Genomic DNA, 1,097,071 nt, shown 5'->3' with positions numbered 1-1,097,071 from the left:
TTCCCAGTCACTAAAGAATCCATATATAGGCTACTCACTGACTCTAATTCAACTTCCCTAGATGATCAGTTTCCTGAAATGAGTACAGTCATCTGAGTTACCATAGATACTCTTTCTTAGCAGAACAAAGGTGCATGGAAAATAACACCTAAATCACTGGCAGTTCTGCAGATCTCCAAAATCTGAGCTGCATAAATCACGATTTTAAATCACAATCCTCTTTCCTCGTCTCCAGGGAGGCAGAAGAGAAATCACAGACAACCAAATCAGGTTTTTTTCTGTGTTATTTGCACTGCAAACAGCTAGAACAAGTCAGCACACAGAATTAAGCTGAAGGAAGTAAAATTTTGGGCATGGATAGAAAGAGTAGGATAAAGGCTAGAAATGAGTCAGAGATGACCCTAAGATAGCAAGCACTGTTTATAATTCTTATAAATTCCTCCCAAATGACAAGATTTTTGTTGGTCTCATGGTGATCCTGTGAAGCTCCAGTGCACTCAGGAATTTCCATTTGTTCTGTAAAAGTCTCCTCTTCCAAACAGCTCCCATCTTGTGAAATGAGTGAGGGGGCAGGAGACAGAGCTGAGGAGGGAACCGTGCAGGGCAGGAGAAGCAGAAATGGGCCAGAATAGATGTGTGGAGTAAAAGAATATTTCTCATTTTGCAGTCAGAGGAGCAGGTATGACTACTGACAAGCAAGAGCTCTGGAAGCTTCAGAGGATGATAACCACAACGCATACTGGATACAGAAGAATATGTTCATTAATATGACACCTCATACATGCCAAGGATAGGGAAAGGTATGGTTCATTAGATGCACAAACCCATTTTTCTTAACAACCTCGTCACTGGATGTCATCATGATTCATGATGATCATGTCATCATGATCATGATTTGCATCAAGGCAAAAATTCTGAACTTGAGCGATGAGGAAAAAAGTGGTCGCTAATGGTTTGAGAGAAATTTATTAAAGGAGACCTAGTAAGCCACCTGGGTAGTAGCCTAGAGATAAAATGAGAAGAGACTAGTTAGAGCTGTACAATACACATGAAACTGATCTGCATGGAATTAAATAATTTTAATTGTCCACATGACATCAGCCACAGTCATCATGTGCAAGACCAAACATGTCGTTAAACCTGACAAGATATTAATTTAAAAAAGAATAATAAAACCAAGAAAAGCCTGACAAAAATACTTAAGCTGTAAAGAAGGCTTTAAGACTGCTGAATCATGGTTGTACAGGTTTTGTTTGTTTTATACTGAATATGAGGTCAGATCTCTACCGTACCCAAATTATCAAATAGAAAAGTAAATACTGAGACAACAGATTAGGCAAAGAGACAGTAAGAACATCAGGTGAGGACAGATTTGCAAAAGCTGCAGGTAGTGCAATACAGAAATTTTTAGGTAACTGTGTCTAAAAGGCCCCAGAGACATGTACTGACTGAGCATTCTGTGATTCTGTGTGCTGAACATCTGAAATCTCAGATTTGCTGTTAAATAGGTGGCTGACCCACAGAAGTAGATTTCCGATAGCAGGCAGTGGATTGCAAATGTAGAGAAGTGGTTTCTGCCTAGCAGTATGAATTTTCCTTGCTCTGTTTCCAAAAAGGGAGTTGAAGAGTAACCACAGCACCTCACTGGCACCATGCAAGCTCCCATGGCCCCAGAAACGAACTGGGAGATGAAGTCCATCATGGGAGGCTAAAGTATATTTCCTTCTTCATGTAGTCCCCAGTAGATTTGGAGCTGGCAGATGAGACAGCATAAGTATGGGGGTGTCTGACAGTATCTACATAGCACAAAAAGTCAAGAAACAATTGAGTTCTTGAGGTCAAGTGAAAAGTAAGAAGTTGCTAGAGACTGTTCAATCCCAGTGAGGAAGTAAGACAGACTGGAAGCAATTATATCAAAAATTAAAAGAGAAGCCCTAAACAATGACTGTAAGCTTTCAACACAAAGTTAATGTAACCAAAAAGAACAAAACCAGAGCAATTTATGTTGTATATGGAGTGCTCACAGCACGCTTGTGTTGACAGAGAAAGTAACCAGTGAGTAGGGAGCGAGTAGTGGTGAAAAGAGTACTGAAAGGGACTGGGAAGTTTGGGCTGGAAGAGTCTAAGCACTTAGATGGATGGGTTTGGAGTGAAGAAAATGCTTACATTTCTAGTTTCAGCCCTAAAATCAAAAAAAGAAAGGGGCTGAAGAAGTAAGATGTGCATGGTATGGCTCGCCCTTTTTTCCAGCATGCTGGTAAGATCTTGTGGAGAGAAAAGAGTGCGAAGAGGAAAGAGACAGAAGCTAGAGAATAGCTGATGTCTGCTGCAAAGGTGTTTGGCCAGGAATGCAGTAGGAATGTGACTGCAAGGCACTGACCTCCTAAGGCGTACAGTTCTTCTACTACATTTTTTCAAAAAACTTTGTTTGCTGAGGACACGTTTCAAAACACCATTTGATCAACTTCTGCTGTACTAGCAAGCACACTAGCATCATTAAGGTTTAGTCGAATTAATTTTATCTGCATATTGCAGCTTCAGCATGCTTTGCATCTGGGACAGCTTCCCACGGAACTAAACCCGAGCAATTAAGCCGGTGAACAAGCGCGCGCTGTGCTGCCTAATCCCAGCTGCGAGCGCCCGCGGAGCCGCCCCGGCCGGCGGGAAGCCCGGTGGGTCCCACGGGGCGCAGCGGCCGCGGCGCCGGGGCAGCCGCATTGCTGCGGGGCGGGCGCCGCTCCCAGCCCGCCGCTCGGCTGCGGGCGGCCTTCGCACGGACCCAGGATTTTACCGTGCGATAATACCTGGGCCACCGCTAATCCCTCCCGTCAGCAGAGCGGAGCAGAAGCGCTTGCACAACCACCCGGGGCTTCGGTAACCAGCGAGGGGGAGTGCGAGCCCCCAGCCGCCGGTGCGGCGCTGACAGCGCGGCCAGCCCGAGCCGGGCGGCCGGACACCAGCACCACGGACACTGCCTCGGCCTCCCGGCGGCCGCGCACGGGCGGCTGCGGGACCGAGCCGCGGGGCCGCGGCTGAGCGCGCAGCTGCCGTCGCTCTCCGGCGGCTGGGCTCGGCCGTCCCCCGCGGGCGGCCGGTGCGTTCGCGAGGGACAGAGTGGAGCACTTCCCTGCTCTCGTCTCAGCCGCGACCGCCTGCAACTGGTGTTCACGCAGGGCGACTCCCGGGCTCCCAAGTTTAGCGCTGAGACAACATTTATTGCCGCTATTCCGGGGGAAGGGCGCCGCTGCTGCCGCTGCTGCCGCGAAGGGAAGCAGAGGAAGAAAATGGGCGGGAGAAGCGGCAGCGGCTCGGAGGGGCACGGGGCTGCTCTCGGATGGTTTTATTCACCCCCAGTTTGGCAGCACCTCTTGCTGTTTGCGGTGCTGCGCTCCTTTCCTTTAACATAAGTATTTAGCTTAAAACCGCCAGTGTAATAACTCCGGGATTTATCCCCTAATGAGGTACGAGCCGCGTCCTCGCCCAGTAAGCCGGCGCTCGGTGCTTAGCGAGCGGCAGCCCTGCCCGCGGTGACCTCCTTCCTTCCCCCAGGTGCGCTGCTGTCCTTGTCCTCGGCGGCGCCCGGCGCCTGTCCCCTCCCCGCCCGCGGGCGCTCCCACCCAGGGCTCCCCCCACCCTTCGGGTGTTCGGGGCGGTCGCCTGTGATTTCTGGTTTCTCTGCCCGGCGATCTGCGGCCGTGACGGTTCCAGCCCGGGGGAGGTGTCAGGCCTGGGTGTGTGTGTGAGGTGACAGACACAGCCCTCACCGTGACACTGAGGCAGTACCATTTTTCTTTCAAAACTGAACGCTGTGAATTCCTCCACACACGTCCCGTCCCCCCGTCCCCCCCCGGTTATTTTTTGTTATTAGGGGCCACCTAGGCGCTGGGATCTGACTTTCCTTCCCGCTCGCCGCGGGAGCGCCCCCACCCCGGCCACCACAGGCCTGGGGTTCTCCCTCTCCCGCCCCATCCCCACGCCGGGGACTTTCCGTCGCGACGCCCTCGCCGCCGGGCGAGACCCCCGCGGCGCCCCCTCCGCTGCCGCGCCGGTCCTCCCCATCCTCGCCTGACCTTCCCAACATGGCGGCAGCGCCGCCCCCCCCTCCCTCCGCCCCGCCGCCGCCGTGAGGGGCCTCCTCGGCGAGGGGGCGGAGGCGGCTGCCAGGCGGGCGGGGCGGGAGGCGGCCGGGGCCGTGCGGCGGCGGCGGCGGGAGGAGCGGGCGCGGGGCTGGGCCGGGCGGGGCGAGGCGGGGAGGTGCGCCCCGGCCCGGCGCCGCGCACACTGACAGGCGCTCGGCCAGCAGACGGCGGCCGCGCCGGGGTGCAGAGGCCGCCGCACGCCCTCCCGCCGCTGCAGAGGGAGCCGGCCGGGAGACGGCGTCGCTTCGGCGGGGAGGCGCGGGGCGAGCGGCGCTGGAAAGCCCCGGCCGCCCCCACACCTGTGCCCTCCGGGAGCGGCGAGTGGGTGTAGCCGCCGCCGATCACCTGGGATCCCCGCCCCGTAGCGCCTCCGCCTCCCGTCCTCGCCCGGCCGGGGAAGGCGCCGCCGCTGCGAGCGCCGCGCTTCCCTGCGCTGCGGACGGCCGGCGGCAGCAGGGCTAGGGCCCGCGGGCGAAGCGAGGCGAGCGCTGCGGCGCCGGTGGTGCTCGCCCTCTCCCGAGAGCCGGGGCGAGGCGGACAGGAGGGCGGCGGCCCCCGGCCGGCGGAGCCTGCGGCGCGGGGCGCTGGAGCCGCGGCAGGATGAACCCCAATGTCACCTACGCCAGTCGCAAGCGGCGGAAACCTGTGCAGAAAATGTAAGCGGCCCCGCGGGGCGGGCGGGGAGAGCGGCAGGGAGGGGAGAGCGGCGCCCCGGCGGCTCGCCGTCCTGCCGCGCACCGCGCCGTGGAGGCCCGACGGGGGTGGCCGGTGGCGCGGTGCGGTGCAGGGGCGCCCGGGAGAGGTGTGCCTCGGGGTGCTGTTGGGGTTTTGTCGTTTTTAGCTCTTTGCTTTAAAAAAAAAAAGGAAGGGAGTGTCGGGGCGCGGAAGGTCGAGGCGGTGGAAGGAGGGAGCGGTGCCGGCAACGCAGCGCAGCCGGCTGACCTAGATTGGGAGGCATCTGAGGTGACGGCTCCCGAGCGGTGGCTGCGCTCGCCCCGCGGCAGCGGGTCCCGCCGGTGGGTGCCGCGCCGGGCGGGCCCCCCCGCCATGGCCGCCGCCCGCGCGCAGGGCGCCCCCGCCGCTGCGGGCCGCTCCGACCGCCGCGCACCGCTGCGCGCTCAGGTGTCTCCGCGGGAGGTGCGGGGCCGGAGCCGGGAAGGGCTCGCCCGATTCCCACCGTTTAGGGCTGTTTTTAGCCCGTCAGGGAGGGCTCAACCGGCTTTACCCCTCCGGTATTACATTAGACGTTTTTATTTGTTCAGCTCCAAACGAACCGAGTGCTGCAGACCGGTCGAAGGGGCGGGGGGCGAAGTCTGGCCGTATGGTGGCTTTTTCCTTATTAATTTATAATTTTGAAACTCTGACTAGTACTTGAGCAATTTTGTATTATGCACCTGCTTTAGGTTTGAGTCCCAGGCTTTGCATGCTCTGCTCAAAGGCTGATCTGACGAGAGTGCTTTTTCAGGCTAGAGGGGTTGCTTAACTTGCACTTTCAACTGAAAGTCAAGAATCTATAGGTCATGAAAACTATCACAGCTAAACTGCAGAATTGCAAGAAAAATAAAGCTCAAAAAATCCCCGTGTACTTCCATGGGGTACTTCTGTAGGTGGAAAATGACTGCCAAGACTACAAAGGCATTAAAGGAGAGAATGACAAATATTTAATGAAATTCTATTGTGAATGGTATGTTTTTAGATTTATAGCAGACAACTGGCTTAGAGGGAGGGGAATCAGCTTGAGCGCTTACTTCTTTACGGTTGGAGTTGTTTGAATGAATGTATGTACATAGCTGGGTTAGCTGGTGTTTCACCCTACAAATTAACACAGAAAGTGTACAAGTGCACATTTTCTTAAAAAATGCCTTGTTAGAAGATGCATTTCTTATGAAAATAGCAGTGTTTTGCTCTTTTGACTATTCATTTCCAAGCAACAATGTAGAGGTACCTCATTAAATTCATGCTGTGGATATGGATTTTAAGAATGAAATGAGTGTTTTTTCATGAAGAAATAAAAGCATGTTGGTGGCATTTGTAGACTATTAGTAGTACCTAAGTTCTGATTGTGCAAGCACAAGATGTTGTGCCTTGCTGGTAAGTTAGCCTAATGTGTGGCTTACTATTAAATTCTGGTTAGCTTTGGTCAGAGGATGTGGAACCTTCTCTGTTACGTTACTGCAGTATCTACATAAGTAATCCTTTTCAGTCTATCTCGTCTTTATGCAAGTTGGCTGATCTCTGATTAGTTGAAGCCTTTTTTTTTTTATTATTACTAATGGCAGCTATTTATCTATTGAGGGTAATGGCAACTATTTATCTATTGAGGGACTTTGCCCTTTAGGACCAAAGAGAGAAGTGCTTCTTCTTAGAATAAAAGCATTCGTATTAGTTTGCTCACCCATAAATTGAAGCGGAGGCGAAGTATTAACCCGCTTTGCTTGGGTTACTAGAAATTATTTTAATGCAAGATAAATGTAGCTCACTTGTAACGCTTATGTGTTCCTTTTCTCCTCAAAATGGCAATGCACTTTAGTTTCTTCTTCTAGAGCAGCCTTACAGAACATTGCTAGTGGGTCAGAGGGTTCCCATTTCTCACATAACTAGTTACAGACCGTACCTTTAGGCCAAAAAAAGTGAGAGGCAATAAGCTTTTGTAACTGATTGGGGGAGGGAGGGAAGATGTACTTGCTGATGGTTAACAAAGGTTTGACAGTACCGTGATTTTAATTTGTTTGGGGTTGCTGTTTCCTCACCCCAGCAGAATTCTCAGCTCTTCAGGGTAAGGGGGGGGGGGGGGGGAGATACATTGTAATACATTGTTGCAACTAGTATTGTTCATAGAAGAGATTGTTTATGTAAATAATTGTTCTGATGTTTTGTTTGCCATGTATGTAATTCCAAACAGAGCAGGATAATTGGTAATCTGTGACAACAGGCAACTAGTTTATAGAAATGGAAGAAGCTATTAATATAATGCTGTAGTTGCCATGGAAAAAAATTAAGTAGAAATACTTCTTGCTTCAGGTACAGATAACTCTTTAAAGCCATGGTGGTAACTCAAAGCCAGTTTAAGAAAAGCCCCCTCTGCAGCTCCTCATTTCTGTGTGCTATATAAAGAACTGAAAGAGCTGAACTTGAGAGGGGAATCTCAGGCTATTGCCTGAAAGTGCCGAGTGTTGAAATGTATTTTTTTTAATTTAGTTGGGAATTACAGTATCACAGCTGAAAAAGAATAGCAGTCATGTGGGCACTTAATAGGCAACTATTCATACAGTTCATCTTGTTATCTTGTCATCTGAAAAAAAAAAAACCCCGCCAAAAAACCCCCAGCAACCCCAAACCGCTAAACCATGTGCATTCTAATTGTGTGTAATATACTACAGAAATCACTTTCTCAAACCCTTGGAACCTTTATTTCCTCCCTACGTAATGTTTGAACGCTGCGAGTGCCCCTGGTGGCAGTGCGTCCCTGGGGTGTTTCACTCCCCGATGAAGCCTGGGGAGCAGTGGGTGGCCCCTGCTTTTTCTTGGGGTTTTTGTTTTTTCAGTCTTGAATTCCTTTTCTCTACTGATTATTAACTGAACTGCTGATTTAAGATACTAGTAGCAGGAAGGATAAAATGCAAATTTTATAGAAGTGGGGCTTACTGTTGATAGATTCTAGCATTAGGTGATGGATATTAGATAAATGTAGCTCCACCTTGTAGTTTTTATGGTTTTCTGCTTATTAGCTCTGATTTGCCTTGGTTTGTTTGTTGGGGTTTTCTTCAGTGTTTGGATAGCTATTGTTTTGCGTAACTGGATAAATGTAATAGATAAGGAAAGGGTTGGGGAGGTATAAATGTTTCATACTATGCAGGTGCAAAAAAGCATAAAGGCATGTTTCTGTAGCAGACTAAATAAGAAATTATTATATGGTTTTGTTCTGTGTTAGCTTAAATGTATTTATGATATTAAGTAATCCAGAGGAAAATGTTGGACCAGTCGATCCTTAATTATAACGAGAGACAGTAATTTCAGAAAGCAGTACAGAGATAATGTAATCTAAAATATGCAACTATTTATGCATTCTTTCAAGGTAAATGAACAAGAAGTTCCAGAACAAGATTTAAAATGGAAGTTCATCAGAAAAGAAAAATAATGGTTAAGATACTCCTTTGTGTAAAGCAGTGTCTGTTACAAGCAGCAGTTCGTACTTCTTATTTGAAAAGGAGGCGATAAAGCTGTTTTCTATATAGTAAGTTTATTCTATGTATAATGATAACTTTGCCAGTCTTGGGGTACCTGTGTGTTACATGTAGACTGCTGCTTAAAATTCACAGGGTTTAAGGTTTGTGGTTTTTTTAGTTGGTGGATTTTTGTTCAGTGCTTCTTGCAATACTATGGAAAGAGGACCTGTAGCAACTACAGATAGGCAAATGTAGATAACATGGTCAGTAAATAGGAAAATACCTTTTTTTTCCCTTTTCTTTTTACATATAGCCTTGGCTTGTCATCTTAAACGGTAATGAAATATGTTAAAACTGAGTGCGAAACTTTCATTCTTGGTTGGTGTTCTGGCTGCCTCTGTCACTTTGGTAGAGTTTTCCTTACACCAAAACAACTAAACTGTTTACTACTGGAGGACAAACAGTTTCGTAGCATCAGATGAGTAGCATGCTGATGATTGAGACTGTTCAGTAAAACCAACTTTATCCCTACAGTTGCATAAATCTTTGCTGATTTTGTCGTCTACTGAAGGAACTACTGGAAAGGGTCTCTTGCCCCTTCAATATAGATTGACAATACGTTTGATTGAAGAGGTTGGTAGTCTGTGTCATATCTTTTGCTTCCAAAGGAATCATCTGCTGGATTTTCAGTAATCATAAATCTGGTGTGGGCAATAAGATTAAATGCTTAGAAGTATTTTTCAGTTGCTAAAGTAAATAGAGAATTTTAGAGGATGTCACCTATTGTAATGGTAACTGCAGTGGTAACGTGCATTTTATATACCTGACCTACACTGAATTAAATCGTATATAGAAGAACATTTTATTGCATGTACTATTAAATATGAAATGAAAAATACATGTAGCTGAAAAGATTAAATCCATTAGCTAGGTGATGTGTATGCTCTTTCTTCAGTCTTTTTTTCCTAAGCAATAGAACAGTTCTAACTTGTACTTTTTTAACATGTTGCTGTAGCTTTAGCTCTCTTCTTGCACATTCTTTTATTTCCTGACTTCATTTCGTGCTTCAGGCCTTAAAAAGGTTTCATACCTTGTTAATAAGTTATCATGCTTTTCAGTGCTTTATTTGGTTTTTCAAAGTTTTTGTTGTCATATTATGAATAAACTAAATTTGTGCTTGCTTTTCATTTTCTCAAATAACTGCTTCAATGTCACTTAAAAAAAAATAAGCTAGCATGTAAAAATTGAAAATTATTTCGGCCTTGTGATAATAATTAAAACTTAGGTACTTGCACACTTTCCTAGTGTTAATTTCTGTGAAGGCATACATGGTAAGCATGTGTAATGAAAAATTCTGATTAAGTAGGGTGTAGCAGACCTGTGAAAATAGTAGTCAGCTAATGTTATGGTGGCAAATCCTTTAGAATTGTAAAAACAAAAATTAAAGAGTGCTGGCTTGTCTTGCAGCTGTTGGGACGATAGATTGTAGCTCAGTTTGGAGGCACTGAGTGTATCAAGACTGCTTGCCTTTGATTAGGGAATTCAAATTTCCTGTGAAAGGTAAAAGATTAAGAACGGAAAGATCAGCTTAAAATCCATTCCCTCCCATAGTATTTTTTTTTTTCTTCCCACTCTTTTAAAAAAAACACATGCATGGATTTAATCTTGACATAGCACGTAGTTTCCCCTGAAGATAATTTTCTGCAATGCAGCTATGGCTGTCTTTAGCATCAAGGATTTACATAAGTGGATGGAAAATGGTTTAACTTACTACTTACACCCCTGGCATTTCTGCCCTTACTCCCTTCACTATGGGGGGGATCCATTTTTATGTAATTAATTTTAGTTGAGTCACAAAGGGGAAAATTAGTGAAAATCACTTTGATTTGGAGGGAGAGAACATGGTAAGATTTATGCTGCAAATACTGATAACTTAGTATTCAGAAATGTTGTATACTACACTTAGAAAATCCTTATGCTTTGAACTAGTTAGGGAAAAAAGGAAGAAAAATTGTTACCATGTAAAGCAAAAGCAATTAAGTCTAACAACTTGACAAGATAACTGCACAGTTAGTTTCAACTAACTTGTCAAATTGCTTATAGAAGTTTTAAGCAAAGTGGAGGACAGTTGTGAAAACAGATAACTATAGTATTTGGAAAAGTTTGTGTGTTTTGAATGGTTTCCATGGGGAACTCCACTTTTTGGAAGCAGACCTGTTTGAGGTCTGAGTGAGCTGTTCACTGATTGTTACACAACTGTTACCTGCTTAAAGTTTGGAATTTATTATTCTGTCTCTACATTTATGGCAGTTTAATACATTAAAAGTTATCTTGTAAATTTCTTTTAATGTTACTGGTAATGTTTGGTGATTTAAAACTTTATTTTTTAGGGTTATATTTAAATTGTATTAATCATATAGCTTGTACAAGTGAATATTCTGCCAGAATATAAGAATGTGAAGAAAGCTTTACTATATTATTTTAAGTTTAATATTCACTTGGGGATGTGGTGAGCTGCAGGTCTCAAAGTCACGGCTTGTGACTGAAGCACTCATCTAACCAAATATTTAGTTTGTCATCCGTTGCAGTTGATGATGAACCTATACTTTTTTTCAAGAGAGAATTTTCGTATTTCATGATTCATTGTTTTTCCCCAGTTTTCCAGTGCTTTTTGGGTAAAGGTCTACTAGAACCATGTCCTAGACAATCTTTACCCTGCAGCAAACTTAACTTTATTCATCTGGGGAGTAAGTAGTTGCTGCTGATGTATCATATTAATGTGTATTAACAACATCTTGTATTATGGCATCCTCAAGTTTCCAGGCTCCACATAAGGAGCATGCCTCCTTCAGTATGCAAAAGAGTGGCTCTAGTGCTAGGGAACAGGCAGCAAGACTTATTTTTGACAAGTGACACTTACTCTAGTGTCTGTATTATTCAATGATGCCTGTAAAAAGAAGGGCTTAAATGTAAACTAACAAGAAATCTAATTGAAATATGAAGTAAAAGCAAGCTAAAAATAGGTATGTCCACTCTGTTGCTACTTATTTGACTGGAAGTATCAGTTGAAATTGTTTTTCAGCATGGTTTACTTTCAGCAGTAGCAAAAATAACTCTTGGAGCTTTTGCAATTTCTCATTGTAAGGTTGAGAGAAGGACGAAGCTTGGAAGCAGACTAAATGAAATACTGAAGAAATTAACTGCTGAAAGTATTTATGCGTAGTATTTTGGTGAGTGATATATCTTGCAGAACCAATGTTTCTATGAGAGCAGCACACATTGGTCACTGCTGTAGATCTTAAGTAGAACTGCCGTACTGGAAAAGTGATAATGAATCATTCTAGTTAGAAAACTGTTCAATAAATGTAATAAAATCTGCTATGGCTCTTGCAGACAAATGATTTTGTTTCAGTATTGGCTTGTAATGACTAATTTTAATTCAGATGAGTAGGGGTTTAACCTGGCTTTTAGACATCTGTGTCTGTGGTATGGGAAGGTATGAGTATCCAAGTATCTGGAATGGGAGCTCAGGCTAGACATGAATGGAAAATAGCAAGTTTACAAAAACTTTATGTAATTCATAACAAAGCTTTTTTAATTGTGCATTTTAATGTAGAAAGTTGTGCTTTTGTCATGCTGTGCTCGAAATGCTGTCAGCTGAGAGGTGGCTTAAAGGGTAAGCTTGATAGTGTTTGCTGTATCTCTTGTTTTCTTGTGCAGTTGTGGATGCCTTGTTGTCTAGCAAGTTACTGAAACTTTTGTTGTATTCAGTTGACAATATCATGCTCCAAACGCTGACAAAAATTAAGGACACCTGTGAAAAATTGTAACTGAAGTGAAAGAGTGTACTGTTAAATGCATTTGTACACATCTTACTAAAAATTATTGAATTATTTGTAAGACTAACATTTGGAAGAATTCAAGTGACATTTGAATGAAAGTATAGGAATCTTTTTATAAAAAATGCTGAATCTCAGAGGTTTCAAATGTTCATTACATGTTCAAATAGCCATTGTGGGTCTAGCTGCTTCATTTAACAGTATGTGTGTGTGTGTGGGGGGGATGATGTTAAACCATTGTAATTTTTTTTTCAAATGGAAAACAGAAGCCACTTGGGGAAGACACTTTGCTTGTTAAATTTTAAAAGGCAATCTGTAATATTAGGTTTGGCAAATATTTACCTTTATTTTGGGAAAGAAATTATGTTTATATTGTGGTTTTTTTTTTTTTTTTTTGCCACAGAGTAAAGCCATCTCCAGCTGAAGGAGTCAAGTCCAATCCATCCAAAAGACACAGGGACCGCTTGAATGCAGAGTTGGACCGCTTGGCTAGCCTTCTGCCTTTCCCTCAAGATGTTATCGCCAAGTTGGATAAGCTGTCTGTCCTTAGGCTCAGTGTCAGTTACCTGAGAGCCAAAAGTTTTTTTGACGGTAAGGATTAGGAATTTATTTGGTTTTGGACTGCTTGTAAAATTCTGTTGGTACTGTATCTTGATTTCAGCTGTTTAAGTACTTAAACTGTTAAATTTATCAGTATTTCAATAGAACATCCAGTTGCATGGGTATATACAACGTAACCATATAAAGTTTCTTGAAAACCAAATGTAACTACTTATATTTCACTTAAATCACAAGTCTTTCAAGCCTTTGCATTTGGAATTAATAATTGCTCTTAAGTCTCCCAGTCCTTTTCACTAGACTATCAAAGATATTTAAGCGGTTTTGTGTTTTCCCTTCCGAAAATCACCTTCATAAAACTATTACTGTTAAAATGTCATATGAATTCCCATTAGCTGTTTGATTTGCTTAATGGTGCATCACAAATTACTTTGTTTTAACGTAAAGTAATTGCTAGTGCCCCTTCCTTATCACAAAATTGACTTCCTTATCACAAAAAAGAAAGAGAGGCAAAGTCTTTCCTGTGTTCAAGCCCTGATTAAGGCAGGGCATGAGGCATTAAGATGACAGCTAAGGTTCTCCAATTGTGTGGGCAGGTTTTCAGTGACCCCAGCCCTGGCAAAGGTAATACAGCAGCACTTGGAATAGTAATCAGGCCAGAAGGATGTGTTCCCTTACACCATCTCAGAGCTGGGCAAGGAGTCCTCTACCCCTCTCCCTCGGTACCTGAACTATTTCGTAGGGTGAGATCTGATGGCTGGCTTCGTGCCTGTTTCTTCAAGGGCAGAAATAGTCTGGCCCTTTTCACTGCTGGAATAAGCCAGGGAGCTTGTATTAAAATAATTGTCCTTTTTTTACCAGTCAGTGAAGTTTATATTATTATTTATATTGTATATATTATACTGAAGATGGAATTATGTTGATCAGCTGTAGCTAAGAAATCTTGCTTACAATGGAATTGATAGTAAAACAAAACAACCCCCAAAAAACCAAAAAACCCCAAACAAACAAAAACCCAACCTTTACAATTTAATAAGTTTTTGGACATTAAAATAGCCTCTGTCCTCATCAGTTGAAGATTTAGTGTTTCAGCTTCTTGATAAGTGACTCTACCATGGATGAAAGGACTGAAGAAACCTAACTGCAGAAGACAGTTCTGCTTTTCCTGCAGGAATACAAAACACTTTATTTTCATTTATTGTGTCTACTGGCTTCAATTAAGTAATGTTCATAAATTTCTATCCTGTGTTTTATTGCTTGAAGAATATAGGCAAGTGTCTTAATTTCTATGCAAGTGTCTTCATTTCTGTACTTGTTCAGGACAATTCTGAGTATGGAATCTACTCAAGGCTAGAGTTGGTCAAATATTTCTAGCAGGTTTTTTTCAAATGAAAATATTTACTCCTGTGAAATAAAAAGAGTTCTCTTGGCACATCAGTTCATCAAAGTCTTTGTGAGATGTCATCTCAGGTGGACTGCAGTAAAACAAGTGATTTGGCTTGTCAGTGTTGTCTTGGTGAATTGAAGAGGAAATTCTAGTCTTGAACTTTTTTTTAAAAAAATAGTTTTCTGAAACAAGTAAAGATTGCAAGTTTTTGGGATGGAGCGATAATAGCAAATCTGTTTCTCATGCAACGGAAATGCTTGATTCTTGTTTCTCCTCCCCTGACAATTTGCACTTGAAGGTCCTAGAATAAAAGGGTTTAAGGCTATGATTTCTATATAGGAAAAAATCTGTGGCTTTAGCTGTAAAGAAACCAAAATTTACATTAGTTGCTTGTTTCTAATTTGAACACAAAGGTAGCTTTCAACTCCTTAGCATGGTGATGAATTAGATGTGCTTTAGTGGCAGAGAAGTTATTTCAGGTTCTAATTTAACTACTGTGGATCCAAAGTTGAAGCAAACTTAACCTGTGTTTTCAACTCAGTAGCATACTATTAGCATGTTACCCACATCACACAACCATATGCAAGCTAATGCCACCATACTGAACCACTGCTGTAGAATACAGGGTATTTGATTTTGTTGTAATGAATTAAGTAGCAGAATTTTGATTTGCCTCATAGGAAAGGACTTTTCAAACAAGTGCATATACTAGATGCATTACAGCACAATGTTTTACCTATCGTCTTTATAAAATAAAAAAGCCTCAAATGATAAAAAGATAAATTATTTGATGTTTATCTTGTGCGAGACACTGAATAGTGAAGGCAAAGCAAGTTTAGCCTGTACTTTCAGATAGAATAGCTTCAACAGAAGCTATCTAACCTTTTTTAGTAGTAAAAAGCCTTTTTCTACTACTTTTCAGGTCTTTGAACTGTAGGACTACCAACCAAGTTAGTAATCAGTATCTAGCTGAAGGAGTTTAAAGGCTACTAAAGTGAAGATAAACAAAAGTAATCAATCTATGACAGGTCCAGTATTGAAAAATAAGAATTTTTTATGCTATTTTAATGTACTTAAAAACATGGAATCTATTTCAGTTGAACTTACCCCCCAAAAAAGAAATTAATGCTCTGAAGGACAAAATTAACAAAAATACCCTGAAACCCCTAGGTTAGAGTTTCATGATCTGTCTATGCAGTGCTTCTTACCGAATTGCTCTTTTGAAGGATTGTTTTGTGTACTTAAATACATGCAGAAAGCCCTATAGAATAAATCTGGCAAATGCAGGAGTGAGCACTGATTGTCACCTTGAGTGCCTAGACTGAGCCAACAGGTCCACTTTATTAATGCAGCGTGCTGAAGTGAAGGGAAACGCTAAATGAATAACAGGATGCAAATGGGGGGTGTGTAAATTCCTGCGGAAAGTAAAATATAAACGTGCAATCATATGATCTTGCTTGAAAGGAAACCCAAGTTTTTGCTGCAACAATAGATATTTTTTCAAAGAAAACACTTGCATTTTTCCAAGTTTAAATAATCCAGAGTGAATGCCTGTTTTCTGAAGGCGGAAGTCTGGGGAGGAAAAAAAAAAGCCCTGTTCTGTGAAAGACATCTCAAGAAGTTATATCAATTTGAAAAAATGTACCTCACTTAGATGTCTATGAGGGTTTTTGTTGTTACTTTAAAAGCTAAGTGTATATATCTAAAAAAAGGAAAAGAAAAAAAACCCACCAATCAAACAGAAAAGCATCTTCCTCTGCCCCAGAGCTGAAGACAGATGAGTTTTTCCATAGTGTCAACTGAAACATGGTACTTAGGCATGCTTACCATATTTCAGGCTGTAGGAAATAGGTATACATTTATTTTTTTTTCCTCTTCCACAACTCAAGATACACCCCTTTAGATACACTAGTTCCGTGTGGTCAGGTTAGTTTCAAGTCCGCGTGGTGTCAGAAGGCTTTCTGTATCCCCATGTCAAGCACTCTGGCATGCTTTTATATGTATGAATTTGACCTTGTAGTCAAGAAGGATGTTTCAGTAGTGGCTTAAAATACTGTGTCTCAAGTCTGTTTCTTTATAAAGTCAAAGTTATTGCATGGTGAGACAAAGCGAAGGAGTGATTTAAGGTGGTGTCGCTTCTCAGCTGTGTGGTGCTACCTGTCTGTACTAAAGTGGATTAGCAGTCCTCAAAGTCAAGCAGGTTAGCTTAAGTCACCACTGGAGTATTTATTTTGTGCATGTAAGATACTTTCTGGAAGTGGCTTAAGGCAAGCTTTTTATTTTTAAGAGATTAGGATAAATCAGGCAGGTGTCTGCTGACAGTCGGTAAAGAAATAGTTTGTATGTTTTCCTGGTATTGGGTCACCCTGTTTTGACGCTAAGTGCCTGTGCATGTGTGCATTCAGCAGTGAAAAGTATGAAGTAGAATATGGGACAACAGCTCTATGTGTGGGTGCAGGTTAGTGCGAGTTCAGCATCTGGAGCACAACTGGACAGTCATTTAGGCATAGCCTTGTTCCCAATACATGCTAAAGGAAAAAGCCCTTTTGCCTCTAGCTTTGGTCTTTATATAATGAATTGATAATCATTTAAATACTTTAATGCAGTAAGGAAGAACATTTATAATTAGTCATCTTGGGGTTTTGGTGAAGCAGCTAGATTAAAGAGATAAAAGTAAACTTTGTGTGATCGATCACTTTTTTTTAATAGTATGGGCATGATTTTTCATCTTAAAGGTATACTGAGAATTAAGGAGAGCCTTGCAGGATCTAAAATGAAGTAGCTGTGCTCTGTGTGTATGTATCGATACATTAGAAACAAATTTTAACATGTTGCTTATTAATTATCCTTTCATCCATTTAGCTAAGAATTCCTGTGGCTTAAAATATGTGTTTTTTCCCCTCTTGCTTATTGGACAGTTTTCTGCAATTACAGAAGAAAGTTTCTGCTCAAAATTAGTTTAGAATTGGTTTCTTATGTTGTATGCAAGTGATTCTGGCAAGCACAGCAATAACAAAATAATTAAGAATTTTTTCCAGTAAGTTTGTGTTGCCTAATTTTACTTTGTAATATAATTAACACACATTCCTTGGCATAAGATAGCTGAAATTTTGCACCCATTGTCATCACATAAAATACATTCTTTGATGTAATGTATTTTTCTTGTGATGCCTGCTGTTCTATCATACTGTGTATTGCAGAGAACAGACTGAATGTGGTTTCTGCTCTGGGGAATATAGCTTAAGATAAGATGTACAGATGGGAAAGACGGGCAAAGTGGGAGACAATGTATACATTCTGTTGCGCTGAGAAAGGCTGCAACATGTAGATAGCCTTGCTGCCAAGTGTTCTGTGGTGCTCTGAAACAGAAACCTGAAAGGGTGGAACAACTGATTACAACTCAACCTGTTAAGGCCAGGATAATACAGCAGGTCTGGCCTGACTTGCTTTTATTTCAGACTGTTACTATATTTACTTGCCATGTTTGTCTAATGCAGTGTTCCTCATGTATTCTTTGAAAGTGTGACTACCCTTTCATGTTACCCTCTTTCCCTGCTCCTCATACTGCCTACATGGACACTCCTGACTCGCACATCAGGAAAAACTAAAGCCCTCCAGGGCAGAGCAGTGGAATCAGGCTGCACTTAATGCTTTAAAGTGTTTATGCTGATGCCATATAGGAATTCACTGTTGCCAGCAGCTTCTGGTGGGCTTGACTAGACTTACTTAGTTTATGACTCCGTCTTGAGCCATTTTTGTACTCTCAAGGTAGGAAAGAGCCCGTATTTGAGACAGATTTCTTGTGGGTTTTGTAGAACACTATCCGATTTCAATGTGAAGAAGTTAAATGGAGAATCCACCACATCTCCTGGTGATTATTCTAGCAGATATATCATCCTGTTAAAATATTATTCAGATTTAAATTTGCTTGTTTTCCGGCCTTGAAAGTTATGTCATTCTCTTTCTAATTTCTACCATGAATTAATTTTCCCGTTTTTGAATGAGCTGCTTTGAATCTTATCTGAGAGTTAGGAAAAAAAGAAAAGGCAAAATCCACCCAAACAAACCCACTATGTGTCCTTTTATACTGTCTGCCCCCGGCCCCAACCCAAAGTTATTACAAAATTTGAACTTTGGAACTGTAGTTATTTTGGTTTCAGTCAATCATACCATTCAAGTTATTTCCTAATCCATGCTTGTTCTTCCATGCTGCTGTACTTGTCTTCCCCCCGCCCCAATCCCCCGCGATTCATAGTGAGCATTTGTGACTGTCTGCTACAGGCTATTTTAGCCTGTATTTTACGTAACAGAACATAAGTAGGGATTTAGGCTTTGAAGTCCTAAATTCTGATCCTCAAAAATTATTATTAGAGCCATGTAACTGTGACATCACCTTAAATCTCAAAATGTGTATGTTTTTTCATTGTTACATGCTTATTCTTAGCTCTCTCGGAAGCATTTTATTTTTAGGACTGCTGTGTTCGCTAGGCAGCCCTATACCCCTATGGACTGATGTAATTGGCGTTAATATACCTTAAGACAAATGTCTAAAATTGAAAATTCTGTTTATATCACAAAGTAAGAGCCTAATATGTCAATATATTTGTAGGCTAAAAAGGAGGAACTGGGTACAAATACTGACAGTATACTCTTTGGATTTTCTTTTCCTGTTGCACTTTAGTATTTCAGCAATTAATGTTAATCATTGTTAGAACTCCCTTTGCAGGGAAGAGAAATAAAGGTTATCTCTTCTTCTCTGCCCTGTATGTATGTTTTAATCAAAGGCATACGGAAAGCCATTGTAGAAGCCTCATATGTTCCACAAAGCTGTTGTAAAATTTCTTCAAAACCCTGTTCCAGTATGCAGAGCATTTGTCTTTTCCCATAGCTGTTTTTAATAGGGAGACTAGTTTTACAGCATACTGTTCTGGGCTTTGCTCTGAATACCTGTTGCAGTGAATACTCTCTCATTTGCAAGATCAGAGCCTAAAATACAGTTTATCCTATGCTAACCATGTAAGTGTTCTGAAGATTGGCGTTGTTAGGGTTAGCATGACATTCAAGCCCAGAATGGGTACCAAGATAAAAAGCCTGGCTTTGGGAACTACTGCTGGTTCTCTGACACTGTGTATTCCGAATCTTGCAGTCTTTGTTAATGTTTTTATTACTACGCTGTAGCACCTAAAGATAATGAGATGTGGAGGTTGTTGTTGTTGTTGTTAGACAAATCATGGTAACTGATCCCTCCTCCAAAGACAGTTTGAGTGGAGAAGTATGATTAGAGCTAGCACCAGGCTCTCCAGATCTGTCTTCCATGGGCTTTGTGATTCACCCATTTGAATTTGTCCAAGTGTAGTTAGCTTGACTACGACTTTAAAAATATGTCCTGGTAATTTAAGACTTTGGTATGGATACACTTTAAAAATTTGTAGAAATCATCTATTATTACTGGAATAGCTTTTAATACTGTGTGCCTTTATAACTCTGCAGTTTTCCTCCTGTGTGTGCTTGTTGACAGGAGAAATGCCCTAGCTTTTCCTGTTAGACTTTATCTGTGTTCTGATAAGGAAGTAAGACTTGCTTGTGTGCTTGAGCTCTGTAGATGTTTACAGTTCGAACCAGTTATAACAGTGTTTATTTTGCCTCAGTAAACAAAAACTTTAACTCTGTTAAAACAGTTTCTGCTCCATACGTGCTTTGATAGAACACTAGTTAAAGAATGATTGCTTTTGTGGATAGTTTTGGAAATCTAGCTAGAAGACTGGAAGCTAATTCTAGTTACCAGAGCTCAGTGGTTGTAACAGGTTCATTTATAATTTCTTTTTAAGAGAATCTGAAAAAGTTAAAAAATAACCAATTTCAAATGAGCTCTTTAGAGTTTCAGATGGTGTATTGATTCATGTTTCCTGGGAGAAGCCTCCTGGGAGTTCCTGCACCTCAGTACAGTGATGGACTGTCCAAGCTGTATTTTAACAGGTATTCTGTTAATGATAAAACTTAGTTATTCTAGAAACTTAGATGAAGTAAACTGTAAGAACCACAATAGGATTATCTGAAATTGTCTTGAGAAAATGTAGGTTTGCTGTTTGCCAGCTGTGAACATTAAAGGGGACATACAAATACGAATTAGTTGCCCTCAGTGATGCATGCTAAACTCTGCTTTTAATTAAACAAGAAGATGCTCACTTTTCCACTGAATAATTGCCTCTTGAAATTCAACCCATCTGCCTTTTGAATTGCTCAGTAATGCACACTTTATGTGTGGAGTCATATAACATCTAATAAGCTGAAAGACAGACGTGCTTGGCCCCTGAAGAAAAATTCTGATTGTATAAAGTAGGAGTTTACTGGAGCAAGTCCATGGCCTAGATGGGCAAATACTCTGACTCCCCATCAGACTCTATTGTCATGTCTTCAGCAGTACAATTCCTGTGGGTTAGCACAAGACACTAGCTTTTTCTACTGAAGTATTCCATTTCAGTGAATTAATTTTTGCCCCTTGATGTCTACATGGAGGTTACAAGTTGTTGAAGGATGAAGTCTTTCCTTTACTGGTTATTATTTTTTTTATTTTTTTTTTTTTTTTTTAGGATGTGCCACATAAATATTTTCCATGCTTGGAAGAAAACGTAAGGGTAGCCCCTAGTGTCCCTCCTCGCTTGTACCATTTGTTGTTTGGTGTACTTGTTACCAGACAATGATAAGAGACATGCCAGAACAAATAATTCCAGTCTTTCCTTCTTGTTCTCACAACTGCTTTTAATTTTCCTTTGATACCATCGTGCTCAGTGTGGTGCTGTATGTAGTATCTTACCGGAGACCAGGCTGTTGATTTGATCACATTAAAGGATGTTGAAATGTATCTGTCATGATACAGCACTCTGATGCTGAAGGTTTTTGTTAATATACTTTCTTGACCTATTTAATGGGAAGCTTTGTAGACTGGTGGAGCCTCATAGATTTTGTGTTTTGTAGCTGATCCTTCAGAAGGATAAAAATGCAAATATGAATTCCTGGTTGGTATGCTAATTGTGTCATAAATGCTAATGAATTAAACCTAGTGATGTGGAAAGAAAAAAAACATTGCCCCTCTTCGTGCATCACATGAGCATTTGAATATATAATGCAAGGCTTATGCTCTCCTGCAGCTGTAAGAGTTTTTAGGAATATATCAGCCTGAGTATTTCTGAAGTGTCCCTCTGTCCTCTGCTTGTCTCAGGCTGTATCAGCGGACTGTGGGCCCTCTGACATCCTTGCAATTACTTACCTTCAGTGCAGGGAGTGTCAGCTACCCTGAACCCCTCACTGTTTCTTGTAACATGGATGTACTACTCTGAAATGGCTACTGCCTTAAGTGAAGACATTCTTCCTCAGCTTTTACATTCTGAGAATAGTAGTCTTCTGCATCTGTAGACTATGGGCAAATCATGCCTGACAAAACCTACCTGCCTTTTATGAAGGGTACCTGGTTTTGCGGACAATGGGAGAGCAGTGGTATTGTTTCCCTTGACTTCAACAAAGTTTTCAGTGTTGACTCTCATTGTTTTTGTATCACCAGGTTGGTGAATTAGGGTTTCTCCAGAGCATCCCTCTAATTCTGTCCCAAGTGATCTGTTCCTCTTCCCCTCTGTATAGTACAATTCAGGTCTAACTAGGTTGACCTCAAGGGCAACCTTTGAAATACAGGGGGTGACTAGAGGCTTCTGCAAGGGACGAGGAAGGACTCATCTTTCAGAATGAGGATATGCATGTGGCTTCAACAGAACACATCCATGGACCTTGACAGTGAAATAAACTGGGAATAAGTCTCATACCCCAAGTAGAGAAAAGAAAGTCTTGGACTGGAAAGGAAGCAACCTTCCAAAAGCCCACTTGATTCCCTTGCCATGCTTCAGTCGTTGCAGAAAGTCTTCTGTTAAATTGCTGAAAAGTTTTGAGCTGGCATAAAAACACAACTTCATTTCTTTTGGTGGAATGTATGTATGGGGTTTTGTTCATCCATTTAAGTGGGATATTTCTGTTAGGAAGTGCTTATTCACTAGTACCCTTATATAGCAAGGTTTGAACTTGAATTATCTTCTAAAGAAACCTTTCAAACCACTTCCATACCCTTTTAATGTAATAGTGGCAAAACTCATCATCACACTTTACTAGTAAAATAATGAAACTGTACTGTTTCATATGTGGAATGTAACAGTTTCCTTTTTTCAGTTAAAATCATACAGAAATTCCCCAGACAAAAATTCTATGAAGTTGCTGTTAAGCTATCAGCTGGATGAAGCCAAAATTAAGACATTGTTTCAGTAGGGAAAAAACCAACAAACAAACCAGATTTGAGTTAATCAGTGATTACCAGGTCCAGGTTGAGTGAGATGAGTTCCTTACTGAAACTGATATGTAAGAAACTGTGAACTCTAACAGGAGTTTAAAAATCACTTTAGATTCCTGGCTTTATAATAAAAAATGACTATTGATGTATAATACTGAGAGAACAGCTGTTTTCGTAAGATTTGGGGTTTTTTTGCAAGAGTTTAACCATTTGTTTTGGAATGAGCAATTTAATTTAAAAAAATACCTGTAGTGTTAACTGTCATTTTCTGCTTGGTATTAACCTGTCTTTTCTACAAATCAAAAGCATAACAAATGTTTTTTAAATATAATGTCTGATTATTTAATTATGTAATAATGTCTAATTAGCTTTATGTATATAAACTTCCTGTGTTGCTCTAACATATGGAAAAATTAAATTACAGGAAAAGAATACTCTGTTTTAGGAACAAATGGTTCAAAAACCCAAAAATGTGATAGATAGGTGCCTCTGTGCATCTAGGCACCTCGTTCCAGAAGGAAGTGAATCACTTCACCACCTTCTTTGACTTTCTATCCCTGTCCTCAAAAATTTTTGCAAGATTTTTTCCTCCCCTTTTTGTTGCTAAAGCAATATCATATCAACAGGTCTGATGGTAAATCACAATTTACAAGCATGCACCTCTTGATGACTTTTTTTTTTCTGTAGAAGCAAGGAAGATGTACCCAGACAAGCAACTGAATGGGAAATATCTCAGAAGAAATACAGGTGTGCCAGGACATGTTTTTGGTGATTCAGCAGGTGACTGTCACCTCTGTGATAGTTATGGAACAAGAGTTCATTGCCTCTAAATCTGGAAACCACAAGCACTGTACAGTTTGGGATGTGGTTGTTGAGCTTCAAAGCCCAAGTGAGAGTTCACAAATTTGAACAACTGCTTGTTTCCTGAGATTTATTTTTCTGTTTTAAAGTAAATGACAAAAGCAAAAGTAAAGTTATATTCCATATGTGTGCTTAAAAAAAAAAAAAGAACTAAAATTCTGGCATCAGGTGACTAGGTACAACTGGCTAGCTGTAGAAGCACTGCACAGTGATTGCTGTTCCGCTGCATTATAGCTATGTCATGTGCAGTAATTCTTCAGGGTTTGTCTTTTTTTCTCAGCTCCAGGCTCCAAGTTGAAGAGAACTACCATTGATGTATTAGAAGCTCAGAAATTCCCAGACAGCATATAGATACCGCTGACCCTCTTAGAGAAAGACATAATAGTTTATTCCTGATCTTACACTTCATCGTCCTGTAACCTTCTGCCTATTCTTGCTCTCAGAAATGGCTGATTGCCTTTCAACTCCCATATAAATCTCATCCTGTCTCCCGTTACATTCTCCAAGTCTGGGAGCCTGATGGGGGTATTCTGAGCAAGAAGCACTCACATGCTTGTAGGCTTTAAGAGAGAGCTTTTGTTGCATAGTGTTTGTGACTGCTTCTGATCCCCCCCCCCCCCCTCCTTTCTTTTTTTCCCCTCTTCTCCCCACCCTCAGCAGCTCAGTGGCTCTTAATGCCTACCACACACATAAAATAACTTTGAAGTGTCTTGCATAGCACAGTTTGGGAACATCTGCTTTAGGTAGTGCAAGTCTTTGCAAACAGTCTTGAGTCTTCAACATGCAATGACTGAACTCTCATTTTTGGAGGTACACGTGTGCTGACTTGGTGTGGTGTTTCTGGAGTGATTAATTAGCAGGCTGTGAACTAAGTTCAGCATCACTCAGTCACTTCAGGGGGAAAAATACACAATTTGCTTGTTGGTTTTGCTTCTACTTAAGAAAACATAGCGGTGAGTTAAGTACCACTTTGTGGCAAATGAAGATATGTCCCCCGTTTAAGGGAGACTACTGCATAGACACTTGACATTCCACATTTGATATTGCTGCTACTCTTTATTTAAAAAGCAACATTAAAAATGATAACCCGAGTTTGGCTGTCCTGTATAGCAGAGCTTGAGTTGGTTTTAATGCATGTTGTGAGCAATCCAGTGGTGTATAATGTTTTTTTTCAGATCTTTAATAGGAGATTTTCAAAATTTATTTATTTTAATCTCTTAACTGTCTTAAGAGAAGCACTAATCTGCTTCAATGAACTTCAGGGCTTGCTGAGCTGCATTTTGGGAATGGCTCAAAAGAAAGTATTTTATGAAATTGAGAAAAATCTCATACATGATCTGGTTAAACTTCAGGTTCTTGTGGTATGTGAATGTTGTAAAACAGCTTTTTAAGTCTTTATGGAACTTATATTAAGCAAATCTAGGAAAATCTAATATCTTGGTTCTGTAAAGTGCTTTTAAAACCAGTAAATGTGTTTCTTCAATGTCGTAACTTCAGCCGTGTTAAAGAATGCCATGGCTGCTGTTAATGCTTTTGAGACCCTGGCTCTATGTGGGTGTGATATTGTAGGGAAAAGAATTCAGTTACTCTGCAATACGTATTTTGCAAAACATTTTACTTTAAGCACCGAGCAGGCATTTTTGTATAAGCCAATAGGTTGATTAACATCATCTGCCATGTAACTAACTTGACAAACTATCCCTTTTCTGGTGTCTCACATGGAGGACTAGAATATTATGCAAGATATTGAAAATGAAATTAATTCTACAGATGTGGAAAAAAAACCCAATTCATTAATTTTGGTCATAATTTTTCTGTAGTCACTAATATGACTTTACTACTTGGTAGCAGTCAATTTTATAGATGGTAGCAGCTGTGTCTTCAGGAGTGTGATTTAGCCTACAGTTTGTAGGATTTGTCAGGGTGGGAGGAGCAGACAGACAGTGTAGAGCTCAGGCATTATACTGCTGATCTTATGCTAGTTTTCCATTTTAGTGGGTCTAGCAGTAGAATGTGAGTTGTTTTGGTGGATTTTGGTTGTTGGTTTGTTTTTTTTTTTTTTCCAGACTTGTGATGTTTCTGGTACCTCAAAGGTCAAGAGATCTGTCAAGAAACTTTAGAGGATATACTGCTGATGTTATGAGTTTTGTATATTTGAACTGAATTTGGAGCCAAGGGTGGATAAAAGCAGAGGATGCTTCTACAAAATAGGATGCTTGGTCAGAGAATGAAATAGGACAGGCACTTGGTGAAAGAGTCAGAATTAAATACAGCATACACCTGGTAAAACAGAGAAAGCTATAAAATTTGTGTATACAAATGAGAAGTTTAAAAGCATAGTTAGACTAAGAAAGATTTTAAATTTAAGCAATAAGGAAGGCTGGGAAAAGATGGAATGGTGGAATATCGTAATAACTATTATTAGCTATATAGGAAAAAAAATTCAAGCAAAGAGTTGGATTACTAATAATGTAAAAAATGTAGAAAGACTTACGCTACCTCTTCTAACTTAAAGTGTTGGAGATACTAATGACAGAAGAGGAAGTGCCTGAGCAGGCAAACTTTTAAAAATAATATGGCATCAAGCTCTACCTGTTATGTGTGCAAAAACACTGGAGGAATTTTACAAGCTTTTTTTCTTGCAGGATTTGAATTTGTCTGAATTAGAACAAAGCAGAAGAATGCGACAAAAAACTTGCACAAAATGGGGAAACATGGCTGTGTTTGAGAGGAACCTTAGCAAGTGTTTCTGTTCCACTCCTCTCAACTTTAGATTACTTTGCTGTCATTTTATGTCACTTGTAACATCCATTTCTGTCTTTTTGTCTTGTGCAAAGGATGTGTTAAGTAGATGGTAGCACCAGAAACATGTTTCCATTCATCAGGTCAAGTAGCAGTGCTGAGGAGCAGCTTGCATTGTGAAATGCATCTCATCTCTGGAACAGCAGGGCTCAAATGAGTTGCTACAAAGCCATGTTTTGGGGAAGGTTATTACATTTTATAGGTAGTTTCCATTCTGTCTTTTAATGGAGAGAGACGCTATCTGAAGTACAAGACTGGGGACAGATTATCTGATGTAGTCTTGAGCATTCCTCTATTTGAGGTCTCATACCTGACTTAGTGACTAGTCTGGTAATAAACAACTAAGACTCTCCCTCGTTTTTAGGCCTTCACCTTATTTTCCCAGTTTGAGCCCCATTTGTCCTAGGAAAGAATACAGCCACATTCATTTTTGCCTCTTCTTTCCCAGGAAACCCATATATAAATTACTTTATAATCTCTTGGAGGGGATTTGTCTTATTAAGGAACATAAATGGAAATTAACAGGGAGGGAAGGCGGTATCAGGTGGAAGCGAGCAGATTCAAATGATACACTATGAGATGGTTATAACCAGAAGCAGGAGAAACACTTCTGCTTTAAACCTGTCTCAGAAAATGCCCTTTGCAGAATCTTTCAGTGCTGTTCGAAGTCATGTGCTGCTTGAAACTTTATGGGATGTTATCTGTGTGAAATTTTATAGGAAAAGATCTGTCTCCCTTCTGATGTGGTAATGGCCCCCCAAGCCTACAGTTGCTCTCTTTTGTAAAGTGGGTCACATTCCTCTCAGGACGAAAATAAAATGTGGGAATTTACACTGTATATAAATATTTTCATACTTGAGGTATCTGTCAAGTATTCTGAAGATTCTTTGGCTGCATTAGCCAACCCTACACCCACAGCCATATTAAAGTAAATGTCAAATTAGAACCATGTCAAATTAAATGGAAGGTTCAAGAAACTTTTGGAGGAATTGCTTTAATTTCGCGCTTTTTTTTTTTTCCCTCTGTAGCAAGTTACAACAGCGAGAACACAGCTATATTTCAAACACTTTCAGATTTTCTGACGTGGGGGTTTCATGATGGCATTATCTGCACAGCTACATGATTCTTACAGGGATCTTTCTAGGGCTCCATGATCTTTCTCTGGAGTTCCTGCCTTCATATATGTGTTTACTGACCTCATATGCCATGGTCAGATTCTCTCATTTCTGTTCATCTTCTCTGGTAAAACAACCCAGTAGGTGCTATTAGGACCATTCTTAGCATGAAGAATTTGAATTCCACATTTGAGGGACTTATTCAATGGTATGATTTCCATTTTATACTTCAGATGTCTAGATATGTTGTGAAAGGTTCTCTGGGAAGACATGCATCAGTGTTACCACCCTGATACGGCACAGGAGGATTTAATCTTCCTTAATTAGAAACTTGATGCTTAAGAGAGGGTGCAGCTTATTTGGCAACATCTGTGGGATGTCTAGAGAATCAGTTCTGTGTTTTAATAGCTTTATATTTTTGTTTGTGATTTCATCATTACAATCAGTAGGAACCAAAGCACTAAACCACTAAATGATACTTTTTGTCAAAAATTAGCCTAGGAAGTAACAAATCCATATTATGGGATATTTACTGCATTTAGGTGTATATTAAGACCACAAATTGAACTCTTTTCCTCTCAAGGCATTGATAATAGCCTTAAGTGATTTACACTTAGAAGATACTTGTGTAATTTCTGGTAACTCAAAAATTAATCTCAACCAGGTAAATTGTTAGCTAATGCAATGTTTGAATATAACGTTGCTACAGCATCACATTTTTGATGTAGTTGTGTCTGTCTTCCTTCTGAATGTGATCATAGACTGCGTGTTTCTCAAATTGAATTTAAAGATGAATTGTCCTTGCACTTAAAAGGCTCTGTGTAAGGAAGTTACATCCATAAAATAAATGGAACTAAGAGATGCAAATAAAGAATGGTATAAAAGCTGATTATTTTTGTATTTTTGTGCCATGCTACAATGAAGGTTGTAATCAGCTGTGATACCCAAATTCGGTTTTTAGTTTTATGATCAAGATTAATTGTTTATAGCAGAAGCTTTTGCTGTTTTGCGTGCAGAATAAGTTGCTTCCAGGGAACAGAACCGTTATAAAGTATTTTGTCTCTTGAATTTATTCTGCAAAGCTGGCAGCTATATGTTTATATATGCACAGTTGGTGTAATACTGCTAAATACTTGGAATGAAATAGTAGACTTTTTTGGCACTAGGATCTAAGGGTGGAAATGCCATTTGGTACTTAACAGCAGAAAGTTGTAAATTACTACAGTACTAACTAGACTAAACACCCATAGTTCCTTTCTTAAGAAATACATTACTGAACTCCATCTAGTTTATTTATAATTTGCCCTTAAGTTATGCCAGTTATGTTTGGAAAATTCAAGAAATTGTCAATAGAGTATGACAAAGTATTTTTGCACAATTTTTTGCTCATATTTTAAACTGTTAGGCTAAATGCATATATTTCTGGAATTGCAAATTTTTTTTCTGGTGAAAATCAGAAAATACCAGAAATAATTAATATAAATTGCTTTATGTAACAATCAATTGTGCAAAGATAACTTGACACACATTTTGGGGAGGAACTGCTCAACTACTAGAAATGCTTTTGCTTTTCTTCCTGGCTAACCCCCAAATATTCTAAGCATATGGAACAATTTAGCAGAAAATACATAATTATCAAACAGATCTGTCTTTGCCACCTTGGACATTATTTCTTGTGGCAGGGTAAATGAAACCTCATGTTTAGATTTTATTCCATTTGATCTTCCACTGTATTGGCAGAAGATTAAAAAAAAACAACACAGATGGCGTCATTAAAATATGAGTTGATTTGTGCTTACTCTAATAAGAATCTGAATATACTTGATAAAGGCATGGCACAAACTTCTAACTGAAATTTTGAAGCAAAGAAACCAAAGTAAATTTATCTTGGTAAGAACCTGAACAATCTATGTAACTGTAAAAACAAGTTTAATATCATGCAGGTGTTCACAATCAAATGTATGCACATTATTACATTCATTATAAATAAAGCTGCTGTCAAGTTTTGGCTCTAAGCTTGTTTGTGTTTTACTTTCCTATTCAGATGCCAAAATTGGTGAATGCTAATTCTCCATTGCAGTGTCCACTCTGTGGCCAGATACCCGTACTGATGTCGTAATCTTATCTATAAAAAACCCAACTTTTTACATCATAAGAAATACGATGTCAAGAATAATTCAGTATGTGCCCTGTTAAATGACTTCTGATTTCTCTTAATTAACCTACTTGATACAAAGTCCTTTTAAAACTGAGTTTTCTGGACTAGGTTATGCATTTCCCATGAAGCCTGCATCCCATAAGAGTGGAATAGCCCTTTCAGCGAGGACTGGATTAGGGACTGATCTTGTCCTTTGTGGTCAGTGCCCTGCTTTCTGATTTTAACTTTCAGGCTTGAGAAACTTTTTATTCTTTTCTGTAAGATAGAAAATTTTAAACAGGAAGAGTAGATATTACCTGTACCCCCAGCTTTAAGACTGACTTCTACTGCAGTGGAAAAAGGAGTGGGAACCACCTGTAGCGGAGGGGTGAATGAAACCTGGGTTTAGCATAGCCTGATACTGTAAAAAAGGGCTATGTAGTTTTCTACAGACATGTATAAGAATCTGTGGCTACCAGCTGTCAGAAGAACCTGAATTTATGCCATATGGGGGAGAGTCAGGGGAACGTCTAGTTTCTGGACCATGCTTGGGGTCAGGATAAAGTGGGTGCCAAGCCATTCTTTCCCATCCAGAGGGTGGTATGGCGGCTATACATGGTGGAGCTTATGGTGAAACTTAGGAAACTGAGTATGTGTGGTATTTAGATTGTGAGATTTTAAATATTACATGGGGTGTAGAACCCCAAATTTCATTTATGAGGTCTTTTATAAAGATCTGGCCTTCTGGAGTTGAGATATACAGTATTCTAGTCTATATCAATATTGACCTCTAATACAATTGTCTACGTTAAAACAGGATTTCCTATTATGTAACTGTTTTCAGAAGTCTGGGAGCCAGATAATAACTGTTCAGACCATCTACTAAAATGTTAAGAATGTTTCTTGCTTCAGTAGCTACAGTTAATAAATACCAATGAAAAGTATTTTTATAAACTGGTTGTTCTTGTTCCAGCTTTTCTGGTGGGACTTAGATACAGGGATGGGGAGACTGTTCATTAAATTGCACTAGTTGTCTTTTTGTTTCTTTTCTTCTTCTGAAGCTTTTGGTGGAGTCTTTTGAAGCAATCTTGGAGACAGTGTTGGATGGTGTGTTCCCATAGCACGTGGTTACTCCCATTTATCAAATTCAGTTTAAAACAAGTGAGAATCTCTAGAAGATCTGAGAGAAAGAAATGTCATTCTGTTTGTAAAATCAAGTTAGGGTCTTATGAATATAATTGGAATGGGTGCAGAGAAGGCCTATAGAGTGTATATTACAGGAGGTGACTCTGAGTTTGTCATGCTTAGCACGGCGGAATTAAGGCTGTGGGTTATGATTGCTGTCAATGAATATACCAGGTAGGGTAATGCTGAGAAGGCAGGAGCGCTGTTAATGGGCAGTGTTGTCACAGGAGGACATAGGAATAAACCGCACATGATGAAATGTGCACTGGAGATTTGAAGGTTTCCAGTAGCGAAATAAGCCTTACTGGAATTTCAGAAAAAAAGAGGAGGGACTAAGTATTCTAAAGATTTAGCTTGATATTTACTGTGGTGATGTGGTACTTCTCAAGTCTTAAATTCTTAAAGCAGTTACTGACTGGAAAAGGTTTTTTTTTCACCTTTAAGACATTACAACTTCCAGCTTAGCTTTCTAATGGCATTTCAGCTGCAGTAAAGGTTGAATATTCTTCAAAAAGCATTTCAAGAGGAAATGGTAGTTACTTATGTACAGCCTTTCAAATGTCAAAGTTTCTTTAGGAATAAGAATATATGGAATTCCCAAATGAGAAAGGAATGTGTGTGAAACAGTCAATGAAGTGGGTTGTTCTTTCTGTGCATCTAGCAAAGTCTCATATATTCTGTAAAACTGGAACAAAGTAATGTGGAAACAGATGGAAATCCTTTTTGAATTGTGGTGTAGAATTGTCAGCTCCAGAGATACAAGTTAGTGCAACAACACATCACGGGTAGCTTACCAGTGGCATGGCCAGGTAGTGTCACAGCTCTGGAAAGGTCCAATGTACTGTCAGATTGTCACAGTAAGTTGCATTTCTAAATAGTTTGAAAACACACACATACACCCAATACAAACAAACCCCCCCCAACCCCTCCCTTCCCCCCCCAGAAAACCTCTGCAAGTTGTCATAAGACATTTAGTTCTTCTACAGTATGAAACTACAAGATGCTGAAATCCTGTACTAGAAGTTTCAGATATTCTCATTCATCTTTTGGTTTTGTGTGATTGCTCTCCAGGGCAGTCTTCTCAAGGCAGGAGCTTTGTTTATGTGTATCAGTGGATCGATTAAGCGATGATGCTTAATGAATACTGTTTCAGTATCTATCTTGATTTCTGAGGCAGTTTAACAATAGAATGGAAGTATTGCAAATACTGAGACAATTTTATGTAGTCTCTAGTTTACTGAAAAGGTTGTGCTATGAAAGGGGTGTATAATTTCTGTATTTAGAATTATCTGGAATAGAGCCTTAACTGGAATGATTATTTAAATCATAAGTAAAACTGTAGATTGAATTTTGAATCTTAAGAACATAAAATACGTTAAAATATTTTTAAGGCAAAATAAGGGGTTTGTCTATGAGAACTGATAGATGTGCCTGGTAACGCACTAATCAAACTAGGCTTTTGTTTTCTCTTTACTGTGGCTTCATCACTTCCCACTCAATTGAGCAGTTACTTTTCTGGAAGTCTAGTAAATGAGTTGTCCAGTTGAATGTGTGTGTTAATACTTAGTGTAATGTATCTAAGGTATATTTTAATATGTAGTATAAAGTCCTCTAATATTAGAATTAATGGAGTAAGCTTTGCAAAACTTACAGCCATGGTACGTCTGTGATTTTATCAGACCACTTCTGTCTGAAAATGGAAGTATTCACAGGTTCACTCATGGATGGACTAAAAAAGGCAGTCTGTGGAATGCATCCCAGTGGGGGACAGCAGGTGACAGGAGGCAGAGGTTCCTGTTTCCCTCAAATCCTCTTCTTCCAGAGTTTAACCTGTTTGTTCCAGTTCACCTTCTTCACAGCCTTCCTTGCCTTTCTCCTTCCCCTCTCCGTAGGGTTGTAATGAATAAAATATAGTTTTCCTTTGCATCACAGTGTGACCCTCAACAACATAAGTTACGTAATGGTAGCTGCTGCTAATTCTGCTTTCTGATGCTTGATCAAAATTACGGGCCACTGTCCTGTGTGACCTCCTAAGCACAGTCTTCAATAAAAGTGCCTGGGATGAAATCCAGTCTGACATTTTTTCCATTTCTTTGCTCTTTATGTAGAAAGCCATTGACATTTTTACTGTGTTATATTTATACTATAACCATTCCTAGGTCTTTAATTCATAAACCCTACAGTTGAGTATAACAAAACAAAGTTGTCAGGAAGATTTTATTGAAATACTATGCAATCATAAGCTTTAAACTACGTATTGTCTGGTATGATTTTCATATAAGGCACTCGCATCTCTCCCGATTAGAGAATCTGAACTTCAAAATCTTTACTGCGTTTATCCTTGCAGGGCTGCTGGAGTTAAGGTGCTCTTATTCTGGTTTCATAGTTATGGAAGTGTGAAGTGCCTGTATGGTTTCTACCACATAGCACAGGAAGACGGTGTCAGAACCACGAAACCATCCATCCTCTCATCTTTTAGGCATATTTTTGATAACTTCCTTCTTGTCTTCAGCCTCTCTTTTTCTCACCCATTCACCAGACACCCGTATACGCACATCTATATTCTGTAGTGTACTTTATGATCCTATATTTACTTAAAAAGGGCCTGTTACCATGTGAAATATATACCTAAGCCACAGATGCTGCACTGTTTATTGCCTTTCTCATTTTTGGGTATGTAGTTCTGCTGTCTTAAAATGCTGCCATGGCTGAAGCTGTGTAGAAAGACAGCTGTCACTTTTGGAGACTGTTGCAGTTAAAACATCATTCTTTTAGGATATTTAACAGTGAAGTTTGTGATCTTTCTCCAAAAGAACAGTGAAACCCATTGTCTTGTCCAAGTTCTGCCTTGGGAAGTTGCCAATCTCAAATAAACTCATTAGGTAAGATCTAATTCCTGTCCTGGTTACCTGCCGTTACCTATTCAGCTTTCCATAGGAGAGCAAGGTTAAGGTTCATTTCTTCTAAGAGGCTTTCTGCTGGTATAAAAATAATAGCAGGGAGAGCTGGAGCTTTTTTTGTAGAGGCTTTCCTGTATTTCAGGTGCTAGAAAGAAGGGGATTGTGTTTTTTTCTTCCACCTGTTTAGTATTTACCCACGTAGTTGTGCACTTAGCAGAACAATCGCTTGTCAGTACAACAGATTATTAAAATATATCTTCCAGTTTTATTAAATTAGTTTTATGATTGAAACTGTTTCAGTAAACACATAGCTTTACATGCTGTAAAACAGCAACAAAGCCACTCTGTTTACCTTGTGTAAAACTTCAAGATGGTTTAAAAAGTTGCCGATATGCATTTGCATGATTTTTTTTTTAATAATTTAATAATTAAATGACAAAAATGATGAATTTAAATGCAGCTCTTTTATTCAAGATATAAATTCAAATCCATGCAGTGTTCATGTATAATGTATCAAAACCAGACTAAAGAAAGGGGAATTAAAATATTATGTTACGCTATTCCAAGATAAGGTCGCTTATTAACAATAGGCATACAGAAAGATTTTGAAAAGTTTTTTTTATGCTTTTGTTTGTTGTTAATGTTGGTAAATTTTACCTGCTGTTACTAGGAGCAAAACTAGTTTTATGAAAAAATGATTTTACATCTTTTTTTTCCCCTAAATAGAACAGTAAACTCATTTACCGTCTCATAAATAATCTTGATCCAGAAATTTAATTTCTGGGAAATTTGTGGCTCCTTTTGAGTCTTGGCCAGTGAATTTTCATTGAAGTTTAGGTAGAAAAAAAAGGTGATACTCCTGCCAAGTTTTAGTCTGTCTTATGATTTATAACTATGAACATTAGAACAGTATCCTTGCTATAGACCTGGAAACCAAGTAGCACTGGTCTGAGCTCACAGACATGTCACTTCTGAAAGGGCAAGCAACAGACTTCCTTATGCCAAAAATAGCTTTTGTGCTAAATTATTAAAGCATAGTATTTGATCACAGATAAATGGAATATTATATTTTGCACTTTGGACCTTTTTTATGTAGTGGGGGAAACCCCAGGTCATTTTAAAATCAATGGGTTTTGTTAGGTGAAACTGAAATATCACACATTCAAAAACCTTGGCATTGAAAAAAATGTTGTGTACTCTTTTTATTCCTCATGTGCGTTTGTTATATATTGATTGCAATGAAGAGAATATTTTAGACTCCTGCAGCATTTCAAGTAATGTGTAACACTTCTGTGCTTTTCTGTGTTTGAGTGTAAAATATGTATGAAGACATGTCTGAAGTGTAAGTACAGTGGGCCCTTGGGAAGTTCTGGAGCTGTACCTTGAGTAATTTCAGTCTAATGCTGACAGAATATTTACTGGTTTATTTGTGGTTTATTAGTCTGTTTTCATCTGTGGTCTGTGAAATGTTCAAGGATGTTTCTTAATAGAACCTTAATAATGGAAATTCTTTATCCTGATTATCCCAAAGGTATAAATAGTTCTCTTTAGTCTAGCAAACACATACAGCTTTATTGTAGTAGTTGCTTTGGTGGCAACATCTAAAGGTTCCTAATAGGTTCTAATGAAACCTTTTGTATTAAGGCACTTTTAACCCTTGTGTTCTGTTTTCTCTTTAGCCTAAGCATTTTGGGCAAATCCAATATTTCTTCCTCCCTTAAACAGTTTCTTGTATACTTGAACATTCTCACAGCTGGGTAGACTTGTGTTCTCTCTGCCATGTCTGTATAGCTGATGAGTTTGCATTTTATTTGGTTTGAATTTGGGTTGAACTAGAAAGTACTGGATGACTGGAAATTGAGGCGTGCACATGCGCAGTATTTGTGTCATGTTCAGTGCAGGTCTGTGGGACTGAGTGGTCTGGTTTGAGTCACTGCAACAAAATCTGCATTGCAAATGTGACACGTGTCTGGAAATTCTTAATTTCTAGAGATTTGTACCCATCAGTAGGCGATCTGTATCTGTACAGCAGTTAAGTTACTGATGCTCAGAAAGCCCAGGAAATTCCCAGAACCTGACCACTTACTTTTCGTCGTTGTTCTCTTCTCTTCTTTTAATTGATGGAAACAATTTTTTTAGGCTTCCCTCCATCTCTCTTGTTAAAACTTGTTCTGATAAAAGTGTTATTCCCCCTCAGTCTCTTTTTTTTATTTCCTTCACCAGCTATAACCTACTAATATTTCTTTAAAAGTACTCATGGTGGTGTGATTTATCCTCTTGCGATAGCTGTTTCGTGGTGTTTTCTGTCTCTTGAACCATGAATAATTTGTCAGAGTCCACATCAAGAAATACCTGTCTCCCATGGCTCATAGGTTCTTTCAGCTCTTTTTCCTAAATATGTCCCTGCATTAGCTGCAAATGTGCTCATGAATCAAAACACCATGTCCTCTAATGTTGAAGGTTGGTTGTTACTAAATTTTTAACCTTTGTTTGGCTTTTGTTATGGAAATATCAAATACAGGCAGCTCTTGCATATGTTTTATTAGTATTTTTCTGCTTTAAAATTAAAATATATTCTTTGAAAGCAATTCCAGCATTGTCATAATTGGGCACATTCAGTCATTCACATGCTTCAGAGGAAAAAAGGTACCTTTTGTTGCCAGTCGCTCTCAAATGTACAATTTCACCCTCATTTTGCCTATGTTTACAAAATCCAGTTACTCAACTTCCATGACTAGTTTTGTAAAATGTTTTCTGCATGTATTGCTCTGGACTGTGTCAGAACAGTGATGTATTTTTTTATGTTTTTATTAATGTATTTGTGGTTTTGGTATTTTGATAGTAATGGAAAATAAATGTTGTTATCCATCCATCCACAATTTACTGTAATTTACAAGCTGTATTATAAATTGTAATACAACTTATAAGGAAGATTGCCCTTAAATGATTTCCTCATCATATATGTAAGAAATAAAAAGGCTGATGCATGTCACAGCTTTCAGATTTAATTGTTAATAGATAGCAGAATAATTGGAGGCTAAGATATTGGAATTAGAAAATGAAAATACGGAACTCTTCAATCATAAAAAAACTTGTCAGTGTTAGGAGCAAGGATGTGTCTACCATACATTGCCGTTTCTTTTTATTTTGTTTAGTACTTTAGTGTAAATAATTGCTCAGGTTTTAGTAGGATATAAATAAACAGTATAGAGCTGTCTTAAATTATTCAGGATTCATAAATGAAGAGCTAGGGAATACAAAACTTAAGTATACAAAATGTGGTGAAAATGCTTCTCCCCACCCCCCGTATGTAATACATTTTACTTGTACCTGCAGCCTATACAGAAGTCTATCTTACTTCTCGGTGTAACATAACTAAAACTTTAGAAATAGTGATGATAATTCTGAATGGCATTTATTGTCTATTTTTTAAGTACAGAGCAGTCATTAGCAAGTGTTATTAATGAAATGTACAGTTTATGCTATATAGTAGGTGTAGCTGTTTACAAAGTATGCAATCAATGCATGTTTTATCTTTCTTAGAAAAAATATTAGTAGCTTTTCCTCTTTGTTACTTAGTAACTTTCATAAACATTTTTCCCTCTACAGTCTCAGAGATAGCAGGTGCAAAATATTTCATATAATCTTAAGTGATGCAGACAGCTAACGTTGCATATAGATACATGGAGATATACATATATGTAATATTTTCTCCCACTTATAATGGATCTTTTGCCAGTATAAAGTTTAGCATATGTTAATGATTTAGACAATAGTTTAATATTAAACTTGGTTTTCTCAGTAGTGCCTTCATTGTCTTGTTTTGGCTGGTGAACTTCGAGTTGGAGGCTAGCATTTGTGGCTGAAGCGAGTAAGACCACCCCCTCATGAGAACTGCTGTTTTTTAAAGCAATTTAGACCAGACTAGTTGAATTTATAGTTCTACTGAAAAGGTTATGAAACATTCTAAATTGGCTCTGAGTGCAAACTTTGACCTGTTCGGCCAAATTGTGGGAACTGTGCCAAAAATTGATATAAAGCAGTTCTGGGAATCTCTTAAAGATTAAATTCCAGGACTGCATGACTGATGTGCAAATGATATACTTGTGATATTAGGCAAGTGTTACTTCAATAGTTTTAGGCTTGAACAGATTATTCACCTAAAAGTAAAAATTATCTCCAGCCTAATTTAAGTAATTTGTTGCATCTCAGTATGATTTTAAAAGGCCCAGTTAAAAACTGGCATCTTAAAATTCCTTTCTTTACACCGCTCTGTGGTGAGCTGCCCCAGGTCCTCAAAAAATTTTTGCTGTGCTTTTTCTTTGGGGAAGAAAAGGTAGGAAAGAGAAAAGGTCTAACTGCTGCAGAGTATCTTGGTATGGTTTCCATGAAACTTTTCAGCCAGCAATCACTGAATTGGTTTGTATTCATCACTTTTATAACATGGGGCTGGTTTAGATGAATTTTGAGATGGAATGTCTGTTTAATCATACATCTCTTCACTCCCTTAATAATAATGAGAGACATTTGACATGAGAATGCTCAGGTTTCAGAGGAGAATAATCTCTACGGACTCATGGCTGAGCAGCAGCAAACGTGGTATGTTTTCTTCATTTCTGTCAGAAAAATGCCTTTATTCACTCAACACAGAAAAAATTGCCATTATTTTTTTCTTGTTTATTTTGGTCTTTCTGATGCTTTGCAAAAATTCACTTCTGTTTGTTTCTTCCCCTGTCCCCGTCCCCCCCCCAGTAGTTTCTAGATTCGAGGAAAACAGTATAATAGAACTTGGTTTGGCTGAGTTGAGTATTACCAGTATCCTGATAAACACTGCTAGGGATGCTAATCTGTTGGTCTATGGCCAGACCACCAAATATTCCATAAGACAGTAACCACATGCAGATTAAAGACATTTTTATTATATTTCATTTTTACTGATATTCTTTTGGAATATTTGTACAAGTATTGTAGGTGTGTCACTTCTTTTATGGAAGGGGGAACTGGAACGGGTTTTGAATGCCTGTCTGTATTACTTCAGCAAGTTTCACTGTCAGTATTTTTTTCCTAAAGTAACAGTAAAGTAGACAATTCAAGCATTTTTGTGTTAAATCAGGCTTCTATATGAATGCTGTCAGAAAGTCAGCTAGATAGTTGCTGACGTATACCTTATGCTGCATTCTCTGTGTCTCCAGTATTAATAACAATACTTTGCAACAAATACAACAGGTAGTGTGCCCTGTCGAGTATGTCAATAGAGTGTATTTGCACTTGCTCTGTGACATTTTTACAATTCTCTGCTGTTTTAACTTCTGGTAAACAGACTATGGAATCACCATTTACAGGATTTCTGCTGAAGGTGCTCTGGTAGCTACAAATAGCTGCATGGTCATTGATTTTTACCAGCTGAACTGGGTGAAACAGTGGAGACGGAATTTCAAAGTGGCTGGCTGTCAAGTGAGGAAGTGATGGCAAAGGTTCTTGCTGAGAACAGGAGTGACAGCCCTGAAGGAAGAGGACAACAATTGCTGTGGGTTGCAGCTGGGGGGAGCATATCTACCAGGTGGAAACCCTAGAGATCAAGTGTTTGAAGGTGAAAAAGGCCTGTTTTCATCCTGGTCTAGAGCCTCTCTTGGGGGACAGCATGGAGGTTAAATGCGATGATGGATAGACTCGGTTTATTTTAAATAATTTTCCTCAAATTAAATTCTGAATATCTCAGTAGATAGTTCATTAATCTAATCTAGCATATATTATTATATTATAAGCATGCTGCTTATAACTCGTGCATATATCCCATGGGGATATTTCCCAAAGCTGTTTCTCATAGTGAATGATATTCCCTGGAAAGGAGTAAGACTGCATAATACCTCTTGTCCATAGGTATTGAAAATAATTTTTAATGAATATTTACATGATTTTAAAAAGAAAGATGGCTTTTGACAGTAGTTAGAACTCAACTGCTTGAATTCTGTTCCAGACCTTAAGAATTAGTCGTATGTCAGACTTCCTGTCGCCCCCCCGACATACTTAGTGTAATAAAGTACACTACATGTCTACAAATTTTTCATCACCTGAATGTAACAGAACCAGAGATAAGAAGCTGGTAAACACTGATGTTACCATTGTTATTTAATTTGCCTTTGTAGATATAATGTAAAACTATTACTTGAGCTGGTGCTAAGGCATTTCACAACCGTAAACCAAATGTACCGGAAACTAAATGTTGTTCTGTGTCTAGAAAAACCTATTAAAGGTCACTATGTAGCTTTGTTGTCTTTGGGATTTAGCTTTTACTTCAAATCAGGAAAGTCTGGGCAATGGAAATGATGCTTGTTGCTGGATGTGGGATTAAGTGACGTTCATTAACCTACTTGGAAAGTAAGTGCTTGCAATCTAGCCCTCTTGCTAAAATTCTGTAGCAAATATTTTTGTTTGTTTTTTTTACCGGTATAAACAACTTTGCTTTACTTTTGTTGCTTTAAAGTTATCAATGGAAATTCTGAGAAGTAATTTGATTGTGTCTTTCATGTATTTCGGAGTATGTATACAGATTTTTTTCTGTTTACTCTGTGAAAGTATTCATGTTTTAATTTCCTGCGGTTGAAAATTAAGAGGGGATGGGCTGAAATGAGTTGTACTTAATTCAGAGATTCAACGATGATAAAGCAATGAACTATTGGGATTATTTTGTGTGACTACATGAGTAAGACTATGAGAAGTAGCAGAATACATGGCTGATTTTAAACTAGGTGATGTTAACTGTAGTAATACCTTTGGATGAGGTATGCTTTTTAGCAGTGTAGTGTGCTGGGACTAAGCCTGTTCAGAATTGTTGCTTAGCCAGATGGCCTTCCCGTACTGTGAGGCCACTTGCTGCTGGGATCTGGTAGCCTTCAGTTTGACTGTATGGAACCACACATTGCCCGTTTGCATCTAGCTAGCCGGGGTTGCTCTGTGTCAGGGACCCATATTGTCTCTGTGTTACTGTCGTAGTATTTGTCAACCTAAAATCTTACTAGTAATTTTTTTTTAATGTTTTCTTGAAGAGTATTGATAAAGAAGTTTAATCACACAGGGCTCTTAATTACCATACCTTAGTTATATTAGCATTGTAAACTTTACAACTCTGATTTATAATTTCTTTTATTAATGCGTATACTTGGTTTGAATACTGATTATTTTTTTAGTACTGCTTTTTAAAAAGTATTTATTATTCAAATTTCTGTATCATCCATTCCACTATCTTATCTCCCCAGCAGGAAATTCAACAAGCTTTTTTAAAAAATCTTGACTAAAAGTTATCAAATCTTGTTGATCTAAAATATCCATACTGAGTCACTTCTGTTTACCTCTGTTGGACTAAAAGGACTTTCATCATGAAGTATGAATATCTCACTTGTTACTTTCAGAATTATTAAATAGAAACATTTGGTCATCTTTCCTGGGTTTTTTCTACATTATTACTTGTATTTTTATCACTTCCACCTAACAAGAAACCAATTTTGTTGTTGCAGTTATTTGCTTCTAGATTATTTGTCTTTTTATTTTTATGAAATTGGCTTTTTCTAGTACCAGCTAAGCAAAGTTTAGCTTTATTTAATAATGGGAATTTAGTTTTAATGAAATCACATGTACCTAAGCAACATCTGCACTTCAGTTTTGGTGGGCCTCTATTAATCAAGAAGAGGGATGATAAAAATTTTCCTTTCTGTAGATGGAACCATTAACCTTTTTCCAACTTAGTCTCTAAAAGCACGTGGGCGTTCTAGAGCTGTCAGTGATGCACCTCCAGGATCTCAGAATGTGAAGTCCTTTGCAGTGCTATCTCTTCACCCTGCCTATGGCTGTTGAGTGAGAAATTCCAGTGACTTGGGCGGTTTGCCACAGGCACTAGCAGGCCCGTGATTTATCAGTCAGAACAAGGTAAATCTGGAGTTTAGTGGTTTTGGGTTGTTTTTTTTATTCAGGAGTTGCGTACACCCAGTGCCGTATACAGCTATAACTTCCACTGTAACTTCCTTTTTTTTTAACCCAGATTCTCAGCAGTTCTCCATCTGTCTCAGTTTACAACAGCTTGATTTCGTACACCTTGTGATTTCTGCAAAAGGTATAGGTTCCAATTCAGCAAAATAGGTGATTTCATATGTACCTATTGCACTCTCTGAAAATAAGGAAGAATATAGCCATACCAGTGCATAAGCTGTGTTTGACCTCTAGAGTTCTGTTAATTGATAGGTGTAGAGCTAGTCATCATTCGCTAGTCAACCACCTGTAATTCCTCCTCCTCATTTATTATTTGCACCTTATAAAAGGAAAAAAGCCCACCTCTATGTAACTGTATTTTTCAGAATGGCAAGTGTGATTAGATATCTTTACTTGTAACTTCCAAAGCTGTATGTGGGATTTCTCAATAATCATATAATATGAGTTAAAAAAATAATAAGTTTTCTTCTACTGACTGGATTTCAGGGGGGTTTAGTGACTATTCTAGGTATCCTTCAAAAATAATACTTAGGAAAAAAATATGGCTAAATCTTCCACTCACTTGAATTTAAAATGAATTTGCAATTGCAGCTCTCTGTGGCCTATTACAGGGCTTTTTGACTGGTAGGAAGAAGAGCATTAAGGTTTTAATTTCAAAGCAAATCCTCAGATAAATTCCTGACTGATTAATCAGTTAATGTCTTTTTCAACCATGTTTTTCCTCTGAGGTGCCTTTGAGGGTTATTTTAATGACCACTGTCTGGCTTGAAAGCTGTTAGCTGCAGTGATAGCTTAAAAAAACCTGAAAGTCGTAATTCTTTTCAGTTAATAAACTTTGTATAAAATATCATTTAACCTAGTTGAAAACTGAGTGAGCAGTTCTTTGGGATTCCTGACTAAAGTTCTGAGCAGCTGAAAAATTAAGGTTTTCAGCAGGTTGAAAAATCATTTGGAATTTAGGGTGAATATCTCATTGCATTAAGACAAACTGTTGGTATTTTGGAGAAGTGCCGTTTTTTTTATAAATTTCCCTTGCTTTGCAACTTAAATATTTTGGGATTGGGGGTGGCAGTAGTGTTTAGCTTTACAGTAAATGTTTAAGGAACAATTACTCAAGTAATTTTAAGCTGTTTAGACACTACAGACCCACTCAGACTGATTTCAGATTCGGAGACTTTTTTTTTAGAACTATGTGGAAGGTAGATAAATTCTGAGTTACGGACAATCTTTGAGTATCTACTTTTACCTGACAGCATCCTGTTTATTAGAAGACATGGTGCAGAAATAGCAGGTAGTATCTTTTTCAGGTACTTAGTAGCAATTTGGTCTGATTTTTCATCCCTTATTCACTGAGCAATTTTTTTCTTTCAATTGGATATATTGGTGACCTGAATAATGATGATTCATAGTTCTAGTATTTTATCTGAAATTGGAAAGTTTGCTTAATTGCTTAAATGGTTAAAATTTAACTATGGCAGAAAAAAACCCCCACCTTTGAGTTTGAAATGGCTTTCTTTGTTTTCTTTAATGTGTAATATAATACACATTTAGAGTTCCTGTTTCTTTCCTTCCATTATCTGAAGGGACCTTTAGGTCTAGAGCAGGCTTATATCTGAGGTACCATAGTGTGATGTGTGAAATTGAATGGGATAAGAATAAGTGTAAGTGTTGTCAAACCTTAAAGCAGAGCTATTATCATGTTATAGAAGGTTGTTGTAAGAAAACAAAAATGTCCTTTATTAACAAGAGTGATAAACTAAAAGCCTTATAGTAGAGAGAAGGAGAAGGAAAAAAAAATGAATGTGATTTGAATTTATTTCAATAATGCTGATTCTGCTGTTGAAAGTATTATAGTTTAGAAAGGAGATGGATGACAAATTTGGGTATAATCTTTAAAGGTAAGGAAAAAGCCTGAACCCGAAACAAATATTTCTTTAGATTGACTTCATAAGCATTTTTAAAATATATTTTTTTCTTACACAAAACAGCACATCATCACATAAATGTCCAGTGAGACTTCCAAAGACGACTCAACTTTTTTCTTTCTTTGTTCTAGTTGCATTAAAATCTTCCAACTCTACAAGACCAGAAAGAAATGGCATTCAGGAAAACTGTAGAACAGCAAAATGTGGAGAAGGGATGCAGATCCTGGAAGGAGAACTCTTACTGCAGGTACGTTTTGCAGTGGATGTACATTTAAAAAATATTTGAAAGGATTATGTTGTATTTATCATACCAGTTATTCACTGATAAGGTTGAAAAAAGTTTTCTTATCATCAGATTCTTTCCTCATTTTCTCTAGGTTAATGTTATACAGCTCTTGCACTTTCTCTGGTGGTACTAGTGACTTTGAAGAGTGCATGTTGGTCCTCTTAACACGGAGCAATTTCTTAGACTTGTTTATTCCCATCTCATTGCATCTATTGTTAATAAAGATATTAATATAAGGAAACAATCTTCATGAAAGTCAGATAGGTTAGTCTTCAACTGTACATTTGGTAACCAACTGTCTAAAAAATAATTCTCTGTAAAAGACCTTGAGCTTGCTGGAATATCCTGCTTTCTTAGTGGTTTGAAATAACTGGGTTCATAGTATAGGTTCAGGGCAAATTTTAAAATACTGCCAGTAACTGTTAGCAATGTGAACTAATGGAAAGTATCAACGAAAACCAGAAGGTGTTTTTAAATTATATTGTCTGTTTTAATGTCGTAGAGTATCAAAGCATATGAAATAGAACAATGTAATAGTAGGTCCAGATTAAACTCAAGAAATGACTAATATAAGTAATCCAGTGTTCTAATCAGTTGCACAAAATACATTTTACTATGACCTGCAGCTCCATTTGAAATATGTTGTTGATCTTTCTTGTACACAGGTTTCACACTGATGTACCTGTCAGAAGTGGCAAATCACTAGGTCAGTCAGAACCAATGGTTTGCATAGAACAACATTTTCAAATGTTCAAAGGGTAAAAATGAAAACAGCTTCTAAGAATCCCACAAAACAATTACTGTAACTAATACTAGTTGAAAACTGTTTCCTAACCAATTAAAAAACTAGGACATGTATGCAATTTTCTAACCTGAATGAAGTCTGACAAAGAACTGTTATGAAGTTACTGCAAGTGAAGAGCTTTCTTTTAAACAGAAATTATCTAAAAAGGTAAAATATATTGTTTATATCAGAGAATCTATTTGATGTTAAATTTATTTATTTTTTATGACTTCTGAATGGAAGTTATATGAGGAAACTGCTATAGCAAACAACTTTCCATTATGAAAATTAAATGTGTGATGTGCTTTTTACTGTAAATTCTGCCCCCTTGGGAAGTAAGTAAATGAACTGAATTTCTTAAATGAATTTGGTTTTTAAATATTTTATATATATAGATACAAAAATATGAGAATGAATATGGAGATAGATTTTTCATAGGGAATGTAAGAAGTGATGAAAGTGGAATTATTTAGAAGATACTGAGCATCAGTAAGATATAAATATTGGTAAAATCTTTCCCTTCTGCCTAAGATTGGAAGTCTTTGTCACACAGATTTCCCTAGATTATAACTGGTGATGAACATTTCCTTTTTATTCTCATTCTATTTTTTGCAAAGATGGTATGAATGTATACGATATTGTTTATATTTTTTTATTCATTTATTAGATGTGTTTTTCTTGTTTTCTAACAGAAAATTCTCTCTTTAATTACCAAGGTAGAAACTGTCTTACTATTCAATATATTGGGGAAGTAGAGATCGAATACATACATGTGCCTTCCTTAAAATTTGGCTATATGTCCTTTAAAATTGTATAAATTCTTTCAAATTCTTATTTTGGATACATAATCTATTACAGTCTAAGCAACTTTATGTTATGAACTGCAAGTCAAATGATGACCTAAGAAATTTTTAAAACATCTTAATTCTCACCAGTAATGAACAGTTTTATAATTGCCTTTGTATTAGGAATAGTGAAAGTTTTTTTTGTGGAAGCACAAACATTATCTCCAACCTCCAGAATAATAAACTCACTGCGAAACTTCATTATGCCTTTAAAGATAATTATTTTAGGGTTGCATTTTGCCAAAATGTCTATCAGAACCAGTCTTCCATTTATTGGTGTATCTGGATCTCTGTATGCTTTAAGGAACTTCCAGTAATTTGTTGCATTAGATTTTTGAGCAATCAGCTTGCATTATACAGAAATTTTTGGCTGACAGAAGGCATCTGATTTCTGCAGTAACAACCCTGTTTCAGGATGAACTGTATACCAGAGCCACTGTAAAATCTGACTGAATTCCAGGTACAGGAGCTGTACGTAGCTTTGTATGAAACAGAGCAGAATAACCAATTTTAACGTGAGCCAGAATTAGATACTGTGCAGCTTGCAGACTTTTTATATCAACCACTTGAGGTGAAATGCCCTGCAGAAGAGGTCAGCAGAGGACACAAGCACCTGCCACTGCAGCATTCTGCTCCCTTGGAATTACTGTGAACTTCATCACAATCAAGGATTCTATGTAACTACTCAAGATTTCTTGGGTTGGCTATGCTATTTAATTTCAGATTATTATTATTTTTTTTTTTTAGCTCATACTGTATTCAGGGGACGTTCACTAAAATTATATAAGGAGTTTTATAGAGCTTACAGCTGGTTATGGGAATAGATTAAGGAATGTCTACACATTAAATAGGAGTGGTTCACAGCATTTAAAGACCAGTCATTTAATCAGATATTTAACTTGACTTATTAGACAGTATTAGTAAAGAACAAGAAATAGTAAGACGATAGCTCTGCAAAATATGGAAAAGCAACTGTGGTAGTAACCATAGTGTGGGGCTATGGGAGTTAATGTTTGTGGAAGAACGATGTTGGTTTATAATAAAAATAATTTGTGTGTTGCTACAGTAAGATAGAGGGTATCCTTCACTTACTTTCATTTTCTATGTTATAATAATTTTGCATAATAAAGAATTTTTAAAAATGCATTTTAAGTGTGCTGGCCAAATTTGACTTTGAATGCAGCCGAGGAAATGAAGTGGCACAATACACTTAATCCAGTCCCTCAAGACAGCCTTTTGTTAAATCTTGACTGAAATCCATAGAAGTAAATCAGCACCTTTCAGATGAGCTGCCAAGTCACAAATGTACTGTTTGCTATCACAACAATCGCCATGAACTGTATTGATTGGGAGTTCAGATAAATGCCCTTTGTGTGACTTTGAGTAAGGAGCCGCTTAGTCTGCTGCTTCGTGAAGGGGGAAATCTCTTCAAAAACATTGTTTACTTGCAACAGTCCGCTTGTGCAGAGGTTTTCTATTTTAAGTAAGCTATAAAATGTTTTCTTGGACTATATAGGGGATCTTGATCACTTGATTTCCTGTCCACTTAGGCCTGTCTGTGCTATGAATAAAACAGATTTAGGGAACAGGTTTGTGACATGGCTCCCACTCGTGCTGCGAGCAGCAGTGTACCGAGGGCTTGAGCCAGGCAAGCATCGTGAGCTACGGCTGATATTAGATAAACTGGTAGTTCACACTGCTGTCCCTCACCTCCTACAATCAAGAGTAATTAAAAGTCATCAGCAGGGTTTGGCTTCTGCCCTGGAATTTTCCAAAAGAACATTTTATTTTTACTTTTTTACTAGGTGCAGTTTTCTTCATTGTGCCATGTATACTGTAGAGAGATGCAATGAAGAATCCTTCTGTTTGTGCTGTTAGATAATGATATGGTTTTGCATGCTTCACATTTTATTGGGAAACTAGGGTATTGGTAGACTTTCAGCCACAATAATTACCTGGAATTTTGTCTCTGAAGCTGACAGATTGGTGTGTTTCCTCCCCAGGCATTAAATGGTTTTGTGTTAGTTGTTACGGCCGATGCTCTGGTCTTTTACGTCTCTTCTACTATCCAAGACTATTTGGGGTTCCAACAAGTAAGTTTATTTTTTCCTCTTCCCCGCCCCCCCCCCCCCCCCCCCCCCCCCCCCCCCCCGCCCCGGTTTTGCTTAATTTCAGAGAGCATCAGTATTCATATTTATGGTCTGATAGTTTGTGCAATAAAAATCTCAGTTAGGTACTTTGGGTTGGATTACTTTGAAACCTTATTACTTTTCTATCAGCTTACATAGCTGAAATGGGACCTCCGGCCAAGCACAACAGGGATATAATTTCCAAAGCTGAGTTAGGCAAGATAGAAAATTTTCACACTTAATTAGTCTTTACTGGAACAACTGTTTGAAATTTATACTGTGGTGTTACTCAGTTTCTGAAGCTGAATGAGACATAATTCAATGGGAAGGTAATTATTTTAATAGAAACCTTTCATACAAAATTAACTCCATATGCCCTGAGGTTTTAAATAGCAACTGAGTGATCTTCCTATTTTTAGAATTTTAGTGTTCTCTCACTCTTATTTATGTACGTATTTCAAAACAAGCATTTGTTATTTTCAATTTAAGGTGTAGATCACGTATGGCTAACTTCCTTGGGCTTGCAAACCTGGTACCAAAGTAGTAAAGACCAAGACCCAGTGAACCCATGTTGCCTTCCTTACAGAACTGTTGGGATTACTTTATGTTAAGATGATAGAAGCTTAGTTTATTGTTATCAGTTCATATATTTGAGTACTGGATGATGATAGATTCAGTTGCAGTCTAAAAATAAGGAAAAACTCTGCTTGGTATGCAGTTTTAGCTAACTGATAAGACATTCGGGAATGTTTGTGTAAAACAAAATATTCCAAACAAAACATTGTTATTACAAACAAAATATTATTCCTGGGGTTACAGATTCTTTTGGTGTGGGGGAATGGAGAAAAGAGCTTGGGAAACAAATTGGGCATAAAATTTGCATAGTAATGTCACTAAATCAAGTGCATTATATAGAAGTGAAGTCTTAAAGTTATTAAAATTACACTTCTGGCAATTTATTCTGAAAAATACTGATTCTTTTATGAAATTCATCAAAGCAAAATTTGAGATAGGCTTCTGCTTTTGCCAGCCCATCTTAATTTCTTTAGATCTATGTATTATTTTATGGTTGGGTTTTCAATCCAAACAGAAAACAGGTTATTTAACTCCTCTCAGTTGACTGAGGCTTTTCTGAAGTATTTTTGGTGGGGGTTTTTCCCTGTAATTTCTTTCAACCACTGATCCTGGCTGTTGTAGCTTTGCCACATTCCTAACCATGCAGTTGGTGGTGATATAAGAGCTTAACAATTACAGATTTTAATGGATCCTTAAGGAGTGACAAAGCTTTCAGGAAAACAAAACCGATGCTCATAATCTACTTGGCTTAGTTTTGGAAGTTGTTTGTTCAGGGCCTTTGGCTTCCTTTTATATTCCTGTAGCACCTAGAACTGGTCAGATGCAAGTACCAGCTGGCAAGTACTTTATTTACCAGTATACAATATTAAATGATTTAAACAAAACCTAAGCATAACGGTTCCAGGCTTGCTCAGATAAAAGCAGGTAAAGAAAAGTTTGACATAATGTTATTTTTTTCTAAGGTAATATTTTTTTTTTATTATTTCTCATGTTTGCAGTTACGGGTGTGACTGTATTCTTCTCTATGCTGCTAAAAATTGGTTTGCGAAGCTTTGTCACCTGCATGCAAATGTATGTTTTTATCACCAAGCAAAATGGAATTTGCTATATCCATAGCAGTGTTGTTAACCAGGCAACTTATATCATATTGTCATGTAAGTTTCTGATTCTCTTTCTTTCCCACCCTTTTCCTTTTTGCACGTAGTCTGATATTATACACCAGAGTGTATTTGAATTGATTCACACAGAAGACAGACCTGAGTTTCAACGACAGCTACACTGGGCATTAAATCCTGCCCAGTCTGCAGATTCTGGACCAAGCATACAAGGTGAGATTGCAGCCAATTTATGTGTTTGCCTGTCTGATTAGATGAGGGGCTTTTTAATTTATGTAAAAAAGTTTAGATTCTTTTATATGAAAAAAAAAAAGGAGTAACATCTTTAAAATTATTTGACTTTCATGGATGTGTGTAGCCAACAGTGGGAATTACTTTTTTTTTTTCAACTTTAAAAAAAGAACTGCTATTCACAGCACAAAACCATTCAAATACTAATTATGATTTAAATTAGAAGACTTCCATTTGGAGCATAAATGACTGAGTGTCTTGCATGTTTGATCAGTAGTCCTGTGGTAAATAGCAAAGCAGGTAATCCTGCATGTTTGTGTTGCAAATAAGGTAGTCAGGAGCGGGCAGTATCTTTTGGTGACATAAGAAACAAGGAAGTTTGATTTTTCTGTGTTCAGCCTCAATTATATGGTTTGTCTTTAATCACTGAATGAGAAAGTGATTTCTCTGAAGTAATGATCTCTCTTTTACATCTGCTACTCCTGGTTACAGATCATGACACCAAATTTATTAGCTTAGGAAGGCCAGCAGACAGTCGGGAATGACAGCTTCTTTAAGCTCTTCAGGCTAGTATGACTCCCTGACTAAGAAATGTGTTATTACGGTGTTAATATTTGGAATAGTGCTTTCCTAATGTGGAAGAGTTTTACACTTCCAGTTAGTTATGTGCAGGCTGCCACACAGAACAGTACTTTTCATGGGAATAAAAGGGGAAGAGGAATAAAAGATGAAATAGATGAGCCTTTAAGACCAAATACTATGTTTGTTATAGGATCAGATTGTTTCATGTTATTGAATGATGCTTAAGTGACCTGCTGTACTGAGAAACACATTGCTTATGTATTGGTAAAGAGATGTGTAGGTACAGGTAGTTACGTGTAATATGGGAAGCATGTGCCTGCCTCATAACAATGACAAAACTGCTGAGACAACTGCAGTGCTCCATTTTGCACAACAGTTGTTTAAATATGTAGGTGAAGCTCTCTGTTACTGTAATTTACTTGATAATAATTGGTTTTTAATCCAGAAAAAGTCCATGCTATTTTATAGTAAATCTACCATTCATAAAGCAACTTGATTTAAAACTCTAACAAATTCATATTTTACAGTATTGAAATGCCATGACTTGATAAAGACATAAAACCCAGAATATGTTACTTACTTGTTTGGCTCACAGCTCACTATATTTCAATTTTTTCATTTAGTGGTCAACATTGTTATATCATCTATGGATCAGCCTCCACAGTCCAATTGAAAACATGCTACACAACTAGTTAATATCACAATTTGATGTAGCAAACAGCTGCTGGTAGTCAGAAACCAGGTTTTTATGTTGTGGGTTACCGTTTCCTTTGAGTGAAATGGGGTTCTATAGCGTTTAAGCAAGTATATATGAATTTACAAAACGTTGTGTTTGAAAAGTATGACACCAAGTTGACTTGGCATCAGATTTGACTGAATGGTGGGAAGCGCTGAACAGGATTACAAATGATTGTTTTGTACCTGGTGTTCCTAGCTTACTAAAAGCTGCTAATTATTTTTGGGCCCCAAGCAGTATAAAATATTTGGACACTGGGGATCTGTAAACTGAATTCAGGTTGATAACAAAAGATAATGCTAATGACCATAAGGGTCCCCTCCATTTTTGCTCATTTAATCGATTGCCTTTTTAATACATTCAGCTGGCATTATGTAGATAATTAGACATATTCTAATTGTGCTCAGGCTTAGGCACAGATTCCAGCCTGAGTCTGGGAACTAATTCTGCTTCAGGTAGTCTGGACTGGTTTGTTTCTCACTCAGTACTCTGATGTTCCCCTAGACCACTGGTTTCCTCCTACTGCTATTGTGCTTACCAGTCCCGTTCCCAGAGAAGCTTGAAAAATTCTGATTTTTCAGTCCCAAATATCTGCTTTGGGCTGTAAGTCTGTATTATATTTTAAAGTTAACTTGCTATGCAACATGTATAGTCTTGAGCTTAAAGAAAAAGAAAAGGACTCAATGTACAGCATTGCTCCATGTTGTTGATGAGATCCAGTGTGAGCTTCATGAGGGATATGGGTTCTAACCCCTGTAGTGTTAACTGGGAGTTTTGCTCCAGGGATTGCAGACACTCTGTAAGACTTTGCCTTCTTACAGTGAGTCATTTCTCCAAGGTCTTGGCACTGAAACCTCTGTTTCTTGTCTGCCTGGGAAAGTGCAGTAATATTCATTTCACAAGTGTAGGAGGCTTGGGCTTGAAACCCATTCCCTCCTGGTTTGAGTTCTGTTCCCGTCCTCTTGTGAGCTACAGACTGTGTTGCTTCTTCCACCCAAACCTTGTTCGCTCTTGTGAACTGCCCTTTTCACTAGGGAAGTTGACAGACACTTGAGAGAACCCAGGTAAGATCCCTGCATTCAAATTCCAGCTCTGTATTTGCCAAAATAATAGCAGTTGTCCTGTGTCAGAAATGCTGAAGGGCGCGCCTGCCAGTGCCGAGGATGCCAGCAGAAAACCTTGCACTGCTCGTGGGATACTAGAGCTAGAATAAGCAGGCACTCCTCAGCCAGAAGATTTTTCTGAGTCAGAGGACTTAATCGGAGCCCTTTGAGGAGCCTGCTACTAAACAATTATAAAGTCTTTCCCTACATCCCCTCCAAGAAGTTGCCCATAGTCTTGTTAATCTCCATGAAAGAATCGGCACCCTGAACTACTCGGTGCTCTCGGTATGCTCCTGCCTGGCTGGCAGCAATTTCAGTCAGCTCTTCTTCTAACAGTAGCCAACTGCTGATAGCAATTTTCTTTTGACTTCACTAGCTGACATCATTCTCAGTAGTAGCTGGTCTTGCAGGAAATAAAGCTGTAGTAATAGGAAAGGAACACAAATATTGGGGTTGCTTGGGGAAAGAAGTATTTTAGTGGTTTCTGTGGTGCTGATGCTTGTGAAATGCTAATGTTGATACATGCAGTCTTAACTATTCTGAGGAGGTCTTGAGTAAGGTATATGTAGGGATTCTCAAGGATGTCAGTGTTGGCATTTTTGAAAGATGAGTTGAGATTTGCAGTCTGCTGCTTTGATGCCCTTTCTTCATAATCGCATTGTCAGAGACCATCTAACCCATTTCAGCACCTCCTAGAGAAGCACTGCTTCAGAAGTATTGACAATTCTCACCAGCAATTAGGCAATTAAAAAAAAAAATAATCTGCAGCAGTAGAAAGTCAGGAAATAAGTTTGCTTTTGTCTGTTGAGAACCATACATATAACAAGTGTGAAAATCTGTTATTTTCTGATATCAGAGTTAGGTGGTAACTATCTTGGACTACAATTATCTGAGTTTCTGTACGCATGGGATCAGCTCATCCTGGTGGCTTTGGCTAATACAGAGTTATGCAGATGGCTGTAATTACACATTTTTCCTTTCCATACGCACTGTTAGATAGGGCCCTTTTTTTCCATACCCTGAAGTCTGTTCAGCAAAAATTGACCTTCTATAGCAGGTTTTTGTAAGGAAAAAATAAAAAACATTATCTTCTAGCTTTTCAGACAAAATCAGATAACAGCACTCTTGTTGGATTTGTATGGCCTTAGGTTGCAAGGCCTCTTGGGGAGCCATCAGCAACCTCATTTGACTCCAGTTCAGTCCTTTGAATTAATAGATTAATTTGAACTGGCTTTTGGTCATGATGTGTTTTCCTTTGGGTTTTATTTGCCATTGTACAAACCACCTAGCCTATCTGTAAGTTTTTTCAGCTGTCCAAGAGACAAAACTATGTTCCAAAGAACATAATGTGGTGTGGGATTAAGTGACGTGCTGTCCATGACTTCATCTCCAAGTCTGGAAGGTCAATGTAGATTCTTTCTTAAAATCACTATCCTGCTTTTGCCCGTACATGGCAATCAGTTCTCTGAGTATATGGGCAATTTTTTTTTTTAAATTACAGAGTATTTAGCACTCTAAAACAGCATTTTACACTGTTTTCTCTTAATTTTCTGTGTGTATGAATTCCTAGGGAATGACCAGTTTGTGGTTTTTTATATGTATTACAAACAAGATCACTTTGCTGGATTTGCTGTTAGTAGATATGTTCTGGTATCTCTGTGTACGTAGTCTTGTGCAAAACGTATGTATTGAAGTTATTGATTTACCTTCTGATTTTACTTTGTATTGCTAATGTTTAAGTCTGTTTTCTAAATGCCACTTAGCAGAAAATTCTTTTCCTGAAGTGGCAGAAGAATATCATGTTGTTATCCTAGTTGTCAATCATGGTTTTGAGTCACTTTTTTTGGGGGGGGGTGTGTGTGTGTGTGGTTTTTTATTTGTTTGGTTTTTTTTAAAAGCAAACAGACAAAACCCACAAAACACAAGTGCTCCAGGTTTCTCTAGAGACGTAACTGGTGTTTTCTTTGTCAGCACAGTCCAGAAACATTCTTACTGTTTAATAGGAACTTTTTACATCCATTAGAGGTGGCTTGTTGTGGTGGTTCGCTAAAGATGCTTTTTTTTTTTATTTATTGCTACAGCTTTCACTTGGTTGCCTGGAAAGTAACAGTTTCACAGTTTGATGCCATCTACTGTGCTTTTGAATACCCAGTTCATATAGTTACTATGCCTTTCGCAGATTGTGCTGTTGCAGAAATGTGGCTGTGCTCTCTACTGAGAACTCTGCTCTCTGTGACTGATCCAGAATCTAGATTGTTGACAAACATAGTGAATACATTTTAAAACACCCCAAACAACCAAAAACCCCAAACAAACCACCACCCTCCCCAAACTTAAAAAAAATTATTGCATGCAGTTTTCAAATGCCATAGCCTGTAAAGTATAATCCCATCAGAAGGACTAATACTTAACCTAGTGTTATAATCAGTATAGGTTCTGAGAATGTTTCCAGTTTACATTGTTCTTGCTCAGTTCATGACCTAGCGCTTTGTTTATGAGACGGAAGATGATGTGTTATAGATAGCCTTCACTAGGTGTTCTTCTAAAAATAATCCTTATAAATAATCCTTTCCTGTAGGAGATAATGGCTTTTCACAGCCAGCAACCTATTATAACCCAGACCAACTTCCTCCGGAGAATTCTTCCTTTATGGAAAGGAATTTCATCTGCAGGTTACGATGCCTCCTGGATAATTCATCTGGGTTCTTGGTGAGTATGGAGTTAGGTAAAATCTTCCACATACACTTGCAAGTTGGAAAGCTGCGTTATTCTTATAATATGTAAAGCAACTTACTTTATTTGTTAAGTCTCCATAGATATCTGAGCTGCCTGAGCCAGTATGTTTGTTAGTGACACTAAATTTGTCCTCCTCAACATGATGATGTTGTTGTTACAACCAGGTGCAAGTTCTCTCATTTCTCATGGCTCACTGAAATACAAATTTCACATGGCTCCTCACTGAAATACAAATAAGCATCAGCTTTTGTAAAGTACTGTGTGATTTGCAGATAAAAAAGCATTACAAAGATTATTTTCTGTTGAGTATCATGAGATGCAGTAAGTCATAATAACTAACAAAACCATAGTATTCGCTTACTTGGGAAAGTTTGTGCTTGCTCTTTTTAAATACTTTTTTTTGTTTGCTGTAAATTTTACAAGAAATATGGGTTTATCACCTTCTAGGTGGCTTCTTACGAACAGAATTGTTTCTATAGATTTTGCAGTTATACACATTTGCATATTTTATACTGATGACTGACAGAAATGCAAGAGAAATAATGGTATGTTAATTATATGCATGTATAGTGCCATGTTCATTCGAATATTAGATGATCCAGTTGGCATTTGCTATTACATGTTTGGGTTGGTTTTTCATAAAACAACCTACCTGTTAATTCTTCCTCCAGTGAGTTTATTAGCAGATCTCAAAGTGACACACTCAGGGGTATACCAACAGCATTCTGTACTTGTTCGCTAACTTTTGTGTATGCCGTGCTACAAAGCTGGAATCTGATGGGTCTTAAAAAAAATTATTTTACATAACAGAAATATTTTACTCTTAAATATCTCTAACATATAACAATTACTTTTTTCCTCATCCAAAGGCTATGAATTTTCAAGGACGATTAAAGTTTCTTCATGGACAAAACAAGAAAGGGAAAGATGGAGCTACTTTGTCTCCTCAGCTTGCTCTGTTTGCAGTAGCCACTCCCCTGCAGCCACCATCTATCCTTGAGATACGAACCAAAAACTTCATCTTCAGAACGAAACACAAACTGGATTTCACACCTACTGGCTGTGATGCAAAGTAAGTGTAAATTATTCTGCATAATAATAATTTGCTGATAAGATAGGTTTAAAGTATGTATTTGAAATATAAAGCTGGCTACTGTTTCAGTAAATACTGATAACTGTTCAGGAACTGTTAGGATTTTTTCTTCAGCCCTGCTCGTAAGTATAGAGAAATGGGATTGTCTTAGCGTACTTCCTTGAAAAGGCATACTGCTTTCTGACTCTCAAACATTAAAAGAACAAAATAAACCCAAATTCCCAAAACAAAACGGAACCCCCAAAAAACCAGAATGCTAATGAATTAGGGAAGAAGAAAAGTTTAATGTATGAATCTGAAATTTAGTTTTAGAACTGATAGAACAAGTGTTCATTTTGTTTTGCATGCATATTTTCTCCATCAGTTTAAATAGATGTAAAATACAATGGAAATGTTATTTATTTCAAAATAACAAATGGAGTCCTTTTTCATATTATGACTTTTAGCGATTTTACAAACCATTCTTCTCCTATGTAAAACCTGTGAAAACACTATTGCATTACTAGATCAACATAATGTAACTATGAATCAACATGGTCAAGAAGCCCATTAAGATGCTTCTTTATAAAAAGAAAATCCTCTGGCCTCCACCCTTCCTTCTCCTCTTGCTCTTATTTTTGACTGATAATGCTTTCAACTTTCAGACTCGTTTTCAGTGGAGTGTCTCATATGGATTTCCATGCTTACTTAGAGGATAATCAAAAGTCAAATTACTTGGGGTTCTGTCTAGTGATAAACTGAAATGTGTTTCTTGGGTTTTATAAACTGATACAAGTTAAAGTTTACAAAATGTTAACACAGCCTTTTTCCTCTGATTTTTTTCATCATGCTTCACTTGAAACCTTTTAATTTTTGTTACGTTCCTTTTTATTATGCTTCACTTGAAACATTTTAATTTTTGTTACATTTTACACTTTTGCAAATATTGTTCCCCATCCCTACTTCCCCCCCTTTTTTCCCCCGCTATCTTTGGATCTCCATTTTTTTGTTCCAATTCCTATTTCAATCTCTTTTTGACTATTTTATTCTATGATGTATCTCATAACGCTTACACAGATGCTGTTAACTTCTTCATCCCTTGGTCCTCCTCATGGTCAAACATGACTATTGCCGGTACTCCTCTGAGGCAAATAGATTAAATGCAAACACAGGGGTCTCAAACTACTTAATAGCAAAAGGGATTTAGTTCTGAGATACACCTTGGTTTGAATTTTAACCTACTAAAAATAGTAATTTAGGCAGGAGGTTTTAGATAACTAAAGTTAAGCCACTACTTAATTGTACATGCAAGCACCTATAGGCAAATGCTATGGAACAGGTCTAAGCAAACAGTCTTCATTGCAATGGGAGCTGCCTGTTACAAGTAAATTCAAAAGTATGGCATTGAGTCCATCTGAACTTCAGGCATACTTTTGTTTTTTAATGGTCTAATGATTTTGTGAACCCATTTCTAGTCACTGAAGGCAACTTGAGGGACTAGTAAAAATTTTGGTTTACTTTATTTTTTTGTTAGAACTGTCATGCTTCTGCATACAATTCATATTAAAACAAAATATAGTTAGCACTTGTGTCTGAAATGTTCTAGCCATAATTAACTTGCTTGGCATTCATTCTGTAAGTTGGTTCATCAGCAGTGTTGCCATTTTTTGTTTTTACTTTTCAGAGGAAAGATTGTCCTGGGATATACTGAAGCAGAGCTGTGTATGAGAGGAACAGGATACCAGTTTGTTCATGCAGCTGATATGCTTTATTGTGCTGAAAATCATGTCCGAAGTAAGCTTCATTTCTTAAGAAAGGCTGAAAAATCGAAGTGTGGATTGTATTCATAGTAAAAAATACTACAAAATACCCTTCTAAACAAAAACAAAATAACAAAAAAAAGGTGGTCATTAACAGAAGAACACTATTCATTTCACATGATCTTTCTCTCCCTATAAAAACTTATACTGGATGGAGAAACATTTAGTATATCTATCTATCTAGACCCTTTTAGGGTTATATATTCCAGTTTCTGTCACATTGTGCTCTTCTCACTTCCTTCTCTGGTCAGTCCAACTTCTGCTTTTTCAACAACTTCCTTTGGGAAAAGGGACTATTTCTAAGATAGCTTTCCTGTTAGGAAGTTAAATAAAGCATTTTCTTTTGATATCACTCTAAGATTTTTAAGAGAAATTAATCTCTGATTTAGCATGCTAGTGTCCTGTGTTTCTGGTTTTGATTCTTGGCAGCTGGATTTGGCTTAAGTAACAACTTAAGGAGAGAAGTATAATGTTTTAAGCTAAGGAAGTAACTATCAGCTATCTGATATACAACTATTTAATGGACATCTTCCTTTGCTTTTTTGTTAGCTCTTTGTCTTTGAAAGTTACAGCAACATCTTCAGGGTATTTTGGTGCTTCTTTTCTACTGACTTCTCTTGAAAAACTGTTGTTTCTTTTGTCCCCTTATATACAATTAAATAACCCCTCTGTAGGTTAGGTCTCAACATGTATTAAGCAAGTTTTCTTTTTCAAGTATAGCTCAGTCATTGTTGCCTATCAGTGGTATTGTTAGTTTGGTAAGGAATAAGAAAGAGATACTTCCATAATAGAATGGGATGAAACTTTGGTTTGAAATTTTGATTTGAAACTTTTGTCTTAAAACTCATTTTTGCTCCATTTCTGATGCTAAGATAAAAAAAGAAGTCTTGTAGCAAAGATTATTTTTTGTTAGGATTCTTAAACTGTCCTTTTTTTAAATTTAATTTTTCTGTCTAGAAATGCAGTGTTTTCAGCAATGCATGATAGTGGGAGTGAAAAATAATGAATTTTGAAGTACCTCTGCATTAACCAGTCAAAATGTAAAAGAATTGAAATCAAAGCTAATGTGTTTTCTAATTTCTCTAGTAGTAGTCACTTCTCAGATTTAAAAGAGATTTAGGCTTTTGTCATTTACATGTCCTAGTATTTATTAATTTCTGTTATTGCAGAAATAATGGCTGAATCTCCATATAGGATGTTAATAATCTGTAGTGGATATCTTATAATTGTTTGCAGTTTTGGCTCTTGTTTTACCAGTAAATTAAAGTAGACTTCTTAAAGTGATCAATCATCCTGTTTCACTGGAAGCACATTAGTGTCACACAGAAATGAGTGATTGAGGACATGAGATTTGTAAAATTGCTCTACAAATGGGATTAATTTCATGCCATGCCAGATGTTCCTATTTTTGTTCACTGGACAGTAAACGGTATGCTTCCTCTCTAGTGATGAAGACAGGTGAGAGTGGAATGACTGTATTTAGGCTTCTAACCAAAGAAAATCGATGGGCCTGGGTACAGGCAAATGCACGTCTTGTCTACAAAAATGGAAGACCAGATTACATCATTGCCACGCAAAGACCTCTTACGTAAGTCATCATTGCATAAAGCAGTATGCTTCAAAAGCTGAAAAATGTTGAGCTTGTTTATATTCAGAAAGGAATTATTCAATTTTAAATAAACCCCCTTTAAGTCCTGAACTACACAAAGAAAACCTCTATCCGTCTGCTAACAAACATTGAAAAGAGCTCCAATATTTCAGTACTTGTGTTCCATAGTCCTGTACGTGTAAAACTTCAGACATCTTGATTTCATATAAAGAATAAGAGCAGGTAGTACAAGCACCAAGTTATTCCGTCCAACCTATATTTAATTCATTATGCTTGTTAGCAAAAATTAAGAAATGTAACTGCAGTTGTGTAGAAGACACAACAAATAACATAAATTATGTCCTTTATGGTGCTGAACTAGATTCTACATGATATAGAATTCAGCATTATTATACAGGTTAGATATTTTTTGCTAACGATTCTGTAAAATGGAGAAAGAGAGAGACTTCAGTATTGAAGTACTCATTTACTTGCTATGGCGAGAAAAATGTAATGCATGGAACAAAGCCCACTTACTTTCATTTCAGCTCGTAATGCACAGAAAATGGTGTATGCTATCTAGATTTAATTACAAATGTAATATCTAAAGGTGGTATTATGGTCATAAGCTCCTTATTTCATAATCTGTCTCTTGATTTAACTCAGCCAAGTTGAGCTGGAATAGCTAGGAATTTGAAAAATGCCTACAAATAGAATAGTTCATTATTATTTTTTTAATATTAATTCCAGGGGACAAAAAGATTACAGTAACTGTTTAGTACTGCAGTATTATGCTATATATCTGATTTATTTTCAGAGATGAAGAAGGGGCAGAACACCTACGGAAGCGTAACATGAAGTTACCCTTCATGTTTGCCACTGGTGAGGCTGTGTTATATGAGGTGTCTTTCCCTATGTCGAGCCTTATGGATCCCTCTCAGCCGAAGAACAAAAGCACAACAGGAAAAGGAGCCAAAGCAACGCTACACAATGATTCCGTGGACCCAAACTCCCTCTTAGGTGCCATGTTAAGACAAGATGAGTCTGTGTATCTCTGCCCTCCAGCATCACATAAACTTTCCTTTGAGCGGAACTTCTTTGCAGACAGCAGGGATGAACTGGGCAGTGTTGTTAACAGTGGCTGGATGGATAATCTCCTACCTGCTGGAAATCACAACATTCTCAAACGGGAGCTAATGGAGTGTTCCCAGGACAATACTGTTCCGCTTCCTGAAGACAGTGCAGCACTCTTTCAAGATAACAAAACCAGTGATTTGTACAGCATCATGAAAAATCTGGGTATTGACTTTGAAGATCTAAAGTGTATTCAGCAGGATGAGGAGTTTTTTAAAACTGAATTATCTGATGTAGATGATATTGGGGACATCAACATAACTGACGAAATCCTGACTTATGTTCAGGATTCCTTAAATAAGTCTGACTTCTTATATTCAGGCTGTAACCAGCAGCAACCCCTTGTCCAGAATGAAGGCTGCTTGCTACAGCAAGAGTTAGAGCCACATCAACTTCATCAGCACCAGAAACAGCTCATGGAGCAGCAGCAGCAGCAGCAGCAGCAGCTCTGTCAAAAGATGAAACATATGCAAGTCAATGGGATGTTCACAAATTGGAGCTCTGGCACCAGCATGCCTCTTAGCTGCTCACAGCAGCAGCCGCAGCCGCCCCAGCAATATGCATTCCCTGGCATGCATGCCACTACATCCGAGTTCGCTTACAAATCAGAAGTAAACACTTCCCCTTATGCCTGTAGGCAAGAGTTTATTCCTTACAAGCAACCCACAGCAATGATGCCGCAGCTTTCAAATTTTGCTCAGATGGATTTCCCTGTAGCAGGTTTTGACAGATCGACTTACTCTGCTTCTTCCAACCTGGAGGATTTTCTTAGCTGTTTGCAGCAAGTCCCTGAAAATCATGAGTGTGGTATAAACTCTGAGTCGGTTATGCTAACTCCTCAAACGTGCTATGCAGGTGCTGTTTCTATGTACCAGTGCACGCAAGAAGCACAGCCCAGCTGCATGGATCAAATGCAGTATGACCCTATGACGGCAAGTCAGCAAACGTTGTTGAACAAGGTAAGGTAAATGGCATTGCTACGTTGCTTGCATTTTGAATCGTGTTTTTTATTGTTTTGGGTGGCTACCATGACACAGAGTTTGTCATAATTGAATCACTAAGTTTGATGGGTTAGCAATGTGTGAATGTCCTTGCTTTATTTGTTCATTAAGTTGAAGAGAGTTGCATTTGGTTTTATGTACATTTATCCACAGCCTGGTAGCTCTCTTTGGCAGTGGTAAAGCAGGAGCGAACTAGTCTGTTGTACCTACCAGTGATTTTCCCAGCAGGAGCAAAGGAAAAGCAGATTGGTCAAAACCTTGGAATTTGCTTATACACCTTCTTTAGAGGAGTGGAATGTTGTCAGTAATATTGTCTGGTACATTAATTTTCATGGAATACACTGTAAGGATCCAGGAAAGTATCTTGGGTTTAAAAGTTACTTGGGTTCTGTAGTTACTCAGATTCTTCACTGATTTTAGGATCACTTCAAGTTCCAGATTATAATAGCACAGAAATAGCATGAAATACTATGAACTATTGCATTTCTACACATAATGATACTGCAAAAATATTTATATATATTGCCATAAGTGAAAGTCACCTTGTTCCTCAAGCTGCTAAGTTGTCTGCTGAAGACGGAAGAGCAGGAAAAAATTATATTCACAATAAATGAGTTGGACCCTTTCACGCCGTGCGAAGGAGGGTGCACAATAAAAGCTATAGAAGAGAGGAGCCTGGCTGTACACACAGACTACAGTTTAAAGCACAGTTCTTCATAGGTAAAATTAACTTAGAAATAAAAAAATTTCTATTACTAAGGCAGTTTCTAATTCTGAATAGCCTTTGCTGAAGTACTTTAACTTGTACCATTAATTTCTGTTAATGCTGCTCAAGTACAGAGCCACAAATCTTTTTCTTTTTTTACCTCAATGAGTTAATGTTCTAAAGTACTGATCCTACAAATGCTTGTGCACATGCATAAGCATTTACAGAATTAAAGTACTAATTGGTATTTAACCTACACAAGACAGAGGTGAGGAATGCAAGTAGAACATACCCAGTTTTTCAGTGTGCTCAATACAAGTACAAAACATGTCCTTTTTAAAACTACCTCACTAGTGGCAAAAATACAATTGCAGAATTGCAGAAATTTAGCTAAAATATAGGACAGCTCAACAAGATGAATAGCCTCTGTCTGAGTGCCCAAGGGCTGAAATATCACAAAGTGACTTTGGCAAACTGCAGTGTGCAAGCTTGCACAGTGCTTGGCTGTATGTCACCTGCCTGTGGTCACTGTTAGCAGTTCTTCATAGCGCTTGGTAATAGGGTTGCAAAGTAGTTCCAGCATCATGCAAGTTTGTCCCTATAGTACAGACTTTTTCTTTTCACAGAAGCTATGCTACTGTGATGTATGTTTTGAACAGCCAGTGCATAAGCAATTAGATTTCTTTGATTTTAATGGTTGGTTTCAATTACATTTATTTTGTTGTTATGTTGTCTTAATAATTTTTGTTATACCCCCTTTTTGTTATTTTCTTGCTTACTTTTTCTTTTCATCTGTAAAAAGTTTAATGACTAATGACTAAGCATCTGTGAATGCAATAAATAATCTATTACTTCATATTTACTTAGAATGCTGAGCTGCAGTAATAATATTGCGTTTAGCTTATTTGCCAGAAAAAAAAATAAATTAAAAAAGGCCACTTTGTGAAAAGTTATCCTTACTTAAGTAGTTCAGAGGCAAATCCAGCCCCTCTTGCTATTGTATACCTATGCTGTGTGGATCTGGATAGTGTTGCATGAGCAGAAGCCTAGTGCAGAGCTGATGCTACCTCTGTGCATGTTAGCTTCTGTCTACCTCTGAAGAGAACTGTTGAGCATCTGTCCAAATGATTTTGAGGAGCATGCTTCTTGATGAGATAAGGAAGGATTATTTCCCCAACTCCTTTTGTAAAAAGAATGATCATAGATAGTTGATAGCTCTCCAAGTCCTTGTGGGTCCAAACCTTAGGTATGCCAGCTGGGTGCCATGAGGGGTGGGAAGAGACATAAACGAAGTAGCATTGTCTTTTGCAGCCCATACTGCTAGGTATTGTTCACGTGAAAAAAATCCAACATCTCTTACACCAGACTGTGTTCGGTTTTGATGACTTCTAGTCACATCTGCCAATTAACATTTTTATAGGTAGAGGGGAAAGTAAGGCTCTATATAAACCAAAGTTGTTATGTTAAGTAATGTTTTAATATAGAAATATATTTTTTTGCCTAGAAATGTCATTGCTTCAGAGAAAGATAACCCTATATTTATATATGCTTATATTACAGAAATCGTATTTAGTGTTGTATCAGAAGAGTTAAGAACTTTAACATATGTTAATCTATGGGAACTAGTAAGTCAGAAGTATAGCTGCTGCACTTGAAGTGATCTTGTAAAATATCACATATGCCAAAGGCATGATTGCAAATAATGTACATTTCTTTATTGTAAATAGGGAGAATGTATCACTGCTTATGATAATAAATTTAAGGTTTGATTTTATTGCTAATTGATAACTTCAGTAAGGATGCCATTAAGCAGATAGGATACTACCATCAGAGCCTATGTTCACACAGCCAATCCAAAGTAGGGCAGTCTTTGTGGCTGGATTTAGCACACTGACAACCCTATCAGCAGTTGGAGTCTGGAGAGAGGACAGATGTTGCTATGCAAGCCATGATTGCTATCCTTTCCTCAGCCTTCTTAACTCCCATCGATTTCTATGTGAAAAGACCAGATGATTAGAAATCCAGAAGGGTCTGTTGTGGTCATCTGCCTTGACCTTCTGCCTAAAAGGTAATTGTGGTAGGATCATAGCCAATGTAGTCTAAAAACACTTTCAAGTGATGGAGAAGGGCAGGAGGGCCTTAGGTAATTTGATTGCTTGTTTAAGGTCAGTATTCCTTTATTAAGTAGGAGAAATCTTACCAAGTGCTAGATTGTGTGTTGAGAACTTTCTTAGAAATGTTAATGAGCGTGCTTATCTTGTTAATGAAGAATATTGAAATAATCTGCTTCTGTCAGAAGTAATCCTAGCTAATGTTATTGTAGCTGTCTGTAAAAGTATGGCAACTTTGATTAAAAACATACTTCACATGGCTGTAGTCTTGTTAAAAACTCAGACAAATTGTACAGTTAGCCAAATGTCAGTGTTTGCATACAAGGAAAACCAGAAGTTTCCAAACCCCAGCATATTTTGATAGATGTTTTTATGTTATATGTTTTATGATGTACGTTTTTAAGGACAAACCTTGAATGAATGGGTACTTACAATATGAGCTACTCCCGAAGAGATGGTGGAAGTGTTTAAAGTACTTGTATTTTTACGCCTGACTGAATGGAGTATTTTGTAGATAAAGTGACTTTTCCATAGCATGACAGGAAGCGTTACATCAGATGATTAAAATAACCTTATGAATAATTATGTCAAGACTGATGAAAGCAATTCATTGCTTTTGCTTGGCATTGTTAATATGGAGACCATTTGTCAAAAAAGCCCACCCTACAACAGCTCAGCCTTGGATTGAATGCAGTACACTTCAGCTTAGTAATAGGGCTGCATGTGCATTCCTGGAAGAGCTGTAAAGTCTGGATCCCATTGCAGACATGAAAATATGTAAATAGGTTGCTTTTAAAATGTAACAGCTGGATGTGGAAATCAGGAGTGTTCAGTCAAACTGTACTTTCGACAAATGGAAACTGTATTATGCTTTAGGTAATAGCAATGTTTCTTTACCTAGCCAGAAGTAGGACTCCCACTGACTTCAACGTGGGTAGGTTTCACTGATGATTCTGACCCTACTTTAATGCAAATTAACTTCTTATCATTTGTCATTTAAAAAAACTCCCCAAAAACAACAAACCAACCGAAAACATTTTAAAGCTATTCATTGTATTTTAAGATTATTTCATCCCATCTGTGTCTTTAGGAGGATTTTGTAAAATTTATAAATAAATTGGTTTCCCATACTAACCATTTATATTGTCTTTTTTCCTGCCAGTTCCAAAACGGTTTCAATGGAGGAAATGTAAATGAAGCATATCCCTCTCAGCTAGATGTGATCAGTAATGCACAGACTGCCACACATCTTCAGCCTCTTCATCATCCGACAGAACCCAGATCCTTCTCAGATTTGGCATCTAGTGGATTTATGTGATTCAGATCTAGAGTTCCATCTGTGATTTTGTCTGGGCATCAGGATGCCGTGAGGAAAAGCTCGATAAGTCTATCTTTGAGCATCGGACTTTAACTGCTAAATTACATTTTGAGAATATGAGTTTGGTTGCACTATATAGGGGTGGATATGTAATCCGAGACCTGGCTTGTTAGAGTGACCGGTGGCATTTAAAACTTCTGACTAGAAGTATGCATGTGCTGTTTTCCATCGGATTGACTGTGTCATTGCAGTATGGATTACATATGTACTACAGACTATGTCATGCTATACAACATAAGATAAGGCAAATGGTTTTGTTGTTTAGAAAATAATTGGGCACTTTACAAATAGCATCAATGGCACAAGGAAGATGATTTCACATGTGGATTATTTCCAGACTTTATTTTTAAAAACTATTAAAAAGCTCTGAATTCATGAGATTCAAAAGCACTTAATTTTAATGCATACTAAGCTCTTTAATCACTTATTTTATATTTAAATCCTTTTGTTTTAAGTCTCCATTCCTAGCACTTTAATAGAAGGCTTAATACAAGGATATGATATGCAACTTTAGGTTTTCTATGAAACAGATCCCTTTGCATTCCTCCTTTTCTTGTCAACCTTAAGTGCCTCACAATTTAGCTACCTTGTTTCTGATGGGAGCTTATTTTAGCAAAACTCACTATAAATGTCATCCATATTATGTGAACTTTTATCTAACATCTACAGTGCTACTGGCAGTATCTTTTTTTGTTTGTTTTTTTTCCCCCTAAAGATAACTTGTTTAGAGAATGACTTAATTCTTTATCTGTGGATTTGTTACAATATTATCAGGTGTTATTAGTGTTCTTAATTTAGTTCAACTAAAGAGTTTTGGTTTGTTCTATACTGCTTTTCTGCTTTCTTCAGGTAACACAGGGTATATTAAAAAGCAGATTTTGCTGAGGGGGAGGAGCAGATCCTCAGGATTAGTTTTAGATTATTAATGCTGAAAAACATGTGCCTTATCTTGTGTTAAAATGCTCATAATGTTCTTTAGAAATAATACAAGGCTGCTCTATGCAAATATTTTCATTAAAATGGATATTGAAAAGGATTGCATTTTAAATAAGGGGGAAAGGAGTCGCAATAGCGATTGGTTTTGACGTTTACTTTGACTGCAGTTTTCCATGTTCATAGTGGGGAAGGAGTCAGTTTTGGTTTAAACTTTATCCCTAGCAAATTGCACTGCAAAGTACAGAAAGGCTATTCTTTTTATGTGTGTTGGTCCATTTGAAAATCTTTGTGCAAAATATGAAATTGGGAAAAGGAAAAAGTCATTAGAGACGTTCTCCTTGTGATAAGTTTTATTTTCAGGAAAAAAATGCATCCACAAAAATTCTGGGGTTTTGTTTTGTTTTTATCCAAGAGGATTGTTAGAATTGCAGACACCAATTTCTCGTGCAAAATAATAATCTACGTGAAAAATACGTATGTATATGTTCGAAATATTTCATACTCTTGTGTGTTGTATAGTTCATATAGAATAAAATGTCTCTGTAAAATACTTTAAACCAGTTAATTTTAAAGTGTTACATCATTATATGTTAAGAACAATTTTATTACATTTCTTATATATAATATAAAATGCCAATTTAGCCAGTTTGTTTAAAACGGGCAAAAGTAAATTGGATCCCTCCAGATGGTTGTTAATATTGTTTAGTACAAGGACAATCACTTAAAATTGGAATCTTTTCATAGCTGAAACATGCTTTCTTTGAAGAAGAGCATATTTTCTTCCATTCTGTGTGTTATGATATGCTAGGCCAAACTTCTAATTCAATTAGAATTTTTCAGATTAATAACTTCAGCAGTTCTTTTAAGTGAAATTACCATATATGAAAGGGACATTAAGGAAGGAATTACTATTCAGGAAAGCCCATAAAGACACTGTGGGTTGTATTACAAGGTTGCTTTTGTTTCTTAACGTTTCAGATTTTGTTTTCAGCACAAGCCATCAGTAACTAAAATAATTTGAATTAATTTGTGATTGTCATTTTTTTATTGAAGGTCTTGTTTTAAGCCAATATCTGAAACGTCTTCCATATCTAGGTAGTGTATCATGTTTGTGTTTGAACTTGAAAATTGGAAAAATGCTGTAAAAAACCAGAAGGTTCAAAGGGATAATGTAAATTTTACATCTTACAAACCAGTATATATCTTGTTTATGAGTTCAGTTAAACCACATACATATTGTCCTATCACTAAGTGCCCGGGATGCAGTACTACAACTGTGCTGCCCTATTTACTGTAAACAAATTAGTTGTTTATATGCATATCAGCGTATTTTGTGCATTATCTTATGCGTACAACATTGACTGTATTAGTGCACTCTCGTTCTGCACCAAACTGTACCTACAGTGCACAGATATTTCTGAATTGCATCTCTATTAGCCCTTCAGGTCTGTTATAAGTAAGATTATAACCCAGTGTTAGTCAGTATTACTATCCATTTTTGTACAAGTTTTCTAGCTTGTTTTTCTTTCCAATTCTTATCTCTCCTTTGCTATGCCTGCACATACCATGCAATACACCTCTTGTGTTAAAGTATGGTTTTGTAGCGCTCTTGCTCATCTCCAGTAAAGTTTGTAAGACATAATATATGGTAATAAAATCATCACTTGAATGTAGCTGAAATGTATGTTCTTTTACGGCAAAAATGTTTTACTTCAGCAGTATACAAAAAATACATGATCATTCAGTTGCTAAGACCTTTTGAGAGCTTGTCATCTAATAGTTTACAAAACTATTGTTATTTACGTCACTGTGGACTTTGCACTTCTGAATATTAGATGCAAATACAATGTATATAATTTAGTGGTGAACAAATCTGTATTTGTCCATGGAATTAGTATTTTATACTTGCATGAAAATGAGTTTATAAATAAACTGTGTAAATAGTAAGCCACAATTAGCAGTTGGAAGGCTTCTATATTCATTGTTTAATGACAATAAATTCACAGTTGAACAGTACTGAGGCAGGAATAGATTTTTGTATAGATGCTGCTAAAAATAAGCATTTTCTCTTTTGAAATTTGTAGCTGGTCATTGGTGACCTATTCATGGTTTATTGCTATTTCATAAATAGTGATTTTTAAGTTAAGAAAACAATTAGTTTATTTCTAATTACTGATATTACTGTTTCCTATGTGCTATATTGGCATTGCATGATAATATTTTAAAATCAGTTGTTATGCTGAATCAAATGCTTCACTGTAATTTTCTATGCAGTTTACTAGACTTAAAATAGTTCTTTGGTTTAGTGATGTGATGGACAAGAATTTAATTGTTTTCAACTACATTACTATCTTGTAATATATTAAGAAACACGGTCATATCCAGACTCAGTAGTAGGCTCTGAACTCTGTACGTAGGTCCTCTTGTTTACTTTTGTATAGCACAAAAGGACAAGCTAAGATACAAGAGTAGTTCAACAAGGCTGCAAATCTATTAAGTAACATCTGGAAATACGCAATAATATAAGCAACACAGGCCATCGATTTTTGTAGTCTGTTGCATTTATTAAAAGGATACCTTCAAGCCCACATATCAACCTGTTACCAGAAGTGTAAGACCTTACTGTCCAGTTTTGTTTAAATGAGTAAGATATTTTCTTTTGGACTAAGCCATTTGCTTTATGTTTTATGGAAATCCACTTGTATTTCTATTGCAACATAAAAGTTAATCATAGTGGTCCCTAACTTGCAGTAGGTCACTGCATCGTGAGCTCAGGCAGTTTGCTGGTGGAAGTAATCATCTTACTCAAGGCTCTATCAGAGGGAGACTTTCCTAAGTAGCTCTTTTGGAGATGCGTTTTCCTAGTGAGGAGCCACATTTCCCACTCACTTAAACCGAGAGCTGTTTTGTTCTCAGGTGATTTTGTTCACATGAGAACTGACTTATTAAGTTAGGTTAAAGTTACTATCTAGAATAAGAGCCTGATTCCACTGTTAATATATTTATTCTGTTCATTGATTAAATTGACAGATTATCTTTCAGCCTTCTTCCCTCTCTGTATAGGCATCTTTCCCTGCAAGCTGACGGTTCTAGTGCTTAATAAGTAATACTAGACCAAAACAGCTTTAGACATCCAGAATACAAGTTGACATCAAAACCTAATAATGAAAATCCACCCGTCATACACTCTGCATAATCTGAACATTTAATGATTTCCAGCTTGGGCCACTGTTCACTTTTTACCCTTTCATTTGTTACCTCTAGTGAGCAATGCTCATTTTGATTGCTTACCAGGGAAACTGAGCCAGCTCTCCCAAAAAAACCACCGTTCCTCCTCTCAAGCAATTCTGGTGCATTGATTTTTGTGGTAGACCTATGTTTTGTAAATCCTCTGATCTCCTCAAGCTGATCTTCCTGACAAGTAAAGAAGGACCATAATATTGAGGCGCATCAGCATTGAAATGCAAATTTTTCAAAGATTCAACCACAGATAGGAAATCAAAGATGTGATCATTCTATGAGATAATGAGGTTTCTTCTTTATAACCTAACCTTTCTAGTCAGGGTCCAACAGGGAATGTTACTGGCATTAAACAAAGCTATTTACATTTTAGTTTCTGAAGTAGCCAGTCTCTGAGAAAGAGGTTCCTCAACATTAAAGTTATTGTGGTTTTTATAACTTATGCTGACGCCATCAGGCTCTTACTTTCTCTTTAATCCAGACCAGCTGCAAATAAAAGTATAAGCAATATTCAGAAATTAATAACTTCAACAGATTTTTTACACTGTTTTGCAGATAGTGTGTAATGATAACTGTCTGAATGTCTAAAACCCATACAAATAAATTTGCAAAGTTCCATTATATATAAGAAAATATTATGGAAACAGAAGAGGAAGCCTTGAGGAATGGTGGGACTAATTGGAATCCTTCATACTGAATAATAATAGTACTAAATATAACAATTCCTTCTGTATTTACAGAATAACAAGGGAAAAGAGAAACATTTTTGATCAGATTTTCCCCTTTTGCTGACCATTGACACAGAAACTTCCCTCAATGTGGAATAGTGGGCATCTGCTGGTAGGTGGTATGAGCCAGAGGAACTTGGCTCCTTGCTAATAAAAGTGAGAGCCAGATTAGGAACCAGTATAGAATTTGCTTTGTTACACTAGTCAGTGAAGTTTTGAGAGGGAAGTGGAGGAAGAGGCAGGATGGTCTCACCCTTCATGTACTTGAAAGATGTCTGAGGGTATTTGTATTCTTTTATAGATTTCAAATCATTAGGCATACTTTTTTTTTAAAGAGCAGAATTTAAATTTTCAGTCTCTACTTGGCTGCCAGCTACGTAGATTCTTCCATAACCACTCAGTTTCTGTCAACACTGAGCTACTTGTCTACCAAACCCTCAAGAAGTTGCACATCAGGTGTTTCCTGCATCTCGGTGGGGCCCAAACTAGTAAGTGGTTTCAGAACACACTGAAGAAATTTGTCCAACAGAAAGCAGGGCAGAAAGTCTTCTGTCAAAATGAACTAATGGACAAGCAAAACACACAGATTAGCTCCATCCTCTACATTGTTTGGAGTTGGGATGTGAATGAAATCAAGGTCTCTAAAGTGGTTCATAGGATACCCTGAAATGAAACAAACTGTCCTCTTAAATGTTTCCAGTTGGAGAGAGTGACAGATCAAGGGATTTGTATCCTTTAGTCTAGGAACTAGGACATGCATTTACGACAACTGAATTCTTCAGTAGGAGGTCCTGGGTGCCCAGGGCAGTCATTCTGCTTTTCACCAGCATTTTTTTTTGTTGTTCTCTTGAGAGAAGTATCTTCAATTCTGGATGGAGGTGGAAATGTAAAAGCCCCAGAACAAGCAAACAAAACAAAAATGGCCTGACCTTCATGCTTGGTTGTACATCTGCAGCAGATGAAGGATCTTTGTAGCTGAAATATGCTATATACTTGTCAGAGATTATTCCCTTTGATTTTAGCTGTCCATGCTGCTGTATATGGTTTTTGAAGCACATATTTTCCCAGTTCTCATCGTTATAATCATTGGTGTCTCTAAGATGTGTTTCTGCAGAAGCTGCAGATTGCTCTTACAAGTTATAAATGGAACTGCAGAGAAGAGGAGAATGACTTTCTACCAGCAGAGTTTCAAATACAATGCTAAGAGCTGGTAAGAGCTTCAGAGTAGTGCCAATCATTATAAAAAAATAGAGCAGTCCTTGGCTTACAGAGGTCCCCAAAATTACTGGACAAAGTAGTACAGCGTTTGTGAGTCCATGGTGGGTGGTGGTAGCATTGCTGTGTAACATGCACATGCAAGCTCACAGAGCAGCCTGTGATCGTGAAGGCACATGAACATGTGCCAAAGAATGTTTTAATTACACTGGCATCTAATCAAACCTTGAAAGGCTAATAAGAGCAGCCTGTGACACCTCATTCAATGTAAAGAAGGATCTGCATTAAAATTCAGACCTAGACTTATAATCAGCACATAAACTTTTATGTACTTAGCTTTATGGCTCTACTTTCAGTCCCTCAATAGTTCTTAATAAAATAAATAAAAGGAAATTCTCAGGCAAATAAAAGTTTTGCTAACTTAATGCTTTGATTTTAATATTGCTAGGTAAAACAACAGCAGGAACTTCAGAACAAGAATATTATTGTTAAGCAGAAATACAGAAATGATCAGTTAAAAGAATGTAGGTAAACCTCACTAACATGCTTCTAAACTCTTGCTTTTCCCCTCAAACACAGCTGTGTGAAGTCACATTCATCAGGTTTGGTCCATTCCCAACTTGTATTGCAGACATCTAAAGCTAGCATTTAAAATGTTTCTTGCTACAGATGAGAAATACAGATTTTCTGATTCAGCTGTGACTTTAAAACTTGTAGAACTTCAAAATACTTTGAAGTCAGCATGCCAGTTGCTTTCTTTTGGTAAAATTTGGGCAAGATTGGACCATGTGGCAAAATATCCAGATCTGAGTGGATGTACCACTGGAACTTTTTTCATAGCTTTTATTTCATTTTAGAAGTAGGGTATTTGTGTATTAATGGACCCACTTGTCCACCTACTCTCAGGAGTCATATAAACCTTGCATAGAACCTGCTCAAATAGATGCTAGCAGAATAAGACCAATCTAAGCTTTTCATTTAGATGCTATCAATGTTGTTTGTATCCTTTGCTGCTTCCTAATGAAGACAGCTGTGTAGCTTCCATAGAAAGGGCCATAGTATGAAAGTCTGTTCAAATCACTTTGGCAGGTTGCTCCCAGATCGAGTTGGTTAGATAGCCTATGGGAGTCTGCATAGCAAGAACAGTTGCTTCATGGCTGGAGCAGTTGCGCATTTCCTCGGGGAATAAGGTAGCCAGATTCCAGCAGCTACCTGCTGCACAGTCGCTGAAGTCACTAACAGGACACGCAAAGGACAAACACGGCTCAGATTTGCTGCCAAGGCTCTTTCTTCCTTTATAGGCACTGCAGGGAGATCCGGATTGCTAAGTACTGCTCACAGCACAGGCCCAGAGCCAACTGTAAGCTCCTAGACCAGACTTGTCTGAGAGAATTGTGGAGAAACTGGTGAGTGCCTTTTATGCAATAGCCTTGTGGTTCTAGTACAACCCTTCTGCCAGGGCTTGACTGGCAGCAGGAAGAACTGCATTCAAATGTAGAGCATCATAAGGCATTGCAACAAACACACCAGTTGAGCTCACACCCAGGAACTTGAATAACTGATCTGAATTACTTGATGCTCAAAATGAGCTGACTTCCCTGCTTGCAAACACAGATCACTTAACAGTTGTTATTTAAGGGGGAGGAATTCTAACAGCCAGGGTAAACAGGATGATTTATAACACCTCATGCCTAAAGCAAATACCAAACTATTTTAGAGTCTGTTTTCATCTGATGTGGCAACTGTTGGGTCAACTCTTGTCCACTTTGCAATATCACTTAAGTAGCAGCCCTCAATTGATAAAACCTGTTGGGTAACATGACTCAATTTGAACAGCTGCTAAGTTGCTTGTGTTACCTGCTTTTTCTAGCTTTGCCACACTTTGCTACTGTTCTTTGCAACCTCTCACTGCTTTCCTTGCCTTGCTCTGCCAGCCGCTTTCTTTACCTTGGCACATTGGTGGGTGGTTCCTGTTATGGCAACTCAGAGCAGGTAACGCTGAAAATAACACAGTTAACTAACATACATGTTTATGTGTGTTAGCTTAAACAGCTTTTCCTACTTTGCAGCATACAGGGAATTTTTGCATAATAGTCTTTTATTCACCTTTAGTGTTGAGACTGTTTTTTGGGGTTTTTTTAGGCCTTGGCCATGAGTCTTACAGCAGAGTTGGCAAGTAGAATGCCTGTACTAGGTGCGCCCCTTGTCATCACCATTCCTCCTGTGCCCCCTGCATGCTGGGAATAGGGACTTTGCCCCAGAGCCAGACTTGAGGCAATAGTTCAGTTCTCTTATTGCCAGTCACTTCTGAGTCATGTCTTCCCTCAAAGCAATCTTTCTCAACTTCTTGGCCTGTCAGTCTCCGTGCGGCCCTGAGTCAATTCTTCTGCCCGGGAGGAACCAAGCCGCTGCCAGATGTGAGAGGTAAGTAGCAATTCCCTGGCTAAGATAAACATACCCAGCCAGGTATTACAGCCCACTCATGTTCCCTCGTCACTCCCCACAGCAGAGGAATAGAACATATACATACTTCTTCCACCCATTACCTCTTTGAAGCCTTTTATAACTTCCGAGTTGTAACCCAAAATTTGAGAAACACTACTTCAAAAATAGCATGCAACAAATGATGAAGGACCTCCTTCCATCCCTCAAGAGCCAGTATTTGACCTTTCATTTACCATACTATATTTTTAGTAGTATAATTTCAGATGCAATTACCTACACTGAGCTTCTTAAATCATGCATGAAATGCTTTTTCAGAACCACATTAACAACTAGCTGCTCAGCTTGCTGGAATTAGAAACCAGATATGTTGTTTTATTTACAATATAAAATCAGACTGCGGTTTTGGTGTAGATTGCTATAATAAAGAGGAAAGGTCCCTTTGGTGTTCTTTAATTTATGACACACTGTAAAATGTCCAGGCACATTTTGCCTAGTAGCAGAAGGAGGAAAAAATAGTAACTCTTGGCTGGAGATTAAAAAAGTCTCACCCACCATGAATGTATTTTGAGATCCTGCACATTTGGGAGCAAATCAACTACTTATCTGCTTCTAGGATCATGCTCATTTGTAACCACAGTGCAGGCTCTGTGGCTTTTAAGGTTGGGGTTTTTTTGTTGGGTTTTTTTTTTTTTGTTAGTCTGCCTAAATAAAATTATTCATATCAGTACAGTACCATTAAGATCACATTAAACAGATCTCTAGGCTAACATTTTGGGCCTTGCAGAATAAATTGCATCCTGTTCTGATTTTTTCTGATTCTTAATGTCTCAAAGCCTGCTTTTTAGGCACACTAGAAACTAAAAATAGTCAAGTGCTGTGAATTGCAGCTATATTGTGCTCATTACTCAGCTTACGTAAAATGTTGTCATCATTCTGCTGGAGTGTTTCCTGAGGAGCTGCATAAACAAGATGTGACCTATGGCTTTCTGTAGCTTGTGATCAGACTGTTCTGCTTATCAGTCAGAAACCTTCAAAAGTGTTATTTCACAGCAAAGCCTTTAGTAGAAATACATCACCTGATTAATCAACTGCATCAGTAAACAGAAATACTACTAGTGAATCACAGAATGATGCAAAGACCTCTTACATCATCTCTCTTCTCTCACCAACAGAACAGGATGCCTTCTTGTTGTATAAAGGCTTCATCTGTCTGACTAGGGCAACTGTGGTAAGTCCTATTCACTCAAGAGTATGGTTAGCCTGTACAAGCTCTCCCTGGGAGAAAGATTTCCCTTCATTCACCCTCAAGATGAGTATCTCAAGATACTGCCTCCCAGCCACACAACAAAATATTTCTTGACTATTAGCCTTAGTCATTTTGTAGTTGAACAGTATGTGTTCAGGGACTGGTATTTCCATACAACACGCAAATATAGCTGGTATAAAGAGAGAAATGAAAAGAAATAGACCAATCCAACAAAGGTGGCAGGAGATCAGCCACTATTTTTTCTTGCAAAGCAAGCAAGTTTTTCAACAAAAATCCTCAGTCCTTTCCCTTGGTACACAAGGGCATTTTTATTATTGTTTTTCCAAAATCCTTTCACTTCAGCAAGCTGGGTCTTCGAGGGGTTTTTGGTTTTGGGTTTTTTTCTGAAACTGAATACAGTCCATTATGTCAGTGCTGGACAAAGAGACATTGGTTGAATCGATTGTTCATCGTATTAGAGACACACATACATGGGAAAAGCTCTTGTCTCCTTCCTTATATGAAGAAAATCCTTGTGCATGCCAGATTTATATTGGTCTGGTTCTACTGAACATTATGTTGCAAAGTCATGTCAAATGCCTATCCAGTGTGTCTTTCTCCATCACTAAGATTTCTTTGTTTCCTTCATACTTTGAAAGAGGTGACAGTCTGCATTTCCCAAACAATAAAGATAAAAAGGGAAGGGAGGACTGTTCTGACAGAAGAGGATGCAGGAGGGAGCTGTTAGATAAAATTGTGGAAGAAAGATAGGCCAAAATATTAAGGAAGGTTGGGGGAGTAATAGAAGACCCAGTGATGGTCCCTTGAGGGTTAGTTAGAGGTGCCATTGTGTAGGGCACTCAGACCTAGACTGAGCTAGCTTGTACTCTGGGAACAATCTATGTGACTTAATGGATTTCTCCCATCTTTTATTCATGACTCTGCTTAGTCCATGACTGGGGCCTTTCATTCTATGGGAAAAACATGTGTGCATAGCCCAATAGTGGATGCTTGCCTGTGTGTTTTTAAAGGGCTCATAGTTGCCTGCCAAATTGCTTTTTGTTTTTGGCTTCATGTATTTTTGAAAACCATACAAAACCTTGGGATGTGACTCACCCAAACATTTCAAAATCCATCCAGAAAAATTGGAAAGGGAAGGTGTTTACTCCCTAGCTGACAGCCTTTGTGTGTCATATCTCAGCCTGCAGCAGAGTTCCCAGCTATCACCAAGATGCTCTCATAGCAGCTGAACATACATCTTCCTTTGCTCATGATACTGTTTTATTTCATGGAACCTGACAAACTGCAGCATAAGTTATCTGAGACTCTACAAAAATTGCATGTAAATCCTGCATTTGCTACTTCTAAATAATTCTGGCAACATTTTGTGGAATCCTTCTGGCCTATGGGAAAAAACAAACAAAAAGATAAGTATAGACTTACCCACTCACTTTCTGTCTTCCCCTCCTTGTCTGCTGGTGTCTGCACCCTAACTGTTCTTCCTCACCTGGAGGCCCAGTCACAGCGGATTTAGTTCAGTCTGCAAAGTAAGAAAATTACCTTGTTTAAAGCTGACAGGTAGGTTTAGAAGTAGCCTTCCCTACTTAGAAACTGTATGCCTCAGGAAAGAGATCACTTCTGCCTATCCATGTAGAAAAATACAGACCATATTTTAAATAACTGTACTCTCCGCTTGCACCTAAAACAGTTCTGGCGGTCTCTGGCTCTGGATTTCACCTCTGGGTGTCCTAATTTTGCTCCCATCCCAGCAGTAATGGATACTGCCTCTGAAACTGAAGATTGTCATTCATGCAAAACAGAGAAAAGCTATTATGCCCATTTTAAAAATGAATATGGAACAACCTTGGAAAAAACTGACTGTTAGGGTTTTTTTAACCCTAGTTTTCTTATCTGTGCTACAACCCTTTTGGCACCAAAGCAGAAAAGATAGAAAATACGACATTAGAACAAAACTAGGCTATTTCCACATTTTAGTCCTGCCACTACTAGGCCCATTAGACAAATATATTTCATAAATTATGATATACTATTTGAAGAGGTTGGAAATAGAAAGAATTTTGTACTTGGTTTTCTAAACACCTTTGGAAGATGATCTTTTCTACAGATGGAGAAATCAGCTTTTGTGGTTTGCCCTCTCTATTTTTTTCCTCAGCTACTCAGCCTCTCCTCAGCATCTGTGTAGTTTCAAGGAATGCAATCCCTGTTCTTCACTGAGAAATTGAAATCTCTGTTGTATTAACAATCTACTGACACAGTCTTACTGGTATGTATCCTTTCCTTCTTGCTCAGCGATAATGTCATCATTCATTTTACTCTTAACTCTGAGGAATGAAGAGCGACTATTTGAAATACCTCACTATTGCAAAGCGAAAGGATCTGTTACCAGATGTAATGCTAGATATAGCTTTCTCCCGTATTTTATAGAATATCAAGATCATGACTAAGGTATAAGATCAAGATCAGCCATTTAATTACACAACATATACATAGCTAGTAGTTACACAAATCTTGAAATTCTGAACTTGTAAATTCTATCTCCTACCCACATCAATGAATTACACACAGGAAGATATTCAGGGACCTAAACACAGGCATCTAGTGCCATTTTAGCTATAGGCTATCCAAAGCATCTATATAAGCAATCTCAAAACCTTTTACAGCTGCAGCTGTTCGGCCAGAACAGATTGATGCCTATGCCAGGCATAGGAATCACTGCCACATTGGGGCATTCTGGATTATTGAGGTACACTTAGGAGGAAACAAATTAATCAGAATTACATCCATTTTACATCCTCACACACCTGGAAATTAGGAGGTAAAAACTGAATTCAGTATCATCTTATTTTTCTAATCCATCACCAGGTCATAGTCCTTTTGTGCTCTTAACTGGTTAACATTGTACTGATAAAACTTTTTAAAATCTGAAGAAGTTAATTGTATCACCAAAGTATCTGGAATGCCAAAGCAACTTACATATTTATGTTCAAAAAAAGGCCAATCACATCTCACTAAAGAAAATGGAGTGCTTTTGTCCAAATGTTGGCTACATGATAGTACATCAGTTCTGACCTCCGGTGCTTGGCCTTCAATATAAAACCATTCTGATCAATTATCCAACACATTCAGCTAGGTTGGATCCTGCTTGTAAGTGTTCTGTGAGCAAAAGACCTTGCTGCTGCCGATGTCATCTTGCCTGTTCCCTTCTCTGTGACAGGGGATAAAAAAGTCAGCCAGAAAGGTTTTACGGTGACATGGTGCAGACTGTTTGCCAGTACCAGTGGGTGTTACAGCAATTGGTCCAGGCTGCCTTAGGCAGGCATGAAAGCCAGATACAGTGAGCACTGCACTTCAGCTCTGCTGGAACTGCTGGCACTCAGCTCGGTTTTCTATGCTAATTCTTCTTCCTCCAGCACTCTGGCCTGGTCAGGGAAGAGGAACATTTCTGAAGAGACATTTTTGAAGCAAAGACTTTTAAAGCTGATTGTGATCCCTCAAGCATATGCTTTGCATGTATCTGGGTAGCGTCAGCTAGTTGGAACAGTGCTGGATATTTTTCATAGATGATGCATCCACTTCTCCAATAGAAGCTCTGCCATAACTGCTCCCCTCTTATCTCCTATTTCTCATTTTGAAGAGTCTTTCTATTTGCAAATGAGGTAATTGGCCAAAGACAAGCTTGCTGACCAGGCCAAAATTTCTGTGGTCAGTTCTGCACAGTTTTACAAACTGGCTGATCTGTGACTCAAACCTTCAGAGATGTGTGTAGAAAAGTTTGCCTGGGACAGATGTGTAATGTAAGTCCTCATATTAGCTCTTTCAAGTGATTAAATTGTTCAGGCTGCCTATACAAGAGAAGATTTTACTCTAAATAGACTCAAAATATGAGCAGAAGGGTTCCAGTAGTGTACTGAGAACCTGCATCCCCTCCATGAAGTGAACAATGCTGAGAACTCCTACCGCTCACCAAGGTCTGGGCTCATTGGGGAATCAGGTTTTTTTTTATATATATATATATATATATATATATATATATGTGTGTGTATATGAACACACACATACACACATGTACATACAGGAACCAAATTCCCACTGAAAGCTCGCTGGAATAAGATGCAGTAAGAGTCACCAAAAAAAAGTATTTTATAGACTCTTAATCTTTAGAAAACCTTTCTGTCACTTCTTCCAAAAATCTGCTCCTTTTATATATTTCCTCCTGGCCAAATATGTGTATCGTCAGTAAAAGAGGTATTTTATTTTTAAAACATGTGGAACTTACCTGATGCTTTAAATTGCTCTTGAAAAAGTTTTGCTTCAAAGAAGTGCGTAATAATTATCCCACACCCGTGAAGTGAATAACTCACTTTCTCTGAAAAGCAGTGGTGCAGCATTTTTCTTTGGCTTAGTGCCAAATGCAGAGGCATTCATTAAGGTTTTACTGCATTTTTTTTGCACACAGTCTGATTTACCTGAAATGCCAACATGATCCTTGCCAGAAAGGTCATTTACGTAGGAGGGGTTTTTTTGACACGTTTTTCTTGGGGTCCTACACATAAAATGACTGTCCTCTTAAGCCACTGATGTGTGCCAGACTCTCAGCATCACAGATATGTTCTAACATCTGGGCCCTGATGGATGCTAGGTAGGGTGAGGTCTTCAGGGTCCTTCTTTGTGTTTAGTGTCGTGATAGCATGATATTTTGCTTTCATCCCCTTGACTCATTTAGCAGTCTTTCCCTATCACTTTGGTTAGTTTTGTGAAAGCCCTCTCTTGTATTTGAATCTATGTTTATCATGATTTATTACATTTATTTGGATTCTGCTTTCTGCTGAAAGCCACTGACTTACATTGAGGAATAAAAGAATATGTACGATGTCACATCAGGCAAAGTGCTAGCAAAATTTCATTTAATTTCACAGTCTTTTTTTGGGTACCAAAAAGGGAACGAGAAATGTATCATTACTTCCTCTGCCTACTGCAGCTGAAGAAGTGTGCATTAGCCACAAAATGGAAAAATGAAGGTCTAGGGTATAACACGATCCTTATGGGTCCTTTCCAAACTGAGATATTCTATGATTCTATGATCTCCTGCATCAACCTCATTTTCAGTTCCATGCTGAAAATAAAATTTGAAGTAATAAATGTAAATGTGGACTAGTTTGGGGTCCTATTACCTATATTTCATTTTTTACTAGACATTTCCTGCTCTTTCTGTTTTCAAAAATAGCTTCAAATAAATTTTTTGACGTATTCACGGAAGTACTCTGGTCCTTTCTCTCCTGATAGAATCAGGCTCAGCCAGATAAGCTGCTGGGCAGCAGCAACAGACAGTCATGGGCCAGAACATGTAACGTCAGGGCACATGATGCAGCAGTGGGACTTCCAAAACCAGGTAGAAATTGAGTTGCTAAGCACCTGAGATGGTGGATATGAAGACATGCACAGCAGGACTGGGGCAGGGGTGCTGTGGTGCTTGAACAAGAGGAGATTTTGAGCAGACGTAAGTGGTGAGAGAGGACTGGAAAAAAATGGAAAAACAATCCCTGTGTTCAGGTGTGCTGATGCCAGGTACTTACTGCTGTCTATCCCCATCGCCTTTTTTCTCTTGCAAAGAAGTCAGCATTGACCATCTCTGGCATATCATTGCTGAAGTCAGAACTGCTTAAGTTTTTTTCTAAACTTTCTGTTTTTCAAGACTGTGTAGGCAGACATCAATGCCGCTTCATGAAATCAGGAAGGAGAAGGGGCAAGTGTGAAATGGCACAGGCATTGAGCAACCCCGCACAACAGCTAGAGACGGACCTTTCTGGTCTGAGCAGGGAGAATGAGTGGGCCCCATGGAAAAGGTTACTTGTTTTTCTTTTACTGCCTTTGAAGAAGCAGATTTCATTCCTAAGTGAGCTGTTCACCTCCCCCATAATTATGACTAAGTCTTGATGAAAATGAGGAACCTGCAGTCCTGGTTGCTCTCTTGTGAAGCACTGAGTCATGTAATGGGGCTGACCCAAAGCACTGGAGATTACCCCAGTGCCAGAATGTAACTACTTTCTAGTTCCCCACTTAAATATAGGGCCCTTTATTATTTATTAAGGTTGAGTCAAATATTTTTTTTCATGCTCCCTTCCCTGTATGCACACCTCAGTATCTGAGACCATTTTACTGAGCATTTGAAACTTCTTTTGATTTACAGATTCATGGATGAATCAGAATGATCTGTGCCAGCTGGTCTGCCTGGCCATAACTTGTTGCTGTCTTAACTCATATGATTGAAAAAGGGCAGCAGAAATGGCGGAGTGAATGAGTGGGGAGTCAGCACCAGGTGAAGACACCTAATTTTAGAATCTACATGGGACCTTGGTGTCAGTACTTCTATTATTATTGTCAGCAAAGGTCTCAATCTACAGTCAGTGAAGTCTGGAAAGTGATTCATACATTGGAATCTGGTCTAGTGTAAACAGAGTGGCTCCCCAATACCAGTTGAGGAGGACTTCTGGGTCACAAGAGCTAGCCCTCCAATGTTAAAGGAATCTGGTCATATCATCCCACACACAAATTTATCAAGCACCATTGAATTTTTTGATGTCTAGGACAAATTTTCTAATTACTGGCCTTATCTTGGTCGTCAATGATTATTTATCCTCTACAGCAGGGGAATCCAGATCATACAGTGATAGAACAACAGCACTTAAGGGCTTGCTCTTCATATCATGTAGTCACTTACATCCATCTCAGTACTGTTTTGACTACTACAGAAGTTTCAGGCTCTGATCTGACAATTTTTTCTGGATGAGTTCCTGATGTAATACTGTTGCTTTGCATTGCATGGAGCAACCCCACATTCTTCATCAAAGCAGTGGAAAACTGTTCTGTTGACTGTTCACCTCATCCTTTGAACTTTCTTTGCGCTGGCTAGTGACCATAATAACCATGTATGTTACTCTATGCTGTACAATGATACAGCTTGTGTAACATTATGCCCACCATCACATCTATTCTGCTTTCCTGAAAGTTCCAGATAGTTAGATTTGCTTCTGTATCAAAACATGTTACCAACTTCCTTTACAAAACACCTGCAGGCATCGCGCTCTTGAGTTTTTTATTTTGCTCTGAAAGTCGTCTTGTTCCAGGAAGCAACCTGACATCCGCTTTTTCTAAACCCAGCTATTTGTAAAGTCTAGCAAATGTTTTCTGCCTTAATCTATTCTTGAAAATCTTAAGTTATGGTAAATTTTTCCTTAATGTTGTAAGTAATAACTTTCTTGTTAGAAAAAAAAAAGGGGAGGGGGGCACAGGACATATCCTGCAGCCTTCATGTTGCAGAAGAATATCTCTTCCCAATATAATACAGCATCTCTAATATAGGAACAAAGTGAAAGTTCCGAATCAATTTCTTCAGTGACAGCTGAAGATAGCCAACTGTCAAAATGAAGAATCAAATAAATGGAACAGGACCAAGACAGTTCTGAAACATGCTCTCAAAGTGCACTTTTACAGTTATACCATTTCATTCTCTTTGTGTTTTCATACCTTGAATTATTATACTAGTTGTTGTAGTCCTAAAGAAGTTATTTGAAGAATGGTTCACAGTCCATTTATTGTTATTCTGTACAGAGATGTGATGAAATCAATGTACTCTGCACCATAGGCATAATATAAAGCAGATGGTTTTTCCTCAAGCAATGAGTACATTAAAATCCAAACTATAATACAATGTATATAGTGCTTCTAGATTAAAGCTCTTGCATGCCAGATTTGTAGCTTTGATTCTCTCTGATTTTAGCGCTTAGTAGGATTTATTCCAGTGATTCTGCCCTTGGGCCAAAATGAATCAGCTTTTATCTAGGATGATCATATATTGGCTAAGCCCTGTAGCTTTTCTTTTAATAAACATGTAACTTTAACCTACCATTGCATGTACATAAAACATTACAAATCAAGCTTGCACACAACGCTGTAGCCAAAACAGAATCCATTAGAGTTCAAAATGGGGTTCATTTGCAGAATGAACACTTCTAATATGTGTACTTTTAATTTCTCTGGTTGCCTTATAATCAGCTTCCTTATAATCAAATTCATTCTTGCCCAAGCTTAAGCATATTTGTGGGCACCATAGAAAAGTATCTTCAGGCTTCTGCCTTCAGAGTGAAAAGTCTTCACAGAGTTGCAATTTCTGACTAGAAAGTGATATTGTGCAAAGTGACCCTCTGATTTTCTCATCTTCCTTGGTAGCATAAGCAGCAACTGTCAAAAAAATGTTTGTGTATCTATCAGGCTTATTTTCTTTAAACTCTTTGTTTTAAAAGACTTCCAGTGCTTTGTTCATAATCTGAAAGATTAAATTTCCTTAATCTGGAATATTATTATTATTATTATTATTATTATTATTATTATTATTATCATCATCATCATCATCATCATTATTATCATTATTACTATTATTTTCCAACTCTCCAAAAATACACTTTGTACTTTGAAAATAGTTAAGCAGATGCTTTTGTCCAACACATTTTTTTACCACTGTTCAAAAGCAGAAGCAAAAGTCTGTCTCTAAGGCTCCTGCCTGTGTTACTTGCAAAAGACATATCAGCTGCAGAGTTAACTTCATATCCTCCCCTCTTTTTGGTCCTCATTGCACATGATGTGACAGGGACATATACCCAAGAGGGCAAGTTGTCTGTCTGCTCTGGAACATTTTGGTTTTCTCAGCACATGGGAAATTCCTGTAAGGTCATTTTCAGGCTGAGATTGGAGGAGGGAGGGTCGTAAGCAGTCCTTGCCACCTGTGGTGTTTTCAGTGATTCTTTGAAAGCATCCTGAGATCTCTGGAAATACAGGCTGGTTTTGATTGGGAAGATATTTAAAGAATCTGAAACTAGAAGAGAATAAGTATCAGGCATGCAGTCCAATCTGCTGTCCAAAAATTTAATTGATTAGTTGCAGGACAATTATAAAATAATTCTTTCTCACCCCAAATTGATTTTACATGTCTGTCTGGACTACTCAAAGAGGCAGGAGAAGTCTGACCTGAGATATCTCTGTGGTATTAGCTATATGCTCCAGTTTCACAAATCTAGCTCGTTAATTTAGCTATTGCCTGAGCAGTCCCATGGAGAAGCTCTCAGTGGGAGGAGTAACATCTAAATAGGGCTGAGTGATTCAAGACAAGACGAAAAAATTGTGTCAACCAGTTCATCATGTTGAAGGCTGTATTTTACTCAGGCAAGAGTCCTGCACCTATTTACACAGGGATGCGCACTGTCCCTGCCCTCCCACCAGCTGCTCTTCTCTTTGCCACCAGGTTTGTAGATCTACTTAGGTTCACTATAGCATGCCATTTCCATAACTAGAACATCAGCTCTGCAACAAGACTTCCTTAAGCACTGTGCAGCATGGTAAAAGAGAAATACTGTCATTCATACAAATATATTAGAGGAGGGTTCCCTCCTGCCTTTTTCTCCTACATGCAAAGCAGAGGTCTACTTATTTCCTGTAAGTCTTGAAGCTCTGAGGTTTGTGTTGACTCAGAGCAAAACCATTTACATTAATAAAGAAAGAAGGCAAAGCTTTCTCTCTAAATTTAATGCAGACCTTTTCCTGACTGGTTCACATTCAGGAACAAGCAGTATAAGGTTCTCACTGAGCTTTAATATAACTCACATATAAAAGACCAACCAACAGAAATAGTGCAGAAGGTGAAGGTCCTATGCTCTCCAGTTTCATGTTAAGATCATTCAGCATGTGACTTACAGTACATTTCCTGCAGCGTCTGAAGATGCTCAGCAGGTCTGTAGCATGTCTGTAGCAGGTCTCAACAGGTCAAATAAAAAAGAATAATTATTTGAAACAATTTGTGTATTTTACATGTTAGTTTAGCATGGGTGACTTTAACGCTGCCTGTCCTTCAGATGTTCCCACAGCAAGCTTTCCCAAACCTGTCCTGAAGTGAGTACTTCTAGGGGTGAGAAGTAAATGCACATCCCAAACACTAAACTCCTGCTAGTGTGCTAGCCCGTGATAACAGTGAGAGATTTACTGGCCCTTGGAACTGAAACTGCTGCTTCATTTCACTTAGACAACAGACTTCAGAAGATCTTTATCAAGGACAATAAAAACTTTTGGTTACTACTGACCTGGGCTGCTTCAAGCCAGCTATAGAAAGATGAAAAACACTGTCTTGCAATACTTATCTTCTGAAGCCTTCCAGTCTTTTTTAGCTCTGGATTGAAATATGATCGTTTTTAATCACCATATTGTTAGAACTTGTTCACCCTGCCACAATTAATGCAATGAGAATGCATCTGCACAGCAAATTGTTTGATCATTATTTCATTTTAAATGGGGGATATAAAATTACTGCAGTGCAGGAACTCCCATTTTTTTATTGAAGAACTCATTGTTCTCCATGAGATTAATTATGACTCTCCCATATTTTTGCCAACATTTTCTTCTCCTGTTGGAACAGTGGTTTTTGTGACTGGTAGGAATTCTATTAACCCACATCTAGCATTTGGCTTCAAAGAAGTAATAACAAATAGGATGAATGACTGAAATCTGCCTGCACTAATAAATCCCATGTCTAATGCTATTTTAGTTAGAAAAGTATTATCTTCCTAATGTAGGGAATTCACTCCTTCACAGAAAGAAGATTGCTGCCTTTTTTTTTTTTTTTTTTTTAAGAATCTCAGGTGGAATAAAATGTAGGATTATGTATTCTGTTCTTGCTCAGGGTTTTTTGTGCGATGTACAGTTTGTTTCCAGAATATTCAGAAATATGACTTTTAGACAAAATTATCTGTTTCATATAAACCTATACTAGAAATGATAGAAAATAAATGTTTTTTCTACTTTTGAAAATTTCAACAGCTGCTTAAATCAGTTCATTCCTCCTTCCCACAAAGGAATCGGTTTTTAAGAAGTAAAAAAACCCCAAAACCACAAGAGAGATAAATATGAAGTACAGTTCTCAATATGAGAAGAAAAAGAAGTAATGGAAAACATGCTTGTAACAGAGGTTACGTTTGAGAACATGATGGTAGGATTGCGTATAAGTGGTAGGGCATGGTCCTTCTCTCACTTGTATTGACATAAATCAGAGGTAACGGCTGTGTAATCAAGGATATTATAGAGAGGAATACAGTTCAAATTATATTATCCAATGTTATTTTTGTTATATATATGCATATATACATACATAAATATATTTATACGGTCTCCATTGTCATTTTGCTGAAAAATGTTCACGGAGGTAATTTTCATTTTATCCCACCACACAGGCAATGTAATGATTCTGTGGGGCAGTAATGGTTTCATTTGGAAATATGCTGTGGTTTAGTGCCGAGATCATTTACTTTTTGTTTAGATTTGCTTTTCATTATTTTATTATGTAGTTAAACATGTATTTAAATTACAGTACAGTTTAGTTATGGTGGCTTCTATATTCAGGGAAAACAAGGATAAATAAAACTCAAAATAAAATAAAAACCATATGCCAAGTATGAATGCTTTGAACCTTTGCAACAACAGAGGAAGTGAAATGTGAATTCTTTCCTGTGAAAACATTTGGGGAAAGTATGAAATCTGGGAACTGGCTGGGTTCTGCGCCCTGTTTGTTTACCAGAGAAAACACATAATTGCACCAGGTTACACAATATACTGTTGAGTGTTACCTGCGGTCCCCTCACAGAGAAGACTTTCAGGAAAAAAACACTTAATAAAGAAAAAAAATTAAATCTTCAGTTCCTTTGTGAAATCAGCCCTTTCTTCTGGAAATTCAGGTTTTCTCCACAGCTCTGGGGAAGAGCAGCGGTTGTTGCTGGGACTGGGAGATCATGGAGGGATCCTGACTGCAACGTTACAGAAAGTTGGGAGACATTTGTGGAATAATCTGAGGCAGATCAGTTGCAGGTGTGGTGCATGGCCGAGGCCAGGAAAGGCTCTGGGGAGGGAGACTGGGAGGAAAGGCCAGGTCTGGACGAGGTCCTTGCAGGGAGGGCTGGGGCCTGCCAGGGTGAGACCAGGCCTGCGAGTCAGGAGAGGAATTAACGTTTAGGGGCCAGAGGGAGGGATGAAGTTAACAAGAGGTGAAATAAAACAATATAAACAGACAGAGAAGCAAAGATCCATTTGGGAAAGGGAAGGGATGATTCTGTGCACCGGTGAAGGCACTCTGAGCGCATCAGAGGCAACCAGACCCTGGATTCAAGCTAGGGGTTTCAAACAGAATTTGGGTGGTGAATGTAAAATTAGGACACCAAATACCACTGCACAGCTGCTGCAGAAGCCTGCAGGCACCTAAACGCCAGAGGCACTTTCCTCTCTTGCTGCGGTTCCCCAGTGCCAGGGTTCACATCTCCCTGTGTTACCAGAAAAGGCCCATTTCTGACAGGACCGAGCAGCTGGGAGCTGGAAACCAGGCATTCCTGGCCTAAATCCCCAAAGGGGCACGACTGGAGAGGCATTTGCAAAGCATGCCGAACACACTCGTGACTGCCACTTCCCTTTAAACACTACCATGAGCTGAGGGGCCCATTTGCAATGCTCGCAGTGTTTAAGCACTTGCCTGGGCTGCAGAAGAGCACTTTCATTCCCCCAGCAGCTCTCTCCAGGATCTGGGAACCGAGCCTAGAACTACACTTATCTTTCGTAGTCGGGCCAGCAGGCAGGCTATGGTCCCTGGAAGAGGTGTTGGAAATAAGTTTGCATCCAGTTTGTAGGAGTATGTGGGCCCCACCTGGACTAGTATCTTGTACAGATCTGGGGGAATCGCGTGGCTGCACTGTGGCAGAGACAGGCCAGAGGATGCTTTTGTGAAAGAGGGGGTGAATCAGCCCAGCAGCATCGCCTGTGAGTGCTGCTGCAACATCAGTGTCTCTCCAGGTTGCCAGCCATGCTGGCTCCCATCGCCAGGTGTCTGCTGGCCCACATGCCTGTCAGGGACTCCTGTGCAGATGCGTGGGTGCTGATAGATTAGCGTAAAAAAGGAGACCCTTAGTAAATCAGTTGTGTCGGCAGGGGCTGACCTTGGCAGTGAACGTAAAGGTGGGGCTGTGAGCCCTACCTGCTATTGTGTCCCATGCAAGCCAATTCCTATTGCTATGTATTTTTGTAGTAAAATCACCAAATATACATGATTTACACTTTACACAATGTTGATTTATAGCTTCATGCTCTAAGACTCATCCTTTTCTATCACTATTGATTTTACTCCCCTCAGCAGCATGCCCATAGATGAGAGCACCCTTATATTTTTTAAACCCACATATCTTTATCATATGTCAATGCATGGCCACAGTAACAGAAAGCAACTACAAAGGAATAGTGTTATAACAACCACCGTGGGTATAGTCACTGCAGTAGCTGTTTGATTGTGTTATTAAGTACATGCTTTACTTAACCAGATATAAAATGCAGCCTGTATTCCCCACATGTTGTAGTCTTTGAAACCTATATTCTCACTCAAAAACGGTGATACCTCAAGCTCTGAATTTCTGGCCATGCCTCCACCACACTTGGACCAGGCTTTCTTCATGTCCGGACTCCTCTCCGTGTACTGTGTGCCTGCAGACATGACCCCAGGCATACCTGGAGCCCATAACCTGGGGTGCCTGCCCCAGAGTGCTGGGGGTTACCTTGCTGCCAGGCACAGCCAGCAGCCAAGCTGCCTGTGAGACATGGCTGCGGTGGGAGGAGGCTGGCACCTGCAATGCTCAGACTCTGCTCACTCTTATTACTATCTTGGAGATAGTATTTTTCCACTAGAAAAATATTTCCCCACTTCCTCTCAACTCTCGTGTCAGAATATGCAGAATGGGAGTCCATTCTCTTTGAGAAGTGGTAGTCATTTATTTCCCTGTACTTTCACCAGTCTTTCTGTCCTGAGACAAACGCAGACAAAGAACATTTTTATCCTTTTAAAAACCTATCAGTTATTTCTTGCTCAAGCTGCTGCTCCACTGACAGTTGATAAACAAGTGGGAGGGAAAAAGGATGAAGAAGGTGCTGAGATGGGCATAAATGCCAGCTTGCCTTTTCATTTGTAAAGACCAGGAAACACAGAAATCTGTGAAAGATTCCTCAGTCTATATTTATGTACCCCAAGCTAGGAAATACCACTAGGACCATGCTGGGAAATTTAGAGGTCTGGTCCATGGAGACCTGACAGAGTTTGCACCTCTGCTATAATCTTTGGACTGAAACATCTTGGTTTTCTCCTAGTAATACTCAGAATCTTACCACACTTGAATTCATTTTGAGCAAAATAGAGAAGGAGTCTCCCCAGCACCATCCAGCACACTAAGTGCAAGATAAAACCTGATTTAAAGACATGAGAGGTAATTAAAACACTCCTGTTAAGAGCTGAAAGTACTGGTGAGAACAATGTATATGATCCATTGACACCCCAGTGGTTACCCCAGGCCACCTTCCAGGTCTTCAGGCAAAGCAGGACCCTGATGGTCCCAGTGTCTATACATGTAAAGCTACTCAACAGCCTTTCCAACCTCAAATAAGTGTTGAGCTCCTGCTCCATCCTGACAGTATCCCTCATCATATCTTTCTGTAAATTCAGTGCCCTGAAAAAATAACCTAAAAGCCATGTGCCACAGACATAGTGATTCTTCCTCAGTATGAAATGTGGTTTTGTTGTTGCTGTTGCAATCCCATCAGAATCAGCTCCCACCACACACCCCTCATGTCATTTCCCCTTGAATTTCGTTGCTCTATTCACCTCTTCTGTATGTGTCTTGGCATCGGACACTACACACAATAAAAAAAATAGTGGAATTTCATTCCTTTTATTTATTCAATAAATCTCAGAAAGGAATATCTTTTTATAGATAGGAAACCTTCTTTAAGGAAAGATAAGAGGTGTACAGATTTAGTAAAGAAAATAACCAAATACTGTAATAATAATGCATAAAAACCCAATAGCTCCTGTGGTGGTATAATGCATTATTATTAATTTTATTGTGGTATAATACATAGCTGTCCTGATATCATAGGAGAGACTCAAACCAGCTGAGAGTCTACCTACGCCTTTTAAGGGGCTTTGAAAAGGTACATAAAAGTCTAACTATATGACATGTCTGTAATCCATTGAGAAAACGAAAACATAGTGAAAGTGTATGCCTGTGAGAAACACTGTACACGCTCTGCAGACAGCTTCCAAACCACAATATCTTAGCAGCTTTCATTTTCCAAAACAAAAAGCAATAAACTGTATAATGTACTGTTACACTGCCAAAATAGTTTTAACCATTATGGTTAGATAAGCACAAACACATCCAAAATGAATAAAGTTCGGGGCTTTTTTTGTGTGTATATGCTTTAGAACAACCATATTCATTTTTGTCTTATCCACAGGGTAGAAGAATTGCTAACATTATAGCACACCACAAATAGGGTTTACAGCCAAAATCTTAGTCTATTGTGTTGCAAGTAAACTAGTTCTGTTTTGGTTATTAGGTTTTGTTTTGCGGGTATTTTTCGTCTCAAGAAAAATAATAGGGATAGCCAGCTGCTCGTTTGGGGAATGTCAATGATTTATTATTTGTTTTTAAAGTAAATGGAAAGAGAGAGGTCAGTTCAATTTGAAACATAATTTGAAGTGAGAGTGTGTATGTTAACCATTTTGAGTTTTTCCAAGTGTGATCTAAAAATGGGTCTAAAATATTGGTGGTCCATATTCACCTTTTCAGTCAGTAACACAGACAAGACCAGTTCATAAGATGCTACTGCTAGCAATCCAAGTCAAGGGAAAATACAGTGATGGTGGTTGGCACAGCAGCCTGGCCTGAGATGATACATATAAAGTAACCAGAGTCACCTTGACTGTGTCATTTATTCCCAGTTCTACATTTGCACCTTGGACATAGCAACACTGAAGTGTCAGGATTTCTGACTATCACCTGTGGCCGAGTCGAGATGGGCATTCAGCTTGCCCTCATCTGGTGAATGTTGTATTAACAATTTATTTGGGAGCTGGACCAGAACTCCAAGTTAATGCTCTGTAATTATTAGTTACAGCTAAAAAAGTTCCCTTTTTATGGGAGAGAAAAATCCCATAAGTCTACAGATAATGTCCTATTATACCTCACCAATAAAATTAATGCAATAAGCTATGCATTACACAGCTTGTCCATCTCAAAAATCATTGTACTATACAGCAGTGGAAAGACTCATTTCACACTCCTGTCTCCCATCACCAAACTTATTGTCCCACCAAAGACATCTTCCCCCTTACTTTAGATCGGTGTGTTTGATTGAAATGTTGCCTGATCTTGAACTTCACTAAGCAGTTGCTGTTCTTGGGTACCCAGGGTTCGGGGGAGAAACTGAAAGAACTACTTAGTACTTTTAGCGTTGTTCATTCATGGGCACTGCTAACAGCCATCAGGTTCGAATACTGATGCCTAATTGACCTTACAGCTCCCACTGCCCCAGCCAGCACAGCTGAGGAGAATGTTTTAGAGCTGTGAATGGCATCACAAACTAGCGTGCAGAGCTCTGTTGCAGACAGTCACATGCTAAGTAGAAACACCACAGCTTGATTTGCAAAAACTGGCTGAAATTAGCATTAATAAACACCTTTTTTTTTTCTATACCCAAAATACAGGATTGTGCAGTGCCATGTTTTCAACTGAAAGGAACACTTTAAGGGAAAGCTTGAGGATTCAGCAAGGGCATGTCAAACGAAAAAATAAAGTTGAAGACATTTTTATTATATTCTCCCTCATGTTTAAACTACTATTATTCTTATTCCCATCTCTTCCTGAAGTTTTGTTAAGGCAATTCTTGGTGGATGAGAACAACATCAGTATGATGTTCTAATAGCTGAGACCATTAAACTATTACTGGAGTGGCAGAAGCTGACGTGTACTCATTGACCATTACCTTGAGTTTGCATCTCCTCAGCTGTCCCTGTTTTGCTCACATCCACGACCTATTAAGACAGTATGATGTGAAATAAGAAGCTTTCCCCTGGCACAGGTTAATGCCTGGCTTTTTCGTTAATGGGTTGTGGCTGGAGATCCTAGAAAGACAGTGCTGCATATGGCTCATGCACTTCTCATGTTGCTGCCTACAACAGAGGTCTCTAGTCAAGACTTAATTAATAGTTAGCGTGACATTTCTGGAAGAAGGTAACTGTAACAAAACATCTTTCAGTCATAACATAAATAAGCTTTAGGTGTCTACATTCCACCACAAGCTGGGACTTTAATTCCACAAAGTTCTTCAAAATTCCTAGGCTTTGTTCATATAGTAATCAACATGATCCTTGTCCTTGAAAAATCTGCAACCAGCTAAGCCCCCTAATTCTGGAATTAGCTCTCACTAACACAAAAGAAGACACTAGGGAACCTGATGAAATTTAAATCTAGGCCATGTGATAAATTCACAAGTGATCTTTAACTGTTTATCAGAAGATTCCTTCAGAAGTAATTTCTTAGAAATTGAATCCAGCTACTAGCAGTAGACATTAATTTACTATGAAAATGATCTGAGCTTATAAGGCAAAATGTTGCTTTTCAAGAACAAGCTAAACATGGTTCCAATAAATTTTATGTTCTTTTAAATTGCTATATCTCAGACTTGGTATTGGAAGTCCTAGAAATAACTACACATTTAAAGCTTTTTATTCAACTAGTAAAGTATGGGCAAATTTGAAGTACACTTGTTAGTTTTTATTTATTTAATCCTTCTTCTGATTTCTTAAAAACAAGAAACTGTATTTATGGGCCCAAAGAAATCAATACACATTAGGTACCTACATTAAAGTGCTCTAAATTAATGTGTTATGAATTTCTAATGTAGACAAGGAAGTGTAAATATTGACATTTGCCAGCTGGACAAGCTGAGATCTGGCCTTGCATTATCTTACAGTGGAACCCACAAGCACACACTTGCAATGTGGAGCCCAGCACAGAATATCAGAAAGCACTAACTGACACAGACACAGTCTGGCAATCCAGTTCACTTATTCCAGGCAATCCATATGTCCCTTGGAAAAACACCCTACAAAATGTCCAAAACCAGTTACCTATTGCATTCAGAATGGACTTGTGAAAGCTGTGGAACAGAAATATTCACAGCCCTGTGCTTGGTCACACAGTTTTGGTGTGTGACACCTTTCACATGGTCTACTTACTATGTGTCAAGTGCTTTATCAATGTGAAAAAGCTGCCTTTCTATTGATGTGGCAGAGTTTCACACATCTTTGACAGACAAGACAGGTTTTCTTATTCTGGAACTGCTGGTGTGAGAGAAATAATATGAGCAGAAAAGGTGGAGAATTGCTGACATAAAAAGATAGGGAAATTAAGAAAAAATCTATTGTTTGTACAGGCTTCCATACAGGCTTTCCACACTTCAAAGCAAAGGAAAAAAACAGTGATTGGCACAGGTTTAATATTGCTTTTTCTGTTCAGGAAGATGGTGAAGCTGATCTGCTGAAGGGGTTTGACTCCCTAAACATGGAAAAGAATTTAAAATTTCTGAAGCACAGACAAATTAATGATTTACCACAGACATCCATGACTCACAGAGACTCCCCCTTCTCTTTTTGGTAGTAGACAATATACTATATACAAATAAAACCACATACAGATAAAGATCTTGAAAACAATGCAAACAAATACAGACAGCACATTCTTGTTCCTATATTTATCCTAAGGCTCCAGGTGACAAAAGCAGGGAAACATTTGTTTCAGGAGGATTAAAATTATCATGAATTCTGCTCAAGCATCAACCTGCACCATGTTTCTATTGAAAGCAGAAAAAAGTCAGAGAGAGGTCACAGTCACTGCTTATTTATTTACCTGTATATTATTGGAGGTAAGGAGGAGGATGGGAAAGGGATTGTGAAAAAAAGGAGCAAAGGATGATACACACAAAAGAATCAAAGGGATAGCTAACTTGACGTTAAAAGCACTAGAGGCTGGGTTTAAGAAGGACTGTAAAGACGCCATGGGTTAGATGGTATTTTTTTCTGTTCCTGAAGTTTGTGGGATTTCCTGTTTGAGTTCTGCATCTTCCCGTGGATTGCTGGCAGTTTTTTGCAATTAGCTGTGATTTGTTTCTCTTCACAGCTGGTACATTTTCTAATTCCCAACTCAGGAGTGTCGATGTTTTTAGCCTTTCTGATGAGCCCACAGGCTCTTGTGAAGTGCAACAGGGGTGAGAAGATAAACAGATGTGCAGCAGAAAACAAGGAGGAGTCTGCTACACAGATCAAAGTACTTAGAAGTGGCATCACTAACTCCAAATTACGATGACGCTTTGGTATGAAATAGGTAGGCTTTAACAGGTATTTGAGGTACCATTTTGCAGAGTTTAAGTGTGTGTTTAACTTAAAATTCTGAAATTTCACTTGAATCAATAGGGTTTAAGTCTATGTCTTGGCACATGCATTACGTGATATGTTGTGAATATTTTGCAAATGTTGATGGTTCTGTGCATGTAGAAAGGCTAACATAGGAAAAAGTATACTCCAACTCTGCAGAGTATGAGTATCCTTGAAAGTTTCTCATTTGAGATTTGCTTTCAGGGACAGACATCAAACATGATATAATCAAGCATATATATAACAACACATGGTAAAACTGTGTGCAAACGGAAATAGAACATGATTTCTAATAGTGTGTTTTTGGAAAAGGTCTTTATACTGTGTGAGAAGTGCCACATGCCAGTTTTACATATTCCTACAAACCATCATTTCCTAGAGACAGTCATTGACTGAAGGTCTACAGAGAAGAGTTTTTTCCACGCCTTCAGAGAGAGGTTAAATAACCTTGTGGAAACTTCTGGGAAACATACGATCTCCAGAAAAATTTAAAAATTATTTTCCACTTGGGGGTAAATATATCATGAAGGCTCTGTGGCTAGCTAACAGTGATCCTGCTGTTGCTGAAGAGGAACAACTGGATGACACACAGATGATCTAACCCCAGTTCAAGGAAGCACGTTGCAGACAGGCATTCTTGTGCAGAAGGAGCATAGATCATCCACACCAGATAGGCTTGAGGTGATGGGGCCATGCCTTAAACAAAATTCAAGGAGGTGCTGCTTCAGGTTTTGAAAGTGTTTTTCTATGTTGTCTCGTGACTGATACATGCCCAACCTCCCCAACTTTTTCCCACTTTGCATCCCCACAAGTCCCTCTTTCAGTCATACACCAGCTCTAACCTTATCACTGTTTATACAGCTGTGGCATAGCCTTACTTATCTGTATCCTACCACAATCTTCAAGCACCTCTTGCAATGTCCTGGTGCAAGAAGGGGCTCAGGAGCTCTTTCCATGGGCAGGCTACAGCAGAGGAACTTACTAGGAAGAGGACTGGATGGGACAGACTACATAATCCTGGAGCACTCAAAGGCATGGAGCCTGTGCAGCCATTTAAACTGCTCGAGCTTTAGGCCAGCTTTGTGTCAGCATTTCATTTTTCTCATAGAACAGATGCTTGTTTTATGTTGTATCTTCCATATTCTCTCAGTATCAAGCATTTCGCAATTAACTCCATCCATGACAAATAAAACCTGACAGAATTCAGCACATGGGAGACAGATGTAAATGAGCAGCGTTGCTTTGACCAGCTGTATCTGGCTGAAACTCAGCAGCAAGCTGTCTGTCAAACTCTGCCATGAAAAAAAACCCCAACCCTCACATCTTGTGAGCCAGGGTGTGTGTGTGCTGCAGAGGCCTATGCTAGAATAGCAATCATGCTAAACAGGGAAGGAGAGAGCCTGTGATGGAGCAGCTGCTGCAACTCAGCACAGCTTCATTTAGCTTCTCCCTCTCCCACAGCAAATGCTAAATCTACCCCACTAAAGAGGAGTGCAAACCATGAAGATATTCCCCACAGAAGAGGATTTTAAAGCCCTGGGATGAGCCTGGAATAAAATTAAAAATAGCCTGTGAAATGAATGTGCTTTTCTTAGTCTGCTTTGTGAGGTTCTGTGAAGGAGGTTTTGCGTCTCAAAGCAGTACGTGTAATCCCTCATGGAGAGATCCCAAGTCATCCGCTGTGTAACAAATGTAGATGGATGTTCAAAAGGAATGTGGTCGCCTTGTCTGGGGTCTTTTTTTGTGGTGCTGGGGCAAGGCGAGTGTGTGTGCGCATGTGAGTATGTGTGTAGGAAAAGGAGGGCTCAGCCAGTCGATCAGATTTCATTAGGTTTCTAACTGCCAGCTTTAGGCTAGTGGTTTTGGAATATTACTTGGGATCATTTCAAGTATTTTCAGCTTTGAAAAGCAAGTTGTTGTAGTTTCTAATTAAAAGAGAGGAAAAAAGGCCCCTTTGTCAGTTAATAAATAATGGTCATTGACACTTCAGTTCAAAAAAACAGGAAACTCTGGAGCTTTCCTTTCTCCCATCTCAGCTAAGGGCTCCTGGCAAGAGGTGGTGTCCCCAGCAGAGGACCACCTGCGGCTCAGGAGCAGCCAAGTTCTCAAGCTGAGATAGAGGAATTTTATACATGACCATGATGTCCACTTCCACTCCAGGCCATCTTGAGACCAGATGCATCTCGACTTTCAAGACACAGAAGTGGAGGGTGCCAGATTTACAGTATAAAACACCTCCTTTTAACATTACTCAGTCTGTGGGATCCCTGGCTGCTTATTTTATCCCTCGTAATAGTAGAAAAGAATATGGATCCTGCCAAGTTTACTGGTTTCATGTAAAGCACTGACAAATAACCTTAGATGGTAAATTCCCTGGGAGCTCTCTTATGCCTGCAAAGTACCATGCACACTTCTGCTGATGTATATCTAACAGTCTTAAGGATAGGGAGAAGATATGCTTAACATTTCTTTCAGTTCTTGCCTCATTTGTGTCACTTATTCCATCATGTTGCAAATTATGCTATTTGCCCACTGATTCCAATAAGAAGGATGGATTTTCAAGTACATGTAAGCACAGACTCCCTAGCTTTGCGGCAACATAGTTGGTATAGGTACATTTTTAAGTGTGCCTAGTGCAGTTTTATACCCCAAAGTGTGGCAGTTATATAGATCCAAAGGCTGCTGATGGCTGTTAAATGAGATAAATTGCCCCACAGATGTTCTTATCTCTTTCTAGGACCTGCAGAAGAAGCCTAGGCTTATACACAGCGACTATTACTTACATGGGTAAAACCGTAAGAGATTAATCCACTCCCCTCCCTAAATTGCTATGGAAAATTCTTACCCTTGCCTAACAGCATCAAAATTATTTCATGTAGCTATTTTAGTATCTTCAGAAAGTTTGGAAAACAGTAACACCTTCATATCTTCTACAGATACGTGGAGTTTGAGATCCTATGTACTTGACACAACTAAGCTGAAACTACAGGCACAGTTCATCCTTGTTTTAATCAAGAGAACAGGAAGCAGATAGGACTTGTGTCATGCTATACACTGTCCTAGAACTCACTATATGTAAGTGTACAGAAGTTTTATGTGTAGAGTTCTGCAAAGACTATAGGTGAAATTAAAACCTAGCACTAAAATTAACCACGGCTAGAGAGAGCACCACACTCACTGGTTTTTCTGTGGCTCATGTGAGTGTAAGCATGGCCAGGAACAGCTAAGCTGAGCCTTGTACCTCAATATGAGAAAGGTAAGTTAGTAAGAATTCCTCTGGTCTTTCAGATACTTTTCTTCTCTAGTCCAAAAAATGTTGGAACGCCCCTTCATAGAAGTTTTACATGACATCAGCTTTTCCTGTGACCAGCTCAAAAAACAACTGTAAGAGGTATATATGGAAACAATAAAGACCTACTGTTTTTTTATGGAAGTATAATGCCATCCAAATAAAATCTACAATCTATGGAAACTTTCATTAAAAACATAACTCTGAAAGACTCAGTACTAGTAATACAACAAAAAGAACCCTTGTTTTCTACTGTAAGTGAGACTCCTGTAATGTCAGGCTTATCACAGAAAAAAAAGAGCTATTCACAAACACAAGAGAGAAGCCTGCATGTGAAGATAATGAAGGACAGATGTTATCTCAGGGAAGATGCTGATCTTAAGATTTTTTGTGATGGAGGCTCAAGAATAGGTGTTTTATGCATCATATGCCATTGCAAAGATACATATATTTTTATTTTTCATTATATTCAGTAATATGCATGTACTTTACAGGGAACACAGAACTTCTTGGGCAAGAACAAGCTCTCCATCAGCAGCCGACAATGTGATAAACTGTCCCCGCTTTCTTTGCTCTGCCTGAACATCTTTCAGCTCCCTGCACCCAATCCCCCACCAGTCCAAGAGCACATCTGTAGGAGTTAGGAGAGGGGAGAGTAAGTCTTCTTGCCTAGTTGACAGGGGGAAGAAAGTAGGTTACACAGTGCTCTGCTGGCAAAGGATGACCTGGTGGAACTCATTGGACAGCACTGCCAGGGGAATCACAGGCTCACCTATGTGAAGAAATTGACTACTACTGGTGGAATTTAATCCCAACTCTAAAGGGTTACAAATGTGAGTGGAAGAGGCTCTGACAACTCCTAGGAGAGCTGAAAAGTAATTTTACAAGAGCCTGAATCCTCATGTACACCTGGTGTCTGTCCACTGTGGTTGAAGTACTCTTCCACACGTGGAAAATTAAGCTAAATTTATCAGAATTATCTCAGTGTATGCACAAAAATGTTTCCTGAATAACTGGCTTATAGAAATCCTGGAATAGCCTATAAAAAAATCAAATGCCTATTAAGAAATATACTTCTTATTAAAGGTAATAAGGTAATATTAATTCAACAAAGTGGTGACAGCATAGATGGCACAGCTTTACCATGGGGTAAGGATTTGGCTATAAGGCCAGAAGAAATATCTTTCAACATGGGAAATGCTTATTAATGTCTATTTTTAATGAGCTGAAAACACACTGCAGTATAAAAAATTAGATGTCCCAGTGTAATTTAGATCAGAATGAAAAGTACTCCTGGAACTGTCGAACTGAGGATCAAAGATGGCTTGCATTCATTTTAGATGACTAACTTGTTTATTTTTTCTGATGTTTTCAATTATGTTATTGAAGCAAAAGTTTTCATCTTAGTTGCATTGAGTAATAGAATGCCCACTGTGCTTTTAAGTGAAGAATTAGTCTGGGTCTCATAAACCATTATCTTTTGTGCTTTTCAGTGCCCAGACCTGCTAAAAACACAGCTGCTACATATCATCTGCTGACATTATTTATTTTTTTTCTTTTTGATACTGGTGGGGAATGCTGTGAAAGGGTCTTTAAAACATTTAACAGGGTTTTAGATAACTAAGTTACAGAGCACGGCTATCATGTAAGCACTCACTGCTTACACGATAAGTACACTGGATTTGATAGGTAATACCTTGTACCTACTGTAATTGCTTGTTTTTGCAGATTGCAGAGTAATCCAGAAAGAATTCTATAGTCACTCTACATTAACAGAAAACAGGACAGGTTGCAATGTGTACATTCCTTCTCTGATAACACAGGCATAACAAAATAATTAAGTAGGTGTGCCACAGACCTGTTTATTTCTCACAATATAGGCTGGTTATTTCAAAGCAAAGACATTAGACATGCTAGTGTGGAGAAGCAGCCCTGGAGTAGTACAGCAAGTTCAGACAGGTACAGATAATAGTAGAACATATGCACTGCATTTCAGGTGTACTAGCTGAAAGCTTTATGTTGACATGAGCTAGTCTTTTCAATTTTTTTCAATTTGGATAGTTTTGGGGGTTTCTCTGTCTTTTTTTTTAAACATATGTTCTTTTATCAGTTCATTTGTTTAATTTGTGTGTGGTACTTCTTCAAACACTAATCATTTTTTGCATAAATAATTTCTCTTAGTTTTTCTGGTTATTTAAGCAAGATTCTTAAATTTGTCTGTGGAAGGGAAACATGGTTTATTTAAGGAAAATGATCATTGCTAGCTTTATTCACTTATGATGTACGCTTATCAGCTTTAAAAGTTCCAACATGGATTCTCAGAAGGATTAGGTGCAATCCACTATTGATTCTTGATTTATTAATTAGAAAATGTTAGTTTCATGTATCACTTAACAATAACCTTCCTGTGATATATTTACATACCATAAAACAAACGTAGAACAGTAAGCAAAATAAAAGAACCTGTGCAATATAAGTACAAATGAAATCTGCTAAGCAGCTCAACTGCAAAAAATAACTCAATGCTTACAGTTTACTGTGTCCCAAAACATTTTTATGCATTGAAGGGTGACTGACAATTGGATTTGAAGAAAGAAACTTCTTCACTCATCTTTGTAGTATGCACAAAACAAAATATTTGTGAACACTTGTGGCTGTGCTTACAGCTGTGCCATGAGCAGCACGCTACCTTTGCCAGCTTTTATTTCAGTTGTGATCACCATGAAAGATGCAAGGCATGCTGCCATAGCTGATGGCTTAGCAAAGTATTTTGAGAATAGCTTAGCTGCACTGGTTCGAGTTTCTGCTGTACCATGGTGAGGAGATTCACTGGGGCAAGACACATACCTCTCTCTTTTCAAATAAAGAGAATGAGCAATAGCAAACGGAGCAGGGAGGCAATATCCTGACAGAGTTTACCTGGGGTGAGCTGAAGCTTCTTCTTGGTACACAGTCTAGGACACCACACTTTCTTATGGGAACATGAAGGTATGGGAACTGGCGAGGAAAATGTGAATAGCAATTTTGAGGAACCAAAACTATTTTCTTTTGCATTTGTCAAGTGCAAGAAGTTCTGGAATTCTAGCTTCACTCTGTTTCTTAAAATCAGGCCTTCTAAAATGAAAATATTGCAAGTGTACCAATCTGATATTGGTTAGCCATGGTATTGCTAACAATTACCTCATTCCTCAAATCTTAGCCAAAGGTTTCTATTTGCACAGAAAAAGGCTGGCAGTACCCATAGCTTTTGGGTTCAGGCTAAGCCTCTCAGGTTGTTCTCCATGTTTTTCATCTTTCTAAATGCAGTCTTTTTACAAGGTTCCCTGATTTCATTCTTTCCATATGTTTTCTACTTGGCTTTTGCACAATTGCCTGATGTTGCAGGGCTGGGTTGTGCCCCAGATGCTGTCAGAGGGAGGGATGGTCTGTGCCCCACCTGGTGACACCCCCTGACCCTGGGGCTCCCAGCATTTTTCCTTTTTAGGTGCTGTACCCCACCAAGGAGGCAGTGTCAGGCTTGCTGTCCCTGCAACCTCCAAAGAGCCACTAGAGCTGTTGCCCTGCCTCCTGTCTGGCCCGAGCACATATGGGGGAATTGAGTCCCAGACGCACAAATGGGCAATCCTCAACAGCCGGATTAGTGCCAGGCAACTGACAGAGTGCATTTAAATATCTGAAGCCCATGAGGCTCAGAAAAGACAGCCAGATGCATGTGAGGCAACTTAAGCTGGCCAACAGGGAATTCCCAGGCAAAAGCAGGATTTAGCTCTTTTCTAAAAGGTGGTTCATCTGCAAATTTTGTAGTTGGGAGACAGAAGGTTCCTTTAATGTATATTTCACAGACACAAATAATTTTCAGAAGTAGGATAGATGCAAAAATGTTAAAGAAAGCCAAGAGAGGAAGCCTGTCATCGTAGCTGAAATAAAAGCATTGAATCCTTATGTTCAAGTCCTCCTTACATCTGATTTAAAGCAACATTTTGAAATAAAATTGATTTCCTCCCAAGATATCTCCCTTACACTTAGACCATAGAATAAGCTGAGCAAAGTCTCTATTTGTTGAAGGTAGTCCACTTCACACACACACACATTAGTAGCTGTATGAGCAGAGGCTGGGATCTAAATATAGTCATTTTAACACTCTGTCCAAACTCAATGAATATTTAAGTATTTTTTGTGCAGTAGGACAAGAGAGACTGAGAGGATATCAGAACTGAACATCTCTAGCTTTGCAGTGGTTAAAGGACCTAGGTTTAAATCCCACACGCAAATCAGGCAGAGGAAAGATCTGCGCTTGGATATCCCCATCCTGCCTAAGTCCTCTCAATATTTACTTCTCAGTGATGAAGAACAGGGGAAGACATGGGCTTTAATCAGTGTTGTGCTTAAAAAGCATCACATAGTCTTCCAAAAGGAGTTGAGAGGGAAGGCGTGCTAACATATTTCTGCAATGTGCTAGAGTTTAGTCATGAGTTACACATATGTTTTATAATGTCAGGATTTAGACAGAAACATGCAAGAATTAAGGCCCTGAAGACTTTAAGCATCATAGGTAAGTTAGGAAGTAGTATGAGCTGAACGAACAGAAAGGTAAGTTCAATCAATCTCTCCAAATATTCCTAGCTTGGATTTGTAACAGAAGATGTCTTGATTTGTAGTCACTTGCTCTAGTGAGAAATCTACACTAAAACAAAAATCCATTTAACCCCTGGCAAGAACTCTTGTGGTTTGCAAGGAAGAGAAAAGTTCTCAGCAGGTTTATAGAAAGGCCGGATCTCCTCATTTGAATTCTTTGGCTGCCGTATGTTAGAACTATACACACACAGCCTATCTTGAAAAAACACAATATTAAAAGCCACATAATTCAGAGGTTAGGAAATGTTAGACTTAAGGGCTGTCTTTGTGACAGTAATCCAGCTGTTTTGTGCATATGCATTAAGGTAGGATTCCAGATCACCCTTGCCTTGTCCAATGCTCAGTGTGGATGGGGTGTCTCTAATAAGCGGGTATTCAAAAATCTGATTTCTCTGTGTGTTTATAGTGTGTGGTCCCCAGCCTTATTTACTGCAAACTGTTTAAACATGTGTCCTGGTTTCAGCTGGGATAGAATTCATTTTCTTCTTAGTAGCTGGTACAGTGCTGTGTTTTGGATTTATTGTGAGAGTAATGTTCGTAACACTGATGTTTTAGTTGTTGCTACGTAGTGCTTACTTTAAGTTAAGGACTTTTCAGTTTCCCATGCTCTGCCAGCGAGCAGGTGCACAAGAAGCTGGGAGGGAGCAGAGCCAGGACAGCTGACCTGAACTAGATATTCCATACCGTGGAACATCATGTTCAGTATATAATCTGGGGGGAGTTGGCTAGGGGCCGCCAATCACTGCTTGGAGACTGGCTGGGTATCAGCCAGTGGGTGGTGAGCAATTGTATTGTGCATTATTTGTTTTTTTCCCCTCTCTCCCTCTCCACTTCATTACAATTATTATTGTTGTTGTTGTTATTAACTTTATTTCAATTATTAAGCTTTAACTCACAGTTTTTACCTTTTTATAATTCTCTTCCCCATCCCACCAGGAGTGGAGGGGGCTGGGGAGTGAGTGGCTGCATGGTACTTAGCTGCTGGCTGGGGTTAAACCATGATAGCTAGTCAAGAGAGATTTTTTTTTCCCCCTTGCTTTTTCCTGTGATCCTCAGGACCACAGTGCCTATGTGGGATAGGGTCTGTGTGCTTCCTAACTCAGTGGAATCTGGGAGCACACAGTGGGTCCTGGCATTATGCCTCCAAGTCTCAACAACAATACTGGAGGACCTGGACTTCTTCAGTAGTACTCTTTCATCACCATCCTGTACACTTAACAAGTCAGCAGGTCTTAGAAACAATTAAACTAGTTAGTTAAAATCCCTATTGCCATACATACATGGGGTGGTGCTGGTTGTTAAGATTACTCTTTTCCATGCTTCAGTTGGCAGCCTTAATAACTGCATCACAGATCAGTAATTTTCTAGCTTGCTTGTTTTTCAGGACAAAACTTTAAGATGTAGCTGGTCCAGGATGATGCCTTCTTTTAGCTATTTGTGGATCCCTTTGGGACAATTTTCAGCTCCAAGGTCCCTTGAAGAGAGTGGTCTCCACAACTTCACATGGATAATAATGCTTTCATAGTTGGTTCTTCTGTGGTGCTGTCAACAGCAATGGTGACAGACTCTGTACGTGATCATCTTGTAGCAGCCACTTGTAGCACCTTCCATAGCTTCAGCACTGAAACTGTCATCATCACACAAAATACTCACCAAGCAGCAGCTTAAGATCCCAGCACAGATGAATTTTCTTGTCTTTTCATGCTGCTTCAGATCAACCACACCCAATCCAGCTATTTGATTCTTGTGAAATATTTTTTCTGATCCTTGAGCACATGCTAAAAGTAAACTTTATGGTTTCTTTTGTTTCTGATAAATCTTTTCATGTTTGCTCAAACATACAGATACAGATACATCCTATAAATTTTCCTCAGTACTTTTCTTGACAAATGATGAGTGGACTTCAAAAGGCAAAGAGATTTTGCATCTTTAAGCACCAATTCAAAGCAGAGATGCTCTGAAAAGCCCACAGTTTCTTTCCGAAAAATCTTTCTGAAGGCATTTGTGTTTACAAAGCTTAAAAAAAGACTAGTTAAATTGTATGGTGCATCTCATTTAAAAGCAGAAGCCTGTTGCTTCTTTAGTGTTCTCAAAGAAGCATGCAAAGAGTTGTTTCCTCAGGGTAGCTGAGCTCAGAGTACAGCTGGAGTTCCCTCCTCTGGTTGTGTTTTTTGACATCTCTTCTGTTCCTGGTTTTAATGCATGGGCAAACTGAAGACAAGGCCACAGTGAATCTTGCCTCACAATTTACCTTAGCCTGTATTACGGTGTGGGCAGCAGGATGGCAGCATGGCTTAACCAGGGATGGTTTCTCATGATATTTCTGGCTGTCTTCTGGCCTGAATTCAGGAACCACAGAGTGGCGTAGGAGTTATGTAGCATGGGGTTGGAGGTGAAAGATTTCAACATTTTCTTCACATCAAGGGTTTCACCTATTAACGTCAACTTTTCCTGTGGAAAATCTCATGCTGGTGATTCACAGAACAGAGAGTAAGTGAAGGGACAGATTAAAAGAAATATCATGTGAACTGTTTATGTACCCGGCCTCTCCTCTGCTGCTGTAATAAATGCTCTTGTAATAAAATGCTAGTCAGACTCACATAGGACAACATCAGTCCCCTGCTTTTATTTGAGCGGGAAGTCAGGTACACTCAGAAGTTATAGTTATAAAAACTGTCTGTTGCCTGATTCAGATCTCAGCTCTGCACTGGTAATTTCTTAGTGCACATTTTGGTATATTTCTTATTAGTTCCCTCCTCTGTGTCCTACAGTGTATCAGACAGATCAGCTAAAGTACTGACAGTTGGACCAGCTGGTTCCTGCAACTGCCTGAAGTAGCTCTGAGGGCTGAATCCTTTCCCTCCATCCCCTCGCCAAAGCACTTGGGGGAGGTGTATCACCCTTAAAGAGACTCTTCCCTGAGAGCTGCCATGAAGTGAAAGAGCATGTAACGAGGGTCTGGTTAAGGGGGGTGATTGTATGTGTTCACCATAAATCACTCATAAGTGCCGCAAATTACTGGCAATTAAAGCTGCGGTCCTGTGTATTTTTGGCTAGACTTGATGATCTTAAAAGTTTTTTCCAACCTAAATGATTCTATGATTCTATTCTTACTTCTTGCTATTAAGATGTAATGAAAAATGAAGCCATGTTTCCTTGCAAATGGACAGGGAATGCAAAACTGAGCCAGAGCCTGGGACTGAAACAATTGTGTGTCTTACAACAATTTTGGGAAGCTGGGCTTAATCTGGAATTTTCCCCATAGTAATTCAAATTATTTTTCTAAATGACATGAGTGACCTTTTTGTGGTAACACTCACGTTGCTATGGCAAGGTTTGTATTAATATTAAAAGGTGCTGTCAGACTGCATGCCTCCACTGAGACATACAAATACTTAAAGGTGGGAAATCTGCCAAGATATTCTACACAGTTAGGAAAAGGAATGTATGGTTAATCATTGTTTTGCTCAGAAGGAAGCCACGAGAGATACGTTTGTACCTTAAGTATGCACCACTCTTCAAGCATCAGAACAGAGTAAGGGCCAAAACTGCACAGATTTGTTTGCAAATGTTACAAAAACATTTGAAAATACAAATGGTTTGACAGGAATTTTTCATAATTACAGGTGTCTACGTTTACTCTGAAAAGAGGAAGCAAGACAAAGCTCAGTAAGATATATCTTCCACCTCAGTTATACCTAAGAAACTTCACTGGGTTTGCAGAACATTTGGAAACCCTATAAAAGCAGAACTAGAAAAAACTCATTTTTATATTTATTCTAGAAGGTTCTTTGCAACATTTGAGGATCAAATACTGATTTCTTAACTCTCTATGATCCCACATTTAGGAAGAAATAATTTTTTGCATGAAAGCTCTTTATCTGAACTTTCTATACCCTACTTTCTTTAGGCTTACATGAATGCCAGCCAGTATATGCAGTTGATCTATGGATACATTTCATTTAAGTTCCATAAGCAATAAGGGGTTAAACAAATAGCAGAATCAGTTAATAGTTTTTGAGAGCCACAAAACCTGATTTTGAGTTTGGCCTGGAGGCATAACTCTGGGTATTGCCCAGACCAGTGATGTGATGGATGGCAAACACTTCTGTATTTACAGTGGCACAGTGCCCAGCCTTTATACTGTCTGCTTCCTCCTCTTCACAGCCCATGAGGTCTTCAGTTATTTTTCAAAATTGCAGTCCTCAAATGATACCACAATGTCAGACTATAGCTGAGACATACATGTCTCCAGCATACCCTCTCATTTTATGGGAAATGTCAGTCTCTAGATAATGAGCCTCAATAAGCTATAATTAGCAGAAAGCCTCATTAAATCCCTAATAACAGAATGGTCAATTGTAAATCAGTAGATGAGGTCATTATTTTCAATCAGACTCTTCCATCAAACACCAAAACTTCATTGCTAAGAAAGCAGAGACTTCTTATAAACCACTAATTCTCATTCACTTTATAAGTAGCTTAACAGAGTTCACATGAACATATGAATCATTCTATTTATCTTCTTTCATCAATTTATTTTATAACTGTTCCAAAGAAAACTCTTTTATAACAGTGATTTATAATGTAATAAACTTTCCAGTACATATTCATGCTATTATTGTTGCAAAATGAAGATTTTTTTCTTTTTCTTTATTGTTTTTAAAGAAGTGAATATTTGGATTGTGAATAACTATTTCAGTCCCAATAACAATAAAGTTCAGCAACTCTTTGGCTAATTTAATGAACAATTCAGCAACTTTATGAAGCCATACTTTTGGGTGGCAACAGAGATGCAGGTAAAGAGAACAAACCTATTTTATATTTAGGTAACAGAGTTTAGCCACTTTAACACTTACTGAGCAGTGCAGCTTTTTTCTTTACTTTTATGCTATTGGGTGAGAATGGATTTCCTCAATGGATTCATGTGCCCTTACAGTGTGTACCATCTAGAGCACACTGAGGATTAAAACTCCTTAAATGCACAGAACAGATGCAACAGAGCCACTGACTAGTGTGATTGAGCTGTGGATTGTGGAGAGTCGAAGAGGTCTGTGATAATACCACTGTTCCCATGCTTACCCTGTCCTTAAGATATCAAATAAAAGGCCTACTGGCATCATCTGCTGCACTGATTTCTGTTATGCCTCATTAGGAATTAAAGAGAAATCATGAAAACAGATTTTAAAGTTAGTGGGGAAAAATATCAATGAAAGAAAAAGGGTGAAGTCTACTCAAAGTTTTATGCCTAGGAATGCATTTCTGCATACAAAATAATCCTTGCTGTAACAGCCTTAGTATCAAAGTTTAAGCCACTTATGAAGTTTGTTGATAAACAATAACTTTTGTCTACCTGCAGTCTGTGAGGAATATATACACTTTTAATAACTTTCAGGGAAATTCTTGCCTCTAGTATGGGGTGGGGGGGCAGTTCTATATCTGGATTTATCAGGATTTTGCATTGGTGGTTAATAGCAATGCTATTCTATGAAACTTCATTACAGTTACTTCTGCTGGGCGGAAACCTGTTACTTAACTGGAGTTCATTGTGCTTTTCTATTGCTGTAATCGTGGAGGAAGCAAACTTACAAATTATTTGTTTTCAATAAGAACAAAAATAAAAGTAATATGCAGCAACTCTTTAAACTTTCACTTTAAAACTATTTTTAAATTATATACAGAACATCTGTTACAGATATTCAGATATGTGGGACTGTCTTCCAGATGTGAAATGATGTTTATCAAAGGATGGAGCAAAAAGCAGTTATCACTGAAGTAGGTCAGGAGAGAAGTCTCTGAATTACACTGAATATCACAATAGGCAAGGGGTTACTAAGTAAACATGTGATCACGGTCAATATAACTTTATTTGCCTTATGAATAAGGTACTTAACAGGACACAACACTAACTGAGACAAGCTGGGATTCAGTGGAGTACCCTGTAAATAGCAAACAGCCTTACCAATACAATTTGGTTTTAAGTACATTTAACTTGAAGCATATCTGTCATATTAACATGGAGATTAATTGTGGTGTTTACATACAGCTCCATCTTGAGTCTTACCTTCCCTGAAGGAGTCTGGAGAGGTGAAAATAATTCCCAGGAAGGACTCCTGAGCTTGTGATGTGAACCTGGCATATGCACCAGCTGTAAACCTGTGCTTTGTCCCTCTCAGTGGGCTGGTCCCTTCTCAGTGAGACCATCAACACCTGTGAGCAGAAACCAGTAGACCCCAAGACTGAGCACAGCCCCTACTTAGTTAGCCGTACTAATGTCACCCTTTCTACAATGGCTTTCTCTTAAAATTTGGGCTTCCAGCCATGACTTTAAACTGCTTATGTATCCTTTCCTCTGGAATTAACCATTGCCCTTTGTTTCCTGATTCACTGACTCATCTGTTTCTTCTGTGCTGCTTTTATGGACTTTTCAAGTCATCCAGTATATGCAGTTTTCTCATACTGTGTGTGCAGCCATGAATTTTAGAGTTTGTTTTTCCCAATAAATGGATGTCAGAATTTTGAGAGGGCCACAGCGTCAGAGGCATTTTAGGATTGTGAGATAATCCCGATCCAATCTTTTCAGGAGATAGTGCAGACCAGGGCTGTCAACTGACCCACTCACTAAAGCTCACAAACCTGTCATAATGTATTGGTGGTCCCAAAAGTCATGTGAAGCTGTAAATATTGCATGGCTTCACTGTAACCTTTTCTGATCTTGAAATCAAATGTGAAAGCTAAATTAACTCTCAGGAGTGATGAGGTGAAGGCTCCCTTTGCCAAAGCTAAAAAAAGGGTTTGTGTGGGATCGTGAAAGGAAAACTTCTGACCACACGCTGTTTAGCAGTGCACTGCAGTAACAAATGATGGTAGAAGCAGGTTGCATTGCAATCAAAGCCACTCTGGTCTTCACTTGTGAGCAGAGATTTTCTGTGTCCAGATACATAACGATGAGGTTGTAATAGAATTCCTGTCATGATCTTCCAGAAATTCTCACCCTGTTTATAAGCATCTAAATGAAAGGGTGACTTCTGGAACCACTTAACATTTGACAGCATCACGCCAATTCAATATTTAAATACTTCTTTTCAGTTAGGTATAATACTTTACAATGGAGAACCTAATTAATATGAGTCAAACAGAAATGAGAAAAACCATTAGACACTGTCCTTCTCATAGATTAATAGATAACATGCATTTTTACAGTTTGAGATTTCAAGCTTTACTGCTTCCACTTGCGTTTCCACCTGGTTCTTGATTTTGTGGCTCCATGTTTTTTTACATTCAACCCACTCCTAAAGCAACACAGTATCTTTAGGCTTACTGCCCATGGTACTTCAGTACATCCAGTCCATGCTCTGTCAGAGTAGGATGATCAGGCATTGTTAGTATATTGAAGCAGCAAGTAGAGCTGGTTTTAATGTCTGAACAAATCTGATTTGGCGGAAGGCCAGAAAAAAGTGAAGGAAACAAGCCCATGACCTCCAAGCAATTGCTGGCAGCTTTTGGGAAGGCCGCTTGGTCATGACAGTGAAAAAGTCATTACCGCAGGTTGTGATATTTTGTCTCTCAGAAAATACTGTATTTTCAATTTATTAAATTGTATTACATGTAACAAGAATTCTGTTACACTTCTAAATAGAATTATAAAACAAATTAAATTCTTGATATATAAAGCCGGTACCTATATGCCAGTGCTTCCCATACAGTGATTCTGATATCTAAATGCAAGTAGTCCAGGATATTGCTTCAGATCAAAATGTATGCTACTTTTTCTTACACCGCTGTTGACCTTTCATGGACTGTGAAAATACATTCTTGCAAAACAGAATCTGTACACCTTTGCACATGATTAGATAAGCCGAAGTTTTATTTACACAAAGAGAAACAACTCCCCAAGATGCCCTCCCTCCCCAGTTCAAATGAGTCATATGATTTCTAGCAACATCCTGGTTTTATTCAATGTTCCATCTGTGTTGACTAAGGCACCAAGAGGTCAAGTGACTTCAAGGGTGGCTTTCCCATAAAGGCAGAGCCAGCAGCTGTCTAATGGAGAAAACATAAAAGCAGAATAATATTGGTTGACACTGGAGCATTTAAATAACTTCAAGCTGGGAGGACATGACATTTTCCCGTTTCTTCAGAGCAGCTAAGTCTTTAGAGAAGCTGCTAGTGAGATGACTACAAGCAGGGGGCTTTTCACTGAGATGGTAGGAATAATTTTGCATTTCCTAGCATGGATCTCTGATGCCTAGGCAATGCAGTTATGTCCAGAAACATTTACCTGGTCTGCACCTATCCTGATGCCAAAAGAACTTTAAAATCAGTTTAAAAAGAAGAGGACAGGCTTATCACTCCCCATAAAATGTTAAAATTACACATCACATGTAAAAAATCCCAAGATGGCGCTAAAGCCTTTTATTTGTACTAAATTTTTCTTTGATCCTTAAAAGCAATGCTAAACATGAGAAGGTCAATATTTGCCAATATTTGTCCGTGGCAGTGGCTGAGGTAAAGAGTAATCTTTCAGCCTGAACAGAGGCATAATCTCTGTATAGGTAGAAATGTGCAGAAGGTGTTGGATCAGTCTGGTTCTTAAGTCCTTGTCGGAGGGCAAGGGCTTCTGATGAGTACAAGACAGACACTGGCAGCACTGTCACACAGCCAGTGTTCCGCTGCCTTCCTCCATGGCCTGCTACTGAAACAAACTCCAGTGTCTCACAGTGCTTTTATCAACACAAATGAGCTAGCCACTGCCTGAGAGCTAGGAGCACCAGCCTCACTTATGTATCTTGATCTAAGTACGCTTTTTTCTTATGTCCATCAGTTGTGGGTTGCATCCTGCTGTGCAGCCAAGATGTGGTCGGGAAGCCCAGCAGATCCTGACTGGGGACATGCACTTGGTGCAAAAGTAGCCTGAGTGGCCCTTGTAATAAACCTGGCCTTGTCAGCCACAAAGCTGATGCTATCATGAGTTATACAATCATTCTGAACCGAGTAGGAGAGGAGGAAATCCACTGTTAGTATCTCTTGCAGACCAGACTGGTACTGTCACATGAGCTGTCCCCTTCTTCTTGTCACAGATGGAGCATCACATAGGATTCAGCACAGCCCTCTCTGTCCCCTGGCCAAAAGCTGCACTCTGCAAAAAAAAAAAAAAACTTCACAACTTCACACACAGAATTTCACTTTCAATAGATTTTAGTGAGAATTTTTTTAAAAAAAATATTTTAGCCTTCAGTGCACTCCATGGCCAGGCCTGTGTCCAGCAACAATATCCGAGGCTGCAGCATGAGGTGAGGTGAGCAAAAATTCAGGTACCAGTGAAAGAAATTTCCTCCTGTAAAACAGATAGTGATGGCAATTTATTCAATGACAATAATAGTTAGGAATTTCCTATTAATTGGAGCAATTACTGACAATATTCATAGTCATCAGTCCAAGGACAATACTTTTGATCTGGACAGTTTCAGTTTAAAGGGCCAGGATGGAAAGAAAAATACTAGGCAGGACAAAGTGAATCTTAGAAGCAGTGCATGAGAAAGGAACTACACACTGCTTTCTGGCATTTCTAACACTTGCTCCCTGTCTGCTCTGTTCTGAGCCCATTTGTATAATTAAGACAAAGAACAACTTTCTGACAAAACAAATTAATGCAGCTGACTTGTCTGCTGGAAGTGTGTCTTTATACAGCTGTTGCCTTGTTACCAAAGGTTTCTTGAGTCATTGGACTCTACCGATATGGAGTGAACAAAGACAGGGAAAAGGGAGCCCAAAGCCATCTTAGGAAGCTTGTGCAGTTACAGAGGGATGTGTCTAAGAAAAGGACTTAAATTTTTGAGGGGCATGGATAGAGTTTCAGGACCTATACCCAAGATGGCAATCTAGAAACTTCCTGATAAATGCTTCTAAGTCCACAAATCCTTTCCTCTTTAATTTTAACGTGCTTCAGGCAATCAAAATCGAGCCTTGCTTTGTTTTGAAGAATGTTTTGCCTACTTTTCCCCATAATAATTATATGGAGAGATTTTTCCATATAAAAGACCCGAGAAGAAGAATTCCCCAGATCTTCTCTGGCAGGACCAGACTTCACAAAAATAGTGGTGATGGTGACTACTATTAGTTCAGAATGTTTCCCTAAGAAGTGGGAAGAAAGGTTAAAAATTTTCCTCTACTTGAGGAATGCCAAATCTGTACTTTCTACCTCTTATAAAAAGGCTGCTCAGCGACTTCAAAGTTTTTAGGCCAGTACATTAAGGTAAAGTGAAGTCATGGCTAGCTTACACTGAGGGTAGACTGAAAAGTGACATTCTTAGTGCATATGATCAAGCATTCTGGTGAAGGGCACTGAGAGGAAATATTCAGTTTTGAGTCCAGTGTTTAGAGTGTCTGGTTCAAAGATTCCCATTCCTGAAACATAATCCTGGATACAGACTATTCATGCACATTGGACATCTCACTTTAGAAAATGTATATGCATATATATATATATAAAAAAAAAAAAAATATATATATATAGCTATGTATATATGCTATATGCAGAGATAGATAGATAGATAGATAGATAGATAGATAGATAGATAGATAGATAGATAGATAGAAGGGAACAAAAGGTAAGATTCAGCACTTTAATGATTTTGCTGTTCTTCTCTCCCCATGAAACAGAAATCCTTTCCTGACATTATCGGAGCATAAAACAAAAGCACTTTTTGAGAGTTCCCTCACCCAGAATATCCCATATCTGGTTCCAAACTTGGTCTCCTGATATGTGGTTTTGAAATCTTTAATCCAGACAGAAGATCTGATTTACTTCAGCTCTTAGTTACTGTTTTCAAGCTTTAGCTACAGAGTCATTTAACAGGTCAAAGGCACCTTTCAAAAGAATACTTTCACTTCTGTGGTTTTTGGTGTCTGCATCCTTTATTAGACTGAGCACAGAAATTTTAACATGAAAGTCTGAGAAACAGTTGTCAGCTACTGATGAGGCAACTTTCCCTCTGCCATTTCTCTTACCATTTCTAACAGAGCTTTCTTGCTGTCTATTAATTAGACATTCTGCTTAAAATAGATCCACTAGCCTGAACCAGACAGATGCTTACAATGAGAAGTATTCTCAGCAAGAACTCTGTGAAAGCTGTGCATTTCATTAAATTGTTCCTGTTTCATTCATTTTATATCTGCTGAATTAATAAAACATCTAGTAAGCAGTATTGGAGTCTTTTAATTAGCATATAAAATAGTCTAAGTTAGACATGGGAGTTAAACACTCAAAAATGTTTATGAACACATTTTATAGTATCACACATATACAAACAGGCAGTTAGGACACTGAGAATAAGAAGCTTTACTAATTCCCTCCTCAATTCTATTGCTTTTTATATCTCCTCTTGCTTTTTATATCTCCTCTTGAACACTGCAGAGGAAGTTTCCCCTCATTTACAGTTTAATATATATGAGGTTGACCTACAGTAACCAGGTATTACATAAATGGAAAAAATCTGAGGAGCTGGGATGAGATAGTCTATTCAGACTCTACTGGAAGAATTTCTTCTGTTTTTATTCCCTCCCTGTCCGTCCATCATCCCCCCCCCCCCCCCCTTTTGTTTTTTAATTGAAAACAGTGATTAAGAGGCATTAATTTAGTAAAATAATGTAATTCCACTACCATTCTTCCCTATTCTGAATGTACCTGTTTCTTAGAAGGGCTGAAATGAAAATTTCTTTAATTTTTAGAGTTTTGGAAAACAGTTTTCTTCAAAGTATTCGTAAGCTTGAACACTGGTGAACAGATGTGATGTTAACAACTGTGGTTGTTACAAGACATGTAGTGTGGTCAGTCATCAGGGAAAGGGTTAAATGACATTCAAAATCAAAGTTTTATTGGTTTCTGGTCTGGTTAAATCACCGTAAATGCCTACATTTAACAGCACCACAAGACAATGAGATCTGAGTATCAGCTGGTGTCTGCACTTCACCTTCCATATGATGCAAATACACCCCAGAAAACAATTTAGACCATACTGCATATGGAGAGCCAGAAGTGACATGGTGTTCCAATTACAGTAAAATGAACCATATGTCTAATTAAATATATATGTTTTCTATTGATCTCCACACTAATTGCTGAAAACAGATGCACATGTTTCATCTAAACAGGAATTAGCTATGGGTAGCTATAATAGGCAATTCTTCCCCATACATCTTTTTCTCACCTGCTGCTCATCTTACCCGTTACGGAAATACTTCTTTTGATTTTTTCAGGCTGTAAGTTTCTTTTAGCTTGGAACATGCATGAGTTCTCATGCTTGTTCATATGTTGCATACAATTAGCTTTCCCTGGTAGAAAGAAATAAACAAGTATTTTGAAAGGTAGTGATAAGATATTTCTCCAGTTCTATGGGAGACATCTTGAAGATTTCCTGAGGGTGGTGCTAAGCACATTATGAAAATCACACCTGCAAGATCTGCCAAATTAGGAATACACAAAAAAAGCTGCAGGTGTTTGAATAGGATTCATTTTCTTGAGTATTTCTTGACAAGGAAGATTTCAATAAAACTATTTCCCTAAAACTTTACAGAAGTAGGAGCAAAAAAAGTTTGCAATGCATTTTCAGTTTTAGCAAAACTTACATAAAAAGATTGTGTAAATAAACTGCCTTTTTTTTTAAGCAAAAATAAACATACTGCAGCAATTCTTTTCATTATACCTAAGAGGATTTATCTCATTGGTAGACACAGTCAATGAAAAAAGACTTTTCAGAAAGAAATTCCTGAAGGAAGAATATGACTTACATATTTTTACAGAGTTGAATAAATGAACTCTGAAATCATCCTGCCCAGCTGCATTCTTAAATACATTCGGTTTTGTAAACAGAATTTTAATACCAATGTAAATTACATTCTGAATAGCATAGTATCTTTAGCTGAAATACTCCAGCTTAAGGCAAAGATAAAAAAAAAAACCCAACCTTGTCAGAGTTTTTCTGCTTTTAAACATAACTGTACATTAATGAATGTACATTTTAAATTATCCTTGTAGGCATTATGCTGTTGAGCATCTTCATTCACTGAAAACATTCGGAAAGATAAACAGCATAAATGAAGTAAATTCTTTAAAAAGTTTCCCATTAAATTTTCAGTGAGGTCTTTTTATAAGAAAAAAAAATATTGCTTTGAAACATTCATCCAGGGAAAGACTTCTCTTTCAGTAGCCCATGAGATGTGTGTGTAAATTCTTAGTAGTGCATTTTTCCAAAGGGTTTGCTCTGCATTGATTCTACAGCAATGGGTATTTTCACCATCTACGTTGTCTCATTTTAGTTGTAGTGTTTAGGCATGTTCCAATGAACTGAGAGGCTTATCTTTTCTCATAGTCAAAGTGAGAATGGCGGAAACCTTCAGAAGGTGGGGAGAGGAAAAGGGGGAGGAAAAGAAGTGGTACCTAAGTTAGATGTCTGAAATGATTTAACCAGTGCCAGTGTTCAACATGATGTCAACCACATTCCCTGTATTTGTAAATATTCCCAAATACCCAATTTAAATAACATGAAACACAGAATGAAAGCCAATTTAATTTTATTATGAGAACATTGTGATCAACCAAAAGCAGTTTGTGAAAGCCTGTAAAAAAGGTGAACCTGCTTTAACAGGGGGTTGGGCTAGATGATCTCCAGAGGTCCCTTCCAACCTCGACCATTCTGTGATTCTGCAGATTTGCAGGTGTCTTGCACATTTGCCGAGAAAGTTCCTGACCTTCCGGAAGAGACCAGAACATTGAGGAATGATTCACAGAGTAATGACTTCATTTGGTGAGTAAACTACGTAACCTGTGATTTGGTCAGCTATATGTTTTCCTTTCTCTTTAAAAGTCCACAGGTTATTTTATCCAGTGTAGGCAGAGGTGAGCCACACTGTTTGAATCCTGATTTAAATGCAATTTTTTATGCAGTTTAAATGCCATTCTGTTTCTGGTCTTTGCTCTGCTTTTTGGGAATTAACATATTCATAAAACCTCTAACAGTATTGCTGAAAAGAACAACCACCCCCCTCCCCAAGATTATCTTCCCAACCTCACGTGGTCATTCTTCATTGATAATCAGGATAATTTTTGAAGAAAGAATGAACTCTACCCACATCATTATGAGAAGAAGTAGTCACATACGTTTCATCAGGTGTATTCATATAGCAAGATATTTGTAACTTGGGTAAGGATGGCAAAAGTAGGCATTAGTCTGGTAAAATGAATTCTTTATCATTAGATTTTTAATGGAATAGACTCTTTTATTTGGTAATGCATATTCATTTCAATAGCAAAATTTTTTATTACAGTCCTGAGAGATGGAATCTGGAGAGGTTTTGTTAAATTTACACTTCAAGGACAGATCTGAGCTAAATGCTGCACTTGCAATTTGTATCTTTCCTAGAAAATCAGTTTCTTGCTTCACATTACATAATGCTATAAGGGATATATTTGAGAACCATTTTATTCTCTTTTGCATAACTTTCAGAGTGAGATTTCCAAAATGAAAATAGATCAGATTACTTTGTTATCGTACTCTGATGAAGACTTCCTTTTCTGAAACAATCAACTCCCTTTTGTTCTGTTTACACTCATGGGTCATATTGAGTAATGCCATCTGCTGACAGAAATACAGATGAGTGAGTCATGCAATACAAAAGCTAGGGCAGAAGATAAGAAATACTCATGTTAAAGACAGATCCTGACTCTGCCAAAGGTCTGAAGCTGATATTTAGGGAAAGAATGCATGAAAACTGTAAGAATGCGTCTCGTGTATCTGCAACAGTCTGCCTTTGAGGCACCAAATACTGCTTAATAGTCCGTGATGGATTTTTCTTTCCAAATTCTTCTATAGGATAAATATTTTTGATTTACATAAATCTTGTAACAATTTAAGATTCAGTACCAATGCATCTTGTGTTACTCAGTACCACACTATAATCATGTATGTGAAAAATAATGTCTTTAGCTGTTTCTACACCTATTACCTTTTGAGTTCCCCCACCCCATCCTTTCTTATGAGAAACTGTGAATTATTTATTGCTCAATCATTCATGAATTTCCAGAACATATGTAAAACTTTATCCATCTAGAAGTTATATCCATACTGAGGAAAACCTTCCAGGTCCTTCTATAGAATAATGACTGTTAAGACTATGAATTCAATAATGATCAAAACTACCCTTTTACCTTAAGCTAAATTAAAATCCTACTTACTTCTCTACTTATGGACAGGCAGTGCAAAAATGAGGCAGTGGCATGGTGAAAAGGATGAGGAGAAAAGCAAGTTCAGTAAAACTGAAAAGACTTTTTTCCAGCTTTTATGACAATTCATCATCACATATGCAAAGATTTTTCAGCAGTGGTTGCCTTATCTCTAACTAGATGAGCAGCACTAAATAAGTAAACCAGCAGAGTTTTAGTTGGTAACATCTGAACTTGTAAGAATGGTTGGGGGGTTTATTGATTTTTCTGCCTAGACTGCATTTACAGTTGGGATGATTAATTAATTTTTAGTTCCAGAAAGAGATTATTGCTACTTAAACTGATTAGCAAAGAAGTATTTTATGGCTTTCCAGCAATTAATCTTTATAGCTAAAATTACATAGGAGTATCTTTTTCACTCTAGAATTTCTTGTTTTTGCAGAAGCAGTAGTTGGCTACTACCGATGTCAACAAAACAAAAAAAATATAGAAAAAATGCAATGTATAGAATATCATGGGACATTCGCATCATCTATTTATAGGAAAATATATTGATGGCACTGTGAGTTACATATGGACCTCTGTCATATACTGTACAGATACAACTTGTTGCACATTGTTGTGTAGACAGTATGGGGGCTTGCTAACCACAATGTACTCTTTTAGACAGTGAAAGAGTACTTCACTAAGCTGCAATACACAATCTCCTCATCACTGAGAAAAGTTCCATGGATTGCTGGTAGCAATAAAGAACAAGAATATTTACAAGAAAAAGAAGCTCTTTGGATCCTAAAAACTAAGAGGAAAAAGGAAAATGAGAGAGACATTGAAATGTTGCCAGGTTTGGGTTGAATAATCATGACTTGCTGTGGTGCTGTGTTATATATACAGATTAAATGTGCATTACACAACATTGTTTGAAGAAACCGTGCTATATTGGGTAACATTTCTGCATTTAAGAAAAAACAAAAAATTTCAAAAGGCTCTGCCCTTGGGAAACTGCCTCACACTGACCTAATTACTTCATTAAGCTTGGATTGAATGGTTGATCCTAAAGTAGATAAAGCTGGAAGCAGGAAAACAGAAAATTCTCCCTCTCTCCCTCTGTCTCTCTCGCCTTCTGGGAAGAAATGTCATTAGGATGATGCTTTGTATCATAAAAAAAATTATCTTGCTGTGTGTTTCTGTTCAGGAAGTTGTCGTAGGTAACAAATGCATAAAGCTGTGCAGAGCTGCGATAAATCACACAAAAAAACCCGAAATAGCCGTAATCTTCACTTTGAAGAAGGTGGCTGCAAACAGGAAGAAGCTTTGTGTTTGTGGGGTTTTCTTCTTCAAGTACAAAGGAAAACACGGAGAAAAAGAGAGAGATGGAACAGGAGAAAAGGAAAGAGAAGGTGAGAGGAAGTGCTTGGGCTGTCAAAAAGTATGATGTGTGAGGGAAAGAGGGTAGAAACTGGGAGCTTTCAAGAAAAAAAAAGCCCTAAAATTTGAATCCCGTCATAAATGACATAGGAAGGCAGTAAACAAATCTGATGAGAAAAAGTATGTTTTCCTCCTTTAGGGACAAAAATGGAAGAGCAAAGCAGGGGAAGAGCATGATATTTCTGTTGTCACTAACTATAGTGCAAGGCAGTCCCCAGTGAAAACAAATTCTTTCTGTGACCACTCCAGTATCCCCTGAGTGATCTGAAATCCCTCGTCAATTTTGGGATTATCAGGATAGCAAAGGCTCTCATCTTTCTCTCAGTATGCCTGCAATGTACCCAGAGAGTGCAGAATCTCTTTCAAGATTTCCAAACCTTTTTTAAAGTCTATTGGGGCTGCACCAAAAAGGAAATTGTACCAGTGAAATAACTAGTCTTAGCTACAAAGTTCTTCACCTTATCTCTGAATTGTTCAAGCTTCCCTTTGAAGCCATGTGATTTTGATAAGCTTTCGTCAGCTGTACTGGAGATCCCCATACTGTAAAACCTGATTTTCACTGATATGTGTAACTAAATGAAATGTTAACCTTTGCTTTGAACTAAATCAATAGATTGTTAACCTTATGGTCCTCACAAGAAGCACTTATCCAAACTCTGTCTTGTAAGACACATACAAACAAAGGTTATAGCACTGCAGTCCTAATCCCCCTAACAACACAGCAACCTGATATTCCTTTGCCTATGTGTCCATGATTGCTCTTACCTGCAGTGTTGAAGTGGGAGATGGCATTTAACTGCCTATCTGTCATGTTTCCCAAGCAAATCTGGTCAAAATTTGGAATTTTTATTTCATGGGAGACTTTGAAGTTTCCATAATTTTTATTTTAAAATTAAAGCTTCATGAGAAGTAATAATACCCAAAACAAGTTTTCACAATGGTTGTTTCAGAATATTAATTTCAGAACCTCCAAACTTTGTCTCATAGGCTATTTTCATTTCTGCATTGAGAGCAATGTTTTAACTTCACCCCATACCATACTATGTATCTTCAGTCTCTGCTTACCATTCGTAATACTGAGATGTTAAAATATGATACTATATAATAGTTGACATAGTCTATTCTATCTTTAAAGCCATTAAAGACAGCTGCTATTCAGTGCTGATTGAAACATCTCCTTTTATAGATCAAAGTGTATGCTGTGACACTGACTTAGTGTGGCATTTGGATATTCTAAATAGATGGTCTTCAGATGATCGCTATTGATGTCAGATTTAAATTCCACTGGGAAGTAAATAACATGATCCTGCCATTTTCTGTTTTTTTTTTAATAATTGTAATACTCCTTTCAGGGGATAGGATCTTCCAGAAGAATGTGAAAGATATTAGTGTAAGGGCTTCCTAACACCTGAACTGACACTTCACTGGTAGTTGCAGAGCCCAGTGAAATAACAGTTTGTACATAGCCTTGTAGAAAGCTCTCAAATTTGGAGATAAAATGGATAGTAAAATAAAAAAAGGCTGGATCACTGGCTGAATTTTCATGTAGAGGCTTTGCAAACATAGTCCTCAAGCTGGATGACACTGCCTTGATTGAATTTCCCCTGTAAGAGCGGTACTTTTGAAAGATACAAGAAAACAAATTTAAGTTCTACAGGTGGAGAATAAGCTTCAGTTTTGCTTCCAAGTAAAATTAACATTTTGAACACAGGCTGTATCTAGAAAATTCCATGGGGTTAAAAATTGAAGAAATATCAACATACATTCAAGCCATTGCTGTGCTAGACATCTTTCTACTACATTTAGTATACCTAACAAGGACACAGATAACCCAAGGTTAAATAGACTTTAAATCATATTACTTACATCTCAGATGAAGGTAGAGGAATGATACTGTATTTTAATTTTTTTATTCAGGAGTTTGCTTAGGGCTCTGTGTAAGAATTACCATTCACCAGACTCCAGCCTGGCTGGGTGTAATATTATTGCAAAGGGCTGATGACTGGAAATGCTCCGGAAGAATGTGAGTAAACAACCATATTAATTCAACTTGTATAACTGTATATTCAGGATCCAGATGCTTGAGAGTGAACTATTAATGGCTGACTTAGCTTATATATTTAATTGTGTATTGGCTGTTTCATTTGCTGTACTCTGCTATCCATTTGGACTTGAGGCACAAACAAAAATGGGATAGTTATTTTAATGTAATAAATGGAGACAATGAATAACAAACATGCTACAGTCTCCTGCTTCCCCACTGTTTTCCAAGAACAGAATTCTCCTGAGAGTAGGACACTTTCCTCTAATTTTCTGATCAGTCACATTTGTTGTTAGTTGAGCTGTTTCCATTTCCTACCATTTATTTTTATTATCTTTGCTCGCCTAATAAGACAGATGGGGCGGGGGGGGGGGGGGGGGGGGGGGGGGGGGGGAGAGAGAGATGGGGATGGAGTTAAAGGGGAGAGAGACAAAAAATAGACAATAACATATTGCAGAAATCCGGGCTCCCTGATGCCACAGCTTTAGCTCTGAATGGGTACCATATCCCGAAAACAGACCTACTATTTTTTACTATATGAGTTGCACAGAGTAAGGAATTTAGCTCAGCTAAGAAATTAAAAGCTTTCCCTTGTGCAAGCATTAATGTTTCATTGAAGTATGCCCACTGTGTCCAGTGCTACCTCAGAAGGTAAAGGCAGTGTCATTGACACCAGTTTTTGTGTTTCAAAAATCAAAGAACCACCCTGAAATATGCTTTAAAAATATGCCTTGTAAGATCTAGCTACAATAAGAACATTTAATTGCATTACTGCATTACAAAAGGACATTAGCCAATGCACTTTCCAGTACTGTGTGCAGACATGGATATTTGCAACTGCATAACAGTTCAGATCTTGTAGAAGTAAACAAGTTCTGTATGATCCTTGTATAATTTTAATGTTCTGTAGGTAGCAAACATCATAAATAAACAGTTGTGGAAATTTGGTTGGATACAGGCTGCAATTGAGTCATTTGGACTGAAAGTTGCTTTTCATTCACTTCCTGTGAAACTTCACATTCGTTTTATCTGCAAAGTTATTTATGAGATGAGAAGCTGTCATGATTATGTGCTTACAGAAGTGCTCATGCCAGAGGTATGTAGTGGTCATTAGAAACACTTCTGTGGGTTTGGGAACCATCCAGCAGGGACCAATAGGTAACTCACAAAGAGAAAATAGAGATACGTTTGCTGAGTCAATCGCTTGCTAATAATAGATCTCCCTGCTCTAGCGGCTTATCCGTTGCTTTGCACGTATTGCTGGTTAGCCTTGCATCACACATAAACACAAATGTCATGACCCATGTGTGCCAAAAAACTGAGAAGGCACTATCATTGGAAATGTAGCTTTAAGCTCTATTTTCATAAATACTGAGAAGCAAAAATAGGAGCACGATGAATAAACAAACATGTGGAGATATGAAATCCTCACTGAGCACGATGGGGCCCTGAGGCTGTAGCATCAGCCAGACCCTGCCTCTGCATGTTTTGAAGGGTGGGATACTACCTGGGCCTGAAATCCTGTGGCTACCTGGACATTTGTATAGAGATTTTTCTCTAACGAAGGGCCTGATTGTAACCTGCTGCCACGTGATCTGGTTACTTTGTCAGCTCTCAGGATAAAGGAGATGTTATATTTGTGCTCTGAATTTCCAGTCAACAATCAGTGTCCAAATGAACTGGGAATGACTGACAAAAATATAGGTCAGTAGATACATAAATCGCTGATGGTTTGACTGATTTGCCACTGCTACATCAGAGCACCCAGAAGAAAATCCTGCAAACATCCACTGCATATGTATGTACAAATACCATACAAGTCTGATCGTGGGTTCTCTGAGGCAGCAAACTTGTTTTCAGTGGCACAAAATAGGATGCATAACCTGGAGGAGTGACAGGCTAAATAGGAGTCTGGGAGGACAAGAGTAATGATGAAATTAATAGATTGTCCTTGAAGAACGTCAGGCACAATTGATACAACTCAAATGCAATCTCATGTTTTAAGAAGCTCAACACTCACCGTTGTATAGAAATAGTGCAACCCTGCCATGTTACAAGAAAATCTAGGAGTACAGAGGCAGATCTAACGAACATTTAATACAGCTTTTATTTCTAAGGAGTATATGTCTAAGGCAGATGTTGATGGGGCATAGGACTGAAGTGTCTGAAAGACATGTTGAGCAGAAACTGTGGTCAGCTGGTATTGCATCTGCAGAGACATTACAGTTTTCCTTCCAACTACTACTATGTAGACAACTGCATAGAGTTTATTAAACAGTTTTCCAAGTCCATCCCTATTCATTAGTGTAAATGTGTTTATTTGCATTCTGTTAGCTTTCATATGGTTCAAACCAAAACTTTATGGTCTGGGAAAAAGCAACACTTCTCAGAACTTTGATCATAGACATCTTAAATGAGCAGTAGTACTCAATATTGATTTTTTTTATTCTTTTTTTTTTTTCCCAGAAGGCAGGGGTGGGCATTGTGGAAGCTCTACTCTTGAGTTGAAATTAAGAGAGATCCTATTTCATACCATCTTGCTTTCTTTAAAACATATTACTGTCAAAAGAAATGTCTCTCATAGTCCCACAGGCACTTCATGCATAGTAAAGATTGCAATATAGATCTATGTAATCCTGTGTACATCACTTCATCCCATTGTTTTCTTCTGCTGTGATTTTTTTCACCAGTAGTTTTAGACTGAAGATACAGATGCAGGAGCTGTTGAATCATGGGGTCCTGATTACTACTGGAACTCCAGGAATTACTACCACCCGATAGAAAAGTATCTACATAAAGCACAACTTACTTAGCTGGTAAAAAAGACCACTGGGAAGAAAAGCAAATTAGATTTTAATATATTTAACTTTTCCTAATGTACATTTGAGGAAATACATTACATCTAGTGTTTATGTCAGTTTTCTCTCTTCCATTTTCTAAACACAGGATAAGGAGGCTGGTATGTTTTGTAAGCATGGCTTTCTCTTGACTGATCTTAATCTTGTAATTTCAGACAGCATGAGATAGCATGAAGTTTTGAGCCCTCCACACTTGGTGGAAAACTAGAAAACATTTTCATGGGTACCAGCATTCCAAGGAACCATTTGGACCATCTAAAATCTCTCATAATACAAGTCTTCAACTTGTATTCAATAATTGTTCCCAACAGCGTATCACTGTACCTCTGTCTGTATCAAACTGTATCCAATAAAATATTAAGTATATCATCTGAACTATGTCAAATCCTTTAAAATACTTGCAGTTTTGTCTTAAAGAAAGAAAAGTATGGCTAGTATATCATATTCTAGGGTAAATTAATCCAGAAACGTTAAGATGGTCATAGGAAATGGAAGAGGCTTTATTTTTAATTCATATTTGTCTACTGTGTGCTTCCAATCCTACTTGAAGGTGCAACAGCTTTCCTAAAGTACATAAATGACATCGGAGGTATCTGAGCTATTATATATTCTCAGCTATAGACATAGTCCCTTCTACTGTGCTATAGCCTAGCTGTCTAATGTACAGTTTTTATCATGTAGTGGTACTCACTATTTTTTGTGACCCAGATCTGTGCTTCTTATATATGAAATGCTTCAACAAAACTCAGGCTTCTGCATCCTAAATGTACTCTGCTACACAACTAAAATGGAACTCACTTTTTCTGTAAAAGTTATGAATTTCTGAATTTTTTTTACATCATTTCAGGTAAACAATAGAGTCTTGTAAGGGACATTTTGACTATGCCAACATTAGGAAGTAGCACAGATCAATAGGAGTGGATCAGTTGAGTAATTGGCCCCCTCACCTAGTGCTAAAGACCTGATGACCACATTACATGTTTTGGGACTTTTTATTTCAGCCTGTCTCTAGCCTGGTTCAGTGGGCTGAATGTCCAGTGATGACTGGACAATATCAGCTCCACTCCTGGAACATGTCATAGTTTAGCTTCATCCAAAAGGAATCCAGTTTCAGAAGCCCTAGAAACATTGCTCAGTGAAGTACAGCAACAGGGGACAATCAGGAGACTGGCTTCAATATCCTAATCTGAACAAAATTTGCGATGTAAACACCATAGTTTTCCCATTATATTTCAGGTACTGCAAAAAACCCTCTAGCTTCTGAAAACATGTGCTGGAAAGACAAATGCTGTGGGAGTTGCCATAAATCAACTGTCCATGCTACAGAATCAAAATAACCTTTTCTACTATCAGAGAAAGCAGACTGCTTTCTGTGTTACTTACTTTTTAGCTTTGAAGAAGAAATAAACAAAGCATTAAGCCAGACTACCAGCTTCCCCAAAAGGTCATACCTGCCAGTAACATATCTCGGGGGGGTGAATTTCTCGGTAAATCTTGAATGTACCTGTGCTGTAAACATCAAGGTTCCTTCAGATGTTAAAACCAAAAATTGTTGAGGATTTTGTGGAATTATGAAGTCCCAACAATAAAGTGGATTTTATGCCTGGCAGGTTAATAACACAGCATGCTAGTGAGTCCCAGTAATGCTGCACTAATTGTGCTCTCTTTGGTCTATCCCTAAAATTCCAAAGACTTTAAGCTAAGCCCACTCCACCCTGGTCTGCAAGCTGCTTAAGTAGGTTGCTTGAGAAGAGCCATACCACCTCTGCCTGTGATTCTCCTATATCAAACAGCATCTGGCAGGGCCATAGCTTCAAGAAAAATGAGAAGATGAATGGATGGTTTGGTACTGGAGGCCCTAGACAATAGTTAGGAAATCTGGATTCATCCCCTTGCTCTGCCACAAAGTTTCACGTGGATGCTGGATCAAAAATGCTAAAGATTTAAGATCTCTTTCATCCTCACAATAGAGCTTTCTTCTCTTTTTGAAGAAAAATTTCCTACACTTAGACCTTACCTATGTTTTCAGTCTCTGTTAGAAATAGGAAAGAATAAAAACTACTCTGCAAAAAAACAGTGTTAAGGACTATTTAGTATCAACCCTTTCCAGGAGCCCCTTTGTATCTGTCCAGCTTGACTGGGGGATATTGTACTTTTTCAGAGGAGATTTTAAGCTGACACTCTAACAATGCTTTACTTCAGGAATTTCATGCATTTTTCCACAGGACAAGAGGTGTAATTTGGCCTATTTACAGCTCTGCAATGCTGCACCAACTGGTGGCTAAGTCATCAGAACACAACTCATGGCTCCTTGCAGACTTTGAGGAACTTCTCTTCACCAGGGCCATAATGGCAACAAGAAGGGAGACTAGAAAAGGTGTACTGAGCTGTCCAGAAGTTTAGTGACATGCAGAATACAAACCCATGAAAGGAAATAATGTATCGGTTGTCAAGGCTCCATTATCTGGACTGTTCCTTTCTAAGCTAAGGGTGATGGTTTCATCCTGACCAGCAGCTAAATCATTACTTTATACAAAGCCTGTCTTCTGGTTTGGCTCAGAATTTCATTTGTCCATCCCACATTCTCATAATAAAAAGAAAATGTGATTTACTTTCTACAACTGTAGTGTATTATTCAAAGACGCTTAGGCAACTGCCACTTTTCTTAGTGTTTCAAGGATGCATGTAGTTTTCTAGGCACATGGTGAAAGATGTTGTGCAAAAATGGTATTATAAAGCTAGAGCAGTAGCCCTTCTAGCCAGAGTGGCTAACCAATAGTTGTTTTTGCTGGGGTATTTCAATTAGGAGAAAAAATGGTATTAGACTTGGGCGTCTTTGAAGGAGCTCTAGTTAGAATTAAAACAATACTGCTAAATTCTAGCAGTGGAAAGCACAAATGCAGCAGAAATGTGGTTGGAACAGCAGAAAAAGTCCTTGCCTCCTACCAAGTTTTGAGGCTGAGGCATATGGCAAAAATGTACAAAATCCTTCTTTTTTGGACATACAACGAAACAAACACTTCCTTAGCCTTCAGCCAACACCTCCACCCCAAAACCTACTGTTTCCAAGACAGGCTTTTGCAAGATTTTCTGAAGCTCCCTCCATTCCCTGCTTCTCTGTTCTCCAACTGAGAACTTCTTTTCTGCATATACAGTTCAGTAAAACACCATTAAGCAACATCCTTCTGCACAGATCATCTGAATTGGAATTATACTTGGGGGTTTATTTGTGCAAGCATAGCCTTAGCTCTCTCTTTCAGCTACCTAAAAAGCAGGCTGAATTCATTAGTTCTAGTGAAAGATAAATCCAGTGTAGCTTAATTTTTTGTTCCAATAGGTCTAAAAGAGACACACTTAAATCTTCTGTTAAAAATAAAAAAAAAAAAAAAAAAAGAGAGAGAGAGAGAGAAATAACTTAATAGATTATCAATAATGAAAAATAAAGCGCTGATATACAAGCAGTCTCTTCTGGAAGTGTTTCAACTTACCATAATTCGAATCCTATCCAAATCACTTTTTTGAGTGTGTTCCAAGTCCCATGGTAGTTTTTCTTTCAGTTACCACAAAATGGTCATGCTCAGTGTAGCTCTGAGAAGAAACTACAGTTTCTGTAAAATTTGCTGGCTGCAGTGTATTCTGTCCTACTATTCACTATTTTATGACACTTTCTGTCTTTACTGGAAAATGATGCAGCAACACTTCCAATTTTCAGTGGAGAAAAAGGTAAAAAAAAAGATGCCTAGAAGCCCTATCTTACAAGTTGCTTAAATTTTAGATTTGTTTCTCTGGAGGTTTTCCAGAAAATAAAACAGGTATTTTTAGCATATGCTCAAAAGTAAGTATACTACAATACATATATCAAAGACCTCTTTTCTGTAATCTAGAAAAAAGTAGCACCATGCTTAACAGGTATTTAAAATTCTATTATTATGGTTAATGTTTCCACTATCTAAGCAGACCCTTGCAAATCCAGGATCCATGCAATCTCACAATCTTCAGATCTGTGTTTAAATTTAACTGACATGAGAATCTCTGCATTTTTCATTCACTAGTGCCAATGCCATTTCCACAGCCTTTTGGTATCTGAATGGGTAAGTAGCAGCCAATATTTGCATGTAGCTACAGACCGGCATGCCATTCATCAAAAATACCTTAGCACTTTGACAGCTACATGTTGCAATGAAACTTCTTAAAATACCACTGCATATGGGGCCCTTCTCCATTAACACAGACCGTCTTTGGCAAAGCAGCACTGCCTCTCCTGCACCCATAGCTCTAGCTGAACCTGTAGGCTTCATACACTATAGATATTTTTCCTTTGTTTCGGCAAGGTCTTTTATCTAGAAATACTCAAATGTTTTAGAGCCATCCTAGGAAGTGTATTCCTTTTCAGCATCTCGGATACAACTACCTGATCGTCTGTCTTACTGTTTGCCATTTTGCCTTATTTCTTATAATCTTTGTTTAATTTCTGTTTACCCCAGAAACCCTGAGATCCTGATGGGATGCTGAATTTGATAGCAGCTGCCTTAGCCAACAAATCTGCTAGTCTCACACTGTCCGATTAAATATATCACTTTCTTTAACATTATGTAGAAAAAAATCCCTTTCTTACGTAAATTCTCTGTTAGAGCATCTCAGATATAATCTGCTGAGATGAACAATCTGGCCTTATGCTAGGATCAGTGATAAGTTTTAGCCAAATACGACCATCACACCACATCTTCACAGTGCTTGTACTGAACACTGGATTTATCACTCTGTGAAAACAACATGGAATACAAGTCATATCAGGTGTATCTAGGAGTAGCCCTGGATCAGGCTTTGAACTTTCAAGGACATCTAAAGAAAACAGCTGCAAAAGCAAGGACATCTGTGAAGTAGATTAGCTGGCTTAGCATGGAGTGCCTAAACACAAACCTTTCTAACATCCGTACCAGCCATCTGTTACTCAGCCATTCTAGCCTGCTACTGATTGTCGCACACAAAACTGGATGATAGCCAGCTCTGTTTAATCGTGTATTATATCATAAACCTTCTGATCCAATCTTTTCCTATGTCTGCTAGTGCTTCATAACATACCACCACTGCACATGTGGTGTAAGCATATAACAGTCAGCTTTGCAGAAGTAGTCCTGGACTATCGTTTCATATGGATCCATCCAGCTCATCCCAGACTGCCTCAGGATGTATCTGTGGAATCTCACTGTTAACAGGAATGGTCTTCATTAGTGGTAACTAACTTGTAAGTTTTTTCAGTAGCAAATGTAAACCTTCTGATTTTAACCTGCCACATATGTGCCCTGGCAAGTAAGCCGTGCCAAGGTTGCTTTGGAGCCTACATTACTATGTGGTCCTCTCTCAAGACTGGTGACAATGACTACAACAAATTAAGTCTGTCTTAACAACATATATTAACCCAAAAGAGAAGACAATGGTTGCTTGAAATCACCCCAAACCAATTTCAACAACTCATGGAGAACACAAAATTTAATTTATACATTTGTGGCAACTAGTTTCTATTTTCTTTGTTAAAGACTGCTTTTGCTTCCATTGCACTGCTACAGGAGTCTGGTCTCTGAAGAATGGACTGAACTTTTTTTGCAAGCTGCTTGACTGATGTTGATCTTAGTTATCCCAGTGCAATGTACACTAAAGAAGACTGATAACACTGAAGTATTAGAGGAAACTGTTTATGGTAATATACTGGAGAAGAGCTGAGTTGCAGTGAATGTAACATGTAACCCACTAGTTAGTGTGTTTAACTTTTAGTGGACACAAACTTTACTTGTGGCATCTCTAAATGCTTTCTAGCTGGTAGGGTTCTCAAAAAAAAATGCCACCTGTAATAGAAGAGTGTGTGCCTGTGTATCATTTAATGAGAATTTAAGAGGAAAATAGCATGCAAAGCAATTAGCAATTAGCAAAGCATTAGCAAGACAGTGCAAGTCAAGCATATTTAGATCTTATATGTTAGAAAACAGAAAAAAAGATATTCTGTGTCCTACATGACCTTTTCCACCTGCAACCAGCAATGTCACATGCCTGTCTCTGATTTCAGGTGAGCTGGGGAACTACCTGTGTAGGGCTGACAAGCAGGTGCAATATGCTTCCCGGTTCCATGGGTTGTGCTGCCAGACTTGATGTAAGCATACATACCATCTGCACTTAGGGGAAAAGGGAAATAAGATGCAGAAAGATTTTACCATGTTATAAATTTCTGGTGGGAAATGGGCCTCTGTATCCCCAAGGTAAAAGCCACAACTGATCCTTACAATAATAAAAATTGGAGATATTACTTCATTTTATAGTCAGTCAGCCAAGTCTGTAATCAAAATTAGTGTGGAGTGCCATATGAAACTTCTCCAATTCTGAGATCTATAAAAAGCATCTCGGTACTATCATCTGTTATGACAATATTAAGTCTTTTGGAAAATTATCTGGGGAGCAGAAAGGAAGATGTTTCAGAAGGAGAGATGCTTCAGAAGATTGCAGAGACACAACGTTCTTTTTAAATCACATTCACAGATTTGTTCAGCTCTGCTGCATGCTTCTTTTGCAAGCTGCGTGACAGCATACAAAATTGCCTCCCTTATGACAATTCCCTCCCCTCACACACTTCTCTTCCCTGACCCACAGACATCAGTGATCCCAGACGCAGAGGAGAGCTAGTCCTCTCCAGCACTTTGGTGGGCAGGGAAAGGAGTCCCTTGCAGCAGGGGAGGCCATGGGGGTGTGAGGTCTGCCTCGTGGTGGTGGTGAGCAATGTGTAGAGAATCCTGTCATTGCTCTGGGCCAGGGGCAGTGGAGGCTGGGGTGCTGCAGGCTGTGGGGGTTAGGTCAGGGCTCTTCCAAAGCATCTGGGTAAGATGGAGAGGTGGTACCAGTGAGTACCCAGGTGAAACAATTATGCTAGATCTGGCTCACTAAATTTTTCCCTTTTCAATGCTCCCAACCTGACATACCGTCAAACATAACTTATTCTTACTTCATTTTGCCCCTTTTCCATTCATTATGGACACATGAATAAGATACATGTTTATTTATTTTATTGCAAAGCGCTGCAACTCCAGTTGAGCATTACAGGAGCTATTAGAGTCCATTTGTGTCCTCAAAAACAGAAAAAGACCTCTGATGGACTACACCATGCTCCTTTTTAAGAAGTGCCATTATAAATCTATCCTAAAGATTCAGAGATACAATGACTGCTGATTAGACCTTTGATAGACACTGAAAGAACTTTTGCTACATATGAAGATTAAATAGGATGTTCTTTGTCAAGTTTTTTTTCTGTTTAAATGCACTGGATGAAAGACAGGAAGTTTCTCTAGTCTTGTATTCTCATAGAGTAGATTAGAGAGGAGTTAGTTCTGAATTTCCACTTAAAATGTCCCTTGGAATGCATAGCTAATTTCCTGCAGACATGATTCTTAGGCTTTTATGTAGTGTTGCAATAAATCTCTCAAAAATCTGTGCAAATAACTTTCAGGCATAGGATTTTTTTCCTTCTTTTTCTTTTTTGATTTCTCTTTTTGCATATAGGCATCGAGGTAAAGTCACAAGAAACTTATTGTGGTTCTGCTAGATAATTGCTTATAAGTTTTCATACAGATTTTCTGAAGAATATTACATAAGATAAAATGCAGCCAATAGTGTAGAAGATCTCCATAACAGCACTCAGTAGTGCTGAATTTGTTAGAAAAGGTAGGAGGAGTCACATACTAGACAACTGTATTAGAAGTCTGGGATCACAGTGGTCCTAGACATCTCTATTTTCTCTCGGAAAACCATAATGTGATAGAGATACAATATGGAAATGAGCCATCTACAGAGCTTCACTGTGTGAATCCCATGGTAGCGTTACAAACGGATTCCCCAAACCGGATTCCTGTAAAACATTATGGTCACTCCTACTGGGGCTCAGGAATTGTAATGAGTGGAGAATCAGGCACCTTAGTGTGGACACTTTCTATGGCATACCATTTTCATTTCCCCCCAGCATTCAGAATTGTCATGTTAATGTGTATCTCTGCCTGTTTTTCTTTTGGTATCCACTTCCTTTTATTAGTTTCCTACTCTGTCTTGTCCTTTTACTGTGAGTTCCACATTTTCTTTATCCACTCTTTTCACAGTTGTGTAAACTTTGATCATATCCTGCCCCAGCCTTCTGCTCTGCAGGGTGGAATCCCAGCTGGCTTAGTCCCTCTACAGAAGGCAAGTTGCTTTATCCCTAAAGCGTTTTAGCTGAAGTCTGTGCCTTTGACTTCACTCTCCCAGTGTCTTGAAGACCAGAGCTGCACTTAATAATCAAGACCCGGGTATGCATGTTTTTGTACAATGGCAAAATTTTCCAGTCTTCATCTCACTACTCAACAACGCCTTCTTGGCTTTTTTGACTGCCATTTTAAATTGAGCAAAGGTTGCTAAGAATTTTAAGTTGTGACTCAAAAGCCTCTTTCCTCAGTTGTGACTTCCTCTTCCAAATTCAGCACTGTATATCTAACCTTAGAAGCATTTCCTTGCATTTATCTACATCTACTCTCTGTTCAGCAGCTCATTCAAGCAAGGCCCTTCTGGAGTTCATCACCATGAGCATTATGGCATCTGACTACACAGAAGAGCTTACTATTCCCCCCCAAGGTATTGATGAAGATGTTGAATGAAACTTGTCCCAATATCAATAGTATAGTAGATTCCATTAGTAACTCTTCTGAGAAGAGACCATTAAGACCCCCTTTGCTTTCTGTCCTTTAGCCTTTTTCAGTCCATAAAAGAATAATTCCTCTTCTGGCCACTTTGGCATTAACAGCTTTTCCCATGCACAAGGATATTTCGCAAAACTTGAAAGTATGTGCTAATTTTTTATTGGCTAATACACACAGCAAATAAATACTGCTAGGCTAAGCACTAGGCACCAAGACAGCCACTGAGCGTCTCCTGGCCTAGATGGTGCCACTCACGTCTCCACTCCCCCTTGGAATGCACTGATCCTTAGTCTTGCTAATTTTACCCTCTTACGAATCTCTGGGGTTTTTTTCTTTAAAAGTTATACCTTTTCATGTCAGTAATTTTCCTCTTGAATTCTTGAGTTCCTAATTGTTACTATCTCAGCAGTTACTATCTTGTCCATTTGTTTCTGTTTTTCTTATCTTGAATACCTTCAGTTCATGTGCCTTCACTTTTAACAACAACCTTAGCAAAACTGAGCTATGTAGTGATGCATGAAATCCGAATCATAGGCAGGTGAACCCCTGGGCTGAAAGTTATATTTGCTCCAACCTCGTGGCAACTTAAGCTCCTTTAGTAATTTTTGGTGTGGAACCTCTTTGAATATCCAAGTTTCAGATTTCCAGTGGCTGTTCTTTACCCACATGCTTATCAACATGTTCAGAGAGGGCCAACTGACCCCATCTAGTGAGGTTGCCTTTTATACAAGCCATGCTGACTTCTTTCCAACAACCTGCACCTATTCTTCATGTGCTCCATCATCATATTCTTTGTTCTAGATGGTACCATCTTATCATAGAAGGAAGACGGACTCACTGGTCTGCAGTTTCCAGGATCTCCCTGCAGCCTTGTTTCCAGACAGCAAACACACTGCAAATGTCCAGCCTTTCAGCAGAGCAACAGTTTGTGATGATACATAGCACAACCTGGCCAGCAGGTCTGAAATTTCACATTTGATTTCCTGCAGTATTCATTTAGTGCTTATGACTTCTAAAATGTCTATTTCACCTAAGAATTCCTGTACATCATACTCTTCTGACCCATCTGCTACTAAAGGAAATATTAAATATAGGCTTCTCCTCAGAGTGTTCAGCAGTTACGTCCGATTCAAAAATTCACTGAGTTTCTGTATTATGGTCTTAGCATCCCCAAGTACTTTGTTTTTAATCTTTCTCACTGTATGGTCCCACTGATTCCCTAGCTGGTTTTCTTTTCTGATGTAATTAGAGTTTGCTAAGACTTTCAACATCCTTTGAAAGAGCCTTTTCAAATTCTTTTTTTTTTTCTCTCTGAATTTTCTGTTTACATTTGACCTGTCACATTTTACAGGCATTCCTGTTTCCTTCATTTGACAAGATATCCAGTTCTTATACACTTATCTTTTTCCAGTGATAGCCACCATATCTTTTCCACTGAGGCACTTGGGGTTTTAATTGGCTTTCATTTTTGGATGAGTTTAATTTCCTCTTTAATTATGGCACATTTTACCTTGCTTGTTAGCACAGTGTTCATAAATCATGTAGAAGCATATCCCTACTATAAACAGAAGTCCAGTAGAAGGAAAGAAAGAGGAAGAGAACGGCAAGAAGGGAAAACTTTTTAATGGTAGCATATTTCTTGCAACACATGCTTTCTTTATTTATATATATATATATAAAACTACATGAGTTTATGTAGATGTCATAGTGAAATACCTAATGGAAAAATATTTATTTCTGAGTTCACAGGTCATTATCTAGAAGACAAGTGTGTCCTCATATAAAAAGGAGTTAAAAAAGTAACAGCTGATCTTTAAGATATATTGAATTTGTTTTATCTAAGCAAGTTGGTTACAGTAAATTTACATTGCTTTTCTGCAGGCTGAAGACCATTTGTTTTTCTTTTATTAGTGATAGCTATCATAATAAACGGGACTACAATATGCAAATACATTAACAAAAAAAGCAGCAAGTTATTAGAAAAAGAAAAGTTATCCAATTGTTTTTAATGATAAAATAGCCTTTCTTAAGCATTCCAAGGATCTCAGGTATGGTAACATAGAACAAAGCCCTCTTATGTTTCTCTATAAATGTATTGAATATTTTGATATCACCTGACTGGGTAATTTTTTTCTTTCCACACATGCATTCACTTTTTACCCTTTTATTTCAAATTTTTGATTAGTAGACATGTGGCAGACTCTTAAAAGCTCCTGTAAATGAAACTTGTTGCAGAAGCTGACTTCAGGTTACATGTTCACAGCTCACAGACTTGATGCTTGAGCTTAGTGAATGTGGTTAGTGATATACTCCATAAACCTTTAAAGACAGGTCCATGTCAGATAGTTATAAACAATATTATTCAGAATTTGGTGTTTAATGGCCTCTTGATCTGACACCCTAATTGCAAAGGCGATAATCTTTTAGGCATGTCCAAATTGCTGTAATATAAGGTGTTCAATATATCTGTTGGTGTTATATGGTGTGGTTGTAGTAAGTATCCAACAAGTAACCAGCTGTTGAATCTTTCTTGTATGCTTCACTACAGATTTGCTCATTAATGGAAAGCCATTATATATGTTGTATTTACATGTAGGCATTTATGGAACTGGGCCTTGCTGGGGTATGAGCTATCCCAAAAATAGAAAAGAACTGAATTACTGTTATCAGTTAGATTTATTTGGTGAAAGTGGATGGTCAAAAGAGTGTTTTCCGTAGATCAGATGAGGAACTGGCAGATATTTTAATGGTTGTTTTATGACTTGATTTATCATTTGTTATTTTTAAAACTCTGATAGTGTCATTTGCATGTAATGGTGGTGAGACGAGTATCAGTGACAAAATTTATCCCAGCTGTACTTGACTTCAGAGCAAAATTTGGAATTCTCCTCTTTATCATCTCAGCTCTCCCAGTGGCCAACTCATTGTCACTGAGGTAACAAAGTCCTTCCTCAACTCAGCAGTCTCTAAGTACTAAAAATGTAACTTAGAGCCACAAGCAGCTGCTTAAATTGTTCAGGAAGGAGCAATTACATGCAAATGAGACCTAGGCTAGAAGTGTACAGACATGGAAAGTTTCTACAGCTGCCCATCCTCCAGGGTTATCCCTGTTTGTTTCAAAGCCACAGCTTACTGCTTGGTCCAAAATTTTGTAATATTCATCAGAACCATCTTACATTCTACCTTTTTCCTGGAATACTCCCCAAATGGGCTGTTATCCTTGCACATCAGACACTGCTGCATGCTGCTACACAATGTTTTGTGATCTCTGCTTTCTCTCTCTGTCCAGACTGGATTACTATTAAAAATCAACAAATGTTAGAGATGAAGTAGTTACTTGAAAACTAAATGTGGTCCTCATGTGGACACAAATTAATTCTATATTTCCTACTATAAGCTTATGCCTGAAATGATAATTAATTCAGCCTAGCCATAGAGATGTATGATGCACAGATGGAACATACCAGTACTGAACAGAAAAAAATACCATTCAATACCATGTCCTTTATGGGCAACTGCTACAAAACGCATGGTGGGCTTGACAGCCACTTATCTTGCTGTACTTTTCTAAATTCCTGTCTTTGGATACAGAAACTTAAAACATCCTCCATTAAGTGAAAATAAGGGGGAAAATACTCTCAAAAGCAAAGAGCCAGGAACTTTACCCTTTACTGGTGACCTTTAAAGACAGAACTAATTGGTTCTGAAAGAGCAACACTCAGGTAACCTCAGTGATCCTTTCTCTTAAATGTCACTTGAAAAAAAAATCAGTGTATTTCCAGGTTCATAGAATAAAGGTATGACTGTAATATGTTCAGGTTAATATGCTGTTACGGAAATATGACACCATATTACAATTATTAAATACATGTCTGATTCCAGAAACCCTCTGTATTTTCTAACTTAGAGGCAAACTCCTCTGTATACACTCACATTGGAGCAAATCCCTCTGTCTTGGAGTGCTTAAACTTGATTTCTTCCCTGCATAAAAATGCTGATTTCATTCTCAGGTGGCCAGTTTTTAGCAACTGGTTTGTTGAGTTGACATTAGAGCTATATAATTTATACATTAATGGTCTACATATTCACCTGGATCTCCCAGGTGAGTGAAAGAAAGACATTTGGATTGTTATGCCAACTGCTAATGACAATGAATTGATTTCTCACATGCACAACACCCAACAAGTTAGTACTGCTTGTGTCCTTAAATTCTTTAGAAACAGACCTAGATTTGTATTGATTTGTTTTTCCATTTAGGACTTTCTCCATACAAATGCATTTCAGCCAAAGAATTGCCAGCAAGCTCTTTAATATTCATTATTTTCAGGTTGGCTATGTGGTTATAGCTACAACTAATGCTTACCAAATCCAGTTTAGATTAGGGGTGCACTTTTAAAATTACTCATACAGTTTTCCATTTATTTGTGCTTTGGCTCACAGAGCAAATTGGGTTCAGAGTATGTGAACTGGGCTGCTTGTTGATGAAGCTGAACTAGAAGATGATGCAGGGGCACAGGAGATGTAGGCTGGCTGTAAAGCGAGACCTGCACAGTGAAGCACATTTAAACTTCCATCTGCAAATTCCCCAGGAAGTACAGAGCTGTACCACATCCTGGGCACTTAGGCCTTCCCTGGGGTCATATGTAAAAGTCACCACAGGGAAATGCCAAACAGCAGCCTGGGATGGAGGTGTAGAGTGATTGAAGGGACTTTTTCCATGATTTGAGTAGCTGAGGAGGAAAACAGAACAGCACCTCTATCTGTATTAGGCCCTGCAAGTATGAAGACCATAAACCCTTTATCCTTGGAGCTTTAACCACTGAAGAAATTTCAGATACATTGGTGAGAGGTAGAGAGATGACTTTTGTTTGGCAGGGATACCAGCAAGGTCCCTGCTTTAGCTAAAAAGAAAATTTTTTATTATTGGGAAAAATTGTTGGCTTGGATCACTTTTGTTTTAAGGGACTAAATAGTCCCACAAGTAAAAGATGTGATAAGAGACTAAATATGGATCTCCAATTGCAGACAGCTGTTAAATAAGTCACAAGTGAAATGGCTTTGGCATTGTTAATTCTTGAAAACAGATACAAGCTGAACATTCAACATGCCTGACTTCAGCACCTAATTTTTCACTCCATCTCTGTTTTCTGTGAGTCCTTAAACAGAGCAATTTAAAATTTATAGTCCCCTGCCAAAAACTGATTGAAAAAATATGGTTTACAAATAACACTTTCTAGGTATATTTTTAACAGTAGAAACCAACTTAAAAGTAAAATAATTCTTGTACCATTAATTACATTTTAATAAAATTCCTTTGAATAATTTTGAAAACTAAAATCTTAATAATCTGCAGAAATTGCTTTATGCTAAATTATTTATTACCTGTCTCCCTGATTAGATATATTTTGGTGCATTTCTGAGCAGCAAAACCCAAGGTTTTAGAACCATACTACAAAATTAAACATAGGTGCTTACAAAGAAAATTATATTTTCATGTACATAGCTTTTTTCAACTTAGATTTCTTGAATTACTGCTGCAGTGTGGGCTAGGAGCACCACTACCACCACTACCTAACGACCTCTTGTTTGGATTTTTGTCTTTCTTTTCCTCTTTTCTGTTATTGACCATGAATACTTCAACCATCTGTGAGGCTGAGTAGCTCCTTTCCTTTTCAAGTCCATCTTGACCAAATCCTTCCAGGGTGCTTCTGACAGAAGGCAGTTCAGTGTGCAAGGAATTTACTTAGGATGTGGGAAATCTGTTCTGCTCATTACCCCAGGTGGCCACTGGGCAGATTACTTGGTCCTAATATGTGAAATGAGGACAGTAACCCTTCTCGCACACCAGTGGACATGCAGACAGTAAAGACATTCAAAGACAGCTGCCTTCCCAAACTCAGCTAATACTCCTTTACCCAACACAGTGCTCATGGTCAGCTACTAGTCACCAGTGGGAGCAAATAATTCACACTGCAGCAGCCAAGACCCGGTAAATCAATGTCTTTGGAAGGTCAAAATATTTTTCAAACCATAAAAAGTGTGAATTTTACTGTTGCACAAGAGGTGTTTTTTAGGACGGTGGCACAAACTAAACCAGTGGCCCAGCAGTGGTATCCTCTGAGGAAGCGCCTTTCACAACAAGTCTCCCTGTGACTAACACCTCTGACTCTGATGGTGGTTTTGCAAAAGGAGACAGATGTGGCCAGATGCCTTTTCCAAGCGAAACCCACTGAGGAGCGGGAAGTCTTATCTGCTTCAGTTGTGCCCACTTGACTCCTTCTTGTCAGTGAAACCCTTTCCCTTATCAAAGTTGTTTCGGCTTTCAGGGGATTTGACCTTTCTGAATTATACACAAAACTCTTGTGTAACAGCCCTTATATCAGTGTGTTTACCATCTGTTCTCCCTTTTCCAGTGCAGACATGTGTTACTGTTTATCCACTATGTGTCACCAGTTTACTACAACAAATTCAGTCAAGTGGAAACCAGGTCAAGGTGAAATTTATTTCAGGCACTTTTGTTCCACTTTGTTTTACAGTTTGCCACATACTAATCATGTGAATTCTGAACAAAGATCAAAAAAATAAATAAAATTATACTCTGGCTTCTGACTGACATTTTCAATGGATTATTTCATTCACCTTTTGGAAAACCTCATACTGTATGTACTTGGCTTCACTGAAAAATGTAGCTGCTGGAAATTTTTAGCAGATTGTTGGACAATATGGAGGGTGCAAGCTGAACCCTTAATGCAAAGCCAGAAAAAAAGGAGGGTTTTTTTTTCTATTTTAATACTATATAGTGGGGAGAGAAGTTGTGTACTTCCCCTCCTTTCCCCATGTGTACTGAATGTGAGGAACGCAATGTAAAATCCTGCAAAAAACATCTACTCTCACTGTGTAAAAACATGCCGCCACCCTAAAGACAATGCAAATTTTCCTTTGATTCCCTGGAAATAAGTCTGCATTTTGCCTTTGTGCTATTGAACAATAAAATACTATTAACTAGAATTGTTATTAATTAGAATTCCATGAGAATGGGGCATAAAGATGGGTTCGGGAGTGACATGACTTCAGAGAATGTGTAAGAGAGGACTCCTGTTATCCCAGGCCTCCATGACCACTGCCGGTGGGAGGAGGTATGGTGGGTGTATTCAGCCATTTAGCCCTCAGAGAATACCCTAGAACATTTACTTGGATTGTGCAAATTGGCCTTAGCTGTGGAAATTTCATGAACTGCTTTCCACAGAAAAAGCAATTTTGCAGACTTCGAAGTACATACCAGAACTATTACTACTCTATTTGTGCAAAGAATCCCTTCCTCCTTACATAAACATAAATTACTTGTTTCTGTAGACCCCTGAGAAAGTTTAAAACTACACAAGCTTTAAGACATTGAAATCTAGTCAGTGAACACTTTCCTTAAAACATGCAGTTCCTTTATGTGATAATACATCTCAATATTAGCTTTTCTGCAGCAGTCCATTTTTATCAAGGGGAAAAAAAAAAAAAAAAAAAAAAAAAGAGTTTCACAAAATGTTTTATTTGCCACCAAATGGGGGCATTTTCTGTTCACTTATTTTATTATTATTACTATATATGCATTTCATGGCATTTTATTAACAATCATGTTCTAGTCTGCAGGTCAAAAAGCTTGGTAACTATAAATGGCATCAACCCTAATAACAACAAATGGAGTTCTGAGCCACCAAGACAGCAGCACTTTCTTCTCTCCTCTCCTCCCTCCCTTCTCCATCCCAGATTGATCTATGGTAAGACTGGGCAAGGATTCATTTCTCTTAAGACTGGGCAAGGATTCATTTCTCTGAGTAAATGTATTGTCACAGGTTAGGTCACTGTAGAAAACCAGCTATCATTCTAGAATATATTGATAAACAAAATTTAAATTAATTGGAAATATTGGTTAATAATATTTATCCATATTGCATAAAGACTTGCAATTTTCCTGGTTTGCACCTGCACAAATGCTGAATATTTTGGCAGAGCTTATATTTTCTTGCTGCTTACAGATGTGACTCAAGTTATGGATCATGTTGCCTTTTTTTGAGAAACTGGTACAAATGCACATGTAATTAAAACATTATAACCATGCTAGAGTTATTTTACTTATAGCTAAATATTTATATTTCAGTAATCTGGAAAAGAATCAGCTGGCATGGAGCTCCACTGAGCTAGGTAATGTAAAAAAATACAAAGGAATTTCAAAGAACCAATAGAAGTCTTGAAGTCAGCTGCTAGTCCTACAGGACTCCCTGTGCTGTCGGTGGAGACAAGGTCTCCTACAGGATGATGCGAAACAAAGGCCTGCACATACTCTTTCAATTTCCTAATCCAGTTTTCCAGGCACACACATCTTCCGTGTGGTCACAGATCTACTGTCAAAGAGCCTCTAAAAGAAATATCGGTGCTGTTGGAGTGAACAGAGTTTTGCTACAATTTTCAAGGATGGGACTTTTCAAGCTTTTTCATCTTTGTCCTGCGTTCACACACTCCAGCCTGTGGGCTGGTCTTCAGAGAAATGGTGCCTGTCACAGTACTATTTTTAGTACCTGTGAGTTGAGGATTTAAATATTTATTTTCTTTCTGTGGGCCTGATAAAACTCTTACTAGGTGATTTTTCTCTTAGCTGGAGAGAAATGGGTAGGACCTTTTAAACATGTTAAACATGTTTTTAGGTACTTAATGTGGTGGGCTGACCTTGGCTGGACATCAGGTACCCACCAAGCCATTCTATCACTCTTCTCAGTAGGACAGGGCAGGGAGAAAATAAGATGAAAAAAACTCCCTCATAGGTCAAGATAAAGGCAGCTTAAAAAATCACAAGCAAAGGCCATCCAGAGAAGCAAAGGAAAACAAAAGATTTATTCTGTACTGCCTATCAGCAGGTGATGTCAGCCACTTCCCAGGAAGTAGGGCTTCACTACACAGAGTGGTTGCTCTGGAAGACAAATGCTATAATAATGAATGTAGCCCCTGCTCCTACCTTCTTTTAGCTTATCTTGCTGAGTAGATGTCATATGGTATGAAATATCCCTTTGGTCAGTTTGGGTCAGCTGTCCTGGCTGTGTCCCCTCCCAAGATCTTGTCCATCCCAGCCTAGTGGTGAGGGGGAGCAATGCTGGAGGGACAGCCTTGATGCTGTGCTAGCACTGCTCAGCAGTAGCCAAACCACTGGTGTGTCACCAACACCTTTCCAGCTGCCAATGCAGAGCACAGCACTATGAGGGCTGCTGTGGGGAAATTTAACTCAGTCTCAGCAAGACCCAATACACTTACTTATGATACAGTTTAAATAATGTTTGATAACAGCTGTATTTTTATAACCAGAAATTAACTGGGTGAATAGAAGAGTTTCTACAGAACTCTGAAATTCCTGTAGATTTCAGAAAATGCTTTAATCAGAATAGAGATATAGCTCTGAGCCCACCACCAGGGAGTTCAGAGTGACTGTGATAACTGAAATTGATTTCTCCTTTTTTTCCCCAACACAGAGCACTGCAGTATGGATATTTAAGCCATAGCTCTGTCAGGTTGTTGAGTTGGGAACACAGCACTCCCCAAGGCTCTATATTATAGTAAAGAAACATAAAACAGATCCAAAATCAAAGCACAGCAAGATATGTATTTCTGCCTTTTCCTTATCTAAGCTGGGTTCCTAGATTGCCTTCATACATGGAATAAAGCTGTAAAATGAAAGAGTGCTATTAAATATTTGACCTTTGTAACCTGGCACCAGTCTCACAGCTCAGTACAAAGGCTTACCTTCTCCTCCCGCACCCTCCTCTGCACAACTGAGATCAGCATCCCTCAGCTCTGATCATGACTGCTATAAACCTCAGCTCCGGCAAACCTCAGTTCTGTCAACTTCTAACCAGTATCCCAGTTTATCACCTACGAGGTACCTGACAGAAGAGCTACTTGCAGTGGTGCCTTCCCTTTTAATATTCAAGCTTTATATTTATAGTACTGTGAACAATAATCAGCTCCCTCATTAATTCCATTAAGGTTTTACAAATTAGTAAATATTTTCCTCAATAATATGTGTTAAAAACAAACAAACAGAAAACAAACTGTCTTAAAATGTAGACATATTTGCTAAAGTTTCTGCACCTCTACTTTATATCTACCTGATTTTTGCAAAATGGTTACAATTGCAACTTAATAAAGACTGTTTTGGCTCAGTTCCAGAAAGCTAGTATTATTCCCTTTTAAATGTCAAGAAAAAACAATAACTTTATAGTATGAGCATGAGAATAAATTTTTTTAAAAAAAGGAAAAAAATATTTCATAGTCCCAAAAGACTATAAAATTTCATGGCCTCCTACACGATAATAGTCTTTAGGTTGGGCTTATACAAAACAGTCCACTGTACAAAAAATATTTCATTATTCTAATGAATAGAAAAGTTAAGTTTATCTATCCCATAGAAATATTTGGAAAATGCCTGTGTTACATCCATGGACATGTGGGTAATGCTAAAAACTAATAAAGCTTAAGAAACACATGATAAGTGACTGCCAGAATGACTTATCTTGTGCATTGTTTTGTAATATGATATAGAATGACCTTATGCATACCTTGCCATTTATGATTCACAATAGTTCAGTTGTTTTCAGTGAGAGTTTCAGCATTGGTTATTTCACTGTCTATACTCCTGTTTATTAAAACTTTATTCCATTACTGGTTTTGCAGATGATATTTGTGTGTAGTATAAACCAAATCAGATTCTACGAAACTGTTTCCCATTTTTCACCTAACACTTCAGGAATTCTAAAGTGATCATTCCTCACCTTTTCCTTGTTTTATCTTCATTGCCACCTCATATCACATTTCTGCATGACAGAAATAAAATAATGGCAATTACCAGGGGAAAAAATGTTGCTCATTGAACAAATTCATTCTACATATGAATTCAGCCTATTGATCATCACTGGAGAGAGACATTAATTATAATAACTTTATTTAAGGAAGCACAGCTGTATGTGGAATGATTTGGTAAAATACATTGACACTGTGATTTAGACATTTCGCATTTAATATCCTTCATTACTCTTATCACCTACGCATGTTAGTTACCGTTCTCTCACCTTCATTCACAGATTTCTCCTTTTGCTAGATATTCCCATCATGTGAATCCTTTCCTCTTTTCTTTTTCAGATTATCTGTGTAACCAATCCAAAAATGGGTTTTCACTTTTCCCTCTACAAAGTGTGAAGGCTTTTATTGCAAACCCTGGGAACGTGAGCCTGGAACAACAGCAGAGCTCACCCAGCCGAGACCGTCCCATGAGCAGGTTACGGAGTCATGCCTCTGCACCAAGCCTGAACAAAAGCTGGTCAAAGCCAATGGGTTGGTTTCCACGTGCTTCACCTCCAGGTTGTGTCGCTTGTAGGTGAGAAGGCATGGAGCAGAGAGTGCTCCTCAGCTAGGGCGTGGAGTTTACCCATGTGGAGCTGGTGTCCCTGTCCCAACACAGAGACCCTGACTGCATCTGGGCCAGCACTTGGAGCACAAAATACACCTGCAGGACACCACACAACTCCCAGCAGAGATGTCACCTGGGACCCTGGAATTGGCACAGCTGCACTGGCATGCAGCCCTGGAGCTGGAGCAGTTCCCTCGGCAGCATCAGAGCTCTCCCGTTTGTAACTCCCCTGGGTACCCCCGTGTACCGTGCGCTCCCACACAGCTGTTCTCATCTCGCCTGCACTTAGAGGCAGCGATTCCTGATTGCAGCAGAAGAGAAGTACATTAGGACTGATGAACTCTCATGCTGTGGTGGGGGAAGCCCAAAGCAAAGGTAACATGTGCAGTGATACAGTACTATTTTTTGAAAAATAAGAAATAAAGGAGCTAAATAAAACTCAATATTAAAAAAAAAGTGAGCTTAAGTATAGCTGATTTGAGCAGCATCCTTGATTTTTTTATTTTTACCAGAACATTCTATTACATTTTTCAGAACAAGTTCATCCTACTTGTAAAAGGAAAGAGGAGAAATAAAAAAAAAAGAGAAAACTTGAAAAAGGCCATCAATCAGTCCCAGAAACAATACAAAAATAAAGAAGCAAGAAGTACATCCAAATGGAAAAAAGGTTAACATATGAAAATGTCTGTAACTATGGAGATAATATACTTTGAAGCAACCTGCCTATAACAAAGTTTCACTTACTGAATTACTTCAAGTATTTAATAACTTGTAGTACTGCCAAAGCTCAGACTAAACTATAGTTATTTTCCCTGTCAAAAACTATTCAGCTGTGCAATGTCAAGCCACCAGAAGTATTCTTTATTGCATCCGTATGAGAAAACCTAACCACATTTCATTTTTGTAGAGTAACAGTTTTCTTTTTGTTAGCATGCTATGAATGTATTCAGAGATCAAAAAGCTGTTATTTAAAACAAAATGTTTGAATGGTTCACATTAAAAATGAATTATATTCATTATACTGGGAAGACGATGAGCAATCTAGCTGTGTGATTGTAAATAACAGACTAATGACAGCAAATGATAGGTGTGTTTGTAAAGATTTATTGTAAATATATTCATTAATAATAATCTTCCAGCTTTCAGGATGCCCCAAATCCACTCAAATATTATGATAAACTGATCACAGAATAATACTCAAGTTTTGTTGCTTAAATGTAAAAGGATCATCTACTTACATGGCCAGGTCACCTTGTGAAAAGAAATACCTCATCTGACTTTCAGAATGCACATGAAAAGTTTGCATGTGCAGAACATGAAGTTCTCCTATTTGACGTTATACCTGATTTTCAGCCTTCTAGGTAGTAAATTATTAAGATGCCTTTGAAAGTGTCTCTTACCTTCTGTTGTACATGGTAGTTCAGGTCAAAATTAAAATATTAAGGTAACCAATAAAGTTTAAAAAAATATGTAATTTAAGATTTTTCTCAAGAGATCTTGACTGAAGGCAGATGAAACCTTCTGAAAATATGATCTGTTTTTTAACAAGCTGTTGAAGTTGTACAGTCCTCTCACCTGCTGTTTTGGTCCAATATTCCGCTTAAGACCAGAGTCTGTCTTTGCTCTGACACATTAGAAAGCATTAGCTTGCACTTGTGTATTCATACTGCCACACTGACAAAACTGTAGGCTGAATTGTGGAAAAAGATGGCTTCAGTTCTGATCCTGACTACTTATTTTGTTCTCATTTATTTTGTTTGCAATTGATAGACAAATACATGCACAGTCTTTGCAGATTCATTTTGATAATGCAATGGAGAACTCTGGATCTTTAACTACAGAATAAAAATTAGGAGAGGATTGTTGCTTTGTTTAAGTATGTAAGTCTAAAATACTTTCTAGGAAAACCATGCCTGCACAGACATGCAAGCAAATAATTTGTTTTAATGTCATTCATATAACTATTAAACACTTTTATGCTATAATGTCAGCCATTTCTTAGCCTGTTTTTTCTACAGAAATTCCACATGCAGTGAATTATATTTAGCCAACCATAATTACCACTTTTGTTGTACACAATGTCTTGCACAATAAAATTCATGGACAGTTAGGTTTACAGAGAAAAAAGGAACAGAAAAGATCTTTATGGACTGCAGGCAGAGGAGTGGAAGAACTGTAGAAATAAGGGCAGCTAGAGATAGTTGCTACTGAAAGGTAAAAAAAGAACAGGGAATAGTCTGTGTGCTGCCACATGGAAACCATAGGAAGAAGGCATCAAGAAAAAGTTAACAGAAGCTTTTACAAGAAACATATGTCTTGTAGGGAAGGCAACACACAGGAGGAATGCAAAAAATGATGAAGAAGCTATAACAGCTGATATCAGAGAAGTAGATGGAAACTGCCGAAAGAGAAGATGGTGCCACTGATATTTCTTGGGATAGACATGCAGCAAAATACCTATAAATACCAGGATTGTAGGTGGAAAATCTAGCAAACCTTTTGCTACAGTCATATGTAATGAAGTTGACAAATAGAATTATGCAGACATTCATTGTTCAGTAACTATTCAGTAAGTTCTGTCACCCTTGTGAAAACAGATACTCCGCAGCTATCCGGATTTGCCATAAACGTGCTTCTGCATTGGTGTTAAATATTCCCTGCACAGTTCTCAAGAACTGCTTCTTAAAAATCTAGTCCAACTGAATGCAGCAGAGAAACTCACATCAATTTCAATGTAGAGGCTTCCCCTCCCCACACCCACACACACCCCCGCCCCCCCCAAGTAGGACATAAAAAATGTCTCTTTCCAGTTCATCTTCTGGAATACATTTATTTTTAAAGTGTGTTTCTGAAAGACTATTTTAAACACATGGGCATCCTATTAGCTTTTTTATCTTGCTGGGTTATTACCACAGAATTAGCAAGAGCAGAAACATTAACTGCATATTCGGTATGCAGTACAGACTTCTGCTGAGCCCTAAGGTAATATAATCCAGCAAGGAAGAAAAAATATTACTCTTCGTTTTCCACACAGTTGTTTTCATTTCCTCCTTCCTTCCACTGGAGGACATCAGACCTTCCCAAGAGAGGCCAGCTTCAGAGTCTGAAAACCAAATGACCTAGAACAGAGACCTGTGGCATCCTTGGGTTTTATATCTATTGAACATCTCCTCCATGTAAAAGTTATATACAGGAATGAAGGAGAAATGTTTAATTATTCCATTTAATCACAGGCAGAAGCTACACTGTGAGATTGTATTTATTTTATTGTACATGAAGAGACTTGTGCAAATGAACCAATATTAATGCAGGTGGACAGGAACCAAAAGCAACCAGCAGGTCAAAAGTGCAGTAGACTTGCCATGCCTGTCTGCATAGCTTGTCCTCAACACAGAGATAGGAAACTGTGCATCACTGGCAAGAAATGATAGGAAGCAGCCAGCTCTCAAGTATGATTATAAAATAGCCCATTAAATGTTATAACTAAACTTTCAAGTGTTTTAAGTAAACATTTAGAGTAGTTCTGGTTTTCCGTCTTGATATTTTGAAAATTTAGGGCACTATGCAACCTTATTTTACTTCTATATCCCTATCTCATGAAAGGTCACATTAGCAGTATAGTATTACTTGAACAGTAAATTAAATGATCACATGTTATTTTTACATATGCTGTTGCTGTAATTTTAGAAAGCAGATGTTAAAATCCAAAACCTTTAACAAAGGCAACACCATGATCAGGAATAAAAATGCAAATACTCCATGAGAGCAAGGATTTAAGCTATGATGTTCTGGGATCACAATTCCCTTAACATTTGCTTCATAGAAAGTAATTCTTGCACAGCTTCTGCCTTCACAGCTTGCCATGGAGCATGGAATTTATCCCATGTAACTTTCACTATTTAAATTTAGCTTTCAGCTAAAATCACTGTTCTAATTAATGAAGAGCTCCTTACCCCTGAAGGCTTCATTCCATCTCAAGCTTGGAGCCTAAGGCACTAGTTCCAGTAGCAATGTTGTCTGTCTGTTTCCTTCAGTGAGTACCAAGGCAGGACACTTAGACCTGTAGCTTAGGCTACCTATCTAACTTCTAGATACCCAAAGTTAGATGAAACAAATCCCTTTATTTAAATAATAAATTCAGTTAAATGGCATGAAACACTTCTCCATCTTTTTTTATATTAAGCTTCATGTCAGCAGACATTAAAGTCTGTAACACAGCACACGACTTCACTGTGGCAGTGACCCACAGCAGACAATGGATTCGTACTATTTTTAAGGGCTGGGGCTTTGATAAAGTCTGGGAAAAATGACTATGGCTACAATTTTGAAAAGCAGCTGAACAATTCCGAAATCTGGGCAGAACAAGGCAATTTGATTTCTAATTTCTAGCAAACAAGCTTGCTTCTTGTTGCCCACAGAAGAAACTATCACCTTGAGTGAAAAGGTTTAGAGCTTGTCTATGTACAGCTACAAGGAAGAGTAATATAAATTAGGAACAGTCTGACACATGCAATCTTCTCCCCTGTGGTTGTGCTTTTTCAAACTGATAAGAGCAAACGTTATATAACAAAAGGCTAAAGGTATTTCCTCTCCAAATAGGACATGATATATTTCAATTCTAGAAGTCTTTGACCTTCCTTAAACTAAGTATGACTTCTGCTAATGATCAGAAGTCTTTTCCCGTAAAGTAATTTAAAGTTTATCTGTTTCTCAAGCCTTGTTTTTTTGGGGGAAGAAGATAGTTAGACTTTAAGAAGATAGATTAGAGGCATTTTTGACAAGCCAAGGCAGCTGATCATAGTTACATTACCACAAGCTAGCATTTTCCATTTTATATTCAAAGCCATGAATAATCTACCCAACACACTTTGATATTTCTTCAGACTATTAATTGTTAGCTGACCAATCTAGATTTCTCTGCATGTAGGGGTGGAGTTTTTTTCAGAATAATTTATTACAAAATTTAGCCTCAGAGTTATTTGGGAGCTCTTCTTTCTGGGCCTGTTCTGCAGAAGTGGTTTCAGCCGGGAAGAAGCATGCATTTGGAAATCCAGTGTTGTGTGTATCATGAAGAAAAAAGGTCTGGACGGAAGACTTAATGAAGAACAGCAATGACTCTTAGAGCAACAGAACTAGGAAATTATCAGTGCACTGTAAAATCTTAATGAATTGTTATTAACATTCACTAAACTTTGAGTCTTCATGGTGTTTTTAGTGAATAATTAACAGCCATCCAATTATTCATAAACTGCAATTATAAGATATCACAAAAATCCAAAGCTGAAATCCTAAAATTTGACAGGGAATCTCTGGAGAATCAACTGTTCAGGAATGATTTATCTCTTCTGCAGAAGAGAAAGAAGATGAGGACTTTTCTGGAAGTTGTCACAGGGGAGCTAAAGGAGGCTGCTAATTTCAATACCCCGTGCAGGGCACTGGAGCCCCAAGCTACATGTGCAGGCCTGTGCCACATTGCTGTTGTGTGGTTATGCTGGGTGGAAGGACAGAGTTGTCTCTGGAAATGCTGTTGCAGCTGGTGTTCATCCATCCTACCATTGGCTGATGACCTGGCTGGCTCTGCTTTCCCATGACACATGTTGGAACAACACTGCCTTGGCACCCATATCAACTAACATACTGGAGGTTGTAAAGCACAGCTTACATGCTAAAGAACAATACCCAATCCTAGCTCATCTATTTGCAAGGAAGACCTAGACAGATGAAAAAAATGTCTCTCCTACTAGTGGTAACATCACATAATCAAAGCCTGTTGTGTTTTCCAGCATGTTCATCAACTGCAGGTAGCAAGGGGTAATGCACCTCCCAAAAGGTAGATGTCATCTCTTCAAATACCTTTCTGGCTAACATTCTAACTCCAAAGTGATGATCAACAGATTAGTGTAAATTTGGGTTTTCAGCCTTAGACACCGTCTTCTCAGTGCACACTGTGTAGGTTGCTCGCTTTGCTGAGTTTTTGACAGATTTCCAGAAAATTCTTCTTTTTGGTCCTGAAAACTTTCTTTGGATGTCTTGCACCAGCCTCTTATTGGAACTTATGTGCTGGGCTGAAAGGAAGCCAGAATTTTCATGTATTCAGTAAGGAACCACCTGGCAGTGCATGCATGTAATTTCATCTGCTGTATGTGTTTGATAGTGAGGGATGTTCTTAGTTCCCATGCCCCAGTACACCTTAGATATAATATCCCACTGATATTATTTTGATAAGTAGATATCAAGTTATCCTTCCAATGATGGGATAACAGTTCCAGACTTATTTTGGACTCCATGCAGGGAAGCGGCTGAAGTTCAAATGGTAAGGGTAAGCCTTAGGTAAGCCAACCCAAAACAGCCTCATGGTACAACAGAGTGGGCATCCCACGGTTTGCCAGGAGGGCTAGTGGAGTCTGTAATTTGTCTGACATGTCTCTGTCAAATTTGTGTTACTAAGCAATGCAGAAAAGTAAAAGTTAATACTACCACAGAACCACGGCTTGGTAGAAACCAGAGATTGTTGCTAGATACCATGTTTATGAGCTGAAAACAAAGTTTAATATACACTGCTCTGCTTGAAACTTGAATCAGAGGTGCTTCTTCTAGACAGGAGGTCTCAGATTTTTCTACATTATGTTCATAACATTCCTTCACAAAGATTTTTATATGAGGTAAGCAACAAAATTGGCAAAGGAGCAACAGCTGAAAGCACAGAGGACGGTCACAATCTCTGTACATAAAGGGAGGTAGAGTGGCTCAGCTGGTCTAAATCAGCCTAACTGACTTTATAGAAGGATTTCAGTTTACACCAGCTGAGGACATAGCTCTAATATCAAGCAAATACTAAAAAAAAATAATGACAGGAAATACCACCTTCAGAAATTAAGATAAGGAATCAGCAAATTTTACTCCTACAAGGAATGTTTACAACCACATCTAGATTTTGGACTTTGATGGGATTACTCACTAAACTTTAAATGAGCAGATCAGGGCTAGTATGTTTTAGATTAATAATTTCCATGATGTTTCCTAGGGTCAGTTTGCAGAGCCATGCGGTTAAATTTGCCCAAAGCTACATAAATGAATGAACTCAGAAAATAAAATCTGTTCTCTGGCTAATGTAAATAAAAGAGGTAAAACCACAGATCACATATGGGGGCAGAAGTGTAAGGAAACAATTAAAGATTTAAGAAACTCTTTAAGTATGCAAAACACTAATTCTTCCAGGGACTGTCTTCCAAGGACAACTCAAGGAAGCAAGGTCTATTTTCAAAATAAATGTTAGTTCCTTGGCCTGAAGCACAGAAAAATATTAAAGAAAGAGACAGCCATTGGATTACCACAAATTTTCAGGATTACTGAACTTTTCTGCCAGATGTGTCATGGAAATTAATTGCTAGTCGCGACAAGGATGTAATTTTTAAACAGCAATGCCCTAGGATTCCACTTCTTTGACCTTTGATTGGCAATGCATTTTTCTGTTTTCTTCAAGAAAAGGAGTTTAAACAAGCGCCTTAGCTTTTAGCAGTTCATCTGGATTGTGAAGAGCAATGAATTTACATGAGCAAGACAAAAGGAATCTTACTTTGAAATGTCATTCAAAAAAAATCTATTTTTCATGTCATGAACCTGGGGCTTCATTAAGGTCCCAGTCACACTGATGAACATCCCAGGTTTCATTAAAAAACCCAACCTGTGTAAAGGTGTGAAAGCACCAGAGGGAAAAGTTACAGGAGAAATGTTATATGAATAACATGTGCTGGTGGCATCTGGCTAAGCAGGTCATCCAAAGCCTTGCACTCACAGCTTTTCACAACACTCAGTTCAGAAGACCAAGTAGAGTAAGCAAGTTCTGATGACAGGTGGGATGGGATGGGATGGGATGGGATGGGGTAGAAAGGCTCAGAAACAGTGTAGCCTAAAGCAAGAGGTAAAGCTTGCCAGTGCAAAGGGTACCCAACAGATGGAAGGAGGACTCAGCAGCTGACATCCTTTATCCCATGTCATCACAAAGAATTCTAAACAGACTGCCTGGATACAAGTGTCTTCTTGCCTGCACATTAAGAAGACTACGTGTATACACACCCCTTTATGTGGGAGTGACGGTGTGAGTATAAATGGGTAAAATTTCTTTTACTTTAGCTTTAATTTTAACTTAAATCATCTTCTCCTCCTATCAGGGCTTGCATTGAGCTTTGTTAAATTGTTGCTACCATATTTCAACAGTATTTCCTGTATCTAGGCCTGGGGCATGCCTCATGAGGCACCAGGAGTCCACACTTATCTATATTCCGGCTCATACAGCTCCCCAGATGTGCTTTTCCTGGGCCTGTCCAGGTCCGTGTGACACCTGCCCTGCCCATTGGGCTGATCCCGGAGAGATGTGTCCTGAACAGAGGAGGAGGCAGGGGTGGGGCAGCTTGAGCAAACCCTCTCACCACATGGCAGATTAGCATGTGTTTGCATAGCAGGTCTTCACCCTTCCAGGAAGTGTTAGATATATGAATTAAATCCTGATTTACCTTACACATATGTAGTAAAGCTGGCATTTCTGCTACAGATCTATGAAACCAGTGCAGAGCATCCAGCAAGCTCCTGAAGCACAAGACTCACCCCTACACTTCTGGTAGAAACCTATACAACCGCTGCCAGTGCTTCTGAAGTCCTGGGCTACCCAGCGTTCAGACACACAAACAGCATGTATCTAAAGCTGGACTTGATAATGACCATCTTTATCCAACAGCCAAAAGACTAAATCACTCACCCACACTGCTGCTCTCTCTGCTCTGCCAGAAAGGCATACCTTCTGAGCAAGCACTGTAGCATCCTGAATACAAATCTTCCTTACGTGGTTTTCTCAGTCCCTGTTCTTAAACTTGTGCCATCATGTAGAATTAACTAAATTATTTTTGACATAGAGAATAAAATCCAGATTTCCACTTTCTCTGATTTTGTGACAATGAGCACCATTTAGCAGTAACTTTCGTGAGAGAACAAATGTTTAATTAAAATAAAACAGCCTCAATGAGAAAGATATATTCCTTCCAGTTGTCTGTCCCTTCCTCTTCAGTTATACACACTGACAGAATTATCATTGAGATTATTGCATTTGCTTGGAAGATGACAAAGACTCAACATTCAGCAGACAGTAGAAGGGAATGAATTTGGTTATCTCACATTCACATGAGTGTCCACATCACTGAATTATTGAATTAAAGATGGGCATTGTAGTACCACCACAGCCACTACATAGGAAATAGGTAAACATGAAAGGCTATCCAAGGGTGATCCCCCAGGAAAGAAAGGCATTTCCTTCATCTGGTCTAACGTATTCAGTTTTCCACTCCAATTTCACTCCAGGTCCCACGGCTTCAGGTGCAAAATCTACCCTAGAAAGGTTTTTCAGATTATTTTGTTTTATACTGTCCTATAGACTATAGTGTAGATGTACCCGGAGAAGAGACCACACATCTCTTTGAAGATTTAGGTCCATGCTTTTACAGAACAGAAGATGGCCAAAAAGATACACCTTCAAAAAAAGCAAAGAGAGATCCACCACTGCCAGACAACCCAGTCTTGAGGCTAATTAGTTCAGGCATCACATCATGTTTATTCAGCTATGTTTTGACTGAAAGCCAAGCTGGTTACTATTGATAAAGCAAGATATGATATTGTGTCACATAAACGTACCAACTTTGTTTGGTGACAGTTTCAGCTTTCTAACATGGCATTGAATTACTTCAATCTAGCTATAACCTTACTGATGTAATTAAATACCAGAGACTGTGGTATTTAAGACTCATTTTATCAAGTTCATCATCTTTTGAGCAAGTTCCTAAAGCAAAATTTTGATCCCATCACTGGTAATACCCCACTACCTGGCTGAAAATTGCATTTGGCTCCCGCATAGTAAGAAATCACTTTCAATCAGCATAAGGAACAGCCCATCCTAGCATATATTCACTGCAAAAATCAAATATGAAATCACTCCTCAGGACATAACTGTTTCAGAGAAATGCTGAAGATCTAAACTCCCCACTTACAGAAATCACAGGGTTCCATCTTTAACCTGTACAACTCTACCTACTTAGAAATCAGCCTTAAGAACATAAAGATACTGCATCGATTTATAGAATGGCATGGACCAACTTTTAAGTTAAAGAGACCATGCTGATTATCAAGTCCAATCTCCTTCAGATTTTTTGGGAAGAATGCTGTGGTTGTTTTCTTTTAATAAAGGCATACTTAAGCAATCTCAAGCAAATTCAACTTTTTGTTTCACAGAGTAAATATTAAAATCTGAGGATAAAGCTAAGAAAATTCATAGTTACAGTTTACATAATTACAGCTTGTGGTTCACAGAAGACCAGAATGATGGCTTTCATGTAAGGTTTTTACATTTTTCCTAATTAAAACAGGTCTAGCTTTCTCATAACTCTCTGCCGGTGGTCTGGTTATGTGACCACAAACTCATTTTACTCTCTTACCTCATTGCTGTGAGTGCCAAGTAAAACTTGTTTGTAGGTCTTCTGGAATGCATATTACATTTACTGCTGGACTGCATAGTTTTTTAGTAACTAAATAGATCTCACAAAGTTCACAAAACCTGGCTTTGCAGCCAGAGGGAAAGTGAGTGGATGGTGTGTAGCAGAAAAATAGAATGGCATGCAGCAGCCCAAGGAAAAATACCTGAAGCGGGAATGGGGGTAGGGCACATTTTAGATATGGAGAGAATATCAGATCAGCTAGAAGAGGGAGTGATCCCAGAGGGTACAGAGCTGGCTGTAGATGATGGAGAAGCAAGAGAAGTTCCCCTTATTTTGACGGATGTGTAAGCAGGAAATCAGGCAGACCCAAACTGCGTCCTGAATTGTCTCAGTAGGTGTGTGAAAGGTACAATTCTAAAAAAAAGGAGTAGAGCTTTGTAAAGAGGACAGAGAAAAGCTGAAGTCTAAAAATGCTTAGTTGTGACAGAAAGGAACAAGTCTGTTTCAGCTTACTGTATGCAAGGTCCGAAATGCAACATAGTACATAGAAAAATGAAATTTGTTATTGTCAATGTAATAGAAGATAGTTCCCTCCCCATTTAGACAGGTTGTTTCCAGTTTTTTTTTTTTTTTCAAAGACACAGAAGGCTTGAAAACATGCAAAGTTTAAAGAAGGGAAGATACTAGTAAAAAGTTAAAAGATTATAATAATGACTTTTAAAAATATAAAGTGTAATGTTAAATAAATATTAGGAGCATAAAATGCAAACACTTTTAATAAAAAAACCCTAGTTACTTCAACCCATAAGCAATGTTTTTTCTACAGGTGCATTCCTGCTTTTTGACTTTTTGCCCTCTTTTTTTTTGAGTGACCTATGAAAATTCATAGAAGCAACTAGAAAAAATAACTTCATGAAGGTGAAAACATTACCTTTCTGTGCTTTAATAGCTATTTTTAAACAGAACTGTTGAATTTTTCTGGAGTTTATAGCACCAGGTTCAGATACTACAAAAAGCTTTTTTAAGAGATCAGCAAGAACTTTTAGATTCAGTGGGTGAGATTCTGACCAGCTTATTTCTAACATCTAAATCCAAGACACAGGGAAGCTGCTCTCCAAGGTTCTCTTTGCAGCTGAAAAATGTCTGTATTAAAAATATTAACATGATGGACATTCCTTCTCCTGCACTGCCACCAGTGACAGTTTTTGCAGTCAGGCTGCGCAATGTCACCTACCTAAGTAAATCCATAACCTCTTCATTTTTTTCAGTGACTTCTATTCAATGCATTTGCAAATTCCAAGTTATTTCAGAGTTCTCATTTAAAGCAGAGCACCCTGCTATAGAGAAATAATAGTTCACTTCAGTAAATTTGGGGCAGGGATATAAAGTAAATAACATAGGACAAGAGCTACATTTAAGTCACTGTGTTTTATACCATGGCTGTTGCAGAGTTGAGCAGAAGGTAATGCCACTTTTTTACATTAGAAAGCAAGACATGGAGATTTAATTAATTGTGTTTGCAGAAAGCTTCAATGGCAAAACCAGAAGAAAAATACAGACTTAGGTATTTTTAGGCTTCTCTGCTGTTGGAGCAGAACACAGCAGCACAGCTTGCAGTACTTTATGGGCCTGGTTTCCTCAAGCGTTGCTGGCTGTTCCCTGGAGCAGGAGCTCTGGGTGCTCAGCCTCTCCCATAACCAGATCTATTTTTATGCCTTGAATAGACAGTCCTCCAAATCAAAACCTTATCTCAGCTCTTTGTGTCTCAAGCTCTTTCACCACTTTACATTGTCACCACTCAAGAAACAGCTTCTTGCTTTTGTGCTTAAAACCATTTAAGCTTAATTGGACTTCCATGGCATGCCCTGTCTCCGTGCTGACACACCAGGCTCAGATACATCATGGACATATTAACCCCACAAAAAACCTACAAAATTTAAATTCTTTAATCGCTAAACAAAATCACTTCTGGAGGAATTTGAAGTCATTCACAGCCTTTGCAATTGGGGAAGGATGAAGTGTCCATCAGCTTTTTTCAAACCTGAATCTCTCTCTGGCTTGAACACATCGGGGACAGCTGGCCATCCTTCACAGTAGGAATTAGTTTTTCATCCACTTTCTAGAATATTGAGTTAGATATTTGTCTGAAGGATATCTTGGCATCTGCAAATAAACATCACATTCAGGAAAGCCTGTGCGTACACAGTCTCAGTCATTTATAGAAGAGCAGGATGATTCTGAATAAAATACTAAATTTAGACTGAAACTTCTCATTCACCAAAACAATCTATTATAATTAAACTTTTTTCTTTTTTTTCCCAATAATGTATAATTTTTTTCTTTTGAGTTTACAAAACCTGTATGATTTTCCCATTGAGAATAAGAGCACAAATTTTTCATCCAGAACCAAAGAAAAGGTAAGCAACAAATAGATATTTCTTCAAATAATAATTTTTTTTTCAGCCAAGGTGTGTCTTCTAAGTGCTTTCAACTTTTCTATTGAATACTAGGGTGTCCAAAGTTCTTTGAACTAACTTTGGTGTAACTTTGGGAACAATTAAATGCTTGCTGCTTGCTTACTAAACAGGTTATTTTAATGCCAGACTGTAAAAATTAAGACATAAGTTTTTAAATGTACAAGTAGATATGCATAGCAAGGAAAAAAAGGGTACTTTCTTTGAAGTGAGCCTGTGTTCTTCATTTTTGTACTGCACTGAAAATCTGTGTTTTCTCACAAAAAAAACTTCCTAGTTTATATAGTTGATGTAGGATATTATTATATTATGTGGTTATATCATTATAACTGGATATACTAGAGAATGTAAGCATAAATGAGGACAGATTTTGTGAGGACAAACAGATGTCAGAGTGACAGGGAGAGGGTGGGACCATGTAGGTGGAAAGAACCTCTATATTATTTATGGAGAAAGCACCCCTTGGAATCGGACTGTTCTGTCAGGAACTTTACATGTCAAATGCATTGATTTAAAATCATGCAAAAGGTGAATATATATGACATGCCATTGAAAATGCTGAAATCTTAGCCACTAATATTAGGATGTAGCCCTACAGAAAGAAATTTTAAATTCCTGTATGCCAGTATGTCTTGAAAAACAGCAGAAGAGCTATGTAGTGCATAGCACAGAAAACATCAAGCCTGAAGCTTTAATGGGAGAAGAACTGTGTGCATCCACTATGACCAGGTTGTGCTAACATTACTGTACAACCTTCCTCTCTTCATCTCCTTGGACAGAGCATGTCCTAATTCCCCACACAGAGTTCCTTCTTTGGGGTCCCTACACAAGCACACAAAGCAGAATAAAATAAAGGCATTTGTTGGACCTGGAAACAGAAGTTACTGGTGCCTCCCATTGCACGTATTTCTGGAAATTTATGTATGTATCATAAAGCAAGATTTTATCAAGTCTGACTCCAGGAAAAGAAACCAAATAATATTCCTCTGTTACATGACTTCTTTTTAAATGTAATTTGTTCTAAATATATATAATAAAATCTCTCAGCAGCTAATGTGGTATTTCACTTCTGAACAGTCAAACCACCTCTATATTAATGCCCCAGGCAGCAGCTGTAATTTCATGAGGCAAAAAAAATGTGGGTTTGCTGTCACTGATCACTGAGAATAATTCTAAAGAACATAAATGGACAAGCTGTCCTTTAATGAATGTATTTGTGTGGTAAAGAGGGCAGAACTTAGCTGACATGACATGAAAAGTACACTGATTCTTTTTCCTTGAAGCAAAACCTCTGCTACCCTGCCTATTCTCAGTTTAAAGATTATGAATATTGTAAATAGTGACACTGCATCTTCTGTAACAACATTCCTCAGAGTAAAACTTTGCGGGTTTGGTGAGTAGTGAGTAACTAGGTAGAATGGTGGCCACCTCTGCTTACAAGGTGCAGACTTGCAGGCATTGGCATTGCGTTGTGCCAGAGCGGTGGGGTGGGAAGGGCAGTAGTTTTTTCCCTGCAGCTACGCTGTGTTCTTGGCAGGTATGGCCATAGTTTGTTCAAATCCCCACGCCTTTGGTCTCAGAGGAGGGGAGCCAAGACTGCACAGGACCTGGTTTTGTAGAGTGGTATAGGACTACAAAGAACTCTTATGCCTTTGCCTTCCGATTTCCATTTATGGCACAGAGTCTGAAAAGTATCTGATTTCTTACAGGTTTTGTTCCCTTCCTCATCCTAATCAGCCACCATAATGGAGATGTGCTGTTGTGTTCTCTGAACTGATGAACGTAAATTTCATCTCACTCAAGAAAGCATTCACTTTCCCCAGAACACCTCTAGATAATAGAAAACTATTATAATTAGATAACTTCTAATTAAAAATAATTCATCTACTAAATCTAATGTATAAAAATATAAAGAAAAAAGTCTTGAACACAATTCTCTTAATGATAGTATCACCTAATGGTATTACTAATAATAATACAAAATTTCACAGAGTTTTCCTCTTCTGGTCTATGGGTATGATTCCAGTCCTTGAGGAAAGGCTTCACTGTTTGTAGTCAGGTATGCCAGACTTTTAGGAAAGCCATTGCATGCAGAGAAGTTTGCTTTCTGCTTTCATGTCTGTAAAAGGAATTTAACGCTTGAGGCAGAAAGTCTTGCTGTAAGGCAGGGATTGCAATGCAGGATGACATTCCTGAGGAAAAAAAAAAGGATTCCCTTTGTCTGGTTTCACCATCTCTAAGTTGTAGGCTGTATATGCATAAAATAGATGGGGCTGAAATAGTCGTGCTCTGTATCACTTGCAGCGGGAGAATGGACCTTTAGGCCCTTTATAATTTGATGCTACTCAGAAAAGAAGGCCTAATAGAAAGTTTAATTGCTAGTAAAGCCTATAGTAAATATTTGCAATGTTATTTAACTCCCTTCCCACAGTTCTGTACAACAGAGAAAACTGTAGCAACCTCGAGTTTCAAACCAGGAAACACTGTCACTGAGATAAGTTAAATGTGTACCTAACATAGTGTCACCAAGGTGAAGTTCTCTGTTTTAGAGAGAGATGGCAAACTTGCAGTTTACTCCTTTGCTACGTGAGTCACAATATGTTTTCCCAGTGACTTTGAAGGAAGAAAACTCCAGCTGTCATGACTTGATTCTGTATTATCTTGAGACCTGGCAACACTCTTATCCTCACTATTTCATAGAAATGCTTCAGACCTTGAAGTAACTGCTCAGCACCTCTTAGAGACAAACACAGACATGATTTTGGCAGCTAGATGGGGAAGCAACACATGTGTTAGCAACTTATGGCCTTGATGGGTACATACTTAGCCATTTTCATTTCCAAGATATATGTGATTGGCTCTGAGCTGCTAGGGTAATGACTTTTTCTCTTTCTTTTTTATTTTGACAGACCATGAGATGTCCATGTTCTTTACTGTCTGATGACGCTTGTAGGAACACCTGAAAGCCCCAGATAACACAGGAGTCTTACTCTAGTACAAGACATACAGATAGATGTTGAAAAACATATTCATAAAATAATCAAGGCCTACAATCCTGCATCCGCAGTGTGAAAACTTTTGTATGTGCCTTGACATACCAAACTTAATGAGACAACTTACCTAAGCAATGTTATGGACATGCATGTGAGCATGACTCACCCCTCTGACAGATATGTAGGTGGAAAAAAAATATCCTGAGTAAATAAGCCAAAAGGCTTAACAATCAAAGGCTGTAGACCAGCCTTTGTTCCAGGGCCTCCTTCTCTTTGAAAAACTGTCATCATTAATTACAGTGGAGCACATGGAGCTCTGTTTGAACGGGCACAGTCACTGGTGGGGAGGAGGAATGACTGGTACCTGGCAGAGCAAAGCAGGGATATCGTAACTGCAGCAGTCACCAGAAATGAATCAGTAAAAGGAAAAGAGAAGAGGCAGCATGAAGGCTTTTTATGCTGTGTTTTGGACATGCACATGACTCTTTCAGTACATCAGTTAAAGATATGCTTAGATTGCATTGTCATCTTTATGACCTCAAATTCCTTTTAGGCTGAAACTTCACTGAATGCATTTCATTTAATAAATTCATCAATAAATATTAATTTCTCACAGTATTTTCACAAGCCTTCCCAAATACAAGGAATTTGCTTGAACACGCCCACAAAAAAAGTTTTAAATTGCATTTGCACAAAAGCTTCCTTTGTTCATCAAATATGCCTAACAGAAAAGAAAAAAAGCATATTGTGTAAGATTTTTTTTTTTCAAGGGAAGATGTTAAATGATTGTGTAACTGTTTATGGACCCTTAATTTTCCTTGAAGTAAAGAAACCCTATTTAAAGAGGCCCCTGTGTTGATTTGTTGTACAGGAGCAGGAGATTCCTGTGGTGGTGTGTGCTGAGCAGATTCTCATTTCGTGGATGTTTGTGTGGACACAATATAGAAAACAAAGTTGTGGTGATTTATTAAATGTTGTCTGGGTATGCAGGTCTTTCTTCCCTCTCTTCCTCTCCTTCCTCTGGCCAGGCAAAGGTCATGAGGAAAACAGGCACACAAGAAGGAACTGTGGCAGTAGTGGCTGGATCCCCAAACAAAGGCAGAAACACCACAGATTGCCTCAAAAGCCCAAAACAAAGTCAACCCCCCCGCAGATATGCCTCCTCAGCACCCTCCATGCTAAGGAGGTGAGGAGGAGTGTTGCCCAGCCATGGTTCACTGGGCTGGAAGGGCTCTGTGTGAACAAGAAATTTATTTGCCTCCAGAAGAAAAGCTACTAAAAACAAAAGCACCATTTTTCCATGGAGACTGAGGAGGCTGCATCCTTCCCACACCCAGTTTGCCCACGTACTTACTCATGCACATGTACACTCACCTATGTCCTGGAATATTACTAAAAGAAGGACGAAAAAAACAGCCAGCCAAACAAATCCTGGTACAACAAAGCAGCCAGTGTTTAATGTTCAGATGATTAAGCCTTCAAAGTAAAATGGGCGAGATGAACTGCCTTCTGCAAGGCACAGGCAAAAGGTTTTGGTGAAAACTAATAGTTTCATTCAAAAAACATGCAATTACTGGCATAAAAACAATCGTCAGACAGTGATCCTACATTTGAGATATGGGAAAGTAAAAAACACACCAACCTGTGGGTAATGTTCCCTTTTGCATTGTGGCAGCTCACCAGGGAGCACAGTGTGGTGCTTTCCCACAGTCGCAAGCAGTCCCTTCACATTTGCTGTACTGGAAGGTCACACAGCACTGCGGGAGAGGAACTGAGCTGTTCTGAGATGTGGCAGACTTCCAGTGATGGACAGTTTCCCTACAGCCCCGTCAGTCAAGAGCTTACTTTACTACAGTCTCATTTTGATAGGATGCATGACACCATTCCTGCTTTAACTGTTAGGTTGCACGTAGCCATGCACTTGGAAGCTCTCCTGAGCTGTCAGTTTGAAGAAAAATGGAAAGTTCATCAATGGTCCAAAAATGCTTTTTGTGGACCATTGTTGTTTATGTTGGGCTGTTCGCTCCGGGGGTTATTCTGGAATGTGCTTGCATTGGGGTTTGAGATTTTTCAGAATAAACCCCCTGGTTTACATTTATGTTTAAAATACTCTTTTTTAGAAAAGAGGGCTTTGGAAAGAGGAAAAAGGCTTATCATTGGGTTTGTATATTTATCCAAGATGCATTTTATTGCTATATTTTCAGTTCTTTATCCTGCTGTGCTTTATCTTTTTATTTAAGTCTTTGTTCTAAAACAAATGGTATAGGCCACCAAAGGACTTTATTTGTCCTTTTCCCACCTCACTCCCATCCCTCTAAAAAAATGGAAGTTGGGTTGCCTTGAGTAAAGGTCCTAAGCTCAAGGAAATGACAGGATAATATGATATGGCCCCAGCTACCTAGAGAATTTGTTTGGATTAGAGGACTTCAGAAAACAATGAAATCAAGAATCAAAATATTTTTCTCAGGAAAAATAAATTATTTTAAATACCATGAAAACATTTCTAATATTTAAAATTAGAATGCCATTTACCCAAGAGAATACACATCCCACTTCTTCACCAGTAAGGGAACTGTTTAACCCATCAACTGGAGTGGTAATTTTAGTTCTCTTAGTAAGTAATAAGGGAGTCAGTGGGCTATGACTTGATAGAGACTTGTGGTCCTGTTTAGCAACCATAACTAGAAGTCATCTTAGCTACTCTACAGCTTCTGATTCCCTGTGAAACAATTTTATCCGTGAATAACTTTCATTTACCAATGGTTACAAGCATTTAAGTTTAATATTCATGAATTAATATATCTAACTACTGTAAGCAGAAAGACGAATATGGATTTCAGGCAATCAGAATGATGCAAATAGACTTAAGAGTCATTGCTGAGTAATTACAGAAAACTTATGGCTGAATAACATCCCTACTTGAAACCGAATGTTTCAGAATTGTACTTGAAAGATTAGAACTTAGAAAATGTGAGGGTTAAATCTATATACTACAGCTTCACTGGCATTTCTGATACTGCAAAGGAACAAAACCCCAGACAAATACAGAGCACAGTATCTCTGTATTGCCCACTTTGCCGGCCCAGTATAGAAGACATGCAGTGATCATATTCATGGCAGATACATAGTGTGGGAGGTATTTCCCTGCTTCAATGTCTTCTGGAGAAGACACATCTAAGTAAAATACAGCAAAAGTGAACAAGGTTGTTCTTATCTATATGACGGGCAAAAAAAGGGAAGACTGAGAAGTAGACTAAAATATTCTTTCTTTCTACGTTCTCCTCCACTTATAGACAGAAGATGGCTTGGCCAGAGCAGAGGGACAGGGTCAGTGTATGCTTTTATTTTGACACAAAACATCATGGCCCATTTAAGCTTAGGGGAAAGACATTGCATTCAGATGGATTTTTAGCACAGACCACAGAGAGGCTATTCTGTACTTTAAATTAACAAGGACATGCATTCCAAATTGTGCTCTGAACGGGATCTGGCTTTGGTGGGGAGGAGAGGTTTGTTGCTCCCACAACAAGGACTTATGAAACATTTTAATAAACAATCAGGCTTTGTCTAAAGCGAAAGCCTTGACAGCCAGTATGAAGAACTGAGATATATGCACAATACGTTCAAACTGAAACGCTGTTGTATTCTGAGAAGCCATGGCAGACTAGTGGATGAAATCCTTATTTGCACAATTGCGCACTTATTGAAGTGGCCTTTCCCATAGTACTTTCACAGGGGGTTTAACTCCATGCCAGTCATGTTTTCTCCTATCTTCTATCCTGATGTGAGCGTTTTTCACCCTTTAAGTAACAAGGGATCTTGTGTGGGAAAATGTTTCCTCATTATACCTTGCACAGAAAGGATCTCTCACTCTGAAAGATTATGTTGCCATTAATTGCTCTAATCCCATGTTCTGTGTGTATGCTTATTCCAAGGAATACTTTCAAGATTTTATGAACCATAGTTCTTATTTGTTCAGGCTGCTGAAAAACTTCTTAGGAAAAAATTTACAGTACATAAAACTGTAAAAGTTGTTCCTAGCTCTTTTAATACAAGAGAGATACAATTTAGACAACCATCAACTAGTTTTACTAGATCTCTACACAATTTTAGGCTTTGAATATCCACATCTCTCGCTATGCATGAGATACATCAGGCTCAAAAAGGTTGGAATGCAGAATCAGAGTTCTGGCTACAACACAATGGACATTTGCTTAATGGTTCACATATGAGGACATACCAACGTTGCTCTCTATCTCAGCATCCTCCTAAAAAGAAAGCAGTAAAAAATTTCTGCTTTGCACACGTACATGGAGACTGAAGGACATGGAGACTCCCTTGGATTTTGATTCCAGATTTCATGACTCACTAATGGCAAGTTTTTCATTTTGTTTTCCAAACTATCTCATTGTTTACTTCCACTGAAGTTGCAAGCAAAATTTCCACTGACTTCAGAGGAAGTCGGATGGCGCCAGTGAGGTTCTTACAGTTTAAGAAAGCTATCCAAATTTCTCACTAGCTTCAGGAATTTGGTTTGAAAAGTCCTTTTATATGTGGGTCAATTATTGTGGTGATAAATACAGCCACTTGTACGTACCAAGATATTTTAGCTTCTTTTTATACTGTAATTATATGTATTATCTTACATCACTAATTATTTTCAAATGCTCTCTTCTTAACTCTGTCATTAATAAACTGTAAAAAGCTGTCCAGTACAAAAATAATGAAAAAATCCACTGTAAAGACCACTTGTAAGAGCATAATCTGTTTTTTTCACTGCTGGCTTTCAGATACTGCCTCAGGGACTTCATTTGGGTGGTCAAGTAATTCTGCCTGATGAGTAATAAACAAATAATTGTACACCAAATTCTTTTTTATTCCCACTGAGTGGTAGCTACTTATGCAAGTAGTTCCACTTCAGTATTTAGGCATGCAGTTAATCCTAGCTATTTATATGGCTAAATGCCACTCCCTGAAACAAGGGATACAGTATTAGGCCGTGTGTAAAAAAAGTAGAAAATTGCCTCATAAAATGTGAAAAATCCTATTTTGAAAAGTTAGACATTATATTCAGGACTCAGACACCAATCTAATTACAATTTTCAGTTAAAAATAAAGCTTCTCAGAATCATGTCTTAATGCACTTTTTTTTTTTCTAAATGGGAGAGGGGCATTCATTCAAACATACCTGTTTTTTGAGTAACAGTGAATTTTTTAATAGATGGATTATCACTGCTGCCTGGCTTTTTCACATAGTCAGGTGCTAATGTTAAGAACATTTTTTTTGGTGCTAAGAATATTTCACTGAATATTGTGTTGTTTTATATTATCTTTGAGTAGTAGCTGTTTAGTAATATTAACTAGCTCTGCTTTGCTTTTTGGTTGTTTTTTTTTACTGGCAAAAATTACTCATCAAGAACTGTTCACGTTACTTCTGGTACCCATATCAACCATAGGAGCTCTAGGATACACAGTGCTTTGGGAGACAGCGGTGTTGCAGGAGCTGAATATCTTAAAGACCTGTTTGGCTTCACAATTTCAAGGAAAGAAGATTTTATTTTGGAACAAACAAACAAAAAAGAAACATTACTGTATCTTCTGGGCACCCACTCCAAAACACTTGAGTGGAAAATCTAAAAAGAATTCTGTTATTAGTGGTTTAACTAAAACCAGAGTTTGACAGCTAATCTTCTAAACATCTAAACATCATCAACTATTTTCCTCCTCCTTGGAGCAAAATGTATGCCATACTTCAGAGAGCAAAATTCAGGATGTGAAATACGTACACATATATCTTCTTCACATATGCATACTGTGGCTTTTTTAGAAAAATATCACTGCAGCTCAAGTTCAATAAAAAGTTGAATAGTTCAGTCTAGGAGTTTTATCTGCTAGTCTTTAGGGGTGAGATTTTGACCCCTTTATTCAAGTTAATCCATCAGAATTAGCAGTGAAGTTCAGTCAGCATCAGCGAAAGATGCATCAGGCAACAGAGGGCCTTGGGTCAAAACACCATGGAAAACATACTGCTTGTGTAGTTTTTTACCCTTGTAACCCAGCTGGGTTATAACTGCAGGTAGAAAACACAGTCAGCCTCACTTTACATTAATACTTAAGCATCATACATAGTGCTACATCTGAAGACTGTTTCCAAACACTTCCCCATGTCATAGCGCAAGCAAGCATACGCTCATACACAGCTACATGCCTGTATACGCTGATATACAGCACAGTCTCAAAGTGTCCTGATGCAAATTTCCTTTTCCTGGGACCACCTTTATTATTATTTTTTAATATTCCACTTCAGTCAAATCAAAGACAGTTTACTTAAGAAACAAAGATCCTTACTGCCACTTCCGGCAAATTAGAGAACTGCATCTTAACCTCTATTTCGCAATGAGCATAAGGAATATTAGTTCAGGCAAATGCCTGTCTTGCTGAACTTCAGAGAACTACATTCTCCTTTTCCTCGTCTCAAACACTTTAAAAATTAAATTTGGAAAAGCTCATGCAGCTGTGGTTGGCATAGTTTTGGCTCTGCATTGTAAGACTGAGTGCTACTGTCCTGTCTTGATTGCTTCTAATCAAAAATTTCCCAGAATGAATCTCAAGAACTGCCAGCAAGTACAATTAAAAAGCAAAATATGACAATATAAAAGAAATTAAGTATGTTTTATAATGCCTTAAGATAACATTTTGTAAGAGTAAATTTTTTAATACTGCTTTATGTTTCAGGGCAGCAGCAACTTTGAAAAATGTATTATTCATACTCTTAATAATTCATAATTGTAATAACACAAAGATTAGGGACGAAGATTAAGAATGACAACTTTATGTCAAACAGCATAAGGATAATTCCCAGGAATTATATGCATTTAATTACTGTAGTAGCTGGCAGCTCTGCATTAGTTCTAGAGATGCCATGCTCAGTTGCAGAAAATACACTTTAAAGGGGTAGTGGGTTTAATATTGAAATAATAAAGGAAGCTAAAGTAAACCAATGACTCTCCACTGCTTCTGGGAAGGCACTGTCTTTCATAGCACAATTCTCTAGAAAAGCCCCTTCTTGGCCGTCTGACAAATTATCTCAGTGAAATAGGGGAGATCACGGCTACCAACCTCTGACACCTACCAGGTATATTTCTTGGCTTGGGATCTACACAATGGCCTGTTAAGCTCTTGACCTGAAGCTTTGGTAGTTTAGCTTATCCAGTGTGTTTTATATCCAATATTTTTGAAGTTTAACAGACTGTGAGTTATCTATGGGTGATTTTTTTGCTCCCAAGTATGAACTGTGGATCAGTGTGGGGAAAATCATTCCTTCTCTGGTGCTCTTTTCTTGCTGAATTCACTGGGAACAGCAGAAGTTCAGAAACTCTGAAAACAAACCTCTGTTATTGAAGCCACTTAAACTGTTGCAACTCTGAATCTTGTTGTCAAAGTGCATTAATTCAAATTAGCATAATACATTGTACATTTTGGGGTTTGGCTCAAGAGAGCCTTTAAAGTCTATTTTGCCTATGGATTCCTCAGATGCTAACTATTACCATTTGTTTTCCTGTAAAATAGTCTATGAATAGAACAGGAATGAGGAAGGTTTGACAAGAAACAGAAGTATGTAATACAAAACACCAAAATGCTCGCATTCTCCCTCACCTCCACTAAAGTTTTTTTCTTTGTTCTCTTCCCCCACCCAAGAAAGTAGAATTCTGGAGCCAGCACCCACAGCCCTTTATAAGCCTGTCTATAAGGGTAGCTGTTGCTTCATTTCGGACAGAGAACAGAAAGACTTCATTTTTTCCCAGATATAACCATAAATCTCAGCAGAAGGCATCAGTTCCAGCTCACTGTGCCACAAGGCTGACTTTTGCATTTCATTGGTTTCTTTGAAGTCATCCTAGCGGATGATGGAAGTGATTTGGGACATAGCTGTGCCCTGTGATGAAACCCGTTTTATTTTTTTTCAAGCTCTGAGGACATCCTTGCAGAGCGTGTGAACCAGTCACACCACTCTTACATTCATTTTAGACGGTGCTGCTTCTTTTAAAGATGCTACTAATGTCTTGACTCTTTATGATTTTTCCCAAAGAAAAAAGTGCAAGGCATGAAATTATTTGAATTTTTATATCCACAGCAATTATACAGCGCCGCTGTTGGCTCCAACAGGAACGGAACTGTCATAATCACACAGTTCTATGGAAGAAAGGCAACTCTGCTTTAAGGTCTATATACAGGAACACAAAGTCATGGCTGTGCTAAAGAAATAATGACATAAAAACTAACCAAAACAACATAGTTAAAGGAGAGGTACCATGCAGTAGTTTTATCTCTTGGAAATTCACTTGTGTGCTATGGAAACTAAAACATCGCACGATGTGGGTGCTAATGGAACAGAACAAATGAGATGAGATTGGGAGAGATGCACAGACCCTGAACAACCAGGGGTAGAATCCATGAACAGGTACCCTGCAAGCCAGTTGCTGTGTCCTAATGTCCTTCTTTAATAACAGCAAAAGGACAAGATGCAGCACATTACTAAGGACCATTCTGCTACATTCTCTGTCCTGGGAAGTGTATGATGTTAAAAGATCCATTTAACTACAAACACACTTTTTAACACAAAACATTATCCTCACATAGAGATGTCCGAAAAGTAAGATGAAGGAAACATTTATTTGTTCAGCCACTCAGATTATCTGTGCGCTTGATAAGGAAGAAAGCTCTGCTATTCTTTAAATAAAAAAATAACCATCATAATCTGGTGCCTAAAATGCTGTCAAAATTATAAATATTTTATATAAAAATGTTTCAAGGTAGGTGATGCTTTATGTAAAAACATAAAATTAACCTGATTTTATTACAATAAGACACAAAACCATAATTGAAGACATTAAAATGAAATGTAGAAAATAATTCGGGGTAGTTGGTTCAGTTAAAATGACATCAAAAATCCCATTATCTTGAGGTAAGTAAGCATGCTATCACTAGCATGCTATCACTCTGACAGACTGGTTTTAATTTGTTCTAACCACTCTGTTGGGATGATTCATATTCCAATATTTCTGGTGAACACATTTAGGAGAGTTAATTATCTTGCCTGAAAGGCACAAAAGATTTTTGTTGACTGAACTGAGGTGCAGAGTATCTACATATATACATATATGTATTTATATATTCAATAACTTTGAACAGTATATTTAAATTGGATATTCTAATTAAGCACCTCCAACCCAAATTCGAATCTACCACTTTCAGTTTAAAAAAGACCTTTTAATTTACTTTTCTGATCATGCATGTTCCATTCACTGCTTAGTTCTGGAGGAAATATATGGGATGCAATTTATGGGATGGACTGGGAGCCACAGTGACCCCACAGGAACAAATACTCCATGGTGGTTTACTGATGCTCCAGATACACCAATGCAATCCTTTAGGAGAAGATGATTTTTTGCTTTGTTTGGGTGTTTGTTTTGGGTGGGTTTTTTAGTATAAATCATTTCAGTAAAACAGCTCACTGAGTAGCCCCACATGCTGCTGTTCTTGTGCAATGAGGATGAGGTTTCTCGACAGCTTAAAACAATCTAAACTGGCTTTGCCACCATCCTTCCTCTCTTTCTCTTGCGATCTCCACCCTTCTTATGCTGGCGCTGATCGTTCCCAGTGACTCGCAGCTGGTACAAAGGGCTTCACAGAAACCTATTGGGGCTTTCTGCAGGGTTTCCTGGCACTCTCAGTGCTAGGAGCTGTACAAGAGAGGCGGTAGGGGAGCCAGAGCAAAGCATTAAGATGAGACCATGGCTATGCTGACTCAGATTGGTTTAATTTGTCACAGAAGTGCAACCTGAGGGTATAGTAAACACTAGCACAGGGGATACAAGGCACCAGGGCAGAGGGGGGAACTGGAAACTTCTAAAGTCAGCTTTTCCAGCAATGTCAACATCCTGAGTAATTTCAGCCACAGGGCTAAGACTGGCATAGATGGAGCCTGTAGCTGCTCACAGTATGTCCTGTCACAGCTGGGTCCCCTGCATGTCTCTGTGCTGCTGAGTGCAGCAGGGTGGGAGTGGTAGGAGACAGAGGACCAGTGGATTTGCCATAACTAGGAGTCTGGCTTCTGAAGGAAAACTCTACAGGCCATGTTCAGACAGTTTTTAGATTCTTTCCCTCTCTTAAGTTAAAAATTTATTAAAGACACTGCCTGTTACATCACTTTACAAGTTAGGTTGCTGCTTGTCTTTCTACTCTTTCTACTCATTGTGTCTGCAGTGTATTGACAAGTTTTAATAGCTAATCCTATTACTTGGATTCTTTCTTCAGGTAATTTCTCACTGGGATTGGTTTTGTGCCTTTTGCAAGCAGAACTGCAGATCAGAATGAACATTCAGGACCTGCATTCACCCAGTGAAGGGTATTCATGTTCAAGCAGAAAAATACAATCCAGCCTGCAACGATTATGTCATACCTGGTCAGTGGAGGAGGACCATGGATTCCTTTCACAGACATAGGACTGTTTGAACTGGTTTGCAACGAGGTCTTGAAATCCTCTTTTCAAGCAGCAGATTTAAAACCAGGGATTGCCCCATATGCTGAATTTATGCCTTCAGAGAATAGTGATTGAAGAAGCATTTCAGGATTCGACGGGATTCTCAGAAATTTTCCAGACAGCTCATCAGGGACAAAAGCAGCAGTATCATGGAGGAATTAAATTGTGTTCTGTAAAATTAATCTAAAAACGTTGGGGGAAAAAAAAAAAAGATATAGAGAAAAAAGGATGGCATTTATATAAATTGTTTGTTTTGGCAAGCATCCTGCTCTATGCAATTCCATAGGAGCTGCCAGAGAGTGGAAGGTTCAACATTTTTATTTCAATCCTTTCATCTGATTTAAAAAGACAGTGACCTGTGGGAATTATTATTCATGCTTACTCAGAAAAATGCCTGAAATACCACTGTATGTGCCAGCTGTTCAAATGAGAAGGAAGAGTGATTTAACTGCTGGCCATGACCAAACATGGATGACAATAGTTAATGTGGGATTCCCATCTCAGTAGAAATTTACTTCAGTATCTGCAACATTCCACAATAGAAGGAAACAGTGGAAACCAATAGCAGGATTTCCTTTGACAATACACTTTTATTCTTCTTTCTTCCCTTAAATCCCTTTATTCTTGCCTAGTAAAAATTGTATACATCAGTAGCAGCCAGAGGGAATGCAACTTCAGGCCTGAAAACACTTCAATCCGTCAGCAAAGAGGTGCGGCAGCTGGTCAGTCTGCTGCCACGCAGGAAGGAAGCTGTAGCCTTTGCTTTGAGTCACGAGAAGCAGCCAAGGAGGGAAACATACATGTTTAGATGGTGGATACAGTACGATCAAGCTCTGGAGGAAAGTTGTGTGTAGGAGATACAACCATGCAAAGCCAGTCACCAGTTTCCAGCAAACACCGATGTATATCTATGTTCACAAGAAACTGAGATACTGTCTGTATCTGCATTAGCAAGTGGTGGATTGTAATAACAGCATAACTTTAGAGAGAAAATGTTGTTCCTGAGGACCCAGCTTCTCCACTTTGCTCATTAGAGAGGATTTTACTTCAGGCTAGTTCTTGTCTGGCCTGACAGGTCAGAAGTGGTGTGAACACATGAGCAGCCTGGCTGGATTTCATCTTCTGGTTTGAAAGCTCCCCAGGTTGCTCCACATTGTAATGTGGTCTTAGAGCGAACAAACTGCAAAAAGTGGGCATAACAGGAGACTCGTTTCAGAATTTAACTCTTGATATAAACTAAAATGATAATGCTGACAGTCTTACAGCAGCTGTTTTTCCTCTGCTTCAGTAGTGAACAGGTTGTGAGATCAACATCCTGGTAATAGGCAGAAAGGAGATATGTTGACTTTGGAAAGGAATTACTAGTGATGATCCTTGGAAGGACGGATCCTATCACTCCCCTTGGGGTCCCATCAGAGGGATAACTTCTCGTCAGGAGTTGCAAGATCACAGCAAATCTACTCCTGAGAATACCCAAGCAGCTACGGCATGACACAAGTTCTCCATTACAATCAAAAAAAACTATGTGAAAGGGCATCTAGTTTACATAATACATCTCCAATGAAAGTCTCTCCTATCCATCACATTTACAAGCTTTTTGAAGTTTCTTAAGAATGAAGACTAAAATAATTTTCACCAGAGATGTATATCATGTTCAGAGCTGTTGGAAATAAATACTATCTTTCTGTTTCTTTTCTTGTTCAGAGATTACTGTGGTGCACTGTAGTGTAGTATAAGCACAACCAGCAGACTTGGTTGCACAAGGAGGCCAAAGGGTACTGAATCAGCTCTTGGTTGCCTGCTTGGCTTCCTCTGAGTTAGCAGCAGGCTCCAAAGAAAACACTTTGAAGAGTTCAGAAAGACTACTGTGAAGAAAAAGATCATATGCAATAGTGTCTTCTCCCCACTGTTAAACAGCAATAAGCCTAAAGCTTTGGTGTCCTGGCTTCCCAGTTCCAGCTGGGATAGAGCTGATTTTCTTCTTAGTAGCTGGTGCAGTGCTGTGTTTTGGATTTGGTGTGAGAACAACGTTGACAGCATGTAGATAGTTTTGGTTGTTGCTGGGTGATGTTTATACTAAATCAAGAACTTTTCAGCTTCCCAGGCCCTGCCAGCGAGAGGGCTGGAGGGGCAGGAGAGTTTGTGAGGGGTCACAGCCAGGACAGCTCACCTGAACTAGCCAAAGGGATATTCCATACCGTATGACATCATGCTGAGTATATAAGCTGGGGGAAGAAGGAAGGTGTGACATATGGCATTTGACTTCACAAAGTAACTGTTAGGTGCAATGGAGCCCTGCTTTCCTTCTGATGGGAAAGTAGTGATTCCTTGTTTTGCTTTGTTTGCATGCGCGGCTTTTCTTTACCTATTCAACTGTTTTTATCTCAACCCATGAGTTTTCTCACTTTTTCTCTTCCAATCCTCTCCCCCACCCCACTGCAGGAGGGAGGGAGGGAGTGACTGTGTGGTGCTTAGTTGCCAGCCGGGGTTAAGCCATGATATTTGGAAATGCAAGTCATTTATCTTCAGAAGACTGGGAGAAGCAGTGCTTTTTGGAAGAAACACAAAAAAACCAACCTGGGAAACTCAGACTGCCCGTCTTGCTGACACATGCCATACAAGAAATAAAGAGAGGCTCATCTTCTAACATTCTGTCCTGGATGTTTGACTATATGCTGTACAAAACAGTCAGACACCCCAAAATGTTACAAAAACATTGTTAGCTTTCTGGATTGTATATACATAGGCAGAGGAAATCAAGAGTTATGGTTGAAGCTCCAGCCTTAACACATACAGTGATACTCAAAGACTGCTTTTCAAAGATTTGGGATGCTTATATATTTAGGAATATGTGGGTCTAGTTAATTATAATAAATCCATCAAAATCTGCATTTCCTGGTGTAGCAGGCTCCTAAAGTCACTGGTGTTTTTCATTTCATTTTTGTGTAAATTTTTTTCCACACAGATAACCTGCTATACTGATCAGCAACAGGGGATTACCTACTGTCATCATTTCCTCACTGAATGCATGTGAAGATGCAGATTTAAGTTCTTCATGCATAATACACTGGGGGGGGGGGGGGGGGAAACAACCCCAAACTAGAATCAGCTGAATTTGGTACAAAACCCCACTGATTTTACTGGACCTGAGATTCTCCTGTGGTCCAACAGCAGAACAGGGAATGATATCAGGCCTTTCTTTTAGTCTTTTCTTTCTATCTTGCTGTGCCAATATCTTGGCATTTCACTCTGTCACTAACATCTAATATGCTTCAATCAGCATGAGTTTCATTATGATAAAAGTTTCTTATTTTAAGAGGAGATACTTGTTACTACTACTATTATTTCAGTAAAAATCCAGTTTACAACATCTATGAAATTGCACCGTGGTTCCCTGGCCCTTCAGAGCTAAATGTTACTAAGGCAATTCTTGAATGACCCTTCTAATTCATCTTAAAGAAGAAATCATTCCCTGTAATGCTACAGCTCTTGCTTTTGATCATTTCCATAACTGATGACTTCTGAAAAATTCTGAAGTAGGATTAAGGAACAAAAACAGTGAACCTGTGGGTTCAATATCTATTGGAAAAGAGATCTTTGTGCCTTATCAACATCAATCTTTCAAACAGAACATGGTGTTCTTGGGTTGGGAGGAAAAATGCAGGGAAAATTAGCACACTGGGACAGAAGCATGTGTACGAACTTCACTGTTAAGTTATCCTTTGCATTTTAAATTCAATTAACGAAGGCTGGCTACTTTTAGCAATGATCAAACCTTCTATTAAAACTAAATGGCTTATGTAAAATCAGATGAAATCACAATCCATACCCTCAAAGAAAACTTCCAAAGGCGCACATGTGTGTGCACACACTCACACACACCATCTTTCAAAATGTTTCTAGCTGGCTAATCTCAGAGCAGATCTGTTGATATCTCAAACCTGATATGATTGTACTGAAATTAGAAACATCATGAAAGGGCTTAGAATGGGCAAATGCGAACATGTGGACCCAAACTCTCTCTCACACTCATATCAGTGCAACTAAGACTAATACTGGATCAATTTTTTTGACAAATTGCAGTTGTACGGAAAAAATTCAGTTTCTGGGAACCCCAAAGCTTTTGCAAATTTCTGTTTAGCTTGACAACATATTTCAAACAGAAAAGTACTTTTAAGTATTTTGTCAAAAAGCATTTTCATTTTGAAGCTTTTTTTTTTAACATAAAAAACTGTTAAATAAATCAAAAGTAAACCCAAAGCTTTGTGGATCATTTCTTTGTCCTTTGTGCAAATGGGAAAATCTTACATCAAGTTGTCAGTTCAATTTCTGTGGTAACAGAAAACAAAGGCAATCCAGTAATTTAATATAGTGCCCAAGTCATTAAACACAGTCCTGAGTGTATGACCATAATTATGCACTCTCTTTCCATGGGTCTATTTGCTTAAATCCTAAAATCAATTAATATTTTCAGATTGTTTGATTTCACAGATCAGAAATGGCCTCCAGCAAATTTTATAAATTCCTTAAACTTTTCTTGCATTTAAACAAAGGAAACTACAGACAGCTTTACAGAAAATTCATACTCCTAAATCAGGATTAAAGACAACAGGTCCCCACTTTCAGTGAGTACACTTTTCCTTTCCTGAACAGCACGGAGTAGTAATGTAAGGTATACTCGGTTCATTTGTATTTATCTTCACTTTAATTTTCCATTTCCCTCATAGGAAGGTTCATAATAAACTGTGAATCAAATCCTAATATCAAACCTGGACCTTAGTAAAGCCTTTGACACTGTTTCCCACAGCATTCTCCTGGAGAAACGGGCTGCTCAGGGCTTGGACAGGTGTACTCTACACTGAGTTAAAAGCTGGGTGGGTGGCCGAGCCCAGAGAGCGGTGGTGAATGGAGCTCAACCCAGCTGGCGGCCGGTCACAAGCGGTGTTCCCCAGGGCTCAGCACTGGGGCCAGTCCGGTTTAATGTCTTTATCAATGATCTGGACAAGGGGATCGAGCGCACCCTCAGTCAGTTTGCAGGTGACACCAAGCTGGGCGGTAGAGTTGATCTGCTGGAGGGCAGGAAGGCTCTGCAGAGGGGTCTGGGCAGGCTGGGCTGATGGCCGAGGCCACTGTGTGAGGTTCAACAAGGCTCAGTGCCGGGTCCTGCACCTGGGTCACACCAGCCCCACGCAGTGCTACAGGCTTGGGCAGGAGTGGCTGGAAAGTGCCTGGTGGGAAAGGACCTGGGGGTGCTGGTCAACAGCCAGCGGAACATGAGCCAGCAGTGTGCCCAGGTGGCCAAGAAGGTCACCAGCATCCTGGCTGGTATCTGAAACAGTGTGGCCAGCATGACTAGGGAAGTGATCGTCCCCCTGTACTCGGCACTGGTGAGGCTGCATCTCGAATACTGGGTTCAGTTTTGGGCTCCTCACTTCAAGAGGGACACTGAGGTGCCCAGAGATGGGCAACAAAGCTGGTGAAGGGTCCGGAGCACAAGTCTTATGAGGAGCAGCTGAGGGAACTGGACGGGTCGTTCAGCCTGGAGAAAAGGAGGCTCAGGGGAGACCTTATTGCTCTCTACAACTCCCCGATAGGAGGCTGTAGCAAGGTGGGGGTTGGTCTCTTCTCCCAAGTAACAAGCGATAGGACAAGCAGAAATGGCCTCAAGTTGTGCCAGGTGAGGTTTAGATTGGACATGAGGAAAAATTTCTTCCCAGAAAGGGTTGTCAAGCATTGGAACAGGCTGCCCAGGGACATGGTGGAATCACCATCCCTGGAGGTGTTTAAAAAATACATAGATGCAGAGCTCAGGAACATGGTTTAGTGATGGACTTGGCATTCCTGGGTTGATGGCTGGACTTGATGATCCCAAAGTTCTTTTCCAACCCAAATGATTCTAGGTTTTTGGGAATATTGCCATTTATGCTTACAACAACCTTTCAATAATATGGTAATTACTGTGTTGTTGCAAATAGAGTTCAGTGCACTCAGCCAGACCCTATGGGCCTGCAATTCCAGCTCTCACAGACCACCTAATGTTTCACATCTGGCCAAAAGAGAGTTAAAATGGTAATCCTTGAGTTAACTCCTTTTGAGTTGAAATGACAATTAATTTTCTTTACTTGAGAACAGAAGCAGATGCCTCTACTAAAAACCGTGCTAGCTATGAGTGCAGGTTTTGTGATGGTCCCATCTCTGCAACTACCTTACTACTGCAGGCCCAGTTTATTTACTCTGTGTAGACAACTTCCAGAATTTTTCAGTCTAAGCCTGGTTTGAACTGGTAACAAAAAAGCAAACTGTTGGTGTGCAATTTTTTTCCAACTGAGTTTTTTTAAATCTTCACAAGGCTATAAGTATTACTAAATTCTGGCCTTAAGATTTTTCCTCTTTAGCTTAAACTCCAGTTCTGGTAAGGTATAATTTTCATACACTGACAGTTTGTTTGCAGGATGCTCACTGTGATAGCCTGGCCCTCTTAGTAATAATAATAATAATAATAACAATAATAATAAAAACAACTTTAAAAAGGAGAAACATGCACCCAGCATCTTACTAGGGAATCACACAACATTCTTAATTGCTGAGGAGTCGTTAACATACAGGATTGATGTTGCATGTATGCATACACACCCACTTTGCCTTTTTCACTTGAGCAATCTTCAACATTATGCTTATTCAACAGTATCACTTGACAGCCAAGAGTGCTTGATGTGGCCAGAGAGCTTACCCAGTGTCCTCTAAAATCAGCAGAAATCTTCCACTCTTTGAAGGATTACTTCCTGATATCTTTTTGTCTTTGTAAATTATTTGGAACTTTATCTTGTATGCTTAGCCTTCCCTGAAAAACAGACTTTTTAAAAAGAGTTAAATAGCCCCATGAACTGTAGCACAGACTGCTCTTTGTGAAGTTTTAAAAGCTGGTAAAATAGCTCCTCCCACTGTCATCTCATTTTCTTAGTTATCTATCTCTCTAGGTTAGACAGATAGCTAGCTATCCAGATTAAGCAAGTAGGTACCTAGGATGGGGGGAAGTAGAGTAAAAATTCCAGTCCTAGATGGACAGCATGGATTAATGGCATTATTATTGGCTAAGTATTTGTTAAGTTTGGGCACAGGAAAAACACTTTAAAAATCCTCTCTGTCTTTGATGGAAAAGTTGAAGAATGACCATGGCTTCAAGATGCTAGTTAGCTTTTACCACACAAAATGCCTATTGAATATTGTTGTCACACAGAGAAGTCACTGGGAAAAAGCAGGAGTGTAGTCATAAGGACGAGTTATGTCTTGCCAGCTCTCGTAGCCAGGCCACTGCTGTTAACAAGTTCCCAGACCTTTCCCGTACACTCGGAAGGACTAGGTCATTGTGTTGGAGCTGCAGTGCATTTCCTTCCCAAACCTGGGGCAGGAAACAGGAGCACAAGGGAACAAAAGAAGAGAGAAGTCCAGAGAGAATTCCATTATGACCACATGTGACACTGCCAAATATTTCCTTTCTTTTCCTCCATAAAAACATCTAAATTAAACTAAGCTATAAACCTGGACAAGAAGAGGTCTTCAGTTCTCCTTGGAGTTCTACTCTTTTACTCCAACTTCAAACTTTTATCATATAATTAGTATTACTTATTCTTTCCTTTCCTACCCAGCAAAAAATCTAAAGTGCTTGACCAGCCAGCCAGGAAAAAGACACAGAGAGATTGATAAATTACCGGAAAACCTTCCTGATAAACTCCCTCTTATTTTAAAGGGGATCCAACAGATTTATTGCTTAAAAATATAATTTTTAAAAAATTGCTTTTCTTTTCCTCCTTTTCCCTGAGCAAAACATTAGTGCTCATTTTTTCCTGGAAAGATATCCACCCTAGTCTAGCAACTGAAGATTAAGTCACTGTTATTGCTAAACAAAAGGCACTGGAAGAATGCTTGCACTCCAAGCCTCCATTGACTCCAGTAGGCTTTATACTGGGACCTCTAGGGGAAACATAATAAGAAACTAAACAGGTTTTCCAGTAATCACATTTATTCATTCTTCTAGTGCAATAAGACACACCAAAGATCACTCATTATTAACCAAGTACCTTTTTAGACTTCCAAGTATATTTTTTGCCAGTTAAATGCATATATAAACAGCTTAAGGATACTGTTTAAAAGTTCCCTTCGGTATTAATCATCAAAACACAAAAAAATCACACTTCCACTGAAATAGTTAAATGCTAAAATTTAAAAAGGATCTTTCTATAACAGGATTGGGAGTATTACCTCTGGGCTAATGCATACAGTAAAGGAAATTAAAAGAGGCTGCAAAGCAAAAGTAAAAGTAGAGCTGGCTTTTACTGAAGTCAATGGCAAAATTCCTTTAAACTGCAGTAAGACAAGACCAAGACCCAGCAGCCTGGATTCACTACAAAGCCAACGCAGATTTTAAAACAAGTAATAAAAATAAGGAACAGCAAAACAATTATTAACACTACGAAGTCAGAATTCACAACTATTAATACTTACAATACTTCTCCAAATGCACATTTAAATTTGTTTTTAGGATTCGTACACATGTTATTAATACAAAACAAGGATCTATTTTCTTAGTCTAATTGGGCGGGGGGGGGTCTTCACAGTATACATGCAGTGTAAATGCATTCATATTTGTATATATCTTTACCATGTGTGCCTGCAGAGAGGGAAGGACCATAGTTACATGGGCAGGAAACAGAAAATGTTCCATTTTCCAGTCTTATCCTTGCCTTCAAATCATTACAATGCCAGATTTTATCAGGAACGCTGCTTTAAAAAAATTAAAGAGAATTTCAGTTCCAGATGGAGTCTACAGTGATGTTACAAAGATAATATAAGGAACAGAAAGTGGAAACAGATGTGTCATTTTTGCAGAGATGGATTATATTAGCGTAAAACTCTCCAAATGTTATGTGAATTCTGACATCTGCAGCAATATTTTCAGACCTGGGTAGATCTCTTCCCCTCCCCCTGTGGATTTCCTGGTTTGGATGGTCAATTGTTTCCTTACAGCTTCATAGATTGTAAGGGACCATCTAGCCTGACACAGACTGTAGGACTTCCCAGAATTAATTCCCAAAACAGGCTTGCCTTGAATTTCAGCAATAGACAACCCATGACTAAAATGGCTAGCCATAGCAATGAATTTTTTGTTGCTAGACCAAAAAGCTGAAACCAAGTTTCTCAGAAGAGCCATCCTCTAAGCCTGCTCACAGGATTGTCACCAGTTTTGCACAGTCACTAGCTCCACTGTTGCATGGCTGTAACTTTTTATTCTTGGATGAATTGACCTTCCTGTATGAAAATAAATTATTCACTTTTTCTCTCTCTTTGCACCGGTACTCTGACCCCTTCTTGCATGGTTTCCTTCATGCCCAGTCTCAGTGTCCTCTGGAAACCCTATTAGAAATACTTTTTTGTACTTTCTTTTGTATCAGTGATAAAAATGTTACCAATGTAAAGACCAAGAACCACCTGTTCTCTTAATGACAGCTCCCTGAGAACCCTACAATTCCAGACCTCATGCTGAGGTTTTAATCTATGCTGTTACTGACTGTCCCTTTCATGTCTTGACCAGGATACCAAATGCCAAAACACTTTGGTGCCATTGTCTTCATGAACCAAACTTACCTCAGTTTTTTAAAAATGTCAAAAACTGTTTTCTGTAAACCTATGTCAATTAATTCTGACATGAGGACCTTCCCTCCATTTTTCATGTAGAAATTCTTCAGCACCATCCCACAATTTTTCTGCCTATTGGCATCACCCTCTTTATCTTTTAAAATATTGGTATGAGATTAATTTTTCCCAGCTCTAGATGAGAATATTTAGAAAGAGTTTATCAAACTAGCTGGTTTTAAAATACATAGTTTGAATGGCACAAGTTTGATATCCCTCTTAAACGCTGGGTAACTGGTGTGAATATACCTCCTGGGTCTTTCTCTGTATTCAGGACATGGCTATTTACTGAGCAGTTCTGCCTTTTTTTGTCATTATAGACAATTCTACCACTTTCTTTTGGCAATGGAGCAATACAATTGTAAGATTTTGTAGTATGTTTTAAAACTTCCCTCTTACACTTTAGAATTTATCTGGAGTTCTGTCTGTATGCTTTTTTTTTTTTTTTCCTTAGTAACTGTTGAATGAGTCCTATGTTCTGACTCCTAACATTATCAAATTTGCCTTTCTTCCAGTTTTATACAGATTTTAATTTTTCCTGTTTGTTTTGGGTTTTTTTCATGTTTCATATCTGTTTCCACTTTCCCTTGAGCCAGGGTTTTATTTTGTTTTGTTTTGTTTGGGTGGTATTTTTTTTCTAAACCAATATGGCCTTCTCTCTCAATTGTGGCTTTTGGATCATTTGGTAAAATATTATTCCTAAACAGTTCCCAATTACCATTCACATTTTTCTGTTTAAATGCTTTCTCCCAAATGATTTAGTTCTTAATTGTTTTCAGCTTTATGAAACTGCTCTTTCAAGGCACTAAGAGAGGGGGGCAGTTAAATTTTTTTAACAGTCATTGCTAGTTTGAACACTGTTTTGCTTCCATATACCTAATGTAATATTGCTGAAGATATACAGCTGAGCATTACCTACAGCATTAACACTGGGTTTGAATTTCCCTTTTCCCTATCAAGCTAAAATGCAGTAGAAGGCTCAATATCCCAGAAACATTTCCATAATTAAGAAATGGGCAAAAGGAAAATCCTACAATTTTTCTAATGTTGAAAATAAGCATTTAAAGCACAAGTCATCATGTCTGTCCTGTCACTTGGTGCTGCAATATTCTTACAGAAAAGAAAAATTAAACCCAGGGTTTGATTCCTAATTTGTTACCAGAGAAGTACATAAATCTTCCTGCAAGACTGGTCAGATCTTTTCAAGAGACATACTCACCACTGCACTTCAGATTCCTAGCATTACTCTGAAGTTTTCCTCAAGTATCTTCACTTTTGCTGAATCAATTATCTTGATTTTTGCTGGATGTTTGGAGAGAAGGCAGACAGGCTTTTCAGTAGAACAACAAATCTCTTTAGGAAACTGGGAGGAATGGGGCTTGAGACAGCAACAGTACATCAGTTTCTATAACCAAAAGTCATAAAGTTTATATTTAAAAAAAAAAAAAAAGTTTGATTTTTCATATACACCAAGTGCTGGACTAAATGTGATCAACAGGTCAACAGTCAAGCTGTGTCATCAAGCTGAATTGACAGATGCTTCAGTTTGCTCAGAAGAATTACAACTGGATGACAATTTTCTTTTTTTTTTAGAATCCATCCAAACCCAAATTTTTAAATCAATTCATTGGTGACATGGGGAAAAAAAAGAAACACTGACAAAGAATAACATCCTTCTTTGTGCTTGTAGTCAGTCAAGTACATTTGAAACTGATACCCATTGCTGACCTGTTGGAAGAAGCACAGAAATTTCTCCTAAGTGTTATGTAATTCAATTATGGGCTTTGTTTAATGATTCAGAGCACACTTTAGATCATTTTTCCAATGATCTCCTTAACTAAATAATCACTGTTCTCTTCTTAACAGGATTAAAAGATATGTAGTAACTCATATGAAATTACAAGAGAATTAGTTGAAGTAGTCACTTGAAGAGATCCAGTGTGGAATAGGCAGAAGTAATTTGAATGCCAAGATCAGTTTCCTTATTATTGTAAGGGAGTTGCTGCTTTTGAAACTAATGACACTGAATTGAAAGACTGTCAAGATTATACTGCCAAATAGTTTTAATAAATTAGTTGGAAAGGACAAGGGATGGTCAACTTATAGGAGATGTGCCAAAACAAGTAGCCTTCATGTTTATTGACATTTCAAAAGTGTTTGCAGACAACTTTTAGGTATGTGGTTTGGATTCCTCTTTTGACATAATCAACTACATCTCTTGGTGCTGACGTGTTTTGTCTCTGCCTGGTCAGTCATTATGATCATGAGGGGACCTGGGTGGTTGGGGGAGGCAGAGTGTTTGTTTTACGGTGTAGGCATGGAGATGTTTACTCTTCAGTGGCAAACAGACTGACACATCAACCACTGTGCTGAATGTTCCCAGTCAGGAACTATTTCAAGAATAAGAGTGGACCTAGTCTGGTCAGCCAATTTCATTTTGTGTATCAGAAGAAAGGTACAAAGTTTTTCAAAGCAGTTATTCATTTCACTTATCAGGGCAAGAAGTGAATGATTTAAACAGGTGAGCAGAGAAGTTCAAATAATTGCTTTTCTCCGTTTGATGACTGATTTGAAGGAAACAAAACAGCATAGAGTTGTTAGATATAACAATACTGTTTTGGCTAAAAGAAAAAAAATGCTTTTTAAAAGAAGGCGTCACAGACTGAAAGGAAAGTCTGATTTAGAGAGAGAGTTCTTCCTTCAAAGTGTCTGTAGTAAGAGCCTCAGAAACAAAAACTAGGTTTAAAGAGAATGATTAAAGCATTCCCCCTGATAGCTCAACAAGTAAAGGGACTTCAGTTCAGTTTATTGAGGAGTTTTAAATCTACATCACCTAGTACCTTAATAAATGTCTGAACAACCAAGCTGTAGACTGCTATTGCATAGGGTACCCTCAATCTCTCATTGCTTTTCCTCACTTCATATTAAAACACAAGTTAATAATTGAAAATAATCACAGATCAGAAATCTACTTTCCCATCTCCCAAGGCAACAGACCTAATAATCGGGCCAGAAAGTAATTTTTTTCTGTGCTTCAAAAAATATTTAGATAACTTACATAAAGCAGAACACTAATAGAAGAGGGCAGCCTGTATCAAGATACTTTAGAGAAGATCACCAGAGAGTTCTTCGAAGTGCAGATTATCTATTTTATGTGTACAATGCTGTTAAAATCCTGCAGAGCTAAAAAGTGCTTAGGATCTAAATCTCCCACTTTCTGAAAAAGTCCTCTGACTTCTGGCTATTATTCAAAAGACTGCTCAACCCACTTTTCCAAAGAGACACCCACCAGCATGTTAAGGTGAATCCTACATGATTACTACATATTAGAAACCCTAGAAATCACACACCTAGAAACAAAACTTTCAAACAACTAAGGCAAGAATTCTAATTTCTTGACCCCAAACATCATTAAGCAGAAGGCAGGCTACTGACAGGAGTTTACTCAAACCAGTTGAGCTTCTGGTGCATACCCAGTCATCCTCCCAGGCAACGGAGAATGCCTTTTTGCCAGTCATTACTGGGAGCAGTTGCATCAGGTATGTTCCCAGGGGCTGGATCAGATTTCTAGCTCTTCATCCTCCACATGTTTACCAAAATTGCAACTTGGCTACTATTGAAAATCTTGCCCACCATGCATTTATTGAAAGCTTTGCAGTTATCAAAGCAAATGACTGGTTCTGCATGCACAGATGTGTTGAGAAAGACCAAGTAAAACTATTCAGTATTCTCCCAGGCTTCTGCTGGATTTCCACATGCCAGCTGTCCACTGGAGCTCCACTTTATATGGAGTCTCTCCACTACTGAGGCCAAATGGAATGGTTGATGGTCTTACCTTCCTCCAACACCAACATTATTCACACCAGCTCAGGAGTTCTGCTTTACACTGTCCATTTTCCTTTTATAGGTATTACTCTCTGTCCTTAGCTGCCTGGTGAATTACTTTCTTTCCTTAGCAGCTGCATGCTAGATGGTGGTACCAAGAAACTCAGGGTTTTTTCAGAGAAGAGAAGTAAAAGGATGTTCTTCATTATTTTGAGTTTCCAGCCACCTCCTCAGTAATAGAGCTGCAGTATGAATAAGGACAGAAAAGACGACAGGGGAGGGAAGAGAATGGAAGCTTTCAATGATGGAGAGATACAAAGAGTAAAAGGAAAATAACCCCACCACATACATACAAATATGCATAAGTAAATATAAATGGAAACCGTTAAGAAGACAAACAAACTGAAAATAGAAGCAAGATTCAAAGAAATAGTAAAGGGAGGAAAAAAAAAGAGCAAAGTGTAAGAAACCATTCAATCAACCACATTTCTAACAGTCAGGCTGAAATTAAAAGTGAAAAAAACCCCACCCTTTTTCAATTAAAAAGTTCTGTTTATAAAATGCTTTCTTTGGGAAAAAAATTACTTTATGAAACTATTTATTTTTATTGCCTTTAAAAGTTATGTCGGTTTTCTTCTTCTTTTTTTTTTTTTTTCTTTCCTAAATAAAAAGCACTATCAAAAGGTATTACAGTTTTTCTGTTGATGCAGAAAAAAAATCTTAGCTCTACTGAAGCGAATGGCAAAACTGTTCATGATCAATTCAGTACAGAAACATCACCCATCGTTTTACAAAAGATACAAGCAGAATGTTTCCAACCTGATCAGGCCGCTAAAATTTGAAGAGTTGTAACAAAAGGGGGAGAGGGCTGGAGCGGGAATAAAACAGATTGAAAGTGTTTAATTGAGAGATTCTGATGGATTGTGTCAGTTTTCCTTCCATTCAAAATTTAATCTGGTGTCGATCTGAAGCTGGCGTGGATTGAGTAATAATGATTAGGCGAAAATATATAAAAAATGCCCTCCTTATTTCATCCTCATTTATGTATTGTTATATGACTCAACTGGCTCTCAAACAAATTGGGCAGTGGGAAAGATTTAAGAGAAGCAGCAACTCATCTGAATAGCAGCAGTGTTCCAGAATAAAAAGGAGAATGCATTTTATTTACAAAAACTTGGCTGCTTCAAAGTGGCAGAATATGTCTGTGAGAAAAAAAACATCTATGGTGAATATAGTTAGGAGACTGAAGCTTTCCAATTGAAAAAAACTCCCCTCTAAATTAAGAAGACATACAGGAGATCTTTTTCCTCTGCTGGTAATGGGCACAGACAGCAATACAGTGTCACAGCTGCCCCTCTCCTCATGCCAGTGACAGAAGTGATACTGCTGATGAAAATGAGATTTCCCTGGGTGCACATAGTGTCCAAAAAACAAATAGGAAAGGACAGTGTCAATGAGTTTTTTAATAATCGTAGGAATGCTGAGGAGATTGTCAGGGAAATGAGGGTTGTGGTGAGGAAGACTGCACTGAAGGCTGAAGGTGATGTCTTGAAATTCTGGAATCAAGGGAAAAACTTCTGGCATCTGCAGGGCCAGGAGCTCTCCCTCAGCATGTAAAACAGTGGATCCAAAACTTACTACAGGGAGTAAATAATTTCCACATCAGAAAGAATTCTGTCAAGGAATCATTCCCCTGATAAACCTACCATGTTGATTTAGAAGCAAATCTTCTCATTGCCTACTAATGGTGATGTAAATGAAGCTTAAAATGACCATGAGAAAGAAGCTTCTGGAATTATGGAAAACTTGGTATGGCAGCATGTTAACTTATGGCAGGAGTCACAAGATTTGTCCCTAGGCTTAATAACTTGAAATAAACTTCAGAGTACAACAGGGGTATGTCAGTTCTAGTATGTCAAGGGAGTTGCACCCAGGAACCAATATGGGTGAGGGTCTTCCTAAGATCTAAAACAACTGAATAACATATTTGTAGCTAGGCTCCATCACAATACACATATTAATCACCTTATTTCACCTAGTAACAGGAGTAATGCTACCACTGAAATAAAATGTTAGGAACACCAGCATTCCAGAAGAGAATTAGCCTGGATGAAAAGCTTACATCCCAGTTTCCAAAAGCTAAAATCTCCCCCAGCTTCTTCCCTTTCTGCTCCTTTTCCTCTGCTGAAAAGTGACAGTGATTGATGTGTTCTCCCACCCAAAGTATGCTGTGGTTATTGCTCCTTATGGTTAGAATTAAGCTAACAGCCCAGCTCAAACACTCACCCATTTAGATGGAGTATTTATTAGCCACGAATCCCTCTGTTCTTACACCACCTCAAAGTTCTTGTGTACGTCACTGAGGAACACAAAAGGAAGGACTCTGGCACTCGGTCGGAGGCTCCAGCACCAAAGCCTCTAATAAGGCAAACAGGCATGGAATGGCTCCGAAAGCCCAGATGTTTAAACCAGATGAAGCTGCAGAAGAAAATAAAGAGCAGCTGAATTACAAAGGAGGGAAGGATACAATGTTTGTCTATGGTTAAACTACTGTAAACTTTGAAATCTGTATTATGGAATCCATTAGGAAACCCATAACTTTGATTTAAAAGTAATAGTCATAAGATTCTTACTTCGTCATTATTTATGATATAATGAGAAGGTACATTACTAGAATCCCACAAACTAAATAGATGGATTTCATTAAAACTCTCCTCATGAAGAATAAAATCAAAGGAAAAAGGAAATAATTTTTATTTTATGCCAATTTATTTTCATAGAGCACTTTGCTCAGCAGAAAGCTAGGAAGATGAAAAGACGGGGGAAACTTTTCCCTTTCTTCCATGGCAGAATGGAGCTTTTTAATGGTATTTGAAGAGCGGAAATGACCTACTTCCAGTTGCTTCTATATTAAGAATCTAGCTACATGTCCAAGACTTGCCTGAAGAATCAAAGCAATGTACAAATTCAGATGAGGATTGATTTGTCAACACACTTGTTAAATAGAAAATTCGTTGCTGAAGAACGTGCTGTAAAAATGAATACTTGAAAGTCTGCCTTGGTAGGGTCCTTCAGGGACATAACTCAGATGCTCGCCCTACCTCCCTCCCTGCTCCCTCCTGCTCTCCCTTCCTCTCTCCATTCTGATGGCTCTCCTGGGGGAGCAGAAGTCACAGGAGCATTACACCTTTGTTCCTCTTTTTCAGGTCAGCTTTTCACTCCAAAGAGCCCACAAACCAAGTCTGTACAAAGTGAAACCAGGACATAGTTGTGGTCATAGCACTTTTCACAGGGATCCCCTTCCCACTGAACTCAAAGGAGCCCCAGGAGCTCACCCATCCACACTGCCTCAAAACTGCTCCTGCCACCTGTGTTTTTCACTCTGCCAGGAAGACGACTATGACCAGAGTGAAGTCACTGTCCTATCCTATGGATTCAGTTTCAAAATAATCATCAGGTGAAGGAGACTGGTGGAATCCTGGAGGCCTCATCTCCTCACTGATAAACCACCACTGCACAAATGTCTGCACAGGGCATGCAGCGGGAAGGCTGCTCTCCTCCCCCTCCTCTCCAACACGATGTGGTGGTTTATGCTCATGATATCATGAGGCAGATGATGGGACATGTAGCATCACTTCTGGGGCTGCACCCACCCCATGCAGGGTACAGGTGGGAGAGGAATGAATGATCCAGCATTTGCATATGATTATCTCATGGAGACACAGGGATGACACAGGTCCTCCTGAACTGTAAACTCCTTAAGGACGGGATATAGTCGATAGTTAGTTTCACCGTAAATAGAGGGTGTTCTGTCCCTGAACTCCATCTCCCTACTTTCCAGCTCAGCTGGCTGCTTCCCCCTGACTAGTTCTGTGCTGCCATTTTTCTGCACTCTAGATTACGTTTCTGGCATGCTACAGTTGGCTTCCCCAAGCATGCTAGTGCTTTTCCACTTCCAGCCCACACTCACGATTTCCCAAGGCAAAGGACCAGAGCTGGCTGCAGCCTCCCCGGTGAGGGCTCAGCCAGCCTCAGGTCAGAGGTGCTAAAGCTATTCTGGCTTCACTAGAAAAATCTATTTTCTTTGTTTCTAGGCCATACTTGCAGTTTTCAATGATAGATCGTATCTGTAGCCCAATAGTCACTGCTTTCTTCTCTTTACTTGTTGCCTATCGATGCACTTCTGGCTTAATGTTCCTAGGTGTGAGCCTTTGCATTTCATTTTGATATGTATAACCCTTTTGGATGGCTGGACCCCTCATGCTTGTCCACCTTTGCAGCACTACATTCCAGTTCTTACCCACATCAGCAACATTTCCTGAATCTGTCACCCACTCATTTTGAAAGAATCTCCAGTGTGTTGTGCTGAGACCCACAGCCCAGTGTAAGCTGAAGTCTGCAAGTAAACCACGTCTCACCGAATACCTGGAAAGCAAGTATTTTTGTTTGCAGCTTTTCATTATAAAGTTGCATCCACTGGTGCACACACGTGCTTCTCAGATGTACCCCTGGGCACACATACAGAACATGAGCATTAAAAGAGTAGGCTTTAAAACTGCTCAGTCATTTTGATAATTTCACACTCTCGGCTATTAAAGTAATGGCCTGGACAACTGAATCTTCTTTGGGATGACATGTTCTCAGACAAACTGGAAATTCAAATTATGAAGAAACTTTGATGCTCCTATTTCTTAGGGATTTATTAGGAGTTACATAGTAACTGCAAGAAAATAGGAGTCCTGAAGTCCTTTTCACTCATTTATTTTTAAATCTATTTTTTGACTATCACTGCCTTACAGTGACACCTTCTGGAAAATCTAGGAGGAGAAGGCAAGCTGCTCCAAGAGGAACAAAGTGTGGGAGGGACAGGTGTGAATCAGCACAGGTCAGATTTGGAACGTTCATTACTGGCAGACTTCTGGTTTTAAAATACCCATGCAATGTTGTTATAGCCATCCTTCAACTCTCCTTTAAGAAAATGAATCTATCACTAAATCATTTATAAGGTCATATTTGTTTTCTTCCATAAAAGAGTAGTCAAGTGTAGGGTGGCAATATTATCACATTCTTCTCAGCATCTCAAAGAGGTAAAACCAAATAAAACCAGAAGTAATTATTTTTGCTGGCTAAAAGTTTATTCTGTTTCAAATCTTCTCTAAAAATATTGGTGTATGCTGAGAGGGACACTTGTGTTAATACCAGAATTATTTAAGGAAGGATAGTGATCAAAGTACACAGACTTCTAGCTTGGTTAGGCAGGCAAAACTGGGGAAAAAAATCCTTAAAATCCATTAGAGGAGAATGGCAGAAGATGTGAAAATACATTCTCCATTTCTAGACACAGTTCAGCTGCTGACAATCCACTGTCATGGCATAGCTCCCAGTTTCATCCGGTGCTCACTCAGTGTTTAACTGGGAAGGGAGTAACACCAGCATCAGCGGTAATTTCTGAGGCCACTCACAATACACTGGTGCAAGAGTGGCTCTGCTGTGTTTCAATAGACTTATAAACAAGAAGGACTTTGAGGTTGGCTGCCATTTAAGCAAATACAAGTTTTGTAAGTAAGGTCTGTGATCTGGGGATGGCTATGTGCAGTGCATTAGCAGCACTACTCTGAAGAATAGCTTGTGCAAGAGTGGTGTAGGAGTAGAGACAGTTTATTACAAAAAGCTGAAATCTAACTGAATGCAGAGCCTTCAGGCCCCCACAAAGAGTGCGGCAGGGTGATCTTCCAAGTTCTCAGCTATGAACGTCACAAGTACGAACTCCAAAATGTCTCAACATCCTTACTCACATCGTCACTGGTGACCCTGGTGCCATGAGCCTCCATCCATTTGTGTAACAGTGCTCACTGTAAATTTCCAGCTCATTAGTTAGTATATGTAAGCATGAAATCAGCATAACCATGATGATTTAAAACAGATGAGGGTCTGACCTTTAGTTTGGACACAGGATCATGTGGGAGAGGAAATTGTATTAAATGGGAAAGAGCTATTACAACAATCAAAAAAAAGCATTAGTCAGGTGAGCACAGCTGTACTCACAGAGGACTGAACCTTGTGCCCAAACCCACAGGCTGGCTCACACTGACTTATCCCAGAGCAGAACATGCTGAGCACACAGCTACCGCCAGCCCTCACCCCTGAGAGACGGGGCAGGCTGGCAGTACAGTGTGGCAGACCCTGGCCTGATCTGCCACCTGTGCAGACAGGCTGCGCCCTGATGTACCTGACGCAGGGACATCCTAGATTTCCAATCTCCAGAGCAGCTCGGGCTGCACAATTGGCCCATCTGGTCCTGACGTGAAACTGGCACACAGCCAAAACCTTCATTAAGTCTCAAGAAACTGAAAATCATTCTGGTGCTGCCAGCAAGAAAGGACTTCAGTCTTCAGGAGTCTGCTGAATTCACAACAGCCATCTTCCCAATGCTGATTGACCCAATTACTCACTTATTTTCAAAGGTTTCCATTATCCTTTGAGTTTTGGTAGTTCCTTTCTCTGATTCCATCTGAAAGAGGACTTTACCGGTCCCAAACATAAATTGCACTTACATCACAAAAAGGAGTTGGGGAGACTTTGCTATGCAGACACAGCTTCCAGAAAAAAAGAGGAGAAAAATCCATGGGGCAACAAAAAAAGGTCTCATATAATCAGGATTGATGACAGATATGGTCTAAAAACCATGACATTTCCAGACTTGTGATTTCCATCTCTTAGAACTGATTTAGTTGGGTCCTCCAGCCTCACCCAGAAGGTGAGGGCCTCAGGTGACAAACCCCCAGCAGCTGGGGGTTTCAGAAATACCAGGCACTGTAGGATTTGCAATAAAGCAAAGAGGAGAAAGCCTTGATTTTATTTCTCTATAAGTCTAATCTCATTGTGTCTGTGTTGTGATTACAAAGGCTGTGCCCTCTCGTACCATCCCACTACAAATGAGGTCGCAAGGTTTGGTATAATAGATGTGTTATGGAGAGCGTAAGATGGAAGGAAACATAACATATACTCACTGGAACTCACAGGAGCAAAAAGGGAAAGATGAAGAAATAGCAGGAATGATCTGAACCTAGTGAGGAGAGACTAGTATGGTGATTTAAATGAAAGGGTCTTAGAGCTGGAATGCAAGCAGATGGCTATCTGAGAATTTTATTTTCTTTAAAAATAAAACAAACAAATGGTAATCAGATTTATCACAATAAGCTCAGACTATTATTTGAAGACTTGCCATAGCTGCCCTTGCCTAGATTCCAGAAACACCACTGTAGTAGAAGCATTAGGGAAACTGAAAGAAGAAAAGGTTGGGATTTTTTTTTTTCCAAAGAACAACTTAAGACAGTGACTATGAGGTTTCCTTTTTTCCACAAAATCTGCTGAATGTTAAGCAAAAACTGTTCTACATACAAGGGGTGTATGTATTTTTCACTGATAACTATGAGAGTCACATGGCTATAACAAGAAGCCTATTTCAGCCTAGTTGTAAATCATTGGTCTTGAAGCCATGTATTCAAAGAGAAAGAGAGAGGGAGACTGAAATACAGAGAGAAAGCGAGAGAGTGTGTATTTGTAAAAGGACACAACATACTCGCTGGTATTGATTGCTGAAGGACAGGGAGCCTTCTGTATTGTATATATATAGTTACTATAAGCTACCCCTCGTAAAATATTTAAATGCAAGTTTCTTTTCAATTCAAGAAGCAATCTTTAAAAAGGGCCCTTGTGCTGTAATAGTAATCCATATTCATTTACTACAACAATAACAGAAGTCAGTTTGCCAGTTGGTGTTTTGCTTTTACTATAAAGCTTGAAATGGAAACTGTGGCCTTGATGAAAACTGTAAAATTCCAGTAAATGGGATTAGTCATCCTTTTGTGTGCCCCAGTTCTACATATCAAATAACAAGCAGTGACACCCTCAGCTACCAAGTGGAAGCAAACATACTTCAAAAAGGGGAAAAAAGCCACAGAGAGTGAACAACATTTGACATTTTCATGTCCGGAATTTCTGTAAATGTCTCTCTCCCAGAGGAGAAATATCTTCCAAAATATATAGTCCATTGTGGAATTTCTCTTTGATAGAGTACTGTGAAATCCAGAGGGGAGGAAACCCTTGATGAAAATATCTTAATATTTAATTAACTCTTTGCAATCTGGGACAGTTTAAGCCATTTCAAATCAAGATTAATATTGCAGATGGCAAATGGGAAAGGATTTCAATCTAAAAGATTCCTGGCAGTTGTGGAGAACTTCATTACCTGCTCCCCCCCACCCAACAGTGCCCTGAACCTTTTGACTTCAGCCTCAAGAGAAGAATTTCATCAAACAAGAAGCTATTGATCACACAAATATTGTATGTCTAGTTGCTTTGACTTTGAGGAAATATGAATTGCATTATTGTTTAGAAAGGATTAATATTTCCATCCCAGGGCTCACTGTCCCCAGCGGAAACCCTGTATATTCACTTTCTGCACATCTTGGTCACACAGTATATTGAATCAAAGCCTGATGCATTGTGCTGCTTGTGCAAGCAAGGCAACCACATTGAAAAGGTTGCATATATGTTTCTGAGTTAATTGTCTGTTGTTATGGAGTAAAGCATCCAACTTTCATAAGATTTCGGCATACTGAATGAATCTTAAACAGATTCCCAGTGCAAACATGCTGCCAAGCCCATTGTATAGCAGGATTTTATTATTCTGATCCATGGTCAAATTACAGGACAATAAAAATACATTTTAAAAATGTAGTTACCAATTTCAGCAATTGGCTTAAAATGAAATCAACTGTAGCAAACCCAAATCCTTGCAAATGCTTAGCGCTTTTGTTATTCTAACTTCATGCCATGGATTCGAAATAAAAATCTCAACATAATACCTCACTACCATAAGTTAAATCCTCTCAATTGCTGATAACTCCACAGCATTGGAAACGCCCTAAGTCATTTCTCTCCATCCTGCAAGCAAGCCATGCTCCACAGCAATGCCAGCCTTCAGCCTGATGAAGTCTTCCTCTTCAGTCTTCCTCCAGAAACTCATGCCCGAGTATCTTCCCTTGGTAACGTTGGTGTAAAAGTCAGAATGTGAGAACTCCAAGCTCCAGGATGCGCATGGCCTGTTTCTGAGTGGACATCTGGAGTTCAGAGAATAGTACGTCTTTTGCAATGGCAGGATACTGCCACAAAGGGCCACATCCCAGTCTTCCCACTCTGACCGACAGGCCCACCAGAGCAGTGTACAGGTGAAGAATGTACTGAAGCCCTCCTAAAAAACACCTGCTCTGCTTCTCTGGGGCACCCACGACCACAGCAGTAGGTTTACACCCCAAAAGGCTTTGTTTTAAAAAATAGTCCCAGAAGTGAAATGATCCTGTCTTTATTGCTGATACAGACATTAGTTGCACCACGTTCCTATTAGGAAGAATGAAAAGAAGGGGAGAATCCATACTACATAAGCAGGTTATTCTTTGCACAATGCATACAAGCATTTTGTGGACTTCAGGCTGAAATCCGCAGTATTTCAATGTTTGGTTTTCACAAGTTTGGGAAGAGCTTCTATCAAATGTAAGACACAAAGAAGTAGTATAAGCTGAGTGAAGAAAATCAAGGTATTCTTCACTGCATTCACTCACAGACCATGTCAGCAATGCCTGTGGGTGAAAGGACAGCTGACATAGGCTGGCCAAGGGAATTTATACAACAGTAGGAAAAGGCTGTGTTCTCCAGGCTCACAGTAATTACAGTAGCAAGGGCAGAGGGAGAACACACGTAGTGCACAAAGCCCAACAAACCCAAGTGGGGCTGCAGACAGAGCTGGCAGTGATGCCAGCAGAAAATCCCAAACGCCCTCAAAATTCTCCTTTTAAGCTACAGCTGGCTGCCAACTGTTCAACAGCTGCAGAGAAGAGAAACAGGGAAATTTTACAACTTAATAGTAAATAGCTTTGGTACATGTAATTTCAGGGAGAAATGCAGGAAATAAGAAAATATATTGAACATATTGCACTCCCCCTATTTTAAAAGGAAATAAGAGAACTGCAGGAAAATGGCATGGTCATTTACAAACACCAAGTTTCTGTACCAGCTGAAAGACCATCAATAACAGAACAGCACCAGTTAGTACTGTTTGATAGATGGGAAAAGGACTGGAGTTTTACTGCCCTACAAATATCCAAAGGAGACTCTTCGATATCTACAAAATACAAATCCACAAAATCCAGAACTTTTGACCTTTAAAGAAAGCAATGGAACATGAAGACGTGACTCAGGACACCTGAATCAGAGCATGACTACCAAATGAAACACAAGACCCATCATTACACTGCTCTAGGTTCACAGCATCCGCTGATGAGAAGATGTATCACACATTAAGTTAAATTAAGATGCACAAAGGAAGAGTGTCTTCTGGGAAAGAATTTCCAGTAAAGCCACACTGGCATGAGTAGCACAAACCGCATAGTCTGACACAGAGCAGACCCACCACAGAATAAAATGAGTATCAGAGGTTCATGGCCCCCCAGGCTGCCTGCTAAAGGAGGCCAATAGGTAAGCTCCAGAAGAGAAAAGCTGCAATGCCACTTTGCTGTTTTTCTAAACATATAGATACAGGACATTTAAACTCATGCTGATGACTTCCTCATTAGAACATTGCTATTGTACTATTTGCAGACTAAGTTCCTACTCAGCATGTGCACTATGTCCCTAATCTGGCCCTTAATAGGAACGTATTGATACACACTCCACCAGATGGAATGAATTAGACATTAAATATAAAAGTTATTTTTGTTTTTAGAAGTCTATGTAACTTCACACACACACAAAATAATATCCCACAGACTATATATTAATCATGTTTACTGATCTCTGCAGCGTATTAGTATACTTTGAAGTTAGCCTACTGTGCCAAGCCTCTGTCAGTTGAAGGCATAAATTTTCTTCTTTGCTCCTTGTGTAACTTTTTCATCATCTCCTCACCCCCAGCCCCCAATGAAGCAAGGTTAGATTGGAACTAGACACATTTTTATGTTAGCCTGCAAGAGCTTAGGAGATATGTGAATGGGTGACTTTGTTGCCTAAACTCCCGAATTACCAATCTCTGATTTAGTTAAACAAGAATGTGCACAAAGTTTAGGTCAAGCTGACCCACCCTCTCAAGTTGTTAAAAGTCTCACCCTCTTGGGTACTCACCATCTCAAGTCCTCAAAACTGATGGATGAGAGGACTTCTAATCAAGGGAGTCAATCTTGGGAAGCAAAGAACAGATAATGATAAGAACACCATTATGTAAATTATGCAGAAAGAAGTCTCCAAGTATAAAAGTTCTGGCCACAAGAGAAGACAAGCTGATAAGGTGTTGCAGCCCTCAGAAAATTAGTTGCAAGTAGGACAAAGGTAATGGAAGATCGCAACCTCCAACTCAAATAGTACCCCTGAAACAGGGCAAACCCCCACTTCGGGTGCATGCAGGGCTGGTAAAGTAGTGCTACCTGAGGATGCGCGCTAATATGTATTAGAAGCGAGAAATTTTTTAACCAAATTTGTACATTGGTGTTTTTTTGGTTTTGTTTTTTTAATTTTATTTTTAAATTACAAAAAATTGTAACCAATCCTGTGCATGAATGCAAATGAATGTAACGTACTATGAATATGCAAGTACTCTACTGTATATAATGTTTACCCTCGAGTAACTTGGGGTGTATGTTAAGAGGAAAGATTCCCCCTGCACCCAGCATGGCAATAAACCCACGCCGGCTTTGTAAACTATCATTTGGTTTGGAGAGTTTTCCTGGTTAAGATTTTTGGTAACAACTTTAATTTGAAGGTACATGTTCTAGTACCCAAGCCATCTTTTCCCCCCATTGAACTTCTCAAACAGGCATCTTTTTTGAATCATTCCACAACAGAATGAATACAAATGTACAACTCTCCCCATTAGCACATCACTAGGTAGCCAAGCCTCAAGCCTAAAGCTGCAAGTTACCTTTAGAAAGCAGTGATTATGAATAAAGCAGCCAAGATTTGGGTTCCCCCACATTGTGAGGCACAGTAATATCACACCTCCTTTAGCTGAAAAGGTATTTTGCATCAGAATACAAAAAAAAGAAGAAGAAAAAAAAAAAAGGTTCCAGTGAAAAAAAACCAAAACCAACAGCTGCTAGAATGTAATTAAAAGATGTGCTGATAAAACTGAGCACAGTCACGCAGCAGTTCCTACCTTAGGACACAACGGTATCTAACAGTGGAAAATGAGTTACCTTCCAGCCATCAGGTAGTGTAGGCATACAGTCATGGCATCAGCAGGGACATGGCATCAGCCAGTCAGCTAGTGGACGACATTCCTGACATATCTCTGCAAATCCTGATACAGCGGGAATTTCTTGGGAGTCTTTTAGCAAGAGTCACTGAGAATTATTATGAATGCCATGTATGAAAGCACTTACTGGATGCCAAAGCACAAGTGCTGCTTGATAAGAGGCAGCTCGGGAAAGTTGGTCTAAACTATACATGCTTCCATCATTAACACCATCTTCAGCGGAGCAAACAAGTAAATGCAGTACTGAAAAAACATAATCCTGTTCCTTCAGAAAAGAAACACATGCTGCATGTAAGCAAGAGAGGCACACAGACATCTCAGCTGTAGCTAGCATACAAGTCAAAGTTAAGGAAGCAAACAGATTTTGTTTGCAGTAGCATCAGCATAAGTGATTGTCTGTGGCTATGCATAGTCAGTATCTATAACCATCTGTACTGCATTTGAAAATTTAAGTTTCTGATTTTGACCCTTTGAACTGTACCGAGCAAGCTGCCTACAGTAGCCTGAAACTAGTGGTGAACATACATGACACTCAGTATATTTTCCACAGCCAAGAATGACTTCAGTCACTAGTTGCCATCCAACTACAGCCATTTAAGATCAAAGATAGCTATCTCAGTTGGAAAGGACAAAAATAAAATGGCCTTGAAAGCTTACTGGGAGTTATCTTCCTCTGTCTTCCAAAAAGACAGCCTGGCAAAGCTAATCAAACAGAAATTGAAGCACAGGGTGTACAAAAAACAAAAGTGCCTCTGAAGCTACCAGTATCACCAAAAGTAGCAAAATGTGGCAAAACACAATAGAGCATTTCAAACAGATTAATAGTTAACTTAATTTTTTTATTTACTTTGGCATGGAGTGAGGTTTTTTTGCAGAGCCAGTGTTAAAAAACAACCTGCAACAAATGCTGGTAAGTGAACCTGCTTCTTTAGGGTAGATCCAGAGCAGCAGAGGGAAAAAAACCCCACAGCTCTGGTTGAGGGAATGGTGAAGGGGGTTCTACTTGCAAAACGAGGTCTTCTCTATGCAGTCAAACTTTTATTTTTTTTTGACTGTTGAGATTGGAAATGTATTAAAGACAAGAATGGGAGCATAGGAGGGGCATTTAAGTCAGGGATGTGACACAGAAGGTTGCTTCCCCATCCCCAGGAAACTACCAGTAACTCATTAACACCTGGAAAATCATTGGTTTGACTCACCAATGGGTAAGTAAAAAGTCTTTTTTCTGACTACGCAGCCACACAAATATGGCCTTTCTGAGTGTCTGAGTCCTGTGACCCCATGCCAAGGCCTGTGCTGGCTCTCAGAAAGAATATGTTCGAAAAGTATCTGTCTCCATCCTTTTGGAGCTGCCTGGTCTATGCTGTGCCTGTAAACAGGGAGTGCCAAAATCTTACCCCAGCCTGGGATCCTCACCTTTTTCTACTTCGCTTTTTATGGCATTGTCTGGGGACAGGAACCTCATATTTTAGTAAAGCATTGTTAAAATATTAAAGAAAAATGCTACATTTGTTTTGAAAGTCTGAATAAATCTTAAGATTTTCTAACCCAGCCTTCCCATTACACCCTGAACACACACACACACTGAAGAGGAATAATTATATGATGAGCACCATGAAATATACAAGTAGGTCAGACTATTAGGTAGTGTTACATGATCATGTCATGAAAGATTCTGCCACCAAAACAAATGCACATTATTCACAAAGGGGTATTATTAAGTTGACAAGACACCTGAGTTTTGGTTTCTCAGTTTTTGGATGTATAGCTTAAATTTAGCCTAAGAGTATGATTTAGTTCATTAAACAGAACGGCTTCTTGGAAAAAAATGCCCACCAGCATCCTTATTGCATCCCTATTCTTAGCACACCCAGAGTACACAGACTTTTTTCAACCACAACTCACTATGAATAAAGATAAAAGATCAGAGCCTTCTGAAGGCTTTAGAATTTGTTCCTACTTGGAAGGGGTTAGTTATCAGGGCTGTGATACAATTCAGAGGCAGTTTTCTGATGAAGCTGAAATGGCCACTCTCCTGGGCTGGGAAAGGATGTTACTTAAAGGGCTCCATTAGTCACTAAAGCATTTTTCTCTTAAACGTGCAAGTTTTTGACCTCGGAGGTCAGCAATAGACTGTGCATCAGTTGTTGGTTGGTTTTCCTGAAGACTCCCATATCTTAGTGCTTGGGCTGACGTTTCCCTAACTGTGTTTCCTTTCTACAAGGATTTGCTGGGGCCCCATTCAAGTTGGGGTTCATCCAGCCTGGAAGTGCCTTTTGAGGCACTCGAGACAGAGTCTGCCCCATTATTTCTGGCTAAGAAAGACCTGCCCAGCAGAGCAATCACAGACCTTCACATCCCAGTAAAACTAACCAAAGGGATCCATTTAGAGCAGGGGAGGGGGGAAGAAAGAACAATAATAATATACAAATAAATCAGAGCCATCTCACAACAGGGATCAGGCAGCATGTGCTGGGCCACAAGGGAGCTTTTATTTGCACTCGACTCCAGGCAGGGAGCTTTTAGCCTATGAACATTGGTATAAGAAGGGGAATGACAGCAATTACCAACAAAAACTGCAAGAAAGAAAAAAAGATTATCCCCCCAAATAATTCAAATAAATGGAGTAAAACTACAAAGAACAATTTCTTCTTTAAGGATCTCTCTTCTTGCAAAAGATAAATACATCAAAGCAGGAAGCAAGCAGTGTGACGCATCAAGGTTATTGATGGTAAGTGTTCTTGTTTCCAGTAACTATTTTGATCTCAACTGCATGTTTTGGATGGCTTAAATAGAAGGAAAAAAAAAAACAACCCAAAAGCAACAACAAAAATACAAAACCCACTTCGGCCAAATACAGAGAGGTAAACTTTTTTTTCTTTTGCTTTTCCTTCCATGTTACTTCAATCACTCCTTTCTGTGCATATTTTAAAGCAAACACCTTCAAAAACCTGTTTGAGGTTGCCTAAGTTGTGATATGTAAGAAAGGCAAAACACTGAGTATCCTGTATATATCTTCTGTGTGCGTGTAAGACCTAATGCTTTACAGTGCATATCTCTCTGCAAAGTTACACTACTGAGATACAATGGAGAAACTTAGTTTCTGTTTGCCCTACCAGCTGAGCATGTCATCAGTAGTCAAGACAGTGCCTGAAAACACTCAGGATTTCATCATGTTAAAAACAGCCTCTTGAGGAACAGAAAGCAGTCCCCCAGATCACCATGGAGATGATAGATACAGCAGACAGCTTAATATTTTGCATCAAAATCGAGATTTCAAAGTTCCTGTTTCTTAAGAAAACAAACAAAAGCCAAAGAAAAAAAACCCCAACAACAACAACAAAACCCACCAACAAGCACACATAAAAAAAGTCCAGCTGCAGTTGGTTTCCTGTTGTCATATCCTTAAACTCTGCCAGTGAAAACGTCACTCAGGAACAGCGTTAAAAGCACATACTACCGCTGTGTGCATGCTCGACATAAAACAAGTTTATACAGATAGTGAATGGGAAACTTTTCAAAGAGTTTCACAAAAAATAACTCAGCTCTGGCTTTATGAGAAGTTACGTATCTGGAAAAGAAAAAAAAAAAAAAAAAAGGTCCATTATGTGACACATATCACCTTGTGGCAATACTTTACCAAACAGACAAGCCTTTTCACAGCAGCACAAAAATAGCCTGTTATTTAAAGTGTAAGCATTTCAGACTTGAAATTCAGGAAAATATATTTACTTCTTAACGTTGTTGTTTTACGCTTTATGATACAATTGTAGAGCTGTAAAATCATTTAGCAGAGGGTTGTGTAAATTTGCTAATGCTTGCTTCTTCACAAGGTGGCGGTAGGAGCCCGTCAGTCCTGCCCTGATGCATTTAAAGCTCGTGGGTATTTCCTCCTGCAGTTGTTGCAGGCGTCTGGCTGAAAAGCCACGTTATGGTTTTTAAGCCTTCTTAAAGAGTTCTTCTGGGTTTTAACTTGACGTGTTTTTCTTGAGCAGGAGAGCAATTCTGCAAAAAGACTGTAGAAATTAATGTCACAAAATGCAGTGCATGCATACATCACTTGATAGTGCTCTGAATGGTGATAGAACCACATAAAAAGAAAGATCCAGCATGGGGCAGGGGGAAGAAACAGCTAACGTGTGTCTGAAGCTTGACTTAAAGTGTTTATGCTTTACACAAGTTTCCTGTGAAGAAATTACTGAAGAAGGGTGGGGAAAAATATCTGAGGCAGCAGAAAATTTTATCTATTTCTAAATGTTCAGTTATGGAGCCTGAGCTGTAATAATAATACATGACACTTTTTTTTTTCTTTTTTTTAAATCCTTTTGGTGATTGATTATTAAATCTTCAAGTGATAACCCATGTAGTAGAGGTTTGCTGATCTTTATTGAGAAAACAATGTGAAAATGAAGGGAACTGAAATTAGATCCTGACTTTTCTTAACCTGAAGAGTGAATTACATGGGACGCAACGCCCAGTGCTTTCCACTAAGGACCATACACTAACAGGGACGATGGATGCACCAGCCCAGGGGTTTCTCACTAAAGCATGAAGCATGCAGCAAGACTGAAGCTGCAGGAAAATGCTCTGAGATCCTGTCTGGTCTCATAATGTTGGTTTGGTCAGCAAGTCAATGATTCACAAGGCTGATTAGAAAGAGAAAGGCAGAAAGAAAAAGCTGATTTTGCTTTGACAGCAAAGGAAAGCAGCCAGGGCTGTATGCCCGCACTGTTTCTCCAGAACGCTCTGTGGATTACTTTTCCTGGACACCCCTCCAGGTTGTCCACAGGCTGTGGACACAGCAGGTGCAGCCAGGAGCTGGTGTGGTCTGTCCCCAGCACCAGCCTATGGAGAAGGAACAGGCAAAGGAAAGCCAAAATAAGAAATAGCTGTGGCACTGCTCAGTCCAAGTGAAGACCCAATGAAAGGCCAGCGCCCACTCCCTGTCTTGATGTGACGGTCACAGACAGGTTCTGCTATAAAGCTCCTTTCCCCTTCCGCAGGAGAAAGGGCCTGTATGCATGAGGAACAGTTTTTAAGTGGTCTTTGGTCTAGCTACGCTGTAGAGCCAATGGCAGAGGCTGCTGCAGGTGAGACTTGAAGAGGAGAGGCCAGAGTGCAGGGCAGGTCTGACAGGTACCTGGTACCTGGGGAGGAGGTGCACACGTTCTTGCAAGGACTTATGAAGGCCATGATTCATGTCTGACTGGTGCGTCACAGAAAAGAAAGGTCCATTCACACGTGTGTCCCAGGCTTCCCACAGGACAAATTCCAGCCTTGCTCAGAGCGTAAATCGTACACTGGGTTTCCAACTGACCAAGAGGCCTTTAGGGTTATGTTTTCAAAGGCACTTACCAGTTTGGCTACTTCTGAAAATCTGGATCTCAGGTGATGAAATAGGAGATGGGATGAATCTGACTCTTAGAAGGTGTCTGGATCATAAATATTAGAGATGAAAATCCCTGTTAAATCATCCCATTTGTATTAAGTGTATTTCCAGCGTTCCCATGCAGGGTCTTTTTTTTTAAATCATATATTAATATTCACAGGAACAGGTGCTTCTGAGTAATTCATGAGGTCCTTTAAAAGTATTTATTTCAATGTTTTTCTTCTTCCAGTTTGTCACTTGCTCACATATCATAAGTTTAGAAAAAGGCACAGAAGACCACTGTGCTCACAACCAGCTCCCTGAATAGTCCCCCTGCAGCTGTAACCCAGCAGGAAAGCTAAGCTGCTTGGATGTGTTAATTAGTTGGCAGCTCTCCTCAAATTTTCAGCAGCAATGCTTGGTGCTATAGGTCTCTCTCCAGGCGTACACTTTCGTTTTGCTGTTTCACCAAGCAAATCCTGTAAAAGGAAGAACAAGCGCTGAGTTTAATAGGAGTTAATGCATTACTTTACAAGTGCTTCATGGTTGAGTCTAAAGTCTTCCTTTCAGTGATGTAACTGAGACAGCTGCAAAATGCTAGTAATGACCTCCGCTTAATGAATCAGTTCAGTCCACCTCCCAGCAGATAAATAATGGCAGATATATCTACCATTCAGCTATCTGACCCAGCCTTGGGAAGGAAACAGTGCATGTCAGCTTCCTCCTGCTGTAGCTGCACACAACCAAACTGGAGCAAGCGTGAGGTTAACCCTACAACTGTGACCTTGCAGTCACAGCGTGGCTGGATGTCCCTGTCGAACACACCAGCCGAGGGTATTAGCCTCCAAAATAGCATCAGTTCATTAAACATAGAACCTGGGCAACTTTTTGTTCTATTTCATGCTGTGTTGATGGCTCATGGCATGGCCTCAGCCAAATGCAAACCCAAAACTGTAAGATGGGGATTTTTCTTTTTTTCTTTTTTCTTTTTTTTTTTTTTAATTCAAAGTAGTATCTGCAATGAACAATTAACTCAACTGGATCTTTTTCAAAGCAAAATTTTAGAAGTACCTATTTTGTACATTTACTAAGTTAGTTTAAACTTATTTAGAGTATCACGCTCAATTCTCCTCAACACTGAGAGCACTTTCAGACAGAGCTCACGCAGCACCTTCCACATTGTGTGCACTACAGGAGGCTATCTCAGTTTTCAGAAACATTAGACAAAACCTGAGTCATCTCTGTGCACTGTTCAGTTTCCAAAAGCTTCAGAATTTTCTTTTCCTCTCTTTCATCAATAAGCAGTAAGTAAGTAGCACCCTCAGTATTATTTCTGCCTCTGTTTTCTGGACTCTATTGAAAGTACACACCGAAAAAGTTTCTTTCACAAGTAGGTTTTCTTCTGCAGCTTTTCCTTATTGCAGGGTAACACTGTAAGAGAATTTCAGTCAGCTGTATGTAGTAGATACAAGCTCAGTTCACTTGAGATGATGTATTGTAACCTACAGTCATATATAATTATTTGTACTGCTGCAAAATAAAGGCAGGAGGTAAAAATAAAATACAATGCACTAACATATTCAGAGGTCAGTTAAGGTAAATGGAGTTTTCGTTAGATGATACCGCATTTAGCCACTTCTCATATACTTTGGATAATGAGGTTTTATCATTAGTTTGCATGTATGTCTATACAACTTCCATGCAGTCTGTCTGCTCTTCCCTTACAGCTTAAAAAAAGGTCAGGAAGAAACTTCATTGTTCTTAAATCATTTTGCATTACCATGGTATAGCAAAAGTGCCATTTCAGGTGGCATTTGAAGAGCAGAAAACAGCTGACACTGAGCGTGGCCTTTCCAGACCATAGGTCGAGAAGACTAATTTATGTTTTTACGCAAACTGTGCAAAGAGCCAAATGTGTTGCTTATCTCTGTTATTAGCATCCCAGGGGAGAGATCAGTCACAGTGAAAATCAGAAGCCAAGAAACAGCACGAACATAATTCAGCAGCTAGGGAGAGGACTGGCCACGGTCACCCATGCACGTGGCCAAGGCAAAGGCACCTGCCAAGGCAGAGGACCCGTGTCAGGGCTCTACACCCACAGTGCTCCCAGCCAGGGAGCTTTAAAAAATACTCTGGTCTTTGACCAGCCATGCAGGTAGCTAGCACGTAGCCAGAATAGGAGACATTAGTACTTACTGTCATCTTAAATCTGTTAAAAAAATATATCCCAAACTGCAAGGCATCCCATTCAGCTCGGTTTCCAAGGCCTTTCCAGAAGGTGGCAATCTTGTTTCATATTTGTGCTGTTTCCAGCCAGACTCCTGCAGGACTGTGACTAAAGAATAAATAAACCCCCCCAACTCTGTTTTAAACTTGACTTGTTTAAACAGGTTTCTTTAGGCATAGAATCAAAAGAAAAGGAAAAAAACTCTCATCTTGAGAGATAAAGATATTATAAAGTTGAGCATTTTGACTGAAAACAATTTTAAAAAGTTGTTCTTGATAAATAGAATTATTTTGCAACTGTCCTTTTATTTATAACTACATTTAGGACTAAGAAATTGATCATAGGATTATTTTACTGGCAGAACTTTTGAAGTTGAAGTATGTATAATGGAAAGCATTGGTTTCTTTACTGGAAGTGTGATTTGCTTGCCTTACAAAATGAGCACATACGAGCTCTTCAACAGGAAAGATGCTGTGAATGTTGCTTTCTGGAACAACCTGGAGTAATACAGAAGTAAAAGGTGTCTGAACACACAAAACCAGTTATTTGAATAGATGGAAGAAATGAACACACTACAAAGCAATTCAGCCCTGGTCTGCAGAGAAAATGAGAATAATTTCCCATAAACAAAGGGGAAGCGGTTACTTCTTGCACAGAGCCTAACCCCACCTGCAACATCTTACTTAGCGAAGGAAATGGGAGATTCACCACAGCAAAGTCTGTGATCCCTATTAAACTGGAGGAAAAACAAGTCTGGGATGATTTTTCACTCCTCAGGTCTACTCCCACAGCTTCCCTCTGCTTTTTGAGACACATTGGGCATTCTGCATTTCCAAGGTCATGGATGCAGACAGAGACACACCAAGACACATCAAAAGAGTTTCACTGAGAAATTTTACAGGTGTCACAGCTGCAGACTTAGTTATAACTTTTGCTAGTGCTTGTGCTCACTGGAGGGATCACTGTAACGCATGCAATTCTTCATATAGTTTGGTATTTTGCACCCCAAAAATGTTCTCCAGACCTCTTGGAAAAAAATCCCTCTTGCGAGCTGCATGTCAAATGCAGAGATCAGTTTCTACAGAGGTCTAATCATTAATAAACCGTTTCTGCTGTTAAAGATTTCAAAATGTTCAATGTTTTATAAGAAGAGCTTGTCCACAAACAGCACCAGAAGCTGAGGTTTCTCAGGAGTATCCCATAATGTGTCCAGTGTCAGGATTTCCTGTCAGTGCACCTTGGATGCATGCAGAGTCAGGCTTGTTGGTGCATTAATGTACTTCTGCACCTACAGTGGTGGCAGCTGAAATGGGTTGTTTTCTCCTAGGCTCAGCTGTGTCTTGCAGCAGATGCTTTTTTATCATCATATAAATCCTTTCAAAGATCCTCCTTGATACTTTAAGCAGTCACCTTTTAAAGGCAGTAAGAGCAGACAAAAGCAAAATAAAAGTATTTCTGGTTCCTCAAGGCATCATCCATACAAGCCATGCTGTGGCTGCTGAAGCACAGAGGTCCTCATCCCCTGACTCTGAAAATACTGGATTAATTGTTGACATGCAGAGGATGTGTTTGTGCTAGTGTCTATAAGAGTATCAATCTCTCGATCCCCTGCAAGTGGCTGTTGATCTGGGCATCAGTACAGCACAGTAACCGTAAAGGACAGAAAGCAAGAATTAGGCCAATAAATTATATGTTCCAAAGCACAACAATCAGTATGTGTACAGACATCTGCAATTAGCTTAATCAAGCAAGAGTGAAGGCCTCAAGACCAAAGGGCGTGAAAAACTTTAATCTGCAGATATGCAATAGCAGCAACCACACAACTCAACATAAGGCCAAAATAAATCACTAAGATAAGAGAAGATTTCTCCGGGAAACTGAAAAACACTGGAACATCTGGAAAGGAAAAAAAAAAGAAAAAAAGAAAAAAAAAAGATTTAGTTGAATGTGGGTTTTGGATGCTTTGTAGGACAAATATCTGCAAGTTACCGTCTTGTCTTTAAAGACTGAACGTTGATACCAAAGACGTTTCCTAGGGATTAATAACTATCTAGGAGAGTTAATGACCCATAGAAAAGCTGAGGGTCATTAAAACCAGTCAGCCATCAGCTCATCAGGTAATGCCCTCTGCTGAAGTTCCTTGCAGTTGCTAGCATGCCTCCTTCTTGTTAAATAGAAGAAAAGAAAAAAGTAGCAGCATACTTATTTCTGCATAGCCAGAAAGTCCCGCAGCCATGCATCTGCAAGGGAAAATGTCAGGGGGCACCACCATCGTGCTAAGCTTTCCAAGAAAGGTGGCAAGGTCTCCCCTTGAATTTTGATTATGTCACATAGACGCTTAAATAAGACGCTTTTAAATAAGCACTTTTAAAAAACATTCAGCTAACAAGGTACTGGTGAGTTATCAAGAGGAGAATGTCACCAACAGCGCGGAACTTTAACATGTGACAGAATCTGTGTCTCCCCTTGCTGTTAGAAGATCATCATGTGCTACGGGGAAGGGATGGAGAAAAATTTCTGCCAGTTTCCTACGTGTCTCCAAAAGTGAACACAGCACAACTCAAACCACAGAGTTGGAAACAGACTGCAATAACATTTCTGGACCTGAGAACAGTTTCTCCCTCCCTTACTATTGCTCAGCGAGCCACTGCCCCACTCCTGCCTTAAAGCTCTGCCTGCGCTGAGCTGTGCCACCTGTCAGCCTGTGCGGGGGGATCAAAAGGGAAGCCCTAAATCCCAGCTCACCCCAAAGGCTCTGTCTCACCTCGGGATTACGGCATGTGTGTGAAACAGAGACCTGCTGGGGCACAGCGAGCGCAGCATGGGCTGGGGCACCGTCAACCCCCAGCAGAGCCTTACAAAAAAAACAGTGGGAAGGAAGAGTAAAAAGCATGACCTAGGATAGATGGTGACAGCGTAGATTTCTTGCAAAATGTTGTGTAACCATCACTTTCTTCTCAGTTCCCTTAACACTGGAGCGTGGAGATGCACAAGAGGAAAGGCAATGTTATGTTGTGAAAAAGACCAAATACACTAAATTAGGCAGCCAGGGAAATCTTTGCAAAAGCAAGTATTTCATCTAGAAAATGAAGTATGTATGATTACTAAGGCATTTTACTAGCTTGCAGATTGGGATACATTAAATATCCGCACATTTCAAACATGAAAAGTTATATCGTTGTATCATATTTCAGTGCCCTTACATTAGGTACAGTTGCACCTAGAAAGTCTCGGATGTGTTTCAGTGACTCAAAATAGTGGCAATCAGCACAAAACATAAGTAAATGCAGGCAAACAAACCAAAAAATAGTCAACCTCATAATTCTATTATTCCATACCTGCAAGACCAGGAGAGAAGAAAAAGAATATATAGAATTTCAAAACATATATTGATTTACATTTCAGCTTCCAATTTCACTGGCATAATGTTGCCAAATATCAGGGACTACATGGAGAGCAAATGTCAGCAAAATTAAGCTTTGTCACTTAGTAGATGGATCTCATGCATCACAGCAGGGAAACTAGGAAGGCAATGCGTGAGCAGATCCAGGCCTCCTACCAGCTGCACCTCTTTGTGGACTCTTTGCTCCACATTTGCTTGAAGAAACTTTCTGCTGTACACAGAAAGTAGGTCTAAAAGGAGTATAAAGTAGTACAGCTGGGACAGTTTATTGGGGGGGGGGGGGGGGGGGGGAAGTAGTACAGCTGGGACAGTTTATTGGGGGGGGGGGGGGGTGTCTACTGCAAATCAAACTGAGTATGCAGAATTTTAAAAAATATCATATGCCAAAACCTGACAAACAGGACTTTTCAGACTTTGTTATGGGACCTCCCTGCAGCTTAATTTTTCCTGTTACAATCACTGCTTCTACATGTTCCGGGGGGCTAAAAAGAACATGTACTCTGAAAACAGCTACAGCAGGAAAGCAGAAAATGATAACAGCCTAAGTTAAAAATATGGTCTTTGTGACAGCACTCTGGAGAAGAAAGATTGTGCTTGCCAAGGCCAGAGGAAAAAGCAAGCTACAATAACCTATATGATGATAGCCTTGACACGCATTAAGTTTCAAGCTTCAAGCAATAACCGGCTGTGACAAGAGTGACTTTTCTAAAAATTCCTCTTTAGTCATCATGTGCAAGTGGAGACTTACTAAAAATCAAAACCTTAAGACTGAAAGATTGTTTCTTCTCAAATATCCATCCTACATCCATGAAATACATGCAGAACAAGGTTAACGTTTTAGTAGATGTCTGTTCCTTTGCCCACCAGGAGCTTTTACAGATACATGGAGGCAAGAGACTGATAGAGGACAACAGAGAATGACCTGCTGAAACCGAGTACAATACCCGACTACTCTTCATACAAACAAGGCAATTGTTTTGGGGCTGGTAAAATATGAAAGAGTCTCTAGTGCTTCCTTATACAGTCCCTGCTAGCTGGCAGGGCTGACAGCTCAGCCACATCCAGGTTTTTACCCTTTCCACCTTTAAGATTGTGTGTCTGATGCCTGCTCTGCCAAAACCATCTGCAACCACAGATGTGCTGACCAAAACTGCTCTTAAACTAATTTTTTTTTCAAATTTTTTTCCCATAAAGCCACCAAATAAAGAAAAAGAAAATATCTGCATGCAGCTCCTCAGTTTAGGACCCATCTTCAGAAATGTGTTTTCAATCTAACTATTCAAAGACGACTGTTAACATATTCACTCTCTGGAACAACTTATGGAGAGGAAAAGGAGCTGTATCGTTTAACGCAGGGAACGTACTACTACTATACAGGGTTTTTCCCAAATCCCCAAAACTTGCTAACAGCAGTCATATTCTTGCAACAATAACAGCAAACTAGCAATTGTGACAATGAGTTCTGTAAAACAATGAGCTTACTGGGATGGAAGTATCCTGAGCTAACAGGTTACAGTGGTAGTCAGAGCTGGTAACTTAGATTAGCTTCTGTAGAGCAAATTAACATCCTACTTGGATGCACCATCATATACAAACACTGTAATTTTTAGAAATTCATAGAGCTGACAGAAGATAAGAAACATTTGCTCAGGGACAACAGGGCTGAGCAATCTTCTTTCCTGACCTGGAACACTGACTTCTACAACGGGAAGCTCTGGAGATAACTCTGGCTTCTGTATCTTGAAAATTCATCATCTTTCAGTCTGTTAATTTTGCCAGACAGCCATGCATCTTATTTTTGAAGATGGCTGTTCTAGAGAGGAAGGATTAAGCTATCATAGCCTGAAAACCAAGAAACTAAATTTTGCCACTTCTCTGAACGTCACTTTGGGACTGCCTTAAACTTTTCTGGGGCACGAGGGTGGGATGCTGGATTTCTCCAGCCCTGCTGCTTTTCGCGTGCTTGCACATGGGAGGAAAGGAGAATGCAGCCCTTACACGTGACACACTCACAGTACAACTGCCAGGCGGCCTACCCTTCTGCAAATACCATTAGGAACTTTCCTGTTCAAAAATCCAAACTTGAATCAACATTAGCATCATAATTATTGCAAAGCTGCTGAATGGGCCACTGTTCCTTAAGGTCCATTTTAATCCCAAAACAACATAGTGAGGATGGGAAAGACTTTTTAAAGCTATTTGAAATATGTATACTCCATTTCAGGTCCGGGGAATCAAATTACCAGCCTGTAAGGGAGATAAGGCAGCGAGGGAGCGCCAAGACCCTGGGCGGCTGCGGGACTTGGTAATTTGCTCAGCTCAGTCGTTGGACCGAGCAAAGACCCCGGTAGCACCAGCTGGAACGTGTGCACTGCAGCTCTGGACAGCTGGGAGGAGAAAAAGCCAGTCACAAATTAAATTAAGAGGTGTAATATGGTGTGAGAAGAAAAACAAATTGAGATTGTGAAAACAGGTGCCAACTGACATTTACTCAATACTCAGTCACACTTCCCTTTCTCTATGTAATTAGCAGCTAAGCTGAATTAGGATAGATTTCATGCTTCTGTGACCTTCTAGAACCCCCCTACGGGAAAAGAAAAACACCTGTAGCTAGAAGGTTTTTTTCCAAGAGGGTAAAAGTGCCTAGCTACCGTGGAGCTGGGTCATCCAGGCTGATACACTAAGGGAAACACATATGTCTGTGTTGCATGACCGCAATGAGATTAATTTTCTTTTTGATTTTTTTCTTTTTTTTTAATTAGTCTAACAAGTAGCACTAAATGCAGGGCTTTAAAGTAGCAGCAGGCTGGCAAACTAATGTATTTTGTTATCTGCATTATTCAAGGCTGTCTTAATAGTTGTTGTGCAGAGAATAAGCTGAAACCCGTGGGGCACTATCCTGGAGTCCCAGGGAAGCAACGAAGTAAAATGCAACAGCTCCAGTCGTTCCCCACAGAGCCTTGTACAGTCTCTGGGCAGGACTGTGATGGTGTATCGGCTCCATTCAGGGCTCCCTGAAGGAGAAGGTTCAGCTGGGAGGGTGCAGGCGATCACCCTGACACCACCACACCTGAACACCATGCCTCCACAGGAGCTATAAGCTGGTCACGCCACATGGTGGGAAGCAAAACCCTTCTTCCACTGCCTGGGCAGCCTCCCCTGTTCAAGTCTGGATGCTCCCATAGCACAGGCTTGGCACTGACCAGGCCCACTCCCAGCTGGAGGGCTCACTGGAGGCTCCTCAAGGCCTCCCCTGTTCGGTGCAGGCTCCACACAACCAGGTCTTCCTCCGAACCTCTCTCCTAGTAGGGAAGGTACTGCAGGTTTTCAGCAAATCAACCTGCAGACATCACTGGTCATTCATCTTGATCTGATTTGAGGTCCTTGACTCAAAAATCCCCTTCTAGTAGAATAACATTATGTAGAAGATCTGCCAGGTCTAACTGCTAAATCCTGGAAACCTCTGTAAACCCTCAGCCCCAGGAATTTTAGAAAAACCTCCTTGGAAACAAAAGGATCAACAGGTCCTTTAAGCAGGGTCTGCGGCCACAGAGCAACTTTCAAAGCAGGCAATTCCCTCTTTCCCAAAAGCACCAGAAATACCAAACAGACTATCTTGGTGGACCTTACCACCAGCTGTGTAAGGATACACCCATCCTGCACTATGCTTGTCTGCAGCAAATATTCAGCCCTGTCCTGTGGGGCTCAGAAATACACTCACTGCAGCCCCCCTCAAACCTAACGACGAAACACCAACCACCCCCAGACACGCTGCAATCCACAGACTCCAAGTGCTTTGGGAGAAAATACGTCAAGCTACACCTTCCACTCATTTTTAGGCTTTCATGTGATAACATGAGGGTTTGGGACTCTCTTAAAAGACAGCAGCATTGAATTAACATTTTTTGCCTCAGAACTCCCCACAGCTGAACAGATGATGGCAAGCGCGTACCGTAAGACCACTTGATGAAAATGTCAGGGGCCTTAGAAATAGTTCACATTCTCTGGCCTTCAGTTTCATGATCATTATCATAATAAAATGTTTTTGCTTATTCCTTGCACACCTGCTGTGTGTCAGTTTCCCCCACCACAGCTCCGTTAAGGCATGCACTGCTCATACTGACATATACAATCACTTTCTTTATACCAAGCAGATCTTGGGCCCTATTTGCTCATCACACGCTGATAAAAACCACAGCACATAAAACGCTTTGTAAAGAGAGAGGAATGTAGACCGGCAACGTGGTTCAGTTAGATTAAATGAGAACAGAGGTCTGGAACTTGCTGTCATGAAGTTTTGGATCAAAATTCATAAATATTTCCAAAGTATTTGCTTTCATCTCATATGACCAACTATTCTTATGAAATGTCAGCAGCAAATCAAGCCAAGAGAAAAGCTCCCTGCATTCTGAAGCCATAAACCATAACCAAAACACCCTGCACAGAGCGGGAAGGATGGATGGATGGAAGGAAGGGGTCTATATCCAAGAACTCCGCTACCTGACTTCTTTTTAACCTCTATGATTCAAGGGGAAACTACATCTGGAGTTTCAGCTCCTCTATCCCACTTCTTCCTAATTGTACTCAGTAACTTCATTGCTGGTCCATGAGTACCTCGTCACATGCGTCCTTCAACCCTCCACACGCGGACTACACTCTACAATCTCCTTCACAATAGATTTGCCTTTATAAGCATACTATCCCGGTTGTGCTTGTAACAAACCAATCTGAGGAATAAAGAACGGTTAAATAGTGACCATATAATTGAAACAGAGCAAGTTTTACATAGGGTTTTATATGGTTTAAATGTATTTGGAACTATTTAAATTTTTTGTAAGTTTAGTTAGTTTAACAAAAAACATCTCGTATAAATTCCTGCACTTAGTAAATAGCTGCTGCAGCAAAACCTACTAAGCAAAAACAAGACTAGAAAAGTCTGTTTTACTTCAAACAATTTTATCATAAAAAAGTCAATAGAAGAATTTTTTAAAACTTGATGTTACATCTCAGGCCATTATCCTTGCAAGATTTTCTTCTTAGGTCTTGTGTGAACTGAAAGGACCTAAAAGATGCAGCAGGCTGTTAGTGTTAAGCAATGGAATTTATCTTACTTGTGGAACTGTTAATAGTAAAGAGAAGATTAATTTAAATGAAATTATTCCACACCCATAAAAGACAGGCCCTGAAACAGAAGTCCTAAATGTGGTTTCTTTCTCAATTAATTTATGGAAATGCCACTACGCAAAAGGCAAAAAGCATACATGGTCAAATCAGGCACAAGGACAGCAACTCATGAATGCAGCGTTTGCACTACCACCTTGTAATCCGACTCTGTTAGCCAAGATTTTACTCTGTCTCCTTCCCTGCATTTACAATGAAAAAGCATTCTTTACCAGTGCAGCTATTCCCATGCTCTGAACATCTGTAATTCCCACAACGTGCAATAATTTGCCCACATCTCTACAGACACAGCCCCTCTACCCTTAAGCTAGTCCAGTGCTGCTTGAGCAATGCATGGATCTGTGACACCACTCACCATAAAGGTGTTTACATCGTCCGTATTTCAAGACCAACTTAATGGAAAATATTCAAAGTAGCTGAAAATATCCCATGTCACTGGAAAAGACACGCAAATGTATGTCAGTCTTTGGGGTTTGGTGGGGTTTTTTTCTTTTTTTTTTTGTTTTGTTTTTTGTTTTTTTTTTTGTTTTGGTTGTTGTTGTTGTTGTTGTTTTGTTTTTTCCCCACTTCTGATGTGAGGGATTATTAAAAATATAAAAATACTATAAATAAGATTTAAACACCTCAAGAAAACAATCAACCAAAAATTTTTTCAAAACAGACATTGCTGTATTTTATTTTAAAGGAAAAGAATTAAAAGTATTATTATTTCCCCATATTAAATTTCAGAATTGTAAAGTTCCTCAAAAGATGGACAGAAGAATGTTTGTGCTTAATATTAGCCTTCGAAACATACACACATATTACCTAGTATTATCAAAAGTTGTAATGAGTATATATTTCAGATTTCCTTGTTTTAGGTTTCCTTAGAAGGAGGAAAATGAGATTTGCTGAATAATAAAAAAACCCAATCAGATAAAAAGCTTACCTTACCTCTGGCAATTCCTAGTGGTGGTACTTCAACCTTTTTTAACAATAAGACAAATATTTTCTAGCTGATCTGAATGGTCAATGGATATTTAATTTTTGATGTGATCAACAAAAGCAATTTGCAGACTATGCAGTTTATTTGGATAGTAATTCTCTCAATCTATGATAAAACCTAGAAATAGTTTATGGGAAAGGAAACAAGTATTCCTTGTGAAATAGTATGTCTCTGATATAAAATGCTTAATACAACACAGATGTACACATTATTAGAGGTGCACAAAAAATTTAATAGAACAGTAAAGAAACTGCCCTTTATGCTGAGAAAGTTCAATTATTTACAGTCTGACTTGTGTGAGCAGTGTAAAAGCCTGAAGTGTTGGGGTGGGAAGGAAGGTTGGTGGATTTTTTTATATAAATTTCCAAAATAATTCTGAAGTTGATTATATAAATTTCCAAAATAATTCTGAAGTTGAGGGGTATTTCTGACCCATCTCCGTTTTTCTTCTGCATTGCTTTCTTTTCATTTTATTCAAGTTTCTAAGCTAATGGAAACAGAGAGAATATTGTGCTTGTACAAAGTTTTACTGTTCGTTTTCTGAAAAAACGGGTTAATGGACCCATTATGAAAGCACATCTCCGTTCAGTAAATGATCACTTGACTTGGCATAAAATAAATCATCTGTAGGATAGTTTTCAATTAAAATAATTTTAAAAATTAAAAAAGTAGCCCTTTATGGACTCTTATTAATTCTAGTCCATGATACTACAGGAAAAGTATTACCGTGGCCACAAAAGTGCACGATTTTACTAACTGCATTGATGAAAATCAGGTGAAGGATTTCTTCTCAACAGAGATAGCTGAAGCTGCGACTGTCATTTTATTGAGACATGAATTAACACTCCGGTTTCCTTAACTATGGACTTAGTAATCATCTTGCACACAGAATATAACCCAACCACATTTTCATACACCATGTAGAGTGAAGGGTGTAACTACTGCCTTATCTCTTTGCGGAGAAGACATCACCAGAACAGAGAATGCAGAACTTTCTCTATCCCATCTTAGCCAGAAAAGTATTGATCGATGTTTTCCTGTCCAGTATGCACCTGCGCTCTAGCCCATACAAGCTAGCGATGATAACCTGCTGCGATCTCTATGCAATTGATTCTTTGTCACAATAAATTGAGCCTTTGCCACAATAAAAACCCTTGTCATATCAAGTACCGTAACACCAAAAATGTAACTTAATAAATCAAATGACTGCTAAGTAATTCTGTTTATGTATTCTTACTTCAATAAACTTCCACTTTATTTGGAAAGAATATTACTTAATATCCTCTACAGCACCATCCATGATTTTACTCCTGTCCCCAATACTCCCAAGCTGACTACACCTACATGAACAGCTGTCTATGGAATATTACCACTCTTCTTATGGCTTAAGAAGACACATCTTATAAAGACTACAATATTCTTGGTAATACAAAAAGAAAAAAAAAAAAAAGTCAGATGGATCCGATAGCAAGTGAAATAGCACAAATGTTTATACATGGCATCACTTGGAATCGCTCAGGTACTTCAGCAAATTTTCACTGTTGACAGCCCATATCTTTGTTCTAAAGATTCCTTGTCAATAACACTTTTGCAGGCTGCATTTATCTTATTAGCAGAACAGTTAGGCTGTAACACATTCAGACATTTAGCACAACTGTTAACCGCTAGCCTCAGGAGCACTTAGAACCTACATGTAAGAAAAATGCCCTGGGTTTCTGATGTATGATACACAGGAGAACCTTGGGACCATGTTTCCTTTACACAGCACTGCAGAAAGTCAACAAAATTGGTGGATTTCCAACCGCATGATGTCCCAGTTTCACTTTTGCACTGATACGATTACCCAAGACAGCAGAATATTGAATGAAGCTCTTATCCTTTTCTCCACAAAATACCTCTTGTGGTTTTACATTAAGTATAAACAGGCCTTGCCTGTTTGCAAAAAATCATGTTAGGGATTACTGGGAAGCTAGTGATTTATATCAACACAGAGAACGTAAGTTAGAGCAAGTAAGATGTGAAACCGATTTTTTAAGCAGATTATAAAGGAATGTTTTATAAAGGAAAGGCCTTGAAAACGAAAGGAAAACATCATATTTGATAATCAAATTCTAACTGCAACTTCACACTGAAAAATAAGAAACCTGTACCTTGCTAACACGAGATGACTTCTGCGAAGAAAGTTTTGTACCTACCCTTGTACTCACTGGCTATCTTAAGAAATAATAATAAAAAAAAGTAAGAGTCTCTTTCAGGTTCTGGCTATGAAATTCTGACATGGAATAACCAACCAACTCTCAGAACCATCTTCCATATGTTTTAAATTAACGTGTTCCAAATTCTCACAATTTTATGAGAATCTCTTACCTAGAACTCCAGGTAAATTAGTAACAGAAGCTTCCACTTGTATCTCTCGAGTTAATTCAGAATTAGCATGATTCTAGACATCAAGCTAAGAAAATTCAGCACAAAGACTCAAAAGGCTACTCGGGACTTGATTTTAAAACTGTTACAGTAAAGAAAAGCAAGTCTGTTTCTGAAAGCTACATTCCTTCCTCATAATAAGTAGCTCTTGATTGTCAACAAACTCAACTTTAATCTCATTCTCCACTTAAACCCGATCTCAGAATTACTTATGTACTATTGCAATTCTAAAAGTCAAATGACAATTCCAATTTGCCCTTGCTAAACCAGATTTGAAATAATTTAACTGACCCATGCAGATTATCCCAACATGCCATAGTAATTCAAAGAGACACAGCATGAGAAAGTTATTTGAGATATTTGAATAAATAAGTATTCATATTTCTCTGTGCATGGGGGGGGGGGGGGGGGGGGAACTGCAGTGGCATACATGTTTCAAGTGTTTCATGAAAACAAAACTTAATTTATTTTGAAATATGTACAGTGAGCTCATTGTTTTCATGATATAATTTCCTTTCTTCCAGGAGTTAAGTAATGAAATTTGTAGTTAAATAAATCAATGCAGAGTGATGTTGATTACTGAACTTTACAAAAAAATTTGCAATCCTCACATGTTCACTAGACATCCAAACCAAAATAAACCAGATAATGTGATAGACTGAGTTAAATTAGCCACAGACACATATTACCCTCACATAGCAAATGGCAGATATTTTTAAGACTTTTAAAAGAATTTTATAACTGAGTGCATTTCTTGCCAAGAAATCTTCTTAGGATAACAACTTAACAAATAAGAACTTGCAGACAGCTAGTGAAATTCTGAGACGTTGTCTATATCCTGTAGGAAAGTAAGTTAGTGAAAGCAGTAAACACTTTATCCTGGGGTCAAAGAACTAACATCTCTGTAGCTCAGGACATCTTTTTGATGAATGTGAAACAGCTGGAATAAATATATCAAGGGTAACAATTGTGCTCCCATGGTAGATCCAGCTGCTGAAAAATAAACCCAGGGGAAAAGGCCAAAGAGGAAAAACCCACAACATAAAAGAACTCCTGCACCATACATTCCCACTGTTTCTGCATACTTTTAAAATGAAGAACTCTGCAAATGCTGGTTGAAAATTAATGTAGAGATTAATTTGTTAAAAGCAAAACCAGTTTATAAAATGTTAAAAAAAAATAATCGAGGAATGATTGTTTTATTTAACAGCAATATTTTCATCTTTAGGGAAATTTTTTTTTCCCCAGACTTGAGGAACATTCATACCTGCTAGCAAGAAAGTTATTTAAAAAATAAACAGAGACTCATAATAATCCTGTTAATACTTTATTAGTGTAATTTTTTAGCTTTCTATTGGACAGAACATAAATGCAAACTCCAAAAAAATAAAATAAAATTCAGAGTCCTCTGCCATTCAGCAGAAGTGACCATGGCAGCCTGTTTCATGTTCATTCTTTGTTATGGAAACGAAAGGAGAGGGGAAGGGAGGGAAAAAGCTCAATAGAACAATTAGGCACACAGCTGACACTTACTGTACAATGATATGCACAAGTAATTTATAACAGCTATATTCATGAGATGTGCTCTTCAGATTTCTCCCTTGTATTAGACGAGCTTTGCTCAGATGAGCAATTGTCATTGAGAACAAGGGAATTAAGAAAGGAGTAACAAATGAAGACTTTTAAAACAAGTCCTTAAATAAACTAACGCAACAACAGAATGCAAAATTGTTCAGCTGAGAAGACATTTTTAACCTAGACTTCAAAACATTAAAAAGTCATTTATTTTACAGTTATTCAAATACACATGCATTAAATGAAAATATTGCACAAAATTAAAATTTAGATTGTGGAATTCATATGTTTTTATTTTGGTACACATTCTGGTAGCACTTAAAATTTACTGTTTAGTTCTAGCAAACACCAGCAGCACAAGCTTGAGGATGAACCAAATGAAAAAGTCAAATGTTCATTTTTTCTTAAAAATAATTAAGGCTAAAACAAGTGCATTTGTTGACAATGGCACAATTTTCAGTGGCCAGTCACAGCACCCAAAGGCCAGAAGATACACCCAGACACTTAAGTGCTGTATATTAACATTCAGTTTTTGAAACTTTCCAGAATAGGCTGCATGGGTTGACAGGGCAAGTATTGTAAATCATCCAACAGGAAAACCATTTAAATAAAGATACATCCAAACTGTTTTTAACAAAAAGTATTCTTTTCTGATGATTCTTGCCAGCCAACAGGCACCACTGAATCAGGAAGCCACATTCTGTAACTAAATATATATACACATGCACACATATGTATATAAATGTGTGCATAGGTATATGTGTGTAATAAATTCATTAAGTAAAATGACTAATAAACACGGTGTATTACGTTCTGTTCACATTCCTAGAGATATTATTTCATTTTTGGACAGAAATGTACCAGATAATTAAAAAAACCCCAACACTCAAATTTGCGCATGATCACTATTCTCTTGAAAATTTTCATGGTACCTACAGAGACTTAATAGGTTCCACAGATTTTACAAAAGAGTATTTGAACTTCCCATTTGCATACTGCATAACAAATTCAGTGATTTCAAAGACATAAAGTAGATTTTGTAGGATCAATGATATATTTGCTATATCGCCAAGAACAAATTGCCGAACCATCTTTCATCAGTCAGATGTCAGGCACGCCTGAGCACCCTGACATCAGAGGAAGATATGGTCATGTAAACAATAGGAGCTGGCTATGTTGGTTACTTCACACAGAACTCAAGATTTTGTTAAATTCAACAGCACTTAATCATCACGCTTCTACAGGACCTGCAGAGAGGAAGAGGGAAGGGTTCTTACATTTTACCAACTCGTCTTCATAGGGATTATAAAAGAAAGGGATTTCATTTACAGTTTTTAGTTCTGCAACAAAGAAAAAAAAGTGCACTTGAGCCCATGCATACTGTATGAGAATGTTAACAGTACAATATGATCGTCATTAAGTAGTATGATAAAAGGCTACATTGCATTAATAGAGTCCATGAGAAAAAATGATCTATATAGAGGCTTCAGCCAATTTAACTAGGTCCTTTGAGAGCCTTCTATCTTTTCTTAGAACACTTTCATAAAAGGTCTGTGTTCCTCCCTCACTTAAAAGGATCATTTGTTCCCATTAAGACACAAATTGCTATGAGGATCCTTGATCAATAGCTGTACCTTACCCTGTGTTTAGCATTCAGGAAAAAAATAAAACTCACCACAAACCAAACCCAAATCGGACTCTATAGGATTGCTTTATTTTCACCTGGACAGTGGTGCTCAAACAGTAGGGGACTAACAAAAAGGAAAACACAAACTGAGATATGCTGTGGCCAACCAGGATTATTCAGTTGTTACTTTATTTTTAATTAGACAGAAATTCTTCACTGAAACGAAACAGATGGATGTGGGGCCTTGATGTCAAATTTTTATTAAAATCTTACACTATGCAAAAAATAAAAAACTTATTTAAAAAAATATTGTAGTTTATCTCCTTTTTATTTTCATATATACACTGAGATGCGTTCAGAAATTTCCAAGTGTTCGCATATGACTAATGATATCTTTTACCTGTGAGGAACCAACTAATTCTAACATTTTCCCCTATGAGGCTTACACACTAAAAGGTAAGGAATCTTCCAATTAAGTAGGACATAGTCTTTTATACCAAAAAAAAGTTTCAGATTTTACTGGGGAGTTGTATGTAAACTGTGTCTTAGTGCAATTTCCTCATCTTCTTCTCATGATGTCTATCCTCTTTGAAACATGTACCCCCTTCCTTCTACAACTATCAACTTGACATATGTTCAAATACGCCAATTGAACTTAAATATGATGCCCCTTCTCCACTGAAGTTACATGCAAAATGTATGCCACACGCCGTAAGAGCAGAATATGGCCCTTAAAGCTACAGAATAACCAGAATAGAGGGTTTGTTTCTACTGCACCTCTGTCTTTAGTAAAACCCCCATTAGATCTAACATTAGTAGATTTTTCAAAACATGAAAGGTGATATGAATGTGGCATAGAAGCCACATTACCTCAACTTTTCTTTAATAAATGTACTTTTATGATAGGGCTATAACTATTTCTCCCCTCTCCTCTGAACGTGGTATTCCAGAGACTGCTTTTCCTGTTAGCTCAGTCTTTACAGGAATGTTAGAAGAGCCCTACAGAGCCTCAACAGTCATAACATAGAATGACTCCACCTGATTCTCACTCATTGCACTATCTCCCAGTGCCAAAACATCCTTTTCTTCCATTTTATCACCACAGTTGTGCTTTACTTGAACAGTCTGGCACTTTTCATTGCTGGCAAAACCATCGACTCAGGAACGGAACGAATCAGCATTCTTACATATTGAGCCAGTATTCTTCTCAATGTTGCATGAAGACGCACCAAATCATTTAAGACACACAAACCCTTTTGGTAGTGGTTGAATTACAAGTGAAGATGAGAAGATCCACAGGTCTTACAGATGCATTAATAATCTAATATGTGACACTACAAGACTGGTGCAGAAATAACAGCATGTGAGTTTGAAGCCCCAGAGAATCTGCCCAAGTAATTAGTCCTGGACAAACATACACCAGCTCAATAGGTTTCAAGTGTCACCTTTTCTGTAAGGAAGGCGCTTGAGTACAATGTAGTCTCTGCTTATACCTCTGCATCTGCTTTGACCGTGAATGCAGTTTGTTGAAGAGCTCATGGAACTTATTTTCCGGAAATAATGTTTCTAGGAACCTCTCCAGAAACACATACACCATTCTCTTGTTCAGCTGAGTGTGCTGGAACATTTCAAAGACTCGAAGAATGCCTTTCCGAGTAGTCTCAGCACCTATGATGTGCTTCAGTTCATCTATAAAAATGAAAGTTACACAGAAGTTTAAGCTAAATTCTGCTTCTGTTAACAGCAAACTTAAACTGAATATTAAGTCTTTCAAATGACATAGCCTGGAATTTGAAGTAACAGAGACTCTATTATCCACAGCATGACTAAACTAAAAGTTCTCTTACAGCAGAAGGATTTCTGAAAATTACTTCACTTTTACACTATGTATGCGGAAACATGTTATTTTACATGAAATCATGATGTAATGGAATACAGGTACTTCATGCACTAAACTTAAAATCCTCTAGTGAAACTAAATACTGACTTAGTTCTAAGAATTACAGTTGCAAAGTCACAGTATATGTGAAAATGTTCAGTGCTTTAATAATTAAAAACCTTTTTACTTAAACACAGTTTATACGTCGACATTTTTCAACATTTCAAATATCAACAAGAATACCGACATTAATTCCGGTAACAATCTATGGTAAGGATTATTAGGCTTCAATCCCAGGCTCACTTACCTGGCATTACCTCCAGTAATTTAGTCTTCCCTGCCACTCTTGTTCTCATTCTAATAGCTTTGTCCCTCTGTGGAACAGTCTCTGCTAAAATGCCATTGGGCCAAAACGCATCTCTGTAACAAAAGCAAATCTGTCAAAATACATTCACATTTTATCAAGTGAAAGGCTCTTTTTAATCCCTCAAAGCTAGCTCATAAAATAAATACAAGAAAGTCATTTGCACACAGCCTAACACACTTCAAATATTAGAAAAGGGAAAAGGCACAAAAAGAAATCACAAGCAAGAAGAACAATACACTCAACCTATTAAGTAGCTACCATATTCTTTTTTAGTACAAGAATCAGATGAAACAAAATTTTAAGAAAATATTGCACAACAAAAGCATTAAAATGCCACATAGTTGTTACATAAAATATACCTAAGATTTTCTTCACCAGTCAGTCTATTGCCACTGAGAGACTACGCTTTCATCTATTAATTGCTTCATTAGATCTCTGACAGCAGTTAGCCTATCAACAAGCTAAAGCTGAGATGAAGTAGTTTCAGTGTCACATAAAGCCCAATGCAAAAGATATGCCTCTGCCTAAAAAGCTATTTTACATCTGTGAACGGCATTTTTTTCTGAATAAGCAGCGCACATACTTGGTTTTATTAAAAAATAACAGAATGCCTGTAAAGTGTGACCCTTTGGCTAATATGTTATCCTACTTTAACGCTTTCACACCATTTAAAAAAAAAAGGCAGCAAGGTGGGTGGGTCTCACTCAACAGCACTGCAGAAGCTGTAAGACTTTCAGGAAATGTAATGACAGAGCTTTGATACTTTCAAATTCGGACTTCAGTTCTGTTCTATCTGCCCACATGTGAAACATACTAGCTTAGAGCTACGCGGTTTTTAGTAATAATTGTTTGCCTTTTAAGGCAAGGCATGCACATGCCTTCATCAAGGCAAACGACATTTCACCCAGTAATATGATGAAATTTATAACTATACCCATACTCTAGCTCTTCTAGACTGGTTAACAAAGAACTTCTTAAGGAACATGAGAAAACTCAAAAATATTATTCTTCATGTGACAACTACTTTCTCTCACTTAACACATGTAAAAAGCAGTGTATGCTCCAACTGGAATTCTGTACAGTAATAAATTTCCTCACATAAAAAGAATAGGAAGGATACACAGATATCAGACATCAGATGGCAAGTACTTCATGTTTTACACTTATGGTAAAAGACATACCTGAAGCGTTTCACTGCATCTGCTACTTGCTCAGGAGATGTCATCCAATCAACATGATCAACGATTTTTCTAAAATCAAAGCAACCGGTCTCTCATTTAATTTTTAGAGCAGAGAACACATAAGTATAGCGTTTTAAAGAACACTCTAGTGCAAAAACAAGTATTATTTCAACTTTCTCTAACTCTGTAAGTAGGTTCTATAAACCTGCAAACTAGGAAAGCAAACACTGATTCTCAAGATAAAAATCTAAGTTCACGGCTGACTCCTAAAGCTAAAACCTTTTTCTTTTTGAGTATATCTGCGATGACTAAGCAGGCTGGAAAACTGATGTTGCATCTCCCATCAGCATTACATAAATTTTCTGCTTGTAGAGTGCTCCTTTTCATGGAGTACTACAAGTTCTGCTTCTGTAAGCAAAGAACCTATTTAAAATCTCAAATTACCATATTTATGTATACAGTTACCTCATAATCTTTACAGGAGATACAGACTGATCATCGACTTTGTCCTTCATTCATCAACACATACACACAGCTCAATATCCAAATCTAGGATGTTTACAGAAATGATATACATATCTATGTATCACCATAATCCCACGATTATTTCCCTAAACATAATTTGGTTTCTAAAAAATAGAAAAACACTATTTTGCTGCAGAATGCCACTAAGCCCCAAGAACCTGCTAAGACAAGATATGACTGCTGAACCAGAAGAAGCTGTGAGTATCTGGAATAGCTTCAAATGCAGAAGCAAAATAGTCCTATACACATCTCTGCAGTAAGAGAGCAGTAGCCTGTGCACAAACTCAGCTAGTTATATTACAATCTGAAAATAGAAAAAAGTATTCAGAGTTGTTCAACAGGGCAACATGTTTTTGGAAGCACAAGTCTCATGATAATTGTCACCTGGTCGTGAGGCATTATTTGAAAAATACCCAGTGCTATTATTACTACATGGTTGTATCAGTACTGGTACAATGACTGATAAACTAACAGTGACGATGAAAACATCACAGATACACTTCTGAAGATTAAAAAGTAATGATATAGTGAGGAATGTCCTGGAAAAGTAATAGGAAACTACTCACCTGCCAGAAATTAAATTTTAGATTCATGGCACTAATCCAAAGCAACAATTTAGTGCCAACCCTGTTTCTAGAAATTTTTTTGTTCTATATTTTTATTTACATTTCAGAGACAGATTATTAGAAAGCCTGGAAACTGTAGATTTCTAAGATGAGGGCAAGAATCGCTACTTATTTAGCACTACTAATTTGCCTTGCACTTGCATGAAAAATGGTACATGTGATTTACAGAGAAGGGGGGGGGGGGGGGGGGGGGGGGGCAGAACAGACCTGTAACAGTCCTTCTCCCTCCCCTGCCCCACCTTTTGACGTGAGAGAGCAAAAAATTAACACAGCAACTCAGTACAGTTCACATACTTTGATTGTGCCAGTGTATCATTCATTTGTGGCATCACAGATGTAAACAAATCGTACAAATAGTAATAAATAGTATTAATAACAAAGCATAGTGTAAAACACAGGGCAAAAAGCATACACAACATCAGTATTGTTACATTCACAGAAATGTGAACCCTTGTTGATATGCAAAAGTGGTTTTGAAAATTCTCTGGCACATAAGAGTTACTGGAATTCATCTTTCAGCAACGTTTTGTGTTTATATCCATTGTACACCACGTTTGTACTTGGTTTATTGATCCTCTTCAAAGTGGAACGCATGCAGATCTAAACCACAATAATTTAGGAAATACCAAAAAGGATTTATACACAGTTTCATAATCTCACTCACACGATCGCTCTATATAAGAAAAGCAGTACCTATTAATTGTGTCACCATATGTTGCTCTAATAAGTTGCTGAAGCAGATTTTTTATATTTCTTCTTAACCACTGATTTCTTTCCTTTAAATCAAAGACTTCATCCATAAGGAGGAGCATTACTCTCAGCGGAATATTGTCATCCACCTGACCACCAAGTAAAAGTATAATCAGTAAACTTTTATTTCACTTCAAGAAAGCTACAGTTTTAGTATCTGCTTCACAGGTCAAATGTTTCAGTATAAGAACAATGACAGAAACAATTTGCTCTGTATTTTACTGAAATACGAAAACTTCCCTAATTCTTCTATGACATCACTAACAGCAAAGAAAGACTGAAAACTAAACTAGGCTTAAATCCACTGGATTTTTAAAATAAGACAAAAAGAAACTGTTACTTCGCCAAAGTTGAAAAAAGTTAATACAATCAAGTATGTCCTAAAGAGAGAGCTTGTCCCTGAACAATTTGGTAACTGCTTCCAGTAGCCTAACATGAAAATTCTGGAAGCAGCTTTTCTTTGGCATCGTTTTCTTATGGACACACTGTGCCAAATTCAGAACCTTGTAAGAACAATGCCACTTCACTGCAATGAACTGCCTTTTATTATGATACTGTTCTAACCTGTATGGCTATCAAGTGCTTTTATGCTTGTAGATTAAGAAAAGCACAATTTTATTATTTAATAGCAGATGTTACACAGACTGACTTACAAAAGCCAACTTTTACAGAAAACCTAAAAGAAAGGATTCAGCAACTACATAAAAGTTTTTAAGGATGGATGGCGTATACTTGCAGTAACCATCTACATTATTTCAAATATCAAAATCTGAGGGAGAGTTTACTGAATTCTATAGTATGAAAGTATTAGATTGTCATCTTAGTTGCTATTGATGTTTCTCTTGTAGAAACAACAGCAGCTTCTCAAGGCCTGCTTATAGGCCCAAATACAAGCCTATGTATTGTTAAGCTATTGCATAAGAAGACAGCATGTGGACTTACAGTTGCATTGTACAAGAGACCACAACATTTATCTCAAGTACAACAAACTGATTTGATTTTTTGATTAATTAAAATCTTACTGTATCCTTAGCAAGATTTAAAGATTTAATGCACTTTTTTTTTTTTTTTTAAATTAGGAGTTTTACATGCTAAGCATTCAGAGTTTTGTTTTGTATGTGAAATCTTATACAGCTCTACCAGAGAGAGTGGTAGTTTGCACTATATTGTTAATCCTAAACTAGAAGAAGTAGCAAGATCTCACAGCTAGGTGGACTACATAAATACATCTTTACAGGCAACTGGAACCCAGTCAGTGAATTCATAATCCAGCCAGAAATTCTATAGATCCATGCCTCGCTTTTACTGTACTGCTTCTTCACGTAAAATTCCATTCAAACTGCCATACTTTTTGTTTGATTTAGTGGCTGTAAATTGTGAAAAATGCATCTTTAAAAAGCAGTTGAGAGATGAAAGCTTTTAAAACATTTGAAATCTGCCTTTCAGAAACACTTGGCATGTTAACTTAGAAGCTATGAAGAATTGTAGGTTCTATTCATTTTGCAGAAGATCAAGGAAACACCTGCAGAGAAGCTGCTCATATACTTGAATGATATTATTTTGTTTTTTGCCTGTACAAAACAGAAGACTCAGAAGTATCAAAGATTTTGTAATTACAAACTTAGGGATATAGTCTTATACAGCGAAAAATAATGGGGAAAAAGAAAACACAGAAGAACTCAAGGCTATGTTGTCTAAGCAAAAATACATCTACCAAGCCATCATAGCAGTTATGCACAGGAAGACAAACTGGAATGCTTTCATGTGACCAAAAAAACCCGAAACATGAAGGACAGAACAGGTGCAGATTTACAACCATAGCAAATTGCATATAATCACTAGTAATCTTATGGCCTTTCTGTCCTACTCTAGAGATAAAAGGTTTTTGCCAATTGTTTTCACATGTATCATCAAAACAACAGCAACATACCATAGCTTATGATAACCTCAAGAGCTTTAAACTTCATTTTCAAGTTTCTATCATTACTACTTCATACATTTTAGGTACCCACATGCTAAAATTTTATTATTTTGGAACATATTCTGAAGGTTTTTTTCTACAACAATACAGAAAACACTACTGATCCATATAACAAATGCTCCTGAAAAGGTCACATATCAGAAATCAGAATCCATAAAATGCAAACTAAAATGATGCTAACAATCTGGTACTATACTATCTTTGAACAGACAAAAATTGGAGGGAGGAGGGCAAAAAAAATCCAAATCCAACCCCAAACCCCCACCCCCAAACAAAGAAGCAGTAGCATGTACATTCTGAGTTATTCCGTTGTTGTGCAAACCATTTTAGTACTAACCAATATGTTACTTTTAGATGGACATATATTTTTCTTTTTAAAAGGTTAAGAACTGTAAGTGCCTGGTATAATATCAGAAAACAATAAATACACAGTTTAACAAAGAATAAGTAAGTCATTAATTTGGTTTTAGAGGAGTCAATTTTTAAAGTACAGGTGTCAGACTCACATTGTCATCAATTGGTGCTGCAACACGACAATGGTCAGGATCTGAATAGGTCTTCTGGATCAAAGGAGGCACCTACAATGAAAAAAGCTAGCGTTTATGAAGGAAAAAATACTTTTGAATACCAATAAATCAGATAGTTTTCATATATATTTGGTTATGAAAATAAAACCTGACATTTGGTCAAAAGTCAGTTGCATACTACCACAGATAAATACACAGTACTCCTTTCATCTTCCAATAAATCAGACCTGTAGGTGTTCTATAGCTATCAAAAAGTTATCAACAGCTTTAAGACAATCGACATATTTTCAAATGCCTAATGCTTCAACTGAAAAACACCTACAAGTTCATAGGAGACTGGTATTTTGTCTCATGTTTCCTCTTGATCTTAAGTCCTGCCTAGTCACAGACTTCCCAGTGAGTATAACTGCATATCATATAGTTAGTCACACACTAGGGAAGTTACCAGCAATGAGAAAATCCAGAGCTAGTCACTTTATCTCACAAGTAATGAAAAAACAACCACAGAAAAGAAACATACGCATACACACACACTCTCCCAGATTTATTATTCCCTTTCATGGTTTAAGAGTTAATTCATCTCGATTGCTATTCTACATCTGCCACGTGTAACTCTTTTGGTAAAACAAAACGGAACAATCCCTGATCACAGACCTTGCAGCTACACACAGAAAGAAGAGGGCAAGAGAAAGGAAGGTAAGATGGACATGTTAGGAAGATTATTACTTTCATTAAGATCTCTAGATAGTATGCAATGTTACCATTCCCCACATCTAACGTATTAAATATTAGGAATATAAGGGATGAGGAAAGATGGCAGGAAAGACAGAAAGAAAATTTAATTAAAAACAGATTTCAGCAAGGAATAAGCAGAAAAGAGGCTATCTTCTTATTTTAAGTTTCAGAAGAATTTTTTTTTTTTTCTGGTGAAAGCAGCAGATGCAGCAAACTAGCTTTATGAGAATGGTTGGTAAAAAAAATGAGAAAATCAGTGACTCATACTCTTCTCAAGTGGCTGAGTAGAATTAAGTGAAGAACGACCACTGTAACAATCTGTAGTTGCCATATGAAAATGTATTACTTAATAGCAAAAAGAACTCCACATTTGTAGCATAATGACTGCTGCACCTTATTAAAAGGGTGTAGGAATAAAACAGATTGCTTTCCTGTCTGATGACTTGACCCTTCATTATAGTATACAACGTAAGTTTACATGAGCCGATAGCTAATCTCCAATTATTAGTATGTATTAACTATCAAGTATTTTCTTACCTTGAAAAATGATTGCTTTAAGTCTTGTCCCAATCTCTCTGACATTTTACCCATGTTGTCTGACATTTTAGTCATTCCCTCTGCCAGGCTGTCAGGGAGAGACTTGACTGCATTTGATACATTTCTCATAGAGTTACGCAGTGGGTTTACAAATGTGTCCATCTGAAGGGGAAGACGTTTAACCAGAATTGTACAGTTTATGAGGACACCAGTAGTTAATATACTATGAGAAGTATCACACTGTACCAGAGAACAGTAACGTACTCAAATTGCTTAACTTCATTGCAGAATGCAGAATAATGTGCTAACTTCACTTTCATTTATATTTCTCATTCCTACAGCCCTACTGTAGCTATTTACATCTTTCAGCAGATCTTTTTCCTGAGTCCTTTCCATGTCCCATCCCTCAGCTATTCTTAGCTTGAATTTATTTTCCTTTTCTTATCCATTCAATGCCATTTTTCCCTTCCAAGCTTCCTACTTCCATATGTTTCACTACTTCTTTCAACTACTCATCTTTGAAACATGTGTCTTTTAAACAGCACTGGAGTAATATGCTTTAATATCACAGCAAGTATAATTAAAACCGAAGTAGTTCCATATAAACTGTTAATATTTTTCTTTCAGTATATACTCTAAATTCAGCGCAAACAGACACAAATACTAGAGTGATGTCCTTAAAAATTAAGTTTCCACTTGAAAAGCTGGGAAGCAAATCTCACTCAGTCATTACATAGACCTTCATAAATACTTAACAGTGAAACAGTTAAATATTTATCAAGGAACTGAGGTAGAACAACAACCTGAAGTGACAATACAGTCACAGATGCTTTTCGTATCAAAATCACTGAAAATTTAGAAATAGCTACATTTGCAAAGAGACGCCCACACAAACTGGTCAAGAATCATTTGTCTGAAGAGAGTCCTGGTGGCTTAACAAAAAGGATGCACAGCTCAGAGCTCTGAAAGGTTACAACAGCTAAATACGTAACAGCTGCTTTTGAAGGGAAATGCATTTAATCTTTTGGGCTGAAAAGTGGAAAGCATGGTAACAGCACTAATAAAGAGTATAGAACTGAAAAAAGAAATTAAAAGGAATGAGATTACAAAAAGAAATCACAGATGTCTGACAGAAAAGTAACTTGCAACAAACACACTTTCAAAGTAGCCTTGGTGCAATACACTGTGTCCGATTTGAAAATTTTATTTCCTTGTCATACAAATAAATTTACCTGTTATAAAAATGGTAAATGTTTGGTTCCATATGTTCTCAGACACTTTGCCACTCACAAAGTATTCAAAGCAACTCACTTGCAAGTTGTTTTGAAAGTGCTATATAGCTGTTTAATATCAGTTCAACATCTCTTTAATGTGATCACTGCACTACTGAATGCTCTAAAGTTCCCTTGACAGTACAAAACATTCTTACCTTCCGTGCAAAATCCCCCTTCCCTTTGCTGTAGGCTTTATTCTCCAGGAAGTCATACACATAATGGGCTAAAGCTGGAGAAGCTTTCATCATTTCAGGATTTAACAAGAGCTGTGTAAAATAATTTTCAAAAGCTGTTTTTTAATAAATAATGAAACAGGCCATAGTATTCTGTTTAGTAGAAGTTTACCATGCACAAAGACACTACATCTTGGAATATATTTTCTCATTCATTCTCTAAATTTTATTCCAACATTACACTATTCTCAAGATAAAACTGATGTGCTCCCTGGCAATTCCCATTATTTTAACTAGTAGGTTAATTCTAGCATCCTACAGAAAAATACGCACATTTATGACCACTAAAACTGCCTCTAAAACTCCAAGGGGAAAAAAAAAAGTGAAAAGCTGTGACTGGAAAAAATGTTGCTATTAAAAATGGGGCACATCTCTCACACAAAGGAGAAAAAAGTGTTAGCAATCTGAACAGAACAATCAGCCTTCACTACGTTTTGTTCATCTTCATTATTTATCATTAACACATCCACTGAATTGCTCCATATTTTTGTGCTGCTTAACCAGAAAGTTCCTATGAAGTGAAATAACTGAATTCCTTTAGTCAGGCTGATAGAAGCTGTATCTCAAAGGAGAAGCTGTGTGGTTTGCTGCACCGCCAGAGTGGGTGCCACACCAATCCTTATGCAACAGTGCAAGAGAAAGTAACCACAACAGGAGCGTAATGGAAAAAAGTTTAATGGCATAGAGCTCAAAACTAACAGAGATGGAACCTTACCAGTGACAGAACTGGCTGAGAATAAACCAAAACAGCAAAGAAAAGGCAAACTTATTAAATATTAAGTTCTAGCAGTATACTATTTAGGATTGCGTACCATCTACAACACAGCTTTTTTTTTGTTTGTTTTGGTTTTTTTCTTAAAAAGAAAAAGCACATGCTACCAAATTTTCTGCCTTGGAAGAATTTCAGCGGAGAACACAAGCAAAAAAACCGTAACAGCCTACCTGCAAATACGCATTTAGATCTTTTTTCCTCTTTTCCAAAAATTCTCTGTCCATATTGTTAAATGTCTTTTTGCCAGGAAGTTTCAGTATATTTGCAAGGTTTTCAAACTGAAAAAAAAAGGATAAAATTTTTTTGTTCTGTTTTCAAGAGTTTCAAGCCACCATATAAGCTCAGAAATGAGAGGGATCTTACATTCACCTATTCTTATCTACCACATAGCACCTGACAATTTCTGCATCAAGCCTGGATCAGACTCCATGGAGAAGCCAAAATGAAAGGTAGGCAGTCAAGACCAAATGTACGAAAATTCTCAGGAGACTGTCAAGGACAAAATTTCTGAACGCACACACACATGAAACTCACTTTTGAAATACAGACTAGTATAGCGTGCAAAAGGCTTAGGCTCAAGATTTATCATTATTTATCATTATTATTTGGGCAGAAGTTAGCACGGTTATGAGACTACATCAAGAAAAATTATCAATTTTTCTAAAACATCTTTTCTTTCCTCTCCTGATCAAACCTACTAAGGAAATGATTAAGCTTTTATCCCTGGAGTGGATGGCAGCACCCAGTTTACACACAGGTTATTATACCATGCTTGATATGCCATCACCTATGCCATTTCTCCAGGTAATGACAGCGATTGGCACCGGTTTACATGTATTCCACTGTTAGGGTTTTACAGAAAGAATGGGTGTTGGAAGCAGCAGGGAACGAAGAGGCCTTAACGCTGAAGAAGGTTGAACATATTTGCTATAATGCACAAAAATAAAAAAACTTGACAAGAATAAAACTTGAAGAATCAGGATTATCCAAACACAAAATCCAGACTTCCTATAAAAAACAGTATTTTAAGGCAGTAAAGAGATAAAGGTATAGTACCTAGGCTTTAAGAAATAACCTGGAGAAAGGTTGTACACTTTTCTCTCTAAAGAAGACCACAGAATTATAAATTTAATGAGATTGATTCCATTCAGTCCCTGCAAGGTGTCTTTTTGTGAAAACAACATTAAACTTTGGAAGGTCACAGAGCTCGTATAACATTTATGGCCTGTAGGAAGCACCAAAGAATAACTCTTTCCAACTTTTACAAATCCCATTCCCTTGCAAATAGGTCATGTGGGGAAAAAAAAATGAACAGAAGATGGTCTAGTTTTTATTTCAATACTTGTATCCAAACAGAAGCAATGTAAGCAAAGAACAGCCTCTATTTTAAATATTGATATCTACTTCAAATAGTATTTATTACATAACTGAATAAAGAAACTGGTGTGAATCTTTCATTACTTTAAGGAAAAGAGCACACACAGATACTATGCACAGCTAACTTCAATTCCATTTTGGATCAAGCACCTATTTTCTCTGAAAAACAATAATCCCTGCCCTTCCTATTAATTTTATTTAAAAGATGCTAACCTTTACCCTTAACATGGCAAAAACAATGTCTCGGACAAGGACACAGGAAGGGTGTTCAGTCTATCAGTGACATTCCTGTGCCCCATAAATTCAGTAGGAATGTCTGTTTTATTGTCAAAACAAAGCAAAAATGTTGGGAGTCTCAGGTGCAATGAAACACAGGAATTATTTTTTTTTTTTGCAACCTCAGTGTTCTAGGATAATGTTTTCATTTTCTGTAAATTCAAAGAAAGCAGATTTAGCAACAAGAAATTTCTGAGCTTCTCTCTTTTGAAAATTTTTGCTGTTGCTATTTTTTTTCTAGTCATTTACTGGTAAGTCAGTTTTAAATGATTGCCCCATACCAGCAGAACACTAACTCACTATAAGATCCAGGAACCCATACCTGTTTCAAAAGAACAGGGACTGTTCAAAACAGTGAATTAATTTAAACAAAATTAAAAAAAAAAAAGAAAAAAAAATAATTTGAAGAGTACAAAAATTTCACATTTATTGACAGCACACTAAGATAATCAGAAATTCAGAGCAATGTCAGACTTTGTTTATTACAAGTTATACAATATTTATTATTAATACAAGTATTCAACAAAATGTCTGCTTCTAATAAAAAAGCCTTTTCCATTTTCACTACTGTTGTGACTTTACAACTCTAACTTACCTGCACACAATTTGTTCTCTCTGCCTCTCTGTTAGTAGCAGGGTAAAGTGATATAATCCAACACTTCTGACTAGTTCAAAGGTTATACAGTCAAATCTGACTTCTCCAAGGGCTTGGTTTAAAAGCATTTCACCCTCCTCTTAAAAGCAATGCATTTTTGACACTTTTTCATGTCAGCAGGTTCTACTTTCTACCAGCTGGTGAATTACATACAAGTCTCTATTTTTTTTTAATTTCATGTTAGAAGGGTTAAGAGTCTGAGAATACAAGTACAACAATAAAAGGCAGATTGTTTAGCAGTACACTGAACTGCCAACAGCTGTCCCTTTGAAGACCCCACCGATCTGTAACATTTCATCTAAAACCTAAACACCTATTTCCCTAGCTCAGCTTTTATTTCTTAACCTCTGCGACAAATAACAAACGAAATACAACGCTGTTCAAGACCAATAACACTTCCACGGAAACATTTTAAAGTAAATTTAAGCAAAGGAGGTGGCAGGGGGAAAAGCTTTCTAAGTTCATTTCCTTGTGTTACAGCAATTATATAGCCATCAGGTATGAAACTATATAAACATGCACCTGTAAACTGCTCAGTACAAGTAAGGTATGATATAAATGGTAAAAAAAGTACACTTCAACAGAAAATAATGTAGTGCTTCAACCCCACATCTTAAGTCACTTTGAGAAAGCCAGCACTCATGCCATACCACCACACAGAAAAAGCACCTTTCAAAGAAACCTTAAAAGATTCATGAGATTAATTACCTGCTCAGTGATCCTCATGTGAAAGTCATGGAAATCGCTGTAGCGCCGGTATGTCTTCCATGTCTCTTCGCTGTTTGGATTTCGCCGATGGACTGTGATAGCATACAGTGCGTATGTCTTGCCGTGGTCATTACACACTCCTGCCACAGCATATGGGTCAGAGTCAGCATAGACTAGTAGTTTAAAAACAAACAAAAAAAAAGGAACAAACAGAAAGGAAGACGAAAGGACACAAACGTGAAGTGAAGAAATGTCTGGAATGACAGACTTGAAAGACAAAAATGGGCATGCAAGCAGAAGAGTAAGCCATCCCTTTATCCAAAACACTGTATAAGGGATACCCTCCAGAAACTTACTATGTAAACTTAGATTAAGTAGCCTTAGTTAGGCAAGTTTCACTGACATGCAAAACAGAAACAAAGAATAGAAAAGGTTTCAACTTTTAAGAATACTGAAAAGATATTTTAAAAATAATTTTAACCTAAAGAACTCAAGACAGAGGTGAAAGAAGAAATTCAAGTCTGCAAAGTATTCTAATCATACTACAAAAGTTTGTCCATCAAAAACATCTATAAATACAAAACAGTGCTAACAAGCTGTAAGCATTTGGTTTTGTTACTAACATCAGCAGTTTCTTACTAACTGTGAGGTAAAAAATACCCCCCCACACATTACTTGAGTCAACAGAAACTATATATACACAGACATACATATGTATTCTGTGTGTGAGTGCACACATATATATAATGTATTCTGTGTGTCCATACATGCGTGCACGGCTTCTATGGAGAAGTAAATTTATATCTGGAAAGAACACAGATCTATCTTAAACAGAACTAAACATCTTTCTGTTCTCCACTGAATATTTATATTCTCTTGGACATTCCCCCATCACAGAATTCTCCCAGTACAGAGCTTGTTTCAAGAAAACTTTCATTTAATCTACAGAATAACCTAGAACCAATATTGTTTACACTGCACAGTTTAAAGTGGTATGTTTTATCTGTTGCCTCTGTAAGTACTGAGCCAATAACCAGTAACCACAATTTTCCAGTGGCTAGATGAAAATACTTTTTAATCAAGTTCTATGAATTTTTCAATGCACCAGTGCTCCATAAAATACACTTTTCCTGACTGATCATCATCTCCAATCTCTGTTATGCTTCCAGCCTTGACTTCTCTCAAGTAATAACGCCAAGGTCTAAGCAGCCAGGGAGCAGCTCTAGGATAGAGGCAGCTGCTGACAATGTAAGGAATCACTCAATGAGCAAGGTGCATGGAGCACCTTTCCTTTGCCATGCACCCTCTAGAAGAAGAATGTTGAGCACTGAAACCCAAGTGCAAAGAGTGGGCCGTCAGGATGCTGCCAAAAGACTGCCCAGAGAACAGAACTGGGAAACCCCGGCCCCATGGATGCTGAGCAAGCCCTATCCTCTTAAGCTCATGTTGACCATTCTGCTGTGCAGCCGCCAGATCACATCTCAGGAACACTGCTAAGCTGCACCTTTAGGAGTACCACTTCAGGACAGGAGTGGCAGAGAAAGAAAGAAGTTGTCCCCACTGTCCCTTATGTCATAGCTTCTTAATCAGAGTTTATTTTGCAACACAAGACAAGGTGAATCCTTTAAGATTATGGAGAAGATCTTGTATACACCCTGCAAGCACAGTAGAGGGTAGTAATTGGCAGAGGAAAGGAGCCTGCACGCAGATGCAGGATGCATCTACTGCATGTAGCACCCAGAAAGCAGGGACTTCTATTTCTTGTTCAAACATGACATAAAGAAGAGGACACATCCAGTTTAACCCCATCTTACAATATGAACCTGTACATATCCCCTGGTTCAAGTGGAGCATTATGGATCCAGAGTCAAGCTGATAGATACCTATACACACCGGATTATGAATTTAACATAATTTGCGTGGTTCTAAGTTTAATTCAGAGAAAAGTTTCACATGCCATTTTAATAAAAAAGCAAAATTGTGATTCTTATCTTTTAAATTATTTTTCCCCTTCTCCAAGAACTGACTACATAAGACTTGGATTGAACCATGCTCTCATACTGTGTTGGAGTAACACCGTTTAATTAAAATGTCAAGTAGTTGGAATTCTTGCTCACAGCTCACGTCTGCTATTTAAAGCACAGATTTCAAAGTCTATTGCATAGTAAAATCTACCCAAAAAAAGTATCTGAAAATCAATTCACAATTTAATTACCCAGTGCAATCACATCTAACTAGAATATCTGCAAATAATATCTGATTTTTTGTTGTGAAAACATATAAAAATAATTTATTACTATACAAATTTTTATAATAGATAACCAAAAATGCCACCACTGTAAAGACTAGTCACTAACTTAAATTAAGCTACGTCAATAAGGAAACACAAAAACCAGGGGGAAATATTACAGTAAGAGTAGAGTCAAGAATTAGAATTGTTTGACTAGACAGAGATGGCTTTCAGAATATGTTCTTTAAATAGTTGTTAAAATAAATGCTACTCAATATTAAGTTTAATGAATGATTCTCCAGAGACAGGGAAAATAATAATACCATATAACCAAAAATTAAATCACATTTTAAGGACAGATATACAGTCTATGACCTACAGCTCCAATTCTGTAAGGATTTCCATTACAAGGATTTAATGGAAAATATGAATTCATATGTTTCATGAGGTTAAAAAAATGAAAGGATTAGGATTTTAAGGGCTTGTAACATTAAAATAATCAAAATAAATGGTGGAAAACAAGTAAGCAGCCATCATAACAAATTCACTTACCAGTATCTGAGATGTATGCATGGAGTTGAACTGTCTCATCAGAAGGGACATTTGAAAGGTCATCTAAGGACTGCAGGGTGGGGGAGAGATGGTAGAGGGAAGAAATGGGCAACAGAATAAGATCACAGATACATCTCGTTTGAGAGACGCTTTTTGATTCACATTATTTAATTTCCAAACTTTCAGTTCACTACACTAATAGAAAAGCTTAATGCACTGAACAATGCAAGTAAGCCTTTGCCCCACCTGGTTACTTAAGCCTTCCTTTTACGCAGTCTAGGGCCCTTCATTTCCCCTACCAGTTTCATAGGTTTGTGATCATTCTAATATATTTGCCGCTTTCACTTGTTATCTCAACTCTTAACAGAAGTACAGCTACAGTCTTCTACTGAGCATTAAAAAACTCCACACATACCCCCACCCGAACAATTGTGGACATACAGATGTTGTGGAACAGATCTTTTGGTTTTATCTTTATACCATTTTGTTTTCTTTTAACTGACTTCAAACACTACACAAAAGTTACAGAGCAGTAAAACTTGAGTAATGTATCTGCTGTATGTAAAGAGCAACATACGCTTTTCTCAGAATGTTTACCATTGTGAAAAATGAACAGGTACATCCTCAGCTGGCTGAAGCCCTGTTTCCCTATTCAGATCAAAGGACGACCAACGAGTCTTTTAGAAAAGCTTCACTATTATTAAAAAATTAATACATCTGACTACTAAGATTTGACATAAAGCTCTGCAAAATTGTTGGGTGAAAAACTTGGATATGTAATTGAAAGAAATAGAGGACGGGCCACTACACATGTGATCCCAACCTTAAATTACCAGGTGAAAAAACAAAGATGGAGCTACTTAAGTAGAATTCATAGGCACCGGGATCCCAACTACTTTATTTTACGCCAAAATTCTAAAATTCTTCTAAGATACACATTCAAAATGAATATACAGCTATCTTTTATAACTTAACCAAGCCAGTTTAATAGTGAGTTGCCACTAAAATCTACCTAGAATGGGATTTACGGGGTAACAGTGCCATACTGCTGTCAAACTAATACCTCAACCTACATCAATCAAGCTTCTAAACTCCTGTTTCCTTAAACATAAGCCAATCTCATGTGATTATAATCAAAAGACAGGTCAGACTTGAACACATAAATTATTTAAAGTCTGTGCTCTAGCCCCTTCTTCATCTGAATCTTTACTATCTCCAAAATATTCCAACATAATACTCCACTCCTTCCTTCACAAGCTCTCTAGAGGGAACAGCTCTTCCTGCCTCAACCACATCAATTGATCTCTGCCTAAATATCCACTATGGAAGGCAAGGGAAATAACATTTCTGTTACAAAGTTTAGATACTGAATAAATGGCATCATTAAAAAGGTCTGAACATATTAACGATGCTTTAACATGTACTGTAGTAAGGATATCTAAATATCTTGTGATACAGCTTGTAAACTTAAGAGTAGAAAAGTCCCAGATTGAAAAAAGTAGAAGAAAGAAAAGCCCATTTGGGAAATCCATTTTGCCACTGCACACTACAGCAGTGTGTTTATGTCTGTTCAGTGGAACAACAGATGAAGTCACACAAAAACACTTTGAGAACAGACATCATCTTTCCCTCAAGAACTCCCAAATCATGTTACTGTATGCTGGAGAGTATTCTGGTAAAGCATCACCATAAGTGACTCTTCCGATAATCATTAGATACTTGCTTTTGGTCATTGTTGGATACAGGGCTAGAACTTCTCTGACCTAGTCCATTCTTAAGGAAGACACCCTTGGACAGTAGCAACCCTATAAGGTGTGCTCTGTACTGCAGTGTCCAAATTTAGGAGCAGAATATCACCTGAGACTGATCAACAGCAGCTAACTGTGGAAGCTTAGATAATTTCTTGACATTCTTAGAGCTCAAATCTTAAAGGATTTGATTATTAGTCAGATGGGAGGGACGTTATCAAAGACAACAAGTACAGTCAACTCCTCCAATATTTTGCTTGGTATAAAATACTGACATTAAGGTACTATCAAACGTTTCCTTACCTCCCTTCATTCCATTCTGAGAGTGCAGTTTTCCACTTGATAACTGAATGGGGTTCAAGCTGACATACACTAATGATTGCCAGAAGTTCAACCCACCCATGTCTGCTGCCATTCAAGGTCTTAAGATATGTAACACTTGTGTAACTCCTATTTACTCAATGCAAAAGCAATATGTAAAGCTCACATTATTGATCCATTTAGATGAAATCTGAAAGAGTCTATAAACATTTACAGTAGTTTTATACCCCCCCAAAATGCCCTATTGGTTTAATACAGTAGATTAATATGTCAAACTAACAGGTCAAAATTAAGAATATACTTCTGTAAAATAACTTTTCTTCAGATTAATTTTGAGCCTCTCTTCCAAATGATCTTAAAATACATTCTTACAGTGGAAGTATAAACTGCAGGCAATGTATTTTATAATAAAAAATGTAGGAAACGCCCAGCTGCTGTGGCAAGGCACTATATGTAGCAACAATTGACACAAGTAAATGAAATCGCTGAAACTTGAACAGGTAACACAACAGTTTGTATTTAGTATGACCTAGTATCTTTGAACGAGGTATATTCACAAGAACACAAGGTAGTTAAAACAGGAAAATATACCACAATCCAATCTTATTTAATACACTGTCATTAACTAGAAGTACAGAAATTCCCTGACCTTTGAAGTAACCTTTCAAAGGTCTATTTTTCTTCATGTAACTGACTAACACAAGGGAGCTAAACTATGTGCACAGAAATTTACTTTTGACATGGAGTTCAGCCAGGAAAAACTAATCTACCAGTATTCAAACACCTGTAAAAGCACTGAAAACCCTGAACAATATGGACTACAGAAAGTAAAAGTTCTTCTGCATAAATAAAACTTTATTACACATTTCTGCTAGAATGTTCTTCACTCTCTATAAAAATATTAAATGTCATATTCTGCAAATACCCTTTGCACAACAAAAACAAAAAACAAGATCTTTAACTGTCCCATGCAAATACCTATTTGTATTGCAACAGTGCTTGATAAAGACTTTAAGACTTTCTAGCTTGGTTTAGAAAGGCCACACGAAACTAAGCAGCAGATAACCACTAGGCTAGATGAGCCACTTCAATCACAAATCCCCATCCATAAAATATGACTTTGATATGTCAGAACATTCTTAGAAAAAGTACTCAAGACATTTAAAAGATCTTTTATTATAGAGATTAGTCAACTAATATCTTGTGAAATGGTACCAGAATTGTATGTAAATTTATAAAAATATACAGCTAAATTAAGTTTTCCTAATGCATCTAACAGGAGTTTGCATAAATTATTACCAGGTGACCTCCTCCCCTTTTCTTTGTATTTCAAAATGTAAACAAGAATCAATCAACTCCTACACAGAAACACGTTTACATTTATGTTAAATGTATTCCTTTACAAAATAAACTCTATTCCTCTGCATGCACAAGCATGATCTCAGCAATGCACTGGAACTCCTAAGGAGCTACAGCATCTTCCAAGAATGTATTAGAAGGGCCTATGATTCACGTAAGTGAGGAAATTACATGCAGATTGCAAACATTTCTAAAACTGAAAGATTTGGAAAAATACTCTCATATGTCCAGTTGAGCCCTGCATACCCTGTGGCTCAGCTACACAGTCTGAAGAAACAAGAGGGAGGGGAGGAAATACATCAAAATGTTTATGACATTCTTCCTTTTTAAATAACTGTGAATTGATTTTTGGTTTAAAACATTTTAAACCTAGTAAGATTATGTGGGACAGGTTATTTGGAAAAAGCCTGGTAGAAGTATACAGTTCTCTTCATACTTATGCAACCACTAGTACATGCAGAAGCGTATTTCAAATATTTAGGTACATTCATGTAACAAAAGGTTCTGACAAACTGACCCTGTTAAGAATTGCTTAAAAAAATAACAAAAATTGAACCTGAAATTAGTCAGATTAGAAAACAAAGATCCATATTCTGAATAAACTCCAGATACTTCAACGTTTCCAAATCAAGTCCTACCTCAAAGAAACAACAGCAATCAACCTACACAAATCTAATTAAAAGCCTCATTTTACAGTGTATTTGAAATTAATCCTTCAGTTTCAAAAGATTTTTTTTCACCTATTATTACTTAACCCAAAAATTATGTCTATTTAAAAAAAAACAGGGACAAGAAAGTATGCTTTGCATAAACTACAGATTATTACTGCTTCTGTGAGAAACAATGCAAAATTTCATTAACCACAGGGGAAAATACAAAAAGGACAGGTTTATCTTACAGATAAATTGATACCTTATGTGTGGTTTCAATTTGATTCAAGAGCTTTCTCAGAAATTAAACTGCTGTGAAGTAAGACCTCTACGTGCATAATTTAAACTATTTATAACACATTCCCTACTGCTGGGGAGAAAAAAAAAATAATAAAAAAACCCCCAAGTACTTACCAGATTTATGCTGCCAGTAGGAGACCCATTAAAAGATTCTGGAAGCAGAGAGGAAAGGGAAAGGAAAAAACAGGTTAGAAGATTTTCTCCAGTGTTGGGCTACACACAAGTAGTAAAAATGCAAAGACAAAACATGATGGAAAATAACGGACAACTGTGGCATTGGGCAAAATGTTGCACCCAACATATAAGTACTTCAAGTTTCCAACAGAGATATCTAAAGGAAAATGCACCTAAGTCTATACAGCTATAGGTATGAAAAATAATTCAGAGAACATTCCTTTTTAAGTTTATATCACCACATGACATTGCTTCATTAAGGAGTCAGTTGAATAGTTGAACAATTTCCATCAGATTTGTACTTCAATTAATGAGAATTATTATTTTAAATGCTTTAAAAAGCCACATCTCCTATGTACTATTTCCAAATGATTAATATAGTTATGCATTAAAACTACCCAGTATCTTGCAGAATCTCAAATATTTCTGAATTAAAAAATGAGAATGCAAGAGTTACATACTTATTTTAGTGACATGCTTGTTACCAAGACTCGACAAAAAATTTACATGAAATTAATAAAGTTACTACAGAAAAAAAAGCTATGTGACTCCCAAAAGAAATTACAAAAAATGCACAAGGAGGAAACATTAACTTAAAAATCAGAGATACTACAGGAACTTTCTGATTTCTCAAAACCAATGTGGATCATTTTCTTATTTCCACTTTAAAGCAGAAAAAAATGATTCTAGGAAACCCCCCTTAAAGACACAGAGCTCACCTCCTTCACCATCATCTGATCCTCTGAAACTAGGATCCTTCAGCATATCCAGCTCAGCTAACATACGTACATACAAAACATTCTGTTTGAACGAAGGGTAGAATCTTTCATCTCGCAGCATCAATTCATACACCTTATTGAAATAAAAACGCCAACTTCAGAAATATTTTACATTTTTTAATTAATCAGACAAGCTTTCATAAATTGTACTTGACCAGCATGTATCTGTACCATTATGTGTCTCCAGGTTTCCTTTACAATCTTAATGCAAGTTTGTGAAATTTCAATTCAGGCTTGCTCTTAACGGAAAGGTTATGAGAACTAATTGTGCTAGAAGTGTAATACAGTCTGAGAAAACATCTAACGAGTGAGACACGTACATATAGGAAGTAGTACATTAACTCTAAATGTTTCCTTCCTCTCCTCTTAATCATTTCAATTGCACTATAAACATATTTGGTCTTCACTCATTTCACAACAGGTTATCTCTGAGAGTCCTTCTTCACTGATAAAACTACAACCAGAGCCTGGCAGACACTCACAGGGAGAGTGAGAAGAGGGAAAGGAAGGGAAGACACTGCATACTACTTTCCTGAAAAATTCCAGTTTGGCCAACACAGTATAATCCTACCTCACTAAAGATTTAACCACACCACCTCAAAAACTTATCTATATAGCCTATACAGTGACAGTATGTATACATATACACACACATATTTATATGTGGTGGGAATTCATTTACAATATTTGGATATTCATGTCAACTCTAGAATATTTTAATGATGGAGTTTTTTTTCATAGAATGCTTTCTACAAGTGCTATCACCTGGTAAGAATGGAAAAAAAAAATCATACAGGTCTGAGGAAGTCAATTTTTTTATTCTTTTGTAATTTCTTCAGCAGAAATCACATGCAAGGACCTTGTAAACTACTTTAAGCAATACAGATTTCACAAGGGTTTTCATTAGTCTTAAATGTGGGCCTCAGGTGCAACAGAGCAATTCTAAGTTCTACAGCTCACATCAGTAATTTTCAGCATGAATGAGAACATTAAATTAATGACCTAAAACTGTCTCAGACTGGGTATGTAATTTACTGCCAGAATATTTATTTACTTTTTTAGAAAATAATATATATATTAAACTTGATTGATAAAGTCTATGTGTGCAGACAGTAAAAAAGACTGTTTTATCTTCAGTATTTTGCTGCTTCCGAGCGCTACACTGTGCGGAAACAGAACAGTCAAATTAACTTCTGGAAAGAGATACAGAATTTAATATAGTAACATGCTTACATCCACCTTTGAAAAAAAGAGAGCTAAAACTGAACCAAAATTGTACACAACTTAGTTATCCTACACTTTTCTTAAATTAGTGCACAAACACAAATAATGATCCCATAATTCTAAATTGTGCTTCATAATTTTTTTCATACGGGATACCTACTCTGTCTACTGCTTTGAAAACCATGGGCTATGAATGGCTAAGCAGAAGTTGGCAATTTAGAATATGATTTTTATAGAATAGGAAAATGGTAAAGCAGGTTTTAAGTTTCAGATACTTGAGTTCCTTCCTCCTTTTTCAATGGCTGCAGTAACATTTAATACTCTATAGCATTAGCAGTTCTTATGAAATACAGGATGAATACAGTATACCTTTCTCTGAATGTCATCAAAGATTTCAGGCGTTGGATCCTCATGGTTCAGTGTTTCTGCCAGTTTTGCTACTAAGTTGTCATCAATATTAACTCTTGGAGATGCCTGTCATGGAGATCTAAATCAACTTTTGCAGCATAAAAATAAGAAAGCTTCTATTTTCACAAATAGAATCCAATACAATTCTTCAGGTTTCTAAGTAAACTAAGTTTCTGCTTGATGAGCATCTCTAGAACTGTCTAGAACACACAAAAGGAGTCAGACACCCTTCTTCCCCCAAAATTAAGTTCAGAGTTCATATTAAAACTCAGAAGTTTCAGGATTAAATACAAAGAATTTATGCACATTATTTGGAAGCAATACCTAAACTAGATTTATTCAGACCTAGAAGCAAGTTTTACTTATTTATGAATAAAAAGATCTAGATTCAGAAATTAAGAACAAGCCAGTAATGAAGTTGGATGAGTCCTGTAAGAGTTGAATCCAAGTAAGAAAATTGATGAAGTTCTGAAACATCTGTGGAAAGGCTAACAGTTTCTCAACTCCGCCAGTTTCTGGAGGTATTACTAGTAGCTGTAAATCACAGCAGCTTTATGTGCAGAATCTATTATAGCCACCAGCATGCTAACTACATCAGCGACCAGATTCCCAGTCATTCCTTGGTACAACATATTCCAAACCCCTGTCCATTAAGCACTTTTAAATGAGCCCAAGTTCACACACTTTCCCAGTTTTCTGTAATACAGACAGGGAGCCAGCACTGAACCAGAGCCAACATAGCTCAGCTGATAGTATGGCTGAGAGGCTGAGTTTATCAGCTTTGGAACAGGTCTAGTGTTAGGTGACTTCTGCCTTCAAACTACTGAGCATTCAGTCAGCTCAAAAGTCCATCAGAAAAAACTCCGCATAGTTCACCATGTTGATAGACTACTGGGGTGAAAAAGCCATCACAGCAAGCTCTGTACAGACCATGCTGATAGACTATTAAGGTGAAAAACCAAAGCGAAACAAATTATGTGGAAAGAGAAGCATTACGAGATATTTGAGGGATAATTTGTTGAGGAAAGTTTTTGAGTGAGTTGAGAGGTGACCGTTATGAATACACAAATTCAGAACAAAGACGCTTTGTTAACACAAGTTGACAAGTGTTTTCTTTCACAGAAGACTCCATTATTACACGACTACTGGAAGCATTCAAGCTTAGCCTATTGAAAGATACCCAACTGTGATATGTGAATAATTTACACAGACAATTACAGAGGCGCACAGGAAGTTACTTCATTTGAAAACCAAATCTTAACCCAAGTTTGTAAAAAAACCTGGATTGCATTTTTTAAAAACATTTCTTCTTAAGGGGCGTATGGGGGTGGAGGGCAGAGTAAAAGGAAGGGAAGGGGGAAAAGGACAGCACACACAAAGGAACAGAATTTCTTGTTCTGTCTTCACATTTTCTCTATTCCAGGAAGTCAGCTTCTGAGGAACACATTCAGGGCATTTGACAGGATAGTCAGTGCCAGTATGAGCCTTTTTAAAAGGGGAGGGGGGAAAGACATTTTCTTACTGCTTGACATGAAAGAGATGATACACAAGCAATAGCTTAAATGTCAACTTGTGTTACATCACATCCATTCCGTATTAACACAGCCCTAACAACCAAAGAAGCATCTGTGTGAAGAATAAATTCCAAACAATGAAGAAATAAGTTATTCCAACCTTTTCTGATAAATATTGCTCATAAACTCCAAAAGCAGCTGCTCTTAATAGACCCTTGGTTTGATTAGTCTGGTATTTTCCATCTTTCTGCCGGCTTTGAAGTACCTCCAGCTGTTGCTGTGCCGTAACCCTGTATCCTTCCACTGTCATCCAGAAAAACAGATGTGCTTGGCCACCAGTCTGCTGCATGTAATCTACAGAAAACAGCCACCACACAACCATAGTTACTGTTGTGAATCTTCAAATAAGATTTCTATATGATAATTACATATGGAACTCCAGGATCTGGTTATATATCTAGAATACTTGTCATCTAGAGTAAAAAAAATAAAAAGTACTACATAAATATTGGTGATAATCAGTAAACAAAATTAGCAGCAAAGTCTAGGATCCTCCTTCCAACGCTTCTTGCAGATGGCTGTCACATTTGCTAAGCTCCAGTCAGCTATCATGTCCTCGGTTAGCCAGGACTGCTGATAAATGGACAGTAGGTCAGTAAGCACTTCTGCCAGCTCCCTCAGTACCCTCAGGTGGCTCCCATCTGGCCCCATAGGCCTGTGTACGTCTAAGTAGTGTAGCAGGTCACTGACCATTTCCCCTTGGATTATGGGGGCTTCATTCTGCTGCCCATGTCTGTCTTCCTTTTCAGGGGGCTGGGTACCCCAAGAACAATTGGTCTGGCCATTAAAGGCTGAGACAAAGGAAGAAGTAAGTACCTCAGCCTTCTCCTCATCCTTTGTCACTATGTTTCCCCCTGCATCCAAAAAAGGATGGAGGTTCTCCTTAGCCCTTCTTTTGTTGCTAATGTATTTATAGAAACATTTTTTTATCATATTTTATGGCAGTAGCCAAATTAAGTTCTAATTGGCTTTTGGCCCTTCCAATTTTCTCTCTGCATAACGTCACAACATCCTTGTAGTCCTCCTGAGTTGCCTGCCCCATCTGCCAAAGATCATAAACTCTCCTTTTTTTTCCTGAGTTGCAATCAAAGCTCTCTGTTCAGCCAGACAACTCTTCTTCCCCACTGGCTTATCTTTCAGCACATGAGGACGGCCTGCTCCTGTGCCTTTAAGATTTCGTTCTTGAAGAACATCCAGCCTTCCTGGACTCCTTTGCCCTTCAGAACTGCCTCACAAGGGGCTCTGTCAACCAGGCTCCTCAACGGGCTAAAGCCTGCCCTCCAGAAAACCAAGGTTGTAGTTAAGCTAATCCCACGAAACAAAAACTATCATTTCACGATCACTAGGTCCAAGATGGCCTCCAACCATCATGTCACCCACCAGTCCTCCTATGTTCGCAAACAGCAAACAGATCCAGTGGGATGCCTTCCCTAGTTGGCTCACTCACCAGCTATGTCAGGAAGTTATCTTCCACACACTCCAGAAGCCTCCTAGACTGTTTCCTGTCTGATGTACTGTATTTCCATCTACTGCATAAACAGTACTATCACTGCCCACAAAACTGATGGATATTCTTAGTAATGACATCAGCCGCCCAATTAATTCACAGAAGAGAATCAAACATTAGAAAATATTAAAAATTGATTATACAGTTTTAATCTATCAATTTCTTGATTATAAACGTTGATGATAAACCTAAAGTAGTACATAAATTACCACTGTATTTTAGCTTCTCAAACAGACGACCTTCAGTAGCCTCGTAATCCTCTAAACTTCAATCTAACATCTATAGTCAATAGCTCCATTAGCTTCAGCAAGACCAGCAAAAGAAAGAGTAACGATTATGGTTAAGTTTCTGAGTCATTCTAATTACAGACCTTCTTCCAATGATTCTGTTCTAAACAGAACAAACATACAAAGTGACAGACCAATAAAACATTGCAAGAACAGTCTTACAAAGAGATCAGTATTGAAATAAGCTTGATACAAGCTTCTGAAAATACTGAGTATAGCGTTCTGATCAGTAAATTACAGGCTGATTTGCAAAAAAGGTTCTGGTTACTTCTGGCAAGGGGCACTCAGTAAATACCTATATTTAGCATTTTCAAGTGTACAGTCCTCTGAATTAGCATATTCCTTATAAATAAGACAGATCAGATAAATTAACACTTACCCATAAAAAACTGTAGTGCAACATTGTCTACCAGAATATGGTCCAGAGGGACTGTGCAAAGTTTTCCAAAGTTTGCTGCCAGTTTCACAGTATCTATTTCCTGTAAGACACAGTTCAGTGTGTTCATAGGCTTTTAAAACTTCTACTTACCACAAAGCAGACATAATAAAAATAATTTACATTATCGATAATAAAGGACCCTCTCAACTGTTAGTTATTTCCACAGTCATTCGTAAGTGATGATCTAGATCATAATGTCACATTCTCTAAACTATTTGCCTTCAACATGATGATTTCTGTTACATGGGAAGCTGGATTTTAACACTGCCATTCATATAATACTATACCAGCCAAATTAACCTGAAATCCCTCACCAAATGCGGCAGTAAGCATTTAAATCAATTAACAAGATGAATGTATTTCAGCATTTGATGGGATGCAGGTCACCACAACTTAAATTCATCTCTGCCCGACTTTCTTCTGTCAATATGACATTTCTCATTATTACAGCAATGCTTCTGGGTCCAGCTGTAGAAATTTTAACAGTCAACATACACAACACAAACCACGACAACGCAAGATCACATTATCTTTGGGCAACATCTAGGTCCAATTAAGAGAGTCCAGAAACTAAGCAAAGTCAAACATACTGACTCTGTCAGCTTTAAAATATAAAACAAGCAACACAACAACATGAGATTCTCAGATTTAACATGCAGTTTGCCTTAGGCTTTTTGTTGAACTGAAGAGGTAAATGTCTAATAAAAGGCAATGCACAGAGCCTACAAGGCATTGTAAAATAATCAGCAAGCAGTACCTTTATCAACAAGAAAAGAGATCTTTGCAAAAAACTAAGCCTGACGCACACAAGGTACGCACTGGAGCAGCAATAAAAGAACTGAATCTAAGTGTATAGATGCAAAGCATCTTTGTATTTATGTAACATTTTGGTTTAACTCTTGTATTGAGAAGGTAAGAATAGTTTCTAAGATATAGTGACATTCCTAAATCGCTAAAGCCAGAATCCAAAACCCTTTAAATATGTGAAGGTTAAGAAATTCTTTGTGTAACCGAACTGCAAATACAAAACTAACTTCAGCTGTATAATGTATTCCTATAACTGCATACTCTTAAGTTGTATTTCAAAATGCAAGAGTTAAAAAGCTAGAACGAACTAGTAAGTCATTTGCAACTGCACTCTTTAAGAACTAAAAAAATTCTATAACACTTACTTTTCCTGACTGCAATCTCTGAATTCTTGAATCACATACTTTAATAACATATAATAAACTGTTTATTTGATTTTTTATAGTGTTGATATCTGAAAGCAAAAACAAAGAGGATTAAACAATGCAGATGAGTATATAAACTCTTGTTCTGAAATGCTCTAAAAATATCATAGGAAAAGTGATATACCACTACAAAACACATCAGCTTTGAATAGGAGGGGGTTTTGTTCCAATTTAAACACCTTACTGATGGAAGTGAACAATAAAAAAAAATACTTTTCTCCTTCCTTTTTCAGATTAACTGTTAACTGACTACCTATTAAAACCTAAAGTATTACTCAAATTCTGAACCACCAAAGCAAGTTTCAATTTAGCGGAAGTATACCTAACCGATTAAAAAAAAAAAACAACAACAAAAAAACCCAAACACTTATGAAGATATATTTATATTACTTAAATCATATTTACTTTTTAAATAACAAAATATTTTATACTATCCTGCGTCAGAATTTTTATTTTTTAAACTTTCAGAATATACTTCAGAGATCTTGCTGTTAAATGCATTTCAGATTTTGTATAACAATACATTACTAACCGTCTCCCGCTGTATCTAGAGATCGAAGATATTGCAGTTCTTCACTTGCTTTATCTTTCACTGCTTCCAACTCTCCTATATTATCACTTAATTTAATAATATTCATAAAGGCCTCATAGTTACAGTTGGAATCACGGATCTGAAACAAAGTTTTACAGTGTGAATGATGCAAAACAACTAAAAGCACGACATGATTTTTCATTAAGTCAATTATTTTCATACAGCACTGCAAAGCGGCATTTTGAAAAAACTCTGTGCTTCTAAACCTTCCTTTGATAGTAAAATTTTACATGAACCAAGAAAGCAGCAGCATGCACAGTCAAAACCTATTTCACACCATCATTTTCTGTTCTCAAGAAGTACAATAAAGACACATGGAAAGTTTGTCAACCGTTTTAATGAAAATCTTGTAAAAAACCCTCTTCTGCTATTACCCATTTCCTTAGCTAAGTAGGCAGAAACTGGTGAGGCCACTGAAAAGGTTTCACCTTTGCCAAGGTCCCCTGCAAGTGTACAGGCTCCTAAAGTAATGGCTTCTTAAGATAGAGAATTACAAAAAGAATTAAACCATTCTACAATGCAATCATAACCTACTGGGGGGGGGGGGGGGGGGGGGGGGGGAAGGAAATTACTGAACTAATACTCTCTCTGGAACCCTAATTTAGATAACCTTGTAAATACTATTAAACTATTTCAACGCATACTGTTTTCCCCATATTGGTATAAGGTGAACCTGCTCTAGGGACTTAAAGGAATTTGTGCAAGTGAAGTAAACCTGCTGTGCTGCCAAGATCACTGGCAACTATGTTGTGAATGAAGCACAGAGATCAGCAGAAGGTTGGCAGCTTTACAGCATGTGCACACAGGTGCAGAGGGCTGAGTTCTAATGCTGTCTTTACCACCTGAAGCCAAAAAAGTCACTTCACCCACATCTTTCATAAATGCTCATTTTGATATGGAAATGTAATGCTTGGTCTGTACTGCAGAAGTGCATTGACATGAGTTGTACAGAGCAGAAAGAATGAAGACTGGATGGATACCTTTGACCAAAGTTAATGGAAAAACCTTCTAGAAATCTGCTTTTAAAAGTAATAGTACAAAAAATACTTGAACTTCAAACATTTTGTAAAAATGTGAGTTTCACAGTGAAGACAGACAAGTTTGGATTAACTTCTAATTTTATATTGAAGCTTTGTATTATACTGCAAGAGAACCAGTATTAAACTCTGGTGTACCTAGTGAAACATGTAATGAAACCTCTCATTTTCAGAAATTAGAATCAGATTTGAATGAAAAAAATTCTTGCCAAAGATTTTGAAAGGAGCCAGAATTTATTCCAGTCATCTCTACTTCTGACCTTAATTTCTGCAGCATTCTTCATTAAGACTTGTAATAAATTTTTGAAAGCATTTATTCTTCTTTATCTTTCCTCTAGCACGTTTACCTCCTCATCTCAGAAAATGATTATGAAAATTAATATTTGGGACATCACCATCATAATAGAAAGCTTTGTAAAATCTCAGAATTGTACCTTTGGCTGCAGCTGGGGGCAGTGCTCAGTAAATAAAGAATGAGGCCAAGTTACAAATAGAGAACATGCATAGGAGGAAAGGGAAAATAAAAATTGAAAATCTTGGACCATATGAGCAGCAGTGCTGTTTCTTTTTAAAGTTAGGTTCTTGTAGAAAAGCAGCGTGCAAACTTTTACATGAAATGGAGGTGACTGGAGTGACATTATACACACACACTTGAATTCATTCTATACATAAGAACTTTACTCTGAAATCCAAGGATATTTTCAGTGTAGTACTTGAATACATAAGACAATACTAAAATATATGAATAAAAGTAGAGAGAACTTGGGAAAAGGGAAAAAAAATTAAAATTGATTCATGACCTGTAAGGGAAAATAAACTGTAAGTTTTAACTTGCTTTGCAAAAAAAATCAGTAACATTAATTAAAGTGCGACTATTCTATTTATGTTGATTTTACTATATATTACTACTATTAAAAGTCTGGGGGGTTTTTTGCAGGTATATTAGGGAGACGTCAATGTAAAGACTTTGTTCCTTATCATTCAGTTAAATATGTAAGGGTTACCACAAACACCCCTAAAACAATCACTGTGAGATTCCTTAACAGAAGCAAAAAAAAAACAACCCAACACAATCTTACTACTTGTCATTCTGGAGACCCCTTAAGCTTTAAAGGACACATCAGAAAAACAGTCAAGGAAAAAAACAAACAACTTCCATGGTTACTGCTATACTTCCTGAGCAGCTAAGCAAAAGTCAGAGGGCTCAACTTTACACTTTATCATACATCTGTCCCCAGTCAGGCAACTTTTGCTGAACAACCACAACACAGTGTACAGGTAATATAGTGTGAATGTGTACGTTTCTGTACAAACACACACATATATGAAATTTAATATAGCAACTGTAAGTTCACTATCTCTGTCAATATATCTATTGGTAATTTTTCTACTAGAAAGGTATCTGCCATGATTACAGGGAACACAATTAAAACTTTATACGAAAATATTCTGGAAATATAATGTTTAAAGTGAATGATAATTCTTACCATCCATATGACATACTGATTAATATAATCAGGATCACTGAGCTGGTTTATTAATGGAAGAAGAATTCCTCGGGAGAGGATTTCCTGAAAAACAAAATATAATAATTTTATACATGTATTCATAAAGCTAATATAGTTGCAACAATTTAAAGATCACTGTGTAGAGCTTAAATAAAAAAAATTATTACAGAAAATCCTCAATAGGCACTAGCACATTCCCTTCCAATTAACATCAGACGACATAAATACTTCAAAAAAAACAACATCCATTTTTGTCACATTTTTCTAATGTTGCTAGAGGTAAAAGAAATTTCAAGAACATTTTGCAGAAACTGCTCTCTGCTATTAAATACTTATTAAGATTGTGCTGAATTTAAAATAACCTAATATTAAATCAAATCAATTTTGAGGAGCAGTTCAGATCTAAAATTGTTTATGGCATTAAGCCAAGGAACTGGGATGCTTTCAGAGTCTGTACTTACCCTGACAAAGTATCGCATGATCTTGTTCTGGAAGTCTCCAGGAGGTAGCAATATATACAGTAAAACCTCACACAGATCCCTTAGGAATCCTAGTCAGGGAGAATGAAAAACCCTTAGCATGGTTTTATGTTATGTTACTTCACATCTTACCTGATATCATAAAAAACAACAGATAAATCCTTAAAATTAAATTAAAACATACAGTCGTATATATTATTATAGTGCTAGCCCCACAGCAACACCTTTCAGATTGAATATAAGCAGCACTGATGTTAACCTGAAACAGATCTAGAGTCTCAAAACCAAGACAAAAGACAGCCAAATTCCAAGAATCAAAATTTAACTGCAGTGTTTTCCTTATTTAACATATACAGGCTTTTTTTCCCTGCCTCCTTCACACTTTGCCAAAATGAAAAACCGCTATTTTTAATTAAGAGCACAGAGTAGGGATAAGGAAGGCAGATCTAACAGAAAGGCCTAAGAATTTGCAAAGCCATCTCCTGCTGCCCAGAAAACATATTTCTATGTTAAAATTCTTCCAGTGAAAAGAGGAATAGCTACATATGTACATACTTCATTATAATTACAGCATTAATATGTACAAATTAGAAAAAATACACATGTATAGTAGATAATCATGCTTTGAAAGTCACATGCTAAGATTTCAGTATATTTCATATTGTGAACACAATTGTTAGTATAATTTAGTCTGCTACACTAAAATCACTTGAGAAGATAATACTGAGAGACCTTCTTCATCTTTGGGAGAAGTGCAGACTAGATCACGACAGACTTCTTTCTCCATTTCAACTTCGACCTCAAAGAATGTATCTACAAGTTCCTCAGCTTGATCTATGCAAAAGAACATAAGAAGAAATACACTTTTTTTATAAAGATCAGAAACTTAAGTGTAAACGTTAATTATAAAATAAAGCTACCTGTATTTCACACATGTAAGATACCTGTCTACTCAGACCCAAACAAAGAAAAAAATATAAACCATTACATTACCTTTCATCTGATCGCCTTTCTCTGCTATTCTTTGCTGAGCTTTTCTGAAAACTCGAAGATGAGTGCCAAAGTCATCAACAAGTCGTGTAGTGAAATAAGGCTGCCAGTCTGTTTCCTTTGACCTATGAGAAAAGAACATCCATGAAAATGAATTATTTTATCCTGAACACAAAGAACAGCATTAAGTTTCTGCTTCTCCTTCCCCCCTTCCAGAACCACACTGATAGTAAAAATGGAAAGGCAAAGAAATAAATCAGTCTCCTAATTGCCTGGCCACTTAAAATAAATGAAATATTGTAAAATACCACTCTCACACCACATTAGTATTTATGCTTGAATTACTTTAAGGTCAACATTTGTATCTGAAATAGTGTTCCGATTCATAACATTGTCAAATATCTGAAAAATCCTGATATAAACAGTCTACAACCAAAAACCTAAAATATTCCCCAGTTCTTTTTCAGCAATACTTTCTATCATTTTGGAAGGGACGTAAACAAAATCATTTCCTTCTGAATTTGCAGCATACGCATGAGTGAGAAAACACAATTTCACTTGAAACTACAAGTGACGTAATATTATCAACAATTAATTCCACAGCTTATATAAGAGGTAATTAGCATGCATCTCCAACAATGCACATAGGTAAAGTCAGAAAATAGTCACTGTTAGAATTGCACAGAACTACTTCCTTATTGGTATGAAAAAGATGCAGAGATATTCCTAGATGTCCATGCCTTACCAGACAAGCTGAAAAGGCACTTGTACATTATAGGTTGAATGAAGCTAGATGTTACTGATGGCTTTTATTCTGCAGTAAGTATTCCACTACCTGGATTCTCTCAGATACCTACTTTGTTACAGCATAATCCTTCTACAACGCATCCATTTTTGTGTTCATTCCCTCACCTGTTCTTTCTTCCCTCAAAGAGAGAGGAAACGATGAGGAACTCTGGAGGAGAGGGAACCCTACCGCAAAATCTAGATGCGGAAATAAGCAGCAGAGCTGCCTCAAAGAACAGTCAATCAAATCCATCAACAATCCAGATCCACCATCCGCACAATCAACAAATCATACAAAGACACTAGGTGGCAGCCTTACATCAGCATCCCAAACGTACAACGAAGAGAAACTACCCACTGTATTCATTCCCCCCAGAAGCTCACAGGGTGTACGAAACAAGAGATTATGGTACTAATCTAAGACTGCTACAGCTATATCCAACTACAGTCATTGTAAACACACTAGATTATTTTTTCTTAATAACTACTACTGCAGCCCTGTTAAAACGATTTGATTTGTACAGAACAACACAACCGCACAGGAGTGGTGGCTATTTTTGAAGAACTATAGAACTGTACCAAAAACCCACAGAAGTTTTAATTAGAGGCTTTCACACTGATTTATCTTGGGAATAGCCCTGCTGTTTACATGAAACAGACCTGCGTATAAAAAGGTGATGATTCGTGCAACTCAGTGCTTAAGTTGCAGAAAAAAAAAGCTATTCAGTAGTTTTAGACATTAACCTAAACTTAGAAAAGGACATTTTGCAAAAGACCATGACAACAATCATCATCTCCATTCATTCCTTAAGGGATTAGCAAAAGACTGTAGTTCTCAGATTATGATCTTAAAGTTTTACAAATTCTTTCTGTAAAATGCACTGAACTATGCCAATAGATAAACTTAAATAATCTACTACCATACAATCCAGAGAGGTATTTGTCCACTTGCTTAGACAGTGTATTGATGTAAATACAAATAATCTTACCGGGCAGAAAACTGAACAAGTGCATACTGAAGAGCCTGTCTGATTTCCAGAAGAAATGATTCATCATCGCTTAGTGTGTAATACCAATACTGCACGTAGTCTCTCAGGGAAAACTGGATTACCTGAAATTGGATAGGAAAACATAAAGATGAAGCAATGAACAAAAGACAACAAAATATGAAATAGCTTTCTGTGCCTGATAATGCAATAGCAGTCTTCTTAAAAGGTTAACATAGTGAACCATGCTCTCCTACCACTATGAAATTAGGAGTCAAACAATAAAACTCCCATACTGAAACCTCTTCTTCATACTGGTTCGCATGCATTCATTGCCTCTATGCTGAGAAACTATAATATACAGAAAAGACGCAAATACTGCCCAATATCCTGCCCCATCCTCAATGTTTTTTCACTTACCACTCTCAAATATTACATTTCTCAACTGCTATTTATCTCTCAACTACTTAGATATTACATAGTCAATACTTGCAAAAATAGAAATAGGTTAAACAGTCCTGGTTAGAACTTACCTGTTGCAAAGGCTCATCAATTATATTTGCACCTGTCAGTCTTCTGTCAATCTTAATAGGCCTGGCTTCACGTTTCATTTCTTCTATGCACTTGAAAGAAATTAGGAAATATAACTTGGCAGGTTTTAGCTATAATTAAAAATCACCTCCACTGCTTATGATATATGTCTACTTCCAGTAATGACCTCATGCAACATTTTCCCCACTATTATACTTTACAGTAGATAAAATACAACATCATAAAATTACTTGAATTGGAAGGGACCATTAAAGATCATCTAGTCCAACCCCCTTGTCACAAGCAAGAACATCTTCAACTAGTTCGGTTGTTCACAGCCCAATCCATCCAACCTGACTGTGAATGCTGCAAGGGACAAGGCATCTACAAGCCCTCTGGGCAACAGTGTCATCTGTATTTTTCACTGTATAAATAATAGTGAGGAACCAACCTGAAAACCTACTTCTTGCCTCCTGTGAAGAAGCAAGTTTGCTAAAATACTAGATCAGAAGGAAATAAAACTCAAACAGTTATAAAAGGAGGGAGAGGGGGACATGACATGGGTAAGACCCCAGTTCCGTACTTATGAACTTCCTGTGCAACCTCAGGCAGGTAATTGTTCAGTTGTTTGTTGTTTTTCTCTCTGTTTACTCTACATGCTGGAAGAGAAATCACTATTTCATACCATTGCTAATTCACAGACGAACCTTTAAAAAGTAACTGATGATGGGGTAAAAAATTATTTTATAGAAGGATTTGCAACTCAGAGCAGTTAACTCCAAGAATGACTTCATCAGAGCTGACTTTTGGCAAGTGACACGCTGAAAAAGAACACCCTTTACCAACGCTTCTGAGTGGACTAATACAGTGTACTTCTACACACTTCAGATGAAATCTGCAATAAACCCCTTTATTTTCACAGAAATAAGAACCCAACAACCTACACTACTGTTCAAAAAACCATCATTTTAATCTTTGATCTAGGGAGAAAGTTATGACAGAAACATAGAAGAACCTCCTGGCACTAAATCCTGTTCTGTAACTTAAGAACCTAGTACATTCTACGTAATTTCCATCCACAAATTTTGTGTTCTGAACTACAACTGATTTCTTTAATATCAAGCATTTAAACATTCATCTTGGCCTAAAAATTCCTCAAAGAACAAAACCCCCTCAAAACAATCAATAAAACTCTGATTTGCTTTAGCAAGAAGAGCTTCTTTTACAAAACCTATCATCAAATTACTTCTCACAATATCACATTAAAGTGCATTCAGTTTGTACTTGGTTCATGGACGAAGTATAATCTATACACTAGCCACTTGAATATTCATTGTTCAAGACCACTTAAGTCCACAGCAGTCTTAAACATGAAAATAATTTCAAGCTGAAAATATTACTTTCCAATAAAGATATACGTTAACAGAAATTTAATACAAAAATAGTAAAATGGAATCCCAAACAAACCACACATTTGGTTTGGGTTAGGACTCATCTCTTCTTGCACTGCTACTGCAAAGCTCAGGTAAACTAGCTAATGCTATTTTAATACAGTGGCAAAAAAGGAAATGCAAAACACTACTGTAGAAGACACACAGATTTTCGTTGGAAAACAACCTCAAACAGCGTTTTGTAAGCCAGCTTGAAATAAACAGCTTTGCACTACAAGACTTAAACCCAGAGAATAGTCAAGACAGGTCAGTTGAGAAAAGTGACGTGTCAATAATCCACACTCAAATCCAAAATCAAACTACTGAAATTGGATTACGCAAAAAAAACCAACCCTACAATGTTTTATTCTTTCATAAAGCAACCAGAGCATACGTATGTACTGAGCTCAAAAAAGTTACATTAACATAAAAGTTTCAGTGATGCAGAAGAAATTTAAAGCACAGAAAAACTTGCAAATATGCTCTCAAAACATGAGACATAAGCAACACTCCACAGTCCATAAAATATAAGCACTGAAGTCTATACAGCACCAAGAAGCCTAGTTCCCTAAAATGAGGTTACATTAATGGAACAGAATCATTAGTTCTCTGCGGGCTCTTTTTCTTAAACTTTTTTTCTTTTTCTTAAACTTTTTTTTTTTTTCATTTGGACCAGTGACATTACTTTATGGTTTAGAATATACTTAAGATTCAGATTTACCTCAACAGATTCAAAGATTTAAGTGAAACGGCCACTTACCAACTGAGCTATGAACCAGTCACAAAAAAAAAAAAATTCTGTGATTAGACAACATACTGCTGAATCACAAAATAACCTTCTATATGCTACTAGTAAGAAAGTTGAATATCTCCCCCCCTTTCACAGACAACATGAAGTATAGTAACCTGACAGCTAAGAAAGGGCAGGATGTTTCAGTCAAAACAGTTATGAAATTAAATATAGCAACCTTTGGGTTAGTGTTTTCTCTATCCTGGTAAGTGCAAACTGATCAGGCCAAGATGTACCTAAACATCTGAGCTGCCAAGATTTATTAGTTCATAAAGCAGGAATTCCTAGAAATTCTACCTCTTGGCTATTAAGAACTTATTCTGTACTAAACAGATGCAGATTTACCCAATTAGGAACCCTGAATTTAGGTCCATCAACCAAAATTATGGTCTTAAGAACTGAGAGAAAAAGAGTTGAAAAGGGGATCCTACTGCTGCTCCACATTTATCTGTGCATTTCCAGGATTTTCGCTTGGTCTTAAAAATAGCCAAAGATAACTTCTACATCCCTGAAGTACTGTAAATGTAGATTTTTATTAGTTTAACCTTCTTAGTTAGGCAAGTAACTTTCTGACCACAAACAATCAAAAAAAAAATCAAAACTGGAGAGACTACAGATCCAGTGATGGAAGAATCCTAAATAGTCATAACAATCTTGCAAGAAAAAGCACAAAAATAGAGGAGCTATCACTCCTGCCAAAAAACTGAATACACACAAGTAGTCTAGAAAGGAATGGTTTAGTAATTCCCTCACAGGTAACAATAACCACTTACATCTTACTAATTTCTCATAATGAACTCGGAAACAATGCTTAAAAGAAACTTTCCATAAATACCTAAAAAACTTGTACTTCAGAAAGGAAAGATCTTGAATTTCACTTGTACATTGCAAGTGACTCAAAACATAAAAGCAGGTTCTTCTACCTTCAGAAACAAGTATAATTCTTAGATTAAAATACATTATTAGTGTCAATTCTCATCTTCAAAGTTATAAAATCTGATCTAGAAGTTAAGACAAGTAAACTCTTCTTACCTTGGGGATTCCAACTGATGTACAAGGAAGAAACGAATGTTCACACTGCTCAAGGTATTTTTCCGAGTTGCTTTTTCCAAATAAAAGAGTAACCACAAAACCCCTGAAACAGAAAAAGGAAGACCAGCTAGAACAACAGTCATCTCTCCTGCCCCCACCACTGAAAATATTTCACAGTAAGTTATAGATGACAATATATGACAATTCTCACTGTTTACGTTCCTAATACAGTGCTCTTTCACAGTGTAGTGTGCCGCTCAAATTAAGTGACACAACACTCAGTATGAAGCTTTCCAGTCCTGTATTATATTATCAGTCTTGACATACTCTTATCAAACAGCAGATCTATATAGCAGTCTACACTACACAGTCTGCTGCATGAGAGGAACCTGTGATGGCATACTACCTATGCTCACAAATACTGGTACACAGAAAGATGGGTACACGTGTAAGCTGCTCTGGTTGTATTTATACAAAGACTCTTTCACTTCAACACTATGAACAAATAAACTCTTTTGAGATACATTTAAGCCACTGCATTGTGGCATAAGCCACAAAAACACAGACCAGGAAGAAACTATGTAGTAAGTATAGTAAGTAACAACTGGTTGTATATGTTTAAACAAGAAGTAAGAAAATTTTCAACTGGGAACATATTTTAAGCTGCAAAGAAAAAAAACCAAAAACCAAACAACACAAAAACAAAACCACAGTACTCCTGCCAGGATGCATAAGAACAGAGTAAAGGAAAAAGCCTAGAAGATAACTCAAGTTAAACACGAGGTGTTGGGTATTTCTGGGGCTGTACATTTCGTGGGGTGTTCATTATTTTTGGGTTTTTTTGTTGTTCTGTTTTTAATTAATTCAGCATATAAAATCTAAATAAATGCACTCCTGGATCATTTACTTTAAAAGAATGTTAGATCAGAATCATTATCTTCTTCCCTCACAATTTTACAGTGATATTTAAATTATGACTTATATTTAAGCAGGACAACAGTTAATTTCATTATTGTTTTCTTTATGATACAATGAAGGCATCAGGGAAAAAGCAATCATTACAAGAAGTTCAACCATGCTACAACAGCAATGACTTATTTACACCTTACGGACACTAGGGCACAAAAACGCAAAAAGCTGTTTTTACTAAGATAATAGATGAAAAGTCTGTGCCAATTACAGCATAATCAAAGTATGGAGCCTTTGAAAACTCAAGCATTAAAAAGAGTAAGTTACTGCTGCTCAGACTAGCCTTGGGATGGCTAACATGCATAGGATTTTTTACACAAATTTCACTGCATTCAATTTAAAGGCCAGCTGACCAACATTTGCGGCCACAGGAACTCACAAAGTTGCACCAGACTTGAAACGTGCCGAAGTAATACATTCTTTTAATACAGACTGCTGTTGATAAACAGTAGTCTTACTTAAACGATCCGAATAAAATTCCTAACCAAGGTAAAATATGCCATTTGAATGCTTTCATTCCCAGACTGGGAACTGTTCTTTTTCAGTACTCCAGAGGCTCAGTAATTCATAAGCAGGGAGGTGGTCATTTATACCTGAACAACTCCAGGGAAAAAAACCCCATTGCCACACACCAAAAAACCCACCAAAACCCAAACACCTCCCCCCCACAAACCCCACTACACAAAATTATTATTGGTAACTTGATAACGCAGAAGAAAATTACACTTGATACTCCGATTCACATCTAGCCCTCTTTATCTGCCAGGCCCATATACTTTTTACCTACGAGGACAAAAAAATAAAATCAGGTCTAATTGCTCTTCTGTTCCAGATACTTCCAGATAGCTTTAAATCATACCACCAATGGTGCTAGTAGCATCATAATTCAGTTCAAGGACAAAACCTGCTTAGAAAAATCTCAATATTAGTTTCACTATGCTTAGAAGTTAATTAATGTTTTCCTTGGTAATGTGCCTTATGAGGTTTTTTTAATTATTAAAAAGTTTGGGTTTTCTTTTTATCTACCACATTTCTATTAGAAACTTCGGTTGTCTTTTAAAGAAGACAGTATACCCAAAATGCCTTTTTTTTTTTTTTTTTTTTTTTGGTTTGCCTAAAATCAGTTTCAACTTCAAACATCAATTGGCAACTTGGGGTGGGTGGGTGGTGTGCATGGAAAAGGAGGGGAGAGGGGTTCTCTTATTCAAAAGGATTGAAGCCTTCAAAATAACTAGGTATGCATTATGCATCTGTTTCAAACATTATGACACTTCTAAAGCTAATGACTCATTCAAAAATACTAATATGCTACCAATATAGTTTAAATATATGCTCATCTTCCTAGATGCCTTTAAGTACTTTCATTTTTAAGCTAGAAATGCTAGGAGCTTCTACCTCTACAGCAGAAATTAATTCATTTCATTCTCTAATTTAAACTCTTGTGCGCATTAGAGAAGGATACGTAGCCTGACTAGTCAGCGTATCTGTTAGCTAACAGAAACTTCTAGTGTAAATGCTTAGCTAATTCATCAAAAGGATATTCAATACAGTAAATGAGAAATCATTTTAGTCTTTTCTCTAAATGAATAGAGCAGAAAAATGAAGAGATCATATTTTACTCAAATTTTTGTTAAGTTTTTCCAGAAATTATTGGAAGGCCAGCTTTTCACAAGGACAAATTAACAACAGAACAAAAGATGAAAGACAAATGGGGACTAGAGATTTATCATTCTCCCGCCAAAGCCTGAAAAGTAACAGCTGAACGTTTTGTGAGAAGTCAAAAAGCAGGTTCAGAACCAATCCCAATCTGGTCAGCAGTTAGAATCGTCAATGTAGGAGCCAGTCACATATATATGGATGTTATTAAGTATCAATACTTATTTTTTGACAACAGAACAAATTCCTTTAAATAGAAAAGCAACTGATGGTCCAGGAAATTTAAACTTTCACAACATCAGAAGCCTAAGGCTGTTGGCAGAGCCACAATTCATGTCACTTTTATTTTACTTCCTTAGGATTGAAAGAGCAAATGAGAGCGAGTAAGGTAAGAAACATTCATAGCACAAAGAAAAGGCACATGGTAAAAAACAGGCCCAGCATTCAAGATAAGGGGTTTACACCAATACTTGAAGCAGAGGCAGAAAACAGCTCATGAAGATTAATATCTTGTAATAGTCTTGGCTACACAGGTTAAAGAAACAGCATCTATTTCTTCCCTCCCGCTTTTGGTGGAAAAGAGTTCAGTTCCCTAAGCCATGAGTTACCAGATCCTGAATTGAAGAGGGATGTACTAAAAACAAAGAAAAGCTAACTTTATAAATCAGTCTTGAAACAGAACACAAGGAGAACTTTTGACTTAGAGCTTTTATTCATATACACAAATGGTTTCAGTATCCTTCCAAGCACACAAACAATAGTACAACTTAGTACAAGCTATCTGTGCAAACACACCAGTAATAGTAAATCAAAAAGAAATAATTAGATAGCACATAACAGAAGCGAAACAGTATAAACAGATTGATTATGTTGATACAGCTATGGCATCACGATTGTTTTCCTTCACAACTCACTGGCATATAATTTAAATGCTTGTGTCAATAGTAAGAATGCAACCAGCTAAGATTCAATGTTTTCTTTTTGAAACATCTTTCTTAGTTTGAACTACAAGATGGGACAGTAGTGGACTCCCGGCTTAGTGGAAGTCAGAACACTTTGATAGAAGCCAGTTTTTGAGCCAGTATAACAAGTTAGAAAACTGTATGACAAATTCGTAAGAACTCCAAATGTCAACATAAAGTTCTACCACAAATATCCGTGTCCAAAATTGTCATTTTGCTCCAGGTAAGGGTATGGTAATATTAAGAACACTACTATAATCATGAGCCAAAATTAGATTTTTATCTTCCAAATTTATATAAATGATGTTATGGTATATAAGTGCTAATCGTTAAGTGAAAACGTTACCTCATAACATTAATTTCTGTTTGATTCTAAGAGAAACATAACCTGTATTTTGTGTAATTTCAGGGGAATTAATTCAAAAAGAAAAAGCAGGCAAGAATAATTTAGATATAAAACTATCTGGCCTAGTTAGCACTCAGTTCTGTATGCTGAATATTATCACTTAAAGTAGGTGTGCGACTCTGAAAAAGATTAACAGTGGAGCCAGATCACAGCCTTAGCCAAGAAGATGTGTATGTTAAATTAATGAAGTAATAGCACTCTACTGGAAGGGCTGAGACTTCATATGTATCTACATAAGTAAACACATAATAGGGAGACGGACACAAATTTGACAGATACACTACCACAAGACTAATTTATCCTTTAAGAAGATCAGTCTTCACTAGCTACAAAAAAATAGCTACAAAGCTACAAAGCAGCAAAAGAATCACAGCAAAGAGATATCAGAGCTGACTTGAGAATGAGTGAGCTCAGGCACTAGAGGCAGTCTCACAGCAGCAAACTGCAGCTAACTTCAGACATACTTCGCAAGAGACTCCTTTGACTGTTAGCTTTGAAAAGCCAAGCCACTGAAATTGATCAAGAAGGAAGGATAAACTTTTAAGAAATTGTTATATTTCACATCATTTTCCATACTGCAAATACTCAGGAAGTGGTAATACAAAACAGTAAATGGATGAACTCTTGCCCTTTGGATGAACTCTGCCCTGGACAAACAGCAAAATATGCCAATCACACATTATCAACATATAACGAGACAAAAGCATTTATTTAAAACTTAGTTCTACTTTAACTAAATCCTTGCTCTAGCACACTGACTATTCTCATTTCTCAGAAATAGAATTCCAAGTTTAATTCAATGTGCTAAAACATCAGTTAACATCAGCTATTTGCTGCCTTCCTGTCTGTCTGTATAAAAGTATGAAATGCCTACAGCTGCTGATCTACTAGTTCAAGATGCAGCAGGATTTAGCATATTTTCCACACATTCAGGAAAATATTCACTCACTTTCCTCATGACTGAAGTATATGAAGTAGGAAAATGAGATTGTGATAAGGGGACATAATTACTTAGTAAGTACCTGGGATAAGAACTGACACGGTAATAGTAACTATGAACCGAAGTTAACATTGGTTTTATAGAAGTATGTGTCCTCTAACACCCATTATAAATAGCTACTTTTTGTTAACAAAAAAAAAAAAAAAAAGAAAAAGAAAAAAGATTTCTATTTTGCCTGGGCAAAGGTAGTATAAGCACTACTCAACAGCAAAAAAAAAAAAATTATAAAATTGAGGTTTTAAGGAAAAAAAAATTGCTCCTAAAGAGCTGCACAAATGTGGAAACATTAATTACACAAGTCATTTCAGATTTTCAGAGCAAGCTATTTGCTAATATACACATTAAAATTTTACTTCCATCGTAAATTATACAAAATACTAAGTAGTGTACTTACCCACCCACAAAGCAGAGGATATAAAATGCAAAGTAAAATATAGCAAAGGGTCCAAAAGTTACTAGAAAAAGCACAAGGCCAAGACTTCCCCATCCCCATATGGAAAGACTGGTCTGTAAACAAAAACACAAGGAAAAATAATAATTAGTATGATATTCATATAACTAAGTCTCCAAAGCAATATTTGCAGTTTCTACAAAGCTTTGTACATTTTAACTAAACATTAAATAAGTTTTGCTTGATGAAATAAAAATTACCTTTATTTTTTGAAAGCATACTGCTATCAAGTATACTGTGGGCTAGTAGGCCATTTTAGCCAACGTCAGAGGATTTTTTCTTTGAAATACTGCTACTCCTCTCTCATTTCAGAGCAACTATCACCCTTTAAAGTGTCATTTCTTTTACTTTTTTCCTCTTAGCTTTGTCATTTTTCTTTTACTCCTCTATTCTCATTTTGTGCACTTTTGTTTCTTGAGATGCCTTCCCCAAGGTGATGTTCTCCACTACTTCCAAGAAAAATGCAGGCTTTATAACAGAGCAGGAAGAAACGAATACAACCTTGTTTTACACAACTAAAGGTGTCATTTTCTGCAACAAAGCAACACTATCTCTTCCCTAGATCAAAACCGGTTTAAAGACCAAAAAACCATCCCTTTCTCCAGTCAAGTCACAAATGGGCCAACAGGTGGCACCAAATATTTGGTGCAAATTTACTTTTACTCTAAATAAAAGGGAGCGAAACTTAAGAAACTGATTAATGCAAAACCTTTTACCACAGAAATCAGGAGCATTCAAAGAATTCTTTGAAATATCTAAATACAATTCTGTTCTAAAATCCAGACATTTAATATACAAAGATCACATATTCCCAGATGAACATTTTCTCCATACAAGCTACGTGAGATCTAGCTTAGCAGGCAGGACTGATACTTTGACAGTGAGGGGGACGGGGGCTGGGAGGTCACAGACATACACGGGACAAAGGTGGTTTGAAAAGCCCATGGTGCAGCTGAAGTTGGCTGCAAGAGCATCTGTGAGGCTGATGGGATTTTGGGGCTGGTGCCTTGCAGAGCAAAGCAGGCAGCACTTCACCTGCACTGGCGGATTCACGAGAACTATGAAAGAAGCAGGTTATAGGCAAATAACCTGTAATGATATAGGTTACAGTATAAGTGTATTCATATGCACATACATATACATACACACTTTATCTATATAGATAGATAGAAGTATGTATGTACATATACATACACATATATGGAGGGTAATTAAAAAGCAAGGGAAAGCCTGACTGTAATGAGCTACAATAGTTTTGAACCTTCACAATGCTGCAATGCAGTCAACAAGGATTATATAAATTAAATTCAATCTAGTCTCTAGTTCAATATGGAAAACATGTTTCAGCCAAGTCCCAAGAGTGTGAAACCAATGATGTCAAGTATTTATAGACCACCAAAACTGTTCCAGCTCTAAAGTTCTCAAGTTTTCTTTTTTTGTTGTCTAATTTACGCCTTTCCTACTAGTAATCAAATGACACCCTGACGGGAACTCAGACAATTGCTACGTCAACAAGTAACACTAAGAAAGTATTTAAATAAACTCGTCTTGCAGTTTGACATTTAGAAAACAAGCAGGGATTGAACACCGTATTTGCAGAGAGACCTTTTTTAGCTTTTAATATGGAGGGCAGGGGAAGCTTACCTACAGGTCTTATGTCTCTAAAGGGACTATTATTTAGATTTCATCTGTCCATCTTAGGCATCGGATTCAGAAAAATGAGCTTCCTCACAAAAAGTTTTTAAAATCCTACAGAAAATGAAAAGTAACGTAAAATAAGGCTCCCACATAAAGCAGCATTGTTTCTTTTGCGAGAGCAAGATATCAGACTGCCCAAAAGCAAAATCAAAGCTCTAAGGAGAAACAGTTTCATAGATGTAAACTGTAATCAGAATAATGTAATTCTTCCTAGCTTATTACAAGTTTAATGGAACACTGAGATGAAACTATTTTCTTCCTAGTTAAAGTTTCTTAGTAAAAGATGGAGAAGCTTTTTTCCTTGGCATTTGAGGCTGGAAAAAATGACAGTTGTCTACATACTTATATGTTTTAATTAGACATGCTGCCAATTAAAAAACTGGATTGCAAGTTATTCAATTCTTTTTAAGCGGAAAAAGTGCTATATTAGGTGATATTAACTGTACAATCCACACAGCTAAAATGCTGAAGGATCAGAGCTACAATAAATAAAAAAAAAATCTTGGCCACAGCTGAGTAGACGATTTTGTTGACTCATAGTAAGTAAATGCAGTAGATAAACTGCTTGGAGGGTGCAGAGGAGAGAAAGAGAAGGAAAAACCACAAAATTTAAAAAAACTTGACAAGTAAAAAAGACATGAGCTCTCATTAAACATCTACATTTCACTAGACAAAGAAGATTTGTCATATTCATGCCCTCACAAATACATTTTAGAACTTCTGCAGAGCACTACAAGTAACAGGAAGATAGGCACACAGAAGATAGCATTTAACTGTGGTCTTTTTTTGTCAAAAAAAATCAGTGTGCTTAATGGCATTTTTTAAAAAAGTTTAAGTTCTAAATATAGGATAAGCATTCTAAATGACTGAACAAAACTGAATTGAACTAGAGAGCAGGATGCATATTCAGAGTTGGATGAATGCATAATTAACAAAGAAAGTTCTATAATTCCAATAAATAAAACCATGACCTTTTGTCCTATGCTCTGCTTTTACAGTTTAGCATATGGCTACAGAGATTCAAATCTCATTTGGTATTTTAATAGGATTTCTTAAAACTCGCACAACTTGGTACACTGCAGTAAGGACAACAGATACTGGCCCAATTCTTGTATACTTTAGATGAGTGGTTTATAGTCTCAGGGATTTAGAGACATTCAAAAGGGATCTAATCATCAGCATAGTTCCCTTCAGGCTGACTGTAAATAAAATTTCCCCTAACTTTACACTTCTTAAAGGGACTTTGGCAATGTATCTCCCAGACAAAAATTAAAACTTTGTTTAAAGTTCCTTTAACACATCAGAATCAACTATCAAAAAAAGAAAGTCCAAACGTTACAGAAATACGACTATGCAGCTGGTAGTATGGAACTAGCTCAGGTAATCAAATCAAACTCCGCTACTTCCAACTTCTTTCCAAAGTTTTAATTATAATGTAAATTTTTTAGAAGATTCCCGGTTTTACTGAAGCTCTGTCTAGCCTAACTAGAGGGTGAATGCTTGTCACTCTTGACAGAAAGAACAAGCCAGTCTTCAGAAGAGATCATATAATGCCAGCACTTTAGCAAACTAAACTGCAATTGAAGGGCTGCCTCCAAGTCCAAACAGCACACTGAAGAGCCTCATGAGGTGAAAGGAGACACACTAAGGTGAACAGTCACATGAGCTTGACTCAGCTGTTACAGATAACAAGACTACCACCTCTCAATGGCACCTGTTTTCTTTTTTTGGGGGGGGGTGTCTTACAGATATAGCATCCAACAGGCCCCCACCACTTCTGAAGATTGGCATTTGTGACTGTTTTCAATTTAATGGTCAACAGAACAACTTCAACATTGAAAGAACTGTCATCTAGAAATAAAAACATGCTGCTTTGCTTACAAGTCTTTCACTTTTTATATATCCAATTACATTTTCCCATTAATATTTTTAAAATGACAGTAGGTGACCTGTCCTAACCAGACATTGATAAACAAACTATTCTTTGCCATTTGGGTAGTTTAAACTCTTTCATTTTTTTTAACATGATGTTTTGCTGAATGTATTTAATGCCACCTCTGGGCTCACTTTAAAAAGTCAAGGATTGCATATACAGTACATGTCAAGTTTAATTTTGTTAATTCTACACATCTGCATTTTAACTTGACTTCCATTTGGAGTGTAAATGGAACGTGGTCATGTATAAACCTTTCTATAACTAAGGTGAGTGTCAGTTTTGTCAAGTGATTAAACACATTCTTTGAGGATTCAAATTACTGTCTTCATTAGCATGACAAGTAAAATTGCAAAGCTGTATCAACTGGATTGCCAATTTCATCTGTGATGAAACTGTTATGTTACAGTACTAGGAGAAATATTTAACAATTGTGAAATAAACCATTGGTATCTTTGTTGTTACATTCTCATATCTGCCAAAGTTAAAGCAATCAAGAGAAAGACAAGACAAGAGGGGTTCTGAATAGAGTTCTGCATACTCTCATTTCCTAGGATCTCTAAAGATCCCTTTTTAACTTCTTCCTTCTTATGCTTTTGCACTTTTCCTTCCTTAGCCCAAAAAGGGCAAGGCAAAGCAAAACTCTGAGCTCCATTCCCATTTCAGACTATGTAAAAATAATTGCAGTGTATCTACAGAACAATTCACTGCAGTCCTCACAAGAACACTCTTGGAATATTTGTAAAGGAATTTTATATACTCTATTTTGTTTTCACTGTTCCAAGTTTAATTTATTTTTTTCCCAAAAGTAAGCTTAAAATATTGAAGTATATAACTATACAATAATCTTTTAAACAAAAAAAAAAATTACACAATTAATGTTAAGAAGTTAGGCCAATGAAGTTTCTGCTGGATAAGTGCCATATTCCTGCTGATGTCTCCTGGTTACAGAGGCTAGAAACTCTCCTCTCCTCTGCTAAGCAAGAGTCCACCTGTCCGCTCTCTACCTCACCTCCACCTCTTCCGCTCAACGCACACTTTGTATGTCAAATGGCTTAACTGGTTAACAATTGGATTAATTCAAGTACAATCATGTCCAACTATTTAGTTTGGATCTTGCATGAGACAGAAAAGCTTTTAGGATCATTTTCCCCTACCCTCCCCCCTGTTACACAAAGTGGTCTAACAAAGCCCTCATGGACATTATTTTTTCATCTGTATTCTAAAACCACAATTACTGCACTGTTTCCACTATTCATGAAGCTCATTTTTAGATGTGCAAACCTTTAAATGAAAATATATGCTAACATTTTCTTAAAGCACATAACATTCAAGTACAGTATGTAACTAAAAAGTTTAAAAGCCACTGTGCATATGCTACTTCAATTTCAATTTTTATCCAGAAAGCAAGAATTTCCATTACTAAAAACCTGCCCATCTGCTATAGTCAGAATTTTACTATTAAAATAAAAATAGAAAAATTATGTTCCATATTTTGATACAATTTGTTTGTGTAACAAAGTTGGTGAAGAAAAATGAGTCTTCTGATTAATACTGATAGTTGTTCTACTAGAAATGGTAAATACTTTCAACACCAAACTTTCTTTGAGAGTGAGAAAACAGAGTAAAATTCAGCCTGGATTCAAGAGTCAAGATTTTTTTTTCTTCTTCTTTCACACGTCCTGTGCCAGCATTGCTGATCACTACAGAAAATTAGGAAGTGGATTTTTTAATTTGAAACCAACCTTCATTTTACTGACCTTTATTTTCAGCACTAACAGCTATTCTATTATACAGCAGAACTATCAGCAAGGGACAGAAAGCCTCATTTCATGTAACCTTATTTTGAAAGTCGAATAAGTATTTGTCTTGCTATGAAAAACAAGAGGCCACATTCACAGACATATGCACTCTTTCTGATAAGATGCTTGCATTAAAATCCACTCTGAATTGTATTCTAGTTTAAAAGGATATGGAGTTTTGGTCAAGTTTAAAAGAAGTACCTGAACATCTTGCATTACGATGGGAAACAGGAGATGCAAGCCCACTTTCAGCTACTTAAATATGTGACACACTCAAACCCATTTTTAATATAATTTCCAAAGAAGATTTCAAAGATCCTTTTCCTTTGTAACAATCCGTATTGACTTGTAGCTATAGATAGTTTAGCCATGTGGACAGAAGACATACAAAAAGGATCAAAGCATTTTGCATCACCTTAGTTGACTGAAACAAGGCCAGGCTTACTGCGTGACAGGATCACCTAAAGTGATCTGAAGTCAGAAAATAAAATAATCCCTCAAACTCTATCTTGAATTCAAGCCAATGAGATAATCTAGACTCTTCTATGTTCAGCCTCTGGATAAACAGATTACATCTATTTCAAGTTTTGCTAGTGTAAAACACTGGCAAAGGGGAGAGATGGGGAAGCCCCCAGAATCTTTATCAAATAAAAAAGAAAGCCTGTTCTAAATGGCTAAAAAATAAATAAATAAAAATTAAGTCACATGTTCTTAAATCAAGAAACTGTTACTGCATATTTCACTTGTGATTACTGCTCAAGCAGTATTTTAAGCTTTTTAATTACTTGCTTAAGATTGGAGCAAGGAATTATTTAGAAGTTCCTTTCACCAAAGTTTTCTTTCTTTCACTGCTAAAGAAACCAAATACCACTAAACAAATTTAAAAAATCATCAGTGCTTTTAGAACAATTTCTACCACTTCAGATTCCCAATATTTATCTTAACAGAAATACACTAAATCAGTCTTTCTCCATAAGAGTCAGTTCTAGTAGGCTGTCTCTTTATGTTCCATCTTTAGATGGAGGATAAAGTGGAAAAAGATGGGTTATAAGAGCTCTGATAATGATCATTCTTAAGATAAATCTGTTATTTTTCTATGGAGATACGACACAATTTCACAGCAGCTGCTGTGCACAAAATAGTTTGCGCAATCTTAAATTGATAGAATTAGCTTAAAAAAAGAAAAAGACACACAATACAGTATCTACTTTAAGAAATCTCAGAAATTTCAAACAATAACAGCCCCACAAAAATAGAAAGTGAAATGAACTGAAAGTGCTTAGTTTCTGCAAGTATGGAACTGCCAAAGACCTGAAGGTATAAAATAAATTCCATAAAATTATGAACATTTTGGAAGTGTACACTGCAGCAGCAGTTATTGTGCTTTTTTTCCCTAAACAACTCAAATGTGAAACAGCAGACAGTACCCTGAAATTTTATATTAAAGATTTTTGTTTCCACCACTGCATGACTTGCTTAAAAGCATCTATAAGCAAGTAATTATTCTCAAGCAAACTCGTTAAAACCAGTAGCTTCTTCTAAAGAAACTGAAATACCATGTTTCAACAACATATCAACAGGATGTGTGTTATATTTTTACTAAGAATTAAAACTTTTTATATGTGTTTATAGATAGTTTGCATATACATAATTATTTTATATATATACATATATATGTACACACACAAAATCCAGTACTTAAATTTACTGTAGAAAGCTTAGTCATTAATTTCTAAATAATGTTTTAGTACCCTGGCTTCCTCAGGTTATAAAATTAGTCACCTGAGAGTTTTGTGTAATTCTTTAATCCACTGGTAAAGTTATATCTGCTACCTGCAGCACAATTTTCAGAGTCCTATGAACTACAACATTATCCCACCAACATTAAGATGCAACTGCTCTGGATGCAGTAATTTTACTGAGGTTTTTTTATTCTTTTAGAAGTACATACCACAATCTAAAAGTTCCCAAATAAGCAACACTCCTCATCCAAATGAAAAAGTTGCTTTAAAAATATTGAGTTAGCAATACAACCTTAGAATATTTTTAACCGAGACTGGACTAAATATAAAGAGGGACTCTATTGCCTTATTAGGTCAGGTTAAAAATGTGAAAGAATACAAGTGGATGAAGCTAATGCACATTAGCTATCATAATACCCATAAGGAGTCCTCCAGTAACACTCAACAAGACTAAAAATTAGTTTCCACATTGCCTCTAGTGATCATGGCTGTTGTCTCCAACTACAGTCAGTCATGTCACATGTCTTTGTGGAATTATTTTGGTAAATGAAATAAAGCGGTTAAAAGATCCCTCTCCACTCCTGGGAAGGGGGGGGCCGGGGGGGGGGGGGGGGGGGGGGGGGGTATGTATCTTTTTTTTATTAAAAAGGCGAAAAGCTATAAACAATAATGTAGGGCTCAGAAAGGAAAACCACATTGAATTTCTCAGCCATTATGTCAAATGGCACCTTGACTACAGGCAGTACTGAAACCAGTATTATGGAATCCAGAAAGCCAAAGCTCAACAGAAAGCCACCACAAACGATTTCTCAAATTATACTGGCAGCAGAAGAGGATCTACAAGAAGGAAGGTCCAGGCCAGGAAGAAAGAAAAATACATGCCAGTCAGCCTTACCTCAGTCCCTAGGAGGGCTGTGAACAACCAATATGGATTTACCAAGTACAACACACCTGATCAATCCAACTGCTTTCTACACTGACGTGACTGATGTTGAGGACAAGGAGGGGGGCTTAGATATCGTGCACCTTACCTTGCCTTTAGCAAGACCTCTGACACAACATACCATAGCCTCCTTATCACAAAACTGGTGAGGTATGGGGTGGAAAAGTACATGATAAGATAAGCAAAAACTTGACTGGATTGCTGGCTGCAGAGACACATGATCAGCGGTACGAAGTTCAGTGGGCAGCCAGTGACTAGGTAGGAACCTTCAAGGAACAATGTGGGGACCAATGTTGTTAAATGTCTTCACCAACGACCTGGGTAATGGGAAACTACACTCCCGGTAAGCCTGCACAGAATAGCAAACTGGGGTGAATGCTCAGTACACTGAAAAGTTGAGCTACTGTTCACAGTGATGTCAACAGGGTAGAAAAATGGGGTGACAGGTGTTGTGGTTTAACCCCAGCTAGTAACAAAGCCACTTGCAGCTGCAAGCTCACTCCCCCCACCCCAGAGGGCTGGGAAGAGAATCAGAAAGGAATGTAAAATGTGAAGGTCAAGATGAGAACAATTTCATAATTGAAATAAAGTTAAAACAATATTATTATAACAGTTATAATGAAAAGAAGGGAGAAGGGGAGAGGAATGAAAAGGAAGGGGAAAAAAAGGAAAAAAAAAAAGTGATGCACAATACAATTGCTCACCACCTGCTGACTGATGCTCAGCCAGTTCCCAGCCAACCTCCCAGTTTATAATCAAAGCATGATGACCCATGGTACAGAATATCCCTTTGGCTAGTTTGGATCAGCTGTCCTGACTGTGTGTCTCCCAATTTCTTGTGCCCCTCCAGCCCTCTCGCCAGCAAGGCTAAGAAACTGAAAAATCCTTGACATAGTATAAACATTACCTAGCAACAACCAAAACCATTAGTGTGTTGTCAACATTGTTCTCACACCAAATCCAAAACACAGCACTGCACCAGCTACTAAGAAGAAAATCAACTCCATCCCAGCTGAAACCAGGACAAGAGGAACCTCCTGAAGTTCAACAAAAGCAAGCAGAGGCTTGCATCTGGGGTGGAATAACCCTGGGCTACAATACAGTCTGGGAGCCTACTCTCTGGGAAGCAGCTCTACAGAAAGGGGCCAAGAGGTCCTGGTGGGCAATAAAGTGAACACGAGCCAGCAGTGTGCCCTTGTAGCAAAGGTGGCCAATAGCATTCTACCCTGTAACAGTGTTACCAGCAGGTCCAGCAAAACTTCTTCTCCATCTGGACATCTAAGATCACTCCTGGAGCCCTGTGTCCAGTTTTGGTCTCCCCATTACAATACAAATCCATCTGGAAAGCAACGTACAGTATCCAATTCCACCACAAGGTATTTTGCGCCAAAACAAAATACATCTATATACTGAAGCCACATACTGGCTACATTAGCCACCAAGGGAATGGTGGATTTTAAAAGTTTACTGGTGCTCCCAATCAATATTCTCACACACACACACCCTTTCATGTGACTGGGAAGCAACACAACTTTTAAAAGTATTACCCTCCTCCTCCACCCTCTGGTGCTCACCTTTAACTTCAAAAATAAACAAGCAAGAGCAGTAGTCTCCTACACACCTATCCCCAACATAAAAGGTATCTACTGCCTGAACATTGGAATCTGAAGAAACAGCTACTAACATTATACTAATTGATTTTAATACTTTAGGGAGGTTGGGTTTTGTTTTAATTCCAAAACCTCTGCCAGTGCCAGCAGCACAAATCTAGTTCCAGTTTGGATTGCTGCTTGCAGTGATCACCCCTTCACTATATCAATTTATCTTCTGATAGTTCCCCAACATTTTTTAAAAGTATGTAGTGCTTTTTAACCAGCATCATAATTAACAAGCTACAAAATGAATGTGAAAACAGAGTAATCTCAAAGATAAGAGGTTCCAAAAGAACCACACACCTTAAAGAAGCAGTTTTCAGTAGCCAAAAAACAAATATAGCACAGGTTGCAAATTCAGTGCATTTTTAAGAAGAAACTTAAATCCAGTAACAGACTACTAGCACCTCCCTCTAAAGACAACTACTCCACTGTTTCCTTCTTAAGTTCAAACTTGCTGCAGTTCTTTAAGTGCCCTAAGTTTTCTCCAGTTACAAAACACGAAAAACTCTGATACAACCACTATTTCACTACAAATTCCCAGTAGTCTCCCACAGTACATCTAAACTAAAGGCCAAATTTCCTATGAAGCATGCTTAATGGATGAAGACAATATAATGGTGGAAACAGATGTTACACAAAATGACGAAAACCTTTACAAAGCTAAAGCAAGCCTCAAGTCTTCCAGTTCCTTGCAACTGTTTTTCTGGACAGAGTACCATCCCATTGCATAAAACAAACCAAAAGAAAAGAGATTAGTTCAGTGTCTCCAAAGTGGACTAAATAGTTCACAGTGTCCAAAGAAGACTGCAAATTCTTCAATGAGCAGCTAACTCTCAGCAGAATGGACAGTGCAGACAGAAAAAGCAGCACCTTGAGGGTATGCCAAAATATGCCCTTAAGAAGGGGAAAAAAAAGGGGGTTAAATATTTTTGTCTTTTTCCAGTGGGATAAATGTAATGGGAATATTAATACAAACAATCCAGAACTTTCCCCATGTGTTTTAATATCCTTTCCCAATCCCTCCTCCAGTCCTTATTGCTTGTCTGCTCTACTCACTCACTTCCAAGATACGTTTGGTCCACCATCTTTTTTGGGAAGCATGGTTACTCTGTGCATCTCATTCACAGTCCTCTGCACTTTTGCCTTTTCCTGAATACTGTTACTGCGAAAACCATTCTGCCTGCTGCTTCAGCAATTCCTAAGAAACTTCACAGGTTTTACTCAAGTGATTTGCTACACAATGCTTCTGACAGGCACTGCAGTGCATAGCCCAGAAGCAAACAGATATGCGTAAGTAGAGTGGAGCCTCCTACAATTTCTTCCAAAACTCTACTCCATAACCTCTGTCCATCTGGCCTCTCTATGGAAGCCAAAAGTCCGCTGAGTACCCTAGATGACTCCTTTAGCCTCAAGTAGTCTTCCTTTCCTTCCTCACAAAAAAATCTGATCCCAGAGTTTCTGTGCCAACTAGTCCCTAGGTATCACCAAGATGCATGTACTACCTCCTGCCCACTACGACACCGAGGAGGGAAAGCAAGCATCAAATCTGCAAACAAAAGTTTAAATAGAGGGGTAGTTCTATGAACTCAGTGCAACACTTCATTCTCGAACATCAGGGCATGGAATACTTGCAACAAATATCAATGAATTTGGAGGGGGAAATGGGGAAGGAAACCACAGAAATGGTGCATCAACTCTTGCCACTAGTATTTCAAGATTACAGACTGAAACTAATTATAGACTAAACTAATTAAGTCATTTGAGTATCAAGCTCTCAGGGCAAGTTTACAGAAGATATCTAAAAACCTCAATCATTGCCACTTGCTCAAGAACATCAAGAACAAAAAAGAAACCTAACCAAAGCAGAATTAGCTAACCTTACTCATTAATTTTTCTGGAGGCAGAGATGCATTCAGAAGTCACAGAAGGAATGATGACATTCCCTGTTTTCAAAAAGACAGGAATTATTATGGATATTGATTCACTTAGATCTAAGAAGCAGGACACGCAGGAACGTGCTATACACTTCCCTCACACTGAACCATGCAGCTGTTGATCTAGCAACTTCTCCCGTGTTCCCACTCTCATACCTCTCCAAAAGGCTGGTTCACCAAGATGCAACAATTCCTCGTGCGGTTGCTGCTTATCTGCTGATACGAGAAGCAGCATCACACCAGCCTGTGTCTGGTGTGAGGGAGAAAACCTCTTTAGTAACAGCCCAAACTATATCCAGTTAAGCTGAATATGAAACAGCACTCAGTGTCTTAAATTCCTTTATGTATGCAGGATATCTAAAGAAAAAGATAGCAAACCCAGTGACAGCAGCAGGAAAGCAAAGATAAATATATAAGGAAGAAAAAATAAAGAGGAAGGAAACACACAAGAGCAACAAGCAGTAAATAAAAGAACCATCATACAGACAGCAAAGCAGAAGCATTCATAGACTAACCCAGGTATACTACCCCGCACAAGAGCAATGCAGTTACTTTGACCATTGGAAAACAGAAGAATGCTTTGCATAACGCATCAAAATAGCAAGACTAAGAGAAGTAACAGTTATGGGCAAATCTATAGAAATAAGAGAAAAAATGAGAACTGTGCAAGCATAATTTATATTGTGATTATTAAAACAGAAAAATAATTTCAAATAGAAAACAAAATAGTATCAGTTAAATAAAGCATAATCAAAACAAACAGTAATACCCAACAGCAGACCATCATTAAGTGGAGAATTCAATAAAGGAAAATACTTATTAAAATAATGGAAAAGCTTAGGAGCATTCATAGAAACATTACATTTGCCTTTGGTCTCACTATTACTACTTCAATGTTCTCAAGAATTCTTGAAGAAACTAACAGGGCAACTGCCAATGGAAAGAAACAAGACCAATACTATCTAAAGTCTAGACCTTAAAACCAACAGAAATAAATAACTCATTTCACAGTTTTAGTCACACATACAAGTCAAATTAATGCAAGCATAAAGCACAAAAGAGAGAATGCCGTACATAGTTGTAAGACCATAAAGCAAGGTGCTGGTACTAAATACTTGTACATACAAAGCAAGAGTAAATTATGTTTAACATTACTGTGGAGTCCTTAATTTAGAAAAAAAAGGTGACTGTGAAAACAAAAACTGTGGTAAGAGTGAAAATTTAAATTAAAACCTCATTTTCCTATCCTAGCATTGTAAAGAAATTTCTTATCAAAACAGTGAAAGTTATAGTCACACAAACAATTTGTTTTCCCCAAGAATTTTAAAATCATATATAAGCAATAAATGAATCATAATTCCCATTTCATTACATGTACCATCAGATTAAATCAAATTAAAACATTAAATCACAATATTTAAGATTTCCATTGTAAATAATTTTACCTTAGTTAATGAAATTTCAATTTGTTAGCATCATGATCAGAAATAATAATTTGAGTATATAAACTATAAAAAGTTATTTTCTTCCAAGTATGCTAAAATAGGTTAGCTACATCAATCAAATATAGATTTCATTAAAAATTACAGTATCTATTAGTAACAAATATGCCAAGATATACCGGGGGGGGTGGGGGGGGTGGGGGGGGTGGGGGAGCGGGCACGGGCAGGGAAAGAGACACTCAGCATAGCATTTTAGGTGAAAGAAAATAAAAAAAAATTATACCAAAACACCACACACCAAAATACATATGCAGTTTCAAGTACAAATAGTTTCTTCAGTGGATAAGGAATATGTATCACTATCACTGATCCTATTATTTTCAAGAAAACACAAAAATCATTACATATGCTTCAGAAAAGTAAGACGATACAGTGTTATCAAATACTACAACATTTGGGAAAACTGAAAACAAAGTTTTGAGCCATGATGAAGGATATGGAATATAAAGGTTTAAGTGAAGAAGTGCCAGGCCTCACTCAGAAGAAAGGACCTGAGAATGAATCATCACACATACCTCTCCTCAGTCTGCAGCAGCAGTTGTTAGAATGGCAGCATGGCAACAAGCAAGGCTTCATCACATCTCTAAGTCAAACAGTTCCAAGATCACTTTGATGATCAGCAAAACTAAAGCAATCACAGGTTGGATACTTATTTCCTACAGCATGTATGCCACCAGATTTTTAACTCATCTACACAGTCTGGAATGCCAAATGCTGAATACAGGATGACTGGGAACATCAGGCATGTTCTTTCCCTTTGCTTTCAGTACTGATTAAGAGCTATGAGAGAAATTATCGCAAGTCTGAGGCTGTTTCGTAATCAGTTGGCTAGCTGTGGCAAGAATTTCCGATGAACTTATGGACTATTTTCTACTTAGCCTCATCCAACAGCACTGACAGGAAGAGTGGAAATGCAAAGCATCCTACATGATGTGTAGCAATTCAACTTCCTGCTCAAATTTATTCCCTTACATCACAGGAGACAGCTTATGCTACACCGCCTCAGAGTACAGTTTCTTAGAATTTCTTAGAATTGTAAAAATATAACTAAGAAGCAAAATACAAGATCATAGAATAGTGACATTTACGAAATAATATTCTGATAGAAACACATTTTTCCTTAAAAAAGAACTGGGATGACCCCTTTCCTCCAAGAGGTATAGGATTAAGGGAAGAAAGGCTGAGGAACAGACATACAAAATAAAAATAAAAATAAAATCACACTGTAACAAAAGCACAGCTGCATTTGAGCAGCTAATATTCTTCAAAGTAAGCCCCCAAATTCATAAACATTCTTGGAAAGAAAATGTGTGAAGCTTGTCTTCCTACCCAAAACCCCAACTACAATGGGATACTGAATTATGCATTTTAGACAACGTTACAGAAAACAGGTACCTGTGAACTTTTAATTAGGGCACATTAGCCCTCACCTGAATAAGGACAGTTCTATTTCCACCTGTGACATAATAATAATTAAAAGTTATTGATATTTATTGTTTCTGATCATCAAAAACTTTTCCAACCAAGTCAAGGCACAGAAAGGACATTGTACACATCATTTAATGCAGTAAGGGACATAATGGAAAGTAAACACACAGAGATGAGTTTATCTCCTTCTCCTGCTGGCAACTGGTAGACAGACTAACTGGTGAGGTTCAAATCAAATTGGTCTTGTGCTTACTGTCTGAGAAAATATGCAAAGCATCACAACTGAAGAAGTTTAAGGGCCACTGGTGAAACAACTTCAAAATAAACTACTGAACTAACCACTATGGTCAAACTGTATTCTGTCCTGGGAAATCCCTAAATTTTCAGAGAACCCCACCTGAACAAAACCAGTTATAAATTTGTGGGGCTTTTAAAATGTTTGTAAAATGCAAATATTAAAACACAAGATTAAATCTGACTCACAATGTTTTAACTGCAAAACACAGATCACATCCCCTTCTATATAGAAAAGCCAATCAACACCATAACTTCTTCAGAAAACCACCTCTCCTCTCTGAGGATTTTTACACCTAATTCTGCTTCAGAGTAAGAATAAAAATCTTTAACAGGTATTCCCAAACTCTTGACAGGGTAGAAGTTGACCTCTTTTCCTAAATAAATGGCAGCTATAAAAGGAGACAGGTATGTTCAGCTAGGGGACATCTATGGTTACATTAAAAATAAATGCCTGTTTCACATCATACCTAGAATCACAATTACACGGTCATCATTTTAAGGTGTAATGCTATAGAAATTATGTAAACAAGTTTAGAATGCTCTTGTTTAAACATTTCAATGTGTTTACATCATGAAATAATGCCCCGGTTTTTTCAACCCAAAATTCAAATTTTCATAACTTACTGGTGGAGGGGGGGAAGACAGATCAAGCAATTAAGCCCAAGATCATAATGCCTTGTACTTCTTGAAGTTTCTCTCTCACATAACTACAAGAGCCAATTGCAATTGATTTTACTATTATTTCAGCCTTGGTACTCTCAGACAAGCATGATGGTAAGTGCTAATGGGACTTCAAAATATTAATTCTGTAACTGTTGCCAATGTCTCACATACAACACCAGTGTTCTCTTGTTTCTAGTAACAGCAACTCTCCTAATGCTAGTTCAAAGGAAAACATGCTTTGTCATCTTTGTAAGGGTGGGGAGAAAGTGACAAACATATTTAAAACTGAGATAATTCCCTAGACTGCAACCAGACAGAGGAAATCATCACTTGGAGCTCCTTCAGCTATCTAACCAGACAAGCTATTACTATTTTTATTGAACTAAGAAACTATACACTTTTCTTCTTCCACAGTATTTTGGGGAATGGTCCAGACTGATATTTTAAGAGTTGCTGCAGAACACTGCATTCAGTCTCAGCAGTTTTGGCCCAAATGTACACTCTAGAAGTCCTGAAGCATTTAGACACTATCTTTTACTAATAGCCAGCAAAATATTTACAAACAAATACCAGGAATATATGACACCTATTCTTTGTAAAAGGTTAATCTTGCTAATTTTACCATTCCTCACATAAATTTAACTGATGCTCCACAGCCTATGGGAGTCATTAAAAGAGCTGTCACAGCAACAATTAAGGACAGAAAGCAGAGCAGCAATAGAGTAGACTTCATTTACAGAACATAGTGAAGGAGAAAGAGAGGCTTTTTCTTACCAAGGGGTTGCAGCTGATGTTCCAGCTAGATCTCATCTGACAGAACACTGTCACCAAGGCAAAGGTCCAGCATAGAAGTTTCACAAAAGGACAAAAAACTAATTTCTTTCCACACCCTGCTGTCTACACATTTGAAGCTGTCCCTACCAGCAAAACATGGTCAGCCACATGAAGCACCACAGTAACCCTCCATTGCCATTTATCAAGGAACAGAAAAAACCAACAATGCTATAGTATATCAAGCAGTAAACTGTGATCTGCATCTTTCAGAGCTGACTAACATATACGTTACAATGTGCTACTGTTTCAGTAAGGCTGATTCATTATTACTCTAAAGCAAGTTGAAACAAGCTGCCGAGTGAACTTCATTCTTAAAACATCAGGCTAATTTGTTTGGCTTTGCTCAAAAACAGTTCCCAATGGTTAGCAGCTATCAAAATTTAACAAAAAGTTTGTTAAACATCTCATAAATAAAAAGTAGATTGCTTAATGGAAAAGAAATACTACATGTAGTTAGTGAATTATCTTGACGTTGCAGTAACAAGAAATACCAACTTGTCAGAGCTTGTTTTGTACGGCTCATTTTTAGGTGTGAGGAAGAAAAAAAATTCCTACATTGTCAAATTTTTAAAATCTCAACTGTCACTAGCAACTGGAACAACATACTCTTGCTAAGCTGAGAATTAAGTTGTCAAAAATTTAGTTGCTGATATATTCAGAAGGAAGTCCTCACTAAGCATCTCAAAGCAGTTTAATGAGCAACTGGAGGAAAAAAATTGGAGAAAGAAATCTACTCCTTAGTTTTTCCTGAAGTGCCTTCTTTAGGGCAACACCGGCTGCAAATGCAGACAGCACAGGCCATCAATGTGAGAGACATTCTAAACCTTCTTGTAAACTAAGACCCATCAAAATCCCGTTTAGTATTTGTTCCCATCAGAATTAAGACACTACTGACAAGCAAGAGCCAGAGCTGTAAAACACCAGCTGCCTCACAGTAGTCAGGGCAGCACAGTTTCTACCACGCAAGATTTGATAACGTGGAGGACAGATGTCTGAAAACACAAGAGACAGACAACTGCAAGTTGTGTCCATCATGGCCTCATCAGACAAGAAAGTGCTGACTACGGAAACAGCATGGAAAGACAGTAAGTTGCATGGAAACAGGCAACACTGGGCCTTGAAAAGCAAAGGAGACATCTGATGAACAAAAAAAGGGGAACAAGTGAAAAAACAGAGAAAGGCCAACCAAACAGACTAGGGAAATGATCACTGCAGCAGGACTCTGAACGCATGCAGACAGAATGCTTTCAAAGTGACTGTAGAAATAAGCTCTGATGGCCAAGATGATGAAAAATTGTGGAATGGTGTTTGCTAGAGTAGGTAAACAAGTATATGTGCTTGGCATCCAACATGATTCTGATGCAACTAAGATAAGTTAGGCCAAATAAGGTAAGGGCCAAACAAAAAACATCCCCTGTATTTTTTCCGGACAGGAAGTACGAGTACGATCTTGCCCTGAAATTACTGATTACACGGTCCAAATCTTAACTACATCCACACAAAATTGGACTGAATCTGCTGGGGTACGCATATATGGATACAGTCAAAGGATGTAGGAAACTGATCTTGAGAAACTTTAAGTTATGCTTTAACTGTATGATAACAATACATGTAGAACCAGATTCTGCCTTTCCTTCATGCTTAAATATATTTAAGAATAATATTGTCTACATTGTTAAATTATAAAACTAACAGTTATAATGAGGGGAATGTTTCTAAATTTTTATATCTAAAAAAGAAATGATGGCGATCTTGGTCCTTCTAGACAGTAGCAAACTACACAAGTTTGCAAATATCCAGCAATTTTTTTGATGTCATTTCACTATATGTTCTTAAATAAAATAGTTATTTTGACAGGGCGGAAAAAAAACAACAGACTTACTAGCAGCCCAGTGCTCCACCTTTTTACAGTGTTTACAAAAAATTTAGGCAGCCTACAAACATGTAGTTTTCACTACGGCCCTACTCTAATTTCAGTCTGCCATACATTCTACCTCATTTCACATATACAGGAAAAAAAAAAAGGCATTTATAGAATAAGTATCTCAGTAGGCTTGAAGCAATCTGCATCTTCCTGCAAAGTGTGGAGAGGGTTCATGAGTGCAGCTGCATGCAGTCTTCACGAAGTGTTTTAGTTACCAAGTCACCATTGGAACACCTGAAAAAGCACACTGGAAAGGACTCATTCCAGTTCACATGTCAGGTGGGTTCTCTGACAGCCAAGAGCTGCCTGGTTGTTTGAAGAACTGCTCACAACCACTCTTCAGGCAGGCTTAGCAAAGCCTGCAACTTTGCTATATCCCCCCTGACCCAAAATTTAAAGTCATCTCCTTGGCAGAGACCAAATCTGCAATACTTTACCCTGAAGGATCTTGCCCACAAATATTTTATATACAGGAACTAGATGTAAAGGACAGCAGAACCCAGTCCTCCAGACACCAAGGCTAAGTATCGTAACTGGTCATCACACACCTAAGCACTACATTTTACTCAAAAAGCCAAGGAAGCAAGTGTCATCCACACTGTCACACCACTGCTATTAGAAAAAAAATAAAAATCCCAAGACAATAAAATGTCTTAGCACACACACCCATCATCAAACAGAACAAACAGTCCAGTATGAGGCACCAACCCAGAACGTTCTATGCCTCCCTGAAAATAATCTAAATTACTATGGTTAATGCTTATGCATCACACTCGCCAACGCTATGTAATGCAGATTATTAACCCTGACCACTCACCAAATACCCTTCACACAAAAATAGGTCATGTATTCTTACAGGTTTAACTCACTCAGCAAATTTTATCCTCCTGGGGAAATCTGAGAGCTCATGGCTGTACAGAACCGCTTTCCTAATGCCCTTAAACTTTGAATGATGCAAACTGAAAGCTTCGGGACACTTTTTTATCTATCATTCAGGAAAGCAAAGATAATTTTTTCAGGTGTCAGAAAGCAAGCCTTCACCCTTCAAGATTTAAGGCAGTTCAGTTTTGGACAAATAACCTTCACTGCAGGATAAAATGACAAATTATAAAACTGAGGTAATGCAATCATCATATTGGAGGATTATGTGTAAACCAGACACCTTGCCGATATATTAAAAAGGGAAAATCAATCACTATTTGTAGAGAAAACTCAGTACGTGGTTAAGTCTCATTTCCAGCAACCAGAAACCACCACCAGACTCCCCCTCCGAGGGCACCTTTGGGCACAGTAGCCATTTCTAGCCCACGCTGATCCTGTAATACCTGCTTGCCTCACAGCTTAGCTGCCCTGCTGTCTTGGGACAGAACCCCCCTACCCCCGCAACAGCAAAACTGTTCGGTTTGAGCCGTTTAAGAAGAAAGCAAACACGAAGCCTTTAGGAAGCTACCGCAGAGGAGGCCTGAGGGGCTGAAGTCGGAGCCAGCGCTCGGGGCCCGGCCGGGGACATCTCTCCGGCGAGGCCTAGGGCCGAAGCAGGCCCCCACCGCACCGGGCTGCCGCACCGCTCCAGAAACCGGGCCCGCCGCGGAGGCGCGGCCCGGAGACCCCTCGCTGGGCGGGAAAGCCCAGTCGCCGGCGGACCGCGGCGGAGGGCGGGGGCGGGCCCACCCCGGCCGGCTGCCGCACGGAGCGAGCACGGCGGGCCGGAGCGTCCCCCTCCCGTCCCGCCCCGCCAGCCCCTGAGGGGGGAACGCCGCCCGGCCGGGGAGGAGGGAGGGGTGATAAGGGAGGCCCGGCGCTGTCCTAGGCGAGCTGGCGGGCGCCTCTGCGGCCAAGGGGGAGGCTCCCTGCTGCTAGGCAGGTTGGAGGCCCCGGCGGAGGGCACAGCCTCCCCTCCACGGCGGGCCGCGGCGCGCAGCTGCCCGCTGGAGCGGACGGAGCGCTGCTCCCGCACCCCGCCGGCCGCGGCAGGGCTCTTACCTCTGCTAACATTATTACCCCGCTGCGCTGCGGCGCCTCGGCGGCTCTAGCCCCGCAGCATGGTGAAGCCTCGCGGCCGCGCGGAAAGCTCCCCCGCACCCTACGGGGAGGCGAGGCGAGCGCCGCCAGCCCCCGGCCGCCTCCCTCAGCGGCCGCCCGCCGCCCCCAGCCCAGCAGCCGCCCTCGCAGCTCGGTCCGGAGAGACCGCCATCTTGGGAAGGCTACGTGCGCCGCCGCCGCGCCCCGCCCGGCGCGCCCGCCCATTGGGGCTGCGGGACGCGGGGACGCCCCTGCCGGGGCCGGCTCGCTGCCCTCCCCGCCCCGCCAGAGCCAGGCCCGCCGCTCGCCTAGCCGGCGCTGCTGCCTACCTCGGCCCAGGGGACCATAAGCAGCGCAGGCGGTCCCCGGCAAGGGTCTGGCCACAGGGCTGCGAAGGTGCCGGGGCCCCGCGCTCTGGTAAATCCGGGGGCTGGGTGTGGCTTGGGGGGGTCGGAGCCGAAGCCCAAGCCCGTCCGCGGTGCAGCGGCCTTGAAACACTGCGCAGCCCAAAGGGAGAAGTTGAGGGCAGCAGAGTTTGAAACGTTGTTGTCCAAGATGCTGTACCGTGCTTTTTTGGTTTTTTGGCCCTGCCTCCCTTGAGACGCTGATGTGCCTTGTCTCTGAGCTCTTCGGTGCCAGGCAGCTGTTCTGATGACGCCAATTGAAATATTTTCTTAAATTTCTAACCAAGCAGCATGCCTCTCATCCAGCAGTAACATACGCAGCACTGCATGTCTTTCCCAGCTCTAGATGTTAAGAAAGAGACATGTATGTTAAGTCTTGTTACCTACTACACTGTTGTAAGTTGTGGTACCGAAACCCATCTCCTCAGGACCAAGCTGTGCCTGCACCAGGCTGGCGAGTCCCGCTCATGGGGCAACGTACTCCCATGGCTCAGTACTTGAAATTCTGGTCTGAAACTTGGTTTTCCTTTAAACACAGTTCTGTGGGGTTTTGCATGCTTGCTTTTCAACTAGACTTTAAAGTTAACCTTAGTTGCATTAGAGTATAAACAAGATGGGAGGTTTTTTTCTGCATGGCCAGTAACACAATGCATAGCAAAGAAGTAGTAATGGTTCGCAGGGAAGGTGGAGAAAAAGCAACACTACTATTACACTGTGAAGAATACCAACTGTCAATAGCAGTGTAGTAGAGTAAAGCAAAGGAAGGTCGGTGGGTTTTGTAGAAGGTCTGTGATTTTTCCCAGGGATTGTTAAATACTTAGCACTTCAAGGTTTCCCACTTCTTAGTTTCATCTGTATCACTTGAGTTTCGGTTTTACTCATACAGCTGTTTTTCCCCTGTTGGAGACCCAGCTGTTAGTCATGTGAATGAAAAAGAGCAGACCCTTGATATTCATAATTGTTCATTTGCTTTTTCTAAGTAATCCAAAATACTAACTTTTAAAAGTATCCAGTATGCTTTGTACTTCTGAGTCTGTATTTTTAAATGTTTCATGTTAGCATTACTCTTTCCTGCAAGCTGATCCCTCAGAGAAAATCCAAATCTCACAGCACACACAACTCTATTTTAAACAAGAGGTTTAACAATAACAACCATGCAGTGGTCCTGCACATGGTATATCATCATCTTGATAAATTAAAAATTGTTCAAAAATGTTGAGCAATGGGAATTGTGAAATACTAATTCCATTGTATTACTTTGGTCTCCTAACATTTATTTATGGCATTCTGTAGATGGTTGTTTGGAAGAGTCATAGATACACACAGCTGTGATTCTCTGTGGCTTTCATCACACTTCAGTCAAATAATGCCCTCTGCTCTGGTCTGTGGTAGAGAAATAGACCTATAATACAGCAGTGATCAGTAAATCATCAGTTGCGTAATTATGCAAAAACATCAACATATACTTAGCTAGGTAGAAAATAAAATCAAAATACTTAAAACACCGGCTGTTTGCCAGGTCACTTAGTCATAAATACATTCTTTAGGCAAGGCACAGTATGGTGAACTGATAAATCACCCAGCTTAAAAATGTAAGGGGTAAAGAGATGGTAAAAGTGTCATGATAAGTATGAATGAATATAAATTATAGTAGTTGAACGAAGATGATGGTCTGGCAAAAGAAAATGTCTCTTGGTATTATTTCTTTGCCTTCTATATTTAGACACATCAGGTAAGGTTTTCTAAAGAAGTAATCATCTTTGAAAACCTACTGCAAAACTCTATATATGCTAAGTGTGCTAGATGTAGAAGAAGAGCAAATCTTATGCAACTCGTACAGCAAGATAAAGTCACAATTAATACTTTGTACTTGAATTTGAATTTGCCCCTACCTTGCATGGGATTTGGCAGCCCAACAGCATACTAGTCTGGGAAGCACCTCCTATTCTTGTAGTGCTGGAATAAATCTACCCATACTTCTGTTGAAAACTGTTCTCTGATTTTACACCTGTCAGCATAGCCTTCATAGTGTTGCAAGATAGTTACTAATGTTGTAATCCATTGTTCTAATTTTTGGTCAATACCATTTCAACTTCGGAAGGGAAAGGGAGTGTAATTGCAACAGCAGGAATAAGGCAGTGAGGAAGGACTGAGCCACAAAAAGGTAGACTCAAAGCAGAAGAGGCAGCATCGTAAAGGAAAGTGAGAAGCAGCAGCAACTTGGAAAGGGGATAATATAAGGGACTTCTTGAAAAACTAGTCTGCTGGGAGTAGCACAAAGGAGGAAGAGAAAAGAAAGCTGCCTGCCACTGAGGAATTAAAGTTATGTTCCCTGATACCATTCTTGGAATAAACTGAAAAAATGTAAAGATTCTTTTTTTTCCCCTTTCTTGGGGGAAGGAGGGTGTTTCTAGGTCAGTATGAGAAGGTCTGGAAATAAGGCGTCAACAGTGATTGAAAGGTTTATCAATGGTAGGGTGGAAGCACTTGAACACTTGTTTCCCTAAGCCCACCTTCAAGTGACAGTAATGCTAGCAGACTTGATGAATCATCCATAAGGGAGTCATATTACTTACATTTTACCCTTGTGCATTTGTTACAGATACAGTTTGGGACTGCCGGTGCAACAAGAGCGGTGCAGGCACATTAGCACCGTGCTCATCCAGGCAGAGCAGCATGTGTGCTATTTTTCTTGTCACTTCCACAAACCTGCAAGCACTCTGCCAAGAACTGTGTTAGGGCAAATATATATATCTATGTGTAGTCAGATGCAAACCTGGCAGAAAGTTTTTGCACCCAGTCCTTAAAATACTCAGAGAATTTTCTTTCTCATAGGCCTAGACAAATGCTTAATTTAACTAGGAGGAGTACCTTAACACTGATGGCTGCAAATACCTTCATATTTATGAAACAATTCCTACTTGTTGCCAAATGTCTTAGTGTTCTTTGCATTTATTGAAGTTTTCACTGACTATAAGCAAAAAAAGCTGTCTGATGGTCTAGATCCACATTTTGAAATCCCACTGCAAACACTGGAAGCTGTGGGAGTATCTATTGAAATTATGGATGAATGCAGCATTAGAATTTGAAATATAGAGAGCAGGAGACAGAGATAGCACCGGCAGGCTCTCCACCCAGAATTTTGTAAAGATTTTAGTAAAGTGAAGCATAGCAAGTGCACCAAGTTAAGAGGCAGGTTCAGAGACAAAAATATAGTTGTGAGGGGGCAGACGCGACATACACAGAAGGGGCACAGGCAAGATTTAGCAATAAAAGAGCAACTGTGCCAACTCACAGTAAAACACAAAAGAGCACAAATTCTTTTTCAGCCCTGAAAGGAGGGCAGTCCTACAACCTAAATAACTGTTAGCTCACCAGCTTATGAAAAATGAAACTGGTGACCTAATTGCCATAAAGATAACCTCTAAAACAGCAGTAACCTGTGTTAGGAGAGCAAAAGGTTATGTTCTCTTGGCATATGCGAGAAGACAAGTGAAGACTAAGGAAAGGGGAAAATATAGGCAGGGATAGGGGAAGGATGGAGTAAAGGAAAAACAGACCGATCTTAGTTTACTAAGCAGTTTGATTAGAATGGTTACAAGACTGTTTCTAACTTTGTCCGCAAGCCTGAACTTCTCTATATCTCTCTCCAGTCTAGAAAAGATCTTTTACAGAATTATTTCTGTATACTACAAATTAGCTCTGATTGTCCGTAACCAACTGACGTAAACCAAACTTTGTCTTCTGTTCTCTTGTTAAGTTGTTCGTAGCTCAGACTGGCAGTATGGTTGGAGTTTGCTTAGGGTTGTCTAGTTTGGGATTCATTTTTCGGGGGGAATAAGGTGAGGTGGAGGAGGCCTGTATGTAGAATTTGTAGTCATTAAATCTTTCAGGTGTTAAGTCTTATGTTTAAAAGCAATTCTCTATCTTTATGGTTGCATTCCATTACATTTCAAGATCATATGACCCCAAAAGTCTACATAGCAACATGATCGAAAGGGGAACTCAGAGTGTATTTGATGTGTGAAATTTGAATATTCTGTTATTTCAGGACGTTGCTTATTCTAAGCTCTTTGGTCTGAGCCGCCTGATCAGAAGTTTTGCTTCTGATCAGGATCAGAACTATAATTTCCAAATAAAGATCTCATTCACTTTCAGCTTTCTCAGCATTCACCTGAGATGCCACACAGACAGAAAATGGAAGGGGGCCTTCTTGAGACAATATGATGTGAATGTTGGGCATTAGATAAATAATTACTGAAGAAGCAGTAAGTGCAATTCCTGCTTCATCCTTTGCAATAAGGATGCAGTATCTGCCCAGTGCTCATATTCTCAGAACTGTTTATTGGAGGGTGAAATTTCTTTTAAAACTTTTCCCAGCTTACATGTCTTCATGGCAGTGAACTTTCTGCTATTCAAACAGCTGTCTCTGGCTAGGACAGACAGTTTGCCTTAGCAGCTTAGTCCTAGTTGTCTAAGCAAGTATTAGAATAAAGATAAACTATATTTCTCAATACAAAGGAAACTCTTAAAAATAGTGGTGCCTTTTTCAGAAGTCTATAATGACATGACTAGAGTCATCTCAGAATTGTAACACAGATGTTAGTCATCAGCTGCTTAGCTTCTGGCTGTGGATTTTCTGTGGAAACAATGCACACAAACAGAAGGCTTCCTATGCTATTTGCACAGTGCTGCTACAAAAGGGAGAAAGATAGGATACAAAACTGTCTAGAAAAGTCACCTTAATTAATTAAAATTCTTTTGGAAGCAACCAATGTCATTTTATGTCTGAATTATACACTAATTTGAAACTAAAACTGTTAAATGGAATTTTTCTTCTATGCTATGGTGAATGATCCCATTCCCTGCTTTCAAGGGAGTCAGAAGTAATGAGAATGTATCTGCAGTTTGAAGATATTTCTGTTGCTCTTCAGATTATTTGCTGTTACCCATGCTTGACCTGATGATAGCAACTACCTGTTGCAAAAACGGTTTGGATGGTTTCTCTTCTGAGATTTGAACTCATGAATGTGTCTGGCAGGTAGATCAGCCTAAGTGATGGGCCCACAGATCTGCAAATTACCTAGTTTTGGTATCTTCTCCAGCATACATATGGCCATTTTTAGAACATATTGCAAACAATTTGTGTACATGGGGTTTAGTTTTGTTTGGTGATGGAGACCCACTGCTCTCAGTTTATCTGGTAAGAAGAATTTGTTTGTGTTATTATAGCATGGTTATCCTTCCAGGCATTAACTGTATGTCACAAGCAGATGAAGTTTGGACTTGAATTTTCAGGTTACATACTGCTTTAATAGTGATTACAGTGACAGTGATACCATGATCAAGTGTTACATTGACACTGAACTTTGCCAGTGACTTAAGACCAAAATGGAGATATTCAATGGCATGGAGAACACAAAATGGGTTATGTCTAAAACATTTTGATAGAAAATACCCGGTTAATAAGACTAACAGCTAGCAAAAGAAAGACAAGTCGGAAGCAAAGGTATTCACTATGCATTAAAAAATCTAGCTTCATTTACCATATCTGTATTCTGCAAAACTGGTATCAATGGTGTCCTCTTTACATAAACCCAGGTGAAGATATCTTCCTGAGAAGTCTGAGAAATCTGACTGTACTGCAGTTAACACATGATATGAGAGGTTCTTCAATTAGGAAATACATTTAAAAAAACAAAAGCTGAGCAGAGGGGAATTAGAATTGATTCTAAAACTTTTTTTCTTTTTTAAGTTATGTTTTCCACTGAGTCCTAAATGCCTAATCCATAACGAATACATTTTCTAAGACAGTTAGTATGCTTATGGGAGGAGGTGGGGGGTGCGGGGAGAAAACGAGAAGAATGGAATAGCCAAAAGCAAAATAAATGTTCTGTCGGTAGTATCAGCACCCCCAGGTGTTCAGATCCATTAGCCAAGCTCTAAGAATCATGACATTGGACATGAAAGTTGTTTACGCTTTCACTGTTTCCTGAACCTCTAAGAAGTAGTCAAGTCATATTTTCAGGCTTTCCTTTGCAGTCATAAAGGCTACAAACTCTTTTTAAAGTTTATTTCTTCTTACATTAAATGGCATGGCTCAACAAACTCTTAAGAAAGAAGATAAATATTGTAATTTATTGTAGAGGAATTATAGAGGAATGAAGGCAGGTTAATTAACATTGATAAAATACAGCTGTGGGCTGGCTTCAGGGGTGGTGGGTTGGCTGATGTGGATAAGGTGCAGCTGTGGCTCGTTCCTGCTAAGTAGTTAAATAGCTCTAAGGGGTGGGGAAGAGAAAGGCCAGATGAAAAGAGTACTGGATGAAGAAAGCCCCAGAAGATGTAGAGGGAGGAGAGAGAGAGGGCCCTGGATGTAGGTGAGACAAGGAGAAGCCCCCAGGGGAAGAAGAGGGCCTAGATGAGGAGAGGCTGGCTGGGAGAGGAGCCCAGTGCAGGAAGATTCCAGATGCAGCAGAGGCAAGAAGCAGGGTGGACTGGCCTGAAAAGGATGAGGAAACAGCACGAACAGTAGATAGACTGTTGAAACCTTGTGGGCGACTGGTGGCTGTGCCGCAGCAAGGCATGGGAGCTACTTATTGAAGTTAACTTGGTATGGGATGGTGAAAGCCTTGTTGCAGTTGGCTAGTTTTGATAGTGCTGCAACAAGCTATAATAAATTTGTAGGACCTGGCAAAAATTGTGAGGATAATGGAGGGCTTATTATATTCTTCTTCCGTTGTGCATCAGTGATGTTTGGGTTTTCTCTCCAGGTAAAGGAGTTTATTGGTATTGTATATGTTCTCACTGCTTAGACCTTTGAGGTCACTTCACAGATTGGCTTCATTCTTCTGGTTGTTTGTTTTGCTGCCACTTAGAGCAGTTTATTCATAACAAAGAATGATGCCAAAACCCTCTAAAAATGTAGAAATTTAATTGTCAAAAAGAGCCACAAGAAATCCAAACTCCTAAAATGAAATGCTGATTGTAATGCCTTAGGAAGAGGACAATATAGAGGAGTACACCAATCACTCCTTATTTGAATGATATTTCCCCAGGTTTTATTAAAAACAGACCCAGAATATTCAGCCCTATGTACTTTACAACACAAGTCAGTTGCTGCTCCCCTGAAGGATGGTTAAAAACTGATCTTATGTCAATTGTTTTTCATGTATTACAAGGACTACCAGGTCCCTCCACCAGAAAAACCTGTTCTTCAGGCACTCCTCTTCCTCATAGTTAGATGCGTAGTCAGAGAGGCCATTATGAAGAATCTTTAACTGGGTGGGTTTTATATATAAAATGTGTCCTTGACTAAGGATTTGATACCTCTGACTGTTTCTGTGGTTGGTTTTGTTTCTTTGACATTCTGTTTTTTCTCATCAAGTTTTTCACAAGATATTTTTCATGTTACTTTTTTTTTTTAAAAAAAAATGCTTTCTGATTTTAACACTCCCTCTACAAGGTAGAAGACCTTCTGCAAGACCACTGTAAGCAATTTGGGATTAAACTAAGCATTATTACACTCCTAACTTCAACTTCTATTCATGTGTTGTTAGTACTCCCTTTTAACACACAACAGCATCTCATGCATCAACCTGAGCCACCTAAACAGGGAGGTGTGAGGTGGATTCCAGCTTTCTTGTATGGGTTCTTCTTTCACTTTATCAGGAGGACTAATTGCCACTCATCCATCCTCATAATTTACATCTGGTTCCCAGGAAGACAGACAGGTTTCTCCACAGTTTATTGTAAAAGAATTGGAACAACATATGCCAGTATTGCTGACATGATGATATCAGCAATACATCTAAGGTCATGAAGGATCAGTAAAGATGTAATCTTAGGTAGGCTTTTGCAGAATGACTCACATGAGTATTAACTGTTGCAGCAAAGGCATATCCTAAAGAAGGACAGTGAAATTCTCCATATTAAATGCCATAATTTCCCGATAATTCCTGTTCTCCTTTGAAATAATTCCTCTGAAGATGCCAACTTGGTTGAAAAAGGATTTGTGAGCCTAGAATACGCTTCCTCTTTCCCTTCCTCTGTGATGTCAGTGGGTTTAACAAAGGGTATCACTTTTTCTTCAGGCTGAGCATACAGCACTTCAGGCTTATTTATGTCTCATATTGCAAGCAGTACAGAAGCTGCAGTCAAATTGTAACCTCACATTAAACCAACAATACAATCACAGAGGGTTTTTTGGAAACACTGAAGATAAACGTCACTTGACCCAGACTACTCTAGAGTCAAAGCTGAGATTGCAAAGTAACAGACCAAGTTAAATTCTCTTAAAAAGCTATGCACAGGAGTCTGCAATGCAGTTTTGAGTTGAAATTTAGATCTGCTTAGTCATCATATGATAAGATTTTGGATTTATGCAGTTTCATTAACAGCCTTTTATAAACCTGTTCTTGCTAGATTCCCACAAGGATCGCCATTTCATTTTTGAGATATGAAATAACTGCCAGAAAAAGCCTGATTTACTCCAAACTCACCAGTGGTTTGGAGGTGAAAAAGGGAAGGAGAAAAGAAAATGTGTTCTGTCCAACTTTGATACATGACTGCTTTTAACATTGTTACTTTGAATTTTTATTCATCTGTTTAAATAAAAACTTGCCAGTTAAGAAAAATCTTAGCTACATCAGGTTCTTGCTCAATACAAGATGCAATTAAAAACATTTAATATCTTCAAGTGTTTGCAGAGTTAAAACCCAAACAGCAGCTAGTTCTCTAATTATTCCCAATTACTCCAAATTATCTGACAAAAGTGACAAACTGCAAGGCTGGAACAGAGATTTTCCAGTTATAAAACATAAATAAACTGAACTAGGTCTTTTCTTGCACCTTTCTGGAGCAGTCCAATGGGAACACAGTTAGAATAATATACTTATTGTGCAATTTTAAAATAAAAAACCACCCCCAGTCCCATCTACACCCAGCTGTGGAAAATAAACACTTGCCCTGCAAAGTCTCCTAGTGTTCACCTTCATCCATCTGTACTCTTTCTGCTCACCTAGTGCCTTTTTTTGTTTCTTTGGGTTTTTTTTTTTTTTGTTCCTCACCCTGCAATATCTGGATTTAATACTTGGGATTTAATCTGGACTTAATACTATTCCTTCTTTTTCCTGCTGGGAATATGCTTCTCTCCTTTCTGCTCCTAGGCGCTTTGTGTGGCAACATCTCCATGTTCTTTACAGAAATACCTCTCTCTCTCTCACAGCTGAGCATGAACATGGGCTTATGTCTTCTGCTTTGCACCTGGGGAGGGCACCATCCTGGGGGAGCAAGCAAGCTGTGCCAGGCTTTGTACATCATCTGCTTCTCCCTCAAGGCAAAGAGCTTCTATCTCCAAGAGGAAAGGTGCACTAGGATAAGGTTGATGGTAGCTACCAAAAGCGCTTCTGGATCTAATATATGTCATTCCCACTAATGGGGAAAGGAAATCTCTGCTCTGTGACTTTAAACTGTGTAACTTTTTAATAAATATGTAATAGCTTTAAACAGACATGTCAAATACAGTTACAGTTTATCATTACAGCAGGTCCTGTGATTGGTTTTGTTTCACCTAAAGCTGCCATCTGTGGAGTCATGTGTCTGAGCCATGTGATGATGAAAGACCCTGCTCTAGGCAAGCAAGTTTTTGTCCTTCCTCTTGACACAGAATTGCTTACATATGTGAATCCTAAAGCCTTTGAAAACCAGAGAGACACAGAAGATGCATTTCTGTTTTGTGATACCAATACCCCTTGATTCAAAACCCTCCATCCTTGGTACTCCTAATGCTTTGAGCCTTCAGAAACTTTTGCATCTGTTAACACATTTAGACACCTTCTGACACCTGCCTACTGATTGGGATTGGGTAGTTCTATTCCAAACAGTGCTCCACAATCCCAGTTGAGTAGCAGATTAATGTTTCAAAGGACATCATCAGTATTCTCTGAAATCTGGAGATTTCCAGAACTCAGAAGACCTCTTTATCGCTTTAGCATTCCGTACCCAAAAAAATACTATAAAAAGAAAGAGCTTTGCTCCCCAAGGACATTTATTTCTGGGGTAACAAGGAAAAATACCTTTCTTCTCTTACCTTAGGTAAGAGCTGTGAGTAGAATTGCATTAATTTATTTGGATGCATATAGCTAGGACTGGGCTAGCTACACAGAAGCTGTCATGGTTTTGTAAACCCCTTAAATCATTACATTATGTCCAGGGAATGTTCAGTTGTGGAACAAATTGAAATAAATCTAGAATGAATTGGATTGCTGCACTGGAGCTAGAAAAAGCAAAATTACGTCTGTTTCCACAGAACATTTTCTTTTTTTCTTTTTTTTCTTTTTATCTTTTTTTTTTTTTTTTTAATTCTTTATAGTTAACATTCTCATCATTTATGTAAAGTACACAGCTGCTGATTAAAAGATTGCAGAAGGGATGTGGAAAAAAATCTTCTTAAACATACAGAATGAAATAGTTTGAGTGGCACTTTGTGGTTTGTTTTCCAATTAGGAATGACATTTAATTTTAAGAGTTAAGCTGTTTTTAAGATAACATTTTGTTGATTCAGGTGCATATGCCTACTACTGTGATTACTGACTGTAATTTGCAGGATTTTAGGCACAGAGTAAGCCACAAGCTTCCATGTATCTTCCAGTAGTCTCAGTTTTAATGTGTAAGGCTATAATTACTGTTGTGAGTGACACAACCCCACATTTATTTTTGGTTCCAGTTTTTATGTATTTCTAGATTATTAAGGAAGCTGTAGGTTTTAGATATTCTCTGACTTCACAAGTATTTGGGGTAGGCCTTTCTCTTCAAAAACAAGGGAAAACACAGCTTGTTATGCAGATCATAAATTGTCCTAAGGTCAGTTTTGAGGTGTGTATGTATTAGCATCAGTTTGACAGTTTCCACATTAAAATACAATGGTCGAACTAATAAAATGTACCTTCTTCATAATAAATACTCATAAGTTGTTTAGTTAAAAATAGCAACACTTACAAGGAAAATACATTTTTTAAAGTACCCCAAATGTATGAAGTGCTTCATAGAAATAAGTAAAACTAGATTTCTACTACTAACTTGCAAATGAGAGGTATGCAGTGATGGCTACATGCTCATGTTCACTTGACACTAATTGACTGTGTCTCCTCATGTGCCCAATTGCTCACTCCCATCATCTTCCTTATGCTGGTACAAGCACTGAACATTTTCAGTGGGCTCAGTCAGGTGAGTTAAGGAGCACATGTCACCCATTTGGCAGCAGCATTTAATCAGCAGGATTTAATCACATTAAACCGACTGTATAATCATGACCTGATTCTGCAAAACTGTAAGTTCGAGATTTGCATCTTAAAAGACTGCACATTTTAATAATATTATAGCTTATATGATACTAAGCACAAAGCAGGAGACCTATGGAAAAGAAATTTATTTCCACTTTGATATGATAGAGCTGACAGCAGTACTGAAGGAAAACTGTGATGAGGGAATTAGTAGGTTGGATATGTGCTGTTTATATAATATCAAAAATAGGTGTGACACAAAGTAAAGAGGAAGGACAGGGAACTGGATTATTTCCTGTTTTGCGTTCAGAAAATTGTTTACTTCAAAATGCTTGCATGTCTTTATGCTTTAAACAAACTGTCTGGATCAAATCAAAACAGTTGTTATGATTTCATGAGTTACTCTGTGTCTTTTAGGACTTAGGCTTTGATCTCTATCATGCCATATCACACTAGTGTTTACTACAGACCACCATGCTGTTACTTGACAAATATGGAATCTTTCATTATGCTAGGACTTACATATACTTCTAGTATCTTGCTAGGATTATAAAAATAAACTTTTTTCCTACATAAGCTTAATACCGTATTTCAGTTTTGTTTTTCATGAGCAACAGGGAAATTTTCCAAACCAAATAAATAGTCAACTGTTCTTTATGCATTTGCTGATGTATAACATGCAGATTACTGCTGAAGGCTTTGCTTTAAATTGTTTTTTTCAGATTGGTTTTTATTAGATAGCAAAGTTGCCTGTGTGGGTGCATATGTATGTGAGTGTGCATGCATGCACGCATGCATGTATCTATCTCTGTCTGTTTTCCATTAATACGTTTGAGCCCCTTGGCTATTTCCAACCAAATTAATTTAGGACCAGAGTTCTAAAAATAAATATGTTCCTACAAGGCTTGGAAAATGGCCAAGTGAAATAAGGAAATCTTATCAGTGCTCTGATTAAAGGAAAATTTGTATTGTAAGTGCATACATCGTTAGACGCTAGAGAATCTACCTGGAGGACACACTGTATAAATGTCTCAGATGTGGAAAAGAGGGACTTTCTTGGACTATGCCTAAACTGGATGGCGTATTTTATGATACATTCAACATGCATAGCTGTCTGGTTTTATGCCTTCTTTCTTTCCTAACCTTGGGAGTTCCTCCATTCATGTGTATCCTTTGATACTACAGATGTTAAGTCCCTAGAATACTTGGCTTCATGAAACTATTTGAAGAGTTTTAAAGGATACCTATTGCCTTCATCCAGCCTGTGTAGGTGTTTGTTGCCTGCAGACAGCAGTGCCAAGCTGGCAGAGCCTGCTACAGGAACATACATGCAGCCCTATCTTCCACCCTCTGGGATCCCCACTATGGTTTGCAGAAATACCCTGCAATCAGAGAGCTGACTGGAATGTCTATAGATTTGCAAAAGCTTCTCACCCCATTTTCATCTATGAAGTCATAGGACAACCTCCATGGACTAGCAGAGACTTAGTGCTGCCAGCCACCTTCAAAGGTCTCCAGAACACTAGATCACATAGCTTAAATGAATTGAAAGTACATGAAAGTTTGCAGTATGTGCCCCACTTGATACTTTACAACTGTTTGTTTGGGTTTTTTTTTTTACATTTGTCTGATAATTCAAAGAAAAGTACTATATAGCAGTATGAAAGTTTATCCTCTCTTATGAGTCTCACATGTGTCTCGGGCATTTTTGTCAAAGCTCTTCAACTTACTTATTCTTAAATGTTCTTGATTTTTCTTTAACACACACACACCCCAAACCATAAGTTTCTTAATTTTGTGGTTGAAGAGAAAACTTTAAGAAGTGATATAATGATGAAAAAGCAAATCAAAAGAAATTAAAACCCCCACAAATGACAATTATAAAAATAATTTGACTGTTTGTAGACCAGTCTCATGATTTTGGCTCATGATTTTAAATGTCCTTGTATATTAATAGTGTATCTAAACTGGACAAAGAAGTTAAAGAAGACATGCAGAACACCCATAGCAACAGCAGTAATACAGTTACATACTACTTTTAGATTTTTTTGTTTGCGGTAGCCTAGAAAGGGCACTCTCCATTTGGCATAGGATATAACTCAACTGTAAAAATGTGCTGTAAATTGTAATGTGGTCTTTTCTGGTTGTTCTGTATGCAAATATATTCAAAATGTTTGATGAAGAAAGAAGTTTTCTTCTCTGTGAAACTGCATTTAGCAGAGAAACTGGGATGAGAAGAGAGTGGTTTATTGATAGCCTTATTTTCATTGATGGGCATTTGGTTTGTCAATAGATTTTCCAGGTTCTAAGAGGCTAAGCAAATATAAGGACAACTATTTACCTCTTTAAAATTAATTATGGAGGACATTTTGGGAAATAATCATCATCCCTGCATGAAACTATTGCTTTAAAAGCAAACAGCAGTCAAAAATAAGCGGATTATGTAGCTTTTTCATGTAGTGGTATTCCTAGACAGTAAGAATTTTGAAGCTTTTATGGAGTTTATGATCTTTTATAGAGCTGTTTGGTAATGTTGGTATTTCTAAAATATTTTACTATAGAAACTTACATGGAAGACCACTCTAACTTTTAAGTATCTGTGAATGCATTCCATAGTTAAATCATAAAAACATACTTATTTCCAAACTATTTAATAACTAAATATATATTTACTTAAATCCAAAGGCTAAAATGCACAATGGAGAAAAGTTATCTTATTAAAGATACAGCTTCTTGCTATTTCAATTAAGGTATAAGATTTCAAAATAAAATGGTTGAGGCTGCTGTAATGTCTTTCCACAAGACCTAGTATTACAAAACTTAACTTTCTTGTTAATTTTAAGTCAAAAAACCTCACTTTCAAACCCTAATTGTATGTGATAAGGAGCAAAATAAGATGCCTTAAAAATGGGAAATTAGTATTAAAGTTTGGTTTCCTGTGGATTTATGACCTAGTCCTGAACATACTGTCACAATAATCCCATGTTGGCCCAGGTCCATATGGCACAACCACTGCAGAACTCTGGTACTCACCAATACCTTTGCTGACCTCCTCCCTAGAAATATGTCCAATATCAACCATGATTTTCAAATATAACCCAAATACCCCAGCTCCCAGCATATCCTAAATCTATTTTATTTTACCTGCTGGCTGTACAAGACAAAGTACAGGGTATGATTGGTTCAGTTACACATGTGCTGGATGGCTGGCCTATGTGTGTAGATCAGCCAAGCATTTCTGTTAAACAGAATGTAAAATGTCTGCATTCTTCATGTCTTTCTTTTAATGAACATTAGCAGCAGCTCTCTTCTCTCCCTGGGTGTCATTTTTTTACATTAAACATGAGGATGTACACCAGCTGTGAAACCTCAGTGCTTTTGTTGTTGCTGATGCTACTAGGTTCCAAGTTATCAGAAGGGGAACTTGCAGAAGCAGAACCATTTCATAATCCTCATTTTCTGAGGAAAGCACTCAGAAAAAGAGCCGAATTCAAGTTTTAAAAAGTCACATTAACTTCTGACTCTCTTCCGCATTTTTTCACAGTGGTTTTAATATAAAAAAACATAAGCAATTCTTATATACAGGTAATTCTGAGCATGTTCTTTTTGAAGGCCATGCATTTCAGTATAATGCATTGGCACCTAAAGCGATACTGGGTTAATTATATGACTGAATTACTACAAAAGTGGAAGACTAACAGATGCTGAAGAAGAATGAGTCTCTGAATCAATGTCTCATGTAAAGTCAGATCGTATTCCCTGGATATATATTCAGGGATGACCCTTTAGTGTATGGCACCACGTGTATAATACACTAGGCCTGCCATTTGCACAGTAGTTTTGCCATCCCTAGATTTTGAGTACAGGGTGGCACTGATGAGCACTTCAGTTGTGAGGTTTGTCTCTGTGAATTCAAGTGTAATTATGTTTATTCATGAAAATCTGTACTAGTTTCTGATGCGCTCCCAAGCTTCTAACGTTAGTGCAGGAATACCGTAAGATTCTTTATTTTACCAGCTTTATAACAGTCTGTCTGAATTTCATGTTAATCACATTATCTTCTTTCTTTTTCTCATATAAGCCCCAGGAGACCTAATTTAGTGCAGTATATCTTCCACAGTGATGGCTCTACCTTTGTGCTTGGCTGAGGAACTGACTAAAAATTAAAAATAAAAACATCTACAGTCACATGAGGAAGCTACTAATAGGTGCATAAATTCACAAAATCATTTAAAAATCAGAATGTATATCTAATGCCTTTCAGACAAGAATGCCAAAAACCACACTTACTATAAAATTTGTGAAAAAAAAATATTTTCAAGAATTACTGTCTTTTATTCATCACTACAAGTGCGTGGCACAAAGTCTCTTGAAGACTAAAAATTGCATTCTCTGCTGCAGTGCAGATCATAACTAATGGGAAATGAGTATTTTCTTCACAGTCTTTGTCCCATCTGGTGTTGCTAATGTTTATAAATGTATACCTACATTCAATTATCTTTTAAGGATAATTGTCTTTCTAAGAGGATGTCAGAGGCTGTATGGTTATTTAATTATATCAGTTGATCTGTTCAATGCAATATTTAAGTTATTTTTTTCCAGCAGGATAACTGTAATTCGGTAACCAGAGGAATTCTCCTGGCGGCCGAAGACAGGTGGAGCGTGTCAGGGCCTGAGTGCACAGGGAGGCTGCAATTGCTGTGAGAGGCCTCACCTGGGGCCTTGGCCCACACAGCTGCTGCCACTGGCCCAAGGCCGCCATTTAAGCTCTGGCCCAGACCATCAATATCTGAGCTCTGCTGTAGATGTACCTTCTTTCAGCCCTTTTTAATGGGGATGGGGGCATTGGTATTCAAGTTTTGGGGGTTAAACTTGAATTTGTTATTTCCCCTTTGCCTGATGATGGCTGGATAGCTGGTGGGACCTGTTTTGTCCCAGTCCCTGCTGTGGCCAGGTGGCACTGTGCCCTGCTGGTGAGGTCCTGCCTGTGCTGTGCCACTCTTAGCTCCCTTTCCCCCTGGGACCACCTGGCCTGCACCGCTGCCTGACAGCTTCTGACTGTCTGTGGGTTGCCTTAACTTCTGGCTTGGGCGCTCTTTCAGTTCTTCAAATAGAAACACCACCTACAAAAGGAGAACGTGGTGAGTCTTCATCTTAGATTTCCTTGTACCAATTAAAAATGGGAAGAGAAGCATGCTCCTAATTTTGGAATAGGACTAGGAGGTCTTTGCTGGTCTGCGAAGTTGCTTAATACATGCAGAAATCTCTACAAAATTAGCCCAGAAAGAAAAGTAATCGGCATTAACTATTAGTCACTTACTTACTTAGTCAGCTTAATACACTGAGTGTCGCTCTTTCAAGCCTGTTGCCTACCCTGTATTAAACAAACTGGAAAACATTCTGCAGTTGTGTATTGCATAATATACTATTTCTTTATGCCAGAAACCACAAATGTTCTGTTTGGCCTGCTGAGTTTTATTAAAAGAGTACAACACTGAAGGAAAAACTTGGTGTAACCCTGTCTTGTCTCTTACTTGAAATTGAAGGCCCTTACCATTGACTGTAGTGGATGCAGAACTATGCCAAAACTATCAGTTTTCCCTGTGTGCTACCAGCCTGTTCCTTCTGAAGCCCTCTTGCTTGGCTCCTCAGAATAGAGCTGATAAACGAGCTTCCCTGTCTAAAAGTCTGCAGCTAATTTATTGTTTGATCTAAATTTCCACAGTAGCACTTGAGAAGATAGAGGAAGGAGGGATAGGGAAAGCAGTATGAATAAAATAAGCAACAACACGCTTTGCTAAAAGAATCAAAGGTATTGGATACTTGCTTATATCTTAAAAGGTCTGTGGTGTTTTTTCACTCATCTGACAGCTGATGTTCATTTTATACTGGGGCTATGAATTGTCATGCTGACCTGTTTACTATGTGTAATTCTGCAAGGAGTGTTGGAAAATGTAGTGCAATGTTTTGTTTTGGAATGTGCTAGAATATAAGATGAATTTTCCAGTTCAGTAGAGCAAGTCAAATCAGGGAACCTAACTATTTTTGGGAGTAGGACTCTGCTTCCTGCAGAAGTGCTTTGTAGGTGCCAAAGGTATTTTGGGTTAGCAAAACTAATTTCTGTCGATGAGGCATCATTTCAGTATGAAACCTAAAGGTTACAAGACAAGCATGGAAGGAATGCTGTCACAGGGAGCAACTGAGAGCTGCAGTTGCACACCCAAGAAGTATAATGTATTTTATGCGTTACTTCTCCATTGGCAAGTGTAACTCCAAATCAGAGCTTTGGTTTTGTTTGCTCTGTGGCAGTTGTAGACAGCAACTCTTAACCTGTGAAATGCCAGACAAGGGCAGGAAAATGCGGATGCTGTTTCTAAGGCATCTGGTTGAAATTATTGCAAAGAACTCTCTTGAAAAACAGTTTCCCCTCCTGCTGCACATGCCAGTGCTGTGGTCTCTGCATCACCCTGTGGTGCTGCTTGGCAGGGCCAGCAGTGCCTGAGTGTGTCTGTGGGGTGGGAAATGGGGACATGACTCGGTCTGCTCCTTCCAGTCCTCTTTTCCCCCAATTTGGTGCCAGCTCAGGCACGCTTTATGGAGACTTATCTACTAGTTTTATTTTCTTTTTGTCAGAAAACATGATTTTTACCTAATGAAAACACCAGCTATTAACTGATGACGCTTAACTGATTGGTGCTTGGAGAAACAGGACTTGAACTAGCTTGTGGAATTTAGACGTAAGAACTTCCTTCCTCAGGCAAGGACTTTGTCCAAACTAATCCTGCATTTCTATCAGTACCTGGTATGTGTGTGTTAAAAGTACTAGAATTTCTGAAGGACTGTAAGGATAACTTGGTACGTGTTTGGGTACTGTGTGTTCTTCATTGTAAACTTGCCTTTATCTCTCAGCTTATTCAGTTACAACAGAAACAAAAGTAAGTTACTGGTGCTTTCAGCTAAGCTCTGCAACTTGACTTCAAAATTGCAATACAGAGGGTTTCTGCAGCCAGAAGTATATCCAGTGTGAAGCAGCATCTTTCTTCAGTGTCACACTCATGTGATTTCAATGGACCTTCATCTAAAGATGAAGTTGGCACAGTATGTAACTTGTGGATCAATTCAACTGCAGGAAAGCACATATGTTGAGAAAAGACATCGATGTTTCACCCCTTCTCTTGTCTTTCAACATGGGATTTGGGTTCAAAATTGCAGACTGTGGAGGTCATAGGTTGTGTTGTTCATGTTAGAATTTGGTCATTACAGTTTATTTTTATACCTTCTATTTTTTAACTTGCAAATATTCAGTCTGCTCATTGAACAAAGGCTGCTGGGCTACTAATAAGAGTTAGAACCCCACCTCTGCATACACTTAAAAAAAAAAAAAAGTGATCAGCTAGAACTCAGCTTTTGAAGGAATTCAGTTGCCTGAAGTATGCTTTTCCATAATGCTTTTCAGTAGTTTGATAGTTATCATTGAACTGAAGTACAGAAATGCATAAGTACTTGGAGAAACTTGTCTGTAAATACTATAGATGAAAGCAGTTCTGCAGATGAAAAAAAAAATATAATGACCTACTTCTAGGGAAAAATCATGCATTTATGGATAGTCCAGGTATTTACACTACATGTCCTAGGTATCTGAGGCCTTTAAGACTGACTGCTATGATAATTCTCACTTTTCTTACCAAGGTATTGTCTTGAGCCTCACAATGTGGATCATCTACAGAGATAAATGTACTCTTAAAACCAAGTATGTATTTATAACTTTTTTGGAAAATATTGCGTACCACGTCCCTTTCAAATACTACTAAATTATGCTATGGTTCGGAATACCCAAGGTACATTCAGAAGGAACAACAAGATCCTTTAACTACTGCAGACAAGAAATATCCCTCATAATATTGCCTCTTTCTCATCTATATTTAAAGGATGCTAGTGATAATGAAGCTAAACAAACATTTCCAAATGTGTGAAATGGATTACCTGCCATTACTATGTGTCCAAATTCTCTATTCAAAATCAGTGCACTTATACAAAATTAAAAGGATGGGAAGGAAGGGAGTTGCTTTGCATGAGGGAGGCAGGAAAAGCTTAAAAGCAGAGCAGACTTATGAAGCATAGTTACATTTATTACTGTAACTATAGCTTGATAAACAATTATTTGACACAAGCTGAACTGCATAGTTTCCCAGTATTGTGAGTGCTTCAGTTGCAAGCATCCAACTTTTTGAACATCTAATGGCTTGCCATGAAACTTTGTGCAAACTTCTTTATGACTTCAATATTTGTCATGTGACAAGTGTTCACAAACCATGATCATGATATAGCAACAAGAACAGCATGGCTTCTACAGAAGCTTCTAAAGTGCTAGTGACAGACTTCATACTGCACAACAGCTTTGTAATGGAAAGTAACATAGTTATAACGTGTCAGCTACTGTCTGAAACAATTTATGGGTGGATTTGAGGCTTGCTGTAAGCTATTACAGAGGAGAGAGAGACATTGCACTTCTAGCATATAGTGACGATACAGTGAATTTGCACAAAGAACCTACTTTGAAGTAGTTAATAGCTATTGTGCTACTGCTACCCAACTGTAGGAACAAACTCCCTGTGATTTAACTCCTGCTGTTGGGAGGGGAAGTACGTAATTCTGGTCAGGATGACAGTCAGGTGTTAAGGAGAGGGTACAGTCAAACACAATTTAGCACTCTTCAGAGGAAGCTGGAGGAAAAGTATCGATGTATTTGAGAAAGGGATCGTATTATCCTGTCTATCTTACACCTAGCGACAGTTTAGACTGAGGCTACTAGGTGCTTCTGCAGTGCAAACATGAAAGCTTCTAAATGGATATATGTTACTGATATGTTTTCAAAGGGAAAAATAAGTGTCTTCTATAGTGATACATTAGATTGACATACTCTTATACAAGGAAAATATTTTCGCTGATGTGAATGTTTCTCGCTTGTGAATGTTCACTTTAGATGGTGGACTAGAAAGCCAAATTTCAAACACAGTAAGTTTGAATATAAAATTAATTCCAGAAAGATCAGTTCTAGAAGAACTTAAGTATTCTTACTGAAACTAAGAACATTGGACCCTTTTGTTTGAGTCAGATGTGCAAGCTTGCTGGTACACAATTTTATTACAACTTGCTCAAATGTAATTTTTGAGATACAAACACTGAGAAAATGCAAGAAGGTAAAACTTACTAATTAGGAGAGAATAACAATTATTTTGGATCCTCTGTATCTGACTATAGTAAGTGTAGGAGATAAGTTTATTAATGGGATTATTATTAAAATTAATGTAGTAGCTTGTCTTTACCAATAAGATAGACCAAGCCCTCAGAACTAAGATTCCTTTACTGTGTTTCCCAACAGCTCTGCCCCTGCACATCACTAATCATTTAGATGTCAATTATCACATTTGGCTCTTGATAAAGGTGGAAGTCTAAGGTGTTTAGCTAGGAGGATTCATCCATTAACCAGGAGAAAGTACAATCTTGTCCAGGTTGAACAGTCACAACTCTCTCGTATGAGAGGTGCTCCAGTCCCTTCATTTTTGTGGCCTTTTACTGGACTTGCTCCAGTGCATCCATGTCTCTCCTTTCCTTGTGAGCTTTATCCACAGAACTGAACATCAGGTGTGTCTGACTCACCAGAGCAGAGGGTAAGAATCACATCCCTCAACATCGGCCAGCTCCTTCAGCACTCCTCAGTGCATCCCATCAGGTCCCATGGACTTTGGTATGTCCAGTTTGCTTACATGTTCCCTAAGCTGATTTCTATGGATGGTTAGTCTTCATTGCTCTAGACTTTCCCACTGGCCCTGGGAGGCCAAGGATTCCTGTGAACTAGTACCCTGGCCTTCTCAATGTCCTTTAGTATTAGGTCCCCATTCCATTCAGCAAAAGGCCCACAGTTTTTCAAATCCTTTAGTGGCTGATATCTCAGTAGAAGGTCTTCTGGTTGCCCTTCATGTGCCATATCAGATTCACCTCGGGATGGACTTTGGCTTTCTAAACCCCATCTGTGTGTGCTTGGGTGGTGTCTTTGTATTCCTCCAGGGCCTCCTGTCTCTGCTCCCACCTTTTTTTTTTTTTTTTTTTTTTTCTTCTAATGTTTTACTTTTGTCAGGAGCTCCCTGTTCATCCATGCAGGCCTCTGCTTGACCTCCTGCCTCTCCTTGATCCCTGAAAATCAACCATCTCTCTTGGATTCCTCTTTCTTCTGGGACTATCTCATGGGATTCTTCCAGGCAACCCCCTGAACAGGTCAGACTCTTCTCTTGAAGTCCAGGGTGGTGATTCTGCTTCTTTGCCTTGTTCCCTTCTCTGAGGATCATGAACTCCACAATGTCATGGTTGCTGCAGCCAAAACTATCCACAACCTTCACATTCCCAAACAGTCCTTCCTTGTTTGTCCAGCCGAGCACCTGCCTTTGCCTATTTCTCAGTTGCCTGTGTCGGGAAGGGACCACCAGTACCCTCCAGAAACCTCCTGGATTGCTTGTGCCTTGCTCTGTTGTCTGTTTAACAGATAATGGGTGGTTCAAGTCCTTCCTGATGAACATTAGGGACTGCAAATGTGAAGCTACTTCAGTTGTCTGAAGAAGCCTCATCTGCTGCTTCCTGATCAGACAGTCTGTAGTAGATACCTGCCACACCATTGCCCATGTTGGCCTCCCCTCCCATCCTGGCCCATAAGCTTTCATCTGACTCATAGTCCATCCCATGGCAGAGCTCAGGGCATCCCAGCTGCTCTCTCACATGAAAGGCACTTCCTTCTCCTTGCCCTGTCCTTTCCAAAAAGCCTGCATCTACCCATGACAGCCCTCCAGTCGTGTGAGCTGTCCTACCATATCTCTCTGGTCCTGATGAGACTTCAGTTCTGCAGTGGCACACAGATTTCTGTTTCCTCCTGTTCATTCTCCATGCTTTGTGTGTTAGTGTTCAGGCACATAAGAAGGTGCCCAGTTGGGCTAATCTCCAAAAATAAAAAGCTGTAAGAGCATTCCCTGTCATGCTTCCTCTCTTGTCAGTTCCTTACCTCCCCCTTCTGCCCTGTTTTGTTGTTTTGAAGGTCTGTCTTGTCCATGTCTTCCCACAGCCTTTGCTTACCAAACCTGGTCCACCACTTCACTTGATTTTTTGGTTGTCATCTCCCTGTTTTAAATCAGTTCTCACCAGTTTGGCTAGCCTGTTAATGAAGATGTTTTTTTCCCCACCTGGTCAGGTGAATTAAATCCAATCTCTACTCATCTTCAAAGAGGCTCCCTCCCATCATAAAAGCTGAATGCCTGGCATCAACATTGGTTGCATAATCAGTTCTTGACCCATACATGAATAATTGTGATTCAATGTGCGTGCCAAATCTGGGGGTGTACCCACCTTTATTTGTCAGGAATGAGATCTTTGGTATGCCAACACAATTTTTGCTGTCTTTTCAGCCTTTGATTGAAATGCTCTTGGCAGCAAGCATGTAGGTTCTGTTAGTTGAAACTTACTGCTTTCTGGTACAAAGTTTCAGAATTATTCTGTGCTGGAGTGATTTTTTTGCAGATAGCAATTTTTGTAATTTTATGTTTATTCATTGGAAAAAGCATTGTGCACACTATTTTTCAAAATGCATCTTTTCTATTAACTTAGAGCTGAGTATTTTTTGATTTCATTCCATTTTAATAGGTCATTTGAGTGGTCACAATCTCTGAATTGAAAAGGCAAGGATTAGAAAATAATCAGGATGCAAATTTCTGTTGAGGCCAGAAGTAATAATCTGTAGTATGTTATAGACTTGCCTTTTATTCCTAATACCTCCCTCCACTGCAATAGCCTCAATTATCTCTGACATGCCTTTGAACTTTACCCTCCTTATGGCAAATCAGACAAAAGTTAGTATGTGTTTTTTTCTAATGTGGGGTTATGCACAAGCTGATCATTTGGCTGCCAAAGCTGGGAGTGGGTGAGGGGATAATGGCTTAATTTTGTTGGCTTTTCCTTTATAGGTGGCTGCTAACTTAGGTTTATCCCCTCTACTCAGATTTCTTCAAAGCTTGTAGGAATTGAAATCTTCTTTCCAGTTTGGTTTGTAGGGGCCAATGCATTAAAATCTTATTGGAGACAGGCTTCCAGACTTGTGAACATACAGCATGATTTGCTCAACCTTCTCGTATCAGAAAAGTAGCTGAAAAAAGGGTATGTAATGAAAGGAGACTGGTGTTAGTGTAAGGGAAGGTATCAAAGTGGCTTAATTTCAGCTTCCCTTTATGCAATAGACCTGTGTGCCTCCGTAATATACTTGTTTCTCTAACAGGGAGATAATTTTTTAAAATATAAAATCTGTGTAAACTGCTATAGGAAGTCAGATAACAGAAGTCATCGATGTCATGAGAAGCTAGGTATTCACAGGATTCTGGGCAATGACCACTTGCAGGACTCACTGCTTTCCTGAGCTGTTGCAACTGCCTTAATGCAATTACTTTTCTACAGGACAACTCAGGATTTGTCAGCACTTCCAAGTTACTTGTTGTACTGGGTCTAGCAGGGATGGAATTAACTTTCCCTGTAGCAACCCTTATAGCACTGTGTGTTTGTAGCTAGGGCAGTGTTGACAACGCAGCGGTGGTTTGGCCGTTGCTGAGCAGTGCTTGCACAGCACCAAGGCTGTCTCTTCAACCCCACCCTGCCAAAAGGCCAGCAGACTGTGGGTGAGCAAGGGCTGTGGCTGGCACAGCTCTCCCAAACTGACCGAAGGGATATTCCATACTACATGATCATGATGTCATGTTCAGCAATAAAAGCTAAGGGGTGGGGTGGTGGAGGAGGTAGAGAAGGGGCGCTTGTTATTAAGGTATTTGTCTTGTGAAGCAACTTCTATGCATACTGAGACCCTGCCTCCCAGGAAGCAGCTGGGTGTCATCTGCTGCTGGGAAGTAGAGAATATATCTATTTTTTGTTTGGTTTTGGTTTTGCTTCCATGTGCAGCCTTTGCTTCTTTCATTAAAGTGCCTTTATCTTGACCTGTGAGCTTTTAATCATTTCTCCCCCTGTCCTGTTGAAGATGGGAGGTAAGAGAGCAGCTTGGTGGGCATCTGCCAGCCAGCCAAGGTCAACTCGCCATGCTTACTTAATTAATAATATTTTAGTTCAAATACAAATGTGCAAATAAAATTTAGAATTCTTACAGCAGATATAGAGGGCAGTAGATGTTTATTTGCTTCAAAACTTGTGTCTGATTAAATCAACCAGTTAATGAATTTGCATATGTATTAGCAAGTCTCCACAGTCCCAATGGACTGAAAGTGACTGTCAGGAAAAAAGGCACTTTTTTTTTCAATAGTACTTTCTCAGCCTATTGATCACTGTTAATAGGGTGAGAATAACATATGCAGTAATGCTCTCCAGTTACTTGCTAATTTTAAATATATTGGTATCTGTCAAGAAATTAAACATATTATCAGATTAAATTTGTAATCCATGAGAAATGTGTACTCACTTTGCCAGTGTCAAAGACTATGCTGACCAGTGGTAGCTGGGTCCTAAATATTGTAGTACTATAGCTATCTTAAGTATATGTGTGTGTGTATATATATATATATTTATATAACCAATATTAACATCAAGGATTTAACTCTAGGTGGCAGTTTATTCCATCTTTTTTTAAAATGCAAGCTTAACAGCAGCATATTGATCAACAAACTTTTGTAAATGCAACATTATAAATGCTGAAAGAGAAAGCAAATCAAGCTGTGATAACAGCTTTTCTGATTTTTTTATACTATATTTCTTTCTATAGCCATGTTACTAAGCAAATGGGCTTTAGAGGGTATGACTCAAATTTTACTGTCCTCAAGATTATTAGTCCTTTCTATAAATTTGAGATGGCTGTGAAAGGCCTGATTCTGACTCTAAAAAAACATCTGACAATTCTTCTTTTACCAAATTTGGGGTCAAACCAGTCAGTAACTACTGAGTAAATTGTCTCCAATATTCTTGTTACTGCTTCTTCAAGTACTTGATGTTGGTTGCTGCTCCTAAGTGGCCTGCACCTATTTTTGTAGCCCCTTGCTGGGTATCTACTGTTGCAATGTAACCTTCTGGTTCTCTGCAAGCCATTTGCACCAATGCTGTGGGTTTACAGCAAACTATTTTGTCTGGTTGCAGTTGCTGAATTCTTTGTAGAACTTCTTCCTTTTTTTTTTAAGGATAAGACTTCCTCATGTTTTTTAAAAAATAAATGAGACAACAATTATAAATAGTTTAGGAAAAATGAAGATATGCCAAATGTTGGTGTAATAACACTGCGGTGGTCCCAGACCCAGTTAAGGCAGTGCAGTTCTGGAGGGACTCTGATGAGGTCACTGACATCTGAAGCAAAAAAAAAAAAAAAAATTTGAACAGCTAGGAGTGGTCCAATATACAGGCACTATGATGAAAAGTTATCAGCAGATTTCTCTGTCACTAGAATTGCAAGAGATAATGAGCTTTCAGAACCATTTTGGCTCTCAGTTTTGCTCTTTGCTTTTTGTGCAGGACAGTGGTAAGCATTTGTCATGTCACAGAGTTCTTACAAGCCGTACACACCCACCCAGAGGGTGGTAGCATTAGGTAAGCAATAATTCTGCAGTGACACAGTGGATGAAAGCTATACTCCAGTTTCTTCTAGAGGTCAGGTTTACTTGCAGATACCACTAAATGCAGTTAGGGAGACAAACTGTCTGGGCTATGTAATTGAAATAAGTCAATGAAGGCTTGAACTAAGCCAGGTGTATTCCCTGCTGACCTCCACAACCTTTCACGCAGATAGCTATGCTCAGCTCATTCTCATAGCAGTTTGCCACCAATGTGGTTCCAGATGTGTCTGATTAGATGAAAACAAATGAAGCACCAGAGGATTGATGGTTGTAGAAAGGATGTTTTCATTCAAAGAAAAAAATGATAGGATTACAAAGTAATCTGGAAAGGAAGAGGCCTGGAGCATTCCAGTCCTACCTCCTGCTCAAAGCATGGTCAGCTGGGAGTGAGGCCAGGTTACTCTGCACTTTGCAGAGAGGTTCATTTTGTGGACTGATGACTTTGTTGTTGGGTTACACATGCAAAGAAAGGCAAGGGAAAGGAGTGGACATCCTTACATCCTTTATGTTAACAGCAAGTGGTTTCTGAGACTAACAGTATAACTCATAATTGAGAGATTCAGTGGATATGAAGTGTTACTTTTAAGTAACTTTCCCTTTTAACAGATTTTTTTTTTCCCCTTTCTTGCTACATACACCTAAACTATACAAAGAATTTTAATAGCAATATCAAATGATGTACAATGATACTTCAGGCATATATATTTGGAATGTAGCAATGAGTAGTAACTGTGACTTTTTTCCAGTAGGAAAACCTAAAATCTAAACCCAAATGACCTGGGAATTTTACTATAGAACTTCTTTGCAAAACCATCTACGCTGGAAAACATTAACAGAAGATATAATGGCAGGCAGGTACAGAGGAAGGGCATAACTTGTAGTAAACAGAACTCCAGCAGTTATGCTGGTGGACCAAACTCTGGTCTATCTTCTAAGCTAGGTATTTGATACATGAACTAAAACAATTTAGGTTAAGAGTCTACCTGGACACACAATGTGTTCTGTGAAACACAGCTAAAATCAGACTAGATGTTCTAGGGATAGCTTTTGGGCAGAAAAAAAAAAAAAAAATTGTTGTATTCCTTGGATATCATGGAATCATTTAGGTTGGAAAAAGCCATTAAGATCAAGTGTGACAGTAAACCTAACACTGCCAAGTCCACCACTAAACCATGTCCCTAAGTGCCACACCTACATGTCTTTTGAATACCTCCAGGGATGGTGACTCCAGCACTTCCCTGTGCAGCCTCTTCCAATGCTTGACAACCCTTTTGGAGCCAAATTTTTTCCTAATATCCAATCTAAACCTCCCCTGGCATAACTTGAGGCTGTTTCCTCTTGTCCTGTTGCTTGGGACAAGAGACTGACACCCACCTTGCTACAGCCTCCCTTCAGGTAGTTGGTCAGTAATAAAGTCCCCCCTCGGCCTCCTTTTGTCCAGGCTACACAACCCCAGTTCCCTCAGGTGCTCCTCCATAAGGCTTGTGCTCCAGACCCTTCACCAGCCTCACTTGCTTTTTGTGGGAGGAAAGTAAATATGGTGTAATATATTCTCAAGCACTAAGCATTTGATATAACTGGAAAAGTTATAGGTCAGCCTGGTCAATTCTATTCTATGTGTGAAGCCTTAGATAAGTAAACATTACTTTCACAGAAATTACTTTATAAATAGTAAAATTCTTAGTATGGTATAGTTCACCTAAGAAAGTAATCTAAATCAGTGGTACTTAAGGAAAAATAAGAAATGCATCGTATATAGTTTAGAAAGAAGATTGAATAGGAAGGCAAGAAGTAGAAATAAAACAACATGGTTGAAGTTAGGTTGAGGAGTATTAGCTTGGTATATTTTGAAAGCAGAAGCCAGAGAGGTAAAGAAGAGAAGGAAGTAATTACAAATTTCAAGAAGGAAACTGTATATGAACTTTTTATTTTGATTTTAATTGTTTTGATATTAAACAATCCCATGCTGCTGTAACTGATGCCAGTGACAAAACATTCAGTGACTTCAGCTGTGGCCAGATCAGACTAACTCCAGCACCTTTAACTGAGATGGAAACATGCGTGTATACTCTCTAATCCGTATGCAGGGTGTGCCATATGCTAGCTGTTTGGTTTAATGTTGATTGGAAAAAGTCCCTAGCTTAGACTGAAATGTTATTTTCTTTCTTGTCATAAACTCCTTCTGGGACAGTAATTCAGACCTAATATACTTTGGGAGGTGTTCAGTATTTGTAAAACTATCTAAATACTGAAAAGCTAAATATTGCTTTCAGAAGCAACTGACATCTAGGGGTTAGTGGAGAGTCTGAGGAACCATGTCCCTGTCTGATCTAATCCTCTTATGTAATAAGGGTTTTTCTGATAAGAATGACAGCTTCTAATTTTTCATTTAAATAGCTTTATGAAGATAATTTAAGTCTTGGGGAAGCTATATCTATTGTATCAAAATGCAGTGTTGCATATTAATAGATAGCCAACTGCAAATCCTTGTCTAATTGAGATGAGTGTGATGACTCATGAACGTAATAGATTGCTGCAAGGGAATATGGGAAGTAGTCCCAGCAATCCCTTTTTATTTTTTTAATTTACAAGTTAGAATGACCATTTAAATCCTTGCACACAATTTAAGTGCTTTAAATAAAATAAGAAAAATTTCCATTAAGCTTGTACAGTAATATGTGTGTGTTCAGTTTAAGCATTACTCTATTTGAAGGCATATTAGACTACACAATCTAGATGGACTATAGGGACATGGGCACCAAACTGACATGTTGGGTACCTAAAGTCTAACCCAGTTTCCAGTGTTTCTTAACTCTTGGTTAGATGCATGCAGTCACTAAAGTCCAGACAGTAGAGGTTTGATAACTGAATCCTGAGGGATATGCATAACATGCTTTGTTCTCCCAAACACAGCCCAAGAAATACAATTCAGATGTTTACAGAATATTGCCTTTTATTAGTTTCTTTCTGTGAAGGTTCCTGTCCCCGAAGATGGGGATGTACTTGGCTACCCGATGTAACACTGCTGACCCTGATGGTTTAAGCTGCATTGATGGGCTTTGTACAGAAGCAACCGAGACCCAGGTGCATATGCCGCACTCTGCTTCCCCTGTGGGGGTACAATGGCAAGTCATATGGCTGTAACAGACACCTGAAGGAGCAGTGATGTCTCTGTTTTCACAGCTGTTCGCTAAAGCAAAAATGTGTCACTGTTTAAATTATAGCTGTGAATGCTAAGTAGTCTTTCCCTATTCTTTATAAGCACATATTGGTTCTTAAGAAAGCATGCAACTGTCTTAAACAGGATTGTTAAGTAAAAAGATATCCTCCAAGAGGTGACAGTCTTCCACCAATTCTGCCTAAAGCAAGCTTTCCTATCTTTTTTTTCTTCTCACTTAAGACAATTTAAGTCAAGGCAAGATATACAATCTACTTCAATCATTAACTTTTTATATGCAATCATCAATTACCTCTCTTTTCAAAATCCCCATTCTCTTTCATTACAACCAACTGAAATATCAGATATCGAGAACTGTAAGTGTGGCCATGGAGGACTGCTTTTGTGCCTACTGAGCACTGAGAGCACCACTGGTTCTTGTAATGGTGTCATTAAAAAAGATTGGCAGTTTGATTCCAATACTTTTTAAAGCTTTCCATATGGTATAGTGCTCTCCTGAGGTTCAGTGTCTGCTCCTTTTTTTCTTATTTTTGTTGTGACAATATCAAAATCCTGAACTCTCAGGCTTCCGGTTCAGAAGGACTTTGTTACTAGGGTTTCTTCCATCTTTTTCCAGATTCAGAAATTCAGTTAGTTCCCTTAGATGAATGCCTTCTTACATGGGTATACATACTGTCACCTAATTGTTTCCTTAAAAAGGCATGTTCTGAAAAAGACTATAGCCCAGTTTAGGCTGTTGAGAGCAAGCTCTAGGTTGTACTTTTTCAATTTTGGGGTGTGTGTGCGTCTACATGGGAATGTGCCAGGAACTTCATCCCCATAGCAGAAAACATGATGGTAAAGCATGATTTACTATGGACTAGGTTTCCCTGCAATTATTCTTCATAGTGAAGTTCAAGTGCCCAGAGATGTTTGGTTTTTTTTAATGCACTCTCATTTTAAAGCACTTAGTTATGGGTCACAACCACTCTAAGCATTTATATTAATTACAGTTATCTTATTGTTTTGTCATTACTATGACTTGTCAAAATAATGTCATATTCTACTGATTCAACTGCTGAAATAGTAATGGAAATATTGCTATGTGAAGAACAGTGAAAACTTTTTTTAAAAGAGGTAGCTAAGAAAGGCACAAATCTCCATGGAAAAGCTAATCATTTTTAAAGCAACTTGGTAGTTATTTTTATACCCTTCTATGTTTTAAACTGTCTTACTTTTTCCCTACATCTCATATTCTGTTAACATGGGAACTCCCTGACTTCACACTACTATATAAGCACACGTTAGGAACTTGTCATTGATACTCAGAAATTGATAGTCAGAAAGGTAAACACTGCTTGGATCATCAGAACAAGTCCCCCTCTATCGTTTCTCCCCCTGTGCTTAACATATTTACCATAGCTGCCACTGTACCTTTTCCCATGCTGCAGAATTCCTCCAGAGGTGCACAACCTCAAATAGTTTTCCAGATGTGCTAATAAGAAGCCTCATTCTTTGAACACATTTGTTTTCCATGGCTCTGAATGAAGTTTAGGGGGGGGGGGGAAAAGTCTGTAGTCTAAAAGAACAAGTGATGTTTATAACCTGAGACCTCTTTCTCTTCTCTTCTTTAAATGTCAGAATAGAAACACTATGCTGTGTTATCTCTGTCCAGGTCACTGCTCTTAGCATTACGCTATCCACTGCATGTAATCCAGTGTTCTGTATTGTAAGAAACTGTAACAGACTTTATCTGCCTATTAGGTGAAGCTGACAGGCTTTATTTTGACAGGGCAGTCTTGCGAATCGATTATCCATGTTTTTGGCTACCATTTCTAATATCAGTTAATAACCCATATTTAATAATAGCCATGGAATGTGACTATTTTCCTTACAAATTTTAAGTTCTTACTGATCGCAGGGCTATTTTGAAGATACAAAATGTTCTGATACATAAAAACTCAAGGAGCTTTTAAAAAATAGGTTTAATTCCAAAATATTCTTTTTGAACAATAAATGATGACTTATTCTAAGAATGAAAGACATCAGCTGTTTCAATAAAGGTTGACTTGGGCCTCTCCAAACTGTTGGTTTAGATACAGAAGATAAAGGGAGAAGGAAATGTCTCTCTGAAGCAGTGGGAGTTGCCAGAAAAACACAGACTCCAAGCAGAGAAAAAATTGATCCAAAGGTGGTGGTAGTTATTCTTACAGAAAAGCAGAAGTAGATTCCCAAAAGAGAAAAGTCAAGATTGTGAATTAGGCTACAGGACTATATCACAAATAGAGGTAACTAAGAAAAAACAATCTAAGCTAATTAAAGTATCGGTTATTAAAATATGTTGAGTCACTTCTTAAAATGATCCCTTTTTAATTCTAGAATTATATATCCAGTATGTTCTGAAGCATCCCAGGAACTGCTCAGTAATCACTGGTACTCAAACTTTTCTGAATTCTGTGGCAGTTGGGCACTTAGGCCTTTCTGAAAACTTCAGCCTTTAGTCAACATCTCAGTGATTTAAAGGGAAGTTAAATATTGTAACAGTGCACCTGGCAGTATTATAAAAAGGAATAGAGGCAACTCTGGGAGGTGATTCAATCAACCTGTCTGAGAAGAGCAGGAATATTATGCCAGGTCTCCTGCAGTCTCTGTTGCTGTTAATTGATTCCAGTGTGATGCTTGGCTCTTTCATAGCAGTGTGAAACTGCTAACTCATATTCACCTTCTAACAGGATATACCTCTTTGCTGTTGTTTCAAAGTAACGTTACGTAAATATTGTATATCTTTGCACTCTTCTTGCCCAAGCATAGGATTTTCACTTCTGTAATTGCATTTCATCTTTTTTTTCCCACGTTTCCCTACTCATCTCTCAGTATAATTTTGAGTTCTGATCATCTCCTCCACTGTACTTATGGTTCCTTCTAGTCTGTCTCCTCCTCAGATATAACAACTGTACTCCCTGTTCCACCACCCAGGCTGGGAAAAACAGACTAGAACATGAGACAGGCCACATTTACAGCTCCTATGTCTCTTCATTTTGCCAGTGAACCTGGGACAAACAGGTATTTAGGTATCCTACCCAAACAGTTTGCACCAGCTTCTGGCAGTTTTATCTGGACTATGCTTCCCCTGGTTCCATAAAAGAGTATATTAAACAGTGTGATTACCTTATGACACCAAGATTTAGGAAACTAGTTTCCTTTCCTATAAAAGCAAAACCCATTTTAAAGGAAAACAGACTAGTTTGATGCAAAAAATGTAATTATTTGTAAAAAAAAAGTCATCTGCACTTATTTTTTTACATATAGTTCTGGGTCTTAAAGATTGCATCTTTGGTTTATTTCAAAATTCTTCTGAATATAGAATTTAAATTAACAGCTCTAGAGTTTATCAGCCTTACTTAACTATTTTTTTTTTAATTATAGGTGCTATGCATGCCTGGTTTTGGGTCTTCTAGAAAGTACTCTATCCTTTGTAAGTTTCTAAATACACTTGTTAATGGTCTTGCAGTTGTGTTGATTAGGTCTTCATGTATGTGAGTAAATTCATCAGATTAGCTCAATCTGAAATTTTAAGTACTTGTTCTTTTCATGTTCTAACACAGAACTTACTCCTGTTACTGGTATTAATTTTCTAGGCCTTTGCTATCAGTGGGTTGTCTTAGTAAAGACAATTAATTAAAAAAGACTTAAAGGCTGTTGACCTTTGTTCAGTAGCAGATCAATGCTCAGTCATCACCTCAATATTGCTTATAAAATTATTTCTTGTTACCTTGGTTTCACTTTTTATTTGTAGATCTGTGTTCTTTTATTCTGATAATTGCAAATTAACCTACTTTCCATTTTTTTCTTTTCTTATGTTTGTGTTTAGTATTTTTTTATCTGAGAAAAACACATATTCTGCTTAAGTTTAGGTTTGATTTTCTTCCTGAGGTTGGTCTTAGGTTAGTCTTTTTAAGACTGATATTTTTTCTTAGCTTTCCTTAGGTCATTATGATTTTACGAACCAATTCTCTGGGTTTGTGACACTATTGTAAAATAAACTCTAAAATTTCTAGTTCTTTCTTGTGAATGAGTAACAGGTTAGCCATATCACAGTAACAGTTACATTTCTGTGCAGCTACTTGTGTGTTAGATTCCGTTGTGATAAGTGATACTATCATAAAAAATGTTTTCTGACCAGTGATTTGAGTTTCACTCCAGCATGCAATTCGACTTAGTTCTGAGCAAAAGACTTGGAATAATATTTAAGATAGTTCTGTTGTTTCAAAAAAGCATTCCCACACAATCCTGATTTAAAAAGCCTTAGCCACAGGAACTGAACTGCTAGTTTATTTCTCACTGCATCACTTATTCTTGTGTGTGTGTGAAATAAAATCTTTCAACAGATCTAACGGCTTGTGGAAAATGAGCATTGAATTACTGGGCAGTGTTGCTACATTACTGTTATTTCAGTTCATTTCAAAACACATTTTACTTTAGGTAAACCTGCATATCCTGAGCTGTAATGTTCATGGAGCTGAACATTACAGAAGAAGCCTTATGAGAAAACAACAATGAACAGCACACCATTTAGGCAAATGGTTAATTTTATCTTTGTTTTGCAGAGTCACAATTCATTGTCCTCCTTGATGGTGCAAAACTAATTGGCTCTTATCACAGTTACATTACCTCCAAAGGCAGATAAAATTAATGCAAAGTAAACATCACCAGGATCAGAGACTGACTGATTTAAAGGGAAATAGACTTGCACAAAGTTGATGCTGAAACCCACAACAGGTGGTTTTTGGAATTACAAATAAAGTAGTTCTCCAGGTTATCAGCTACTGCTCCAGTTCATTATTTTGTATCCTTTGCTTTAACCTTGGGTCACCCTTAATACATCTGCTCTGCAGTGATTATTATGACTGATGAAAATAAACTATGGAAAAGCAGTGCTGTATTCCATGACTAATTACTCTGAGGTTACTTGTTTACAGCTTTTAAAAAGTTTTTGCTCATAAATAAATCAAAGCCTCTTAAGCTTTGTGCTGTATGTGAAACACCATTGTATCTGACTCTGGAACTTCCAGGGTGAGTCCTTCGCTTTTAAGGAATTATACTTAGAACTGCAAGACCTTTGGCCTTTTACTTTCTTCCATTCAATCCCTTTAATATTTGCCATGTTTGCAGGAAGGTCCTGTTTGAGCAAGGGAGTTACGTAGTTCATTCTTTCCTCAGAGTTCACACTTCACCAAATATATAACTAAATTTCTTCTAAAAAATCTCAAGTAACTTTGGCAGCAGGCAATCACTATTGATTCTGAATGTATAAAGGAGTATAGAGCAAAACCACTGAGGGGTTGGGATCATCATTTGCCTTTTTAGGTTTAAAAATGAAAATGCCAGTGAGTGCAGAAACATTTTTGGAAAAACAGACAGTTCAACCCAAATAAAGTGTTACATTTAATCAAAAGTTGCTGTTTTATGTAAAGAAAGTCAAAATCTAGAAAAGATGAAGGAAGATTTATATTTAGATGGGATTTGTATTTGAAGACCTGAGAGTTATTCTGTGCAGGATAATTGATTTTAAGGCATATGATTCTTAATGAAACTGAATGGCTTAGAGTATCTTATGGGCAGGGGGAACGTCTGAGTCATTAAAACCCACAGAGAAGCAGGAAAAGTTCAGAAACTATTGTGGTCTATAAGCTCGTACACTGACACTTGTACACAATAGTCCAATTGATGGGACTGTTGCAAAGAAGAAAAAAAATAATTATTCTCTATGTGCACTAGGGATAGTACAAGTCTGGAGCTTAAACTACAAGAGAGGGTGCTCACATGAACATGTATGTACCTGGAGGACAGAGGAAAGAGGAGCTTGTCTTCAATTTATTCCTGGACAAGACAAAGCCTATCTCTCTCTCATAACCTTCATCACAGAGGAGCCAAACAAGACATGCTTGTTCTCCAGCAAAGAATACACTGGAGATGACAGGCTTAATTAGATGTATCTATAATTATTTTCTATATTAAATATGTGGAGTATTAAATACCTCAAAGAATGTATTAGGGCATTGATGTGGGAGCCTGAGTGCATCCAAAATATTAGGCAATGTGGGAATTGGGACCCTCCATTCTATATGTAAATATATGAAGCCACTGAGAGAAAGACAGAATGTAGATGATGAAGTTACTTGAGGAAGCCAATGGAATATCTGTGTGCAGCTTTCCAAAGGAAAGAATTCATAATGATCGTAGGTAATATTGTTTATTTTACACACAATTTTTCATTTCCAGTCCTTCAAACCACAATCAGAGTATCTCAATTTCTGAAAAAAAAAAAGTTTGTAATTTTTTCCATTGTTTTACCAACAGCTTTATCTATTTTCATGTTACATGGTGGGTGGATTATGTTGCCACCAGTGAACTAATTGTGTTCTGTCTGGTGAAAGTCAGCAAATTGGTACATGAATGGGGTGCAGACAACCTGGAAGAAGCTAAACTGTAGGGGTTATGCTTTGTAAGCTGAGAGTCTGCACAGCATTCACTGATAGTTCCCAGAAACTCACCATGGAGGCTATGCTGTTGGTGCCTTTGAGGGTTTTTCTTGCTGGGCATAGGGAAGTGTTCCTCTTGTAGGTGATAATAAGTCACCAGACTGCCTCAGCACTTCCACAAAGCAGCAGCAGAGAAAGTTTAAATTAGGCAAGTCCACTCTTGGGGTAAGGATTACTAAGCACTAGAATAGATGTCATGGGAGGTTGTGTAATGTCTTTAGAGGTTTCTGGGAGCAACAGTAAAGCAAAACCTCTCAAGTATGACAAGGCACAGCTGATGTATTTTTCTGTGATATATATTTTACTTTCTAAAATCAAGCACCCACAGCATTTTACAGAAAAGAAATTGCATCACATTTAATATTGTTGACATGCGGTGTCAAAATATTCACTTTCAGTTTATTGCATTTCACATAAAAACTTGAGCATGTGATAAAGATGAACTGAACTCTTGTATCCATTTAACTATTTTTTAATGGAATAGTTTCACCTTGGGTAGAACAACTGCAGAACAGAATTAAAAATGAATGTGTTGCCAGTGTATTTGTGTAGTCATCATATTACAGTCACAGAATACCATCATCACTATTTAAGAACAATAGACAACCTCAGCTGCATTTCCTGCAGTTGAATGAATGGGTAAACAGAAGGTGAAACTTTTTTTCAAACAGCAGTTAAAGTCATCCTGTAATGACATAATTAATGTGGGGCAAACATATTTGAGAAACAAGACATTTTGGATAAACTTGTTCTAGTTTAAATGCAATTTCTTACTTGTTAATCCAATATTGGTCCATTCTGAATCAGAAAACCTTGTTGATGGCCTCCTTATATATTTCCCAATTCTTTTGCTGTCCTGCAGCACATTCGTGAAGATCAGAGAGCAAGTCTTTCTCTCTTTCTCCATCAAGATCAGCTTTTTATCTCACATGGAGAAGCTTTCTTGACCAAGCTGCTGTGCGGTACTTAGTTGTTGGCTGGGGTTAAACCATGACACAGGGACATTTAGCTGAGGCCTCTGACAAGTACCAAAACAGACCTTCCCATAGACAGCTAACTCCAGGCCCTCGGTGCTGCTCTGATGGCCATTAGCCTGCTGGCACCATTTCACTTAAAGTTAGCATCTTGGTATCATAGCAACACAAGAGAATGCTAAGCACAGATAATACAGCAGTGTTTTGTTACAAAGAACAATGGAAGATTTCCCGAACTGATTCTCATGTTTGAATGCTCTTTATGTGCAAATTCACAAAGCAGGTTTCCCAGATCAGGTATATAAATAAGGGTATAATCCTGTTTTCAGATGAGCAAAATGACCTCTTTCTGTCTTAATGTATATCATCTGCTCTTCAATCATGCAAGGAGAAACAAGTTGCACAATGTTATTGTGATGAGGGCAGGTCAGCTGGTTATTTTTACCTTGAGCTAGCACATTTAGAAAACTCCCACAAGAGGAAACATTCTTTACCTGCAGCTGATTAGCATTCAGAGCTGCACAACTCAATCCACTTAATCACCAAAACAACTATTTTAGTCTTATTTTTACAACCAAATGCATGCTGCTTAGTATTAGGAAAAAGATGCACTCGGAAGAAATGGCATAATATGTTCCTGATCTGAAAAGCTAAATGCAACTCCTGATTACTTAAGTCTCTGAATTGGAGTAATAAGTGCATAAACGTTAGCACAGCTATCCTCTGTCAGTAATGGCTGTAGCCATTAACTCTCCTGAAGTAGGGAAGGGGATTTTAACTTTTTTTTTTTTAAGGTTTCTTGTAAATTTTTCATATCTACATATTTAAAATTTTAAGGGAATCTCCCATTCAAGTTCAAACCCCTGTATTTAGCTCTAGCTAGGATGATACTTTAGGACATGATTTCTTCTAAATGTCCTCCCAGACCTGGCTATGTAGGTTCACGCAGCAGGGAGTTTATCTTTCTCCCTACGTAGCTAACCAGACACAGGTACCCCAGGGGGAACCCCACGTTAGCATCTGGAAAGGCTTGGAAGTGAGATCTACGGTTTAATATTAATTGCATTTCTTAAGAGAGTCATGTGGGGCAATGTTCTCGGAAGGAACCTTGCAAAAACTCCTTCCGCTTGCTGTCATCTCCTGGATTTATTCCCACTGCAGGGTGAGATTCTGTCTGAATTGGTAGACTTAAACAAGGAATCATAAAAAAAAAAAAAAGCAGTGGGAAAAACCAATGCTTTGTTTAATTACTATACTGCACAGATGTTACAGTTGATTAGAAAGGTAAACTTCAGTCAAATCTTTAAACTGTTCATTGTTTACCACTAAAGAGCAGAACTTTCCTTCCTTCCAAAAGAAAGGCAGCACCTACTTAGAATTTGTAGAGTATCTTTTTTAATATAAATTCTTCTTATAGACACTCATTGATAATAGTTATGTCCATAAATTCCAAGTTTTTGAAACCTGACATCAAATGAATTCTGTCATTCACTTTGCAGTTGCTGAAGGTGCTGAGCATTCCATTTATCACACTTCTTGAGGTCCCAGTGTGCCATTTTCTGTTCCCATCCATGTAAAGATTTCCTGAAATCTCCTGCTGCCTCCTTTCCTCTTTGTCAAGAACTCCCTGCCCTTTCTCCTAGAATGTTACCCCAGTATCCTTTGCCCGCACCCTACCCCACCCCTTATGCCAAGGCTTCTGCATGTGTTCTAGGCGGTTCATTCTTACCCTCGCTCCCACAGAAAGTACTTCTATTCCCTCCTTTTGTGCTAGCTTCTTGTGTGTTTTTCTTTTCCAACTTCCCCTCTACCATATTTTTTTTAGGTCATTCAGGATGTTAATGTTTAAAAACTGCATAGTGCAGATCAGCAGAGAGACAGTGAAACTATTGTTTCTCTGGAAGGTGTTACTAGCTGGTGAAACCTGAGACATCTATCTGTCTTCAGTTACAGAGGCACTAGAAGCTGCTGGATATCTGACCACAGTGTCAGCATCTAAATTTGTCCTATATTTCTAGTACTTTCTTCTCCAGCTTCCATTGACCCTGTCAGCCACTTAGGGGTAGAACTCCAAAGTTCTATTGCATTATATACAACAGAGGAATAACAGCATGTAGGTAGGAGACCAGCTTTGCTAGGCAACATGAGAATGTTGGAAAGTTCTTAACAGATAAGGGATATATAATCTGAGACAGATGCAAAAAAAACCCCAACCAACCAACCCTTTCATTATTAGGTGTTCCAACTAATTGAATCTGATTTATGGGCAGATACTATAAACAAATCTAAATGGACCAGCATTAGTAATTTTGTATGCCCAGATAACTAATTCAGGTCTATGATTCATTTATTTACTTGCGTCCTGAAGTAAGTTTTCTGTTGTTTAAGGATACTCCTAACAAAATGTACTGTTTGCCAGTATCTCAATGTAAACATGTAAAAGCTGGTACATGACTTGGTTCTGTTCCTTTAAGCATCTTCCTGATGTCTTGAGTGCTATGCAACACTCATAGATGTTTGGACTGTCCTTTTCAGCTATATTTATGGAAAAGTATTTGACTAATAGCAGTTATTAGTTTGTGAGATTCTCTTCCTGTTTCTAAACTGGATGTTTGGTGGGTGTCAGATTATTTTTTTGTCTTGTTTGAACTGAAACTGAGCTTGACTGTTAACACAGTGTGGCCATCCTATCTGACATCCAAGTTTGTAGTGTGCCATCACTGTGGCCACCACCCACTATAGATGATTATCTGTTTTAGAAAAAATCAATAATGATTGTGATTTGAGTGTAAGAGAGTCTTAACAGGCAGTTAAATAAAGAATATATTGTATAGGCGTCTTGCAATTAGGACTGAACAGATGGAGAAAGTTAATACAAACTTGTGCCCTCACTTGTATGGCAAATCTTTTTCTTTTGGCTTCCCAGTCCATTTGCAAGTCAAAGTCTAATCAGGAGGAAATGTTTAGTACACTTACTGACGACTTTAGCCAACAGAGGAAGAGTTTACCATGTTCTTCTTCAAAAGCCCCATGGCAGCACAGTACAGGTATGGCAGGTGGCAAACACTTCTCACCAATAGTGCATTTAGCAAGGGCAGGCCAAACAAGCATGCATCGATCTGGGGATACTTGTTCTTTCCACGTGGTCCTGCTTCTGTGTATCTTCTGTATCCATCAGCTATGAAAAAGTACCAGGTCTAGTACTGATGCTCTCCAAAGTGCAGGTTGTTGCTTAATTTGTGAAAATTCCTGTGAATAAAATTTCTCAGTAGATATACACAGAAGAGCTATGAATGCTGCCAGAGTGAATTAAAGCAATACTGCTTGGGAGTGTTTGCTCTAGTAGTAGGGACTTTGAGTGCTCAGTACTTCAAGAAAGCAATTAAGACAAACTCTTAGACCTGGTAGGAATTTGTGTACTTCTGAACCATCAGGAGAGTTATCTGGTTATGCATTAGTTGCAGTCCCAACTATATAGACTGTTAATGCCCAAGAGACAGGTGTCCTTTCCCTCATCCAAAATCTTCTTTCCACTTTCATGTGAACAGCTCGCACCATGGGGTGGGAGCATACCACCAGCAGCTCCCATCTCCATCCTATGGCCATGTTTATGGTTGCATTTGGACAGCTATATGCACAGGACTAAAACTACATAAGACTTATTCAGAGTAACAAAATGGCAAATACCAGGATAGTCTTCCCCCTTTTTCACCTTGTTTCCTGCTGTGATATACAACAGAACACCAATCAAAACCAGCTTGACACTCAGAAATTTTCAGTGGTGTCAGTATCTTGGTAGACATCCTTACAGTATTTCTGTTAAATTGCTATTGGTTTGCTCAAGCTAATCATTCTTCTTTTAATCTGAAAAGTAAGTTCCAACTTCTGTCACTGGAAAAATACTGACAAGAAAAAAGGAACAAAAAAAAAAAAAAGAAAAAAATCCTTAAATCTGACTTGCAAGCCCTAATGAGAAAAGAAAAAAAATAAAAATCTGTCATCTCATTCAGAAGAAAGAAAAAATGCTAGGTTTTTGTAAGTGAAATAAATGCTTTCCCTAAACATGATCACAGTTGACAAAATGCTGGATGTTTAGGTGGCAATTATAGCTCTTTCAGAGACTGTCAAATCTTGTCACAACACATGTTATAAATGAGGACAGATTTAGACATCCTTTCTGACAGTTATGTGTAGGATGTGGATGGTTGGCAGTTAAATTTCAAATGCAGGGAAATTTTCCTTCCAATAGATCTTTGCTTGTTTATTAAGAGGGAGTTACCGTGCACTGAATCTTCTATCTACCATGTGCAGCTTTTCATCCTTACAGCTTTTGACATTTCACTTTAACTTTCTTTGTGACAGCCATCTGAACATTGTTTTAGGTAAAATGTAACCTATGGTGCTCTGGAGATGTACGAAATTTTTAAGCTTTTGATGCTTTCTTACTGAGATTAGAGTAGGAAACATGTCATATTATACATGGATGGATAGATAGCGAGAAAGCAAATAACAGACTGTAACAATGCCGATTGAAGGGAGTAGCTTCATCATGCACACAAAAAATGGGATAATACACTAACCCACATTCATCATGAGGCACAAAAAAATGTTTATGAAGTATTAGTAATAATGACGTGCATCACAAAGCACAATTCGTGATGATTAACTACTTGGGTGTCATTAAAGGCCAAATCTGACATGGATTTCAAGCTGTTTCTGATGTAAAGAGGTCAAATGGCATGGGGAGAAGAGAGAAAGAAGAGGAATCATGCTACCATGGACATGAGTCCTGGCTGAGTGAGACGGAACTTTTATGGAAGCTCTGAGGGTAAGTGTGCTGGAGCAGCCTCAATATTGCATTTGATGAATGAAGCATAAGCCTTTCTGACTGCAATAGCCTCTATCTGCTAACCAGCACAAATAGCGACAAGTTTTGCATTCACTCTTTCTGCAAAGGTCAATAAAGAGGTGGGAAAGGAAAAGGTGGCATCCTCCAGTTAGGTGATGTCCAGCATACATTGCATTATATACAACTAGGGGAGAGAGGGGAGCTCCTTTGGGCCCTGCACCAAATTGTAATAATCCCTTCAAGCTCCTGGAAGAAACTAGCAAGAGGGGGAAAAAAAATTATCTGTTTACACATTTTGTAGTCCTCTCACACTTGAATATGGCATATTATAGACTAACTTTTATGAATGGTGATGTATAAAACCCCAGTGAATTAGGCAGGGTGTAATGCTAACATTTCACAGAGACAGTGAAAAGATGTCATCTATGATATCAGGACCTTGTGACTCTTCTATTTAGCTATAGTAGCAGTTTAGCATAACAGAGTTATTCACGTGCATACCGTTAAGCAGATATTTGAGGAGTTTGCTGGACTGGGACCAAAGTGCTCGTTGCGTTGGAGGACTGAACCCATAAACTGGAACACTGTGGGCAGCTATACCTTTTGCAGAGCTGAAGTTTTGTGCTTTCTATTTTTGCAAGAGTGTTAGTGTTATGTAACTAGCATATAGTTGAACTTGTGTTCATTCCTAAAAATCATGAAATACTCAGAAATATTTGTGAAATTCTACCTCGAGTAATACAGCTTAAGCTGTTGAATTCTGAATGGGTAGCTCTCCTGTTTCTGTCTGGTTACAGACCATTCAGTTAGCCCTAATGACATGCATCCAAATAAATGCTTGCTATTTCACAAATGTGCAAATAAATGTACTGTTTCTGTGCTCCAAGACATCAGCATTTACTGCCTCATTTGGGAAAACAACAGAATTATCTGGTTTGTTTATACTCTATTCAGGGACCAGCATCATGCATCTTGGAGCTCCTCATAAATAGGGCTATATATTCCCAGACTTCTTCCCTTCCATTCACTTGTATGAAGAAATCTGAAGGGGTAGAAGATTACAGGATGTCTCAATTTAATTTGTCCATAACTTACTGAAATGTAACATCTTGACATTTTTTAAAATCTATTTAATTCCTTACTGAGCTGAGTTTTTATGTTTCTTCTTGACTTCAGAGGTTGATTTACTGTGTGAAAAAATTCTACCTGACAGTGCCACTCCTTCTCAATCATTTAACCAATGAAACCTTGTTGGTAATAAAATATTACAAAATGTTTGTCTATTTATGAAGTGGTTTTGAGTATTTTTAACTTTAAGGAACAGTCATATTTGTGTGTATGCATTCAGAATAAAAAAAGACTTAGCTACTTCAGAAGTAACCATCATGTTATTCGTTTGTTATGCAAGTACATCATCTAAGTTTATAGCTTTAGACAATAATTTTGATTGATGGAGACTATCAGAAAATTAGAAGCACCAATTTAGCCCTTTTTAGTGTCAGAAAACTAAGATTATCATTGTTTGAGGTTTTGTCAGACTTGTTCTCCTATTTGCACTCACGTATTTCTAATTACAGGGGAAAAAAAGGAAAGATATTCCCCATAACAATAAAGTAAGCAACACATTCTCAGATAGTATTTGTAAGGGAGCCATTGACCAAAGTTGAGAAAAATTAAAATGCGATAGCAAGATGTCCATGTTTAGATGGAAACACTTTAAGCATTCTTTCAATAAATGGCCTTCCTTCAGGGCAAATAGGTCTTTCAATGCCCAGGAGCAGAGTATTTCTGAACTATACCCGTTCAAAATCCTGTTTCCAAATTCTGACATTAGAGACCACATATGCCTAAATAATGGCACTGCCTTTGATGCTGGGAAGGGGAAAGACTATCATGCCCTTCTGTCACTATTCCTGCTCTTAGCGTCATGGTGATGGTAGAGGCCATCTGGATTGAAACCCTACGTTTCAATGAGAAAGAGAAATTTAACCCATGTGGGTACAAGTTCCTTGAAGTTAGTGCTACAGTAAGTGAAGACACAGATAGATATCTGGAAGCCTGTTGTATTTTCAGGGCATGAGGGGCACTACCAAGCCTTGCTGGTCCTGCCTGCCCTCCCCTGGGGCTCACCCCAGCCTGACCAGAACCCCATTTCAGCCCCCACCCCCAGGGCTGTCAGTCCTTGCCCCAGAGAGGTAGTAGGATGCAATGCCACAGCCCTGCCCTGTCACCCCCCTGGGGAGTCCCAGTTGCAGCCCTGGGGAGACCCTGACCCATATATCTGGAAAATGCCCTCCATTATGTAAAGACATCTGAAAGGTGAAGAACCAGCACCATGAGGAATCATATCTGCTCTATGGCAAGCTTTACAGGAACTGGATTGTGAAACCAAAGCAAAAATAATCTGATCTGAAATCGCTGTATTTCACTGAAGTCAGTCAGAAAAACATGTAAATGTGTATTTGGATTCTTAGTTCTGTGTATCTGCATTTGAAAAGATTTGGTGTAAACCGTAAGACCAGCACTCCATGTTGAAGAAAAGACTGCATAACTCTTCACTCTCTAGCTGCCCACAGCTGGGATTTCAGCTTCTCAGTCTCCCGTTAAAAACTACCTGTGATTGCTGATAATCTGCTTCTGCATCAGTGGCCCAAAAATCCACAGGATGGTTGCAAGATGTTTGTGCCCAGTATGCAATTAAACCCCGACTGGTTGCTTGTTAGTTTTCTTTAGAATCTGGGTGAAAATATAACAGCCATTCTGTATCTGAGCAGTATATTGTGAAGGTTAACGATTTAATATGGTGCTAGGTGATCTCAGTGAGAAGGTAAAAAGCAATAGAGAAAACACCGAAAACATACATTTGGGAAGTTTAGGTTTAGACAGGACAACAGGAAAAAAGCAAATCCATTGGACCTAACAATTGCCAAAGATAGCCATGTTTGAAATATTTTGTTTGGTCCTTATCTGAGGAGTGTCATAGTTTAACCCCAGGCAACAGCTAAGCCCCACACAGCCACTGGCTCACTCCCCCGCCATGGGATGGGGGAGAGAATCAGAAGGGGAAAAACTAGAAAACTTGTGTGTAGAGATAAAGACAGTTTAACAGGTAAAGCAAAAGCCACGCATGCAAGCAAAGCAAACCAAGGAATTCATTCACTGCTTCCCATGGGCAGGCAGGTGCTCAGCCATCTCCAGGAAAGCCGGGCTCCGTCATGTGTAACGTTTACCTGGGAAGACATACGCCATCACTTAGAACATCCCCCTCTTCTTCCTTATTCCCCCAGCTTTATATACTGAGCTTGACATCGTATGGTATGGAATAACTCTTTGGTCTGTTGGTGTCAGCTGTCCTGGCTGTATCCCCTCCCCACTTTTTTGCATCCCCAGCCCACCCGCTGGTGGGCTGGTGTGAGGAGAAGGAAAGGCCTTGGCTCTGTGTAAGTGCTGCTCAGCAGTAACAAAAACATCCCTGAATTATCAACACTGCTTTCATTGCAAATCCAAAACATAGACCCATACTAGCTCTATCCCAGTCAAAACCAGCACAGGAGTCAGGAGTCACAAGCAAACATGACATATTCTGGGTATTTTTACAGGGTCTGTTATTGACCACTTTTTCAGAGGTAGACACCAGTCAATAATATGAAGAAGCACTGAAATGCTAAACTTGATACCAGTTCTCACTTTCTGCTGAAAAAAGTATTTTTCTGCTTTCAGAATCCCAGTGCACAGCCCAAAATAATCCTAATTCAGTCAATTTTACTGGTGCTCGGGTTCTGATAGGGTTCTACAGAAAATGATGTTTCCACGGTCTGATAATAAGGATCACTATCCCAACAAAGAGGAAGTCAGGCAAAAGTGTCGGGAGGCCTGCATGGATGAACAAGGAGCTCCTAAACAAACTCAGACACAAAAAGGAAGCCTACAGAGGGTGGAAGTAAGGACAAGTAGCTTGGAAGAAATACAGGAAAATTGCTGGAGCAGCCAGGGATCAGGAAAGCTGAAGCCTTCACAGAATTAAATCTGCCTAGGGACATCAAGGACAACAACAAAAAAAAAGCCTCTATAGGTATGTTGGTGGTAAAAGGAAGACTAGGGGAAAATGTGGGCCCTCTCTGGAAGAAAACAGAAGACCTGGTTACCTGGGACATACAGAAGGCTGAGGTACTCAATGAATTTTTTGACTCAGTCTTCACCAGCAAGTGCTCCAGCCACACTGCCCAAGTCACAGAAGACAAAGGCAGGGACTGGGAGAATGAAGAACTGCCTGCTGTAGAAGAATCAGGTTCAAGACCATCTAAGGAACTTGAAGGTGCACAAGTCCATGGGACCTGATGAGGTGTATCTGTGGGTCCTGAGGGAACTGGTGGATGAAGTGGCTAAGCCACTATCCATAATATTTGAGAAGTCATGGCAGGATGGTGAAGTTCCCACTGACTGGAAAAGGGAAAACATAACCCCTATTTTTTAAAAGGGAAAGAAGGAACACCCGGGAACTACAGACCAGTCAGTCTCACCTCTGTGCCCAGGAAGATCCTGGAGCAGATCCTCCTGGAAACTGTGCTAAGGCACATGGGAAATAAGGAGTTGATTGGTAACAGTCACCATGGCTTCACTAAGGATAAGTCACGTCTGACAGATTTGGTGGCCTTCTATGATGGGCTACAGTGTTGACAGATCAGGGTAGAGCGACAGATCTCATCTACCTGGACTTGTCCAGAGCTTTTGACACTGTCCTCCTGCACAACATACTTATCTCTAAACTGGAGAGACACAGATTTGACTGATGGACCACTCAGTGGATAAGGAATTGGCCAGATGGTCACACTCAAAGAGTTGTGGTCAATGGCCTGATGTCCCAGTGGAGACTAGTGACAAGTGCTGTTCCTCAGGGGTTGGTACTGAGACCGGCACTGTTTAACATCTTTGTTGGTGACATGGACAGTGGGATGGAGCACACCCTCAGCAAGTTTGCCAATGACACCAAGCTGTGTGGTGTGGTCAACATGCTGGAGGGAAGGGATGCCATCCAGAGGGACCTTGACAGGCTTGTAAGGTGGGCCCAAGAGAACCTCATGAAGATCAACAAGGCCAAGTGCAAGGTCAGGGAAACCCCCAGTATCAATACAGGCTGGGTGGCGAATGGATTGGGAGCAGCCCTGAGGAGAAGGACTTGGCGATGCTGGTGGACAAAAAGCTCAACATGAATTGGCAGTGTGTGTTTGCAGCCCAGAAAGCCAACCGAATCCTGGGCTGCATCAAAAAAAAGCACAACCAGCAGGCTGAGGGAGTTGATTCTCCACCTTCACTCGGCTCTCATGAGACAGCACCTGGAATACTGTGTTCAGTTCTGGAGCCCACAACATAAGAAGGGCATGGACTTGTTGGAGTGAGTTCAGAGGAGGGCCATGAAGATGATGGGTTGGAGCATCTCTCCTATGAAGACAGGTTGAGAGAGTTGGGATTGTTCAGCCTGGAGAAGGCTCCAGGGAGACCTTACAGAAGCCTTCCAGTACCTGAAGGGGGCCTACAAGAAAGCTGGAGGACTTTTTACAAGGGCATGTGGTGATAGGACAAGGAGTAATGGCTTTAAACGGAAAGAGGGCAATTTAGATTAGATATAAGGAAAAAAAAAACATTTACTGTGAGAGTGGTGAAACACTGGAACAGGTTGCCTGCAGAAGCTGTGGATGCTCCATCCCTGGAAGTGTCCAAGGCCAGGTTGGATGGGGCTTTGAGCAACCTGGTCTAGTGGGTGGTGTCCCTGCCCATGGCAGAGGCGTTGGAACTAGATGACTTTTCAGGTGCCTTTCAACCCAAACCATTCTATGATTCTATGATTTTCCATTCTTTATCATCTAACAAGGAACAATGCTTCATCGTCCTGTTTCAGCAGTGCTGACGATATTTACCTTTGTACAAGAGCCTGCCAGGCATCAGCCACGGGCAGAGGTATGGGCACAGAAGTATAAACGCATGACAATTTTTATAGGATAAAATACTGAAAAAAACTTTTAATTCAAGTTTACAAAATGTTCAGTCATCACTTAGGAGTACAGCAATCCACAACACCATCTTTGAAGACAAAATGGGTTTCAGGCACCATCATGAAGTAGTTTCTTCACAGATTCTTTTATTAAGTTGAGAACTGTTTGCTCTTCAAAATTTTAATGGTATCATACTATCAGAACATCAAAAGAAAACATCTATAAAATGAGTGTACAGATACCTTTGTAAGGCTTTGGCAATTAGCCAAAATATGGCTTGCTAGAGAATGGACAATTGTCCTTTCTAGTCAAGGAACTGTACAAATCCAGACTTACTTGGGAAGGTGTGGACAGAAAAACTGAGGACTGGAGTACTTTGATTTTCTCTTATATATATGCTTATATATAATATATATATATTTTCTCTTATATATATTTCTCTTATATATATATATATATGTCATATATATATATGACAAATAAGTAAGATAATAATTGTTATATTTAGCTATAGCTTTGACAGTTTATGTGATACATAGGCTGAACATTCACATAGAAAATGTATGTATTGGGTTTTTACAAATAGCAGCAAATAAATAGAAACTTCTCAATCAATAAATCCTTGCTTAATATGAAACTTTACTGCTAGGTTTGAGATTTTCTGGAGTTTTATTTAAGAGTGATTACTTCAGTTGCACGGTTGTATTCCTCAAGAAAAAAAATACATAACGCTTGTTTCATTTGAACAGGCTGACAGAAATAAATATGTGTTAAATGAATTCTGTAACAAGTAATGCTACTGCTATCTTATTAATCTTACTTTTAAGAAGACCTGCATATTCTCTAGTAGCTATATCGTATGCAGAAAAGGTTTAGGGCAGAGATCATAGTTCCTCTGTTTTACATACAAAGACATAAATATAGAAAGAACAGGCTTTGTTTGTTTTTCTTCTTACGTCATTCTCATACTGTGGGTAGAATAGGAGAAGTTTCAAAGGTCATGGACAGGTAACTTTTGTTACACACCTGAATTCCTTCTCTTCCAGGAAAAAAGACTGCAGGAAGTTGAGAGAAAGTGTCTCACTTCACGCAAGGGAGGGGGGTGAGAATTTCTCTCCAACTCTCAGCTATAACCTTGATTATATCTGTATGTGCATGCTGAAATATTATAAATACATTTATAGACACTTATGTATAAATATGTTATATATATGATATGCCTATAAGATAGAGATCACATATATATGATATATATGTGTGAATGTGTGATATATTAAAATCTCATATATGTAAGATTTTATGCTGTACTGCATAATTATTTAATAATCATTAGCACAAAAAATATTTATGTGCTAATAATAATTTAGCCCAGAATATTTTACTCCTACAGAATAGGTGGAATTCAGTGAGCAAGTACATTTTTTTTTCTTCAGGGTGCAACACATCGCATGAAAGCTTACAGAAACCCGGCATTCACGCAGTACAGAGAGTATGTGTGACCTCTATAAAGGTGTTGAGTTATATGCAAAAGAAACAATAGGCTGATAAAGGTTAAACATGAGCTTCTTGTCAGCAGCATTTCCTAAATTTCTTTAGATCAGAGATAATAATTGTGGCAAACAATCAAAAAGACAAGAATGAAACACAGTACAAGACACACAAAATTAGAGTGGAATATTTTAAATAGGCTAATTACTAATGGGATTTTTTTGTATGTAAAAGACACCCATTGTTAATTTCCGTTTCTGACTTACCCCTGAAATCACTTTGGTCACTCTCAGATATGTTAGGAGCCTATCAATGTCTCTAAATTGAATGCATTAGTGTTGCCAGTGTCCACTTCATCCTGTAGTGTTAAAATGGCAAAACACTGCAGTTTTAGGAGTATCCATCTGATAATCTTGAACACAGTATACATTGTCTTGATGGCATATGCATTTGTAAATGAGGTGGTCTGTATATGAGATGGACTTGGTTCTGTCAAGGTGAGTGATAAAAATTCCCCTGTAAGACTTTATGTAATAAAAGTAAACCTTGTAAAGAGTGAATAAAACACAGCAGACACCTCGAGTGGGATCCATCCCACCTAATTTTCAGCGCCTACATTTGAATGAAGAGTTGTTCTCTGGAGATATTTCTCTGTATTGTCTGACCAGGGAGCCGACGGTAATACAGTCACCCAAGTTAGGGCAAATGAGTTTCATTTCTTGTGTGAAAGCAGAATGCCAATACAGATTGCTGTTTGTAGGATGTGTCTGTTGGAGGATGCTGATACAGTGTGCTAGAGAAAGAAATGTTTTTTGACATTCATTGGAGAAGGAAAGGCTGATGCTGCAGGCACCAAGGCTCTGTGACTCCCATTGGCTTGGACAAGTACTGGTGGTGCTTTGTGCCTCACGTCATTAGAAGTTTAGCATGTCGCCTTCCTCCTGTGTGCTGAGTGCCTGCTGTGAGGTGCTGAGCAACCTCAAACCTCATTAAAGTCATTGGATAGAGCCCTGAGCTATCTCATGAGATGAAGTTGCACTATTTATACTCAGAGAACATATGCATACTGTACTATTAGTGCTAATATTTTTGTCAGAACACTTTCTTAAAGCAAAATGTGAGAACATTTGTGGGCAGTAATCACAAAACAGGGTTGACAGCTCCTTCCTTCTCTTACTTAGTCACAAACGTTTTTCCTTTCAACAGATTATGAAATGTAAATGGAACCGGTCATTTTCAGAAACTAGTGTTATTTGGTTGATAATACATGAATACCAAAAGGAAGCTGACAAGGTTATCACCAAGTAGTAACTGATAATAGCAGGGTGCCTGCAGCCCTGCCTTAAGTTGAAAGAGGAGCTGTGCAGCCTGACAGTATACTTGCGAGTGGAGAGCACATACTGCATTTAAGATATTTCATAAAAGGCAAGGGGGACTAAGGATATCTCTTCCATCGCCACCTGCCTGGGAGTTGTCTGTCAATTTCTATTCCACCAATAGCCTCCCACAGTCACAGAAGTCAATCAATAATAAGAAATATATATCTTAATGTTAATATCAAATGTTATTACAAAACTATCTTATGTCTGTGTAATTATCTGTTTGACAGCGTAGCAGCTATGACAATGGAATCTATCTTGAAGTCAATCAAGACAACAGAAACATCTGCAGTACAGCTCATCTACCCCAGCTGGAAAAGCCAGGACCAAGTCAATGATAACCTCTCAACCTCATGGCTGAGAACTGTGCAGGAAAAGCTCTCTTTCTATGTGCATCATTGTTCACATTGCCCTGGTACTAAGCCATGGGAGCAAGGAAACCCATCGGATATTAACGTTTCAGAAAAAGAAGTAAGAAATTACAGGAAGGAATTACAATGTCGCTGAGTTGTTTTGTCCCCCAGAAAATTATTGCTCAGATATTCACATGGAGCCGTTTGTTGCACTTGATCATCCATGAATCATCATCAGGCCAGCCCAAGCTGCCTGCACGAAGCTTATCGACAAGAGGCTCCCAGCAGCCACTTCTGCCTGTTCTCCATCACGACTGTCATCGCTACAGAACATGTGATAATGTTAATAATAATAATAATAATAAAAGATAAAGCAGAAAGCTGAAACAAATCCTACCTGATGAATCATTATAGTGAGAAAGATTTGTGTAATTTCAGGTTCATTCTTTCATTCACAATCACGTATTATCTGCTAATGCGGTTAATAAGCACATGACAAAACCAGATGCAATCATCCACCCAAACAGGCACGATTTGGTCAGGTTTAATGACCTGGCTAGGGTTCCTCAGAGAGTTCTTTTTCTCAAATGTACCTTGTTTTTAAAAGAGTAGTTCAGTTAGGAACTGAAGAAATTTACCTGTAACATTCTTTACCTTTTAACAATGATTATGAGGAACAAATAAGACACGCCAGATGCAAATGCCAGTCATTTTATTTTTGTAATTATTAAGCACTTTTTTTACAAAGACTAGTGCATCTGGAATTTTGTAAGCTAGATATATTTATGATCTGTGGGCAGTTCTTGATTTAGTAATGATCTATCCTTGTTTAGATAAAAAACATTTTCTATTCAGGGTAAGTGAAAGAATACTGTAATGCCAGCTAACTTAGTAATGGCAAAGAATAGAAACTACCTTCCAAATTGTGGATTGGCACGATAAAGCTGAAAAAGGGGCTCAGTCCTGTAAGCTGAGATTTGTACAGTAAGGTGTGAACAGAAACGCACTCCTTTCTTTGGTGGAACTGTGTGTCGTATGCCAGGGAGAAACAAGGACATCAGAAAATCAAGGGAATGGCAAGAATACAATGGGAACATGTAAACAGGGCACAGAGTGACAGAAGTGCTGCTTGGCCTGAACAAGATGCTGGATACGACAATTCCTGGAGTCTGTCATCAGATGTCTTTTGGAAGGATGCCTGGTTCAGAACGAGCAAAGGACAAGGTCAGATATCAGAGCAGGGTTAGGACACCTGAGGGGTCACTTGCATCAGTGCAACAGAAGACATAGCAATGTCTTCAACAGAAAGCGTAGAAAATTTGGCATCTCAGCAGGAGACAAAATGGGAAAAAAGCAGGCAGGACCACAATAATCAGAGGTGTTTAGGGTCAGGACAGAAGAGGACTTGGGATCAAGAGTAAAGGGCAGTATATGAAAGCAAGGACAGGGCTCAACTTCAGCTCGAGTTAGTCCAAAGCTAATGGGAAATCTTTCAAAAGACATCCAAGACGCATACTTAGATCCCCTTTTTACATGAATGATTGCAAGTTCTGCACAGTTCACCACAGCATTAGCACTTCAAAACCTTTGCTTTGTGTGAGTGAAAGAACGGCTTTGGGGGCACAGTGCTGCTGCAGGATGGTTGTGTGCAGGCTTGGCATTACAAGCAAGCAGCCCAGTCTGGTCATTCGTTTCATGACTTACTGTGTTCAAGGAAACAAGATATATTTATATTCTCTGCAGACAAATAGGTCAGGATCAGAAAACACTTTATCATGTTTCTGAGAAAGAGCCCACAGATTTCCAAATACTGGCTAACCACTAGCACTAAAAAAAGGGGGTAATAACATGTTTAATTTTAACCACCTGAATAGTCCCATCAAATGTAGGTATGTGTATACATTCCTTAAAGCCCAAGCACTGAAAGAGCTAATCACACATTTCATTATCTACAGTGTGTGAGAAATATATTTTCATAAGACATTTAAATATATATAAAACTATTATTTTTTAATGTTAATGCAGAAATCCCTATTATCTTTAAAATGTTGGCGTCTGTGTTGATTCATTTAGATTGCCTACTTCTGTAGCAGTCAAGTGGTTATTTACAAATTGCATAAAACTGATCAGCTAAACCGCTGATCTTTTGGAGGAAAAAAGCAAACACTTTCTGTAAACAAAACCAACAATTATACCCATTTGAAACATGCAAAATGTTAATGTTTATGAGCCACTGAGCAAGATACTTACTAAAAGGCTAGCAGTCTTACCCAAAAGACCTTTCAACTAATTCTCAGTCAAATTAACAGACATCACAAGTAAGTTACACCCTCTCCCCCCCCCCCAGACTCCAAGGTTTTTTCTTATGGAAGACAAATCTTAAAATTTTAGAGAAGGACTTAATGTAAACATTCTTATTAAAATAGAAATATTTGCAAAAGCAAATGCTTTTGTAAGTATTAATACTTATATAAAGCATACACAAAGAATTGCACAACACTGGTTAGAAGGGCCCCATTTTTTAGGTACATGGTGCATGGATGATCTGTGCAACATGCTAGGTAGGTCAGTCTACTAATTCTGTTAAATAATAAAAAAAAGAGTGGTCTGAAGTATTGGAAGGATCTAGCCCTATAGGTGACAGATGAGAGGCAGTTGGTATTGATTTCTACAGAGAAGTACAGCATGACTTGAACTTAGCTTTGCATATAAAGAGCAGAGCCATGAGCCCTTGAAAACTGGACAGGAACTTGAACAGACCCAGCTAAATTTTGGGGTGTTGATTTATCATACTCAGCAAGCAGGTGGCTGCCTCCTTGAACATCAAGCTGAATTTACGAATCATCTCTGTAGAGTACGTCATGTTAGTCTGCTCTGGATGTGACTAGAAGCCTAGGTGTGTTGCAAGATTACACCCAAGAAGAACTGAAGCCTCTTGACTGCCAGAGATAATAAAAGGATCTGCTGTCTGGCAGTTGAGGAACAGAAATACACCCAAAAGGACTGATCGTTTCAGCAAAGAGCTGGCATGTAACATCAACTAATGGGGCAGACAGCTTTTGTTCATTCCTCAATGGTTTTCATGGACAAGCAAAGCACTACGTCCATCTTATTCAGATTTGCAAGTTAACAAGCACGTGTAGGCTAGAAGTCCAGATCAGTCTTGTTAAATGTTAAGGGTTTCTTTCTGTTCATCTCAATGGGTTTCACTTTTTGTGAGACATTGGTTTACGAACTGGATTGGAAAAGGTCATAGCTGAGTATCATTTTGATTTTAATAGTCACACAGTACAGAACATCCTACACGTTTCCTTTTGGTATCATAGGAGGGGAATTGCTCACTGCTTGATGAGCTGTTATACCTCAATGTTTGTTTAATACCTAAGGTAGTTCTCAGTTAAGGCATGGAACTTCTGAAAGCTATTTTTCCACAGTCTTAATGATACTAAAATATGTGTCAATGTGAGAAATTCTTTACTGAGCTTTGTATGTATTAGTTTTTTCAATGTTTTCAATATTTTCAGTGTTTTTATTTGACTGGGGGGAGGGGGGAAAGTTTATGATTTTTCTCCTAGTGCCTTCACTAAGCACAACCTTAAGTGGGGAACCACGGGGAAGACAATTTCTCTGTTCCAGTGTGGTTTCCAAAACTTTTTGTGGCTCTCCCAGACGTGACCTTACTGATCTTCTGTGTGATAAATATGCAAGGTTTTTTCAATCAAAAACCCAGTTATTGTAAATCGGAGTGTATGTGAAGGGCATCATAGCCCTAATGGTCAGCAGACACCAGTTCACAATGTAGCAGAGAAGAAGCTGCAAGGATGATGCCAAGTCTCTTTTTAGGGATAGAAATGTTTTAAGGATCTCAACACCTCATCTCAGGTTTTATAAATTACACTTCTAAATTATAATGCAGGCATACCACATCCTTTTCTCACCCCCATGACTTTCAGCAAATGTTTGTAATAATAATTCCGAAAGACAGTGATAAAATAGGCAATGCTACATTTGAAATGAGGTACACATATTCAGCACTCCAGCAAACCAGTCAAGTCTATAAAACATTTTTTTGGTCAGTAGGATTAGGAGTAGATAATGTAGTAATGGAATAGCAATAGTAGACCTAGTAAAAGCAAGATAAAGGCTGCCTGAATATTACCACTATGCACCACTTCACTGTATTTATTAGCACTGAGTGGAAATGAGTAGGGCAAGAGCAGCAGTAACCAAAACATGGAGGTGTCTCAGAGATCCCTGTTATTTTCCAGTAAAAATGCTGGAGTTCCCACCATAGCATTAGAACAGTAACTAGTCTTTTAGAATATGATTATAATGATGACTCTTCCTTTGAGTAGACAGAGAATAAGAGTACATAATGAAACAAAAGTATGTATCAGCTTGAAGCCTATCAACCTGCCAGAGAAACAGTGCTCTGTGATTTCATTAGCCAGTTTGGACTTTGATCTGTCACATAGCACTCCATGACTGAACATCCAGCAATACCACTGAAACCAGTTCTCAAACTAAAACATAAACCACAACAAACTAATGAGATTCCTCTCCAACTTGAAATATACGCAGACACAGATTGATTTTAATTTTGAGAAGTGAGATTTATTTTGAGGGTCACAAAACCCACTGCTTATCACAGTTGAGGTTTACGTGTGTTTATCCCTTGAGCAATCAATGACATTCAGGCCAAATTCCAAACCTCTTCCTTTAGCCACTAGCTTTACCTTTTAGTCTTAACTAGTTCTTCACCACTCTTGGAAATAACAGTTTTAAACATTTGTTTCAGAAAAGCTAACATCTGACAACAAACGAAGTGAAAAGAATAAGTACAATCAATGTTATTTTTTTTTAAACTAATAAAACACACCATGAAACTTCTATGGTAAAAACGCGAATTCCAAAGCCACTAGCTGGAAGATAGCTAATGATTTTTTTTTTTTGATTGCTTAGATTTCCAAGAACTAAACTGCTTTGAGGCTAACCTTTACCCATAAGGGGAGAGATAAAAGGAGATACTCCCTTCTCTTCCAAGTAATGAAGACATTTATCTATGAATTTATATTACGAATAAATGTGGTTAGGACAGATTCCATAGACTAAAGTGCTTCATGTTCTGCATAAAACCGTACTAGGAAAAGAGAATTCTCGAGCCTGTTAGTCATTATGAAAGAGACCCAACGTGGGTGCAGAAAGATGGACATCCTCTAGCTGAAGATACTAAGACACGCCAAGACTGATCCAAAGACCCCAAGGGGAGAGCTGCACTAGAGAGACGTGCAGTCACCTCGGGACGTGACAGCCCGAGGGAGCAGCAACACCACCGAGGGCCGCACGGCAGCCGGTACACTCTCCCCGTGCCGAACGCCAGAGCCCTGGCGGAAGCCGCGGCCGCCGCGGTCCCAGATGCGTGCCCTAATGCCGCCCGCCGGATCGCCGCGGAGGGCCCACGGTCGGGTCCCAGAAGCCCTGTCCCTTCGCTGGCGGGGGGCGGGTGACAGGCCGGTGCAATTCCCTCCCGAGGGCTGAGAGGTTACCGGTGGCAAGGGTGGCAAGGGGCGCGAAACAACCGAGCGGCTCCGCCGCCAGCGGCCGCCAGCCAGCGCCGCGGGGAGGCGGTGAAGCCCCGCGGGGCCTAGGCCCGGCCCGGCGGGGGCGACATGCCGGCCCTGGCTTCCCGGGCCGGCGGCGGAGCCCTGCCGCCCGCCAGAGGCCGCCGTGCGCGGCCGCGGAGCCCTGAGGCGGGGGGGGGGGAGGCAAGGGCCGGGCGGGGGTCCGGGCACCGCCGCCCCCCCGCGGGCCGCTGCGGCCACAGACCTGCCAGACCCCGCGCGGCCCGGGCCGCCGGGCCTGGGAAGCCGCAACCCCGCGGGTTCCCTCGGGTTTCGCCCCCGGGGCGCCTCCCTGCCCCTCTGCCCGCGCACGGCGCCGTGCTCACCGCGGCCCGGCCCGGCCCGCTCGGCCCCCAGCGGCCGCCGCGGGGAGCGCGGAGCAACCCGGCGGCCTCCCCCCGCCACCCCCCCCGCCGAGCCGAGCCGAGCCGAGCCGGGCGGCTATTTTTAGTAAATCCTCCTCGCGTCGCCACGGGCAGCGATCGCAGCGCGCAGCCCCTCGCCGGCAGCTGCCGCCGCCCCGCCCCGCGGCCCGCCCGCCGCGCACGGTGCAGGCTCGCCCGTGCCGGCTCCGCCGCCCGCCGGCGCTATGGCCACCTAGTCCCCGCGGCAGCCGCCGCAACTTTTCCTTCCCGCTCCGCACCCTCCCCTGCCGCCCCGGTGGAAGATGGCAGCTGGGGGGAGGACTGGAAGTTGCAGCCCGCGAGCGAAGAGATAAGGCGGAGGCGCGGGAAGGTGAGTGGCACCGGCTGCCCCACTCCGCTCCGCTCTGCCCGGCCGCGGCGGCAGCCAGCGCGGGGCCGTGGGGCCGGCCCGTCCCGCCGCCCGGCCGCTGTCCTGGACTTGCCGGGGTGGATTTTTCGGGACCTTTGGGAAGGTTTCGGGAAGTTGGGCCGTGTCAGGGCGGGTGGGGGCGGCCGCCCCCCGGCAAGTTTCGTTTCGCGGGAGCGTGAGTGGCGGAGGGGTTCCCGGTGCGCCTGCCCTGCCCGGCGTGTGTGCGCGTTAACGGGCCCGGGAGGGGGTCCCTGTGCGACCCCCTCCTCTGCGGGGCCGCGGCCGTGTCGCGGGGGTGCCGGGGCCACCCAGGCAAGCCCGGGGGCTGGCGGGGCCGGTTGCGGAGCCCCAGCGGGCGGGGAGGACGCTGCGAGCCCCCCGCGGCCGGCTGGGGAGCGGGGAGAGCCCCCCGCTGGGGGCCGAACAGGTGGGAGCGGGGCCGAGCGGCGGGGCGCTCCCCTGGGGCTCCCCGCCGGGCCGGGGTGGCGGCTGCCTGGGGCGGCGGCGCCGCAGGGCCGGTGCGGGCGCATCCCGGGCCGGTGCGCGGCCGGAGCTCCGTGTGCCCGTGCTTTGGGTGGCCCAGCGGTGTGTGCATCCCGGGGGGCGGCTCAGCGGCGCGGGGCAGCGCACGGGCAGTTTCCGATACGGGTGCAGTTGTTCCGACTCACCTAAAATGTCTGAGTTGTAATCTGAAATGGAATGTAACAGCAGTCGGTAATCATTCGTGCTTATCACTGTTACAGAAAAAAAAGCAGGTATTACTTGTAATGCACGAAATGGGTATTCATCTGGGGAAGATTTACACAGAGCTCACGGCAGTTTGTATTTCAAAGTGCTCCGAAGGGGTCTAAAAATGCTGTTAAACTACGCGAGAATTTAAGAGGGGAGAAATACTTAAAACAAGCCGAACATTGAGAAAGAAGTAGCAAAGCGAATTGCGGAGACCTTTTGACATATGAAAATGCATGAGTGTTCTTTGCTGATGCAAATGGTGTTGAGAAGTCCTGTCACAAACAACACGGAACAAGTATCGACACAGAAGCCGAGGAATTTTAAACCTATCTGTCTTTCAGTATTGTCAGCTTTAGTTCCATGACATCTTGTTTTCTGGGACAGAAGAATAGTTTTGTGACAGTTATTCAGGATTTAATTTGCAAGCTCACAAAGGCCTGTAAACTCTGCTGAGAACTCATGAACAAAAAAGGACGGTATTTCACATTAAGGTTTTTCAAATGCCCTCTCCTACCCGCCCCCAGCCCCAGTTCCCCAACAGCATCCTAGATCTATTGAAGATATTTAAATTGATCTTTTTTTGACAGTTTCTAAATTTTCTTTCATGTCCAATGCATTCTTGTATCAGTGGTCCCAGCCCACGTATGTTTTGTACCCAGAGCACCTGCTTTGTTCAGAGGGAAGTGCAGGCTTGTTCTCTGTCATGGTACTGGAGCGGTATTGGAAGGCAATTCCATCCCTTCATACAGCTAAGTTGCATTGTTATTTGTATAAAATAGATAGGTCTCAACTATATATAACTTTCCACCATCAATGATACAAATGATACATTATTCTAACCCTTCTTTTTCATTACAGTGGCAGAGGTGTGACACAAAACGTTGGGAAAAAACATGTCATCGCCCCAGACAAAAGCTGCAGTCAGTCATATTTACCTACCAGTGGTGCCAACTTCATCATATAAATACTGAAATAGCTCTCTTTTGTATGAAAATGTCATTGTCAGTTGAGAATTCTGAAAAAGATAAAACCACGCCATTATACTTCATGGTGACCAAGCTGATGCAAGTACAGCACCATAGTTACTTAAGCCTGCCCAAAACAGTGTTCTCAGTGTCAGATTCCTGTGTATTCTGGTAGCAAAGTCAATGTCAATGTGTAATACACCCAAATATTTTCAACCTGACATTAAAATGCCAATTCTGAAAACAGCAGTGTTTGGTTTTCCATTAACCTGCTTTTCCACAAATGAAGCGCAGTCTCCAGGATGAAACGGGAATACTAGTTTATAAGCTGTTGTGTATCTTCTGTTTACCACCATGTTTCTGTGCCCAGAGCAGTTTAAAAATAAAAATGAAATAGTGTCTTCACTGCTGAAAGTCCTAGTACACGCTTCATCTAGTGCAGCTGCTCCTACTAGGATTTTTCTGGGGAAAAAAAGATAATACTGTGATTGAGTGGTATATATATTTTCTGATTTCTTAATAGACAATAACATTAAGAAGAGGTTCAGTTATAAAAACTATGTACTTTCTAAAAACCATTTAAAGTGGAAAATAATTTTCAGTTGTTTATCTCACTGCCTGAGATAATCTCATAGAAGTTGCTGTTGAAATTTTTATATACTGAAAATATGGATCAAATTCATGTTTATCCATCATGAAAATGAAATGAATCCCAGTATGAATTACCATGAATGCTGAGGGTGACTAAATGTAGTTTAAGTAGTTATTTCTGAGTATTCAACTAATGCTTAATAGGAGAAATGGAGTTTTGAAAATATTCAAATCCTGTTGTGTGTGACTGACTATAGCCAATTAAACATGACAAAAATGTTGGGATGTAGCCTAGTAATCTCCAAAATAGTAAATTAAAGCATGTATTTACTAGACTGGGTGTACTATTGCTATTTTGTATCCATCAGTATTCATACTAGCTACTTTAAAGCTACTTAGGGTATGTGTATACAAACAGCAATAGAAAGTTCTTCTGGTTTACAGTGTAGTCCTAGCTGAATCGTTAGCTGAGAGAGTTTGGTATATTTCAGGAGTGAGGGCTTTTTGCCTTTTACAGAAGAGGTTTGGGCCAGATTTGCTGAGGGTTGTATATTATGCCTTATATGCATACTGTTCACGTGAAATTAACTTTCCATAGAATTAAAGTTAAAAGAGAATGTATCAGTTTTCCAGTCTCTCCAAGAGTGTAAGAAAACGTTCTTTCAGTTGTTGCATTCAAGTAGGAAAGTACATAATACGTTTGATGAGTTTATTTTAAGATGTAAAGACATGCTTTGTAAAGGCTGAATGCTGGACCATTCCATGATAAAAGATTGTCATGCTTCAAGGTTTCAGTAATGATTGCCAGAGAAGAAAGCATGTTTTTTTCAGAGAAAGTTGCATCCTGAATCACTTAAGGTTAGATTGTTTACTGAAACTGGTATGTTAGTAAGGCAATGTAGAGCTAACAGTACTTGACAAAATCACCTTTCATTTGCTGCTTTTTGTTTTGGGTTTTTAGGTTAGGAAGATCATATATGACCAAAGAATTTATCCCATATTTGATGTAACTTACTTGGAATGAATGCATTACATTGTGAATGTCAGTGCATGCCAGGTAAGACTGCACTAGTGTTGACTTTATTATTGCAACTTTTATAGTATTATGAAGTTTATTCGTATGTGCTAATCTATAGCTTCATCTTCAGGCAGCTTAAAAATTACAGCAAAACAGTGTTTAACTACTTTTCAGAAATAATATTCATTAGTTTGGGGCCATCTTAAAATCTTTTCAGCTACAAGTTATGATCTAACTTTCCTGTGAGGACATACCCAAACTTCTTTATTTTTATGCAATATATAGTTATGTAACTTTTTTTCTAAAGAAGTTTGTTGTAGTGGTTTAACCCCAGGCAACAGCTAAGCCCCACACAGCCACTTGCTCGCTCCCCCGCCGTGGGATGGGGGAGAGAATCAGAAGAGTAAAAGCGAGAAAACTCGTGGGTTGAGATAAAGACAGTTGAATAGGTAAAGCAAAAGCCACGCACGCGAGCAAAGCAAACCAAGGAATTCATTCACTGCTTGCCATGGGCTCAGCCATCCCCAGGAAAGCCGGGCTCCATCACATGTAACAGTTACTTGGGAGGACAAATGCCATAGTGCCACATGTCACCACCTTCTTCCTTTTTCTCCCAGTTTATATACTGAGCTTGACATCATATGGTATGGAATATCCCTTTGGCTAGTTTGGATCAGCTGTCCTGGCTGTGTCCCCTCCCAGTTTCTCATGCCCCTCCAGCCCTCTCGACCAAAACCATCAGTGTGCATTGCTCTCACACCAAATCCAAAACACAGCACTGCACCAGCTACTAAGAAGAAAGTTAACTCTATCCCCGCTGAAACCAGGACAATGCCCCAATGTTTTGCAATGCCATGGGTCTTCCATTAGCAGCTCTGCACTCTGCCTTTCCCTTGCAGCTCTGTAACCTTTCTCCAAAACTGCTGGGGCAGTGTTTCCCTTGCTGTCCTCATGCTGTTGGTCTTGTACTGTTGTTCTCATGGCTTTTCATCTGCAAACCCCGATAGTACTGTTATGTCAGGTTTCCAGTGGTAAGTGATTGACACTGGTGTAATAGTCATTCTTTTTCACCATCCTTTTCTTGCACCGTTTTTTGCAGCTAGGACTGTGCTAGGAGAAAGACAATTATCTGATAAGGTTTACATATATTACTGAGTAACACTTAACAGCCAACTAGTTAGCTTGCGACACAGCCTCTGATCAAAGACTACTCCAGTCAGCGCTAGTAGCATCATGAGTGGGAACAGGCAATAGGGAGTTTGAACAGATCATGAGGAAATCTGTATAGTTTCTATGGGAGTAGTATGGTGGACCACCTATATGCACTGGAGAGGACACTGGGAAGAGGGTGCTTGCTGGGTAGACCATGTCAGTTCTTTTCTTGACTAGCCACTGAAGGGAGTTTTGCCTTTCGCCTTTCCATTTTCTCCTTTTGCTTTTCTGTTGCAGCACTCTCCAAACTATCAAGCTGCAACAAGGTCTTTTACCATCTCATACCAGCATACTCTTCATGTCAGTCCCTCAGTTACCTTCTCCTCATCCAGGGTGCATGTTCTTTCTCTTCTTGCTCTGTCTCTTCTTCCTTGGCTGCTCTCTCTTCATTGGCTGCCCAACATCTGAACTTAACCAGCCACACCTGCACTTTATCTACATCAGCCAACCCTCTGCCTCTGAAGCCAGCCCACAGTTGTATATTATCAATGCTAATTAACCCAGCTTCGTTCCTCTACACTTTTCCAGTTCTCTTTTCCTGTGTTCTTCTATTTTTATCCTTCCCTCCCTCCCTCCCTCCCCCCTCTGCCTTTTTTTTCCCCCCCAAAAGGAACTCTTGTTATGGGAGTTCATACATGTTATCAGTTATAAACTCTGCAAATAAATTGTAAATCAAGAAGGGATGTAAAGATGCTTACAGATTTGTGATGAGGAGTATAGGTGAGTGTGCTGATAGACCGGTACATGGGCAATTTATCCGTGTTTAAAGTCAGATTATCTGATAACCTTCCTAGTTTTACTGTTTGGTCAAATAGAAATCATACATCCTCTGAGCCTTCATTTAGTCAGCCTGAATTTACCTTTCTGTTTTTTTTTTTTTCATGTAAGAATATCTGTGTTCCTCCAGATATCTTTGAGTCGTTGTCTGTATCCTTTTCAATCTGAAGTTACCTTTCTTAAGCAAATGTGAAAAGAATGGTAGTCTGTGCCCATCAAAATCTCATTAGCGTCTTGTCCAAGGGTGGTGATACTCCATCTCTTTTTATAAAAAGCTTGACTGATGTGTCCTAGGATGTATTCAGGTCAAACTGGAAGTTTAATTTCCTGTTACTTTTTGTAACACTCATGATTACACTAAATCACAGAAGCATTCAAGTTGGAGGGGACCTTAGGAGATCCGTAGACCAACCTTTTGGCCAGATAAGAGTCAACATAGAATTCGGACCATGTTGCTTAGGGATTTGTCCAATTCAGTCTGGAAAATCTCCAAAGAAAAAGATTCCACAACCTCTCTGGAAAATCACATCCAATACCTAATTTTCTTCCTAGAAATTTTTCTTCTTTATGTTGACTCATAACTTGTCAGTTTCAATTCACAGCTGTTGTCTCTTCTTGTGCCATGCACATCTGTGAAAAGCCTGGCTCCATCTTGTTGGTAACCTCCTCATCGGCACTGGCAAGCTGACGTTAGGTCCTTGCTAAAGCCATCTCATCTTCAGGCTGAACAAGCCCTCAGCTTCTCATACAGCAAGTGCTCCAGTCCCTGACTGCCTTAGTAGACTCAGGAGGTGGCAACTTCCAGTTATGGGGAGAGCCAAAACTGGATGCAGTATTCCAGATGAGCTCTAGTGCTTGAGTAAAGGGGAAACCTAAACCTTCATATTGGTAAAGCTACCAAATAGTAAATAGCACAAGATTCTGAAAACCCATGAATAAGGCATTGAACAGAAGTGTACTGTCTTGAGACCATGAAATTAATATAAGCTATTGTATGCTTTTAAGAATTTGTTATTGCAGTTTACATAGAAACGCGGTTCATTTGATAGTTCTTATCAGAAAAGTTCTTGAATCATGTTTTTTGGAGTAGGGAAAGTAATTTGACATTGGAATTCTAAAGCACCATGTGCATTAAAATATCTCCGTTATAGAAGCATATGAAGAAAATGACATGACACAGACATTCTGTATGTCTAGGTTTTAATTATACAAAATTCTTTATTATTCAAGTTTTTGACAGTTATCATTAAGTCTCCAGGGTGCTAACTATTGAACTGAAACCTTGCTTTGACAAGAGGTGGGTGAACTGCAGGTGTGAATATAGGATTTCCAAGGAAAAAAAATGAAACATTAAATTCCAAATGGAAAATAAGCAGCATGCACATAGTGACTGTGTTTAGTGTGTAAAGTGTATAAATTATTGGCATTTTACCTGATTTATAGTTAGATAGCTATTCAGTTGTTCATATATAGCTTAAAATTAGAGGAATATGCTGACAATATACAATAGATACAGTTACCACTTTAATCTTTTATGTTTCCTCTTTTGGTAGACAATATAACCAACATTGATTAATAAGCCATACTATTGATTAAGTGAAATTTTGATATTTCATATTGGAGTTGAATCTGTTTTATTTGGGATATAAATAGTTACTGTGTATATTCTCTGAAAACATATTCTAAATGTTTTAGAATGAAAGATCAGTGGCTTGAAACAGCAAAAACCCCATTCAATAGCTAAAACAGATCATAAAGAGTCTTGTAATGTGGGTTAGGTCTACCCTGCTGACCTCTATCATCCACACCAGGGATCTAGCTGGAGGTTACCATAGGATCCGTTTTGGCTTCTGTGTACTCAGTTTTCCTTCCATAAAAATCAGGGTAAGTAGGGAGCAGCAGGGAACTGAAGTTCAATGTCATCAACAGCATCAGAGTGAAGACATGGTCAAGATGCACCCCTGTGGCAATCAGGGCCACAGAACTGACAAGAGTGAATAGTCTGGAGGGGAAGCCAAACCAAGAAGCGAGTCAGAGAAAGGTATTTTCATTTATAAATGACATAATCTAAGTTTAATCTTTGAGTACCATCTGTAACAGCATGGAAGCTGGGATTGCAGCTAGCAGCAGTTAAGTGCTCATTTAGTCATTAGGGCAACCCAGAGAGGCTGATATAATTTAGGTGGACTGTCAAAGCAATGGAGGAGCTACAAAAGTGTATCAAAAATAATTCTTGGTGATTCTTCTTTGCCATCTTTCGTCAATTACCTTCAAATAATTTTAACAGATCTTGGCATGCGCTCTAGGTACATTTTCTGTACCTAAGTATCTGTATGCTTCTGCCCCCTCCATCACTAGTTTTCCTGAGTGATGCCTAAATGTAAGTATGTAGCTTCTTCAGTGTATTCAGTTTACCTGCAAGCAGAGCATGAGGGTATGCCTAGGAGATTTTTTTTGCATGCCTGGCAAATGAAATCCTTTTTCTCTAGGCCACAAAGTAGCAACAGAGACAGTTCCAGAGTTTCACTGCGATTTTTCCGGGGTGTCTGTATACGTAGCATGTGAGAAATGTGTTTTGTAGTGACAAATCAAGTGTCATTTCTGACCCTGCTTCCCATTTACTCATCTGCAGGGTGGTCATCCATACTTTTGGAGAATGCTGCTTTAATGTTTGTCACCTGTGAAGTCTGTATGCATCATTACTTCTTCTTTCATTTCTGTGGAGTGTTTGTATTGTGAGAAGAGACTGGGCTGGGAGAGAGGACAGGAGACACAACTGAGAGGCTTTTTCAAGTGACATTTGGACCATAACTTAGTTTTTATGCATAGAAATGTCAGATCAAAATACAGTTCTGTATTAGATAACGAAGCCACATAATAAATCCATTATCATGTTAAAAAAAGAGTATTCTTTGCAATGATTTCAATCTAAGTACTTCAGGAGAGAGAATGAAAAGGCCTATTTTTCATATTTGAAAGCCACAGAAATATAATCAAAACAAAATAAAGGTAAGCTAGAGTAAAAAAAAATACGTTTAATTCTGCTTGCTTACTCTGATGGAAGGCTATTTTCTTGCATGAAATTGATGAACTATGTGATCTGTAAGCTCAAATATTTCTCTTAAAGCATTATGTGATTGCTTCTTCAATCATTGTTGCTTTCATATTGCTGTGATATGTGCGTGGTGATTTTATATTACTCTCCTTTGTGAAAAAGAACACTATACTTTCCTGCTCCAGATATGTTAAAATCAAGATGATGAAAAGACTGAAATCTGTCATTTATGGTATATAGTTATATTCTAAAGAGAATGGGAGCTGAATAGATTGCCAAGGCCAGAACTGGGGTCTAATTTATGTATCTTGGTTTGTTCATATATTTTTTTTTCTAAAGTCATACATCACAAAGGGGTGTGGAGTATGTGCTAAGCACACACAAATCAAAGCAAAAGTGATGACTTCATCCTTAAAGCAGTTGCTGAACATCAGTGCAATGATCCATCAGATTTTCATATGCAAGCTATTATTCTCTTATCTACAGGCTTTTTCCACTAATGTTGCTGCTTCAGTTAGGCAAAGGAATAATTAACTATACTGATATTAACAGAGCTGATATTACTGACACATATAAAGGTAAATAAAATGATAATCTGACTTGCACAAGGTTGAAATTGTTTTAGCTAGTGATTCAGTCCAATTATACTGAATTAAATCTAATTGCATATTGTAATTCAGTCACCAGAATTTGAACAGTAGTTGGACTCTTGTACTTCAGGTGATATTGAAAAATCTGAAGCATAATGTAAATTCTGTGGAACTTTTTCTGTAAAGTTAAAGTTTCTGGAAAAACTAAGTACTGTTTAATGAAAATTACCTGTTTTGGTCAGGAAGGTTTTGTCAGAAACTACTAATGAACACATAGGATTAAGGTGAATAATCCATGTATAACTCTAGTTCTTTCACCTGTTTTAAACTCTAGTTTTTTCACCTGTTTTATGATATATTACAATATTCTGTAATACAGAATTACAGAAGTTTCATATTTTGCTGTGAGAATTTACTACTAATAATATTTGTTCTGAAAGATGACTGCTACATCTGAGTTATCTAGGTGTACCCTGCTTTAGAATAGTGTTGGCTATGGTATCACTAGAATTACAGAAGTAGATATGGTTTTTGTGTAGAAGATAGCTGAAGAAATAATTGTCTCTGAATCAGGGATTCATATGGTTCTAACTGTTTTCCAGCTGGTTAATTGTTTAAAGTCAAAAGAATGCTGTGCATGTGGGCAGTAAGCATTGATGCTACATAGCAAATGGTACTTGAAACCAGTTATGTTTCATTCTGCATCCGTCTTTGAAAAATGTATTGATTAGACACTAAGAAAAGTGCTGCCAGAAGAAATAAAGGAAATTTTAAGGAAGTGAAAAGTATTTTTTAAAAAAATCTGGAATAGATGAGGGAACTTTTTCATTTAGTAACTGCAAGGTTACTCAATGCAGTGATCCCTAATAGTAACAAATTGGAATTCTGTCATTTCACTTTACATTGCTTTTCTTTTGCAATGCATCTGAAAATTAATAGAAGTTTTGCCTATTTTATTGCAGTTCTATAGTAAAAGGAGAAAAAATAACTTTCACCCTAAGAATTGCATGTGAGAATAAAGCCAGTAAAATCTTAATGATTTCAATGGGAGTGAGTATTTCTGGGAGGCACATCGAGGCTTTCGCTTGGATATAAGGGCTAACACAGGCACTGCTTTAATCAAGATCAAATTAGTTGATGACAGCTAGAAAATACTGAGAGCCGACCAGCATCGCTGACAGAGAAGCATCACCTGGGAGCAATAGGAAGTAATAGAATGTAATCAAAGAACTTTGCATCTCCACCCTGCCTCTAACCACAAACTGGAAGCTGCAGGAAGCGGTCACTACAGAACTGTTCTCCATGGCATGGTATGTTGAATCTATTCCACAGGGTCTCATTTCCTGCCCCCCACCCCCAACTTGAAAGAGTCAAAGTAAGGGTCATACCAACGCCTTATATACTGCAGAAGGAAAACATCCCTTTTGCATAGGTGTGAGTTATATCATGAGTGAGATAAATATTGAAATTGCTAATGAAGAGAGTCTCAAAGTGTAAAAAAAATATAAATCACATTTTTGTTTCTTGAATACCCATATTCCTATTGTGATGGAAATATATATGATGTACAGAGTTGAATAATTTATACCTGGATAGGCAATAGCATCAAATAATAGTGAAGCCTGATTGTTTCTTGATTTTTAGAAACCCCACTGCATTTTGGTACTGAGTTCCTGATTAGAAGGAGTCATCTTTCATGTCCCAATGGAAATAAACTAGATTTAATAACATAATAGATTTTATTCGCTATTCAGTGCATAATTCCTGGAATGCAAAAGGATCAACAGAAGAGCCCTCTATTCTGTGTAAGGTGGTAAAATCTGCCATTTTTTATGGAATGGGGTTTATGTTCCATTTTTCTTATTACTGACACACGGAAGGTAATTACAGGTTTGTGTGTAAGCACTGAAGACAATTTGGAGGCAATTGAATAACTTCAGGTAAAGAAGCTGAAGGAAGGAAGGCACTTTCAACCCCCCATGTTTTAGAATAACGGGCTATGAAGAGACTGGCCTCACATATAAGAGAAAGAGCTAGTGTCTGCATTCCTAAAATAAGGTTAAATGCAGTCAATTTCAATCTGCTGCTTCAGTAGCAAAGGAAGACATTTTCTGCATGATTCATGCAGAAAAGCATTTGTTTCTTTGTAATCTTATTCAAATTTCAGTAACCCTCTAATTATGTGTCCAGTGGGCAGAAACACTATTTAGATAAAGCAGAATGCTGTGACCATGTGTAAGCATGTAGAGTTTTATCCATGATTGCTCATGAAGGCTGGGATTCATCTTCCTGCACAGAGGAACATCAGATGCCACTCTAGAAATGTGAATCTGGATTTAGTTGTGAAAATTCCTTGGTTGTAGGACTAATTTCCCTATGTGTACAACTTTATATCCTCTAGATGCTCAGATGCATCTCTTTGTAGGCTCGTCTAGATGTCTAAGCATTCTTAAATATTGCTGGCAATATTGTCCAGCAACCCAATTAATTTTCTACCTTTTTCTTCCATCTTCTGACTGTTGCACTGCACCATATCCCTTACAGAAGGGTCTGGAGTCCAGGAATATTGCAAGGTGCCTGTGTGCATTATTTCTTCTCAAACCCATTGCAGATTAGTTGGTTAAAACAGTGAGTAAGTGTGTTACACAGGGAAACCAGCTGACCAGTATATTGGCCTAGTGGCTGTGTAGTTGTGGATATTCACAATGGTATTACTTATATAGGCTAAAAGGCACACACTGAACCAATAATGATACATTCTGTGTTGGTACAAGACCTCCTAAAACATGATGGTGCTTTGTCTTATGGGTAAAGGTGTATTTTCCCTGTATTTTTCCCCACAGCTTTTCCCAGTCTGTCTCACAGCTCTAAACAGAAAGCCCTCTACGAACCATGGACAAGTCTTTACCCTAGGGTTTTTTCCCTTTGCCTGGCCTGAACAATGCAGAACTTTGGATTGCAGGCCTCTTAGTGAGTCAGATTAAAAAGAGATAACTCATCATAGGAGGAGAAGAAAAAGCAAGAGCTCATCTTTTCCTGAGATAAGTCTTGCCGTGCTCAGCTTCCAAATTACAGAAACCCACTGGATAATGGCAGGATTATTCTAAGTCACAAGACATACAACAGCTCTGCCTGCAGCTTCTAATGATTCTTGTCCAGCTTTCATGAAACCCCAGCTACAGTCCAGGAGAACATCTGCATGTAGCCAACCTTTGATGGCAGGAAGGAGATGACAACCAAAGCAATGCAGGCTTGACAGACAAACAGTGAAGCTTGAGCAGCATCCCACCATTTTTAGCATACAAGTGATTACTGGCTCACAGCATGTGATTCTGAGCAAGCGGAGTACAAAACTTAGAGACGATAGACAGCTGTGAGTGCCTTCTCAAGGGTCTTCAGCACTTGCTGCTCCAAGCCTGATGGGTTATTAGTGCAGTATGCTTAAGCAGCATGAGAGTGTGCTCCTAGCACGGGCAGTCAGCAGTTTTGGCCAGGTCCAGCTCATGTCACACATTCAAAACCAGTCTAGGTTTACTATTTATTCTTCAAGTCTCTGGCTCTCCAGGTTGGTAACTTCCCATGTGATTCTGATCCTTTGCCTGCTCATGACCAGGAAAATAGATCTAAACAGTGTCTGGTGTTTTTAAGATAAAAGGGAGTGAGCAGGTGTCTGGAAACAGTGGCTGTCATCTTGTGAGTTTGCAGACTGCGAAATACATCTGGGGTAGGGGACTTAGAAAAAAAAAAATGGTTTAAAGCAACTTGGTAATGCTCCATCTTTACTTTATGTGTTCCTAGACTGAGCTGAATAAGTGGATCAGGACAGTCTTGATTCAAGTCCTTCTTCCTCAGACATGTGGACACCTGAAACTAGCAGTTGGTGTTCTCCTTATGACAGTGTTGCTTCAGTTGATGATCTGTCCCAGGAGAGAGCTGACATAGCAGTGCTAGAAGTGGAACAGCTGTGTTTGGTCTGAAATCAAGCCTGCAGGTTCTGCTGCGTAAGAAGTTTTCCTGTTTTGCATTTCTTAAGTAGTTATGTGTCTACTGAGCTGCAGGCAGGCAGTTCCAGTAGAGAACAAGAATGCTGGGAGAACTGAAGTCTCTAGGTAACTCAGGAGGTCATGGTGGTGCTTCAGTGCAGGGCTTTGCTGCCTGCCTTGCATGGTGGAGTTACAAGTCCTTGTCTCCCTCTTGTTCTGCAGCTGGAGGATGGTTGTATGTAAAGGCTCGCATCTTCTCTTCCTGTCAGATATGGGTGGTAAGATGCATCTGAATTCCCCCAGTTTTGGGGGCTGGCAGTTGGGTAGGATATATAGCCTACCACATCCAGCTTTCTTTTCTGCTGAATCGGGTTAAGTTACCTGTATGTGTATCTAGCCAAGAATTTTGGGTTATCTGAGGCCATTTTCATCTAAGAGCAAGTTTTGGGGTGGAGTGGGAAGGCACAATTCTGACTTCAGGTGTTAGCTTCCATGTTTTTACTGCTTGGACAAGTTTTTTGGCAAGTAACTAAAAGAGCATGTGTCCTCTAGGCAGAATCTATAGATCTTTATCCTTGAACTTCCTTTCTGTCCAGCTGGCAAAATAAATTTGTGTCTACAACTTCTAAATCTAATCTAGTTTTTCCTCAGTACCTTAGGGGAAATCAGTGAGATCCAGGATACTTGTCTGAGGGATCTGTGGATTTGTGTCCAGGCTGTGCCTTGGTATGGGTCTGGGAGAAGGTCCTGAGGCAGAAGTCTGGAGATTATTCTGGTACTTCACTGAAAGGGCCCCTAGGATTGACTACCAGGGTTGGTGGCAGGCTCTGAATGCTTTGTATAGAGCTTCATGGAGGGGCAGATGTTACATGAAGTCCAGGACAGTGCTCACAATTTCTGGATACTGAACTTTTTTCAACTTCAGCTTAGAATATTTTCTTCTCCTGACATTATTCATGGTCCTGAAATATGACCACAAAATTTTACTGGTAGTGCAGTTAGACATCCACATGTGGCTTTCCAAATGTGGTCACATATGGCTCCCAGATTTCCCTGTTGCTATATAATATGCACCACTCTGACTTGTGCCAAGGGATTTCCTCTAGAAATGAAATGGCTGTTTCTCTAATTTTCACACACGAGCTTTGGTAGAGGCTTGCTAAGGGAAGGGTGAGTTATGATGGCTTGGCAATGTGGCAACAAACTTCTTTTAGCTTGTTCCTTGAATGTTTTTCCTCAAAAGTTGCCTTTTAAATGATACCAACGTATTTCTTCCTGAATTGAACAGTTGAGGAAGTAGGTGAACACAAGAGTGTTTAGCAAGTGCTACAGAAAGTCTCACATCCATGAAGACACCAGTGAACAAGTTGTTAATAGCAGTGCTGTTTCTCTGCAGCTCTAAGGGGGAGCACACTGCTATCACCTGAAGAAGTCTCTTCTTTTCTCTGTTCAGAGTGATCATAACAATTCATCCTTCCTCCTGTGGCATTTATGGATCCCTTAAGTCAGATCTTGTTTAGATTAGATACACTATCAAATGTAGATATGAAGAGATGTAATAATGGGGAAAAGGATCTCGGTTCAACTTTTAAGATTGGCATAGATAAGTGACAGCCTAGAGCTTTCTGGGCTTGAGTCAGGCTTATGCATCTAAATCATTTAAGGCTCTTAAACAGTTATGAATGGTTCTTAACTGTTTTCACACATTCATAAGGGAAAATTCACCTACAGTTGCTATGAAATGAACAGTAAGCAGACAACCAAAAAAAAAAAAAAAGTCGTTCTTTATCAGCAAGCAAGCTTTTAATTTTCTGGATGAATGCTTTTTCAAAAATACAACTTTAGTCTTTCAAATTCCTCTTCCAAACTACCTGTCTTAGAAAGTCTTCTCTTTCTCCCAACTCATTTCTCCTTCCTACGGTGTAGTTTCTTGAATGGCTTGTAGAAGCACTTATGCCATGGTCATTTCTCTAGAGTAGTTTCCACAGCATTTTGTCTTTATATCACAGTTCTACCTCTGATGAGTTGTCATCACACTGAGTAGGATTACTTTTTCAGTGTTTGTGTCTTAAATTCTCGTAGAGATTTTACTTTTCTTTCCAGGTGCTTCTATAAGCCATGCATATTTTTCTTAGAATTCTTAAATCCAGTGTTTTCTGTAGAAATGTTTAAGATACCTGCAATTTTGAATATTGCACCTTTTTCACTTGATTTATTTCACAGAGCTTTAAGCAGAACTTTTTTTCTTTCTAAAATATGTATCATGCCCTTTTAAAATCGATGTTATTGAAAGTAGTGGGCTCAGTAGTAAAGTATACTTTAAAAAGTGTTCAGCAAAGCCACTTCTAATAAATAATTTTAAGCTGCTATTTATTAAAGCATGCGGTGGGACAATTTTGTGAAAAGAATGAAATATATTATTACAATACATACATGCAATGTTATTGAATACTATATATATGTACAGAACTTAATTTCTCATCTACACAATTTTTTTTTCATGTATTTTCACATTTATTTTAAATGCTAACACAGATGAAAGGTGTCACACACCTAGCACAAGCAAATGGAATGCAGTAAGCAAGTTGTAGTCAGTAACTAAATTTGATATATAAATCCAAACTGTGAGTTGATGTTATGAGAAGTCTGTTAAGTCTAGTCTTATACTTTGAAGTTTGTTCCTTTCAAATTTCAATTTCATAATTCAGAACTTGATTCTGCAAAGCATACACTGAAGTACTGCAGGTGGAACCAAGCACTGATAGTTTTCAAAGTATCTGTGACAGTGACTTCAGTGCTCTGTAGAAGTAGTACTGTACCTGCCTAAATTTAAAGATGCTTACCCTGTTGTTTTTGATCTTTTCCTGTCAGTTTGATTATAGTAGTATTCCGTGAACACTTACTCAGTGGTTATTTTTTTTTAATGTAGAGAGGTGATAACCACTTTCTCTAATAATCCTGCTAGAAAGGTAGACTTTTAGCTCAAAGCAAAGATTGCACAGATTGAGAATTTTATCTGTGCTTTCAATCCACAAAGACCTTTTGAAGAAAACAATGATGACACATTACCTAGATAGCAAAGCTCTTAAATTTATTTTGTGAGTTTTGGTTTTCTTTTATGCCTTTTCTTTGAGTTTTAGTGATGAATATGACTCATATGAGATGGAGGAACCCTTTGACTTTCTTGTGTTTCATCAACAGTGGAAGTGCTGTAGTCAAAGAAAAAAAACATAGATGGGGGAAGACAAATAATAGAATTTGGTGACATCAATGGGCTGTGTTGAAGAGAGAATTTTTAAAAATCAGAATAATTGCATTAAAGGCTGGGGAGCACATCTAAACAGGAACATCTTTGTTATATTATTAGCAAAGAAAAATAGTATATAGACAGATATCTGAAAAGAAATTACAAGAATATACAGATTTATTTCCGTGCCATAGATTGACATAGGCTGACATAAGTAACCAGGCAAAATATTATTTTCATCCAAGCTGATTAGAGAAGATGAGGTTGAAAGTGGTGCTGGATGAACATCTGGCACATTCAACCAGTTGAATGCATATCATCTGGGAGTAGGAATGTGCTAGTAAAGAAAGGAATTACAGAAAGTTGTTAAAGCTTGATCTGAGGAAGAAAAACATTAAAATTAATTGTGGGTAACACTAAAGTTGTGTAAATGAAGATGTACTTTGGCAAGGTAGTTGCTGAGGCTCTATAATGAGATCGGAGAAAATAGTTAACATATGAGGAAACCTGTAAATTTGGAGGGAAAGCTGACACACAAGATTGGTGGTAATATTGACACCTGGGGAGAAAGGCATGATGAGTAGATGGGCAAATTAAGGTGGTAAGAGGGAGTATCTGAGTAGTAGGGTGATGATTAAAAACAAGAGGAAAAAAGACCAAAACAAAACAATTTGAGCTGTCAACAAACTGAAATGCTCAAGATCAGGTCCTTCCTATGTTATAATACGTATTTCAAACATACACAACGCAAAAATGCAGTCTTTCCAGATAGGAGCTAACTTGAACTGGTAACATCTCCAAGTTCAATAGTTCTCTGTACACTCCATCTTACACCAAAGTAACTCTCCAACTAAGCACCTGTACTATGTCAAGACTTAAACCAGATTGTTTCAGCATGTCACAGCTTGACATGCCCCCAACAATACCTATCAGAACATTCTTCAGCCATAATTAATTAAAGAAAACATCAGCCTATCTCTCAAAACTTATATTTTCATGCTCATTTTAGACCCATCCTCTCAATACAGCCCCCAAGCTGGCTACCATCAACTCAGCCTTTCTCCTATACAAGTCAAGGTTAAATCTGAAGTTTCTGAGCTTGAAACAACCCGGATATACTGATTAAATCTTTAATGATATTGATAGTAACAGGCTCAGATTTATTCTATGCTTTGAATATATCCTTCAAGTATTCATTATTAACCTAATCAGATTATTTGTAATGGTCTGTTTACAAACTATGTTTTTAAGTGCCAGCAAGATACAGTTGCCTTTAAGCATGGTTTTGAGTTGTTTGGGTATTTTTTTGTTTCTTCTGAGACTAAATCAGTTTCTTTCCTGATGTTGCTAGCCAGTGCATTTCAGATACTAAACTTGTCCTTCCTTTTCTTATGTAGCATAGGTGTGTCAGCAATTACTTTTCTGTTTCTTTTTAGAAACACTTAGGGGCAAAATGGGGGTCAAATATTGCACTGTAATTGAACAAGAGTCTGGCTTTTTGTCTTTTCTGTGATTATGCTGCCCTTATTTTTTTGGGTGAGGATTAAGGTATGTGCCTAACTTCATCTTTATGATTAGTTCCATTGATTGCTTTTTGGATGACTTGGAACAAAGTTTGCCCTTGTTAAATCAGGTCTTTAAATCTTACGAAGAACATGCATTATAAAATGCAGTTAGTTGAGTCCCAAGAAGCAGATAAAGACCATGGGACTGTGAATAGAGTAACCTGTAATGAGCATGCTGGCCCCTTCCAAAAATAAGTCAAGTTTGAATTAATGCTAGGCACACTCCTTTGAAGGGCTAAAATAAGTCAATGCAGCAGACAGCGTGTACGGTGTGGAGAAAGATGCAGGAGATACAGAAATATGGAATACAAAAATAAAGAGATTTTTAACTTACTGTGCTGCAAATGATTGGATCTTGTAAGAGTAATGCAATTAATCAATAATGTATGAAAAATGGATTTAGCGTGTCTGAACAGGAGAACCAGAGTAAATTCTTTCATTCTGAGCTGCTGTACTGTTTATGCTTTTGGCACGATTTTAGTCTGACTATCTACTACTCTACCATAATCAAGGCAACCTGTATGAACAACATAGTGTTCAGCTGAGTGATGTGACAATCCTAGGCAGAGTGGGTTTGATCACTGCAAGAAGCAGTGTTGAAAAAAGCTTTGGAACTGTTGATAGCAGTCACTGAGTACCAGCTACATCTCAGAGCATTTGTCATAGCTCTCACTTCTGGAGTACCTATTGGGGCGAGTAAAAGGGCCTCAAAGATCTCTATAAGCTATTTCATCATATTTGTGCAGCTACTCCACTGAATATTCTTAATGGTATTTTCAGAAAAACTGGAGGTTGGAAGAGGGCTGTGACTGCAGCTGGTTATTATGTAAATGGCAAGAGTCTACGAGGTATGGGATAAATCAGGGGTCCTCAAACTACAGCCCACGGGCCAGATATGGCCCCCCAGGGTCCTCAATCCGGCCCTCGGTATTTACAGACCCCCTGCCGGGGGTTGGGGGGGGAAACCAAGCAGCCACAGATGACTGCCTGCCACTGCATCCATGTGCCCGCCCACTGTTTAAAAAGTTTGAGGACCCCTGGGATAAATGAAGAGGATTGAAGATCAAAAAGCCTCTATGATTTTATAGTGGATGAACCAGAAGGGAACTGCTGTAGAAGAAGAGATGGTTAAGAAAAACTCCCTAAAGTGGGCCTAAATATGGTCAGTCTCACAAGAACTTTTATGTAGGAAGCTTGAAATGGCATTAGAACTAATTTGGTTTCAGAACAAATGGATTGGTACTGAATACCTGAAAGTGATACAAAGGCAATTTGTTGCTGAAGACTAAAGGATGCTATTCCCTGTAACTTTTTATTTTTCTTTTTTCCTTTTCTTTTTTTAAAAGAAACCTGTGTATAACACTCATTTTGCCTTGAAGGCTTGAGTTCCTTTTCCACTCCTCAAGTTAGTTAGGTATTGACCTGATGTAATGATAGGCTAAGAAATTTAGGATTTCAGATAGTTGACCCAAACCACAAAACGCTTTCCAGAATACTGACAGTAAAATTTGACTCGCTCAGTGTACAGAAGAACAGTTTTAGTGGTGAAAGTGTCTGAAGAAGAGATAGTTCACTGATGTAAATGCTACTTGCTCAGTGCTGCCTGTGTATTTAAAGGATTGGAGGAAGGGTGCAGGCTGTAGCTCAGGTGGAGGAATGGTGTCTAGATTAATCTAGAAACCGAAAATCTAAATGCTGTTTTTTTCTGTAACAAATTGTCCAAGAATGATGTGCAAACCAGAAGGAGAATAACTTTTCTTTTTGGCAGCTCTTAACACAACTTTCTAGATGGAAGATAGAAGTCTATTAGACACATATGCTGAAGGTTGATTTCCTTTGCGTGTCCTGTTCTTGCATTCTTTTACTTCTCAGCTTAACTGTCCAAACCTGCTTCTTTCACCCTAGGCCACAGGTACTCAGAGTGGTTTGCAAGCAGGAGGCAATGCTGGTTCTGTTGGGTTCCACCTACTTCTTCACTATAGGATGTGGCTGATTTGGAGAGGGTGTGGAGCTGGACTACAAGCTCTCTGTCAGCAAGCTGCTGTTTTGCTTTCTTCTGTAGCTGGAGAATTCTGTTTGTGGGCACAAGGACTTCCAGAAAATATTAGAAGAGGGTTTTTTTTTATTATTTCTTTCCTCCCCACCCCCAACTTTTTCACTGGGAACCTAAGGTCTTGAGTAGTGTCAGTGAAACCTTGGTTCAATGTCAGTAGGGTGAGGTATTAATTAATTCTCGTTTCCCAACTTTATTTTTTTGTCTTAGTATTTCGTAGGTTTATTTCTCATAAGCTGTGTTTGCAGGTTGTATCTTTTATCAGCAGAAATCCTTAATTCTGTTCTCTTAAATGTTACTGTAGTACTTTTTTCCTTGAACAATCCATAAGAGAAATTGCAGATCAGTTATGGTATAGTGTGTGGATTAGATTTCCAATGTGGGGGCAGCTCTCTGCCTCCAACAACATGGTCTTTGGAATTGCATACTTTTAGTGTGCAATCTTAAAACAATTCTTATTTTGCTGTTTTGCTGAATGTACCTAAACACATGTGTAGATACAGTTTTTTGGTTTTAATGCTAATACCCGCCCACTCTATTATCCCTGAGAAAACCATGAGGGAAAAAAAAAATTAAAAAACCAAAGCAGGCATGTGAAAGAAGTAGACTGGTGCAAACACTCATCGGACAATGCTTAGCTGTCCACCAGAATTGCTATCACCGTCCCTTCTACAGGCACCAAAAGCAGTTTCTTGTCCTCGTAAGCAGTATGAAGAAAGATAACTTTTGCTCTCTGATCTTTCTTTTACCAGGAGGTGAAGATAAAGTACAGAGTTTTGTCCATCAGAGTTATTAATAGTAACAAGTCTTCTGTGGTGATTAGTTTATGTCAGTGTGTATTGATAGGGTTCAAGTCTCGCGCTCTGGAAATCTGAAGTAGGATGTGGATGGGTGTGCACCCACTAACACACGTTAAATGCAGCTATCGGAATGAGGTTGAGAAGGGCATACCTGCTTCTGCCAGCGTGCAGCTCTGGCTGAAGTTCAATATCCTCATTTGTAGAAAGAGAAAGGATTTACACACATCCAAAAAGGCCTTTTTTTGACTGTTTTCAGTGTTGCCATTCAGTAATGAATGTTATAACACAAGAAGATCTTCTAAGGTCTACTTAGTACAAGAGGCTTCTGGCTTGGGAAGTTCATAACCTAAATCACTGGAAGAGTAAACTTGGGAGGTGTCAGTGTGCACTTTTTGACTTGTATGTATATTTGTATACTTGATGTATATATGTATGCTTGATGTAAGCATGAGATGTGGGAGATGCAGTTCTGGCTGAGATAGACCTGCAGCATTTTCCCTTGTATACAAAATTATTTAGAATTAAGAACTTGATGAGAATCTATGAAATCGTAGATCTACCTGAAATAAAATTGTAGCGTCACTTTTACTTTTCTGTCCAGAGTACACTGAATGGCTGCACGTATTCAAGACCTACAATTTGGTATAAGGTAAGATGCAAATGCCCTCTGAACAACGTGGTTTTTAGCGTGAGGTAGTGATCCAGAGATCACAAAGACAACCAATGTCTTTCAGTAGTACATATTATGATAGAATCAGAGATTGGTTCTTACTCTAAAATCCTGAACATTAATAGTGGAATTAGCATTTCCAGTGGTGAAATAAGCTTTAGAATTCTATACTTTATTTAGTATGGGACTGACTGACAAAATTTTGAGAAAGCAGAGCTGTAGCTTTAAATGCCTGCCTCGCTTAACAGAGGTTTTGCTGGGGCAGGGAAACAGTAATAGTACATATTTTTCATCAGAGCAGCTGCTGTAGTCTGTAATGCATTTTCTCTGGCAGATGCCCACATTTAATTGTGACTTCCGTGCCTAAACATAGGTAACAAAAGCCTCTCCATCCCGAGGAAAAGGTGTCTTTCTCATGGACAGTATTAGCAGATATTCCTGACTTGAAAAAGGTATTGTATTATTATCGGTTTTCTTCCTGAACTTCTTACCTAATTCTCTTGCTATATGAAGTGCACCATGAAGAAAAACACATTTCTGGTGGGTTATCAGTATCTGTTACTTTCCCCTACCACAGTTAAGTCGTAAGACTAGAAAAAGAGCAAAGACAGAGATAACTTTTTCTTTGGTCTTGGCACACTGACTTTTTTCTCTGCATGTGAAGATATTTTATTTTAGTAAGGATAAAAAGTAGGAAATTTTGAAAGAGGTGAGAGATAACGCTTTTCCTTTGTTGTACAGAACTTGAACTGTATCAGTAAATATGTAAGTGTTATGAAACTGAAGTAGTAGAACGTTGGAACATTGCCGTAGATTTCAACAGGATTGAATTTTTATTATTGAGTTTATATATTTTTTTTCCACTTTCCCTGAAAATGCTTTCTGCCTGCTGAAATGGAGGTGTTTGCTGTCTTCCTCTATTTAAACATCAAAAAGGTACATGAAACTGTGGATTCCTTTGATGTGCCTACTGCTTGAGTTGCCTTGCACCTCTTTTTAATTTGTTTTTTCCTGTGTTCTCCCCCCACCCCCAGCTGATGCTGTCATACTTCCATTTATTTCTGAATGGAAATTCTGCATTTCTGAACACCATTATGACTTTTACGTACTGCTGCTTTTCCTTTTCTCTTTATCATAACAATTGACTGTTTTAGCTGAAGGCATATCTTGGGATAAAGTGCAATTTCTTAGATCATCTTCTGGCAGCCTAGCAAATTCTCTTAACCTTTTCCATGTCGTCTTCTCTCTCTTGTTCTGTTTCTCAGCTTCAGGGTTATTTTTTCTTGACTGGCTGCAACTGGGTCTTTTTCCCTGCTTCCAAGAAACTGGGTTTCTTCCTAGTTATGCTAAAACAAAAAAAGAGGTTGAAAATGTAGCTTACCAGCTTTATAAGGCTTTCCCAGTGATAACAGGAGATGCACCTTTTTGATCTTTCTAGGAATTAAAAAAAAAAAAAAAAGCAGCTTTGTAAGGTGATAAACTGAACAATATTAATGGACCAATGAAATATATGTGTAGTTGCAGCATGCAGGGCTGTTTCTTAGCCCTGAAAAGTCAAAAGGCTGCATGCTGTTAACTGTTGTCAGCACAGGTTCAGTTGTGTCCTTACTGTATTATTTATGGAGTTTTTCTGTAGTAGTGTTAAGAATACTATAAATTATTAAACCTCACACCTACATCTGTAACAATTTAAAATTTTTAGCAGACGCATCAAGTAATCTTTCTTTCAGCATACTCAAATTAATAAAAATATGTAAATATGAACTTAGACTCATTGAATGGTTTAGGCCAGCAAGGACCTTTAAAATTCACCTAGTCCAACTCGCCTACCGTGGGCAGGGACATATTTCACTAGATCAGGTTGCTCAAAGTCCCATCCAACCTGAATGTGAACACTTCCAAAGACAGGGTATCTACAGATTCTCTGGACAACCTGTTCCAGTGTCTTAGCACCCTCATCACAATTTTTTTTTCCTTATGTCCAGTCTAAACCTACTATCTTTCAGTTTAAAACCATTGCCCCTTGTCCTATCAGTATAGGTCTCAGTAAAAAGCCTCTCTCATCTTTTTGGTCAGCCTCCTTTATATGTATTGAAGGGCCACAATAAGGTCTCTTTTAACTTACTTGTACAAGATAATACCAATTCCATGAAACCAATTCTTCATTTTATTGGGAAGTCAGGTTGTGGACCAGTGCTGAATACTAGCTGAATACTCAGTAACTGTCTTTCTGGGGACAAGTAGAAGGTTACTTATTTTATTTTGTTTTCAATCAGTTACCCATGTTGCTTATTTTCTTAATTTTCATAATTGAGATATTAATCAGAAAAACCTTTAGTTACAAATCCTAGATATTGCTCCTTAGTCTTAATCAATCTTTAGCTAGACTAGAGATCCCTGAAAAGAAGGCTTATGCTACATTTGCCTGGTTGCTGTTTTTTGAGCCTGAAATGACCCGAAATTTGGCTCACTTGGAATTTGAGTGGGTTTTGAAAGATTACATCATGACTCTCATTTCTCAGGAGACCTCATCCGGTCCTACACAGGCTATTTTAGCCACAGGTTTATGGTTAGGGATGTTTATGTTCATGAGGAAAGTTGCTTCTTCCAGCTGTGGGACGATGTAGTTCTATAATTACTAGTTTTAAGCTCAAATTTTATGTTGCAATTAAAGCGTAGTTGAAGTTGAACAAAACTTTCTCATTGTGAATGTCTGTACCGTTATGGTGTCTGTGTCTTTGTTAAAATTACTCTTTATTTAGTAATTAGTTAGGTTAGGTGTTTTCCACGAGGTAGGGCATATTTTTTGGCTGTTCTTGCTTTCAAATTATGTTTTAGGTTTTACTTTGCTGTAATTCTGTTTAGACAAATCTAACCATGAAGTTGTCTGTGTGTCCTAAAGTCAAGAGGAATTTGATTACCATGCTATTAAAGATAAAATAAAAGATAGAGTAGTATCTTTATATTAAGTTGAAAAAACCTGGATATACTGAAAAATATTTCCATGTGATGTTTATTTACCAGTTTGTGATATGGCATTATAGCCTTGAACATAATGATGCTGTTTCTGTTGAAACCTCTTTCTAGTTGAATTTGCAATATGGTTGGTGTTGTAACAAAACAAAAGGAGTTAGGTATGTGTGATGAGGAGTCTGCAGAAGGAAATCTGCAGCTGTATGAGCTGTCATGGGCTGCGGACAGGTTGTTGGGACTCTGCCAGTAAAAATTACATAAAATCTATTCCTGTTTGTGCATCTGGATTTGCTTGCTACAAAAGTTTGACAGTAAATCCAAATGTTATACTATATTTCTAATTATTTTCTCTTATGCTTCTTGCCTGTTGTGGGGGGGAAAAAAATCTAGGACTGCTTTTGTTAACTTCTCTTTTTTCTATAGAAATACGGTTACCGAAGTGACTTATGCTTGAATGGCAGATGACAGTTAATTTGGATATATATGCAATTTTTCTACAGAAAATTGTATTTCTATCAGTTTAAAACTTGAGTTTTCCTGAAAGTGGACTGTTAAATTCTGTAATATCTTGTAAACTCTTAAACCCCCCTTCCTTTCTGGTGTACTCACAATCTCTGCATATGTGCTTTTGTCGTAATTCCAGTTTGTTCAATATGTACCAATATATGTGTTAGGAATTACAATTTGTATCATTGGTTCTGGATATTTTTTTTCTTTTTTTCTTGCTACTGGAAGATCCATCTTGCTGAAAATTACATAGGAAAGTTGCTTGACACATTGCTTCCCCCCCAAGTATGCTGAAAACCCAGTTCTGTTACACCTCAATTTATTGTGTCCCTTCCTGCCTCTGTGCCTTTGCTAATCTGTCAGCGTGCTTTTCTTTGAGTCCCAACGACTTAAGAAAGTAGTTTTGTTTGTTTGAAAGTTTTTTTTTAAAAAACTTTTTTCTTTAAAGACTTTTTAAGAAAGTCCTATTTTGTTTGACATTAGTTTTGTTTACATTAGTTTGACAGGTGATGGTTTGATTTAGAATTGCTTCTGCAATCTGAAAATTATTTTTACCAATGACATATTCCCCTTTCAGTTTCAAATTCTACTGGTCTCTTGAAGTTATGCAGCACTAATTAAAATAATTGCATTATCTAATGTTTGTGATTAACGTGACAGGCTGCGATTTATCCAAATCTTAAGTGTTGTGTTACTTACCAGCTAAGACAGGGATGAATACTCATTTTTATTGGTGTAAGAAAATAGCTTTTGCTCTTCTTTTGCCTGTTTTAGAGGCAACAGCAAGAGCAATACAGTCTTACTGAAACATAAAATGAACTCTCTGATTGTGTTTGACTGGTTGACGTCTGCATGCCTGTTCACTCCTACAGAATAAAAAAAACCCACACCAACAAACAAAACCTTCTTTCACATCTGAGCACTCTAAGTTCATAACCATGAGAAACTGAAGGGGCACCAACCGGATTCAACATCTCTGTTCACAGATGCAGTCTATTCCATAGGAAGGAATAGAAAGGGAGAAAAAATTCAAAATTTCAATGCATTTAAACAGCATTTTAATATGTTTTTTTTTATAATGGCAGGTGCAATGTTCTGCAGTGCTCCTTCTGAAGTGTTTGCCAAAACCATTGAATTTTAATTAAAATTGTTTTCATCCATTCAGGGTTGCTTGTTTAAGTGAGAACAAGTGTTGAGTCGTCTTTAGCCCTGGTTTTGCTTGTTGTGCTTTTGTTTTCCACTAAATCAAGATTTTCTTGCATGTAGGTAGGCATGGCATTGGGTTTTTGGGATGTGTGTGTGTTTGTGTGTCCGTGTCGTGTGTCGTCCCACACACCCTCCCCACCCCACCCCCCATCATCATGAAACTTGGTTTTAGCTGTGATTTTTCTTGAGGTCTTGAGTATATTAAATCTGCAATTCAAAACTGAATTCTAGTGTTGAAAGAACAAGCCCACACAGTTGAAACCGAAATGACTGTGCAAGTGAAATCTTTCAAATCAGAGTACTTGCCACAGTTGCAATCCTAACAAGAAGTTACATGGCAAGAAGCAGATTAATTATTTGTATGAATGTGACTAGATGCAAAAGTGCATGGGTACAGAACTCATTTTATTAAATGAGGAGATTTACCTGTAGCTTGTTGCTAGATAAAATTTTTAAACCTTTTTCTTGGAACTGATGTCTGAGCTGATACTTATATCTGAGATTTACAAATGTGTAAGCTTCCTTGTCACTAAGTTAATGTAAAAAAATATTTGCATTAAAAATAGTTGTAAGTATATGTATATCCACAGTATCTGATGGGGGCAAACCCAACCAGTTGATTTGATGTGTGTTGGGTCTTTTTATTTTTCTTTTTATTTTCTCAGCCCTCAGACAGAGTGAGAATGGACAAGAACTTGGCTAGAGCATGGGTTTTGCTGGGTTTTTTCCCCCCTCTCACGCAAAACTTACAACATTCATAAAGCTCATGGAAAGTTAGCTTTTCCTGTTATTTTACCCTAGTGCTATTGCTAAATCACAATACACATTTGCAGCACAGGTCAGGATTGTCCCCTAGGTTTTGCTTTATGAGTTCAGTTAATAAGCCAGGTGCATTAATACGTCTTTTGTATTGTGGCTGGCAAGTTCCTGTATGAAGGATGCGTTATAATACTAACTTATAAATTATCAAATATAATGTTTGTTTACTTTTTCCCCAGTGACATTAGTAAAATCACAGAAAAGTAATCATGCATGAAAATAATTCTCAGACTTCTACCTGTGATTCAGTTTAACTGCCTGATGCAGAAAGTCTGTTTTCTTGGTTTGTATTCCACTGCTGAAAAAGCCAAAGAATTAGTCAAACTTCCATGTACCATTTAGTCCCTGCTGACCCATACTCTTACCAAATGTCAGTTTTAATCCTAAACTTGTCATGTGAAAACAAGTAAAGCTCTACTGCAAAGAAATCCACCATCAAAGGACATTCAATCTAAAATTTTCTTCAAAGCATCAGCTTTAGTGAAAGGTTTCAGAGTTTTTTGGTAGTACTAGCTTTACAAAAATTCTTACTCATCAAACAAAGCAAATAACTGCTTAAACAATTAAAGATTACGTGGTAATGGCTCTTTAGACATTGAAAAACCAAAATTGAAGCCTAATGTGTGTAGGAGCTAGTGTAAAAAAAGTTTGTCCAAGCTCTGATAAAAGTCAATGACAGCAAATATAATTTTTTTAATGGTAAGTTGATATACGAGACCTTAGCTTATATGCTTTCTAGCCATCTATGTGCTTTTCTGGAGGAAAATTTGACAGAACTTGTTTTTAATGAACAGAAAAATACTTGGCCGTTAATTATGCAACAAAAGCTGAAGGATTCTTGCTGGTAAACACAACAACAATCCTTTTGTTGGTAAGCTGATAAACCCATTTTTCCATCATAGATTTCAATGGGAAAATTTGACTCAGCTGCTTTTAATGCATGAAATATTGCTGTACATCTATAGAAAAAAATCCATAGCTGCCTCTACTTCCTGCTAAGCTTGCTAACAAATTTTATGTACCTATAGCCCCTCTGCTATGTTGATTCTCTCCTTAGTCTGACTTTATCACTTTTTAAAAATCTTCCTTAGAGTAAAGGTGTCAGCCACCACTCGTCATTGTGCTCAGAGCCCATACAAAGCCCTGTTGTCCCCCTCTGCCTGGTTTACTGGCAGAGGTTCCAAGATCCTTGCAGGATGAACTCCCTTAGGTGCTAGATAAACATGGGATGGTCTTGTTCTCATGCGAGACCTCTGTGCGCTACATAATGGAAGGAGCCGACTGCTTTCTGTCGGTGATTACTGTGGTTCTTGACTTGTGTTGTACCTATTTGTAGATGCTTCTCTTTCTTTGTATTCTTGGACTTCTAACTTACAATGAAGTTGTCATGAGTTTGTATTTTGCATGCCTTCCTCCTGTGTCATATTTATTTTTCTGGAAAATTTTCTGTCTAGAGGAAGTCACAATTACCAGAGATCCAAATGTGCCTGTGGATTTTGCAGTTTTCTGCTTTATATTTTTTTTCACATACTCATGTCTTGGTTTAATATTTTAAAGCCGATAAGTAATAAAATTCAGAAACCATTTTAACATATTTTTTTCTAAAATGGTATCTTGTATCTTAAGTGGCTTAGACTTTGTCAAAATCAGAAATGTATGTAAGCATAGAAGAAGATGATAATTTAACTGTAAATAAAGTAACGATTTTACAGCTTTTTGAATATGCCTGAATCACTGAGGTGTATGTCCAAGACTGGATCCTGTTTCTTTAGCAGGGAAGGCAGTACACGAGGCATCAGAAGGTCATGTTTGAGACCTGTGTTCCACAGTCCACATGAATATACTAATTCAAGAGCATTGAGGTGTGGTGTAAAAGCTCTGTCCCATCTCTTGACATTTCAGAAAGGTTTTGATAACTTCTAAAGGTCCCTTAGAGTACTGAATGTCTTACTAAATGGTTTGAATCCTGGATAGAGCACCTAGGTACTAATTCAATTGAAGTAGCAGCAGTGGTTCTGGAGAAACCATGGATGGCTTTGTAACCTCTGTGGAAGGGCTGGAAAGCAGCAGAATATTATCATGATTCACCTTGAGGTTTGTCTGGATTCATCCAAACCAAGTGTCAATGCAAAGCTTACAAAGGCATATTGTGCTCTAAAAATATGATCTGTTTGCAAACCAGGTTCTGTTAAATATGATTATCTGTGCTAATATCTATACATAAACGTATCTAACACGAATTTGGATTTTTCAAGGGTATTTAGCTGTAACTTCACTCTAGTCCTTTTGAAGGCAGTGGTGATATTCCCCAGTGTTTATTTTTATCTTTATGATCCCATCAAAGTGTTTAATTGTTACATATTGAGGAAGGTTTCAATGAGGAAGAGTCCTTTTGTCTTAAAAACAGAATCAAACTTTACGGCAATATGTCTAAGTGAAATGAATCGAAAGTTATTAACAGTAAATTTTTGGTGGTTTCAAATAAAATTTTTATAATGTCTGAGGTAATTTGTACATGAAGCTGCTTGTTTTAATTTTTTTTTTCCTTTTAACTTAACCAGCATATACCCTCATGCTTCCTTTAAAAGCTGAGAAGGAATGCAAGACTGATTCCTTCAGAGGGCAATTCAGAATCCAAGATCAGCCATCTGAGATTCCCTTTAAGAAGCTTTCTCTTCTAGATAAGTAGTCTCTTCCTGTGGAGTCTTAAGACAGATGGAGTCGCATAGGGAGGCGAATAATTCTTGTTTCATGAGATGCATTCTGTTATTCCAAATAAGTATGATGTAAATGCAAAAGTGCATTTCTGTACGAAGCTCTGATATTCTGATACATTCTAATTACAAACTTTCCCCGCTGTGAATATTCAGGTGCTGTGCATTTCAGATGAAATTTAAAACATATTAAACTAGTTATTATGCTGCCCTTTACTTGGAAAGATAGAGTAAACAAGGAACAGGGAAAGATTGTGTGACTATCTAAAGTTCTTCATTGGTAGTTACGTTATTACCACACTGTGCAACCAGGTTCAATAGCAGCTGAAGTATGATGCAATTTAAGAAAAAAGGAAGGGTGAGTGGTTGAGAGAAATTTAGCTTTCAACTGGGAAAAAAGACAACTATAAACCAAAGCTGAAATACTGTGGACTACATGTTGTAGACTCAGGGGGTTTCAAAGTGCTCTGTTTACTGTCTATTTGTGGTTCTTTTGAAAGATTGTTTCTAGTTCTAGTGCTCTGAACTAGGTTGGGTTACCTGAACCCATGAGAGAGGTGGTATCTTGATGACATGAATGGTTAAAGTTTACATGTTTACTTTTTTCTTCTAGTGTAAGACCATTTATTAAGAAGTGTGTGTTGTAGTGGTGTGTTTTTTTTTTTTTTATTCTGTGTGTATGCATACATAGAATAAACAGTCCATCATCTTCCCTGCTTCCCCCTACTGTAACCAGTTGTTAATAATTTTTATGAGTTAAAATCACATTTAATCTCATGCATTTTTAGAGAAATGGATGTTCTTGGACACAGAGCAGGCAGTGGTGGGTAAGACTATGCTTTTTTTTTTGTTTCAGCAGAGTTGTTTCCTTTTGCATAACTAAAAAGGTGGGTTTATGTGTGGGGTTTATCAGTGAATAACTTATTGGTGATGATGATTGATAAGAAATTATTGATTAATAAAGTCGTCTCCCTCAAATGTCCCCTGACTTAAGCACAGTTTAGGTCGGTAGTGCAGAGCTATTGGGTTTTGAGTGTCTCCAAGGCTGGAGACTATACAGCTGCCCTGGGCAACTTCGTCAAGTGAAAAAGGGTTTTGTTTAATTCTTTAGGTTTAACTGGATTTGTTCAGGTCTCTGATGGTATGAGTTTTTTGTTGCTAGCCACCAAACTTCAGTTTAGAAGTAGTATCTTCCCTTGTGAGCTACCCTTAGGGCATAGAGAAACATTAACATCTGATACTTCCATCCCTCTTTTCATCAGGCTTTGTGAAGGGTCTGAGAAGTCTGTTATATTTCCCTGGCTCCATCAGAGTCCATTGGCAGGAATGGGAATGCAGGAGAGAACTCTTCCTTTCTAAAAGTGCCTGCATGCATTGATTAGTGATACAGCCTTGGCAGTAGTTATATTTTACAATGCTTCAAGTGTCAGAAGTGATAGAAGTCAAATTTGTGCTTCAATAATATCCTAATGTTATGATTTATTTTTCCTTAGCAGCAGTTCTTTTTGTTTCCAAAATGGTTTTAAGCAATACAGATTAAAATCTGGCATAATTTTAAAGAAAATAATATCAAAATGGGGACATAAAGAGGTTATCCTGCCTCATTTCTGCTATGACAGCATCGTACAGGACAGTCCCTCACCTGGTGAGGTCCCTGCCTACTGTCTGGTAGTACCTGGTGCAGGATGAATCTCGTAGCTGAGCTCTCCTTTGTGAGGGCACAGCCTGATGTGGACTCCTCTTGGCCCAGCCCAGGGGATGGCGTGGAGCAGGGAGACAGGAGCACTTCAGCTGCAGCAGAATTACTCTGCAGCTGTGTGGTGAACAAGTTCAAAAACCTGATGAGGCCGAAAAAAAAAAAAAAGGTTGCTTTTAGCTAGATAATATTTCGAACTGGCTTCAGTGGGAAAGGGAGCAGAAGCTTGTGCCAGTGTGTTGTAACTGGCATAGCAGGAGCCCAGCCAGCTGCTGCGCAGCACGTTGCTTAATCCTAATGCTTGAGGCCTAAGACTCATTTCTGATGGAAGGCATCATCTCATCTTGCTTTTCAGAAATCTTGTTTGCTTCATCTCTGTGGCAGATGGTAGGTGTAAAAGAGATTGACCAAATGGCTGTATGGCTCTTTTGCTGGCTTAAGAGAGCTTCAGAAAGGAGGTTTTGCCTAACTGGACAGAAGTCTGAGCCTTCCCACTTACAACAGCATAAATGGTATGCTCGCAGCATGCGAGAGCTATAAAGCTACTTAATATTTCATATGAATAAGTTGAAGAGTAAGTTACATCACTGTACTTTTCCAAAGAAATATGTGTATGTTAGTAGTACAGCTGAGGATTCCTCACCGACTCTGTAAGACATACTTTTCTGTTAGGCACTGTGTCAAAAATTACTTTGGTGGGGAAGTGTGGAGAGCATGACAGCACAGAACTTGCTGCTAGAGGAGCTCTTTAATACCAAACCTTCAAAGATATGTACTGCAAATTGTTACAAACTTCAGAAAGTTTTAAAGTAGATCCCTAGTTAAGAGTAAGATAACTGAATACTGTATTGTGAAATACTTAATCCTGCACTGAGCTCTGGATACTGAAGGCTTTGCTGTGGAACAACTGAATTCTCACTGAAAGCAGTTCTAGTCCGATAGGTATTGGGGTATATACTTTGTTAGTGCTGCTAGTAAATCTGCACTGTACTTGCATATAAAGGTCACTGCATAATAGCATTATGCTGCATAATGTCCTGGCTTTAGTTTATTTTTATTTTACATTTTTAAACCAAATACAATAATAATGGAATAAAAGAGCATATAGCCATTTATTCTTTGAGTTGATCTCTTTGGGTCTTTCATGTTGAGAATTCACACCAACATTTCTTTGCACATATGGTCTTATTTTTCCTCTTTTTGCATGTACCAGCTCACTTCCTAATCAAATTTTGAAGGTTCATATAAGGGTAGAAGGGTTGGATTTGGCGCTCTGAGTTTGGCTTATGAGAGTGAAATTTACTCTAGTAAAAGTTCACTGTAATTTGTATTCCAGTCTTTATGTTGTCATTCATCTATTATTTTTTTTAAATCTATAACTTGATCTTTTTTTTAATCTGATTTTCATTATATACAGTATGAATACATATTATTATTTTTTTTGTAAAATATCTTTTATTTGAAAGCTGTATTCTTTTTTAACAGTCACGTTTTTCATGTCCTGTAGAGAACAATTTTTGTTATTTTTTTATTTATTTTTATTTTTTAACCTTTCCGATTTCTTTTAATTGTGCTTTTTCCTACAGTACTCGTTGGACAACAGAATTTGTACCAATTCTGACAGCTGTTTTAGATGCTTAGTTTTTTAACACACAAGCTGTCGTGAGAAGTTATTATTGTTCCTTTCTTGTGACACTTGAGGTGAATAGTTTCCAGCATTTTGGTCTTGATTCCAAACAACAATTTTGTCGATAAGTAACTGAAAGCTATTTTAAAACAATATGTGCAGCAGAAAATCAACTAGATGTGTTATTAGGGGTGCCAACCTGTCATGTAGTGTATTGTTCTGTATTTTTATCCACAAAATGTTTGCATAATGATTTTTCTAAATCCCTTTACAAATAAAGATATTTTGGAATTGGGTAAGAAATCCTCCTGGAAGAGAAAGATCTGGAAGATACCTCCAGGATGTAGTCTTGAAATCTGTGTGCCTTTGGATTCATTTCAGAAGTTCTCATGAAAAATTCATCTTGGGGAAGGGGGAAATAGATGTAGAAATTTCCATTTCATCTGAATTCTGTTAATTTGTATTCATTACATCCTATTTCAGAAACTCAGTTCCCAAAAGAGTTTCAAAGTATAGGGACAAGATAGAGGAAAGGTAGTCAGTGAATATAGTTGTGGGACAGCGCAGTGAGAGATGACACAGTTTAAAGGACTGGCATTAACTTGACATGCTTACTTGTGTTTGAAAATTTTGTACCTGTTTATAGTAATGAGAAACAAACTTTATGTTGGCCAGTGGGCATGAAGACCTACAATCCATCTTGCACTGTTCTGTTGCAGTTTCAAAGATGCATCAATCCTTGGAGCATATGAACTATTGGATTCCCTTTGAACAGTCTCCTTTTTCTTCATTGTTCCTGGGTGAGCAAGTGCAAGTCACTGATGTGTAGCATCACCTCCAGTGATATATCTGAAGGTAGACATTAATTTGCTATTTCTTGTGCTGTAGCCTAGTATGCCAAGTTGATAATGAGTAAAGGATGAACTATCATCCAGTTAAAATGGAATGCCTGAGGAAGTGCAGGTAGTCTGTACTAAATCCTGGAGCCACTTGCTGTACCTTAGTATCTTCAGGATTTGACAGATGAGAACTGTGTGCTGTTTTTCATGAGTGGAGGTGAAGTACAAATGCATGTCCTAAGGACCGTAGTACCCTACATGAAATTATAATGTGCTATGGCCAGCACAATGCTTTTTTCCTTTTGTTCAGTGCTAACGTTAAAAAATATGCAGCACTGCAGTTTGTAGTGTCTGATTTACCCTATGACATTCCTTCAGTAAAAGGAAAGAAGTGAAGCATGCCAGCTTATCAGTAGAAGTGTATTTGAATGGGTGTCTGTGTGGTGAATATAATTCTGTTTATGGTGATGTGGAATTTTTTCATGGTTCTAAATTTGAGCTTTGACAATATGAGCCTTGTATCATATTTGCAAGGAGTTGTTAAAACTGAACCTGAACAACAACATTCAGCTTAGTGAAAGCTTTGCATTTACAAGAAATATATGGAAATAGAGTATCAGGCAGGATGCCAACCACCACTTCATAAAACATGACTACCAGTGCAGTTGAATTTACAAAATTCCTTAACAGGAATCTTTTTATGGGGATCCCAGCAGAATGCTTTCTTATGCAGGAGTTATTCTCAGTAGGTTTAACCACAATGAATATTCATTGCTGATGCTGTCTATGGTGGTCTTGAAAAGGAAAAATCCTTAAATTCTGCATCATGTAATCTCGGAATAGCTGAGGGTTGGAAAAGGCCTCTGGAGATACCTTGTCCATGCCCCTCTTCAAGGCTGGGTCAACTACAGCAGGTTGCCCAAGATAGTATACAATCTCCGAGGATGGAGACTCAATAAACTTGCTGGGCAGCCTGATCCTGAGATGTTTGGCCTCAATAACAGTGAAAAAGTGCTTTCTAATGTTTAAATGGAATTTCCCATATTTCAGCTTGTGCACATTGCCCCTTTTTCTGTCACTAGGCATCACTGAGAAGAGTCTGGCTCGGTTTTCTTCACTGCTTTTTACCTTGCTGCTCTGCGATGGAGTGCCTCCTTTTCCTCAGACTTTGGTGTTCTTTCTATTTCTCACTTTTCTTCACCTGCCGCCTTCTTTCTCTGTCTAGTGTCTTCTGCCCTTGAATATGTATTTACAGAGGTTCCACAAACTGGTGATGGGCTAATGAGCTTTGGCCTGTGGTGGGGCTGTTGCAGGCCTGGCTGGACCAGCTGTGACTGGCATGTGGCAGCCTTTTACCTTCTCCCACAGAGGCCACCTCTGCAATACCCCACTCCTCCCACACCCTGCCCTATACATTCAGAGGATCCATTTTCTCTAGAGTGTTGAAATCCCTCTGAATGGCAGCACAACCATCTGCTCTGTCAACCACTCCTCCCAATTTTTAATCACTAGGATAGCTGAGGGTATGCTCTGTATCATCAGCCAGGTCCTTAATGAAAAGCAGTACTGGCACCAGTATTGACCCTGGGGTGCTCCATTAAAGTGACTGTACTTCAGCTGAACTTTGGGCTGCAGATCATGACCCTTTGAGCCTGGCAGCTTAGCCAGTTTTCAGCCGCCCTGCTGTCCACTTATCTATCTGTATTTCACAATTTGTCTATGACAATGTTATGGGAGATAGTTGCTGAAAGCCTTGCTAAATTCAGGATAAACAACGTTCCCTGCTCTCCCCCCATCCATGTTGATAGTCATTTCCTTGTAGAAGGTTGTCAGGTTAGCCAAGCATTATTCTCCTTCATGAATATATGCTATTTCCTATCATCCTCCTGTCCTTCACATACTTGGAAATTGTTTCCAGGATTGTTATCTCCATCACATCCCTAGAAATTGAGGTGTGGATGACTGGCCTGTAGTTCACTGTATTCACCTTCTTGTCCTTCCTGAAGATGGGAGTAACATTTGCTTTCTTACAGTCTTTGTGAACCTCCCTTGATGGTCATGACCTTTCAAAGGTAATCGGAGAGTGGCCTTTCAGTGATACTGTCCAGATCCCTCAGCACTCATGGGAACATCCATCGCATCAGGGTCACATGGACTTGTATATGTCTACCTTGTTTAAGTCTTCCCTAATCTGATTCTTCTTCAAGGGTAATTGCTCCCTGCTCCAGAAAAGCATGGAAGAGCTATGAAGCATTTTCTTTCTACAGAGCTGAAGCAAGGCTGTTATCCATAACACAGTAGTTCAGGACTGGTGGGACCATTGTTTTGATGGACTGTGGAATGTCAGTATTTGCACTGACAGGAGCGTGCCAGTCATATCCACTGATGTGTCTCTTTGTCTCTCTCACACAACTATGCCAATTACTTGTAATTCTCTTTATTGGTGAAAAAAGCGAAGATTTGTTTGTGAGGTGAAAGCTTAGCCATTTGAGTGCACAATCTGAACTGACTGCATGTTGATGATCCTCATGGGCCCCTTCCAACTCCAGATCTTCTATGATGTTCTCTGGCTATATATATACATACACCGCTATATATACATAAAGACACACTATCTATCTATCTATCTAACTGTCTATCTATATGCTTCAAATACCGCTTAGATTGTAGGGTCTACACAAAGTGAACTTAGACAAAATTATAGTTTTAGCTGTGGTGATCGTGTTTTCCTTAGAATACTATCAAATCCTAATGCCCAGAATTTTCTGTTATGTTTTGTTTATGTCTACTGAAAATTCACTCTAGTAAAGTCTATAGTTAAGCAAATGTCCATTTCTTTACTTTCCCTGAGATACTGTGTAGTCATAGCTGAGGCTGGGTACTGAATGAATAGATGTTGGTTTCACTGGAAAATGTTCTTCATGATCTGTGTAGCTGCTAAGATGATAATGAGCTCTCTGAAATTAAGTAAAATCTTAAAACTCATCTAGCCTGAATTGTGCATTGGTTGTACTTATATTGACAAATCTTGAAGCTATATGGGGAAGTAACTGGCCTGCCTCAGTCAGGGTAAAAGTATGCCTAAATAGAGGTTTTGAATTAGAATAACAGTAGAGACTGTTCAGTTTAATAATGTTTCTGGCTGATATTTGCTGAAATTTGATGCATGAGTTAAGCAAGGGAAAGTAATTAGGATTTTCATGAGGTTATCATTAATTTTGGTTTTCCAGGCGCTGTCTGCTGGAGTACTGGATGTGTCCAAATATCATGCCTGTTTGAGCAGGCTACTTCAGTGGGCATAAAAGCAGAAGTTACTTATCTAAATGTCCGATTTCCCTTTCTTCAATGATAACGATGCTAAACTTAAATGGTTTACTTGGTTAAAATGTAATTTACTATCTGAAATTTGGCTGAGCTCAGCTTGAAACTAAATGTGCAGTTGGTGGTTTAAAAAAAGTGAAAAAACCTGCTAAAAAATTCAGCACTAAGAATATCTTTGACTACTCAGATACTTCAGGAGCAGTGCCTGAATAGGATAGTCACAGTCATTGTAATGCAGTACAGCCTTCTCCTCTCCCTCGTTATGCTGTTTATATCATGCTTGAATGAAAATATATTTTACTTCCCTGAAAGCCTCTTCTCTGCAGCTTTAAACTTTCAGCAGATGGGAGTATTAGAGGAACATTTTTGCCTCTGCTTCTGCATTGAGCTGAGAATGGCACAGGACTGTGAAAGGATTCAGCCAAATTGCAGAACCTTCCTTGCACAACTGTCAAGCAGCCCACACCATTAGCGACTGTCTTTGTGGTGTCGGAGATCTCATTAGCTAGTCGTGGGAGATTCATTCAACTGTGCTAATTATTTCAACAAGTTCTATTCGTGAACTGTGTAAACACTGGAGATTAAGAAAGTAGTAGCTATTCCAGAAAGGCTTTGGAATGCAGATCTGTTTCTGCACATTCATGTTTCAATACTGACTGCAAATGTGTACAGTGAGAGTAAAACTATGAATTGGCCGCTGCATAACCATAAGGATATAATCAGCTGTTTCTTCCTCAAGTCTTTGAAACTCTAGTTCATATAATTCCCTTATCTTAGCGGGAATAGAAAAGACCAGTTCATCTTTTACTTTCTGGTGTTGTTATGTGACTATAGATGGGCTGTAATACAAATCTGGTCTGAATCTGGACTGCCCTGAAGCTTGAGGTTTTTTTTTAATTTTAGTCTTGTTTTCAGTGGTCAGTACCTCCTGAATTTACAGTAAAAATGTACATAAAAGAAAGAACCTTTAGTGTGAGAGATTTTGAATGTTCTGTTTAAGTGTGTTTGACTGAATTACAATCTTTTCAAAATAGTATGTTGTTAATTTATAGTCAAAGGTGTGTTTTCCTTTATTTTATTCAGGTTCACCCCGCTTCTGGAAGAACCTCAAAATCTGAACAATTTCTGCCACAGTTTACTTTACACTGTCAAGTTAGCATTCCATCAAGAGCAATGAGCTCCACAACACCAGGTCAGTTGGTTTATATTTATACCTCACTCCGGCAGAACAGAGTCCTGTGTTAGGATGTACCTACTTTATGTTGATGAAATGGATCTGGCACGTGACTGATATGCCAGCTGCACTTCATAAGATATGACTGTCTTAGAAAACAAGATGGTGGCTATACAGGCAGAAAAGGCTATTTTGCAAATACCTTATCTCAGTTCAATTATGAAACCAGTATAATCCTACAGCGTTTTAAAAATGTTTTTGTAGAGTTTATTAAGAAACTGAATAATCATGATTGGACATGAACAGGCATCTTAAAATGTTTTAATTTTTAATATTTGTATGTAGTCATTAATTTATTTTCTGCCTTTGCACAATTGCTTCATTTAAAGAAAAACTGCAAATGGTATACTGTTATTTTTATTTTTAGCTCTAAAGTCATATTTGTCCATATTGGACATTCTGTGCAGAGCTGCCTCCTTTAAGGCAGTCTCTAATTAACAGGAGTCTCTGAACCTGCTTTATCTGATGCCTGCAAAATGAGTTGCTGCAGGTTCACCTGATAGAAATTGAACTGTTAGTAGCTGTACCCAATGTTCAAGCTTCCAAGAAAACAGAATGCTGCATATGGAACGTGGCTTGACTTCAATTCTTTTGAGGAGTGAGAGTCCCCAGTTCAAATCTGTGCAATGTCTCATAAGGTTCACATTTTGTTCACTCACACTTGAAGCATCTATTTCTAGTACTGTTGGTAAAAAAAAAAAAAAACCCTTTACAGGTAGCTTTTTTATGATTGCTTTTGTTTTCTGCAAACAGCCTATAAAAGCATCACAGAAAACACTGTAATAGCTAGCCAGCTTGTTTATCTGCTAGATGCCCTATCTCATAGAAATACAATTCAGTGAGGGTTTTTGGAAAATTGTTGGGTTTACTGTTGAAAACTGGTAATAACTGCTTTTACATTAAATGGAGTCAAGCATAGCTAGGTTTCATGCTTAGCCTTTTTTTCTTACAGTGCAGTTTGGTGCATGCAATGAATTATCCATACAAAGCATGACAGGACAGTCAGCAGAAATGCATGTCTTTATCTGTATTGCAGTGGTGACTAATGTGAAATAGTCTTGTACTTCCCTAAACATTCAGTTCAAATTCCAAGACAGTCCCGTTGATCAGATCTTTCTAACATTTCATATCTTGCATTAGATACAGTCTGTGAAAATAGCCACAAATGAAATTAGCTTTTACAAAAAGAAAGTAAATTTTCCAGTACTCTCATTACTATGAAGAAACAGATTGCGAATATGCATTCATGTTTGCTGTCTTTCAAAATCCAATAAAGGAGAAACATTCAATATAATCAGATCACTTGTAAAGGTATTTAGACGCTTCAGAAACATTGCTTTCAGTAGGAGTAAGTTGCATAAACATCTTTAAATCCAGTCCTTAATGTCCCCCATCATTAGAGTCTGCCTGTTCACCAACCACGTCAAAACACCTCTGTGGCGTGTACAGAGTGGCAGCTTTCAAGGGCAACATCACCCATGAGATCCTTGTTTTTCTTTCCTCAGGGAAAGGGAATTTACACAGGATTTGTTTGGACTTCAGTTTGGCATCTTGCTTAAAGTAAATGTTGTGGACTAAATGAGGATGGATGTTTCCTTGTGGTATCTCTTCTGTCCCCTGATCAAGGAAGTCTGAGATCCATTTTGTATAGTGTTTTGTCACCTTTTGGCAGTCACTCAAATTTCTGCTTTCAGCGCAGTCGCTGTAATAGGCTGGGAAGGAATAGAGTGGTAGGAAAGGCATCCCATTTCTGTGAGCAGTCCACACTTGATTATTAGAATTCTTTAGGAGATAAAAATTGCTGAATTTTCTTATTGCATCCATAGTAACTGAGTTCCCCCTTCACAGTTCTTTTCAAGCACACATATTTATTCTTATGTGGCCAATATGTCTTTGTCCCATTGCAATTTTTACTGCTTCATTTTCTTTCTCCATGAGTTTGTTTTTATGAAGGTGGACCTTGGGAGAGAAAGGGATAGAAGGGCAGTTCTGTCCAACTTTAAAGGTTGTTTCCAACTCAAACTATTTTATGATTCTGTGATTCAACTTCTAACTTGAGGTTAGAACTATATACCAAGATGTACTTGTTTCACTTGTAAGACACTGCAATAGCTGAAGAAGTATCCCTAGTATTCCAAAAGAAAAATTAGTTGGATTGTCACTGACTTGAGCAGCTTGCTGCTGTGATGGTGAACCTGTGGAAGGCAGTTCTTGTGTTTGTGGCATGTAGTTTAAATGGCAAAAGCCTGATGGAGATGTATCTAATAGTGTTAGCATAGGGGGGTTTGTGCTTTTGCTTTTTTACTCTTGAGAATCTTGTGCTTCTTCAGGGAACAGATTGCTATATTCAGTTACAGCCAGTGGTTAGGGCAGTTTTAAATAATTCCTAAGCAGGAAACCATAAGCATTCCCTTTTAATATAGACAGTATTTAAAACCATTTTTTTCTATTTTGTAATACCAGGATGTTACCTCATTTGAACACCAATCCATGTGTCTTATACATAAGACCTGTGAAAATTTCCATTATACATTGTAAATGTTAATATTTTAGGTCATGGTTGTAGGTTACAACATAATGGTAGATGTACTTTTTTGTTTTACTATTTATGTAGCCCATGTATATATAGATTGTGTATGCACATTTATACATGCTGTTTACACAGAAGATAAGTATACCTTAAAAAGAAAAGAAAAGAAAAAAGACAAGAAAAGCAAGAGGCAAACTGGTAAAGCAGTGTTACCTCGTAGATGAATAGTGTAGGCCAGCCCACTTCATGGATGGCTTGTTCTGTCAATCAAAAAATTTTGAAATGCTCTAGAAAGCTTCAAGTATTGTGTGCTGTGCTAAATTTCTCCTTATTTTTACAATGGATATGCTAAGTGGAGAAAATACTTATTTCTTTAAAATTATATTCCCTTCATACCTAAATTGTCAGAAAGTCCATTGAAAGACCTGATGTGGAACAAGCCAAATTTATGCATGTTTTATTCATATATTACCTGAAGAACCTCTTTGGCTAGAGTTTGTTTGCAGCACCAATGCACCTAAGTATTTCCTTACGTTGCATGATGCAATGAACAGGTCTCCAGTGTAGCAACATCTACTTGCAACAACACTGTAACCTATTAAAATTGATTGCAACTCTTTGAACCTTAAGGGACCAGGCTATTGCTAATCTGCAGAGCTATAAAAGTAACTGCTGAATCCCAACAGGGGAAGGTGCTGATGTTTGGTTGTTTGCCTTGCTTGTTATAAATTGTAAGCATCATTAAGGAAACATCTACATCCTGTTGCTATTGCATGTTCTCAATTGATCTGTTTGCATAAATATCATTGGACAGCAAAAGAAAATACTTTGTTATTATAGGGAATACTTAACAGTGTTTTGAGAAATACCTTTTTTCTTGTTTATTTTTTTTAATATTAAATAATACCCAGTGATGAATTAATACTCACATATATGTTTTGGAGTTACTTGTCTCTACCTATCTAATACTTTGAAATATATCTTCTATTAGCATGGTGGGGTGGTTGGAGGCTGTGTCTGTTGTGTGCCCACCAGCTCAGTTTTCAAGGATTCCAACTGTTTCAAAGGATGTTACTCTTCTGAACAGGAGGGCTCTTCCTTTAAAGCATGTGTTGATTTAATACCCAGATTTTTTCAAAGAAAAAAATGCACCTGTGGGGAAGGGTGGACTATAAATATTTCTGTAAAGATAAAGATCACAGAGGCATGAAGACACTAAGTTTTCTTTTTGTAACCAGAGACGGGGATTAAGTCCTGAGAGAACTCATCTCTTCTCCCCTTTGCCTCTCTTGTCACCCACATATTTCAGATTTTGTGCTTTGCTTTTCAAAATACTCTAAATTAAAAGTAATACTGGAATAGTTAAATTAAATCGATTCTATTAAAAAAACAAAACAAAGCACTAAACCCCCTAAAGTCATTCATGGAATTACTTGGGGTAAAATTTCTGTTAGAGAAGAGGGGCAAGTAATATTAATAGATGATGAAGGAAGGAAGATACCTGGAACTCCAATCTGTTCAGTAGGTTTCCAGATGTGGCAAACTATTGCTAAATAAGCAGTGTTTGGTATCACAGTTTCCCACTGGTAAACCACACATCCTGTTTATCCAGTTTCTTCCTTTTACTGTTGCGAACAGGCAAAATGCTGCTATGGAAGGCTGGTCGTAAAGGTGAGACATCTATTCACTGTTCTTGGTTTTCAGAAGCATATCAACATGTGCCTGCTGCTGAAGAGAACAAGTTCAGAATATGTACTCTTTACTTACTTGCACCTGAGTGAAATTGGCTCTTTTATCTATCTGTAATTACTGAATTAAAATCCCATTTTGATATATAATATTTTGGAAATACCTGTTCAAAGTTCTTTCTGCTCTTCAACAGCATTGCTTATTTTTCCAGGTCTTTAGTATCTTGTAGGAGCTGCCTGTTGCCGTAGTTAATGAGAAGGTGGTTTTTCTTTTCTTAATAAACTGAGTGGGAAGGGAGAGGAGCTGTGTGCTGAATTCTGCTAGTTCCTACTTTTGGATCACTTTTCTGTCATCTTAATTCTGAATTTCTTTAATAGGCATTTGTTTGTTCCTCTTCAGGAATAGCTTGTTCTTCCTTTCTGCAAAGCTGACTCCCCCTGTTTCCTTGTTCTGCTTGACTCTGCTTTTTTTATAAATAATTTTCCTCATATTAGTAAAGACTAAGTATAGAAGATGCTCCAAAATGGTATTTCCACTACCGTTTTAAAATGCAGTGGAAGGTTACGTTGCGGTCCAGTAACCACCTCTGCACAAGCAGTAGATGCTGTGAACAGATGAGTATTTTCATGAATGATCGTGTATGTAGTTACTGCAAAATATATTTTGTCAGTCTTTTTGTAAAAAGATTTGAGAACTTTGAGCCCAAACCGAAGTAGTAAATGAAATACCAGAAGGCTAAAACCTTTTCTTCATACAGAAATGGGTGTGTTTCAGCAGGTCTTTAAGTTCTGTTGAAGCTGAGTGCATGGATGTTTTTTGGACCTCTGACTGTATACTGAAGGAATTGAATGTATTTGTTCCTTGTGATGACCTTCCTTTGATTTAACAATAAATAAATCACTTACAGAAAGGCTGGATTAGATATACATTTGGTGAATTCACTGAATATGGCCCCATAACTTTCAGGATTAATAGATATGTTACCTATATCTATCTATGTGTGATGGAGTACTGCAGCTCTTTCAGACATAAATAATCAAATGAAAATATAAAATCTATGAGCTCAGGCTTAATGATGTGTAAAAGAAAGATTCTTCTCCCATTGCACCCACTGCTTTCTTTTAACTTCCAATGCAAAGCATGACTCAGATGTGCAGCTCAGATTCTAACCTCTTGAAGTCCAAAAATAGCCTCAGTTTGATACAAATCTTAGTTTTGTATCTTAGTCTTATGCAATGTAAAAAATTTGCTGTTTATAGACTCTTTTTCTGTCTTTCTGTATTTTTCTCATAATAGTTTAATCCTGACATCCTTATTAAGGTGTTTCTAGATAAAATCCCAATAATTAACAAGCATGCATGAAAAATATGGATCCGAAATGTGTTAATATACAAGACAGCCAAATAATGAATAAAATGCTCTGTCTATGCATTAGATAAGAAAGCATCATCGTGTTCACTTGCTAGTAATTAAATTAAGCTACCTCCTATGTTTGGTTTTTGGGGTTTTTTTGGTGTTTTTTTATTTTTCATTTAGAAGTAATTTACACCATTTACCATTAAAATTGATAATCAAAGCATAAAAGTGTCATGGTCCTGCTCTCATTTGTGCATTTATTTGTACATGTTCGTAGAGTTCTATCATTTTGTGTGTTAAATCTTCAAGTCTTAAGTAAGCAATTAATGACAACACAAGTCACCCAGCCATTGTGTTGTGGGATTAGTTACTACTTTCTGCAGGTTCAGGTTAACTGAAGAAAACAGGTCTGGAGAGTGGTTTTTTATATAACTTTGCTGTGCTTTAACGTGATATATGCATGCAAACTTTAACCTATATATATATATATATATAAATCCTATCTCTTCAAACAGATATGATGCTTAAAAATTACAATTGTATTGCTTTTTCCTTTCAGGAATCACTTGTTAATATTGGCCACCAGATGTTTTCATCTAGGTATTTGTCTTTCAAAATAACTGTTTTGTTGGTTTTGTGTAGCCAAAGCACAGGTTTCTGAGCTGTAGCACTTTTAACAGCTAAATTAGCTCTCTGGGAATAAATCTTGAAAGGTTGTGTGTTTTTTTTTTTTCTTTTGATATGGTTCATAAAACTTGTAAAGACTCTTCAGAATGTTTGTTTTGGGTTGTTGTTTTTTTTTTTTCATTAGAGGTGCAAACTTTCCTCACTTTAAGTATATAATCATAGAATGGTTTGGTTGGAAGGGACCTGAAAGATTACCTCATTCCCACGCCCCTGCCATGGGCAAGGACACCTTCCACTAGACCAGGTTGCTCAAAGCCCCATCCAACCTGGCCTGGAACACTTTCAGGGATGGGGTGTTCACAATTTCTGTGGGCATATAATCTGAGGCTATGATTTATCCTCCATGTTCACCTAAACGCTTTAAATGGACACCTCTAGAAAGAGCAGTCAAATTTATTGTCCATTGACAAAACACTGTGTTTCACTGTCCTTTCAGAGTTATCAGCATTTTTACTCTGATTAGTTCATTAAACCAAGGTAACATAGTTACACTTTCACTGGAATCTAGTGAACAAGCCCAGCTAAATTTAATTTAAGTCAATGTGTCATAAACTGAATAAATTACTAAATGGATTTTGGCTCCCCAGCTAGTATGCTTTGGTATGTCCTGAAAAAAATTGTTTGCTCACAAAACCCCCCTCTGAACAGCTTTTTACGTATGAGAGGTCTGTTTTTTTGATGCAGAAGTATTCTGTAAACCATTTTTCATGCCTTAATTTTTGCTGCTTGCCAAAGGCTGTGATTTCAGTATATGTAAACTGATGTAACTGGTTCTGGGTAAGCATTTGATTCTGCATGGGTGCGAGACAAATGGTACAAAAAGGCAATTCCAGATAGAAAGAATAATCCTCAAAGAAATATAATTTATTCCCATATGTTTGTGGTGGTGTTTAGTGTACATAAAGGTATTAACAGTGTGGAAGGGGCAATAAATGCTTCTCTGTTAACTGTTGTGGAAATTAGGTTTTTGGTTTTGCAACTCAGAGCAAGAGCAAAAAGAATTGTACTTCACTAATACTCAAATATTAAACATCAGGTGTTTACTAACACCTTATTTAATATTAAACATCCAGTGTAATGTTGAACATATAGACATGGATAACTTGATATAAGAATATTAATATAACTGGCTAAACACATTTTTAAATGTTCCAATGCTATAAAATAAAGCTAATGCCCTATTTTATATTTTAAGTAGGTATACATTATACTTTAAATAGGTAAATATATACATTTATATTTTGAGTGCCCTTAGGAAAGGTAAATTGCAAGATTGCATTCTCTGTGAAGTGAAAATATGGTGTTGCAGCTCATGCCAGACAACGTGGTTCTAAGAAAAAAGCTTTCAGACAAGTGGTTAATATTTCTGATGGTAGAAGGCTTGTTTTACAAAGATAATTGTTGAGGAATATAATTAGACTTCTGTGGTATGTGACAATCTGTTAAAAACAACACCATCCAAAATCATTACAGCCTAAAATGAAGTAAAACCTGGCTAACAGTTTCACAAAGCATTGTGCATAGGGAAAATTGTTATTCCCCTGAAGGTTTTCCTAGTAGATATCTGTACGAATTTATTATTAGTTTAACATGACTCAGGTTTTTTATCAGTTATCAAGAGGAAAAGAAATACTGTGGTAAAGCTGAGATCAGTTATACTGAAATAAATTTGGTTATATAAGGTTCTGTAATCCCACTTGATACAAATAAATTATTTTGAAAAAATATGCATTTTAATCATATAAAAGTAAAAAAGAATGTAGCGCTTCAGGAGTATCATAGAATATTGATTAGAAGAGATCTCTAGAGGTCCCATAGGGCTGTTGCCAACACCAGATCAGGTTAGGCATCTTGAAACCCTCCAGGGCTGGACATTTGCAGAGCTTCCCTGGCCATCTTGCCTGAGTATTGCGCTGTATTCCTGGCAAGAAGGCTGAGCCTCCAATTTAGAATTTGTAGCTATTGAGCCTTTCACCATCATCTAACACTGCTGAGAAAAACATGCTTGTGTGATGTTTGTAACTCCCCTCCAAGTAGTTGCAGGCTGCTCTTAAACCACCACCTTAGCCATCTTCTCACTGATTTAAAGAAGCTCTGCTTTGCCAGCTTCTCCTTGCAGGTCATGGGCTCTAAGGCCCTGACTTGATAGTCCTCTCTTGATAGCTCTCCACTATCAGTTTTTCACTGTCTGTACATAGAAGTGCTTGGTTATGACTTATAAATCATGATAAAACACCCTGAATCATGAAAAGGGAAGCTAGTGCCCTGCAGTAGCCAATGAAGTACGTGGGCTTCGTCATGGCATGGGGTCTGCACGCTGAGAATAAGTAATGCTTCTACTTTGGTGGCCAGATCCAGGGTTGGGGATGGAGTAGAGAGAAGCTTTGGATTAATCAGAAATAAATATGTCTTAGCTTCCTTTTCAACACAGAAAAGAGACACGGTTAGGGTCAAGCAAAACTTTTTCTTCAGTCTCCATTTAGACTAAGTGAACAAAACTGTTCTTGGAGTACTGGTTCTATTTCTGATAGCAACAGTTCAGAAAGGGCTTTGAAGAAGAGTTAACAGAAATAATACAAGGTCTGGAAGATATACCTTACTGAAAGAAGCTTCAGGAATTCAGTCCTTCAGTCTGTTTTCTTTTGTTGAAGGTTGAGACAATGTGATTGATGGTTCTTTTATATATATGTAAGGGCCAATGTGCAAAAGATTTCTGGTACAAAAGGTGCTTACTCCTAACAGGAGGACTTAATCATATCTTGTGTGGCTGGAAGCTGAAACTAGACAAACTCAGATTAGAAATGAGTCTCCTTTTTTCAACAGTCGTGGTAATTAACCATTGGAATGTGCTGGATAATGACAAGGAGACTAATTCCTCATGTGTTCCATCCTTGCAAGCTATAAATCCCAAAAGCCAACTAGAAGTTGCTTTGATTTGTTGCTAAATGTATGACAAAATACTCATGTGTTTTTACTGAATAGAACTCTGCTATGATTCCAGGTAAGTTTGGAAAGCATCCAGATTTAAAAGTTTGGATTCCAGTCTCCCAGGAAATATTTAACCATCTCTGTTTCTACTACTTTACTGCCTGTAATCCTAAAGTCATTGTGCTTGCTGGAAGCTTGTGCAATGGAGCATCTTCTGATGCCTTAGAAAAGCTTGGCTTTGCTTGATGCAAACTCTTCAGCATAACCTGTAGAGCCTTCCCTAAGTATATGAATTTGCTCTGCGAACAAAAATGTCATTTAATTCCAAACCAAGTCAGGATCAGAAGCAGCTCAACTAAAGCAACATCCCTGCCCCATATAATTTCTGCAGTTGCCATGTGCTTCGATGCTACATGGCCTAGGGCCTAGGTTTTTATATTACTGGAGTGGAGGGTTCCCTACCATCTTTGAACTTCCTACTGTGCAGATGGACAGCCACATATACAGAGTATTCCTTGGACTGTGCCAAGTATGGGAAATCCTAATGCCTTGGTGGGTGGGACCAATCTACTCTTGATGTTCCTATTCCTTTTTATATTTTTTTTCTTGTTGCCCTCCCCACAAACATCTGAATTTCATTCTTAGTCTTGGCATACCAAATAATCTATTTGATCTTCTACGAACATTGTTTTCTTCAATGTACTGTCTAGCATGTTGTTTGAGGGGGGAGTTGGGGTGTTGCTTTTTTAGAAAGACCTATTTATTTCTCAGAGGCTACAAAGTAAAGTTCGGTCTCTCTGGGTGCTTCGTTGCCATATTCTATTTGGCAGGTCAGTTGCTTTCCTAATTTCTTTCTCTGTCAATCCTCACATTTCGATTTGGAGAATTGCTTTTGTGGTATCCAGATAAACCACAACAAAGTCCTTTTCTGCTTCATTATTACTAGGGTTCTTTATATCTGAAAACACAAGTAGTGTGGGAGATGCTCGTGGTTCCCTGCATTGCTGCAGGTTTTTACCTCCTGAGTGATTTTACTAATCAGACAGCTGTTTTTCTTCATTCATTTATTAAATGATTTGGTGTCAAGACTCATTTCTGTGTGCCTGTCTTAGTGGGGGGAGAAGACAGGACAGAGTCACCTCTAGGGCTGGAGAGCAGGTGGGAGAATGAGCCAGGGAACTGCATGATTCAAAAAGCCACCAAAAGGGAGGCTACATTTTGAGAAATTACTTTTTCAATGGCAGTACCAGAATAAGCAGCTGTAATGACTGCCTGCCTGTTCTCACGCTTCTCATTGACTGCTCAGTCATGCCAGGTATATTTGTGTGGCCACAGGATGAAACAGATTTGGGAACTGATCCAGGCTCAGCTGTTCCCAAGAAAAAAAAGGGTTGGTTTTAGCCTGGATCGGTTCCTCATTGTGGTTTACTACATAGCCACACAATCAATGGTATTGGCAAGGTGGGGAAGGAAGAGGGAACTGAAAAGAGTGTTTAACTCGTGTACTACCTTTGAAAGAAATGATCATGAGTGATCCTTGAGGGGAATCCTAGTGAGATTACCTAGCCCTGGTTAAAGCTAGAGAGAAATACTTAGGAGGTCTTCACTTCACTAGTCATTTCTGGCTTCCAGATGTTAAGAGTTCCTAGTTCTGTCCATGCAGAATGTGGAGGCTGAATGAACATTTTTGGTTTTCTGCTCTTTAGCTGAAAGAAATTACTAATAAGGTCATATCATCCGTCATACAGCATACCACTTTTAAAGTGATATTTCAGTATCTGACTGCTAGGCATTTTTCGATATTCATTAAGATACATGCAACACAAAACAGAAGTATGTGAAATACACTTTATTGAAAGATCATGCAGTTAATATTCTCCTATGTGACTTTATAACATCTATATTTTTTGTAATAATTGTTTCTAAAATGTTACATTATACAGAAAGTTAAAGAAGACACCATGAATAAAAAATTTCTTGTAGTTTCTTCATTCATTAGATTAGCTGCATGAATGTTGGTTGTATTGAATACCCTAAAAAAGCTGTGTTTGCCAACTTTTAATTTTTTCCCACCCACACACCACCTCCTAATTTTGTCTCTGGCAGCCCAGATGTGTTTCTGAAGAATAAGTGTTTCTTCCGTGATAATTTTAACACTTATAACGGGTAATTTGCAGATCAGGTAACTCACAAAAAGCAGAACTGTTGTAGCAGCTTAATTTTGAAGCTGGTGGCAATTTCAAACCTTCATTACAAAGTCTGAAATGTTATAGTGTGTGGAATATCTTAATCTAGAACTTAAGTACTGCTTTATAGCATTTAGAAAATGAAGGTCTAAAGGGACCTCAAAGTATGATTTAAGTCAGGGAGGGGCATGCTATTCTTCAGGCAATGATACGCACATTGTGGTGTGGATTCAAGTTCTACTAAACCAGTAAAACTCCTGGTTTGAACCTGTCTCATGGCATATTAAAAAGAAGCTAGGCAAATGTCACTGTTAAAAACTAACAACACAATGAGTTCCACAGTTCCCCTTGATGACCTGTTTCTGTGTGTGGTTATACTTAGAAACATGAGGTTCCTATTCTTTATATTTCTTCTACTTACATCTGTTTCTGTTTAAAGTTGCAGTGTAGGCATGCAAGATTTGTAAACTGAGTATTTTTTCCAAAGTTTAATGTAGTGTGAAATGGATTAAGACAAAAGATCTTATTTTGGACTGTTAGTCACTGCAGGGGAGGATTTTGAAATCATGTCGTACCTAGATAATGCTTTTTTTTTTCCTTTCTTTTTTTCTTTTTTAATTTTCTTAGTTATAACAAGGCTGAGCAGGGGTCCTGGGGTAATAACTAATTTTGGTGATGACTGTAGTTCTTGGGGCAGTGATGTGTGGTGTTGGTGTTGTCAACCTCAATGTCTGTTCCAAAGTTGTCTCCTACAGGTGCTGCCCTCTGGCTGGGCATTCTGGCAGACAGGAAGGCAACCTGAGATGGTTTGACAAAACTCCCATTCATTAAACATAGAATATTTTGAGTTTAAAGTTTTTGGTTTATCACTTCAGCAGTTTCTTGCAAAACAAAGCACTGAGCTATTTTAGTATTTCTGAATTTCTACCCAAAGTCCCCTTTGTTACCAACTGATCTGAAGACATAAGAATAGCAACTGCTACCATGCTGTTTTTCCCTTCTCACTTGTTCAATGTTATTCTCCTAGGATGGTGTTTGCTAGTGTTTCTTTCCAGTCTTATCTTTACTAGGTTGTAAAAATCAATTTCTTTCACTTTTTCTCATAGATTACACTTTTAAATCTCTTCATATTTTCAGTTTTTTCTTAGATTCTTAAGGTGCCACCTGGAAGTGATAGGAAATTTTTTGTTGTATAAAATTAAACCAATGCAAGTAATTATTGCTTATAGTTCTCTCATTGCTAAATAAACCTCAATTTGCAGATGTAGTCGTTCTCAAGTGTCTGGATTATGGATTAACCAGGTCCTGTGCCCCTCAGTACTTGACTGTAGGACACTGCCAATGTACGAGTCATGTAGATGACATCTGCTTACATGTCGCTTCCTCTGTGTATGGCTGTTTAAGGCTGCATCTGTGCTATGCAGAAATGAGTTTACAGGTTTTTCAAAATTGAATGTCCTGTCATCCATTTATAGAAGTTTCATGTTGTCTGTATTCTGGATTCTTCCTACATTGGGTAATGGAGAATGATCTGACACAAGTGGGAAATTCGTGAAGGATTACTGATCTGGGATGTGGCAGAGGAAAGAGATGTTTCTAGGATGCAAGTATGGAGACCTGTGAGTTATTGTGTATGCTCTGTCTTGTGTGACTCGCATCACTTGCTAATCAGAGGGGGAAAAAGATATGGTAAGCATTTCAGGAAACGGTCAGCTCTGATTTGGGAATAGCATTTGCAGTCCTTTGTCTTTCTAGACCATGCACCCCATATGGAGGTCTCTTGTTAAGGGTAGGGGGAGTCAAGTCTTGATAGTGATAGCAGCACTGTACTTTTAGAGAAGATGATTAATAGGAAGAAGCATAACAGAACCCCAGAACTCCTGCTTAAATTTAAAAAAAAAAAAAAAGGGGGGGAGGGGGGGGGGAAGCAGCAAAAAAATCATAAAGTGGTATAAAAAAGTATGGCTGCTCTGTATTTTGAGACAATACTATTTTTAGGCAGTACCCTGCAATAAAGGCCAGTGCACAATACACAAATTTAAAGCTTCATGAAGAAGACATTGGATATCTTTCGCAGCTTCCCCTAACGTGCTTGCAGCTGTTCCTCTAGCCTTGAAGTAGATCTTTAATGACTTAAAGTGAATACAGCTCATTTAGATATCCCAACTCCGCTTTCAGTAGTTGGTGTGGGTGCAGAGAGCACTCTTACATTGCCTCAGATCCTGATGAATATCCCTTTTCTCTATTGAAACTTTCAGCAGTTTCCCTAAACAATTTTTTGGTGGACAAATTCACAAGTGTAAGCTAAGACAGGAAAATCCTCGAAATAGCCACTGAGTGCTTTGTCTTTTCTGTTCAGCTATTTTGTAAAGAGTAGAAGAAGAGAGAGGAACTCAAAACATAGTGGTGCTATATGAAATATTACATCACCTTTCCCCTGTGTAATTTATGTGGTTTCATCAATATTTTACCTTTTCAAACTGGTATATTGGAACATGCCTTTTATGCCATGTCCTTGGATGCACTTGAGGGGTCTACTTGCCCTCCCTCACCAAACGTGCAGGAAAGATGACTGCTTTGAGCACCTTTTGATTCATTATCATCCAAGGAATCTATGATAGATGACAACTAATGTTTTGATTTCGGTTAGGTGATTAGGAGTACCTGTAGACTTGTGGAGGCACCATTCATTTCTGTGGCAGGGAGACACTAATAAATGACTACTGTCTTTGGGGTGCAGATCTGTCTATATATGGGAATTTAATAGTATAGTTCTTTTAGTAATAGTAAGAAACTGCCCAGCTGATCAACTGAATAATGAAACAAAACTATCATTTGCATGTAGAGGAGGATTAGGAAGAAAGACACTGATACAGTGACTTGAAAGCAACATAGAGAATGGAAAATGAGTGGAGACCTGGAAAGCTGTGCAGTGCGGGAGAGTTAAATAGTAATTAAGCCTAAAAGAAGAAGGAAAAAGGACGTATGAAAAAAGGTATGGTGAGAAGACATATGCAGAAACAAAAATACATGAGAATAGGTGTGTCTAAAGCATGAGTAAGGAATTTTTTGAAAAGAACTTCCTGGGGAAATAGCCGCCCTTCCACTTGGCACTGGTCCTTAATATCACGTCGGAACTGGGACCAGCTTCTCTGGTGCTCTGCATGCCTGGCTGCTGAAATGGAGATTTGTTTCAAAGTTGACTAACACTTTACAGCTAGTCAGTACTTTATGGTGCTGAAAACATTCCCGCTGATGGAATTTTAGGGTGTTAGCTGCCGCTAGTTTCAGAATCTGTTAGATTACTGAAGTAGCTTAGTGGGTATGGATTGGAAGAGCAAATTCCTTTAATAGCTTGTTAAGGCGATATCTGGATTGCTTTTGTTATGTTTTGTATTGTCTTACCTCTGGGAAGTGTTTCTGAAAGCATTTTAAAACTTTTACTTTCAGGATTAATAGTCCTTTCAGTATAACTTCATCCAGAACCAAATTCTGGGAGCATACCCTCTTGAAGAGTTCTATTAGTTCTCTTTGCCAGAGTAAGGGATCAGAGGTGGAGGAGGTTGCATGTACTGCACACAGTAGTCTGTGCAATAGAATAAGTTCCAAGTCCATGCAAAATGGAATTAATGTTATAAAATTATAGGATGGTTTAACTTTAGCTATGTTTAACTTTATTATAGCAGGTTACTGGTCTTTTTTACCCCCACCAAAATATGATGTTGCAGTTCAGTTGTACCATGGAATGAAAGAATACAGATGTTACAAAAAACCCCAAACACCACCCCTATCCCCCCCCCCCAAAAAAAAACAACAACCCAAAACCAACAACCCAAACCAACCAACAACAACAAACCCAACCAAGAAAACAACAAAACCCAAAACATGTCCAACCTTTAACCTTGCTGGTGCATGTGTTTAATATCCTTGTGAAAGGGATGTTTTAATTGTACAGGAATGAGCAGGTATTTTACAAGCAAAAATCATGTGTGTATGTCTACCTAAAAAATAATTAAAAAAAAATGCAGATAGGTCTGCTAATGCTTCCTGGACTTGCAACATCCACTGTTCTGACAATTTCAGGGCTTTAGTAGGAGTTTTCAGTCATTCTAAATTGTACCATGTTTTGCTGTTCAACATTAATGTTCTTAGATGGCAGGTATAAGATGTACCTTATACATGTGGCTGTGTAACATACAGAGATAAATTGTCTGGGCAATCTATGGATTCCATGTGAAGAAAAAAAAAAAAAAAAAAGAGGGCTTTCTGGGGAGGGGTTAGGCCAGGAGATAAGTACTTTTCATAGGACATACCACACAATATTTCTTCTGAAAGCAATCATCCTGTTGTCTAGCACCTTCTTTTTCCTGCCATTCAAGCTCTCCAGAGATGCTTTCTGCAGTCCTGTAAAGAGCCAGGAGGTGGGCAAGGTCTCTTTAATTAGTACGCATAATGTTTTATTTAACTATCCATCTATGTTGTACAGCGACTGTGCCACAAGAATTGCACAAAGCTTTTCTTAACTGTAGGCGGTTGTTCATTTATTAATGTAAACACCATGTGCCTTGGATATGTGAGCCCTAAAAATAAACTTGCAGAGTTAAAAATAGATCTCTGGGAGTACTGAGATGCTGCTTAATCAGAACCAGCTGCAAGCTGTCTAGAAAATGTAAGTTATATGGAGCCAGATGGCTTTTGCCCTTTTTGCTTTAGACAGCATGTAATTTGGGTAACTGCAGCTACAGTAATGTATTTTCCCAGTCAAACTGTTTGATAAACATATTTGTTTCAAACAGACACTTCCAATTAGAGAACCAGTAAAATGTTAATTTATTTTAATATTTCTTCACGTGGATAAGCCAAAGGGACGTTATATAATACTACACTCAAAGGCACTCACAATAACTGCTCGCAGATGTATTCAGCAGGAACTGGATTATGACTATGCATCTCTGTACAACAATCCCACTGAAAGCAAGGAAGAATGATTCAAATGAATCTAATGGCATCATGATCAGCGGGACTTGTGTGGAGTAAGTTGCAGGGGTAAAGCATTACACATATAGGAAGTGTGACAGAATGACACCCTGGCAAAGGTACATCAAAACAACAGCCCATATGATTTCAGGAAGGGTTCCTTGCAGCACTTCTGCTTAATTGATGGTATTAAAACCAAAACCTGCTCTGAGGCTTGGCAGTTTCCACAATTCACCAGCCTGCTACTGGGGACCTGTGTTCAGATTGTATTTAGGAGTCTCAGTGACTAGTCTAGGAAGTGGGAAGCTGAAGTTCAAGTTTGCTTTATTTGATTTGGAACCACCTGGGACAGGGAATTATGCCTTGATTGAGAGGCTTGAAGGTGAGTATCTCAACCTGCAGTATCATCCTAATTCTATTTATGAGGTCTACCGATCATCATCTGGGGGAGTGCAGTGTGAAATTGCACAGCCTCCAGACCATTCTAGCTGCATGCGTATAAATCACTGTTCAGTCTAGTACTTACCTAACTAGACTTGTGTTATGATTATCGGAAAACCTGGGGGAAGGAGGTGGAATGTATTTGAGGTAGTAGCCTCTTTTAGGAATTGTCATAACAAAAGCCAAGCTGTCCAATCTGAAAAGCAGTGATCCATTTTTTTAAGTAATGAAGTCAGATGAAGACTGTTCTGCAGATCCAGAAATGGGTCTTGGTTTAACAAAGGCTTTTGAAAATCAGGGTTGCTTAAGGTGCCTACTTTACAGGCAGACAATACAAATTATATGCAGCTGGCATGAAGCAGTCATATCGAGTGATTAAATGTCTCCGTATCCTTCTCCCATCGGTGTTTTACATTTTCTGTAATAACTGGATTTAGTTAAGATCTTGGTGGTTTAGCTTTTGTTTTTTAGCCTTAGCACTATTTGCTTCAATTAAATGAATAATTACATTTTCTGAATGAAATGCCTTTTTTTCCATAATGTTTTCTTTACATTCAATAGGGCTTTTTGGTTTTTTTGCTTCATCCAATCTCCCAAAATTCCTCATCTTCAATGTCTACCATGCAAATTGTCATAATCTTATAAATTTAAGCCTCCTGTGAGAAACCACACAAAAATTCCAGTCAGTCTCTGAAGGTAGCACTAGCTATCTGAACTAGTCAGGGCAAAATCAGGTTTTTAAATTTTTTCCCCCTAAATGCTTACATTTAAATGTATCTACAATGCAGGGCTGTCTGAAATTGGAAGGTGGCATTCTCTCCTTGACTTTATATCTTTTGCACCTGTCATGCTCATGAGTCATGAGATTTTTTTTTTAAACTGCAAGAAGTAGATTGATCAGTCTTTTTGTGGCATGTAATTTTTTAAACTAACTGATACCGAGCATAGTTTTAGGTTAGAGGCTTTTTTGGATGCATTTCAGTATGAAAATAACGTTCAAAAGTGCTTTGAAAATGCATTAATTTACTTTTTTTTTTTTTTTTTAAATTGCATTTGTTTGGTGTGATTCTTGGCTGAAACAGCTAGTGATTTAAGAACCTGCAAATCTGTCCTTGCCTGAACATGATTGCATGTTCAATTTACAAGTGGATCTTAAAATAGTAACACTTGTAGTCAGGTGTTAAGATGTTTTAGGTTGAAATCAAATTAAAAGAATTTACTAGTTTTTGGCAGCAGAAGTGATAAAGCTGTGCAGATGAATTTTTAAGTAGCTGTATACATGACATGCACTGTTGATGAGTGTCTGGATTTAGATCAACCCAGCTGTAGGAAAAGCTCTGTGATGATTTGGTTGCTCCAGGCTTTTTTACTTAAATATTTTGTCAGTGACCCAAAAATGGTTCACAGTCTATTTAGCATAGGTTAATCCTGAATCACTCCTGAACAGAAGAGTGAGAAAGGAAGGGGAAATGAGATCCCTTGAGCTCTTTGGTTGAGATTTCAGCATTTCCTTCATTAAGAATCTGGTGGAGGAGAGAAATCATGCATTGTGTATCTACTACATACCTCCCTTCCCCACTTACCTGATGAGGAGATTAATATTACACATATAATTAACTTTACACTATTGTGCTCTTCAGCAGATCTCAATGGGTACAAGCAAAGAAGTATGTTGTACCAGTAAAGATATCTGCAGTAAGTCATTTGTGCCACAGGAGCTGGTTACTTTTAAGGGAAAGAAGAACAGGAAGGGATAATTTTGACCAGATTTAGATCAAATAAATTACTTCTGTATTTAGTGATTGTTCTCTTAACTTTTAAAAATTCAAGTAACTTCCTTCTCAAATGCCATGTGAAGTATTTAGATGTTTCACTTAAAAGGCATCACAAGAAATAATTTCTCATTCCAATGTTTTTAGCATGCATTTTTTCTGGAACAATCAATTTCATTAAAATTCAGAAATAATTCTTGGTTGAACTTGTTCTCAGTTTTTTGAAACCTATTTAGTTTTTGCTTAAATCTAGGTCTAACACTGATCATGTTAAGATGTACACGGAGGTGCATTCAGCAGGAAACTGTGCTAGAATAAGTTGCTTTGTCTTACCAGTCTTCAACTCAATGTTTCTTTCTGCCAGATATCTCTGAGTGTAGTGGTACCTAAAGTGCCTTCTCTGAATGCACTTGGTCTATTACAGCAATCAGATCGCTATCAATAGTATTAAGCATTAAGGCTTTGCTATTCTGGTATGTTTTGACTGAAATACCCTTGGAAGCATTTGCAGGAGCAGCTCAACGGGCAGCCTTTTCGGGGATGGAAGTTGTGAAAGACTGTGCTGATGCACAAGTGAAGACAGGCTGGTAGGAGGTAGTGTTGCCCTAGCTTGCAGGACTTCTTGTTAACCGAATTAAATGAACTCATTACCAAATCTAAGAAATTATTGACTTTCTTACTGAGAAATACTCAGTATCTCTGAGTATTTAGTTATCTATTCAGGATTTTTCCTTGTTCTGTTGTAGCAGAGCCCACCCTTTCGTAGCGTTTTTAAGTGAGGTTTTTTTTCACACATGGCTTCAACTGAGTGAAGGCAGAAGCAAGAGCTGGGCCTTAGCTTTCTGGCAGTCAGGTCGTGGCTGCAGACCTGTGTTCAGATCAGACTGCTGTTCCTCCTTTTCACCTTGCTGTGTGTGGCCTGTGAATTATTGTAAGCAAGGTAGTCTTGGTGCTTCCTGTAAGCAACAGATAATTCTAGAATATTTTACTACCTGCTTGAATTTGTATCTGAAAGTCAATTAGCATACTACTTTGCAATGTTAAAGATTTGTTTATGCCTATATATAGAAAAGAGTTAAACTCTGAAAACAGCAAAATGACCACAGATTTCACATAGTGTAGTACTACTTTTTAGATGTTAAGAATAAAAACCTGTGTTGTTCTGGAAGATGCTAAATTTCTTTCCTACATAAAAATAAAATTTGCTTATGCAGAAATGCTTGTTAATTATGGCTGTTTCTAGACCTAGCTGGAAATTCCCGCTGTGATTACTTTTGGTATTAAAGTACATCCTTGTCCCCATTTTAACACCACCACCTGAAGAGAGAAACTGATTTATTAAAGGAAAAAGAACCCCAAATTTAATAATTTAAAACAAATGTTCTCTTTTAAAACAAAATTAAGCAGGAAAAAAAGCGAAAACTCTAGTGAAGGCTAATACTTTTTATAGAGGGTCTTACATACATTATGGTGTGTGCTTTTAAAAATCTCCAGGATTTTCTGCATGATAGCATTTCCAAGATATTTGGGCTTGTTTACACAAGTATACTCAAACAATTAATCTGCACTAAGTAGACTTGAAGTGGATTAGTTAAATTGCATTAAATTCTTGTTCACAATGCTTTCAAAATTAATTTCCTTAATTTAATTTATATTAATTTATTTTGGAAGTGAACTAAGCTGCATGGAATTAAGTTAATCCTGAATGAGTATCCATAATAGAGTTGAAGTAGTTAAACCACTCCTTCTTTAAATCTGATTTTTTTTTCAAATATTTTGATTTTCCTCTGAATTTTTTCTCCGTTTAAGATGAAATTTTTAAAAATGCTGTTATACATGAGGGTTTTGGGTTTGGGTTGTTTGAGGTTTTTTGGCTGTTTTAAACTCACAATGTTACTGCAAGCAAAGCCATTTGCTTACCCAACTTTGGATCTTGCTTATGTCTCAGGAAATCCACACTAACTGAAACCAGTAAAATTACTCTGTTTTGGCATCCTAAGCCACTTGAGCTGATTATGATTACTTGTTGTTCATAATCTGAACAAATTGTAGAACAGTCTGCAAGTATAATTGAGAGCTGCCAAGTCTTTCCATCTTTCGGCAACAGGAAGTCAAGCCAAAATGCTGGAAAAACCCCAGTTCTTCACTGTCTTAACAGACATGGCAGAGCACTGGGAATATCAGGGCTTGCCTGATGTTTCCGTTTCACTGGGGCTATGTAAGGCCTGGCTCCTTTTCAGTTTCCTAAAAAGGGCCTCATTTGAATCGCAGTCTTTTCCTATGTGCTTTTATTGAACGTGATTCTCCAGTTCCCTTAAAGTGATTTGCATTTTCCTTTGAGATGCATCTTTGTGAGGTAGACTCCAGCCATGACATTTGTGAAACCCTGAAGAGGTGGATCCTCTTGTTTCTCCCTTGCCCTTGTAGCTAAACACAGAGCGGTTTCGTAACTTCTTGTCAGGTTGATTGTTCAAGTTGAATATCACTATCAGACCTTATATACCACCCTCTTGCTGAATGTCAGCGGTGCTTTATGGTTACTTGAGTAGTTTGTGCCAGTCACACCTTGAAAGGTGTAGGCATTGCAGGTCTTCCTCCTTTCAGTGGTAGAAGTGGTAGAGGAAGGGCCAAAAGAAGAGGATGTGGTAAGAGGATCTTCCCCCTATTGGAAGTTTTCCCCTTTTATCTTTTGGTTTTGGTAGCTGTGTTTTAAGCTGGATTTGTGAGCTATGTTTGGTTTGTTTCTGTTTGACAGAGGCCAACACTTCTGGCAGTTTCCAAAACCCTGATCATTTCAGCAACCCTGAGGAGGCAGGATGAGCCAGAAAAAGTGAGGAAGTGGAAGTGTCTAATGATGGTTGGGGGAGCAGCAAGTCACTGGGAATGGTGGGGAGAAGTGCATCTCTCTGATCAGATGTACCGTTGATGGAATAGTAAATCTGAACGTTAATCTTGTCCTACAAATTTAATCAGGTGTGACTGAGAGGATTTACATTCCATACAGCTTTCTCTCATCAAATAGGGGTTAGCCTGTTGTACAAGTAGAAGAGTATTGTGACACAATTTTAATGTATTTCCTTGGGTTCCTTTCATGATGAACTACATATATTAAGCCTTTCAAAAGTGTACTGTCATGTTGCACCCCATTGCACTGCATTTTAGAAAACATGACTCTTAAATTAAAGCTATGGTGTTCTCTTTGGCACGCTTTTCTGATTTAAAGTATGTTGGTATTTGTCAGTGAGAGGACCCATTATATCTATTCATAGTTAATGACCAGAAGTCAGATGAAATGAGTTACTCAGGCTAGTTCTTAGAAAAAAGCTGAAATTTTTACTCTATTTGGTAACATATTTCCTTTTGTGCAGCATATCTTTTGAAGTGTACTGTTATCTGGTTGCTTTTTTCTAGCTTTCCTTACAACCTTTAAAGTGATATGTCCCTTTTTGTTATTTAAGGGATGTTAATTGTATGGCAAAGTTTCCTTAGAAATTTCCGTATTTTTTGCCACAATAAATTAAAACTAAGGAAGAGAAGAAAACAGTCTGTGAGGTTGAGTAAATGAAACAATTTTAATTAGGGTGGATATGTAGCTATTAATTAGTATCCAAACTAATCAACATTGGAATAAATGTTTAATGTAATTTTTTTCTCCAAATATGTATTTGTAAGCAATAAAAAAAAAATATCTCCAAACTTTTAAAATAGTGTTAAATATTTTAAATAACAAAATGCCAAAAGAAATAAGTGCAGACTATTTCTTTGTTACCTCTCAGAATCAAGGGATTATGATAACAACAGAAACGGAAGAGGAAAAGGTCATCCCTTTTCTGGTCTTTTCTTATACATGCTAAATAATTAGTTTTTCAGTAATTTTCTTATGGTAGTTATCTAGATAATTTCATTAACTGTGATGGTCTATGTGAACATACTCATTCTGTGTGTACTCTGCAATAGTTTTTAGTGCTACATCTGGTTATAAATGCATTCTCTTCTACCGTCAGTATATGAATATAAAGCTTAATATGTTTGAATAAGTATTTGTTGTCATTTTGCTCCCAGACAGAAGTAAAATGCCTAGTGCATCTGATATTCCTCTTTCCTATATTTACATCAAGTATCTTTGTGAGGAAAGAGAAAGAGGCAAAATGAGGGTGCATAAGAGAGAGAGATCAGACAGTTGTACCCAAAACAAGGTTTTCTCAGCCTCAGGTAACAATAAAAAAATGGTAGCGGCTCTCATATTTCATACATATATTTTTTTTTTTTTTTGTAAACTAACCTATGTTATTTTATATTGGGCTTTTTAATGAAAGAGTTGTGTTATTTTGCTGGATTTTCTGATATTACTTTGAAACTTATTGTTGCTATTCATTGATTGAAAGGCACTGTGAACCCTGTTAGTGCTTTTCTGATGGCTGTATCTGGTTTCCAAACTGCCAAGCTAATACTTCTCTCCAATCTTCTCCATGTTATAATAATTATATTGAAGTCTCATGGCAATCTTCTGTGCTCACTATGAGTTCAAAAGATTTATTTGCATTTCTATCCTGGATAAATGAAAATAATTTTGTTGAAAATGTCTTCACAGGGCTTGACTTCCCATATCTTTCACTTCCTGCATATTTATATTATAATGTATTGAAAAAGCTAACAATTTAAAGGTAAAAGAAATGCAAATACTTCTTATACATGCATTCAGCATATCTCCTGCATGCTTGAAGAGATAAAACTACTTATTAAATTCAAAGAAATTACTAATATTCCTAATCAAAGCTCAAAAATCTGGATTCGTTTCACTACCATACTATTATTTTTATTGATAGAAGACTTTTTAACCTAAAAATGCAAGACTTGCAGGAGTTAACAATCCTGATCAGGGTTAGGTAACAGTGGGCTGACTGAATTTACAAAAAGTTAGTTATCTTGTAGCTGGAAAACTAACTCTGCTTTGTGTTATAGAGATATGCAATTAAAATGAAGTTATTCACATTTTGCTAATAAATATGTCATTCAAACTCCTAATATTTCTTTGCCTGTCAAATTATCTTTCTGGTATCTGCTGAATAGTTTGTGATTGACGAGTTCTTGGGTTATTTCAATGTGAATGTAGGACTGTGAGAAAGATGCTTTCCTTAAGAAGCAATATTAGTTTCCTGAAGCATTTCTTTTAAATTAAATGCTCTTTTAAAATATGTGCAAGTAATGTAAAGTGTGCTGGGGTTTGTGTGGTTTTGTAGGGTTTTTTCCAGTATAAGAGACACAATCACAATAATGTGTGACAAAGGAATTAAACAGCGCATATTTTTGACAGTTAACTATATAAAGCTCTCATCAAAAGAATGGCTCCTCTTCATAGTGGGTCAAAGTTTAAGTAAACGCAATGAGCCTGAAGTGGCATTTTATAAGAATCGAGAAGGTTTTCTGTATTTTCAGAATTTCTAAGATCCAGCAGAGCTGGACAACGAATTCACTGGGAATCAGCTCTAGGAAACCAGTGGAGTTCAGTCCCAGATATTTAAATTGAATAATGATTAAGGTGTTGGTTTTTGTTGGGTTTTTTGGCTTTTGGTTGGTGTTTTTTTTTGTGGTGGTTTGTTGTTTTTTTTAATAAATCAGTTGCATGAAGTTATTTAACTCTGGGAGGTATTTTGCAGCATGGTGTCGGCAAAAAAAAATGTTTTGGGTGGCAGATGTCAGTTTTTGACTGGCACACATAAGCGTAGCCCTGTTGCTTGCCTGTTGTGGTGGGCTGACTGCCCACCAAAGCCGCTCTGTCACCCGCCTCCTCAGCTGTATGGGGAGAGAAAATACAGTTAAAGGCTCATGGGTCAAGGTAATGACAGCGAGATCGCTCAGCAGTTACTGTTGTGGGCAAAACAGACTCGACTTGGGAAAATTAGTTTATTAACATTCAAATCAGAGTAGGATAATGAGAAATAAAGTCAAAAGTGAAAAACACCTTCCCTGCACCCCTCCTTTCTTCTCAGGCTCAACTTCACCTCCGATTTCTCTACCTCCTCCCCCCGAGCAGTGCAGGGGGACAGGGAGTGGGGGTCGCAGTTTGTTGCGCATTGACTCTGCTGCTCCTTCCTCCTCATGCTCTTCCCCTGCTCCACTGTTGGGTCCCTCCCATGGGAGACAGCTCTCCATGATCTTCTCCAGTGTGGGTCCTTCCCACGGGCTGCTTTTCTTCACAAACTGCTCCAGTGTGGGTCCCTTCCACGGGGTGCAGTCCTTCAGGAACAGGCAGTTCCAGCGTGGATCCCCCACGGGGTCACAAGCCCTGCCAGCAAACCTGCTCCAGCCTGGGTTCTTCTCTCCATGGGGCTATGGGTCCTGCCAGGACCCCGTTCCAGCACGGCTTCCCAGGGGGTCACAGTCTCCTTTGGGTGCATCCACCTGCTCTGGTGGGGGTCCTCCGTGGCCTGCAGGTGTAGATCTGCTCCATTGTTAACCTCCATGGGCTGCAGGTGTAGATCTGCCCCACTGTTAACCTCCATGGGCTGCAGGTGTAGATCTGCTCCATTGTTAACCTCCATGGACTGCAGGTGTAGATCTGTTCCACCGTTAACCTCCATGGGCTGAGGGGCACAGCCTGCCTCTCCGTGGGCTTCACCAGGGGCTGCAGGGGAATCTCTGCTCTGGTGCCTGGAGCACCTCTGCCCCCTCCTTCTGCACCGACCTTGGTGTCTGCAGGGTTCTCTCTCTCACATAGTCTCACTCCTGTCTTCTGCTGCAATTTGTTGTGCAGGTTTTTTCTCCCTTCTTAAATATGTTATCCCAGAGGTGCTGCCACCATCACTGCTGGGCCCAGCCTTGGCCAGTGGTGGGTCCATCTTGGAGCTGACTGGCATTGCTCCATCAGACATAGGGGAAGCTTCTAGTAGCTTCTCACAGTAGCCACCCAGTAGCCCCGCTGCTACCAAAACGTTGCCACACAAACCCAGTACACAAAGAAGTGGTGCAGCTTTAGCTCAGTGAAGAAATGGGCCCCATGGAAAACAGTAGAAAAGATCTTCCCTCTACTGGATGAGTCAGCAGAGCCTATAACGAAGAACGGAACAGAGGACACCTAGGTAAAAAAAGATAATACTGTCCGGAAAAATAGCATGACTTTAATAAAAGCTTAAGCCCTTTTGAAGGAGTCCATTGTCATGTGGAGGAGAGTAGTCTGCGCGCCATGGTTTCTTTGGATTTTCAAGAGGCCTTCATGAAAGGCAACAGTGATGGTTTTGATGGAAACTAGGCCTGAAGTGGTATAGGAGGGAAAATCCTTTGTGAGTGAGATGGGTAGGGAAAGAAACTGGATTAAGTTAGGAAATAAGCAGAAATAAGTGGTCAGCAGTTGCAGAAGTTGAAGGTCAGAAGGGGTGTTCTGCAGGGAGCTCTGCGGGGGCCTATGCTTTTCAGCATTTTTTTAATTAACCCTGGAAGGGGGTGAGCTGTAAGGTAGGAAAGTTTGCTGGTAATACTAAGCTGTTTAGGTTCATAAGGATGAAAGACAGCTGGAAAGAAATGGACAAACCTCTTTTGACTTTGAACAATAAGGTGATAAATAAAATACAGCACAGGTAGATTTGGAGTGATGTTTTACAGTGATTGTAACTGGATATGCTGGGCTTTAAAAATACTGCAGCTAGTCAGGAATGAAATCTTGAGGTTTTTATACTCCCATGAAAATACCTAATGAGTAGCACTCAGTAAAGTGAGTTAAGAGTTTGGAATTATTAGGAAAGAAATAAAAAACAAACTCAAAGACATTATTATGTAAGTATATAAATCTAAGGTTTTTCTACATCTTGATACAGTGTGTGGCTTTGTTTCTTTCAGAAATGATTCTGAAATCTCAGCAATTACTTAGTAAAAATTGGAAGAATTTAAATAGGGCAAGACCATGATCTGTGTTGTGGAAGAGCTTTGTATCAGGGAAGAGAGAATTTAGCAGGACTTGGTAGAAGTCTGCAAAATCATAAATAGCATGGAAGAAGGTTGATATGCATTAACTGCTCTCTGTCTCTTCTGGAGGAACTAAAGGATATCAAATGAAGCTAGCAGGAGACAGGTGCAAAACAAAGAAAGGTTTCCTCTTCCTAGCAATAGTGGTGGAAAGCCTTGCTGAGGTTATTGCTGATGCTACTGGGTTTTTTTCAATCTGGGTCTAAGGGGAGTCTTGGTAAGTACATGGGGAGAAATGCACGGAGGTTTTTTAGTATCCAGCAATCGCACTTGCCTCAGAAAGTTTGTTGAGTGAAAAGGGTTTGGAGTGCGGAAAAGTATTCAGAGGAGCATCATTATGTCCTGTTCTTACTTTTCCCTGAACTTCTGTTTGAGACTATTGATGAAGTCAGGATGTTGATCTTATCTCACACTTCACCTAACAGCCAATTGAAGGTGTCACATCTTATCTTAGTTGACTTCCTGATTCTTAAATTAAGAAATTTTGTATTTCATTCCTGCTTAAAAAGGAAAAAAAATATAATCTCAGCTCAGTTTATCATCATTTAATGGAGAGAAACTGAGAAATTAGTATAGTGAAATTTGAAGGGTCTCTTAAATGTACAGCTGTATTGTTTTTGAGCAATGAATAGTTTCAATAACTGAACGTTAGCTCTTTCAGACTGTGGACCACAACACTTTTGAACAACATGCAGTCTAAAATTTCAGACCAGAATTTCTGTTGATTACATTTTGATTTTTTTTTAATAAAATACACTAAATTCAAATGAGCTTTGATTCAAGCATGTCTGATGTATACAGATGTCAGATTGCATAATTGTTTTCCCTATTACTTTTTCTTCTGTTATTTATTAATTTACAGTTGGACCCATTTCAGGTTGCCAGATCATTCACTTAGACTAAGATCGTACTCTTGTCTTGCTGCTAATCGTCTTTTTTTTGGAGTTTCCTTTTGGTTTGTAAAGTATTTCTTCATCAGAATATGCCCAGCAAAGACACTACAGCATTAAAGAAGTTTTTCTTAACTATCGTTTCTTAATCGTGTTTGATATTGAAGAGAATGATTCTGCTAGCCAGCCATGTTATAGCAGCAAAAACATCTTGTGTAGACAACTGTGCTTCTGTGAGAATAGAACATGCTAGTTTTCCAACATGAGATAGAGTGATACAGAGGAGCAAAGAATACTTCAGATTAGCCATGTTCTTGTGGCTGCAGGTGGGTTAATGATAATGGTTTAAGTGATAGTGGCCCTGCTGTGTGCTGTGAGGCAGTTATCTGACTCCTGAGCAGATAAACTATGGTGATAACTTGGTAAGAGCCAGTGGATTTCTGATGACTAAACCAGCATGGCAATTACACTTTTTGCTTTTGTTCTGCTACCTTTAAATAAGCCTAGTAATTTACTTACCAGTAGCACATGGAATGCAGTAGAATATGGAAAAGTGAAAACAAAAGGTCAGTACATTAGTGATGTTCCCTCCCTGCCTCTCGGTGAACAGTCTCAACTTCCTCCTTAGAGCTTTTTGCATCATGCTGAGTTGTGTAACATGGAGCAGTACTTAGCAGCAGTTGTGTAACAAATACGGAAAACTCTATAAAAGTAGCTTACAGGATAGTTTACGTTGATAGGACAATACTACTATTAGACATATATTTATAAAAGAATAGTTTCATTTCTGTTAGCTAAATGGGGGGCTAACATGCTAAACGGGTCAAACCTTCTCTTTTGGTTCTGCCTGGAGCAGCTGAAGATGTGTTCCCCTTCTCAGTTCTTTCAGGACTGTGCAGCTGGAGGTTGCTTCCCTTACAACTCATTTGTGTTGTGGCAGTTTTACTTATGATCGCAAACAATTTGGGATACTTTTTCCTGGGGTAATAATTGTCAGCCCTGAGGACTGTAGGGAAAATACATTAAAACCCACTGAGTTTAAAAAGTGGTAGAATGCACCTGAGGGTTCACAAGTTTTGTAGATTATTCACGTTGGATGTCCAGAAACTACTCAATGAGCTAGGGCTGTACTGGACTGGAGCTATGCAAACAGCATATGATACAATGATTGTGTGATGAAGCAACTTCATTGACACTCAATTTTCAGATTTTTTTTTTTCCCCTGTAGGTTTAAGCAATTCTTGAAAGCAGCGTGTTTCCTCTCAGAACATCCCCAAACAAATGGAAACTTTCTGGTTATTTAAATGCTAGTTCTTCAAAACATGTTGAAGATCTATCAGGACAGATATATAATAGCTTCCTCAGGGAGGGGCTACACAGGAAGGTCAGTGGCCCAAAGTCACTAAGTTTAGCAAGGCGTTTTTAGGCTTAGCATTATAAAATCAGGATTTAATAAATTACTTGGGTCAACATTTTTCTGATTAGAAACTATTTACATGCCTGTATGATAGATTTCTGGTTCTGTAGGCTTTGGTGGTGTTGGGTAGAATACCTACAAATGATGTGATTGAACAAATGAGATTTTTTGCATGAGGACGTGTTACTTTGTATGATTAAACTCCACATAACGTGCTCTAAAATAAATACGTAAGGCAGAGAAGAAAGCATATAGTTGGTAAAATGTATGCATACTTAGAATAGAAAACAAATATGTTTTAACTAGTAGTATTGTGTTATGCTAAATTCCTATATTTTCCCATATCTTTACAAATCTGAATCTATCATGATGATCAAAATGGAGAGGAAAACTGTCAATTTGTTTCTCAAAACCTGTAGGAAGTAAGCTGCTACTTCCATTTGAAGAATACCAAAATACTTTATTTCTATATGAAGTGTGTGGAGTATCTATATTTTTTAAAAATACATATCAAAATCCACATTCTATGATTGCAGTATATTACTTCTAAAGATAAAAGAAGACTTTTTGTTACTGAAATATGTCTTGCACAGTAGTATTTGTGATTGGGGGGCAAAATGGAATTGGTGTGCTAATGATGACAGCTGATGCAAAAATGTCCTAGAAGAGGTAGTATGTAATATGGCTATTAAATTCAAAGATTGTGTAACATCTGAATAACAATTAGTAAAGCAATGGTAATTTATCTAGAACATTTGAAATTTAAGTTGCTTTAGCTGAATATATAAAATCAAAGATTTAGAAAAATTATTACCAGTTTTGTGAACAGTTTTATTAAATCTTGTGGATGTTTAATGTTCTCTTTTATCCACCCTTTAATGAGATAATCTTATAATTTGGACCACTTCTATTTTCCATTCAGAAACACCTAAAGTAGCAGAAAAAGTCACCAGAGTTACTAAGAGATAGGATATGATACCGTTCCTGTTTGAATGACTTCTACCAGTGGGGGAGTGTACAAGAGCTTGCACTTTTTCCTCCCCTTCATTCTCACCAGTCAACTGGGGACTGATAAACTGGTTTCGTTGCCCTCACTCAAAGCAAACTCAGGTTTGGTGAAGGGGGTACAGGAGCATGCTTCATTAGGTAGTCTTTTTTTCTGTCATTAAAGTAACGTGGAAACTAGCCAGAAAGCTGCTAAGTTTATCTGAAGTAACACTTGCAGCTTTGTGGAAGTATGTGGCTGAGTAATCGTACAAAAATAGCAAGTTATTTTGAGGAAGAGCATATGTTCTGTAACAATGAGAAATTGGTATACAGATAAAAGAAATTACGGATCTAAATATAAATTTCAGAAGAGAAAGATCTGTGGTTTAGTGCCGCAAAGTCTTCTGTAGATGCAGCCATTAAAAGTTGTTTAATGCTTATTCTTCTAATAGAGTTATTTAGAGAAGCATCATTGGTAAATTGCTGTACTGCCTTAAAGGTGCACATTTTGTAGTCTGTAACAGTACAGATAATAGGCACTTTTTATATTCAAGTGCACACTGATGTACAGGGTACCATACAGTGATAATCGCAGGCTTTTTTTCTTCTTACAAGAAAGGTACATTGCAGAGCTGTACTATTTGCTTACTATTTAAAAGACACTGACAGCCAAATGCATCTGTCTCCTGTTACAATTAAAAACGAAAACAACATTGGAACAGATTCTCAGGTTACTTGAGAAAGCTGTTAGGTATATGTGCTTAGACACTGGAAAACTATTCCAGTACAATCACCTGTAGGATATCATTCAATATTCCCCATACTTCAGCAGATAACAGGAATGTTTGTTTTGCTTTAAAAAAAAAAAAAGGGTGTGTGTGTGTGTAAGATATGAAGTACTACTTTGAGGATTAAAATTTTCCTTCATAGAAGTCACTCTATTTCATGGAAGAGATTAGTTTCTTTGCAAAAAGCGAAGAGTGCAAGTTGGTACCAAGGCCCTCAAAATCTCTACCTTTAAGTGTTTCTCATTCTGCTCTTTTTCTTTTTTTTTAAGCTTCTCCTTAAACAATTAGAGATTGGCATATAGAAAAGTCATACTGATGAGCAGAACAAGAGATTAGAAGATTAAGCTGCAGTTAGATGCAGAATAACTAGAACCTAAGGCATTGCCAGATAAAATCCCTGTAGAGCTGCTCTGTTCGTTAAGCTCTACATAGTGTAGTGCTGACTGAGTATACTGAGCTGACTGAGCTTTGAAAGCTTCAAGAGTAATTATGTAAGCTAAAATCTTTATTGTTAAAATTTTACTTTTCTCTAGGTATGTGTTTGAAAATATTAGACCTTAGGACAGTCTTGTCAAAACAAAGATTAGTTCTCATTTGATTTGCGAATAAATATTTTTCTTTTTTTCTGAACCACTTGCACTTCAAAAATCCATGTGCCACTTGCTGTCATTTGCTGTCTATAATAAAGATGTGATCATGCAGGACTTCTCTTTCAGAAGAGGAAGAAATGTTGGCAAAGGAGAGACATGCAGAATTCAGGGGGCAAAGCAGCGAGAGGTTAATGTGGAATTCAGCTGGCATTAGGCATATAATAATTCAATATTTATATCTATATGTTTAAACTACTACTCTTTCTCCTCCTCTCTCTCAGTCATTGAGTAGTCAGCCTGATCTCATTGGTGTCTGTATTATAAACTACCTGTGTTGCTACTGCTGGGGAGAAACAAGGAGAAAAGGCAGGTTCCGAAACAGAAAACTACTGAGAAATTAGGAGAAAAGAGGAGGAAAAGAATCCTTATGGGTTTTTTTCTCCTCTGTTTTTTCAGATATTTTCTCTGTAATGCTGAAAGTTTGAGACAAAGTAAATATAGTAACTTCAGCTCTTGCATTTATGATTCTGTGAAAAAGGGAGGTCACTTTTCTCTGAGCCAGCAGTCATCTCTGTATCTAAAGTAATGCCAGAAAAGGGAACTGTAAGAGGTAAGATAGTCTTTCTACTGTTAAAACTTCAATGCACAGTGTGAATTTGGTATTTGGAGTTGTCTTCTAGTAACAAAACCTGAAGTAACAAAAAAAAAAAAATATATCCTTGTGAATGTAATGATATTTCTGTGTAGCTGTGATCTGTTTCATGGGTACTTACTGGTACATGCTGCAGTTCCTGGCTGGGCCACATACCCAGTTTTATATTCTGTGGAAATAAGTATGCAGAGGAACAGCCAGTACATACCCAGGTCTCATCCTAGTGCAGATTTCATATGCAGCCTGGAAACCTAAATGATAGGTAAACTATTGGCAGAAAGGCAGAAGGATACAAAAAATATTGCTAGCCACTATAGCTGTGAAATCTGTGCAGTTTGGAAATAATCCTGCTGAGGTCTTCTGGCCAGTATCAGTAGTTGGAATATGCTTTCAGACCACTGGTTACTGGGTTTGGAAGAGAATGTGAAAGACACTTTTCATTGACAATGGGGAACAAAGTGTTTTATATGGTGTTCCCTCTGCAGAGATGCTCCTATACTCTATTTTTCTTGTTTATTCTTGTGATTTTTAAAAAAGCTCCATCCAAAATGCTCCTCGGTTAGAGCTTTGTTCATCCATGCCATATGTTAAAAACATGATGAAGAGAAGTTGTAGAATCTGTGCAGCAACACTTGTCCTTTATATCCCTCCCCACCCACACTCAAATAACAGACTTGGAGTCTGTTATCTTCTGCACCATTTTTTCTTCCTGCAAATGTAAATTTTCCAGGTATACCAGGTCAATGTTCTTCAACTTGACCAGGGCGCTTTTTAAAATTTATTTCCATTTGTTGGGCGTTTTTTGTGGTTTTGTTTTTGTTATGTTTTTTTTTTTAATCTGACTTAGAATTGGAGGGTCTATTATTAGGTTCCTTAAAACAGTGGACTGGTATATGTGGAATACATAAGCTACAAATTGAAACCTTAAAAGCAACTAGAGATTAATACAAAAAGCTACTATGAATTTTTTGAAGTATTGCTGCAAGCACCAAATCTATAATGCATTATATGCCACTATTCATATTTTCAGTATTCCATGTAGAAAACAAGAAAATTAAGTTAAAAATAATAGTAATAAAAAGATTAAATTAAATTTAAGATTGAAATTTAAAAAATATTTTGGAAGCGAACATTAGCATTTTTGAACTCATTTGAAATGTATACTCTTCAATGAGAAATTATGGCCAATTTTACTTGTACATCCAAGTATTTTGGCTTATTTCCATAGCTGCTGTGTACTCTGAAATGTGCAGAGTGAGAGGGCAAAAGATCTCATCCTGTCTGATCTAATCTTATTTTAAGTTTTTTTTCACTCTTAGCATCCTGTGAGTCATTTTTAGCAGTGGTATCATAAACAGTCTTTAATGCTTGATCTGTCTTCTTTGACAATGAGAGTAAAGGAAACATCTAGAATGTATTATGAAGTACAATGTATGTGTAAGCATGGAGAACACAGAGATGTTACAAGCAGTGTTACAAATGGTGATACCATTTCACATGCAAATGCCTGTGGACAAACATGAAACTTATTATTTTAATCATGTAGGCATTTTGTAAATGAAATAACTACAGTGTGTTAGGTAGAAGACCATTATGCTTTTGTCATTGGTGGTTTGGTCTTGGGCATAAGGTGCTGATCTCTCTGGTTTTTGAAAGCTGTATATAAGAAAATTTCAAAAAAAATTGTTTTGAAATGAATAGTAAACTTCACTTAAGAGGTTGACTTCAGATGTGCAATCCTTTGCAACAGCTTCACATAGATTGCTTTGGTCATCTGGGTTTTTTAAGTTGAACTGTGAACAGCGGCCCAGATCACATAATCAAAGGTGGTGGGATATTGGATCGTAAGAGGAAACATTATCTAGGAAAATGACCTAAAATAGCTTTGAAAGTTCCAGCACACTTGGAGTCTTTTCATAGAGTGAGGATCCATGATATAAGAACAAATATTGACAAAATACAGTTTCTTTTCTGGCTGTGGAACACGAGTAACGTAAAAACACAGAGACACGTTTGTTTGTGACTGGCTCATGGAGGAGGCAGTGCTGCGCCTTCTTGGAGTGACTCCATCCAGGAACAGCTTGAGGGACCCGTACCAACAGTGATCCAGACACAAGTCACATTTGCCTTCTAGATACTGGAAATGCTCTATCTTTGTAAAGTAAATCTGCCCCTTGTGTAACCTGAAATAGGATAAAGAGGGTTCTTATTTAATTCAGTGCTTCTTTAGTCTTAAGAGTTTTTGTGTGTTAGAGGAGCCTCAAGGTGGTTGGAAAAAGGACAGCTGTGGTTGATTCTGCTGCAATGTGAATAATTCTCAAGCTTTCTTCTGACAGAGTTCTTGGCATCATGAAGGGCTACTGCAGGCAGCGCTGCCTGGACTCTGGACAAGAAGACAGGAAGAGTTTTGCTATTCAAAAAAACTTCCAGAAAACCAAAGTCCTTTGACCAGCTGAGGGCTACACTGTAGCACATGCTACACACATTGGGATGTGCATCTCTGGCTTTGTAAAATTAATTAGTTTTTTCAGTCCATTGAACAGACCAAAACTTTTAGTAATAAAAGATCAATTTATAAAAGATGTCATTTCTTTTTGCCCATATGAACACCTTTTTTTAGATTTTGCTGGTTTCTTTTCCCCTGCCCTGTAGGCAAAGATATTATAAAGAAACAGCTTAGGGAAGTGAAACAAGCTGTCCAAATCTGTAAAAGTTGCACTTCCTCTCTCTCTCTCTCTTTTTTTTTTTTTTTTTTTTTTTTCAGGCATCTGGAAGAAATGAGGCTATCTAGGATTTCACAGTTTGTAGGAGAAGATACTTAGTAATTTCAGTAATGCATAACAACTGGTCTAAATGGGGATTGGAACAGTTTATATATTTATTTTATTTGTTTTAAATAAGGAGAACTGTAATGATTTCTGGAGAGCAAGGATGACTTTAGAAATTGGCTTGGTACTTGCACAGTTAACAGTTATGCTGAAAGAAAAATAGATATTTAATATATAATAGAAAAGTGTTCCTACTTTATCATGTTTTGCCTTTCAGAATGAAACAGGTTTGTGTTTTTTTTTCCTGCGGTGGTGGTGTTAGCCTAGTAGAAACATCTGAGCAGACACAGCGACAATTGCACATGTAGAAGTGGTAGACACCATAGTTAACCATTCCAAAATGTGTGGAGTGCCCTGATGTCTGGCATGTTACGTATATTGTGACTAATAAAGAAAGCTTTATGCTCTTGTACTATATCCAGTACAGTAATACATCTTCTTTTGATTTTTAAAGTTCACTATTTCTTGATAAGCCACTGTACAAATGAATGCTGAGATTACAGCAGATATTGAAAGGGATTTTTTGTTCTTTCTTGTATAGCAGAAGATAGCATCCTCTTTATATGATACAATCCCTAGCATTGGTAATTTAGTTTTGTTCTTGTTATTTAAGTAATTGCTCTATCTCATGCTGTCTCATAATCTGTAGAAAGGCACAAGCAGATACAGAGGAGAATCACATGCAGGGCATACTGACACGATCTCCAACTTCGTTTCTCTGATGAATTCCAGAAACCCCAGGTTTGCAGATCTTCAGAAAAAAATGTTAAAAGCTTTTCATGGAGGTTAGAATAATAGTTTCTTTATTTAGTGACTAGAGGTAATGAGAGCTACTTTTTGGGAGACAGAGTATAGTTTTTTATGTTTTGGGATATAGTTAGCATTCATAAAGCACCGCTCCCCTTTCGTGTTTATAGGAGTGTTTCAGTTGACTCTGATTTGTTTGCATAAATGTTATCTTGAAAATGTGCAGGTAGTGATGATGTTAACATAGGTAAGCACTTAGACTTCTCTGATGATTCCTCAGTTTTCTCCACCTAACACCTGTTTTGAATTAAATTGGGTGGGTCTGGTTCTAAAAGCTACAGAATATTATGCTGACTAGTGAGTAGGTGAAAGTACTGCAAGAGTTCATCTTCCCTTTCCTTTATGGATCAGGCTGAATCAGCATGGTTCTACTGAAGTAAGTAAAATAGTACACATCTGCACCAGATAAGGGTCTTATCCTTTGGTTAAACTGATTTCTGTCCAGGTTTTACTATAAACAACATTCTGTGATCCATTGCAGCTGAAATTTCTGGATAATCCACATCTGGAAATCCAGGGAAAGCTGTAAAGATACCTAGATGATCTTCTGAAGGAGAAACTTCTGATTTTCTTGACTGTAATTTTTTATATATAATATTTATAGTAGCACTGCACCATGATTTTGCCAGCAGTAGAAAATCCAAGTGTAGAATTCTTGTGGCTGTGCTATCACATCTAGCACTGTTAACTTTGGTTTTTTGAACTATATTTTAAACACCTGCTTGTTCAGCTGTCAGTCTGAACAGTGATTTTCCTGCTTTTTGAGCCTTTGGGGTAAATGAAGCACCATTATTGGAGTATTTGACTTGAAGACAAGTGTCTGCATGGTAAGCATGACCAACACTGGGAAAGTAGCAAGGCAATGCATCCTGGATGGAGGAGATACAAAAAGGAAACAATATAATTCCCTACTGGATCCCATAAATCATGTGCCATTCATTTCACAGCTAATAAGCAGAACATGATGTTGCACATAGCAAAGAATTAAAAAATGAGTATACCTTTAAATGATGATGTTTGAATGATTAAAATCTCCTACATCAGAATTTACTAATTCAAATATGTATTTATATACTTTAAAGAACTGGGTTGACAGAAGTTCTGTAAAGTGAGGAGATATAGAGGAAAATTCTTCTCTTCAGTGGACACACAAAAATTACAAATACCTTAGGGTATAAAGGAAAAAATAATTTGCATGGATAATGAGCATTTCACAGAGTGTGTATGGCACATAGATACTGCAGTACATTCTAAGAATATGAGAATACCTTTGACTTTGGATGAGTCAGTGTAGTATTCTTTCAGAAGTGAAAAGAAATAATTAAAAAGCTTTAAAAGAACACATTTTCTTGGCATATGCAACATGGCTGAAGACACGCCCACCTTCCCATCCCCAGTTTCCCTGAATATGTGTAGTGGAAAGCCATCAAAACTGCTCCAAAATGATCAGGCTCAGATTTTTTTGCACCTCTGCAACTATTACAAGGGAGGGAAAAGCTGTCCTTAAGCTAAAGGACAGCTCTGATGTTAAGAAGCAATGTTTATAGACCAGTTATGAGTACATATATGCTGGAAATGCCATAAATTTTCTATCAAGGACATGAAACTATGGGACAGTATTTTAATAGGAAGATAGGGGGAACACAGCAGTTTTAGTGTAGTATGTTTATGAACATGAAGTATTTGCTTACTGTACTGGGAAACTGCTTCAAAAACAGGTAGCATCACCTGATCCACATTTCTTGCCCTACTTAGTAAAGTCCTTTTTCATAACCCTACAAGTTACGTTTTCACAGGGTTCTGGAGGGTTTCTTTCATTCCAGATCGTGTTGTCTTTTCCTCTCAGGAGAAGGGAAATGATTCCACAGAGACTGTTTACTATTGTAAGGTCTTTTGCACAGGCAAGCTATGGCAAATGGGGCTTGGCAGCTGAATGTGAAGTCACTGGGACGATGCAACAAGAGTGCTATTAGAATTCTCCTGCCATGAAAGAGGATGGTGATGTGTGCATGACGTTGGGTACGCTGAAAGGTCTTACAAAATGTAGCTTCTGCATTGTGTTAGATGGGCAATTCCTATGGAAGAAAGAAAGAAAGAAATGTGAGAAAGTGAAGTATGACAGTGTCTCTGCTTGGTGGTGGCAAGGTCATTCTTTCCAGAAAGCAAGAGAGCTTCTGTAGGCTGCTGGTTTGGGCAGTGCATGTGTTGCAGAGGGAGGGACACAGACAGTGCAGCTGTGGCCTCAGTCAAGTGTTGTTTTTTTGGCATGAGGGTTTTTGTGGTAGGGAGAGAAGTTGAACATTAATCTAGTTTTTACTTTCTCTCAAGTACTAAAAACAGCCAAACCCCTGGATTGTTTAGGCACTAAATCTTTGATGTACATTACAAATGCCAAAGCAAAACACTGAACAAACCATGAGACCACAAATGTACAGATAAACTTGGGCTGTTTCTGTGGCCTAGCTTTAACCAACCTGTCTTTATCTGTTTTATCTTATTTTAATGTCCCAAACCAAAGGGAGGTGTCTTGGTTTTTTCCAAATGCTGCTGCTAAAAGTGGAAATTCTTTACATTTAAAAGAGCTTACTAAAAATCAGGACACTGAGATTGTGTTCATTGTTTTAGAGTTCCTTTAAGATGTGGTGTTAAATATTCTGTATCAGAAAAAAATCATCGCTCAGTAGTAAAATTGTAATTTGAAGTAAATTCCAGAGAACCAGACTGTGACCTGAAGAAGCATGCAGTGCATGCATGAAAATATGTTTACAAATGTGGCTTTAAGGCAAAAAATAAACATGATAATTAATAAATAATTCTGTCATTTTTAGTTCTTTTCTATCTCATTACCCTTGGTCACTTTGACCTGTATGAAGTGACTGTAAACTGCTAATATTTTGTTAGATAGCATCCCCTAGTCATGTACAGTTACATAAATGCCTGCATAAAATTTCCTGTCCATTGAGTCTAAAGTCAGCTAGATCAAGTCTATTAGGTAACTTGACTAATGATATGTACAGCTAATTTATTCTTCCATCCCCACTAATGCGGAATGGTTTGCATTTTATTAGCTTTGGTTCAATGCAGCAATGAGAAAATCTACTCTTAGGTAGATATTTTGTTCTTTTTGATATTTTTTCCCCTTTTAAAGTGAGCAGAGATTATTACTGCTTGAATGTTTTATCTAGTATCTTATTATGGCTATAGGTATTGAACATCTGGTTTGAAACACTAATAATCCTGCAAAACTGATGTGGTACTTCTTTTATTATTATTACTTTTAAACAAACAAAAGGAAGAACTGGGATGGTAAGATGAATTATGAGCCCTCACAGTTAGGTACTGCTGTAAGGAGTGGGAGGGAATAACAGAACCAGCTAGTTGACTAACCACTTCCCTTCATTGTTGCTTTTAATATCAGAATAGCCTTGATAGCTTTCTAAACCACCGTGACTTGCATAAACGAGACCACGTACACTCTTAACTGGTAAGTTCCTTTCATTTAAGATCTAAATTGAAAATTGAATTGGAAGTGATCCTAGTGATTAAAATTTGAATAAGATTTATTTTTTTATGTTATTTTTTCATAATAATAACAAAAATATGGTCCTAGTGGTTGTTCATAGTAAACAAATCCAGACACATTCCTGCCTTAGCAACAAACTTCCTGCAGGGTCAGAAGGGTATATTTCCTTGACAAATTACTACCAAAATAATAATAATGACAGTTGAAAAACCAGTGCAAGCCCATAAGGTCTGAAATGTGGTTTAATTGGTGTTTTTTGAAAGAGTTTAAAAGTGAACCTCTATTTCTCTCCCAAGTACTCTATCTTGTGCTGTGCTGTCCTTCACAAGCTGAAGTCATCTATGTTGGTTGCTGTTACTACTTGGAGGCTGGAAAATTCTTATTTCATCATTTCTATTGCAGGTCCTGTTAATAATTATTATAGTTTAAAATCGTAAATAATAAGCTAAATAAACAAGGAAATATTTTTAAGTAGTTTCATTTCTGAATAAAACCAAAGTGAAGTAGTCTTACAGTGGAGATGTACAGTTAAGGCTAAAATAGGCTGGTTTTATGCTTGCTGTGCTCAAAAAACCTTGTCAATCAACCATAAAGTCTGTTTGAAGTTGAAGCCTGTTTTCTCAGCAGCAGTAGAGTTGAAGGCTCTAGCCTTTTACTGGTCTGAATGGGAGTTGGACCGTGTTCTTAATATGCAGCCAAAAGTTGTAATAGGGGTTTTAGCTGTTACAGCTATTTCTTTTTGTCTTATCCATAATGTTTGTGATGCAGCTAAATATACCCAAAACCTAGGGAAGGGCACATCAATTCAGAATTTATTTTATAGCATTGTTTCTTTTATGGGATGCAATAACTTCTGCTGCTGTCAGTGCATTTTTTTTACTTAATAGCTTTACTTACACTGAACACAAAACAAACAAACAAAACCCACCAATAATGGGTGTTTTTCCTAGGGAAGGCATCATTTAAAAAGTTGACAATATATTTTAGGTTCTTAATACAAGACATGATGTCAATACCTTAGTTTTATTTTATTGCAAGCTGTCTATTCACATCGATACTTTATATTTCTACAACATGTATTTGCAAGGTGACTTCTGTGTTTTCTGCGCATATATGGATGTTTACTATTGAAAGACAAAAACATTAAGTGATATGTTTCAGGAGCTTCATGAGGTTGATAAAAATAAGGGTTTTTAAATTATTATAATTTATATTTTTGTACTGAAAACCAGTAGAAGTAATTCCATTTGAGTCTCACAGATGAAAACACGGTGGACCGTGGAAGTTCAGCTAAGAAAAACTTCGTGCTTGCCAGCCAATCTGTGTATACTGTAATGAAAAGGCTTTCAGATAACTTATCTTAAACACTTGTGTTTTTGAGAGCCATCAAGGAAAACATCCAGCTATTTCTGTAAAGAAAAAAAAATATAAATCTAAAAGTAGTAAGTTACAGAGTAGTAATAGCTGCAGAATATGTTGCTTTTTTAGGCCATCCATATCCCTTATCTGAGCAACATGAGGGTAATTAGCAAATACTCTGTTCTTAACTGAAGAGATAAAATGTGGTGGGTTGACCTTGGCTGCATGCCAGGTACCCACCGAAGCTGCTCTGTCACCCGCCTCCTCAGCTGGATGTGGAGAGAAAATACAATTAAAGGCTCATGGGTCAAGGTAATGACAGCGAGATCGCTCAGCAGTTACTGTTGTGGGCAAAACAGACTCGACTTGGGAAAATTAGTTTATTAACATTCAAATCAGAGTAGGATAATGAGAAATAAAGTCAAAAGTGAAAAACACCTTCCCTGCACCCCTCCTTTCTTCTCAGGCTCAACTTCACCTCCGATTTCTCTACCTCCTCCCCCCGAGCAGTGCAGGGGGACAGGGAGTGGGGGTCGCAGTTTGTTGCGCATTGACTCTGCTGCTCCTTCCTCCTCACGCTCTTCCCCTGCTCCACTGTTGGGTCCCTCCCATGGGAGACAGCTCTCCATGATCTTCTCCAGTGTGGGTCCTTCCCACGGGCTGCTTTTCTTCACAAACTGCTCCAGTGTGGGTCCCTTCCACGGGGTGCAGTCCTTCAGGAACAGGCAGTTCCAGCGTGGATCCCCCACGGGGTCACAAGCCCTGCCAGCAAACCTGCTCCAGCCTGGGTTCTTCTCTCCATGGGGCTATGGGTCCTGCCAGGACCCCGTTCCAGCACGGCTTCCCAGGGGGTCACAGTCTCCTTTGGGTGCATCCACCTGCTCTGGTGGGGGTCCTCCATGGGCTGCAGGTGTAGATCTGCTCCATTGTTAACCTCCATGGGCTGAGGGGCACAGCCTGCCTCTCCGTGGGCTTCACCAGGGGCTGCAGGGGAATCTCTGCTCTGGTGCCTGGAGCACCTCTGCCCCCTCCTTCTGCACCGACCTTGGTGTCTGCAGGGTTCTCTCTCTCACATAGTCTCACTCCTGTCTTCTGCTGCAATTTGTTGTGCAGGTTTTTTCTCCCTTCTTAAATATGTTATCCCAGAGGTGCTGCCACCATCACTGCTGGGCCCAGCCTTGGCCAGTGGTGGGTCCATCTTGGAGCTGACTGGCATTGCTCCATCAGACATAGGGGAAGCTTCTAGTAGCTTCTCACAGTAGCCACCCAGTAGCCCCGCTGCTACCAAAACGTTGCCACACAAACCCAGTACATAAAATAGGCTTGTTTTGCAGACATCTTAAACCTTAACAGTGCCTTCTGCTTCTTTACGCTGAATTTTATTATTGTTATTCTTTTACCAGTTCTCCAGCTACAGGAGATCCTCTTGGAATTCTTCATATTTTCTCCTCAGTCATGTCAGTAGCAAATTTCACCTTTTCAGTGCATTGCAGGTTCTGACACTGGATCCTTAGCAAATATACACTGTTCTTAAAAGTATTGGTGGTTCTGTGACAAGATACACGAGTGAGGGGTTTAGTCAATGCTACTTTCATTTGCAGTTTAACTGGAATTATGCCAATATATGATCATCATAGCTTTCATTAAAGCAAACAAATCAATGAAACCCAAACTGCCTTATCCTTTCCCCAGCCCACCTAGACCAGGGGTCCTCAAACTTTTTAACCAGGGGTCCGGCGCGTGGATGCAGTGGCAGGCAGTCATCTGCGGCTGCTTGGTTTCCCCCCCAACCCCGGTCGGGGGGGGGGGGGGGGGGGTTCTGTAAATACCGGGGGCTGGATTGAGGACCCTGGGGGGCCATATCTGGCCCATGGTCCATAGTTTGAGGACCCCTGACCCAGACTTTTGAGCAATACGACTACAATACCCTGTTCTCAGAGATGGCAGGGAGAAGCAACCCCACAATGGGAGTACTAAAATTCTCTTTCCTCTCCCAGCTGCCATTTTTGGGAACCTAATATGTTTTACACCCTGTCAGACCTGGCAGAAATCATTCCATGAATTGAAAAGTTACTATAATGAGTGCCTAATGGGTGTTACATTTCCTTAGGAAACCAGGCTAAAAATATTTTATTAGTTCTTCTGTGTGCAGAGGAATTTTTTTAAAATGTTAGTACAAACTTTGTTGCAAAATGGGAGGCAAAAATATGACTTTTAAGCTAAATCATGGGGGGGACCTGTTGTTTAATTTTTAAGGTATTGTGTTAATTCTATTTCCTCTTCTCCCTAGCACTCAGATATGCTTACTGTTATTCCTGAGACCATCTTTTTTTTGTCTTAGAAATAGTCATCATAGCTATTTGCATCATCCCCAGCCATTTGTGTCGGCAGAGCCTAACATCTGGAATCCCAAAGCAGTCCAGTGTTTCAGACCAGTGTTCCCAATCCAGTATTTAATCTCAAAGCAATTGTTATATTATGCATTCCAAAACTTGTGGTTTTAATAGTCATAAATGTAGGCTTACCGGTCATATTAACTGATCAATTCATGTCAATGAAATTAATGAATTTAATTGGTTTCTGAGTATTGAGGGTGTGGGGGTGTGGAATTCTTTCAAGCCGAGAAACCTATTTGTTTGAGGTCTGTCTCCAAGTACAGCTTGCTATTAGGCACTTTTCCTCCCCTAGATAATTTTTTTCTCTTGGAGCTAGTTGTAAGTGAAAGGGTGTGCAAACAAATGCAAAATAATTCCATCCCAAATTCAATCCCAAAATAAGGGTGACTTTTTCTGTGCCATTTCTGTGCTATGCGGTGTTAATGTTATAGAAAAGGTTGCTGCACACCCCTCAGCCCCTCCCAAACAGATTTTCCCAGTTTTAAACAGTACCTTTTCTGTATCCATAGTGTAATCAAAATAAATAATGTTTCAAAAGGCAGGTCAGGTCTTAAAATCAAACTTAATATGTAGCACTCAAAGTAGTCTTCAGTTACCAGGTTTTTTTTTTCTTTTATATATATTAAATGTAAGTCAGCCCACTATATATGACCACTGCTCTGAGTGGGAGGGTATGTAGGTATTTTAAATAATATGTCTAAAATTTGATTGTGTAGTACTTCTGTAGGTGGGAGGAGGTCAGAGGGAGGAATGGTGAGGGAGGGTCTTTAATATTGCACTATCTATGTAGTTGGTTTTGAAGGCATCTGGAAGAAATGAGGCTATCCAGGATTTCACAGTTTGTAGGAGGAGATACTTAGGAGCTCTATTGGAATGTCTCCGTGGCAATTGCACATTCCTTTGCTTCATCTGTCTGTAATCTTCGTCCCCATCATAGGTACTTGGAAGGTCCAGCCTGTGTTTGTCATTTTCAGTAGTTACTGTGGAGAGCAAATGACATGTGGGCCATGGTTAGAATTTTATATTATTTCTGTGGTGCACTCCCACCTTCAGTGTCTGAGCTCTTAGTGGAAATGTAACTTCAGTCATGTTTAGAATAAAGGTGAGGTTTGATATTTTCCAGAACTTTTTTTAATCTAAAAGGAAGATTGTGGTTATGAAGCCCAAATTAGATTTGGAGGGTCTGTAACTTGTAGGAAGCAGTAACATTTTAAAGCTTCTTTCAGCCTTTTAAGTTGCTTCCTCTGCATCTCAGATAATATCACATCATTCTGGCAGTGTAAGTTTCAAGAGTTAATAGAGAATTTTGAATAATACAATTCACTGAGTAGTATGATTGATTCTGTTGATCCAATTTTCTACCTGGTGTTGGTGAATGATGAAATGGAACAGAATTACTTTGAATAGTATACAGGAATTCTATAGGAACAGAGTTAAAGTTGTCAAATAACGACTTGAGAATATTTTAATCAAGGCTGGAAAACACTTGTCCTATTTGAGTTTCTTTCTAGAATGGTACCTTGTGTCATAAATATTGGTAAGTCATTTTATTTTCAATAATAACTTTTTCATCAAATATTCTTTTATGAGGCATGATCGTTACACATCTGTATTTGAAAGTAGAGGAAACAAGACAGTGTACAACTTGGTGAGAAAGATTAAAAAGTCCTATATTTACAGCTGGATTTGATGTACTATTGCAGTGAAATAGCTGACCGCTCTTTAGTGCTGTTACATTTTTCAAATTATGCTCAGCTCACTAATTTGATACTCTTAACCAAGGCTATTACTAGAGCTCTCTTATTTCATTATTTATAATTACTTTTGGCTTTGTAAATGAAAACAATCCTGGTGATGATTCTGTAATTTATAATCCTGGCAATTGTGGATTTTCATAAACAGCTTATTATTTGTCAAATCTTTGCTGTGCAAAAGACTGTTATTGCTGCTGTTCATTTAAGTAACAGTCGTATGTCTCAGAAGGTTTCTTTTTCTTTTTTTCACATGGGATCTATTTTCAAAGTTTATGCATTTTGTACAAATAAGACTCAAAGATTGCAGGACTTAATACGTTGGTTTTGTACAGCAGAAAATATTCACTGAATAAATAATTTGGAAGTAAATAGTACAATTTGTTGAATAATTGTGAAAGGCATTATTCATTTCATGTTTGGTAGTATGATTTTTAATTCCTTTCATATCTGTCTTCATAGAGAGACGGGTGAAGAAAAGAGGTCCATAAGCAAACTATTTTAGGCAGATGAACACAGAATTTAAGAATAAATAAAGCTGAATTTTAAGGTGCAAGGTTATTAGTATGTTTTGGAGACTGCAACCATTTTTTACTCTCTTACAGATTTCTGTTTGCAGATATTCTAGCAAGATTGCTAGCTTAGTCTAACATGATAATTTGAAAGGATGAACTTTTATATCAAAATGTACAGCAAAGTGGGAGTAAAGTTTTGAAGTAATGCCAGAAGAATCTTTGACTGACAGATGAAGATTGTTCTTATGAATTTTTTCTCCTGTTGTAGTGTTTTCCCAGACTGTGAAGAAGATTTTAGACTGTGTGAACCAGATTTATCCTTTTATGTACTCACTGTGTATCACTGCATTTAGAAATGTTACATACAGTTGAATGTTGTTTAATAATAATCTGGCAAAAGTTCTAAAGAATATAATCTTTTCTCAGACATGTATTTGTCTGAAAAGGCCATGCAATGTTCCTTAATGAATATTTATGGTTTATAGCCAAAACCTTCTCCCTCTAATGTGCATTTTTACTAAGAATACTCAGTGTGGAGATCAAATTAGGAGAGCTACTTTATTTTCTGTGAAGGCATGACAAAACTTGGAGTATGTCTGCTGAAGACTGTTCTTCCTTCAGTTAGTTATTTGCTAATTAACTTAGGTTATTATTCATGCTTGAACACATACTTGTAGCCAGAACAAATGTGTGGAAACCTACATTGTATTTTACAAAACCATGTTTTGTGCCTTGAATTAATTCACAATAGGGAATACAGAATCATTCCAGAATTTGACTCGGGCTCAAAAATGGCATTTTATGTTATTACTGTGTGACTCGTAGACACATAACCAATAGTCATGTATAGCCTACAGGTTATCTGTATGGAGAAAATAAACAAGCCAAACCTTCATTTGGACAGTAATGTTGTGTTGTAAATGTAGGTAGGATCCTCTTTGTTTTCGAAGAAGCCTCTTCCTTCAATTCCTCTTTGCTGTGATAGTCTGTTCCTTCTGTAAGATAGCATCCTAGACTCTGTCTTTGGTTTTTTGTGATTATATGAGGTTCTTGGTTCTCTACTGTCTTATTTGCAAGGAATTACATTAACAGGGATGCAGGCTATATTCATGCAAGTATAGTATTTTTATCACATTTTCCATAAGACACAGTAGCTTATTTCACAAGCTATTTTATTGTCCAGAATTTTTCTTTATTCCTGTGTAAAGCAAAAGAACCCTCCAAAATTATATATCAAGCCCTCCAAATTATAGACCAAAACCCCCTCTGAATCCATGAACAATTAAAAAGCCCCTTTCATTTATGTGAAGCTCTTGCTGAAGCACAGTTTGTAGCAGTTTGGATACAGTGCATTACTAAGCTGCTTTTTTGGGTGGTAAAGGTGCAAGTTCCCCTTGAGCCTTTCTAAATCTCATCTGGTTCAGGAAGCTACTTTGACTTTACTTTCAAGACCAAAGTATGGTATATGTACTCCCCAGCAAGTTACCCACTTCTTTCCATCCCATTTTAATGAAAATAAGTCATATTTCACATATTTTGTCTGTTTCCAGTTTGATTCAGCAGTTTTCAGTCATCATTCCCTGATCAGTTATACTTCAGCAAGATTCATAATCCTAATTCTGCACTTTTAGCTGTAACATCAGTAAGTCAATATGCTCTTTTTAGACAGATGCGAGTTTACTCTTTCCATGATGCAAACAGCTGGAAGATTATTCTGTCTGCATCCTGAGACTGTAGAAAGCTGTGTTGGTACTATGCCCAAGATAATTGAGCCAATTTCTTAGCAACAAGGGTTCTGTGCTGTCCTAATTGCAGTTAAACAGCATTCGGTTAGCCCAAGAGGCAGGCAGAGCTTCATTGCATATGCCTTTAGAGAGGTTAATGGCACTTCCATTTAAATCCATGGCAAATCCTCCCTTCTGTACCCACCCATGTACTTTGATTCTGAATTTTGAAAAAAAGCATGAAGATAATAATGGATTGCCTTCAGTTAGGCTTTAGAACAATGGCTAGAAAACATACTCTACTAAAGAGATTTTTAGTTTCCAAATTTGCAATATTATGTGCAATACAGGATATTACACGCAGGACAGCGTGTAACTGGTGTTTGCCTGGAATCTGAAGTCAGAATTGTCTCTTCTGAAGTTTGGCAGGAAAGCTATTTCTTTTTCAGTTTTCCTAGTACCTTCACTGTCTTTGCCCATGACGCCTCATTCTCATATAATATGCTTGTTGTAAATAAACCCAGACAATTACCCTATCTTGCCTTATTCATTTTGTTCTGAAGAAAGGTCATATTCCTGAAGTCTAAATATGCCTGACTGTTTGGAACTGGGGATGTCATGATTTCAGAAAAAAAAAGATGTTAAACAAGTCAATCTTTGTGAAGTTAAACAACTATGTATGCAATTAAAGTCATTAATTAAAATTCAGTTGGTTATTAAAAACTGAATTAAAATGACAGTGAAAGAACAGCCTCAGGTGTATGACTGTGCATTTTAAAGTGCTACATTTAATGTTTATGCAGAAGGTTTTTATATTTTAGAAAGTGAATAGCACCTTGGCTGTGTGGATTTCAGACTTTTTTTTTTTTAACAGTGCATAAGAATTTAAGATTTTTTTTCAACATTTGACCTAATTAGAAAAAATAGTTTTGATTAGCTCCATGTATTATACTCCCTCAGTTTTGGAAGTGCCTTTGGGCAATGTGTTGTAGAGAAAAGTAATCTCATCTAGGAGCGTAAATGGACCCTATCACATTTTAAGATATAGATTCCCCCCCCCCCCCCTTCTATTTCAAATGCCTAATTTCATCCTCAGATGCAGCCCTGGTTAATGAATCCACTTTCAACTATCGTGCTTTACCAATATCTTAATTCTGTTTGCATACAAATTCTTTCTTGGCTGATTAAAAAGAATCACTCCCTTTGAAGTCAGGTGGCACAAACAGAGCCTAACAAGTTGTTTGTTACAAAATTAAGCTTTGGGTTATTACTTGTTTTCTGAGTTCTGTAAAGCACTTCATTGTTAGCCGGACCTAAACAACTGTGTCCCCAAAAGGCAAAGGTGACTGCTGTGGGTTAAACTTATAGTTAGGGAAAATCCATGGGCAAACAGAACACAAATTAGCAGTAGCTTTCCATCCAAACTGCAATGGAAGAAGGATAGTTTGAAAATGGCTGCACACTTCCCAGTTCTTTCTTCACCTGCCTTCCCATGAAGTGGAACATTTGTTGATAAGATAATCAGATAATATGCATTAATCTGGGAATTGTTGGGGGAGTTCCTAAATATTTCTCATTCCATGTAGTCAATAGCTGCAGGAAAGACAGTGCTTTCCTGAAGATAAATTGTAGCAGCTAAAGTTGGCAGTTATTCCATTTTTTGCTTTGAATTTCTGGGCTGACAATAAGAATAACTAATGTCTTAAATATATATATATATATATATATATATATATATATATATATATATATATATCTCTTTTGGCATTGGTGGATGAGACCTGTCTATTAGCACCAGAATTTGCCTGAAATGAGGATGGATAATTCCCAGTTGGAGGGTAGATCATGTAAAGAATCGTAAAGATATATGTACTGAATTATTGATGGTGCCTTTTGTAATTAAAAGTCACCTTCTTGGCTTTGTGGCATTAGAGGCTTATGAAGCTATGAAAGTACAAACTAATTTTTAATGGTTTGGGATTCTGTCCAACCCCTTTCTGAATTCAGGTGCTGGACTTGTTTATAGCGACGTAATAGAAGTGTAGTAAAGATGAACATGTTTAATACCAAAGCTAGACTGAAGGCTTGGCAAAACTGAGTAAGGCAGTCAGTAAAGTGAAATAAAATGCTGTCCTCATAGAACAATACTATCACTTCAGTCTTTGGTCTGCTTAGAGTAATGGTTCCCAATTTTTCCTGAATCTTTAGTAACAATTCTGAATTAATAAAATATTGCGGGCAGCCCTGTGCTTTGTTCGTTGTGTTGAACTAGTGTGTAACATATTTGGTGTGGCACCTACATTTTCCATAAATATTTTAATGATAACAAATACTTTTTTAATAAGACATTAATCCTAATTTGTAAGAGTTACTGGAAAATACTTTTCTTTTTTGTTGCATACTATAGATTTTTTATTATTGAGTCAGAAAATTCGAAGTTGATTTGTTTGTACTTCTGGTATAGTTGTATGTTTGTGTGTGATGAAGAAATACTTTTAAAGGTTTCTGTGTTGTGCTCCCTATGTGATGTTTCTAAGAGTGCCATGTTTCAGGTTTTTAAAAGATGGTTGATAGCAATCATGCATAAATACATTTTGCTTTTTTCCTCAAAGTTATTTCTTGCACAACTGTGAATGGAGTCAGATGGCAAATGTTTGAGATGCATATTATCAGTCCTTATGAGAGCTGTCTTAATCACAACGGATTACTAGGAGCCTGCAGAAAAGGGTTTTTATTTTTTGTTTGCCCTCTTTCTCCTTCATTCCTCTTTATGTATTAATGTAGATAAGGAATGCAATACAAGGTTACAGTTATTCATACATCTTAATATGTGACGTCTGTGTTTGACAAATATTTTCTGCACTGCAATTATCTCCTCTGACATCCCAGAACAGTATTACAAATTCAGTAATATAATCATAGAATCATTTGGGTTGGAAAAGACCCTTGAGATTATCAAGTCCAACTGTTAACCCAGGACTGCCAAGTCCATCATTAAACCATGTTGCTAAGCAATGGATCTATGTGTTTTTTAAATACCTCCAGGGATGGTGATTCCACTATACACCTGGGCAGACTGTTCAAATGCTCGACCACCCTTTCTGTGAAGAAATTTTTCCTAATATCCAATCTAAACCTCCCTTGGTGCAACTTGGGGCCATTTCCTCTTGTTTTATTCCTTGTTACTTGGGAGATGAGACTGACGCTTGTCCGCCTACAACCTTCTTTCAGGTAGTTGTAGAGAGTGATAAGGTGCCCCCTGAGTCTTCTCTTCTCTGGACTAAATAACCCAAATTCCCTCAGCTGCTCCTCATAAGACTTGTGCTCCGGACCCTTCACCAGCTTTGTTGCCCATCTCTGGACACGTTCCAGCACCTCAGTGCCCCTCTTGTAGTGAGGGGCCCAAAACTGAACCCAGTATTCGAGATGCAGCCTCACCAGTGCCGAGTACAGGGGGACGATCACTTCCCTAGTCCTGCTGGCCACACTGTTTCAGATACCAGCCAGGATGCTGGTGACCTTCTTGGCCACCTGGGCACACTGCTGGCTCATGTTCCGCTGGCTGTTGACCAGCACCCCCAGGTCCTTTCCCACCAGGCACTTTCCAGCCACTCCTGCCCAAGCCTGTAGCGCAGCGTGGGGCTGGTGTGACCCAGGTGCAGGACCCACACTCAGCCTTGTTGAACCTCACACAGTGGCCTCGGCCATCAGCCCAGCCTGCCCAGACCCCTCTGCAGAGCCTTCCTGCCCTCCAGCAGATCAACTCTACCGCCCAGCTTGGTGTCACCTGCAAACTGACTGAGGGTGCGCTCGATCCCCTTGTCCAGATCATTGACAAAGACATTAAACCGGACTGGCCCCAGTGCTGAGCCCTGGGGAACACCGCTTGTGACCGGCCGCCAGCTGGGTTGAGCTCCATTCACCACCGCTCTCTGGGCTCGGCCACCCACCCAGCTTTTAACTCAGTGTAGAGTACACCTGTCCAAGCCCTGAGCAGCCCGTTTCTCCAGGAGAATGCTGTGGGAAACAGTGTCAAAGGCTTTACTAACATCCAGGTAGACAAGATCCACAGCCTTGCCCTTATCCACTAAGTGGGTCATCTTGTTGTAGAAGAAGATTGAGTTCATCAAGCAGGACCTGCCTTTCATAAACCCATGCTGACTGGGCCTGATCGCCCAGTTGTCCTTCATGAGCTACATGATGGTGCTCAGGGTGATCTGCTCCATAACCTTCCCTGGCACTGATGTCAGACTGACAGGCCTGTAGTTCCTCAGATCCTCCTTCCTGCCCTTCTTGTAGATGGGTATCACATTGGCTAACCTCCAGTGTTTTGGAACCTCTCCAGTTTGCCAGGACTGCTGAAAAATGATCGAGTGGTTTGGTGAGCTTCTCCACCAGCTCCCTCAGTACCCTTAGGTGGATCCCATCCAGCCCCATAGACTTGTGCATGTCTAAGTGGAGCAGCAAGTCACTAACCATTTCCTCCTGGACTGTGAGGACTTCATTCTGCTCCTCTTCATCCCTGTCTTCCAGCTCAGGGGGGCTGAGTACCCAGGGGAAAGCTGGTCTTGCTATTAAAGACTGAGGCAAAGGAGGCATTAAGTGCCTCAGCTTTTTCCTCATCCTTTGTGGCAATGTTCCCCACCACATCCAATAAAGGATGAAGATTATCTTTGGCCTACCTTTTGTTTCTAATGTATTTGTAAAAACATTCACACCATAGATCCATTCCTTGCTTGGTAATGACAAAGAATGGAATGCTCTTTCCTAAATAAGGCCATTCTGTCATTTCACTTTGTCTTAATCATTTTTACCATACTTAAAAATATCACTTTGGGCATAACTACTTATGTTTTCTTTCCCAATCCAATTACCTTTAATGGGAATTGATATAGTAAATGACTGTCATTTGTTCACAAACTTGACAGTGAGCAACAAAACATCTTATCTGATTTGGAGAAGTAAATGAGTACAGCGCTGAAGCATTTAAAATGATATTACTTGCTTCATATTTGTATTACAAAAATATTTTGAACAATGCAACTATTTCCTGGGTTTTCCAAGATGGTTAGTTTGACAAAATAATTTGCCCTTCAGTAAAATTGTGCATTTTCCTTAATAGATTATCTAAATCCAAGCCAACAGCAGTGAAATACATGAATTGGTGTCCAGGCCTTGAAGTACATCTGAAGGACTAGCTAATTGAATCTTGACTTTTGTAAAATCATCTTCAGTAATAAATGTGTTGAGTTTCAAGTTTTACCAGAGAACCTTTTTGTTTCCATGCTGTAGAGATTTTTCTAAATGTGTATTCATGTAGCTATTACAGTGATTAAAAAAAAAAAAGGAAAATAAATTAGTACACAAATTCCATAATTATTTAATGTAATGCAATTTCAACATTCAGAGTTGTAATTTCCTTTATTTGCAGAACTGAAGAAGAGTTGAAATATCATAAGAACCATCTCAGGGCTTCCACAACCACTTATATTTGATTTACTGGGGTTGTATAGTGCAAGATAAAGATTATTGTGGAAGCAGGTAAAGGAATTGGGATTTACATAAAAAAAATATTCACATTGACTTTATCAAATTTGTGCATCTTTGGGTTCAGTGTATGTGAACAGTCATCTTTATTCCCTACAGTATTTCACAATATAGCTAGTCTCATTTTTAAAAAAAAAAAACTTTTTTTTTTTTAGTTCTATAATTTCTTTTGAGCTCAGGTTTGTAAAAGAAATGTTAAATTGATACCAAATTATTTCAATGAATATACCGACATTATCAAAAGTAGATTACTGCATTAATACTCTCCTAAATTCTTTTGTAAAGTTACTACTCAGATATTTATTTGTCAGAAATGGAGACCTGAACTTTGTATGGAGGGCTTTTCAATAACTTAAAACTTACTAGAAGTAAAATGAACCAACTGGGAAAGTCTAAATGTCCACCTGAAACCTGTCATGTACTCTGCTGTCATTTTAAAAGGCGCATGGGATGGTTACAGAATTATTTGTTACACAACTTTTTTGGAGTGCTAGCATTGTCAGGTGTAGAGAAAAGAAAAGGCTGAAAAGATGCATTTATAAATGGGCACTGTTTGCATAACTGCATACATTTTATATATATATTTGTGTAATAATTCAGTATTCCTCTAGTTACCTATCATCTTTATGCAATCACATATCTATCAAGTTATTAATTTCATCTTAGCCAAGTCGGTGGCTCTCTGTGAGGCTTTTTATAAAGGCGAGGATCTGCTTATGTCTCTTCATTGCCAAATGAGATTTGAAGTATTTGATTGTAAGCGAATGCCTTTTGAGTATATGCTTGAAGTACTTTGTATGCATATCTTGTCATATTCATTTTTCAGATCATTATAATAGTGTAGTAGTATAAATGCATAATGTTGAAAGAAATGTTACTTTAGAATCAGGAACACATTATAGATGCAAATTTTGATCACATTAATTTTTTGGTCTCTGGCTTACTGACTGATCTCTGCACCTGTAGCATATGCCAGCAGTAGTAGTTCCTGTATCAAGTGGCTACGTTTTGTTTGCTGTGTTGACATTTCAGGCACATATGAAGTACTGATACTGGTAAAGAAACAGAAGTCATAAATTATGAAGGGTCTGTGATTGATGATGGCTTTTCAAGTCATGGACTTGCAAAGTAAAAATAAATAAATACACTGTTGTAGTGTCCCATAGTAGAAGTACCTTGCACCAACTCCCACAACAGTCAAATCTCTTGAACAAAGCAATCAGTTGCTGATCTGAATGATGGGTCCTTGCAACAGTGTCTTGATTTGGATTGCATGAGACTCCCCAAATCACAGTTCTGTTGAATTCTTCAATCCCAGCTGACTCATGGTCTTGCGTGACCTCTCTAACACAAGCATGATCCATTGGTATAGCATATCTTCAACTATGTACAAATCATCTCTTAAATAATCTTAACTACAATGATTGTTGTATGTGACCATTTCTGCATCTGAGGAACAGTTTACTAACCATTTGAGACTGTCTTATCTATGTAGAATGCGGTTAATTCTGCTGCAGAAACTGAGTGTCTCTCTGGAATGACCAGAGACTCCATTCAAGATGTTAATCAGCACATTGAAGCAGATGAGTTTTTTCAGGCACAGCAGGACCTGCCTGGGGGAATCATTAGTACCATCCAAACTCCCACGTGGCAAGCTCCTTTAGCAATTAGTCAAATATGTAAGTATTTGCAACTAGAGTTGCAAGTAAGTCCTTTTATCTCATCTCTGTAGAGAGCTACCTGGGGAGTTCCTGGGCCACGCAGGGAATTAATGACTTACGTGCACACAGGCACAGCCCTGGTACTAAGCTACACCACAATGAAATAGACGTGGTCCTGGAGAGAAGAGAGATCAAGAAGAGCTGATTGATTTCTCAAGGATCTCCTCATCCAAGCTCAGTAACAGCTCATCCTGATGTGTAGACAGTCAGGCAAAAGTGCTGGGAGGCCTACGTGGATAACAAGGACCTCCTAACAAAGATCTGGTGTAAAAAGGAAGCACACATGATACTGAGGCAGGGGCAGGTGACTCTGGAGGAATAGAGAGATACTGGGTTAGGAAAGCCAAAGCTCAGTTGTAGTTGAATCTGACAAGGGGCATTAAAAACAAGAGAAGGGCTTTTGCAGCTGTATCAGCTTCAAAAAGGGACTATAGAAAATGTGGCTCACTACTGAACAGCACAGGGGGACTGGTGATAGGGAACATGTAGAAGGTTGAGATACTCAACTTATTCACCTCTGCCTTTATTGATAAGACTGACCTCCAGGAATCCCAGGTCCATGGGACCTGTAGTAAGGTCTGGTGCAAGGAAGGCTGACTGACCCTTGGTAGAGGAAAATGAGGGAACACAAACTGGATGCTCCCCAGTCCATGGGAACTGATGGATGCACCCGTGAGTGTTAAGGGAGTTGGCCAATGTCATTGTGAAGGCTGCTCTTGATTATCCTTGAAAGACTCTGGTATTTGGGAGAACACAGACATCATTCTGGTCTTCAGAAAGGGCAAGGAGGAGAATGTATACAACTACAGGCTGGTCATCTTCAACTTGATCCCTGGGAGGGTGGTGGACAAAATAATTATGCGAATGACTTCCAAACATATGAAGGAAAAGAAGGTGATTCGGAGTAGTCAGCGTGGACTTATGAAGGAGAATTGTGCTTCACCAACCTGATAGCCTTCTGCAATGAAATGACTAGCAAAATGTATGAGGGAGAGTGGTGGGTGTTATCTGTACTGCAGTAAGGCTTTCAGAACAGTTTCCTATAACATTTCCACGGGTGAACTGATGAGGTATGGATAGATAAGTGAACATAGAGGTGGACTGAAAACAGGCTGAGCCACCAGGCTCAGAAGGTTGTAATCTGCAGTTTGAGATCCAGCTGGAGGTCAACTAACTAGTAGAGTACCCTAGTGCTTGATAACTGGTGCCAGTATATTAAGGACCTTGACAGGTTGGAGAAATGGACCAACAGGAATCTTATGCAGGACTTTGCATTTCTCTTTGTTGAACTTCAACCTGGGGAGGAATAACCACATGCTCCAATCCTGGCTGGGGGCCAACTGGCCGGAAAGCGGCTTTGCAGAAAAGGGCCTGGGGATCCTGATGGACAAGTTGGAAGAGGAGCCAGTGATGTGCTGTTGCAGCAAGGAAGGCCAACAGCCTCTTAGGCTGCATTAGGCAGTTCACTATTGAGATATGTGGCTCCCTTCAGAGAAGAATTCAATATATGATAATTTGAAAAACCTTTAAATACCTACATAAACAGATTTTTCTGAACATATAGCTGAGATACAAACATGCTGGTCTGTATGTTGGTTTAGTCTCTTAGCTGCTTTTTTTTTTTTTTTTTTTTTTTAAATGAAATACATAGCTATAAGCAGCTTTCCCAAGAGCTTAAAAATCTGTCTGGTTTCAGGGAAATTAGGTTTTTATTCAGTCAGTTATATTTCCTGTTTCTCTTCCTCCCTTGAATATGATTCTCAGAAATTAATGGGTAAGAATGAATAGCTTTAACAGCAAAACACTGTTTGTCGGAAGTTGCAGAAACCGATTAGCTTTATTAAGTGTGACTTTCAAAATGTGCTGCATTAGCAAGTTACATTTCAGTAGCAAAATCCATGTAATTTTTTGTACTGTCTATTATAGTGGTATATTGGGAAAAGGCTCATCTAGAATATAGCTTCAATAGCTCGAAGGTCAAATCCTGCTTCTGTGGACCTTACAGTGTGTAGTACAGATTCTGTCTTTCTACAGTTACTAAAAATGAAAGCACTGTTGGGCATGTACGGCTTTCACTCTGGGGTTCTCAGACTGCCTATTTCACATGAATAACCTAAGTCTCGTTTTGGCTGTCTTAACATCCTTCCCCTACACCCTAAATGAAAAAAAAACCCAAACAAACCAAAAAAAACCCCTACAAAACCAACCCACACCCCTGGCACAGAGGTTTTATGGAACAGTGCTTATGGAGTCTACGCACCATTAGATGTATTTCTGAGGAAGAGTAATGTGTAAGTTGTATCATCCTAGAAGCTTTTTTGGTAGTGCAATTAAAGAGAGCATTTCTTCTCACTAGTGTTTCTTAAAGCTAAACCTGAGAGTCCAGCCTTTTTTATTGGCAGATATTTCTTTACCCTTCAGATGCTTTCACAGGAGCTTGTTAGAGATGAGTATATAACTACAGCAGGAAAATACAGGGAAAGTTAAAACCTTCTGCTTTTAAAAAGAAAAATATTATATGGGAAATCTTGTATTGTATGAAATGGCTGGGAGCCCTCTGCGTGGAGGTTCAGGGAATGACATCTATGTACCCTGCCCTGCCCCTCTTGACATGATAGAAGCTTTTGCAGAGTCCAGACTGAAAGGAATGGCTGAGGATTTGTCTTTTACAAAGCAAAAAACCACAGTTCTTCAAGGACTCTTTCAAGGTCCCATTTAGTTCTGAGACAAAGTCAGATGAGGCATACAGATGGAAAAGTGTTTCAGGAGGATCTGATACACAACTTTTATACAATTCTAAATTATAAGAAACAAACTGGGGAGGTTTCTATAGCTTGAAAAGGCTCTTGGGACTCCTTTAAATTGCACGGAGTAACTCCCAACCCTGCAGTGTTGTGCAGAAGTGGAAAAGTTCCTGCAGGACCCCAAGGTTCACACAATGCCTGCCTTAGGCAAGCTGGGCAGACTCCAAAGTGGGGGCCAGGTCCAACCAAAAGTTCATAAGGCAATGTCATGGTAATGAGACATGTCCTAATTTTAGGACTTTTGTTTTTGGTTTTTTTTGGAATGAGTAATATTTCTCAGAAATGGCTTGCTGTCTGGAGAAGTAATAGTCTAGGCTGAGTAAAATTTTAGTTGAAAGACTAGCAGGTAAAGACATGATCTATGAACTAGACATGCTAATAGAGCATCCACAGGGAACTGAAGCAATACCAGATAGATTATTACAGGTGTTAGGTTTGGGAGCTGGACTGGCAGAGGTACTGGTTAGGCATAGATATCGGCGCAGGGGAACAATGCAGTGAAACTGGGGCTAGGGGAGCATACTTGCAGAAGGCCAGTCTGGGAGAAAAGTAGTCTGCAAAGGAAGCTGGTGAGTCCACTCAGCATCTGTAGTGTAAAGGATTCTCTTGTACTGGACAGATGTTGAAAAGGTAAAATGTGTTTCAAAGTTATTTTCTTGAACGTTTTATAGAGCTCATTGAAGTGCATAATTTTGTTTTCAAAGGAAACATAGGTCATGTTCTATAAACTGAGTTTGGAACCTTAATCACTGAAGAGGGCAAAAAAAAATCATAAAAGCTTTTTGTTAAATGAGTAACATTTCATCCCTGATATAAGGATCCTAAGTAGCATATGAATACTTACTTAAAATATTTGCCGTAATGCATATAAGAACAGGAGCCAAATTAAAATGTCAAAGACAATCCTAATTCAAAGTTTTGTAATTTCAGAGTGCTTACCTTTGTAGCCTTACTATTCTTTTAGAGTTTTATGTTTGTAAAATATGTGTATCAAAATCATGAAATTAGAGTCATGAAACAGCGTATTTCTGGTTTTTTCCTTTTTCCTGGTAGATACCTGTTGAAAATCTTAATGGTTAAGTGTTTTTGTTTGTTTTGGAGTTGACTTTTTTTTGGTGTGTGGCTTTTTTGTTGTTTCCTTTTTTTTTTTGTTATTATTGTTTGTATCTTTTTCCTAAGGTAAGTGAAACAGGAAGCTTACTAGCAGAATATATAGTTTTCCTGGAGCCCTATTGTAATTTTTATTATCTAAGTTATACATGGCAAACTGTAGCTTTAGGCAAAAAATGGAAACTCACTTTTCACTGTCTGTATATTTCACTATTTGCATTAGTCTTTTGCTTAATCTCTTTTATCACAAATACAGCAAAATCCTTCAAACTCTTCTGAAACCATTTCATTGTGAACAAATTAGAAGAATCTGAAAAGATGATCTTGGAGACTTCTCAGATTAACAAAGCTCCTGATTTATTTTTTTTTTTTGTGACTGATATTTAGACATATATACAATATAACCTCTGTGACAAGTTTAGGGAAAAATGTGCTGCAGGGTGCATAAACTTTTATTTGCTTTAGCATTGCTTAAAGCAAAGCCTATTGTGTTTTTGGCATTTTGCTAGTGGCTGTGAACATTAGATATCTTTTCTCAGGTGGCAGCTGTATTAAACCACATACTGAAAATAAGGTCAAAAGAGGCAAGAACCCTATGTCTATTTGTGGAACTGCTGTTGCTGACAGACTGGGCTTCCTGCTTGTTAAAGGTAGATGGTATGACTGCTAATAAATACCTCTATCCCAGGGCCACATTGTTATCTTGTTATCACCTCACAGCTTGCTTTGCAAGGCGGTAAAATAAGCCTTTTAAAATGGCCAGTTGCATCTGAGAGCTGGTGAGGAGAATAAATGTTTCCTAAGCAGTACTGGTAGAAAAAGTAATGAAATGCAATCTCATCTTTTTCAAGAATAAATATTTCTTATTTTATTTTTACTTTGATTGAAATCAGTGTATTTCCAATATGGATTATGGTTACTAGGAGGCTTTTCACTGGCTCTGATGAACAAGGTAGGAGCTGAAGTGGGATAACCTGCTTGGTAGTAGCAGTGAAAGACTTTTGTAACATCTGGCTTCTACACTGTATTCATATTTCCTGAACTAGAAGACTGTCTTACACCAAAAAAAAAAAAAAAAAATTAAAAGGGTAAGTCACCCAAATTAAGCAGACTGCTTTTCTCTTAAAACAACTTTTTCTTTTTTTCCTTTTCCTTTCCTGTTTGATCATGTTCTGTGTCTTTAGACAGAATTAAGTCTTTTTTCAATTTAACAAATGTTTGAGGCCTGCTTTAAAAGTCATAAGGAATTAGCCAAACCTAAAAATAGGTCTGTTATTGGTTCCTTAATCTGTAGCACCATTCTCCAGCATGGTTCTCTTCTTCCAGAGCTGTTTTGTGACATTTTGATTTGGAGTTATGAGTGGGTGTCTGAAGCAGGGCCATTCAGTACTGCCTGGTTTAGATGGCAGGTTTTGGCCATTCTGTGTCCAATTTCATAATGGGCAAATTCTGGTTCTTTCTGGAGCAAAATGGCATTCCTGTGATATATTGGAAATGGAGACAGTGCCTGTGCCTTTGTAATGTGGTTTCTTTTGAAGTTTTGCCTTTACTGAACCACTGTTAACTTTCGGCAGGGTGGCCAGAAGCTTTCTGGACACTGTTCTGTCACTGGTCTGTGACCATGCCACATAGCAGCAACCCATACTTGATACAGTATTCACAAACATGTTAAATCCAGGTACTGTGTGAAGAAAATGGTTAGCTAAATCCTGGTAAAAGGAGCCTGATTGGGGCAGTCCAGAACAAGAAGAATATTTGAATAGCAGATTTGAAAGCAAGGGAAGAAGATGGGGCTGAGCTGTGGCCTGCCTGAGGGTCAGCCTGTGTGTTTGTGGGTGTGTGTAGAGTCAGGATCAGGCCCACTGTGGGGCAGAGAGATGAGACACAGCCCCAGGACAGCCGGGCAGGGCTGGAGGGATGGGCCCAGGTTAGGGTTATGTGAATATCCCTTCAGAGAGATGATGCTCTGTAAATACTGTGTCTGCAGCAGCCTTTCTGTTATCAGGAGAGCTTGCAAAACCCACCAGCAGGCAGAGCTCAGCCTCCTCCAGTGGCTGCCTGCTGGACCCTTTGCACCCTTTGGTTTTGTCTCACCTTGGGATTGTTCTGGCCATCCAGTCCAAGGCTGGGCTGGGACATAGGGCTGCGGGGAGCTGGAGACCGTTCCTGCTGCAGTGTTGCTGGGGCAGGGACTGACAGCCCTGGGGAGCTGGCATGGGGGTCCGGGGCTGTGGGGGAGCCTGGAGGGAAGGCTGGTTGTGGACAGCAGCTGCTGCAGAGCATTGCTTCTCACAGGGTAAGATGTGTACCCAAATTCTTCTGAGCTTCCTGTTCCCAAACTTTAACATGAGTAAGTAGCCTGAATCTACCTCAGGCTTGTGTGTGCAAATTGTATTCATACTTTATTTATCATTAGGATGAATACTCTGGTAAAGCATGTTCCTGTTGCCAAGCCCCAAGTGTAAATATGCAAACTTAAATTTCATCTCAGAGCAGCAACAGCTCAGACAGCAGATACAGAATCAGGTTAAGGAGAGAAAGAAATTGTTCATGCACTTCTGACTGGAATAGGTGGCCTAACTGCTTTTTGTATGATTAGGTGCTGGTACTTTTAACTATAAACAACAAGAAGACGTGACCTACTATAACTTACTTTCATGGATAATCTAAAGAATGAGAAAATCAGACTTTTTTCCTGTCCATTTGGTTTTTATTTGTTCTGACTGAGTAGTGCCTTGCTCTTGTGCAGTCCTCTGGCTGCAGTGAAATTACTCATGTGCCAGGACACAGCTGAGCTTGACAAAGGGCGTTGGATCCCTCTCCTCTCAGGGCTCCCTTATCTGATTTGACAATAATTCTCTTCAGCTGGCTGTCCTTCTGCTCTGAAGTGTGCTGCCCTGACACCCTTCTCTGATACGGAGAAGAAGAGTCTCCAATCTAACTGTTCACTTAGCGCTGCTGTACGTTGAAGGCATTGGGGTCATACCAGCATGCTGCTCTGCATGGGATCAGAGTATGCTGAACTGGTAAAAAACCCTAAACCCCTTATCTTTTTTTTTTTTTTTTCCCCCATGTTTTATTTTTAAGGTGGAAGACTGGGGTAGGAAAAGCAGCGAAAGGAGACAGCTTATTGCTTTGTACATGTTGAGACTTCTTTCTCCCTACTCTGAGTTGGGCTTTGCTTACTTCATAAAAAAATCGACCACTGTTGCTGAAGTAGCAACACAGTAAGTGCCCTTATCTCTGTGTTCTAACTTGTGAATGTTATTTCCTGTTTGCAAAAAAAAAAAAAAAAAGGCTAAAATTAACATTTATTTATGAGAACATGCCAAACAAATACCAATAATAATAGAGTAAGAGAGAAATTCTGAGGAAATTGGCTCAAAATACTTATTTTTTAACTGTTTTATTCCCCATAGTTTATTGTACAGCTATTTCTGATGCATGTATTAGATTATCCAACACAGTAATTGGATTTGTGTTCATTATGTGCCCTTTTCCTCCCTGCTGCTGTGTGGAACTATATATTTTGTCATAATAGGAAACTTTAGAACCTTCAGCTGACTAGTTGCATGGATCCAAGGGAAGGCACAAGCTTGCAGTGAAATGTTCTCTGTCAGAAAGAGATACTGGCATATGGTAACTGCCCAGCAAAGTGGCCATGTTGCAGATGCTGGCGCAGACAGCAGTTGTTCTGCTCTGGAGATGTGTAAACCTCTTTGTGAAGTGCGAGCATCCTCTCTCTGCAGCTGTTAGATTTGCACAGCTGAGTTTGTTATCCGAAGCATGCAAATGTGTGGTTGTAGGACCAACCTATTCTGCTATTCCTATACTAAATCTTGGGACTGGAAATGATTCCATATTGTGCCTGTGGCTGGGGAAGGCATGTTTTAAGTGATGAATGAGAGTGTTTTTAGGACCAGTGTTTTAGATACATGCATTTGGGGAAATTGAGTAATTTAGGTTAGTTAAACTATGATTTTTAGAACAATGAACACAAGAAAAGGAATCTGCCTGCAAACCCCCTGACCTAAGTTTCTGTGTTTGTGTTTGTTGTGTTTTTTTTTTTTTAAAAAAACCCAAACAACATAGTTTCTTAAATTGGAAGTTTATTAGTATAAAGAAAAAATGCTGAATGCATTTTTACAGCTTTAAATCTCCTTTTATGTTGGATTCATCAAAAAGTAGGGTATATATGTAAACACTTCCATTTCCAAGGGGTATTAGCCTAGTTTCTAAAAATGAGTTTAACATTTCCAGCTGGCAAGATTAGTGTGTATGTCTTTACACCCTCTCAGAGGCTACAATTTCTTGTCAAGTTTTTGTTTGAAAACAGCATTTAACTTCTGGCTTTGTGCAGAGTCTTTAAGAATTGCAAAGCACCTACTTGGTTTTAACTACCAAAATTATCAACTTTCATTAAACAAAGTGATGCTTTCCTGGCACCAGGAAGATTAAAAAAACAAAACAAACAAACAAAAAAAAAACAAAACCCCCACAACAGACTAAGCATTTTAAGAGCTGGCATAGCAGTAATTCTCCAGCCACTTTTCTGCCTAATTCTAGTTTAGTATAGTTAAAAAAGTATGCAGGTGGTGGTAGTTAGCTGTATTTCAATTGAACCTAAAGGTTTCAGTTGTAAGCGAGAATGTTGTTATGCATGGTGTTAGGTGAACAGAGAAATGAATGGTTTCCAATGAGTGAGCTTTATAAGCACCTCTGGGCTACACAGGTCTGTAAGGAATGGCTGGAATTGCCATGTTGTCAATGTTCCTGTTTGCTAACATTTGCTATACTGTAGAGTAAGGAATTTGAAAGTGATGTAAATGTACTGCTACCTTTTGGTAAAAGTATTTGATGTATTTCTTGCAGATATATGCTATATAAGTAGTTGGTATATCTACTGCTTTCCCATTCATGCTAGATATACAGTCAAATGGTGAAGTGAAAAAAAATAATCATACTTTCCGTCATGTATATATACTACTTTCTTACGTTGTGAAAAATAGCCGGAAGGAACTGAAGTTTTCTATTATTACTCCACACTATGTCCCATTGAGAGGGCAGAATTTCTAGGGTACAAACTGGAACTATGCTCTATGCTAGAAGCAGTAGAGCTCAGCAGTGCTAGCATTTTCCTTCAACAGAGCATGTGAGAAGGTGGTCCTCCATATGGAATGCTTGCTCTGGACATCTCTGAGAAATCCCAAAATAGAAATCCCAGTGCTTTGTACCTCTCTCTATTACTACCTTCCAGAGGAAGGTTACTGTATTTGTTACTGTGTAATGACGTGACATGAATGTCTTGAGGCTACAGCACTCGCTTTTTCATGGCCTAAATGACCTCAGAATAGTGGCATAGATGTTCATGTGTGAGGTGCATATTAGCCCACACGAATATCTTCCAGCGAGTAATTCGGTATATATTAGTTGACATTCAAAGACAAATCTATACTCTTTCAGTCTTCCATTTAAAACTGAAGTCTCTAGTGATGATGACAGTATAACAAAAGATGTAACAAAACAATCTGCGCTTGAACTTGCAGAACAAAGACAGTAAAAGCATATTATTTGGAATGTAAGAGTAGACACACTGTGCAGTGCTCAAATGTCTGTCTGTTCAACTTCAGTGTTACTCAAAACATTTTTTTTCTAGAAGTGTCATATATATGTCAGACAATCAGGTTCTTATAATGACTTTTCAGATACACAGAGATTTTATTTTTGTACTGCTATGTCCAGCGCTACTTTTTCAGAGGAAGAACCATTTTGTTGTTACATGAATAAATTCTTCTGCACATCAGTTTGTAAAATATTTGGAGTTACAAGCATGGTATGAATTTTTACCGTTGCAGATTCTGGCCTTATATTGACTTGCTCTGTGTTACAGAGGGTGAGACAAACTTGGAATATTTGGGACTAGTGACTGTTTCCCCTTATAATTTCTCTGAATCTGTCAGCTGTTTTAGGTTCAACCTCCCCATCCCAAATATTTACAAAATAATAATGAAGAGACTATTATAAAATTTCAACTTTTTCTTTTTGTATTCTGTTTCTGCAAGGAATATTGAAACAAAAATGTGTCCCCCTCTGAAGAAATTTAGATTGTAGATGTTAAGAGATAATGTTGCAAGTTGTTGTGGACGTGTATAGACCAAATGCAGAAAATCATGCTTTCGCTGCTTTTCACACGGGTATCTCTACAGAATTTGTATTGGATTCTGCATGTGTTTGGTAAGCTGCTTCTATTATTAGAGCTGTCTTTTTATGTAGCCTGTGGATTTTAACAGTATTCTGTAAGCAATCAACTCATGTAACAAAAGACAGATTGGAATATCGTCTTTGAGTAAATTCTGCCCTGAAGGCAACTTCTAACCCTGAATTCAAGAGTCCTTTGAATCTCAGTTCTAATAGCTACTATGTTCTTGAACTTGCTCTGTATTTTCTGTTGAGATTCAGCTACTATGTTAAAACATAAGATAATAGTTCAGAAATCTTTTTTCTACGTTATATCTAACTAGACGGAGTTTTGTCAGCTTTTGTTGAAAATCGTGAAGTGCCATGAGACTCGTAAAGTGACAGACTTTATTTGTGTTGTACTATATTAAAGAAGTGTTTTAAAAAAAAATAAATCACATCTTCATTCTGGATCTGATTTAATGCTTTTTTAGCTGAAAGCAGACTAGAATTTTCTTAAACTTTTCTGGATTTAGAAGTCATAATGCATAAGCATTCAGTGCTGTCAAGACGTGCTTGTTCTAGGAAGAATGAGTACTACTAAATGTGTCTCTGTCTCTAATGGGTGCTGTAGAAATATGTTGTAATCATGGGAGTCTCCCTGGTAATAAGAAAAAAAAAAAAAGTAGATTATGAGTTTTGGAGGGAAATAGCAGATGATAGTGAGATCTGTTAACTGAGAGCGCAGCTTACTAGAATAGAATGCCAAACTCAGTTTAGGAAATAAAACCTGGGAAATCATTTTGGTGTCCTTTTTTTCTATTGTGTTACTGTCATTTAGTAAGCTGTTTAGTTGTAGGCTGGATTACATTTAATTTTCTTCAGTGGTATTTTCAGTATTTTATCAAAGGGTACAATTTAACATAAAGGTACTGTGCTGTATATGTATACTTCACTGTGTATATGATGAAGCTACATTGTTTCTATATTCATTTCTGCACTATGCAAACAAATTTCCAATAGCATATAATCATTCACTAATCTCAGAAAACTTACAGTCCTCCCCCCCCCCCCCCCCCCCGCCAAAACAGACTGACAGCTGTCAACTTTTACTCTCGGCTTTCTCAAAGTGATTAATTTTTTTCTGAAAGCCAAGCCTTTAACTGCTGTAAATTTCATCCATTTTAAAATAAGTCTGCAAGATGAATGGTCTTCAGGCTAGCCTAAAACCCCATACATTTTTGCATTATCATTTTATCAGAGCGCACATTGCTTGTAGAAAAAATATTCTATGCACTTACATGAAATCCAAAACAATAAGACAGTTTCTGTAATTTCCTAATTTTTTAACAATAGGACAATTTTACTTAACTTGAATTTTTCATTTGAAAATCTTTTTGAAATGAAGGTTAGGGACTAGGCAAAAAATACAATAAACATTATTCAAAAATAATAATATATTGTTTAATTTGAAGCACTAACTAAAAGAATTCTGGCATGCTTTAAAATACAGAAAAAAGCAAATTCATTGGTAAAAGGAAACACTTTAAGGCTTTGTTTTAAAGATAATTCTAATAATAAGAATATAAATAACAATGACTTTCATAACTTACCTGATCATTTGAAATAATAAAAGGAGAGAAAATGAAACCGTAACATATGTTATATAGTATTAGTTACACTTGGATTATATGCTCTGTCTTGATGCATTTTAAAATTCGAGTAAAGTTTACCAGAATGCTTCCGAAAGTCCTCCCAGAACTAGCTCTCTTCCTGAGGCTGTAGTGGGAAACTGGACCTAAATATTAATGTAGCGTGAGCACCTAATGTCTTACATATGCTTGCACCCTTGCTTCTTTTATCAGTGTAACCCTTACATAAAAGCAAACGCTGGAGAGTTGCAGTTGCTTGATTTTGTCATTTTATCTGGCTGGTGGTGGAGATATATCAAGCGGAATGAACACAAATGGGGCTTGTGCAGCTACATTAAGTTTGGTTGCTGAGAATGGCAAAAAAAAATGCCACGAGCTGAGATGAACCAGTGTGGTAGCAGGAGTAGAAGTAGATGTGTACAAGGTTACTTTTGTTTATTAAAATTGTGCCCAGATGTACTGCCACCCTTAGGGAGTTTGTCTTGCTTGCATTTTAGTTTTCACTTTTAAATGGTTTTCTGTTTCTATTAAATGCTAAAACTCTTGCAGAGTAGTCTGTATCGCAGCTCCCTGAAACTTATTTTAGTATTCAAACCTTCTAGACTTTGTCAGTTTAAGTCTGTTATCAGGAATTTGTTTTATAAATGCAATTTTTACATAAGTAGAAAAAGGCATTCACGTGTATGTGCAAAGATCTCAGTCTTGCATTTATTTTTTTTTTTTTAAAGACTCAGGAGAACATTTCTCTCCTAATTATTACAATACCAGTGGCTAGGCAGTATATTCAGAAACCTGTAAGTCTGCAATCTAACTTACCCTGCTCATACCTCTGATTACCTGAAAACTGGCAGTTCCTTTGTGCCATTAAATACTTGAGAATTTTCCCCTGGGTATTTGATTTTAATCTTTCTGGCCTGAGGCTTTCCCATGTTCTGTTAGCTTTCCAGAAAACAGATGGCAGAAATCAGTATGAGCTTTTCACTTACCTCCTTGGCCTAAGCACAACTGCAGAAATACCAATAGGTAAGTGGGTGGTGGTGGTGTGTGTGACACACAAACATTTATTTTGAGGATGTTTTGTAGTCCATGTGAGCTAGGAATATTTTCCTCTAATACCAAAGTATTATACAGTTCGTCCATGAATGCTCTTACTTTCTTATTCCTGGCGCCACCCCCTGCCACTGGCTTCATGTAGGAGTTTAAATAAAGTGTGTGAGGAAATGATCGTGCAAAATTTAGTCTTGCCTGGATATCTGTTGTAATATTAGATTAACTGAGGAGATATATGGTTGCTTTCTATGAAGGTGCTATACAGTCTTGTTCTCATAACACAGACATCTCCTGAAAGCCTGGTAGGGGTTTTAAAATAATGTTTTCTTTGCTGTTTGTTTGTCTCTTTCCAATAAAGGTTGTATTTGGTGTGAAGAATTAAATTTCTTTGAATAAAATGAATTATCTTCCTGTCCTCAAAATGCTGGGAATCTTATAAAGAGATTCCACGGTAAAAAGAAAAGGAAGAATGAATCCTTAGTGAGGAAAAATTTGTCAATAAAAGTGGAGTACATCAAAGCATGGAAACACACAAAACTATTCATGCACTAGGAAACAGAGAGTTGCACAATACTAATCTGAAAGCTTGGCTTCAGCCATCAACAGCCAGAAAATGTTTTTAGTATTGGAAGCTTTTTCTTAAAATATTGTGCTGCCAAATTACATAAAGTTACTGGCTCCTCAAAGAATCGGATATATTCCACTAACTGGTCTCAGTGGAATGAGGTGGTGGTGAGTCTTATTCTTTATAGCACTTGCTTTCTTATGTTTGATATGCTAAACTCTTGCTGTTAAATGACTTTATACTATGTTTTTCATACCTTCAACATTAGGTTACATTTAAAACACCTTTGCAAAGGTGGTGTTAGTGAGAAGGCTGTTCGCAAAGGTTGTGGGGATCGTACTTAAAATCTCAGAGCTGGCAAGCTTGCTTGCCGAATTTCAAGTAATATACTATCCTGAAAAGTCAGTTACTAACTCAGGCTTGAAATCATACCGACATTATTCAGAAGCAGGGCAAGAAGGAGGCTCATCCATATTATGCTGCTGAATGTAGCCAAAGATTGTAATGGAAACTGTTGTATCTTTGTAATATTGTAATTATATGTTCTAACTGTGCAAATTGCGATCATATCTGAATTATTTACTTCGCGCTTCTTTCAGCTTTCCCACTTTCTTCCTGTATGTGCAACAAAATTAGTAATTAAAGCACAGTTATTTTCTACTTTGCTTTAGATACAGAGCTAGATCAAAGCCTATGAAAACCATAAGCAAAATTTAACTGTGCATCCTCAAATTTGATTGAGAAAGATGAAGTATAATGCTTACTCTCTACGATGGAAAATGTCAGGGCCTGGAGCTTCATTGCCCTCTCCTGGGTTCTGCCTGCCTGGGCTTAGTGCTGGTTTTGATAATGCAGTTGTCCGGTGCTGAGAAGTGTTAGTGAATCTGGAAGCCTCACTAAGATGTGGGAGGAGGAGGAGGTTGGTGGGCTGGTTCTCAAGGAGTCTTTCGGGGCATCTTGCATCTTCATTAATACCCACTCCTTTCAGTGGCAGCACTGGCTTGTGATCAGTGTGGACCAGCTTCTCAGAGTGCAGATGACCTCTGGGGGCTGATCAAGAATTAAGGAGCCCAAATCACTGAAACCAGAAAAACAAAAGTGTGTTGGCATTTTAATCAGTGGAAATTAGTGGCCCTGTGTATTGAGTCTGTTTCCCTGGCACTGAAGAAAGTCTTTTAAAGACTGTGGGGCATGAAGGTAATTCAGACAGAGGGAGCACGTAATAACAGAAAAACACTGTAGGCCCTTGCTCGTATACAGTTGGGCAAAGGAGATCAGAAAGTTTCTTGTGACACTATTTTGGAATTTATAGTCTCATCAACAGGTGATGCTTGTGCTAGCAGCTCTGAAAACTAGCAATATTTTTGAATGGATAAACCCCTATAAAATAGGTCAATTATTTTAAAAAATTCCTGATGATATTTTCTCCAGTATGTTGAGTCTGACACTGAAAACAAATCCTTCTAAACACAAGATTATCAATTTCGGGTTGTAATTCTGAGGCATCCCAAACCCAAAGGCAGAATTCTACATGCATTATCATCCTAAAAATAAACAAAACTGTAGATTAAGCTCTAAGAAATGCTTTAAAAAGCTCTATCTTCTATTTGTGCATTGCATTCCTCTAGGTTAATATAGCCAAACTGATTTTCCTTTTGACATTCTGTGAACTGAATTTCCTCTGAGGTATTGTTTTGTGGTATATGTTATATTTTAGCTCAGGTTTTCATATGCAAACTATAACTCTCAGAAGCACGCTCCATTGACACCACTGTAAGTACAGTTGCACTGGCACTAATGTATCTGCATGGGAAGAATCTACTAAACAATAAAATTAGATAAATTAGACTATAGGAAGATTATTCATAAGCAAATGTCCAGATATAAGCTTAGCATATCCTATGTGGTTCATGGGTTTTGTTAAAGTATGACAAACAGTCCTGGCAGAAATCACAAGAGAAATTAAGATCAAAGCTGAAACATAACACTAAAAGAAATATTTTCTGCTGATCAATTAGTGATGTGCTTTGCTGCTAGCCTGCAGTCATAAACCAAATAGGGAATCACATTAGGCTGCTTTTATAATCAGGAACAGAAACGGCACTTTTTTGTTATAAGAGGAAAAACTCATTGCATTTATCTCTGTATTGTTTTTTAATTGTTTTTTCATCATTGTTATTTTTCATCATTCGTATTCAGATTAGTTACCTAATTTTAGATAAGCAATGAAGTGTATAATGCATGAATTCCATTTGGTTTAAATAACCCCATTTAATTATCCCGTGCTTTTGTTATCAATCTCAGATGTTAACAGCCTAATGGCAAAAAGTTTTTAGTAATTAAATTGTTAGTAGAATTATTGTAGAGCACACTGACACACCAAACATACTTAAATATAACTACAAATATTCTGTAAAGACTCTTAGTAGGAATGAGATTAAAAAGCAAAAGATTAACAATCTAATATTTCCTGTCCTTTCTCTGTATTTGGAACTGTCTTACTCTTGTCTCTAGCATTGTTTGCCATTTTACAAGGTATTGAGCTTGTCCTTTTCTGAATTTTGTCAGCTTTTCTTAGTTGCTGAAGAATAGTACAGTACTGCTGGAAATCACATAGCAAAGCAGAGAAGACACTTTCCTGTTTGCTCCTGTTAAACCAGCACTGCAATAGTGATAAATGCAAGTTTTTTAAATGATGGTTGCTTTCACAATATTGCTTTTTTTTCTTCCTCAGAAGATCTTTCATTGAAAGAAAGATGTGGGAAGATATGCCATTGAAGGACAGCCGTGGTGTCCTTTCATGTAGGGCAGTAAAGTCAGTATAGGGTTTTGAATTAGACGTGTGAAGTTGCACACAGTTAACCAACTGTTATGTTGATCTCCATAGCAGTAGGGAAGGATGAATGGTGGACAAGAACATTCCTTCTCATCTTCAGAATGAATATAGTGAGTTGTGTTGTGTCTTAGTTTTTCAAGTAGGAGGTGTAAGGAAGGAAAAAATTAGTGTCTTCAGGCCAATGTACTTGGAAAGATTGTTGTTGTTGCTGCCCCTTTTGCTGGGCTGCAGACAGGTTTTTCTGCACTCCCTGCAGTTAAAAACAAAGGAGAGAAAGGGTGTAAAAGAGTAAACTATGAGTGTCCATGGTTGAAAGAGCGATACAAAGCCACTTTCCCATCTGCTGCCGCTCCTTAGCCACGTAAAGGTGCTGTAGACAAAACTGGATGTCATCTTGAAGTGCAGTCTCTCTGCTGGTGTTTCCTTCTCTGTGCCTTCCCCTATTCTGCCTCTGCTCCCTGCTCCTCAGTGCCTCTTCTTTGCACACCTTTTTCTCCATGGGCTATTGCCTCCTTATGTCCCTCATCCCTGACTCCCCTTCCTTGCTCTGACCTCAGTCATTACAATGCCAGTAGTGCTGCAGCGTAGCCGAAGTCGGAAAGCTCAGCTTACAGACTGCGTGGCATCAGAACTGGTATGGGGAGGTTAATACCTAGGCTTTGTGCTGTGCGGTGTTTTGCTAGATGGGAACGGATGGTGTAAATCATGTGAGGTCCAGAAACATGGCAGTGATCTGAGGCCCAATGAAGCAGATACACTGAGGTGCTTTGCTGAAGCAGGGGAGGGAAGGAAACCCAGGATCTGAAGACACTTGGCCGAGTGGCACGTCGTGCCTTCACGTTCAGGTTAGACTAATGTTTTGATTTTTAGGATGGGAAAGAATTTTCCTCTGAGTCATATTGGCAGGAATGAATGTAGTTCTTTTTCCTTTCTTTGCAGCATAGAGCCTTGTTCATTTGCAAGGATTACTGGGCATGTTTCGCCTAATAAAATTCCTGCAAGGCTACTGCAATACCTTTGATTTTTCTCCCCCTTCGCGTGCTCCCTCTCCCTCTGTATCTTTCTCCCATTTCCTTCTTTGAGTGTACTGCTGCTTTTGAAGGCTTGTGGTCTGTCCTGTGAAATGTCTGATACTTGATCTAAATATTTTGAGGAATATTCTGGAAAAAATCAGAAGAAATTAGACTCTTTTAGCTTTTGCCATTCTGAAGGGCTTGTATTGCTGTGTGCCTGCCTGGAATTAAAATTCTGTTAAATTGCTCTTTTTAATGGTGAAGAACTGAGCCAAGTGACCCAGGCAGTGTCTGTCTATCTTGGATTCCTGTTAGCTACTTTTAGGTTGTTTCTTGCTCTCTGCACCAGTTTTATGGTTTCCATGACCTGGAATGCCCTATAATAGGAGCAGAGGTACTTAACACTGTATTTGGCATTTGAGTCTGTTTACCACACAGAATTTAGCTGTTACAGCATTAATTTCCTTTATTTAGTCAGTCCTTGAATTTATTTGTGTTTTCTGAAGTGCATGTGTAAAGTAAGATTGGAGAGAGGATGCTACATTACATATCAGAAATTGCAGGTTTTGATTTTGAAGATTGTTTGAAAAAGGAATGCAAGGGTTACACACACCCCTCTTTTTTTCTTTAATTTAAAAAATCTGGTGTATATTGTAGGAGTTGCTTATGAGTATGTAGGAAATGTACAAGAATGTACAGCAAGTCATAAATCTGTCATAAATCCTAAAATCCAACAGCTGTTGTAGTTGACCATAATGTTCACTCTGTGTTTATTAAAACCTTTTTTACTTTTACATTTCCTAATTGTTCATCACTAATGAGGTCCCCGCATCTTGTAGGGGTCACTTCCATGTCTGTATCAGGAGATACTCAAATGGATTTGATTGTGCTTGTCAGTGGGCTTTGAAATCTAATTAGGCAATTATAGCTTAAATTCCACAGCTCAAAATAAATGGAGCTCCATCTTTTCTGTGAGCTATTTTCTAACAATGAAACCTGCTGAGTTTCTGAGTAACTACAACGGACAACGCACACAGATTTTGTTCCATCAAGAATAAAAGCGATGCTGAAGTATGCTGTTACACTCCGAGAAATGTTACAGGCCATATTTCAGAAAATTAGCATTTAGCATTAAAATGTACTGTATATACACACTGTATATGGAAGCCACCTATTTTGTGCAGACTGCCATTTATACTTGCAGATGAATTATTGCTTGTCATGAAGAATGAACCTACAAGTTTAAAAAGTTGTTTTACTTGCTCCAAGCAGGTTTTCAGAGAGATTCACTTCAGAATTTAACTGCTTTAAATGAACCAACCTGTCTTTCAGAAATATGGGATAGTTACTCGTCATGCCTTGACCTATAAGTACCCAGAGACTTTTGCCTCTGATGATACCTCTTAGCATTTCTTTTAAAATTTACATAGGTGCCAGGATAAACACTGGTGTTATGGCAAATTAAAAGTCTTTTAGAGGGTTATACTAGCACTTGTGTGGATGTTCATTGTATGTATAAAAGTACTGTTGAACCTTTGCTGGTTGCTGACTATATGGTCATAGGCAAGCTTCACTTACAATGAGCCTAAAAAGTCTTGCTTACATTTTGTATACAGAAACATGTAGATGAAAAGACATGTGCTAAACACTGTGTTAAAGGAGTGAGTCTATCTATATCACAGTCTGCTATGAAATGACTGCTCAGCATTGAGGAAATACTAATAGAAAGTTGCAAACTATCCAAACTGTACCTGGGTGCCAGCTGCATTTCCATGTGGAAACGCAAAGCTGGGAATGCTCTCTCCTGTTGAGAAGCAATAGCCTTTGATACTTGAGAGCTGTTAATCAGTCTAGCCGTGGCAGGGAAGTGTTTCTTCAAGTGAAACTTTCCTTCATCCTTTTGAATCTAAAAGGATTTCAGGGTGCACAGCATTAACATCGAAGTGGAACTTTGGAAATACATCATTTAAGTCTAGACTAGAGTTGCATTGGCCCTGTAAAATCCTCAGATGTTTTGCCAGATGATGTTCTGCGAGTTTTGAAGAGAGACAATTAACACAACAGCTTTCGTAGAGTCATAGGATGGTTTGGGTTGGAAGGCAACTTCAAGATCAGTTCCAATGCCTCTGCCATGGGCAGGGACACCTTCCATTAGACCACTAGACACCTTCCACATTGCTCAAAGCCCCATCCAACCTGGCCTGGAACACTTCCAGGGATGGGGCATCCACAGCTTCTGTGGGTAACCTGTTCCAATGTCTCACCACTCTCACAGTAAAGAACATCTTCCTAATACCTGATCTAAATCTACACTCTTTCAGTTTAAAGCTGTTACCCCTTGTCCTATCACCCATGCCCTTGTAAATACAAGTCCCTCTCCAGCTTTCTTGTAGGCCCCCTTCAGGTACTGGAAGGCTTCTGTAAGGTCTCCCTGAAGCCTTCTCTTCTCCAGGCTGAACAATCCCAACTCTCTCAACCTGTCTTCATAGGAGAGATGCTCCAACCCATCATCTTCATGGCCCTCCTCTGAACTCACTCCAACAGGTCCATGCCCTTCTTATGTTGTGGGCTCCAGAGCTGAACACAGTACTCCAGGTGTTGTCTCATAAGAGCATAGTAAAGGTGGAGAATCACCTCCATCAAAAAAAAATTGTTCTTCACTTGTTCTTTTGGTGGTGGCTGCCACTGCAAATGACTAAAACCAACTTGGTGTAATATTTTGCTGCTTCTGACTGTGCTAGTCTCTTTTCTCTGACAGTTCCTTTTAGATTCAGCTGAACATATACAAAGCCATGTTTATTTCTAAAATATGTATGTAGAGGAAAACATTATCTAATTTAGTATTTCAGTATACTGTAAAGCTATGCCAGTCTGAATAACTGCATTTTCTGAGACAAAGTAAAGGTCTGGTTCGTTATGTTGCTTCTTACTCAAGGCGTTCTATGGGATTTAGTTAAATATATAAATGCCTTATCCTTTCTCGTTCTGGCTAAGTGCTCTGCTCACGCAAGCAAACTATTCCTTTTAAGTGTAATAGCTTTTAAGCAGAAACTCATCACATTTCTACACTTACCTGCATCTTTTGACTACTTTTTTCTTTCTTATCCTTATTTTCTTTGACTACTTTTTTCTTTCTTATCCTTATTTTCTTTGACTTTTGTTTCCTATGGAATGTCAAGCTCTCATTGAAATACTTGGGATGTCAAAGAAGCTGTGCCTCTTGAGTCATTTTTAAAGTATGTTGGTCTAGTCTGAGAAATTAATACATTCAGTGGTCAAAGATTTGGAATAAAATGTTAAAGTATTACAATATGTTGGACATAGACTTGTAGATGACTGGGAATTAATGCTTCTTCTGCCTTCAGTAAAATCATCAAATAACAGAGAAACCTACAGATGGTGCTTTAAATTAGTATTGATATGATATTGGAAAAAAAATCTGGAGCACAGATTTTTTTTAAGTTCCTCATCATCTCCTAAAATCTGCAAAATTAGAAAGATGTTTTGGTTTTGTTTTTTTTTTTTCTACATCTACACAGATGATCTAAAGGTGAGTCTTAGTATCCAGGTGGCCAAGAAGGGCAAGCATCCTGACTTGCATCAGGAACAGTGTGGCCAGCAGGACTAGGGAAGTGATTATTCCCCTGTACTTGGCACTAGTGAGGCTGCACCTCAACCTGGGTTCAGTTTCAGGTGCCTCACTACAAGAAAGACATTGAGGTGCTAGAGCATGTCCAAAAAAGAGCAACAAAGCTGGTGAAGGGTCTAGAGCACAAGTCTTACAAGGAGCAGCTGAGGGAAGTAGAGTTGTTCAGCCTGGAGAAAAGGAGGCTCAGGTGGGACCTTATTGCTCTCTGCAACTGCCTGACAGGAGGTTGTAACGAGGTGGGGGTCATCTCTTCTCCCAAGTAACAAGTGATAGGACAAGAGGAAATGGCCTCAGGTTGCACCAGGGAGGTTTAGATTAGATGTTAGGAAAAAATTCTTCACAGGAAGGATTGTCAAGCTTGGGACAGGCTGCCCAGGGAAGTGGTTGAGTCACCACCCCTGGAGGTATTTAAAAGTAATGTAGATTTGGAGCTTAGGAACATGGTTTAGTGCTGAACTTGGCAGTGCTGACTCAATGATCTTAAAGGTCTTTTCCAACCTAAACAATTCTATTATTCTATGAAATATACATCATACATCCCAGTAGGATGCTTTGATTTTAACCATTTAAAAACAGTTTTTGGATTAGTCCTTCTTACAGCATGAGCTATATGTGTTACCTCAGTTATTCTGATGGACTAAGTCAAGTATTTTGGTGATGGCATTTCTTAAGCTGTTTAAGAATGAGTGAGATGATGCTTACTAACTAGGGTGTGTCCTGCCTAGCTTTAAGCCCACAGTGTGCTGTAATCAAAGGTACATTTTCTTTTTCTTATATGGTAAACTAAACTACTGTCTTATTTTCCCCCCTTCTGAGCAAATTTCTGAGCACTTTTCTCTTTTTAAGTAGCTTTCTATATCCTATTGAAATTTTAATTCCCTCTGAAACGACCATGGAGAGAGAGAGATTCTTAGCATATCTCATCTTGCTTTGTTTAAAAAAAGCTTAATGTGTGGAAAAGAAAAGGAAAAAAGAAGTCCTGAGGTTTTGTGAAGATTTTCAGTAACTTTTAAATCCCTTTTCAGAATGAAGTCATATTACGGTAGTAATAAATTAAGAAAATGCCTGTTCTTTATAAGAATGTATGTTTCAGCATATTTACATTTGAAAAATATTTGCTGTGTTAATATGTTGTTGAGGATAAAATTAGTTGCCCGGCTTTTTTAAGTTCAGTTTACTGAAACCTACCGCTGCCAATACAGAAGTATTTGTTTATATAGTAGTTTCATCTTTCTGGCTTTTAGGACAGAGAGTTACTGTCAGGCCTTATGCTGTCTGGTTATTAGATTACACATTTAAGCCCCCCCTGCCCTGGAGAAACTGTGTTAGGTTTTGCCTGCAGGGCTCTGGCTGCTTGGGCCAGTGATAAGACAAAGGGTAGCGGCAAGCTGCCACAGTGGTAGGCACTATTTTGCAAAGCAAAGATATGATGGGCTCAGTGTTTGATGCCTTCCTGTTAATTCTGGAAAATACTTGCTGGAGAAGAACTTGCCAGGCCTTACAGCTGATTGTTTATTCCCCATTTTTATTTCTATTGTCAAGTCTTTGTCCTCTGCCAGGATCTTAATGTCCTTAAAAGACAGATGAGATCTAGTCTTCTGTTTTCATCTCTCTCATGTTTTTCTTTTGACATATCTTTTCTTGCCAGACACTTGGGAAGATCTTTCCTAAACTGACTTCCAGCCACTCCCCTGTGGTTGAAACATCTCTGGGCTCCTTCCTCCTTATAGCCCAACATAAACTGTCTCCCTCATTTTAGATTGCTTTCTTTTTTTTCCTGTGTTTAGGCATTTTTCAACATATGTATAAGTATTACTTAAGATTTCTGTATATTAAATAAAACAAAGCAAAACAAAATACTGCCCCACTTGAAAGACTTCTCTATTATCCCACTGGTCAAGTGTGATCCTGTTTTTCATTTTCCTTTGCTTGTAATTTGTTTCAGTGGACCTATGGCAAATACTGTAATGTGGGGTTTTTTTCTCCTAGTATCTCCAAAATCTCTTCTAATACAGACTTGATCCATGCCATAGCTTCATCTAAGGAGGTCTCTTAATAGTTCCAGAAGTCTTTAACTTGCTTACTTTTCTGCCAGTTTTTTTGATTCTGTCATTACTCTTTTGGAGTTCACTCTATTCTGTACATTCATTGCATGTTTGTATGCAATATTTTTTATCTTCCTTCATTTTTTAGGAAAGTCACTGAATATTCACATTGTATGTACTTTTAATAATTATACCTGGTTTTCCTCCTAAAGAAAATGTTAGATGCAGCCACAAGTCTGAGAAAATGCTGTAACTAGGATTGGATGGAAGTGTTTTATTGGTGAGAACCCTCTTCATATAATACATTTTCAACACAGACCGGTTCCCTCTGCCACGTCCCTGACAGCAGGCTCAAGCAAAGTGGGAGCAGCCATAGCTGTGGTGATGGCACTGCCAGACGAATGGTTCTTCCAAGAACAGATAACACAGCTCTACAAGGAGTCCCAGTTCTGTTTAGCCAGTCTGAAGAGCTTTATGATAGACTTCAGAGGGACCTATCAATAAAGAAGAAAAGGAGGGGTAAGAGGAAAGGACTGTGCTATTCTTTTAAGTAATAATAATAATAACAAAAAATCCTTGCTTGTGCACTAGATGGCATGAAAGCAACTGGTAAAACGGCAGCCACCCTTCCTACCTAGTAGTCATAGATTGCTATAGGAACCATAATTGTATTAGCTCTTCTGTAAATTTTAGTTGCCATTCGTAGTGTTAACAGTGAGTATCAGAAACCACAGACTGATTACTTCAGTATAATTGTAAATATTGTGACTTTGAAAAATGCTTCCCTCCCCACCCCAGTCTTTTATGTTTCTTTTAATGTTGACCTTGGGAGCATAAGACCATATACGCAAAATATATGAGGGAACCACTGCAATCAGCCTACTGCTGCCATCTCCCGGCTGGAACTGACCCCATGTATGGACAAGTTTCTTTTCCTTCTGTAGTGAGGGAAAGCTCAGACATTACAGACCCCCATGTCTTTGAGAAACGAAAGGCTGTACAGTATTTCCATACCATATGTATGTGGGCAGTTGATGATCATGATGAAAGTACAGCCACAGATAGTTAAATTACATTGCTTTACATACAGACAACACAATTCAGTATCTTATTGAATAACTCAATTAAAAGCAACAACACCACACAAACAAAAAGCAGCCAGGTCCTTCCAGTTTGTTTGCATTGCTGTAGTCTTTTCTTTGAACATATGCCCCGATCTAACAGAATGCTGTCTGCACCCTTTTTCATTTCCACAGCTCATATTTCCACCAACAAACTTTTCCAATTCATTCGGCAGAGAAGGTCATCTTTATCAAATATATGTTTCTAGAATAAATATATATAACTTTCTGTATATTTATAACTAGCACGTAGGAGTGTTTTTTGAACAAAATCCTGTTGAGGCAGATGTCTGGAACTTTCTTTAGTTTTATGTCAAAGACACATGGCTCTATCTTGTCTAAATTTGCTCTATCCAATTTACATTAAGCCAGGATCTGGTCAGAAGTAGTTAGCTGCTAGAACTCCTAGTGACACTAGTATGGGTAATTTCTGATAGATATTAGTCACAGGATCACTATGGTGGTTTAAGGCACCCAGCTAGAAAAACTACAAATTCATTGTCAAACTGTTAGTGTTGCTTTAAAAAGAAATTAAGATGTATATTAAGGATTGTACTAAGGAGTGTTTAGTACTCTTTATTTTTTTTTTCATTACTGCAGTAATGCTTGTGGCAGTAAAAATGGTAAGAGCAAATAACAAGTCATTTACAACAGGTAAAAATCACAAAGTAGCCTGTACATCATTGCTGCCCCATCTTTGTCATTTATCCCTCTTTTGCACAAAATTGCAGAGTTTTTTCTAGTGAGTTCCAAAAAAGCAAAATTACCTTGAACTCGCTGTCAGGTTCCCTAGTATTTGTAGCACTTTGTGCGTGGCTGTTTGGGTAAGTTCCAGTGCAAGGTGCTGTTGGTGGTTGGTATTGGTTACACCAAAGCTTCTAAGAAGTTATATTTTCCTGAGATTAAAAGGTTTTTTTGGTTGGGTTTTTTTGGGGGTTTTGTTTTTTGTTTTTTTTTTAATACGGTGAAAGATGTCATTGTTTCAAAAGAGGAGGAACATGTTCTGGGCTGTGTTTTCAAGCAGGTAGCTGAAAAGTCAATTTTGCCTTCATAAGATGTGGTGATTTCATAGTTTTATCAGCTAGCTTGTTATAAGTGTAATATTTTGTTCTTATTTGGTATAAGTATCTGTGAACATAATTTGGTTTTGATAGGATTATTGAACAGTTTTTTCTATTACTTTTCAACAGTGTTCTAAGTCAAGGTCGTTATGAACTAAGTATCGTGCAAAAGGAGGAGGACAGTACTTACGGGTACTCCATGTGAATTGTTATTTTCCCCTCTCTGTGGTTATGTGGATAACATTGAAATATCAAGAAAACACCATACTTACTGAGTGTCTCAGGATTCAAGTGTCTGATTTCGGTGGCAAGATGGTTTCTATACTTTCCCAATAATTCTATCAAATAGAGGCTTGCCAGATACTGAGGAACGCTTTTTCAGGCCTGTGAATTTGTGATTATGATTGCCAGATACTGAACTGCATATTTATGGTTTGGGGTTTTTTTGGTGGATTTTTTTTTTGTTATGGGAGATTTTTGTGTCTTTTTGGTGAATGGAGAAGGAAGTGTTGATCCTGATTTATCAAAGATAGTGGTACAGACTATAAAATTAAGTCTTATTAAAAGTCTTATTAGTTCTGCATTGTGTCTAAAGAACTAATAACATTTAGTGGTGCAAACTGAGAACTGAAGCAACAATTGTTACCTAGTGCCTTGCACTGACTTTGTCCCAGTGAGATGACAGGTCTAATAGCGTAGCTAGAACTGCAGATTAATTGCCCTGTGTTATCATGAAGTATGGGAATATTGAGGTAGATCTTCCGTATGCTTACCAGGATGTCCCAATAGCTTGATTTGATTAGCTGTTGCTTTGGTTAGACAGGCTTTTTGAATCTTTCTGCTGCGTTTTTTGCCTTCTTATTTCCTGTGATGCTACTGTGAATGCATCAGGAGAAGGCTGCTCTCTCATAAGACTGATGTGAGGCTGTGAGGAGCTGCTCTCCTGCACTGGTGCTTGTGGAACACCAGGGCTCATCAATGGAGATAAAACTAGTGTCATCTTTTCAAAAGCAGTTTGAACAGAGCCAGATCAGAGTAGGTGACAACTGCCTGACATCTCATCTCTTACAAGCCAGACTGTGGGGGCACAGGAGCTTTATCCTGTGGCCAAAACTCACCCTCCAGCCCTCCTCAATCACTCTGCTTCCCAGGCTGGCTGATTAAGCAGGAATGGCAGCAGCAAGAGAGAAGAATGGAAAAAACCCCAAACCACCTCAGAAAATAGAGCATAAGGAGATCTTTGTACTGGGCAGTGCACTTAAAGATATGCATGCAGGCTGTGGGAAGCCCTTGGGAAGGGGGCACACAGTGCAGAACTCTGCCACCATCCCAAAACTACCCTGTGAATAGAAAATTTCTTGTGATAACATAGCTGCGTGACTGCTTCTGCCTTACGGGTCCCTCTGCTGGCCTTATTGCTTGATGGAGTATTTTCAAAAAAAAGTTCCAGTTAGGCCTTCTGTGTATCTTCATCATCATTGGTGCTGCAGGCGTGATGAGAATAAGCCCCAACTTGCAGCTCCCCAGTCTTTTCACCAGGTTCAGGTTCCTGGTAGTGCTGCAGTCTTTCTGAACCAGGGAGGAACAGCAGGTCTGAGCTGGTCAGAGTGGTTGAGTGTGGAGGTAACTAACTGAAACACATGAGGCTTTATTTGGTACTTCATGTGTTAGGGCAGGAAGAAGATACAGTTTTCTTGAAGTAGTCCAGATGAGTTTCTCTACTATTTGGAAAAGCATGTGAAATACATTGGAGTTATTGTTTGTTACAGTTTAAGCTTACAATGTTTGCCAAATACGTATTTCTGTGAATGCACAGACAAATGTGTGTGGCAGAGAAGGATGGAAATACTCTTTTTGGGCTAATTAAATTCTGAAGATGGAAAAAATGCAGTACACAATCTGTAGTGTTTCTGGTAGGTTTTGGGTGGGGTTTTTTTGTTCTTTATCTTCCTTCTGTTTTTATATTGATGATTATGATTATTGCCTTATATGATTATTGATTATGATGATTATTGGCTTTGCATTTCAATTCAGGAGTTGTAATTCTTCCCTATTTATTTATTTGTGAGTTTATATCCAAAGCTGCTGTCATAAGTTCCAGAATCTTCAGTTTATAGAGTTTTGTTTACTCTTTTTTACCAACAACCTGGATTGCATTCCTGTTTTCTACAGCTGAACAAACAGAAGGCCATATCCATCAAAAACATAGTCTTGAACCAAGTGAGCTCATATAAACTATATCCCTAAGCAGTACTGAATTAAAATTGATTTGTACTTATGGGACAAGAAGTCGTCTCAGATTTTCTGTTCATCTTCCATGTTACTTAGTTACATAGTTACAAAGTTTAGCTTATTATGAGAATGAACTTATTAGCAAACTTGTAAACAAAAAACACCTGCCAGAAACGGTGGTGGTGTTTGGGTTTTTTTGTTTGTTTGGACATTTGGGTGTTTAGTTTGTTGGGTTTTGTTGTTGTTGTTGTGTCTTTTTTTTGTTTTTTTTTTTTTCTTTAAAATCTTTCTATGAAACTGGAGGAAGGGAATTCTGTTAGAATTGCCTTCAAATGAGAGTATCGGGAAAAATCTGATGCTCAGTCCCACTACTTTTGCCTTAGAAAATCTTTTGCGTGTCTGTTGCTCTTTTCATTTTTATCAGTAAAACCACCATCTGAGTTGATTCATATAGACTTATGCAAATACATTTTGGTTGCCAAATTCTGATTAAAACCCACTCATGCCTGAAGCTAGCTTGAGATTTTCAGGTTATCAGATATCCTTGTGCTTTTCTTTGTGCTAAACCAGATTTTTGTACCAAGACACTTTTTTTTTGTTGTTGTTGTTGGTTTTTTTTTCCCCGATCTAATTTAAAGGAAATTATGTAGAGGGAAAAGAAGAAAAGTAGAAAGAAAAAAAGCCTGTGACATATTAAGTTGATTCTGACTGAGCAAAGTGGGTTTGAGTGATGTAATGAAAGTTCATATTTTACATATACTGTTTAGAAATAAAATAGAAAAATCTTGGCCTTGTGTTTAAATCCTACTGGACTGTAGCATTTTTGGGAATGTAAATGCAACTTTTGGATCTCAGACAAATAATTTTACCTATTCATATTAAATCTCTCAGAATTCTGCATCGCTTTCAAGTTTGTGCTCCTTTGTGTTGCTGAGGATCTGGTCCCTTCCTATAAGCCGTATGCTATCTGCTGTTCCTCTAAACCAAGGTATTGTGCAAGGGAGCATTGTTAGTCCTGGAATACAGTGTGGATTACAAAACTTCAAAGTGGAATTAAATCCCATGCACAAAAGAAACTTGGATATATTTTATTCCAGTCTTGTTTCACAGCTGTATTTTCATAGGAAAGCTGAATTCTCGTTGGGTAGTATGGACATTCACATGCATTGGGTTTGAAATTAATTACAGTAATGTTACACTTACCTTGGTGGTACTTTGTACAGTTTATGCACTTTAATTTATGTAATTATATAGCATATTGATATTTAATTTTTACAGCACCATTTTGTAGAAATAATAATTATATTCCTTTCTTAATAAATGTTTGTCAGTTTGAAAAGAAGCTAGAATTAAAATTTTAAAGCAGCCTTTTAGTTTTCTTTCTAATTCTTAAATAACTTTATCCTGCTACTTAATATAAGAAATTAAGTGTATTCTATTATTTATTTTATATTGCCATAAATATTCTGGCTATGTGAGGAAAACATTGTCATCAAAACATATTGTGAGTTTTTTACACTTCAGTAGAATCGATTATTACAATTAATGGCTTTTTTTCCTGTTCCTTTCTGGCTAGATTGTCAGAACCTCTTAGTATCTGAAGTTGTTCAAAATCTCTTGGATATCATAAAAGGATTCTAGAATTAGCTAGGGCACTACACCATGTCCCTACCCTAAACTACAGTTCAATTAATAGAAAAATAACAAAGAGGGGTTTTTGTGTGCATACACCCAATTTTTGTTTAGATTCTTAAAAAAAGCAAAAAACCCCAACCCCTTCGCAGCCCTGTCCCCACACCCCTCCCAACACAATGAGCTATTTTCCTAGATGCATGGTTCACAAGATACTGACTTACAGGATCTAATGTAAAATTAGGGTTCAAAGAAAAGATTTCAATATGATGCGTTCTGTACTTTCCCCATCAAGATTAAGTATTTCTTAACTTCTTAACAATACCCTCGAAGGAGAGAAGCTCTTTAAGAAACTATTGCCTTTTTAAGATAAATAACAGTAGTTCTAGTAACAGTTCTATCTGATTAATATTATTCAACTTATTAGAAGTTTAATTATTATTCAAACTTATCTATGTATTTGGTATCTGCAAGTTTTTGGTAAAGAATATATAACTGCTTTTAATAGTGTTTTGCATATAAACTGAACGTGTAATTGGGATCTGAGCCAGAATTTAAATGAAATCTTAAGTAGACTACAGAAACTGTGGCAGGCAAAATTCATTCATCTCTGTCCTTGTATTATGAAATTAGATTAAAAAGCTCATATACTTCCTGAATTGGACTTACAGTTTGGACTTTTTCTTTTTTGATATTTTACTATAAACGTCTTATGAGGGGTTTCTTACTCTAGTTCTTATGGTATAGTCTATATATATGGTCTACTATATTTTTAAAAATGTCCTTATTTCACACTTCTTAAAGTCCTTTCCACTTCTTAAGGATTAAAAAAATAAAAATCTTTATGGGTATAGCCGCGTTGAATTTCATTTCTACTTAAAACAGCAGAGACACCCTGCCAGCAGTGGTTAGCTGAGTGTAGTCTATTGCCATAAAGATAAACTGCACAGGTTTCCCAGCAATGAAGGTCAAAGGACACATGCACAGCTATTTATTTGCTTTTAAACCAGAAGGAATATGATTTATGCAGGATATTAGCTAATGTCATAGTGTTGAGCTTTGCAGGTGCGGCCATGGGAGCCTGACCCCCCGCTAATCCCCCTAAGCGCAGCAGGCATGCGTGCAATAGCTTTGTTGTTGCCGTGCTGCTTCTTGACTTTGTGCAGTGGTTTCAGAGGCGAGGCTGTGTTTCCTGTACAGGCTTCCGAACTTTTGAGTACATTCAAAGTAAGCAAGTCACAGACATTTGGGCAATGCATTTGGACAGAATTACCAATACCTGGAGTTGCTTTTATTCTTATTGCAGGTGTTAGCTTGCTTGGGTTTGATGCTGGCTTTGCTTAGTTTTGTATTAAACTTTTGCTGGAAGTACTTCCTGGCTTCTTGCTCATCTGCCAAGTCAAAAAGCATGTGGAGCACCCAGAACTGAAGCAGTCGACTCCTCCACAAGGGATTTATACAAATGAGCTAGGCTTGATCCACACACACTCTTCAGGGAAATAAGCCCGAGATCTGACTAACTGTTAAAAAGGCCCTAGTAATGCATCTTTTAGTTTCTTTTAATGGTGCATCATTGCACTGTCTTACCTGCATTCTCTAAGAGGGAGAATATGGATGACCTGCCCAGTAAAGGCAATGGGACGAGGCATACTGACTTTTAGGCCTTGTTACTTTGTTTTGTGTACATGTAGAGAGCAGAAGTGTTATGCAATGGATTACAAACAGCTATCTTACTGCTTCTCTTTTCTGCTATTTTTTTCTTACCTTACTCTTTGGCTTAATTTGAAGTGATGTGCTTATTCCTTGCGTGTAAGTGTAAGCTCCAGCTGAGATGTAACTAGGTAACAATCTTTAGAGTAGGATTTACAACAGTCATTCATCCTCTTGCTTGTTGTTTGATAGGTTCTACACACAAGTATAGGCTGTAATTTTAAATTTAAAAAAATAATTTTAAAAATAGTGGTTTAATGCTATTCAGAATAATAGTAAGAATAAAACTTGGAAGTGATGAAGTGCATAAATATGACAGTTGATTGTACTTGAAAGAAAAAAATTAGCGATGGTTCACATCAGAGTTTGGCTGTGAGATTATTAAGTATAAAGATATGAACATAATTGTATTGGTTTGAAATATTTTCTCACAATTAGGAGACACTGGTGATTTAAGAACAAATGCACATGGAATTTTTGCTCTTAGGCTAAAGAAAACAAAGGTTTATTATACCTGTTACCTTTTCCACACAGGGACAAAAAAAGCTTCTTTTCCACCAGATTATAAAATATATTATTGGCATGTCTAGTTATATGAGAATCACATCGGGTTTGTCCCTTACCAAGATAGAAAAGACAGGAATATTTTAATGTGTTTTATATATTTAGGGTATGTTAAAAAAAATACGTTTTGTAAAGGGGCAGGTGGGAACCCCTAGAGGGAGCCAGAGTCTGTCTTACAGCTGCAATAGCGACCTTTTACATGGAGTTGAAACTGTTTCCTCGAGTAAACTATTATTTTTTTCCTTCTTAAAGGATTTATTCCTTTTTTTTTTTTTTTAGTTTGAGGTTTAAACGTACTGTCTTTTGTGCTACTTAAAAATGTATGGCACAATTTACATGTTGAAGTTCATAGCCGTTGCCCACGATGTTTCAAGGAGGGATGCGTGAGGTGGTGATGGGCGTCTGAGTGATGGAGGGGGCTGTATCCTGCTACGCTGGCACAGCACTTCTGTGTGTGTGTGTGTATGTGCACACACGATGCTTTGGGCGCGTTCAGGAGAATGAAGAGATATTCCCCTCCCTACCATAAATCGTATCTGTTTCAGTTGTGAAATACAGGTAATAATTTCCTTGATGCCTTACTACTTTTTGAAAATTAAAGATACTACAATTTGTGAATGTTTATATTTTCTGTTAAGTCCAGCAAATGAGGAAAAAAATCCTACTTTTCACCTTTTCCCTCTCTCTGTAAGTAGAAGCAGAGGGTGAGAAAGCAGTTTCACCCTTCTGCTCCTTTCCACCCTTCCTCTTCTAGTCTTAGCACCCAGTCCCTGCAACCCGGTCATACACCCTTCACTTCATAAGTGCCAACCTTTTATCCCATGGGCAAATTTTTTGACAACATCCCTATAAAATATATCTCCTTCTGGGAATGTCATGTTACGCACTCAGCAAAATGTCTTCCAATACCTTAGCGAATCAGCAACATATTTTAAGAAACGCTTTATTTCTATGAGCCAAATACCCTGATGTTTATTGGATTTGTCACAGCATATAGGGTTTCTCCTGTTGCCACACTGACCTTCATATGCTATTGTGTTGCAAACCAACTCTTTATGTAATCAAATTAGGAAAAGAATGCTTAATTAGCAATAAATGATCCCATTTAAAAAAACCAAATAACTAAATTTGTTCACCTTCATTAAAGCTTACTTTTAATTTTGGTGATTTAGGATTTTGATCCATGGTTTGAAAACACAGCAAAACAGAACTATTTCTAATTGAGAGGCTATCAAACCTCTTTCAGCAGGACACTACATTTACGAGTGGACTTGGATCTCATAACTCCTGAGCACCACAGAAATGAGCAGCTTATGAAAGTCTTTTCTCCCGAGAAAAAGATATGTGCTATTTAGCCATAAATCATTGTATATTCCCATTATATCACAAAGAATTAAAGAACACTAAGTAAATGATTTTTCCCCTCCTCCCATGGGCTCCTGAGTCATGTTGTAAATGCTGGATTCTGTTGTTGAGTGATGCAAAAGCTACTGTTGCAACCTTTTATTCCCTGGGTGCAAATTATTCCTTTGTAATATAATTGAAGGAAATCAGTTTTATTATTTGCTGTATCCTGGGTATCGAGAGCATGCAAGCAGGAGGGAGTATAGAACCAGTCACCACTCCAAACTACCATTGTGTGAAGGCTCAGGTCAGCAAAGTAATTGTTTAGTTTGTGAACTCCCTTGCACTTTTTTAGTATTCTTCTAATTATCTTCATATGTTTTTCTTAAGATTATACAGTGTGCTTCTGTCCTACACAAAGTAAAATATCCATGACATAGAAGAAGAAAAGATACCCTGGCAGTTACTGCTGGTGCTATGATACAGTTAACATGCAGAAGTGAGCCAGAGCAATATAAATTCAATGGTATTTCATTGAATTAAGTGTAAACTTTATCAGGGCTTTCAATGTGAGAGAACTATTTGTAGTAATCTGTGTAACTGATGTTCGCTCTTTTGCATAAATTTCTTTGAATGTTTAATACCAGCTTTGAATAAATACTGCCTTGTTTTAGTAGCCATATCCTGCTCTTCAGTAAACAAACTTAGAACATTTGATGTGGATGTTAGAGGGGAAATAGTTAAATTTGGAGTGTAGGAATATGTTAGTCTGCATTCCAAGTATACAAATTATACTTCTAGCTTCAAAGTACTGTATAAATACACGTCTTAGATGGCAGATTAAGAACCACCAGGGAAAAATAACCACAAAAAACCCACCACCAAATGAGAACAAAATATTGTTACTTATAAAGTATGCTTCTGATAGCAGCATTTCTGAGTTTTGTGTGCTAAACATCTATTCTTGACCTTGAATTGACCTTGAAGTTTATGAGCTAAAGGTAACAATTATGCAACAGCTAAAATATGCAGACGGGACTTTACTGCCTAAAAAGAACTGCTGTCCTGTGTTGTGTTTGAATTAACACACTTTGCTGTTTATGAAACTTAACTTTGTCCTACTGGAAAGCCAAGCAGAAAGGAGTGCTGGAAGCTTATGTGCAGAAGTCTCAGAACAAAGTGGGGGGCGAGCGTAGGAGGTTGGCAGATGCATCGTGTTAGGTCAGCTCCGCAGGAGAAGTTAATGGGCTCTTCCTTTGTGCCATTTCTGAATGCAGCAAGTGTGCCCAGTGAATATCTCCAGCCAGAGATTTAATGCTGAAAAAGCTCCGTTGCAATACAAACTTTCAAGGAGGGTGAAATGAACCTTTGTCATCTAAAGCACTTGCTCATAAAGCGGCCTTGTCATAGACTTAATTTTATTAATTTTTATCATGTGTTACAGCCTCTACAAGGTGTCATCAAACTTTAAGCTCTAGTTGTGGTGCATTCATGAGGCAGTAAAGTGACTGTATTGCATCTGGTGTACATTACAACTCCTCTTTTTCTCAAGGCAGAAATTATTTCTCACATTTAATGTGTTTAGACTGTAATTTGGACAGTGATCACTGGTATCCCTTATAGCTTAAACTGATATCTCCATTTCTCATCCTTCTGTAAACAAAAGGCTTATTTGTCTTTTTAAAAAGAAAATAAACACAACCAAAAACCAAACCAAAAAACCCCACAATCAAAAAACCCACCAAAATGTATTACGTTTTTCTTCTGTTCTACTGAATGATGCAATAGACAATAAATTCCAGTGCATGACGCTTTGAAAGTAGATGTACTCAGACATATATAGTTTTACAAAAATATATTTTTGTTGTTCATACTTTCTAGTGACGTGGAATTTCAAAGCAATGCAAGCAGTTTGTGACATACGTGCAGGTCACTAATTTTGGCAATAAATGAATCACCCCGTGGATCCTATCTTACTCTTTGCATTGGCCACAACCACCTGCTTCTTCATGAGAGGACAACCAAAGGTGTAGTTGCAATTTTCCTGCTGTTTTTCGTATTCTAAGACCTTGGAACTTGGAATCTTGGAAACACACAGTGTCTGCATCAGGTGGACAGTGATGTGTATCTACTTATCTGACAGATGTGTTTAGGGAAGATGCTGATATTTGAAGAGTATTTTTAAGATAAAAAGGGCTGGAACCTTAAGGTCTGTTCCTCAGGTAAAATCGGATGTTGTGCTGTCCTATATCTGCAGCAAGGACTGAGAAAACTAACAAAATTCCAGGACATTGCTTTAAGTAGCAGGTGTTAGGTTGCCGTGTCTTTCCTAAACAGATGCTTTAGCTGCAAAAGAAACAGACCAAATGCACACACTCCAACTCTGGAAGCATTTAAATCTAAGTGTTTAAATGCGTGGACATACTTCCTTTATATTAAAGCTGGAACATTGTCATCATTAAAATACTAGCTAATGACAAAATTGTTCTTTAGATGCTTTTTCATAACCTTGAGATAATGAAAATTAATATCATGTGCAAACAGGGCGTGTTTTCCCTTGACAACAATCATTACAGGTGCTACGAACTTTGTTGAGCATAATACGCATCTTCGGTGACAAACTTCCCTAAAAGCATTAGAAAATAATTTCCTTCATAGTTATGCTTTAATGGAGAAGTTTCTAATGGTTGCAAAATCCTCTAAGTAATAATGAAATCCTGTCATTTTATATTTTCTCCCAAATCAGGTATGAATGCTATTCTTTTGTAAGTTATAACAAAGTGAGTCCCTTTGCCCAGCTGGCTTTCCTGGGAACTACTGGGATATTTTAGGAAGAATAAAATGGATCTCTTCAGTTCTGCCAGTGTGAAATATAGTTTGTCCTTACTGCTACCTTAAGAATTTGTTACACTGCTGTTCTAGGATTCATGGAACTTAAGGTGAATTATGACAACTCGGATATGATTCTTTTTCACAATTTCTATAAAAATAGCTAGTTATCTATGCATGAAAGAATTTCCAATGGGGAAAAAAAAAGAGAAGCTTTTTTTCCCTGAGGCTCATGTTGCAGTGTATTCTAATGTGCTGGTGAGACCATCCCTGACCTTTGCAGGTTAAAGAGATTCCTCACAGTACGATGGGCACACTTTAAATCAAACCCTGTATGTCAATTTTGCTGTAGTTGAGTACCTAGGAAATAATTTCCGTATTATGTAATATGTATCTAAATGCTGTGATGATTCCCTGCATGGGTTTTGTGACTTTATTCCTGCTCCCTCATTTGGAAGATCCAATAGGAGACCTTTCTCCAGAGCTTCAGAAGATGCTCTCAGTGGATCCAATAAAGAAACTTTTTTTTATTGCAAAAAACCTAATTTAACCAGTCCAACCCAAAACTTCAATTGGAAAGCTTTATGTAGCCTAGAGGAGAACTGACACCACCTGGAGCATTTAGGAGCCCATCTTTCCCTGACTCAGCTTTGGCCCTGATTATATCTGGGCCTGAAGCTGGAGTGTCCAGCCATGCAGCTGCTCGACAGTTTGAGGCCGAGTCTCTTTTTTTTTTTCCTTCTAAATGCATGCATTTCATCCCTGGAACTAAGTGGGATTTTTTTGGAAATCTTAATTATTTGGTAGTATGACAAAAAAAGTCTTTTTACCTGGGACAAGATCTGCAAGGCTTTTGTTTGGAAAAGAACTGTCTTTCAGAGAGGACCCCGGAGCCCTTTGCACAGCAGCATATGGTAGGCTTCAGTAAGGTTCAGAAGCCATTCTGCTGAGTCCCGGTCTTGTAATGCATCACTCGTGTTTTAAGGAAGTCTCCAAAATTAATAGTACACTGCATGTATATGATATTTCTTGCCCCTAAATCTTTAGGTCACTTACTGTACTGGCTCTGCAGAGCACATTGTGTTTTTTCCGGTCAAGAGTGGGAGACTTAGACGTGATGTCAGTATGTTGTACTGAGTTTTATTAATATCGAAAAGCTGATGTATGGCTTGGACTTATATTGTAGATAGTACTAATTTAAAATATAATGCAGAATACTGGAATTACAGTTGTTCCATAATACTTCCCATGTGAATGCTGCAACCTTGGCTTCACAAGGTCAGAAAATCTTTGCTGGCCCTGAGGATAACTCTTGTCAGTTTGCTGAGCGTAATGATAATGAAATGCAACCTGTTATTCCTCATTCAGAGTACTGCCTTTTAGAGGAAGGTGCTAGGCTGTGGGATTTAAGATTATGAATGACACATGAGAAGGATAGTATGGACTAAATGAGACATCGTCTTGCAATGCATCAGCTACTCTAAGGTAAATTGTAGTGGTGTACACGTTTCTTTGGTGGGAAATGCAAGGAAGTGGATGTCATGACACCACTGGGTAAGACTGTGTGTAGGTGAATAACATACAGTAGCTGTTGGGTTTTGCTCCCACGCCCTCTGTTTTTCACAGTGGTGTTTTCATCTGCCAAGGAGCAATAATCTCAGTGCTGAAAATGGCATTTATGATGATGAATATAGTTGGGCATTTGGGTTTTTTTTGCTGTGTGTGTCAACTTGTTTTCTCAGCTTCACATATGATATGGCCTTAGTTTCTACTGCATATTAATATCACCATATGTGAGAAATAAAACTCCAGAGAGAGGACAAGTGCCTTTTCCAAGACCACACAACAAGTCAGTAGCAGAACTGCAATGAAACCACAAGAATTCCTGGCTTCTTATTAGGCTTTTGAGGCATTCTGGAGGGCCTCATTCAGACCTGTAGAGAATAGTTTCTATTAAAAAGTAAATTTTAAACATGTCCCAAGGGCAATTAACACTTAAGTTGTGTTCTATAGTATGGCATAAACAGGTGTTAGATGGTACTGTCTACCTGCTGGCATTCTTCTGATTTTTCTAGCCATTTGGTGGTACTGCGCTTCTGGTAATAAAGAAAAGCTAAGGTAAAGAGGTCAGCAGTAACTGCAGCAGATGGTTAAACCACATGTCTTGTCCTGAGTAGCATTCTCACAATTTGGTCCTTTGAGAGCAACTGTGAAAGATAGCACAAAAACCTCAACCATATGCAGTCCAGTAGTATTAGGTAGGTGGTATAGATAAAAGTTCTGTTAAGCTAAATTCAGCAAGTAATGGGCCTTGCCTTTCAGGAGCAGAAATAAACATAGATGTTGCTGTGGATACATTTGCTCATTGAGACAAAAGATGATAAAAACTATTTGTTGAAAAATTAGTATCAATTCCTATTTCCTTGAATGGGAATAGTAGATTTTTTATTTTTTTTTTGGGGGGGGAGGAGTAAAATTAAATCCTTAGCATCATATGCTTTTAAAAATATTTATATTTAAAAGCCTGTTTATCTTTAATCCGAAACTTTTGCATTCATTCACATCCGTACAAAATCATATATAAGTGGATGGCTTGCTTTGTCATTTACACCACTTGAGAGTGAATGTAAAAATACGGAGAATTAGCCCTATTATTGCTTCCTTTTCAGTAAGTTCTTATAGTAATGATATATGGTAGACTCCCCTAATTAAAAGCAAATAAGTACACAGAGAACTGAATTGATGGCATCATTTAGAGTACCCATGTGATTTGGAGAGCAGATTGTTCGTAACTTAATGGAAAGTTTAACAAGCTGGTTTCTTCCTCGGTCCGCTGCACAAACAGCCTGGGAACTGGCGGGCTGTCACGACAGAACCTGGCACTGTTGAATGCTTGGCCAGATTCATTGAATATTGAATTTATGCCTTACAGCAAATTTAAACTGTATCTTTAAGTTCAAGACGTTCAAACATGAGAGTCTTCCTGCTGCACCTTCTGCAGACTCTTAACTCATATTCATTTGAACTGGGAAAAGGAAATCACATGTTTTTTCTGGCCTGGCCTACCTGGCAGCAATCAAAATGAGGTCAGAGAACTCAACGTTTATAAAAATAGATAGATTTTAAGTAGTTGATACATACTTCTTGCTTTTTAGCTGAGTTTTGATTGTTAATAGAGCAAAAGAATTTGCTCAAGCTACTAAAAGCAATACTGCCCCCCCGGAGTTTTAGTTATCTGTATTTCACATGGGCGTTTTAATGTGCTCTTTCCTTTGCTATGCAGAGTGAGAGGATTTTTTCATCTGTGCCAGTCCTTTACTGGGAGAACTGCTAGCCAACTTTTCTTTATTCTTGAATGACTGATTCCCTTCCCCAGCTGCTTTGGTCTGAGCGCAAATGCTAACTCAGCGCTTGGCAGGCTCCCCTTAGTGGGAATGCATTCCTTCCTTTGCAGGATTTGACACCGGGAGAGCAACTGGTGCTCCGGGCAAGTCCCAAAGGATCGATAGCTCTTTCAGTGGGATGCACTTTGATGGTAAGCAAGTAGCCTGCTTTGTTAAGCTGTCCAGATGATCAGGTCGTAGTCTGGACTGCACAGCCCACTGTTCTCCAGGCCAGATACCTGTTTCTCAAGACTCTGACCAACGAAGTGGAAGGATTTTTCATATCAGAAAAAATAATAATTGAGAATTACAGAAAAGTTTGCTATGAGTAGTAACTTGGTATTGGTATGCATAAACCTGAGCTTTATCAATACGAATCTCTCTTCAGGAGTTGCTATTTTACTGTGAGAAGTGCGAATCTTTTACAATTTTGAGATTTCATGGGGTTTTTTCCTTTTTAAAATTCCAGCAGGAAATACTGTGAACTTAATGCTGGAGATAAGTAACTATGTGGTCATTGAAATGGCGAAGACTTTGCTTTCATGAATTTTGGAAGCTTTTATCTAGTTTAATCTGGAAATGAAGGGAAATTATAGGAAATATAAGGAAATGCTGCAGCTAAAATGTCGGTTGTTCCAATTACTTCATTTTAGAAAAAGAAAATTCTGCACAACCTTGACTTAATACCAAAGTATGGCTCTGAAATGTTTTTTCCTGTCAGTTCTTTTTTTAATTGGAATGTCAAGTCAAGAGTCCCGTATGACTGGAACAAACTGTTTCAGTATAATCACATTGCAAGCTATATTTATCAGCTTCTTTAACTGTTGAAGTTTTATAGCAACCAAAGTTTCTCTGCCCAGAATCCTAGCGCATGCTCAGAAGATGTATGATACAACTGATGAGTTTAAATTTGTGTTAGAATTATTTTTTTTTAAAGAAAACCAAAAACCTGTAATAGGGCTGTGACTCTGGTTTTGAACTTCCTATGAAACAGTAAAAATAAAAATAATCTTGAGGGTAGGCATCAGGACCTAGGTCACCCCTCGTTGCTAAGCCAGAATAAGGTACTTTTTGCTTGCTTTTTACCTTGTGCCACCCAGCCTGTCCAACTGTCTGAATTCAGGTACCTTCTTGGAAAGCAGAAGTTATACCCGCAACCTCCTCCAGCAGAGGAGTGAACTGGATCTAGGTCTCCCACTTTCTGCTGAACAGGGATTTCAGGGGAAAGTTGTCTGGGATTTTAAAGCAATACTACTATTCTGGGACAATCAGGCTTTAAAAAGAAAGCTGCTGTGACTGTATTTTGAGAAGAACCTGATTTTGTTGGTACATGGTAATTATGTATAGAGCACAGCTACTGTTAGGGTGTTTGGGGTGCTGCTCTGCCTAGTTTCTAGGCTAGTCAGGGGTCAGGCTCAACTGAAGCGCTGCATACCTTGGGCAAAAGTAGTTGTGATTTATGCAAAGACTGACTTTTGGGCACCTACAGCATCCTCAGAACCAAAGAAAAGCACTTGGTCAGTTTTGGTGCTGCTTAAACTATATGGGAGTTTAGGACAACTTTCCTTGAGGATTTGGAGTTTGAAAAAAATATTAGTTATTTTATATTTCAGTTTAGATTTGGTCTGTGATGTGACAGAGTATTGGATTCCCCGTGTTGTGCAGGAGAATTACTCATGGAAGTGTTTCCTGAAGTACTATGTACTCCCTTAACGCTTAAGTAACTGGTATATCAAGCTGGGCATGAGTGCCTGTGATTGCTGTTTCATCATGACCTAGCGTCCTTTACCATCTACAGGAATCGTGACTACTGAGTTCAGAAGTTGTGCTGTGCCACTGGAGTGGCTTTTTGAAGCAGACTTGAAAATGTGTTATATGATTACTGCAACTTAAATTAATGCTAATATTTGGGATATTTTTGTTCCATTCCTCAAATTCTGTGGATTCATGGAGTTTAAAACTAGAAGGGGCAAACTGATCATCACATTCATCTGCAGGAACAGGAGAGTCAATAAATGTTGCTATAAAGCATTTTCTCCAGCATTCCTATAATTTTCAGCACATATTGTGCACATACTAGCTTTCATCATGAGCTAATGCTGGTTTTGCTGTAAGGAAATTATGTGACTGTGAAATAGAAACAGAGGTAATCATTAGGTTGAGGACAGGTATTCTGTTTCACAGGATGATCTCTGTCCGTATGTTATTCACCTTTTCAGAAGATCGTGGAAAAAGCAGTGAGTAATTCCACCTTATTCTACACACAACAGTCATGCAGCAATCTCTGCTCAGCACACCGTGAACTAGATTATTCTTGACTTTAGAAAAAATCCTTCAGTCTTTCTGCGCAGCCTTCATTGGATTTCCTAGTGAGAAGTGCAGAACATCCATGCACAAATTCAAGCTATTCTTCTTTTCCTTGATCCTGCTATTCCAGGAGAGCCAGTTTTACCAAACTCATATAGATAATTTCCCTATGGCACGCTGACTTACTGAAACGTTACATCATGCCAGTTAGGACATGGTAAGTCACTACTGAAAGAAAAACATTGATCAGGTTTTAATTCATGGCACACCTCTGCACTGTGTGTTCTTTAATGTTGCTTGTAAACATGAACTGAGAGGCAGGCCTGGCCGTGGTGGGCTTTCTTGCATCTTTCTTTCATGCAAAGTTGCTTTGATCTTCCTTTCTAAAGTGAAGCACACACAGATTTGCACTCTTGTTTTTTGCATCTGGTAGGATGTATAGAACTTTTTAAAAGCAAGCAGAAGATGTTGTTTTGCAATCAGTTTGTAAGCGAGACGTGGGTTGAACAGCTGGCTGCGCTGGGTGGGAGTGCACATCTTGACTTTTATTTTGCCCGTACTGGCAATATACCTGAATGTTGCTTGACACATTTTGTATGAGGATTGTATTTAGCCCATAACAGTTTGCCTAATGAACCATTTGTCCTCAAGTAGGTGAAACTTTAAAACCTTTAAGGAGATGTCAGGTGAATTGCAGTGGTTGGCACTGGTGAACAGGGATACCAAAGCACTGCTGAAGTGGTGGTGCCAGAGGTACTAATGTAAAGATCTTGTTCAGAGCTTCCTGTCATTTAAGCAACAAAGCTGTAATTACATAAACAGAAACGCTTCAGCAAGCCCAATGTGTCATCATGGATTTTCCAGCTAATCTGTCCATTCATCTTAATGGTGCAGAACTTGTGCTTTGTGTCACTCTCTGCCTTTGTTCCACTCCTTCATCTCTTGAAATGTCTGTCATGAAGAAAGTGTTTATCTTGAATTATGTGTTGAAGAAGGTTAGAGTGCACACTTCTGAAGCTTGGCATGAAATTTCCTAAACAAACCTTGCCAGTTGCTTCATGAAAATAACTGAGGTATGGATTTCAGATTAACATTGTACATTAATGTTTTTGGAAGCACTTTAAAATAACGGTGGTAGTGTTGGTGACTAAAGGAATCCCGTTGAAGTGCTTTATTAACAAATCAGCTTATTCATTGTAATGAATATTATTATGATAAATGTTATCTTAATGCATAATGATTAACAGTTATTACAGAGACTTTTTATTAACTGAAACATTTACTTGTATTACATTTTAACTTAATACTGCACAAGATTTAAACACTTTTCTACTTGGATGTTTTTGTATTGGGCTAATGCTGGTATTGTGTTGCTGTACAAACACTTGCAGGACATACAAAGGTGGGGAAGTAGAGAGCAGAATGTGAAGGCTCAGGGCCCTGCTGGAGCTTGAGGCACAAAGAGATTACACTAGGAACTGCAGAGAGTCACAGAGTCACAAGCAGCTTACTGCTGTGGAATGAAATTATTTCACTTCAGCCTCTCTACTTCTCTTTTTCCAATGGCTATCTTTAAGCTGTGATCTTTTCCTTACCCTTCAGTAAAATATGATCTCTCGTGGATTTCTTCAAGTTAGAAATAATACTCCAGTTCTATTCCTGTGGCCAGTTGTGCCTATTCTTATGTGATACTCCATTTTTTCTGAATTTAATATATTTAAAAATTTCTTTTAATATCCGCATTAGTGATAGTTCTGTGTCTTTTAAAATTTATTTTGTATTAAGATGCCTGGAAAATTTGTTAGGGGAATGAACAAATAAGCTAAGTACATTTTTAAGAAACCGAATACATTCAGGAGGCTGTTGGGGTCCTCAGGGTTTGTTTTCCCTAAATCCATGTGTAGAAACAAATAAAAGAGAAGAGGTTTATTAAATGCATCTGGCTGCTTTGCTTTCTTGGGAGTGAGTGTTGCTTTTCCACTTAAGATCTTTGCTGTTCAGTTTTCAGCAATTTTTGGAGGTATATACTAAATTTTAAGAATATGAATACTTCTATAGCAATCAATGGGATTACTCATGCTCAAAACTGAAACTATGTCTATGTACCATTCTCACTGAAGCCTAAAATGTGTTCTGTAATCCAATTAGCAATCCTCTACTTTTTTCCCATGGGTTTTTTTTTGGTATTTCAGAAATAGAAATCCTTAATCCACAATAATAATGTGCTAAATGGCTGATTTCAATACTAAGGTGAATTTTTGAAATGCAAGTAGTACTTAATGCAGGTAGACACAGTGAAATCATTTTTTGTAATGAAAACAATAATTCAAATTTTTTAATTCAGCCAAAATCTAGTTAGTGATTTTGACTTTCAAATAAAATTCTTGCAAAGCTATTAAGCTCAGTGGAATTATCAGCTTCTATATGAACTCAGGATTGTTTTTCTTTAGGGTCCAATATTAAATTGAGCAGGATGTGTGTGGGTACTTCACCTACTTTAGAAGTAATGTCAAGGTCTTAGATCCTAATTAAGAATAAGTATAAACAAAATTAATTGAACAAGATTTCTGTGGGCTTTGAAATGTCCACATTCTTTTCAATCTTGAAAAGAGTAAATATAAGCTATAATAAATAAAATACAAAGTGGGGAGTAGAACTGACTGTTTTAAGTCAACTTCTTTATATATAAACTGCATAAACAGGGGCAAAAGACACAAATAATTACACTCATTTTCATCAAAGGAGCAGAATTAAGGCAGACAGAACCAGAATGGTTGTCTGTAATAGAGATTAATTAATATAATACCTAAAAGCAGCATTGCCAGTATCTAGATCTACTTAGGAAGGATAATGGTGTATCAGTTTGGGAGTTTCAGGTTTATGCAGATGCTAAGGTGACTTCTGCTTCAGGGACACAGAGGGGCGGGAACAGATGATTTATATGATGCTTAGGTGGCAATACTTGAGAGACTTTTTAACATGATTGAATTACTTACCAAAATCTGTAGATCTTTGTCTTGTGCTATGTGTTTATTTTTGTTTGCTTGTTGTTACTTTGAGGAAATCAGTGCAATGTATGATTGCTTAGGAAATAAACTGCTGCTATAGTATTTGAAATGTCAATTTTGTGTTGCACTAGATCTTGCATAAGTGAAAAGTGAGAGAGAACTAGGGTGCCATAAATGATATTTCAATAATCTAGGTCACTGACACAAAATTAGTTCTAAAAGGGATGCATTTGGTACTGCTCCCAAACTTTGAAGTGTTCAAGTATATCACTTTTATTGATCATTAAAATTCCTCAGCTGTTCCTTGGAATTCCAGTTATCTCTGGGTGATAATGTTAGGAAATACATTATTTCTATTTCAAACTTCTAAATTTGTTAACAGATTTATTCTTATTGTTTCTGTTTGCTGCTGAGATCCACTGCGCTACATTTCGGAATGGAATTCTTTTTTTTTTTTTTTCATATTAAAAAGTATGAAAAACTTCCTGGAATTTGACACTTATCAATTCCTCTCTTCTCAGTATGTAAATCATGCTAATTAGTTACAAATCTGATACAAAACAAAACCTTATAATTAAAAAAATGGAAGGCTTTGGCAGACTTCACACTGCAGAATTCGTCTCCGTTCTGTCTGTGTGTTGCAGCTCTTAGCACTGAAAACCTTCTCTCGGCTGCCGTTGCATACCAAATTAGATCCTCAACATAGCACTGAATTCAGTGTTTATTAGACTAGATTTTCCCCTGGGCAATTAAGCATTTGAGCTGAAATCCTGACTTCATTAGAATAAAGGCTTGTATCAAGTACACTTTAGGGTTACTAGTTTTTCTGCTTTCTATTCTATTCCATTTATTTATGATATCATCATAGTAAATATGCGGGTGACAAGTGCCAAGTCTCTGTCATGAGGAGCATATGATGGAAGTGCTAAGTCCATGATGCTTGCTTATTAAAATAGCTCTTGTATATGAAAACAATTCTGTTGAAAGCTAGATTATTAATAAAATCAACCCTGTTTATAACAGGTCTCTGGCACCCAGTGCTGGTGACTTCACTGACTCTCTTGGACGGGGCATTCCTGTGTGTTTTGAATATATTTACATTGAATAGACACCTATCTTTACTATTCATAATCCTGTCAATTAAAAAGCTGTCCCATTGTCAACATAGACTAATCACGCTCATATAATTACCTATTGTAATGAAATTTTCTAAAATATAATTATACTTCACCAACACATTAATGTTCAATTTAGTTTGTTTTATCACAGGACAAAAAACCATACCATCTGAAATGAATTTAGTTTCTTTTAATGATTTTGTTAAACAAAATGAAATTGCTTTTGGAAAGGAACACTATGCAGGAGCCTGTTGGGTGTGGTGAGCAGGGACTGAGCAGATGGAACGTGAAGGCACAGCAGATGTGGAGGACTGGCAGTAACACTGTACAGTAGTTGCAGCAGTAAACCAGGTGCTGCCAATGCCTGTGCCTAATGCTGCAAAGGTTCCTGGTATGAAAGCCACCAAAAGAAACCTCTCCTTAGGATGCTGTGAGATCTGTCATGGTTTAACCCCAGCTGACACTAAGCCCCACAAAGCTGCTTGGTCACTGCCCTGCAGTGGGATGCAGGAGAGAATGGGAAGGGTAAAAGTGAGAAAACCTGTGTAGGGGTAAAGACATTTTAAAAGGTAAAGCAAAAGCCGTGCATGCAAGCAAAGCAACCAAAGGAATTCACTCGCTACTTCCCATGGGCAGGCAGGTGTTCAGCCATCTCCAGGAAAGCCGGGCTCCATTATGTGTAATGGTTACTTGGGAAGACAAAGGCCATCACTCCGATTGTCCTCCCCTTCTTTCTTCTTCTGCAGCTTTATATGCTGAGCATGATGTCATATGGTATGGAATATTCCTTTGGTCTATTGGTGTCAGCTATCTTGGCAGTGTCCCCTCCCAACTTTTTGTGCACCCTCAGCCTACTCACTGGCAGGGTGGTATGAAAAAAAGACCTTGATTTTGTGTAAGGACTGCTGAGCAATAACGAAAACCTCCCTGTATTGTCAAGACCGTTTCCATCACAACTTCAAAATGTAGCCCCATGCTAGCTACTATGAAGAAAATTAACTTTAGCACAGCCCAAACCAGCACAAGATCTTAACGGGGTCGTAGGACTTCATGTGGGTTCCTGCAGCCAGAGTATTTTGGGATTGTCTAAAAGTTGTTATAGGGTATTTTAATGGGATTGTGAGAATGTGCAAAATTTGGTATGGGATATTTGGGGGAAGGATCAAAGGACCAAAGATGGGTCAAGGAGGAGAAAACATGGGAAGAGGGAGGGCAAAGGGTATAGAAGGATCTTGTCACTTGTAAGGAGGTTGCTGGTCTTTACGCTTATCTGAGCACTATTCTTGATTGCTGCAGTCTGTAGTCTAATACCTATTTCCAGCCATACCCTGCATAGTCCCTCTGCCCTGAGCCTGCCTGTGTGAACCCTAAGAGACCTGGAGGTGAGATAGCTGGCCTGAGTGCTAGCTACTGGTGTGTGAGGCTGTGGACCTGGGGACTCTGGGTGCAGGGGATGCTCTCCCAGGCTCCGAGCTGCTGGACCCACGGAGTATCTGGGTGTGTATGGCTATTGCTCTTCACAGGACTTTGGAAGTTTGTCCTGTGGCTGGGTCCTATTTAGTGTTTGGAAGTCAGAGACTACAAATAAAACTGCACAGTTAAAGACTGTTCATTTTCTGCATGTTTAATATATGAAAGTAAAGCAGGTGACTAGTAAGAGAGAATTTTGTTCTGCCCCTCCCATTAATTTGATTTACTATTATGAAACATAGATTTCCTCTCTTGCAGACTTGGTTCTTGAGACTGCACACAGGGTTTTGTACAGCATTCCTGAGATGCCTGGATAAACTTGTGGACTCTTATATAGTCACACACAGTAATTAACCTGCAAAAAAAATATTCTTATATACAGGTATATTTTACATGGTAAAAGGCAAATACAACATAATGCAAATGCAGGTGGAGAGCTTTGCTTTTTGGTGAAAGACTCTGAGAGCAAGAAGAGCAGAAGATAAAAGGGTGTTCAATCAGAACAGGAAAAAATTGTTGATGGTTCCTCCCTGCAATGGAGTTTGCTAAAAGATAAATTACATCTATCTACAGGTATATGATCAAATAACTATTTGTAAGTATGTATAATATTTTCCTTATATTGTTAACAACTAATGAATCTATAAAGATTCTTACAATAATTAGAAATTCTTTTTTCAGACACTGCATTTGGCTGATTTAGGAGCGTAAGTCAAAGCGCAGTAGGTTGTTGTCAAGTGTCTTGTGTCTGGAAAAGCTGAACTCTAACATTTAACATCTAACATTCACTTATGTCAGTGCAGAAAAGGTTGTTCATTAAGTGCCCTTAAAATTGGAGATTTTCAAATGGTATCATTTTAACCACGTGGTGTCAATCAAAAATGCCATGTGAGTTGAATGAGAAAAGTAAGTTACACTTACAGGAAGTTTCTAACATGCAACTCGATGGATATCCTGCAATATTTTGCTATTGAAAGAAAAGAAAAAAAGTAAAAATGGGATCTATTCAGCTGTTCATTCTCTCTGAGATTGCAGTGCTGAGAACTGTGCTTGTGCTTTTGCTTGTGAAGGTAGTGGTGCCTTGCATGTACATGGGAACCTAGGAGTTGGTTCCTTTAGGGTTATAATTATGCATCAATCTGTGTTGTGTAGAAATGGCATGTGCCAGTAAATGTGAGTCTAGAATCTATACACAATGTATACAAGAATTGTTTTGGAGCACTGGTTTCAGATATAGGTATGCTTTTTACAAGAGGAAAAGCAACAAACAAATTATACAGTTGTTTTCCTTCTAAAGAGCTATTAAAAGCTTTAAATCACTCCATTTCACAACTGAGTATTTTATATACTCACCAAGTATTAGGGAAACCAATAAACGTTTTAGAGGGCTTTAAATGGTATTAGAGGTATTATTTTTTTGTGTTTATATAAGGTATAAGTACCTTAGTTCAAAGGTAAGGCTTAGAGAGTGTCATAAACATAATCCTAAATGAACTAAAATAGATTTCTGACTCATAAGTATATCACAACTTTTATGATCAACATAGTGGATCGTAAGTATTGAAAATATGTATTTACATGTTTCACTGGGAATTTTGGGAATCTAACATTTTCAGATGTGAAATTCATGTTCTAGGCCTACTGCTGTTACACTATACTATTAATGTGTCCTTTAGAGTCAGGGGATATAACCATATGTGGGTGGATAAGGAAATGGTGGAAATCAGAGGAAAACATTTTGATTAAACATTTGAGTGGTTTTGGGGGCTTTTTGTTGTTTTGTAGTTGTTTGGGTGGTTTTTTGTTTGTTTTTTTTTTTTTTTTAAGGAAGAAAAGCAAATAGGTCTTTGAAGCTGCTCAGAATGTTGAAAACAATTTCAGAACTGGAAATCAGTACGCAATGCACAGATGAAATGCTTTCAAAATATGAGATGCCCTATCAGTATGCTGGCTAGATAAGTATGTACAAGACAGGTAGATTTAGCTATGCACTGTGTAAAATGCGTAAGCTAACTCGGACATCTGGAGATGTCTATGTGATGGATCATGTAGCCTTGTGATAAATGACTTTGTTTCGTGTGTGTAGCTGAATGCAAACAATGTATGTGTTGTGTGTCTAAAAAACCATTGTCAGTTGCCCTTGAGACTTAATGTTAGTTAAATGGTTTTCACATAGGTATGAATAAAAGTGGAAATAGCAGCCTTCTGATATATGTTAGAGGATGTTGCCATGAAGGTGGAGCTAGGCTTTTTATGGAGATGCTCAGCAAGGTAACAAAAAACAGTTGTCATAAATTGAGAATAAAAAGAAAAAAATCTATATGAGGATAATTAGCAAACAGATTACTTAGGGGGGTTGTGAAGCCTCCCTCCTTGGGGGATTTCAATGCCCAATGGGATAAAGCCCTAAACAATGTGATCCAAATTCAGTGTTGATTTGGCAGAGCAGGATGTTGGACCTGGAGATGTCCCAATGTCCCTTTGAACTTGAGTGCTTCTGTGAGTTTGCAGTGAACTCAGTCAAATTCTGCCTCCAAGTAAATCTACGGCATTTCCTACTGCAGAATTTGATGACTCCAATACAGCTGTAGTAAAACGTACCTCTCATTTTATAAAACAAAATAGAAACCCTTTACTTGTAGGTTTAAACATGGCATTACAGTTAAAGGTATGTTTTTTTAGTGACTTGTAAGAGGCACTCTGTTGAGGCATTGTGGTATAATGTTCCTTGTCATCACAAAATGCTGAGCATAAGCCTCTGCACTTGTAATACAATTTCCCTGCTATCACTGGAAAACTTATATTTTAGTTTATAGTGTCTTTGAATCCTAGAGCAACTTCACTTTTTGCACTTTTTACTTCTCTTGATCCTCTTTGAATTGGCTGGTAGGGGGAGCTGTTGGTTGGAGTTCAGTCCATCCGGTTAATATTGTTTTTCTTTTTCATTATTATTCACTAGAGGACTGACTGTTTAAATGCTTGAGCAAAAAGACCATTTTTTCCATTTACTGTGTTCAGAAAATATTCGTTTGGGTACAGAAAAGGAGAAAGCAGGAAGCATGAACAAGAACCTCTAATGTTCAGCTCCAAACTGCAACAACTTAATCCTTGGGAAGAAGCAATTAGTAGCACGTATTTACTTTGTATTGCTACAGCTCTTTAAAGGCTTGAGTGCTGTATTTGTAAATAGGATGTAGCCTTGAAGTGATACCTTGATAAACTTCATTGCACAGATCATAAAACCAGCAGGGTTCATTTGTATTTAGGGTTGTACTCTGTTCCAGCATTTGGAAAGTGTTTGATTTGGCTGCAGCATCGCTCGCAGCTCCCACCCTCGTTCAGATTGTGCTTTTTTTCTTTTCCTTTTCTGTGCTGGATGGTGTGGCTAAAGCAGTCGTTTACTTTCCATACTGGGCTAAGAGCAAAATGACAGAGTTGTTTCTTCCCTGGGGGCTGATGTGGGAAGGAGTCAGAAATGTGTCTCAAAGAGTCTTTCAAAGTTGGGAGTAATTGGTGCTTTTTGAATTCTTCAGACTCTGGTCTGTAGCTTACCGGTAAGACATGTTATGTGGTTTCGTCCCCATCTGCTTGTTCCTGGCAATTTCTAGGAGTTTGTATGATCTTCACCGCCAAGAAGAGTCTGATGTCTTTTATGAAGACCTGGAAACCAGGAGAAGGCGGCCAACTTATGTCAATATTCAGAACTTGTAATATAAAACTCTTGTTCTGCTCCTGTTCTGGTGCTGTTTCTAGTGTCTCTCATGATTTGAAGGCAGGTCTGGAAGAAGCCTGAGATGTGCCCCACCAGGCTTGTGCTGCAGAGTGCAAAGGGGGAACAATTTATTTTCAGGAGCATTGGCGAAGGTAACTTAGCTTATTTGTTCACAAACTCCTTGTGCCATAGTCAAACTACTAACCTTTGTGTCAGAATGCAGATACTTAAACTTTATTTCTCTTAGGGTTTCTTTCCAGCCATTAGACGTGATCTGCCCATTTGTGCATTTGTTTCCCACTCAGACACAGAAATTACGTGCAATTACAAACTCACAGGGTGAAATCAGCTTGCCAGAATCACATCCTGACCCCTGCAGAAGGAGCTGATGCAGAGGAGTTCCAGCACTCTCTTCCCCACTACCTTGGGCTGCTGGAGAGATTTGGTCTGTGTACAGATGAGCCTTTTCTGTTCCTGTTTTGAAACGTTGACTCCTTGCTTGCAGATAATCTTTTGATCCTTCTTTGTCTGGCCCACAAACTTGTAAATCATGTCATTCATGTCCTCATGGTTGCCAACTGTATTAATGTTTAAAAATAAAGCACGCCAGTATATTTTCTTATGGCAGACATCCTGGAGCCCTCTGTTTTGGATGTTATAGGCATCATGCTACACAAGGGCCAACAGAAAATTCCTGAGCATAAAGTGATGGAAACAAATTTATATACAAGATATCCAGTTTAAAAAAAAAAAAAAAAAAAAAAAAAGGTGGTGGTGGTGGTTTGTAAATTAGGAAGCATTTGGGGGCAGCAGATTTTCAAATAAATGGCCCTGATTCAACCAAAACTGTAGTGACTCATAACTGTGTCAGTATAACATTTCTCCCTCCCACTGGGCTGTTTTGGCTTTTCCAACAGACTAATAAGAGTATCTGACAGTTGTCTTTATTTCTGATATACTGGAAATGTACTCAAGGGTTTCCAACAACATTTTTAATACAGGCATAGTATTATCAAAGTGCTCATGGGATCCAGGTGGTATTTGCTAAATCGTTTCTTTTGCCCCACTGTTTAAAAAAAAAAAAAAAAAAAAACAAACACCAAAAAACCAAACAACCAAAACAAAACCAAACCACAACAAAGTATTTGAAATTAATTTGTGACTTAAAAGGATTTGACAGGCACTCTGCTCATGGGACTCAGCTAATTAGTGATGCTTTATTTTCCAGGGACTGTTTCTTTTCAATCTGGTAACAGGTAGATATAAATATCAAAAAAATTATGATAATGATAACACATTTCTCTGTGCATACCTGAATAGACACACATGGTTTTAGATGTGTAATTCTGGAGTGAACTGTTTGCAACCTCTGTTGTTGGGTTTCTAGACTCTTCCCATTGTATACACTTCCACAATTATCTTTTGCTCTGAGAAACTCGTTTACTTCCTGTGCTTGTAACCTACTTTAAGCTGTGCCAGACACAAAGATTCTTGTTTTTCTTTATTATTGGAACTATAAAGTATGAAAAATTACCACTTGCTTTATGCCAGCTGTAATGCTGGGGAAAACTGTGGGTGATTGATTAAATGATAATTGCTTGTGAGCATTCCAGAGCTGAAGCCCAGACTGCTCAAGCAGCAGCAGAAAGATCAAGAGGAAGGCTGAAAACAGGAAGGTTGGAAACATCTGGGAGCTCAGAGCAGCAGAAATGCTTGAGGAAAGGGAAATAAAACTGTATGGCCCACTTCTCTGACTACTGTCAATACCCAAGTATATCAGAAGTCTGCCTCTTCCTGGGACCACTTGGGACATGAACTCTCGTAATTTCTTGAATGTGAACCGAAATTCATAATAGGCTTCCTGCTGAACGTTCCTTCAAATTCAGCAAGTCACAGCTGCAGTGCATCCTCTCAGCCCTGTCAAGGAACAGCTTTCTTTGCAGGCCAGTTTTCTGTTCAGCAGTAGTGCTGCAGTGTGGCAGTGCAGTGAAGGGCTGAGTAATGGTTATTCATTCAGCTGTTGCGGGTATTTGATGGTGTGGGACTAGCATGGCTGCATAAAGCATGATTATTTTTTTTTCCCTTTTATTTCTTTAAACACATTCTTACACGCTTCGTTTTGCTGCTTTAAAATGGTGGTGTTTGCCTTGTGAGCTCATGCATGCAAATTCAGGAGCTTGCAGAACCTTATATATATTTATATATTAGATTGGTTTTTAAATACATAAATACACACTAAGATTTCAAAAAGAATTCTGCTCTGTTCAGAGCACAGAGGAATGTAAATACCTGTTATGCATCTTTGCATGTCCTCGTAATTTCACTTGCATAAATATCTAGCAAAGGACTCATAATTAAGAAGTTAAACTTTCCAGAGTGTGCAAGCTGTTCCTGCACAAGTAAATAATTGCAGAGGAAACTTACTAAATGTGCATTTAATTTAACCACTATATATGGTATGTGCACAATGGAGAATTACAGGAGGGAGGAATATCCCTGTGAAAGTTTGTTTCAGCGAGCTGGGATCTGAAGGATAACAAGTTATTTCGATCAGTCATGAGTTCATCAGATCAAAATCATACTTGTAGGATGTTTTGATTCAAAGAGCACATATGCGTGTGTAACAGAAGCTGGTAAAGAAAATGCTGAATTTACTGCTACATTTTTGTTTTCGTAGTAGCTTGCATTTAGATTCTGGACTTCTTTTCATGTACCCAGGACAATAAGAAAACTTTAGCCCAGGGAAGTTTTCACGCAGCATGTAAAGGTGTTTTTTCTGAAGCAGCATCTTTCCTGTCTGTAACACTATGATATGATGTTTGATTAAAGAGGACTGAAAATTGAAGTTTGAGTGTGACATTAAACCAGGTACAGACTGTATTAAAACAATCTGCTTCTGCTAGCAGGTTCTTTCCCTGGCTTCAACAGAAAACTTGGGCTGCCCTTGGTGTAAGTGACCCTTGGCCCACTGTAGATACCTAGTATCTATTATACTTTAGACAAGTTGCCTCATCTCAGTGTTTCAGTTCGTTATTTATATTACAGCGCTAATATGGTGCTTGTCCCTTTCTTTGATTTTCACATCTGTTTTATCTCCATCTAACAAGAGTCCTGAGTTGGTCTTTTTTTACCTCCTCTGTTTTAAAAAGAGCCTTGTTTGGTGGTATTCCCATCTCAGGTGGGGCTCCAAACCATTGCCTTCATAACTTGATCTAACAATAAATAATCATATTTTAAACCCACAATCCCCTATATTTCTAGAGGATTTTATGCTCTATATGTGCAGCCTATAGTGAAAAAAGATCCTGCCTGCAATATTTCAACTGACTCATAAACATTTAATCAAAATTTATGGCAATAACCATAACCCTGATGTAGCCTGAGACCTTTCTGCTGTGAATTCATTCAGTTCAGTAGTATTTCAGTGTATGTTTTGCAGAAATTTTATATACTTTAAAAATCAGGTTTTTAAAGTATGAAAATGGAATATGTTCAACATATTATATTGGTGTTTGTTTTCTTTTTTAACTGCCTGTGCAATTTCTGTTTCCAGTATGTCAGTCTTCTCTGTGACTGTGTATGAGTACTTAAAACGTGTTGTTGGGAGGCTAGACTCTTTGATGGTGTTGACAAAGCCTTCAGCAATGGACCAGCAGCTGATCAGGTACAGTGGCCGAGGCCTGAATGTGTCCAATGAAGTGACACTGTGTGGGCAGGGGCCCACTGGCTACTTACAGAGTGGGGCACCATGTCTGCCATAACAGGAACTAAAGGCACACGTTGACAGTGTTGTGGCAACAGTAGCTGCCCAGGGAAGCTCGCGTGCTTAAGAACATGCAGAATTTCCAGCAAGCTTTGAAGAGATGGAGCAAGTCAGCAAGTTAAAAATACTCAGGTTTTTGATTGAAGTCTGCATGGACTGATGTGTAAGTTAAAGAACCCTTCCCACCGGCAGGACTTTCCCTAGAGGAGACTGACGGACTGTGCAAGTGAAAGCAGGAGCTGAAGTATAGCAGATAGATGAGCTTTGTCCTCCCATGGAGAAGCAGACATGTCATTCCCCTAAGCTGGTTGTCTTTCATGTGACTTCTGGTCAATCCCAGGAATCTGCTGTTCCGTGCTGGGAGCCTTCTGTAGATTTAGGATTCTTTGCTGGTCTAAAAGAGCCACGATATGAGGACTCTGAAGGTGTCCTAGAGACTCCCTCTCCTCCTGCCATCAAAAGTGGTTTGGTTCCTCTTGAGCTAGAACCAGAGAGTAATGCTACACCTGCTTCCTGCAGCAGTTGTGGCATAATGAGGTAGAGAGGTCTATTGAAGCAATTCCGTGCATGCCAAGGTTTTTTTTTTTATAAATTTGTTTCAGTGGTATTAGTTTCTGGGTGCATATTCATTTCATAGTGCTCTGATGATGGCAGGTTGCATTTTTACCAGTGCAAATCATATTTAATAGTGCAGCCTTCTGCAAGGTGTGTGGTGGAAAGTAGTATGATGAAATCATCAAGGCTTGTTTGTTATTATCACTAAATACATGAAAGAACAGAAAAAAAAATAAATTAATAATCTCCCCCTGCCCCATCTTAATTAACTGATAAAATCTTTTCATCTGTTGTTTAACCCCAAACAATGACATGCAGATGCAATCTGTAGGGTAGAAAAATTCTGGTTTCCTCTGGCATCAGTGAAACTTCTACTAATGTAGTGAAGATACCATATGGTGTATAGCTTTTTGCTTTCCTTCTTGGGTAGAATAATGTCATTTCACAGGAACAATAGGGATTTTGAATGGATTGAAAACAGCTTAGAGAGCTGAAGGAGTGAAGCTTTTAATGAATTGTAAAGTAAAACTGAAGAAAAATAGTAGGTTGAGCATGCATTTCATATGAAACTTCTTTTAAAAATAGTGATTTTCCTAAATGGTGGCAAAAATGTGTCATGATGCTTAAAAACTTGTAATCTGTTATTGTAGAGCAGCCAAACTGCAGTTTTAAATTCAGAACTTTTGTCCATTCTTGAGGCAGCAAGGCTAAAATAACAACCCCTGCCTTTCTTCCCAAAGCTTTAAAGCGTGTTTGGAAGTTTCAGCCAGATTTAGCAGAAGAGCGCAAGTGTGGAACTCATGACAGAAAGTCTGCAGTGTAGGCAGTGACTTGGCTTGAGAATTGCTTACTGAAAGCATCAGTATTTGTAGAACTATTAAGTGACAATTTTCCTATATGTTTTCAATATGTGATCATTTTTCAAACAGAAATTAGTTTTCCCTGGGCTTTTTAAAGTGGTACAAATAAGCCAAAGTAATATTTAGTTTGGTACAATTAGAATAGAAACTAACCTTGAAAAAAATTTTTATGTATGTATTTTCTTGTGAGTGTGTACCTGCATTCCTGTTTGCTCACAGTATTGGAAATATGTATATTTAAAAAGCTGAAATACCCCATATTTTGAGGAGTCATATGTATGAAGAAAGTATTATTTCTGCCAACTTGATTTCTTGAATCTTTGGTAGAGAATCATCCAGCCCTCTGTTGACTCTGAAGTACACTGCACACTCAGAAATTCATACCAGTTAACAACCTGAATAAATCTTACTTGACAATTTAAGTTCCCTCCCACAACTTTCTACTGCTGAGAACAGTGTGCAGATGTTCTTTCTTGCTAATCATTAAAGAGAAAATAATATGCTTCATTTCTTCTGACCTAGGCATTAGTCAATTTGAACAGCAAATCACTATTGTATGCCTAGTTCCTAACTCAATTTTAAGTGCTCTTCATTCTTATCCATAGTATTTTTTCTTGAAAAGCATTGAGTATTTTTTTCTGATGTAGTGCAGTACCTCAGCCTGCAAGGAGTTAATTTTAAGTCATGAATCAAAACTATGAAACAAAGATTTTCAAGTCTTCTTCTCAGATTTTGAATTTGGGTTTTTTTATTTAAAAAAAAAAATATTTTTTTACACAATAGGCATTCCACACAACATTTATGTCATAAGTATATCCTAATACATCTCAACAGACAGTCCCAGCCACTAATTTGCATAGTTACAGCCAAAACATTTCCAAATTTGGTACTGATATTTATAAGTATAAGCAGTGTCACTCTCTCTTATAAAAATATTTTGTTACTATCAACTGATACTCCTTTTGCTGCACTGTTTCCTGGTGGAAGCTTCTGTCTTTCCTACCCTTGATGGGGTGGTGTTTTTTCTAAACCATTACTGATAAAACTGGACAGTATTGAAAGATTTAATGGCTGATATATATATTAAGATACAATATTACTTTATGTTAATATACTTTAACTAGAATATACACGTAAATTTTTTAATAGCAACGATGAACCACAATATAACTAGGCTGATGCAAAATAATATACAGTATAAAGAAGTACTTATGCTCTGTTTTTACTTCTTGCATGTGTTTCTCTAAAGCTCAAATTATGCCTTGACTAGTGGAAGACAATCTGTTAATTGAAACCTAGGCTACTTTTTTCTTTCTCAAGGCCCAATTTAGACTAGACTTCAAAAACTAAATAAACAGCAGTCTGCCTGCCCATTAAAAAGGAGTGTGTCAGGTTTCTGTGTAATTAAGCCTTTTAAATAATCTCTACTTAACTGTTCACGAGGGGCCATGTAATCTTTAAGGACTTACACTGCCATTGCCTTTTGGCCCAGAATGATGCGATATGCTTGGGCGTTGCAGGGTGGGGATGAGGGGGGAGAAGATTTTTCTCACTGAAGTACAACTGCAGGTAAACACCAGCACGTACTGTATGCCACCAGCACTGTGTGCCATACCTGCATTTAACAATGGTGAGGGAAAGGTTTTGTCTGTGCTAACACTTTAGTTTATACATAACCTGTAACAGATGTGCTGCCTAGTTAAATACAGGTTTTAAGTGGAATAAGCTGTCCCTCTACAACTTGCCTGTATTATAAGGCTTACTTTGGGAAAGGCATTGTAAATGTTGGTGTATAGAAGATGTGTGTGACCCCTGTGCATTAGAGCTTTGCACTGCATTGTTCCCTGAACCCTGGGGATGCTCAGGACTCTCGTGTTGTTGTGGTCCTGCTGCCTGTGGCAGCCATGCTAGGTTTGATCTGGGTTATCTGGATCAAAACTGGCACTGAAGGTTTACAGGTAGAAAAACCTGTAGAAGAACCTGGAGCAGAGAAGGTTAACAGACCTCACAGTGTACAAAGAGAAATTCAGAGTTGGAAGTAGCAAGGCTTTGAAGGAAGGGACCTATGTGGTGGAAGTGTCACAGTGATCTCCTGAGCAAGGACAGTGGGAAGCTGGAGGACTGGAGCTTGGGGCTGGCTATATGAGGAGAGTAGGATGAGAGAAATCCACTGCAACACTTCACTGCAGGTGAAGTGTAGAGTAGCTGTGCTTGGATTGCTGTAAATGGTGTGCAGTGCTAACCACTGCTTAAGGGTGAAGATAATCTCGTGGGTAATGTCCCAGGATGGCAGCCAAGTGGCTCCCTTTTACTTTCATCCTTCTAATGCTTTGCTTCTGCTTTGGTGGATCAGTAACCTGCTGCACATCTTACCAGACTTTGCAAAACTCAAAATCGAGCATGTTCCTGCAGTGTGAATCAGAGGAAAACCTGTAAGGAAATGTCAAGAGCCTGGAAAGAAATGTCTTTATATCTGCTTTGCTGTTCCATGTGAATAAGGTGTGAGCAAAGACTACATAATGATGAAAGAGGAGAGAATAAAAGATGAAATAGAGCAATGGCTGCTGTGAGCAAATGTGGCATAAGTTCTGTAGAAAAAAACCCAGCACATAGAGGTGTGGTTAAAGATTCAGTTACAGCAGCCGTGCACAAGGGTGTTAAAATGAAGGTTGTGTCATTGAGATTAATCTGGTATTTCCTGCCTTTTTAATCAGACTTTTTAAAGTTTGTTTGAGTTGCTGTGTATGTGTGGTCACATACTGGTGCACTGGCATGTATCGTTCTATCACTATATCTGTATTGAATCACCATAGATTGTTAGCATATGTGCTAAACCCAAAGAATATTCACAGAATCAAAATCTCCAGAGAAAATTACAGGATTTTACATTAAATGTTTACTCTTGTAATAGTTTAAATATATCGGAAGATACGTCTGACTCAAGATGATGTTGAGCTGAAAATAGTTGGAGGCTGGGAAAACAGTATGTTCTTACTTTTTCCTAGGTACCTGCACATGAGTCACTGCATCAGGCTGGGTACAGAGCAAAACGAACCTGTACTGTGACTCAGGACATCCACTCCTATGTCACCATAACTTAAGAATGCAAAACAAATAAAAGAAAATTCATTGAAATATTTTTTAAGTTTTAATGCCATCAATACAGATACCTTAAAAAAAGAAAAAATAATAATAAAAAAAAGCCCTGATAACTTTGACAAGCATAAACAATTGTTTTAAGTGGAGCACCTTGCATTTCTTTTTCAGGAATCAAATGAGAAAATGATGTCTTAATTATAGTTTTGAAAAATATACACCTAAAAAGAGAAAGATTTGAATAAGCATTCAAATATTCATGAAAGGGTCTGGAAAGAGCAGTCTTTGAAGGCAGTGCTGTGATGCTTAGGCTGCCATGTTGGTTGGTATTGCTGGCTCTGCTTTGCCATGGCAAAATATTGGGCTTGGTCAGGCAGATGGTCACTGAAGAGATTGTTTTGGGCTTTTGGGGTCAGTACTTCAGATCCAGACTCGTATCTCAGCATATGTGGAATTTCCTTGAATGTTTGGTAATTTACTATTTTAAAAATTGCTAAACTGAGGGTTTGTTTTGTTTTTTCCTTAAATATTCATTGAAAAAAAAATATGCTGCTGAACTGAGTCTTTACATGCTGTATTTCAGCCCCAAGCAGATTTTTATGGCTGAGTAATAAACCCCTGGAAATGGGGTTTTATAATGGAAAATGCAACTTAACCTTAAGTAGAATAGCACCTCACAATAACACATACTTGGAACCTACAAAATCCCTTGGTCCCGAGGGTGGTGTAATAGTGAAAAGGACTGTAATAACAGTTTAATTTATCATAAATACATAACATATTTTATGATGATTTGATTGTGTTGAAAAATTTCACCTTACAGATTTTAATAAAGCAACCTAGTGGTAAACTTATTGCAGTTGCCCTTACTTTCCTTTGACTAGGGGTCTCAGCAGAGTGAAGCATAAATGACTTGGGTTTAGAAACTGGTTAATAAAAAATAGATTTCCTTTCCCTTTGACTTGTTTATGAAGCTGAAAAATGACTAGGCACATCACTGGTGTGTGGCAGAGCTAATTTCTACAGTTCTTTAACTGGCAATGAGTAAAACATTATGCTTAAGCTGAATAATCCCATTTTCATTTGTGAACATGAAATGCGATAGTCTAAGATACTTATACCAAAACCAGGAAAATTCCCATCTTCTGCAAAACAGAAGAAACAGATAAATGTGGATGGTGCTACTTCTTGAGCAGAGTGGTCACCAGGAGTGCCCCACACCAGGGATAGATCTGTCCTGCTTTCCTAGGTTGCAGTGGTATGGTGAGAGCTGTGTGTGTTGGCTATATTTTGCTTCAGTCAAAGTGGCGTCAAGGACTGCCACAAATCAAAGCAGAATTCCTGTAGACAGTTTCCTTGCTCAGTAACCAAACTAACATTTGTGATATCCACCTAATTAAATAAGAGTGAATGAATTTTCAGCTTTGTTTATGTTTTCATCCTGTATAATTAGAAATTGAGAAGTTAGGTTTTTACTCTACTATACATTGTTGCATTTCATTATTATGTTGGACTTAACACTTTTTTTCCCCTTCTAAATTATTGTAGCTATTTGACTTAATTTTTGTTTAGGAACCATTAAGATTGTTTCAATTAAACTTGGGAGGACTTTTGAATTAAGCATGTGTTGTGCACCGACTATATACTGATAATAATACTAATAAAAAAGAATGCTTTGTATGTAAAGTTATGGTGCTTATAGATGAAACTTAATACTGTATGACAAGCCCTTAAAACTTGGAAAATGTTATCTCAAATGACTTGAACAAACACAGTAGTTCTGAATTAAAATGCCTGTTGAACATCTAGAGAACCAGAAATAAAAGGTATTGTTTGTTCCTTTTCAACCATTCTTCTGAGAACCCTTTCTTGAGAAGCCAGGAATCTCTCCAAGAGAATCTTAAATGCCATTCCTACAAAATGTGAATGCAAATTGATTTTTTTTGTTTTTATTGGAATATGAGTTGGATTGGTGACTAGTAATGGAGTATGTGCTTGATGTTATAGCATAGATCTAGAACTAAGTGAATGATAAATTAGATACTACCAAAATGTCACATCTTTGCAATTTGCTATTAATTTACAAGTGAAGACTAAAACAATATTTATTTTGATCCCTTTTCCTCTATAATAATGAAATGAAAATTATAGTAGATAAAAGTATCATGAAGTCCAAATGTTTCCAATTATGGTTTATAGCCTATGTCTGAAAACATTTGGCCTATGGGCTTTCATATTGGTTTTTTGGTTTCTTTTGGTTGGGTTGTTGTGTGTTTTTTTCAGTATGGTAATCACTTCCTTGACTCTTACAAATACTGATTTTATTGTGATTTTATTGTAATTCTCACAAACAGAGACACAAAGAATTTACTAAGGAAACTGAGTGACTAGGCAGAAGCTAGGCTTTTTGTTTGTTTGTTTTTATTTAGTATCCTGGAAGACACTTTGAGTGTGCCATAAAGCCCACAGCTTTTTCTTCAGTCAGTTTCTGATCAGGTAAGAGAGCGTAAGTGTATTGCTGGGCAATATTTCAGTTAATATTTTTCCTCAGTGATAGCAGATCACGGTCTCCTGAAAAGTGATCTGTTAGAAGACAGTGAACAGTAAATTTGCAGACCTAAATTGTAACTTGGCCTGACAAAAATCATAGCAGTTTGAAGAATGATAATGAAAATTCTGTGAAATGGGTGATAGTTCATTATTGCTGAATGCTTATCAAGTCTTAAAGCTTGTATTTATAGATTGCAAAAGCAGAAAGACGGGGAAAAGGGACAGAAAAAGGAATTAAAAACCCAATAACAAGTTCAGATTTATGTACCATAGAATCAGTTCAAAGCTAAGAGTTGAAGAGAACTGCTTACCCTCGTACTGATACTGGACTTTGTGGTACAAAAATTTGCTCTTTTATTATTAAAAAAATGATATTTTTTAATCAGTAGTGTTTACATAAAATAAAAACTCTTGCCTCTGAATTTAGTGCACTTTCTCTTCATCAAGTGGACTTGAGCATTAGAAATTGCCTGAACCTGCATCCAGGGTGTTTCTAGGATTTGTCTGGGGCTATTTATTAGCTCCTGTAATTTGTGTACACACATTTTTGTACAATAACGGCATTTTTTGACCCAAAGGCAAGGTGTAACTGTGGTAGTTGAACTGTGTTGTGCCTTGAAGGTCCCCTGTGAATGCAGCTGTGTGTTCAGTTGTAACCGTGTAGTGCCAGGGATAAGGTTATTCTGCAGCACCTGTATCCCTGTGGCAGAAAGATGTCCTGTAAACCCCAATATTTCCCATTTATCATGGAACTTATTATCAATTTATTCATCAGTGACTTGGATGAAGGGACCGAGTCTACCCTCAGCAAGCTTGCTGATGATACAAAACTGGGAGGAGTGGCTGATGCACCAGTGTATCTGTGTAGGCTCTGCTGCCATTCAGTGAGACCTGGGCAGGCTGGAGAGTTGGGTGTAGAAGAACATCATGGAGTCCAACAGAGGCAAGTGCAGGGTCCTGCACCCAGGGAGGAGCCACCCCACGCACCGGCACAGGCTGGGGCTGGCCTGCTGGGGGGCAGCTCTGCAGGGAAGGGCCCGGCAGTGCTGAGGGACAGCCAGTTGCCCACGGGCCAGCAGTGGCCCTGTGGCCAAGAAGGCCGATGGGACCCTGGGGTGCATTAGGGGGAGCGTGGCCAGCGGGTCGAGGGAGTTGATAATGCCCCTCTGCTCGGCCTGGTGAGGCCACATCGGAAGTGCTGTGTTCAGTGCTGGGCTCCCCAGTTCCAGAGAGACAGGGAACCACTGGGGAGGGCCCAGAGGAGGGTGACGGAGATAATGAGCGGGCTGAAACATCTCCCTTCAGGGGAAAGACTGGAGAGCTGGGCCTGTGTAGCCTGGAGAGGAGAAGGCTGAGAGGGGATCTTATCCGTGTCTACAACTATCTTAAGGCTGAATGTTAAGAGGATGGGGCTGGGTTCTTTCAGTAATGCCCGGTGACAGGACAAGGGGCAACGGGCACAAACTGCAACACAAGAGTTCCATCTGAATATGAGGAAGAATGTCTTTGCTTTGAGGGTGACAGAGTCCTGGCACAGGCAGCCTGGAGGGGTAGTGGAGCTCCTTCTCTGGAGACATTCAAAACCTGCCTGGACATGCCTGTGCATCCTGCTCTAGGAGAACCTGCATTAGTGGGGGCTTGAACTAGATGATCTCCAGAGGTCCCTTCCAACTCTGACTATTCTGTGATCATTTCGTTTCATCTCATTGCCTGTAGGCCCACTTTTTTTTTCAGGTCCTCCCACTTATGCCCTAAGCAATTTATGATTTTTCTCTCTCTTAGCTCCCTTTTCCTCATTTACTTTCATCCTCTTCAGACTGGATATCTCTCAAAATAATTTGTCTGCTTATATTCTACGAGGTTCCAGGCTTGTAGTTGCATCCACATCCCACTGACTTTGACTTTCTCCTATTTTCTGCTGCTTCTTTGTGGCATCTACTTTCCAGTAGCAGACATGTGTTCTCACTTTGTTTGCTCAACAGCTTGCTTTACCAACTGTTACACATTCAGATGGACATCTTTATGCTTTCTCATTATGTTTTTCATTTTTAGGAGATTTTAGGAGATCTTGTATTTACCCGCAAAACTGTGCGGTACTTACAAAAACTTAGCAGTGTTTGGTTTGATGGATAGGAGTCGGTGTCTGTTATAGCAGGTGATGGATATTGTCTGTGATTTCTTTCTTGCCAATATACAGTAGGCTTTCTTGCTTTATAATTAAATCTCAGCTCTCAGAGGTGGACATGTTTTTATTGTTCTTTTTTTGTTCAAATCTTAATGGGAGCATTGGTCAGTACTTAGGATCTGTGATTATCAATAGTAATGCAAAAAAAAGTATACTTTGTACCTCCCTGTCCAGATCTACATAAATGCAACTATTTTGCACCTCAATTTGTGTATTCCTGAAAATGGTTTGAAAGCTGATACATTCTTACCTAGTTACAGAAAAGAATTACTGAAAACCAAGATAATGTTATTTGACCTTGTTATTTCTTTAATGCAGTATCATGAAATAAATTGAAAATTATTGCACTGTAATTCGTACCTATATTGAATAGGTAAACTTACCCTGTATAGAGTAACAGAACTCTGCCCTTATTTTCTATGTCCCCTTTGAGAGGAAATATTAGAAATATTTTCTTGTTTTACCCCATTTATTTTTGCCACCAGCCACCCACCCCTCCCAAATAAGTGCTTTTTATCCAGTGTTGGCTTTGGGAGGTCTACTGTCATGTAGAAAAATTGATTAATTATTTTCATACATAATACAATTATATTTTTCTCCTATTACTCAACTTGTATCGATCAGATCAAAACTGTGGCTAGTAATTTTGTTGAAATATTTTCTGTATTTTGTGAAAAGCTCTTGGAAGCAATCAAAATACTGTACAAGGCTGGAACTTTACCTAGTTGTTAATTGGCAGGTTAAACTTTTATGGGTTTCTGGTACCCTGGCGATACATGACTATTAAAAATTGCAGGTGGTTCAGGGGAAAGGGGGAAGTGAGTTCCTGTGCTAGTAATATATCATAAAACTATATATTTCATGTGCCTGTTGTGAAAGTGTAGACTTTAATACTTTTTCACAATATAAGCTGATTAAAGAATCTTTATGATCTCATTAACTGAAGTTTTTCTCTGTGAACACTGAAAAATATAATGCTTATGGATAAGAACAGCAAAAATAATTAGCCTCTGTAGTGCCTCCTTTGGTTTTACAAAAGCAGTGTGGTATCAAATATGCTTACTTGTTCTGAGCTTACGTTTGTCCTTTTGCACAAAATCCTGTTGTTGATTTGGCCATTTTCCTTAATTCTGGTATGATTGAGCACAGAAAGTGAAAGGCTGGGATTGTTGCATGCTCCAACTACAATAAAATAGTACAATGTGTTTCACAGGGTCACAAAATCATGGAATTGTTGAGTTTGGAAAAGACCTCTGGAGATCACATACACTCACCTCCCTGCTCAAAGCAGGGTCAGCTACTGCAGGTTGGTCTGGGCCAAGTCCGATCAGGTTTTGAATATGCCCAGAGATGGGTGACTCTACAATCTCCGGTGGCACCATGTTCCAGTGTTTGACCACCCTCACAGTGAAAAAGATCTTTTCTTATGTTTAAATAGAACTTCCTGTACTTCAGCCTGTGCACAGGACTGTTTCTGAGCATGGAGGAGTTCATTGTTTAAAAACAAACAGCTCTCTTGGACCCTTTTTCTCTTCAGGGCCATGTCCCATGGGATTATTCCAGGAAACCCGAAGAACAGGCCAAAGTCTTTTCTCCTGATGTCCAAGGCTATGATTCTGCTTATCAGCCTTGTTCCTTGCTTTCAGGATCCTGAACTCAACAATGTCATGGTCACTGCAGCCAAGGTCGCCTATGACCTTCACTTTCCTGACCAGTTTGTCCTTATTCATAAGTATGAGGTCCAGCAGAGCACCTGCCTTTGCCCGTTCCTCAAGTCCTTGTGTTAGGAAGTAATGAGCAGTGCCCTCCAGAAACCCCCTGGATTGCCTGTGCTCTGTTGTCTTGTCCTTTCAGCAGATAACAGATTGTTGAAGTCCTCCACCTTGAGGGTCAGTGAATTTGAGGCTTCTTCAGTTGTTCAAAGAAGGCTTTATCTACTACTTCAACTGATGATTTTAGAACCTATTTTCTTCTGCTTGCTACGGACAGAGCCTTAACACTTCATTAAATTTTGTATTAGTTGGATTTTACATCACTTGCAGCATTATAATGAAGGATAAAAATATTAAATAGCATTTGGAATGACCTTACTGAACCTCTTCTAATTAAAATGTTGTTTCTTAATACTGTTTAATAATGAGTTTCCCGTTAAGAGACAGGCTTCTGCATGTTGCATGGTATTTAATTAATGTGTACTTTATTAGTGACAAAATAATGACATTCAGTCAGATGTATTGATTTTAATTAAGATAGAACAAAGACAAGCATTCAGGTACTTAAAAAACGTAAGAATTTTTCCACTCGCAGTTCCATCTTATCTAGTATGTGAGTGGTAGATTTCATACTCATCTAAGGTAAATATCCTTAAAGATATCTCCTCTATGTATCATGGATAATCAGTGAGAAATTTCCCACACATTTTTTTTTTGAGAGACTTGATTTTATTATTTTCTAATAATTTGATGCTGGTATCAAAAGCAGCAGAAGGAAACACAGAGGTGTATTTAGAATAGTCCTCAAAGACTTGAATCATCTTTCTAATATTAGACAGACCTTAGAGGAAAAGGTAGGTGGTTACTGGCAAAGGCTGAAGACATTTATGTTTGGATTTTTAGCACATTCTTGTTCTGTTGTGTTAGTCCTGGAGCTGCACAGCCTCTTTTGCAGAGCATAAGATGTTTCTGCTTGTAAAAAAAGGTGCACCAAGAAGTGAAACACAGCATTGAGCTTCAGCACTCTAGTCTGGTCAGAGCTATGCTGAGCGTTACTTATCTAACTCTACTGATTTCTGAAACCTAGGGCAGGACCTTGCTAAACTTTTTCCCTGAGTTGCTTTGGCCTTCTTGACATCCCTTCAGGGATTTTTGGGTGTGGAATTACCCCAGGTTGTCTGAGATGGCTGAAAGGAAAGCAGTCTAGAGAAGTATAAGTGGCTTTGTCTCCTTGTATAGGGAAGATGTCTTCAAAGTCAGGAAAAGTGTTTCATACAAATGTCTATAGATATGCATACATATTAATCAGGACAGCCTTTTTTCTATGTTTTCTGTATCTAAGATTTGTACATGTGTTACTTTCTTCCCTCCCTAATGACATTGAAATAAGCACCCAAAATCCTAACATGAAAACTTGAAATCCTGATTGTTGTTTGTACGTGTCACTCTGCCTGTCATAATTTCTATGAATGAATTCACTTTTCTGATCACTTTAGAGATAGCATTGTTGGAAGTTCCTTACTGGGAAGACTTTTCATATAACTAGGCAGCTATGAAATTCAATCATTCCTTCATGTCTGTACTGAAATTCTAATGACGAATATTGGAAACAACTAGATAGGAACCTGGAATGTGAAGCATAGAAATTCAAGAATGAAATACAAATATTTTGATAGAAAGATCCAGATATTTTGATTATTAGAAAGATATTGATTTTTCTTTCCTTTTCAAATATTTTATTATTAAAAATATGGCAAGGACTTCAACTGTATGTTTCCAAATACCCTTTGAAAACAAAAAAAGATTATAATTTCTATTTAATAAATAGCTTTATTTATAAAACATTGCTTTATCTCTCATACAATTCAAATGCAAGATTAATATCTTGCATTCATTATTTTAATGTTGCTTAGGAATTTAAAATTCAATGGCTACGAACCAAAAAGCAAAAGATTGCTTGAAATATCTGAGCTGTCCCTCTAGAAGAAAAGGTGAGATCTTGTGCGTTAGCGCAAAGAATTCATACAAAATATAGCTATGTGTTATTTCTTGCTCTGTGACCTTCACAGAGCTTCAGAAAAGCAAGTGCAAGGAGTACAATTAAAAAAATACAAAGATTTAAGGTAGAAACTTGACATCTCGTTAGAAAATAATATGCTCGTGAACAACTGTGAAGATACAAAAATATGCAGAATTAGCATCTTGAAACAGAAAGATTAGTTGCAAGGATAGCCCCCAAAGGTACATGTTTCTTCATGCAAATAGAAATCTGAGCATATTGTTTTACCTTCAGTAAGAAATTTTATACTTCTCATGGCATGAATTTAAGAACGACTCCAAGTATTACATGAATGGGTTCCAGAGATTTCAAAATGTGCCACCAATGAAGCATTGGCTTTCATACACAGAAAGAATAAAATAACTATTCAGAACCTTCATGCTCCTCAGCTATATTTAATACTAGAAAATAGAGTGTCACTGTTACATGTATTCCATAGGGCCTCACTCCAGAAAACACTTCCCTGAATAGAACTCAAAGGCGCTGCTTATATGCATAAAGGTGCTTATGGGTGAGAATGTTTCCAGGAATTGTATTTACTATCTTTGTATTTGCAAGAGTTACAAGAGTTCAATTTATTCAGTTTTATATTATTGTTCTAAAAGCCATGGAGATGCACCTAAAGCCTACTTAGCTTAATTAAATAATTATAATAACTTTAAAATTAGCATTACATTAATGTTTTATTTAAACAGTTTAAGGAATTATTAAACAAGTATTAAGTGAGAATGTGTAATCTTTGTTAGTTGCATGAGTTTCACCAGATTCAGTTTAGAAGACTTGGTGTTGTGTTTGTTTGGTTTTTTTCTCCTTTATAACTAGATATTTCTTATAAAATTCAGGATCTACTAAAAGGAACAGGTATTCCATGTGTGCTCGCTTTCACTTAATACATGTTGAAATTATAAGGTCTGTAAAGGAAATGCTGAGAATTTCAGGTATGGCTGGTTTTGGAATGGGAGTTAAAGATCTAGGATCCTTTTAAATGATATTATTTGAGCAGTAAAATTTGCTCCTTGAATGATAAATAGCTGCATAAAATATGAAGAATGAACACATTTGGATCTTGTTTTTTCATTAATAGCTTTCAGCTTGTTGTCTTTCAGGTTCCCTGCAGCAGCAGCATTATAATTTTAATAGTATGTAAAATCAGTCCTTCATTACAGGAAAGCTCTTGTACAGGTGTCGTTGCACTTGCCTATTACCAGCAAGGAACACCAAGTAAATATGCAATGAAGGAGAACTTTGTGTGCTACCACACATCAATGATCCTGGCTTGTTTCTCTGATCTGTTTTGCTATTTAAATTTTCAGCGTCGAATCCTTAACACTTTTGTTTCTCATACAGAAACAAGTGTTATTTCACATCTCAATGCGGTGAATTTAAATGGGCTGTGAAGTAAGTTCTCGGCTCCTCTGTCAGGTTATTCTATCCTGTTCATAATGAACAATGTCATATCTACATGGTGGACTGCGATACTGGAGGACCAGGCGAAAAATAATGGTATCGTCAGGGTTTTCTTTCTCCTTTGTTTTGTCCTGCAGTGCATGGGAGTTGTGTGCACAACAGGTTGTGTGTCTCCCTTGTACATCCACTGATTAATCCAAGGAATGTGCAAATTTTTTGCTGAGACCTTACTACCTCCGTGCTGCCTACTATTCCACCCTCTCCATAAGTGTTAAGTGCCTGCTGCTTAAGTGTTGAAAATAGAGGGTCGTGATTCTTCTCTTCTTTGAGAAAAGCTGGAATAAGCAGACATGTAAGACACAGCTGACATTCAGCTCATGTCACTGGGGTAGGCTCAGTGTAAGTGAATTGAACATGCATTCATCACATGTAATGTCTTTAGCACTGGTCAGTTTTGGTTTTAATGTGGTCAGAAAGCAGAATATGCCTGGCCAGTGATAACTTCATCTCTTGAATCAGAAGAGTGAGTGAAAAAAAAAAAAAAAGTGGCATTAAGATGCACAGCACAAATAATCTCATGTCACTTTATCCATCTAAAAATTAGGTGTCTGCTCCAGGATAGTCGGCTGTGTTTTCCTTCACTACTCAATTGAAACTGGTGATCTGGATCACACTCTGAGGGTGCCCACCTCAGCTGCTTTTCTGCTAAATTGTAGAGGTGTGCAGTTAGCTTTATGGTCACCCTTTTAAAATATAAAGCGTATGTATAATTCCCTGGTAATAGCACCATAATTGTCCTATGATATGCTTTCGTCCCCTTAGTTTTCTCACAGTACGTGGTTCTTTGCTGCACAAGAGACATTCAGATACTGATTTTAGAGATCAGTGTGTTAATTCTATGCGATTCATTAATAAACACTGGCACTTCTATGAAGAAAGTAAAGAAATTCCACACATTCACTGTAGCAGTGCTAGGTCCTTGACAAGATTTTTCATGTAGATTGAACTATGGTCTGCTGAGTTAAGGCAAAGGGTCTCTGTATCATTGGTATATTTGTTAGGGGCTACTTTGAACAGAAGAATGCTTTGCAGGCACATGGCTGTGACAGAGATCTCTGTCCTGAGTCTTGGGACTCTCAAGATTTTCATAATAAACTCATGTCTAGCATTCCTATTTGTACCTTTAGAAAGCCACCCTTCAATTGCTGCTTGTATTTTGGTACCTCTGGGCAGTTATGTACTATATTAAATGTTAGAACAAATGTTAGATAAAGCCACTGACATTCTGACAATCTTAGAAGAGGAGAACTCTTGTGAAATTTAATATCCTCACCACAGAACAGGAAAAATAATCTTAGAGCTTTCAGTAGATGGATGGATGGATACCCTATTTTATTTTTCTACATCAAGCTCAACAGTCCTAACTGTCATTAATCATTTCAGAATCTCTGCATTGCTATTTTTAGGAGCATAATGAATTTTAGTATTATAACATGATCTGTGCTAGAAAAAGGTCAAATATGGTCTACAGTGGAGATTTGCTGCTAGAAATACATTGGTATAAAGTCAGAAGTAACTTTATAGTGCAGGACTACTGGGTGGTTGTACAGTAATTTACTAAATTACAACAGATTTAAGCTGCCGGAACACTTTTATTAATACTCCTTTTTGCTTTTACAATCAAGTTACCTCAGTACACGGCAATTTATTCAAAACAATTATCTTGGATTTAATTTCTAAAAATATTTTGATATTTTTTATGAATGCTTAAAACCCAGACACTCTGTGTGCTAAAAACAAAAGACACATTTTTTTATACCTTTCTCACTTTTTGTCACCTAATACTGTGCATATTGTGCCAGATCACCGAATAGAGGCAGCTCTGATTAGGGACAAAATGCTGCTTCATCTGTGGGAACTGGGCTTTGCAGGACCAAATACAAGATGTGAGCAGCTCAACTGATATCAGATGTGTACATTTCTTAAGAAATGAACATCACCCAGAGACAAATTTAGAGTTCTTGCTTTCATGAACTTACCGAAGTGTCTTATATCTAAAATACATTATATATAATATGGTGTGAGTAAACAATTTCTGGTGTCTTTAGGCCACAATTAGTTTGTTAAAAATGTCACTGGAGCTTAAGTTTGAGGATAAAGTCATCTTTGCAATGCAGAAGTTTACTGCAGAAAACCTGTGTGGTTTAATAGCCAGCAAATAAAACCTCATCTCACAGAGATACAGAACATGCACCCTAAATTTCTGATTTGCTAACAGATATCTTTTGGGTTTTGGATCAGCCCAACTGCCCTGCTTTCTGTCTCTTCTTTTAATCTAACTTTTTTTTCTTCGGTACCAATCCTGCTACTTCTATCATGTTGCTGTAAGAGGCCGTAGAGTCTCCTAGACTTCAGTATTGGTGGGTTCAGCCTTATGCCTATATCAGTTGAATATAGATCAAGGTTAAGGAAAAAAAAAATAATCTATGCATACCATTATTACTTTTATCAACTTTACTATATGGATGGTAGTTAAGCATACAGATGCACCTATTTTCTTTATTAAGGAAAACAAGGGCTTTTTCTCCTCAGACGCAGTTCTTGGAGAATCTGTGTCTTTTTGCTAATGTAATGAAAAACAGAACAATACTGGAAAGGTCACAGGTACACCTGCACATGGATGTAGACAGAGCTTTAACATATCTTGTGTTGGAAAAGCATTTTTTTGACCAGTGTATGATCATGATGACTATGTAAAATGTAAGTAAACTAAAATTCAGCAATACATGCTTGGGCTGTGATGCTGTTACATCTCATAAGTGAATGTGGTTTGGGATTGTGCACAAATTCAGGGGCTGATTTAGGAATTGTTTTTCTGGAAGACGGTATTTTTCTGTTTTGAGTCCTCACTGAAGTAGTATTTGGTCAAAACACTATGGCTGCAGTTCTGGACATGTGTTTAGCTGTGCTGTAAAATGGAAACAAGGTGATAAATGTTTGGGACAATTAAATGATCTCAGGAGTTTAAATCCTGACATAATAAAGTTAATAGCAGAACTCCCATTAATTGTAATGGGGCCAGGGGTCTGAATCATCATCTTGAGACTTTGATCAAGAGTCATGACATTTAACCCTGTTTTCATAGTATGTAGAGGTACTGAGAAAGAAGGTGATTCCTTGTCATTAATGGTTGGGAGCACTGTTCAAACGCTCATAACTTGGAAAAGTAACATACATAGGTATTTCAAGGATCACACTGAAGTTTTTATATATGTCATGGTTTGAGATCTGCTGAAATGCCTTGCAAGGGAAGAGACACAAAGCTGTCCATTGCTCCCCATATTGTTAGCAGCTTGTAACTGCTGTGATATGTAGGCATTGACATACAGAAAGCGTATTTTAGACTTAAATGGATGTGTTGGTTTTTGTTTTCTCCTGCTGGAATCTCATGTATTAATGCTTTCAAGCTCAGATATTTTAAGTGGAAAAATGAAAGTGCGTCACCAAACGCTACCAAAATGGCAAATCATACGCTGCTAAAAGGTTTAAGATGCTGGGAATTTTAGTTCTAAAAACAATAGAAAAAGTCTTGCTATTCCCTTTGTTTACCACCCTTGTCTTTATTTCAAGCATATACTTCATGAATCTACAAATTATTGCCTTTATTGAAAAGTTTGTGTGATATTCAAGATGACTTGTAAATTCGACTCAATCTTCCCCAGCAAGGGAAACAGGAAATACCAGAGAACACTAGACTCAGTAAACCTATAAAATTTGAGAATGCAGCCCATTATTTCTAGAGACTTTTCACATAACACTTTGGGAAGCAATGACTAATTAGTTTTTGGCTTTAACAATAACAGTTTGAGGGTTTTTTTTGTTTTGTTTTTATAGCTTTCATATTAGGTGGAGGAGGGAAAGTGACTCTGAATGATGAAATATTGGCAGTGTATATACACTTGCTTCTCAGTAGGAGCTCAGCTCTTTGATCCCTAGTACAATTACATTCATTGCCCAAGGTTTATTGCCATGCTGGAGAGTTAACAAGCAGCCGCTACACTCACGACAGCATCCTAATAGATTTTTGTTCAATAAGTAATTGAATATTTAAAATTAATGCCTTGGATTCTCTGGATTCTTGCTAATAATTAAATGTTCACAGCATTTTTTCTTGACTACTTCACAGCAGTAAATAGAGTATTTACATTCATCTGATCTATCAAACACTCCAGCAATGCTTCTGAACATTAACTGTAGCTACAGCAACATCTTGGTTACAGTTCCTTTTTCCTGCCAGAATACTTTGTTGATTGTTATTCTCTGAATTTGTAAAATGGCAAAGCTTGACTGGGGAAATGCTCCACTGCTTCCTGATGAATATTTAAATTTGTACTCACTTTGGGTTCTTACCATAAGAATGGACTTCTTGTCAAGAACTAATGACATTTTAAAATTGCAAATATGATAGAGGCACATATAAAATAATATTTCTTATTTTCTTTTTTGTTATTTGCTTATTTTTTAGTGATCCTTCAAAATTCTAGCTGATATTTCAGCTAATTATGAGTAGGATATACTCTATGGGTAGCTTTCTGAAAGGGAGCTGGGGAAGATGATTAGAATGGGAGACTGGAAATCAGAATGACACGATTTCATTTGCATTTCTTCCTTTTTTGCTAAATGGCCTTGAAAAAGTGACTCTACCCATAAATGCTGTAAATCTTTCTCTTCACTCTGTCTTTTTTTTTTTTAAGTCAGGGTCTGACCCTACAGGCTACAGCAGTCAGACTACAGGCAACATGCAGTATTTTTTAAAAAATATAGCTTTGTGTCCTAGAATATGTTAAAAAGTTTTAATGATTTTCCTTGCTATTACCAGATTTTAATGGGATAGTGTAAAAATGTGGGTGTGAGCTAAAATATAAATAACTACCCATGAACCTGAAGGGTTCCTATCTGCCAAGTAAATATAAAATCATATGACATCATACAGAATAAGGTGCTAGAATTTATGCCACAAGTTATAACTTGTGTGAAATGTCTTTGAGACAGTGGTTTTCATATTGTCCTAAACCAATAACCCTTTCTTGTGTCCACGTTCAGCAGGCCTCACTGGAATAACCTTCTCTGCAGATGGTTTTAATTTTCAAGGTTAACTGGTAGTCTGATAGGTTGCACTTCTCTGTGTTCTCCAAATCATCCCAGCATGATATATTGGGGAAAAAACCCTGAAGAATAATATATATGTGTGTGTATTAAAAATATATGCTTTCTATTAAAAAGCTAAACCAAGCTAAACAGAGTGAGTAATATTCTCTATGTTCTATTTCATCAAAATTTGTTTGATCAGTCGAAAATAACAAATTCAAAATTCAAGGCAAGCATATTAGCATCAGTACAATTTCCCTTCTCCCAGATTAAAGAAACAGGTTGCATACTGGCAGGTTTCTTTGTGTTTTGATTATACAGAAAATAGTCACTTGATTATGACGATGGTACTATAAAGGAAGATGATAAAAGGCCTCTTAGAGTATTTTCTCTACCTGTACTAACAGCGGTTAGTTAACTAACACTAGTTGGAGGTGCACAGCACCTCTAGCCATACTGGTGACCTTCATTTTGGTAAGTGAGGAGGATCACTCCATGCTATTGGATACAATAGAGGTTTCAAAAGGCACAAGAAGGTGTGGACTCAGGGTAATTAGCTCAGTGGCTAATTGGCCATTTAAACCTGGGTAGGTTTAAAACTAGTTTTTGATGAGTACCTAAATCAGTAACTTTAGTGCTGTATTATACAGTGGTTACAGCAGAGCCTACCAGGTATGAATGCTCTAAACCAGTGGTGCCTAATCTCTGGTTGCCTGCAGAACCAAGCGCACAGGTAATGGGCTCAGGCTATCAGTTTCCTCTTCCTGTTGGCTTCCATTTTAATGTGTTGATTATCTGTGTCTGCAAACAAATTTAAAAATTCTCTCAGTCAAGGTGTTGTCCGTGCAATATAAATGAGTGGGATGGCTGAATTGTGTAAAAGTCCCTGACACAGCACTGTGACAGGTCATATCAACATTTATGTGTTCAGACTAGATGATCGACATCTACCTTGTGTTTATTCCATTCCTGTATTTTACCCATTTTAAAAATAAACACTTAGAGTTCAGCCCAAGTAATTTTTGTCCTGATTACTAATATGAGTAAGGCTGTTATGAATTCAAAATGGTTTTGAAATATTTTGTGACAATTGATAGTCATATAGTATAGAAACACAGAAATAAATTTTTTGGTGATGAAACATTTTCTGACTCAGGATATTGTCAAAATGAGGTTCTCTGGGTGAAGTAACTAAAGTGTAATAAAACTTAATAATGCCTGTTTAGAAGAACATTGAGGGAGAAAGATCATTAAATAGCATTAGCTTTTTAAAGGATTGCTCTGACTAGGTTTATCTTGTAATTTGCCTATAGAATTATAGGAGCAAGAGTACAGGATACTTGAAAAGTAAATTTATTTTTTTTAACTTCTTTATGTTTGCAAGGGTGAGGTATCCCCAGTCCTGAGACTAGGTCTGTCTTGTAATTCAAAACCTAAATGGTTGAGTTTGGTCTATGGATGTTGTCTAAAAAAACCCTTCCTGTTTGCTGTATAAACTTGTTGAAATACAGTTATTATGAAACCTGCTATACATCTAGAGCAGTTTACTTGGGAAACTAGCAGGGTGAGTTTGCAGTATTTATTTTTCTGGAAGGTGGGAGGTAAAGCTGATGTGATGGGAGTGACTGGCTCCCTCATTCTGAAACCTTAGACCAGTTTGTACTAATTCACTGATGTATCTGCCTAAACACGTTAATAAGGCTAAAATAGACAGGGGCACCCAATGACGCATGCTGGGCTGGGGATAATGGACTAGCAGAGGGGTTTACTGAGGATCTGTTCCACTGGGAACAGAGCCTTTATATCCTAATTAAAGCCCTGTAAACCTCCATTTAGTACTGGAAATCCAGTATCAGGTTTTCTGAGCTGATTTTAATTAAAGCTGATGTTAGCCTCAGCTTCAGGGGGGTTTCTTACCAAAATAAACTTTTCTAAGTAATTCATGTGTGCATATCTATGTATGTACATATACATGTATCTGTTGGAATGTACTTGTTCATGTGTTTGTATTCTGTTGTATTTAAATCTTCTGTAATTAAGAACAGATCATCTCTTGTGTTTAAACTAGTAATTGCCTGACTTTGAAGGGAATACTGACAAGTTATTTTTACTTCTGTGTTATCACCTGTCATGTTAAATCTAGTACCAGGTGAGGTCTCTGTGACCCTTATAGTGGGGCAAGTGGGAGGGATGTTTGTGCTTCCCTGGACTATAAATAACCATCTTTGTGTAACCATTGCAGAACCAGATGTCATGTTATAGAGAAATAAAGCACTACTTCTACACATACATAGGACTGTAGTATCCCAACAAATGAAACAGATTATTTTTGGTTTTGTTTTTTAGCTTGATTTTAGAAACCTTTTGTATCAACATAGATTTTAGAGAAGAGTGCGCTATAAAACGTGAGGGAAGCCAGCCACCTTCTATTTTCTGGTCAGGTGGAAAAGGGACACTCTTAATCAGAAAAGATATTACATATATTTATGTATTTAAAGTGTGTGTGTATGAGATAGCCACGTGAATTGGAAAAAAAAAGGGAGAGAGAAAGATAGGTAAAATAGCAGAATGCTAAAACAGAAGAGTTAAACTGCAATTAGATTGTCCATATACCCTTAAATTTCCTCCTTTCCTCTTATGCCTAGCTCTTTCATTTTCATTATTGTGATTTTTTACTTCATTATACGTTTTTACCCCTGCTGAAGAATCTGGCTTGTTTGGTAGTACTTTATAGATGGCCTAGCTGTATAGGTTGTTTTGTTAAGTGGTCTTATTCTTTCTCTTTTCAGTAAAGCTCTAACTTTACTTACTGCCTGACCTCCAACCCTGCACTGAATACAGAAGTTTTTGTGTCCTGTAGGATTTTTGGTAGTGGTTACTGACTATTTTATATAAGTATTTCACAGATTATTTTTTTTCTCATCATGTCTTTAAAGATTTATTTTTATTTTATAGCTAGACCACTCAAAAACAGGGCATTTCTGTGCTGAGTTACTTTAGCTAGTTCTGGTTGAGCTAGGTATACTACCAGAAGCTGCATAATAAGATGTTCTGCATTGTGCTTCCCAAATTAGCCTGAGTGAAGCACTGTGATTGTGCTATATTAAGACAGGATATCTCTGACTTGCAGAGCATTCTGCTGTTTAGACATATCCTCAGTGGTTATCTAAAATAGCAATATAGCTACCCAGCTTTAAAAACTCTGTTTCTCAAAGTACTTAGTGATATTACCACTGTGTATTGGGTAAGATCCATTCAACTTCAATTGCAAATATGATTCTTTCAGCAGAAAGTCAACACCAAACCCCAGGCCAATTATACCAGCTCATTCAGTTAGAAAACAGCAAAAACACACGTGCTGCTTGGGATAAATTTGGCTTAAACACTGTATCCCAGAAAAGTCCCATGCAGCTAAACCTGATTACTGTGCTGTCTAACTGTTGGGGTCCTGCAGCAGCATCGTGGGTATGCCGACTCTGCCATCCTGGGGAGAGGCAGGAATCCCAGCAGGGGTTCCTGGGAACCGGGGAGCTGTGTGATGGGCTGCTCCCAGCTACCCAGTAAGAAATACTGAGGACAGATGTGCAGAATCTTGTTCCTCTGTGCTGTGTTAGCACCTTGGGGATTTAAGAGCCTGCCTCCATCCACCGGGCACCCATGGCACTGAGGTAGATGTCCAGGCTCCATCCTTCATGCAACTGGGAAACTGTTATTCTTTCAAAGCATGGCCATGGGAAAAGGGTGTGATATTTCATATAACAGAGTGGCAGCTTTCCAAGGGAAATGTGAGCTCCCTTCCTGCAAGCAACATAGATAATAAACTCAATGCAAACCACAACAATTAACAGCTCAAAGGCAGGGCTGCTAGTTACTCCCTTCTTGCTGTGTGTTAATGGCCATGCAAATGGCTAGCTTCAACCACCTTTAATTTCTTCTAAGGGTAAGCATCCTCTCCATGTTGAGGTAGAGGTGAAGTGCTGGTGGTGCTACCACCTGAGAGACAGCTGGCAACAGGAAGGAACACTGGGCTGTTGATCATCACTTAGCTGGAGGCTATTGCACATCACATTAGATTTTCACTGTATTGGTGTCATGCCAGTGTAAAGGGAACAGACAGCTAATTTGGTTTCCTTTGCCCTCTAGAGAGGGAAATTCTCACAGCCTGCTCCAGTCAGCCAAATGACTGCATGAAAACAGCATGGAAAAGTCTCATCAAGCCCTGGGCATAGACTTGGGCTAAATAAGCAGTGTCAATGCGCTTTTAGCCTTTCACGTAAAGGGAAAATGTCTCACATGAAAGCTGTGGGATGCTGACCCATAGCTCTCATCTTCCTGGGGACTTCAGGAATTGCTGGTCAATCAGCTGCCCACGGGCATACAGGAATTGTATGCCAGGGCAAGGAGAAAATTCAGATCTCAGAAAGCGTTCAGCTTCTGTAATCAAGAGGAAGACTTCTGTCTGCTTGCAATTTCTTTCCTCATTCACACAAAACTTCCTAACTATTCCTGCTTGTGACAGTCTCCAAGCTGAGCATGTATAATGTTGAATTTGGAAAATAAAAATACTGTCTGGCACAATGCACTGGCTTTAGACTGCTTAGACACTGCCAGGGTCAAACCCCTTAACTATATTAACTTATTTGCGCTCAGCTCCACCAGTTGACAGCCAGTAGCCAGTAGATATTCTCATGGTCTGTTTCACATTTCTGGCAGAACCTTCTGGCGTTGCCAGACAGTAAGCTCAAGGATAGTCTCAGTCAGCTGTGGGCTAGATTGGCCTTTTTCAGATAACAGAAACAGTGGAAAAATAAGGTTAGAAGGGACTTCTAGAGGTCTTCTGGGTCGATACTCATCTTAAAGCAGGTCTGCCTTAGTATATGATGAACAAAGAATTTTCTTGTTAGTCCCCAGAAAACATTTATTCTTACACAATGTTTAAAAGCTGCTCTTCAGATCCATGTTTCCAGAGAAGATTTATTAGGTGGGAACAGTAAAAGGCACTTCTCTGGTCAAGTGATATCTTCTTTGGCAAATTTTGATACCTATTTCTAAGACTGTGGGAGTGTGTATTCTAAGACACAGGATGTGTTAGTGGTAGGAATTTTACATGGGCAAAAGAAGTTTTCCTTCTGCCCCTTCTTCCTCTCCAAAAGGGCTGGTTTAGCTGGCTCAGTTGTTTCACCTGCAATTTTTCTCCTCCGCACCTTGAAAATGGTGGGAGGTAAACAGCCGAGTTAAATGATGAAGTTATTTTGCAACTTGAACTTGCTTCTTCACTTGCTCTGTCTCTATCCTGAAACATGGAAAATCATGGTTTAATTAGAGATGTAGTCAGTCTCCAGTAAAGCCATTGAGAGCTGAAGGGGCTGAAGCCGCTCTGCTGATAGGGGATCATTTCTGAAATGTTTCAGGAAAGAATAAAATCTGGCACCCCTTTTCTCAGATGACACCTAACAGCATTAGGGAGCTTCTCCTGCACTGTCATGGGAATAGTCAGCTGTGAACAAAGAATCACGTCCCCATGTCTTGGCTTCCTCCATGTAACTGCTCTGGGAGGTCTGGTACGCTAAGGCTGAGGAGGGCAAGCTGCCCATGTAGAAATTTTGTCCATTTTTGCCTTTTCTACTTCTGCCAGTGTCAATTCATCAGTGAGCCTGCCTGGGCACCAGGAGTGATGCTTGGCATGTTTGGTAAAGGAGAGGTCTGTTTTGGTTTATCACAATCTGCACCGTTCCTGTAAAAATGATCCTGAAATGTATGGCTGAAAATGCATTTTCACATGACACCAGTGTGTACACTCTTTTTACAGGAGGCTGCAAGGCATGTGGTTAGTATGCAACTCTCATACTCTGAAACTTGGTTTTGACACTTGTTTTAAGAACACAGAGGAAAATTACATGACAGTCTGGACTTTGTTACATAGGTACATCTCAGGTAACTTTACGAACTACACTAGAATGACTGGCTATATATTGTGAGAAAGGCTAATATTTGGACCAATAACTTTAACATTCATTTATTGAAGGGCCTGGAAGAATTTTATTTATTTCATGCTGGCCTAACTGCGATATCCAATATCAAAGCTTGCTTGCTGTGCTAGATCAACCTGATCAGAGTACAATACTCTTCATGATTATCTGATTATACATCTAATTAATTTTACATAATAATGTTTTCCTTATTGTAGATTTCAAAACTTATAGTACGGTATGTCAGGGTTATATTGCAGGGGTCCAGCAGATGGCAGAGGAGACAGGCTTCGAATAGGTGAAGTTTTCAGGTACTCAGTTAAATTAGTACAAGAAAATAAGTTTTATTTGAGCTTCAGCAAACCCTCCAGTTTCACTTCACTCAGTTTCACTGAAGTGGAACCAGTGTGTAGGGTTTATGGGGGCTCATGGTGCCCTTCATGGATGTTGGGCCTTAGTTTGTGAAAATAAAGCATGCTCTAATAGAGGTTGCTCATTTGGGATCTGAAAAGATTACAAAGGTCTTTTTCTCCTGTAAATTCAGTCAATGATTTTAGAATCAACACCTGAGGGGAAAGCAACCTATGGGGACAGCCCTGCTCTCTAACTTAAAAATACTTCATAAAAGAGGCATAAGTATAAAAGACTCTGGTGTTTGTAGGTAGGAACCAAGGCCTGTCTCTGTTCTCATTTACATCACAGTAAACCCCAAATAATAAAACTGACATGGTCCATATGCATTATTAAGAGACTCTGTTTGGATCAAGTTCCCCTGTGTAATCCCCTAGAACACTCAATAAAGCAGCTATAGAAATCTCTAGGTAAGAAGAAAATGCCATGTAAACTAGTAAGCCTTACACAGTCCTAGGAAAATAGGACTTCACATAGTGAAGCTGTATTTTTCCTCTTCCAGAATGGTTTTGCAATATGCTCTGTGCTCACCTGAATGCGAACTACAAACCTCTCAGCTGTATGAGGAACAGTATAGGCATAAGTCTGAATGTATAGGGTGTGGACTGTGGTGTAAATTCACTAACACTTAACATGAGGAGACATGAAAAAGAGGAACACGCAGGTAAAAGGAACAATATTGCAACAATTATATTTTTTTGGAAGGGAGACAGACATTTTTTGGTGAGGTAAGAGGACCCATGTCAGGATGTGCTGATGTGGGAATTTGGAATTTAGAGACTCAATGCATCCCCTGATGTACCTTCCCTTTCTTGCTGAGTTTCCTCCAAGCTAAATATGAATGGTTCTGGATCTTCTGTGATCCCTTTTGCAAAGCATCATCTGTGGCTTCAGCAGTGTTTTTCTGGCAGGCAAACTCTGACCAGGGAGATTACTTTATGCATCAGCTTGACAGCAAAGTTAGCAAGTTTGTCCTTGAGAAATTCTCTGCTACTTTAAGAGGAGATACCAGAGCAACTCTGTCCATCAAATTCTTTCAGGGTCCATAAACAGCTATAGTGAAATAGGAAGCGCTGTTGAAGAGAATGGAATTACACCCACTTATGTCAAGAGCTGAAATGAATTTTATTTTATGCTGCTGCTAGGGTCTCTGTAAATAAGTTTTTAACTTTAAATGAACAATCAGGGGACTACATTTTTTCTGCTGCATGCTGCACAAACAAGCAGAAGTTGCTAATAGTATCCCTAACTTAATGGTAGAGAGCTCCTGGAAATGTTTATCTGCAGAAATGGATGTGCCACTGGTCACCATACAGTGAAAAATCATATGCATAAGTGAGAAATTTAGTCAGAATAACAGCTACCACCTCCTTCAAGAACATCTTAGTTTTTAAAATATTTCATCTTACTTTTCTCTGTTAACTCTGGCCAAACAAGCAAGTAAAAATGCAAGTTATTAGATTTTTGCTGAAGTTCTGAAATGTATATGAAAAGAAATAGTTTTTTGATCCAGATACGAAAAAGAGACTTCTCACTTTTTTATTGTTGGTTTAATTTCTTATTTCTCAGAGGGGCGAAATCTGCTGGTTTTCTCTTGAAATAATAATACCCATCACTAACATTTATCCATTTCAGAATGGCACTACTTTACAAACCACAGTATTCAAATAGATATTTCATGTTATGTTGTAGTTCTTTTGCCAGGTACTTCATAGTTCATTTTCAGTTAGTGAGACCATTTGTGAAGCAATTGCTTGCATGTTCTTCATGGGGAATTGTTATAGCTACTGTTGGATGCCAGGTGTTTGTCAAGATCCATTGGACAGTAGATGTTGTCAACCCCACCTGCACGGCTCTAAATATCCAACTGTCATCTTTGTCTTCCTGCTATGTCTAGTCTATTAATGTTTCAATCTGAGCAATCTAATTTGTCACATCAGTAAATGAAATTGAATGGGAATGGTGGCTAGGTAATTTCATCATTGCCATATTTACCTGTGTCTCTTGCAACGTCTTAGTATCAACAGAAGCCTGTGAAAATTTTAACTTGTATATATTTTTGTGGTATTTCTGACCAGGACTGTGAGAAATGTGAGTTCACTTTATAGTTACATCTCTCTTATCTCTGACAACACAGAACTTAAATCCACAGTTTCTCAGTCCCTCACAGAATTAAGTCCATACTGAACAATGACAAAAGCGCCTGAATTCTATGCAAGAGTTTTACATGTTATAGGAGAGGCTAATAACATATAAGTAATGGAATATTTGCAGTGTTGCTGAGCATAACTGTTAAAGGGGAATTTGTAGCTGCAGCAAAACTAATACGGAATTTTTTGTAAGACAATAATCATGTCAGAGCCAGCAGATAACATACTTAATTCTAATCAGCTTCCACTAATCATGGAAGGTAAAATTAGTTATTAGTGTTGAGTCACAACTTTCTTTATGTAGCAGTCTAAATCTAATTACCGTAAGTCACTTTACTTTCCACTTAATACTTTATTGTTGTCCACAAAGGTTTTGGTGAACTGGAGGCTATTTATACCTGAGCTGATGGTGTGTTGTCTTTTTCTTTTCTTGTACAATTGATGTGGAGTGATTGGATACTAATTCAGATACTGATTTTGATGTTGAAAAGTTCATGATTCTCATTAGAGCAAAGTCTGATATCTTGATTAATTATATGATGTATTTTGAAGCTGGTTTCAAATTTGTGTAAACTGGCATGACTTCATGACCATAGGAATTCAGTAAACTCATATCTACATTTGTATGAAAAGGGGGTTAAGAGAAAAAGGAAGAAAAATAATTTATTCTCAAAGTAGGTTTTATTAAAATAGAAATAAATTTAATTTTAACAATGTAATTATTTTTTTAAAAAATCAAATTGCATGTCATATTTTTTAACCCGGGCCGGCAACTAAGCCCCACACAGCTGCACACTCACTCCCCCACAGTGGGTTGTGGGAGAGGATCAGATTAGTAAAAGTGAGAAAACTCATGGGTTGAGATAAAGACAATTTAACAGGTAAGGCAAAAGCTGCACAAGCAAGCAAAGCAAACCAAGGAATTCATTCCCCACTTCCCATGGGCAGGCAGGTGCTCAGCCATCTCCAGGAAAGCTGGACTGCATCACATGTAATGGTTACTTGGGAAGACAAATGCCATAATGCCGAATATTCCCCATTCCACCCCCTCCCCTTCTTCTTCCCCCAGCTTACGTGTACACAGCATGACGTCCCATGGTATGGAATATCCCTTTGGCTAGTTTGGGTCAACTGCTCTGTCTGTGTCCCTTCCCAGTCTCCCGTGCCCCTCCAACCCTCTTGCTGGCAGGGCCCAAGGAACTGAAAAGTCCTTGACTTAATATAAACGTTACCCAGCAACAACCAAAACCATCAGTGTGCAATCAACATTGTTCTCACACCAAATCCAAAACAGCACTGCACCAGCTGCTAAGAAGAAAATTAACTCTATCCCAGCTGAAACCAGGACATTGCCACAGCATAAAAGAGTATGTCATCTTCCACCAGGTTCCTCTTGTCTTAATAGTGTGGTCGTAGAGTCTTTAAAATAGTACAAATGAAATCAGTGGGGATAGAATTAGACCAATGCTGAAGGCTTCCAAAAATCCTGTCCTAAAAATACACATGCTGTCTTATGAGCTCATTCATGTGGTGAGGTCATACATTTGAACTTGATCTCATCACTCAATGCCCTTAACTCTTTTTAACTGGGAGCATCTGAAGCCCCAAGAGATGGCTGGCTGATGAAGCTGCTGATCTCCACCACACAGCCTGCAGGATACATGGCTCAGTCTGGCCTGGGGAAGCCACCATAGCTGCAGTGTGGAGGTTGGAGCATGGAGTTTGCAAAGTGGTGTGAAAGGGCTTGGGCTTAGGGCTATGGGCTGTGCAGTCCCTGCCAATATCTGGCAGTTAGCTGTAGTGATGAAGCCAGCTTTGCTATCTTGGGTGCTGCAGCATGTGTGCTGGACTCCAAGTGGCATCCAAAGCCTGCAATCCCAAGGAGTGGAATCCAAATAGATGCATCTGCTGCCAGATCTATGTTGGGGATGGAGAGCAGCTCCAGGCCCTTAAGCTGTGGTGGCTCTGGAGCAAAATCAAGATCCCTGGTGTGTAACAAAGCCAGGCTTTGCATAACTCTGCTCCTGACACATTCAGACACAGTGAAAAGGTCCAGTTCCGACACTGAGGGGTAGGGCCAAGGGGCATGGCTGCAGTACTAAGGTTTTCAGTTTTATCCCAACTTTCGTCTCACCTATGACCCTTTAAAATAACTTTATATGAATTTGTAGTCTGGGCAGGAAGTGGATAATTTGTCTCTAAATGTTGCAGTGCTATAAAGTATATAAATCAAAACAATTTTCTGGCTCTTAGGATTACTATAGTAAATATTTGCTATGCAAAATTTAAAAAGAAATGTAATTTTTAAAAAAAAAAGTTTTCTCTCCCCAAAATAGAATTATGTATACAAGTTCCAAAACAATTTTTAAAATTTTCCCAGGTATGTAATTGAAATTTGTTGGGTTTTGTGGTTTCTTCTTCTTTTTTTTTTTTTTTCCAAAAAGCAATTTCTGCTTTACATTTGAAAACAATTGGTGCCAGCACTTCTACAAATGAAGTTAATATTGCTTGTAAGTAACCAGATCCCCTGCAATGGTTCAGAAAAACGCCAAGCTTTTTTTTCTCCAGTTTTTATGCATCTGTGTGTTGGTCAGGTAAGATAGCAAGCTCTGATCCCCACGCGTAGTTTACAATAGTGTGCTTCCACCCAGCTCAGGGAAACTGATTATCCGTGTGAGAATTTTTTCACTGAAGTGCTAAGTCTCTGTTTTTAAGCCAGTAGAGTGCAGCCTGTCTTTAAACCTGAACCCAGTCTGAATTTAAACCTCTGAGAGATTGTCCACTTTGAATTGAGATTGCTTTGGTTTAGCTGATGGCTGTGTCTGCTCAACGAGCAGCTGCGCTGGTTGAAGACCTTATCTGTGCTAGTGGCTTGTTACTTTCCATCTGGGGCTTACTATTTCCAAAACTTTGCCAGAATAATGGCTTGTGCAACTTCTGCACTGAAAGCAAAAGCATTTAAGACATCCCGATAGGTCATCTGACTGGTGGTCTCTTAGAGTGAAAATCTCTCCTGCTAGCAGCGTTTCACTGGCAGTGGACTCCAGCTGCTGGATTGAAATGGGAGCACTAATACATTGAACCAGCAGGGCTAGGTCTCAAGCAGGTAGTCTATTCATGGCTTGAATTTATTAGCTATGTGTTTAAATTAACCAAAATAGGCTGCTTAAATAAACCTGTCTATGTTTGACCCACCATCGTAAGTTATTTACTAAATAAATAAAGTATAAAACCCATGAACTTTTAAGTGTAGATCTAAGGCGTAAGTCTTGTACTGAAAGGTGTGCAGGTGGTCTCCTTACTCATGTGGGGCACCAAAAGAGATGGAGGCATCTCTCTGTGAGAACAAAGGTCCATTCATGCATGGCATATTGATGAGCTTGGTTTCAGTAAGTTCTGATGTCCAAAAAAATTTTGGTTTTTTCCATTTTTGGAAAAAATATTGTCAGCTAGAGCAGGTTGACCAGGTGTGTGTCTAGTCATGTTTTAAATATTTCCATAGATAGAGACTCCACAAGCTGTCTTGACAAACTGTCCTCAATGTTTGATAACCCTCACAGTAAACGAGGGATTTTTTTTTTCTTATTTCTAGACATCATTAGCTGTATTTCAATTTGTGCTCATTGCATCTTGTCTTTTCATGGGCATCACTGAGAAGACTGTCTCCTTCTTTGCTATCAGGTATTTATACACATTCATAAGATCACCCTAAGCCGCCTTTTTCTCCAGGCTAAACGTTCCCAGCTCTTTCAGACTCTCCTTGTACGACAGATGATTCACTGTGTGACCTGAACTCTACTTGCAGATAGCAGGTGGTCCCTTTTTATCAGTTACTAGGTAATTAAGCAGGCCAATACGGTTTTATTTAAACTCTACTTAGAGAACGAGGGCCTGTTATTTAAAAGTATTTAATTTGGTCAAAATAATTCACACTCTTTGAAGAGCAAAACCCGAGTCTCTGTGCTATTATTTCTGTCGAGGTTTTTCTGGTTTTGTTTTGTTTTTTAAAGTTTATTGCATCTAGCTTACCTGTTGGTAAAATCTGCACTACAGGGCAGGAAATTGTCTCTGTTTTTCTAGCCCTCAACCTTCATTCCTGGAAAAATATGAGTATCTTTCATTGCTCTGCTCTGACTTCACAGTCCAGTTAAGGAAATGCATGAGAGACAGTGAGGCTGTATTGCCAACCCAGAATAAAAGTCATGAGTCAGTCCTCAAAACCCACTAAGCTCAGAAGCTATTTACTGAATAATTATATATTGTTTAAGTATCTTTAGGAGAGTCCTGTTTGCCTTCTGTTTGGTTCTTTTTTTAGTCTGAATCTTTATGTCACGTTCTCAAGCTTTCATTTGAACCTTGTAAGATAAAAACACTTACAAATACAAAAAAACATGTTTTATAAGCATTTAATTTTTCATGTATATATATTTATGTATTCATGTGTATGTGCATATGAAAAGGTAAATTCTTAGCTTCTAACTGTTGAATTGAGATATTTAGAGAAAAAAACAGAGGTAATATACAAGGGACCTGTGATAAGCTTGTATGGCATGTTAAGTACTGCATGATTGGTACAATTCCATCAGCCAAAAGACAATAGCAAGGTGTAATTATTTTGCCTGGAGATTATTTGTGATGGGACAATATGTTGAAATTATCCATGTCTTCACTGTGGATTCAGTAATGCACTTAGTACAATTTTGTGGACTTCAGTCTTTGAGAATAGTTTTTTTTTACTTCCATGTTGCTTGGATTTGATTATTTACAGGTATATATGAAGGATAATTCATCCCTCCAAACTCACTAGTCCAACTCTGAGCAGAATAAAAAGAAATGGTTTCTCTGTCATAATCTGCACTCATACCTCGTTATCTCACCTCAGAACATTAGAAAGCACACTAATATTTTGCAACAAAGAAATGCAATGTAAAGATAACAAAGGGTGGGGGGTTTTGTTTGTTTTATTTTTCTCTGGTCTTTAATGTTTTCCCTGTAATTATTTTACAGCAGGTGTGAGCATCCTTGCTACCAGGCAACTCCCTGGCTAAAATGTAGATACCTGATTCATTGTCCCTGTGGAGCCCTAAGCATAGGCCTTTAATGGCACGATGATTAATTATTAGCATAATATTATGGGGACATATTTTTCCTTTAGCTGGCTGGGGATGCTATTAAATGAATGGGGATGGCTTGCTTAGCAAAACTTGTTAACTCTTAGCTCACTGTGTCTTAAGGCATAGCTTGTCAGAAAGATGACATTGCAGGCATTTCATTCAGATAATATTGGATTTATTATATTCATGAGTTTTGACTCTCTTGAAGATTTACAAATATTTACAAATAGGTTGACCAAACAATGTCAAATAAATTTGAATTTGAGAAAAAATGTATATTCTTTTCTTTTTTTCTTGGTATAGAATGTATTTAAGAGTTTGCATTGTTTATCACACCGTAAAGATTAGGTCATCAGTCCAGATGCATTTTTTTTCTCTTTTTTTTTTTTTTTTTTCAGCAGCATCTTCCTTCCTGCCCTATGGCCTGAGTGAGAGTGCCTGTGCAATCTTGCTCTGTGCATTAGGCTGGCACTTCCATGAAGTCTTTTTTTGTAGTGATTGGGCATTTCAGCTCTAATGCTCATGTGCTGTAGGGTTTTTTTCTTGGCTCTACCAGATTTTGATGCATGTAAACCTGTCCAGAGCCCACTGCCTACCTGGGAACAAGGACATACGGCAGGTGGGAGTGGGCAGTCTAATGGAGTAAGTTATCTGTTGAGAAGAGCTGCAAAACAACCCCTGGGATGGAGAGTGGCTGAGCACATCTGACTTGCTCTGTGTTGTATCTGTGTCTTTGCTTTCTTTGATTGTTCTGAGGCCCTTGAAGCAGACACCGGAAAATAAGGCTTGTGAGGAACATAAGATTTCTTTCTTATTTTTGACTAAATACAAACCCAGCAAACTCCACCTTTTTCAACAAGATTCTTTTAACAGATATAAGGTGTCATTGTCTGAAGGTCTTTAAATGCCTAATTCACTTGCTTGAGAGATGGCACCCATCTAACAGACAATACTTTCCAGAATAGTGTTGCAAAATGTCATGCTACAGTGTCATACACAGCTTCCCTACTATGCCATGGTGGCACCCACCATGAAGAACTGGGTAACCTGTCTCCAGGACTGGTGGTAAACAGATGTCTGGGATGAACTTGTATGATATTTGTCTTCAGTAGCCTCGCTATCTCCAGCTGTTTTCAGCTCAGGGAACTTGTTTTGGCATCCATAACATACTTTTTTTCAGGGAGTTCTGTTGGTCTGTTATCTAGTCTTGAAAAACGACATCATTTTGCTTCATTTCGAGTGACTTTGAGTTTCTTTGTGAAAACATTTAGCTATTGTACTTAAGGACACTGAACGATTGGTCCCTCCACCATCTCTGTACTACTCATGAATTTGCAGACCTTATCATATCCTTCCTAGGAAATAATATCCTTTTTATCCAGACTGAAGAGTTTTAACTTAGTAGTTCCTCATCCAGAAGTCATGTTATATCCTTGCTGCCCTTCTCTGAACTTTTCCTAATTCTACTATACCCTTTCTGAAATGAGGGAACCCAAACCATACCAGGTATCAAGGTAAGCTAAGAATTTATTCAGTGGTGGGATGATGCTTTTGATTTTTTTCCCTGTTCCTTTCCTAATATAATTTTCAATTACTTGATATCCTTTTCCCGACTTCTACTGATGATTCACCACAAATCTACGATTTCACTTTTGAGTGGTTGTGATTGTAAAATGTCATTTTATATGTGAAGCTGGGTTTGCTGTACTTATGCACATCACTTTACCTTTACTTTCCTTGAATTAATGTGCCATTTTATTGCCTGTTCAGTTTCAGAAATCTCTTTTGCCAGTCCTGCATGGTTAGCTCTAGTCTTTACTATCGCAGACATAACATTTCACCGCTGAGCCCTGGTTCTGAGCGAGCTGGTGTTCACTATGCACTCACAGTATTCATCTAGCTTCACTGAAATGACATTGGCTTCTGTGGATGCTGTTATCACATCCTGAACAGCAACTGGGCCTACAAAGTCTCTCTGACCGTCTTTTTGCACCTCATGTTTGTAGACATGATTTTTAGTCAATTTGCTAGCTGATCCTTACACTTTTTAGGGTGGATGGGGGGTTATTGTGTTCCTGTATTTAATTTACTCCTCTCTGTGATTTTCATCTGGGCACAACTTCAGATTTTTAAAGGATGTCTTCTTGTTCTCTCAAGCTCTCCTTACTAGGTGGGATTCATTAGTATTTTGTTTTTGGTTGGGTGTTTTTCCACGTAAACTCTCTACAGCCTCTGAGAATTTAGCACTTTTTTAGTCCCATTTCTGTTTCAGCTTTTCTCATCCTTTACCTTAAATACAGCTTTGAAAGCAAACAAAGGAAGAGTGAGGAAAAAGAGAAATCAACCTTGTTGCTTTTGGCAGTAATCTCATTGGATCAGGTCCAGCCAGGACCTGGCTGCTCAGGTCAGACAATTACTGTTTGTAGCTACATCCACTTCTGTGAAGTTACGGTGTATCAGACTTTTATGGTTCTGTGTTTGCAAAAGCCACAGCTTTTTATATTTAAGGGTTCGTAATATCCTTACATGTTGTTCTTCAACAAGGGATTTCCCTGTAATGAAACAGTTCATATGTGTAAGCTCCAGTGGGACACGTTTATAAGAGGTAAACTCTTAGAATACTTGAGTGAAAGATGAGGGGGTTTTGTAACACCAGTTAAAAAGGTGCAATGCCAGCTCCTACCTGACATTTGTAGCTATGCTGCTTGTTATGCAGGACTTGAAAATAAACAATTCATACAAGAAATGCTAGAAATAGACTATTTTATTCATATTAAGCACAGGGGAAGGCATGAAATTCAACAGATGGTTCAAATGGTGAGAAATCTGTGCTTGGCTTTAGAGGTCCTTTTCTTATACATGGCGGGACAATACTGAAAGCCTTCATGAAATTGGGAACTGCACTGTAAAAATATGAAGAGCTAGTTCTGCAGTCTGGCGGGTGCTATAGGTCTTTGTCTCCTTTCCCCAGCTTCAGAGAGCCGCGGGGTGCTGAACTTGTGATATTAGAGGTCTGGTCACTAGCTATAGGTGTCTGGCTTCCATCACACATTGTGCCTAGAAGTCTATCTTTCCAACGATGTAGCCAGCCTTGAACTCAAGGCTGCAGGGCTTTTTACCTGCCTGGGTATCACAGCTCCTAGCAGCATCACACTAGGTGTATGGTCACTTTAAGCCCCTTGATACGGAGCTCTGTGCACTCCTTACGACGGCCAGCCTGGCACTCCTGCGTGGTAGCGCTGTTACACAGATGGGCTGGGAGCACTTAAGGGATGCAACACCTTCATGTTTTCTCCATTAAAGCAAAATCAGACTGTTATTGCATTGCTATTATCGCTAAGAAGAAATACATAATGAAATAACTTACAGCTTGTAAGTCAGTATAGTTTCAATTACAAAAACAATGTAAAGACATGCTATGACAAATAGAAAAGGGAAAAAAATCTATTAGAAGACTAGCATGTAGTCATTAGGTTGATTTTTAGACTGTATGAGCAACTGATTGTTGCTGGGATTTAAAGATTAAAATCATAGGTTCAGTACTAATTCTCTGCCAAATAATAAAAACTATTTTCTGAGACACTGATGTAGATATCATTTCTCGATGGCTGGAGGCAATACTGCAGAAAATGATGAATACAATTTTAAGAAAAAAATGGAAATATATTTGTTCCATATAACAAAGGAGCTTTGTGCCTCATGTTTGTGTTATACTTTCTTATAGTAAGAAGGTGATTGTACCTGCCACAAAAGCTGTTTTTACCCAGATGCATACTTTCCCCCTAGAGTCCTTTGTGGGATTTTGACATGTCATAGCATGGTAAAACCAGGATCATATATGCTTTCTAGTTAGTTGTGATAATAAACTGTCAAGCCACCACACTTAATTTAGTATAACGAAATTGAGTTTTAGTGGGTTTGATAAGCTTCAGAAACAGTAATAGACAATGCATCTTTTTTTATTTATAACTGAACTGTTTGTGGTGGCAGATTTTTATTGAAGCAGTAATTCTGCTAACAGTTGCACTGCCAACTCTTATCTCCAGGTGGGAAAAGAAAAAAAAAAAACAAAACATTGGTATTGAATGCATATTTCATTGCTAAGTGATATGGGAATTTAATTTGGAATCTTTCAAAGAAAGTAAATAACTTTTTTCCCCCCTTTCCCTTTAATAATCCCCCTCCCCCAATGAATCCATTTCTCCCTTTGAGATCAATTTTACTCTGGTTTTGTAGCTTATCAATTGTAGGTGAAAGCAGGCAAATTCCTGTGGATTGGGCAGATACAAAGTAAAATCTTATCCTGCAAGTCAGATTGCAGGTAAGGGGAGGAGACTGAAGCATTTGCACCTTCACCTCGGAAAAGTTCCAATATTTGATGTTTGTTTCTTCACTCTATCTTGTCTGTGCTACTTCTAAGCTGGAAGAAAAACCTCTCCCTGAAGGTTTTCTCCTGCAGGTTCTTCTTCCATAGCAGTGAACACCATGAGTTCAGGTGTCTTCCCAACTGTAGTACCAGAAGCTTAATAGTTTGAATGAAAGCTCAGATCATGCCATAGCTGGGAGTCAGATCCTTTGGAGAATATATTTCATATATATATATTCTGATAAGTAAGCATTGATTTTTCAGGTTTTCATACTTTGTCTGTGTGGTCATTGCACCAACTTTCAGGCACTTGTCTCTATTCACTGTGGTAATGGTTATCCTAAACGGCTCACTAAAGTAAAATAAAATAAGGAAAAGGTCTGCTGATCTTTTCACTGTAACTTATGCTGCAAGACAGACATATATATTTCACTTGGCTGTATTTTCTACTTGCTCTTATGGATGGGGTGCAGGGGTGGACTCCAGAGCTGCTTGGGCCAGTGGCAGAAAATCCTATTGACTCCAGGAGGAAAAACAACCTAGCCCATGTACTTTATTGAGAAGTATGATATACATTTGCAGCTTTCACAGTCCCTCTTCAAAGTCAGACACCCTGAATTTTGGACTTCTAGTGTTCAGTGTCTTGTCAGGAAGACTATAATAATTATATTTGAAAGACTTCGATGCAATGTAATCTAAAGAAAATAAGCTTTTATAAAAAAGACATGGTAAAGCGTATGTTGCACATCTTATATAGTAGAAATGTCTTTCATAATTGCTCCATCGCTGTGATCTGTTTTCAAAAGAAATTTCATACTTCACGCAACCACATATCTCTGCCACATTTCCCAGCTTAAACAGAAATAAATCAAATTCTGTTCCAAAGAGCTGCAGACAAGCTAACTTGCATAAAAAAGGATACTGCTAATGATTGAAATTGAGTCACATACCAGTCTTACTTGATTCATGACACCTGATATAAATTATTATAATAGTTTTTATTCTGGTATATTGACCATACTAAGTAATTTACAAGGGACTTAATTACCAAGCTGTTTGGAAAATTTGCACTTTAAGTGGAAATACAACAGAGAATAATGTGAAATGTAATTCAATAGATTGCAAAGTAGCAGAAATTAGGAAGTGTCTTATTAGCTTCATAGTTTAGGCTTTGTTGTTTTTTCCAGTGTCTGGGGTAATTTAGAAATAGCTAGTGATCTCATTGATCCTGTCAAGTGGTATACTGAAGTAAATAAGGTCATTTAAGGCTTATCTTTAATATGCAAGGTCATTATTTTTCTCTGTGTCAAATGGCCCACAAACCTGCAGGGCTTAATATAATTTGAAGCAAGTTTAATACTGTCAACCACTGTCTTAGATTTTGAATTGAAGTTTAAAAATTAAGAGCACATTAGTCTTTAGAAAAACATTCCCCAAGTATTATTTATAAATGGATAGCACTAATCCTGCCACTTTCTACTCTTTTTCTGCAGTATCTATTTTAAATCTGTCTATATTTTTTTCTTGGGTTTTGTTTGTTGTTGTTTTGGTTGGGTTTTTTTTTTCATTTTACTGTTGTCTTCTGATTTGCTCTTCTGCAGTCGAAATCTGTATGTTGCTGAGAACCCCTGAATCCAGTTTCCTGTACTTCTTAGAAGGCACTTAACATTTCTCAAGGTTAGGCTCAGTGTTAAAATCATCACAGTTGAGATTTGTTTCTAAATTTAGATGTGATACCATGTTTTGTGACATGACGTGATCATGTTTGTAAGGGGTTAGGGCAGCAACAGTCATATCTTTAGCTGTGCATTTAATATAAAAGCCACAAAGATAAGGAAATCTCAAGGAGGGAATTTTGCCAGACTACTGTCTTCTGACTCTTAAGTAAATAAAATATAAAGCAATATAGGAACTTTTGCAACTAAACTGTTAGGATTTTCTTAAAATAAAGATGGAGTGGAAAAGTCACATAGTATATATTAATATTTATAAAATGTGGAAAACATGGAAACAGATGGCTTGGTGCAAGGTATACTGATGATGCTCTTCTCAACAGCTCTGCTAGTGTATTTGTAGAGCTCATAAAGAAGATCTCAGAGCTGAAGGCAATAGTAAGTTGTAGGTGTGACCTAACCTAGATTATTGCATACCTCTAACATTAGCTCACAATGGCTACTTTAAGATTTTCTTTTAATATAACCTAGTAATTTCTTTGCTATTTTTTGCTTAGTTGGTGTAAAGCACCTGTAAACACCAGGGTTGAATGTCTTGGTAGAATGATAGACCTCACTCCCTTTTGTTATTGTTACTTCTAGAAAGTTTGTTTTATCATGAAAACAGACTGTGTCACTCAGATGAGCTTTTTTAAAAATTTGCATGCTGCTGTTACACCTTTTAAAATAGCTTAGCTTTCTACTGTTTGGCATAATGCTTGTTGATATTTATCAATGTTCAGCTAATGAAGGAAGACTGGTGCTAGTCTTGCAGGTGCTTAGATGACGAATTTTGTGAGCTCTACTCAGTCCTATGTGAATGTGAGTGCAAAGTAGTAATGTGCTTCAAAATAAAGTCTTCTATTGTTTCTCTAGCATCATCCATCTGCCTTGTTCTTAAAATAAAAAATATAAAGTGTCTCCCCATGAGAACACACTTTTTAAATGAAAATATAAGGATCCAGTAGTTCCTTGTCAAATTCGGCACATAAGACTGTCAGGGCAGGACATACATGACTGAAATGTACATGCGTAGCATGATGCAGACTGAGGGGAAGGAGAGGACTAGGGAAAGGGTGGTAGTGAATTTGCAGACACTAACCTAGTGATAGCAGATACACTGAATTGGCCAAATGGACAGTTTTACTGTATGCCAGGTTTATTTCCTTGCCTTGAGCATGTTTTAAGCCAGGCAAGGGAAAGGATCCATAGAGAGCTGAAGAAATACTAGAAATTTGGACGTGTCTAACTTTTTTTTTTTTTTTTTTTTTTAATAGAACCTAGGCATAGTCACAAAGTCTTCCTGTATGCTTTGCAAGCTCATCCTGTTTGGTGACGTTAAACACATGCTTTTAAGTCACTGTATCTTGTTCAGTCTCAGACTGATAAATGGTGTGTTTTTTCCCAAGCTGCCATTTTTCTGTGTTTGTTTTTCTAGCAGGCTTCCAAGTTGCATAGTAACTATCCCTCTTCTGCAACCACCTCCCCACTCCTCCTCCTTTTCTATTCATGGTGCAACTCCCTTTCTGTGCACTGTGGGAAAACAATATTTTCTCTCATGGAATAAAACCCCTACCTTTGTTTCATGTTGGCCAAAAATAGGGCTTTATAGCTCTCCATTTTCCATACAACAAAGGATAAAACTGGCTCTGGAGAGGTGATTATGAATGATGAATATCAGGTACACAAGCCTCATGGTATGTTGCTCATATCCTTACATCAGTTTTTGACATGATGAGTCTTTATAATAAAAAGGAAATTATGTTTTTTGTATGCTTACACCCTCCCTTTCATTTGCCTATCTATTGGCATTGCACTAATTCATAACAAGAAAATGTTGAAATCAAGAATTGCCTCTGTTATTTGAATAGATGGCAAAATAGGAGAGATTTCTCCCCTTTTGTCAGCTTTTAAGGAACTAGCCATTTTCAGCAGGAAGGAGACGTGATGTTAGCAGCAACAAAACTTAAAACATCATGTGGGATGATTTCTGAATGCTATAACTATCATTGTCCTCTCCAAAAAAATTGAATGAGATGTGACAAAATTGGCTGTGTTTGAAATTTTCTTTGAATTTGAGGAGTCAAAAGAAGAATTTAAGTGATTGAGAAAACAATTTCTGCAGCATCTCTATAGACAGAGGAAAGATGGAAGTCTGCAAGTACAATAAGACGACAAGTGGTAAGGAACATATTCTGAATTATGCTTGATGAAGAATGTTAATAGGAATAAAGAAATTGCAGGGTACGATGTTTCAAGGATCAAAGAGTAAGAGATTAAGTTGTGAAATACAGTGATAAATATATACAGAAGAAGATTAAAACAGAATTAGCGATCAGAAGCTTCTGGGAGGAGAGATTGTGGAGCACTCTTTCTAGAAACTATAGAAAGCAAATATGAGAGAGAAAACTTTAAAAGAGAGGCATTTATTTATGCACAAGAAGAATGGGAGACCTGATATATATTTGACGTCAGCTGTTCTTTGAGAAGTGCTTTGTGTCTGCTTTTTGAGTTCATCATTCAGTAGAAATTATGGCAGTTAAAACCCTGTGAAATGAAGTCTGAATTAATGGGTTTGGAATAAATCTGACTTCTAAGGATTGCAGGGTGTTTCCCTAGCTGGTAGCACGTCAGTGGAAAAGCTTTTCTTGCAGAAGCAGGCTGTCAGTGAGTCTGTGGAGGGTCTCCAAGGTCCTGGAAGAACAGGAAGGTGGCAATGGGAGTGGTACTAGAATTACAGTAAGAACCCACAACCTCTTATTTTATCTGATAGAGGGGGCCACTTTATGTTCATCACCACAAGAAACAAGACCTCTTCCAAATAATTTTTTCAGCCTGGATGGAAATATCTTGGCTGTATGTATAATCTGCGTGCATATTCAAATATAGAAGAAAAGAATCATATTACCTAGTAATGTCAGGTAATATGGTTTTCTGAGCAAAGGAGCTCAATTCATTGTATTGACCTAGGGAGAAGAGTTTTAACTATTTGGAGGTATTTGGAGACTTCACAAACAAGAGACCAGCATGGGAGAAACCTCCGAATTGTGTTTTGTCTGGGATTTCAGTAAGTGAAGCATGGAGGGAGTCAACATTTCAGTAGTGAATGAAAGATGGAGTTAGAGGAGGAGAGTAGGACAGACAGTTGCGTGTCTGTAATAACTGAAGAGAGACTAACAGCAGGAAAGGAAAGAACTAGAAAAAGTGGTCATCAGTTACTAATTTTCTCTTGGAAAATACAGTCCTTTTTGGTGGAGGTAGTAAATGAAGAAGGAAAGGATGACATTTATAAACACAGGCCCCAGAACAATGCAAAGACTGTTCTTCTGGTTGGTTTAAGGAGGAAAATCTTACAGAAATATTTACCCCTATCTGCAAGTGAGGTTTCCAGGCTCATGGGAAGTGTATAAAGAGGACTGGCTAGTTTAATGTTGACCAAAGCAGAGGCAGTTTATCATGGTCAATCATTGTTCAAATATCCTTGTGCCAAGAATAGACTGAAAACTAACAGACCATGCCAGGTCTATGCTGGAGATGAAATAAAAAGAGCAGGTGTGTATGACCACTGCTTCAGCTGAATGGGGGGAAAAGTCCTTCAGCTGATCTCATTAATTCATCAATGTACAACAGATTCAAAGACAGAAATGTTTGCCCAGAGGCGTGTGTTTGATTTTTAGGTTGGGGTTTTTTAATGCGTTATGTTGAGCTGAAGAAGGCAATTTCTTTCTTTAACATCAAGCATTTAGTAACTACGTAGTGAGATTCATTGCTTGCCAGAACTGTCGCTAAGCTGCCTTGTTTCTCCTTGTGAATGGAAATATCTAAGTTGTAAGCCTGGGAACCTAGAGAGAGACATAAGAAACTTTTTTTTAGCTGTGGTTTTTTTTTTTGCAAGTAGCAATGTTCTGTTTACAGAACTACATAAAATGTTCTGAAGAAAAGGACAAGTTAAGGGAACACAGGTAAAAACAAAAAACTTTTGAAATATCAAAGAAGGCACAGGCTTTTTGTGCTTGTCTCTAACTTTTGAGGAAAAAAACCAGCTATACTTGTGGCTTGGGGAAATCACATGCATTTTGATTTTGGTAATAATCAGACTTTGAACAGCATTGACAGTCATGGATAGTAATCAGAGCATTGCCAGTTCCCTGTGGAAGGGCACAGATTACCAGTTGCTAACTGACTGTGTGCTGTAGAAGTACTTTGGCAAAAATATTCTGGCCTAAAGAAAGTGTATGTTCTCCAATTCCACAGTGTTTGAGCACCCTTAAAACACTTACCCTCTAAACAGTAATGTGAAATAGACTGCTGTTTATTCCCGTTTGACAGATGGGGACCTGGAATGCGGAGTATTATGGGATCTCTGATCACTGGAAACCTGTGATTGGCAACTTCAGCTCAAGACTGCTAAATCTTGAGTGTCCTAACAAATCATTAGGCCATTTTTTATTTTATTTTTATTTTTTAAATGTTCATTAACCATCCCTCATGGGCACTTTTAAGAAATACGTGATGAATACATAGATGTAAAAAACTTTACATGATCTTTTTCAGTGTTACCACAGGAGAAGTAGAAACCCATAAGAAAAAAAAGAAATCAATCAAACAAAAAAAACCCCAACAAAGTCAACTAGGGCTATATGTGTATCTAGTGGGTATTTTCTTTCTGTATGTGAATGAAATGCAAATTTCCTTCTTGGTACTCTCAGACCAAGACTGCTGGAGGTCTTACTTTCTGCCAGTGAAGAATTACTATGCTTCAGGTAGAGGGATCAATGTTACTGTGTCAAAGATGGGAACAGGCCATCCGTGAAAATCATAGATAGATTATTGGCTTCGTGTGACAGTGAATGGCATGAGACATGCTCAGGCTGGTTTGCTCTGTTGTATGCAATATCATGTAATGATGCTGAACTTTCCAAAAAGGCAAGGATTCAATCCTCTTTCAGATTGGGTAGGATATTATCATATCATGTCTCCAAAATGAAAATTTCAAAACTCTATTATTATTTGTAACGATGAGCAAAATTAGTTCTCTTCATGTCTGTGTGTCAAGCAGAATAACATAACAACTTTTACTATGTGTCATCTTTCTCTTGTGCAGATGATACAAATAAATTTAAAGTTGATCAAATGGGGTAGCCAAACGATATAGATTGTTTATCAGTCTGTCATGTGACGCCAGCAGAGTTGGGAACGTCCCTTTGCCCTCTCGGTGCACAAATGGCACACTCTGATTGCTGTCTTCTCTAGAACAGGATTACGCACTGGTGAGGGAGTTTTACAAATGAGCATTGAAAGATGTGGAGGAAATGGATTATATAGTCTAAGATTAAGGTAGCCTAATTTAGTCTGAATTTTTATGAAAAATAAAGATTCAACTGAAGTTTTTGTATAATTCACTTAACCCAATATTCTCTTTTCTGCATCATCAGAAAATGCAGTTTATACTGTATAGAAACTAAAGAATATTGTTTTCCTTTTCAAAGGAGACCTTAATTGTTTATTTAACTAACACAATTTAGATCTATAGCATCAAGACTACAAATCATTAGAAAATTGAATGTTTTAAAAAACCTTATGGAGTTCTAAGACTGTATTTTTCCCTTAGTGTTCAAAATACATCTTCTGTTGACTTTGTGCGTATCTTTAAATGATGTTGGCTCATTTGGGTAGTCAGTTATGTTGATTGTATGTATTGGCTTGGCCACATAGGCTGATAAATCATGAAAGATCTCTCAAGATACAAGTCCTCTTGAATACCTGTCATGCCACTAGTGAAGAGAGTTCTGGGGTAGTATAGCACTGTCAGGACTACTTTGAACTTCTTTCACTGTGCTTGTGGCTTGATAAGGCAGTGGACCTTGTGATGATAAAAAGTTCTTGCTTTTCTTGCTTGTGCTTTTGGGGTCTTGCTTTTGTTCCTTGCGCTTTTTGAACTGCATTGGAAAACTAATACGATTTCCTTTAAAATTAATGAATAAATACACACAAAACCTTGCCATGCTGCACAAAGACAGGAAAGGAGCAGGAACACATAGGGAACTCCTTAATGTGGTGTTGCCACTGAAGCCCCTGCATCCCACCCAGGCAAACATCATTCTACTGATTGGCAGTGTAGCGGTGCCAAGACTGCAGCGGTAGCTGATTTGATTTAGATGTTCCATAAATGGGTTGTTTAGTACACATGGTCTTATTTAGGACACAGTTTTATTTAGGACACATGTCCTAAATAAGAGCATTTGTGCTGGAGAAATGACTGTCCTTGGATTCATGCAGTGCCTAGAAATGCAGTGTTTCCAATACTCAAGTATTGCCCCTTGAGAAGAAATGGCTGAAGGAGTTACCATGGTTATTCAGTCCAGCCCTCCACAGCTGCAGGTCATTCTTTAGGGGATATGTAGCCACTAAAGGTCTACTGACCATCTCTGTATCTTCTCTCCCTCCTCGCATTGCAACAGTGCACACAAAACCCCCTTAGCATACTGTGACAAGCTTATGGTCTCTGGATCAGAAGACAAAGTATCACAAAACAGTTGAGTGCCAGAAAAAGTGAGAAATGAAAGCAGTTATCAAACTTGTTGGTTGCTGGTGTCTGCAGTGCTAAATAACTTGGCAAAAACCGAGATGGGAGCTACAGTACTGTAAAAGACTGACTGATGAAATATTTCTGTTGGCAACCATCCTAGTGCATTTGTAGCCTGAAATTCTTGTTGGTAGGTATGCCTTGGAGATTTCCACTTGCAAATATAGTTAGTTGCTCAACTTCTCAACTCATTCATTTTCTGATGGGTCCCAGAATAGCATACTGCCTCTCTGAATTGCTGGAGGGTTTCTGCTGCATCTGAGAGGACACTAAATGAACAAAAGTGAATGTAATGATTTAGCCCCCAAGTCAATAAAATACTTGATCATCACATGTTTTAAGCTAGACACTTATGTAGCTTTCAGCTTTAGGTTTTTGTTTACGTCAATGTATGTGCACTTTAGTATTTCAGCTGTGGTGTGTGACACCAGTAGCTGAGAGTGCGCTGTTTATCTATTTATATTCTTAGACACACACACAAACACATGTGAGACATATATATATAAGATCTCTAAGAGTAATACACTTTATATGCCTGTGAATAGTAATTGAAAGAGAATACTGTGATTAGATAGCTTACAATAGCATCTTCTTTGAAGTTGTCTAAATAAAACCAGCTCTGCTGTGTTAGTTCAAGTAAATTGCTCCTTAAATGTAAGGTTGGTGCATTTGTGTATAGTCTGAAAGTGGAGACAAGCATTTGTTTAGAATGGTAAGCAAATTAATATTGTAAAACATGAGGATGCTATTTTTAGAAGCATTCTTACTGGCAATGAAAAAGAAAAAATAAAGCTTGACCAAGGTTAAGCCTGTTTCATCATGCTGGTAATTTACTTATGTGGGGTTTTTTCAGCTTTGTTATTACAGTACATCTATTTTTAGTTAAGGTGGTGACGAATTTTGCTGCACCTCTTTATCAGATAAAAAAAAAAAGACACATAGCTTTAATTATCTTCCTTTGTCTTCTGAGACATAGGAAGCTTCTTTAGTTATGCTAAATAAACTATTTGTGATGTGAACTGTACGTGCATTTTTTAGTTGTCCAAGTTTTCTGTCTCCATCTTTTTAGCTTTTCTTTATTGCTGGAATTCTGGCAGAGGTACATAGAGGAGATGGAGCACACAATTAAGGTTTAAGATAGTCTAGGTTGTGATTTACTTATTCATTCCTGTGGACACAGTCTGCAGGTGATACCTGCTACCTTGAACGGTCTAGCTTTTGTTGCTGGTTACTTGTAGCCAAAACTGCCACTTGGCCTGTGTATGGCACTGTTTTGTGGGCTGCTGAATGTGCACTCAATTTTTCATGGACTAGGAGTAACACTTTAATTACATTAACTGCAGATTTAAAATGAAAAAATGCATTTGAGACCTCAGGGAAACGTTCTTAGCAGTTCATTTCATTGACTACTATTTAAACAAGTGGAGGAAGAGGCTGGAAATGAAGTGCAATCATAACATATGCAGGCCAGCCCACCCATGACTGATGACTTACGTGAGACCTGACTTGTGATGGTGTAGAACCTCTGATTTGTTCACTGAAAGGTTTTTTTTCCTGCCATTATCACCTGTCTTGCCACCCTGTTCTCTCGACCACCAATCGACAGAATATGAAGTGTGTAGATGACTGCCACAGAACTATGCTATTTTTAGAACAGGCCCTGAGCCCAAGTTTGATCCTACACTTTGCACTCGGAAGCGTAAGTTCATCTAAAATAGTCTGGCATCTTTACTTTGTGGCATTGGGATTCCAGCATTTGCGAGTTATTTTCATTTGTTAATTCATTTTGGGATGCTCTTTCCCAGCAGCTCTTTGGATTGAAGTGAATGTAAGAGCTTTCCCCTCCCAAACTTTTTGCAAGATATAAATATACCTGATTACAGTTGATTAGAATGAGATTATTGTCTGAACATGGATTCAATTTATGTTCTTCCTGGCTCCCCATGCTTTCAATGCGAATTACCAGTTCTGTCCTGTGCATTTTTTTAGCCATTGCATAGCAGTTTGAGGCTCAGAACAATTTAGCAGGTTTTTTTGTGAAGCTCTCCTTACAGAAAACTGTGGGGCTTGGGACCAGTCTTGCCCGTTTATCCTAGAGAGCTTGAACACTTGTCTTTTGCTACTAAAAGCTAGAGATGGGACAGATGAAGGATGCATGGAAACAGCAGCCGTAGCTGCCCACATCTGCCTGCTGAGGTGTGACTGCTGAGCACTTGCTGTAGCATCCCTCTCTATTTGTTTCATCCCTTCTATGGGACAGATTGCTTAGCAAACTGAAGGTTGTATGACTTGGCTAAATGAGCTTGAAGTATGGGTAAAATCCTTCTTGGGACTGATTCTGGCCTTTGGAATACCACCAGTTGGCTGCAAAATATTTGCAAAAGTCAGGTTTGTGACACATTTTGGCAGCATCATAGTATATTGTAAAATTATTTTCAGTTACAGTAAGTAGCTGCATTAAGATTTTCAAGGTGTTTCACTTAGCTAAAGGGAGAGGTTATGTTTACTTGAAAGGTGTTGTAATTTTCTTTCAGAATTATGAAACCTTGCTTTCAATTGTATTTTGACTTTTTTTCTTTTTTGCATTGCATGTTGCTTCCGCGAGGAGAATTAAAGTCATATTGTTCCTTAGGAAATATCCTGGTTCTGCTGAAGTCAGGCAAAGAATTACAGTTCACTCACTGAAGTCAGTTACATCCTTTTAGCATTGCACAAAATTCACCGACACTGTAAAAATGTTGAGCTCTGTATCAATAACATTTTGGTTTGCAGATCTGTTCCTTATTAGAGTTCAAGATGAGGAAGAAAGACGAAAACTGGATCTGGGTTCACTGAAACATTCTGAAAAAAAATAGGAGAGGACCAGGACTGAACTTTGCTGCCGTCCTGGTCCAGCTAACGCAGGAACGTTTCATGTAGTTTCATAACAATGTTATTGACCGGCGTGAGATGTGACCTTTTCATATCACAGTAGCAGTCAATTTGTTGCTGCTCCAGAGGCATGTGTATGCATGTAATGCTGTTTCTCCATGTGCCTGAATGCTCCCCAGTGAGGGGTGAAGTTGCTGGGAAAGGAGATCCCAGCTGGCAGGGCAGTGGGAGGGATGACGTGTGCCTGCAGCCCAGCACGTGGCCAGGCTTTTCAGGGCCGTTCCTTGGCCCATACTTTTAGTGCTTTATGTAAAATATTTTTTCTTGGCCAAGCTTCCAAAAGCTTATAGCAATGGTTGTCTAACTATATGTGGTTTATTTGATATTTCCTTGAAAATTTAACGGAACAATTGTCCCAACCTACATGAGTATCTATTTGCTCCAAATCTGATATGGTTTTGTACAATGGTTGTAGCATGTTATGCAAAGTCACTTCATCCTTTCATGAACCCAAGCCTGGAGCTAGAAAGACCCTACTGATCTAATTATGTGACTTAAAAGGGCAGCTTTGAATAGCAAAACAAAGCAAACACTTTGTGGCTTTGTTGTTTAGTGGTGGGGTTTTTTTCCACAAAGACTTTTTCCCCCGAAGTGATTAGAGTGTTGGTGCCTCTCTTGTAAAAATTATCCAGTCTTTTAGGAAAATAAACCTATTTGGGATTTAAAAACAAACAAACAAAAAAAAAAAAACAAAAAAGCAACAAACCCCCACACACCTCTGCTTTTCAGGAGAGGATGATTTAAAAGACAACAACTTTCTGATGTAGGAATAATTATTCTATTTAGTTCTTATTATTACTATCAGTTCAGCAATAATTCTTAGTAGTTCTTAGTAGCTTTGAAGGTACTCCCCATGATCACCAGATCTGACCTGTCTAACTTGAAGTCCTACAACAAAACCTCCCTTAAGTTTGCCCTACAGAACTGTTAGAGCTTTCTTTCCAGAGACACAGCCACTATTGATGTAAAGCTATAATTTGTTTCTGTATTGAATTTTTCTACTAGATTGATTTTTCTTAAAGACTTGTTTCTTAAAATAAAGACCATTTTACTACATCACTGGACATCTTGCCCTGTGTATGTATAGACAAGGGATGCCAAGCCATCCCTGAACTACTTCAGTAAACTTAGTATCTCAGGTCTTTGAGTTTCCAATGGTTTTCTAAACCTATTTTGTGCTTGTGGCATTATCTATCCATCCTCAGTTTTGCAGCGTTCTTTTTTCAGGTATCTATACTGGAACAAGTTACTGTATCACAAGAATATTCTCTTTGGTATATGCATATCACCTCACTACTGTTACTCAATATAACCTTGTTTATATATCCAAGGATTTTATTAGTCTTTTTGGTCCTAGTGTAATCCTAGGAGCTCATATTTAGTTGGCTGTCTTCTGCTGTGATCCTAAATCTTTTGCATAGCCATTGATTTTCACAATGCAGTTCTCCAGACAGCAAGCATGGCCTACATTTCTTGGCTTAAATCCAAAAAAACACTTAAACTCAGACATATACTACAAGCTAGAGATGATCCTCTTGGTTCTCCAGCTGTATGGACTTAGTAGTCTGTTGTCCAGGAACTCTCATTGTCTAGGTCAGTTCTAGATCTACCTGCCAGGCTACCTTGCATCAGGAAATCCTGTGCAAAATGCTTTATGGAGGTACAGATTATCTTCTCATTAGAAGTGCAACAAGCTTGAAATTCCTGAAGCTGAACAAATTGCAAGCTATCATCAGTTATGTGCTCTAGGGTTCCTTTATCTATATCCATCCAGGTGTGTCTGGTGGAGCTAGATGTGGCAGACACAGTATGCACTAACGTCGCTCTCAGAGAGCTGGGCGTAACTATGGACGACCCAGTAAATCTCATATTGCTCATACTTCTACTTGCCTCATTAATGGCATAAAAAGGGAAAGATGCTTATTTGCTGGTATGAGGCATTTATTTGTCAATATCTGATGTTGCTTTTGGCTGTATCGCTTGTTTGTTTGCAATTTACCTCAGCCTTGCCACAAAATATGGAGGTTTTAGTTCCAACCTGATGAGTAACAATGTCAGCAGAATAATTGAATTGTGTATGTATTTCCTAACCTAAATATTAATTTATTTGATAGCTCTCTGTTTTTTTAAATTATTTGAGCTTTGTGATTCAGGAAGTTACCTTTTGAATTTATAAAGCCCTTAAGCATATTCTTAACTTAAGCCTTGTGCTTCTAATCAAGTATGCAGTGTTGAGGTGTTGTTCTGAATCTAGGACTTAATTTCTAGTAGACTCATTTATGTGAACCGAAAGGCATATTTTAAGAGGAGAAAGAAGTGATAAGCCATCAGTTAGTTCCAAAACCCTGAGATAATTTGCATGAGAAAGATGCAAGGCTCTCTGTATTATTATATGAGAGATGGTAGAGACCTATACATTTATCTAGCATAATGCTCCTTATCCTCAAAACTTTTTCAAATTTTATTCTCCCATTGTTCGTCACAAAATCCTCTAAAGCTACAGAAATGCTGTTCTTTGTCCCAGAAAATTCCTTTGAAGCTTGAATTGAGCTTAAACAGGTTTAGAATCACAGTTTTCTCCTCACTTCAGAAGTGCCCAGCACATGGTTTCACAGCACAGCAAAGGAAAAGCAACCTGTATTCCTGCACAGGCAATGCCAAAGGCTTGCTACACAGAAAACTTATCAGAGACATCCCCACACTGCATCTTTCCAACCAGAGCACGTGGATTAAGTGATCCATTTTAACTGCCCCAGAGGGTTGGAATACGATCCCTTAGTTCCAGGAAAGAGCAGAACCAGACCACTTGAGCATCTCCCTTGATTTCTTTCTGCTCCCAAACCATCTGCTTCTCTGTGGTAATAGTCTTAGGCTGTTTGTTAACCTAGTTAATCCTCAAGCGTAAGCTGTAGTAATTTATGCTGGATGTTTGGGTTTCATGTGGTACTAATGGTATCTAATGAACTGTGGCTACAGAAACATCTGTTCTATACAATAGTTAATTTTTTTATTTCTTTAATCTTGATGATTAGATATACAAAAAATAGTTAGGAGTTCTTTAGGCTGCAAAGATTAGAACTCAGACCTTCAGTACTGCAATAGACCAGATTTAATGGTCTTTAATCCATGCAACCTCAATTTAGCTCCCACTTGTTTATGCATTGCTTGATATTGGTGCATGTTATTACTTCCTGTGTTTTCACTTGCCAAATGAAAAAGGGGCTGAAGGAAGGCTGAATGGACAACTCTCTTTATTTTAATTTTGTATGTAACATTTATATGATACAATTGAGCAAATTGTATGGTAGAAATGGTAGAAAAATTATGCAAGAATTCATTTACACTTAAGAAAACTGCAAAAGTTGAAACTAAGCTATTAATATTAATGAAGGCTATGCTTCAGAATAACATGAGTGAGAAATGGGATGTGCCAAAAACAACCAGTAATAAACTGTTTTGTACTTAAAAAGGAAAGTAAGAGAAAAATGCTACTTAATTGTAATGTTGCAGTTAATAATGCAGTAGAAATCTTAGCTCTTTCTAATTTGAGTGCTTAATTTCTCAGTCTTAATGTTGCAGTAATGTGGTTTCCAGATTTAATTTCCTTATATTTATTTGTTTTTAGCAACTGAGAAGAAAAATAAGAGAAACACATTGTGAAACCCCTGTAATGAGATTTTAGTGCTACTAACATGCCTTACGTTTTCTATAAAGTTGCTGATTGCATTTAGAATCACCTCAGCAGCACTAAATCATTTCAACAGTTTACTCTGACCTCCAGTATCATTAAAGTTCTCTAAGTTTAGGAAATGCATTTGAAAAAACAGAACAAAAAACCTCATGTTCCTGTATGAAAATGTCACCTTATAACATACATAGCTTTAAAAATAAAAAACAGATTTTCGTCAGGCATGAACCCTTTATCCTTCCCCTGTGGGACTCTAAAGGAGCTATTTAAACTCACGTGATCATGCAGTTAAAGGCTGGGCTGACTCAGCAAAGTGTTTAACTATGTGCTTAAATTCTGTTGCAATCAATAGAATTTGAGCATGTGCTTAAATATTATGTTGAAAAGGGATGAATTTACACACGTGTTTAAAACTAAGCATGTAGCAAAGTAGGCCCATAATACGTCGAAGCAAGTCGGAAGAATTCAAGTTGTAAAAGCCCTAACTTTGGGGTGACTGACTTCATAAGTAAAATATTTTGATAAAATTTTTATATAGCATCTAAAATATAAAGCACAATGCTGTAGTTATTATGGTCTGTGAATTAGCTAACATAGGAGAGTTTATGTGTCTGTCAACTTAAAATACGTATGCCAAAATTAAGAATGCTTGCAGCTATATATCTGAATGTACATTTTCTACTCTTGCATATAGTTTGCTTTTATATAGTTACTGAAGTATTTGAAATCAGTTAGAGCTGTGAATGCTATCTTTAAAAGTGCAGCTGCATATATAAGAAGTTATAAACACGTATGGGTACCTAATACCAGGATCCCACACGCCACAATTTTCCATGTTCTGACTTGTTTTTAACTGATTCATCCAGTGTTTCCCTGTAATACGAGATTTGAATATTTTGGGGCACTGAATCGCTAAACAGGGTCATGTTCTGGTTGGCTCAAGGCATAAGCAATTCCACTTTTTATTTACTTCTGTCTATAAAAAGCATTTTCTGCATTAGAGGAGATTTCTGGTTATATCGGTGATCCCCCTTGCACTTGTGTCTTCCGCCCTGTCCTGTGAAAGTGCTGCATATTACCCACAAAAAATTTGGGTATTTTTATTTTCAGGAGAAAATGATACCAAATCATCGGTTGTCAATGGTACAGTTGCACATATGATGCTGATCCCCTACCTTGTCCTGTAACACTCTACCTGTCGCTGTGCTGCCACTGCCCATGTCCATGCCCCTTTGCAGAGCTGGGTGTATGACATCTGCAGAGCTTCAGCACTTCCCTGGGAGGAGCGCTTCCTGAGGAATATTGTGGAGAGGGAAGAACGAAGGCAAGGACACAGGGGTGTTAAGCAGCAATAGGTGCTAACTTGATGATCCTGTGGGGAACACCCTGTTATCAGCTGTTGCAGTCTGCATCTGTCTGGGGACAGATCCGAACAGGATCAGGTCATTTGGCATGTGGAGGAAGGCAAAGGTTTGGGATGATGGAGGAGACTTGAGCCACAGACCTCACGGGTGCCACGGAGTATCCAAATGTCACAGGTGTTTCCCAGAATTTTGTTATTGTGAATCTTTTCTTGGGTAACACAATTGTGAGAGGTGTTTGTTTGGGTTTTTTTACCCTCGGGTACAATACATTCTGTTACTTAAAGAGCAGACAGATGATCCTTTGCTGAAAGGCAGAACCAAGCCTCAGGTGTTGGGCAGATTCTTGTCTCTTCAGGAGCAAAAAATGCTGAAGATAGTTGAGAATTTGGTGGATTTCTAGAAAGCTCCGAGACAACCTCTGTGTTGGCTTCTTGATTACAGTGAGGTATCATGTCTCTGTGGCCATTGTTGCTCCCCTAGAGCAGGGACGTGGAAGGGGACTCGTAATTTTGGTAGGTGAGTGGTCAGGCTGCTGTATCATATATGTCGGTAGTGACAGGCTTTGGTCACCAGTGTAACAAGTGCTATAAGGCAGAGTAAGACCTAGAGAAGTAAAGTACTATCTGTAACAGTGAAATGAAACTTGTCTACATATAGGTATATTAATCAGCAAACAAGATAACACAATTTTTGAAATATCATTATGAAAAATAACCTTCACATAGCATGCATGAAATCTGCCGAGATGCAGAGGAGCACGGTGCTCTTGTCTGATACGCTGTCAAATGTTGCTCTTCTGAAACCATATAATCTTGTAAAACTGAGAAAGACGCCACACAAATTGCCTAATGCTTCTAAAAATAAGTGTGAGCTGCTCAGCCCCTCTCCAAATTTTAGCAAGTCAACCGAATAGTGCAGTCGGTAAGCGTGTCTAACATGCTGTGCCACAACTGGTGACTTACTATAAGAATTATATCAAGCATGCTAAATACGGAAAGGATGCTTATAACTGCACACACAAAACCCGGTCCCTCATTAACATCTGCCCCCACCTTCTGCTCCCTCCCAACCCGATTAGCTTCAGAAATCGCCTCTCGCAGGGCGGCTGCAGGTCCTGCAGGGAGCAGGCAGCAGCCCAGCTCCCCCACCGAAGCCAACTGCAGCGTAGCCAGAGAAACGGGCAGCAAAAATAGAACAGCAGGATGGCTGCGCGTGGGCGAGGCAGAAACCACATTGCCAGCAAAACTCCCGGCGTTATTTTAGGACCGATACAGAGGCTGTGTCGTTTTGCTCGCTTTTTGCAAAATACTCCCTGGGGATGGCAAGGAGGGAGAGGGGCACGCGTCCCAGGCGAGCAGCGTTTCTGTCCCGCTCCCCTGCCTTCCCTTCCTCCCTCCCTGTCTTCTCCCCAACAAAACGGGCTGGGCAGGGGGAAGGGGTTAATCGCGCTCGAGGCCCAGCGGCAGCGGCCGCCGCCGGAGGTTTGAAAGACAGAGACTGGACAGCTGTGTTTGCTGTGGTATTTTTAAACGCATTAATGCAGGCTCCAATCACCAGGCCATGCTTGACCTATTTTTGGCTCAGGCCGGCCATTGTTCTATTTCTGCCGCCGCTGGGCCACGCGGGTGTCGATTCAAATGCAAATGAGTTATCGCTGCTGCTCCCGCCAACTTTGTCCAGCCGCCCGGCCGAGGGAGCGCAGAGGGGCGCAGGGACAGCAACACTGGTCCAGGCTGGGGTAATTCAGACTAAACCCTCCGGGGCTCCCGTCCCTTGAAAGGTGGCTTATTTGGTTTGATGGTTTGTAAGAGGCTGTGTTTCCCCCCCCCGCCCTGCCAGAAAGCCCGAAGCGCGGAGATATTTCTTCATTTCTTCTTCCACCTGCCGTTGGCTGCCCGAACACAACTGCTCAAACTCGGCGGTGCGCAGCCCCTTGCACGCTCTCAGCTCCCTTCCTGCAGGCGGGGGCTGCTGAGAGAGGATTTGGGGTTTTTTCCCCTCTCCCAATAGATATTTGTGCAAGTGCTTAAACATTGCTAATTGCCGAAGCGTATTATCTTACAGCCCTCGCTGGAGGAGGTAGGACCGCAGAGGGTCATGCCCGACGCCCCTGTGCAAGTGCAGTGATGAATCTCTTGTGTAGCTGAAGTGCAGACCAGTTGGAATATGCTGCAGACAATTTACGAGAGTGAATCGTGTTTTTCCTCAGATGGGGTTTCTGGACGTGAACAGCTCTTGGCTCAGCAAAGAATGCACAGTATGATCAGCTCAGGTAAGAGACAGCTCCGTACTTCAGACTTCAGTGGCTGACAGGGAAAATACAACCTAGCAAAACAAAAAACCCCACCCTTCCGTTAAAGAAATTATTTTTGTAGGCTTTATGTAAGTTGCTGTTAAATAATTATGGTAGCATGTTAGACAGCAGCTGCTGCTTTTGTGGGGAGTTTGTCTCCTTCAGTCTGCTGCTTTCCAGCCAGAGCAAAATGCTCACAACTGAAATCAAGTTTGGGATTCCTTGTTTGTTTTGTTGTGTGGTTGCAAAATGGGGCTCATGGTACAGGCTTATTCAGTGAGAGGCTTCCTCAAGACAGACCTTGTCAGAGGGCTGCAGTTAGAGCCCCTCATAGGCAATTCTGATCATATGTCTATTGTAAACAGGACTGGGTCCTCCTGTGAGTTTGCTTTTCTTCAGTTTGCATATAAAGGGAGTTTAATAATAATATATTTCTCTTTTCATTACAGTGTTACTTTAAAATGTCTTTAATATGCATACTTACCTATTTTGTTACTTTAAAAACATTTGTGAACCTGGCAATAGTGGTCTGATGTAATGTCAGATGTAAATTGGATGTGTTTTTCCATGAAGGTATTTCAAAGCTGCTCTGAAAGAACGTTGTATGTTTCCTCATGTCTTTGAAGCTACCCATGTATTTTCTAGTTTCTTTTCTAGCTGTGTTTGAGACTTGCAAATGATGTACTGAGGATGAATTAAGTTGGAAGAATTGTTGCTGTTCAGATGAAATGTCATTTTAGACAGGCTAAAAAAGTCAACATTTCATGTTACTTTTGCCCATTCTCTCTTAAACCCTATGAATTCCAGTTCCATCTTTCAAGGCACAATGCTGTCTGGTTTATATATTTTTAATTCTAGGTTTCTGACTTTGTTTTGCATAAAGTGGGATTTATAGAAGTCCTGTGTGTAGAATGCAGAGTGAATTGTTTACATGTACTTTAGTCTTAGTTTTCTCCCTTTTCCTTTTTTTTTTTTCTTTTTCTTATTCTTCTTTCACAAAACTTGGCAGTGCTTCTCAGTTTTTAAGATTCATTATATGTGTAGACCATGGCTGTCTTCATGTATTGCCTGTTTTGGTACACCTGTTGAGCCCATGTTTGTCTGTTTAAAAAAAAAAAAAACACTTTCTTTTCCTGCTTTAAAGAACAAGAACATATAGTTTTACTTGTGTTTCTTTCTTACATATAATTTTAGAGCAGACTTACGGTTTCAAATATGAAAATAATTTGTGGCTGTGTCAAATGGTAATATCTTTCCTATTAGAACAGACTTAGATATGTCTTAACCTCATGGTTAGCGTTTTTCAATACAGAAAGCCTAAGCTACCTCAGAATGATTATAGACTGAAGGAGGGAATGAGAGATTGAAAATCTATTAGGTGCAAGTTAAAATAATGAGAATACCTAAGGGGAAAGGAGACTTCCAACTGGTGATGTCAAAGATTGCCAGTTTTTCTATTCCTTCATAAAGCTGCTGGGTTGGTTGGTTGTTTCTGGATTTCTCGAAGAATTTACTGTTTCTCTAACTTCTTAGAAGAGACGCTGGTCACCAATTACAGTTCCTTTGTCAAGGACAGAAATCACGTGAAAGACTTGTTTACAAATATGAACAAAGAAACTGTAGCAAAGGCAGTGGGTAAAAGCAGAACTTTTCTGAAAGCACTAGAGTTCCGCAAAGGCATCTACAATGCTGACCTCTTGTTCAAGAATTGTTGCTTTTCTTTGGTTTTCCTGAACAGCTGAGAAGGTGTCTAGTGCTTTTTTTATTGGTCAAAGAGATAAGACAGGCACCTTCCCCTCCCATGTGTTGTTTTTTCTTAATGCTATGACAAGTTGAAGTTTGCTGTATACAACTGAAAATCAGGTTTTTTAGCTCACTATGCTACCTTTTAACTGCCAACTAATGTTGCTTGAGTAATGGCAATTTTCTCATTTGAAACACAAGAAAGGGAGTAATTTCCTGTAAGTTTATAGCTCTGCTTTTCTTCACTGGAGTCAAGAATATCATGTAACGGTTGATTTTTATCTGATATCACATTAGGCCCATGTAGCATATACAATTTCCCCTCTAGTACTAGGTAGAATAGAGGGGGCTTTTAGACTTTAAAACGAAACAAAACAAAAACCTAGTCAAGAGCATTATCCTCAGGTAAAAGATGTTTAAATACATATTCTGTAGAACACAAAATATTCCCCAGTGATTCTGTTGGCCTTTGAAATACACAACTAGACTGCAAGTAGTTGACAGCATACATAGTCTGCAGTTTAATTCATGTCCCATGAAACTACAATGCCTGGTGCTGCTGTCAATTACCTTCAGTTCCCTTGAGTTCAGGGTCTTGCAGGATCTGGTAACTTTTCAGGTATTGTCTCCCTCTATGCTGCATATAGGGGAGAAAGAAAGAGCCAGGGTATGACAATAGGCTGTAGTGTTTGGAGTAGCTAGAATCAGTCATTTGATCTTTGCTTATCAGTGTCCTTACTTTAGTTATCTTCACTTACATGTATGTAACTTTTGTTCAGGTTAAAAAATTGCACATATTGAAGAAAAATCAGATCTCTGAACATTTATACTCTGCACCCTTGATATTCTTGATGCCTTTGAAGAAAGCACAAACTAAACACTCAATAGAGTTTTAGGTTTGCTAGTTTCCAGATGACTTGAGAATCTATTATGCAACTCTCATTTTCAGCTGGGCTGGAGCCATCCCCAAAGAAGACAGATTCAATGGCCAACGGATATGTATTTGCAAACAAACTGTCTAAGGAATTTCTGACAATAGCAGGCATAGGAAATACCTGTGTCATGTGAAGCAGTTCTCCTGGTATTCCCTCAATTACTGCTTTGCCTGTCTGTCTCCATCCCTGCTTGTAAATCATACTATGAATGAGATGATCTGGATAGGTACCAATCAAAAGTCTAATTATGAATGGAGCAATCTAGATCGGCACTGACTCAAGAAGCTGTGTAATTTGCAGACACCTACACCTTACAGCAGAGAGCAGTTTCAGCTATCTTGAGAAGACTGCACTAGATTCTCCCATATGGTACTGTTGCTCTAAAATGCAGCAGTAAGTGCTGTGCATCTTTATTTAAGAGTATGATGGTGAGATATTCTTATTTGGTACCATAATTATTTTAGTTTCATGGTTTAAAAAATAGATCTGGAGTCTAAAGCCTCTTAGTTGGAGTTACAATTTAATTACATTGTTGCTGTATTTTACCCCAAAAGTCTCAACTTCCATGTGTGTGCAGTGACACAGTGGACCTCAGTGTTCATCTGGCCTCTTGCTACCTCAAGACAAGTAGTAAACTATTAGTCATTGAAAAAAAGCACGTGGTACAGCACAGTCTGCGGCAAGAATGCTCGTTAAAATGCAGTCAAGAAATAACTAATGCAGGGCTACAAAATAGATGTCAATTGTGTGAAGGAGAAGAACCAACCTGCCCAGCCATGGTATCTGTAGATGTGGGACTCTAAGATGTAAATGCTGATTTCATTAACTTCTGGTTATTTAAGATATTGTGCTGTTTTTCCAAAAGGTAAAGTTGCTACATTTGCTTCACTGGCCATATTTTGACATACAGCCTTGTACTAGCCTCCCTAAATTCCACCTTAGCTTTTATTGGATAAGGGATCCTCTCCTTCCTGCCCAAAGCTGTTGTGTTGAAAAATCAAGAGTTCAAGGAGATCTTGAACTTAAAGCCTTGGCTCATCACTGAGTTGACAGGTGACCTGAGCAAGTTATGCAATCCTGCTTACGCCAGCTAACCCTTCTGTGAAAATACAGAAAATGATACCTGTCAGGCTCAGGAATCTAGAGAGCAAAACTATTCTAAAGGGAATGTAATGATTCAGAATTATTGATTTGATTTACTTCATCTACCTACAGGCTTGTGAAACACCTGCAACTTCACAAGTGTAGTAGCTGCATGCAGTCCCAGCATTTTGTTCTCTGCACAAGTCAGGAAATTCAAGCTGTGTCACTTGAATATAAATGACAGAATGAATGCTACAGACATCATATTGCGCATGGGTTGACAGGTCCTCATGAGCTTTCTTCTCTCAGTAAGCCCCCATGTACAAAATTTCTCTCATATGTTGTACCTATTGCATGGCTTTATGACCACATATGCACATTTGTGTACGTGCGTTTATATTGCCTTCAGGTGAAATTCTTTGGTATTTGCTCTTCCGTTTTTTTCTGGCCAAACAAAACTTTTCACCACCTCAACGGTTCCCGTGGAGATATTGCAGAAAGCAAGTTCATTTAAAGGTTTGCTCTGATGCTCATTAAAAACTTGACATATTTGCATATCTGAATCAAGTAACGTAAACTTCTTACAGATACAGGATACAAAATGTTGCATATGTGATAACATAGGCAATAACTCTTCGGAGAGAGTGAGAATAGATATGCTGAGCTTATACTTTGTGATTCTCTTCAGAATAATGAAAGAAAATGAGTGTGAAAATTCAGTTCAGGGAAGTTCTGGATAACAGCTGTAGAAGCTTTTTCAATGCCTGTCATAAAGGGTAGGTAGAAAAAAAATCTAGGTGTTTCATATCAGTAGCTGAAGTATTTGAATTAATTTTTATTGAAGAGTAAGGCCTAAACAATTACTACAACAAGAAGAGACAAGCAACGCAGACCTGCAGGTCCTATGTGGTTGAAATCTCTGATTTTGAGTAGAAGCTCTGCCCAATAATGTATGCTGGACAAGACACTGTTTGTGAATTTAGTTGAACAAAAGTGTGGTAAAATGGAATGTAGCTGCTTTTTCTGTTTTGCATTATTGAGAAGACATTGAGTACAAACCAATGTTGCAAACTTCATATGTCGTCTGATGCTGTAACATTGCTTTTTCTTTCTTTTTATTTAAGCCCCAGCTTCTGGAGCCGTGTGATTACCTGACAGTCTTACTTTGTATTAGAAGGTATATTCATACGTTGTGGGAGAAGCCTGCTGTAAGAATTTCAAAGTACAAGATTGACAACAATAACAAGCTACAAAATCTGGGAAGTAAATAAAAAAAGAATGTGAGCATAATTTCAAAACCTCTTTGAGCATCTTTCCTGATGCCATTAAACACTGCATTTAATACTGAGGTTCACTAGTACTGGCACTTGGTCAGTAGCTCCCCTCTCTTTGGTGTGTTGAGCTAAAGCACTTTATTGGAAAAGAGCTTTTTACTTCAGATGTTTATTATTTTAGCTGTTTCCTAAACCTATTGGTTTGTGCTGCACTCAAAAGGCAGTTTCAGCCAGAGTCTTCCCTCCTGTAAAAAATATACATAGAATCCATTTAATTCATGAAGGTTTGTGTTGGATATGAGGAATTGCAATTCTTCCTACTACCAGAGTTTTGATCATATCTCTGTTTCTGTACTGACTGCCCAGCCCCTTTCTTCTGTATAGTCTTTGCAGAGAAAGCAAAAGCTGTGAGAAAGCAGAATAGATAGATAGCCTGCAAATATATGTGTATGTACACATTAATTTCAGGTTTGGGTGTGGATGATGGGGAAGGTTTCAGGTGGTGTTACTTTTCAACCTTTCCCAACTACAGTTATGGGTGGGTCTTTAATATGATGAGTACAATCCAAAATGTTGTACAGAAACTAATTGGAAGATATTGTTAAACACATGAACATCTAAAATGCCCTGTTCTGTGGATCCCTTTAACAGGCTGACTCCTCTGGGTCAGTTATTCTTAGCCTAGTTATTTTCATCTTATGGCATTACAGGTCTAAGATTAGCCTGTTAGGCGTTATCATGCCATCTGAGTTACCTCCTAATATAACTGTACACCGGAATGATTATTTATAGACAGAGCATTCTGTCATTTTTACTTTATTTCTGGTAGTTTAAATAAAGAAGAGCAACACTCAAGAAAAACCACAGATTCCTTCCTGCTGCCAAAACAACATGATAACTGCCTGCTGAGGGTCAGGGATATTGTTTAAAATGTGTGCTTGCATCAGATGCAAACATCCTCTTTATCTCCCCCTCTTCTACTGAAATATGAGGGGCTTGAAGGTACCACTGCTCCTGTCTCTTCTGGAGGAGGCAGAGGGGTGCCAGATTGATGCACCAAACGACGGAGAAGAGAGGGTTGTGGTTGCTGATGAGAACAAGGATATCCAGGTGCTATTTTTAGGGGCTGCCACTGTCGAGCTCCATGTTCAGTGTGAACATGTCACATATGCACACAGCTCCTCCAAAATGGACCCCTCTAGTTTTGTTACATAAAAGTGATGTTTGCTGTTCAATTAGCCTTCTAGAGGCTTTTCACAGACATAACGGGAAGCCTCGGCAAATTGACACATTTTTAGCAAACCATTTTTTTTGTGACTGCTTCACTAACATTTCTACTCAGTGAAAAAACTTGAATCCTAAAGCAGAGTTGTCATTCAAAAACTGAGTGAGGTACGTTCTCCCCCAAGGAAATTCACTGGGATCTTTGTGCTTGTATGTGTTTAACTAGGAGCAAGCTTTTAGTGACAGTTTAGTAAAGAACAGCAAAAATAGTAAAGTGGCAGATCTTCAGCTGGGTGTCAGTGCAACTTCAGGCTGTAGCTGTTTCTCAGGAAGCTGGCAATTTATAAAACAGTGATGTATTACTGGATTACAATTATCTAATGAACTCTATCTTTTCTTTTTTACCTTTCTTCTCTAAATAAATGATGTGTTTCTATATGTGCGCACATTTGGGGGGCACCTGGTTTGTTCTACTTCGTAATGTTACTTGTGTAAAAAGGCTTGCAAAATCAGTGGAAGCCTTTGCATGGTTGAATGATATAGTCCTGGTTTAACTCCCATTACATAATAAGGAGCTCATTTCTTTTTGTCAGGCTGGCAGTTCTGTGCATGACTGTAAAGGTACTTTTGCATTTAGTATAATCTGAGCACAGCCAACACATCTGTTTTCTTTGTTTTGTGTCTCCTGGTTGTAAACTTCTTCCAGCTTGTGGAGTATACAAACATGAAAAGAGCTCCAAGAATTCAAGCCCTTTGTGGATGAATGTGCTTGAAATGCAGGATGCTTTATTCTAATGATAACATGTTCCTTCTAGTAATGAAACCGAGTATCATCAAAGGGAGACAAGAGAAGGAGAACAGAATGGATTATTTGAAAATGCCAAATATATAAATCTTGTTTTTACAATCAAAGACTATTGTTCTCTTTCACAATCCTTGTGGTTGAAGGTATGCATGCCACAGGGAGGAACCACAGCTATTCAATTTCAGTGAAGTCTGGAAGGGTATAATGAGGAAGCTTAACGTTAACTTAATAATTTCCCCTAACTGTTCTGTTCTTAATCCAAGTTTCCTTTTTCTTTCTTGGTGCCCAAGGCCACCACCTTGTTGGTGTTGAGCAGTAACAGTATGAGAGGGGGTAGCGAAACCAGACTGTTAGTGCTTAGTCCTACATAGAGACTCTTTTTGATGTTTGCTACCCCTGTTTACATTTAGTAAAATGTTAGTGATTGCCTTTTATTTACCTGTTCACACCTCTTTTTCTCACAGACAGTAAGTTCTTAATTTTCTTCATCTACTTGTTTCATGTCTAGATCAAAATCCTTGTTGAAAAAACATGCATTTTTTCTTCAGCCTTGTGAGGTCTTGGAATCTGACCTTGAAGTTTTAAAATGCATAAAAAAATACACGTATTACAATATCACCAAGAAACATAAAATACCTAGTTTTTTTGAGATTTCATGCTGACATGAATAGTGATGTAATTAGTATATATGTAAATACATACTGTTAAAGGACTATATAGAAATTACTTAGATGTCTCAAAATGTTCATCATAAAAATCCTTGCACAGCAGCCGCTGAAATTTAGTGGGACCTAAATCTGGGAGAGCTCTTTACCTTGGGAGTCCAGTAGATGCTCACCAGCTTGTGTCATGCATATGCTCAAAACTGTTCCAGGCTCCAAAGACAGAGCCAGTCATTCCCACGCACACATCAGAAAGTTGGCATCATTTTATTTGCTGTCACTGTTTTTCCTACAGGATCTGTTTCATAAAAAGAAGAACATTTCACCTTATTGTTTCTTTTAAGAATTGGCAATAGTTATCATAGAAGGAATTCCACAGGATATAGTAAGTTTTACCTAGGTTTCTTCAAGAAGTATGAGGGACGGACTGGCAGGAGGGAAAGAGGTTTGAAAAAAATATGAGAGGATTTAATAAATGGAGTAGTAATGCAGACATGAGCTATAGAAGCACTTCCTCTGTTAAAGTGCTGTTGTGAGGGAGGGTGGCGAAGGCGCCGAAGATGTAAGAGAACTATGTGGGAGGTGGAAACCAGGGGAGTTTGAAGTACAGTTCTAGCTATCCATGAACAGAGGGGAAAATATAGGTGAAAACAGTTATGAAAACAATCAACTTCAACTGAGTTGAGAAAAGTTTCTGTCAAAAAAACCCTCCAAAGACATAATGAAGAATACATGGAGAAGTAGGGATATTTTAGAATTAACAAAATTTGGTAAAAACTCAGGACTGTGTTACTCTTGTAATCACATGGTAGGCTAGTATTCAAGGATTTCCCTTGCCATTATACAGACTGTTTTTCTGGGTTTTTTTATCTGAGAATGAGTAATTTGTTTAGGAGAAGGAGAGTTGTAGGACACTCAGTCAGTTTATGCACACACTACAAATTCTGCTGCATCTCACCATCCCAAAGTCCCCCTGCAAGAGGTAGCTCAGCTTTCCTGGAGAACCTGCAGAGCTGTCTCACCAGAGCTTTGCTGTAAACTCCTATCACTGTGCCATCTGCACTATCACTATCTTGCCTTTTCTTGCTTGGTCTAGTAGGCAGTTTTCTGAGCTCTGTGCTTATTTTCTGGATTGTGTTTGTGTTTTTTTTTCCTTTTGTGTCAGTGCATGCAAAGTGATTATGGGGCAGCTGGAAGACTTACTGGGGAAATAAGGGAAATTACAAATGTCAACATCAAAGGGCTATAGGCAAAGAAATATGGAATGCTAATGCAGCTAAATTAAGTAATGGTGATGCTATGGATGATTAAGGATATTAATACTGACACAGCTATTTTGTTTAGAAAATAAACTTTTAGAAATGGGAATATTTAAAGAAAAACTACTCTTGGGCTAAAATTCTCAAACTTGATCTAAGAGCCTCTCTCTGGTCACTGGTCAGGCATATACAATCATTGAGGATGTATATACATAGACTTATTACCAGTCTTACTCTGTCCCCCCTCACTGGGGACATATTGGTATAAACGTATAAAAACCTGCCAAAAATTTTAGTAACTCTGGGTTTCACAGGTTAGTTCAGGTAACCCGAATGAGTGCCTACAGCAAAGGGGGTTTCTTCCTCCTGCAGGTCTAACAACCCAGAGGAGGTGGGTGCGCATCCCGTAAACCTCCCTGTCTGCCTGCCTTTCTTCATCTGCAGCTATCCAGAGATCTGCAGCAGCACAGGTTTATTCCTGAAAACCTCAGGAACTTGTTCTTAAGGACCTGGTTTTGTTATTCCCTCTAGGTAATACTATTGCTAAGTCTGTTCTGGTAGTGACTAGGAGCTCCAGGTGCAGGGTAGGCTGTAAAACATTTAGCAGCCAAATAGGCTTTAGTGTTCTCCTGCAGATTCAGAAAGACATGAGTGAATGTAGAAATCTGAACTATTCCTTTCTCCATTTTGATCTTTCTCCTTCTGTTTATTTTTATTATTATTATTTTTGTTAGCCATGACTACTGTTTATGTGATTATACAGATATAAAACCTCAGTAAATATGAGTGTCTGTAGATGTCTGTAGAGATGGCAGCTGGCACTGGGAAGGAAGAGCAACAGTCCCATCCTCTCCCTGGTCCTGGGCTCTCATTCTTCTGCTGAACAGACACATCCCTTGTACTGACACAGGTATTCATGTGTCCATTGGGACTAACAGAGTGAACAGCTGACCCCAGTTAAAATGTGCCCCACCAGTTCCTGGTGCCACTGCAGGTGTGTGGTGTGGTTGGGGAAGGAGGGCATCATCCTTGTGGTCGGAGGGGCCATGAGTGTGGAAGGGAAGCACAACCATTTCTCTCGGCTTCAGCTACAGCATACGGTGGCCCCAAACACACGTCAAACTGCTGCCTGGGAAATCTTCTGTGTCCAGAGAATACACCCCTTGCTCCTCTCAACTATTAAAGTGCAGAGCCTAAAATTTGACACCCAATTAGCACCTTGTTAAACTCCAGTTAACTACATAGCACTTTACTGTTAAGTAGATTTTATGCTAATACTGTCCCTGTGAAGCTGTCAGTAATTATCTTTCATTATCCATAGGGCACATTTCATCTGTTAGTAAGATACGAAAACACCTTACAAATGTATGCTGTTTCATATTGAGTAGCAAATTATATCTATGTTGGCATCCAGCAACCTGGACCAACATTGAACATATTGGACCTCTGCACCGTATCAGTCCTGGTGGGGTGCCACGTGAAGGGTCTGCTCCAGGAGAGCCTTAATGGTTCTTGCATTCCATTTCTGCTTCATTCCTTTTTCAGTCTTTGTGGAGAAAATGTGTTGCCAGACATTCTCCCACTGTAATCCCTCATATCCTCCTTTATTTGTGTAACCCGAGAGTGCTCTGGTATGCCCTTATCCTTCCTAGACAACCTGGAAATCTGTAGAATTCAAGTTATGGAAGGGAAATTTTCCTTTGTGTGATGCTGTTCCCTGGTTGCTACTTAGCTACTGGTATCAAGTGCTTCCCTATGTAAACCAAAACCATAAAATATCTCTAACTGATGCTGACATGCTAGCAAATGCAGGTCAAAAGGACCATACAGTTGTTGCAGTTGTTGCTGTTCTTTTCTTACCAAGTGCAGTTTCAAGTTGAAGGCACAGTTTGACTCTGATGGCTGTCACTGGGCTTTGCTGAGTCTGGCAATATGAAGTGCAGACATTTTTTGGATCAGAACCCTTCAAAATGACCAGGCTCTCCACAGTGACACCCCAAGCAGAAGATGCCAGACCTGAAAGGAGAGAGATTTTCATTGCTCTTCCTTTGCTGTGAAAGTCTGTGCCTATGTCTGAACTGGGGACCACCACAGACTGTGTCACCAGTGGGGCAGAGTAGAAAATCAGAAGTATTAGTTGTTAGTAACTATATAGGATAATAATGTGTCGTGTCCAGCTGTCAGGACTTGGTATTTGACTAATTGTCCAAACCCTCAGTAGAGAGAAGAAAACTCAGCTTTCCCCTTAGATAAGATGTTCAGATGTTTGAACTTCATGGTTATGAATGCAATTGTAAAGTCTAGCCGGAAGACTCTTTCTGCAAAAGAGAAAGGCTGTATAGATTAATCTTACGTTTCTGCACTAAATCTACTTTGTTGTTATATAACCCATACTTGCACTCCCCAGAAGGCCCACAGTTATGCAAATAGTAGTCATTAATAATATGGTTTTCCTCTTCCAATATAGATGGATGGATGCTTAGGTGGATATAAATAGTATGTGTTCCATGCAAAAAAAATGTAGTAGTCCAAATGAAAATCAGACTCTTTCTACTTATGAAAGTCCTTCCAAGCTCTTAATCATCTTAAATCCAATTAGCCTTTTCCTGTTTCTGACATGGCTCCCTTTGAGATAGGATAACCTGACTGGAATATTCCTGATGACAAAGCCTTGTTGATGAATATGAAAACTTACTTTTATCCTGCTTTCTGTACTTCCTGTTTTGATTTTTGAATCTTGCTGTACATTGACCACATGTTGTCGCTGAGCTGTCTGCAATGACAGCCATCTGGTTTTAAGGTTACATTAAGGTTAATGAAGCACAGTAAGGTATATTCCACTCATTCCTCCTGATAGAAATTACCATGCACATACAAAAAGTGAGTGAACTCTCCTATTTTGTTTCCCAATCACAAAGCTTTATGAGGACCTCTGGCATTCCTCAGAGCCTTCCATGAAATATCCTGAGAAGATTTGTTTCATCTGTGGTTTTAACCCAATCAATCTTTTTTCCATTATTCTTCTTTCCAGACCTCTATTAAAATAGCAATTACTGTTGCCTCACTGTGCTATCAACCTTTCCTTAAATTCAAAAAGAATATTTATTTCCCTTCTGCTTTTTATCTTTAAAACTGTTTCTGATCAGCAATGGAGTTCTTGTAATTTCACGTAAAGGCCAGAGCAGGACTCAAAATCCAGTGAGACACCTTCTGAGGACATTTTGCAAGTCCAGATAAGTCAGTGAACCAGATCCTTAACCAGTACCAAGTGTCACATCCCCACTGAAATCCAGACCCCTTTTTAGTCACCATTTTGTTAACCTTTGAAAGAATTTGTTATGCTTTTGTGTCTCAAATATGCATGCAATTATAATTCAAAGCTCATAACTGCATCCTACAAAGTCAGTTTGCATCAAACTTGATTTGTTCCCTAAATGTCTGTGAGATTCAAACAAGTCAAATTTAAACAAAAATTGGCTCAGTCGTGGCTGTTAATAGAGGATATAGTTTCTGAGAGAACATATGGGGAAAGAATATCTCTTTCCCTTTCTTCTTTTAAAATTACATACATGGCTCTTGTTTGGCTAAAATATTTTTTTTGTTAAATCTTTTGTAAGATTGATCTGTAAGCTCAACAAAACATTAGAAATTTTAAATTCAAAACAACTTGTTTTAAAAAAATCAGGAGATTAAAGCAATTACAGTAGTTTATGCATTTCAACCTTGATTAGTGTGTTCACAATTACAGTGGTATAAACAGATCATATTTATAATGAACAAAGTATTTTTGCTTCACCACTCATTTGCAATACTGTCTGTAGTTGTGGTCCAAAGAATTTAAAATGAAAAGAAAATATAAAGATTACAAATCTGATATAAATACTAGAGGATAAAACATATGAAGAGGGATTAAGGGAGCTATATTTATAGTCTATAAGAGAGAAAGCTTGAGGGACACGGGCACAGGCTATAAATAACTTCAAGGTAACGGTATAAATGAAGGAAGGGAATTATTTGTTCTCAAAAGATGGTGAAGCATGGAATAATAACCTGAAGCAAAGAAAAGTTTAGGTTAGATGTTGGAACTTTTTTCTAGCAGTAAGAGCTGTGGAGAGCAGAAACATAAATAAGGTAGGAGGGTGAAACTACCTAAAACACCAACTACAGTTTTTTTGCTGCTGATTAAAATTACTCATAGATGGGGTCGTGCTACAAAATTCACAGGGCCAGACTCAGTGATGCAAACATGGTTTTTTTCTTACCTGTTGTATTTTGTAATGCCCACATTTCATAATAAGCATTAATTTCCCATGAAGACTACTTAGACACAGCATTCCTTCCAAGATTATTGTGCAGGTTTAACCAGATTAAGGGAAAAAATAACATTATTAGTCAATTATAACCTCACTTAGTAGTGGGATTATAAAGTGATGCAGTCTCCTGCTATTATTTGCTCTTGTGAGAAGGAGGAAACCCTCTATTCTCATCAGTCCCTAGGTGAGATGGTGGCTTTTGAGCGCTGCAGCCTTAGGTTGCAGGTAAGCAGAATAGCTTGTGTGAACTTACACAGTGATGTCAGAACACACTGTTTGCTGGGTACTGCTGACTTCACTAGAATGCAATGACTTATGTAACTTGGATGCTGGCTTGCTTCAAAGTGAATGCTGATACAGCCATGACAAAAGGAAAAAGGAGAAAGGGCATGAACCCCAAAACAGAGTGCCCCATGTCCAAGGAGGCTCGCATGGTACGATGCTGTTAGATAGACTGGGTACCTCTGGGCCCCCTGGGTTTGAGCTAAGCTGTTAAGAGAGTGCTGATCATAGCCTTGAAAATCAGCAGTAATTACCTGTCATCTCTCTTTGTAGAGCAGGCACTGGCTTCCTCTTGGAGTAATTTGCTTCATTTCACTCCACATTCTTCAGATCTTACATGTTGGAGCCAAATATTGACAATTTTCTGGGTACTGATAATTTTGTGTATGTGAAACAAATGCTCTTTGGGAAAGCTCCAGCCTTTAAGAGATTAGACTGTTAGGAAATAAGAGATATGGTTTAATTTATGAGAACTCTAGTATAGAGCTGTATTTTTGCAGCCTGTATAAAGCATAATATTTCTTAATTCTTCTTTCTTCACGGGGCTTGCTTTTTCTCTCTTTTCCTCTAAACTAGGAAGGCTGTTTATCATGTACTGTAAAAGGTCTTTCTCATGAGTCTCTTTTTGGGATGGCCTGTACGGTATAAGCAAAGCTTGCTGATGCCTCTTCCTGGAGTTCCTTGAATTGCATTGCTTTATACTGGCAGAAAAACTCAAGGGTGTTGGGACATCATGGCAGCTACACAGTGATCCTTGTCCACACAAATGTACTCATCCCATCACAGAGGAAGGTGAAAGTGTTGATAGTCTGACTGACTTGGGATTCTTTGGCTTGAAGGATGTCTTATGTGTGTAAGATTTGTTTATGTTAGTTATAAGGTTCCTGTGTATTGAAAGAATAAAGAACCTTGGGGCATGCTGAAAATTAGAATTTACTAAAAATAATTAGGAAAAAATAACTTTTAATTTCCCAAGATTATTAAGATAGCACTTACATGTTTACTATGACTTTTTAGATCAAACAATAAAAAAAAAATCTGTAGTCCATCAGATTTCCAATAATTGAAGATGACACTAAGATGAAAAATCTAGTTGTTCGGCATGCAGTGTCACATTTCAGTATTTAATGTGAGTTATATTCTGAATGAGCTGTCCATAAATAATTTAATCTATTTTTCTGCCAAGAAGCATCTGTCTTATATTGAGAAAGTCTTTATGACTGACTTTATTTCACCTTCCTGACTGACAGTATCCTTGTTTCATACCGACCTTCCCAAAGTTAGAGTGAGTCAGCTTTGTTCTTAATTTTTATTTATATTGGCATTTTCTCCTTGTTCTTTCTCAATTCATGCAAAACTATGAAAGCTATCAATTTAATCACAACACCTTTGGAATGCTTGGACTCTTCCTTCGTGGGCTGAAACCTGTCCTTATGAGGGGAGAAATCATTAAGTAAGAAAATCCAAAGACTTTAGACAACAATTGATAATTCATAATAAAAGAATTTTCATTTTGTCTATGCAGAATTTAGAATGTATTCAAATTAATTGTATAATTTATCACAAAATAGAAACAACTCTCAGTTATACGGGTAACAGTCACTTTTTTGCAGTGTTCCTTAGGGCATGTTTGCTTACTTGATAAAATGTATAGAAAAACTGTCTAGTAGGTGGGTGTCAGTTCCTGTCTACTTCATGTTGTGATTTTATCTCCTAAATAATAAAAAATGTTGATCAGTTATTCACAATGATGTGAATAGATATCAAACTTGTCCAAAATCTAAAAATTTAATGCTGTTCCAAAAGTAATGATCTTGATTTATGTCTGATGCCAGCTGGTAAAGTCTGCGATTAAATTGCCATTTTCTTTCAATTGCTTCTCTTTATATATGGAAAAACATTCATAAAAAGTTACCTTCTGATTTGAAATTTCATTTGCTTGTACTTAGGCCAAAAGCAAATGTTGTGCATGTGTGAAGGCTTATATACTTTCATGAACTTGAAAAGGGAAGCATGAAATTAAGTATTATTCTTTCTTTTTATAGAAAGAACAAAATCACATGCTGATGTTCTTCAGTCTTTCAGGAAATATTTTATCTTTAGAATGGAGGCCCCAGGGCTGCCATGCACAGCTGAGCCTGAAGCCTCTGCAAAACTATGTCGTCTTATGCATTTCTTCTGGCACCTGTGCCTACAGTGCCATTGTTGCTTGAGAAGTGAGAAAATTATATAGGCACTTAGGCTATACTGAGCTCCCTGCTGCTGAAGCTGCTTTGCTGTAAGTAAGCAGAGAAGTAAATGAAAGCTGTTGTCCCTGTTTCATTACTGCCCCGTGATCGCACCATTGGTAAGAACCTCAGAACAGGCACAGAGGTCATTGTGGGGAAAGGACCACAGTTTATTCAGTTTTCTCAATCTGAAAATAAATTCTTGATAAAGTCATGAATAAAATAATCTGTTATGCCTATTTAGCACTGTATGGACTTGCTCCTGCAAGCTGTTGAATATTCTGTTTCTGATCCAAGAAGGCAAGTACCCTACGTTTAAAGCTCTGATGTTCAGAGACCCATGAATTCTTCATCAATCTAGAATGGTATGTATTATGCCTGCACCTCACGCCATAAATCTATTATACTGAAAACCTTTTGTTGACAGACTCTGTGAAGGTCAGATCAAGAAAGTGTTCCTTGTGTTTAAAGAGTCAGGTGAAATTAAAAGGCCTTGTAATCATTTTTTAAATAATTACTTTCTAAGAATGATTACATTTGCTACGGCGAAATGATGAAGTCCTATACTTTCAGCCATAATAAATATCATACCAAATCTTTGACTCATCAGATTGAAAAGTTTGGGTGGTCATGAAGTGTTCAAGACTTCAAATTAATAAGAACTTTTTCCAGTGGCATGCTAACTTGGTTGGATGTTCATCATCATCTTAAATTTCACTGCAGCCTTTGAAAGTGCTTTTTAAAAATTATGTTCCTTAAAGAATAGGCAAATATTTTGAGGAAGTACATTTGGTAGGAAGGGAAACTATTTTTTTGTTCCATGCTTACAGTTAACTTGGTGAAATATAGTGTTTAAGAAACAACAAGACTCACAAGTTTACATGAGGCCTTATATTGGATACTAATTGTCAATTACCTGCAATTGTATAACCTGAGCTTTTCAACAGGAAAGGGAAAATGGATTTCAGGATAGCAAGGTGGAATGATTATCAAGTCCCATTATTTTTAATCATTTGTTAACAGGAAAGAACTATTAAGTCTTTTCTTTATTGCAAATAACTGTTTCATTCTTACCATTCAGCTTATCAGTATATTGGTTTTCCTTGTCTGTTAAAGCCACATTTTTGTACCAGATTAGAACAGAATCATCATTGTAGCAGTGGTCAAAAATGGTGAGTCTTACTTGTAAACAAGTTTATCTTTGTGATTTCAGACTAGCGTGATGTACTGCTAACATTTATGGTTTAGAAGGACATGATGCTAAGTATTTGTGAGGTTTGTGAAGGTGCCATTCAGCTGCCTGCTAAAATATGGCTTTTTTTTTTTTCTTTCTCCTGTTATTTTTGGCCAAAATATTTCAACCATTTTTGAGAAAGGAGCTAGACAAAAATAAACTATTCTCTCCTTGAAAAGTTCCATCAGAATGCTTTATTCTAGTGCATGAAACTCTGGTGCTTTCTGTGCTTTAGATCAGGAATGTGGCATGTGATGTTTGTGGCTGAAAGGCAACTTTTCACTTCCTCTGTGCAAATCCATTTTTTTTGGCCAACAAGTTTTACTATCGTGTTGCTGATGAAATGTCAAGGTATTCTGTCTTCAGTTGGCATGTTGTATTCTTGTCCTTTTTAGCAGTCTTGTTTTACGAGGCAGGGCAGCTCAAAGTAGCTCTGGTGCAATTCCAGGTGCCTGAATTGAAAGCAGGAGGCTGTTGTATCCTCAACTGTCTTGCAGACCTCTCCACCTCCATCACCAAGTGTGGTAAGGAGTAGACTTAGGTGAAAAGCCAACTGGAAACTGGAAGCATAAAGAGAAAAGGGTAAAAAAGACAACTGAGTGGGGAGGGAACCCACTGGTCAGCCAAGGAGACTGGATCTGGTTGAGGACTACTGAAGAAGCTGGGGCATGGTGGGAAGGATGGGACTGACTGAATGACAGGGGCCAGGAGCAGCTTGGATGGAAGTAGCAAAGAATGAATGAACCTGGAAAGGGACAAAAGTGCAAGAAGCCAGTAGGAATAGTAACTGCGTAATCAGATCATATTTTCTTCCTATAGGACTTCTGCCTTATCTATGTCCAGAGTGGATGAAACATGAAAATGTTTCTATAACTTCATTGTTCCATACCTGGCAGCAGGTACTATTAACTTCACCCCATTTATACCCTACTCAGTATGCAGAATTAATAAATTTATTAATGAGCTCACCTTTTGCAACTTTCCTAAGTATTAATGTGTTCACACAACTCATTTTTTTGAAATGTGGGATTTTGTTGTTGCTATGTTATGGATGGAATCTAAAGCACAGGGCATTTAAAATACCAACATACTAAATATCTATGTCAGGGGTCCTCAAACTTTTTAACCAGGGGGCCGGCACGCGGATGCAGTGGCAGGCAGTCATCTGCGGCTGCTTGGTTTGCCCCCCCAACCCCTGGCAGGGGGGTCTGTAAATACCAGGGGACGGATTGAGGACCCTGGGGGGCTGTATCCAGCCCACAGGCCGTAGTTTGAGGATGCCTGATCTATGGATTTATGGTGCCCTCATTAAACAGGTAAAGGTTTGAGGTTCCAGCATGCTTACTTTATGTAGTACTGTTATTTAAGGCAGAGTTTGAGGGCTTAATGTTGCAGTCTGAATAGAGTTCTGTCAACATAGCTAATTAAAAAATTCTTTAATCCATCTCACTCATCTTTAAAAAGCCAAAAATTTTTGTGAGGAAAAAGATGATTTATCTTTATCCAGGGTGAACTGAGCTTCACTACAGGCAAGGAATAAATAACTGAGTCTTCTGCTCCACTTCATGAAAATGTTATATATGATTTCTCAGAGTCATAACATTTTCTTCCAACATATCATTGGTTTGGATTTTTCTAAAGCCTATTTAGGTAAGAACTTCTGAGAGTGAGTAACTGATACAAACCAAGTACATAATATAATATTTCTAAGAAATACTGTCAGTTCTTGAGAAGTCTTTAGTGGTTCTTCTTCCTTTCCAGTGGCTTTTCTACAACATGCAAGCTGTTATGTTGCAGACTCAATGTTTTGATTTCAGAAAAATCCTGGAAACAAATAGTATCCCTCTGTATTCATTAGCATGTTCTCCATTGTTTTAGATTAACTTCGGATATGTTATCAAAATGTCTATGGATATTTTACCCTTGAATCCATAATTAGCTGGCAAGAGCAATAAAACCACCTAAAAAGTGTTCTTCAAGCTTACGAAGATTGCAAACTTGCAGACTTATGTCAAAATTAAACTGCTTGTGCAGGTGGTTTTAAATCATATGCTTGTTCTAGGGAACACCTAGAGCTTGTATAAAGGAGAGAAAGCATTTACTATGATATGCAGTTTGCACTTCAGTTACGATGGCCACAGGCTTATTCTAAACCTGCTACCTCAGGCTAACAAAAGCTGACCTTTCCAGTCTTTTAGGGGTGACCACTGTATCTCTGGATCTTTCTACAAGAACCCAGGAATTACACAGTTCAGTATGGCACTTCTTGGTGGCTTCTAAAGTTAGGACAAGAAGGAAAAGCAGCAGCTTAAGTAATAATATATTGCCAGCTGACTCCAGTAACTCCCTGGACAGAGATGTAATGAACAGGGTAATGCTGAAGGGGGATGGATGAGGAAGGGAGGAAAGGAGGAGGAGGAGGAGAAGGAATAATGTTTCTCCTGGGAGTCTTAGGCAAAAACTTCCAGTCATGAGGAAATGATTTACTGTCAGCCTCTCTCCAATTAATCAGCTTGGTTTTCATTGTAAGCCTGACTGTGTTCATAACTATACATGGTTCATGTTGCTCATCGTCAGGAGAACAGAGAAACAGAGGTTCACTATGTGTGCAGTCCTGACAGGTAGGAGATTTTTTTTTTTCCTTAGTAAATTAACTTGTAATTGTCTGCAATATAAAGCTGTAGATACTGTTTGTACATCTTAGAATTCCTAATTAATGGAAGTTGGACCCTGTTTGAGCAAGGCAGAGTGGAGGCACTGGGAGTGCTTCAGCACTCCTCTGAAATGCGCCAAGCTCACACCTCACTGTGCGTCTCTCCCTGAGTGCTGTGGCAGGATCAGGCTTTCTTACAGCCAAAACACTGGGCACATTTAGTCTTGCATTGTATAAATGTTAATGTGTTAAGGAGTGGTAATGATAGAGAGGTGCATCCTGATTGTGCTTAGCTGTTTCTTTTTTAAATACTTATGCTCTATCTCCTTAGTTTCTGTCTAGCAAGCAGAACTGACTAATTTCTCATTGCCTTCAGCAATTATCTTCTCATGAAGAACTTTGAAGCCTTGGGCTTATGCATGGCTTACCTAGAGCCCATTTGAATGGGCTTTAGTGAGTGGAAAGTCAGTGAAGTGTTTCTTACTGGTAATGCTTGGGGTCAGGGATGAAAAAAACATTTCTTTATAGCCACAGTTTTTCTGTTGTAGTCACTGTTCAGAGCTGCTTTGCTTTCTCAATTAAAATGAGACATGCAGTGAAGTTACCATTCTAAATTCACCCCTCTAAATTCTCTATTCACTTACTAGAAGCATTAACCAAATGTAGTGAAAATAAGGCCTCTGGTTAACAAAGTGTATAATTTGCTGATAATGTGAAAGAGCCTTGGCTCCTCACTCTTCATGCTTGCTTGTCCTTAAAACATTTGTATTTACACAGGGATTCCTATAATGGGAGTGACATAAGAATGACTATTCCAGAGAACAAGCCTGAAATCCATATAATATGTAAGTCTACATCTAACTTAAGCACGCAAATAAGCAGTTTCGCAGTCCATAAACTAAAGTGGCTTCTTGACACTTGGACTGCCTTTTGCAGGATATCTTGAAGCCTTACACAGGTCAGCTTTGTTTATGGAGCATGCTTCTCTTTTAAAGTAAAGCTATCACACTGATATAGATCCTTTCTGTAAGCTGGAGTTGGAATCATTCATGACTTGGGGAATACATACATACCTTTATACCCCATCTCATTAGATTTAATATTTTTCATTCTAATAAGCCCCTGATCTTTGGTGTTTTTTTTTTAAAGGAAGTATTTAAAATGTCAGCACCAATTTGAATTCATGATGTGAACTACAGTTATGATTCCTTATGACGCCTACAGCTTCTCAGGTCCAAAGGAAGGGCAAGTGATATGGAGAGAAGGAAACTCCATTTTGTTCTTTCCCTCTTGTGTTCAGGTAACTCCCACTAGGGACATAAACTAGTTATTAGTTTATGAATATTTAGCAATATGCAACTATTTATTAATAGTAGTAATAGCAACATTCATAACCACAATAATAATAGAAGTAATAATAAATTTCGGCTATATTGCTTCTCCCAGTAGTAACAAGCCACTTGAATGAAATGAATGAAGAAAACAATCTAGACAGGAAGACAGGAGAAAAGCATGGGTGGATTCTCACTGGGAAGAGCAGTATTTCATTCTTGGAGCAGTAAGCAGTTCTTTTGTTACCATCAGTTCCTTTTTGTTTACTTCTTGGTACACAGTGCAGAACGAAAAGGGAGCATGAAAGATGTTAAAAGCAAAAAGAAAAAACAAGAGTTGGGAGACAGGTTTAATTAGTGGAGAAAAATGTGAAAGGGGGAGCGGAGAGAAAGGAACAGTGTAGAAAGTAATGTGGTGTAGGGGGAGGTAACTGGTTAATACTGTGAGCAACCTCAAGCTCTTCTGAAGAGGATGAGAAGACATTAAAGAAAAGCAGGAATGATATACTATTGAGTTCCAAACAGCAAACTGGCAAAAAAAAGTTAATTACGTTCTATCTTGGCAATAGAAAATCAAATGTGAGATGACATTTTAGCTGTGAGGCCCACTTTAGGCTGTTGAAAAGTAGTGGAGTACTAACCATGTTCTATTTTTTCCAGAGCCTCAAGAAAACCTCATGGCTGCAGTGTCGCTGCTAATTTGCTCTTACATTTCATCACACGTTAGTTTTCTAAAGTTCATTGTATGTCTTCCCAAAGCTTTTGTTAGCTGTTTTTGACTTTTTAAAGGTAGATAGTTGTGAAGGATGATGGCACTTTCTTTATATTATTAGTATAACAGTTTACATCATGATTAAGTGTTTTAGTAGAATCAAGAGTAATTAGTCAGCCTCTGTAGAATTAATTCTTTAACTTACCGGAATTTTACTAAAACAAATGCCACTAACAAAGAGCTAAATGGAAACACATGCTCTGAGTTTGCTGTTAGGTAGTTTGAGGGCATATCTCTGCTGTTACATTCTCTCTTCTCTTTCATTTTGGTACAGGATTGTTTTCCTTATTCATTTAAAAATTAATGAGAGAGAAAAGGAAGTGGCCATACTGAGCCTGTATTATTTCTACGAGGCGAGCTTATAAACAGATTATCAAAACAAACATTTGTGCCACTCTTCATTCCATGAATAGAGAGCTGATAGTAGCCGGCATGGTGCATCTCGTAGAGAGCTTGAATTTAATGCCAGTGTTAGGCTTTATGTAAGAAGATAGCCTGTAAAACTGGAGCCCTGGTTTGCTGTGTCGACATGTCTGGAGCTCAGAATAAAATTGAGTTTCCTCCTTTAGCTGTAGCTTGCTCTTAAAATAACCTGAAGAAATTATAGTTCTGATTACAGGGAAAGTGAAGGACTTGGAACATTTTCCTAATAAAGCCATGGGATGACACAAGACTTAGTCATCTGTAGCCTGTCTGTAATGGGCATTTCAGAGAGGGAAACAGGCCTTTGAAATTGGATAATTTGATTTGGAATCAGGCTTAATTATTTTAAGAACACAGAAAACCTTTGTTTTTGGCAAAAATAATCATCTGGAATCCAATTAAAGGAAAGCAAGCCATTTTATATATAATGAATGCCACACAGTGTCCGCAGGAAAACTGATGTCTTGGGGGAGAGAGCTATGTTTGAAATGGAATCCACCTGTCGTTTTTCTTATTGCCATTTCTGAAATAAACAATTGTGCTCAAAGGACACATCACCCTAAAGGATAAATAAAATGCTTCTGACTGAAAGTACATTCAAAACCAATCCGTGATAGACAGTAATTTAAAAGTCTCAGGGAAGTCTTTCTGTCATCTTCTGAGCATTACGTAACTTTACAGCAGCAGAAAACACTTCAGGAAAGTAAATAACAGTAGAAGAAAACATGGCCATCCTCATAAAAAATGCAGATTTGAAAGCACCACTGGTGAACTGAAAAACAATGTATAATTTGGAATTATGACAGTTTAGATTAGCTAATGGTAGTAAAGGTCATTTAGCTCTTCTCTGGGGTTTCTCTCTGCATGCTATAATTTTACTAAATCATTATAAATGGCTAGTGATATTTAAAGGCTTTTTCATGTAACACATTGAGCTTATAAATGACTGTATATAATCCAAATAAGTGAGCCAATGAACTGGTCACTTGATACTTTTCTTATAGATTCACCATGGGAGAAAACCAGTGGTACTTTGTGCCTATATAAGAATCAGAGAGCGTCCAGTGAGAGCCTAAGTGTTCGTTGCCTATATAGTTTTGCTGGAGTGGGGCCAAAGGCATACTGTAGTATTTATACAGTGAATAAGCTTTCCTCATTTGCTCCACTAAATGTGGATAATTATCACTCATTTTAGTTTTTTTCTGTATAAATAACACAGATGTCCAGACAACGTATTTATAATTTCACCCCATCTGTGCTAATTTTTCTATAAATGTCCTTTTAGTGCAGCAATTATCCTGTTTTATCAACATGATCTGCAGTGTTGAACAACATGCAAAGATGTGACTAATATTCAGCCCTCATTAAAAGAAAACATACCCACCCCCACCCCATCCCAGTGTCACAGCACAGTTGGCAATTTTCTGGAGTGTCTTGTTTGGCTTTGCTTTGGTGGGTTTCTGGGGCCAGGATCCCTCAGCCCAAGACATCCAAGGCTGACACTGTGGTGCCAGAGGGCAACAGACAACAACCCCCCCAGCTTGTGTTCAAGGCATTATGCAGCTATGTGTATCTGGTTATCCATAAGGAAAGAACTCACAGAAATATATGTATTTTTCTTCTGAAATTAAGGGCTTTGATTAAATAGAGCCCCCTTCTCTGTACATTGCTGAGTGGAGTGAGATAGTTAACTACAGCCCTTTTTTTTTAAGTCGTTAAAATGGGACCCAACTTTGTATGGTACCAATAGGAAAAGGGTATAGTGTATGGGGACTGCTCTGCTGTCATGTGCTTCTGATATGCTGTAGGAGGTTGGTTTTCCCCTCTTCTCAAAAATTTCCACAATTCATCACTGCAGAGGCACACTTGCACTAGAAAAAGACCCCACAGTGTTTAGCGTAAAACCTTTTTGAGGTCTGTTTCAATACATTGCCTCACATTCATCAGCCTTGCTCGGACTCACCCATACAGATGTTGTGTATATACAATTATTAGGAAATGTATGTGGGAAGTAATTAATGGTCATTCAGAGAAAGTGTATTTCTAAATGAAACAACTTGGTAATTTGTAATTTGTCCCCCAATTCCTGAAAACCAGCACAGCAATTTACAGTTTACTGACCTGGAAAAAAAAATATTTCCAGAAGCACAGCTACATTAAACATAGAAGCAAAAGGAAATAATCCAGAATCATAAAACATCTAGGTATTTCCAGTCCCAACCTCAAAACCTTTTCAGTTAAATTTGCAAAAGCAATTGAGAAAATGGGGTCAAGACCTCCAAACTCAGTCTTATTTAAGAGCAAAACATTACAGCAATGGAAATTTTAAATAGGGTAAAGTTTAAAATGGAAACTGTTATCAGAATCACAGGCTTCTGTATGCCCTCCTACTTAAAGATGTATTGAAGTAGTTAAAAGTCATATTAAAGAACACTTTTCAATAAAAGTAGCATCAAGCTTCATAAGGTAAATTTCTTCTGCTTCTGCAGGCTAAGTTATTTGACCAATGATGTGTACTAGCAGGTTTGCCAACACTAGCTCCTGTTTCCTCAGGCAAGTTGAAACCTGTGATAGTATAGTTCAATCTCATAAATAATGACTATGCATAAATGAAGCAATAGAAGAGAAACCACTGACATTTTTCCAGTTTTGGAACTAGGGTTGTGCTTGCATGTTTCCAGTGTCATCTAAGCACTCACAGAAGAACTGTACCTGTACCACTTTTTAACAAAACCTTACGGAAATGGAAGGTTATAGGAATTCCTCCTATAGATGTATAGGCAAATGGACAGCTGATTTTATTAGGGTAAGATAGCACTTAAAGTCTGCGGTGTCTCCACTACTTAAGATCCATATTTTAGAATTATTTAGGTATGAAGTAACTTGTGCAGGAAGGTACCTAACATTCTCAAAAGCACTTGAAGGCCAATGGCTGCTAAGACCTGACACTGGGCATCTAAGGTCTTTCTTAAGGGCTAAATGTTTTTAAAACTTTCCCCAAATTCTAATTTATTTTCTCTGTTGCTGCAAGTGAGTTAAAAGTCTCACTTTGGAGAATCAAACTTGTCCTACTAGGTTTTTGTATCCTGATAGGATTCCTGTATGCTAGTGTTTGTAAACCAGTAAGATATGGAGCTTCTGGTCAATGTGAGCACTAGAAGTGTAGTGCTGGAAGGGCAAAACTGTTTCTTCCTATTGTATCAAAAAATTCTTTCTATCAAACAGTTTTGGCCTGTAATGGGGTGAGAGGAAATTAAAGTAGCCTTTCATTCTGTGTTGTAGGAACTTCCTCTGAAGTTTCAGGCTATCAGACTAGCAGGCTAAATTCAGCAGGAGGGATGCCTTCAATTAACTGTATCTGTTCTATTTGTAGTACAAAGGATATGAGCAGCCTACATAGCTTAAAAGAAAGGAGTCTAAATGGAATTTAAAGAGGTACCCTGCATATAGCACTCTCAAAGGAAAGCGATGGGACCTCTGCTAGTCAGCAGTTTAAGACCACAGCTAATGCAAAGACTTGGATTGAATTTATATGGGTGCGCTGTCTGGTCAATAAGACATCCAGGAAGAATTTCTGTAGAAGAGGTTGCTCATAAAATAAAGCACTCTGCTGAAAACTGTGAAAAAGCGAGCAATGCAAATGAGTTTTAGCAGAATTAGCAAGTTCATTTTAGAGGAATGCATGGTTAGCTCAGGGGATTGGTAATAATCTTGAGATCTTCATCTCTAGAGCACCAGTTTGAATTTAACCTGGTTGTTGATGCCAATCAAAATACATTGTCCTTGTTATTGATCCCTGTGAAATGACTTTCCAGTGTTCTTGGAAGGAAATCCAGTACCTGCAGTTGACAAATGAAAAAAATGAGATAAAAAAATTTGATGTCAAAATAATTGACATTAAAGAATTAAATGAGCATGGTGATTAACTTACCACTTACCTTTCTCAGACTGGCTCAGCTGGGCTTCTTTACGTGGAGGCTGGAAGATAATATTGTGTCCCTTGCGTCTCTCAACTAGCATAGGTCTTCAAGCTGTAATCTGACATTGGAGTGAAGTAATGAAAAAAAGAAAAAATAATTAGAGGAGTAGCTGGTATATTTTATCATTGTTAGAGTATCTAGAATCATCAAGAATTTTGAAATTTCACTACATTTCTGCTACAACTGATCATCTCAGGATGCACTATTTTGCAAGGCCACATTCTTGAAGAATGAAATGGCTGGGCTGTGTTTCCATGAGACTGAAAGGACGGCATCATCGTCCCAGCCACATTACTTACATGATCTCCATTTTAGCAATCAATCTGCCTGGCCATCTACATGCACAGTTACTTACTCCCTGTAGGCAGTATATGTGAGGTCCTGACACCTTAAGTGTCCTTTCCCACTTTGGCTGAATTTGACTTTCAGTAACTTTTCAAAATCCGCTTGAAAACATCTCCATATTTGAGACTCTGAGGGGACTCTGTCCCTTTTCATATCAAGAGTGATATTAAGAACATAGTTCCTTGGCTTCAACTGTCATTAATACTTAGTGTACTGAGTATATTGGTGTTGGACTGTTATCTAGCCTTCTTAAGAATGTAGTAGAAGTAATTTCTCATAATTTAATGGCATTTGCTGGTGGTAAATGTAGATATGGAAGATAAGGAAAGAGATTTGTTTTCCTTGGTTACTATACCCCAGAAGATCCAAAGAACAAGGAGACCTCTTGATTCAGAAAGCAGAGGAAAGGCTGGCATATAGTCAAAGTGAAAAAGAGGACTGTAGTACTCAGGCTTTGAATTTGTTTCATACTGTATGGAAATCATGCACCAGCACTAGTGGTTTCACAATCCATTTAATAGTGCTGGAAAGTGGATGGATTGTGGATTCCATTTCGTTTCCCTTTTTCTAGCAAAATGTTAAAGGTGCCACAGATTGGCAAAGTTTCCATTTCAGTCAGTGGAGCTACCCTGTCATCTGGCTCTAGACAACTAAATATTCACTGATGCTATTAGTTCAGACACATAATAAATATGCAGTAAATTTTCTGTGTATTCAGTAACTGAGTAAGGTAGGATTTTACTCAGGGGTGAATGAGCCAAGATCAAATCAACTCTCTATCAGGAAAGGTAAAACTTGTAGAATTTCTTTTAAAACAGGTTAATATGACTACATTTGAAATAATTTTGCTTAGGACAAATTCAGGGAGTGTATTCCAAGTGTATTCCAAGTATCATGAAGGGAAACTAACATTTTGTCTCTCCTGGGTAGGGAAACTTCACCACACAAATTTTGTCCATAGAAGGTGCTTACTCATTCTAACTAAAACAATAATCTCAGTGGATTTTACTGAAGAGTAAAGGACTACTTCTTGAATTTTTTTCACTAGATCTCTGTTTTTTAAAAGTTCAGGACTCTTTCTTTCTGTAGGAGAAAGAAGGGATTACCCATATCTGCTGAAAATGCAACCTATTACTGTCAACTGCTTGCAATGAAAAGCACTGATTCTGCAGACTTCGAAGTTTCATCTGACAGGGGCTAATTCCAAAGACACATGCCAGCAAAATTCTCACAAGAAAAAATAAGAACTTTGGCATCATACATTGCCAAACATTTCATTCTTAAAAACAGGATCGCATGTGAGAAGATTTTCTAAGTTAATGCTGTGCATCAACTGTTATATGCACAGAGATCCTATAAAAGTTTCTTAAGAGTAGCATTGCTTCAATTGCATTACCAATAGAATCCATCTCCTCTGTATTTTTTTATTGTTAATGTTTGCTATAGGAAAAAAGCCCTTTGTTTTTCAGCTAAGGATCTTTGAAGGATTTTACTACATTCTAAATTAGTTCAAAAATTAATAATATTGCGAGGAAATATACATTTGAGATTTTAAACATATTGGATTGTGTTTCTCTGTATCAGATGGGGACTTTTTTTATTTTTTTAGACAAATGTCAAAGATTTGCCCAAAGGAATAAATGAATGTGTATTTCAAGACACTTTTGGGAATCATGCAAATCAGATTTTCATCTAGATTAAGCACATCTACCTCCATATGACAATTACAAATTCTGAAAAAAATCCCTCAAATATACTTCTTGGGTGTTCTTATCTCACCCTACTGCACAACTCAATTCCCCAGTGAAGGGATTCTACTTAATTTGGTGAAGCATGAGTTTTGTAAACTGCATCCTTGCCAAACTGAAATCTCAGTGGCACCTGAGTTATATTCTCCATTCAGTTCTTCTGAGCCTTCCAAGTTCTTGTACTCTATTCCTTGATTTCAGATCATCTGCTTAGTCAAAGACTCATTTACGGTAGCTTAGTCCCACCACTGAAGAACAGTACAAACCACAAATGAGCATGGAGCTAAATACATTATGATAAGCAGCTAGTAAAGGCTGATGATATTACATCGGCAGGGGAAGATTAAACAAACCTGTAAAAGTTTTCCAGGCCTTTAACATTTCATGCTTTTTCTTTTAGTTCAGGAAACTAAAAAAAAGCAGAATACTTGAAAAAACTCCTGCATATTTAAAAAATAAGAAGATTTAAAAAAAGAGTCTTACTTGTATTCTGCTTCAATACATGTAAGTGCACTGGAAATTTTAAGACGTGTAATTGTATGAAGTAGTTACTCATAGCTCAGAGAGTTCTGTCTTGGTAACAAATCATCTTTTATCTTGAATTTTGAAATTATTTCTTCATTTGACTGTTAAAGTAGAGGCTAAGAAAATTTTGTAATTGACTTCAATCAGAGGAAGAAGGGGCCATAGATAGCGAGATAAATCTGAAAAATCATTGAATTTGTCAAAATGTGTGTAAAATTCATCCTCATGAAGTACATGTGAATTATTATATTCACTTCATTTAGTCAGAATTTCCCCCCCAAATTGCTAAATTCAGCGTTCCCCACTGTGTGACCTGTGCTGCTTTGCCTATAGTACACAAGACTGGTAGTGGTAGATCTTACTGCATTTTTCCTTCCCAGCTGAATTTTTTGAGGGTAAGTAGCTTTTCAAAGATGATGAGTTTTGTTTGCATTTCTGATAAATTTCAGACATGTGTAACAAAGCCAAAGAAAAGCAATACAAAGTCTAATGTCAGGCCTACTTGGTCATTGACAAGTATTTGCGTGTAGTCTTTGTGTATTGACTATTTGCATGTAGCCTCCTGGGTGCTGGGTTTCTGAAGCTGAATGACTGTTTTACAGCTACTCAATTACAGGTATGTTGAGCTTGCAACAAGGTGTGTCAAGCAAGTCTTGTGCCTGTCACAGGTCACCTTACCTGCTTTGCTGGTGTGGCTCATATAAGGTGCTTCCATTAAAATTTCTGCTGATCTTGGAGCATGTTGTGTGTATGTATTCAGGAGCAATAGTTTTGGAATTTGTCATGGTGGGGAAAAGTACTGTTATACTGGAAAAATGCATTACATTTATTTATTTATTTATTTAAACGTCTGGCCAGTATAAAACCTATGGTAAAACCTCAGTTTCTGTGTGATAAAAGTTGTAGAACTGTGTAGGTAACCTGAAGATTTCATCTGCAGTGAATGTGCTCCATTTCAGAGCTCAGCTGTTTCGATTCTTGGCTGCCGTAGGCTGAATCTGAACCTGGATCCAAGTACTGAAAGGACATCTGTCATTCCTGTGCTCAGTTACCCTTCCTGCTTTCCCTGGGTGGGAAAGAGAAAAACCTGATAGGATAAACGGGAATGCTGAGCTTGTGTTGACAGCTAGGTACTGAGAATTAGAAGTTGAGTGCAGGGAATATAGTGGGGAGCTGGAGGTCAGATGAGAGGAAAAAGCCCTTTGGAAAAAACAAGCATTGGTAATTCAGTGTTTGATGTAGACTAACAGCCATGAAACTACTTTTTCCTATTCTTGAGTAAGTGTCTACTTGAAGTTAGTGCCAATTTAAAATTTAATTTAATAACTGTATTCTATTTAAATGTACATCTATGCAGCTGATTAACATTTTCTGTTAGATTCTGTAGACCAGTTCACTTCTTACAAAATAAAATGTTAAGATGATTAGCAGTTGAGTACTTAATAGCAATAGCCCCCAAAGCCAATATATTGCATTAAATGGAATTATTACAGATGTCTAAGAATTCTGTCAAGGAAGAGGCTTTTAAAGCACGGCAGTTGGATTCTGTATGAATGAACAAATATTTTTTTAAGGAATAGATTGTCTGTGCAATAGTTTTCAACTTGCAATTGATCTCTTGTAATATTTATGGTTTCTGCATTCCCCTGCATATTTTCCTGCCAAAGAATGTGGCTGTGGCATCCTGGCCAGTGACTGAAAACCACGTGGGGAATCTTTTTCCTCTCTTAAGAGGCGTGTCTAATGGCCTTTCTGTGAATGTATGTGAATCTTTAGGTATAGCAATCAATCTTGAACTGTTTTCAGCTGTTTGTTAACAATTTGGGCTGTAAATTAGAAGTCTGTGTGAGATTTAGTTTTCCACAAAACTCTAATTTCTTGTTCTGCATATTCTTCCTGTATTTTTCTTCCTGACAAAATACCGAAGGGGAATTATGTTATGCTCTGAGTCCTAATTTCAGCTTTAGTTTCTCCTCTTTAAATTTGTCTATGGATGATCACAGTGGACATATTACAATGGTAGCAAGTGCTGTTTGGACAGGTCTTCCACTCTTCTCCCTTTTTTTCTGCCTTATGGGCAGGACAGAAAGCATAAAGCAGAAGGAATGAGGAATAAACTGCTAGCTGCAAAGGAAAAGCTGCTATTTTGAAACTATATGACTGAGAGAAGCAAGGGTTTGATATATGTCATATCATCCATGATAATAAATATATTGAACTTTATAGCACAATAAGATTTTATTAAAGTATTAAAGAAAGTGTCACTCATAAGAAGTGTGGCAAGTATATGACTGCTTTCTTGTTGTTGTTTTGGGGTCTTGCTCTCCTTCCTTATGTTTCCTTTAAAGCGAACTGGCAAGACAAGGACAGATGTGTCCAAAAGATGTGCCTCAGGAGGAGGCAGCCAGCCAGGATGGTTCTTTTGTGTGTGTGCCTTTTAGGAAAGCAGTTAGGGTTCTTTGGTGGATAGTGAGGTGGCCATAACCTACATGACGCCCATCCAACTCTAGATAGATGAGGAAAAGCTGTGCTGCTACTATTCTCAAGAGCATCCCACCATACTGTGCTTTTTGCCATTCACAGACAAGGCTTCCCTAGAGAAATTAGCCTTAGAGGCGTTGTACATGAATTGCCCTAGCTGTAACTGTTTTCTAGGAAAGGCAAGTCTCTTTTCTGTGTAATTCTCTGTAGTCTCTCACCCAGTACCAGCACTGATCAGGAATATGCCATCTTATTTTGTTATAGGCACATGTCACAGGGCTATTGATAGAACCCATATAAAAAATGTTTCTGTTTTCTGACTTTTTACTCCCTTGAGATACAGAAGGCAATAGAGCTGTGTCAAAGATTTATGCTGTGCTCTGAAATGCCATGAGCTCATGGAGACAGCTGATTTGTACTGATGGAGAATTCCCACATGTTGAACACAGACATAATCTGCACTTGTGCCACAAATCATTGTTTCCCACCTGTACAGTATAATCTGCTCCTAATGCCTATGACCTATTTTTAAATCTTTGTCTTTATAGCTGCTTATGTGCAATATTTATAGAAACACCACTGAAATGGTCAGTAACAGAAGTGCAGATAACAACCGTGTAGCTCTCACCATTTTGTGGTGTATTCTTAAAATAAACAGTGGTACAGCTATTGGTTGTGCATACTTACTACCCACTGGAAGAAGTCATATCTTTCATCATTTATCCACAGAGAACTGGTGTGCACTGAATTATACGTAGCTTCTACTGTCTTTTTCGTACCTGTCTCAGCAAACTATATCTGCTCTGTATCTTTACTCTCACAGTAGAACTGACTGCTCTGTTATCTGTAGTTTGCCATCAAAACTGCAAACAAAAATGTGGTAGGAAAATACTGTCTATAGATGAAAGTGCTTGTAAATTGAACATGCCATGCAACAGGCCGTTCAGCTTAGAGACCATTTTTTAAGCTTTAAAAGGGTTTCATAATGGAGATGATACTAAGTTGCACACAAACTACGCTGAAACTAGTGAACCCAGCTGTTTGTTAACAGCATAACAAGTAACAAGCCATAGCAGTTTAATCCAATGAGGTATTAATTAATATGACCTGAAAACCAAATCATATGGAGGCTTTCAGAAGGGAAACTGGCATTACAGAAAACTTGCATATGTAGAACACTGCATTGTAGCATTTCTGACTAAAGGATTATGCAATAGTCACAAAAACTCCTGAGATATCATAGTAATGGATTAGACTGGTAATTGAAAGTTGCAGTTTAAAACCCAGCCAGACATTTCATAAAATCATTTCCAGGGACCACAAATTCTTTTTTATTAATCCAAATATTAAGACGTAGTTGCAGGGAAATTTCCAGTGTAATCAGTCAGGTTTTAGTATGTATATGCACAAATATATATGCCCAGGTAAGAGAGGTTGCAAAATGTCTGTATGAGGGAGGTTGCACTCTCAGTGTGAATTAGCATGGCATCTGGCAGTAGGTTGGTCACTGCTGTTGCTCTGCTCTGTCCCTGCAGAGAGAGGCAGAGCAGGAAAGAGGCTCCAGCTCGGCGATGTGGCATAGCCAGTCCCCCTTTTCTGAACATGCCAAGTAGTGTTACTTTTAGGGGACTTCCATAGCCTGGAAAGTATTGGCAGAGTGACTCTAAGCAGGGCTCTGTGGAGAGCATGAGTCAAAGGGGGCAGTAGAAAGGTTAGGAATGAACATGAAAGGCACAGATTTTCTTTCAAATGCCTTTTATCTCCATTGATACTATAAAAACTTGCAGGTCTCTGTACATCTGTTTAACTTAAGGCCCACCCCATTTTTACATGAGATGGAGTTAAACACATGACTTCCCTCAGTGCCTTTTCACCTATTTAAGCTTTTATCTCTGAAGAAATGATCTGCTTTATGAAAATAGGTTTGTTTCTCACAGTAGAGTCTTAGATCAGCAAAATAGTGTGAAATGGCTGTTGGGCTAAGAGAAGTGTTGTATTAGTGAGTACTCTGGTAAGGAGTAACAGCCAGCTGAAGTTGGCCAAAAGATGTGAGCAAAATCTGCAGCACTTTCAAGTGAAAGCAATACATGTTTACTTGTGATCCTTGTTTACATCTTTTGGCTGAAGAGAGGCTTAAAACGCGTTGTCCTCTAAGATGTGTAACTATCATATCAGAAGGGTACTGGCAACTGGCACGCCGGTATAAACAGTTGGCAGACGTGGATTATTTCAGCTCAGTTTACCCAAACTTCAAGGTCTGCCATAGTGCAGTGGTTCATTACAACCATCAGCCTTACACCAGCATTTTATAGTGCTTTTCCATTACCCTGTCTTAGTAAATTCTGGGAAGTTCTCATGCTCTGCCCCTTCTTGTCCAGCTCACTTACAGGAGCTGCTTCTACTACGTGCCCCTTACGGATCACGAAGGAAGAAATTATTTCAGTTATTCCCTCATCTTATTGTGTGTGCTGGTGACATGAGGCCAGCTGTAATCAGGAAAGTACTGGGAGAGGACCCCAACCAGAGTCTCAGAAAGACCAAGAGCATGACTTCCACTGCTCTGTCCTTACCTGACTGTTCCTGCTCCATACTGGGCCAATTCATCCAGCTGGGAATGGAAGAAAAGGGGCTACAACAGGGAAATCGGTGTGTCAATGGGGGAGCAGAGGTTCATCTAGCATTGCAGACCCCCTCCTCACCCTATTGCTCCCAGTACACAACCCCAGTGGCAGCCAGCCTCAGCAAAGCAGTTGAACAGCCCTGTGGCTGGTTGGCTGAGATTTCTTGTCAGATGGTTTTCTTTACATAAATTGAATCTAGCTAAAGACTATTAGCTTCATATTGGTAGCTCTGTCTTTCAAAAGCTGCAAGAGCGGTCACTGAAATGGCTGGGAGTTTGCTACTGGGAGTTGTCAAGATCAGTTATCGTGGACTATTTTCTGATCTCAAGTGGTGCTCCTGTGCTGTAGAGTTCTGCTTAATGTAAGAGTGGTTTTATCGCTGCTGAATGAAGGCTGTTCCCAAGGCACTAGGCTACCCAACTTCACAAGTTTTAAAAAACTCTTCATGTGGTGTTAATTGGCTTAATTGTATTAAATACAGGATTATGTTTTACTAGCTAAGTGTGAGATGTAGGATTCATATTCATCCCTGAAGAAGCAATTCCTTGTGCTCACTGCTTACACAGCTTCTGCTTGTTTCATGGCACTCATGCTCGCTTCCTATGGGCTCAGATAATACATATCTGTTTATTAAGGCAATCGGGGCTATCACTGGGTGTATCTCATGTGACTGTCATTAAGACTTATGACACACATACTCAGAGTGACTTCAGCCAGTGTCTCAACTCCTTTTGTAAAACAAGACCAGGGAGCTCCTCCTCCTCCCTGGGGAGAGGATTATGACAGCGGATCTGTTATGGTCTGCACCCTGCTTGAGAGGGCTGGCAGAAACCGCTGGGAGAGGAGATGTGCAGCTTATGCACAGCATGCAGCAGCTTAGCTCCCTGAGGTGTAATTTTAAGCTCTTCTCAGATTTAGGAATAATGGTTATACTTGAGCCATTTTTCTCTGGCTTTCCATACTAACCATTAAGTGGAATGTTACGTAAGAGTAAGATGAAATGCTTCTTTGTCTTGGCATAGCATTACAGTCTCTGTTTCTTAACCCAGGTCTCTTTATTTTTATCTACATATATAAAGTTCAAATGTAAATTTCAAACAAAGTTGATGTTACTTTTTTCTTAGTTACTCTTCTTTTTTAGCTTGATTGTTGTATGATAGCAGACTTCAATGCTTCTGCAGCTTCCAACTGAATTGTTTGTTTGTAGCATGTTTTAATAATAAAATAAAATATTAAAATTAATATGAATATGAAATTATATGTAGATTAATATAAATATAAATGTAACAAAATTTCCAGAATTTCACTTTTAAGGATACTTTTGAAATAATATTACTTTCAGATAGATTACTCATTTCAAGGGCACACAGAGGCACGATGGTGTTTATGTTATGGCTTAAAAAGTGTTTTGAGAAGAAACTTTCATGGGTTTCTGTTTTTATTCTATTCTTTTGTGGTGGTGCAAGCTACAGATTCCCAAAAGCCTAAGAAAACAGTTAAGAACATACTATGCTAGCAAATACAGGTATTTCAATGCATTAATCATTTCACTCAGCAACTCCAGTAGCGTGTTGATACTTCTGTACTCAAGAGGCTGTGGTCAGTCCCTGGTGACCAAGGACTGTCTGAGGACTGGAACCACAGTCATTTAACAGGAAGTTTATACTGGTTCAGACTGTGCCTTGGAATATTGGGTAGCCTACTGGGGAAAAGGAAACCGCAGGGAAGGCATGAAAACAGCTCTGCATGCCCATTCCAACACATACCACTGCTTCAGTGACCCTACCAGTAGTTTCATAGTGGGCAGAGGTACCAGTGAATGTTACGTAGTGAAGAGTAGTACCTGGAGGTGATGGTACTACTCATCCAGGTTCATAAAGAGCATGGAAAGGGAGTAAAATACACAGTATTTGTTCAAAACACACAAAAAATTGGAATTTCACTACATAATCTCCTTAAATATGGTTGTGTTTGGACGTGGGGGTTTTTTTGCTGCAGTTCCTTTGCTCTTTTTGCTGTCTGTGCTGTGTTCTTTCAGAAGGTTTGTATGTATTTGAATTTTTTGCTGAAAGTGTTGCAGTATGAAACAGGATATTGGTGGTTTAGTTTGAGCAGAAAAATAAGGAGAAGAGAGTAGAAACTGTGTGGAATGAAACTGTGGGAAGCAGATTCCCTTCTTCACTCTACTGGTTTTGAATTTATTTTTTTTTTGAAAGTACAAGATATCATCTTGAAATTATTTTAACATGGAGTCCACTGTATTGCAGGGAGGAAGAAGTGCTTGTAATCCAATATGACAATAATAGGTGAACCGACAATCATTTACCATGAAATCGTTGCAGATCTGTTTCTTGTAAGGAGGTCAGTTTTGACAGTTATTTATGAACAGTAAATTGGAAACTGTTCATAGTGTAATACAATTATCTCCAATTGTTCATTTTATCTTAAACACCTTTCTTCTTTTCTTTTCGGCAAGTTCAGAGTAGGATCAGTAGTTCTTGAAAGGCTAGCTGCATTGATGCCTGCCTTTGAAGGTTTTGAGGGTTGGTTTTTTTCCCCCTTTGGAAACAACACTGTATATACATTACAGAAATTAGTCTTGGTTTCTTGAAACGTGTTTGTGTCTTTCTACCCTTTGTTAATATGATTCTCATTTAGAAACAGGAACTGTGAAATGTGCTGAGGAATAAATAGATCTCTTCTAAATAGACATTGTCAGGGAAGAGTAAAGGAAGTGAATTGTGCAAATTCTTAGAACCGAGTAACGTTTATTTCAGAAAAAGGCATACTTCTCAGATCAGAATGGCTTTTGCTTCACAAGTAAGTAAGTTTTTCTCTCTCCTTGTAATAATGGTAATGGGGAAATTTGTGATGGTGTTTTCTGCAGGTGGGAGGCTGCAGAAGGTAGCTGTCTGAGTGTATCCACCAGCTTGATGTCAAAATTGGGAAAGCCAGCAGAGTTTTAAGCCTGGGCGGGCACTGCATTGAAGCTTGTGTCATGTGAGTCTGCTTGGCATTATCAGATTAATCTCATTGCCATAGCAGTGTTTTGAACTTGGAAACATGTGGAACTCAACACACACATGGGGAAGATATGCCCTGTAAGGTCTCAGCAGAGGGCTTTATTTAAAGGACTGGAAAGTTCAGTGGGTAATTTTCCATCTAGTCTCCCTCTTTCATCTGAGGGAAGGATAATCAGCAGGTCCACACTGGAAGGGCCAAAGATATCTCTGAAGAGGGTTAATGTCACTCTGAGATCTTAGAAATGGAAGTGAGCACTAGTTTCTCTAGCTGCCATGCTCCGGAGTAATTCCATGTGGGCAACCATTTTACAGGAGCTAACCAAATTCTGAAGATCTTTTGTGTAGTTTGTACACAGGTGCTTTCTTAGGACATTTGAAATCTAGCAGATAACTGTGTATTGAGCTGCAGGATTTTCACTCAGTTCTGGAAGTCTGGGAGCTTTAGCCAGATTTCTGAGTGATTGGCAAGATTTTGTGTGTGTCTTCAGATGGTTGTGAAAGGCCATCTTTGGCCAAAAATTGTAAGCTGCTGTTTCAATGGGTTCGAATGGCAGAAGGAGCAAAGCTTATAAATTATTTTCCTCCCCCTGCCATTTACTGTAGTATTAAACTGTGTATCTGGATATGTGTGTTCTGCCCTTTGGCTAGCATACAGGAATCAAAAGCTGAATATCCTGTTGCCAGACATCATTTCCACTCAAAAGTTACACTTTTCAATAAGCTTAATTTCAGGTAGGTGGTGGCAAAAATTATGTCAGATGGTTCAAAAAAGGGGATTTCAAATGATCCCTAATGATTTTCTTGTTAACTGTTTGCTCTAATAGTTTGCCCCTGCCAACAGAAAGGGTGATCCCACTCAGTAGCATTGGTGAGATCTTCACCTTCTGCCACAATAACATGCTGTCAGTATAAATGTATTTGCACAAAATTGTATCATATATGGCTTACAGCCACATATATATGTATGTCATTGTTGACTAACAAAGAATCCTTGGTCTCCTTCTTCCAAGGAGTGCAGGATCTACAGTTGTTCAGCCTTGTGACCCTGAGTCATGCAGCTTTATGGCATTTGATTTCCATACCTTTTTAGAGGTGGGTGATAAATATAGTATGGCACTGTCTGAAGTCAGCCTCCTTGTAATTAGTGGTGAGATCTCAGCAACTTCATCCCAGTCTGCAACTAGTCTCCCCTCTATCAGAATGTCCTTTAAGATAAGGTGAAGCAAGCTGTATAAAATACGGTGCAAGCTGTGGAAATGGATGAATTAAGAAGATAGTGGAGAGTGACATTTGGTCGTTTCCCATTTTTTTAAGAAAGATCGTATACTAGTTTTCTATTGTCCCTGGCATGGAAGTTGAGCCATTCATTTTACCTGTATTCAAAAGGCATGTAAGAAGAAATCCTTGAGAAGCCCTATTGCATGTGTATTGACTATCAATTTTTCTTTTCTTTTTTTTTTTTTTGTGGCAGATGTAGGTGTGATCGGAAATGAAATGGAATTTTATGGGTGCATAAGTGAGCTCTTTCTGAAGGTAGAGCTAGTCAGTTTTTTACTTTGGGACTCTGAGTTGTGGAGAAAGTGAAAGGCAAAACACTGGGTATCACCTTTGCTCTGTGGTGTTTCATCAGGTGCATAGCTCTCAGTTGACAGTCTGGTACTCACATACTTGGAATGAGTGAAATCAATGACGTCTCCTTTGTTTGTATTTCCAGACCTCCTTTCCTTTGGGTAGACTGACTCCTGGTCATTCTCTCCATATTTATGCTATGTCCAGACCCTGTTATCCCTGTACTTTCTGCAGAGTGCTTCTGTCCACAACAATGAGTAACTAATGGTTGTGTAGATTTTGTGGTAGTTCTAGGAAATGGTGTTTTATGTTGGTGAATAAGGGGAAGTCAGCTTCATGTGGTAGATTGATCGCCTTCAGTTCCTAAGACATTGGATGAAACATGCTTTATGGGTATACTACCGTGGTCTCAGTGTTCATTTAATTAATTAAACTAAATTAACTAAAGAGAGTGCTGAGCCAAGGTTGGCTACAGGGAAATCTGTAACAGGGTAGACATTTCAGTTCAGTTATTCACTATCAGAACCCAACTAAGGGAAGAAAACCAAACACAAGCATATGTAAAATTAGTGTAAATAACCTCCTTAGCCAAATTAAATTCCTGGTTTTTAGCAGCATAACTCTAAGAAATACAAATGTGTATAGCAGAAGTGTAAAAAGCCATAGAAAGTGAAGCTGTACTTTCTGGTTGCAACAGAAATTATTTGCATATTGATCTTAATTCTTTTAATATGCTTCATTATAATATTTTCAGTAAACTAAAACTACTGAAAATCTCTTCCTGGTAGCTTTTGAAATACTTTGAGTGAAAAAGAGGAAAACCCAAAATTAGTCAGATTACTGCAGTCAAGAAGAATTTTTAAATTTCTGAGAAATAAAACAAATTATACTGAACAGAAGAATGTAGTAAGGGATAATGATGTTGCAACTAAAATGCTCTGCTGAAAATCTTAGGATCTGGCTTTCTGCAATGCATTGGTGAGAATGTGCCATGCTAGATTCCAGTTTGTCTCTTGTTAAAATGAGTGTCAATCACTGTTGTATGGTACCAAACTCTCTCAGTGCTTTGCCTTAAAATCAGCATTATATCCTTTCCATTGCAAACCTTAAATTAGTTGCACAACCTTCTTCTTCCAGTCCTTAATATGCAATGCCTGATTGCAATAATTCCGTTACATATTGAAAGCTATCTCAATGATCACAAAAAGTTCTGCTTGAAGTGCAGAAACTGAACACTTGCTTTCATGCTTCCTCCTGTATTGCAGAATTTTAATTTGTAATGACATTTTCAGCCAGCTTTAAAAGCTCAACAGGACTAAATGTGCTTCTTATTGCACTATGCTTTGTCCTCTTAGGTTTGATGAGAGGGAACTTCTACTCTGAATGATTAATGTGTTAAGTGGGGGGGTGGGGGTTTCAGTATGACTAGAGTTTATTTAAATGATTAGGCTGAGATTCTCAAAGGACCCAAAGAGTTTCTCCAAGAGCAATTTTGAGAACTTCATTCCATTCAAGCAGTCAGCCTAGTGTGCATGTTCCAGGCCTATTCTTCAGATTTCTAAAACTTGCGTTTGAAATTTGAGAAGAGTTCCCACTGATATTTTTAGATTTCATAATAGGAAATTTAATTTCTGGAAAAGTTAGCTTGAGAAAGAATCTCTTACTTGAGATTGAAGAAATGTCCGCTGGCTTGACTGGCTTTCTGCATGTCAGGTGAGATGAAGAGAGAAACAACCAACCCACTAGTAAGAAATGGACCTACTGAAATGCAGAAAACCAAAAATGGGTAATAACTTTTGGATTTCCAGTTTTCTGAACTGTGCTTGCTAAGTGGCATCAGAATTGCGTAGAATTTTTCTATGGCTGTTGTTCCTTTTGGCATAATGGATGAATTTCTTAGAAGTGTTTCATGTCGTTAGTTTCTGGAACATTACAGAATGCAGAAACATTTTTCAGTATTTATTTAGAATAATAATAATGGAAAATATCTCCAGCTAATGTACTGAGAAAGTTGCCATCATCTCAATAATTCCTATAGTTTGCTTTTCCAATGCTGAAATATTAAAAAGACCAATGTTTGGCAGAGGGAGTAAAAATGTTGGTTTCTTTCCTATACTCACCATCGTAAGTCCATAACTCTACTTACTGGTTAAGGTGACTAAAGCTGTATTTAGAGTTTCGAGTTGAGCCACCATATGTCTGAACCAGACATACAAGTATGGTAATGACTTAAACTCACATAAAGCATAAAGAAAGAGTAGTAAGTTGGATAGAAACATGAAGATCATTCTGATTATGTCAATTACTATTTTTTGATTCCTTAAGATCTTACTAACCTGAAGTCGTACAGGAAAATATACTAATAGGAATGTTATTAATAAATACTTAAAGCAAAAAAGGTACTTTTCTTATTTCAATTAACATAATCCCAATTTAGCTTTGTTTTCATTATGTTTGGTATCCATATATATGTTGGTTGTTGGTGATGTTTTCCCTTCTCAGTGCTTTTTCTGTTCATTCTAGTTTTTGAGTTGACATGACAAACCAGCCTGCCTCCCTCTGGTGGTTGAAATCGTGTCTCTGCAGTCCGGAGAGAGCATCTCAGAGATCCCCTTATGGGGAGTACAAATAACGAATAATTTTTTTAAAGTTTAGCGTTACATCATTATCAAAAAAATAACAATACCTTTTCTTTCTGTTATACAGAGTGCAATGTTAGTGGTAAGTTGCTTTTGCTGTCTGAAATCTTGAATTTATGGCAGATATTTACAGCAAGTGTTTTTAAGGAAGGAAAGTAGATGGTCAAAGTAAACAGATATGGACGCAGTAGGATTGAAATCATTTACTGTGGTGAAAAGAGAAAAAATAAGAAAGGAGGAATTTAGGTAAGCAGTATACTAGTGATCATACTAAGTGTGTCACAGAATCACATGTAGACTTAGCTTGGAATTTTTTTCAGCTCAAGAACATTATTTGTTTTTAGAAGTAAATATTTAAAAGTTTGCCTTTCCCAAGACACCATTTTGCTGTAAAATGGAAGAGTTCTGCAATATTTAGATTACAGCTGTGAACTTGAGATATCTGTCTCCTTTTTTCAAGTAATTGCACCAAATCCCAAATGGCAGAAAATGAGAGACTTTTTGTGATTACTTACTGCAAATAATTACAGTTTGGATCTATACGCTATAAAACCACAACTGCCTTCACATGAATGAGGCAAAAATATAAGAAAGCATCCTGGAAGATTGGCATTTCCTTGCTTGTGAGTTCATAATGCTTTTTGTGTATTTTATATAATCTCTTTTACTGGAGTGCCTGCCTTATGTAATGTCTTAGTAATGGAAATGAGGCCATCTGCATGGTAATCAAGGTTGTTCCCTGAAAGACATCCTCTGTCTGCAGCAGAAAATAGATTAAATCAAGACCTTTAAAAGTTTCACAACCTTTTCATCAAGCTGAGAGTGATCTTCCTCAGAAACTCCTCTTTACTTTCCTTAGAGCAGCCCATCTTCCCTGCCTATTGATGTTGTTACCCATCCAGCTTCAAGCATGGACTGTTGCATAGTATTCCTATCAGCTGTATTGCCATTGTTTGTCCCTTTTCATATTCTGCCACTCTTAATTCAGTTCTGCAGTCTAATAAACTCTCCTTTCCTTTGCTTTGCATCATCATTGGGACTGTTTCTTTCCCTTTTATTTTCCCTGCCTGGTACCCAGAGTGTTTATGCATGCTGTCATCTGTTCTGCTGCTAAGTATCAGTAAATCAAAAGGTAGACTTCTGAAAAATGGCAAACCTGTGTCCTAGTATTATTTATTCATTTTATTTCAGTCACTATGCAAATTTACTAGGTGTTTTATGTGAGCAGAGAAAGACAGACTCCTCTGAGTATGCTGTAGTCCAAGGCAACACGGTACAAAGGGGAGCAAAATAGGAAAAAATACATAATACAAACAAATACATCTTTGCTAATAAATATCTGCAATTTTAATTTTGCGTACGATACAGTAGAGTTTTTTATTTCTGAGTTAACATAGTAAGTTTTGTGTTGTGTTGCCAATCTCTGACTGGCATCTCATTTACTCTCGTTAGAAAGATTCTTCAGAAGGTATGACCCTTCTGTTGGATTTTTCACCTCCTCTGTGGGAGATTTCAGTTCAGTTCTCCCTTTTTCTGTGCTTCAAAAATGGGATCAAAACCGTTTCTAGCCCCATGCTTATCAAAGATCAGGGCATTCCATAAATATTTATTAAAAAACATTGGAATAATAGAAGGTCTTTTGTGTATAGTATAGTAGAAAGGTTGTGAGCTCAGTAAGTTACGTGTGCACGCTCGTTCTTGCTATGCAGTAAAAAAAGAAGAAAAAAGAGAACCCTAAGTATTGTAGCATCTTGGGGAACACATACAGCTACAAAAATAAAAAGCCTAGGAACTGGAAAATATTTTCAATGCATTTTTGGGGTCAGCCATCTTTTTCTCTAAAATATGAAGTTGCCAACAGTTCTTTGAAAGATTTGCACTGTATCTTGCCTTCCAAGGCTTTGCTTCATTTGGAGCTAACACTGTCACCCCCCTGAAATAGCAAAGCTATTTGGGGATACTTGTTCAGCAAATATTCACCCAATGTCTAATTTGCCTAGAGCATGCTGCCCTATGATACTACCCACTGACATGCCCAAATGCTAGCTGTTTATCTTTGATATCCTCACTTGGAGGAAGAGCTTTTTTCCCCTCTCCTCTTTTTCTGTCATCCACTTGGGATTAGAATAGTGGTATCGCCACTGTTGGGAATTATTCAGCAGGTGTAAACTTGACATTGTCATCAACATGCCTACAGCATCCACAGGTGGAGAAGAGATGAAAGAAAAGTAAGTGAAAATCATATGTTCTGGATGTATTTGGTAGCACTTGCAGCAGCCTCATATTGTCTCTGGATGGGGAATGAGGCAAAGGCTATAGTAGGTCTCTAGCTCCTTCAGTCATTCTTAGCAAGCTGGGGGACTTTGTACTCTGTCTTAATGTATAATAATTAAAAGCAGATTTCTTTTCTCATGTGTATATAGTATCTTCCATTGTACCTGTTTTAAAAAGGGAGGTGAGAGGAATCTTGTATCATGCCTGCTCTTTGATTTTTCTTAGCATTTCAGGATATATTGCAAGAGTTATGTATGTATGCAAGTGCATGGACACAGATTTATATCACACATGCTTTCATTTTAATTAATTAATTTTAAGGCTTTAATGAAGTAACCAGCAGATAGTGATAAGCTGGCACTTGCTTATTTGGAGGCATGGTACCTACTTATTTCTGCAACTGCTAAGTGGTGCTGCCACCAAATAAAACCGTACGTGGCATCTTCAGTATGATCTCTCTGACAGTGGTACTGATCCATGCACAGAAGATACACAGCCAGCAGAATGTTGTTTTGCATTCTTCCCTGTCATTTCTTGTGTATGCCTGACATGGGCTGGGCACTTTATGGTCAAATTGGCTTAACCTGATACCATGTGTTAAAAGCATTATTAACACTGATATATTAACATTATTTAATAACATTGCTGGTACGTCATGGACTTTGGAACTGAGAAGAAAGTTACATAGAAATTCTACATTTTTAACTATATGTGCATTTAACTTTGTCCTGTTTTTACCTTGCCTGCAACAGTAGTATCTAAAATTTAGGATATTTGGATTCCCTATATCAAAAGGATTTTTCTAGAAAGTGAAAATATGCCCGTGTGCTGATGAGCATAGAGAATGTGTATGCAAGTGTTCTCCTAGCTGAAATATAAATAAAGTAACTCAGAAACCCAAATATAGCTCAGCTTGGATTTCTTGATAACAGATCATCCTTGGTTTGAGTTTAAAAGTGTTTCACATTCTGATGTGATTTACTGGGTACATTTGCCTTTATTCCTGTGACAGAAGTGGTTGGCCTGATATTTGCATGAACTCCGGCAGGCTCATAAGTGGAACTTTTGCTCATGTATTCAGTAGAGAAGAAACAGTGAACACTGTAACGTTTAAAAACTTCTTGGCTATAACAAATTAGATGGCATTTATGTTTGTGTTTGTTATGACTGACTCAAAAGCCTATTTGCAGCAAAGGAATCTGATTTTAGTAAATCAATATATAAAGCCTTTGATATTTTAAAAAACCCAGCTAGCTGTAACTTCAGTGTTGGTATTTCAAGGCCTCTCACTGATATTTTAGAAGTTTGTGGTTGTTTGAGCTTCCTTTCCAGGCCCTGGGGAAATAAGAAAATGGTAAATCAAAGCCCGGATCACTGTTTGCATTTATTTTACTTCTCATTATGACATGTATGCAAACATTTAAAAGAAATAAGGAAAAGGTATAATCATGATAAAATCCCTTTTATAGAACAAAGGGGAATACATTTCTAGTCTAATTTATTACACTTCTCCTTCATACTATAAACTCAATTGAGTGCCTCATTAGGTTTGACAGTTCACTTATACTTCTAATTCAGTGATAGTACTGCTTAAAATAATTACTGGCTCTTGAAGGATAATCCAAGAAAATAAATGGAAAGTATTTTTTCTGATCTGAAATGTGTCTTAATTTCTTGTGCTTTTCCTTTCCAAAGGAGGAAATTTTAAAAGTACAAATTGCAGTCGAGTACTTAACTGCCATAAAAAGTCATCGTGTTGCCTTTGGAAAGAATCTTCCATTTGCAGTTTCTGTCTTCTTTCTGCTTTACTTGCCTGTGACAACCAAAATCCAGAGTATGATTGAGGATGTACAATTAAACAAAACTATTTAATAACATTCAGTGAAATCTAAGTGACGCTTTTTTCAGCTTGGATGCATCCTTTAGCGTAATTGTTAGAGCGAGAAAAAAAATCTCTTATTTTAGATATTGGAAAAAAGTTTTATAACTGTCACCCTAAATCTGGATGCTTTAGTCCCCATATTAAACTGAGATGCTCTCAAGGCTATCTTTTTTCACTGCTGTACTCATGAGAGAGATTCTTCATCAAGCTTCTCAGCTGGCATGAAGAAGCTTTGCCTATTATATTGAAGTTAACAGAGGAATGACGTTATGCCAGTTGAGGACTGAGGTACAAGATTTTAGCCACCAGAGCTGGGATGGTAAAAGCATCCCACAGAAGGTAACCTAAACTTTCACAGTCTATTGATCATCTGACTTGTACTTCTGATGTTACTAGTTATTCTTAAAATTTCCTCTCACTCCTGCAGTCTGCTGTGCAGGTCTTGCCAGAAAGCGGCAAGATGCCTCTCCTCTGGGGATCGGACTCCAGATTAGGCCATTTTTCTGCAAGTTTGAACATTGAACAATTGCTGTAGTAGTTTTCATGCCACACTCCATCCTCTTTAGTCATGGTTATTCAAAACCACATCGCTCGCTTAATTTCCCAGCTTCCTCACAACAGACACATTGCTTCTCTATTAGCTCTTTACTTACACTGTGGCCTCACTGCTGCCATATCAGTATGCCAGGGCTGCTCTTGGATTACAGAGTGAGCAACACTTCTGTAATGCTGCTTCTCAGCGTGGAAAGCTCGGAATTTTTAATTCCTTTTTCTGTGCTCCATCTCTGGTCAGCCATTCATGTCTTATTGCCTGACCAGTCCTTTTCTTCTCCATCTCCTGCCAGTTACTTTGTGTCTCACCTGCCTACCAAAGTTTCACTCCTACCCTCTGTTCCTTATTCCTGCAACTTTCAGCCTCCTACAGTATTTATTTTTTTCAGTTTTTTTCCAAAATCTTTTCCATCTGTGTTCAAAGACACTGCTAGGGCTTTTCAGGTATTGGTGCTTTTCAAGTCCTGAATGAGATGGCACATAAATCTGGAGAATTCTTTAATTCCAGGTTTAAACTGGAGAGTAAATTTAAAGTATTATCTTTATTGGGGTGGGAGAGTATTTTCCACTCTTTCAACCATTTAGAGTTCTTTTCTGTAAATTCCTTAGTGTTCTGATTATATCGTGATTGACTGATGGCTAATCATGCGAAAAGGAAGGTTTTGAAGAGGCCAAATGGAGACAGGTTTTTTTTTACAGTAAAATGTGCAGAACTGTTCTGGTTTGTTTTCATTTTATGAAAAGCATATGAAAACTATGAAAAGTACTGTACCAGTTGAGAATAACTTTAGGTGGGCTCTGTCTTGCAGAAAAGAGTTCAAAAGTGTACCACTAGTATAAACAGTTCTCCCATTCTGTATTTTCTTTCACTTTCAGCTCTTCACTGAGTTGATGTCTGGGGTAAGGTGTGGCCATTTCTTGGCAGAATTATTTTCTAGATTTTACTTTGTTTGGTGTGTTTTCGGGAATATGCATTTATTGCCAATTACTGAAATTGCCGGTTGAAGGAGCTTGTCATCTGTCTCTTGCCACATGTTATTTCAATTTAGCATTTCAACTTTTGTAGTCCTCCTTGCTCACTTTGTAAACCTGAATTGCTTCTCCAGTAAGATGCTGCCTTGGATGACCAAGGCAGGAGGAAGAGCCTCACCGGCTTCATGCCTTGTTCCTGTCTCCAGCCTTCCTTACTATCCCAGCCCAACAGCGTAACCGAGAAATTCCTTTGGGAAAAGGTTAGCTTGAATCCCTGCAGCCACAGCAAATTCAGACAGTTCCTCTAATGTAAGAACCACATATGTACTGGAAGAGATGTTCTGGTAAGTGGGTTTACTAGAATTCTTCTTCACTGCTTCTCAGTAAAGAATGGCAACTGTTCCGCTGAGGGGAGTGTACCTTGTTTAAGTTCCTGTTTTTAAAGATGGCATAAATGTCTGCCAAGAAGGGTAACTGCCAACAGAAAAGAAGATTACCCATCTTGAGACACGATGGCAAGAAAGTGGGCTGGTTTATCTTCTGGTATTTTCCTTTAGCACTCGTGAGTTGGAAAATTTGTGTGTTCTAATACACTGGAAATGAAAACTAGTCGCAAGAAACAAAGCTTGAAATGCCATCTCTTAGTGGAAGACTCAGTTTTTCAGTGATTCCCATTTTAAGGAATGGTTTCAAAAAGTGAAGCCTCAGGATTAAAACAAGCTCTTTTACCTCTTTTTTATATGCGCTCCAGGCATCTAAATCTACTCAGCAAGCATGCCATTTTGCAAGTATCTTATTTTCTCTCCACAGAATGTCAGAAGCACTGCAGAAAGTGCCATCTATGGAATATAATTGATATGGACGCTCTTCTGACAACTATTGTTGTTGTTATGTTTCAAGATAAAAGCAATTGAGTATTTATAGGAAAAGTAAATGTATATGCCATTTGCAGTGTGTTGTAGCTGATAATTAAATATTTTTCTACTCAATTTTTGGCATGCTTCCTGGAATCACCAAGCTTTCAGTAACGTTTTTAGTTAGTATTCTGCAGCCTACTGTTCTATTCACCACAGCTGACGTGAGCTCAGAGAGTTTGTCTTTATTTAACCTTAGAGAAAAATCCCAGGCTTGCTCTGTAGTCGGCAGAGCTGTTGGGAAGGATCTGCTCCAGACCGCAGTGGGGAGAGGGTGGGCAGGGTCCCGCTCTGAATCATGCCTGCTACAGCCTCACTCCATTGGTGATACTGGAAATCCTGCAAAACAAGGCTCCTTAAAGTGAAGTTACCCTTTTTCAAGCTCTGATTAATATTTTCTTTCATGCTTCATCCTTTTCCTTCTTTGGCTAACATCTTGATGATGACTACTGTTGTTGAAGTCCTATATCCCACTGCTTCTTGTCATATTTGGAAGCTGGGGGCACTGATTAGACTTAGAAAAGTTCCTTTTCTACCTGAAAAATACATATATCTGTGTAGAGGGGGTGAAAAAACATACAAAGCCCTGATGAGAATAAACATTCTGGATTGCCTTTGCTCTTTTGAGACTGAAAATTGTGTTGGGGTGGCAGGGGTTGGGGAAGATGCTCCAGCTAAAAGTCAAAGCTTTTAAAGACACTGATTCTGATTCTCTGCTCCATTACACACTTTTCACACTGATGTAGCCCCACAGGGCTGCTTTGTCTCTTTCTTGTCAGCTGGTAACAAGTAAGGAGAATGTAAATGGCCTGTGGCATTAGTACTGCCTAACAGACAGTACCAAGCCCTTCAGTTTGGTGATTTTATAGTTACTTGATTAGAATAATTTTGTTGATGAGGTTGACTATTATCCAGCTAACATTCAGCTATTACAGTTTTAAGACAATAATTACCCCCAAAATTTAGTATAACTATGTCAGCAGTTATTAGTAGTATTGGCAGTAACCTCAATGTTAGTAATATCTATTCCAGGAAATACATGCTTGTCTTTATTTGTCAGTAAACATTGGCATTTAAATGACATGAAAGATTATGTATTGATTTCTATGGATTCAAGTATCTAGAACTACCCTAATGTTTATTTTCCCCCACATTAAGGAATGAGGTAAAGTTGAGCTTGATGGAGTAGATATTCCAGCGCTAGATATATTGTTTGAATGTGTGAAAATCCTTGAAAATGTGTATCTTATCAAATTGAGCCTGATTTCAGTTGTACATTGTCATACTAATTACTATACAACTAAACAGCTGTATAGTTGTACTAATAGTGGAAGAAAATTTCCATTGCTAGAAAAATATGAAGGCCTCCTTTCTCACAAAAGTGCTCTGAAAATGAAGAAGTGGGATGCTCGTCAGAGCTAGGATGTATAATCAGACTGAATCACCCTGCAGACCTGTGGGGGTTGATTGGCAGCCAGTATCTGCAAAATAAACTGCAGGGTTCAGTTTGCAACTACTATTGTGAACCAAACCCTGCAGGGTTCAGTTTGCAAACACTATTGCGAACCAGACCCTGCAGGGTTTGCCGAGCTCCGGTTACTATTATTGCTCCTAGTAAGGCTTATTACCCTGTCACAGAAGATGTAAGAAAATCCATCTCTCCACTTCAAACATGATAAGCCTTTGTCACCTACAATGCAATTAATGTTAAAAATAGAAAAGCACTGATGATAAGATTGTGACTTGCAGGGAATGAGCCATTGTCCAAGTACCAGAGACCTATCTGGAGGGCCAGTCAGCCTACACGGTTTGCTGTCAGTTTGCTGATTGCCATTTCTGTCTGAGTTTGATGAAATATTCATGTCTTTGCTCTGCTCTCTGCAAGAACTATTGATTTCTTGTATAAACGTGGCTATATTTAGTCTAGACAAATGGAATGTGGATTGCTGCTGAATAAATGGGATGAAAGGCTGGGGGTTTGCCTGTCCGTTTGTCTTGGTCTGTGGCAATTATTTATAATCAAGAGTAGTTTTTGTAAGTTGAAGGTTATTTTTTATAATTTAGTGATTAGTCTCAGAACAAAAATAAGCACTTAGACACAGTTTTTCTGTTGGGATAGCAGGTTAAGAAGGCAAATTATGGTCTGAGGTTTACAATCACAGTTGCTAGGATTTTTTTAAAAAAAAGACTCAGAAAATTGTATTTTTCCAGAATTTTGAGAAGAAAAGAGTTTGATCAGTGGAATAGATTTAGTGCCTCATCTCTCCATTTTAGAAAACATATTACTAGTAGATTTGATTCTATGGTTAGAATTCAGTTCTCTCCATTTGCTGCAGTTTCAACTTTTGCTGCTTCAATTTTACTGTTCCTGCTTGCTACAATATTTCTGTTTCATTTTGGTTTTCTCCGTGAAAACAAATACAGCTGTAGCAAAGCAAAAGGAGAAAATATGCTTAAAGTCTTGTTCCTTGGCAATTTCTGACAGCATGTTTGTTTTCAGTTAATAATCTTATTTTCCAATGAAGATAGTGGAGCACTAGGAACAGGAGTGCATGTGTTTGTGTTCCACTGTCCTCTCGTGGATGGAATCAGAACTGCTGAGCCCAAGCAGAGACCCTCAGCTGCTGTTTGTTTTCCTTTTCTAGAAATGCTACTTCCTAGGGTTTTGTTCTTTTGAAATAGATAAAGGTACACTATGTCTCCACTTAATGTGAAAATCTGAGCTTTACAAGTACTGTAGTGAAAATCATCAAATCTCTCTCTTCTGCTTCTTTCTAGACCTTTCAATTTAAATAAGGAGATAGAAAACCTCAGGATTCTTCAATAAATACTTTAAGGTTGGATTAACAACATAAACCATTGCTGCAACAAAGTAGAACATATCAAGATTTTAATTTTTTTGTGAGCCATATATAGTGTATTATGTATAATCCAGTTAAAGCATGGCGGTCACTTTTGGAAAAGCTGTACTAAAACTTTTCGGTTTGTGTGTCAAATAATTTCCCTGTAATTTTGTATGCGTTATTCCTATGTGTTTGCCAGGTACGTTTACATGCAGTAGCTAAGTAGCATTGCATAGCTGTTCATGTGTAACACCATCCTCAGAAAATTTACACGCTAGCTTTGGAAAATCGCTTGCAGTGCAGTGGGAACTGGAAGTCCATCTTACACTGAAGAAGTGCCCAGAGTGTTTATTGTGGAGCATTAATAGTGCCTAGGATATTGTCTCTAAATATTGCTCCAGTAGGCTGTGACATGGTTTTAGAACTGGGTTGCTTGTTAGTCTATTTAGCAGAATGTTAATCTGGGAGTATTTTTGCAGAGAATGGAAAGAAAGTGATAAAATAATCTGTAAAATCTCCAGCTGCTAGTAGGAATGTCTGAAGTCTGCATACAGCATAGACTGCATTAGTATTTTGTTAGGTCTGCACATTGAAGCAGTCCTTGAGTGAAATTGGTCTTTTTCCCAGCAGAAATGGTCTCTGTTCTCCTTCTCCAGTTATATTTTATATATATACATTTTGTTGTTTTCTTCCCACAGTGGATGTAAAGTCAGAGGTTCCCGTGGGACTAGAGCCTATCTCACCATTAGACTTGCGAACTGATCTCAGGATGATGGTTCCCATGGTGGACCCAATTATGCGTGAAAAGCAGCTACAGCAGGAACTACTTCTGATCCAGCAGCAGCAGCAAATTCAGAAACAACTGCTGATTGCAGAGTTTCAGAAGCAGCATGAAAACCTGACCCGCCAGCATCAGGCCCAGCTCCAGGAACACATAAAGGTAGCAACATTTTTCATTTATTCCTCATTTTATCTGCAAGCTCAGTGTGCTTAGGTAGACATGAAAAGTGAGCGTGCCTGAACAGTTTGCTGTGACTGAAAGGTGGTGTCCGAGTGCTTATTTCTTTGTATCTGGGTGATACAAGCCTTTTTAAGCAAAACTGCTAGCACCTACCAGCAAGTTGCTCACAGCAAACCAAGGCAGTACTATGAGAATCCTCAAGCTGCTGAAGCCACCACATCCACAGAAAATCAAACTGCCTATTTTAAAAATGCTGGATTTTCAGCCAGACTTCAATATGGCTGTCTGTTCTGTATGTGCAGTTTTGAGTATATTAGAAGACTTCTTTTTCAGGCTGCTGTTTGAGTTTGTGCCCACAAATCAAATTGATAGGCAAGTGCATAATATTTGCATTTGTAAAATGGAGGCGGGCCCTGAAAGTGTGGTGTTTTCACTCCTCTCTAAGCTGCCTCGTCTAATGTAAAAATAAAATGATTTATCGGATTACATGCACTACAGTAGGATTGCTATAATGGATTTTGACTGGGAATTTATGATCTTGCCTTTCTTTTCATTTTTTCCTTCTGATCTACTTGCCATTATGCTACTGTGCTAAGCTTCCGCTTGATGGAGCTGACAAATGCAGCGGAGCACGGTAGCCAGAGTTGGTGATGCGCTGGCAAAGAACCCTGTGCAATTTCCAGGCGTTTTTGCCAAAAGAGAAGGAAGTGAAACCAGAGCAGCGAGCTGCTACCTGACATTAGAGTTCATTTTAGTGACAGCCAGTAACAACTTATCCCCCTTAAAAGGCTGGGGAGAGGTGCATAAGAGATGAAAAGTATATGCACAAAAGCAAGCACTGATAGTTATTCAAGGGGGTTGTTTTAGCCAGGACTGGCCTGTGCAAGCTGCACTTTCTCATGTCTTTTTGTTCTGTGCAAGTTACAACAGGAACTCCTAGCCATTAAACAACAGCAAGAACTCCTTGAAAAAGAGCAGAAACTGGAGCAGCAGAGACAAGAGCAGGAACTGGAGAGGCATCGCAGGGAACAGCAGCTTCCTCCCCTCCGAGGCAAAGAAAGAGGCCGAGAAAGTAAGAGCCAATGTACCATGAATCCTAATAAGAAATTAATCTATTCCCCTTTGCCTTCTCGCAGCCAAAATGGACAATGAACAGGAACCTGAAACAAGCCTATTACTGTATGAAATACTCAATTAGAGAAGTCAGGGCTGTGCCTGCAGAAAAGCAGGGCCACCTGATGCACCCACAGAAACGTATTGCTGATTTGTGTGCAGACTTGGAGGACTGTAGGAAAGCACATTCTGACAGACTTGTGTATACGTCTCTCAAGAATCCAGACCTTTTTATAAAAAAGGAGGGAAATCGAAAGCCTAAAGCTTCACATGAGAAATTCTTCCTGAAGAGCTTATTTCCCAATACAGAAAGCACTATAAAACAAGAAAAAAATCAAATTACTTGCTGATCGTAACAACTATGTTCAATGTTGTTTAAGATTGAAAAGATAAAAAAATATTTAATACCTTTGTCTGAGATTTCTGATTAATTTTGCTAGTACTTTTTCAAACCGCCTCATGTTCGTTCTTGATGCCATTTCATGAGACCCAACCGTGAGTTACTTCTAGCTCATATACAGCTCTAAGGCAAATGACAGACAAAGGATGCTGTTGGGATTTAGTGCTCACTAGAGGGAGACAGATACAAATAATTCTCCTTAGTGAGGTTAGTTTACAAATCAGGTTAAAGTATATTGTGAAGGTATTCAAAATGAAGCTGCCACGAGCAGACGTTGTTACTTGCCCTGCTAGATGACCACAAGAACTAACTGACAAAGGCTGAAGCAAAAAGAGCTGTACATTATGCACCTGCCTGATTTTTCCACCCAAGAAAAATGTATCAGTTCAACAGTTCTAGATGTACCATATTGTAGGCTTTAGAAATTAACATGTCCGTGGTGCTTCCAGTATTTTGGTGAACAATGAACCCATGAAAGCATCACCAGCCTGTTGAATTAGCACTGGGAGGAGGGCAGAAACTGCAGGAACAAAAGGTACTTGTAAGTGATATGAAAAATCAGCTCCATATAAACAGTTGGGCTTTATTAGCACTCGCACCAGAGGAAAAGCAGCGATATGAACTCTATGGTTCCCTTCTCAGTTTGGCTTGCTGAGTGCCTGTTCAGTGTGTAGCAGCCAGCTAAGGAGCAGTATTAACCCCTCAGACCCAGCCCCAGTGTTTGCTGCTGCTGACCTACTTATTGAGTAGAGGAGGGAAGGAAGGTGCAGAGAGGGGAGTTAGCGTCTGAAGCTGAGGGGCAGCAGAGGTATTTTATGGGAACCAGGTCACAGGGGGACATGCTCACCAGCTAGCTGTGCTGTGTCAGGGTTGGGTAACCAAATACTTAGAGTATCAGTCTGCCTTAGTGCTGCTACTTTCAAATAAATGTTTTTTCTTCCTTTTTTTGTCACTGTTGATTGAAAACTGAAGGAAGGTTTTTCCTTTTCATGCTTTTTTTTATTAAGAGTATTATGGCTGTGAGTAAAGAATCATGTCCCATGCTGCAAATAGTAATTTGCAGTTTAACCTGACACTGACACGCCTTACTTGTATTGAGCTAGCCACCAAGAGGGGTCAAAATGCACTGTGTCTTCCTGGCATTTTGGTCTTTCTATTGTTTTTGTGTCGTAAGAGTAGAGTTCTCAACTAAGACTCATGTTTCAGACTGTGGTCTGTCTTCCAGACATCACAGGTACAAGGTCTTAAGAGGCTGAACAAAAAGGCTTACTGCTAGCTCTTTCTGTGGCACTCTGCTCGTAACCAAGACAGCGTTCAGAGGGCTGTTTTGCTGTGCTATTGCTCTTATTTTACTAAATGAAAAAACATTCTTTACTGCAAACTCAAAGTGACCTTCTGTCACTATCTTTATAGTTCTTTCCTTGGTTTTGTATTTAGGAATTATTAGGAAATAATTTAAATTCTTTAGATACATCTGGCCCTGGATAAATGGCCTCATCAACTGTTGAAACATTCCGTATGACTTCACTGGATTTCTGGGTTATGGCCAACTTCAGTCTTCTACAGACAAACATTTAATCTGAATGTTATCTCATTTTGACTGATTTCCACCAGTATTTTTTATAGTTTACAAAACTTCCAGCAGCAAGACACAGGCTCTTTTTTTGCATTTTGGTTTTTGTTTCCTTTCAAAATGAATTTTAAGTAAAGATAAGATATGTTTAATTCTTTGTGTCTTAGGAGCAGTGGCCAGTACAGAAGTGAAGCAGAAACTTCAAGAGTTCCTGTTGAGTAAATCAGCAACAAAAGACTCTCCAGCAAATGGGAAGAATCATTCCATGAGCCGTCACCCCAAGCTCTGGTACACGTATGTTCAATATTAAGCTGTTTCCTTGCCTCATCGAGGTATCTGTTAAAACTTGCCAGAATGCTTCTCCAGCAGGGATGTTGAGAGTCTGCCTCTAGAACAAGACAATTCAACCAAGAAGTTAGCAGAAAGCCAGAAGTGTAATATTTCTGGTTGAACTGAAGAGTATGTGGTGTTCAGTAATGTGATGAGAGCTATTCAGAACAAGGTGCTGTCAGAAATGTGTATAAACTTTTTATTTTGACTGCTTCAGCTCTTGATGGTATCACAAATTTTATAACTAGACCTGTCATTTTTCCAAGTCTCTTTGGCTTTTGCAGTTAGAACAACTTTGTGTTTGATTTACTTGGATTTTTAATCAATCACAAAAATTGTTTCTTCTTGAAGAAGTGCTGCTTTCCAGTGAAGTTAGTTGAATGGTGTAACTCACAAGGATTTTAAGAAGGATTTGAAGTAGTCATTTAACTTTTCTTACTCTGATGCATTTTAGTATTCAGAACTGCATAATCTTATGATGCCTTGGCCTTGATAAGAATCTGCTTAGACCACTTAGAAACAAGTGATTTTGTCGAGTCCTGTAATAAGCCTATTAACATTGTAAAAGTTACAGATTTTACAGGTTTTACCCCTTTTTTAAAAAAAAGTAGTAATTATTTCCTTTTTAACTTCCTTATTACAACAGACACATAAGTCAATCCAACAAAATGAACTGGCTACATTTCTGAAAGACTTCAAATGTTATGCCCAAACTGACCTTCAATAGGACAAACAGAAATGCATATGGTACACTAGCTTTCCATCTTGTACTATTTATTTTTAAAAAGAATTCCTGAAGGCCTGCCCTTGGAGTTTCCATTCTGAGCTGATCAGAGCATTGTGGTAACATGATTTAATATATAGTCACGTTGTTTCTGGTGAAGGTGCAGTACTTTTTTAAATATTTATTTTATTTTATTTTATTTTAATTTATTTTAATTTAATTTAATTTTTATTTTATTTTATTCAAAATAATTTGTAAAATTCTCTTGAGTAGGTAAGATTTCTGGACTCATAATCTGAGCTTAGTTCTGAGTCTTCAGACAAATGAGAATGAGAAGCTCTGCAGAGGATATCTTCTGCTACACTAGGGAAGGTAGTACTTCCACTCGGTAGTGTCCCTTTTGATAGAGATGTATTGTCGATTAACCACACTACCTTGGAAAGATAGGGAGAGACTCCATAAAAGGCCAAGTAACATAACGTTCAGACAAACACAAAGTTTGAAAATTTGCCTCCTTTCCCTCTCTTCACCTTTAAATAGAAAAATCAACCAACCAACCAACCAAACCCCACCTGTCTCTGGGCCAAATGATGCAATTTCTTTGCAATTTGCTATTTCCAGATTTGAAAGATCTGCCCACACTATTTCTTTCATCCAGCAGTTGTCAGAAAGCACTCTTCAGCCTGGAGCTTCTCTGCTGACGTTAGTGCTATGTGCTGCAGAGCAGTGCACTCACAAAACTTAAAAAGTGAACTGAAATGCAGTTTTATCTTTGTCCACTAAATAGTTTGCCCCCCACCCCCCAGCAGGTAATAATAACTCAGTATTTCCAGTTAGTTTTATACAAGCACCCCTGCCCTGAAAATCCTCCACATTTTGATAGAAGAGGCTGGATCAATGTACATCTATTTGTATGTGATAAACAAGACTTAAATGGATTTTGCTGTGCCTCAGCTGGTTCATATTAAAATACAGCAATCTAAAATGGTCAATTCCCCAAACTGGTGACAGATCCTGTCTGTAGGTCAACATGACTCTTATCCTATGTGACTTCTGTAATGAGTGCAAAAAGTGCATTCTTGGCCATTCCAAACAGTTCCATAACTTACTGTAAAAGTGAAATTGGTTGCATGAACCTGTGGTTGTGCACACTTAGATGAACAAGAACATAAACACAGCTGAGACATGTGTACAACATGTGTAGATAGTTACTGCTGGTCACCTCAGTGACTGCTAATTTGTGACCTCTCTGTGTCTGCTGCAGGGCTGCCCACCATACCTCACTGGATCAAAGCTCTCCACCCCTGAGTGGGGCCTCGCCACCATACAAATACACTTTACCAGGAGCACAGGATGCCAAGGATGATTTTCCACTTCGTAAAACGGGTGAGTTAGCGTAGTTTATTCGAGCCCCCTACCCAGTGATTCTCCCACCCTTTGTTTTAACCCAGCTGTCCATCAACAAGGCATATATCATAATCCACAAAGCCTGTTCAGCACGATACTATGGGTAAGTTCAAAGATCCTGACTGCATCTTTAAGAAGTTGGACTGACCACATGGTATCGAGAGTCAGTGCTTCCCAATGCTAACAGCTAGTGCAAGCTTCAGTCCTGATAAATTTGATTTCTAAACAGGCCATCATTTCACGGATCTTTTATAGCATTATTTTCTTTGTCTCAATATTACTTTTGGGTTTAATAGCGCTCTCTCTTTGCATGGTATATAGAGAATCTGTCTTCAGATGGCGTGCTGCCTTTAGACAATGTTTTTCAGGACATTTTGAGGGGAATTCATGAAAAGAAGAGGAATTAGCTTAATACACTTAGTCTCATTGGCTGCGAAAATTTGTATCCATACGTGCATGCACATGTTTGTGTATGCTTTTTACACATAGGAATGTGTAATCTTGTACAAGAAAATGTTCATTTGAACTTTTCAGAATGTTTCAGAGGATTTAGCAACTGAACCTTTTGTCTTGACAGCAGGTGAACTGTAGACATGGCTTTTTCTACACCATAAAGAAAGCTAGAAGGATGGTGGTGGAGTCCCTGTGGCTTTTGCCTCAGGTCCTTGGTGCATTGACTGGTATCCAGGAATGCAGGGAGACACTAAGAGGAGGGGGGGGGGAAAGAAAACATTAGACCCCTTATTGCATGAGTCTGCTGTTGAGTGATATAGTTACATTCAGAGAGAAAGTCTGACCCCCTACTGCGCTAACAGCCTTTGAATGTGATTTAGCCACTGGGAGATTGAAAACTAACTGCAAAACTGGTACTGACTTGAAAAGAAGTGGCATTTGGAACCAGCATACATTCAGAATGAAAATCCAGTCTGCATCTAATACTTTGGAGCAGACTCTCTAAGCTCATATTATATCCCCAAATATTTTCAAAGGAATGAATGCATGAAAAGCAAAGTGCTAATTTATTCTAGCTGAATTACTCTTTGTATAATATGGTGGCAAAATAACAAGATTCTATAAAATCTTGTTCAGGCTGTTCAATCACAATAAGCCCTTATGTGGTTCTTTGCTTAATACCACTGTGCAATAGATACATTTTCTGTACCAATAGAATATACATTTTCATTTTTTAAACAAAAAGGACACACTCTACATCTTCTAAATGCAATGAATTAATTACATGTTTTTAAAATACAACTTACAATTTTTCTTTCATATTTATATATCTTAAATGTTATGATTGATATTTATGATGTGTCAGACTGTTGATCTGTAAAACAAAACATTTTCAAACATTGTAACAGTAAAGTTCTCGTGCAGCTGCTAATACTTTTATATCTCTGTGGGGGTTTCAAAATATTCCTTAATTCAATTCCCATTGTCTGCATAAGAGGACTATAATATAATTAAATCCAGATGTTTTCTATATGTTATTCCAAATATTTGGGCATGCAATGCATCAGTTCCAGAACTGAACAAAGGACATGATGACTCTCTCAAAAGATATCTACAGAATAAATAGACAAATACTAATATAATCATTAGCACAACTGTTTCTGTGATGTTTATAGAGTGATTCTGATAAGCAAATATAAGTGAAGTGTACAGCATATTGTATGTTAGCAAGGGAGTATATCTGATTGCTCTCCACACCCATGAATATAGCAACTATTAAATATCCTGTTTACACATCTGATCTCTCTGTGCACTAGAGCTGTTTAATTCCAGCCTTCAGCAACATCCCCACAAAGGTTGCAATAATCAGGTTGAGAGTAAAAGCAACAGGAACCAGATCAACAAAAGTCAAATGACCCTAAACTGATCTGGGTGGTTATAGGGCCATCCTCCAGGCAGAGGGGACATTGTGGAGCCTGTGTCATCCTCATGGGACCTTACTAGACAAAGATGTCCCATGAACACTCATGTGTATGGACAGGCTATAAGCCTGCAGAAATCTGACCTTTACCATGAGGGGTGAACCTCTTTTCCTTTCCTTTAGGCTATGAACACTTATTGCCACTGGCTCCTGGTAAACCCTCTGTGGTGCTGAACCTGCATGTCAGCAATTCATACGAAAGCAGACCTCACATTCCTTGCAGCCTTAAGAAAGGAATACCTGTTGTGGGTTTTAATCACATCTTTGTTTTGCTTCTCAGTTTCATTTTGCATATTCATAATATAAAATACAGAGGTATCATCTTTCTTTTCTTCAGCTGTAATATAATGCTCTTGGAAGATAATTCTGATAGAAGCAGTTACTCTAAGATCAGATTTAATGGGACAGCAAAGCTGAATGATTCTCTCCTGACATTCTAATGTGTTTTTCAGTGCTAAGGGAACACCGAGTGTAACACAGGCATTGTAAATCATAAATCATGCTTGCTTACATTCTTGTTCAGTAATCTAACCTTAGCTTAATTAGTCCTGAAGTGGCATGTCCTTATTAATCTTTTAAAAATTAATTCAGAGAGACTATGGTAAAGAGGAAGATAGTCTGTGCAGGTTTTACTCTTCTAGAATCTGGAATGATTGGGATGCACAAGTAACTAGGGAAAGATTAAGAGCCTTGCTCTTTCTATTTTAACAGTTAGGTACCAGAATTAACATTCTAGTGCAGTGACTATGGTTACTCAATAACTCTCTTAACCATGTGGATTATTCCTTTCTGTACAAGATGCAGCAGAACTTGTCAGCAGTGGGCTTCATGCAGCTTAGCTGTGTGGAGGATTGGGAGTGTCCTAGGGGCTAGAGGCCAGGATATGCAGCTCTTTGCACAGCTGCATTCAGATGCTCTGTGTTGACAGGCTTTCAAAAGAGCAGAGCAAGGGGAGCTATTGCTTCACTGGACAGATAAATATACCATAAGAAGCTACACATCTGTAGCTAGAATTTAGCCTAAACAGCCTAAGATCAAATTTTCAAAATGCCCACAACTTTCACCATGGATACCAGTTGTAATGTATGTTTTCTGCAAAGCACCCAAAAGCCTGAGAAGCACATGGCTCATTAACTTTCAATGAGACTAATGCATCTAAATTACCCAGAGAGGTTTGAAAACTCATCCCTATTACTGAACACTTTTGAAATTCATACTGACTGTTGTAAGAGCTCTGATGGGAGCTGTGCACTTTTCAAGACCTGATCATTTAGTATAGGGAACTTTTGATTGTTGATCTCTATAATTCTGTGTCTGTCTATCCAGGAAAATATTATCTGCTTGACAAGGTTACTGTAAAACTAACAAAAATGTAGCAAACAGCATGGATTTGATAGGATAGAAGTGATTGTCAAAGGAATTTTTGTTTTTTGTTTGTTTTGGGTTTTTTTACCTTGTTGAAATAAATGCAGAAATTCTGGCAAATGGCCATAACATTTGCATTTTCTTCAATCTGTAACATTTGATTTTCTGTATGCAAGTGTTGATGCAAACCAGCAAATGCCAGGAAATTCCAATACCAGCAAATGCCAGTAAATTCCAATCAAGGTTAGCCTTGCTAACCAAAGCTGGATGCTTTTTGAAAATGTTTCTATAGATGGAATTTCTGCATTTTGCCTCATGTTTTGGCTTTTGTTGGAAAAAAATGGGGGGGAAAGTTGGGGACGTCATCATGTCAAGTATAAACTGTTTTTTCTTTCCTGAGTTTAGCACATTTTGGCAGAATGGCAATGTCAATCAGTATTTCTATTTGTTTTGGTTTTATGCCAGTTGAATCTTTCCTTGCTGATGGAGTTGTAACATTACAACTTCCATATTGCTTACAGATCTTGAAGATCACTCACAATAGTACTGTTTGAGATCTTTGTCGCTTGCTTTCGAAAAATTGCAAGCACGCTCAATGCAAATATAGCATGGGGGTTTTAAATAATGAATACTACAAGGTTCTTGCTTGAAGGGGAGAAATTACATGATTTCATACAGGAAAAAAAGGAGATGAAGGTTTGTTTAATATTGTGATGAAAGAGAAGAAGTGTGATGCAGTCATGAAGAACCATATTAAGTTAACCTGATTAGGCAGTAGAATAACAGCATAGCTCCTGTGTAATGAGAGTGAAAGATTCCTGAATAAGAACTCAGCAGATGTAATTTTTTTTAAAAAAAAATAATAATTAGAATATTTCCTTACCATTCATTCTGCATTTAGTGACTCAGTAATTTACTGGGGCAGTTGAAACTGAGGAGAAAAACATTTTTGTGTGTGAAAGTTTTTCTTCCTTTCCCTTTTTTGCCACCAAAGTCCATTTCTGTTTGCATTTTCTAGGAAAACACTCTCCTATGAAGTAACAGTATATCAAAAATCTGAATTTCTTTTGGTCTTTGGTAAAAAAAAAAAGAAAAAAAAAAAAAGGCTTAGAGGATCACAAACCCTCCATTACCATGTCTGCCAAAATGAAGAAGTCAAGCTTAGTGGAGGGAAGCATTTTTTTTCTCTTGAGTTTATGAGTGGGCACAATAAATGGGAGAAGCACTTTGTTTATTGAAGCAGGGAAACAAGGCAAACGTGGTATGATTCTCCTCATTTTATTGATATTTTTTTTTCGGGGATGCTGAGCATTCCTGCCTCTCAAAGTCCTTGTTTTCCTGGGTTAATGAACAGTCTTTATGAATTTGGATCAGGTGAGGTGCCCAAAGGAAATCACTGGAGCTTATCACAGTGAGATGATCCCTGTAAAGACCATCATAGTCTTCCCATCAGTGCAAGATCGTTCCTCTAATATGTTTTATTTATCACTTACTACTAGTTGCAGGAAGCGAAGGTTGTTATGCATGGGTGATTCTTGTTCAATGTCAGGATGACCTGTATAAAGTTTTTTTACTATGTTTCTGTTTTAGCAAAAATCGCACTACTTGTATATATATCACTTTCTGTGTTGGCAGTAATTAATCTGTTGTGCTAGGTACTGAACCTTCTTGATGGCTAGGCTAATCATCCAGCGTTGGTCCAAATACCATCTTGGTTCTCCTATCACTGCCCAGTGCATAGCCAAAATTGAATTACAAGTTCTGCTTCATGTGGTTACATAAAAGCTTTTCTTACACAAACTGTATATGTTTTCAGAACTGTTTCATAAATTAGCATTAACAGGTAGCTTGTGTAACTTTTTGATAAGCAGGTAATCAGATACTAGACACCTTTTTGACTTTTGAACCTAAAGGAAACAGCTTAAATAAGGAGCAGGGTGCAGTTCTAAAATCTAAACCATTTTAAGAGCATAATGTCCATTGAAAATGAAGTGGAATGGTTTTAATGGGCATTTCAAAGTCTATTCCCTCTGGATAAATAAGTTAAAAAATACTGTGTATTAAATCTGAGACTCTTTGAAGTCAGTAGAAACTGTCCTGTTTGATTTCAGTGGGACTAGGATTTTTCTTCCACTGTATCTAGGGTAGGGAAAGTTGAAAACCTTTAGGAAAGTAAAGAACATCTAAAAGATGACAAAAAGAGAGAAACAGACAGAGAAGTGAAAAGTGGAAATCACATGGTATCAGATCATCCAAAATAGAAGACGTTGGTTAGTAAAGATTACACTTCTGCAAACTCCTGCAAAACATAGTTTCACTGAAAAATCTGTTCAAACCCACAACTCCTAATTAAGGGTTTAAGCTGCCAAATAACATGTTCTGGCTAAAGCCAAGTAAGTATTACAGAGCCATTCATGAACAACGGCATAAGCTTTGTACTTTCCTTTTTTATTTTCTCATGGGAAAGTAATATAAATGAGAGTGATACCTCCCTGTTGGCTTTAACTGTTAGAAATGCAAAGCATGCTGAAATTGTACATAATTCTCCTCCAAAAGAAAGGAAATAGCATTTCAATGGTTTTCCTCAGTGTCTCGTTGAGTTATGGTGGTGCACAATTATTCCTGTTAAATTACTCTACCAGATGGAAGGTTACATTGTATATTTAGCTAATTAAGTTGTAGGGGACTGGAATTATATCCCAGAGCGTAAAGAACCTATCTAAAAGTAAACTTGTTTTAATTCCGTTTCATTGTGAAGGTACAGTGTCAATGTCTAATTAAGACTTCAAACAGGTGGGAGTTTTCTCCTCACTTCACTTAACATGGAGAGATCCTTTCAGAAAGTTAGCCTTGCCTGCAGAAGTTAGCCAGCCATGTTCTGAAAGTCCAAACAACTTTGAAACCAATTTTATCTTCATTTCTCTTTAGTGGAGCTGAAGTGCCTTGCTACTCTTGAGCTAAATTTGGCCAATAATTCTCATCTGCTAGGAAAGAAGGATACATCGTGTTTTGGTTGCTTTTGTTTTCTTGGCACCCTGTGCTCTGTGTTGCCTTTGAACAACTCTGAAGAGTACACTTCAGCAATCTAGACCTGCCCAGCTCTTATCTGCTCATAACACTGATGCCCTGTTAAACTGGAGGTTTTTAAACTGATGGTATTTCTTAATAAATTTCTGAAGCCTGATGAAGTATTAAATTATACTTTTGCCTCCCATCAATGTGTTATCACTGCTGGATATTTTCCTAGATTAAAACCTGTGGGAATTAATCATCCTATTAACTTCTTGTATGGGACTTGGGGAATAACATAATCACGAACATGATTATTCTAGAAAAAATCATGTATCTAGCAATCAAATTGTAACCCCACAAAAGCCTTGATTCTTGAGGATAGGGTATTCTCTCTGGCACTTCTTCACTGAAAAAAACCATATTTTCTTGTGCAAATTAGTGATTCAATGGGTGTTAGAGGAGGATTTAGGCTGAAGAGTGAGATTTACTCTGTTTGCTGAAGGTATGGTATTATATTCCCATTACTTCTTCCCAGCTAGAACCAACTGGTGTATAATGGTATGAAGTGGGGGCAAGAATAACCAGTGGAGACCAAACCAGGACTGCCAGTCATGCATATCTAAATTTGGTTATTACCATGCAAATTAGGAATGTCCTTTACTAAATGGCCCGTATCACCTTCTTCTTTCTCCTTGACACCTCCTGAGAACTTTGAAGCAATTTGGCTCCCATAAGTGCTAAAAAATTGCAAAAATATTACATAATTCGAAGATGTGCAGGGAAGATAAGAATTAAGTTTAAAATATCCTTGTTCTTTTGTTGTGTTTCAAGACATTATATTATTATTTGCTTTTTAATTCCTTGTCTATTATTAGAAAATAATATTAGTTTGCATGGAAAAAGCTTAAGATGCCATGGTTTCAGCAGACTTAATTAGGACTCAAGAGGCCCAGTGAAATCATGACCTCATTGGAATCACCTTATAGCCCAGTGGTGCAAATGCAAGGGGATGCTGTTTCTGTGCTAAAGAATAGAAATTATTAAGAATTCTATTGAGAGACCTGCTCTTTTGCCTCACAGGTTACATGCAGAACAAATACCAGCACAAAATATATTGTACTGATCAGCTTTTCATGAAAAAATATAAAGATCTCTAATTCTGGCTAAATGCAAGCAGTATACTTAAGTAATTCCTACACCTAGCTCAGAAACTCATTTCTAGAAAGATGACACTTGTTTCCATGGAAAATAAAACAGAAATTTTTTGTTTCATGCAGACTGCAATTAATAACAAGGAAAAGTTAGATATTTAAGACAGCTTCAGGGAATCTTTCATTTTGGAACCTTCTTTAGGAAATCAATTAAAATTTTCTAATCTTGTTAAATTGGCTTCCTTAGCCTGAAGAGAGCTGAAAGGCTGCAAGATCCCCTCTAATCTAATTAGCTCTTTTACCATGTGTTTCACTAAACCTGTTTTTTTGATTTGGAGAATGGATATTTACCTTAGTCTGAAAAAATAAAGCATTCTACCTTTTACAAAAGTAAAATAAAGCAAGGGACTAAAGGGTTTCATACAGGACCAAGCACTCCCCTTAAAGTGAATGGTTGTACAGGAAACAGTTTCGTTATATGCTGAGAACACATTAGGTGATACAAGCCAGAAAAACACTGTTTCCATCCTGTACTGCTGTATCTGGTGCCTCCTTGGGACCACCCAGCGGTCAGTTCCATGTAGTTCTTGGAAGAGTTTTAGAGGGCATGTGTAAATAGCTTTCAGTCTCATGAATCTAACTTAAACTCTTTCAGAAATGGAATTTTAAATCACCAGAATTTAGAAATCATTGAATCTACAGAACTGTACTACATGCTGCTACCTCCTAGTCTGTCAGCCAGTGGGGAGGATGTCCAGATCTTCATTATCTGGTATTGTCTTGTACTGGGATGTGGCCTTCTACAGCAACTGTCAGTCAGTCATGTATGAAAACAAAAAGTCACTGCTCATCTTGCCTATGGCTGATATATTCAGCCATGTAGAGGCGGCTGAAACAGTCTGTGGCTGCCTACAGGAAGCCAGAGCAGAAGTCAGAAACTCTGCAGAGCAGAGAATATTTACATGTCTGCGAGACCTGTGTGCAGCAGAGGAAAGGCCATGAGACTGTCAGGTCTCTGAGAAAGACAAACTCATTTGCAGCTCTGCATAAAACGGCTGAGGAAGCTGGAAGCAGTTTCAACCCCTGACCCGTGTCTCTGCCTCTCTAGCTTTCTGCCTGGCTTTAGTTGCATTCATAGTTTTGGTGAGAAAGTTAATTATCTTCTCTGTTATCCTTTCTGATGGTCCATGGGAGTATCTTGTGCCTTTCATACTGCCTGCATCATTGAGGGGGAAACTTGGAAGTTTCTCCATAGCTCACTACCCTCAGACTAACTTCTTAGGAACCTTAGATATGCCTCTTCTGTCTACTTTCATTGGTGCAGTTGTAAAGTGGGATTTGACTTTTCCCTTAATCTGCAGGTCCTGGCATGGCATAGACAAGCAGGCTGCTTTGTTACTTATGTATATTACCACGGTGACTGGCAGCCCACAGCATGGACCAGGAACCTGTTGTGCTATGCAACAGACCCAACAAAATGAGGATCTCTTCACAGTGTTTTCTCCTATTCTGTTCCTTCTGCTTCAAGTGAAATCATAACAGAGATCTCTGTTATCTCATTAGCCACATTCAGTATCTTGAAAATTCTCCATTGCCACAGCGCTAGAAAAAAATTTGGCAAAGGATAAGCCACTGGTATGCTGGCAATACTGCCATCATGCTAACCAGTACCGTCTCATTTTCTCTTGTACCTCTGATGGTCTACACCCATACATAGCCCTTTTGTCCTATAACTTAGACTTCAAGTTATCTCAGGCATGAACTGTCATGACCGTGTGTTGTAAAGCACATAACGCTTACCTGTGCATGGGTGTCTAGTACAATAGTATAAAAAATAACAGCCTATATGGTGGGAAAAAAAAGCAAGATTTCTTGACTATGTATTCCTTTATTGATACTTGGTAGATATAAGGCAGGAAAAAAACAGTAACTCCTGCTTGGAGTACAGCATAGAATAGATTCATATTGGTATAATATCTGACCCTTCACAGCTAAAAGAAAAAAAGAAAAAAAAAAAAAAAAAAAGACAGTTAAATAGAGAACACCACAGAAGATTTACTTTAAGATCACGAACTCTTTGTTTCTAAATTCTTTCTGTTAACTTCATTACATTAGAGAAGTCCAAGTTATTGTTTCAAAATGGTCTTAGTGATAATAGCTGGTGACTCAGCAATAGGGAACAATTTATCTTTCTCAAGTAAGATGTGAATTTTGCTGCTGTTGTTCGTACTGTTGTTGGAATCTTTGTAGCTGAATTTAGCATCATTTACCTCAACTGCCCCACAGCTTTTCTAAGCCAGCCTGCCAGCAAGGAAAAGGAAATGCTTTCACTTTAGAGCCTTTCGAAGTCTGGACAAAAGCTCACTTTCTGTTCTTCAGGTTTCCTATATATGGCATTAGCCTCGAGATGAGGACCTGCTCGCTATGCACCCTCTCCCATCCCCCATTTCCTGCCTGGGTTCATTAAATACTGATTTGAAGTTGGCACACGCTCTTCTGATACAAAAGTAGTACTGTGTCCAGGAACCATCAGAAAGTAGTGCATTATTATCTTTTACATTCCCTTCATATATATGTCCTCTCCCCATGCATAGAAAGGATTTTATCCCTTCTTCTTAAATATCTCTGTGTGTTTAATAAAAAGAAACAGTGAAGCAAAGCCTTGTCAAAAAAAAAGTCTTCTCATTTAGGAGCAATCTGGCCCTAGGCTATATTCTTTAAAGTTAGTATCTGCAAATTGCTAATATTAAGCAAAGTGGAGTATAGGACATAATGACTTCACTGAATCATTTTCCTATCTCTCATGCTTGTGTTTCAGGATCATGTTTCACAGGAGAGAAGTTTTGTTTCCTGAGCAAGGATGGTTCTTGTGATAAAATTAATGTGTACCTATAGAGAAACCTGTGTATTTTCCATTTTTAACAGTACAGTTACTAGCTTCTTTCCTACTATATGAAGCTACCATAAAAGATGAGAAAAATCATTGAGGCATTGTCTTTCTTCTTCACCTTGAACCGAAGTTCTCCTTTACATAGAGATAATTATAAGTCATGCCAAGAAGTTAGGTACCCAATCCTTGGGTTGCCTGTGATACCTACTGTTGTTGTTCAAACTAATACTTTCTGTATCTTTCATATCTGTTTCCCACTTACAGTCATTTAAAGAGTAATACCAGTTCCTTATTACCAGTACAAAAAAGAGAATGTGCCAGGTAATAGCAAAGAGACTGAAAAAGATCTATTATTGCAGCATCTTATTATTCCAAACTATGCTGCAGTTACATAAAGAAGGTCATTTTCAGGCTAGTCTTGCATGAAAACCACTCTAGTGAAATCTTTCAAACGGTTATCAACTGATTCCCGTAGAGATCAATGGCATGGGCTTTGATGGCCTTCAGAGAAAATAGCTCTGTCTTTTTTGGTTTCTTTACCACAAAACACTCTCAAATATATTTTCCCTTTCTCCAGGTGGGAACGGATTATTATTTGTTCCAAAGTGCTAAATGTGGTAGGAGTGCAAAGATTTGTGGAGCAAAAAGACTAGGCTAACAGTCACCAGTTAGACCAACATCAGGTGTATACTTGTTCTTAGCAGGATTTTGGATGAAAAACTCAACCTACCAGCTTGCTGCCATGAATACACACAGTTCTGTTTTCCTCATCTGTCATATTCCTGGCCATGTGCCTTTGATTTTCTCTTGTCTCTGGCGTTCTGGCTCCTTGGTCAGATGATTCAGCCCACTGTCAATTGCAGGCATCTAAGCTAGCAACCCCCACCTCATCCAGCACCTCCAGCACTTTAGAGAGGCCCTGTTTCCTCAGGAGGGTGAGATGCAGGATGTGTCCTGTGTGGAATAGAATGAATCTAGTTTTGAGTCCTGAACCCCAGTGGGATACTTGGTGTACAGAAAGTTAGCCACATGCATTAATTACCTTGCTGAGTCAGTGTCTTGGTTTATGGTTGAATCACTGCAGAAAGTAATAGACTACATGAAGGTCTTTTCAATGAATTTGTGGTATTAATGGAGCAAAAAAAGGTTAATTCATAGGGGCTTGTTTCTGCATGAGGAAGCTAGTCTGCACCAAGCTGTTGAGTAAAGCTTGAGCCTCAGAAGTTATTTGGCACTGTCTCCCCATGTGACACTTCTTTTCCACACAGAGAATGCCTTTGGGTGATGAACATAGTCAACCTTGACAGTGAATTAATTAAACTGAGCAAATGTGCTAATAATGTGCAGCAGAAATGCTTACAGGGGTGGCTAATGCAAAACAGTTATTTTGAGCATTATCCCTCTGTAGACAACTTCTAAGAACCACTAGTTGAAGTATTGAACCAAATGCTCATTTGAAAAATAAGGCAGATTAGTTATAATATTTTTTTACCATTTGCCACTATGGCTTTCCAGGTGCTTGAAAATGGGGAACAATTTTACTAAAAAAAGTTTGAAAAATGTATTTTGAATTTTTGCTCACATGTTTGCATTTCAGAGTGTAAAGAATTAATTTCTAAATAATCTCATGTATGTGCTTTTGGGGCAGTCTGTATGTATATATAAGTATATGCATTTATAATTTTAATCCACAGCTCTGTCCTTGAAGCTTAAAATACTTAATTTTGCCTTTTTAACTATCAGAAGAGAGCTGACAATTATAGCTGTGTTATTACTGCCTTCATGTAGGAGTGCACTGAAGCACAGAGGGTTATTTTTGTGATCCATACCTGCTGCAGTCAACAATAAATCTGCTTCAGCTTTGGTAGGACAGGATGGTACAGTGATCTCTACAGTTACACAGCAAGTCAGTGCCTCAGCCACAGGCGAGTATCAGGAAACCACTTTCTGGTTCTTTATTTTGTCTGTTGAAGCAGACATCCTCAAATTTATTAGATTTATATATTTAGTGCACTGAAACCTGAATTCTTGTTGCCAGCCATCAAGTCCTAAGTGGAGCCATGTTAGAAGCTCACGGTATCACATGGGAAACATTCAAGAAGGCTAGTAGTTGAAGCAAACACTCTTCAAACCTTGGCTTCACTTTTTAGTGGGTTGTTTATTTTATAATTCTCCATGCCTTTTCATTTGAAAATTGATTATTTCCATTTAAAAATTATCGTTGTCTTTCATGCATCTTCTCAGATGGCTCATAAATTCAGATGTTGACATCAAACTCTGCTCTCTCTGCTTATATGATTGATTCAAATGCAGGGTATGATGGGAATGTGGTAAAAATAGAAAGGTAATCACTGTGACTGAGCATGAAACATTCATATGTAAGTAGAACATTTCTCCAGTGAGTGTTGCAGAGGATTTGTATCACAGCAGTCTGTCACAGGTATGGAATTTTAAGAGTACAGAATAGTATAAATTGAAATAAGTGCAAAAAGATTGAGCACCTTTTCTTCCAAATGTCATTGTACCTAGTAAGATCTGTGGTGAAAGTGTGTGGTGTAATCTTAGCCCATGGCTATATTTTTTATTTTCAGTTTCATAGCAAGTGGCACCTTAGACAGCAAATAACTCATCTGTGCTCCATCGCTAGAATCATTGGTCTTAACAGTAATAAGTGATTTTTAAAAAAAAATCTTGTTAATATTTTTATTGTTAAAGAATTCCAGTATTGTGCTAGCTTGTATCTCTTGCTCTGAAATGTACTCAAGGCACAGGCTACTCAGAAGGAAGTGCTTGCTGAGAGCGATGTAGTATGTGACAAAGGCTGGCACGCAGCTGCAGGTACTGGAGGTTACAGCAGCATGCTGGCAGAGATGCAGCTCCTTTGCTCTGGTGTAAGCATTTCTAATGTCCCCATCCCTGAGAGAACAAGTGGGACAGCAGGAAAAAGATGTGTGATATTACGTGCTGGGCAGGGACTGGAATTAGAAGTGTAGGATTGAGTTCCTGGCCCAAAGTGACAAATGGTATAATGCTGAATTGCATGAAGATTTCATTTATTTTGTTTTTCTACTAACTCTTGCTCCTTCTTTGGGGCTGGGCTTATGTATGTGCATAGTAGAGAGAACTGATCCCAGTTTTCAGCTCTCTCTATTTTAAGATATTGCTTAGCCAAGCCTTGGTTCCAGAAAGGGAAATATAAACAAATTCTGTTCCACAATTATCTTTCACTAGCTCTTAGCAGTCTCTTTGATAGAGGGTTTACTTAGAAGAACAGATAAAAGAAATATTTTATCATGCTAAAAATATCAAGAAATAAAAAACACAGCAAAGCTTCATCTCTGGCCTTCATATGAAAAGACTGTGTCCATTTAGGAAAACAAAGGTGGAACTTGCCCAAGGTGCATTAAATATAATCCTAGGTTTTCCCAGAATCAATCCTATTTCTCCATTTTCAGAGCATATATTTTTCTGTGTAAATGTTCTTAGGACACTGTCACAAATCTACTTGTTTGGTGTGTTACTCAGAAAACATTGAAGTTCAGGGCCTGAAATTGCTGACCAAGAAATGTTCTGCCAGCAAGGCTTGTCATAAGTTACATTTCTAAGAGAAATCAAAAGGCACCAGTGGAGGCTTCTCTCTATTTCTGTCATCAGACCATAATCCAATTATAAGGTTCCAAGTTCCAAGCTGTATTGCTATCCAAATTTTCACCTACAAGAGATATAAAAATTATATAGAAAAAAGTTGCATTCATCTCTAATTAATACTTGTGATATTAACAATAATTAATAGGTAAATTCAGAGTTAAAATGGGATGAAAAAAATAGTAGGATCCAAAGCTTTTCCACTTTTTGCCTCTCCTTCCTAGCCTCCAATCTAAAATGGAGTTGTATGAGGAACAGCAGGATGGATGATGAAGATGGGCAGTAAAACCTCTGCCCCCAGGCCCTCCTTGGATTAGATGAGGCACTGTGGGGAATATCAGTGGTGTCTGACAAAAAGCAGTAAATTGATTTGTAATAATTCATTTTCTTCTCTTCATTTCCAGCTTCAGAGCCCAATTTGAAGGTACGTTCAAGGTTAAAACAAAAAGTGACCGAAAGAAGAAGCAGTCCTTTACTCAGGAGGAAAGATGGAAATATCAGTTCATTCAAGAAGCGACTCTTCGAGGTGACAGGTAATTAAGAATGGAGGAATTCTGTATCAGCTGCAACTGCTCACAGAATAGCAGTGGTGTTTTGGATTTGTTTGCTAAACCAAAGTTTGTATCTTTTGTTTCTGCTGCTGAAAAGAAAACCATAGTAAATAAATGGTTGTGTATAAATAGCTTGTAATCTACAGCTTTCTGCAATTTGCTAAAGTCATTGTCAATGTGAAAGCCATACTTTCAAACTAGCTTGGAAACCAGCACTTTATAACAGCAAGTACAAGAAAAAATAAATGGTAAACTGTTGGTGGCAAGGGACATCAAAGCAGAAAACAAGAGCAGTCTCTTCCCTTAATTTGTGTCTTCTGTACATGAACAGCATTCCAGGTCTTGCATGACCCACTTCGCATCTCCATGTAAAATGCAGATGCTAATAGCAGGCACAAAACCACCTATCTCGTATTACTTAGGTTAATCAAGGATATTTTGGAATTTTATGTTAGGCCCTATCCCTATAGTTTCTCTTGTTTGAAAATGTCAGGATTAGTTGTTTTTGATGTAAAGTGACACTAAGCTGTTTTTTGAGAAGAGTTGAAACATTTAAATATCAGTGGCATGTTGTTGGTCGTAGCAGATAGTAAGTATTCCTAGTAATTGAAAGGGAACTTTTAGCATGTAAAAATGCAGAGTGATGCATATGGGGAGGATTAAAAGGGGAAAAGAAGCAAAGTAAAAAATTGTCATCAAGTAGTATTTGTTTTCAATATTTTTCCTGCCCTTGAACTTAAAATGTGGCAGGGTGGATGAACTACGGATACTAAGGCTTTCTTTCACTTGTCTGGTACTGCAGAGTGGTAAATATTTTCACGTGTATTGTTTTGAAGAATTGGACCTGAGTTCCAAAACAGTCTAATGTCCTCTCATTTTTAGTCCTTAGGATTAGTGCTGCCAAGGCCTTACCTGTTGGTTTGAAAGAAAAGATTATGTACTCTGAAGTTTCTCGCTTTAACTTTGCATCAATATTTGGTAGCTTCATGGCTTGTTCAAGTGATGTTACAATCAGGCCATATGTTTATGCAACCAACTGTTACTAGTCTGTCAGACATGTATCTTAGTTCACTTGGTAGATCAGAATTATGTTACACCAAGATGGAAATAAAACACAACATGAACAAATTCACATCAGTGTCCCCCTACATGCGACTCTCATGACAACTTTTCATAGTATGTCATGTCTAAACTGGGACGTGGGTGTGAATGTAAGTATGAAAGTAATTAAAAAGGTATTTTCTCTATATATTATTTCCAGGTTAGAAATTTTTACAGCTAATTTATTATTTTTATTTGCTGAAGCTCTTGAGATTCTTGATCTCCACTTCCTTAGTTTTAGCTAATTTCTTTATATTTTGTACACTCACAAGTAAGGTATAAAGTGAAATATTTATCCCAGGAGTGTTTTTCTGCAACCACTGAAAATAAATGTGTTCTTCCTAGCTCTGACAATAATTTGGAGCTTTACAGAGCTCCATTATAATTATTAATATCAGCTGTATGATGTTTTGTACCTTTCATAATCAAAACTTCCCTGATGAAACATTTCTGGCCAAAGCCTTTTTCTCCATTTTTTTTTCATTCTTTTAACTGAAAACAGCCCTTTATTTACATGCCTATTTATACAGAAAGTGTTACTGTAATTTAAAAAAAATGAATTTAAAAGAATAAGTTTGTGTTTCTGCTTTTCTGTGAAAACTAGTGAGAATACAACGGAAGAACTTTACCTGACTAGTCAGTATAGCTGGGTATGGATTCACTTTGCTAAACTGAAGTCAGCTCTAGTAGGAAAGTGTGACAGGTCCAAGAAACAGAAATCTCACTGTAATTTCAGTCAAAGTGAGGATATATTTTTGCATGTGAACTGAATCAGAAAGAATGAAGAAGGAAAGTGACTATAGTTTACCATCACATTTAGGTATTAATTATTTTGTCATCTTGAGTACTTTAATTTGAAAGCTGTCCCATGAAATAGGCTTACCTCTACTAGTGCTACACTCTTCCATCTTTAACCTTGTTAACTGGTTTCCATTACATAAATTTAATTTGTATCAGTGTAAGCTTAGAATAACTCATTACAACACCACACAAGATCATCCTCTTCCCCTTTATCTTAGGACTTGGGAAATTTTAAATCAAGATAATATACAGCTTTGCCAATCCTATTTTAAGATTGTTGTATGCTGTAAATATTCCTTCATATTTGTGCCAAAGATGTAGGGAAAGTGATGTACATTTTTCCATTATTACTTACATATGCATTTATTAGTCTACAATGGGCTCATCCACTTTCTAAAGAGAAAGGGGATGGCAGTAGGCCTCGTGAATTGACGACATGTTATCATGACCTTTGCAAGCCTGCTGTCTCTGTCATTTGATCTCTTACAGAACCAGGACTCTTTACAATTAAAAAAAAAGATTTATTTTCTTTTTATTCATTACAAGTTACATCTCTGCATCTCTGCCTGTTGCTGAGTATCATACCATCTTCATGGCAAAACTAAATAGCAAATTCTTCCTTTGTGAAGCAGACAGATCAGAAGGGGAAAGAGCAGGAGCATCTTTCCTTGTTAGCACTGTAAAAGGAAACCCAAAAGAAATGGAGGGTGAATTAAAAAACTTTAACGTAAGTAAATAATATAACCGATAGATACATTTCAACAGAAAAAAACCGCCAACTGTGCACTAAAGAGTATACAATTAATCAAGATCATATGTTCCTTTCCAGTGTGAAATTCATGTAAGCTTCATCTGTTTTTCAGAATCCTCAGTCAGCAGCAGCTCCCCTGGATCAGGTCCCAGTTCCCCAAGCAATGGTCCAACCAGCAGTATAACAGAAAATGAAACCTCAGTTCTGCCGTCTAACATTCAAGCTGAGGTAAGACTTTATTGAGTAGATAATTGTTCAGATTTCTAGATTGGAGGGATTTGAAACTTCAATTTGATAATACAAGCAGAATAATTGCAGAGGATACAATGATATCTTCTTATACCAGGACATTGCAGGCTGATACCAGGGTGTGTGATATACGAGATACATCTTCATACATGAGATGCATGTTCAGTAGACTCTTTAGTAACAAAAGTCCAAACAAAAGCAGACCTAATGCTACTGGAGGAGTGGGACAGAGCTATGGGAGAAACTTGGACGCATCTGTGTTACAGAAATTTACCTTCTGGGATAACCTGAAGAGGTGCACAGTGCTGAATGCTGATGAACTTTTACATGCAAAAGAGTGATATAGGTGTTGGTGACCCTAACACATATGAGTTAAGGTGGTCCCAGGTTCAGATGGCTGCTGAAGTAGGTTTGATTAATTAGAGTATCAAAGTTAGGTGACTAAATACTTTTTCATATCTGCCTTTTATTTTACTGTACCTCGGTTTCCTTATCAGGCCAGTACTTGCCAACATAACTGACATGCCAGAAGCCTTGGATACTTGTTTTGTAAAGCGAGATTGTACACAGAAGGAATCTTAACTACTCATTCTGTTTCATGCATATGTGCCTATAACAACAGGAATGCAGATGGTAAATCAGTTGTGATAAACCTCATTTAACATAGATGACATGCCTAAGTCATGATTTCCGTGGCAATATTGTAAACGGACAATAAAATAATGCAACTAAGAGAGAATCAAATTTCACAATTTTCTATCCAGTGCCTATACTTACATCAATTCCTGCTTTGTTGGCAAAGTTTTCTATTCTTTTTTGGTTTATGCTGTTTATGTTAGAAAAATTGCATAAGAAAATGTGATTTAACAGCATTTTAGTTAATGGAGCTATTTCTCCAGGTCAGTGGCAGGACATTCACCTCAAAAAAACCTGGAATGGGCAGTTCAACCTCCAGCAGTGACTTTTCCCCATAATGAATTAATTGTGTGTGTGAACTATGATCCAGGGGGCAGGTGCGTGACCTCTGCGGACTGATTAGTAGCCTCTCTCTGGCCCGTAACCAAAAAGAAAAAAAAAAGTTACATTGATGGCTAACATGTGGTCTTGCCTCATAGCCCCCTGTACGTGATTGCAAAGAAATCTAAATGATGCAGAGTAAAGTCCATCATTTGGATTAGATCAGATCCTAGTTCCGTGGAATTAAATGATATATTTTAATATTGGGTATGTTTCAGATCATAGTTTAGTGGAATTAAATGGTATATTTTAATATTGGGTGTGTTTTAGATAGAAATTTGTAATATGTGGGTGTTAGTGTTGTATTAAACAGGAAATCTTGTCCAATTGGATCTTTTGTTGACAAGGATACTACAAAATGCAAAGGGCATAAAGTTACAGACTGATACACAGTGCTTGTTACCTTGGATGTTACAGTTTCTGGACACTTGCCCACAGTATTGAACCATGATCAGAAATGCATACAATCTGGTCAGGTTGGCAGCCTGTCTCTGGGGAGATTTGGAAAGGTTGTAGCAACAACCAGCAGAGTTATATTATGTTTATTAATACAATACTGCATTGCATATCATTTGCCATTATGTTTGCCAGACATCAGAAGTTACAGCTCCACTATACAATCACAGATGCTTAACAGAGCCTAAAATGTTCCTTTAGAAGTTGAGCTCTGCATGTTGGAGTTGGTCACTTAGCTCGTTGGTAGTGTGCTAAGCAGCTGAAACTACGGACTCCCATTTCTGGATCCAGTCAGGGATTTCTTTACCTCTCTGGTTACTTGACTCTTAATACTGTGGTCCAGCGGGCTCAAAAATTTTTTCCATGAATCTCAGCTTCAGTGCATTTTGATTTCAGTGGGATTTTATTTAGTAGTTTAACAGCAGCCAAACTTGTGCATATCTCTTTTCTAGTTTAGCTTTAGCTGCCCACTCTCAAAGGCTGTATAGCTAATCAAATTTTCATCAGATACACAAAGTACAGAAGTTTCTAATAATAGGACAAGTGTTTCAAAATCACCCAAACTATCACTTGTTTTGCTGTAATCCTGCATGACTCACATTGCTGTTGTTTCATAATTGTTGTTGTGACATTTGCAGTAAGTATTGTGCTCCTATTTGAGTGGGTGGATAGCCATGGTTTTCATGGCAGCAAATAAAACACTTTTTGCTGGGGGAAAACAGGTTGCTATGACAGAGAGCCATTTACCAGTAAAACATGAGTCAATACCATAAATGATTACACTCTAGTGCATAGACAGAATTAGAGTATTATCAGTAATGAAACAGATTTTTGCAGTATTTTTGCCGTATCCATTTGAATAGTGAGATCTTTAAGTGGTTTACCCTCCTGAGCAGTCTGGTGGGTAGACATTTAAATCTTTTGAATGAACAAAAGTGCTCTGCAAATGCTACGTTTTTACAGATAATCTTTTACTATCACAGTTCCCTTAATGGTACTTTCAGTACCATTTGTTAAGACACCGGTCTCATTATACGAAACTTGAAAGTTAAACTCAAGATTTTAATTGCACCTTATAAATAAAATGCTGTTTTTATTAGGCCCGGTTGTGTCCAGTATCATCAAGGTTCACTGCAGTAGCTATTTGTCTCTTGTAGCACGCTGTACACTTTCAGGTGACCTGCTGTGCTGGGGCTAAATCTAACTTGCATGAGAAATGCAAGCAGGATTGAGCCCCTGCACAGCATGTCCCTTGAGTTCAGAGGGACAAACTGCCTTAGTCATGTGAAATGATTAATTTCAGGCGTTCAGGCCTGGTCAAAAGCCACCGAAGGCAATGGAAAGTTTTTAGTTGGTGTAAGTGAGCTTCAGATCATTTTCTTTCTTTCATTTGCACTTTGGAGAGCAGCATTTCCTAGAATATCACCTGATTATACAGGATTATAAATGACATGCACGGCGGATAAATGCATACGTGATTTGTGCAGCCCCACAGTGCTGTGTTTCTGACACTCAGCTCCTTGACGTGCTCTTTGCAAGTGGCTAGAGGAAAAATGTGTAAGTTTCTGACCAGCCGGTAAGGTTTGTTTCAAGTGTACGTCAAGAGAGTTTAATTAATTACAAAAAAACCTCCCCAAAAGCCCTAAGAAATAAGAATGTTGAGTCATTGTGAATATTCAAAGCTATAACCTTACTGTAGCTCCACAACTGAGAAGTATTAAAGCCGCACCATTTCCTCTTCCACTCTTGAAGTATAAATGTGCATATAAACATGCACACATGAAAGAGAAGTTCCTGCTTCCCAGCAGGTCCTGGTAGCACAACAGAAGTACAATAACTAATCATGGTTACTTGCTGATCACCGTGCACTGTTACATTTAGTTATTCTACTCTATTTTATGAAAGAGAGTAACTCTGTGGACGGGCTATTTTAAGCATCAGGATGCAGGATCCATGGACCCAGTGAGTATGTACAGAGAGCAGCAAGTAGGGCAAGTTGCTCTTTGGGGTAATTTAGGTGCCAATCCAAACCGTGAAGTCTGCTTAGCCATTGTACTGCCAAATGACACTGCTGGCAACTCCAGCCTTTGCCACCATTTCAAGGTATTTTCAGCGGTGTAAAAAGAGAAGCTGCAGAGGGGTCATGCAGCTCTGCCTCAGCATACACAGGACCGTAATCTATGCAGGTGGGCTACTAAACTTATTTTGGGACATGAGGTTTAACTGACGCTTGGGCTAATATTTACCTGAAAATATTTAAAATATTTAAAATATTTTAAAAATTCGGTTACTTGGCAAAGTGAAAATGACTGATGATTAGCAGTATTAGAAATTGGATGGCAATGGTCTTACGAATAAACTCTTGTTTTCAACATTAAACTCCCATGGTACATAACATGATTGATGCTGCCTGATAAAACAATTGTGCCTGACCTTAATGCAGGAATGTGTTTTACTGCTATGCATCCTGTCACTGTTATGTTTGAAATTCAAATCTTAGAAGGTAATAGTGGCATACCAAAAAGGAAATGTGCATTTTTGAAGTGGCTTTGTATAGACACTGCATCTGCTGCAAATTCGGTGATATTCTAGGAGGCACATTAGAGCTGCTGCAGTGTCCTTTTTCAGTTAAATCTCTGTAGTCTCCCTCAATTATATCTCCATAGTCTTGACATACTTCATTTTATTCATGGTCAAAGATGGTTGTTATCAAGGCAAGACACTGTTAGCCAGGAATTAATGTAATATACAAGTGAAGCTTCTTTGTTTCATATGCTATCTGTTGGTATTCCCTAGGTACCAAAAAAAAATTACAGAGATAGACTTCTACTGTTATTGTCTCAGTGATAGGTCGTATCTCCAAACAAACTGTACGAGGAAGGTTATGTTTTGGAATAACATCCTGTGGTTTTGTGCTTAGCCATTTTCATTGATGGTCTGAAGTTGCATTGTATTAGCACAAAGTATTTTACAGAGTTAATTGATATTCCAGGTTTGTCCAGGGGAAAATCTACAGCTCCCCACAACATGCTTGACAAGTTATTATATTTACTTTAGTCAAAGCCCGAGTGTGCAGTATCCCTCTTGGAGGTGGTCTATTATTGGAGTCCCATATGCTTTTTGTTTGGGAAGAAAGCAGTCACTGTGTCATACTGTTACACAGGGTATTCTTTTTCAAGGATGTTGTTCCCTTGGGGACCATATCATGCCAGAGTTCCTAAGTCTAATAAGACCTTTGTAGCTCTTATTGTGTTAAAGTTCTGGGAGGGAAGCAAGAGTTAAACAGAAAATGTAATTCAAGCAACTATACTAGACCACATGTTGAAAAACATGACTGTTCAAGCAGAAAGGCAAAGGCTTCAAAAAGATTCCTGTTGTGGTAATGTAACTTTTTATGTTTCTTCCCAATGAATCTAGAATGGAAAGACAGAGGGTGATCTTTGTAGAATGTCTGGTTTTACTTGACAGTAATTAAAAATATGTCAGCAATTCCATGTCCTTGAAAATTGTATCACAAGACTTCAAAAGAAGTGTTAAAAATTTTAACTTGAAGGGAGTTAGAAAGGCTGTGAGGGGTATCCCACCATCAGAGAATGACAGAATGCTGGGTTTGTGTATATGCATACACAGAGAGAGACAGTACAATTTTTCAAATGGCAGACGTGCCATTCTGCCTCACTTGCTATCCAAAATTCCCATGTCACTGGAAGTAAGTAATGTGCCTGAAATAACCCCATCACAAGCTGTGTAATAGAAACCACACTTCATACCTTACAACAAAAATTGTAACCACCGTGGTAAACTAAAGATCTAATACTTCCATATTTGTGACACCTTTGATTCGGCTAATATACTCCTTAATTCATTGGCTAAATTCCCACTGAGTTTCTAGTAGTGAAAGTGCAGCTGATGAGAAGAACTGATGTTGAGCTGATGAGAAGAGATGGTCTGAGAATCCTCAAGATTTCAGTTTTGCACGGAAATTTGATTCACTAACCAAGGAATAATCCCAGACGTATAAAAAGTAACCAAGATAAAAAGCTTGGAAATTATACTTCTGTTGTTTTTCCCCTTTATTCCAGCATCTGGTTTCACAGCAACACCTTTTGATACAAGATGAATCAGTGAACTTGTTGAGTCTGTACACATCCCCTTCTCTGCCCAACATTACCTTGGGACTTCCAGCAGTGCAACCTCAAATCAGTGTAAGTGACCAGTCTCAAGCTTCCTGTCTACTTTTGCTTCCAGAATGCCTTCCTTCAGACTATTCTCTTTTTTCAGCATTTTGGAACATAAGCAATTCAGAGTAAGAACCAGAGTTTGGTTTGCATTGGGCAATACCTGAAACTTGAAAGCAACAATCATTCTTAATTGCAAATAAACAAGTGCCAGTGTGGGGCTTAGTAAGTATGGGACACATGCATTGCATTTATGTCTGCAAATCAGATAACAGATCTTAGACATTGTGAGAAGTATATGAGGAGATCATTTAGTATAAAAGTTCAAATTATACGATCACACATACCTGGTAAAGTACAGCACCTGTTACTTTTTATTGGATTCCAGTGGCAACCTAAGCTGGACTGGAGCATAGTAGGGGAAGAATCTAGTATTCCTGCAGCTAGGTTTGTTATTTGAGGGGTGTGCTACCATCACGAAAATAAAATCAATGCTATGTGAACACTTAATATTATAATGACAAGTTATATTCATATGCCCTGTGTTTAGTCTGCAGCAATCACCTTTATTTAGAGGTAAATGTTAAATTAATATGTGAAATGTATGGAAACACAGACATGCTATGTATAGAAATCCAAAGTGATGGATAAGGATCCTTAGATCTAGACCAAGATACAGTAACCTAGAGGTGACATCTGAGGCTCAGTGAAATATCTGCAAATTTTGTCACTGGTCAAAACTTACCTTTTCTGATTTCCAAAAAAAAAGAAGTAAAAATACTGACAGAAGTTATATGGTGGTTCTGTAAAACAGTGTATAAATGCTGAATAAATTTTAGCAATTTAAATTTCTTAGAATGTGAATTGGTAACTTCTATAAAAATACTAGATGTGTAAGTACAGCTTTCAGTGATGTAAAAAAAATAATAATCTATACAATCCACATGGTTTGCAATAAGTGCTACTTAATTCCAGTGCTAAATGTAGTTTCAAGTTAGTTTCATATTATTTTACAGCTTTTTCAGTACATTTACTGTTCTCACCAATAATATATTGCTGCAATCCAACATTTTAACATCAGATATAGAACTTTGCAAAGAAAACTGTAAGCTTTAAATCAGTTCTCTAGAAGCCTTTCATGAGACATTTATAGCAAATTATTGTTTTTAAATGATGGAAAAAATTAAGCTACTTCACAAAAATATAACTGGCTTCAAAGTAATTTTACAACATCAGAATAATAAATATAAATATGTTTAATTTTCTCACTCAAATCATATGAGCTTTTGATGTGGCCATCTAGCACCAAATATTACTTTTTTTGCATTAGAAAAAGCAAAGGGGTTGATTTATGTAAGTGATTATTTCTGTCACTAGAATAAACAGCTGCAAATGGAATGTAAAGTTTACTTTGCTGTTTGTTTTTCAGGGAAGGGTGATAGCAGAGTGTGAAGTAAGCATACGCCCCAAAAATATTAGTTAAACCCTTGGTTTGCCTCATTAGAATTTACAGAATTTAGATAGTCAGAGATACTGTTTTGACCATGACATACCACAAGTGGTTACCTGCAAGCCTCAGCATGCTTATTTCTGTTAGGTTATTATTCTTGCTGTAAGAATTATTATTCTGCTTTAACTGCTCCTTTAAGAATTAATTTTTTTAACCAGACAAAAAACAAAGAGGTATAAAGTACATTTGCAATGTTGAAAGCCAAAACTTCTTAAAGTTTTAAATCAATAACTACAATTTTAAGGGCATTTTAAAATGCTATACATGTACAACAGCTCTTGATGATTTTGTAGATGAGAATTTAACTATATAAATATACTTTGCAAAGGGTGAAACTTATATTTGTGCTGTCCTTCAGGGAGTCAGGGAGTGCTCCAGGAAAAGTAATAGCTTCCCACTACTACAGGTAATTATTTTGTTTTTCTGATTGGCTTGCTGTCTGGTGGAAAGTTATGTGAAAAACCAAGCCTTGCCTATTCCCAACTCAATGGGAACTGTTTCCTCTGATCCCCCATCTTCCTGTGCAGGAGGCTGTGGGAAGGTCTTTAGGAATTTTAAGGGTAGGTCCTGAGTTTTCATTAATAATGTTCTAACTAGTAGTTCCTTTCGCTTTGGCTTTTATTACTGATTTTTTTTCAAGTGGTTCCATTACTCAGTTTCTCACAGTGTTACATTTAACTGGCATGTTCTTCCTCCCTTTTCATCTCACAGTCAAAGTGTAAGACAGGGTTGTTAACCTTTTCTTCTGTATGTATTCATAAAGTATGACATAAGACCATCTAATCAAGTGGAGATATAAATGGCCAGGTCTGTGAAAAGCAGTTACTAGTGCCGTTGTTCTTTGACAGGCTTCATCATCATTCAAAGAAAAGCAGAAGGGGGAGACCCAGTCGCTCAGACAAGGAGTGGCCTTGGCTGGACAGTATGGGGGGAACATTCCTCCGTCCTCGACTCATCCTCATGTTACTTTGGAGGGAAAGCCAAATAGCAGCCACCAAGCTCTCTTGCAGCATCTGTTACTGAAAGAACAAATGAGACAGCAAAAGCTTCTTGTGACTGGTAATGATCAGGCGTCAACACAATAATAATTTATTTTCAATGACATTTGTATTCACATGAAAATAAATGCAGTAATACAGATTTTATACATCCTAACCATTGGGAAAAGTGGAAGGGTGGGAGAAAAAGACCGCACCTTTTTTTTTCCCCCTTTAGTGATTCTGCTCAAGTCTGTTAGCCTGAAAGAATTCAATGATTACAGAAAAGAGAAAATTATTACTTCATCGCATTCTTTTGCAGCTGCTGAACTTCCCAGCATGGCAAGGCACGTGGTACACATCCCACTGCATCAGCACTGATGTAAAGTTCTGCAAAATACACCCCTCTTGTTGCTGAAAACTTTCTCTTTTATTAGAACTATTAGTTTGTTGTTTTGCACACGGGAGTGAAATGTCCTTGTTTTGCAGGAGCGGTTCCTCTTCATCCACAGTCTCCTTTAGCAGCAAAGGAGAGAGTCTCACCTGGCATAAGAGCTGCCCACAAACTGCCTCGTCACAGGCCACTGAATCGAACCCAGTCAGCTCCTCTTCCTCAGAGTACTTTGGCCCAGCTGGTTATCCAGCAGCAACATCAACAATTTTTGGAGAAGCAGAAACAGTACCAGCAGCAAATCCACATGAATAAGGTGAGTTCCTAAAATAAGGAATTTCCAGTAAACATAAAGGTTGAAAACTAATAAGGAATTTTAAGTGTTGGTCCCATGTGGTTGTAGACAGTAGAGCATGAGCATCTTGTTTATGGATAGTTGGTGTATACAATTATATAGATCTTCATTTTCAGCTTCTGAAACACACTACAAAGGTAATTTGTTGTTCTTGTCATGCGTAAGAATACAATTCGACAAAATAGGGTTCAAAGCATCTTAACAGGTTTAAATTACAGGTGGTTTCCTGTTGAATGGTAAATGGTGCCTTAAAGTTTACTGCATTTTGGTCCAATTTTTTAGAGCTTTTGCATTTCTGTGCTTCAGCAATAAGTCTATTTAGCTGCCTTTGAATTGTTCTTTAAGCTTTCTTGTGGACTAGTATGTAAAGTAAATATGTAACTCTGAACTCAAATCAGCTGATTAAATTTATCTTTTTTATGTCAGAAACTTCATAAACATCTGGAGATGTTTTAAACTGGCTTTTATCAAACCAACTTTTTCTCTGTGAGTCAATTAGTAACATGACATTTTGTTATCTATATGGCAATATAAAATTACCATATAAAAGGAAAAAGAAAAATGTGCTATTGTTAACATCAGATACAGAGTTGAATTGTGCTCCTCTTTCCCTGTAGAGTAACACCTTGTTCTGGGTAAGGGAGGGAGATGGAGGGAGAATGGAGCAGGGGAGAAAACAGGGTACCATCCATTAGTAAACAAAGAACAGCTGAATATAAATAGATTTATCAGGAGCTAATGCCTTTATGACAAATGTGATGCTGTTCCCTGCTCTGAAATGAAGATATGCGAGTAATTAAATGCTTTTATCTGGAGAATGTTTTTGTGCACTTACTACATAGCTTTCCAAAAGTTGTTTTCTGGAGCTCACCTAGTAATTCAAAGGTATTAATTGTGCATCTTTAGTTATTTTCTTTTCTTTGAGGGTTACCTAATAACTGTATATAAGAGGCAATGGCAAAGAAGAAAAGATGAAAAGCTGGCATTCAGCCCTTCTACCTAAGTGAAAAAAAAGAGAAAAAAAACAAACAAAACAATCCACCTTACTGGGTGAACTTCCCAGGGGTACTGATTCTTTGGAATCTCTAAGAATTCCCAACAAAATTAGAAACAAACCTAGAGTTTAAGTACATAGTTTGTACAGTGGTTTGGTTATTAAATCTTGTCTTAATTAGGAAAAATGAAGACCAGAAAACTTCAAAGTTCAGAGCTGATCCTCGCATGTTAACCCCTCTCAGCTTGGGTGTTTTGATTACTCAACTAGGACTCCACTTGGCTTTTCTTTGAGTATGCATTCCATATGTTTAATCAAGATGGCATATGTATATCTCGTAGCCTCAGGTTTTGAAAATATTTCACCTGCCCTCAATTGTCTGAAGAGAAAAGGATTTTTACCGGTGAAGTACTGAGTCTTTGTGCTGTTTGTGGGTATTCACTACAAACTGGTCAGTTCATGCATTCCTCACAAAGCAGAGATTCCCACTGTCATGTTTTTGTTAGATCATATGATTATTGACACAAATTTTACCGTAGCATTTGGGGATATGTGCAGTGGCATATAGATACATTTTTCCTGAATGTGAAAATTAAACTTGAGTCACGTAAATATATTCCTAGTCATGTGGGACTAGGAATGCATTGCACCTCACAAGAGCTAGGTTGGATAAGGAAATAAAAAGACTGCAGTTGGTTTGGGATAATGCTTATTTCAGTAATATTTTTTTTTTTCCTGAGTTAAACTGCAATGAAAATACAAGTTAAGGAGAATAATTCCCTCTCACAGTTGAAATATGCTTTTATTCTCACATGGTTTTTTGTGTTAAAGAGACAAACCCATTCCTTCTTTTAAAACCTAGTGAACCTAGCTTTTAGTCTGTACAGTATAGGCTATACACAAATACTATAAATTTAAGTTTATCCTAGGGTCTTCCACTGCCTTGAATCTTCATAAGCTACTTCCTTTGCCCCAGTAGCTTCTCAGTCTCCTTTATTCCTACTCTCAGAGCAGCTAGCCTTTGTCAGGAGCACAGTAAATCATCAGAGCAGTGAACACCTAAGGAGGAATAAGATCGTGCTGCAGCCACAGAAGCAGTGGGTTATCTGAGGATGTGGGTGGTTTATCAGACTTTAAAGTTTGCAGCATCTATGTTCTTCTACAGCACTGTTCTCAGACCTGTTTTGATCAATAGTACTGAAAAATATCAGTGCTCTAATCATCTAACTGTCTTCTGCAAGTGTGCAGAAAGCCAGGGGCCTTTCTTATCTACGTCAAAGAAGAAACCTGACTTAACTGGAATTTAAGGGTAGTCCATAGACAAAAGAGTGAGAAAAGATCAAACAATGGAGTGGTTTTTAAGTACTGAATTTAAAACCTTATTCTTTAACCCTTTAACTTAAAGGTTCAGATTGAACACCTGTGCCTACATAAGGTTTTTGAACACTGCTAGCATGCTGGAATATACTTTGTTCACTCTTAAAACTTGCCTCTATTTGCAGTTGAAGTTATTTGTTCATTGTATAATTTCTATGGCTTTACAATCAAACTTAAACTCTGCAAAGCAGTTATTTAAACCTTAAAAGAGTAGGTATTCTAGATGATGTAGTAAAGCAACCCAATATCTTCTTTTTTCTTAGGACAAGTTTGACCATATATCAAGTGAATACATACACTTGTTATTTTCCATTCATTTTTGTTTATAGGCTGTATAATGAAATTTGCAGAGGTATCCCTCCTTTTGAGTAGTGAAAAATGTAGGGTTTGTTGGTTGTTTGTTTTTTTTAATAGGGAATACTCCCTTTCTCTTAAAAGTTTTGGTGAGAAAGACCAGAACCATTTTAAGCTGACAAGACTTTGAAATGGTAGTTGATCAAGAGCTTAGAACATGTTAACATCTTCTTTTTCTTTTCCATTTCTCTTTCCTTTTTTCCATATGTTTTGGACTTCAGGTATTTAAGGCTTTAATATATTTCAACTGAACCCAGTATTGGAATGTTTGCCCTGACCTAAGATGATATGGCATGTGTCAGCACACCCTGAAAACTGTTTTTGGTCAGATATTTTTGGTGGACGTGTAGGTGAATCTTGCCATAATAAAAAGAAGAAGAGAGCAAGTTTCTCCCCACCTCATTGATCCTTGTATTTATCATGTATTAAAAAGCCATTTCTTTTCTTTGAGAAAAGAATATACTTCAGCAGCAAGCCAGTGCTGCTGTGAGGGTGATAACAAGCAAAGTCTAACATAGGTCAGAGGTAAAGAATTCCCCTAGATAATTTCCATTCTGAAGAGAAACAAATCATTGCCAAGAGATGTGCCTCTGTCGTTAATAACAAAGAGAAGACCCCTATGGATTATTTCTGGTAAGCTGTCAGATGCCAGGGTTTTGATGTGGGAAACGGTATACGTCTCCACTGAAGACTGACATTTATACCTGCGGGATCTAGTATGCTGACCTTCTGAAAACATTCTGCAAATGTTGATATCCCATCCAAAAGTAGGTAGAAAACTTCATCCAAGCTTTCTGGGGAAAAAATAATAATGAATGTGAAGTAACCTGAACTCTGCTTGTCTTAGGGAAGATCGGCTTTGCTGTTGTCAGCTTTAATATACTTCTGTCCAAATGACAGCTTATTTCCTCATAAGGCCCTTTGATCACCATTGCAGATCTTCATTTAGCTCAGTAAAGGGAGTCCAAAGTCTGAAACCCCCACTTAAAATTATTGCAATTGGGTACCAAAAGACCACTACTACAATAAAAACTTTAAAATCTTGATGTTATTTGTATATCTGTGTATCTAGAAGGCTTTGACCTTGCCACTTGCAGAAAAAAAAGGTGATTTTGATTAAACTAATCTAAGTGTAAAGCCCTTAGCAGAAGTCTGCGTTCAAGAAAATCTTCAGACATCTTAATGTGAAGAGTACGTGAACAAAGCTCACTGCCTTTAAAGGTGTTTTTTTTGTCACATATGATGAGCAAAGGCCTGCCTCCACTGAAGCTAAACTAGTACTGCCTTCACGGGACCCAGATTTTATTTGATCAGTGTGGGAACCCTACATGTGTTCTTAAAATAATGTATTCATAGCATTCTGGCAATTTGTTTTTAATGGTAGAATCCTCCTCTGTACTGTAGTAGTAAAGGTTAAAATAATGGGGCAGTTGGTAGTGTGCACTGTAGTATAGGAGCAGTATGAATAATGTTAATGCTTAGATAAGGAGTGGTTGAATTTCAGTTTTCATTCAAGGATGTTAATTGGTTTGAAACATCTTTGTATAGGGAACCAGTGACTGGGCAAGACTGAGACGTGAAAAATCCATGACAAAAAATACATGGGAAGTGAAAATTTGTTAGTGCTTTGGTGATCATAACTGACCAATATGGAAGTTTCTGTTGATTTATTGTTGGAAAAAATAGGAAGATTATTTGTTGTCAAAAGGAATATTGAAAAGATACAGTTAACCTCAGATTAATCATTCACCTCTCTGAATGGTATTTAATGAAACATGAAAGACTGGATCAGGTTCAGAAGGAGTAAATGAATCTGGTTTCATTAGACATATTACAACTGAGGTTTTGGCTTTCCAGCTTACACATCTGACCAGCATCTTCTGAAGGTGAGAGGTAGCACATTTCTTCTTTCAAATATTGCTTATATCTGGGGATTATTTGGACAAAAGTGTAGCAACATTTGACTTTGTTTGGAACTAAAAAATGCCCAGGGCATTCTCCTCTTTGTTGAGAACTAATGTTTAAGCCACAATGCAGAAGAATGATTTTGAAAGATAAATGCATCCCTTAGAAACGCTGTACTACATGAGTAACAGAGACAACAACAAGCAGGTGCCAAGTTGTTTTTGTACAGCTAATAACATACATAGCTGGTCAAAGTAATCTGATAGCTATAGCAGATAAGGAGAAAAATGTGTTCTGTGAGTATATAAGCGTATATAGAAATAACTGCCATGTATTTAAAATGAACAATTAATTAAGGAAAGAAATATATAGGGTGGCTGATGCAGGATTTTGTGCTTTGTCTCTTTGTAAAGACATTTTATTTAAAGTATTGTATTTTACAAGAGTTTATCGATACAAAGGAGAAACAAAGGCAGCAGTTGCAAATGAAGGACCTTTAAAATGGTCTGTTGCAATGTTCAGATTATTTACACTTAGTCTTCCATTTTTCTGTACAAGCAAGCAGGTTAGATTGTGTTTGATGTCTTTTTTTGGTTGGACTCTTGAAATTATACAATGGAGTTGATGTCTGTAAATGCTTCCTCTCCTGCTGCCACTATTTACTTTGGCTCATGCATATCCCTTACAGTTTAATTTCCTGAAAATAAAAGGGGAAAAAATATAGGTTACATTATCATGTAAACATTTTTTTGAGTGACTTCTTTAGTTGGAATAGCGATAGCAGTAAAATGTACTGGTAAAAGAAGACCAATTTGTACAACTGCAATATCTTATTGAAATAAGCCATGGTTTTATTATTATTTATAAATGTAGTCTTATTAAAAATCAGATTAAGAAATCACTTTTTAAAAATCAAAAATATGTATTAAAATGAGGAGAAAGTCCTGCATGTACCTACAGATAAATTCAGAAAAAAGTGGTAAGTGGAGATTTAAAGTGAAAGATTTAAACATTAAGTGTAAACAAAAGAGTCCAGCTGCACAGTGAAAGGACCTGAGTAGTGTTGCCTTCAGGACCCATTTTCTGCTGTGTAATCCAGCCTTAGATTGAGAGATAAAATAGAAATATTGACTCTAAATTGATATCGTTACATGTCTCCAGATACATAATTTTCCATGGTACTACCAGGAGATATAAAATAAGATGGTTCTGACTTAGGAGAACTGAACAGTCCCCTGGTCATGCTACTAATGTAATTACTGGGATAAGATGGGGCCAAGCTGCCTTTAGAAAACACTTTAACCAAGTATGAAAGCACGGTGCTGATACAGAGAAAGCAGTCAGCAGTGGCTTAGCTATCCAAGCAGCAGGAGTGGTTTTCAGGGACATGACTGTGGTGCCCCGTGGCCCCTCGCCTGAGGCTTAGTCAAAGTCACAGAATAAAGGATGTTTTTAATAAGATCTGGCAGTAAAGATGATAATATGAACGCACTTTGTAAAATCTACTGTGTAAATACATAAAGACTTTCATTTCACAGTCTTAGAAAATGTAATTGGTTTAGCTCTTCCTGTCACTTAAGTCTGGACCAAATTGCCCGGTGACTTCCACAGCATTGGAGCAGGCCCCCAGACAGGAATGCTGCAAGCTGAATTGCACACAAATGCCACTCCAGTCTCCACAGCCCCCTTACGTGTGCTTGGATCACTCCACTGATTACATGCAAAAAGTGTTTGAAGGTGTTCCATGTATAGATTATATACTACAGTCCAGCATGTGTTGCCTCAGAAAGCTCATCAGTAGTTCTATGCCATACAGCAATGTGAAGAAGAAAGAGCCTGACATAAAAGTGAAAAACCATAAAAGAAAGGAGAGCAGTAATGAGCTAAATATGTGTCTTAACTTCGCCGTGGACATACACTCATTTTCTCTTGGCTTCCCCTCCAGAAAAACCCACCTGGTATCAAGTAACTGGCACATGGAATGGTTTACAGATGGATCAGCATCAGTGACTCTCGTAGCTGTATGTGATTATCTGTCACACAGATGTTTCAGCTTGTATTTACTTGCTAGCAGCCAGTCCTGCCTTTCTTTTCTTGCTTGAGGAGTGGAGAGGGCTCGCCCACAGATGTGTAACTGAGCGACAGGGAGGAGCGTACCTGAGCCGAATACACGTAGTTAGCTTCATTGCCTTCTTGGTCAGCGTCATCCACTGAGAAACAACTGGAAAAGATTTATGGGTTTGATCTGAGAAATTTTCCAGATGCTGCTTAATAAAAGGAGACACTCTGCATTAGTTGCAGTAGTAAGTATTCCCCAGCTTAGAGCATGCCACCTGCAGCATGCAGGATGCACGTGTTGCGATTTGCTAGTTAATATGGTAATGAAAAGGAATTTTTTGTTTGTTTCTTTCTAGTAAGCTATTAAACTCCCATTACATCCCAAAAATGAAGATTTGCTGTGACTGAAGCCTGTGGACTTCCAGCATGGAATTTATTTCTGCACTGATGTGAGGCGTATGCATCAGAGCATCAACTGGAACTGCATAAACAGATCTTTCAACTCTTCTTGTTGACTTTGTAGGAGTTTCTGAATCCAGCTGTAGCTTCTTGATCAGAGTTTACATGACAGCCCTGCCCTTCACTGGGGTGGCGTTTTTCCATATGCATTAGCAAGCAGAATGAAACTAAATGGTCCACAGTTTGTAACAAAATAGCTGTACTGAAGCCATCCAGTAACTCAGCATATAGCAGTAGCTAAGACACAGTTTGAGGCGCTTGATAGTTGCGGGGGAATGCAGATGGGAAGAGGAAACTATGTAAGAGAAATGGTAAAAGGTGGGGGTTTTTCTCCTCTCAGTATATTTGACCTTGGTGATACAAATCGGTATCGGCTTGAAATCAATCAGTTGAGTAAATGGTAATTACTCACTTGACCCTGCAGATTCTTACGCACCTCTTTCAACAAAGCAGGGATTTATTTTTTTAAGTTTTGCCTTTTTGCGTTACATTTGGACTATTTTGGAATTCGTTTGCTGTATCTTAGTAAAACATAAATTGTACTTGATTGCAGCACTTGGGCATCTGGCACCTCAGCAGAGCTTTACAATAGCATTTGATGGTGTAAGACCAGGATTATCTGGGTAGCTGTGTTATGTCATTATTGCTGAAACTGGGGTACCTGTACCGTGCACAACAAAAGCTGTAGTCTTTCCAGTCATGGACAAATGACATGCTTGTAGCATCTTTGTGTGACAGGAAAGGGGAATGACAGCAGCTCTTTGTCACCACCCCTGTGTTGGCTTTTGGTGCCTTCATGCTTTAGTTGACGGAGAAGCTTGTGTGAACATTCCCTAATTTACTTATAACAAAAAATTAATGAGATTACTAATTTTCTTATATCTTAGAGTTCCTTTATATGACTATGAACTGTAATATAGTTAAATAAATTTCTGCATTTATGTTGGAAGAGTATGAAAGGAGACTAATTTCTCATGATTGCCAGCTGTAACAGTGTAACATTTTCATTATTCTGTCTTATATTTAGTTTAGTTTTACTGTATAGCACTCTCTACACACATGGTATTTTCTACTGCAGAATAACAAGTGACCTTTTGCTTGGGACCTGTGGTTCTTTTTTCCCTGTACATTAATGTTTTAGCCATGCACAGCTACATGGTTTTGCTACAGAAGCTTTAATTTTGTCAGTGTAAATGTAGTACTTTTCAGTGTTTGGCATCAGGGAAAGGAATCAATAATCATTCCCACTTTCTCTTTCCAGATGCTCTCTAAGTCCATCGAGCAGCTCAAGCAGCCTGGCAGTCACCTGGAGGAAGCCGAAGAAGAGCTTCACGGAGATCACTCGATGCAGGAAGAGCAAGCCCCTGCCAGCAGTGCCAGCGTTAGGGCTGAGAGCAGCAGTGCTGGTGTGGATGACAGAATAGGACAGCAGGTGGGGGCTGTGAAAATCAAAGAGGAACCACCGGACAGTGATGAGGATGTTCAAACCCAGCAAATGGAATCTGGGGAGCAAGCTGCTTTTATGCAACAGGTAATAGGCAAAGATTTAGCTCCAGGATTTGTAATTAAGGTTATTATCTGAACATCACGTGCATTTTCTAGGCTTTGATAAGCAATTGTGTTTTGATTCACTGATCTAGCAAATCTTGATTTACTGTTCAAAGAATCTAACAAAGGCAGAAGTGTTGTATGCACACTTGAAAACATAGTGAAGCTCATCCTTATGGCCACTAATTGAGAAAATACCTGTTGCAGTCAATTATTCTACATAAACCTTTGCATAATAGCTGATAGACTTTGTATTAACCCAGGATTACATTACATCGCTTAGTTCTAGTATCACCTAGCTTGTTGAGATCAGCAACTGCTGGAATTAGTTTCCAGATCTGATTGATGAAACATTCTTCTGTGATTCTGAATCCTCTGACTTTTGCTTTCAGCTGTCTGTATATACTGTATCATAGTGTAGTCTTGAACACTGTTAACATTAGGGTATATTTTCCTCGGTAGACAGGTACTGACTGCTATATCAGTGGTCCCAGGCTGGTGTATAAAGTTGAGTTTAGAGAATACCAGGTGGATGTGAAGAGGCAAGGCAAGGCACTGTTTAAAATTTGCATTATTTTCTTTTTTGCACTGCTTAGTTAATTTTTCATTCTGTCTTATTTGATGATACTGTCCACAGAGACATCCGAAAATGCAGCAGCTGTGAGTACTGGTGAGAAGCAAAATGCAGCATTAGGTTCCAATCAGTTACTAGGATATTGCAGGAAAAGCACATAACTGTTATCATTATCGTCTGATATCCAATCACTTGTTTATTAAAAAAAAAGAAAGACTAATCATACAATACCACATAACCTTTACCGCTAGGTCTCATGGACAAATACTAAAATAACAACTGTGCATAAAATGCCAGCTTGGCAAAAGGAAAATTCAGATTGTTGGTAAGCATTTCAGCAAGGCTGAAAAGCGCAGTGCACGTACGCAGCCAGCGTCCCTTTCCGTTGCTTCGAGATCAGGCACAGCAAGGCTGGGTGCAGTGGAAGGCCCTGTTTATTTAAGTCTATACTTTGTCAGGTCCCTGCTGTTCTCCTGCAGAAAAGTGATTTTGGGAAGGGGGGCAGGAAATGCCTTATGGAAACAGGAAGCCCAAGTGATTCATGTGCTGAGGAATGTGGGGCGGGGGGGGGGGGGGGGGGGGGAGGGGAATGGGGCAGCGCTCCCTCTGTTTTTAAAGGCACTCTATGAATTGATTTATTGTCAAAGAAAATAACAAAGCGAGTAGGGAAATTGTTAAGGAAGCTTTCCAGTGAAACATTTCCTTCATATTCCCTTTTGATATGTTTACCTTGTTTTATAGGTTTACTTTTGTTAAGCTAGTTAAAGATTCATTGTATTAAGATCCCCTTTAATATGGATAATCCCAAACTGACCTGGAATCCTTGTCAGGTTTTTTTTTCTATTAAAAATATTTATATTTCTAAAGCTGAGGTATTTTAAGGTGCAGTATCCTGTTTCAAAAGAGATAGCTGTTTTGCCAAATGTAGAAATTGTTCTAAAATGTTATTAGCATGTGTTGTTTACATTATGCTATTTACTATTAAATCTCTTATAAAATGTTGTAACTACTAAAGATACATTATCCTTTTTCCTAGAAGGTCGCCAAACAAATGACTAAATAGTTGCTGTTAATATGAAAGGCCTCCTTAGATAGAAAAGATTTATTAATTGAGAAAAACAGGTAATTGTTGTGTGCGCTTTGTATTTGAACAGAAACCTTTCCCATCTTGGATGAAAAAAATCACATTCCCATTCAAAAAATGAAGCATATAAAAATGAAATTATATGTTTTTCCCATTGCGTATAATTTTAATTTTCTTCGAAATCTAACCTCAGCCTCATCAAAAAGGGATAGTGCATCTTTTAAAATACATTTTATCTGGGGAGAAACTTGCAAATGAGAAAACTTTTGTACAATATAATTTCAAAGACATGTATTCACAAAAGACAAAAGATATTTTTATAATGTCATTCAGGTAAGAAACCCCAATACATTATTGGACTTTAATTTCAGAACCTTTCAAATTTGGATAAAATTAAAACAGAAAAACTACCTGGAACCAGTGAAAAGGAAAACTGGGTTTAAACCACATTTCTAATTGATTATTGTCTCTTTACATTTTAAATCTACTGTATTTATTATAATTTACACCCTTAGAGGTGATCTCTTGTTTTGTGTTGTAAATATATTCTGTTTGTATGTTCCCTTTTTTTGCCTTCTGATATAAGTCTCCTCCTTTCTCAAATAAAGTTTTTTTTTTAAAAGATCCCCTTTCAGATATCTGACTTTGTGTAAATTTGATAATTTAGTTGTGCTTTTGCTTTGTATAACCAAATATGTTCACTACACATTGTTGAAACAATTCAAGCTTTCAGGAGCAAGGTTTTTGTTACACTATTCTTACAATAATTACACAAAGTCTTTTTTTTTTTTTTCATCTATTATTTTATCCTACATCAGCCATTATAAGTTTTAGTGAATGTGGAATAGTATTGATGCATGCTTATTTTCCCATCATGGCATCTGTCTTGAACATGTGATCATATATTGCACCATATATAGGAAAGGTAAAGGTGAATCCCAGTTTCTTGGCTCCTACCTATCCAAAATTCAGATGAACTGAAATAATTTCCATGACATTTCTAAAACCTGACTAGAACCCAAAAGATGCTGCTGAAACAGCTTATACTGACCTCTTTGATATACGTCAAGGCCTTTGCAAAACTAGAGTCCACCTATAAAGATGTTGGAGAGGAGGGAATCCACAAGCTTTGCAGACACTACAGAATTGTGTGAGACAGCGAAGTCGTGCTTTAAAGAAACACCATAACACTTCCGTGAAGATATTTAATGCTTTGTGACATTTACTGAACTTCACTTCAGATCTACAGAGAGAAATAGCCTGTACTGCTCAACGATCCCTGTGGCCACAGTATATGCATTACTACTACCGAAGGAGTTCAGAAACTAGCTCTTCTAACTATTCATTTAAATTGCAAAGGATCCTAACAGCTTCGATTCTGGTATAACTTCAATGAAAATAAAATGCTTTCAACATCATAAATATGTAAGAATAAATATTCCCATAAACCAAATTCAATATACTCACTGATACAACAGCAAAGTAATGTTTTGTCAGTAATCCACCCAAAAAAACCAAGATGAAAAGTCAAGTTTTAGCTTAAGAAAGATTAAAACTATCATTAACAGTATAACATTATACTGCTTGCCCTATTGTTTATTATGTATTTAGAATCTTAGGTCTATAAGTCATTCACTCATTCAACAGGGATTTTATTGAGATACCTTCTGTTTAAATACTCGTGTCAGAATTTAAAGAGCAGCCACAAATGTTTTCAATTTACAACATTCCTCATTTGAAGGCTACACCTAGGGTTTTTTTTCTAAATTGTTTGTTTACCATGCATCAAAGCACCCATAATAAAGAAAATAATCATAGTTTAATACAATTCCCAAGCCTTATCTTATTCCAGAAATGATGTGCATATATCTTTTTTTTTTTCCTTGAAAAATAGATGTTTATTCTGTCCTGTTGTCCAAAAGATAATGCCATGATAGCTACTAATTTAGAAATATTTACTACTAAATGAGGGAAAGAAAATGCTTCCAAATATTTACGAATAATACTCAAGACAGACACACATTACTGTAACATTAGCCTTTTTTTCATCTTCTGGCATTAACAAAATAGGATTAAATTTGAATGTCTCAGCAAAGCATGAGCACTACAGACATTACCACCACTCATCCTTACTATTCAGCAATTCATTCATGCACTATCTTCATTCCATCTTCATTATCATCAGGATCACTAAGATTTACTCCATGTTACTTAAGCCAACTATACCCTGTTTTTATCTTCACTGGCATTCTGAGGTAAAAATCTATAAACGTTAGTCCCAACCACCAATCTAAAAATGTTTACTTATTTCTCCCCTTTATGAACACTTCACAATTTTCAGCCAAAATTCGCTAAGCCAAGTTAATTTCCTTATTGTATTCTGTCCCACTAGCAGCATGTCCTACTTATCCACTTAAGAAATGTTTGTTTGCTTTTCATTTATTTGTTTAGTTTCTGATTTCCTTATGTAGTTCCCATCATCTGGGTGGTAGTGGGGCTTCTGTACCTCATTTCTTAGTGGAGGAATATAGCTTAGAACATCATATGCTGAATTGCTGTTCAGGCAAACAGAAGAGCATCCTGGATAAAATTATTTTCTCTGCGCTAGAGCAATAATCCCAGTGATCCCTGTGGAATTTTACCACTCTGTTTGGTAGATGCTGTGCTTTGCATTTGATTTTTTCCTCTTCTAGTTCAGCCTAATTTGGAATTAGATTTAAAGGCAAAAAACACAATTAGCCATTAGAAAAGCAGGATTCCTCGGCCATGCTCACTCACTCACCCACACAAACAGGACTGGGAAGGGGCATCCTTTAGGTGTGTCCTGGTTTCTGGTCCCCATTTGCTGAGCTCAAGTGTCACACTCCTTTTGCTTATTTTGATTCTGTCCCCGTGACTCATGTAGCCCATACAGAAGAACTTCCCCAGCTGCCTGGGGGCACGCACAACTATTGGAGACCCCCCAGGGTTATTTCATCAGCACCTGAGAGTTAAAAGGGTGCTAGCTTAGTAACTTGAAGTCATTCAGCAATGTCTGACTCTCTGTGATGACTACACCGGGGCCTCAGTCATTAGAGTTGTTTTGGTAGAGCAGATACTTGTAAGTGATTCGGTGCCTTAATTAGCCGATTAAATGAGATGTTTTGAATCTGGCTGTGGAGCCTTTGTTGTGTTTGTTTTACTTTACTTTCCATAGTTGCCTTGAAGTAGCCTAGACTCTTAACAGTACATACCTCTGAAATATAAGGGAAGTTGGTTGGATGAAATGGTGTTAAAAGTTCCCCTCTTCATACCTGGTTCTTCTGAGGTGGTAGAATATTACAACATTTTGGCCTCGAGAAGTCCTGTGAAGGGAGGGATAAATGGAAATGCAAGTTTTGAACAATGTCAGACTTCCAAATAAACCTTCTATCTTGTATATACTAGCTCAATTCATATTTTACTTTTCTTGGCGGGGGGGTGGGGGTGGAGGGGGGTGGGGAGTGTAGGCTACTTTGTGTCCTTTAACAGTGCAGCCAGTAAGAGAGGCACTAACCTTGCACCTTTCTGCCTTTCCTCAAGTCTGTGAGTGCACAGTCCCAGTACAACCCCTACATAACACAAGCTGGCACTATGATTTCTGAGCTCAAACTTGAGCCATAGACTGTCTGGATGGAGCAAGGGAGCGGAGGGCTCTGTAGTCGGATTTGTTTTCTGAAAATTTCGTATTCATCTACATAAGGGGAAGAGCCATCTGAATATTTAGCCAGCTTTCCCTCACCTTTGCTCTTAAGGGTCTGTCCATCTCTATAAAGTTTCTAACTGCAGTCTTTGAAAATTATGCTACAGGAAGAACAATTATTTTTAGATATATATATTTTATGCCAATTATATGTGAAAGTGAATAATGATGAGAGTAATTACTAGTAGTTATTCTTTCCCTGTCAGACTTGAAAATAACCCATTTTCTCAGAAAGTATCAAACCTACTTTCTTAATGAGTGCCAAGGAGATTCTTATTTTTGTTTGTATCTCCTATTGTAAACTTTCAGTTACAGAAGGCAGTAATACTTACTTTATCACACGATTAAATCAAGAACTGAATTGTCTGACCAAACACATGGCATTACGACATAATAACATTATTTCATTTCACTGGTACCTGCACAGAATAATGTTGATACTGCATTTATTTTTCAATCCAAGACTTTTTATGCTTCTTTTCCTCTGTCAGATACTTATAATATAGTACCTTGAAACTTTTGCTACTGCTCCCCTTTGTAAGAGAAAGTGGCATGTAAGGAGACAACTGGGGCAACATTAGGCAAAATTACTTAATCAGGGGTACATAACTAGCATGAATCGAAGGTCTCTAAGTCCAGATCCCAGTAATTATCACTTCACATTTTGACAGTCAGATGATACTGCTTTCATACAATTGGGCAATTTGTCACTTCCTGTATCAGACAGCACGGGGTTTTATTATTATTGTCATTGAGGAGGATTATGTGTTCTTGGAAAGCTGCTTCTTTAAACGCTTCATTTTTAGAAGAATTCTGTTTTGACCGCTGAATGTCTCTCCGTCTCTGTCAGACACATGTATGAGCTTGCACACAAGTTTTCATTTTCTTCCTTCCCTTAAAACATGAAAGTGAATACATGCACGCCTCAGTATACTGCTGGCTAAATCTTCATAAAGCTCTGTTGTCTAATATCCTGGAAGAGCAGCTCAGCCTGAATGCTTTTGAGACATAGGTGCTGTAATGCAGAAAGCAGTGCATAATCTGTGTCCTCTCACGTTCTGGACTGTGACCTTTGGATCCCCAGGAGACTGTGGAGGTTTCTGTTCATACTGCCTGTATTTCCTCAGCAAACGGTCTTGTGAAAATTACAGCTATGAAATTGCAGCAACACAGCGATGGCAAGGGCTTAAGAAGGCTTTGCTCAGTTTCTCTGTAAGGCAGTTGAAGCATGCAGGATTCAGCCTCCAGCCCTCCCTCTCCTTAGTCTTTTCCTTTTGCTCCCATCAAGAAGGGTACTGTGATAGTTTTTAGGTGGCAGCTTGCAGATTTTTATTGTTGTTATTCCTATTGAACAGATCCAGAAGGAGCACAGGGCAGAAGTGCTGTTGGGAAGTGTTCTCCCCCTGTGTGCAGAGGGATAGCTACAGAGACCAGCTGCCTCTAAGCCTTACTTTCCTAGATCTTCCTCTTCTGAAAACAGAAGCTGAAGAGTTACTACACATCAGAGAGCATGGCTGCATCACTCAGCTACCTGACTGCACACAGGGACTGGTGGTGATCAGGTTTCCCTCATTTCTAACCCATTTTGATCTATTTTGACACCTTGTCTTAGGACATCAAAGGCTCCAAAGCCCAACAGCACATCCCTCGACATCTTCCTTTCTTTCTAGAGCTTTTTTGGTTCTTAACATTTACCTAAATCTGTACAGGTCTGTTGTCATAGTTTCCCATTAGTTTCTGCATAGATTTCAGTTTTCTGAAGCTACTGAATTTATACAGAGAGCTTCAAAGCTTCTCCATTAGTATTTCTGACAGAAAGATAAAAATGGCAGTGCTGAATACAGGTGTTATCACCACAGGCTTATCCCAGGGACACCCAACTTCAATAGCTCTGATTTGGCCACTTCTGCTGGTAGTAAGGCCTCGCTAAGGATGCTAGTGATTTCAGTTAAAATACGTGCAGCATTACCCTTTTTGCTATGTGACCAAGTTTTTTCATAAGAATATCCATCCCTTCTTGGGAAGGCTTTGAGAACACAAACACAGACAGCACAGAACCAGCAAGGAAAATGGAACAGGAGCAAGATTCATTCCTGCAGCAAGAGGCTGAGAATGAGCATGGGGACTGTTACTTATCCATGTTGATGGATAATGCACTAAGCAGGCAGCTCATTTTCCCAAGTCAATCAATTGCTTTCAAGTTAGGCACTATTATATGTCACTATTACAGTAGCTTGGATCCTCCTGTAAAAGTAATCCTTTCTTTCACCTCTCTGGCCCTTTCCCTCCAGCTTTTAATGAAAGCAAAAGACTCAAAGCACATTAACTCAGTTTCATTTTCAATTTCTACTTTCGTGGAAGAATCTGTAATTTAGTAAGAAGCTACATCAGGGATGAGGTGACGGGGGGGGGGGAGTTCTGCAGCTGGCATGCTGAAGCCAATGCTCATTCCCAGCTCCATCTGGGCCCAGCTCCCCGAGTCATCCACTAACCTCACTCTTTTTTTTCATGGGCAAGCGGTTCCCACAGCCGTTGACCAGCAGGATCCTTTCAGGCTGCAAAATGGGTCGGCATAAAGTGCATTTGGCCCGAGAAAATGCAGTGGGATGCCATACCCACAGGATCACAGCATTTGTGAAGCTGCAGTTGTGAAGGGGAGCTGCAGGTGGTCACCACAGAGAAAGAGTTTCAGAGCACAGTTTCCCTCATAGAATTGGTTTTCGGTACCCAATCCTAGATGCCATGACCAAGTGGATCATTTAAGCCTGAAAGGATACTGTGAGTTTACCTGGTCAATGATAGAAGGAAAGCAGTGTTTGGTTCTCTTCCTTACTGTCATGGCCACCTGCACATTCAGAGTCATTGCAAAAGGTTGATTATGAACCCACTTTGAGTATCTGCCTATAAGTTATGTACATTAGAGAAGAAAAAATTTTGGAAACTCTTTACGTCTTTTTACCAGGATCAGCTCTACTGTATGTACCTGCTTTTCTGCACGATTACTTCAGACAGTAATTAAGTAAATCAGAAGATAGGACACTTAATATTTGATGCATAGCAAGTTCTTATTTATGTAGTGCTGGTATTTCCTATTTTTACTTTCTTCTGCTTTAATATGTATGCTAAGTATTGAAAAGGAAAAAGACTTTTCAGGTGAGGAGTTAGAAATGGAGGAGGATCTGGCAAGTCAGAAAAGGAGGACACAGTCCTCCTCCTAGTTTAGATTCATTCAACCTGCAGAATCCTGTAAATGCAACAGTAACATATGTCAAGAAGAACCAATACATCCATATTTTGCTCTTCCACACTACAAAGTTCATCCATTGAAGAGCCTGAGCCTAACAAAACAAGGAGATTCAAGCCGTGCAGCTGACTACACAGCTGAGGTACTCTGCAAAATAAGAAGCTGGAAAATACTGTCTCACAACTTGACCCCTACCAAAAAAGCAGACCCACTCCTTGGCTATTGCCTTCTCCACAGATCACTCTACAGTACTGTTGCATCAGCAGCGAACAGCCACGGGTCACTACTGCTGCTATACTCAATCCCTGTGTTGCGTATCTTCTGAGAAGTGCTGTGCTGGAGGTGGTCAGCAGAGCTTATAGCAGGTCTTTGGAATGAGGAATAGGAAACAGGACAGGAGAAACAAAATTGTCCCAGTCCTTCGGTCTCAGTAATTCATCAACATCACTGATGGCAAAACTGAATCACTTTTTTTAACATAGGCAGAAGCCACCAGACTGAATTTCAGATGTTTTCATAGGTCTAAGTACTAAGCATTGTATGAGTCAAGGAATACTACCAAGTTCTCTCTATAGGCTAAATCTCCTCTGTGCCACTGAAGCACTGTGGTGGTTCACAGGGATTGAGGCTTCTCACAGCGTATAGCTCCTATCGCTAAAATGAGTAATGCTGGAAAAACACCAAAAGGTCAAAGGCAGAGCTGCTTTCCAAGAACATATTTCGCAAAATCAGAACAGTTACGCCCAAAGCTACTGCAGTGTTTCTCCCCTTCAGCAAATAACTCCTCACCAGAAGCTTCCCCAGCCCCTTCTCCCTCCTGTGACCATCCTGCAGATGTCCTCTGGTGTACCAGCCCCTCTGCCAAGCTTTCCAGGTTTGCCCCATTTCTAACAATCCCAAGGCATAAAAGAGCCACAAGCCTTTAGTTACCACTGCTTCACCCATATGCACGGCCACTCCATGGTGGGGTTGCCTCCTGGCAGGGAAGGGACAGCGGCTGGAGGCCAAGACCTGCCAGAGAGCAGGGGGAATGGACTGAGGGGCATCCTCCTCACTCCAGGACTGCTGTGGGACATAACGGCGAGGGCAAGCAGAGGAGGTGAAGCAGCATCCGTAAAACATCTTCCAGAGCACCAAGCAGTTAGGCTTGAGAGCCTTCCTTGGCTTGGAGAGCTGCTCAGCTCCATCCCCTCCAAAGGATGACAACATTGCTTCAGCCAGAGGCTCCAAATTTCTCCCTACTGTAAAAAACATTCTTTTTTATCTTTGTTCTCAGAAGTCAAGATGGTAATAAGGGATTAACTGCTTTGCCTTTTAACTGATTGTTTTAACCCATTTTATAGAAAGTTTGGGCTAATTAATTTAAGTTGAACTGCAGTGATCCTTTCAGGGAATAGAAGAGTTCAGACAGTTAAAGAAATGTTTAAAACAGAAAAAACAAAAGCTCTGCCAGCTACTACCAGCCTGAGTCATCTCCTTTAACTATTTTAGATTCACTCTTAAACAGAGTTTTCCTGCCTAAATAATGGAGATTACAGTGACTACACAGTGACATCTTGCATCTCACTTCAATAACTTGAGAAATACTAGAACTGCTAAAGACTGAGCCCAGAGTATCAATGTTCTATCACTTTTGTTACACCACTTTTTAAAGATAAATTGACATTTATGTTTCCAGCTGGAAGCTTATACTTTGATTTCATTGAATTGAATCAATTATTGAACTTAATACTGCAGTTAAGTACTGGACCTGAAATAGGAAGCACTGAATTTTCTGTTGTTTCTTATCTGAGCATTCTGGGTCAGGGACATAGTGATAGATAAAGTGAAGACAGAATATCTAAAATGCTTATGAAATCATGTATATATTTCACCAGAAAACAGTGATACAGTGATACACATTTTTAATTTACTTCTGTGAGATGTTTTTTTGCAAATTCTTATTTCTCTTCATGTTAAGAGAAATTTGCCATCTTCAGAATTTATCATTTATCAGAGAAGTTCCTATGTGTCATCTCCTAAAAACCTCAAGGACTGGACATTTAAATCTGTGACCTCACTGATTAATAACTCCTACAAGCTGATTTGCAGCCTTTTCCTATTATACAGAACCATAACAAAACAGAAATAAGTGATTTAATTTGGCATCATCAACTGCTGAAAGATGAGTCAGAAATAGATTAGCAAGTGTTCTAGTTGATCTTAATAGTGCAGTGACAAGTAAAATCAAGAATGACAGATGATCCCATGGACTAACAGTTCTTCTGACTGTATTACAGCATGGATAAACACGGTCTTTTCTAAAACTGGCCACGAAAACAAAGAAATTTGAGTTCATATGGCTGTGGGAAACGGAATTGAAACTGAAATTCCTTTTTGATGCATGTTTAGAGGGCCTAGCTGTTGCAAAAGAGTGACAGAAATATGCTAGGTTCTCAGCTTGTAAGATACCCAAAATGTTTCTCTTAACTTTACTGGGAGGACTTTCTTTTTTTCCTCTGAATCAGCGCATCAACAGTACCCTCCAGTATAAACCTGGTAATGCTTCTTGAATATTCACATCCTCAGGACATTTTGAGTTGCACCTTTAATAATAAATAAATAAGGACTGAACTTGTTTGGCGTTTTAGGCCAATGACCAAAGCCAGGGATGCTGGTGAGTATGCTACTATATTCCCTTAACTTTATTTTTGTGGGCATCATGCATTTTTAAAATGGTTATACATTTCCCTGAACCAATGTAATATAAAAGATTTACTGTTACAGTTTGTGTGTGGCCAGGCAATGGCATATGGAAAACATGTTTCCTGCTATTTAATTTAATTACTCTAATCACGTGCCAGCCCCGGGCATGTCATTCTGGACCTCTGAGGCTCTTTGTCTGTCAAAGAGATGGACAATATCTTGGCTTTGTTTAGTTGCTCTGCAGGCTGCAGATAAAACCACTGAAATACTGACTGTTTGTTTAACCAAAACTTTGCATTTTAACCATTTGGCTTTGATTTTTTGTTTTACAAGAAAAGATGACATTTTGGCCTTGGTGAGCTGAAAAGGAAATATTAGGAATATGAAGAAGAACTGTCACTTTCAGAGCTTAATAGATGAAAAAGAATACTTTAGCCTTCTGGTCAGAAATCAGCTTTGTTAGCAGAAACTTAAGACGTGCATTACTGTTATTTTAGAGTTGCCTGTTAGTAAGGGCAGCTGGAAAAGTCCTGCTTATAACTGGTCCTTTCTAATACGGTTAGCCCATCATCCAGTGGTTTCAGTAGAATTTTTGTTGCTTTCATTTTAAAAGATGAAACTGTAGTGGGTGAAACTAATTAAGATTCCATAGCAAATAAACGTACTAATACTGTTGCGTCCAGGTATAAGTACACTAAGTCATTTTTCTGTAAGAAATATCTGCAAATTACAGCTCAAATTTTGGAAAAAGTTTAAGAGGAGATAGACAGATTACAGTACACTATTCATATTATAAACCCCAAATCTATAGAGAAATTAATCACACAGTTTTAACTATGTGCTTAACACCACCACGTCCTTCACTTGTAAGCAAGTGCTCAATTGAGTCCATGCTTTCCTGCATCAAGCAGTGATACTTAAAAGTACTTTAGACTATATGAGGATATTTTTTCTAATAATTATGCCGTCAAAAAAGGAAAGAATAAGAACTATCTTTTAATCAGTTAGTTCCAACTTATAAGGAAATTACTACATGTAGAAAAACTTGGCTATTCTTACATTTTTGGAAACTGAATTAACTTCGATCACTCTAAGTTTCAACACTAATCTGCCTGGAAGAGGATGGACAGAAGGTCTACAAGTATGCTCTCAAGAAGTCTGCATCATCAGAGGGAAACACTGGATAGGATAGGCTGCAAAAAAGGGAAGTGTCCATCTAAGCAGAGTTTATGTATTTCTGATATTTCAGTGTATGGTTTTTCAACTGGCTTTTTCTGCGTACACACACACCCACACACACCAGTTTTCTAGCTGTATCAATGAGATACAATGAATAAAAGTTGTCCCTCTAAGTTGCACAATACAGTAATGCAAGAATGAAAAAAAAATGTTACTATTTACTGAATTACAACTCCTGTCCCGTTCAGCTTTGAGCTAACCACTAGATGACACTAGTTCCCACTTACTTAATAGGTGTGGGCATATGGTCCCATCTCCCTATATACTAGTTCATATATTTACATGCCTCTCAACCAAAGAACTTCAAAAAGAACATTATACAGGAATCATCTCAACCACTATACATTTTTTATTAATTTTATATGTCTATATACACATAGGTATTTAGGTGTGTGCGTGAAGGCGTACACAAGCATTGCAAGCAAGGTGCACGTACCTTTGCATGATTTATAGAAAACACGCATTACAATTCACTATTTGAGTCTTTAGGGTATTGTAACTTAGCAAGTGTTGATGACAGCTCTACTTAAAAGAAAGCAGAGGAATTCCAAGAAAAACTTAATAGGCTGGAGTTTGTGGAGAATATTCCCTTCATCTCCTAGCTCCCCAGGTCCCCCTAAAAAAGGGATGCTATATTGGTTTCTGCAGTGTGATTCTGGAAAGACTGGGCAGAAGGGAAAATATCATGCTGAGGAGACAGGCAAGAGCAGGCTGCACTACTCAAGTCCAAAAGCGACAAACTGTAAGAAGAAGAAAGTCACAGAAGGGCTATCATGCATATCCATAAGGTGGCTGCTACTGCTGCGGTTTTTAAATCGGGAAGAATGAACTTTCCAGAAGGATGTGTGGAAAGAATCCCACATTTCTAAAAGCCTGATTTTCAGAAATCCGGAAGCTCCAGATTACTTAGAAACTAGCCCCTCCAAAGTTACATTTATGCTACTAAATTGCATGCACAGGGGCAGGAGAACAGTGTCTTCAGATACACTTTCATTTTTGCCTACATCAGCAAGCGTCTTGCTTTCTTAAGATTTGTCTCAATTATTTATAACACATTTGCTCTATATGTGCTGTAACTGTAATACACGTTGTGCGATGTACTTCATTTAAAGAGTATTTTAGTTGGCTATACTAAAACACGTCTTTATAATCTTCCTGGTGTCTAATAGTATGACAGTGTACTACCTGTAGTCAAAGCCATAGTAAGAATTACTTTTTGGTTTAGTAATCTAAATTTAAAATATTAAAAATAATTTTCATTTTGCACCTAATTTAATCCTGATCCCACATGACTGTGGCAATAAGCGTTGGTACATCCTTATGCTCTATTATATTAGCCAAGTACTTCTGTATTCCTGTCAAAGGGAACATGCAAACAGGGAGGGTGAGCTTCCTTGCCTTGAAAGCATACTCTGCTCCCGTTACATTTCACATTCTATCACAACCCGTTATTTTACCATTATTTCTTCTGTTTTAATGCAAAGAGCTGCTACTAAAGTGTAGTAAAGCTTTACAGTCCTGTAATATGAACTCCATATAGTGTCTACCTAGCACTACATTACTGAGCAAGGTATTTCTGCAAATAAGCTATTTTTTTATACAAGCATGTCATAAGAGATAGAAGTTTAACTGCTGATTTGTAAGACTTCAAGAAATTACGTTTCCTTAATAGCGTCAGTTTTGCTGTATCTATGCAACTGTTCAGTTAATGTGTCCTGTAATTCTGTTGAATATTTGGGAATAGTGTTTACAGATGAAACTTATCCCATTCACAACTAAATTCTTCCAGCTTACAACAGTGTAAATCCATAGTCCCTATAAAAAAGCAATAATACTCCATAGACCCAGTACCATATTTGCCAAATTATGTTTTTACAGTCCCTATAAAAGAGCAATAATACGCCATAGACTCAGCACCATATTTTCCCAATCATGTTTTTAAGTCATTTGTCAACAAAAAGAGAGATGCTTATCTGTGTGCAACCACAGCTTTACTAGATCCATGTAAGAATTGAGATTTTCTCAGCAGTTTAAGGGTGCTCAAGTCCCCTGGAACAACAATGGCAAGAATCAAGGCTACCTAAATTGCAGCCATAAGAGATGTAATCAAAATCAAAGATATGGTTTTATCCTGTGCATGTGTTATTTGCACAGGTTAATTTATGGGGGATTATGGATCTGAGGAGAGCATACATCTAATTTTAAACATAAAATAAGAGAAAGGCAGAGAAATAACGTTAGCCAGAGGCTTTGTTTGTTTATTAAAATGCTGTCTTTTATTTAATCTAAACAAGTGTAATTACTTTTTCAGACTTTGATTTCCCCTGCAAATCTTGTACTCTTATATTTCATTTAGACAGAACATTTATGTGAATTGCTTCTTTTTCACCCATTTCCTACTGTTTTTTAAATTTGCCAGTGAACATGCTTGAGCCTTCCCCTCCAAAGGCTGCTTAGGAACCAAAAAAGCTCTCCGCTCTGTCTGTGGTTAAGCATAAGCTCCAGGAAGGGTAGCTAGAGTATACGAAAGCAGGCAAGACAAGAAAGCAGCTTACCTTCAGGCCTGCATCTGGGGCTTGCTGAAGTAGAGATACCCTGTTGATGCATACACTACCTATGCAGGGACAGGTTCCCTGCTCAGTCTGATTGTAAAAGCATACAGTGTGAGTTTTCATGTTGCTTTTGAAGGGAGAAAGATAAAAAAGAAGTGTTAAGTCACTTTTTTTCTCTCCTTCTGGCAAAAGGACTTTGAGCTAAATTATAGCACCCCAAGAAATGCAGTCCTTTGGGGCTAGCCTCTTCTTTTTCTCAGAGCTGGGAGCCTTAGGAGGAAAGCAGCTTGCTTATACCTCCTATGCTTGTGGAAAATAATTTATGACTTAATAATGTTTCACTCTTGCCCTGTAGCAGAGGAATTCCTCTTAGTTGGATCTGAGATGGCAGCAGGAAAAAAAATAAAAAATCTTTCCCCAAGTACCTCAAAGTACAAAGTGTGTGAGTAACCAAATGGATGCGAACCAAACTCAGGAAGAAGAAAGTAACTTGTGCAGCTTTGCACAACCTTGGAAGTTATTTATAAGCAAATACTCAAAGTCCTCCCTCCTCGCTTGCTCCCATGTATTACTGTGGCAGTAGGAGCAAGCATTTTGTAGCAGTGCAAACAGTGGCTGAGGTAAAAAACAGCCAAATACAGCCCTTGGTGTGAAGCTGCCTTCACGTCTGCTGGGGACACAAGTGTGTCTTTTGACAACTGCTGTGAAAACACTGTCCATATAATCCAAAGTCACTGCACTTGGATTATCATTTTAACTGCCTTGCTGAAACTTTTGCTTTTGTACTAAACTTGGATTTGAATAATCTACCATGTTACAGACTATATCAAACTCTCAATTCCAACGCACAGTATGAAGCAGTGCAGTTTAAAACATATTTTACACTAAGCATATACCTGTGGGGTAGAAGAAAGTCTGATTTTCAATAAGGAGGGGAAAAAAAAGTGTCCTATGACAATCCAGTGAAATTTTGAATTTGGTCTGGCATTTTCAAATCTACCTTTCACCTAAGGCAGCAATAGTGAGGTTCATCCTTATGTAGAATCACGTGAGGTAATGTTTCCTACAATGTTTCTTAGCTCACAAGGGATGCAAGAGACGACACAGGAAAAAACAAACACGCAAAAAACCCAAACAAAAACAAAAAAAACCCAACCCAAACACCAAAAAACACAAACACAACAAACAAAACAAAAACAAAAGAGAAAAAACGTGGAAAAAAACATCAGTAGATACAAAAAAGTAATGGCTTCAAGTTTGCTACAAGGAAGCTCTTAAATTTTGAAAAACAAAAGATGGAGCTATATGAAACTATCTCTGTGAAATGTGTTATACTTACAGCACAAACCCTTTCTAGCAGTTGATCATTTTACAAAAGTTGTTGTAATAGCCAGTTTTACACGCCTGAGATAGTGAGTAGTGTCCAAGGCAAAAGATTTATAGTTTGCTCCCGGTATAATGGTATGAGAGGAACTGGCTGCCAAAAGCGACAGCGATTTGAAGAGGGCGCCTTTGGTTTGGTAGGTGGTGTATTTGTTCTGTGGCTGGAGTTCACTAGAATAAATTGTTTGATGCACTGGCCAAAGATAACTATCTTGGGAGAGGGAGAAACCCAAATCCTCCAAGTTTCAAGAAGAGAGCAGAATGAAATACTTGGGTATGTGGAAAAAAAGATGACAAACTCCATGGCGACACAAAGTGGATCAATGCATGGGGCACTTTGTGGTTTATCACTTAAAAAAAAAAAGATTTATTGATCCCCCAAACATGGTAATTTTTAATATTAAACGGACCTCGTTTGTAGACTAAGCTGCTTGAGGAGACAGTAGTTTTGGAACAGAGCCCTCAGCCTTAGAAATAACACTGCTGGTTTGGCTCTGCTTCCAATATTGTTGCCTAGTTCTAAAGCTTTTCAGCAGGACCTCACTCCAGTCTGGTGACCAGTGTGAATCACTGTGGAGTAGATTAACACAGTGTTTTCCCAAGTGTCTAATCTCGTTTTAGGATCAGAACACAAACAGCAGCAAAGCATCCGTAAGACCCAAGGAGTCCTAGGAGCAAGCCTGCAATTCGGCCCCAGTCGGCGTTCACATTATCTCAGGCTCCACAGCATCGCTTGGAGTATCCAGAGTTCTTTGAAAATTCTAACATTTCTGCTCTGACCTAAACCTTTACCATCACATGCTAAGTGCAGCTCTTGGCTTGCCTATGAGAATGGTGTTAAAGTATAGTGTTTTAGCCTCTAAATCCCGCCTGCTGAGTGGATGCTTCCTTTCAAGCTCACTTTTTATTGCTAGATGGAGAGGTTTTGGAGGGGCTGTCTGTATTCCTTCTCTTTTTTACTTGATGTTTTTCCTGCTATTTTAACACTTCTGAAATCAGGGAAGAGGTTTGCACTTTTGAACCAGCTTCAGTTCTTCCAAGAGGCAATGGCTGAGAGACACTGATTGAAAGTTTGCTAAACTGTTTGCATACCTTTACAAGGAGACCAGCCTAGTCAAATGCAGATTACCGTCTTTTCAAATTGTTAACCAGAAAATTCCTTTATTGTTGCTGGATTTGGCATTTTGACATCAAGAGATTGATCAGCATAATTAAAAAAAAAAAAAAAAAAAAGTCTGCGACCCATGTATGAGGATTAGGAAACATAAAAAGAATTAGGAAACATAGGAATAAGCAATTCCGAGTCACTGATGCCAAAGGGAATCTGCACAAGACAGGACAACAGCAAAAGATGTGGCAAGGAAAAATACAGCATGTGTAGAAACGAAGGGCAAGTTAGGCATTAAACAAGTTTCAACCCAGTTCTTGTCATTGACCATTACAACATATAGGAACTTCTGTGAAGTCATTTTAAGAAAAATCACTAAAGTGTTTAGGCACCTATTATGAACATGCCTACTTGCCTGTAAGTATGTGGGCGACTTCCTCAAAGGTCCATGCAAATAATGCAAGTGCATTCTCTGCTATCTAATGAAAATGTTTGTTGATTTACTTATGTTTGCAAAATCAACAACAAAAAAATGCTGGTGTGAAAGGAGCCTATGTAAGTAATATTGGAGATAGCAGGCTCATAGACAAACCCCTCAGGAGACAGGAGATGTGTCACAATCCCAAAGTTACTTTATAGGCTCTGAAGATTATTGTGTGTATTAAAGGATGATAGGTTTGTTTAAATAATAATAATAAACGTTAGAATTTGTATGTAAATCTCCTAGCTTTCTGTAATAAAAGACTGAAGTGAGGGTTTCTTAAAAACATACCATATATGAAAAATTACCATCAATATTTTGAATATATTACAAATTAAAACGAGCACACATTTTTGCATATCACTGCTGCCTTTTCTCATGTTAGTTAGGTCAGAACTAAGAAAAAACCAAAAAGATACGAGGACTGTAGTAAGTACCATAATATAAAATTATATGTTGATTTTTCCATGGGCTATTAATATCTTGTTACTGTGAGACTGTACTGGTTGGTGGTTTCTGGCTTAGTGGTGTTTGGCTTGTAGGTAAAGGAAAAAAGAAAAAAGAAATAGAACAAGACCACCTCTGACATGAATACTGACCTCCAACTGCTATTTTATGTAACTTATTTTTGGTTATTTCCACATTTTTACCATTAATAGAAGTTAAATGACATTATATCTTCTTAGCCTGTACACCACATTTTTATGCATGCTCAAAAAATATGTGCGGAAATACTTTTATCTTGCTTACAAGTTTCACTAGTATCAAGATCAAGACTGTTAACTTCTGTATCCTGGGTGGAATTCCAAGGGACATTCCAGTGGGTAATAGAGTAGAAGATGTAAAATTGCCAGTAAGGGGGAAGAGAAGAATTTGCTCTCACAATCAGTCACAGGAGAGGGTGGGAAAAGCAGTGTAGGAGTGGTGCCTAATGTGTTCTCCTAGGGCAATGCCTTTTAGACACTCCTAAACACACCGAGACATAATCCAACTTGCTTTCCTTCTCCCCCTCTTTAAAAAATAGTTGTATTCCTAAATATTTAACAACAAAACATGGGAGAAGTTCTTTTTTTAATCTCTAAGACAAACTTGAATTTCCCTTGGCTTGTGGAAAGACTTAGAATTAGGAGAATGAAAATATTACTACATAGCTTGTAAAGGTTCATGGTATTTAGTTATCAATATAAAAACCTCAGTGAGAGACTGCATTTGTAGGGGTTTGCTAATGGAATACAGAACCTTTCGCCTTTGGGTCACTGGATCAAATTGGTCTCTTGTGGATAGTGACCAAAGTTTGCTACAATTTAAGTTTTCAGTGCCCTATATATAAATTAAATATGTAGAAATTAGAGATGGAAAAGACCTGTTACAGCTTGCAGCCTTTGCCCCTACTGGTACAGAATTGTTCTTTCTAGCTTATTTCCTGGTTACAGATTTCCAGTTCCTAGTAGGTCCTGTCCACCCTGCAGAGCAAAGCAGCTGGTATTAATTGGTATCCGAGTTTAACTGGGTCCTGGTGAACTCCTTGCACTGGCACCGGAGCTGTAGGAGGGATTCAGCAGAAACCTCTCTGCTGCCTGCCTCCATGGGGGGCACAGAGTGGGCAGAAGCCCAGGGAGCACTCATACCCCCCACTGCTGCCTGGGATGGAGGAGCAAGCAAAAGTTCCAGCTCCTTCCCACCCTGTACAAAATACCTTATAATACAGGGGGATTACTGAATCTCATTTTCACTGTCTCACTTATCCCCCTTTAAAGTCCTACCAATGTCCCTTCCATAACCAAACAGCTGCAGGTCATAGTTCTAAATTGTAGGCCTGATGGATTAGTTCGGGTAGCTAAAAGGAAGGCCAGATATTAGTTCACACATCGATATGAACTAAAATTTTCCCAAAGTTTGGAAGAGATTTGGAAGCTTGCTTAGGGCTTCTTTTTGATTTAAATGAAGAGGTTTGAACCCTATTATCTTTTACAGCTTCCATTTGCAAGTAATTAACTATGCTGCAGAATAAGCGCTAGGAACAGTGTACTGACAATATTAAGGTTAGCCTTGTAAGGTATTTAATGACTACTGCTGCCTATAGCGCGATAGATACACACGGGCTTTGTAGGCTTAAAAAAAATAAACCAAACCAACACACTACCAAAAACCAAACAAGTAACAGTGGCCCGCTCAATGGTAATATAAACATGTAATAAAACAGTTCTTATTCTCTAGAAAGGAGTCCAAGTGGGGCTACTTTAACTTACCCACCTTTGAGTACCTCAAGGTGCATGATACAACACTGGGACAGCGTTGGGTATAAGTGGGATTTCCTCAGCACTTCTTAATTTTGGCCATATGTGCCTGTCCCACAGACTTTATAAGCCAATGCTTCCTGCTAAAAATGCTAGAAATACAAATGCAGCCTTCAAAATATCAGAGTATTTTTAGAATGCAAGCTGAACTTCATTGCTGTTGCTCCCTCGGTGCACCGAAACCCAAAATGCCGGTGAGGGTGGTGTGTCAGAGCTGCCCCACGCACCCTGGCTCACCGCTGCCTGGTGCTGCCAGAGGAGCCGGGCTTGCTGCTGCATGGCCGCAGCCCAGCACTCCCAAGCATCCTATAAAATGGAAGTTTCTCCATTCACAGTGCAGCTAACGACTGCTGTGTTACCAGAGTTAACTTATTTCTGATATTCACAGTGCCAAAGTTTCAGCTGTTGAAAAATTCAAGCGATCATAAAGGAAGATCCTCTGGGCCTCAGAAATATTATAGTCGGGTGGTTTAAAAAACAAGGAAAGAATTTAAAACAAAAGAACTTTGAACAGGAATACAAGCTGTAAAAAACAATTACAGTGAATCTGCAAAGGGGACACTCCACAATTTTTTTCCAAGGTAAAAAACCACCACAACCCTGTGTTGTGAAATGTCTTTTTAAACAGAGATTTAAAGAATGAAATTGAAGGTTATAAACTAGTAGCCAACAAAAGCAAGAAAGGCTGGAATGTTGGTAACCAATTGCAAGCACAGGATCCAAGCAAAACATCTTGAATTGCTAGTACTGTAATAAATTACAGTTTTCACTTTTGTATTCTGCAAGTGAAAACAGCACTAAGTCAAGCTTGAGAGGGAGTGTAAAGGATGACCTTTTTAATTCATCCACACCCATTACAAGCAGAAGAACTGCAGCACAGAGCAGTGAAAAATGAAAATACAACACCCATCATTGTGTGAAGGGACAGATCCTGCTCCCATAAAACGGGGTTCCTGTGTTTGCTGAAGAGTTAATCGTCAAGTAGCGATAGATGAAAGCCAAACCAGACTCTCGGATGGTCTGCTATAGTGGCTGTTACCTCATTTTCTTCCATGGATTAATTTTCCCCTCTTTAACTTTAATTAGATAAAAGTCTAGGGGCGGGAGGTGGCCCTGGAGTGCTCAAAGGGCAAGAAGTGGTCAAGAGCTGGTTTCTCTCAAGCTTTGATTGTCCTATTTGATAAGTGATACTAAGCACCCCAATTGGTTAATGAATGAGGGGTTCCTGCAAGGTAAGTGGCTGGGAAATTTAGCCTCCCCCACATGGACAGCGAATATGTAAACTTCTGTCCTTCAGTTAGGTGTCTACTGTGGTTAGGAGTAAGGGTGATTTATATCCTATCTGGGTCCTGGAGTGTATCTACTTTGATTGACTCCCTTGATCTTGACATCAGTCACTTGGGCTTTCAGAGAAAGGGGGAACATAGGAGATAATGAAAGCGACATTAAAGAAGACCTTAACATTTATGTAAACGTTATTCTATCTTCAAAGGCAGAACCTATCTTTCAACAGAAGGGAGATTTATTTCCTACTTGAAAATATTAGAAAGAGTTGCAATATTTTTAATATCAACCCTCTAGATTTGGTGCTGGTCTCAGCCTTTGGGGTTTGTCTCTTATTTCTTGACTAAATTGCATTATAGTTAACAGTTTTACTGCATACTGCCTGCAGACACACTAATGTCTAGTGCTTCCCAGTGGGAAGAGAAGGGAAGAAGAGAGAGAGAGAGAGAGAGAGAGAAAGGCAAAACGAAGAGTCTGGAGAGTAGAAGCAGAAGTGTAGAGAAAACATTTGGAAAGCTCATATATTACTATGTATTAAACGTGGGGGTTTTATACATGTAAATCCATAGCAGTAGAAACCAGAACATTTAAATAAAGCTAAAATGCACCTCTCAAATGCTCCCCTAGTGAATATCACCTACATAATAAGATTTCCCTGCCTGGCTGCCAGGCTCTTCTTGGCCTGGAGAACAGGGGGCAGTTTTGGGACATGCTAGGGCCAGGAGGGAGCTTGGCAGGAGCTGGCAGCATCCTCACCCCACTTAGTGAGTGACCCACCAGGACAGCTGCAGCACGAACATCAATTAAAGCAGCGTTTTCAACAATGCTGAACAGAAAGATAACTTGTATAACTGAGAAGCAGGGCCATGTTATCACCCGTGGAAGGCTGGAAAAGTGCATAGACTCTCCTGGGTATATGTCTCTAATTCTGCTACAGAATACCTTCCCTCAGAGAGACATTACCAAAATCATGAGGGCAGCAGGCAAAGTGGATGAAGAACTGTTACGCACCGAATCCTGCAATACTAGATTTGGGAGCTTTTGCTGAAATTATGAGGAGATCAGGTTAAAACAGGGAAGACTTTTTTTTTTTTTTTTTCTTTTCTCCTTTGTACCACAAATAGTGAAATTCTGGAATTTGTTGCCATCAATGATTGTGGAACCAGGTGTTCAAAACAAGATTAGACAAATTCATGGTCAATAGGGTCATAAGCAGATATTAAAGAGGCAGGTATGTAATGCAAAAAATCTGGATGCTGGGAGATTATGAGGGGAATGAACTGCAGAGAGTAGACATGCTCATGTGTTCTCACTAAATAACATCTATTGTCTGAGACAGTATTGGGCACGACAGACTGGTCTGGTGCAGTCAGGCGTTATCATAGCCAAACAGATTCTTCTATTAAATTTACAGTGTGGGGTTTTTTTCTGTTTAGCTTCAGGGTAAAGCACATTTCTGCTTCCTTTTTCTTGAGCCATGAATTATTCTCCCCAAGACAAGCAGTCAACAACACAAGCATGTTTCCTTTTTAGCTATGGGCCCCAAAAAGCTTCAAATCCATCTTCACAACATGCAAAATGCAATAGTTGTATTCTTAAGTAAAAGACTAACTTTTGTTAAAGACAGCCTAAAAGTGCAATAAACTTACAAATAGTAACTTACAAATTTCAAGGTAGAGAATTTATAGCCCAGAATCATCTTATTAACTATGTCAAGAATTAGGCCAAGTATGTAGGACTGAGTAATTAAGGTTAAAAAAAATAATCTGTGGGAAGTCTTTGTATTAACTAGTATGTTTTTAAGCAGAGGACATGCAAATAAAGTCTTAGTTGTCAAGTTCTATATGGCATGTTTGGTAACTACCAGGCATAACATTTGCACTTTAAATGAAATATGATCCTCTGTGTGGAAGAACTGGTCATTAATATGTAACCTGCAGAGCTGGGATATTCCTGTGGTAATGCATAATTTCTTTGCAGTGAAAATGTTAACACAAAAAATATATAGCAAGGATAGAAAGGAGAGGAGGTTTTCTTCCTCTTCATCTCATGCTAAAAATCTTTCCTACTCAGAACAAGAATGTAGAATTTCACAATTTGAGTGAAAAACTTTGTCAGCGATATGAGGTCACTGAACTCTTAATGATGCTAATCAAGAGAAGCACCAAAGTATGGTCTTCACAATCTTATATACCTTGTCTTCTGAGATAAAAGGGTATGGAAGGGCTGGCATCTTGCCTTGGTCCAAAATGAAGTGACATTAATAAACCTGGTCAGAGCAAGGTAGCAGAAAGCACAAACTTTTCTTGGACAATATCTCTGGCAGATAACATTTCCAAAGCGTTATCTGTAACCTGCTAGTTCTGCTATATTCCTTGAGCCTTTTTCCTGCAGTACTTAAACCCCTAAGTATTAACCTCCAAAAAACCCCAGCTATTTTAAATAAAAAATAAAAATCTAAAAATGAAAGCACAGTCAAGATGGCATGGAAAAACCCTCTGCAAGGAGCTGTAGTTGAGGTGACCCCACTGTGTTAAGGGGGTTGAGCTGTACTTGACTTTGAGGTTTCAGCTCTCCCACTTCCTCACTTTTAAACAAACAGTAATTTCTGGCACATGGAATAAAACCCCACCTGACCTTACATTTATACCTGTGATTTCCTCAGATCCACAGTGTTATTCTGAGAGAATAGAGAACCCATGAGCAGAATTCCCCAATGGATTTATTGGCTGCTTCTTATAGAAGTAAACAAGCGAGACTCCTGCACTGGAGCTGCTGAGCAGTGAGATAGTATCTGTGCATATATTATCAACCTAAAGATCAGAACTTTTTGATTAAAATCCTCACTTAGTGACCCAAAATCCAGACCCATAGAGCTATTCCTAAATTACAGTCCCAAAGACGTAATTGCTCACTGCAGGGCAGGCAAAACCCTGTCACCAGCCATCAGAACACCCACTGGGCAAACAGCCCAGCTAAGCAAATAGTTTGGCCCAACATACACACAACCCCACAGCATTAGATGAGAATCACACATGTGCATAAAATCTGCTCTAGACAAAAACGTTGTCTACAGAAAACTACATTCATGCTTTGTCAGGGTGTAGCATATACTCAAGATTATAAATCATCTCTGTTTCTCCACCCTCCCTCCCCCCAGCTGCACGGTGACTAAATACCTCTATCAACCAAGTCTTTTAAGTCAAATCAACCTTTTAAAAATTCCTCTTTCTTAGTACTCTAACATGCATGGGTTCACAAAATTAAATTACAATATTTTTATCTGTTTGAGATCAGTGCTGTTTCCTCCTCCTCATGTTTACTTTCCTTCAGTAGCTGACATCAAAATGTTTTCTGGAATGCTGGGACTAAATAAGTTATGCCTAACTCAATATCTAATACAAATAGCCCTGGGGAAGCTCCAGCAACACAATCATAAAAGCTACAGTTTCTTTTAATAGCTTGCCACACTTTGCTGATATAGTATTTCTCTAATCACCAATCTTTATGTGCCTTCCTGACCTTGGAGCTCTCTGTCCAAATGACTTTGTGGTATCAAAGGCTTGTGTCATTGGAAGAGGGAATGGCTTTCATTTTTCTCCCTGAAACTTCCGGTTCCTGGCATCTGCAAAGAATTATTCCAAGCAGTGTTTTGCTGCCTTGCGGCCACTGCCCTGTAGTGGCCCGACTGATGGAAGTGACTTCTCCCAAAAAGGTTACTGTGGTCAGCAGTGGGCGGGTGCCACAGTTGGTGCACAACCAGCCCTGCTTTCTCAGCTGATTTCGTCCGATGACTGGGCTACCGCAACCATACGCTACAGCAATTATTTACTGTGGGGTTTTGGAAGGCATCAGAGAAATAGGGTTTATACCGTTTTATAGTAGAATAGAGCAGTAAATGAAAACCCTCCAAAGTAACTACACATTTCAAAAGCCTTCATATTACAACAACGTGATGTCCTAAGCTTAAAAGCTTTTAAAGAAATAACTGCTGTAGGGGGACCTAGGGGACCAGAGTTCACTCAACAGAACCTCATACTGTATAAGTGTCCAAAAATCACAGTTGTGATGCTCTGACCATTTCCAGGTGATGAGAGAGGCGGTACTTGGATCCAGAGTCCCAGTTATTTATGATTTGCCTCTATTAAAGCTGGATTATTGTTCTCTCCACCCTGCTCCCATCCAATTTATCTTCCCTCCCTTTTTGTCCTTTTGCTCTGGTTCCTTATATTTGCTTCTTTTCTTTCTTTCTTTCTTTTTTTTTTATTATGAAATTTAATTGGACCTGTATGGGTAATTGCTATGCTGAAAAGATTAAATTAAACTCATAGGTTTTTCCTTTTTATTTTTTGGAACACAGGTGGGAGGTAAGGAAGAGGATTTTAAAGATAGTTTTTCATTATTTTTAGTGTACTACTGCCGCCTTAGCTCCACAATTGCAGTCAAGTACCCTTAGTGTTGAGCACTGAATTGTCACATTGCAAAGGACAAACTGCTTGAAATCTCCATAGTTAAGATAGATAAAGCCAGGATGAGATAAGGTGACACAAAGGCTCAGAGAGGTCAGAAGACTGATGTAAGCTCATGCAACTGATCAGTAACAGATAAAATTTGAAAATCCTGCTTTTTCTTCTAAGAGACAAGATTAAGACAGCATTCCTCGGAGATGGATTATGTATTTCAATTACTTAAATTAAATTTTAATTCAAAGAATGAAAACAAAACATCTTCAGAGATCTAAATCCTCCTAAAGCAACCTAACTTGACCCAAACCTCTATCAGGGCTTTCAGCCACTGGTGCAGCTCTTTTGGCAGCGTGGCCCTGTAACCCTTTCTTAAATGAAAAGGAGTTCTCTTCCACCCACCTCTACCCCTGGGGAGAGGACAGCCACCAGGGACACAAACATTTCACAGCTGGAGGGAGCCACCCACAAACCCCTGCTCAGGGCTTCTCACTCCTTACTTTCTCATTAAAATACAAAGATTAGGTGATACAACTCACACCACTGGTTTAGCCACCAACCACACTGTTCACCCCAGGCTTCCTCCATGGGAACGCATTGCCTACAACTGCACCCACAGCCCTTATTCTCTCTCCGGCAGGGTTATGCAGGCACAAATAGATGCCTGTGATGCGAATGCCTATAAACAGCAGAGATTAATTTACCAGCTAGGCTTTGCCTCAGATGTTCCCCAGGTCCTTTAGGTTAAGATTCAATGGGCCTACCATCTCAATGCCTTCAGATGGCAGCTACTCATAAATTAGCGCAATGTTTTTCTTCCTGCCACGTGAAGTTGGAGTGTGTTATTTCCACTGTAACAAGAAGAATTTTGCTCTTTGCAGTCATTGCATGATTGCATGTAGCAAAACTGTTTTCAAGAGGGGTTGGCCTTGCTAGCTTGGCTAACTTCATGTAACACTTTTTCTACTGAAATAATATGCTGAATCTCCAAGTGTTACAGATATTACTCCAGAAATACGGCCAGCTCTGAAAGGGAGCTCAGTAAATGTTGGCTGGTACACACAAAAATGTGCTACAGATTACATGAAGTAGCAGATGCTTCCATCTGAATTTCTACTGAATCTAAATTTCCAAAGCATTATCTGGGGTTTTGTATCAGAACCAGTTCCTGGATGTACCTAAAATCAGGAGAAATCTCCAGCTAATTAATAAGTTTATATAAAACATATTAGAAGTCTGGCAACTTCATGATCCCTCCCCCAACAAGAGCAAAATCCTAGAACTTCTTTAGAATGTAACATATAGAATGTATTATACCAGCATTGGACAATATTGCTGTATGACAGCAACAATCATCATTAAACCCAAGTTTAAAAGAAAAATAAATAAGAGCCTGGTCATAGCTTAGATTGATGCTTCACAACACACATGAGGAAAACTGAAAAACAATCCTGTCTCTTATTTCGAACTGTATAGTAAAAAGGCTTCCAAATTCTCCACAGACTGACTGAAAATAAGTAAACAGTGCCAGGTAGCAGCAGTCATATTCTTCTGAATTATGTCCATGTGTATAGCACATTTCAATGTCCAAAGCACCACTTCGACGTGGATGAACTTTTATGGAAAAAACAGGGATATTTCCAAAATTGTCAGAAACTCTGCCACAACCTCACATATTTTTCCCCTTTTAAATGTCACTATTAAGTGTTTAATTGCTTTAATTAGGTTTGTCTAGTGAGAGTAGCAAAGTAAAAACAGAATACCCATAGTCTGAGGAGGATCTGGAAAAGAGAAGGAAGCAGCTGAGAAGCTCATTGCCTGCGATGGGGGCTCTGGATAGTGTTAGCTCTCTGTTTGGGCTAAATATGCCATGTTTTAGCATATCTGTTGATATTGCAATCAGACCGTACAATTAACCCCCTGTGCATCCTGTCTCAGAGTTCCGACAGGAACGTGCTTTACTGGGCTGGCAGAACCTAGTGCTTTGAACCCAGCCCTAAACCTTTCAGCCCACGTTTGCAGCTCTGCCGAGGGTCTGAGATAGGTTTTACAACATCTTTTTCGAAGCTCCCCTGTGGCCAGCAGAGTTTGCAGGCCACCCCAACAATGGTGGCACAGAGGCAGGGTGCCAGCTATTGGGAGTGCTTCTACACTCCCTGGCTTGGAGTGCTTTTGGTACAGCTTTTGGGGCTCATGGTGGCCCTGAGGGTTGGCTGTGGCACCATGTTACACTATGTACCATGTTATGGGATCACATTTCCTCCTGGTTTCTCTGAGTAGGTTTAAACACTGGATATTTTCAACAAGACTGAGGACACCAATGACCCCAAAGACACAACAGCTGAGACACAAAGGCCCCTTCACCACAATGGCTCTGTGTGGGACATAGGGATGATCAGGCTTCCTTTACTCACTCTGTCTGTCCAGAGCTCTTTTGCATCCAGCTTAAAGCTGTGTAGTGGGGATACTTTCATTTGCCTGGGCAGTGCCTAAAAGCTGTGATATTTTATGGTGTTCGTTGGTCTAACTTCTTTCTCCTTCCCTTTTCAAAATGCAATACAAACCAAAACAACTTCTGACTGTACCTCTGCTACTATGTGTTGCAATAAGAAACACTGAAAGCCACAGTGCATCATGACTTCATAATTAAAAGTCAGAAGTGGAGAATGTTATTGATGCAACACAATTGCTATTTATCCAATGGTTAAAGGAAGGATTTGAAATCAGGATTTCTAATCCCTGTTCACTTTGAATTCATAATTTCTCCACACAAAAATACTCTCTATGTAGCAGATGAATTACAGAATATTTTCATTATACCCTTTGATAGGATGGCATAATACAAGGGATGTATATGCATCATATACATAGAAATTATTACATAGGAAGAAAGAAGACATTCCTAGCAAAAATAAAACAAAAAAATCAGTAAGTGCAATAGTATATGTAAATACACATATATTCAAAAACAAACAAACAAAAAACCAAACACCAAATACAAAAACCAAACCAAAATCCAAACCATCCCTGGTAACATTACATTATATATTTATCAGAAGACAAAAAGGAAATGTAAGAAAGTATGCCCATGAAATATTTTAAAAGTTAATAATCCATTGTCAGACAATAAGCAAGAACAGCCTTGTTTTCAGCACGCTAGGAGCTATACTTCTGCAACGTAGTGCTTGGAAATTTTTTCTCCTATAAGATTTCATTTGTCACAGGCCCCAAATCCAGAGCATTTGGGGACAGCTATAATGTTATCTTGAGGGAACACAGGGCTAACATAATTAGGAATAAAGAGGTAAGAAGCAAGGGGAATTGCCTGCATAACTTCACTTTGTAAAATCCTCCCATGGAAGGTGGCAGGTAGGAAATCTGCATAGTAACAAACTTGCCACAAGACAAGGCCAACTAAATACAACCATTAAAATTAGCATTTTGCTTTGACTGTTCTCAGGATTCCCTCTCTCCCTGCTCCCAGGTTTCACTAGAAGTAAAGTTGTGCCTATTGATGGTGCAATATTTTCCAGTATGTATGTTTTCCAAGTGTTGTATGGCTGCAAGAAGTCTCACTCTCTTTTCTTTGTGGGCATTGCTTTAAGAAGCAGCTACTGAGGTGCCAAACTTTCCTCTCAGATACCCCAGTGAAAACCAAGAAAAAATTTCTTGGTTCCCCTCGTCTACCTAGACTTAGATCTATGTAAATAATCCAGTCTGGCCCCAGAACAGAGCTACTTATAAATTATAACTTGTTATTGGAGGAGGTTACCTTTTCCACTGACTGTCAGGTCCTTTCTTTTGAGAATTACTGAAGCCCTCTGCTCCTTGACTGTACCCACACAACTCTCGGGATGTAAGATTTGTGCTTTGCAGCTGGCTTATCTGCCCCTTCCTGACTGCTTGCGGTCTTTCTGCCCAGCCACCAACTCCAAGACAATCTCCACCATGTGAGCTTCCTCTCAAGGTGTCATCAGGCTACACTGAAGGAGGTGTTATAGGGACTGCGCTGCCAATGAAGCTGATGTCCAGGGCTGCCTTCCCCAATATACAAATTGAGACATCACTATCTCAGACGGCCTTTAAAACAAAGAGATAGTGATTCCAAATGTTAAGCAGCAATCCTCCAAGAATAATTTCTAAAGCAGAAAGTTGGGTTTGTTTTATGTTTAGGCAGATCTGAAAAATGCAATTAATATACCCAAGACTGTTGTGTTTTCATTTGTTTCAGGAAGGACATGGATCGTAGTAGGGAGTACCAGAGCCCATAAGAGGAATATAGACTAGGGTTTGGTCTCTATTTTTGTGTCCTTTGATCTCTTAAATATTCAGGTTTCTTTTCCTGTAAGTCACTCCTATATACTTCAGAAAGATTTCTTCTAGACAGAGAAACATATCAGGTTAGCTAACACAGTGATAAGATCCTTATGTAGCATGATCAAATCAATGAACCACCTTCCAGAAATGCTACACTTGGACAAGTTATCTTATTGCCCCCACTTCTCCATAGGTAGTATTCCTTTTCCTTTTCTTTCTGTTTCCTTGTTTTTCTTTTCCTTTCTGTTTCCATTTCTTGTAATTGTAATATCTTGTAATATTTGATATTTCTGAAGATGCGAATACATAGAAAACTTCACTTTTGTTGGAAAAAGAATAAAGGCAAGAAAGGACTGAAAGACAGTTAAACATAGAAGAAAAATACCTTTCAACTTTTAAAAACAGGCAAAATATTGAGAGCATTATACTAAAGAAGAGAGAGAGTGATAAGGGAAGGGATTGGAGCTTATGATATTCAGTTGTTTGGATTTTGCAATACTGCTTCCTCTTCTCCCTTTTAGTCCCACCCAGTCTTCCAGAACTCTCCTTGTGACAGAACTCTAGCCCAATTTTTTTTTTTACTTTTTTTTTTTTTTTTTGGGGGGGGGGGGGGGGCAGTTTTGAAGAACACTTCCTTTCTGTGAAACACTTCCTTACCATGAAATATAGCAAGTATTATGGCCTCTTATGAACTATACTTTGCATTTGGAGGGCCAAGATTTGCTCAAGGAATGAGAAACTGGAGAATTTATTTTGCAGTCTGTGTTATATAATTAGTGCTATGCTAGAACATGCTATTCTCCACATTTCTTTTTAACCCTCTAGCTGTTCCTAAATCAGCAGACATAAGCTTCCCTCCCTCACCTGCTTTTCAATCTGCCCATTCTGGTAGTTCTACTTGTTAAAAGCAGCAAAACCTATGCTGAGAGGCATATAGTAGGAAAGTCCCTAGTTTCAAGAAATATTTAAAAGTAATCTTTACATGTTCAGTTAAATTTTGTTCAAATTACAAGTAATCTCATTTTATACAAAATAAAATGAAAAAAAGTACAATAAGCTGTACTTGTTTGTTGCAGAAATATATTTATCCTAGAAATATACAGAGCATTCTGCAAATACACAGAATATTTCATAGGTATATAGAACAGACCTGAAAAGATTTATTTTGTGATAATTTCTTTTTTTCCATCCACAGCATCCTTCCTATATCCAAAGCCTACATTTTTTATTCTCAAATTATATCACCATTTAACTATATATTACTATTTCTCTCTGTATTAAGGTCAATGAAGAGCTGAGCACCACAGAAAGAAAAATATTTTTAAATACTTTGTGATATTTGCAAATGTGTGTGTACACATACATATTTTTTTAAGAAACTGTATAACTCTTACTAAAAATATGTTGGAGAAAGGATGTCTGCTGGCATTTTAAGTACACTAAAGTAAGGTGTGAGATTTGGTAACACATCTCTGAAATCTTCAGAGAGGCAGAAGTCCTCCAGCAAAGGTCTGGTATCAATCAGGTTACAACTCTGCTGTCACACAGGCAGCAACATAAATGAATGGTTTGTGTGGAAGAGCTCTGGTGTGGGCAATGGCAGTACACCACACTTGCTGGAGTTTATGCGTTATATACAGTCATCTACAGGGGTGATCTACAGAGAGATAACAGAGTTGGTGAAACACCTTGGTTATGGCTCTTATATTTGCTGACCATTGGTTCATTGATGCTCCCTGTTCTGGCCTCACGTACCTCCATACAAAAGAGAAGGTGTCCATAGAGGGCTTCCATACACCCTCCTGATTTTATGCTTAGACACCAATGTGTTACTGTGCACGGACCTATATATATTGAAGAGCAGGGTTCCCCAAGGTCTCCTCTTTATATATCACACCCAAGTAGTTTCCATCAGTTCTATAATAAATCCTGAACCCAGTAGAGCTGACTATAAACCCAAAGCAGGATCTATTGAAGCATGCAGAAAACACAAATCTTCAGCTGGGATGCTGCTGAATTTAGCCTGGAGAATATTATTTTTATGCATGAAGGCCAAACTAATGACTCTTCACTTAAAAAGAAACCGTACAAGTCTGCTAAAAAAATACAGTTCCAATGAACAGCAGAAAAATAGAAGTGGTTGAAATGATCTGCATAAAGTAATACCAAACTGATTTGCCAATACTGTTGAAGAGAGTTGGGTGATATTTCCCAGAACAATGAAACAGGTGGGACGTGATTTTTCATTAATTAGTTTTGGCCAGCTATCAGTTTAATTGCATGACTGCTGGAAAGCTGCTAGGATTAGGTGATTGTAACCATTAAATGCCATTATAAAGCCTATATATTCTTCACATCAAAGTGAAAGAAGCAAATACCTGTTAATACTGAAAATTGGGGCAAGACTTGTGAACAACTGTATTTTCACATTAGTATTTTATTTCTGCACTTCTTTGTATTCTTTTTTTGGAAGCACCAAATGACTTCAGGAAAGCCTTGTGGTATTTCTAGTAAAAGTAATGAAGTAACAGGAATCCTCTGAAGAGGTGGGTTTAAAAAAAAAAAGAAACAACACAATAGATGTTCAGATGGTCCCTTTCTCCACTTCGTTGAACCCCAAATTATTCATATATTTGTATTAAATCTCCAAGAGAGTCAGAAAGTAAGGAAAAGATTCAGCTGGGAGTGCAAGCTTTTGAGGAGGTGCTGCATTTTCTTTGGGTGTGTGCTGTGCACACCGTAGAGTCAGCACTTTAGCAGAAGTGACAGAAGTCAAGTACCTGCCAACATCAGGAGTAGAGAAGGCAGGTCTCACAGGAGCAGGAACTAGGAGTGAAACCAGCAGCTCAGCTGGACTCCTGGAATTTCCTTCCACTAGTAGTGCTCTCTCCTTAAGACCCTCCTTGCTGTCACTCCCAGACACCATTTTCCATCACTCTTTTCTTCTTAATTATGCCAGGCTTCAACTTAATGACTGCCTGGGTCATATTCCTTCACAAAGATAGCTGAAAACTTTTCAGCCCACGTGGCCATCTTGATTCCTCACCTACATTGGGCCAGGATGATTCATGTTTAGATGCTCAGATTTTTGGAAACTCTCCATCCAAGGAAGGTAATTTTTTATTATCTCTCCCTTTGAAAGTGCAGGTCAGCAACCCACCCACCTCCCTCTGCAACAGTAGGGGTAAAAGGTAGGGTCCTGACCCTCCTGTTATCTCCTACAACCAGAGGCAAGGGGTGTGACCCCAGCCCTGACTTGCACATTTGGTCTTGCAAGCCAAGGCAGGGAACGCATCCTCTCCTACAGGGCTTGATGAAGGAGCACACTCATGGCACCCCATTAATAGTCTTTGCCCTTCCCCTATTCCTTGGCCAACTAGACAAAAACGTTGTCATTTTAATAACATGTTTTGCCATCCAAAGGTGCTCCTGCCCTAGAAGGGAAGGGTGACGGGAGAGGGGCAGAAACCTCTGTAGCAACAGTTTTGCTGCTGCAGAAACAGAGGGGGAAAAGCTGGATGAGGGTGATGACCATGACCTGGGCAGCCACCGTAGTAATGCCACCCCAAGTACTAAGCTCTGCCTTGACAGCAGCTGGAATAAACCTTTCCAAAGTGCTCCAGAAGGCAAGCGGAGGGCAGAGGGCATGGGGTCATTTTGCTGTGAACAGCAGTTTGCTGCCCAAGGCAAGTCTTCTCTGCCTAGGACTCTATGTAGTTCATCCCATTGCTCTGTTGGCTGTACCCAACATTCAGCTGATAAGGCTTCATTTCTGTTTACTCATGTTCTAGTCAACACTGTGTTCCTTGTATTACAGCAGGAAAATAAAACCAAAGTCTATAAACATCTTTATAATATGTGACCTAATACATCCAGGTGACTCAAGGCTAGCTGCTTCGTTTCTTCCTATGCTTTTACTTGCTTTAAATACTTTTTTACCTAGTCAATGTATGTGTCTGTATCCATACTTGCTATTTATTTACTTTTCATAAAAACATTGATTCTGAATTTGTAACTGACTATTTCAGATGGTGATGCTGATTTTTCCTGAAAGTGATGGCCATGGAAGTTTGTGGCTTTACATGTGGTTTTGTCAAAAACAGTACCACTAGGGTTTCTTGGTCACATGTTTTCTCCAAGTGACAGAGCAGTTTAAAAGATCTCTCAACATATTTGCTTTCAGGGATCTCTCAGACTAATTTCTATTTGAGGTTGTACAGATTGACAGAGATAAGCCATTCCTGCACTTTCACATTTGTTCACACAAGTACTTTCAGAAAAACTCATGACTGTTTTTTACTGAGTTCCTGAGGGCAACTAGTTATAGTTTTGTTTGAGGCCAGTAGGCAGAACAGTAGTTCACAAAACTCCTGGGTCAGAAGTGCTACAACTTCTGCTTACCTACAGCTCTTTTTTCCCCAATACTCCTTGTTTAGGAAGTCATTGTTATCCAGGTTTTTCTGCCCCTGTCACTTCTAGGGATAACTAAGATCAATCCTATTAATATTTTCCATGAGGTCCATGATTTCCAAAGCACTGTTAACTAGCTACATCTGAACTGTATGAGAGGTTTCTGGGTGCCTAGAATTTCTGACCGACTCATACTTTGGATGATGTTGCCTTGGTTTGGGCCAAGGCTGCCATCATGGGGACCTTAAAGTAGGACTTAGTATGTTTGCTGCAAGCAAAATCCTTTTTGCTGGATGCAGCTGCTGGCCTGGACATCCCTTGGATGCATTCAGCTACAACTGCACTGGGAAGGTAGGAAGTCAAGGAATGTGGTAGGGAAGACAAGTCGTAAGACCTGAAGTTACCCTTCTCCCATGTTGCTACAGGGGTCTGGAAAAGGCAAAGGAGTAGGGCCTACAGCAGGAACCATGGGGTAGAAACAAGGCAGCAGAGCAAGCATCAGAAATACCCTTCAGATGGAGGGGCTGGAGAAAGTACTTGTTAAGCAGCAGGTCTTCCGCTGGGCAGCTTTTGTTTTCATCCTTACTTAGGGCAAAACTTCCTCCAGCACACATGTATTTTTCCTCCTCAGTAATAACTGGGCAGTTCAGTAATTTTCAGAAAACAATGTGGAAATTATAGGAAAAAATTAACTAGAAAATAGACCACCAAAAAATGCTTTGAGAGGAAAAAAACCTTGTAAGGTTAGTAGTATTGAAAGTCTTTGGGGGAGGGAAAAGGAGGGGAAGAAGGGGAATACGTGAATGATTTTAATAGTTAATAACATTAGTACACATTTCATACTTCAGGAGAATGCAGTAGAGGCACAACAGCAGAGGGCTGTAAACCTGATCACAAATATATGACAGACTACAAGCAGTAATCTTGCTATTAGGAGTAGCAAAGTTTTAATTTCTTAAGAGAAAAAGAATTTGTACCACAATGAATAAAAAGCCAAAGCATAAACCCTAGAGAGGTGTGTGTATGCCCATGCGCACTTAGGATTACAGTACAGACCTATGAATCTTGGGATTTATTTAGCCATAACTAAACTAAATATAAACATATCACAACTAAATTAAAAAGCAGACTGCTGAGAGGCAAAAAAAGGTTTTGAGTGAACCCCTCATATTTTCTCTACACAAAACATAACAGCTTGAAGGACCATTCATTCATAGACAACTCACCTGTGCTTTTTCATCCAGCACAGACCATCTAACTGTCCAACTGAATAATACACTTGTGAGTCACCAGTTCTCACAGTCAGAGAAATAAGAAAGTAGCTCTCATTAAAATCCTCAAATATACAAAACATCGAGCACCAGAATGTACAAATCATACATCTACATGAAAGTAGTATTCACACCAACCCAAATCAATTCCAGCTCCTCCTAAACAAATCTTACAGCAATACTAAAAAGAGAACAAATATTTACCTTTTGTGCCTCCAAAAGGGTCATCTTTTCTTTAGATACTGATTCTAAAAACCTTCTTCAAAATAATTACTGAGGGCCTGAGCTGGTTCCTGGGGAAGACAATGAATGGTCTTCCACTCACTCAGGCAGAGGCCCTAATTGCCTGCCTCTACTAATGAACTAATCTCAGGCACCTGGAACTAGCAGGCTCCACGCTGGGCAGGCAGGGCTCGGGTTACCTAAGAAATGCTCCAAATATATTCACACAAATCACTAACCCCGCAGATGTGCAAATACTGCTTTTGCCGTATTGCTGGAAAGATAGACATGTGTTTGCAGTGCTGTAGCACATAAAACTTGAAGATGAATTCATTGCATTGCTTTAATCCCTTCCAGAGACCAGGTGGGTATTTGGGGAACCAGATAAGCGTGTTGATTATCCACATTACTCATTGCATTAATCCACTTGTCTGTGTGACACAGAGTATCTCAAATGCTCACAGCATAAATATGTAGGTGCAGGGAAAAAATCTATGTATTTCATGAGTGCCTGTTGACTGTAAAACGAAACCTAATCAGGAAGTTAGCCTAAAACTTTGTCTAAAACCTTACCAAGTCCAAACTTTGCTGATACCTTTTTAAAATTACATTTAAAGAATCTGGAAGTCACCAGAACAAGCCTCAGTGTAACCTTGTGAGACAAACTACTGCACTTTTAACAAATTTTAAAAGTTTTTCCCAGGCAAACCGTTCTCTCTGATCTCAGAAATTAAAACAGGTGTTGAGCAGTTTTCTATTCAACCATCCACAAATTTCTTCTCCTTCCCTGGACTGATTATGCTGATACCCAGAATGTCACATGTTTATGTGTCTGGTTTCATTTGAGGAGGGAAGAAAGTAATAAACAAAACACAGTTGAGCAGGAAAATACAGGAGAGCAAGAACAGCCTCTCTTCTTGGGCCTTTGACAAATTGCTGAAATATATAGCTGTCTGGCTCTTGGGTGATGTTCACACAGGTTGATTAGCATTAAAAAAAATTACCTTGTTTTGTTCATATGCCTGAAAAGTAGTGTTATTTCTATTGCTTACACAGACACAAACATGTAATGTTTTTATAAGCAAAGGTAGGAACATCTTCCTGAATTATCTGTTTTGTAGTGCTCCAGACTTTGCTTTTTGTCTTCTTCAAGACATCGTAAAAAAAACAAAAACAAAAACAACAAAACCCACTTGACTTTTTCAGATCAGAGATCTGGACAGATTAGATTTTAGATATTGATTGAATGGCAAACTGAAAAAGACTGTGCAGGTATTGCACAAGTGAAATTCAGGTCTGAAAGTAAAAAAGCAATTCTGAAGGCTCAGACCTCAGTCTACCAGCACTGAGAAAAGTCCAAATAGAAACATGTGTGCACAGTATGAATGCCCTTTCACTGATATATGTATTTCCAAGATTCCCTTAAGAGGTATATTTAAATAATATTGTTTAATGCAGACTACGAGAATACACTGCTGCACTCTGACTAGTTTGAAAAACGTTCTTGTCTTTTGTACTCAAAACTATCAGAAAAGTGAACTCAACTAATGAATTATCATCAGTATGGACACTAAAAGATAGTATCAAAAATCCCCTTGATCGAAGAATTACACAAATACCAGCTATTTAATTAATGCAATGAATACAGCCTGCAAGGTTGAGGAGAGCAGCAAAAATATCAACTATTTTCTGATTTCATGTATGGCAGTAAAGCTCTGTGTGAAGAAGAGCTCCTACAGGCACAAGTTTGGCTTCTTCCAAGCTGCTCAGCTCTCATACTGTGGAAGAGTAGGCAGGAGATGGTGAATACCCTAGTGTAAGACAGACAGTGCTGCTGTCATCACTTGACCCTATAATGCAAGGCGTAATTATGCTACAGACAGCAAAATATTTCCTGTGCCTCATTTATTGAGCGCTAGGCCAGCATTGAGGAAAGTGAATGTTGAATCCTCACAAAGGAATTTATCTGCTTCTGTTCTCCATAAGGAAAATACTTGACACAGTAGCACCCATGCATTCTTCACTTCTCTTCAATCACACACACTCCCAGCAAAGGTTACAAAAGATGTGTATGCCTAGGAGCATAAAAAATACCTCCTCTCAAAATCTACCACAATTACAATAATTAAACTAAATAAAAACAAGGCACTTAGGCATTTCAGGGAAGAATGCCTGAATGTTATGTTCATAACGAAAGGGGATACACACATCTCTTCAGATACCTCAAGGTATTTCCAAGAACATCCTGTAATCATACATTAAAAAAGCAATAGGAGAAGTCAGAGACTGTATTTAAAGAAAGGGGAATGCTTCAATCACACTAAACCAAGACACTTCTTGTAAAACTTATTTTTGCTTACTCGTATTTTCTCGATTTATTTAGTCACTTATGACAAGGTCCCAGGTGATTTAGCCTTCCCATGACCTTATGTCTTTTCACTGAAGTGGTGACCTTATATATTAATGTGGGTTTTGAGGCTGTCTTTTAAAGTATTTGTTCTCATTTCAGCTGTTATTGATGAGAACTCAATTTCACAAAGGCCTCTTTTTTTTTTTTTACATGCAGGGTAAACATTCTCACTTCCCTTGAGCTGTGGATTCATTTTGCAATGTGCAAGGGGCTGGGGTACTCCTAGGTACTCCCACCTGCCTTCTCGCACAGCCTGAACTTGGCTTCACCTCTCTGTGCACACAACAATCCTTCCTTAGCCAGGCCAGACCTCTGAGCTTCTGTCCCAAGCTACAGCATACAGCACTGCTAATTGTTTCTGGGTTATTTAAAAAAATACCAAAACAACCAAAATAAGCCATATATATACCATATATATTCCTGCATATATGTGTTCAAGTCCACGTAAGGATAAAGAGAGTCTGCAGTTTCAAGACAGAAGTATGAATTTCAGCTGAACTTATATTGCAAAGTGGTTTGGAAATCTCTCTCTTACAATCACTTCCTGTTGAGGTTCTAGGACTGTATGCACAAAAAAGAAAAACAGAAAGAAAAAGGCTTGCAAAGTAATCCTACCCTGTGGAGTGAGTGAATGCCAAGGTTTCTACTGACTTCAGAAAGTTTCAGTCTTTGTCACATCAGCAAAAGTCACCATCTGTTGACAAAGAAAACAGAGGAGGAAATCTCCCTTTCTTCTCTGTCCCAGTCTTTTCACACCTGCCTACCTTTCCTGAAGTGTTTGGCACTGCCTATAGTCAGCAGCAGTTATGACAAAAAAAAAAAAGATGGCCCCTAAGTGGGATCTCATGTAAAATTCCTGAATTTCTAAATGATTTGTGAAAACCTATGTGCAAATTGTTCCTGTTTTCCAGGGATTTCTGGGAACTGAGTACTCGAGAAATTTGACACACAGCTGGTCTGTGAATTTGCTACTGAGTAGTAACGACACTGCTTTTAACGTTCAGTGCTGTAGGAATATTTTGTTTATATTTGCGTAGGGTCATAAAATGTATATTCTATCATATTATGCATTCAATATATTAGAAAAACTGTTGTCTTTTATAAGTCTTTGCATGTGAATCCATCTTTTCCTTTGTCAGGGAGAACTGACAGGTTGCCTGCCATCACCTACTCTCCAGCAAAGTCAGCAGCTCACACTGTCAGTGTGAAAACATCTGTTGAATGGATTTATTGACTAGGTCTTAGGTGTGAGTTGTTGGGGTTGTTTTTTTCCACACTGTTTATTACAGCCCTGACCTAATGAACTTAATTTGTTGACATGTTTCCCTCAGTGTCTTACTTGATCCCGTCTCACATTTCTTTCTACTGTGCTGTTTTCTTGGAAACAGGAGTTCCTGGCCCATCAGCATGTCCACCAGTTGCAAATCTACCAGGCTCAGATGGCTACAGTTGGCATGGCGGGATTAGATAAACATCGACCAGTGTCTAGGACCCCGTCTTCCCCCGATGATTCCACATTACCTCACCCAGACATGGACCAGCCTGGTCAGCACATCTACACGACTGGTAGGATTCTCTAAAGACTGCTTTTAATAGGCAGGGCAAATGCGTTTGTTCATGTAGGATCAACAGACTTAAATACCTCAAATACCTCCTGCAGCAATGCATTCAGTTTTAGCCTTACTGTTCCTTGGTTTTATGACACTGTACTGGCATCAAGTCAAGCAGTGCAGCTGATAAATCACAAGGTTAATATTCACACAGTCATAAATTATTATCATTGACTGGCTCTGGCAATATAGCAACAGGTGCATTTTTTGGTGCCTTTAAGTTATTATAGCTCTTTCTTTCATTTCCCTATCCTCTGGTTCTTTTCTCCATGTTCTTGTTGCCTGTTTTGTAAAGAGACCGCCAATAAGTTGAAGAAAGACCACCACCAAGCAGGAAAGCTGTAATATATTTCTCAACGTCTTCATTTGACAAGTCAGTTTATGCTATAGCATTGCTTCTCCTACAGAAAGAGCAAAGCCGTAGCCATGACTAGAAGGTGATGCTGGCTTCAACCTTGGTGTCTTCAAGCAGTTGTGTGGAGTCTACAGAGGAAGGTTTTATGGTCAGGCCATGGACAGTCAAGTCACTCAGGGACCACCTCCTACTGGTATGGCCTGGGCTGTCCAAAGCAGAATGATTGGAACCCTCAAAATCCTCAGTGAAAGGAAGAAAAAGGACTACAGAAACCCCATTTCTTATTATGGGTAATCCAACCTTGCCAGAGGGTCCATGTTTTTAAAAGCCTGAGTCTCAATATAACATTACATCATTGTTAGAAGTGAAGATTCACTTACTCTATGCACCAGAAGGGAGAAATGTATACCTGGAGATACTGTTTATTCAGGTTTCTGCCAGAAGTATTAATTCGTTCACATCAGTTGGCAGACCTTGCCATGCCCTGAAAGCTTATAGCTCTTCAGGCCATGACCATGGATTGATATAGGATGCAGTCCTTAATTGACACCGTATTCGACTGTGCAAGACAGCGTGCTCTCCCATCTTTCCAATTAGAATGTGAATTTGAAAGCAAAAATTTAGTATTTTAAAGAAAAAAAAAACTGCAAGAGATCATCTTTTAAAGCACTTGAAGTGGGTAAATGGATGCAAGATTATGTTTGAAAATGAAAGACATGATTACTTCTTCTGTAAAAACACTGTCAATTTAGGAATTCCACTTGTTGGGTAACAAACGTTCAGACTGTACAGAAAGAAACATGCTAATTCACTTTCCACGAATTTCTGCAAAAAACCAAGCTGTGTATACACAGGATTATTAAACCACGCCACTATTTTTCTAGTTGTGGTTCATAGAGTCCCCAAAACATTATAAACTCATCCTAAAAGATTCACAGAGCACATCAAAAGTTAGCTCACTGTGTGTAGGCTTCAATGTCATGTTCAAAAATCTGCAGTTCCACCAGGAAAGTTGACTAGAGTTACAAATGTAAAGGCTGCTGTTTCAGTCTGATTGCTAAGGCTTATAGTGTCCTAGCATTTACTCATAGGTTAGTGGAAAGAAAGAATCCTGGACCTAGTTTTTGTTTATTCTTATACAGCCTTTCAAAAATCTTTTGGGATGAAAGCCCTGAGCACCCTGGTTTGATCATAATACTGACATGTTCTGAGCAGAGGGTTGGACTACAGACCTCTGGTGGTCCCTGCCAGCCTGAGTTATCTGGTGATTCTATGATTTGCTCCTTTAAAAAAACACAAGATGCAACCAGCCATTGCCCACAGCAGTTAAAACACTACCATTTTTAACAGCATGGAAGGAAGGAATGGGTGGGTGGAAAGGGAGAAAATTCTAGTACAGCATGAAGTGAGATAAAATTCAGACTTTAGAAATTAATGTAAAAACACCTCTCTGCCTTGAATTATTTCTTACTGGGTTCCCCCCCCCCCCCCCCCCCCCCCCTTTTAAAGACATTATATTATTGGAAGAGAAAAAAAGTGGAAGGAAAATTGTGACAGAATATTACATGGGGATCAAAATGAGCCTATATTTTTGTGGGTCAAAAGAGAAAATATTCTTAACTAAATATCTGAAGAGAATCACAATGCTGATGGCTGTGAGAGTGCTATGCAATATATACACAGTATATGACAAGATAATGAGTTAAGGATGGAAAAAATATAAAGGCTACTTGATGTTCATTTAGGTGGCTTACAAAACATTTGACACTACTGAGTTCAGGTTTTTCTTCTGAATAATTTATTAGATATTCTTCCCTTGGGTTTTCCTACTGGTACTATTGTTCAGGGCATTTCCACTTCTTCAAAGCATGCTGTTAGCAAACAATTTTTAGGTCTTTTGCTCTCCCCTCTGTTTAAAATATTATTAAAAGAAGCTGGCCCAAATAATGTATTTTGGAAAAGAATGAGTGTTAGGGAGTCCCCACCAGGAAGACCCTGTTTTTTCTGACTTAATGCAAATTCAGGTTCTTTTGTCCTGTGTCCTCTGTCATTATATGGTTCAATGGTGCCACCATTCCAGACTGTCATCAGGGCCACATTCTGACCTCAGTAATATTGGTGTAAATCCAGAATAAATCCACCAGTCTCAGTGGAGCTGCTCAGATTTACGCAAGGAATCTGAGAGCAGAATCTGGCTGTAGGCATTTGTTCTGGAGAGACAGAATAACCATCTTTTATTAATATTTCACAGCAGTCTGCAATTGAAAACAGTTGTCTCCCTCTCTCTCTCTTTTTGTGGGGGTGGGGAGATTATTGGCTGAATCCTCTTAGGGAAATCCTACAGGCTATTTTTAGCAGTAAGCTCTACTGCTGCATTGTGGTATTGTACCAAGCACATGTGCTGTATGAGCAGCAGCCACACATCTGAACTTGCACATCCTAAATCAATTTAGATGCTTGCAATAAATGAAAACATATATTTCAGTCTTCTCTTAAGTCAATTAATCCTGTTAGAAATAAATTTTACAATGAGTGGTGTGAATATCAGTATTTAAAAGTTTGGAGCAGATGCTTCTGTCATGCCATACTGACCTGACCCAATTAAACTGATTTTTTTTATTCAGACAAAATAATTCACGTACAATAAAATTAAATTTTTAGTTATATTCTATTTTGGGAAAAATGCTAACATACTAAGAAAGGGATGTTTGTATCTATGTCAACCACAGGAGGCATTTTGATTACTCAGTTTCAGCATTTCACTTCAAAACCACTGTTTAGTTGCAATCCTGTTAAAGGTCTTCAGAAAGTGTCATTATTACATAACACCTTGATTATGCATAATAATAGCATAGTTGTACACAAACATTTTATATATATATATATATATTTATATTAACTTCAGCTCGGAACAGCAAACTAAGCCTCTAGGAAGCACTGGTAATTAGATTGAAAGATTCATTGGAAGAGTGGCAGGCAGGAGACACTTTCAGCTAATTTTTTTAACATTTAACAAGTGTTTCCATTTCAATCCATTGGATATAACTGCCTACTTTGCCTAAATACTTCTGGAAAGCTCTGATGCATGTATATTTAGCATCTAAACACTTTCTCTTTTGAGCAGGTGGTGGGAGGAAAAGTTTTCTTATCTAATAGTATAATGAACACTGGCAAACTGTACAATCTGGGTATGCAACAGACTATAGAATTTAAAACTTTGTATGCCAAGAAAAGTAAAGCAAGCTATGTGTGCATGAAGTTATTTGTGTGCATACTTGCTATTTCAAATAACTTCTAAGATGTGATGATACAGCAACAAAGCTTATAAACAGTACAATGAAAATAACTGCAGAAAAAGGAAATTATTAACTGCTTTGACAATGCCAGCAGAGATTTTAAGCTGCATTAGTTTATTAGCTCCAGATTTTCACCGATCCTTTTATTTTTCTTTAAAAGAAAACAAACCAAGAAACTAAATACAAGAAATGTATTGCTAATGAACTATTTCGTTTGTTAGATAATCATTTAGCATAAACTTAGTCATGCTGCACATAGGCATTATGTTTGTGTTCTCCTTAAGCTAAACGTAATAGTATTATCATTTTGGCTTAAATAGCAAGAACCCAAAGGATCAGTACTAAAGTGAATGAGCTAAGAAATATGGCAGCATAAACATCTCTAGAGCAGTGTAATTTCTGGCTGCCTTCTAACTAAATTATCTCAGAACCTTCTCAGCATCGTCCACAATGTATATAGACTTTCATTCATTAGAGTTTTTAAACACTTTATATCCATTCAAGAACCTTGCTAAATAAGGGTGTATTGAGCATGTTGTTGAATCTGGACTTTAATTTTGTATCTTCTTCAGTGACTGACTATTCAGTAGCAGCCTAACACAATCTTCCCAGAACTCTGTTGGCATCCCCAGTAGTGGTGGCATATAAGAAAGAGGTTTTGAATGCCAAGTTTTGCAGCTTGGAGAAATTGGTAATTTGAGTCCCTTTCAACTGTAAGAGGAAGAAAAATGCAAATGTTTCCTAAATGAAAATGGTTCACAGGGGTAAGGAAAATATTTTTTGTTCCAGATGCTTCTGAGGGAAATGCAAACAGCAAGCAAATAAACAAAATAATTTTTCAGTGTTTCAGACTTGGTTTGAAAGCCTTAAAAATTGAGTTTAGCTTAAGCCTGCTCTCTAACATCTCTCTTTTACTCACCATACACAGATAGAACAATGTGATATTGATAGCTCTTCTGTATAAAGCTATTCTGTCCTTAAATAAATGAGTGTAGAAAATTCAAAAGTAACCTTGCATTGCAGTCTAACAACAGAATTTGGTCTTGAGTAGTGAGTGGAACTTTTCTTTTTAATGAAAAAAGACTCTAGATGACACTGCAGCAACTCTCTGAAACTTTAATCTGATATGCTTTGAGATCTGGAATTAATATAGTATTATTTAAGCAGTGCAAGTACTATTTCAAAATGTATTTTTAAAAAGGTTTTTCTGAATGATTTTCCATACACTGCTACAAATATATTTTTTATTATATTTAAATATATAAATATATAGATATATTTATATATAAATTTATTTATAATAATATATTTATATATTATTATTATAAATATATACATTTTTCTTGTTATATACAGGTTAACAGCTTTAATTGGCCTTATCCACCAGAGAAAGAGAAAACAAGTGATTCACTAAGAGGTCTGATTTTTTTCTAGCCATAAAAGCTTTAACAAGATACCACCAATTTCCTTTCTTCTTTACAGTTAATTGTATTTTTTAGTATAATTTCTTCAGAATTCATTTTTGCCTTATCAACATCACAAGATGTACATTGTAGGTCAAAATTCAAAGTCTTCCAGAGGAAAGGGAAATTAAGATCCAGAATTTTCATCTTGCTCTAACTCTCAAATAAAATCCAGTTTTGTTATAGCATGCATGACACAAAACAGTATAACTTGCATTTGTTTCACTTACTGTTTCTTATTGTGCTGTCTTTGTGCTGAAGGTGTTGTGTATGACAGTCTGATGCTGAAGCACCAGTGTATGTGTGGCAACTATGCTAATCACCCAGAACATGCTGGAAGGATCCAAAGCATCTGGTCAAGGCTACAAGAAACTGGGCTGCTAAACAAGTGCGAGGTAATAAAAACTGAAGACGAGATACTTGACTTGTTAAAGTAAATGGCAAATTTATTAAATCCTAAATCTGTCTTACTTCTGTAATGAGAGTAATTTGTCTTAGGAATTATTTGTACTTAACTGACAATATTAACATGCGTTTTAGGAAAGCACACGTCCTAATCAGAGAAAAAGAATTTAAACAATGAAAGTCATTTATCTGCATGCACCATAATAACAAATCCAGACATGACTGTGTTCCTCACCTTGATATAGGAAGGTAGACAAGCAGTAGTCAAATGGCTAGTACAGTCCTTTCAATAGCACAGTTCTTAACTTTTTCACGCAGCTCAGGATTTTACTTTTGTAGTAACATAGGATGCTGCTTTTTTTTTTTTAGATGCAGTTTGTATAACTCCATAAGCACATTGCATCTTGTCTTATTTCAGATTCTAAAGTCTATTTTCATAGTGTTTTCATTTGCCTCGTGTACAATGGGTACCATGTCAAAACCTGAGACATTCAAGTCAATCTTCTAGATAATATCAGAGCAAATGTGGAACTTTCTTCTGCTTTGATTTCCCTCACAAAATTGCATATTAAAACATCATGCTTAAATCAGATACGAGCTCTGAGGTTCATGCTTGGGTTACTGGAAAACAGCTTTTTCTTCCCATTCACTACTTCCCATAAGTTGTGCAGCACTGTCAACTTCTGCAGAAGCCTGTGGCAATTGAAGGTGTTTACTGCATTTCAGCACAAGTTAACAAAGTTCAACACAAAATTGCTTATGTTTTGCAGGATCTCAAAACTGCCAGGGCTCTTATGCTCAGTTTTCTTATTTTTCTTTATTTTACTTAGGTTTTTACAAAGCCAAAGGAATTGGTACAATAGGTCCCTTTGCTAAGCTATTAGTCACTGTCCACAAAGATTTTCTGCAGGTAGCCCAGCATACTGGGCAGTGAGGTATTGCAAGCACTATAAAGGGATTTGTTGTATACACTCGTCTAACTAGATGGCAGCACTCTAACAGGCTAATTTTTTTTTAGCTTGGATAATTCATTCAATCTTCAAGAAGACTTTCTTTCAGCAAGGCTCTTAAGCCCACATATCACAAGTGGTTTCACTGGTGGGATCACATAGTTAATGAGTAAGTCACACAGCCTAGTGCTTCACTCAAATAAGGCCTAGTTACCTTCTTGACTCAGGACTTGTGTTATAAAGAAAAGACAAAAAGAGAGAAAATAAGTAAAATGCAATGTGCTGCTGTGTATTGCTTTCTTCAGTAATAAACAGGTATTGCTGAACAGTAAATCATGTGGATCTGCAAAAGATGTAAATAGGAAAAGTGATATAGGTTAGTCTGAGGTGCATGCAGTCCAATAGTTTCCTGGAAGATTTAAAGTTCCCTCTTACAATTCTACAATTTCAAAAACAGAAATATAGTCTACTAACTCTTTACAAAAGCCAGTGAGTGGGCAGAGAGGGCAGAAGTCACTTCGTGTCGAACTGCATTCCGTTAAATTTGAGTCCCATTGTGTGCTTTGAAATGAGGCTGGAATGTGAAACAAGCTGTCAAAATGTGAACTCTAATGACAGAACTTTAAGGAACCTCAGTGTGAAGTTGGTGCATAGATCTGGTGTTTATCTTGATCCTTTTATGTAGCTAAAGACAGGATTATATTTTATATGCAGTCTGTCCTTTGCTTCACTGAATTCTCTAGCACTTGCTTGACATCAAATGCATCCTTAAATCTGCTCACTTTTCAAAATAAGGAAAGCTGTGGTGATTCACTTAATTAGTGCTCTGATTCTTTAGAAAAGTTATTCAGCTGAATTTATGACTTGTGTCACTAAAGGAGCAGTTATTGCATTATTCAAGAAAAATAGGCCACGATTCAGCTGCATTCTGGAATATATCACACTGAGGATGTGGAGTCAAACCACCACAGGCAATCGCACTGTCTCTTTTACTAGCTTCTGAATGCCCTCGCATGGACATTAGTATTTCTTAATATAATTTCTCAATATAATTTCCCGAGGTTTCTGTCAGGAAGAGTGGGGAGATCACTGGTCACGTTTTGCCACATGCACTGCCTCATGCACCATATCTGAAAGGCTGCTTAGGGAACAGCAACCTGCAATAGCTGCTTAGGAAATCTTCCGCCGTAACTGTGAACCTTCTTTTTTTCTCTGTTACTGAAACAGTCCCACAAGAGGGCTGCAGTCCCACTCTTTGTCTGATGAGGAGTTTCAGGATCAAAGCTAGTTCAGTCAGAGGTAGCTCAGATCTTGTTACCTTGCAATGTGTATATCCTTAGCCACAGGCTTGTGCCAGGGGGCCCTCCCTGTTTTCTTAATCTAACAAGAAACCCTTATGAAAATGAACAATTTATATCTATACAATCTTTGTTATCTATAGCAGGGAGCAAAATGTGGTTCCTAAATCATGTGGTATGGATTAACCCCTCACACAGCTCAGATCTCTGGCCCTGGAAAGGGGGCTGGCCAAGTGCACAGAGAACCGTCGTCTCTAACAGGGCATGGGATGATGGAAGTCATACGTGTCAGGCTGACACCATGCTTGCTGCAGTTAATAGATTAATCTATGCAGGTTAATCTAAACTTAATGTATTACCTATATATATTGCTAATATTGTCCCCATACATAACGTTTTTAAAATACAACTTGGTAAAATCATAACAAGGTTTGACTGGGGTACTCAAAGCTGTATCTTCAAAATAAAATGTGCCTGAGACTGTTCTCCACCACTGCGGCCAACTGGCATGGAAAGGCCCATGTTCATACTACCAGGAATGCTCCCTGGCCCATGCCAGTGACCAAACCATGTCTGGGAGTTGTTTAGGAGAGTGCTAGTTGCTGCTCAGCCAAAACAGTGTGAAGGACCACTTTAGCAATTTAACAGTACAGAGGATTGCGTTCCTCTGCCTGGGAATGTTTCCTGGCACAGCTTAATTTACTGCTGCAGACACAGCCAAAAGAACTTGCTTCTCTGGACTGTATTTTGTCTTTCTAGCCATAGATATTTGAGCTCTAGAGTTATTCAAACAGCTTAGAGGATTTTTGCTAAATTGAGAAACTAGTTATAGCTTTCAGAATTTTTTTTAATCACACCACTCTCCCAAATAGATAGATTACTTCCCCCATCAGCTTTCCCAAGACAAAGAAGAAACACATTCAGGCCATGGTGAGCCGTGTAGAGCTGGATTTGAGAGACCAGTTCCTGGCTGAGTCCAAGTCAAGAGAGTGGAGTAATTTCCCCTAGCAATGGACTTGTTTATAGTCCTGGTATATATGTATTGGAAAAATAAAATTCAGACACAATATTTTTGCATTAGTTTAAAAGTTATGTGTATGTTTACTGAAATACCTACTCTGTGTTCATTAAAGGCTAACAGATGTGGAACAGACCATTATCAAATGCAGCACCAGAACAGGGCAACTAAAAGATGCAAAGATTGGCATAAAAACATCCCTTATCTATTTTTGCAATTTTCTCTTGGTAAAGAGCAATGCATAGCTGCCCCACCTTTGGGACAAAAAAGGGACTGAGTTATGTTTTGGTAGTGGCGTCTGCTTTCTACTTGTTCTAGGGAGAGGAATTATTTCCATAACTCCACTGGGGCCATAATTTATGCACACATGACTGACATCAGGCTACATTGATCAGCACAGTTTTAGAAAAGAAAAGAATGTCAACACAGTTCCACTTTGTGCCCCCAACTCTACTTCCTGCAGGGACTGCAGTCCAGCAACATTTTTCTTTTTAGCCTGGAATTTGATCTGAATTTTGGTAGTTTTCTGGATTAGGGAGACATCTTATACCTCCTACTATCCACATCTCATAGACCAAAGGGAAGAAAAGGAAAGAATTTAGAAATATATAAACCTTTGGGTCTGCCAAATCGCATAGACTAGAATATATGAAAAGATTCCATCCTCAGTTCACAACTAAAGAAGAAATAATACAGGAGAAGTTAGTCGTTAAGAGCAAAAATCTTTGTAGTGTTGAACATATCCAAGTTAGGCACTGGAGGACCAAAACACATGGAAAGAGTAAACACATCTCTGAGTGGGTGCATGCACGTCAGAGATATACTTGCATTTCCCACAGAATGGAGAGAGAGCAAGCGGTGTGGGTGTACTGACTGGCAAAAGATCCATGTTATCTCTGTGTGTTTAAAAAAACAAGCGAGAATTTAACAACTATGAGAAATCCCCAAAAGTGGGAAAAACTCTGAAGACCTTATTTACAAACTAGGTAGCCAAAGGGAATTTCAGAGACACATCTCCATACCAATAGCTGCAGTAAAGGCAGTGCACACTTTACACTAAGGACCCCAGTGAGAAATATTCCTTAAGCTATGTCATCAATTCCTATTGTATAGCAGAGAGAAACAGGGAGTTTCACCTTTGTCTTTTTGAATCTCTGACTGTGTAAGAGTTTAGTCTGCTGAAAGTCTAAGCAAAATCTTCAGGTTATTAGAGGTTATCTGTGTGAAACTTTAATGGCCTATTTTAAACAGAAGACCAGACTAGACAGTCCTCTTCGACCTTAAATTCTGTGAAAGGTGAAAGCCTTTTCCCATTGTGGGGAGAGGAGCTTACCAGTTCTAGACCGATTTTTTGAAGCACTCAGGTGTAGCATTTTGCTCTCCTGAGATGTAGAAATGTCTCTGTTGATAAGGGAACTGCATATGTCAGACCAGAAAACCAACACACAGATTGTCATGCACATCAGAGAAGGATGACTTGCCTTCTAATAAGGATGTAATAGATGGATGAACATAGTATTCAAATCTCCCTGAATGAAATAAATACTGTTCATAAGTTCTCCTATGCTATTTCTCCTTTTTCATTGTCTTTATGCCAATTTTACGCTTTCTACTATATTTTAGGCCTTTGATACTACTATGCTCGATGAAAATTAAGAAAGACACTTTAAAATAAAAAAAGATGTGGATAAAAGTGTAAAGTTATACAAATGCATATGTTATGTCGTCTGATAACTAATGCCAGTGAGAGCCAGAAACTGTCGCTTTGCATAACTGAAGTTGCATGATTCCAGATTCTGGCAACAAGTTTATGACATATGCTTTTTGTAAATCTGCTAAATCCTGGCATCATTGTGTAATTTTTTCCTCTGCGTAGAGCCTTAGATAATTTGAATTTTAATGTTATTGAAAATGGCTTGACAGGCAGAGATACTGCAAGGGTGGGATGAAAGGAACAGTAAATGAGGAGATAGGAAGGCAGAAACAGCACAGACGTGTGCACTGTTTACCTTCCTTTTCCGCCTGCCACTTACCGTGTAAATCTGCTTGCCAATGCTCAAGGTTAGAACTGGAGAAGCCATGGAGAATGAGCAGCTCTGGGCTGTGCCTGCCCTGGCAGCTCAGCTGTTGGATGCACTCCAAGGACCTCACTGCTGGGAACAGCCTGGCTTGGGGTGCCCTGTTCAGTGCTACTTGATTTCTGCACCAAACCTGTTTCTGCACAACCTGTTTCTTCTCTAGAGAATCTGGCTGGCAATATTGGGTAGTAGGCAAAATCTTTTGCAGAGGCCACTTCGTGACCAGATATCTCAGAGATCGCTGTGGTAAGAATAATGGCTAGCTGTTGGTCTTTCAATAGTTAAAGGGATATGGCATTTAATAGCACTTTAAAAAAAGCCAGACAATTAACTCTCTTAAACAGCCATTAAAGAGTTTTTGTATAACTCGTAGAAAATATATGACCAGAGAGTGAGCATTTTACTCAAGGTTCTTTGATCTGACCTTCATAAAATACCTCTTTATTTTTCTTATACATTTGTTTTAGCTGTCCTAAGAGCCAGCCTCCCTTTCCAGTTTTGCTGTGGAGAATTGGGCATATAGATTTTAAAGCAGCTTATTAGAAGCATAGACCTTAATGAGAATGGATGAACGAATAAATGTTACCAGTCACCTCACTGGGAAAGAAAAACATTTTATCTGACCCAGAAGAACCATTACAGAGTTTACTGACTCCATGAAGTAACACAATGTGCTGATTTTGATTGTGCAACTGTGTGTTAAAAGGATGTGAATGCACTGCTACAAATTCTCATGTGGGACTGGGAGAGGCTTGAAAAAATTAGAGATGAAACAGAGTTTATTAAGTCATTTAGTTTTTGGATCATTCCCTAAAATGCTTTTTCCACTGCTGTGTCCAGTCAAGTTTTAAACACTGCAAGAAATAGGGCTTCCACCATTTCCCTGAGGGGAAGCCTGTTCCACAGTCATCTACATCTAACTCTTAGGACATTTTTCCTGATTAGTCAGAAAAAATTGCCACTGCTTAACTCAATATAAATTGTGCATGGTTCTCCTGAATGCCTCTAGGCAGCTCCTTTCTTCTGCAGTGCACATTCCCCTTAATATTTATAATATTGCTTTCTTCTCCTAGTGAAGAGGTTGGTGCTTTCTGAATGTGCATAAGTAGGTGACAGATATGATAAGAATTACAACTTAACCTCTAAGAAAAATAGAATTAAGTGGCATTTCTGTAACAGATTAATTAGTCTATTAAAAATAGGATCATCTGTTCAGTTAACTTCTGTACCGGTTTATCCGTAGACCCTGACAGTCAGACAGATCCACAGTCTAAGTCACGAGAGGTTTTGCCCAAGGTATTCATAAGGACCAGATCTGCAAATAAGAGTCCAAGACCTTAGAAACCAGTTGTTTTCTCTCCATGTTATACAATATCAACAGGAAAAATGATCCTGGGATTAGAACTTTGTTGGCAGTGCTGCTTGTTATGCCCAAACCTGAACAAAATCTGCTTCATGTTGTTGTGTCTGCAAAGGATGTGCAGCACAAGCACAAGCAGAGAAGTAAATATTTCTATAGCAAGCTGTAACTCCAAATACATGTAAGGAACAGATCCACTGAATAAGAAAGCGTTGCTTTTATCTTCTCTTCCTTCTTTCCTATATTACTTCCTTGTAAACTGATTAAATTTTAATGGATTTATAGAAAGACATCCCAAATTTTTTAACGCTAATTTAAGCGGGGTGAGTACAGGCTGGAGAAACGGTTAAAGAGACTAACTCTGCCTAACAAACATGTGAAGCAGCAAATGAGTCAGCATGTGTAACAGCAAAACCGATCCTGCGATACTGTACATACATTAAAAAAGTAAAAAGATATAGAAATATTTTATTAAAGCATTTAAACTTTAATTTTCTTCTCCTTCCTGGCTCTCCTCACTGTGATCATGTTCTTACTAACAGCACAAATCACAAGTACAATTAGTGATGCAAAAAAACATTAATCCTCATTCAGAACACATCTGCAGCTTACAGGTGTGAAGAAGTTATTATCCTTTAAACAAGAATTTTCCTAGCCAGATTTCTTAAGAAATATTTCACCTTTTGGTTTGTATCTCTTAATATGGTGTAGAAAAGAGACAGAATCTTTTCTTTTTCTTGTGTGTGAAACCCTGTATTAAGTTAACTCTGCTAAGACTTAAGTGAAGCATTTGTGATAAACCACACATGCATTTGTTTTTCATATAGTATTACTTCGATAAACAAATCAGTGTCACATTCCTGCATGACGCAATTTCAACCCATTATTAATCATACTAAATGTTATTTCGGACCTTTTTTTTTTTTTTTCTCTCCCTAAATATTGTCAGTGGAATATTGTAGGCCTCTGCTGTTTTCTTTCAGCGAATTCGAGGTCGAAAAGCCAGTCTGGAGGAAATACAGCTGGTTCACTCTGAACATCATTCACTGCTGTATGGCACCAGCCCCCTGAACAGACAGAAGCTGGACCCCAGGAAACTCCTAGGTCTGTACAGGCCTCTATTCTACTGAGAACAGCACATTCCAGCACTGTCATTAGTCATAGCTGGTGTCAGTTTAAAATACTTGGCAAGCAGTGTGACAAAAATTCATTTTTTCCAAATGCATTGCTATGTGGAAGGAGAATGTTACAATGGAAGCCAAATATAGATTAGCAAAATGCACTGGCTGGAAAGCAGCAATAGAAGTTTCTCCTTATTCTTTTAAAAGAATCATCAAAGTGTTAACCCTTTGCTGTGATTTGTTCTCCATCTGAGGTCAATGACAATTTTGAACACAGTTGGTCTTCTATCTTCTTGTGTTCTTTGATTTGAAAATGGGAGTTTAAGATACACTTGCTTGTCAGAATTGCTTGTTTGCTGTTCTCATTTGCTTTATTTCAAATATTTCAGCCACCCTGAGTACAGATAACATGCCTAAGTCTTGCTAATAAGTGAACTTTATTTTAATGCCTTCCCATTATGCAGGATATGATATCTTTCTCAGTAATAGGGAGTGAAAACACTTTAAAATATGGAACGGACCTATGGATGTACAGAATAGCAGAAAACTGACAGAATTTTCACATCAAATATCTTCATGCACAGCCAATGCTCAGTATATGCTTTTTATAATAGAAAAGTAGGGTTAAATTGAACTCTGTCATGAGTGTAGCATGAAGCAGATCTACTTGTCAGACCTGCTACAGAGAACGTGAAAGGAAAAAACATAAAAAAGTAGTGCCTTTTGGAAATAATCTGTGAGTGAAATCCTGCCCTTTATTGTCCCAGCACACTGGATGCAACACACTCATTCTCAGCTATTTTTATAACTTCTTCTAAGATGTGGAGCTTTTCCTAAGTGTAATGAAACCCAACCCAAACAAAAACAATACTAGCCATCAAAAGGAATCGCTGACACAGTTCTAATAATATATAGCAATTATTTTGCTTTGGAAACTAATGCTAAGACTTTCTTCTGTAAGGCAGACTGTTGCTTCAGTGAGCCATAAGCAGATAAGAAAAATTACTTGATCACAATGTTACCTAAGTTTACACATCTTCTTGGCCAAAGCACCACCAAAACTTAAAAATACTACAATACAATACATTCTCAGGAGCTTTAATTTCCAAAGTAGGCAATCCTCCTTTAAAACCAAAAAAAACCCCAACCAAACAAAATGTCATCCCAAGAAAATACTCTAAATTCCTGCAAAATGAAAATCTGGAAACATTCTGATTTGAGCTCATCAACATTGTCAAAATGTTCCATTTTGATAGAGTCAAGCATTACATTTAAATTTTGTTGGGTTTGATTCATTTTATTTTAATTTTCACATTATTTAATATAACATATATTCATATAGAATACTGTTCCCATTTTGGATCTCAGTGGTTGACCAGTATATGGGATTCAGTGTGTAGTTGCAGCTAGAAGGTGAAGGACTAGGTATCCTCATTGTGTTTCTGCCTTTGTACAGAGAATGCAGAAAGCTTTGTGTACCCAATCTCAGAAAAACATTTCTTTGTCCACAGTTCTTTACTCAGCAGTCTTTGCCTTCTTTATTTGACACTTAGTCCAAAAGATTTACTTTTAAATTTGTATCAAGATTACACTCCTAGCATATATTCTGAGCATATCCTTGGCTTAATTCCCTTTTCTGTCTCTGTTTCCAGGATTCTTTCTTGCTGTATCTCACATGGCCTTTTACCAAGACAACAGTCAATGAAACACCCTTCCCACATGCTTTTGCATGTGCCTGTTTTTTGGCTGGAAGCTCTAATAGTTTGGGCTTCCAGAGTCTTGTGTAAAGGAATGAACTTGTCTCATATTTTTCTAAAATTCAGTGTGGCTGTTCTACCTTTCATTGTCCCCAGTTCAGTGAGGCTGAACCTAACCAATCCTGACATTAAAATTAACATCTTGGTATAGTACAATTCAAAATTATTTTTAGCAAAGGATAAAAATCTAAAACAAATATTTCTCATTAAAAATGTTATCAATAACAACACCATCTCATAAAACATTTCTGTCTCAATGAAAGTGCACTGATTTTCTACAGAAACTGTTCCATCAAGTTGTGGCTTTGCATCCTAAGGAAAAGGAAGACCTAACCATTCTTCTCTACACATGCAAAAAGACAGAGGCACAGTTTGTTCTCCACTTGTGCTCCAAAAAACTGTCCCTGTTCAGAGGAGTACATCTGTTTTGTCTGAAGCTCTTTCTTTTTGCTAACAAGCAACTTCTGTACCTTTCAAACAGAAAATGAACACTTTAAGGAGTGAAATTTAAGTATGACTAAGGCTAGAAATGTGCTACCTGTCAAAAAATGCTTATTTCAGTGTCCCTGTTCAGGAAAAAAAAAAAAAAAAAAAGCAACTATTCTGGAAGACTGCAAAGTAAAATGGCTGTGAACTACTGAAATTGGTAAGAATCATGAACACAGTTATCATTCACATATTCTTAATGGTTTCAGAGTATAAACTGTCTTGAACTCTTGGCTTTATTTCCCCTGCATCAGGGCCTACAAATGCAGCTATTGCAAATGATCACTTCCACTTCTACACTGTTGCATAATTAAGCTTTTGACTGATTGTATTTCATTGTGTGTGTTAAGCAATGTTTTATGTTGCACTATATATGCGCTATATATATCTTTTGTCTCGACATGAAGGAAACTAATATACAGGCTACGTGTCACATCACATTATGGTTTCATGTGACAGAATACAGCCTTTCAAATCTCTTTGAATAAGCTCAAGAGCAGAACAGTTATCAAAGAGGTCTAACAAATTAGTTTCCCTTTTCCTTCTCCAAACATAATGAAGAAAGTATTTCTAAAAAGCAAGTTTCCAATAATTACAAGTTTGTAAAAGAGAATTATACCATCAACACATCCCTGACAGTAAGGCAGTATTTAGACTACAACTAAAAGATGCATCCACAGAACCTCCGTGCAATTGCAATTTCAAGTTAGTGAAAAAATGACCGCTTGGCAAAAATGGCTTCATTCTTGAGGGATGACACTGAAAACAATCAGGTTCCTCAAACTGTTAATTTTCACAAGTGAACACACTTTTTAATTTTTTTTTATTTTTTTTTTAATGAGAGCTTTTGCCCATCGTTTTTCCTGCTCATTATACTCTCAGTCCCCAATTGCCAACTTTCTAAGCAGCTTCCTTAACTTCTGCAGGGGCCCTGACCTCAGTCAGTGCTGGGTGCCTTAGCACCTAATTTGACTAACCAGCTCCTACTGCCTTTGTGGGTAGAAATTTTAGAATACAAATCTTGGATAATATTTCTAGTTCTATCAGTAGATTGTTGTACTGAATCTTATCTGAAAGATCTTTTTTCTCAAGCCATTTGCTGGTGACCGCAAAGTCTGGCCTGATGCAAAGTCAAAAAAAACTACGATTATTTTAGATTTGGCTTCTATCTTACTTAAGTATTCTAATATCTTTTTTGCTATTATTATGAAGGTATGCAAGGGTGTAGAAGGGTGTTACTGTAAAGTGACTGCTATTTACCAAGTTCTACTGGGATATTAGCTCCAAACATCATGGAAAATTCTCAGTTCAACTCATTTTCAGGGTTTGCTTTTTGCTACTCATTTTCATTTATAGCGAAGAGTTTTGTGATCGCTTTTCTTTTTGTGAGACTAGCAAAGTGATGGTCTCACTTTCTCTTAGTAGAACCTTTCCCCACTGTTCTTTTCATGAAATTGCAATGTTTTTCTTGTTCTGCAACATCTGTTATATGCTTTTTTGACTACTGTGTAATAAGAAGTGACTGTTCAGGCAAGTTTCTTGATACATTGAAAAGGCTTTGTGCTTGTTTCTCCCCATTTTAATACTATCTGCTGATTGATTTTAGTGTCCTTCCTCACCATCTGCTTTTCTTTTTTCACTTTCTGTTTGTTGTTTTTAATAGTGTTTACCATGCACAATGTGCCCAGCTGCAGGGAGATAAATGAGAATTCATCTGTTCTCTCTTATGTCCCAACACAGCAACAGAATTTAAGAAAAAAGGTCTGGTCATCCAATATTCTGAAAATGCCTTCTTTCATCTCAACTTACAGCTTATGTTTCCATTAATGTCTCCTGGCACTTTAAGAGCACTCATTTTTTAGTTATCTTCTCAAGACTTTTTGATCTTCCCCACAGTAAAAAATCAAAAATTGCTGTTCGCATTGGTCCCTGGATCTGCTTAGCAAGAGATCTGGAAACTCCTCCTGTACCTCTACTCTGACAATCTCCTGCCGCCAACATTTCCTTGCATGTCTGGGGCCATTAGGACTCACAGTATGAGAATACTCTGCATAGCTGCTGCACCTGCATTTCCCCTGGTAGCTCCACAGGAGGTTTTGTTTGGCTTCTCTCGCACACTGTGCAAACTGATCAAAGGCTTCTAGTCGGTTAAAAATGCATCTTGGATTTTACTCGAAGTGTAAAGCACTTTCTTCATCTCAGCCCTTGCAGTCTGGTCTCTCATACTTCAAAGATGATGGCTTATAATTGTCCTTATGCATTTCACTGGCACCTGCTAAACATGAGTAACTGCAGCGTTCGCCCCTTCCATAACAATGGGTGGCTCCTCTAGGTAACTTGAGTGATTCACTATCTAACATTTCCTCCAGATGGCAAAGTTACAAAGCCAGTTCTGTGATACAGCAGGGGAAAAGCTTATGTTCTCTTCCACAGCTGCCTTAGTATCAGATTACACACTGGGATAGGAAATGCATCAAATCCTGAGATCCTTACCCGGTTTTCATATTGCCCTTATCAAGACAAACAGTGAGTTCAGTGGTACAAAAAAAGAAAACATGAATGAATAAAAAGTGAGTATAAATATTAAGATAAACCCTATCACATTATCTAATGTATAGAGCTGAGTAAGCTAGAAATTATATTCTAAAGCCTCTTAAGTTTTTGTTCCCTTTAGTAGAATGTCTTTACTAAGTAATACTGAAACAAGTACTATTTCATTTTGTGTTTTTAACATATTAGTGTATTCAGTGATGGTATGTAAATGAAGAGAACAGTATTTTTGCATAGATAGGAAGACGAAGGTTGTAATTTTCAAACGAGAAACTCTTTAGGAGAGATGAAGTTAAGAACTTAGCAGTTTCATGTAAGCTTAATGAGGTTCCCTCTGTCGTCAGTGAAAAGAAACAGGCACTTCTCAAGTATAATTCACCCCATCAGTCACCTAGGCTGGGTAGAGGTGACTACCTCACTTCACTGGCTGTAGGAGCTGCTGAGATGACTAGCTTAAGCAAGCTGCTTATCAGCTACAGATATCAGGATGATTAGTTCAGAGTGACTTTCTATGGAGATTCGATCATTATACTCCTTTGAAATTACTGCTTACCAGTCTTAAGATTTGTCACTGTTGCAAAAGACATTGTTAAATGTCCCATGGCTGATTTGCTTTCTAAGTACTATTAACATTTTTTATTCTAATATATGGCATTTTCACTGTGTGATACCAAAATCTGAATTACCGTAAAGAGTTATGACTGTTCCAGTATTTAAATGTCTTTTTGATAAATGATGTTTATTGTTTCTTTTTTTTCTTTAATATATAGGAAGCGTGTCTCAAAAACTCTTTTCCTTGTTGCCTTGTGGGGGACTTGGGGTAAGTAGATGCTTGTTTTTTCGCAAAAGGGAAAGCATACAACATATGTATTCATTCATGAATTTTGCAGTACTGCATTATCAGTACAAAGTCTTCAGAAGCTGATAAAAAATGTAGAGATGAAACCTGAGCCATTATCATACTGTGTTTTCAAAGACACAGAAGACAGTACATTACAGCAAACATATGGAATAGTTGGACAAGAACATATTTTGTGATAATGTGCACACTTAGTTGTCCTACTTTGGGTGTTTTACATGAGCTCTATTTTTCAGGAAAGTAACAGGGGTGTAATTGTTTTAGCAAAATGAGCTTTGGATAAGCTGTTTTGCGTATTGTTGAAAAGTAAATATAGCTTCACATTTCTCAGAAAGGACAAACAATTTACCAAAGCTAACATTTAGCATGAGAAGTGCTCACTAGTTGCTAGCTAATAACTTGGGTGTTGTTAAACTAATAAATTATTTGAGCATTGTTTTGTCCTGTTTTGAAATGGATTCATTCTGGAATACAAGCTTGCAAGTATTAGGACACAGCAGACAAAAATCTGCAGACAAAAATCTGTTGCAACACTAGGTAAAAGAATTATTCTAAATTATTGAAAAACATGACATGTAGAATTGAGATAATACCAGGGATAAATAAATTTTCACATACAGGGGTTTTTCCCCACAAAAGCATTCTACACTTTTGGTCCAGCTGGGTCCATTATTTACTGATATCAGCAATATCAAAGTGAAAAGTTGATATTATTGGATATTGATGGGCTGGCTAGATGATGCATATATATTTTAGTTCCCTTTCAGTGTTTCGGAGTATGCAGGAATAAAGCCACAATCTCTAGAGGTCAACTTCCAATGCAACCTTCTAACATTTTATTTACTTTTATCCTTCACAAAGGATAAATTCCATACCATACTAGTCTTGTTTATAGTGGGGTTTTTAATATTTATTATGAGATACCTGACAGAAGAAATAGTCATTTTGTAAGGTTTTAACACATAAAAAAGAAAAATTCCATTTTAACTTTCAGTATTTAGTAATTTTGGAGCATTCATGAGCTATGAGTTAAGGAACAAAGAATCAGGAAGTGGTAATCATTCCAGCTCCTCTACTGTGAACTTAGCTTGGTGAGGACTCTACCTGCAGTTTGGAACCTGGTGGCCAGCAACTTGGTAATTTTGAAACTTGAGGTCATTTCTGTATATGGATCAACTAACATTACATATTGACACGTAGGCATACATGTCCACATGCACCTCTATGCAATACTGTGTGCGCACATGCACACACACACATAAACATGCATATATTTCTGCATCAAAAAAGAAATTTTCACATAGTTGTTGCACTTATTAAGAAGTTTAGAGAAAACTGAATGAGACAAAGTTGAGAAAGGATGTTTGGGCTTCTGAGTGAGAAGCTGGTGTAAAAATTTCTTGACAAATCTCTTTGAGGGCTTTGGAAAGTAAATAGGGCTATGGTATGCTTTGAAAATTAAAGTATAAGATTTTTCTATGAAACAAGTTATTGTGGTATTAAAAATCATGAATAGAGATGTGCTTTTAAATCCTACTAATGAAAGTATGTTGTCCATTCTAAAGCTAATGCAAGTCAGAAATGCTCACTATAACTTTGGTTTTTAAAGCATTTAAAATTATCTACAGTTTTTTTGAATCTGTTTATTTCTTATTTAAAATCATGGAAATTGGATTAAAGAACATGTTGTAGAAATGGATCTTTTATTTATTTTTTTTGCTAGTTGCTTTGCCTTTCTACATATTATTATTGTCAGGCTTGCTGTGGGGCTCTTTTAAAGGAATAGGTTATGACCTTTTTCAAGGTAAATAATCAGATTAGGAGCTCTCTTTCAGTGATATTTAGATGTCTATTGGTTAAGATGAGCTCTGGGAAAGGGGGCTGCTTCACACTGTGTGGAAAGCAGTTCTTAAGTTTACTTTCAAAACGATGGTGGAAAGAAAGAAGCAGCATTGCTACTTAGTAGCTTTCAACTTAATAGGTTATAAAGTAGTGATTGGTCAATGTAAGGCCAAAAGTAGCTCATGCAAAGATTTTAAGGAAGGATGGAAGAAGTGACTCTTAAAAATTTTTGTTCTCATTTATTTTCTTGTTTGCTTGCTTCATTACTTGTTTGCTAAAGAATACAGTGAGAAAGTATTAAGACAAAAAAGGATTCCCTTCTTGCAGGAGACTTTATGACTGCCTCTTGGAGAACGGTTTTCAGAGCTCTTTGATCCTATTGTATTCTAACTATATGGGGACCTTGCTGGCTGTTATTTGCAGCTCTTCTATTATTAAATAGATTAGTGGTTAGGCTACTTACACAGGGGATGGGAAACCTAGACTAATTTCTCTCCACTGCCAGACTGGATTTAATATCAGAGCCCCCATCTCTTACCAGATGTTGTTATCACTGAGGAGATCATAGGTCCCATTGTTTCTGGCTGGGGACCCTCACACTCTGTGCTGAAGCTGTGCCACTGTTGAAAAGAGCACTGGACCAGCAAGACAGAGCATTAGTAGGATAAAGCCCATGTATCTAAGGCTATGATCTACCTGTCATACATTTATAAATAATGTACATTCCTAGCTCTGAGCCCCTGCTTCACAAACAGCTTATATGTTTCACATGAAAGAATCACTGGACAATATGGAAACTGCTTTTTGAGCAAGCGCTGGTATCTAGGACTTCACAGGCATTGAAGACATGATCAGCTGATGTGCTATAGGCTGTGTTGGCATGAATTTGGGATGGTTTGCATTGTTCACAGACAAAGGTCCAACTAACCCCTGTAACTCTGAGTTCTATTATATTATTGATCTCATTGTTATCTCTGTTCTAACAGTACCAATAAACTGCAGTCAGGATCAGGGATCCTCTTCTTTGGACGTTACTTACAGTTACAGTAAAGAAAAGTTCTTTTCAAGAATTGTGAAAAGCAAACAAGAGGCATTGTCTATAACTAATATTTTCTGATCCTGTTCCATCATGGCTCTAAATCTTTTGTACCCATGCAAAAGGCATGTAAAGCTATATTTACTGATTTTGTAAACATTTTTCATCCATATGAATTTTCTTTCAGGTAGTGATAGGGACAGATTATGTCAGGGTCATTGGCGAATTTGGTTTGGTATATGTTAGGCTTTCAGAAGAAATCAAACAATAAACTTTATAGTTCTATAAGAAACTATATAGGTAATAATTATCTATCTAAAAGCACAAAGCTGTTTCATACTGACAGTCAAACTGAACAGATGTCCCACAGAGAGAAAAAAAAACCTTTTCCAAATCTAACCTAAATTTGCTCGGAACAGGTTTTCTTTCAATGGTGGTTAATTTTTTATCAGAGGACTATCTAGGGTCAGCAGTATAACATCCACTGAAGTATGGGACCTCCCTCTTACAATAATGTTTTTTATTCTTTTTGCAAGCTTAAGGTTGTTCCAGAACCAACTGTTGTTAAAAAATTCTAATACCAGGGGGATGAAATTCTTTGTCTTGGAAGAGAGACTAGCAGCTCTAGGGCCAGCAGTTTTAATAACAAGAGATGGTTTCTTGCAGCTGGTCAGAAGTTTGGAATGTGAAAAGTTTTCCAGGAGAGGTGGGTAGATTGCAGGTGAAGTGGCCAAATGGGGAAAATAATCACAAATTACTTTTTGGTTCTGTGGATTATCAGACCATCCACAATTTTTCATCTGTAAACAGCCAATAGAGCCATAACTGATCATTTGATCAATGAATCAATCTATTGCAATTCTTTCCCTTCTGTTATGCTGTGAAAAAGACAATGAAAGCAGCAGAAATCTACTTTCAGTGGGAGTAAGTTTCATCTCCTTGCCTCAGACTGTCACTAAAAATAGTGATTGTTTTCCTGCCTGTTTGACCTGCTGCTGTGTGAAGAAATCTTGAAGTCATTTCTCAGCCATATTTTTTTGTCTAGTTGATAGGCAAAAAAACCCACAAAAGCAAAGAAGAGCAGGCTTTTATGATAATGTCATCATCGGCTCCCAGCTTCAAACACTTCTGCGGCTTTTGAATTGTCATTTATAACTTGGAACTGAACCGACCCATAATTCCCTTGATGCATTTAAAGAAATTGATAACAGACTGCTTCTTTTATGGCTCAGAGGAGGCAACTCCAATCACATCACTATTGGCAGTCAATATTATTTTCTGACATGGTTGTAAAAGTATAAAGGGGCTTATGGCATTTGTTTAGATGAGGAATGGGCTCTCAAGCTGTGCTAGGGTTTATGGGTGCAGATTACTGAGAAGCAAAGGGAATATGATGTTTGCAAACAGGATATGATTTTATTTAAGTTTGGGTTTCATACGTTGTTCCCTGGGGATTGTCCTGCAGACAGAAGAGAATTTCACTTTTATCATATGAAATTGGGCAGTTATCCAATCCCCCCTGCTCTCCCCCCACCCTCAAAAGACACTGCTCCAAACCTGTGATGTGTAAAGTCAGATCTTTAAATTGCAAGAGGAGTAGCTGGGGGAGAACACCACCTCACAAGAAATCAGACTTTAGCAGAATAAATGTTTAGTGAGCTGATCAGAGTGGTTCATGGGCTAAATATCAAGCCATTTGAATGGCTAGAGATTGGCTTGTACATATTACGGAAAGTCCATTACATTTCCTCTAATTTTGCTGTTATTGCAGTATAACAGAGGTGAGATTTTTTGCTGAGATAGGATGGTCTTGTTTCATTAACTGCTGGCCAGTTTCATTAACTGAAGTGTAGCTTAGATCTTTCATATCAGAAAATAATTGTTACAATAAAGTAACTGTCAAGAAAAGAAATGTAACACCATAAAATCTCTCTACATTTTTCCAAAACTTAAAAATATTCATATTTTCTGAATGTTGAATTTCTTCCTGGCATTCCTTGCTGTGGTACCTCATGACTGCACAGGAGGAAAAGCAACAAGAAGGGCAAGACTTCAGTAGTATACAACTTTAGGAAGTTATCCAGGCAACAAATTTTCTGTGGCTTCTCATTCTTCCCTTGATCTTCTCACCCTGAGCCCAGGAAGAATTTTCAGCCTTTACATATTATGACTTTTCATTCCTCTTTGTATAAGAGCTATTGGTACCAACCTGGTTCCATTATCATGGTATAACTGTAAAAATTAAGAAAATATTCATGATGGCATTGTTTCCTTGTAGCAGATTTTAGGCTCCAGGCTGCTTAGCAGTCTCTCCATATGTCTGCATGCAAATCTGGTTGTAGAGAAATTGGACTGGCTATGGTTTGGGCACTCAAATTAAACATCACCTCCACACAGATTTCAGAATTAACTTGTGTCTTCCCCCTATATCCCAGGCTGTACCAAAATAGGTATAGTCCTTTTAAAACGTCAACCAAAAATATGTCTGTTTCCTGGTCTGAGGAAAGCAATCTGTTATTCCTAGAAGCTCACCTACTCAATATGATGGAAATCATTAATATAACATACCATCAATATAATCACCTATTAATTTAAACTACTTACTCGAGTTGCCTTATTAACCTACTGAAATTTGCCATTATAACATTTTGGAGCAGATTGCGGGAGACTTCTGGGAATAAAGGACTTGTTTACTTCCTAAGCCTCTCTGGCAGCTATACCATCCCTAAAAAAATTCCAATATTTAATGAAAACAACTTCAGAAGCACATTATACTTTAATTGACATATTTTGCATGACTACTTAGGACTCATAGTTACATAGTGTTGACCGTGTGATGTTTCCTGCAGAAGTCATCAAAATATGTGATCAAAAAGGCCATCCTGGTACCACCCGAAGACATAACTTGAGGCCAGTTGGGATGGGACTTGGAACAAGGGCTGGAGGTTTGTCATCCCAGAGCATTTAAGGGTCTGCATGCTCAGTCATTTAGCGCAGTTCCCTATAAACCTATTTAGGCTATCCACAGGGTGAGTGAATGAGGGTGTAACGTACTCCCAGCTGCACTGGTGAATGCACTTTTTAGGTGATATACCCCACCAGTTCTCGCAGTTCATGAGAGCCAGCTGTTTTGTAGGAACAGATCAATTAACATTACACTTTAGTCAAGCATTCTTATGTACAGAGAATTGCAGACTTTCTAGCAGACAAAGTCACAGCTTCCTGGAGTGGGCATACTAAAGACAACATAGGGAAATGAGATAAAAACTGCACATTGCTTACTTTCAGTTCAGAATAACAACAGTTCTCTGAAGATTCTCTTATCGAGCTTCACATACCTAATTTTAAACAAAATACTGGAGCAGCCAAAGCAGGACCCTGACCACCCTTGTTTGCCTCAACAACCATTAGAGAGCCATGTGCATCACTACAGCAGGAGTCAGTTGACCTAAGATCAGAAAAACTGACTGGAGATGCTTGATTTCCTTCATTGACAGGGACCTGAAGCAATGAAGTTCTTAATTTTAGGCACATTCATTTTAGGAAAATGTGGTGGGTTGACCCTGGCTGGATGCCAGGTGCTCACCAAGCTGCTCTATCACTCCCCTCCTCAGCAGAACAGGGGAAAGAGAAAACAAGATTAAAAAAACAAAACTGGTGGATCAAGATAAAGGCAGTTTAATGAAGCAATAGCAAAGGTTGCACATGTAGAAGCAAAGGAAAACAAAAGATATTATTCTCTACTTCACATCAGCAGGTGATGTTCGGCCACTTCCCAGGAAGCAGGACTTTAGTATGCCTAATGGTTGCTCCAGAAAACAGACGTCCTAAATCAAAAATATCCCTCCCTTCCTCCTCCTTTCTCTTAGCTTTTATACCAGAGCAGATGTCATATTGTATGGAGTATCCAACTGGTCACTTCAGGTCAGCTGTCCTGGCTATGTCCCCTCCCAAGATCTTGCCCACCTTCAGCCTACTAGTGTGGAGGGGATAATTTTGGAGGGACAGCCTTCATGCTGTGCGAGCACTACTCAGCAGTAGCCAAAACACTGGTGTGTTATCAACACCTTCCTCTAGTTACCAACACAGAGCACTGGCGCTATGAGGGTCACTGTGGGGCTCAGCCAGACCCAATTCAGAAAAAAAAGTTAACAAGTGTGATAACATGAATCTGGGTGATCACAGCAGGAAACCAATATTCTTCCTTTACTGAGGCACAGAGACTTCATCTCTGGATGTGGAAAGTGCAATGTTTTCTCATCTCTGGGCAGGGAGGGGATGCTGCATTTAGCATATGAATACCATGGCCACAAAAAAGGGAAAAAATCTCTTCACGCTGAAGTGCAGATATTTTGTCCCATTCTTGTCCTTTCATGGCACTGAGGTGGCCCTGTACCATCCACCATGGAGCCTGATGTTTAGACCAGTGAGAGGCGGAGCTGTTTAACTGAGAGATGTAGTTCCTTGGCATTGCAGCAGGCACAACAGAATATTTTAGAATAGCCCCAGACTGCTTTTACTTGCATCAGGCTTTCCATAGAAAGCTCAGGAGTGGTAATCTGCCTACTCATCAAATACAGAATTTGGTCCCTCAGACAATTTTGGGGCTTTTTTTAAGAGAGGACCTTTTTCCTTTGGTACTAGACTAGATGAAAAAAACTGTAAACAAAGATAAGGCACATGGAATACAGAAAATTATTGTGAAGTTAATGAAATACCATAAAGTCAAATCTTTAAAGGTTTTATCTCATCTTGTGCATTTCCTAAAAACTGTTGTGTGGCCAAAGGCTAGCATTATGCAAAGAAGCCTTCCTATTTGCCAGAATATGAAACATTATATACACACACACACACACATTGTATGTAAATAGTGGAACAGTACCATATACAATTTACTAATACTATTCACTTTCCCCAGACTTAATCACCCACACACATATGGATTTGATGGGAACTCTGTAACTAAACCAGAATTCACATTTGCACTTTAAAAACATATCGTGTTTATTGATAGAATTTAACCCCCAAGATGGACAGAAAAGCCCTCTGAAGAGGAAATGTTCATGTGTTCCTTATCTGAATAAAGACCAGGTTCTAGCATAGCTCCAGTGGTGGCCTCTAACCTAAATATCATCTACATTGAAGAAGAAAGATTAAATGCTATATATTGCTAAGACGTGTTCAGCAGCAAATGATGAATCTTTTAAAAAATAAGGCTTGAATCCTGCACATAAAAGTTGTATTTTCTGTAACTGTATGCATTACAACCAGCTACACATTGTTCTATTTGCCCATGAGGTCCTAGAAACTGCATGATCAAACATAAGAAGGCAGTTGCACAAGCATTTTCACACACTAATACATTAAATACTAAAACAAATTTCAAGTTAAAATAGAGTACTCAGAGTTAGATCTGAAAGTGCAGTAACAGTTTTTTACAAGCATCTGGTATATATGCCACATATCTGAGCCTTGAATCTGGTCTTAAGTGTTTTATTTATGTATTTTTTTAAAAAAAACAAGTTCTTATCCACATGTAAACCATGCTATCCTCCCTCTATTCCCCCTACCAATGATCCACACATCACTTTTTCACTAAGGTTTTGAGATCCTTTAGGGTGTCGAATCTATGCTTTATGATTCTGAATGCCTGTCACTAAAGTTAGTTTAAAAGAACAACTGAATCAAACTATGTCTTCTGAAGACGATATTCTATTCAGGCTTCAGCTTGACTTAGCCTGATTCTTTTATGATTCTCATTTTGAATACAAAGCTATTTATTTTTTTAATACAGACCTCACATATTTACTTACTTTTTTACAAACCTTAAAGTGAATTCTGTTTGTACAGAAGTAGAGGTGCTGCATTTTTATCAGTGGTTGACTACCACCATCAGTAACTCTACTAGGCATTCAATTATTAATTTTTACTTAGAATTTTTTTACTGAGTATTTTCTGGATATTGGCTTTGATTTATAAGAGCTTTACAACTTAGATCAGTATTGGCAGGTAAAAATATTCTACATACAGTGGGTACATATACTGTCCACATTCCTTGTTCTTGCCCAGAAAGAAGATTTTGGGGTCAGAATTAATAGCCTCTAAAATTCTTTTTAGAAGTCCATTCCCATGAATATTGCTGATCAGTTCTCTTATTGGAACTATTCAAACACAACAGAGAAGTCCATGCAAGCCCAAGTGAATTCCATGTTTTTTGCTTAAGCAATGATTTGTGATGAACCTTTGAACTATTCATCCCACTGGAGCCTAAAGACTGCATCCCCTTCACAATTTTTTTGTAAACTGCAGTGGTAGGCAATAAAGTATGAAAAGCTGGTATTCTGGGCATTCTCTAAGGCAGGAATTTTAGATTAAAGCAGCTGGAAATGCCTTTGACAGAACAAATCTCTGACACAGCTGCAAAATAGTAGTAAAAATAAAGGAAGCTCACTGTACGTATTTCTCCTAAAGTAGCCCACTTTTACACACTTCCTGTATGTGGGATTTATGGAAGAGGCATCAGCCATGCAAACTTTTTCTCCTTTGTTCCTTAATGAGAGACATGGCTGACAGGCCATTCATTAGAGGTTGTTCCTTGGAGATGATGTGCACACCTTTGCTTCTTTAGTCATGGTGAGATGAAACAGCAGCTGAGAAGCATGTTGAGGGCCTTTTGCTTCTTAGTGGAAATCATGGAGGTGATGAATGATCACCAGGACATCTGTAAGAGTGGGAGGTGAGAGCTATGAGAGTGGCACCTGGGAAGCTGCACTGCTCATGGTCAGGAGCAAAGTATTACAAACTTATGTGCTAGCATTTGCTGGCACCAACTGTCTCCAACAATGACAGATGCCTTGCTGAAATGATAGCAAAATGCCACACACAATTTTTAGAAGTTGCAACACTTCAGAAAAAATATTTAATTTCTATTTTCATGCCAGGCAACTAAAAACACCAGTGATGTAAATGTGTTTGTTCTGGCATAGGTGGAAGAGTGTGAGAGTCTGAATGCTTTTAAAGCTAAAGCACAGAAATCTGCTCTGCAATATGCAACTTTTATTAAATTGCAGTATCACTGAGGAGGTCTCTACTCTTCTATATTATTTCTCACAGATTTCTTAATCAGTTTGTTTACTGCATATAATTACACTCTAGTTAGCTGACTAGTTTTTATTTACTTCTTAATTTCATAACCACTTATATCAAAGGACAGTATTTTTTTTTATGTAGTACTTTCCCAGATTTGTGTTGAAATGTATCCATCTGAAATGCATACTCGATTAACTTCCATCTCAGGAAAGTTGAGCCCAACCTCTGTTCTTTAAAGAAAGGGCAAAGAATCCTTTTAAACTATTGTAAAGAACTGCTACTTTTTAGCTTGTTGTCCAGAATATTGGACACATAGAATACAATCACTGCTATCAAAGAATCATCAGAGGTCAAAAGTTCCATGAACAGGTAGATGACAGATTTAATTTTTGGAACTATTCTCAGAGAATGAGTATCTCTAGTAGGAATGTGCGGTAACTCTAGGAGGACTGGTTTTTATTTTTATGCTGACAACAGTTGTGCAGAGCATCCAGAGCAGAATGAGTGGTTCAGTCTATTTTTCATTCCTTTTAGGAGTGAAAACAGAATTCCACTGTGGAAGCTGGATTTATGTTTAATCAGAGAGAGAGAGAGAGAGAGATATGCTTTGTCAGAATCCATCCCAAACCAGTATCTTGGGTGTTCTTTTATATTGCCATACCGTTATCAGTGAATGTGTATTTAAGGTAACTTCAGAGTATATCATAAGTATTTAAGAAAGAGAAATAACTCACACAGATGAATACACCATGCAGGGTTTGAAAAATAGAAGGGTGTGTCCAACTGGGAGCAGCATCTCTGGTCAGCAGAACTGTGATCCAGTGACCACTGGGCAGATCCCAGGAGGTTTCCAGAGGAGGGAGGACTGAAACAGAGGGTGAAAAATGAAGAGGTTCTTTAGCAGAAGAAAGGACAGATGAAACAAAAGACAGTTATAAATATCTATTTAAGATGCTTTAGAATTATTATTCATGCTACTTTTTTGCTTCTCTGAGGTAGGTTTCAGATAAATGTAAATAGCAGTAACATTTCCAGTTTCAGCAGCTGCAGTGATTTCAGAAAGGCCTTTAGGTAAACAAACTCTCTCAGATGTATTGCCATATCCTTCCTCTCTACCTTCATATACACGTGCCACAACCTGAGCACAGTATAAGGAGTTGGTAACTTTCAAACTTTATAGTCAGTCTTCCTCAGTATGAAATATTCCAGCCATGAGGGGTTATGGGACAAACTTTCTATCTGGTGAAAAGTCTCTGCTGCAAGGTTTCTTTTTTCTTAGCTTGTTTTAAGTATGCTTAAAGTTTGTGAAAGTTAAGTTATCACATAGATATTTCTTGCAGCAAGCATTCATATCAAGTTCTTTTTGTAGTGCAAAGCAGGGAATTTCTGAAACATAAGTCATATTCAGTCAGGAAAAGTTACCTACATTTCACTTAAGTCATTCCCTTCCTCTTTAATGCCTCCACATCCACTTCAGGGACAGGTAGCTTAATTTCTATCATCTGTAGCTTTACAGAGTATTAGCTTTGCTACAGATGCCAATGATTGAGCTATACTAGATGTGCTTGAAAAAGCCTACAACCTACAGTGTTCATTCAGGAAACTTGGAGTGAAGTAAATCCATATGTGTGTTAGAAAGTCAGCATTCACAGGGCTCGTGTTTGTTGGCTCTTGGCACTATCATGCACAATCCTTCTTTGAAGAGCTGCAGAAGTGATAGGATTTTTGATAACAAAATGTGTAGCATGCTTATAGTTTAACACTGACATTTTGATACTTTAAAAAAAATAGGGGTTTTTCATTTGGTTAGGTGTTCAGAACATTTTCCTACCCTGGCAATTTTTTAAAGGACTTTTAAATGAAAATAATATATATATATAATTAGGCAGGAAAAAGGGGGTTAAGATTCTCTGTCAGAATTAAGCTACAAATGCTGTATTTTTTGCAAATGTTCTTTAAAATTTTCTGAAAAAATTCCTAATCAAGGTAAATTTTTTACTGAATTCTTCTGTGGCTCCAAAGCACTTGCAGAACAAAAATAACCTCTTATAGAATTCCATCTGACTTTTTCATAGTCTGTGATTCAGAAAGCATCACGTTTGTCACAAATTCATGCATACTCAGCATCTAGACTGTCAGATATATGTGATATATACATGAACTAGAACCAGAAACCACAGTGTCTAATCCTATTCCCTTTACTTGTGTATAATCCAACCATTTCACCTCACAGGAATAAAGAAAAGCATATCTAGTAAGAATTTACATAGCTGCATTTCATATACAGCTTGGCAACTGGGCCAGCTAGTAGCTGTAATTTTAATGGGCTTGCCATTTATACCACTGTATTTCAACAGTAATTTACAAAGCAAACATTGAGTAACACTAAAAAAAAAATCTGTGATTGCACACCTGAAACATTTAACGCTATACATAGAACTAATAGATATATAAAACGGAGTGAGATGGCATTTTCCAGTCATTACAGCTAAAGCATTGATTGTATGATGGAAGTTTTTCTAGGTTTTTCTTCATGATATGTTCCTCAGAAATTCAGTCTTAATTTTGTATAAATATGAAATAGAATTTGACATCTAAGTTTGTAATACTGCACCTTTTCAGGGTAATTATTCATATGTTTATGTTAGTTTTCTTGTATTATAATAACTGTGCACTAAGGTATGCAGCTTCAGTTGGCTACCCCTGGCTTTGAGTTTATTATTTGTTACATGTACCATGCCCAAAAGATCAGCTAAAATATCCTGAATTTCCTGTGTATATTTAGGTGGTAATTTTTGAAAATTCCTCAGGAAATGCTGTTTTCTTTCCTGATTGTCCATTTTTACTTCCTGTCCAGGTAAAATGAGGTAGCAGTCATTCACGTGGTCTGAGGCAAATTTTTCAGTGGAAGATATTTGGTCTTATTGTCCCAGTTCAGTCTTCTCACACTCAGTTGAAAGCAGAAGATGATAAATGCCGTGTCCTGGCCAATACTAAGCATTTAGTGGTTGGAGAGACTGCCGTCTCATGTGTCAGAGCTGACAACTGTCTTGAAGGGTGGGCACTCTCAAGCTGTGGTTACAATTTTAACTTAATCGGTCTTCCTGGAAATGAATCATAGTCCCTTTGAGGCTGCAGGCTCCTGCTTGTGCCCTGGTGTACTGAGCAGCTGCCATTGAACCTTTTTCATCAGCCACTCCTTCACGTTAACCTTAATTTGCTAGCCATAAAAATTGTAAGAAAGTACTCCCTCCCAGCCCTCTTGTTGATACTTCTTTATTTAAAGTACTGCACAGTATTTCTCAAACTTTATTATGGTTTCATTAAATTGATTTAACCAATGACCTCTACTTATTTATCTCTTTATTTGTTTTAAAAATGAAAATTGATTCACAGTTGCTTTAAAGCAATAGAGAGACAATCTGAAGGTCTGCCTAATGTTAAATGCATCATTATTTTTTTTCCTACTTGGTTTCTTTCTTATTTCTTCTTGTAATTTTCTTAGTTACTTATTGATTTGTGTGTGTGTTTGGGAAAGCTACTTAATTTCTTTCAATCTCAAGCTACCAATCTGCAAAACAAATATAATAAATCATCCCATATCAAACTAATGATGTTTAATTGTGTTTGTACAATATTTTTAGTTTCTTGGATGTAAATACAGTATGCTGTTATAACTTATTCTAAACTTTGTGAGCAAAATCCAGTCTCCTTATTCAGGTCTACTATGAATACAAACTATTTTTGTTAGTTCTGCTCCATGCACACAAAACTGATAGGAACGATAGAGAACTCGGGTCCAGCACACTGAAAAGTAAGATCACTTTAGTAGTTTGAAATACAATATTATTGTAACAGTAATGGTGAAGATATTTGACAGGTGTAGAGAAGATCAAGCTTCTTTCTGTTTCAAATGACTAATCAGAGAAATTCCTTAGAACCTCAAAAGTTGAGCAGCAGTTGCATCCATTTTCAATTACTTGATTTCTTTCTTTCATTCCTTTTTTTTTTAAAAAAAAAAAAAAAAAAAAAGAAATTAGGAACAGAAGCTTCTGCTTCAAACTGAAAACATGTCTCAGTGTGCTTGGAAGTTATCCAAATAGCATCTGCCACAGTATTTTGTCTATCCCTAAACGTTTTTCTTTTCATGATAAATTTGTACAGTATGATACAATTAAATGCACTTCCCATGGAGCATCGAGGAAGTCTGGCTGTCTCTTTGAATGACTTTTTCAGACCATCATGTGTGCTAGCCCTAATATCATAAAAAGGATATACAACATTTCACCTATAGTTATTGGTATAAAATAAATAAAGAGTTACTAAAAATAGATTTCAGAAGTAAAATTTTAGCATACTGATTGAAGCTGTAGAGCTGTTCTGCTTAGCCACCTTTATAATATTTCCTTTGTAATATTTTATTTTTATAATATTTTATCCTTGTATTTTAGATAATATTCATGTCATGTTTAACATGTAACGCTTACTCATTTAGCAAGCACAAAAAATGTTCTTTGCTTTAAATAACCACAGTCATCTGTCACAAAGTGGGACCTAAAACCTTTCAGCCAAAAATTATCAGTTCGTCAAAAGTGGAGACACAGAAAGGGTTGCACTTTATTTGATTTAATTTTATTTAATTTTATTTTCTGTCTATGGCAATAGTGACTACTGAAATTAATTCAAACAATTAATCGTTCTGATTTCAGTCACTCAAATATGACTCCTGCCTGGGTAGGAAAGACGAGCGCTTACTGCTCTTTTCTTTTTTTAAAAAAAGGGGTAATGACCCCTCACTCACTCACTCACCGGTGAGTTTTGGTGGCACGGGCTGCCTGTGACGGCTTCCGGAGCCCGCGGTGGCCATCTCCACCAGATGCTTTGCCCCAGCACTGGCAGGTCCCCATCACCCCGCCGGCGTGAGGGCCCGGCACACCGCGTCTGGCGTCTGGCAAGCAGGCCCGGCCCGGCCGATGTAACACTGTTTGTAATGAGAAATCTAAACAGGGAATGGCAGCGAGGCATGACAGGAATGTGTTTCCATTGGAAAAGCCTGTGCAGAGAAAAAGCATAAGCAAAGCCATGTCCAGAAGGCCTTTCAGCTGGCCAGGACGGAAGACTGATGTTATTGTACATGGGCTGTCACGCTGCCAGCCCTCCCTCACGGGTTTGTTTTCTCTCATGCTCTCCCTCTCCCTCTCCCTCTCCCTCTCTTCCCTGCCTTCCTCCCGGGGCCGGCTGTTTGCTCAGGTGGACAGTGACACCGTTTGGAACGAGCTGCACTCCGCCGGGGCGGCACGCATGGCGGTGGGCTGTGTCATCGAGCTGGCAGCCCGCGTGGCCTCCCGGGAGCTGAAGGTGAGGTCCGGACCGCGCCGTGGGTGGGAGCGCTGGGGCGGTGGAGCGAGGGGGGCTGAAGGGAGGCGTTGTTCAGTCCGCTGCTCTGGGGAGGATGGCGGGAGGAGGGCCGGGAGGATGGCCACGAAGGTGTGGCAGCCCCGGCGGCTCTTCCAGGCCTCGCTGGCCTTTGATATCCTGGAAGAGTGGTGGGTTCTTACAGCGCAGGGCTGCTACAGCCCGAGGTGAAGTTACTCATAGCGTGCACATCTCTGGCAAGTGGCTGTAGTGCTGCCTTTTGAAATGGACTTTTTACTTTTTTTTTTTTTTTTAATATGGTCGTTCAGTCACGTGCGTAACCTCAGGATACCACCCAGAGAGAGGGGAGGCAAACAGGGGTGTGCAGTGAGGGGGAAGACGAGGTGGCTGGCGGGGAGAGCGATGGCCCAGGAGGTGCCTTTCTGCCAGGCTGACTGCCCCGCGCCCTCCTCCCTGCCCCCTTTCCTTTCCTATCTCTGTGCTGCACGTCTGCAAGGCATGATGTACAAAACCCAAATTATCCCCAGTCTAAACAATTTATAAAAGGTCCAGACCTGACGGACTGACATTTTATTTGGTATTTTAACAGCCCTATTTAAAGGTGCACCATATGCAGCCAGAGTGCGGGCTTGCCCCAATAAACATTGTTGGAGCTAACATGTCTCCTTAATGAAACTGTTTATTCACTTTCCAGCCCAAATACTAATGGATTGATTCCTGTTTCCAAAACCAAGATAGAAATAAGTATTTTAGAATTAGCATTGTACGATGATTTTTAAAAGTCCAAACTGTATCTAAATTTGAGAATTTTCTTCCTGTATGTCTGTCTTGTTTCAGTCAAAGTATGTTAGCTATATGTTTAGGGAGGGTTACATATGTTTATGTGTACATATACATAGATATAGAATATATAGGTACGTAAATGACAGCATGCTTAGGTGAAATGCAGTACTATAGCTCTGACCCAATCAAATGCACCTACTAATCTTTCATATTCAGATGCCAGAATCATTTAGCGAGGTACTACACAAAATGTACATATTTTGAAATCTAAGATCAAGGACAGGGCATATCATATGGTACCCTGTCATGCATCCTTTCTGATGGGTATTTCATCCCCACTAAGCTTCCTGGGCAGAGCAGGATGCAGTACACTTACACAACTTAATGTTCATTATTCCCACCCAACTGGATTAGTGAAAGTAAAGAAGGACTTTTTTAGCTTGTTTTTACCTTTGCTGACTGTAGGACATATGTCAGTCTCTAAGGCAACATCAAGTTTTGATAAGAATAATAAGATATGTCCTGTGTGCAGTTGACATGAGCAGGGTTTGCTGCAGAATCTCTGCCACTTATGTCTGTACATTTGTGGTGTCTTTCCACACCTGTGAATGTTCTTGGTTTTTTATGTGTGTGTGATGGACAGCTGAAAAGAATCAGTCAGCCACTGTGAGACCTGGGTTGCTACTGGTGTTGCAACAGTCTGTAAACAAATATTTTAAATTTAGCACTAGTTTGTAGTTTACTGTAAAATTGTTGTTGATCCTAAATTGAATCTTTGTCATAGGACTGAAGCAGTCTCATGCAACCTGCAGCTGAGACACAGGAAAGGTAATTGTTCAATAGACATGCCAAGTAGTTGGTTTACCACCAAATCATCAAGAAAATAGGAATGGAAAGGATTTGCTATGAAAGAGAATCAGGAATACTCATGTCATTCCTGATAAGTGTTTATCTAACCAGCTCCTATACTTTCAGCATGAAGCCCAATTACTTACATGCCTCCATGCCAACCGTATGAACTAACAATCTGCTTGTGGTATTTATGGATAAGGTTATGGAAAGGTGACTAAGGCCTGAACTGACAGAAGAAAAGCATGGTAGCAGAAGTTCTGGAAATGCATTGAGACTGACATTACCTATTCTAGCAGAGTCCTCCTATGTTTGCTTTGTCACTGCACCCATACAAATCTGGCTTTTGCTGGCAAGTTGTTCCCAATACCCTCATATGGTAAGCGACATTAGGGAGATATTTTGCATTCTACACTGGGGTTTTCTCCATGGTTTTATGGATGAGATTGTAGGTACCTGCAAGATTTTAGCCCCACAGATCTGTATGTTCCAATCTACTTCTATGACTGTACACGTTGTTTGTCCATCTTGCTGCCATTTTTCCTCTGGAAACATACATGTTGCATTGATCAGCTGTTTCTAGCGCAGGGAAAATGGCAGTTCTGTAGTGTACTTGTGAAGATCTGAGGAGAAGCAAAGCTGACCCCTTCCATGTGCATTCACTGAGCCCATATGCATGTGAAGCACTGAGTGGGAGGATTAAGCTCTGATGGGAATCTGGAATGATCTGCCACAGCTTCAAAACCTTTGGACAACAAAAAGCACCTCCCAAGAACCATGTGTAAGCTATAGCAGCTCTGCAACATGTAAAACAGCAAGATGAGAGCAATAGAGAAACAGGCTGTAGGTTTTCCATGGAAGTTGACCACTGCGGGCTGCTATCAGATGGTGCACTGTCAGTTCTGTGTCATCTTAAGAAAAAAAAGTAAATTATGAGACAGGACATACTGATTTTTTCTGAAATCCCACAGTTCTCTGAGATGAGCTGCATGTCCTGAAGTTCACCGTGGCAGACTTACAATACACAGCAAGGACTTCCTACAAGGCAGTGCTCCAGACTGCAGCAGAGGCAGCAGTGGATTATTTACCCACTGCACTGGAGAATCACAAATGCCTTTTTCTGAAACAACCATAGTGACATTAGGATAACCTCAGAGTAAAACTATCTAGCATAGGCAAAGTGTGAGACAAGAAGCCTCAAGAATGAGAAACAGGAGTCATTCACTGGACAAGTAGTTTTCTGACACAGGAATTATCAAATTTGTCGGTGTAGTTGGATATGAATAGCCCAAATATTTCTTAAAGCTTGACGAACCAATATATACATTTTTAAAAATGCAAATATGCTTTTTCTAAAATTAAAATTAATATAATAGTTTATTTTATGGACATGTATTCAATTAATTTAAAAAAATATCTACAATACTGAAGATAAACATCTTCACTGCCTAGCAAAAAAAAAAAAAAAAGTCTTTACTGCCTTATTCCATTATCTCTACTGATACCGCTTGCTATTGCATAGAGTCATAATAACAGGTTGAAACTATAGGTACATGCTACTAAATAAAGGGTTGAGACTACAGAATAAATTATAAAAGTCTGTAGAACAATTGAGAGATTCACTACAGAGCTGGGCATGAGTCAAACTCATACACAAAGCAAAAGGTTCTTTACTTCATTCTGAATTTCCTGAGACTATCAGTCCCATTTCACACAGGTCTCATCTGAGAACAGCAACATTTTGTTCATCTGATTTGGACAGTGTTCAAAAACTGACCAGGAGTTGAGTTCTCTTCACCATAGTTCAAACCCCTTGTGAGACATCAGATTTCTTTGATCTCCTTGACTAATGGGGAAAGCATCAATATGACAGTGCTAAGGGCATAAAACAATAGGGTTTACTGAAATTCTACTGCTGCTGTAATACTAAATTACTGTGATTTTTTTTTTTTTTTAAATTAGGACAAAGTGCCCATTCTCTGGGGAGTCTTAATCTGAATGTTTTTTATTTCATTATATCAAACAATCAAAATTAAGGATTTTGAGGGTTTGTTTAATAATATACTGAACACTCATTGAAATCCATTTGATACAATTTTGAGAAAAGATTTAATAGGTAATAAAGAATCACACCACTGAAATATATAGTATGATAAATTTGATGTTATACTAAGTTGAATGCAATGCTTTTCCTTTTTTTGTGAATTTATTAACATGTATGATGAATGTCATCTTGGCAATATTACAGTAGGAGATGAGCCTAAATACTGCATGAAGGTCACTCTTTTTTAGAGCCTTTTATAATTTAGGAAACCTGCTGATGCATGATGGGGTATTCATATTATATGAAACTGGTACCACAGCTCTCCTGTCTAGCTGTATTTCTGTATCTGCCTTTGCTTCTTTCTCATTTCCCCAACAGATTTGTGTACATGGCTTTTAATAATCTGCTGGCTGACCACAGATCTTTAGAAAAGTCGAGTATGCAGAACTGAGTAAATGTAATTCCACTGCAGTCATTAGCTATATCCAATAAATATTTTTTACAAATAAGAGAAGTCTTATGATATATTCCTTGGTGCTTGGGGAAGAAATACAGGTAGTGCCCTCCCTATGATTTCTTGCATGCAGTATAGCTTGTGAACTTGGAAATCATTGTCTCTAGCTTCTACCTAATGACCGCACCTTCAAAAAGAGGGCCCTAAAAGATCTAGCATCCACAGAGAGAACATTTCTTTCCTGGAAATGTCTCCTAAGGATCTTCTTCCTCTTTTGCATTGCCACAGGAAAATAGAGCTATGCTAGAAGTATGTTACAAAAGGGAACACTCATGGTGTCCCAGTCATTGCTCTGCAATAATGAGGCAGATTTCAGAGGCATGTGGTCTAATGGTTTGATGGCACTGTGAGGTGCTATCCAGCCTTGCCTTCCCATTTCCCATCCTGGCTCAGTTGCTTTCTTTACATGCACTCTGATGCTCAGCTCAGTTCACCTCCCCTTCCCCCCTGTGCAATACTTCACTCTCGGGCAGCTAAGCACAAAAAGACTCTGCTTGCCTGCACCCAGCTATCTTATGCAGCAGGCACTTCCCTCTTGCAGCTGAACTGAACGAGTATCGAAGTTGTCCAAACTCCACATCAGACAAACCTCAGGGGGAAATAAGAAGGATTTCTGCATCTGTGGTCTCTCTTGAGTTTCAGATTTCATTTGTAACTCTTAGAGCTTGCAGAAAATCTCATCTTTAGGACTTAGATTGCCAAATCATCGTTTTTTCCGAAAGATTTTAGGTCACTGATATTTCCATTGTGTTAATCAAGCTATTTATGATGCTGCTGCCACTCTTATTGTTGCCATGTCTATGAAATGACTAATACTACTTTTAAAAAGTCTAAATTCAGATAGTTGATGTTAGTGTGATAATTTTGGAATAATTACACTTTGTTGATTAATGTCCTTCAAAACGCTATTTGTTCTTGTAATGGTTGATTTATTATGTGCTGTTTTGTAAAGATTAAATATGTTTCAACTTCTTTTCTGGTAACAAATAGTATGTTTCTCTAGCTGTCCCTTAATATCTTACAATTGACTGGCAGGAAAAAAAATTGTGCCAGTGAAATGTATAATTTAAAAAGAGTATACTAAATAAGAAACTTTTTGCAATGGTAGATGACTTTCCATCATCATGGGCAACTCAGTGCCAGAACAGACCATGAAACTACTGAAAATCCAAAGGAACATTTCTGAAATGGTTTTCTTCAGCCCCAGATGACCCCATTCAGTACTATTATAAGCTGGAATTAATTATTTTAAGTACAGTACCCATAATAAGGATTACTGTCTAGTTTACTTTGCCTGTCCTTTAAATATGTCAGCATTGGCAATGGCAGCACTCTTTTATGTGAAACACGTAAGCACCATATATTTTCAATCTGACAAATTTGAAACAGGAGAGAGCTGCACAATAAACTGTCAAGGGCTGGTAAGATTTGTATTGTTATTCCCCATTTCTAAAAAAGTTTGAATGAATTAAGAAGCAATTTTGCTTTGCAAAAGAACACTCAAGAAAGAAGGCACATAAGCTAAAAACGTGGTCTGAGACTGTCTTGAACATCCACTTCAGCTGAAGCAAGTGAAGCACAAGCCCTTTCCCTGTCTTATCATGTGTATATGTGTGTGCACACACATGTGTGAAATTGCCCTGCTGGTAGTTAGGGGTGATTTGACAGAATGAAAGCAACTGAAATGAGTTTCCTCCTAACCAGAATCTGATACGTTCCTGGGATGGTTCTTTCTGATATGTCAGGTTGAATCAATACCAAAATAAACCTCCTGCATTTGGTCTTTGCTACTCTGGTGTCTTTGTATAATCCATGGATAACTTAAATTCAACTTGAAACTCTCATTCCAAATGAGCTTGGTTATTACTGTTCTCAAGGCCTTTGTCACACAGGACTATGGAGGAATCATCATATAGTAAATTGTACTAACCTTGGGAATAAGCAGAATTAGCTTAATGAACCCCCTCCCACCTCCAAAATCTTAGTTTTCTAGTCTTAGAAGTATTCTGTATAAAAATCACTCAGCCATCTGTCACAGCTCTACTGCTATCTTTTCGAATAAAAATTAAAATGAAGTATCCTTCTAAAGACATAATAAACAAAAAGAGCTGAAAATAAAATGTCTCCCTAGCCTCACAGTGTCCTCCCTCCAGTAAAGCTTCAGGCTAGCACATTTCCGTGCCTGCCTAAACAACACAAAACCCCACACAGCTTCTCTGGTTTCCTACAGAGATCTCCTTTCCTGAGAAGTGCTCTGTGCTGTAGTGCCTCCTGGACAGTACTCCTCCTGCAGCTTCTTCCCTACCCTTGTCTCTACCACTCTGTCTCACCCTCTGCCCCATAACACTCTCCCTCTGCCTTAAAAAAAAAAAAAAAGCCCATGTGTGGCAGCCACAAAAAGGCATTTTTTCCACAGCTCTTCCAGGCACAGCACTTTTAACAATGCATAGTGTGTAAGAAACAGTAAAAATGTTTATTTTACTAGTGTTAAATATATGATTGATAAAAGCCATCAATCAAAGTTACCAATAAAGTCTTTTAGACAGTAGTTTGTATTCTTTACTTTTACAGAGTTACAAAATTACAAAATTTCATATGGAACCATCTCTTAGATACATTATCCCGGCAATTATGTTTATATGTATACCTGAATTACTATTATTATTTCATACAGTAGTACAACTGTAATTATATGTGTGGTACATAGATTATCTCTGTGACCACTCTGTTCTTAAAAATCTTTGCTTTCTTTCCCAATACAGTTAACACCAGGTGTGGCTGAACAGGCCATCATGGTTGTATACAAGTTAGCCTGCAAGCACCAACTTTTCATGTGATTTTCTGGTGCTATTCTCTTAGACTGTCCAGAAAGCAGACAGGGAACTCTTTGTTTCCATTACAGAGTTAAATGTTTAATGTCCATTTCTATGTTCTTGGCCTCTACTAGCTTCCTCTGCAAGACAAAATGGTATTCCCTCATGTCCATTACTGTTTTCTTGGCAAATCTATGTCCTGTTAACACTACTCTGTTAAAACAGGGGTTCTTGTTGACTGCATTCATAGACCTCCAAGGCCAGACACTGGCTCCCACTCTAGCAGGATGAATAGCTTGTAAAATTGTCCTAAACAGGTACCTGAGGATTGCCTCAGCCTTACACCACTCTTACTTTCACCTTCCCTGCTGAATGGCATAGCTCAGGATCATGTTACAGCATAAGTGACACTGGTAAAAATATGGTTATCTTCTTCAGGGTACCAGTTACAAGAGGATTGTTGTAGGCAACCAAGACTTAAAGTAGCAGTGATGTTTGTTATTGTAGGAGTTAACTAAGCCAGAGATAGCAGGGTTAAAGATGGCACTAAGGCTACTTCAGGGGTTACACCCTGTCAGATATACTATATGGAGCACATTTTAAAGAAATAGGCTTTTATACAACTTTGTAAAGATACAAAGTTTTATATATATAAAACATGTCGATTCTGACAGGATGAATGGATACAATTCTGTAAAATAAATAAAGAAGTTTCTACAAAGATATGAAGTATTAGCTTCAATGATTTGCTTCTCATTCTGAAGCCCGGGCACGCTGAAGCAAGAATAAAATCTTTCCATTAAAAACAAGTGAATGTCTAAAAACGCCACGTTTAAGCACTGATAATTTTAAGAGCTAAGGAGCAGATAAGTTAAAGGATTTAGATATGTAGAAAATAGGGACTTTAAACATCTGACTTTAGGAGGATGTTGAGCTTCAAGTGTGGAATCCAGACTTGGGTACCTGGTCTCCATATGAAATACACAGATTCCTGAGAAAGCTGTCCTAACAATGCATGTAGCTGCAATTAGTTAGAGCATGGGACAAAGTTTTGCTGAGAAATTTGCTCATCATTTGGGATCACATCCATTTTCCTGAAAGCCTTTTTTCAAAGATTATGAATTTCTGAATAGAATCACAGAACAGTTGAGATTGGAAGTGACCTCAGAAGGTCACTGGGTGTTGTCCCCCCCTGCTCAAGCAGGCAGAGCTAGAGTTAGTTACCCAGGACTATGTCCAGATGGCTTTTGTATATGTCCAGCGATGAAGACTCCACAACCTCTCTGGGAAACCTGTGCTATTGCTTCGACACCCTCACAGTAAAAGGGCATTTTTATATGTTCAGACGGACCCTCCTATGTTTCAGTTTATGCCTATTGCTTCTTGAATAGTTGGGACACACGGCATTGCTCTTTTGCACAGGGGTTTACAGCTTAAAATACAAGAAAAGTTTCAATTTATCTTTTCAGCAGGAAGGAATCCATTTTTAAATTCCATATAAAACTGTCTTGTCTTAAATTTGAGATTCAGTTTGGGTTTTTGTCCTCTATTGAAGGACTTCTAATTCACAGGAAATAATTAAAGATTCATAAGTTGGAATAAGAGAGCTGAGGAAGAATATGACTCTATACCTGTTATTAGAAAACTCACTTAGACTGAGAAGTTGTGTCTCAATATCTAGTTTAAGGACAACATAATCTAAATACACAAACAGGTATGGGAGGAATATTTACAAATTCACGCCCATGTTCAAGAAAGAGTTTAAACCGAGTCTTCTACTGCTTCAATAAGTGTTCTTGGAGTGCCTGCTGGAGTTCATTTCTATTTCTTGCATGGCACTGGCTTTTCTTGGAGTCAACAACAAGCCAGATGATTTTACCAGAGTAGTACCAAGCTGAAGCTAGTATGCACTGCTTCTTGGCCAGTCTTCTCAGCATATCTGGAGTAACAGACTGGCTGGGTCACATTTGATCCATTTGGAATCTAGGAAAAGCAAGCTCTTCACTGTCAAGCAAACGAAAGAATGATTCGCACCTTGCCATAGTCACCACATATTGCCCTAGGGAAAAATTGCCTACATCTAGTTTTCCCTCCTTGTATAACAGAAACACCAATGGATCTCTGCTGTAGATGATCAGTCCCAAGCCCTGGAGTAACCACCCATGTTATGGTATTGTCTTGAGTGCCTATCTTGGAAAGGTCCAGGGAGAGGTATAGTAGATGCCCAAGCATGATGTAGCCCAACACTCTAACCTAACCCAGCACACTACAGAAAGGAAACAACTGTACCACCAAAGACAAGAAGGAGATAGTAGGATGTACACCTCTGTTCTTTGGAAATCAAGCATCCGACTGCCTATTTGGAGTCATAAAAGAAGATAATACTTGGATTACTGTGGAAAAAGACTGACATTTTTTCTTAGTTTTCATTAAAGATCCAGCTAAGTGGGTCTATCTGCAATGAATCTTCTTTGTAAACGGTTTGGGCAGACTTCTGTTGGTTGTTCAAATACGCACAGATTTTAGAATATCTTTATTCAGGCTTTACTCTTTACCCTCACATTTAACTAAAGGTAATCACATAATGGCATTGACAAGAATCCTTTTTCTAATGTTCATGTCTGTCAGTCAGTTTAATGTTCTGTCTACATTTAAAGGTGTCTGTATCCTAGTATAAATAAGGCTCTGTACAAAATGCTTTGAATTTATGTGAGTTGGCTTCATTTTCAACATATTGCTCTGTGTTAGTCTTTCTATCTTTAAAGCAGATTTTTGCCTTTCTGTCTACTGTTCTGAACTCACTGTCTGGTATTTAAATATTACCTAAATAAATGAATTCATGTTCCGTTGTGCTAATGTACACTGTGTTCATATAAAGTTTGAAAGTAGGAGAAATGAAGTTTATTATCAATTGCACAAAAGTTGCTGTTAATACTGTGTGGTAACTAGTTTTCAGTGTTTGGTAAAATTTGATTATATTTTGTGCTTTATCATCAATATAAGATAGGCACTGTATTTTAAGAGAAGAAAATTCCCTATGTGAATACTCAACTTCTTGTAATGTAAAAACACATAAAAAATGGTCACAACACTGATGAGAATGTCTTGCATGCTCGTGGAGAACAATAATAGTTAACTTAAGCTCTGATAGTGTCTTCAGTGCTCAAGAACTGTAATAGTTAACTTAAGCACCGATAGCAGAAATTAGCTAGCTATAACAAAACGGGGCTTCCAAACAGTCTTGTCCAAGTATGGAAACAGAAAAGAGAAGCTTATACTGTAACTGTCATTTTGTCAAAAACAGCAGTGTTGATTTTTTCTGCCTCTATATTGCTCCATGAAATCCTTCCAGAGATAATCATCTTAATTATATTGATCTTTTGGGAATGCTGATAAAGTTAGATGATAATGAGCTGTGAGCTGAGCCAGGGCAGCTGTAAGCGTTGCATGGATTTTTTCCAAATTCTTTAAAATATCAAGAGAACAAAATACAGGTAGCATGATGCTATCTCTCTAGTAATACCCTCTTCTGAGAGTCTTTTTTCATTTCATTAGCTGTACATTCCTCAGCATACACATACTTTGTTTTTTCATAAATGTTACAACAGATTTCTTCATAGAATTCTTCTGTAAGTCATATTTTGTTTGAAAAGGAAATGTTAAAAAACCCTCGGAAGGATAAGAAACAGGGGTTTAGCTAAGAGTGTAAAGCTGGTTTGGTTCTGAAGATTAGTGCAGTCCAGAAGACCTTTTTTTTTGATGATGTGTTTGATCTATAGGCAATTTATATTCTGCCTCCAGGAATCCCTGCCTAAATATGAACACATATATTTGTTCTGTCTTCAGGGGTGTGTGTGGTTGGGGTTTTTTGTTTCTTTTTTTGGGGAGTGTCATTTTTTTAAATGTGGACATTTAATGCAAAATAAGGCATGATGTCAAATCTCTCAGATTCTTTAACTGGTGGCCAAAAGAACCACTTACAGATGTACTCCGTTTGCATTATGGTTTAAATTCATTGTAGTCTGATAGAACTTTGGCAATGTTCCACAAAACTTTGCAGCTGGCTCCTTGGATTACGTTTAGCAGCAATACACTAGTAGTATTTTTTTATAAATTAATGTCAGTGAAACAACATAGGTAGACAATTGCACAGGTACACACACACATTAACAGGATTGTAAATAAGCAGATTTCACAGGCACCTATGTAACCAGTTAACTGCTGTGTTGTTCCTCCTTATTCACACCAGTGTGAGTGAAAGTGTAGTGATTATCATGTTTGTTTCAAATGAGCAAAGGCTGAAACATTGACATTTCACTAGTTTAAGTACATCAAACTGATTTGCTTTAATACTGATTATTAAAGTATAAAACTATTCTATCTTTTTTCTTCCTGTCCCCTCCCCTCTGAAAATATATTGCCGGTCGGTCCTGAGCTATACATACACACATGGTATTTGTGCGAGGCTGCTTGAAAATGCAAGTTTGGTTGATATACTCATGCACAGATTATAATTTCTCATTTTTATGTATGTGTTAATTGTCATTAATCTGTCATATATATAGCTGAATAGAAGAGACTGTAAGTGGTTGAAATAAAAAGTATATTTTATGAAGTAATGGTGTTACTCCTGTGTGACTGCTGTAAAAGAAATTTGATATGATACACACCCTTAGAGATTCTGCTTCCTGAATACATAATCTGACTTTCTGAACAGACCTACCTTGCCAGTACTTCTACATTTTCCCTTTACCTTACCCACACTGGAAGGAGGGAAATTTAATTTTTCTTTTATCTTTAGTGACTCTAGAGGCAAAGAGTTCTTCAGTCATCACTGATCTTAGTGCTGTACTTTATGACATTTATATACAATTCCAGAAAGTGTGTTAGAAAATTACTTTAGGGAATTCATTAAAATTGTGAGTGTAGCAGGTTCTCCAGTTTAATTTATGGTTTGCAGAAATATGTTGTTGTCCTTTTTCTACTGTTAGAAATTACATGTGAGCATGTGTGTGTGAATCTATTATTTAGTGCATACAGAAGGTAGGGTCAACACTGACTAATCATGTAAAATGCATACCTCAAGCTACTTTTATTTTGAAGCATCTCAAGCTGGAGCAATGTAAAATTACAGGAACCTAGATCAAGAGTGTATCTGTGGTCTCTGCTTCCTTTTAAATGTGAATTCTAGACAGCAGAATTGATAACAACAGCTTTCTCATCCTGCCTTTTTCCTCCTCTTTAGATCTTGTGTGTTTGTATGTATATGCATGTGTGTATTTATATGTTTATATGCCACTATTCTCAAATTATTATCTCTGGCAATACTTTGAAAGGATGATTGGACAGGAAAAGTGCTCAAGTGCCTGCAATGGATTGCAATCCAGTCTGCCTGCTGCTCTGTTTTGCACTGAGTCAAGGGGTTTTTTTTAAGCTGATAATTGAAAACCTATCTTGTTCTTACAGAATGGCTTTGCTGTTGTAAGGCCCCCAGGCCATCATGCTGAAGAATCAACAGCCATGTAAGTACCAGGGAATATTGCCCATCTTGGAGCACTAAGGTTACTGGCAATCACCTGTGTTGTGCATGTCTCTGAAGAACTGTAATTGTTAGCAGATGACTGAAAAGGCTTTCTAGGTACTCCCAGAAGCAGATTTATGGCCTCAGAGATCATATAGCATTTTTAAAAATGCTCTGAACATTATTTATAGCTGTTTTCCTGACTGATTTGCTTTCTTATTTCTGTTCTTCTCTATTCCACAGGGGGTTCTGCTTTTTTAATTCGATTGCAATTACTGCCAAATACTTGAGAGACAAGCTAAATATAGGCAAGATATTGATTGTAGATCTGGTATGTATTCTTGGCAAACATCTCACTTTCAACGCATCTAGATAAAAGATAATGAATTTGTTTTTATATGTCAGACTTTCCTGCTTTTAATACCTACAAGTAATAAAGGTGAGCATTTCCTCTGATTTTGGGAACTCATTAAAGCCAGGATGGCAGTACTGAAGCCATAAACATCTATGTTTCACTTTAATGGTGTTAACTGCAATTTAATGAGAAGAAGGCACAGATCAGGGCAACTTTTATGGTCCTTAAATGAATTGATACTTCCACCATTAAAATAACCCTACAGAACCCAAGTTTACTTTTCCCTACAGAATACAAACTTTAAATAGTCAGATGTGCTTTAAAGAATGTTGTTGCTTTGGTAACCAAATTGGCCACTTCCCCCAGCTAGCAATGATTCAACTTGTTGTGTAACTTCGATATTATTAAACAAATCAACAGGTCATTCCCTCTAAGAAGTTTTCAAGTCATGTATGCCAGCTTTTGATGGCTCCCTGAAGGAAAGCTACATGATTAAAAATCTACTTCATTGGATTAGGCTTGTGTTTTAATAGAAGGCATTCTTACACAATACTTAATATGTTTAACAAATGGATTATTTAAATGCAAATGACGTTTGGCATGTTGTCTATATTATTTTCATGAATAATGAATTGGAGCTCTGCCTTGCAGTTAAAGGATCAGCCCAATGCACAGCCCAAGGAAAGTTGAATGCTGATTTATGAGCACCATTTTTGTTTTCCTACAGTTCATGAGGAGGTGTAATAGGGTGTCTGACAAAGCATAGACAGGAAATGAACCCTGGCATCAAAACCTAACCTGTTACATCTGCACTTAATTAATTTTTGCAGGTGATAAAAGATTTAAAGACAAAATATGTTAAAGGGTTTTTGAAGTGCAGAGCTTAATAGTCTAAATCTTGTTCATATCTGCACTCATAATTAAATCTTATTGTGAAGTCATGGCCTTACCATCTAGCACTTTTGTTCAGTTAAACATGCGTACTGGCTGTTGAAGAGAAGCAGAGAAAGGGGGAGTGTGGGAGAAGGAATGGCAAGTGAAAAATGAGTGGTAGAATAAGTATAGAGGTAGGTTAAATATTCTTAGAATGTTTTTCAAATATTTCTCAGAGTGTTCTACTATCACTTAGAAACATAAACTGCAAAAAAACCAGTATCTTTGAAAAGTTCACTTCCACTGTATGTTATATCTGTTTCCTGCCTTGAATCTTACAGTTCATTGAGTTTTACTGTGGTAAATGCTGGCCAGAACTGAACTCTATGTTTATTCTTGGGTTTGGTTTTTTTTCATAAGAAAAGCCTATTCAAAGGTTGCAGTTTGTGAATGTTTTTAAGTCTTTTTGACTGTAAGTGTTACATTTGCCTTGTCGGGAAAAGAAATCATTTCCATTTGACCTACTTAGCCAGTAAGCACTTAGGAATTCAGCTTTGAATTTTCAAGGCAAGGTTAAACGTTCAAATCATTACCTGTGCAAATGATTACCTGTAAAGCTGCCTATCCTCACCCAGGAAAGCAGACAGGGAATGCTCAGCCTCTCTCTGACTCTATCCTATTGGCCAGAATAACACAGCTGGTGAAAAGGGAGAAATATATGGCTGACACAGATTACTTCATTCCTGGAGCAATTACAGTCCAGTCCCTAGTCTGCACCATGGTCACTGCAATGATGTACAAAAATTAATATGGAAAATTTCTTATGTGTGCAAACTATGAAAAAATCACAATCCAAACAATGAATGAACAGTTCATAGTGCTGTCTTTATGCCCACCAACAGAGTTTTGGGCATCTGAAGGAAAGAATGCTATTACATGTTAGCCTTGAAATTAACCTTTAAGACTACATTTTGATAGTGACTAGCACAGCAGGACTCCATGCAGGTTGGCAGCTCTACAGGTTACTGCAATAAAAATATTAAAAATTAGTATTCAATTTCACCCATTAAACTGTACTGTAGTTACAAATTAAGTGTAGTCTTCATAGCTGCTACGTGTGTTCATATTTTAAATTTTTAATCTTTCCTTCATTTATTTTGACACTAAAAGACCTCTCTGTCAGCTTCTCTTTCCTCATTTCACCATTTGAATAAATCTTCATTTCTGAACTGACTTATATGCCCTGAATACACTTGATCTACTAAGGGCAGAACATGAACACATTTCCCACATGGTAACACTCGTAGTCTTAAACAGCCCATTCTTTTGTCTAACCAAAGGAGTTACTGCTCTTCAAACAGAGTAACTCTTGGTGGAATTAAAGTTTAGAAAAAAAAGCTAGCTTTGAGGTTTAAATAATAAAATAATTTTTAAAAAGAGCTCTCCATGCCCATTTAATATTTTTTCTTCTCATTTGAAAACTGTTACAGCAAGAATATATGTAAAGCCCCAAATATACATGGAAAATAAAATTAATTAACATCACAAAATTAAGTCCTATTTCTGCAGATCTATCTATATGGCCAACATATATCTATATGGCCAACAACTCAGGTTGTTATTGCAATCCTCATTCCAAGATCAGACCATCCATACTTGTATGTATGTTAGCATGATCTGGGTCTGTTTTGAAGTATACCAATTAATTCTGTCATGGTTGAAGACTGAATGGGATTCTGGGGTTAGTCTGCATGCCAGATTTTACTTCATTTGCCAGTCAGAGTCCTCTAACACTATGCTGGCTGCCTTCAGATCTCCAACACCCTCACACCAGTGTGTGCTCCCTTGCACCTCCAACATGTGTTACATTTAATCTTGGCATTAAGTCACAGTTGGGCTGCAACTTCATCCTCATGTTGTTTCAAGTACTTTCAACTGAGAAAAGTAACCATTATAATATTATCCCACAGAGGTCCCAGAGGAGGTCCAAGTCAAACACAATGCAGTACAAGTAAGACTCAATCAATGTAAAGAGTCCTGAATAATGTGGGTGAAAGTCATGGGCTACATCAGCTGACAAATACCACAAGCAATGGGCACTGCTTGCTGTGCCATTGGCAATGTACACCTAACTTGAACCTTCCTGGAGCCTGGCATCCTGAGGAAAATGTGACCATTGTGACAAAATTTGGTTCAGACCTCATAGCATTTGTGAAACAAATACAGTCTGGGTGATAGTGTTGCCATTCAGAATAGTTTGTTTGTCCTCCTGAATTCTCTCCTTAAATCAAAAATTTCAAAGGTATGGGTTAAAGAAGAAGAATCAATAATACCTACAATTTTTCAACTTCTTAGAAATGCCAGTGAGGAAACTTACAATAAAGACACAGTTTTCTTTTACTGAAAGGCAAGTGGATATTTCATTTTCACTTGAAAAATTTCTTGTGTGTCTAACCACATAGTGCAATAGTAGAACCATAAAAACCAAAGTGAAAAAGAGGGAAAGTCCACATCATCAGCCTTTGTTATGTAGATATACTGTCAGCATTTCTTTTTCTTTTTCAGTATTTTATTTAATGACAGAATTTCTTCTCACTGGTATTATATAATGTTTGAAATATGGAGACTGGCCAAGGTGACTCCTTGATTTTGGAAGGCACCGTTCTATCTGCTAGATGATTTAATAGCTAATGAGATCATATTGCTATGTCTTCAACTGTTGCCGTCATGATTTTGCAAAAATGAAGTATGAAGTCCTTTCCGCATCTGGCATCTCTTTTGATGTGGATCTAACTGCTGAGGGACTGCTAACTGAACTGAATGTTTCAAAAAAGCCAATTTACTCAGCTGGTCACAGAGCCTTTGACCTCAATAGTGGAACTTGGCAAATCAGTGGATACACTTATGTTTAGTGTTCTGTCAAGAATTGTGAAAAAGCTCTGTAAACCATAGATCCTTCTGCAAAATACTAGTTTGTAGTTTAAACATTAGTCTTTCTTCAGAGGCCAATGAGACTAGTTAATTAAGCCTGAGGGGTTATGAACTGTTGGCAGTTAATAAGTCATAAAATTCCTCCATAAAACAGGATGCTAGATTCCATCACTGAGGCAAGGAGTACAAAGAGCCGGTGTATAAATATCTAATTGTACAAAAGGACTGGGATTTCTCAATGACTGCTCATCTGGAGTCTCCAGGGCATGCTCGCTATGGTTTCCTGATTTTTAGAAGCCAGTTTAAAAAATGAGTGCATTAAAGAGTAATTTGCCTGAAAGTTCAGGAAGTATGGGGTGGTGAAGGGAGGGGGAAAGGGAAAGACAAAAGGAGGGCAATGGAGAGGGAGAGACATGGGGGGAAGGGGGTAAAAGAAAGCAGAAATGAACTCTCTACACTGAGTTGGACATTATTACATTTGTCATCTGTTTTCTTTCTCCTTTAGGATGTTCACCATGGCAACGGTACACAGCAGGCTTTTTATGCTGACCCCAGCATCCTGTATGTTTCCCTCCATCGCTATGATGAAGGCAACTTCTTCCCCGGCAGTGGAGCCCCAAATGAGGTTAGGTTTATTTCTTTAGAGCCCCATTTTTATTTGTATCTTTCAGGTAATTGCGTTGCATGATTACCCCTAATTTTCTTGTCCTTCTCTGGTTCTTTAAATTACACCAGATTACCAAATTGTCCACTGGGAGCAGGGGACCAGTGGAGAACAAGTGCATAACCCAGAGCAGTCCCTGTCAAACAAGGCTGGGCTGATCTGACATGTTGTTTGATGTTTGTTTCTAAAGCACACTTGAGAGTTTTTTTTCTTTTTTTTTCCTTTCCTTCTCTCTTTTCCTTCTTCTTTTTCCTCCTCTTTACTCCTTTTGTCATTTTATTCCTGTTTTTCAGGTTGGAAGTGGTCCTGGTGAAGGATATAACATAAACATTGCTTGGACAGGTGGCTTGGATCCTCCTATGGGCGATGTTGAGTACCTCACAGCATTCAGGTTGGTACCTTTTTCTTTTAAAGTTATGACAACTGGTTGTGGAACATAAGCACATGAATAAGAGCTAATGTAGTCTTGAAAGACAGGAGAATGATCCATGGTGAAACAAACTTAATCCTAGTAGACCAGTGTATGAAAGCTTAGTAAATTACAAAAATTGATAATTTAATTGTTGTAATCATCCACTCAGAATCAACAATAACAAAAAAAGATTTAATCAGTCACTCATTCTATCATTATTATGTCATGCCAGTGAAATGACTTTGAGCTTGCTCACTTCTCTACCTACAAAATTTAAATGTAAACATTTATACCAGGCAGAAGAAAATTACTGTTCACACTGATTATAGTTGCATACAAATAGAGCAGATAGAAAGCAATGTAAAATACAGTCTGAATCCAGCATTCCTCATTCACTTAAAAGTCTCATCATGATGCTCACAGATTTGACCAATTGGCTTTTTCTGTGAACTGCAGTAAAGTGTTACTTAAAAGTAAATAACTGTGAAATGTCTCATTAAAAACGATGGGAACTTTTGCATGCTGTATTTCTCTTTACTTTCAATAGCTCACTCTAGATGAAATTTTATTCTTTCATAGGTGATGTGTCATAACCTTTAGTCTTATTTTCATGGGACCAGAGAAGACAAAAACATTTTAAAACTCACTCCTTTAGACTTTCAGTAGTCCTGTCTTACATACACCATTTCCTTTCATTGTAAAATAGTCCAGTGGAAGAGTTTAGTGGGCACTTACCTCTCAAGATTAGGCAAATGCTACATGTTTGAAAGGTTTCGTTTAGTGGAAACTGATACACAAGAAAGACAATGAGACAGCTAATGTGTATCTCCAATCACTTGCAAGACTTTTAGTTTGAAGTAGTGCATATACCTTATATAGTTTCTGACTATATTCTATTGAAAATACATCACAAAAAGTATAAACCTAATTTTTTATTTTTGTTGTTGGGGTTTTTTTTTCTGAAACACTCCTGTGCAGTTCATGAAATAATATGCAGAAGATCTGATAAACAACACATCTGAATTCAAAGTCTAAGCCCTAGACACAGAAATAGCTTTACACATTCACACTTTGAAGGGCAAATACAAAAATCTTTAAATTACATAAGGTAGACCAGGTAACTATTTTCTATGGATCTGGTCTGAATGGTAAGTAAATTTACAGCTCCTTGTAAAGAGATACTTAATCTGTGGACTGGAATCCATATCTGCTGCTGTCCAAAATGTCACACATGATGTAGCTTGCATCCTCAGTTTGGCCAGGACAGATTTGTGAGACAGTAGTCAGGAAAGACAGATCCACGGTTCAGTCCTTTAGCCATAGATAGAAAGGAAGGTGCAAACTTGGAGAAAATCAGTAGAAGGGTTGCTAAAAAAACCCAGAGCAAGTCAGCTCTTGTCTGGATTTTAGACCTGCAACAGGTCAGTTTTTAAGAAAATAAAGTGAGTTTTGTAGACAGGAAAAAGTGTTTGATATCCCGCCACCCCCCCCACCCCACCCCCCCCCACCCCCCCCCCAAATACATTGGTTTTAGAGACAGGTACAGAGAAGATCCTAAGGGGTGAGGACATCCTTAATTTTAAGAGAAAAATAAGGCACAAAATGTAGATATTTTCTCTTCATACCTAGTCCCCAGTAGACAGACAGGTTGTGCAGTATTCAGTCCCTAGCAAAGGCAGGAACTGGGTTTTGGTGAAGGCCCTCTCTAATATAACCAAGGTGTGAATAAGTTTGCAGAGGGGTGTAGCCTGTTTGGAGAGAAGCTGAGGCTTCATTCTTTCTGGCTGCCTTGAGAGCCTAATCCTTTGAGTTCTTAGGAATCTTGCATTAAAATCATGTAAAGCTCCCCAGGGGGTACATTTAACCTTCACTTTCTCACCAGCAGAGCCCTAGTTTATTCCTAGAATTGCACAAAGCACATATTTGAAGTGTCAGCAGCCATGACACTAGGTAGCTCGTTACTGGTTGACTGACTGTCAAATTTCACAGCAGAGATCCTTCTAAATGATAATGTCCACAGAAACAGAGACCAAGGTTTCTTCTGCCTTTAGAGTTTTGCCCATGATGGAGTATTATATATGATGATGTATTTGATATCAGGTATATTTTTCTTAGGCCAGAATCTATTTGTAGAACAGTATAAATATTTACACAAACACAGATATATATGTATACGCATGCGGGTAGCTGAATATTAGTTAATGTCCACTGCATAAATCGCTAGATAAATCTATTTTAAGTAAAGCTTGTTGGGACTGAATGACGTTCCCCTCACTCTTAGTCCAACCTGTTCAAGAAAATATTTGTATTTCTTAAGGAAAAAGCAACTTTCATGTGTAAAAATGCAGAAAATCTGATGATACAGAGGCATAACACAGAATAATCACTTCAAAGGCACACTGAGTGAGTGGCTCCAGTGGTACTCTAGTGGGAAACAGGAAAAATTATGGTGCTGGTTTGTGTCTGCCATTTTGATTTCAGTGTTACACGAAGAGTCTTTATTGTACTTTTAAATTAACCCTTTCTAGTGCAAAATGAAATTTAAATGGCTGTAGCCAGTTTGAAGATGAAGACTTCCCTTTCATGTATAAAAGAACATGTTTTCCTTTCCATTTCTTTCCCATTTCTACTAAGAAAATATGTTTGTTCATGTTAACTACAAGGAGGCATAAAATGTAGGGGAGAGACGTTTCTGTAGAATGGCAAAGAAGTGCAGTAATCAAATCACTATACCTTTTAATTATGCCAGGAAAGTTTTTTTAATGTTTATCATAGTTAAGCAACTGGTCTAGCTAAAAAAAATCCTTGAAATAATGTCCTTTTTCTAAAGGGCAGGCATCTTTTTTTTCCTCTATGATAACAAAAAAGCACAGCTCTTTTCCATTATTTTAAGGCCTGATGTATCTTTCCCTCTAGAGAATTTTGTTTCTTCATTTACTTCCACCTATTCAGGTTAAATTTGCTTTAACCTTTTTGAAAGCAATAGAAGATGGTGGTTATTTTCTAAAAGAATGATTCTATACTCGAGTTTATGAGGATGTAATCCACTCTGTTCTGCCAACAGCTATAGAAAAAATAAGACCAATGGTCAACTACTAATGTTCAAATAATTATTTTCATAAGCTCCACATTATACCAGATGTGCTCAGTAAAGGAGGCAGCAGATGCAGGCTGAGGTCTGTGTTGTACATACACATATGTATGTATATGTATGTACTTGGAGTTTACAAAGGACAGGAGAGATGTGTTTCCATAGAACAGAATATAGAAGTTGCAGGAGGCAATGGAAACAAATGTGAGGGAGAAGCAAGAGACAAAAGGAAACTGTGGTGTGCTTTCCAACTGCTTTGTACCACTTTTATTCAACAAAGGAGCTCTAAATTTAGTTTAACCAGCCAGTATGCTCTGGCTGCTTTGCTCTACTCCAGAATAGCATAAAACAGCCACAGCATATCAATGAACCTAGCCGTAAAAGCTTACATAAAATGAAACGTGTGTGTGTATGTGTGTGTTTCTTGGAATGATTAGAAATAGCTCATAATAATATTATCTTTGAGTTCAATTTTTAGCAGTCACATGTATGATTTTAATTTAAGAAAGTGAGCAAATTCAAAAGAAATAGGTGACATTAAGGCCGAGTTAAGGATTACCTATATCCACAATTTAATTTAAAATACAGCACAAAAATTAAAATTACCCCAAAATACTAATTTTAAACAAAGACAATTAAAAATTAAAATCATACTTGAAACCACATGTTAAAGTATAAAAATTAAAGAAAATGAAGGTATGCAAAAAAATCTTCATTCTGTCTTTACACAAACACAAATATACATATATATATATGTATACACATGCAGGTAGCTGAATATTAGTTATTTTCCACTGCATAAATCACTAGATAAATCTATTTTAAGTAAATCTTTTTGGGACTGAATGAGATTCCACCTCACTCTTCATCCAACCTATCCAAGAAAATATTTTTTTTCTTGAGTTCTTTCACAAGTTCTCACTGGTTGTTTTTGGGAAAAAAATAAATATGTTTAAAATTCTCTGTATTATAATCTCAGATCGAAAATATGAAGAGATAGTCATTGTACTCTTGTGGCCTTACAGTGCATAGACAAGGTTATTTGAGGGATTGCATTAATGTACACCAACCCTTTTTTTTTTTTGGTCTTATTTTTGTATTTCCTGATCTGATGACATTTATGTTTGACATTTCAAATTTAAAACTTTGTAAATGTATTTTTCTTGGTTTTTAAATATATTTTGCTTGTCAACTCTGTTTCAGCATAGGTACCGACTATGAATTTATTTTTTGCTTTTAAAGTTACAATTTCATACATAAACCCTAAAAAAACCACTCAGAAAAAATATTGCTATATTTTCCTTATGCTTTTTCATATAAGTATACATAGATAATATGTATTTGTATATATTAATTTAAATTTCCTGTAAATTTTACTTCTATAACTTTTTGTTCACTAAGGAATTGGAGATAACTTTAATAAGTTTTGTGTATCCTGTTGGTATTGAGTTTCCTTGTCTTAAGTGTGTGTGTTTGAAAAACAAAAATTGTTTGGTTTAGCTCACATCACTAACCTATTACTTTTATTAAACATCCATTTGTTTGTGCCATGCACGTAGGTGAAGTACACATTATTGACTGTCCGTATTTATTATTTTAAATACATTTGCATTATCTGTGTCATGTCCTCTCCTATTTTCCTTCTCTCAAAATACAATATTGCTGGTCTTTTCAATCTCTCTTCATTTAGAAATGTATCCAGTTGCCAAATCATTTTAATTGCTCATCTCTGAAGCTCTGATATTTTCCAGAAATGAGCTAAATACACCACATGAGGGCGAACCATCAGTTTATATTATTTTGAATATTATTATGGCTTTCTTTGACATCAGTCTTCTGCAATATTGTATACTCTCTGGCTGAGTAGAAACCCTGGTCTGTGGTAAACATAGCAAAACGATGTAGGAGACAAAAATCAACATTTTTCCTAGCTGTACCTAACTATTTACAATGAGTCATAGAACAATGATATATTGTGATAATGTTTAATGAATTCCACCAAGAACAGCTCTTGAAAGAAAAGTTCTTTTAAAAAATAATTCTAAATATCCATAGCCTAATGCTATTATTTCTTATGGCTGTAATGTCCAGAGGCTGCTGCTGAGGCTGTAGTATGCTAGGCTGTGTCTAAAAAATATGGTAAAACTTGGTTTCTGATTCAAGTGTGAAGAAATAAAAAAAACAAAAGTGTAAGAGAGGAAATTAAAAAGCCAAGTTAGCTGCTCAGCCTCATGAGTCAATAAAAGAACTAGAAGCAGACAGAACTAACATCTTCAGAACTTGTGTTATCAGTGAACTCTAATGGCAAAATGCTATGTTTGTCTTTACTAATGGAAATAAATTATTTCTATCTCAATATTTTGCTTTACAATAACTGTAAAGATTATCCCAGCTATTGCTATCTGTCTTGTCTATTTGCTGACATAAATGTGTTCAGCGTTTCACTGTGTAAAGAGGAAAACAGAATCTCTGAGTCATGTGTGACAGGCAGATAATGATTTACCCAAATGTAGATGAACATTATTGAGAGTGCTAATTGTCCACAATCCTTCTGCATTGTCATGGGCATAGTACTTCTTTTATGAAGAAAAATATAGCTGAACAGAACACAATGATGGAAGCTCTAGGAAATCTATACAATGGTTTCTGTATGGATGTATATAGTTTGCTTTCAGTCACCCACAGCATTCTGCAGAGTCATGTTATAGTGCCAATCAGTTTTTCCTTTCTGATTATGCCCACTTCTTCCAAGTGTCTTTAAAAGATTAAAATTTCAACCAGAGATGTCTTTCTTTTCCCTTCTGTTGTTAGAAAATGTTTTAGGAGAATTCAAAGAAAGGTACACCAAACAGCTATAAAAAGATGGATTAAAAGTGCCTGAGCAGTTCCCTTTGAAGAAGTTTGAAGAAGGTAGAAGTTTGCTTGGAATAATATTTTTTAAATCTGCTTAGAGTATAAGTTTCATATGTAAATATGCAATAGTCCTGAGGATTTGTGGCTTTTGAGTATTTTGTTGAGCGTGGTAGGGGAGGTTTTGTAATAATGGTAAATTTTCATGCTTTTTTCTTGTCTCTTGACAAATGTTCTGAACATTTAATTGATTAATATTGTGGGGATAGGACAGAATCCTTAGGAAATGGAGAAGCAGAAGTAAAAGCATTTGAAACACTGGTATAAACAGCTTTTTAACATTTTGTTATACTTCAAAGTTCACCATAAAACAAAAACTGGCAACAGTGTTTATAACCTGCGACCTCTTGCTCTTCCTACTTGTTTATTTTTATTTGGAAAATCTAACTTCTTCTCACCAAACTACCCTAAATTTCCGCCTTTACTGTACCAGGATTTTTAAAACTGTATAGGACGATCCTTTCATTCACTGAAATTACAGAAATGAAACCTTTCATTACAGAAATTAATTAGTGTTGGCTTACTTTTCTACAGATGCACAGTTTCTTTTATTGACATGGCGGACTAGGGGGTGGAGGAGAAAGGATAATAAAATATGGCATGTGTCAGGTTTATGTGTTTCAGGTTAAAAACTATTTGATTAAAACCCCAAGCAATACATGGTCTGTAGTTTCAGAGTACTGAAAAGTACCTGAGCTCTTTTCCAATATAACTGTTTTCCAATTTTTTTCAAGCCAGAAATATGAAAGAATAGAGGTATATAGATAAGGAATTGCCATATTGTCAAATACTTTGATGGAAAGGTGAGAAATATCACCAGAAACATCCTGGAATAAATTAAACAGCAGCAAGAATACAGAAGATATTTTTATCCTAAAAGCCAGAATATCTGCGGCACTTACATAGAGATAAATTTTAGGTCTGAATTAAAAGTCCTACAGCAACACTGAGCAATTGTATAGATGTCCAGCCCCAATGTAAATTTTGTTGCTTTATAATAAATTTTGAGAACTACACTGTAGCCTGTAAAAAATATCCACATGTTCGCTGCTGGAACAGCTCCAGACTGTAACAGAACCACTAGATTGCACCCTGGTGCTTTATGTATTGTTTAATTGTTTTCCTTTGGTGGATATTTTTATTAAAAGCCCATTATCCAGAATCAGACAGAAGTGTTGTTTCAAGAACAGCAGAAACAGAGGCCTTTCAGCTACACAGTTCTTATTCATGCTTGCTTTAAGCCAGCTTAGCTAATGAGACCTCCACTATTCTTCTTTAAATACTTAAAGAAGAAAAAGAACTAGGAGATTTTATTTTGTTCCTTTCAAACATCAGCAGGATTGCAAAGAAGTATTGTGAGGTTCTGTGTGTGCTCACGCACCTGTATCTCAATATAAGTTCGTGTGAGTACCTCCAGGGCATACCTGTGCTTATAGATGTTCTCATGCTTTCGCATCAATAACTCCTTGGAGATATTTTTTAATCCTAATGATTTTTGTGTACATGTGCTACATTTTCCCCATAAAGTAATTGAATGAAAGGAATAAGCATTCTTTGCAGAAAATATATTCTAGCAAATAAGTTCCAGTAGTTCTGAAGAAAAATAGAAAAATCTGGCAAGAATCAGATTTTGAAATCCTGACTTATGCTGAATAGCACTGTGCTCAGTGCTGCAAGATCTTACGAGGTTTCTTGTTACTGGATATTGTTGGAGCCCCAAGTATTTAGAAAGTATTCTATTACTTTCTAAAGTCAGCTTTTAGTCTTGTGGAGAGATGTTTGAGACTATGAAAACAGAAATGTCTCAAAAATAGATACCTAATGAAAAAGTTCAGGGAGGTCTATGACTCATGATTATGTGGTATTATCAGTACTGCTTAGGACACCAGTAATCTCATTAAATCAATGCAGCTTCTTGAAGAATAAGTTGTTACCCAGTGTGAGGGAATCCATCAGACTTCAAACTCCTAGGCATTAATTGTTTTTTACAGGCAGTATTAGAAAAATGCTCAGTCCTAGAGTGACATCATGTTTGGTATATTTGTATATTTTTTCATACAAAGTGGAGTCTTTGTTGTGTAATCACATATACTAGAGTCAGGATTTAGAAGTAAGTTAATCATTTGTGTCATTAGCTAATGCAGGTCTCAGTTCTGCACACCAGCATAATTCATGGCTAAGATACAGTGTTGTTACTTACACAAAACAGTAACTTCTTCCAAAAATTGTTAAAAGCAGTTGTGAAAGCAGAGGCTCTTCACCAAGTAAATGTAGCAGGATCTTACCTTAAATATTGTGACTACATTTAACCTAATTAAGCAAGCAAATCTTTAAGATTATATACAAGCACTTTCATGAGTTGTTATGACTTGAAACAACATAAGCTTTCAAAGTATTTCATTAGCTGATTCATATGTTTACCTACCACAAGTGTTCTAGTGATATTTATACTGTGTTAAAATAAAGTTACCTAAAGTATTAATCTATTAAAAAAAAAATAATGAAAAATTAAACCAAACAAATTACAGCACAGTATAAAACCAGGTTGAAAATAGCTATGTCTGGGTTGTATTTCTCCTATGTCATGCACAGCAGCATACATGCCTATCAGATGGCATGAGGTGGAGGGCTGAAGGGAAGATGTCTATTTGGTTCTTTTCTCCCTGTCAGTAAATTGACTGGTCTCCCTCCTGTGCAGGGTGTGCATTGCTAAGTAGACACTAAAGACAGCAGTTCCAGTAAGTAGCAACTGTCCGTGGTTTTGACATGTGATTTTCTTCTATACTGGAACAAAACCAAAACTATTTGAAAATTTCCAAGAAAACAACTAAGTATGTGTTTCAAACCCTTTCGTGACAATGCTCATCTCTAGACTCATGGTGAGGACATCACTCTAGGAAGCAAAAAAAAACCCCTTAAGTGACAAATCCCATCCCTGAATTATTGAAAACAATTTTTTGTGCCCCATTCCTATAAATCAGGGACTTGAACCTGACCTCATCACATCTGAAGTTAATGGCTTTGCTGTCACACTGTTTGGAGATTCCCACCACCCCACCCCCCTCACTCTTAAAAGAAGTCTCCCTCTGGAAAATGTCAGTGATGTACATCTACAGAAAGATAATGTTTTAGTAAAAGAGTGAATTTCTAGAAGTTACAATTCTAATCCTGCATCACTAGGCTGATGAGAGAGTGGAGGCTAATTACCTCCCTATCCAACTCAGCCCTCCTACCTCTCCAATGAAGATGTTTACAGATTAAGAAAGTATTGTTGTTCAGTCTCTGCAAATGCTTCAATTCCTGTGCCACAGGAACTTCTCACTCCTCATGCTCTATGAACATTTGTTTCACTGCCTATGTGCCTCTATGGAAACTGATGTCCCTTGGATCTGAAAATTAAAATTTATTATCTGCTCATTTACCTCATTTTGTTCTACAACATATTTCAAAAGGTTGCCCCATCCTTTACAATATAATTCTTGTTAGAAACTGCAAGCAAAGCCGGCACAAGAAATATGGAATTTGTAACAGCTTAAAGATCCTGTGATTTCCAACTGATCAAGTTAGCAGTACTTTCATTCTCACTCTGTACCATCAGATGGGCCACTGCTAAGAAGTATTAGTGGCCCCTGAAAGCAGCAACATGCAGTAGATGAACATTCTTGGGATAATTTTTACTTTCTCTGTGTCAAGTTCAGTCATTGGCACCTATGTAAAAAAATCACTGAAAAAATCTAGAAATTTTTGTGTTGTCTTTTGTGGTCTTGCAAAGCAAATTTAAGAACTTCAAATTATTGAAAATACTTTTCCAATAGTCCTAAACAATAGAAATAAATTTCCAAAATAATTTTCCAGTATTGAAAATATTCCTTCCTCCCCTTTTCCTTTCATATTTTTCTCCTGGAGTCATAATTTGACCACTCACCAAATTCTTCACAGCAGCCCTAACTCCCCTTTTCCTCCCATAGCCTCTGTCCTATGCCTCTAATCACAAAGTTGTTCCTCATCTGTCCTTCTCAAACTTTTGTTTAGCACCAGGTCCTCACTCTTTTTCATCTTCTGATCTACCTGGATCACAAGCTTTTATCTTCCCTTATCTACTTAACCTCTCACTCCCCTCACAAGAGGTTCTTGTCCCTTGTGATACATTCATGTTTCATTGTGAAGAAAAAGCATTTTTAAGCTCCCTATCACCCTCTGTCCTTTCATCCTCTCTGTCCCCAAGACCATTGAGTGTACAGATCTGTTCTTTGCTTCAGTTCTAGATCTTTCCCCAAACAGCATCTCAGCCTTCCTTTCCTTCAAAACCATTCTTAGTATAATCCCCTCCTAGCCCATAGCTCAGAGTCTGTATTTCACCCTCATTTTCCTTAGCTTGTGTGTCATCCACTTTTATTGACCCTGATGATCTTTGTCTTGAAATTCATCCTTCTCTGGCTTCCATGCTTGGTAGTCCCCGGCCTCCACTCAACATTTCAAGTAGCCCCTTTAACTTGCGTTTCAGAAGAATCAACATTTTCCTCCTTGAGCTTTCTTCAATGATTCCATTGCATTCGGCTCTTGGTCTTGGTCCCTTCTCCTTATTTCTTTGTGTCTGTCTAGAGGACAGTTCATCCACATTGCAATTTCAATTTTTGTTTGTCAGCCAATCACTAGTCTGTTCTAGGTATGTCTCCTCTGTGCATCATGAAAATTTGTAGTAATTTTTTGATATACTAACTGAGCAAATCTGCCTTTAGTTCAAGCTGAACCCTACCAAACTTTTACCCACACGCTATTCCCACTGCCGCTCTGTACAGGCAAAACCACCTTTCTTTCTGTCAGTCAGACAAGTTCTTGTGTTACCTTTGACCTTCTCTGTTGAAAGTCACAGCCCAGCAATGTCTAAATTTTGCATATTCTTTCTGTAGCATGTCTGTGAAATGCAGAGTATACTACCATTCCAACCAGCTAAAGTGATTTCTGAGCTTCTGCCATTTTGTTTATTGTTGCAATATCATTCTCAGAATACCCCTATGAATTTCATTTTCCAGATCATGATACTACATATTTTCCTCTTTTTCAAGTGATAATGTTCATACTTGTAGGGTATTCCCATAAACAGTTACAGAACTACTTCATTAACCTCCTTGAAATATTTTATTGCTTTTATATTTTGCGATATTGCCTCCCACAAAACTGGACAGTACTTAAATTCCTATACTGCTAAAATTGCTTCTAATTTTCTAGCTTATACAGCTTCTGCCTGTAATTCCCCAAATCCTCATAGAGTGTATATACAGAAGCCATCTTTTTATTACAGTTTTTTTCAGTGTCTTATTGAATGGGTTTAGGTTCATGACAGTACCTCCAATGCATTGTACTAATATAACCATGTTGGTTATTGTTAAGGATAATAGTAAGATGTAAGGAGTTAAAAGGCTAATTTGGGAGATTTTGTTTTTCCTGTCCCCATCATGTTGTGTGAGAGGTACTCACCCCCAATATCTGTGATAGTGGCTGCATGTGAGACGTGGGGTCAAATGAGCTGGTGCAGTGGCTGGGACCAAGGCTAGAACTAGGCTAGAATCAGGTCTTCTGATCTGATGTGAAAGGGGTGTTTTCCCAGGGCTTGAAAGAGAGGGATGAAGGGATAAAGTCCTCTAGCCCAGATGAAAGGCATGGAGTTCCTTGTCTTTTATGCACATTTTAATGACTAGAATTCATTTGGGACATGGTGACATGGGCTTGTATTCTGAAACTTTTCTTTGTCAACCAAGACGTATGTATGTAACTGGTAGGATTCAGTCCTTCCCCAAACAGGCTTTGGAAGTGATTCACCCTCTGTCTGTCCATCTCAGGAGCGCAGATACTGCTCAGTATCACTTCTGCAGTGCCTATGAGCTCATTAAGCCCATGAGCATATGTATCCTGTTGACATCTGAGGAAACCTGATTATCAACAAAATGTAGGGCCTGTTATACACTGTATCACTTCAAACACAATGAGGTTATTAAAGCTTAATTACATAAGAAACAGTATACGTGTTTTGTAAGCTTGTAGAATGCCACTTGCAGAAGTTAAGCAAGATATGAGTTTCCTAAGTTTCTATTATAGTTTTATTTCCAGCACTATTCTTTGACAAACTAAATAAATTACTGCATGTATTGGACCTCTGAGGCTTGGGGCAAAGAATGGAAAAATTATTTACAAAAGCTCGAAAATATTTAATCACTAGAGGCAGGGGGCAACTGTGTTTTAATTAGCAGTTCCTCAGGCCATTGGCTGGCTGGAGGCTTTCTCAAACAACCACACAAACACACTGAATAGCTGTTTGCCAGCCTTAGGGTCAGGCCTGAGATGAAACAGATAAGATAATTGGGTCTAATGAAATCCAGAAGGCCTTGGCTTTCTTGTTTGAGCTTGGATTTGAAAAGTGCGTGTGGAAGTGAGGCTTAATTCAAACCAGTCCTGAGCTAGGCCCGTTTTTCAGTGACTTTGATATTGTTTGAAGTTCTGAAAGTGTTCGCCACACCACTAGCCTGCTGGGCTGGGCCTCCCCGGTCACCTTAATTACTGAGCTTTATTGCTGACTTTACTACACAGGAAAGGAGCCATTATATGTTCCATCAACATCAGCTCTCCTCAGATTGGAGGAAAGGGCAGGGTGAAAGGCCACTGTAGGAAGGCAAAAACTTCACTTTGAGGTAGTCAGATCATTTACCCGTGTTAAATTTCACTGTGCTATGTGTGTACATTCCTCACAACACAGAAGCCCAATTTCCATATTTTTTTTTAACAAGTGATTACTTTTCAAAACATTTTGTTTGTGTCTGATTAGCAGAAGGGGACATTTATTCTTAGAGGTGGAAAGAAGGCAAATTGTAACAAACGCCTAATTAATCATCACAGGGGAAAGAAATCTAGTTAAAATCTGTAATAAAGAAAAATTGTTCTTAACGCTGCTTTGAAGTGGGAATAAGTGAGGAAACCCCTATGGTGTGTTTGCAGACCTGACACCCTATAGAACCAACTCCTTATAGCCAGCCTGATTTCTTGAGGGTAACTTGTAATGTGCTCTCCAAAAACAGAAAGCCTCCTGTGAAATACTGTAAGGGCAAGCAACAATTGAGGTATTTTAGCAATGTTAGTTGTGAATTATTCTCTTCAGGATAACCACTTTCAGAATTTGGTTCTAATCTCTTTAGCTGCTCCAGCTGGTGGTGCTACTGGAAAAAAAGGAAGCTGAACTTGTGTGCATTAATCGGTTTTCAGATCTAGACACTCTATAGCAAACAAGACGTCTGTCAGGCTTCAGGATCCAGTGTCTAGGGCCACCAAGGTCCCTGGGGAGACTGCTGTTAGGAAACCTGGGACAGATCCTGCAAATGCTTAGATGTGTGGCTGAATATATTTACATGTTAACTCATTATCAAGTAAATCAGGTTACTCAGCAAAGTTACACATGTGCATTTATGTTTGCAGGACTGGGCCTCTCGAGACTAATGAAAGTGTATAATTTTGGCAAATTTGGGTCAGATCCCATATTACCAATGCTAGCACATAAAAGAAATATTGATGAATATTACTTTCTAGTAAGACTGAAATTGTGAAGTTCATATCAAGACACACAAACATTTTTTCCATGAGCATGGGAGGCAAATTAGAAAGGACTGAAAAATCAGTTCTGTTGTTGTCCGCTCTGTGAGCATTTTATTTTGGTTTTTATGTGTTTTGTTTCGTGTTTTTGTTTGGGTGTGGGTTTTGTTTTGTTGTTGTTTTTTTTATGGAGCTAATATTTCTTTTTCTTAAAAGCTTGAAAACCTCTTGGATTCCTTCATAAAAACTAGAAATGTCACAAAAGCACATCCTACAGGGTATTCAGCTCTTTCCTTAAGGTAACACTGTATCACAAAGAAGGCTTGTGTAATTCATGATAGTTCTACCTTGCGTTATTTTACAGATAATAGATATGCTACAATGCAAATTTTATGTATGCATAACTGAAGATTTTTTAATACAAAAGACTCCTATTTAAGAAGCCTAAAGCCTTCTTTTTTTCTTCCCTTTCTCTTTATGGCCTGTCATTTAAACATGTTTTATGTTATTAGAATTGTGAATTGGTTTCATGCTTTAAAGAGAAGCAGCAGGTTTTAATATTTTTATCAACATTTTGTGAAATTTTAAACTCACAGCCAGCATCACAGGGAGCTGGTTATATCTTGATGCATATTCTATTAGCACTAATGAATCTCTCTGTGAGCTAAGAAAATATCTTTTGAAATCATCATAATTCACTACAATTATCAGAAAACAATAATTTCCCTTCTAATACAAAAGGTTGTTTTGTGAGAAAATAGCAGTGTAGGTGTCATAGTGTGAGAGTGTGAGAGTTCCTATAAGCAGTATTTCCAGTTGGGCAGATGTTCTGCTCTTTATTAAACAGAAGATTTTGTTGGCTTTCATTTTTTACAATTAAATAACAAGACACAAACTTCCTTTTTGATACCATGTTTCCTAAGAAGTAGTTTGGGCAATTAATGTCAATCATAATTCTTGTGTGGCTGTACTTCCAGCTACTTTCACATTTTGTAGGGGCTAATGGGATTTAGAGGAGTATATATGATGATATAATAATATTATAGTATATTGGAAAAGATTTATTGACTAGGAAAAGTGAGATTATATAACCTATTAGTGACTTAATTCATACCTTGCGCATATGTCTAATGATCTCTTCAGTAGAAGGAGCAGGATTATAAAATCTACCAATGATTTAATTTGACCTTTGTACATCTGTCTACAAACTTTATAGAGTAAAGTTAAGCTTAGGTGGGTGGTGTAAGGCAAGCAGGGGATAGTGACTGAGGAAGCACTTTACTGCAGGAAAAAATTCCCGGGAAGCTTAAACCACTCACTTCCAAGGTTTCCAACAATGTTTTTAAGGTAATACAATGATTATTACTAAAAAGGGTCGTTTTTCATGTGGGAAGCTGAGAGCTACACAGTCATAATTTCCACCTTACTTACAATTGCTTGTAAATCTGCAATTTAATAAAAGTCTAACAAAAAAATTCATAAAGTAGCCATTATATGATGTAACACTGTTGTGTTGTGTATTTTCAAAACACTAAAGAGACTACATGGCAAATCACTGGCTGAGCCAAGAATAAATTTTCGGCCTCATTACTTTCAATAATTCTGTGAAATTCCTGCATCTTTAAAATGACAGATCTATAAAACTGGGATTAGATGTCATCTTTCTATGTATTCATCTGCTCTCGTGTTAAAATTTGGACATAGTTTTTGATTATGCTTTTCATTACTCTTTCTTTGCATCATTTTAGAATGTGTAAAGAAGAGGTAAATTGAACCACTTGGGTTCAGTAAGTCACTTTTAGATGCAATGACCACGACATATGTTTTGGCAGCACTGCATTCTGTTGTTCATTACATGTTCTTTTACACTTCTTGATAACAAGAGGGTAACTGGAAGATAAATGCCATAAAGAACATTTAATTGGATGCTAGATGTTTTACCTGTTTATATAATTATAGATTGCTTTCAGGCATCCTTTACCCTGGTAACGAATACAGAAAGAGTTAATAAGGACATTACCTACCTAAGGTATATACATGTGGTTTTTGACTGTGACTTTTCATTGCTGTACTCAGTAACAACAGTGGGAATAATTCACTGCAGAGAACTTTCACAGAGGATGTCATAGGTACGTAATTCTTTTGACTGAGGAATTCAACTGGGATACATTTCTCATATTATGGCATATGCTATACTCTCATAGATTACTTTTGTGTGGTGTGGGAGATCAAAGGATTGTACTCTTATTTCCATGACTACATAAACTTGAAAAGGAGGGAATAATAGTGAATATCACATAAAACAAATGAGAGCTAATACAATTTGGAGAAAAGAACAATTAGAGGAAAAATGGGGACAGCATGCTTCTTTATTGTTCTTGGTTGTAGTGTGAAGTCTTGCACCTGTGTGTTAACAAGGTCAGATTTAGGATTAAGAAAAAACAGGGAGTGCTTTTAGTTGCATATTTTCTCCTAATAGCTCTGTTTTGTTAATTTAATTCATATGTACAGTATTCCAAAATAACTACAGTGATTGATAGTGCTGTAATAAAAAACAGGAAAATGCACACAAATTCAATGTTTCTTTAAAAATTTAAAAGACTTCCCATTGCATTCTATTTATTTTTGTTCTTAAAATACTGAAAATCTATTCTATAGTAACATGAAGCATTACTTTGAATTTGCAGTCAATCCCATCTTGGATGTCTTAAAACATGGGCTAATAATTCACACATTTTAAGTTAAAAAACAAGTAATATTTTCTTTAATGGAAGCTATTGTGTAACTGCAGTTCTATGCTATTTGTCATGTTAGGTTATGTAAGGATTGGGGAATTAACAAAGTGTTAAGTCCTATATTGCCCACACTGCTTATGAATACTATTATTCTTATTAAAATCTATATAATTATTGTTATAAATTATTATAACAGTATTAGCTGTCCAGATCAGACTATGATTTTTGCACTGAAAAAGCAGCAATGTACAAGCTGTGGAGAGGAAACAGAAGGTTGAGCCTGCCGTACAGAAACAATTTGTATTAGTACCCTAAAGGAAAATGTGGAAAGCAGCCATACATTTTCAGATCTTAGTTGAAAAAGTTGATTATACAGATGTGATTCACTTCCTTATGTCCTTTCTGCTTTGAACATAAAGAAAGATGACTTTATATCTGGAAGAAGAAGCTTGAGTTCCTCTGCTCTCTACTCAGGAGACCTTCCTTGCCCCAGTACCTTATCACTGGATAGAGAATAGCGCTAGTGGAAGGCTTCCTAGAATGGTTTCTCTGCTGCAGCTTTTGGCTTGATTGACCTAATAATATTGAAGTTGTGATTTTTGGATTCTTATTTCACACTAGGTTTTGGCTAAAAACTAGAATACAAATGCAGAAGATGAACTCAGGGTCAAATGCAGAATTCCAGCCATGTCCCTGCAATGCAGGCATCTGCATGTGAGCAAGGTGTCTATTTTCCTATTGTGGAGCTCTGGGTGATAGCTAAATCGAGAGAGCTGTGTGACTCACCCTTAAGCAGGGATATGCATTGTTTGAATAACTTTCCAGACTTCACTGCCTATATGGACTAGGACCTTGATAGGATTCTCCAAAACATAGAAGTTCAGTGCCACGTGAGGTGTGCTAGAGGAGCTGCATTTACTGCTGTGGCTGACAGCTATAGCACAGGATCTCTGGGAGACTGGTCCCTTTTGGAGGGTCAGCAGGTGGCTAGGACGGGTTCCCCTGCATGCCAAAATCCACTGGATATCTTCACATAGGTAACAGAATGGATTCTGTCTCCATGAAATACAATGATAGTTTAGACCCTCAGCTCACATATAGACTCCTACGGTATATGGTTAAGTGTCTGCATCTGAATTTGGATGCCATTTCTGGCTAATTTCATCTCTATTCTAGGTAATGGTTATTTACATACATTTGGGAAAATTGAGTTAACCATTATTTCATCCATATATGGTTAGGGATATTGTTCTAAGCCAGGGGTCCTCAAACTACGGCCCGCAGGCCGGATACGGCCCCCCAGGGTCCTCAATCCGGCCCCCGGTATTTACAGACCCCCCCGCCGGGGGTTGGGGGGAAACCAAGGGGCCGCAGATGACTGCCTGCCACTGCATCCGCGCGCCGGCCCCCTGGTTAAAAAGTTTGAGGACCCCTGTTCTAAGCCAATGTCACAGAGTATGCCTATACTTCTATACCTGCAAAGAAAGTGTAGACATGTTCAATCCAGCTTTAAGCTACCTGTGATATGTCTGCAGAATTCTCATGAACCACCCATGCTAATTGATTTTGTCTTTACTACACAGTGTCAAAACATAAGCACACACACTCTTAAGTAGTTTATATCTGTCTCCAAACTAATCTCTCAGACTGGAAGAAGCTTTAAAGGGGCTAATATACTGCACTAAGATAAATTACCTTTTCTTAGCAGTATGAAATAGCCTGTACAAAATGAAGTCATGGCAAAAGTTTTTTGGTATCTACGCTGACTCATTTTAAAGCTACACATCTTTGTGTCCTGCTGCACTGTGCATTGTCCCTAGGCAAGGTATCCACTTCATTTATTGATGAAGTAAGTGGGAGGTTTGCCACTTCGGTTGTACACTTTTTGTTATATCCTTGTACTGCACCTTCTGTAGCCAATATTATCGGCTGCACTTAGACAACAATACGTGAGAACAAGAACCTGGGATGAGGCTGTATTTTAGTCAGGTTGTACTGTATACTCCTGAAGGGATTACCTCTCAACAGTGACCCTTTCCAGAAATTTAGAGTTGATGATATTTATGAGAGTTCAGAACAGTTGAAACATTGGCTAGAGGTCTTTTAAATGGCTAAATTTCAACACACTCCCTAAGGAGCTGAGATGGAGATCATTTTAGACCTGTCAGAGGAAGATCATGCCTTAATTGTACTTCATTGTACTATAAAAAATGAGACTTCTCCACTAGATTTAAGAGCTTGTGGTATTGCGATCTGTGTGAAATCTTAGGGGAACTCATCTGGGATCTTACAGTTTGTATGAAATAAGCTTGTGTCACTAATAAAGGTAGAAATAGTCACATAAATGTGATAGTTTCTGTAACTGATCTTTTCTAAAAGTATCTCCAACTTGACAAGGAGCATCTTTTCAGTGTGATTTATTCTGTAATACAGTACACTCCAGTGGCTGCCTTCCAAAAATGCTGTCTTGAATATCTGCTTATAAATAGAGCAGCTCCAAATCACTCAGGTTCATGACTCTCAGCATTTCTTTGAAAGATAAATACTGCTTTAGCTGTGGCACAGATGCCAGCTTTCAGAATAGAGCCTCCCTTTAAAGCATGAAGGACTGGCTACTTTTTTCAGTAGCACCCTTAATCTGACAGGGCTCCAAATTAGCACCTCAGCTTTAAAACTTTTCAGTCTTTAAAAAAAAAAAGAGCACAGTATGTCATGGAATAACACTACTACTTTTATTTGACAAAATCCAAGTCAGCCCACTTCTGTCACTTGCCTTTTTACCATTCAGAGGACAGCAGTGCTGTCAACAGAGGGACGATTCTTTCTCCAGTCTCCGTTTCAGACCTTTCACAGTTTTCACAATCACAGAAAAGAGATTGGGACTCTTGGGATTAAGGCAACGTGCAAGTTACCTCTCTAAATGTCATTTGTGTCCTCTGGAAAACTGCAGAAGTCTCTGGAGTTTCCAGAAGTTTTCTCCATAGCAGGGCACTAATTTGCAGTGATTTTCCTCCTCTGCTGACACAGGGAAGAGGAAGAACCTTACTATTTGTACCTTCTTTGGGGAGTGCTTGAAAAGATTTCCTTGGACAGCATGAGGAGGACAAGTTTGTGGAATGAAAGCTTTGACCAATACAGATCTCTGCTGGCATGAGGGCAGAAGTAGTAAGTCCCAGAAGATAAATAAGGCTTTCCTACTTCAGGAGTGCTTACTTGGAGGAGGTGCGTTTTACTGTATATGGGAGCTGTCCCAAGGAAAAGGGGCACATAGCACAGCTGAACTTCACTGACACTGTTAGTTCAGTTAAGTGTCCAGCCAGTGTTCCCAAGCCTGAGACATAGAAATGTGTTCATAATTCTGTGAATTATGCACCAACACACCCTTTAAATGATGGGCCTGGTGCTGAGGTGATGACCTTATCTAAGTTGCTTTGGCATTGCATCTCCAGACTTCTCTCACAGGGGACTGCACTGGGGAGTTCACAAGGTAAAGAGCACAAACGCAAGAAACTGAAAGCTCCAGGAATGAGACCATATGCACACTTTTGGAAGGTCAGTACTTTACTGTACAGTTTTAAACATTTGTGAAGAGTTGTTCTTTATTAAGAAAGTTAAAAAATAGTTTCAAGTGGGAAGTTTCTGACTGAATTCACTTTAAGGATTAATGATTACCCCTGATCATCAATGGCTAAGTTATGGCTTTAGAATGGGGAGTTGTGACATCCATGGTGTCACAAAGAGCTGTAGAGCATTAAGCTGTAGAGCATTAAGCCTGCCATGTTAAGCCATTTCCAGTGATAAAATAATTTATATATTTGGGTCCTGATCCTAAAAGGAGATTTTTTTTTTGTTACATTGGAGATACCCAAATTTTTGCTTGTATCACAGCATCATTATTAAATTAATTGTATTAACATTAAAATGAACACACTCCTGAATACAGATACAACAGACACAATAGCATGCAACAACAAAATATTGACAGCTTCCCTTCAGAGATTAGTGAAATATGTACCATGACATTGTGCTAACCTGTGTGCAGGTAGGACACTAGGGAGTTGCACTTTTCTGTGAAAAGTGCAAATGGATCCTGTGGAGTTTTAATGCTTCCAGGAATAAGAACACAATGTACCCTAGACAACATTCAGAAAAGTAACATGCTTACGTCAGTGAAGACATCCAGGGCTGTCTTAAAAAATAAATTTTTAAAAAATAAATAAATAAAGTTTACAGGCCAAAAACAGACATTAAAGTGGTCAGCATCTCTCAGAGTGGAGCCCTCAGGTCTCGTGCATTTTCCACCTCTGTGAGATAACTGGGAAATAAGGGGGGAAACAGAGGGCTGGACTAATAGTAACGAGCAAGCAGATGAGAGAAAGCAGAGTAGAAAGAGAATGCAGATGAGACAGAGTAGAGGAAAAGATGAGAGAAAACAGATGGAAGCCAAAAAGCCAATGAAGTGAGAGAGACAAGACTATAATGATTTACACAAGACGTGGTGGAACAAGTCTGGATAAAATAAAATAAAGAAACTTTTACCCTTAGTCCAACTTCAGAATCAGACAAATCTTTAACAGGATTTTAAAAAGGTTAAGGCGAAACTTTGTGCATCTTTTCATCCTGGAATTAGAAACAGAGATTCTAGAACAGGATATTCTGATAGTATTGGTGACCTTGCATAGATAGGAATGAAATAAACATCAAAACATTTATATGTTTATATAAACCAAGCTTCAAACCCCTTGAGGTCTATTCTTTGCTAATATATGCTTCCTTTTAAAGCTGTACAGAGCCTAAAATTGAATGCATTGATAGCAAGATAAACAAAACCCATGGGTTTCTACATATGTCCAAGAACACCATTTTTTCTCACAATAGCCTGTTCTAATAATAACCTTAATGCCCTTAATAATAAATCACTATTTACATCTATATGGGATTGTGAATTAAAAAAATTCTTATTGAATTTTTTCAACTTATGGAAGGAGAATGTAGGAAGTGTTGAAGAGAGCACAAGTCTGGAAAGACTGTGCCTCAGGATTTGGCTTCACTTGCATTTAGGTATTGAGCCAAATCAGAAGATGCATGTGTACCCTGTAGCTGTTGAAACAAAATATGCCTTTTTCCATTTTAAACACTTTTTATGTGTATGTTATATGCATGAATTACAGAAATACTTAGTATTCTAGAGCTGCAGCAGCTTCTTTAAGCCATTCTTGAGCTGTATTCACCAATAGTTAGCAATCCTGCTAAAAGAAGTTCTTAGATTACAAGCTAGAGCACTTCTCATTTGTTGGTTTAGTCACTGATTTTTTTGTTGGGTTTGTTGGGGGTTTTATTCCATGATCAGGCCGGAGTTCTTCTTTGGTGATTCAATGGAATTTAAAGGGAATGGAATAGAGCCAGAGGGAAGATGAAAATATCAGCCTTGGCAGGATCAGCTTATTTTTAAGTACTTTTTGCTCTTTGATACTCCTCATCTCTATCATTGCTTTTTCGTTGAAGAAAGCAGTGCAACAAGGTGGTGGGAAAGCTGACTTGCTTTGTGTTATAGCAAGCAAGACTTTACCAGTTCTCATTCCACAGTCAAGTCTTTTCAAAAATAACTATTTCCTTCCTGACTGTGGGTTTCCACTTGGACTGACAGTTTGCCAGGATTCCCAGTGTCAGGGCAACAATTGTTGTTTGAGATTGAAAATAAATTTCAAGACTTACAACTAAAAGCTCAGATTTTTCCTAGAATTCAAGATATAAAATAAAGAAATTTTTAACCATTTAAAGGCTACGACATGAAATTTATAATTATACTTGTGTTATTTCAATGTCTTTTTATAGCTATATGAGCTAAATAATATTAAAAATACAAAAATTTTTTTAGCACTACATAAGAAAATTCATTGCAAACTACTTGATTAGCAATGTCTGTCAAGTATGCAGAGCTCAATAAAAAAAAGACATGAATTTTCCAATAAGTGAGAAGAAAAAAATCAAATTTTAGATATTATTTGATTGATATTATGAATTCACAAAAGTCAGAAATTGTTGAAATTAGGACTGCAAAATAAAAATCAACTTAAATCATTATATATTGAATCCTTCTTTACTTATCCTAAACATTCTACTAACTTAGAGTTCTGGGTTTTTTTCCAAAGACTGAACTAACTACAGAAAAACAATATGAAGATTACAGATTTTAATAAGTAATTTTTTCCTTAGCTGTTCATGCTGAAGAGCTCAAAAATTCTTTTTGCTTATGTGCCAAGAGTCTTCTAACCTTTCTTGAAGGGGCCACAACTTTAAAATCTATTGGATCACCTCCCATGTATTAGCAATGATAAAAACTTCTTCCTATTCACTGTAATTGCACAACTCCCTGTGACAGGTTTGGCAATTTTATGTTGGAAGAGTAATTTTAACAAAGAGTAGATGTGAAGAGTGTGCCAAATTTCTCAGCTGGTGTAGAATTCCTTGTTTTTAAATATAGGTTTGCAAGTGGAATTGAACTCACAGCAAAAAGATCTTTGCAGAGTTTTTTGGAACAGTTGGTAACTAAAGAGAGCAACGTGAAAAGTGCTGCTTTTGAAGTAGATCTTTGCACAGTCCACAAGCTCTATTGGCAGTTTTAAGTAAGGGATTTAAAATGACAAAAACATTTAATGAATAAATGATAATTTATTTGCAGTAAGCACACTAAAGTTTATTTAAGTCAGATCCTTAAGATAGAAATGGTTATGAACTCCTGAAGGGGTCTGTGAAACACTTGGAAAATGAACGTTTTATCAAATATATTTTGGCTTCAGTAAAAGTTCAAGTTTTTGGACAGAGTGAAGAATTTGAATTATATGATACCTAGATACTGTATCATCCAGATATCAAATCTGGAAGAACAACTCTTTTTTTTTTTTTCTTTTTTTTCTTTTTTTTTTTTAACTATGTTGCTTTGAATATACATTTGACTTACATTTATTGCAATGTTTTCTGAAACTTCATAACTATTTTACTGATGTATCCGATCTAAGATATATTATTTTGATTGTCACTCTGAGAGATAAGTGCAACAAAAATAAAGTTGGAAGTGGAAATTATGTGTAGGCATGCTTTTGTTACTTGTTTCAACACTGTAAATTGAGACAAACATTGAAAAAGGAACTATGTGTTTCAGTTCATTCTTACATTTTCTTGAAATTATAATCAATCTCAGTTTCCAAGGCAACTGACTACATGAGGATGGACCAGCCAATAATGGGAAACAGCTTTCTCTTTTATTACTGTAACATATGGTAGAAAAAGTCTTTTTTGTTTCATTCTGTTGAAGAGACTATCCAATTTATCACTCCGAATAGGATCCAAAAATGATTGAAAGAGGTGTGAACAGTTCAGTTTTGTAACAGAAGTGCAGAGATGTAAGTTCATGGGGGAAAGGCAAATTCAGCAACATCAAAATGTACGTTCTAGATACTCTTCACTTAAATCCCAGACTTCACCTTCATTTTTCCTCTGACCTTCTTCAGGGGTCCTGGCAACATGAAGAGTTGGTGCAAATGATTGTATTGGCAAACAGATTAGCATTGTATCAGTATGACTCTCTTGGGGTGAGTGGAATTGCCTTTCTGCTGTAAAATGCCTGGCACAAAAGGCTTCTTCCATGTACACCACTGAAAGAGTTATAATTGATGTAGGACCACAAGACTTTCTATAATTCTTTTGCAGACATCAAATAAAATCTATTAGGAGAAATGTTGGCTCCATGAAGTCACTGGAAGCTTAAGCAAAATATTAAATCACATTGCAGTATATCTAGATTTTCATGTTTTGTTTCTTGGGGTGACATTTCAAGTACTTTACTGTTCACTATTCCTTCCTTGTTTAAAAACAAAAGCTGTGAAACATTTATGCAGGAGTCATGTTATTCCTGAATTCTGTGGTAGTGTCTTCAATCCTTATTTTTCAGAGCTCTTTGGTTTTCCTTTTGTTCTTCTCCTTCCAGATGTGCTTAAGAAAATCTTTTTGTTTCCCTCATTGTGTCTGTGAATGGGAACATGTATCCTTTTTGTTATTATTTAAGTTTCTCTGAAGATGATACAGTATTTTCTAACCATCTTGGGGTTTTTTAGATATTGTGTTAATGCAGATTCCTTTGCTACTTTCGTATTTTATCGAACTTCCTATTTGTGACATTGATTCCTTAATATTTAAAGTTCCTTCCTATATGAAACTGCTTCCCTTTTAATTGCAGGTATAAATCCCTATTTTTTTCATACTTCTCAAATTAGAAACAAAATTCCCATGATCCTTAATATTTGGCTTCATATTTCCCTAAGCGTTAGCTCTCTCCAGTCCTTTCTTTGACTTCATTCTTTAAGTTATAGGTGTAACTCTCTTGCAAGAGAATGCTTCATATTTTAAAACATTAGCCTACCTGATGTTACTCCCTGCACAAGTCTGGTACTTTCCTTTGTCAGTTGAGTTGCCCTAGTCACATTTAATTCAGTTAATTTGTAAGCACTGATATCCAGTTTTCTCTGTCTTTGAGTCTATCATATTTCCTCTATTTCGTTGAGCAAAATGAGTGTAGGGGAAGAGAAAGGATAGGATAATATAAGAGACAGGATTCCTCCAAACTACCCAGAGCCAGCACCAGGTCACATTTCTAACCAAACAGTAGCTGAAACTGCGTCAGAAAACGTTGTCGCTTCTAACACTATATGGTACCTAGAGATTAGTGCTTTAGTGTGAGCATTTTCCTTGCTCCCACAAATACCTTCTCTCTTTCTTTCTGAGATTTTTGCAGTGGGGACAGGGATTGTAAAGTGCTTTTCTGGGTTACCTTAAATTATCTGTAAATATTTCCCCTAAACCTCCAGTAAAATTGCATCAGTATGGGTTCCATTAAGTGACATTCAATTTAGGTAAAGTGAGAAGACTTGGTGTTTCTGTACTTTTTAACCATGTTGTATGAGGGGTGCTGTATCTTTGGCTATCAGAATGAAGCCCAGCTGGTCTGTTTAGGTACACGCTAGAGTAACGGGATGGTCTAAAGTAGACCCAGTTCCAATGACAAACTTCTGCCATGCATGAGACAAACAAATAGGCCCATATTTACTAATACAGAAGTGCTGAGTACTATTGCTGCCTGTAACATCAATATCTTCCTGTCTGAAATCAGAGACACTTCCCGTTAGTTAATTTGGTTTGGCTGTAAGAAAATGTCCATGTGTTCCTTTTCTACCAGGGTATGTTGTTCCTTAAGAAAAAACAAGCGGAAGTGACATACATTTGTCTCTTCCTACTGAAAGAATGCCTCATAAGCACTGAAAAATGAGATTAGCCATATGAGCAATTTTCTGAATAACATTACTTCAAAGGAATAGTGACAACATAATGTACAATAAAATAACAGTGGCTATCCAGAAACTTGTGACATTTCTGTTTAATGATAAGCCAGAAAACCACATACACAGAAAATACCTTTAAAAGTAATTATGAGTATATGAAAGGAAATAGAAGACAAAGCAAGAAAGAATATGTAGAGACCTCTGAGAAAAAAATTAAGACAACTTCACATACTTTGTATTCACAACCATTTTGATGAATACAGCATGTGAAAAATTATGCTTTTGCAAATGGCCGTGACCTTGATGAATAATTTAATTTCTAGAAAATGTTTGTTTTCTTTTCATTTAAAAGGAAAGAAAAAAAAAATCCCCTTCTGGGCAAAATGCACTTTTCAGAAATTTAGCAAATTTTGTGGTAAAAGTATTTTTTCCAAGGGATTTCTGTATTTTTACCCACTCAATCTACTGGTCCCATGAAAAATGCAACCCCTCTAATTCTTCTCACCAGGCATTTTTAAAGAAGACTTGCCTTCCCTTCTTGCCCACATCTCACTTTTGAAAGAAACGAAATCGACTTTAAACTTCTCTGGTAATCACTCCAGTGGTGACATAAGCAGATTGTTGACATCGCAAACTGAGCTGTTGTACAATCGATAACAATAAATTTTAGGTAGCATGTTTTCCTCATTCCTGCTGTTTGTCAAACTATATGATATACGCCCAAACTGGAAAGCTTTTCTAAGTCTTTTTCATAAAGGAGGAGGTTAGATTTTGGACTTGAGACAAACTTCATGCACCAGAGCCCTCTTCTCTTTTTAATTTATTCAGAACACCACCATTTCTTTCTTTTCCCTAATTCCATCATTCCTGTGGAGTGTAAGTAAAAGCGGTACTATGCTCTCCTTTCTCTTGTACTGTTCTTAGATTGCTAAGTAATTTGAAAAGTGTCAAGTACTCAAAAAAAACACCAAATGGTAGAATATGCTCAAAATAATATGCTTTGTTATAGACATATGAAATTCCTCAGAGAGGATACCATGCTGTCATTCATTTTGTGAACTCTATAAATGCACACATTGTGGCAAATTTTTACCTTTGTATTTAACTATTTCTGATATTAAAACACTTTTGTCTTCTAACGAGCAATGCAAGAAGATTTACTGGGAGCAATGACCTTTTTTAGTAGTATTATTAGTTTATTATGTTGATATTTTAGGCCAAGTCCACTGACTTTTATAATGGAATACCATTGAAAGAAACTACTTAGTAGAAAGGCAAAACTGATAGTTATTGTGTTACGGAAAATACTGTAGTGTATACTCAGGCTTGATAGAAATGTAGTATGTTCTAAGCAGCCATGCAAATTTTGAAAGAGAATACTTAGAATACCCCCAAATGTGATTATTGTATTTATGGCAGAAAAGCTGCTAAAGATTTACTTCTCCCCCCGGTCCCTGCAAAGTAAAGTAAAAACAAGAAATAGACACTGAACTGATTTTTCTGGTAGGAACATGTTACAGCTTGAATCTAAATGCTATCTTAAACAATACTTCAGGGTAAAATTTGACAGTGTCAATACCACTTCCTATACATGTTAGAATGGCTTTGATAGAAAAACAATTAACTTAAAATGGCATTTTACTTTCTCAGTGTTGGTGATGCTATTTTAAGTCATGTTGTGTTCTATTTTAAGACCCATCTTTGCAAATTAAACCTTTATTTCCTCCTTCTCATATGTCATCTTCAGTTGTATAGCTCTTGGAAGCCACATCAGTGCTTTAGCTACCAGCTGGAACTTAATAAATAAGTTTTATTTCTGTTGCACAAGATGGCATGGCACCAGCCAGCTTTGTTTGAGATCTGAGAAACAAATAAAAGGTACAAAGACAGTAAATTTTTCTTTCATCATGCCAGTACTTCTGCAAATAAGACCAAAAAACCAGAGGAACATTTAATAGAAAATGCAGATTCTTTACCCAATCACTTGTCAGGGTAAAAGTTTTCTGTAAGGAGATATCCTGCTATTGCATGAGCTATCTTGGCCTATATTTTCATAGAAGGTTTTATATTTGCATACTGGGCAGCTGGAAGTCTTTGATCCTTTGAAGGCAACCTCTTCTTTCAACCTATAATCATTTGAGAGATACATAGTCCCATAGCCTTTGAGCAAGCTTACTTACCATAATTTTTGGCCAATCCCTTTACCCAATACCACTGAACTTTGAATTTTACTTTGTTCTGAATATGGATGTGAATGTGCGTTTTACATGCTTATATACATTTGCCCACGTCTAGAAATCGGATAATTTTACTGGACTATACTATTAATTTTTAAGTGAATTCTGAAAACCACAAAGTAATATCTCTATCATATTTCCTGTTTGTTAACTTTTTTAATTTTGGTTCTTTTTTTATTAGTTCAGAGTCTGACTAAGGCACACTGTAGATTAAATGTAGGAGAGTCCTTATAATCACATTGAGACCACTTTTCTAAATAACAAAAATGGAAGGATCAGCAAATATTTTAGTCAATATTTCTTATGCTTTTTGAGTGCTTCAAACGTTACAATTCCATCTGTAATAGAAATCAGGAAACTTGTTTGCAGGATGCCAAAATAATTATTAATTTAAAAGGGAACCCACAAATAATAGCCTTAGGCTTTACAAATATCTTCAAAAGACAAAAAAAAAAAAAAAAGCAACAAGGTTGTTGGTGTTTCTGAAACTTTTCATTCAGTGGCACTTATATACTCCTACAATTATAACATTTGAAATTACTAACTTGGGTGCATCCATGGAAGACCTTAACCCTTTAAACACTTTGGTATGTTCTTAAATTTAATAGCATGTGTAAACCCCAGTGAAACGACCATGATTTACAGCAGTAAGGATTTTGTATTGATGTGGTACCTTTTGCCCCTTGAAGAATAAAAGAAAAATATATTTTTTATCTCCAGAAAACAAATAAGGTAACTATAAAATAAAAATGAAAATATTGACTGTGGTTATAAAAAATAGAGAAGAATAAAATTATTTAAAAGTTATAAAAAGAAAACCTATAAGGATAAAAGAAAAGTTATAAAAATAAAGGCCATAAAGATAGAACTTATATAAAAGATACAATTTAGAAACTAATACCATTAAAATGTGCAGAATTTAGGCATACCTCGGAGGATAAGTCCAGGACAAAGCTGATGGTCGGATGACAGTCAGCAAGTAGTTTTGGGGGAAAGTTCTCAGGTGTGGCCTTGGTGAACTCAAGCTGACAGTAGAAGTGGCATAAAGAAATGTCATGAGGGTAAACCAAAATTGTAGTGAGAGACATTAGTAAAAACTCAATTAATATGGAGAAAAAACATTTATCCAATAGTTGTACAGAAATGTTATGTAGCTTTCTTTGAGGATAGACCTTACCTGATATTGTGTTACGTTAAAACATATGTGCAAACAACACATAAAAATAATAGATACCATAAGTTCCACATACCTACTGGGGCAACCTTTTAAATACTTTCTGATCTATTCATGTCGTGGTGCATTCAACAACATACTTAAATGTGTAATTTTAAGGTAGGACAACATAGTGATTGTTTGGAATAGTATTTTATTTGCAGGATGTGAAACTGAGAATCCATAGGCAGACCTACATTCTTTCAAACAACAGACTGGGTCTCCGTTTGGTGGCAACCCCCCCACTCTAATAGCAGTAATGCATTGTACATATTTTTCTTGCAAAATACAGGTCTGGCATAACTGAATATATGACAGTGCTTTTATAGCATTTTCTACTAGTTGAAGTAGTGAACTTAGTCTCCTGCATTTTCTTTCGAGGTTTTTTCCAGGGAAAACCAAGCAATTTATTCAAGTCTTTTACCAGCTTTTAGTTTTAGCTGATTCATCTGTGAAGTGGGTACACAAAATGCTTGCTTTAAAGGACTATGCAATCAGAAACAGCTATACTGATTTATACCAGCTGAAGATATGAGCCTTTCCATTTATTAATGTTCTGAAAGTACTTTGAGATCACTGGATAAAAACACTGGAGGTTTTCAGGGAAAGAGCAAATAATTTTTTACTGAGACATTCCAATCTGCTGTTTTAGAACAGTGTGGGGGTTTCTCTTTCATTTACATAAATTACTGTCCTGGACTGCTCATTTCCCTCTTAAATTACCCACACAGCAAAGGAATTCTAGCTGTATACATCAGCTTAACTTTCTTTGGAGATTTCCAGCTCTGTATGATGGTACTTGCAGAGTCATTTCAGTCATTTCTGAGTTGGGTACTTCTCTGCAATCTCTTCTGGGAGAACAAATGTTTGGGAGCATCCTAACCATGTGCTTTAAATGTTCAAAAATAGAATGGAAGAATAAAAGGAACAGAGTCCCTTGGTAGAATCTCTTTAATGTCTTGCATCTGATGTTCAGATTGGTGGGGAGGGGAGGATCACATGCCTGATGTTTTCTCTAGGACTACACCCAACTGGAAGGCATCCCTTGCCTTCTCTGCAGACAGCAGCATACCCAAATGGAACATATTAATTCTTTGGGGAAATCTTAGTGGGACAAAAAGGAATCTTTTCAGCTTCCCAGACATATGCTCTGTTCCCAGTACCATGAGACTTAAAGGAGGATCTGCACTGTGTTGGGCTGGAGGACACAGTTCCGTTGTAACTGCAAGGTTCAGCACAGATAAATAACTCCTGTGATCCAGCTGCTCAAGCTTTCAGGCTTTGACATGTTTATTAATGAAAATGTGAGAGAAAAGAAAGAAACAGTCAGCCAGGAAAGATGCCCCTGTAAGTCTGCTGTCATCATTAGGTGAATACAGTATACCAAATATTTATGCTTCTATATGATTCAGGATCACAGAAAATAAATATCTCTTTTATGTGTTTTATTTTCTTTGGAGAAGGGAGTAGAGGAGAGTGTGAGTCATAGTGGAAGAATAAAATTAATTTCTCTTCTGAGAAAAACCACTCATTTCGTCAGAGTGGGATCCTAGCATTAACTTCTGTTTGCTGATAACCCCTGCAGCCCAGCTGGCTTCAAGAAGGAAGCTGATGGCCTGCCTGCCAGTCCCCAGTCCGTACCTATCTGGTGACCTATGGCCAGAAGCTAAATCATATTTCTTACTCCTGCTGCGGGTAAGGTAATAACTGTTCCTGCCTAGGTCCGAGTGCAGGCTGCCTATGCATCCTTGCAAAGGATTTCTGATCCCTAAAGAAAAATCTAAGGAGTTGCTAAAATATTAATGAACTTCTTTCCCCCACAGAAAACCTTAATCTTTCAACAAAAACATGATCTCTTTGCATGAATTGATTAAATAATAAGAAGGTAAATATTCAACTTACACTTTGCACCATAACAAAACCTGCCAGCTGCAGCCCAACTTCTGAGCATAGGGTTGGTCTGAGGAATCTGGGAAGGCTGACATGAATATCTGTTAGTGTATGACCAATGCTAGTTGTATGCTTTAAAAAAACCCTTAAAATATTTTCTGTTAGGATCTGATTCAAAGGATTCTGTTCTTAGGCAATTGAGAAGAAAGTGCTGTGATTCTAGAGCTCCAGAGGAGGCAGGCAATGGATGGTTTCTCTTTCTTAAACCTTGCTGTGCCCTCCAGGGTTTAAATGAGATGGGAAAGGAACAAGAGACAGGGTCTGATGATTCTTTACTCCCAAGAGACAGTGAAAGGTCAGTAGCTGTCCCTGCCTGCCCAACCATTCTGTGTCCTGAGGTAGGAGAAGCATGTTTACAAGGGAAAAGTGAGCTTCACACTGCTTTTGTGTGAAAAAAAAAAAAGGTGGAATATTGTGCTTTGTGTAGGCTTTCTTTAAAGCTGCCAACCTCAAAACATTATTCTGAAGACAGTTATTCAGGGATAATAGAGGCACGGAAGCCTGAGAGGTGGCAAATGCCAAAAGGTTTTATTTATGTCGTGGTGAGATTTAGTCCGTATTTTTAAATGTATGTGTATGAGTGCTTACAGCACTTCATAAGATAGGTTAGTATCTGTCGTTTTTGTGATGGAATTTACACGTTTTGTGCCACAAAGGAGTTCCTGCCAAGTCAAGACAAAGGTTAGAGAGGTCCTACATACACAAAGTCCAAAACAAAATGCTATGATATTTTCTAGACCTTAAGCTGCTCTTCTCTAAGCACAGATCTTATAGCAGTTATTCAAAAGAGGAGCAACTTCAAATGTGTGTTGATGTAGAGGAAGACTGGATTAGGGATTTAGGAACTAGATGTCTGATGTCTATATGATCCTCTCTGCAACTGACTTGTAGCTGTCATCTTTTTGAAAGACCAAATAGTAGTCTTGGTAACCAAATAGTTAGCCAGTTAGTCCTGGCTAACAAGGACCACAGACACCCTGAGATGTTTTAGAGAAGAGTCAGGCTTGCTATCCTACTAAATAGATTACATTTTCCATAATGTCTTTTTTTAAAGAAAAGTCCTTAAGGGCTTCTATTCAGTATTAAATCAAGAACAGTATAAGATGGATAAGCCCTGACATTCCAAGTCCCTCAGTATTACAGAGGGTGAAAGAGAAATGAACAAGGACACAGGTCTTGTGGGCACATAGGTTAGCTCTTTTGGTACGTAGTATGCAGAGTAGAAGCAACAAAGTTTTGTCATAATTTGTGAGACAGTATTATAGCAAAAGTAAGATGATATTCCTCTGGTGAAATCTGACAGACACTGTGTGCATTTTTAAAAGAAAAAATTCTTTCAGAAAAACCCTCATGTCTTATTTTAGTCATGTGAATTCAGGTAATACTGAAAGCAGTAACAAAACAGTGAATTCTAAATGTCACCTCTGGTTAATATCCTTATAGCCTCATCCTTCCTTTAGCTGAGATTCCTATATATAATTTCTGTAGAGATTTATGAATATGCTACTATTTCCTGTTCAGTTCTATTAAAGATGGAGTTAATAGCTATTCCTGGTACTTTGTGCTGAAAGACCTTGTTTTCAGTATTTAATAATTTTACTAATGTTACCCAGTGTGGCTGGCAGTTTTCATGTCAGACAAATTTATTTGAAAAAATTTTGAAGAAACTGTGGCTAAACAATTTTTACTGCTTCTAAGAATGAGATTAAGGGTCAAATGCATTGTTTTGCCCAAGTTATAAAAAAATGTGCTGACATCTTTATGCTTTTGAGCAAGGCCTTGAAATGTGGTGGAAGTGTGGCAGATTTTTCCAATGTTCCAAATTACAAGACTCAAAAATCTCATTCTGTGTTAGCCTGGTTACGTTTGTTAGTGCTCGGCAACTTCAGTTACCAGAGTTTCTGTCTGCACTGAACATATTCCATCCTCTGACTCCTGAGCATTGTCCATGCTGTACTCTGTGGTGCTGCCACTTTATTGGACATGAAGGAATAAAAACCAGAGCCTGACTTGAATTTGAGGAAATTTGAATGGAGGAGGAGGGCAAAAGCTCAAGTGGCTGCGGATAGGGCGGGTTCTCTATAGGACCCCTCCTTCTTTAAGCATTAAAGATATGTTGTGCTATGGGGACAGATCAAGATTGCATGTCAGCCACAGTCTTCATCACTAATCAGGATCCATGCCGCATGAGTTGCAGACGTGAGGAAGTTTGGGAAGTATATGTTGCTTCAGACAATGAACATATAGCTAGAGTATCAGAACGCATATACAAAACAAAGATAAGGTGTGGTTTCATAGGAGATATTTCTTCTTGATACTGTTCCCTAACTTTGTGGAGATTAGCCTGCAAAAATGTTCAGTCGCTGTAGTGTCTAATGTAATTATTAATATGTGTACTTTGTGTGTTATATAGTTACACATCATGGAACTACAGGAAAAAAGACCTAGAAAGGAAGTAATCTGACCTTCTGCCTCAAGGCCGTGTCAGCTTGAACCTGTAGCAAGTTTGATGGATATCTGTTTTAACTATTATAAAAACCTTAAAGAGGTGGAGACTCTTTAATTTTCTTAAATATTTTATTTAAATTATTATCTGTCTTTACTATTAAAAAGCTTTTTCTGGTGTCTGAACTACAGCTTTCCTGCTGCAACTACTTCATGTCCTATCCACAGTGGAAATGCGGAATATTTCTTTCCTCCTGCAACAACCACCTATATATTTTTGGACTTTTATAATGTTTATTCTCATGTTATGTGAATCAAACAATTATAATTCTATCATTTTATACACTTGGGTCATGCTTTTTAGAATTTTTTTCTTTCCTTTTGTTCTCTCAAGTTGGTCTGCGTCCATACTGGAATCCATGCTTCAGCAGAGGCCTACTAATGACATGTAAAAAAAGGAATATTTCACAAATTGCATCACTTTGCCTGCAGACATTCATAGTGCAATTTCAGCAAATTCACTAGAAAAATGGAGTTGCTTCTATCTTTTTTTTCTAATGTAAAACAATATTCATTGAAATGCTGTATGCCCTGACAAAGTCTTTTTCCTTATTCTGAATTCACTTTTTCTCTGACTATATATATAAGGAACACTTTCCTAATATGAAAATTACCTTTGTGGAAAACAGAACAAAATCAGGTTTATAAAACAGATCAAAAACTGAACTAAAGGAAAATCTAAGAAGTTGTTAAAATATTAATGAACTTTTTTCCCCCCACAGAAAACCTTAATCTTTCCACAAAAACATGATCTCTTTGGCATAAATTAATTAAATGATAAAAAAGTAAATATTGAACTAAAGCAAATGATATTACACATGCGCAGAATTGATCTTCAGGTTTTGACCAGTGCAGATCAACTGAGATTTCCTTGAGTTACTATATTTGGAATAGAACATTCATTTGTGTATTTGGCTTTTAATATTAGTGATGTTCTCCTCACTAGCCCAGTCATTACAGGCTCAGTATTTGTTGCACTAGTAAAAACCACCTGGATGCTTTCCCTTCAGAAATTCAGCCTGGAAGAAAGCAGCTTCGAGTGCAGAACGCAGGCTTTTGTCTTCTCCTTCAACACATCTTCAATGTTTTGAGTTTGGATAAGAGCAAAACCAAAGAAACAAAATATCCCCATGGAAGTTTGTCAAGGAATGGGTTAAAAAAGTGGAATCTTTGTGACTGTGAAGGGCTGAATTATCTTCCGACACCAGCAGGGGTTGCTGTCACTAGTTTGTGGTTGTCACATTCCTGTTATGCTTGACCTTGGAAAGGCTTGACAACATAGTCTGGATTTGATTAAGGGAATTTCATGTTTTTCCTTTGCTAGAGTCACCCCCCACCTCGACAAACATTTAAAAATGTTAAGAAGAAAAAAAAGAAGTTTGGAAAGCAAACATTTTCCCAAAAGAAATTTATAGTTCAAATTTACACCAAGTTCGCACTAACTGGAGCAGTCCGGGTTTCCACTCAGGCTTTGAGTGCTCTCTGTAAACCATTAGTCACTTCCCTGGAAGAGGCAGCTTTTTATAGGCAGCAGAATAAAACAGGCACAGATGTGTGTGTAATATTAGAGGCTTTCACATGTACCTGCATTTATTTTTTTTCCTCAATTGTAGAAAAGAAAAAAGAGTGAATATAGAAAGAAATTAATTGAAGCCTTGGACTGTGTTTGGTTTTGGACAGCTACCATGAAGATCGGTTTAATTAAAAGAAAATATCTTCTGTTGTGGATTTTTGAGATTGTGGCAATTTATATCATGAGGATACAAGTTCTTTTAATTTTTAACAGGTTGGTTTTTTTCACTCTACAGGACTGTGATTATGCCAGCTGCCAATGAGTTTGATCCAGAGATTGTCCTGGTGTCAGCGGGATTTGATGCCGTGGAAGGCCACGACCCTCCACTGGGCGGGTACAAAGTCACGGCTAAATGTAGGTATCATCATAAGGCTCATGTTTTGGAGTTTGCATTTTTTCTAGTTAGGAACCTTACTTTAATTCCAGCTTACATCCATATTTCAATTCCGTGAGGTGACACCCGTGCCACTGAGGGCAGACACTCTATGTCAGTTAATGCCTAGAGATGCCCATGGAGCTGCGGGTCTCACTCAGCTCACAGACAGGGTAGAAATAAACACATTAGTGTTTCTGGATCACTCCTTTCTGTTCCTCTTGGCATTTTTGTCTTGACTTTTTAAAGCATTACTTTTCTGGCATTCAACTAACATTTTAGAGGTTTCATGCTTTTTGATAGGCTTCATTTTCCAAATGCTGGAGTAAGTTATTTCTCTTTAAATATATATTGGAGATTTTAGACTTTGGAGGCCTAAATCCAATCTCATATTGCTCTTTGTTATTGTAATCTTTTCAGCTTGATGGCATTAATCCTGAATTACATCAGTGTTCATGAAGGCCAAAGTTTTCTAAAAGACTACTCTGTTGGGTCTCAATGTTTGGATGTCCATTTCAGTCCTCCAAAATGTGTGCTCATGGCAGACAATTAATAGTTTCTGAAAGGCAGGTCTGTCTGAAGTGTCTCATATGTAGCACTCCAAAGTCACTAGTTCTTACAGAGTATCATGGCCAAACTGGTTCTGAGCCTGGGATGTTAAGCAGGGCTGGGTAACAGAGTAACTCTCTGCAGAGTAATGTGTGCTGTGACATCACTATATATAAATCCCTTTCCATAAGACAACACAAAATGATTTCCTAATGCAATGCTGTGAATAATTTTCTTCAGTATATATACTTTTCTTCAGTATATCTCAAGAAATTCATAATAACACTTAAAAAACTATTAAATATGGATCTCTGCTGCTAATGACAAATGCCTTGGGAAAAGTCTGGAGAAGTCGATGAGACCTAATGGCATTTAACAGACTGCACAAATGGACTCCAGCTCAGAGAATTTTGTCCTTCTGACCTCTGCCTTTTGTTACAGGTCAGTAGAACGAAGTTGGGGTTTACCTCAGGAGGAGCAGGGAAAAGACACATATTTTATTTTCATTTTAACTGCATGCTGCACAGGTTCCCCTGAATACCAGGCACAAAAGGATAGATGGAGAGCTAGAGTAACTGTCCACAGTGACATGCTATGGAAAGCAGGAATGCAGAGAGCAGTGCGAGGGCCCACCCAAAGACACTCACACAGGCACAAGTGGAAAGGGAACGACTCTGTGGCTGCAATAAGGCATATTGAGTTTTAGCACAGATTTTCAGGTTAATGCAGTGGTTGCACTAGAGAGGAAAGGAACGTAGCAGCCTATATGCATGTTTGAGTTTCACTTCTCTGTGTATTATGATTTTTAGTAAAACACTATGCATGAAAAAGCCCTTTGTAAGAGGTTTACTCACTGATTTTTTTCCGTAAATATGGTTCCTCGTCAGAGGCACCATTCCATGAGCTTATGTGGTAGGACGATGAGCCTTCAACCAGTACACAATAGATACTTTGTTGAGAAACATTGTATAATTTTCTGTATTTTGCATCTGAGAATGCATGCAACATGTCCCTGAAGGATGCATGATGCTCTAATGAGATGCTTTGGCATACATGATATTCTGGCATAGCAGCATCAACAACTTCACTAGAAATTGCAATATGATTCATATTTTCCTCTCAGGTTAGACTGGATTTCAACCTGAAAGCAAGAAAAACTGTTTGTTATTGGAATCAGTGTTAATTTTCATTCATTTATTAATTAGTTAAGTCTTCATAACTTTTTTAGAAACGGAAATCAGTACATTTTTTAATATAAGAGGCTGCACATCTGCAAGTTACACGTGTCTGTAAGCAAAAAAGATGATTTTACAGTAGGTGGCTCTTGTTTAAATTAAGGGAAAAGCCAAGATAGATCCAGATAATGATCATGCACCTGAGGGATGAATAAAGCCTTTTGTACAGAGCCAAAGGAATTTATTATTTCCCCAAAACAAAATTCTCCACATTCCACCATACCATTTTAGAACATGGCATACTATACGTGGTATGTAGAAATATGAGCAGTCTATTAAAAAAAATAAAGTCCAAAGAGAAACTTTCATAATAAAGACTAAAAACAGATATTCATGCAACTTTTTAATATAATTTGTTTGTAATAATTAGAATTATGCCCAAAACGAGTAAATGCAAAATAAAGTTCAACCTGTAAATATTCTTTCTTTATAAATCTTTAGCACTTTGTGTATACTTAGTACATTGAATTTTCTGATTTCTATGCCAAATACAAATTTTACATATATAAATTAGGAAGAGATTGACATCAAACGAGAGAAGATGGGTCTTTAGCTACTAACCTTGCTGTTAAAGATAGTTAGGGAGACATTAGATTCTTGATAAGGAATTATTTATGTCTTTCCTTCAGAGTACAGTCAAAGAGAAAAAATGAAAATGTATTAACAAATCAGCACTCCCAAGTCATTAAGTAAAAACCATCCAATGAAGATAACAAATTGGACTAGTGGCAGCCTTTGGAGTAACCACAGAGCAGGCAACTACATACAGAAAAAAATGGTTTACTAAATCTATGCAGTTTGATAGGTGTAAATTATAACCTGCTTTAACCCAGTATTTTAATTTTTTGCTTTATCGACATGCAACCTGATTTACTGAAGAGCTGCCATGTCTGACTAGGAAACAAACACAACAGAAACAAAGTAGTCCTATATATTTTTGCAGCTGATTTTAAATGCATGGGTTTGATGTGCATGTCAAGATTTCTCACAGTTGAGGTGAATCTCAGCCCCTCTAGAAGGGTGTAGAATAGAAGACGGCCAACTGAGATCAGTGATGATAGCAGTGCTAGGCAATATCTCACTTGCCTAATTTATCTCCAGTCCCATTAAGTAACAAAATCACTAATAGTCTTTTTCCATTGAAAGAAAGAGGTAGTGTTTGAAAAGGATTGGCAGGGAAGCTCTTTCCTTTCATATGACACTTTTCAAATCACTTCCCATAAGTAAATCTTTTTCTTCAACTACCTTTGCGATGCATCCTCATCTGTTAATGTTTTGAGGAGAAAATTTTTCACTAAACTAATGAATATTTAACTAACTTTTACCTGGCCTCAAAAAAGAATTTGTTAGGTGCAATACAGAATTGAGGCTGAATATTAACTAAAACATTTGTTTCAATCCTGACTTTGAGGATTTCACAGCCACATTTTATTTTGTGTTGGCTCTTTGTTCCAGTCCTTTCTCTTAATGAAGTGTTACCATTTCAAAAGGTGCTTGTATATACCCAGGTACACATACACATCTTGAATCATATACTCAATCCATGTGCATAAACTTTGTGATGGCTTTTATATTCTGTTAAGAAAAAAAATGAGCTGCAAAGACTTGAGATGACTCGTGGCATATGGCAAACTTTCTGTTGCAGGGAAGCTCTCAGGCCTTTGGAACCAGCTATATTCCTGATATCTTAGTAAGAAAAGGCAAGCTTTATAGACAACACTGTTTATAAGAACGCCTAGCATAATTAGAAACAGTAGGTATACTGTTGAGTGCACAACCACTTTGTCCTGAAGGTCTTCTGAAAAACAGAGATTACATCTGAAAAGAAGTTTGTTTTTCTACATATACCCTTTCTTTCTGATAAAGATATTATCTCCACTCACAAACTCTGCCTTGCCTGTGTCCTTATGCTATGATAACTGCACCAAGTTTAACATCAAAAAGCAAAGCAAAGAAAACGAAGCACTTGGCATGTTAAACCTTTGTGGTAGCCCTCTTGGCCTGAGGTCTTGCATCAATTAAAGGTGCCAAATCCTCCTCAAGAGCTTCTCTAAATTCTGGTAGGATCTGTCTCAGATTGTCAGGGATATCCAAGCAATTTATCTCAGATTCTACTTCCTATGGCTACTCTCTTATGACTCAAGCTTAACTTCATTAGCCAGAATAGTGGAGTATCTTTTGTATTGTCAAGTCCATATTTAGCATTGGCATAATTGTCCAAGTTTCTTTGTTAAAATGGTTCCCTAGGCTGTATGGTGAAGGTGGATGCAGCAGCAAGAGCTCTCTCATGTACTGTCTTATGCAGAGTAACTATTGATGTCATTGAGATCTCTTTGTTTAGATCAGAGACTATAAAGGTGCTTTAATTTTACTGTAAACTATGATCAGATGAGAGGAAAACATGTGTCAGTTCCTGACTAGCCTAATATTTCCTTTTTATTACTAAAAAGGTATTATTTTTTCAATAAAGTAACAGATAAAATATCAACACAATATATTACGTATTAAAACCATAATTTTATCAAATCCACTTTTTTGTACTGGAGCAGTAAAAATAGTATTGACAATAAAGTAGAAGAAAACAAATGGGGGAAGAAATAAAGGGGATAAAGGAGTTTTATATTTAGAATGGTAAGGAGATGCCTAAAGAGTATGAATGAACTCTTCTATCTTATCCTGATGATGCTTAGGTGGAACTACTGAAAATGGAGCTGAAACAGTCAGTGCTTTATTTAATAGTTAATTTTTATAACTTCTGCTAAAATGTATTGTATTATCACACCGTTTGAATTCTGTGCAGAGAACAGGTCTGAAGAATAGCTACCAGATCTGATCATAAATTTGCAAGTTGTTAGATCTTTCAATAGCACTGCTTTTAAATTTAGCTCTGCTGACTGAAGTTTTCCCTGTAACACTATCCTGAGGTGAAGTACTTTGTTTTATAGAGCAGCCCTTAGAATCATGCTTGCGTCAAAGTCACTGAGATCACTTTACTGTTCAAGTAAATATTGTATGTAATTGCTCATTAAATGGTGACCATTCCATAAAAGAATAAAGTAAATAGAGAAGTGTCAAGCAAGAATAAAGATTTCTTTCAGATTACTTATCTACCTGAAGCACTGCATTTGTTAAGGGCTATGGTGATTTCCTGGAGTCTTCCTGTTGCTTTACTCTCTTATTCCAAAGATGCTATTTGACACCAAAGTGCAAAATAAGATCAGCAATTAACAGTAGGGAAATATACCACTGCAGGCATTTAAAGAGTGAATTATATTTTGTCAGTTTGGAAACCTGTCTACTGTTATGCCAAATTTGTGATGCAAGGTTGACCCAGTGTCTAGAATATAACTCACTCTTAACAAAGCTGATTTGCAACTTTTAAAGTTTTTATTTGTTATTTGAGAAAATTGCAATAACTCCCTTAACTTATCAAAAGTTGCATTGCCCTGTGATACATTCCATTCAAGTGGGACCAATGAAAAATGTGCTAAAGCTATGAACAATTTCCCTCCTCATGAGCCCTCGGCAGGTAAACTTAGAGGACTCTGTTTAACAGTGCACAGTATGTCTGATGAATCACAGCAGAGGAAACAATTAATGATCTAAACAGGTTATTTCCAAAGGATATGTCAGCATAAGTGGCAGAAATTAATGTGTAAAAAGGGCTGCTGACTTACATGTAGCCTACAGGTCTTCCACTGAGACATCTTTTCTCATGGCTGAAAGTGGTACTTCTCAGAATACAAGTAAGAGCAACCAGGTTGAAATTGGGGACCTATCCTGTTTTTTTCTGCTTTGCCCTTCACATTTCAGTTCCAGCTTCTCACAGGGAGTAATGATTTTTGATAACAAGGTCTCTGGATGTAGCATACAATGCTATAAAAAGCTAAACCACCTTGCATATGGGGACAAGCAAATTCAGAAGTAACATGTACAGGTTTAATAATGAGATGACTGATCACTGAAACAAGTGATCTAGTATGATGTATTTGCCATCACTGGGAGTTTTAAATGAGACCTATAAATAGATGGCTTGCAAGATCCTTACAAATAAGTATGTCATGGCACACTCAGACATTAAAGGCTTCAAGCAAAAATCACTTAATGAAATTTCTCTTCAATGACCAATGTTTTCTTGAGTCTTCACAACTGTCCTACTGTATCTTGGAATGCATGTTAGAAACAGACCAAAGGAAGATGCTAGAACTGCGTATCACCAAATTCAAATGTAGAACTGATCTAAGACTGGTACTTCAGCTATGTTTCAGAGAAAAGGTTTCCTATGTGCCAGCCTCACTATCTCTAAAATATTCTATGTGACTATTCTGAGTATTTCAAGTACTGCAAATAATATCTATGATTGGTGGGGTTTTTTTCCTGGAAGTGCTTAATTTCTAAAGAAATCCCCAAGAAATATTGTAACCGTTTACTGACTGTGAATTATTTAGGGTAGAGTGATTGCAATGTCTTTTGGGAGGTACTACACTTTCTTCTGATTGTCCGATAGGCCCTTCAAGAAAGGGTCTTGACTGGGACTACTGGGGCTAAGGTAATATATAAATGATAAAGGAAGGCAGGCAAAAAGAGTTCATGCAAATTGACAGCTGGCTAACAGAATAATTGTTTTGACTTGGTAGCTGTTTAAACACAATTCAAGTCTCTAAAAATAGCACTGCAGGTTTTTATGATGTCATGTCTAATTTTTTCTTTTCACAAGCAAGAAAGTCTTTTTGACCCAGATATCAGCAGAAGAAGCTATGATTTTGGAAAGTCTGGCAATAAGTGCTTCAGAGTGCACTTCCAGTAGATGGTGTGAGCTGCTCCAATAACTCATTGATGTAGTAAAGGGTGCTCGCATGCCCCTTGCTTTTCTGAATTGTCCATTACTTACCTTGCACTGGCCCTAGTTCTTCTTAAATCTCTGTAAACACATGCAGCGTTGACTCATCAACCCATAAGAAAATTTAATCAACCAAAAAAGTGAAGAGGTTTCTGTTAGGCTGTGAAGCTGAATCAGGTTATGGAGGGACCAATGTGTGCCACAGCTAGTGGAAGTGGGGTAGGGGCAGTAGAGAAAGGGAGACATGGAGTAGGATACCTCTTGGTAGCAGAAAGCTGTTAAATGAACTCAGTTGCCCCAACTGCTTTCTTTTCTGAATTCTTCTGAGTACAGAGATTTGATTTTGGTTGACATAATTTAGTTATCTTTGTGGTACTGGAGGTGATAAGATTGTTATCCAGCAGGACAGATCTTGAGCATTTGACACAGAGCTAAAAGCATTGGAGGTGGGGTGGAACAATGATCATTCATAAAGTTTTTCACGGGAGAGTCTCGTGATTCACATCAGAAATTTTCATTTTGTTCCTTTTGTTTCTTGGAAACTACAGGGTACCCAGTGACTGGCAGCAAAAAAATGTATCATCAAGACTTTGCTTCCAGTTGTTCACATTGGAAAGCAAAGTTTGGGTTTTCTCGAGGGTGATTTCTTGAATACTAATTGAATGATTGCTGGGTACAATACAAAAGGCATCAAAATAGATGAAAAGTTCATTGGTGACTTACCCTCAGAGATGAGTATTTTCATAGGATTTACCAGGAGAAGGAAAGTATTTTCTTTTTCCTCCTAGCCCACAACAGTGGTTGCCGTAACATAACTGTTGGATTGCCCAGTCTCCAAAGCCAGATTATGCTGCATTTACTCCTGCATTTGTACTCAGATTTTCTCTTGCACTGCAGATATCAGTGAATTATTTGCCAGTGACTCCAGCGGCCAATACATTATTGACATTTACACTACATTTACATTTATGAATAAAAAATATAGAAAATTCCAGAAATCATGTTCATGGAAATTGAGCGAAGATTGGAATTCACTGTATAAAATTAATGTCCTCTCTAGGACATAGCATAGCAAAAGGCAAAGGTGAAGGTGAAGATATAAGAGTATATGTCCCCCCCTTTTCTTTTCTTTTTTTTTTTTTTTTTTACTATATAAATGGACAACTCTAATGTTGAGTTGAGGAATCTGCCTTCACATGCTGTCAAGTAAGCATGTGTCAATGGCTTGCATCATGGATTTGAACCAAGAGAAACAGACTGGTGAACAATTCACCTCATTTACTGAGGCCAGAGAAATCCTTGTCTTCAGACTTCAGGGCACTCATGTCTAACTGAACACGTATTTAAAACACATCTGAAGGATTCGGAATCTTAGCACTGGTTTCGTTGTTGTCCAGAGTTTTCACTGGGTGAAAACTGGTGTGCCTTCCAGAAAGGGTCTACCTAAGCAGGAAGTGAGAGCAGTTAGAAATATTAATAAATTAGCACTGGTTTGACCTGCTCTTTCACTTTCACTTAGCCTTTCTTTCCGTAAATCAGCCAGGAGAGATTTCCATTTTCCACTCCCACTCCTGTCGCACAAACAGATCTGTCTGCAGGCTAGTTAACTGACTCGTACAAGTGAAAAACCACCTGTATACTATGCTCCAGTATACAGTGCTGATCCATCTGCAGAATGCATCAGGTGCCACTTCCTTGATTTAGGGCAGTTGCTGGGGACAGGGCAGAGGATAGATTGCAATGGGGGGAAAAAGGATCTACAGAACCATTAAGAATTATTTTCCCTTTTCAGTCATCTTCCCTTATCTCTTCACCTACCTCTTGTTATTTTTTCTTTCATGCTACAGTATTGCCATTGGCTAATGACAATAACTGATGTGAGGGGTGCGAAAAAGGTAAAAATTGGTGGCAACTTCTCTCAGTTCTGAAATTTAAACTTATGAAATCTTTTTCCTTAATGAAACCAAAAGACTGTCACATTTAGTAGAAGAAAGAAAAGGAAAAATAATTTCTTTGCTTAGGCAGTATTAAACTTGTCAGATTACAATTTAAATACAGCAAATTAAATATAAGTTTTTAGAGCCATTTTGAAACTAATGGGGCTTGACACAGTGTTCAGCAACTTGCATGTGCCTTTCACAGGACTGGATCCTGATAGAAAATTGTTGAAAGACATCTCCAAATGTGGATTTCTCCATAACAAAGTGTCTGATCTTTTATAGCATCATTGCATTGGGAATTAGGCTTGTCTTTGGGAATTTGTAAAGCCTTTAGTAGAAGAGCATGATTTATGTCTTAGAATTTAACTATTCTCTGTAATAAATAGAAATGTGCCACAAGTATTTACTTGGTTGTGCCATGGGAAAATTTTTAACATATTGTTCACAGCTTCAGAATGCTATAAAAGAAGACATGTAATTTGCAGACTGGACTATCCTTTGTGATTTCTAACCAATAGATTTGATTAATATCTTTCAAAAGAGACACCAGCCAAAATGTTTACATGTCATTAGGCAGAGAAGAAGGGAGCACACACAGTTCTGATTATGAGCTTGGATGGTTCATTTCTTTGGGCTTCACATCCCTACTACTTAAGGCAGACTGTAACTTTAAGATGTTATCTCTTGCCTGCGCAAATAAACAGCCAGTTATGCTTTTTATGGTGGGTAGTTCTCAAACCAACAGGGGATTAGAAGATATTAGCTGGAGTTTGTGGTTCCCTGCTGAACTATCACAGGGTCCATGGATTCCTGTCCTGAATATTTCACAGAGCAAACACCTCTTATCTGGGGTGATATTCTCACACTGGCCTCTTGGCCATGGACTTCAAAAGCTGATCACAGGGAGGGCTAGAGAGGCAATAACCCTCAATATAACAGTCCATCCTGATAGGGACAGACAAGGTAAGGGTAAGGCGTCTCTGAAGTTTGCTCTTGTGTGTTTAGCCCCATGGGGTGATAAGGGGCCATCTGTTTTTTCAGTCTGCAAACCCATCTTTTTCACACTATCTCAGTATCAAGTACATTTTAGGTCTGACCAGTATCAGCACCAGCAATTCTTCACTGACCTGAAGAGATTTTCTTGGTATTTTTAGCTTTGATCCCAGGCAATTGTCTTAGTTGCCGTTGCCGTTTTCTTTACCCAAGCAAACATATAAAATAAAATTTAAAAAATTAAGTTCAAGGTACTATTGGTTCAAAAGAAAAAAAGACATTTTTAAATCTCTTTGTAGGTAGAGGGAAATGAGTGCTTACCCATGTGATTAAACTAAAAACATCAATTCATGGCAGCAGTTTCAAAAAGTCACATATTATGCAGCACAACACAGGATGCTTGCATCTTAATTAATTGTTTAAATAGAATATCAATACTACCAATTCTAGAAATTAAAACACACTGCTTTGGACCTCAAAAAAGCTGTAAGAGTTACTAAAATACTAACCAGATTTTTATTTTTTTTTGAGCTCCCAGAACAGAATTCCTTCATGTATTAATCTTTTCCCTGCAGCCATTTCTTTATCAATTGGACTGTGAGACTCCATTGCAATCTCCTGATTACGATAGGTTTAATGCAAACACTTAATATCATGAAACCTGCAATAAAACGGTGCAGGTTTCCAACACTGGCATGTTTAAAAAAAAAAAAATCCCTGCTTTTTCCCCAGCATTTTATTTTACTTTGTTTGTTGTTTTGGGAGTGTGGTGGTGGTGTTTTTTTTAAGGAAATTCTTGCTTGTACCAACTAATTGCCAAACAGTTGCTGGAAATGCAAGAATGTAGGTCCTAATCCCACAAGCTTTTACTCACTTCGAGCAGTCCTGTTGATTGAGACCACTCCACCAATCTGATTAAGATTGACTAAAATAAGTAATGTTTACAGGGACAGACCTTGCACTGTAGGTATTAATATGTAAAAAAACAAATGTTAAAAACTCTTCAAAAGCATATTCACATATTAAAGCTGCTGTTTAAATACTTTCTGAAGTTTTATAGAATTAACTTGGAAAGAAAAAGGAGTCATCCTGCTGTAACAGAAATCCATTTGAAATGCATTAAGTAGTAATTTATTTACTTTAAACTCCTTCTTTTCTTCCCACCACTGATTATGATTCATATACACTAAAATGGACCAAGGGAAAGATCTTGGAAGGTCTTCTTTAGAAGAAACTAAAAATAATATGTAGACAGAACAGCAAAATATTATTAGTTAATCAAAATTCAGTTACTCTCTGGTTTCTGTTTATGGTAGTAAAAATTAGCACGAGTCAAATAATCTGTATCCTTTGATCCATGGGCTTAGCCCTTTTCTTTAGGTTCCTCCCTGTAAAAGACTGGTTCTCTGGCTATATGGTGACCAAAAACTTTTTAGTATCTGGCATTGCATCCATTTAGATGCAGTTTGGTTGTGAGGGTTGGTTTCTAAATCTGTTTTTTACTTACTTAAAATGGATTAGCAATCTCTAAAAGCAAAATAAAACAAAGCTGTTCATTTAATAGTGGAATGCATCCTTCAGTAAAATGTCTGTTTTAAATGTACCAGCTTCAAAATTATTTTCCTAATGTGGTTATGTAATGTTAAATATTAATTCTATGATTGTGTTGTTATAAAAGATGATCACTCACATGTATTGCCACATAATTTATATTTTCATTTATGATTGCAGTTTAGGCATATTTTGTATGTTCTTCTGTATCTTTTCATATTATTAAGCACTGTTTAAGGTTTGCAAAGAAAAGATCAATTTAAAAATTCCTATATATATAAAGTCAATTTTAAATATATATATTTTCACAAATACATTTTCTTTTGAAAATGTTCATATTAATTTCTTTTTGAAAATTGAAGACAAAAGACATTGTTATTTCCTTCAATTAAAAATATGTAATTTCTAAAAAAAAAAAAAAAGATAAAAATGAAAAGAATAATTCTTGTTTTTTTGTGGAAAAAAGGTATTGACTAGTAACAAATCAAATCCAGTTGTTCATCTTTGTGTCTATTTTATTTCTATTAAAAAAGACAGTTTCTATAGTCTCAGATATGACTATTGCAAAGAAATCCTGTATTTTTGGCTGAAAGTTATAGTTCCTTCCACATGCAGGAAGCATCTTTTATGGTTCCTACACTGGAGGATCAGCTTTGCAGTAAGGTCATGTTTGAATATGACTGCTCTGTGTACTAACAAATTTACCAGGAATTTAAAGAAATTTTGTGTAATCAGCTTTAAAATAGTTGCATATTCATGTCCAATGATCCAAAGCATATTAGCACGCAAGTAAAAGTGGTAAAGAGGAACCTAGTATTCCTGAAACTTCAGAAGCTAACATTAACAGCTTAAGTTAATTTTTCATTCACCCAAGCATCCAAGTAAGCAACCTTCTCAAACCTTCCTCAAGCCCTGGGAAAAACAGTAAGGAAAATCTATTGATCAAATGATAAGATGTTATTTCAAAACTTGTAATTTAATTAACATATATGCTACATCAAAGCACTTATCCAAAAAATTGTGATGTTTATATGACCTTGTGATCAAAGCTTTTTTTCTACTGGTGTTAACTGCATCAACTGTAGCTTTATAGAATATACATGAAGACAGTGCATATGTTCTGAACCATGTAATTTTTTTTCTTTTGACCCTTTTTGGGTATATACATTCCCACACACAGTGCACACCTCTGGGAATTTCCCAGCATGCCTTTTGAGGAAAAACATTGAGGTCACAAAAGTTGAACAGAATGACTAAGCCAAGATCTTTAAGGGATATGGAAAAAGTAGTAAGTCTGAATTGTTTGTATCCACCAGGAGTTTCAGTCCTTCCACTTCATTAAGAATCACTGAGGGTTTTTTTCCAAACTGCATTACATATCTGAAAATTATCTAAACTGGGACTGGGTTTTATAATGTTTTAGGTTACTGATAGGGAATAAAGAAGATTACTTTAAAAAACACTTAAGGGGGTCTGTGCAGTTTTAATAGCTTGTGTGAAACAAAACAGCAAACAGGATGTCTTTTTCCCCTTTGAACTTGTGGACATGAAGCTACTGAATTCTCTGATTAGTTATGTGGTGTTGGACTCCCAGTGGCACTTAATGAAGACAAGTTTTTACATAGCGCTTTCAAAAAACAATAGGAAATTGAATCTACCTTATCAAATTTAGTACTTTATCACAGACATCATAAAGTTGGGAAACAGAGAAAATGAGGAGAAGGAGGAGAAGGAGGAGAAGGAGAAGGAGGAGGAGAAGGGGAAGGAGAAGGAGAAGGAGAAGGAGAAGGAGAAGGAGAAGGAGAAGGAGAAGGAGAAGGAGAAGGAGGAGGAGGAGGAGGAGGAGGAGAAGGAGAAGGAGAAGGAGAAGGAGAAGGAGAGGAGGGGAGGGGAGGGGAGGGGAGGGGAGGGGAGGGGAGGGAAGAGGAATTTTGGAACATAAAATACATGTCTTCCATTCAGATCAAATGAGAGTCTTTATTGCAATCTGCATTTCATGGTTAAAAAAGAAAAAAATTAGAAAGATACCACTAATTTTCATTTTTTGCATAAAATTTTCAAAAATACTGATAGGTGATTGATCTAGTTTTTTATTATGTTTCATTACATTCAAAGAAAATTGTATAATTGATTGTAATGGAACTGGCCATCTTATAACAAGGGTAACTAGACATAATCACCTCTAGTATGACATACACTGACCATCAGAACTTGCCACACCTAAACCCAGTATTCTTAAGAGACAAAGTGAAAAATATCTTTTATTCCAAGGTAGGATATGTACTTCAAGCAGAAACTGAGAGGATATATTTAATTGAGTAAATCAGGGGTCCTCAAACTACAGCCCACGGGCCAGATATGGCCCCCCAGGGTCCTCAATCCGGCCCTCGGTATTTACAGACCCCCCCGCCGGGGGTTGGGGGGGAAACCAAGCAGCCGCAGATGACTGCCTGCCACTGCATCCGCGCCGGCCCCCTGGTTAAAAAGTTTGAGGACCCCTGGAGTAAATAGTCAACACTGTTCTAGATATATTTCATCTGCAAGACAACAGCAGCCTTTTGACTTTGGCTGACTACTGACAGACTATCATAAACCAGATGTCAAACATTATGTCTTGAGTAACCTGCTTTTTCCTTCAAAATTTTTCCATCCTTCTTGTCATCGTGACTCTACCTAATTTAGTCCATTGGATAACAACATCCTTGCTCGGTACTTGTTTTTATTTTTCATCTTATTAAAACTGAAAAACTGTGCATCTGGGAAATATATTGGTTTGCCCAAAATGTTTCCTTAACTTTTAAGAAAACTGATGAACCGTTAGTAGACTCTGGTTCAGAAAAGCATCAAAAATGAGCATACAATCAAAAAAGTTCAGAGAAAAGGCCTCTCTCACTATTACAGGAATATTCCCTAGTCTATTTTATTATAATTATGTTACTGAACTGTACCTTCTGTGTTAGGTTCAGATCAATGACTTGTACCACTTACTACCTATGGGAGACTGATCTGTGCAGATTTCACTCTTGGAGCATATCCCTGGAGATTCAAAATTTTCACTTGCTTCAATTTATCTCTCTAAAGTAAACAATCATTCCCCTTTTTCAAATGTCTCCTTTTTGAAGTGATATAGATATTTATGCTTAGGATATGTCAACCTCTAATCTGAAAGAAAGGGATTGAGAGCAGCAAATTAATTCATGATGGAATCAGACATTTTCCTGTGCTTCAGCCTGAGAAATCCCAGGTATGAGGACGGCAAGGCTGGATGTCAGAGGTTCAGATGTTCAGAGGTTCCAAGCTGGAACCATTCTTTTGACTGGATGGTTTAACTCCTAAAACACCAGGAAAAATGGCCAAATTCCTTTTTTTTTCTTTTCTGGGATATCTAAAAGCCACCATGGTAAACGTGTACCACTTACCAGGTTTTTGTGGTGTTATTAGCAAAGAAGTGCCAGTATATTCAAGGGAAAAGAACAGTAGGATAAAAATGTGATAGGGGAGATTGAACTAAGTTACTGAACACAGCTTAAAAGAGCAGATGATGTATTTCTTAGCCAAAGAAAGCAAGGTGCAAAGTGGGTTGATAGGATAACAAACCTTTTGAGTTAAAAGAAGTGTAGTCTGAGGAATTATGACTGGGAGTAATAGCACAAATTTGGCATAGAAATCTTCTGTCTGCGTATAATTATTTTCAAAGTTTATAAATCTGGAAATATTCTACAAGATATTCATAGATGAATAAGCTTTAAAGCTAAAAAGATTATTATTACGACATGCTAATAAGACTTCTGTGTTACAAGTAGAACCATAATTTCTACATCATTTTCGTGATTTCTTTATAGAAATACTCTTGCTCACTTGAGACTTGAATGATTATTATAGATACATTATATATGGAGATTATATATAAACTATTTTATAAATAGCTAGTAACTATAGAGTTAAAATATTAATATTTTATTATGATATTAGTATTATAAGTTGCCTAAATAAAAAAAAGAATTTGAAATCTATTCCTTATAAAATCTTTAGCAAGAATAATTTTTATTGAAGTAATAACAGTGGCATAGTCTACTTAATCTAAACTTGTTTATCTCTAATTTTATATTTACCTGAGAAGCTTCTTGCTGACCATACTGTGTTCACAATGCCAAAGCATGACCTTGGTAGCTGAAAGCAAATTTTACCTGCCTGGTTGTAGAGTCATAGTTTAGAGCCATAAATTAGCTTCTCCTCTCTAAATTTGGGTTTCTGAACATTATACATCTTAATATATCCAGATTTGTCCATGGCGGTCAACATAAAGAGGTGTTTAATTCCAAAGAGACCTTCATCCTTTCTGAAAATTGGTACAACAGATCTGCCTGGAGGGATTCTTCTCTCCCTGCTGAGCAGTAACTAGCCTGGATAAGCAGCAGAGGCAAGACAGTTAACTTTTCCTTTGTTAAAGGTAGGGGAGAAGAATCCTGATAATGTTAAAATCAAAGGGGTTTTTTCCCATCCATCAGTATTTGCTTCAAAATACAGAAAGGTCACGGATTACATTTGAAATTAAATTAAATCATAAGCAAGTTCTCTGTTAATACAGGCTAAGTTGCTAAAATTAATAGTTGAAATCCATAAAAATAAAATAAACTGCAGAACCTTCTATGTTCATTCAAAATTTTACACAAGTTCTTCATATAGATTTTAAGAGAGGTATCGTGGAATCAGAGGTGTCTTTACGATAAGCTTACCACTGCACTTCACTGGGGTTAACTATTTTGGCACAAATCCAGGTGTCAGTGTTGGTCATAGGAGATGCTATTGATTCTGTTATTTTGCACTAACCCATGAATAAGCTGGAGTACAAAAAGAACTTTCTCCTCAGGTGCAGCTGGTATTATTTCACAGTTAAGAGTAAGCAGTATTTTAAAAGGGATGCAGAGATGAAGCATATGGATATGAGATGGTGAAGATGAAGGAAGAGATACATCGAGTGAGGAGGTCCCTGGTAAACTGCTGATATGCAGCTGTTAACCTTCCTGCAATGCCTCAAAGTCCAGCTCCCTTGTCAGTCCCTGCTTCTCCAGGTCCCTCAGCTATCATAAATGCCCTGCACATATCCTTCTACACATACACAGTGGTACTGTACATGTATATATTTGGGCTAACAATTAAGAATTTTGAGGGGTTTTAATGTTCTGTTTCAAACATCTGGACACTTTAAGGACTTGTTCTGTCTAGAAATTACTTTCAATACGTTTTGAAGGTAGACTGCAATTAAAACCTGTCTTAGCAGCACATGGTGTTGGTACCTTTAGATGCCTCTAGTACAGACTAAAATTTTCCAGTGAATGGAAGACACTAAGGAGGAGAAAAACTATAAAGCCAGTTGTGCTGTCTTTGTTGTTTTAGCAATTTAGTCCTTGAGCTGAAAGGGAGAGAGAATAACAGGAAGAAGCTGGCCACAGGACAAGTAAAGACGGCATTGGCTTGTATTCATTGCAACACATTGGATAAAAATGAACAATGGCAACTATCAGCTTTTATGCAATTCCTTGGAAAATGCCAGTGTTGTGTAACTTGACCGAAAGCACCACGTATACCACTGCACATGCACAACCCAGAAGGGGAGTCCAGCAAGCACTAGCAGAAAAAAGCCGTTTCATGTGGAGGTCCTGTTTACTTGGAATATTTATTGCCTTCATCCAAAAAAATCAGTTTAGCATATCTCTGTTCATTTTCTAAACTTCAAATTTTCAGAAGAATTCCAATAAACTCATTTTGCTACTGGATGGGAATGATATTAGAAAGCACTATTCAGAGACTTGGGGGGATAGGAATGAGAAAAGAAAGGTCAACGCAGAAGAAAAGGCTTAGATGACTAAAGGTATGTCAGAGCAAAGCTTCCCATGAAAGATTATTGAGAATAAAGCTTTTTTAAAAACAAACATAAAAAACAATATATGAATCATGAGCACAAAAGCCCTGTTTTATGATTTTTTTGGTGCTGTTTAATTTCGTTATATCTTTTTTTGCCATTGTTAAAAAACAGCCAAAACTTCAAAGGCAAGCTGCATGTGTTCTAAATCAGGACTTCACTGCTGATGTATGACAGCACAAAAATTAAAACTAAATAAATGTGCTGTCTAAACTCCCATATTTCTCAAAAAATTGCTTTAAAGGCTTTAAAAAATTAGAATTATTGCTTGATCTTACTTTACCAACCATAAAGTTTTCACCATAGTAAATGACAAAATATTATATTAAAAAGAGAAAAAGAAAAAAGAGTGCTGTCTGAATATATCTGAACACCTGTATTTGGCTGCCTTGCAGTTTTGTCAGACAGGCAAGGGGGAAAATGAAACTTTGCAGTGATTTGTCTGATAGTGGATATGGACCGCATAAATTCTCAGCTTATCCACTGTTTTCTGGAAAGCTCCTTGACAGTCAGGGTAAATCGGTGAAAATAAGGCAGCATGTCTATGAAGGAAAGAGTAACATTATCACATAAAAATCGTTGAAAAATAGACAAATTCTCAGGAAAAAATGTTTGTGCAAGTTTTCTAGTATTTTCTTTTCAAAATATGAACTTTGTAACAGATCAAGTTATTATTCTGTTCTACTTTACTGTCTTTGGACATGACCTTGCTGTTTTCTTTGGCATGTCTGACTAAAGGTGTCTCAGCACTGTACACCCAGTTAAATCTGCTTGCAAAAAAATAATGTGGGACTGAGGCCTTTGTGGCGTGCCTTTTCCTCTGGCCTTTGCTTTTGCAATGGCCATTTGCTGTCCTACTAGGTCGTCTTGATTTGTATTCACTCATTTGTTTCACCAGGTTTCAGAAGGGGCAAGTGGCCCAGCCAAATAGGAATGCAAATGATGTTCTTTTTAGTAAACATTTCTCTGACTTTTAAAAATCATTCATCCCATCCCTAATTGTGTTCCTTTTTCATTTCCAATTAAGAAATAATCACAGGTTCTAATTTATGTTCTCATTAAGTCTGAGGACTGGTATTTCTTTGCAAAGTTTCCTGAATATTTGTGTGATCAAGAGGAATGGTTATTTACTAGTTATCACTTTATTTTAGTCGGTCCTTATTCACTTGTATACAACGTTTCAATTACACATTAAGAGAGCAGATACTATAGGCTGCCATTGTATGAGCACTAATAAGAAATGGATAATTAAGGTTGGCAAGTCAAAGCAAGCAGTGTGCAGGCAGCCTATAAACTGAACATAACATTTCTCAAATGCTAACAGGTATCTCCACAAACAACTTCATGAACATAATATTTGGTAAATGCTATCATATGTTTACAAACAATATTATGAACATGAAGCAGGGGTACACTATCTGAAGTATTTATTTGTAATTAATACTTCAATAAGTCCTAATAATATATAAAAGATCGGTGATACTTAGATATAATATAAGGGCAGAGATAACCTTTTAGTGAGTTTGAGATATTCTGGGCTGCCCAAACTTTAACCACCCGAACCTGGTGTCTGAATTGAAAGCCCAGACCCCTTAGATGGCCAGTGCAGTCTCCAAAGGCTGACTCAAGAGTATCAGAGCTCTCCAGAAGTGGATAACCAAAAAAAGCCTGCCAGCCTAAGAGAGATTCGAAGAGTCTCTCAAGGTTAATTGCAGATTTTTGGGTATTTATTAAGTGCTAAAGCTGCCTCTCCCACATATGGGCTTTAAAGTTTACCAAGATTAATCTTGGAGCTAGTTGCTTTGAGAATTTTAGTGCACACTTTTGATATAGACAGCAATTTTTTATTTTTGGTAAATTTTCTAATAAAGGCTTCACAATGTTTAATCAAGGAAAGAGTTTGTCACTGTTTCCATATAGATGTCACCTATTGTCACATGTATTGAAGTGACATGTGTGCTTTGCATATTGAAGTTTTTAAAATGTGGCCTGAAATTTTGTTTATAGAAAAAAAGAAATATCAAGACTTTAAGATGCTGCATAGTTAGAGTGAGAGCAAGTAGAAGTTACATTTGTGTTGCCTGTGCTTTCTCTTCTGCCGTTTTATTGGAGAAGTCTTCAGAGTTTTTTATTTATAGCTGTCCATTGATGACTGACAAGGGAATACTCTGGCTGGCAAAGTATCATTACCTTTTGCTATTCCAATGAACTGCTAAACCTTGTCATTTCTCTTCCTCTCATTTCTTTCCTAATTAAGATACCAGCAGCATGTGAAAATAAATAAATGAAAAAATTGAATCTGGATCCAATGAAAGTAGCATCAATAGAGACTGTTTCCAGTTTGGTGCAAACTTTCACCCAGATGTAGGATGAATGAGTTTCTCACTTTAGGCTCAGTTGAAATTGTTTACACACTTCCTTTGAAACAGTAAATCTAGAAAATGCATATAAAAACTGTGCACAAAGGAACATTATTTGGGTTGTAAGGTCAATTGCTCTGAAGTTAGGCCAAGTGAGATTTATGATTGCTTGCACAATGGACCCCTTTTGCATATGCTTTAAGATAGAGCTGTTAATTAACTGAACATCTACTATTCTGGATCTTTGCTTTCCCCAGTATAGAGAGGGCCAAGTTCAGACTGTAACTATAAACCAGCAATAAGTGTTAACTTCAAAGTTTCTGCCTAAATCTGAACAATAGAGGAAATAGATGTTCCTCTACCTTTCTTCTATATTTCAGGGGGTTTTCTGTTAACCTCTTTTGTATAATGAAAAGCAACCTTAAGCACTGCAAGGTCTGTTGTTAAAAGTAGCTTATATAAAAATGGCAGTGTGGAGCCTCAGATTTCTACTTTTATGAATCTTAATTTCAGATTCAATAAAAATGTTTTCATTTTTCTAATTGTCCAATTTGTAACATCAGCCAGCAGGTCACTTATGCGTTGCAAATGCCTATGAAGAGCCACAGCCAGAAATTTGGACAGAGCTCTGATCCAAATATTAAATTGTGTACACTGTATGGTAGTCCCATAAAACAGATAATAGTCATGTTGAAACAAATTTCTTTTGGACATTTCCAGATACAGTGAGGATGTAGAAAGACTCAGTACAGAATGTACAAGAGGTAAAAACACTCCTAGTCTGAAGCAGTCACAAGGACTATGCCTGCCTGGGTTTTGGGCAACAGAAACAGGACAGGATACAAAACTCTCATTTTTTTTACAACCCCCTCTGCCTGCAGCTACACACCTCACTCACACCTGCATCAGCCCTGCTGGCTACACATGTTGGATTTCACACCTCTTGAATAGACAACACCCATGTCTTACTCTGGCGTGTATAGATTTTAGCACTAAATAAATGCATTTTATTAACAGCTACCATCACCAAAAAACATCTTCAGTTTGGAAATTACTTTTTTCTTTATCTGCCTTTAATCCCTTGTCCTCAGATATGCTTTCTACTCAGATGTACGCACTCACTCCTTGCAAGCAGTATAATAAATACATAGATTTACTGTTTGAGTTCACAACAGGTATGAAAAAAAAGAAAATGAAAGGGGTTTTGCTTGTGATCTTTGTTTAAAAGACTTCCAGGCCATCTTTGAGCTGTTCCAGGTTGGGCTAGGTGCATGCCAGGGCTCATCAGCTTAAGATGGAATCACACATCGCCTGGAAGGGAGATTGATGTAACCTTTCCCACTGCCACTAAGGATTCATATATATGGAAAGATAGCTTGAGTCTATTTGTGATGAACCATTAGAATAAGGCATGGTCTGGAAAGATAATATAAGTAGTTAAAAGGTCAGAATGAGCAACTGCTATTGGCTCCTTGAGTCCAGATAAGTTCAAGAAACTTGTGCATTCACTGTACAGACTTTGTTCTGGTTGATAAAATGTGGATCTCCAAATATACATTTGAACCTTAATGTGGATTTCATTCACAATTTCTAAACTTATTTTACTATAGTTAAAATAAGATAAATGGTTGCATTTACTTGGCCAAACTTTACTTACAGTTCCAGAGGTATAAATCCACTGTAGCCATGGGATTACTTCAGATTTTGTCTTTGTGACAGTATGGTAGCATGTCTAAATAAATGGCAAGTGATGTGGTTGCTCCCAGGGAAACCAGCTAATTGTCAAGTACCTGCTTATTTAAATACCTTACTTGCTTTGAGTGTTATCACTGACATTTTTGCCTACACATGCAAACCTGACACCTGAAGCACATTGTATTTTCAATTCAGTGCCAGTTGCCTATGTTTAGACTTTGTTTGAGTTAGTAACTGGTCACTGAGGAATCCAGAGTTCACTGCAGACAAAATCTGAATAATTTTCATGCAAATATAGCTGTGGGACAGCCTCACCTTCCTCTGTATATAAAGGATACAAAAGTATATTCCTGGGGTGAAGAATTCAGAAATAGTCTGCATCCCTTTGCAGCAGAAATAATATCATAAGCCTTCCCTGCCGTCTTTACTTTCTCACCATTCCTGATGGTTATAACAAAATCTAATCCCTTTACAAAGTTTAGTTTCATATTCACATTCATTTTTGTTCCTGCTCATCCACTCAGTCATCCAGTAATTTCATTTACATGTCTTTATTGTCTTTTAGTCACAAATGTATTTGTCATCTTATTTAATAACAATCTCTTTTATCATCCAAACATACACTTTTATCCTTTCTATCATGTCTCATTTTTTGTTGTTTTTCCTCTTTCTCTCTCATGTGCAATTAATGTTAATTAATTAATTAATTCCCTGTAACATAATGTTCAGCTGTAACATTTAGGTAAAAACAGTGGGAAGATGCTAGAATTTTGGTTTGTGAACATTTATTTTATGAAACAAAATCAGCACTTTGGCCAAAATTGAGAATGACTAAAAAGTGCATCCTTTTTCTGCTGCAGTGACCATCGCATGCTCTGATGCATGGAGGTGTTCTGAATTTGATATTTTTCCTTGTTGCTCTTCTCTATTTATCTGTAGTGAGACAGTCAAACACTTTTGTTGACAAAGGTTTCTAAGTGGCTTTGCTACGAAGTTTGGGTGATTTTTGCCCAAGCTTTTAGCTGCCGTGGCTCTTCAGCTTTGTCAGAAGGAAGAATAAATGCAATCCTGATGTTGCAGTTTGGTATATGCTGTTTGCTACGTTTTTGGAGCCACTAGGGAGCATTGAGCTCTGGCAGCAGGTTATTTTACTTCTAGCTGCTAAAACTCTAGAGGGAGAAACAGTAGCTATTCTGGTAGTAGATTTTCAGCATCTCCATTTAGAAAAACCAATGTATTGTTTTCCCTTGAAGAAGAAATCACCAATGTTGTGCAAGAAACAGTATCTTAACACGGGATGAATGATTTTTGCCCTCTTATGAACTTCCCACTTCTAAGGAGAATGACTAAGATGACTGTGGTCATGCAGCTGCAACAACATCTGGAGTCCTCAAATTACCTTGACAATAGCTAGATGGATTTAGGTCTGTGTGTAGCACAGAAATGTCATTGTCTTGATGTTTCTATTATTCAATGAAGATTACCAATTATTTAGGTCTGTCAGCTTTCCTTAATATTGCTGTCATGCTGTAGTAACAGCAGAAATAATGGTCATTTGCTTACTTACAGATCCTGAAGAATTAGATCATTCCTGAGTGACTCTATCCCTCATTCTGAGAAAATCAAAAAAGTTGTACTCCATAACTGCTTAGCCACGTGAAGGCATTTTTCACCCAGGCCTTGTTATGATCATTTTTTTAAGTTTCTCTATGAGAAGGTAGAAAACCAGGCAAAGAATTTCATGAAGGTTTCTTGAACACTAGTTCTCAAGTGGTAACTAGTGGGTTGCCACTTGGCTACAGGAGCTCACAGAAGGGCTCTTTCTGAGAACTGTATGTCAGAAGACTGGAAAGACTAAGAAAAGGTTTTACTCTCAGATGTGTTTCTGAGGGGAAGATTTTCTGGGGAAACAAAAAGGCCACTCCTCTTCCAATTAACTTGTTCAAATCACAAGTTGTATTGTACATGAAGCCCTCTCGTTCACCCAGCAGCCAAAGCTGGCTCTAATGTATTTAAAAAAAAAAAGAAAAGAAAAGAAAAAAAGAAAAGAAAAGGCATCTTTACTCTCATTCTTTAAAAGAAATTTTATCTGTGATGAGTATGAGTCGTATAATTCATTCTGGGGAACAGCAAATAAAATTGTCTTCTACATATTTCCATCTCCTGTGCCTCCGAACAAAATGGCGTCAGCCCTGCCTCCACCTGAGGCCCATGCAATTCCCTGACACCTTCTCTTGCACTCCCAGGAAGCTGAGGCTCCTGCAAGCTCTGCTGTGTAATAACATGAATGACAAGGTTCTGACATGACTTCTCTGTTTGGGAAGAAGGCTGGATAGAGCCACCTATGTCATTCAAATGGTAGCCACAGTTTCTATTACTCGGGGGGGGGGGGGGGGGGGGGTGTTAGCCACCATTTCAAGGCATCTGTGTGTCCTTTTAATAGTATGAAAAGGGACAAAGAGGCTGTTGTATGGGTTGAAATCACATCCTTAATTCTTACACATTTTTGCAATAGAACAGCATAATAGAAAGTTGCTCGATGTATTTTACTTGGAAATTGCAATTAATCAGAAGACTGTAAGGAGTCAGACCCCAAACCTAGTTTCAATACCATTTCCTTTAGTGAGTTTTACACATTACCTTTTCAATAAGTGGTGACAGGCCGTGCATTTCTGGGTGATTATAGCATATGTCAGGTGGGGTTAACGGGCACAAGGCCAGAGGGAAAGTGAGTAACTACTTGAGATGTACAGTAATCCCTTAGAAATGCACTGCCTTATTCCCTCCTGATATTATAAAATGATGTTTATTAAACAACATGTTCCAAATCCTAAGGGGCACTAGACCTCTGATACTAATACTGAGTTCACCAGGAGACTTGATGCCAAATTTGTCAGGAAATGGAGTATCTACCTCAAATATATCCACCTACAAGAACCAATCCCTAATATGCTTATTGTATCTATATCCCTAGTCTTGGAATGATGAATGATCCACATCTGGAGGCCAGGTCTTTAGATACTGGTATATGCTGATTAACACTGGCTAAGGAACTAGCCCTTAATTTAATGTTATATGTTGATGTGGCAGGGTCAAGAAATGACTGCAAATAAAGTGAGGGCCTTAATTTGTAGACTCTGAGAAACTGTGTATGTTGGAAAGATCGTTCAGTCCATGCTGCTTTTCTTGGCAGAATTTTGTAGACCATCTTCAGAAAATGGCAGTCGGTTCTCAGCTTCTGAGTGATGGGCTTTAAATCAGATCCTTTATGTTAGTCTCTTGGGTCAATTCAAAATTAACTGACTTGGCTTTTCATCAGTTAAAAAAAGAAATAAGGCTAGATCTTCCCATCAGATTGTTTTCAGTCATAACTCAGTGCCCACATTTCAGCTATACTCATTTATAACAGCAGAAACTTTGCCCCACATATTTTAAAAATGTGTCAAGTTGATTTTATAGGCAGTAGCATTATAATAAACTTCTCCAAACTTAATCAAGCTTACTGATTTATTTGGATAGTCAATAGTAGTATCTGATTTTCATTCCAGTGTGGATTAGAAACAAATTCCTCATACTTTGAATTATTTTTTTTATCAGATGTCTTGTTTTCTAGCCAACTCCTTACTGAGTCTAGACTCAGATTTGGAGATATAATCATCTGTAATTTGTAATGTCAGATGTATATATTGTGTATCAGTTTAAACCAGGCAGCTTCATCAGATTTGGAAGAAGTTACCGTGATAACAGTACTACCACTTGCACTATCATCCTGGCACATTTCACAATACATGGGACGCATTTTCAGTAGGTAATTATCAGTCTGTATAGAGTATCCCCATAGAATACCTTCAGAGGGATCTTTAATCTCCAGAAGAAAGAAAAAGAGAAAAAGAAAAACCCACAAACCCTATGGATAATCCCCTCCCTGCCCAGGTGAAGCAACAACCTCTTTCAGAGAGATCTGAATCCGAAATTCTGAAATGCCACCTTGCTGTTTGCAGTTGTTCTGTATTTCCTCTCTTGGCTTCTGCTTCCTGATGTAGAACAGCTACATGTTCCTGAAAAAAAACATTGAAGAACTCTGAGGGACAGATAATCTTGCTTCCTGGCCAGCTTTACTTAGTAGAGGATTTGCTAACCAGGAAGCAAAATAAAAAAGAAGGGGAGGATAGCAAAACAGTGGAGAAATTATTACTTGGACCAGGTGTGAGCTGAGGTAGAGATGAAGAGAGTGTGAGAAAACCAAGAAGAAAGGCAAGAATGGAGCAAATAGCTAGTAAGAACAGGGCTAAAAACATCCAGCTAGTTTTGGGAATATCCAAAGTCAGCTTTGACTCTGGCAGCTGAAATCTGTGGTTGAATATTTTCCTTCCAAATCCACATGACAGCACTGTAACAGCTCTAAAAAACATCATCATTATTTTGTACATCACTATGACCTTTCCTGAAGGATGCAGAATCCCTACTGCTTGGTAATACAGGGTACAAAAGGAACACCTTTTTTTTTTTTTTTTTTTTTTAGTATGAATTAGTTGGGAGAAGAGTTTGGGGGAGTCTTTGTCCTCCACGTGTTATCTCTGAGGAGCATTTTGTCAGGTGGTCAGTGCTGCCATTGTGTGGTGGAGGTGTGTAAGTTGCTCCTTCCTGGAGGACTAAGCAAATGCAACGGACTATGTGACCAGCTTGGATACACACATACCTCAAGAGAGTTGAGTATACCTGGACCATCCAACTGAGCATTGTCAAGGTGGCCTTTTCCTGTAGTGACACAGGTTTGGTCTATTTGGCTTTCAAGGAGGTATCCTATGTATCCTTGAATATGTACTTAACAGAGATTGAGTAAGTTAGGTTCAGTGTAACAGCTAATGATCAGCTAATTATGAAAAGCATATTACTGTAGAACTAATAATCATGCAATAAAAACATCTATTACATAAATTGTTAATCCATAAAAATGTGTTCCTGAGACCATTGGTATTTATTTAACATACAATTACTGTCTAACTTAATCTAAATTAAATGCCTGCTTGAGACATGTAATTTGAAGTGTTACTGAGCTTCCTTCTCTGGTATTAAAAGCAAGAAATCAGCAGCTAATGCCTGGAGGGCAGATCTTTACCATTTAAATTCAGGTACCTCAACACTAACGTTCATAATTTCAGCCATTTGGAAAATGTTTTTCATAAGAATGCATTTGGCCTTAAAATCTCACTTTCTCCCTCACTCAGGGCCACATCCTGCCAACTGAGTCAAACCTCTGACTTAATCCAAATGAAGTTTTGATTGAATAAAAGGTCCTGAAGTAAGGCCTGAGAAAAAAATGTGTTCTCTTATCATAGAACACAAGCTTTGCAAAATGTTCTAGCTCCTGCCAGTGCTGGAAGGGTAAATTATCATTTGACTCCTGTATGGACATATTTATTTAGGACACATAGCCTGATGACTCAGGAAGTTATGTAAAAACTGACCCAGTTAATTTTAGATGCTGTTATTGGAAGACTATAAATGAAAATTAATCAAATAGTCACAAAGGAACCACAGGGAAGGAGTGTAGAACACTGGTGGGTAGACTTTTGGCAGAGATCGTTGCAACATTTTTAATAAGAGGAAAACACATTCTCAAGTAAATTAGAGAGTAATGACATGATTAAATGGTAAATAATAGTTAAATACATGCTCGGAGGTCCAGGACAGAGACTGAGGAGTTTTTGTGTTTCGTGTGTATTCCTCTCCAGGCTGCTCTGAGTAGCCAGAGGAGCTCACCAGAGCTCTGCCTGTAATTTAGGGTCGGATTGTAGCTTTTAAGACACTGAAGCCGAAAGAGCTGTTGGGGCCCCTGCTGCTAAGGCTGAGAAAGCTGAGGTTTTCTCCATAACTCCAAAGCTTCGCCAGCCTTTCAGCTGTTGATGTGTCTTTGTTCCTCCACCAGCCGCCTACCCTGAGCAAGGGCCAGGACCAGGGCTCTGCTCAGTCTGCCATCACATCATCTGCTCTCCTTATGCACAGTGGGGGAGAGGGAAGGAGCCTGTCTTGTGCTGAGGCAGGTTTAGTCCGTACTAACCGGGTGTTTGCACATTTGCTGGTGAGCACATTGAGCTGCATACATAACTGTTTATGCAAACAAGGAGTGCTGCAGTGCTGGCTGGGAGTGTACCCTGTCCATATGGTTCCTTTCCCTGTCTGCTGAGGAAAGGATGTGAAAAGAATAATGTTCACGAGTTGACTTCATTCTCAAATGTTTCTTTGTCAAAATGGGAGGCTGTACGTACAAAGCCTGACTTTGTTAGCTTTACTTCATGTAGTCGTAATACACAACACAGTTATGTGACGAGGCCATTGGAGGGGAACTGGCCTATTAAGAGGTGCTTTACCTGCTCTCTGCTTGCCGCTTTCCATTTCAAGTTGTCAGAGTAAGGATATCTCAAAAACAAAAGCAGAAAACTGAAATAACTCTGCATTCTCTTTCTATAGAGTTTAGCATTGTTTCTTAATTTTCAGTAAGTCCAGGTAGAGTACAGTTGATCCAGTGACTTTGGTCAAATAAGGCAGAAGCCTCATCTGTGTCATTCCTTGCTGCTTGGCAGAACTAGGAGGAGAGCACAGGGAGTTTGTCTGTTACAAAAGACAAAAACCAGAGTTTTTGAGTTACTGGCACATCAGTCTACTAAAAGCTGGCTTGCTTAGATGATAATTCAAATGATCAGCACAGTGTTTTCAGTATGAGACTGGCAGCTTGCTCATGAGCATAATACAGAATTAATTTTCTCTCCTTCTGCCTTCCCACAATGTAATATTTTCTTACATAAGGCCAAATATTGTATCTCCCTGATTGATAGCCCTGGAAGAGGAGGGGAAAAGGTATAATTAAAAAGTACATCTTATGTTTTTGTTTTAACAGTTTCTATTTTTACTTCAAAGGTCAGCAAATAACAGCTCATACACTGCCTATTTCTCCAATATATAACATGGATTTTAATGGTTTACATTTTAGTCTAGCATTTTTTGCTTAGATGTACAATTGTGCAGCCACAGGTTTTTCTGTCAAAAAAATGTAAACCACTAGATGGGTAGGATTTTCAGAATGACTTAGTAGTGTTTTAGTGTTGTTTCTGGTGTACATCAAAGGTTTATCATTGTCTTTAATAGGATCATAGCTAATGAATATTAAGTGCTTTTACACATTCTGCCCTGGATGCCTAAATACTGGATCTGTGAAGGAAACAGGTACTTTTGACATTTAAATTACAGAAATTATGAAAGTAATAGTTGGCGCAAAACCCTGCTCACAATTTCCTGGCACACTTGTTGAACCTAACTTTAGAAAATGCTGCTACTTCTCTAAAGTACAAATTCACTGAACACATTTACAAGAAGATTTGAGAAATACCCCTGTATGAATAATCTTTTCTCACTTATTGACTGAAATGATTGGGGGTTTAAATATTTATTTTTATTTATTATTTTTACTCATGTTTGCAGACACAAATAATTGTGGATACTGCCAGGGCCATTTCAAGCCCTTATTAATAGATGCCTGTCATTAAGTCAGGAACTCAATCTCCAAATGACCCGAAGGCACCTGCAGCCTCAGCGAAGCAATGCCCATTCAAGGCTGGGCTGAAAATCATGCACTGATGTTTTAACATCACTTTCTATTTTACAACTGAACTTTTTCCGTTTCTGTAAAATGCAACTAATTTATGACCGTGAAAGCATAGCTTTAGAATAAGAAACCATCTTTTAAAGCCAGCATCACAGATGGCACATTTTTCAGCAGGCACAGCAGAATTGCCAAGAACTGCTGCTGATTTCTAGAAATCCTTGTGAGTTGCAAGGTCCAGGATTCAAAGTGTTTGTCTGACTCCTTTCTCACCTTAGAATTGGTCAGTGGTGTGTCAAGTACGTGCTTGATCTTCCTATGTCAGCGGAGATGACATTCTTTTCACAGTGCTTGTTACTCTTTTCTTCTTGTTTTTCTTAATTATTTGGCATGAACTACAGCCCATCTTAAAACCATTACTTGACTGGGATTCCTTTCTTTCCATTTTGTTACTTCTGCACTCCAGAGGATTTCCTTGAGGAAGCTAATATCTTTCCTAGGTTGCTGCAGTGACACAGAATCCAAGTTTCTTTGTTAAGAATTTCCATAACTCAGTCGGTCACCAGCAATGTTGGTACTGTCGGCTAAAGTTATTTCCTCCCTTTCTAGCAAGTCACCTTTATTTTCTCAGGGTAATTACACTGAAGAAAAAAACCCATCATTTTGATTTGGTTTGGCAACACTTTATCTTGTTACTGTGATCTCTGTTGGGAAAGATGCTTTCTGTATGGCTCATTGCATCCTGACTCAGCCAGGGATGATGATTATAACATTGATGCTCGGAAAATCATTAGGAAACTAAGTAGACAAACTAACTTTGTAACGATGTCTATGAGTTATATTATTTATGGTTGCCTAAAAGAAGAAAAAGGCATTGCCAGAGTCTTTACATTTATTGCCACACATACCTCAGAAAATTATGATGTGGCAGTAGCAGTATTTGTGGTCATACAAAATTTTCAAAATGTGCAGGGGAAACATGGTAGAGCTTTCCCTTATTCACAGAAGCTGTATAACATGAAGGATAATGCTGTCTTAAAAGTGCTGTTGGATTTCTCACAGACCCAAAGGGTGAGTTGTAGATGTGGGGAGTCTGCGCCTGTTCATTCTTCTTCATTTCCTTTAAATGTTATATGTATGACTCACTTTATGCTGTTGGCACTCTCTTATGAATCTGAAGATTGCATGTGTAACATGCAGACAGAAATAAATCCTGTAGGTAAAAGAGAGCAGAAATTGGCTAAAGATCAAAGGTTATCCTTATTCCACTCCTTCTTTCACTTTTATTATCCTGTCCAAATTTGGTCTTTTGTAGAGAGAATTGGGGGGTGGGGGGGGTGGGGGGTGTTCATGAGGAAAGGTTGAGCTCAAATGAGATTTTAAGGTTTTATTTGTTTTTCAACCTTGTGTGCAATTTGAACCACAGTGTAGTTACTTTGCTAGAATCAAAACTGCAGTTCTTAGAGGGTACAGAAGATTGTGGAGTGAATTAAGGAAAGAATACTTCACTTAAGTGTTCTGTGATCACTATAGATTAAGTGGCAAGCAGAGGGTTTTTTTATTTATATTTTTCTGTCTGCATAGCTAAACCAAATCTGGTATCACTAAAGTCCCTATTCTAAAAAAATTTGGGGGTGTGCTTAACAAAGTCCAAAGATGTAAATGGCTAATTATTGTGAGATTGCTTGTTTGCCAGATCAGGACTTAAGTCTGCATTGTGGCAAATTTCTATCAGAAATATGCATATAATTTTTGTAGTTTTTAATTTTTCATTACCTTCTTCACTGGAACATTGGAAGGTGATGTTGATTTTCCTGTCTTTGTAGAGCCCCAAGCTTTAATAAGTACCTTCTAAATGCTTTATTTAAGGCTATGAAAGGCACTGGAATGAGCCGTGATGACCGTCAGTAGAGTAACTAGAACAGACCAAGTAGAAAAGTTAAGAACAAGATGTGATGGGTATTTAACTTCAATAGTTTCAAAGCCTTACTTACCTTAAGGAGATTAATCAAAAACAAGAGCTTTCCTAGGACTTCTCTCAAAAACCTTCTCTCCAAATTAATGGGTTTTTATGCAAATTTTTTTACATTAAAAATCAAATTTTATTTGAATCATAGATGAAAAATTTGTGTTAATGTTTCTATAGTTATAGATCACCACATAAAATGAAGTACCATAATTTTTGGGTGTGGTGCAGAATTGCTTAGAATTTTTTTGGTAATGAGCAAGTGATACTGCTAGAGATATCTGTGAAGTTCTGGACAGTTTCAACTTATACCAAAACCTTGAATCAAAATAAGTGATCTAGTTGCTAGCGCTGCTTAAAAACCACTTAAAAAAGGAGCTAAGAGGTAACATGTTTCCCCTATTTTTTGGTCCATGGTCATATATTATAGTCAAACCCCAAATACAAATGAAGAAGCAATATTTGTAAATGAAAATGTCATAATCTCATTTTTGAAGCACAAGTATTTTTAATTATAGTGCCATAGCTTAACTACAAATAATATTGTCATATTGGTGCCTAAGTGACCAGGGTTATGTCAGATCTCTTTAAATAACAGGGGTATATGTTACATTGATGTGCAAATAGGAAGAGAATCCAAGGTGATAATGGTTAATGACAGTAAAAAGAAAGACAACCTCATGCTTCAACTAATCTCCAGCTACTAGGGATCAGCATGAGGGACATTATCTCACCTTTACCTCATACAAAATTCCATATACCTAACTCCAAAGCATCTGGTGTGGGCCATAGTCAGAAACAGGGTACTGGACTAAGTATATCCCAGGGTCTCTGTACATTTTCCATGAGCTTTCTACATTCTCATGCAGGTGATGTGAAATATACCAGTAATATCTATTCAGCTTTAATTTTTTGCACTACTGTATTTAAATACTAGGTTTTGGTCACCTAACCAAGCAATTGCTGAAGCTAGCGGATGGCCGTGTTGTGCTGGCACTGGAGGGAGGACATGACCTTACTGCCATCTGTGATGCATCTGAAGCCTGTATAAACGCCCTTTTAGGAAATAAGGTAAAACATAAATCATAGTTGGTGGAGCGAATGATTGAAGTTTGCTGAAACTCCTATCTTTGATTTTCTTTTAGTAATAATGGCATCAGTTCTTTTTTCATTTGGTATAAAAAACATGTGATTTGAACATGTTTTAGAAATGAGCAGACCTCAGATGAGCTCGTTTGGATAAATACCTCTGAATTAGAGGATTATATTAATTCTTTAGTGTTTGCCTAAATTATTCCCAGTTCAGAGTAATATTTAATACCTCAAAATTGCTTTTGGTGATGTACTGAATACTAGATTTGGCATCCTTGGTAGTGATTGGTGTGCATATCATTTATCAGGATTGGATCTTCCAGCCAACTGTCATGGAAACAAAAATGGCTTTTGCAAGGTATCTGGTAATCTTAGGAACTGGATATTATAAAAGGCACATTTTTTGCACTATTTTGATATTTCAACTGGCATGTGAAAGAACATATTTCAGAGGCTTTTAAAATTGAACAACATTAATAAAAATGTTTCCAAGACAACAAAACAAAAAGTTTTTTAAGTTATAAATGAAGATTCAGGTTGATCTGTATGTAATTTAAATGGAGTGTGCAAGATTTGTCAAACACTATGTATAATATGTAAAAACTTTTGAGAGTTGACTATCAGACTAAGTAAGTATGAGTATGTGCTCTTTATGTACACAAACACAAAATAAGCATTCGCAATAGTGAAAATTGTTCTGTTGTCCACTAGAAAATATCTTTTCTCCTATAAATGTGATGAGAAGGAAAATAAGCTTGCAGCCAAAATAATTTATGAAAGGACAAAAGCCTTTACCATAAATTTTGAATTTTGCAAGATCTTGTTATAAAGTGCAGTGTGTTACATTTTTTCCCCAGGGGAAGTGGTAATAGCTATATAATCTCCCCAATCAAATGTATTAGTGCCAAGCTCCAAGCTAGTCTGCCAGTTCGTTTCCAGTTCAAGGCTTCATACCTATGTGAATAATGTGAAGTAATGTGTCTCCTGATGGATACTGGATAGAAGGGTTTTCTAAATATTCTTTTAAACCTTTTCTTTTCATTTTTATGACCCATCAAGAAAATATTTTTATGCTTCTTGTTTTACATTATACATGCAATGAATAAAAGATAGCTTTTTAAAAAATATTCTCAGAAGTTTAAAGTAGACATGTCAAAAAAAAAAAAAAAAAAAACAGAAAAAAAGCTTTCATTGGGTTTTATCTACTATTACATTTGCAAGTCCCATAAAGAGTTTTCCAGTGTGGTGACAGGCACTACTGGAAAAGATGTTCAGCAAAATGTTGGTCCTTTTATTTAGGTGCAGAATTATGGATTACAAGACCTAGCTTAAGGCATTTGACAGTCTTACTGAATGCAGCATTGCCTTCCTAATCAGCTGCCATTCCAGGGCACTCTGATATTCTCTGTCATCATCTTCCCTGTGGTAGTATCTTATGGCATCAGTGGCTTTTCATAACCCTTCTAAACCCATTCACTGAAATTTGCACTTCTGTGGAACTAATGCAAATGGTACAATGCTGCTGGTATCATGTGCCTTCCTCTGTGTAGCTGCCTGGGTCCTTTTATCCAGTTATGACCATTTGGTGGTGCTACCCATTTATGAAAACTGCCTTGTTTTGTTTTAACACTATGTCATACCCAACCTCTATTTCTGCTGTCACTGACTAACCATTATCAGAGAAAAAATATTGATTGTGAGAAAAAGGAATGGGATAAATGTACTGGAATACAGACTTTCTTCCATTTTATTTTAGAGTAATTTGAGACCGGGAAATTAGATAAACTGTGAGTCTATCTGTTTGCAAAATATAGCAAAGCAAATTTCAGGAGACAAAAATAAAATAACTAAGAATGAAGACAAACATAACCATGCAGCCATTTTTAATTCACTTGTAAAAGAACATGATCATTAATAACTTGAAACATCTCATGCAATAAGCATTATTCTCATGTGCTCTTAATCACAGCATTGTCTTCAGGGACATGCATTAAATGGTCTGGTGCAACAGAATTTCAAAGAGATAATATGCTGTGGCTGCTGAGAAAAATGCTCTAGAGAGGATGTTGTTACCAACACTACCATAAGAAACTGATGTTTGCTTAAAATAAGTTAAGGTGTTGTAGAGGAGCAGACAATAATGAGGAAGTCTGATACCTAGTTAGCAGTTAAAGATCAGCACATCTGTTGACATCTATAGATTTATGGCAATCTAATCCACATGGCCCAAAGCATACACATTGCTTGATTTCAGCATAATATTCATGAACTTGCACAGCAAATTCCAAGCAGGTTCCTGCCAAGGACAGGAAAAAAAAAAAGTTTTTCTTCAAACAACGACTCATTGTAATTTGAGGATGCATTCTTCCTTGAATGCAATTCTTTACAGGTGATTAGTAGGATAATTATAACTTATTTGCCCTTCACTTTTACAAATAATGGTATATAGTGCACCCTAGTTTAAAAACATTGGCAAGATGAACTTCATATCTAAACACTACACATGTAATTGAACTCAAATTAGAAAGGTTGGGAAAGGCCTTTGTAAGGTACTCTGCAGTTTGTCAGATGTATTTATTCATGTGCTGAGGATTAGAATTCACAAACACTTTGCAGAGGTTTCTGAAAACTTTTTCTTTTCTTTTGTTGTTTTTGGCCAAGACTTGTCAATACAGAAATTCACTACTTCATATGTTCTATTACCAGCAGAATAACATTTTTTAAAAAAAGTGATTGTAAAACAACTTCCAACTTTCATGGAGAGCTGGTCTGATATGAAGAAGTAACATCAAACTTACAAGTGCAAAATGCTTTCTTTTCTTAGTTTGTCTTTGAACACCAAGAAGGAAAACAAGTTGACATCCAAAATAGATATATTTTGCTCTTATTTTTATGTGGCTTGTAGCACAGTGATCTGTTTAGCAAGATAACTTACTCTTCTCTTACGCAAATGCAAGTGAAGCCACTAGGAAAAGAATACACTATCAAGTTAATCTTCTTTAAATAATTTGAGCATGGCAAAGGAAATTCCTGCATACAGTTGTTGATTTTGAAGACTAACCAAAAAAACTACTCAAAAGGTCTCTTCTTCTTGGAAGAGATAAGGATTTGAATGAGCTATCGGCCCCATCCATTTGGTGCCAATACTTCCGAACTTCTCTGCAGAAGTACTTTTGAACAATAATTTCAAATTTTGACAGAATCACAATTGGGATTGTAATTGTTGGTTTTCTCTGATTGGAAGTACTTACATTGTTAATTGCCTCTAAGACCCAATTCCCTAAATAGAGGTGCCTGGTGCCTTTTTTAAATACCTTAGGGTATCCAGGACATCAGCACAAGACTGGTAGATCTAACACAGAACTTAAAGATCCACACCCTTTCAGAGAGGCAACAGGAAAGACACCCTATAGTATCTGAAATGGCTCATCTGGTTTTGTGGTGTGAATGCCTCCTTAAATGAGGAAAAGACTAAAAAGAAAATTGTAGAATTAAAGGTAATAATAAATTTTATAGAAACAAAATTATTCGTTAGAAAGTTTACACATGAAATTACTTTTTAAAAAAAGTTTTCAAGATCTTAGGTTTTCTTGTCCATGCTTCTGTGTACAACAAGAAAATTTCCATGTCACTTTGAGAAAAATCCATTTGACCATTTGTAGAGCTAATTAGAAGCACTGTAGGTTATCTCCTTGGAAGGAAATCTTTCCAGGAGGTGAGAAGAGATTAAGCAGCTGGATTCCCTTGAAATCCAAAATGAAAACATAGAAATCCTTCTGGAAGGCGAAAAGGCAAGATGAGCATCAGTTGCTTTAAAATATCCCTGAATTTTCTCGGCATGATTTGAGAACTGGTTCATTGAAAGAGCATCTGTCCAAACAAAGGAAATGGTGGATTCAGATAATTAGAAAAGATACATTGCTGAGTATTTCTGAGATGATGATGCACTCTTGTGCTTAAAATTCAATTCTTTCATTTATTGTGATACTCTTTAAATGATTCTACAGTTTTTCACAGATTGTTCATATAGTTTCAAATATTTATTTTTAAGGCACCTAAAGACATACGTATTACTCCAATTAAGAAAACCATTAAATGTTAAGATTTGTATGTTATTGCAAGAAGTGTGTGTAAATTGGGTTGAATATTGAGATTTTTCCCCAAAATCTTTTTCATGGAGAATGGAAATTCCACACTATTTTGTCTGTCCTAGCTTCAGTGCTATAAAGACCTCTGCTATGCCTTTCGATGCCAGGTGGTGGTGAGTAAGGCTTCTCTGTGCATGCAAGCATGGGTTCTGGTTTCTTTCCTCCACATTACTTTTGAAGAGGCACTACTTGGATTTAAGAAGCCCTCAGGGATAAGCTTTCTTTTAGTTCAGTATCCTAAACCCTGCAACTTATTTTCAACATAACTGCATTCAGTTGGGGGTTCTTCTGCAGCCAGAGTAAGGAAGGATTCCTTCAAGCACAAAACTCTTTGAGTCAAAACTCAAGAATTTAGTTCTTCTTTCATGCCATCCTTTTTCAGGCAGCTAGATGGGATATTTCTATGGCGCATGGAAGTCAGTCTAACATAATAGTCCCTCTGATCTGTCTACAGGTTTGGGCAGCATCTCTTAGCTCTACGTGGTACAGCAGTTTGCCGTGATCTATAATAAGTGATAATTAGTTGCAGACGGGGTCATGCTCTTCTTTGCATAGAGGAAACAGAGAAGTGCAGTCCACAGTGTGCTCTGCCCAGCAGGACCCTGCAACAAAGGCACAGAGAGGATACATGTCTGCTCTCATTGACTGTGGCGGCCAAGGCTGAATTTGGCCCTAAGTGCAAAAACATTTTTAAGTGACTAAATTTAACATCTTCTAGTAAATATTCTTCTGGCTTGAATTTCAGTCTGAAGCAGAATTTGACAAAACATTGTGATTGGTTGGCTCCCAAGCATGCTTGAAAACTTATACCGGACAATTTTCTTGCAGAGTGTGAAGTATGTGCTTCTTTCTTGCAATCTGTTGAGCTGGCATTTAGGAGGGGATGGTAATTTAAGTGGAAAGCTTGTACTCTGCAGCTTTCCTGCTGATGATGAAAAGTTGGCATTTTCTCCTTTGTGGAATTCAGTGTGAATCTGGGGCTGCTTGCCAGCTAGGCAGTGAGCTCTGCCAAGAGGGCCTGGACTGCGTTAAAAGGGGTTATTTACCAGAACAGGTAAGCATTTCTCTCTCCAAAATGGAAATATTCATGGAAGTGAATATGGCCTGAAATCAATTTTAAATTACATGGTAAACTTAGTCACAATCTCACATCCTCATTGTTAATCTGAGTCTAAGCCCAGAAAATAATTAACACTGAGTCTAAGACACCTGTCAACTGCTGCTTGCATAAACCCAGAGTCCAGAGATTGGCCCAGAAACAGAGAATTAGATGGGGTAGGAAACTAGAGCAACGTATGTGCCAGAGGTCGGCATGGTGACATCAAAGTCCCCAAGGTGGGCATTGCTAGTCAGGAAGTGGTTTGGCTAAGGAAACAGAGAATATTCTGATTCCAAAGTTACATAATTCCAAGGCATCCCTTGGTTTTCTGGGATTGATAGGTGCTAATGGTCCTTTGTGCCTTTGAACGTATTCCCTACTGAAGGATGACTTATGTACCACATTGAAATTGTGGATCACAATACCTGACTAAAGTGCTTATATATAAACAGAAAGTGCAGAACCTTTGAGAAGATTACTGAGGAAGTACTGAAGAAGAACACAGAGGACCTGTGAGATCTTTGAACTTAGTCCTCTGTAATCACAGGCAACCCTAAGAGCACCATTCTTCCTGCACAGTGTATCTGGGGAAAGGAGTTTGTAATGCTTCCCCTTCCTCTGAGGAGCCTGCCTGCCTTCTCCCCTTCCTCTGCTTCTTTCAGGACTCTCCATGCTCCTTACCTTCTATTGGCAATCGTCTCACTGCATTCTGCAACGATCTTCACTGAAGGTAATCTTGGTGCTTTAGAACATGACAGTGCTAAGAACAATGCAGATATTGATTGATTTTCCAGCTCAGTACAAACTACTGTAGTGTCAGATTCTCTCCACATTCCCAAGGATCAATTCAGATCACTATCTGGGCACATGAAATTTCCATCATTAATTCCTTCTTCAAGCATTTGTTGATATGCCCCTGGAAGACTTTGGCAGCCCAGTAGTTTTTGCCCTTGCCCATTTACATTGTTTCTTCTACATTGAAAGTAATTAGTGGACACAGTTTCTACTTTCATCTGCTACTTTGGGCACAAAAGCCCAATTCAGACACATAAAAGCTTTGAAAATGTGACCCTTTGTGTCTGGTCCAAACTGTCTCTCCCGTGGTTTGGTTATTTTTGCAGACTTGAGCTATTCTTCTCTGTAAGATTTCTTTCCTGACAGTGTATTTCCAGTGCTCTTTTCAGCTTCCTTTCTGTTAGCCTCCAGAATTAATGGACTTTACAATCTGAATGCCAGTAAGTGTAGGCGGGAAAGTGATGGTGCCATATATGCCAGGTGTAGAGTAATTTCTTTTGTTCACTGTTGGATCTAACTGCTGATATTTTCCAGGGACACCCCTATGACTGTACAGTTGTATCCAATCAGTGGATAGCTGCCAACAGAAATCATTCTTTCAAATGTAGACACTCTCATTTCAAAGTGTATAGAAATAGCTGCCATAACCCACTGGCTTTATTTCCAGTGTTTTTGTAATGGTACTGTATTTTGGGCTGAGCAGGGTATATGATGTAATGAATTTACTTGTGGAGCCTGATAAGGTTTCCCTGATATGGAAGACAATCCAAGGTCTGTCTGGCTGTCCCTAAGGGTAAGGAGGCAGAATAGCTCCGGAGCAGAGGCCAAGCTTGGGATACAAAATTAAAGTTTTGTGGAAAAAAAGAGTTAAGGAAATGATCAGTTATGACTACTATACTCACATCACCTACAGATCTGTCAGTAGAGCTAACAGATGGAGTAATGATTGGGATAACTGTTGGACATTTGACCTTTTTTCTTCTTTTCTTTAATGACTCATCAGCTTATCCTTATTTCTAAAACCACATCTGCCATTTCTAAATATTCATCTGATGTGTCTAGATATTCAAATACAGCCTACTCGTTAAAAAAATATTACTGGACTGATAAATAAAGAGGTGTCATTGATATATTAGGAAAAATCATGACTTCTTTTTGCTCCTGCAAAAATCCAGCTCTGAAGAAGCCAACAAAAAATTGACCTTTTAACAGGAAATCTCCTCTAGCTATCTATACATCATTTGCTCCCAGCTTAATAATTGCTACAAGAGGTCTGCAGAAAGAATCTCAAGGTACTCAAAGGGCAAAACATGACACAGCTCTCATATCTTGCAGTCTGGCAATTCCATACCTTGTACTATATTATTCCTACTGTTATAGCCTAGAGCTATTTTGTCCTGCTTCAGGGGGGAGAACTGGTCATCAAAGCCTTAGGAAATCGTCAAAACAGAACCTTAAGCTACTGTTTGCTTCCCCTCCTGTCTTCCTGCACCCAGTACAACCAAACAGAACTTCAGGATTTTTTCTTTTCCTGGCCAAATGATAGTTTAAACAGAACATAACAAGTGATAAAAGAATGTGTTATTTATCTACATAGCCCAATATATGAATTATTAAGATTATTATATAGATTATTATTCTAAAATGTGTAAAGTTCGACCTGTTGGTGGGCATTTTTGTAAATTTGCGATTTTCCCCCAGGTGCCTGCAAGTGTTACCAAATAGAGTAAGCCATGAAGATCATGAAGTAAACGTCGTTTAAGAATTGCAAACGTGTCTGCAAATATTATTTCTACTATAATTCTTCTCTTTATCGTAACCCATGGTACACATTAGATAGCAACAATCTCCCTATGCAGTTTGGCCTCCTTGGTGACCAAGCAGATTTGGGACCCAGTCAGGTCCTACCAGCACTAGTCTCTGCACACTTGTTCACTGTGCAGAATGGAGTGATTTATGCTGTTTGAAAACAAAACATAGTGCTATTGTTTCTAGCCACAAGAAAATCTTCCAGCTGCAATCCCATATGGGATTCTACGGAAATAATGACATGAACAGCCCTATTCATTTTAGTTACCAAGGCTCCAAAAGACTGGTGATATTTTCAATGTCTTTATCACTGACAGGCATTCACTGCTGATTGTGATGGTAGGGTCCCAGAAGTTCTGGGATTTGTAGCTGAGCTTGCTTAAAATAGCACCACTAAAGGAGTATCTACACTGCAGTTACTTCCCAGTTTGTGTACTTGGATCAAGGCTGATTTTATCTAGTTGCTGGGAAGCAATGCAGCAGTAGCAACCTGGAGGACAATAAATGATGGCTACTGAACTATTAACTTCACAGAGGAAGCTCCTTGGGTGGGCTTCGCTTGACCTAGTTTGAAGTAGACCCAGGCATGCTTAAAAGAGTTTTGTCTGCAATACAGATGTTTCATGTCAATGGTGGTTGAACTTCCTTAGTTTTAGAGAGGAGAGATTGGTATTGATATCACTCTCCCTTGTCCACCTTGACACAGTTGCTACTCCTGGCTCCGCAGGAAGCATGCCTCCATACCCAGCCTCAGCAACCTATGCAGGGAAGTGGAAAAACTGGCTGGACTCTGAGTATAGGTCAAGGAGAATATAGTTATTACAGTAGACAAAAAGGCATTTAGTCCAAATAATCTTTTACCCTTTTTCTAGGAGAAAATGTATGGGAAGTGGACAAAAAAGCACATGTGGATGAATTTCAAAACACGCTTTTCTTGGTTTATCTATCCATTGCAGGGCAAAAATAACTGTGCAGTAACAGCACACTTCCTTGTGCTAATTTACTGTGATGCAGTCCTACTCAAAGAACATGCAACTAAATCTGTCTAATTAAAATATAGCTGATGATAAAAAAACTTTCTTAGAGAACCCTTACTGCTGATATGCATAACTATTTTTTATCTACTACTGTATTTGAAATGAATGCAAAGCTAGTAAAAGCAGCTGTGTTTTACTGTTTTCCCCTATAAATCTTAAAATGTGTAAAATGGGTAGATACAATAATACCAGAAAAATAAAGATAACAGAGTGCACACTTCAGTTCCAGTGTGGCTTCAGCAACGTTTTGTTTGGAGTGCCCAGCTGCATATACAGACGCAGTGGAATTTGGTTTGTGAGGAACCTACAAAAATTACACAAATAACTAGCATTTTTTTAATGAATAATACACAGACATGCACCTGCTTCAGAGACTCCATAGATTAGTCTTGCAGCCAATAGAAAAGCCCCTTGGAATTCAATTACATGGCTGGAAAACAGAAAACAATCATGGCTATACTTTTAGAACTGATACCAGCAACATGTTAACCAGTTCTTGGGCTGAGCTTTTCCTGAGGATTAGATTGTTTCAGTTTGTTTTACTTCCCTGTGGCTTATTGAAAATTTATATTATTCTATTCTATTCTTGCAGCTGGAGCCTCTCCCAGAAGATGTTGTGCACCAAATCCCCAATATGAATGCAATAGCTTCTTTAAAAAAGACCACTGAAATTCAAAGTATGTTTCTCAGTTTGGGTTGGTGGGTTGGATGGTTTGGGGTATTTTTAGTATTAATTGATGTCATAGATCTCATTTTTTCAGAGAAAAGAGTAGGAAAATGTTTTATGTATAAACCAACATGCTGTGCCTACCTAGTATGTATGTATATATAGAGAGAGAGGTATGCTTTTATTTTTGTTTCTTTGATATCTCTTTGTTTCTGCTATGTATTTAGCCCTGAAAAACTAACCCATTTAAATTATTTAGAGCTTTCTGATTCCTGAATATTCCCAAATCTTTACATTCCAGAGACACTTGGATGAAATAGGTGTTTGTCAGTGAGGGACAGGAACAGACAGGTAAATTAGAGCTCTAACAGTGTATTCAGATTCTGTTTGTGCAGCCGTTTACAAGTTACTCACTCTGAGACATATAGGAGCTTGAGATTAAGTTAAAATGCTCAAAATGGGCACTGATCCATGGAACAATGCTAAAAAATACATTATTTTATTATGTTTCTGGTGCAGAGGGTAGTTTGCTTTACTTGTACCTGACCCCAAACCTTTACTGCCCAGATACTTTAGGGCATTTGCTCTGGTCTCACTGAAGAAAGTTCTCTTTGCCATCAGTTACCTTAATCCAACTGAGCAGACTTCCCTTAAACTCTCTATTCTTCTGCTCCCTGCCATTTTACTGAGGCAGTGGGAGCTTCCTGACTTCTACTGTTTGCTGGCTCCTTAACAATAACAAATGGATAACAAATGTTTTTCTTCATGTTAGATGAATCACAAATAATTGAGATTCATCTGTATAAAATAAATGCAGTTTTTTAAAGGGACATCATGTATTACCCACTGATCATGCAGTACTTATCAATCTGATTTTGGTTTTAAAGTGACAAAGAAAATTCACTGTAGGTATATAATTCATCCTTCGTATCTAGTAGGCACCTAGATACGCAAATGCTCTGAGTAAATCAGCTCTATATGGTAAATTCCAGGAGGTCATTTTTGCTGAGTCATATGTTCATGTTCATGTGTTAGTATCTTGCTTAAAATTCCCTGTTAAGAAAGTGTTAATGATTTGGAAGGAATCAGCAAGGTAAGGAAATTCATGTACTATGCAAGACAGAGCAGATTTGCAAATTATAAGGACAAAAAGCTGTACAAAGGCCACAGCCATGAGGGAAGAATATGCAATTCTGTTTGAAATAAGACATGTATTTAATGAAAAATGGATCTGGGAAAAAAAAAAAGAAAAAAAAAAAAAGGTGAACTGAGAAACATAAAAGATAATACTGACTCTAGAAAGGCATAGTGTCTTACTAGAAATACACACAAATGATGGCAGTTCAGACAGAATTGATAGATTTAGGAACAAATGTATCTAAAAACATAACCCAGAGTTCTGCAGAGTGTCTTAATTTTGCCACACTTAGGTTTGAGCTGGACCGCTACAGTCATGGCGGTGCAAGGGGGCAGTTCTGAAACCTAACAGGCTGCTCAGGGTTTGGAGTTATTTATACACTATATTCTGGCTTTTCTTTCAGCTATTGCCCCTAAAGTTATGCATACCTCATTTTGTCTGGAGAGAAACCGAGTATTAGAAAGGAATATGCTTGGATAGCAGAAAGGAGCATTGAGGAAGTTCAGTGCAGCTTTATGGAGGATATATATTTAGATGGAATTAAGAAAAGCAAGCATGCGTTGATTATTATAGGGAGTTATGCAGGCTGAAAAGCTTTATGCTATGGAGTAGCAACTCAAGATATACTGAGAAAGCCTGATTAGTTTGGATGATTGCTTGCATGTATAATGGGTCTGTATTTCTGTGATCCAGCTTTCATCATGAATATTAGCAATATTTTACACAAAAAAAGTCTCTCCTCTGTGTTTGTTGCAAAAAAATTGAAAGTACAATACTTAGACAATGAGAGGAAACAACTTTTTTCTAACTAGAATGGAATTTTTATAAATGTTTTGTATGTGACAGGGATCCAAAGCTCCTTTGGAAATGTAATACATTTGGAAGTAGTAGTTCCCACACCCATGTAATATGCTATTTCTAAACAATCCTGTTCACTAGCTTGAATACCACCCCCAAATGTGTTTTTTTTTTCCAAGCAAGCCATGGCACGACATGTCCAAATCTATTTGTGAAAGGCAATTCCAAAAGCCTGTAACAGTGACAGAAACATTCACTTTTATTATTTCCTGGTAATAATCAGTGCTCCCACAAATCTTTGAGGAAGACTTAAGCACATTTTCATGCTGAAAGCCAAAGCATACCTAGAAGACTGATTTGGTTTCATTGTTTGTTCTTGCAAGCCGTGATTGCTCAAGTTTTGTATGAATGAAACCAGCAGTATGCTTCATTCTTTCCCTTGAGCCCCACCAAGTTCTTCTCAATGAATGTAACAGGACCGGTAGAATTTCACATTCCAGTATAGCACAGTAGAAATGGCATTTTCAGAGATGTGAGCAGTTTGAGGCAGATGCTTTTTGAGCTCATTTAATTGTCAATCCATAGCATACCTAGGGTTTCTAACAGAGCTCCTTTGCAGCTGGCATGCTGTGATTGCCTCTTCATTCCACAAGACCTTGCCAGCCCTGCATGGTTTGTGTTCAACACATGAATGTTGTCCGGTATCAAAAGAAGCTTGCAAAGCTGTTCTGCTTACCACAGGTGTTTGTAAAGTACAGCTTTCTGATTTCAAAGAAAAATCTACCATTGCTTTTTCACAAGCATCAGAAAGTCCTCTTTGCATGAGGTACCCACTGCTACCTGAGCACTGTTCCTAACGGGGACTGCTTTAAAATGCCCTCCCACAAACCACACACACCCTGCCATGTATTCCCCTTCTCCAAGACCTTCCACTGCAGCATAGGTGCTGCCACCTGCTTCCTGGCCTGACTCTGCTCTCCCTCTTTATTGCTGAAGCCCCTCTCATAACAATTCTCAATGCAGGGAAACAAGGAAAATCAATGATCACTTGGGAGTGAAGGGCAGTTAAATGGGCACAGAGAGCCCACTAATATGCTTGAATTGGCCCTGAGTTTTAGTGTTACAAGAAAGTCAGGATTCAGGGGGCAGCTGGTGTGCAAGCCTGTGTGTGAATGAACGAATGCAATGTAGCAATCCTCACTGATGCTGTTTTATTGTTGCTGCAGGAGAGCAACACAGTGGTAGCTGGGTACTAATATTTTATTTTATGAATAAGAGCCCTTGAAAACTCCAGCAGTGAACATGGGTTCATTTCTTTTATAGGCAAGAGGGGGTATTATTCCCATGCCAACAGATTTGATTTTCTTGCACATCTGTTTCTGCAACAAAAACCCCACCCACTCTGCAAACATTTAGCTCATAAATTATAGGGTTGAATTGGGTGTATATTGCAAAGACTGACTTTTGCACATATGATCTGTGAGAACATTGTGGAATGCTCATATAACTTTTTTGTTTGTTTTTGGTGTACTTTTTAATGAACAGAGAATATGGTCTCTGAGCACAGTAATAATAGAGAATATTTTTGTCTTGTTTTTATAAAATTTGCCAGGCTCCAATCATTGAGCCTACTGTTATGTACATAACTTTTTAGCTGTGTCTTTCATGCTTTTGGAGCAAAGCCAACCTCCTAACACTTAATCTCAACTTTGTAGGATACTTAATACACTTTACATTTTATCCCCAGAAGGTCCCCGTTATTTAAAGATTCTGCTAACTACTCAAACGTGCACACTATTAGAGTTCAAAGAAACATGCTAGCCATGCTCACGGGTTGTTCTTGCAGATTGACTTGGGCTTTCATCTTGCAATGATGTTTTTGAATAAAGACGTTTTCAGGCTTTATTGACAGCTGCTTTCTCACTGGAAGGAAAAGTTCATCTTTCGAAAAGCCTGAAACTGTGTCAAGAGCTGCATTACCAAAGAGGGAGTTTTTAGCAGCCTTTGTGCAGCACAGACAGCACCACCGCTGGCCTGGCCTCCCAGCTGTCAAAGCCTCCAGCTACCCTCTGGATAAGCACCTCGACTCAGCCCACTGCCCAGCTGCCAAAATCCTCCTTTTAGCCCTCAGAAAAGTCCCCTACTTGATCCCCTCTCTTTCACAGCTGTTGAAGCCCTCTGTCTAATTCCCAGATAAGTACCCTGATCCAACCTCTGCAGCAGCTGCTGGAAGCTTCTTGCTAAACACTGAATAAGCTCTGGTCCAGAACTCCCAGCCTTCCCAAAGCTCCTAATTTCCAGGTGTCATCCACCTGGCAATTAGCAAGTGCTCAGTGGATTACTGAACTGTAAGAAATATATATTTAAATTCTTACTTATTCACCTGGTTACGGCTAATCAACCTCTGTTTCTTAATAGCACTGCAATAGCAGACTATTTTATATGTTGACGATGAGACACCTGCCATCATTGTTTGCATTGCCTGAGAAACTTCTCACTGTCTCTTCTGTTGCAGGCAGAAAGCTGAGAATACTCATGCTTTTAATCCACTGCTGTGTTTTTACACAGCAAACCAGAAAGCTCTATTCCTTATGCTATCTGGTGGCTTTCCAGCAACAGCCAGTTCATATATGAAAGTTTTAAATAAATTATTGTTCTAGTATACGCCCTGAGGTTGGAGGAGAAAGAACATCCAGGACTAACAAACCTGATTGTTCTGGCAACATCACTTCAGTCCGAGTTGGCATTTCTGACTTTTTTCCTTTTCCAGACAGTGCTGTGTGAGTACTTTGTACAACAATGTTCAATTTTTAGTCCTGTTTGCTGTATATGAATCAACTGTCTGCCACGTCAGAGCTTCCAGGTATTCAATCTGCCCTGAACTCCCTTCACCTTGCAGAGATAAAGCCAATAGCCTGTCTGACAGAATGCATTCACTAGTCTATGTGTTACTCCTCCAGTTTATTACCTTCTGGGGAAGGGTGTGACACAGCCCTTGGAATGAAAGCACTTTCCAACTTGGCATTCTTAGGTTCAGAAATATACCTCTTCACTGCAGTCTGAAATTTCAACTGTACTCCTTACACCACAGTGATTTTAAATTATAATCACTCGGTGTTGAACTAAGTGATTACTATGCTTGTACCACCATGCTAGCTAAAATTCCCATAAATTATTATGTGTGTTTTCCTTAGGCAAGTACTGGAAGTCTGTGGAGCCATACTCTGTGCCAGTGGATTGTGCTCTGGCTGAGTCTCAGAAACGAGAGAGGGAGGAGACAGAAACAGTATCTGCTATGGCCTCTCTTTCAGTGGATGTTGAGCAGTGTATCCCTCAGGAAAGCAGCAGGTAAGCGTATGCGGTTATTGTAGAGAGGAAGGCTTTTGCTCCAGCCAAGTGAGATGAAGAAGACAGTTAGACTAAGGGTTGTTTCAAAATTATCTGCTAATTGAGGTACCTGGAAATTTTCATCTTTGGATTTGAGCTCTCTTACTTGGCCACTAGAAGCACAGGTATTCTATGCTAGCAGATATTTTTTTGGCATGTGTAATTCTTTACTAAGGTTCATGATTAGTACAAGAACCTTGTTTTCTTCCCATGTCTAGTCCTCTCTACTACATAAAAAGTCCAATATCCATATGAGGAAAATAGAGATGATCAAGTATAATCAACCATATTCTTCTCATTGGAAGCTGTTCAAACCTGGTTTAGCTTTAATTTTCTAGGATGGCATTTAACACATGATCAGATATATTTAATAAGGATGGACTTAAATCATTATTAAATGGTATTAGACGGGCATTAAATGTTACTTCCATGGAAGCAATGGAACGGTGCCAATATAAAACTTAAAGCCAACCTGACCAGGATTATGGCCAACATTCTCAGTGTACCAAGATGAAGGTACACCAACAAAGAATGAGAATGCTGGGGTTTTCGAGCTTGCCAGCTGCTTTTTACATCAATGAAGATTGCTTTCAATTTCACGATTTGAGAAAATGATACAGTAACTGCTGTTGGGTTTTTTTGCCAATTAGAGATGAAAAAAATTCATAGCCACTGAATACTGTGTCATCTACAAAACTATTTCTTCGAAGAGCTGTTAGGAATCAGAAAAGCAACTCCAGAAGTTCTTGGAGTTTTCTATTTACTTGTTATAGGGACAAACTTTCCTGGCCTTCATCAGCAGAGGAAGACCCAAAATGCAGTGGAACCATTCAGTTTCCATGACACAGAGAAAACAGGGAAGGGAGGAGGAAAGGAGTAAAAAGCCTTATAAGGAGACTCACCAGCTCCCTGCAGGCTGTGGAGCAGAGCTGTGTAACAACAGGAGAGAAAGGAGGGAGCTGTGGGTAGGCAGAGCGGTGGTGGGAGGGGAGCCAGAAGGATCCATGGCTCCTACATCGTGACAGCTACTTGTCTGATTTGGTTCTTGCCTCCCACGTTGACTCTTTTAATCAGAACTGATCTGATAGGCATCTGGGGGGCTAGTGCGGTGCTAAAAGCTATGGATGCGTTTGGGAGCGAATGTTTCTCACAACAGTGGGAGCGCTCATCTGCCAACGAGTTAATAGACGTGGCTCAAAGGGACACACAGGGAGCAGAGCTAGCTAGTAAAGTTCGCAGTATTTGCATAATTACCTTTCTGATTGTAATTATACTTTAATATACTATGGCTATCATTGTGCTAGCATTATTGCAAACAATTCCATAAAAGCTTAGGGAAGAATCTATGGTGAACGAGAGACATATTTTAGATTTGTGAGAGTCTAATCAGGGCTCAGCTAAGGAATAATGTAAGGCTCGTCATACAAATTTGTGACAGTTAATAGACACTTCTGCTAACCAGGGACAGAAAGGTGCCTTCTCATGTACGCATATCTCTGAAATTTAAAGAATTTTAGTTAGTGTTGGAACCAACGCAGTCAAACAAAGCAAAGCTTTAAATTGTCTGGAAAAGGGTGTGGTTAATTTTGTGTATTTTTACATTGCTCAGAATAACCAAGAATTGTATTTGTTATAGCCTCCACTCACTTAAAAGTACAACCATTGAGAGCAACTGCTGATCCTACATGATTTGAACAAAATAACCCTTTGACTAACACTGCACTTAATTATTGTATTTATTACCTACCTACTGATAACCTGTGACAGTTTCCACCCATTCTGAAAACAGAATTTCAGGGCAGAGCTGAAAGAAATGGAAAAAAACGGATGTGCTGAAATGTACACAAGTGGGATTCATGTGGCTGCCAGATTCATTACACTTTGTCAGTTCTGGACTCTTATAGGGACAAATCCGTTGTGATGAATTGTTCTGTGGAAAAATGGCTTCGTTTGAAATATCTTCTGTGGTGCTGCAGAGATTTTTCTGCAGCACAAAAAAAACCCTATGCACGCATGCGTTCCTAAGTCTGTTTCCACATTCGTAACCCACAAAGAAGTCACTCGAAGCCAGATTACCATCAGAGAGCAACAAGACAACATAAGTGCTGTCCCACTGGGCCAAAATTGATAGTTTGGTTTTCTGAGGCTTTGGGACATCGTTCTCTTTGTTTTCTTCCTGCTGAATGTAAGGAGGAATATGGAATCCAAAATGGTCACCCAAAAGGTCTGGTTTTGAGGGTCCTCTGAGCTGCAGGGAGACCTGAGAGGACCTGGCTGCACTTTGAGCATGAATGAAAGTCTGGCACGGGATCATAAATCCAGGGACTGATTTGACATTGCATGCTCTTCTTTCATGCCAGTATAATTTCATTCATTTCACAAAAGCATGCCCTTCATTTCATAAGCATATACCAACACAAACTGCAGTCATGTAGTGGTAAGTCCAACTTTGCTTTTTCACATTTGTTGTGTTTGTTGTAGTTAAGGACCAAGGAAGTAACACTCCTTCTCCAGACCCTTTCTATGACAAACGGCAGGGCTGCAGGGGCATGAGGAGTCATCTGGGCTCTCAAGCCCTCTTGGTAAGGGCACTGTAGATGTGCTCCTCCTCCCCTCATTGCAGATGGAAGCCACCTTCTGAAGACCTGTTGCAAGCCTTTGCATTAAATGTTTGTGACAGTGTTTGCATTAAGTTGTGACAAGCAGGGCAGGATCAGAGCAGAAAGCACTGTGGCTGACAGGGCAGTCTGAAGGGTTTCTTCGTTATGCCAAGGAGCCAATTTACTTTCTCTTAATCTCACCATAGTCAGCCATGTCGATAATTCTGACCTACATCTCTAACCCTGTTTCAGTGAATTGACAGTAGAGATCCTGTTGACTTCAGCTTTGGATGGTCAGGACTCCAGACGAAGAAAGCAGCAGCAAGAGCCTCTTTGCAGGAAGCTCTTGCCAGTTACGTTGGAGGATATATTGGTGTTTGGAGTGAGATGACTCACTTTAAACTCAGATTTTGGGTAAAGCAGCTCTTTTCCTGGCCAAGTCATATCTGACTCATTTACCACTGATGAATAAAGGATAAAATGCTCCTGGCTAAGGTCCATCTTAAGTATTTCTCTTTCTTTCTTCTCTCTTTCTTTCTTTTCTTCAAGTGACAGTGCTGATTATTTTTTTATTTTATTTTCTCTGGCAGATTAAATGAAGAAAACCGTGAAAAGCTGCTACGCTTTTGGTGTTTTGTTTTACCAAAGCACAACTCTGCATTTTAAAGTCCAATTGAAACTTGATTATAGACTTCAGAAGAGAACAGATATAGAAAAAAGAGTTTGTGGATAGGAAAGAAAACATGCATGTTGCTAACAGATTTAAATACAGATGCAATTAAAGGAACAGGCATGCCTTATAAAACACTTCTAACTACCGTAACGTTTGTGTGTTGATAACTGCTTATTACCTATGTGACATACAAATTTAGCTGTTTAGAATTTTGTTTTGGCCAGGCATCCATTTCAGAAATCGTGCTATGAAAATATTCAGTACAATGTGTTCCTGATACATTGGAGCTTCTGTATGTTTCTTCTTAAAATGGAAAAATAAAAGGGTGTGGAAGGAGATCTCTTGCACTTACTATTTTTACAGAAAACAGTAAATCTTGAGAATTACATTTATCAGAATTTAACTTTATGGCCCTCATTCAGCTGAGCATAGATTTTACTCAAATGGAAATGAAAACAAAGTGTAATTTTCAGATATTACTCTTAGTGCTACAGAGCTGCCCGTTGCAGTTTCAGTCACATTGCATTATATTGCATACAGTATATTAAATACTACACAACTGGTTGGATCACAGGGTACAACTAGCTACCATCTAAAGTCATTTGCTGTGTTTGTGTACTGACTCATACAGCTTCATGTAGCGTTTCACTATTTGGGTACCCTTCTCAGCTATGCTGAGTAACCTGTACCTACCTGGCCATATCCTACAGCATCTGCAATCACAGGCAGGCTCAGGAGCTGAAGAACAGCTTCCCCAGCTCAGGCTGCAGCTTTTTCTTGCCCATCTTCCTCTCATCCCCTGATGGTGGGTGCGTAAGGAAGAGAAGCAGGAGCTGGAGCGTTTGAGAGCCAGCCTTGACCTGGTGAGTCGGTAGATCTCAACAGCTGTATCTGACCCCTCCTGTGTGAAAGCCTCCAGGATACCTACTTGTGCATAAACTTTTCAAAGCTTTTTTTGAAGTAATTTATACCCTTGGCACTCAGGCAGTGAATCCCACAGCTTCTTCAGGGGCTGCACTTCTTTTTCTTTGTTCTTAACTTATTGATAAATTCAGTGGAGAGCCCCTAGTTCTTGCATCACAAGAAATAAAAGCAACTCTTTTCTTACTCATAGTCTCTGCCCCATTTCTGGTTTTAAAGGCTTCAGCTGTCTGTGTTCCTCCTGGTATGAAAATAATTTCTTTTTTCTGTTGATTCTTGCTGCTGTCTGTGCCTTCTTTATTTTTCTTTGAAATGGAGTAAGAACTGTATGCAGGGCTCCAGGTGTTGGGCACACTGTGGATTTACACAGTAGCATAATGTTGGGGAATTTTTTTCTTGTTTCTGTTGCTCTCTGCTCTTCTACCATAAACTCCAAGCTCTCAGTCATAGCCAACATTGTGTAGAAACAGTTATAGCTGTCTCCCCCGCTGTTTTGTGGATTGTGTATTAGTTTATGTTTGTTTACCTTTTTTTCCACTCAGAAATGGTGTTGCGGGCTTTTGAACTGAGTAGTATCTGTAATTTGGCATCACCAACAAATGTTATTGCCTAAATCAACTGTTAGTCTGCCAAGTCTTTTTGAGATAATCTAAAGAATCCCTCCACGGTGAAAATTCACCAATATTATTATCCATTTCCTACTTTTGATGGATTGTTAATCTATGAGAGGACCTTCTCTCATAACCCACATTTCTCACACCCTTTGGATAAAATTGTTCGAAGACCTTCTTTGCACAGGGATATCACTTGATCCCTCTTCCTTCATTTCCTTCAGAAACTTCTAATGAATTTTTAAGGCTTGCTTTCTCTTTGTTAAGACATAGCTCTTACCCAAGTTACTATTACCTAAATGCCTACTAATTCTATCACTGATTATAACTGCTTTCAGTCTCCCCATACAGACTTACTGTATCTCCTGTAGCTTCCAGAAGGGGACTTATATTTCTTACCTTCTATACCTCTTGTTTGGGTGCTGAGTTAAGCCGTAGAATATGCTCAATAATTATTTCTTTAGGAACATCATAATTGCATTCCCCTAGAACTCAGTGCACAAATATCATCTGCTCTTAGCAATTTGGCAACGTTTAATACATCAGTTTGTTCTAGTGCTGATTCAGTTTGCGATAGCTCATCTGCAAATAATAAAATCTCCCTGACACTTCTCCAGTGAACACAGATATAAATAGTTCATTTTCCTTTTGTGGTCTACCTTCCCTGATGCTCCTTTTATGCTTTGATCATTTCTTCTGATGTATTTTGAAAGACCTTTTTATTATTAGTTTTTATGCCTTTAACATGTTGCTTTTCAGACTCTCCTTTTGATTGCCTCACTGAAGGTTTACATTTAACTTGTGAGAGTTTATAGTTCATTTAATTTGCCTTGTTTGGACATTACTTCCTCTTTTGAAAGGATATATATAGTTACCTTATCCTGCTCTTAAATATGATGGGGTTTACTTTTAGTTCCTTTTTCTTTAATCAATACAAAGTCCATTTTTACTAGGATATGCAGTTACTCAGGATCTCTTATATGATGTCTTTAGCCACTCACTGAATCATTTGCATAGTATAGAAAGGTATCTCTTTTTTACCCAAACTCTCTGCCACCAGAGGATCACTTTTCAATTACAATGATCTTCCCCAGGACAGCTGAGTGCAGTTAGGAACCGATTATGGCATAAAAGAGACGTACCATGCCAGAAAATCTATCTTTTGTTCAGCAGTTTCTGTGACTTGGAAACATACCTTGAACTTTTATTCTTGCGTGTGTGATAATGTAGCTATGAGGAATTTCTGTAATTCTAATTTAACAAATACAGTAAGAAAAACTTTTTTTTTATTATGTACAGGTTTTATCTAAATTTTTAAATATTAACTTTTTTTTAAGGTGTAGATGTCAACTATTTTAAATAATATTGTCAAAAATAATGCAGTTGTCATTTATTCACAATTGCCACAGAACAATACTTAAGACTTCATGCATTTTGCCAGATTTTTCCATATGGTAGGATTTCTGCCTCATCTATTTCTTTTGGTTTAAGGTTTAAACAGAATAATTTTGTTTAGTGTTAACTTCAAAAAGACTACTTCATTCTGCCATAGTGTGAATCACACAGAGAGCGAGCTATAGGTGAGCACTCTTCCCAGCTCACCAAAATAAGCAGAGCAAGTGCAAGAGGGCTCTGGTCCTAGGAACTTGCAGTTTAAATAAGCCACAGTAAAGCCTTAATGAAAAATCATGGCTGTGGCTCTACAGCCATTACAGTCCCAATCAGTGTCTGAATCTGCTGACAGCACAGAATCAGTCTGGATCAGACCCGAGCTCCTAGCTGCATCTCTGAGGAACCAGTCAGAGCGTACAGTACGGGATGGATTTTCTGCCTGCTTTATGTTTTTATGCCAGCTTTTTGTCAGCTACAGGAAGACTAACTGAACTGATGTAACTAACAGTGACATAACTGAAGTAACATAAATTTGACCTGTCAGACTCTGCCCCCTCCATTTTTTTTTTGTTTTTGAGAACTTTTGATTCCAGTGGAATGATTATGTATTGATTCACTGCTTAGTGTTATGGGACTACAGAGTTTTTGTACTCTACTAGCAGCTCTAAAACTTTACTGGCCCTCACACAAAACTCTGGCCTAAGCCATTATCCCATAAAAAATGTATGTTTTTAATGATAAGCCATTGGCTCAGTCCGGTGACTTCTTTGACTCTAATAAAGTGAAGTTAAAGCAAACACGTAAGTCTTCAAAAGGAGACTGCAGAAGGCTGTGAGAGTACCCACACTGAGTGACAACATCTGGATTTGCCAGGGTACCCTATAACCTTCTCTCCTGTTCCAGAAAGGACCTTGTGTCTGTCGCTTGCACTTAAAAATTACTGTTGGTGCTTAGGCTGTGGCTGATGCAGAATATTGGCATATTGTTGGAATATACTGTAATATATTAGAATATAGCACTTGAGTTCAGTCATAGCACTCAGGAGCACCCTCATCATTGAAAAATTTCCCAGGACTAAAACCCTGAGTAAGATCATCTGTCGATCCCACTATGGTCATAAGAACATCAGTCCCAGAAGCCAAATATATGTGAACAGACTGTTGCACGTACTGCTTCCCTAGATTATTATAAATAAATAACCCAGACCCCCACTTTCACTTCCAGAGGTTTTCCAGAGTTCCACTCCTTCTTCCTCTGCCAGTCTCCAGTTGAAGCCTATTGACAACTATTCCTTCTCATTCACTTACAGCGGAATGGAAAAACCGAACTGTTATCTGCTTCCAAATTATCCTCTTTCCAGACAGCCCCGTAAGGCCCTGGATGTTTAACAAGGTCTTGTTGCACTTTTGGGTTATGACAGAGGACATACAGGTCTTCCAAAAGTGGCTGGAGAAAATGGAAGTGTGTGGTCAACACAACAGCAACATGCACCATCACTATGAGTCCCCCACATGGTGCATGACCCTGTAACATACCTGAGGACCTCAGCAGCAGGCTGGGCTCCATCCGCTGCCAGCCAGAGCAATGCAAGAGAAGAGAAAGAGGCAGTACAAGAGGGTTTCACCTTGCCTTTTGGGAGTAAGGGAGCTGCAGTGGTTATTGTATGTAGGAAACATTCTCCACTGTGTGGTAAGGAACAAAAGATTTGAGATTTATAGATTGATAATCTCTTAGGGTCAATAACCCTTTGGAAAGCGATTAGTCTGAAAAAGTCTTCTTTTTCATATATCATTCATCTGACATATTTTTCAGCGTACTAGCTCTGATCATTCCAATTTGGAAAGGAGCAACCTGTATAAAATCATTTAAAGACACACTGCTGAATTTTTCATTGGGTAAGACTTTAATAAACTCCAGATTCATTTAAAATTCTCTGGCTTCATTGCTGAATAAACTACCAAAACCCATGCAAGCCCCCATTAATTACTTTTTTTTCCATGGGATCTCATGAGTTTGTGCTTTCTAAGGGATGTTTTACTGAAGCCAGTTATTATACTGGCTTACAATATTTAAGTGGTAGATGTCTCATTTATTAATTTTCATGTACTTTTTACTCTCCCCCTGATTTCAAAATTGCTCGAAGTGACTATTTTTAAGGTGGTCTTAAGCTCATTTGCTGCATGGTATTCTGCCAGATGGAGGTGAAAGATGGTTTATGTCCAAATTCTTATACCCTTCTATAGTGAGGTCTCACTATGATCTCAGAAGCTTCACATTTTATAATTGCCACCATGATCCTCAGGTGTGGTAGCTTGCCAGATACAAGGAATAATGACACTTTACACCACCTCAGCGTATGTCCCCATTATTTTCTTATTGTTTGTTTCCAAGAGCTCATTTTGCCTAAGCTGAATATTTCGCAGAGGCTTTCAAATGAAAGATGTATGTATAATCTGACTTGATATTATTAATAGTTACCTTCTCCATGACAGTAATCTGCTGATCAAGTTCAGAATTTGGTCTCAGAAATTGCAGGCAGGCAGGCAATGCATTTATGAAAGCACATAGTCAGAAATCAGAGGACTGAAGAAAAACCCCAGAAGAAACACTACTAACTACTGGGCTGCTAGTGAACTATTTTGCTTTAATGGTATTGGCCCACTTGAAAAAAATAAATGCATGCATTTTCAGTTGCAAAAGCTTGTAAAATAAAAGTATCACAGCTACTTTTTTCATGAAATTATTTGACTCTGTTGACACAAAGCATGTACATTTCTGGACAAAAAGTTATAAAATATTCTGACATATTTTAATATAAACAGGAACATTTTCAGTGATTGCTTGGATCTAAAATGTTTTTCCACTTGACATTTGTTTATACTTCCTAGGAAAGAAACTCTATTTATGGATAACTGAATAACACAAATAAACATCAGAGAGAGCTGAAAAATCAGCTTTGATTATGCATGAAAATCTACAATGTCATTGTGTACTCTTGTGCCGTATTCTGATTGCCTGTTTATTTTTACAGAGCTGCTGGCGAGCCCATGGAAGAAGAGCCAGCCTTGTGAAGTGCCAAGTCCTCCCTGATATTTCCTGTGGGTGACATCATTGTGTATCCCCCCAAAGCACCCTCAGACATGTCTTGTCTGCTGCTTGGGTGGCACAGATCAGATGGAACATAAACACTGGGCACAAAACTCTGAATAGCAGCTTCACTTGTTCTTTGGATGGACTTGAAAGGGCCCTAAAGTTTCCTTATATGTAACTGCTACAATTCTAGAGTTACAGTAAAATGGGCTTGGGAGAAAAAGCCTAGAGCATGCTTTTTATATGCTGTTTGACCCACTCACCAACATAAATTGTGAAACAGAGTGTTACAAAATTCTACATGATAGATTATAGATACGAGAATTGCAACAGCCAGCAAAATACTCAGTAAACTCTATGAATCACTTTCTGACACTTTTTACTGGGTAATTTTTTTTCGTACTGCGTTAAATTGTTAATAGAATTTGTTTTCTTTGCTCTGTGTAATGAAAAAAAAACCCACCACCTTTATTTTACGTGCCATTTTTTAACCCCCTGAAATGAGTTCTTAGCTGAATAAGTGAAAAAAGCATGTAAATTATGATAAGGAATTTTAGCTAAAGGGAAAGCACTTCTTATTGTACTATAAATCCCCTGAAGTACTGTGCTTGGTGGTGCTTTATTTTCTTTTCCCTTTTCCCAGCCATCCCTCCCCATTTTGTGTAATCTTTTCTATCATAAAAGTGCATTCACGATTCTCTAAAAGGAGTGCTATTCTGCCTTTTAAAAGAAGTGCTGTACCCTCCGTAGTTGACAGTAGCTCTCACCATATGTGCAGCAGAGATCAAGTATGGATGGCTTTTCAAATGTGTTTTTAGTTTGTTCTGAAATGTTTCTGCGTCCTGACTCTAAGAGCAGCGATCTTCACTAACTGTGTGCAGCTCATTTGAAGCTCAGGTGTTTCTGTGGAGGTTGTGTTGGAGGTGTTTTTTACAGGTCGTCATGTGGATACAAGCTAATTCTTTTATGTAGTCCTGCACCAAGAGAACTGATGTTGCTTAAGAAGCTTCAAAGGGTTTAGGCTTTATTTTAGATCCCCAAAGTGCAGCAAGATCTCCCTGTAGTGTGACTTAAGCTGTTTAGTTCCATGTTTGAGAACGTAACATAGAGTTGTGCCTTTAGCTGATAATGAACGCTTAAACTGTTACACATGTTGCCTTACCGTCAGAGAAAGAGATAGGGCATGTATGTAAGACTACTTCAAATGAACAAAACTCTGCTACAGCAACTTTTATTTTGCTTACAACTTTCTCACCTAATGAACCCTGGGAGATACCTTGAAGTATTCAACTTCCAGTATTTGATAGCTCGCTCAGCTTTTAAAAGCAAGTGATGTTCGTTTTTATATATTTTCCAAACTCAAAAGATTATTAAAGCCATAAGTGAAGACTGTCATGCTTTTTATTCTGAAATCTGAAAGGAACCTTAATTAAAACAAGATTTTGGGGAAGGCCGTGATATGAAAGATATGGAACAATATGGTTTCAGTTATAGGCAGACTCAAACCTGTAAATCAAAGATGAAAGATTTCACTCAAATAGAATTATATAATTCTCTTTTGTTATGCAGTCAGACTATATCTTTCATGCATTTGGGTTTGTTTACGATTAGCATTTTAATTTTAAAGACTTTTATTACTTATACAAAAGCTCTCTGCTACGAGTTAGAAATCTGAAGCATGCTTTGAAAAGGGAAATCTAAAAGAGGAATGTCATTTCCTATAATGTGAAGTAAACTTTTATTCTGAAAGTCTTACTCTAAAATGGATATATGCCCCTCAGAAAGTGAAATAAAATTCTACCCCCCATTTACAAGCCAAAATCATGCTCATTTTAGTAATGCAAAGAGTCCCAGCAAGCTAAATTAACTCCTGGTGTAAGCCATCTTGCCCAACTTTGGGCTGTTCTGAAGGGGTTGTTCACATGACTAAAGCAATCAGGAGTTCATCCTGCATTTTCAGCAGACTTGTGATGGCAATCTTACTTACCATTTACTGCAATTTTCTTGTGGTTATTCAAGAAATTTCCCTTCAAGGAAACCAAGGACCATAGCTGATGAGTTGGGTAATTTGTAGAGCTTTTCACATTTTGAAATAATGGCTGCAAAATTTTAATTGGGTGCATAGTAAAAGCATCTTAAAATTAACCCCACAAATGCAAACTCTGCTCGTGCTGTTAGCTTGCATAAAATTGAATATGAATTGCAGCCTGAAATGTGAGTTACAAGCTCTACCAATTAAAGTCTATATTCTGGGGTGGAAATCAGCTAAAGCTGTCCTTTGTAGCTGGAAATGCTTTTAAAATGCCAGAATAATTTGAATTAAACCACATTATAAACTCACACTTGGGCATTTGTACAGGCGTACTCCCAGACAGACATCTAGACATGCTATTGGTTAAAGTTAGGATGATTTGGATAAGCAAATGTGCAAATAAACTACACACAGATTGTGTCCAGAACTCTTTTCTCAGTGAAGTCAATAGCAAAAACCTCTTTGATTTCAATGAGAGACGGATCAGGCCCTGCTCTTTTTTTTCCTTTAAGTCCAGAACACCATTACTTTTTGATTATGTCATTACAAGGCACCGTTCAGCCCTCTGGGAAATGATTGAGGCTTACAGTGAATATCAACACTTCCTTCAAAGCAGACCTGGGCTTTCCGAGAGGGCAGTTTCACTTGCTGCTGTTTTCTTCTCACAGTATTTTTTATTACCATCAATAGCTCCCCATGGATTACAGTTAAAATATCTCCCAGCAATTTTAGACATACTTCCAGGGAAATATTCATGCAGACACTCTTTACAATGCACAGTTTTAACTGGATTCAACAACAAATTCCAAGAATTTCAGAAAGACGAAGGAATTGCGTGTTTCTCCACTTCTAATATCCAAATTCAGGGGCTCAGGACCTGTTTTTGAGGAGACATCACAGTCTCATGTCTCTCATGGACCTCAGCTTCAGCTAGGGAGATTGACACCTCTGAAAATTCAGAACCCAGACATTTCAAACTGGCTGCCAAAGCATGTACATCTGAGCTTAGATTACTTCTAAAAATGAGCTGAAATTTGTCAATGAGATGAGTAAAGTAAACGGTGGCTTCTGTGTGTGATCCCATGCAGAAGGTGAAGCTGAGGAAGTGGCAGAGTGCCTTCTGAGCCAGGGGGATGCTCTGCCTGGTGCTGGTGGCAGGGGGGCTGGAGGCAGGCAGGAGGATGTCCCACAGCTCCACCACCCAAGGCTGCCATTGCCATTAGCAGCAAATCTTGGCCTTGCAGGGGAAGCGTGCAGGAATTTGCCCTCTGCCTCTGGATCAAGGTGTCCCTAAGCCACCAACTTCCAGAATGACAGATGCCTCAGTAGCAAATACCACTAACATGCTTGCTCCAGGTCATACTCTTCCCTAGTGTCAGGGACTAACTATTAAGCTCAGTGGGACACTTCTTGTGTTCTTCTATTTCTCTTGTATTCTTAGGTCATTAAATACTTTTCTGGTATTCTTAGGTCATTAGATTCATAGTAGAAACTGAAAACTAAAGGAGATATGACTCAGGATATCAAGAAAAGAATTATTTTTATCCAGCTTAATGCTTTTACCTGGACTGGAGCGGGAACAGTGATGAGCAGTAAATCTCAGAACTGCTAAAACCTTGGAGTGTCTTGCACTTCATTTTTGGCCTCTGTGCACAGGATTTCTGTATGTGCCTATTTGGCTTTAATATAATCTGCAGCAATGAAGTGCTTGATTAAATGATCTCTTTTTCAGGCAACATTCCTAGTGAGTAATCAAAGTTCATGGGAACTTTGCCAGTGTAAAGATAACAGAATTAGTCCCTTCTTTAATTATGTACCTTCCTAATTTTACTTTTGATGAAAACGAAGTAACTAATTCCATGCGAGTGAGTCTGAGGAAAATAAAATCATTAAGCTATCTTAGATAAACATCATAAAAGAAAAAGAAAATATAAACAGCTGTTGGGCAAAGAAAGGTGGCTATTTCTTTACTTTGCAGAAAAGTCAACAACATGCTGAATGGAAGTGGCAAAATAAATCCCTCTCTGGAGTATGTGGTATTTGAGTCGGTGTCTTATCTAAGTGCAGCCTCCCTAAAAAGCTGAGAGTCATAGCCAGAGATGAAATATTAGAAAGGTTTTGTTGCAGTCAACACCAGAGGTCCTGTAGAGAACAAGAATGTCGAGTCTGACTAATTTGTGTAGACAGACAGCAGGACACTTTCGGGGCAATGTGTCTGGGACGAAGAATTAGAAGGATCTTTTCCAAAGGCACTGATGGCTGTGAGGCAACTAACTTCTGTTAGCTTGCAGGGGCAAGGAGGTGCTCAGCGAGCATTTATTCTTTGGGAAATTCCCCCTCCATCCCACAAACATGCCCACACGCATGCAGACATGAACAGTATTGTACAATTTTTTGTCCTAAGCAGCAGCAGCCAGGTGTGTTGCCATGACGGGTGTGCTATGCGTTTGCCCAAGAAGTTAGCCCCCAGCAGATGCTTCCTAACATGACTGATAGGGGAAATTTTTGTAATTTTTTTTCTCAATAGTGGCCTTTCCAGAAGCATAGCAGTGCACGGTTGTTTTATTTTAAAAGGTCACAATAGAGCTTTGTGAACCATTGTATTTTTTTTTATTTATTTTTTTTTTACAGACTCCATATGGAAGTAAAACAGAATATGTACATGGTGGGGGGAACCTGCTGGGAAAGAATTTCTCTTAAATCAAGTTTCTGCTACCTGCTTTTCATCCTGGATTTGGAGGAGTTTGGTTTCTTAATTATAAGTTAAGCTTTTGCTTTGCGTTATCACTTTTTTTTTTTTTTTAACCTATAACTGAATTCACCCTTTTAGCACATAGAAAACCATCAAAGAAAGCCTTTCTTTTCCACAGATGCCCCTGTCCTTGGTGTGGGAATGAGAATAGCTTATCTTTGTCACTTCTAGCAGCAATTAAATACTTCATTTTTGTGACAGATCCAAACTGGAGTGGTATTTTACGAGTACAATTTAGCTGGCTGTCTGCTGATAGTTAAAAAAAGAAATTGTGAAACTCACATTCCACTCTAACCTCAAAAGGGACCCATTTTGATTTTAACAATGTAATATTTTCACTTGATCCAAAAGGTTTTTGTCCCATGACATCTTGTTACTAGCTCAGTTTTAGTCTCTAGCAAATAACACACCACAGAGAGCAAAGACCAAAAAGGAGATTCCAGCAATTATTAATTATATCTCTTCTGCACAGTCCTTCATCCTGCTCTGGTGCCATGCTCTGTGGTTCAGCATATTAGAATAGTTTATAGCAAAATATAAATCGTGCTGCACCATCAAAGATACTACTATTCAGATGTTAATTAGCACACTGTGAGTTGGGCTGTTATTTATAAGGAAGACATGCTTCTGCATAGATGGTCTAAAGGCAAGTGATGCATGAAACCAGTGGCACTGGTCCTGTGCAGTGAGAGTGATTCTGCACTAAGATCTCCACACATTATCCCCTTCCCAACAGTACGCCTGCATGGCCAGAGGCACATTTGCAATAGCAGAGTTGTAGGATGCCCTGATTCAAAGACCACTGAAATCCATTCTCTAACAGGCTTTGGGTAAGATCCGGAGGCAGCTAGAGAAGAAATATTAACTTTGTGCTCAGCCACACACACACTGTAAAAAAAAGCACGGATACAGATCTGAACTTGGCCACACATGCCTGCTTCTGATATGAAGTGCCAGTTCTGCTTCTAGAAGAGTCTGTCTGAAAGAGCATTGACAGTAGTGGATATATTCTTTTGGCTTCAGGAGGGTGTATATGTCATGTATTATGGGAACAGGTTCATATTCATGTCTCTTGCTGCTTAGTTTACTGCTATTTGAAATTTCTTGATTGGCTTAATATTCCAAGTTAGGATGCAGTAGGAAAACATAAAGCAATACCTGGTGGAGTCATAACTAAAGCTTTCAAAGCAAACTTATTGTCGTGGGTTTTTACAACACTGACTTTTTGGTCTAGAGATGCATAGCTGAAATGTCTATTTTTTTCTTGAGAAATTGATGTTGCTATCTGTTTCTATGATAAAAAACAGTCCTTTTGCTCAGAGCACTAAAAGTTTATCTGTAATTTGTCTTTCCAGGCAGATCAGATTCTAAAGGATAAAGCATCAGTGGGACTGACCCAAAGGGCAACATTTTTAAAGGTCAATAGTAATATTTCCATAAGAGTAAAAGGAACCATTGTTATTATTCCTGATACATTTTTGTATCTGAAAGCATCCAATGAGTAATGTTAAGTAACATTGTGCTCAAAAACTTTGTTGATTATAGATATGTGAGCATTGGATTGGCGTGAAATAGACTTCAACTGAGTTGTTAAAATCCCTTTTGTTTTGTGTTTTGTATAATTCTTTGGCTATAGTCTTGTCCTAGTGATAATAAAAGCTATTTGAAGTAAGCTTGTTCGATACTCTGAGCTTTTTTTTTTGCCTGAGTTTTTTGGTGGTTTTTTTTTTAATCAGCGCTAAAAAAGAAGGGCAGCTTTGAACATGCCACCCTGGTTGGATCATAGGAATCTGACTGTTAAAATATAAAGGGCAGAGCATGGTGAAGCTGGAGTGCATAAAAAAGGAACCACAAACGTTAATGTAAAAGTAATGTTCCATAGCAGGCTAAAAACGCACACAAAGCAGAGCATTGCAGAGCTCTGGCTTTAAAACCAAGCTCATATTCTGAAGTTCCTTTGGCTCATTGTCCTGAGGCGTTGCAGAACACATAATTCTCCTCCCAGTGAAACAATTTAAATGGTACATACGCTGTTTTGAAAGCTGTAAGGCCCCTGTTTTGTGTGAGGTGGGTAATATCCAGCACGCTGCAGCAATACTCTGGACAACGGTATCGTGCTGGCCCTGCTGCTGTAAAACTCAGAGTTGTTATGCTGATTCTGTTTTGAGAAAGGCATCTTGCAAAAGCAGCGGTGTGGGGAAGGCATGTGTTTGCTGTGAGCACGCTTTGATCACTTGCACATCATCAAAAGTAGCTCACAAATTGAAATTGCTCCTGTGTGTGGAGCTTCGTGCACCTAAACTTGAAAACTGAGTGGGCAGAAGGGTGGCTGGGAAGTACTGGGACTTGATTTCCACGTGCAGCTCCCTACCTCTTGGCATGTATACAGAGCTGCTCCAGAGGTGAATTAAAATGAAAATGAAGCAAAGCAGCATCCTATAATTTTAACTTTGTTTCATTCTTCATAATAACACTTCTTTTTCCTTTCTGGGGAAAAGGACCCCAGCCCCAGAAATGCATAGCTCCATTCCAATCAATAAAATACTGTTTGAAAGTTTGGACGTGTAACACATAATTTCCTTGGCATATTTCAAAGAAGTTCCGTGCCCAGAGGAGCTTAATCTATCCAGTCCATCTATCTGCTTCTCTGCTTTGCTTGTTTCCTGTGATTCTATTGTGATAAATTGCAGAGCCCTGTGAAAAATTGCATTCATCATGTCTTTCTGGCTGCCTCACCTGCATTTTGTACATTAAACCCTCTCTCCTGGGACTAGTTCTAACATTCCAACCTTGTGAGAGGTTCCAGCTAGACACCACTGCTGCTTTAAAATCAACCTGCCACAGAAATGACCCTGCCTTTGAGAAGCGGAGTGGGTTTTTGGAAACCTTCAAGCTAACAATGCTTCTAGGAATCTCCTTTAGGTGGGTGGGAGTGAATTCTTCCAGATTCCTACTCTTGTGCTTTTTCACTGCTTCCCCTGGAGATCCTCCTCCCCAGGAAAAATTTTTCTTTCCACTGGCAGCTTTGAAAGGACTAGCAAGAGTTGGATGGCTTTTTGTCAGAAAGGGTAAATTGTGAGATAAAAGCTGAATAAATGTGTTAAGCCATTGCTCTTCTTCCTTATTCCTGACTCTTTTCCCTGCCAAATGAAAGTGATGCTAAAATTATGGTTTCAGCATGCCATTGAGATACTTTTTTACTTTTTTTTTTAACAGAAAAGGGTCTTATTTTTCTTTTTGCTATCACAGTGCCCCAGGTACAGTACTTCGTCCATACAGGTCTCACAGAGTCCTAGAAAATAGAGTTTCAGGATTCTTGTTATATCCTTTGCTGGACTTGCTTGTAAAAGCCAGGACGTTCAGTGAAAACCCAAAGTGAAGCTCTATACATTACTAGAGTAAGGGCATTGGTCCAGGATTTTGCGCAAACTTCAGCTTATTTACCACTCCTAGCATGGATGCTGCTTCAGGCTGAACGTCTCTGTCCACATGTCACTGAAAAATACCCAGCTTGCTGTGACTGCCACATTAAAGTCTTCATAGATTATTAATAACTAAATAGAGCATTGCTGGTAAGATTCCAGGTTACCTCTTTTGTGGTTTATTTTAGTAACAAGCAACATCACTTTACAACATTCAGATCATTGTGGCATTTAAATCCATTTTTCTTTATCTAATTAAATTTTAGTCTGTGCTAAAGTTGTTAAGTGTTATCAAAACAAAATATCCATCAATCAATTAATCACAGTAAAAGCATGCATTACAAATATTTATGTTCCCCCAAACCAATACAAGTTCACTTTCCACGTTCATAGTACCTGATCTTAGCTGTGACAGAAGCCCAGCCTAACTACATGCAATTCTATAAGATTTTACACAGTAACAAAGGATAAGAACATAACTGGGGTTATTTGTAATATTTTTTTTCTTAGCTTCTCTTGTCTTTTATTGTCTAAATTCTGCTTTCCTACTTTGGTTACATCGGGCAACATAATCAGTAAAGGTCTAACATTTTTCTCAGTATTTTAGACAATCTAGTCTTGAGAATTTTATTGGAACATTTATAGTTAATCTAGTATAGAGTTTTTAACTACTCTAGTCTTTTTACAAATAATTTGGCCTCTGAGTGGGGATAAATTAAATGGTTCCCTGTTCTAGCTACCAAATGCAGCAGGAAAAATAATAACTGATTCTTAGGATACAAAACCAAAATTAACTTTGTAATTTATTTCTCTCATTCTCAGCCACATATCTTTCTCCCTTCAAAATCACCTTATATAAATATGTATGATGTTAGCTAAAATGTAAATAAATGTGTGTTGTCTGTCACTACATCTGATATGTAGCATTTCTTCTGCCACCTTAGCCAGAAGAGCCAGTCCCCATTCCTTCTGAGCTACTGCCTGCCGTGGGCGTTTGGGTTCGTACTGAAAGTTGAGTATGTAGTTTAAGAACAGCTGCAACAACACATGTAAAAGAACAGTGAAAAGAACAGAAAAAACTTGAAAAATTAATATGTAGACCCCAATTATCTTTTAAAACGTCCAGCAAATTATTTCATGAGAAGCATCATCACAGTGTAGTATTGTCTTGCAATGAAATCTTTGGAATTTTTAGGAATATAAGATGGTGAAAAACCTCTCCATCTTCATTGACATACACTAGCTCTTCCTGCCTCCTTTAGGCCTGTATCTGCACTGGGGACATAAATCTAGAGTGATATGGATAGCTCCTCCTGAATCCTTTTTGTAATGTCAAAATTGGAGTGTAGTCATGATTGCTGTCCTTTCCTCCTCTGTAGATGTAACTCTTTCATTACTGGTTGAAGGTATGATACGGAAGGAGCGGTCCTGGTTACAAGGCATGACTCCCCAGACTTTTATGTAGATCGCTGCTTCTTGCTGTTGCTGAACATGCCTCCCATGGGGATGTAAGTAGTCTACTGATTGACCCGATAAGGTCTAGTGAGAAATTATATGCCTAGCAAGTATCTGGCCACACGGAAATTTTTTTTATTTTTTTTTTTTAGGTTACAAGAAAAACATACCAGAAAAAGATTTATTGGCATTAAACCCAAAATGCTGACAAACGGTCACTACTAGTGCACACCATGTCTCTCTTTCTCTTCCATTTCACTAGGAAGTAGACTCACCCTGAATAGCAAAATGGCTCAAACTAAATTGCTTTTTTAGCATATTTTAAACCCGATTGGATTGAGGAAAATTTTATTTCACTGGAACTCAACACAAAAATCCAAGATCCTTGTAAACACCCAGGATTTCATCCTCACAACAGCCGCAAAGCAGGCCAGTTGTGGCCTCTTTTCACAGATAGGATTAAAAGGGTTGTTCAAGGATCCACAAAGAGCTTGTAGCTGACAGAAGAATCTCCTGAGCTACAGTCCTAATGCCAAGCACCCAGACAGTCCATGTGACTATATTTCTTCCAGATGCCTTCACACTATAAAGTGTGTGTGTATTTGTGACTTTAGATGCTGAATCTGCCTCTTCTAATTTTAGCTCATTGTTTTGAGCTTGCTTGTTCTCTGGCATGTGTATTACTTACTGGAACATTGCTAAAGAACAAAAACTTGTATTTATTTTTTCAAAGACAACTGTATGAGCATATAGAGGAGACATGGGATTTTTATGAATCATATCCTGTAGTTTCCTTGTCTTTTTTTTTTTCCTTACTTGCTCCCTGTTTTTCAATGACCTTCACAAAACAGAATTGTTTGGGCTGTTTAAAAACCTATGCACAGTAACTAGACCTTTCCTTTACCCTACTCTATGTGTTGGCTGCTGTGATTTGAATGTAGATCGCAAGGAACACAAAAATATCAACAAATACTGCACTTGTGTAAAGAATAACAACTGAACCATTTCAGATGAGGCTTCAGGTGATTTGGAAGGAAGTTATCTCAGGACTCTCACTTACAAACATAAGGTTGTGGTTCTTATTACCAAGCAAAGAAACATCAGCCCAGTCCTTATGCTCCATATTAACCTTAGGGATTCAGTGAATAGAGAGGTTAGAGCAGGCATAGGTTGCACACACCAAGTCCTCAAAAAGGAACGTAAAGCAAAGCCTTGTACACTGCAAGTTGAGTCTGGAATTTTGGAAAAAAATGGCTTCTTCCTAATCTGCTTCTATTTTCTGCCTACTTGGACTTCCTTTGAGTGCTAATGCCTTTTTAAGACACATTTTGTTAGATCCTCCTATATACAGTTGTCTAAGCATCTTCTTGAATGCATGAAGGAAGCAGGGTGGTACATGTCATGAGATAACCCTTGTTAAGCTGTAACATTGGAATGCACCTTTCTGTAAGGCTCTCTTAGGAAGTTTGAGGTGTTACACTCAAACTACATGCTCTCAACTATAGGCAACCAAGAAGCTGGAGACATGTATGTGCATATTTCAAGCATAACGAGTGAGACATGCATGGGTACTGTGCACCACATACTCCATGGTGAAGAGACATTCAGTGTAGAGCACTAGGACAGGATTCAAAAGGTCTGGGACATCCTTCACCCCCTTGCAGAATCAGAATAAGCTGCTGGAGAGAACCCTGTGAAAGCCCACAGAAGGTCTAAGCCCAGCCTCACGTGCTGTCAGTCTCAGAGGTGACTGGGAAGGGCTGTGAAAACTCCACAGTTGCACCTGAAAATGAGTCATTAACTGTGATATGGACACCAACTGATACCTGAGCAGCCCGAGGAAAGTTTAAACTGAGATCACAGCAAAAGGTGTCTGCTGAGCTCCAATTTCATGTACCCATCTTTGGTTCAAAAAGAATGAAGAAGCAAATCATGATACAAGAGGAATTACCCCAACTACGTAATATCTATCACCTCCTCATATTATGCACATGTCTTTATGAAAGGAATTTTAAGGACAGTGTGAACTATGTCTAGAAATTGAAAGGAAAATATACTTCAAGGAGAGACTATAATGTACACTGTGTGATTCCATGATTCACACGTGGCACAAATTTTGCTGAAGGGGGTGTGCTAGGCCACACAGGCATATCAGAGGGGAAGAGACGTGCTGATCACACTGGATCTCCCACTTCTTCTCCATGCTGTAATAACCGTATAAATTCTCCATAGCGGTGTGCTAATGACAAGCTTCTTGGCAGCAGCCTGTGAGAGGTACTGTACATGGAGTTGGGCAAACCTGACACGGCTGAGACCTTGGCAGGAGTGCTGGCAGCAGCACCCCTGTTGCTTTGCAGGCTTTTAGACCAAACGTAATATGTACATGAGGGATACTAGACCGACTGCCCAAGAAAGATGAGATTTGAGATACATGCAGTATGTTTTCTGATGCTATGATATACATCCTCAGGCTTCTGCCTTTAGTTGTGCCTGTGCCTACAGGATTTGTATCTAGTGTCTGGCTTATAGCAGGAACAAACCAACACGAGGGCTGGTGTGAGCCTGCATAATCACACAAGTCCAAGATACTTTTTTTACGACAAATATAAAGGTATTAGGCTGACTGAAGTCACAATCTTAAAAATGTAACTAATGATGATTATTGAGGAACGCTGCCTGTAGGAACAGAGTCAGACTATTGTTAAAATAAATAAAATAAAAGGTATCGGTATGTCCTGTTGCTGGTGCTGAGCTGCAGCACCAATTTTGTGATGAACATTTCTCTGCTCCTTAGCTCACCAGTCTCAAAACATAGTAATAATTACCCTGTATCTGTATATGTTGTGAAGTCCACTGAGAAAAAAGATGCTGAATTCTACTGAAAAATATAGATTTTTATAACCACAATACTGCCTTCTTTAAAATCCTAAATTAACTGTATTATAGGCATTTACATTTTCTTTAAGATCATGCTTTTAGATGATGTTTTAGTAAGTCACGAAACATCTGTGCTAGGCTTTCAAAGGCCTGGCTTCTTCAATCTGGTGGGCAGTACCTGCTGGTATTCCCCGGGCTGCGGCCGGGCTGCCTCCCAGTGCTGTGAGCATCGACATTGCCCGAGCCCTGCTGGCTGCCACCTCCTGGGCTCCTTTCCTGCCCAAGCCCCGTTATGATCCTTGGGGTAGGTATTTTCAGAGGATGTCACCCTGCCCATGCCTTGCCAAGGAGGGGGGTTTGTGATGAGGCACCTTCCCTCCCCTCTGGACCCATGGTTTGAGAATTCCACCATTTTCCTGGGATGAGGTGCCGCTGGCAATTTCAGACATGTTCATCCCCAGTCTGCCTGGTTTGGTAGACGTGTCTATTCTTTTCCTGCCCAGTGACCCCCATTTCTGCAGAGAACCCTGATCTCCAGGACACTGAGCAGAGCTGGGCAGACTTTAGAAGACAGGAGAAGCCAGCTTTCCAAATTCTGGTTTCATTCTTCAGAGCAAAACTCTTTATCTTTTCTTTTTCAATCCCATGAGATTAAAACCTTGGGGAAGGGGGACAAAGGGAAATATTCAGCCTTTTTTTGTTGTTATTGTTTTTTCACTTGGTTTTGGAAACATGGCCATGTGGTTATTCCCAGGATGAAATATAGTCCCGAGTACCCTGTCAGCTGCTGATTGCTTCTGATAGTCCTGTCAGCTTCACAGCTGCTGTTAATAGTCATACCCTGCTTGCTGCGGGACTGCACCCCAGCCTCCCAGGGCAGTGTCTAACCACCCAGCTACACTGTCATGCCTGCTCTCTCTCTCGCTTTCCCAGTGGATACTTAGCTAGCATGCGTTTGAGTAGCACAAAAGTTGAAGCTGCCTTCAGTGCCCCCAGTTCAGTTCCCTTGTGGCTCTGAGCTGTCATCCCTCTCTAAGCAAGGACCAAAGCTGTGTCTTTCTCAAAGCCTTGCTGATCTAGACATGGGAGAAAAAGCAGAAGCACATCACTCCAGCTGGGTTTGTGCATGGCTTAATCCTGGAGGTGTACTTGGAAAAAACCTAGCAGATTAGGCACTGTGGATGGTGTAGTTTGGGGTCGCTTGCTTAAGCTGTGGGTCCTAAAACAGGGTGTCACCCCAGACAGCAATGGCAAAAGCCAAAGGCAGTTTCGAGGAAATGGATTCAAGTTTTCATCCTAAATTTCAGCAGCAAGGTCTATCTCTAAAATGAGCCAAGCACTAATATTTATGTGAACTAGATTTTGGCCTGATTGGAATTCAGATCCAAATTCAGAGCTGCATGGAGACTGCGATGTACCTCTAACATTGCTGTCCACAAGGGGAGTGAACTGTCCCCAAGGACCAAACGATTACCACTATTCCAGTGTTCTCTTTCTTTTCTTTTCCAATATATCTTAAAATGTGTTTTGCAAAACAGCCAGGCATGGAGCAACCAGAAAGGAGGAGGAGAGTAATTTGTGAAAATGTGCATACCACCTTCTGGGCAGACTGCAACTTACAAGGCATGAGCAACGGCAAGCTGGGGAGAAGAGCCCTGGCTGCTGAGGCAGAGGCGACTACAGCTGGTATCTTCAATGAACTGGACACCCAGGAGGCCCAGGGGCAAATATAATCTGTGCTGTGGGTTAAAATAGCAACAGGTGAGATTCCTGATGGTGTTTTGGATAGCTCTGAAAAGACCAAAGACCTTCTTTCCTTTCTCTGGGCCACATAACTGCCTGTAGTAGAACTCAGGCATTTTATCTGCAGAATTATTCTCTTTCTTACCCCCTGCTACAGCACCTGCTTCCCCCTTATCTCACACATTTTCAGTGTATGCTATACCCCACTCAAATAAAGACACTAAAAATAAATTTCAATTAGCTGTCTATGCTCTGAGAGGGCAAGTATGCAAAAAGAAGTTCATAAAGCCAAGAGAAGATATAATTTAACAATCATGTTCCTCTTAACAATTAATCAAGGTTAAGAATGAGAATAAAATACACTGATTGAAACTTGTTCATCTAGCTATAGCTTTTATTCCCATTTGATTTCATTTATTTTTCTGCTATAACCTTTGCCTCATTTGAATTATTGTTTCCCACAACCAAATACGTTAGTGTAATAGTAAAGATTTCCAGAAGGACCATTTTCCCTTTGCTACTTTGGGAAGGGCTTTGCATGTAAACTGCTAGACGACTGCATGCAAAGTACACACACTAAACATGATACGTTTATTTTACCATTTGTCGCTAAAGAGAAGTAATTATTTAAGTGGGTGTAATTTAATGTTATGGCATCCCTCAAATTGCAGTACTGAAATTACTTTAATCTATAGTTTGGCTGGGGAAACATATGAGAAATTTAAAAGCTCACCAAAAAAAAGAAAAAAAAAAGAAAAAAGGAAAAAAACAAATCCCAGAAAGGAGTTGTTTCTATGGGTTGTGTAGAAGTCCTTGTGACATCTTTTCAGGAAGCAGTCCCACTTTTTCAAGAACTTTACTATCTATACAACTTTTTATGGACTCTTTATCATGTCATCACTGAGGATGGTTTGCCACTAGACTGCTTGTGTGTCAAACTAGAAATGGGCGCTTTAGGCAAGCTGCATCCCATACTGTGCCTTCTACTGCCTGCGCAAAGAGAGAGGGACTAGTCTGTCCATCCTTTCAGGGACACTAAATGCTGAACTTCTGCTGCCTTTAATCTTAATGAAAGTCACTTAGTTAGAAATTGTGACTCTTTTCTCTTTGTTTACATGCATCTTTTAAAGCCAGCAGTAACAACAAAGCAGCAACAGAGTTGTGTGAAAATAGCAACAAACTACTGTGTTCGGGTTCTCAAATATTACATATTTTGCAACAAAAACATCTCTAGAATCATGGCTGTGCTTTCTAGCAACTAGTACTCTGTGAAAAATCAGAGTTCCTCCAAGAGTGGCTTCATTAAGAATCTGTACTTTATAAACTGGGTGTGGTTTCCTGGTTTTTTTTAATGACTTAAGCATATTTTGAGCTAAGTAGGCTAACTGTCTAATACTTTTGCTAGAATGGAAATACCAAAGTCAGCTCTTATTATTACCAGAATCTCTTCTATGAGAAGCCATCACAAACAGAAGTTTGCAGTATCTGGATTTAAATAAATTTATCTTCTTAGTAATTCTGTAATGACCATGGGCTATGTTCTGCTCCCATTGAAGTCAGTGGAAAAGTTGACATAGACTTCAATGAGGCTGGGATTTGGTTTTCTTTCATCAAAGATTGTTCTAAATGTAAAGCCCTGCAGCTTCTGTTCGGTATATGCCTTCATCCCAGTTCAGAGCAAAGTTAAAAGGACTTCTTGCAATAAACTGAAGCATTTGACTGCCTCTTAGAGCCACCTCCTGCTACCACCTGTTGAGACTAGGAGAGCTGCCCTGGTTTTTTGGGTTTATGAGTATGCTTCTTTTTCCACTGTGGATGACTATGTTAGATGCTCCAAAGTTATTCCTCCAAAAACCCATAACCTCTGTCGGAACAGATGTAGAGTGGCTTGTTCCTAGTTTGTCATCCTGTCTCTACAAGAATCAAGAGGGGAAAGTTGCATTTTCTCTCAAGACACCTGGTACCAATAGTAGCTAAGGCTAATTGAGGCTTAAAGCAATAAGTAGACCCTGTGAAAATAAATTGAAGAGCTCATTGGTGTCCATTTTACCTACATAAACAACCTGCTTGTAGAAAAATCTTCTATCAGCTTAAACAGTCCTGGAACAGAAGATGCTTTTTCTTAATTTTATTCTGTTTCTACATACACTAGAAAAGAAGAGACGATCAAACATTTGCTTAGACAGTGAAACAGCAGTTAAAAGAGCCCGACTCCAAAATCTCTGTTTCTAGCAGGGCAGCTTTGTCCATTGCTACTATTTCTGTAGTTGCAGAAATTATTAATTACTCTATCTCCCAACTCATAGTTTGTTCCAAGTCTGGATGGATAGATCCCTAAAGAACTCTGTTTATTTGATTAATGCCAAGGAGGAAAGAGAGTTGTCTCAAAGCTGGTGAAAAATAGTGTGAGCAGTAATAGGGAACAGGAAGAAAGCAGCTATGCAAACTGATCTTCAAAATGGTGTGTGGCAACTCACAGACAAGGTAAGATAATCAAGCAGATCAGAATGAAAGCATCTGAAAAAGGAGCTTATTTGAACTGCTGCCTTCTGCAGCGCTGGTAGAGCACAGAATCGCATCCTCTCTGCATACATGCAGTTCTCAAGTGTTTTTACCACAATCAACAGAAATGCCTTAGCTCTTGTATGAAGCTTGGGGGGTTCCTACCCAACAGTTACATTACATGTCATGGGGTAGCTTGCCTGAAAATAGGTTTTAAAGAAGCAAGGTTTTAGTTAGAATTCATGTTCGTGGGTTTCAGTTAGAATTATTGTTCATGTAACCAGTATGTCAGAAGTCTGACCAAACCCTACTGAAACAGAAATAATTCTTGAGTTATTACAGTCAGCTGTGAATAAGACCTCCAGAGGACTCAGACTTTAAATGTCCAAACTCAGAAGATGCCTGTCTGTCCCACAGGGATTTATTACTGGAACAAAAATGCACTACTGAAGACAGCTATCACTGACATATTAATATGCTTGACTTATTTCCAAAGGTGTTTGCTTTGCTGTTCATATGTGTTTCTGTAATAAGTGAGTGGGTTTGATGTGTGTCGCAGAGGAGCGAGTAGTGGCTCGTAGCATGTGAAACACAAGTACCCATGGGAATGTTACAAACCTGACTGAACAACAGTGCTGCTTGCATTTCTATATATGCGTCTGTCTCTTGGTTGATTTCCGTCATGCTATCGCTTGGATTATACACTCAGTTGCACTATTAGCACCATTATTGGCCCACTTTTCTACCTAATTTCTTCTTCTGATCTAATTAGAGTGTGCCTCCATGATAAAATATTCCCATATAAGCAAGATTTGTCCTGTTGCTGGTTTATATTTCTGTACATCATTTTACCCCAAAATGTATTTAGGATGGCTTCAGCATTTTGTTGCAGTAAATGTGAAGAGCAGACTTCAACCACTTTACATTTGATCAAATGTTGTTTCTCAATTGAAATTGCTTTGAAATTGTTTTGAAAATGTAAAGTAAAGACAGGAATGCAAAGTATACTGTGAGGTCAGGGGAGAGTTCAGGGATAATAGAATGGTAACACAGGGATGTTCTGGAAAATGTTCTGTGTTTTAAAAGACGACAGATTATTGCCTTTCTCCTTTCTGATTATTGAAACAATTTATACTGTTCTGCCACCATGGGGTGACTGCTCATTGGGTTTTAAGTACATTTCTGCTCAGAAGTTACCTACCACTGTCAGTTGTGGCAAGCACACCTGCGAGTTACAGAGCAGCATTCTCCATTCCTTTGAGCATTGCTTAAAATGTTGATCACAATGCTCAGAGCAGAGCAGAATGCAGCCCTATAGGTGCTTTAGCCAAAGGCTAGACTGCGATCATTTCATTCCTGCCAGGGAGTAGTTTCTCAAATTAAAAATGTCATTGAAGATAGTAAGAGTGTGAGTAATTTACTTGTGTGAGTAATATATTACATTTTTTGTTCTGAACTGGCTTTTCTCCTACATATGATCCACATGCAAGAAATAACAGCTTTACTTTTCACATAAAAAAGCTGAACATGCCAAGGTAATGAGGTGTGTGGAGGGGTTTCCAATCACTTGTGAATTAACTTGGGAATTACTGAGCTGCAGAGATCTTCCCAGAATGCTGCTTCTACAAAACCATTTTTTCCTCAGAGTGCAGGACTGTCAAAAGCATGACTGACAAAAATTAACTCCAGTCATTAAAGCAAGCAGCTAAGTCACCAAGTACCCACGAAAGACAAGCTTGTTGAGTCAGAAGATGCTACTTCAATGAAGTCATTTTAAAAAACAGAATTGTATTTTAAGATAAATTAGATTAGATGCATATCTGCCAAACTGCCATAGCTGTATTTAGGTTAGATACCCATCCAAATGCCAAATTACATGAGCATAGAGTACTATAATGCACCATATATGTCTATCTCTAGCTCTGTACATACCACAGCTATGAATATATGTACCATCATGGAATTGAAACAATAGGGGAGCTGATTCTTAGCTGTATATTATATTTTAGCTCCACTGAATGTGAAATCTGATGATGATTTTCCTCCAGGGGAAATCCTGGCCTCCCTGAAGTTAGACTTCAGTAATTGCATGCACCAGCCCTAGGAGGGTCCAGCCACAGTCTTGGTGTGGGCAGCTAGGTGCAGCAGGCTTCAGCTGAAGGGGAACTGTGATGTGTCTAGACCATGAAGAGGTAGATCTCTTTGCTCAACTGCTCCCAGGGGTTTAGCATGTCACCAAGTACATATGAGGCCACTCAGAGGCTGGCAGGTGTGAAGAATGGCAGTCTTATGGTCCCTATGGACTTTTCAGCAAATAGGCATCAGCACAGAGGCCGTGACTTTACACTTCAGCATTCCATTTTTTAATCCAGTCTTTAATCCATTTATTTTATGAAGTGAAACATTCCAAAATTACAAAGGGATTTATGTTTCTTGAACATGTGTGAGCTGGCTGGAAAGACGTGCGAATTCTTCATACCTTTTCCTATAGCTAACTTTTGGTCCATCTTCACGGCACAGTTGACTAACCTGCATTTCACACACCTCTTTAAAACTTTCCATTTCAGGCTACTTTCTGATATAAGTGATACCCACTAAGAGTGGGTTTTCTTAGAAGAAAATTGCAATAGAAATGTCAAAACATGAGGATAACTGCAGGAGGAAAACACTCCTAAATGTGTGCCAAACACTAACTCACAGAAGCTGACCAAGTTCTCATAAATGACTGTTGACCCTGGCAACAGGGTGGTGATTTTTCTCACTGCTAGCATTAATGAAAAGTCCGTAAAGTAGCAATAATAATTAAATAAATGCAGAGGCACTGGTGCTAACCAGGTTAGGCGGTGGTAGTCTTTGTGATCATGCTTATCATGTTACGTTGGTTTAGCCAAGAAAAACCTTATCTGATGAAAACAATAGTTCCCAAAATGCACTCCTTTTTGAGAAATTAATTCTCTTCAACACGGATTTCCAAAATAAATATAACGCAATATTTTAAATTTACTTATGCAAATCCATCAGGACACGCTAGCCAAGCAATAACCCAAATCAAGATAACTTTAGTAAGTTACCCTTTAGCTATGAAGCTGCTGTTAGTTCCACTTCTGGTATGGCTTCATCTACATGTTAGTACAACACGGCTTAGCTCTCTCTCTTTGTGTTTTCTTTTTTTCAATAGAGCTGGAAAGAATGTTTTTCACCAAATGGAGTGCATTCCATGAGTGATGGTTTTCTGCTATGAAGTTATGAATTTGAAAAGGCTCGCTACCTCCCATTGAACAGGCCCCAGAATTTATGTACTTTCTTTGGCCAACATTTGAATCTGTCTTTGAAGCCAGATATGCGAAACAAAGCATGTTGGAAGATTTTCTTTCTTTTCTTGGTTTCTTAGCCTATGCACATATGGCATAGAGGAAAATACACGCAATTTGTTCATTTGACAGCTTCCATCCCTTTAGATGCCTTCCCTGACCTCTCTCTGTTGTCTGTACTCCCTTCATGCACCTTCTAAGCAGCTTGGGATGTGTGCCACACGGTAAAAGGAAGTAATACATTTTACAATCTAGAAATGGTCCAGGTCCTTTTTCATTTGAATCACATGAAAGCCTAAAAGCCAAACCCACTTCTTTCCCCATCTGCTTCCAGCCTCTCCCAGCCTCTCTGAAAATATTAAAATGTTGTTATTGTAGGTTAAACATTGACACAGACATCTCTAATTTTTGTACTACCTTTGGTACAGGAAAGATATGTTAATTATTTAATTTCTTGTCCGATCAAAGTTTAGTTCCAAATGTAAGTTAAAGAACTTTAGAGAAACTCTATCCTATATCTCACCAAAAAGACCTTTACTTATTGCAGAAGCTGGAACAATCTTTCTTCCTGATACTTTCACTTCACTGCAGCAGAAAGTGCCTTGATTTAGTCATTCTGATGTTCTCTGTACTTTTAGAAGAATCCCTGGAGGTCCCTCAACCCCTTTGAAAGAAAGAAAAAACTGAAAGTAGCTTTTAATCTTAAAAAATATTAAAGTTAAATTAAAAAATCAAAGTTTCAAAGTCAGCCGCAAAGTCTTGAGTCCATTTCATGAGTCATATTCATTATATAAGACACCTTATAAGCACAATGAATAGCTCATGAAGTTTTTAGTTTCCATACTGTATCTATCCCACTTACACAAATATGGTTTATGTATTTCTTCTCTGTTTTCTTATATGAAAAGTCTTTTTTTTTTTTTTTTTTTGCTAGGACACTGTAGCTGAAAAAGGGTCAGAACTGGTATGAATATTTGTAGCAGTAGTTAAGGTAACTGTGAGATGGTCTCAGCACCCTACAAAGCCAGCGGAAGAGCTTCAAAACTGATATGCAAAGTTTTTCCAGATTAGAAATACCCCAGGGGGCAATAGTATGATCTGGTCTTCCTCAAAGATACCTCATCTATTGAAGCTGCTCCATGGGTTAGTGAACAGGAGTACAATGGCAGCTTTGGGACTTAAAAAGGTGATTGTGTTAAAAGTCAAAGTGTAGAAGGAAGTAAAATACACTAGGGTTTTAGAGCTAGAGCTGGGATGGTTCTGGTTCACATCAGAGAAAACCCCTTGGGAAGGAGCTATGCCCAGCAAATCTTTAGGCTGGTCCAAGAAAACTTCATTTCTACAAAGAGTTCAATGCCTTCAAATTCTTTCCCATGCTAGCAATGGATCAAAGCCTTTGCTGCACAACATAGAGTCACCAGGCTCCTGACACAGGCCAAATGAAAGCAATTTTGGGTGGGATCTCATGGAAGGTCACACCCCTTGGCTAGTTAGAAAAGCATTGGCTTCTTCAGCAGGACTGTGGAAAGAAATCCTGTAAGAAGTTTGCAACCCCCTGGAACACACATGCCTAGCTCACATTTAGGCGTTAGATCCTGGTGGCTGCTTCATCACACTGTTTCCTATGACTGCACACAGCTTGTTTGTTTGTGCCATCTTTTTGTGCTTCCTTGTACAAAGTACTCCTCACATCAGTTATGTGACGCAGAGGTGGAGAGGGATCAGCAGTAGTAATGATGCTCCTATCCAGCTTCTCCATCAGGACTCATCTTGACTTTCCCTGTATTCCCAGCTCAGTGCCTGGACTCCCCATGTGCTGGGGTGACATGTTCCATTGTTCAGAAGCACGCTTGTCCTTCATTACTGGATACTCTACTGGATATCCTACTGGATACCCTCACAGGGAGAAACCATGATCCTTCTTTAAAGACACTAAGCTTCTTTTGGTAAATAGCTGGCGTGTGACTTTAAGGGAAAAGGAAGTTGCAACCTTCAACTCTGAATATGTATTTGCAGTAGTGAGAGGAGATTAAAGCTTTGGCAACAGCTCCGAGCAAACCAAGGAGATGGGCACTTGAGAACAGTCAGAGATGGAGTGAAGAGATGAGAACTTAAGAGTTAATCAGGATTTCCAATGTCTAAAAATAAACAGAAAAGGTTTTCTTGTTTGATAGAGAAACATTAAGATTTACTATTAATCCTAAAAGACATTGATAAATAAAATATTATGATAAAAAGAATGTAAAATTTGATTATTCTTCAGTTGGATATAGCTTTTCCAGTCAGGGGTATAGGGCTATAAGCTGTCAAGTAAGATGATTCATCTTCAACACCTGTTTCATTTGAGGGATTCCTTTGCTTAAAGTGAGTCTCCAGAATGTTTCTAGCATCTCTAATATCAAGGGGGAAAAGAAGGTTATTGCAACCTCCAAACCTAGCCGGATGTACAAGCAGGGTTGCTGCAGCAACCTCCAATAAAACTGGACCCCAGAGTCAGAGATGTATTTGTTAGCTGGCAAAGAGCTGGGGAAAATGTAAATCTGCCTTGCTGTATAATCTTGCATTTCCCTCTCTTTCTGTTTATTGCATTCATAATGTTTTCTGTCACCACTTCAGCTGAAAATAATATTGAAAAGGCTTTTCTCGGTTTCATCTGCAGTAGATTTATACATAATATCACTGCTGACCACCAGTGATACCCTAGATTTGGAAGATAAATGTTTCAAGTGAACTCTTCAGTGCATGCTTGGCATTTTCCTTTCCAAGAAATTTTCCATACCACAAGGAAAACAACACAGAACATCGATGAGGGATATTACAGCAGCGCTGTAGAGTTAGGAAATTATTTCTGTTTCTCTTAGAGTTTTAACATTCATCTCTGACCACTGTGAAATCTAGAGTGAACCCAAAGCGTTGTGAGATGAGGTCTACAGACTTTTAAAGAAAGGAAGCTCATACACCAAATCACCTCTTGATTTCTTCTCAGGCTAGGGTGAATGAAAGAAGACTCACACTGACTACCCTGAAAACATTTGAGGTCACCCACTGCTTATGTCATTTGGTGCCATGGTCCTGCAGCTTCCTTGGGGAAAGAAACAGAAAATGGTATTCCAGAAAAACTGGGTCTTGCTATGGAGTGAGTTGGGAGGCTTACCTTGTGCCTATATAAACTGAGCAGGCACAAGCTGTTGTCTGTTTGTACCCATGGGTCCTGTGCACCTCAGAGGGAGAGTTAATACACAGTGCCTACAGTTGCTACCTATTCAGGGTCTGATTGAATGTTTGGGTATTGGGAGAAATCTGAACAAAAGAAGGCATTAATGAAATAATCTAAACTCAGAAAAAACTCAGCAGATGAAGGGAAAATAAATGAGGCACATGACTGCTCTTCAGCAAGTTAAAAGTTGAGAGGAGGAGGACTTTCAGCACAGAGTGAGCAGGATATACAGGACATGACAAGGACTTCTGGCAACTCAAGACACAGCAGGGAGAAGTAAGGCTGAAAGGCGTGTGAGAGAAAACTTGAAGGATGCCAAAGCTGATAGCTGTCAGCCCTACATTCTTCCCTTCCTAAGTGTACTGCCTTGCTCAGAGGAGGTTTTAATCTCTCACTTTCTGCTCCATCTGGTTATGCAAAGTGTGAAAGGTCCATGCTCCACTTCTTACTGGGACACACATCCGTATTCCTGTCGGGAAGGGAAGGGAAGGGAAGGGAAGGGAAGGGAAGGGAAGGGAAGGGAAGGGAAGGGAAGGGAAGGGAAGGGAAGGGAAGGGAAGGGAAGGGAAGGGAAGGGAGACCACCTGTTCTACTGGCTATTCAGGATGCTCAGTGTACTCCATCTCATATCAGTTTTGGGGCCCTTCTCAGCAAAGTGCTATTTGTTTCTGCCATCTCATGTAGTCTTTGAAACCTGAAGAGGGTTTTAGTCATTCTTTCTATGCCTCCATCTGCCTCTGAAGCTAGGACTAAGACTGCAGAGAGAAAGGGACTGCAGGGAGAAATTATTAATGGTCCTTAACCACTCACCAGAGCTACATTATAACACATTCCTTCTATGTAAGGAATTGAGGAAAAGCATCCTCAGTGCATAGCAGACACTCTAAAGTATTGGTGCTAGTGCCAAGGAATTCAAACACCCACTAGGATGAATAGTCTCTTTCATGTCTGTGTAAGCTGTCTTTTTTATTGAAAGGGTGATTCTTCTATATATTCTAAATTAAGTATATTTGGGCAGGTTTCTTTGATATCCAAGATGCTAACAGAGGTTCAAAATAAGGTTAATGATCAAAATGTGGCAGCATTTAAGCCACAGTAATGCAAATACAACTCTTCAGGAAAACATTCCCAAAACCAAGTGAAAGCAAACCGAGCAAAAGCAAGGAAAATCAAGAAATCTCATCCATTTCTTGAAGTTTTGGGTTTTTTTTATAGATCCAGGCAACTAAATTCTGGCTCTGCAGAGAATCCAAAGTTTCACACTAGCTAGTGGTACCCTTTGGGGAAACACTGCTGAGGCTGGGATTCATGAAAAAGTAAGTTCTAAAAAAGACAGAAGTCTAATATTTTACGTTGGGGATGTTGAACCCTTTCCCAGGCAGGCTGAAGAAAGAGACGTAGCAGATCTTTCTAATATTTTCAGCAGCTTATTCTACCACTTTAAAATGCACCCAGTCCTCTGCCCTGGCCCTAGCATACCCAGAATTTTTTCCTCTTCTATAGTGAAAAGCCAATGCTGGTATCACAGATCAGCCACGAATACAAAGGATGCCTGTTGCATACCTAAAAAGCATCTGCATGCAAGAAGTTGCGTCCAAACCACCCTTTGCAAAGTGGGGTCAAAGTTGCACCATCCTTTGTCTCCAGATAGGGGATGTCTCAAGCACTCTATTGAACTATGTTTGGCTTCTTCGTATGCCACAGGTTTTCTACTGTCTTTAGACAGGTATCTTATGGTTTAATCTTTAAAGCCAGGTTCACTGCTCTTACCTGCACATAACAGACTGAATGTGCTAGACAGGTACTCAGTTCAGGTGTTTTATAGATCTTCCTTGGTATCTCTTTTGATGCCTAATAGCTTTTTAAATTAAGTTTCCTCATAAGGAAAAACAAGCAGCAAAGGCACAAAGTATTTGGGATGCTCACCAATAACAGGAGCAGGATATATAGACTATTCATAATTGATTTGCTTTAGGTGACATTCGGTTCAGAAGAAATAAACTTTTTCATCACAACAGGAAGATAGGTAGAGAGGTCAAGTTTAAAAAATTAAGTAGCAGTTAAAAAGTAAATGGTGTTGCTTTTGGAAAGAAGAAATAAAATGTTTAACTAAAAATTGGTCAAAACTTCTAAGCACCTTCAATGAAAAGTGGATACAATTTCAAATGACCTAGTCTGAAGATCAAATGTAAGTGTGAAGGGTGGGAGCTGAGCACACATCAGCTGGCAACATTTAAAATTGCCAGTAAATAAGATAACAGATCTTTTTCTCTGTCTGCACCACCCAACAGGAAGAAAAATTAAGTCCCCTTTTCCTTAAGCTGTCACATACATATATAGATATATATATAGCCACACACACATAGATACACTTCAGTTCTGATGTGAAACATGCCGTTTTGTTGGTTCATAAGTTCTTATCACTGGTCAGCCTTGAAATCTCAGATAAATTCACATCTGCATTTATTTCCAAGAAAACAGTTGGTTTGCCACAGCTTTCAAGAACAGGGTTTAATAGGAAGCCAGCATCATTCATAGACCAGCCCCTCCTCCCCCTGATGTCAGCGGGCATATATCCAGTGTCAGTGTGTAGATGTGGTGTGCCTTCTATAACCCCCTGAACCAGACGCTGGCAATGAAGCTGCACTCAGGTGTGCTACTACCGCTGTTCCTGAGCCTATGCCCAGCTCCTCCTCCTCCCCTTCCCCAGAGGTTATTGCTCCCTAAATCTACCCACACAACTATGTATATAGTCTCTCTGATGTAGCTGTAAAAAAAAATTATTGATTCACTTGGACACTTTTGATCCATTATTTTTTTTAACCCCAGCCATTTTTTTCTTCCTCCAAGCACAGTGAGAGAGTAAAGAAGGATAATAGCATACGGACTGAGGGAAGTGGACAAGGATGAACAGAAAGAGGTAGTCTGTTAATGAACTCAGCTGCAGTCAGAACTGCCTACCTGACTGCAGCCTGAATGCAGTCCCATTCATTCCTCGCCTGCCCAAAAATGCCCATATCAAACATAATAAAGTAAAGCCAGGAAGAACCCCAAGCTGAGCTAGAAGTTTAAACTACTGGAAAATATTTCCACACATTGCTTCCCATTCCTAAATAGTAAAGGGATGTATAGCCATCCTAAAAATTATTATAAACATATTCTGCAAAATCTGAGCCACTGATAACCCCACAGCTAGAGCTAATTATGCATTACTAGGAAGGAGTTCTGGAACCACTTTTAAGAAGTTGTCCCCTTTACACCCAGACTCAGTGTGGCCAGTCTCATTTAGGATGGAAAACGAGCCAGGCTAGCAGAGGAGGTTCACTCCACCTCAATTTCTTTTCTCAGCAAGAGGGGGAAGTGGCAGATGAGGTTTGTGGTGTTTTCAAGCAACAATTACTTGTCCTTCTAGATGTGTTCCACTGTAAGGAGTTTTAAACAGAACAAGTACACCAATAAGCAAAGAACTAGTGAGGAAAGCAATGGTGGATATGTATCTCTTTCAGGTAACTCAATAAATCATAGCAACTGGCTGTTCCAGAAGATTTCAGGGGATGATGGGCAGTTTCTTTTACAAACTTTACTTCACTGCCCAGTACAAGGAAGAGTACTTTATGAAAGATAACCCTCATTTCTGTTAATTTTCAGGTAGGATTCAGGATGACAGAAGCTGCCTACTTATTCCCCAAATGATGGAACTTAAAGCACATACTCCCAAAGCAGCACAAATAATATCCAAGAATAAGGGAGAACAGAGTCCAGCAATATTTCCTTGCACTACGACATTCATGAGTGCTTCATGCTGCCCAAACTCTACCAGGTGTAGGAGCTGATGGGAGTGCTACTAGAGACTCTCATTAGTCCAGGATTTCATCCATAGACTGCACAACTGGAGATGTCAAGTACAAGGTAGGGAAGATAGAACCATCTAGTCACAAAGGATTTACTCTGAGCATTAGACACAACCGTTATTTCCACATGCACTTTAACAAGGACAGCATTAGGTGGCTGGTTTCCAGCAATAAAACTTTAAAAAAGCCAAGTTGATTATTGGATTTGGAAGAAAGGAGGTAATTACCTTCTAGGAGAGTTCAGAGAAAGCACTTGAAGAAGGAGCTTTATGAAGTGTACAAAGCTATTTGCAAATGCACTAACAGTGGTCAAGGTTATAACTGCAGGCTGTTCCTGTGTCTGTGTGAATTCAGGATTAATATTCTCTCTGAGAAATATCTATTTTCCAGTATGCACCTTTTTTAGCTTCAGATATCTTTTTGATATTCAGATATCCCCAGATATCAGGGATATCTTCAGACAACATCAGTTCTCACCTCCTTGTCATATTGCTGTGCTACTTGCAATTTAAATAGGGGCAGAGATAGTGTTCTGCTAGTGCCATGAATTCCTTCAGAGGTTCCACCTCCACATTTGTTGCCCTGCTTAAGTCTATCAGCTAAATTATTGGCAGAGGTTCAACAGATTCTGTAAATTTCCCCAATTAACCCATCAGTTAACAGTTCCCATTTGGTGACCTTAATGCACCTTGAAGATAAAAAGCTCCAAACCTTTTTCTGATATGAGAAAAATGGGGGAGGGGGTGTACCCACATGAAACAATGTTAATAATCTTTCAGCTGTGAGTAACCACATATTTTCAGAGCACTGTGAAATTATACACCATTATTACATATAACTAGTGCAAGTTTCTGTATGCCAATGCATCAGCCAATTAGTTGACATCCACAATTAATCCTCCTTTCTCTCTCACCTAGTTAGCATTGGATGAGGTTGGTGCGTACTTAAATTCTCATGTGATTCTTGATTGCATTGTAGAATATGATCAAAAGGCTCTGTTTGAATGTGAATGATTTTGTTCCTCACTGTACTTGATGGCAATTTACTTAAACATGATACTCTGCAGGAGAACTTGTTCAAAGTAAAGTCACAACAAGCAGTTTATCGTTTCCATGCACAGTATTTAGGATTATTGCCTCTTGAAAGCCTTAAAAAAAAAAAAAAAAAAAAAAAAAAACAGCAGAAAATAATGCCAAGAGGAAAAGTTAAAGCACTGGTATGACCATACGTCCATTATCAGTATGTGGCAAAATGTGTAAGCATCAAATTAACAATGTGAATACCTTTACCCTACTGATAAGCAGACTCCTAGTGTGAGAAAGCACAGAGATAAATCCATTCATAATTAAGGTATTACAAATACTTCCAGCCTGGCTACATTCCATGTACCAATCTCATCTGGTCTCAGCAACTCAGGCCTCTCAACTCTGGTGACTTCCATGAAGACCTGCAGTCTGCAGGCACAAGCCTAGGAATTACTGTCAACCATCTGGCAAACTTACATCATTATGGTGAAAAAGCTTCATGCAACTCCATTGTCACAGACAAGCTGCTGAAGCATAATGACAAATATACTATAGAAGATAAATGCTGTAATATATTGGAATTTTGGTTAGTAATTGTCAGCTCTCTACTAACGCTCCCACACTTCTCACTTCATTAATAAAACCATCCTTCACTGCAAACAAGGCCATGGGTAGAATATCAGTAATAATATTCCACCAGTCTAGACTGTGTTCACAGCATAACTTTTGCCACTGACTTAACTGATTATAGGCCTAAACAGTACATGTGTCCTTTAACAGCTTTTGTTGATACTAAAGAAAGAAGTCAGTGAGTCTCAGTTGGTTTCAGTGACGTATCCTTTCCTATATCTGCATTTCTTAGGAGAAGCTTGCTATCTAGCTGGGACTTTGCTCTCAGTTAACAACAGAAAAAGGGAAGGGTGGCTACAGTTCAGTACCTGTTCAAGACTCCTCAAACCATTTCATTACCTTTAGATGAACACACCCAATTCTTCTGAACCATCCAGTGAACTAGTGGCTTTAGTCTTGAAAAAAGGAATATGAGCAGCATTTTCCTATTATTAGGTCTAGACAAGCCATTTTTTCTGAAACATCTGTCTCAAGCACTCCATGGTGGTTCCCAAATCGGTTCAGTTTTGCTCTGGCTGACTGGCAAAGAAAGAGAAGAAACAAAGCTCCACTTTCTCACTGCCTATTCCCTCTCCTTATCTGCTTGCTGGTAGAGAAGAAAAGCTGGTGTATGTAGTAGGTCAGGGCTGTGCTGTACCTAGATCTAAATACAAAGTAGATTGAGCAAGGTAGCATTTCTTCGCAGAATAAGAGATGCACAGGTTGTTTGCTCTTTCCCTTGTAGCACAGCTCCTGAAGCAGAGCAATGCTATGACAGCTCTTACTCAATAGTTTTGCCTAAGGTTTTATCTATCAAAAGAAAAAAGTCTTTCACAAGGGAAATATAAGAGTTAAGGATGTAACTGCCATTGCTACCATTTTGGACAGTGAAATACTAAGAACACAATTAAAGCCCTTTTCAGTCAGAGCAGTGGTCCATCCAGCCCACTTTTGATGTCAGCAGAGCTGTGAGTCTGGCATACATATGCCTTTTATATCTTCAGTATCCACACCTGTTATTAGAGATCTTATAAGTACACCTCTCTCTAGGTTTCTGTTTACCAACATATTGTTCATTAATTTTTCTAATCCTTTTGAAACTACTGACAGTGTCTGCTTCCACAGCCTCCAATGCCAGCAAACTCCAGAAGGCAAGTTAGGCTGTAGTGATAAAAAATCCTTTGTGAAGCTGAAAATTTCTCAAGTGAGAAGTGACCTTGAGCTTTTGCCCTCCTTTTTAACAATAATCACCTGTTCTGTTAGAAAGTTAAGAATGTGCCTAAAGGTAGCACCTGGTCAGGTACCTCCTGTTGACTGACAGTGGTGTTCAGCTGGTGAGAAAAGAGGAAGGCAATACCCATGAGCACCCAGACAACCAAGACTTTTCCCTCACTGCCCTGCATTAACTTCAGTGGTTTCATCACATGTTACTCCAATAGCTCCCTAGACTATATTCTTATGCATAGGTGTTCTGGGTGTTTTCAACATCCTTTTCTTCCTTCTGTTAGTCCGGAAGATTCTGTTGCATTTTTCAGTGGGACTGTGTTTCAGGCAGGTGGGGCACACAAAGTACAGTGGAACCAGTATAGGAAAGAAGGGTAAGGGTAAACCCAACCAAGTGATTGCTGAGATCTCCTTGCAAGGAACAAAGCAAACCTTAGGAGTAGCTCATCATTTGCCTAGCAGAACATGACTAAAGTTAGGGGAATGCCTTGACCAAAAGCTGTTTTGGGTAGGCTAAAGGATGAAATTTAGAGAACAAGTTATGGAGGTAAATTTAGTAGTGGCTGTGAAGAGGCTCCACGTGGCCATTCATCCTACTAAATTAACCTGAGTATAAAAAGGAGTCACCTTTAGCACATTTGTATTTCACTTAGGCTGTTGCATCATACTGCACCCAGCAACATTCACTCCCTCGCTGGGACACCAGCTGTACCTAGACCCTATGAGGTAAATTAAGGCTGGAGTATCAGATCAGAGTTACAGCTTTAACTCTCAATTTCCTGGCTTTTTGTGGGTTTTAGGCAGACCCTTAATGTTACTTTAATGTAAGGGGTTTCTTGTGGTTTAATATTTCTAAGAGCAGTAAATTATTTCCAGCATATGTAAAAAAGACAAATTTCTCCTGTGGTTAGTGACCACAAAGCAAAACAAGAAACAGAAATACTCAAGAGTAGGGTTCTTGAAAAAAGGTTATAGAGCTTTAAACCTTCCTTTTGATGTTACATGCAGAAAAAGAAAGTTCAGTATGAGGCTGATGATTAATACCTTTAGAAAGCATAGTAGCAAATAAACATAACCTGTGCCCATCATCTCTGCATATCAGAACAGAAAGTTTTTTGTCTGCTGTGTGAGAAAACACTTTGAAACAATACCCCCACTCCCTTATATATATCCCGTAAAAAATGAATTGCTGATTAATAAATGCATCCCAGCTTGTGAGGAGAGGTCCCAAACTGGCAAGCAATGAAGAGAATGATGCATCAAAAAATTATTTGTTTCCACTCTTGAATGATTGTTCTTACTTAGCCTTTCCCATGGAGGGGAAAGAGTAGTGAGCTGATGCCTGAAATTGCAGTAAATTTTTACTACAGTTGAGTGGAGAGAAGTTGTGAAGAGCTGACCGATACCGTCAGATAAAATCCATAAAGCTTAGGAAGTCATAATCTGTGTGGCTGGATAACAACTAGCTTCATTATCCTAGACCAGTCTCCTCCAGTAACTGTTTTGACTGCAAGGCTTGAAAGCACCACAGGGCCCTTGTGAGACAGATGACCACACAGGCATTAGGAGTACTGGACCTGTGGAGTCCCTCCTACAGCAGCGGTGTTCCTGCTGATGCCCACTGTGTGCCCCACACAAAGCCAGTGAATCATTTCTCTGCAGGTCCCCTCCCCGAGGCTTGGCTAGCTGACTTGGGGCAGGTGGCCTTGGCAAACCTCCTGCCCGTGTCTCTAAGCCAGGCTTGTAAAATGAAAAGAAACTATCACTGGTTCATCATGGCCCCAGGGAAGAGCTTATTTTGCTGGGAATAGCAACTGTTTCCTTACTTGGGAACATTTGGGTAAAAGGAGTAAGTGTTGAGAAAGCAAGACTTTTTTCAGGAGGCAAGATCTTTTGGCAGTACTGACAGTCAGATATATTGAGGATTGTTCATATCAGCTTTGTTCTCAGCACCATGTAAAAACTCTGGTTGCATCACTCACAGAACACCATTTCCAGAAGCAATTGTTTGCTTCTAGCTTGGGAAAAGAGGCTTTCTGCTGGCATGATTTACCTTGTCTGATGCCCAAAGGAACCAAAGGCACTGCAGGACAGACGATTAATTTGCTTTTTTTTTTTCATAACATTTTCAAGGTATCTGCTGGGATAGTACAGGAGAGAATGGTGTTAATGACATCTTCAGGAGCTCCTCACTCCAGAAATGTTACCATAAATTAAAGGAGACACAAGGATGGAGAATAGATTGTTTCCACTGTTCTCCCATGCATTCTGTTGGAGCTGAATGAAACAAAGATGCGCTGGTATAAGTTAATAAAACTGCACATTACCTTGAGATTATGAACCTTCTCTTCACAATACAGCTGTTCTTGGCCCTAACAGGGGTGATAGGAAGAAGAGGTTTAAAACAGAAAAAACATGGATGGAGTCTCAAATAAAGACCAGCCCACCTCTCTCAGCTACAGCTTTTGAGAGGGACGTTCTTCTGTTAATACAGCTCTGAGATCTGCAGTCTGCATTGGAACAGGCAAACTCACTATATTTGATGAAGCTGCAAGGTGTCCAGTCTAGAAAGCAACATAAATGTTACTTCATTGAATTATTGAAAACTTGCCAAGAGTAATTACTAAATTAATTTAAAATTAACAGTAAATTAAAAATTCATTTCATAGAGGATTAGCTCCAACTTTGCTAACCAACTGGCCATTTTCTTCTTTTGCTGGAAAGAAATTAAAAAGGTCAAAACCTCCCTTGCTACATTATGGTTTGCAAGAATTCTTCACTACATGCTATGCCTGGAAGACTTTATTATTATTGGCATTGTGTGGTACAAAATTCACTCAACAAATAACATTCTACTTTGTGAATCCTTTTTACTCAGTGACATTGGAATTCCATTCTTCTTTGTCAAAAGTCTACAATTGCTTGCAGATATTAATACCTTTCTTTAAAACGAGAATTACTACAGGCAACTCTGGGATCCCAGTTCACAGTGAGTAATTCCTTACTTCATTAATGGCTCTGTTGCCTTTGGTAGGACTATTTATAGATTGAAATGCTACTCAATGTGACCAAAAGAGTCAGTGCTTGACCCATTGAAGTATAGCATGCAGCTTGACTATTCCCACAAAAAATCTAGGCATAATAGTCCATACATTCCTGGGAGCATTAGGTTCTATTTAGTTTACAAGCAATACAGATACAGGTAACCATAAGGAGTTCATTCGTTTCAGACAGAACTAGCTCTTATTTTGTTTTGAGAGAAAAGAAAGAATTATAATGCAGTTAAACTATATGGTGTATATACAATGGTATATATTGAAATAAATTATTAAATACAATGTACTTAGGTAGTATCTTCCATTAGATATACTCAGAATATTTAGAGGCTAATGAAGTAAGCCTCCCATGATCCTGTAAAGTGGACAGGTATTATAAATCTGTAAGAACTTGCTTGTATTTTGCAGGAAGTATAGCACACAACTTTGAAAAAAAGCTTGGACTGCCTCATTTTCCTCACTGATGTTTACTGTTTTCTCTGCCATTATAGGGCATAAAACACACACAGCCTTATGGTACAGTGATGGTACCGGCATTCATCTGGGGTGCCTGCATCACTCAGCACTGGCGAAGCTGTGTGTGAATGAGGTAAAGGGTCAGAAATTAATACCGATAAATCCTTTAAACATTCTACCACCAAGCAAATCTGGGGTGGAGGAAAGGAAGGGATTAACAGGGGGCAGGTGGGAAACACACCTTATTTTTTAAAGCTAAGAGACTAACAAAGCCCCTATAAAGCCAGAACGTTCTAGTTGCCCTGCCTCCAACTGCACAAGTATCCATGGAATAAAAAGTTGATAACCAGTAGCAACCAGGCAGTAGCCAATATCCTTTCCAGATAGACATCACTGTTCAAACACCTGCTATTCAGGACCTGTGAATACTAGAAGCAGGCAGTGTATATGTACCAAAATATGGAAACTGTACTTTTTACTCTCGTCTGACCTAAATCTAGCTGTGCTCCAGAATTTATTTTTTTAGAACTTTGTTTCATGTGCTGTTCTGTAATGAGATAGAAAAAAAAAAAAAAAAGCAGAAGAACAACAGATTTATTTTATGTATAAAGGAAGGAAGAAGTCATCCTAGAGAAAACAGATTGGTGACCAAAGAGTTGATGAGACCAACAAAGGAAATGAACAGAGGGTGGGTGCTTGAATATATGAATGTGTTCGGGTCAGATAGACAAATAGGGTATCTTTTAAGTGTGTATTGGTTTAGGTACCTTATACAGTTACAGGTACCTTACATAGTTATTACTCTTAATTAAAATAATGAAAGTAATGGCATGGATGTGTGATTTTATTTCAGCAGATTCTGTTATGTGTCACCTGAAAGAGTGGTTCTGATGTTTAAAACTGTCACTGCCTAGATCTGTTAAAGGAGTCATATGTGACAATAACAGAAAGGCCTTCTCAAGCTGTTCTGTGTGTGTTCCCTACCTCTGTCAGATTGAATTTCCCTTTATCTAACACCTAGTTTAGGATATGCTAAAATAACGCAGTAGTAGCCTGCTCCATTGCCCCAAGAAATGAATTGAAGGACTCCCACAGAGCTGATCCCATTAGATCAGGCCCTACAAGGAGAATTCCTCTGCTTGACATTGCTAATGATTGATATAGTGAAGCTATTTTTAAATTTAGAATTGGGGATTTCTCTCCTGTTTCTTTAGAAAAACATTTGGGATTTTTTTCCTGTCTTCCCATACCCACATATACAATGGGAGATAACTCATCACAGACAGCAAGAATCTTATCAATACAAATATTGTTTTTCCTGTTGACCACACAAAGAAATGATAAACACGTTTTTCCCTGAATATAGATGTTCAGCACCACTTTATCATTAAGTGGAGTGCAAGTAATTGCTTCCTAGATCACTGACCTGTTATATGTCAGTTCTAGAAACTGTCAGTTTTAATTGCAGTTTCAGGGGCTTATGTTGCCTTTTGGTGGGAGCACTGTCTTGACCAGCAAATATGAAAGTACATTGTTGAGTTTCTTCGCAATACCAACAAACAGTATCACATTTTTGGCCTTGTAAGTGCTCCCATATGCTACAGAAATAATTAAATTTTATTGTCTTTTTGGCCTGGCTCCTAAAGATGAATATCCTTCAGATGCTAAACATTTGATAGGTTTGAAGTTTGGGGAAGTTTCTTTTCATTCCATGGAAAACATGCATGCAGCAGGACAAAGGCAATCCTCCGATATGGTTGACCAACAGAGGATAGCAGGGAGGAGCTAGTCTACATATATTAACTTTTCTGTTGGGATTCTGATTAGGGTTCAAAGTACCATGATCAGTTCTGCCCAAAACAACAAAAAAATGGATTTGACCCATTTATCATCCATGGGAAACAGATACACTTGTAAATTGAAATAATGTGGAAGCAAGCAGAGGGGTCTATTTTCCCCTTCCCATTAATCTTACACAGAGGCAACAAGTTATTATCTGCAAATTTTTAGATAAATGCTGACAACCATGCACCAGGCACTGCTAATTCTGTATTTGGGAAAATCTCTTCAAAGCTTTTCCTTCTTTCTTCCCTCCTTTCTTTTTCTTTCTTCCTCTCTTTCTTCTTTCTTCTTTTCTTTCTTTCTTTTTCTTTCTCTCTCTTCCACTTTTGTTGGTTTTATTCCATATTGCATAATTTGATCACACCAGTGAAGAACCTTAGAAAATCAGCCTTACTGGATCATATTGACATTCTATAGAGGAAGTGCTCAGATGACAGCTAGCTGCTGTTGCAATGCTAACTCTAACGTGGTGATAGTCCTTTCCCCACCTAGTACTAGCCAAGCTCAATGTTAATTATTTTTGCTGATGTATTCAGTTTGGGAAGAGGGGTTGTTTCAATTTGAGATGGAAAACTCTTCCTCAGTGAGATCAAACGTCTGAGTCCACCTGCCAAGAAATGCAAGGAAGAAGTCACCACATACTGAATTTTGATCTATTTTTGTTTTTATTTCCTGCTGTTCATGAGAACTAGGAATTCAGATCAGGCTCCACTGTCCATCAAGAGGCATGTGTTAGCAAGGCTTCCGCTACTTGGAGAACACCCATCCCCTTGCAGTTTTTGGCCAAACCTTTTGTTCTCTGTGGGCTATTGGTAATTTATCTGTGACTCACCTCTGGCAAGGGAATCCCAAGTCTGTTGGAGTAGCCTCAGAGAGTTCATGGTGATTGATGTGCTCTGAAGATGAATGTCCCCTGTTTTCCTGTCTCAAATTCTCGCTCCATAGTTGTCCTCTGTCCAGAGAAATCTCTGAAAAGCCTTGTATTAAAAGGATCTCCAGAGACTCCTGATGACTCATCTGGTCAAATGACAGGGCAGAGAGAGGTTGCAAGCTGACTGAAGTGCAACTAAGAAGTCAGTCTGAAGAAAGGATTTGGAGGGAGAATCAGTGTCCTGCATTCTTCTGCATGGATAGGACAAGTCCAGTGCTGTGTGTCGGTGAACAGTCTGAATGTCAGAAGGAGGCAGAAACCATTGCTGAAACCATTTGAACCGTTTGCAAATCTCATAAAAAGGTTCCTTACTGAGCTTGCATGCCACCTTATTACCCTAGAGCAGCTGTTTTAAAAAGCAGGCATGAACTCACCCTGGCTATTGCAAGCACGTTTTCTGCAAGGTGAAAGGTTTGGCATCTGGAAGTGTCAGAAAGGAGCCTTTTGCCATAAATCACACCAAAAGTACTCAAATTTGACAAGTGCCTTGAGACCACTTAAAAGTTCACCCCTAAATTCCAATATCAAAGAGCAGCCCCTCAAGCTGTAAACTTCTATAACACACCAAGTCTGACATGAGAAGATGCATTAGTGGGGTGTTGAATGGTTGGGACTGTCCCTGACACCCCAGGACTCACAGACAGGGGCTGTCACACAGAGCTGCCTGAACTCCCTGGCAGCTGTGCCCTGCTCCAAGGACAAAGGTATTTCACCTTCAATCAGCTGCAAAACCCTTTCCCTTCTCTCCTTTCCCTTCCACTTTTCCCTTTCACTGCCCAGCTCCTCCCAGTGCAGCCAGCTGTGGGCAGAGCCAGGAGCTACTGCACATGGGTCCCCAGTTTTGCACTCAGGGCTATCCTGGGGCTGAACCCAGCACAGAGAATCACACATCTCACACTTCATTCCTAAGGATAAAGGATTATTATTTTTTATCGGTCACTTTTTCCTCAGCATCCAGCATTTTTTTCTGATCAGAAAAGAAAAGACTGTGGAACCTCTGCCCTTGGGATAGTCTTCAGTTGTTGTGAACTCCCTCCTTGTATTTTTTTCCTGCTGAAATGCCTCCATAAATAAAACAAGCTTCCATAAAACAGCAGGAAAAATCTACTCCTAGTGAGACTTTTGGAGGCAGTGGGAGTGGATGGCAGTGTCCGAAAGGTGGGGATAGGCAGCTGCCCCCCTCTTTGCTCACACAGACAGCTGTCTCTGACCAGTTCGCTTCTCCTGGTGATTTATGAAGCCCTTTGATCAGAAGCTAATTTTAATTGCCTGAACTGCAGAATCTGACACATGCTTCATCAAGTCAAAAGCTGAGCCTCTTCCCCATGCCTTGCTCTTCTATTCTCTTCCTCGGATTTTAGGAATCCACCCGATCCCTAACCCTATCGTGCAGTCTAAGTGGCCATGGGCTCAATAGTTGACAGAGGAAAGAAAAAAGAAAGAAAGAAAACGCCGAAAACACTTCCCTGCCTGAAGCACCCTTGGGTTCCCCGGCCCATCCACCCCCAAGGTCTCAAGAAAAGGCCCCGGGAAGGGGAAAGGCGGGGGAACCTGGGGGGTGGGGGGTGGGGTCCCGACGGGGACAGGCCCCGGGCAGCCCTCCCGGCGCGGACAGCCCCCGGCCGAGCCCTCCCGGCGGCGGAGCGCCCCGTCCGCCGGAGCCGGGTGCCCCGCGGGGGGCAAGCTGCCCGCCCCGGCCCGGCCATCGCGGGGGGCAGCGGGTGTCACGTTACCCTGGGCAGGCAGAAGAAAGCGAGTGTCAGGCACTGTCAGGTATTAATAGGACCATTTCTTCCCATTAAAGCCATGCCTTTGAGCAAAAGGGCTTCTTTCATGTCCTACCCCACCAGTACTCTGACAGAACTCCTAAAACTCAGGAATTTTCCAAATCAAAGACATAATCGTTGTCCTTCTGTCCGTTTCCCCCCCCCCTCTGCCACACACACTATGCCCCAAACTGCTTGAACTGTCATTATCCCCAGCACAGATGCCTGTTTAAATTCTTGATTCAAGCCGGAGGACATTTAATAGCTGACTGGATTAAATATTGCAGACTCCAGCCCAGAATCTCTTTGAAAATACAGGTCGAGGACTATGCCTAAATTCGCTGGATGAAAACTGATCTATGATATATGTTTTAAGTTCAGATCTGAGGACCGAAGGGAAGGGGGAAGGGAGTCTGTTCTGGATCTGTTTTATATTGGTGTAAAAAACCTTGGAGTTGAAAGGTGTTCCAGGGTGCTTGGAGAGGGAGAAAGTGAGAGGAAAGCAAGCAGGAAAGCAAGAAGGAAAACAAAGGAAAAGGAAGGAAGGAAGAAGGAAGGAAGGAAGGAAGGAAGGAAGGAAGGAAGGAAGGAAGAAAGGAAGGCAGGAAGAAAGGAAGAAAGGAAGAAAGGAAGAAAGAGAAAGAAAGGAAGAAAGGAAGAAAGAGAAAGAAAGAAAGAAAGAAAGAAAGAAAGAAAGAAAGAAAGAAAGAGAGAAAGAGAGAAAGAGAGAAAGAAAGAAAAAGAAAGAAAGAGAGAAAGAGAGAAAGAAAGAAAGAAAGAAAGAAAGAAAGAAAGAAAGAAAGAAAGGAAGGAAGAAAGAAAGAAAGAAAGAAAAAGAAAGAAAAAAAGAAAGAAAGAAAAGAAAGAAAAGGAAATAAAGGAAGGAAGAAAGACCCAATTAATTGCCTAATCTAGCTACGTGGGAAATGGATATAATTTTCCATCGCAAGTAATTAAATATGAAGCACAGCAAAGCACTTTGAAAGTGCTGAGGTTCCGTGGAGGAATTAGCCGCCTGTTTGAAATTAACGCTAATTTGGCTCCTACATCAACAACCCCTCCGTAGACAGCATCTCATTCAGTCGCTAAGCATGTTTGATAGCTCCGGGCTTCAGAAGCGAGTGTGTGCGTGTGTTTGTGCCTGTGCGTCTGGAACATGTACACTTTCACACGCGAAAAAAAAAACCTTACTTTTTCAAATTCTGAGACAAATGTAAAAAACATTCTCTCATTGTTTTCTAAATTGCGTTAAAGAATACAAGACAAATCGGCTTTTGCCAAAAATTGTGGTATCAGCTGAATATCCCAAGTCCGTCGTTTATAGCACCGATAGATAAGAAAGGAAAAAAGGACTCCACAGTTAGTCTTTTATTGAAAAAAAGGGAGAAAAGAAAACAATCTTCCCTTTGCATTCACTTTAAACGTTTTTACAAGATCATGTGATTGGGACTCAAAGGCAATAAATCTAGATTAAGAATCCTTAGGGATTTTTAGACTGATGCTACAGATTATGGGTAGCACCTCAGTCTATTTATCTGCATTATATACGCCTGCATTGTCATTGGCAAAACTAATGTGCTTTTTTACCTTTGAAAACATTTGCATAGGAAGAAAAATAAAGACTGGATTCAGTTCTGCCTGGGTACGTTCAATGAGAACCCTTCCGTTATTCGGTACAGGTACCTATTGTAAAAGCCTCCGCCACAGTTCAAAGTCCGCGTTCAAACCCACTCGCACAAGAAGGTTTGCAGCAATCAGCACGGCTTGTTTGCGGCTCCTCGAAGCGGTTTGTGGATGGAGCGGAAGGTCCAGCGCACAGGCAGGTGCTCGCAGCGGCCCCGGAGCCCCAGCCCGCCCCCGGCCCCGCGCGGGGCTGTCCCCTGGCAGGGGCCGCGCTCACCCACCTGCCCTGCGCCCCCGGGCTGGTGGGCTCCAGGGGCTGCCTGTCCCCCGGCCCGAGCGGAGGTGACGGGCACCGCGCTGTAACACGAGCCGTCGTTTTCAACCTAAAGTACCAGAGGACCTTCTGGAAACAGCGACAATGGCACCGCGGGACCCAAGCCCGCCCCGGCGCGCAGGGCTGACAGCTAGCGCGGGGCTGGCTGCGCCCTCTGAGCGCGGCCGGCTGCGGACAGCCTTTAATTTCCTGGGGAGCTGCGGCGCTGCCGCCCCCCCCGCCGCCGGGGCAGGGCAGGCAGGGCAGGCAGGGCAGGCAGGGCAGGGCAGGGCAGGGCAGGGGTCCCCCGCCCGCGGGCCCCGCTCCCCGGCGGCGGGCGCGGGGCCGGGAGCGCCGGGCAGAGCCGGGCGGCGCCGCCCGCCTTCGCCGCGCCCGGAGGGCTCGGGGCTGCCAGCCCAGGCGCTCCTTGGCTCCTCTGAGCAGTCGCTACCCACCTTCAAACAGAAGGCAATTGATTAGTCTCAGTTTCTCCTCCCAGCAGAGATCCGATACTTTCCTTGGGATCAAACGGACCCGAGACTAAAGGAGGGGGTCGATGGACAGGAAAGAAAGAAAGAAGGAAAGAAAGAGAGAGAGGGACAGAGAGAAGGGGGCTGGAGGGAAAGAAAGAAAGAAAGAAAGAAAGAAAGAAAGAAAGAAAGAAAGAAAGAAAGAAAGAAAGAAAGAAAGAAAGAAAGAAAGAAAGAGAAAGAAAGAAAGAAAGAAAGAAAGAAAGAAAGAAAGAAAGAAAGAGAGAAAGAAAGAGAGAGAGAGAGAAAGAAAGATGGAAGAAAAAAAGAGGGGCAGAGAAGGGAGAGGGGCAGAGTGAAAGGAAGAGAGCAAGAGAAAGCGAGAAAAGAGCAAGAACACAAGCAAGAGGGAGAGACGGGGAGAGAGTGATAAAGAGAGAGCAAAAAAGAAGGTAAGGAAAAAAGAAAGAACAGAAATGAAAAGGGGAAGGAAGAAAGAAAGAAAAGGAAGGAAAGAAGGAAGGAAGGAAGAAAAGGAAGGAAGGAAGAAAAGGGAGGAAGGAAGGAAGAGAAGGGAGGAAGGAAGGAAGAGAAGGGAGGAAGGGAGAAAGTGACTTTGGCTCGGCACACTGGAAGAGGATAGCAAGTTTGGACCGAACAGCTACATTTTCTTTTTCGCAAGCAAACAAACAAATGAAAACCATTTTTTAAGTAGGACCTACATGCTATATATCTATGTACAAATACACACATATAGAAAATGGCAGGAATGATTTACGCTTGATTTTCTGTGAGCCTTTCTCTTCCCAGTGTTTACAAGGCGGGGCTCCATTTGCAAGTTGTACATCTGTTCGCTTCACGTGACGTTTTCATAAAAGCTCTAACATCTGGTCAAAATAAACCTCCTTCAGGTACCTGCTTAACTTTTCACATGTCAAAATCCCTTCCCCTCTGAAGCTCCCCTTTCCCCCACGGCTGCAGCAGTGTGTATTGCTTCTTTCTTGACTGCTTGTTTAACGACTCTGCCTCGTCCCAAGCAGAACAAAGCAACACTAAACATGAGGGGGTGACCCCGACCCTTCCCAAGATCATCCTACCAGCCCTCGGCCCCCTCCCACCTCCAGATTTCCCCGCATTAGGAGAGTAGAGCAGGTCCCCGTCCCTCCGCAAAAATGCGCGGCGGGATTTCTGCATCGCCGCAAATAAGGTTTGCTGCACCGCCCAAGCAAACCCGCAGTCCTGCTTGGGCTGACATTTTGCACGAATACTGTTAAAGCTCCCAAGGCCAAATGATGAGCACTAAATTGTTCCAAACCGATTACGTTATTATTTCTGCTATTGCTGCTGTTATCATTGTAACCGTCTTGACTTCGGTGTGGCTCGTCGGGATTATTTTGGAGCGAAACGCGTCCTCTTTTGCCGGTGTCCATGCAGTGAACAAGGGAATTTTCGTAAAGTGCCTGCAAATTTAATGCCACCTCTGTATGAAAAGAGGGGGAAAGCGTCCGGCTACCCAAGGCAAGAAGACTACCTAAATAAGAGGGGTGCAAGCCCTCCTGAGAGGGCGAAGGAGACAGGGAGTTACTGGGAGAACAGGCAGCTTTTCCCCCGGTCTGAATATTTGGTTTTGTTCTGCATTTTATTCCGGATCTTTAGGTGGGTGTTATCATCATCATTATGTTTCCGGAGCTTTATTGTTCCTGCTCTGTAAGACCGCTCTAAGCCTCCCGCAGTCTCGGTCACTTGGTCCTTATAAATGGCCGGCTGTTTGCTTTTAAAAAAGAAAAGCGGGACTTTTGTACAAGTGATTTTAACCTGCTCCACCTTCAAGTGACCTGCCAAATGCTCCTTCTTACTTTATAGACATCTGGGAATTCCATACATGCCTTAAACTCCAATTACACACCTTCTTCAAAGGACACGTGCTTTGATTTGCCAAGAACATTAAGTGGACTGAAGTCGAAAGAAGCTGGTGCAGAAGTTAATGTAAAATACATCCTGTGCCATGTTTACTGCGGGCAGGCTGTGTGTGCAGCAAATAAAACAAGTTCTGGTGGGTTGTGGATGTGCGCGCCCCTGTTTTTTCGGCTCAACCTCCCGGATCCCTCTGCGGGGAGGACTGGACTTGCCGTCACCACCACCGCCACTTTCTTCCCAAAGATGCTAATTTACGGCGGAGCACTCCCGCTCTCCCCAGCAGGGCAGGTGAAGGGAGCGCCGTGTGAGCCGGGAGGGCGCAGCCACCGAGGGCTGCTGGCAGCAGAGCCGGGCCGGGGGGGCACCGGCGCCGGGAGCTGAGCCCCTTCCCGGGAGCTGCTCCCGGAGGCGCCGAGCCCACCGGCGGGCTCGCCCCGGGCGGCAGGTGGCCGCGCTGCTGGCGCCGCAGGTGAGCCCCGCTCCCTCTGCGCTTTTTCGTGATTTTTGTGTCCCTCCCCCCGTTCCCCCCCCCCCCCCCCCCCCCCCCCGCGCGCGTTTGTTTGTTTTGCTTAAAATTACAGATGCAGGGAAAACCGCCTGACATCATGGGAGCGGGACGAGCACGCACTTTGAAGGGTTCCTGGGCAGGACTTCAAGTGAAATCATACGCCTGGGAGGAATCCGATACCGGCCTGGAGAAAGCAGCGGGGCGGCCCCTGCCAAACCCAGGAATGTGCGAGGGCCCGCGGCCGGCGCCCCCCGCCCGCCGCCCCGCAGGAGGCGCAGCGCCGGCACCCGCGGCGGCCCCGGCACCCGCCGCCCCCGCGCTCCGCCGCCTCCGCGCTGCGCGGGGCCGTGGCGGGGAGACGGGGCCCTGCTCCGACCCGGGCCGCTTCTCCGCTCGGACTGGCTGGACTGAGAGCAAACGGGACGTACTGATGCCTCTGAGGAAGAAGCAAAATCAATCAGGACTTCCAAAGGCAGAGTTCATTTTCTGATTGCAAGAGTGTTTAAAATTCCCAGAAGACAAATTAGTACACATATATTATTTTTTCCTTCAGTAAGCCTGACTCTGACTTAATCGCTTTTGGCTCTAGCCCTAGGAGCACCAGGCCTCTGCAGTCCCCAGTTCCAACCCCGGGAAGGGCACGCTTGTGTTTTTGAACCAGGGTTATCTCCTTTTTACATTTTTTTTTTTTTTAATGAAGCGAAGGTAGGGGTTCGCAGCGGGGAAGGCGTGCCGGCTGAGCGCCCGGGTGCTCGGGGAGGGCTGTGCGTCTGCAGGGACCCGGCTGGAGGGACCCAGGGGGGAGGCAGGGAGACCTGGCGGAGCCCCACGGACAGCAATTCGGGATTTTTCTCACCCGGGTGCTTCAGCTTGCTGGAAAGGGCTGACGCGGGCCGGGCCAGAGGCCTCTGGCCGGTTGCGACGGAGTCAGTCAGGTTTAAGACCATCAAGCGGAGTTGCTCCGGATTTCTAAGGGCGAGGACAGCCTGGCCCGTGGATTTTAAAATGCACTTGATTCCTTATTCGTATTTCGCAGGTACCCGTCCACGAAACGTGCCCTCCCGTCAGCACCGAGCAGCTCACCTCCGCTTTTCCCGAGCCTGCGGTCTTCCTAAAGGGGGGGGCGGTTTTCCCCCTTTCCCCGGTGTGATCTCTCCCCCCAAAAGAACAACCGAAACCACCCCCAACCCCTCAGATCCCCCCGCCCCACAAGCAAAGCCCCGCGTGGGCTGCCCCTGCCTCGCGGCTGTGCGGCCGGGGTACGCGGACGGACATTACCTCCTCCGCGGCAGCCGGGTCGCAGCGGAGCCGGGTGTTTCGGGAGGTGCGGGCCGCCGAGCGGGCAACTGCGGTGCCGGAGCGCCGGGGGGAGGCAGCGGCCCCCCAGGAGCTCGCAGCGGCTCCCCCTCCTTTCCATCACGGAGGGCCGCGACCACCAAAGCCCCCATCCAATTTCCAAGTCCCCGCTAATCCGGCAGTGCAAACAAGCGCTGCGGGCTCTCTACTGTAAACATTGCGCACTGGCCTGAAATATGCACGATATTAAATTCATAATACTGTTATGTCAGCAATAGACGGTAATATGTGGATATGGAAAGAAAAGCATTCAGGTAATAAAGTCAACTCAACCTGGGCTATGCAAACAGGCTCTGTTTTGCAAAAACACCCCATCCCATTTATCCTAGACACTGTCTGATTCCCGGCGGCAGGGTCCCCGTCTCCGCCGAGGACGCTGCTCGGCTCCCAGGGCCGAGACGGGCGCTTCGCGGCGGGCGCCCCTGCGCACCCGCGCACCCTTCGCAGCCGCGGAGGGGCAGGAGGCGCCGCGCCCCAGGCACGGGCCGGTGCGAAGCGCCGGGAGGTGAGCAAGTGACAGCAGAGACGGAATCAGCTGTCCGGTTATAAGGGCTGGGGTTTGGGGTTGTTTCGGGTTGGGGTTCTTGTTGTTGTTGTTGTTGTTTGAACAAGTTCCCTTTTCACCTTCCTTCCGAGCCCTCAGATCTGGAGATTTCCTCTCTCTTACAACTGGGGTCTCGCCGCACACCGGGACCCCACGGAGGGTACGGTGAGAAGAAACAGAGGCAACACGCGCCCTACATGTAGAAAAGAAGAGGGCGGGTTAGCGTATCCCTCGGTGCTTTGTACAACGAAAATGTGATCGCTAGACTATATATTATATAAAACCCTAGAGAGCAGGGCAGTCAAACATCACTTCCACCGGAAAACCCCACTCGCTAGACACTTCCCTATTTCAGTCTCACTTTCTCCCGCTTTGCCTGTGGATGGGTGAAGCCCTGTTTAAAACTGGTGCCTCTTCCTCGGGGGTATCAGCAAAAATACCTGCGCCGGGGCTGGGGAATGGGCCCTCTTCCTGCCTTGCAGCTGGGGGGCACAGCACAGCGGCAGCGCCCGAGCACTGCGGTGAGAGCTCCGCTCCCCGCGGAACTCCGCAGCGCCTGGCGTTAGGGTTAAAGGGGGAGAGGGAGAGAAAGAGAGAGAAGATAATATCTTGCCCCCCAAATGCAGGGAGCTTCAGCACAGAATAATAAAGCTGTCTCAATAAATAACGTGCCTGTGTCTGTCAGTAGCTAGTTTGTTTGCGTTTTTCGCCTGGTTTGTTTATACTAGTGCCCCCTCTCTCTTGGGTGTCTTTACAGCTCAACAAACAGGTATTTATCTCCAGTTCCAACCCTGAGTTCTCAGAGAGACCAAACTTTAAGGTTATTAAAATTTCAATCATATTTATTTATTGCAGAAAAATAATATACAATGATATTTACAAAACAATCATAAAAATAGGAATGCATTTAGACACCGGATCTATTTGCATTTTAACATGGGTCATCAATAAATAAATAAAATGTTTATTTTTTTCTCAGAGGAAAAATAATAATAATAAAAAAGTTAGGAACCGGGTATATAACAGCTTGAGCCCAGCTTATTCCCCCCTAATAAAAAAAAAAAAAAAGTTTTCATCTCTACAGGGATATTTTTTGGTTGGTTGGTTGGTTTCATTCAAGAATGAATAAAGTCCACAATAACGTATTTCCTTTCATCAGTGGCTCATAGGCACGACCTCTTGGGAATGCATGCAAAAAAGGCAAATAAAAAAAAAAGTTAAATTCCAACATTCTTCGTCAAAATTAAAAAAAAAAAATCGATTCAGACTTCTATCAGAATGCAGAGATGTGTGGATTGTACCGACGCCCAAAGGGTAGTCACTGTCCAAAGCCCTTGTCTCTTTCTCTTTCCTTAAGTGCTCCCCACGCCCTGCTTTGAATTTGGATATTGCTCTTCTAATTTCCAAGAAATCCTTGGTACATTTTTTGTTTAAGACAAGTAAAAAAAAAAAATCGTATCCAACTTCAGAGTCTCTAGATTGTCCATTTTCTCCTTCTGTGGGAACAATGTCATCTGCAAAAACCCAGAGAGGGCGGAAAACTCGTTACTGGAATGAAAGTTACACACCCATCTACCTACACCTCCCTGCCTCTGGAAATGCACACGTCGGGCACCAAGAGGGGAGGGAGAAGCCCGTGCCCCCGCCGCGCGGGCGGCGCGGTGGCCGTGTGACACCCCAGCCCGGCAGCCAGCGGTGGCAGGGCCGCGGGAAGGGGGCTGCTGGGGCCGTAGGAAACTCTCGCCGGGAAGCACGCAGGCGGACATGGATTCACTTCAAAATACGAGCAACAGCGGCAGCAGGAACCATCCCGGCGGCCCCGCTGGCTCCGCGGCGTTTGGCGAAGGAGTGACCTCAGGCCGGCCCCATCTGGCCGCGGCACACCCGCACCGCCGCCTCCCCGCCCGCAGCCCACCCCGCCGGCCGCCGGCATCGCCCCGCCACGCGTGGGCCCCGCGGGGCCGGGGACGCACCGCGGGCCGCGCAGGAGGAGGGACACGCCGGGGTGGGGGGTGGGGGGGCACCTCCAGCCTCCCCGTGCTCCGGCCGGCCCTGGAAGCCAGGCCCCGCCGGACGGGGAGGGCCCCTCTCGCCCCACGGCCACGCGTGCCCGGCCCACGGCGCAGCCAGCGGCCCCTCGTTTCCCCCCACCCCCCACCCCCCTTCTCCCCGCCGGTCTCGGTGTCCCTGCCTTACCTAGGGCTCCTGCCGGGGGGATGCGGGTGGGGGACGCCGCCTGCTAGTGGGATGCGGACATGGACCAGGCGCCCTCCATTCTCCACACCGAGAAGGCGTAGCTGAGCCGCTCGTGGGCCACATAGCTGCAGCTTGCCATCTTGGAGTCCAGCTCGTCGCTCTGTAAGACCTGGTAGAGGAAGTCGATGTACCTGGCCGCCAGCTTGAGGGTCTGGATCTTGCTCAGCTTGTCCGAGGGCAGCGTGGGGATGATCTTCCGCAGGGCGGCGAAGGCTTCGTTCAGCGACTGCGTGCGCTGCCGCTCCCGCACGTTGGCCATGACCCGCTGGGTCTGCAGCTCCTCGTAGGACTGGGGGCTGCCGCCGCCGCTGCTGCTGCCGCCGCCCCCGCCGCCCCCGCCCGCCCCGCACTTCTTGCCCCGCTTGCCTTGGGCCGGGCTGCAGGGCTCGTCCGCGGCCCCGACGGCACCGCCGGCGCTGCGGCGGCTGGAGCGCCGCTTGCGCCCCCCTCTCTTGTTGTTGGGCAGCTGCTGCCGGTCCGGCTCCTCTTCGCTGTTGCTCAAGCTGTCGTCGGCGGGGGAGACTGGCGAGTTTGACTCGTCCTGCTGCATCATCTCTGGGGGGAGACGCGAGAAGCGGGCCGGGAGGGGGGGGAGGGCAGGGAGAAGAGGGGGGCACCTAACCCGCCAGCTCCCCCTTGATCGGCTGCTTCGCTGGCCTGCGAGGAGAAGGAGGAGGAGGAGGGAGGGAGGGAGGGAGGACCTCACTTTGGGGGGAGGGGGGATGGCATCAGGATCCAAGAGGGGAAAAAAAAGCCAACCAAAAAAAAAAATCCCTCCCGATCCCTCCTTGGAGCCCCTTCGAGGTGTCTGGGATTGGGAGAAAGTTGAAGACTTGGAGGTTCTTATAGCTCCTGCTGGCGGAAAGTTTGGGGGCAGCAGTGTCATTGGCCTGACGTGGAGAGGAGGGACTTTTGCTGAGTTTTATAGGAAAGTTTCCGCTTCCCCCCCTCCACGCCCTCCCCCAATTATTTTTTTCAAGCCATTCACAAGTGATCTGGACTCCCTTCGCTCCCCACACACATACATCCTTACCCCAACCCCTTTCTCTGCTTCCCTCTCCGCGGTTTCTGCCCCAGGCTCCTTCATTTCGGATTTGGCTTTGGGGTGGTGCTGAGGGGCCGGGGCGGGAGCTTCTGGGGGTGCCGGTGCCCCCCCGGCGCTGCTGCGGGGGGCAGAGCGGCCCGCTGGGTGCCTGCGCTGGGGGCGGCTGCCCCAGGGCGGCGGGGGCATCCCGCACCTCTCGGGCTTCCCCCGCCGCAGCGCGCACGGCTTGCACTGAAAAGGAGGAAAGGGAAACCCGCGGGGCAGCATCCAGGCACATCCTAATTTTGTCCCGCTCTCCTGCACCCCGCGCTGCTGTCGCCGGGCGCCCCCGGGGTCCGGCGTTTCGAGGCAGCTGCACGTTTCTGGGCTGCAGAGGGGGGACGGCACAGCCTTGTCCCGTCCGGCCGGAGGACTGCTCTCGGAGAAAGCCATCTTCAGAGGTGGAAGCGGCGGCGAAACTACGCACTGGCTGCGTGCACACGCACCAGTCCTTGAGTTCGTCTTAAGAGAAACCCGGGAGGATCTGCGTCCCCAGCCTGGCATACCGGGAGACGGGAGGGCGCGCAGACCCTCCCTGTGGCTCCTGGCAGCGAGGCACACGCCGTGGCCACTCGCTTCAGTTCGCCCTCCCTGAAGGCGCCCGACTCCGGCACTTCCTGGGAACCGAGCTTATTTAGTTTAAATTCTCTTTTATGTCTGCAGCCAAAGCTAATTCTCCCCATCCCCCGCCTTTATGCCTTCTTCCCCGGTCGCTGGCAGCACAGAGCAGGTGGTGTGTCGTTTTAACAACAGCTCAGATTCAAACGGGGAACGCCTGGGAAGGAAGGCTAGAAATTGCCACCCATTAATAAATGGGGCGATGCACTTCTCCTGCTCCCTGTGAGGGGACCGCACGCCCGCGCTGCCGGCCTGGCAGTGACCGCTCAGACGGGGCATCTCCGGGTGCGGGGCAGAGCGGGCAGCGCCACCGCTCCCCGGCTGTCTTTGGGGTGGGAGGGCAGAGAGGGCAAACGAAATAGCAGAGCCGCGGTAAACCCCAGGGACGAAAAAAGCAAGGCTTCTGGAAGTAAGCTGTCATCTGCTCCGGGGAAAAGAGCCATCTCTTCCTTCTGCCTGCAGGCTCCCTGTCCTCCGGGCAGAGACCTCCAGTCCTGGGCACTGCGAGGGGCCAGGACCCCGGTGCAGCCGCCGCTGAGGGGCAGTGGGCCAGTCCCGGTGCGGCCGATGGCCCCGCTCCCTGCCACAGAGCCCGTTGGGCGCTCATTGCTGGCAGAGTTGCCCCACCACTCCTCCGTTAGCCCCCTGGGTGAGCTTTCCTCCTTGGGTCTGCCATCCCACAGCGTGAGCGAACAGCAGCCTGCCCTAAACTTTCTCTTTTGGGAAACAGCTGGAACCAGTACCGGGGGCGGGGGGAAACAGGGGCTGACTGACCAGGCAAGAGAAGGCATGCCGGCACACGGACAGTGAGTGAGCACAGCTCCCCCGGCTTTCAGCTTGTCCCTGCGGTGTGTGCTGCGACCTGTAGGCCTCTCCACTCACCTCCACACCACGGCTTGTCCCAGGGAGCTTCAGGGGTTCCCTTGTGTTGCCAGCAGCTGCTGCCCCCAAGGTAAGAAGAACTGGCTCTCCTTCCCCCTCCCTCTCACCAATTTTGGCTGTGCCCAGAGCCTCAGTGCTCCTCTGGGGTGTTGAGCAGTGCCATTACAGAGCAAAGGTGGGAAACAGTAGTGGTGAGCATCGGTAGGCAGCTCTGGAGGCTTGCCCGCCTGCCTGCCTTCCTTCCTTCCTTTCTTCCTTCCTTCCCCCCATCTTTCCTTTCTCTCCCATTCTTCTTATGCAAAAAATACCGAAGTGCAAAACCAAACCTGGGTAACTGTTATTACCTTGCTGGGAATAGGACACTGGGGCAATGCCTGGATGGTGGAGACCCACATCAGCAAAATCAATGGAAATGATCCACTGCTTGAAAGGAGAAAGGGGCAGTGTCTCCAGAGGTGCTTTGGCAGGAGCCACAGCTTGTCTGGGTCACCTGAACTTTGAATGCGATGCAGGACATGACCTGCTTGCCATGGGGCAGGAGGAGGGTGTGTGGAGGAGGGTGTGCAGAGGAGGGTGTGTGGGAGAGGCAAGGACAGGTGAAGAGGCAGTATTACATGGTTTGGAAAATCAGAAAACACAGAGAAATGTAGGGGGAGGGTGACCTTGAAGAGAAAGGAGGGGCTGACTATGATAGATGGTTGGCTTTAGGGTCAGTTACTCCTCAGGGAAACTGCAGCAAAAGCAACCAGCAGTAGTTAGCAGAACATGTACGGTGCTACCTGGGACCTGCGCACTTGCTGTATGAGCCATGACTACACAGAAACCCCTGTCATTTTCATTTTGGCTTTTGCTTCATCTTTGACTCACAAATCGTGCTCAGGAGCAAAGGCAATGAAGCCCATGCTCCTCCTGCCAAGACCCACCACAGGAGCGCAGGGGCCAGGTAAGCTGTGGTGGCAGCGGTCTGGCCCAGGGGGCATGCCCTTGGGCTGGCTGTGGGAGCCTGCCTGGATCCCCCAGGCCTACTGGTGGGCAGCAACCCTGCCCAGTGCTGGAGTGTGTGCAGCTGTGTCTGGAGGAGTGTGGATATGTCAGAGGGTCAAGTCCAGGGGTCTGTGTGAGAGAAAAACATACTGGTGTGCTAACATGTGAGGTGTGTCTGTGTGTGGGTGTGTGTGCATGTGTAGCTGATCTTTTGCAGTGTGCATACACATGTGTGTTGGGAAGGAAGGGAAGCAGGGATTGTGTGGAGTTTTAAAATCAGCTCTGGTTTAGCTTGAAATACACAGTTCTGGTGGGGATGGGGGTGGAGGCTTTGTATTCCACACTAAATCAGTAATCATTGTGTAGTTCATACAGTGTTAAATTATCTGTTTTGAACCTCCAAAAGGTTAGATAGACCTGCAGACCACTTTGGACCATGTCCTGTTCTCTGCTATGCATAGGCATGGCTTGGGTGAGGATTCCCCTGGCTCCTTGGGAAGGCTGTCAACCCTGCTTTGCTCTTTGGAGGTGGCAAGCAAAGCTGCACGCAGCTCCAGGGCCTTTCTAGGGATATTTCCAGGTCCATTCCTGCAAGGCTTCCCTAGGCCTTAGCTCAGGGAAGTGTGCGCTTTGGGATCAGCCCTTACATGGGGCACTGTTAGGACGCAGAGAACTCCAGCATTTTGTCAACTGTTCAGTAATGTGTAACACTTGTAAAGTAATCATCCCAATTACAGGTGTGGGTGTGAACATGGAGCTAAATAAATCACAAGCTCCTAGGAAGTAGCACCCATTAGCTGCTGAGACTCAGGTGGGGGCAAACAGGGTCTACCTTAGCCAGGCAGAAGCACCACAGCTTTGAGGGGAGTGGGCTGACAGCTTGATTCTTTCTTTTATTTTTGTTGAAGAAAGAGTGAAAGGTCTGATTTTGTCTGCCTGTTTATAAATCAGTGCAGAAGTGTGAGAACTAGCGTGCTCAAGATCTGGTGGTTACACCTTACAACGTTGCCCACCAATGTGTTTTGTGCATACATGCAAATTACAACCGGGTTGCAATAGGCTGTTCAGTATTCCCTATATGGCATGCATATACACACATTGTAATTTAGCTCTCAAAGGCTATTCACTGTGGTGAAACACCAAAATCTCACACTGGTGGGGATTCCTTGGGATATTCAGCGACGTAACTGTCACACACGTGCACACACAGGGACAGGCTCCCTGGGTATTTCATGCGGAAGCCTTCAGTCCGGTGTTTCCACAGAAGCTGTACCTTTAAGACCTGTTTCAAAGACCACTGAAATCAGCCGGTTTCCCCACCGGTGTCCATGGCCAGGTATTCTAATTCCTGCAGATGTCAAGTGAAAGCCTGGTCGAGGCCCAATGGCTTCCAAAGGGACAAGAGACCCACCAGCAACTTTCCGCGCTGACACTTATGCTGTGATTTGCTCGGTGTTGAAAGCACGCCAGCTCCACGTGCTGAGAACCCCCGCTGTGCCCTGCTGCACACCCGCGCGGAGCAGCGGCAGGCGGCCGGAGCGGGTGTGTGAAGGGGCTGAGAGCGGGGCCCATTTTTCTGCTTCTTTTTCTCTCTCCCCGCTCACTGCGGCAGCCCCACAGCCAGGGACGCGGGCGGGCTGCCGGGCCGCCCGGCTCTCCCTGCCCCGCCACCGGGGCCCGCGGGCCGGGCAGCTGCTGCGCGGCGCCGCCGGCGGGGCTGGGGCCGCCGGGCTGTGCGGCCGGCGACCACCGGAGGGCACGATTCCCCGCCGGTCCCCGCTCCGGCCGCGGCGGGCACGGCTCCCAGGTGAGTCGCTCCCCCCTCGGGCAGGGCTAGGCGGGCGTCCTCCGTGCTCCCGCGGCAGCCCACGTCCTTTCGGGCTGGGTCACGCCCGTTTCACCGCGCCCGGGTCTGTCGCACGGAGTCCTTTCGGCCACCCCCGAGGGTTTCCTCTCGCTCCGGGGGACCCGGCCGCCGCGGGGCCGTGGCTGGCCGGGGGAGTGCACCGGCACACGGATCCTCCGTGGACACACGGACGGTTCCCACTGGTGTGCTGCTAGCGCGGGGCGCTCTGCCTCTCGCTTCGTTCGGCAGCTGTGGAAAACAGAAGGGTAACACGGGAACCCTTCAAGGAATCAGTTTCCTTGCCAGAAGGACTGCAGCGACTTTTATTTTTCAAGCTCATTGTGATGTGGCCGTTTATCTGAAAGCCTAACGGCTTGCTTGCACAGGAGGACGTGACCGTGGCTTTCCTGAACTTCCCCGAAGCTCATCCTCGGCCTCCCAGCGCTCCCAGCCCCTGCGGTGCAAGGCCGGCCCAGCGCCCCCGGCGCCCCCGGCGCCCGACCGCCCGCGGGGCTGCGGCAGCGGCAGGGAGCGCTGCGCCGCCCTGAGCCCGGGCTGCGGCTCCCGTTCCCGCTGCGGCGTCCCTCCCTCTCTCTCTCCCTCTCTCTCTCCCTCCCTCTCTCCCTTCCTCCCTCCCTCTCCCTCCCTCCCCGTCTTCGCGCAGCGCAAGGCCAAGGAGTGCCTGTGTCCCGTTATCAAACCAGTGATCCCACAGGGGAGACAGGTGTCCAAACAAATTAGGACCTGAAAATTATTTGCAACCCGTGTTTTAATAGAATATCTTTTATTTATATGTGCTTTATTCGGATCCAGAATTAATTCGTGGCGGTGGGTAGGGGTTTTTAAGCAAACCACGAATACCTTGCTGGAAGCCTGAGTGGTATCCCCTCCTCTACCCCAGAGAAGACCAGTCCCTCTCTTCACAAGACATCAAGATATCTAATGCTGTGGTGGAGCTTTGCCCCTAATTGTGGCTCTGGGTCTTGTTTATGTGGTTTCATGTCTAAATCTGAAAAGACTGCTTAGTAAAACAAGCTTATCTGCACTCCAGGGGATGGTAGTTATTTATATTAATAATGGAACCAACTTACTATTTCAGCTCCTTTGATTTTTGGGTGGTTTTTTTGGCTTTTCCATCTCTTCCATCTTTCCTGAACTATGTAAATATATCTTCGTTGTATTTTTTGTATCCTCCTGCTCCCACACATTACTCACATCAATATATTCAATCTTTCAGTACACTTGGCCCATGGAAACTCCATAAAACTTCAGGCCTTTTTAACCACAAATTTTGCTTTTTCTTCCAAGGCAGGGGAGGGCACACCTTGGGCAAAGATGATGGATAAAGCATTCCACAAAGCTTTCTTCTTACGGGTGGACTCAAACTCTCCTTGCAGCACATGCAATTCGACTCAGAGTCCTATAGCCAGAATTTCAGCATGGAAGCAGGCTTTTCACCCACCGGCGATGTCTGCACCCTGGGGAAGAATCCCCTGTGTCTCCTACTCAGTATGGTCTCCTTTAGACTTACAGTCACTCTCGGGATTTCACAGATGAAGATGAAAAAAAGGGTCATGTGAGAAACAACCATGACTCTCAAGAATCCCATAGGAGTTTGTTAGACAGGGTAATAGGCTCGCCTTTACCTCTGGTAAAGCCTGGTGTGAGGGAAAAGACCTGGAAGGTCATTCTAACATACACATATGCTCTCCTAGGTAAATGGATTTTTTTTTTGATTGGTAGCCTGACTGAATGCCAGGTCTGCAAGTTGGAACCCATCCACCTCCTCCTCCTCCCAGCCTGAGACCACACAGGGCTGCTGACTGTAGCCACACAGAGGAGGGGAACCTGGAGGGGAAAGGTTCACAGAAATGAACACCCATCTCATTCTTTCCACAGTTACCTTACTTCTGAGGACAAGTACTTAGAGCTAGAAGACCTTTTGAGAGAGCAGAGGTTTATTTCCATCTCTGCTAGTTTGTATCCCCTTTCAGAACAGGCAGTCAGAGTGGAATAAAAGTTTATGTATTTCTTTCTAAGTGGGGAGTTGTAATTATTTTATGCTATGGGCTATCAGCTATGATGCCTAAAGATCTACTGTACAGCATTATCCCTCATTTTACAGCCCCAGTCTCATTTGCCTGCCTCTAGAGTACAAGGTGATGATTATTCAGGGTACCTTGCTCACTAAGATTGGTCTGTGCATAGGTCCACACCCTGGTTTTAATTTCTGACCAAAGGTCATATAGTAGGTCAGAAAATGAAGCTGATCTAGAGCACAAATCTTGGTTACCAAATTCCAAAGGCAATTTTCCACAAGAGGCAATAGTTTATCAATACGCTGAAGTAAATTAACACAAATTCACTCTTCATGCATGCATACATGTATGTATGTGTCTATCTATGTACTCTGACCTCCAGACAAGAGTCTGTATTTTTATCTATGCTGTATTGTAAAATACCATGTTGCTTCAGCTTCTGTCTTGGAATGTATCTATATCAAATATATTTTTATGCCAAAATCTTCTATGTGACCTTGCAGTACTAAAACTAGTTCCTGTCAGAAGCAGAGAAATACTCGCTTTACCTTTCAGAACATTTGTGCTTGCATGCATTAAGGACTTGGTCCAAAATCCTTTGATGTCAAGGGGAGTGTTTCAGTGGGCTTTGGATCAAGCCCTAAAATTGGTCAAATAAATCTGAAATAAAATAAAAATGAAAACATGTCCAGGCTAAGAGTATTGTTGAATAAAAAAAATTTCAGAGAGGCTGCCTTTGGATTAAAGGGTCAGTCATTATTCCTTAATATTTAGCTGAATTTGTAGAATTTTCCATGATTTAAAAATAATCCTTTACATGAAGGTTGTAATTTGTTTTCAGTTTTCAAAACATCCATATTTTGCTGCACAGTAGAAATGTGGTTGTTGACCTAGTAAGCACAAGGATGATTTGAGCTCAGTGGTATAGATATGGGCTGGACCTTAAACAGTAAGATATGGCCCAAATTTTCAAAGTCAGAGCAGACACTTCAGTCCAAAATACCCTCCTGACTCGAGGGTATGTTCAGCTTTATGTCTCAGTTCATATTCGAGCCATTGATGAAATTTTCTAATGTCTGATCTAATGTTATTCTTTGCTGTTACACACTTCGCAAAAGGGATAATGTAGCTCTTGGTCACAGCAGATGTAATTAATTCAAAGGCAGAGAATGTTCAGTAGAATATAGCAAGGGCTTTATTACAAAACAGTGAAGTTTACACCTCAGTTGGTAATCCTTTTCTCTACAACAATACATAGTATTTAAAAGCATACTTTTTAATAAAAAAGAAGGCAATATAAAAACAAATTACAGCCTTACAGAGGCCGCACTGCTTCCTTGTAGTCATTGTATCAGAGGTTTGGGTAATTTGAATGATGTATGTCTGCAGGAATTTTTGCTGAACGAGGTTTATTTGACAGTAAAATGGTCATCGTTCCTTTCAAAGAGATAGAAGTTTGATCAATTATGTTGCAATGGCTTACAGCCATATGCTATCTACAGTGACATTTATGATCTATTTTGGTTATCCCCAGATGGCCTTCAACCTAGCTATTATCTGCCAGCATGTTAAACTTTTGGTCAGTGGAAATCCTTTAGTGTCTTGGAAAGACTCATGATGTCGTCTTCTGGCCAGATTCCGTTATGGCTAACTACAACTTTATCTACATTCAACGTATGTAATTGAGTGGCTGTGGTATGGCACACTGTCAGTTGGCTTAATTTCAATCAAGAAAGATAATTTTCTGTATTTTCTTTCCTATAACACTGTGTCATGTTGCTGTACAAAGTGAAACAGCTGCCACATTCTCCTTCTCAAAGACGCATCCCAGAATGGGCTGTCTCTTCCGAGCGGACAACGTAGCCTCCAATTTGGCAGGTAAAATATTGCAACACCAAATCCTTCCATCTGTGGTTTCATGTTGTCAGTTCATTGCAGGAACTAATAGTCTGGTCTAGATGTCAAACTATCTGATTTGTTAGTGTAGCTGGCAGGTTAACTGTCTACGTCTTACCATTTCCGCACAGAATTCTCTGTGGGTAGTTAATTTCATCCAAAAAAGAGAAAAAAAATAACCATGTTTGAAGATTAGATGTGCTGTTGGGAAATTAAGTTCTTAATGCTAAATCACATGTATAATAGGAGGTACTTCATAATTGCTCACATCAAGGGTAAGGGCCAACCCAAAGGCGTAGAGACAGGAGGGAAAAAGGCCATACAGTCACTCAGCTGCCACTACAAGAAACAGGCTTTGTGTAGGTCAGAAGCAAGCTATACTGCTATAAAGAAACAGAAGATGCTCTTTCATTCCTTGTGGTTATGGGAGTCATTGTATTTCTTTGCGCATACCCCTCCCAAACTGTTCATTGAGGCAAAAAAAGGATTTCCACTGCTCCTTAAGTCATAGAGGTTAGGAAAATATTACATGACAAGAAGTTCCTGTTAAGCTCTGCTCAAGAGCATTTGCAAATGTTATCTGAAATCTATGCGGGAATATGTGCTGCTGCAAGGACACTGAAACTGAAGGGAATGGACTAGCAGCTCCCCAATAACAGCTGTGGCACTGCAAACGATGCAGATAACATCACCCCATTTGCAATACAGATGCAGGACAGCAGTGTCATACAGGTTGTAGTAGCATTATACATAGAGTAGAAAGAAACCACGGCAAATGCAGCTCGTGTTTTTCCTAGGTTTTCACTGACTAGGAAACCTCCCTGATGCCGCCAGCATTTCCACAAAGCTGTTGTAAGGCAAACATTACCAATCTCCTTGTCTACCTCCTGTCATTTAAAAATGTGTCATTGGATGTTTTCAGTAAAAGAAAAGATTTTCGGCATAAAGCCTCCTCTTTTCATCTCTGAGGTCACACTGCCTCTTTGGGGTGATATTGGGTGTTTCTGTGGTATGGAAGTGATTCAGAAACCTTCCCAATAAACAATGCTAATGACCCATAGCTTCACAAAAACTGTTTTGGGAGAGGAAGCAGGGTTGAAGGAGGTGTCATAAGAACTTTTCACTTTCTGTGCCATTCTCAGCTACCTAGTATGTCTTTTCAGATTGGAGGCAAAACCCACTGACCTTATACTCCAAAATCCTCTCCAGTAGAAGACTTGGCTTATGGGCTGGATCCTTCAAAGGATTTGGCCAATGGCACGTTGCAGATTCATGCTTTTACTGCTCTCAAAGAGAGTATGATGAATCTTTGTTTTTTTTTCAGGAAATATGCTTGTGTATTTTAAATATGACAAGTACCATATGTTCTCATCATAGCTTTGGTAGAACTCCTTTCCAAGGGAAAACCCTATGCTATACCCAGTCTATGGGTATGACAGTTGTGATCTGAGAGGGTATACTGTAATCATTCCGTTCTGGGATGTGTGGAAGATATAACCGTGAGAATGGATTTATGCTAATGTCAAACCATGTATGGTTGACAGAATAAAGTAATGGACATGTGAATGTCTCCAGATTTAATACCTTGGAGCTGGTAAAGGTGTTTTTGGCAACAGGACTTGAACTCCATCTTACCAAGGCTTGGTTTAGTAGTTCAAGCACAGTTATCAGTACTTCAGTGAAAGCTCCATTTGCTCATGATTAAAATTTAGGTTCTATATGTCAAGAAGGTGGCACCTGATGAGGACCTAAACTATCAGTTTAACCATACTTGGCAACATTCAAGATATCTGCAAAGAAAATTTGAACTGGCTCAGATGTAATATGAAATGAATTCCACGCGCCTTCAAGTAAGGCAGGGAAAGATCTGAGATAGCCCTTCACTTCACAGTCTCTCAATCATCTTTTTCCTTTTTTCTTTTTTCCTTTTTTTTTTCTCTTCTTCATGACTTATTCATCATCCTACAACTTCTCTTGCATCTGCTAGTTTGCAGAGTTATGATAGTTAAGGATGCTGTGGAATTACTGCAGTGTTCTGGCATATCATTAAAATATGATTAAAAATAGATTAAAACATCTTTCTGTATATTCACTTAATGGTTTCTACTTTTTGTTTTATGTGTGATAATACTAACAACAAAAATGTGAACTACTTAAAAGTGTAAGCACTCCCAAATGGCCCAGATGATATTGCTGAGTCCTGGATCTCTGATTCAGCTCAAAGTTATTTAAGAATAATTTTTAAACTATTCCTGTACTACAAAAATTTCCTGCCAACTCAATGGCTTAGTTACGTACATTATTCTAAAAGACTTCATAGGAGCTTAGATGGCCAAGATCAGGTCCAAGAGCACCTTGAAACATCTGAAACACTTCAGCATTTGGATAATTACATACTTTTGGGGCCAACCCACATTTCTCTTTGGAAAATGTTTCCCCTGCATGGCTGCAGACAACAGATGGATCATATGATCTCTGCATTTGGAAAGATGGCATAATTCTGGCAGACTGTCAGTTAAGTGAAGGGGGCTGATTTCAGATCCTCATTAAGAAAATATACAACCACGCGGAGTGGACTGAATGGCAGAATGTGATCACTGGCGCCAGCTTTAATAGAAATTGTAGCACACTGTTGCAACATGAAATCTGATGTGCTGTGGCTGGATCTAGCTCTACTGGGTTTTGCGTTCATTTTTCAAACAAATGCATTTTAAAGGAGACATTTTTTGTATTGCAAGGGTCCTCAGTTTGCCAGGAGAGAGAGGAGCAGAGCAATGGAGGAGTAAAAGGGGAATTCAAAGGGCCACACCAGCTCTAGGGCCGAAGCAGGGCGTCAAGGCTTTTTTAGGTCTTCCCTTACATTTGCAAAAGTTTATATGTATTGTCTGTCTATTGAAACTTCTCTTTATATTTCTAATCTCTCATTGTATTTATTAGGGGGGTTGCTTTTTGCAACTGGCATTTTACCCAGAAACACCCACAGAGACAGCATGACCCCTTCCCACCACATGGCTTTGGGAGCAGCACCCAGTATCTCCTTTGCACCTGCATTTCCACAGAAAACCAACCCTGCCAAGCACCTAAGAGCCTGAGTGGGGATCCCAGGGCACTGTAAAATGCAATACAATTTTCCAGCATACTGGATATGAGCAGTAAGTGCACTGTAGTCACTAATCATAGCTGAAGAGAAAAGGGCTGATGGAGCTGCACACCTTCATTTCACCATCAAAGACAAAAATAATTGCTATGGCTTCAGGTCACCGCTTTTACATGCCCTTTGTTTCAGCAGCGACCTCCAAAAAATCAGGATCTTTATATGATATCTTATCTTTGTAATGCAAAAAGTGAATGATCCTAAATCATTGGTTGTTGTTTTCAAAGTCTTTGTTAAGCTACCTTCTACCCAGATCAGAGACATTATCTACCCCACATGAACCCGAACTGTTCAAGCAGTGATAGTGTTTGCTGTGGTATAATTATTCCTGTATCCTTTGTGCTATAGTCACCACTCTTTCCTCTAACAATTATAAATTTCAAAGGTCAGAGTTCATTAGCAAAGTTAAAGACTGTATAGTAAGTAAACAATGCTAGAAAAAAAAGAAGTATCAACATCTGTTTTAACTTCTCCTTCTCTCAGTTCATGTATTTATGGTGAAGATCCTCCTCTTTGCTGTGCAGAAAATCATAAAATGTACTACCTTCCCTTGAACTTGGCTTGGAGCAAGACAAGATGGAACTGGAAGTAACCTGGGCAATTAGTATCTTTCTTCTGCTTTCAGAGCTAAAGAGAGACAGTTAAACCAACAGAAGGCTCTTTATCTTCCTTTTTGAAATTATGGCAGTGCTATAATAGACCAGGCCTAGCACCTCAGGGTGCCTGATTACTTTGGTTTGAAATAAAGCTTGGTGTGACAATAGTGAAGTCTGTCTTTCTGCACTGCAATCACTGTATGTGGGAACCATCCTAAACCCCTCAGTGCAGGAGGAGATGGCCTGAGTCCCAGTTAAGGCACTGAATCCTTGGAGAGCAGTATAAACCACACTAAGATAATACAATGCACACAACAATTTGAATATGTTACAGTCCTTACAAGTATATATATCCATGTGAGAACTGATGATACAGAAGCAAAGCCTGCAGGATTGCTCCCCTACTTTGACTTCTCTGAAGGAACAGGAATTTCAGGTGTGTAAGGACCACTGGACTGGACTGTGGCTGGTGATCAGTGGAGTGGTGGCTGTAAGAAATTTCAGGGCCTTAAAATTTATTGCCAGCCAGACCAGAGATTACACCTGAAACTAGGACAGAGAAGGGAAAAAATAAAATCTGGTTGTAATACAGGCAAATTTTAAAATAATATATGAACTGTAGTTCTTAAAAAGCCATATTTTTAAGGCAGTTGCAGTTGAATATTTTTATTAGGTCAATTCTTTTATTCTGGGTGTACTGCTGTGATGAATGTTCATTTCAATATCTGAAACAAGCATGCTTTTTGGAGTAAAGTTTAATAGAAAATAATCTGAACTGATTATATTTAGCAACTTTTTAGAAAAGACAACAATTTTTACTGTACTACAAAAAGACTATAACCAGCATACCTATCCATCCTTCTAACTGTTCTGTTATACAAGTAGAAGGAAAAGCTTGGCTGTTATTGTTGCAGATTGGTAGTATTCAAGCCTAGTAAACCCAGCAAATTCTTAGGCAAATGGGGACTCAGCATGCACAGTAATCACATTTTAAACCTCAGTATTTTGGCTATTTTTAATATAAAAAAAAAACACAACAAAAAACAAAAGGACCAAGTTCATTGAAAGGACCAAAAGGGCTACATAAAAATTCTCTTTGAGAAGCACCACTGATCTGAAGGAGAACAAAAATAAATCAAAGACTCTTTTCTGTCACTTTTGCTTAGTACCCCTATGACTTCAAAAACCAATTTATTTTAAAGTTTGTAAAAGAAAAAAAAGAGTGTTGCTAGACTAAGACTTCACTTATCAAGTTTCATCCTGGAGGGAATTTTTATAGCTGAGTTATAAACCCTCCACACTAGAGTGTTTATAATGGAAACGCTGACAAATGCGATAATAAACACCAATCATGGGGCCATAGTAGCTGGTCAGAATGTGGATGCAGGAGTTTGCAGTGCTATCATAATATTTTGTTCTGTTTCCAGCACTAATTTGCTTAAACTTTCTTTCAGGTTGAGCAGCTGTAAAACAAGATCAGCCTGACTATAGATTGCAAAATGATTTGATTATTTATACTTCTCTTAGAAAGCTTGGAAATGTCTCTCAAATGTGATTTCATTTAGGCTTATTTTTTGGTTTACATGTCTGAATACTAATTGTAACACGATAGCTTCAAGGGAACTCAGCTTTCTACCAAAAGGCAGCCTTCAGTGGGCAAAGAGAATATAAACAAACCCGCCACAGACCAGGATCTGAAAATGGGTTATGATCAAACAGCTCTAAGGCTTAAAAACCCCCTTATTATCTTTTCCCAGAAGTAATTGACACTGTCAGATTTTGTTCTTAATGTGGTGATAATGGCATGGTGCTTTGGGGAGACCAAGGATGGGTTGGCCTCAGCCTTGGTGGCAGCAGGGTTTCTGAGCAAGGGAAAGGCCTTTCACTGCAGTGGGTGAAACCCTCACCTCGCTGAAGTTAGCAGCACTTTTGCATTCACTTCATTAGGCCCAGGGTTTCACTGGCTTCCCAAGCCTGACATGCTTTTGTATTGCACCATGACTCCCAGACTAGGATGCAGCTGTCTTGGATTGAGATGGGGATAAGGGGAGAAGAGACTCCACAGCCTTGTTATTTCAGAGAGATGGGATTGTGCTCCAGCAAGAAGCTTCTCTGCAATGTTTCCATAATTTGTTTATATTCTCAGCAGACTGAGCTTCCAGGACTTTGACGCATCCGCATGGGCCAAGTGATGGGTCAGTATGGTACCTTGCTGTTTTGCTGAGCTCTTCATGGGCATAAAGGCATGCTTTAGTTTTCATACAGGTGTCTAAGAAAAAACCAAACATCTAGACTACTGTCCTGCTTTATCTTTGCCAGTTCTGGAAAAACATGAAATATAAAAAAATCAAAGCCCCCTTCATCAAGTTCTTAGCTCCTATAAATCAATGTCTTACTGAGAGGCTTATCCAAAATCTTTGACGTAACACGAAATGCATCTCTATATTCTGTCTGTGCTGTTTGCATATTGCGTTCATTGGTTTATAGTGCAACTGCATTTTTTAATTTTTAATGTTATTTTTAGAATCAGTGGCTCATATAAGAATATTACTACTGTTCTGTATTGCTGCTGCAAATTTTCCAGTGATCCGTTAAAGATCAGGATTCATAATGCAGATTTTGATTTGTAATTGAAAATAAAATGTGAGGTTTTTTCTGCTTTAACATAAATATGAACAAATTCCAATGTTTTGTTATTAAACCAAGAAGAGAAAACCAATAATTTTTGAATTATCTGTTACAGACATGTTTACATTATGAATCTCTTAACTAAGACTCTGTGTGCTATAGAGTTGTAATTTCATCCAGTGACATGAGCAAGAAAAAATACGAAAAGGTATGTAAACATGCTGTAGAAATCAAGTTGTATAGAGATCACAGAGAAATGGTGCTAAGAAGTGAATATTAAATTGTGTACTTCATTGTCCTTGAAGAATTTGTCTTCATCATTTTGCTTGAGACAGTGGTAACAGTAAAATACATCTGGGTCATGTGGACAGTTGTTGATTTTGGAATATTGTTCATTCTTAGTTCTTTTTTTCACTTTATTTTTAGAAAAAAAACCCCACAAAACAAAACCCAACAAAACCAAACCAAACACAAAACCATGTGAAGAGGTGAAACATCCCAGTTTCTAGAGAGGATCCAGCTGTGTTAACTGTCCAACTGCCTCTTGGAAGAAAAGCATCCTGACAACTGGAAAGCAGATGCAATGTGTGGAGTCAGGGAGGTCAACAGAAACTAGTGGAAAAAAGAAACCAAGGAAACAAGTGAAAAGAGTAAGAATATTGGAGTATTAATACAGGATATTGGATCACTCATGATAACATTAAAGTGAAAGGAATGAGAAAAAGAAGGGGAATCACCACAGGAGCTGACAAAACATGAGAGAAGAAATCAGAGACACAAGGGTGCAATTTAGACCTTAGCCATACTAGCCTGAATCCAGGGTAAATCTTGATTTCACTGATGTCACGACAATTGTATGCAGCGGAGACAAAAGCTGTCCTGCGAAGTCACGCAGAAGCAGTGCGTGGGTGGGACACCGGCTCCCCGGGCTGGGGCAGGCTGGGCCGGGCCGCGTGCTGCCCGCCTGCTTGCGGGCACGAGGGGAGCCCCGGCCCCGGCGGTGCGGGCAGGTCCCGGCGCCGGGGGAGCGGCGTGCGGCGGCAGGCACTGCAGGAAGGGCCGGAGGGAGGCCGGGGAGGCTTCCAGGGAGACCCCCGGGCCCCTTGCCCCTCTCGCAGCCCGGCCACGGCCACCCCCTCCGCTGCCGGTCGCCCTGACTCTCGCCCCGGTAATAAGCGGCTGGGGGGCGTTAGTAGGTAACGCTAAAAAAACGGTCCCCGCCGGGAGCCCTGTCCCCATCCCCAGGGTACGGCCGGCCCGGGCTTCCACCTGCCCTCCCGCTCCGGCTTTCCGGGTTGTTTTTATTTATTTCCTCTCCTCGAAGCAGTGACACGGGGGGGTGGGAGGGGGGGGGGTGGGGGCTGTGGTGGCCGGAATCCGGTGAGAGAGTAAAGGTCTCCGCCTGACCTCCCCAGAATCAAAGCCCACAAGCTCACACGTTTTCTCTCTCAGGAAACGCAAACGGCTTCCCAGGCCGGCCCCGCCGGTGCCGCGGAGCCTGCGGGGCGTCCCGGCCAGCCGCCGTGCCGTGCCGAGCCCCGCCGTGCCGTGCTGAGCCGTGCCGTGCCGAGCCCTCCTCCGCCAGCTCCCGCCCGCTGCGAGCCACGGCGCCGGCCGCCCACACGCAAGGACGGAACTGGTCCCGGGAAGAAAGCCGTGACAACAAACGGTTGTGTCCAGATGTTCCGCTTTACTGCCCTGTGACACACGGCATGGACTTGGCAGGCTGGGTTTCAAAGGGAAGGGAGTTACTATTTATTTTTTTAAAAAAGCAGAAAGCGCGAGGTTAAAATGCGCACGCCGGGGTTGTGCCGGTCGCCGGCGGGCAGCGGGGCGGGCAGCTGGAGCCCCTGGAGCCCCTGGAGCCCCGCTCTGCCACGGCAACGGCTCCGCGGCCGCGGCCGAGCCTTCCTCGGAAGCAACAAATGGCGAAAGCTGTAGAGCAAGCGGGCGCCGCAAGAGAAACCCAAGGGCCTCAGACCTGCATTTTCTTCCCTTCCCTTTACGCAAATTATATATATTAGCAAATCTACACATGCGGAGCCTCTCCACCCCTCCCCACTCCTGCCCCCGCCCCCAGCGCACGCTACCCCAAAGGCTCCTCGTTCTGCATCCCGCACCTCCGCCGTCCTGGCTGCGGTGAGAAGCCAAGGCAGGAGCCACAGCTCCTGCGCCCCGAGGAGACAGGCGCCGGCGCCACCTGCTCGGTGCCGTGCGGGGTGCCCGGCCCCCAGCCCCGTCCCGCTGGGCCCCGGCGCTCCCTAGCTCGCCTCCTGCCCGCCGCAGCCGCCCAGGAGCTCAGTCATGAAGGAGATGTACACTATGGCCAGGCGCAACGTCTCTATCCGGGAGAGCCTCTTCTCGTAGGCGAAGGTGGGCACCTTCTTCCTCAGCTGATCAAACGCTTCGTTGAGGTTGAACATCCTTTTCCTCTCCCGTATGTTGGCAGCCTGGCGCTGAGCGTAGGTGATAACCCGCTTTCTCCTGGGCCTGTCCAGGAGGGAAGCGCAGCGCATCCTCTCCTCCTCCTCTTCGTCTTCGGGATCTCCATCTCCGAAGGCAGCCAGGGGCAGCCCCCGGGCCATCCCCTCCCGGAGCGACAGGGCTCTGTCCCCGAAGGCAGGCCCGGAGGTGACTTCGCAGAGCCCCAGGCCCGGCCTGGCCCTGGGGGGAGCCTGGGGGGTGCCCAGGGAGAGGTCGGCTACAAAATCCAGCACCGAGGCGCCCAGCAGCCCCTCCGGGCAGGGCACTTGCGGGGCTCTGCCGTGCAGCTCATCCAGCAGCCCCGGGCGCTGGTGGGCTGGAAAGAGGCTGGCTGACATCTTACTTCAGAGAGGGCTTAATCTGGTCCCCCATCCCCAGCCCCGGCGGCGTTAATATTTATAACCCCCCGGATAACAGGATTAGCAGGGCTAGAAAGAGCGGCTGTAAAATTTCTCGCCGTGATGCTGATGAGAGGAGACAGGCAGCCCCCTCGGGGACGCGTGGATGCTCCCGAGAGAGAAGTCCCCAGCGAGTCAATCCTGTCACAGCGATCAAGGACAGTTCCTTCTTGGCAAAACCCTCCGCTCTTACCTGCTGAGCACTTTTGTCTCTTCTTACACACCCGCAACCAAACGATTTTCAGCCTCTTTAAAGCCCGCAGCCGCAAAGCCGGGTCCTCACTGGGCTTGTTTTCCTGCTTTCTGTCGGGATCTCTGAACCTTGAGAACCAGCCTGACAATTGATGTCGGGCAAGTGCATGTATGCTTTTAATGATGTCCTGAAGAGGGGACCTGCACGCAGAGGGTCACCGGGGAATGTTTACCCTGTATCCCAGCGCAATGGGAACTGAATGACAGGACCTCCATTAGCCTAAGTAAGCATTGTAGGGGACCCGATATTGCATTCCCAGTAGTAACTGTTGGAATCGTCTCTCCATTCCCCCTAAATCCCCTTCAGCTAGAGTTCAAACATCTTTCCGGTAAAAGGCAGCTTCGTAAAGCTCATTTCGGTTCAGGCAATCTCAAAGCACTTGCTTTGAAACACCTTCCTCCTGCCCATGAGTCGAGGATAAGCTGATCCTGTTCAGGGCAAGCGGTTGCTCTTACACCTTTGGCCGGTCGCAGACGGCGCACAGAGGAATCAGCCTGACTGCACGCACTGATAACGCGGGACACGTAGCGCAAAAGCAAAATATCGCGAAATGCCTATAAACACACCCGCACACCCGACACCGCCGAATACCTTTCTTTGATCAAGGTTTCCTTGGGGACGGACGTGGGGGATTGTTTTGCTTTTCTCTTGGGAGGCTGGAAGAGGTTAGGGCTCGTGTCTTCACCCTCCCACACCACGGACTGTCCCTAAATAAACAGCCCGGCCCCGGCAGTGCCTGGCAGTGTGGGACACGCCCGGGTTGAATCGGGTGGGTTTCCTTTGGCACCCCACTTGTGCACACCGGAGTGCCTGGCCGTCACCCCCGCGCTGCCTTCCTAAAGCCTCATCTTCGCCTTTGTCATGCATTGTCGCCACTCTCGCTTTGGGGCTAATTAGTCTCTAATTTCTAAAGGGATTTCAAAGCCTGACAGATCAAAGGAGGTGGGTGGGGGCGGCCGAAGGCTCCCGCTCCGCGAAAATCCTGCCCCTTAGCCGACGGGACCGCAAAAGTTTCTCACCGCGGGCCGGGATCTGCAGTCAGTTACAGCACAGCGAGCGAGCCACGCATCCCCTTTTCCTGGGAAAGACGCGGCGGGAAAGACCCTTCCCCTCCCACTGCCCCCCGCCCCCCGCGCCCCCCGGCTCCGCGGGCCGTCGGTGGCGGTGGCGGGCCGGGCGCTGGCTGCGCGGCGCGGCGCGGCGCGGTGCGGAAGGTGAGCGGCCGCGCAGCTACCTTGGACAGCTCCGGGGCGGGCCGGCGGCGTGCGGGGGCCGGCGGCGCGGCGGCAGCGGGGCCCTGCTCCCGGCGGCCGCCCCGGCCCGGCAGCCCACCGCTCCCGCCCGGCCGCACCACCTCCGCTGCCGCTGCTCGGCGAGGGATCGGCGGCGCCGTGTCTGCTGTAACGATCTACCGGCGTGCCTCAGGCTAAATAAAGAGCGAGTAGCGGGGAGACCGCTTTTGTTCTTCCTAGAGGTTTCTTGGCGAGAGTCGCTCAGAGACGTGCTTACTGGTGACAAATACCGTTCATTAAAACACCTGGTGAATGAACTAATGAGGCAAAGAGGAGCTCTAAAACGTCTGTTAAGAGAAGCGTTGACTAGAGAGCACCCAAAAGTAACAGTGATTTGAAGAGCTCTACGTGTTGAGTGCTATATAAAAACCTCGGTGGAAGAAAGATCAGATAGACATTTATTATCGATCCGCAAAGGAATGTAACTTTCTTGAGCTCGTTTTAGGAGTGGTTGCAAGTATTTCGTTTAAAGACACGGAAGTATAAATTAAGGACAGATGCCAGCAAAGATGTGTCACCCCAGGGTGCAAAATTATCGGGGAAATACAAATACTTCAGATAATGAAAGAAATGAATGGAGAAACGAGATTTCATCATCTCTGTGTCAACCTTCACACGAATTTACCGTCGTGTGGGAAACCAGTGTTCAGAAGATGGTAGAGCAGCCCCTCACCAACGTGTCTTCAAAAAAAAAGTCCTGCTCACATGTCTAACTTCAGATTTTTGCAGGACACCAACTACAGAGGCGACTGGAACCAGAAGCACTTTATATTGCAAGAACATTTAGGGAGGAGGTTGTTGAGTCAGTACTGCACTGCAAAGCGATCTAACGTATAACATAGAAGATTAATGCAGGGTGTGCTTGTCACTGAATCCTTAAAGGAAGCACTAAAGCCAGGACTAAGCCAGGACTGGGAGGTCCTAGCAGCACAAGACTTGCAGTCGAGGTGAATCGTCCTGTCAAACTGATCCTTTTTATTGCTGCTTTGTTTTCTTCCCGCCCTCCCCCCCTATTTTCACTGAAATATTGGTTTTTTTCCTTATATTAAGTATTTTAAATTATGTACAATAAGCTCAGTGAACTGTGACTGGAGGTATGTTTTTGAACATTTTTTGATATTTGGTGATTTTTATCACATTGGGGAAACTGTGGAGCTGAGGCAATGCATAATGAATATCCAATGCTGCAGGGGACAGGTTTGCAGTGCACAGACAATGCAACAATGCAGGGCAAGCAGGAGCAACTCTCATGAGAGGCTGCTTTATACTCTGAAATCTCAGACCAGATTAGGTGCTCAAATGTGCATTCTAGATTTGTTTTGACTAAAAATAAAGTTTGATCTATGATTGTTTACCTTCCCTCACCCACCTCTTATCCTACCTTTTCATTTCACTTGTTTGTCATAAAAGAATTTGCTCACAAGATGCTTACAGGTGCTAAGCACTGACAACTACATCTTCAAGCCACTCTGCAGCTATTTCCAGAATTATTTTTCTTCAAAAATATCTATGATATGATTCTTGATGCTCATGTGGGGTTTGGGTTTAAAACTCAAACCATAACAGCTTTTCTGATCTATTAGTCCTATCAGAAAAGCATATATATCCTCTTCTGCCCACCCCTGATTATATCCCAGTTGTTAACAATTACAATTTTGAAAATCAATGTCTCTTAACTAGTCTCCCTATATAACAAATCCAATATTGTTTGTACTAGCAGGAATGAGGGCAACATGCATTTTAATTCAGCTTACTTCTATGGAAATAGTTTTACTGTTTTATAACCTTCTGCTGATCATTTTCCACATTCTCACACAGCAAAAAACAGCCATTCTAATGACTTAGCATTGCTGATGGAAATGTTACAGATTTTAACAGTGACCTATACTTCACTGGAAAATTCACTGGAAGTCAGTGGTGATCTTGGGATGCTGAAATAAGGGGGCACTGTCCATCAGATATGAAGGAAGGGGCTGAAAGTTACTGTCTGCTCTAGAAACCCCAGAAAGTTAGATATGCAACTGAAAAAAATAACTATACAATTTATTTTTAGTAAAATGGGAGAAATAATCTGTCCATTAATTGATCTATTAATAGAGAGTTGCTATCGTTCTCAAACTCTGGCCTGAATAACAGAAACAGATAGTGTGTAGCAGACTAGTGCTGTCTCTCTCAACTTGCTGACACTGCAGCTGTCTGATCTTCTTGTTAAACCCTAAAATTACAGTAATGTCTGTGGATCAGGACGTCATTACCTCAAAACACAGGGCAGTTCCTGTCCTCTTGAGATCACAGTTTGCACTCCTGACAGACCAGACCAGACCAGACCAGACCAGATCGGTGCAGTATACATGTGTGGAGATGGGGCCAACTTGCAAGGGAATGGATAGATTTTTGACAGTATCTTATGTTGATACTTGCTCAGTCAGTGGTAGAGAGGAAGGCACTATGGGTACCACTGATGATTTAATACTAAAAGGAAGTATTTAAGCAAAGCTGGCTGAAGATTGGTTATTATGATTCTAGAAGAATACAGTGATACTCAGATGAAAGCAGAGCAAAATGTGATTGAATGTGGTAGTACTGGAAAGGTAAAGGAGACTTCTGATGTCTCAATGCATTATGAGATTATATACAGGCAGGGAACATTGGACTGTGATAGAGTTTATGTTTAAAGAGTTTATGTCTGAGTCAGTTGTGAAGCTGAAGGAAGCCAAGCAAGAAGTATCAGATGAATTGGTCAGTACTGTTTTGCGTGGCTTGCAATGAAACCAGAAAGGAGGAGACAGCTGAAGTCAGAGTCAAAGCTAATGTATACCAGAGAAAGCAATGCCTTGATAGTTGAAACAGCTGGGGAACCCTTTGGTATGTTGGAGATAGGTGAAGTGTATGGAGATGAGGAAAAGGTTACCTCACTTCAACTGCTGGCTTTCAAGGGTGGAAAGAACTGATTGTCTCAATCAGTTAGGAAAAATCAAATGGATACTAGAAATGTACTTATCTAACTGCTGGCTCTTATCCAAGTATCAACTTATCATGGAGGCACTCTGAGTCCTGCAGAGGTGTAAGCACCTGTAGTAGACTCTGCAGTCTACTCAAAGTCCATCTCCCTTGGCAGACTCTCTAAGGAGGTTGGGGATACTGGCTTCTAATTCAGATAAATTCAGTCCTGTGGGATGAACCTTGGCTCTAGAATTAGCAGTTTATGAATAAACACTAAAAAAAGATCCAGTAAGATATATATCCAGAGTATGTGGACAAACACAACTGGATATATTTGGGTGCAGTAACTAGAATATGAGTCTATAAGAACTCTTTGCAACATTTCCCCCCCTCCACAAATACTTCACCTGTATAGGAAGTATCAGAATTAACTTTATTCTTTATGCTGATGATATATGTGAGTACTCTCTGCTCACAAAACAGGTGAAGTCCAGTATACCAGTCCAGCATAGAGACCAGTTCTGATCTTAAAACCAGAATAAACCTGAAGCCAAAGGATCACAGTCTGGTCCCAGAAGTAATTTCAGACACTGATCCTACGTGCATCTGACTGTATGAATGCATTCCTGTGTCACAGCCTGTCTTTAATAGGGCTCCAATTTGAGTACAGGCACCTACTTAGAAAGATCAGGTTTCACAACTTGGGTCTCCGTGACAAAAATGTGATGCCCAGTAACATCATTGTTCCCCGACACAGGAAATCATTAACAAAACTCAATATTTTGGACAAAACCTAGTAAAACTAGATACATTCTGCCAGTAAAGTACAATTCATTTCTATTTACAGCTGTTATTACACACCATTAAAAAAGTTTAGAGGAGTAACTGTTGATATTTCCCCATATGGGACTAAATGACGAAGATAAAGTATTGGGAGTATAATCTTGGGTAAATCATAGACAAATGAAATGAACATCTGTGGTTAGGGTGTGATGTGATTCATCATGCCTGCAAAGTTTTATGAACAATACTTTTTTCTTTATTATAACCTTAAGGATAGGAGGGATTGAGAACAAGACATGTATTAAAATTGGAACATCAACCTTAACTTTGAATTTCCTGACTTTTTATCAGAGTGCATGAAAAAATGCAATGTTATTTAAACATAGCCTCTTTCATCTTGATTTTGATATATAAATACTGTTTGTGGAAAATGACATGCAATAAAAATATGTATTGTTTATCTATTGTTTATCTAGGAGTCTAGATTTTTTTCCTAAATCTTTATTACAATTAATTCATTTTATTCTTATGTAATTATGTACTAGAGCCATTAATTAATACTTTTTTCACTTCCGCTTCTCACAATTTTTAAAATGCAAGGAAATGTCAAGCTGGAGGTTATAGTTACTTAAAGATTTTTCTTATATATCATCAGAATAAATCTATATATGATGGTGAACTGAGATTTATTATCATAATCCTATATGTAGGCTCCATTTTTTATTTGGTGGGATCACCTTGGGTCAAATGAGCCATTTTGTCTTTGACCTACTCAGCTTTGGATCTTCTGATACTAACAGTACACATGCTACATTGGATCTTCTACATTTTCTTTTGTTTTCATTTTTTAGCATCCAGACATTACCTGCTCCCTTTTATAAAATCTGGAATTAGCAGATGATTTTTCATCGTTCACAGGTGCATCTCCTGCGACTAGCAAAGAGGCCCACACTGAAAGTCATCTCTAAAGAACAGGTCTGCTTTGCCAACTTTCTCAGCCCCCCACTGCCTTGCTAGCTTCTGGCTTTGATACTTTCCTAAGCATATGGAATTTCTTTCCCTGCTACTCCTGAATACCCTCTTAACAGTTTGTGGCTTTGTGTGTATTTATGACAGTAGTCTCCAATTACAGTATCACATAGTAACTTTCCCACTGAATTTCTATTTCATTCCTATTCAACATATTAGAAGCTGCTAATATAATGAGTAGTTTTTTCTTTCCTTCTTGTTGCTCAGTGATTCCCATTTTTTTTCCTGTGCTATATAAGCCATGATTTAAAGATAGGATTAATAATTTCATATGAGCTTTTCAAAAACATTTTGCATGTTTTATCAGATGCCATATCAATGTACTTGATAGATGTGAGCTGAATAAGTACTGAATAAGTTTCTGTTCGCAGATGGAAAGCAAAAATAGAACAGTATGGTAAATAGAAGTAGAACAATTATGGCAAATAGAACAATATGGCAAATTGGAATTGAGGCCTCCAATTTGAGTTATCTAGAATTTATTTTGATGGAACTTTGGTGTTATACAGCCTTTTAAACTTAAGAAGATCTCATTAAACTACTCAGCTGTGAGCCCTTGGCACCTGCTTCACTTCCCTAGTCCTGCTGGCCACATTCTTTCTGATCCAAACCAGGATGCTGTTGGCCTTGTTGGCCACCTGGGCACACTCCTGGCTCATATTCAGCTGGATGAATCACTTCTTGTAGGTGGGCAGCACATTGGCTAAACTCTGGTCAACTGTGATCTCCCTGGTTAGCCAGGAGTGCTATAAATGATGGACAGTAGGTCAGTGAGCACTTCTGCCGGCTCCATCAGTACCCTCACGTGGACCCCATCTGGCCCCATAAGCTTGTGTGTCTACGTGGTGTAGCAGGTCGCTGAACACTTCCCCTTGGATTATGGGGGCTTCATTCTGCAACTTGTCCCAGACTTCCAGCCCAGGGGGCCAAGTACTGTGACGGTAGCTGGTCTTGCTATTAAAGACAGAGGCAAAGAGGCTTGTTACCTCAGTTTCCATGTGGAACATGGTTTGTTCTTACCCCCCCTGGGGTTCAGTGTTCTACTTGCCTCCTTTGGTTGAGCTGTCTTTTCCCAAAATTCCCACTTCTCAGTGTTTGATTTTTTTTTCTCTCTCTTTAACTGTACAGCCCATTTTCATTTGCAGTTATTGCTTTTCATCCATAGGCCTTGCTCTGGCACAGCTCAGAGGTGCACTAACTTTAACTTGCAGTGAACTCGAGCATGGGTAGAATCCCTAAGAAATTTGGCATCTCTAATCCAAATGTATAAGCAATCTAGAATATTTAGTCTTGTAATTTGTAGTCTGCTCCAGCAGGGCAGGTCTTTAATGAAGTATTTAACAGTAGACTCCTCTCAAAACTGTTTAATTTTCAGAATTTTGAAGGATGAGGAAAATAATACGTTTCCCAGTAGCTTTGTTTTGCACACAATCATTTTGACTGGTTACAGTGTAAAAGGATATCATTAATGTCAATGTAACTGATTTTAACAATTCATGATGTTATGAGTAATAATCATATTACCATCAACATTAAAGTTACTTAAACTGGTGTTCATTATATAGATCTCTTCTATAGGCTCAACAGCTAGAAGGTGAAGAAGCCCAAACAAATTTTCTTAAATCATGTTTTTAAACCCATTTATTTGATTCATATGTGTATTTGTGCAGGGAAGGAGACTAACCTGAGAATTTTTATAATACCTGTCATGCTAAAGTCACAGTAGAAACATTGCCAGTCTAATAGATCTCTAATTATCTGTGCTATGCCAGATAATCACCTGTCTGATTTTCCCTTTTCATATTTTTGGTAAGTATGAGATTAAATATTTTGAATTCCCATGTCTACATTTTCTTTAGAAAATATTTCAACGGGGGTGGAAGATGTTGCTCTCTGCCAACTGACATTACAACACTGCCAACTGATGTCTATCTTTTTGATAGAAAGCCTTGGGAAAGGTAAGCATTTGGCTATTTCAAAATCTTGTGTAAGCTTGCCTTTTCTAATTACATGATTCACTACATATTGGAAAATTTACATACATGTTTTTAACTATTATTTGAGCTCCCTTGAAACTCAAGAAAATCCCTCCTAACCTGGTCATGTTCAACAAACACATACAATTGCATCATAGATACTAACACTGCAAATTTATTTGTTTTAGGTAAAATTAAAACAACATATTAGTCTTTTGGGATTATTAGAAATTAAGACTGAGTCGGGCTGCTGGATTCTTTTTAGAACAGCCACATTAAAGCAGTCTCTCCACCTCACTGTAGGTGGGTCATTGCATCACTTGTTATCCTTCTTCCTATTTTCTATGTATTTTAGGTTGCAACAAAACTGAAAGCTTGGTATAATGCAGAGTTTGGTGCTTACCAGTAGTTATAATGTAGGAATTATCATGAATGAGTAAAAGGTTTTTAGAACTAGATAAGAAGCAGCTGAATATGTTAATACCTAGGAAAGTACTGGCCTGGCCCTGACTATCAAGGAAGAAGACCAGACATTACTTTCATGGAGGTGAAATGTTTCTCCCATTCCCTCCCCAACATCAAGAGGAAGGGGAGACTTTCTTCTGTTACGCCTTCTGATTTATCACAAATGTGTTGCTTCCCATCACATATTAGATTAGAAAATCTTCCAGGCAAGAACTGAATCTTTCTTTATATTTCTGCTGCGACTACTAAGAGAGGAAGCCCAGACATTATTTGGCTCTTTAAGCGTTACCAGAAAATGAGGCAAATATTATCTTTCATGCATATCTTGACAAAAAAGTATATTTTAAGGGGAGGAAGAGTTAAACAGAGTCGTAGCCTATCTGGAGAAGGGGAAGCAGGAGTTATGAGTACACACTGCCTTGACAGCACTGATGTGGAGTGAAGGTGAACCCTTTCCTACTGCACCAGTAGGGCTGGAGAGTTGGAAGGAAGCTAGAGCTAGTTCTGGGAAGGTTATCACACACGGATGAGGCCCAGAGGTCTTGGAACTGAAACTGATTTTAATTTTTTGAATTCCAAATTCTGTCCAGTGAAAGGAAAATATGACATAGGAAAGGCTGAACCTAAAAGTTGTAGCAACTATTGTATTGCTACTCATGGACACAGTGGTTTGAAGAAACAATAATAAATAAAACCATACATAAGTAGTAAATTTTAAAAGCAAATAGTAAATAAAAAATGAACCCAAGTGAATGAATGTTCAAGGCTGGAGAGTGAGGAATGAGAATTCATACTCCACCTGTACTGTACTGTACTGTAAACTCACAGTGTCTTCATGTTCTCTCCCCTAGGTCATCTTGCTCCAGATTTACCCAAATTCAGAGAATTCCTGAATAATGCAGTCTCATCCTCCTTTACGGATTTCCCCAGGCTAGCAATGAGGAACAACAGTGTCAATTCCTTCGCACAAAGGACATGGTGAATCACCTGAACTTCATCCTTGCATTTAAAATAGCCCCAGACTGCAAGTGCAATTATGTAAGCACTTAAAAAAGGGCCTGCAATAATTTACTGCTATCTATATAAATGAAGGGTGCTGGCTATGGCATGTTTTGCTAACACTAGAGTGAGTGAGTTGTAGAGAGTAACAATATTCTGTTGGTTTTTTTTTTTCATATTGGCTTCCATTCAAACATCATGTAGAATGGTCTAAACTGCAAATATAGGCATGTACATGATGCACCTGCAAAATTTGTAAGTATATCACTTTGTGAAAAGGTAAACTGAAGAGTAGTAGGTTCAATTATTTGCATTGGATTACCAAAATACATTAGTTGCAAAGCTAAGAAAAACCTCACTGTCTCTGGTCTACTAGCTTAATTCTTTAATTGCTAGGTAATCCTGGCTCACAAACTCAGGGAAAGTCAAATCACTCTTGCTTTCAAAGCTAAACCTCTCTGGAATTATCTCATTTGTGAGACCAGATCCAGAGAAAATAAGTTAGGAATGGAACAATCCCTTTTAACTTTAGCTCCAGAAGGATTGAATAATTGAGTGAATCTATTTTGTTTCCTACATTTCAGAAATAAAAAAGGACACATATAAATCTCATTTTACTTAGCTCAGGTAGAAAAGAAACATTATGAATTAAAAACTTGACATACAACAGCACACAGTAGTCATTCAGAAGCAGTGTCCTAGGATGTTAAAGATTAGCCATGGTGGTTTTGGTTTAGTCTTTATTGCTGTGAGAGATTTTTTCCAGGATTTCTTGACTCATTCCTTTAAGCCTGTGTTGAAAGGGAGTTTCTTAATGCATTCTGGAGCAATCACATAATTTGCAATTTTTTTTCACTTACTGTTTAGTACTGGAGTTAATTTCTTCAGAATATTTTAAACCACATCTGTTTCAGTTAAAATGTGTATTTTGAAAGAACTAATATTGTTTGATTTATTATTCAAAGTCAAACATAACAACGATGTTTTAAAGAGTTGGGAGAACAGGGAGTTTTAGTTTATAGTCCTTTAAGATTCAAGCCCACTATCTTATCAGTAATTAAACTAAAATTAATCATTGAATAAAGGCAGCTGTAGACCTAGGTAGTTGCATGAAGTTACTAAGAGGCATGTTAAGTCCAGTGCTCTTTTCAGTGACAATGGACTCAGGAAAATTTCCCATTGGCCATATGTGGTGCATGTGAGGCCTTTTACAAAATAGTTCTGCCAAGAGAGATGAAAAAAGAAAAAAACTTGCAATACCATTCTGCAACTAAACCCACAGGTGCTGTTTACAGTCAGTGATAGGACTTATTGCTCTATGGCCCATCTTAAACTTCACAGCAAAATCTAGGAAAAATAAAGTAACATAAGAGGGTAAAAAGGCAAAGGTTTAAAAATAAATATTTTTTTTTGTCCAGCAGAGAGTTCTCTAACACTGATTCAGGAAGAATACAAAAAGATCCAGTGGGTCCCTTACAGAACTTGGACTTTTCAGATTTTATCTGCTACTGTTTCCCATTTTACTTTTCATGTTTCCTAAGCAGACAGATTACAGAAAAGCACCAGGAAGGCACAGGAACCCTTTTTGTCCATCAGCCTATGGAAATCCTTCCTTGTTTCTGCTTCACAAGTCAGAAAGTGATGACTGGAACATCAAGAACCAGTGCAGCCTTATGCATCCACTTGAGCAGTCTAAGACCTCTCACTAGCTCTCCTTTTGGCTAAATAAGAACCTTTCTGATGAATTAAAATGCAAAGGGAACATGCAAGAAGTATTTTCAGCAGTTTGCTGAAAAAGCAAGTTTATAGTACTTTTCTTTGGTATTAAGGGACAAGAATGTGAAGACCAATATCTAGTCAGAGCTAAAAGTAGTCAGGGACATAAAAAGTGGTGAGAGAAGACTTTGCAGATATCTTAGTTGCAAAATAAAGTTCAGGAAAAATGTGAGTTTGATGAGGTAGACAAACTAGCGAGACATGCTATAGAAAAGGTTGAAGTAAGCTTCATCTTTTTTTGTTTCAGTTTTCACAGGCAAAGCCTGATCTCACACCTTTATGTGGACCAATGCAGTTTGATAAACAGAGGAAAATGCAGTAATGCAGTAGAAATATGGTAAGTATTACTGAGAGAACTTTAAACATAATAGTGCTGGATGGGATTCATCCAAGGCCACTGAAAGAGTTGGCTGCAGTGACTGCAAGGTTGCTGTCTCTGGAGAAAAACTCTGATTATCAGGGAAGATGCCTCACAACCAAAAATGGCTAACACTGTGACCATCTTTAAGAAAAGTGATAGGAGGACTTTGGGAAATTAGAGACCATATTAATCCCTGTGAAGACTGTAAAGCACATCCCCTTAGAATCCATTTCCAAACACATGAAAACAATCAGGAATAACTAGGTCAGACTTCACAATGACAAATCATGCTTGACCAGCTTGATTGCCTGTTATCATGAGATGGCATGTTGAGTGGGCAGGAGGAAAGCCATGAATATCTGGTCTTCAGGATGGCTTTTGGCGTTGTCTCCAAAAGGATTCCCTGTGGAAGCTGAGGAAGTCAGGGCTAGAAAAACAGCTTCTTAGATGCATTGAAAATTGGCTTTATCACCAAAGTAAAAGGGTAGTAAAATCAATTATTTGGGTTCTAGCTGGTCATGAGCAAAGTGCCCTATGATTTGATACTGGTAGTTCTGTTGTTCAGTATTTCCATCAACAACTTAGATGGTGACACAGGTTATGTTTTCAAGTAAATCTGTGCATAGTACTAGTTAGGAGGAATGATTGACACAAAGAATGGGAAAACTTTAATTGAAATGGTTCTTGAGAACTGGACCGGCATAAATGTCATAAGGAACCTGAGCCTGGGGCAGAATAACCTCAGGTACCAGTACAGGTTGGGAAACGAGTAAAGTGTCCTGCAAAGGACAAGGTTGCGATGGACTACAGGGAGAATATAAACCAGCAGTGCAAACTGCAAAAAAGGTAAATCATGTATTGGACTATGTTAAGGGGAGCATGGGAATAGACAAAATGAAGTTATTGTTGTCCTCTGCTTGGCACTGTTTAAGCTGCATAAAGAAAACAAAGCCTAGTCTGGGGTCCCCTATACCTGAGGGATGTCGAGAATCAAGAGGTTGCAGTGGTGCACTTTTAAGATGATTATGAAGAGAAATTGAATAAGCTGGGCTTGTTTAGCCTGACAGAGTAAGCTGAGGAATGTTCTATTAGTGACCTAGCAATCTGCAGCTACTAGAAGGGGACAGGCAAAGATGAAAAAAACATCTTAATTGTGGCAGACAGGTAGTACAACACTGGAACAGGCTGCCCAGAGAGGATAGGGAATCTTCATACTTGAAAGTTTTTCTAGACAGGACAGCGTTAAGATATGTCCAACTTGATCTAGTGCTAGCAAGAGTAAACTTTGTGTGGGAGGGACCTCAATGTCCCATACAAACAGCATGTCTATAATCCTGTGATTCCTGGCTCTGAACCCTGACATCTTTTTCCTTTGAAAGAGCATACTTCCTCCCAACAGGAGGAGATGACATGTCCCTTTGTCCTCAGGTCCTGAAAAAGTTTCCACAGAGAATTTATTTTGGATAGATAACCAATAAAAGCTCTTGGTTGCATTTGTGATCATGGCACCTGAGAAAATATCCATCAAATACAGCAGAATATTTTGATACAATAGGTCTGAGCTTTTTGGTCAATGATTAGATCCCCCAAAGGTAAGCTACTTATTTGTGTTCATAGATATCCATGCAGAGATAGTGCCATTCACTTCAAATGTGATGAGAACTTGAAGTTATCAAGTGCTTAAGTGATTTGCTGGCTTGTGGTTTTCATTCTTTAAAATGAAGTAATGAATGTAAAAGGCAGGGGGCTGTGTAGAATGCTCACTACTCACAAGCAAGCAACCAAAAAAAAAAAAAAAAGAATTAATCAGCCAGACTATTAACTATCTAAAAACTAACCTGGAAGGTAGTATCTCTTTTAATGACTGACCTACAAAACTGATTAACCAAGCAGAATTTGGTAATTTGAAATTCTCACCTTGGAATTCATTCCTATCAGAAAACATCAGCATAAAATTGTGTTAATGATTAGGTGATATATTGCCTAAAAAGAGTGGAAACTCACTGATTTGTACTATACATGTGAAGATATTGCATGTCATATATTTTCCTCTCTGCTTCTATTGTGCAGAATTCCAGACTGATCTGCAGTTTTTACAACAGACAGAGTACTCCACATGCATGCAGTTTGGATTTCACAGGACTGTAAATAATTTTAAGTGTTTGCATTGGTTGTTGGTTTTAATCTTTTAGATGCATGAACTCTTGAATTTTTTTCAGGTTTTCACAAAACTTTGATACAAGATTACGCACCTTAAAAAATTGCATGCCTTTACTGTAAGTCTGAGAAGAATTTATATCCCTAAGGCTTTCCTCTAGGATATCTTTTGACATCAAAAAGGTAAAATTATAAATAGATTCTATTCCTTTCAGATGTTTATTTAATTTTTTTCTTCCAAACACTGTAATTTAATTTTAAAGTTCACTTTGAAAATGAACAATAAATGAATGTGTTTTCAGAGATAATGCTTTCTCTTTGCTCAAAATAAAAGCAGACATCTGGTTTCTAAATTATTATTTTTTAATTGTCTACCTAATCACTAGTTTTGTGGAATTTCAAAATGGCATTTATTTACCAATCAGAAAAATATGTTGCTGACAGAAATGTCTTTTTTTGAACATGTTCAATCATAAAATTTGTTCTCTTCGATGTTTCATATGTACCATTTGCATCCACTTACAAACAATGCTATACAGTCGAAATGTTGTAAATACAACAAACATTCTTATTGTATGGTGCTTGGTATTTTATTTAATAGGAAAACCAGTTTATACCATCGACAGGCCTATGTTCAAGTGAATACTACTTGTATTATGTTCATAGTTGTGAATATATATATATATCTAATATTCATTTGAGCTCTACTGTTTCTGCTCCTTTCTATCATTCACAGTCTATTGATATAAACTAAGTTCTATCTATCCTTCCACCCAGATGGTTGACGTTACATGTGATTGCATGAAAGCTCTGATATGAAATGCCTATGGCTTACTGGATTACCCTCTCCCCACATGTTTCAAATTAATAATAAAAAAAGAAAGAAAGAAAAAAACCCCCAGTGCAATCTTGCTACAAAAGAACAAGAGTTTATTGTATAACAGGATTGCAGATGTGGAAAGGTGCTCATAATAAGGCTACAATATTTTTTTTTCATTGTGCATCTGGAATGCCAAAGGATCTTTAACATACTAGGAGCTCATTCTAGACAGTCTTGGCTTTTTGATTAACTTAATATTCAGAGAAATGATTCATTTTTTTGTAAACTCTGTGCCATTCATCATCATATTGTCATTTATGTAATCACAAAATGATTTACAAAGTCATGATTTTTTTCTAATTTCTGAAACAATTTTAAGACATCAAAGACTTTCAGATATAAACATCAAAGAGCAGCCCAAATCAGAGATTTCTGGCTAAGACAGTTTAGTTCATTTAATATCCTCTGGTTTTCTAAGGATTAAATTACAGCATATAAAATTCTTGGAATCTGTCTAAGGAAGCTGTAGTGTGTATTTATTATTTATTACAGTATGGCTTTTTTTGTGGGGCAAAGGACTTTGCGGCAGGAAGATGCCATCTTTTCAATTTATCATACCAGCAGCAAATTCTTGTGAAATATAAGAGGTACAATGATCTAATCCTACTGGGAATGGAGAGATGTGTTAACTGAGGAAATATTTGCACATGAGCTCAGGATGAAATGAAGTTCTTCCCTTGTAATCAGCCCGTTACAGAGGGATGCTTATACAAATTTAGTAAGAATATCCTGGGGAAAAGTAAGACAAATCAAGAATGAAATTACTTCTTCATAGGAGGAATAATTACAGTTGCTATTGTTTAATGGAAACCAGTAGGCCAGGTTTCTAGTACTGGCTAAGGATGTAATTCAGAAATGCTTCCTATTATTTCCATGATTTACAGCAGGATGGCACCACAGAAGCTAGTCTTACAGATGCCAGGCATGGCACGCCACAGGCACACATGCCAAGTCCTAGCCAGAGAATTCAGAAGCACAAACAATGTAAACTGGTCTAGTCAAGAAATTAATCCGTAGAGACACATGAGGTTTTTCTGTGCACAAGCAAGAATATAAGCAAATATACTTTCATCCACTATCCACCTAAGAAAGGCAGGATATTAAGGATTGCCTTCAAGTAAGCAAGGTAGCTAGAAATGTGTGTCTGGCTTACCAAATAGCGAGGAGGATCCTGCCAGGGAAAACAACTATATGAAGTATAAGCTCTCTACAGAGCCTGTTCCCATAGACTGAGTAATCACACTTCTAAATGTTTATCCTTGAAAGACAGGCTACCCTCCTTTCAGGAGCAGCCTGCTGACTAAAGGAATTGATTTTCTGGGAATTGGATCTCAACCTACTATATAACAAGGTCTTGCCCAGATGGATTTCTATTCTAATGTACACAACAGGCTGGGTTAGCTACAAGACAGTTCAGAAGCTCAAGCAGCAAAATGCATGGTTTCTAAGTCAAAAACCACAGTGCTTTTACATTTACATTCCTATTCTCTCTGTTAGGAAGATGACGAGATGACATGTAGAACAGTCACATCAGATATTGAACACAGAATTATTGTTCACAATAAATCTCCAGGAAAAAGAAAATCTTCTATAAACAGGAACAAAGGCTTGACTTTTAACAAATATTTTTGTCTGTCAGATATTTCAGTGCAAAATTCTAAATCACATGGCTGTGTATAACCAGTGGAGCTCAACTAGAATCAGTAAATTCTCTTTGCTGATATCCATGGAACTTTATTTTATATAAATACTTTGTAAAAAAAATTCTGCTGGCCCTGTGCGATAATGTGAGAAGACGACTAGGGGGAACATGTACTATGCTGATATAGCTCAATTACCAGCACGAAGGGCACTATGCACATCAGTTCTTATTTCTATCCAACATTTTAGAGTCACACACCACTGATGAAGCTTTATGCCTAACCACTTGGAGAAGAGAGAAAACAAACTGGTATGTGAGAGGGAGAGACAGCTACACCCTCCTCTGTACAGTTAATCCAGCAAAGCCAAATATAGTTAACATTTTTAGAGTAGGAATTGCTCTGGCTTTGGTCCCTTAACATATTTGCAAGGTGCCCATCATGATGCACTATGCAGAGTAGGTAATTTACAGTCAGGTATAAAAGAAATTTTGTCAGTGCCTTGAATTTGGTGTAGTTTAGCTTGAGTCTGGGTTAGAAAAGTTCCTTGAGAAAGGAGGGAAGGAGAAGAAGGGGACAAAGGCCTCACTCAGCCTCCATCAGGATTGGATTAAACCCAGGAAAGACAACCAGGGCTCTAGAAACTTTCAGGCTGAATACAAGGAGCAGCCAAAAGGAAGCCTTGGAACAAAAGCGTAATTTTAGCAGGCTTTTGAAGATGAATTTTAACTTAAGTAGGGGCTGGGATTTTGCTTTCATTGCTACCACATAACAGTTAGAAAGAAGCTAGAGACTTTCATATCTAATTTAGTTAAGAAAATTGTAGAGGTAGGGTTACAATCTCCCAGCATTTGAATAAATTTTTGTCTCAGTGTTAATACAGGCAGCTTTACTGTGGGATTTATTATGTTCCAGTACACATCTCTGCATGCATTTGGATGAGTAGTGTATTTGCTGAAAGGGTTGTGGTTCTGTGAGGATTCTTTGAAAAAGGGGTTATAATTGTGGTGGACTGGAATTTTGTAAAAAGTTTGGCTAGATTCAGAAAGGACATACAGACTTCTAAATAAACAACATTTTGATCACATTGCTATTTGTCGTTCCTCAGAATATTATCCAAGGAGAACAGGAAGCTTTAACAGGCTTTATGTTTCCTGAGACAAGGGCCATTTTTTATGTGTTTTGTTCAGTGCCTCTATGCAGTCAGGCTCAAGTTCTGCCTTCAGGCATTGTTAAAATAAAAATGTTACATTGAAAATCATATAATATTTGCCTCACTCCAGTGAATAAGAGAAGTATTATTTTAGGATTAATAACCAAATGTTTCCACCACCCAGTAACATCCCCAGAAGAGCCATAGCACTTAAGCACCTGCAGCTTGCTCTCTCTACCCCACCACCTCTCTTCCTCTTCTTAACTTGCAGGTATCCCTCCTTTCTTTATGTTCTCTACAGCTGATACCTGCACCCATATAGTCTCTATATGCCCTAAGTAGCAGCAGCCTACCTCATTCAGGCATACTTGGCATCTCTATCCTTTCCCTTAGCTCTGGTTCTCTTCATCAGTGTGTTTGTAAACTTGTCCTTGCCCAGGGGGTGCTTATATTATAAGTGATTTCATTCACTCCTCATGGGCAGATGGACACGGATCTCTGTATGCATCTAAGTGACCATTTATGAACGCTCGCCTATGGCAAGCAGCTGGGTTAGCCTAATAATATTAATGTAACTAATAAAATGGAGAATATAGAATTTTAAAACTTCAATTTGACGTTACTTGCCTTAAAAGTGGGTAAAGTATGTTCATACTCACACTATTTATAATTTGAGATATCAGCAGCTCCAGTCCTTTTTCACCAACTTGAAGAACTCAAAACCAGCAGATGTTCTCATCTGTGTTATATCCCTTCCTATTAATTGCACAGGTGGTGAGTCTTCCAAGAGTCTGGTATCACGGTATTGCTGTTTCACTGAGTAAGCAGAGCAGCAATGACTTCCTTAGTGCTAAAGATATATCCAATCAGGCATTTTTATTTAAAGAGGCTTGGATTCAATGAGAAATTAGGGTTCAGCAGAACTTGGCCATATGTAGTTCTGGTTGCTTTTTTTTCAACCCCAAATTAAATATTTTCGTTTGTCTGATCAGTCAGAAAATACTGCAAAGTTTTGGAGTTAACTTCCCAATACCAACTTTCTGTGAGTCCCTAGTCAGCAAGCTAAAGAGGAAAAACTCTTATTCATAAAGACTACACACAAAATTTTGTCATCACAAATAAGCAACTTATAATAAGATAAGAATATTTATATATAAAATAAGATAAGAATAATATAACTTCATTAATAAGAGCAGTATGCATAACCCATGGATGATGATCTCAGGAGAGTTATTCCAAAAGACTATGAGAAGAGTTTTGACGTGAATTGCTGGTATGGTTGTTTGGACCTTTCATGGTATCTTTGTTGAGGAGGAGACCAAAAAATCTCCAGAAGTGGCAACTGTGGCAAGACATGATCTCTCATGTTCCTACTCAAAGGCTGACCTGAAGGGGAAAGACACAGATTGAGCAGAGGTGTGCAACATGACATCCCCTTAATAGAATGGCAGGTCTGAAACCTTGAGAGCTGAAGGGGTAAGACTGTTCCATGTCAAAGTTTCCCCATGCATGTTCCTTTTGCCTATGTAGTTATTCAGTCCAATTTAAAAATGTGGACTTTGAGAAGACCATGCAGACAGTTGGACTGTGTGGGATTTATTTAATTGGGGCTTAACTCATCTGTAAGATGATCCTTTACAGTATAAAGTGATTTCCATCCTGTTGATTAACTGACCCTATTGAATAAATGGCTTATGCAGACGATCAAACAATATTGTCACACATATGCACAGTACCCACGGGTTGCTGGGTTACTGAGTGGTAGTGAGTCCTGCATGGTATGTGTGTTCTCTGTACCTAATGACTTCAGAGAGCATTAACTGTCATTTGAGAGATGAAGATCAACTCAGGGACCTAAACCTAAAGGTACTGGAAAAACTTTAGCTGGTAAAAATTTGCATGTGCCAACTCCCAGCTGTTGAATGGTTGGTCTGATATATTGAGTCCTCATGGCTCAGAACTATGTGTAAATCTTGGAATAATAAAATCAGTGCTTCTTAAGGGCATAAACAGACTCCACATGTTTTGTTAAATTAGTCACTTAATGATTCAATTACATTTTAAAGGAGTCCATTCTAGTTCGTCTTTGTTGGCACAAACTGTTTAAAATATGGTTCTTTTGAAGGTGCTTCGGCTACTCTAGTACATACCAGATGCTCATCATGGCTCTCCCTCTAATTTCTCTCATTCCGCCTAGGTTAACAAACAAAAGTGATGGATATGCACGATGATAATGCTAAGTTTCATGTTTCAGTAGTCAGGCTGTTCACTCTTCATGTCTTGAAAGTCCTGGGAATTCAAACCTGACCCCCAAAAGATGTATGCTCTTAACTTTTGGACTTCCTTTTAGATCATGTATCATGTAAGTACAGAATTCATTATATCATTGCTTGTAGTCTGTGCCAAATTGCAAAACTTTTAACTTACAGAAAGGATTAACCAATCCTTTCTGCTTCTATTATTTTCTTGTCTCAATGGCTCTGCAGGGATTGCTGTGGTCTCATTATTTTTGAGACATGATACAGTATGGGACATGATAAAAAAAGGTAAGGAGGCCCTTGATAATTGCCCTAGGCAACGCTCTCTACATCTCAGACAGTTCATATGGTAATTGTGTTTATGTGAGCTCACCCTGGAACTATAAATCTCATCTCTTGTAACGGAGGGAGTTCTGAGGTGTTTTGGGCTAGCTTTTTTCTGTTGCTTGAGTTGTGACAGTATATCCGTACAAATAAAAATGGTTTGCTAGCAAAAGTGATGCCTGCAAATGGATGAAGAAAGACCACAACTAAGATGTAACCTTCTAGCTATCTATAACATAAAATGTATGTTTATAATTCTAAGACAAGTAAGTAGTCTTTAATACCATACCACATAAAATAAATTTATTGTTGTACCTCAGCAGTTACAGGATTTCATAAGATGAGCATGATATTTCTTCCCAAGTGACATCTATATACTTTTTCACAGACTGATAAATATAAACATAGAAATGTGTTCTTGACATAGAAACAGTATTGGTTTAGAAGCCTATCCATCTCTCCTAATATAACATATCTGGGGAAATTAGCATAGGACTTAAATCATTTGGAAACCTGACTGGGTTTTGAATAAGTGCTTCCCTCTTTTCTGTAAACAGTGGAAAAGATACTTCTCAGCACATCAGCTGCACTCTAATTACAGACTATGATACTAAGAAATAAGATAATGATGGAGACTGTCAGCCATAACACTTTCTGGTGAGCCACTGCTGTCATTTTTTCCCCAAAATATGACTGACATCCTTTCTTTAACCCTCCCACCCCTTACTCTTTATGTATGTTGGCACAGTGGCCCTGCAACTATGTGGAGCACCATATTTTCGTTGCTAAGCACTAGGAGAGAGCAAGCCATGGGAACCTTTAGCTATAATTTCTACTGAATTCTTTGAGGCTTTCCTTCAGCATGAAAAAGCAGTGGAACTTTTAACTCATCTGTTGGCCTTATTGATGAAGCCATGCTTGGCTTTTAGCACATTTGAAGGCCAGTGTCAGCTGAGTGATGGATAAATAACAGAATCACTAGACTGTCATTTATAAAGGTTTAAACATGGTGAATCATATTCACTATTATTAGGACCAGGCATACTTCTAGTGTCTTCAGGGAATGGCACTTACTTTATCTCAAGTTAATTTAGTCCTGAATCTTCAAAGTGCTCTTGTAAACTAAAACTATTCTAATTAGAGCTGATTGAAAAATTAGTGTGGAGCTTATATTTACGAACAGTTGATTTGACCAGAAATCCATGGGAATGCTGGAGGGGCCAAGTTCTTCTAGACAGCATATTAATTGGAGATGGGAATTCTGCCATCCCACACAAAATTCCGATGCCTTAAATTTTACTTTAATCTGAAAATGAAGACATCTAGTGTATTATCTGTTCTTCCCTGTGTGTTCTTCCTACCTCACATTCTTTTCTTTCTCTCCGGTTAGCACTTACACAACATGTTATTGTTTTTACCAAAATTAAGAACACTGGAATAATTACTAAAAACATTACCAAATTGGAAGTGGAATTCAAGAACTGATGATCCAGCTTCTTATTTTTCCATTTCTGTTAGGTCTGTCTCCAGGCCCAGGTGGATGCCAATTCACCATCTATGATCAGCTCTTACATGGAAGTTTTTCTTTACAATGCTGAGGCACAGATACTGTTTCCTTGCCTCCTGTCTATTTTCCCTCCATTCTTTACCACGAGTTAAAAAAATGCATCAGTGACTAATATAGTTTCAGGTAGACTACATACCAGAACATGTATCTGGGGTAATAATGGACTGATTGATAATGGGACATCTTTACATACAGTGTACTACATATTTGAAAAGCTGGATGGGTTAATAGCTACTCTCTGAATAGATGATAGAAATATTTTAAACAGTACACTTTCTGAAAGGAAAGAATAAGTTATCTTTGTAGGGACATCTTTTTTTTCCACAGTCATTCACGTCAACATTTTTGTCAAAATTAGGGATATAGGAACAATCTCCCAAATATTCAGCCATTGCTTGACTATAACACATAATGGAAAAATGTCGATCCATTCACCTTTAATCATTATTATTATTAATGGATTATCATTATTACTTTCATATCTACACTGAAAGGTTTCATTGAATTCTTTAGAAGATTCTAATTGTGAACTTACTGGTTAGGAGCCTGAGGGGAATGACAGGAAAGTATTAATGATGAAATTGCCACTTTGCCTGTTTCACAGCTTAAGAGTGTTTTCCTCTTCCTCATAAATATGACACATAAAGACCCCAAAACTGGGCTGTTCTAAGGGACAGATAGTAATGTCAATAGGTTAGTTGGAAAGGGGCACATAAACCCCCAAATACTTGCATGAATAACCACAGTTTCATGTTAATGGAGTTACAAAATCTTTTCTCTAAAACATAAGCCGAAGTATTTTGAAACTTATTTTTCCCAACATAAATTATAGGTGGTCAGTAAAATCCACAAACTTTTAATTCTGTTTTGCCTCAGTACAGTTTTGTTTACTTTTCTGGAGATGACAAGCTTGTTACTGGTTTCCAAGTCAGCCTCTCACAATTTTGAGAGAAACATCATGTAATGCAATTTGGGTTTTCTTTTCTTTGCCTCTGTATACCAGACTCTTCACAACTTATTTGTGTCTGATATTCAAGGGTTTTTTTTTCTAGAACCACAAATAAGCAGAGTGAAATTCTCACTTTCTCATGTATTGCCAGGCACAGGCTCTTTAAGAAAACTAGTACAAATTTTGAGACTCAAGAGGCAATCTCAGTGGTTAGCTGATTTAACCAGGAAATCCATGTTATACCTTCTTAGTGAAGACAGTTTTAAAGAATTTGTATGCAAGTACATCGGCAGAAAGCATTAGTAGTGAATGTGCCCCTTGTTGATTAGTACTGTGCAGGATGCAAAATAAATAGATGTGCACTGACATATGTACTAGTTCATCTCCTTTTGACTGAAATGTACAGCGCTGAAGTGCACAATATGGAAATCAGATACTCTCTGCTCTATGGAAAGTAGCTATTCTTTCAACATCTCTGTAGCAGCTGTGTGCTGTCTAACTGCTGTGTCTGCCTGTAAGCTGTCATGTACTTGTACTTCACAGACAGCAAAAAGCATACGTGAAGACCCCGTTTGCTTTGATAGGTGAAGGATACATAAGATGTTTGTGCTCATTAAGCAATAGCATTCCCATCACTTCCAGAACTGATGTTTACAGGCTACTACTTTTTCACTATTTCAAGACTGGTCCTTTGTAATACAAATTTTTGGCCTGCAACAGACTCCGTAGTGTCTTTCACCACACTAATGTTGTCCCTCTCCTCTTGGCTCTTCTCCTTTTGTGTGTTTATGTTAGGGCTTGCCCCCATAATGTCTTTTAGAAAAGCTAGCTTAAATTCATATTTCATTAAACTGGATTGTTTAATTTTAATTAAACACCAGTGTAGACATAGTGCAGCTTATGTCATTTCTCACTGAGATGAACTTTCCCGAGTGGCCCTGTTCTGTTCTCTCTTTATAGAAGGTTTGTAAAGGCCTGCCACACCTGTATCATTCTTCAGATCTGCTATATACTCACCCATTCAAAATGCTCTACAATTTATTTGTTTGGGGATTTAATTCTTTTTTTCCTTCTTTTTCTTTCTCCCTTTTATTACTTTTTCTAGTAGTTTTGGCAGTCTGACAATATGCCTTCCAAGAAGGGGTACATTTTCCCCCTTCCTGGCAATTCACATGGAGAGCTCTTGTTCTGGACTTTCCCCAGGACTTTCTGTGTGATTGAATGCCTGAGGAAAGGTCTTCCAATTGACATGCACTTAATCAACTTTCTGCTACCCAGTGTTTTCTGCTCATTGCATCAGCTGGAATTTTAATGCCTTCTCTGTAACAACTTTCTTTTGGACATTCTGCTGTATGTAAGCATAGTGTTTTTCTTCACATCATGTTCTATCTAGTTGACTTTAACAGGACCATATTCTCCACTGATATAAAATAATTGGTTACACTTGAATTCCTTTGCATCAAGAAAGATTTTAACCCTTTTCTACTTCTCTTGAGAAAGGAAGTTTTGCTGTGTTAAATGAGCCTTACTGCTTTCTTTGTTATCTTAAGCTGTGTTCAGTACTTTTTTAGCTTTCTATTTTTAAGGCATGAGGCTAAAACCTTTGGCCTGCAGGTCATGATTTTTAAAAAACTACAAGCTTATCCTTTAGCTCAATAGGCAGACATAATAAAATGAGCACTGAATCACGAAGTAACTCAGTAACTTACAAAAATACACAGGAACTCTACAATGATTTGTCATTCACTTGTTTCATGGGATCGAGATGTTCCTACAAACCTCAGTAAGGCCAAAAGACCTATGTGCTTACTGCTTCCCTGTAAAATATGAAACTTTATAAAGTCTGATGCTTGACTGTTGGCAACCAGCTTTTGATTGTACTCACATTGAAGGAGTTTTCCTTGTCCTGAATCAAAGCATTTCAGATTATAACATTCATCTTCCCAAAGCTGCTGAGCACACTAGGTTATGGATCTATTACCCACACTGCTAACAGTAGAAATGTGGTAGATTTGTGGAAACTTATAGAAAAAAAGTCCACAAGGGGAAATTACATTGGTGTGCTGTGATCCTGCTTATTGGTTGTTACTTGGTGTTCCTTGGCCTCAAGAGACCAGATGCCACATAAGGAGTGAGAAGAATCTCCTGTTCAGTGGTTGCAGACGTAACGGTAGTCGTCTGACTATTAAGAATAAGCCTGGGTTTAACATTTCCTTACTGTGTCAGCTTTTGGAAGCAACTTGTCTGAAATTGTAGCAAAGGAGTGTGGGCAGAGGTCTAGACACTCACAGGAAACCTGCAAGCCACTCCCAGGGAAAGGACCAACCAGCATGGTCCTGTCTTCTCTATGGACTATTATAACTCACCTCAGTGGTTTTATAAGGTGTGAAACTTGCAGTTTTGAAGGATTGCTTGTTTAGTGTCATGTTAGCTAAGTTCAGTACTGCACTCATGGAAATCAGTTACAGCTTGGACATCCTGTCCAGTAGGACTTGCATTTATTCATTTATCCTGGTTATGCATCTACTTACATATGTACTGAATAATTTTTGAAGAGAAGAAAAGAAAAAAAGAGACTGCAAGTTAAATAGGAAGCTCACAGTTCTATTAGAGATGGATCTGGATAACGTTACCACCTTTCTACTTCCCTTCCTTGCTTAACTTCTCTCTTTTCCTTTCCCTCTAATATTTTTGAAAATTTTATTTTATTTTATTTTTACATTTTATTTTATGTTTGATTTTATTGTAAAGAAAGCACAAAGGAGGAAGTTGAGCCCCAAATGCTACAAATATGAAATATTCAGAATGGAATCTAAGCCAGAAGAGGTCAAGAAATTCAGAGATAAGATTTTTTCAATCTTAGGTTCTTTCCTTGATCTTTTCTCAACAGTATTCTTGCATCTTTCTTCCCATACCACCCTTATCTTGGGTCCCTTGTGGAAATGAATTAAGATAGGACTTTCTGATAGGGAAATTCCTGGATGTCAATTTACCTGTGCAATCTGATAACTTACTGAAATCAGTGTAGGAAATGTGTCTGTGTTCCTGGCCTAATTAACTCATATCTGTAAGAAAAATATTGGCCGTTGCACAGTGCTAAGTGGTCATATAATCAAAGTCTCTATCGCAATTCTGAGACACAAGGGACAAAGATAAGGGTCCAGTGTAAAGTGGACCATAAACAGGGTTTGTCTTTTTGCATCACAGGCCTATCCAGCAGTGTGTTTTCATGAGCTAAGCAGGTCAGCAAAAAGAAGGTTTTGCATGAGAAAGAAGTTGTCTATCCATCAATTAGTCAGAAAAATCAAAAACATTTAAGAACCCATTTTGGGACTGAGGATGTAGTCTAGGAGCTTGACTAAGAGTAATTAGTGCTGAGCTTTCCAAACAGCAAGACAGGAACTAAGAAACAGGTGATGCTTTTCTTTTGAGTATGGTGGTGAGAAGAGTACACAGTCAAGTGCAAGTCTCAAGCAGCGTGGTGGCTTTACCCAGCTCCACTTTATTCCAGTGTTTGGCTCTTCCATTTCCTCTGAATTAATTGGATAATTTTTTCAATTATCTGCCTTGTGTTCTATCTAAAGTAATTAGACAAAAGCACCACAGAAAGGTGTGATGGAGATGAATGATTGTATGGAATTTTTAGCTGGTGAATAAATAATACATGGCAAAGCTTCAGTCAGCTGATATCTACCTATAGACATATCCACCAAGTATGAATTAGGTTCTGCTTGAATTGAAATTGAACTGGCTTTGTTTTGTTTTTTCTTTCAGCTCCAGTAGAAATAAGAACATATGCTTTATCATATACTTTTAACTGGGTTTGCTAGAGATAAGTCTGGGGGCAGCACACCAGTGTTTGAGGGACAGTGTGCTAGTGAGGTCCTTCAGTCTGCTGTCTCAGTGGAGGGAGGGGATGGAGGTCCATGAAGCAGCAAAGTTGCAAAGGTTATGGATGTGTTAGAAACCATGCAAGTGCCTGAGAATGGTCATGTAGGAATTAGGGTTTCTTCCCCTAAAAAGCTGGTGGAATCAATAGCCCAACTGAAGTGCATCTACACCAATGCATGCAGCATGGGCAACAAACAGGAGGAGCTGGAAGCCATTGTGCAGCAGGAAAAGTATGACACAGTTGCCATCGTGGAAATGTGATGGGATGACTCACACAACTGGAGTGCTGCGATGGATGGCTAGAAACTGTTCAGAAGGGATGGGCAAGGAAGGAGAGGTGGTGAGATAGCCATGTATGTTAGGGAGTGTTTTAATTGTCTAGAGCGTAATGATAGTGATGATAGCGTTGAGTGTTTATGGGTAAGAATCAGGGGGAAGGCTAACAAGGCAGATATCAAGGCAGGAGTTTGTTTCAGATCACCCAATCAGGTTGAAAAGGCAGATGAAGCATTTTATAAGCAGCTGGGAGAAGTCTCACAATCACTAGCTCTTGTTCTCCTAGGGGACTTCAACTTACCAGCTAGAAAGCTGCCTGTTGGAAATATATACAGCAGAAAGAGTCTAGGACATTCCTGGAGTGTGTGGAAGATAACTTCCTGACACAGCTGGTGAATGAGACAACTAGGGAATGCACCCTGCTGGATTTGTTGTTTGTGAACAGAGAAGGCCTTGTGGGTGATGTGATACTTGGAGACTGTCTTGGGCATAGCAATGATGACATGATAGTTTTTGATTTTCAGAGAAGTAAGGAGAGGGGTCAGCAAAACTGCTACCTTGGTCTTCTGGAGGGCAGACTTGGCCTGTTTAGGAAACCTTTGATACAGTCCCTTGGTAGGCAGTCCTGAAGGGCAAAGGAGTCCAGGAAAGCTAGATGTTCTTCAAGAAGGAAATCTTAAGGGCACAGGAGCAGGCTGTCCTCATGTGCCAAAAGATGAGCTGACAGAGAAGAGTGGCCTGGCAGAACAGAGAACTTGGCTGGAACTCAGGAAAAAAGGAGAGTTTATGACCTTTGGAAGAAGGGACAGGCAACCCAGGAGGACTACAAGCATGTCACAAGTTATGCAGGGAGAAAATCAGAAGGGCCAAAGCCCAGCTAGAACTTAATCTGGCTACTGCCATAAAAGACAATAAAATATATTTCTATAAATGCATCAACAACCAAATGAGGGCTAAGAAGAAACTTCATCCTTTATTGGATGTGAGGGGAAACATAGTGACAAAAAACGAGGAAAAGGCTGAGGTACTTAATATCTCCTTTGCCTTAGTCTTTAAAAGCAAGACCAGTTACCTTCATGGTACTTGACCCCCTGAGCTGGAAGTCTGGGATGAGGAGCAGAATGAAGCCCCCATAATCCAAGGGGAAATGGTCAGCGACCTGCTACAGCACTTAGGCACACAAAAGCCTATGGGGCCAAATGGGATCCACCTGAGTGTACTGATGGAGCCGGCAGAAGTGCTCACTGACTTACTGTCCATCATTTATCAGCAGTCCTGGCTAACCGAGGACATCACAGCTGACTGGAGGTTAGCAGTTGTGACACCCATTTACAAGAAGGGCTGGAAGGAGGATCTGGGGAACTACAGGTCTGTCAGTCTGAACTCTGTGCCAGGGAAGGTTGTACAGGACAACCAGATGATCAGGCCCAGTCAGCAGGGGTTTATGAAAGACAGGTCCTGCTTGACTAATTTCTGATTAGTCTAATTAGACTAATTCTGATTGATTTCTTTCTATGACAAGGTGACCCACTTAGTGGATGAGGGAAAGGCTGTGGATGTTTTCTTCCTAGACTGTAGTAAAGCTTTTGACACCATTTCCTACAGGATTCTCCTGGAGAAACGGGCTGCTCAGGGCTTGGACAGGTGTACTCTACACTGAGTTAAAAGCTGGGTGGCCGAGCCCAGAGAGCGGTGGTGAATGGAGCTCAACCCAGCTGGCGGCCGGTCACAAGCGGTGTTCCCCAGGGCTCAGCACTGGGGCCAGTCCGGTTTAATGTCTTTATCAATGATCTGGACAAGGGGATCGAGCGCACCCTCAGTCAGTTTGCAGGTGACACCAAGCTGGGCGGTAGAGTTGATCTGCTGGAGGGCAGGAAGGCTCTGCAGAGGGGTCTGGGCAGGCTGGGCTGATGGCCGAGGACACTGTGTGAGGTTCAACAAGGCTCAGTGCCGGGTCCTGCACCTGGGTCACACCAGCCCCACGCAGCGCTACAGGCTTGGGCAGGAGTGGCTGGAAAGTGCCTGGTGGGAAAGGACCTGCGGGTGCTGGTCAACAGCCAGCGGAACATGAGCCAGCAGTGTGCCCAGGTGGCCAACAAAGCCAACAGCACCCTGGCTTGTATCCGAAACAGTGTGGCCAGCAGGACTAGGACAGTGATTTTCCCCCTGTACTCGGCACTGGTGAGGCTGCATCTCGAATACTGGGTTCAGTTTTGGGCCCCTCACTAAAAGAAAGACACTGAGGTGCTGGAGCGTGTCCAGAGAAGGGCAATGAAGCTGGTGAAGGGTCCAGAGCACAAGTCTTATGAGGAGCAGCTGAGGGAACTGGGAGTGTTTAACCTGGAGAAAAGGAGGCTCAGGGAGACCTTATCGCTCTCTGTAACTGAAAAGAGGCTGTAGAGAGGTGGGTGTCAGTCTCTTCTTCTCAGAAATAAGTGACAGGAGAAGAGAGAGTAGCCTCAAGTTATGCCAAGGGAGGTTTTTATTGGGTATTAGGAAAAAAATCTTCACTGAAAAGGTGGTCAAGCATTGGAACAGGCTGCCCAGGGAAGTGTTGGAGTCACCATCCCTGGATATGACACTCAGGGACATGGTTTAGCAGTAGTAGGTTAGTGGTTGGACATGATGATCTTAAAGGTCTTTTCCAACCTAAACAAATCTGTGATTGTATGATTCTATGTCCAAAATAAGAATGTTCTAGTCCAGGACTGTGTGAAAATAAGATACATTTTTTCATGTAATGTGATTTCTTTACCCCCTCACCCAGGCTAAAATATGGTACATTACAAAAAATATGCTTTAACAGTTTTGGCAAGCCAGCTATGGAGTGACTTGAGTTAAAAGGGTATCTGGCAGTACTGTAGGCATCATAGGTAATTAAATTCAATATGAGATGTTTATTACAGAGTGAAAACAGTGATCTGATCTACTTGACTTAGAATTTGATACCAGTGCTTGCTTCACCACTTTGATGGCATGTGTATGTAAGTATTCAATCCTTTGAACAGCAGAGACAGTAAATTCTCTTCCACTTTGTTGATTCTACAATTTTTATATTGTCTTTATGCAATGAGACATTTCTTACCATTAAATTATTAATTTAAGAATACCCCTCTGTCCTGATTTCAGCTGGAATAGAGTTAATTTTCTTCTTAGTAGCTGGTGCAGTGCTGTGTTTTGGCTTTGGTGTAAGAACAATGTTGATAGCACACTGACATTTTTAGTTGTTGCTGGGTAACGTTTCTACTAATTCAATGACTTTTTAGTTTTTGGGCCTTGCCAGCGAGAGGGCTGGAGGGGCACAAGAAACTGGGAGGGGACACAGCCCGGTCAGCTGACCCGAACTAGGCAAAGAAGTATTCCATACCATGGGATGTCATGCTTGGTATATAAACTGGGGCGGGTGGTTGGGCGGGTGGTGGTGTTGGCCAGGGCCTGCTGATCATTGCTTGGGGACTGGCTGGGCATCAGTCAGCAGGTGGTGAGCAGTTGTATTGTGTATCACTTCTTTTCTTTTCTCCCTTCCCTTTGGATTTCATTTCTCTTCCCCCTCTCCCTCCTTTTGATTATAACTGTTATTGTTATTGCTCTCTTTCATTTTTATTCTATTTCAGTTATTAAATTTTTCTTATCTCAACCCTTGAGTTTTACATTCCTTTCCAGCTCTCCTCCCCATCCCTCTGGGTGAGGGGGTGTGTGAGTGAGCGGCTGCGTGGCCAGGGTTAAACGATGATACCTCCCCACACACACCTTGACCATATTCTGATCTGTTTTGCAAACCTAAATCTTCTCTCCTGATGTTATACGTGACATCCTGGTTTGGTACAGTAAGTATATTAGCCTTGGGTCTTCCTTCCTCTCGTACCTACCCCAGCCATGTGAATAAAGATAGTTATGTTAACTAGATAGATGTGCTAAAGGAACTCCTTTTTATTCTTTCTGTCCTGTGAAACCACTGTCCCATGCTAGCTTTTATGGTGGATAAACACAAAGAAGACCCATAGTATGGTCCCATTGACATTTGTGGCTCAGGGATTCATATTCATTGAAAAGAGCTTTTCAATCATTCATAGAATCATAGAATATTTTGGGTTGGAAGGGATCTTTAGAGGCCATCTAGTCCACCCCCCTTCCCCTGCAATGAGCAGGGAGATCTTCAACTAGATCAGGTTGCTCAGAACCCTGTCCAACCTGACCTTGAATGTTTCCAGGGCTCAGAGTTTTCATAACAAGCCGTTTTGCATTTCTCCACTACTCCACAGTTACTGTCACTATAATAAAGAGGAATTTGTGTTGTTGGAGTTGCATTTGATTAAGACAAACCAAAGGCAAAGCTCAAGACAGGTTCTGCCCAGGGAAAAAAAAAAAAAAAGGTAGAAAAATATTCTAACAGGTGTGAGGTAGTAGATTAAATTTAGAATCTCTTGCTGCCTGCAGCTGTTTGCCTTGCTCCTTTGACAGATGTTGCTGCTTTTGAGACAAGAATGTGAATCAGCTCTTGAACCCCTGCAATTTCCAGCTGAGCCTAACTTCATTTTTTAGTTTATCTTTATCTACTGGTTTGGAAATTTACAATGGGTCAAAAGCAGAATTACAAGAAGAGCAGATGTTCTTTGTTCATTGACAGCAATATCTATCCAACAGGTAAGGAGAACAGCAGGAGAGATTTAGCTGCATGACTTTATTCTGTTGCATTGCACACCAAGGATGTTGACCCTGCTATGATTAAAGTTGTGCAGCTGTAAATGTAGGTCTTGTTTGCAGCGCTTCTTCAGTCTAACACTGACCCTTTCTAGCTTTGAGGGCTGTGGGTTGTACATTCAGGAGAGAAGCATAGGCCCAGTTCTAACTAGGGTGAAATAATGTCACAGATAATATTTTCTCTATTTCTTCTTCAAGCAACTCTCATAAAAATAATCTAACAGTTACAGATCATCTAATATTGTAATATATGTCATTGCCCTATATTAAACTCTGAGACTAGCTAAATATTGAGAAGTGTTTTAGGTTCCTAGGAACCTCATTTTCTATGGTACTACGCTCTGATATCAGCACTCACTCTGTGTCCAAGTCTTGTCAAGCTTAAGTTATAGCAATGTTGCCAAAAGACAAATAGCAGTTAGCAACAACTCTGCATTCAAATGCAAAGTATAGAAATAATCTCTATCCCAGAAATACAGAATATGACATTGTGGTTACTGTGATTTTTGGTATAGTAACAGAAGCAACAAAAAGATGTCATTGTGCACTATTGAAAGATATCAGTATTTATAGTTCCTTCCAGTCATACAGCACTGTAATGGGAAGGATCACAGAAGCAATTTCAAAGCCAAGTCCTATCAACTCTGGGACTGCTAGGTTTTTCATCTTTTTCTACCTCATTTCTTGGCGTGGCTTAGAAGATATAATTCTTGGCTCAGAGAGATGCAGCTTTCACTCTGCTTCAGAAATCTTTAAATGAAAAAGGGCCAAGATTCTAAAAGAACTCAAGATTTTCAGTGCCTTAGTGTCTGGAGGCTCAACTTGACTAGTTGAAATTCAAATCTGCTGTAAGTTTTATGTTGAACTTTCAAATAAAGAAAACCTTATAATCACTGGCTGCTTTGGAAAGCCAAGCAGTTCTTCTCCAGGCTAAGCAGGAAAAAAAAATGTTATTGATCTGATAAACGCAGATAGACATGTATTTTGAGGACACAGTAAGTTGCACCAGGTACTGTACTGTAACTGACTTACTGCCTGCAGGAGTATCAAAGTACCTAAAAGTCACCTACATTCCATCCAGTAACGTAGCTTTAAATTATTAATTAGTCACTTATAAAGGCATTTATCTGTCTCCTGGTGGTAGTTGCTACTTCAGCTTCCCTTATTTTCCTACCAGAAAAGGAAACACAACGCTGCATTCCAGGCGTTTCTATGGTGAGGCAAGAAACTGCAGCTGTAGACCTGAAGCAAAAGGGTGAGGTAATTTTAGGCCCCAGAGACTTGGTAAATATTAACCGTAAAAAAGAAAGTTAAAATAGAGTAACCAAAAAAATACTCCATTATATTGATGAGTCAGTTTTACAATGGCCAAAAAAATGTTATCTTGAGATTAGCTGTGTCTGTAAATATTTTTATGGGGTATCATGTATTTATATGACAGCAGTCATTTCAAGTCCCTGCCCCCCCATCCCTCAGGATTTAAATACTTGGTTTCAAGTTCAAATTGGCTTAGTGCTGACCTCTCTGCATTGAAGTTTTTGTCCAGAGCCAAAAAGTTAAGGCTAGGGCTAGCAGTGAATGTGCAGCCTGCACAAGGGAGAGCTGAACTAACCCAGCCTTGGGAGCCCCAGCACCCCAAGAGCCCCTAGGCATGCTGAGGAGGAGAGGAACTGATGCCTCTTTAGTGGGGGCAACCTCCCGCTGCCAGTTCACCCCACCTCTGAATGAGGCTGGTCAAAAAGGAAGAGAGAAGGCCGCCTTGCCCATTCTCTGCATCCAACCTTGCACTGCTGTGGGATGTGCAGACAGTCCCTGTGGATATGGCACTATGTGTTGTCTCTCACAGCAGTGTGAGATCCAGCCCACCCTCCATGTCAAAACACCTTTTAAACATTTATGGAATTAATCATTTGCCATCAGTCCGAGATGAGTTCAGTGGAGCAGCTAATGCCTGACCCAGGGTACAATCCAGTTGAAAGCCTTTGGCATTGCAGAGCGGAGGCTGTTGCTGTAACTGTAGGCAATTTTCACAGTGGTATTAAGAAGAAGCCAGAGCTGAGCATTACACTTCTAATGCATTGCCTGGGAAAAGACAGTTGTCTCTGAGGGACAGTGAAGCAATCACTGCACAAAATACATGATTTTGAGAGAAAGCACCAAAGCCTAAGAGTCTGCCTACCAGAAAAGAACCTGAAAAGCTGAACTACTCAGCCACACTCCTTCTAGGTGGTCCTGTGAATCCTGAATTGACTTCTGTAAGGGAACACTTCCTGTAGGAAGGGTGGCTGATCAACCCTGCTGTAAGAGCCTGGTGGCTAGGTGTGAAATATGTGTTTGAATATCTTTGGGCTTAAGCTCACATAAACAGGAATATGAAGACATATCAGTCTTAAATATAAATTCTTTGAAAGAATAAACTTCACTGGAGGAGGATGGTTTCCTCTAACATTTTTCTTTCCACCTGTCTTGAAAGACTTTTGATGGCCAGGCATAATGATATTCCTCTTGCTTGTGTTTTTGCTCTGCTACTCAGCCCATTGTATTAGGTTGACTTTACAACTCAATAGGTGTGCAGCCTTGGAGCAGGGTGCAGAAAGACTGCCCTGAGATGACATTGTCTTTTGTGGGTAATTTCTTCAAATTTTCATCATGCTTCAGAAAAAGCTGAACAGTAGCAAAATTCTCCACAATAGGACATACATTTTCTGACCAAAATCTACCATTTGACTTTGGAACATTAATTTATTTTAGGAAATTAATTATTTATATATATGTGCAATATTCAAACCTTTGTAAGGAGTCTCTGAGGACTGCTGAGAATCTTAAGTCCAAAGAATGAAAAGTTCTAAGTTTATCTATAGAAAATAACTGAAGGAAAGATTCTTGGAGATTCAGTGTTGGAGGGCAATACTCAGGGTGGAAAAACTGGGCATCACTAAAAAGTCTTGACCTAAAATATATGATGACAGAAATTATTGAAGAGTATATAAAGAGGAAGGAAATTATTTATGGAAATTAGACATTAATACTTGAAGTGTCCAAGGTGAAGAAAAGAACAGTAAATGATGTAAAGATGGTATATTGGATGACTGTTGCAAGGTACACATTTTTCATGAACTGACTGGTTAGCTAAAAATTGACCTCCATTAATCTGCAAATTGAATTTAAACATGAAAGGATTTTTTTTGCATTTCTTTCAGGAATGTGTAGAGGAACCTGACAAAAGGCATTTGAAAGAAACCAAAAACTATTGTATGTGCATTAGCCATACCTGCTTTTATCCCACTACTGAAGTGAGACCTAAAGAAAAAATAGATTCATCTTACTTCATTTAATTCCTTAAGAAACTACAAGAGAATCTACAAGCGAGTTTTGTACAATTTTTAAGGTAAGAAATTAACTCCCAATACAGTATAAATGTCTTACAAGAATAAATGTATTTAAACAGAGCTAATTGAAGTTAGGATTCCTATAGAAATACAGGATTTCACAGTAGGAAATAAGGACTTCATGCAAAGCACTATTCAGGATATATTTCGGAATGTTCTTGCTTGTCTCTTTAGGCAAATATATTGCTCTAGTCAAACACAGCTGAAGGGGCATTAGGTGGGTAATATAAATCACTTGAAAAACAGGAAATGGGTAAGCTCAACTCTGAATTATGTCATCTCATATATGCTAAGGTTTAGTTTCATGTCCTCTAATTTCAGCTGTCTGGAAGTTAACTGTCTGATTGAAGGTAGTCATCAAATTCACCTCAGTCATTAGCAGAGAAAGATAGCTGTTTCCAGAAGAAGATTTTCCTCTCTGATATTAAATATCTATTTTATGCTGATGGATTTCCTGACTTTCTTCATTTACTGCTGTTCGAGATTAGATAATTAATTTTGGTTTAGACTGAAAAACCAAAACAAAGCATGGTAAGGTGGGACTGACAGCAATTAAGAGAGTAGAAATTACAGAAAAATACTCCAAGTAATTCAAATAATGGAGGTATCTGTACTTAATTTTTCATAGTTAGGTTCTTAGTTGTCTAAATATCATTATATAGATGGGATATGGGTTTCTAAAACATAACTACTTCAGAGAATGTTGGTGTTACAAGTCAAATGGTGTGAATGAAGTATCATCATATATGCTTTCATTGTATCTTCTGATTCAGAAGCAGTAAAATCTGTTATAGCTCTAATTAATTAATTAATTAGTAGGACAGACATTATCACTGAGGAACATGATGAACCTATGCCCAGTAAGGCCCATGTGAAAACTCCTCTCACTGATTTCAGTGGGAGCTGAACCAGACTCTAGATGCACAGCTGTAAAAGTTTGTAGCCTAGAGTCCTATAGCAAACTTCAGTTCTCCCTCTCTCCCCAATGCAATCATGACAAAAAGCAAACTTTCATTTTAGGACGAATTCTTGGTTATCCTTTCTTGGCTCATCTACTTGTCTAGGACTTTCAGTTTTAGATATCACGGCATTTCTTCCTCCTCCAGTGCCATAGTTACATAGACGCCAAATTGATAAAATGCACAGATCCCCCATTTCCTGTGCTCAGCTCTGAGAAAAGAATGATGAAAACCCTTCTACCCCTCTGTCTTTGAAGTCAGGAAAGCAAAGTGATGGCAAAAAAATACAGCAAAGAAATGCTATCAATAACGATATCAATAAAAGTTCCACTGGTAGGGTTTGGGAACGGGGAATTAACGTGCTATTTGATGATTAATTGTGCATTTAGATGTTTTATATGCCTTGTAGCTTGAAAACTGAAACCTAGCAGAAAGATAAAAAACATCATAAATTCAGGAAGACTATCTAGAATGGCAAAGAAGCTTTGTGGTATCAATTGCTTAAAATGTTCTTGATAAACTGCTCACCACAGAAAGCTCAGTTCAACACTTCTAGCATAACAGAAGATTTCTTATTGACTTCACTGGTATCATTATTTCATCCACTGTCTTCAAATCAACAAGGCACTTCAAATTCATAACCTCAAGCTTTTTGCTAATTACAGCCTTTTTTTTTTTATTATTATTATGTGAAAATAATACTGTCTGTGTAATACAGACCTCAATGGCTGAAAAGTAACTACCTGTCCCCCTAAGTTGAGTTACAAAGATCTCATCTTGAATAGAGAGGTTTGACACCCCTGCCTAGAGTTCATTCCACCATTTGTGATGGTCACAGTATTACTTCTCTTAGCACACAAAAATTGTTTGCTTTATTTGTAATGGTAGCCAGCAGGTCTATTTATAGTTCAAATATTCTTCTTTTGACAGAAGAGTCCTTATTTCACTGTCTTTGGGTAAGCAGTCAGATGGGATGGAGTTCTTATAACAAAAGAGCTTTACAAGTAAATAGTCTCTTGACTTTGATGGGAGAAGACACAAACCTGAACTTTCTTTAAGGTACCACAATGGACCCTGAAAAAAAATCTTCAGGCTTCCACACTCTGCAAATTCAAAATCATGTCTCTGTACTTGTGCAAATTGAACTATTCTATTTTGCAGTCACTCAGCCTTTTCACTGTCCTTGCCACCAATAAATATAAAATACCTTTATCCTTTCCTCAGGAAGATAACAAAACAGAAGCACACCCAATGAGGAGATAGAATCACTTTCACTAATAAAGGGCTATAGATAAGGAACTTGAAATATGTCCTACACGCAGGCAATATTACTGCAGGGCTTTAATTAATGACTGGCCTGAAACTCTCCTGTGTAACAAAGATTTCAACATGTGGAGATATCTCAATGAAACATTAAATATGTTTTTGGTGGAAAGTAGAGCGTTATGGGGTACATGGATGAATGAGAGGTAAAATCTAAAGAAAACCTATCTGCTAAAATAGTACAGTCATTGGTACATGAAAATGTGCACCCTGAATATCATATTTATGCTGTACAAGAAGCTTATCATAAATCAACTAACAAAGGCCAGACTGCAGATTTGCAAACATGAACTCAAAAGCAACTCTGAACCTACAGAAAACTGCATTACCATTCAAGTCTCTCAAAGAAATAGTTCTATGAATAATGAAGCACACATATACCTGGGAATCTTCTGGGACTTTATGAAACAGTAAATCAGTTCATTGCCAAATTTGCTTTCCAGAAATGCCAGAGTTGCATTAAAACTATGTGGTTTGCTGCTTAGGGTAATTATTTGCTTTCAGGTTCTGGGTTATATTGGAAAGCAGAAGAATGCCAAACAATTGTTGCTATATGTACTACTCACTTCGAAATCAAAAGGATAAAGCTAAGCAAGCATGTACTGAAAAACATAATTAAGAGCCTCTTCCACTTCCTTATAACCATTGATCATCACAAGTTCCACCGTCACTTTTCTATCCAAATGATTTGAATGCAACAACCCCTTATTAATTAAAAAAAAAATGAACAAGCTGTTTCAGGGCTCAGATCGCTAGTGGAATGATGCAGCTGCTGAACTTAGGAAATTGATACAGAAATGGTAAAAATGGGTTGTCATGAGCAATCAGGAATCTATGGATGTTTTAAACAATGCTGCAAAAGAAACATTGTAAGGAACAGCAGGGAACAGTATGGAGCTTGCTGTGATTGAAGTCTATAACCTGATGCTCCTGAGCGAATTTTGTCAACATGGAAATAAAATGAACTAGAGAGGAAAAAGGACTCATTTATTCGGTGTCAGGAGTGGATGCCTGTGTAGTCAAAACTGCTGTGCCTGAAGCCAGTAAGAACGTGTATACTAAAATCAGTAGCACCAGGATGTAACCCCTTATATCCTTTATATTCTATATAGCACCTGCTTTGAAATATTTATACTCTCCAATGCAATGGCTCTTTTATGCTGTTAAATAATCCCAAGGAGCTGCTTTCAAATTAAAAAAAAATTAAATAAATCAAGCTTTTAATAAAATAGAACCATTATTTGAGAATTTGTCAACTTTTCCACAGATGTTGAGTGGCCCTTGCTAATAAGTTTTTTATATAGTATATTTCCCATGTGTTAACCTCTTTCCCCCATTTCTGTATATGTAACGGATGTGTGTGCTTATGGACACAGATGTGGCACACTGAATGCAGTTACATTTTCCATTTAGATTCTTCTTGCCCTTTTGGTAGAGAAGCTGGGAAATATTATATTACACAGAAAATTTTACTCCTAGTAAAAGTAACTCCTTCTGTGACTGCCTTCTGTGCACATTTTGGACCACCATGTGTTTTAATGAATTTCCACTCTTTCTCGTAATGGAACACTGTGAGGCAGCGTGTAATGGTACCAAGGCTGAGCAAGCCCTTGTTCCTCCCTAGGACTACACAGGACTGCATTATGTTACGTCATGCTTCTGATAATGTCCTAGTCAGAAGAATACCACATGTTATAGAAACACTTCAGAAATTTCTGCTCTGCCATCTGCTTCAGCCAGGTGTGTTCACTGAATCTCAGCTACACCACTTTACAACTGCCTCACCATTTCCTTTTCTTATTTATATTCCTTCCCATTCACCGCTTAAAATACTCACACGTTTTCTCTGGATTAATAGGGGGAGTTCATAGTATATATTTTCTCAGTGTCCTCATTGTAACTTTCAATGGGATGTCTCCTATTCTGCATCTTTCCTTCAATGATCCAACAGTCTTCCAAACTTGTGCATTGAATTCTTCTCACCTTGGCTGACCTTCAAGTGGTACAGTGAATAAAAAATAATATGAAAGGGAAGAAAAAACAGGCAAGAGCAGAGTAGCTAGGTGGGTTCCAGTTCTGAGTAGACTCTTTTATGTGCCTTTGGATCCAGGACTTGTCCTCATTTTTTCACTTCACACCAATCTGTCCCACACTAGTCCTGACAGCTTCACAAAGGAGCGTTCAAAAAACTCTTCAGTAGCGTGATCCAGTTTAAGGATTCTGGATCATACAAAAAGAAGACAACAGCCCTGAAGAAAAGTGTTGAAAAGTCTGCTAGGTGTCTTCAGATTACTGGGTTACTGTTATATGGAAATAAGATGGAAAAAGAAAAATATGTATTTTATAAGCTGACAAATGTAAACATTGTTTTATACTCTGAAACAAATACCTGAAAAGCCAAATTTGAGCCACACCTGTTCATAAACTCCGAGGAAACACTCAGTTTCATTCACTTAAAAAACTGTTAGGCTGTCAGGTGTGACCTGGGATCCAAACTTTATGAGGCACTCCTGTCTTGATGTTTTTCTCTCTCCTGCGTAGTCTGAGGGCAAGCTTGCCTTTTATTCATGTTGTCTTGCAAGGTTCCTTTCTGAGTTTGATCCGAAGTCCTATCCTGCAGATGACTTCTGCAAATTACGAATCTAGTACCTCAGAAATCAGTCCTTAATGAATTCCCCACCCTGGTTCAGGGCTGTTATCTAGTGTCATCTATCATTTTCTTGACTTTTTAAGATACTTTTGAAATGCTGATGTTCTTCAGATATTTTATGAAGAACATCATGTATTTAAAACATGTATTTAAAGGTGAGTGCAAAGCATACAGTTACTATTTTCTAACCAAGCTAAGTACAACAGTTATTCAGTTACAACATTCCCCCTTCAGGTTGACAACGCAAGTTTTAAATCCTGTGATTTAGCTCTGCGAACATTTACTTCTGCAGGTAAGCCAGTTTAAGAGGTTTCCTCCCTGATTCTTTCTTGTGAGCTCCTCCCAACTGCTCAGTTTACTGCCTGTTTGTTAATTCATTGGCTTGTGGGACTGCACTGTAAGGTAGATCAGGGAAATGACCCAGGCTTAAAAAAGCAGGAACTAATAAATAAATACTAATAAACTAATCCAATATACCATTTACACCTAACAAAAAATTGCATAGGTGTGCAGGAGTAGCAAACTGTCAAAAGGAGAAGGAATAAATGGCCAAGAGAAAGTGAAAAACAGGAAGTTCTTGATATGGTCTTGCCATAGAGAAGACCTATGTCTATACTTAGTGTATAACCCCTTATAACATTTCAATGAGCCCAGAAAGCTGTGCTAGATCATTCAGAGCACACAGAAGCAAGAGTGTCATCAAAACAGTAGATGAAGGCCCAACTCTGTAATAGCAACAGTCACGAAGAATCAGCCACTTAGGTGAAATCACAATGGGGTTGTATGTTCTTAAAACTCAACAGGCAGTAATTGAATCTTCACAAAGCTCTCCTGAGACAAGTACAGTCTAAAAACTATATAGTTTCCAGCTTTGATAACTGAAGCAGTAAGCTCAGGTGACATGGCTGAAGCCATATAAAGACTGAAACCTTTGTATGACTGTATTCTTGTGTGTCAAACGATAAAATAGCAAATGGCTTCAGCAAAGACATGGAAGGGATGTGTCTAGCTCAGGAGATGCTGCATGAAAACAATATTATTTTCTACTTCAAAAGTATCTGTAATGTCATAACGCCTTGAGTTTTAGCTTAAGTTATTTTAAAATTAAATACCCTTAAAACTTACTATATTTTTCTATTAGAAGGGCCCATGCATTCCCCAATGGCATGATGTGAATGACACATTTTAATGCACTAGTCATTCATGATAGATACATTCTATTGGGTTATTTTTGAAATAATGGATTTTGCAAGGGAGTATGCAATAAGTTAATAAGTAAATTTTGGCTTGTGTGGAGGTGCAGATCCATTCCAAGACCTTGACATATCCCAGATCACTGCTTCTAATGGAGTGACTAGTTGAAATACCTAAAGGAAAGAAATTTCTGGTGGCCAGTATTCAATATTGCCTGATATGAACAAAATCATGTTCAAACCATATGATATTTAAAATTGTGGTGTTTCCTCAACAATAACATTCCTAAGAGCACTGTTTATATCAGTTTAATAGTAGTGTAAGTAGAGGCCAAAAAGTAAGTATATTTTACTAGCAGAAACTTCAGTCATCAGATGGATAACCCTCTCTTTCATAAAGGCTGCCTGCAAAGCCATCTATAATTAAAGAAGCATAGCTTGTTAACGATAAAAGCTGGAATTTGCCTTGGGAAAGGACAGAAAGACAAGTGATGGCTGGGCAAGTTGATATAACCACATCACTAGCTGTGAGCTACAATCAGATCTAAGCAGAGCTGGCAGCTTTAGTTCCTGCTGAAAAAAAATGATCCTCCATTATGAAAAATGCCATTACAATTCGCAAATCTTTCCTGGCTCCACCCAGGAAGTGCTTAAATTTGGAATTTCACACTCCCTGGATTGTTGTCCAAAACTTTGATGACTGCTAAGGCTACTTAATTAAAAAATAATAAGAATGCACTAAGAGTTTTATGTCAGGAAATAAGTTTGGAGGCCCACTGTACAATAAGGAAATGACTTAAAGTGTTACAATCCAGAAATTTATGAATGGAAGCTGTAAGATTACAACAGAAACAACTAAAAATAAAACAGATATATTTCTGATTACTATAAAAAAGCCAATACTTACTAATGGCTACTAGCTTGACTTTTAAATTACCTAGCCTGTATTCATTTTTAAATTACCTAGCCTGTATTCATGTATATTATATTCAAGCATTGGCCTCCTAGACTGTATTAAATATTCAATGCTTTGGTACTAGGGTTTTTGACATTAAAAGGTAACTTTTTTTTTTTTTAAAAGGTTGTCAAATACATATTCAGGTAGAAGAAAAGGAGTACAGAGACATGTACATATTTATATGAAGTACGCATATCACCGAGGAACATCTTTTTTGTACATAGATGTGCATGCATGTAATAAAAAAAGCAAGAAAATACCAATGAGAAAATAGTATAGTAAATACATATCCTAATACGTGGAAGAAAGATGTTATTAATGTAAGGGACAGAGTTCAGAATGGCTGCAGGAGTCTAGAATAGCTTCATGGGTAATAAAATTAGGACCAACAAGATCTTTAAACCATAACACATTGCTAAATACCCTCTACATGTCACATGTACTAGAGAAAAAAACCTTTGCAAATATATAAACATCTCTAAAAATGTACTTGGGACTATTTTTCTACTGAAATGTGTCTTAATTATTGTAAGTCATTATAAAGAATTCATATGATGTCATCCAAATTTATAAAGGTCTTCATATGTTTTGAAAATATTTTTTTCATTTCAGAACTGAACTATGTACTGCATTCTAGGGGGAATGAGAATTTTCCCCTCAAACCAATTTGAAGGTCTTATTTCTGTTCCTAAGGCAATAAAACATTGAGCTTCAAAAGGGTATCCTTCAACATATATTGAAATTAATTATGCATGATCTATTTCTAGGGCAAGCAGTGAATTGAGTACCCTGAATAATTCTGAGTGAGATCATTACCGTATTAATGTCTTTCATAATTTGTCTGTGCTTACAAAATGACTTAGACTCAAAACCTGTACACTAGAAAGTCAGCCACTAACATTGCTGCTAGTGTACAACAAAATCAGTTTTAAATCAATTTCTAGTGACTCTGGTAAATGACACTGGCCCACCCTTATTTTTGAGATAAGGTAGCCACTGAATGTGTTTAGAAAATGTCCTTTGTGAAATGCCTGAGATCAGCTGATATAAAGGAATTCTGGAGCAGGTTGCAGTAATGTTGGAAATATTGTCAAAACAAGTCTGTAACCGTAATTATGTGTTTGCTCTATAATGATGGACTGCTCATCTTAAGGAATGTCATTGCAAGTGGGAACATTATACAGATGGCCAGGTTCAACAGCCATGATCGTGTAAGCATGAGCCCTTCTTGTTTTATTTATGAGCTGAAAATTCATCCTAAGGTTTTCCATTGTCAAGTGGCTACCACAAATGTTACAACATGTTTGCCAACATGGTCTTGAAGATATACCTCTGATGTGCTATTGTTGCCAGAAGGATACCGCAAAACTCTTCAGCTCTTCTTAAATAAAGATTCCAGTGCTTCTGGCTTAAATTCATAAACAACAATGACTCAAGCTGAGCTCTGGCTCTGATTGCAGCCTGCTATTACAAAACTGTGTGTTAGCAGTCATATTCTTGGATATTCCCACAATCATCTGTCAATCAAAAGCCTACTACGGAAGAAGTGATGATGCAAACACACAAAAAAAGAAAAAGCCAGCTTCTGGCTAGCCTGGGAATGAAAGGCTACATTTGGCTTCCTTTGGTTTCTGAAGAGCTTCTGAATTTGGGCTTCCTTTTCTTGCACTTCTTTTAAATGAATGTTCCCATTGTTGCTTCCACTGCAGACAACTGAGATGTATTTGCCACAAGGAGCAGTATGAGGTGTTCCAGTTTTATGTCTTAAGCTTTGATGAATTAAAGTTGGCATCACATCTGCCTGGAGAGATAAGATTAAGAGCCTGTCTTGGAAGAAGTTAGAAAGAGAAGTAACAGAGGTTCCTCCTCTCTCTCCAGCTATATCTCCAAGAAATCTGCTTGTCTTTGCTAAATATTTCCCCAGTGTGCCAATGAATATTCTTGCAAAGTCAAATGCCACATGCCCTAGCGTGGTCTGTAGCTTAATCCTTAACCAGCTCTACCCCAAGGCGATTCTGGACTTCTCAGACCTGTGCCTATGCACATGGGTTAGAAGTGCCAGTTCAGATGTTAAGTGGACAGAAATTTAACTGATCAGACTGTACAGCTAAAACCATAACATCAGCCCAAACTGCAGATTTTAGTCTCTCCTCAGTCCTGGCAAATCAAAACTTAGTTCCTTGTTTCTTTCCAGCGTTAGTCTCAAAACCGATCTGGCAGCTCCCTGTGCAGCAAGATACCTTGCTGATCCATGCGTAAGCCCAAACCAAGCCTTCACATTAGCTCAGTACCTTTCTGCCAACTTCAGCTGTGAACTCAATATATGTAAGGTCAAGAGTAGTCAGCACAGCTATAATTTAATTCCAAGCCTTAGTCCTAAATTACCCAGCAAAATCTGAGTTTAGTGGCTGTATGGGCAGACATTAGTCTGAGTTAGGTTTGAAGCTGTCCGTATATATTAGGTTAACACCAAAACTAGGACTGAGTAGGAAGGGTTATGGACTCAGCAGTCATACTGCCAGGTTTACCAGCTGTTGGAAGAGAAACAGGTTTTAAACTGCCACTGGAGGTGTCAGGGGACACGGGGCTAGGGTGGGAGATTATTAACATTTGGTCTAGTCTTGTCAAAAGTCACTTGATTAGACTTGCCTACAGCCCTTGAGCTAAGGAATGTGGCCACAGTCAAGACCAAGACTGAAGTTCCATATCAAGTAAAGAGATACCAATGGCAAAGTGTTGATGATGGTGCTGGCAGGGAGAAGCTGCTTTGGTTTGGTACTGGAGCTGGGAAGCACTTTAAGCTGGACTAAGGTGAAGGCCTGGGACCTATGATAGACTGTTTTTACAGGTTCTTGACCTTGAAAGGATTAATTAGTTTTGCATTTCATTCAGATTTGGTTCTTAAACTAGATTTGTGGGATCCACCTTTCCAGTTTAATGCACAGAGGTGTGTAAAATGGCCAAGATGAATTCTGGAGTAAGGATCATGTGTTGATTGGCAACGTCCAGTGGCTAAAGCCGGGTCTGGGACATAAGGACAGACTGGATTTCTGCCTGATGACCTTAGGACCCTCTGCTTAGGTTTAGATCTGGTGTTGGCCAAGGTTACTTTGCTGAGGATAAGTCTAAGGTTAGGGTTAAGCTTCAGGCAAATGGGAAGAGGTTGCAGTGATATAGTATGAGCGTTAGATTTAGGATTTAGCCAAGTATCAGCTTAACTCTGCTTCACTACCTTCAGTAAGAGCAAAGCTCATTACTGAGCACTTTTTAAAATCCCCCACTCAACATATTCTAACAAGACATTTCACATACAGTCAGTAGTTTTCTTGCGTCATTATAGATACTGCCATTTCTTAGATTAGATTCTCCAGATTGAATAACATGAGAATTACACCACGATTTGGAGATTTCAATAGGAAGTGAGCTGTATAAGAACTTTGTATATTTCCATTCAATTTTATCTTTTTCTACTTTGTCACTGAATCCTTTATTCTTATCTTTCTCTCTCCATAAAAGCATCTAGCTGTCTTGAATTCGTCTATGCTTTTCCAACATATTCCATAAGTTTACCATTCTTTGGATGAAATATTTCTGCTCCAAGTCCTTCCTTGACTCCTGACATATTAAGCTTCTGCCTCTAGTTTTTGAACTGTTCTTTAAAAATGGTAGCATTCTGCTTCTCCATGCCAGTTTCAGTCAATTATTCTCTGTGTGTATGCATGGTGAGCTTGTGATCCATATTAAAATATTCTTATTGTTTCTCCAGTATGCACTGAAATACTAATTTTAACAGTTCTGGAACATATCTGTACAATATGGTTGCTTTTACTTTTTTCTTACATACACAAATCCCATCGAACTTTAAGTGAAAACCAAAGTTAACTATTAAATTTTCTTGTATATAAATTTTGAGATCCTAAGCATATCTAGTATGCTTTAGAGCGATGGAAGTAGCAAAGTTTCTTGCACATATTTTACTTAGTGTTAAGTATGTCTTACACGCTATACTTAATGAATCAGCCTTCCAGAAAGAATAAAACAATTAATCAGTTAAAAAATCACATTAAATTCCATAGAAGTAAAGGTGTTGTAGGTTTAAAAGATACTGGCAAGTTTGGTTTTGTACTATAAACAACAGCAATCTATAAAGTTACATGAGGAATTCTCTGTTTCTCCTTTCTGGTCTAAGCACACAAGTTCATTCTTTGGACCACTCTGTCTTTAACTGATGAAACAGTGTTGAGTTATTAATCAATAAACCTTCTCAAGTTCTTGTGTACATTCCCCGCATTTCACTAGCTTCAATCCAGAACTTGGTCTGTATAATCATTAGTCTTATCAGCATTATAGTGTTTACCTTACCTCCTCTCTTACCCAAGTTTGCTATAATTAAGCTTGCTAAAAACATGCATAGTAGGGAGGAATTGCATTAAGCAAAATGGAAGACAGCAGGGTTGGTTCTAAAGCTGTAAGTATTTTGGGAAGAAATATTAAGTCTTGTGGGTGTTTCTAAATTATGTGTAAAACACCACTGCCGTGTTTCACTGAAAATGTACACTGAAATTTCTTATGCCATATGGCATGCTGCTGTTTCATACAATGTATGAGAAGTTTTAGAGAAATGAAGGTATTTATAAATCTTATAAATACAGAAATGTCTAGTATCAGCCTCCTCTCCATTGAATTCAATGGGAGTTTTGTCTTTGTGGGGGATCTGAGAGCTTTGGGGGAATACTTTACTCCTCAAACTCTAAGAATGATTTAGCTCAGTTTTGACTAGAAATATATTCAGAGTTAATTAACTCAGATGCACTTCTTAAACTTTAGGGACCTTTTTTTTCAGTTGTTTGTTTGTTAAAACCAAGATGAGTTCTGACAAACTGCCATTTCCGTTCTGGGAGCAAACCACTGTAGGCCGAGGTGGGAACACAGACAAAATGTTAGTGCTTCTGATGCTCGCTTTGAAGTTTTTATTACTGATATTTGGAAGAGTATTTGTAGGTTCTCTATATCAGTAACTCTGAAACTAGAATCTAACAGCTTCATTAGAGCTCACTTCTTACTTAAAAATTAAAGCAAAGGAGCCATAAATGTGCACTACCTGTGGTCAATTAGAAGGCACTTTGAACTATGTAAGACTGAGTCCCTTGATAGACAAATCCCAGTTGTGAGGAGGATGCCTGTTTCTAAAGTTGTTTCCTGAGATACCAAACTTCTTGTTTGTGTTCCCTGCTCCTGTACTTCAGAGCAATCTTTGCAAAGTGCTCTTTACCTGGTTCTCTGCTTAAAACAATCCTTCGGATATTGATCTATAAATAAATGTGAGACAGAATTAATACATCAAAATAGTTTGGTTTTAGGGCAAAAAAGTTTGGGGAACTGGGATCACATAGGCAGTTGGCATTCCTTTTCACTTTATAAGGCAATGTGTTTTGTTTAATGATACTGCTTATTTGGTTCCTCAGGAATCGTGGTGCGACACAAGGGTGATACTTGTGATATTTGGTGTTGTGGAACTGAACCTAAAATATTTCCAAATTTTAGTTAGATCCTGTCAGTAGTCATCCCTAAACATCCTTTTCTGAGACTGTAGCTGGAGAACTGGCACCAAGTCAAGAGCACAGACTGCAAGATTGTACTATATAGCTAAAACTGAGCCTCCAAACTGAGCATTGAGACTCTGGTTCTTGTGAATACTTGGTTCTTATAACATTTGGCCATAAAATCTTATTTCTTAGCAAGAAAAAAACACAAAACAAAACACCCTACAGTTTGGAACTTTCCTGGCTTTTTATGAAACAGCAATAGGCTTATTTGCTTCTCATTATATACCTGATATGTTTTTACTAATAACATGTATTTTGCACCAATAGTTAAGAAAAATAATTTAGTGGCTTAGTGGGAATAAAATGGCAATAAAGGAAAAGAAAATGGAGAAACTGCTTGCTGGTGGAACACCCCGCTATTATTAATTGTGAACCATGTGATCTGGCAACCTTTTGATTTACCAGCACCGTCCACTCCCTTGTAAATTCTAGCTGGCTTTCCCATACATTATTATGTGGATTCCTTGCAACCACTTCCCTTTCTGATTTTCCAGAGACAGAGTATAAAGTTTCCCCAAATGCCAATAAAACGTGAAATCCTATCCCACTCTTTAGGTTTGCTTTGTGTAGTCATCTTCTAAAATAAGAACCAGCAAAAGTTTTAAACATTGCTCTCTTCTATTTTTACCTTCATTCAATAGTTACTATTCTTCATAAACATCACAGTTTTTGTTTCAACATCTGTATGTTTTGGGTTTTTTAAACAGTTGGCTTTAATACTGAGAAAAATTGTAAGTATTTCCTTGCTGCTTCTAAAAAAAAAAACAAACCAAAAAACACTTACATGAATATGTTCCACTTCCTCGTCTTGATTTTGCTTACAGTTATACTGTGCCATATAACACAGATGTCTATACGTGAATAAAGTTTGAGTAAAACACATTAAGTAAACCACATTTAGCATGTCATTTTATAGGTAAAAATAACCCTAAAGCAATGTACAAATATTTGGCCTTAGAAGTTCTATGTTCTTCTGTTTGCAATGTCCTCTACTTTTCAAATGCATAGTAGTAACACACACACTGTTGTTGACTGAAGCAATGAAAACATGGGCTATTTTCTGATCCATTTTGTTGACAAGTAGATATGGGGGAGGAGAGAAAGGCTGAATGTGGGTGGGTGGTTTGCAGCAGACTTCATAATCTATAATTTATTCTTTGGTAGGAAAGGCTTTTGCAGGACACTGGCATATAAGAGCCTGAACACACTTACATAACATTACATCACTCCCATTAAATTATTTCATTTTCTTGGAAGGCTACTCAGGTTAGTACTTGGACTCATGGAGCTAGAAGAATAAAAACATTCATGAATCTCTAGAAGCTGCAGCAGCAGCAAAGGTCATGTCTCATGAGGGCTGGTGGAGTGAAAGCAGTGAGACTGCAACAGACGTAAGTTTAGCTCTAACTAACAGGTGTTAAGGTAAGAAATGAAAGACTCCTCCTCATCCTTTACAGGCCAGCAGTTCCATATCTGGCTAGAGCAAGATTCCTCCTGCCTCCCTGGGAGGTGACTGGGACTGGCTACCTGAGTTTGGGATTGTCCTGAACAGTTCTCTGTTCTAAAAGGGGCACACCTATGTCCTCAGAGGTGGTGCAACCAAGCTATCGTAGTCTTTTAGGACAGGTAGATAGGTAGGTAGTGAGTAAACTTAATTTAAAAAGAGAGGGATATGCTTCAGATATTTATGTATCTTTATACATTGCAATAGATGTATACATATATGTATTTTGCAAAACACGAAATTATTTCTTACCAATATCCTTATCTGAAAAATGTCAGAGGCTACATTTCAGCCACATCTGAAGATCTGCACAACACAGAAGTAGTCTGCTAATACTCCCAATAGTTCCTGAACCCCTAAACTCAGTCGAGTAGTAACTCTTGCAATTGCTACATCCTCATGGCAAGTAATGTGAATTCCCACTTCCTTCCATTAGTCTTGCTGTCTATTACTCTTGTTTTTCTCAGGCACTTTGCCATTGTACATGATCTCTCTTTCTCTAAAACTGCAACAACAACCAGTTGGCAGCTTTTGGGGCCAGAAGTTGTCAGCTGGTCAGTCTGTCTGTTTACATGACAAAGCACACAGTTTCAGCTGCTTTGCTGTTTGCTCCTCAACCCTTGACCTGAGCTGGATTCTTATCTTCTAACTGTGTCTCTTAAAAATTTGGCAGCTAGTCTAAACTAGTCATCAAAACTTCTTTGATAGCTGGGAGAGGATACTAAGCACCTCCTGAGAAAAAACTGTCCCATTTTAAGAAAAGTGTTTGAAGACAGGTGGGATAAATCCCCATTGTATGCATCTACTTGTTCTCATGGATTACAGGGGGGACCTCATAGAACATCTGATTTGACAGCTAAATTTTAGGTGGCTAAAATGAGGTGTGATCAGTTCCAAGATGGTCCAACAACAAGGACATGACAGGAGGTAAAAAATAAAGCATCGGCACATCCCATGGAGGAAGAGTTTTTGAGAATGTGCCAGCATGACAGAATTTAACATAACCCAGTATACGTGAAGCAACAGTCAAACTGAGGGGAGTCAGCTGGTGTGCAGCCAGCTCTGCTCCTGCATTACACAGGGGAGATCATAAATATCTATGATCATCCCCCAAGCCTCTGGAAACTCTAGAAAATTAGGAGTAAGATAGTCAAAGAAGTTAGTCTAGTGATTTCAGAGGGTTTTGGACAGCTTGGAAAGTTATTTTTCAGCTAGTGCAGCCACTTTTTGGCTGGCCTGCAAAGCACCTATGTTCACTGCTTTCCAGATGGGAGGGCCAGGGAAGAGGGACTTACTGCTGGCTGGGCTGGCATTCTCAGTGTGATCTGGGCATGGGGAAGTCTGGAAGGCAGGCTTTTGTGTTGGCTGGCTGGCTGGTAGCTCCACACTTGCTCTGGGCCTGGAAATAGAGAAGTCAGTGACAAGTTCAGTGTGGCCCTTGGGGACATTACAAAACCTCTGTTCATTGGGAGTTGCAGTTAAGAAGTGCCCAGTGAGTCACAGCTGCACTGTGTTAATGGGCAGAACCCTACTCCAGGCAAGTGTCTTCTGCTTTTTTATTCCTTTCAGTTTAGTTTAGTTTCCTCTGGCTTTTTTCATCACTATATATGCAGAACTAGATAAGTGCCTGCCTGTGCAATGATTTTACTTGATTCTGCAGTATGGGCCTTGGAGTTTAAATAGTCTCAAAATCAGAAAAGAAAACTTGGAACAGGCTGTTTCTCCATAGCAGGTGCAACAAGCACAGCTCTTCACACTTCAATTCAACATATCTTTTCCCAGCCTTACACTAATGATGACCCTTTTTTTGAACAGTTGTCCACAAAGTAATGGAATCAGACACAAGCAATTTTTGACATAAGTGGTACTACATTTGCTGCATACATTAGCAAAGAACTGTGTAGCTGCATAACTTGCAAGCAATAATGTAGCTGTTCACAAATTTAATTTTGGCCATGGCTTGCTATGCTAAAAATGAAACTCATTTAAGACTGATAAAACCCCTTTATTTTTATTGTAGTCACAGAGAGCTTTAATCATCTTTAATCACCTAGAGGAATATTTGTAGTTAGAAATGAAATAGACTTTAGTGAAATAATAAATACTAAGTGAATATCAGAGGTTGAGCAATCTGATACCAGGAAAGACCCTTACATGCATGCAAACAATTGTAAGACACTCAGATAACATGACAATTAAACCTATAGTAAGCCCTTTTTTGGGGTTGGTCATAAGCAAATAAACCCTGTATAGGATGAACATCGGCTTGGCTGGCTTCAGTCAAAAAAATGGCCTCTCTTCCTAAAAAGGAACCCATACTGCACAAAGATGAAATGAAGAATGTTGAATTATTATGGTAGCACTCCAGTCAAGATTTCCTAAACAAGTGGCAATAAAAAGAAATTGCATTTAACTTCCTCACTATTTATATTTATCTCATTTTTTTAACTCTTAAATTGTTTAAATCTGCCTTCTTTTGACATACTCCTAAGCACCCACCGTGTATTCCTGTCAGAAACAGGGTACCAGGCTAGACGCTCCTTGGGGACAAGCTAATACAGAAGTCTTATACCCTAACAGTAAGAGAATAAAATGCATCAGAGGTTTTCAACCAGAGTGACATAGTACATCAGCCCATCCTATCCCAATGAAGAATTGTTCTGTGGAATTTATTTCCTATGCAGTTTTAAATTCCCAGATAGATGATTCCTTGAGCTGATTATTCTTTGAAAACATCTCATTGGCAGGAACTTGTTCCTGATACTTAGCATAAATTTATATCTTAGTCCTACCTAATTAATGCTTATTGTGTCAATGTGCATTGCAGATGGGAAATTTTCATTCCTCATTCTTTTACTCTTCAGTAACTTTCAAGCTCTTCTTGTAAGTGCAGTTCTGTTAACTACATATATTTAGTTGTTAATAGTTTCTTAGATTATAACTCCACATATTGAAAACTTGTGTCACTATTGTCTGATCAGTTCAAAGTTTTTTTCACTGAAACCTAGAGAAATTAGCAGGAATGATATAAAAGTTGTGTTGAATGAGCTTGGTTGATTCCCTCCCCACCCCAATGTTACCAGCTGCAGAGAAATGATGTAAAAAATGCAGACATTTAAATTTCAAAGGCAAGGAGCCAAACTTTCAGACAGAGAGGAGATGAAGGTAAATGAGGCTAAACAAAGCAATAGTCTGAATCCTGTTTCTTTCTCTTCCCTTCATTGCAACAGAATTGCAATTTATGCATCTTTTCTCCTAATAAATGCATGACATATACAATCTAAAATTTTCCCTAAGCACAAGTAAACACACAGAGGAACTGGGGCATTAAAAAAGCTTCATGTAATTTAGTTTTTCTTAGATGTTTTCAGCACTGATTTAAATGAAGCTTTTCCTGAGTAACCCTACTGAAAATTCTTGCCTACACTGGATGTGAGGAGACTTAATGAGTGCTTTTGGAAAAAAAACCTCATGACAACCACCAAAAAATCCCAGGGTAAGTTCAATCTAAAAAAGCATCTACTGCAAACTGATGTTGCTTATCTAAGTATTAGTAAACTGTTAAAAAAGAACAAAGAACCTTGTGAAGCCAGCTTTAAATTAGGGCCACACAACTTTGTAGAGCAAGATCACTGCTAATTGAAAATTAGGCAGTGTTGTGGTTAGTTTAATGACAACACTAGAAACATTGGGCCTATGGCAAAGAGACCCAAACCCAAAGACAGACAAGCTTTGCTTGATTATGGTGATTACATCATGGTCGTTAGAATTTAAACCAACTAACCCAAACACAGACATCATATCTTCATTTGATAGCTGCAGTCTAGTAAGTAGTGGGAAAGGATGTTATGTATGTATTAGCCCAGCTGAAATGAAAACAGACATTCTATTTGAACCTGTCTGGCAATGAAAATGAAAACTTCAAAATCAGGCTGTAAAGTGGGCTTATAAAGCCAGAGGCCTTTGATTTTTAAGGATCTGCATAGTGTTTTAACCAGCCTTTGTTTTGCAGGAAAACCACCTCAGCAGCTGGGTATGAGGCATCCCCTTGTATGCAGTCTATCGCTGTGCAAGATGTTGAATTTATCTGTGGGAACCCATGAAGATTAGCAATATCCTTCTTTGTGCTCCACTGCTAGAGTTCCCCTGAGTTCGTGAGTCATTGTCAGCTGCTTGCTAAAAATAACCGCTTCACACTGCTTGGACTCCTAGTCATGATGGTGACGTGATGAGGTGAATAGAGACAGCATAAACACTGCATATTTAAAATGTATTTCATGTAAATTAATCTTTAATGCTACCATTTTTCTCTGTGTGTGTGTGAGCATTCCACTGTCTAATATAAGGCATTCCCATCATCCCCCAACTGAGTCGTGTTCTTGGTCTCCCCATTAACACAAAGAAGTGATAAAGTGCTCCGAGTCATGCTTGGTCTTTCAAACAAAGAGGGAACCTTAACACTGAAATCTCCCCTCCTTTTTTGATTTTTGAAATTAAAAGTTATCATACTCATAGGAATCACCATTGGAAATCTTTCTTGCAGTTCTGTCTAATAAATCTATATGTAATAACTTGCAAGGATCAAGGTCATTCCCATCCACACTCAAAATATTCTAATTTGGAGACAGTGCATATAAATCAAAATAGCTGCATTGATTTTCTGGACACTGAGACGAAGAAGTACAGACTATAGGGCAGGAAAGTCTTCAGAGCATTGCCTATGCCTGCTCTCAAGGGCATAGGCATTTATTACAGTACCATTATTATTAACACTTCGAGAAATTCACTCTTGGAATTGCACACATCCAGGCTGTTGCAAAATGGTTGTGTTGCAAAGAATTGTGTTATGAAATGTCTTACACTGCAAACAACAGAGCCAAATTTAACACATATACATGTAACATTTAATAGGACACTGTGTTTCCCAGAGACTCCTAATGATGCCTCACAGACAGACTCATCTCATAGTCCTAAACCAAAATCCTTGTGTCAGCTACCATGGGCCTTACTCATTTCACCAGTGTTATTTCAACTTTGCCTGACTTCTGCCATCTAGCAACTGGAGATAGCTGTTCGGCATAGGAAAAGTACGGAAAAAAGAGCTCTGAAATAGACATCAGAACTAGAGACGAAACTTCCATTTCACTAGTTGCACTTGATCATCTGTCTCAGGTCTAAAGAATTTGTTACTAGAGAAGCATTCAAAGAACAGAATTTTTTTCATGCTAAGCATCAGAGGCTTTAAAGGCATTATGCACTGAACTTTTAAAATATTAAATCAGTAATATTAAATTAGTATTTATATTTTTACATATAATATAATGTATAATATATATAAAATATAATATAAATTAAATACCAAATTAGTAAATATTAAAAGGATATGAAGACATGTAGTTAATCTTACCTCTCCTTCCTTCCTTCCGTCCATCCTTCCTTCCTTCCTTCCTTCCTTCCTTCCTTCCTTCCTTCCTTTCTTCCTTTCTTCCTTCCTTCCTTCCTTTCTTCCTTCCTTCCTTTCCTTTCCTTCCTTTTTTTGAACATGTTACTTTATTGTTAAAACTTTGTGTACCATTGCATCAGGGAACATGAGGAGGTGAGCCAGCAGCAGACACACAGCTTGAGCCTAATGGTGACAGTACCAGAGAGAAGACAGTATTTTAGAGACAGGTTAGTCCAGAGTCTACAAGCCCTTGTCTTTCAAGTATTAATGTATTTTACATTAGAGTGTCCTGGGATGAAAGCAAAGCAAAACTGCCGTGGCAGTAAGTCAGGAGTAGTTCATCCTCTGTTCACTGGGCTACTGGGTTTTTCCTTTTGGCATGTTCTTCCGCCAGCCCTATGGCTTTGGGGCACAGCTTTGCTAGGAGGGATGGAGAGTGTTATCCTTCCATCTTGGGTGGATGCAGAAGTTGTGTTTTCAAGCCTGAGCAACTGGATGAGATCTACCACCTAGATCTCAGACCTTGTAGGTAAATAATCGCTAAAATGTGTTGTAAAAGGTAGGCGTTATATTCTCCTATTACCCTTCAGGATGAGATATTTAGTGCCTAACTTAAAGTCCTTGGAGAACTCTCAGACTACTGATAAGGTAGTGCTGGTGAGCAGGCGGTCTGGATCAGTCAGCCTTAGTTGCATGGATTTAGGCAGTCAGATCCTGGTTCTGGTTAATCTAGTGTTCCCAAACAACTGCCAATGCATTTATTGAAGTCAAAATCTGAGAGAATAATTGTCTGATTTCCATGTTGCTTCATGTTCTCAGGTCATGAAGCACTGCAGCCCAAATAATTACCACATGGCTTTCCGATATAACTAGACCTGCATCTTGTATGTCACTCCTACTTGGGTAGTTTAAAATAAAAGAAAATAAAATTAGATGAAAACATACCTTTTTAAGGAAATGTTTTTAAAATAAAAAATTTAAAAGATGTGGAAATATGGAGGAAAAATTACTAGTATTTGCAGGGAGCACAGCTGGTCACTAGCAAGCTAGCCAAGATGAGAGAGGGCCAATCCACAAATTACATTCATGAATCAGTCAGTGCTTCCACTTGGGAGCTTCATGGAAGAAGTAAACATAATCATTTCTTCAGAGGCATAATCTATTCTGAGGTGAGTTTTGCTAATCCATCTTAGATGGCATGCAAAAAATCAGGCTACTGACAACCGCAGGGATAGAATCAGAGAAGGATAATAAAGAACATTTAAAAACTCAAGTAGTCATTCTAGTTAAATAATCTCAGGACTGTTATGAAGAGTGAAATCCTAACTCCACTGATTTTGTGCTTTCCTAACCTTCTAACCTCTACAGTGGCAAAGGACCCTTAAAAACTGTCTATGGACATAATATATGCCAAGTCTGAAACCTAGCTATAACCTAAGACATCTGTGTGAGACAGATCACCTTCTAGATGTGGCTATCCCTCCCCACCGGTTACAGATGGAGCCTTGGCAATTACCTTAGAGAAGACATCTTGCTACTGGGGGACAAAATTACTTCAATTGCATCCAAAGTCCTTGACATGAATCTGAAGAGCTTTTGTATGTGACTGTCTAAAAAACCTACTGCTTTTGCATAGCTAACATAGTCTATTTAAGGCTATCACAAGCATACTTATAAATCTGCATAATCAGCAACTTTAGTTCACACAAGATGAGACACAATCAAGACAGACTGAAATATCTATTTATACAGGGAAAGCAGCACATGCAGGTATGAGTCACAGTACAGTGGCAAAACTCAGTAATAGGAGCAGTTCCATCCCTTCCCACAAATGTTAAACCTACGCTGTCATGCAAAAAGAAAAGAAAGAAAAAAACAAGGAAAACCAGAATAAAATGTGCTACTCTGGCAAAAATGGCAAACCACTTTCATCTACAGAAAAACTCCATTTATTAAGCTTTCTATGTTACTTGTTATCTTCTTTTGTGGATGACATATCAGTTGCAACCCTATTGATCATTCAGTGTTACCTCACATGCAATCAAAATTTCAAATCACAAACCAGTTAGCTAATATGGGGGCACTGGAATCAGGAAACCCCATGAGTCAACTGTGAGCAAGATTGCCTTGCATGGTCTTGTAGGAGAATAAGGGAATGGAGAGTAGTACAAATTATAAACTGTGTATCTCTATAACCTATATCCAGTGCTGTATTGGATAACATGCAATACAGCAGAATGTGCAGAAATATCTGCATAATTTTGCAGTACTGGTACAGTTTATATTCATGTTATATCCATGCATCTAGCTAATACAGCATAAAAATTTGTTCGAACAAGCTCATTTCCATGTCATGCCATTTTTGGTGGCCAGATATGCCTACCAGTCTGCTTGGTGAGTTGCTCTGTTTTGCTTGATGCTGCATTAAACAGTTTTCCCCATTTTTTGGTATTTCAGATATCTGTTCTGTCTTTTAAAATCAACAAGTTATATGTCCTATTGTTAAGGTCTTGTAACAACTTTGTAGCTTTCATCTTTCCTAATGCTAAAATAAATGTTCTTCAGAGTCAGACTTTTCTCCAGGGAATCCTAAATTACAAAAAATTCAAGCCTGAGTATTTTTAGAAGGTGCCAATGAAAGCTAATGACATTGAGGGGCAATTTAGATAGTAACAGCAGGTTAAAAAAAAATCATGTTCAGAGTGCCCATTTTGGTTCATTAACTGAAATCTGCATTTTTCAATGTGCAAACAGACAAAGAAAGAAAAAATAGACAAAAAAAGTAAATGGAATAATGTGAAAAAGTGTTAATTGCTTCACAATGCCATGCTACAAAGAGCAGCATAGTAAACATTTCAGCAATTTACTACATATATTAACAACACAGCCCAGAAATTGCTAGGTGTTTGAAAACTTTGTACCCATGTAGTTTTCACGCTTATTTAGGCAAGATACATTCCCTTTTATCTGGTGCTATTATACAGAGTATCACTCCATTAATAGGAAAGGCAGGCAAAATAGCTGGCTTTGGGGGTATCAGTTCTGTCAGCTGTTTTTCTTCTGTGAAAAGCCTTTTCTACATGTTTTTGGTTACACGGCAGAACCTTCTGGCAATGGGAATGATATTTAGAAACATATTTTAAAGTTTAAAAATAAGTTGAGATTTCTAGGATTCAGTGGTAAAGAAAGCTTCAACACATGAATTCTTGCAGTGAGTGTGACACAGAGGCACTGATTAGAGCACAGGTATAAGCTGTAGATTTGTGGGACAAAATACCCATGACAAAATCTTTTACACCAACACTGCAAGGTGTGCTTTTTTCCCCTGTATTCATCACGGCTTTAAAATGCCAGTACCAGCCCTGTGTGAAACTCAACATTCTCGTGTCACACAGGGTTCATTTTGCTGTGTGTGGGTTTGCACCGTCTCACTTCCCTGCTCAGGTTTCAGACCTAAAATGTCTCAAGCTCTCCAGTCGCAGCATGGAATGGGTCATGCTTCCTACTCCTCCATCAGAAGAATTGCTCCCTTAATGAGAGAAAAAGAACAAAGAATGAATAACAGCGTGTTTCTGGCACATGTTGGTGGGGTGGTCAGTGGGCATTTTCATGAATACCAGCATGAAATGGAGTATCTGCTGATAAGCAGGATAATGAATCCATGAATAATGCCAAACTGATTTTGAGTCATTTATTTGTGCATGTATTTGCAAACCTGCTTTTATGTTACTTGTTGAGATGTAGCAAATAAGCATTTCTTTATTTGTTAATGGAAACACATTCTATAACGTTATTAATGAAACCCAGATGGCAACCAAACATGGTGCATTACAATTTTGTCATTTGCTTAAGAGGTTTATGATGTACTATAATTCCCCCTTTCCTCAAAAGTCTGATGGCTGTATTTCTCCTCAACATGAGGACACTTAGTGGCTCTTCTGTAATATTGGCTATAACTCCTGTGAAGGCAACCATCCTCTCTGGTGTATGGCTTCATCCCAGTGGCAGTGTGTTGAGGAACAAAGAGAAACAGAGTGATGGGAAAGAGGTGTGATTATGCACAGTCCCCAGAAGAAGCATAAGAGCAGTTCCCAATGATTATTGCAGCCTTAGGTTTTAATATTCTTCATCACTGCTTCTGTATATCCATGGCAGAAACCTGGGGGGCCTCTTCCAAGAGGACCTTTCTTCTTCCTATTAAACACTTTGTGTACAAGGCAAAGGAAACAGAGAGGGCCTAAGCATAGTGTAGCCATTGTCCCATAGAGTATGAACATAATAATTATGTCCTTACAGTCATGTCTCTGGTTTTCTACATTGGTGGTGAGAGGATTTGCTTTTGAATTTTGCAGAGAAGGTGCGTCAGAGCAATTGCCAATAATTGCATCAATGAAAGAATAGCTGAGATCATACCTTATTCCTCTCTCATCTGATTCCAACTTCCATACACCCTTAAGAATGCATAATAAATCTGACTAATACTTTAAATGAGTGCTGGTACACACATCTTGGGTGATACTTGAATGGTAGTATACAACCTTGCCAAGCTTGCTGGTCTAGGTGATCACCAGCTGACGGAGCCCAAGAACAGGGGTTTGGAGTAGGCAGTACTTAAAAACGATCTTCCTTGTCTGTGAAACTGCCATTTGTTTGGCTGATTTAGCAGGGTTTTCTATTAAAACCTTGCTTTATCTTTTTTTCTTTTAAATATCAGTTGGAATAGCGAGTAGACAGAAAAACAATTTTGTGTCTAATATCTATGCAGTGTTTCCCTAGATTCACTTTCCCAGAAGCAGAGGGTTAAAGCCAGAGTTGAAGGCTGACATTTTTCTGTTAAACTCAAACTATCAAATAGTCACGAAGACCCCAGAGTCTGTTTGTTAAAGTAACGTGGCTATACTCTGGCATGGATAATTCGGAATAAATGACTTGAAGCAAGCCCAAGCCAGGAAAAAAAGAAAGTCATGTTGAAATCAAAATGATAACTTTATTGTCAGCATGCCTTAAAAGAGAAAGTTTGTGGCAATAACTTCTGTGAGTGACCGTTCAGGAAATTTGTACTGGTAAAGAGTGAAGTCTTTAATTTTTGCATTCTTTAATGTGTCCTTGAGTGTAGAAGTAAGAAATATCATACAAGCAAAGGAAAATATTTCAAGACGTAGAATGTAGTCGGGAAAGTTATTTTAAATTTAACTGTTATATGGCTTTTGTAGCACCTACAGCTGAGAAAAAATGCTTTCAGCAAACTTATCTTTCATTGTACCTGTATCAGTTAATACATGACATAGTAATTGTAGAGGCTACTTTTAAAGAATGGTAATGTTTTATGAAAGGGGCTAAGTAAACACTTGTGTTACATTCTAACTTTGTGCTTCCAGTTTCACTGACTTGTTTTGTTTGAGACTCACTGCGTCATTTGCATATGTGTTTTAAAAAATTTTTTAAAAATCCCCAAACTCTAAGCTTTTGAAAAGAGGACCTTTTCCACCTTTTGAAAAATATCTCATGGCCATTTTGAGCAGTGGTGATCTGGAAAGAAAACAGATTAGAACGTTTGATAATAGAGGAAGGAAATATTATTATCACAGCTTGAAATCTGTTAACAGGGCCTTCCAAATGGGGCAAACATTAAAGTCAAATAGAAACTCAATTACAGGAAGATTTTCAACTTGTCAAAAATAATTGCATTAATGTCAGCAATGCTGAAGGTCTAAAACAAGGAAACTATTGTACAGTGTCTCTAGAAAGAAAGATTAAAGGAATGCATAGCGTAGTTTTAGAAAAAGGTCCAAAAATGCTCACATTTATTTTGGTTTTAGTTCTGAGGCCAAAGACCACAGTACTGCATAAAACTGAAACATCAATCTATAACTTTCTGGCAGATGTTACATCACACAAAGACTGTGGAATACTCAATAAGAGGGACCATTTATCTGCTTTGCTCTGAACCAAAGCTTGTAGTAAATACCATGTAGAGGGCAAAAATTCAAGCAGTTTGTAGGAGCTGGAGCTCTGAGATATGAAGTGGTCTGTGCTTGACTGTTTAGCTCTTGTTAGGGGGTGTGTGTGCGTGTGTGTGTGGTGTTCCGCATTTGCAACTGAAGCTCCAGCAGGGTAAACTTTCTTTAAAAAAAAATCTATTTCACTATTACGGAAAACATATAAACCTTACTGATTCAAATGGGACATTTTACCATTTTTTACAAGAAAGGCTCTTTTTCTTCATCCCCTGACTGCCCAGCCAAGGCTGAGATACTATTTATAGTAAAGCTGTCTTCGTAAGCAGTTCCTGCACTCATCCTGAGCAAGAGCTGCAAAGATACATCAGGGTAAACTAGAAAAACAAAGTATCAGCATCAGGGTTTTTATTTTCTTTTCTGTTGCTCTGTGTTGTATTGTAAACATTCATATATAAAGCCCTGCAACACACAAAATTATTTCTCTGTTTCATTTTTTTTTTCTTTTTCTTTTTCTCCTTCCAGGTCTAATTCAAATAATCTATTGTGGCTTAGACCTCTAACTGGTCAGTGCTTAAATTCTGCTGAAATGAATAGGAATTAGACCTATATAAACAAGGACCTAGTGAACTTCTCAGAAGTCCTTAGGCAGGTTTGCCATTTAAAAAAATCTCATTACAGTCCTGTTTGCAGCTTTAAGCCTTCTGATATCTTTTCCTAAATGTGTACGTCATTTTTCACAGGGCATTAGATGTTCTGAAGTTAATTACTTTGAGAGACTGGTATTTTCTTCACTTGATTAATCTGTTGAAATCTCTCTCCTTCTTTACTTTTCTGGTGTACAAAACCAGGAGCTTATGCCATGTGACTGGAATGGCTTCTCATGAAAGCCTGGCACATGGAAGTGACACAAATGTTAATTGTCCTTTGATCTTCACAAGCTATTGAGGTTGCACAGCATTAACACTCAATAGCTCATACCAATATTTTAATAGCCAAAGTGACATCCACACTGTAAAAGCCAGTATTCTGCTAACGGCCAGGGTCAGTAACACTTTTACAGGGCCAGACCAAATACTTTCCCAATCAGTACATATCCTAAAAATATTTCATGGACCAGTGATGAGAAAGAAATGTTCGACCTCCGGTATTGTTTGTTTAAGACTTATAACAGATCCTCTCCTAGCATCCCGTCACCTTTGAAAATCTGTTCTCATTTCCTTACACCAGATCTGCTTCCAAATGCTGTGCTTTGTTACAAAAGCACAGGATTTTTTAAAAAACAAAATGAACGTACACACTAGTAACACTCTGAGTTTGTGCTAGCTATTTATTTTATTCACATCACAAAGAGATTTGCAGACCACCTTTTCAATACGGCATGCAGCTGGGTTTGTACACCAGGGATGTGGAAACCAGGCTGAGTGACTGCTGAGCTAGGATTCAAGAAATCGTGGCTTAGCTTGTACTGTAATTCCCTTGGGCTCTCCTATTTCAGGACAGGGTGCTATGGCAGTTCTGTATCAGAAACAACACGTGACCCTGATAAGGCAATCAACTTTGTGTTTAAAGTGCATGGATTGCCTTTCAGTGGCAGACCTGGAGAACACAATGCATGCAGACAGGAGACCAGGGCAGAGTGCGTCATAGCTCCCTCCACCTTGTGTGCCTGGATTTTTTTTTTTCTTTAGAAGCTAGGGTATGGCAGAATAGATTGTGCCTCATTTTTCTCTGGCATGAAAACACAGTGCAGTGAGGAGATGCACCATGATGCAGGAGGTAAGCAACAATCACACCTCCAGGAACTTGGTGCCTCTGGGACAAATAAACTGATTATTTTCTGCACTTCCCACTCAAGCACTATTTAAATAATGTGAATCCACTGAGTACTTGGCTTCAAATATTTGGGTAGGACTTACTTGCAATTGTGTCTAGCCAGTAGGGAGTAAGAGGTGTCCCTCAGGACAGACCCATTCCACAGCATTTGATGATATGCTTAAAGGCGATAAATCCTGTTCCCTCCTTCCCACCCTGACTAGTTATACTGTTTCAGAAACTTGCAGTTTAGGGGAACAGTGTGGAGATTCATTCTACTCCACAGAAGATAGTTACCTTTAGACAGCTTCAGCAGGGAAATTCTTTGCACTAAGAGATACCTCCAGATAGTAATTGAGCAAACTAAGACCTGAATCACTCTCTGATAGCACCTGTTTCTCATCAATAACCACAGAGGCTGAGTAGAGCAACCGAGGGAAGTGTCTAACATTGGGTGGGAGCAGTCCATCCCACATTTTCTCCTTCTGCTGGGAAGTCTCACACAGCTTGCTCATACTCTGGTCTCAGTGAGAGAAAAACCTCACTTGCCTGTAATGTTTGCATACATCTGTTGAAAACGTGCATGAGCAAATGAGCATGTGTGGAAGTGCAGGATGGTGGGTAATGACATACATGAAGGTTTGGCCTCACACATGTCAGATGGGACTGGGACTATGGCCCAAAGAAGCATACCTCAGAGATGGGCAGTGTAAACTTTTGTTGTATGAATATTTAGTTTTTTGGTTTATGTCATCAAACTGTCAGAAATCTCAGATGTGCAAGGGAAGCACAAGCAAGCATGAAGTTCACAAAGAGGTTCAGACTGAATTTGAAACCTCAAACTTTTTTAGGGAAGTCTCTGGCCACTTATTTGCTGTTTCAGTCTTGTTACAGCTACTTAGCTCTTCTACTCACTGGGGTATGCATGGCAGACTATTTGTTATTATTATTTGGACAGATCATACACAATATAATCAGTGAGGTTTTAATCTGTTATCAGTACATGACTGCAGCATATTAACAGGATTGTAAGTTACAATTTTTTCCTATTTTAAGATGTTCAAGTAAGTAAGTTACATAGCAAACTGAGTGGAAGACAGCCTTCTATCTTCCCTTAACATAAAAGAGACATTCCAGCACATTACTAGACTGCAATTTAGCCAGAACTCATTCAAAATGTTGATAATGGATTAAATAGTTTTGAGCAGAAAAGCACAAAGATTCTCCTCCTACTGACTAAAATTTATAGCTGTGGCTCACATAGTAGCTTAGCACTTCACATATGGCTTATGTCAATGGCAGAAACCATGTTATTTTCTAAATCACATTGATTTGTTATGTGGTACTGAAAGATCTTAAACAGAATCATTGGCTATAAATTACAGAATCTAGTCTTCTACATTCTTATCTGTGTTTCAGATCTGTCAAAATGAGCCCAAGAGTCAAGTCTTCTATGTACACAATGCTACTAGTCAAAGAATAAGAACTAAGACCATTCAATTTCCTCCTTTTTTGGAGCCAAGCCAGGCTGACATTTTCTTTTCTGTTAGTTTTGGCAAAGAGGAAAGAGAGAGAAAACTTTACTGCTCTGTTACTGATGGTTTTTTTATTTTGTTTTTATTAAAAATGTTGAAACATGGGCCCTCTGTCAAAATTATTTTATTATTGAAAGCTGGGTGGGGTGAATGAACTGGCAACAGTTCAGAAAGCCATTACTGGTACTGATAACGGAGAATCCTATTCAGCCTCCACAGCACTGCAATACTTAATTGCAATAAATTTTACTGAAATTGGGTGACTGATGTGCACAGTTAATGAATCGGTAAAGATTCAAAGGTTAATCTGCTGGGAGGTAACAAGCTCTGCCCATCTGATATTGTAACCAAAATATGATATTTGTTAGTTACATGATGATATTTTTTGGGCATACAACAGAAAAAATGAGCTTTTATTGGCTGCAGCTTTGTTAGGTCTCCAAGACCAAAACACAGAAAAAGCAACAACTCTAATGGTGATTCTTGAACCACAGACAAAACTGAAATATATTAGAGGTGAAATGTGACTCCCTGAATAAAATATATTGTCAGACATCAAAGGAATTGCCCGAGAAGCAGAGTGTTCCTCTGAAGCAGAGTTGCATGTGTGCCCAGGAGCAGCCCCACCTCCGCCCTCTGCCCTTCTCCAGCCAGAGCACCCCATCTCCTGAAAGACCTGAGACAAAACGGCCACGCAGAATTTGGGAGGGGTGGGGGAAAGCAGTGAAGCCTCATAAGAACTTCTCAAACAATAAAGTAGCTTTCTAGAAACAAAAGAGCAAGGTCCAAGCAGACTCAAAATTTAAGTGAAAACAGGAACGAAAAGGAAACGAAAGATAATTCAACAAACAAGAGGGGTGGGTGAGGTTAGGAAAGCTGATGATTAATGCCCTTGCTTTGCCCTCAGGAGACTTGCATTCAGATCTTGTTCTGCCACACCTATTTTGTGGCTTTGGACGTGTTTACACTGTCTGGGCCTAGAGCCTCCCTCTGGTCCCCCACCCCTTTATACGAGGATAGCTGTAGCTGCTGCAGAGTGAAGACAAAATTATTGAAGCCTGAGAAAGGTGCAGATCTCACAGATATTCACGACAAATCACTTTGCATAGCTTTTGCTATGCAAAACCACTCCCGGTGTCTTTGACAACACATGGCTTGAAAGATAACTTGCATACTAGAGCCTCCACTACCAGTTCTCAGCAGAGGGACATAGTCTAAGTAAGGCTGCCAGGGAGTGAAATACAATGATTCCTCCAGTATATTCATTCCTCTGTACAGTTGCCCATGGGCCAAGAAAGCCTGGAAAGCCGCTGCTGCCAAGAACCTGTGGAGCACAAGCCTTGCCCTTGGCCCCTCATCTCTTCACAGCTCTCGACACAGGGTGACAGCCCATGAAGTGAGATCTTGCTATGTAGCTATGTCAACTAATTTTCAGGACTTCTGCTGCTTTTTCCTCCTGTCTTTCTGTGGATGGACCAAAGGTTCATGTGTTGTATTAAAAATACATTAGTATTTTACTCCCTGCTTTGATAGATCTTTCTAGCAGTGGGGAGATAATAAAATAATATAACCCTAAAATTAATGTAGTCCAATTTATTTAACAATGAAACAGGGATGATCAATAACACATTCCTTTTCTGCAGCACTTTGACAAATAAATCTTAAAGCACTTTCTAAGCAGGGTGCTGTAGACATGATTACAACACTCAGTTGAAAGACAAGAAACTGATGCACATAACAGCAAAGCGACTTGCCCATGGTCACTCAGCAGATCAGAGGCAAGGCTGCTTTCTGTTTCTCCAAGGTCTCCCCAGGGCCAGAAGACCTCCTCTTAAGACTTATGCTATTGTTTGCTATGGATTTGTCAACAGGTTATGACACAGCCAAGCTGTACGCGTTCTGGCTCAAGCTAGCAGGATAAAGCAGTATCTCTGTGCCAGGTTGAAGTCTTCTACTTTGGGACAGATCAACACTGGCTTTCTCTTGCAGGATTTGCCAGGAAAACAGAGCTAGCACTTCAGTCCAACTCAGATGCATGTTACCTGAGACCCAACTTGAACATGTCCTAGGCTCCAGTCTGGAAGTTAATATGGGCCAGGGACCATATCCAATAGATAGTGCTAATGACCTTCAGGCACTTTGTGCTGAAGAACAAGTAGTTGCCAAAGGATGAGCGAGGGGCAATTGAAGCATTTGGAATTTTCCCCTGGTTTATTTTGAGTTCTGAATTTCCTGTGCCCGGAAAAATCCTTCCCTCTGTGAGCATCTTGGTGGAAGCTGGCAGCTACAGTGCTGATGGAGGGTTGAAGAAGGAAGGAAGGAATCTACTACTGTGTCAGAAACCTGAGTGAAGGACCCTCCGTGATCCTTCTTTTCTTTGCTAGGCTTCAATGTGATTTGTTATAATGTAATTATTGTTTATAGTGTGATATTATTTAGTAATAGCCTACCTACAGGTAAATCTGTAGGAAAAATGTAGATATAGCAGGAAAATTCTGGCTCCAGTACAGCTTAATACTAATGTAATCAGCTGCCTATTTCAGAGTCTGCAGAAGTCAGTGAAAGATGTCCAGGATCCAACTAGATCTAACTACAGTTTCAGACTGTGGGTCACTGCAATGCTTTCACTAAAGGGCATGGTGAAATCTCATGGAAGCTAGCTGGTTCATGACCAGTTACCAATCTAAAAAAATAAATTATCTTTAGATAATGTACTGATAGCATTTAGAGTAATTACAATTTGTTTCCGTTCCTAATGACATAGTGACTAAGGTGGCAGTCAGAGTCAACAAGACAAAGGTCCATTCATGGGTTATGTAACTGAATTTGCTGCCTTTTTTTGAAACTCCCAACTAATAAAAATATCACTGAGCACTTCCATAGTACTCTTCAGGCAGTTTGTTCCTTACCAACTTTGATGACATTATCCGCTTTGGCTGTTCAACACTGAACTAATGATTTTCAAATAAAAGTCTCAGAAGAATAAATTTCAGAGTAGGAAACCCACTCATTGGTATAGGATGATATGAAGACTATGATAATATTACACTAAATCATTTTGCTTATTCGCAGATAGCTGCTTGCATCAATATTTCAGGACAGGCTTTTTTAATTAGTAACGATAAAGGTTTGATTACATTTTCAGATCTTTGCAAGATGATATGAGGAGACATTAATGGCATTAATAATGTTAAAGATACCATATGCTATCTTCCAAGTTCAAGACAAACACATATTAAAAATTAGGACAATACTAAGTAGTGGGCTGATAAGGTACTGTTAGTCAGGATATAGAACTGGGTTGAAAAGCGGTAAGACAGTAAAGTATCATTTTCACTGAAAGACGAGCAGGAAGGTGGGCAGCTGAATTTTAAAGGTACTTTGTTTCTTTTTTCTCCTCCCTTAATATACATTAAATATGTAGGGCCAGGAGGTAGTCAGCAGGAGTTCAGCATAGGGGCTTGAGATACTTTTTTAGTGCTAAAGGAGGATTTATAATCTGAGAAAGAGAATTTGAGACTTTAGCATGGTAATTCAGGACATTTTGGGGACAGGCAGGGTAGTTTTTGGTTTATATTTTATTACAGATTCTGTGCTTATATTGAGAATAAATTAGTATAAAATTAAGCAATATCAACAGAATAATGAAATGTGACTGCCATGACCATATGTTTTAGAAGAAAATATTAATTTATTGGAAATAAAATATGTTTATATATTTGTATAAAAGCATATGTATATCAAGCAGGTCAGTTATGAAAGGTAAGGAAGGGTTACTGCAGAAGGCTAGGCTGAGGGTTATAACAACACTAAAATTGTAAAATAGTAAGTGTCATGGTAACCAGAGCAAGCTCCAAAGCATATTGAGGTAGCATGAGAAGGACTTAGTATACTGCAGGGTAAGAGGTCAGAATCCAGAACTGGAATTCAGCACAACAATCTTTGAATAAAAAGAAATATTCCTGAAATACCCCCTAAATATATTTTTATTATAACTACCCAGTGATCAACCATCTGTTGACTGACTCCATGAAATAATCTCTTATGGACTGTCCCTGAGCTATCTTTGAGTAATTTAATGTCTGTGGTCTAACCAGGGAATATCATGTTCAACAGTGGGAACACATGATGGATGATGCATGGTCAGAGTCCATATCCGAAACATGGTCACACACAGATCAGCTGTGTTCATCTACAGCAATGTAGCTGAGAAATGTAATAAACTGATCCCAAACAGACTTTGGCTTGTGTGATCTTTGAGGGGGTGTGAAGAAAAATAAGTCACTGTATCTTGAAGAAAAACACCAAGTTAGCAAGGCGATGAAAGGAGCAAAGGTGCACTGAGGCTCAGGAACTGTCAAGATGGTGATGGAATGACAAAAGGACAATCATGGGATACCCTTGTCAAGAAGTCAAGAAAAGTGTTTAAAGAAACTCTTGATGTATTTCTTTTCTGCTCCATCCAAAAGTTGCACACAAAATTAAAAAAAGAGCCTATTCTAAAAATGTTAATACACAGATTTTTGCAATCAGATGGTTTAGACTGTGAATAAACTTGTCACTGATACGTCATACTGACACACGACTCAAGTATGCATTTTATCACTAGTGAGGTATTTTCTGAACACCATTTTGCTTGTTCAAGCCATTTGGTTCTGACAGTCAGAAGTAATTGGTGCTTCTGCGTATCCAATATGAGGGGCCAGATTTTCAGAAAATCATCACTTTGTAACATGTCTTAAAAAAAATAAAATATTTAAATTAATTGATTGCTTTTTAACAGTTTAACAGCTTTGTTTTTAAACAAATTCTCCTGCACATTTCTGTATAGTACCAATGACATAATTGGGCTGTGATATCCCAGTTAAGTGCAGTCCTTCCCTGTGACACTTTCTGGTGCCATATGCAGAAAATTCAAACATCAGGAGCAGAAGGAAGAGATCAGGTCATAAAAGCAACATGTCTTTTAAATAAAAAAATATGGAAGTTATTGTGTAGTTTTAGATACTACCTGGAAGTCTGTCACTGATCTACCTTCTGCTAGAAGACTTCTCTTCTAGGTTTTTCTCAATTGGCAGGGATGTTTCCTAAAGAAAAAATCTTACTGTCTAGCCCCTTTAATACTTATCTACCATCAAGATACAAAACAAAAACAAAATTGAAGCTGCTTCTTTGGCACATGAAACAGGTGGAACTTTCTTCTTTGTCTAACATGAAAGATTGTTGCATATCTGAACTTTAAGGCATGTGTCCTTTGGAGTAATGCCCCTTCCGCTGGTTCTCCTCAAATATTGGCAGCTGGTCAACTTCTTTCCTTGGCTTTGCCAATGACAATATTCTGTACTTCAGTGTTTCCTTTGTGTATCTGTGTCTGACATGATTTTCCTTGCATACAGAGAGAAGTATACGGTATTTGGTTTGAATAGTGTAAGTAAAACAAGTTGCCTGCAGACTTTACACAAATGAATTTTGCAATGTGTAATAGTGAGAAGAAGAGTACAAATGAGTTTAAGTGTAAAATTAGCTCTGAAACTGGCTGATAAAAATATGGGCCTTTCCTTATCCTGGCAGCCGGACTTTTGGTTTTGCAGAAAGAAGGGGGAAAGAAGGATGAGATGCTCCCGTTCTGTTTAGACACTTAAGTCAAAACCACATGTGCTACACTAACCACAATGCAAATAATTTCAAATGCTGATGCTGCCCTGTTTGTCCTACTTCATCTTTCCATGTCTCCCCTCCCCCCGTTACCAAGCACCAGTTCATCCCTAAACAAGGCAATGTATATGAACATTGAAACCGGATGGACTTTTTCCATTCTTACGGTGGTGTCTCATGAGCAGCTTGTTCATGACTAGTAGTAGAATCCCTCTGGAAAGAAAAAGCAAGTGTATCTTTAGGTCTTTAAAAGGCAATGTCCAAAATGGCATATTTTTAGCACAAGCAATCCACTGATAGTGGAGCTAAGATTTACAAAAAGTTATGGGGGTTTTGGTCCTCTGATATTTTGTCACTATGAAACACTCCAGTTTTCTTCCTGCTTGGATGACCTATTAGGTAATATTTAAAATAAGAGGTCCAGGATAGTTTCAAGGACTATCCCATGTTTGCAGAACTTTTTGGTTTTTTCTTTGGTTGGTTTTTTTTATAAACCTGGTGTTAAAGTATACTTCTGCCTTTCATTTTCTTTTTTTTTTTTAAATATGTAATACTGATCTACATTGAAGCAGATGGCAAAAGGCAATGTTTGCAGTCTTTTACTTAGTCTTTACACTTAGGAACATCCTTTCATTTTCACCTGCAGAAGGAGTGGTGACAAGGAGTAGCTCTGTATGTGATGGCAGATTTGTTTTTCATAACATTTGAAATGTTTATAGTGTTGGCTCCAAGATTAGAGAAAGTCTCACAGGAAATCAAAGTGTTAAATACACACATCTTGATTTGACATCAAATGTAGATTGAAAGTTTTCTGATCTCAGTTTACCAGAAATTCAGATGATGATATCAAAACAGGACAAGAAAGGGGAAATAAAGAAAAAAGTTTAGTATTATCAAATTGCAGCTCTGGACCAGGATTCGCCTGTCCAGCACAATAAAGTTCCTACTGTCTATGGGACTTCAGAGGAATCAGTCTTCTTACTTGGCCTTTGAAGTCACCAAGACACCATTGCCAGTGATAAAAGAGTTTATTTATAACTTGGTCAGCTTATGTCTTTTCCCACTGAACCAGCAGGCTTTCCAAGGTTTGGGGATATAATTTCAAGGGCTGTTAAACCTCTGTCAAAGTTTTTCTGGCCCCCTAAGGAGCCTGACTATCCAGCATTCTGTTTGCTATGACAGGGCTTCATGTGAAAGCATTCAGAAAACTGACAGCTTCAACTGCTGCAGTTTTTGTAACAGAAAGTGGCATTTAATCTGAAAAATAACATTAGCAAATCAGCATATAATTGGGTTTTTATTTCCTGCCTTTTCCCCCCTTTCTTTTTGCTATCCTAAGAGATAAGACAAAGCACAATGCTGTAAGTTCCTGATCTCTATGGGAAGATGCTATTTATATATAACCCAGCAAACTGCAAGAGGCAGAAATCAGGGATTTTGCTATGATGAAAGATGTTAGAGCAAACCCTTAAAAGAGATTATAGCATAGAATGTAGCACTGTTTTAGGATAATATGTTAATCTTTCTGCCAGTTGTTGTCAACAGCAAACATAAAGACTGGCTTAAAATATCTAAAGTGCTAGTTCTCAAAGCGCCTGGTTTGTCTTGTCACACCATGCACAGCTACTGTCAAGAATTTCATTGAAAACTGCCTAAAGTTTGCTGAGAGTTAACACTAGATCATTTCCTGCAGCCCCACCAGCCTCTAAAGTTTGGGAACCCTTGATCCAGAGGTCCTCCCAAAATGAGCAACAAGCAACTGGGTCAATGAAAATTTGCCAGCTGGAGCTCCAGACAGTGTTTTTGGTCTTTCTGTATTTAAAATCAGTCCAATAAATGAGATTGCCAAAATCATAAGACTGACTAAAAAAACAGAGAAGAGTTTGAAAGATGCTAAGAAATGTGGGCTGTTCTTGTGACTTGACTTCCCTTTCTGAACCTTGGAGATTCCTACTTTCAAACTTTCTTTCATAGTCTTTTGTGCAGTAAGTTTTCTCCTCTTAAATTCAAGCCAAAACTTACATAAACTGGGTCAAGATATTGGGATTAGTGTAAGCACCACATTTTAAGAGACTAAAGAAAAAGTCACGGAAGTTGTCCACACTTCTCTGAAAATAATTGTACATATATATATACCTTCCGATACTAAATAGCACAGAGCTAGGCACAGTGAATTAATAACACTGCCAGCTTAGTAGCAGAGCAATTCTTAAAAAGAACCACTTGGGGACACAGAACAGGTCCATCCCAACCAGTATCCTGCTTCTGACAGTGGCCAAGGGCAGGTACATGGGGAAGGGTTGTAAGGGCAGGACAGTTGTGTCGTGCTTCTCCCTTGGCATGTTCTTCCAGCTGCTGGCTTTTGGGGACTTCCTCGGCCTGAGCTAGTTAATTCAATGGATATCTCAGAGAAGTAAAAGTAAAAATATAATGAGGACAAGGAAAGAGAAAGGCTAACAATAAGACAATACGGACTGTCACATTTATTATACTGAGTAAAGAAAGCTGATGAAATAGGACAAGTGCTTGCTTTAGCCAAAGCACCATAAGCTTGGTAGAACGGGTGTGCATACTGTTACTGCAGCCACAAAAATATTTTACAAGTAAGTTTATTAAAATGCATTTTCCCAGACAATCAGCCTTAACACATTCTTCTTAATGACTTCTGTTAACATTAAAAAAGGTCTTTGTGAATGTCATAGTGCGGGAGTGTTTTCATCTTCGTCCCCTGTTGATATTTTGTACTACTCAGCAGGAAGCATCACACTTTTGCAGGAGGAGATAGTGTTGTAGAGCTGTTCTTGCATGTCTGGTTTTTCCTCCCTTAAAATGGAGAAGACTGTAAGCCTTAAGACAAAAGCATTGTCCTTCAGTGTGTGTAAGACATTCTCTGTTTGTATATATTGTGTGTGTAAAATGCCTTGTGTTCATTAAGCAAAAGGTATTATAAAATGGCAAAATATTATTAATATTATTATTGCTAAGTAAAAATTTCTACATGTTGCTTCAAATGATTAAGCTGATGTAAAGAAATTTGCAGTGTGTCAAGGCAACTCAATCAAAAATGCAGTAACATTTTCTTGCTTTGATGTCAAAGATCTCGAAAAATATTATGATGGAAAATAAATACTTTGTCCTTATAGCTGTATCTGTTTCCACTGTGAATCTATTAAGATAAGGAGTTTCTCTTGCAGATTAGTGGCACACAGAGCTGATTTAGGCAATGACAACTTTGGAAGTCAATTTATATTTGAATCAGGAAATGACTCAATATTTTCTGAAGTCTTGCTTCAAAGCTCACTCAGTTACAGTTAGGTAAAAATGATATCATATCTTCAGAATGTTAAATTAAACAATTGCACTAAGGCCAGGATTTATTTCTGATGGTGCTTTAAGCTGGTTTTTCATGCTGTATATACATCTCCCGGGACGATTTTTGTCATATCTGGACAATTAGTAAATCATGTGATATACATGTTCCCCAGTTCTGTGACACCTTTTGTAATACTGCATGTCACTCTGTTTTATGTTGCCATACATATAGCTTGCCACAGTGTGTTAGAATTAGTGGTCTTACAGTTTATGAATCTCCTGACACTATATCCTACTATTATGTTAGCTGGAATGGGACCTTCAAGTGAAGGTGATAATAAAAAAAGATGTTAACCAATAAGAAGCATTTCTACAAATGGTCAAATGACAGTGGAAAAGGAAATATTTTAACAAAGGAACATTAATACAGCCAAGAACCAATGCAAATAAAATCCCTGAGGAAGACTATCTGAAGAAATGTACCATACTTTTGGCATGGCATACTTTACTGCATGCCTGACACATTTTCCACAAAGCTCTTGTATATTTTCTGTATGAAAATCTAAAGCATAAAATCTTACATTTAGCAGTTGAAAAAATACAGGAGACTTAAAAAAGCAACAGTTCTGCTGTATGCCTACAGATATTTTTTTGGCAATTGGATCTGAAGGAAATGATCTATCTCAAAAAAAGAGAGAAAAAAAAAAAAAAGGCTGGTGAATATGGTCAATAATATGATTGAGATCTTACTTTAAGAAGTAGAAGATTTGTGTGGGCTATGGAAACACACATAATTATTATCGTTATGATTGCTAAGCATATTTTCAATATGATCAGTTTCACTCTTGGCACTGATTGAATTAAGAAAGTTCTGGGCACTGTGACTGAGCCCTGCTTGGTCATGCCATGATCCTCTCACATGAGGGACACTGAGATGCTTTACAAGCTGGCACTGCAGTCTGCTCTGTCAGCAAGGCTGCTTTTCTTAGCTGCATAGATATGCTATGATGACAAATGCAATATGCAGTTATATCAGATAAAAAGTATCATTGCTTTTTCTCTGTGGTAGCAGCCATTTTACAACCATATTTATCCACCTCAACCCTATTTTATCCTGCTTTTCTTTACATTGTGAAGTGCCATAGTGATTTTGCATGTGGATTGTTGGCTATTTTTAATCTTTTGGCAATGCAGCCAACATAACTTTGCAGGAATTCAAAGGGAGGCACAGGTCACCCACATTCATAAGCCTGTCATGCTGTGTATGGGTGCATCCACAAGTACATAAAGGAAGCCCATTCCATTAAATCCGAATTTCTCTCTTATTGTTTCTTCCCTTGAGATAAACGGACATGAAGAATCACAAATGTACCCATTTCAAAGAGTTTAAGAGGTGTTTCAATAGCCTACAGACAGTTTGTTACTACACTTGGCGTATTTTGAAACTGTAACTATGGAAGACTTCCAGAAAATCTCAACATGACTGAAAGTCAGAGGTAAAATGTACATGGAAAAGCAGAGATCCCTCTGCCTAGTGTAAGCTTCAGGCAGAATAGCACAACGACAGAACAAATGAATCTTCATTCAGAAATGTAACTTCTTTAAAGCGATCAAACAGAATGCCACAAGCTAGAAGAATGAAAGAGTACTGCAGGAAAACCCTTCATAAAACGTAAAACATAAACAAGTTAGGTATTTGTGTAGCCAGAATCAAACTGTTAGTAATATTCTTCTTAAAATATTTATCAGCATCATGATGAAGCATGGAAGGTGAGTTGAAAGGATGTCTACTTAAAAAACACAAACCATGCTGATGTTTCTTAGAATAAATATGAATGACTTGGAATTTAATGTAATAGGAAAGAAAGTCTGATGAAAGGACATATACATAAGTACACTGTATGCAATCAAACTGCCAGTGGTGGAAAGAAGAAATACACTGAGCCAAGGTTGATAAAGGTTAAACTGACATTTTTATAACACTTTAATATATTCTGATCTTGTAGGCCTACATTCATTGGTCTCCATAACTTCCAAGACTCTTTATGGTAGAAGGGAAACTGTATTTTTTCCTGTTTTAATTGTCAGCAGCAAAATGCTACAAAACATGTCTCCATTGTAGTTTAAGCTGTGCAAAAACAATTATTAAAATAATCTGTAAATCCTTAACTCCATTCATCTCAGTTAACTATCTGAAATAAATAGACAGAGGATTCAAGGAGACCCAGGGTGAAAGTTGACATCACAGTGCTCTATTTCTTGAAAGAAAAAATATAAGCTATGTACTTTCCTTTTAATGTCTTGATCATCTAACACCAATGTTGGAAAGGTGACAACATCACTGAGCAATTATAAATTGCAATTATTCTTGAAAAGATGCATCCACCACATTTCATTACAAACCCCTCGCATGATGGACAGTTTATGTCAGCCAAGACAATGAGCTCCTTGCCTTCTCTTCAGCCCATTTCAGCTGATTAAAATAAAGCCTGTTTTAGATTGGTCCACACTCTCACCACCCCAGGAAATAAAACTTTTTTTATGTTTAAGATGTTTCTCAAGGAGGCCTCCTATAAACCATTGTGGAGGCCATATGTTTTGCCATGAAAAGCATCACAGTGCCTCAGAAACATTATTGTAATGGAGATAGGCTGGTAGATCAAGTTTAGGTTGGAGTCTTAAGCATCATAAGCAGCCCAGCGAGAAGGGCACAAAAGATGCCTGTTGGAGCCATAATGTAGAGTGTCACTTCAAATATTAGCTCAACCACTGCTATTAAGAAGCCAAATGTAGTTTACTGAAAGAAATTTGATCCACTATAATTAAAATGAAAAAAACCAGGACAAATCTCAAAAAGTTTGGAAGATGAATACCTAGACATGTTGAAGGCAAGTATCCACATAGCTGACCTAAGTGCTGGCCTAGAAAGCCAGATGTCGTAAGGGAATGCGAGTAACCAGCTTAGTTATTCCTTCCCACAGTAAATCCCTGTTCAGGTACCACCATTATGATTATTTTTTGTTTATGGTGTTATGTGATCAGATTCTTTCACGAGAATCCCAACGATGGCCAGCATCCCCAGGTGTCATATTTTAGATAATGTTCCAGTGCTACTGGTCTCAGATATGGAAAATGAAGAACTGGTTCCAGTTTTTCAAACATTCTTTTTTTCACATCACAATTACTCCTGAGTTTTAGTACAGACTTAGATTTATTATTTTACCTAATATGATTCAGAAACCATGCTCATCTGCTGTTTCAGTAGATCTATGGGTACAGACTGCCGTCAGGATGAGCACTGAATTCCAGACAGTTGCTGTAAGACAGGAGAATGTAGCACACGACCTTCAAAGATACCTTTAAATTATTTCTCTACAGTTGTCTTCACTTGATTTTACCCCAGCAGAATTTCTAAAGGAGAATTGTCTTAACATTGGAATTAAAATTGTATTTTACTGTTGTATCCAGAAGCAACAAGGAGCTCAGATGTCTTTGTAAGGTTTCACTTGTATGCATGTCCTCAGAAAATCCCCTGGGCTGAAAATAGTTGTGGTCTGGAAAAGTTTTTCTTCCCCCTTTGACTGCTTATGGTCCCTGGTGGATAACCACTCCTGGGTCAGCAAGATCTTTGGTACCCGTCCTGCCATTTGCACTCTAGTGGATGCAACAGCACTCCGGGGCAGCAGCAGAGCTCAGCACGTACGCACAGTGTAGGTGAGTATCTTCAGGAGCCGGTGTATGGCAAGACTGACTCCACCAAGGGAAAACCAATTAGTTAAAAGCCTCATTCTTCCTCTTTAAGGCAGCACATGGCTATTTCATCCATGAACACTTTGAGCCTTTGCCTTGCTATTCTACAAGTCTGGCATACTGATGATGACTTAGGCTTCTCTTGCTGTCCTATAGCACAGTGCAGGTATTGAACCTTTTGATTTTTTGCAACAAAATATATTTTTTAGAGATTGCTGGGGATGAAAGAGGGGCATTAGGCAGACAGAGGTGCAGAAATACACAAACAAAAAGCAAAATAAAAGTTTGTCCTGGACTAAATGTCTCCTACAGGTTTTGCTGAAAATGCAAGAACATGCAATCCTGCTCTTGTTCAGGAGCTTGTACTTTGCAGAGGCAAAGCAAAAGAAAACTCACAGTTTCACTTGTAAAATCTTCGGGCTACATATAGGGAAATGACAGTGAATGGAATGGCCCGTAACGTTTTGTTTCCTATGATCCTTAGGGTCATAGGTACAGTTCTGACTGTGTTTAAACAGGCATGTGAGAAGGAGCAAGAACAAAATGAATGAACGCAACTGGATTGTTAAGCAAATGATGAAAGAGTAACTGGGCACTGTGGCAGGAGTGCTGCAATTCAGAATGCTGCAGAATAAATCAAACCACTATGTACTATAAATCAAAACACTATATTTGAAAAAAAAAATCTTGCTGCAGTTTAGAAAGAACATACAATTATCCCATCCTTTCTGGAACGAGCATTGGAAACAAAGATTTGCTCTGTTGCTTGTGTCTTCTCAGTGGAGTTTTGGCTCAGAGATACCTACACTTGGGCGAGAATGGCCAGTTTTTTACTGTACTGAATCAGTTTTGGATAAGAGCCCTAAAATCCATCTCATTCCACCAAGAGGGACCCTCCCCGCCTCCCTCCCCCCAAAAAACCCCAAACCCACCCACCCACCCGAAAGCTGTACGCCAAAACCAGATGGGAATTTGGGCAAAGAAGCGTTAAACTTAGGAGCTGATGCAGGCATCTGCAGCTGGAGCCATCCTTGCTCTCAGGTGAACTCTAATGGTGAGAGCAAGCCACTGCAGCTCCAGCCAGGGCAGGCCAGAGCAGGACCGGGTGGTGTGGTGTATGCTGCATAACCGCACTGATGCTGAGCTCCAGGAGGACCCCACCGCCCCAGCCACCGTTTCGCAAGTCCCTTATTTGATGCGCAATGAGTGCTCCTGCTTAGATGCGCTGGATCTGGGTCTTCACACTTAATGTTAGGCAATTGATCAGTGTGTGTTTTTTAATAATGATTGACTGTACTAAAAAATTAAACACAGGGGAACTGCCTCTTGGCACTCGTGCTATCAGCAGTTCCAGGAAAGATTACTCTATCCACTGCTGCATCAGAAAGCATTATTCCAAATGAAGAGTCCAGATGTTAAATTTATACATTATCTTTCTGGTTTCTTCCCCTATGCTTAGTTCAACTTTTCAAATATTTTATCTCTTATCCAGATATTCAAAACCTTCTGCTTCATGGGGAAGACCATGAGATTAACATGTCTACAGTCTAAAGAACTGAAGACTTCTTGCTGTTTCAGTCAGTTTTTAAGTCCTTAACTCATGACATAGGAATACAAACTATTATCCCTAAACCATTTTGAGCAAAGTACTTCATAAATAGTCTGGCTGACATAAAGATTGTACCATTTAAACAGCAAAGTAAATACATAAGAAATATTAATTTGTGCTGTAAGCTTTGCCTATGTACGTGGAGTACTTTTAAAAGCTGCCAATAAATCGTAACAGATAGCTTAACACTTTGAAACACAGTGGAAAAGCCAATTAAAAATATCTTGGAGCAGCACTTGGAAATACTGTGAGCCAGTTGGTCAAAGGTTGCTTTCAGAAATAACTCTGAGCTTACTAATTTTACTGTTAACAGTCAATCAGAAGTAAAGCAATCAACTGGAGTATCCTTATTTTACTTTGGACTAACACTAGTGTCATAACTAAGGATACTCAAACTAATGCCATCCCTTTGACATGATTGTCAGCCCGGAACATCTGTCATCAGAGAGTAAGTGGGACCTAATAATGAAATGTTTTCATAAATGTATTCTGTTTCTTTTCCTCATAGCTTTTCTTTCAAACTATAGATTACAAGCTAGCCTGAGCCTGGAACAAGGGATATCTCTTGTCAATGCACACGTGTGGAGCTGTGAGGTCCCAACTGATGACTGGAATTATTCAGTGCTAAAATAATATAAGTGATAATTCATAACATCTGCCTTGTTTTTCAGGAAGTATTTGTTGTATTCCAAAATATAAACTTAGCATATTTAGAGTCCTCAAGCGACACATTTTGGCTGTCTCATGTTGATGGGTGAGTGGTAACCAACTGCCATTTCTGCATTCTGCTAAGTCAATGCACCATCTTCTAACACATTTCCCTGGAAGCTAAACCTGAAGGAAGGCTCCCTGTTCTCTGTCATGATTTCTCACGGTACAGAAAAGGAACTTTCTTGAAGGTGCTTTCCTCAGAACTGCAGGTGACCAAACGACTAAGTACCAAGCAGGCGGCAGTGCTGGCAGCGGGGTTTGGTGCTAAGCTTGCACAAGTGTCACCTTGCTGACCAGTGGGATCTGCAAAGAGGCTGTCAGCCACAAAGCCCCTTTACATGGAAGGAGGAGGGCTTACCTCTCCCTCACCTGTTCACAACATTAAATCAGTGGAACTTCTTTGACTCCACATACCCCAGTGAGGGGGATTGAGGCCTCTAACGTTTCACCTGCTGTTTTTCTCTGCTTTTTGCTTATAGAGGTACAGATGTGATAAACTGGTAAAGAGACTCTGCAATAGAGCTTTCTCTGTGTTTTGCCTCAGTAGACAGCAGTGTGCTCCCAAAACAGATCCTGGTTAATCTCTGAGCAGGAGCATTAAATAATCATATTACATCCCTTCCATTTCTCTACTACTCCGAGGCAGGATTTGACATGCATTTTGACATTCATTACAGAGTTTGTAAGTTTTAACATTTAAACTGAAACATTTTTAATATTTTTTTTAATGTCTTGGAAAAATATAAAATAATATTGACAAACAATGTGGGGATACACAGGAGAGTCACAGAGGCTACTCATGCCGCTGACTTGGAAAGAGACAGTCTTAGGTAAGACTTGTGTAAATATACTAATAATGTATATGGTGTTCATTTACACTGTTGCACATTTTCTGAACAAGTTACCAGTTGAAAGCATCATTTTACATTCTCATCTTTTATTAGCATTCAGACTCATCTAAAAAATGCTTGAGGTTCTCATATAGGTTAGTCATGGTGGAACATCAAAGTAGACAGGAGACTAACAATGTAGACAAGCACATGGATCTCAGAGAGAGCTTCAAACAATTCAAGTGATTTTGTCCAGTTAAAGTTCCCCAAGGAAAACACCACTTCTTATATGAAACTTGACGCTTGAAAAATGTTAAAATGTTTTTAACATGATCACTTCACTATCTATTGTTTTATAGCACTTCTAGAGATCTAATTCATCATTTCAACAAAGTGACTTTCTATATTTAGTCAATTGCTTAAGAAGAATGAAGCATGCTGATAGATTCGATTGTAGCAGAGTAACAAAGGATGAGCATTAAGAAACATTAAGAAAAAAAAGAGAAAATCCCCACTCATGGACCTGCTACAAAACAATGATTTTTTTTTGTTGTCATTCATTTGTAAGAAATACTTCCAGCATTTAGAAAAAAGAAGAAAATTCCTTAACAGTAGGATTTATAATTCTATAAATTGCTTAAGGCTGAAAAGAAAAGAATAAAAGAAAAAGCTGTCTTCTCAGGACAACTGGATAAATGCTCTCAAAACCTATTTCATTTGGGATAAACCAGTAAACCTTTCCTTTGATAGGTTCTACAATCTGTTTCTGTTAGGTTTGCTATGAATATTTGTGAGTGCTTTTTCCTCCACAAGGAAGCTCCCAAATGAGAAGAAATGATCATGGCACAAGATTATTCATGGCTACAAAACAAAAATTTTTTACATAAGCTCTCCGAGTCCATATTTGGAATCAACATGTATATTTTTTTCTGGAGGAAGGCTCTGATTCCTTAACCTACAGCAGTTTCAACGAGGCATAAACTATGCTCCACAAATTGCAAGCAAAGTTTTCTGTACCAAGACTATGAAATATGTAACTAATTATTTCCCATGTTGTGAAGATATTCCGTGGCTACAAATAAGACCATTGCATCTCTGTTGATCATAGATTAAAACATAAATACAGCTATATATTTGTTAAAATCCTAGCTACAGAGAAGTCAATGTGACTTTTGCATTAGCTTTTGATGGACTGGTTTCAGCCCTTGTTTTCTCTGACCAAGAAAACAGATTTATCTACTGGAAGTTCATTGCCCTGGGTATGAAGTGCAAGTTCAGATCCACCAGCTGTAAATTATTTTGTATTACAAATAGATTTTTTGAACCTCTAGTGAAACAGAGGAAGGTAAATGGGAAAAGAATATAATCCACTTTCATTTGGCCTTTGTTTTTTCAGATTAGCGATAAGTACTGATTTCCATCAGCAAGTAACATGTCTTTGTTGGGCAGCATTTGGTAACACTTTTCAGAGGTGACTGGAAGTGATGGTAGTATAAGCATCATTACAGACCTGAAACTGAAATTTCGGCTGACAATTTCATACTGGCCCTATATTCTAATGTTATCATGAGGTTACACCTCCTCATGTGTTTTCATTTTGTTAGTACAGCAGAAAGCTAAGACCTCAGTAAAACATTACACATAGTATAAAAAGATTATGCTGGAAATTTGCAATATGTCATTGATTTCTTGCCTCCTGTGCTCTGGCACATTTTGAAAGGAATTAGCAGTACAATATTTGCTAGTTTTTTGGAGAGTTTCAGCTGTAATTGCCCAGGTGCCATCTGCTGAAGTGCTCACAGGTCAGAGCCCAGAGTCAGGAAGGTATTTCAATAAAACAAAATTCTTTGTATGATCAGGGTCTGAGGGCAGTTGGCACCTCATGATTTGCTCTCTGTGCTACACAAATTTCCATTGTTTGTTCTCCAGGAAAGGACATTTTCTGTGTGACCAAAAAGAAAAATAGTAAAGAAGCCTATGAACATTTAAGTGTTGCTATCACTATATTTTGCTGCGCTTCAAGACCATATCACAACAATTCTACAGGAAAACAAACAAAAGGCCATGCCATTGCTAGTGATTTCTCAGGCTTCCTGACTCCTGCCTGTTTGGACTGACCCCACAGCTCAAGGCCACTGGTGTGGGGATCTCCAGGCAAACAGCAATGCTGGGCAGGGCATTGCTGCGGGGTGGACAGCTGCCTGATCATGCAGAAAAGTAGTACACAAAGAAACCTTACCATTGTAGTGAGAAAGAGTGACCCTGTTTTTGTACCCTTTATTTCTTTTGAAGCTCAGTTGCTCATGGTACAGCATGTCAAGGCCAAGCAAACACAATTTGCTGCTCACAGAGTGACAGACTCACAGCAGGGCTGAGGCTGGCTGGCACCTCTGGAGATGGCCTCATCCAGCCCCCTGCACAGAGCAAGGCCAGCTACAGCAGCTTGCTTGGGGCTGCATCCAGTGGTGTTTTGAATATTTCCAAGCATGGAACTCGACAGCCTCCCTGAGCAGTCTGTTGTTAATTTGTACATTGAACCTGCAAAACCCAAGAGTCCCTTTGCTTTGCACAAATTCCAGGAAGCGCCTTTCAGTAGCTTCTGCAGAGACAATGCTGCCTTTCACCTTCTGTGTAAGTGTAGATGGTTCTAGAGGACACCAGTCTCTGCAGGGCTAACCCAGGGCACAGGCACTAGCCTTTAGCTGGAGACAGGGTGCAGTGGCAAAATAACCTCAGCCTCATTGCCTACTTTGCCTAAGCAAGAGCTGGGGCAACTGTTACAAGCGCTTCTGTCAGCCCTGGCAGTGTCCACCCCCTCATCTACCATCCCTTGCGCCTGTTGTTTCTCAGTACCATAGCAGAAAATGGTCCGCTTCAAGGGAAGAAAAACTGTCTTTTGAGAAGCTTTAGGCTTTGGGTCTGTTGCTTTAAAACCCAGAGAGAGAAAAACAATCTCTGACTGACCAAAGTGCCCACTCAATGCATAATCTGTATTTATGAACCACTGTGTAATTAGCTTAACTAGTTTCACTCCAAGGAGAAATATCAGGTTAAGCTCAGTCATTTTACCAATATTTAACAGCACAGATTATATTTCTAGAGGTAGAAAAAAGAAGGCAAAACAAAACAACTCTCAAACACCTCTGTTGTTGACTTGCTACTGACTTCTGTCTTCTAGGAGTTGATCCTGCAAGCTTCTGCACTTGTGATCCTTCCTGGCAACATCAGCTTAGAAGATGTGGATGTCTACTCATCTAGTAATGCAATTCAGTTATAAGCTAAAGCAAGTGCAGATTCAACAGTATTTTACCTCTGATTTTCTTGGATATAAACCATAAAAATATACAGCATAAAAGGCAGACAGTTTCAATTACTGAGTTATCAGATCACTGAGGAGGTCTAGAGATATGGAAAGGCATGGCAGAAAAGCTTTAGCAGCAGAACTCATGCAGGAAATTTTTGGCCTATCATCCAGCATTTGATAGATTGTTTTTTATTCCCACCCAACAAACAAACTAATATAGGATGCTTGAACCCCTCCTCACTCCTAGCCTATTCTTTCTTTCCTAAACTTCAAACTTCTTTTAGAGAAGGCTGGGTGGAAATACCTACTCCTCCAAATGCTGTGAGAATAGTTGGTCCCTTAACACTTCCAGAGCAGCTTTACTTCAAATGCCGCCACAGCAGCAAACAGGTCTGATGAGGATTAACACCTCCCTATAATTGGTGGATTTTGATCATTTACAGGAGTGACGTTACTCCCATTGCTCTCATTGATTTTGTTTCATAAATCCCAAGTGTGATATTATCCCCCTGTAGTTTAACTGCTTTTTAGGTGGTGGGAAGGATGGCGAAGGGGAAGAAAATGGGGGCAGGTTGCATAGTTCACACTAAATTTAATACTCCAATCCATATGTTTTATTTCAACTTTCTCTGGTTTAGGCTCCTTAATTTTCATCTTCAGCTTTGTTTGTTTCACTTCTCATTGCTTCCTTTAGCTTCCTTCAGTTTGCGATGTGTTACTCTGCTTTCTACCGTCCAAATTTGCTATGTATTTAGAGGTGCTTAGATTCAGTCGTAAAGGAGGTCACACAGAGTTCAGAAATGTTTGGAAAGGGAAAAAAAGTCTGAGAAAGATCCTCCTATTTTTCTTTTCTTCGTGAAGGGTGCTGATGGTTTTGTGATTTGCGTGGTAAGTGTTCTTGGGGACTAGCTCTGGTATGGCTTGTCCATGTGCACTCAGGGCAGTGCAGGGTTGCAATGCTGTGTCCTCACATGAGATCGTGTCTGCAAATGAGCAGTGGCACATCTACTGGGGGAGGCTGGGGGGAGGAAGGGAAGACAGAGACTGCAGTCCAATTCAAAATAATTAATCTAATCTTCCTGTTACTAATCTGACCAATTCATATCATCCTTCCCCTCAAAACAAACTGATGGATGTAGCATTCTCTTTTTTTATAGACTTCCTGTAGCCATTAGCCCTACGTCAGCTTATGTGATATATCACGTATCCTTTAAAACTCTACATTCATTTGAATGAGTTCCTGAGTTATTAGTTCCTCCATCCACCCACTGATCCCTCCCCTTCCCTCCTCTCGCCCCAGGTAATCAGCAATTCAGCAGGACACTCAAAGCACCTAGTTACAAAATTACCTAGCTAGGAGGATGTTGGACATTTTATGTATATACGGAAGAGGACCAAAACCAATTGGCTGAGTAAAACATTTACACATAACTTCTGGCTTTCTCTCAGGCAGAGCTTTTGCAAGGGATTTATAGGTCAGATCGGCTCAGCAGTTTCAGCCTATTGCCCACCCTACCTTAACAAAGCTTGCGTGTGTTTGTACAGCTGTGCTTGTAGCTGTGGGAGTCCCAGGGATCCCACAAGCTTTCAGTTCCTCTACCTCCCCTTCATCATTTACCAGCACACAAATGTGCACAGAATGAAACTGTAGAAAACTGTCTGACTAGCAGGTTAAAGGCCCAGGATTCAAACCCTGTTTATTTTCTTTGCTTGATTTCCTGCTGCTACAGTGAGTAAATGGCATTTTTCTCCTTGCCTTTTTACCTGTTTGTCTATCACTGTTTGGCCAAGAATGAAAGAAACCATCCTTTTCAGGCTCCTTAGAGGACTTCAAGGGACGTACAGTGTTTGTGTGCTGCTCTGGGTCTTCAGTGTTTTGTTCTGTTTTGGGGCGGGTGTGCTGGTATAAAATGGAGGTAGGCACACAGCCGTAAAACCATCTGCATGTCCTGAAACTTCATGCTGAGGAAGGGACTTATTTTAATTAGTATTAAGCCAATTCACGATGAAGTCCAGTAAATGCTTGATGCTGAGCAGTTTAGAGGCAGTTAATATACCTTTTTGAACTGGTGCCATGAATTACAAAGTCTGCCATCTGGGGAGGTATTACATTTGAAATTAAATAAAAAAAGTCAAGATGTTTCTGAAAATTAGCTAGCAAATTCCAGCCAATCTTACATTCATTAAGATTTTTTTTTTAAACAGCAAAAGAAAACAAGGAGGAGAAAAAAGGTTCTTAAATTATATCTATTAACCTAATAAAGTCCAGAAACTCAGAATTTCAATAAAATATTAGCTTAGCTAGTGATTTCAAAAGAAACTCTATTTGTATTTCAAGTATTATTGTCATTCCTAAAGTCTGATGCCAATTTGATAAAAGCTCTAATTCAGAAAAGTATAAACTCCACTAACAAAAGAAATTAAAAACTGTCACATTTTCAAAGGATCCTATTACTCAGTTCTTGCAGACATTTCTAATTAGAGAGCTGTATTCATTAACACTTGATATGTTAGCAATCTGCCAAGATTTTTCCTTTTCTCTCTCAGGCATTCAGGCCTCTGTTCTGCAATGAGCTAAGTGAAGGCTCACGTCCACATCTAGACTGACTCTGAGGGCAGAAATTCAAAGAGAGGGAGTGGGGGCAGGAGGCAGAGAGGCTCTGACACAGACAGCGTGCAGGGGCAAAGTGATGTTTAAGTTCTTTACTGCTCTGACCCCCTTTTTTTTTAATTTTTATTTTACAATTATGTAAATATAAAAAAGAAAAAGGAGAACCTCAGGCATTATGTCCATTGACACCTGTTTACAAAAGCGATCTACTGAACATTTTAAAGAGGATTCAGTCACTGAGTGTTAAAGATCATGCCCCTTTTGGAAAAAACTCATTGAACTTTCTGATGAGGGGAGAAAAAAAAAAAAGTCAGGCTGCAGGTTCTGCTGCAGCACTCAGAATTGTAGGGGAAAATCTGACACATTTGAAAATGTGAAATAAAAAAAATTCCCATTGTTTTATCTTTTCTGAGGTGCTCTAATCTCATTCTGGTTTAATTCAGTTTTCTCAGATTAATCTATGCTTTACATATAAGGTAGGATGCTTGTCAGGTGAAGCAAAAAGAGAAAGAAGCAGTGACTGGCTGTGCAAGTAACAGTCACTTATAAAATGACCATGTCAAAGCTTTGCATGGCCAGTTCCAGTGAGATGCCCCAGGGAAGTATTATAAAGAAGTACTGCACTAAGAAATGTAATTAAGGGTAAGAAATCTCCAAACACAATATTCTTCCAGACAATTACCCGCACTGCTCTTATACCAGTTATTAAAAATCTTGAGATTGACTTAAAACCCTGAAGTCAGAAAAGACACATTGAAGGGTTTTTTTGGGGGAGAGAAAAAGGAGTTGCCTTTTCGGTTTTGACACCTTTTCAGGTTCATATTTTCATGACTTCTGTCCGATTTTGATGATTGAAACTTTTTTTTTTTTTTTTTTTTTTTTTTTTTAAAGGGGATTAAATGATTTTGTCATCACACAATGTCCTTGCTTTGGGACATGGGGGAACTGGAAGGAAGAGTTTCATGCCACACTGAATTAAACATCCTAATTAGCAGGTGACTACACACTGTTTCTTTCCACTGACATATGCACAAGAGACCTTCAAGAGATCCCCGTTTTCCGCAATCCTGCCTCTTGACTCGGTAATAACTGCAGAGGCATTGCAGAGATAAGGCAATAGGACTTCCTTTGTCAAAGCTCAGGATAAAGTGAGGGGGGAATAATATTCAAATAACAGTACAGATTGTCAAATTCTGTACATTTTCACTAAGGAAGTAAGATAAATGGTATTCACTGCTGAAAGTATGAACAGCTGAAGAAGAAGCTAATCTTCTTTCCCAGTTAATGAAGAAAGTTAGATTGTAAGCAGACAGTACAGGAAGAGGGTGAGGGACTGGAAAACTCAAACCCTTCCCCTGAGATACATTTGGAAAAGATCTGTGGGAGAGATGAAGGAGTTTTTGTTTGATTTTCCATTTGTTTAGTTTGTTATACTGCAAAACAGAAAAAGGACGTGGGTATAATAGAAATCTCTCCAGTGTTACAGAAGATCCACCTCCCATATTAATCAAAACACGTGAAGATAGGCGTTTAACTGCAAGAATTTAGCAGTTAAATGGCAAGGAGGAGAGTTTATTGCAAAAATATGGAATGGAACTGCTCCATGAACAGGGATAAAACAAACATATCTGGGAATAGATTAACATGTTTGAAGCCTCCTCTTGCCATGCATGCAAAATTCATGATGTGCTGTGCATCCAAGTAAGAAAAGGTATCCTCAAGGCTATTCACCAAAAATGTACATGTATTTCTGAAGAACTCTAGAAGCTTAGTCCATAACTTGCTCAGGCCAGCAGACTTTCTTTTGCTTTTACTAATTTTCCAGGTTCAAATGAATTTTAGACTTGCCTCACATTTAACTAACAAAGATAAAACCATTATAAACAAATGAATTTGAATGAAATAAATACTCTGTCTGCCACTTCCTTACCTCTTTTGTCCTCACTGAGCCTCTAAATTTGTTAGAGGAAAATCCAAGTATGTGATGTTCTTTCAGCACCTCAGGCCAAATGTTTATACTGATTATTATAGGGACCACATCTTGTCAAGAAGCTTCAATCTGCTTGCAACACATAATAAATACACCAACACACAACAAGTCACTAGCTTTCAGAGTACAATGGAAAGTCTTAATTACAGTCTGCATGTTTTCCTCACACTTCTAAGGTGCTATACATACAGTTCTGACCACTTAGGTTATCTCCAATTATAGGCTTCTAGTATGATTAGACATATAAAACTTCCAAAAAGAAAATCTGATGTGGCTGAATGATAATCCTTTTGTCATGCTGCTATCCCAGGGATAAAATTTCTGAACAGTGGATTATACATCAAGGTAGCTTTTGCCTTCAGGTGTTCCAAGCAGAGGAATTTATCATTAGGTAGATCTGTACAATGCAACCAGATCATATCAACTCACATTTTTGTGAGTAGAAGGGCACATTACAAAGAACACAAAACATGGCTGTTATCAATCCTAGCAGAGAAACTAAGGACCAATAAGCTGTAAGGCTTATGCCTGGCATTTGTGAGGTCTGGATATTTGTTATGCACTCTGGAGAAATTTCATAATTAGTACATGATACCATTCTCATGTTGGCAGCATTTAGATACAATTTTCTTGAATCTTTCTTTTTTCTGTTCAAGGATAGTGCTTCACTTTAGGCTCATTCACCCTGTACCCTTCTGTGGTTCTCACTTGACATTGTGGCATTTAAGCCTATTCCCATTAATCCATTGCCATTTAAACCTGGAAAATTGACCTGGAAATGCTGCAGAAAATGCTGGGGAGTGTGACTGGGTGGTTGGCAGGAAGGATTTAGAAATACTGGAAAAGTTAATCAAAGAGAAGCAAGAGAAGCACATAAAGAAGCAGCCAGTATCGAAAAACACAGAGGCAAATTCTTACAGGAGACTGTGCAATGTAATAGAGATTTCCTCTGGGAGACCACTGGTGTCTCCCTATAGGTACCGAAAACACATTTTCCAGAAACAGCTATTGGTATTCAGATGAACAGATGACAGAAGGAAAGTGGGCAGGAGGAGAAGAGGGGAAGAATTCAGTGGAAAGCTGGAGAGAGAAAAAGGACAGGAAAGAAATTCAATGTACCACCAAGAGTTCTGATTGTGATTTTAATGGCTCCAGGGCTTACCAAACTTTACTTTGCTCTGCACAGCTGCCACTGCTGGAGCAGGCAACTCCGTAGCTCACAGCAAGGAGGTCTGTGGAAGAGGAAGCTTGTCTACTGCATGTGGGAGATAAACTGGATATCATTCCCCATGTTTGGGTCTTATGAATGACAGTCTTTCATCTCTGCTCTGTGCCTGTGAATATACCTGTAAAACCCTGCAAACTTAAAGGTAGCAAAGGTGAGTGTCAGTTTGGGCACAATAAAATAAAGTTGAAAATAAGGCATAGATGCTTATGCACAACAATGCAGTGATCAAAATCCCTTGATGCAAGATTGGTTTGTGGGTTTTTTTACCATTTTCTGTAGAATATAAAACTGCATCTCATACTGGGCAATGTTGTGCAGCAGCTTCCATTTCTACTGCTGAAGAATTAGTCATGAGGCAATTTTTGTCCCTGCTGGACTCCTGTAAACTTCAATCAGGTTTGGATTTCATCCTCAGCTTTCATTTTAAAAACTGCAAAGTTAGCATTTGTAAGTATGTAATAAAAATGATGTAAATCAATGAGAAAGTTCTACGGAATTGCACAGGGTAAAGCATAGCTATTTTCTATGAAAATATTTATCATATTTAAGCTATTTTCACTTGTGAACATGAAACAGAATACAAGACACTAAGTTATAATTCAACATTATTTATTATATATATTTATATTTAAGGGTAGTATATAGATATATATGCATTTATATAAGGTAATGTAGAATAATACATTCAAATATTCTTAAAAAGCAACATGAGTTAGCTTTCATTTTCATTTTCATTAGAATTGCAGTATATGAAATAGTTCAAGAAGCATTTGTCATTCAGCTGGGTTAGTAAGTGCACAGCTGGCTCCCTTCCTCCTCATCCTCCTCATTTTTGAAAGTAGCACCACTGTCAGCCTAAGTAATCTACTTCCAGTCTAGCCTTCTTTAACGATGATGAAAAGCCTAAAAGCCAGCAGAAGGTCCAATGTAATGACATTTTTAAGGAGACATGGTTGGCAAGTGTTTACTGTGATTGGCCTAATTAAAGCAGCAGGAGAGACAAACCAATATGTCCATTATGGTTTTCTTACTCACTGCAACATCTTATCAGAGAAACTGAACTTTCAGCTCTAATAATGGTGGTGAACCTGGTAGGTTTTTTACAGCATATAATATCCAAGGCCTCTGTTTACTTATTTGGGTCCATTCCAGATTGGTTCTAAGGACTGAAATGACTCCTGGATTATTTTTTTTTTATTTTTGGGGGTGGGGAAGAGCTTGAACAGTTATGAATGATGTAATGAACCTCTTCCCATTGGACTCTTTGCTGTTACAATTCACACAAAAAGGCATCAAATATTCTGCTTGGGGGTCATGCAATAGGATGTTAGAAATCATTATTTCTGTGTCACTTTTTTCTATACGGAGAGATTAAATCCTAGAAGAGTTGTTAAAAGGTAAGTGTTCAGGCATTGTGACAACTGGCTTTGGTCTGAGCTGTATAAAAAGTGAGAGCTGACCCAGGGCATTCTCAGGCAAATTTCACAATGAGTAAGAGTGTGCTGGAGGGAAAACTGATGTAGCCTTGCTTATCAGAAGGAATTAGGAGGAACACAGCAACTAACAACTTGAACTGAGAACTCATGGTCTAATTGGCTCTCCACATAAAGATTCTTCCTTTCTACTACAAGGCTGCTTTTTAGAGTAGTAACTGCATTTATCTCATTGCATTTCATGCAGACTGCTATAAAATGAAGAGCAGGGCTCACCAAAACTGAGGAATGGTCTTGCATCCTCCAAGAGGGCTGAGAGGCCTGATGTAATAAGAAAGTCTGCATGATAAGCAGAATATGATGTCATTCTCCACGTCCAACAAGATAGCTGTCTTCCTGAAAGTCAATTAAAGCCAAGAGTTTTTAAACTAGGAGCTCAAAGTTAGGACCAAGCATCTGGTTTCAAACTAAGCTCCTTTCACTTTCTTTTATCTATTCTTATTCTGTTATGTCTAGTCGATTTGCAACAAAAGTGTCTTTATTGTGCTCACTTGTTAGTACATTTAAGTAATGCAATAGCGAACACAAGCTTAGCAGTGAAAACCTGCTCCATGTTTCCTGTTTTCCAGAAGCAAAAGGGAGATTTCACTCTAAAATCAAACCTTATATCCTTGCTATGCCTTCTGGACATAGGATTCTTCCTCATCATCCCAGCAAAACCTTTACAATTATGCAAAACACAGGGCTGACCTTTTGGGCATTGGAAACTTCCAGGGAACTCTCATATGCCTTTTAAAAAGGCACAATTCATTGCTGTCACTTTATTTTTTAAGTAAGTGCTGCTGTGACAGATATTTCTATTAAATAACATTTTCTAACTAAGGTTCCCAAAGTTTTAGTTTCCTGTACTGTATGATTTAAAACACAAGAAACCTATTAGTATATTTTCTGTATCTTTCTTCATAATTTCATTTTTTTTTTAATTTTAGAAGTGCATATATGACATAAAGGCAATTATTGTTTGAGTTTCTAAGTTACCACTAACTGTTTTTCACCTGAAATCACAGAACTTAATTGATTCAGGATATGATAAGTTTGGTCCATATTATGTGATTTTCAACCACTTCATAATTTTTATAGGAAATAACTGTGAGGATATAAGCAGTCACCACATTCTTTTCTCACCAGGAATATACATGTACTAATTTATATGCACAATAAGCAGCAGGAAAAGATTAACTCCAAAGGGAGAATCCTGTGTCACTCAAATATGTAACTGCACATTCACTATATGTGAACAATTACATACCCAGATGAGCTGTATAATCACTGTGATTGTGGGTGCAAATTATGTAATTGTACATGCTGGTAATTGCCATAGCTATTTGCCCATGAAGTCACCGCATTTGCATGTGTGACAGTGGCCTCTGCATTTTCAAACTAAGAAATTCATTGTGGGGCAAAACATACAAGACAATAGAGCCCTAAAGAGTAAGTCTCATTTTCATACAAATGTCTCTAGCCCTGAAACAAGCTGGGAGACGTATATGGAAAAGGAACAAAATTATGTCTCCCAAGAATGTTATTGGAAGATTTTCACATGGTGTCACAACATTTTTGAACAGCAGTTGCCAAATGGCACTGCTGCAGGAATCAGTATGAAAGAGCCCTTGCGGGGAAGCTTGTTAAAAAACCATGGATATTAAAGAGAAGTCATGTGAATGTCAGTTCCATTTTGCAACTATTAATCTACTGCTTCAATCTAACAAACATTTCCAGCCATTGTATTTCTTCACTTGCATCACTTGGTTTTGGCTTTCTCCAAGGGTAAACCAACTGCTCCACAGAAAGAGTTGAGAATGGGCCTGTTTGACTGACTGTGCTTTCACCATCTCTGGCAGAAGTTCTTTTTCCCTCTTACACTCCCACAAAGCAATCTTAAACTCTCAAGCTAAAAGGCAAGGTCACTTGCTTCTTTTATGGTTAGCAACCTACTACTGACCGCTGAAGTTTTAGAGAGAACAAATCCTCCATAAAACACATGGAGGGCACATGTCCAAAATTATGATCTAATTCACAGCCTGTTGCTTGAAAATGATGCAGGACGCTAACCTAGCCTTAGAAGATTATTCAGAGCATGTCTACACCATCTGGTGCAGTATGAGAGAGCTTCTCAAGGTAGTGCCACACAAGTGGGTAAAGCATGTGGGCTGCAGCACAGACCCAAACAAGTAACACAGCATTGCTGCTCCCAAGTTAATCGAGGGATTAATCCTGCTGAGATGTTTTTCTAACACATGACTCCTCAGCAGGGTGGATTTCCCGAGTCAGAGTACAGAACTTGTGTTGTGGGACTGTTTCTGGCTCCAAGGGCTTCACAGACGTCTCAGCCCTTATTAGTAAACTTTAAGCAACCACAGTGCAGGAGGGGTGCATATTAATGCTACATCTGATAGTTACTAGCATCTAGCACATTCCATATGAAGGCTCATTTTGCAAATGCTAATGGTGGATTACAGCATCTTAATATAATTAACGTACAGGTAGGTTAATTAGGGCACTCAGTGTATTTCTTCATGATGTCAAGGTAAGCGCCATGCTGCACATAAATGTAGCCATGTTGTCTTAGGATCTTCCTTCTGTAATCCTGTCTATTTAATAAGCACTTTGGTGATAAACATTACTTTAATAGTTCAGTGAAATAGTTCTTCTTGTAACTATGCAACGTTAGTCTTGCACGTTTCAATATGCAGCCTAAAACCACTGCCAGTCACGTCCACTTGTCAGTTTGCAAGATGGGTCTTCTCTCTGCATAAAACTTGGCCAGGAAGACAGTACAATCCAATCTGCATTTTCTTGTTTTCTCTTTGAAGTCTGTGGTGGGAAGGATGACAGCTATGTTTGCATCCACCAGCTATGTGTATGGCCCTTGCTTGTCCATCGCTTTCCAGACCAAGCTATTTTCTGTCCTCAGGCCCTACCTCATATATCACCTTTCTGGGAATCCAAAGGCCGCAGAAAATTGTAAAAAGAATTTGGCACTTGTATCCTAAAAGCACTTCCAGCAGTCTCCATTTGTCAGCTTCCAAGTCAATCTCATGTACAAAATCAGACCTATAGGTCGTGTCACCCACTCTGAGTGCTGAAACCAATGGGAAGGTCTCGGAGAAGGAAATGTATGGAAATTCTTTCACAAAAGACAAATCCTGCCAGAGGCAGGCCACAAAAGCCCATCTGCTCTGGTGAGCAGATATGTGGGCATGATCCCCTCTTTGTCATTTATGTGGGGCTTAACTTCGTAACGTGGAGTGAGAACAAAGCCCCTGTTCAACACCAGCTGTATAATTTTAGATAGCACTCAATAGCCAATTGAGCAAGACCGATTCCAATCTGTCAGCGTAGTGTGGTCTGCCCTGTCACAGGAAGTGTTGTTTTTGGAACAATGTTGAGCAGCCATTGCCATTTTACTGTCTACTGACAGAAATTAATAGTGAAGGCCTCGTAGAGCAATTTATCAACAGCCGTTCGAATTCACACTTATTTCAGCCCTCCTATCTCCCGACCAGCGAAGGGCTGCCTGCCTATTTGTGTCAAAACGTCAGTGGAAGGTAGAAATTGAGCAGGATCGACTCGTGGGAGCAACCGCTTTCAGTGATGCAGGGTTTGCTTAAACTCTGTCAGGACGGGTTTTGAAAGCTCAGGCCTCTGGCTGGTCTTGGGAGAGATGTAAACACAGATGCAGCAAGGCCACCAAGAGCCCAGCCCTGCAAGCGCAGCACCCCAGATAGCACAATTAGCACTGTGCAAGGCAAAGTGCTGGGAGAAAACCCCTGAAAGAATCATTTTTTTCTTTAATCCAGCCATGTAACATAAAGTAAAAAGTACAGACATGTTAACTGACATGAGAAGGAAGTTTATTTTCAGTCTTTCTAGCCTTTTTTTTTTTTTTAAATAAAAAAGCACATTCCCACACAAAGAAAATACAGACTACAACTGTTTGAAAATCTTTTGTCAATTCAGTTGCCTCTGCTGAAAATACCAGGCTGAGATTAGTGTTCCTTCATATCCACAGGCTGTGCTTGTGACACAAATTGTGCTACCATCCACCTTAAATGACAGTGTAATTCTGCTAGAATACAACAGTACTCCCAGATGTACCTTATTAGCAGTGACAGGGTGTATACAAAGAGTGCTAGGGTGGCGGCGCAATTTCAGTATTCATAAAGAAATGAATTAACATCAGAATGAATTTCAAAGATACTGTAACATACAAAAGACAAAAAAGAAAGAAGTTCATGGGGTATTGGTATTCCTGTGGAACAAATATCCTTTTTATTAAGGAAATAAACAAAATTAGGACTATTTGCTAATGAGAAAGTTATTTGAAGTAATATTTGTGTGTAGGTATGTGTAAACATAAATTGAAATTAAATTTTAATTTAGAAAATACCACTCTCACCTACATAGCGATTCTAAAAGGATTACCTTTTTAAGCATGAATGACATTTGTGAAAAAATACTTTTGTATGCGATAGCTTTGAAAAAGATTAATCTCTAGACAGGTTTGTTCATACCGTTTTTCTCACAATCTAGCATCACTGGGGAAAAATTGACTTTACAGTCTTGCAGAAACTTTGAAAGCACATTTTCCAGCAGCAAGCTTTATTTTCAGCAATTTATCTCTTGCTGCTTCCTTTCTTTGAATGCTACTTTTGATGCTGTTTTGTGTGAAGGATAACAGCAAACTGGTTGGAAGAACCTCAAAGGGGGTGGGGGGAGAGGAAAGAAGAAAAAAGGCTGCCCTGCTTGACAAAGAAAAATGTTCTTTCCCATTCTCTCATGCAAAAAGCTGATTTTTCCAGTATATATATATATAAAAAAATATTTATGGCGTTCTTAAATTCTGGCAGCATCTAACATAACCTTCACTATTTGATACCTTAACCACAGCATCAAAACCCCGAAAATTCAATAAGGAAAAATTATTTTTTTTTCTTCAAAGGAACTCATTGTATACTCTACTAGGAGGCTTTTTTTTTCCCTCTAAAAAGTGTGATTTTTATTGCAAATCAGAAAGACTCTGGAGGTCCAGGCTATGATTCACACCAAAAGCCTGGCACACAAGGAGCCTTCATGACATACTGCAAGGTCAGAAGCTGTAAAAATTAATGCAGAGTACACCCCTGTTAACAAACAGTTTTGCAGAATCTGATCAGCCCAGGAATGACTGCAATATACTTTTTTCTTAATATAGTATTTGTTTGTGGTTTATAACTCCTTGGGCACACTGGCTTGGTTAGGTACATATTCTTTATTCAGACATGAGAGGAAGCGTAGGGGTAGGTGCAGGAGAAAAAACATGGATAGGAACCATCAAAGTAGGGTGAAGGGTGAAGAAACCTTGTTCTCACTGAAGGACAAACAGGACTTTCAAATAGCTTCATACATCAACACATCTTAGTAGAAATCAATTGTATTGTGAAAAGTAATTAGATCCTACCTTCATGTCACCAATCCAAACGCTTCTCCTGAATGTTGTAGGAGTCAAATGTGAGTGTCAGAATACGATTCTGCAAGAGATGCAGAGGAATCCTTTTGCCAGGACACCTTTGCACAGCTAGTGAGTTCCAGCTGTGGGTATGTACAGCCATATAACCTGTTGGATATTCTGAGATAATTTGTCATCTATCCATGGCATTTATATAGCAGAGTCTGGGTCATACTGCTCACACACAGGAAATTTTTTAATCCTTCTGTCAAGCTATAGGTGCTTTTATAAAGCCTACAATTGGCACCTACTAAATTCAGAGAAGAAATATCAGTAAAACCTGGATAGAAAGGTATGTACCTAGTTAGAAATGTGAAACTGAAAATGCAGCTGTGAATTGACTGTGGCTGTGCGACCATGCTACAGATCTGAAGATGGCCAGAATATAATCAGCAGCATCATTAGAAGAAAATATCTGGGGCAACCCTGTGAGATCTCTGTAAAATCCGAGTGCTCAGTCTATCCTGAAAACAGTCAGATTATACCTGTGTACTTCCTAATTACTGGTTTACTAATGGTTTTTTTTTTTTCCTCTGTATACTTTGTAGAAGTGCTTTTCTTTAAGAGACCTTAACTTTCAGTACTTCTTGAGTATTATTACATAGGATTTTTCCCAGTGATACTGACCCCAAGACAGAGCAACCACTTCTTCCAGCTTCATAAAATATACCAGCCTCACCTGGTGAATGCTACTGTTCCATTCAAGGTGTTACCTCTCTCATCCATCTATCCACCTCATGCTTCTATCAGAGGTCGCATCTCTGTGGTGGTACAGGGCAGCTCCTGGGTGGACACAGCTGGATGACTATTGCTTCAGTTTAGTGTTTTAATATAACTCCACCTTCAATGAAAGTTAAGATTAGGGAGCTAGAAGCTGAGGCACAGTTATATGTCTGTCCTTTTAGATATGTTGATTGTTATTGGGGTGGACAGTGGGAAAAAGTGGCATCTTAACCTGGCATAATTAAACTATAATTTGTTTAAACTGGCATAATTAAACCGGAGCCCTAAACAAGAGAAAGCTCTAACGTAATACTTTATTTTTTTCCACTGATAGGAATAGTATAGGCATAGATCATGTAAGCATGAATGTGTTTGTGGACACTGTCATTGATAAAAATGGAGCAAATAAGGGTGTTGATATATTATTCATCCTCAGGGTCACAACAAAATGAGATATCAAAAGTAAGCCATGAAAAATTTAAGTAACCAAAATGTATTTGTGGGTAAAATTAGAGCTCTTTTCATGACCTGAGCCTGTAATGAGGATGCTGAGTCAGCATTGCTAGTAAAGGAAGGCCAGATCAGAGACGAATATAAAATGAGCAAGATTTCAGGCAGAGATAAACAGAAAAACAGGTAAAAAATATGGTTGTTCACATTTTGAAGGACTGAATTATTTTCCACAAAGTTTTCTCAATCCATGAAGAATCATCATAATTTCACACTGAGTGTACAAATGGGTTTTGAAGGTTTCATTTTTCTATCTAATGTTCAACAAGCATTCTGCCATTGTGAGACCTGGTGACATCATTGTGAAAGAGCTTGTGCTTACACCTGTTTTACTTTTAAGAAAGTGTACTCAACAGAAATGGAAATAAAAGGGTCAAGTATATCTTGATCAGAGCTTTGCCCACAGCAGATCCCAGCAGTTTAGCCAGAAGGCGGCAAGAGATAATGTTTCAAAGGTAAGACTGTGCACAAATTGCTTTTGCCTTGCCAATAGACTAATCTGATTATTTCTAATATTCTAATACTAATCTATTCTTTTGTTTGAGGTGAAGCATCTTAGGAATGAGACTTTTTGTTTCCTTTTCACTGAATTTCTACCAGTAGGAAGAGATGAACAAATTGGTTTGTGCTCTTTCCGCTGAGATACATAAGCATGAGTAGAGCTGGTTTGCAGGTTATTTCAGCTGGTATAGCCCCACTGTGCTTTCTGTGTCAAAAAAAGGTGTTTATTACTTGGAAACCCAGTAGAGAGCTGTCCTTTAATCATTTAACTGCGGGATCTGACATGTTATAAAATGCACCTGTTAGAGACTGTGCTGGAATTCAATTAGCTCTCATGTGACTTTTGCAGCTGAACTAATGGGCTGAAAGGTTATACTGGGTAAATACAAGATCCCAAATTGATTCACAGAGAAGTCTGGGGAAATGTCATGATTTCACTTTGTAAAGTTTGGTCATACCACAATAATCACATTGTTATTTTGCTTTAAATAGACCATGACTAGAGTGATACTACTTACGTGTTTGGAATTTTCAAAACAGAAGTTTTTTGGTTAATACTTCTCGTTTTAAATGTCAGACATATCTGAGTAAGAAACAAAGATTGCTGTACTAAAATAGCTATAGTGTTATAAATGGTGACCATTTCTTTCTGCTCATTGTTTGTGCTGTCATGTTTGCCTAGAATAGCTCGACAGAACAAATTCATTAAGAAGCTTACTATGACGTTATAAGAATGGTTTTAATTAACATGCCTAATATTAATCTGTAATTGCATTATAAGAGTTTAATAATAAGATATAATTTTCTTTTATGTTATATCTACTATATAAAAGATTTTTGGCGTGTGTGTGGGGGGGGTGGGGGGGTGGGTGTGTGTGTGTGGGGGTGTGTGTGGGTGTGTGTGGATGGGTGGGTGTGGGTGGGTGGGGGTGTGGGTGGGGGTGTGTGTGCGCGCGTGTGTGTGTGTGTGCGTGTGCGCGTGTGTGTGTGTGTGTGTGTGTCCACCAAGGATTTTGCAGATTTCTTTCACTTTATGTTTTCGTTTGACATTCTATAGCATGGTCTGGTATTGGCTGCATGATTCATTTCCTACTCTTGCACTGAACAAACAGAACTTCTACTGGTTTACTAATATGAATGATCATACAACTTAGATCAGTTTAATGTAATCTTTTAGAATCTTTTACATTCTCTAAAATTTAAAATTAACATCTTGTAAACACCAAATTACAAATACTTTAACTTGCAAAATATGCTTACATAGATCTACTCAGTAAAGCTACAAAATGAGAGTGTGAACAAGATATTACAAAAGCTGTTAGAAATATATGTTAATATCTACACAATTTTTTTGTCATCCTGTCAGATTTTGTCCAGTTCTCCATCTGTTGAGACTGGCCTCTTGCTCCAACCCTTCTGCCTCCACAGCTCCTATAACTGCCCATTTTTCATGAGCACTGCTTTCCGAATCCAGAAAACTGAGATACATTTTGCTTTTTATAAAGCCTATGAACAGACCTTGCCCTAGAATGAACATTACAGTTGACCTTGTTTCCAGGTGAGATTCTAAGTGTATTTTCTTATAAATAAATAAATGTAAGGATGTATAGATGTGTACTTTACGATGTATTAACTTGATGGCAACTTTGATTTTCCCCTTTTTGGAGGACCAGTGGAGCAATGCACCATCCTGGGGAAGTTGGAGTGCTATTAAACTGTGGCCAAAGCCCTTCTACTAACTCTTGCTCACCCTTTGTCAGCCTCTGTGATCAGGGAGAGAAGAGAGCTGGATCATTCATTACTCTGCCTCCTGACCGAGTTATGTTTTCAATAAGTTTGTTCAAACAAACCACCAACCCATTTCAGCTGAAACTTTCTAAATAAATTCAGCTTGAGGAGAGTCCTGGCATAGAGAATTTCAGCCTAATGGGCTGAAGCCTGGCAAAGTTGCAAGTGGCTTCTGAGAAATGTTAGGTGTGCTTCTGAATGGGACAAAAAAAGCCTTAAGTCTAGTCTTCATGTAGGCTTTTTTTGTTCCCGTGTCCAATATTGGATGAATTGATAGGCTGTCTTGTTCTCCTCCTGCTCTCCTCCTCCATACTCTCCTGTTTTTAGGCTTGGATTTGACTTTTTTTTTTTTTTTAAGCACAGTACAAAGCTAAGCTGAAGGAGTAACGTTAGTAATTCTTGGAATGGATATTGATGACCGTTTCTTTCTCTGATTTTTTGTCATGTTTTCTTTCTTTATTCAGGTGAAAGATACAACTAATTTTGACACATAAATGACAGTGAAATGTAGTTTAGTAGAATGAATGCATCCTTTATGAAGTTTTCCAGTTCTTGAGCATGAGAAACCTAATGTTGCTGCTGTGTACTTAAGTTTGTCTGGTCAGTGCTTGGAGACCTGCCACTCCCCGCTGGTTGCTGCTGTGGTTAGGAGCCTAAGTGAAAGTAAAGTTATCAGGCAGCTGGGTATAACATTAATTAATATATCTTAGCCCACAGCCTTGGAAGAACTAAGCCTACTTTTCTATTTGCGAGTTTCATAGCACAATGTACATATATAAATTTTAAAACATTCTTTTTGAAAAAGATAATTTACTTCAATTTTAAAATTAATCTATGCTCTTTTTCTAATAGATAATTATTTTATTATTTGATCCTTGGAGCACCCTGATATTTTCTGTCTGGAGCACCAGCTGTTTACAATACAGATGTTTTGTCCACCTTGAGGCTGGTAACACACTGTCACAGGCCATGGAGTTCCCTTAAACAATTCAGAGTATGAGCAGTAAGAGTGTCTGATCTCATAATGACTAATCAGAGAACTTTTGCTGAACTTGAATCAAAGGTTTTCCTAGGTTCTGTGTTAATTCTTACTTAAATGTAGAACTTTAAAGAAGGCATGAAATTAAAAAAGATCAGATGAACAGCCATGGAGTCACTTTGACACTTGTACTACAATGGGAAAAATTGTAGTGCAAGGATTCATAACAGAAGAAAGTTCAGGATGTTCATGTTCACAATAAAATGTATGTCATTTAACCACTGTGAACTAGATGTCACCTTGAAAATATGAAACATAATAAATCCTCTTTTTTATAACAGAATTTATTGAAGGATGACTGATGGATTACAAAATTAAGATAGGCATCTTTCAGTACCTAGGAAGTATATTGATTAGAACTGAAAAATGTAAGTCTTGTATTTCTGTTGTGAAAATGCTGTCAAATCATTTCAACGTTCAACTGTTCTCCCCTCTGGTTAGTGAAGATCTGGGAGGTTTCCTTCTCCTCACCGATTCTTTTTCTTTCTTGATGGTTGTGTTTAATTTGCTCTAAGCTATTAAGAAGCAAGAGCCGCCTCTTCTAGTTTACTCGAGTTTTAGCCAAAAGCAATAAGAAGTTGCCACGCAAAGTGCTGTGCCCAAAGGCAAGGCTAATCAGAAGCTAAGGCACACTGCAGCCCTATGCCTGGCTGCGGGGACACGTGCCTGCCTGCAAGGTGTGGAAGGACTGATGCAGGCAAGGGAAGCAGCAGTGAGCACTTGTCCTGGTTTTGGCTGAGACAGACTTAATTCTCTAAGTAGCTGGTGCAGTGCTGCATTTTGGATTTGGTGTGAGAACGATGTTGGTAGCACATGGATGTTTTTAGTTGTTGCTGGGTGATGTTTCTACTGATTCAAGGACATTTCAGCTTCTCAGGCCCTGCCAGCGAGAGGGCTGGAGGGGCATGAGAACATGGGAAGGGACACAGCCAGGACAGCTGGCCCGAACTAGCCAAAGGGATATTCTATACCACAGAATGTCAGGTTGAGTATATAAACCTGGGGAAGAAGAAGGAAGGGCGGGACATTTGGAGTGATGGCCTTTGTCTTCCCAAGTAACCATTACACGTGATGGAGCCCTGTGCTCCTGGGGATGGGTGAGCTCCTGCCTGCCCATGGGAAGTGGGGAATGAATTCCTTGGTTTGCTTTGCTTGCATGCGTGGCTTTTAACTTTACCTGTTAAACTGTCTTTATCTCAACCCACAAGTTTTCTCACTTTTACTCTTCAATTCTGTACCCCATCCCACCAGGGGGGAGCAAATGAGTGGCTGCATGGAGCCTAGCTGCTGGCCAGGGTTAAACCATGACAGCATTTCACTGAAACAAAGGCAAGAGCAATAACTTTGGGCACTGCATCTGTTGTCAAGTCAGAGGTAGTTTTCTGGACAAGAAAGGTGGTTGCTCCTATTAGTTTCTGTGGAGTGCAGAGAAATAGAGCATTGCCCATTTCCCGTGGCAGAAGAGAAAGGCACAAAAATACTTGGCTCACCTCATCAGTTTGAACAAGCACAGCCCAGCAAGGACTTGAATGGTCTCTGGTCACCTGCGTCAAAAAGGCAACAGCTCCTCTCCGGGTCGCAGGAGGGCTGGAAAGCTAGGGTAATGGCACTGTGTCTCGTACCACACTCTACAAAGTGTCACGTGCCCAGTGTGAGCCAAACTGATGGGCTGGCAGCAGAAGAGGGTTCCTGGTCTCTCGGAAGTGCAGCCCCCCAGCTAGGTGCTGCGGCAGCGTGCACTGACCCTTCCTACCGGCTCCCGGGCACAGGGGTCTTCCCTGCAGCCCCCCTGTCTGCTTGTGGGGCTTTACTGCCTTGGGGCTCGCAGGCTGACTAAGCTGCTTCCAGCCAGCAGCGTGGCCAGGCGGTTCCCTCGTCAGCCAGCAAGGGCAGAGCTCTCACAGCAACCGAGGTTTTCCAGGATACACTCTTGGGCTGTGTCTTCAGAGGCTCTAGGGCAGGCCCTCATCTGGTGTAAATTGTCAGCCTTGCTGCAGTCCAGTCAGCAGAGATCTGTCAAATTTGCACTGCCTGAGAAGCTGTTTCTTCAGTGACAACCCACGCAGGCGGGCCTGCTTTGTGTTAGGAGGTGACTGGCTCAGCCTCTGGTGAGACCTCTGAGCACAGCTCTCGTTTTAGTTTCAGGCAAGTTTCTTTGAGGTTTATATTAATGCTGCCACCAGAAGAACTTGTGTCTGACTTCAGGGTAGGAACACATGTTCACCTTTTAAGTCCTCATCAGGGTTACTAAGACAGCAGAAAAGTGGCAGGATCTTTCAATATCCAGCAGAGAGGATGGCTTAGCAGCTGCCAAGTAGGAGCAGTTGACATCGCTTAGGAACAGGAGCAAGCATTGCTTTTGCTCGCTCCTACCTCCCTCAGCAGACTGAATATAATAAATATAGTGGTAAGAAACAAATGGTCTCCCCCGCTGCTTTACTAGAAACTGAAGTGTCAAGTCTTCCTCTGCTGGATAAAAAATAGAGTGGGCAGGATGTGACAGGATTTCTAAAATAAGCTTTGCAGAAGGTAGAGTGCCTCACAACCAGGATATGAGCAAGAGGGTGGATATGATCTGAGAGGGGCACGACGGCGTGATGGAAAGCCCTGAGGAGGAGTGGGAAGAGAAAAACCATGAGTGCTTGGTAAGGAGCACAGCATTTACAGTACCACTTTGAGGGGCGTTTGTGGTTTATGAGGTCTACTGAGGCAGCTGCTGGATGTGTATTTGTGTATTATCACCGTAATGGATTATGTTTTAATTCCCTGTAATGTGCCCAATCCCAAGTAACACAAAGAAAATTTGGCTCCTGCGCTGAACAGCAAGTTGTGTCACAGTTTCAAGACATGCTCAGAAGGGTGGCATAACTCCTTACCCCCCACCGTGGGGGACACGAGTCCTGCATGCTGGTCTGTGCCTCCCCTGTCCCAGGTCTCACCCTGGTTTTGTTCTTTAGTTTAGAACCAGACAGGGAAACGGGACTGGGGCAGCCTCACAAGCTAAGGCAGATCCTCAGCTGCTGCAGCTCCCACTGATTGCAGCTAAACTGTAGTAATTTACCCAACAGAGGTAAAAATAGAGTGGTAACACCTGTCCCTTTCAGAAGAATCGCACTCTTCTTCCATAACTACACCTCAAAGATAGCCACTGATTTGGGCTGAAATGATTGTACAGAACTATTCTTCCCTCAGTTTTGGCAAGCAGCAGCCAAAAGGAGTGATGGCAGAGGTGATGCTGGTCATCACAGAGCATGCTTAAAGAGAAACAAGCAGGGAAAAAGTGCATTTGCCGTGACAACAGCACTGTGTCAGTGTTTGGGTTGGGATCGTGATGAGCAATCTCAGGGTGGATAGCCTGTGCCTAACACTACAGCCCTGCTCGAAACTTTATTAGCTATAAATGCATTAAAAGTCAGAAAAAAAGAGAGACTGAAAAAGAATGCTTAATCAGTGATGTTGTGTACACCCCTACCAAGTGCTTTCAGCAAACTCCGAGCTACCAAATGATAGTACAGTTTTGACTGAGTAGCTGGACTTCTGTGTTACCAATGGCACCAAAATCAATAGAAAGAGTTCCTATGGTTAAAGTGTAACTGCAATATCAAAGGGATTTAGGAAAATACTGTCCCACAGAGGAAACAGGCAGCTGGTGACCCGATGCCAGCATTTGAACGAATTCAAATACCTGAAACTAATTTAGAGAAGCAGTGATAAACAGCAATCCTAATTCAAGCATTGCTGTAGCAAAAAAAAAAAAAAAAAAAAAAAGGGTTTTCCCTCTGGGTGTGGTCCTAGAAACTGCAGAGTGATCCCTGGAGCTGTCAGACATACCCCACACATGAGTCAGAAAGCAGTTACACAAGCAGCTTCTGCACGCTCTGTGTTACCCAGCCAAAAGAGGAGATACTTCGCTCAGGTGGCAAAGGGCACCTGTCTAGCTGGGGGAAGTAGTTATGTTCTCTCTTCAGCATAGCAAAGTACCTGAATAGTTACTCTGTGGTGGAAATATTCCCAAGAAATGTTATATTGTTGTCCAACATGGATTTGTAGTTATCAAAAAGAAACACTCTCTGTGTATTTTCAAGGCTTTCTCTACAGCATTGGTAAAAAGGAAAGGTGTCAGATGTGATAGCATACAGCTAAAATCTTTTAACAGCCTCATTGGTTGTAGCTGGGGTGAGTGACTGGTAAGATGATCCTCTGGGCACATATTTTGGAAACTTTTTGGTCAACTACCATGCAGCTAGCAGATTTAGGGCCAGTGATTAAATTACTGAAGTCTTTTGTTTTGAAGTATGTGCTTCTCAATATATCTTTCAGGGCTAGCCATGTGCCAAGGGGTTTGTAACCAAACTGTGATTCTCTTTCTTGCTTTCAGAGGTCTCATTACAAGCTGCTGGCACCAGCAGCCAGCTCTCTGCTTATTTCGGATGACCACATCGCTCAGCAGAGGCTGATCAAAGCAGACAAGTCAGTCAATGTGTAACTCACAAGGAGTCAAAATGTACATTTTCTCCTCAAAGGCAGAGTGGTTTAGTCATTACAAAACGACTAAAGTAATTTGAGTTTAGTCATTACAAAATGGTGGCATGCAAGTGTTATTTTGAGCCTGGAGAGTCAGTGGAGCTCAAGCAATTCTTTGTATTGATACTTTTTCACAGGAGGCAAAGTCAGGATTTGGAAAGCAGCAGGACATAACGTGGAGATTTTGTAGGTTTTTCTGAGATGCAGGCTGCAAAGACTCTTGGTCAGGATAACTTGTGTCACTCTTGGCTTCCATACTGTTAAGCCAGTAGATTTTAGGGGTAGTGATTTAGCTGTGGAGGACTTCTGTTTTGCATCTGTATTGTGGTTTATTCCTGTAATTTGGTTGCCATCCTGCTAGGACTATGCTAAGAAAACCATTGTGGGTTTTGGTTTTTTGGTGTTTTTTGGTTGTGGGGTTTTTTTTCCTTCTAAACTGCTTCAATAATTTTTCCTCCTGAAAACGTTAATATGTACTTACTAAATATGATGTTCAGCTTCTCAAGTCAAAGGACAAGCTGAGGTCAATGGAGTTTGCACCATCTGAGGATCTGGCCCCTGACTTAAAAACAGACAAAAGGAAATACTGTCCAAAGGCAACTTCTCTATTACAGTGTTTCAACCTATGTGAAACGCTTTGAGGACATGATATCGGGATTTTTTTTTTCAAGAGGATCAAATGCAAGAAATAAATAGGCATGCAAAGTCTGCTTCCCAGGTTATTCGGGTTTCGGAGCTCTGTTGTGACCTGCTGCAGAGTCTTTCCTTTTGCTTTGGTAAAACATCAGAGTGTAGAGGGTGACCCTGTGCACTTGTTTCAGATGAGTGTAAACAGAAGATGATATTACTTGTCTGAATGAAGTGGACTATCCCATGGAGGGGAATAATAGCTGTCTCCTAGAGCTGTTTTTCTCAAAAAGACTAGTGAGAACTTAAAAGTCAAAAGACCCAAGAAGAGGGTGAAAGTTGATTACTTTAAGGATTAAACTGTTACCCTGGTGAAGTCAGCAAATACTGTTTCTAAGCAATGATTTCAGTGTCTCTTGAGCACTGTGAATCTGAACTGTGCAATCGGGAATGTATTTCTTAAAGATATAAATATAATTTTATTAGTTTTTTAAAATGTTATTTGGTGTTTTGGCTTCAATAAAATACATTCTGCAGTGGTGTATAAAAATCAATTTATGCAGAGAATTTAATCTGCACGTGTGTTTTTAAAATATGTAAAAAGTTAGAAGTATGTCATTAAAAAAATTATGTGGCTCTTAAATTTGCATCAAATTGCAAAGAATTGTGTTCTGTTAAAAATGTACTTGCACTTGGTGTAGACTTTTCCCCACTTATCCCTCCTTGGAATTCCTTAGAAGAGGCGGAGGAAAGCCCTGTTGCTCTGGTAGCGTATAGTTAGGTAGGGAGCGACTTTTCACAAAGTCTTGCTTATTATTTCATCAAGAAAGTAGGTAGATATTAAAGGTTACCCAGATGGTTTATATATTACTATAATAATCTTGTTCATAGAAACTCTCACAAAGAAAATAATTAATCACAAACATACTGTGATCCCCTTAAAGCAGTGACTGTTTTAAGTTGAAATCCCATAATGGCTATGACCTCTAACCCTGATGTAACTGTTTCTATCCTAGCTACTAAAGTGGCTGCTCATGAAAGGCCATCAAATACAGAAGTAAATGCAAAGGTTAACAAAGTTAGTGGACCAAACAAACTTGATACTGAGAATGAACTTTCACATGTAGCAAGAAAATAAACACCACTCTCCCAGACTGATCTACACAGGAGGTTTGAGATGCCAAAATATTAAACGTTATTAAGCGCATAATCTCTATTTTACAGATAAGTGTTTACTCTGGGAGTAACCATCCTTTCATATTGATAAAAAGTCTTTGCTCAAATAAAAAAAAAAAAAAAGAAAAAGTTCATGTACTAGTGTGTTTTCAGCGAGATGTTTTTTTGCTCTAGACTCCAAGAGAGCATTGGTAACTGGTTTGAGGAAGAGAAGGGATTGCACTGAGAGGTGTAAATCATAAGCAGTTTTTGTATGTAGCGCAGTTATCAACATGTCATTTAATTTTTAAACCCCTCTCCAGGGTGTGATCTTTGCTTGATATTGTGTTTCAGGAGTCTGATATTTTTAAGGGATGATTATTCTTTTCAAATTTGTAGTGCTCCATTCCTCACCAGGCCCCCTGCCCACCCCCCACCCCCCACCCCCCCCACCCCCCCATAGCCGAGGAAAGTGTAATTTTTAATTTTTTTTTGCTTCAGAAGTACAGATTGCTATGTGACACTTTGCTGGTAGTGTTCAGCAGGACAGGACTTTGTAAGCACCAAGCAAGGTTGCAAAGGAATAGAGTGTGGGCAGGTTTGTATGCGGGGTGTACCCTATATGCACTGGTTAGCTAGAAAAAGCATCCTTCATATATACAATCAGTGATTTCAGTGGTCTTTGAGGAACAGCGTGGAATTCAGTAACCCCAGATTTACAGCCCTTCCCCACGCTGGCAGAGGAGACACCTATCAGCACGAGGGTGTCAATGGCTGCTGCCCCAACCTCCAGCTGCCTACGGTGCCCTTCAATGGGATTCAGGTGTCTCTGCTGACTACAGCACAGCTGCACCTCCTGCCCTGAAAAACAGAATTCTGCCTCCTTACTCAGAAGTGGTCCTTAGCATTAGGACGGGCGTTTCCTTTTTACCATTGTGATCCTGTGAACACGCATAACACTGCCAGGAAGCTAGTCCCAAATGGGAGAACAAAAAAGGCAAACTCTTTTTACGAGTTTTGAAAAGAAAAACAAAGGCTTTCCCATTAATTTAATCAACTTGGTATTCTAAGCCCCAGTCAGAAAAGGACATTTTTGGGGTCGCTGCGGAATAAATAATTCAATGATGAAAAGAGAAAGAAATGTTGATTATATATAAAACTTGACAGTTGGGGAAACTATTTCCCTGGCCTACAAAGTCGTTTTTCAGGTAGATCAAAAAGAGTTATTTAGTTCTACACAATTTCTAGTTTTAACAACATTAAATACCTTTTCTCCAGTTAGATATCAGTCTTTGAAGATTTTGAAATTGTTATTCCTGTGGGGAGGAGGATATTGAATAATTCCTACCAGTTATGAAACTCAATATTCTCCAGATGGTTATTGAGACAAGCTTTTATACACCATTGTAAAATGGGTTTAAAATATCCTATGCTGTGATTGACTAAACAAGTCACATGGCTACTACATACAATTTGAAACTTCTTTTTCAACTAAATGACCTTATTAAAACCATAAACAAAAATGGTATTTAAAGGCTGGCTTTAAAGCAGCAGCTATAAATCCTAAATTTATTGTAGTACTGTTCTGTTACTTGCGCTAAAAAGACAAAAAACTAGCAAGGCTATTCTGGGAATGAAATTATGCCTTTAGTAACCAATTCGTTTAAAAAGATATAGTTCCATGCGTTTTCACAGTCCTCTAACTTTTTCTTCAAATGACTTAACAAAATCATGTGTAGTCACAACCCAAGCAATGTCAGGTCATGTCAGAACTTGAGCTGGCAAATGTGAAGGAGCAAAAGCCTACGGCAAGGAGGAGTATTCCTTGAGCAACACTCTGTCCTCTCTTTCAGGAGAATATTTGTGTCTGAAGAGGTCCTAAGCATTGATCTCCATAAAACCCTCATGCTCACCTGTGCTCTAGTCCCCATTTGTGCTGCAGTGATAAACAGCTATAGCAAAGACTCAGCAGCACACGTAATACGAACACACAATCCCAGGAAGGGGGATCTTGCCATCTAAATGGACTAGGGAGCAGGAGCCTGGCTGTTATGTGTGGCAGTGGTTGTTTGGCAGGGCTGGCCTGGTGCAAGATGGGAAGCAGGATTTCTCATCCATCTGGCTGCTAATGCTCTCCTCTGCTTCTGCTGCCCACCATGTGTTGGCTGCGCCTGACTCAGCCAGCTGCAATCCCCCTGGCCTGTCACCACTTCTTCTTCCATTGCACAGAGCAGAGACTGCCGCACAAGCCAGAGCAAACAGTCCAGAAACAAGGGAATTCCATGGGAGAAGAAAAACTATACTTAAGACCTCAACTCCCTGACCAGTGCTTGCACTGCAGAGTCTGCTGCACCTCAGGGGAATAACATCAGGCACATTTCACTCTTTATCTCCTGTACCATAAAAACTTGCCTACCAAAATGCATTTTTTTCTGTATTCATTAGGATGCTGCTCCTGTAAGTTTCCTACCAGAAATGGCTGCGTTTCAAAATGACTAAACTATCCCCTTAGGATTTATATGTTATTTAGGAGTCTCAGTTTACAAAATTAATTGTCCATATTCAAATAAGCCCATGATTAAGTTTAGGGATTCTTTGTTGCTGTTTAACAGATCTCCTGTTTTTTTAGGGTGAGGCTACAAGGTAAATTATAAGGGGAAAGGTTGGGTAAGTGCAGAATGTTTTTAACATTGAGAGTGACTCTGTGGCATACTCCTAAAGCAAATGAAACCCTGGCATTTTTCTTGATAGGGACCAGCGTTTTCCCCTGTCACTTTTGCTTTACATATGGCTTACGGCAATGAAAATATTAGAGATGAGCATTACAAAAAGAACGTCAATAAAAAACATAGTGGTGAGAAACACATTCAGGGATTTCTTGAAGAAATATGTTTACATGAAAGGGAAACCGGAAGACCCATAAAGTGGTTGAATCTGGTACTACACTTAAAACTAGGCTGCTGAGATTTTTTTAAAGCAATTTTATTTTTTCCTCTTCAGCAAATATTTCAGTTGTAGCATAACAACTCACTTATCAACACTTATTTTTTTTACCTTATTTAGTGTGCCTGGGTTTCAGAGTTTCAGTTTAATATTGCTAACAGTCTTAGCAAAAACCCCAGGATTAGCAGTGTATTTGAACACCTGCAAAGTTCATTTAACGACTGGAATAGCGAATGTTGCAAAATTCAAAATATATTTAACGTATTTGTAGTTTGAATGTTAACCACAGCTGGTTAATGCTGTTCAAGAGGCTTGGAATGTACATATTTTATACATCCCAAGAAACAGCTATGATTGATGTCCTTTCATGTCAACTGTTTGATTTGCTGAAAGACGGAACCAAAAATACAGCAGAAAGGGGCAGGTCTGGGAAGAGCTGCCAGGCCAGCAAACTTGTTTATTAAAAAAAAACCCTATCCACATTTGGCACACTTCTGAATCTTAATTGAACTCAGTAGGAAACGGGGGGGGGGGGGGGGGCACAAAAAATAAGATAAAAAGAAAATAAAAAATTATCGCTGACAAATAAAGAGAGAAAATGGATTATTGTTTTACTGATTACATTCATACTGATGAGTTGTCCTATCATTCAGCTGCATGAAAGTCTAACAGATGCCTCATACAGAGCTATGAATATTTGACATACAGGTATTTTACTATCCTTCCAGAGCCAGATTTTTCAATGGATCATTCACAAACGTTTGAGACAGACACACTTTTCTATGATCATTGGCACTGACAATATAATTTTCCATACCAGACTCAATGATTAAGCCAGATACACTACATTCACTTTTCTTTTTCATTCTGAGGAACTGTTTCTCCTTATATTTATACTAGCTGTGACTACTACAGCTCAAAAGTTTTTACTTGATTCACTCGTGATTTATTTGGGGAAAAAAATAAAGCCTATTAAACATTTCTTTTCAATATTTGTAGATGTAAAGTATTTTTGTCCAGTTTTCAGCTAGTTCCAGTTCTAATCAAAACAATCATTATGCACAAATTCTTTAACATTTAGTTTTCTAGGAACTTGTGGTCTTCATCTATTAACAGACATTGAAGTAATTAGGCAGAAATGGAAAGCCTGCAAAGTGAACACACGCTGTACCATCTTCCCTTTAATTTTACAGGAGCTATTTCCTCAATTCTTTGCTAATTAACAAATGTCACAGACATTCAGCTGAATTTTCTGGCAGACAGGGTATATATCTTGCATTCCTAGATTGCAAGTGTCTATCAAGAGTCAAAAAAGTATTGTAGAGCTTTTAAAAAAAATCTACAATAGCTATTTACACACACCTTTTAGGCCATACCTATCTTGTGCTAACTATTGAACAAGCTTAAGATGAAGAGGCAGTGGCATTCACATACCTTAGTCTAGATTTGCTTTGCGTCCACTGTGAATCATCAACTCATCACTTAGAAGAAGTGCACTTTGCATGAACAAAGACAAATGTGGACAGCAGAAAGATTGAAATACTTCATTGTGTGGTCTTCATCACCTAACTTATCTCTACTGTGGGAACATTTTAAGAGGAACTGTAACTTTGGTGTGTCTTCAGCCTACGTAACACTTGGGATAAAAATATTAATCTCTTTTTGTGATGACTCAGAATACTGTGTCTCATTTTAATGAACACGGGTCTGATCTGAGCATCTTCATTCATTTGTAAGTACTTGTTTTTTTAACTACAGCTTCTCAATATATTCAAAAGTCAGTCACACTGAAAAAGCTCTAGACATTTCAAAATTTAGCATGCCAAGAGCTTAGTAACACAGGTGGCTTACCCCTATGCTGCATTCACTGGTTTCCCTGTGGAACACAATGTCCAGATCGGCATTATTATTCTGATACTCAAAGCACAGTATGAATTTGGCTACAGTTAGATGACGAATCAACACTTCCCTTGAGAACAGGACTTCCCACCAACAGCTATGTTTTTCTGGAAGAATTAAATTGTGCACATTCCAGAGAGGTGTTTAAATGCAAATGCTAGGGGAAAAAAAAATACATTTCAGAACAAAATCCAAAAAATAACTGTGTGATGTAGTTTTGCTCAGTAAAATCTGGATCGCATGAAGTGTTGAATAATCTGGCTTGAGGTATTGAAAAAAATATAGCCAAACATTTTTAAAAGTAAGTCTACAGCTTTACTTCAAGCGTGCCACTCAAGTATGTGTTTAATTACTTTTTCCAGGATCTTTTTTTACCAGCATCTTGAATAAACAAGCTTTATATTCTTATTTTATGTACCTAAATATACAGATGCCAAACACACCCATCTAATGCATAAAACAGTGAAGCCTTTCGGACAGGAAAAAGAGGGCTATACACTATAATGTTTTATGTTTTTCTATTTTAATATACTTCGGAGGTGGTTGCGTAGTGATAGATATATTTTATTTACTTTTTTCTTTATAAAGTTTATAGAATTTCTCTTCTGTGTCATAAAGTAATTTAATAACATGTTCTCAATACTCTTCTAATTTTTCACAACAGGAATATATTGAAAACTGATACTTGCCATATGCTGATGCAAGGTCATGTACAAGTGTGAGAGTTTCAACTATATTAATTAGTAAAGTATATTCTTAGTAAAAAACATAGTAATAAAGCATAAGTGGTACATTAATAATTATTTTTTAAAACCCATCTAATTCAAATTCCCATCTAAACCAACATATTTTCACTATTCCTGCTTCCTCTGAGCTACAGCATGCTGCCCAAGTAGAGCTTTTGTTTCCTTTACTCGTATCAGTGACACTTATGGAATCTTTTTTTGGCCCTAAATATGATACACGTGTCTAAAGGACCAAGGGAATCATTTATGGTCACAAGTTACTCTTCGCAGTTTAGCTCAAAATCAGGTATATGACTATTAAATTATATGTTAACTGTAATCAGGTTATTCCCTCACTTTTGAGGGCTTGAGTGCATTAGTGAACATTTTTGCATGTAATTGTCTTATTTTATTTTGAAGCTCAGTCTTTGAAGCTCTTTTGGACTGAAACACCCCACCAGCCCTCTTCCAGATAAAAACGTGCAAGTTCCACAGTCTGGAACTAATTGTCCAGACACCATCTGGAGGTCCTGTTCCTTGGTAGAAGCTGCTGTAATCCTGTGGCTTTCAGAGCAGAAGTGGCATTTTAACGTATCCTTAAGCTCTCAAAATATTTCAAAAATGTTTCAAAATATTTCCAAATATATCTGCCAGCTGGGGGCACTGGGAAGGTCGCCATGCCTATAAACACTTACATGCTCATATGCAATACAACCTTTTTCAGGTAAATACTGTCCAAAGGGAGAAGCTGGGCAGGGCATTGAACTGACACACTGAGATGGGAACCATGTAGGTGAGATCTCCTGAGTCCGGTTGCATAGTTGTTCCAGGGAGTTGCTTCTTTCAACCTATTTTTGGCATATCTTTTTCTCAGGCAAAATGTGGAGGTTCTGTGGGTGGTTGATCCTCCCACAAGAACGTAGCTCTAATTACATCCCGCCTTCTGGTATGTAAGGAACCCCCACAAAATGGTGCTCTTCTCTAAATCCCGGACTTCCCTTTCATTCAACACGCCATTAATTTTTCTGCAAGAAAACGCTTTATGGGAATGGGTTTGGCCATTTTAAATACCTTACATTACAGGTTTCCAGCTTCAACTCTTTCAGCTGCTTAAGCATTATGATGAGAAAGCAGTGAAGGACAATCAATGGAAAGCTTATGTAGAAAAATGAGGACGTCAGGTTTTCTTGCATTATGTTTTGGGTTCAGGAATTCATTGCTTTGGAGAGAGAAGTATTGGAGCCAGGAAAGGATGGTCTTTTCTCCCCAGCACCTCAGTTGCATATAACAATTTGGAGTTTTTCTAAGGATTACCTCGGTCCTTGTTACACTCACAGACTGCTTATTATTTCTGAGTGGAACATTTAAACCTCAAGCCAGTGCCCACCAGAACCAGCTAAAGGCTTTGCATTTTCTCTAATGGGTTTTTGAGTACCCGCTTAATGGTCAGAGGAAAAGACTTTTTTTCTGTACCATTGACTCAAATTTCAAGTTTCTGAATGCTTAAAACTTGCTTAACCCAAAGTCTTCTTTATCCAGGACAAAGCTATACAGTGCCACTCAGTGAGTAGTAATTCCAGTTCAAAACACAATCTATAGCTGTTCAGTGGTCGGTCAGTCTAGAGGAAGAAAAAATTGCACAAGTGCTTTTCTAATAAAGATTTCTCATATACAAAAATGTCCAAATCATTTGCATCCAGACTTTCAGAAAGTCAGAGTAGAACACTGCAGTCCAAAAAGTGAATTTCTAGCAAATTTTGTCCATGGGAAAATTTGAGTTTGTAATGGAAATAATTTTGTGAGTAACAATAGCAGCAGCTGTTACTTACGTTGCTCCCTTAATAGTAAAATCCTTTAGGAGTAATTAACCATGTTCAAACATGAAAATGTTTCAGCCAAGAAAAAAAATCTTGTTTTACTGAGATTCCTTTTACCCCCAACTGGTTTTGTATAATTAAATCTATCCACAAGGAAATGTCTTAGAAGTGTTTTTGGTTGTTTATTTAAACTTTTTACTTTTTCATGTGTTCCCTTTACATGCTGTCAGGCCAAATGCTGCTCTCAGTCACGAAGGTTTAAATCCAGAATGACCCTATTATTATCAGCCACATGAAAGCCAGCTCCAGAGGCTAGAGATATGTCTTCAAGAGGACTAGGTGCAGGCTGTTTTGACATTTAACACCATCCTTCAAGAGTTGTCTTTCTTGTTACTGCTTAGTTATTTATGAGCAGATTTTCTACTATTATTAATTTGACAGTAGTCACTGTTCCTTTAACCAAACTGCAATGTTTTCATACTTACAAAATTCCTCCTCTTTACCCAAAGCCCTTTAATATTTTTATGGCAGCCAATTTTCTTATCCTACTTTCCTACAGCAATTCATCTCATTCAACAGAAGCCACAGCCCCACCTGTATGTTCATTTGAACTGAAGATAGACCTAAAATTTCACATAGAAAAAAAGTGAATTTAAATTCTCCAAGGATTTTTAAATGATTCTTGAGACAAATTACATTCAAATGAAGCACTGAAAGTTTAACAAATAAATAAATTATCCTAAAGGAAGCTTTGAAGAAGTTTGAAACTGGTGCTAGACTGGCATAATTTAATCCATTTCTATAGTGCTCAGTAGCTCTCCAGCTCTTCTGTACTGTCAGCTTCTCCAACCAATTAGTATCATAACACTATAATCATGAAATTAATATTATTATTTTTATCAGAAATACTTTGGAAAATTCACTTTTGGTCCTATGACTGAAATTATTAAGATTTACTCTTTTTTATGATCCTAGCGAGTGCAACACATGCAAAAGAAAAAGTAATGTCACTCATCAGACTTTCCAGATGTAAAAATCAGTAGCCAACTTTCATTTGTAGCTTGTTAGAATGTAGCAAGAATCTTAATTAACATAGGGCTATGTGGTGCAATACAGGCAAATCTTTTTCTCTTTCTTTCTTTCTTTCTTCTTTCTTTCTTTCTTTCTTTCTTTCTTTCTTTCTTTCTTTCTCTCTCTTTCTTTCTTTCTTTCTTTCTTTTCCTTCCTTCCTTCCTTCCTTCCTTCCTTCCTTCCTTCCTCCCTTTCTGTCCTTCCTGTCCTTCCTGTCCTTCACCTTCCCTTTTTTCTTTCCAAAGCAGAAAAAAGGCCAAGGTCTTTTTTTTCTAGTTATATATTCAAATGGAAAGGCAGGTTAAGATTTTACCACTTCTGCTGTGAGCAATAAAAAGTTTACTCATTTATATAGCCTGAAGGTCTGGAACAGTTTGTATTTACTCATTATTTCATTTCTACCAGCACCCCATTTTTTGATTAAACATTTTCAGCTTGCTTTTTCATCTTTGCTGTCTCATGACTCCTATGCTCTCCTTTCCTTGAGAATGTTAAAGGACTTGTCTAATGGCTGACAACTGCAAGCTTTCCCATTTTTCTATTGTGGACTTCCATGTGTCAAAACATTCAGAAATAAAGACTTTATCTCTGACTATTTGGATTTAGATTAAGTGTTTGCTTAAGAAAGAAATCCTTGTTTCCATCATGTTCTTGAGATGCACTAATCCCACTGGTTCCCCAGTCCTGCAGAGATAACCACCAAAAAAATGGGACTTCAAAAGCAATTATTCCTATATAAAAACCAGAGGCAATACTGACACCTTTAAGGGATTGTTTCATAGCAGGAGGAGCATTTCAGTGGGACCATGAATTTAGCTGGACGGTGTTTGGCAAAGCATTGACTGCTTCCTTTTATTCAAGCTTTTTTCAAAGTGAGCTAGACCATAAGACTAAGAGCAAGGACTTACTCAAAATGCACATTCTGCTTTATGATTTTCATTTTAACTATACCTCCTAAGCACACAATATGTTCTCTCACCTTACTGAGCATGGCACAAAGCCACATGGACCACACAGGCAATACTCTTGGGGGAATTCACTGCTGTGTGCTCAGGTCCCAGAGCTCAGCTATGTTGTCTGTGGGTACTCTGCAGCACAGGCAATCGTTTTATGACTTACATTCATGGTGAGTGCCCTTTATTGAGACTGTCTCATGGCGATCTGAGATAGTGGACGCTGAGTTTGCTTTACCAGCACATTTTTTCAAAGAGCAGATATGGTTCAAGTCAAGGTATTGCAGAGGCTCAACAGCCTCTAGCAGGATTCATTTCTAAGAATTGTTAGTCAAGCTAAGCCTAAGTATTTGATAAACCAGACAAATCAAGTACAACTTCCAGAAGCATTCATCGAAAGTTGCTGAAATCCTGAAGAAGTCAAATTAAAAATTACCTGTTCTGTTGTGCTTCATCACAGACAAAACCTTCAATGGGCTTTGTTCATTATACCACAAGTATTCATTATTTTTGCAGTGCAGTGGGCATGCATTTTCTTACCAAAGAACTTATTTTTCAGTCTCAGCATTTCCATTTTGACATTAGAAAAATATACAACCAAAATCTATAAGACTTTGATTAAATGTTGATACAGCTGATTCCAACACAGCCAAAGCCAGTGACCATACATGGAATCTAAACAACAGCTAGTAATTACAGTGTCAAAGGCATGTATACACTGTGTGTTATGTTTCATTGTCTGGCATGCAAATATAGACTTGGTTTCCTTTGCACTATTTCCAAAGTATAAAGAAAGCTAACCAGAGAGTTCTGTTTCGTTTACACAAAAGAACAAGGTTCAATCATGTTTGATAAGTTGCAAATTACTGGTAATACCACAAGTGTTGTTACAGCTGCTAAGAGTGGTCAGGAGGATGTACAAAATACAGCAACGGCATGAATCAAAAGAAAAAGTCTAAACAATTTTGAATGATAGTGTATAATACTTCTAACTTTAACTTGGTGCAAGGGCTTCTCAGCAGCATCTCGGGCAGTGGTGAGGTACGTGGACTAAGTTGCCACGTATATATTTGAAATTCTGTGCTTTGGCAGACTCCCCACTGACTTGGCTCCTAAGAGAAGCAGTGGGTGCAAAAGGGAAAGAAAGAATAAAACTCCAGTGACATAGGAGACCCCTGCACTTCTTCAATAAAGGCATTTTTAAAGTATCAGCTTAGTCATGTGCCTGTGGAGATTTCCACATCTGAGCACATCCTTTTCATTGCATCTCTAAATATGATACATTTGTCAAGGTCTTCAGGTAGAACCTGTCTGTTTTCTGCAGAATGAGGATGCTGAAAGCCTCACCTGGGGTGGAACAGGTCTCAGAAAGGGGGCAGGATTTGGGAGGCTGTGTAAAAAAGTGCATGCAATACAAGTCCGAGATTTTCCCTTTCTAAATCTGCAGACATTCTGACACAGCAGATGAAGTTCCCTTGCACAGGGAAAACCTGAACTAGTATCTTGCTCTATTCTGTGCATGACTTTCCTGGAAAAGTGCGCTGGGAATCTGGAAGTCCCTTTGGGAATACCTCCGACCATGAGACAGAAGAGTTGCTGCTCTGTGGAACACTGCTGTCTCCTTTCAGGGTGAATCAGCCTCCTTGTCTGTGATTACATGGGCTCCTCTTTTGAAATACTGGAAGGCTATTGGAAGGATGTACTCACCAGGGCCATACTTAACTGTAAAAAATGGAACCAGGAGCTGGATTGTATACATTGATTTCCCTAGATGCAGTACTTTGATGGTGGTGGTTCTCTTTTCACTTTATGTTTGCATAATGTCTCATTAGGTTTAGGTGTTATTTTCTATTTGCTACATTTTAAAATAATGTGAAATTATCAACAGTGAAAAACACAGACTTATCTGGCTCCATCCAATACAACAGAAAAAGAAAGTATTCCAGGAAAACTAAGTATCAGTAAAACCAATGCAAATACTGTAATGTGCTTTAACTACTGTGAAAATATTCCAAAACTTCTGCCTAGGGTTCAGCTTTCAATACCCAAGTGGGACAGTACTGGACCTATGTTTTGTTCATAGCTGGGAGTATATATGAGGAAGGAAGGAAGGAAGGAAGGAAGGAAGGAAGGAAGGAAGGAAGGAGGGAGGGAAGGAAGGAAGGAAGGAAGGAAGGAAGGAAGGAAGGAAGGAAGGAAGGAAGGAAGGAATTCTGAAAAGTAGGACTAGGAAAAGTCTGTGTTTGCACAGAAATGAGTATAGTTTCTTTATGCCATGCCAATTAGAATCAAGAAAATGCAAGGAAATAATTGGGTTTTTTATGAGGAAAATAGTGAAAAACTTTCCTTATTAAAGAAAAAAAATTAGAAGACTGAAAAGCATAACAACTAGAGAATGAATAGCTGCAAAGCAAGCTGACACCACATTTATCTGCAATATCTCATGATTTTTAAAGCTATCACAATACTGGGGGACAGGGAGAGGATAATGCTTGTTTCCAAATATGAGAGGTTGGCAAACCTGTGAATGCATCCCAGGAGTGCTGGGTATTATTCATACATAATTCATACATCAGATGACTTTGATACTCCTAAACCTTCACGTAATTACAATACACAGGACTCTGCATTTTTAAGCAAACCCTTTCTTCTGTAGTGCTGCCTCTTCAGTCACGATGTGTTCCACAACTGGAACAGCTTGCGCTGGGTTAGCCCCCTGGGAAAGTTCTAATTTACAAAACCCTGTTTAGAAAAATCAAATCTATTTAAAGGCATTACATTATAAACATAAACTCCCTAATGAGCTGTAGTGAAATGGCTCTAGGCTATAACTTGCAAAGTTCAAATGATTTAGCTGTTTTCTGCCATGTATTATTTTCATTTAATCTGCATCACAAGGACTGTAAAGAGTCCAGCTGTTCAAAGTGAGTCTTAAAGATTCCTGCCAAATGCAAAGGCTTGTCCAATTGTTTCCTTCTTTACTGTGTTTGGTTGAAGACTTATTAATTGATAGATCAAATGTTTCCGAAGTTAAAAAAAAAAAAAGAAAGTAAACTTTCTAACAGAAATGCAGATGCTAAGAAAGATTGCACTTAAAAAATAGGAAATTAGAGGTCACAGGCTCACTAGAAAAGAAGAAATGAAGTAAAGAAGGAAAGAAGCAATGAGGAAGAGAAGGAAGGAAGGAAGGAAAAAGAAATCCACCAAACATTCACATGCTTGTGCCCTGGTGTAGTAGAACAATCTGTACTTTCATGTTCAGCTCTTCTTCCTTTTGGGACCAAGGGTGTACCCTGAAGATGTGAATAGCCTCTCTCTTACCATCTTCTGGCTGCAATGTAGTTTCTTACCTATACCTGCATGAGAAGCAGTATGGTGTCTACATGGCAATTAACTTCTACTGTGTTGAGCTTTTTCTAGGAGACATTTGAGGAATCCCACCTATCATCTTTGGTTAGAAGCAGGGCTGGAGGAAGTGATGAAGGACACACAGGTACTTCCAGAAGAAATGCAGTGTTAGATGGAGAATGGACCCATGACTAATAGGCGTTTCCTACCATTCTTTCAGAGACCCTTCTCCTGTTAAATGCAGGCCTTGGCTTGCCTCAGGTTAGCTTTAAGTAATGGAAATATCCAGTTTTGAGAGATTTATTACATAATTCTGTAATAAAAAGCTAGAATATACCATCAGCACTCTGTACTGTTGATTACCTGCTCTTTTCAACACTTACTTTCAGCATCCAGAAAATGCAAATCTGTACCTGTTACAGGATTTGGGATTTTGGTCTGGTCAAAATCACTTGACATGTTTAAACATTAAAAAGTAATATTCTGAAATGTGTAAATGTTAAAACCACAACTTCCATGTAGAAAGGGAGAATAAATATAACAGACCTGGTGTGTTTAATAAATGAAATGGTATAATGTTAACTGGAAGAAGTGGATTGCATTCATTTAACTGCTTCCTATTTTAAGTAATTGTTAGAAAAACATTGTATGCTGGTGGGCTTTAGAATGCCCTTATCAAAAGCAAGTATAAGGACACAATTTTGACTTTTTATTTTAACTTCTTATTAATAGAAAGGTCTGGTTTGTGCAAAAATTCCCTCTACTTATGGTAAGGCATTGTATTGGAACTGGCAGCACAGCTTCAGATGGTAAACTTTGGGAGAAGATGGGTCAGTTAAAGAAGTGATGAAGTAAAAATCGTGGTTCCATTTTTCAGCTCAATTGAAAACCTTGTAACAGAGCCCCATGGTGAAGGCAAATACAATAGTACTGATGTTTAAGCTGCATAAGGATTGTTTTATGTTGCTAGAGTGGTGTAAAAGGATGAGCCATGAATGAGGATCCAATCCAAGATATACAGCAATATGTATTCCTTACAAAAGAAATTAATTCATTTGCCTGATCTTCACCTATTTTCTTTGGTTGTTGGCCTACAATTTCAACATGCAGCAAGCATATGTAAAAGCTCTTTAGTTCTGGTGACACAAAACCCAGTCCTGAGTAGACTACAAATATAAATGAGTTTGGTGTTCCCATCACAATCCTGGAAAGGAAAAAAAAAAGGGGGGGATTCACCACAAAACCACTATGCAGCTCAACAAAATGTGCCATTCTGCTTTTAAGTCTGTTGGGCATATTACATATCAGTACTGATTTGAGGGCCAGATTGTTAGCTATAGCTCAGGAGCATACTGTGCCATTTCAGCTGCAGGGCACAAAGGCAGCTTTAAGCCAAGTTTGCACTCCCCCTCTGCTAACACTTAAGAGATCCCTTTCCAAATTTCCCTCTTGGCATAATTTAAAATATCCTGAGGGGTCAACAGCTCTAGGTAGTCGAGCCAGAGCCCAAGGATGAGTTGTGCATGAGAAAACCTGAGGCACACTCTACCCTTTGGTTGCAAGAGGTAGCTTTAAAACCACTCTATTACATCATGAATACAGTAGCAATGTAGCATTTGGAACAACTTCTGATTTAAAAATTGAGGATTCCTCTACCCACTCCTCCAGTGACTTGCCAAGCAGGAATTAGCATAGCTCTGCAAAGACAGAGAAGCACAAAGGTACCTCAGTGTCCTTGAGATTCAGACTTGAGGTCTAGACATTAGGGAGGCTGGGTATTGCATGGTTTTCCTGCCAGTTTGATTAACTTCTTGCTTTCAAGAGGACTATATTCACACTTGCCAAGGCAAAATTGGACTGTATGCTTCACTGTAGTGTTGCACCAAAATACAGAAGCTCAATTTTAATGAGCCTGCTTGGGTACACAAACAGAATTTGATGTCCCTTAATTATCAGACCTGGCTTTTCCCACATAAAATTAGCCCATGCAGTGTTCCACTGCTACTAGTACTTGAGCCAGCTCTGCTGTAACGTAATATAGACCTTAGACTGTAAGAGCTTCCGTGACCTGCTTCCAGCTGATGTAAATCAATATAGTTCCACTGAGGTAAATTAATAATTGAAACCTTCAGCTCATGAGCTGAGCTGCAGTGCTTTGACCAAGCAATCAGTCTTTATTTCTATTTATTTGGTTAGAATCAGGCAGTGCTAATGAGATTATAGCCTGGAGATTAGGAAATGCCTTTTCAGAAAGGTATATTGCATTGAAGAGAGACGACTGACAGGCTAACCATACACAATGTCAGTGGACACACTGACTAATTTCATCAAATTAATGAACTGCAGACTACTCGACATGTGATCCAGATAACATTGTACAATAGCAGTGGCCACAGAAAAAACAATACATCTAAAACAACAAAGTAAGGAGTTGGTCTCTAATTTGTGGTGTTGTGCAGATATGGACATGTTCATATTTACTCAAATGCACTTACACAAACAAATGTTAATCACAGATTTTTGTTACCTCTTCATGTAAATACACTGTTGTTTCTAACTTTATCCTCCCAGGAAAAAGATGTCTGCTATGTTGTTTTTCCATTTCCCATCTGGTATGCTTCTAGGGGTACAACTGTGTAGACTTTGGAAGAGTGTTGCTCGCTCTACTGTCATCACTGGACACGCGATGCAGTTATAGAACCCATCCTCTTTTATCCAGTTACACAGATTGGAAGTGACTAATAATTACAAGATCAAAAACTCTCAAGGTTTCATCTCCCTCTTCTGTGGTACAAATGGTTTTGGAACTAGTGAGAATGGAGATTTTGATACTTCATGAAGATAAAACCTGAAAGAAAATTAGGATCAAAGAGTCTATAAGTGAGATATATCAGTTTATAGCTGTTGAAGAGCTTGCCTCTGAGTTCCTGACATCTTCCAGTCTCAGGCAGAAATGAGTACGTACTTCCAGTACTTTATGGAGAGGATAGCAAACTCAATAACCCTTAGAATGACAAATGTGTGAAAAGAACTTCTAAGAAGTAACATACCAGTATAATGAAAATCACTGCAATGTTTCCCATGGGCAAAAGGTGCAGTTCAAACAAGATCATACTATATAATGTAACCAAGTGAAGTTCAAGACAAAATAATTTCTTCCTCCCTCTAACATTAGGTCTGAGTAAGGTGAAACACATTTGAATTATTACAGTGGTCATCATGATTGTCACCCTCTAGAAAGTTGTTAGTAGTGGAATAACAACTACGCTACAGCTCCATTTGGCCATGACTTCAGAAGAAGCGTTGTGGCTTGTGGAGATATTTATCTGGCTATTCTTTAATGGCTGAGATGACCCAGTTAAGTAATATGCTGACTGTCCTGCTGACCTTCTTAATTTAGTCTATCATCACGTTTCCAGCAGTTCCCACACAGCTCATACTTGCTCATCATCTACAGTGAACCCCTTCCTGCTGCAAGGTGCTTCCTGCAGGTACTAATGCATAGTGAGGTATCCTAGCTCTTACATCTGCAATTCACTCACTCATCATCACCACCAGCTCAGCCTAAGGTTTTGTGAAAGAGTTGATGAAATTGCCCTTAGCTACAACCTAGCCGTAACTCACTTAGTAAACCTAGTAAGTGTGTGAGAGACAGGGCATGTGTTAATCTTACAAGTCTCTTCAGTGGTTCTAGCACTTTTCAGAACTGATAAACATTGCCATTTACCCTGTCAAAACACATCTTGTGTTTTGAGCTTCTTGAAACTTGTGGCCAGAGTTTCACAGTGTTAATACCCCCTGAAATACAAATGCCAAACAAACAGCTGCTAAGTTAAGAAGGGAATTATTTGCTAGTGAGACAGAGTGAGGACTACGAACCCTAGGAGGAAACACATTCACTGTTAAAAAATGTATTTTGGTTTTGAAGGGCTAAGTTTATGAAAAATTTCTGATATTGGACCACCAAACTCATCTATTTCCGTTCAGTAGATGATGTGTATCAGGATTGTGTGACAGGACTAAGCAGAAATAATTTTAAAAGAGAATATCCACCAGCTATGCCTACTGTGTGTGGCAGGATGATCCCGAAGATTTGAAGCTAAAACAACTGCAATTCTTGTGCTGTAGAAGTGCCCATACTGCTGGCTGAGGAACCACCTTCAGTTCACCCTTAAAGCAGCTCCACAGACATGCTCACCTGCAGTGTGGACGGCTTCAAGCCTCCATCTGCCTCAGCTACCCCTGAGGTGCTAATACTGCGGCAAGGACAACTTCAGGCTTCTTCTTGCCCAAAGTCCCTCTAATCTCTCTTTCCCTCTCCGCACAGAGAGCAGAGGCAGCCAGTTCTGTGTCTTTGCCCCAGAATTTATGTCAAGTGCTGTCTGGTACAAGGGAAGTGTACCTTTCTCTACCCAGACTCCTTCACATCAACATTGCCAGGACAGAACAACCTCCAATATTTGACACTGTCTTTACCTCAATTCTAAGATTCTTTACATTCTATCAGGGCAGTGTAAAGAGGTCATAGCTGAAATTTGTGAGAAAGGACTTAGTTTTGCATGTGTCCTGAAAGTCTGGTGTTCTCCATGTTCACTAAAAGTTAGCCAAAATACAAAAGGCAGTGATTTTAAATCCTGCCTAACCCATATGAGCCACAGGTGCCCTTGCAGGCCTTGCCCCGTGTTGGTGTGTGCTGTAGGAAAGGGGTAGGAAGGAGGCAGAGAACAGACCAGACAGAGGTTGAATCAGGTTACCAGGGTGGGTGCACTCCAGGGAAGGGGATTTAGTGCTGCCTGCCAGGGTGCTTGTAGCACAGAACTTATTCCAAAGACGACTGCTTCTAATTTTCAATAAGACCTACTCAAAGGAGTTTTGAAAATAAATTAGCAACATGATACTGCAGTATGCAGAGCTGGTGTAAACCTTCAGTGTCAGCTGATTTTGTTGAATGTGTAGTGAAAGAAACAAATAAAAAAGAACTAGTTAACATCTACTGAAAAATAAATCTTTGACAAGTAATTTGAGCCAGCATAACTTTAGTCAGCAGGAAAACAGGAAAAGTCATTATTTGCCAAAACAAATCTTTAAAAATCTGATAATGTTTAGGAAATAAACAGCTCAATCAACAGACTTAAAAAAGTTCAGGCAATTTTCTTGCCTGAGAAGATGTTGGGCAATGTCAAGTAGAGCCACACAAGGTGCTGCTGCTGTGAAAAGACATCCCCTAGGACATCCCCATGCTCTAATTGCTCTTAGAGAAACATGTTTCATGGAGACTGTGACTGTGTATGTGCAGTGCACACCCCCTGCACACCCAGTTAGCTGTTTGGCATCTGCATCATTGAACCAAAGGCTTTGACTTCACCTCTGAATTTTTACATGAGATAAGATATTTATTCTGTTGTGAAGTTCATGCTGTAATCCATTTACTTTTAATAAGTTAAGTCAATTGTAAATTATATGATATAAATGATGATTGCAGTTAAATGAAGGCAGTATCCTTTACTACTGTATGAATCAACAGTAGAGGAGTCACAAGGGATTCTGTTTCTAATTAAGCTCTGATTTTAGCCAAAGGCTTTCAGTAGTTTTTGCCTTTTTTTTTTTATTTTAATTCCACCCAGCACCTGCTAGATAACAGAAAAGACTAAACCCACATTCTAAAACTCTTTAATCAATGAATAAACTAGCAAAAAGACATGAAGTCCTGAAATCGCTCTCCAATCAGAATATCTGTTGCTAGCAAAGCAGAACTATTTGCTCGTGCCTCAGGCTCAGGAGGAAGAGGAAACCTTCTGGTCTTGTCTTTTATTTGGGCATGACTGTGATCAAAGAAAGAAGATATTAGTCAGTTTTCCTGAGACATTTTGTAAGAATAAAGAGGTATGGCTTTCAAAATATGGCGTGAAGTTCTTATCTTATATATCAGCCAGGGCAGATGAGAATTTTGGACTGCAAATTTCCAGGGAAGGAAATGGCATGAAGCAGAGCAAAGAGAGCTGGGTAAAGGACCACCATTCTCTTCCTCTGTGCCACTTAACATTTGATTTTTTTCACATTCTCATTTTGCCTGGAATGTTTGTAAAAAGCATTCAAAACACTGGATTTAATAACCTTTATGTTTCTAGATTTTATTGGGTGAATTCTAGACCCATGGTTATAGGAGGTGAAAGGTTACTGGAACTGGAAGTGCAAATTCCCAGTCCCCTTTGTCTTGTTAATTAAAAGTGGAGGGTTGGATAGCAGGGAAAAAAGCTCTCTATTATGTTGTAGCAAGTGATTCCTAAAAACAAATGTACCTATTGTGCACAGGAAAACTGAAAGACAGCTTTGTGGTTGCAGTTCTCTAGACAGAATTATGTTTATGACTTAAAAATCCTTATATACAGATTCTGAGGCTTATCAGATGACAAAGAATAATACAATCCCCATTACCCTATGCTGCATATGTGAAGGACAAATTTCAAAGCCAAAACAGTATAAGATTATATACTGCAAGCCATTAAACAGGGCCTTTTGGCATGCAATTTCAGATGAACTAATTGCATCCAACAGCCAGAGGGGAAGGAAAATAGATACCAAAGGATTCATGACAATAAAGCAGGATGCAGAGACATTTGTTACTCCACTGGGCCTAGTGAAAGCTTACAGTATATCTCAGTACAATTGTTCTCAGGACCTTTTGTCATTTTGTTTTATAAATCCTGGGTGCTGGTCAGATGCAGGGGCTTTGGAGAGGGGAACCTGCAAGCATATAGATAATCACAAGAAAAATTCAGCTTAAACTTCATGTATGTTGTGCTCCATAGTATTTACAATAGCAGCAATCTCTTTTCATGACAGCATGTTTTGCAAATCCAGAGAGATAAACTTTCTCAGCTATTTATAAATCAGATGCTTACATTATGATCTCCTGCCAGTAACTCCAGTCACTGTTGAACTTTGCTGTGTTCAGTTAAACAAATCTTTTTGTTACTGTAGTGCCAAAGGTGAGAAAAATATACCGGAATCCTGTAGAGAAGATGTAATAGCTCTTTGTGGCTGGGATAGTGATGTCCTGCCACTGTTAGGGTAAAGGGAAGTCAGACACCTTAGTCTGAACACAGCTAGGAGCCAACACTCACAGATTCTGTCTTAGATCTGCCACTAACTTGCTGTGTGGTCTTGGAAGAGAGTTTTGCCTTGAAAAAATGAAATTAATATTTTCTCTCCACTCTTCAAGAGTCTGGTGATCCTCTATTGGATAATAGATGTAATTAAGAGAATTGTTATTAGTATTTTTCCAGCTTCCTTATTTTGTTTTTGCTATTCATTGTACAATTATTAGAATTATTAACAAGAAGCAAGCTGGATTTCATAGCCTTTGGGAAACACACCACAACAAAAAAGAAAAAAAATTCTTTGCTCTTCAGAGTATCCCTGGTTTTGAAGAAGCAAAATTTTCTGTACTCTTCTCAAGGTAGAAAATGCATGCTTAGCATAAGTGAATAATTTGTAATGAATAATTTCTATGTTGAATAACACTTTATTTTAATTCCCACAACTTGTCTACGTGAGAAGATCACAGATAACCTAATGGGGCTTTTGGGACCTTTTTGCTGAGCAATTTACACAATTCTTGGGCTGTTTGTCATTTCTGGGCAGTTCTTTTGATGTGTTTGTAAGACCACTCATCTTTGATCAGGTTACAGGTCCATTTAGTTCAGTGGCCAGTGTTTCACAGTAGCCAAAAGTGGATAATTAGTAAAGCATGTAAGAGGAAAACTTATTCACCAGATTCTGCTAACAGCTTCCAACAGTTTGTGGCTCAGGTACATATCTTTAAGGATGACAGCTACCTTAGAAATCATACAAAACATGGTTAATATTTTTATCCAGACTATCCAGCAGTTATAACATATAAAAGTGTATAGTAAAGTATGAGAAAGGGAAAGATATATGTAGTGTTAAGCCACAAGTGCAGTGTATAGCCAGAAGTTAGTCAGTACACATTGTTATGATAACACTTTTCCTTGTTAACTACCTGTGAACCTTAACTCATCTTCCCTGCCCACACACACACGCACACAAACATAAATTCTATCCCTTTGAATATCTCTCTCCCTCATATAAATAGAAAAATATGTTGAAATTCAAGACTAAGAGAAGTAAAAGTAGAAAACCCTGCAGAAATACATGCTATTACAATCACAATGGAAATATAGCAGCCACAAAAAAGAAGGAAGTTCTGTATCTTCAATAACATAGGTGGTGAGAATGTGAATACATGAACTAAATATCATTCATCAGTCAGTACTAAGGACTACACACTCAGATTGCTTTAAAAGCAGGAAGGTTGTAACTGGACCAGTAACTGGACATAGGTAACAAGGTAGGATATGGCCAATTTTTAAAGTATTCCCATGTTTCAGTAACTTAGAACTGGGGCCTGCCTTCTCCTAGTGCTCAGATTGCCACAAGATGCAAGGCTGGGCTGAGTTCTGAGCACTTGAAATCACCAGTGTCATTGTGCTATGCTCAAATCGCTCAACATCCTCTGTGCACCTAGCAGTCTTCTCAAAGTCTTCCATCAACAAGCCACATATATCTTCACTTCAGAGGCAGAGGAAAAGGATCCTTCCCCCCAAAGTACCCTTGTGTCTACTAGAAGACACATTGAGCTGCAGCTGTTCGTGCTTAAGTTTAATCTTCTGCTTCACCTCAAACTTCCACTGTCTGAAAGGAAGGTCTTGCAAACATCTGTAGTAATCATAAAACCCATGACTGTTTTCCTAGACATCATTCATCTCCTATAGTTCAAGAGGAACGGTTGTAATGCAAAAGTGCCTCAGAAGACCATTTCCTATCACGTATCTAAAGGTAAGGAGAAAGAGGCAGCAAGGGATCAAGAAATAAGGTACTGAATGCCAATGTCATTAATACCTGTATTGATGAAGATAGAGTAGTTTTAATTGTAGCTAGAGGCTTGTGTAGGCAAACTCCCTCCCTTAACCCTGGTGCCTGACAGAGTACATGCTCTGCCATTGGGCATGTATGGCCCAGCAATTCACAACCCAATGGAAACACAGGGACTCGACTTTGACAAAAACTTTGCTAAGATATGCAAGGGGAAGGGCAGTCTGCTAATGAAATTCTGTTTGTGTTTTCCTGGTCTCCCTTTGCTTGTGTGCTGCCCAGGAACACACACAGAAGTACAGAGTTTTCTCTAGTGCTACAGCACTGATGTGATCAAACGCAGGAGGCCTGATGTCCAGTTCTTGTTCTGCCCTTGGCCTGATGGGTGTCTCTGAACAACCCGTATTTTTTTCTCATTGCCTTAGTTTTGCCATTTCTAACATGAGGAGAATAACATATCACTTTCAAACTTCCTTACACATGCTCATAAGAGAAGAAGATATGCTAAAGGCCACATACTCATGTCTGGCTTCATAGAACTAAATATTGCAAGAAAGGATGAAATCATGTGGGTTTAAGCAACAATAGAATTAATCCATTGACTGTTTAAATGCATGAGAGATGCAAACAAACAAAAACATCCATGCTCAAACAGAAGATTCTGTGCAACTTGAGTAATATTTTCTCTAAATTTCAGTTTTCTACTGTTGTTTTCCACTGGCATTGATGTAATGAATGTTATCAAAATATTCTGATTGACAAACTTAAGAAATCGTGAACTATGAAGCATGAACTATGTTTGGGGACAATCCATATGTTAGTATTTCCAATTATGAGACCACAGCATGCCAGAAACAAATGGAAAATTATTGTAATCAAATCCTTCAAAATTGTTAGGCCTTTTAACGAACAGTTTAATGTGACATGAAATTACCTTAAGACTGAAAAGTTTTGAGAGGCAATGGAAAGCATAGGATGACTTTAGTTCAATTTAACACTGATGAAGCACTTTAAGGACTTCTCTACTGAAATACCATGACTATGAACATACAATTATAAAATCTTAAACAATGATTCTGAATCCTAATACTGATACTTTTATTGAAAATAACATTTGACTGCTCATAAATATTTTGAAAAGTCATAAGCAGCTAGTCAAAACTGACCTATGTGCAGTATAATTTCTCTGCAGTTGTCAAACTCATGCTACAAGCCTGCCTTAGGTTCCTCCAAAATATTGTAAATGTTCTTCAGACTACAAGTTTTAGCTTTATTTAGGGTGCCCAGGAAACCAGAACTTTTCTGCTGTTCTAGTGCCTTATGTGACAGCCTAGGATGCCCACCTGAGAGGGACGCGTGGCAGAGTCTTTTAGTCACTACTTTCTACGGAGGGAACATACAGTATTTCTCATTACCCAGAAGATTAGGAGAACTCTGTGAGGATACACACACATATATGTAACCCTCTGCAAACATAAATGGCTGTTGTATTTCTGAGAGTTCTGAATATTCGTACTTCAAATGTATATGCTTGCCTTCCTCTACAAGTCCTATTTAACAATGCTTGCAAACCCTCAACTTCATTTAGCCTTCCAGGATGAAGCGGTTAGGCGTGTCTGTATTGTCATGAGACTGGAAAAGATTTAGTTTCATTTGACAAAGTTTTATTTTCCAAAAGAGAATCTAATCTGTTGCATATCATCAGCCAGTTGGGGTGCTGTCTAAGGAAAATTGAAATACTTCAAAACAGAAACATCAAAAGACTTTGAAACAAAAACACTTTCTCCTAATCTTGCATCCAGGGTATGTACTGACTTTGCAGAATCACTACAATTGATTCTAAATGGTGTATGAAATGAGTAATCCCTGCCTAGAGACTACAACTAGTGCATGCAATCACTGGTTAGCTGTGAAATGTGCTGTAATATTATGCTTAGGCATGTCCAGAAAAAAAGCCCACACCATTCCCAGCATTTCTAGCCATTTTTTATTTTCTCTGTTTTCTGCTATTACTACTACTCCACCCCTATGCCTGTGCCTTCACTGCAGGGCTAGTCAATTCTCCAGTTTCCCAGTTTCTTCAAAAAGCAACCATGATGGTCAGGTACAACTCACAGGTGTTTCCAATGGGCTGGAAATGCAGTTCTGTTGTGAAAATGTCATGAAAATACAGACAGGTATAGTATTCTTTCATTCAAAGGCCCTAGCAGTATTTTATTATAAGTGTCTACATTACACTAGTTTTTGCTTTGGTCCCTGATTAGTGAAGAATTATGTTCCCCATGCAGCACCAATTAGAGCAACTAGTCTACGAAGAATTCTATGTGCTCTGCTAACATTGTACAAATCAACTCCTGTTAACCTTGGTGGGAGTAGTCACACACATAAGCTTTTGAAGAATTAGGATTTGAAGTATGTACTTCGACACAGATGAAAGGACGTGGGGCCAAATGAATGACTATTTAAAGTTCTTCTCATACTAAAATCTTAATAGTTGGCTGACTTAATGGGTATGGATGGCACAAAATGAATTCTAGGTTACCCATCCACTTTAAGAAAAAAGATGGAGCAAGTTATTCCCACTCAGATCAGAAAATAGGTATTACTGTAGTCTTTTTCTCTAAACATAGAATCAAACATCAGTATTCACTCATAAATAAAACTTGCATTAACTATCCTGCTCAAAGCTAAATTGATGTGAAAGTGATATGCAGTAAAATATTGAACCATAATTTCCACACACCAAATTAGCCAAATTTGGACTCATTTATTATACGGACTTCCTGTGTCTGAAATTAGAGATTCCAAAGATTTGCACAGTTCTTCCAGGGATTCCATATGCTGTGTAATCAGAAAGCCTGTAGCAGAGCAGGTAAGATGGTCAGCACCTCCTTAGAGTGGTAAATAAGATCCGTCAGGCTAGCTTTGATGAGATCAAGCTTTGGCAAAATATGTTCAGTAGGAAACAAAACATTTTACAAAAAATGTTTTGTGTTTGAAGAGAGCCTTTGTCAGAAATGCAGGCTGGTTATCAGCCAGGAGATAGAGAAGCACACACCGCCACCACACAAGTGCTGCATAGCTCAACAGCCATACAGAGTTGCTGTGTGCAGCGTACCCAGAAAAACCCCCACAACCTTCCATTTCCTGAATGAGGAGGGCGAAGGCAAAGAGCTGTGCCTTAAATGAGGTAGAGCAGATACTTGAATCTCTGTACTCCACATCCTAAGCTGGTGACCTATCCCCTCAGTTACAACATAAGCATACACAAGTTTGTTCTTGTAAAAAAGTTCAAGTCTTTGTATATCAGTAGGAAGACAAAACCCAAAACAATCAAGGCACCATAGTTGTTATAGAAATTAATTTCTCACCCATGCCACCCAAGTGCCTTCCTATACCACCACCAACACTCAGTAATGCTTAGGGATTGGTGGTATGGTTTGCACCTACATTTAGTTAACAGATTTCAAGGTGCTTTGCGTAGTTTGTGGAGGAGCGTAAAGGCATGTGTTGATAGACCATATGGTTTTGTACTGGAGCTCAAGATCCCTGAATGGATTCTTAAAATAACAACTTGACAGTGTAATAACTGTTAACCAACAGTGTAGCAAGGGAGCATGCTTAATGAAAATGTGAATACATCCACAGAGAGTTCCCTTTAATCCTGCCTTGAAAATGAATTTTTAAATGAGCTTCCAAGTCATTGATAATGTTCTTAAATTTCACTCCAGTGACTCTTTAGTTCCTAAAGAAATGGCTTTAGTTCTAGGCATGTGGAAAATACTTGCTTTTACTTGATGGTTATAGAAAATATTGGCAATGGTTCTATACATAAAGTAATCCTTAAACGATTCTTGTTAAAAAAAGCGAAAAAGAATAACGGAAAAAAGCAGAAACGCCACCAAGTGCATGACTAACTGCCAAACACACCGGCTCCCCAAATAGCATGGTTGCCTGTTACGTCAGCTGTTGTGAGGACCCTGCTTAGAGATGGACAGAGCTAGAAATGTGAAACAGCAGTGTGTGTTAATGTATGGCATCAAGAATGATAAATTGTATAGAGCATAGGAACACAGTCAAGGCCATAGTGCAGGCAAGAGCTTATCTTGTGGTCATGGAAAAGCACTCCCTTTCTGCAGTGTACAGAAATCATCCCCAAAACTATGCTTCCTTTTACTCAATATGAAAAAGCTGAGTGCCTGCAGCAGGGCTGCTCTGAGTACAGCGCACTCTGAAGGTGACTAGGAGCCCCATCAGATACAGAAACACAAGCCAAGAAAAAATAAACAAAAATCAGATTTGCCAAAACCAAGTCCACATTCCCCCTAGCAACTCATGATCGTTGTTTTCCTTCTTTTCATCTTCACCTAATGAATCATACAATCTCCCATAAGGTGATGGTTAATTAGGAGGTCACAGAGGAAAAGTACCTGTATGGTGAAAGAAGCAGAGGTTTTCCAAGACCATGGACAGGGAGGAAAGTGTAGCTTATCTGGGACATGCCTGTAGCATGGGCGTTCCAGCAACACTTTCTGAGATTCAAGGGTGAGGAGCAGGAGGCTGCAGTGCACCAACAAAACACCTACAGGAACATTTTCAGTATGCCAGAATCAGGTGATGCACACCTACAAAGTGGTACTATTCACGCCAGCAGCAAATGATTTATCTCAGGTCTTCAGTGCAGCCACAGAACAAACAGTACAGCCTGCTACGTTACTGGTGGCTTAGGAAGGAGAGTTCCTAAAAAGGACAGGGCAATACCTTAAGTGCATCAATGCCAAGAGCAAAGATCAAGTGTGTGTTGACATGCCTGATCATAATTATCCATGCAAGAATGAACAGGGGTGGCACAGAAAAAAAGAGTGCAACATGTTTAGAGCACCCTATAGGGCAAAAGGAACTGTCAGTGTTATACTGAATTATGCATTATACAAAGCAGACTCTCTAGCTGTAAAAACATTGTCATTTAGGTTTTAATACGGAAGTAAAACACCTACTATATTTGTGTTCATTTCTGACCAAATAGTGCTTCTCTGACATCTGCAGCAACAATTTCTTGTCGGAAGGCTAAGGTTAATGTGATTTTCCTACCAGAGTTCACTGTTTTGCAGTGCTGTAAAGCCACAAGAAACCAGTCGAAGCAGCTTCTGAGTGGAAGTAGATACACCATGTTTGCATTCAGTTAGGGAGATACTCACACTGCTTAATTTCAGGAACTTGGTTGCTTAGTTCAAAGGCCAGTCTTGTCTTTTGTTGAGAAAGAGGTGCTTTTACAAAGTCCCAGAGAAATGAACCTAGGTGTTCTCAGTCTCTTCCTGGAGGAGCCCCTCTTTCCTCACTGACTACCACGATATTCTCAAGAACTACCAAGCCCTGTGAAGCATAGCTGGGAACCTGCTATGATACTTGGACTATTTTATTTATTCTTGTATATAAAGCTAAAGAAACTACACTCATTTGGAGAAATAACATTAGAAAAAATGTTTAAGGATTTAAACATATAAACTTTTATTTCAAAATAAAACCAACTCAGATATCTTTTGCTCTTTGTTCTATTTTCTGAGTCTTGTACGTATTTTTGCTATTGCTTTTCATTAAATTTCTCTTTATGCCCTTGTTCCCTGCTTATCTGGCAGCCATCCCAGTATAGGGCTGTTGCTGTGACGTGTGTAGAGGTTGCTGTGAGTGTCCATTTGTGCTGGCACTGAAGGCACATGGCACCCCTGAGACAGCATCGTTTGCAGGACAGCTGCAGTCCCTTATTAGTAAGCACTTGATAAAGTATTCTCCTTAAAAAAAACCAACATGGACAATTATTTCTTTTGTTGCCTGTTAAACTGACAAACCAGGGAGAATTCTCCCAGGGGTATCTATGGAGACTGAAATGGGAATCAGGAGATGACGCGCCAGCTTAAGCCACAGAAGGACGTGCTGCAGCAGGTCAGAGGTGATGTGTAAGCCCAAGTCATGCAGAGACAGCCCGTGTCCCCCAGGCCAGAATGAAGCTCTCTGGCCACTGACCTACCCTCATTTGCTGTTCCTCCTGCTGAAAGGATGATTTTCTTCTTTTGTTTCAGTGAAGGTTATTTGTTTTAACAGCCTGCGATTCAAGTAAATGTCTGCTGTGTTTTAATGAGAAATTTTCTAAAAGATGTTTTAGGACAAGAGCACCCCATGTGATTTAAAGGTGCCAAATAGTAACAGATTGATTTAAGCAATGGTAAATCAGCAATAATCTCACTAAAAAATCTATATCCTAGTCCTTCTTCTTTTGGACCCGATTTCTCTACAGTAAGGAAAGAAATCCTGTCCTGGAAATAACATTGCTGCCAGGGAGTAAACTTCACCTACCTTAGCCCTGTGCCTTTGGCCGGTGGTATGCAGACAACCCGTGGTCACAGAGGTACATCTGAGGAGGTGAAGAGCAGTAAATGTGAAAAGAAAGACATCAGTAAGCTAAAAGTCTCTATACTAGTATCTGCATCTCTACTGGAATATTGTCAAATGGAGACATGTATCAAGAAGGTTGGGAGCCACAGCCTTCTGTCTTTCTGCTTTCACGAACATTTACCATGTTCAATCCCTGAAATCTGAGTACTATATTTTACAGTTGACATGCAGATAGTGGAAAGAGTTTAAACCAAATGTAAAGGGGCCACTGGATTCCAATAAAAACATATCTTACTTTTTCAAGAGCAGACAAGTAAAGACTTCCCATATCTAGCCTTTCTGACTGGAAACAGGACCCAGCTTTCACATTTTTGTGATCCTATGTCTGGCACATACTACCAAAGTCTGTAATGTTTTTATCCCTACGGTTAAAATATATCAATCCCCAGAGGTGATTCAAAACAGGGCTGTCTTGGTAAGGAACTACAGGTTATTCCAAAATCTGACAAAAAAGGCACCATACTTTTGCCACAATCTTCAAAATAATAAGCAGTTTTACAAAATACAGTTTTCCTTTTTGAAGGCTGAGTCGTCTTGGCCAGAGTTACATGCTAAAATGAGAGTCTAAGGTGCCTTTCTTGGCTCTGCCATTGGCTCACTCTTCACCTTCTAGCAAGCCGTTTAATTTTTCTATGCTTTCATCTTCTCCATCTGTGGATTCCAAATATTAACTATTTATAGTATTTACTTAGTAAAACACAAGAAAAACTGGTCTAAAGATTGTGGTCTAAACTTCCTTGTGTAAAAAAAAAAAAAGGCCTGGCATTCAAACTAGTCACAATGAAGCCACAGCAGCAAAACAGCAGCAGCTTAGATGAGATGCTCACATCCCCAAAAAGATTTGACGTAAAAGATGAAATTTCTCACAAAAAAATGCCGTGGCTCCCCTTCTGCCATTGCCCTGTGAGAAGACCACTTGGATGAGGAAACACAGAGCCCACATCCCTATTTGATTCAAACTTCAGTAACTGGTATCTCAAACCATTATTACTGTGGAGTAATTTTATCCACAGAAGTTTGCAGAAAATCTTTTTGTTCTCTGCAATATAGAATGAAATCAAAAGGCTTTCTGCTAGTTTATATACATGCTTTCATCAAATCCTCTGTGTTTTCTTTTTTTAGCTTCAAGCCAGCATAACTCCCAACAACAGCTACAGAATGGCACATACCCTTTACAAAGAGTTTCTAATGCTCCAGGTTTTCAGCTAGAGAATGCAGAGGTTAAAAAAAAAAAAAGGCAAATACTATAAAAGAAATCAGGAGTCAAATTCAAAAACATAGAAACCAAGCCATAAACAAAACCAGAGCCAGATACCACAAAGCCAAAAGGAATCCAAACAACATCCTTCAAAACGTTTGCATGTTTATGAATTTGAAAGGTGTGAAATAGCTGAAACTGAAATCTGAATAACATTAAACAGAACTAACTCTAAAAGCAACATGTTAATTTACCTTTGAAAAGAAATATAAATGCTGAAAGATACGATAAGCGATATTTTTCTTTGTACAGATGTTAGGAGAGCTGCCTTAGAGTGTGCCGGGTGATGAACAGGCTGTTGCTGTATCACAAATCCAGCCATCACCCTGGCTCCTTAGAGCATTGCCCAGCTTAAACCGAAGCTTTTCCATGCTATCAGCCACAACTAGGGAGAGTTTATTTTAGCACAGCTATTAAAAGAAGAAAGGTGAATGGTAGTTTCTTGGCTCCCTTTTTTACAGAGAAGAAGTAGGTCATTTTATACCACTCAGAGCCTAGTTCACCCCTCTATAGTCAGCAGAGGAAGGAGGTCATCTCATCCAAAAGCCTTTTGAAATTGCTTCCATGACTGACTCCGTCATGGGGCCTGTTTCCCTTCAGTAGTGCTGAGGAGAGCCTGGGCTGGCAGGGCTGAACGCCAACGCCAGGCTGCCATGGCGGGGTATACCAAGTCCCTGGAGCACGGCCATGTCCCCCCGAGCGCACAGCCCCGGCTGCACCTCGGGACCACTCTGCTCCTGGCAAGTGCAGGCAGCTGCCAAGGCTCAGTGAAGTGCTGGAGGAAGTAAAAATGCCCCAGCTGCCTCCTTTGCTTAAGCTGTCGAAAGCCAGGCTGGCTTTTGCTGTCAGGAGAGGGACTGGGGAAGGAGAAACCAGCCCCACCACTAGCAGGCACCCTGGGTCTCCTTTCCTCTGGGGATAGGGAGGACGAGCAGGTGTGCACGCGCGTTCAGTGCTGCTTAGCCCACTCTGATCCTTGAGTTTTGTCTTCATTAAACAAGGAAACGACTATTTGTTTCTTAGGCATGGCAGCTGGACTACGATGATTGAATTCAAAGGGAATTACATGGCGGTAGGCTTACACCTATAGATAACCAATATTCATATGCAAATATCCTATATTTGCATACTATATATGGAGTACATATGGATTTTTTTTTCCAAGAAATTTGTTTATTTGACAAAGAAAATCTGTTCTAGGTTGATCAAAACTATCCATAATGTTTTTGCCAAGTGCAGTGAAGACTTTTGGCCAAAAAAGGTGGAGGTTTTTCCTTCTTATGTTACAATAATTCATTTCAGTTTATTTCAAAACAGAATGTTTTGTTTCAAAACAGTGATTTGAGATCAAAGTTGCCTAAATTCAATACAAAAATACAACAAAAACAAAATGAAATTAACAGACTCTAAACTAAAGCATTTTTTTTTGAGACTGAATGGCAAGGTTCATTTGACTTCAGATAAAGTTCGAGGAGGGGGGTTGCTTTTCCAGATCAAAAAAGAAACGAAACATCCATTAACTATTCACTCAGCCTTAATCTGGAGTTTTGGTTCAGCTTTTTTTGACAGAGTAGCCAGCTGCAGAGTTCAAATCCAAATTGGAAATTCTCCATGCTTTGGGGAGTAGGAGGAGAGAAGACAGGAGGAAGCAAGGGGGAGAGAAGGTGCTGGAAAAAACTAAAAATGACAAAGAGCAAAAGCCAAAAATAACCAGTCTGATTTAAAGGAGAACTGTGTCAGCACAGAATTTCCTTAGTGTTACCTTACATGAATAGCAGAAATCACTGATAAAACTTACACTGTCAAACATAGAATTTCAAACACAAAAGCATCATGCAGTGCCTTGAAAACTGCATAGGAATTATTTTAATTAATGGTAAATTAAATTAACTAAGTATAGCTACATTGTAAAAAATAATATTTTTGAAAAATAATTTTCAAAGAGGTAGAGATAATTAACACTTTCATGTTTTAATAGTAACAAACACTTTCATGTTTTTACCTGTTCTAAACTGATATAGACAAGAAAAACAAGTCATCTTCAGGCTTTTTGAAGGAATTGTTAATTAGCATGGTCATAATAATAATAAATGATTTCCTTTTAAAGGTATTTCTCTGTTCTATCTCTGGTTTTTAGGAATTATTTTTTGCTGTTCCAGCAGCTGCATTCCCTATCACACTTTGTCACATCATCAGTCATATGGCTACTGAAGTCAACTCCCCCTCAGCAGAAAGGGACACTTGTGAGTTTATATTACTGCCATAAATTCTTTGGCAGTAAATTTCTTAACAAATAATCCCATATTCTCCTGTATACAGTGCACAACCTGGCTAATAAAATGATTTCTACTTGGGGATTTGTGGAATGCCTCCATCTTCAGTCAAACATGTAGACAAAAGTATCTTGTAAAATGTACTGGAAAGTTCATAAGTTTTGGGGTTTGCAGGGAACACTCCACCTGGTGAGAAAAGCAGGTTTAAAAAAAAAAAAAAAAAAAGAAAAAAGTTCTCCAAGTTCACCAGGATCATGAGCCAAGGAAAACCTTAATTAGAGTCAATGTAGAAAATTGAGCAGTTAAGAGCTGGCCTTTTGGGGCTAGCAGCACTCGAAGAAATCAAATTATAAAATAATAAGTTATTTGTGATTCTGAGGTTTGCCTTGTGAATATGTTAGTTCATGCTTTGCGCAGCCTCCTGTCCCTGAACTTTTTATCTGGAGGTGCTTGAAATAAAGTATAGCACAAAGCTGTAAAGCTCCTTGCTGGTCTTTATCGCCCCAATTTGGGGCCATTTCTCATCTGCACTTCAGTTTCTTAATAATCTTTTGGCAGCGCAAACAGACTTCGAGCGGGTGTAATGAACTTTCTAAGCATGAAAATGAGAGTCACATCTTGCCTATGTGATAAATATCCCTCCTTTATTTTTTATCACCCTTCATACTCAAACTTAGTAGCCTCTTATAAGCAAGTGTTGAATTTGGCCCTCAGACTTTCTCACTGTCTTGGAGTCAGCTTACCTTTTTTTAGGATGGATGAATAGTGAGGAAAAACCATTTTTCTGACTTCTAAACCTAAATTGTGCATATGCTCCCGTTTCTTTCAGTTTTCTCATAAGTACATGCAGAAGCAAACTCTGGATCTTACAGCGGAGTCGTTTAAATGCTGAAAGAAATGCAGTTTATAGTCACATAAGCTACTTCATAGCGCACAAAAATCCTAGGTCAGCCAAAGGAGAAGCAACAACAGTACATGGCTTAGGAGGCAGTCTCATCAAATCAGATTAATGAAATTCCTAAAGAAATCATGACAGTAATCAGAGAATGAAGGAAAATTATTTCTCTATTATTCCTAGAGAAATAATAACAGTACTCACAGATGCAAGGACAAGAAGGGTAGGGATTCATCTCACTAAACCTTATATGTCTAAAAGCTGCCAAATTGTACATCTTCACCCCAGTATGTGAGTCTGCTGCAAAAACCTGGTGGTTTTGCCTACCAACCATTAGAAGTAATGATGAAGAACTGAGAGCAAGATGGTGTCAGGAGCAGCAGGGAGCCCTGAAAATGAGAAAAGCTTTGATTTGAGGTAAGGACAAGGAAGAAGCAGTTAATGAGACTTAAAGAGAAAATGGGATTATACAAAAAGACAAGTTTTAATTAAATGTGGCAGGAATATTTCAGATCTACCAAAAGGGGTGTTTATAGTATGTGGGAAATATAGGAGGATCATCCATTTAAAAATGGAGGGGGAAATGCTGCTCTATTTTCCTTACAGTCCTTAAGTGAAATGAGTATCTGCAGCTTTGACTCAGCAGAGCAGATACTAAACTTCTGGTCAATGAGATTACCGATGACTGAAATTAAAAATGTTCCCAAGTACCTCACAAAACCTTTAATAAGGGTTTTGATAAAAGCAAACATTTCTGCAAAAAGGTAAATGTTCCTGCCAAGAGCCCGGCAGCATCAGAAATGGCAGGAAAGTCACAGAAGCACCTGCCCTTCGGTGCAACCAAATTTATTGCAGAGGCCAAACAAAGGCCAAGGATTTCATGGTCTCCCCTGCCCAGCTCTTCCAGGGCTTCAAATTACAGTGTTATTTTCTTGCTTTGTCAGCTTCAATAGGTCAAAAAATACCACTATGTCACGTAAACCCAGCACATGTCAGGAATGACCTCCCCCAAATATCAGTAAGCTGAGGAGAAAAGGGAGGTTCATTATCTCTCCGTCGGCAGCCCCGGCAAGCGGCTTGCTGCGGGTCTGAGCTCCAGCGCCTGCCCACCTCGCAGACACTGCAGGCTTGTTGCTGTCTGCTGGTGGCGGGTTACTGAGCATTCCTTGATGCAGCCCTGGAGTTTGCTTTGTTACCTTGGGGAATTCAGCTGTGCCAGTAAATTACAGTTTAAGGATGCCTGCCATTTAATTTAAAAAGAAGTCACTCATGCAATATAAATCTCTTTCTCCAATGAGGTATATTTTCTAAATAATTTTTTTTTTTTTCACCCCATGTCATTCAGAATAGAGTATGGCTGTTTGTGAGTTGAGTCCTAATCTCTCCAGATATTGGAACCTGTGTTTTTTAGCTGCCCGGCTACATTCAAGATCAGTTCACACATATGTCATCTGACACACACACTCCCCATGTTAACAGCACACAGACTGTCCACCCACCTGATTATAAAGAGGTACACCAAGATTTAATTTTTCACATCTTCAGTTGAAATGGGACCTGAAATAAGAGATGTAATTTTTAAAAACTCTGCATTACTGAAGTAGGATTTTTTCTTTTGTTTTTCTGAGTTTCTTTTTCTTTTTTCCTGTGTGAGAACAAATGCTATTATAAATCAAAATAGAGGCTCTTTTATTTTTCTTTGAGATGTCCAGTGTAACTCTTAAACAAATTACAGAAGAAGTAAAAATCTACCAAAAGAGTAAGTACATCAATAAATGTTTGTTACTCAGACTGTGATCTATGATCCACTTGTGGTCCACGCTACATCAGATGTTTGTCTGCAGAATGACTGCAAACAAATTAGAACAGAATGAAAGCAAAAATTACGTGCACAAAAGCAAACAAAAAGTGGTGGAAAACAAGGGTAATAAACTAACATTGAAAGGTTTACCATCACTTATATTTCATTGTAAACAAAAACTATTCCAGCACAGCATGAGTAAAAACAATGGCCACTTTATTGCAGAGGGAAAGAGGAAAGGCTTAGAAAAATAAGAAAAGCTCTGAAACAAACACCCCCCCCACACACACACATTAGAGCTGCTGATTTCTAGCAGTTATATCGCTCCCACCCTGGAAAGTGAAGAGCAGCTGTCCTTCAGGCAAGAGACTTCGAAGTACCAACTCTGAATCCTTCCCTGGGTGCCTCCAAGTGCATGAACTGGAGGTACGATTCTGCTGGGCACAGCGGTCTTGCATCCCCCTTCCCACAAAGCTGGCGTGCGGCTCTGGCTGTCCGGCTGGTGTGGCCCCTGGCGAGGTGTGCGGGGTGGCAGGGACCCGCTGCGCTCTGCCCGGGCACGGCAAGGGGCACCGGCACCATCCCGGGGCTGCGGGTCCGCAGAGCCCTGTCACACAAGTCTGGGGAGTTTTCCTCTGCATGCCCTCCTCTGCACTCAGATGAACAGCATGTAAGGAAGAGAACCGTTTCTTACTAATAATAGCTTAAATCGTCCTTGTGGGAGTAGAGCAGCCCTATTAACTCCAGTGTAACGGGATAAGGGAATGCAGGGTCAAGCTCCAAAACAGAAAGACATTTTAATATCTTCTTTAATTTTTCCTTTTGTGTTGTGTGTGCACTCTTTGGACAGTGGAAAATGGAAAATGTTTCTAATCCGTTTCTACCCAGTTTCACCCAGTTCTCACGAGTGAACCCAGGGGTTACAAAAGCAGAAATGGAATATTTCAAACCCATGTCAGAAAGTGTAAGTAACTATAATCCATTTATCTGTAAGACTTTTCCTTCAGAATAATCGTGTTCTTCTGTAGTCTGTAATCAATCGCAGTCACAAATCTTTTACTTAATGTAGCTTTTTTTTCCAAGAAAAGGAATCCAGGGTTTTATAGTTTTGAATAATTGCAGGTGATGAGAATGCTAAGAGGTGAGAAAGATTGGGAAATTCTTGTTTTCTGAGATACACTTCTATACATGCCTGTCATAGTTTGGAACAGGAAAAAAGTGACTATAAAAGAAAGGCAAGCAGAGAAAAAGCAGATTTGGTAAGAGTTCTCTGAAATTTTTACTGTAATCAACCATATGTTTGGAAAAGCATCTGGATCAGCAAAATTACAAAGTGTGTTTATGTTTGTGTATATTTGGTGCATGGCATTTTGTTCTGTGAATGAAGGAGAGCATACCAGTTGAAATTTGGGTTAAAAGAACCTAATATCTTTATTTTTAAGTACTTTCTCCTCTTCCTACACAGACATTTTTGGCAATACACCTTCTGAAAATCTTGGCACAAAATATTTCAATCCCCTCCCACAATCCTGAGACTAAAAATACTTAAAAGAACTTTCTGGAGTATGAAAATACTCAAAGACTACTCCTTGGAAGGCAAAAAGTTGTAAATGTCACTTGGTTCCTGGGGACAGAGACTGCTCCATGAGCACAGCTACATTCAATTGCTTTCTTACTGTCTGAAAATAATTTTTAAGTAAATGTCTAGGTGTCTTTAAGGTAGCCACAGTGGAGAATAAAAGAGAATTATATATATTGAATGAAAATATCATATTTAGTGTTAATCAAGAAAGATCTAGCTTGCTATTTATCTCAAGCAGGATTGTGTTGTACTAATAAACTCAGGAATAAACTAGGGTGATGGAGCCAAGTGGTGTAAAAAAAAAAAAGAGAAAGAAAAAAAAAAAGAAGCTTGTGGTAACACTTGTCTCAGCAACTCAGCACTTTGATAACTCAGCTTTTGTAATCCATGAGCTCTAATAGCAGCTACAGGATTTAGGTGCAGACCATGCAAATACTGACACATGTGCTTAACCTAAAGCCTTGTAAGCCAGAGGTCTCAATTGTGTCAGATTTTACAGCCTTGGCCTCCGCTTTGTGATGACCAGTTCTGTTCCACCAAATGCTCCAAATTACCATTGCTCTAGCTATGAATGAACTGAGACTCCTGCCTCTGTGCTTTAGCGTAAGATTCAGGTTATTATTAAAACTGTCTTCAACTCTCCTGTTTATAAATCTGGATGCTTCGAAGCCCTCTGTGAACACAGGCTCTTTGCTGAAGCCAGGTTGCACTTCTTAATGTCTTAACAAAGATGTTCTGCAAACCCAGCAATGAAGGTAGGGTTATTAAAACAGAAGTAAGATACCTTAACTGGGCTACCTTGCTACTCAGAATATGTGTGTGAATTTTTGGCACAAATCCTATCTTAGCCACAAGGCTGCTCTATTGCTACTGTACCCTTCTCTCCAGTATGCAGAAGGAAAAGGTATTGCCACCTCCCAGCATTTCCCTGCTGGGTTAAATGTGGTTAAGACATCAATGGAAATACATATGTCGCTTTTCTCCATCTTATAGCTTTGACTATATAAAACACTGTAAGAAACATGGGGTTTTCTGTTCACTCAGCAACTGTTATCTGTACTGGGAATCAGAAGAGATCGAGTTCAATCCAAGAGAGAAAACCAAACCAGAGCAAAAAGTCAGCAAGCTTAACTAAGTGATAACATGTCCTCAAAATATGTTTTGTAATCAGAAAGTCTAAATAATGTGTCCATTATGGCAAGAAGTCCCACAAAACACTGAAGTTCAACATTTCCATTATTTGACTCACATTTTCCTAAAAGACAACTTGAACAGGGCTTGCAAAAAATTTACACAATAAACGCTATCTTGGCCATAAAACCAAGGAAAGACATAAGGATGCAGAAAGGGGAATATTTAAAATATTCTCAAATATTCAAATTCTCAAATTAAATTAATTCTTTGGGATTGAGGATGTAAGGCAGAATAGCTGAAGAGAATTGGGGGAATATAAATAGAAATGATCTCATCCAAGGGAAGTTAAAATGTAGTAGTAAGCACAAATCAACACTAACATCTGTCTCAGAATGGTGAAAGAACTCACACATGAAACTAAAAATTTGGTGGCAAAATTTTTTAACAATATATGACATTTGGCAGTGGCGGTTAGGTTCTTACATTCTCCTTTTTGACCAGGACTGAAGAAAGAGGAAAACCTGGCTAGACCTATCAGATGGAGCTCAAGAGGGGCGCAGAACTGTAGAGCAAAGTTTAAAGGACAAAATAATTAAATTAATGGAGACACTCAAAAAGTGGTATAAAATGCAATATGGCTTTAGTTAGGGCAATCGTACCAGTCTAATCTGATAACACGATTTGCTAAAATTACCACATTTTGGAAACAAGAATTCAACCTTGGTCAACTACTTGGTACTATACCACTGAAATTATTAATTCATCTGGAGAAGGGGGGGATTAATATTGAAGAAGTATGGTATGCATAAAGAACTGGCAGAAAGAGAAATGAGGTCAGATTGCTCTCAAAAAGGAGGTGTTATGCTGGCAAGAGACTGCTAGTTTAATTCCTCAAGGACTTGCCTTGGGACCAGTCGTCAATATTTCCATCAGCACAGAGGAAATTCAGAGCATCATAGAGGCAGAACTGAGAATTGAAGCAACAGAAGTGGGATAAATTTCAACAGCATAGATGAAAGGCTACATACATGGGAATTTTTAACATGAATCTTCGCATAAACCAAAGGATATCTACAGACAAGGAGATGTATTTGGATTAATTAACTGATCACATCAGGACCATGGCAGTTATCAATATGAAAAATGCAGATGTCATGTTAGGATTAACAAAGTGCTGTATTTCCAGAAGCATGCAGTTAGCCAAGGTGTTGGTTATTCCTCATGAATAAGATTGTGTCCAGCTTTGGCTGTTCAGTGTTCAGAAAAGCTGATGTCAAACTAGGGCAGATGCAGGTAAAAGCTAGAAGAAAGAAACAGAAACTTTATCATGCCAGAAGGGACTGAAAAGACCTGGTTTGGATAACCTAAGGTAAGGATCCTGAGCATGTCTGTGGTCCACAAACGTTTCACAGAAATAAACATTAAGGAAAGAGAGAAGAGGAATAAAATGAAATGTGTATAAAGCAGCCATGGAGAAAGGTAAACTGGAAAGGAGATTTTCTGTGATCAAGAGCGTGAGATTCTGCAACAGCCTTGTGGTACAAGTAGCGGGGACAAAACCACTAGCTTATTTTCAAATGGGACTTGATCAGCTTGTGAGTGAGATTATGTGGTAAGGATGCCTGAGACTGAAGAGGACCAAATGTAGTGATACCTCCATCAGTGTGTTTCTAGCTGCACTGCTCTTTTCCAGCTTCTCACTGGTGAGCTGGGAGGTTTGGAGGTTTGCCTTAATCATAGGAGTAACTACCAAAAGGAGAGGAAGAAAACTGACCAGTTCTGAACCTTTGCCAAGGCTTTGGAGATGTTAAAATAGAAACCCAGGAATTCATCCAAGGTTTTATGTGACCTAGTTCAGCAGTTATGGTTCCCCCCCAGCACACACATCTTAAAAAAGACATAGTAGAACTGAAAAAAAGTAGAGAAGGGAGTGACAGGGCTGATCAAAGGTATGGAACAACTTCCAGGTGAAGAAAAATTAACTGCACTAGGACTCTTCAGCCCCTAGAGATGTCTGAGGACAGATACTTCACAGAGATCTACAAAATCATACACAGGGAAGAGTGGTTGCACAGGGAATGTGTGGCCTCTGAGAGTGGAACCAGAGGATATCAAAGGAAAGCATTTGGTGGCAGTTTTGAAAAGTATGACATGGGTGATGTGGAGCTCCCTGCTGCAGGGTGATGTAGATATGACAGGACAAATCCTTTCGATGAAAAGGTATCACATCTGGCTAAGTTGCTGAAGCATGAATTGCTGCAGGATGTGAAAGTATTTCTGGGAAGAAGTATTACACTCTCCACTACCAACTTCTACTTGCCGCTGCCAGAGGCAAGATGCCAGGTTTAGATGGACTTTCGGTCTGACTTGACGCAACTGAACAGTTCTGAACCATTCAGTACTTAAACAGCATGCCACGGACAGAACAGAGATCACGTTCAGGATCAGCCCTGTGTGCTGTGCAGTTGGCAAAGGCAGTCCTGGCACGATCACATAGGATGGAGATCTTGGGCCACACCTGCCTGAATACACCCCACACATTATCTCAGGGCCAAGCTCACCCAGGCCAACTGGCTGTATAGACAGAGGGCAGGCAGGAGCTGTCAGATACAGTGCTTTTTGAGCAATATAGCCACAGCTGCCGAACGCAAAATATATTCAACAGTTCTTGGCAAATTGTGCTGTTGGAGCACAGCTGAGAACATTTGGAGAGCATCTGCAAGAACATTTGCTGAAATGCTTACACCTGGGTCCTACTGTGTTTGTAATGGTGACCCCATAAAAAGGCTGTGGGCTTTGGCTTCTAGTAGCTAGTCCATATAAGGACAGTTGAGGCTTGTGGGGTATCCATGACTTCAGATTTACTTAATTAAAGGGGAGGAGTATGCTAAGATTTATACTGCTTTCTTACTGTCCTCATTGATCTCATTGGAGTTAAAAAGAACTGGAGCAAGGTAGCATTAAGCCAGACATTAAGGTTACGCTGAATGTCAGCATTAATCAATGTAATCTCCTTTCCAAATCTTCCATCCTTGCTTTGCTCCCCCTCATGTGATTTGCTTTACTACATGATCTTTCAGGGCATTATCCAAGGTTGAGAATAACAGTCAAGAGAAAAAACACAGGTCTCTGAGACCACATGACAGTGCCAGGAGTGCTTCCAAGTTTCTAGGTAAGGCACACAAGCTGGCCACAGCCCAGTTTCACAGGAGAGTGAGACTGTGCACATGTCAGGCCTCCCTGTGCCTCAGCTCTGGCCAAGCACCACCCAAACACGCTCTCCAAACAAAAGCTCTCCCCACTCAACTTGTGCCCCTCTCCCAGGCACCCCAGGGGTGCAGCTGGAGCCAAAACACCAAAGCTTGAGCAACCTGATGCCTGCATGCTTTAAAGCTGCTTAACTTTAAATGTCCAAATAGCTCAGCTAAAGTTATGACTTGCATGTTTAAAGTTAAGCATGTGCTTAATTAATTTGCTGGCTAGGGGCCTAAAAGTACAGTAGCTGGTACCTAAATGCCTTACCTACTGCTGCTCTGTGAACTCCCTGCTCTTTTTTGTGGTCTGTGCCTTCTCTTCCCCCATGCACGAAACCAAAACATCCATCCCTGCAGCCAAGGTAACCCAGGCTGCCGTAACTAGTCTAACAGCTTCCAAGGAGCTGGCTAACAGGAGAGCATTTAACCATACGTGACCTATGACTGTCCCTGGACTGGGACATCTAAAGGCTTTCTTCATTGCTGTAGAAATGATAAATTTCATTGAACCATCTCCTGATTCCTGCGCTCGACCGGGAGTACTTCTCAATCACGTAATGTTTTTATTTCAAGGATTTTTCCCATCTTCTTTTTGTTTTAATGAACTGCTTAGCTGCAGCAAAAGATTCATTGCTGTTACAGCCACCGTCTCCAACAAGGAAAAAGAGTTCCCTCTAGCCACCAGCTTCTGTAACAGCACCTACGCTGCCTCCACACAGCACTTCCCTTTAAGTGTGGGTTTCTATTTATGTAGCAGTAAAACTGTAATCTGAACATCAGTGACAAGTCTACTGAATAGTTATTAAGCTTCTAAATTATTATATTGGTTTTTCACTGGGAAGGAAAACCAAATGCATCTGGGGGCAGAGAGAATGCTAACCTGAGACAAAAAATATTGGCCATAATAATAAACTGAAAATGTTTGGAATAATTTGGGATGAAATGCTCATTCAAAAATATTTTCCATTTTTTGGGGAAAAGCCAATATAGCTAAATAGGTCTGGGAAAAAAATATCCTGAGATCAGAACAAGAAATAATTAGCTTGTAACAGAATTCAAAGAATCCTCATTTCAGTTCCTCAAATAGACTCAGGAACTGAAAATATTTTTATTTCATTTCTATTTGGTTTATATGTATCCCAAGGTATTAACTTTTGGCGTTAGGTCTTGCTTAAGATCACCCTTCTCAGGCTTATTCAGTGATCAATGGACTCTTTAGTCCACTTTGAGTGTTAGGAACAAACTAGAAAGAGCAGATCAACATTCCATGTAAAAATGATGCTGAAATATGTATGGGTTCTGCCAAACCAATATGGCTATAAAAAAATCTCTATCAAGTGGTTGAAGCAGACATGGTGTAGACACCTCACAAACAAGCCAGTGACCATGTTCAAACACCACTCAGCTAAAGACTCTATCCGTAAAACACTATCCAAGAATATTGAGGAAATGCGGGTGGAATAAGCAATACCACTATGGGAGTGTGGGAGGTAGAGTAGAGCAAAAAAATCAATCTAATATAATATTGAAACAATAATACCAAGGTGAAGTGAAACTAGAATAATATACAAAAGTGAAGTAAGCCATCATGAAAAAGATCACTGTGAGAGCTGAAGAAAAGACTAGAGACAAGGAAAAACAGAAATGACTGCTATAATAAGGACAGAAAAGCACAAGAGAAATCAAATCTGACATTAATTGTAGGACTGTATAGGACATTGTAACTACGGAAAGATATACTCTGCTGTGGGTTGCATACGGCTTTCAGTATTTGCCTAATGTTTTTGAAAGTTAGCTACTATTTTATTATATCATATGTTTAAACCAAAGAAGTGAATGTGAAAAAGCAGAATTAACTCTGAGGACAGTGGAAAGTGTGTATCAGTACTTGTCATCATATTGGTTTAATATTCATTTTCCATAGGAACTAGATTGTCATTACAGAATAACAAAAATTCCACATAAGCTTTTAATCTCTGCTAGAAACTCCATGCTGCTTGAATGCATTGAAGCTCTCTATCAGCCCTCCTGCTGGGGTTCAGCTCTCTCCCCAGGCTCTGATGCCCAACTCACGAGGCCCTGACAACTCTTACACAGACCATATAGTTCATGGTTTTTCATTAACTTATTTTTTTTAGAAGTTTGGGTTTTATTTAACAGTGATTTTGTTAGTCAAAGGAAAATTGACACAGAAAGCACTGAGTGGTGGCACACCATCCCCACCCATTGCTCCACCACCCAGTGCCTCAGGGCAAAAGGGGGAGAAACCCCTTCTCCCACCAACGAGATGCAGCCAGTTTTGGGGTGTGACACAGCATGTGTTTAACTGCACAATGGGTACACACAGCCACTCTGCATTGCTGTGTCTACTGGCAAAGAGACCAGGAATGAAAAATGCAGCAAGTATTCCTTGAATTCTCTTTCAAATTATCTTTGCCAGCATGCACAAAATCTGATTCCTTGCTGAAGAAATCTCTAAACTGATAATTGCTGGATTCTAGGATGATACAACTGCTGCAGGATCATGTTGTGTTTGATTTCTTTCAGCATATGGGGCTATCTCAGCCTTCATCTGGCCTAATAAGGCAGTTCTTATATTCTTAAGCTTTTAACATATTTGTTCAACTGGCACAAGTGTTTACCACTGAGTATTAAACAACTTGCCTTAAAACAGATTTTTATGTTCTGGTCATGTTAATATACATGTGTTCTTCAGAAACAACCAGGTAATCAGTCACAAGTAACTGACTTCACTTGAATATATATTTCCTAGAAATAGCCTATGAGCAGATGATAATTTTTCAGCTATTTATAAAAATGCAGTTAAAAAAGCTGAAAAATATTTGCACATTATAAGGAAGAAAAACTTATTGTGAAAATAAATCATTCATTTAATGCAAACTGTCACAGCACTCAAAACTATCAAGCTGCAGCAAGGCCTTTACCATCCCATACCAGGTTAACTTCAATAACTCCCTCTCCTCCTTCCAGATCTCTCTCCATTTGCCACCCCTCTTCCCCACCCCTTAGAGCTATGTAACCACTTAGCAGGAACGAGCCACAGCTGCACCTTATCCACATCAGCCAACCCACCGCTCCTGAAGCCAGCCCACAGCTGTATATCAATGTTAATTAACCCAGCTTCATTTCGCTACAGCAAACTTTTTATATATCAGTGATTGTTAGTAAAATGTGTATCAAACAGTGGAGTTAATACTATTGTCTTTCTGGAAGAACGTTTTGTAGATGTAAACTAAATATACATTAACTCTTGTGGCACAGGCTGGCCACTAAATGAAAGACCAGCTCTACTTCATCCATGAACGTGGATTACTTTTTGGAGGACTTTCCTCATTTGAAATACATAGCAGGGCATTTATTTTGTGAGAGTTGGTAAGATCAGGGCAGAAGGCTGAAGGAATGACAGCAAAATTAAATGAGAAATAAGTATTTCATGGGGGAAAATACCTGGCTTGTCTGTTTGAACCAGCAGTTGAACTACAAATGTAATTTGATTTGACTATAGACCTTTTATGTGACATTTATTTTAAATGTTTTCATAAAATCAATTTTAAACATTGTATAGGTTGCAAATGAAGTCAGATTAATATTCCATTACCAGAAAGGAAAAAGTCTCATAAAATGAAAATACAGAAAGTTGCATTGTTAAAACTAAAAAAAAAAAAAAGTCTAAATCTGTTTGACAAACTATTTTCATATCTATTATTCCTATCACAGTAATATCACTCAAGCCTCCTAAATATCACATAAAGATTCAGTTGACATCTGTAACATAAAAATGCAGTTAAAATCAGGCCTTCTTAGATATTAAGTCTTTGATATGAATATACCCTAGCTTCTAGCCAGGACAGAAGCATGTCCTTTGAAGAGTACCATGGAGATGGTCTCACTGTTGGAACATAACTTTTATGACCTTTAGAACTAAAATTGGACAAGACCACTGGTCTAGCTCACAAAAGACAGCTCCAGTGTTCATTATTTTATGAAGTGGAATACAAACGATACCTTCAGATGAGCAGCAAAGTTTCAGTCATAGCAGATTCCAATAAATACCTCCCCTTTTCATGTGCAAGGTTCAAAGCTTTGCAAGTCTGGAAAGCTTGATAGAGGATGGAGGGTTAGCCAGATTCAATTCATTAGGACACATCTTAACTGGCAGCTTGTAAAATAAACCTTCTCCCTCACCTCTTCCACCTCCTTCACAAAACATAATGCAACCCCGACAAAAAGCTGATAACTTAGCCATGCAACAGAAAGCCTGAAATCTGTAGGCAAGGATTTTACTATGTGCTGAGCCTGGAAAATGGGAGGAAAAGAATGTATCGTTGTCCCCTACACACAGAACTTCAGGGAGAAATCATCCAACAGACTAGGAAATGTGTTCATGATGTCCAGATTCTCACTACAGGGAATTCGATGATGGATAAGCCACTATCTATCCCTGCTTTAGTGAGCTATGTTGTACAGAAAGGAAGGATTCTTTATTATATGTAGCTGTGTATATCCATGTTTCCCAAAACACACACAGGAGTGGGGACACAATGAACTCTGGAGATATTTTTCTCTTATGCATTTCAGATGATTTAAAAGAAAATCCCTAATTTTAATGTACTGACTTGCATCTGCTATCTAGAGTTAGTGGTGCTCTTCCAGAATGAGTAAAGTGACAGTTAAATGATATAAAACATTGTGTCCTATATAAATGTTGTCCTAGGCAAACTTACCCTCAGCCTGCAGCAGGGGAATTCCCAGAAGAGATCCATGGAGGGTGTTGGTGTTCCTTCAACCATTTTCTTGATCAAAACCAACCCAAAATAAGGTGTCAGGTGCTGTACCAGCAAAGTTATTCTCATTAGCTGTCATGCATGCATATGCATGCAGTATTTGGTGTGCAGTATGTATTTATGAATGTGTGTGAATACATGTATATTAGAAAGACACAACATCTAATTCTCTGTCAGTGAATATCAGGCTGCAAGTTTTAACACAACATTTACAGTTGCAGATCTCCCAGGTTCTACCATGATTAGAACAATTTACTCGCTTACAGTTTACTAGAAAATATTTCTACTATTGATTAGTTCCCTTTGTCAGAGGTTTCCCATAATAATTGCTGGAGTCACAGGAATAACTCTTATTATTTTTTTCACTGTTATGGTACAGAAATGAAGGAAAGAAGACAGAAGTGTTTTTCTTGTTTCTCTAACTGTACAGACAGACAACCTTCTCGGAGACACTTCTGCTTCTGTCCTGCCATTTCGTGATTTTTATGTGACAATTTGCTTTCGTTTTATAAAACCTTTTCGTTGTTTTCTTTTTTTCAGTGTTCTATCACAACCTGGAAATGGTCTCTCTGGAATTGATTCACCCCTCCAGTAGCTGTATGTAATGACTTAGTACTTAGCATAAACTTCAGGATTGGACCTGCCTTGATAAAACCGTGCACTGTGAAAGATGAGCACTTTGGTTCTTCATAATATTAAACCCATATTTGTACAACATTTCCCTAATCCTGCAGATTTGAAATGGGAGAAATTCAGTGGTGATGAAGGAGGCCAGTTCCTACTTCTCCATGCAAAATTTGTACAAATTTGTCCAGAGCAGGGCTGGGGATATCTGAAGCTCATGAGGTGGATAGCATGTTCTAAACTCAACCCAAGGACAGAGGACAGGGATGAAAGAGTGATCTATTCCACCTCCCTGAAACAAATGTTGTACATTTTAACACCAGTATCACATGAAAAACAAATACAGGGTAGCCTGAGGGGAAGAACAATTGGAGGGAGAATTAGGTTCTCTGTTTTTCCCTGGTATGTTCACTTTGCATCTGAAGTAGAACTGTTCCTTGCCCTAAACTTCACCATGAGGAAGAGAGTGGAGAAAAAAGTCCAGAAAATATCAGTTCCTCCTGATGATGTGGATTCCCTGATTCTGATATTTTTACTCAGGTCAAAACCCTGTTAACAGTATCTGAGCCTGAGTAAGAATGGAGAAACTCAGCTGCTTACAGGAGCAGGTTCACTGTGCTAGTATTCCCATCGCACCATTTTCCATGTTTAACAGTTAGGGCTGTATGCCTTTGTCAGAACCTGAAACTAAAGCTGCTAGAAACAAACAGAAAAGGTTGTTTTATTCTATGGAATGCCCCAGAATGACTCTCAAAAGACGTGTTCTTTGGCTGTTAGGGTGGCTGCCCATCTGGTTATACTTTTCAAGAAAAATGATGATTGCATATTCCTTCTTATGTGAAACAGAATTGCTAATTCAGAAATATCAAAGTGATCTGGTTTTTGTTCTGTCACAGTCTGGTGTTCAGGTTAGTCTATTAAACTACTTCAGCACTTTATTTCACCTACTCCAACTCTGCTGTTCTTTAGCCAGGCTTTTGATACAGCAGTCCTGACTTGTACTCCTTGCAGTTCCCTCAGATGGCCGTGGCACAGCAATCCACTTAGCATTTAAACATTAAACTTTAGGAATAAGCTTTAATGGTTTTGTCCTGCAGAAAGTGCACTTACTGTGTTTGGACACAATCAGGACCAAAACTGGCCCAAGCCTCTTCTATCCATGGATCCAGGGATCACTTTTCCTCTAGCTGCTCTGTGGTTCTGGCAGAGCTTCACTTACAGTTCCATCTTTTCCTCTTCTCATCTCTTGTGCTAGGCAATTGCCTAGAGTGATCCTTTTAACATTTAGTCCCACATATTCACATTCTCCCTATTTTGTAAGAGTTTTACTCCATCTTGCTTTCTGTAATGAACTTCTGGCCCTTGTTATCACATATATATCACATATACTAGGTATTTAGAGGAACGGGAGGAAATTGTGCTACATTTAATAAGTAACACCTTGCTCTGTCAGTGATACTACTTAAAGATGCCTGGATAAAAGTGACTGCTAAAAGTGACTGGAGAGCCAGCCTTTGCCTGTACATTCTGTAACAGTGGCAGCCAGGTGTTTGCCACCCAGATAGTGTGGGAGATTCCTGTTAATTCACCATTTAGCATTGTCTATCTGGTTTTGGCTGATCACTGATCTATCCTTGAATTGTGTAAGTAATCTTGCACCAAGTGCTGATTTTGAACAATGTGGTTTGGATTAAAGGTGCCTGTTCATCATCATTACAGCCTGTGAACCTTCTATTCCGATAGAATTGTATTTGTGTATTCATTAATTCATGCTTGAGAAGTGCTTTACAAATGTAAAGCAGTACATAAATGCTGATTTATTGTTTTTCTGAGATGCTGTTATTGATCATCCTGTTGAGGTTTGTTGCAGAGCTTTCTGGACACTGTACTGACTGTAGTGTTCTTGGCAAGTCCGTGGGCAGGGACATCATAGCCCAAAGGAAGCAGAAGAGAGCTGAGTAATGACGGCACAAGCCTTTTGCCGCTTGGACAGAGATCTCTGCAGTTCCTGGGGCCCTTGTCACTCAGAGGATGCATGAAGCGGTGTGTTACTGCAGCGGACAGCCTTTCCCTCCTCCCTCCTCTCCTTAGGGAGATCCCTCCAGCCCATCCTCACTGCACTTCAGGATGTCAGCAAATGTTTTCCCATCACGTTTCCCCTCCGGAGTGCAATGGCAAAGCAGGTTTGGCACCTCCTCCCTACAAGCCTCACTGCTCTCACATGTACATCACACATAGACTCAGATCACAAGTTAAGTGGGATTTCTTGGCATCACATACTGCATGACTCAGTCTGGGTGGTCAACGTCTGTTTGTGTCTTTAAAGGAAAACAAAAAAAAGCAGGTATATATTCAACCACAGCAGAGTTCACCAGATAAAGGAAACATCTCCTTCTTGTATAACTTGTAGTTTTATCAGGCTGATAAGCCGAGTGACCCAGCCAAACCCCAAAACAGGTCCTGAACAGTGGCATCTCTGAGGAATGACGTTCTGTGCTTGTGTGTAGTATCTTTCTGTCTATGGGAACAGCCTATCCATAATCCAGCCAAACACCTTAAAACCAGGCTACTAGAACCAGACAAACGTTACAGACATTGACATCAATTCAAAAGGTTAAAGAATTTATTATAACTCTAGAAACAAAAATGCAGCATCAAACTTTATTTAAAATTTCAGTTTCATTCCTAGCTGTCCTCCTGGTCTTTTCCCAGGGTGTCCATCTCCATCTCTGGCTGAAGCCAAATTCACACTGCCAGTGTGCTACTATGGAGAACTGCTGTGTGGGACATCCGAGCCAGCAAAGCTGAGGGACCAGCTTAAGAAGCAGTACCTGTACTGCAATACAGAACAGGCCTTTTGTTCTGGTTTGGCTGCTATTTATGTTAGCTTGTTCACTGAAAGCAAACTTAGAGGAAGGCCATTTTCATTGTATTAATTTCTATTCCTATAATTACAATTTTGTGTAAAACAACTATATTTTAAATGTGCTTAAGTCAGGATGTAAAAGAGATAGTGAGCTCATCTACAGGAATAAAAGCTGTATTCCACCTCAAAATAGAGGCTCTACCTGCAATGCAAATGGAGAATGGTGCCTTGAAAGGATTCTGCTAACTTCACACAGCTACTGCTTTTCCTTTTGGAAAATTCAGTACCATTGGTGTGGTCTCTAGTGATACATGACTTTCTCAGCCTAACTATGGCATGTAGAAATGGGGTCCCGTTGCCATCCAGACTACTTCACAATATCTAACTCAGAGATTTGTTGAGAAAAGAATGCAGAATTATTCATGAAATGTTGTCCTGCCTAACATAACCATGTTGAGCTCGTTCAAACCTACCTCATCTATGAATGGGGCCCATTCAGTTTAACATAGGAAGAGTTTGCAGGATTCAGATTCCAAGTCTGACACAATTAATAGTGTTTATAAGTTCAAGAATGTTGCTGTTAAGATGGAGTGTATTCAAGACAAGTGATCATATTTCATAGCACACTTAGAGGGTGAAGAGGCACTTAACATAAGACACTTGTTTTCATAACACAAATAATTTGGTTGTTTAGGAAGATTTACATTTTCTTCAGTCTCTTTCCCTCCCTTCTTCTACCAGTTTCATACATAACATAATTTTTATTTTCCTCCTATTTCAGTGCCTTGCCTTAGGGAGGATCTAAACAAACAGAAAAAAATGATTGGCCTAAGTATCAGCAAAACTGAAGAGCAGCAAAACTAAAGCATGCTTTTTTATTTAGTGGGTCTGCAGTTGCATGAAACAAAACCATAGCATTGCCCTGAAATTAATATCACAAACTAAACAGCAACGATTCGGTTACAGACAAATAGGAAGAGACTAGACCAAGAAAGGTGTATAAAACTAGTGCATCTTGAACTAGATCAAAAGAAAATAAAGAGGAACTGGCAAAATCTGTATTTAGGCAACATGGAATTTGGTAAATGCAAATTCTGCAGTTAAAATAACTGTGGAATTGACTTTTTTTTATACTTGTAACATCATTTTTCCCCCGCATGAGTATGCAACCATACTAGGACCAGTAATGCAATATCATACTGATTTCTGTTCTTTTCAGAACCAGAAAACTTGGGGCGGGGGGGGGGGGGGGGGGGGGGGGAGCAGAAAAGCACGCTTTGCTTCAGGAAAGTATCTATATTTAGATGCCCAAGTTCCACTAAATCTGCATGTTTATACTTTAGCTCGTATAAATGTCACCTCAAGTTGGGGGGAAAAAGAACAAAAAGTACAATCTGAAGTGGATACCTTTCAATAAAGTGTACATACAAATCAGGGAAGTGGACATGCAAATCGTGAGCTTTTGGTTTAGGCTGTAAAAGAGACAGAAAAGTTACCTCCATTACAGGGAAACATATAAATCTGATTGACAGCTTCAGAGTATAGGAAACAGCCTGTCCATCCTAGCTCCTCATGCTATGTTTACATGCTGCCCAGTGCTGCTACAAAACTGCTAGAACAAGAAAATACTGCATGAAAGACCTGGCCTTGACTGATAACCTGCAAGGGATGTTCACCCTGCAGCCGTTATGGTATTGTGATTCCTCACTCCTCAAAGAGGTGTGAGCACTGGCACACCTTCTGCCTGAGGCCCTCAAGGAGCACAAGGCTGTTTGTGGATCTTGGGAAAACAGGCTAGTCCCAAATTAATTGTGAATGGAAGATCTGAGCTGCAAATAGCTCCTAGAAGATACAAAAATAGCTTTGAGGGAGCTGAGGCAGTTGCAGAGCCCTAGACTTAGCATGGAAGCGAAGCAGCCTGTGTTGGGCTTCCAGGCGGCAGACCTGACTTGTGCTTTTGTTATTTATCAGCATTTAACCCTGAAGAACAAAAAAAAAACCCAAAACCCAAACCCAAACCAACCAACCACCACTGACAACAAAAACAACCCCGAGTCTTCCTTAACAAGGAGTTCTTTTCAGCTGGTTATTAATTAGAGAAGCAAACGCTGGATCTCCTGGCCCTCTGCTGAGCTGCTCGCAGTGAAAAGTACAAAGTGAGGGCCTGCTGCGTGGGTAAACTGATGACTCACTTTTAATATCACGTTGAGCAGGATCTCAACGGCTGCCAAGTTAACTCTACAGGGATCCCCACTTCAGCCCACTCACATTTCCTAATAACAGCACTGCATTTCAGCAGGCTGCGCTTGAGCGAGGCACTTTGATTTGTAAACAGAGGCGGTCTAGGAAATAATGTACCGGCGTGGTTAGTTGTATAATGTCACAAGACAAGAAGGTATAATGGCAGTGCTGCTATTAAAGGGCCAGAGGATATTGCTCAAATTTTAATGTGAGAGCAGTTAATAAGAGATAATTTTTAATGGTATTTTTAAATTTTACCTGTGCCCTCTGTAGTCCTGCAAGAGGTAATACTGCCCCATTTTGCATCACACAAAAAGGAAAAGACTGCTGGTAAATGTATGCCTACAGAAGCACATATTTTAAAGAGTTTTAATTTATAGTTAGAAGATGAAAAAAATATGTTATAGAAAATAGACTGCACGTTCCTGTGTTTTGAAATAAGGGCTTAAACCATCATGCTTGCTGGGATACTTTTATGCCTTCTTTAGACATTTATGTGAAGTCCCCTATTCTCAGCCTGGTGAAATTTAGGATGTGCAGAAACACGCCAGAGCACTGACTCACTCCTGGCGGATTTGCTTCTCATTCTATCCCAGCATAAACTACAACTCGTGCACTGTTGCCACACAGATCAAAAAATGCATGTTTATTGTCTTGGCCACATGACTGAAAATATATCGCTGTGTAAGCTCTGCGTTAGGCTTCCTGCGTGAGGACAAACCTCTTTCTGTTCAGACATACAGAGGTTTTCTTAAAAGAGACGTCTGTTTGGTTATAAGACTCCACTGCCAAACTGATTGCAAATCCAGTAGTGTATTCTGAAATGTTAAACAACTCTGTGAAAGAGGTTTAACTCCCTAACCACCCCTCTTACCCTCTTTGTCCACTTGGCTAGGGCTTCAATTTTCTTTGTGGCAAGCAGCCTTCAACACGCTGTGCACTTGGCGCTCTTTCAGGATTACGGTCTTCTGCCTGCCCCATATACATGGGATAATGTGCAGGAGGTATAAGTCCTGTGGTAGGAAATGAGCGCTTTTTCCCTCTCACTAAATCACTTTTGCTTCAACTGGGCAGTCACAGAAAGTGAGGAGAAAATCCTAGCCAAGGGATATTTAAAAATCTAAAACCAGGCAAATGAAAGGAAAAATCCCCAGCTGACTAGTGCCATTGCACCCACTTAATCTCCCCCAGCCAGGGTTATGGGGCACTAAGCATGCACCACGCTCTCAGTCCACCTTTCCTTAGTCTGCACACAGCGGGTTGTCAGCCCTCAGCTCCCTGCTGGGGTTGTGCACCAGAATGCCCTGTGCTTCTTAGCCCTCAGGCAGGCAACTTCTTTCCGCATTAAGGGGTTGCTAGGTTCTGGATGTGTTTTGGGGAATTATAGAAACCATGGGGTTTCTCTTGATGTCTCTAGTGCAGTATCACATAAGACTTTTTCAACCTTTATTCATAGCTCAAGCAGAGAACCAATTTTGAGTCTCGTATACTTCCCTGTCCATGAGCTAGCTTTGAGGCTCAGCTTGCCCTGGATGCTCACTGCCTGGCAGTCTACTGAGATTCTCAGTTTTGATGTACAGCCTGCCATAATGATGTGGTTTCCTGATGACAAGAAATTAAATTTTTGCAATTAAAGAAGAATTACATGTAGGAGTAGCTAGCTAAATCTTGTTTACTTGCTGCTAAGTAAAACATTAAGCAAAGTCTCTGTTTAACGTGCCCTTGCACACAACATAAAAATTCAAAGCAAAACTATTTTTAAATATTGGCAATTAATCCCTGAGATTCTCTTTCCCTTTTAGACTCCACAGGTCTCAGCAGGCAGTAACACAGACACAAAGCACTTAATATAAATGATCTACAATCACTGTCGCTTAGTGTTTCAAAAGTGGCTTTCCATTAATAGGTATCGGTTTCTAAATCTACAAAAATAGAAATCTATTAATGGAACTTTTTTTCACAGTGGTCATAAATGTCTTTTTTTCAAACCAGGGTGTTTTTGATTGTTTTTGAATGCTGCCTGGACCGAAAAGATGCATTAAAATGTGAATGCCAGTCTAGCTGCTTTGAGAAGTGTCAAAATAAGCAGTACATAAAAGAGAGCTTTTTGGTTGGTATAAACTACAGTAATTGCCCTGTGGTAGGAGAGACACCAGTGAGGATTTAGTGCTAACAGTGTGCAGTCATGAACACGTACACGCACACTCTTACACCTATTACTGGTTCCATAGCAACATTACCCATATGTACCTGAAACATTGTTCATGAGAGTAAGGCTCCCACGAAAAGCTGATTTTCTTAGGATTACACCAACTACTGTTTAATCAGTAGTTATTATGAAGGGGGGTGTATGTACAGGAGTGGAGGAGAAGGAGGCAAAAGTAGTAGAAGTATGAAAGAGGAAGATGGCAATAGTCAAAGGAAGTAAGGATTCCTGACTGTATTGGGTGTAGGAGCTCTTAGATAGATTGATGACGTTATAAATCTGTATGTGTGTGAGGCAGTTATTTTGGCATATAATGATTAGCTAGCAGCCAGCTTGTAAGGAGGGGAAACAGCCACCAGTTGTTTCAAAGGAAATAATATTACAGTGATGTATGTCACTGTGACATTTGCAGTTCCTCACTGACTGCATGGCTGACGATTCGTCCTTCATATTCTGGGTTATGTGTCAGAATGGAAGATCTTCTAAACTGCAAATTTTGTGTAAATAATCTCTAAAAACATATATATTTGCCTCAGATATAGCCCAAAATTTTGATATCTTCAATAGGTTTGTAGTGCAGGGAGTGCAGAATTTGTCCCAAAGCTTATAAATAAGGTTACAAATAAGCCACACATTGTCCTTCACTTACGTATGTATGTTTGCCATTACATTCACTGCACTGAAGGCTGTGCAGTAGTAATTTAATTATAATGGGCCACCACACGTTTTAGCAGTACTGACTGTAATAGACCTTTGTATTCTCAATGCATTAAAATGGGTTTCCTGAAATGTGTTCATTTTTCATTGCAAGAATGTTTTTCCACTGATGCAGAGGCAGACTGACATGCCATGGATATAGCCTGCTCTATTCTGGCTTGATGAGAAAGTGACAAAGCTAAGCCACCTACAGTCTTCATAGCAATTAAACCTGGCACAGGTGCAGTAACATACCTTTCTTGCTGTTGGGACTAATCCTGATTGTATTGATGTGACTGTTTCTCATTTCAGTATTTGCACTTGCTAATCTTCTCAGAAGACAGCCTCGGGCATTGATTTTTTTTTTTCCCCCAGGCAGTTTCCTAAACCAGGCACATGTTAAAAAATGTCCATGAGCTTTCCATAGATACAGATGGCTCAGGACATTCAGAATGGTAATGAGAGTCAGAGATGTGCATGAAGAGCCTGTGGATGAGAAGTGGGAACAAGGTGTACTGTATTATTTTCATCTGTTTGATGGAAGTCAAAAAGATAAAATGAAGACCTTTTTTTATGAACACCCATGTGAAAATGGGGCTGTATGGTGCATTGTGAGCACATGGGAGCATAAGAATGGGGAAAACAGCTTTCTCATCCTGCTCTTTCTTCTGTTTGAATAACAGAAACTTTTACCAGTTGTGGGTTTTTTTTCATTCCCACCCCTGGTAAAAAAACAAAACAAAATTAAATTTCCCTCCAAAATAGCCCTGAGTTTCAGAGTCCGGGAACTCACCTGAGATGCATAAGAAAGAAAGGCAAGTGCATGAACAAATAATTATTATTATCGCTCTTCTGTAATAGGTAATTCTCTGGAACCAGAATTTCTCTCCAGAAGCTGAGGGAATTTATGATATCACCTTCCTTTCTGCAAAAGTTGGGTGTTCTGACATCAGGGAATTTTCTAACAGACCCTTGGCTGGAGTGAAAGGACACTGATGCACTGACATCAATGGATTTGCATTGCCTTTATCTGCTGTGAAGTCAGGACTAGTTGGGAGGTTTCAGTAAGGTCCTTCAGAATTTAGAATTCCATTTACTTTTTTCCACAAAAAATGACAAGTCTGGAGTTCCACCTGCTGGAATGGTTTAAAGATTTGGCTTCATTTGTCAGCCTGCTTTATAATTGCAGTAGTGACATGTAGGGGACCTATTCTGGCCTCTGAAAGATTAAACGAGATCAGGCCTGCCAGACCTCTACAGAAACCCACATGGCAATAAAAAAAGCAGATTCAGCATATTTCTCTCCCCTCTCTGTAGCCCTAGTTCAGCAAAATAAGTGTATATATGAGCACTGCAAACAATAATTTGTGGATACTGAATGACCAAGATTATATATTTGACTGAAAATTTAAGGAGTACAATTGCTTTGAATGTAAAGAAAAGGTATAAACTCAATTACAAGGAGAAAGGCTAATGCCTTGCCATTATATTATTAAAGCAGTCAGTTGTAGTATTCCCCAAAAGCACAAGATAACTGTTCCACAGAATTAAAAAAAAAAAAAAACAAACTTCCTACAGGAATTTTTGTGCTTATTTTATTACTTTTCAGCCTAGACTATGGCAGAGTCACAAGGCCTCCTTGAAATCTTCTAAAGATGTTACTAATTGTCCTAATTTATATGGAAGATGCTCAGCTACCTTGGTAACGGTAGATTAGGAATGTAATAGCAACTCCCTTTTTCTAATGAATGTTTCTGATCTGACACTACTCCATCAATAAAAAATTATTAACGCCTGATAAAAGACCTGATACTGGAATATACCAGGGTGTATGACATTCGTGACCCAGCTGTTGTGCCTATACTGAACAGTCCATGAATGCTGGTGCCTGCTACCTCTAAAACCAGACAATTCCTTTTCTATTTCGCAGCTGTTGTGATAAGGATTCCGGGACTCGGTAGGACCTCACCAGTTTCTCCAGTATATGGCTTCGTCTTGCCCGAATTTTCAGGCCAGAAGAATGAGTTTCGAAGAGCACACCTACTTCTCTTTGCCGGTTTCAACATCAAATTGCTAATCTAATTAACATCCATAACAATTTAAACAATACATTGACTCACTTGTTCTTGGAGCCCCATGGCACCTAGTTAAGTTACTTTCCAACACTGTTGTAAATCAAAAGAGAAAGGCTAAGGTCACTGTGTTTGCTGTACGCTTCATCTTGGGACCCTGATTGCTTTACCAACTGCTCATTGACGTTGGTTTTATAACTTGTTAAGGCATACTTCATTTCTTGGACCAAAATTTTCATTTGTGTCCTCACCTTACACACAAGGTAGTCTCTAGCTTGAATATAATATGCACAAATTTAAAAACAAAAAGCAGTTCCGGAAAAGTACTTGTAAAGGACAAAATGCTCAGCAAAGATGTAATATAATCAGTAGAAAAACCACGTATTTCTTTGGTGTTTTGCTTTTAAGGTTTCCATTCTAGCTGGGCACGAATCCCATTCTTACAGGGAGCATTATGGACATATTCTTTGAGAGAGAAGTAAAAACTTGGATGAAATTTTCAGGAACGGTTTCCATTGAGAGAGTGGGTCAGCAGCAAAGCAATGGATAAACAGAGGATCAAAGTTTTATTGGCTTGAACTGGTAGATGGCAGTGGAAAAGCAGGAGACAGTGTAGCCAGGCCCAGGGCAGGATCAGTCCCCAGGGCAGACATCTGTCTCTGTGGAATGGGACCGTTCCTCTGATCAGGGCTGGGTCTCAGCACTTCCCTCGGGGAATCAGAGATGTAGTAGTACATGAACCTCTCACGTGGAGTTCCGAGCAGGTCTGGGTAAAGATGCGTACTGCATTTTAAGTAACTTTTGTTGCATCTGAGTAAGTGTTTGGGAAGCATCAGCATCCAATTGTGCAAATTATGTCACAATGCAATTTCTAAACTAATATTAAAAAAGACAGTGAAAAATGGTTATCATCCACAGTAGATATTACAGATTCCCAAAGAGCAGACCTTTAGTATTTTATGTCACTACCAGTTAAATTGGTTTTACCTGTCTTACATTTGTTCTGCCTTTCATATAATACAGTGTAAACCATTCTGTTCAATTTGAAGAAAAATCAATAGCATAGGTGGGAGTCAATGCAAGACAAAAGTGTTGGTAAGATTTACTCAAATTCAGGGAGTGAGGTTCTACTTGGAAAGTTTTCACTTATTTATAGACAAGACTGTTACAGCTGACAAAACATAAGGATATTATGAAACCAAGGGAGTCTGATGCAGTGCTGTGAGTTTGGACACACAGTGTTTTCTTCCACTAATGCAATTCTGCATAAGAAGTAGTGAGTCTGGAAAAAAACCAAACCTGAATGTATTTAGTCAGCCGCACAGTTTTTTTCACAGTATGTCAAAATCTATAAAATACAGCCTCTGTATCTGATATCCTTTGTGCAAAAAGCTTTTTAAATATCTTTCCGAGACCCTCTTACTCCTTGGCAAGTAACCTTAAACTTTGTCACTGTCTTGTGTATGTGCCTGTTTCCATCTGTAAAATATCCCTCAGTATTCCTTGGTCCTCTTTTAGACCTCAGTGATTATCTTTACAACCTCTGTTTTTATGGTATATGTCTAGAAGCAACTGTTGTGTTTGGGCTTGCATTCTTGCTCATACTGTCCCATCACCGCTACTGAAAGCTGTATAGAGATTTTGCAGGGTGAATACATTGTTTTATTTATTTCTAAATTAATTACTAACCCTTTCTTTCCTTCAATGGATCACATACTACAGATATTATTGCTGGACTAAAGGACCTAAATCCAGGCCTCATTCACTGTTTTACATGTTTGGATGTTTCAGACATGGAAGAGATTTTACTTTAAAGGCACGCAAATTCTTTTGTTTTTAGAACTGAAAGGACAACATAGAACTCTTAAATGATGTGGATCTGTGTCTGAGATGACTCTGCTAAGCTGCTGCTGCCATGATGTAAGCAGGAATCACGTTATCTTCTGAATTTGAAAAACATCCAATGCCGTGTGAATGTGATTCTGATTGGAATGTGGAGATTTACTGTAACACGCTTTTGTATTTTTGTCCTTAGTATGTAAATAGATTTTCCTAAGTGTAAAATAAAGTTCAATATTTTTCAGACAACCCGACTACCTTGAGGGTTTTTATTATTTAAACTGACATATTTGATAATTTTGGGGCATATGTTTTCTATTAGCCTAGTTATTAATTTCTAATTTTCATAGAGTCTACCAAACTGTAAATCGACATCGGATTTTATTTTTCTATTCCCCTACGTCCAAGCAAATGATAATTTAATGAATAACGTGCGGGTTTTAGCCAAACTGGAGAAGAACCGAGGATCAGGTTTTACAGCTGTGGCAAACAGGGCCTAGCGCTGCCCAGTGGGTTCTGCTAAAAAGATGAAATGTCAGCGCATCCCACATTCCCAAAAATCTCGATAAAATTTTCCATGGCCAGCTGTGACTCCAAGCCCATCACAGATACAGCTGTGGAATGAGTGGGATTTACGGCAGTCTCCTGCTCTTAATCTCTGGAGGATTTCTACTGGCCATCTGAACAGCTCACCACATCACATTATAAAGCAGCCCTCATGTTGCTGATGACACCGTGGGGTGACAGGATGGCACCAGCTGCTCTGCCAGCCAAGCTGACGGAGGTGCTGTGGCTATGGCACAGCCCTGTCCCAGCGCCGGTGGCCCTGGGGCGCCCGCCAGGGTCCTGTGGTGTACCTTCCTCCAAGGGCTCCGACAGAAAACCACAGCTCAGGCCTTGGGGCTCATGACTGGATACATCAACCTGGGAGAGTTAGACAGGGTAGAAAAAGTCAGCCAAGCTATCGGGATAAACACATCAAATCTCTGTCTTGACTGCTGGTTTGGGAATAACGCCCCACCTGAACTAGGCACACCCAGGTTTCTCCTCCAGTTTCTGGAAGTGATGGCTATTTCAGAAGAAATCAATAAATGTCATTGTGCATAAAATATGGGACAGATCAAATAAAGGTATTTCAGTATTAAAAGCTATTAATTCTGTGCAACATACGTTTGAATTACAATATTATTAAATTCCATTAAGCTAAAATGATATATTTAACTCAGACTTCAGAGTGCTAATTTCATAGTCCCCTCCAAGCTGTTCCTGCAAAGGTGTTAGGGGTAATTAACTGCCATTTTTCTCAGTAATTCGGAATCTGCAATTAATCAAAATGCAGGGCCTGAGTGATTGTAGAAAACAGTAACACTTAGTTTATTATGTAGCACATTCTCATTCTGGTTGTTTTATGATGGGATCAGCTACACTTTTCCCCCAGAATTTATTATGCTTACCCTTCAGCCAATTAGTTTTTCTCACTTTACTTTAACTTAAAACCTGGTGAGTTTGTTATATATATGCGTAAGGTTGCTTGTCAGTTATATTGGTTGGAGACCTGCAGGACTGCATATGTTTAAGCAATTAGGAGCCCGATATTGTCCAGAAAAATGGCAACTTTGCTTTCTTAAATCCGTAGTTTTTCTTTAAAAAATGGGAATGGAAAAATGGGAGCGATGAGAAAACTGCCACAGCTACAAGTGCCCGGCATGGAGGGACACCCAGAGCTGGCTGCTGTTACACGGCCCCGGAGAAGCTGTGGAGCCCAGGTCTACAGTTGCTTGGTTGTGGTGCATGGATACAGCCGTGCTTCCAGAGCACGTGTGCTGTACAAAATTAATTGCTACCAAGACATTGTGATAATGACGAAGCAGAGATATTTGATTTTCATATTAAAACTTAAACTTAAAAGTAGTATCTTCACTGAAGTTCTCGTGTACTTTTGGAACTAAATCCTGGTGTTTTGGCACATGTTGATTTTACAGCTAGTCTCACAAGCAAGGAGATTTTAAAATTATAGCCAGTTAAGTGGCTAGTTTGCTGAATGATACTTGCATGGATAACAGTAGCAGGCCTCCAGGATGGCCTGGTGGGATAGTTGTAATTAGTCCATTTTTGCTACCTAGCCATTTAAACCTGCATCTGGAAATCCTTCTCTAATTTCACAGCTGTGCTGCTGAAACACATACTGGGGTGCAGTGGAGTTTAATCAGTATCAAAAAAAAGACTCTGGAGCAAACCAAAATTTGACATGATAATGACGATGTAAAGCTATAAAAAGGACGATACTTAAAAGATTCCTGCTGTTCCTAAGAGTGTTGGTAGAAGGTATGTCCCAGTATCAAATGTCCCAGTTTGATAGGAACAATGCTGACCGAACCGTGCGCAGTACGGTAGACACCCACACCACTACAACCACTTTGACCACGACATTTATTTAACATGATTATCATTTAAAAACCTCTGCAGCTGGAGACTTCTTCCTAACCTGTGTTACTAACCTCATCTCTCTCGGTGCTCACAAAACCTGGTTTTTATAATTACAAGTGGCTCTTGGGTGGAGCCCGTGCTCTGCCCCTGTGATAAGGGGTGCCTTGTGCAAACACATTCAGAAGTCCCACTCTAGGTTGGTCATTTTCATTGTTTTTAATGTATAAGGGCTGGTTAATGCATTTGGCAAGCCTATAGAATATTCCTTTACGGTTAATTTATATTATACTGGTACTAGTGCTGCCCTCTACTGATATGAGAGTCACCCCTCAGCTAAAGGATCCTGTTTGCTGTTTGGCTCCTTCCAGCTGTTGCATTCTCTTACCGATCTATAGTGGACAAAACACACTTTTTGATGGGGTCACAGCCTAGGTTAAGAGTAGCCTAGATCATAGGGACACGACACAGTGTACTGAAAGGTGGGAGACATGAATATGTCTACAAAGTGCAGGTTTTGTGTGCAAAGCAGTTCCCCCTGAGCTAATGCCAAAGAATGTGGAAGCAGAGGATCTTCGGTTTGTAGACGGCATCACTAAATGTAACACCGTGGGGATACACAGCAGAAAGTGAGAGGATTGAAACCAAACCCCTGACTTGAAATACGTGTGGGTTTAAAGATATACTATATTCCTTTTTGACTCATGTATCCCATTTGGATCTGGATAATCCTAATGACCTCACAAAGTATCTGAGAGCTCAATTTGGCACAAATTTAGCAAGATAAATTGAATATTTATTTCCCAGGGAGACTAAAGAGAGGTGATATTGAAAGGAGTGACACAAAACTGAGATATCACAGTGTTTTAGGTAGACGTTAGATACACACGAGAAGTGGCAGCTTTACTTTAGCGATGGTTGCAGTGATGTAGTCAAAAAATTACAGGTGGTATTTCAGTCTATCTTGCAGGGCATCACACAGTCCCATTACTTTGTTTTCTTGGAAAAAGTGCCAACATGTATTTCTGTTTCTTGGTTCCAAAAATACAAAATTATATAGAAAGCAGGGAAAAAAGGGTCTTGCATTTCTTTTAGGGTGAAAGAGAAACACACAGGAAGGTGAAGTAGTACAGAAATTTAGAGCAAAGGAAAACTCAGGAACAGATGTCACTGTTTATTTTTATTTCTCTCTTCCCCTCCCTATGATTATAATAAATTATCTCTTTTTGCAATTATTAGGGAAGAAGAGGATTACAGCAAGGTTGGACAGAAGCATCAGATAAAACAAACTATAACCCCACTTAAATCCTCCATTCAACATTACTCCAAGATGAAATTTAAGCTACCGTGTGAATCTAGTACTTTAAATGAGTGGGGCTGTCAGAACAGTTAACTATCTTTAGACAGACTTTGGAAAAAAATCTGAGGTGGTTTTCTGGTCCTTGAACTGATTTTTGTATTCTGGCATGGATGAACTAGATCATCCACATCTATTTTATGCTGGTTCAAGTATGACTAATAAGAAAGGCAAGTAAGGATTCAGAGACATAAAAAGCAAAGGTCATGTCAAAAAAACCAGGGCCATTTCACATATTTCTGCGCAACTGACAGTATAAAAGACAATTGTATTGTTGAAGAGAAGGCTACTTTGCCTGAACTGTTCATAACACCTTAAATTACTAATGCTGAAGAAACAGTCAGCTACATTTTTCACTGTTCATCCTGTTTCGCCTGATTTTTTCATATCTGAACTTGAAAAATCCAAACAGACATTTTTATAGCAGATTTTTAGCTCTTTGTTCCAAGTGTGTTTGTCACGTTCCAGAGTTTACACTAAGATCCAAATCCACTGCTCATTGTAATGCACCCCTAAAGAATTCTATGCTAAAGAAAAGTATTTCTAGTCACCTTCATGTTACTTTCTGATGTAAGCATAGGGACCAAGTAGACAGCAAAAAGTAAAAATCCCAGCAACAAACCTCTGTGTTTTCATGAACATGAATATGACAAATTGTTTTCAAACTTCAGTAACACTAACTTCTGTGATAAATACATGGGCTTGTTAGAAGTTTCCACTTTGCAAACCCTCTGTGTTAGAACACAAACAGAATGCATCTTGGTTTTGGGTTTTTTTTGTGGTGTGGGATTTTTTTTTGTTTTGTTTTGTTTTTTCCTTTACAGTCAGAGAAGTCATGCTATTTATCTATCCTGTAGAGGAAACCCATTGTTTGGAAAACCAAGTCTCAGCAAGGTGTAACTGAGAGGAGACTCTCAGGTCATGGAAAGTCAACAAGGTTTCAAAAAATTGACAATAGTGAACTAAACCCAAAATTATTAGAGCATCTCCATCTAGCCTGAATCACTTGGAAAATCTTAAACAGGGCCAAAATTTGTGTGCATTGTCATGAGCCATGAAAATTAATCTTTTAAGAGGAATTGTTAAGCTTCCTTTTAATTTATGAACTACTACTTCTCACAAAAACATATGACACATGGCTTTTTACCTTCCTCTCCCGTAAAACCATGTGAAGCTTTTTGCCAGGCTAGTAAGCATTAGCAAAAATGTTAATGTTAGTTTTGTATTATAGGAATCTATCTCCTGGGATATAGATACAGTAGCATGATTTAAAGCTTTACCATAGTAAGGTTCTTTAAGTTTCTGCACACACTGCAATTTGAATAGAACGTGCACATTCTTTCTGCACTCCAATGTTTTTTGTATTATACTTTGTTCTATTAAAAAAAAATTACACATATGAAACTGTACTTAGGATTAAGAGATGACTACTTCATTATATAATTCTTATACTTTAAGGAATGATTTCCTTAAAGAATGGTTCAAGCTGAAACTTGGCATACAAAAATCTAGTTTGGGAAAGGCTGGGATGCAGAACAGTTTTACAAATTTTCACGTAAATCAGGCTTGTCATTTTCTTATTATTTTTACAGAAGAGCTCAACACCCGTTTTAGTACCATTTCTTGTTCCCTTAATATTTGCTGAGTCTCAAATAGAAATAAGTTATTTTTCTGAGTTGTTTTCACAGCCTTTTCTTGTCAGTTTAAATGATTGTTTCATCTTAAATAGAAAGTTTACCAAGTCTCAGAGCCTACTTAGTACTTGTTTTTCTTCTCTCAAAGCATGTGTAGTGATGAATGTTTTAAGCTAATGTAGAGCTGTGAAAGGTGCCAAACTGTCAGACGTGGAAACTAGAATAGTCTATTTGTGCAGAGAATGTTTATTTTATTTTATTGTTAAAATTGCGGTTGGAGGCTTCTCCAGCTTTGTGCAGCCATGAAGACCTGTAACGCTGGTGGACACAGGAGCTGGTGAAAGGGATGAGGCTGTAAATGGAAGTGTGCTGCCTGATCTGTGCAATGGAAAAGGTGACCTGGCACACAGCACTGTATTTTAAGTACTTCTAGGATACTCATGTCCCCCTCATCAGCCCTACCCAATTTTTTTTCTGAAGGCAAAGGAAATTACACTGGGATAAACTAGTGTTTGATAGAGACTCATTGCCAATACACAGCAAAAAGATCATCAACATAATTTCCCATGATTAAGCACAGTGCGAGGTACTGTTCACACCTCTTAGCTAGAAACTGTCCCTGATTGCTCCTCTGCAAACCTAATTATTCAGCTGATTTCCCATAGTCACATAGGCAAAATAGTAAGCCATGCATTTTTCCTGGCTAGGGATAGCAACTTCAGCTCATTTCTTACCAGTCCGGTACAAAGTACATCCTTCCTTCTTCTATCTCCTTATTTTTTTATTTTTTTTTAGGTTGAGAAGGGATTAACCTATGCCTTCTAATTACGTACTTCCAAAATGACTATCAACAGACAGATTTGCACAGATAAATTTAAGGCAAAGGATGGACATATTTCTTGACTGCTGAATTGGGCTTTTATTCCTTTTTTAACTGCACTCTGTTGCTGTTCTACATTGCAAAAAGTACAGTAGAGAAAGAGTGGACTCTTTCATTCCTGGGGCAAGTATCTACATTCTCAGCAACAACCACTAGCATTATGTGAGTTAGAGAATATGTCCCAATGTACCTAAAGAACACTGTTATTTTTCATTAAATGTATATCCTCTGACCAGAAGCATTTTGTTGGTAACAAATTCATAAAAATAATTTTTAAAAAAAGGTTCTTTTGTTGTTGTTGTTGTAGATTTTATACCTGCAATAGTCTGTTCAGTGTCACTGTGTTAGTACAGGAATATGGCTATAACATTCTTGCATGTGAAGCTGTACATCAGGCGCATTTTAACAGATTTATGTCATCAACCCCCACACAGTATTAATCATTCTTCAAGGTCATTTTTAGCTATCAAAGTAAATGCCTTAGTAAAATTGCCAAGGCAGCTTTCAAACCAGAGCAGTTGCAAGTTTTCAGGTGCTGGAAAAGAAAAAAAGAAGGAAAAAAAAATGAAGCTGAGGAATTCACAAAACAAGTTTGTTGGCAAAGTGTCCATAAAGGTCTGTGATGGGAGAGTAACCATTCATCAGCATACATGCAAGCTGTCTCTGTTATGGAAACCAGGGCACATTTAAAGGAAAAATAAACAGATTTATCAGTCTGGTTACAATTTTATGAAGTACAATGTTGAAAGGTTTCCCCTGTCTGTTTCAGACACTGACAAGATACACTAGACATGGTTAAGGCTGAATGTGCCACTTCTGTCAGGTGCTATGATAAGTATGAAAAGCCAGGTATGCTTCACACATGGTCTCTAAATAAATCTCAGACAAGGTTTATGTTCCTTCATTTTGTTTTCCATATTTCATCATCACTGAATCCAAACAATCAATGACATAAGATTTGGAGATGTTTATTACCACACCAAATGGCTGAAGCCTGCAAGTATGGAAAAACACATCAAATCGTTGGTTTTATGTGAGACCATGCTGACATTCAGTAAAAAATATTTCACTTATAATCACTTGGGAATTCCTCTGTTTGCTTTACATTTTGGAGAGCTCAGTGACAAGAAGATGATGGTTTTCTGAGTCAAATTCAATTACAAAGGCTGTGCAGGCACAAGAGGCAGCCTGGAGGACAGCTAAAATACACTAGCATTTTACCGGCATATGGGTACCAAATATCTGCTGTGTTGCAAATTCAAGAAGCTGATCAAAGTTCACAGTGTTTCTACATTAATTTTAGGATTATTTTTCACATAAATAAAGCTTGCAGGTACTGTTATTTAGATACATTTAGGAACATGGAATGGAAATATTACGAGTAAGGATGTCTGCAATGAAATCCTTTCTCTCCTGCTTATTCCTTTTCTACATTCTTCTCCCAGAAACCCTTTTGTTTAAAAGAGACCCTCAAATGTCACACTAAAACCAACTTTTGATACTGTAATGGCCTCCTAAATGACACGTATGGGCAAAACAGTCTGATACAAAAGAAAGGTCAGAACACCATGTGATTCCCTCTCTGCTACAGTAGCTGGCATCCCTCAAGGGTCATCATGATTCCTACTTAATTTAACTCGGTACTCAGTCATCATCATACTTAGGAGCTCTGTAGGTGTTCACAACTTACTTTCTCAAGATTCCAAGAAAGACAGAAAATGACAGAGGAAAAAAAAAAAGAAAAGAAAAATGTGATAGAAAATAAGGAAAAAAACCTCAAAATATGTAGGGGGAAATGGAATTAAAAGAGAAAGCTGACACAATAAAGATATAACTAATCAAGCTGTAAGGAAAAAATATTGAAGGTGAAAGAGTTTAGTGTCAGGTTTTTTTCTAGGTTGAGCGCTTTGTATTCATCTGTTTCTCTCTTCTCATCCCATGCTCCTCTGAGACAATTCATGCAACTGAGCTCTTGAGGATTTGCCTCACTTTTTCAAAAAACAGAACTGGTGTCTTCACTTCAGTTTGCTAACCTCACAGCAGGACTGGCAGGTTTATCGACAAGCTTACCAAGGTGCTCAAACGGCCTTGGAGACAAGGCCATGAGCTGCACAGGAGCCTGCTTGGGCTCTCAGGTTCACGTTCACCATTGCTGGCACCTGCTTTATCTGAACTGTGCTGCTTCGTAGCAGCCAGTGTTAAACGAAGATGCAGAACTCAGTGGGTTTTATTGCATGATGCACAAACAACAGGCTTGATCCTGGAGGGTCAAAATAACACCCCACTTAAATATGAATGAAAAATCAAGACCACAGTGGGGAGGGTGGTGAGGAGGAGGCTATGTTTTAATTACAGCGAAGATGTTCTGGTTCAGGACAGATACCTGGGGATAGGAAAGCTGTACAAGATGTGATGTTGAGAAACCAGCCAGAGATTAAACTATAACTTCCCTTGCACTCAGTACGTGCAAATAATCAGAAGGTTATTCTGTGAGAAAGCCAAGCATCAGAAACATCTGCCAAAGAGTACCACTGGGTGACACAGGTAGGAAAAACATGCATCTTTTTTCTGATATGTACCTGAAGTTATTTTTTAAAAAAATTAGATTATTTTGTGGGAAGTAAGTTCCCTTTACAAATGTCCAAGTTTCTCCAAGAGTAAGCACTTGAGCAAAAGAAAAGTAATATGCCATCCATTACTGTGTAGGAAAAGGACATTGTGTCACACCAGAATAGGGACTGCAGAGACTTTTTTTGTGCTGAGACTTTTAATGGCTCGACACTGCCAATTACACATTCATAAAGAGGAATGGAGACGTTTTCTGCTACTCAGGAGAAAGAATAGAGTTGACTTCATTTCACTACCCAGCCAACATCTTCAAACAGGAACCATAACAGACTGACCTTTTACTGTCTCCATCCGTCAACAATGAAAATTACACTCCTTACAGAGCAGTTGACCCTGTTGGTACTTTCTAATGAAGATCATGGCTGGTTTTCCTTATTTGGATCCTTAGGTACATAATCTTGGGTTTGACCTCAAAATTTGTTATTTAGGTTCTTGTAATCTCAGACACCACCATTGTAATTCATGCATGATCAGTTAAAAGTTTTGGAGAATGTATAACACCAGTTTACTTATGTAAATATATTTTTAAATTATGAAAAGGAACAGGAAAAGCATGCAAGGCAAGAGATTGGTAGATTTACACTGTAAAGAGAGAAAATTGGAAAGGCTTCTCTTATGAAAAAGTTGGTACTTAGAACTAGAGAAAAAAAATGGCGGATTTAGAAGAGACATTTTCTCAGTTATGCATAAAGATTAAAAAATTCTTTAAGCCTAAAAAGAAGAAATTAAAATAAGCTGGATTCCACAAGCTTTATTTCTACCTCTGGTAACTGACTGAACACCTTAAGCCTATATTCTAAGATTAAAATTCAGTACTGTTAAGGAGACAGTAATGAAAGAATCAAGAAGAGGCAACGTGATGTTCACAGATAAAAATAAACAATAAAAATGTACCTGCTGGGATTTTGGGGTTGATTTCAGTAGCCCCACTACTCTGTGGCAAAAATCCTATTGACTTGATCAAGGTTAGACTTTCAACCTTGGCTTTTAAAAGGGAGAAATAATTTTTTAAAAAAACAGAGGCATTGTGCCAAGTGCACATTAAATACAGATGGGGATTCCCATTTAACTCCTGCTTCAGCTGCAGAAAACAGACGTTCGTGATTAGAAAAGTGAAGGAAAACTGTGATTCTTTGAAGGCTGCAAGGAATAGGATTAATTTTTTGGGGTCACACTGAGAAAAATAGAGTGACAGAAAGAGCACCTAGTGAATTGGGCCAAAAATGAGAGTTGGGGATGGTGCTAACTCTGAAGCACAGAGAAACTAATAAATAGAAAGCTGAGAAACAGTTTTAGAAGAAAGCCATTGTACTAATACAATAAATCAATTATATCATACTGTGCTCCAAACAGCAATTTTAAAACTGAATAAGAGTAGAAAAAAGTACAACATGCAATCACCATCAAATCCTCCTAAAGCTAACACTTGCTGTCCAAAACCTGCATGAGACTCACAAAGGTGAGGCAAGGTCAAAGGTGTGGTGTCCTTGCACCCAGGATGCTTGTATGTGGGCTGCCCTCTGGCTTGCTCTGAAAGCTTGCCCTGGGCCTGGTCTAGGCAAGAACTTTCCTGAAAATTCTCAAAATTCTTAAAAATTAATTTTGTCTCATCCAACAATCCACTCCTGTCTCAAAAGCAGCTGCTAATGATTGGAAAGTGATGAAATATCACTTATGTTACTGAGACATACATGTTTAGGGTGATATGAAGAAGGACATCAAAGGGCCAGCTCTCCTCCCAGTTCATGAGTTCTAACCTTCTCTTTCTTTGTTTTTTTTTAAATTGTTCCAGAATTTTAATTAATCGGGAATATATTCAGTTCTTGGGTAGTGTACAGTCCTCCAGCTACAATCATGTTTTGAATTGAGATGGAGCTTATGTGTACACCCCCAGCCCATGGAGAGCAAAGATGGGGTTCAGGCCGGATGGGGACAGCAGCACACCCTGACAGTCCCCTGATCCTTCACAGCAGGATCCAGCTGGTGGAGCACGTGGCAGAGCCCCTGGCATAGCTATAAATTACTTACAGTGTGTGTGACTATGATTAGCTGTTTGACTTCTTGTTAAGCAACACTTACAATATCTGTAGGCACACAGTAAGCAGTTTGGAATTGCTGATTGCACTCAGATTTATGAGGGGTGGTGGAGAGTGATGAAGAGAGACATGAGCCTTGTGACTCTGCAGTTTGGAAATGGGTAGCAAAAAACTCACAAGGCAACTAGACAGGAGTTTAGTTGTCACCCCACAATACATACATTTGGGACTTGCCTTTTATGTGTTTTTTTGTAAAGTAACTAATGCACTATTTCTCTTACTAGTTTCAGCTAGAAATGAGAGTATCAATAAAGGGGAGGGTAGGGGGGGAAGGCTCTGTAAACAGCATTTATATGCTATACAGCCTAAGCAAAACCAATACCGGTAAGTGTAAGTTCAAAACACAATTCATATTCATGAGATTTCCAGACCAAACAAGGTTAAACGTGCTTGGAAGAAGTTCAGCTATAGATCTGCATTTTGGACACGCGTCCCTTCAGAACTTCCAGATTGTTGGACACTTACTCATCATTTCTTTCTGAAATTATGTTTCCAGATCAACAAACTTATCCTTCCCTGGGATCAGTCATTTCCTAAGTCTTGCCTTTTAGAATGCAACTCTTTTTCCGTCTGTTTTATGACAACTAGTAACACTCTGTGCTCCAGCTCTGTATTAATCTTCTGAGAATGTTATTTATTTTACGGTATTGGCACAGCAGGATACTTTCCTCTGCTTTTGACAAGGGCCCCTGGAGACAGCTGACACACCACTAGCACAGTACCAAAATAATACTGTAGGACATTCAGTCCAAATTAGCATAAAATATTAAGATAATACTATTTCTTTTTTTTTCTGATACCGATCAGATTGATATATAATGTAATGAAGAGCAGACTGAGATCAAAGTTTTGCCCTCCTGTAACCTCCTAACTGTCTCAGCTTAAGGTTTTCAGCAGAAGTCCTGCTCATCCCCGTCTTGGCCTTGCTGCATAGCGTTGTTATGAATCATACTACATAAATTACACAAACACACAAAACTAAGAATTTACTTTATTTGTCACTTAAACAATATTTTAGTACTGATCTCAAAAACGGTCTGTGAATTTTATATTGAAGTAGTGAGAATACTGCTCTCCTTATAATAAGCATGCAAAGCTTTTCCAATTACAAAATCTCTCAACTCAAAGGGAAGAAAGTGGTTTGGATTTAACTTTGTACCTGAAAACAAACAAATACTGTCAATTTGCTAGGACTAAAGGTTTTTCACAGAAAGACATTTTTTAAAGTTTTTTAAAAAAGTTTATTGTTGGTGTTTCAACCTTAAGAGCAGATGAAACAGCTCATTGGTGAAAAGCACTTTTTAGTAAGACTAACAGAATGGAAGTCTTTAAGTATAGATGTTATCTGTCAGAGAAGCTTCTGTTTTCTAGAGTTTTCATAAGCAGAGTTGCATGCACACTGGTCCCACATAGGCTGTTTTTCTTGATAGGGTCCTACACTAATTTTAATATCCCATCCCACCAGAAAGCAGTGTGAACAGCTTCCATAGCTTAGTGCACAGGTCCATTACATCTCGCTAGTTGTCTTTCATAGCAGATTTATTCAACACTGTATCTGAAGGTATGAATTAGTCTTTTTCTATTTGAGATTTTAGAGAACCCTCTGAATTCCTGTCTCTAGTTAACCTTAAAATACCATGCAATTTCCAAACTAAGTCCATGGATACTTTCATGACTAAACCTGAAGCAATCTGAGCCAGATCCACATCCACTCCAGAGCACAGATGTACCACAAACATAGTTGCATATTCTGCCACCAATATTCACACACATGACAGAGTCTTATTGATGTTTTTGAGTCCCCATGCACACAAACCTGAAATCCCTCTTGAAGACAAATCCCCAGAACCATCCCATAAGCAGAGCTCAGTCTGCTCTCAAAATGTAATTCATTACTAGAGGTAAAGATTTTGTTATCCACCTTTTCTGCAAGATTCTAATGGTTATATTGCTCACATGTAAAACACATGGATTTATGTTCAGGTGGGAATATCACTCAACATCCTAAGCAGGATTAAGACACCTTTTAACCTTTCCAGTGAAGCTCTACAGACGAGTACTTCAGACACCATTATCCAGAACAAGGACAAGCATAATCAAGCACATTAATGTAGTTCAGTGCAGTCTGTCAGAAACAGGACAGTTTCTGTATTTTACTTTGTGACTGATATAATGCAGAAGGCTAAGAGTGTAATCCGATGTCACTCTTTTTACATTAATATAATTCAAATGTGTCTACAGGTGGCATTGTGGCAGCACAGCAGCCTATGCAGGTTGGCAGTATGCAGAGAAATTCCCCCACCTCCAATTCGCTCTTTAAAATCTTAATTGCAGGTCTTACCTCAGCCATTGAGACTTGACATGATCAATACTGAGCTTCTGGCAATTAACAGTAACCTTATGTGAAAACTAAAATGCCTTGATGAACTGAAGACTAACAGGGACTTTTCAGCCTCTTTGTCCTGTATAAGTGAAGGAGAACAGATTAGCATACAGAAAATCCAGAAACAACAGAGGGTGAGTAAACACAAAAGAATTACACGTTGTAAAAACCCCCAAGTGCAGTAAAGACAAACCCAAGCTGTTTCCTCAGCAGCACAGCTAAGGATGCCCCCCTTTCCCATCCCCACATGCCTAATAAATTGTACAGTTCTGCCTGAAGCTTTTTCCATGGAGCCCACAGAGGGGTCAAGTCTCACCACAGCTGAAGCTGGGTCACTTTTTCTTCACATCGGGGAATTAATATGATTTCTCTTCTCTGCCCAAGAACTCACTTCCATGAAACTTACAGGAATTCAGCATTTCAGTTAAGTAGACAGAAGTATGCAAAGTGGCCAATATCTAAAAATTTGCTAAGCGTCCTGGTCTTACCTGGGATAGAGTTAGTTGCGTCTTAGTAGCTGGTGCAGTGCTCTGTTTTGGATTTGGTGTGAGAATAACACTGACAGCACACAGATGTTCTTAATTGTTCTGGGTAATGTTTCTACTGATTCAAGGACTTTTCAGCTTCTCGGGCCCTGCCAGCAAGAAGACTGGAAGGGCACAAGAAATTGGGAGGGAACAGAGCCAGGACAGCTGGCTCTAACTGGCCAAATTTTACACTGGGGTGGGGGTGGCGGGGAGTGGGGCATGGGAGGAGTGAGCGAGCAGCTACGTGGTACTTAGTTGCTGGCCAGGGCTAAACCATGACAGTACTAAACCACAACAGTAAGGACAAATAAATGCACCTACACATCATGGCACTTGCATGAGCTGGTGTTCACAGCACGGCCACATAAGCCTCTTTTCCTATACAACCAAAGTAAGGTAGGAATCTGAAATATGAACAGTGAAAAACTGCATGAACTTACGTATTAACAGCACTTTGAGATATATGAAAATAAGAAAATAAACTAACACGGTCACAGAATTAGATACAAAGGTTTTAATGCTGAAATACAGAACACATACAGATTTTCTCTTCCAGTCTTATTTGATCTAGCTCTCTAGCCCTCTCATTTGTGGCTGTATTAAACTTCATGGTGCCAAAATATTATTTAGATTAAAAAATTGCACCTTTGCATATTAGTTCATTTTCCACCTGAATAAACAAGTTTTCTTTACAGTCAACTGTAATACAGAAGTACCCTGTTATATTGCAAAGGAAGGATCGAAATAAGTCTGCAGGCTTTCACTGACGTTATTAATTTAAAAGAGTCATTACGAATGCAGTCCAAGACTGGAACAGCAGTAATTAAAAAGTACAACAAAGTGCAGAAGTGTCCTCTCTAATTCCGAACCTTTTGTATTTTTGACAAGGGACTTTGTGATTGCTCCAGGAGCACAGTGCTAACAGAAAGTCATGCTCTGAACCTAAAGCATCTTACATTTACCAGAAACTTCCTCTTATCAAATACTAGTTCACAGTAGTTTTGAGTTCTTTAGATGACAGATGTGGGGAAAAAGCCCAACAGAAAAAGCAATACTCCACCATGTGGCATTGCATGAGAACAGGCAGAACCTTTCTTCAAGCCAGACTTTTCCAAGTCCTACATTGATTTCATCAATGGGTTTAATTTGAAGTGCAAATTCTTTGTGGATCAGAGTAGTTTTCTTGGAATCATAGTCTCACATTAAAAAAAAATAATTCAGTCAATTTCACCAGAGTATGAATTTGGGAGGAAAAAACCCTTTTGGTTCCCTGCCTAACAATGTAATTCAGATACCTAGAATGGAATACTTCTCTATTTGAAATTCCTATTTGCACTTTTTAAATACATTATGTCACACTTTCAAAAACTAGAGAAGCATTTTGAATGGACTGAAAATCCTTAGTGGAGAGAAGAGTGAAATGCCTTTAAAGAGAAGTCTTCAAGTTTCCCTCATCCCCAGGAAAGATTTCAAAATATCAAGAACTTCCTTAAACTAAAATTTTACCCTTTGTACTCTTGGTTTATGAAGAAATCCTCGGTTTTTTCTCTTTTTTAAAATCCATCTTTCCCAGACAGTTTTGCATGAGTTCATTGAATTTTCTTAGAACATTTTCCAAAGTGGGCTCAAGTAAAGAAAGTCTAATCATAAATAATTGCGCTAATAAAAAATAAAGCCCAAACAAAACCTGTAGTATCAGAACTCTGTGTACTCAAAGTTTTTCTAACCACTACAAATATTATTTACACAATAGTTTTTGCTCAGAGACAAGAAAAAAAATAATCACTAAACTAATAATGCTACAGTAAATGAAAATATGTTTTTTTGTCCTTTGTTACATTTTTCATTATAGAATTAGAAGCATTCCATAGAAAAATGCTGAGAGGAAGAATTCTGCACTAAGTTTTCACACAATCTTTATGATACAAAGAAGTGCTGCTTGTATCTATGGTCCCTCACTAGTGATGTCTAAGTGCCTTGCTGCATTGCAGCCAGAAAGTGTTTCAGACCGCAGCCTACCTCAAGCCCTGTGAGAACTCTCAGAGCAAGACACTGCAGAGGTATTCAGTCTATTTCTTCCCACTTTACATCCAAAGCTACTGTTCGGCTAAAAATTGGCAATCTTTTTATTCTTCCTTCATGAAATAGAGCTCTCTCTTATTGCTGTTATTCGTATTTGAATTCAATCCAGTTTGTCAACATCTTTTAACTATCCCTTTTTTCAAGTGTAATTCAAATTTGAACGCCTGTCTGACAAATACAGTAATTACTCTTCTTTTTCTAAGACTTGTTCATAAAATGAGAAAAAAGTCTTTGGGAATTTTTATTGCCTGAGAAAAGACATTTGCTACACTTAATTAATAGGAAGATAAAAAAGTTATTTGCAATAGCTTGTCCTCACATTCGTCATCATATTGCACAACCACGGATTTACAGGAAATAAATATATCAAGAATAAATATGATGGTGGGCTCTATTTTGGAATTAATTCTGACAAAGTTTTTTGCAAACCAGACATCAAAGTGAGATGGAAATAACCACAATACAAATAACTACAGAATTAATCTGTGAGCATCAGCATATTTTGGTACTTTATAAATATTACACAGGTAAAAATATGAATGTCCAAATGTACTTAACTCTGTAATATGTGCACGCTTTTCTCTGCTTCAGAAACCTTGTACCTATCCATAATACCAATCACTTGGCCCAAGGAAACTAAGCGCACAAGCTTAACTAATGTCTATCCTAAACAAAAAGATTAATTTTGAATTTTTACAGATGAAAAGGAATTATCCTTTCTCTGAGAAAACTAGGAAAACATGGGATTTAGTAATAACAGACATAAAGTTGGTCACTTATGCTAAAATCAGTTTAACATTGAGAAAATCATATCAAAAAAAGCTATCAGCACATCCCATTCATCATCAGTGCAGGCTGTTCTGTGTACTTATTTTTAGCCACAATATATGGAATTTCTTTGAAAGACAGAGGTCCTCAACTGCTTCTCTGTGTAGAATGTAGATACACCAGAGGTGAAGGTATGCCCCTCTGCACAAAGCCACAAGATAATGTCAACAGGCTCCACGAAGAAACTACAAACACCTACACTATCTGTGCAGTTTTTGTCTTGTTGTTGGGTTTTGGGAGTTGGTTTTTTTTCAGCAAAGAGACAAATAGCTGTCCTAGGAAAGCGCTGCAAAAATCTGCTCGTCTTTGAGACCATGGAGAACTGACCAAATCTCTGGAGAAAAAATGAGTCTTCAAGCACGGATGTAATAAACTGGCACCATCCTGAAAGGAGTTCGGATGTCAATGGTTTGTTATCTGAAATAAAAAAGGAGCTGATGTAAAAATGTAATCTTGCTCCAAGACTATGTCTTATTTCTCCTGATGTTGATATTAATGATTACTGATGCAGCATAAATTTGCCTTTCTTTTTAGGCCAGCTTTTAAATGTTGCTTTGACTGATCCATAGATAATTTTTCATTTATCCATACATTAACACTTCTATTATGAGGAAACAAAAGCACAGACTGTATCTTCATACACAGTAACAAACAAGCCTAACCAGGTGACTTTATCAAGGCCAAGAGTAGCCCAGTCCAACTCTCCTTGAAAACAAGATGACTCTGGCTTCAGCCAGCTTCATGAATAGTGGCAGTTGTTTCACACCAGTTCTGACAAAATGCTTTCAATGAACCTGGGACTGTACTTGCACAGCCCGCATTCCAGTAACTGCTGCATTTGCGAGTCTTCAGCAGAAGTTGTGTGCGCTGTGCATGTATGTATCACAATGAGGTCATGCCCAAAGATCATAGCTTTGCAGATAGAATTGTAACATTTTTCTGAAGGCAATCTTAATTGCAACTCAAGTCAAAGTATTTGACAAAGATCTGCTTCCAGTGTCCAGAGTTCTAGTGGATCTATCATACCTAATGTGAACTTCACAGCAATATAGTGCTGGCAGACTGGCTTTTACCAGAGCTTCTGGAACATATGGTTCTCAATCAATTTGTGCAGCACAATGAACGCAATTGCTCTTGAATGGGGCATCATATTTCAGGTGTAGTAAGAATATTCTTAGAGAAGTTCCCATACACCAAAGGCACCAGCAAAAGAAAACATAAAGAAGGAAAACAGGGGATAAGGAGCTTTGAAGTGCAATAGTCAATCATACCTTGGTACCTGCCTTCTTAATAAGTATATAGCTTCAGAGACCAAAGGTCACAGCTCAACCTTCTAGTCATATGAAATATCCTAAAATAATCCATAGAAGAGGAAGGTATTGATAATGAGTCTTGTACCAAAATTTCTTTCTCTGTTCATAAGGTTTCTGTGCTGTGGATCAAGAGCTACTGCAGTTCACTCACCTTCTGTACAGAAAGTTAATTTTAGCTGTTTCTGTAGACAGATTTCTCAAGGAAGTCTTTGTAGAGTTGAACTACCTCTGGCTGAAACAAAAATGTTCCAGCAGCAATAATGCACTACAGACATACCAGTTTGGGAAATGGGAGGAGATCATCTATGTATTCAGTGTCTCACAGTAGGGGTCCTTAAAGCGGGGAAAACTAAAGCTCATTCCTTCTTGCCTGTCTCCACTCTTTGCCTGGGACAGTTGGCTTCAAGGGAACTTGAAGCCATTTCCAGGCTGCAATTGCTCGTAATTGCTTAACATCTGGTCAATTGAGTGGCTTGCTACAAGAGGTACAGCTGAATTTAACCCAGCTCTAACTTAGTTATATCCAAAGCCATGATGAAAGACAAAAAAAATCATGATCTGTGTCTTTAAAAATCTTATTTACAGACAGTGCTGGAGAAGTGTGAAGCTTGATTTTCAGAGTCTTGGTTTTTTTACATCAATCCAGAAGACAAAGTATCTTCTCCCTGTAAGAAAGACTAAGTGTACTGAATACTGCAGTCCTTCAGGCTTCATTGAAATGACAGAATTTCTGAATGATAAATAGCAGAAAACATTATGGTAAGAAAAATATATGCCTTACTAGAATGAAACTATTTCAGTCCCTTTATAGCCAACCTTAATAATCCTGAGCATCAGAGCACATAACCTTTTCACAGGTATATGGAAAACTGTAACTTCAGTAGTGTGGGTATGTAACTACCCCAATACTTTTTACAGCAAAGGTCTGTACTGTCTGAGGGCTGTCAAAGGCTGAGGTACTTCCAAAGGCAAGTGGTTAATTCAGAGGCAGATTTGATCAAGGCACATGCTTCCCGAAAGGCAGTCTGCCTTACTTAAGCTTTTTAAAAAATCGTTTCCCTAGAGCTCATCCACTGGGCTGTTTGGGCTGCATATTTTAAGCAGCACCAAACTGCCAAGTAAAAAGCAAGTAACTTGTTTCTAAGAGAAGCAAGGAAAAGACAAAAAGCAAAAGTTAACACTGTAGATCATTGCAGGCTTCAGAGAATAAAAAACAGTTGTTTTAATGAGAGCTAAAAATACTTTCTTCTAAGGGCACTTGCTCTTCTGGCAAAGGCATATAATACACTGAGAAACATGTTTGCAGAATCAAAATATTTATAATACTACAAATCAGTCCCTGCTTTAGAAACTTATTATAGCTGGTTATTTTGGAACTACATTTTTCATAATAAAGGCAAAAAATTATCAACTATAGACAGAAGTGAATATTAGCTTTGTTGCCAACTTAAAACAGGAAAAAAACCAGCATGTTTTGTCTAGATCACCTGATAGTAACAAGCTATTATTGGTGCAACTATCAATATAGTTACAGGACAAAATACAGTTTTACTTCCCTAACCCTCTCTTTGCTATGTGACAGAAGTGAGTTGTACTAGCATGCACTCTGAAAAAAGAAAAGAACAGAAGGGCCAAGTAAATACAAAGTCACCTGATCTCACTGGAAGCTTTACAAATGTTTGTCCTCTATAGTCAAGAAATCTTGGCTCAACTCAGAATTCAATACAACTCTTCATTTGTAGTCCAGGGGAACACAGAAAGCTGAACGTTTATAACAATCAAACTTCAGAGAAACTTTTATGGTTCAGCTTCTTTCCTTTTTTTAATTTCAAGCATTGGAAAATCTTACTTTTTAAGCAAAAAAACACCCAAAGAGAAGTGATTAAAAGTCATGATTAGAGTGACTATTAATTTCTGAAAATCCAAATTTTCTTGCCATGTTTAGTTAATGCAAAAAGATTGTCTACATCAACAGTGCAGCTGTGAGACTGCCAATTTTGCCTCCAACTGTGAAAAAACCTTTTCTCTTTTTTTTTTTTATTTTAAATTTTTTCTTCACTCTTCCCCTTCCAAAGACATAAACCAGCAGAAAACAGTCAACTGTTTTGTACAACTGTCAGGCAAAGGAATCTACAATTTTATTTTTAACCTATTAACCTAGCAAGAATTTAATGTAACATGTTATAGTATTTGTGACATTGAAGCAACAACTTGTTCAGCAATCATGAAATACCAGCTTCTGAATTTAAATATTTTTAATTGCTCTCTCCTGTTGTATGCCAAGAAAATAAATCAAAAGATAATACAAGACGGTGCTGGCCATACTTGTGTGCCAAAAAAATCCCTGGCTTTAAGTAAGGCCCCAAAACTGACAGATTACTAAGTAAGACTTTCAGAAAAGTTGCTTAATACCCTCAAAAAAAACAGTTTGCATAATTTGCTAAATTACAATAGGCAATTCTCCTTCAGTAATAGAATGGGAAAGCAGCAAAAGCAGGAAAAAGAGTATTCAAAGTGCTGAAATAATTTATACTAAGTTACTTGATTCATTAGTTGCAACTTCAGTTTTTCTGCCCTGAAGGTCTCCTTTCTCTCCACACTGATGAAAAGCTGAACATGGCAAGACAAACTCTTGGTGCTACAAGGTGCTTCTATGAACTGGTGGCACTTGTCTCATGCCCCACTCCCTCCCCAAAAATGGGTCTGCTAGAGACGTGTTTCCCTTCCCTAAAAGGGAAAGTGAACTATAACAATTATTAAGGACTAACAGACCAAGTCACATGACTCTCCGTCTTCGGCTAGTTGCAATAGCAACTGCCACCATTCTTCTCTTCCCATAGACATCAACAAAAGCACCTGCACTTGCCATCCTCTCTGGTATGGCCTCCATACCTATCCAGGCAATTTCTTCCCTCTACATCAATCCATTAAAAAACAAAATATAAACAAACACACACACACAAGAAGAGGAGACAGTAGATAATTTCTAACTGTAAATTATGTCCCAACCCTCAGCCAGCCCTGCATGTTTAAATGTGAAGCACATTAGGGTGGGACTTTCTGTGCTACTCTCTGTAACACCTAGCACACCAGAATACTGCCCTCCGTTGGCCTCATAGCAATCTGTAACAAACGTGTAAGAAAGGTGTAACAAACGTTACCTGACTTCTCAGGCTTTGTCACAGTACAGGAAGAATGGACAGACCACTGTCCATGAAATTGCATGCAATTCAAGTGTCAGCATTGCCACATGTAGAAACACAACAGGGACAGTTCATGTTCATCTCAGGACTGTTTAGAAACTGCTTTCAAGATCAAGGACACTGAAGAGCAAGCAAAACAGGATATACTGAAATTTCTGCTGCCCTTAAACAGCTATTTAAGCTCATCTTACAGGTCTTTGAAAACTCTTAACTTGGTTCTATAACTTTAAAATATCTATGATGTACTGCCATGCCATCAAGTCTGGAAGAAACTTAAGAGTTGCCTTTGTAAATTTGGAGCTTTGAAGATACATAAAAGACATCAATATAGCACAAAGTGAGCCCTAAAACAAGTACTGTTACACTTGAAATTCAATACATGTTCAATGTGAATGGCTATGTTAGTAGGCACTGTATTTAAACCTTAGCGAAATGAGCTAACGGACCAGTGATGATCACTAGAGCAAAATGTTTTGTCACCTAAGGACAGATGAACAGCAAGTTTCCATATACAAGCTGTTTAGTTAAAAGGCTTCCACAGAGCTGGTTATGTCTTCTTCTAATAGGTTAGTCAACACCAAAGTAATCATGGCCTTGTATCTCAGTTAAAGACAGCCTAGAATGTGTCACACTACATTTCTCCCCAGAATTCCTCACAACAGAAAAGAGCTGCAACCAAAAGTACCAATATTCAAAAAAATTATCATACATGTACACCAGGAAAATTAGTTCATAGTAAAGCCACATTTGTTAATGCTTGTCATTTTCCCATTGTCGGAACTTTCCACTAACACCAATTCCAACATTTTAGAAAATACTGACGGTAGGTACCCGCTACGCTAGAGAGCAGTACTTGAAAGTTACAACTAGCACAAAAAGTTGGGAGTTGCACTTCAGGGGTTTTGTTTGTTGTTTTTTTTTTGTTTTTAAAAGAAAACTGTGAAGTCAGTGAACTTGATGTGAAAAAATGAAAGTTACTACAGTACGTCCCATTACCAACTGCTTTATCAGCCTGTATCTTAGTAGTATTGTAACCTGTAAGTGGTACTTCATTACACTAGATTAATTAATCTTCTCCCATCTTCCCTGCTTGCTCTGAATCAACTGATCATACCCTAGAGTACTGCGGAAGGTGTTCTGAAAGATCCAAGATGCTCGAGTTTGCTTAACCTTTAAATCAGGCTGTAGTTTCATTCACAGGCATTCACAGTTCCTTACTACAATAAAATAAAATTTAAAAAATAGTATCTCTTCTCAGCCCCTGAAAATTCAGGTGTATGTTCCAGAACCTCAAAGGTAAGCCTAATCTAGTCTAATAAAATTAAGGCACTGAGAAGCAAAAGATGGAATAAAGAATAGCAAAGATCATTGGGTTTTACCATGGCTACATGGTAACCAGTAGTAAATGCGTGGAACCAAGAAGCAGACACAGAGGTGATGCACGTGTTCCTGTAATTGCATTCCACTGTTCTTCTGGCGTCTTATTTTCCCATAAATAAAAGATAGATATTGCTTCTATCACATTCTTCCTATCACTTCTTTAAAAGCTCCTGCCTTTAAAGCTGTTGGTGTGCATATACACACAAACATCATCCCACCTGGCAGAGCAGCAGTAAAGCAATATACACATACATTTTGAAAACAGGCTTTTATTGGAACCTTATCAAAAACATCGGAAATCTTATTCAGGAAAAGCACTTCAGACTTCAGTCCCTTTTCTTTTTAGCTTTGGGTTCTTTTGACAGCTGAGATAATTTACTTTCTTCAACATCATTACAATGCTTTCTTTTCTTTTTCTTTGACTGTTTATGGTCACTTTGGTAACCACTGGAGTCACTAGTAGGCAATACAAGTCCCTGTTCTTCTTGCTTACACTTTTTCTTTTTCTTCTTCTTCTTTTTATCATCACATAATCCATTCACAGCACCAACACTTTGCTCTTCTGTGTTCTCTCTCCCAGTGTTATCTGTCTCACCTAGAGGCTCCTCTGTGATGTTACCTCCCCCAGAGTCATTGAAGCCATTCTCCTGGTAGTCAAGATTTTGAAATTCATCTCCATTTGCACTGCCAGTGATAGTCTCAGATTGTTTGGGCTTCATGCTGTAAAGAAATACACAAAATAAGCTGAAGTGGAGATATCTAACTGTCCCTCACACAGTATTTATTTACATCAAGTAGATAAAAGATAAGCATTTGCAAAAAACCAGCTGGAGAACATGATACTGTAGCTACAGAAAATCATAAAGCCGGTTTAATAATTTCAGGGTATTTTAGGGTAATTTCTGTTACCCGATGAGCTTCCTTCTTACTGCAGAATCAATATTCTCTTTCAAATCCAAGGCTAATTTTTTTCTCTAAAATGCTGTACAGACCACTTTGATATTCCCTCTTTCCTTGTACGCCTTCATACACTAATTCCTACTTACACATTGTGTAGTAATTTTTATTTTTACGTTTTTCACAAACATGCACAGTCAACAGCCTATTCAGTCATACATGAGACACACTGCTGGTTTTACCAAGCAACTACCTTGCTAAAGTCTACACAGCTAAAACAAAGGTGATGCCAGAAAAGGCAAAAAAAGAAAAAAACCCACCCAAACAAAATAAAAAACTCCAGCAGGTACCTTGCAACTGAGAGCACTGGAGAAAATGTCTAGAAAGACAAATATGGAAAGCATGCAGCTAAAAGGCATGGAGATGTCCCCAGAGGCACTGAGGACAACATTGTTAACTTTCATTGTAAGTTCACTGAAACAATTTAGAGCATCCTTCCAGATTAAAAAAGAAAAATCAAACAAAAAATATTATGATTTTTCCAGTAGTAGTCACATTGTACATTTAATTAAAAACATAAGCACATTGGCAGAAAAAAACACTGCTCAGCAAATGACCATCTAAAAATCAATCTGAACAAACTTTTAATCACTAATAAGATTTTTAGGAAGCTGCTCTAAAAGGAGGCATAAGCAAAAGGAGGAAGGTGATGCATTTTCTTGTATCATCTTTTATATTCCTACATTTTAGCAAGCATTTAAACCATCCACATGTAATGATTTGTGATTATGGAATGTGCGCACCTGTGTAGGCAAACACCAACATAAACACCGTTTTCAGGAACTGGACAGTTTTCACTTGAAAAGCCTGTGCACATTCACTAACACAGCTACTCTATACATCTGGGGGTGCTATTTTGAGCACGTATTACATACACAATCAACAGTTCACAGGTCAGCACACCAAGATTTTTAAATCTAAGAAAAAACAAAGATCTATTTTTATTTTTCCAGAGAAAATTTTCATATGAGAACTAACACTAGGAAGTTTAGTTTAGGATAACTAAAACAGGGTATATATAGTCATGGGTTTGCGTAAAAATAAGAAAGCTTGAAGATTAAGATGTTAATTCAAATCATTTAGCTTGTAACAAACCAATGCAAACAGTTGAAAATATTCTCTAGTAGGTCACAATACCTGCTTTTAGTAAGTCCTCCTCGAATGAAAAACACCCCAGCTGCATCAGAATCCAAGTGCAATACTTGAAACTTCAGTTCATCCCCTGTTTTTAACCCCAGCTCTTGCCATTGTGCAGCTGACATTTGTTCAGGTTTAGGGATAGAAGCGTTGAAGCATCCATGTATCAGGCAGCCAATATGACTAGGGGCCACTTTATTAATTACACCCTAAAAAGACAAACAAAAAAAAAGTCATATGAAGTTATAGAAAGATCATTCCTTTAAATGCCTATGATATAAATTTAATTTCATATATGGGCACTTTTCAACAAGAGTTTATGCGCAATTTATGAAGTCAATTTATCCAGCAAATAAGCTAACTCTTCTTCACTAAAATCAACACTATTCCTGTAAACTCTTCATACAACTCCTCCAAAAATAGAACTCAACCTGTATCTGCATAATAATAGAATCATTTAGGTTGCAAAAGACCTCTGAGATCATCAGGTTCAACCGTTAAGCCAGGACTGCCAAGTCCATCACTAAACCATGTCGCTAAGCACTGCATCTACATGTTTTTTAAATACTTCCAGGGATGGTGATTCTATCACCTCCCTGGGCAGCCTGTTCCAATGCTTGACAACCCTTTCCGTGAAGAATTTTTTCCTAATTATCAATCTAAACCTCCACTGGCACAACTTGAATCTGTTTCCTCTTGTCCTGTCACTAATTACCTGGGAGAAGAGACCCACCCCCACCTGCCCACTCCTTTCAGGTAGTTGTAGGCAGCAGTAAGATCCCCCCTGAGACTCCTCCAGATTAAACAGCCCCAGTTCTCTCAGCTGCTTGTTCTAAGATATTCTTTACACCCTTTACCAGCCTTGTTGCCCTTCTCTGGACATGCTCCAGCACCTTTACATTCCTCTTGAAGTGACAGCCCCAAAACTGAACACAGTATTCAAGGTGCAGCCTCACCACTGTCTGAGTATAGGGGGACAATCACTTGTCCTGCTGGCCACACAGTTCTGGATACAAGCCATGACACCAAAACGTAGCCACAGTGAGTATCTGAATAAAACTGGTAACTCTTTCCCCACACTACAGCCATCAACTTCGTTTTAAAGCCATTTAAAGTTTGATTTACTTGCCTAAAACAGCATTCACAGTGGCACAGCACTACTTAGCAGCTAAAGATACAGATGACACCTAAAAGGCTTTCAAGTACTCCATTCAGTGGGTTTCTGACACGCTTGTACATCAAATGCTATTCACCTTTGTTCTCCCCAAGGGTGACTGAGAGGCTGAGGGTTTTTCCATTCTCTTCCTAGCAAGAAGACACATTAATTTCTTAAGACATAAGCTATGCTGCAAAAGGTACAGCACACAAATGAATGTAAGCCAACTCTCAACCTATTTTTCCCCACAAATACTGATGCAAGGGTCTTGACAAGCTTAAAGCTGTTCTGTGAGCCATACATCTCTTTTTACTGAAAGGTAGCCTTCAACGTGATGTACTGCTCTTGTACTTGAAGGAACTAAACTCATATGAGCATCCTAAATACTCCTGTTACTATTAAATAAGAACATGCATACCTGTTTGAGAATTATCAGCTCTTCAGAAAGAAGCATGGATATGATATTCAAAATTCTGAAGTATTTAATAATACGTAACACAATATGTTAACAATACATATTATGTAGAAGTTTGATAAATACAGGGCCAGTACAGATAGACGAAAGTAAGATCTACTACCACGCACTGCTAACAAACTACCGTGAACTACTCGTACACGCATAAGCCAGTGTTACAAAGTAAAACATAACTCCACCCCATGTCCCAGACCTCTGTTGATGACGGAGATAAGCCAAGCTTCGATTACTTTATAAAAAGAAATGCCCCGTGAGACGTCAGCGCGTTTACGCACCACCAGCTTTTTCCCCTTCTTGGGGCTGAAGATGACGAAATCCGCCTCGACGTTCAGGTGGATGAACCCCTTTTCGTCGTTAATGTCCCCCAGCTCGCCCACCACCTTGATGTTGTCGTACGCCAGCGGCACGCCCTGAAGGCTGGAAGGAGAAGGGGGCACCGTTAACGGTTAGGCCGGAGGCAGACCCGGCGGGGCGGCGAGCGCTCCCCCGGCCGCGGCGGGCCCAGGCGGCGGCGCGGGGCCCCGGCGGGCTGAGGCCCGAGGCCCGCCCCGAGCCGCCCGCCGGCCGCACCTCTCCGAGTAGCGCAGGAGCTCGGCGTCGAGCTGGGCGCGGATGCCGCTGCGCTTGCGGCCCAGGTAGCGCGGCGCCAGGGCGACGTGCCGGCGGTGCGGCGCCACCACCAGGCAGGAGTAGCGGCGCCCCACCAGGCCGCGGGCCACGGCGAAGGAGGGCACCGCGGCGGCGGGCAGCGGCGGGGCGGACGGCGCAGGCTCCCCTGCCGCGGCCATGCTGCGGGCGGGCACCGGCGGGGCCGCGCGGGCGACAGCGGCAACTGCACACGCCGCAGCGCGCCGTGATGGCGTCACGCACCGCCCGGTGGGGCGGGGGCGCGGCGCGGGGAGTGACGCGTTTCCGAGCGCCGGCGGCGGGCCCGGGTGTGAGGGGAAGCCCGGCGGGGCTGGCGGGCCCTCGGCCCCTGCCGCCCAGCTGGGCCCTTCCTTTGCCTCTGCCGCGGCCCTGGGCGGGGGGGTGGTGGCGGCCTGTGGTAGCCCCCTGTGGTAGCCCCCTGTGGTAGCCCCCTGTGGTAGCCCCCTGTGGTAGCCCTCAGAAGCGGGTTTGCTCCCAAAAGCCATACGCCTGTGCTCGGGCTCGCTATTTCGCGCCTTTTCAGATCGTTCCTCCGGGTAATGACCCCCCTCACGCATCCATTCTACCCATAAACCTAAATCAAGCGTTTGGTCATTAGACAAAAGACATGGTGTTAGGATGCTATAGTAAATTTAAAGTGAGCATTTGGTAATTTCAACTAAAGAAAAAATGTCAAGTTGTCTTAAATAGTGTTCTTCACACATGGCAATTATAAACACACACAATTTGTTTTCTGTTGCTAGGGCCTGCATCTAATTTTTGTACGCAAAAGTAGCGAGAACTTTTGTGACACTTGTTAACCATGTGTTAGAAGATAGAAGGAGAAAACAGATAAAACTTAATAGAAGTCACAAAAAGGGCTGTGGGTGCACTGTACGCTGAACAACCTACAAAGTGAGGTGCAGCAACAGCAAAAAACCCCACCCTTTTCCTGCTGTAACCAGTGGAACTCATGGCTGGTTTGTGAAGACTTTGACCAAACAAGCCAGTCAGACTTTGTGTGGGCCCACAGTTGCACAGTATTACCTTCAGATTTTATTTTAAACTGATGTAACTGAACGGTGCAAAACCTTGAAAAAGCATTCTCATTGATGGAAGTCTGATTTACATCAGCTTACCTTGTTTTAGTAAATGGATGCTTTCAAACTGAATGAATCCACAAGGAGAGTTACAAAAATAAATTTTTCATGTATCGATTTCATGAAAGGTATCAAAATTCTTTTTGTGCTGTGGAGGCCTCAGAAGCACTGTTGTTGCCTAAAAACAGGCCTCACATCAGATACCAGAAATCCTTGAACTCCCTGTGAAATGTTAAGTGATGCAAAAGCCTTTGCAACTACTCAGATACTACATCACCACAAGGTTTTCTTTGACTGGGTATACTGTGAAAACAGAACATTGTTAGTTTTCATGGGTAAAACAAATGGTATAATATTCCATACATTACTGTGAGTGAAATTGGATTAGTATGAAAAAACTGGCAGAAAAATGGCTTTCAGATGTCACCCTGAACTTGCAAAATTGAAATGGAAAATGTCTTTAACTGTAATCTGTATTGTCTTGTAGCTGTAATCCTCCAAGGTATTTAATATCTGTTGAAATTAATTGTATGTTATATGCTCACTGGAAGAAATACCTGCATTTTTTTATTTCATCTATTTAGGTCATACTTAAACCTTGCAATGTACTTTCAATCTCAGTTAAAGACCTTCTACAACAACTACGGGCACTTGTATTTCTAAATGAAATAGATGTTTTATAACTCCTATTTATGAGTGGATTTAGTTTGCAGTGAGAACATATAATACACTAACGGCTACACTCATCTTTATCCAGGATAATAAAATCCTAACTGTGATTCTTAAATAAAAACTCAGAGTAAGATGGAAAGGCAACATGAACAGGAATGTAGACTTTTGTCTTTCACCCTGTAGGCAGGTTGGACAAAATGGTGCCAGAAGGGCTCCTTGTCTCTGCTCCTGCAACAATCTGTGTACGTCTGTCCCCAAAAACAAAAGCTGCATTTTCAATCAGTGCTGTTCTTTTCCTTTCTGTTTTATATGTGTTTGTCTTGTTTTGTCTTTATGGAAAGAAGGCCAGACTCCAGTAAGGAGATTCATTAATAGCCACATATCCAGCACCTCTCAGCTGGTCTTTTCTTTTTTTTTTTCCCCATACAGTCATTGCAATCTTCTGTCCAGGTTTCTGAATTGACATCGTGTGTTGCGTAGAAGCCTCATCCAACTGCCCATTCATGCTCTTCTGTGGCACCTGCAGCTCATTCATTCAGAGGGCAGCCTCCATCCAGGATTAAAATTCTGGAAGTCCCAGCTGCCACGGAATATACTGCATCTCGTGCCGAGTGGAAGAGTGCCTGTGCCACTGTGCTGGAGTGGCAGGTATGCTGCCTCTTTGGGCTGTGTGCTCAATGGCCTCGCTGCATTTTGAAATTGAATCCATCCCAGGTTCTTCATCACACAACTCACGCTCTATGAAAAAGAGAAATGCAGAAATGTCTCACAGTTACAAAGAAAGGGTGGATACAATAGAAAATATGTTTGAATTTTTTTTTCCAAATATTTATTTGGCTTCACATTTGTCATGTGGTATCATAAAACCCTACAGTATTTTTAATGACAGTTGTTGCTGTGGTACTTGGAATGAAGAGTCAGTACTGCAACTCTCAGTTTTGTTTGAAGTTGTGTGGTAACAGATTTACTTCAATATCTTTGACCCTCATCCCAAGTAGAGACTAATGCTAGCATGTTTGGTCAGTGAGAATTAGGCAACTAAATGTCATAGAGGGTCTGCTGTTAGGCTAGTTTTGCAGAAGTTTTTTTGAGAGCGCCACCATTCAATTACATATAAAATTGATCAGTGTAAGGGATTAGCTAAAGTTACAATAGTTACAGTAGTAAAAACTCATTTGACTGGAAATGTGAGAGAAATTAAGTTATTACTCTCAGGCAAAAAATAATCTGAGCGAACGCAGGATGATAAGATGAATACTATCATTCGCTAAAGGAGGTAGATACTTCAGTATATCGAGCATCTCTGTGTCACTGGATTTGTACATAAACAAAATGTACCAAATGCTGAAAGTCCACCAGATGGCACACGAAAGCCATACTGAAAAGTGCCGTCATCCAAGAGAATGATAGTAACTGCATGTCAGGCTGAACATTTAATCTGTGTTACAATATGCAGACTGTGCTTTGTTTTGTCAGCGATTGCTAGGTCACTTTAATAGCTAGGAAATTACTTAGAGAAACATTAAGGGAAAGAAGCAGGTAAGACAGCAATTATGTTAATTTTTTTCAGCTAATAATATGTCTTGATTTGTAGTGGCATTTATGATGTCTGGGGTGGACATCTCCTAACAGTTGGGGACTGGCTGGATTTGCCTTTGGCCCTTGATTCTCTAAGTAAGTTGCTGCCTGCCAGGAAATGGCTGATATGGCTGGCAATCAGTATTGCCTACACAGTGAATCACTCTTCTGGAGAGAAAACATCTTGTCTGTAACTATATTGCTGAAAGAACTGTATTCAAGTAGCTCCCTGGCCTCACATCTGTGGGAATGAGAGAACTTGCCTTAGGATGACCGGTGCTGGCTGAGGTGCCCCACTCCAGTTTTGCTGGTGTTTGAAGGCACAGTTTCAATGGTGGAGACATCATGGCCTGTGGAGATCTGGCTGTTGGTCTGATGCTGAGTCTCTCCTCCGTGTTTTCAGCCAGTGAGTGAAGTGTGTTCATATACTGGCTGAAAGTACAGCAAATAGGTGAGAACATGACTTTTCCCATGTATGCAAGAGGTGATGTTGCCACAGAAACAAGGGAGGGAAGCAGTCTATGCCAATGTGAAGAACAGTGAGGCTTTTCTGCAGCATTTTAAATGCTTGCGACAAATTGTGCTAACAAATGAGATGGATGCCCAGTTTGTAAATGGGGTAAATGTGTCTTTTAACATTATCTGACTGTGTTATATTGCAGTTCATACTCTGAAAAACTTCAAGTAACCCTTTACTCCAGCTTTTTTGAAATTGTCAGGAAAGATGGGAATTAAGGATCCACAGGAGATTGCTTCCAGAAAAGCTAGCTGCTATTAATTTTAAGAGTAGAAAATGTCTTTTTGCCATCCTGCTTTATGACTCCTGTACTTCTTCAAGATACTACAGAAGACAAAATCTTCTGGTTCTACTAGTTCTCTGTCTTTTTAGTGTTCATGCCCTGTTAAATTGTGTAAAGGACTGTGAAGACATTTCTAATGAAATGAAGAATGTTCAGACATTTAGACCCAAATCATTGCTCAGACAAAACTCTAGAATATATATATATATATTTGATGAGGCACAGAAACACTTAATTTACAGTGGTATTCCCAATTTTGCATCTCTTACCACTTTTTTTTTTTTTTTTTTTTTTTTTTTTTTTTTCATAATGGAAAACTGTTAATCCTTCTGGCCTGGAGACCAGGTCCCTAATCTGAGTTTGCCATTTAAGAGAGATCCAAAGTAATCACCTATTTGAATGAAATATACTGGATTATATCTACTGGGCTGCTTTCAAACTAAAGCCCCAGTCCTGCAATCTCATTTTTGCAAGTGAGTTTCAGGACAGTTGATACCTAAGAAGTATTAAAAACAATGATGAGGAATTCAGTTATGTGGATTTTTTTTTTTTCTGTTCATCTACAGACTTTAACAGGTAGATTATCGCATATATTTATGGTGACAAATCATTCTGTTTTGTCTGTATTTTCTTCTGCAGTTAAAGATATATGCTTTTCTATTGACAGAATGGAAAACTGAAGCCTTTAACCCAAATGTAATGGAAATGAGAGACAATTCCTTTTTGGTGTTCAAGAATGTGATTGTTTTTGTCTTGTGATTGTGTGGTTTTGTTGTGGATTAAATACGGACTTGTTTGGATGTCATTGAAAAAGTTGTTCTTGTGTTTCCTGTCTAAAAGAATGAAAAAATACCTCAAATCTGATGGGAATTCTGTTCTTGTATTGTAAACCAAAGAGGCTGAGTAAGCATCGTAACATTTGGCTGTTTATTATGTTATTCTCCAGAAATACTGGGATTCCGTTTCCAGGAATATCCTTTGTTAAATCAAAGATAAACTTTTTAATCAGTATATGTTATATAAAAATCTGCCTAAAAATATGAATAAATTCTTCCTGAATCTCTGCTTGAAGATGAGCATAAAAGTAATGACAACAGTGTAAAACAATTCCACATTTATTATTTTTCTGCTGCCCTTCTCAGGCAGTGTATCCTTCTTCAGAAAACCTTGAATGTCATTGATTTTCTTAGAAAAGCTGAGCTTTTGACTATCAATAGCAGCATTATCTACCTTCAGGCAAATAAAGAGTAGCAGTTATTATTCTGAGTGGACACTGAAGAGCTCGATGTCACCATTTGAATTTGAGTACAGCAGCTTTAGGTGCCGAAGCAAATGCACCTGCAGTAGTTCAGGTGATCTCCAATGTACTGTACCTGTAGTAGTTCTTATCTTGAAAACTATTTGAGTGTCACTCACCTCTGAGTGATTCAGTGCTAGGTATTACTTGACGCTTGAATGACATTTCTGAATGATAGGGCTTAAGAACAGATGTAGCGTAATGTTTAGGCAATTGCCAGGTTGTCCTAGTTTACAGAGAAACTTCTCTGTTCTCGTGTAACTTCCTGCTGAGATCATGGTTTAGTTTGGCAGCTCACAGGGTTCTCGTTAAACCGGTTCAACTGCTTACCATCACATCCATCCACCCACATGCAAAAATCCCAGGATAACAGAAGTCATGTTTATCGTAAAAAAAAAAAAAGACCAAAAAAAACCCCAAACCCAAAAAAACACCACCAAAAAACAAACCAGAAAAACCAACAAAACAAAAAAACCCAAACCCAACCAATCATACAACAACCAAAGCACAACAAAACATGAGAATGAGGGACTCTTCTGTGAGAGCCGTGACAAAGGTACAATTTTAATGTTCTCTAGACTGGTGAAAGTAGTAAAAATATTAATGCAGTGTGGCTAAAAGCCTGCTCTCGTTTCAGATTCTCTTTTCACTTACCCAAGTCCCTTAAGAGCATGAGAAATTTCTGAAGTGCAGAATTGTCCTTTATGCAAATTTAAATGTGACATTAGTCACAAGGTTCTCCTTGTTATTTTTATCATCACCATTTTCCTGGAAGGAAATGAGATGCAGTGGTTGAACCCCAAGATATTTGTTAGTCTTCGCTCAAGCAATTTCAACTGAAGCCAAAGGAATTTGTCTAAGTAAAGACCATCACAGCATGCTTGCTCCATCAGAGAGGTACCCCAGTGTGGCCTTCAACATCACACCCATTCTCCAAGGCAAAGGTGTCTGTTTGATAGAAGTGTAACCCTTAGTTGCCATCTGGAAAATGCAGTGCTGTGCATTTCCACTCCAGTCCAGCAGATAGTATCCTGCCAGCTCTGCCAGTACTGGCTTGCACATAGGATAGGCAAGTTATTCACCAAGTAGCTGGTGAGGAAGTCCCTTGTGTGTGATGGACGGAGGGTTTGATGTCTGCCATGCTCCTGTTTGCTCTAGAGGTGGACCCCTGGAGTTGACTTATATCAATGCACATAGTCAGAAATTATTGCTGTCATTTTAAAATGGACAAAAGCCAGGAAATATGAGTGGCATCTTTATGAAACAATGGCAACTGGGAAAATGGCTGTAGTTGTTAGCATCATGCAGAGTAATATATTATGATGCAGTGGATCTGCTTCTGTTTGGACCTTAGAAAACTGCAGAGGCATCTGAGCTCTTAAGAATACATTATGAAAGTACATCTGTTCTGTATATGAGGAATAACCTACTCTCTAATTCTTTATTGTGCTTAATGCAGTGGAACTAAAATACCAAGTTGACTGTGATTGGGGAGAACTCCTCTTTTTCTGCTTCATCGTGAAAAGAGATGTAAAGGGTCTGAACACTGGACTGCGTTAAAGCCAAGACTGAGTTTTTACTTTGATTCTGGATTGAGCCTTTAGAAATTGTTTCTGCCTCTACTACACAAGATTAACATGGTAGAAAACCTTGAGCGCTCTGGCTAGTAAAGACACAGACAGTTGAGTCCCACTTCAATACCCTTACATACCCTTCACTCACTCTTCACCCTCAATACACTTCAGTTGGTATCATCAATAAATATGGTTTATGTGATATTACTAATGTCTTCAGTGAATCAAGGACATACACTGCTGTGCCAGATTTGTCACTGGGAAACAATAGCATAATGACTGTTTAATGGAGACACTGAGAGAAGTCTTGTTTGATCTGGAGAAGAAAAGGCCAACAGGGGAATTAACTGGCTGTCTTCAACAACCTCGTGATTAGCTATGGAGAAGATGGACCCATAGTCTTCCTGGCAGTGCACAGTGAAAGAATGAGAGGTGACAGGTTCAAGCTGTAGCTGGGGAAAATCTTGCTAGATACAAGGAAAGGATTCTTTACAGTTAGGGTGATCAAATGCTGGAACAGGTTGCCTGGAGAAGCTGTGGCATCCATATTATTTGAAATACTAAAACAATGTTTTGGACCAGATGGCATCCTAAGGTCCCGTCTGACTTAAAATATTCTATGATTCTAGATTAAATGACAGATTCATTACAGAACAATAAATATTTTTCAGTGACACAAACAGGGCCAGGGCAGTCTTTTAAATCAGAGCTAACACTAGTAAAAGTTGAGGAAAGCAGAACAGATACGACTGTGTTCTGCAGCAGCCCTGTCTGTCCTGTGGTCTGAAAAACTCGTTATTTATACATCTACATGGAAGACAGCAGAAGCATTCTAGATGCCTCAGGGAGTGCTTAGAAAGTACTCTCTAGTTACAAGATGTGATAATATAGGCTACACATCACTATACTCCTGCTCCAGGGACAGAGGTCATGTCTCTGTTGTGTCAATTTCTCATGGACAGAGACTTCTTCAGAGACCCTGGTGGCTGTTAGCTGTAGTCCAGGTGCAGCCTCATCAGTGTGAGTAGAACGGAAGGATCACCTCCCTCAACCTGCTTGCAGTACGTTGTCTAATGTAGCCGAGGACACTATTTGCCTTCTCTGCAGCAAGGACACATTGCTGGCTCATGTTGAACTTGGTGTCCACCAGGATCACCAGGTCATTTTCTACCAAGCTACTTTGCATTTGGGTGGCCCGCAGCGTGTACTGGTGCATGGGATTGTTCCTCCACAGATGCAGAACTTGGCACTTATATCCATGTGGAACTTCATGAGGTTCCTGTCAGCCCCTTTCTCCAGACTGTCGAGGTCCTTCTGGATGGAAGCACAACCCTCTGGCAGATCAGCTACTCCTGCTCCTCTCGTGTTACCTGCCAGCTTGTTGAGGTTACACTGTGCCCCATCACCTAAACCACTAATGAAGATGTTAAACAGGATGCCACTGTTCAGTTAAACAGATGTTAAACAGTAAGGCCACTGTGGTTGTTATCCATAAACTAGCAAACACCTTTCACCAAAAATTATGGCACTGCGGTTGCTGAGTTCTGCAGTATTCATCTCAACTTGCATCAGGAAATAAATGTCCTAGGTGCCGCTGTGTGCTTACTGTTGGTTCATTGACATTTAATTAATGATATTTGTTTTACTGCTGCTCAGCAGGTATATCAGATTGCGTAGGATATGGTGGATGATGCAAAGCATAACTAACATGTTCACTCAGCACAACAGCAGTATATTGCGTCAGTGTACTTTGCAAATTGAAACAGGCTTTTTCAAAGCACTCTGTGCTCCAAAAATAATGTCACCCTCCAATTGCAACTCTCAGTACTGCTCAGTAATGTGACTTTGCTGATATTTGCTAATAATCAGGTGCTGAAGGAAATTCAGAAATGTCCCATTGCCAGCCTCCAGTTGCCCAGCATTTTAAATCTCAGCTTGTTGACACTTGGGCATACAGATCGCTTTGCTCTGAATGGACTTCAATGAAACTGCTCATGCTAACAGATGAGCACATGTGAAAGGGCTGGCAAGGGCTGGAGCCTTGAGTATTTCCTCAGGCAGTGTAGCTGCCCAGGCTAGTCTGGCCTTTGGCAAAGAGGGTAATCCAGCAAGATTTTGCATTAGGAGTTTAAATGATTCTCTCACCAGTGAACCAGTCTCCTGAGCTCATCCAACACTCTGCAGTCTCCCCACAGCAGTTAACTGTGGATAGTGTGGAGCGGAGAGGAGTCTAGACCAGGACATCAGGGCACAGAGCAGTCATTTTAGCTACTTGTGCTTAATGCTGATCTTGCATATAGTCTATATACAGGTTCTGTGTCCCCCTTATATATTCTTGTAAATCTTGTAAGATGCATAAATGAGAACTTTTCTTGACATCAGTGTAACTTTACACAGGTTATTTCTTCATTGCATGCATTTTGGCAAGGACGATGTTAGATATGTGAAAGATGAGAGACATGAGTGGGAAGCTGAAATGCTAAGTATATTTATTTATATAAGTTTTTATTTGGAACTTAATGTGCTAATTGTGAAAGAATTTAAAGAACACATATGTTTTAAGGAGGAATTTGAATCTACAGACATCTTGACTGAATTGTGCAATTAGAATAATTTGCACTTACCACATAGACATTATCCATGATTTATACTTTGTAAACATCTATAGTAGCATGTTTTGCATGGCTTTAAAAATATTTGCTTTTGTTTTCTTTAAATTAATTTCTTGTAAATATCTCCAGCTATTTGTGATACTTGTGAGTGCTCCCATCAATAAACAAACTCAAATATGCTGGAAAAAAAAAAGATCTGATTTCCTGAAATACATCAGTTAAACATGCAGCTTAGCTGTTTGAGTATTCTATATGCAAAATCAACTAAAAAGCGTTCCTCTTGTGGCTGCTTACTATTATTATTATTATGGCATTATTTGAGATTAGTAGGAGGCTCATGATGTGTGATTTCTTTTTTATGTGTGTGTGTGTTGCTATTGGTCAGGTTAATAAGTAGCTAAAGGATATAATAACCCTGTTGAACTGGTGGGGCAAAGCATGCTGGAAGTTCTTACTGGTAGGGATAAGAAGCCATATATTACTGCTGTTGAGGCACATCTTTCTGCTGTTGCCATGAAAGAGCTTCTGGGACACCTAACACTGTGGAAATACAAAAAAATTGTCTTTTAAAATTATGATTGTGTAATTTGTGTTTTCCTATACCATTTTTGTAAGCCTACCTGTGTTTATGTTGAAATGCGTGTACCTGTGTCTGTAAGGCATGTTGCCTACTAGTTAAAATTAGGTGTTTGGTTCATTCAGCTGACCCTGCTAGCGACTGCCAGGGTGCAGCAAGGGCAACATCCCATAGCACCTGAGCTAGAAGAGTAGACCATATCCTTGTTGGTAACCAGGGTCAGCTGGGGTCCGCTATGAGCCAACAGGTCTGTAGAGAGGATGCAAGTCTGAGGTCAAGCCTGAAAGTCAAGTTTCTGAGTCAGGTTCAGGTTCAGAATCAGAGAGATTCGAGACAAGCACAACACAAGACCTGCAACAGGGACCCAGGCTGAACCTCCACTTAAATGCATCTCCCAAGAAAAGGGGAGAGCTTTTGCTGAGGCTTCTCCAGCTTTTTCTCAGAGAACTCTTTCTTCATAACCATTTCAAGGCCTGACAGCTGCTTGTCGAGGTTAGGTCTTTGCCCAAGCAGTCAAACTCCCAGGGGAGAGGAATGTGCTCAGGGTCCTGACAGTGACTGAGTTTGAGACTCTGGGCCCATCAGCTTGACTGCATTTATCTTGACGTCAAATTACATATCAGTTTGGTGTGATAGTATCAACCTCACACAGATGTTGTAAGCCTTAATTCGTGCTTATTAAGTGCTTTGACATTGCTAGATGAAATATGCTTTTTTACTTATTACAATGTACTATTTTTACATGATGTTATATCAACCACTGAGCTAGTAACATGGCACATATATTTGATTCTTTAAATAGAATTTGAACCCCATGTTTCATCATTCCTCATACAAAAGCAATGATATTGTGTAGTCAAGGCTCCCTTTGAAGCATTTGCAAGTGATTACATACCTACTCATCAGTAAGAGAGACAGAACTACAGCTGCATTGTTATTATTAAGGAAAGGTATTTTATCTCACTATGAAAAGACCGTATGAGTAATCAAAACAGTCAGACTTCGCTATTTCACAGGAGTTGTATTGCTTTGAAGTCTGCACAGTGAGGTCTTTTCTTACCAGTAGTCTACACCATAGAACACAGTGACATGTACATAAGAAGAACCTGGGACTTGGAAAACTGCTGGCTAAAGTCAGCATGAGTATTCATACTGTTGTCAGCATGCAAAGAATCAGATAGTGCCACAGCAAAAGTAGGACAAAAATCTTGGGGAAAACTAGCTTGCCACTGCAACAATGGGGGGAAAAAAGTCTGTCTGGTCCCTTTTCAGCTGGGAAGGATAAAATGAAAGTAATAAATGAAGTCTTTGAACTCCGAGTTGCTTTGCATGAAAAACAACTTTGTACAAAAGCTTCAGGTTAGTAATAGTGTAACTCCCTCAGGTTTATTGCAATAAATTATCAAAACCTGATTTTAATTTTTTTTATGTAAAGTATTTTAATTTATTTTTTTAATCACAGATAGAAAAAGCAGCTATTTGTCATCTTTAAAGTAATTCCGATGGAAGATGGTTTGCAGAGTAATGGAGCCTTTCAGGTGATCTGATCACTCTGGTGGGTTATCAGCAGTCCTTTGGGCAATACTCTAATGAAGAAGGGAATACAAAAACATTGGACATGGTTGTTTTAGGAAATAGTAGGAAGGAACAACCTCAAAAACACTGCCTTGCCTAAGTTTTTTATGCTTTCCAGTTGCAGGTTGTGTACCTCACTAGTTAATTTTTTGCATGCAGTGTAAGTTTGGAGGGTTTTGAAGGGGTCTCACTGTTGGCTAGTCAGAACTGATTCTTCTCCCATGTCTGCTTTTAACCTTACTGACTTAAATGGAGGTAATACTGATTTTCAGCCGGGGTAAGAAAGAGGAGGTAACAAATCTGAGTGTTTTGCTTTGAATCTTTACTTCTGAGAGTGAAGAAACAGTTTGCTAATTAAGTCTGAAATGGAAATTTCAACTAATGTGGGGTGTTTCCCCCCTTTTTTAAACTGGATTTCTTATGGCAAGGGCAAAGGATCAGTGATGTTCTACAGATTCATGCCTGGGTGTACTAGTGCAGGAGCTGTTGTTAGGCTGCATTGTGTTGGTGAAACAAAGATCTGAACTGTCTTGTACAAAAAGAATCAGATCCTATGAAAGACAGAAGCAGCTAAAATATGACTGAGAAGGATTTCAGGTGCTGATTCAGAAACTCCATTTTAATCCTGGGACGAAACTCAGTGTAAGTTGTTCTGAGCTGTCTGAAGCTCAGTGTGGTGCCCTAGGCTGACCTGTCCCACTTCAAAAGGCTCCTTCTCCAGCTCCGTTCTAAACATTGCTTGGAGCCAACCTCTAAGCAGAACAGGTCTTAAGAGCCCTAAGCAGTGTGGTAAGATGAGAATACCTTTTAAAACACCTGCATAGTATCAGCTGTCGGCTCCCCTCAATACATTTGTAGTCTTTTATTTTTTTTTTTCCCCCAAAATGCACATGGATAACAAGGCCTTACTTTATGTAGTGGCCAGAAGACTGAACTGGAAAGTAGCTTTGATTCCCTTCCCAACTGGAGGACATACAAACCTGCAGTATCAGGGAGTGCTTTAACAACCCATCTGTATGGCTGAGAGGGGACAGGAAAGTCGACTGGATTAGAACTAGCTGTCCTACCGCTGCTGGAGGTGGAGGTGGCACTGGGTAATGCTGACGTTTTTTCAGCAGTCTGCTTCTACTTCCAGGTTTGCTTAGGTGGTCGTGGAGGAAAAAAACCCCAGCACCCAAACCTGAAAGAAATGGTGGGACAAGCTGATGGCAAAATTCAGGGCTTGTATAGCTGTCTAATCAGTAGTTCCCAGAGCTGTGCTGCTGTGTGTGCTCTTCTGTGCAGTAAATCATGCATGTTTCATTTCAACAGAAGAGGGCCTCCCAGCTTAACCTTTAGCAAGACATTTGGTCAACACTCCTGAGAAATGGGGTTAGGAGCTTGAATGCATTCAGGCTGAGCAAAACCGGGTCTTGTACTGAGGTGTGATTCAAGAGGTAGAACACGAAGTCCTCTCGAGGCAGCCTGAGTTTTTAAGTGCCTGGTGCTTTCACAGGTTCCTGATTTAAGGTAAAGATTCAGAGCTCTGGGTCCAGAGAGCATGAAATATTTCCTGTAGAAGGACATGCTCACCCCTTTCTCGCTGATTAGTCAAATATCTAAATAAACTTTGGATATTCCACTTTGAGAGCAAGGAATATAAGACATCAGGCTTGCCAGGCCTAGTTTGCAGCTACCCAAATTGTTTATCAGAATCTAATGCCTTTGAAAGCTTATCATTGGGATTTAACTTTACATGGCCTTAAAATATTCTTAGCCTCAGTTTGAGTCCATGTCACACTATTTCCATTGGAAGCTTTCTAAGAAAACCCAGATCTGTTTTCAAACTTGGGTCAACCAGCAGAACCGGGCTCAAGCAAAACTCTAGAGCGCTGTGAGGACATGGCGTACTTTAGTATGCTGCTGACTTCTTCACACTTAAATCCATGCTCAGGCTTGCTGCTAATCTCTTGCTGCTGACCTATCCAAAAAGTTAAGTAATCTGGGCTAAACCAGAACCACGCTCATTCTTGATGACTCGTGTCTGCTTCTCCAGTCACCTCCTGTGCAACCACTGGGGCTGTTCACGTGGCACTGTGTATTGAGGGTATTAGTTGGGAAAACAGACTTTTTTTTTTTTCATTCAGTTTTCATTTTTTTCGTTCTGTTTTCATTCTGTGTCTCAGAGAAGGCAGTGTGCCTGCATCAGTGTTGCGCATCTTTGGACCATCTCCACAGATGCTTGCTGGCAGGAAGAACTAAATGGCTCCTGCTGGCAGTCTCCTCCCGGCCTGGTTGTGTGCATACCAGCGAAGAGGACAACTTAGGGTGACTTTCTCTTCCTCACATTTCGGTAATTTCCAGCTTGGCAGAGAACTATGGACAGTTTTAGGAGGAAAAGGTCTCCCGTCATTTCTAACCACAACTGTATTCCAATGAACCTATGGGATATTCTAGCATACTGTATAATTTTTCTGGCAAGTTACTATTTCATACTTAGAGGGTATTTATTTATTTACCTTTACTGGACATGCATATTTGTAATTATGCTTCAGTTGATGCATTATTATGGGTGAACTGTTTTGCACAGATTTACAGATGGAGAATAATTTTACTTCTTGGCTGTCACAAACTTTTGGTAGGAAATATTACATATGTTTATATGGAAAGGGATTTAAAGTTCTTATATTTATAAAGTGAGCATGAGCTTGCCAAGTTATGAAACTTTATTTGGAAACAAAGATTCTACTTAAGTGTTCTTAAAACAGTAGTATAAACATTGGAAATGTAAATGCCAAAGATATGGGTGTCATCAAAGAAGGAGATTTGAAATCAGATTCTTCATTCCAAATGAATATGCTGTTTTGAAAGAATCTCTTCTCTTTGCCAGTAAGCTGGTGGGCATCTGTTATGTTTCCGTTTCTTGATAGACCCAGTGAATATTCTGAAAGACCCCAGAATGTACATTTATTTGAAATCAAAAGTAGATCCTTCCAACCAAACCTTCAGATTTCAAGCATGAACCATTTTGGGGGTTAAGAGCAATGTATTTGGGGGAACAATTAAAAAGAGTAATCTTAAATATTTGCAAGTATTGTAGACTCTAACTATAAGTGCCTTGAGGGGTGAAGGATGGTGCAGACTGCCCTGGGGGACTGCAGGCAAGGCAGCTGTGATTGCATTGACTGATAGAAATGAGCATATTTCACTGTTGGGTGCTAATGGAAAGATGGGGTGAAGGAAGTAGAAATCCCTTTGTCTTTTTCTTTTTTTTTTTTTTCCTTCCCCTGCAGTAAATCTGTGCTTGTAAAATTCATTTATTCTAATTGATTACTTCTGTGTCTTTGGTCTGCACACCCAGTTGCTATTTTTGCAGAATTCAGGGTGATGCAGGAGTAGTTACTAGTCATTGGACTCATCTCAATGGTAGGCTGTCATTCGCAAAAGAATCCTTGTTTGAGGCAGTTGTCCAGGTTTAACTTTAAAAATAAGTCTTAGTCCCATTGCTCTCAGAGGAAGCAGTTCCTTAAGGGCATATTTGTATACAGTCCTCAAAAGGAACATTTCTTTAGTATTTGAGAAGTTAAGCCACCAAGGTACATGTACATACTACCCTTTGTTCGTAAAGCATGAACAGTTAATTTTAAATCTTTTTCATTATTTTTTATGTGTGTGGAATTTTCAAACAAAATCTTGAATATAATAATGTACAACATAGGGCAGTCCCAAACATGTGACATAAAAGAATAAATTGAACCAAAAAAAAATCTAACATGAAAGTGAAGAATTTAAAGATACATTGAACAAACCTACCTTGGTTTTCCTTTTTTTTCCTCTTTTTTTTTTTTTTTATGACCATTAGATGTATGACATGACCATATATCATTAAACCCTTTTCCTTGAAATTAGGTTTTATTTCCAAATTTTCCAGTCTAGCAACAGGGATGCAGTTGGTTTCTCTGTGCCTACACAAGCTCATCACTGCAGCCACAGAATTACCACAGAGCTAAGAATGTCGCAACACTTTCTTGAATGGCAAATTGCAACAAATTAATCCTTATATATCCCTGAAGCTCTCTTGTTGGATGCTCATTCTGGCTGCATTATTTGCCAAGAGGCTGCTGTGACCCAAGCACATAGCACAGACTCTGAAAAAGCTAACATATATCATGAGTGGGAAGAAAGGTCTTTCCCTCTTGAGCAAGCCATTTAACATAAGGCAAGCATCTGTCTTTTGGCAGATAGGAATGTAATCTCCACATAGACTTTCAGCTTTGTTCAACATTTGGCTTTGAAAGCTGGTAAGAGCAGAGCTGTCTCTGTGCAGAGCTCATGGGTTTGAAGCAGTATAGGTGTGCCTGTGCCACGCAGCGCATTACTGTACCTGATCTGTAATGTGCAGAAGCAATATGTTTGTATGTGTATGGTTCTGTGTTAAAGTTTGTCAGCCCTGCCTCAGCATGTCTAATTAGCTCAGGTCAGGAGCACCTCATTAATACAACTGCACCGTAACTGGTTCTGCATCTGAGGATTATGGTCTTTCTGCAGAATTCCTTATTGCCTGGTGTAAACCTTTTAAATCCTAGGTGTATAGGTGTCAGTGTAAAAGTAAACTTGCCAGCCTGAAACAAATTCACACAAAAGATCTCTTTATCCATTGATGGAAATCAGGCAAAGATCCTAAACCATGAAGAACTTCTTATTTTCCTTATTACTGCTAGGGGTAAAATAGGCCATTGGTCTGAGAAGAAACCGGGGAAAGCAAGCTGAAGAGAGTATGAAATTTTATTCAATTTTAAACCCTTATACTATAAATATTAGTTCAAAGCAATCAGGAAAAGAGATGAGATGAGAACTCTTAGCCTGCTGGCTGTTGGTCCAATGAAACTTTGGTAAGGCAGGGATGAATGGATAAGTAGTTAAAGATGCTGTCATAATGCCAATGCACAGGAAAGAAATAAGTTTATGTGGAAAAATCGGAAAGGGTTTAGGAAAGAAGTAAAATATTATAGATATTTGGTGTCTAGAAATCTGCCCCACAGTGAGGGAATTAAAAAAGCTCACCCAAGAGAAGGTTAAGATATGACTTGATCCCAGTTTCTCCCAGGTTCTTTAATTTAGCAGACAATAGCATAATGAGAGCCAGCGCCTGGGAAATAAAACAAAAAAAATTATGCATAGAAACAAACTGCTATAAAGTGGGAAAGTTTCTGCTCACTGAAGTAAGGGAGGTGATAGGTTGCATCTTTTGAAGTCTTTAAACAAAGATCAGATTTCATTCTAAATATAATATGTCACTTAACCAGATGTTATGTGATTGATGCGAGAATAGTCAGGTGAAGTATCATGTCTTGTGCTATACAGAAGGGAATCATAAGGTGCTTTCTAGTCTTAAAAAAACCATTCATCTATTTCTTCATGTTTGAATGTCTTAATTTACAAACTTAACAGTGTTATTCATGGTTTTATACAATATTTTTAGGAAGCATAAAATAGAAACAAAACAATGCCTTGCATAAATACGATCATACAGAATCCCATGCCTTTTGTAACGTTTAGATCCAGAGCTCTTGGGCCATTTCAGGATCTCTGCTGCTGCCACCAAGGTGTATCAATATTAATCTGCTGTCCTTTACGTGTAATGGTTACCAAAGGAGCAGCTCTGACATTCTTTCCCAGGGTGCTACACAGTTAATACATAGTCCTCAGAAAAATATTAGCTGTCAGCATTCCTGGAGCTTATGTCTGGATTTAGGGGGGGAAGACAACAATGATATCAGTAAGTGTAGCAAGCCACAGGAATTTAATACTGTCAGTGTGGGTGTTTGGATTTCATGGTTTAGATTTAGATTTTCCTTGTCTGCACTCTTGCTGTAAAATGAAGGCAATGATCTGTTTGCTTTTGCTGGGCAGGGAAGGTAAGAATTTATACAATACTAAACACTTTAAAGGATAAAGCTGTGCTTTAACAGAAGGGGAGATAAGGGGAGATAGAAGACTTGACTTCCTAGCTTGAACTGGCATGAAGTGGGAGGAAGATAAAAAAGGGTTCACCTAATGATGTGGGAGAGGAGCTGCACAAGTTTGTGGTCCCAGCTACATCACTTGATTTGTCTCACACTAGCTACTAGTAACAGGATGTGAGAAAGAGGGCAGGAAATTCTAACAGCTCGTAGCTCCTTTTAAATCTATGCCTGCTTTCTTAAGAGTGCAAAGAGAAGTTGTGTTGACTCATACACCTGGTATATATCAGTGGAATTATATGCAGAATTGTAGCGACACTTTGCAGTTCAAAGCATTTTTAGTTGGTCTTGTGGTCTCTCTTCCTGCCTGCCTTCCTCGTGTGTTCCCATTGCACATTACACCAGTCCATCAAAACAGCTATTTTCATGGACGCAGAGTTATTTTTAATTAATGGATGTGGTCAACCTGTTCATCATGCAATAGCTGCACATATTTTTAGAAAGATATATTTTGCAGTTTATGGCAGGATTGAAACTGGATTTCAAAAAGGATCTCTGGAAAAAAACCCCATCTTCTACTGGTTAGAAAGCAAAATTACACTGATGCAGAAATCATTGAAGCAGCCTGCTGTTACTCAGTGGTTAAAGGACATAAAAGATAACTTACAGAAAATCAAATGTAGTGCAAAGGGGAAAAAAACCAAATAAACTGCCACTTCTCTATATGCTCAGGGTTCATTTGAGGGGATCACAGAAGAATTGTGAGGCTGCTCTGCACAGCTTACTGTTAGTTCCCTGGCAGAAGTAGATGTGTCTGTCCTGTGTCTTTGGTATTTGTTCAACTACTTTGTAGCAAGATGACAAGAGAGACCTCGGTGCAGCCCTCTGGACTTTTTCCTCCAAATCAAAGCTGCTTCTCTCTGAAGCAAAACAACATTTTCACAGCCAAACAAGTCTCTCCAGGCCACAGCTTTCTGCTGAAACGCCAGCTACGGATTTATCTCACTCGATTCCCTCTTTTCTTTCAGAACATTGAATAGCATTTTCATAATTTTATAATTCAGGGAGGGGAAAGCCTTCCTGAGCCAGCTTCCCAAGTTCACTCAGATTTCCTCAGGCTGATGACATTAGGGTGGGTTTATCTTCACTCCAATCAAATTATGTTTTATCAAAAACATTCTAGTGTTTTCTTTTTTTTTTTTTTTTTTTCTCCTGCCCTCTGGAGACTGTCTGTCTGGCTAGCTCTTGTACGAGTTCTAAAAAGGTTCTTCAAAGTCTGTCTCCAGCTGCATGTACAACAGCTTTGTGGAACTTGCAAGTTTATAGCGGTGCTAAAGGTGTCACTTTGATACAGGAAGGGAAAACTAGTTAGAATAATTTTTAGTCAGAAACAGTATGCAGTAATATCTACAATGATGTGATAGTCTAATACTACTCTGCTTTTAGATATTTCTAAGTTTTCAATCATAAAATACTACTTTTAACTCCTTCACCTGCTTGGAACTGGGTTCTCAAAGTATTAAAAATGGCTAAAAAATTATACTCTTTCCCTTCTATTTTCAAAATCATACTCTCCAGGAAAATTTTGGTATAAGTATGAATATTTATGATTATGGCTTACTGCATAATAATATCTTATTGAATCTGACCTGCTCCACTGTCCTTCAAACCTCCACAGACCATCTGAAGCAAAATTTTTATATCCTAATGCAACTAATACATATTGAAGACTATGCAAGACAAAGATTTAAAACATATTATATGCACTTTTCTTCACAGTGCATATAAGTGCATATTCTTGCAATAAGAACTGTTGATTGTTGT

The 1,097,071-nt window shown here is 38.8% G+C and overlaps 6 protein-coding genes and 2 long non-coding RNA genes across 22 annotated transcripts; 2 read left to right on the top strand and 6 right to left on the bottom strand.

Moving 5' to 3' along the window:
* The first annotated feature begins 4,246 nt into the window (after positions 1 to 4,246).
* AHR (aryl hydrocarbon receptor) lies at positions 4,247 to 68,149 on the top strand. Its single transcript, XM_056335423.1, has 11 exons — positions 4,247 to 4,795; positions 12,548 to 12,735; positions 43,458 to 43,573; positions 47,245 to 47,334; positions 49,151 to 49,274; positions 54,292 to 54,422; positions 55,319 to 55,521; positions 57,206 to 57,315; positions 58,788 to 58,929; positions 59,747 to 61,022; positions 65,044 to 68,149. Exons 1-11 carry the CDS (start codon positions 4,740 to 4,742, stop codon positions 65,197 to 65,199), a joined length of 2,592 nt encoding a protein of 863 aa, XP_056191398.1. The 5' UTR covers positions 4,247 to 4,739; the 3' UTR covers positions 65,200 to 68,149.
* Positions 68,150 to 217,251: 149,102 nt separating this feature from the next.
* On the bottom strand, positions 217,252 to 284,829 carry SNX13 (sorting nexin 13). Of its 7 annotated transcripts, none has more exons than XM_056335181.1 (26): positions 284,638 to 284,829; positions 263,875 to 263,987; positions 258,488 to 258,590; positions 255,238 to 255,327; positions 254,708 to 254,829; positions 252,936 to 253,057; positions 252,675 to 252,776; positions 251,925 to 252,013; positions 251,443 to 251,526; positions 248,859 to 248,997; positions 248,267 to 248,355; positions 247,035 to 247,134; positions 244,962 to 245,155; positions 243,249 to 243,353; positions 241,596 to 241,728; positions 240,817 to 240,854; positions 236,325 to 236,394; positions 233,543 to 233,715; positions 230,697 to 230,804; positions 229,677 to 229,787; positions 228,248 to 228,409; positions 226,955 to 227,026; positions 224,411 to 224,556; positions 222,567 to 222,635; positions 221,326 to 221,438; positions 217,252 to 220,828 (listed from the first exon to the last, which is right to left on the bottom strand). In XM_056335181.1, exons 1-26 carry the CDS (start codon positions 284,653 to 284,655, stop codon positions 220,581 to 220,583), a joined length of 2,913 nt encoding a protein of 970 aa, XP_056191156.1. In that variant the 5' UTR covers positions 284,656 to 284,829; the 3' UTR covers positions 217,252 to 220,580. The 7 variants fall into 7 exon arrangements, 5 of the variants coding, with proteins under 5 accessions (XP_056191156.1, XP_056191153.1, XP_056191154.1 ...); XM_056335178.1 differs by lacking the exon at positions 284,638 to 284,829 and adding an exon at positions 284,270 to 284,510; XM_056335179.1 differs by lacking the exon at positions 284,638 to 284,829 and adding an exon at positions 284,270 to 284,509 and having other exon boundaries at positions 233,543 to 233,682.
* A 56,638-nt stretch (positions 284,830 to 341,467) lies between these two features.
* HDAC9 (histone deacetylase 9) lies at positions 341,468 to 826,722 on the top strand. 3 transcript variants are annotated; one of them, XM_056333956.1, is made up of 27 exons: positions 341,468 to 341,715; positions 379,798 to 379,906; positions 544,196 to 544,258; positions 595,567 to 595,808; positions 596,751 to 596,901; positions 599,083 to 599,209; positions 601,234 to 601,355; positions 615,777 to 615,905; positions 618,689 to 618,804; positions 624,381 to 624,503; positions 626,835 to 627,045; positions 627,453 to 627,670; positions 636,118 to 636,387; positions 676,538 to 676,715; positions 682,135 to 682,268; positions 689,966 to 690,086; positions 695,667 to 695,716; positions 710,973 to 711,080; positions 723,568 to 723,623; positions 723,866 to 723,953; positions 728,287 to 728,406; positions 728,739 to 728,836; positions 764,220 to 764,338; positions 795,947 to 796,080; positions 805,582 to 805,666; positions 810,787 to 810,940; positions 820,208 to 826,722. In XM_056333956.1, the coding sequence occupies exons 2-27, from the start codon at positions 379,888 to 379,890 to the stop codon at positions 820,245 to 820,247; spliced, it is 3,276 nt and encodes a 1,091-aa protein (XP_056189931.1). In that variant the 5' UTR covers positions 341,468 to 341,715; positions 379,798 to 379,887; the 3' UTR covers positions 820,248 to 826,722. The 3 variants fall into 3 exon arrangements, with proteins under 3 accessions (XP_056189931.1, XP_056189930.1, XP_056189929.1); XM_056333955.1 differs by lacking the exons at positions 676,538 to 676,715; positions 682,135 to 682,268; positions 689,966 to 690,086; ... (9 more) ...; positions 810,787 to 810,940; positions 820,208 to 826,722 and having other exon boundaries at positions 341,485 to 341,715; positions 596,760 to 596,901; positions 599,083 to 599,203; positions 636,118 to 638,686; XM_056333954.1 differs by lacking the exons at positions 676,538 to 676,715; positions 682,135 to 682,268; positions 689,966 to 690,086; ... (9 more) ...; positions 810,787 to 810,940; positions 820,208 to 826,722 and having other exon boundaries at positions 341,486 to 341,715; positions 599,083 to 599,203; positions 636,118 to 638,686.
* Positions 627,677 to 673,224, bottom strand: LOC130147177 (uncharacterized). Its single transcript, XR_008821145.1, has 3 exons — positions 672,722 to 673,224; positions 641,296 to 641,406; positions 627,677 to 634,560 (listed from the first exon to the last, which is right to left on the bottom strand). It is a non-coding gene; the product is annotated as an uncharacterized LOC130147177 (long non-coding RNA).
* Positions 826,723 to 865,923: 39,201 nt separating the features above from the next.
* On the bottom strand, positions 865,924 to 868,157 carry TWIST1 (twist family bHLH transcription factor 1). The gene is made up of 2 exons (XM_056336680.1): positions 867,265 to 868,157; positions 865,924 to 866,582 (listed from the first exon to the last, which is right to left on the bottom strand). Exon 1 carries the CDS (start codon positions 867,875 to 867,877, stop codon positions 867,308 to 867,310), a length of 570 nt encoding a protein of 189 aa, XP_056192655.1. The 5' UTR covers positions 867,878 to 868,157; the 3' UTR covers positions 865,924 to 866,582; positions 867,265 to 867,307.
* A 17,155-nt stretch (positions 868,158 to 885,312) lies between these two features.
* Positions 885,313 to 885,873, bottom strand: FERD3L (Fer3 like bHLH transcription factor). The gene has a single exon (XM_056334297.1). It carries the CDS (start codon positions 885,871 to 885,873, stop codon positions 885,313 to 885,315), a length of 561 nt encoding a protein of 186 aa, XP_056190272.1.
* A 115,570-nt stretch (positions 885,874 to 1,001,443) lies between these two features.
* Positions 1,001,444 to 1,027,753, bottom strand: LOC130148987 (uncharacterized). 7 transcript variants are annotated; one of them, XR_008821747.1, is made up of 8 exons: positions 1,027,446 to 1,027,753; positions 1,026,813 to 1,026,870; positions 1,025,518 to 1,025,702; positions 1,025,162 to 1,025,306; positions 1,020,789 to 1,020,846; positions 1,020,463 to 1,020,537; positions 1,018,868 to 1,019,019; positions 1,001,444 to 1,008,390 (listed from the first exon to the last, which is right to left on the bottom strand). It is a non-coding gene; the product is annotated as an uncharacterized LOC130148987 (long non-coding RNA). The 7 variants fall into 7 exon arrangements; XR_008821746.1 differs by lacking the exon at positions 1,001,444 to 1,008,390 and adding an exon at positions 1,013,970 to 1,016,568; XR_008821743.1 differs by lacking the exon at positions 1,001,444 to 1,008,390 and adding an exon at positions 1,013,970 to 1,014,395.
* A 45,668-nt stretch (positions 1,027,754 to 1,073,421) lies between these two features.
* POLR1F (RNA polymerase I subunit F) lies at positions 1,073,422 to 1,077,755 on the bottom strand. Its single transcript, XM_056338184.1, has 4 exons — positions 1,077,464 to 1,077,755; positions 1,077,169 to 1,077,310; positions 1,075,263 to 1,075,471; positions 1,073,422 to 1,073,888 (listed from the first exon to the last, which is right to left on the bottom strand). The coding sequence occupies exons 1-4, from the start codon at positions 1,077,679 to 1,077,681 to the stop codon at positions 1,073,495 to 1,073,497; spliced, it is 963 nt and encodes a 320-aa protein (XP_056194159.1). The 5' UTR covers positions 1,077,682 to 1,077,755; the 3' UTR covers positions 1,073,422 to 1,073,494.
* Positions 1,077,756 to 1,097,071: the final 19,316 nt, after the last annotated feature.

Source organism: Falco biarmicus, chromosome 4 (assembly GCF_023638135.1).
Source record: "Falco biarmicus isolate bFalBia1 chromosome 4, bFalBia1.pri, whole genome shotgun sequence".
Lineage (NCBI taxonomy): Eukaryota > Metazoa > Chordata > Aves > Falconiformes > Falconidae > Falco > Falco biarmicus.
This window is presented reverse-complemented; position numbering and strand designations above follow the sequence as displayed.

What these genes read in the sequence shown, in the direction of transcription:
- POLR1F (XM_056338184.1), bottom strand. Translation starts at nt 1,077,681, where the DNA reads ATGGCCGCGGCAGGGGAGCCTGCGCCGTCCGCCCCGCCGCTGCCCGCC. An exon ending in AGAAGGGGAAAAAGCTGGTG is followed by an intron (nt 1,075,472 to 1,077,168) that starts GTGCGTAAACGC and finishes TTGTCTTTTTAG; the next exon opens with GGTGTAATTAATAAAGTGGC. An exon ending in GGAGGACTTACTAAAAGCAG is followed by an intron (nt 1,073,889 to 1,075,262) that starts GTATTGTGACCT and finishes ATTTCTTTACAG; the next exon opens with CATGAAGCCCAAACAATCTG.
- TWIST1 (XM_056336680.1), bottom strand. Translation starts at nt 867,877, where the DNA reads ATGATGCAGCAGGACGAGTCAAACTCGCCAGTCTCCCCCGCCGACGAC.
- HDAC9 (XM_056333956.1), top strand. An exon ending in CAAAGAAAGAGGCCGAGAAA is followed by an intron (nt 596,902 to 599,082) that starts GTAAGAGCCAAT and finishes TTTGTGTCTTAG; the next exon opens with GAGCAGTGGCCAGTACAGAA. An exon ending in GCAAAAGCTTCTTGTGACTG is followed by an intron (nt 627,046 to 627,452) that starts GTAATGATCAGG and finishes CTTGTTTTGCAG; the next exon opens with GAGCGGTTCCTCTTCATCCA.
- SNX13 (XM_056335181.1), bottom strand. An exon ending in CAGCACCAATTGATGACAAT is followed by an intron (nt 224,557 to 226,954) that starts GTGAGTCTGACA and finishes CTTGGTGGTCAG; the next exon opens with GTGGATGACAATATTCCGCT. An exon ending in TATGGTGACACAATTAATAG is followed by an intron (nt 222,636 to 224,410) that starts GTACTGCTTTTC and finishes CTTTGATTTTAG; the next exon opens with AAAAATCGTTGATCATGTTG.
- AHR (XM_056335423.1), top strand. Translation starts at nt 4,740, where the DNA reads ATGAACCCCAATGTCACCTACGCCAGTCGCAAGCGGCGGAAACCTGTG. An exon ending in CCTACTGGCTGTGATGCAAA is followed by an intron (nt 55,522 to 57,205) that starts GTAAGTGTAAAT and finishes TTTACTTTTCAG; the next exon opens with AGGAAAGATTGTCCTGGGAT. An exon ending in AGCAAACGTTGTTGAACAAG is followed by an intron (nt 61,023 to 65,043) that starts GTAAGGTAAATG and finishes TTTTCCTGCCAG; the next exon opens with TTCCAAAACGGTTTCAATGG.
- FERD3L (XM_056334297.1), bottom strand. Translation starts at nt 885,873, where the DNA reads ATGTCAGCCAGCCTCTTTCCAGCCCACCAGCGCCCGGGGCTGCTGGAT.